Below are 1103070 nucleotides of genomic sequence, written 5' to 3'. Positions count from 1 at the left end.
TTCCTTGCGGATTGTAAAAATAGGGTCGCTCGCGAATGCCCGCCAACTGGAAAGAGATTTAAAAGATTTCAACTGGAAGTAACCGGTAATTAGTAGTCGGATTTTATCGACTGACGTTACGAATTTAATCTGGACCTTCTTACGATTTCCGTCCATTAGCGTCGTCTCTGCCGAAATCGACCCTTTTTGTCCGTGAGCTTCGCATTCGTTTCGACGAAAGGATAGACGTTCTCGTGCGAAGTTCGACGGCGTTGTCTCGAAACATCCAGCTCTTTGCGGTTACGTTTTCGTTCCTTTTTTCGGCTTTTTATTAGTGAGTGATCACCTGCGTCTGTCAGGTGTTTCGGCAAAGAAACGGATACGTCCCTTATTTTCTTCGATGGATCAATAGCTTCTTCGAACCCTTGTATTTCTAGCCGTTTTCAATTCCTAACGTTGCGCTCGGATAATTAATGGAGGGTGGGCTAACACCAAATTTTCTGCCACCGAACGTCGCCATCGCTACTAACTTGTTGCATCATATCCTAACCCAATAGCTTTCTGTAATAACTAGACATCTACGAATATGGTTGAATGATTAGATGCGTGAAAGTTTACAAACGAATTTGATGCATAAATGATGCATAAATAAGTAACGAATGACTGTGAATGAATTTCATGAATGAAACTGCTGAAGAAGGAACCTACGCTTTAATGTTATACGAACGAATCTGAGCACTTTTGTATAAGGTTGCATCTTATTATTTATTTCACTTGTGAAGAATATACATGTATTCATTGACAATGATAAAAATTTTTTAAAGGACGCTGACATAAGTGTATGAAAATTTATGGATATCAGAGTTTAATTCCTGGATCTAGGAATACAGAAATCCAGAGTCGCAGAATACGTGTCCATGTTTCTCCTTTAAAATACAAACTCCCAACGAGCATGTTAGCCAAGATACTGAATATACAATTTCCCTTTTACCAATCTCAATGGAACGTTTCACTCGATATTTTTTAACTTATGCGCATTCGTCATCGATCGCAATCTTCTCGAGTAAATTTCTTGCGGTCGATCGAAAGTTTCGAAACGCGTTCATTTGCAATTGCTTACCCGTTGCATCGCGGTTGCACGGTTTCGAGAAAAGCGAGAACAACACACGCATATTTTGCGAGCAAGATCGCCGTTCATTTATGTATACGGGAATGGGACATTAGCTGGCGGCGCGCAAACGGTAGTGACACCTGAGCAACGGCAATAATCGTATACAAACGGCAGTTCGCTTTATAGTTTGTTGAGTTGTCCGTGGCGCGGCTTTAATGGCGCCCATTATTTTTCTCGTTCATCCATATGCGCATGTTTATTGTGCGGTAAAAAAGATCGAGCGCGTTGCATCTCGAAAGCTCAAGAGCTGCAACTCTGTATCATCGTTCAACGTTGTTCGAATAAATTTTTCTTGGAAATATATCTTATCCTTGGCAATTCACCTTTTGCTCGCGTATTCGCCTCTTTTTTCTTTATCTTCGTATTTATTTTCGCCCGAATTTATTGCAAGTTCGCCGATAATCGTGACGGTAAAAAAAACTGCAGTCGCATAAAATACTTGGCGATAATGATACGTAACGATCGGTTAGAGTTGCCTTGAGTGATAAATAAAAATGACACGGAGTAGCAACGAAATTAAACCTCGAACGACAAAACGGAGGGTGGGAAGATTTTTTACTGGAACAAATAAAAATGGCGCAAGGACGAAAAGAAGTCCGTCATTAAGGAGACGCGGAGGAAGTGGAAACGTTTCATGGCCGCGGTCGTGACAGGGTAGCCGCATAACGAAGGGTTTTAAACACATTGTTAAAACTCTACTTAGTGCAACTTTTATGCATTCAGAGAGGACACGCCCCCGCTTCCTGGTCCAGGTTCCCATTCTACGAGCTCCTCGGAATCGAATTTTCTATGGAGATTGTTCCTCGAGAACACTAAAGAGTTAAGGGCCTCTTAAAATGGCTGTCGTTTGTCCGTAACAGTGGCAGCCACCTATCCTCTCGTTCTTTCGGTCTACGTTGGCATTATTATTATTATTATCGCAAAGACGAGTCTCGTGGCATAAATAAATCGTAAATCAAACCGCGTCATAAACGTCGAAAAGCTTCGAGACAGTTCGGACCGTGCGATCACCGCACAATGGTGGCGCAATTTTGCAATTTGAACGCTTACAACCTTCATCCCCGTCGCAGCCCTCTCTCTTCATCGTCCGCGACGCCCACCGTCTTCCCTCTTCGCGGATGGAACGAGATTTTTTCTTCGTCTCGTCTCGAGATCGCTCGCGAGGAATACGCGATCCATTCGCGGTGTGAAGAATCGATTTCGAGGATTTGGTTCGCGTCCCTTCGCCGCTGCGGTCGAACGACATCGGTTCGAACTCGTTTTCGTCCTTGCGATTCACCGGCTGAATTATTGCTCACCGAGATTTATTCGAATTTTCCTTTGATCAACTTTCGAGATAAATAATTATAAATGTAATCGCGTTGCAGTTCGATACGCAGCGAGTCATTTATCAGACATAATGTCCTTCGATTTTGTTCGATCGTGCCGGAAAGAAACCAGTCATTTCATCGAATCGACAAGATTCTCGTGATACAAGATTAATTCGGAACTTTTACAAACGTGACACGTAAATACGCGTAGCTTCTGTCAAGATTACTGTCCACCTGGTGTGTAGTAATATTAGTATCTATAATGTTAATCGTGAGCGACGCGGAACGGTGTCGTACGCATATCAGAGATGAAGTTGACGTTAATCCGAAGGTATCTCGAACATTCAGTGTTCGGAATCTCTTTGGTGCAACATGTTGTATCACATGTTGCCGACTATGTTGTGTAACTATTTATATTGTATTAATTACGTAGTGTATTTTCATGCTGTTATAATTCGTGTTGCACCACCTATGTTTCATGCATTATAGTTGCTGTATTACACGGTGTACACAAGTATGTTACACAGTGTATTGACGCGTTGTATTATGCATATGTTGTACCATAAGTAGTTACAATATGTTAGAATATTATCTTATGTGACTTATGTATCGTATACGTTATAATATCTAGGGGTTGTACTATCTACGTGGTACTTGCTCCGCGTTGTATCACTTATGCGTATTATGTACGCATATTATAATATTATGTATCTCATGTGACTTATGTATTTTATACGTTATAATATCTAGGGGTTGTACTATCTACGTGGTACTTGCTCCGCGTTGTATCACTTATACGTATTATGTACGCATATTATAATATTATGTATCTCATGTGACTTATGTATCTTATACGTTATAATATCTAGGGGTTGTACTACCTACGTGGTACTTGCTCCGCGTTGTATCACTTATACGTATTATGTACGCATATTATAATATTATGTATCTTATGTGACTTATGTATCTTATACGTTGTAATATCTAGGGGTTGTACTACCTACGTGGTACTTGCTTCGCGTTGTATCACTTATACGTAATATGTACGTATTATATCGCCTACGCGTTGTACCTACGTGTCTACCTACGTATTATATCGTTGCACACGTATTCTATTACCATTATATCAAACATCGCGAAGCCGCGCCTAATTAGACCGCACCGAGCCAATATGATCAATAAAATTGTAATTACATAGAATTAATATCCCATTAACTCGGCAGCATAACAAGTGGAAAGTTTAGGTTGAAAAATGGAACGAAGTTACTCTGGATAACTACAATTATAGTGTGCCGTACCACATACATCCGTTTTCACTGCCGCGTTTAATATGCTAATTGCACGAGCTAGCATGCATTTTCAATCCCGTTTTCGAGCAAGTATCTGTACGCCATAGCGGTTTTCAAATATAAACAGATTTACGAGTTAGGATTAATTAAAATCCTGGGAACGGTTTAGCATTCGCGGCTCATTATAACGGATGATTAACGTTCTTCCGAGTTGTAAATAACGGAAAGTTAGATTCCAGATCGGTTGATTTGCGAGAGCGCGTAACAATTTGTCGGTCAATTACGATTCGTCGGCGAGGAATCGAAGCGAGTTTAGTAGCCGCTGGCGACGCTACTTTTTTACGAAAATTTCCCCAGGCGGTGTTATTAAGGGATAAGCGTTTTCTGAGCGTGGTATCTCCGGCCGGAACTCGGCGAGTGACGCAACACGATAAAGAGGGACTAATTGTAACGACGAGGTCGGGGTTGGGTAGGTGGGTCGGGTGTCCAAGTTTCAAAATAAGAGCAGTTTCGCTCGAGGGTGCAATTAATCACGCCGGAAAGAGAGCTGCCTTCCGGCGTTTTATTAACCAATTACCCGGGACTCGGTGTATTTGATGCTCCGAATAAATAGCGGGCAAACGGCAACCGAGAATTCATTAACGTATCATTGGACCACCGGTGCCAACTCTGATTCTCTGCTTCTCCTTCGCGACAACCGGAAACGGGCAGATGTAGCCGCCAATTTATCGTTTTCGGATAATTCGGCTCTCTTAATTTCTTACATAATACCGAAATATTTATCCGACAAGAAAGAAACTTTGTTAACTCGTTCCTCGAAGGGTAAAGACCACTCAATTTGTGGACACCGTGACTTCGGCAAAATGGAGTAAGGAGGAATGCAGAACGAGTTAAACAATAAAAGTTTTATCGTTCGAGACGTTAAGCTATCCTACAAAACCGATAGCATTCGTAAATACGTTATAGCGACACACCGTCACTAAATATCGACGGACACTAACAACGACATAAACTTCGATGGACTCGAAGCACCTCGTACTTACAACCGTATCGATTCCCTTACCGTGAAGAACGTGAAGTTCTTCGGCATCGTTACACAACCAAGATAAAGACCGTGCAACGATAAGGCGAATAACGACGCTTTGGCGTTCTCTTCTGCGTCCTCCCAGTATCGCGGATATAAAAACGTATTTGACACAAAGGCGAACCGTTTCTTAACGAGTTCGGAAGATTACCGTCGGCCATGCGAGCAGAGTACTCGCGCGACAACAATAAGGACGAAACAAGAAGAGTCGATAGCCAGCGGTGAATGTCGGCCAAAACAAGAACACGATGACGAGGGAACATGTTGTCCGAGTAGAATCGGCAGGGTCGCATAAACGAAATTCCAAAAAGTAGTCCGCTCGAGCATGCTTCCATGCGAGCCAACCGAAAAAAAGTAGGAGAAAGTGGAAGAGAAAACAAGAACAGATTCTGCGACTTCGTTTTTAAAATGCGTGATTTCGTGAGAACAAGGCGCATGGCATTGTGCGGGCAATGGACAGTCGGAAAAGAAAAGAAGACGTCAACGAGAGGATGTAGCGACGGGGATTGTATCCCCATCCGTTATATTGCCACGTGTTGCATTTGAACGTTACGTTCCGGTGCGTTGAAAATTCTACTCGTTGGAATTGACGTGCGCTCAAATTGATGTTCGTTAGAATTTTGGTGCGTCGAAAATTTCATGCGTTGGAATTGACGTGCGTTGAAAATTCCGTGCGTTGGAATTGACGTGCGTTGAAAATTTGGTACGTTGGAATTGACGTGCGTTGAAAATTCCATGCGTTGGAATTGACGTGCGTTGAAAATGCCGTACGTTGGAATTGACGTGCGTTAGAATTCCAGCGCGTTGGAATTGACGTACGTCAGAATCCCAGCGCGTTAGAGTTTCAGTGCGTTAGAATTCCAGCGCGTTGGAGTTTCGGTGCGTTAGAATTCCAGCGCGTTGGAGTTTCGGTGCGTTAGAATTCCAGCGCGTTGGAGTTTCGGTGCATTGAAACTTTGACGCGTGGGAATTGACGTGCGTTAGAATTCCAGCGCGTTGGAATTGACGTGCGTTAGAATCCCAGCGCGTTAGAGTTTCAGTGCGTTAGAATTCCAGCGCGTTGGAGTTTCGGTGCGTTAGAATTCCAGCGCATTGGAGTTTCGGTGCGTTAGAATTCCAGCGCGTTGGAGTTTCGGTGCGTTAGAATTCCAGCGCGTTGGAGTTTCGGTGCGTTGAAACTTGGACGCGTGGGAATTGACGTGCGTTAGAATTTCAGCGCGTTGGAATTGACGTGCGTTAGAATCCCAGCGCGTTAGAGTTTCTTTGCCTTAGAATTCCAGCGCGTTGGAGTTTCGGTGCGTTAGAATTCCAGCGCATTGGTGTTTCGGTGCGTTAGAATTCCAGCGCGTTGGAGTTTCGGTGCGTTGAAACTTGGACGCGTGGGAATTGACGTGCGTTAGAATTTCAGCGCGTTGGAATTGACGTGCGTTAGAATCCCAGCGCGTTAGAGTTTCTTTGCCTTAGAATTCCAGCGCGTTGGAGTTTCGGTGCGTTAGAATTCCAGCGCATTGGTGTTTCGGTGCGTTAGAATTCCAGCGCGTTGGAGTTTCGGTGCGTTAGAATTCCAGCGCGTTGGAGTTTCGGTGCGTTGAAACTTGGACGCGTGGGAATTGACGTGCACTGAAAATTCCATGCGTTGGAATTGACATGCGTTAGAATTCCAGCGCATTGGAATTTCGATGCATCGAAACCTTGGCGCGTTAAAATTGACACGCGTTGAAATTTCGGTGCATTTTAACTTCCTCGCGTTGAAACTTTTATTCGTCGGAGTTGACACGTTGAAATTCTACGAGTTGTAATTCAATACATCGTATCTCGATACACTACACTGTTTTATATTTTTAACTATGGTATCATATTAAAACCTTGTAACCTAGTAGCCAGCTATCGCCACATGATGTCGCGTTTTAGATCGTCACAATATTAGCTAACGTTGTCATTTTATTGAGAAGTGATTTAGCGATGGAAAGGGTTTGAATGAAAAGTTTGGTATTGAAATTGAGTGGAATTGGCGAGTACGTATCGATGCTGATCCCATCCGTGTGCACGGTGTGCGGTTTGGTAACGCGTAGCGTGTGGCGTGCATACCACCGTGGTTGTATGTCTCGTCTGGTCTTGTCTCGCTCCCCCGCGGCTCTCCCTCTCTGTCCATCGTTCGTCGGAGGTACCAAGCGGCGGCACCCTTTGATCTCCCATGGCCACGCCCCCTTTTTTCATTTTTTCACTCCTTAAAAGGCAGATGGACAAAGTGTATTGTAAAGTGGGCAGCGCGCCCAAGAAGACAGTCAGCGAGCAAGAGAGGAACAGATAAAAAGATAGATCTAGGAGAATGGGCGAGAAAGAAAGGTAGGTAGAACGGTTATAAAGGAAGAGAAAGAGAGAGGGTTGCGCTGTAGGTGAGGCTGCCGAGGCTCCGTGTCCAGTTACAATTATTAAGGACTCTCCAGCCTTTTGCTCGTGAGAGAGGAAGACGAAGAAGAGCCACACTGGGAGAAGGAGGCAAGAATCAGGCGAATGCTTCGCTAATTATCCGATCCCCGCGTCTTAGGGTTAATGGGCCGAGAAGGAAGGACGGAGAAAGACCGTACTGACCAACAAAGACCGGCAATATCCAATTGATCATCCGACAAACCTTGCTGATGAACGAGGAACTTCCTATCCCATCTTTGCTGCTCCTCTGTAAAACCTGCTGCTCCGATAGACCGGTGATATTGGACGAACGACTCGCGCGTTAAGTCACCCGGTAATTCTCCGTCATTCTCGTGTTTTATTGCTTCGACAAAGAAGAAGATGTACTCGTCGAACGCGTCCTTCACGTGGGGGGCCCGGATTGTGCGATGGAACGTTGCAATTGGGTCGTTTTGATCCTTTTAATTTCACGTTTAATCGTCTCGTCGTTCGATCCAGGCTGACAGGTTCGGCTAGTTCCCTTCCGGCGTTAATCAGAACTGTACAGCGGATCGATCGTTAATGCCATTACCGCTGCAAGCGAGTCTACCTCGGGGAAATTGGGGGAAATTCCATCGAGATTATGGACATTTGTTACTATTCCACGTTCAAAGAAATTTGAAGATTAAATAACTTAACAACAAAAACCTATGAGTCTATCGTTCTCAGGCAATGACTCGGATCCGATGCACAACACAAAGTATCAAATCGATTAGAAATACTCCGGCGCAGAATAAAAATGAGCGATGGCACAATGTCAGCGTGGAAACGGTTAATAAAAGGGTTAACTCGCGCTTTGTCTCGGACGTGACAGAGATCTTGCGTAGCCCGATACGACTAATCGATTTCACGGTCCGATCGCGCTACTTCGGCTATTCAAATTTTTGGCGAATCACGGTGGTCCCTCTCGCTAATTCTCCGTTTCGTGGCCTACACCGTTACGGTCGTAAACGGTCGTCCCGTAGGTGAGACTCGAGGTGACTGTACCGCCGAACTAATTCTCTTCTTTCTCATCCTTTTTCCCGCTCGTTTCGCCTCGAACGCCTTTTTACGCGTGCGGCTCGAGCCACGCAATTGTTGCTGTCTTTATACCGGTTATTGACGTCCGCTTTCGCGCTGAATTACTCCGCAGCCAAAATGATGTCTTAATTGGAACGCGGGCCAACGAACAAGAGCAAGAAGAACGTTGCAAAAGGGATTCATTTATAAATCTGACAGACGGTAGTCGCTACTCGTTTCTGTGCGAACGCTTCCGACGAAGAATACAGTTTTTTTCTCGTGGTGAATGTACTTCGCGGTGTTTACCGTGTAGAAAGACGAAGTTTTGGCGAAAGAATCAAGGGAGTAAACAGCACGGGAGAACAATCGGACCTGCCACGTTTACGAGCTGTCATAAATTTCGATAGGGACAGAAAGGAACAGAGCGAGAGAATTTGTACATATGTTATTTCATGGAAATACCATGTGGCGAAGTGGTCTACGTGGTGAAGTACATGGTAATGTAACGTGTGGGAGATCCATGTGACAATCGTGTTTTATCACGAGCAGCGATCTAAGACGTCGCAAACAAGTGATAATACAAGGCATGACGATATAACAGTGTGCAGTACATAGAAGTTAAGCTCGTACAAACATCACACATGTGATACGTCAATATCAAGCATAGAAAAACAACATGGTAACAATAATTGATATTCACCAGTGTAACCTAATTTAATACAGTCTCCTAAACCGTGACAACCCCGATGGCCGAAGACAAATGTCAAATTCTCACAGAAATTATTTATCGAATCGTAGCGTTGCACGAATAGGAAACTTTTCGATAAAATGTTCCCCCCCGTAATTAATTTCTTTGCGTCAGAACGATATTAAATTATTGATCATACACGAAATGAAACGTGAAATGCAAATTCGAGGAAAACGAACTTTTCTTGCGAATTCTAGCGTTGCTTATCTACCCGAGGATTAGAACGTAATGAGCCGAGTGATACGATCGAGTGACTCGAAGAGATCTAAGGATATAATTCGAACTCGAAGCGTCTAACGTTTCCGCGTTTTCCTCGATTCCAGTTTAGCTTAACCATTCGAAAGTAATTGTTTTATAATAGTTACGAAAGACGAGGTAGCCGTGTAATGCGCGGTCTTGGATTCGATCTGATAGCTGGTTTATCGTGTAAGTAGTCGCAATATATGATTTCGAGGTCTTTCAGCTCGAGTTCGACCGCTCCGATGCAAAATGATCGTTCATTAAATATTCACTCGCTCGTATCTACAGTTCTTATAATACGCCTCTTGCGACGTTCTCATCGAATGCCGATATCGACCAAATTTAACACGCTTATCGGTTAAAACGACCCAGCCTTACTGAAATTTTCTAATTATTACTTACTCTGAAGTTATTACAAGTTAATTACTTAGTCTGAAGTTAAGTTACATTTTTATTATTTTACTGTTCGTTTGCTATTCTAAGCAGGAGTTCAAGCTTGTCTTTAATTCCAAAATCAGCAGCGATTTGAATTCTAAAATGTGGCAGAAGATTGAAGATTGCATAGTAGACTTTTTTAACTTGATATATAACTAAATTCCACTTAACATTTTATTATTTTACTGTTCGTTTGCTATTCTAAGCAGGAGTTCAAGCTTGTCTTTAATTCCAAAATCAGCAGCGATTTGAATTCTAAAATGAGGCAGAAGATTGAAGATTGCATAGTAGACTTTTTTAACTTGATATATAACTAAATTCCACTTAACATTTTATTATTTTACTGTTCGTTTGCTATTCTAAGCAGGAGTTCAAGCTTGTCTTTAATTCCAAAATCAGCAGCGATTTGAATTTTAAAATGAGGCAGAAGATTGAAGATTGAATAGTAGACTTCAACTTGATGTACAACTAAATTCCACTAAACATTTGATTATTTTACTGTTCCACTATTCCACAAGGAAACGGGACTTCAAGCTTGAAGACCTTAATATCTAAATTTGCAAGATTGCACACGGTAAAAGATTGAGATAGAATAATAGAAATTTAGTCGATCATAATAGTATAAGCGATATCGTTTGATTGCGTAAAAATGAATCTCCCGTTCCGTTGATGGGGATTAAATTGATCGGAATTTTTACGCGGACTCGGAAGATTCCTATTTTACGGACAATCATCGCCACCCGTGCTCGATCGAGCACGTTTTCTTTGTCCCATGAAGGAAGATAATACGAGGCTCGTCATTCAGGCATTCAAGCGGTTACAAGAGTGCATACACGGCACATGGCACACACGGCAGAGGCAATTTTCGGTCCGTACCGAATGCAAATGGAGTGGCGACGAGTTCATTATGAAACAACGTTTATCCCCCGGACACACGGCCTTTTGTATCCTTTCGAGTCCCGTGTGTTTTGTCCAACAGCCAATAACTTCGCTCCAACTTTTCCACGTGTGTAATACCTGCTGACGTAACGCGTCACGAGCATTGCAAATGGACGATCACGAAGAGTGGATCCTCGAAGGCGAACTCGAGCTTGCCCGTCCGCCATCTTACGACCAAGGATGTGGTTATTAAAATTGCAGAGAACCCACCGGACATCCTCGACGTAAACGAGTGCACCAACGAAACAGACAGACGCAGCTCTCGTTGACACAGAAAAATTTGCATACGTGTGCTCGGGCCTTCGCCACGCACACGTAACGTTGTTTCTACGCACTCCATCATTATATTGCCACAAAATGGAGCACGCCACTGTAGACAACATGCCACGGAAGTTGATACAACTATGATTTCATTGCTGGGTTATTCGGGAAAATGGAGGGTCGTGTGAGTCATTGATTTCGGACTTTGGGAACTTGCTTCGGGGTTTGGGAACTTGGGGTTTAGGGGTTTAGGAATTTAGGAACTTCGCAATTTGGGGATTTGGGGACTTGGAGAGTAGAACATTTGAAGATTTGGAGATTACTTGTGGTTTTGAAGATTTCTGGGTTTGCAGCTTTAGGGACTTGAGTATTTGACAATTTGGAGAGCAGGATACTTAGAAATTTGCAAGCTAGGTTGTTTGAAAATTTGGGAATTAGAGAACTTGAAACCTAGTAAATCTAGGAGTGGAAGACCAAAAAACTAGAATATAACCCTTTCTCCCGAACGCCACGTTGGACGACTATACACAAAGAAGCTAACAACCCTTGTTTAATGTCCCCTATGCAAGATGGCCGTCGTCGTAGATGTATCAAATATTCAAGATCGAGCTGTGTCTACCGACTATCTTCTACCGCTCTCCTCCATCGTATTTGAAATAAAATGGCTGTTCCCCCTTTTTATACCAACCGTTCAGACAAGAATATAGATACTGGAAACGGTTAAGCCCGGAAGGATCTGTTACGAAAGCGAAAATTAAACGACATCGGAAATAATAAGCTCGGACGCGGCGGGGGTGCGTCCGCCATTTCGCAACCTAACGCACGGAACTGTTATTTTCTTGGTAATTGGCTTCCGGTTACGCGTCGCGTTCGATTCAACGGTGTTACGTCCAACGGTTCGAACCTTCGTGCAAACAAAAGCTCGAAAAACGTTAATAAACGGGAACCGTTTCAATGGCTACCGTTCGTGAATGTAACAGTGTTGTTCAAACAACCGGTTTGTAAGTGGACCAATTCAATGGAACCTTAAGGTTCCTTCCTTTTTATCGATTTCACTGCCGCGAACAATGTTAACTGTATTATTCAGGGCATCGAATCGACATTGATTCGTCTCTTTGTTTGAAAGCTATTTCCATGTAATCGATCTTCGAGAAATAATTGGCGAGACATAGTAACTTGTTACGGTTAGATGCGTACAATGAAAACGAACATCTGCCTTTTAATAGGTCTAATGACATGTCTATAGAAACACTCGTGTAATCGAAAATACTTTGTGAATACTGTAATAGTTGCAAGTAACTTTTTTACTGTCTAATTTAGGTAAACACTTTTGAGGTTATACCAACTACAGCGTACGATTTTTATTAAATATTCAGATAATTGCACCGAAGTGTTTATTAACTATAAAGAAGTATAATTTTTGTTGTGAAAGTTGAAAACCCTTTCGGGACAAGTAAATGCAATAAATGGCAGGCAAACAGCATAAACGAAGTTTAATTCTCGAGTAATGCTTAATCGATGTTTGAACAGTTCCCCCATTGATTTTATGGAAAATTCTGATAGCGTGCATCGAACAACTCGAAAGTTCCATCCTTCGGGAAGGAACTTTTCAAATTAGCAGACGTATTATCGATCAGCGAGGTTTCCCTCGTGCCGGACATACTGTCGCGCAAACTGAACTCTCGCAATTAAATATGCAGGCAGTTGCAAGACGGCGAACGTTCACGATTGACATTTAAAAGTAGCGTAACAATGTTACCTATGGAAGAATCGTAGAACGTTGCCGATTCACTGCGGTTCCGTGGTGTTTCAAACGAAACGGAGACCATTATTGGCACGGCACTGCGATCATTTTCGATCCACGCCAACCAGAACCCTAATGGCGCTCGGTAAATTTCTTAATTCCACGTCTAGCATTCCGAAAATCACCCTTGACGCATTTTCTCCCATTAACCGCACGATGGAACCCATGGTGGCTAATGTTCTTCAAACACCCAGCGCGATACTTTTGTTCCCATGCGTCTCAATTCGCTGGGAATTTGGGACTCGAGCTTTTGGAAATTTGGGAATTTTAGATTTGGGGATTTGGAGATGGAGGTTTGAGGATTTGAAGGGAGGAGAATTTGGGGATTTGGGGGTTTGGGGGTTTGAAGACTTGTGGACTTGGAAATTTGGAGGTTTCGGGGTTTGGGGATTTAGGGATATGGAGGATTTGAGGAATTCGGGGGATTTGGAGGATTTGGAGGATTTGCAGGATTTGGAGAATTTGGAGGATTTGGAGGATTTGGAATTTGGAGAATGTGGGACTTGAGGGATTCTGAATTTGGGGGATTTGGGACTTGAGGGATTTGGAACTTGAGGAATTTGGAGCTTGAGGGATTTGGTACTTGAGAGATTTGGGATTTCAGGAATTTGGAACTTGAGGGATTTGGGACTTGGTGGATTTGGAATTTGGGGAATTTGGAACTTGAAGGTTTTGGGACTTGAGGGATTTGGTACTTGAGAGATTTGGGACTTCATGAATTTGGAACTTGAGGGATTTGGGACTTGGTGGATTTGGAATTTGGGGAATTTGGAACTTGAAGGTTTTGGGACTTGAGGGATTTGGTACTTGAGAGATTTGGGACTTCATGAATTTGGAACTTGAGGGATTTGGGACTTGGTGGATTTGGAATTTGGGGAATTTGGAACTTGAAGGTTTTGGGACTTGAGGGATTTGGTACTTGAGAGATTTGGGACTTCATGAATTTGGAACTTGAGGGATTTGGGACTTGGTGGATTTGGAATTTGGGGAATTTGGAACTTGAAGGTTTTGGGACTTGAGGGATTTGGTACTTGAGAGATTTGGGACTTCATGAATTTGGAACTTGAGGGATTTGGGACTTGGTGGATTTGGAATTTGGGGAATTTGGAACTTGAAGGTTTTGGGACTTGAGGGATTTGGTACTTGAGAGATTTGGGACTTCATGAATTTGGAACTTGAGGGATTTGGGACTTGGTGGATTTGGAATTTGGGGAATTTGGAACTTGAAGGTTTTGGGACTTGAGGGATTTGGTACTTGAGAGATTTGGGACTTCATGAATTTGGAACTTGAGGGGTTTGGGACTTGGTGGATTTGGAATTTGGGGAATTTGGAACTTGAAGGTTTTGGGACTTGAGGGATTTGGTACTTGAGAGATTTGGGACTTCATGAATTTGGAACTTGAGGGGTTTGGGACTTGGTGGATTTGGAATTTGGGGAATTTGGAACTTGAAGGTTTTGGGACTTGAGGGATTTGGTACTTGAGAGATTTGGGACTTCATGAATTTGGAACTTGAGGGGTTTGGGACTTGGTGGATTTGGAATTTGGGGAATTTGGAACTTGAAGGTTTTGGGACTTGAGGGATTTGGTACTTGAGAGATTTGAGACTTCATGAATTTGGAACTTGACGAATTTGGGACTTGGTGGATTTGGAATTTGTAGATTTTAGAATCTGGGGCTCTAGGGATATGGAGATCTGCGGATTTAAGCATAGGATAATTTGAGGATTTGAAAATTTAGAAATCTAAGAATTTGGTCATTCGGGATTTGAAGACTTGAGGACTTAGAAAGTATGTAGATTTGACTATTAGGGCAAGTGGAAATTCAAGGATTTAAAAATTGAAAGAAATGGTTATTTGAAGACACGAGAATATCGAGGTTTGAGAACTTGATGCTGTGAAAATATGAAGATCTCTTCATCTAGGAATTTGAAGATTTATGTCTATAAGAATTTGATATCAGAAAGTTTAGAAATTTGTATATTTTTAAACTTGGCAATCTGGAACCTTTTAAACATGAATGAGTACTAGGTGTGGGAGTTTGATACGAAAACTCGACCAGTTAAGAGTTCCATATTAATAAATATAGAAAAATGGAATTTGCCATTTGCAACATCATAAAGCCTCGCTCAAACCGCGAACAAGATGTATCCATAAATCACTGCATTTAAACCAGTTCTGTTTCGGATCAATTTCTGGTTCGACCGGTGATAGCGTAATTTACTAGGACGGAATACCAGAAGATCGTGAATATCTCGCGTACGATTTACGATATTTAAGCATACGTGGCATGCGTCAAGTAGAACTACGATCTCGTAACATAATACCGGTACTGTTGTGTACTTTATCGATGACTTCCAGAGCATATTTATGATGATACACCCACGTTACGATGAAATTATGGTTTTCAACCGCGGCACGATTGCATTATAGTAATTCGTAGTTAGCAGGAAATAGGTGCACGTGCATATCGTAGATATCTGTCCTCAACCTATTATTCTTCCTGCTTTCTCTTTCGATATTATCCCGATTTTCAATGCATGCACGCGGTAATCGTACACGAAAACCTGTATTTATTGCATTTAAACGTTCCGAATTCGATACGGCTACCCTTAAACGTTTAATAATATTGTGCTCCATATAAAACTATGGTAGGGTTGCGCTTTCGATTTCAACAGTTTCATGAGAATTTTTTTACCTAAACAGACAGTTCGGTTTCGTGACATGTTTCAGTATAAAGCGCGGAGACCATAAGGGTTGAAACGCAGACGGTTGATTGTCGGAACTTGTCTGCATCGAGAGAATTTGTTTTTGACACGAACTCGCAAGATTACGTTTCTCTTTCGTTTTCACGTTCTTAGACACAATTTAAGAATTTGCGAATTTAAGAAGATATGAAACTCCAAGGTTTCATATAAGCTATAAGGTGATCAGATACATAAAAATGGCGGACCTGTGATTAAACTCAGAGGTCTGTAGTTACAGTAATCTGAAGATAAAGACATCTGAAGAACATAAATATTTCGGAATCCTACAATTCTACTTCCACGATTGATAGATCCATCAGGCAGATTGATTAGCATAGCGGCTGCTAACGGTTGCGCGGCTAATAGAGAAATTTCACGCGAAATCGTTCTGTCTCTGAAACTGCACGCCGCAACAATTATTCCGTGGCACGAAAAGTTTCCAGCAAGTGCGGATAATAACCGACTCTTCGTATTCTGCTGTCTTTCAACCACCCTCCTGTTATTTTACCTGAAACTACTTCTCAAGTTTCAAACAATTTAGCCCTGATGAGACAACAACTCGGAAACTCTTTTCTAGTTTCTAATGACATTTTCTAATCCCGATTGCTCGTGTCCACCTACAAGGAGACTAGAAAACACGGTTGTAATCGACGGCGAGCAACGATTTTTTCCGAGGATTAATTGCCACCGACGCTGCCTTTTCGTCATTAAAATGATATTATAGCTGGAAACGTGGCGAACAATTTACATGCAGGGTGGTGCGGACACCATAATGGAGAAAGAACTGTGGCTACGAGACGTTACGGTATTTCGTTGATTACCTCGAATCGCCTGTGCATCAACGCAATTGCTAGACCGGAGTGCTCGCTCGTTTGATCGTTTTAATTACTATCCAGATTTCGCGTTTCGGAATTGTCATCGCTAGGAAAATATTCGAGTTCCGTTGAATGTCACGTTGTAATTGATGAGCGTACGTGATGTGGACAAAGTTTTAATTTCATATACTTTTCTGAACATGCATATTTCCACATATGTATATTAGTATACATTTACTAACCTAACCTCACCTAACTTAACCATAGACATGTATCAGTATACATGTACTACATTAGTATACATGTAGTAATATATGTATTAGTATACTAACATGTAGTGTACTAATACATGTATCAGTATACATATGTATACTAATGTAGTGTACTAATACATGTATCAGTATACATATGTATACTAATGTAGTGCCTCCATATCAATGCATATGTACTAACCTAACCTAGCCTAACTATATTGATGTATACTACATGTATACTACATCTACTACATTAGTATGCATGTATTAATACATGTATTAGTATATTAACACGTAGTGTACTAATACATGTATCAGTACACATATGTATACTAATGTAGTGCCTCCATATCAATGCATACGTACTAATCTAACCTAACCTAATCATATACATGTATACTACATCTACTACATTAGTATGCATGTACTAATACATGTATTAGTATATTAACATGTAGTGTACTAATACATGTATCAGTACACATATGTATACTAATGTAGTGCCTCCATATCAATGTATACGTACTAACCTAACCTAGCCCAACCATATACATGTATACTACATGTACTACATTAGTATGCATGTACTAATACATGTATTAGTATACTAACATGTAGTGTACTATTACATGTATCGGTATACATATGTATACTAATGTAGTGCCTCCATATCAATGCATATGTACTAACCTAACCTAACCATATACATGTATACTACATCTACTACATTAGTATGTATGTACTAATACATGTATTAGTATACTAACATGTAGTGTACTAATACATGTATCAGTACACATATGTATACTAATGTAGTGCCTCCACATCAATGCATATCCCTCGAGCGCAGTTCACATAAGAAGCGATATAACGCGTGGCGATCTAAAGTTCCTCCTTACGCCAATGGCGTCTGAAAATGATGACGAGCGATTAAGAAAAAAAATCATCACGAACGATCAACTCTGACGAGTGAATTAACTCGATCGAAGGATCACGCTTGTAAGTTTCATGTAATCGTACTATAATTTCCGTTTATCAGGAGCGTGTATCGGGGAAAGCTTGGCTAATTACGCGCTCGTAAATCAGCCGGTTCGCCAACGACCGAGGCGCGAGGTGAAATTAAAAATTATCTACGAATTAATTAGCGTAGCTAGGTTAACGAAGCGTGTCAGAGTTTGTCTATCGGCTCGCGCGCAGCCAGCGTGATAGCTCGACGCCAGGAGATGCGAGATACGCGAGCAGGGAGGTTACTTTCGGAATTCCAGCGTAACGTGAAATTAAGAATTACACAAGCAATTACCTTGCTCGGTTAAAAGCCTAACGCGGTGTATCATCTTCCAATTACACCGCTCGCACGCGGGCCAGCTCCTCTGGTTCTTTTATCGCGATTACCGTTACGGTTTCACGGCGAAATAGCCCGATCGCTGTTACGGTTCGGCGAAATAGCGCGATTACGCCGGCTATCGATTATACGAAGCTCGAGAGCTTCGAAACTTTTGCTCCACGACTTGGAAGGCACTTTCTCGTCCTATCCTTTCTAGTACGCTCGTGGTTACGAGTTCCGAGAACGATCACGAACGGTACAACTCGAGACTATCAAACTGATTCAACATTCGCGAGGCCAGATGTTTTATTCCATTAGTTTGTAAGTTGCTCGAGGGCGATGCAACACCCACGCGCCGACGTGAGCGCTCGATCGATGATAAATCGCTCTGGTCACGAAAACGCGGCTTCTTTTTTCCTTTTGCATCCTTACGCCCCTTTTGCGAGTTTGGAGCCCGATGAATTCTTTATTCTGTGTTCATAGCGTGCCTCGCGATGATTCCGTTATACTCTTTTCCCTCTTTAACCCTTTCACATTTCTCTTGGGTCTTATAAATAATTCAGATAAATTGGTTGAATACATTTTCATTTATTTACTGCTCGCAATAAATGAAACATGTACTTGTCACACCGTTGCGATTGGATTGAGATATTTCTTGATCTATTTTGTAAATTAAAGAGTTGGTAGACATTGATCGCTTTACTTTTCTGATCAAAATTGCAAGTATAAATACAAATTCCGTAACTTGCAGGGGTAGTTACCTAGTTACGCCAATGCCAGTGTCTGTTACGAACTTCCTCGATTGGCACGTTATTCGCCATTTCCTCCGTTCTAACCTTCGCTAAGGATTAGTCCGCTGGGCACGATGCCAAACTGTCAGTTCTTATTCACCAAACCCACGAACTCCCGTGGTTATTCTGACACTCGTTATTAGAATCTTCAGCGTGCACGTCCAATTTCCATTTGACTGTGCACCACGAGATTCACACCGACGAAGAAAAATGGCGATGAAGCGGTTCTTACTCGTCCAGATACTCGAGGACTATCTCGATATTGAGGCGATATTCTCGTCTCCAGGTAGCGTTCAGAACCTCCCTTCGATATTAACCGCAGTTCACTGTTCACTCTCGCTGTTCGGTTGCCATACGACGTCGTAAATTCCTTCTGTATTTCCTGTTGCGGTTACCGCCGCGTTTTCAGCCAGAGCAGTTGCAGTGGAACCAACATGGCGACGTGTGGAGTGATCCGGCTAATCGACCAGACGGCTACGATTTTCAAAATTACCCTTTCAACAGAAGTTGTTGGTAACATCCAGTGAAGCTTCCTTCCTTTTTCTTGCTTCAAGATACACGAACCCTTTCATTCATAACTGCGGGACGTGCACGCTTTCGGTTTTACGTTTGATCATAATCTGATCTTATCTTCGGAGCTAAATATCAGAAGAGGAGATGTACAGAGTATACGGTTTATACATTTTCAGTGGACTTTTGGTAGCTATATTACCATGCGTGGAGTCACCACGCGTCGAATTACCACGCGTCGAATCATCACGCGTTGAATTACCAAGCGTGGGACCACCACGCGTTGAATTAGCACGCGTCGAATTACTACGCACCAAATTACCAAGCGTGAGATTACCACGCGTCGAATTACCAAGCGTGGGACCACCACGCGTCAAATTACCACGCACCGAATTACCAAGCGTGGGATTACCACGCGTCAAATTACCAAGCGTGGGACCACCACGCGTCGAATTACCACGCACCGAATTATCAAGCGTGGGATTACCACGCGTCGAATTACCAAGCGTGGGACCACCACGCGTCAAATTACCACGCGTCGAATTACCAAGCGTGGGACCACCACGCGTCGAATTACCAAGCGTAGGATTACCACGCGTCGAATTACCAAGCGTGGGACCACCACGCGTCAAATTACCACGCACCGAATTATCAAGCGTGGGACCACCACGCGTCAAATTACCACGCACCGAATTACCAAGCGTAGGATTACCACGCGTCGAATTACCAAGCGTGGGACCACCACGCGTCAAATTACCGCGCGTCGAATTACCACGTACCGAATTTCCAAGCGTAGGATTACCACGCGTCGAATTACCAAGCGTGGGACCACCACGCGTCAAATTACCACGCGTCGAATTACCACGCACCGAAGTACCAAGCGTGGGATTACCACGCGTGAAATCACCACGCGTCGAATCACCACGCGTCGAATTACCACGTATCAAATTACAAAGCGTGGGATCACCACGCGTCAAATTACGACGCGTTAGTATTTACTAACGGTGTAAATTCTAAGTTTTCATGACAAGAGTTCTCCAAATTTACATCGGGACAAGCACGTGGCTGGTGACATCTTCATCCCCGAAGCACCTCTGCCTACATTCAGCCCATAATCCCGGGTCCCCAAAAGTCCCGAACACAAAAGGCCAGTCAATTGCGACTCCATTTAAGCTCCATTTAGACCGAATCAGTTTCACTAACCACTTTTGAAGAGGGGAATCGGACAAGAGGTCTCCCTCCGCCCCGGTGTAAACCATTGAAACGACCTACATCGTGGATTTTCGTGAACTCCTTTGTACAACAACTCCGTGACGTTTCATCAATTTTCCGTTCCGGCTCGCGCCTCAAACCGCCCCTTTCCTCTCATTTGACACACCTCGAGGGTCCGTCGTCGCGCGACACGTTTAACTCTCAGACCCATACCGATCTCGTCGAAGCCAACGACATCGTCGAATTCGTCATGCTCGTGAAGCGTGATTCGTCCTCTCGAAACGACTGAATAGTCCTTGATGACTCGATAGGTCGATCGTGGACGGAAGTGCTAGGCGCCCCATATTACCCGGTAACGTTTTGTCCGCTCTTTCAGTTTGGCGAGAGAGGGGACGACGTTTTAATTTGGATTAAAATGACACCTTTCAACGGGCGGATTTAGCAGCGTCAGGGTGGGACAGTGACTCGAGACTTTCCACAACGAAATCGCGAATCACGCTAAGACTTTTTGGATTTTGCAGTAACGAAAGGTCATTAAGCCTGAATAGAGACTTACTGGAGGCAATACCCGTCTGATATGTGGTCATAGGTTTATGTAATAAATTTTCGTAATTTGCCATCTGGAAGCTTGTTTAATTCAATAGGATAAAATTTGAGAATTTGAACATCCGCGTTGCAATTCTGACAAATAGTGGGTTTGCAGAAGAAAATTTTCCTAATGAAAATGACGGTATAAAGTCAGTGGAAGAAGAGAATATTCGTGAAATATATACCGCGGGAAGACTTCCGTAGATCAGCGTCTGTCGGGCGCGCTATGCAGCGCGTTGAAAAGGTATTACACTTTAGTGGTACAGAACTTAAAGTAAGTATATAAAAGCAATTCGTGTGTGGCCCGGAGATGGCCGGTTCTTCACCTCGCGAACGAGAAGTCGGTTCCCTTTGATGTTCTGCCTACCCGCGTCTGGTGGGAGTCGCTTCTCTCCTCGTCTCTTGTCCCCACCCTACGGGACCCTTCGTTGAATCCCTTTACCCGCCACGCTAACCTCTTCGTCCTTCTTCATCTTCCCGGCGTTACGATGCTCGGGCCCTTTTCCTCGGACCCCATACCCCCGTACTTTCTTCATCGACGTTTTTACACCTGGAACTCACGCCTCGCGATGTACTTTATGCTCTGCTACCTGAGATCGCGTCCCGATAACCGAATCCCTCGCTTTTCTTCCTCTTACCCGGCTTATTGGAGCGAGCGGAATCGTATTCGATACGTGGATATCTAGTCGCGCACTACGAGCGTCAACTTAATTAACTGTTATTATCGCACGTCGTTGGATCCTCGTACGAGCGTTCCATTAGTACTTTGACATTTAATAAACGCGCTGCGAGCGTGCGAGAATCGACCAACAAAATAAGCGTTCTAATCGATGCTTTATATTTAGATACCAGCACACGGCAAATCGGCTTTGATTAATGAAACGTTGGAACGGCGAGACGATGTTCGTGCAACCTTCTCTCGTAAGCGATTCTACGATTGATCATCGTTGCACCGAATAAAGGTTTAATTAGTTGAACGAGTCTAATAGTATTGCCAACCGTTGACGCGTGCTATTTCTACTTAGATCGCGTGTTATATTTACACCGTTACCATTTCATATCAAACTATCAAGGTTTGCAAGGACTTGTTAACCAAGGAAATTATGCTCTTCAGCCATGTTCAAATTCTTTTAACAGTAAACTGACATGTAATGTACACTTACTTTGAAGTTAAAAGTGAATTTAAAGAATGAATATACAAACGACGAAACATAAATTAGCACATTTATTCTTTATCCTGATGAAAATCAATGCTGATTTCAAGGAATGTACTTTAACAAAATGTGTATCTTATAATAAGAAACGTGTGAAGCGGTCATTCGACCGGTTTGGTAGTTAAAATTAACGTTGTTCAACATCGTTAATGTTTGCGAGGAAGCATACCATAAATATGTAATGTTAATTTCAAGCAGATCTATATTCCGACGATGCATCAGGATCATTTATATTCCTAAATGTATTCACGGTGATACATTAGCCGTATTAACATGACAAGAGAAGGGGAGGCTTCTACGTTCGTAACGCATCGAAACGGCGATTCGATGAAGCCATCAGGGACGAACAGCCCCGAAGAAGATGCACGCCTATTTCCACGTGGACCTGCCCTAAACTAGATCGACTTCGGAAGAACGGCATCGATGCTCCCCTCTGCCAATTATCGGACTCATTCAACGAGGAGATTTATGTAACTCAGCATGATGGAGTATCTGATTTTCCTGCCGTTCCCCAAAGCGAACAACGCGTCGAATCCCGAAGAATGACTTACAAGCGAGTGCGTGCGTATCGGTCACGCGATTCCGCTCGACAGCTTCATTCGACGATGTCCGAGGGTACAATTGAAAGAGCACGCAAAAAACGAAGGATACAGTTTCTTTTTTCGTCGATGTACCTCCGGACTAATGATAATCATCCTCCTTCGATGGGATTAAAACGTTGACCCCGCGTCGGAATACGAGGAGAGGTTAAAGACGCCCGGGAAACGGTGGTTCTGGCATGCTTTCTAAACGTCGGATGATTCTCGAATAATTTATAATTTAAATGCGACGCCCGCGGTGAAATAATAAAAACCATGGGGAGCCGAAGATAGCTGATTACTTCGCCTGTGCCTCCAAACTCTCACGAACTTCTCGCTGCCGTTCCACCGGTAGCCGCTACAGCAATTTATTAGTATCGATGGGCGTGACTAGCACGAGTTCGCTAGCTGCTACGTTCGCTACTAGCCTTGACTAGTCTCGAGTACATTTCCGTTCCTTTCTTCATTTACCTAGCTCTGTACTTTCTGGATCTTCGCTAATCCTTTGGCAAACTTTGGCCTGTGCTGTTATTTGTCGGAAACATGCGATTCGGGAATTTTTAGACTTAAGTTTAAGATTTGGGAATTTAAAAAAATTGGTGGTGGTGATTCCACGCGTGGTAATTAGACGCGTGGTAATTCGACTCGTCATAATTCGACTCGTGATAATTTGACGCGTGGTGATCCCACGCTTGGTAATTCGATGCGCGGTGATCCCATGCTTAGTGATCCCACGCTTGGTAATTCGACGCGTAGAGATTCAACGCGTGGTAATTCGACGCGTAGTGATCCCACGCGTAGTAATTCGATGCGTAGTAATTCGACGCGTGGTGATCCCACGCTTGGTAATTCGGTGCATGGTAATTCGACGCGTGGTGATCCCACGCGTGGTAATTCAATGCGTGGTAATTCGACGCGTGGTGATCCCACGCTTGGTAATTCAACGCGTGGTGATTCCACGCGTAGTGATCCCACGCTTGGTAATTCGGTGCGTGGTGATTCCACGCGTAGTGATCCCACGCTTGGTAATTCGGTGCGTGGTAATTCAAAGCGTGGTAATTCCACGCGTAGTGATCCCACGCTTGGTAATTCGGTGCGTGGTGATTCGACGCGTGGTAATCCCACGCTTGGTAATTCGGTGCGTGGTAATTCAAAGCGTGGTGATTCCACGCGTGGTAATCCCACGCTTGGTAATTTGGTGCGTAGTAATTCCGCGCGTAGTGATCCCACGCTTGGTAATTCGGTGCGTGGTGATTCGACGCGTGGTAATCCCACGCTTGGTAATTCGGTGCGTGGTAATTCAAAGCGTGGTAATTCCACGCGTAGTGATCCCACGCGTGGTAATTCGACGCGTGGTAATTCGACGCGTGGTGATTCCAAACGTGATAATTCGATGCGTGGTAATTTAACACGTGGAAATTTGACGCGTGATGATTCCACGCGTGGTAATTCGACGTGTGTAATTCGATGCATAGTAATTTTACCTTTCTTTAATGATTTTAATAGTATTGTAGTGACTAGTTACTCTTGACTAATCATACGGCAAGGTGTTAAGAACTTTTAGAACGAGGTATGTTTGGATTTAGACTAACAGTGTACAACGGTTAGAGCCGACTTCGCTGTTTACTGGTAGAAAGGGAATTCGTGTTCTATCGACCGGAAGTGATTCGATATAGCTCGAGAACGTCTGACCCGTAGTGTCTAGGGAGCTGACAAATCGAGCGTCGTCACAGTCACCATGACCCGTGTAAAGATTCTTTTCCTCTATCGATCTGCAGGGTTCTTATCGAGATAGGTCGAACGAAAGTTCATCTTCCTTCGGGGATTCCAGAAAATGCCAATGGACGAAATGTCAATGTTTGGAGAAGAATCGAGGCAATCAACGTTTATTCTTCCATTTCTGTGCGCGGCGATTCGACAGGCACTCGTTTCGCTATTATTAATTTCCACAGCGTTTCCCACGGCTTTGTGGGTCTGGTGGGCGCAACAAATCGCTGCCGGCGCGCGACATGTAAATTCAAAATCAACGATGAACACGGAAACGTACGACTGTCATAGTTTATCCTCTTCCCGTTCGTTGCTCCTGTCTCGTTCTGTCCCGCTCGCTCCTCGACTCTATACAAGTTAGATACGCTTGCCTACTTCGGGCTGTATCTATGGGTGGGCCCACGATGGCGTTTCGACGCCTACAGCCGCGTTCACAAGCAGAGAAAGAGCTCAGGTAGAACGTAGCTCGAGCTCTCCGCAGGCGTTTATTTGCGAGCTTCACTCTGGCTCCGATCGATTCGCGATACTTCGAAACGGTTGAAGCTCTCGTACATGCCTGTTAACTCTTGAGTACAATGTAAGGTTCTTCGGAGTTCAGAGAAATCTGGTCAACCGATGGAGTAATCGCCAACGAGTTATATTTTTCTATAGATCTTCGCTTAAATGTTATGTTCCGAGTCTCGCGTCGAATTGTTGCAAAATACTGTACGGAGGTGAATATCTTGTTACGTGTTCGTTCTATGACAAAAATGGTTATTACGTAATTTGTAGCTGAGGAAATTCTCTAGAAGAAATGTTCTACGATGTTTTTACGAAGGTGCTACTATTTTTGAGATATGTGAATTCGCAAGTGAAGGTTCTTCATTCTGGAGACTGGGGATGGGTAATAGGGGATGACATTTTGCCACCTGCAGAATAAAATTTTTTGCACCTGTGGGTTAATCTGTGGCTGTAGACAAATTGAACTGCATTTTTCACCAGGGTGTGATTGTAGTCGTAGTGCAAGTATTATAGAAAGCAGGGTGGTCAACTTTGGACAACTCTTTCAGTCTCTTAATAGCACTATGGTGATTGAAGAAACTGGCAAAAAGGGTTTACTCTTTGTAATTTTAGGAAAATTCGAGCAACTGGAATGCAAAGCAAACTCTTCTCCTTCCCAGAGAGCTGAATTGAGTTGTCTTACATCGCGAGATCGACTGTGTCAGCAAAATGGCTTCTGGCATTAAAGAAAGAGCGGCTGATTGTATCGACGTCAATCTTCGAACATAATCGTTGAAAAAGTAGAGAAAGCTTTTGATGCATCGCCTTTCGTCTCAATCGTTTAGATCAATTTAATTTCCCCTAGATTATCGAACGTGGAATTTAGAAAACAGAGTTTGTCATCGTTAAGTTTCATCTTTTGATTAATACCTCTACGATAGATGCGTTTTTAATCAATTTTGCTTGGACCCTTTTACGACGAAGTTGAAATAGAAAGGTAGCCTTTATTGTCTCTCGTCCGATTCGCAGTTAAATGGCGGCCATCTTCGTTGCAGCAGGGTCGCGTGCCTAATAAGAGATGCTTCACAGCACCGACACCTTCGCAGGGGTTAACAATGGACGGTCGTTTGTCCGATTGGTCGCGGCTATCGTGCAGCATTGTTCAGTCGTCGAAGGACTTCTGCTCATCCACAGGTATTTACCTCGATCGGCCACAAAAGCGATCTTCCAACAGTTTCGTGGCTTCTTTGTGTCGCTCTTCTTGGTTCCGCTTTTCAAACGAAGTGCTCGAATTCATAGAAATTACCCTGTCGGGCTCCTTGGGATTTTTATTTGATATCGATGCTTTCGGGATGTTAATACAGATGGGAGTGTTTCTGTTAGGGGAGCGTTTTGAACATAAATTAGGGTACTAAGGGTTAGAGAATTTATCTTGCAGAATTTAAGCTTGTTCTTTGGTTGGTCAACATTTTCATCAGCTAAGGGTTTCGAAGCTTCGAGGGTAATTTATAAAGGGTGCTCAGATTTAGGAAAGTCACTTTATTGAATTTAAACTTGTATGTTAGCATTGTAATTCTAATTTTGAAGCGACAACATCGTTTCCCTTGCAACTCGCAAACGGGGCTGTTAAATTTCAGTAAATATCGAATCGGAGTTCGATACGAAAATTACGCACCGACGAAGAATTTCCGTGCACTCTTTCACCCCCGTTGTAGGTTTCCGCGCGACAGATCCATCAGCGGGTTTCCGAGGAAAGCTCGTTAAATCAGAGCGCGGCCACGCGTAATTTCGCCGGAGCCAGAGAAGTCCGTAGCGGAGAAAAATACGCGGAGAGGTGGTGAGATGCCAGGCAGGCTCTCGCAACCCCCCGGGTGGACATAAAAATTTCGGCGAACGTGGTGCAGGACACGAAGAGGGGTGCGAGCTGCCGGGAGATATAAATCGGTCCCGGGGATCAGCTTCGTGGCGCTTTGTGGCTCGTTCGCCAATCAGGTTCGAGCAGAGGCGTGGACTGAACGGAAGCAGCTCGGTGCTGAACGACGCGGTCGAGGGTGGTGGTACCAGGAACAGGCGGAATAACCTTGAAAAGGAAAGAGACGCAGCAACGAACGAGGGCGTGTTGAGGGCTGTACAACGAAGTCGAGTGGGGTTAATTCAACGTTTGGGTTCTGGTAGATCGCGTACGTGCCGCGAGGACGGCGTAGAAGGGGAAAATAGATGGTCTCCCTACCCCTCGAAGAGAACCCAGTCCCTCTACTTGAAGAGAACGAGCGTGTACCGAGCGCACATGCGCCAGCCACGTTAAACTGCTGTCGGAGCGGCTTCGCGTGACTCGTCCTCGGCTCTCGTCAATTATGGCTAAGTACACGTATCGCGTCTAACGTGGAAGGATACAGAACGTGATGGAACAGGTCGATAACGCCGAGAAGACGTCGTATACACATTATTAGCGGGCGTCGTCACGGTACGCACCCGTTTGATGCGTCTTTGATTAAACCTACCTTGGTCCCTGTCGATCAACCGCTGGGAGAACGAGACCCTCTTTACGAGATTGTTTATCTTGGAAAAACAGGAATTTTTATTTCCATGTACGAGCTGCTCTGTGCCCTTTAGTTCGTTAAATCTTAACTAGAGTTTCTTAGATCTTTATGATCACCTTTGAGAAAGTTCAATTTTATGACATAGACTTTTATGTACTGCTTTGTTAAAGATACGAACTTCGAAATTTTTATAGTACTACGAAACTGTAAAGCCTCGCAAAAGTGTTAAAGTCAAAAAATTCCAAAGTACCTTCAGTAAAAATTCTGAAGCCATGTGTCAATGTTTAACAATTTCAAAATATATAAGTCTTGAAGCACGAACAACTTAACGAGCAACATTGGAACAATTCCAACCAGTCTACATTGGCAATAAGTATTCGCAATAATTCTTAGCATAATTGCGACCAGTTAAATGGGTGAGAAAGCATTTAGCAAACTTTGCAACTCATTATAAACATACGTCGTTCTTATCCGCAGACCGTAATTATATATCTGATATCGATTTAAGAAATAAGTTGGTAAGGTCAAAGGTCAAAATCCTAAAAATTAAACTAAAAGTACGGTGCTAAGCAGGTTAGTCATGCTCGATTTTCATTTAATGACTGCGCACCGGAGCACGGGTCTACTAGTTAATGCATTATCGTTATAATTGAGGATTATAGGATCTGGTTCGATATCGTTAGCGTCAAATAGATTAAATAAAACGAAGCACTTAGACCGCGCGATATTCCAAAAAAACGGGGTAATAAAATAGATATACAAAATATTACCGATAATAAAACAGACATAGGAGGAATTGCCATTAAAACAAGATACAGTCGTATAATTTCCGTCGCGATATATCATGGTTGTAAAATCAAAACTCAAAGTGTACGAGTTCTCTAAATTTCTCTAAAACAATTTATTATAATGTCTTTTATTCTGTCGATGTCCAATCGAATGCAATGTAAATTTGTATCGAACAGCTTCGACTAGTAAGACGGTATCGTATTTAGTGAATAACGAAAGTAATGTCGAAATCTCAGAAAGTCGTACAAAGGGTTTGACGTAAGGAGGCAAACGAGCGTGTTCTATCCGTGGGCCGCGAGTTGTTCACCGGTTCGTTATTACGACGAGATGCACGCGGCAATTACCTCTTAAGTATAGGTGTCCATTATATCGGTTGAAAGAGAACCTCGATTTCGATGGAACGACTCGATAAGAATGACGGCGTGGTGGATAGTTATTAGTGCTCGTCACGTCGCTTTATCCGTGGACACGACACTCGGCTAGCCACGGAATCTGTGTGAGCGATACGTAACCGCGCGAACGGAGACGCACGATTCGAAACCCGGCTTTTTCCTTACGGGACGTTTATTACGAGTACACGTAATATGGTTTCGAGCAAATCCAACGGGCAGGTGTAATTTTATCGGTGGTCCCGCCTCGTTTCAAGCACTTAACGACTTATTAAATAGCGCGAGACGTTAATGAGTCTCGGATGCGATTCACCGATTCTGGAAAGCGACCTATCGCGTGCCAGAAGGAATCGAAAGTCGGGTGTGTCGTCCGGTGACATTCAAGCCTCGAATTTATTCGATATTACGCTCGAATCGACCCGCTAACATTCCCACAAATGTCACGAATCCACTTCGCGAAGGTGAGTCGAGGCCCGTGGAAACGCGAGAGAACGTTGCGAAACGCGTCTGACTACTTATTTATTCGTCGACCAACGATTTCAACGCGTTACAGACCCGCGTGTGTTCGACGAATTGCAAGCTAGCGTACCGTTATCGCATAAATAACCTACCATTACCGCTGGGAACTGGCCAAAGCTTCGTCGAACGATGATTCCTTCCGTCGCGAATTATTCAAACAGATGCTCGCCTCTTTATTTCTTCATCCAAATGACACGACCGAGTCGGCCAGAGAAAATTGAACGCCTGGAAACGTGGAAGGAAATCCTGAAAGTTAACAGCGGATTCGAGCGATTTCTCTCGCGCGTGTGGTCCACATTGGCGTAAGGGCTCACCCTCGGGACTCTCTTCTTCCTCACTGAATTAAACCTTTCCATCGAAATGTTACACACGATAATATTACACGGAGAATTATATTTAAAATTGTAGGTATATTTCCAGATGTTCTGCAATTATAGATACTGTTCATATAATGTAACGTTGATTGATTAACCCTCGAGACTCACAGTCACCATTATATTTAATACAATAATTTTAAATAAGCATTTTTAACATGACACGTGTGATGTATAAACACAATGAAGCATAGTGGAAATTATTAGTAAAGAAATAATAACCTTAAGAAAATTTGTTTCAAGAAAACTTTTCAACTAAGTTTTAAAGTTGCTGTTTGTAAACAGTCAAATTAACTTCAAGTGTAAAAGGTTAAATAGTACATTTCACTTTTATAAAATTTTCTGTTCGATCGTATGTCATATTGAACTTTGGGTAAGCAGATGTAGTAAAGCTTCTATGTAAAACCTACAATACAATTTACAGTAGTTCCAGTCCAGTATAACTGATGAATAATTTGATTACGCCAATGCAAAGGTCCATGGGAGCGAAAAGCTCGTAGAAATAAGCGGTAAAAGTGTAAATTTCTGGAAAAAGAATGTTCATTGATGAATAGTTTACCGTATCTTGGCCTCAGAGTGGTTCTAGGCTGCCCCACCATAACGACCCAGTGCACGAGGATCCCCTTCCATCGGCAGGACAATGGGCCCTACCTAAATATCGGGGGATCATGCTAAACGGCGGTAGATCAAAGGAACCGACAGAATCCAGTGGCGAGCTATCATAATAATTAGGCTCGCTCGCGCCTCTTTGTATCGGGATAGAAAAGCCGACGGGAAGGCCGAGAGACGAGAAGAAAAAGGGCCGGACCTGCTCTCCGCTTTGCTTGCCTTCGCTGCTACAACTGTGGACCCATCTCCGTCCTCCTTTCTTCTTCTTCGTTGAAACAAGACAATGCTTTCGAAACATTTCGTTGATTCCTCGTTGTCGCACTTGTTCTAATTTGTGGATAATTTAACAGCAGAGAATAGAAACTTCGAGTTCGTACTAGTTTTATCTGCCTGTTCACTGTGGGATGAAAAATCATGTTCATACTCGTGAAACAGAAAAACGAATGGTAAAAAACTCTGAAGAAGCTTCATGTTTGGTTTCAATGTTTGGAAATAAACCCCAAGGAAATTGCGAGGTTTTGCTACTCGAAGTTTACACTCCGGTAAAAAATCGCCGCAGGTTTATGCTCGATTACGTGGAACAAGGGAATTCAAGCATGAAAGGCGAAAAAAGTTCAAGACAATTCTCCTGCATGTACAATTGTTACACTTGAACCTGTGCTCTAGTATTAGAAGAGTTCTTGGAAGCTTGCGAGCTGAAGAAAGCGTGAATTTCAGGATGTAGTTCGCTCACGACATTCAAGATCTCCACATCGTCCAAAAGGTTATTCATCCCGTTACATATGCGAAATCCTTTCTCTTCTCGTGCGAACTTTAAACCCACGAAGAATGTCAGACAAGAAGCACCATGAAAAATACACCGGAGTTTCTCTATCGGAGTGTGAAGGAACAAGGAGCAAAATTCGCGGTGAGAAGCAGACGCGTAATTTCGAACGATTCCTCGACTGCTAGACGGATATTTTCGTGTCGTATCGAAACGTCGGCTATTCGTCGAGCAGATTGCTACGATTACACGACCGAATCGATTCTCGGCATTGGTCGAGGATAATGGTCTGTATGTAATAGTCACTACCTTTCTAGACTCGTTCCGGACGAGTAATGTTCGGAACGACGTTATCCAGTCCGCCGATTTTTCTTGCGTTGTCCTACACGTCCATCGTTTTCAACGATTCCGGAAACATGTTCGACGCCCGGGTGACTTCCGCTTGTCTTGATCGATCAATCCATGAAACGCGATCGAAGGAACCGCAGAACATAGAGTACGAGATTCGCGAGACTTCCGTCGAGTTTTTCCTTTGATACATCTGGGTACGAACATACCTGCCGGAACATTAAATAAAACATCAAGGAACGATCAACTGTGACCAGTGTTTTACGATGGAAGACGTATAAGTGAAGACCGCAACACGTTACTTCAGGAATCTGTGCTTCGCCACGTGTTAAATCCACACACTAAAGTTTTATAATTGAACTACTGCAGATTGAAATTCTATGTAATAAATTATCACGCGAACTGCTACGTGTCGAATCGTTGCACGTCGAATTTCTACGCATTGAACTATCACGAAGCAAATTACATCGCTCCAAAATTGGCGCTGGACAACCACGCGTGTAAATTCTGTGCGCTTCAAATTATCATGAGTTGAAATTCTACGAGCCCTAACTTACTACGCATCAAAATTCTACGCGCGAAATTATCGCATGTTGAGCTACCATGCATTGAGACACCAGATACCGAAGTATCATGTTTCAAGATTCTACGTTCAGTTACCACGCGTTGAATTATCAGACACCGAAGTATCATGTTTCAAAATTCTACGTTCAATTACTACACGTTGAATTATCAGACACCGAAGTATCATGTTTCAAGATTCTACGTTCAATTACCACGCATCACGAGACACCGAAGTATCATGTTTCAAGATTCTACGCTGAATTACCACGCGTCACTAGACACTGAGCTATCATGTTTCAAGCTTCTACATCGAATTACGCGTCAGACGCTGAACTATCATGCATCAAAATTCTGTGCGTTGAGTTACCACGCTCTGAATTTTTATACGCCAAACTACCACGCGACGGATCACCAAGCGTCAGATTACCAGACGTGCACCTACATATCAGATCTCCAGGCGTTCGATAGTCACGCGTTGTATTACAATGCATTGTACCCATACGTTAGATTACCACGCGTTGTATGTTCCCGTCAACGAATACGATCACACATCGTCTATTAACCACCTTGACAAGACGCGTGTGAACGCGTCCATCCGAAAGAGCAAATCGACGACAGGGGATTGACAATTAAACGCAGCATGGAAGGAGTTCCGAGTGCACCACCCCTTTCCATAATTTTTTCCACTTGCACAGCCCCGCCCAGGGCCATGTCGCGAAACTGGAACTTCCTCGAAATGGTACAATATTCGAGGACACGACTGCAGTCCAGGATGGCCTCATCGAATTCCAGGACTTTAATTTCGCCAGTACCGGCCGATAAGCGTAGCCCTGTTGAAGCGGAACCTAGAAATCGGCAGTCCGGGTGGGATGAAATCACGGTGGGCCTCGTTAGGCGAGCGTTTTCGTCGTGGAGGGTCAATCCCACGTTCGAAGCCGGCTGGACGATGGCCGGGGGAGGGCGACGGCGAGGAAAGGGGCGATGGAAAAGGAGGAAGGACGAAAGGGCCGGGTACGTTGAGGCCGTTCGGAGCAGCGCCACAGGACGTTAAGTACGTCTCGTAAAAATTCCATCGAGCCAGCGTCATTTTGCCGTGTCGTAGGGGCTTGGGTTAAATCTGGCTGGGGGGTTAGGATAGGCAGGTCTAACTCTGAGACCGCCCATGCACGACCCGGTTAAGCTCGTCCCATCGACAGAGGTGGTGCAAAGTCGGAGCAAACGTAGTAGGGGCATTCGAACGATCGTGCTCCCTCCTCCGTGTCGAGGCGGTCGAGAGAGAAGCGCCTGCCCCTGCAGGAACACCGGCCCGGGATCCCCGTCCCCGTCCGTACCATTTCGAGTCACTGGCTTGGACTGGCCTGATAGCGAGTCTCGAAAACCCGTAGCTCGTTTACCATCCACCACGTATTGACGTTTCGTCCGCGAACCGACCACTCGTTTCGTTCGACCATGCTCGCGTCGATCGTAGCCGAAAGCCTGCGACTCTGCGGTGCCCTCGAGTGTTAGTGACGCCAACGTGATCCTCGAGCATCGTTCGCGCGTGTGAATCGGTTTCTGGTGCGGACGAAAACTCGGAGTTCGTTTTCGAGCAACCTTTGGGTTATTCGTTGTTACGGACAGGACACGATGCGGTGATTCGTGAGATCTGTTCTGGACATTTCTGCTCCGTCTTGCAGTCCCTATCTTTCGGGGAGCGGCTCAAGGATGACAGGCACGCAACGGCGGAGGGAACAGTGGGAGTTCTGAGAGCGGTTTCCGTGATGCGAGAGAAACTGGCTGGAACGATGACCACGGGCGACCAGCGGGAAATACCATGACGGTGCATCGTTGAAAGCAAAAACTGCGTGGAAAAGTCGAGCGGCGTGTAGTGTTTGATCGCGCGTGAAATCGAGATGAGTTGGTCGACTCAAAGGGTGCCGGCACCCGTGAGCTGAACCATCGTGACATTTCGGACAAGACTCTTCTGGCGGTTTCGATGACCGCGAAAGGAACGGTGAACGGTGCTATCGCGCGTCCGCGTGCTAAATCAGCGTACAGTGACAAAATTAACTCGCGTTAATCAACGAAACGTCGACGGGTAACTTGTTCCGTAAATGAGTGAAACGTGAGGGTCGAAGGAGCCTATGAACTCAATTCATCAGTTCCGTAACAGTTTGTCGATTCGCTTCGTTGCTTCGGAAGATCGAGGTTGGATCTGAAGATCCCTCTTGCGGAATGTGTACGACGGAAATGACGGAATCGTACACGATGTCACCGTCAACGACGGTGTCTTCCAGCGCCACGACGCCAGGTTGCCTGGGATCGCCTGCTCACCGACGGACACCTTGCAGAGGCTCTCCCGGTCGAGGCGACGCCCAGGACGACGAGGACGAGATCTCCGTCGGTTGTCCGAGTCCTTTGCCCCTCGTGGTCGTCACTCCCAGCGCGGAAGAGGACGAAAGATTGTCTCAATCGAGGGAGGAGTACTCGGACAGACTCAGTCCGCGGAGGAGCTACCCGAGGGACTCGGTGATCGACGACGACGACAGCTACTCCAGAAGCGGCGACTACAGGACGTCGAACGGCAGGAGCGGCGGTGATTCCGTTACCACGTTGAGGGAGGACGAAGACGACGACGAGGAGGATGACGAGGAGCTGAACAGCAGGACCAGCAGTAACGGAGCCTCGGCAGCCGGTGCCACGGACGACTACTTCAAGCCTCTGAAACGTCTGAAGATGGTGCAGATGCAGCACTCGGACGAAGAGGACGACAGGGATCGCGAGAGCAACGAGCGAGGGGTCAAGTCTTTCAGTATTCTGGACATTCTGTCGCACAGACCCAAGGCGAAGATCGTGCGCCCCTGGGACACGGTCGAGTCGAACCTCAATCACCATCATCATCGTCACCATCTTCATCAGCAGCAGCAACAGTCGCATCAGCATCACCACTTGCATCATCATCATCATCACAATCATTCCACCGCGCCCAGGGACCTGTCCTTGATGGGCATGTCCTTGGCGTCCATGTCTGGCTCCATCAGCGAGCCGCCCCTCAGCAGTTCGTCCTCCTCCGGGAGAAGTTCCGTCTCCGATTCCGGAAGTCCGGACCCTCTGGCTCATCACCATCACGGTCTCCACCACGGCATACACCCTGGTCTCCATCACGCGGCGTTGCAGCAGCAACAGCAGCAGCAGCAGCAACAGTTTAAAAGGAAAACCGCGCAGCAGCACAGCTCGCAGAGCGGACACCACGGGAAAAGGACGACGGGTCAGGGAAGTCCCCTGGACGCTTTGTTCCAAATGACCAGCAAAACCTTCGACGCCGGCGAGCACAGTCAAGGTGAGTTCTTTAAATTGTAAGATATCGAGGATAGAATTTTGGGACGAGATTGGGAATTATTATGGAAATGGGGAGGATGTTGGTTATGAAACAATACGTGTTTGTACGCGTGCGGGTTTTACGAAGATTGAACAGGTCTTAATAGAATCGAATGGACGGTTCCTTATTGATGGTAGAACCGCTCTTTTGTACTCCCACCTGAACACCGTCGATGAATGCAGGACTTAATTTTGATCGATGTTCTTTCCACGCGTCGATGGACGAGTGATTCAGATACTTTTTGCCGGTGTGACGTTGTTTCGTTTCATTGTTTCGAATTGAATCTTTCACCTTGGCGATCTTTTATTCGATTTCCTTCTCTGACGTAAGTTGGACGAATTCAAGTTTCAGCGTTATTAAACAGATACAGCACTTTTAGACAGTACAGGAGGTAAAGAATATAGTACTCTTTGGAATAAACGCGAGGAAATTTCTGTTTTTCATATTGCGAAGGTTGTTCAATACCTGTGGTTTATCCGGAAGTCGTTAAAGGACTTCCGGGACCTACTGAAAGCACGCGCCTGTGTGCGTGTCTCGAAATCTTCCATTCTTTGACCATCTGTGACAAATACAGCTTCGGAACCTCTTTAACTCTTTGGCGTAACATTTTCAACCTCAAATGTCATTTTTCACTTATGGTGAATTAAATAACACTTCTTTCCTTCAAAGTACACCGTGAACTTATAACGTCTATGCCCAGAATATTCTGTGGTGGCAGATCAAGATATTTATTGAATGTTTATAAAAGTTCATAAGTTAGAATAATTTTGGTTGAATAAATTCTTGCAACCAGAGGGTTAATATGAATGTCCGAATCCACATCCCAGGTCGATATCATAATTTGCACGTATAATGGGCTTATCACCCTAAAAGTATTGAAGACAGTATTTACCGAACGTAAATATAAATCCATAAGCCACAAGCTAACTTTCGTACCTCTAACGAGTACATCACCCCTACCTGGTTAAACACCCAAATAACGAAATCGACCCGAAAGATTAATGCCTAAATAAACATTTACAGACTTGCCAACAAAGTATTTATCAAGAGTACATAAATTGATATGTCATCGGTAATATTTTTTAAAAAGATGAATTTATCATCCCCCAAAATGAAGTATCCAAATACGGACTAAGCTCTCAATGGTTATCACTCTTCAAACACACGCTATCGAATCTCTGTTGTCGGTAGATAAGCAGAAAAGGGAAAAGGTACTAGAATTGTGAAGCACGTTCCGAACGCTACTTTCCAGAAGCACTCTTCCACGAACTAATATTAGTATAATGGCGGTGTCTGTCGCACCGTAATTGAACGACGATGACAATTTTTCTGGCAGCTCGCAATTTCACTCCACATTCTTCCTCGAGTTCTACGGGTCGTTCCTAGATACGGTATTAATCTCGTAATCGAGATTGCGTGGCCAGGATTGATGGTGCACCGGGGACAAGTGCTCGAGCTTAAGGGAATACGCAAGATTCCGATCGACGATATCGATCCTTGTTTATTCTGTTTCCCGGTCAACGGAAATCAAACGATTCGTCATTCGAGATCGTTAGCCAAGAACCGTGAATCGACGCTTTAACGTCTGTTACGCGTAGCCGATCGATCTACCGATGCTCTACTTTTTCCTTTTGTTTACCACAATTTGCCGCTCGAAACGGTTTATGGACATTTTGCCGTAGATTTTTTCGACTTTCTAGACCTTTTGAGGGTAGCTACTTACTCACTTACTTTGTCTTCAATTGTGTTATCGAAATTATCTTCGGTTGAAGTTCATGACTGATGTTACAGTTTTATTGTGGTGGAATTGGATTGGAGTTTGTAGATGATTTATATTTATTTTGCAAATGGTTGACACTAAAATTACAGCTAGCATTCTGTAAAGTGATGAGGACGTTTAGAAGGTATTCACAGAGAATAGGAATAGATATATCGTCTACTTATAATTTCTATAAAAATATTTCTGTAAATGAAGTTTTGGTTAACACTCTGTACATTCTACAATATTTACACTGATTATTAAGTCTGATTTTTAAGTCCTGTCTAATAATAACAGTTTATCAACCTGTCAGCTAAAAATTAATAAACTTGACACATCAGTCATGTGCACTCCGGAAGATGACATCTGATTAAATTTTATCACAGGATTATTTATCGATATCAACGAGTCTATTTGACTATTACAGGACTCTTCAGAATTTATATACTTAAGGAAAGACTATTTCTAATGATCAAAAATTTGAAAATCGAGGTCCAGAAATTTTTGCAGTAGGATTTGAAGGAAGATTAAAGCGTTACTCTACCAAAAACCATTCGAGTTTACCGAGGTCTGGCCGGTTGTAAAAGCTCTATCCGTAGTTAATTGCCGGTTCCCTCCATTGAACCCCTCCGTAATTATAATTTTACGCGAACGACCGAGGCGCGATAAAAACGAGTTTCAGAAAATTTTCGTGTCCGTCTCGACTCGAAAAAATTGGATTTGCCGATAATATTGAGTAAAATCGACGTGTAAACACGGAGCCCGTATCGGCAATTCCTTTCTGTTTCTTTAATCCAATTACCTGGGCGGTAAAAGACCCGAGAGGGGACCGCAAACACGAGCCCCTTTTTCCGAATCGTAAAACCCAGTTTTCCGTAACAGGGACCCGAACGTTTCTAAAGCGGCAAATCGAATTCGAGATCGTTGACGGGATTAAAATCGCCGAACGAGGGAGAGGCCGCAATGATCATCGTAAAATTAAGGGTTTATGAAAGGAGAATTGCCTATGGAGGGATGTTTTCGAAGGTCCCGAGGGACATCCATCCTCGTGATCGTCCATTGTTTATCACAGGGTTCGGCAAATTGTTTTACAACCCCGCCCGCGTGTTTACACTCGGCCGAGGGAAGGTTTTTTTCTCGGTCGGCCATGTAGACCGCGCAAACAGCCAAGCTGGCATAAATAGCGGATTTCGAGACGCTTCTGAGACGTTATTGCCACCTTTGCGAAGCCGATCCTCTTCGTGCACGTACGGGAAAGACGAAAGTATCCTTGAACGAGACGTCTGAAACGCTCTGAGTCACGACGGTGGCACGATAATAAGAGAAGCAAATCTGCTGACCAGATCAGGTAGCTCGAGGATCAGGATATCGTTCGCGTAAGGACACGCGAGTCGATTTCACGCGGAGTGAAAGCTCTTTCAGCGGAACGATCGACCAAACACCGGACCAACCAGATCGATTCAACATTTCTTTCTTTTGTTTGCGGATTCGTATTTGAAGCGATTCGTCATTGGAACCTTTTCATTAGATCGGAACTTGAAACGTATGAACTTTGGCTAAGATTCACAAGTTGGGAATTTATGAATTTAATTCGAAATTCGGAGGCTTTGAGTATTGGGTACAATCCAGAATTTATTGTACATGGGTGCATCGAATATAGAGTGTCACTTAAAGATACTTCTCACAATCAGGAACTTGAACATCTAGAAAGTTTGATACCGAAATACTGATACGTCTGAACTGCCCCCAAAAATTGAACCAGTATCTAAAATGACATCTCGATAATAACAGAGAACAAGGCCGTAAATTTAGACACTCCTATATCCATCACACATCAAGACGTTTACCATATCGCACTTCCGTTCACTTCCAATTACCTCCTGAACACGAATATAAATAAAAATAAACTGACGATGACTTCTTAAAAAACTCACCCTTCACCAGGGAAAGGACATCACGTTTCTAGAGCAAAAGCACACATTATCTCATAAAAGGTATATGCACGTATCTGCGTGGACGTCTGTGTGTCCCCGTCCTCAGGACCACGTAACTTTAGGCCCTTTTTTTATACACCAGCAATTTCTACACGAGTAATTTATTATGTGCCGCGGCGAGAGCATATGTCTCATTTGCATATAGCGTGATACAGAAAACGCGAACCACTTCTTCCGACGGTGATGGCGACCGCCACGCTGTGGCGACCAATATGCGATTTCGACAATCAGGTGTCCTTCATACTTCTTCTATAGTGTTGCGATTCATTAACGAAACTCGGTCATGATCGGGAAATGGGCCGAGTAATTTGAATATGGCGATGTAATGGTACCACGCTTGGTGGTTCGTTGTGAGGGTTGTACGCGTGGTAATTTGATGCGTGGTGAGGTGACGTGTGCTGATTTGACGTGTGGTAATTCGACGCGTGGTAACTCGACGCGTGGTAATTCGGAGCGTAGCAATTCGACGCGTGGTGATTCCATGCGTGGTAATTCGACGCGTGGTATTTCGACGCGTGGTAATTCGGTGCGTGGTAATTCGACGCGTGGTAATTCCACGCGTGGTGATCTCACGCTTGGTAATTCGACGCGTGGTAATCCCACGCGTGGTGATCTCACGCTTGGTAGTTCGACGCGTGGTAATCCCACGCGTGGTAATCCCACGCGTGGTAATCTCACGCTTGGTAATTCGACACGTGGTAATCCTACGCGTGGTAATCTCACGCTTGGTAATTCGACGCGTGGTAATCTCACGCGTGGTAATCCCACGCGTGGTGATCTCACGCGTGGTAATCCTACGCGTGGTAATCTCACGCTTGGTAATTCGACGCGTGGTAATCCCACGCGTGGTAATTCTACGCATGGGATTTCGACGCGTGGTGACTCGACGCGTAGTGATTCCACGCGTGGTAATTCGACGCATGGTGATTCGACGCATGATAATTCGACGCGTGGTGATCCGACGCGTGGTAATTCGATGCGTGGTGATCCCCTAACGCGTAATAATTTAGCACGTGGTGATCTAACGCGTGGTGATCTACCATGTGATCCACTAACCCTCTAACGCATCTAAGCTACCACGTGGCCATGCATGGAAACAGCAACATATGATATTCGCGTCACAAACAACAAGCAAACTATTCTCCGTGAGGACAAGTACTTATCAATAATGCAAGTATGCGTTGTCGCTTAGATCATTAAGCAAAGAAATGGCAGAAAGAAGTTCGAAAGTAGTAAGAGGTGTCATTACAACGTTTCTAACTTTGTTAAAAAGTAAACATTTATTTCTTGTATGTCTCTCGAATGCATATCGAGGAGAAATTTTACATTTTACCGGCACGTAAGAGCGTGTTTCGAGGTACGGAAGAGTAGAGAAAGGCGAAAGAGCAGAAGGGGAACCGTGCGCCTCGGGCATTATGGCATAAAACCTGGTGCGCCTTCGCTTTACGCAATTTATGATACGTTCTTTAAAAGGGCTAACATTAGGCAAAGAGGCAGCGGCATCGGGGAGCATTATAAAGTTTCGTGATTGGCCGCACGCGTATTGAAAACGGGCTGAAATTAATGAAGTTCGATTAGATCATATGACGTCCTTATACCGCTACTTCGACAAAGGCAAGTACTTGATGAAACTGATATAATTCATATATTCCGTAACTGAAATTGCTACCAATTGTCAAAATTACGTGTGCTCAAAAATTACATCGTCGTTCAATTTTAGGTGTTCTACTGAAAATCAATTTTCCTCAATTTTCGAAACTGAAAACCTTCAATTTTGGACAATATTAAGATTATGGTCATTCAAGTTTTTAATCAAAATTTTAATTTCGTTACTCACATTTATTAATATTAACAGTGGAACGTGTAATTACTTTACATAAAAGACTGCATTGGTTAGATTAAGTCAGTCAAAGGTTAATGAATGGTTTACGATCAGGTTAACAGCTGCAGTCAGACCAATTTTCCATATTCAGATTAATGAAAATTATACAAGCTTCGATGTTGCGATAAAAGTGTATTCGGTGTAAATATCGCGCTAAAAGAAAACAATGATGCATTTTTAATGGAACCCGATTCAGCAGTTCTCACGTACAGCTTCGACCTAACCCCACGGAATTTGATCATCTCCATTATCCGAGCTCGCGAGTCTGCTGGGGGTTAGGTCGGCGAACGTTGTTGGAAAGTTTTTGCCGACGATGGCGGCTCGATTCGTTCTCTTATATCCCCCGTGCCACCCGGAATACGCATAAAATATGTTGTTCACACGACTGATCAGACCTACCGACAGACAGCCTTCCACCTTCTCCGAGCGGACCCCGTTGCGGTCTCGGGACCGGAATTACGAGTGATATCGAATCGAATCGCTCGTAATATTATTCGATACGTGTTCCATTACCGAGCACGGACCTTCGGGATTCAAATTAGATTACCGGTAGGTTAGGTATTTCTGATCATACGCTGTCCTGCTACGTACCTGCACGTCCACAATGCTACTCTTTATTGTGCTCCATTTCATGTTTTACCAATATCGTGTACACTGTATATCATCGGATATTAGTATATAAACATGTACATGTTATCGCGTGTACTTTTTGAATTGTGTTACTATTCATCGAGGTAATTTTTTTAATGGAGGAGTGAAATGTAGTTCTTTTCGAGAAATGAAACTTTCGTGGTAACTCGACGCGTGGTGATCCCACGCTTGGTAATTCAACGCGTGGTAATTCGACGCGTAGTGATCTCATGCTTGGTAATTCGATGCGTGGTAATCCCACGCTTGGTAATTCAACGCGTGGTGATTCGACGCGTGGCGATTCCACACGTGGTGATCCCACGCTTGGAAATTCGGCGCGTGGTGATTCAAAGCGTGGTAATTCGGTGCGTGGTAATTCCACGCGTGGTGATTCCACGCATGGTAATTCGGCGCGTGGTGATTCGACGCGTGGTAATTCGGTGCGTGGTAATTCCACGCGTGGTGATTCCACGCATGGTAATTCGGCGCGTGGTGATTCGACGCGTGGTAATTCGGTGCGTGGTAATTCCACGCGTGGTGATTCCACGCATGGTAATTCGACGCGTTGTAATTCGGTGCGTGGAAATTCGACGCGTGGTAATTCGACGCGTGGTAATCCCACGCGTGGTGATCCCACGCTTGGTAATTCGACGCGTGGCGATTCCACGCGTGGTGATCTCACGCTTGGTAATTCGGCGCGTGGTAATTCGGTGCGTGGTAATTCCACGCGTGGTAATTCGACGCGTGGTGATTCCACGCATGGTAATTCGAAGCGTGGTAATTCCACGCGTGGAAATTCGACGCGTGGTAACTCGACGCGTGGTAATCCCACGCGTGGTGATCCCACGCGTGGTGATCCCACGCTTGGTAATTCGGCGCGTGGTAATTCGGTGCGTGGTAATTCCACGCGTGGTAATTCGACGCGTGGTGATTCCACGCATGGTAATTCGATGCGTGGTAATTCCACGCGTGGAAATTCGACGCGTGGTAATTCGACGCGTGGTAATCCCACGCGTGGTGATCCCACGCGTGGTGATCCCACGCTTGGTAATTCGGCGCGTGGTGATTCGGTGCGTGGTAATTCCACGCGTGGTAATTCGACGCGTGGTGATTCCACGCATGGTAATTCGATGCGTGGTAATTCCACGCGTGGAAATTCGACGCGTGGTAATTCGACGCGTGGTAATCCCACGCGTGGTGATCCCACGCGTGGTGATCCCACGCTTGGTAATTCGGCGCGTGGTGATTCGGTGCGTGGTAATTCCACGCGTGGTAATTCGACGCGTGGTGATTCCACGCATGGTAATTCGACGCGTGATAATTCGGTGCGTGGAAGTTCGACGCGTGGTAATTCGACGCGTGGTAATCCCACGCGTGGTAATCTCACGCTTGGTAATTCGACGCGTGGCAATTCCACGCGTGGTGATCCCACGCTTGGTAATTCGGCGCGTGTGATTCGACGCGTGGTAATTCGGTACGTGGTGATTCGACGCGTGGTAATTCGACGCGTGGTAATTCGATGCGTTGTAATTCGATGCGTGGTGATCCCACGCGTGGTAATTCGATGCATGGTAATTCGATACGTGGTAATTCGAAGCGTGGTGATCCACTAACGTAGTAACTTAGTACGTGCTGATCTAACGCGTGGTAATCCAACGATTACATATAAACTACATAGTAGTTTTACTGTACAACTACAAGCTGTAACAGTGTTTACCTCTTGATCTTCATTAATTTGAATTATACTAAACTAACAAGTATTCAATTTCAAAACAGAATTCTAAATTTGAAAATTCGAAGAAGTCTGAAGGTTTGAGAGAAGAATGAAAGAAACAGAAGGGTCTATCGAAGCCCGTAAGCCCCCCACAACACGGTAGCCTCACGTATCCGCAATTTACTTCTGATTATTATGCTCTCTATACTTACGCGGCATTCTTATCTCCCCTTTCGTTCTTCGTCTTTTCTCCAGTTCGATACGGTGTTCCTCTTCTCTCCAGGTATCTCCGTTCTCCGTTGGCACGAGAATCGAGGCAGGTATCGATTTACCGTGGAAACCGATCGTTAGATTCTTGACGATATGTGCCCTCGTCGCAGATCCGTTCGATTCGCTGCCTCTCGAAGAATCGCCGTTCGTAAAACGATCGTAAAGTATGAACGTCGGAACGAGTTGATTCTTACGATAAATACTGGTTTTCGGTTTCTCTTTGGAAGCAACTTATCCATGTAATTACTTATCAAACCACTGCTGAACGAAACTGATTACCATTCGATACTGACACTGGAGCAGACGTATGAATCACTTTTCGATTAAAGCTAATTACTATAATGCTTCGACGCTATTAATTCGACGAACCGTTGTATCGATCACCTGTTGCTCGCGTGTCGAGAAAATTGTAGGATGCGTAAAGAATATCATTCTCTCATTTTTGTACGGATCCTGAGGCTCTTTGTAATTTCCTTGCTTTTGTGAATTACGGAGGCAATCTTTTTTAGGTTATATTCCGAACTCTCGTATTTTCAAATTTGGCGTCGCAGAAATTTTGAGAGAACTCAAGAATTTAACAATTAAATCGAACATCCAGAAACTGAAAAGGAAAGACACTCCACGCCTTAAAAACGATACAAACTAGTCGCCCTCCGCAATTACTAATAATCGGCGTAAAATCGCCGTCGATTCGGCTGATTTACCTCTCAAACGAGGAATCAGATCTCCGCTTAACCGATTCTTCCTACCGTTCGCGTGTTTTTGTCGCTCCTGTTCGACTGCTTTTGCGTTTTCGTGTTTACCGGAAATTACGTTGGACTTTCATTTTTTCTCCTGCGCATCGCCGAACGAAACCGTAAGTCTTGCTGGCACTCTCGGTACACGCGTAACACCCGTTCAAGTAGCTTTTTATCCGACTACTCTACGACTCGGACTATCTACTCGCAATATCTATGGATCTCGTAAAACGCCATAAAGTTGACCGCACCGTGCATCGTAAACAGCTCTATGGTAATCCTTTTTGCGGGTCCAAGACGAGAGGACAATCGAGCGTAACGACGCCATGGAAGCCGCGTTAAAGACCGTGAACCAAAGCTACGACGTTGTTAGAAATCGATTACAGCATGTAAGAGGTTTGTCAGGGAAAATGTACACGGGTTCAACGAGAATGCTTGTAAAGTCTCGATAGTGTGCATCGCTTTATGAGGAGCAAAAATTGACTTCCTGCTTCGCGAGAGAAGTGTGGATCGTTCAGAAATGTGTGAAGTTTGCGGGAGTGGAGTGGAGTGGGATATTAGGGAGACGGAAATTGAGGGAATTGAGAATTTAGAGAGTTGGGAATTTAGGGAGATGGAAATTAAGGGAATTGGGAATTTAGGGAGTGGGAAATTAGGGAGATGGGAATTGAAGGAATTGGGAAATTAGGGAGATGGGAATTGAGGGAATTCGGAATTTAGGGAGTGGGAAATTAGGGAGATGGGAATTGAAGGAATTGAGAAATTAGAGAGTGGAAAATTAGGGAGATGGGAATTGAAGGAATTGGGAATTTAGAGAGTTGGGAATTGAAGGAATTGGGAATTTAGAGAGTGGAAAATTAGGGAGATGGGAATTGAAGGAATTGGGAATTTAGAGAGTGGGAATTTAGGGAGATGGGAATTGAAGGAATTGGGAATTTAGAGAGTGGAAAATTAGGGAGATAGAAATTGAAGGAATTGAGTATTTAGGGAGTTGGAAATTGTAGCGAGTGTGGAATTTAGGTAGTTTGGGATTTAGGGACTTGGGAATTACAAGGAGGGAGGGATTTAAAGAGTTGGGAATTTAGGTAGTTGGGAATTATGAGGTGAAAGGAATTCAGCCACTTGGAAATTTAGAGAGTTAGGTCTTCAGGTACTTGGATATTATAAGCAGTGAGGAATTTAAAGAGTCGGGACTTACCTAATCGGGAATTTAGAAAGCTGCGATTTTATGTAGTTGGAAATTATAAGAACTGCGGAATTTAGAGAGTAATGAGAAGTTGTCTCCAACTTCACCATTTAAGAACCTACAAACCATCAAACTTAGACCCAAAATTAAAAAATTCCCACATGAAGTCTACCTCAATCCCCATTAACTAGCACAAAGTTTCCTAACGAAGCGCTCGCATATATCAAGTATGTTTGTACTTCCCGGTTGCGTAACCCCAATATTTCACATCGATTAACTAAGTAACCGTTCGGTTATTAATTAGACGTTGATTATCCGTCCGTATTTTTGCCGGTTGCGGTTCGTTTATCGGCACGCTCGCTGTAACGACAAACGGATCAGCTGGTAATTAAGTTGGACACGACAGTCGTTCGTTAACATAGTTGCGCGAGTCCGGTAGCGGTTGAAATTATCACTCATAATAACGAGGTTTTCGCTCTCTGGCGCTCACTATGGAACGAGCAGCGATGAAAATATTTACGCTCGCGTTTGCCACGGACGATTCTATAATTAAGCGTCGCGGTTGTACGCCACGTAATTGAGCGCATTTGTCCGACGTCCCATTAGCGTTTCACCGATACGATTACGCAACGAGATTCGAGAGCGGTCAACGAGCAAGACGAGATCCAGCCACTTCAAATCTGCTTACTATTCTTTTGCTTTCGAACACTCATCGAAAATTAAATCTACTTACTCTCGTTAGCCTTCTTTCCACTTTCATTCCATAGATTATTCTGATATTACTGACTGTCTATATCTATACTGGAATTACATGTGGAGAAACATAATTACAGGAAGGATTATATATGGCAATTAACTTTGTCTGCTCCAGTAAACATATTATTTAAATACAAAATTGCATCCACTTTGAAAACTTATTTACAGTACTAATTTTGTATAATTAAGCACTTAAACGTGGCTTTAGATAAGAAGTACAACTTCATTCTTAATTTTATCAAAAAATCATCTTGCCATTATGTTACAAAATCTTTCATATTGTATTTAATTTGTAACATAATAAACGGTCCAGCAAAATTAACCTGCAACTTTATAAACAGATAGCCAAGAAATAGACAGTAGTCTATTGAAGCTCCAAAAACCAGACTGTTTAACCTTGTTTAGCGACAGTTTCGAGTGAAAACGGAGCTGGTCCTCGAACACGTCTCCTCCCATTGGCCACAGAGGTCACATATTAGTCACGTTAAAGGGCCACTCGAATTTCCGGATCGAGGTTAAAAGGAACGACAGCGAAGAGGATAAGAGAAGATAAAAGAGGGTGGGTTGTACGTTTCGAGTTGTTGTGACAGTTTGCCGAACAAATAAAACACCAGAAGACACCACTCCTCTACAAAGACTCCGGATGCCGGCAGAACTTTTTACTCCGTAAACCAGCCACCCCCGCTGTGTTAAGTGACCATTCGGTTTTCAAACAAGTGTGTGCTGCCTTCTCCAACGACACCCGCCTCTCCTCCTCTACTTGTTCTTGCTTTCTTTAGAAACCGAAATAGGAACCTTGTTACTCGCAATCCTCCTTCACGCCGATTCTCTTGCTTTCCAACAGATTACCACTATTTGCTACTACTCCAGATGTTTGCAGTTAACTTGCTAATGTTGGGCATTTATGGAACTTCGAGTTGCATTTGGAAATTTTTGGAGAGGCGGATTTTGGTGTTTGAAAATTTAAGTACCAAGTGCTTGGTTTCCTGATTGCAGGAATTTCCAACTTGATTATTTTCTAAGCCCCTTTCTAAATTTCTAAATCCTTAAATTCCTAAATTCCCACCTTCCTAAGTTCCCGCCTTTTTAAATTCCACCTCTCTAAATTCCCACCTTCTTAAATTCCAACTCTCTAAATTCCCACTTTCCTAAATTCCACCTCTCTAAATTCCCACCTTCCTAAATTTCCACCTTCTTAAATTCCAACTCTCTAAATTCCCACTTTCCTAAATTCCACCTCTCTAAATTCCCACCTTCCTAATTCCCACCTTCCTAAATTCCCACCTTCTTAAATTCCAACTCTCTAAATTCCCACTTTCCTAAATTCCACCTTTCTAAATTCCCACCTCTCTAAATTCCCACCTTCCTAATTCCCACCTTTCTAAATCCCAACTCTCTAAATTCCCACCTTCCTAATTCCCACCTTCCTAATTCCCACCTTCCTAAATCCCAACTCTCTAAATTCCCACCATCCTAAATACCACCTTCTTAAATCCCCACCTTCCTAGATCCCATCTCCCTAAATTCCCACCTTCCTAAATTCCACCTTCTTAAATCCCCATCTTCCTAAATCCCACCTCTCTAAATTCCCATCTTCCTAAATCCCACCTTCTTTAATTCCCACCTTCCTAGATCCCATCTCCCTAAATTCCCACCTTCCTAAATTCCACCTCTCTAAATTCCCATCTTCCTAAATCCCACCTTCTTTAATTCCCACCTTCCTAGATCCCATCTCCCTAAATTCCCACCTTCCTAAATTCCACCTCTTTAATTCCCACCTTCCTAAATTCCATCTCCCTAAATTCCCCCCTTCCTAAATCCCACCTCTCTAAATTCCCACCTCCCAAAATCACCTCTCCAAATTACAACCCCCCTAAATCCTCAACATCCTCAAACACAAACCATATTTCGGACGATAGTTTGACAATCGAAACCAGTAACATCGAAATAAACGTGGCAAGGAATATAGACATCTTCTCGTCCGCACTGGCGTGCAGTCTAACAAAAGAACACATGTTGCGGAAATCTTCTGGCGACGCGACGTTGAACAGAAGTAAACCCGTGACACCGGAATTGTCAGACACATGGCACGGTTTTCAAGGAATAATGGTAGATTCGATTTATTTCGTGTCTGAGCCCCACATAACCCCCATCGGAAGATGCGCTATTAATGCACGCAAGAAAGACTCGATTGGGCAGAAAATTATGACGCTGCCGAGGTTCGTGCAACATTGTATTACAGGGTAGCAGCCGTACTAGCGAAACGACCGGGTACCAGTTACAATAAAACGTCATGGACGTTCAAATTGGACGTAAAGTGATGTTAATGATATCATTTACCTGGCAAGGGGGTGAAACTTTGTGCGTACTGAAAAGATACAGACGGAAGACTATGAAAAATTAAACGTGTTTTATTGTTGCTGGCGATAGGTAGCGTTTTTTAACCCTCTCGTGCGTGAACCTTTAATTTTGTAGCTGTCACTCAAAAAGTAACGTTCTGCTAGGGTTTCTGCTGTCATTTGAAATATTTAATTTAATACGTTCGTCGACATCCTGAACGAACGTATGTTTCATCCAGACACAAAGTAATGTTCATAATATTATTTATTTTGATCATTCAATTCAGATGATTAATTTGTACGGATCAATTGTTCAATTTGTAAAGATGTCTCCATATGTGACCATATGTGATAATCACGCATGGAAGAATTGAAAGCGAAACATCTATTTGTGGAATATTTATCTAGTAATATCGTTATCTAAGAATCTATGAATATCTTGTAAACAGCAGAGATGCTGATTATCGATACATTATCGATATGTTACGTACTTAATGATGTACTGATAATATCATCATTAACGCAGATAAGAGTCGCGGTAAAATGTTTCATCAATCAGCCGGATTCTAATCTAAGCTGTTTCCAAACAAGCCTCGTTAACTTCAAATGATAAATTGATAGACTTAATGGAATTACGTGTTACACTATTCCCATCATTTTTATTCACTTAGCATCTGACACATGCTACGCTATAAAGATTCCATTGTTTTCAGTAACTCATGTATCGAGTTAATCTCTCATTACACACAATGGCACACCATAATTAAATTAAATGAATCGAAACAAAAACTGCCTATCATATTAATCTCAAATTTTACGACTTAACAAATTTTCAAAGAATTCTTCCATGTAAAATAAATCTCGAACAACGAATTTGTTAATTACTCTGCAAATTTCGTAATCGCGATTCACGCGAGTCTGCTCACGTGCTCTGCTGTTTTCATTGCGTGAGCTCGTAATTAGCTCGCAACAGTCACTGCTAATAAGCTCATTCTTTTCATACTTTACACGATCGTATATGTATCTGATCCCGAAAACCCTATACCCACTGCTCCGCTTACTGGAATAATATTTTTACACTCCACTGCAATTGACCAACGAGTCAGATACTCCAGTAACCAAGAAAATTTTTCAAAGAAGCAAGGAAGCTATAATAATTAAAAAGTTTAGTACAAAAGCTGTAAAGCGAATATTACAAGTAAGTACACGTTCACCAAAAGTACCTAACTTTCAATTTCGTCGACTAAAGCCCTCTCGAGTCCCCATAAAAAACCTCGACCTGGCGATAAATAAAGCCCTGGCAAGTCTTCTCAAGGTTCATGGAAACGAATCTGTTTTCGAATCTAAATAATTGGAGATCGAAAACGAAGGCAACCCCCGACATGATCCGCGTGAAATTTATTTCTATTTGTCGCAGAGGGTCGGGTGATGATTCGGTGTCTCGAAATCCCCGTAGATCGTGGGTGTCGCGAGGGAGCGATTTTCCTCGGCACGCGTCTCGCAGTTTTGCGGCCGGGATCGACCGAGAGGAAACGAGAGGGGTAGACGAATGGGCAGGAGTGATTATTGGACACGGGGATCCACGAGCAAACTGAGACGGATCGATCGCATAAATCTCCCGGCACGCCGCGTAATATAAAGTCGAAGGCCCGGCCGGACGAAGCTCGAACGACTGACATAAATACGACTTAGCGAGTCGCGATCTCCGCCGACTAATTGAGAATTATTCCCCCGCAATAGCGCCGTGCCACCGGCTTCCCGCTAATTTCCTTGAGTTATCGAAGGAAATCCTGTTGGGATTACGTCCTACGGAATTGCTTAAACATAACGCACCATTGCGGAATTAGAAAACTCTTCCGAGCTCTGGAATCTTTACCGATCTCGTGATTATTCTTTATTATTCTTCGGCCTTGATGAAGATGTGATCTTGGAGACACACGTTGCATTTACTAATCGCTCTTCTCAAACCCTACACTTCTTACTTTGGATTAGCTTGCGATTGGTCTACTGAAAATTCTGTTGTTAGGAGACTCGGAATAATTATTGTACTTTGTTGCATAATTTCAAGTTTTAGATTTCATCTCAAATTTTTGGGATGCTATTCTGAATTCCTAGGATCGTTGCTCATTTCTCGAACAGCTGATCGCTGTATGAATTCGGTCGTCAAAGATAAAATTAAATTTCTACGTTTCTAATAGGAGACTCAGAACTGTACTTTGAACTTTGATCGACAATTTCGAATTTTAAATTCCACTTCAAATTTCTGGGATGCTATTTTGAATTCCTAGGATCATTGCTTACTTCTGGAACAGCTGATCGCTCTATGAACTCGGTCGTCAAATATAAAATCAACCTTCTGCGTTTCTAGTAGGAGACTCAGAACTGTACTTGTACTTTGATCGACAATTTCGAATTTTAAATCCCACTTCAAATTTCTGAGATCCTATTTTAAATTTCTAGGATTGTTGCTCATTTCTGGAACAGCTGATCGCTCTATGAACTCAGTCATCAAATATAGAATCAACCTTCTACGTTTCTAGTACGAGACTCAGAACTGTACTTGTACTTTGATCGACAACTTCGAATTTTAAATCCCACTTCGAATTTCTGGGATCCTATTTTGAATTCCCAAGTTAGTCGCTCATTTCTGGAACAGCTGATCGCTCTATGAACTCGGTCATCAAATATAAAATCAACCTTCTACGTTTTTAGTAGGAGACTCAGAACTTTACTTGTACTTCGATCGACAACTTCGAATTTTAAATCCCATTTTCATTTTCCAGGATTCTATTTTGAATTCCTAAGACAGTCCCTCATTTCCCAGACAGCTGATCGCTCTATGAACTCAGTCATCAAATATAAAATCAACCTTCTACGTTTCTAGTAGGAGACTCAGAACTGTACTTGTACTTTGATCGACAATTTCGAATTTGAAATCCCATTTTCATTTTCCAGGATTCTATTTTGAATTCCTAAGACAGTCCCTCATTTCCCAGACAGCTGATCGCTCTATGAACTCAGTCATCAAATATAGAATCAACCTTCTACGTTTCTAGTAGGAGACTCAGAACTGTACTTGTACTTTGATCTACAACTTCGAATCTTAAATCCCATTTCAAATTTCTGGGATCCTATTTTAAATTCCTAAGACAGTCCCTCATTTCCCAAACAGCTGATCGCTCTATGAACTCCGGTGAAACCCAAAATCGAATTTAATACGGTGATCAAGAGCAAACATCCTCGGAAACAAAAGTGTTCGAGAGACACGAGGGCGGTAAGAGACCGGTCAATGGAAGGCTGTAATAGGTTCTACCGGCAGAGGAGGCAACCACCGTTGAAATTGATTTTCGCGTGTCACGTATTTTTCGGCCTCCGCCGAAAATACGGTCTCTCGCGGCAGCATGAGCGGCTCCTTTTTGCCAGGGTTGCTCCCGTCGGCGGGCTAGCTCGTATGCACGAAAAAGCTGAGGGCTGTTGGGAACACACCGCAGAACAGACGGACAGAACGATCAAGGGAAAGGGACAGAGGAGAAAAAAGAAAAGGAAAGTAGACAGACCTGCACGCGGCGAGAATACGAACGAAAAAGAGAGGAACGGGCGAGAGAATGACGTAGAATAGAGCCATAAAGCCTTTTCGGAGGCTCGCGTTAAACCGCCGCGGCCTTTCATTGTTTCGAATTCGAGACTTCCGTTTGGGAACCTTTCTTCGTCCTTACGGTCTTTGTTTGTCGATTTGAATTTCGCGCCAATGGTTGGACATCTGGTTGTTCTATTTGCTTATTTGTCTTTTTGGATTTTATGATTCTTGAGATGGGATGTTATTTAAAAAAAGGGATGTAATCAGCAATCATACAAATTATTATAAATAATGTTAATTGTGTAGATAATTGTTACAAAGATTTAAAGTCTTGTAAATAGTTTGGACGTCTGGGTTTTCTGCAAATTGCTTGGCGTTCACTTATTTGTCTTTTTGGATTCTGCCTAATTCTTCAGTTGGGATGTTATTTAAAAAAAAAGGATGTAATTAGCAATCATATAAATTATTATAAGTAATGTTAATTGTATAGACAAATGTTACAAACATTTAAACGCTTCCTAACAGTCTGGACATGTGGATTTTCTGCAATTTGCTTGGCGTTCACTTATTTGTCTTTTTGGATTCTGCCTGATTCTTGGGTTGGGATGTTATTTAAAAAAAAAGTATATAATCAGCAATCATACAAATTATTATAAGTAATGTTAATTATATAGATAAATGTTACAAAGATTTAAAGCCTTGTAAAAAGTCTGATCATCTTGTTTTTCTACATTTTGGTCGACGTTGAACTTATTCGCCTTCTTCGATGCTTCCCAACTTTTCACAAATCAATAATCAACCAAATTATCACGAGTAGTAATTTTATTTTAACAAGACTAGTACAAACAAGAGACTTGAACACAATAAAAATTGAGCGATCACATTTGAACCCAAAATGGCGACCAAACAAAGCAGTCAGAGAAATTGGTCAAACGAAGGCATGGAAAGCTTTCAGCCTCGATCTATTCTAATGTAATTAGGTCCTGAATGGGTGCTCGATTTTTTCCTGGGCAGTTCTCCACCTTTATCTCTCTTCTCTTTGATTTTTTCGCATGTAAATCGAGCGCGGTGTAAGCTGCTCGCCGGACGTTCGGTGCCTTCCACGAAACTTTACTGCCGTGCTAATTTCTCGCCACGAAGGTGCTAAGTGAAACAAAAGGCACGACGTCCAGGGTCGCTTTGGATCGGCAAAGAAACGCGGTATTTTTTCCTCCCTGTTCCCTATCCACCGGCGTGTATGCAAACGATTTTATCTCGTCCGAGATCGAACGACTTCCTGTTCACCGGTGGCTGTAATCTCGTGTAAATTTCGTTTCGGACGGCTATGAAACGGAAGATCTACGACTCATTAGCGTCTATTGTTGACTCCTCGGTGTCGCGATTTTAACGGTGACTCGTGGAAGAAAATCTTTTTTGAAACTTTTCCATAATGTACGAACCTAGTTCGAGCGTATTAATCGATAAAATTATAAATTATTTCGAATTCATGGAAAGTTCACCTTACCCGAGATTTTGCGGGTATAATTTTTCTATACTTAATTACAAGGAAAGCCTATTTAGATTGCAGATAATTCAGATTGTTAGCGAAACCGTAGGCCACGTTTTCTCCGAACGAATCATTCCGCTGATCGATCGTGATCAACCGGGCTGCAATAATTGCCCCGATTATATTAATTGCTACATGGTCGATTATCGTTAATCAGACGATTCATTATTGTTGAGATCCGTGTTCGAGACGGGCTTTAAAAAGCCACCGGATGGGAAAACTCGTGTAACGTGCCACGGATCTTATAGCCGACCTATACACGCGCGAACCATTCTTTATTCATTTCAGCTACACTTTAACCGACCAGGTCGCTCGATTGCTTGTCCATAAGATGGAAGTACTCAGAGTGGTTAATACAAATGTAATGCTAGAATCGTACGACCACTACGATGGCGGTGTTATAACCATGAGAATAATAGAACTGTCATTTAATAGTTATCTTACCGTGGTTGTTATACCTTCTAAACGTGTGCGATAACGTAACGCGGGTTCGTAAAATCGTGTCGACAACCCTGAACAACACTGTATTATTCTATCAAACATTAAACGGCCGAGAAATCGATGATTTTTTTTAACCCTGTCTCGAATTTATGTTCGCGAGAATATATACTTCTTTTGACTGTCAGTTTCACCTCTATTAGGGAAATCTGGAACTTTTGAAGCCTCGGTAGGCTCTGGGAATGACCTATTTATGCGGAATCTAGGAATAGCTTGAGGAGACCCTAGGGAGAGCCTAATAATAGTTTGGGACTTCTCAAGCTTTTATGGTCTGAAGTCCACTTTCGTATGTTAAGATCGAAGGATATAAAATTTGACACCGCCAAATTAAAAATTCTGTAATCCTAAAGTCATAGTCTGAAGTTCTTAAAATTTCAAAAATCTCAAAGTTCCAAAACTCCGAAGTCCCGAAGGTTCTGGTTCTCAGAAGGCTCAGAAAGCTCTAGAGTACATCGTGATGATTAACTCGTCGATATAAAATAGAAAACGTTGCAAAGGAAACGGAAGTGAATCGATGGGAAATTGATGTGGAAACGGAAGTGAATCGATGTCAAATATCGCGTGGAAGACGCATTACCAGGCTCGGCCACTTGGATCCGTCTTGGACGTGTTAAAAAATTACGCCGAGAGATTTCGCGATTAAAACGCCGCTCCGTTTCACCGTGCAAAACCTACGTGACCAACGGCTCACGGACTGTCTAATTAAAGAATGTGAAACGCCCGACGTTCATGTCTGTGGGACATTAATCTAGAACAAACATGGCCGTTCTCTGTGCTCGGCTATCGAGCAAGGCTATCATGTCTAATGCGCTAATGACTCTAGAATCGATTAGCTCCAACGCTCTTCATTCTCATTGCCATATCGTTGTGTCTCTGAGAACGTTGCTACAAACTCTTTGCCAACCCTTTGTGGAACAGGAAGCGGACAAATGCCAGCGAAAGGTTTCTTAACACCTTCAGACCCGGTTGTGTAATATTACTTCAGAGAGAACGCCATCCAGGTATATTCTTCGAGGCGACGAAAAATTAAGAAGGGGATGTAGAACAGGTCTGGGAACATAAAAATTTTAGGACATATGTATGAACACATGTGTATATGCACATGTATATCATTTGTTATCAGAGATTGGAAAAGGTAGGTGTAGAATCTGATAGGTCTGGGAACATAAAAATTTGAGGACATATGTATGAACACATGTGTATATGCACCTATATATCATTTGTTATCAGAGATTGGAAAAGGTAGGTGTAGAATCTGATAGGTCTGGGAACCTACAAATTTGGGAACACATGTATGAACACATGTATCATATGCACATGTATTTTGTTATCAGAGATTGGAAATGTTGGAGCTAACTCCTTATCGGGTTATGGAAGCTACAGTGACTCTTATAGCTAACTTTTATTGAACTAGGAATACATTGATGCGTTAGCTACTGTGTAGAGCTTCGGGTGTTAAAGGCATAGTTTTAAATTGGAAAGTATAAAAATAAATAAGTAGCGCAGCAACAACTGACAGATACCTCAATAAAATACAGTAGACATTAGACGAAAGGCAACATAATTTTATAATATAAAATATAGCCGCCATTTTGAACGAAGTTAGTGAACATTGCAAAGCAGTTCGGTTCGATGAAACGATATTTAAAAATGAATGATCCCAATTTTGAGAAAATAGAATGCTATCTGAAGAGACTCGAGGTGTTTGAAGCGGTCGAAATTTTTAACGATCGAAACTCGCCGGCAACGAGTTTGCTACGGCGGTGTTATCGATGTTCCGTGTTATCTACGGCGAGGGTGAACGCGACACGAGCGTGGAAAGTAGCAAACAGGTTGCAGGCGGATCGGTGGTTTCGCACGAAAGCCACGGTCGGATTCGCGAGCGAAAACGCCGAGTCACAAAGCAACCCCCGGCGTATATATACGGCGATCTGTATCGCGAGATATTAAAGCCGATCCAACTCGTTAGCGTGGTATAAAAGGGCGGCTAGAAGGATCGAAATTCCTGCGAGGAGAACGGATGCTTTCCGAGGGCAAAATTTCGAGCGCTCGCATTAGAACCGCGGATACTGTTACATGATTGAACCGGAGCAAAGCTTTCCCTCGTAGGAGTTAACGAGTGTTAGCTGTTGCCACATTATAACGAGATATCGAACGAACCGCGCGCGCGGCTATCGCGTTTCACCCTTAAAGAGCGGATATTGCAGGATAATACGGAGGGGGTGGATCCGACGGGGGGGTTAGAAGGTTGCAGAAGACAAGGAAAATGTTGTAGCAACCTTCGACCACCGACACTCGAGCATCGTTCGAGCCAAAGGGAACAACACACGCGATCCTCATTACGCGGATGCCGTGTCGTGATCGTTACACCCCGACAGGATATTATGTTTTCGTATCGGGTAATAGCGACGATAACGCGGTCAAATGGTTACGCGGAGCCGGTTTCACCATTTACTTCCGATACGTCTATCGCGATCCTTTTCTTCTATCTATTTCCAAATTTCTAGATCTCGAAAAGCTTTATCGATCATATCGTGGTCGCGTAACGCGTGATAGGTGACAATAGACCGGGTGAAAATACAACTCGTGCCGATACAATGTTCGATAATACGACGCGTGGTAATACACCATCAGATAATCCAACGCATACGTAACGATCTCGAAATATTGTAAAAGAGTGAAAAATTCCCTCCGATGGAAAAAATTGACGTCCAAAAAAGGAACAGCGAGTTCAACGACGTGGATGCCAATATCGATTCAACAACGGCGACAATGACAATGGCGTTCGCGCGGAAAAAGAACGATCCATCCCCCACTCCGAGGGGGTGAAGATCGGAGGCGTAGCAGCAGAATGAGCATCTCTAGGGGAGGGTGAAGTGTGAATAACGTTGCTGGAGCGCAGTTAGTAACCAACGAAATAGGCATCACCGTGTCCCGACATCGCCACGACCCCGAAAACCCGCGACACGGAGTGGCGTTACGGAACGACGTAGGGGACGCTGACAGCGGAACGGTGGGGGATGCAGGAGGTACGGGGTGGTATATCAGTGTCGTTGCGGGAAATCGGCCGGAAAATGGGAAATCCAGCGACCTGGTGACAAATGGTTGATCAGCAGAAGCTTGGCGTACAGGCGAGTTTGGAGAAGGGGTGCCAGGATCTGGGGTGACATTGTGGCTGTTGAAAGTTCAACCTGCTTCTTACAGTTATTTTAATTATATTCTTCTGGAGCAGGGAAATATTTTAAATATTATATCAAGTTTTAAAACGGCCGACAGTTGTCTCCAATTAAATTATTAATTTGATTTTAATAATAATTATTAAATTATTAATTATTTGTGGATGAATAAAACACCACGTTGCATGTATGGTATTGTGACTGAGAGTACCGTGCTAGTCCTCTTCAAGATGGTTCCTCAATTAAGAGGAAAAAAAGTACCATCTGCTTCAGATTTGGAAATTATAGATACCTTGAACCTTCGCGTTATTGAACGCGTTAAAGGAGTAATAGAGGAAATGAAACCGAGAGAAAGGATGTAAAGGAACGTGCATGATTGTTTGTGTAATTTTTATGACGCCTCATGTGTAAAGAAGCGTACACGTGTTACTCTAAATGAATTCTCTTTTCACTCGGCTTAAAGTGTTAGGATACAATACAACCTTCATTATTGTTGCATGCGTTACAATAGTACCGACCTTGTTCGCGTTTTGCGATCATTTTACGCGATGTATTTATTATAAAAAACTTTTACCGCAAGAACACTTTTGTATTATCATATTAATCGAACTGCGAGCCACGTTTTTCACCGCGGCTTTAAGATTTATAATTTGCACTTGCCTCTTCAATTACCATTTTATAAATCATTAGTCAAAAGATCTGGTCGATAATGGAACGATCAAATATGCACAAACGTCTAGTTCAAGTCGATTTGAAAAGGAAATATTTATTTTGCGCATTCTCTGGCGAACACGCTAAAATATAAGCTCGTTCGAGGAGATAAATTTATTATTGCAGTTAACGTATTTAAAGACGTGGGTATGAACACATTCTTCAAAATTGATTGCTCAGATCGTGTAATTTGAAGAGAGGTTTTTTACGCGGAACGATAATAAGCCTTACCTGATTTAACGATATGAAACTTTGGCAAAATAGCACTTTATCAATTTACGAGTTAAAGTTCATTGAAAATGGTGTATAAACGTTTCATCGATATTTAAAACTGGTCGACGGCACTAACAATGGACTATCCAATTTACAAACTAATAATTCATGCCATATGTATAGCGTTCGAAGTTATGATTAACCTAATACGTATCATAAAAATTTAAACTGTAACTTTGAAGTATACAGACGAGGTTAAAAACTTACTTTTTATAATTGTTGTTTATTATCGAGTGTCGTGGTCATTAGCCCGGTTTTTCTAATTACTTAATCTTTTTAATAGAAAGGAATTGAGTTTAACAAAAGCGAATTGAAGTTAAGGATAATTTTTCTAAATTGTCTCTAAGGTTGTAATGCATTATAGAAGGATATTTTTTGGGAATAAGTTTGAAAAGCATTGGCGATAAACTGACACGAGTCTGGCGACAAAGAGGGGTTGGTCGAATGCCCGAGGAAAATGTATCGACATAGCTGAGATTTTCTTAAGCTAACTCACGGACGGAAGCTCATAAATCGGTCCATTTATTTTACGCGAGCGAGGCCATTGTTGCGTCCCTCGGGAAACCACTTTCCCAAAGCGAAACACCACGACACCGCCACACAAGATGTTCGAAGAAATAAGTTTGCCCTTCTCTCCCGTTCGATAGGTTCGTAGCAGAATGCCGTTGGCCGTTTCCTGTTTTCTCCGACGAACCCTTCGTGAAGGTTGCGATACCGCGCGGCGATAAAACGGGAAATTGCTGAATTCCTGCGGAATAATTAAATGCCGCCCTCGAGCGTTTAAAATGCTTGTTTTTACTATCTCGAATCGCGACGGAAATCCTCTTCTTCTTTTTGGCCCGCGTATTTTCGCCTTTATCGCTTTCCGCGTTTAAAAGTATCGAAAATTCACGCCGCTCTAAGGACGTTAATTACGCAATTTCGGCTAGCAAATCCATTATAGGCAGATCCAGCAAGGCGTGCGATATGCACACATAGTTTTCAGCTGAGAAACAACGCGCCGCGTGGAAGTACGGTAAAACGGAAAATTACTAAATTCCTGCGGGATAATTAAACTTCACCCTTTGCGGCAACCCGCGGGAGCTTATCTCCATCGGTTTACGCGTCAACGTTATGGCGAAGTACGTCGTGAATAATCGCTTTATTCTCTTTCACATCTTTTTTTTACCTTATTTATTTATTACTTGTACATCTAATTTGTCCAAGTTTGTTATTCACACGTATAGTAATTTAAGACTTGCCACAGTATTAAAAATTGCTACTAAATAATACTGAAATAATGATTTAACTAGAATGATTAAATCGGTAATTAAACTCTGGCGTCTAATTACGAAATTACTAACATTAATTTTTACTTAGATTCAATTAAAAGATAAATCTTTTTACGGTACTGAATTAAGAATTAAGTTCTTACAAATTCTAATTACCAGTTAAAGAATTAGTAACTTTCAGTCGCATTCGAATAAAATTTACATTTTCGTTCTCAATTAAAAATGATCAGCTACTGCATATAATTTAATCGTTTAGTGTCATCAATTTTATTTGTACTTTTATTACACTTCAATTTGGAAATTGAGTCCGAATTATTCGTACAGTTGATTCATGCTAAATTAACATATTTCAACTTTCTTCGTCTGTTTCATTATTATACCTGTGTGTCCTGACACATAGCTCCAAATGAGCAATCACAGTGCAAGAGAACGAAAGTTCTAAAACCTCGCAAGTCGAAATTGAACGTCGTTCGATACCTCGATAATCATTAAACGAGATGGTACGCGAAAGCAGAGATTTCGAAAACGCGCATCCCTCAGCGACAACCTGGTCGAACGCGATAAAACGGAAAATTGCTGAATTCTCTGGGAATAATTAAACGGGCCACCCTCGTAGGACACACGGATTCGCACCCTCCACCCTACAGTTCTCCGAATTTACTGCCGCTCTCGTGGATCTTACGGCCGTTGCGAATCGGTTACACCTTTCCGCGCGAAACGATTAACGTCGCACCCCCTGCTGAAACACTGGCAAAGAGGGTTACAGGAGAGTCGGATAAATAGCAGGCCGGGAGGGTGAAAGAGAGGAAGAAAAGGACGGCCAGCCGGGGGTCGAACGGAAAGAGACAATGTAGTGGATAATCGCGCGAAACGATTTGCTCCTTTCACGGCCGATTAAGTCCGCAATCTGTTGACCGAGCGAGAAAACGACTAGGGCGGATAGACGTTGAAATAATACCGCGATATCGGGATTCGTTTCGATGCATTCCCACTATTTGTATCATTGATGTCCTTCATTCGCTAGAATTTCTGCGTCTTGTGTAAATAGTCTCACTTTATTTGTTAATTTTTAACCCTCTGCACTGTTCACTTTCTTTTACCTACCGATAATTTACAAAATAGAAGGGTACTCAAATGTACTGCAACAGAACATGTGACAAACAGTACATATATACACTCAATGTATTTACCTAAATTATTTATAAGAACCAAGAGAAATGTCGAGCCACACTTGATGTAGGAGATAATGTCTATAAGAAAGTATAGAAAGTTTCCGAATGCAAATGTAAAACGCACACATCCACAAAATTAAAAACAAGCGCAATCCCCGACGAGTTAATCAAGGGTATACGAAATTCATTACAGAATTTATGACGTGTAATTATTGAATATAGCTTCCTTTCGAACACGTTCCATAAATCGATCAAAGAAGCCCGGAGAGGCTCGATCGTTAATTCGATCACGTACCGATGACAGATCAGCGATCGCTCGAGCGTGGCGTCGTCGAGCGGCCATTTTTGTACGTCCCGATAAGAAGAAGTGTCCCGAGGATGAACAAGCTTCTGCTTCGAATCACGAGCAGATATTCGTGCGGGCGGTGCGTTTGAGGACTTATCTCGTGTTCTGGTCTACGGCTGTTCGTTCCTCGAACATGGTGCCGTTATCCCGTTCGCCGCGGGCTACCTCCATTCATGCGTCCAATTTAGACGTCAATGATGCAAATAAAACATTAGGGACCTTAATCGATCATCGTGCCGATCCTGAAATATTTTCTCGCGCCGTGTTTCTGCATCAACCTGGGCCTCTTTTTGTCTGCTACCTCGTTTCTTACTACTTTCGCGTACTCGATACCAACTTGATTATTATCAGACATTTTGTACTAGGCGTTATAAAAGATATGAAAGGATCTTGTCTGTTACAGGTACTGCTTATAGATCAGGTTCGAACTTAGTTTCTTACTTATATGGATATTAATATCCTGAAATTGATTCTGAGATGGTTCTCGTTAACTTTCTACTTTAGTGAGCTTCCGTTTGGTTGAAAATTGCGGTTGTTTTAATGTGCAGGTGAAATTTTGTTAAAAGAACAATCTGATATCGGTGAAATAGATCGGGCAATGTTCTGAGATACTCAGGTACTGAGATGCAATCGCGATTATCAGAAAAATGGGGACGTAGAACAGACGCCATCTTGTGGATCGTTACATTTTCTAGATCTAAATATTTAAAAATTATGGACTTCGAGAATTTGCAAATTTGAGAACTGGAACATTAAAATATTAAAATTCAAAATTAAAAAAATAGAGATTTGTACATTTAATTTATAAATTTCGAAAGTACCGTTCGAATATACGCGTCGCGTAAAGCGACTCGTAAGAACGGGGACAAGTACACGAAAAACGGGATGAAACGATGTTGCCATAGTACACGAGCATCATTAGTCGGAGCAGCAATTAGGAATAACTCGGAAAAGCCTTCCGCGGATCGTAATTCACGCGGAGGACAAGAAAATCCTTTATCACCGTGTCGTCGCTGCTCTTCTGGGAGTTGGCTTCGCTCCAACACTGAAGGAGTCATTACCTAATTACCCGTACCGCTTTATGAATACTTATGCGACGTGACTTTATCGCCGTTAGACGATTCCTGGAAACGCGCAAAAAGGGAATAGAAAGAAACGGTACTAGTCGAATAAAAAGGAAACGTTTACTAGTTCATTGTCTACGTGTCAATTTCATTCTTTTCCTTATTTTTTTTTATTTCATGGAAAGTAAAGTGGGAAGTGCATAAATTGCATTCGATGGTAAATCAATTTTGTATGAGGAATATTAATCATACATTTAGATGTTCATTTTTGTCATAGTTTATAGGTATGCTATTCTGTGACAATTGGTAATAATTTATTTTATGTGAAGAATGGTAAAGAAATTATGCAGTTATTTTTAATGATGAGCTTGAATTTCATGTATTAATGACGCCATTTTGTGGTACTTCTCTGTCATCAAAATATGTGACTTTGTAGGCTTCGTAATAGGACATTATTTGTTATAACTCATAATCTAACATTTTGTGTATAGAACATTGTTAATGCACTTATGTAGTCTTTTTTATTAAGCTTCAAACTTTAATTTGATGTATCACACGTGCCATTTTGTAAATCTTTTCTGTCATCAAAATATGTCAGACTTTGTAGGCTTCGTAATAGGACATTATTTGTTATAATTCATAATCTAACATTTTGTATACAGAACATTGTTGATGCACTTACGTAGTCTTTTTTATCAAGCTTCAAACTTTAATTTGATGTATCACACGTGCCATTTTGTGATACTTTTCTGTCATCAAAATATGTCAGACTTTGTAGGCTTCGTAATAGGACATTATTTCTTATAATTCATAATCTAACATTTTGTATACAGAACATTGTTGATGCACTTACGTAGTCTTTTTTATTGAGCTTCAAACTTTAATTCGATGCATCACACGTGCCATTTTGTAAATCTTTTCTGTCATCAAAATATGTCAGACTTTGTAGACTATGTAATTGAGCATTGTTTGTTATAATTGATAATCAGACATTTTGTGTAAAGAACATTGTTAAAACGAGTACGCAGACTTCTTTACAAAGCTTTGACCTTTAAATTGATATACCATAAGTGTTCCATGATACTTTAACGATTACTCGATGCAGAATAAATGTATCTCTAATAAGGTCGTCCAGTAGAAACGAGATGAAAGTGTAGCGATTATCGAATTACTAGCAGTAATCGTAGATTCGGTGATAAATCGCGAGGGTAGCGTTCGTGCAGGCGCATAGATCGCAAGTCGTTTTGCAGCGGCTTCCATCTCCGACAAACGCGTTTCGGCTCGCATTCCACGGAAGCCCGAAGGAATGAAGTTGTTCGCACGAGTATCTCGACACGACGAGAGATTTGTAGGGCGGCGTGGTCCCGGCCGAGAGAGAGAAAATACTTTGGTCTTTACAGAAGCCCAAACGGACGAATAGTCTCGTGAGATGGTCGAAAAAAGAAAAGGAGCGAAACGGCCAATAAAAGTAATTCGAGCGGCGGTAAACGACGTCGAAACCTTTCGACTACATTCCATGTAAATTGGACACGCGCGCCTGCTGCATGACGAGCTAGAACGCGGCTCGCTCTCTCGGAAATAAACACCTGCTAATGTCCATTAGTCAATTCTTCTTGGATACAGATTTGTTCGACACCGCGTGGATGGACACGGTTTAACGACGTGGAAGCAAGTGTATACGCGTCACTCGAACCCGGTGACCAAATCGTTTCGACACACCGATCGAGCCGGACCGTTTTCTTTGATTATTCATCGATCTACCGGTTGCTGCCAGCAAAACGACGGAATTTAATTACCGCCGCTACCGGTGTTCATCGAGACCCGATCACGATTAATACTTTCGAGAACACAACTTCCAATGAGATATCGGCGAGATGGTTAATCATTGTCGGATTAATCCGTTCAGTATCATGCAGCCAAATGAGCGCTTGTCGGACTTGTACCAACTTTTCTTACTCATTTATCTTATGGATATTTTATACTTTGTATGTCATCGTTACAAAATATGTGTATTTATAGAAATATCTTTTTTATATCGAAGCGTATACTTATACATTTTTCAAACCAACATAATTTAATCAAGCACTGAACTTTTTCTTTATATCGCCATTTTTTTCTGAAGAATATTAATGTCTCCAAAGACTTGTCTTCAATCTTCAACTCGGACAAATTTGCAAAACCGTTGAGAATGTGCATAAAATTGTTCGAAGAGAAAAACATGACTTTAATGCAAAGAAAGCGAAGGAACATAATTAAGATAATTATCTTTGGATCGATCAAGATAACGTAGCAGTGCACCGTGTCAAACGTTGCCACCTGTACTTGTAGGTTCCTCGATCGAACTTTATTGCCTTCGGTCGACGCTTTCCCTGACTTTCCACTAGATTGAATCTCATTTCTGTAATCGGATAGACGCTCGAGAAAACACGGACCTGGTGAGAATCATCCGCGACTAATCGTGAGCTGCAGATGTTGCGTGGAAATCGATATGGTGCTCGAACGAGATCGAAAAGCAGGTGTGAGCGATATTTGTATCGAGCGATTATAAGGGAGGGAATATGGGGATAACGGTATTTGGGAATATAGGGATTTGGGGGTTTTGGAATATGGGGAGGTGGTCTGGGAATTTAGGGATTTTTTAAACCTAAATTTTATTCATTTCAAAATTCAGGTTTTCAAATTTTTGTATATTGAGATTTACACGTCCCGATATTTCTATGGTCTGAATTCCTATGTCCCGAATTCCTCACGTCCCGAATTTCTTACGTCCCGAATTCCTCACGTCCCGAATTCCTCACGTCCCGAATTCCATATGTGCTGAAATCTCTACGCCCCGAATTCCACACATCCCGAATTCTCCACGTCCCGAATTCCACACGTCCCGAATTCCACACGTCTCGAATTCTCTACGCCCCGAATTCTCCACGTCCCGAATTCCACATGTCCCGAATTCTCCACGTCCCGAATTCTCTACGCCCCGAATACCACACGTCCCGAATTCTCTACGCCCCGAATTCCACACGTCCCGAATTCCACACGCCCCGAATTCTCTACGCCCCGAATTCCACACGCCCCGAATTCCACACGCCCCGAATTCTGTACGCCCCGAATTCCACACGTCCCGAATTCTCTACGCCCCGAATTCTACGCGTCCCGAATTCTCTACGCCCCGAATTCTCTACATCCCGAATTCCACACGTCCCGAATTCTCTACACCCCGAATTCCACACGTCTCGAATTCTCTACGCCCCGAATTCCACACGCCCCGAATTCTGTACGCCCCGAATTCCACACGTCCCGAATTCTCTACGCCCCGAATTCCACACGTCCCGAATTCTCTACGCCCCGAATTCCACACGTCCCGAACTCTCCACGTCCCGAATTCTCTGCGCCCCGAATTCCACACGTCCCAAAATTTCCACACCCCGAATTCCCTCCGTCCCAAAATTCCCACATCCTCAAATCCCACATATCCGAATGAGGATCTCCGAAGTATCAGACCTCGATCTACCAGGTCAAATAGATTTCCCCAACAAAGTAACCTTTGAATCGATTACTCGAAAGTTTGGTCCGCGACATCCTTCGAACGTAAATGAAGTTACAAAATTATCTTGGTACAGCGTGGCGCGGAATTGATTGATCGAACGATCCCTCCAATTACGTTTAATGGCGATTGGATGTCGGCCGCTGGTTGCAAAACGAGCGAGTCGACGCTACTCGCGAGCGACCTGCACGATTACGCTCGTCCTGAAAGAAGCGGGTAACCGCGTTTCGGCGCAGATTACGTCGGTAAACAGGATAGTTTTTTTTAAACGTCCCTTCCCTAATGTATTCGCTATTATTTTGATGCTTGTTCCGCCGCCTCAGCCGCCAACAAACTCTACAATTACCCGTGATCGTCCTCTGATATCGATCGATCGAGAACGAGCTCAAATTTATAGTTTTCGGAAGAAATTCGAATTTACACGGATCCACGAATCGATCGATCGCGTATCTGTCACCGGGTGGTTCCGAAAGGAAAAATAAACGTTAATTGACTCTAATTTGAACCGATGTAGCATTTTTTTTTACAAGAAAAACTTGATCGCCTCGAAGATACACGATGTAAGTTTCGATCAGTTTATCTCTCGAGACAGGAAGCGGTTGTGGAACGGGTGTATTCGGACAAACGTTTCGAGTCTACCTGTTTGTATTAAGTTGTTACAAATTATGCCATAATTTGATAACAGTAGTGTCGTAAAATTGTAGTGCTTATTGCCGACCGCGAATGTTTATGCAAATACCTGCCTTTATAGAATATTTTCTCTCTTGAGGTGATTTAGAGCATTACCGTAATTTCCACATTTTACATATTTCGCATATTCTGAATAATTTAGTTCGCTCTTTTCTTACCATATAGTTCATTTGTTTTTTTACACGCTACGCATAAATGTCGTAATTATGGCACGTCAATTTGAATTTCAACGTTTATGTATAATGCGTTGTTCAGATACGGCGAAATATTTTATGTTGATTGATTAAATATTACTTTTAAGGGCGATCAAATTCTGTTATATGCTTTCAATTTTAGAATCATGAAAATTTTTACATTGTCATATTTTTATATTAACACATTACTACATTACCATATTTTTATGTTACCACATTTCTACATTACCATAATTTTATATTACCACATTTCTACATTGCCATATTTTTATATTACCACATTTCTACATTACCACATTTCTACATTGCCACATTTCTATATTACCACATTTCTACATTACCATATTTTTATATTACCACATTTCTACATTGCCACATTTCTAGATTACCACATTTCTACATTGCCACATTTCTACATTACCATATTTTTATATTACCACATTTCTACATTACCATATTTTTATATTACCACATTTCTACATTGGCATATTTCTACATTACCACATTTCTACATTGCCACATTTCTATATTACCACATTTCTACATTACCATATTTTTATGTTACCACATTTCTACATTACCATAATTTTATATTACCACATTTCTACATTGCCATATTTTTATATTACCACATTTCTACATTACCACATTTCTACATTGCCACATTTCTATATTACCACATTTCTACATTGCCACATTTCTACATTATCATATTTTTATATTACCACATTTCTACATTACCATATTTTTATATTACCACATTTCTACATTGCCACATTTCTACATTACCATATTTTTATATTGCCACATTTCTACATTGCCACATTTCTACATTACATTTCTACATTACATTTCTACATTACATTTCTACATTACATTTCTACATTACATTTTTCATTACATTTCTAGATTACATTCAGGTTTATCATTAATTTCTACATTTTCAAATAATCATCTTCGAAAGCAATGGAAGCGTTCAATTTTTACCGCACTTCTAATTTGCTAATACCTCTGTACAATTTTTCTAAAAAATTTCAAATAATTTGTTACGACCATAATTGCCGTTTCGCAAACGTAGAAAGGTTCATATCAATAAAGTTGACGGCAAGAAAGACTCGAACGCACAACGATGAGCTTCGTCCTTTATTCCTAGCATTAACTCGAGGACAAGATTGCTCACGCGACTTCATAAATCACGCGTCGCTTTGACGATTTAAAATCGGTTGTCATACGACCGGCGTGTCTTTAATAATTCTTAACGACACCGTGCCCACCACCCACGAAGAATAGCTCGCGCAGCAGATTGATATCCACGATAACGACCACGTAAAGGCGGTACAAATTTCATGAGGCAAGTACTCGCTTAATTGTGAGTCGTAATAACATAGCTGCGCCCGGTGAATAATGACGATCGTAATTCCACTTTTCACTCCGCGTCAAACGATCAAACGACTAATTAGGGTCTGTTTGCTGTAAAAACATAGGATTCTGATGTCGTAAAGGATTACGCCCGTTTGCGGCTTGACAATTCTTCCGTTTTTCACCCTCCGCGATCGAATCAGCGGATAATCGTGTTACGATCGGAATTCTAGAATCTGTTGTTGCAGCTGTCTCTTTCGATAAGGTAAATTCGAATGTGGGCCTTGTGCAATGGACGGTAATTGAAATCATTTTACGGATGTCGTCGATGTTTTTTCGTAATTAAAGATGCCCAGGGTAAATTGCCACGGATTTCAGCTGAAATATTAATCTTGGACGGTTCTTGCGTTGGATTAACGTTGCAGTATAATAAAGTGTTGAAAATTTTCGATACATTTTGTTCGAGAGCATCGAGGAGAATCGCGTGAAAAATACGATTAAGTCGAATTCCTCGGAGCGCTAAAAGGTAGCAACCTTGAAACGTTTCTCTGTGGTTTTTACGGGGTCCGGCGCGAAAAGATGGACGCGCAAGCGTTTTTACAATCCCAATTAATTCGAAGGAAAAAGGGATACGTTCGGCTCGGCACAAAGGAGCAGATGAGCGAATCCACGACAATCGATTCGGACAGGAAATTAAGAAGCTGATCAAAGACCGACTCCTATTGTCTCGTTTTCCTTTCCTTCAACGAAGCGTATCGAACGGTGTATTGGATCTCGTAGAATCGAAGCTACACGCTCGACTCTACACGGTGTCCCTTTTTTCCCCTTATTTTTACACCTTTATCCTCCGACCGTTGTTTTCTTTCTACGGCTCGTCTTTTTTGCCCCCGTCCGCGAGAATGTACCTTCTATCCAGCCGATAGAAATAGAATTGAAAGATAATCGAATCGAGTTTACGAAGTTAAGACTCGAACACCGAAATCGCGAACAAAGGTGTAGTGTCCTCTCGCGAGAGAAAAGAACGAGGAGGAATGACGCGGCGAAATCACGCAACTTTCTCTTCGATAATTAATTGTTCGGTGTGTAACTAATCGCAGGTGTCGTTCCCTCGATCAATCACTCGTTAGATCGGTAATTAACAATAATACCGTCGATTAATCACCGCGGTACTTATCGATAATTTTAGTCGCGAACAATGCCCGAGATAAAAGCACGCGTTATCGACCGCCACGAATTAATTAATTCATTTCAAACTACGCCAATTCTTTTTTCTCCGATAACCACTTTCCTAGACGCAACAACGACGAGATATTAATAGAATCGTTTGTCTATCAGAGCTTTTCTCCGCCATGACAGGAGGCTCCGTTATTAATAAGTCCGCGTCAAACTATCGACTATCGAGTATCGCTGTGTTTATTACCCAGTGAATAATGCCAGGTACTTCTTCGGGACACTTTGATCCTTTCACTGCCACTCCCGGATGCTTTCGCTTCCATTTTGCGCTCCATTTGCATTCGAACGATTGATTCGTAAGAAAATGGAGAAGAAACGATTCGATTTCAAAGCAAAATTTTAACAATATTAACACTTTCACAGCTATAAAAGTTCAAAAGTACTGTCAAACTGTACACAGTAAGTAAACATGATACACAATAGTAAATAGGATTAACAACGTACATAACCTTGTTCAATAAAATGAAATATAAAAAGTTGCAAATGTATGAAGTACTTTAAACAAGAAGCTACAAATGTATAAAGTACTTTAAACAAGAAGTTGCAAATGTATAAACTACTTTAAACAAGAAGTTGCAAATGTATGAAGTACTTTAAATAAGAAATTGCAAATGTATAAAGTACTTTAAACAAGAAGTTGCAAATGTATAAACTACTTTAAACAAGAAGTTGCAAATGTATGAAGTACTTTAAATAAGAAATTGCAAATGTATGAAGTACTTTAAATGAGAAGTTGCAAATGTATAAACTACTTTAAACAAGAAGTTGCAAATGTATGAAGTACTTTAAACAAGAAGTTGCAAATGTATAAACTACTTTAAACAAGAAGTTGCAAATGTATAAACTACTTTAAACAAGAAGTTGCAAATGTATAAACTACTTTAAACAAGAAGTTGCAAATGTATAAACTACTTTAAACAAGAAGTTGCCTATGTATGAAATACTTTAAACAAGAAGTTGCAAATGTATAAACTACTTTAAACAAGAAGTTGCAAATCTATAAACTACTTTAAAAACCACAAAAAAAGTGTCAAACCCACAAAAAGTCCGCACTTCAGACAAAATAAAAATATAAATAATACTTTTTATCCTCGGTTACTCGATATTCCGAAGCGAAATAAAAACGAAGGCAAAGTCTTCCAATTAATATTAAATAACCCGGTGCCTGTAGTTCAGAGGTGAAGTCGAAGCATCGTACGAGCGCAACAAAGTGTTGATTTCATATTAAACGAGCAGTTGGCCATAAACCGATCCCGGTGGCGTCGTTTCGCTTTTTCGTGGTCGCGCGAGCTCCGCGTCGTTTAGCCCGGCCAAAGGGAGGTCACGCGAGTGCAAAAAAGCACGGCTGACAGGCATATAATTAGCATTTATAACGGGTCCACACGACGACGGGGAGCCATTGTCGAGACTCGGTTAATGGAATGACGAATTAAAAGTGCGATCGAACTCGGCAAATTAGCCTCGCGATCGGCGTAATTAACCGGGCCGAGTTTCTCATTCCTCGATCCCTTCCTCTCGTTAACTTCGAAACGTGCATACAGGGTGGGCCACAAAACAGGAGCATTTTAGACAAATTGAAACCGTCATTACATCTTTCACTTTTTTATTAAAAAATCACGAGGTTAATTTCTATTCAACCCCTTGTAATGTCACACTTGTGATGTTATACTACACATGCACACTACATACATGTGATATTATACTACACATGCACACTACATACATGACAACATACATACATGTACAAACCAGACTTGTATCAATATTCAACTCTGCACTTCAATATTCAAGTCTGAATATAAAATATAACATATTGAATATAAAAATTGAATATTTGAACAAATTGAACAGCAATTCCCTGGAACATTCATAACCATACATAATAAAAATGGCGTTTAACAGAGGAAGTATTAAACACAAATATAGTCATTAGTCGCAGTTGTGGTTATGTAAGTAAATGAGCCAGTTACTCCAGGAAACGATGATTCCCGAGTTTTCGGACCAGCGCTGATTTATACGGACGAAAACGTAGTACGTCGAGGGTGTCCTGACGAACCGACCGCGAAGACGCGTTCGTGGAACCGGAGGAATGTAACCCTGACGACAGAAATTGTTTTCCGAGAAGCGTCGTCTTACTGTGTTACTCAATACCTTGGGTAAACTCGAGTCTCCGAATATTGCACCCTGGAGAATAGCGCTGGTTTCCGGGGTCGTCGGGGCTAACTCCTATTATGTGCACATGATTCAAAGTGTTAATGGAGACCCGGAAATCATTTTTGAGCATCTGTTGCAAGATTAGTCTGACACTTCATTTTCATCTACAAGTCCATAATCAACTGAAATTTACCTTTAATTTGACGAGATTGACAGTCTTTAATTTGAGAAGTTTGGCAGTCTTTAATTTGAGAAGCTTGGCAGTCTTCAATTTGAGAAATTCGATTCGCAAAATGAACTCTGATATTTCATTATAAAATCATTCCACAACTTAATCGTGAACAGAGAAGTAAATTATGAAGCGTTAATACGTAACTAGATATCATAAAAGGTTAATTATTTGAAACGATCCCGAGAAACTTATGTACCCTAGTAGAAGATGATATGTAGCCGCTAACAAGAAGATTCCAACGTATGCAGCGCTGTCGCCTTCGCGGATGACGTACGTCCGATAAGCATTAATATTCGTGAAACTCGTTTTTGAATATGTAAAAGATGGCTAAAGGCATAATAATACAGAAGAGATTGACTACCACGTGACTACTCTAGAAACGTTTGGCTGACAGGCAGATTGGAACTCATGCTCGTGCATTGAATCACGGAACAACAAACCGGACGAGAAGAAAAGGGGCTTTCGTACAAGCGACAAAGCTCGTAAAGATCAAGATGTAGATGCGTGGTGAACAATGGTGAAAAACGAGCATGAAGGAACGAAAGCAAACGCGATGGAGGCCGGAGGAGCGTGGCTCGGAAGCCGCAAAGACAGGATGTGGCGTTTACGTTGCTCGCGAAAATGACTACCACCTCGTCTTTTCTTTATTTTTCTCTCGCGTGAGCTTCTCATTTCAGGCATTTGCATATCAAAGACTTGAACGCTTCGTTTATAGCGTTTAGATATAGCATGAGACGTCTAGGGTTTGGAATGGTGAAATTACGGTAAAGGTGAAAGGGTCGGGTGTGTTTGAGAATATGGGGTGAGGAGTTGGAAATTTAGGAATTCGGAAATGGGGTAGGGGAGTTTGTAGAGGTGAGAAGGTAGAAATTTTGGAGGGTGGGTATTTGGGAATATGTGGATTTGGATATGTGAGAATTTGGGAATATGTGGATTTGGACATGTGAGAATTTGGGGATATGTGGATCTGGACGTGTGAGGATTTGGGGATATGTGGAGCTGGATATGTGAGAGTTTGGGGAGATGTGGATTTGGACATGTGAGAGTTTGGGAATATGTGGAGCTGGATATGTGAGAATTTGGGGATATGTGGATTTGGACATGTGAGGATTTGGGGATATGTGGATTTCCATATATGGGAATTTGGGGATATGTGGATTTGGACATGTGAGAGTTTGGGGATATGTGGATTTCCACATATGAGAATTTGGGGATATGTAGATCTGGACATGTGAAAATTGGGGGATATGTGGATTTCCACATATTAGAATTTGGGGATATGTGGATTTGGACATGTGAGAATTTGGGGATATGTGGATTTGGACATGTGAGAGTTTGGGGATATGTGGATTTCCACATATGAGAATTTGGGGATATGTGGATCTGGACATGTGAAAATTGGGGGATATGTGGATTTCCACATATGAGAATTTGGGGATATGTGGATTTGGACATGTGAGAATTTGGGGATATGTGGATTTCCACATATGAGAATTTGGGAATATGTGGATCTGGATATGTGACAATTTGAGCACATGTGGATTCAGAAACTTGAGAATGTACAAATTACAGATTTACGAATATGTGAATTCTGGCTAGACTTCATTTGGGCCTACATAAATTTATTTATAAAAATTTGAAAATCTACTGCTTCGAAAATACAAAAATCCAAAATAGAAATTCCTAGACTTCACCTTCCCAAACTGAGAACTATCAATGCACATGTGAACGTCACACACACATCTCCATACGCTGACTAGCTACCCATGACGCCCTAGTACGAGGCAATAAACCACATGGTAATAGAAATAATTTAACAATATATCCCCTAATCCCATTTTACCTCGAGTCAATATAAACACGTTCAGTACGTTAACGCGTTACCTCCGACGACATAGAGTTCCCTTGGGAATTCAAGCTCGCTCCGGGCTCGTAAAACCGTACACGAAAGGGACACGCACGTTCACACACGGTGGTAGTATGGGGGGAAAAAATGGTTAGTGGCTTCTAATTGCAGAAGTGACGACGCCGTAACTAATGACCGGGAGACGACGTCCTGTCAGTAGCCGCGACGAGACGAGCGTCCCCGTACGAGGTGCGGACGGCCGCGCATTTTAAATACTCCAATGAAACAGTGTATAATAGTCCTCCGAGAGGAAGCCCGTTCCTCCTTTTCTACTTCCTGTGAACAACGATTACACATAACGTTGCATCCCTCCGATTCTTTTTTCCTTCTTTAACCGATTATCGCGACGATTATTCTTGGCATTAAAGGACTTCCGTGGATTAGAAAGTCTTCGAGTAAATTCTTGTTATCTAAACGATTGCTAAACGCCGTTCACCGTAATCGATCCTCGGAGCTGATTTTTACCTGATTATAACGTGCAATTTAGACGATACAGGTTGCTCGTAAACTTCCGAGAAAATTCAATAACCACTCTGTTGCAATTTTACGTTGCTCAAAACTTAGCGCCTTGAAATATATGGTAAACGGTTATGATAGACCTAACACTGTATTTATCTTTCTTGTGCACCGCTGTTAAATCAGAATCGCTTGGGTAAATTTAAGGGAAATGAGAAAATAGGAATTACGGTAAAATTAAAGGTCGGTGATTTTCGGTGTTTCAAGAGATACCGCGGGGGTGGAAAGGGTAAAAGGAATTTCTCTGATAATTACGCTAATCAGCGGCACGTGAATCGAGCGACTGTCTTTCGACGGCCTCAAAGCCGCTAAAAGCGAGTAAAAGGCGACAGCCGCTGGAAATAGAAGCGGCGAGATGGTGGCGCGAGGACGGAGGAAGATAGAAATCTGAGAAAGAAGTCCGTTTTAATAGGATCACCGCGGTCAAACGGCTCTTGAAGAGTCTGTTATTTCAAGAAACGAGAAGACGTCCCCTAACATTCTCACTCACACCGTGTTCGACATGTTCGAAAAACCAACCCTCCTTATGTTTCGATTTGCAGATAATTGCACTCTGCTACAAAGCTCTTCCTGTTAAAAATATAGACTTCAATTAAAAGATGCAGATGTTTTTCAAGACCCTTCCTTGTTTTCAAGATCACCTCACCTAATTCAAATCGTACCAAAATTATTCTTCTATTTGTATCACCGTAAATTTTTGTCCCTAACCAATTAAGTCTTGAAACAACTCCTGTAAGATAAGAATCAGGTGTTGCAAGAGGTACAAAGTTTCCTCGTAATCAATTCCGAATCGATGAAGTCGTCCGACGATATCGATCGGAGGCGACACAGGACAAATGGAGAAAGAACAGACGAAGGGCAAACAGAGAAAGAGAAAGGCGGAGCAGAAAATAAGTATGGCCGCCATTTTGGGTAAGATTTGTCTTCATTAGGACTTCCTGCGGCGCCGTTAACGTCCCACCTGGCGTTACAAGGTGTTGAACCACTCGAAGCAGTGATATTAGCGACTGATGAAACGATATTGCTCCTGATGGGTGGTCCCCTCTTCAACGGAGCCGTTGATGAAGACGCGAACAGTTGGCTCTCCTTCGTCTTCTTCGCCCGGACTTACGACCTAGCTGAACTTATGGCTCATTTGCCCTTGTCCCGACTTCATCCACATGTATACATTTTCCCTGCGCGTGCCTCCACTTACTAACTTTTCCGTCATACCCACTCTTCTGCTGGATATGTGGATATATGTGCTTCCTAATTGTTTTTTCGGGTGGTAACTTCGTCTTAGGGTAATTGGTAACTTTGGTGAGCGTTGGGTGTGAGGTATTGACATGGTTTAGAGAGTGGAGTCATATGTGGAGAGTGCACGAATTAGATCACCTCGCGTGGTACTTCTTCGCGTTGCTTCACTCGTGGTATTTTCAAGCTTGATATTGTCATGCGGTATTACTACACGCGTAGTACTCTCACGCGTCGTATCTCCACGCGTAGTACTCTCACGCGTAGTACTCTCACGCGTCGTAACTCCACGCGTCGTATTTCCACGCGTAGTACTCTCACGCGTAGTACTCTCACGCGTCGTAACTCCACGCGTCGTATTTCCACGCGTAGTACTCTCACGCGTAGTACTCTCACGCGTAGTACTCTCACGCGTCGTAACTCCACGCGTCGTATTTCCACGCGTAGTACTCTCACGCGTCGTATTTCTATGCGTCGTAACTCCACGCGTCGTATCTCCACGCGTAGTATTCTCACGCGTCGTAACTCCACGCGTGGTATCTCCACGCGTAGTACTCTCACGCGTCGTAACTCCACGCGTCGTATTTCCACGCGTAGTACTCTCACGCGTCGTATTTCTATGCGTCGTAACTCCACGCGTCGTATCTCCACGCGTAGTATTCTCACGCGTCGTAACTCCACGCGTGGTATCTCCACGCGTAGTACTCTCACGCGTCGTAACTCCACGCGTCGTATTTCTATGCGTCGTAACTCCACGCGTCGTATTTCTATGCGTCGTAACTCCACGCGTCGTATCTCCACGCGTAGTATTCTCACGCGTCGTAACTCCACGCGTCGTATCTCCACGCGTAGTATTCTCACGCGTCGTAACTCCACGCGTGGTATCTCCACGCGTAGTACTCTCACGCGTCGTAACTCCACGCGTCGTATTTCTATGCGTCGTAACTCCACGCGTCGTATCTCCACGCGTAGTACTCTCACGCGTCGTAACTCCACGCGTCATATCTCCACGCGTAGTACTCTCACACATCGCATCTCCACGCGTAATATCGTCACGCGTCGCACCTCCACGCGTCACATTGCCGCGCTGCATTTCCCGTAGTACTCCTATTCCACCGCGTAAATTCACCCGATAATTCCCCTCCCGTTCCGCCTCACAGAATCAAACAGAATATTACCACGCATTACATGTACTTACGCTAATAACACTCCCTCGATGTACAAAACAATTCTCTCTTTGTACTTCGAAAATCATCAGATACAGCAACGTTTACGCGTCCACAACGAGAATCGAGAATAGAAAACAAACGACCGCACGCACACGCGTGACTCCTGAAAGGCTGGTAGCTGGAACACCATACAAGGGTGAATAATGAATAACAACAGAAACAGAAATCGTCGAGCGGTCGTTGAGCGTTAACGATCCGTCGACGTGGATGGAAAATCATGGTAGGGAAGGTCAGCGGCACGATTGGAAACACTGCTATTCTGACCGGATAATTACGACAACCGGTGTGTTTGCTCGCGTATGTACGTACAAGGGGCTTTACGTAGACGCGATTTCATAGGCCAGCCAGGCCATAGGCAAATCGACGCGGCTACGTCGAGAGCTAGTTATCGATCGTCGGGTATGTCGTGTACGAGCTATGGAAATAAATGGCTGGGTAAAAAATCATGGAAGTCTTCGAGCGAAGATGGTCGGGGACTAAGTTTAAGAACGTTTTCTGGCTTTGGGAGGATCATCCCTTTAGTTACGGATGCGTAGTATTCATCGAAGGGGTTTAAGGGAATTCTCGTCGCTGTTTATAATCGTTACGCGTTAACTACCGCACGGGGTCATCGACGACCGCCTCGAAGGTAATATAATCGAATATTAAACATAATCGTTCCTAAGAGTTTTACGTGAAAGGATGCCGAGCAAAATTGACGTGCTCGAGAATTAAAAGAAAACGAAAGAAGTTAACGTAGTATAAAGGATAGTTTCTAACTCGAAGTATGTTGTTTCCCCGGAATGGAACAATCTCTTCGTTAATTCGACGCGAGGTAGCGATGAATATTGATGAACGGATGTAGGTAAGTTCAGGATCGATAAATTGAACGGAGTCAGCTGGCCACGAACGACCCGTTTGACGTGTCAATTTGCATCAGTACGCAACATTTTTACCTGGAAACTTTTCAATTAACTCGGAGGAAACCGATCCAATCTGGAACGTGACTCGTCATTCGGCAACGAAACGTCTCACCGAGACGGCGTCGTAGTAAAATCGCGCCAGAAAAAAAGAACGTATCGGAGACCGAGAGAAAATCGCATTTATAAAGCGGCGAAAAATCAAACGATAAATCTTTGACGGTGCTACGCTCGACTGTGCCCTTGGGCCTAAACGACTAAATAAGTGTTCCAATTTCAAAATTACCCGCTAAACGATTTGTGGGCCGGCAGAAAATATATCGTTGACATGTGGGCAAAGCCCCTCGGGTTAGCCAAGGGAGGAAGTTCTCGGGAGCTGAGCCGGCAGATGGAAAAAGACGGGAATCACCGACGACAGACGAAGAAACGCCGATAGAACGAGAGAGAGAGCAGAAGGGAAAAAGAGAGAAATGGCGCGCATGGTTGCCGCTGGGAGACAAATGACCGTCGACCGACGGAAGACACTTCCAAATTGCTCCACGGTGTCGCTGTCCCGCCTCTTTTTACGTGTCCCTTCGTATATTCTTCGGGACCGTCCTCGTCACGAGCGAACGACCTATTAGCAAAATATTCCGGGAACCGGCGACGCGTGCCACCATCGAGCTTTTCTAACGAGTATTTTGATACCAACGATGCCTCGGATGTTAGCCCGTCAACGGTCAGCTCTTGTTTGCAGGAAATACTACAGTTTCCTGTCCACCTAATGTACACTTGGATCACTTTCTTTCGAGCAGACATTTCAACATTCTTTCGTTCTTTAAATCTTCCTCGTCATCATTGGACCAATATGCGATTTCGACAATCGGTTCATACTTTTTCTATAGTGTTGCGATTCATTAATGAAATTCGGTCATGATCGGGAAATGTGCGGAGTAATTTGAATATGGCGATATAGGATATCACGCTTTGTGGTTCACTATGGGGGTTCCGTACGTGGAGATCTAACGCGTGGTGATTCGATGCGCGGTAATTCGACGCGTGGTAATTCGATGCATGGTAATTCGACGCGTGGTGATGCAACGCGTGGTGATTCCACGCGTGGTGATCCCACGCTTGGTAATTCGGCGCGTGGTGATTCGGCGCGTGGTGATTCGACGTGTGGTGATTCCACGCGTGGTAATCCCACGCTTGGTAATTCGATGCGTGGTAATTCGGTGCGTGGAAATTCGACGCGTGGTGATTCGACGCGTGGTAATTCGGCGCGTGGAAATTCGACGCTTGGTAATTCGATGCGTGGTAATTCGGTGCGTGGAAATTCGACGCGTGGTGATTCGACGCGTGGTAATTCGACGCGTGGAAATTCAACGCTTGGTAATTCGATGCGTGGTAATTCGACGCTTGGTGATTCCACGCGTGGTGATTCGATGCGTGGTAATTCGGTGCGTGGAAATTCGACGCGTGGTAATTCGATGCGTGGTAATTCGACGCTGGGTGATTCCACGCGTGGTGATTCGGCGCGTGGAAATTCGACGCGTGGTGATTCGACGCGTGGTAATTCGGCGCGTGGAAATTCGACGCTTGGTAATTCGATGCGTGGTAATTCGGTGCGTGGAAATTCGACGCGTGGTGATTCGACGCGTGGTAATTCGGCGCGTGGAAATTCAACGCTTGGTAATTCGATGCGTGGTAATTCGACGCTTGGTGATTCCACGCGTGGTGATTCGATGCGCGGTAATTCGGCGCGTGGAAATTCGACGCGTGGTGATTCGACGCGTGGTAATTCGACGCTTGGTAATTCGATGCGTGGTAATTCGACGCTTGGTGATTCCACGCGTGGTGATTCGGCGCGTGGAAATTCGACGCGTGGTGATTCGATGCGTGGTAATTCGACGCGTGGTGATCCCACGCTTGGTAATTCTATGCGTGGTAATTCGACGCGTGGTGATTCGACGCGTGGTAATTCGACGCTTGATAATTCGATGCGTGGTAATTCGACGCTTGGTGATTCCACGCGTGGTGATTCGGCGCGTGGAAATTCGACGCGTGGTGATTCGATGCGTGGTAATTCGACGTGTGGTGATCCCACGCTTGGTAATTCGATGCGTGGTAATTCGACGCGTGGTGATTCGACGCGTGGTTATCCCACGCTTGGTAATTCGACGCGTAACGAATGTAATATAACATAGTAATCCAAAATATTTATTTAAACTTGCAAATTTATAAATTTCTGCAAATCCTCGAATTCTCAAATCCACAAATTTTCTACTACCTTCTTAACCCAACCTAACCGTTAGGTCCTTAGTGCATACGTTAAAAATGTACGCTCGTATTGCTCATTTTTAAATTAACATCAAACACGCAAAACGCACGTAATCTTTATAGGGTTATATTTAAATTAACGTTGGAATGAAAGCTATCAAACGATAGTAGCTTATGTTAATCAGAGTGAAATTAACCTGAGTTATTTGCAACTTCCGTTTCTTGGCAAGAATCGCGATTGCCACTCAACCCAATATTACATATTTTAATAAATGTATACAATTACACATAGAAACGTACCCCTCTGTGGTTGCGTGCCATCTAATATTCGTTTAATACAGCATCAATGGATACACGTATAAGTCAAATCGTGTATGAATCTTGTAAAGTATATAATGCACAATAATCAGTGATGTTCCATTGCAGTTTCGATGTCAGAAGAAAAGTTAAGAACGTTGGAATGTACTTCCTTGTAGATACGAAAGAATCTGGATATAGAAGTCCTCGAAGTTCCATGTCGAAACCACTTTCGATTACATAGTAATCGAAATACAAATACGAATCCAATATTCTATACAAATCTGGCCAATCTGACAATCAGTTATGCTAGAGTTCATGCTCCTAATGTGGCGAAACTTGGATTTCTTTGACGTCGTCCCCACGTCCTATAGCCTCTGAACGGTCGGCGACAAACGGACTATGACACGGTCGCATATACGCGGACAACCTAATTCGCTGGCAAACTTCCACGATAACGAGCACACTATCATTATCATAGCTACCGTGAAAGTGATTTGATATTCCTTCTGTATAACTTTGCCTCGATACTTTCTAAATTATTAACCCGTTTATTACCAACCTAACGGAAGAGTTCCAAATAAATTATTCCAATTACTGAGTGTTATAATATTTCAACCGTTTCCGCTTCACGTTTACTCTTTCGTGCTTTTCGTTTTCTATTTCCGGAACATCGATTATCGATTAAGCAGAGCTCATAAAACGCACATACAACCACAGGTAGTCTTATCTGCGAAACATTGAATTGATAACGCATGAAACCATTGGATAAATCCGCTAATGGACGATTAAGATACCTTCGAATTTTCCACTTATCACGATACAATGAATTTATGGGAGCATGAAAGTGGTCGGTTCAATCGAGCGGACCGCATTTATTGAATCCCGAGAGTGCTTTCTTTCTTTTCCAACGCGATTCATACCGTTTACCGGCCGGATAATTTTTCGTCTCGCTCTAAAAATCACCGCGATGGACTTTACTGGGACTTTTAGCGAGCGTACTTGTTTACTCGATCATTCCGCATTATACTTTTCTTGCGATCTTTTACCGTTTGCTTTCGAATCATACTTTTCGATTTTTATTAGATTTCAAATTACAAAACTATTACTTTTACAAAATTTTTAATTTCTTGTTATTAAATTTGTAACATTTTTACTGTGTACATTTTTGTACCTTTAAATTCTCAAATTTTTAACTTCCTAATCTTTGAATTAATAAATTCTCAATTCCTTAGGTTTTTGGAATCTTTAATTTCCCAAATGCCTGTTCTTTAATTCTTTAATTTTGCAATCTTTAGGTAAAATAAATCGATAAATTCCCAAATTCTCTAATTCCCAAATCCTAAAATCCTAACTCTCTAAATCGCAACTCTTTAAATCCTCAACTCAGATGAATTCCCGACTCCCTAAATCCCCGATTCTCTATACTACCGATTTCCTAAATCCCAACTCCTTAAATTCCTGAATCGCTGAATTCCCGACTCTCTAAATCCCCAACTCCTCAAATTTGAGCTCTTCAAGTCCCCAACTCCTCAAATCCCCAAATCCTCAAATTCCCAACTCTTCAAATCCCCAACTCCTCAAATCCCCAACTCCTCAAATTCTCAGCTCTTCAAGTCCTCAACTCCTCAAATCCCCAACTCTTCAAATCCCCAAATCCCCAAATCCCCAACTCCTCAAATTCCCATCTCTTCAAATCCCCAAATCCTCAAATCCCCAACTCCTCAAATTCCCATCTCTTCAAATCCCCACCTCCTCAAGTCCCCAATTCCTCAAACCCCAACTCCCTAAATCCCTGTTTCGTTAATTTCCCGACTCCCTAAATCCCCGACTCCCTAAATCCCCGACTCCCTAATCCCCGACTCCTTAAATCCCCGACTCCCTAAATCTCCGACTCCCTAATCCCCGACTCCCTAATCCCCAACTCCCCAAATCCCAACTCCCTAAATCCCTACTTCCTAAGTCCCAATCCCCAAACTTCCAAATCCCTAAACCTACAAAGTCCAAACATCACCCAAAAATTATCTAAAGCCTAAGAATTTACAAAGGGCTGAAAATCCTCCGTCCAATAAAATCTTGTTATGAAACATTATATAATGATCCTCGTATTTCTTCGTTGGCACCTCGTTCCAAGTAATACTCCATAATTTATTCAGTTTAAAAACCGTTTTAGTACGTTACTCGTTAACTCCTCGTTCGGTTGAGAAACACGAAGAAAAAGATGCAACTTTTTTCCCCTAGAAAAACATTGTTACACAGAATTCTCAGGTATAAGCGAGCGTATTAAGAGCACCGTTGATTTTTGCCAGAGCGAGTGACGTAAGAATTATATTCTTTCGAACGCAACGTTCGATCTTGAAGAAAGAAACATGAAAGTGTATTTTACGGTTATCGTTGCGGAGGGACAATTATAATATCATCCATTCCGCGTTTACTTCGCGCTTGCGAAACCCTGACGCCAGCTATGATAAATAAAATGATATTCCCCGATGTAACGCGTGTCATTAGCAGTTTTACGATTTACATTCTTGACAAGCTCGATCAAACAGCTCTTTCTAGGTAATCCATAAAATAATCCAATCAAGAACAGTTATTATTTGCGCGCTGAACTTTAATATTTTCCTTCGATCATTAACTACCGAGTCCATTTTTATCTGGTTTTTTCCCCGCTTCAAGGCTCGTCTTCAGCTTTTCATGGAAGATCCACGATTATCGAGGTTCAGTTTTAAGACAGGCTCGATGAGTCAAGGAATCAGCTTTCTATCGTAGGAAGGCATTGTTGCATCAAGGAGTGTCTATTTAATCGCTATACAAGATTAACGACGCGACAAAGATTTATTAACATCTACACCACAAACCACGCTAAAAGATCTTAAATAGGTTGGACCCAATTTAAATTTACATCTGCAAGCGTTAATCCTCTGACAGCGACGAAAAGTGAAATCGAGAAAAATAAACCCAAGCGTGTAAAAGCGAGAAGAGGATCTTGGCGAAATGTAAAGCACATAATGACAAAGAAAGGTGAGAAAATGTGGAAGAGAGAGAAAGGACAGCCGATGCGGCGAATTCGTGAACATCAAACGCGAATTAAATCTCCGCGGAGAGGCGACCGCAGAAACTAATATCTCGACGAGTTCTCTGCCGCCTCTTTTCTCGACCGCACTTCGCCACCATGTTTCTGGTTCCTCTTTTCGATTGCTGCTAAAACGGCCGAACCATCGTTTCAAATTTAAACCGAATGTTGAGCTACCAGTGTGGATCTAACTGCGATGTGGACACGCGTGGATCTAACTTGGATGCGAACCTGTAGACCTAATCCTATTTTGGCTAATACATATGTGAAGATGTGGATGTTTAGATCTAAAGATCGGATACTTTGAAAGTTTCATTTAATATGAATGAGAACGTAATCGCGCTTAAACCAAACGCGAGCTTTATCAAGTATAGACCTAATTCTCTAGCCTATAAGTAAATTAGACCTGACCGAATTCAGGCTACTTCTAAGTTTAAGCGGCAAACAGTCTAAACTAGCCGTAACTTGATTCGGACCTTTGCAAATTTTATTAAGTTCAAAGCACAGATTTAGAAGCTAATCGAAAATACCTCTGCAAGTTTTATCGAGTATAAGACATAATGTAGCTCATAAGTAAGTTAAACCTGACCTAATTCGAGCTATTTTTGCAAGATAGCACGTAAACTAGACTTTTGACTACTTCTGCAAGTTTCAAGTTATAAATAAGGCCTAATCTAAAGCTAGTTCGGAATCAGCGAACGTTATTGAACTTGAAAATAAACTTAAAATTAAACTTGGCTTACCAGTTTCAGTATTTAATGATTTTGTTCAGAATCCAATTCTGATTGCAACCAATTAATCTTACTTGATATCTCGTTATACGAGAAGAGTAGATCAGGCGTTCGATTAACGAGGTGACGCTGCCAAAATGGTGGCTTCATTACAAGATCAATTATCTCTGTACATCCTCATTGTTTCTTTTAAAGATCTCATCAAACTAGGGATTAGAGGATCCTCCGAACGTCATCTTCGTTCCAAGAACGAGTTCTTGGAATACGGGTATTATCATTATTTTTCATGGCAGAATTCGATTTTTTATGCGGAGGTACACGGTGCACCTCTTCGTTAATTTCTCGCTGCAAAAATGACGCAACTATTCGAAGTTGCAGCGTTACGGCCGGTGATTCAAAGTTGCATCGCGGTCGTGCGTCATTAACTTCAGGATCCTCTTTATTTACAAGCATCTGCGTCGATTCTAACCGCGGATATGTTAAAGCTACGTCATTCGTCCATGGACTCGCTATTAATGAGCTATCAACGTAAATCATACTTTAACGTTAATCCGCGAAGGGCTGGTCCTTTGAAAGGAACGGAACTCTTTTCGGTGACGTATTTTGGTTAAATATGGATATTGGAATTGTTTCAGCATATTTTATCAGAATTAAGATCCTGTATTTTTAAATTCTTGAGTTTGCGAATATCTTAATGTACAATAGCTTGAAGTACAAGATAGCTGGACCAGTAAGTACTGATATAGCTGGACCACTTAAGATCAGATGACTGAAGTCCTAAGTCTTTATTCTAATTCCAAGCCCTAGGTCAAATTCTCATATATTTGTAGAAGTACAAATTATTAAATTAATTAAGGTCTTCAAATCCAGAGATCCTCAAATTACATATTCCAAAGGTTCCAAATTCATAGGTCTCCACATTCTCATATCTTCAAATTTCCAGTACCTCAAATGCTCAAATCCCAAGATATCCAAATATCAGAATCCCCAAATCTCAAGATCTCCAAATCCCACAAACACCAAATTCCACAAACCCCTAATCCGACAAGTCCCAAATCCCACACATCCCAAATCCCACACATCCCAAATCCCACACATCCCAAATTCCACATATCCCAAATCCCACATATCCCAAATTCCACACATCCCAAATCCCACACATCCCAAATTCCACATATCCCAAATTCCACATATTCCAAATCTCACATATCCCAAATCCCACACATCCCAAATCCCACACATCCCAAAATCCCACACATCTCAAATTCCACATATCCCAAATTCCACATATCCCAAATTCCACAAGTCCCAAATTCCACATATTCCAAATCCCACACATCCCAAATCCCATACATCCCAAATTCCACATATCCCAAATCCCACACATCCCAAATCCCACACATCCCAAATCCCACACATTCCAAATCCCACATATCCCAAATTCCACATACTCCAAATCCCACACATCCCAAATCCCACATATCCCAAATTCCACATATCTCAAATCCCACATATCCCAAATCCCACACACCCCAAATCCCACATACCCCAAATCCCACACACCCCAAATCCCTACACCCCCAATCCTCACATCTCAAATTCCCAAATCCTCACCTCCAATCTTCACACCTCCAATTCCCCGTACCCCAAACCCCCAAATTCCAAAATCCCAAAACTCCCATACCTTTAACTCCCCAATCCACTAACATTCTCCAGCAATCACTTCGTTAATTAACCTGTTTCCGGGCACGGCTTAGAAAGGTAATCGAACGTGTCTCGAGACAATCGAGAAAATCGAACGAGGTGCAAGCTTGCGTATAAACATCGACCCTGAGAATTCTTACGAAAGCAGTATTCATCGATAATAAGCAGCAACGATTGATTTGATTGATGGGTGTCGATACCGAGTAGAGGTGAAAGTCGAATTTTCCTATCCATTGAATTTCCTATCGTTTTTTAAACATCGTACTTCCTGTAAATCATCGTGCGTGTTCCGGGTTCCTAAACGAACGCCCGTTCTCCGATCGAATGATATATGAATTCCGATCGGGTTACGTTTCGCGATCCATACAGTGTATCCTTATGATTTATTCGGAGGCCAGTTTGCGAGAAATTAAGTGGATTAGGATTTGCCTCTCTACAGCACTCGATTTCTTCTCTGATTTATCGTCGACGCGCGAACATATTTCACGAAACCGGATAATATACTGGCCAACAATGAATGCGACTACTGCACCAGGTGTCTAGTGAACTTTTCTAGGGAAAAAGTTTACGCTGCGTCAAACTTGTATGTCTACAGGGTTAGAATATTTTTTCTCAAATTTTTAATAGAATTTATACATCCATCGTGTTGGTACTAACTTCCCATACACATCGTATGTATAATTATACAATCATTATTGTATATGGATGGATGTATATATAATTATACAATTATTATACATTGAGGAAGTTACATAATTTGAATTACTAGTAAATGATTGTTTTCTCCCAACATAAAAAAATGAAAAATTCTCCGACCGAGTAGTCGTGTATCTATTACACGTAACATCGACAAGAAACCAAGACAAAAGTTGTTTGAATAAGAAAAAGAAGCGGAGAGCAAACTACAGGCAAAACCTGCTATCTCTATCGAATAAAAATGAATTTCTTGTACAAATTAATGAATCACGCCATTAAACCGGCGAAGAAATAGGATGAATAATTGTGTAGATAAGAGGAAGAAGCGTGGTGTAGACATTGAGCATGTTCGCCGGAAGAATCAGGCGCGTTCAGAAGCGGTCGAAAAAGCGACAGAGGAGGAGGACGAGAAGCAAGGTCAATCGTGGTCCATCCGTGGCGTTAACTTTCAGAGGAGACTGTACTGAGTCGGGTTGCGCAGGTGTGACCGATGGCGGCGCTCTTTGATCCTGCAGGGACTTCTCGGCTACCTTGTCCACGACTCATCGGCCGCCTCTCGTTTTTCCTCACCGTTCGATTATTTCCTAATGGCTGACGTCGTCGCGAAAACGGCCGTCGCTAATTTCAACTGTGGACTATGTTTTCCGGGATGCTCGTTCTGCTCGTTGCGAGATCTAACGCTCGTAAAGATCGTGTCGATGCGATGGTATGTTGCTCGAAACAAGTAGACGATGACCTGTTCAAACGACTTTATCGCTCGACAGTGTACAGCTCTTCTCAAAACCTATTCTCGAACAAAATCTATTCTATGAGTTTCGAAAGGGGTGATGACATAGACGCTTCGCAAATTATCAATTATGACATTTGCGATCACTTGTCAATTTTGCGTTTGAAGTTTGGTGATCGTATTTTGTCAGTAGGACTATTATAAAACAGCTAGTTGTAGCAAATCATGACTGATTTCGAAACGAAGGCAGCCATTTTGTGACATGAAAGTAATAAGCACTTGTCATATCGAATATGTATGACATATAAATTTGAACACGTGCGACAATAAAAGTACAAAAACTTAGAAGAGTTATTTACATAGAAAATTTTGGAGGAGGCTGTACTCGGAATATGATTGCACGAACTACGCGATTCGGATAGTTTCGTTTGATCCGAAAGTTTCAGCATCCGGTGGGCAAGAAATGCCGCTGGAATTCTGTGGACTGAACACCGTGACGAATAGGTAATACGATTTTTATGGAGAGATCCCATACCACGAAAATGCATCTGATTTGTGGCTGGAGGATGAAAAATTCGTTTCTCGTCCATGAGATAAAATTATTTTAAAATCACAACTTTCGTTTAGAAAAAGGAACGTATCTTCGTATGTGGAATTAAGAGGAAAACCAGAGCCTGATTTCTATTTTCTGTGTAAATAATATCCGAGTTATCTAGCCGTCGAGAAATTTATTTTACAGAGTGAATTTTCACGCCTGGTCGGCTTCTATCGTTTTGGTCTCATTAATCATTCATTCGGTGGCACGTAGTTTTTGTTCTGACGGCCACTCCGTCATACGACCATTATCCACACCCGTTACTAAACAACGCTACAAAGTAGAAATCATTATGAACACCTGATTCGATCGGAAACGTGGCCACAAAAAGTCACGTATGACCGGCATAACCACCTTGAACAATGATTCGATTGGTTCTACCTTATTTTCCCATACACGCTTCTGTAATCTTGTTTCTTTTTCATATGGACAGCTAGCATGGGAAATATGAGATACACGACTGTCTCTAGCCGTCAAAATTTTATTTTACTCTTTATGAATAAATGTAGATCGAGGTCTAATCTGATACATTATAGCTTCGATGTAAAACTTTTACATACCATTAGTTTTATTATTTAAGAGGAGATTAGATTACTTATGAAACAAGTTACGCGTAATGGCGATTGTGGCGATATAGCACGTGGTATGTGAGGTGATATAATGTGAGATTGCAATACCGGGCGATAGAACGCGTGAGATTATGTGGTAGAATAATGTGTGATACATATGATGAAATGTAGCGACATTGTATGTAGAGGTATCACATGTGGTAACGTATGTGGGATCTGATGTGGGGTGATGCTCTGCGTGTTAATATCGACATGTAATGATATAACTCATATAATGTTGCAAATACCATATGAATGTACCATAAGAGTCGATAGCACATATGCAAATCTGAGACAAAGCGACCATATGTAGATATACCACATGTAACTGTAGGGATCTAACGCAGTGATGCTCTGATGTTAATATCGACATGTAATGACATAACTCATAGTAATCTAATGTTGCAAATACCATATGAATGTACCATAAGAGTCGATAACACATATGCAAATCTGAGACAAAGCGACCATATGTAGAAATACCACATGTAACTGTAGGGATCTAACGCAGTGGTGCTCTGCATGTTAATATCGACATGTAATGACATAACTCATAGTAATCTAATGTTGCAAATACCATATGAAAATACCATAAGAGTCGATAGCACATATGCAAATCTGAGACAAAGCGACCATATGTAGAAATACCACATGTGTCTGTACCACATGTACCCATCTGATGCATGGTGATATCAAGCAATAATATCAGCAATGTTGCAGTATCTTATCACATGGAAATACCACTTGCTTCTTGCAAACGAAAAAGACTTCTTAACGTACCCCAGCTCCGAAGTAGACATACACATCCCGAATGTGCCGATTTAATCGACTTTTATACGATGTTTTTATCCCAGCATTTCGCGAAGCCACATATATAAAAAACTGCGGTCTGTTAATGTTTAAATCCCACGAGAAACTCCGCGAAACTCACTAAAGACCGTATCCCTAAACGATACCCCGAAACGATGCTAATCTCACGGATCGTAATCTTGATTGCAGAGCAAGCGAACCATCTGAACCTGTTCAACAACCGGCAACAACCGAAGAAGAAGCGCAAGAGCAGAACGGCCTTCACGAATCAGCAGATCTTCGAACTGGAGAAGCGATTCCTATACCAGAAGTACTTGAGTCCAGCGGACAGGGACGAGATCGCTGCTCAACTGGGTTTGAGCAACGCTCAGGTGATCACCTGGTTCCAGAACCGAAGAGCGAAGTTGAAGAGGGACATGGAGGAGTTGAAGAAGGACGTGCAAACGGTTAATCCGTTGCTGGTCGCTCAACACCATAAAACCTTCCTGGAGAACGTACAGGACCTTGGCATCCTCAAGAAGCGACCTCTGCCCAATAGCATGGACGAGAAATCGTAGGGAACTGATTACCTTGAAGGTCATCGTCTGAAAACAGCGTTTGTTCTTTGGAATAAGAGGTTCTTCAAGGGTTAAACGATAGAGGTTGTCGATTGAGGGATTGCGAAATGTTGCGAAGGTGTTCCTGAGTGGATTTTGAGGATTTTGGAGGTTTTGGGTACACTTGTGAGCACATGGATATTGGGGGTACTGTAAAAAATTTAGATCTACAAGCCATGAATTTTCAAACTTCCTTCATTCCAAATTTGTGGATTACTAATTTGTACATTTTGGAATTCCCAAATCACCAAATTCTCAAGCTTCCAAATTCCCAAATATCCAAATTCTTCAATTCCCAAATTCCTAAGTATTTCAATCCCTCAGTTTCCAAATTTCCAAATCCCCAAACTCTCGAATTCCCAAATTTCCAAATCCCCAAACTCTCAAATTCCCAAATTCCCAAATATTTCAATCTCTCAATTTCCAAATTTCCAAATCCCCAAACTCTCGAATTCCCAAATTTCCAAATCCCCAAACTCTCAAATTCCCAAATTCCCAAATATTTCAATCTCTCAATTTCCAAATTTCCAAATCCCCAAACTCTCGAATTCCCAAATCCCCAAATATCCAAACACTTCAATTCCCAAATTCCCAAATATTTCAATCTCTCAATTTCCAAATTTCCAAATCCCCAAACTCTCGAATTCCCAAATCCCCAAATATCCAAACACTTCAATTTCCAAATTTCCAAATATTTCAATCCCTCAGTTCCAAAATTTCCAAATCCCCAAACTCTCAAATTCCCAAATTCCCAAATAACCGATCCCTAAATTTTCAAATTTCTAAATCCCCAAAATCCCCAAATCTCCAGATTTCCCCCAATTTCCAAATCACTGCTCATTACTGTACAGTGTACATCGATATTTCCCTGCGCCAGGGGCTCCAAAGGACAAGAAATCACAGAGTCAATTCTCTTGTCCGTTTACTTTCGCAACCTACTAAAGTTTTCAACCAGGAGCCAGCAGGGAAATATCGAGACCCTACCCTATAAACCAGAATTTTAGATCGACAGCTTTGAAAAATTCTGTTCCGATAAAGGCATAGTACAAAGCGTCTTCTGTCGACCAATTGTCGAGATTTTGCATAGCTCAAGATTTTTAACGATTCTCGTCGAAAAGACGTGCAAAGACTGAGGGTCTGATCGAGAACGAAGAGACGCTGAAGGCGATTTTGTCGAAGGTATTTGTATATTAAAGACTGCCAAATATATTCACAGCTCTCGCAACGGATGGTATTAGGAACTTATCGTTAACCATCGAACGTTTTTCCAACGAGTAGAGTCTGCAGACGTTTAATGAACCGTGTATCATGTGAATGTGAGAGACAAATTACTGTGCGTATCTCGCGAGAAGGCACACGGAGATAGGAGTAAAAGAAACTTGTATGACCTATCAAAAGGGCTAATATGAGACTAAAGAGTCAAATGCGAGTGTCTTTGCTCCCGCGCGCCATCTCGCGAGGCACGTGTTCTGCGTAACCTAAAATTGTAACGGAAATTAAAAATCGTACATGTTTGGATTTTTGGCTACTTTTCGATTCCACTGCGATTGTACGCGGATTGTATCATATTGTATTTATTCGAATGGTGAATGAAGCCAAAAGAGGTCCGGAGAACGCATAGAGGATATATAAGTTATTACGTAAATATTAAACTTTATAAATTATAACGAGAGCCTTGTTATCACGAGAGCTCTCGTACGTGTACATAAGCTGTATATACGTTGTTCATCCCCCTCTAAACTCCCCCCACGATAATATTATGCATTAACGAAATAGAGTCGTCGGACATGATTAGAATAACGAAATCGAAGAGAATTATAAACGATAGATGGGACACTGCAATATACCTGGTCATCAGTTTAATTAGTGAGCTTTATGATCGCGTTAAGATGTAAATCCGTATCGCGTACAGCGCTTAATGGTTTACGAGGTGATAGACGTGAAGCGTGAAAGGAGAGGCAAGAGTGCGTGTGTGAGCGGACATAGTAGAGCGTTGTATAGTGAGTCGAAATAAATGGAGACATTTAAAATATACACCGGAATAATTGCCATCCCTGTTCCCATTCATTTCCGTTAAATCGATTCCGATATCTGTCGTGGAGAATTATTCGGAATTATTCTAAGTAGCTTTTTTTTGTTAGAACTTGGAGCGATATATTCAGATGTGCAGCTACGCGTGACAGTTTAATGTTGCATAGCTCTTGATAATATGACGATTTAATTTTTTGATGTACGCGTGCTGATGTGACGATAGGGAGTGACAGTACGTGTCGCGGTACAACGGGTATCAGTAGCAACGTATCACTTGTAATACATGAAAAGAGGATACGTGGTTGACACATAGAAATAGTAATGCATGGTGATCTAATACGTGGACGTACAACATGTGGCTGTATGACGCGTGGCTATACAACGAATGGCAAGAATGTGTGGCTATACAACGTGTAGCGAGAACGCGTTGCAGTAGTAACACAAGGTAATCCAACGCGTGAGAATACAACACGAGGTAACCCAACGCCAAGGTAATTCAACGCGTGGTAATTCAGTGCGTGGTAATCCCACACGTGGTGATCCAACGCGTGGTCATCCCACGCATGGTAATTCAATGTGTGGTAATCCCACGCGTGGTGATCCAATGCGTGGTAGTCCAACGCGTGGTAATTCAGTGCATGGTAATCCCACGCGTGGTAGTCCAACGCGTGGTAGTCCAACGCGTGGTTATCCCACGCATGGTAATTCAGTGCGTGGTGATTCCACGCGTGGTGATCCAACGCGTGGTAATCCCACGCATGGTAATGCCACGCGTGGTGGTCCAACGCGTGGTTATCCCATGCATGGTAATTCAGTGCGTGGTAATCCCACGCGTGGTAGTCCAACGCGTGGTTATCCCATGCATGGTAATTCAGTGCGTGGTAATCCCACGCGTGGTGATCCAACGCGTGGTAATTCAACGCGTAGTAATCCCACGCGTGGTGATCCAACACGTGGTCATCCCACGCATGGTAATTCAATGTGTGGTAATCCCACGCGTGGTGATCCAATGCGTGGTAGTCCAACGCGTGGTAATTCAGTGCATGGTAATCCCACGCGTGGTAGTCCAACGCGTGGTAGTCCAACGCGTGGTTATCCCACGCATGGTAATTCAGTGCGTGGTGATTCCACGCGTGGTGATCCAACGCGTGGTAATCCCACGCATGGTAATGCCACGCGTGGTGGTCCAACGCGTGGTTATCCCATGCATGGTAATTCAGTGCGTGGTAATCCCACGCGTGGTAGTCCAACGCGTGGTTATCCCATGCATGGTAATTCAGTGCGTGGTAATCCCACGCGTGGTGATCCAACGCGTGGTAATTCAACGCGTAGTAATCCCACGCGTGGTGATCCAACGCGTGGTAGTCCAACGCGTGGTTATCCCACGCATGGTAATTCAGTGCGTAGTAATCCCACGCGTGGTAGTCCAATGCGTGGTAGTCCAACGCGTGGTTATCCCACGCATGGTAATTCAGTGCGTGGTGATCCCACGCGTGGTGATCTAACGCGTGGTAATTCAACGCGTGGTAATCTCACGCATGGTAATCCCACGCGTGGTGATCCAACGCGTGGTGATCCAACGCGTGGTAGTCCAACGCGTGGTAGTCCAACGCGTGGTAGTCCAACGCGTGGTAGTCCAACGCGTGGTTATCCCACGCATGGTAATTCAGTGCGTGGTGATCCCACGCGTGGTGATCTAACGCGTGGTAATTCAACGCGTGGTAATCCCACGCATGATAATCCCACGCATGGTAATCCCACGCGTGGTGTTCCAACGCGTGGTTATCCCACGCATGGTGATTCAGTGCGTAGTAATCCCACGCGTGGTAGTCCAACGCGTGGCAATCCAACACAAGGTAATTCAACACGTGGCAATACAACACAAGGTAACTCAACGCGTGACAGTCCACCACATGGTTAAACAATACTCAGCAATAACAACGCATGTCGACCTCATACGTGGAAGTACAACACACAACTCACGTCAGAATAACAGCACACGCCAAAGTCAACGCATGACCCATTAACTCAACAAACATTCTAAGAAAGTCACCGGTGAAACCTTGAAATATTAATAAATACGTCATTCCCGACTTCCTGTAAATCAATCATCCACAAAGAAAGTATCATATTCGTAGCTTGAAAGTAAAATCCTTGTTTCCAAGGATCTGATGCACCTAGAGAATTATGCATGTAAGAAAAATATTGAAAAAAGTATAAAAAGTTATGTTTGCCATAAAGAGATATTTAAAAGGTAAGTAGAGCGTAGAAATATTGATCGACATACGGAAGATGAAGAGGAAATTATTGTCCAGAAATAGTACTATACACACCTTGTATATAGACCTTTCCCAGAAGCTTTTTGAAGCGGTTCGTAAGGTTTACGCGGAGCTGTAATTTATTAAGATGAAGTTATTTCGCTTTCCATTTGCGGGAAGCCTGGTACTCGTCATAAGTCGACATCAATTCGAGATGCACCTTTCAATACTGTCGGTGTAAGCGAGTGCTCTTTGATGTTCAAAATAGAGACTGACATTCGAAATCTGATTACACGTAAGTGCAACTCTCGAACCAAAGATCGACTTTCTTATGGATCGAAAGTTGAAGCTACATTAACAGGAAAGGAAATGGCAGTAGCTACTTTGTTCGTAATAAGAACGATTAAGTTTTTAACGCTCAGCGTGGGTTTAATGGTATTTGCAGCGCAGTGGTGCGCAACTGCGCACCAGGGCATGGCATGAAGGTGCGAGTAGCGTGCATTTATGGTGCTGATAAACGAAATTTCCACTCTTTCAAATTCCCACTCTTCCAAATTCCCACTCTCCCAAATTTCTACTCTTCCAAATTCCCAATCTTCCAAATACCAAATCTCCCAAATTCCAAATCCCCCAAATTACCACTCTCCCAAATTCCCAATCTCCCAAATTCCCAATCTTCCAAATCCCCACTCTCCCAAATTTCCACTTTTCCAAATTCCCACTCTCCCAAATTCCCAATCTCCCAAATTCCCAATCTCCCAAATTCCAAATCTCCCAAATTCCAAATCCCCCAAATTACCACTCTCCCAAATTCCCAATCTCCCAAATTCCAAATCCCCCAAATTCCCACTCTCCCAAATCCCAAATTCCCAAATTTAGCATCTCTACATCCCAAATACCCAAATCCCCAATTCCCAAATCTATCATCTCAAAACCCCAAATCTTCAAATCCCCAAATCCCAAACCCCTAACTTCTCCCATTCCCAACTTCCCAAACCTCCCTTCCCAAAGCCAAAAAATATAAAACCCTCAAGGACCAATAACCCCCGACTTCTCATACTTTGCATGAGGCACTTGATCTCCCCATTCCCGATCCACGTCATTCGCCGGGGGCTCGCAAATGGAAAAGCTAATCAGACATTGGCAACAGGCCTCTCTCCTTCTACCTGCTTCCTATTTGGCCGAGAGAGATGCACGATCAGATACCTGGGCCCGCGTATTACCGACCTACTTCCTGTTAGCGGAATATCTGATGCTAAACGGAACCATTTTATATCGAGTCTCGTTAATGAGCCCGTCATTAGCCTGTCGTCATTATCTCGATATAAAACACTCGTCGTTACCGCCGTCGTTGATCGATTAATCGAGGCTGAATCTAGGATGTCTATTAGAGGCGTGATTACGCGTCGATGAGCATATACACGTTGATTACACGTTTCACGGTTCGCGTCGTGCGCAACGATGCCCGTTCTTCGAGATGGACTTTCGTTGCGATTACGCGGAAAAGGCAGGAAAAAAGACGAGCTGAAAAGCACAAAGAGGAGAGAAAAAAATAACATCGTAAAGTTTGCGCGGGCAACCGAAACGATGGTAGACTACTTTCTAGCAAGTTTATTCCTTTTAGAGAACGCGAGCGATTTGCATACGGCTTTTTACGGCGTGCTACCGTTTATAAATATTTATTCGACCAACCCTGCGCGAGGTGACGATGGACGCAGCGAGTTAACGACTTTCTCGTTCATTTTAAATCTCTTCCTCCGAAGGTTCGTGGACAGTTTTCGTGACACTGAATTTTATCGTTGCATTTTTCATTCAAGCTTATCCGTATTATGTCGCGCATCAATTCTAACGAATGAAATATTATCAATTCGTACGGTTATCTTGATTTTTAATTGTTAACTTTAAGGAGAAAATGCGAGGAAATTATGTTAGCTGATTTAACTAGGAAAATATTGATGTCCGGCTTAAAAAACTATCAAACCGGTTGTTATAATTCGCTATCGAAGAATTTTAATGCGACGTTATTTCTGTCAAGCTAACCTGTTTTTAATGCGGCAATATTTATACGCTAACGATGGTGTACAAGAACAGAGTCGAACAAGAAAATTATATAGAGTGTTCCGTGTTAATTCTTGTTCAAGATCGTCTTGTTTGAACGTCGAAGCGGTTCGTAGCCATCGCCAGGATCGATGGGTCCATATATGAAGCAGTAAGCAAGGTAGCCCGCACCGCCCTGTAATTCAGTCGCCGCAACATCCAAATAAAGAATTCATAATGGCGATGATGACCACCGCCAATTTTCTCGATATAGCCGATACACCAATAACTCAACCGATATCCGACCGGTACATCAGCGTAATTTCGCTTATTGTCCTCGGAGTCGTGTCCGCGAAACGAGAATGACACCGCGGGAATAAAAGGAACGACTCGGTTGCAGGTTTGTATTATACCGCTAAACTTTTACGTGAAACGGACGCGTTATCGAACCTGCCATCGATAAGAAGACTAAACAGTCGTCCGTGTGTGTAATTAATCGTGTCACGCGACCACCATTTATTTACCATCTTGAAACTGCGGATAATGGCTCGCGTGCGATACCGCAGTACAGTAGACTTTCGATATATTGCCACGGATGGAGCGGTTAACGCGTGAAATTCTTGCAATTAACTCAGTTGATCCAAATATTTCCGTATTGAGACGATTTTTTTGAGGGCGCCACTGGCGGGCTTGGAACCTCGTACAAATATGGCGGTGTAAAACGGGAGATTATCCAACGTTCGGTTACCTAACGTTTCAGGAACGAAACATGAAAATTTGTTAACAAAGAGAGAGTTCGCAAGCTTTTCGAAAGAAGTCCTGTAGGATCAAAGACCCCGGTCTTCTCCGGAAGAGGAGAAGGGATTTCGGGCGCAACGAGCGGCCAACCATCCTGTAGATATCGTATTAACGAGGTTCGTTGATGGGTCCAGCCTAGATTCACGGTGTCTAATTACATTGTGGAGGGAAACTCGTTTCTCGCGTGTTGAGAAGCGTCGAAATTATGGATCTGCTACGGGGCCGGTTGACTGACGGCTGACTAGCTGCGGGTTAAAAGAGTCAACGAGTAAATAAGTCCGAATTACGTGGGCGTATCGATGTCTGGACTTCTGCTAAAAATTCTTCAACGTCCAATAAACATTTCCTACTTTCTTCAATCACACTTCTATCAAATTTTAAGAAGAAAAATTTATTTCAAAATAGAGAACATCGTGAAAATATTAATAGATCTATGGTGAGATAGCATCTCATCTAGAATTGCCTTGTCCAATATATTAAAGGATGTAGCAGATCGAGTAACAGAAGATAGTTCTAATAAGATAGAAAAGTTTTTGCTGGCAGTCACGGAACATGGTTGAATACAATTGAAAGGAACGGAGGAAGAGGATAGTAGAGACTCGATAGGTGGCAGACGTTAGAGGAAAGCTGGTTCGTCGTTGGCGCGAATGGGACAGCTGATGAGCCGGTGTCCCCGAAGGCGATCGGCCGAGACCAATCAGCGTCCGTCCGTCCGTCCGCGCCCTAATGACACCTGCAGGCTAAAAAGCCATGATATTCAACAGTCCAGACGCTAACGAACTCTCGATGCCGTGCGATCCCTTGCACGGAAACTTCTGTACCCCAACTCTTGTGCTATGCAAAGTTAACCCGATTTTCAAGAAATTCTAGAGAAAAGTCTGCTAAAGTCGTGGTTGAGATCGAAGAGGATCTAGGAATAGGCTAATGTTAGAAGTGTAAGAATCTAATCTCAAGGATTTCTGAAGGGAATTCGAAGGATTCTCCAACAAATTGGTCGGACGCAGAATTTCTTGGAGATCCTTGAAGCGCAAACGAGTCCGTGAGGTTGTTCCAAGCGTCTGGAAGGTAGAGATTGGAAGATAATTTGATTATCGACGAGGAGAACGGCGGTGCGCGTTGAACAGGCTAGAAGGGAGAAGAAACAGGTGTGCATTACGCGAGATGGGAGCTGGAACGATAAGGTAGTATAGATTACGGGTCGTTAATAGGTTGAACGGTTTAATCGGTTCACAGACGGGTCACCCGTTTGTCCAAGCAACCGTTCGCGCGATTAATCATCGTTTGACAGTTAAATGAACGGTTCGCGGGAATTAGTTTAGATATTGACTCGCGCCAGGGGACCAATTAGAGGCCGATATGTCTAGCCAGGTAAGCACCGATGTCGAAACACCGGCTATCGCGGTTTGTTTTCTAAGTAACGGGGCCCCGAGCTAGCACGATGGAGTCGACGGCGTGCTGTACCGTGCAATTTTCCACGTGTCATTAATATCTAACCGTAGCCAACGCGCCGGTACCGGCTTGCAAATTAAAGCCGCTCGGACGGCAACGAAGCGGTCTAAACCCGATGTTGTTCTACGATCACTAACTAGATCTGGACATCCAGGGGATCTCGTGCGTATCGCGACGACGTTAAAAATGTCCAACGCTCGAAAATCCAGGAAAATGCATGGTTACGGCATAATAATCGGGAATGAAAATCGGTAGCCTGGGGTAACAAATGAAAACGTAGCGGCGGAACTTTGACGTTGATTATCGGACGTCTGACAGCTGTAAACGTCAAAAACCAGACCCATCGGTCAACCATCTTGATTGCCCGTTCGATCATTCCCGATAACCAGTCTGTCCGTCAGTCTCCTCAATGACCGCTAATTACGACGACATCGGATAAACGGTACCCGACAGAATATGGTCTAATTCAAAGAGCTAGTCCGATTGTCCTGCTCGAGAATGATCCGTTCCAACGCGAATTAACGCCTACTTTCCTACGTTCGTTCGCCTCGCTCGTCTCGAAAGGAAAGACATCAATTCACCGACCGACGAACACGATTCAAGGATCTCCTTGCAACTACGGTGATAGACGAGCTGCTGAACACTTTCACGGTTAAACATTTCGTAGAATCTTCGCAACTTTATTTATGGCTACTTAACATAAATTATTTATACTCGGAAGTTCGAAAACATGAGAATAGCAATAAAGCCGAGTAAAAGGTCCCGTACAAACACGCGTACGAAACAGTGCGTGGCCATCTAATGGACGGTCATAGAACGCGTGACAGTACAGGGCCGTTCATGCGTTAGTTACACGCGTGTACAGAATGATCAGAGATTACTATGACGCCAAGTTGACGGAAAGGAACGGAACGGAACAGAACGGGTACCGGATAGGTTAATGGTAAGGAGTCCCAGGACCAAGGCGGCCAGGGTCTGGCAGCGGCTCGGCTCCTGATTACAGACCTCCAGATCCCTCTACACTCTCGCTCTCACCTCGGTTATTGTACCGAGCGAGGCCGGGACGACGCTATAGATCACCAGTCAGCCAACAGTTTGTCCGATCAGCTTGGCCAGAAGTGTTGCAACTCGTAAGCGTGGAGGTGGTCCCGGGCATTCCAGTTTCCAGAGAAATTTATCGGTGGCGTTTCGCGGCCTCCTAATGCGAGTCCCGAACTCGGCCCGTGCATCCGACTCGGCCTCGTCCGTTTTTGCCAACGACCCGATCGAGGCCAGCGGTGATGGATGGACTTCGAATTCGCCCGGGAACGAGGAAGCGTGTACGAGCCTAACGAAATAAAGATGACTGATAACGAACGTTGAGAAGGCTTCGATCAGAGATTTGTTTTTGACGGCAGACGACTGATTTTAAATATGTTTTAAGCACGATCTAGTTGATTAGATTATGCAGCTCGGCACGCGTACATCGATAGAGGATCGAACGGAGAAGAAAATGTCATAATCTGCGCTAGGTAGAGCTCCTTTCTTCCATCGTTTAAGAGGAGATTTAGGTTCTGGGCTCCGAGCCAGTACTAGGTGCATAGTGTGGCGTGTGTGCGGCGGCGCAGGCAGATTAGAGGCTGCAGGATAATTAAGTAGCGCCTTCGAATAACGCCTAGCCATAGCGCAGAACGATATCCGATATTCGTGCCACGGATTTCCTTCCATCATTTTACCACGATCATTCCCTGAACGTACTATTTCGACGGTTAATTCGATTACACGTTTATCGTTGACCTCAATCCCGTTGGTAGACGAATTCGATCGAGGAAAATCGTCAGAAAAGACTGCGAGCAGGTGAGCGGAGAGCGGAGACAAAAGATGGCACGATCGACTCGCAGAAGATTCCACGGATCCCGGGAACAGCATCACGGCACACGGGGGTTCGGATTATTAGTGAGCGGGTAGTCGTAGAAGGTGTGATTCTGACGTGTCGGACGCCTCTTCACCGCAGGTGAGGGACCACGAGACCGGCAAACGGGTCGGACAAGGACGCCGGTCGTCGGCAGGCGGACAGAGAAGAGGAATAACCGCGGCGAGGAACGAGAAGGAGACGGACGTCGAAATCGTAGCGGTTGGAGCAGACCAACCTGGAACGCGAGCGAAAGAGAGAGGCGAGAGCTGGAGGAAGAGGGTAGAGGAGGATGCACGGGGTGGGAGAAGATCAAACGAGCCGACAAGCCACGGGGTGGTCTCTACCCGCGCTCCTTTGCCGTTCTTCCTTCTCTTCGCCTCTGCCTACCAGCCTCCACCTTTTCCTTCGTCCTTCTTCTCTTCCGTTCCTCGTCAACTCCGTCTCCCTCCGTTCGACCGACGAACTTCTTCTCCGTCTCTCTCCGTAGCCTCTATATTATTCATATTTCCACGCTCATGTTCGCCGACTATGCCCTCTTCGACGCTCGCCGGTGTGTTCCGGCGGAGCAGCGCGTGTAACGTCGGGACATGCAATCTCCGCGAGTTCTCCGACACGCGGCGTACATACATTGTGTCGGGGAAACTCGCACTCCGCCGGTTGCTCAACACCGACATGTCGTTAATATTAATCCTGCAACTCTGCGCTTTTTCGAACTATCCCCTTCCAATATACTTACGGTGCGCACATCTAATTCCCTTTTAAATCCGTTCCCTCTTAAATTCGCTCACGCATTGTTTGCTATAAATTGTTACAAATTTAAGACGTCTCAAAACTACACCAAATAAATGAATCGTTTCTTACTCTAATCGTAAGAGAATCCTGTAAAAGTGAAAGCTGATGGACCAAGTACTGGAAATTTTTCATGCAACATTTTTAATAACTCGTTAATCGGAGAACCTGATTTGGGGTTAAAGAGTCGATCCAATCTTTCCTCTCTCGAAAGGTGGGATGATCCTCGGGTCTGTCAACCGGTCAAGGATAAAATACGTTCGAATTCGACGAAATTTCTCCGGCGTTCCGGTCGGTCGTTCTGGAACGAAGAGCAGGAGAAGGGCTCGCCTGGCGCGATTAGCGTGGATAATGTTGCGGTCTCGCCGTACTTTTCCGATGTCGGTTTGGTCGTCAATGTTTGTATGATAATAGCGAAGGTGTGGAGAAACCAGAAAAGGTGGTTGCGTTGAAATCGAGGAACGAGTACTCGCGAGAGTAGCTTAGAAAGGCGAAGCTTAGGGACGAGCGAGAAAATAAACATCGAGGAAGAAGGATGAAGAAGAAGAAGAAAAGAAAGGGTAAAAGACGAAGAAAGGGAACAGCAAGGGAAGGGAAGGTGGAGCAGAACGACTGAAGAGGAACGAGACGAGGCACGAGATGAAGAAAGAAGGGAAGAAAAGCGGTCCTTTTGATGGAGCCTTTGTCGGGTCTCGCGGCGCTCGGCGATTTGCAACTAAAATCGCCCCGTTCGCTTCGCAATCCTCACCCGTGATTTGCTGCGAATTTATTAATGCGACCAGATCGGATTCGTGTGTCGTCGTAGCGTTTCGTGTTCACCGGTACTTTTCTCGCGTACCAACGTCCTCTTCGATATGCCATTTTTTTCACCCTTTTGTTAGACCTTTCGAAAAGTACTCGTCGCTCCGAGAGATCGGCCCATCTGGTCGTCGAGTCAAATTCCTGCACGATAATCGTTCCCAACGATTCCCCGGAGTGTCATTTGTCGTCGTTAGGCTGTCACGGGACGGCCCGCGACCGGTCAAATAAACGCGGCGTGGCATCGATGGCAAATTACCGCCCTCCTCGCTCGCTATAATCGAGCCGAGACTCGAGGATCGCGTATTTCGTGATCATATGGGTACTTAACCTTCTGTGAATGAGCGGTGAAAAGCATCAGCGTGGCCGATTATCAGTATACGACGATAATCGACAAGGTCAAAGTCACACGAAGAAAAAAAATTAACGCTATTCCCATGACTAAGATTTTTAACATGGCTGCACCTGCTACGAGAGTAACGAAGTATGTTAATTCGAGCATCGTCGTCAACCCCGTGGACAGGGCAGAGTTACGCGTGATTTATCGCCGTGCCCTTCGATGTTCATTACCGAACGTAGTGAACGAAACGAGGGAAAGAGAAGTCGGTTGCAGGAGAAGCTTTCTCGTGGACGCCCCGAAGCAATAATAACGACAGGTACCACTCAGTCGGCCGAAGGGTCCATTCTTGAATCGAAATCCCGTGAAAAGGCCCGACTCGAGCACGGGCTTTTGCGGTAAAAGAACGGACCAGGTGCCGTAAGAAATTAGTAGTGGCAGTGCATGGCCGGACGAGGCCGTCAAGGTACCTAATAACCTCGCGCCGGATGGTATCGACGATGCCGGCCTGTTCTGGACCCCTTGCCACCCTCTTCGACACCCCTCTGTTGCATTACCCTCCGCATCTATAGCTCAATTTGCCGACACCTCGCTAAGTATAGGTTGGGTGGGTGGTCCTTCCTGGGACCACGAGACCCACGAGTGGAAGGTGTGGGCCTGACCCAGGACCATGGACGAAACACAGAGGGTGAGAGGTAGTGAAATCGGGGGAGGAAGAGTTTACATCGTATATCTCGATGAACCATGATACAACGGCCATTCTGAACCATCCGGCTTTGGGTCACCTTCGCTCGCCACCCACAAGCTGCCACGATTTATTTCGTTCGTCGCGATCCCACGCAGCCTTTCGCTTTTTTCGATACCAAGTCTTGAGGGGGTTGAAATTTTCACTCTTCGCTTCGCTTGGGACTTAAGACTCTTAACCCTCATTTCGCTAATTCAATTCAATTTAGCTAGACGCGACTCGATTCAATTTGACACGATGTAATTCGACACAATTGAGTTCAGGCTCTGACGCGATGCAATTGTCGTGATCCAATTTGACTCGATTGCTTCTATTCCGTACATCAAGATTCACGTAGCATTCGCGTGTTGCAACAGTGTATCAATAGTCGGAAGAGTTAATGAACATTGATCGAAACGGATGCCCGTTTTCAGTGGAAATTCGTCCGAGTATTCTGTATCATTTGGCGAGGATGAAATTGAGGTTTGAGCTCTGGTAGTTCATTTTTATTTTCGATTGTATCGCGCGGAACCTTGGGCGCGGTTTGATTGAAGGTTATTTCATAAATTGCAGTATCGTGTGTTGAAAATATGTATACTCGTTATTCGGTTATTCATCGTTATTGCATCAGGCAAATGAAGCTTCCTCTTAAGAAGAAAGACCTTTTGTGAACATGATAACGAGGATACAAAGCTAGGAATTAATCCCTCGCTCGCTTGATACGATAATAAATATTTGCGGTAACAAAAAAGGGAAGCGACTTTGAAATACGAATTTCCTATTCACTTTGACTCGTGCCAAACTCGTGCCGGCTCCCATGAAAGATTCCTTCCACGAACGTATATAACTCAAAATTAGAGCGCGCGTGCCATCAAATGTTTCTACGTTTTGCAAGCTTTTCCAGGACCGGAATCGTAAAACGCTGTCTTTATACACGCGAACTCGGCCGTTTGTTTGTTACTGATCTGCAGCATAGAAACGCGAGCTTTAAGAAACTTCTAAAACTACCTATGTACTTACGTAAAAGCGTGATGTTCGTTTCGTAGAAACGGTAGCACTTACCGGAGGAATTCGCTCGAGAACGAATCACAAAGTTGCATGTCGCGAGCGAATGAATCAGAGAAAGTCTACTTCTGACGCGGGACGGTGCACCCTTCTACGTCTCTGATTTTATTTCCGCTTGCGAATATCGCATAATTAATTCGTGTTTACGGTGCTCTTCGCTGTTTATTAGCCACTGTTATCCTCGACAGATGTACGCTATTGTTCATTGGAAGAAGCATAATAGAAATTATTGCTAAACTGCTTAATTTAATTTTGTAGCAAATTACTTGCATAGAAGAAGAGATTCCCAATCCTAGATATGTGCATTCCTATATTTAAAAATTTCCAAATTCTTTAACACCCAAATTGTTGGGTCCTAACTCTTAAACCTCTAAATTTGAAGATATACCAAGAACTAAACCGGTGAATCCTCCGTCCGCTACGTCGCCATTTTCCCTACGAAAACATAGCGTGTTCGCGAGCGTATCTCGTGACTACTGTGCTTCACAGTGATACGATTTAATTAACAGCGAATCGCACACTAACGATATATGGATAGCAAGCTGGACAATCTTATCTGTAAGTCTATTACACGGTTTAACCGATTGCGAAAAAATGATCGAATCATGGTGATCGATTTGCCTTCCGGTGTTTCCTGGCCGAAGTCAAAGCGGCATGTTATCGGCGCACTCGAGCGGTTAATTAATTGAAATCCATTAATTACCGGAGTTACAGGGCGATTTGAATTTGTAACGCGAAGTAATCTCTTCTTTCGATCGAGACTCGGCTAATCGACTAAGCACAACAACTTTGAAAGATAAGTTGGTAATAAAGAGAATTAATCGACAGTATTTCTTCCATCATTTCTTAATTACTCGATTAAATTAAACTCGTACCAGGTGACCCCGATGACAGCCAACGCGTTAGCTTTAATCCCTCTTTGGCGAAGATCAATCAACATCGAGTAAAAACTGCTCGTAATTCAGCTGATTGGACTCCCTCCGAAATACGAAAACACAATTACATAAAATTAATTGAATTACGCGGCGATGCGAGGCAAAACGCTAATTGGTAGAAATTTCTTCTGCGTATTTCATAACATCGATGGATCTTGTAATTTCACATAAAGTACGGATCACCGAAAGAGTTACGAGCTTCTATACGAGGTGCTTCTGCGCGTCGCGAAATTACCGGGCATCAAACCGGAATACGTAAAAAAATTACAGATCAAAGTCACGAATACTTGACACCGGTCATCACGGCGTTAATTGACCTCGGAGAACAGGTAAAAATATCGTTGTACGTAATTAACTAATAAGGTCGGGTTGTGTGCGAGCGTGAAGGGTCTCGAGTGTCGATAAAACACCCGAAAACAACGTCCGGTTGGGCGAAAAAATCCTACGGGGAACAACAATCCACGGAATCGATTCCGACTTCCATCTGCTTCCGTGCCGGCCTCGAGCGGTCCGCTCGATCGTTAATTAATTTAAGCGCTTAATCCCCTCCCCTTCAGGCCGGTCCGCGGTTCCCTTTTTCCAGCTTTCGTTCCGCGCGGCCACAATCATAATTCTCGGTTTTAATCGATCTATGAGGCGCGGGCGCAATAATATTTTCGGTGCGGTAGAGACCCGGTGCGTGCGGCCCTGTGTGACTCGTGTAATTGGCTCCCAACTGGACTTCAAAGGGTGCCGCTCTCCTTCATCCGCGCCGACAACGGTGCGACGGAGTACGAGCGATCGTGTCGGGTCTGCTCGTTGGGCTGCCGTTGCCGTTCGACGAGGACCAACGCACACGACCCTGAAGAGCCAGACAAGGACGAACTTCCAAGACGAAGAGGACTCTACGTGAAAATTACACGCGCCATGCGCGAGACGCGGGTGCGACGAGGATGAGACGACGACACCATGGTAGGGGCTGAAGTAAATACAGAGGGGGAACCAGTTGATGGTAACACGCATGCGTTTCGATTCGTTGGTCGAACGGAGAGCCAAAGTATGGAAGGAACGTTGGTCGAAGAAGGACGACCCGTGGTTGTCTCGTTGGAGTTCAGAGAAAGATGGCGAGCTGGCTCGCCGAGGTTGGTAAAGGGAGACGGACCGAGGTGAGAGACGAACACGACGGACTAAATCGTTCAGCGATGTTTCGATATTGGGTAGATAGTGTTCGATACGGGAGACCCTTGTCTCGTTTGGTTAATCGTCGGACGTATGCGTGTAAATACACCTGTAACGCGACCACTTTTATGCTCGCCCGCGCCGCTCGCATGTCCTTTCGATTCCACGATATCCTAACGACCGTTCCTCCGAAGATTCTTTATCAGAATCGTTTGCTTTCATATTGTGGTGATTGCACCCGTGTTTGCGTCGTTAGAGGATCGATCAGGCTCAGAACACTGATAGCGAGTTACAATAGTTCCACTTTGAACGAAGAAGATGAACCCAACTCTGAACATCATGTAGATCTAAAGACCTTCAGTTGTCTCAAGAAGATAAACTTGACTCAGTTGGTCTACCAAGAACAAATAGAGCAAAACTAATCCAGAGGGTTAGTTAAGGGTTCCTACGAAACCTGGAATAATTGGTAAAGAAAAAAGAGACCAACAAATCCGGAGTTAATGAAAAATTATGCGTCCATTATTATGTGTGTCGGCTAATCGCATCGAAAAGGGAATTTGTGGTCGTCCCAGCTGAAAAGTGGATGGCTTATTTCGATCCCGTCGCTAGGGTCGAGATCAAGAACAGCGGCAACCTAATCATGGAATATTTCTAAACCCTTAACGAGTTGCTTCGAAATGGTTGCTTAAAATCTTCGAAACAAACGACCCGACAATCTTCGTGCATGTTCTCGTTGTTTCCAAAGAACGAACGATACGAGGTTTGTAAACGCATCAATTCACTGCGACCATATTTAACTTTCTAACGAGCCCACGTTTCGACACCTCCGCGTTACCTCGATCTCACAAAGCGATTCTTCGAATGAATATTTAGGCATCGAATCGATTCTGATTCATAAGTACATATTGTTGTACTTGATCCCGTCCCTATAAAACGCGGCCCTTCTTTGGCAGACGGTAACGAGGGAACCCCCTGGACACTCTGCCGTGAATCCAAGCCCGGTCCAAAGGAGAGCCTAACACCCGAGGACACGGGTCGTTTAGGCGGCTCCTTTCTTCGATCATTAGTCCGGAGCCGCAGTCAGCCAAAAGGGGTCGTAAGTCCGCGACTGGCATCCTCTTTTTCCCCGCTATCGCTGTCTTTATTCGCGTTTCTTCTCCTCACCTTCTCGCCCGACCCTTTTCCGTGTCTACGCTGACCTTTGCCTTCCAAGTTCCTTCGTCTTCCCTAGTTACACGCAACCTCTTCCTTCTTCTTATCTAACGAGATTGACAAATTTTATACCTAGATACAGCTACAATCTAAATGTTTATATTCTTGCAATGATCCTTTGGAAGAACTGGTTCAAAGTTAACCTAACCTAACAATTACCTAGCAATCAGTCCCATATTTAAGACCGAACGTTAAATTACAGTTATTAAGATTTCGTATTGACCAGTTATGGCGGTTTTTTTGTGCACGTGGTTTTAATTGAACTGAGAAGTATTTTGACAGGGCGAAGCCGGTAATCATCGGTGTCGCTTAGAGCGAAGAAGACGTGTCGGGTGACGTTGTCTGTCGGCGTCGATACGCGCCACGGAGCGTCGCAGAATCGCCGTTGAAAAGACCGGTCGGCAACACCCTCGAGAACCCTTTTCTTCGGAAACAACGCCATTTGTATAATCAGCTTCCTTTCGGTAGCTCGGTTAATTATCGTCTATTGACCCGGCCCCTCCACCTCGATACTTTCGTCTGGAACGCTGCTTTGCATGCGTTCACAGCGGTTCTCCCAAATGCGAACAGCAGAATTTTGCTTCATAGAACTGTAGAGATTTTGTAAGATTCTGTATAGAGATTCTGGAGTAGAAGGTTCTATCATACAGAAGGTCTGGTCTTAGCAAATTTTTGGGAGGTCATTTTGCAATGAGGTATTTGTTGTCTTAATTGTATGGATAATGTTGGAGACTCTCAGGGTTACATTTGTCGGGGTGTACAGTTGTATCTGTGCAGTTGGCAACATCAAAGCACTGTCGTTACTCCCCATACGTCCTACGGAAATCGTCGAGACAGGAATTCTGCAAGATGTGCGCGCGAACGCCTCGTTTCTACGAAACGCCACGCTCAGGCGCCATCGTCGCTCGCCAGGTACGAGCAGAATGGCGACATCTCTCAAAAAAATTTCTTCTTAAACGGATAGCAGCCTTTTACACTAGATAATTCTTTCGAGCAACTTCCCCGCCTTTTAAAATAATTTTTTGTTGCTTTCGAAACTTCCTTAGGGTGTTAGGACAAATTGTGATCATGATAAATATATTATCATGATAAATTCGTGTTTAAATTTATGTTAGAATGAATTTGGGAATCTTAATTTATGAAAAGGACTTAATTTATAAAATATAAGAGCTTTGCATTAAACTAGAATCCCCAAGGTACAAGAAATCCAGAAGCAAGTTTCCCCAGAAGACCATATAATATATATCAGTCTCGTTTACCAATCTATCAATCTAAGAAACTGTAAGAAACTGATGCTGTTAATTGTCTGCCATTAAAACTCGACCTGAAAGTCGTTAACGGACTCGTTTTTATAGAAAGAATATTGTCCCTCTATTACCGGTGTTACAGTTCGTGACAGATTGTTGCCGCTCGACCGTCCTCCTTTCGTTCCATTGCGATATTTTGCCGGCTTTTTTCTGGATAAACGTTCGAGGAAGATGGGAATGGAATCTAACGCGAGGAAGGTGGTGGGATAAGTTGGATTATGGAGAAAGACTGGTCTAGGAAGATAAATCAGAGACAGAGGGTTAAAAGGACGAAGCTGGAGACCCGTGCAGCCATGAAGGACGTAACCTTTGATGGAGAGGACGAAGAATCTCTATTAAGCCTTTAAACGCCGTCTGTCTTATGAGCCAGGGACGCACGTTTCTGCATATTTTATGAAATTGAAGGGGTTTATTTGCGGAGGATGTATGTCTCTCGGAATGAACTGTGGAAGGAGTATTAACACGTTGACTGTCGTGTGACGTTACGAATTTAATTTAGTATTGCATAATCGAACCTTTAAATTTTGTTACAAAGCTTTTTAATTCAAGTTTCATATCTTCAATTTCAATTCAATTCATATCTTCAATTTCACATCTTCAGAAAAATCGAAGAAGAAATTAAACGGCAGGATCGTTAGAAGAAACGGAGTTAGATCTTGCGTTTCAATTGCTATTCTTTTTATCTGATGACTCCGGGTTATCGATCTCCAGATTCCCTTTTAACGTTAATTAAAAGAATCTTGGTTTTTATGACAGGTCGAGAAGACCGACAGGAACACCGAACAGGCCATTGTGTTTATCTCCGTTCTGAAAGCTTTTTATTTGATTGCTGCGTCCATCTATAATGCATATCCCTAGACGTGTTCTTACTTTTATTACCGGTCCGCGGCGGCAACCTTTGATTTAATTAGCCCTTGAAGCTGTTACTTTACCGCTTCCAAACGATCAAAAGAACTGTTCCCTGGTTCCAAACTTTTCACTACTTCAAATTTTCCTGAACGGTATTAAATTTAAATCATTAAATCTATATCTTTCATGTGTTTCTCTAAAAGAGTAACGAAAATTTATTATGGATGATACCCTCTCATCGAACAGTCAACATTCTTGAGATCAAAAGCTCGAGATCAGTGGTTGTACCTGAAGATCCATAAACGGGTTCATCCGAACGTAAAGTTCCAACGATATGGGAATACGGTAGCCGTGCACGAAACTTATTAGTAGAACGTGAAATCGTTCTATTGGAAGCTAGAAGCAAATTTATGCATCCGTAAATTTTAAGCCCGTTAGGTGTCTCGTTTGGATAAAAATAATCGAATTTTTCTTTAGGTTGAGATTAGAATTCCACAGAGATAGAGAAAATAATTCGAAAACATTAATTCTTTATTTTTTTATAATTACAGTTATAAAATTATTATTTTAGAATTAGAATTAGTTTAGAAGGAATGAAATGTTTTAGAGTTCCAACCTCCTAAAAATCCGACCTCGCGCTGCATCTCTCGTTACATGACGGCAGCCCATTTCGAAATCCATTTTGCGTAACGATTATTACGAAGTTGTTGTAAATAAATCGCACGCGTACCTCAATTGGTGGTCCAATTTCCGAAGAACGATCGGCTCGGTTTCGGCCGATTCGTTCGAGTGTGTACTCTTCTCGATAAATCGCGATTTCTTGCGCGAGGTAACGCCACATGAAGTTGTAAATCTTATCGAGTTAATTGCATAGCGGTGGCGTGTTCGACCCGCTTTAAAATGCAAATCGATCTTCGCCACGAGCAGCCCGCGAACGATAATAGGTTTCGACGATGAAAATTCAATCGTGTATCCCGGTGACCGCGAAATCGCGAGCATGGAGGTCCTTTCCATCTACCTCGAGGGGCTCGATGTTCCCCCGTTCGTCGATCAAAACCCTCGTCTCGTACCGGATGCCCGATGTTCGAGTTCCTTCGAGAAATCGCTCGATGCTTGCTTTTTTTACACGATCCTCGACTTCTGTTCCAAGGTCAACGCGATTCAATGAAAAAAGGGAAACGAGGAAGAGAAAAAGGGCCGGGATCATGATTAATCAATTAGCGATCTTGGGTCCCTTAAAAATCGACGCTGGCCAGCCTTGAGAACCGACCTGCCAAAGGAACCGCCGATGATGAGGCTGAATTTTGTCAATGAACTTTTTAAATCGTTTTTCCACACGGTTATGCTCGCTTTTCGATCGTTCTTTTTAGAAAATTGAGATACTCCCTGGGGTTACTTCTGACAAGTAACGCCCACTGCTTCGAACTTTCAGATCTAGCAGCAATTTGGAAAATTTCACCGCGTTCTTTAACTCTTGTACTTAACATCAGAAGTAGAATAAAAAATCTGTATTAATTTGTTATCCACCGAACTTTCTCCGCGAAAAAAGGTGGAACAAGTTGTTGTTGTTAACAGAGACATTGTCATCGAAAGTCAGATTCCTCTGAAACGAAGCGAGGAATTAAAATTCCATCTTTTTCTCGAGGCAGCGCAGCATGGTTTTTACGTTCCGTGAACAAAAGGCTGTATCGGTTTCCTGTTTAATTAATCCGACGCTGAAAAACGCGTTTCACGCTCGGAACGCGTTCAGTTTGTATTTCTTTCAATTTCGCGTTGGCGGCCGATTTCTTGTTCCAGTCTGTCCGTATCATTTCGTAAGAGTTCGTGTGGCCAACAGCAACAACATCATCGAACTTCCAGGTGGTCTTCGTCAATTTTCCGTCGCCGTTCATCGCTTCCTGTCCCTTCCGTCTTTCGAATTAGTTCCGATCCCTGTCGTCGCGGTATTCTCGTCCTCGTCGCGCCTCCTCGGACGAACGGAGAGGAGCGAACGATGTCCGCGAAGAAAATCTCAATCATCCGCTGGCCGGTTTCTTTTGTACTTGGCGCCCGCTAAACGCGTCCGCTGATTGGTTGAGGGGCGTTCAAAGAACACCGCCATGACTCGCAAAGCGGCCGTCTTTTGTTTGTGAAACAATGGTGCACGGTGCTCGGGCTCACTTAGCGTGCCAGCTAAATGACAACCTCTTCCGATGCTTAATCTATTAGGAAAATTAGCGGGTTGCACGAGCGCTCCGGACGAAGGTGCGAGCTCCTCGAGCTATCGATGAATCCTCTCGACTTTGTCGGACTCGAGATTTCTAACAGATACCACCGCTTAACGAAACTAATTGCTCGTCGAATTAGCCTTCTTTTTCCTCGGAGATCGCTGTTTTATCGTTATACGAAATTTGGGATATCGTCAATTACTTTTGTTCTGGAGTATCATTACGTCTTTCGATATCTTACAATTTTAAAAGCTACTTTGCTATTTTTTATTACAAAGCATCTTTTTATTCTCCTCTTGAAACTTTGACATCAAATTTAAGGAGAACCAACTTCAGGCTTCTCTGAAATTTTCTGAATGTCCAGAACGAATGATTCTTGTTCATCCTTCATTGATCAGCAAGAGTTCATTACACGTTTTGTATAAGAATTGGTGTCGAAATGCTCGGTAGCAGAAGTAACAAACAAAAGGTAAATAATTGATGATGCAGGGTGAGTCAGGCTTTGGGAAAAAAGTTCTTCCGTGGTGGCCTAATTGCGAGTTGGAGAGATAATTATTCGATTATTCACACTCGGTTGCTCGAAAATAAGAAAGAAAGAAGTCTGTCTATGAAAAAAAGCTCTGGGATTTATGAGCCATTACGATTCGTTCTGGTAGTAGGGGTGAAAGGGTGAAACGGTTATAGGAATCACCTCGTCATCTGTCGAGTAGTACACGAACACGATTTTGCTCTTGGTAACTTCGCTGTGAAGTTCTCTACTTTATCGACGTCCATGGTGATTTAACTGTTTTACCGGTCGGGATATTACAGGAAATTTTTATAGGAATCTACCTTATTCGCAGAAAGTTACAAAGTTTGAAAGTTTTTACTGACAGTAGATATTCTAGAAACCTGTTTCTACATTTTTCTGTTAATAAATCTTCATGTTTGTCAACTTATAAAATTACAAAGTTCCAATTCAATTTTACGAATCGTACATTTATAAATTATGATGGAGAACTGGTATGTTAAGTAAGAAATGAATAAAGTGACTAAAGGATAAGGGATGATAGAGTAGCATATGTTCTAAGCCATGTAAGATAAATATGTCACTCAGTACTGAAGAGATAGTTTATCAATGATCCATTACACCTGTTCAATTTAAAGACTATTAAATACATTCTCATCGAATCATCAAAAAGAAAATAATAGAAAAAAGCAAAAAAATCAGTTTCGGTCCCGAGAGTAAATTAAATCGTTTGTCAACGGTCGGCCCCGTCATCCAATTTGGATTGTCACATCAGCGCAGAGGAGACGGCAAAAACGAGCAGCGAGGTTGTTTTGCTCACGACCAAGACTACTGGATAGCGACTTAGCGGGATCTCTCATAAAATCAAATAATTCCGAGGAAGGAGCGGCTTGAAGGCCCGATATAACCTCAGGCGCACGCAAACGGCAATAAAAGGGCGAGCACGGTGGCTCGTTCAACGACCGTATCGAAAGGAAAACGAAACGTTAACGTAAACTGAAAAACAATCGAGTGAGCGGCGGCTGTCACTCCGACGACGAGGCATCCGCACACCCGAGTCATCTGTTTCCTACGCGGCTATGTCGTTTATTTTTCCAAAATGGCTGCTAAAACACGACCGTCTTACTCGCGAGAGTAATTCGAGACTTATTTATAGGCGGCCACCTATAACCACCCACACCTATTTCACCCGAACGGTTTTTACAAAGTAGCTGTTTGCGATTTGCCACTGCTCTTGCTTTATCTTGAAAACCGTACTCAAGGAAACTTGTGTGTTGGGAGACGCTTATTGGGGTTAGAGGGAAATTTGAGGATTTGGGAACTGGAGGATTTGGGGGTTGGAGGGTTGGAGGATGTGGCGGTGGTGGATTTGGGGATTTGGGATTTGGGAGATTTGGAATTTGGGAGAGTGGGGTTTTGGGAGATTGAGGATTTGGGAGATTGGGAATTTGGGAGAGTGGGAATTTGGGAGATTTGGAATTTGGGAGATTGGGGATTTGGGAGATTGGGGATTTGGGAGATTGGAAATTTGGGAGAGTGGGAATTTGGGAGATTGGGAATTTGGGAGAGTGGGAATTTGAGAGATATGGAATTTGGGAGATTGGGAATTTGGGAGAGTGGGAATTTGCGAGATTGGAAATTTGAGAGATTGGGAATTTGGGAGAGTGGAAATTTGGGAGGGTGGAAATTTGGGAGATTGGGAATTTGAGAGAGTGGAAATTTGGGAAATTGGGGACTTGGGAGATTGGGAATTTGAGAGAGTGGAAATTTGGGAGATTGGGAATTTGAGAGATTGGGAATTTGGGAGAGTGGAAATTTGGGAGATTGGGAATTTGGGAGAGTGGAAATTTGAGAGATTTGGAATTTGGGAGATTGGAAATTTGGGAGAGTGAGAATTTGGAAGATTTGGAATTTGGGAGATTGGGAATTTGGGAGAGTGGGAATTTGAGTGATTTGGAATTTGACAGATTTGGAATTTGACAGATTTGGAATTTGACAGATTGGGAATTTGGAAATTTGAGAATTTGCTAATTTGAGTTCTTGTAAACATAAAAACATAGAATCTTAAAAATTAGAACATTCAGCAACTTCAAAACATAAACCTGCACAAATCCATACATATACAAATTTGTTTATCTAAAAATAAATTCAGTAGCTTCAAAGTGAAAAAATAATCCGCCCTTTCATGACATCCAGAAGACATTTGTCACTTAATTCGGAATTAGAAACGAAGTGGACGCTTTCGAGGATGCTTGTTCCACGTCTCAGCAAAGTCGAGCGAAAGAATTTTCTGAACTCGTAGCCGCGGACCTGCATGAAACGCTGTTGATTGGCCGCTCGTGCGCCAATTTTCCTCGACGTCGCGTCGCCACGAAAAATCGGTAAATTGCTTCTTTGAAATGCCGGAAAAAGCCGGAGGAAATGGTTTCCTTCGGCAACTTCGTTCGTCGACCAAAGTAAGCGTCGTTATTCGATGATCCGTGCGCTCTTTGACCAATTCTCTAACCGCGAATTCGGAGCTCACAAAATATCCTTCGGTCTTGTTAACTGAAATTAATTTCCTTTTCACCAAATTCTCCCTCTTCTTCTTCTTTTATTATCACTTTTCTTAGCAAACTATTTTCTATCATTATATCATTGTGATTAAAATTTGTTTTCTAAACGCGAGTGCTTTTCTTGGTAGCCATAATTATTACTGCTGTTAAGACAAATACTTGATGGAATAAAAATAATAAAAATACTCGATGCAAACATTTTCAACGTCTCAATAAAGTCGTAAAGTCTAACGAGGCTATGTTACCGAAAAAAAATAGTCGTCTCATGTCTCATCGATCGTGTAGAGTCGGTGATTTTTATTCAAGCACCCGTCCTCGAATTGCCGGTTCGAAGTTTGAGATTTTCTGCCGCCACTTTTCGTCTCTCCAGCCTCTCTTCCTTTTTTCTTCTCTCTTACACACCGTCTTGCCGACTGACACGCGTTTCAATCGGGATGGTTGCCAAGGAGACCCAGGAGCCGGAGTGTCACACGGACTATTGAAGAGGTTAAAGGGGACTGCGATTCCTTTTTTGCCCGAAAACGCGATGACAAGCTTCATGATCTTCGAAAACTTCTGTTGTTTCATTTTTCGTTCCATTTTATGAAACGGGAAAAGATTCGCTCGACGGTGAAAAGTATTTCGCAGGGCGTGCACGAGTCGATTATACTTTTAAATTCCCGTTTCCCGGCTATTGTAAGAGGTGGCGTATTCGACGTGCAAAAAAGAGGGGAATTTTTTGTTCCGCCCTGAAATTGTTCGTGCAAAATTGATAATAGCTGCTGCATAGTCTGCTACCCAAATAAATTCTTCTGTCGTTTTTCGCGAAATCCCTTTGTGAAACACCTCAGGTTGTTTGTTCTTTACTCTGATAAAATACTTGAGTTACAGAAATCTAAGGGATAGAAAATGTATTCTTTAATTGATTGATTTTATATGGACCTCCACTGCTATGATCGTTGGCCAATGTTAAGTATTACATTTGATTAAAGTCGAATTGCTAATTAAGCCTTAACGAACCCCCACCCGCTGACAGGATATTTTTAAAACGGTTTACGTCCTTCGGGATTAACTCGGAGAGGCTCGTCTGCTACTTGGTTCGCGGAGCATCGAGTGAAATCGTCGAAACGAGGCCATAGATAAAGTGAGAGAAAAGGGCGAAAGGGGTGAGAGAACAGGGGAGAGGGTTGGACAGACGGAAGACCGTTCAGCGCTATTAACAGCTAATGAAAATTAGCTTTCGTCGGTTGATTGAGCGTCAAATCGTCCCTTTCTTGTTTCGGGAGAGAAGTCAGCCACCGGTGTCGTTAGACAGACATATACTCCTCTCTCGAATCGCAGTGCCCTCCTTGTTTTTTCGCTGATAGGGAATTCCGGGAAGTGTCCCTTTCCCCAAATTCTCCCGGATTTTACCGTGTGCAAATTCGATTTTTAAAGTACACGTTTACTTTGCTGGGTAAGCTTTGCACTCTCTTGAACTGCTAAATTTCTGGATTGTCAGATTGACCGACTTTGCCAAGTTTTCGAACATCTAAACTCTTAAGCCTTATAATTTATTTGCCAGATGCGTCAGTCAAAACTAACTATTCATAGTTATAATATTAAAACGAAGAAAATTAAAATGTTTGGAGCATTTTCTATTCAGCAATCCTTGACTATGCAAATTGTAGTTGGACATAAATTTCAAGTTGAAGAGTATTCAAAATTTTGGACAAGGTTATGTGAGTGTGGCACGAGTGAGACTCGTCAAAGTATGGCAAGGGGTAAAATTTGTTAATTCCTAAATTCCTGACTCCGCAAATTTCTAAATTTCGCACAAACCCCAAATCTCCGCAACCTTACGAAATCGAATCTACAAAGAATCCAACGCGAATAGGTGTTTATTTTTCTTACCGAGAATATTGTGAATTGCTGCGTGTTCGTTCGCATATAACGCGAGTTGATTTCGAGGAAGAACATTGACGTAAAGTGCCCCGCGTCTTTAATCGAAAATTCAACCGAACATTCGGAGTTGGAGTATTCGAACGCGACGATTAACGAGCGTGTTTTCTTTGGAATACGCGTCGCATTCTGCGATCCAAAATGGCGGGAAATAGGTCGCGGATTTGGATCGTCTCGAAGGTTGATCATTCGGCACAATAGGCCGCGTGAATTTCTTAATGGAAACCGCAAGTAATCCAGCTAGTTCGGGAACTAGTAACGACCGTGTGTGTCAGCACAAGGCTTCGTTTAACGCGAGAGCATTATGGCTTTCGAATGTTTAGAACACGATATAAACGTAGCAGTAATGGACTGCAGAAACGACTATAAAATCCATCTTCCGACCGATCTCTGGCTCGTTCCTACGAGTCAACTTTGTCGTTGATGGTCTACCTGCCAACGATTTTAATTACCTTCGAATTCCATCTTTCGTTTGTCCAATTTTTTTTAATGATACACTGACATTAACACTGAAACTACCAAACCAAATGACGGCTCCATATGTTTCTTATTATAAGGTACACATATTGCAAAAATACATTCCTTCAAATCAGCATTGATTTAGATAAAGAATAAATGTGTGCACTAATTCGTTTATCTATTTTTCAACTTCATTTTTAATTTCAAGTTAAGTACATATTATATGCCGGTAGGTTTAGTGTTAACACGAATAGGATTAACAAATTTCATTTATTCTTTGATTTACTTATACGAAATGCAATGTCACTTTTGTCAGATTTGTCCAATTTATGTGTCAACTTTACCTTCAATAAATGTGTGTTTAACATTGAAGCTTACTTTGTAGAACATTTTAGTAAAAAGCTACACTAAATTCAATAAAGATTATTATGTTTAACATTGAAGCTTACCTCGTAGAACATTTTAGCAAAAAGCTACACCAAATTTAATAAAGATTATCATGTTTAACATTGAAGCTTACCTCGTAGAACATTTTAGTAAAAAGCTACGTCAAATTTAATAAAGATTATCATGTTTAACATTGAAGCTTACCTCGTAGAACATTTTAGTAAAAAGCTACGTCAAATTTAATAAATATTATCATGTTTAACATTGAAGCTTACCTCGTAGAACATTTTAGCAAAATGCTACACCAAATTTAATAAAGATTATCATCTGCCTACTCAGTAAACAAGATGCAAGCTCATCTTGTTCCTCATCTTCTTCCTCATCTTCCTACTAAATAAATGTTATCTCGCGATTCAAGTACAACTAATAAAAGAGTATAGTTTTAAATAATAAATGCTCGAGTGCAAGTGGAAGAAAGGAATGGAGCTAAGAAAAGTGTTCCGACGAGGAAGATGACTTTGGACGATTCGGAGGGGTCCGAGCGGCGTGTTCTTTGAACACTCACTCCTTTTTATGCAGATCGAGGCGTAAAGGCCCTTTTGAGGAGGATAATGTAACTCCTTTGTTTATAACAGATGAGTGTCAGATCTAGCCTTTTTTCCTCTGTCCGTCGGTTAAGTCTGCTCGTCTCCGCGTCTGAATAAACATATCTGATGTCTGTCGGGCCCACCCAGATGGAGCTATTAAAACTCTTATGGGAAAGTCAGTTCTATCTGATATTCGCGTTGACTTTTCAATTTAATTAATCAGTTGCACTCCGTAAAATCTTTGTTAGAACCACATCAAATCTGTATTTGTCAGAACAGAGCTGTAACTTATATTTGCAACCTTTTCATCGCTGCAACCTTTTAGATCATAACCTTCCAAACAAACCCCTGACCTTTTATTATCTTCTAGATTTCTGAATCAAAAGAAATTGTCTGTGAGATTAAACGATGTCACATAACTCTCCAAAGAGAAAATATATGACAAAACGAATAAAGTAACTTGGTTAAGTGATTCAGTTGACAAATTCAGTACGAAGATTAGTTGCTCCGTTTATTTTTTATCTCTCAGCATCGAATGGATCTTTATAAGGCAAAAAATGTTGACGTCTCCACGTTGCTCTCAGAAACAAGCATAAAATAACACGCCGTAGCTCGAGAAAAGAGGTATACACTTGTTTGGAAGATGTCTCGGGTCAAGCACGTCAAGTTTTTTACGATCTCCTCCGTGATGCTCGAGCGAGGCCTCTTTAAGGGGGTAAAAACGTACAAACACTCTTGCTTTTTTTCTTTTTTAATGAACCATGTATATTTGCATAAATCTGTATCATCACATAGGTACGCAGAAACAATGGTGTAATTACGCTAAATCGGTATCGGTTTTATTGCACGCGAGCCACCAAAAACGCTGTTGATCGTTTCTTAAACGCTTCTGTTTTATCTCTTAATTGAATTCGTTTCGTTTTATGGACACATTCCAAACCTTTTCAACGAACCGCGCGAATATAGTTCTCTACCGAGATAATTGTACGATGTGCACGGATTTGGTGGAACGTCTTGAGGCCTCAGAATAAATATTCACCGATACCGTTCGACTCGGTTTTATTTTATACAATTATTTACACGCTAATTTACACGATCCTCTTCCTAGACTGCGTATATTTATAAGTAGGTATAACGCATATTAGAATTGTACACTACGAGATTAATTGTGCTCTTTAACCGTTCGCAGTATCGTGATTGGAATAATACATGGAAGTAGAATGTCTCGTGTGTAATTCAGGTTTACAATGCAATGTCTTCGACCCCGTTAAAAATATAATTACAAATCGAATCAATATTTCGAATATTAACTTCCAGTAATGCAACAAACAAGATGGAGCAACGGATGGACTAGTTTTACCGCTACTAACCCTTATGTCAATAAAAGTGTACACCGAACTAAGTACCTTGAAATAAAGGCACATCGAACAATAAAAAATATGTGAAAAGATAAATTTCTAAATACGAAAAGGTTACCCAGTTATTAACACAAGAGTCACGAATTAAATAATCCGCTTTGGAGAACGACAAAATGGTCGGTTTACGTATCCACAATCGATAACTGGATTCGAACGAGCGACCGCGGGTTTCAACATCAACGATTTATTTCTCGTCGTTCATTTTCGCCAACTGACTCGGATCGAGGTCCGGCGTGATCGTGTTTTGTACCTGAATATGAGTAGAGTGAAGGGGCGGGCAGAGCAGGGGATGATAGGGGAGACAGTAGTACGGGAAACCACTGAGCGCTTTGTTCGCGGGATGAATTTGCGGGGCAGACATTTGCCCGGGAAGTTGGCCGGAACCACGAAGTGGCAATCCCCTCAAATGCTCGTCCGGATGCACCAAAACGCGTACAGCCACGCGCCTCGCGTTTCCGGAATTAACTAACGCGCCTAGCTCCTGTTGCTGTCGTCTCTTCGTCTTGTATCTGTAACCAGATCAATTCTTTTTAATTGTGTATATACACATAATTATTAATTAATGCAACTGTAATATGTAACGTGTAATGTATGATGGTATGTATAATATATGACGTACTATGTCTTAAGTGCATCTAATGTGTGACATGCAATGTGTAACATGTAATGTGCAATGTATAATGTAAACTGAACAATGTGCAATGTGTAATGTCCATCATCTAATGCCTAATGTAAAATGTATAATGGTATGTATAATATATGATGTACTATGTCTTAAGTGCATCTAATGTGTGACATGCAATGTGTAACATATAATGTGCAATGTATAATGTAAACTGAACAATGTGCAATGTGTAATGTCCATCATCTAATGTCTAATGTAAAATGTATAATGGTATGTATAATATATGATGTACTATGTCTTAAGTGTATCTAATGTGTGACATGCAATGTGTGACATGTAATGTGCAATGTATAATATAAACTGAACAATGTGCAATGTGCAATGTCTACCATTTAATGTCTAATGTAAAATGTATAAAGTATAGTGTATCATAAATGTATGTAATTATGCATACACCATAAGTGTCCTAACATAACATACGTAACATGTGTGTAATGACACAGGAACAAGAAGAAGAATATAATTGAATCAAACTGGAATCGTACGCAATCATAAATCTCCCCAAACGAGTAATTCTTAAATTACCAAAAATTTCAAATAACAAAAATGCGAAGTAACAAAGAGTCCCGTACCGTCTGTTCTGAAACCAGATTTTGACTTGCGTCTCCGTCAGCTTGAGTCCTCTCGCGAGGTCCGCCCTCTCCGGCCCCGACAGGTATTTCTGTGCAGCGAATCTTCTCTCGAGCTCGTAAACCTGCGCGTGAGAAAAGGCCGCTCTGCTCCGTTTCTTTCTGCTCTGCAGATTTTGTCCATGATTCTGTGCCTCGAACATATCCTCTTCTCCGTCCTCTGCAAAAGAAACGAGACGCTCGGCTCAGATATTCTCGCGCATGACGCACCGCTCGATCTCGTTAAAGGCGGACTTTAAAGAGGAAATCGATTCGAGGTTCAGCAAATTCGAGCGCAAACAAACACGTAGATTGGCAACCGATGATCTACCGCGGACCATAAATCAAACGTTTTCCCGCGCGAGGAGAGGAGGAAGATGGAGTAACCATCCTCGGACAGCCATAGAAGCGGCGAACGAACGATCGGAGAGTTCCGCCCGCTTTTGATGTCTCGTTCAAACATTAACACGTGCACTCGCTACTCCGACATGTTTACGCTGCTGTTCCACGGTAATTCTCCTCTAAGTTTAACCGGTTGCAATCGAGTGCATGCTCGTGTGTGTACCTCCTGAAATTCTCCCCCTCGGTCACTTTGTTTTCCGAGCTTCTGGCATCGAGCGCTTTTAGCTCCAAGCTTTGTTATTAACCAACGATACTTTCCTACTATTTTTTCTTTCTTACGGGTTGTATCAATTTTTGAACGTATTTGTTAAAGTTAGGAAGTTGGGAATTTAGGAATTTGGATATTTTAGAGTTGGGAGCTTGGAAGTTGGAATTTTGGAATTCGGAAATTGGCACATTTCGTATTTTAGAAATTTGGGCACTTAGACATTTGGCAAGTGGGTACTTTGGTAACGTTAGGATTCGGAAATGGGGAAACCTAAAAATTTGGGGTTTAGGGTTTATTCAAAATTTGGAATTTAGGAATTAACTTGAAAATTTGGAGGTCTGGAAATTTAAAGACCTTGCAACTTCGAAGAATTGTAATATTAAATTTTCCTCAAGGTTCTATCCTCCCTAGCTGCAATCCATAAATCAAGCTCCAATCCAAAAATTCCACATAGAAAAACAGTCGAGTCTGACATCATAATTATTTCGTACGTGGTCCAGGTCGTTTTCCCCATCCTGCGTCAATGTTTATCAGCAGTGGCTACCGTTCGGGGGACCCAAAGCATTTAGAGAGATCTATATTTGATCACTTTCGACGTCAACTCGTATGCCATCTCGTCCAGCTAATGCGTCCCTCCTCTGACGCTCGTCAAACATCTCCTACGCGTCCTACATCGAGAGTGTTCGAGAGCAGCAAGTGCCGTTTGCTCTCACTCCGATTACATCGAGATGACCCTTCTTCGTACACCTTCCAAGCATTGCTCTCATCGTTTTCAAATAAATTGATATGGACCTTAAACGCTGGTCAAATGAAACCTTATCCTTTTACGAGGGTCTTCCATCGCCAAGAATGCTGATTATTTTCACGTAATAGGGTCTCTTAGGGTATATGATGAATTACGTGGACTTTCATAATCATTTACATAATACTGATGGTCGTTAATAGTCGCTAATACTGATGGGGAAGACAAAACTACTGAGGTGATAAGTTAAAGTTCTGGTTAGGTGAAAGATGTAAGGGGTTGTTTGTGGTTCTGAGGTTTAGGTTCTTGGTAACAGAGATTAATAGATTAGAGATGATAGGTTGGGAATATTAACCCTTTCGCTATGACAGTGTGGACTTTAGGTTTTGGCTGCATAGGGAAATATAATAGGAGAGGGTTCGCTACAGTGACGTCAATCTTGGACAGTGATAACGCAGATTAGTTTGAGATTTCACTCTTAAACAGGGGTAGTTTACTATAAATATTAATCCTTTCACTACGACGACTGTATTGCGATCACAGTGGTACCGACGGTCAACTAGCAACTTGATACTCTACAATTTCAACTTGCGTTGTACAAATTTTCATCAAAAAACAATATACGCTATATTATTGTCAATGTCTGTACACATTGTGTAGATTGATTTTGGTGCATCGACGATGGCCAACATTAGGGGTGAATCCGTTCAAATTCTGACTTTATCGATTTAATAAGTCAACTCTAATAAAATTAATATGAAGATCACGATCGGAGTTATTAGTCTAATAATTCAATGACGCTATTGAGACTATCAATAGCTAACACGTGTCAACCCTTACGTTTCCTAAAAACTTAATAGCGAAAGAGGTCAGAAGTAAACCCAGTACAAAACTGCTTCGTAGGTCCATTACCGTATTAAGTGATAGCCGTAGCAGGGTAAAAGAGGGATTCGTAATTTGCCGAGTGATTCTTGAATCGGTGCCAGGTCGTGCCTGCTCTTCACCCCCGGCATTTGTCGCGAACTAGTCCCAGGTACGAAGAAATTACTTAATTGCAGGTCCCGCGTTAGCTAACTGTTTCGCGAATCAACAGCGAGCATAATTGGAACCGTGCAAGCCCTTTCGACAAAAGAAAACTGATTTCTTCGGAATCAGTCCCGGTAACCTTGATCTAAATTTGTTTTTGCGGCGATCCAAGACACAGAGCAACAGTGTGGCCAGGGATCGAACAAGTGCAAGAAGCAGAGTGGCGGCCACTTGTGACGTCTGCCTGGTCGAGCACCACTTATGCTACTAAAATTACATTCGATCACGTTATCTGCGCTCGGGTTAACTTAAAAAACCCTTGAAAAGCTCGCCTGTTACAAGGATACCGGGGAGGCCTAAATGATCTCTTAAGCCTTGCATCCTCGTGGCAGACACACGATCACCCAGAAGGGAACGGAGGATGCAACGGGAACTCGACATCTAAGTACATGCTCTCTTAATTCGCTTCTGTTTAGTTATCGACGGATTGGGTCATCGATATGGTTGGATCTCTTACTGGTTTGTTTCATAGTTTCAGACCTAGATCCAATTTTTATCAATGAAAATACCTCGAAGCTGTAGTGGACGAGATGTGCAAGTAGTGGCTTCAATGACGCAGTGGAAACGACCATGCGTAGGAAGACAGTGTAATCGTGATTATGTGAAAGGTGGTTCTATTCTACAATTAAAGCTTTCTATTTTATATTTCACGTGCAAGAAATATTACTTGCGAGATGTATCCAAATTTCAGCAAAGTGTATACGTATACGTATAGGTAATAGGGTAGCAACTGTGCCATATACAGTAGTTAGCAACTCATCAAAAATGTCTCCCACCATATACCAACCCTCCCCATTAAACTTAGTAACCAATTAGTTACATAACAAATTAGTAACCAACCTTCAAAGCTTCTAGTAAAATCCGTACTCACCCAAATATTTATTCTTGCTCATATCCAGCGCCTCGTCCTGCTGCCTCTGCGAGGCCTCCCTCTCCTTGACCGGCTGATAAGTAGCCATGTTCCCCAGACTCTCAAGGTGTTTAAACGTCCCCTGTGACAGGTGTGGAATAGTGCCGAAACTGGTGATGTTTGCGTGAACCAGGTTCCTGGTTAATATATCCAGCTCACGAGCCACGCTGAGATCGGGCGACGACAGCCGCGAAAATCGAGCCATCTGATTGGGGTCCTGGTCCAGTTGACCTTCTTTGTACTCGCCTTCGGAGGAATCATAGTCTCGTTTCTTGGCGAACGACGCTGCGTGTGCTTCTTCCGACTCTGAAGACCGTCGTTCGTGGCTGGGGTAAGAGGTTCTTCTACTGAGGATGTCCGCGATGCTGAAGGGGGTCAGTTGAGAGGGTTTTGGAGAAGTCTCGCTTTTCTCTTCGTCCATGATCTCTGACATATCTTCTTATAATTATACTCTCAATTATACTTTCAGTTATGGTTTGGATAATTTGAAGAATGATCGTCCTTCTTTCTGGAAAGACTAGTTAGCTTCTTTCATTTTTTTAACCGTCATTCTTCACGAAGAGGTAAACTTTCAGGTTGCATCTTTACACTTGTCTCGATCCTCAGAAAATTGTCACGTGCACTTTTCAAGAGGGAAGTCACGGTAATTCCACGTTCGCGAAACGGTAGAAATAATTAATTGTCACTCGCGAGCACTCGAGGCGGACCGCGTGCACCCTTTCGCGGCGAGTGTGCTTCGGTCAAGTGTGCTTGTCGCGCGTGGAGACTTATTTTTCGAATTAGTCTGCGGCCACTTCGCCGTCAGCTTCCTTCTTCCCTTCCCCGCTATCTTCCCCTTCTATGCCAGCCACCCCCACCAGCCAAACATCCCTCCACTCTCTGGTTCTCGTCGATCGCGACTTACGACCATTCCTCTTACTCTTTCTGCTCCTTTTTCGATCTTCAGGACACGGTTTTTCACGCGTCTCTTGGCTGCTCCTTAACCCTCTCCCCCGCCTAACTGGCTGACTTAAATTGATCCTTCGGATGAATGGCTGAACGATGTTTCTCGTGCAATTGGCCTTCGCTGCAAACTGTTTCAATCTCGTTTTACAATTCGCCCACATATTGTTAATTTTCAAGTTGTAAATTTTTGGAATTAAAAAATTAATAGAATTAATGAATTTTACTGGGAGCATTAGTAAATGGAATGTTTAGGCCAATTATGGGGTTGTTACTTTTTATGTACTTCTGGTTAGTCAAACTGGTCTTCAAGGTTATATATGATTCAGTGAAGTTCTTAGATTTAATTTTATTTTATTGTGAGGAGGGTAAAATTGTCACTAACTAAACTAACACGAAATAAGGTGGTATTATCTGCTTGTTTACCTGTATTCGTATTGACGGAGGCCTTACTATGAAGTAACTGTAGCAACAACAATCAGCTTGTTAAATCTTGATACAAATTTTCTAATCGACTTAAGATCTTGTATATGTATCTACATCAAATCTGAACCTCTTAATTTTGAATCAACAGTGTCAAAAGATTTTGAAGATCTTCAACATCTTTCTACAATTACTTTTTCATCATCTTTGTACAATTATCCCTTACACTATCATCCCTTAATAACCCCTTAAGTATCAGATAAACACAATTACTATCTTCCTCAAAAAAACGACAGTAGGATTAACAAATGAAAGTAGTCTTCGTTTTGCAGCCCGTAACTTACCCCTCGCGTTCACCCCTTTCGAGCACCAAATGCGCGACGATTACGCTTCCGTCGTCTCGAGCGGAATACGCTCGGCGGAAATTCGAGTTTCGCGGGTCGGAGCGTAGGTGGAGCTTGACACGAAGTCCAGGTTGGACGCGGGTGCTCTGGCGACGCTTCCGTCACGACGCAAGCCTCGCCCTACAACCAATCCCCGCGACTCTCCGGGTCGTAGCTTTTACCATCGAGCCAATCCACGATTCCTAGAAGCTCTGTCGGCTTCGTGGCGACGAGTCGCGAGACCAGAGTGGGATCCTCCGCTGCTTTTTTCAGGGTAGCGACGTCGAGGGGTGGTAGTCGAAGGGTTGCGAGACTTTCGAAACGAAAGGAGCTCTACTTCCAGAAAGTACCCCTTGCGTGAAACTATTCGGCGAAATTTTGATGATGCTTCAACCATGAAACTGCTACAACTTACAGTCGGAATTTGAATTTGAAATTATTACAAGTTTAATGCTTTCGTGATTCAGCTGGTTACTTGGACGTGTTATCTCGTCGCCTATGTTGAATTAAATGAAATATTTATTGCAAGCGTCATTTCAACATAGGAGATTTATGAACTATTTTCATAATCATATACTTTAAATTGTTCTAATTGAATAATATGATTAAGGAATTTTTTGCAAATTAAGAAGTCTGCATGTCTTTATCACAAGTAGTTTAATTTGCATGCAAGGAAATAGATACATATTTCGAAATTCAATAAATAGTGTAACAAAATGTACATCATAGATGTACATACATTGCTAAACATGTAAGAGTCCTGAAACTTTTCTTTGAACTATTTGCCACTTCTCTGATGATTTGCATCATTCTTCGAAGCAGATGATTTGGATCATCTCACCTAACAAGGATAATTCTATTGTTCAAATTGTATTTAATACCATTTAAGTAACTCGAGGAACCTTTTCATCACGAAGGGCGATAAACGGCGAGGTACCTAGATCTACTTCGAAAAAGTTCCTCGGATGTACGTAGATAGAGAAGCCAGTTCCACGTACTTCGTCTCGTATCGAGTCGAGAGAAGCAACGCGGTGCATATATAGGGTGTGCTTTACATAACAATCGCCGCTAAAGACTTGCAGCATTGTCCGCCACGTGCTGTCAGCCGAGTTCCTATGGCGGTTTAATTAAGTGTGAACCACAGGAGCGTGGATCACGCCTCACTTGATCCGATGATGGCCTCGTACGCGTTCCAGATATCGACGAGGAAATAATTCTACGTTCCTTTCGCGATATTTCTTGCAATTCCGTTTACGACTAGACTGTCATTTTTAGTATATTATATAATTAGAGGGCTGTACACTTTCGTAGATACTTCTTAGGGTTACTCGTGAAAGTATAGAGTATAGTTGCAAAAATTAGGAGAGAACCCTTATTTTGAAGCTCTCGTTTCTGTTTTAAAATGAAACCTCAAATAGAATTAACCCCTTCCCGTGCTTTGACGAGTCTCACTCGTGACGCACTCACAACTCAAATGTGATTAATGTTACTCAAATTTTGAATACTCTTCAACTTGAATTTTAAATCCAACTATAATTTGCGTTGTCAAGGATCCCTGAATATAAAATACTTAGAACATTTTAATTTTCTTTGTTCGTTTTAATGTTATAGTCCTGAATGGTTAGTCTTGGCTGACGCACCTCATAAATAAATGGCACGGCAAGGGGTTAATTGAGTCTTAATTAAGAACGAGACACATTATGTTTCTCTGTACTTTCACCCTGTAAGCTGATCATACAGACATGACATATAATCATACAGACATGGTGTGATTAATATAAATATCTTCAGATATAGCCATACGTGATGAATTTATACTTGTAAAGGATTACCGAAAAAATCATTCAAGAACCAGAATTTGAACCTTAAAAGAGTAGCATTCCTTTTTCAGCTACTCGTCAATTAGCAGGTGGCGAGTAATCGAACCGGAAAAACGAAGTCCATCATTTCCCTATTACTCGAGGGCTATGAGCATAGGGTCAGATAAGGCCAACTCCGTCTTGAAAAGGCGATCTTGAAGACGAAGCTGCGTGATCCAGGTCTTCGACTCTCTTTTTCTCGATTCGATCTAATCAATAATAAATTATAGGGGGATGGCGGTACATCTTCTCCCCTAAAGCTGAGCCCTGACCCTCCCGCTCAATTGGTCGCAATTCTTAAAGACCTTAATTGGCGCGGAAAATTATACCTTATTTCAGTTACCCTCCGAGACCAGTTCTCTACCCCTCTTCGTCCTTGTACTTGCTTCGCGATTCGCTTTTCTTACGAGTTCGATTCCACCACTCGGATATTTCTTTTTTCCACCCCTTGCTACCCTTTCGAGCGATCTAGAGAATACGGGATTGCCGACCACTTTCGACTGACCGGTCGTAACCGCTCTAAAATCGCTCTTTCTTTCGCGCTTTATAAATAGCCGCAGCTGAGATCCGGAAATTTTATGGAACTCTTTCTATCTCGTGCACTCAGCATGGCAGAGTGCATCTTTGAGTATCGAACCAAGCTCTAGAAGATCGATTTGTGGAATTATTTGTTACAACGTATATTCGTTCGTATAAATTAACCCTTTGGGTACATTCGACGAGTGAGACTCGTCATCTCGTCAGAAGCATGCATTACTTTTATATATCAATCCATATAGCCACAAATTAAATCCGTCTCATAAAAATCTTGAAATAATTCGGTACTCAAAGGGTTAAAATGGCAGTGTCTGCGAAGCGAGCAGACTGCGGCACGTAAAATAGAGATGAGACGGATTCCTCGAAGATCGACAGGAAATTTGTGGGCGACGGTAACTGGCGTTTTCGACGACACGTACGAAAGTAACGAACATCGGGGGTCGAAAGAGCCGCGAGCGGTGCGTGTGCTCTATGGGCGGGCATAAGAATATAAAAACAAGAAGACCGGATGACTGCTAACTGTTTGTTAGTCTTGGGTTTTAAAGTCCGCACGTCTGTCAGTTCAGAGATGTAATATTAGTGCTTAGTATACGCTGCCGCCACCGCTCTCGCTCATTTACTTCTTCCTCTCCTTTCATCCTCGCTCCTTTGCGTTTACCTTTGCGTCCTGCCTCCTCTCCTTCGATCTTTTGCTGTTCATTCAATACGCTACAGTTCTGGCTATAAAAACCAAATTGCTTTCGATACTGTTTGGGACTTCCTTTCTTTTTATTAACTTTGATCACTTTAATTTTGGCAACCCTTGAGCTGCTGAATTTGGATTGAGGGAGTTTTATAAATTTTAAATGCAAGAGTTTGATAATGGAGTCGAGGGAAATTGAAACTGGAATTGGAGCACGTTGCTTGTTAGAGTTGATTGCTGCGCGCTGAGATGACAGCAGAAATTTCTGTTCTTTTAATGGTTCCGGTAGTTTGTGGATAGGATGGTTTATTGGAACTATTTTCGGACGTTTATACCTAGATTCTAGCATTAATGAGGATTTCAAAGGCGAATGACAGCTGAGCTATTTTGGATTATGGAAAGTTTACTTTAGTGTCCAATTAACCACTGATTTAAATAGCAGGTAATTTCGAGATAATAATCAAACTGAATTTATATTTAGAAAAATGAGAAATAACTTATTGAGCGTTAATAAAGAGTAGAATATCTTTCTCACTCTGCAACATAGAGTGCAGTAGAATATGAACGATGTAGAGAAAGCTCGAAGCTTTCTTAGTTCCCGACTGTAGGTAAAGTAGATAACCTACTATGTCTTCAACAGATAAAGTAGATTCCTGTGCGAAGTCTCCTACCTTACCGACTGCAGATACGAGAAATACTTAAATTAATTTAAAAAAAAAACTAATAGAAATAGCAACGAAAAGTTTATGAAAATTTAACTATGTCTATGTTGAAAAATTTTGAGATAAAAATTCATGAATCTATAATTCAGAAGCAAAACCTTCGTAACTACAACTAGAACTTCGTGAAGTCACATTTCCGATCATTGACGTCATGCTCTAACTCGGTAGACCGTAATTAATCATTGACACACTTCAATCACAGAGTCAAATCATTAAAATCAATCCTACTCCATAAATTTAATTGCAACATTACATAACGAAGACTATACACTACAAGTTTTTTATTGGACAGTAAAAATTGACTGTGAATAATTTGAAACGCTTGATGAGTATCGTGTAATATAATGCATCGATTCAGTCTGAAAAAGAAGGAGTATGACGGTCACGGTATGATTAATGAGCGCCGGAAGGACAGGATCGTCTCTAAATAAATCCAAACGATCCACGTACAACTTTATGCATATGCACTCGTGTCTCTATTTGCACAGCATCAGCCTTTCCATGATGGTTCCTTTTGCAAGCAAATAAGATCGTGTTTCAGCGTTGAACGTCCGGTGATTGATTATGCGAGTACACGACATCCTAATGGGGCTTTTAGAATTCGGGCCGGACGGACGGGCTGGAAAATTCTGTTTCGTGCATTTAGTTGCATTCCGCAATCTCTAGATTCCTGTATTTCTCAATTCTAATTTTTATATTTTTTATTTGTAGATTGGTAGATTGGTGGATTGATGGATTGATGGATTGGTGGATTGGTGGATTGGTGGATTGGTGGATTGGTGGATTTGTGGATTGGTGGTTTGGTGGATTGGTGGATTGGTGGATTGGTGGATTGGTGGGTTGGTGGATTGATAGATTGGTGGATTGATGGATTGGTGGATTGGTGGATTGGTGGATTGGTGGATTGGTGGATTGGTGGATTGGTGGATTGGTGGATTGGTGGATTGGTGGATTGGTGGATTGGTGGATTGGTGGATTGGTGGATTGGTGGATTGGTGGATTCATGGATTGGTGGATTGGTGGATTGGTGGATTGGTGGATTGGTGGATTGGTGGATTGGTGGATTGGTGGATTGGTGGATTGGTGGATTGGTGGATTGGTGGATTGGTGGATTGGTGGATTGGTGGATTCATGGATTGGTGGATTGGTGGATTGGTGGATTGGTGGATTGGTGGATTGGTGGATTGGTGGATTGGTGGATTGGTGGATTGGTGGATTGGTGGATTGGTGGATTGGTGGATTGGTGGATTGGTGGATTGGTGGATTGGTGGATTCGTGGATTGGTGGATTCATGGATTGGTGGATTCATGGATTGGTGGATTGGTGGATTGGTGGATTGGTGGATTCATAGATTGGTGGATTCATGGATTTGTGGATTCATGGATTGGTGGATTGGTGGATTGGTGGATTGGTGGATTGGTGGATTGGTGGATTGGTGGATTGGTGGATTGGTGGATTGGTGGATTGGTGGATTGGTGGATTGGTGGATTGGTGGATTGGTGGATTGGTGGATTGGTGGATTGGTGGATTCATAGATTGGTGGATTCATGGATTTGTGGATTCATGGATTGGTGGATTGGTGTATTGGTGGATTCATGGATTGATAGATTAGTAGATTGATGGATTGATGGATTGATGGATTGATAAATGGATAGATTGATGGATTGATGGATTGATGGATTGATAGATTGATAGATTGATAGATTGATAGATTGATAGATTGCTGGTTGCTAGATTGCTAGATTGCTAGATTGCTAGATTGCTAGATTCATATGTTGTTAGATTGGTAGATTGGTCGATTGCTAGATTGCTAGATTGATGGATTGCTAGATTGCTAGATTGCTAGGTTGGTAGATTGCTAGATTCGTATATTACTAGATTGCTAGATTACTAGATTCGTATATTGCAAGATTTCTAAATTCCAGATTTCTAGTTCCACAGATTCCTACATTTCTAAATTTCCCTATCAGCAAATTCTCAAAATTTGCAAATCAGTGACCTTGCGGACTCTCCACTATCCACATACCACCTTGCGTTAGATTTCCACGCGTTCTATAAATATTTATTACCCAAACCTCCTCGCCGAAATTGCCGCAGAAATCCGGCGCGAACGACCACAATTAAGCGGTACAATCTTATTCGGGATGATTTACACCAGTCTTAATCAAGCAATTCCCATCAACGATAAATCATTCGTTGGAACATAAATCAAGCGAATCGCGACCGAACGGTCCGAAAAAAGAGCGGACCAATTAACAGCAACATTATCGCGGGGTTGGAAGCTGAAATTAACGCTTAGTTGGAGGTCGTTGTAACTGGTGCCTCGCATCTGGAACTCGTCCAGAGAGTAAAACGGAGCAGACCAGGAGTAACAAGTGCTGGCAGGTGCGTGCAGGTGCACAGAGGCGGTGCAGTTCCCGGTGGAAATGGTGGTCTGCGAGAAGGTGAGAGCGTATGGGAAAGCCACGTGAGCTGCCCGGGGCCCTACCCCGACATATCAGCAGCGACATTTTTATCAGCTTGTTCCCATGGTCCTTTATGGCAGCGGTAGCACCATGAACAACGATTACGCCGACGTTGAATCGTCTATGTGAAGGCACTTGACTGCCAGATGACCCGTCGTGCTCGCGCGATAACCTAAAAGGCACCCATGGCTTCGCTCAAGCTGTCAGAACTCACCTATTTATAAATGCCATTTCGCCATATTTTCGGTTTTATCGAGCTGCGCGGCGAATTTACGCGCCGGAAGGACTGCCCACCAGAGGATATTAACGCGTCGCAATGGAAAATCTCGAAAATTTCAAATGACTCACGGTAACAAAATTCGAAAATGAAGTTCGAAGGAAAATATGTGAAACCGAAGAAAATTAAAGAGTTCTCAAAGCGATCTCCTGATCAGAAAATTTGACAAGATCATTCGTAGGAAAATCAAAGGAGAACACAGTACGATAAATGATAAAAATAATGTACCATAGGTTTAATACTTTATTGTCACATCGTCCATGCCTCGAATGCACATTGGAAAATTACAATGAGATCGCAGTTTCTCGAAAAGAGGTTCACGCTCGAGGGAAACGGAAAAGGACGAAAAAAAGATGGAGCCAGAAACACCAGGTCTGCGGAATACGGAGTAACTGGTGTTTCCGCAAAGGCCACTTGAAGCAATTTCCGTTCGGGCCTCTTGAACAGCGTTACTATTTCGAAGAGGGTAACTTATCTAACTAAAAGAGAGAAGACAAAAAATATATATATAAAACACAGCTGCCTTAACTATCTCGAACTTAAAGCTATCGAATCGCGATGATTAAATGTTACACCCTAAGTGATTAATCTTTGGCTACCTTTTGGTAACGTTTCGCACTTCTTTTCTTTGGGAAACTAGTCACTAAATTTGCAACTAAACTTGTTTAATACGCGCGTGACAATTTACATGTTCATAGAAGTTGTGGATGCAAACTGTCCGTCGAATTGATTTTATAAATACAGCACACTCTCGTTATATTGCCACTGTTACACCGAGACGCTCCTATCAGAATATATTTACTATCCTAAATAGTCACTGCAATATCAAATATCGCCATTATAATATATCGCCGACCATCGATGGCTATTCGAATCGATTTGTATCACAATACAACGAAAGTGTACTGCAAAATATTTGAGTAAAAAATAAAATCAGGCTCCAGCTACAAAAGGCAAGTTCCCACCAGTGGGTACAGTCTTTTCACCACGCGTTCTACCACAGTCGTTGCAAATTCTGGTCCATGGGCACCTGTTCCATGTAATTCACGTACTGCATCTGGTAATTGGGAGGGCCCAGATAATTCGAGAAGCCGTAATCGCTGCTGGAGACGTCCATGATCGGTCTCCCGTCGCTGATCATCGGTTTGGAGTCCGTCGGGATGTTCTTCAGGTCCGGGAATGGCGGCACCTCGCTGCTGCTTTCGTTTACCTTGTACTCCGTCTTGATCTGCCGGTGACAATCGTGAACGCCTGGTCGGGGATCCAAATTGTTTCTATAAGGTTGTATATCGCCGTTCAGGTTCTTTCCGCACATTTCAGAATTGATTTCCGGTTTGAATTCGGAACTGATCGCGTCGTTCGGCGGCCTAAAGTCGGGACTCAGACGAATTTCGCTGATTCTAAAATCCGGTTGCATGGAAACGCTCAAGTCTGGCCTGATGTTGGACCAGTACGGAGGGTTGTAGGACTCCTGCAGGTTTGGCTTTCCGTCTTTGATTAATACTGGCACGTGGATCTTCTTCAGGGACTGGTTCTTCATGTTCTGAGCTTGGAGCTTCTCCGCGTCTTCCAGTCTCGCTCGCTTGTTCTTGTACCGACGATTTTGGAACCAAATCTTCACTTGGGTGCTGGTTAGCTTCAGCGTTTGCGCTAGGAGCTCCCTTTCTGGGGCGCTTAAATATCGCTGTTGCTTGAATCGTTGCTCCAACTCGTACACTTGCGTCTGTAATCAATTTTGAAGCATTCTTAATGATATTGGATAGGTTGATTTAATTTTGTGTTCTTAAACTTGTGTTCGGAAGATGCAAGTAGATTTCTGGACCACTTAAACGCTTTTCAAGATAAAGCAGAAAATGATCTGCGTTCTCGAGATGAACTAGTTTAACAAGTATTAAAAATTGCAAAATTGCAGAGGGTTGTAACTTCATTTACCTGTGAGAACAGCACCCTGGGCTTCCGTTTGGTCCTCTTCCCCGACTGGCTCTTCCTCAACTCCGTTTTGCTCGAAGTGACCACATTACCTGCGAAACAACCCCGCAGAATATTATACTCGTCTATTATCATATATTGTATTCGTCTATTGTCATATATTATATTCGTCTATCTCCTCAAAAGAAAGGAGATATATGAAGTTTCACTTACCGTCCTCCGTAACCGATGACTCCTGATACGGCAGAACAATCTGGCTCTGAACATGACTCAAGTCAGGATAATGAGGGTAAGTCGGCATCGACTGTTCCTTGAACTTCTCCACGTCCCAATTGTTCTCCTGCATGACATTGTATCCGTAATAGTCCTGAGGCACGTGTTGCTGCTGAATCTGGTGCTGGTGATGGGGTAAAGGGTAGCAGTCCATGGCTCCAAGTTGCTGATCCTCGCTGAGAATGTCGCGGACGCTGAAGGGTGTTCCGGAAATCGAGGAAGACAACATTCTAATACATCCTCGAGAATGTTGCACTCTTACCGAAACAATTGTCACAATACACTGTCACTGTCGCACTGACTATATCCCTCAATTCTTAAAGAAACTGTCTAAAATTCTATGGTACCATATAACAAATTTTTCACGCGAAGAAGTCTTGCACATCCAGTGATTAAACTCCTAAGACAGTGATCGAGTTTTACGCGAAAATTTCACTAGGTAATCACGAAGGATCGTAAAAGAAGCACTCGAAGGAGCTGCGTCGTGAAGCGTCCTGTTCGAGGGTTAATCGCACTCGAAACGTCATAAAGGGGGACGTAAACGCGCCGCGAACAGCATGGAGGAACTATAAAATCCAAGTGAGCCCGTTACGAGCCGACGTTGACACACGTTCGTCTCGTTTCACGAATTACCGCGGTTTAAATGTCAAGCGAGATGCAATCTGCCAAGGGATGGTCACGGTTGAACGGTCAGGCCGGAGGACAGACGTATAATGTGACTTGGTCTTCCGAGGGAGTCAAGTGTTGGTCTCGTGGTACACTGGGACACCACCACCAATCATCCGTGTGCACGTGTGTCTGTGTGCGTGTTCGTGGCGGTGTTCCAGAACGGAGATTTTTACCAGCACACCCACGCCACGATCTGCCTGTCAAGCACCACAACCAACAGCTCTACGGGGTGGTCGCACTGACGATTATCTGATCACGCGTTTTAATTTGTTTCGGCAGGTAAGAAACATTTTTAAGATACTTAGATTTCGAGATCTGTAGTGAACTGGGATATTTTTTCGGGGTTATCGATGTAGCTAGTAGTTTTTGGAGTTTAGGGGTGGCTTCGGATTTTTGGTTAATTACTGCCACTTTGGAATGGAATTAGTTTGGTCATTGGGGGTTTGTTTAAATAGATGAGAAATGTTTTTGGAGTTTAGGGGTGGCTCCGGATTTTTGGTTAATTACTACTATTTTGGAATGGAATTAGTTTGGTCATTGGGGATTTGTTTAAACATATGAAAAATGTTTTTGAAATCTTTAAATTTTCTGATGGGGTAAATTACTTGAGGGGCAGATTTTTTGGAGGCTATTGATGAAGAAGCTACTTGGAGTACTTCTTAAAAATGATTTATTCAATTTTCGCTGTCTTCAAGAAGAGTCTATAAACAAATTTGAAGGTGTGAGAAATATTTTCAAAGTGGGTTTAATGTTCCATTATTTTGGAGACTACTTATAGTACATTTTTAAAAAGAAGTAAGGGTAGGTTTATAACTTGATTATATTCGTTCGAATAAAATTTTAATAAATCTGAAATATTCTTTGAGCTGTCCACATTGTTGAATTGCAAATTAGGTAATAAAATAGAGTTACATTAATTAAAATCTTAATTTTTATTTCATTTCAGTGAAAATGCTTTCACTTGAAATTTTGAACTTGAATAATTTTTTCAGCAACAATGAGGGTGCAAATTAATGTAATTCATGAAAATATATTGTCAATTAAAGATTCTTAAATGGTAGCAAACAAATGTTTGGTCCATGAATCATATTTAATTCGAGAAATTGAAAGATCCGACCAACAGGGGATCTGCTTCCAAAAAAATGCGAGCAACCTCGACGATAATAATTATGGTGATCGGAAGTGAGGGGGGACGATTAAGATGGCAAATCTGTTTTTGCCTCGGGACAGCCATAACGTGGTGAGTAACGTTGGGGCGGAGGAGAAGACAGAAGACCCGCCTTTGGCTGAACAACCGAACCAATCCAGTCATACCATGAACGATGCCTCTAAAATCGAGCAGCGATTAAATTCTGGATCATTTAGCTACCCTCGGTTCAATTCAATAAAATTCGATACTTCAACTGACAAATTGTATTCGAATATTTTACGGTGGGTGTTCTCGAAGTGGATGAAGGGGTCTGTCAAGTTTTTGGAAATCGAAACGCGTCAAGGTTGTCAAACGTGTGTTCGGTTTATTGGATCGCATATCGGTTTCAGGGTGGGAACGGGGTTAGAAACGAAAACAAAACAATCCATTTTACTCGTCGAACGGCAGGACGAGATCCTCGTGGCTCTTTCACTCTGCAACATCGATGAGTCGAAAGTAACATACTCCAGACGCGTCTGGGAACCCTCCGACCGTGAAATTTCGAAAGTCTCCCCTTCATTGAGTTTTGCATAATTAAGCGTTCGAAACCGCTTCAAAAATTATTTCTCTATTACCAAAAATTATTTCAAATCCCTCAAGATACTTAATGTTGAAACGACATAGTAATTTTTAAAAAATCTGGTAAACTTATGAAGAGATCCGTTCACAAGGAACGTTCATTAAGGTTCATCGGGATTCGCGACGGAGATTCGCAACGCTTGTCAGCTGACACGCGTGTTTATTATTCCTGTCGTATTCTCATTGAACGTACGCACAATTACGCGCATACACGAGTACACGAGTCGCGTGCGTAAATGCGTGGCCGTGTGGTGCGTGGTAGGCGCCAAGAGATATCGAGGCGCCTTCTTAATTGTGGGAAAGCGGCGCCGGCGTCTGGAGGACCAGCGTCGTGTGAAGGCGCCGCGCTCCAGATCCTTCATTTTTAAACAATTCCTTCGCTTTTCGGCATGCACTTTTTCCGAAACTTCCCTGAAAATTGATCCTTGAGATTCTTCATCCCCTTAGCTGTTAAAATGAAATTTTGTTCTTAAATTTTTAAGGACACGAAAATTAAAGTCGAGGATTAATTTTGAGGATATTCTTTGTCATATACTTTGTCATTTATTTTGTTATATACTTTGTCATATACTTTGTCGTATATTTTGTCATATACTTTGTCATTTATTTTGTCATTTATTTTGTCATTTATTTTGTCATTTATTTTGTCATATATTCTGTCATTTATTTTGTCATTTATTTTGTCATTTATTTTGTCATTTATTTTGTCATTTATTTTGTCATATATTTTGTCGTATACTTTGTCATATACTTTGTCATATACTTTGTCATTTATTTTGTCATTTATTTTGTCATTTATTTTGTCATATACTTTGTCATATACTTTGTCATATATTTTGTCATTTATTTTGTCATTTATTTTGTCATATACTTTGTCATATACTTTGTCATATATTTTGTCATATACTTTGCCATATATTCTGTCATATATTCTGTCACATACTTTGTCACATACTTATATATTTTTACGTCAATGATGATATGGGACCTTATTCTTTTTGTCCACTGTCAACTTCTCAACTCTGAACAGTAAATGGTGCCGCTACTCATGGTGCTGCTAGTATGAATTATATATTTGTCACGCAACACACACATTTACTACATAATACATTCAGCTAATACATTTAATGTACATCACACACTTAACGCAATTCCTAAATTTACAGATAAATAACAAAAAATCTGAACCAAAAGATATATTTTGAACGTTGTACCATTAGATCCTAAAATGGTTCTCACGCTGTAAAAGTATAAAATAGCAAAGGATTCGCTTCCTTCCGCTCGCGACTCGAATCAGCTCGCAGCGAAAGCGTGCAATCGAGCTTAAAGCATGTCTGTGATGCAATGTGGTGTCCAGTTGCAACACGAACGGTCCGTGTTCGCAGTACAAAAGAGCCCTTTGTGCCGTTTACTCGCGTCTAAATAGCCGCTGCATGCGGCCTCCGATTCTCTATCCGTGTTTATAGAAAAAATCCCATGGCGTATCTTCTGGCTGGACTCGTGGGGGGTCAAATGCCGCCCATGATGGGCCACGTTTTCAGGATCTGCTCTTTCTCTACTCAGGAACGTTCCTTCCTGACCGTAGTCGAGACAATGGCAGACGCTTTGACGTTATAGATCCGACCGGAAGTATTGGCGCTAAGAGGTTTGTGCAAATTTTTGTGGAAGGTCGTGTTACACAATTTACTAAACTGTACAGCTTAGTGTTTAGTAAATTGTACAAGCACTGTAACCAAAAATTTACTAACGTTTAATTTACGAATAATTTTAAATTCTTTCAATTTTTGTATCAGGTCAAATTGTTAACTGCATACATGTCTGTATCTGGTATTTATTTTACCATTCGACTATCACATCTCACTGAGACTTCTAAAGTGGGATTAGCAGATTTAATAGCGAATAGATATTATCAGGAAGAGCTTAGAGAAGAAATTAGAAGAAGTAAAGTGGCCGAGGAACAGGCCCAAGTTTCCGACGAATGTAGCGGTGTTTTTGGTTGTAACGTAGAAAATAAAACGAAGGATGCGACCGTCTAGACATCCAGATCCACGCAATTGTCTGGGCCACTCGTGAGAAAAAGACGAAAGTCCCGGCTCTTCAAAGTGCAGAAATCAGCTTTCGAACTGTCGTTTTTCGACACAATGGCTACATGGGTTCCTGTCTCCTCTCTTCGAACATCTTTGGCTCCGTCTCGGTCTGCTTCCTTAATCAGCGAATACAAATTGTAGTCCTCTCTGTAGACTGACTTTATGTCGCTACAAACTTTTCTGTAATTTTAATGAATTTAGATTAGTGATTTTAGGGGTGGGTAATGAAGAAATGAGGATGCGTTGAGGATGTAAAGACACGTAATGGGGGACGCAATAAATAATGTAGGTAATGGTGTAACAAAAATAAAAAATGATCAAATAGGAAGCTGGTGAGTATTATCCATAAGTCTTTCAATGAAGACTTCATAGATGTACTAAGCTAATAAACCAATCAAAGATAGTATGTTTATGATGCCATAGGAAAAATCCGATGTTAATGAAAGCGCCACTTTGTCGACGTTTCCATGAGAAAAAAGATCTGTAATTTTGAAGTGGCCGGAACACGGAGGTCTCGTTAATAAATTTCACGTCGAATGCCGACACGTTCCGAGCGTTTCTTTCTGTGGGAAAAAAAGGAAAGCGTGTCTATGGTGCCACTTGAAGATAACTTTGATCCTTGAATTACCTTACTGGAACTTTGTGTCAACAAACTTTGATTTGACGCTACGATTAACCCTTTTTCATCTTGCAAATGGGTGTGGAGATAAGGGTTTTCATGTAGCAATTAGTTTGTAAATACTACGTGTGATTAAAAAAAAATAAAATGACTTCAAGGGAGATTTTCTAACAAGGGACATTACCCAATCGCCAATCGTCGATTTTGATGCGCTTTGAGTATGATATAGAACGCAAAAAAATATTTGACACGTATTTTTTTTTATCGGCCATCGTTCATGCTGAAGGGGTGAAAATGGCCCCCAAAGTTGGGGTTGCAAAACATATTTTCTCGAATATCTCAGGAACTATTAGGCCTAGACAAAAAATTAAAAGTGCAAATTTTTCTGTTTTAGAAGGCCAATAATATGGCCTAAGTGGATTTTTGAAAAATTTATTTGTTTAAAAAATATGTTAAAAATTAACATTATTTTCCAAATTTTTTAAATAAAACTTTGTACTATTTTGATCAAATTTTACACATGTAAACTATAGGTCAAAAGACAAAATACGGATAAATTGAAATTTTTAATTTCGCTTGTGGAAAAAATATTATTGTCGTTGAAGTTATACGTACATTTTATACCTTCCGTTCGGTGCACAATTGATTTTTATACGTCATATTCTGGAAATTGTATTATATTACATTTTTTACACTAACATATTTAAAAAAAGAATTTGAAGGTCCAAAGGTGCCTGTATAAAAATATGCCGTTTGAGTCAGATATCGCATTTGATCCGCATTATGGGCGCGTACTGGTGGCAGTATTCGACGCACGGAGGATCTTAACGCGTAAATTGTACTTGTGCGAAGTATAATATCTTCATAATGATGTAGAATACGTGCAATTAAAGGAATTACATCTGTTGATCAAGAATTGCTTTATGATTGTAAAATATATATTATTAAGTTGGGTTATTGGTAAAACTTTGAAAATACCACTTTTTTAATAATTTTTTAATTTTTTAAAATTTTTATAAGAAATATCATATCCAAATAAAACTTTGACAGTTTTAAGTATTAAAAAATCGATACTGGATTAATACAACCTTCTGATGTATGTGGTTATAGAACATGGAAAAATTTCGCGCATTAAATATTAAATCTTTTGCCTGCGTTAGATTTACAAATTAACGTACGGGCATGGGACATAATTATCAAAATGTGTCCTTTAATTCATAATCAATTGTCCGCACCTAGGTATAAAAAACTGTTTAAGTACGCATGGTTACAGTATGGTTGCATCAGTAGTAGATTGGAGCATTTTGATAATCCCGTTGACTTTAGTTTCAATCAAATTAAAACTGTCACTTTTACAAAATATACGCTAACAAATACTAATATCCGTTTCGATTTCATAATGCATAACATCATTACATCTTTTACGTTTACTATCGTTTATAATACATTAGAAATTCATTTCAAAATAAAAGACATAATTTTGAAAATTATAAAAAGACTATAATTTCAGTGTTACTATATATCTTACAATCATAAAGCAATTCTTGATCAACAGATGTAATTCCTTTAATTGCACGTATTCTACATCATTATGAAGATATTATACTTCGCACAAGTACAATTTACGCGTTAAGATCCTCCGTGCGTCGAATACTGCCACCAGTACGCGCCCATAATGCGGATCAAATGCGATATCTGACTCAAACGGCATATTTTTATACAGGCACCTTTGGACCTTCAAATTCTTTTTTTAAATATGTTAGTGTAAAAAATGTAATATAATACAATTTCCAGAATATTACGTATAAAAATCAATTGTGCACCGAACGGAAGGTATAAAATGTACGTATAACTTCAACGACAATAATATTTTTTCCACAAGCGAAATTAAAAATTTCAATTTATCCGTATTTTGTCTTTTGACCTATAGTTTACATGTGTAAAATTTGATCAAAATAGTACAAAGTTTTATTTAAAAAATTTGGAAAATAATGTTAATTTTTAACATATTTTTTAAACAAATAAATTTTTCAAAAATCCACTTAGGCCATATTATTGGCCTTCTAAAACAGAAAAATTTGCACTTTTAATTTTTTGTCTAGGCCTAATAGTTCCTGAGATATTCGAGAAAATATGTTTTGCAACCCCAACTTTGGGGGCCATTTTCACCCCTTCAGCATGAACGATGGCCGATAAAAAAAAATACGTGTCAAATATTTTTTTGCGTTCTATATCATACTCAAAGCGCATCAAAATCGACGATTGGCGATTGGGTAATGTCCCTTGTAAGTTTGGAATGCAAGTTCCAAGTTGTTCTCTATGTTACCGATGGGGTAGTGTAGGGTGTGAATAGTTTTGAGGATATAATCATCATTTTTGCATGCATGGAATATATTTAAGGCAGCATAGAATCATTATTAATAAATATATGGCATATTAATCATTAAAATCGATTTTAATGGGGTTTTTCAAAAATTGAACTACTAGCGCCATCTCTCCGGCGAACAGGGTGAACTACACACTTTTGAAACACCACTTTCATTAGTTCCCATCTTCTACCGCTAGATGGCGCCACCCGTATCGTTTCCGGTATATTTCAATGAATATACTTGATTTTATTAGCTTAATTGAATATAATATGACTTGAGTTACATCGGAGACCAATGAATTTCGAATTGGTTCGATTTTATCAAACTTTACCAATTTTTAACCATTCGTAGGTTAACCCTAGTCGCCAGGTCAATGTTATGTGCTGCCATCTAGCGGTAGAAGATGGGAACTAATGAAAGTGGTGTTTCAAAAGTGTGTAGTTCACCCTGTTCGCCGGAGAGATGGCGCTAGTAGTTCAATTTTTGAAAAACCCCATTAAAATCGATTTTAATGATTAATATGACATATATTTATTAAATATTCATTAATAGTGACGTTATACTGTCTGCAGAACGTCAGAAAATTGTGGGTTCAAAACATTTCTCATACTACACCTCTATATCTCGTCGATGATACAGAAAATGATATAATGTCAAAAAATTTATGTCAAGTCCCCAGAAAAAATTCTCAAAATCTTCTCTTGGAAAAAGGAGCTTACTATAAAAATTTGGTCGATATCGTAGCTTAACCCACATTTCTCAAAAGAAGGCAAGTTCCCCAGTTTCTTAGATTACTACTAGATGACCTAAGTGGTACCGTTTCAATGGCGACCATTTCTATAAAATTATGGAAAGTATAATAATAAGTCTTACACAATATTTTTATCGCATTCAATTAATTACTTCGTGATAATAGCTTTTTTCTTAGAACTGTATTATTTTAGTAATTGTGGCACTCTGATTAGACACAAACTTGAAGGAGGGGTGTAATCACACAAGCAGTACATTTATAAAATAGCTGGAAATATTAATTCTATACATGAACAGTATCATTGAAATTTTTAACAGTTTTACCATAAGCCTCCAAGAACTTATGTATCTATTTTTATTGTTTTTATGCGTACATAAAAAAATATCCAAACACAGTAAACATATACATAGAGCTTGATACAACCCTCCAAACTCAAATTATAATAAAGATCTAATAAAAAATGAGTAAAGAAATAATAAAGAAGCAATAAAAAATTCCATAAATTTCAAATAAATCTATCAAGACAAAGACCACCCCCAATCTAATCATCCGACAAAAAAGAAAGGAGCATACATCATAATTTGACCTGGCATCGAAATAAATTCCAGCATCCAAAAAGGGTCGTATTACCTTCACGGTCCAGAAAGGGTGAACCATTAGACCGAATTTCGAATCCACGGTGTCTCATAAATAAGAAGCAGGGTGGGTGCGATCTCGAGAAATTCAATAAGCGTGATTATCGCGAAGAAAAACGGTCGAGTCCGGTGTTTCGGGTCAGAGGAGGGATCGTTAACGGGGAAAACGTTCGCGGCGATATCTCAATCGAGTCCGGTGGTTATCGGACACGTTAATGAATTTCCAGTAGGGTCCACGAATCGATGTATTACGAAATTAGCCGGGACCTTGGCCGGTTCCAGGTCTGGCCGTCCTAGAAAAAGTCGGGCCAACGTTTCGGTGCCTCATAAATCACGAAAAATAAGCTAGGAAAGGGAAGCATGGCCGACAAAAAGTCGGGAAGGTTGTTGCGGAGGAAGATTAACATTCTACGCTGTTCTGTCTTTCTGTCATCAGAAAGAGATTGCGAACACCTTTCTTTCCTTCAATAATTAAGGAACCCGTGCAATTTATGAAGGTGTCGGGTGCAACGGTGATTAACCTTTTGATGATGGCTTCTGAACTATTATAGCATAAAGATGTTCGAGTCTCTCGGTACTGGATATAGGGATTTAACCCTTTGCGCTCGAGAGGCGACTCTCAGTCAGCATTCGATTTAATATATTTTTCAATAAACATTATTTAATTAATTCTATAACAGTGCTCTTGTGATGTACAAACATAGTGAAATAGACAATAGTAATACTCGAAAGAACTCATTTAACATTTCAATTAATATTTTAAAGTTGCTGTTTGTCAACAATAAAATTACCTTCGAGAGCAAAGAGTTAAAGATGGGGTGTGACAATTTGGAAGAGCGGGAATTTGGAAATAAAGGAACTTGGAGGTGCAGCGATTTGGGGGTAGTGAGGGCAGTGTGATCTGGAAATTTAGGAATGGGGATATGGTGGTTGGAGGATATAGAAATTTGAAAATATTGAAATTTGGGGCGTAGGGATTTGGGGATGGAGGGATATAGCAGCGTAGCGATTCGGGGATCTGATGTAGGAGCGTGAAGACCTAGAAATGTAGGAATTTGGGGATATAGAAATTCGGTGCGCAGAGATTTGGGAATAAAGGGATATAGAAGCGTAGGGATTGGGGGACAGAGAGATATAGAGGCGTGGGATTTGAGAATATAGAATTCCAAGGATACAGAGATCCAGTAACATTTGGGGATGTAGCGATCATCGAATATACCTAAAACCATAAAAATCTGAAGATATAGAAATTCCAGAATATAGAGATGCAGTCATATAGAAAGAAGACATAGAAACTCCAAAATACAGAAATGATTTATAGCATCCAAAGATGTACGGATCAGAAGATTTACAGAGTACCAAATCTCTAAAGATCTCAAGACACAGAACCATAAAACTTATCAAACCCATAAACTCTTTAATAACATAACAATATTTAATTTAAAAATTCCTAATCTCACAAAACAGCAACAAAGCTTTAACGAAAGGATGATGAGCCAAATAGCTCAATCAACTCATCACATTTTCGATCGGGGAACGAATTCTCCAAAGGGTTGGCCGATCGACGAATCGTCGAATTCCATGGGCAGAAGACAGGCTCCTCTGTCGGGATCGTCATTATCTTGATATCTCAGCTGGTAGCATCGGCGCTGCTTTTTGTTTTGGACAGCGCGTCGTGTGCACCAGGGGGTAGGCCCAGGGTGGTCCAATTTGTCTGCCGGTTCGATATTGTTACGAGCTCATCTTTAATAATACAGCCACGAAACGCTCATCGTTCCTCGACTTGTTTTTTAGATACCGATTCACTTTGTCGGTGTATAAAAACCTCTTTGGACAAAGATTACGGCGTACAAACTCCGAAGCAGAGGGGAATATTTGAAAAGTCGGTTCGTAAGAGATCGTGATTGGGAAATCGTTGCTTCTCGAATGAAAATCAGATGGCTTATCTGCCGGGCATATCTTGACCCTTTATGGTTCATTGATTCGTTCGGGAACAATATTATTATTTAGTGCAGATAAATCTGTTTAATGGCTCGATTTTTTTTTCGTTCAAGGTCTCAAGAAATTCTGAGGAGAGTATTATGAAATTTCGAAATTCGAAGCACTTCTATAATGTTCTTTATCGATAAAAAAAATGCGAGAAATAGTTGAACGACTGATACGAAACCGAGAGATCAATTTCCGAGCCAATTAACTAATGCTCGTGATCAAACTTACCACCTGCGAAAGTTTTGACGTCAATTACGATCGGATCACGTTCCATCGTGGTTTGATCGATCGATCCAGGTATCTAATTCGATTTTTCTTCGCGGCTCTGTACCGTTTCTTCCAAGTATCGTTTCACGCTAGTGCAAGGAGGAAGTCGATCTATGATTAATCGCCTGAAAGAACTCGTTTCGCTCGCGTTCGTAATCTGGAAACCGATGTTGGTTCTCTCGGTCAAGATTGTTTTTGCCGTTCCCCATGCTCGTCCACGTACTATGTAATTAACGTCTACCCAGGCGTAAGATTTGATTCGCATCATTTCGTGGTTTTCTTGCCGCTCGGTTACAAGCGTTTCCTTCATCCATCGAACCCTCTCTCTCGTCGCTCTCTCTGTCCTTATTAAATAGTTAATCGAGTTTCCGTTTCGTCGGTTCGGCCCGAGACGCGGAATCATAAATCATCAGCTACGAGCCGGAAATAATAAAATTAAGTCTTAATTAGTGCGTGTAGGACGGCATTACGGTGCCGGTAAACGGTCGAGCCTCGGTATTTCCCTGCGTCGGGGGCTAGAAACTAGCGTCGCCGTTATCGATCATCGATACACCAGCGACGTTTTATCGGTACTTAACGACGTCGATAATATCGTTAAGATATCGTTAAAACTAATGAAACCGACCGAGGTAATACTTAATGCGTGATTTTCTCATTTATATCCATTTATTCTTGTGTAAACTCTGAATATTATCTAACCCGAGGATAATTACGAACGACAAAATGAAGGGTTACATTATACGTCGGTATCTTATTCCCCTCGACCACATTATCTGTTAGCGTCCACACTTTTTCCACGTACCGATACTAATTTCCTTTCGCTTTCAATTTCGAGCACGCAATCGTTAGCCGGTTATTTTGTAACATCACGAGACAGAAAGCGAACGGCGCGTAAATATACGACACAATAAATTACAGACCCAATTCCTTTATCTTCGAAACGATTCCAATAACACCAGAAGCAAAATACTGGAATCTTATCCACGGACCGGCAATCGCTCACCCCAATGCTCCCTCGCGCCCGAAGACCGGGTCAAACCGGGGGAGAAAAAAAAGAACCGGAGCGTTCCACGAAAATTAATTTCGGCTCGATTTCCGATAGCTCGCGATCGCGGAGCGAGCGGAATCGTCAAGAAGTCTGGCGAGCCGAGATCTAGCTCGGAGTGGACGAGACGGGGTCAAGCGTCGCGATAAGACGATTCAACGAGCTGCCAACGCGGAGACGATAAGCAATTTGTAACGTTCGGGCCGAAACGGGAAAAAATGAAAAAAGAAAAAGGAAGAGGCTGGAGGGAGCGAGAGAAATCGGTCGGTTAACAACGGACAGATATGGAGCGTCACGGTCCCGTCGGGTCTGGCTCCGTGATGAAACATAAATGTTTTACTCCCGCTTGTGTAATTCATGTCTAAACTATTTAGATAACGCGTTATCGTCTACAAACGAGCCACACAAACTCGTCCTTCGCCACCCGCCCGCCACTTTAACCCCTTTTCTGCCCTCTCTTATCCGCCTTTACGTAATCGCGATCCCTGTACCAAGCTTTCTACACCTCTCGTAAAACGTGTCGATGCTCCTCTCGTTTTTTGCTTCCTCTTGCATGACTCACCCCTTTCGGGGGATGATCGGCAGGAGCATCGTTGATATCGTTAGCCGAAATTAAACTCGCGATCGCTTATCGCCAACTGATCTAAATTGATGCCAGTTAATTCGATACAATTTGATTCGACGTGGCATTCGATCTGATTTAATTACGGGATGAGATTCAAGTTGACATTGTAGCTCCATGGTATTACAATTCGACGCGATTTAACTTCGCGCAATGACTGCAATTTGACGCGACTGCGTTGTGATGTATTTGCAATCTAGCGCGAGTCTCGTCGCGATTCGCCGCGCCTTCGACGCAACTGCGTTTCGAGGCATTTCAATTCGAGGTAATCCAATTTAACGCGATCGTGATTCAACGTAGTTGCAAATCGACGCAGCGATTTAGTTGCATCTCGACGCATCCGCGTTTCGACGCGATTGCAATTTATCGACGTCGACTTAACACGATGCAATTTGATGCGTGATCGACTCAACGCGATTGGACGCGACGCGTTATTAAGTCAACGCGAATCAATTCGACGCGTTATCGATCGGGCGCGATTCGAGGCGATCCGAATCAGCGCGATTTGGCCGAACCCGATTAAATTCGAGTCTGATTAACCGCATAAATCAGACGCTCCGCAAGGTGAAACACCTAGGTATAAAAGAGGAGATGAAGCGCGGAGATATAGCGCATTGAACAAGGTATAAACAAAGCGAGGAAAGAAAGCAGGCTTTACTAATGGCCCGTTCTGGCCGGGTGTGTGTAGCCCGTGGGCCCCAGAACGTGGCGGGACGTGAAAACATCTCCATTCCACGGGTCAGGAGGGCTCCGGCTCGTGGAATTCATAAGAGAATAATGTCGGACCCTTGAAAATTAATTTAATTTGTACTAGAAACCGACGAGGAGAAACAGTCGGGAAACGGGGAGAGGAGAAGGAGAAGACGAGGGGCGAAGGGAAGTAGGTAGAAGGGAGAGAATAGGCCCGCGTTCTTGGCCGAGGGCGCAGGTTAGGCCAGCCGAGGAGGGAGGGGGTAAAATGGACCCCTGCTGGGTAATATATAGCGGGCCAGTTGGTTCGAAAGGCGCTGCTCTGTCTCCGCGGCAGACTCCTTAGCGGGGCACTGAAACTTTACCTCCCATAATTGATACGAATGTCTTTTCAGGCCGCGCTCGAACATCGCACGGCTATTTAGTCGAGCTCCGTTTCGTCGAGTCGGGCCCCGATTCTCTTTCTCCTTCTACTCTCTTTTCCTGTTTCGTACCGACGATCCGCCACGTCAATTATCAACGCGTCTCTGTTCACCGACTCACGCGGCCACTTGACCCCTCGCTCAATTATTGACGCCGTGCCCACCCTTTTGCCGAGACCGTCTATTCTATCTCGGTCCTCAACGCTCTCGGACTTTTCAGACTACGATAATCAACCTCGGACGGCTCTTCAGTTTCACTTTTCTGCGACAGGTATCTTCACGCTGGTTAAGACCGATGATTCTGCAATTAGTGCTGGAAGCAAGGTTTAACTATGACTAAATCCTCCAGTGTGTGACTTCATTTTTAACGTTCGAAATGAAGAGTTCAGTTTACGAGAAGGTAATATACTTTAGATTAACGGTAGGTATTTTCAGATTTATTCAAGATGATGTTATGACTCGTAAAAATTTAGCATATAAGAACGACTGTTTATTAAGTTTCAAAAAGGTGTTATGGATTAGGATTCTGTAATGTCATTTTCATTCGGATAGATCATGTGATCCATCAGTTTATCATCAGATCATCAGATCTATGCATAGTTTAGCCTCTTGCACTATGTTTTATTTGTCAGCTCCATTTCACTTTTCTGCGACAGGTATCTTCACGCTGGTTAAGACCGATAATTCTGCAATTAGTGCTGGAAGCAAGGTTTAACTATGACTAAATCCTTCAGTGTGTGACTTCATTTTTAATGTTCGAAATGAACAGTTCATTTTTAACGCCATATGAGAAGGTAATATATTTTAGATTATCGGTATGTAATCAACTTTCAGATTTATTCAAGATGATGATGTTATGACTCGTAAAAATTTAGCATATAAGAATGACTGTTTATTAAGTTCCAAAAAGATGTTATGGATTAGGATTCTGTAATGTCATCTTAATTCGGATAGATCATGTGATCCATCAGTTTATCATCAGATCATCAGATCCGTCCATAGTTTAGCCTCTTGCACTATGTTTTATTTGTCAGGTACATCAGAACTGACCACAGCTACAGACAGCACATCTGCTTACCGTATCTGGAACAGTTATGAAGCTAGACCAAAGTTGCGTCGAAAGTTTGCCGATAGGCTCGAAAGGGGCGATCGATTCGTGTGCACTCGCAGAAGAATTAATTAGTCGATCTCGCACGCTGGTGGGCCCGAAATCGTCGTTTCCGTACGGTCTCGACCTAACAGCGCCGGTAGAACGAGCCTCGGGTAATTAGTAGGTACCTACCGATCAGCATCTGCAAGGTGAACGAGCATTACCATGCTTAATGAGTGGTGCACGGGCTGCCCGTGAATCTTGTGGCCGGTGTGCGGGTATTTCACCTCGGCCGTGTTTCTATCTCTACTCGATCGGTCTCGAGAAGCGAGGATGCGCTCCGGTCGCGCGAAAATTAGATCCTGTTCACCGCAAAACTCCTTGACACCATTATATCATTTTCTTGTGCGCGATCGACGCCTTTAATTAACCTCGAAATTCTTAATGAATTACTGATCTTTTTATCTTTATGAATCGATTCTCTTGGGAAGTCGTACTATTCAATGTGTATACTGTTCAATATGTATACTAGGGTGTCAATATGTATACTCGAGTGTCACTTCATAATTATTAGAAACATACATCATGTCTGATTCTACCACTTCAAAGAATGCATTGCTATCTCAAAGTTCAGTATAAAATTGAATAAAATCCTCATCGTTAAGACTTCAATTAAGTTTGCTGATCAATTAAAACATTGCTGGAATAACTTTTTGAACATACAGACCCAGGTTTGAGCGTGTATGAAAGCACTCATAAAACATTGTTCAATTTCAAGTTCTGGAACATTTGGACAGGACCAGAGACACCCTCGTCGCTATCAGGTCCTCGATCGTTATCGTTCGAACAGCAGCTTCTTAGAAGAAGCTGCGAAATAAAAGAAGCGGAGGAGGAAGAATAGAGGTGGGAGAGCTGGTGAATCGAGGAGAGGGTAGGCGGCGCGTATAACTACCATCGAAGTCAGAACCCCGGCGAGATTACGATCTAAGTATCCCCAGAAACAAATGCCGAATGCAACTCGCCCATTGCCGGGGCCCTTTGTCGGCTCTGCGAGCGGTGCCCTGTTCCCGGTACCCAACACCTGCACCAGCTCGGGCCCCACGATCTTCGTCGCGAAGCCACGCTCTCGGAAACGGACCGTGTGCGTGGCGTGGCCTGTCATACAGCCTCGTTATTGATTACTCAATACGAGAAAGCGGCGCAAACCGCGATCACCTCTCTTCTACACACCTTTACCATCCTTTTACTTCTTCTCTTTAGCCTCTTCTGTTGCTGTTTCTTCTCGTGTTGGCGAATTACGAGGATATTTGCAACGCGGTTAGGGTGTAAATAATTGTTTGCGAGGGTAGGTGCAAAAATTTATATTGCGAGGTGTGCGAGATTGTTAGGGATGTTACTCGAGGTGGGTAGTTTGGAACACGGGGTGTTTTGAAGGGGTGAGTGAAGGGTGGTGCAAGTGCAAACCATGTTGGAGTTTAGGACAGGTATATTTGCAAGTTTGAGGAACATAGACCTGTTGTAAATTATGTTAGTCTTTGGTATGAACGACTGATTTAAACAGTACCTGTTTTTAGTTTTCCCTCCTGTTGAAAATATATTGCTTACTATGAAGCTTAAAATTTATTGTTTGAATTAATCAATCGCACTTGCATGACTCATGGTATCCTATCAAGACTCATCGTTGAAGAAACAGAGTCTGAATGTTATAGCAAATAGAAAGAATTCCGAAGAAAAATACAGCTCCACATCTCTTTTCATTTCCACCTGTGCACCGAGACACCAAAGACACGTGTGTCGCCAGTAAATCAAATTGGCATCTTCCCGAGATCTCGAGTGGTTCTTTTCACTCCCGAAGTGGCTCTTTTACAGTCGATTAAGGAAATGAAGCGCTCGGTGTTCGAAGAATACAAGCAGGTGACTCGCCCCCGAAAAAGACGCGTCACCGTTGACCTGCTCTTTGTGGCGCACGAGAGCCAGCAGAGACGATTCCATGGGAAACTGTCGAATTTCGAGCGCCTAATGAAATCGTGTCCACGACATTTCTTCGCGTGGGAGCTGATGTTGGAAGCTGGAAAATTTTCCGGACGACCGGTTTCGCGTTCACCAGCTCCTCGGGCAGTCCTAGACCCCAGGTAAGGACGAGGGGTCAGAGCTGGACAATGGTCGGAAGAAAAATCGTTTTTTAACTCGTCTCGTTGGCTCGCATCGCGACGACGTTTATTCCCGACCGGGTAATTTGTATTTTTTGCCTCGCTATGGGGGGTGGGGCGGGAAAACGAAATTTTTTCGGTGTCGTTTGTCATCGTTTAAATAATTCCCTTTGACCGGGACATTTATCTCCGGGACCGTCCAAATATAAATTCTAGTTTGGACTTATTAACCCGAATTTGTCCCGCGAGGACTATTGATGCTGGTAATAGGTACAAGTTAATATAATTTGAACGCTAGGCAACCCTCGGAAAAGCGACAATTATTCGGTTCTTTTGATCTCTATATTTTCCAGAAGAAACAAGTTTATGGCTAGACCCCGGATCCCGTTACGTCAACGTAACCCTTCAGATTTCGTTGGAGAATCTACGATCCAAGAGGCAGTGATGCTTTATGGCACCTTTCAAGTATACGCCTCGAGTCCATTCCTTCAAAAAGATTCATATATATTCTCGCTGTTTCGTGCTCTCCGGATTCGTAATTTAATATCGCGGTCCGGCGCTCGCTAGAAGATCCATTCGCGTGCCATCGGTTCAGACGTTTCCTCGTTTGCATCGATTTCACCGGGTTGGCACACTTCTCTTTACGAGGTTGACCTGTGACCCGCAAGAATTCAGTGTACAGCCTTGTTCCGCGTTATCTGGCTACGCTCGAGAAGGTAGCGGACTTACTGGGAAAGAAATCCTCGATCAAAATCTGATATTCAGGTTGAGGGTCTGAAAGGGTAGTGATCGAGACAATTGATCTTCGTTGGCGTCCCTACAAACTGATCAAACGAGGCAGCGTTGATTGTAATAGATAGGAAATACTCATCGTGATGGACACGAAGCATGATGGAATGAATAAGCGGTTGTTAATGATTTATTACTTGCTACTATGTTGCTCGTACCGTTGAGACATTGATAAGATATAGGTTAGACTAGGTTGATTTATTTGAATCTTCAAGACGGTGATATTGAACTATATAGTGAATATAGTGAACTGGTGGGGTAGGAATAAAGCGACCGGGAGGTAAAATTGAACGTTCTCAGAGGCTGAAAGAATAAGGTTCACGAAGGAAATCCAGCGACCGAAAACAGCGAAACGGCTCGTAGATTCAGCGAGGAAACGTGTCCTTGGCGATGGTAGCGTGGCGCATAAACTCGTGGTTGCTCCGGCGGGACACGGGTGGCTCTCCGGTGGTTGCCCACGTTGCAGCCACGTGAACAAAGGGTGGATACACCTACATACGTTCTCATCACGGATTCGCCGGGACAAAACAAACCCGACACCGCGACGTCCCCCGGTTCGCTGTTCTTCACGACGTTCTGGAGGAAGGCTTCCTTCTCCGCGTCGGAAGACGGCCGAAGAGGGAGACAGTACGAAAGCGGAGGAGGCAAGAAGAGCGTTCGATGAAGAACGGAAGAGAAGGAGGAGCAGTCGACGAAAGGGAACAGGATCGAAAAGAGGGCGAAGGGAGGCGAAGAGAGCCAGGAGCGGTGCTCCACACCGTGGTGTATACCGAACTGAAAGATCTGGTCGTTGAGATAGCGGGGTGATCTGTGAGGCCCGGTGTGTGGTACCCCTTTCGCGAACTGCTGCACGCTTTCGCAAAAGGGGGCTGCGATCGAAAGGGGCCATCGAACGAAGAGGGAGATCGAGAGACACGGTACAACGAGGGAGGAGGTAGCCTTCGAGGAGGAGGTGGAGGCGGAGTGTGTGTTGCAGCTAACGTAGCTCACGGACCCTCCAAGGAGCCTCGGATTGAGACGTTGTGGCCTCTTTGTACCAGCCGTGATGCTTTCGGAGCACCGTATTTACGAGTAACGCCGTGTAACCGTGCGCTTGCCCGTCGACCGCCTTCCCTTCTTTCTTCTCCCTTCCTTCTCTATTCTCCCGCTTCGTTTCGATCTTCGGACGATCCACAACGCGGCGCATTTGAATTCGAAGAAAAAGTACCGTCCACACGACACCGGGGGACCGTAGGTCGTCCCTAGCTGCGAGGGTCCGATGGGGCATCCGAAACTCGCTCGGTTCGATAATAGACCCGTATTGCTATTCCCTATCGCGCCCCGCAGACAGAAATCTGCTTCCAGCATCGCCGCGATTCGGAGAAAAACGAATATTCTGAACAAAGATCTCTTCTACTACGACACGGACTACTGTGAAAATATAAGGTACTGAATATGTAAACTTCAAGTTCTCGATGATAATGAATATCATTCGACCGTAATCATAGACTTTATTAATTAACGAACACGTTTACTACCGGCTCGAAGTATCGTACAGCTTAATGCAGGCTGATCAATTTCAATAAAATAAGGTTCATTACCGACAAGATTTAACTACATCATCGTGCTAGGATTAATAGACGAATTGCACGCGATGTTGAATGTTATCCCAGCAGGTTCTGTGCGCAGTTTAAATACCGTCTTCAAGGTATCCAAAGAGTCATTGTCCGACAAATTTCCTGAAAACAAGAAGGAAGGTTTCCTTAAGAAGAGAACAGCGTTCTCTCTTATCACCGCGGAATCGTTAAGCTACACGTTTAGCGAGATCGCTATCGCGTCGATAAAGATTATACGCTACACATTGGCGATATAGCAGGAGCAGGATTCCAGGTAGAAACTAGTCGATTTACAATCCAATCGGCGTTATTACGAGTAATTGGCCAGATAACTTTTACAGGGGAATCAATCGTTCCCGGTTCGACGATCATTCCGTTCTGATTTTTCAGCGAACGGGTCGAACAGTAAATCCCAGTTAATGGAAAATCGGTCCAATTTCGAGCGAAACAGGTAGACAACCGGTCCGCGTGCGTGTTAGAACGTTGGCGTTGAACGGTAGCCAACACCGGTCAATAATTATTTTATCGTTGCCATTAAAAGCCACGGCAGAAACTGGCTTGGCTCTGGCGAGCCTATAATTACTTCATTTCGAACGATCGTTCGTCCGTTCTGCTGTTTCGACGACTTTGATGGCCAGCCCGTGATGACGATTATTAGCTGTTTAGGGTTGTTGTTTCGAGATACGCGCTGCCAGCCAGCCTCGTTAAATCCCGGGGAAAAAACCTGGTATCTTCCAGCGAGATCGGACGGAAACATCGAGCAGGCAGTAAACACCGTTCGAATAATGTTACGAACACTGCGAAAAATTGATAACGCCGCGTCAGGTATTCTGTACGTACAAAGTGCTTTGATCAATTACGTTAACACTTGCGCATACGGCTCGCCACGAGCAGCTGGAAACAGAATGTGCCACTTGCGTAAGCTGTACACGGACCAAAGAGTCTTGAGTACCGAGTAAACTTTGCTTATCGGCAAGGTCGTTAGTGTGCGCTTATGTAATATCGATATTTCTAGGTAATCAATGCGGCATACGGTTAATTGCAGCTGATTCGAACATTGGCGTAACAAGGATTCTATGTTCTGCTTTACACCGTTCTGATCCACAGTGTGGATTTATCAAATTTTCTTTGAAAGGCTCTCTTATCCTCTCCAAAACCAATCGACGTATCCCTATCGGTTAGGTGGAATCGTCCCCAACGACCCTTAGAGGCACCCTTTTCAGCCCTCGAATCGATCGTGAAAAAACGGTACACTCCATAAGAGGATCTTTCCGAAATAATCCGTCGGTGTAATTAACCTGTCAGAGACATAATCCAACAGTAACCCAGGTGAACGTAACGACGAGGAGGCTCGATCGGCCAATCACGATCGAACAAGCACCAGAAACGTTGTACCAGATCCGCCCAGGATTAATTATTCTTCCTGCGTGAATCCCTTTTTAACGGTGGAGAAGAGATCGACTCAGGGGTGGGCCGAGTAGTGAACGGATCATTCTCCCATCCTCGATATCGCGGCCCGATCGCACGAGCGGTCGCCTTTGACGCGGATGACTGGCTCTAATCCGCTAACTTAGACAAACAAATGACAATGGAGATCGGTTATCTGGAACGGAGGGTCGATGGCGTAGATAGGAGTCGAGGAAAGGACCTAACCCGGGGTCAGAATCATTCTACTGCTCGATAGAAGCTTTGGGACAGGTGGTTCCAACCGATTGATGCCGCGTTTTAATGACTGATGCTACCCGCTAATTGGCAGCAATCCTCTTGGAATTTTTCAAAGGGTATTGTGCGTATTAGGCGGGATTCGCAATCATTTCGTTAGCGGGTAGGCTTTTATGTCTTTCGAAAGTGGCCTTCCATTTGTGGAAGGGTTTTGAACTTACTAATTATCTTTGTTAATAAAGAAACGAAATCCCCAGATCCAATTTAGAACTCTTCTACGTTCCTAATCGTATGTTCAAGCACAATTATTTGCATAGTCGATTCTTTTAATATTGTAGCTGTAATTAATTCTGACTGATAAGGTTTGAAAAATTTAAATCCCATAGGTCAAAGACATCTCTCCAAGCGTTATGTCAAGAGACACTCGACTAGAGCCAGAAGTACAGATGTAAAAATGGTGGAAAAAACGAAAGCGACTGTTCTCGCACGATCAGCTTCATCGACACGCTGCTACAAACGCGAAACATATTACCGGGCGCATCGTGCGCGAAATTAATTCTCATATCGACGGAGCGTGTAGAAAGAAAAAGATGGAGGTAGAGGCGGAGCAGCTGTGTACACCGGTCGATACTGACAAGCGGAACATATTAATTAACCGTTAGATATCGCGGTCTCGGTACGCGGTTGTATCGCGGATCCGACGATTTATTCCGCAGGATCGGGGGCGCATTAAAAAGCGCCGACATAGTCCGGGAAGCGTCGGCGTCAAGCAGCGTTCAGGGCCCTCGTTTCTTCGTCACGATGGAACGACTTACGGTCCTCGCGAGCCACTCTAACCGATCGTACATTTCCTTCGAATTCAAATGCGCCGCGATCTAGTGGCGCGGCCTGCTTCGATCCAGCATGGAACGCGAAGGGGAACACACGGACAAGCAGAGAGAGAGAGCGAGCGTTCGTTTATTCAGCGGCGCTCGTAAATATGGTGCCTCGAAGGCATCATGGCCGATACAACTAACCGGCGATGTCTCAATCTTCAATTTTCCTTCCCGAACCGTCGAGCTAGATCGATAACCACCTTTTGCCACGCTGATGAGCCACGATATCTCAATCATGAACATTTTTTCGACCGTCCGACGTGTAAGGACGCGATTGTCCTTCGGTTTTATCCACGTCGGCCCACGAGAAATGCATCATCTTCAGGATTTCGCTCGTATTCGATTCGTGGATTTGTCAGACCGTTCGATTTCGAATCGAGAAAACGTGGAAGGTGACTATGATCGACGTCCTGTCGATGTCTACGATGAGTTTTACGTCAGCAGTATTAGCCGGAGTCATGGTTTCTCCTTTCGTGACACTTTCAGCTATCCTCGCTCGGTTTAATGCCACGTTCTTGCGTGCCGTTCTAATTTACAACCCACTCGAATGCGCTCACGATGTGTCCCGAAAATAGTCGAAAGCAGAAATGTCGTGGACTAGGAATTTTTACACCGAGAATGACATTTATCGAACATCGCGATTTAGCGTCAGCTATCCCGAGACGAAAAGGGTCGTCGCGTCGTCGAGGACGTCTTCGTCCCTGGCCATAGTCGGGGAATTCGAGGCTGCTACAATAGGGGGCGAGCCGCGGACAGGCTATGGTAATGCAGAATGTCATTTGTTAATTTAAATATCACGATAATTCAGTCTACCTCTCTGTCCGGGCCAGCAGCGTCCTCTTCGTCCTGCTGGTATCCGTGGGTCCAGTCGCTGAGCCTACACCCACTTTCGTCCTCCCTTTTCTTCCTCTTTTCTCGTCTCCGCGCTCCTCTGTCTTTGTCCGACCGCATCTTTACGCTCGTTCCTCGTGTTCTCGCGGAGCCATTCTTCTCCGCTCGTCCGCCTGCTCCTTTTCGTTTCTCCGCGGCCAACTCTTCCCCCGCTTTTATTTCACCGACCTTAGCTGGGTCCCGGCTTTAAAATTTCAAATTAGCTTCAATCGCATCGACTACGTGCCGGCCGTATCGTTTGCGGACAAGCCTCGTCGACGATGCAATTGAGCTTCCGTTCGGCGCACCGGCGCTTCGAGTACCAGCTTCGATAAGGATCATTGGCGTAGCGCTTCGTTTTACCTCGGGAATTCGTTTCTTTCTCCATTAACGTTGCTGCTGAGCTAATCTAATTTTTTTCATAACTATTTTGATGCTTAATCATTTATGTTCTTATCGTGGTAGCCCGATGACATGTTTACTGCTACTATTTCATATGTGGATGATGTATGATGCTCAGAACTACTGCTCACATTACGAGTACTAATAATAATTACTAGCAACTATGGATAATTGGAGGAACATCTCGGACGTAGTACAATCATATTTATTGTACTGCAGCATATAGCTACAACTTAGTTCTCCGCTTACGTCATGTATTTCTGCATTCGTGCATTCGATGAACGGGGATGGAGAGATAAAGAAGAAGCGGCGTAGAATAAAGAGTAGGTACGAATGAGTCGCGACCCGAGAGCTGAACCCATGGCATATAACGAGTGGAGCCGCGAACGAAGAGGAGTGGACCGTTGTCGAAAAAAAAGAGGCCTTAAACGCGAGAGCAAACACAATTAGAGGCAGAGCCGGAAGGGCTGCCTCATCTTCTCCCCTCGCGTTGGCCCGGCGCGAGCGTTTCACGTTTCGTAAACTGAAAGAAGAAGAAGAGGAAGAAGAAGAATAAGCGATACGCGTCGAGGTGCTCGAAGCTGTTCCTCTTTCTCCGAGTGGCAACGGTAGGAAGAGACAAAAGGAGAAGGAGGAGAAGGCGAAGAGGACTCAATTCTGCCCGGTGCGGCCGCTATATAACCGACGAGGAAGGAGACGGTAATAGCCAATCACGCGGCGAACGCAAAAACCTCGACGAGGAGCGTCGTAAAGCTCGCTGATGCTCGATTCGTTTCATCCTCGTTCCACCTGACGATGGCCGACTCGGTGCACGAACAGCGAAGCGTTCGAGAGGGTTGTACGGCGGCGGAAGATGCGTTCTCCCTCCGTTTCTCGTCGCCCACTAGAGATATTAATTAGAATAATTGCCGCTAACAGGCTCGTTAGCGTTGAACTGAGATAGCAAACGAGCGCGCCTCGCACGCGAAAATAAAATGAGACAGCTCCGACGTCGTCCCCGGGCAAAAGGCAGACTGTTCGCGGGATGAAGGAGGAAGAATCTACCGTCTCGCTTCTGCACCGGTTACGGCAGAAGTACCTCAATCAGGCTCCAGCTAAGCCATTTGCATATTTCTTCGGGCTGAATACCGCTCTCCTTACTTCTACGACTAATACTGTATTCGATGGAACACGGACCGATCGATGTTTCCACTGGATTCTAGGAAACGGCGATACACTGCGTGGTTATATAGCGTAATGATGTATTGGCACGTGGTAATTTGACGCGTGAAAAATCGGAATGAAGCAATTCCACGCGTAGTCATTTCATGCGTGGTCTGTCGGCGCGTGGTAGATTGGCATATAGTAATTTGGAACATAGTGATTCGACGCGTGCCAAATCGACGTGTGGCAATCTGGCACGTAACAGTTCCACGCGTGGTAATTTGGCGCGAAGTATTTCGGCGCGTAGCAATTCTTTGCATGGTGATTCAACGCGTAGCACTTCTACGCGTAGCAAGTCTGCGCACAGTAATACCACATGCGACAATTCCATAAGCGGTAAATCGGGACTTAGTAATTCGTAGTCCAGTACTTAATAATTCGAGGGTTAAATCAACACGTAACAAGTCAACGTGATAATTCGCCGCATAACAATTCCATACTGGAATATGCAACGATATGACATGAGACTTAGCAATATACCGAGAGTCCTTGTATTTGCTTGTTGCTAGCTATCAAGAAAATAGCATTTCAATCGGGATAGAGGATTTTTGTAGGGATCGTGAAGAGCTAATAGGGTGTTCCGGTGCACCCTCGCGTCCGCGACAGGGACGTAGCAACGACCTGCGGATCGGTACGCTCGCGGCCGTCTGGTCGGATTTTTTCTGGGATCGAAGGTAGAAGCAGAAAGAGAATCGCTGGTTGGTCAGTCAGCAATTCCGTCTTTATTCCGCGAACGAGACCAGGGCCCTCCTAATCAATTCCAATTAGAGAGCGGAATATTTGCGGGCCAAGCTGAGCGCAGCCCATGGAAGGGACTATTAGCAGTCTCTCTTACTACCGAGAGTCCCGAGCTGACTCTCGTTGGCCGTAAATCAAGCACCGGCCCATACAGAATCCGCTTCACGGACAGACGGAGAGACACGAGATCGTTGGTGTGTTGATCGCGCGTGTGGGTGTACGTATCTACGCGCGTGCACGTGTGTGCGCGTCAGGGATGGAGAGAGGCTGAGGGTCGAAGAAGGAAGAAGAGGGTAGGCAGAAGGGATCGAGCCGGTAGCTCGAGGATCGTTGACTAACGAAGTGAACATAACTCGGCCGATACAACTCAATACGCGATCCACGGTGACAGTCGGTAAAACAGAGTATTTCTAATTGGCTGGACGGGACGCATGCTGATTAGGCTTTTCTTTTACCCTCGTTGTGGGATCCACGGTGCAACGGCGGTGCCCGTGGTGGCCTCGCCAAAGAAACACGCTGATTGGACACGTGGGGCATGCCATCGTTACACGCACCGAGCCTGCTACGGACCGCTTCGCGCTGACCTGGACTGCCTACTCTGTCTCCTTCTCTTTTCCCTTCCTATCGCCGATCACTCGATGTTAATATCGTAATTAGCCGGACTACGCGGCGGTAACGATGGCCGGAAAAGGCTAGTTTCCTTGGGAAACCGTTTCCGCGATTAGTTACTCGCTGATGCTGTGTACACCTGGATAAGCTCTTCTGATCAAATGTTTATCTTACCTAACTGTTGTACACAGTAACGTTTACACTGTTTTGCCTATGTATTGTGTACTCTTTTCAATTTTTAAGAACAGAGAATTTAAGCCCATATCAAGATGAGAACTTAAATCCATATCAAAGTTGTGGAGATTAAGTCTCAATCGAGATTGAAGAATTTTTTGAAGATCTCCAAGTTGTGATATTTGGAGTCTTTATATTTTGATATCCGAAGTCTTTATATTTTGATATCCGAAGTCTTTAAGTCTTCGAACTCCTGAAGGTCTTGCAAGTCCACAAGATCAAGTCTCAAAAATCTGGATAACCTTGTCTTGATAACCTCGAAGAGAACCTTGAAGATCCTATAACTCCTGAATATTTTAAGATCTTGAAAATCTTGAAGTCCCAAGAATCTCGAAGATTCAACAAACCCTGAATATCTGGAGGTGAAGCCTCGCGAACCTTGAAGATTCAACAAATCCTGAATATCTTGAAGTCCAGAAAACATAAAAAGACTTGAATTCCTAAATCCTTGAAAATCGAAATAAGAATTTTCAATCAGAGTGCAAGCTGGACCGGTCCAGAACGGTCGTCGGGTTTGCGCTCTGGTACAATGGTCGTTATTCAAATTCCGGCTGGCCCGTTCGATTTTTATTCGGTCGACTGTGCGGAGTTTACTTCGTGAGAAGGGGTCTCTCCTCGCGACGGTAGATCGTGGATCGAGATTTCGAGAGAATCCGACGACGCGGATCCCACCACGTGGCCGGGAGAGCCTTAGGTCCGCGACGAATTTAAAATTCTAATCTTATGATTTGTGGCGGTCGACCGCCACTTCTGACAGCGACTGTACCAGCTACGACTCTATTAGCCGGACTTTTGCCTAAAGCCGCTCCTTTCGGTTCCTAGCATTTACTTCCCAAAATCAAAAGAACGGGTGGAATACTCACCCGTCGAATTACCACGCGTCGAATACTCACGCACCGAATTACCACGCGTAGAATACTTACGCACTGAATTACTACGCGTTGAATACTCACGCACCGAATTACCACGCGTAGAATACTCACGCACTGAATTACCACGCGTTGAATACTCACGCACCGAATTACCACGCGTCGAATTACCACGGATCGAATTACCCACGCATCGAATTACCATGGATTGAATTACCACGCGTCGAATTACCACGCGTCGAATACTCACGCGTCGAATTACCACGCGTGGAATTCTCACGCATCGAATTACCACACGTCTAATTACCACGCGTCGAACTCTCACGCGTAGAACTATCACGCTTGGAACTCTCACGCGTGGAATACTCACGTACTGAAATGCCACGCGTGGGACTCTCACGCTTGGAACTCTCACGCACCGAAATACCACGCGTGGTACTCTCGCGCTTGGAACTCTACCGCGTGGAATACTCACGCACTGAGATACCACGCGTGGAACTCTCGCGCTTGGAACTCTCACGCGTGGAATACTCACGCACTGAAATACCACGCGTGGAACTCTCGCGCTTGGAACTCTCACGCGTGGAATACTCACGCACTGAAATACCACGCGTGGAACTCTCACGCTTGGAACTCTCACGCACCGAAATACCACGCGTGGTACTCTCACGCTTGGAACTCTCACGCACCGAATTACCACGCGTCGAATACTCACGCACTGAATTACCACGCGTTGAATACTCACGCACCGAATTACCACGCGTAGAATTACTATTCTCCGAATTTGTTAAGATCTCGAATCTAAAGTCTCTCGAAGTCATTTCTGTGGAGTTTGCAAATTCTCAAATGTTAAATTCATGAATTCTTCAACGGATCATTATCAAATTCCCTATTATCAAATTATAGAAGTAGCAAGTTCTCAGATGTTCCAATTTGAAATTCCCCAAGTTGCCAAGTTTCAAAATTTCATGTAGCACTTCAGCGTGGAGGGTCAATTAATAACAGACTCGACCTACCCCGAACAAAAATGCGAACTACGCCAATGTGCATAGCAGCGTTGATCAGGCGTTTCATTTTATTCCATCATCCTCAAGAAGAAAAGAAGGATCAATTAGAACGGTGATCCAGCTCGATCGATGATTAATCAAAGACAATGTCGTCTCTGTTCCCTTTTCGATTGTCAACCCATCCTCGTGATATTTCATTTGGAACAACGAACACTGTATTCAGAGTGGCCAACGCATTGCGTGCAGCCAGCAACTGAAGACGTTCTTGGCCAATTTAAATACATATTGTTAGACCCGGTTTAATTAAGCCTACTTAATTTTCTGTTCCGAAGGGCCCGCGCCAATGCTCCTCGTAATTAGTACGGACGCGCATGCCGACTCTCCCGGCCTCGTCTCGGTTCGCCTTTTGTTTTCTCTCTTATTAGCCGCATTAACCCCACCTGTATCTTCGTGTTCACCGTCGTCTTCTTCTTCTTCGTTCTTTCTCTTCGCCGTATTCGTTGTACGGATCATGAAGACGAGCATCGACTCGTTCTTAACTCTTCTACCCTCGTATACTTATTTTTATCGCGTGTTTTTGCACACCTCCGTTCGGTCAAACTTCGGATATCAAAGAAATCTGTTTAAATGGAGGTGGGGTGAAATTTTTGGGGCTTTCATTGCTTTCGTGCTATGTTAATTTGATACATACGTTGTGCAATGTCATTAGGTACATTTGTTGTAGGTACATAAGTTAGAGATACATTATAGTTATATGATTTGAGGTTAGGGTATCTGAAGTGTTCATTAATGACACAAGTCTACAGCTGTACAAAACAAGTCTACCAAATACCATACATTGTCGTCAACATTTCGTAAAAAATATCGAAGAATTCCGATCCGATTAATATCACTGTCGGACAACGACCTGTTACAATTTACGCCGAGCCGTATTCGTAATCCAACGCGAGAAGAAGAGATCTAGCTTTCAAGTGTCCTTTAAGCGGTCGAGCACGACGTTAAGCGGCGGATACACGCATAAATACTCTTCGTAGCTCGGGAGGAGGTCGTTTTTCAATTTCTCTCGTTCGTTCCGGTTATTGGAAGTGCCGTGTTCGCGAGTCGGCTCGGTACAAAGCGTGAAATCGGCTTACCGTTAAGAGGAATAATTAACGACCGTTCGAGGACCGCCTCGAGTGACACTCCGCGTAGACACGATTCTTGAGTGGAAACGGAAAAACTAGATCGACGATGGAAGTGGTTCCCGGTGACTTTTCCTCGATCGCCGCCGGAAACGCTTCACGCTCTTTGAGGATCCTTAGAAAGATAATCGGTGATGAGTACTTCAGATGAATCTTTGTCTTCCTAAATCGATGACAGAACTTGGTAAGAGTTTGCTCTTAAAATAATAGAACTACTACTTGAAATAGTACAACTACTTAAAATAATAGAACAACGTATCTTTCTAAATTTCCCCAAAGTATCCCCATCGTGCGAAAGGCAAACACAGGATTTTTACGAGCATGAATCGAGGATATAAGAGGACCGGCTGGTAGTATCGAAATCCGACGTTTTAATCGTGTTTACCGGGGCTTTAACTGCGGATTAACTTCTGCAGCCACTTTAGACCCCCGCGGTGGGAAATGCGATTCATGGTGGGCATTCACCCCTCGCTTAGGGGTGAGCATATGCCACGAGACACGAGGATAACGATGCCATAGAAAAACTGCGATACACGTTACCGATGTAACACGACGAACGAGCGGGCGACGAGGCTTTTCGAAGGGGGTGGTTGAAGGGTGAGAGGGAGAAGACCGCACTCCGAAAGGCCACCAATTGACTCCTATTGTTGGACGAACGATAGGCGCGGTATTTTTGGCAGGACCGGCGTTGGGCCAGCTTTTGTTTGCCTCGCGATTTGACAAGCTTGATACGCGTGCGACGACGTTGAAATTTCATCGCGGAATCGGAGGTGTCGACACGATGACTCGAACGCCTCGGGCCATCACTGTGCCCGTTAAAAAGATATATTAAACTCGTCGAATTTATACAAATTTATGTACAAGTTTTGTCTCGATAAAACTTTCACTTGTTTCTGATTTATGCAAATGTTGACTCTGAGCAACTTTTTATTGTTCATCTTTCAGCTACTACTTCTAATACCGTAATCAGTTACTGAAATAATTATATTTTTTTTATTTAATCATCGAATAATATTATTTTTTCGTTGTATGCGAATAATAATGTGACGTATGATCATACGTAGCAATGTATACACGTGATGTTGCAGAAGTTACAATTCTACTGATTGTGAGAATCAAAGTACTTAAAGTACAATCTTCTTTAAAGTAGCTACATAAAGACTTTTGTACAGGAAACGTGTAAGTGCTACTGTGCCGGTCCTTGCAAAGTAGCTAAAATGGACTTGGATCAGATATCTCGGGGTATAGAATTAATTAACGCTTGCGTTATCTTTATTGAAAACTAGTTTGGTATCTCGAATGTATGCGGGTTGAAAAATATGTGTGTACAGAGGTTGATGAGAGATATTCAAAGGAATCCCCTATCGATTAAACACGCCTCATTATCATATAATATCGCCCAATATTGTAGCGCCCCTGTGTCACACTAACGTCCCTTTCAGCGTCCGCAGAAATTAATAATCGGACCGACAGACACGAGATATAGGTGTAGAGTAACGGACACGCATATTACGCGTGTCAGGTTAATACGCGTGCGCCCGTCGCCGATCCACGCCGCTCACACACGCGTCCGTAGCACGCGCAACACACACGGGGTGGCAATAAATTCATGACTTAACCTCCGCCCGTATGCAAATCGAGGAATGTTATTACAGGCCGAGATTACACGCGACGATTTCGTCGTTCGTTGTATACGTTTCCCACCGGCAGCCATGGTAATGGAATAATCGTTCGATCGTTTTTCGAGGGTGACTTCCTGCCACGAGGGGTCGACGGGGCTTATTAAAAAGCCGGCACAGAAATTTCTTCCTTTCGAAAAATCCTATCCCATCATTTACCGCGTCAATAATCGGAGGGTTGCTTTATTAGTTTATTTATCGTTGCCGAGAAGCCGTAGAAGATTTAGCTAGGGTTTTTATTGGCCGAGGGTTAAGCTTCCACGCGAGGCGTACGTGAGACTCGTAAAGATTAGATCCACTGTAATAAGCAAGATGGGAATACTCTTTGAAGGGTTGAAGGATTTAAACTGTTTTTAATGATCTGTGTTGGCATGCACATTAATAAATATTTATTTGTCAATATTTAATTGTCACATGTAAAGTTATGCGTTGAATTACTCGTGGAATTAGTACGAGTTGAAATGGCACTCGTTGTGTTGCTTTGCGTTGAATTGTTACGCGTTGATCAATCACGCACTGATTTACAATGCATCGGACTGCCATCCGCCGAATTACTACGCGCTGAAATTATTACGCCCTGTACCGACGCGTCGAATTACCACGTGTTGACGCTATCATGCGTTGTATCGTTACGTGTCGAATTACCACGCGTTGCATTACCACTCGCTAATCTTTCACGCGTCAAATTACCTCGCGCTGAAAGTAATACGCGCCGAAGTACCATGTATCAAATTACAAGGCGCTGAAACTACTACGCGCTGGAGTATCGCGTATCAAATTACCACGTATCAAATTTCCACGCGTAGAATTACTATTCTCCGAATTATCACGCTATCAAATTACCACGCGTCGAATACTCACGCGTCGAATACTCAGGCACCAAATTACCACGTGGCGAATACTCACGCACTGAAATACCACGCGTGGAACTCTTACGCGCAGAATACTTACGCACTGAAATACCACACGTGGAACTTTCACGCTTGGAACTCTCACGCACCGAAATACCACGCGTGGAACTCTCACGCTTGGAACTCTCACGCATCGAAATACCACGCGTGGAACTCTCACGCTTGGAATTCTCACGCACCGATATACCACGCGTGGAACTCTCACGCTTGGAACTCTCACGCACCGATATACCACGCGTGGAACTTTCACGCTTGGAACTCTCACGCACCGAAATACCACGCGTGGAACTCTCACGCTTGGAATTCTCACGTACCGAAATACCACGCGTGGAACTCTCACGCTTGGAACTCTCACGCACCGAAATACCACGCGTGGAACTCTCACGCTTGGAACTCTCACGCACCGAAATACCACGCGTGGAACTCTCACGCTTGGAACTCTCACGCACCGATATACCACGCGTGGAACTCTCACGCTTGGAAGTCTCACGCACCGAAATACCATGCGTGGAACTCTCACGCTTGGAACTCTCACGCACCGAAATACCACGCGTGGAACTCTCACGCTTGGAACTCTCACGCGTGGAATACTCACGCACCGAAATACCACGCGTGGAATACTCACGTACTGAATTACCATGCGTCGAATACTTACGCACCGAATTACCACACATAGAATTACTATTCTCCGAATTATTACGCGCCGAATCACCTCGCGCTGAAGCAACCATGCGTTGTGTCACTATACTCCGTTATACTACTCATTGAACTACCAAGAGTTCCACTGTCGCATGCCAAGTTATCACGCCCTTCCCACATATACGCGTTGTAACATCATTGAACCATCATACATCAGATCAAAACCAAGATTACGTGCGCACCCAATTGCTCCCCAAATTTGTAAATAATTTCCCTGCGTCCCAAATCTCCCGCAATTATCTTTCTCTCCAGCTCCGTCAATAAATTTCATCTCCCACTGTCCGCAATTTTTGATTTTAATTTGATCCTCTCCTCGTTCAAATTTCGTGGACAATTTTTGCGTCTTGCTTCAGTGTGTTTTGTGGATATTCTGTCTCTGTCCAGCGGGATCGTTCAGCGTGGACTGCTGGACCAGGAGCGTTTTGGACGTTTTGCGCAATTAACCACTCGGCCCGTTTCGTTGGGCAGCACTGAATTCGTGATCTTTAGTGCGCCGGGCATCCGTAAAATTCGCCGAATTTGCATCGGCGCGAGATACGAGATCTTGTCGGCTGGTCTACGCGGCTCCCATTCGTGTCGATAATGGGAGGCGATCGCAGATTACTGGCCCTATTACTTCATTAAGCTCACCAAAGCGTAAATTCTTCGTCACGACCTGAAACGCTAACGAGCTAATGCGCGCTCTTCACTGCGAACACTTCAACCAATTATTTCCACACATATACTTGTCCCTCGCGTCAATTTGACACATTGATGTGGCAAAAAATTATGCTCATTTATATGTACAATGATGTAACTTGGAAAATGAGTGTACAATTTTTAGGAAAATATTTTTTCATGATTTGAAGCACTGTGATAGACAATCACCTACATTTGGTCGTTTTAAAAATTTTTTTTCAGGACCCTGTCAGTAAGGGATACAAAGTAGATCTATTTTTTGTACTAGCATTTAAAGAACTACATTCTGAGTTACGTCTTTGTGACTGTAAAAGAGTGGTATCAATATGTAGACAAGTCAATTTGATCCACAGAGATTTTCATACATTTAATTTATATTCTTGAATTACTTGTGCAGTCACGACCATAATAAATCATCGATGACTTTTCTGTACTTCGACATTAATTCACTAGTTCAAGAAGACGTTTAGCTAAAAAATTCAGAAACGAGAGGAAGTTTCCATCAACTCGAACTTTCATTCCGTCTCGATTTCGCGTGGGTTCGACAAGGAAGAAAGAAGCTTCGAAAGGGTCATCTTTGCGATCTTTTGCATCGATGCATAGGACGCGACGAGAAGGGCGGGGGCAGAAGGAGGAGGACTCGATACGTTACAGAACCTTCCGCATATATCGAAGATCGGGACAAAAGTTAGCCAGGGACGCGGAGAAGACAGGCGGCAACAATGCCAAGGCCCCCCGCGCTTCGGACTCTAATATATTGCCATTGGACGCCGCGAAGCAAAAGTATTGGACCTTGTTAAGCCTACCTGTATAAGGGCCTGTGTTGGGCCATCCCTGCTCATTCTCGTACGCACAGCTCTTTCCCTGACTCGGGGAATTTTAATGCGAAAAATTGGTTCCGCCTGCGCGAAGCGCCCCTTCTTTTTCGTTTCGAAGCAGACAGCATGAATTTTCTGAACCAGAAAGGATGCTTCTAGACTTAAAATCGTTGTCTATGCAGTATTCCGAGAATCATGAATTTTCGATCTTGATTGGACATCTTGATTCCAGAGGTTGAAACGTCCCGTTCAAGGCTTATGGAATATCCTTGGTATAATTGGACTGGCTGTTAATTCTTTTTGTCTTTTGGGTAATTTAACGTAGTTGTCACGAGCTCAATTTTTGGGGATGGAGAAATTTGTTGTGTTATGTTGAACTATGTGTGGAATTTTCATTTGTTGAATGAGTGTAATAATATACGGTGAGTTATTACGCATCGAATTACCAAGGATCGAATTATCACGGGTCGAATTACCACGGATTGAATTACCACGGATCGAATTTCCACGGATCGAATTACCCACGCGTCGAATTACCACGGATTGAATTACCACGCGTCGAATTACCACGCGTCGAATACTCACGCATCGAATTACCACGCGCGGAATTCTCACGCTTCGAATACTCACGCATCGAATTACCACGCGTCAAATTACCACGCGTGGAACTCTCACGCTTGGAATTCTCACGCGTGGAATATCCACGCACCGAAATACCACGCGTGTAACTCTCACGCTTGGAACTCTCACGCACCGAAATACCATGCGTGGTACTCTCACGCTTGGAACTCTCACGCACCGAAATACCACGCGTGGAACTCTCACGCTTGGAACTCTCACGCACCGAAATACCACGCGTGGAACTCTCACGCTTGGAACTCTTACGCGTGGAGTACTCACGCACCGAAATACCACGCGTGGTACTCTCACGCTTGGAACTCTCACGCACCGAAATACCACGCACCGAAATACCACGCGTGGAACTCTCACGCTTGGAATTCTCACGCGTGGAACTCTTACGCTTGGAACTCTCACGCACCGAAATACCACGCGTGGAACTCTCACGCTTGGAACTCTTACGCGTGGAACACTCACGCACTGAAATACCACGCGTGGAACTCTCACGCGTGGAATACTCACGCACCGAAATACCACGCGTGGAACTCTCACGCTTGGAACTCTTATGCGTGGAACACTCACGCACTGAAATACCACGCGTGGAACTCTCACGCGTGGAATACTCACGCACCGAAATACCACGCGTGGAACTCTCACGCTTGGAACTCTTACGCGTGGAACACTCACGCACTGAAATACCACGCGTGGAACTCTCACGCGTGGAATACTCACGCACCGAAATACCACGCGTGGAATACTCACGCACTGAAATTACCACGCGTCGAACTATCCCTTGCTTAATCACCACGCACCCCACCAAACCAAATACCATTCGTCGAATTAACTCTGTTCTAATTGTCCCTCACCATGAAGAGTTTCTCAAAAACCATTGTCCAAACCCACCCTGATCTCATATCCCTCGAAGTAAACATATCATTATTAAATGCGAAAAGAAAGCAAGAAATAAAAAAAGGAGAAGAAGAGGTAAAAAAAGCGACGAGGAATAAGATGGAGCGTAATGAAACTCGCGCGCTGGTCAAAGAAACAGACGGGTCGCGGTAGTGGTATCATTCGTCAAGTCTTAATTTCTCAATGAATCAGGCCCGTCTAATTAAGGAGCTTCGGCCGAGTCGAGCATGGATGGGCATTAGCATCCAGCGGGTCTGTAATTTGTGCCTCTCTTAATTAAATCATCCGTTAGCCAAACGTGGCCCCTCTCTCGGTCCTCGACGCGTTCTTCGTGTCTCTCTTTCGCCGCTCTTTCTTTATTTTTTCGCCATTCTTTTTGCGACTCGGCTCCGCCGTTTTCGGCCCCACCTTTGTTTTTCGCAGTTCCTCTGTGGCTTCTCTCTTCTCCTTTTTCGCGAAACCCTTTTTTTCGGGAGAATGCAAACAAATTTTATGGGCAGCGACGCGAACGCCCAGTACTCTTCGAGGTTTTCTCTTTTTTCAACCCCTCTGTACCCCATGTTTTTTCTTGCCGTGTTCTCTCGACCGACTCGTTCTTTTTCTTTAGCACCAAATTAGTATTTTGTATTGCAAATATTTCGCTCGAGAAATATCTTTTCACGGAGACGGAATCAGCTTGCAAATAACGTCCAGCTGTATTCTTTCGAAGCGCGCGAGGGGTAGGATCGTCCTTTTTTTTGTAATTAGCACGGTTTTCTCGTTGGTCTTTTACTGTTTTAATGAATTGCAGCGGTAGCCGCGTCGGAGCGGTCGGCGCAGAGTGAAAAAGAAGGAAGAAAAATATCGTTAGCGCTTCCCCAGCGATGCTGAAATTGAGTGGTAATTTACGGCGACGCCGTTGTTAATGAAAACGCGGCGAGCGTGATATTACGCGGGCTATTTAAAAATAAATTAATCGAATACATAATTCCGCGTTTATTACAGTCGCCGGTGAAAAAAGAACACATTGCATCAAGATAGCGCGTTGTGTTGTATCACCGGGCCGCCGGCGAATACATCTCCATTTTTACATGCAATTACAGCTCCCGACGAAATTAACGATCGAATCGTTTCTGCGACAATTGCCGCTCGCGATTTTATATCGAGTAATGCTCCTCTCTTATTAAGCATAAAAACGATCATAAAATTGCAACGGTCATAGATTCCATCAAATGTACGGTCAAATATTATATCGTCGGAGTTTTAAATCGTCGACCGAAGCATCGTTATTAAACCGAATCAAAAACCAAATTAAGTGTCCTTCTCGTACATCCATTAAATTGATGGATGCGATAAAACGTATAAGGTAACGTTCAACGCGGATAATTTTACAGTTAAACAGAAAAGAGATTAACGTCTCTAAGGACCAATCAACGTTTAAATAGAGAAAGAAATAAACTACATGACCAGCAAAGTGTTAATGGTTCGAGTGATTATGCAAGCGCTATACGCCAATCAGAGGGTTGAATGTAGCCGTTCAGAGGAGCCCGTGTAACTCGTAGCTCGACAAAGAGAGAAGAGAGAAAGAAAGAGGAGTCACGAGGAGTGGACCGTAGCAGTCACCGGTGGCGAGTGCGTTAATTAGCGGGATGCTCACGCGAGCCGGCAATTAAAACAACATCTTCATTATTAGGTGTATATAGAGAGGACTCGGATGGGCCAGTTCCTCTACACAAGACGACTGCAGTAGCCGGTAACTCTATAAACGGAATAACTCGGTAAACATAGACTGCTACTGGCTCGTTACCGTCGCGTTATCACCGCTTTCAACCTTCACCACTTAACTAGCCTTCAATCTGGCAAGAATTTACTCGCCGTGATAAAGCGTTTCTATTTGCCTGGTCTCATGAACGACAAGTGATCTACAGGATGTCTCAAAGTTGGTATGTTAGATGTCTATGGAGCGTTAAATTGCTACGCGTTATTTACTACCGCTGAATCATCGGACGTGTTGGTATTTATTATAGATTGGGTTATTAAGGGTGTTAATATGTATTCTATTAAGCGGTGGAATGCTACGAATCATCGTACGGCCATTTACCTAGCGTTCAGTTAATCTGTACCTTGAATATTGGCGCAGGGAATCAGGAAGCGTTGTGTCACTGCGCGAAGAATCTCATGCACTGAATGCTATGAATAACGAGTGGAATTACCACGCGGTGAGTACGCGTCGAATTACCATGGGTTGAATTACCACGCGTCGAATTACTACGGATCGAATTACGACGCGTCGAATTATCACGGATCGAATTACCACGCGTCGAATTACTACGGATCGAATTACGACGCGTCGAATTATCACGGATCGAATTACCACGCGTCGAATTACTACGGATCGAATTACCGCGCATCGAATTACCACGCATCGAATTACCACGCGTCGAATTACCACCGATCGAATTACCACGCGTCGAATTACCACGCGTCAAATTCTCACGCGTCGAATACTCACGCACCGATTTACCACGCGTGGTATTCTTACGCGTCGAACTCTCACGCGTCGAATACTCACGCATCGAATTACCACGCGTGGAATACTTACGCGTCGAATTACCACGCGTGGAATTCTTACGCGTCGAATTACCACGCGTGGAATTCTTACGCGTCGAACTCTCACGCGTGGAGTACTCACGCATCGAATTACCACGCGTGGAATTCTTACGCGTCGAACTCTCACGCGTGGAGTACTCATGCGCTGAAACACCACGCGCGGAATTCTTACGCGTCGAATTATCACGCGTGGAATTCTTATGCGTCGAATTACCACGCGTGGAACTCTCACGCGTGGAATACTAACGCACTGAATTACCACGCATGGAATTCTTATGCGTCAAATTACCACGCGTGGAATTCTTACGCGTCGAATTACCACGCGTCGATCTCTCACGCATGGAATACTCACGCGCCGAAACACCACGCGTCGAACTCTCACGCGTGGAATACTCACGCGCCGAAATACCATGTATCGATTTACCACGCGCCGAATCACCACGCATCGAACTCCCATGTGTCGAATTACCAATCATCGAATTACCACGCGCCGAATTGTCGCTCACCGAATCACCACGCGTCAAATTACCAAGTATCGAATTCTTACGCGTCGAATTCTCGCAGACTGAGTTATAACGCGTCAAATCACCACGTTTCGAATTCTCACACCCCGAATTACACGCTGAATTCTCACGCGTCGAATTATCGCGCACCCAATCACATCGCCTTGTATTATTACATTCGGTATCTCGAAGCCTCGCACCGGCAAGCAATATACAGCAATCAAAATGAAGGGTGCTATACTATAAACTAGTGTTAATACATAATAACTGTGTATATCGGCTTCTCTACGGGTACCTATTATGCCGAAGCAGCTGATTTAAAAAGATTGCAACCCAGCTAATATGAGTCGCTTGAAATTCTGTTAATTCCGTGAAAACGGATACGCTTCTTTATCAAGTCGGTGTCATTAGCGAAAAATCGTTGATCTTTCGTTTCTTTATTCAGGCTTGTCGGTGTAATTAACTGATAAAAGGAGCTCAATATTAACGTGTCAGTTCGCCAAGTAATTATTATACGGTATTCAGGTCGGGCGTGTATTAAACTGGACAATTTGCGAGTGGAATCGTTCGATAAAGAGGTTGTACTTTTCGAGTGGCAGCGTTATCGATTCGATTGGTTCGTGTTTTCCGATCGGACCAGATACACTTCAGTGTCCTTCGAGCCGCGAAACACTGAGCCGCGTTCGTATGTATTTATTGAATTCGTCGCGACGCACCTGCCTCGCTTATCTTCCTGCTAAAGTGTTTCTCGTTACCTTGCGAAGCAGACAAACCTGCTTCGTAACGCATCATCGTATCCTCTTTACCGGTGTTGAACTATTCAAGAAATGACACTGGTCGTGCGCCTCTTCGGCTACCGTTCAATCTGTACTGGATGCTTCTCGTACACACGTACAAGCAGCTAGATTTCACGGTTAACGGCAACGATATCGACGCTTTATTTGCACCTGGTACGTGCTGGTTTGATAAACACCGCGGCAAGGTGCGAGTATCTTTATAGGGCCGCGTTTGCGATCAGGACAGGAAATTTGCTTCGTGAAACCCGTTTCAGGAACAGTCCTCGCGCGTATCGGAGTCAGCTTTTAAACCGTCTTTGATGAGCAGCGGACAGAGGATGAAAACATATGGACTCGAGGATTTAGAGTCACGTATTAGATCGTTCGCGTTTCTATTAAAGATAAACGATTCCCGTTTCTGCGAAAGCTTACGATTTGTCAACTTTTACACTCAACGTTATGGGACAATCGGAACTGAAAGCGTTTCAGCAATAACCGCAGGAATGCTTTTACCTGACACTCAGATATCCACGTTTCATAAATTCATTTCCAGCTTCTCAAAACCAGATTCGAATCGAAAAAGTACCTGAAGGCACATCGCCTTAAAATTTCCTAGAAATACGATTACGATCTAGTTCACAATTTGACGTAAGTTCCTCGAAAGGCGCCAGGTAACGGCGTAAACGTCCTTTCCAACCCCTTCGTATTTTATTATTTAATTTCAGCTGGCAACGCGTTATGAGACATGAAAAAAATCTTGGCGATATTGTAGGTGGATTTCCAGGCGAGAGAACACGCCCCCGCCACGTAGCCCCGAGCGAGCCGAGCACGGTGACATTATTATTCGTTATGAACGGGTTTACGAGGCCGCAAATCATAGCCGTGTTCATATTTCGAACGGCAGCACTCCTCGTTATTCAGTTTAATGGCGGCGCTATTTGAATTCCCGATCCTCCCTCCTGCACAACTGCCCCCCCTCGCTTTTCTGCCGCCCCTCGCCCGCGGTTCGCCCCCATTTTCCCGCTCGACCCCTTCTCCACTACACGCTTTACAATGTTACGATAAAGAATGCGAGGCTGCGCAATGCGAACGGTTCTCGATAATTTGCTGAACTTTGCGTGGCTTGGGGCGAAATTTTGGAGGTTTTGTCGATGGGATTGTGATGTGGGTGGGGGGTGGGGTAAGTTTGGGAATGTGGAGACTTGGGAATTTGGGGATTTGGAGAATTGGGAGATTGGGAATTTGAGAGATTGGGAATTTGGGAGAGTGGGAATTTAGGAAATTGGGGATTGGGGAGATTGGGAATTTGAGAGATTGAGAGTTGGACCACACGTCCAGTTACCACGCTTGGAATTACCACGCTACGAATATCTACGCGTGGAACTACCACGCATCGAATTACCACGCTTGGAACTACCACGCATCGAATTACCACGCTTGGAACTACCACGCATCGAATTACCACGGTTGGAACTACCACGAATCGAATTACCACGCGCCGAATTACCACGCTTGAAATTACCACGCTTGGAATTACCACGCTTGGAATTACCACGCTTGGAATTACCACGCTTGGAATTACCACGCTTGGAATTACCACGCTTGGAATTACCACGCTTGGAATTACCACGCTTGGAATTACCACACTTGGAATTACCACGCTTGGAATTACCACGCTTGAAATTACCACGCTTGGAATTACCACGCTTGGAATTACCACGCTTGGAATTACCACGCTTGGAATTACCATGCTTGGAACTACCATGCATTGAATTACCACGCGCCGAATTGTCACGTATCGAATTACCACGCTTGGAATTAACACGCATCGAATACCTACGCGTGGAACTACCACCCATCGAATTACCACGCTTAGAACTATCACGCATCGAATTACTACGCTTGGAACTACCACGCATCGAATTACCACGCGCCGAATCACCTACGTATCGAATTACCACGCGCCGAATTATCACGTATCGAATTACCACGCGTCGAATTATTACATATCGAATTACCACGCACCGAATTACCACACATTGCACTTGGGAGAGTGGGAATTTGGGAAAGTGGAAATTTAGGAGATTAGGAATTTGGGAAAGTGGAGATTTGGAAGAGTGGAAATTTGAAGATTTAAGAATTGAGTACTTGAAAGTTTACAACCACCTTTCCACAAATAAGATAAGCGCTTTCTCAGGACGTTTGCAAATTATATTTATGAATGTGTAAAGATCGAATTACGAAAGTTCTAAGGGTGTAGCGGTTCCTTTGGGAAAGAAGCTGTCCCGGCAAAGGTGCCGACGACGCCTCTTAAGTAGCTTTGCGAGCAGCGTCTTTCAAAAATGTTTGGTCAACGTCATCGGATGTTTCTGCACCTGGAGAAGGGTTGACGCGACGCAGACCACCCTGTCGTCGCCTGTTTCCCCTTGCACTAGAATAGCGACCAGTATATCAGTCTTATTTTCATTTCAAACAAGAGTCTCTGCTTCGTGTTCTTCTGGTTTTAGACTCTGATACACTTTGGGTTTGATATGTTTTCTACTGTAAAAATAGTCACATATCAATCGGTCACATATATTATTTAGAATATTAAGGGCTAATTTTTTAATTTGAATACTGCTTTTGATATTTGAAATTGTCGCCTGTTAGTAGTGTAGGGTGACTGTTCGAATTTAATCAATTTTAATCAGTTTCATATTTAATAAGAGTAAGCTCACTAAGGGTGGCTGGGGCTGACTTATTGTATATTAAAAATTTAAAAAGAACTTAAAACGACAACACAAAGCAAATGCAATAAAATTTATTATAAAATATCTCTACACAATAAATTAGAGAACTGCTCAAACATTTCTGATTAAATATAAAAACAAGTATTTTAAGTAACAATAAATTATTTACAAGTGTTTGAAGCTGAGTTTCCACGACACGAGTAGAAAAGTCTACCAATGATAGTAGAACGATCTTCAATTCTAACCAAACGATTATGATCATCGAATTCGTTCAAAGTCAGATTTTTATCGATCTCCCATTTACGCAGAGCGTTGAAGGCGTTTCGCAGTAAATTGGGAACGCGCGTGTCGAGGCGCGAAAATTAAAGACCATAAATCATACGCTCGTTCCGCGTCGGTGGCCCATGAATATTAATGGAAATCATTGCGCCGTTTACAGGCCTATTAATCCGGGGTTAAAGTATTCCGTCTTCGGTGGTGTTTTATCGGTTGGCCTAGGGTTTGTCCGCCGAGCGTTATTAATCCTATCAATCATGCAGCCTACGGGTTAATTCTCTTTCTCTCCGCCCTTTGACACTTCTTTTCGATGCGGCATTTATATACCGTACACGTCATGGATAAATCGGGAGATCGATCACGGGCCACGATTAGCCATGTTCCTAATACGTGATTAATTCGATGGTCCCACATTTGTACTTGTTTGCAACAATTTTTGTAATCGAATTGCACACTGTGATCAAATACAGTTTATTACAATTTAACACAATTTAATACAATTTAATACAGTTTATATTAAAGACTTATATTAAATTTAAAGTGACCAACCGTATGATCGGTCATTTTAACCGGTAAAGAGGAGTATTGTAGGAAAGCGTTCACATCCCCAATTTCATCGCGAGGGTATAAAACGAGCGGCAGCCCCTTAAAGGACGAATCGGCATCGAAAGTCAAATACGAGCCAGGATTTGAGATCGGGTCCCGCGGGGGTGTCTTTGAAACACAAAAGCCATTGTTTAACGCAACGCTAGCCGTCCAACAACGTATTCCCGGATTTACATGTTGCCCACGCTCGTATTCCCGATATATATACATGCATACGTGAATCGCCAGATAAAATTCAATCGCGAACGGGCGCGGCGAGTCGCCTTCGGGGGATAAAGCTAAAACCAGCTTCCCTGGATCCGGGATGACCATGGTCCAGTCGGTTCCCTCTTCAGCGACGTCCTCGGATCGGAATAGAAGATCCGTTTGCACAGAAATCGCTGAATTACGCTAAATTCTGGCCGGCTAAGTTCGACCGGTCTAGCGGCAGCTTTTCTTACGGAAACACATTAAATGCTCGCAACCGACGCGTCCTTTTTATGCTTATCTCCTAGATTTTCACTGTGGAAGATCGATCACATCCCTCTGCCAAAATATTGCTGGATTTCGTGATCGAGGGGCGTTTTGGGAATTGATTTCATTGGGGAGAATATAAATTGGGGAAAGTTTGAAGGTGCAGTCAAATGACTTATGTAGTGCTTCTTCAAAGATGGACTGAAGAAAGTAATATTCTTCAAAGTAATACTTCAAACTAATTCTTCACAACAATTCTTAAACATAATTCTTTAAAATAATTCTTCAAAATAATATTCCTTAAAATAATTCTTAAAAATAAGTCTTAAAAATAAGTCTTAAAAATAATTCTAAAAAGTAATATTCTTAAAAATAATTCTAAAAAATAATATTCTTAAAAACAATTCTTTAAAATAATATTCTTAAAAATAATTCTAAAAAATAATATTCTTAAAAATAATTCTTCAAAATAATATTCTTAAGAATAATTCTTAAAAATAATTCTAAAAAATAATATTCTTAAAAGCAATTCTTCAAAATAATATTCTTAAAAACAATTCTTCAAAATAATATTCTTAAAAATACTTCTAAAAAATAATATTCTTAAAAACAATTCTTCAAAATAATATTCTTAAAAATAATTCTAAAAAATAATATTCTTAAAAACAATTCTTCAAAATAATATTCTTAAAAATACTTCTAAAAAATAATATTCTTAAAAACAATTCTTCAAAATAATATTCTTAAAAATAATTCTAAAAAATAATATTCTTAAAAATAATTCTTTAAAATAATATTCTTAAGAATAATTCTTAAAAATAATTCTTAAAAGTAATTCTAAAAAATAATATTCTTAAAAATAATTCTTCAAACTAATTCTTCAAACTAATTCTTCAAACTAATTCTTCAAACTAATTCTTCAAACTAATATTCTTATAAAATATGACTAATTACGAAGAGTAGTCGGAAGTTTCGTGACGAGATGTTTTAAAGATCCAATTAAGAAGCAGGAAAGAAGAAGAGCACTCGATAATTGGAAAGCTCATTTTTGAAAATCCGGGAAGCGTTGTTTGAAGTTCGTAAGGCGAGCAAACGCGATTGGGCGAGTACAAACCAATCATTTGGCCGATTGGAGAGAAGCGGAGACCGGAAGCGAAGAGAGATCGGTTCGTCCGACAAAGGGAGTCGGAATAAATGAGCCCGTCGATATAAAAGCGACGACGGTGGAAAGCGGCGTCGAGACGAAGGAATAAATAAGGAAAAAGAGAGAAGAAAGTTAGGTAAGCCGGCGTAGCGGAGGGTGGCGGGAGGTTGCGAGGGCGGCGGATTTGAATATTGATTCGCTTTATTTAAATTCCGCTCGCCCTTATCGCCGGCCAGATATCTCGAGCGCCGGAATTGGACGCGATAACGAAAAACGGAATGGAGAGATCGAGCGAATAGGCTGTGTGGATTGCAGCTGAAAGAGAGAAACGAGGCGAGAAAATGAGAGAGCCGGGAACCGGGTGTCGGCGAACAGAAGAAGAAGAAGAAGAAGGTCGGCTAGGACAGAAGGGAAATGCAACCGGGAGTCGAATGGAATTTATAAAACGATTTTTCTTGCCCGCTTTAAGTGCCGCTTCCGATCGCAGACGCGTTTCACGCCGTTCTTTTCAGCCTCGAAATCGCTGCGGAAATCTGCAACGAAAGAGAGCGGCGCTATTCCACTGGGAGTAAGACGAGAAACGAATTTTAGAATTCCGCGAGAATTCTAGATAGATACCAGAAATTTTCCTCGGGTAAATAGCCGATTTCTTGTTCGTTGTTTCTTAGATGGCCCATTCAAACTTCGATAACAACTTCAAACTATTTATTAGCTTCTTGCATATAGAATGCTCGATTTATCTTCTGAAGTTTTGATATTTAGTGCTGTTACTTTATGTGCAAAGGCTGCTGTAAATCCTAACCCTGCAAAAATAACATCACGTTTTCTATTTATCGTGATACAGTATCTCATTCCTTCATCCATTTCTTAAATTCAGTCATGACTGAATCATAAAATAGTACTCTACCCTTTCACACTTGAGTTGTATAAGAAAATTTAAAGTCTTCAAAATTTAACATAAATAATTCGTAGATTTCAAACTTCAGGTTTAAACGCTTCAGTATCTAAACATAATACTTTCGTCTACATAATATGTACCTATTATTAAATACAATACATAGAACTAGAAGACCAAATGTTTCTGAATTGATGGACCACAGTGGAATTTACATCGAGTTTTCCAGCAATGAAACAGAATTCATCCTCCATATCGGATGTCGATGATCCTGTCACAGTGGCAAAAGACAAATCCAGCATACCGCACCTTCTCCAGTCTAATGCCTAAACACCCTAATAGCTCCGTAAACAATAGGGCTGCTTTGAAGTCGAACGCGATTCCGAATTTTTCGAAAAGATCCGAGCGGAAACGCCGGCACCGAGTTTGACTTGTAAGCGGATAACGTTGAGTCAACGGCTTATTGTTTCAGCGGGGTTTTGGATCTCCAGCCACTTCGAGGGTTATCGATGGGGTTGTGTTTGCCCAGTTGGGCCAATAAGGGCTCCGCTTGGAAAATATGCTCTATTTTCCTGATCGCGGAACTTTCAATGCGAAACGCTCTACTAAACACTCTTCAAATTTGGACAAATGCGGGGTAATGATGATGTGATTATTTTTTGCACTGTTCATGAGAAAATTTTGTGTTAAACATTCTGTCTGTTATTTTATGAAAGCAATATGTGAGATGAGGAATCAGAAGATATAGGAATAAGAGGATAATCTGGACATCAACTACATCTGGATTATACAGATGTGGAGATATTAGTAGACATAGAAAATTGGATATTAACATAGCGATCTGAGAATCTAGGTGTTGAAGTCCTAGGAACATGAAAGTATAAATATCTAGAATTCTACAAGGTATCTTGGAGTCTATGAAACTAAGTACCCAGAGATCTAAGTATATGGGGATCTAGCTGACATACGAATCTGAAACTATAGGTGTCTGGGAACTGTAGGATCTGAAGACCTAAATACAAAATATCTCCTTAACCTATACCCTAACTTAAAATAGAATATAGTGTAAAATCTCGAATGACCCAGTATCCACCGTTCAAGGGTTAAGTCTGTCGTCACGAGTCATTACAAATTAATTTATGACAGCTCCTCGGTGTCTCGGTTGCGCAAGTCTCCTCGTTAATTTGTCATAAACAATGCCGTTCATTGTTCGTGGAAGGAAGCGCGGGGTGCAATTCGCATAAATACGCGACTCGCCGCCGAATGCCCATTGTGCGAAGGTCCTCGACGAACCACGGCATCTAATTGACACGGTTCAACTCGATTATCGGCTGCAGATTGCCACACTCGTCTCGACGTTGCATTCAATTAACTGAAGGAGGTCCACTGTCAACGGTAAAAACCTTCTTCTTTCCGTACGTTTCGAAGCAGCCGTTCAACGAGCAGAGAAAATATTTGGACTCTGCGTTCGAGTACCAAAACGAGTTTAACCCGAACCGTTTTGTTTAACTCTACAATTTGGTTAATTTTCGAAATGCGAAATGGGTGCATGGAAATGTGTTAACGATGGAACTTCTGCAGTGGTAATTATTGCTTTTTTAGGTCGATTGAATCATGCTACAAATTTTGAATTTGCTACAAAATTCAAATCGTGATTTGAATCGGGTGAAAATAAGTGGGCGATAAATCATGACGGATTATTCATTCAGCGTTATGAGAAAGAAAGCAATAGAAAAGCAGGGGTACATCACACGCAATAATATTCTGGGGGTATAAAGGAGCTTATCGTCGCTGGTGTTATTAAGCTTAACTCGCAGTTATATCGTCTTAGTTTCTATTATGCTCTTGAAGCAAGAACTTTCTACCTCTATTGAAATCACAGAGATCACGAACTACGGAACACGGGTGTAAAAATCTCTCCTCATGTACGAGGAAACTTCCATTGAAAAGTTGCCTGATATTTAAAATTTCACGGTTTACATTAAAGCAATCGCTAAAATATTTGGTCGAGAATTGTATTTCATATTCTGTTGGTGTACATAAAAAGTACATACATTTTCTAAATATTTATGTTGCCTACATCATTATATGTACATAGCTACGAAGCTGTGTTAAATGATTTTTGTTGAATAATTAAAGTCCTCGTTATTATCAGAATATAAATGGTGCGAATCGAGTGAGGAAATTCGAGCAGGGTTTAGATGCAATCTCGCGCAAGATCAGTCATCACGAAGAAACAGGAAAGACAGAGACGTCGAATGTCGGAGGAAGAAAGAATCGAATTAGCCGGCGATTCGCGAGCGGTAATACCGAGCGAGGCCGAAGGGTCGCGAAGAAAAAAGAGGAAAAGGGAGTAAAGTGATCCTGGAATGAAATAAAGGCGGTTATCCAGCAGAGTGAAGAGCCGGCCAGAAGCCGTTGGGACAGATAAAAGGACATTTTATCTCGCGGAATAACGGTGAACTCTTCCTCATTTCGTCCCTGTTCGTTCCTCCCTTATTTCTCGCCTCTTACATCCCCTCTATCGTGCCTCTTTACCCCCGTTCTTCACCCTTCGATCGTTCACCCCCTTCATCGTCCGCTTTTCTTTCTTTTTTTTTTATTCAGACCTAACCCAGGCTATCCGCGTCGAATCTTTCAATAAAAAATTTTGTAGCCCCGCAGAGTCAGCGCCATTTTGTGAGTTTAAATGGAAATCCAGAGCGGGAGAGTGGCAGGGAGGCCGGCGAAGCACTCTTAGCATGCAAATTAAAGTGCTGCCATTTGAATGCGAATAAAACGCCCTCGAGAGCGTGCGCCAGCGACCGACAGAGTTTCGTCGGAAAGAGAGAGAAAATTGACGAGAGAGAGAGAGAGATAGATAGATATAAAGAGAGGCCATGTCGGAGAGACAGAAAGAGAAACGAGCTTGACAGATCGCGCGACAGAGGTGCTTACGTGGTCGAGAGGAAATTTCGAAAAGAATCCTTCTTCCACCCTTGGCCTCGGGAGTTACGCCCCTCTGGAAATATGGCGCCTTCGAGACTTCCTGCCTTGCACTCGGCTACTCTTGATTCTACCTCGTTCTACCCAGCCTCTACACACTTTTATCAACGAACCAGCCGGTCGATGCTCGAGAACGCTACGATTCTGTTATCGGGATTTATTGTCTTATTCGATTGCCTCGGTTGTAAATCCTGGAAACCGTGAGGATTAGCGAGAAAGAGGATTTTCTCCCGACTTCTTCCTGTTTTAAACCTTCGACGGCCATAATTATGTATATACAGTCGCACGATTTTCCACTATTGACAGCCTCGATTCCTTATGGTTGCAGGTGGCAGGAAATTGCGAACGCTTATGGCGTCCTCAAATTTTAACATTAATTATTAGGACGAACTGAATCGATTTTGCCGACCAATTTCTTTCTGTAGCTTTCAAGTTTATTGTCTCAAGTTGTACTTTAAAAATATACACAATAAAAAGATTAAAAGGAAGGGGTACCGAAAAGCAATCAAAATTTCTTCGATGATTTCAAAGTTTTTCTATGAAAAATCGAAGGACTTTTTTTAAGAAAGGAACAATTGCCTTTACGCTGGCAAAAAGCGTTAGAAAGTGATGGAAATTATTTTGTTGATTTAAGATGTCTTTAATAAATAAATATTTTTCGCCAGCAAACAAAATTTTGATTACTTTTCAGTACCCCTAATAGATAGGTGATTAGGGTGTACAAACATAGATAGGGTACATAAACGAACATAGTAACTGTACAAAATCAAAATCATATAACAGTACATGTAACGAAAGTATAAAGTCACAGTGTGCAACATAATTTAAAACAAGGGGTGATCGAAAGAGGGTGAAATAAAGCGGCAATCTGAGCCCCCACAAATCAGGGTTATTTTCACGTACGACATCCTTCCCTGAACGTTTCTCCATCTGCCAGTGGGGAACATGAGAACCACTTTTTCTCACTTTGGTTATTACCTGAAGCATCTCTTATAGCGAGGCGACAACCCCCGCCGCAAGACGACAGTTATGAAATTTCTTTAGAATTATTTCGCTCGCCTAATGCCGTCCACGCTGAAAACTTCACTGGAATAAGAAATAATATTTCCTCGGTCCCCCAACCGTTTTCCTCGCAGTTTCCTTTTTTCCGTCGGTGAAAGGGGCTGGTACGACGTGTTCCCCTGGGATTTAATGCGGCTTTATGAAAACCGTCGGCGAGAAGTCTTAATTGCAGCCGGAGAGACCGAAAAATTATGCGTCGTTATAAAAAACTCCGCGTTCACATTTCTGTCTCTTTCCCGAGGAAACTTCATTCTGTTGTTCCACGGATTTACGCCGGGATATTAACGCAACCCTCGAAATTTATTCGTCGGCGATTCTTTCGCTCGGAATTTAACGCCGTTTCCTTTTCTTATCCTTCGCTAGGGTTTTAGATAAAAATTAATGCTCTCAACCGTCTTTCGCACCCGGAAGACACGAGCGGAACCCGGAAAATTTTTCGAGAGCACCTCGTTGAAGTTTCAAATCTACTTACGAGCGTGGAGCAATATTCTCCGAGTACTCCGGCTGCTTTTGATTTATACCTGCACAGGGTTAAATTTATCGTCGACGTAACTCCTATTAAGGACCGTCTTCCCTTCGTGTATCCTGTGGGATCGAGCTACAGTCATGCTGCCCTTCTAACAGATTCTATCTACGCTGGCTATGATCTTGTTTCTGCATCACAGCTAAATCATAGCCTCGAATTGTTGTCGTACCAGGCTATAATTACGGAGAATTGCAAATGAACTGCATCCCAGTTAAATTAAATTATTATTGCTGTTAAATTAAATTGTTATTTTGTGGAATTGCTATTGTGTTACAATCGAACACCCCATAGAATTGTAACTGACTAAAATTGCAGTCACACCGAATCACGCAATCAAATTGAATCGAACGTTTCAATTAATACAGCTATGTCTCCACCCCCAAACGGGGAAATAAATGTAAGCAGCACAACGACGTTCGTCGGTTTTTCGATTCTAGGGGGTGAACGAGTTCAATCCCGAACGATCAAGGTTTTATCGTAGTATCCGTGAGAACTCGAAGGGTTGCGGTGGAGAGGGAGATGAAAAGTACACGAACGGTCGGTGGAGAGGGTGAGAGGGTAGGGTGTCGGTCTCACCCCAAACGATGGATCGTCGAAAGAAGATGTATGAAATTCCGGCGCCTCCCAGTCGGTTTTCTCCACCGTTGGAGTAGAATATATTGGATTCTGGTAGTCAATAGAGGCAGTTAGGGGTGGCAACACATAGCCAGAGGCCGGTGGCGTTTTATCACGCGCCTTGATATACTGGGCGGCCGCTGTTAGAGGGGTTAATCTCTCACGCTCGGTTAGCTCCTATTTCTAACCTACCCTTACCTATTTCGTTCTCTCCCTTCTTCTCCCACCCTTTCTACCCTTGCTCCCCACCTTGCTCTTTCTGCTTCTTAACCTTCGTACACGTTGATAGTGTTAATGTACATGCAGGCCGATTTAATTCTTTTCTGTGCTAGTCAAATATTTTTGTTCAATATGAAATATGTTGTCGCTTGATTTTAAGGTTCGACATAATTTTTATTAGTCTGGCAATTGAACCTGGTCACTTTAGGCGAAGACAAAGTGACTTTACAATTAATGTTCAATATAAAATATGTTGTCGCTTGATTTTAAGGTCTGACATAATTTTTGTTAGTCTGGCAATTGAACCTGGTCACTTTAGGCGAAGACAAAGTGACTTCACAATTAATTTTAGATGTAAAATTGCTAACTGATGCTGTATAGTGTCATAATGAAATCAAAGATATTAACGAATGTTTATTTTCCTTTCAGCAACCACCCCTGGGAGATGTACCAAGAAGCACCAATAATCAGATGTACCAATAATCAGCTTAGTAATTTACGAATGGAAGTGACATCTTCGGTAAGCATCCTGCACACTCGTCTAAAAAATACACTCTACAACAAGGACCACCCTCAAAGAAGGAGCCGAAGAAACGTCCGAGACATGTGACAGGTCGAAGAAGTTGGGGTTAAAGAATATCGATCGAAAGAAGCCGGGTCGAAGGAGATAACAGAAAGTAGTCAGGGTGGCCCAATATGGCTCCAGGTTGGAAGAAGCGGAGGTTCCTGGTGTCCGCGGCACGAAGGGAGCCGGCGAGTTAAGGAGCGTATAAACCGACCATTAGTATCGCTTGGCCACTGTCCATTGTTTCGTTGTTTGCTGAAACAATTGACGGGGTCCAGCCGGTGTTCGGTCGTCTCGTTAGCGCTGCGCTTCCACACAGGACAGCATTGTTCGTCGCTCTCTTCTCGCCGGGCCGGTTAACACCCGCGGAAAAATCCTAACGAGCTCTCTCTTCCTCTTTGCTTCTCCTTGTTTTTCTTTCGACCGTGCATACGCGCTTTGGTAGCCGTTCGCCGCGTTTAACACCTCCGGCCGATTTTCGAGCCTTCCCTTGTTCCCTCTGGCAAAAAGGGAAAATGGACGGTGGACGGGGACGGTAATTGCGGTAATACGCCGTAGAGTTTCTTTCGCTGGATTCCCAGGAGGTTATTTTCGTCTGAGATGATTGGCGTTTTCCCTTGTTGCTATTCGGTGCCTCGCGATTATCGTAATTTCTCTTTCGTTGGATGTTCTGCTGCGGTACGCTGTTGCTGCAAGCTCACTTTGGTAGATATGAGCTCTGCTGAATATTTCACGATTAATTAAAGAGTCGAGGGAATTTTGATTCGGCGCGTGGTAATTCGATACGTAGGTATTCGACGCATAGTAGTTTAGCGCGTGGTAATTCGGTCCATGGGGATTCGATATGTGGTTATTCGGCTCGTGGTAATTCGGCACGTGGTAGCACGACGCGTGGTATCTTGGTGCATAGTAATTTGATACGTGGTGATTCGGCGCGTGGTAATTCTAACGCGTGGTGATTCGACACGAGGTGATTCGACGCGTGATAATTCTAACGCGTGGTGATTCGACGCGTGGTAATTCTAACGCGTGGTGATTCGACGCGTGATAATTCTAACGCGTGGTGATTCGACGCGTGGTGATTCGACGCGTGATAATTCTAACGCGTGGTGATTCGACGCGTGGTAATTCTAACGCGTGGTGATTCGACACGAGGTGATTCGACGCGTGATAATTCTAACGCGTGGTGATTCGACGCGTGGTAATTCTAACGCGTGGTGATTCGACGCGTGGTAATTCTAACGCGTGGTGATTCGACGCGTGATAATTCTAACGCGTGGTGATTCGACGCGTGGTAATTCTAACGCGTGGTGATTCGACACGAGGTGATTCGACGCGTGATAATTCTAACGCGTGGTGATTCGACGCGTGGTGATTCGACGCGTGGTAATTCTAACGCGTGGTGATTCGACGCGTGGTAATTCTAACGCGTGGTGATTCGACGTGTGGTAATTCTAACGCGTAGTGATTCATCTCACGTTACCTTTGTAACGTATCATCTCGAATCATTGTAAAGTCATATCAAGAAATTGCAGTCATAGTAATGTTACGTCATGAAAGTGTAATAAAACTTTGAAGCTCTATTCAACCACCGTGAGAATATTTCTGAGCAAAATTGTTCCAGAAATTAAACCAGAGATGAAGCGTGACGATACTCCTCGAATGTTGGTCGAACGAATAACTACAACGTGTCCATCGAGTCGTGCATTCAGCTTGACCTTTCTTCTTTTTCCCAATTTTTACACCCTCCTACAGACATTTTTTTCTGTTCCAACAATCGTCGCCCCCGGAGTTAATATAGCAACGCGATAGACTTCTCTTCGGTCGTTTTCATTCCACGGAATAAGACGTTACATCCCTTTGGAAGTCAGACTGCGAACGCATTCAGAAATTCGAGCCAGTCGAACTGGGTCGTGGCTTGAAATTCCCTTCAATGGACTCGTTCTGTCTTTCTCTTTTTCACGAGCCTCACAATGCGCGTCGAAACGTACCTTTCTCGCGGGCTTTTCAGGTTAACACGCTTTATTATCGCGGCGACTTTTCACGCCGCATTCAACGACGATGAATCGACCGCGTCGTTTTTTCTCTTCGCGTGGCTGCCACGAATTTGATCCTGTTTTCCAGCGTGTGGATGGTGACATCATAATTTAGTGCGCTAGATTGTACTTCTGAAAGGCAATAAGATTTTAATCGCTCTTCAGGACATAAAGATTCAAGTGCTGATAGAATTTTTTATATTCATTATCTTATTCTTAGAAATTCTATTGGAAAAGTTGTGAAGTTATTCCAATCATCACGCGTGGAATTCTCATGTGTTAAGTACTAACATGTCGAATTATTATGTGCTGAATTACCACGCGGCGAATCATCACGCATTGAATTACCATGCGCTGAATTACCACGCGTCGAATCATCACGCATTGAATTACCATGCGTCGAATTACAACGCGTCGAATTACAACGTGTCGAATTACCACGCGTTGAATTACCACGTGTGGAATATTTACGCGTCGAATACTCATGCACTGAATTACCACGGATCGAATTACCACGGATCGAATTACCCACGCGTCGAATTACCACGGATCGAATTACCACGCGTAGAATTACCACGCGCCAATTTACCACAAGTGGAATACTTACGCGTCGAATACTCATGCACTGAATTACCACGGATCGAATTACCACGGATCGAATTACCCACGCGTCGAATTACCACGGATCGAATTACCCACGCGTCGAATTACCACGGATCGAATTACCACGCGTAGAATTACCACGCGTCGAATTATCACGCGTCGAATACTCACCCATCGAATTCTCACGCGTCGAATACTCACGCATCGAATTACCACGCGTCAAATTACCACGCGTCGAACTCTCACGCATCGAATTACCACGCGTAGAACTCTCACGCGTAGAACTCTCACGCGTGGAATACTCACGCACCGAAATACCACGCGTAGAATACTCACGCACCGAAATACCACGCGTCGAATTACCGCGCGCCGAATCACCACCCATCAAAACACCCATCCATCAATACCAAAAATCCAAAATATCAATACACAAGAAAATTTATCTCAGGTTTTCTCTAACGCTGACCCATAACTGCAACGACGAAAAAAGCGTTTAAATTAAAAATTTGTTAAGAAAGACTCGTAATTACCCAGACTACCGGGCCGGAGGGCGGGTTCACTCGTTTTTCGCCGATAATGTCAACCGACACCGGCTTCCAGCCATTTTCTCCAGCGCACTTTGCCATCCCTTGCCGGAGGTGGTCGAACGCGGTCGGCCGTGTACGCCGTTTATATCTGATTGTCCCTCGGGGGCTGGTGTAATTAAACTCAAACCAAAATTGCCCGTCGTACCAGCGAAAGTACTGTCCTGCTCGTGGCTCGGTTACAAACGAAGCCGGTAATAATGCTTCCGTTCAACCATTACACGGCCTCCTTTGATGACCGAATGAACGTCGTTCGCTTCGAGTTAGCTATGTCAATTTCAGCTTGTCAGTGTGCCGCGAGGTCTGTTCAAATTTATGGCATGGAATTACGCGGACGGGAAATAAGAATAGCGCTTTGAATTCGTTAATTGTGTTATAAAGTTATATTTGTACGGTGTTGAAACACGTCAATTTTCTGTAAACTGATTTTGTACATTTACAAAATTCTCTTTTGATAATTGTCACAGTTCACATGTATGATATGGGGTTAAAGAAAAAGTCATACTTATGTTTCTAATTGTATTACAATTATCATAGGTGCACCTGAAACTCGACATACATCTTATAAATTAAAAATAAAAAGGATCTTTTCGCAGTCAACATAAAACTATGTCAGCAATCGAACAGACTGCTGGAACTTTCTTTCCTAGAAAAATTTTGCCGGTAACAGCAAGGATGCACGGAAAGGCGAAGAAGAAAAGGTAAATTACTGGGGCGATTCCGGGCACGGACAAAACTATCCCGACCTCGCGACGTCCTACAATAATTAACGCCATTATAGCATTTAATTGCCGCGAGTGGCAAGATCACCCCTCGCACACCGCCATCTTGTTTTTCCTTGTCTCCCTCCCTTTCAGCGTGCCGCTGGCCGGAGGGTGGAAGCGCAAAATGGCGGTTAATCCCGTCGGGGGTGGCTATTTAAATTCCGCCTCGCTTCGAGCCTCCTACGACGCCGTTTACGCTTTGGCCGGGATCAAGGAACTCGCGCCGAGTTGTTCTCCTTTGTTTAATCCTTTTTCCGCCGCGTCCTGAAATTCGGCGTAGTTTGCACGAAATCTCGCGCCAGGGATTTCGCGTCCACGTAATTTGTTTAACTTAAACTTTAAACGAACGTTCCGCAAAAACAGAGGCTCGTCGAAACCTACATGTTAAACATATTAATCGTGTAATTACTATTTCAAATAACTAGTTGATAATTTTATTAACATATACATTCAACTATATATTTATGAATCCTCACCTAAGCAGCAGTAAAAACCAGCAATTTCTAAAAGAGCAATACGACACAAGATTTCTTGGGCAAAATAGATCTTGCCATCGCAATCGATTCGAAAGTGCACGCAGGCATAAAGAGTCGATTTTATTGAAATCTTCTGACAAAGTATCACGCGTTCAAGGATGAAAGATCGTGCGGCAGGTTTTCTGGTCCGGCCTTTTCGGTCCCATTCGACACTTTGACCCGCTCCACGAAGAACACGTCGGCTCGCGCGCGTGTACCCGTGCACTGGATACACGTGTGCCCGATGCACACGTTCCTCCGCAATGTACGAGTGAGCTCGTGAGATATTTATGCGTCGCATTGTCTCTCACCGATAAGTTTCGCCGCGGCAGGACGAGGCCTACGAGGACAACTTCATTCGTGCGCTCGCCGGCCCTCGAGTTATGAACCACCGGCTCAGGATCGTATATACCTCTTCTGGGCCGTGGTTCCACCGCTCGAACCACTACATCCGCTTTGCTGCACGAGCGTGCAGCGCTCCGTGAGCACGCGTGTCCGAAGACGCACCACCCGGATCACGAAGAGCATAAACTATAGCTACTTATATTGTGCCTAAACATTTTACTTCGCCGTCGATTTCGTAACGGTTGATACTACGAGGAAAAAAGGAATGGAATTTTTTTACTGAGTCGATAACACCGGGAAAAATAAATGCCGACGAGGGATATATTCGCGAGATCTCTAGAGGGTGTGCTGTCAACAGTCGATATAGTAATTTCATGATAAATAAGAAATAAAATATGGAGAATGAGAGTTCCACAACCAAAGGGTTCTCGTCCCTTGATTCGTTGATCCCTCATGATCAATAACTACTGTCTTTAAAATGTCTATAAAAGTATGTATTCGCATCGACAACATCGACAATCTGCTCTATTTTCACCTCAACCCTCTTTGAACTAAATTAAAAATAAACTCGAAGTAAAGTCAAAGTATACAGACTAGTGAAAAATAGAAGAAAAGAAGAAAATGTGTATGAAAACAGATATAAGTGTAACAGATATAAGTATAACGTCTAAGTTGAATTCGAAATTGAACCACAAGAGCATTCTTTATCTCGGAGCCCAAGATAATGTTCCGCAGCATTTTTTCCGAAGAACACCCCGAAGGGTCCGTAAGGCGAGTCAAACAAAGGAACCGTACATCGTCGGGAGTAATTCCATCGCGCTGACTGCGTCCGCGATCAACGCTATCGCAGCTCGAGTAGAATGAGAATCTGTTTGGCTGGAAGAGATCGATCGTCCCAGGCGTCATTTGTCATCGTATTCCGTCGTATCTGGCTGCGACGAAGAAACAGTCCCGTACAATGAAATAGAGGCGACGGAACGACTTAGGGGGGTGCGCGCACGTGGCCCGATGGCGTTAAAACGATGTATCGGTGGGCGATCTAAAATCATTGGACAATGACGCGCTAACTGGATAACTAGCGGGGCTTCTTATCTCGAGGAACGATAAGCGAGCCACGGAACCCTACCGACCTTCGTCATATTACATTAGCGCCCATAGAATAATGTATCGAGGGGGTGTTACCCCCTGTAAACGGCCCTCTACCCTCGACCGTGCGACTATATTCACATGGTAATGCGAGCAGAGCTGCGATATCTCGCGCGAGACGAGGGAGAGAAGTGTTATTAACAATTTGGGGTATCGGCTACCCCTTCTTCGAGCCTCGTAAACGAATGTCGAGATTCTGTCGACCGATAGCGCAGCTTCTTTCACGCTCGCTCGAAGACTCAGGGTCGTAAATAATTTTCGAATAATTCGGGAAAAACTTGGAGTAATTCGATAACGCTCCAACACATTTAGTGATTAAATACATCTTGTGCTTGTGTTGAGAAAAAATTTGATGACGTAAATCTCGCATTCTTGTCAATAGATAAATTCACACCTCGGTACATTCGTTCATAAGGATTACTTTTCCACGTTCGTTCCTTTCATCGATACAACCAATTGTACAAAGGTGTTTAACAGCCTCTTTGTACTTTCTATTTGGCTTCCTCAAATCGTCTCCTCGATTCTTCGCTTCTTACCGCGAGACCTCTAACAAGCCGCGCTTCCCTCAAAGCTGTGGTCCGTTCTCACAAACGAACGACGGAAACGGGCTGTGAATGAATTGTGCTTACTGTTCTTCCGCAGCGATGCGGCACGGAAACGGTATCGCCTTAGTGGTCGTCGTTAATTCTCACCTTTCGTTAACCGAACACCGGCTTACACCAGATGCAGCGACTCGACTTTTCTGCTCGAACATCGTCGGTAATTGCTGCTGACTGCTCGCTCAGACACTTCGTATTTCCTAATACAACTTTGCTTTAATAATTTCACGATTATGATTTTTAGTAAATTTTAATTTTTCTCGCGAAGCAATATACATTTGTGTTCAAGGAACGGTCAAGGATCAAATTTCTTCTCGGATAGACAGTTTGTACTCGAAATATTTTTCTATCGAGCAAATTCCCCGAACAATGTGATACTATTTTTTAGAAATTGTAATTTTTGTTCTTGTGCCTATTTATGACAGAGTGACGTCCATAGCGCAAATAGCTGAGAGTGATCGAACGATCGAGACTAGATGCTTCGAATCTATGTTTCGCATCGGCTAGAAAGAAGTCCGGGGGTGACAACATAGACTCCATGTTATAGAGAAACAATAATAACCCGTGCTTTACGATACGAGCTTTCGTATCGACCACCTACGGTCAACTACACGAGCTACCACTTTGCGCTCACTTAGGTTGTGCACGAGTAACAATTCAACGAGCGTCCTTCCCTTCGAATAAATCGTGTGAAATTACGGTGTGACGTTACTTCGTGTAAATGGCACGATAGAAAGTACCCACTTTGTGGAATGTTCCATTGACGGATCCATCGAACGATCTCTGCGATCAATCAGCTAGACAATATACGGTAACTCAGCTTACTTATACAGCTTCAATAAGGAATGGCGAGAATTTCTTCTCAAATTAACCGTGCTATTGGGATGCGATCACTGTTATCGAAGCTACCATCAATTAATCTTCTGATTCCTTATGTTGTTCATGTTTATCTTGTTATCATTAAAGCTGCGAAGATATTTTTCCTTTTGCTGAAAATTTATTTACCGAGTTTCAGAAGAAAGCTTCGAATATACACCGTTGTTCGAAAAGATTTTATCAAAAATTTAGGTCAGAAATTTATTTTAAATTATGCCTTAGTTAGTTTAATTCTTCGTGGAATTTGATGAGTCCCCATTTAAAATTTATAAATTGAATATGTTTTAATTCCACCTGATTTACATGCGGTAATTAAATTTTCTACGTTCGGGCTCCTTTTAAGGCAAAAACGATTTTCACGATAGTGGCAGGACGATTAACCCTCAAAGTCGATCGTGCCTCTGTCTCGTTCTCTTCCGCCACGAAATATATTTGTCTTTTATCCATCCAATTAGTAAGTCAACGATATCACGATGACCAACGCGTTTATAACCGGTTTAGGATTAACTAACGTCGACCCGTTCTTTTCTTTTTTCACCTGGTGCGATCCTCTCTCTTCCACCTCCTCTCTCTCGACACACAATTTCCTCCTTTGCTTGTACGTACAACGCTCGCGAGGAATATTAATTAACACGGAGATCGATTCGGATGCCGTGTCGGGGTTAACGTTAATTCAGAGCCCGCGATTCAATCGTTCTTCGCTGATAAATGACTCGCGTTGTTCGCTGCGATACCTCGCGATTTTTACCCTTTCTGCTTCTTTTTGGTTTACGTTTCTTTGGTATCGCTGTACAGTTCAATATACCGTATAATTTTTTAGAAATAAGCTGCTGTTAATTGTGCATACAGAACTTTGAGTGACTTTATTAATAAAATATGTTAACATTTCTTGCATTAATCTTGTTAACATTATTTTGATGTCTGCACATCAAATGCCAGTAAAGACTCGATACGATCATTCACGTATATTTAATTAAACCTCTGATTTTATTTTCAATAACAGTAATTTCCACGTTTCAACCTCGAAACCTTTGATCGCCACGATAATTAAATTCAACGATCACGGTGATTCGTTAGAATCACTTTCTCCGTGGAAAAAGTATTACGGAAATTTGCCTTAATGGTTCTGTCTCTCCACGGTTTCGATCCTCCCCGTTCCGAATGAAATTTGCATCCATTAAGCGTCGATTAAAACGAAGTCGGGCTGGATGCACTGTTGCGAACATTTCGCGAATAAATTTCCCTGCAAATTTCGCCGGGATCCTCCGGAGGCCTCCTTTCGACCGCCCCTCTTTCGCCGAACGAAATAGAAACGCGTTTCCTCGAATAGCGCTTTCGCAATCGTTTACACCGCAATTAACGTAAGCGAATAATTAGCAACGCGGCAAACGAGCTCGAATTGATAGTGCTATCATCGCCTGTCATAATCGGCGTAAAAACAGCGGCGTTACGTAACGAATTAGTATCGAAGAAAGAGTATGTTTTCTTCGTGCCTTTTATCTCTGTCCTCCCTCCGTGGCCGTTTAAAAACTGGCCCGTCCAATCAAAATGCTAATCGGCCTTCGTTGAATCTCTCGATTTTAATTAATAATACGATGATGTAATACGTGCGCGATAATCGTAGAGAAATTACTTTCCGAAGGAGCAATTACAATTGGAGTGTTACGCAATCGCGATATAAAGACCTCAATAAATTAGCGACTTGTTTGTGTCAACAATGAGAAGTTTATTATTGGACGACCGGTTATCGCCTCGTTTTTCCATTTTCCTGCAACTGTGTACGAATTTGTTGCAAATGAGAGATAAGGGGAACCTGATGCTGCGAGTCTCAAACATTCCACTCTTATTATTACTTTTGTTCGACGCGCAAATTTATCGCCAACAATTTTCTCGCGCTAATTACTTGGTAATTGAAACAACACGAGCCTTATTATGTACGTATCGTCGAAAATTCTTCAGCGATGTTTCAGCTGTCGATTACAGCACTTCCCAAATAAAGATTCTGCTATTTAGATGTCTATGATAGCGCGATGTGATGCAATCGTCGCCTCGATGATTTATGTTATCTCGCTTTTATTTTAATTCGTGACTCGAGGTTTCTGAGGTAGCCATCGAAACGGACAGAATGGTCGATTTTAAATTTAAATGATTCCCAGATCGATTGGCCTATCAATTTTTCGAATTAATAGAAATTTTTTCTACTGATTTAACGGACAAGGAAAAAGTTTTATAACGATGTTTACATGTTTCGCAGCTTTTAATTCCTCCAATTAACTAAACAAGTTTCCTTGTGTTCACGGAAAAAGATAAATCACGAACAGAAACGGAGACGTTGATGAGTTCGATGTTCATTGTTTTATTTTTATTATATCATATTCCCCAACAATTTCTTTCGATTAATTAATTTGACATTGGAGGGACAGCTTAAATTAATTTCATATTTAAATATTTAATTTTTGTTTAACCACAGTTCCAAAATGTGGAAGATGATTAAAATAATTGAAGAGATATCCAGGAAGTATCTAGGAAATATTTAAGTCTAATCTAGATATTCTAATCAGTAGAATTCTAAAGGCTTCGCAACATGGTTTCCCTCTCTCCTGGAAATTAAAAGCCAACGTTCCGCAATTTGTGATTACAAAACCAATGGTGTAAAACGAACAGGTCTCAAGTAATTACATAATTATTCGAACGTGTCTTGTTCCAGAAACGTTATCGAGCGACGTGGTCGAACAAATTCCCGGAATCCTGGGTCCATCGTATTACAATAAATTCCACGCGGTGTCGCTTCCGCGCTTATTAAGTCCGTGTAAACCGAGATAAGCTGACCAGTCTGATCTTGACGATTTTCTAACGGAGATCCCGAAGGATAAGCAGAGGCCATTATCCTCCACGAAAAATTAGCGCTGAAACGAACGTGCCTGGAGAATTATTCGACCTAGAACTAACGAACCATTCGTACATCATTCAGTAATCAACGAAGATTGTCTGGAGAAGTTAAGGTGGATCAAGACATTACTTTATACGAAAGATATTCATTTTACAGTGAATAAGTCTAGAATATTTAAATTCTGCAGATAAGATAGAATTGAAGAAATGAATATTTCCTTGAATGTTAAGCTGGATGAGTTTTTAAGGAGATTACGAGGATAATATATTTTATACATAATATATTATACTGGTGGATTATTTGAATATATTTATGTTGCGATATATTGAAGGAGAGCTGAGGCATAAATTGAATCAACCTCATCCACTGACTTACTTTTCGCTGTAGGATAGTGGGATGATGAGTGTAATGATAGAATAAAAGGGTAGTAAAATAGAATAAAAGGGTAGTAGCACAATGACATAATAAAACCGAGTAACAATATGACAAGATGACTCGATATGAATATATTGATCTTTCAAACATAACTTCCAAATTCGGTACCGTATAACCTTCTTACAAGCTTACAATTGCACCTACAACACGGATTTCTCTTTCCACGACCCAGGAGGTGCCACATTGACAGCGAAGCGTACTCCGTCAAATCTGCAGGCTAATTATCGTTAAAATCGTTAACCGGTCACGTAGCCCGAAAGAAGTCAGCAGTTACACCGAGAAAGCAAAAAGGTTTCCGATAAGATAGCAACAATAAGAAATTAGCGAGAGTCCGGTAGCAGAGTAAAGGAGGATAAAGGAGGGGATGGAAGATGCGGACGGGCCACCAGACGAAAAAATTCGGAATATTTATGCTCGGTATTATTAGCGTACGTCGGCGATATCTCGGTGGGCATCGCTAATTAGGCCGCGCGAACGGCGCTCTCGAGCCTTTCGGCAAACAGTGCTGGCTACTGTCTTTAAAGGTTCTCCACGGGTGCAATCAAGATGGTGGCGCCGGCCGCCCGGGGCGGGTCGATTCCGAAACTAATTGCCACGGCTAATTTATTCCCGCGACATGTACGCACAGAGACGCCATTCTCGGCTACCACGTAATCGTCGCGACGTAATCGCGGACAACAGAGTGCCACGGGAAGGTGCCCGAAAGGATGGGGAGTTCGCCCTAAGATTGCCATCGTACCCTCCTGTCTCGGACTCGTGACTCCTCAACTTCCCTGTTCTGCATCCTCGCCAACTGATTTCGGATCCTTTCAGAAACGCCGTATTCTTAGCGTCAGGTGACGGTGAAGTTTTCAACACTTTCGAACTCCTCGGATTTTATTAAGTCTTGAACTCTTTTAAATTTTTGTCTTCACTTCTATAGACTTCAGTCGGTTTAAATAAAGTTTATGTACTGGCGTGTCTATATTTTATGTTGGATATAAATTAATCTAAGCATCTCGCGTAACGAAAATTTGTAATATACGGTTACATTGTAGTAATCGTTGTAGTTAATATATGATACATATGAAATATTTGTACAACACAAGATGTAACTAAGTGACAAGAAAAATGGAAATCGTACACAAGAATCTTTAGTAATTATTTTTACCGAAGAATGCCTATTGTAGTACAGTCAAGAGCAAATTTTCCTTTCAGAGAATATGGTTACCACGCCTTATGGAAATCTGGGGATTCAGCGAAGTGGGAATTCGTGATCTAGACATTTTGGACACGGGAATTTACAAATGTAGATTCACTAACTTACAAATTTGGTACTTGGAAATTTGAGAATTTGCAAAAGAGGCATTTGAGAGATTTGAAAATTTGCAAGTTTGAACTTCTGAAAATTTTGAAATTTCACCAGCTGGGAACTTGAAAACTTACAAATTTAAAAGCTGCAAAATTAGAAAATTTGAGAATTTGAGAACTTCAAATCTTGAGAAGTCACAAAATTAAAAAACTGAAAACTGACTATAAACCGAGAATGAAAAACTCTCGAATGTCAATTTAAAAAAAAAGGTTGTACTGCCGAGTGTACCTTATCAAATCCAAGATTCCCTGGCCGTTTCCAGCTGGCCGTCTCTAGGTTTCCGCTCGATACGCCAGAATTTTAATCGCGTAATTAGTCGCTGGCCACCAGAGCTCGTCCGCTTACCTGTTTCGCTCACTGTTTCATGTAGCGAGATAACATCGATCAGATGATATCGCCTAAGCTACCGGCTCGCTTGTTAGAGGCCCAACTCTGTGCGACCCTTTCGACGCGCATCATTCGTTCACGTTAATGCCGCCATTATCTTTGGCCCGGTGAACGAGAAAAATCGGCCTACACGCTCGATCGATAACGCGGACGAGAATTTTGTACGATTTCCATCGTTACAGGTGCACGAGATACGTTCGACTAATTAGCTATCTCTTTACGACGGTAGTCAGACATTGCCAACCGCTTTGTGATCCTAGCGCGATTGTCACGGTCATTAGTATGATTGATGACGGATTTCGGTCATTTGAACGCTGCGGACTGAATAGCTAGGTGGAGGAAGGTTGATTCATGATCGTCGTTCAGAATTTAGCGAAGACGATAAACATCTCTTTAGATAACGAGTAATTGAATCTTAAAAGTTTATATATGTTTTCACTGATTTTTTTAATTTCATTCCTTTGGAAAATGAATGGGGTGAATTTTCGAATGTTTCAACGAGGGTCAATTAAAATCTTATCTAATTAATTGCTACGTGAACACATTTGCTATACGTTCAAGAAATTCTTTTAAACGAAAATAAAATGAACAGCTTGTGAAAGCAATTCTAACGCGGGACCAGCATCTTTCACCCTAAAATAGCTTCCCTATACGGCACCCTAACTCACCCTTCTCGATGCTAAACTGTCTCTAATCGAACAATTAAATACTTCCGTCGCTTCGTTAAGCTTCACTGGATGCTGAGAGCACTACTCTATACACATTATTCAAAAAGAAGTGTCACAAGTAAATTTCCAATAAATTCGATAAACCGAGTCCTTCCTAGAAAAAATAGCAACGTCTCCTATTTTAAACTCCATCGCTAGAATGGCCGAATCGATACGGCGAATCGTTCGTACAAAGGTCATTACTCGTAGCAGTATTTATTTTCGCGGTAGCAAAAAAAGAAGGTTACCAATCGATAACCGGTAAATGCAAGAAAGCTTTCCGAGAAGGCTGGAAACACCGAAGGATGATTTCGTGAAATATGACTCACGGTCGAAGACGTAAAGGAAGCCCGGCGTGAATTGGTAAGATTGTCGTTGATTAGTAGCCGATGATTGCCGAACTTGTTAGAGGAGGTCGAAGAAAGTCTCTCGGAATTACGTCATCGCTTGTGTTTGCTCGAATAAACCATCCCGTGAATAGGTTTGATTTGCTGACGAATGAAAGAAGAATTGATTGAGCTGCTATTTCCCACAGAGTCTCTTTCAACCGGTACAAATAAAAAATTACTCGTAATCGACTCTCCGCTTATGCTTTTCAACGTCCTAAACGACCCTTTTCCCCGTTGCTTAAGCGATAAATGAAAATCCTGGATGGGTTGTTTATCAAATTCTATAAATATTCGTGTAACTTTTCAGCTTGGTATCGCTGAGCGCGATAAATCGCTCATTACGTTGACATTATGGTGAATTATCACTCGTTAACTCTTCCGACGTATACTTACGTACGATTTATATAGTAACGAGAATTATTAATTGCAATAATTGATTTAACGCGGCGATCGGTAGAAATAAACATGTCGTATTTAAATGATAATTAGTCGGATAGAACACGTTTCGTGTGGGACCTCGTGTGTTAAACGCAAGAACAGTTGTGTCAGACAAACTTTTCAATTAGCAAACGATTGCGTTGTTCATCCACCTGTTTAATGCTAATTAACGTTACGTATGGCCTCAAGATTTTTTCTATGTACCTATGGTAATAAGAAGGTGAACTATGAGGTTACAGGGTCCTAGTCGGTGAAATTCGCAAGATTGGATAGTTAGATAATTGGACAGGTAGACAGATGGTTAAACAATTAGGTAATTACAGTCCCGTAGTTAAATAGTCATGGTTGTATAGTAAGTATAGTCACATAGATAGAATAATTGCCCAGATAGTTCGATAGCTAAATATTATAGTTCCTGCGGACACAACCGAGAAAGATTTCGTGTCCAATAGCAGACAATTTTAGTCCTCCAGCTTTAATCGACTGAATCCACCAGAAAATCAAAACTCGGCGACATCTATACGACGGCCGAAGTTCGTAAATCTTATCTGAGAATGTGCTTCGTTAACGAGGACTCCAACTGGGAATGAACGGTTAGAAACAACAGGTTCGTTGTGCTTCTATACTGTGATTTATTAAATAAACTCTGCTACTCTTCTCGACGGTTTTACATTTATACAAAATTGGAAAAAGGCTCGGCGGTTTCGATCCACCGTCCCCTCGCGTTAATCTACGGACATCGTATTTACAGAATTACCTTCAGCTCGAGAACGACGATATTTACAGACTATGTACAAAGACGGTTCTAAAAGGACTCGTCTAAAATTGGCACAGATACATTCCGGCTTCTCTATGGAAATCCGTTTTATTTTCTCTTGTCCTCAATCGGACGAATTCGCTTCGAGTGTCCATGAAGCTCACGAAAATAAAATTCACGTTGCGATTGTCTGATCCTTTGGTTAGACTTTCCTTTGGTCCAATTCTGGTTGCGATTTTTTATTTCTTTCTGGTCTGTACTTTCATCAAATTTGATATCCAAACACTGCTTCGATCTGGCTACCGCTTCGTGAACGCTCATCCAGAAATAATCTCCGATTTCTCAAAATCTCAGTTCTCTTCAAATCCACATTTCCATCTCTGATTTGCTTCGATCTCCCACAAATTTCACTCCGATCAACTTTCCCATTAATTCTTATTTTTATACTCCACATTTCGAACCTTCGATCATTCGGTGATTCGGGGAATCACATTTGCACGTGAGGAATCGATTTTCCAGTGCAGTAATAATTCCAAAAGGAAATCGTTTGTTCGCTACCGATCTTGGAGGGTCTCCGTGTGTTCCGGTCGCCTTCATTCTCTGGACGGGTGTTGAGAGATCGGGTGATGCGGTGTTAAACCGGGATGAGACAGCATTCCAACGGGATAGAGGCTGGCCGGGGCCAATAGTCCCGGATGAGAACCGTACAGTGCCGTGTGGTGTTGCCTGACCGCCGACATCCTCAATTTCTCGATCTCCGCTTCCTGCATCCGTTTCGCTTTCGCGCGTCGATTTTGAAACCAGATCTTCACCTGCAACAATGAAACACAAATGTTGGATATTTGTTACTCGCTGGTTAACTCGGTGTACCTTGACGGATCGTTCGCTGAGGTTTGCTTGCGGTTTTCGAACGTTCCGCTGATTTTCGAGAAACGACTGCAACTGATCTCGCCACGAGAAACGAGATTATCTGTTTCGTCTCGCTGGTCAAAGTTTCAATAATGCTACAAATCTTTCGAGTGGCAATTTTTTCCTCTACCGCACTTTCCCGCTATTCGAATTAGCTATCTGTATTTTTTATTAAATTCTGCTACTGTCGGAATTCCCTATTCACCACGGTAGCGAATTTTATTGTCGAATAATTCAACGGGAAAATTGTTCGCAGAATTTATTTACACGTTTCGTGTTGCAACATGCCGGGTAAAATGTGTTTTTTAAAATGTTAGAGACTGCAGTACTCGGAACGAGAATTCTTGAGATGTCTACGCGATAGCGATAGATACGAATCTTAACACTGACGGTTGCTATCGTGTTCGTGACTTCGGTACGTGAATTTGCACGTAATTACTTTTTATCCTACTTTTGTTTACTGTATCGTAAGAAATATTCCTCGGAAAATGCTAATTCCGCAATTTACGTGTGATAGAACTTATTTTAGCAACAAATTATGAAATTCAAAATGGAACTCTTCTAAGTTTTACGCTAATTTTCTCCCGTCACGAAACCAATTATTTCATAGATAATAAAAAATTCAACTTCCCGTTCTATTTCGCAAGCTCATCGATTCTTCCAAAAATACAGGCCACTTCTCGTTTGAACGATTCAATAGAACGAATTTGTCAAGAGTCTATAAGTCTTCCGGGGGACAATGAAGGTGTTAAACGAACCTCGCCGACGGACATTCGCAATTCTAGTCGTGTTTTCGTGGACCGAACTCCGAGAGGTAATTGGTCGGTCATCGCGCATTTCGTGCAATTTGTAGCCTATTAATAAAATCGTCGTGTTGTTTGCCAGAGAGTCCGGGAACTACTGCACTCTTGAGCGCGCTAATTACCCCGCATCTGGCAACCTCTGCTCGGCTCTGTTATAGCGAGAGAACCCCTCGACTCATAAACTGGTCGGCGAGAACAAACGCGAAAGAACACTCGATGCTAAATGGTAATTCCAGAGACGAACCAACGCGTGCTAAACGACAGATTGGTCGGAGATTTAATGGAAAGTAAATGATGCTTCCAGAAATTGCGCCGTGATAAACAGGGAGCCTGGAATTCGGGCTCGGCCCGGAATTAACTGTAATTATCCGGAATTTATTATTTAGACTTGTAACCGTGACGATCAAGTTATTTGATTTCGCATGAGAATCTTGTACTGTAAACGTCGAAGTTTCAGGAATTAAAACTGAAGAATTCGAAGCGCGAAGTATGAAGAAAGAATCGTATTATTTTATTGCTACTGCGATTACAGCTCGTTAAATTAGAGGAGTTTTAAAGATCGTTGAGGAAATGAGATTGTAATTTAATTACCTATAAACGAGAATCTTCTAATATCAATTAATAAAAAGGAGATAAAAATTTGACGAACGATACGAAGAATTTCGAACGGTTTCGGAGCATAAAGAAATTTCGATCTTGCTTTATTGTTAGTTACAGTTCGTTAATTTGGGGATAAATTTCACGAAGATGAAAACGAGACTGTTATTTAATCACCTATAAACGAGATTCTTCTAATATCAATTATTGAAAAGGCACAAGAAAGAAGAAATGTAAAATCTGAAACACGGTAATTAGTTCCCAGAAGAAATTTAATTATCTAATTTCATTACAGTTACACTTCATTAACTCCACAGTAATTTACCGATAAATCTATCCTCACAAGAGGATTAACCACGAAAAACATCCGCAAAATGCAAAGGTTCAAAGATTAAATTAACTTTGACAAGAGTATCAAACATATAATTCTTTATATTGCCTCTTTTATTGCCAGTTATAGTTCATTAACTTTTAGGATCTCCAACGATTAAGTTTATTAAACAGTACTCTATAAAAGCAATAAAGAGAAATTTAAAGGTCTAGAATAAAACACTGGTTGATGGGAGTTTAATTATCGAATACCACCCTGGCGAGCTCGTTGGCCTTTAAATCGTAACCCAGTTAATCCAAACGAGCCGCACGGCGTGGAATAGAAACGAGGATAGAGAAAAGGCCATTTTATTACGATGTACTCTCATCTGATTTTTCTTACTCCGAAAGTTCACGATAACGATAAAAATCAATTAACTACTCTAACATTATTTGTAATTGCTTACAGTCTGTCTCGAGGGAAATTATTACCGGTAATAAAATCACTGTTAGATCGTATGCAGTGTACTCTAGGTAGAAGGTTATTTTTTTTTATATAAGGTCTTTCTTGGTAGATGGTTACTTTTTTTGATTTCAAATAAAAATGTTACAGATGTTTGGTATATTGTCAGATAGGTACTCTGAGGAGAGCTACTCTGGGCCTCTTCTTTAAATTCAGCAGAGTCTTTCGAGTCACGTAATTCAAGTCACTTAATTTTAAATTGTAACTCATCAGGTTTATTAAATATGATGTATCAAAAATGAAGGTGAGTTGATATTAAGCAAATTGTCCATATTGGTATTTTATAAAAGAGGTCACTCTGAGGAGAGCTACTCTGGGCCTCTTTTTTAAATTCAGCAGAGTCTTCCACATCAAGTCACTTAATTCTAAATTGTAACTCATCAGGTTTATTAAATAAAATGTACTAAAAATGAAGGTGAGTTGATATTAAGCAAATTGTCCATATTAGTATTTTATAAAAGAGGTTACTCTGAGGAGAGCTACCCTGGGCCTCTTCTGAGTCTCCACATCAAGTCACTTAATTCTAAATTGTAACTCATCAGGTTTATTAAATAAAATGTACTAAAAATGAAGGTAATTTGATATTACGTAAAAAGGTTCATATCGCTATTTTACAAAAGGGGTCTCCTATGAAGACTCGTAACAGAGTATTTCTGTTTCCAAAAACTAAAAATCTAATGCTATAGGTGGTTGAATGAAAGAATTCACCTGAGTTTCGGTGAGATGAAGCGACGAGGAGAATTCCGCCCTCTCAGCGACACTGAGGTATTGCCTTTCGGTGAACTTCTTCTCGAGCGCCAGCAATTGTTGCGTGGTGAAAGGTGTCCTCGGCTTCCGGTTCGGCTTGTGTTTCCTCAGGTTGCACTTGATCTTGGCCGGTTCTCCGTTCTCTGCAACCGAAACAAGGAGCGTGTTCCGCTCGAGGATCATCGTCGTCGCTGCGTCTCGGACCGCGAGACCGTGTTTCGCCGTGGATTAAAGGGAGCGGGCAACGGCGAGCCCTGGCCAACCGCAACGTCCTGTTTTTGCCGATTTGCCAGGACACAGCTCAGGAAAGCGAACGCGACTTTTTTCAACCGGGTCAATTCATGATTTTCCCGTCGGAACGCCGCCGCAAACTGGCCTCATTACCTTTTTGTACGATGACCGCAAGATTCCGGCAGCGAATTGTTCCTCTAACCGCTTGTATTCATTAGCGGCGATATATCGTCCCCGGATAAAGATAATAGTCTCCGTTTACCCGGTGTTCGGGCTGCTCTAGCACCTTTCGATAGAGACTCCATTTTCTGGAGACGTTTTGCCGCGAAAATTTGCTACCGCGTTTCGTTTTTGTCTGCTGTTTTCTTGGAGAACGATTTTGTAGGCAGCCGATTATTGCGTACGATAGTCTTGTACCCTAACTGAAGGATAAATTATACTCTTCGTGGAATATCCTTGAATTTAAACACGGTTGTTGGACGTGGATATCGATGCATTATGAAGAGACAGGAAGACAGCGAGACGAGAATAGATCCTACTCGAAAAAGATTTTCACGATACGTTTACGATATATGTACATATGTAGAGACATATAGTATTAAAACAGAAGTAACCACATTTGGTAATATTTATAAACAAAATAAGCTTCAGAGGTGTGTATACATGTTTGCATGTTCCAATGAAGAGTGAAGCGTTGTCCCGTAAAGCAGAAAGTCCCCGCAAATTGTGGAAGATTATCAAAGGCACCCCGAAGTCTAATTCAATTTCGGAATTAAGTAGCTCGTGTCGTGACTGTTCCAACAAAGCCAAAACAATGAGAAACGTCGGGCAGAGAGAAGGCTAGAGGGGGATTCGTGTCAGAATATATCGGTTATATTCCTCGAGATTTGTCTGGAGACAATTGACAGATTTGTAGAGTCGGAGGTGAACGGCTGCGGAAAGGAGAGATCCGCTCGAGACAAAAGGCCAAGATCGTCGCGTCTGAATTTCAAATTTTGCACGGACTCTCCCGGTCCCATCTCGCATGGAATCGCGTTCTTCCTGCTTCGGGATTCGCGAACAGGGCTTTGGCGACTTCGAGACAACCTCTGTGACGAAGGAGAATCGTCCTTTGTGCGCCCCGTCTCTCTCCGCCTTTCTCTAACAACGACTCTCTAAGGGTCCCAATTAGTCTCGGTATTTCAGCGTCTCTTTCGCCGTTCGTTTCTCCCTGGCAACCACCGAAAAACGTGATTCAATTGATTTTAATCCGGCTACAGATCGAGACTGCACTCGAAATAATTAGCTGATCTCGTGCAGATACCGGGTTCCACGAATTCGTCAATTCTTTTGTTCGGTGTTCACGTTCGTTTCCGAGCAATTTTTGACTTGTATTTTTATGAATGCTAAGTCACAGCCTGCTGAATCTTCAAGCTTCTTGAACCACCACTTTTAAGTCTCTGAATGTACAAATCATATGTGGATGAAAAGTACAAGTGTATGAATCTTCTGTACAAATGTACAGGTCTCACCTAACTAAATCAACTTAACCAAACTTCCAGGGCTCCAATGTGCAAATCATATCTGGATGAAAAGAAGAAATGTACGAATCTTCTGTACAAATGTACAGGTCTCACCTAACTAAATCAACCTAACCAAAGTTCCAAGTCTTCAATGTGCAAATCATATCTGGGTAAAAAGTAAAAATGTACAAATCTTCTGTACAAATGTACAGGTCTCACCTAACTAAATCAACCTAACCAAAGTTCCAAGACTCCAATGTGCAAATCATATCTGGATGAAAAGAAGAAATGTACGAATCTTCTGTACAAATGTACAGGTCTCACCTAACTAAATCAACCTAACCAAAGTTCCAAATCTCTAAATATACAAATCATTTATGGATGAAAAGTACAAATGTACGAATCTTCTGTACAAATGTACAGGTCTCACCTAACTAAATCAACCTAACCAAAGTTCCAAGTCTTCAATGCGCAAATCATATCTGGGTAAAAAGTAAAAATGTACAAATGTACAGGTCTCACCTGACTAAATCAACCTAACCAAAGTTCCAAGTCTCCAATGTGCAAATCATATCTGGGTAAAAAGTTAAAATACACAAATCTTCTGTACAAATGTACAGGTCTCACCTAACTAAATCAACCTAACCAAAGTTCCAAGTCTCCATTGTACAAATCATTTGTGGATAAAAAGTAAAAATGTACAAATCTTCTGTACAAATGTACAGGTCACACCTAACTAAATCAACCTAACCAAAGTTCCAAATCTCCAATGCATAAATCATTTGTGGATAAAAAGTACAAATGTCTGAATCTTCTGTAGAAATGTACAGATCTCACCTAACTAAATCAACCTAACCAAAGATCCGAATCTCCAAACTCTCAGATGGTCAAATCTCCCCATCTCAAATGTCCTCAATTACCAAATTTCTGACCCCATAGTCAGTCTATGTCAGAAAAATAGTGAATATCGGAAGAATAAGCGGGCATAAACGGAATAGAAGCAGGAAGAAAATGGCGTGAAGCATAGAGGATCGTGGATGTTCGTAGAAAAAAGCCCCTCGAATCGATTTTCATGCAAATTAGCGAAATAATTAGCTGATCCCGGTGAGATACGCGAGGCAGAGACGATTGTGCCGAGAAAAAGGCAAGGTGAAATCCCCCGTTTGTCGGATCGGCCTCTCTTTGTCGCGTTGCGTAACGTTTCCATGGGCCACGATCTACGTGCACCTCTTGTTAAAGCCGATCGGATCGATAAACGATCGGCAAACTCGCATGAACTTACTCCGGGAAGGTTTATTAGAAATCGAAATTCCCGGAACGTTACATTACTGCATCGTTATCCGAATTGAACAGCGTTTATCCGTATTATCTAAACGAATTACCCTCGCTGCTCTAATGAAAGGGCAATTAATTTATAAGTGTCGGCATTTGTTAAGTCTAATTTCCTCTTACAACCGATCGTTCCTTGTTTCGAGATAAATTCTTCTGGGAAATCTGTTGCATATGTATAATACGTGTATACCCGACAACAGTTTCATCTTCTGTTCGGTATCTTAACCCCTGTTTTCAACCCCTTCTCGAGAATTATTACGGTGGAGGAGGAAAGTTTGAAGGGTTAGGCAATCTGCGAAAGCACCCCCTATGAGAGGCCATATTTCAAAATTACTGTTTCCCTGCCGAGACTCCAAAACTCCGATTATGGTCGATTGTGCGCCACCCTCAATTGCCGCACAATCGACCAACATCTATAAATTGACAACAGAGTGTCTAAAAACCAATCTTGCTTATCTACTGCTTTGTTATTAATTTGTTTTTCTACCTCTTTTGAAACTATCAATTTTATACTACTCCTGCAACTTTAGAATAAATGTATATAAAAATTTACAGAGAAAATATATATCTTTAGAATAGCTATGCCTTCATTTACATTTAATTTCGTCACTTTCAAAGAAAATAAAAAAGTGATTGAAAGATCACGAATAAATTCTCGACGTACAGATATTGTTCCCACACCTCATTGTTCAGTTTCCCTAAAAATGCGATTGTTCAAATTAACACTATAAAATAACACGAAATAAATTTTCTTTGATTTAAAATAACAGGAAAGAAAAAGTGAGAAACAAGATAATGTTGATTGGAAGACACGTCGAATGGGTTTTCCATTCGTTCGATCCGCAGTTGCAACACCTTTTTGCAATAATCGCCTATTGTCTGGTCGTCCGGATTCCGCTAGCTCAACAAGAACCCTCTGTTCGATTCTTTCAGCCTCCGTGGCGGCGCTCCGACCAAGCGAGAAAACTTTGATTGCCTCTTTAACGAGAGCCCCGCGCAATTATCAAGCCGCGACCTCAATAATTAGTGTTAACGATGATTCAATCGCGACGAGTCATCCGCGTGCCCGACCGTTCCGAGAACTGCATTCCTTTTGCGGTGATTTTAGGTGACTGGGTTTCGTGTCACGATTGAATTGCTAATAATCTAGCTTGCTTCGACGCCGCGTGTCTCAATTTATCAATTAGTACTTCTTTTTTTATCGCCGTCGTTCAATATTTGAGTTATCCTAAACGATATAGTCTCTCTTCGCTTGTTTGATCAGTCACCGGACGTCTTTGTTAGCTACAAAACCAATATCAAACACGAGTTTTAAAATCTTTCGACTGTGTATACACGGTTTGGGAGAGTTGCAAGTTATTTTGAATTGCTAATGGAATATAGTGGTGATGTAACGTGGGAAGTGCAATGCGTGGTAATACAGCGTATAGTAGTTCAACGCAGAGTAATGGAACACGTGGTAATTCGATGCGTGGTACTCCAACGCGTAAGAGTACTATGCGTGATAACTCAATGCGTGGGTATTCAACGCGTAGTGATTCAACGCATGGATGTCCAACGCGTTGTAATCCAATGAGTGGTAGTACTATGCGTGGTAATTCGACGCGTGGTAGTACAACTCGTAGTAGTTCAACGCGTGGTAGTGTAACGCGTAGTAATTCAATACGTGGTAACTCTACGCGTGGTAGTGCAGCGCGTACTAGTTCAATGCGTGGTAGCTCAACGCGTGGTAATTCAGTGCGTGGTAGTGCAGCGCGTAGTAGTCCAATGCGTGGTAACTCAGTGCGTGGTAGTGCAGCGCGTAGTAGTCCAATGCGTGGTAACTCAGTGCGTGGTAACGCAGCGCGTAGTAGTCCAATGCGTGGTAACTCAACGCGTGGTACTTCAGTGCGTGGTAGCGCAGCGCGTAGTAGTCCAATGCGTGGTAATTCAGCGCGTGGTAATGCAGCGCCTACTACTCCAATGCGTGGTACTCCAATGTGTGGAAGTCTAACGCGTGATAACTCTACAAGTGGTAGAACAACGCGTAATTCAGCACGTGGTAATTAAGCGCGTGGAAGCATACCACGTGTGGTACTTCAATGCATACAGTTAATGCAACTGCGGCAATATAACGAGGATCTACTGTACATCAGTTCTAAACATAATACAACTTTCATCGATGTTTCTATAGAAATCTCGAAACATTGGGTGTCTGCAGTACACCTATTAATAGAGTTCCACCACAAGTTCTCGAATCCGTATTCGGCGGAAATACCTAGTTAATCAAAGATGGCCCGGTCGTTAAACGCTTTGGGACAATGCGAAAATAGAGGATAGGATGCGAAACCAGGATCGAGGGACTCGTCAGAAGAGAGTAGACTTCCGTTCAAGCCTACGGACGACTAATTTTATCCGCCAGTAAAGGAACAAACGAGGACGAGAAAAGCTAGAGGAATGTCGAAGCCGTCGGCTCCATTGAACGAACCGAGCTAGCATTTACGATCCGGTCCAGAGATTCTAACCTACCTTGAGCTGCTTAACGAGTTTACGATCGGACCAGTTTCGGACGAACAACGAAAAGAATCCAACGAAGAAGAGCTCGCGTCGATTGGCGGCTGGCCAGGCGGTTCAAAGACGGACCGAACGCGGTTGTCGTCGCCCTAGCAAATGGCAAACGACCCCGACGAACCGAAACGGAAAAAATTAACGGGAACGGATGTTAAAGGCTTGTTCAGACTTATAGACAATTATCTACGGACAATGTCCTAACACTTTGACGGCTACGCGCTTCGTGGAATGCGCGACACCCGCAATCTCACGCGTTCGTTCTTACATTTTTTTAAATTGTCAACACTTTTTGCTATCAGCGTTCAGATAGCAGTTTCAAGTTCTTGCTGAAGAATTCAAGGCGTAACGTTGCTTCATAAATTCGTAACATTGCTCGACAAATAATGTATACGTTAATTACTCATAGTTAAGGAAAGATAAAAGTTCTTAATGCATCAGATAGCCGTCAAAGTGTTAAAATTGCTCTTGTAAGTCCGCCCAGAGATCACGTGGATGATACAATCTTCAAAATAAAAAGAAAGTTACACGTCTTTTCTCTCAGGATAGACCATTTGTTGTCATACAAGAAACAAACATATTTGACGCTCAGGACATCCACGCAACCAGGGTTAAGAGTCCATAAGAGAACCAAGTACTCACCATTTAGGGGTGCATGATGCGAAAAGTGTGACGGGAAGAACGTGGCCGTGGCAGCCGCGGCGGCAGCGGCCGCTGCTGCGGCAGCACCCTGATGACCGCCACCCCAAACCGCGGGATGCAACCCAGCCGGGATGCCGGAGATGCTCCCCAGACTGGAAAACCCTCCGATGTAAGCCGGGGTTGGCCTAACTGGCGTAGGACTGGTGCTCTGATGCTGATGCTGCAGGTCCTCGACGTCTACCAAGCTGTTTTCGTCGTCTTCCTCGATGTCCTCGGTCTCGGAGCACCTGGACCTGGCTTCGTGCGAGCTGCTTCTGGGCGACTGTGGACCAAACTCCGGTTGGCTGACCGTGGAGACCTTGGGCGAGGAGGAGCAAGCCACCGCGTCCGACGTGGATCCCGAATCGGTGGACGTCTGGACCGCGTAATCGATGCTCCTTGCTCGATGACGAGGTGAATCCCTGTCCAACTCCTCCGAGAACCTGCCGGACGTCCTCGCGTCGATCACGCTCCTGGACGCGTCGCAGAACACGTACTGACTCGACCTGTGCTCCTGGATCCCGGGTGACACGGAGAGGTACCTTGTCCTGTAGTCGCTCGGGTACTTCTGCAACGTGGAACTCGGCGCGATCGACAGGTGTTCCTGCCTGACGGGCGAGTAGGCGATGGGTGACGACCTGGGTGACACCGAGGACGTCTCCTGTCTGGAGTCGGACTTCTTGGTGTCGGCCAACAGCGCAGCGACGGAGAAGCTCAATCGATGCACCGGCTTCGACGTCGCCTGGGGTGCCTGCGCCTCGTTGGAACCTGGACTGGTCGATGGAGGCGTCACCGGGGAGGTCATCCTTAGTACTGTCATTCTTAGACCGCGATTGAACACCCTCGATAGACCCTTATACCCTTCACTGTATCACTCTTGTCTCTCAGTCTGTTTGCATCTCGCGGTCCCCAAAAACTGTCTGGATCTTCGCACTGGAAAGGGTCGTAACTCCTTCTGGTGGCCCGGTAGCACTGTGTGGCACCGGTCAGGAAAAAGAACAGATAAACGTCACGAACTGGAAGAAGTCACACCGAAAGTCGCACGAGTTGTCGCGAGTTTGACAGGTGCCGGGATCGACGGATCGATGAATCTCCGGCCAACTGACCTGGACTAGCCTCTACTCGACTCGAGCTCTCCGTGTGGACTGACTTTGACCATCGCCGGCTGCGGCGCTCGGACTTTTTCGTTTTGCGGGTGGAGGCGCCGTAGCTAGTGGGGGCATCGGTGGTGGCGTTGCTTGGAAAGAGACGACGAACGAGCAGAACGTCGCCCGTAGAGGGGACGAAAGTGTGAGAAAGGGGAAATTCAAAAGTGGGCGAGGCCTGCGAAGCGACAGAAGGGGCATGGCTCGATTGGCCCCGCCTCTTTGCTAGGGGTTTCTCTCCGCGGAACCAGCTGAACCCAGGCTGTAGACCCGTCGATTTTTCCTCCAAGGGGATAAGTTTCTCTCTCGCGAACGCTATCCGCTCGTTCCTGAGGGGCATGGATTACCCGTCGCTACACTCTGGTGGGGAGACACAGCCTCTGCGAACCGGGACGAAGAGAGAGGAGAGATTTTATCGCTCGACTCGCCTCTCCACGGAGGAGACGGTAATGAGCGTAATTGACCAATTAGGGCCGGTGATTAAGACCCAAAAAATGCAGGCTCGCTTGGCTTCGATCATCGTCTCGTTATTGATCCAGCCTCCGTGCTTCCTGGACTCGCGAACCTTACATTTCGCGGAACGAGCCTCGTGACTTTCACAATTTCAATTAAAACGACGCGAAACTTCCGGCTATTAATACCTCTAATCGAGTGTATGTTCATTTTTTCCATATGTCTACTAGTAATTAATTTTCCCTGGAAACCTTTTTTGGAAAAACTTTGGTAGGAAGCAATAATGTGAACAGGTAAAAATTAGACACCCTATATATTCCGAAAGGTACTGCTTTATATGTAAATCATATGACAATTCGTCTTTGAATGAATGATAATTCATTTGTTTCTAATGAATGACAATTCACCTTTTCGATGAAGCTCATTATACAGAGTGATTCAAAAGTCATAAATGAAAATGTAACTTCGTTAACAATTATTCAAATTTTTATAATAATGTTTATCGCAAGAAAGAATGATCGTGAAAGGAAGGAGAAAAAGAAGTAGCTCGTGGATTTGGTTGGTTCGCGCAGGCAGGTATATCGATTCGTAGTCGAACAACTCGCCCCTGTCGGGCACGGAAGTTCGACTCTCGGTCGTTCATCCCCCTAAATCGAGCCGTCGAGATTTTCAAGCTACGTCCGTGTGGCGCTCGTTTGTTCCGACGCCGCTGAGATCCCATCGTCGCATCCGTCCGTCATATTTACGGTGGCCCGTTGACGTAGTCCGACGATAAGCAAAAACAAATGCCTGCCGATAGGGGATGCCGATAAGCAGGCCGAATAAAACCTCATAGATGATGCTCTTCCATTTGCGTGGAATTGGCTGCAGCCGTAAATTTCATCGCGCGAACTTCCGCCGTCTACTGCTGCCACTTCATCCGCTTGGCAAGAGGATCGATATCTTTGCTGAAATCGATTCTGTTCGGTTTACATCCGTGTCTTTTGTAATCGCGTTGCTGTTCTGACGAGTTACATGACATCTATGCATTCTTTTTAGGGAGATTCGATGCTTTTTAGGGTTGATGAAGTACTGGTGTTTTAGGTTTTTTGGGTTGAGGGAGGTTGATCTAGTGCTTCCATGCGGCGTATTTCTACGCGCCGTATTTCCACGCATCGTACCTCCACGCGCCGTATTTCCTCGCGTCATACTTCCACGCGCCGTATTTCCACGCACCGTACCTTCACGCGCCGTATTACCACGCATTGTACCTCCACGCGTCATATTTCCACGCGTCGTATTTCCACGCACTGTACCCTCACGCACCGTATCTCCACGCGCCGTATTCCCTCGCATCGTACCTCCACGCGCCATATTTCCACGCGCCGTATTTCCACGCGTCGGATTTCTACGCGCCGTATTTCCACGCATCGTACCTCCACGCACCGTATTTCCACGCGTCATACTTCCACGCGCCATATTTCCATGCGCCGTATTTCCACGCACCGTACCTTCACGCACCGTATCTCCACGCGCCGTATTACCACGCATCGTACCTCCACGCGTCATATTTCCACGCGCCGTATTTCCACGCGTCGGATTTCTACGCGCCGTATTTCCACGCATCGTACCTCCACGCACCGTATTTCCACGCGTCATACTTCCACGCGCCATATTTCCATGCGCCGTATTTCCACGCACCGTACCTTCACGCACCGTATCTTCACGCGCCGTATTACCACGCATCGTACCTCCACGCGTCATATTTCCACGCGTCGTATTTCCACGCACCGTACCCTCACGCACCGTATTCCCACGCGCCGTATTCCCACGCGCCGTATTTCCACGCGTCGTATTTCCACGCACCGTACCCTCACGCACCGTATTCCCACGCGCCGTATTCCCACGCGCCGTATTTCCACGCGTCGTATTTCCAACGCACCGTACCTTCACGCACCGTATCTCCATGCGCCGTATTACCACGCATCGTACCTCCACGCGCCGTATTTCCACGCATCGTATTCCCACGCGTCGTATTTCCACGCGTCATATTTCCACGCGTCGTATTTCCAACGCACCGTACCCTCACGCGCCGTATCTCCATGCGCCGTATTTTCACGCGTCGTATTTCCAACGCACCGTACCCTCACGCGCCGTATCTCCATGCGCCATATTTCCACGCATCACGCTATTATTTCTACCAGTAGTATTTGCAAGCATTCTAACCATTAGGCTTCTGCCCTTATATTCCCGCAAATTATACTTCTACAGTCTGCTACTCCTGCGTACTCCATTATATATTTTAAAACATTACAATAATACTATAAAATTAGTAACTATAAATCCATATAATATAATTGTGTCTTAATTAGCATCGAAAACGCAGAAATTATAGCGCGTTTAATCCAATTATATCGATACACGTCACGAATAGATTATTTTCAACGCGCTTCGATTGGAATCAACTCTGCTGGTGCTTTGATTACATTTTACTCTGACTGCACGTCTATTAGCGGATCGTTTTATTTATACTCGACCGGTTCAATCTGATTCCCCTCGGATTATACATTAATTGGGACGATTGTTGTTACGTTTGGAACAGTAGAATCGTTCTCGTTACACTTGCATTAATCCTAATTATAGTTTATTGCATAGTAAAATTCGACGCGACGAGATATAATTACTGCGATCCCCTATTCTTGTGCTGTTTACTCTCATTCGTAACTGTAATAAACTTGTTTTGAATATTACTTCTTGCAAGATATGGAAATGTGGATCGCAATGGATATATTTGTTCAATCTTCTGAGTTGCACAATATCTTCACATTTTAGTGAACGTGACTCATGACAAAGTATAAAATAAATAATTTATATGCACTTTTCATCACCTCTTTCCCATTGTTCATTTTGCTAACTCAAATTACTTTCGGAGGACATCAAACTATTTATCAGTTGATTAACGAATAACTCAGCAGTGACAATCTCCATAATAATCGGTTCTATTTCACTGAACATCGAAATCTCTAAATCTTTCCCTTCAGATTACAGCGTGGTATCACCGTAGCAGCTCCGTTTGACTCGAATTCGTATCGGGACAACGGATCGCTTGAAAATCGCGCGGAAAAGAATCGCGTCGAATCTTCATTTTCCTGGGGACCCTATATCACTTCTCTCCCGTTCTATTCTACAGATTACCATCGGCAAACATCGTTCCGCGGAATAACGGTCGCCGTTAAAAAATCACTCCTTCATATTTCTCGCAGCGAAGCAAACCTCGGGGATTTTCTCGTCTCCGCGGCAATTAATTGTACCGTTCGGCGCAAGCGGTGACTTGGCTCGATATAAACCCGCGAAAACCTAGTAGCCAGAGAGAGAAGAAAGGTCGATCGAAGCTGTCGATAACGCGACGGAATAAAAGCTCATACGACGTTCTTCCATTTGCGCGCGGAATTGCCTCCAGCGATAAATTTGATCGCTCGAACTTCCATGCGCCGACTCCTCTCCCGTTCCCTTTTGTCGGTGTCGATGTAAACTCCCGGCAATTTATAGCGCTAGAAACTGCAGATTAAAACGGTAATTGTACGTAGTTTCGCGCGGACAGATCGCCCCGTGTATCGTTCCTGCCGGGAAATCGGTTTACGCGCGCGTTATCGCTCCGCGTTATAGCTTATTGAATTCGAGAATGAGTTTTTGCCCAGAGTTCTACTTGACATTATCCTCTCGAATTTCCACGCTACTTCATGTCGAAGCTTTCCTAAGCACACTTGCTGTTCCAGATTAGAACAATTGGATCGATTAATTGATTAATTGAAACAACGAAGAAAACATACACATTTTGCTAATGGAATATAGTGGTGATGTAACGTGGGATAGAAGCATGGAAGTGTAATGCGTGGTAATACAGTGTATAGTAGATCAACGCAGCGTAATGGAACACGTGGTCACTCAATGCGTGAGTATTCAACGCGTAGTAATTCAACGCATGGATGTTCAACGCGTCGTAATCCAGCGAGTGGTAGTACTATGCGTGGTAATTCGACGCGTGGTTGTTCGGAGCGTGGAAGTCCAGCACGTAGTGGTACTACGCCTGGTAATTCGATCCGTAGTAATTCGACGCGTGGTAACTCAACGCGTGGTTGTGCAGCGCGTAGTAGTTCAATGCGTGGTAACTCAACGCGTGGTAATTCAGTGCTTGGTAGTACAGCGCGTAGTAGTTCAATGCGTGGTAACTCAACGCGTGGTAATTCAGTGCGTGGTAGAGCAGCGCGTAGTAGTACAGTGCGTGGTAACTCAACGCGTGGTAATTCAGTGCGTGGTAGTGCAGCGCGAAGTAGTTCAATGCGTAGTAATTCAATGCGTGGTAACTCAACGCGTGGTAGTGCAGCGCGTAGTAATTCAATGCGTAGTAACTCAACGCGTGGTAACTTAACGCGTGGTAGTGCAGCGTGTAGTAATTCAATGCGTGGTAACTCAACGCGTGGTAGTGCAGCGCGTAGTAATTCAATGCGTGGTAACTCAACGCGTGGTAACTCAACGCTTGGTAGTGCAGCGCGTAGTAATTCAATGCGTGGTAACTCAATGCGTGGTAAATTTTAATTTCCTAAATGCTTCAGAAAATAAAATAAATTTTAACGATATCTGAATCTACCAGATAAAAGACAATCGTAGAATTCCGAACGTCGAAAGTCTACCGTTTCATTTTTACCGAAGATAATGCACAAATAGAGCAAGATCGTCGCGGCGATCAATCGCGAGGAAATCAGAAACGCAATAAAGGGGCTCGTAAAGCGATTCAACTTTGCTATCTTTCGTTACCGTAGTCATCAAAATTCACGGACCATTGACTTTGATATTCATTCGACTGATAAACCGTCTATTTGCGTGCGAACGAAGCGATCTCGAGTGTTCTTAATAAACGAAGTACGATCCTTCATCTAAGAATAAGAGGACGCACGTGTTGAATTCCAGCTGTGATTTTCGGGAAATCAGGAAATACTTGCTGGACGTTAAATCATAGAGATTCCGCGAAGATCATAAATAATTTTGAGACGCAGTTGGAAAAGAAAGGACACGATCCTGGTTGACGAGGTTTCTGACTCGACTACAGGAAACGAGTGTTTTCTATTAAAGGTCGCGCAAGATGAACGTTATTAAACACCGGCTTCTCAATAATTAAGGAGAACACGAGGGAGATCGGGATATGGCTGCTAGCGTATAGAGAGGGATGGGCCAATTTGGATGGTTACCAAGGCAAACGATACGTTAAATAGATAGGACGGCTGAGCGGTGGGGAAGCAGACATAATGAGGACCACCCGCTAGCTCTGCAAGACCACTCTGTACACGTACTCGGTGTGTCAACGAGTTTTGCTTGCCATTTCACAGAACTCTACCTTACTTCATCTCTCATCAAGTCTCAAAAATTTTATGCATTCTTAAAAAATGTTATGCATTCTTAACAAATTTTATTCAGTCTCAATAAACATTACATGCTATTCAATCATCCCAATGTGACCACAACGTCAAACATGATTAATGTTTACTAATTATCTATGTCTTCGATTTAGCTCAATGGACATTACAAATGATGTCTTTATAAACATCGTTCAAATTCATATGAATTCACATACTGAGGACACTTGATCAAACATGGTTTAGCAATGAACTTTACATGGTTATCAAGTTTGAATAAATCAATGTATATTCAAAATGAAATATCGTAGAAAATAACCTCTATGATGCACTGAATAGAATATTCATATATAAAGTTGCTGTTTCTTGTACAATTTCATTACTTCTACCATATGATCCTAAGGGATGTACAAAATAAAATGCACTTCATAAATCTTCCAATCACTGTAACAATTTACATGAACCTAACAATCAACACGTTTGAAACAGAGATAGTCAATCATCATCAGACTGCAAACATTATTTATATCAAATTTTTATGCACAAATTAAAACCTGAAAATTTATTCTGTGTACAAAGAATCAAAATATATGAACATACAAAAAGACGTTTATATAGTGATTTATACAAGTTGCTTTATATACTGAATAATACATATAAGCATGTAAATAAATACATTTGAAACAGAAGAAGTTAATCACCACCAGACTGCAAATATTATTTATATCAAATTTTGATGTACACATTAAAACTATAAAATTCATTCTGCATACAAAGAATCAAGATATATGAACGTACAAAGAGGCAGGAATTTTAATGACGAATTTTGAAGAGGTTAAAAAAGTGTCCAGAAGAAGAGGTTAGAGAAGAGTGGCTCAGACGAAGAGATTAAAAAAGTGTGCTCAGAAGAAGAGGTACACCGAGTATGTGTAAATGACAAAGTGGCATGGTGTGGCCGTTAATTATTAGCAGGCCGCTATATTGAGCATGAAAACACTATTTCTTTCGTCCAGGAAAGATTCAAGTCAAATTGGCGTTAAAATTGCAATCATGGTGGTCCGTTTCCAAGTTCCCTTTCTGCTCCTCTCTGGTTCACCCCATCAACTGCTTTTCTCCGTTCCTCGCTTCCTCTCGTTCACGGAATTAGACTGTCTATTCTCAGAGAACTTCCACACGCCGGTCGTATCTAATAGCCGTTTAGAAGGATAATTTCTTCCCGTGAAAAAGGAAGAAAGGCGGCTGAAGCTCTCGTGCTCGCGAAACGCTAGTGATTGATTGCCCCTCGCGAAAATTTGCCCGGGCCGTTTCGAGCGATCCTATTAGCGTGGATCGTTAAGTTTCTCTATTGGCAAATCTTTGTCGATCGAGTATTTTTGAATGGGTGAATTTGACATGATGGATGTGCTAAAAATTGAAGCTCTTCGCAAGAGTGAGGATAAAGAAACAAGTTTACTGCGTAAACTTTTAGAAAGTTCGATCGCATTATGTATGTATCTCTAAAATTTGGTAATGAGGTAAAAGTCGATTTCGAACGTATACACCTGTCATTGTTCCGCGTTGAACACGTATCGAGGCAGTCAATAGCGTAATCACTTGTGTAATCTTATAAATATTCATTACACCGCAAATTATCGTGAAAGGAATAATACAACCGTTTCAGGTGTCTTCCTCGCTCGACACCTTTTCCGATGTCTGCGTTATTTCTCTAAATATTACCTTATCCGAAATAAAATTGATTTCATAATTCCGAAGTTTATTCGAGGTTTGTTGTAGCAGAAAATCTGCGTCTCAACAGTCTACCGAGGAAGGGGTAGAATGGTGGGGAGTTAGACGAGGGGTAGGACGAAAGGCGAACGTACTCGAAAGAGCAGCGACGGAGGGAGAAAATCGATATTTTAATTGGACAAAATAATTGGAACGAGCGAACGAATGGAAGATCGTAATCGCTGGCTTCCCCTTTTGTATTGGCGAACCTGCGCGTTCCAACCACCTCCCCGTTCCTCTCCAACCCCCGTTGATTTTATTCCGGCCTACTGTCCGATCCTCCCCCAAACTGAACCTCCATTCTTTGTTTCTGCGTCACTCACCCTCCCGAATCGCGAGCCATTTAACGTCAATCGTTCGTCGATTAACCCGCCAGTAATTAATAACTCCTCCCTAATTCTTCTATTTTTCAACTTGCATATTATTTGCAGCTTACAATCGAGTTCGACGATTTCACAGTTAATTAAATTTCATTTTCTCCCCGGCAAGCTGCTTTCTACTGGCTGATCCTCCAACGGCTCGGCAATTGTCTTTGTTCGTCGCGGACCATCCACTCGTAGCACGGTCAATTTCAACCCGACTCCACGAAATTAGAATACACCCTGCAGAAAACCACCACCCTTCTCGAAACTTCAAACGAAATCCTCGAATAACTGGCTCGAGACTTTCCAACTATTGATGTCTTCTGATTATAAACTGGACCGTGTTTAAATTGAATGAAATAGGCGGGTGAAATCGTACAATTGGCCGTTTAACGCATAATTGAATTCGCGGAGACAGAATCGTTGAATAGGTGCACCGAATACTTGCCACGTTTAATTATAACTCGATAAATTATCTGGCAGATAATTAACCACTCCCAATTCCATTGTCCATTTTGTTCGGTGCTGATATTGGATCCTTTAGATCATGTTCTAAAAGATTGCATGTATTTTTGAGCTTGTAATTTGTTTGACAAATAGATTGTCTAATTGAAAATAAATACATTGTCGGTTGTCTTGAATTTTACCAGGCAAATGCATACAATGTACATTATGTCTGTAATAAAAGTACGAACCTAACCTAATTGACAACTCGAGAGGTGCCTCTCAGACGCCATTCGACTTAATACAATAATTTGAAATAAGCATTATTTAATGAATTCTATAATAGTGGTGTGATGTACAAACATAGTGAAATAGATAACAGTGGAAATTATTAGTAGAGAAATAATAACCTCAGAAGAACTCATTTAACATTTTAATTAATATTTTAAAGTTGCTGTTTGCAATCTTCGAGTGCAAAGGGTTAATTTTGATCACAAAGTATTAATAAAAGCGACCCTGAAAAGCTGAAAATCCATGGAAAAGCATCGTATTAATCCGCCGACGCAGATGAAACAAAGCGAGCGCATAAAAACTCGAAATTCCTTTCTGGAAGATGTAAGAGGAACGCGAGGAGTCGCGGCCAATTGCATGAGGCGCCCAAATATTTTCGCTCGGATTTCATGCGTGGTGAAATGGAGCGTGGCAGAAAGGAATCGAGTGAGAGGAAGAAAGCAAGAAAAAGGGGGAGGGTCACGGTCGAAGAAAAGGGTCGCACGAGGAGTGTTAGGGCAGTCGACACCTCCACACGTGCTCACCATGCGTGGCTAGTTAGAGAGGCGCCTAACAAGTATATACCACTCGATGTGCTTTTGTGAAACACCGTGTATACTTGTTAGCCATTAAATGGCCCCCGACCCGCCCTCTTTGCAGCCGACAATCTAATAGTCCATTTGTTGCTTCCGTTTCGGAAATCGTCAAACTATTCTTTAATAATTTAACGATCTCCTGAAGATAATTTCACAACGCGTAGACACGTTAAGTAGAGTCTTCTTCGATCATAAGCAGCTAATGTTAACGGCGATAAATCATTCTGCGTGCGAGTGCAGCTGTCGAGAGATCCAAAGGACAAAGTCCTGATCAGAGTTTTCACACGGCTCGAGAGTTTTGGGAAATCATTAATATCGTGGAGAGGGTGCCTCTTTTAAGTAGAACGGTGGGCCGTTAATGGGCAGGCACGGAAGCGTGCGCGGTTCTCCGCGACGCCACTTAACGCTTCCGCTTGGAGAACGTTTTGTTGCCGCTTTTTAACGCGTCCGTCCGTCGAGATTTATCGTGTGTTTAGATCACTCGACGCCTCGCAGGATTAAAGCATTAAATATAACCGTGCCGCACGGCAGAAAATTACACGGGTCTCTTCAACCTCCGTTTCGACGATCAATATTTCAGGATTCTATGCATTAACGGTACTGAAATATTGACGGGAATACGTCCACTATATTAGCCGCGAAATTTAAAAATATTAACACGAGTTGATACTCTGAACGATCTCCAAGGTTGAACCTGAAGGTGCATCAGCCACAAGATGCATCCTGACAAGATATTCAAAAATGTGACTACAGAACGAACAATTTACACTGTAAATTTTACAGCAAAACTGGGAAAGTGTCTCCGAAGCGTCTCTGAATTTCGAAAGTCTCGTACAAGTTCATTAGCAGCGCATTAAATCTTGATAAATCGTTGATTTTCCTGCTAGCCCTAAATCGACGAACGGTAACAAAACGCGGCCGCAAGAAACGCAACTCGTTCTCTGTACGCACGAAATAGCCGGTTTTAATATAGATCATCGAGGCATTCGGATTTCACGGGAAACGAGCGGTGGTAATGAAGTGTTAATTGCGAGGGAAAAGGAAAGCGCCGCAGGGAAACTTCATTCCGGTGATTTAGCGAAACGCGGACCGGTGCTTGTTAGCGTTTCTCGGGGACGCGAATAAAAAGTGGCGAACCCGAGCTAGACCGTGTCGCATTAGTGTTAATTTCCTCGTTATGTCGACCGACTCGAAAGGCCACGCTCGTCTCCGTTCACTGGACTCTTTTTTAACCGACGACCGCTTTATTGGCTCTCCAGAGCATTCTTTTTCATCGCTGCTCCGTTTTGACGCCGGTCACGGACTGCGAGATATTTCTCTACAGAAAGTGCTCTTGCTGCACTTTCTTAACACCTCGTTTCTTCATCGTTGCGTTGCAGTTTATATTTTGTAAACTCACTAGTTATCTTCGCTGTGCAAAATTATTGCTTATATTTTTTATTTAATTTACATTCATGATTGCTAAATGTTGATACTATTATCGTAGAATTTAATCAGTCGTTCAAAGCTTCCTAATTTAATCTCAAATTATAATTATCAACACAATCTCAATTATCAGTGCACTGAAGTTCTCTTAATAATTAAAAGTAGCGTAAGGGGTCGATCATTAAGTGAAGTTCGGTGCAATTTGCGTCACAAAATCCGGACTAAAACCGCGGATTATCGAGCTGGCGAACACTTAAATATTCCCGATCGGATCTTCGTTAAACGGTCACGTTCGCGGGCATTACACGCACCAGGCCGCGCTAATTACGACGCCTCGTGACAGGTGCAATTTGCGAGATGACCGTCGAGACGGTCCATGAAATTCAAGAAACACGAGCGTTCGCAGCTGCGCCAGTTACGCCTCTGTAAGCGTGTTTACGAAAACGCGACGGCTCGTACGTCAGCCTGGTCGTTAGCACCGTATAATTGCCCGCGCTGCGATTAATACGCGCAACGAATCGAACCGCGAGCGGATTTTGCTCGTGCCTAAATCGGCCCCGCTACCTTTGAAGCGTTTCCATGTTTCTTTCTGTATTGCACTCCGCTGGATGTGGAGTAATGATGCTTAAATTTAGATTAACTTTACTTCAACTTCGTTTAACTAGCAACTGAGGATCAGATCGAAGCAGTTCCCTCTTAAAACATGGCTAGTTTTTGTCTGAAATTATCATTTTGTTTAAATTGTATCGTCTTTTGTGGATCATTGTGAACTGCTTAGTTCTGAGTCGTAGGTATAATGTGACAGCTAGTTAGTCTTATCGAAGATTGTTGATAGTAGTAACTTTGGTTGAAGTAGAAATTAAGGTACCTGAAGTGAATTCAAACTGTCGCATCGCTCATCTCAATTGAAGTGTAATGTCTCCTTTGTGGATCATTGAGAACTGATTAGTTCTGAGTCGTAGGTATAATGTGACAGCTAGTTAGTCTTATCGAAGATTGTTGATAGTAGTAACTTTGGTTGAAGTAGAAATTAAGGTACCTGAAGTGAATTCAAACTGTCGCATCGCTCATCTCAATTGAAGTGTAATGTCTCCTTTGTGGATCATTGGGAACTGATTAGTTCTGAGTCTGAGGTATAATGTGACAGTTAGTTAGTCTTATCGAAGATTGTTGATAGTAGTAACTTTGGTTGAAGTAGAAATTAAGGTACCTGAAGTGAATTCAAACTGTCGCTCATCTCAATTGAAGTGTAACGTCTCACAACGAACACCTCTGCACATTTTGGTTGCCAGAAATGACAAAAACTGGACACGAAGAAAAAGCTGGAGAACATGTGCACTTGTGAGGACATCATTTGGACTAATTCATAAATGATACACCATGAAGTATACCGCATCGCAGTCGAGTCAAGAATTCTCCATATTTTTTAGTAACATTTTTATTCGTCATCAACAATAATGAACAAAAAGAATGCACCATTGTGTAGAATTATTTTCTCTACATCTTTTGTTTAAAAATACATACGTCAGAAACAGTCTGAACAAATTAGCTAATTAACCGCGGCCACCTATGTAATGAAGAGCATCGATAAAGTAAACAGAGCTGACTAATTAACTCTGACGTGAGTACTGCTTAACGAATTGTTAATGTTTTCTCGAATAAAGATGTAATCCTTCCTCGTTATGCTCTCGATCGTAAAATTTATGATAGGCACTTGCCCCGACGTTAAATGCGTATACCCGAGGGATTTTTAAAACTAAATTCCGCAGTTATCTGGCTAATTAGCTGTTAATGGGAAAAATGGAGAGAACAGTCGGTTATCGATGCGAGATAACGGGCCGCGAAACTCGTGAAACGACGTCCCCGGTTTTCAAAGCCTATGTTTAGCTCGGACGTTTCGGAGATGAATGGTCGTCGAGCGTCTCTTAGAGCCTCGTTTCGAATCTTTTTCTCCTTGTCCAGCGGGGACACGCGAGCCATTCTACTTTCGTGTACAGCTAAAAAGCAGCGAGACATCCTCGCTAATTAAAGGTGTCAAGCGGTAATCGCCTGGTGTCGTTTTGAAAAATCGACGCGACGCATTATGACGCAAACTCGTTGTTTTGCGCTAATTCCGACACCGAACAGACATCGTCTGCGAACTCGAGTTAGCAGTCACGCAGACGTTTAACGACAGGAAACGTTGCTCCGAGAGGAACACATGTTTCGGGGGTTTCGCGCGTGTTCGTAATCATTAAACTCGCGTTCGACAACTCCCTCGTTATTTCGCTCTTAATTATAGTACCCTCGTCACGACCGTACCTCGGAGACACTTCCTCCACTTTTTAACCGTATTACACAACGTGGCTAAAGTTGCTTAATTGCGACATGTGGTTCAAATTACACTTTGCTTAAAATTATGTAATTCTTTTTCAATTTCAAGTTTCACTTCATTTACTCGAAGTAATTTATAAATTATAACACTGAGCCAAACCTTGCTTCGAAAATTAAATTCTTGAATTGGGGCCCACAGGATAGAGCACTCTAAATTTAAAATATATAGCAGCGCGACCGTAGGAGTTAATTACTCAGCCGAGCAATTAGCATGGCCGAGGGAGATCACCGGTTCGAAACAATCGTAAAGATCATCGAGATTTCTCTGTTCGAGCGTCCATTAGCGGTCGTAAAACAGCGCAGGGACTTTTTATTTGGTCGCGAGCGATTCACGCGCACGCTTTTCCCGAAATAAACGAATCGACGGGAGGTGGCTGGCTGTCACAAATCTCGTCGTCGAAAATATTAAGATTCCAGGCTTACAATGTCGGCTAATGGAAGCCGGGTAACGGTAGCCGAACGAGGGTGAAGCGAGGACGAGGGGCGCGGAGGGGACTCGCGGCGTAAAAAAGGCGGGAGAAGAGGTCTTTTAACAACCAGACTCATTAGGAGCCATGCTGCTCGCTTTTTACACCGAGACATTTGTAAGCAATACAGACTTCAAAAAACAAACTCGGACAACTTTGCTCTCTTTTTCGCCACTTCGTAACACTCACCCTTTTGCGAACGCTTAAGGGTGTCTGCAAGAATTTATGTCGTGAAACCTTTGTTCCGAGGTTTATCGTGCATCAACCCTAGATATACAATATTTTCTCTTTTGTAAATAAGTGAGTAGTATTAATTAGAAAATTTAAAATGTTTATGTTTATCTCTTTATATTATTAATTTTACTTGAGTGTAATGTTCAAGGATTATCCCTTTGCGAACGCTTAAGGGTGTCTGCAAGAATTTATATCGTGAAACCTTTGTTTTGAAGTTTATAGTGCATCAACCCTAGATATACTTTCTCCTTTGTAAATAAGTGTTATTAATTAGAAAATTTGAAATGTTTATGTTTATCTCTTTATATTATTAACTTTACTTGAGTGTAATGTTCAAGGACTATTCCTTTCACTGACCAAGTTACTTGGTTCTCACTGTAAAGCATCAGAAGAAGAAGAAGAAGGAGAAGCATGGTTAGCGTAATAAAGGTGTGATTCATTCGTTCCGTGCCGCTTCGCGATTCCACGCCGATTGTCCGCATATCGTGATATCGACGATTATATCATTATCGCGAGGATTTTATTGAGCGGCCGTCCGCAGACTTATCCCGGTGAAGTTTAACGCCTGTAAAGTCGCCGAGCTTATTACCATAATCGAGATAAACGATAGATAAACTCGTGTCATCGCTATAATTCCTTTTGATAAAACGGCAGATCGCTGGCCTGGCGGCATTTTAATGAATTTTTACGGAAAGATAAATGCGACTGAATTAATAAGGTTATCGCCGTAAACTCCGTAATCACTGTTATAAATTCCATTTTCAACTTCTCCTTCTTAGTCTTCGTTTTACGAGTGAACGAACTCGAGCGTGGCAGCTTCAATCAGGCCCTTTCTTTTTCGACCCGAATACATTTTTAATTAATTACATTTTTGTACTTTTATATTTCTTTGCATCGTACTTTCGTGCGCTGTATTTCCGTGTCGTAATTTCACGCATGGTAATTCTATGCGTTGTATTTCCACGCACCGTAATTCTATGCGATGCAATTCCACAATATTGTATTTCCACGCATCGAATTTCTGTGCGTCGTAATTCCACGCGCTGCAATTCCACAATATTGTACTTCCACGCACCGAACTTCTGCGCGTCGTAATTCCACGCGCTGCAATTCCACAATATTGTATTTCCACGCACTGAACTCCTGCGCGTCGTAATTCCACGCGTTGCATTGCTACGCGTTGTAATTCCACGCGCCGTATCTCTACGCGCTGCAATTTCACGCATCGAACTTCCACGCGTCGTATTACCACGCGCTGTAATTCCACGCGCTGCAATTCCACGCGATTATATTTCCAAGCGCCGAACTTCCACGCGTCGTATTACCACGCGCTGTAATTCCACGCGCTGCAATTCCACGCGATTATATTTCCAAGCGCCGAACTTCCACGCGTCGTATTGCCACACGCTGTAATTCCACGCACCGTATCTCCATGCACCGCACTTCCACTCTCTGTACGTTTCCACACATTGCAATTCTGGACCTTGGACCTCCACAATTACCAACATCTCTCGTCATAATTCCACACATTGTGTTTACAAACATTTGATCACATCTCGATTATTACACATTCTATCTCTTTATATCTCCACGCGTTATATCATTAGGAAACCCAGTTGAATGAACACGTACATAAAAAGAAAAGAGTACGCAAAAATCAACAAGGCCAAGTGGCAGAGAAGAGCTCGTTGCTGGAAACAGGACGCGTTAATGTCGGTTCTATGTTGTAAATGGTTGTTGGGCGCACTTAAACGCCCATTTCCTTCGAAATCCGGCCAAATCGCTTAGGCCGAGCAAAGCGTTCCAATTAAGAGGTATGCGTCTCGCTTCTGGCATCTCGGCAACGAGACGATATATTTTTTTTCCCTCTGTCCCTCTCCTCCCTTTGTCTTTTTCCCGCTCGTGCAACGTCAACCTGACCCAAAGCGCCTCTTCGAAGACTTTGGCGCTGCGAGAGTTAAACAGATGAGAATTTTTCGGTCTATTAGTGGAGCTGCCACCGTTTTGCCCGCGTAAAGAGAATTGATATCTGGTCACGCCGCCTGTACGCTCCTCCTTCTTCCTTTTCTTCCCTCTGCACGACACACGCGTTCCTGTTCTTCGTACTCGTGCTAACCATGCTACTTTTATTTGCGGCCCGTTTGTTCCAACACCTCGCCCTACCCTTTCACCCTGCTCTCCTTTGAACGCCGTTCTAATGCCGAGGGACTGAACGCTGTCTCCCGTGTTTTGGCAAATACCTATTTATTAGAAATTGACTAACTCTCCTATGAACTTTATTCATTCTCAAATTTTTTAAATTGTTGCAATTGCGCATTATGAATTTTTAAACTGTTAAGTGTCGCACTGAACAAATCCTCAAATATACAAATTTGAACACAAACCAAGGTTTCAAGTTACATTATCAAGACGAGTTACATTATCAAGTTACATTACCTACGATTATATTTATCTACAAGATAGTTTAATGTACCATACGTAGGTGTATATTTAATGTACAAAATATGATTGTAGCACTTCGAATCAATCCTTCGTTAGCACGCCAGAAATTAGGTGGAAAGAAAGACGAACGATCGTACACAGGAAAACAGGACCGCGTAACAGCAAACAAGAGGCCGCAGAACAGGCAAGCATACAGAGTGTATCGTGGCTCAATCCAGCAACATGACGTACGGTGGTGGTCCACGGTGGTGGATTCTATTTTCGTTGTCGCGTCTGAAGGGGGACACCGACATGTGCTCGATATTTAGACACCGGCCGTCTTCTCTCGTCTACGGCCTCGGAATACCCTTGTTCCTCGTCCTCTCTCAGCGACAGATACGCTCTTCTTCGCGTCCTCTTCTCTCCGTCTGACCGACCGTTGTTCCGCTTCCTCGTCTTCCTCTTTCCGCGACGCTCCTCCTCCTAACGGGGTATTTAGTTCCACGCCGTTATAAATTACGTATCATTCGCTTTCCAAACTGACATCCTGGCACGCGCTCCCGGAATGCGAATACCGGCCTCCCTCGTTATCCTTTTTCTCCTCCCCAACGTTCTCCTCCCTTGCTCGCTCACTTAACTCCCTGTTGCGTGATTTAAGCCTGAGCTTCCAGTAAAACGCGCCTAACTGGGCTGACTGCCTGTTTAGTTCACTTCTTGCTGCCCGTGCAATTTCGATTAGTTACCGCCCTATGAAGATATCGGTTGTCTATGTTTTTGCTGGACTCTCCGCTCAAATCTTTGCTGAGATCGCTGGTAGAGCTTTGGGGATGTTAATTGCGTTTAATCGAGCTAGGTAATTAATAAAAATAAGTTATGAGCAAGGTGGTATGAACCAAAAGTAGGTCCGCAATTATCCAAAAGCAGGTGCACAATTATCCAAAAGCAGGTCCATTATCCAAAGTACACTCGAGACGATTACAAAGAGCATGCAATAAAAGTGCAGTTCGGTATTTTCCCGAATGGTTGCCGCGTGCAAGCACGTGATTATGCGCGATGAAGAATGGCAAACTTTATCGAGCGTCATCGGAGTGGCAGAAGAAATGTCGTGGACGTCGAGCTCCCTCTTGAACTCCACCTAATTCTAAACACGTGTTCACGCACAGTTTCCAAGAAGTATTCGAGCCAGGTTTACGATCGCCGCGAATCGTCGCCGGAACTGCGCGACGAATCATTTGCGTACGCGTTGCACGTGATCGAACCCGAAACAAAGGGGACCCTCACGACCTTTCGCGTTCTTGGCCCTACGTCTAAAAATAGATGCGAACACCTTGTTCCATTGCATACTCTTTGCGATTGCTGTACATTATATTACACGATAGTACATTTTGGGCGAAACTGAAATTCTGAGATGAGAGATGAGAGGCGAAGCTGAGATGAGAGGTTCATGTGCTGGGGAGTTTATTCGTAATAATGTATTGGTAAGTTGAATATTTAGATCGTTATCTTCCCATTTCTAATCACCGATAAAAACTCCCTTAAAATTTCTCAGGAGAACACGAGCCAATACCAAAACGTCGACAGTTCCTTTTCCCTTCAATTAACTCCAGCAATCTTCCTGCTCTCGTCGCCCAATTTCCTCCGCCGTGCTCCGCCTCCTGTTTCTCTTATTTCATCGCGAGACAGCCAGGCAGAAAAGCGGAAAAGAAAATAAGGGCGAAAGAAAGAGGAGAAGAAGAGAGAGCAAGAAGTCGGGTATCCCCTAATAGATCGGCTGTCTTCTTAATTGACTAGGTGGCTCGTGAACGTCTTGACGGCTCGCGCCTCCCGACACGAAATAAGCGGCTGGATTGACCGTGAATGCTAAACGCGGAATACCGACGTTCGCTCCTCACGAATGATGGAGATTGATCGCAGCAATTATATAATCGACGCCGAGAGCCCATCTCTCGCCGCTCTCAGACGTTATCCGCGATACCTTTGTCCCGAGGATGCCTCACCGATGGACGTTTCCTTCGTACCTGATGATACGGGGATATATCTCCGACCCTTCTCTTTATTTTACTCTTTGATCGACGATATTCTTTCCACTTGGACCTTTCGGATCGATTTGTGTCTTACTTTATCAATTTTCAGACACTTCGGGAACTCTGGCAGCATTTCAGTACGGAAAAGTGACGTACACGGATGAATTACTGTTTTCTAAATTGTAAATATATGTACAGTGCAATACATGGTACGAAAATCATCAACCTCAACCTCAACCTCAACCATCAACCTCAACCTCAACCTCAACAAATTACTTCAAACATTACATCACGTCATGACAAAGATCAATAAAACATCCAATGTTGCTTAACGTATCTTTGTGTCACCTATTCAATGTACCTATTCTTTTACCTTAAATCCGCTGATAAAAGTCTCGATTAAATTCAGCAAACGAAGGAGCACAATAAGCAAACTTTGAAGGTGGCAGAGCAAGGCCGAGTATCACTTGCAGTGCTTTAATGAACCGAGCGTGTGGTCTTTCTTCAGGACCGTGAACGTCCTTGTCTCGAGGAGTATCGGATAGAATGCGGTGTGTCTCGGTGAATGGCGAATTCGCGTCGCCGTAAAGGATCCAGTTGTAAAAGATCCGACGGTGCCATTGTGTCCCCGACCTGGACCATTCGAAGTTGTTTAAATCCTTGTAAAGCTCGAGAGGATGCTAAAGGTATCGGTGGTGGTGTCGTTTTCCGTTCTCGAGTGGCTTCGATTGTCGACCTCTTGAAAAGAGTGAAATTGAGTCCGACAACCCGAACCCGCAGCTCGAGCAGGTGCTCGGAACTTCCTCTCTGGCAACTTTTCTAGGAAGGATCCATAAAATCATGAACCCTGAAACAGATCCAGGACGCATTACTATAATGCACTATCTTCCAAGGTGGTTAGGTAGACTTTTGACGGTTAGGTAGTAGAGTTTGTTAGGTAGTAACACTAGTAGACTTTGATCACTTTGTTTTGAAAAATTTCTGTATTTTTTATATATTGGTAAATGATTGAACTAGAGTAGTTGAACTAGAGAACTATTAAGAAACTAGAGTAATATTAATGTGACGATACTTGATATAACTTGTAAAAATTCTCGTAAAAATAACTTGTAAGAATTTCTCGTAAAAATTCAAGTTGAATTCCATCTAAAATTTATGTTAAGAAAGAGTTCATCTCCGTGAAGGAAGCAAAGGCAATCGATCTCTCTTACAGATCTTTTCTAAATTGTCTCACTATTGAGTGGACCACTCGAGCGGGTATTTTTCGAGTCGATGAATGGCGTTACGGAGGAAAATGTTCTCTGTAAAGGCCTCACGCCCTCGACAATACAGCAATCTCGGCACCGAAGAGAAAGGGAAGAAGTAGAAGAAGAAGAAGAATGGCAGATAAAGGTAAACCCAAAGTCGATTCGTTCTGTGTCCATTGTCGAACCGCTCGAAGGATCAGTTTTTGAGCGAAACGCTAGAAAATGGCCCCCTCTTCTTTTTCGCGGCTTGCCGTGCCTCGCATAATTGCGATTTAAGAGCCCTCGAACAGCTGCGACCATTTTACAATACCGTAGACCACTCGAGACGGACAATCGAACAATTTGGACCCCGCTGTCGCATGCTTTCGGGCAAAAGTCACGCGAGAAATTTCTTCTGGCGATGTGATACACCGGTTCGGGTCAGGTCGTTTCCGGAATTCCTGTCTTCCTTTAACGCGTGTAACTCGGGAGGAGAAGAGAAAGAAATGGGAGAGTTTGGAGATTTGGTGGTTTGGGAGCTGGGAATAGGATTTTGGGATTTGGGGACATTTAGAATTTTGGGACGTTGGGATTTGGGGGTTTGGAGAGTTTGGAGTTGTGGGACTTTGAGAGATGGTACTTTGGGATTCGGAAATTTTAGAAGTTCAAAGATTGGGAGTTTTGGAATTTGAGAGTTTGGTGTTTTGAAGATGTGGGACGTGGGGAAGTTTGGTTACGTTGCTACTTTGGGATCTTGAGAGTTTGGGACGTTGATACTTCCACGCATCGAATTTCCACGCGTGGAATTACCATGCTTCAAATACTCACGCGTCGAATTACCACGCGTGGTACTACCACGCATCGAATTACCACGCGTGGAACTCCAACGCATCGAATTACCACGCGTGGAACCACCACGTATCGAATTACCACGCGTGGAACTCCAACGCATCGAATTACCACGCGTGGAACCACCACGCATTGAATTACCACGCGTGGAACTTCCACGCATCGAATTACCACGCTTAGAACTACCATGCATCGAATTACCATGCGTGGAACTACCACGCATCGAATTACTACGCATGGAACTACCATGCATCGAATTACCGTGCTTGGAACTACCACGCATCGAATTACCACGCGTGGAATTCCAACGCATCGAATTACCACGCGTGGAACCACCACGCATTGAATTACCACGCTTAGAACTACCATGCATCGAATTACCACGCGTGGAAATACCACGCATCGAATTACTACGCATGGAACTACCATGCATCGAATTACCGTGCTTGGAACTACCACGCATCGAATTACCGTGCTTGGAACTACCACGCGTCGAATTACCACGCATTGAATTACCACGTGCCGAATCACCTACGTATCGAATTACCGCGCGTCGAATCACGCACGTATCGAATTACCACGCTTAGAACTACCATGCATCGAATTACCACGCGTGGAACTACTACGCTTGGAACTACCACGCATCGAATTACCACGCATGGAACTAGGATGCATCGAATTACCGTTCTTGGAACTACCACGCATCGAATTACCACGCGTCGAATTAGAAATTTGGAAAAGATCTGAAAGTCTACATCATAACTTTGAACTATTACAGTGCTTTAGAGTTTTAGAACTTTGATTTAGACCAAAAATAATACATCAGAAGCTTGTTTGAAAGTGTGAATATCTCTGGCGTAGTATCTCAGTGAAGACTAAAGCAAACAAACCAAAATTAGAACAAAATTTAATAAATATCATTTGCTAATTTCTGATCCCCTTCTGCACCTCTCGCAAGCATCCTTCCCTATATAATAATAGTCCAGAATCGATGTTCCATCATCCGAAAGTTGTCGAAATGAATCATTTCTCATGCGGCGCGTCAAGAGCCGTCTCGAAGACGTTCGACGTAGAAAGTGTACGATGAACGTTTTAATAAAACAGCTCGCGGCAACGTGGAGACGCTCTTAAATGCCGGTATTCTTCCAGTCGAGGGTCTTCGAAATCAACGCAACGGGTTCCGCTCGTCGTTCGTATTAACGCCGCGTTTGTCAGCTAACGAGCGGTTTGATAGGCCGCGCGCGGAAAGAACATAAAGGATCGAAGCGTCTCGAGGAACATCCTCGAGGAATCCTCGGAATCGTGCGACGCATTAATTTTCCTTCGCCTGACCTCCGCGCTATAAACTAATTTATCCCCAGAAAAATGGGGACTTAACGCGCCGGGGGGAAAAACGAGTTATCCGCTCGTTTCGTTAGGATTTAATAGTTACAAGGCAACGTTTAGGAGAAGTTAAGATACCATTCGGTGCTTCTAATCGTTTTGGATTACCTGCTGTATAACATGTTTTAGGATTCCGATGAATTATGGCCTTTTTAAATTACAAATACGGTAATAACAAACAGCTACAGGTTATTAAATTCTGAGATTTATGGTCCTTTTTGTGGTCGCATAAAACACGCGCTTTATTATCACATAATTTGATAAGCAAAGTGGACAGTTAGGTAACAAAATGACATGATCAGTATCTAATATTTTTGCTGGCACTTAAAAGTGTGTTTTACACGGAGGTTCAAGGTAATATTTTTTTTTTTAGATCTTACAATTAATAATCTTTCTACCTTTACTTCCCCGTCAAGTGGAGGAGCACTCTAAACTTACATTTCTAACACGAAGGAACGTGTTAACGAGCATAATTAACGCGGCAAACAAGAAGGTAAAAAAATGGAATAGAAATGGAAGCCAATATCGCTAGAGGTGTCGGAGTCAAGAATGATATACAGTTCGGTAATGGTGGCGGAGTATCCGACACCTGGTCCCGTGGCCCCCTTTGTGAGAGGTGGCTGAAGAGAGCGAGCCCCACGCCATCAGAGGGACCCCCATAAACTCTGCCGCGCATTCAGCTAAATGGTTCTAAAGTGCTTTGAAAATACGAGGCCCAACAGTCACGAAAAGTGTCCGTGGCGCGAAGGGAGCAGCCCGTTCCATCGCGACATGGGTGGTTTCTCGAGAATAAAAATGCAGATTAGGATTAACAAGCCGGGACGACGATTCCCGGCTTCCGTTGATTTAGTGTCGTATAATTTCGATGGGGGCCGCGTGCTGGCCAAGAAATTTTTCACGCGATCGCCTCCTACAGTTTGTTGGACCACGTTGTTGGGATTACTTGCTTCCGTGTAATTTTCCCTCCTGAAACCTTTATTCCTCTATCGATCGCGAAAAAATTTCAAGAGAAGCTACCGATTCTAAGAAGGGTGCAAATTATAATAAAAAATGTATAACAAGTTAGAAAATTTTTCAAATGGAAAGTATCTGCGAGATAAATAACAGTGTACGACATTAATCGTAGCGTTAGACAAGTCCCGAAAACAACCCTAACCATTACCCCCGACACAAAAAGCGATCAAATAAATATTCCCATTCGTTTCCCCGTTCGTAGGGGACACAAAAGAAGGCCGGGAACGGCGTTCGTGTAAAGTAATCGAGAAACGGTAATTTTAAGTCAGCCACGACCGCAGCCCGATTGTCCGGCGACCATCTTTCAAACTAGAATTCAATTGCGTCACGCCGCGTTATCCTGAGAGAGGTACCAATCAAACGGCTCGAAGAGTTCCCGGTGGTCTTGTGTGTGGCCCGAACGAGAAAATGACTATGCTGGAGAGCAGAGAGAGAGAGAGAAACTGTTTGTACGTTGAGAGACACATTTATGGCCCAATCAACAGTGTATTCAAACATAGTCACACCTTCTTGCAAAGGGACCGTGTACAGCCACGACGAAAAACATCTTGCCTACGTGGCTACCTCTTGAGATTCCTAAATGATTACTCGCTGCATCAATCTCTTAATAATATTACAATTATGCACGATTTTCACCTTTGCCTATGATTTTCTCCTGCGTCAGCGATAACTAATTATTGCTGCCATGTACAAGTAAGGAAAGTCGAAATTTTAGATGTGTTTTGGATTTAGGGATATTAAATTCGAGGATCGCTTGGAATTACCACGCTTGGAACTACCACGCATCGAATTACCACGCGTGGAACTATCACGCATCGAATTACCACGCTTGGAACTACCACGCATCGAATTACCACGCGTGGAACTACCACGCATCGAATTACCACGCTTGGAACTACCACGCATCGAATTACCACGCGTCGAATTACCATGGATCGAATTACCACGCTTGGAACTACCACGCGTGGAACTACCACGCATCGAATTACCACGCGTGGAACTACCACGCATCGAATTACCACGCGTGGAACTACCACGCATCGAATTACCACGCTTGGAACTACCACGCATTGAATTACCACGCGCGAAACTACCACGCATCGAATTACCACGCTTGGAACTACCACGCATCGAATTACCACGCGTCGAATTACCATGGATCGAATTACCACGCTTGGAACTACCACGCGTGGAACTACCACGCATCGAATTACCACGCGTGGAACTACCACGCATCGAATTACCACGCTTGGAACTACCACGCATCGAATTACCACGCGTCGAATTACCATGGATCGAATTACCACGCTTGGAACTACCACGCGTGGAACTACCACGCATCGAATTACCACGCGTGGAGCTACCACGCATCGAATTACCACGCTTGGAACTACCACGCATCGAATTACCACGCTTGGAACTACCACGCATCGAATTACCACGCTTGGAACTACCACGCATCGAATTACCACGCGTGGAACTACCTCGCATCGAATTACCACGCGTCGAATTACCTACGTATCGAATTACTACGCGCCAAATCACCTACGTATCTAATTACCACGCATCGAATCACCTTCGCATCGAGTTTGGTTAAACTAATTGCAGTCGTGCTGCAAATATTATTTTTGTTTCTTGCAGCTGAACTGTTATATGACACTGCTGAGCGTGTTATCCTTAAGGGTTGAGTCTTTGCTGTTTAGAAATTTGGAAGCTTCTAAGTTAGCGTATTTTTATACATAGGAGAGGAAATTCATCAATCTTAAAATTCAGAAATTTTTCCGTCCCTTAATTTCATAAAAATGATAGATATAAGATTCATGAAATTCTTGAAATGCCATCAGTCAGGGTAGAACGTAAATATCTGAAAACGAGTTTCGTAAATCGAGTCTATGGGAAAAAGTGGGAAGCTAGGAATTTTCGAAGGAGTCCCGAAGGATCGATCACCGTAATGCGGCTTTTTCGTGGCAGCTGTACCTGCCTTTGATTCCCGACGATCAATGGAGCGGTGTGAATGCGATACACATTTTTCTACCCACGCACGCGCATCCCTCAAATTTTTCTCCTCCGCATCGACAAAATCACCCTTCCATGCTCCGTTGTGCCCACGGATCACGCGAACGATAATAATTTTCATTGATTGAGTGGTTTATTCGATCCACCCTCTGCAATATTTAACGATCAGATTATCTGACATTCGAGGATACGAATTGTTCTTAATGATGGTATCGGACACGTTTCTTAACAAAAGAATTTACAGCAATTAAAGGTGCTCGTTAGTAAAAGAAAGACAATGACTCGATTCTTCCAACAGCAAACAATTTATCGAACAATTTCACGAACGATCGATATCACAGGTATAAAAGCAAGAAAGTATTCGATAATGGAGCAAGAGAAAAAAGCAATCAACAGGATCGGGCGGTAAGATATTAAATCATCGAACGGGTTCGTGTCGATGAACCTTCGAAATTAATTTCTCTATTGAGCGTGGCCGGCCAACCGGACCGGTCGGTCGTGTATCAAGGTCGCGAGCTCATTAGCCATTGATAGGTGCATTGGTGGGCCAATCAAAGGGCATTCTTCGTGGTCGTTCGTGCTGACGTCAGGCTCGCCAGGAAAATCGAAATCCTTCGGGACGTGTGGCCGTGTCGTGGCGTGAAGCCAGCGTGCGGAGAATGCGCGAGGGACGGAATAACGGGTCGAGGAAGGAGACGAAGAAGAAGCCGGGGGGAGAAAAAAAAGGCGAAGATAAAAGGGGAGAACGAGCGAAGAGGCGGAGGAGGAGAAAGTCGGGGCCCGTTCAGAGACTAGTTAGCACCTTCTCTTAAGTCCGCGCGTTCTCGAATCAAGGCTCGCATTCTGCCTCGGCCGAACCGGCCAGACCGCCACAATGCGGCATTGTACTTAAATCAGATTCAATTTGGGCCCCATTGAAAATTACGCTTAATAAATTATTTGGGCAATTCATAAATCCGACTCGTGCGGTGCTTGACTGCCTCCATTCGCTGCCTCGGAGGCCTCGCTTTCGAAACGGCGCAAAGCTCCTTTCCAAAGAGCCACGGCTAATGGACCTCGGCCACGCCAGGGCCGTATCAATATACACCCTTTCAGTTTCTTATATTTTCAATAATTTTGGACTCTTGGACTCTTGATTTTTGGATTGCACTGCAATTCTTGAGGGACTTTCATTTATAAATAATTATATTTGAAAGGTCTTGTGATACATCTTGAGGAAATTGGAATATATGTCGCTTGTGTGGGCAATAATTTTGAAATCTGTTATGACAGATTTTTAGGCGATTTCATTAGAATAAATTTGAGCAACCTTACCATCGGTAGTTGAAGTTGTGATGTTTGAGTATTCAGACTATCTTCTTCATCTCCATGTAAGTGAGTCACTGCTAAAATCACAGTCACTGTCCAAACAAGAGTCAACATCAAAACGAAAGTCAGTCCAAATGCAACCCGGTTTGAAAATGAAAGTCAGTGTCCAAACGCAACTGTGTATCAAAATGAAAGTCAGTGTCCAAACGCAACCTGGTATCAGAATGAAAGTCACTGTCCAAATAAGAGTCAATATCAGAATACAATTCAGTATCCAAATAAAAGTCAATATCAAAGTAAAACTCAGTGTCCAAGTAAGAGTCAATATGAGAATAAAATTCAGTATCCAAATAAGAGTCAATATTACAATAAAATTCAGTGTCTAAATAAGAATAAATATCAAAATAAAATTTAGTGTCCACTATCGAAATGAAGTATCCCAAGTCAACATCAAGTTAATTAGATTTTTATGAAGTTTCATGAGAGAAATCATAGAAAGTAGAGAAGACGTGAAGAGTATAAAGTTGGAGAGACACGATGGGTTGAATACGGCCCTGAGGACGATTAAGCTCGGCTCGAAGGGCCACCAGGTAAATACGCACGCGCTCTTACATACACGCGGGCCATGATTATCGACCTGCACGTGTACGCCGTTTATACTACAAATTAGTAGGCAGTTATAAATGACACACGGTATCCTTATTATCGTGCTGGCCTTATTACGACCCTCGGCGTCGCTGACGTTTGACCGACTTTGTCTGGCACCAGTCGAAAAATGTGACTTCCCTTCGGAAATGTGAGATGATGCTTATGACACCTTGGAATTTTGGAATTTATATATATACCTTGAGAACTTGGGATCTTGGGGTGTTGATAATTTTGGGACTTTGGGATTTTGGAATTTTGGGATTTTTAGCTTTTGGGAGTTTGAGATCTTAGGAGTTTGGGATCTTGGGAGTTTGGGAACTTGGGAGTTTCGAATTTTTGGAATTTGGGGTCTTAGGAGTTTGGGATCTTGAGAGTTGGGGGTATTGGGAGTTTGGGATCTTAGGAGTTTGGAATCTTGAGAGTTGAAAGTATTGGGAGTTTGGGATCTTAGAAATTTTGAGCTCTTGAGAGTTTGAGATCTTGAGAGTTTGCAGTCTTGAAAGTTTGGAATCTCAGAAATTTTTAGCTCTCGGAAGTTTAAGGTCTTGCAACCTTGAGGATTTTAGGACTTTGGAATCTCGAAACCTTGGAATCCCGATTGGTCCAAGAACTTTGAGACCTCAGACTTTAGACTTCAAAGTCCTCAAACTATATAATTTAAAACCTTTCTAATTCGAAGCAATCATTTTTCCCAAAGACATAAAGAATGTCGCAGAATTTCTTAGAGCAGACAGGTCGTGAAAAATCGCTACGAAATTTACGGTTACCTAGAAGCCACCGGCGAAAAGGAAAGGGGGAGTCCTTTAACAACCCGCAAACAAGGGGCTGACACGTTTAAACAATCGTGGACGAACCGACGAACCTATAATTAGTGTAGGATCCCTTCGGGAATCTTTTTCGGCGGTCGTTTTCTCGGAGGATCCATCGAGCCTGTTTCCGTTCGTTAGATCGTCATCTGCGAGTGTACCGACATGTTCTACGGCTCTCAGAAGTCACCGCGCAAAATTGGCCTAAACCATGAAGGGACACGTTTTGTCTACTATCGATGAACGATTTTCACGGATCCGTATTTCTTGGGACACTTTGTAAGGATCGATGGGACAATGAGCAAATTGCTTTTCGGAAAGTTTCCCTTTTCGGACAAAATACTTACAGGTTCAGTTGAGATTGTACTTGATGTTATACTAATTACGTTAGGTAGGTGATACTTTTAGGAAGTTGTAGCAAATTTCTATTTTCTTCTGATTTTCTACTAATTACATTAGTTGTATGGTACTTTTAGGAAGTTATAATAAATTTTTATTTACTTCGAATTACCACGCTTGGAACTACCACGCATCGAATTACCACGCTTGGAACTACCACGCTTGGAACTACTACGCTTGGAACTACCACGCTTCGAATTACCACGCGTGGAACTATCACGCATCGAATTACCACGCTTGGAACTACCACGCATGGAATTACCACGTGTGGAACTACCACGCATCGAATTACCACGCTTGGAACTACCACGCATGGAATTACCACGTGTGGAACTACCACGCATCGAATTACCACGCGTGGAACTACCTCGCATCGAATTACCACGCGTCGAATTACCTACGTATTGAATTACCACGCGTGGAACTACCACGCATCGAATTACCACGCGTGGAACTACCACGCATCGAATTACCACGCTTGGAACTACCATGCATCGAATTACCACGCGCCGAATCACCTACGTATCGAATTACCACGCGCCGAATTATCACGTATCGAATTACCACGCGTCGAATTACCTACGTATCGAATTACCACGCGTTGAATCACGCACGTATCGAATTACCACGTATCGAATTATCACGCGTCGAATCACCTACGCATCGAATTACCACGTATCGAATTATCACGCGTCGAATTATCAGGTATCGAATTACCACGCATCGAATCACCTTCGTATCGAATTTGGTTAAATTAAATAACTCACCCTTGAAGGCTCAGAAATATAAGTTTGTAATATAATGGCATGGGGCTGAGTGATTATCTGTTAATCGAGTAACCCTTTTTTTTCTGGAGCTTGCGATAATCTGGGCTTCCTTGTTATTCCACGAAAATATCGTCGAAGAGCCGAACAATTTACGAGATATCTCGCGGTTCATGCCAGAAATTTACTTTATCTCGACAAGCTGTTGAAACTGTTCTCTGTGAATTCTAAGAACAGCGATATCGTGTTTACTACATCGCGTTACAATCCGTGCATAATTAGCTCGAATATCGCTCGAATCGTGATGAGACGTTTAATAGAGTCTGTCGGAGAAAACAGAGCGTTACTCTTCGCCCCCTCTATCTATTAGATTATATTCTCAAATTTAGCAATGTGTTACAGCGAGCTCCAAAAATAAAATCCGACATTTTATTAACTCGGCAAATTCCATATTTCTTGTATTAAAAAATGTGCACATGAAATGAGTACAAAAATCATACATAAAAGAGTGATTTTCATATATACATCTTCAAATTTAGCAATGTGTTACGATTTCCAAAAAAAAAGAATCCGCCATTTTGTGCCAATTCGGTAAATTCGGAAAATATAGTATATAGTCGGCCATTTTGTGTCAATACAGTAAATTGCACAACACTTCCATAGAAAAATTGTATAAAGCTACAAAGTAGCAATTTTCAAGTATACAACATTCATGTGAATCATCGATAAAGTTTCGTTAAAGGTCAAGGGGTAGAATTGAAAGCGTCAGACGTAAAAAGTGTGTACCGTAGAAAACGTCACGAGTGCACGCGACTCGCAAAGAAAAATCCTGGCGACTAACACGAAAGCTCCCTTATCCGTCAGCTAAACGATGCTATCGCGATCTGAACTATGCCACGTACAATTAGTTGAAAACAAGATAAGGCGGGAAACGTCTACGAGAACAGACTCTTCGTGAATGCGCTTCGAACGCGTGTGCACCTGCTTCATTCCGTATTCGCTTACATCAAAAATTACGGCTAATAAACTACCTTGCTAATTAAATTACATTAGCGAGTAATTAACGAAATGGACTTTTCTACTTTTATACAGTGTGATTGTGTGCTTAAATTTGCTTTGAAGTTTCAGGAGTTCTTACACGCGAATATGTTCGAAATTTCTCCCGAATTTCTGTGAAATTTAACAAGTGTCCCGAGAGCCTTGCGAGATAAGGTGTGTCGGTGTGCGTACATGTGACTCTCTCCCTCCGTAATTAATTCTCGACTCGTCAACGCCAGCAATTAAAATTATACGTTAATGATTTGCAAAAACTTGTTTTGCTGCGGATGGACAACGGTTCGCCTTATCTCTACGCCTAATTATAGCATCCGACACACGGCTGGAAACAAATGGAGGAAGATGAAAAAGACCCCACTTTTCTTCGTTCTTGTCTTGTTCTTGTTCCGTTTTTCCCCTCGTTCCCTTTCTTCCTTCGAATTCCTTTCTTCTGATCGCTTTTGCCGTATTTGTCGCTCGAGCTTTGTGGGAAAACACGATTTATGTATGTAGCTTGAGGACTTTTAGTGTCTTTTGGGAGTTGGTGGCTTTGGAATTTGGGAGATTGGGAATTGGGAATTTAAGATTACTACTCATTGAGTTACCACGCGTCGAATACCTACTCGTCAAACTACCACGCATCAAATTACTACGCGTGGAACTACCACGCATCGAATTACCACGCATCGAATTACCACGCGTGGAACTACCACGCATCGAATTACCACGCGTGGAACTACCACGCATCGAATTACCACGCTTGGAATTACCACTCATCGAATTACCACGCGTGGAACTACTACGCATCGAATTACCACGCTTGGAATTACCACGCTTCGAATACCTACGCTTGGAACTACCACGCATCGAATACCTACGCGTGGAACTACCACGCATCGAATTACCACGCGTGGAACTACTACGCATCGAATTACCACGCTTGGAATTACCACGCTTTGAATACCTACGCTTGGAACTCCCACGCATCGAATTACCACGCGTGGAACTACCACGCATCCAATTACCACGCTTGGAATTACCACGCTTCGAATACCTACGCTTGGAATTCCCACGCATCGAATTACCACGCGTGGAACTACCACGCATCGAATTACCACGCGCCGAATCACCTACGTATCGAATTACCACGCGCCGAATTATCATGTATCGAATTACCACGCGTCGAATTACTCTTGTTCCCCTCTCCATTCACATTACACTTCTCATTCGCACACGTCCAATTATTCCACTTGATCCGCCACTGCACTGTTTATTTACTTTCATTCATAACATCGCGTGATTGCCTCTTATCGATTGTTTTCTTCTCGGTACGGGTTCGTTTATAAATAACAAGAAAAAAGAAACAAATTTTAAGATAATATTTTTGCGATGATTAATAAAATAAATTGGAAAATTCTCTCCTGGGAAACCGTGTAACACGTTTCCGGGGAAGTCAAGTATCGACTTAACGAGCCCAGTTGTTTTCCGTTTGAGCAGCTGTTAATTGGCAGTGACTAATTACAACGCGTTATCGGGTAATTATCGCTTTGGAACGTTTTTACTGAAGTCTTGCGATGATGTTGCTACAGCCTCCCTTTGTCAGAAATTTTAAGGTGTTATCAAATTTAATATTTGCTGACAATACGCTTTCAAATTGGCATTTAACACTTGAGTTACTATTTTTTTATTTTAATACAGGTTGAAATAAAAATTAATTTTTCACTCTTCAATATTTTGGAAATGTAACTTCGCTCAGTTGAACGTCTTGTATGATTGTTCAAGAGTATTTTTATATTTCCTGTAACGTATATTCAAAAGAAGACACGATTTGGAATATTGACGATATTCAACAGAGAAAGATGAGCAATAAAAGATACTTGGTAACAGTTTCTCGCGATAAGACGAATTACAACAGAGTTCGAAGGCTAGATCATCTTGACGAGTTTCTGACGTGAACTAATTGTTGGTGACGCAAACCGAGCATTAAGAGCGTAACTTTGATGAGGATAGGGCGACCTTAAGCCTCGGTTATTAACCGCTTAGGTCAGATTTTGTTGGACGAATTTAGATCGTTCGTAATATCGTACAATTCTATTTGTCTGTGCACAGTTTTTATCGAGTAGTTGATTAACACCTCGCTCGACATTCGATAATATTATCTCTTTGTAACTAAACAACTAAAAAATAAAATAGAATAATTAGTATATTTTCTAGAAGAAAACAACACTTTGCTTTGCTTATACATTTGGAAGTTTTTACATTTTTATTACATACATTTTATCAGGAGATATCGCTCGCAAAACAAATATTCGAAATTGTTATTAATGTTGAATGTAGTTATCACTATGTAAACACGTAATTAAAACTTATTATTTAACACGTTGACACTGAGGCTGTATTTTTATTTTGGAGAATACCTACTCGTCGAAGTACCACGGGTTGAATTACCACACGTGGAAGTACCACGCTTCCAATACCTATGCGTCGAATTACCACGCGTGGAACCACCACGCATCGAATTATCACGCATGGAACTACCACGCATCGAATTACCACGCTTGGAACTACCACGCTTCGAATTACCACGCGTGGAACTACCACGCATCGAATTACCACGCATCGAATTACCACGCTTGGAACTACTACGCTGCAAATTACCACGCGTGGAACTACCACGCATTGAATTATCACGCGTGGAACTACCACGCATCGAATTACCACGCTTGGAACTACCACGCTTCGAATTACCATGCATGGAATTACCACGCATTGAATTACCACGCTTCGAATTACCACGCATCGAATTACCACGCGTGGAACTACCACGCACCGAATTACTACGCTTGGAACTACCACGCTTCGAATTACCACGCGTGGAACTACCACGCGTCGAATTACCACGCGTGGAACTACCACGCATCGAATTACCACGCGTCGAATTACCTACGTATCGAATTACTACGCGCCGAATCACCTACGTATCGAATTACCACGCGTTGAATCACTTACGTATCGAATTACCGCGCGCCGAATTACCACTCATCAAAGTACCACGCGCCGAATTATCACATATCGAATTACCACGCGTCGCACTACTACGCGCTGAATACCTACGCGTCGTATTACATAACCAAGGCATTAGACAAAGTCATACAGCATTGAACAAGTATTCAAGAATATTCCAAATAACCATCTCACCATATAAATAAGATTCTTAGTAAGATTCCACTGTTTCATACTATATAAAAAAACATGAACAAAATAGTGGCTCTCCGAAATTTCTAGAGTCGCTTATCGAAAATAAAACGCTCGTGTAGCTCGAAATTTCACCGTCTTCGTTTTGGATTTCGATACACTCGTATCGAGCGTAACCGTTTAATTAATAATTAGACGGTCGATTCATAAGTCACGCGACTTTTTCCAGACCGAAAATCGATGTGAATGCCCAGTAGACATTATCACCGGGTGTAATTAACGCGATACAAGCGGTGAAATATACGAGCGCGATATTAAAACTGTAATATCAGTTTGCGTCAACATCGTGAGAAGAAAAGAGAAAGCAATTGGAATATCGTCTCGAACGAGCTCGCATAAATATTTCATAATCTGAGGCTCGTAAAAGCGAACCGAACTTGATCGAATCGAGTCTTGTTCGAGCACAATTCGAATTATTCCGAAGCTCTTATCACGCGATAACCTTTTGTGAACAAGCTTTTAATTAGGTAATAATTTCTTTCAGCTATGAATATCTTCGTTTCTTAATTTCGCTCGATATGTGCTTAGCCAATAAAAATTCAAACACGTGATAATCGATGACTATACAGATCTTCTTTAATGAATAATGATTGCTGTAATTATTTTGAAACTTAATGAAGAGTGAACTGAAATTAAAAATTTATATTGAGGTTCATATAATTCGTTCTAACATGCATCCATTAACATTCGAATATATATTTTTTCTTTTAAAAAGTTCATAGAATATTCTCAAGCATATATGATCAAATATCATCAACTTTATTAACCAGTATTTGAATAAAGTATGTGTACATTTAATTTAAAAAATTCTGTACATACTTAATTTAAGAAAACATCACATATGTTACTAACAGAATGTACCTTTGACCAAAAGTACCCAGCACAAATTTGACCCATCAACGAATATGTTGCATATGTTAAATATGTAGCAACGACAGGAAGCGATATTTCTTTGCGCAAAAGAGCCGTAGGCTAATTAGAAAAGCGGCGCCCCGGATATCGGTGTCGTATTTAGAACAATGACACTGATGACTAATTGCCAGTGTAGTCTCGTATCAAGCTACCGAGCTCCATGCAAATTGGCCTGGATGTCGATAAGGAAAAGAGACCGACTGAAAGAAACGAACGAGGGGGTGCGGCAGGTCAGCTCGAAAAATTTGAGAGGTAAAGGGATGGCTGAAAGACAAAAAGAAATTCGCGCCGGTCGTTCGACTCGAAAACGTGCTCCTGCCACGCCCTGGCGTCGTTTCGACATCCTTTTTACGAAATTCGACCGACGGACCCTGAAATGCATCCCCTGGTCAACCTGGTAATCGAGTTGGCCACCAATTTCGACCTCGTCAGCTGCGCAGATGGAAAATTATGAACATTGGTCTTTGAAGAAATTCATTTCGGTTTACGAATTCGTGGTAGTTATTTAGGTTTCTCGTGAAAACGATCAATTATTCTGTAACTTTGAGATGTGTGAATTGAACTATTTTATTTTTGTAATTATTGCAATTTATTGTAGGTTGAATTTCATAGGGTGGAAATATAAGGGTGAATGTACAAAAAAGAATTGAGGAATATTTGAATTTCAGTTCAGTAGTTCTTTCAATTTGTAAAGGATTATCTAGATAATAGAAAGCAAAGGCTGTCTAACTTCACACTTATCGGAAAAGCTTACCCTCCCCGAAGAGTGAACGAGTACAATCTAAATAGTCCAATTACTCCACTTAGCGGCTCGATTAGATTGGATTCATATGGTCTTGAGTAACATGTAGCACGTATGTATTTATCAGTTCGATTCTTTTATCCTCTCTGGCAATCCGTGAATGCGTTCATTGTATCGACTTTAAAGTGTTGGTAAATAGTGACGATTAGGGTGATATCGTCTGACAGCACGATGCGTGTCGAGCGTCGGTCAAAGTTCGAGACTTTCTTAATTACAGTTGCCTTGATACGGATACAGATTTATTGTACACGTACATGTTTACTCTTCGTATATTCTTCCTCAGAAAAATCCTGTATCAAGAATTGATTCGTGTTCGAGGGAGAGTTAAACACCCCGAGACGACTAATTCCCTGTAAATCGCTTCGGCCGTCCATTTACGGATATTTACAGTCGATATCCGGCTCCTTAATCGACAATCGTCGATTTCGAATCGCAGATGGGAAACTGTCAACGGTCATGCATCCTTAAATCAACGCACAATGCAACGCTACCCTTCCGACTGTTTGCACGAACCGTCCATTGTGAACCGCGATACGCTTGGTCGCCGTTCCGTGAAGCGTTGATTAAAAGTGTAACGTTTAGAAATTACAGGGACCCTCCTCTCCACATGGTCTCGATAATCATCGTTAATTAGATCGAGTGGACAGTGGTGTTGTCATCTTACTGGAATATCGCTTTTTAATTACTGAATGCATTTTAACTAAATAATTGGAACTAATGTAATTAGGAGAGGTTGGATTACCTCGCGCTGCATTACTACGCGTTGGATTACTATTCGTTGAGTTACCACGCGTCGAAGTATCACAGATCGAATTACTGTACATAGAGTTATCATGTGCCGAATAACTACTCGACGAATTACTACGCGTGGAACTACCACGCATCGAATACCTACGCATGGGACTACCACGCATCGAATTACCACGCGTGGGACTACCACGCATCGAATTACCACGCGTGGAATTACTGCGCATCGAATTACCACGCGTGGAACTACCACGCATCGAATTACCACGCATGGAACTATCACGCATCGAATTACCACGCGTGGGACTACCACGCATCGAATTACCACGCGTGGAATTACTGCGCATCGAATTACCACACGTGGAATTACTGCGCATCGAATTACCACGCGTGGAACTACCACGCGTGGGACTACCACGCATCGAATTACCACGCGTGGAATTACTGCGCATCGAATTACCACGCGTGGAATTACTGCGCATCGAATTACCACGCGTGGAACTACCACGCATCGAATTACCATGCGTGGAACTACCACGCTTGAAACTACCACGCATCGAATTGCCACGCGTGGAACTACCACGCATCGAATTACCACGCTTGGAACTATCACGCATCGAATTAGCAAACATCAAATTACCACGCGTCGAATACTCGCGCATCGAATTACCACAGATCGAATTACCACGCAGCAAATCAGCTACGTATCGAATTACTACGCTCCGAATTACCATGTATCGAATTAATATAGAGATTTAGGAATGTAGAACCCTGATATGCAGATGTAGAAATTACAACACGTACAATTACACTAAACACCTTCCTAAAAATATCCAGATCAACAAAGTCATCAAAACATTTCTTCCATTTCTGTTTACCGCTTTAACCAATTCTTCACGCAGCGTTTTCTAATACCAAATCCCGTGACAAGTTTTGACAGGGCGGTCCGGTTCATCTGATCACGGGATTAGGTCAGGCTTGGCAGGTTGCCGAGAGGATTCTTTTCTGTGTTTGGGTTTTTCGAGTCGTTGTCGCTTCGTCGCCTTCCTTTTCCCTTTCTCGCTCGAGTTTCTTCGACTTGTCCTCCTCCTGGGCAGTTTGCAAACTGCAGGTAGAGAGTCGGTACACTTGCGACGACTTAAGTCGCGTGATCGTTGTTTTACACGCGCCCCTCGATGCCCAGCCCCCTTAATCCAATCTACAAAACCCAACGACCGTTACTTTGTTTCGAGATGAACGGTAGGTTCAGATGCAGGGCGGGAAACCGTGACTTTTCTATGAGAGTAACGGTATGGACGATTACGACGTTTTCATGGTTGGATTCCTTCTTTCAGATGATGTCGGTTTTGGGAATTTACGAGTTTTTTCGAAGTCTTTTGTCTATTTAATTACAGGTTTCGTGTCCATTTTTGGAGAAAAAAACATTCTGGAATTCTGGAAGACAGATTCAGAAGTGACTTACTATTCTACACCGTCTATGAAAATGTCATGCAAAGAGAGCTACATTTTTGTTATTTTTGAATACACCGTTCAATGTTTATAAAAATATAGCAAGAATTTCTGGCACGCGTGTACATGTTCTAAAGAACGGGAACCATAAACATTTGACTTAGTAATGTTCAGCAAGAACCGCAATTTCCGGCGCGTTTTTAATCATGATCTACGAGAGAATGTGTCATGACTTATGATCAGAGAACGAGAAAACACCGAATCCAATAAAGCGTTGAAACGCGCTCGCGATTAGAAGTCACGGTCTGGGCGAAGGAGCTTTATAGCGAAGGAAATTGCAGGTTGCCGTATAAATTGCATTTTTATTGTCCCCAGTTGTGGCTGCGATATCCACGGAAACGCACAATGGGCCGTCACCGCGGTTAAATTCACCTCGTTCCTACTTACGATAATTTTATTACACGTTTTCATGCGAACTATCGTGCGGTCGCGCAATTAACCAGTCTCCATGTACGAACTGCGCCGCTATTAATTGCACGATGTAATAGAAAATTATGAGATCAGATATTCCACGATCCATTCGACCAATATATTTCGCTCGCTAAGAATACAACAACAAATAAAGTGTGAACTTGTTGCGAAACTAACAGGACAAGTTAATTAAAAAGAGTAGAGATTTATATAACTGGGATTCATCAGAGAGGAACGAAATTTCCTGACATTTCGGTAATATTTTCGTGGAACAAAACGTGACAGGGGATCAACAGTCAATGACAACCCTCGATGCACGAATGAAGTCGTTCGTAGACCAGCTGTGATTTTGTAACGAGCCTTTGATGGAATAACGCCCTATTCAATTTTCTTGAGTGCTCTTCGCCTATCAATTTTGGCACTTTGCCATAGATGGTTCCATTAGAAGTCAATATTCCAATAAGCACGAATGGAGAGATATACTAACAGCGTGGATAATCGATTCTTCAAACGTGAACCTCAATATTCTTGGTAAAAATGTTGTGCTGTGATAGTTTGATATTAGGGATCATACGGTGCATGATACAGTGCTTGGTAATATTATCGGTGGTAATCCCGCGTATAGTAGTGCAATGTGTAATAATTCGACGCGTGGTAATTCGATACGTAGGAGATTCGACGCGTGGTAATTCGATACGTAGGAGATTCGACGCGTGGTAATTCGATACGTAGGTGATTCGGCGCGTGGTAAGTCGATGCGTGGTAGTTCCAAGCGTGGTAATTCGATTCGTGGTAGTTCCAAGCGTGGTAATTGGATGCGTGGTAGTTCCAAGCGTGGTAAGTCAATGCGTGGTAGTTCCAAACGTGGTAATTCGATGCGTAGTAGTTCCAAACGTGGTAATTCGATGCGTGATAGTTCCAAACGTGGTAATTCGATGCGTGGTAGTTCCAAGCGTGGTAAGTCGATGCGTAGTAGTTCCAAACGTGGTAATTCGATGCGTGGTAGTTCCAAGCGTGGTAAGTCAATGCGTGGTAGTTCCAAGCGTGGTAATTCGATACGTGAGGCGCTTCGGCGCGTGGTAAGTCGATGCGTGGTAGTTCCAAACGTGGTAATTCGATGCGTGGTAAGTCAATGCGTGGTAATTCCAAGCGTGGCAATTCGATGCGTGGTAGTTCCAAGCGTGGTAATTCGATGAGTAGTAATTCCAAGCGTGGTAACTCGATGAGTAGTAATTCCAAGCGTGGTAATTCGATGCGTAGGTACAAAGCCGCTATCACTTAAGTCTCGTGCAGCTATATTAACTAATAAGAGTGAGCATCCACTAATCATCCGATCAGCTTACATCGATTAGGAGCAGTATCGAAAGAAGACGAAGAAGTCTGTTATTACAGCAACTTATCCAGCGTCCATTGAAAGGATGTACGGCGTTTCTGGTGGATTGAAGACGAGAGGGTGGTTGTGTCGAAGGAGGGTTGGGCTGGTTACCACGATACGACGGCGTACAGGGCGCGAGGGGGTTGTTCGTCGCACCTCCCTCGTATCTCTCACGCTTCGCGGGTATTTCTATAGGAGGGAGACGCCCGTCTAATTTCCTGTCCTGAATTTCGAACGAGCGGGAATTTGCACCCTTGAGTTCACATCAACGCGACGATGGAAGAGTGAAGAGGAGAACAGGCTTGTGAACGGTGTCAGGGCAGAGCGCGGGGAGCGGTCGAGGGGAGGAGGGCGAGAGAAAGAACAGCCGAGATAGAGGGGTTGTAAATGGAAGGGGTGGTCGAGCGGCCATGGAAGGAGGGAGAACGCGCAAAATCGCGCGTCGAGTCCTCGTTGCCAGTCGCCATTTTTCGATACCACCCATTTTTCCGGTACGTTCTCTTTTTCGGTCTGCTCTTTCCGTTTCCCTGCTCGCTCACGATTTTTTTTTTACCCCGTGTTTGGAAACGCCAACCCGGTTTTTCAATCCAAACACGGGGCTGCGTTTACGTGCGCATACAGTCGATCGAAAAAGTCGTTAGAGTCGTTGCATTAGGTTCTTTGGAAACCGGTTACCATTTTTGCTGCCATTTACCCTTTCATGACTGACACTACTGACACTGTAACAAGCATTGCAGGTGAACATACTTGATTACATTTTTTAAACATACTGTTTTTACTGTACTATGCACTGTCATGTACTCTTTGATGTAATCGTCATGTATCATACCAGGTATATAAATTCGGTAGAACTTTTCGTAAAACTGACGTATTGAATTCACGTGTCTACAAACTCCGATGTGAACACGATCATCGGATTAATCGAACAATAAATCTCGTCGAAATTTAGTGGTTGTATGGTAAAATAAATTGTGACGGACATTTTTGAGCCGACTGTATGGGACGTCGCGACACGGCCGGTGATCGACTGTCTTTATCGCGTTCGATTTTGATTCACGCGGACAGGGGACGTCGACTGGTTTTATCGAATCCAGAGCCGGCTAAAAGGGACTCGAACGACCCACCTGGATTTGACGTCACGTTATTTATACCTCGAACGCGACAGAAGCGATACACGGACCGAACCGATTAATTTCCTGCAGAACGGCCGGAGAAAAAGAGACAAGAAGAACATCGAAGACGTCGTCGCCGTTCGAACGGATAAAAGAAATTCGTCGTTCGTACGAAACGACCTAAAGCGGCCCAACGGAGTTTAGAAGAGGCGTGGAGAATATCCGGGAAAAAGCTGGCCATTGTGCGAGAAACAGCTCGAGCGTGACGACGCGCGAGAAGCGGACTCCGGACAAAGCCATTATACGCGGGCTCCTATTATGTGATTGTTATGAATTTCCTATTAATAATAAATAAACAAACATAATGGAGGCCGTCGCGGTGCGTTAGCCAGCGGGACGCATCTGGTTTCGTCCGGGGGTTGCTGCATTCTTTGCGACACTCGCTGGAACGCGCGTGTCTCGGAGATACGCTTTTACTCTCGCGCGATTGGCTCGACGCGACTCGCGTCGAATCGTCATTGGCTGAACGCTTGAACAATGACCGGTTACAAATCATCCCCTTTTATACGCTAGACGATCAAGTACGCGTGACGAGTCCCTTATTTCCTTTTTTCTTGCCGAGGGTAAATTCGATTCGCAAGCAGAGAGATCCGGATACCAAGTCGATCGTTTCACGACACGAATGGAGACTTGGCCAGCAAATTGAAATTTATCTTCCCTTTTGAATACTCGTGTTTCTCGTTCGGTGATGAACGTGGCCCGAGATTTAAGGGTGGCTAAATGAAAAATTGGAAAGAGCTAGAAAATCTACTGTGCCTCGCGAGTTTCGTCAATTTGCATGATTGATTTTCATATTATGGGACAAGACATTTCTGAAGAAAGGAAGAAGTTTGAAGACCTGTTTCAACAATTTTTCCGACGAATTCGTTTTGTACGCGACCCCTAATGGTATTTTGAAAACAGGTCAAAGATGTTTGACGATCAAACACCCCGTCGTCTCGAACGTGGCGAGTCGACTCGCGAGCAGATAAGGTGGTACAAACAGAGCCCGTTCGAGGGAACAAATTTCGACCATCGAAGGGATGGAAAAACGTGAGGAGTCGCAAAGTCAAGTTTCCACGAGCAGGTAAAACGACGCTTTTCGAGCCGGGTCACGGTAACCCGTCGTGCATCTCGTCCTAATCCTGTTTGCAGGACTAGGTAACCGTTGCACTGCCTCTGTTTGATTATTTTTGGATTTCCCAAGGTTCCACGAGAGTCCGTGCCGCGTTTTGTTCGCTGTTTCTCGTTGAATAATTCTGTCGTACGCCCACTGCAAATCCTCTTTGCCGTCTCACCCCTTCTAATCCGAAAACATCGAATAATTTTAAACATCGAGTAGTTCGTTACTTGCGAACGAATATTTTTACGAAGTCACAAAAAATATATTTACTTTGATTTTCAGTTCAAAGCTTATCTGTTAGTCGACTACCTTAGACCGATGCTTAATTAGCTGACTACCGATACTTTTATACAAATAAATTATAAAATTTATGCGCTTCACAATTTAGGGATTTAATGATTTACATTACGAACTTTGATGTGTCGTACAAGAATGAACATATGTGGATAGTTCTTGAACATGTTCTATTGTCTTCCCCTATATCGTTTTACCTAGAAAAGTTCAGTATGCCCGTACACGAATTAAGAAACGTCGAAATAGGCGGAGTTGGTCACCTGCGATAAACCACGTTGCTGGGTGCTTATTGCTGGTGCCTGGGTCGACAAAGGCCCAGGTATTTAAGATTCCATTGTACCTTTTAAACGAGCCGCATTATTTCGTTAAACTGTAGGCGTGGTGCGAATTTCGGGCTACGCGGGAACGGCCGGATTAAAGAACCGACGCTGCAGAACTCTCCGTGACCCACGTTTCAGACTGGTACCTCGTGCAAAAATTTGTAATCTCAGTTCTCGTTTCATAACTTCGATTAATTCCCGAATCTCGGTCGCGGGTTGAGAGCCTCACAGGCTGAAAAAAGGCAGAGCCGATTTGAAAACGACTACTTAACTCCCAGGAGCGTCGAAACGAGACGAGCAGAGCAGCTAGGGGAGTCGGTCGAGCGTGAAACGCCAAACTAAACGGCGCTTCGAGGCCCAAATACGAGAGCGGATTCCCTACGCGTCCTTACACGCTCCCCGTGGTGTCTGACGCACACACGCTCGCCTGTTTATTCGTACGGTGTACGTAGGAAAGCGCAAAAAGGGCATAATGGACCCCGTAGCCAGATAGGTGTACATAATGAGGTTAACAGAGGGGTGGAGTAAGGGAGGGTCGAGTAGCGGGGTGGTTGTGTCGCGATACGGCAGAGAGAAAGAGAGAGGAGAGGACGGAGAGATCGTTCCCCCTTCGTCCAGGACGCATCTGCCCCATTATGCTGCCCTGGGGCACTCCCGAGACCATTAATCCTCGCTAAACGACAGCCATTTTGTACCTAAACTGGATTGCCGACTCACTAACTGGTTTTGAGGACGCTTAATAGACTACTCGCCGCTCCTATTATGGCGATCGCGCATCCGCGCTATATTTCGGTGTCGTTTATTCCCCGCTAATGTGCAAACGGCTTTGGAAATCGAACCAGCTCCTCCTTTGGTACATGACTCTGGCGAGAACGACGCGCTTCTAGGTGACTTTTTTAAACTCCTCGTTTTTTTCCAGACAAGGGTTGATCCGCTCGATTTCTGCCGGCTGATGATAATGATGATGATTGGAAGAAACGTTCACTACGTAGGATGTTCTCACAGGATGGATTATTAAACGAGGGGATATACTAGAGCAGGTAATTTGCCTGATAGTTTGCCTGCTATACCATGTTTGCTGGCTTAAGTACTCTATTGACCACTCATTCGCTTGTACTTTAGTATGCTATCAGCTTTGCTTGCTGTATCTGATAGAATTCACCACTTGTTCTGTCGCTTGAAACTCGGCTTTTGTACTCTATTGACCTCTTAGTGAATCGATAATGTACTACGTGCATGCTAAATGAAATTTTCCTTCTCATTTCATTCTACCTGATATACTCTATTGTATATATAATTTGCTTGCAAGATTACAATTTCAATAAGTTAACGATAAATATCAGAAAAAATAAAAATTGTTTAGAATAAAATAAAAGATACGAGTGGATTAGACAAGTATACAAAATTTTCATGTAAACGAATCTTACACCACAAGTAAAAGATTTTAACGAAAAAAAATATTTGAGAATAGTAGGGAGAATGAACAGCAGTGTAAAGGGAGGTTTATAAAGTCTCGCACAGATCGTTCCCCTCAAAGATCCTTCATTTTCGGTGGTTTCTATTCCGGAAAACACGCCATAGGGTTCCTGTCGTACAGTTGTAACAAGATTTTGGTTAATCGGCTTGACTCCGAAGTCTGGGACATGGTAAGTCTGCTCCTCTTCCCTCTTCAGGCTCTCCCTCGGGACCCCGTGGGTTTTAGCTGTCACTCTAGACTATCACCACCAACCTGCCAATCGGATTACTCTAATCCTAAAACGTTGTTTGTCTGGTACATAACATCGCGAAAATTTTGCGAGTCTTTTCATGACGTTTCTAACACTTCTCCAAAAGATATAAACGATCGAGGTTATACTTTACGATATTTGTTCCTCTCGAACCGAACTTCTAACTAATAACGAGTAATCAAATCTTGCAAGATTCGTATCTCGTCACAGCATCGGTTTACAAAAAAAATGAAACTTTAAATCAGAAAACCCATCTTCGCATCGCGTCCGTCATTTCCTGCAGAACCACTTTGAAATCCACAACAAGCCCGGCGGTCTGCCAATCAAAGTTCCAATTTCCATCGATCATTTACCCTTCAATACCCCCGAGCGCAATCCAGAAACACCTCGCGATCGTTTAGCAAACCAGAAATCGCGAAACTCTTTCCGTGGAAAAAAGCTGGTTCAACGGCATACGTCGAGGAAAGCGCGCCGACAGCGTCGTTATCCCGTCACGAGGCTCGCACGGACAAGGAAGGGAAACGTCGGAGCGTCGGTGTGCGCGCACGCACGCACGCACACTCGCGCCGAAAGGCGCAACCACAGACGCAACGGGGATTGCCAATCAATTCGCGCATCGCGCACGGGAATTAGACAATTAGGAGTCGTCACGTTCCCCGAGCAGTTGCCTCATCATCCCGGTCCCCGCGTCGCGTCGTTCCGCTTCAGCCCCTTTCCGACCTGCCCCCACCCAGCGACGCTCGTCGTCGTTTCATCCCCACGTCCGTAGCTTTCAATCGACGAGCGTCCTCGGTCCCGAGGATGGCACCGCCATCTGGCGGACGGCGGACGCGTAAACCCGGGTCGATTTCCCCCGCTGGTCGCGAGCCGAGAAGGTTTCGAAGCGCGTCGAGACGCTTCGATTGGCGGAGCGGAGCGGACGAAACACGCCTACCATCGAGGGGTCCGGGTTAGGTACGTAGTGTGCCTGGAGTGGTTGGCATTGGTCGAGGATAGGACACGGTACCGGTTCCACGGGTTTCGCGGGGGCGGCGCGCACAGGCGGCAAGCACCGCGACGCCGGCCGCCACCGAAGAAGAGAGAGAACGCCTCGGCAGGCCTGTCCGCAGCCGAGCTGGTAATCAGTGTCGTTTCCGCGGCAGCAGTGGCCACCACGCGGCAGATTACGCAGATTACGCCTGCACACCCCCCGCGTACGGTTGTGACGAGCTTGTGACAGTGCGACTACCTGCTTTAGAACCGCTGGAGCATTCCGCTTCCGGTTACTTACGAGGACAGCTCTGGCAGAACCGCCAAGTGGACGAGTGCTTCGATTTTCGAGTGACTAGGACTAGGATCAAACCTCGTTGTCGAAGAAACAGCTCCACTCGATGTGATAATGCCAATTCTAGACTTAGCACCCAGAGTCTACAACGTTCAGACCCGGTCGTTTATGTCCCTTGGTCTTTGCCGAAGAACCTAGTTGACGCTGCAGAGAAACAGGCGTCAGAGATAAACGTGACAGTGTGGATAGTCTTAGACCTAACTCGAGAACTACATTCTGACAAAGTAATCTGTGTACCTTCGTCGAATCTGACCAAAATTGATAGTTCCAAGGACGACTTTGATCTTAGGTTACAGTGTTAATTCCAGACCTAACCCAAAAGCAATCAGATTCCGGTTTGGATTCGATCATTATGCCCTCCATCTCCGCTGAGGAACCCGGTCGACACTGCTAAAGAGTCCGAAGGATGAATTCGACGCGGTGTTAATCAATCTCAATCTTCCACGAACCCCCAAAGGCGACAGAACGCTGCTACTTTGCGCTAACCCGAGAGATTGCAGGGTATTAGAGCAAGATCTCGTCGGTTGATGTTTTTGGTCGTCGAGGGTGAAACAGAAGAAACTCGAACTGTCGCATCAGTGGGTCAAGAGAAACGTGGTCAGCCTAAGTAGTATAATGTTGGACGCCCGGAGGAGTCGGACCGTCATGTTGATCTCGTAAAGAAACTGCTTTGACTTTAATGGGGGGATCCGCTCGTGCCGGCTCGGTCGGTCCGCGGCGACGCGGCGGATTCCAAGAATAACGGGCTTTGGAATCGCTCGGGATGCCAACTCGTGAGAACAATCTGGATGACATCGCTACGAAACTGATCGCGAGCTGATAAAACGACGATCGAAAATTCGCCGTTGCGATGACGGTTCCGTGTTGGCTGTCGCGTTGATGTTTAGCAATTCGCGTCGACGCGAGCCAGCCTGTGGATAAGGGACAGAAATAGAGTAGGATGATCGTATCGTAAATCGTCGGTGGTCCACGGACAGTCGGGAGGATCAAGTTGAGTGCGAAAATACGATGCGGGTCAAGTGATCGTAGGTGACACCCTCGAGATTGGCCGCTTCGAACGGGATAATATCCAACGGGATAGCGCGTAACGTTACACGGTGCCGTAGTTGATCGATCCAGCGAAGGAGAAGCAAAAGAGGAAGAAGAGGAAAAAAGTGGACCGGTATGAGCAACAGCGAGGGCGTGGTGACAGGTCAGGGCACCGGGAGCGATCGTCTATGCGAGGACGTCGACATGGCAACCTCAACGTCGGCGTCGTCGAACCTGAAGCCGCGAAGCGGTAAAATCAGCTTCAGCGTGGACTCCCTGCTGAGCGACATGAAGAAGACCGCCGTTACCGGCGGAGCGTTCGCCAGGCGCGAGAACGACGACCGAACGGAGGCGGAGAAAAACTTGGACATGGAAGCCAGGTATCGCGAGCTGTTGATGGAACAGCAGAGACTACAAAGCAGAGAATTGTTAGCGAGGTTGAGTCCGCATGGTCTGGCGTTCGCCAATCACCATCATCATCATCCTTCGAGTAGACTGGATCAGGATCACCCGTCGGCGGGCCGGCAAGAGATCCTCACCGTGAAGGACTTCTCGAGAACGACCAGCCACGACAAGTCCTCCTCTCCAATTAGGATAGACCAAGAGGTTCAGAAGGATCGAGACGAGCGACGATTGTCCACCGGCTCGCCGGCTAACAGGATCGCCGAATCGATGATCCAGAGGGAACGCGGCCAAGAGGATGACGAGAGGATGGACAGGATCGCTAATCCGCGATCCGTGTCGCCGGTCAGCAGACGAGAGATCATGGACGATAGAAGCGACTCCGAGGCGAACCGTTCTCTGGAGGGCGACAGAGCCGACCATCTGGATCTCGAGGATCAAGAGATCAGAAGCGTGGGCCAGTCGGAGGATCTGAACGTGATGGACTCCGACTGCGAACTAGAGAGAGATCTCGACAATAACCAGGAGAAGGAGGAGAAGTCCAGTCCGGTAGTGCCTCAACCGATTCATCCTGGAGTTCAGAGGCCGTCACAAGGACCGCCTTACCTGACCGGGGCACCTGGTGCACCCGGATGGAATCCCGCGGGATTTCCGCATTCCCTCGCGGGATTCGCGTGGCTACCCCCACCTCCGCACCCCCACAATCCTCATGGACATCTGTACACGCCGCATGGTGGACCTACTAGTCCGAACGGTGAGCTAATTTCCTTCTCGAATTATTTTTAAATATTCTCTATTGTAATCAAGCAATATATTAAATTTACGGCGGCACTTAACACCGTACTCCACCTCCGTTGTTTGCCCTCTCGTTATAAATTCCATGTGTTATATAACGCTGTACTATAAATTCTACGTTGTAGTCTCGTGGTATAACTCCACGTGTTGTATAACTTTAAGTTGTACGCGTGATAAATTCCGCACGTTATGTCATAAAGTTGTGTAGCATTGTTACATCATTACGCACTGTTACTACGCGCTGTTTCACTACGTGTTGTATCGCTACATTATATCTTCACGCGCCGCATTGCTACATGTTATATTACTACGTGTGAACATTAGTACGCGTTGTACCTCCACGCATGGTCTATCCTTGCGTTGTGTCAGTACGGGTTGTATCGCGACGCTCTGCGTATTATCACGCGTTGTATTTCCACGCATGGACTCCCGCGTTGTGTTACGCTTTATGCGACAACGTATCAGTACGTGGTATACTATGGTCCATTCTCGTTGCATCTCCAACCGTTATGTCACCGGTTGTATAACGATTCGACTGGTGAATACGGCAGAACAAATGCAAAAATCTTGCTGCGATCTTTGAAAAGTGGTCCGAGCCGCAAGGTGACCGGAAAGGACTCGAGGAATAGATCGCAGCGTCCTGCACTGATGCAGAAGGACAACCCCACGCAAAATGGGAACCGGTTCGCGTAAAACATTGAGTTTGAAATTCAGCGAGGACCATAGAAAGGAGCATCGATTCGAGAGGTTTCGAGCTGCGGTACGCAAGCGAGCGAGCCATTATTCTTCCGCATCAAAGCCATCGCAACGTTTGCCGGTGGAATATTAGCCGAGCGTTGGGGTACACACTACTTATCAAGCCGATTTACGGGTCGGCGTAACTAACTCGCCTCCGTAAATCGTTATTCTCGTTTCTTTTTCGCCTATCGGCGAGGATTTCAGCCGGTAGCCGGCTTACAATGTTGATGATTAGGAAGGAATATGCCGGGCGTATGGTGCAGCTAGCACGACACTCGGTAGCACGCAGCCCCCATAACGCTCGATATTACTGTCGCCGGTCACGCGAGAAGCCGGTTATTATCGGAATTACGTGCTAAAGCATTTGCCGTGGCCCATTTCGCCTGTGGCCTTCTAATCGAACTACGAGGAACTCGGAAGTTGTTGAGGATGGAAAAGCTTTTGTTCTATTCCAGAACACCTATCGCTTGTCCCCTTACCTTTTGCCAATTTATATTCCCTTCTTCGTGTTTCACGGTTCTACTAATATTTTACACTTTGACACTTCTTTGAAAACGTTGCAGTTCAAGCACAGGTAGAATTAAACAGCAAATCGTACAAAACATGTTGCAAGGATGTTTCTAAATACTGATCTCATTACTGATCTTCATAATGTTTATAAAAGAATTAGGCTCGATAGGTTTTTACCATATGTTGATACACTAAGGACAATAATATATATGATACGTTTTATTAAAAATTATTATGGTGTAACAAATTAACACAATAAATATAATAACAGGTATAATAAGGTTACTATTGAACAATATAAACCTAGTATTGAATAACCTGGATTAACGCGAACAGTCGTGGGTGGTTTGATTAAATTGAAGATTAAACGACAAACGAAATCGTTTCTCTAATTTGAATATAACTTTCGTGGAACAACAATCTAAATCCAGGAAACGGCGATTATATTCAAACGAAGAAAACAGATAGTTTCACTGGGAGCAGATATTTTATGCACAAGCGTATGCTACCCTTCAGGCTTATTTTATTCACGAGATTTCGCGTCGCTTTCTTCGTCTCGTTCCACAAATGTCAGACAAAATATGTAGAACTCACGAAGTCTGCGAATCGGACCAGCCACGAATAAACGAACCGATCAACCTTTCTCGATCGCGGCTCGATGCCGTCTATCTAGGCTATAAGACCGTTAGATCTCACATTTCCTGGCTAAACGGTGATTTTTATCGCTCGTAATAAAATTATCCATCCAATCACGGTGAAAAAGTAGCAGCATCGCCTTTGAAGCGAAACGGTATGAGCCGTAATTGAATCCGAGAAAAACGACTAACGCAACGTCGGATACCACTGAAATTACGTTAATAATTTGAAGCAGCAAATTAGAGAATAATAATGTTCGATATCTGTACTATAAAAACGTGGGCTTACTGAGACACGCATTCTTGGAGTTTTGTACACCTGGGTTCTGGATTGTAGATTTTTCTACCTTTAGGTTTTTAGGTGTCCTGATATAGCCTTAGATCGTTATAGCTGTAGTGCATAGACCCAAACTGATCTTCAGATTTCAACTGTTTAGATTACTAAACAGTTACTGATCTAGTTTAGATTACTAAACTAGATTACGCATCGAATTACCACGCGTGGAACTACCATGCATCGAATTACCACGCTTGGAACTACCACGCATCGAATTACCACGCGTGGAACTACCATGCATCGAATTACCACGCTTGGAACTACCACGCATCGAATTACCACGCGTGGAACTACCATGCATCGAATTACTACGCTTGGAACTACCACGCATCGAATTACCACGCGTGGAACTACCATGCATCGAATTACTACGCTTGGAACTACCACGCATCGAATTACCACGCGTGAAACTACTACGCATCGAATTACCACGCTTGGAACTACCACGCGTGGAATTACCATGCACCGAATTATCACGCATCGAATTACCACGCGTGGAACTACCACGCATCGAATTACCACGCTTGGAACTACCACGCATCGAATTACCACGCGTGGAACTACCACGCATCGAATTACCACGCTTGGAACTACCACGCGTGGAACTACTACGCATCGAATTACCACGCTTGGAACTACCACGCGTGGAATTACCACGCATCGAATTACCACGCGTGGAACTACCACGCGTCGAATACTCACGCGTCGAATTACCATGGATCGAATTATCACGCGTCAAATTACCAAGCGTCGAATTACCACGGGTCAAATCACCTGCGCATCGAATTACCACGCGTCGAATCACCTACGCATCGAATTACCACGCGTCGAATTACCACGCGTCGAATTATCACGCGCCGAATTACCACGTGCCGAATTCTCACGCGTCATATTACCACATTTCGAATTACCACGTGCTATATCATCAGGCATCAAGTTACTATGGATTGAGGAATGATCAGATCGATTAACACGCTTCTTAATAATCAACTACAGAAGCAATAAATTACGTATGCACCTATGTCACATACAATTTTGGATTCCAGTCAAGTCTATCAACGCGATTCTTAATAATCAATTACAGAAGTAATAAATTACATATGCACATATGTCTTTTTTAACTGCAGTCAGAAATGTGACATGCGTGCATACGTAATTCATTGTTTTATGATTACGTCTGTAATTGATTGCTGAAAGCAGTCACGGTAATCGATCTTCGCGTTAATTTCTGCAATTTATAACCGTGCGATGAATGAGTGATTTGCATTTCACTGCGCATTTATACTTTGCTTCAATACTGTAATAAGATAATGATTACTTTAATTAATCTGACTGGTTGCATCAAACTAATCTGATTAATCTATACTGATATCTTTAATTAATCTTTATTCGCAGTACAATGTACAAATTCATAAGCTTTGTAATGTTGCAAAGTAACACCGAACGGGTGTGAAACAAGCAGTTCTAATTATAAAGGGCAAAAAATGTTTCCTTCCGATAATTTCAGTCGTGTACGCGATTAATTAACGTTTAACAACGCGCAAGCTTATTATATTTGCAAAAGAAAGGATTAAATCCTTCTCCGACCGCTTTCCTCGACTGATCAGTAATCGATTACTGACCCGTTATCGCGATGATCGGATGTTATACGGCATCGTTTCGAATTCTCTGAAGCTTGCATAACCTCCGTATGTACCGACGGCCATGTTCATCAAGAAAGCATTCACACCTCAATTACGCGCGAACGAAAGGTGCGAAGAGCGTAGATTCCTCGAAGCAGGAAACCGAGTCGGGCAAAACAGACTTCGCTGGAGGAGGTTCCAGCTCGGGAAGCTGGCGAAATTACGAGCGACGCGTGTAACGAGAAACTCGCGCCGTTTCCAAGAAAGAAATCGCCTTAGACCATTAAAGGCTCGGCGAACAGTCGTGGAAAGAGGACACGAGGCACGGTTGCGAGGAACAGAATCGTTCTGTCGCGTTCGCAACGCGCGACCAACCGATCTATCGAACAGCCAGCTACGAGGAAGAAAGGGTGGACGTTCAGGGAGTCTCTTCATGATAGAGTCATACATAACTCGGACCATCCATAATGCATTCAAGCCGGGGTAAAAACTGCCCTTGTTAGGTACGCCCTGGCACACCCAGCTTCCTGACCAACGTCATCCACTGGCCGTTTTTGCCCGTGATAACGACAACCCGCTGTCCTCCTCTGTCCCGAGCCCGGACTCGCCGTGTTTCGTCTTCTTTTCACGACCGAGCATCCCCCGTCGCCAGTTTTTCGTCCGACGAGCGCGAGACCAATTACCCGCGTCTCTCCGACCAGGGTTGATACTCGTCCGCTTCGAATTTCCTCCTCGTTGATTATCGCAGTCCTTCCCCAAGCACGTTTCTTCGCCGTCTCGTTGGATGTCCACTGATTAGACAGCCTTCCCTTCGAGGTGAACGAGTTTCTTTTTCGATGCTGTTTCCATCGCTCGTGGGTGACTCCGATCGACAACTTCGACTTTCGAGGGTGTCGTTCCACGATCCGTGGAAGCCAGATGCTTCTTCGTCGGTTAGGTTTCCTTTCGTGTACCACTCGTTTTTACTACCGGACACGGTTACAACAGTTTTCTGAGAGAAACGACGAATTAACCGGGAGCTTGACTCGGCACGAGTTTGAGAACCGTATACAGCTATTCGATCTTCCAGTTCCATCCGCGACGCGTTAAGAAGTAGTAAAACATGTGTTTTATGCAAATTTTATTGCCTTTTGTTAACATAAATAATAGCCATATTTAGTATCACGCGCTATAATGGGATTAATTGAAGACTACATACGGGGATGCAGTGATCTGATGACGCAGGAATTCGGGGATGCAGCAATCTGATAATGAGGATGTACATATCTCAAGATCCACGGATCTGATGCAGTAATCGGGTGATGTAGAAATCCGTGAACGTAGACGTTTGGGAATTTGGGAATGTAATCTCAAGATCAGTTTGGGTCTATGCACTACAGATATAACGATCTAAGGCTATAGGAATCTCGAGACACCTAAAAACCTAAAGGTAGAAAAATCTACAATCTAGAACCTAGATGCGTGGTAATTCCAAGCGTGGTAATTCGATGCGTGGTAGTTCTACGCGTGGTAATTCGATGCGTGGTAGTTCCAAACGTGGTAGTTCCAAGCGTGGTAATTCGATGCGTGGTAGTTCCACGCGTGGTAATTCGATGCGTGGTAGTTCCAAGCGTGGTAATTCAATGCATGGTAGTTCTACGCGTGGTAATTCGATGCTTAGGTGATTCGACGCGTGGTAATTCGATACGTGATAAGTCGACGCGTGGTAATTCGACACGTGTGCGATGCGACGCGCGGTAATTCGACACTTGATAACTTGTCGCGTGGATTTTCAACCCGTGGTAATTCAACGCGTCGTAATACAGCGTGCAGTAATTCAAGGCGTGGTAGTTCATGTAGCAATTAAACGCATGATGATTCGACTCTTACTAATTCAACACGTGGTAATTCAGCACTTGCTAATTCCGTACTATAACTCGGCAATTGGTAGTTTAACATGAGTGTTAATATGTCTCGTAACACGCATGATAATTCCACTCCTAGCTATCCAGCATTTTAATATATAATAACCCAATCCGTAACCAAGTGCGTAGTAATTTAACTCACATAACAACAATGTTACACAAAACTTCGAAAGTGCAACTCGAGCAGTTTCACTGCAGTTTCGGTCTCGCAACCGATCAATACTCTGTGGCTAATTAATTTCTGTTAATTACTACGCGCACAGATACGCACGATTATTACTGCGGTTGTCTAAGGAGCATGTTGCATTAGGCATGCGATAGTATTGTTCGAATTGTTTGTCGAATATTCGCCGAGAAATCGCAAACACGTAACTCGTACGAGTCGCGGAAATGCTAGCACGTTAATTAACGCATTAATAATTATCTCCGTGCGAGCGGCGTTCTTGTTAATGCGACGGATAATTAGCGCTAAAAATGAGGGTTGATCGGCGATCGATCGAATCAACGAATAAAAAACATACTTCCGTTTTTGCTACTTGTTAATTCCATTCTAAAGATATTTTGCCTGAGCCGAGTGGAAACCGCGGTTGTTTGTTGGATTTAATGCAACTTTCTAGACGCGAGGATCAAGTACCATAATTGCCAATGCATTTTAAAATGTTTTACGTATTCTGCGAAGATCGGAGATACTAGAAATATTCTTTTTGCGGCAGACGGATATCTCAATAACGATTGTTCGACAACGCGTCAGTCTGAAAGTATAACAATGAACAGTTTCCTTGAAATTCTCCATAAATCGGGAACGATTTCACAGAAAAATCAATTGAACAGGTGTGCGCCATTTATCCTAGCTTCAACGTGTCCAATAATGTTGCTTATCTACAATCAATGTGTCTTGCCTTAACGTATCGAACAAATTAAAAACCGTGCAAATGTATTGAATGTATAATCACCAAATCTTACTATAAATCTCTTACAAGCTTTCGAAATGTGTCTTTAAAAATATTGTCACTTTCCCACAACCCTACCTCACTAATTCTATAACAATTATAACTGAACATCGTTGTAAATGTTCGAATCAAGAGAGTACATAAAGAACTGAATAGGAATAATCCACATAGTCCAATATAGACCATGCGTTGCCCACAATTTCCCATCACGTCAAATTATATTTCACAGCTATTCAGTTTGCCAATATTTGCAGAGCTGCGGAATCGAAAAATCATCCTCTTTCGTTAAACGCGAGCGTGGTCGCGTCATCGAAAAATTAGACGGTGAAAAGCTCATTAGCGCCGCGCGGCACGGTTATCAGAGGAACAGAACGTGGGGAGGGTGTGATACGAGGCTCGTACAGCCGATAGATAATCCGTGCTCCTGTCACTGGGGCGGTGGCTTTCGAAAATTATGAATACGGCCGTCATTTATAACGCTCGAACGCCACCGTCGCGTCGACCAACACGCATTTATCTGGGCCTGGCCTCCGCGTCCAGGAACGAATTAACGACGCCCGTCCCAATGATGTTCCACAAAATATTTCGAACGATTCATCATTCTTCCCGAGCGTAATTACCGTCCACAGGGTGTTTTACGCCAGACCAGTCGAGCTTTTTCCACTGGGGTTGCAAGAAAACCACCCTTAGACGCGTTAATTGCCGTGAAAGTGCCGCCTGTTCATCGATTCCAAAACTTACTGATCTGTCATATGTTCATATCTTGTCATATGATCACATATTTAAAGTTCAACATTTTTTATGATAAATACTAGTCAAGGTACATGGTTATTGGAAAACCACGTAACTATCACGCGCTGTATTACCACGCATCGAATTACCACGTATCAAATTACCACGCGCTGGATTCCTACTCGTTGAGTTATCACGCGTGGAACTACCACGCATCGAATTACCACGCTTGGAATTACCACGCATCGAATTACCACGCGTGGAACTACGACGCATCGAATTACCACGCGTGGAACTACGACGCATCGAATTACCACGCTTGGAACTACCACGCATCGAATTACCACGCGTCGAATACTCACGCGTCGAATTACCTTGGATCGAATTACCACGCTTGGAACTACGACGCATCGAATTACCACGCTTGGAACTACCACGCATCGAATTACCACGCGTCGAATACTCACGCGTCGAATTACCTTGGATCGAATTACCACGCTTGGAACTACGACGCATCGAATACCCACGCGTGGAACTACGACGCATCGAATTACCACGCTTGGAACTACCACGCATCGAATTACCACGCGTCGAATACTCACGCGTCGAATTACCTTGGATCGAATTACCACGCTTGGAACTACGACGCATCGAATACCCACGCGTGGAACTACGACGCATCGAATTACCACGCTTGGAACTACCACGCATCGAATTACCACGCGTCGAATACTCACGCGTCGAATTACCTTGGATCGAATTACCACGCGTGGAACTACGACGCATCGAATTACCACGCTTGGAACTACCACGCATCGAATTACCACGCGTCGAATACTCACGCGTCGAATTACCTTGGATCGAATTACCACGCTTGGAACTACGACGCATCGAATTACCACGCGTGGAACTACCACGCTTGGAACTACCACGCATCGAATTACCACGCGTCGAATACTCACGCGTCGAATTACCACGGATCGAATTACCACGCGTCAAATTACCACTCTCTCTCTCTATCTCGTACTATCTCTCTCTCAAGTTACATATCCCAAATTTTATCGCCAAAACGATGCTCTTACATACGCTTCCCGAACGTAACCCAATGCAAAAAGGTCTACTGCCTCTTACATTTAACCTTTATAACATCCGATGCCCTTGATTCATTCGAAAACAAACGAATACGAAGACAAAAACGTCTTTGTTCGTCGATGGAGTGAACAAGATCGTCCAAGAATCTGTACGAAGCGTAGCGCACAAATGGTATCGATCATAAATCATGCGAACATTTAATTAGCAGAAATTAATTGGCGTTCATAAGAAACATATTGAACCAGGGGCTGGTCATTAGTAAGATACGTAAGTAACTGGCCGCGATACGCGAATTGTCAGCGCGATATCGCGGCGGACAGCGAAAGACGACGAAACCCGTTTTCGTTTCATCAACGACTACTATTTTGCCCGGCAAAGAATTTATTGCCGTCGCTCGTTGGAGCAACTTCATCGCGAATTCATTACGCTTTCCTCCTCCCTCGTCGATACAAATGAATCGCGACAAATCAGTAATTAATAATGAAAATTTTTACGCGACCTCTTCGACACGGGGATTATCGTGGAGAAAGAAACGGGAAAGAATGTTATGGTTCGCGTGCAACGTAACATTTTTCTTGTTTTTCTCTGAGTTTATATGACGTAATCGGTGGACAGCGTACGAGTGGAAATGTTGTAGGGTTCGAAATGTGCGTTAATTATCGCGAGCATTTCGAATTTTATGGCCGTTTGATTTCGCTCGATCTTACATCGGCCACGACTAATTGCTTTCTACTATCGCGGTGCCGATTAACGCAAAAACTCGAACGATTCCAGTCACTTGTCTTATCGTAGCCGCGATTTATTTCGCATCGAGCTTGTATCGCATTTACCAGCGACACTTTTTCTAGCGTTGTTTGTTGGAAACATTTTAAACGAAAACGCGAACGGATAAAGGTGTTATGTATTTTTTGAAAAGTCGAGAAGATCTGGTATCTCTTTCTTTTACAGATAATTGAATTTGCAGAAAGTAACATTTCTGTCTTTAGAAACATTTAATTAAGCTTTCACTTTAAAACCTCTGATATCCCTAACATTTCTGTAACAGCATAGCCTCACGGTTATATAACAGTTATCGCTTAATTGCAGAAGTAAAATGCATATCAGAATTCCAGTAGCAAATCGTTCAATCCACCTTTACCATCTCTCATGTACGCAACATCTAATCTAAAGTCAAATTTAAATTAAGTACATCATCCAAACGATAACGCTAAGTGATGCCAAAATGCGAATCTTCGAAGCTGCCATGTTTGAACCCCGTAACATCCAGGTGTCGCGGACCACTTATCTGTCCCGCAACATTATCAATGCGAAACAATGTCGAGGGATAACCGGAAACGAAAGAGGGCAGCATTTCCGGCACGGAAGTTCGAAAGAGGTATCGAGAAACGCAGGTGCTTTGTCCACGCGCTCGTTCCGACGCGGAAAGTCACGGCGCAAGATATATTTCCTCGGGGATTCTAGCGAGCGTTTAATTAGCAGAAATTAATTAGCCTCCGAGAGGAACATATTGATCGGTTATGTGAGCGGACTAGCCAACTAGCCGCTGAATACCAGCGAAACCGGGAACGGCCAAGCAGAATGGAAGACGTAATACCGATGTCGCGACAGAGAGATCCGTTCTCGACAATGCCGCCAGGCTGTTCCCTTTTTTGTCGCTGGTCGATCGTTAATTAGCGCGCGGAATTCACCGTTGCCCTGCGGTTGCCCTGAAATCGTCATCCTTTCGAATTGTGTCCCCGGCTCGAATGCTCCTTTTTTGCCCTCGGCCTAACCGAATTCGATGGTAATATCTTCTTACATTCACCACTCGACCATTACCGATCATTAACCGATCCCTTTCTTTAATTTGTTATCGTTCCTCACGCTGAAATATGTGCAATGTACGTTGCAATGTTTGCATTGCACCTTATATCGTCACAGGTTCTACGTTGTTTTATGGATTTGAGGCTCGTTGAAATACCATATGTTGCACGAACACGTTGGAGTACACGGTGGATTACTGTGAGTTGGACTACCAAGCGTTGGACTACCACGCGTTGAACTACCACGCGTTGGAATATAACACGTTGGAATACCACGCGTAGGACTACCACGCGTTGGAATACCACGCGTTGAAGTACCATGCGTTGGACTACCACGCGTTGGAATACCACGCGTTGAACTACCACGCGTTGGAATATCACGCGTTGGAATACCACGTGTAGGACTACCACGCGTTGGAATACCACGCGTTGAACTACCATGCGTTGGACTACCACGCGTTGGAATACCACGCGTTGAACTACCACGCGTTGAAGTACCATGCGTTGGACTACCACGCGGTGGAATACCACGCGTTGAACTACCACGCGCTGGAATATCACGCGTTGGAATACCACGCGTAGGACTACCACGCGCTGGACTACCACGCGTTGGAATACCACGCTAGGACTACCACGCGTTGGAATACCACGCGTAGGACTACCACGCGTTGGAATACCACGCATTGAACTACCACGCGTTGGACTACCACGCGTTGGAATACCACGCGTTGAACTACCACGCGCTGGACTACCACGCGTTGGAATACCACGCGTTAAACTACCACGCGTTGGAATACCACGCGTTGGAATACCACGCGTTGGACCACCACGCATTGAACTACCATGCGTTGGATTACCACGAATTGTATTACCACGCGTTGGACTACCATGCGTTGAATTACTACGCGTTGAACTAGTACGGATTCTACTACCACGCGTTGAACTACCGCGCACTGGACTACCACGGGTCACACCACCACGCATTCTATTACCACGCGTTGGACTACCACAGGTTGCACCATCAAGTGCAACATTACCACATCTCCCATACTATGCATTAGACTGCTTTGCGTTGAATTACCAATGGTCTGACCAATCTAACTATCAATCTGAATATATAATTGTGAATTAAAAAAGAAGTACTAGTTCTTAAGTAAATCATGAATATCAGAAGCTCGCCATATGAACTTCTCGAACAAGTTTATTATCGCCCGCGTAACAAATCGACTTCTTGTTCACGCAACATGTATTGTTTTCGACATATACGACTGTTGACCGGGGATCAAATCGTAAAAATTAATTGGCGAACCCGTTAATGTGGGCATACGGACCGATAACTCGGACGACACGCATTTCCACAAAAACCTCATCAACGATCTGGCCGTAACGATTCCGACGATCCTTAATCTTCTTCCCTTCGCTTAAAATTAAGAACAGGCCGGCGCAAAATCGAGCGGCGCGTACGTATGTATTTTATTGCGGGTTCGGTGTCGTGAAACGGTCGAAGCGTATTCTCGAAGGAAGAAATTTCACCGTCGCGGCGCGGCGGAGAGGAAACCGTACGAGTCAATCATCGAACACGAGGATAATTATCGTCGTGGAATGAAACGATCTCGTAACAGGGGACAATTTATTTTTTACGATTCAATTTCACCGCTCGTTTCAGCTCGATCAGAGTGGCGGTTGCCGCGCGTCGCCGTTTACCCGGCACCGCTTCTGCAAATCGAGGGATTAAGGACGAATGGCCGACGCTGATTGCGGAGAAACGCGTGTGCGAGCACGCACGATCGACCGCCGGGTAATTTATGTAGACCCGAGCGGCGGCGAGCGTGATCGTTAACGCGAAATGAGGCTGAATTTTCGCGCGGGAATCGTCCTGTCTTTTTCCATTCCATCCATTGCGGTTTCTTATCGTCTATGAAACTCTCTCGCGTCGAGAAATAAATTAATTGGATGCTCGTATCGATGCTCGAGCTAACCCTTATGGTTTATCATTTCTTGCTAGTCATGACTTCTTCGTCGCTTCTTTAATATTATGTGGTGAAAATTATACGTAGTATTACAGTTAAGGACTTTAAGCAAACGAATTGAATAAATTAAGTCTTTCTGGTCATCATGGTTTATGGAGAAAGTTTAGAATTGTCACACGTGCCGAATTACCACGCGTTGGACTACCACGCGTAGAACTACCACGCATCAAATTACCTCGCTTGGTACTACCACGCATTGAATTATCACGCGTGGAATTACCACGCATCGATTTACCACGCGTGGAACTACCACGCATCGAATTACCACGCGTGGAACTACCACGCATCGAATTACCACGCGTGGAACTACCACGCATCGAATTACCACGCGTGGAATTACCACGCATCGAATTACCACGCGTGGAACTACCACGCATCGAATTTCCAACACGTGGAACTACCACGCATCGAATTACCATGCGTGGAACTACCACGCATCGAAATACCACGCGTGGAACTACCACGCATCGAATTACCACGCGTGGAACTACCACGCATCGAATTACCACGCATCGAATTACCACGCGTGGAACTACCACGCGTGGAACTACCACGCATCCAATTACCACGCGTGGAACTACCACGCGTGGAACTACCACGCATCGAATTACCACGCGTGGAATTACCACGCATCGAATTACCACGCGTGGAATTACCACGCATCGAATTACCACGCGTGGAACTACCACGCATCGAATTTCCAACACGTGGAACTACCACGCGTCCAATTATCACGCGTGGAACTACCACGAATCGAATTACCACGCGTGGAACTACCACGCATCGAATTATCACGCGTGGAATTACCACGCATCGAATTATCACGCGTAGAACCTCCACGCACCGAATTACTACGCGCCGAATACCTGCGTGTCAAATTACCACGCATCGAACTACCACGCTCCGAATGACTTGTATTAGCACCGTTGTATCGCCACGCATGTATTCGGTATTGTAAGGCATAGAATTGCGTCGCATTGTATCGCAGCTACTAAGCGCTATAGCCAGGCGTGAAATTGGTAGGAAATGAAATTTAGCGTAGAATGAAATCCATCTCTTATATTTGAAAATTGGAAGGATTAAAGGGACGTTTTCTGGCCGATGCCATCGACCGAGCATTAATTAACGTTATCATCGGTTCGCGTACAGTTATTATGCAACGCGTGCACAGAAATAACGAGCCGATAATTTTGCACCGTTCGAACAAATCTGTGTAAACATGATTAATATTACGAAGCCTGCAATGACATCGGGTTATTCGGAGAACGTTCGTCGGCGATAAACCTTAAACGATATTGATGCCATTTTAATTTCCATGCTCCCACCACCGACTCGTATAATATTTTCGTTAATTGAAATTCAGCTCGAAAGGCGTTCAAGAGCAAAGGACGCAGCCCTTCGCGTTAATTATACATTATTACACGTACATACGTATGCATGCAGGTTAAATAAACGAGCCCAATAAACATCTGTAAATATCTTAATCGAGACCGGGCGTGACACCAAAACGAAAGAAGAAAAAGAAAATTCGAATAATTGGAAGTTCTTCCCGATATCTTGGTTTCTGTGCAGCTGCAACGACATTGAACGATTTATCAAGCCCGATAGTTGGCCAATAATTATGCGAGCTATCGCGCTGCGAGAAAACACTCTTCGACTGGTCGATATCTTAATTCACCTTCGCAATGTAACCGGTCGCGTTAATTATTCCGCTCGTACATCGTTTAATCGTGTAACGCGTCGACTTTTCGGGGCTACTGTTAATTCATTTTCCCGTCTCGAGCCTGCTCGGTCACTTACAATCTCCCTATGAAACTAACAGCGAAACATTCTACTTTCGACTACCTTACTCCGGTGACCCCATAATTATTCAAGATTTGTTCAATCTTAGGATTCCATGCGTTATGTTAGTGTACTACCATGGGTGGCTCTGTTATAATTAACGTTACTATGCATTGAACTATTGTGCGATGAACTGTTGTACGCTGAAGTGATATGTGTAGAAGTATTGCGTGTTGAAGGGATATTTATGTAGTAGTCGGTGATCGAATTATGTCATATCGAATTACCACGCGTCGAACGCCTACGTATCAAATTACTACGCGTTGAATTACCACGCATCGAATTACAACGCATCGAATACCTACATATCGAATTACCACGCGTCGAGCACCTACGTATCAAATTACCACGCGTCGAATTACCACGCGTCGAATTACCACGAGTCGAACTACCACGCGTGGAATACCTATGTATCGAATTACCACGCGTCGAACTACCACGCGTGGAATACCTATGTATCGAATTACCACGCGTCGAATTACCACGCGTGGGATTCTTACGCGTCGAACTACCACGCGTGGAATACCTATGTATCGAATTACCACGCGTCGAACTACCACGCGTGGAATACCTATGTATCGAATTACCACGCGTCGAATTACCACGCGTGGGATTCTTACGCGTCGAATTACCACGCGTGGAATACCTATGTATCGAACTACCACGCGTCGAATTACCACGCGTCGAACTACCACGCGTGGAATACCTATGTATCGAATTACCACGCGTCGAATTACTACGCGTCGAATTATCACGCGTTGAACTACCACGCGTGGAATATCTATGTATCGAACTACCACGCGTCAAATTACCACGCGTCGAATTATCACGCGTCGAACTACCACGCGTGGAATTATCACGCGTCGAACTACCATGCGTGGAATACCTATGTATCGAATTACCACGCGTCGAATTACCACGCGCTGGATTACCACGTATCGAATTACCACGCGTCGAATACTCACGCACGGAGTCACCACGCCCCGAATACCTTACGCGTTGAATTACCACGCATCAAACTACCACGCGTTGAACATCTACCGAATTACCATCCATCCATAATGCAACCAACACAAAGTTATGACACGCCGTAAAAAGAAGTTCCTTGTAAAAGCCCCATGAATATTATGGGACTCGAAGATTCCCTCGAAATGCTTCTAATTCATTACACCCCTCTTCGAGAACCAGTCCCAATCGTGTTTTGCCACTGATCGACAGTTTTTCGGATTGATTTCAGGCGACTTGAGGCTGCCGGGTCCAGGTCCCGGGCCAGTCAGGTGCACCCTGAGGAAGCACAAGCCAAATCGTAAACCGAGGACACCGTTCACCACGCAACAGCTGCTCTCGTTGGAGAAAAAGTTTCGCGAAAAGCAGTACCTAACGATCGCCGAACGAGCAGAATTCTCGTCGTCCCTTCACCTCACGGAAACGCAGGTGAGAGAGACTCGTCGGTGGTAGCCATTAACCTCCGTGCAACCGACGATTAACCATTAGAGTACCATCTTGTACGCTGTTTGCCTTCGCGAACGCGTACACGGTGTCTTCTCTCTGGGAATAACGTCTTTGAGATCGTTCCATGCGGAATACACATAGGTCAGGGTAATTAGAAGAGCGTTTATATGTAGGACTTAATTATTCGCAATTTCTTCGTGGAGATAGACAAGTTGCATTAATTGAAGGGTATCGAATTTTTGTGGGGGGAAGTTGGAGGTCAATTATCGTGAGATGGGTTACACTGTATCTGTACTGTAGTTTGCTGTAATTTTACTGTAATTTTAAGTCTGGTGCTTCGTAGCGGTTTCTTGCTTTGACAGTCGGTGCGAAAGTTTTAATTACAGTTTTTACAAGTATAATATATTTTAATTTACTTTGTAATCTGCAACGTGTAATTTTTAATCTATAATTAAGTCCACACTGTTTCATCTTTATTATTAATTTTAAAATCGTAGTCTTCAAGTTACTGATTTTAGTACACCGTTAATGTTTCTCATAATGAAAAGATCGTGTCTAGGAAAAGGTTAAAAACCAACTGCAAAATATATCGTTCGCCTTGAACCGCTGATCGATTATCGCTGAAATAGAGACGTAAACCCCTAAGAATGTTTCGACTGGTATAATTGAGTCAGAGGAAAACAAGGCACACAGGGGTACATATGATTAATGGTAAATTTCTAATTCAATTATCCAAGTTATTTCTTTCCATCGATACGGCTCGCTTTTCTTTCTTTCGTGTTTCGTAACAGTGCACCGTAGTACGATCAAAACGAGCAAATTCTTTGGTCTGGCATCGGGTACATCACGTTCAGCCGGGTAATTACACACCCTTGTACGGAGCGGATAGCAATTAACATGATTGACGTTAATTAAATTGAACGTAATGAAACGATATTATAGTTAATTTTTGTATCAGCCGAAATGATCAAAGACTCGTTGCGGCGTGTGTTCCGCGGTTCAAAATGGCACCGGGTAACGATCGAGCTAAGAATTGTTTGCGCGCAACGCGACACGCGTCGTCATTTCTGACACCGTAACAAATGGTTATATATGAATTCGAGTGATGCTTTTCGTGAAATTCGTGCTACCTTAATGACTCCATTGAGAGCCGCGCGAGGCGAATCGTGTGTATTCCAAAGAAATACGAAGCACGAAAGAATAAACTTACCTGATATTATCGTCTTGATTTATGTCGATATTTTTATCCGCGGGGAAAAATAAATTAAATTAAACTTGCACGCTTTCGAAATTTTTATGAATGCATCCTATCTTGATACGCAGATAATCTTTGATTTTTTAATGAAAACATATGTTCTTTTAACGAATGGAGACCAAGTTTTATGGCACCGTTTGCACTAAGCGTTTATTTGCACCCATTTGTATAAACCTTGTGCAAAGGTTCCCATCACGGGGACTTCAAGAAAAATACGATCGTTCTTCTAAACCTTTTGCTATAAGTTAAACATTATTTTGCTATCGATATTTATAACAGAATCGAAGTTCGTCGAATTCTTGGGGGCATTAATTCGAAAGGCTGTCTCGTGACACGTGTAGCGGACAAAAAGACAATCGCGACGAAACCTATTATCGTGCAGTTAGCGTGTTCAAATACACTTTGCGCATACATTAGAACGCATCGGGACGAAATGAAGCTTCGTCGTATTCATTTGCTTAGATAAGCTACGATCGTCCCCGCAAATCTCCTCGCCTCCTGTCCTCTTCGTCCTTCCGAAACAGAACTGGATCGCCACCCTGCGCTGCTCTCACCTCTCATTATTCACTCGCGACGAAGAGGTATGTTCGCGATTTCGGTTGCGATATTCACGCCGTTAGAATGCTATAGTGTCGTTCCTGGAAATAATTTCGAGCCGTGACTGATCCTTCGATTTCTCCTTACCGAGTTCCGATTTCGGGAAAATTTCTGTAGTCTAAAGTTCTGAATTCTACAATTCGAAAATTCTGAACATTCTCTAAAATTCCTGCTTCAAGATCTAAAATTCTAACCTACCAAAACTTCGAAGTCCCCAAAAGGACAAGTTCTGAACATCTAAAAATTCTAAAACATGAAAGTTGCAAAATCTAAAAATTCCAATAAAAGTCCAAAAACTGAAAGTACGAAAAAATAGAAAGCGAAGTAAAAGCATTGAATCACCGAGATCCAGGAAATGAATTCTGCACTAATTAGAAGCGGAGCGTAAAGGTACTAATTGCGTTGATATTAATTCCATAAATATAGTTCACGACTCATTAATCTCGTTCGAGTAAATTAATCATAGAATCGCGGATTCAAGGGAATTTAATCGTTCGAGTAAAGGAGAAACCGGCTGGAGAAACGTTGGAACAAAAAAGGGAAACAAAGTCTTTACTATTCGTATCTGTGGAAAATTGCGCGCAAACGTCGGAACGCGTTAGCGTAGGACCGTGAAAAACAGGAAGTCGTGAAGAAAGAAGAACTCGGCAAGAATATTGCTGTGTGTCTTTTCTATCCAGAGAACCAGCAACGATTTGATTGCACATTGTCACGCGACGCGAGATTTCTACTTTCTAAGTGCTACGACGAGTATCCTCCAGGCCTGTTACCTACGGCACCGACATTGTGTCTGATTTATTAAACAGTTACCCGATCCGTATCGTTTTTTAACATCTGCATTTTTATTTACCCCCTCGGTCGTTCAACATTTTGCCCATTTTAGCGATCAGATTACGGCTCCTTGAACTCGTTACGCGTGCTCCGGGGTGCTTAATGCTAATTCGAAGGGAATCAGCCAGCCAACGAGCATTATGCACGATAAAAATAATGGTAACGAGAATAATAACCACGATAATGATAACATTGTCGTCGTTACATGCGTACCTTTCTCTCGATATTAACGTTCGAATTATCTGCTAACTCGCGTGCATGATGTCTTTGTAATATGTTAATGTCGCAAGCTTGTCTCTTAAACTTTTCATTTTATGGGCATTTCGATATCTCGTTTAAAAATTTTAATTGCCAGGGCCATCGTTAACCACTTAATTAAAACCATCATCTGCAACATTATGTACAACTATTATGGGAGCTGTTTACCCAAAATATCAAAATTATTGCATCTAAATCTCTCATGAAGTTAATACAAGAAACCATTTTTTCTCAAATTCCCACTCTCCCAAATTCCCACTCTCTCAAATTCCCAATCTCCCCAGTTCCAAAACTCTCAAGTTCCCAAGCTCCCAAATTCCAGAACTCTCAAATTTCCAATCTCTCAAATTTTCCAATCTCCCAAATTCCCACTCTCCCAAATTCCCACTCTCTCAAATTCCCAATCTCCCAAGTTCCAAAACTCTCAAGTTCCCAAGCTCCCAAATTCCAGAACTCTCAAATTTCCAATCTCTCAAATTTTTCAATCTTCCAAATTCCCAATCTCCCAAGTTCCCACTCTCCCAAATTCCCACTCTCTCAAATTCCCAATCTCCCCAGTTCCAAAACTCTCAAGTTCCCAAGCTCCCAAATTCCAGAACTCTCAAATTTCCAATCTCTCAAATTCCCAATCTCCCAAGTTCCCACTCTCCCAAATTCCCACTCTCTCAAATTCCCAATCTCTCAAGTTCCAAAACTCTCAAGTTCCCAAGCTCCCAAATTCCAGAACTCTCAAATTTCCAATCTCTCAAATTTTCCAATCTCCCAAATTCCCACTCCCTCTAATTTCCACTCTCCCAAGTGCCCACTCTCTCAAATTCCCAATCAAGTTAATCCAAGAAACCATTCTTTAGAATAAATTTTTTTCAGAGTATCAATTCCTTTACTTCAATCTCAAAAACACTCCATATATGTTCAAAAATAATTACGAGTCTCAGGATCGCGTGTAACAAAGTTGCAAATAGGCAGCCATTAAATGTCTACCTAATTAGCAACATAGTCTAACACGAATATGCCAATTAGTATCCGATTCGTTAACGTAAAATTTTCTACCGAATGATTCCAACTGGCTACTGATTTGCTAGATGTAATTTTAGTCGCATCTGTGCAAATACAATTAGCGAGACGAATTCGACATATTTTTCTAGGTACTACACATCGAACGCATTCCTGTCGCCACGCTCGATCGTTGCTTTCACCAATTTCAGCCGGCTAATTACGCGCTAAATAGCCGTTCATGCAACATCGCGCGTGTATTTTCTAGCCGTTCGCCAATTCTGGTCCCTTGTTACCGCTTACGTACACCCACTTGATCGATAGCGTAATTATTTAATTACGACCGTATCGGAGCTCCTTGTCAGTTGACTGCTTTTGCACTTTACGAGTAGCCTCTTTGCGTAAGGGACTCAAATTTGACTAGGAGCAAATTTTGAGAATGAACAAAATTTTAGAAACTGGAGTGACTTTGGGTCACTCTGAAAGTTTTGATAATTGTAAAGTGTTGTTACATTTGGTTGGTTACTTTGGACAATTGTAGAAATTGCAATGGAGAAATTATTTTAACACTAAATGCACCAAAACCAATTTTAACACTGAATCTACCAAAACCAATATAAACACTGAATCTACCAAAACCAATTTTAACACTAAGTCTACCACAACCAATTTTAACACTAAATCCATCAAAACCAATTTTAACACTAAATCTACCAAAACCAATTTTAACACTGAATCTACCAAAACCAATTTTAACGCTAAATCTACCAAAACCAATTTTAACACTAAATCCACCAAAACCAATTTAAACACTAAATCCACCAAAACCAATTTTAACACTGAATCTACCAAAACCAATTTAAACACTAAATCCACCAAAACCAATTTTAACACTGAATCTACCAAAACCAATTTAAACACTAAATCTACCAAAACCAATTTTAACACTAAATCTACCAAAACCAATTTTAACACTAAAGCTACCAAAACCAATTTAAACACTAAATCTACCAAAACCAATTTAAACACTAAATCTGCCAAAATCAATTTTAACAATAAATCATCAAATGACCGTTCAAGTTTCATCGCCACAAGTCTCATATTATAAGGTGCACATTTTATTAAACTACATTCATTGAAATCAACATTGATTTTCATCAAGATAAAGAATAAACGTGTGTACTAATCCATGTTTGATCGTTTGTTTATTTATTTTTTAACTTCATATTTAATTTCAAGTTAAGTACACATTACAGACAGGTTTAGTTAAACGTCAAACTTGTAAGAACATAGGTTAGCTCTCAAATGGCGGATGAGACAAGTTCAATTGTACCTGAGTACCTGGTTTGTAGCTTCTAAAGTCTGTTCATGTATAAAGCTAAGGTTTAATGTATAATGATAAGGTTTGAAGAGCAACCTAATTTTAACGAGAGCCAGAAGTATTAGAGGGTTAGCAGTAAAGGCAGAGGAACTGCATAGGCAATTTTCCGATGTTGCAGGTGAAAATCTGGTTCCAGAACAGGCGGGCGAAGGCGAAGCGTCTGCAGGAGGCCGAAATCGAGAAGCTGAGGTTGTCAGCGAGGCCGTTGTTGCACCCGAGTTTCGGTTCTGGGTTGATGTTCTCCGGAGTGGGGCCTCCAGGAACACCAGGAGTGCCTCCCTTCATCGCGGCGGCCATGGCTAGGCACACCCATGTCGCGGCCGCGGCAGCCATGTTCATGGGGCCCCCTGGACACCGGCCTTAATAAGGCAGACTCGAGGCTCGCGAGCCGAAGTCGCTCGTATCCTGGCGAGTCCGCTCGAACCGTAACGCGTCGCGAGTCCGTCTCGAAGAGGATTTCTCGAAAACCATGGAAGTCTGCGGGAATACCGTTTGTGAAGCACGCTGTAGAGAAAGTCGAATTTATTGGGCAGATGAAAACGATTCCTAGAAACGCTGGAGCCAATTACCACCGTATTTATTGGAAGTCCAAAGAATTCGTCAGCTGATCGAATCACGGACATCACCGCTGGAATTCCGTGGAGGTCAGAAATTCCGTCGAGTCTCCAAAATTGAATCTCGATGAAAATCGAGTCGATATTATCGCGGTTATATGGCGTGGATTTTATGGAAAGACGCAGCTGTTACCTCGCGAAAGGATGAATTGACGATGACTTTTATTGGTCACCCGAATCAAGTGCGTTTTGAACGGTCGGCGAAATTCGGATATAAAGGTTCCAAAGGGTTGGATCACCTTAGTGATTTAAAAATGTATATTTCTCAAACCTCTAAGTGATAAAAATACCTCTTCGATCTTCAAAAATACCTTCGACAGGCATAGTATAAACATTTTTCTAAACGAGTGATCAGAATCATGGTTAGGTGATCTAACCCCTTAAACGTAGGAGCATCAATGGCAGATTCGTGTCTTTATTTTTCTACGTTCAAAGTTGGAACTCTGATTGTGATTAAGTATCGAGTTTAATCCTTGTGATAATAACCGTGTATTCGCGCATTGAACTCGAGGAATGTTTCTCATTCTTTCGACTTGCACAAACGATTTTCAAGTATCGAATCGTGGACATCCATTACCAGAAGGGTTAAACGAGATGCGTACCATAGCGAGTGACAGCATTTAGGAGGCATTTCATGGCGTTGATCTCACGGGAAACTGATGTACATATTGTAAATAGTCTTACCGTAAGTGTACGTATGTATATACGCGTGTACAGGACGTTCGATTACACTCGTAATAAGAAAGGGGTTGTCGAAATTTTTGAACGATAGATTGACTAGATTCGAAAGAAACATAGCGATTCTTCTAGGAGACAGACACCTGCTTCCAAATTGTGCGTTGATCGAATTGTGTACATGTTTTAATTTACGATTAACAAAAATTCAAGCGCTTTTAATTTTGTCCAGCGCGTAATATTTAAAAAATTTGAGAGATCTACAAGGAAGGTGTTTAAAAAAATATTACAATACTGCAAGAATCCTTGAGTTTCTATTTTGAAATAAAAATTGAGAAATGAAAAGAGAAATTTCCCTTCAACTCTGATCGATTGAATTCATCAAATTCAAAATTCGTACGATTAGAAGCAGATTCCTAGAAAGCGACAAAAGAAGGAAGAGTACTAGATGGTTTCATTTTAAAGATAGGCGAACGATACGAGACTGAAAGAGTATGTACATACGTGCGCGTGTCTAAAGCTCGAGAAAAAGAAGTGTAAATTCTGTAGTTAAGCGTACGAAGATCAATCGAGATGCAAAGATCACCCGCACGTGGTGTCTCGGTTGTACCTAAGCGCCCTGTATAAATGTAACATGATAATTTATCCATGGAAGTATACCATAGCGAAAATAAAAGCGATTTCAGTATTTAAACTTGGAAATCAGTACCTATGATCCTACTTCACTTTCGAGAGCCACGAAGAGGTAAGTTGATGATAATTTGTAGTTTTTTACTGTCAAGTTTTGAGCTGGATATTTTCAAGTAAGGGATGGGCAAAGTCGTAAATTATCAATTTTTATAATTTTCAAACTCTCAAGTTTTCAAAGTCTTAAGTTTCCAAAGTCTCAAGTTTCCAAAGTCTCAGGTTTCCAAAGTCTCAGGTTTCCAAAGTCTCAAGTTTCCAAAGTCTCAAGTTTCCAAAGTATCAAGTTTCCAAAGTATCAAGTTTCCAAAGTATCAAGTTTCCAAAGTATCAAGTTTCCAAAGTCTCAAGTTTCCAAAGTCTCAAGTTTCCAAACTCTCAAATTCCCAAACTCTCTAGTTCCAAAACTCTCAAGTTCCCAAGCTCCCAAATTTCCAATCTTTCAAATTTTCCAATCTCCCAAATGCCCACTCTCTCTAATTTCCACTCTCCCAAATTCCCAATCTCCCAAGTTCCCAATCTCCCAAGTTCCCAATCTCCCAAGCTCCCAATCTCCCAAGTTCCCAATCTCCCAAATTTCCACTCTCCCAAAATCCCAATCTCCCAAATTTCCACTCTCTCAAATTCCCAATCTCCCAAGTTCCAAAATTCTCAAGTTCCCAAGCTCCCAAATTTCCAATCTCTCAAATTTTCCAATCTCCCAAATTTCCAATCTCCCAAATTTCCACTCTCCCAAGTTCCCAATCTCCCAAGTTCCCACTCTCCCAAGCTCCCAATCTCCCAAGTTCCCACTCCCCCAAGTTCCCAATCTCCCAAGCTCCCAATCTCCCAAGTTCCCAATCTCCCAAATTTCCAATCTCCCAAATTCCCAATCTCCCAAGCTCCCAATCTCCCAAGCTCCCATCTCCCAAATTCCCACTCTCCCAAATCCCCACTCTCCCAAATTCCCAATCTCCCAAATTCCCACTCTCCCTCTCTCCCAAACCCCCAACTCCAAATTTCGAATACTCAAATTAAAATTGCGACCCTCAAGATCAATCTCACAAAATGAAAGAGCTGTATTCACCACAAGTTCAACAACCCCGTCGCATAATCGTTCGAAAGAAGCATTATACCCGAAGGAAGTCGAAAGAAGAATAAAAAAAGAATTTCATTCGCCGGCAACAAAATGTATCGCAAAGTCATCGATGTGGTGAGTGGCGGGCTCGTACTATGGCAAGTAGTCGAAGCAAATATATAGGGCGGCAGAAAGTGTCCGGCAGATAATTAGAAATATGTTAATCCAGCGTAGCCGCTAATTGGTTTTTGACTAAATTTTTAATTAAGTCTTAAGTCCGGGCGGCGCGCTGATTTATCGAACCGACCCGCTGGCTAATTATAAAATATACGTACGGGCTCCACGCAGACGAACGCAACCGTGTAGATACGAGAACCTCGGGACTGTATACGCACCTGTCCTGAATAATCTGTCCATGAGCGTCGAGATTGCTTCTTCTGGATCGGAATCATGATTCACTTGTTTACTTTATCCTTAATTAGTGATGTAGGGTTACTGTCACTTAATTGCTCCGCTTTTTTCGGATTATTTGCATTATAAAATTACTTGGACACGGTGGTTTCGTTTTGTGGGATTTTGCATGCAGTACTGGGAAAAGTAATTCCGAGGCAGTAAGACTCTAGATTCTCAATTTTTTATTGGAGGTAATTTTGCAAATTTCAAGTTTTATAATATACTTGGTTGTACTGTTCAAAGTAGCGTAATTCAAAAATTTCGAAATTTTGAAATATTGAAGACTCTCAAGCCCCAAGTTTCAAAATTTCTCACTAAATCCACAAATTCCAACGTTCCAAAATTCCACTCTCCCAAATACCCAAAATTAAAAATTCCAAACTTCTCAAATCCAGAAATTACAAAATTCCTAACTAAATCCATAAGTGTTAAAAATCCCAAAATCTCAATTACTCCACAAGTTCTTCCCTCTGAGTACTCATTCCCACCCAAAAGTAACCACTGCAACATAAACCGGCTCTCCCAAAATGAAATTGTGAAATTATTGTAACACATGTAACACAGTGTAAAAGAGGCTACGAATGTTCGTACCAAAAACGAGGCGTTAATTGGTAATTTGTTAGTGGATTTAACATGATTTTGGTAGCGCAGTAACAGCAGGTGGCAGTTCGACGCCAATGTGTGGATTCACGTATGCTCACGAATCCACCTTCCCTATCAGCAAGAACAGGGTAGCCAGAAAAGGCACCTTCTTGGGCTAAAACGAGAAGGCCAGGGGGATCCGTTCCACTGGCACGTCCGATCAAAGAACTTTGCCGCCTTCTTTGAATCCTTCGGCCGCTCGTAACTGTCGTCCCTTCGGTCGAGACCAGTAGCCTAATTGTTCGTACCGGTGCCGTTGATATATACTGGTTATTAGAACGGGGCAAACATCGCCGGAAGTTGTCGCCGGTTTACGACCGGGTCAAGAAACCTTTGCTCTCTTTGCTAGCTATTTTTTATGATAACACGACCCTATAGACATCATTCGTCTTCTACGTTTATTTCATTTATGTACTTTGTGGGAGATTAATTTTAGAGATATTAATTGTGCTACTGTACTTGGTAGTTCGATGATAGTCTTTATTCGAGTTACTTGATTCGTAACCTAAGTACTTGACACTTAGTGTTATTATATGTAACCTGAATCTATCTTTGTGGCTATTAATTCTACTAATGTTACTCAGTTCAAACATTACTCGCCTCCTACAAGTTCGATGATAATGTTTACTTTATTCGAGTTACTTGATTCCTAGTCCATACACTTAGTGCTAGTATATGTAACTTGAATCTATCTTTGTAGCTATTAATGTTACTAATGTGACTCAATTCAAACGTTACAAGTGTTGCATCTAACATTGTTCTTACTCTGAACTTGAGATATCAGTCGTGAGTACTATTAATTGTATGAAAGAAATGTAAAAGAAAGTCGCCATTAACGCCTCGTTCGGAAAAATTCTTTAACCAGGAAGTGGCATTAGAGTGACGTATCATCCTTAGCGTTAACGAGGATCATTAAATCGTGACGAATAAAAGGACGTACAGAATGAGTGAAAAGACGAACGTTACCAAACGAAGCGTTAGTCAGTAGCGTGACTGGAGGGCACAAAGTACGATCGAAGTCGATGGCTGGCCCGGTGAATCAACTTTCCCCTCTTTATACGGAACTCCATCTTGGCCGGAGATCACCTACGTGAGCATTCAGGGAAATATATAAAGAAAACACAGAGGAGAAAGGAAGAGAGCGAGAAAGAAGAGTGGAAGAGTAGCAGAGTAAACGCGCAAAGAGACCCTTTAGAGCGACGATTTACCGTTAAAGGGTTTACAAACAGGCGCCAGGTATTTGCTACCTCCGCAGATCGGAAGCTCTCTCGTCTCTCTTTCTCTCCTACCGTCTCTCTTCCCGTCGCCGTTTCTCCGGATCCCTCTTAGAGAGAGGACTCTTACACTCGCTCAGTCGGCGCTCCCATATAGATGAAATTTATGTACGAGGCCGACCGATCCTACGCATGCGGCCACATTGAGCGCTGACAATTAATTAAAGAATAATTTCTTGTCTTCGCGATACCCGGAGGAGCGTCGCCAGTTGGCGGCCAATTATGCCTCCGGACGAGAACGGAATACCAAGCAGGCCTGTCCACGACATCTCGAGCCCCTTCGATGTCTGCTTCGTGCTACTACTCTTCACTCGTCTCTTCTCTCTAACCGTCTTCTTTCTCGCCGACTATGCCTTGGCCCGTTTACACCAACGACCATTTTCTATGGAATCCTACAGTTTCGTGTTTTACGTTTCCTTAGCATCGAACACTTTCGCTCCTGACAATTCGATTATCTCCTTGTATTGATAACATTTTTGCTTTGATCTTTCGGACTTTGTCGATTCACAATACGGTGATAAAGGAACGTGTCGTGTAACAGTAGCATAGAAAGCGTGGTACAGTAAATATTCTATTGTAGTATGGCGATAGTATGATACTTGGTAGAGTCACGCGTAATATGAAGGCGCGATAATATGGCGCGTGACGATACGGAACGTGATAGTACAGAGCGTGCTGGTATAACATGTGGTACTACGACGCGTGGAAGTATAACGTAGCATCATGCGTGATATTACATTCGATACTGTAAGTAGTAGTACAGCGTGAACAGATAATATTGCTTTATGCAATAGCACAAACATATACAACGCATGATCTAGAACTTAATATAACACATGGTAATACAGAGCGGTACTACACCATAACACTACATAACAACGTGTGATGTACCACGCAGTACTGCAATAATTTCTTAGAATAGGATTCCGTTTCATCAGCGCTAAAATCTAGAACCGAGATGAAACGAGAGCCGGCGCATTGAATCTGCTCGATAAACATAAAATATGTGAAAGAAGGAGGTAGCACTTTGTAGAAGAAACGATCGGTTTCCACTTGGAACGCTATTGATCCACGTTTCATCCCAATTACCAAGAACTTAAACGGGAGGTTTCATTTCCTTTAACGACAATCGGTATCGAGCGAGAACGATCAAGCGGTAGCCGATCGGAAATAACAAGCGTGTAATCAGACGATCGTATCCGTTGGTCGATTTCCACCAAGCTCATCGTGGCCGGTCCCGAAAAGGTTTCGGCGACCGAATCGAGCCTGTGTGTGCTTACCGATGGGACCGGAAGGCCGTGGAGAAGGGGAAAAAAATTCACGGTTAACGCGTGCATCGAAAGCAGGCCTCCCCTCATTCAGTTTATCCAAATTAATTGGTCGTAAATTAAGCGGGCCCGGTCTGACGAGACCCGAAGCCAGACGGAGAGGGACGAGAACGGGAGTAGAACCTTTCTCGTGGCACGAAGAGTGGGTTCTCCTTAAGAGAAACGGAAAAGAAACGATAGTGGTCGTGGCTTGTCCGACGAAGAGGTTCGAGGAGAAAGGATACCACGAAGAGGACGTGGATAGAACGAGGAGGACCGAGAAAGAGGGAGTTACCTGAGCACGAGGGGAAAAAGAGAATTAAAAAGGCAATGCTAGTCGGGGGACAGTAGCGCATCGACACGCCATTATGTGGCGGCTGGGACTAATTTATACAAGAGAAAGACGAGGATGCCGCGGAAAGTCAATCGTGCCAGTGGCCAACCAGGAGGAAAAAGGACGGTTAGGTGGCACTGAAAGGATAGAGAAGGCCTGACCAGATCGCGGGCATTACTTAAAAGAGGGTTCCTAATTGGGAGCCAGCCACTGTTTCGACGGGTGTACCGATGCTCGGATTCGTGTCCTCCAGAAAGGGAATTAAGGAGGAAGAAAAAGGGACCATGGCTGATTCGGGGAAGGAAAGCTTCCTCCGTGTCAATTATTCAACCGATACTCTCGTCCAAATAATTTGCAACCGAATGTGTATCTTCTTCGGATCATCCTCCTCCTCCTAACGATCCCAATAATTAGAAATTACATAAAAATTATAAAATATTGATATTACTATGCAACCTCTCTAGAGATCCAAAGTTGTAAAAAGATACGATTTTTTGTTGTAATTATATTTTACTCGTGGCAAATGTGCAGCTATCTCGTAAATAGATCCCAAAATCCGACTTAACCTATCGCGTCACTTATTGTCGGGTTTAATTATTTTCCATCGGAATGAAGTTCCCGATCCAAAAACAGTCATCACTGACGGAAAGAATGTTCACACACTCGTCGAAGTCGTTACTCGCGACTTACCCTGATTTAGTTCCCTATTGCACGGATCCAATTTCGAAAAGATTCTCAAGCTGTTAGGCCGCGATATTTTCTGAAGAAGGCATTGCGGCATCTTTATCGGGCGTGCATCTTTCGAGGATCGAATAGCGATCGAGAGGGTCGTGTTGTTTCCCGAGCGTAGAGAGCCACGATAGCTGTGGCTCGTACGCGCGTTGACTACGAGACGAAGGAAGTAGAAGAAGAAGAAGAGGACGAGGGAGAGAAAAAATAGAGGGAAGAAAAGTCGAAGATATCGATCGTCCGGGAACGATCGGTCGTGTCAAGTTCGGCTTTCGATGGAAACGCGCGCAAGTAAAGTAATCGTTTCTCCCGAAGCTTACACGCGTTTCCCATAAATCGAGCGCATCGGTAGGCAGGTACGCGGATCATGTGCCGTTGCCGGTAATTGCCGGCAAGATGAATCGAGACGAAATCCCGTTTCCGACTTCGTAGGAAATTTACGAAGCCGACCGACCAGAGGCTGGCTTCGTTCGTGGAGCGTTTACGGCGAGAAAGTTCCACGCAAGAAAGTCGCGCGGCCGATGCAAACGCCGACGACCACCGCTTCAAAAACCCTCGCACGGATACGTGCTCCCTAATTAGGTACGACCCGATGGCTGTTCTTACACGCACGAAAACGATAGAACCAGATCGGAGAAGACTGGTCGTCCGACTGCATCAGAATCCTCGCTAATTCCTCCTATGCACTACCTTACCGCTAAATAGTCTATCAAGCCTTCTCTTAACCGCTGCTTCTTTCTTGCGAAATTCTTTGAAAATATTCACTTTACCTTCTACAGAAATAATTACGATAATTTTTCTATTTCCCTCGGTACAGAATTAATAACAACTGAAGGAAATCATTTTTCGATTCTCTGAAAACATTCTTGATATAAACCCATATACTGTACCAATAGGTATAAAATCTTGATATTAAGAATATAAAAAATATCTGCAAGGTTTGAAGAAACTCTCTGAAAACATTCTTGATATGAACCCACATACTGCACCAATACAAATAGGCATAACATCTTGGTATCAGAATTATAAAAAATATCTGCAAGGTTTGGAGAAACTCTCTGAAAACATTCTTGATATGAACCCACATACTGTACCAATACAAATAGGCATAAAATCTTGGTATCAGTATTATAAAAAATATCTGCAAGGTTTAGAGAAACTCTCTGAAAACATTCTTGATATGAACCCACATACTGCACCAATACAAATAGGCATAAAATCTTGGTATCAGAATTATAAAAAATATCTGTAAGGTTTGGACCTTTCTTCCGATAAAATTGCACGTCGACTGTTCCAGCATTGATTCGTTGAAAAAGTAAGTGGCCGATGGAATTTGAGGAATTTGTCTGAAATTTCTCCATCTGCCAGTAGCGTGTCTGTGAATTCCTCACGAGGGATCCAGGCAAATGGCGTTCGGTAATAAAAAGTTTTATTACCGGTAGAGGAGGGGATCGCGTTAAGATTGAAGATGTTCCACGAACTTAGTGGCCGGGCAAATTTATTCATGGCGGTATAGCCCCGATGTCGAACGTTTAATACACCCGGGCATAAAATTAAAAATTATCTCCGCATAATGCAATTGGGGCTTACCCTCGTTCGCTAAACGACAACTTTCCAACTACTCATAAAACGGTCCCCTTTTAAAAATAAAAGAGAAACACTGATAAATTTCGGATCATCGTACTTCGGTTTCTACGGGATAAAAAAATGGGAATAAATTTCGGTGTCGTCGTTCGACTGACAATTTGTCACGATTCCGATTATCTTCCGCTCGTTCGTGTTTGTCCAGCTGAGAATCTGCCGCTTAATGAATCCGCCTATCGCGATAATTACCATAAAATTCCAATTTCTTCCTCGCAGGAAAGAAACCGATGTCCATCGCTTTTGTTACTTCCACCATTATCGAATCGTAAAATGCTTGATCTCCTCAATTAAATAAAAAATTGTTTTCTGGAAACGGCAGATACTGGAAGTCACTTTAGACAGGACATAAAGACTCGCTAAAAGATTATAATTTTTACCAGTGTTCTGATCGTTGACGACCCTCGTCAAGGCTTATAATTTAATACTTCATCTGTCTAACATATATTAAGCGTTCATTAAAAGGTTCATTATTACGACATTATGTCGGGAAGTTGAGTAATTTATTTGGCTTTCAAATATTTTCGTGTACGTTTCGATACACAATATCGTAACTCGGAAAACTGCATCGAGTGTCATAACGTGTCACGTTTCGGGTTGCAACATCAGGGTAGTATTAATTGTTGGATACATGAAGGAAGAAATGGATCATAGAGATTCCGCCAGGTGAACGGCAATAATTTGTCAGATAGTTTGAGTTGATCGGCATTCAATTATTGTCACCGAAGTGGTCGCTGGAGGGCTTCGAGGCCGGACATTCGCTCTTTTTGCTCCGTCGACGTGGCTCTTGCGCTTAAGACGATTGTCGCACGGAATGCTAGTTTAAATAGGTGTTTCTCCGCGAACTACTCCCGGCATTCGAGAGGCAATTAGCCGGCCGAGACCCCGTGCACCGTAACACAAATTGAACCGGTGTTAAGCTTCCCAGCCCTATGACTTCCTCTGCTGGGATGCGTCGAGTACCGGTAAAAAGGAGTAGCTGTTGCTACCTGCGAAGCACTGCTTCGAAACGTGTTTGAAATTGAATCGTTCCATTACTCGGAACGGCAAGATTTTCAAGTACAACGGACTTCCTTCGAGGGCGTGCAAGGCGAATGTTAAACGTCGAGGGAACGTATCGTTGAATCAACACTTGTCAACTGTGCTTCAGAGGATGTTTGAAGTTGGGATTTTACTATCGAGTTGCTTCTTCAACCGCGAGTGCCTCGCAAGCTGTTGCAATGTAGGAATTTTACTAGCGAACAGTTTCTTGCCTTTTAAATTCCGAGACCGAAGATATATGTACTTTGAGAAGTACGAGGACTGTCTCGCAGAAGTATTTGAACGAGTTGCATGTTCTGCCGCGCGGTACCTCGTCGCAACATCGAACTATTGCAATCCTGATCAACTCGAATCTCCGACGTAACGAGAGTCTATCGACGGGAATAATTTACGGTTCAGGAATTAAAAATGAAATCGTTCTGCTTTCAACAGTGCTTTATCGGTAATGAAAAATTTCGTGGAAACAGGGTTCGTAAGACGCGACAAAATTCCCATCGCGTTGGAATTCCTTCTAACGAGAAGCGGATCGACGAAGAATTCGAGCGACGCGGAGGAGATACAGGCCGATCGTACGTTTTAAGTCTCGTCCGGCGAACGCGACCAGTTTTCTAAATTAGAACATAATGCGCTTCCTCGCGTTATGAATCCTCGCGAGAAAAAGGATCGATCGGACGTTATGAAATTGTATTAATTGACGAGACCCGCAAGTATTTCTTAATCGCCGCGACCGACCAGATTCCACGGATGGCGGACATTTTTCGGATACGACACCACGGAAACGAGTATGTTAATGCATCGAGTCTCTCTTGTAATTCTCCGTTAAATTAACCAGCTCGTTATATAATTGCTACATTATTTTATCGACGGGAATTAAATTTGAATGTTCTGGTATGCCGAGATTTATTGAACGATTTAGCGAAATTGCATTTCTCCGAAGTTACATTTTTTTTCGAGGAAATGTAAAGAATTTTAAGCGCTTAATTTAAGTGTTATATATATTTGTGATGCGTGTACGTAGCTAGGAATTTTATCGAATGCACGCAAAATTTTGTTCTTGTGATATAACCGAGAGATGTAATCGTAATCAAGGTGTTGATTCATTTTGACTTCAACTGTAATTTTACTCGAATTTTTAGTATGTCTCAATTAGGAATTCCAATCATAATTTGCAGAATCAAGGATTGCAATACAAGTCTTCAACTTTCAACTCTGATTATTTCTGACAAATCGTAAGGGATTAAAAGTGATATCGCAATGAAAAAATATCACAAAGCAGTGACAAAAGACTCCACAATAGGATAAAATCAGGGGGAAAGGAAAACTTCCCGGAATTCGACGACCTCGTTAACTGTTAGATCGAATCAGAATCAGCGGCGAAAAAAATGTTAAGCACGCGGTGGTAGCTACGAATTAACGGATCGAATAACGCACGTGTTTCCACTATGGACGGAGAAAAGTGTCGTGATTAAAATGCTTGCATCGAGGGGGCCCAATAAAGTGTCGTACACCGACAAAATAACGACGTGCATCTTTATGACACCAGCTCGTACATATATTTCCGTGGCAAGCGTAAGAATCATCCATCAAATTTTCTTCGGGATTAAAAATTTGGGCTTAACGAGTGGTGATTGCGTGGAGTACTGAAGGTGGGGGAATTAAGGTAGGTAAAAATTTAGGTAATTTTGACGAGTAGGTGGAGTTATGTAAATATGTAGGTGACATATGTAAGGATTGAGGCATGTGGAATATGTGGAAGACGTATTTTGTTCCGAATTACCAATCTTCAAAATTCTCAATCTCTCAAATACCACTCCCTCAAATTTTCACTCTCTCAAATTTCCACTCACTCAAATTTCCACTCTTCCAAATTACCACTCTCTCAAATTCCCACCCCCTCAAATTTCCACTCTTCCAAATTACCACTCTCTCAAATTTCCACTCTCTCAAATTCCCACCCCCTCAAATTTCCACTCCCTCAAATTTCCACTCTTCCAAATTACCACTCTCTCAAATTCCCACCCCCTCAAATTTCCACTCTCCCAAATTACCACTCTCTCAAATTTCCACCCCCTCAAATTTCCACTCCCTCAAATTTCCACTCTCTCAAATTTCCACTCCCTCAAATTTCCACTCTTCCAAATTACCACTCTCTCAAATTTCCACTCTCTCAAATTCCCACCCCCTCAAATTTCCACTCTCCCAAATTACCACTTTCTCAAATTCCCACTCTCTCAAATTTCCACTCCCTCAAATTTCCACTCTCTCAAATTTCCACTCTCTCAAATTTCCACTCCCTCAAATTTCCACTCTTCCAAATTACCACTCTCTCAAATTTCCACTCCCTCAAATTTCCACTCTCCCAAATTTCCACTCCCTCAAATTCCCACTCCCTCAAATTACCACTCTCTCAAATTTCTACTCCCTCAATTTTCCACTCTCCCAAATTCCAAATCTCCACATTTCCTAACTCCCCAATTCTCCAAGACGTATCTGTATGTATAGAGCATATGTCGAAGACGTATCTGTACGTATAGAGCATCTAGCAATCTGTCGAAGACGTATCTGTATGTACAGAGTATATAGAAATAAGTCGAAGAAAGGTAGAAAAAAATGTAAGATAGAAAGAAGTTTGTTCGGAGGGCAAAATGTTATCAAGATGCCGTTCGAATTCGATATTTCGGAAACATTCGGTGGGCCGATCACGTTCGCGGTGCAAGGGTACGGGCGGACAAAAACGACGCCAGAATCCTGGGGCAATTAGTCGATATTTTAATGCGCAAAAAGCCGGGGGCTCGTTAGATCCTCGCTGAGAAGGACCAGGCATCCCGCCACTTGCCAAAGGGCCATTGATAAAAACGGACTCGGTTACTCGACCGGTGCGGCACCTTGTTAGCGCAAGGATTCTCGGGTTGACAGCTCGAAGCAAAAATAACACGGACATTCACCCGATTCCGCTGCGGACAAACCGCTCGGTGAATCGAAACGGATTCATCGAAACACGGCCGAATCTTTCGACCGGTATCGCTTCTGACTTTCGTTCGTATTTTTCCTCCTTCCTATACTCTTTTTCTACCTTTCCGTCTCTTCCAGCTCCGTCTTTCCGTTAATTTGTTCGACACACCGTCCCGTAAATCTTCGTTCCCTAACCAGCCGTTAACTCGCTGTGTAACCGTTTAGCGTTACACTCGATCTCTCCAATTTATTTGGCTGTTTATGACCCGCCTATGAATATTCAGGAGCGGCACTCGTAGACGAACCTTTCCCAATTTTTACGGCCACTAAATACTGTTTTGTGTAAATTGAATCAGCGCCCGGGCGTAATTTGATCGTATCGCGGGATTTCGAGAGAGAAAATAATGAGGAATGGGTAGGTGCTTTTTGGAGGGAAATTCGGTAAGGAGGCATTATGGCGTACTGTCAAATCGTAGGTTATCGGGTTCTCAAGTTTCAAATACTGGAGTTCTCATATTTGGTAAAATTTGATATCTTTCGAATTCCTAAGTTGCTAAATTTACACTCTTCCGAATTTCCACTACCTCAAATTTCCACTCTCTCAAATTCCCACTCTTCCAAATTTCCACTCTCTCAAATTTCTACTCGCTCAAATTCCCACTCTTCCAAATTTCTACTCGCTCAAATTCCCACTCTTCCAAATTTCCACTCGCCCAAATTCCCACTCTTCCAAATTTCCACTACCTCAAATTCCCACTCGCTCAAATTCCCACTCTCCCAAATTTCCACTCCCTCAAATTTCCACTCTTCCAAATTTCCACTCTCTCAAATTCCCACTCTCTCAAATTTCCACTCTTCCAAATTTCCACTCTCTCAAATTTCTACTCGCTCAAATTCCCACTCTTCCAAATTTCCACTCTCTCAAATTCCCACTCGCTCAAATTCCCACTCTTCCAAATTTCCACTCTCTCAAATTTCTACTCGCTCAAATTCCCACTCTTCCAAATTTCTACTCGCTCAAATTCCCACTCTTCCAAATTTCCACTCGCTCAAATTCCCACTCTTCCAAATTTCCACTACCTCAAATTCCCACTCGCTCAAATTCCCACTCTCCCAAATTTCCACTCCCTCAAATTTCCACTCTTCCAAATTTCCACTCTCTCAAATTCCCACTCTCTCAAATTTCCACTCTTCCAAATTTCCACTCTCTCAAATTTCTACTCGCTCAAATTCCCACTCTTCCAAATTTCCACTCTCTCAAATTCCCACTCGCTCAAATTCCCACTCTTCCAAATTTCCACTCTCTCAAATTTCCACTCGCTCAAATTCCCACTCTCCCAAGTTCCCAATCTCTCGAATTCCCAATCTCCCAAGTTTCCAATCTCCCAAATTCCCAATCTCCCAAATTCCCAATTTCCCAAATTTCCAATCTCCCAAGTCCCCAATCTCCCAAGTTCCCACTCCCTCAAATTTCCACTCTCCCAAATTCCCAATCTCCCAAGTTCCCACTCTCCCAAGTTCCCACTCTCCCAAATTCCCACCCTCCAACTCTCCAAACTCCTACTCTCCCAAATCCTCAAATATCCAAACCCCCAAAACCCCCAATCTCCAATTTTCCAAATACCCCAAAATCTTCCCAAACTTCCACCTTCCAGATTTCCTAATTTTGTCACCGAAAATAGTGATTCTAAATGTTTCCGTAATTGTACCATCTCGATGGTCATCACACGACTTTTAACCTCCTTCAGACACAATAACGCGTTATTAAACAAGAGGAACGTTAACCTGGTTCCTGTGCAACGAGGAACATTTGTATACAAAATGCACAGGAGCTCCACGTTCAAGCGTAATCGCGCCATAACTGTTTTAACGATATTAAACGTACTTTATCTACTTTATGCCGCATTAACCCCGAGAGTGTTCTCAATTCAGCTAGTTTTTGAAGGTCTTGTTATTCTGCAGTTTATAAAACGTTGCTGGATATCTTGCTAGATCTTCGTTTCGACTATTCAACGAACGTGTCTCTTCTTTTATTTTCATAATTTTCCCTTCGTAAAATCATGGGTCGTTAACAACGTCGTTGGGAAAGTGAATGTAGCTCATTGGCGTAAGATTCAGAATGCACCTGGACTTAGATTTTAATTTTTGTAGTTTATAAGCTTTAGTTCTCAATTTTCCAAAATTCCAAATTTCCAGATTTCCACTTTCTCAAATTTTGACTCTTCCAAATTTCCACTCTCCCAAGTTTCCACTCTCCCAAGTTTCCATTCTCCCAAATTTCCACTCTCTCAAATTTCCACTCTTCCAAATTCCCAATCTCCCAAATTCCCATTTTCTCAAATTCTCACTCTCCCAAATATCCACTCTCTCAAATTTCCAATCTCTCAAATTCCCAATCTCCCAAATTTCCACTCTTCCAAATTCCCACTCCCCCAAATTTCCAATCTCCCGAATTTCCACTCTCCCAAATTCCCAATCTCCCAAATTTCCAATCTCCCAAAAATCCCACTCTCCCAAATTCCCACTCTCCCAAATTCCCACTCTCCCAAATCCCCACTCTCCTAAACCCCCAACCTCCAAACTCCCACCCTCCCAAACCCCCAACTTCCAAAATCCCCATTTACCCTGCCTGAAAGCAGCAGCTACGCCATTGGCGTAATCAGCCGCGGTATTTTGCATATTTCAGAAGTAGCAGTTATTTAGCGGCGTTGCGAATTAGGTGTAATGCGTGATAGAAGCGTGACTGGTCATTAAGCCAAGGGGTTAATTTCGCGTTACAGGCAACACAGTCTATCGGCGTGAATCGAGTTGTAGATGGTGAATTACACAGGTTCGTTGGCTGCCAATTAGATATGCGAGCTATCGTTACCGCGCCGATTAATTGCACGTACACTTTTGCACACGCTGGAGAAACGTCGCGAGTTAAGTCGCGTAGATAACCACCTCGAACTGCGGGGTTATCTTTGCGTTCGATAATCTGCTAATTCTCTGGGATCAATTTGACGTTTACGATATTTAAAAAACTACGATCGTCGTTAATAATCTGATTTTATTTCGAATCCTACACTCTCAACGCCAATGATCTCAATGCCGTTCACATATTATCATAAAATAACACTTATATCAATAGAAATAGTGAAGCTTTATGCAAATTATCGTATTAACATTTCCTTCATATTTCCAATAGTAGACTGATCAACTAATTATCTCAAACGATGATCAATTCTAAAACACACATATGTGATGTCTGACCAGGCTTTATCAGTGTCATCAAATTATACTAGTACATCTACTTCCAGTTCAAAGTTCGATGAGAATAGCCGCATGAACTGCTTTATTCAATGCCCTTAATAAAAAACAACCGAATTATAATTACAAAAGACACTGTCGAAGCACATAAAATTTCATACAATTCAATGACACTAAAATAGCAATAATTTAAGGCTAGGTTTGAAGAACCTTCCTGCACAGTTTCGTCGATAAGTACAAAATGAGCAAAACTATTACACATAAACCTTAAACGGTTTTAACGTAACCTTTGCACTTACACCGTGACCATGTCCTAGAAGCTAAGCTACCAGCTACCCAATCCCGATCCAATTTGATGCACAGTAGCCTCGAGAGATACTGGCGGCCCAAGGGCCACGGGGGTAAATGGTAAATAACTGAGCCGTCCGGCGGGAAGAGAGCCTAATTAAACGATGTACAATTTATAACACCAGCCAGAGGGTCTAATGGCTCGCGTTCCTGGAAAGCCACTGGCTCGAACGTAGGACCACACCTAGCCGGTCCTCCGGCACCCGGAGATTGTCATCGCGTCTACCGGAACGACCCCGCCGATGCTGTCGTTGTCCTTGTTGTCGCCATAATGCATCAACACGCACGCATTCGACTTCTTCGTCAATATTTAGAATGTGGATATCGGGACTTTGTCGAGATTTGGAGATGTGGAGATTTGGATTTGGAGATGTGGATGTGGAGATTTGGATTTGGAGATGTGGATGTGGAGATTTGGATTTGGAGATGTGGATGTGGAGATTTGGAGATGTGGAGATTTGGGTTTGGAGATTTGGATTTGGAGATGTGGATGTGGAGATTTGGAGATGTGGAGATTTGGGTTTGGAGATTTGGATTTGGAGATGTGGGTGTGGAGATTTGGATTTGGAGATGTGGATGTGGAGATTTGGATTTGGAGATGTGGAAGTTTGCAAGATAGAAATATAGGAATGTGGAGTTCTATGATGACTTTCTAGTTCTATGAGAAGTTCTATAGGTTCTAAAATAGGGAGCTAGGGATCTGGGTGTCCAAGAATCTGAGGATCTAGGTATCTGCAGATGTAGCTGTCTACGGATCTAAGTATCTATCTTGGTATCCACACATCCAGATGTCCACAAGTCCACATATTTATTGATCTAGATATCCGGAGATTTAGGTATCCACCGATCCAGATATCTAGCTCTGTAGAATTCTAGGGATGTAGAGACCTAGGAGTCCTATTTAAACATCTAGAAATGTAGAAATCCTCATATATCTCAGATCTACAGATTTATCCATATGGATCTAGATACCCAGAGACCTATTAATACTTCCACTCTAAAATTCTATACATCCAAAGTTGAATGACCTTACCAAAGAATTGAAATATAAATAATCCTTCTGTTCCTAGTTATCCGAGCGCATTCCATAGACGCAACCAACACACTAGCCATCAGAGATAGAGACTTCCGTCGACATTACATTTCGAAATATAATGATTGGCCGCTAATTTTGCACTATCTAGAAACGTGCACGGATGTTCCGCGAGGAGGCTTAATGATCCCGAAGACCGGAATTTCAGCCGAACGCCGAGATTGCCGCGAAAATGAAGAAGTCCACCATCCGAAGACGACTCTGTTGGCCGACTGACAAAAATTCCAGGCTTATCTGCATCGATGAGATCGAAATTAGTAGCTGGCGATCGGACGCTGGTTTCTCGGAGCCGCACCGAAGATGGACTAAATAAAAACTCGAAATTATGCTCGCAATTAGAAGGGGATACCTCTGAAGGAGAGAGAGTGGTTCAACGGCGGACGATAAAATAATCAAATTTAATACGTTCATTTTATTTTTTGTCAGTCGGATCGTTTAAATTACAGCTGGTTAGATCCGCTTCGATTCGGTTGACAAAGCGAATCGTTTTACGGAGAGAATACAAATTTCGAAGATATCAATTAGCTACTTCACCGATACCGAATGTCCCTTCGGTTTACGGAACCTTGATGAGGAAGGGTTAACGATCGTGCCATTTCACTGTCCACTTTTACTCGTTAAATTCTTCCATCTACGTTAACTTTTCGTAATGACATTCTGCATTTCTTATTAACTCAGAAATGAGGTTCGAGATAAAGTTCAGGGTCAAGGGACTTATGTCAAGTCAACTCTGAATGTCAACATTTCATTTCATATATTTTTAAGGTTAGCAGAAAGACAAATAAATTAAATTCTCAAGTAATTAGACTTTCAAACTAACCCTAACCTAACCTAACCTCTGTCGAGATAATTTAGACATTCTTAAAATGTCTTCTTATAAATAATTTTCTTTCCAACAAATTTTTTTAACATCAAAACTATCAAACCAGTCAAATGACCGCTCCACAAGTTTCTTATTATGAAATACACATTTTGTTAGAATTTCTTGAAATCCTCATTGATTTTCATCAAGGTAAATCATAAATGTGTGTACTAATTTATGTTTCCTTTGTTTATTTATTTTTGAACTACACATTTTGTTAGAATATCTTGAAATCAGAATTGATTTTCATCAAGATAAATCATAAATGTGTGTACTAATTTATGTTTCCTTTGTTTATTTATTTTTGAACCACACATTTGTTAGAATACATATCTTGAAATCCTCATTGATTTCATCAAGATAAATCATAAATGTGTGTACTAATTTATGTTTCCTTTGTTTATTTATTTTTGAACCACACATTTGTTAGAATACATATCTTGAAATCCTCATTGATTTTCATCAAGATAAATCATAAATGTGTGTGCTAATTTATGTTTCCTTTGTTTACTTATTTTTGAACCACACATTTGTTAGAATATTTTGAAATCAGAATTGATTTTCATCAAGACAAATCATAAATGTGTGTACTAATTTATGTTTCCTTTATTTATTAATTTTTTAACTTTATTTTTAATTTCAAATTAAATACACATATGCCAGTAGGTTCAGTGTTAAATCTCTAAGTTTTTGTACTTAAAAATTGTCTTATCTTCAATCTCAATTAAAGCCCGAATTCCCAAATGAATTTAAAGGTTCACCCTCGAAAAATCAAAGATTCCCTGCGGAGTGATGTGTTGGCAGCCAGCGTACATTACACTCCTAATTAGTATTTTCCGCATTTGGAGCGTGCATTAAACGTTAAGTATGATTGCACGTTATAAGACAAGGTGGTTTAATAACTTCATAGAGCCCGGTCGTTTTTAATGCGAGGCAATATGAAACGAGAATGGAGTCCACCAATTACCGGCATTGGAATGGCTACACGATCGGATTCGGGGCAGAAAATTAAGGACTCTCGAGGTCCGTGTTAGCGCCGGCTCTCTCGGATCGCAGTGGCAAAAATTCCGGTCTTATCTCGAGCGATGAAGTCGAAATTAGTAGCCGGCTACCGTACACGGTCCCTCGGTAGCGAGTCGATGCTGGTGAAAATCGGTGATGATATCGTGCATCGGTGGTGGTGACATCAGGAAAGGGACGCCTGTGTCGGTGAATATAACGCGAGCCGAGGATGCGTCGCGTCGATGAACGTGACAATATTAATAGCCGGTATACCAATAGCGACCGTGCTGTTCGTGGTTACTTCAATGGCGAAGTTCCGGTAATACCGATCGTTCCGACCAAGAAGAAGACCGAATGAATTGCCGTTTTAAAACTTCCCGATAACGCGTTCACGCGAAGTTGCACCATCGCCGATTGGAATCCTGAAGTTCTGTTATTATTACGTATCGACAGCCTGTAAATGGTCGATTTCGAAACGGGAACACGAGATGCCTTGTTACATTCTGTGTTAACGATTTTCAATTGAAACGAGTCCGACGTGTTTTCTTCAAATAAAATTATTATGAAACGCCATTTATTACGTATCAATTCGAAGCTTAATGTCGCAGGAAAACGATCGTATAAACGTTTAAGTAATAGCGCCCGTATAATGCGCCTGGTAAAGTTGTCAATGATTTACGCCGATTTTCAAACTAGTAATATCTGACACATCGATCGCATAAAATTACCCTGAAATACTGCTCGTTGTCCACTTCGTTTCTAAGCAAACTGCTCGTACGAAATAACATTTTGTACATAAATGCCTCTCAATTACTATCTTAAGACACAAAATTCCTAACGCGAGGGGTATAAAATCCGATATTTAATGACAGAAGTGCAGCAAACGGTGCATCAATCAATCTGAATCAACTGCAATAATTTCAAAACACACGACCAAACAGCTTGTTAAACCTTTCACCTACATTATTTCGTCGCGGTGTCGAAAATTTCGCCCGAAATGGCACGCGGATCCGATTGATAGCTCTCGAAACGAGAAGACAATGAAGCAACAACAACGGACCGCATTGTTAATAGCATGGTAATAACAGTTACAAGGGAACGTCAGTGGCGAACGGTGATCAGCCACGGCAGTGGTTGTAATCCCGGTGGTAATGGCGCTGGCGAACCCACACAAATTTACCCCCTACGATGTAACAGCGACGAGCGCGAGAGTGGAGGAGCGCAACCGTGGACATCCGTAAGTGTTGGATTCTCGGCCGTTGTTAAGTAAATTGGGTCCCAACCGGTTTCTTATTTCGTGGCCACTGTCTTACTCTCCGAGCTCGTACGCCCAACGCTCGCCAGCAAGAACCTCTCCGCCCGAACGCTTCCCTTCTTCGTCCGCTGGTTCCGTAGACACTCAGGGCCGTACCATACTCATCGTTCGATCCTTTACACACCTTCGTTCTTTCATATTTTTTATTATCTGCGTGAGTGAAATTTATGTGGAGGAAGGGGTGATTTATGGAATTTTCCCTTCTCCAATTTTTGTATTTTGTAATTATCGGGTCCCTGCATTCTAAAGTTCTCAAGCTTCTAAATCTCCAACTCTCTGAATTCCAAAATTTTCAGACGAACCCCGTCCCTACCTTCCCAAATCCTTAATTTCCAAAATTCGAAGATCATGCCAGTCCTGCGACTCCTCGATCTTACCGATCCTTGAATATCTCTCTAGGAGCAAGAACCGTAAGAAGAAAGTTTCATAGAGTAATTAAAAGACGAGTTTAATTCCTATTTGGAAAGGAAGGAGGGCAACGAAAAACGGAAAGTTGGAGTTAACAACGAGCACTCTCGTCGGGTATCCTTTTGTCGGAGCATCTTCCAGGAGCCCATCTTCCCCCTTTTTGGCCTGTCCCGACGAAGCTTTATTCTCCCTTTCCCGACCAGAGGCTGGTCGATTCTCAGCCACGAGGACCACCCCTTGGTAAAACGTTGCTCTCGCGGTTCGGGACGAGGGGGTGAGAGGAGAGGTAGCAGCGTATCCGCGGGTCGCCGGTATAAATCCTTATAAATTGACAAAAAAGCAGGGATATCAGTTGGCGAGATCTCGTGGTAACCCACTCGAGGGGCTCTCCCTTTAGTTCCCTCATGCTAAAACAAAAGGCGACCCACCTCCTCGTGGCACATACTTCTGGACACACGCACGTACATGCGATACATCTACACGTGGCCACGACACGCCGTGTCCCCGATACACGTGTGCACGCGTTCGTTTTCGAAGCGAGTGCACGATCGTTCGAACAAAAGTTTTCGGCACGCTCGAACGTTCGGAACGCACGATATTTCCAATTGTTTCTTAATTTTCGGACCGAGGAACGACGATTTATAGAAATCGTGATTTCGACGCCGGACGCATTCCGATCTCCCTGGACGACCGCCGGACAAATTGAGAAGTGGAAACCATCTTCTTTTGCTGCATGCCAATTCAGTTCCGCCGACTCTACTACCCAATATAAATTACTAAATGTAGATTGTATTACATATTGATGTAGCATTGCTTATGAGACCTTAAATATTTATGTAATTATCTAAATTCGCAAAATACATGTAATCTCTGAATCCATATTTATTCTGCAGACCTCGATCATAACTACATAAACACCCCTTTATGATTTTAACACTACATTTCTTTTTCATATCCCTAAAATACAGCATTCCGTATCCCTAAAATTCGATTAAGTACCCTACAATCATTTATAACTTATGGTCCTCCGAGTTGGATCAGAAAATTTTATCGCTCGAGAAACCACTTGCACAGGTTTCTTACACGTACGATGTTTTTGCCCCGGCTTCATCCCCCTAACTCGACCGGTATCCCATCATTAACATGACACGCATTCAACCTCCATAATGGGATTATTCCCGGACAGGTTAACGAGCCTCGAACAATTAACGAGTTTTCGCGCTAGCTTCTAAGAAAATGGCAAACGACCGGTGGTTCGTACATGGTCACGTTGTGGCTCGCATTTGACTTTGCACGGTGAAAGGTTCGCATTATTAAGTAAGATATCAGCGATTCTCGGATACGCGGTTAACTTGTGGGAATATTATGATCGATATGCTTCCGGGGAACGGAGATTCCATGGGATTATATGTATACCGCTGCTCGATGTTTCCATTTCGCGGACCGTTTCGCGCAGTTCCTCGAACGGGAACAAGCGAAGGAAACGCTTCTTCGAGTTTATGCGGTGGACTTATATGTACATCCAGATCTCTTGTTCTCTTCAAACAGAGTGTGAACTTATTCAAACTTTAACCGTTCTTGTAACTTTATTTGCTAGTTCACCCTCCATTTTCGACCCTTTCGCCGTTTATAATTATATTCAAGATTGATCAAGATTGATCAATTTACATATTGACACGAGTGGTTCGCAGTGTAACTTCTGACAGAACTGGTTCTCAACCCTTGAGCTACAACCCTCTTACATCAAGAGTAATTTTACCCTCAAGGCTGTATCGGTATTAAATTATTGTAACACGTAAAATGCTGTTCGTAAATCCCGATAAACAGTTCCTATTAAAATATGTCCCAAAACGTGGAGCCAAATTCCCAACGCTATTATCTGAAGCAAGTCGTAGGTGGTTAAATAACGGTTATTGTGCGGGCGGTGCACGGAGCGTGACGTAGAGGTTCGCGAAACGAGTGGACCGGGATCTAGGGGTGGGAGGTTGACAATTAAGCAATTATCTTCGTCGGTGTCTTCCTCCTCGGGCCATTTCTCTCGGGCCGTTCCCTCGGTCGTCGTCGCAACGGACAAGGACGACGCGACAAGAGGGAAAGTGTCGGACGACGAGCGGTCCAGAAAGACGCGAGCTCGAGGTGCAAAAGGGTAAAAACGAGCGAACGAGAATCGCGCGAGAGAAACGAAGAGGGAGGCGAAAGAAGGCAGAGGGAGGGACCGTATCTTAATGATATTGTAGCCGGCGTGCACACGCGCAGGCTTCCTCTAATTGCGCCACCGAAGCGGCCATGTTACCTAGGGGGTGCAACGAAGAGGGAAGATCCTTCGTCAGGACCACGTTCTACCCGTGTGTACACACACACGCACGCGTACACCGCGACGTGCACACGCGTCCGACAGAGACGGACGGTGCTCGCTGAAGCGGGACAGGGTCGAACAGAGGGTGTCCGATAAACGAGGACGAGAATAAGGGGAGGAAGAAAGAGAAAGGAGAAGACAGAGGTAAATAGAAGATGTTCTGGCGAGAAGAAAGACGACTTCGGGTGGAAAAGGGGCGAGAAAGAAAGAGAAACGAGCTGGTTGGAGCGAAACGAACGAACGGAGAGACAGAGAGGGAGAAGGAGGGGAAGGTGCGAGCAGGAAAGAGAAAGGAAGGGGTGGGAGAGCAGAGGCGAAGGAGAGGGGATCTTGGAGGTAAAAAGCTGGAAATGCAGCATGGCGGTTGGGAATCGGTAGCAATTATTACGAAACGACGCCGGTTGAATGCGAATACCTCGCAACAGGGAGAAAAAGAGACAGAGAAGGGAGAATTTCGGACCGACTCGATGTGGGTGGCGAAACGATGCGATAACCGCGTGGAAGAATCGATTGCACCTCGTTGCCTTCTAATTGTCTTCATGGATGATCCTGCCGGTCCACTCGTTTCGTTTCAAAATATCAAATCTTCCCTTCTGAATCTTACATCTTCTGTCATTTAAAATTCGTTACAATGTTACATCACAAGTACGTCTTTTTCGTAAACCGCACATACATTACTTACATGCCTACGCTTTTGTTCAAAGCGTGTGAACGAATTTTTGAGGTAATCCATTTAGTTCGAGACGTATTTCAAGTTTCCCTAATCGTTACGGATGCCTTGTCAGAGTATATCCGACGATATAACGATGACTCGTGTCAGTACGGCACTACGATGGGGTGCCATTTTACAGACAGCCTTTTCATCGAACAAATGTAGCCTTTCGAAATAAGAGAGCAACTTAATCTCACATTAGCCCAGACCGTATCTCACGTTTAAGGCGAGCGCACAAACGTGACTGCACTTCTGACATTTCGAATATCGTTGCATTTAACCGACACGTATCCCGCTACAAATACCCGTGCCTCAAACTTATCTGCCGCATGCCTATCTAGTTGTGATTGCCAGGCTGCCCTGAGCCAAGGAACAATGCAAAATAATGAGAATCCATTACACATACCCCGCGTGACAAAAAGCTCGGGGAAATATCAATAACTCGACCCAAGCCATTAATGTAAATTGTGAAAAATAAAATCTGAAAGATACGGCGAATTTATGGAGAGACACGTCGATCTGTGCAGTGTCACGTTTTTCTTAAGAAAATCATAGACAGTTATTTTCAAATGCTCCATAAAATAAAATACACTTTACAATTAAGAAAAGAGGTACAAATTTATCATGTGACTAATTAGAAAAATTAGGAAAAAAATTCTTTTGTCCAAGTATTGCGTTAAAGTCGAACAAAACCAACCGCCATCTTTTCAGCTTTCAGCGGTGCTAGGTAGTGTAAAGAAAATTTGAAGGAAAAATTAGAGGAGCCAACGCGTAAACGGCGCCATACTGTTGGCAGTTATCGCAATTGCCCGAGTGCTTATCGTGACGTTATAACTGTGGAAGCTCCTCTCCATTTGAACTTCGTTGCCTACGACCTGGCCGAGTTTGCAACGGGGACGTGCTAAGATAACAGGGATTGTTTAGACACGCTGTTACTTTGGGAACACTTGCACATTGCCGGTTAATTGTGCCGTCGAGAATAGTAAGTTCGTCTTCGGCCGGAAACACGGATAGATATGACGCCAGGAATGTTATATAATTGTACGAGGCGACGATGCGCAAATCGACGCGATTGTCGGACAAATTAGAACCTAATGGAGAAACATCCACCATTCTTATTTCGAAGCTACGAGACAAAGATTGTTTCTTTTTGCCACGATTCGCGCCGCGAAATGACTCGACTGCCGAAGAATACAGCAATGCGCGAAGTGAACCGTGACAAAAACACGTATCGCGAGCCGAGATTGCAATAGAAAGTGGAATAGCACGCGCCATGAGCATCGCAAGACCGAGCTGGTGGGGTGGTCGAGCTTTCAGGGGATGCGAGTTAAAATGGGAGGGTTGTTCGGGCAAGCAACCACTTTGGCGCACGCGTAACCGCTGCCAGTCAATATTAACCGACGAGTCAGCCCCGAGGCTTTGGTGTCACTGACGTAAAAACCAGCCGCGTCGAATCAGACCTTTCATCCTAACAATGAACCCCCTGAAACGCTATTAACCGTGCATATCAATCTAACGTATACCCTGCATCCCTAATCGTGTTCGCAATTATTCGACTTGACACAAAGATATATTTCATCGAGCATAGGTTAACAACACCAAAGATCTCAACCGTCAAGAGGATGCACCTCTAAAATAAAATCATAAAATACATAAAGTCTACATCCCACTTTGGTATACTTGCAAATTTTATCGCCAACGTTTCAAAGTTTATAGACACGTTATTTTATAAGGGTTGAGATTTCTTTAGCATCTTCCCAAAGAAGAAACGTTTGCAGGATCGAACCGTTTGCAAATGAGGGGTGAGAAAGGGTGTTGCGCGCGCGATGTCGCAAATAATTGGTCAATAATACCCTGACGGCTGGCGAAAAGCAGGCTGCTCGGAGGACGAAACGTCGTCGGGGCGTTATCGTGCACAGTGTAGCCGTGTTCAACGAATACCAGCCCCGTTCCTCTGGCCGGGCCCCCACCCGGAGGCAGCGCTGACAACTTCTCATTGTCCGGGATTCAGCTTGACGTCGCGGGGACGTGCTCATTGTTAATTAAACTACGCGTCGCCGCGCCATTGCCGCAGAACTCCGTGTTACTCCGATAACTGCGCGGTCTCTGCTCGCCCGCCCGCGTATCGAGCCGCCCGCCCGCGTTTTCTCCTCGCACCGCGACACGTTTCATCCGCGGCTGTCGCTAATAACGTGCCGCTTTAATTACCACAACGAATTAACGCTCTCGATCCTACTTGCCCGACGTTCCTCTTATTCCTCTTCAAGCTTAAGGGTTCAAGGGGTAAAAACTGGTCTAGACGAACGCTTATCTTACCATGGCAGGATTAAATCTTAGATGAGATGACGGTCGACTGCGTTAAATTTTCGACGGAAGGGTTGATGGAAGCTGATGTAGGGTTGATGCTTTAAGTCCAGATTACAATGGGGTAGTAATTGAGTTTTGTTAAGGTTTGATATCTCCAAACAGCCCTGTAACATTTTTTTCTACTGAAAAACAAGTACGAGGATAAAGAAGATCGTAAAACCTATTTTGAAGTTCAATACCGTAGAGTCTGTAAGCTGGAAAGTCCTTGTAGCGCGTAATACAAGATTGCATATTACGCCGCAAGATCACGATGGTCGTCCTAATTCTCTCACGATCGAGCGTCTCGATGCTCCTTAAGCGGCCCATAAAACGCAGGAAATTACCGGGTAGGAACGTCGTGACGTTCTTCCCGATACGGACCTTATCGTAACTAAACGCCATCGCTTCGAGCTGGCTGGATTCCTGAAAGTTACGGAGTAACCGGAGGGTTGAGGCTCGGGGGTGAAAGACGCCAGATAGAGGGTAGTTTCTTCGGTCCTTTCAACGAACCATCTCACGTGCAACGATTCCCTATTGTGTGTCACGGGTAAGGCGGCTTTTTCACGCTTCGGAATCGTTGGTCTCCTAATTTCGGAGTCAGACGATGGAAGGGAATATCACGGTGTGAAGTGTATATAAAAGGGGCGACATAAACTCGGCCGCTGAAAGATTTCGTTTTCCACACGAGAAACGTTTCTTTTCTATTCTATCACGTCAGCTTTCTGAGCTCCTCCGTGGGACACTGGTTAACGATCAAAATTTTATGATCGCTTTTAACCTGTTAGCTATCACGGTTCCCGTTTCTTGCTGGCGAGTATACTCGTCTAGCTGGTTGAATCGACTGTTCTGTACGGAGAAGTGAATTTTATTGAATGAAAATAATGAGTTCTAAAATGATTTTTAATTTCGAAGAGTCTTTATGAATGATCTGGAGTGAAGATCTGGAGAACAAGAAAATCGAGACACTACTCGTACAACTTTCTTTGAAACTGAATATTTGTCAACAATTCTTGCTCAAAATTTATCATCACAATTTTCGTAGCAGACTTTTCCAAAGTAATATTAATTATCTTACAATCATTCTACATTAACTAAACCGATTAGAATGTATTTACGTGACTTGAATACTTAAGGGAGGTACACAAAGATTCCATTTTATGGAAAATTGCAAGACAAGTCTTGTTTTAGAAGGAACAGTATAAAGACCGCCGTAGGTGGTCGTAACAGAAGATAATTAACGATATCGCCGCGAATGTGAAAAGCCATAACTGGATATAAAAATGTTGATCGATGCATGGTTCGCAGAAGCGGGAGAGCGATGGAACGTTCGAAGAATCCGGATCCTGGACGTTCGTGCAAATTAGCAGCGGCCGGTGACAGTATCCATGATCACCGTGACACCAAGTAACCACCGCTCGTCGTTCCCCATACATTCCTATCTGCGATCCTTCTGGCTGTCCGTGACAGCCGCAGGATGGCTGTCGTTGCGATCAGCGGAGGAGCGAGAAGTCGAAGAGAGTCGTAGGATCTTGGGGAGGCCTTTAGAACGAGAGGTCGCTAGTTCGTAGTCGTGCACGTTTTGCTCTTCTTCTCGCCCCGTGTCTTTTGTCTCCTTTCTTCGGACAACGCGGTTGTGCTCGTATTCTCGTCTCGTTCCACCGCGTCTCGTCCCTCTCGCTCGAAACCATCGTCCTTTCCGTTTCTCCTTCTCTTTCCTTTCGACCGCGTCTGCGGACGATAGTCGAGCACAGGCAGTAGAGTCAGCTACGAGCTCTCCGGAGTGCCGACAATACCCAGGAAATTACATAACTGTTGGAAATATCAACCAATACCAGTGCTCCCCGGCATAGCCGCGAGCCGGCGACGGCGGCGTCGGTGGTGTCGGTGGCAACCCCTCCGTGCCATTATTATAACTGGGTAGGTGGCGTATTATACGCGGCCGTCGGGGGAACTCAGGCGGGCGAACGAGATAGCACCGTGCCTGGAGAATGAAACGAGAAATTGAGTTGTGCTGGAAACGGGGAAAGGGGATGCCACTAACACCACGGTACACGGGGGCGGCGGAGACGAACCGCGGCGCGATGGACGCGAACTACCGCGAGTCAACGAACAAATTTTTACGCTTGCTTCCCTGAATTCTACAAATTTCTTTTTTCTAGGACCGATAGATTAAGTACATTAACCTTCGGTGACAGGGGCAACTTGACTTTAATTTTACATCCTCCACATTTTCATTTAGTAGTCCTAAACTATTTTTGACGACACAAGAAAATTCTTTGTTGAAACATCTTTCTGTAAGTTCCTGCTATTTAGAATGTAAGACAATTATGATATTTGAAGGTGTGTATGTTGTAATGCAAGTTTTTCGTAGAAACATGGCCACCTCGAGCCCATCGCTATTCAAGGAACGATAGTGTTCCAGTTGCACGTATACCGGTGGCAGCACGTCGACTGCCGAGTAATTCGCAAAAATTAATTACTAACTTGTTCCACGGCGAGAAAGGATCTCCCGTACCGACTGTAAACCGGAGACAAAGGAAAAAGGAGCTGCTTCAGGAATCGGTGCACAATAGAACGAGAATAGCCGTTCCTCGAGAAAACGACTGCACAATCGTGCATTTCGTCTGTTATCGATTTTCCGCTCGACTCTTCAAAGCCTCGATCAATTGTTCCTCAAATTTAACTCAACAACCACATTTACAATTCTTTTCATACATTTTTCTCTACCTTCTTTATAACTATCACAGATGACAGATAATTAAAAATCTTGCTCGTATTCATTTCGTAAGTTACAATTAGCCCAATGCTTGAGGATTAAAAAGCCACTCAAGAACCAGCAGATAGAACAGATACTGTATGCATAACGATAACAGCAAACCCCAGGACATTTCAATTCGTAAATACAAAGGGGTCCATAAAAACCGCTCTCCGATATAAATAAGCATTTAATGTTGCGCGTTCCTAAATTGAATCTCGGCCACCCAACGATCTGTGGACAAGATCCTCAGGGGTGAAATCTCCGGGAAACTATTGTCCACTCCCCGACGTTCGTACGAGCCGTACACGGGTGAACGAATGGCGACAAATCTTTCGCGTCGCTTAATGCACCCCATAAAAGCTGGCATTACATACGAAAAGTCAAGCGCCGCGACGATGGACCCCATACGTTCACTGTTTGCCTATTATGTATGGTTTACCGTGGTTTAACCAGGGGAAATCTGGTAGCACGAGAGGGTCCGATGGAGGGAGTGAACCCCGAGAGACTTATGACTGTGATTAAGTGTGATGTATCGAGAAATGGATATCAAAAGTCAGGGGTGAAATTCGCCCTTCGCGATTCCTTTCGGAAAAAGAAATCTCACGGCGAAGCTGGTGTTCAGAATTGATAGTAATGCAAGTACATCGTGTTGGAAATGTCTGTACAAGAAGTCTGTACTTTATTAAATGTAAACGAATTACAAATTTCGTAATTGGCAAACAGTAATTTGCAGTAATTACGGTAACCACTTATCCAATCGTTTAAACGAGAATAGGTTTTTTCTAGTAGGCTCATTTACACTATCGTCTAAAGTAGACTTTATTAACGCGCGCAAAAAGCACATACGTCAAGGAACGTGACATTTAAACGCGCAACAGTTAATGAGGAATATTCCCGGCAAGACGGAAATGAGCTAGGAACGTACGTATCTGTTTCACTGCAACTACATTATGCCTGCGTTTATTCATTAGAGAACAATCGAACGATCCGCGACATGGAGCATTGTAAAAAGTACAATGCAAACAGGGAAATTCAGCCGGTGATATTCAATTATCCTGATTCAAAAGCATGTTGGTTGTCGCCTTTCTGCGTTCTGGTAAAATGCCACCTGACATTCTCCTTCGAAACTTTACGCATTTGTACAAATATCGATACAAGCGTGACGATTACCATTGTTAATGCAACGAATCTGTAGTAAAGCGAATCGATCTTGTTACTAAAACTTTCTTTAAATATTTTGCAACACTCGCATTTGTAGGTCAAGTTCTCTATCTAAAATTCCCACGGTATGAACCGTAACCTCAGCTAATTGAATAGAAAAGAATGACCCGATATCGAACCATAAATTATAAAACAAAACGAACTAGTTCGATCAAGTTCGGTTCCCAGCAATTTCAAAGTCGAAGAAGAGTTGACCCCCTATTTTCGTCCGGCGCACGTTACAGCAATACGAATTGCATTAGCATCGTTGAATGGCCATTAATTCCGAGCGCATAAGATATTTTTCACGGCGACGTTAATGAGGTCACTTATCGGTGCCGTATAGCGTTACCGATGCGAACCGTTTGCCAGTACATGCTCAATTTCCCGCAAACAAGTCGAATACGACGACACGATAACAATGGTAGCTCTGTTTCGAATGTAAATCCGGTATCGAGGAAAAGAACGACGAACTCCGGCATTTTCCATTTACCGTGAATACGTTCTAACGAGTCGGGAACAAAATAATCGTGCGAATATCGATTCGGAATCCTTTAATACCGTCGACAAAAGCGAGCCGAAAGATTTATCGGAAATTCGACGTTCGAGCGCGGAATATCGTTCGAAAGGCGCACGAATTAAGTTTCCTTCCAACTCACGGCCGAACATACGAGGCGTAATGCTTCCGGCGATTGTCGAACGATTATCGAGTCGATTAGAATCGCGGTATAATCAAAATAATTGGAATACAATTACTTAAATGCGGACCATGGGTCAATGCTTCGTGGCAGCCGGGGCAGGCATTGACATTCATGCGTCAAATGTATCGCACCACCGATCGGAAGGACACGATGCGCTTTCTATCGTATCCAAAATAGAAATGCAATCAGTATTTAAATAGCTAACACTTGTATTCCATTCTAATTATCAGTATGTATCATTCGCGAACTTTTATTCGAGATAATTTGGGGAGCATGCAAGAGGACAATGATCTTGAAATACAGTGTCAATCAGTTTGAACTTCTTTTGCATACAAGGTGCCTCCAAATCATTTTCATTGTTATGAACATTGTACAAGGTTCTATCTTTTAATTTTTTCAACCACATCTATTGGGAAAATAATTGAGATGTTCATCAAGAATGAGACACCAACATCCCCTTTTCTCAGCAACTTCCTAAAAAAAATTATAATTATATCTATTACCCTACGGTCTCGTCCTTAACACTGTCCTCAACATGCATTCCTAATCATCCCTCAGAAAGGGCCATTCCAAATCGAATTTGCCGTGTGTTGTATCGACAGTGGTCACACGATCGCGCGGCAAGATGGACGAGCAGTTCCTCCCTTCATCCCCTGAATAAAAGGAAGGAGGAGAGCGGACAACAGTAGCGGAAGAAGAGAGGAACAGAAAGAATGGTCGAGGGATAGATATCGGTGGCGGAGTTCGCTTGAAACGAGAGCTGCCAACGAGTTGGAACACGAGCCAGGTGCAAAGTGACTCCTGGTAGAGTTCCCTGAAGACAGAGCAAGAGACTTATCCGTGGAGGCTGAAGAAGGAAAGGGAGAACGATGGACAGAGTGGTCGTATGTCGGGCAGAAGTTTCTCGGAACACAATCGCATATAATACATATGCAATAGTCCCGGTGGAGTCCGCTGCCAGTCGGCCGAGTCCCGAACGAGGAGAGTCCAGAACGGACACCGAAGGTGGACATCGGATCGTGCAACATGGCCGCCGAGTCGCGGCGAGCCACGCTCGATAATTGAAGGGCTGCCCACCGAATCCCTTCCTCCTTATTCACCCGTACTCCTTCTCTTTTTGCCCCGGAGCTAACCTGATCGCTGCTCGTAGAATTATGAGTCCTTCGGATAATGTCGCTTGTTATTACGCTCCCTATCGACGTTTCCTAATCTACGGCGAGCTGGACCACCTTCTCGACACGGAGGCTAATTAAGATCGCTCGCTCCGGCACGATGGTCTTCTAATTGAACCTCGCGATCCCAACGCTCGGACCTTGACTCTTCCTTTTAACCCCTGCGTCATTCCTTGCCAAATAAAACAATGTTGCTTTTCAACCACTGCGTGTACTTCTCAAAAGTGATCTTGATAAATTTCAAACAAGCACGGTTCCAAAAATAATCGCTTAACAAACAACGCTTAGTCACCGATCGAATCCCGATAATGATTCCGATTTTCTCGCGCACGCGGCCTGCCAAGAGAACGACGGGGGACGTCGGGACGCCCAGTTATCTCCCAACTTATCGCCAGATACAATAATGGCCCGGGAAAATGTCCCCGGCACGCAATAATGGCCTGTTAAAAGAGCCACTCTTTCTCTCTCCTGCCACGTGTGCACCTTTCCATTCCCTCCTCTTCTTTTCTTTTGCTCCTTCTTGACATCCCCTACAACGTCGTAAGCAGTGGCGTAGCTCGATGATCGCCCCGGAAATTTGTGATAGCTTGATGTTCGATTAATAGCGTTCGTTGAAGGGCGAAAAAGAATATTACGTTCTCGCCGAAGATGCACGGTAGATAATTATTTAATTAAACGCGGAACGATTTATCACGGACAAACGCACTGTACATATCTCTGTTATATCTCGTTAACATCTCGTTAAACTCTGATCGAGTTGATTTCAAGGGAAAAATTGATTAAATGTATAAACTTGCAAATGTGGAAATTTTTAAATTTGAAAAAATAATAGGTATTTGAGAATTCTACGCCGCTGCAGATATTATACGCGCGCGATTGTAAGCGCACAAAGCTGTCCAAAACGCAGTTACAAGCGCGAGCGAGAGCAGACGAGTAGGGTGAAGGACTGCATCCTGTTCGGGGGTTGATTCGTATTACTCGTGTTTGCCGAAGGGATTTTCGGGGTTTCGGTGCAAGGGAGAAAAATAATTAAAAGCGTTTATCTTGCGTAATCCTGGGCACGAGCGGCTGATGGAAGCCACGAGGGAGGATGGGCTCCACGCACCTGCACTTTCTCCGCTAAATATGATGGATCGTCGGGAAATATTGCCTTATGCAGCCACCGAAAAATCACTTTTATCGCGTTTCTTACGGTTTCTCGAAAAGTACCTTTGAGATACGTGTCTTGATATTAAAAAATTATTTTGAGAACCTGACATCATTGCAATGATTTTGTTTTACCACGCATTTATGTTAGTTAACAGTGTGTTTCTTTCGGAAATGCAAGAACGATTAAACGTCACTTTGGATGACGTCCCTCGGGGACATTCGCGCCGAAAAAAGAAGGAAAGAACGAAAATATATTCGAATCAGACTGGAAGCAGCGGCCATGTCGATATCCGCTCGCCTCGGCGACGGAATAAGCGAAAAGCGTTTTACAGAGACAGAACTCGAGGGGATGGCCTCGCCGAGATTTCGCTCGAAAATAGCACAATAGCTCATCTCCCGGCGTTGATACGGAGCCCTCCTATGGTACTCTGACTTATCGAGTGAGGCATATTTAATTTCCGTTCAACGCTGCCGCACCCCCGCACCCCTTCGCCCCTCCGACACACGCGTGCATCCGCAGCACTTATTCGCCGGCTCACCTACACCGTCACCCTTTGCACGCCCATTCACACCTACCTACACCCTCCCCTTTGCCTCTCCGGAGCGCCTACTACCTTATCTACCCTTTTCCAATAAGGCTTCCTACTGTGGAATTACCCCTTTGCCAGACGACACAATGTTCGCTTTCTGAGCCACATTACGACCCCGTGTCTTTTCCTTTCGGTCAACTTTAACGTTTCTCCCCGATACTTGTTTCCTTATTCGATACTGCTCTCTTTTATCTCTTGCCCTCGTTTTGGCGCTCGAGCCATTGTATGGGCGAGGTCACGTGTTGTATGATCACGCGTTAAGATCACCATGTGATAGGTTGTTAGGATCATCACGTTAGTCAGCGCACGTTAAAATTGCAACGTTAGATCTCCTCGTGATAGAACTGTCATTAGATGACCGCGAGTTGAAATCACGATACATCATATTACCAAAAGTTAGAATTAGTGCCCTATTACCTCGAATTAGAGTCGTATCGTCACGTATTATATTGCTATCGAAACGAATGGTAATGCGAAAAAGGAACGAGTCGTCCTCGCAAATCGAACAAATAAATTGACGTCCCGAAGAAATAAAGCAAATAGGAAAATTTGTATGAAAGTATAAGGTGAATCTTCCTTATCTATTGCGAACAGTAACGAAAGTGGTCAGGATGAAAAATCAGCTCGGTCGAAGAAAACACCTGAGCTTTGGTTTCGTGGTATCGGGTTCGAGCCGCACAAAGGGAAAAGTCATAAGTCAGAGAAGACGGCAGACGGTTTCTCGTGTCATTTGTCATCGGTCCAACGCTCAATTGTTCGCCAGTCTTGGCCGCCATCTTGCCAGGCCACCCTCCCGATACCTAATAGACCACCCTAAGCATTCAGCGAACTCGGTGATAAATCGTGAAATAATCTCGTTCGGGTCGTATTATGTCGGATTTAGAAACGGCCGAAAGAGCCCGGCTTCAGTTCACTGGCCCGTGAGGCTGTTTCATTTTTCGCCTCAACTTTTCAACCGGGAACCGCCTTCCGCTCGATCGAGAGCCTGTCACGGGTTCAATTCTAATGATGACTTTATGGCCGCCATCTTTCGATGTGTCGCTAATATTGTGGGGTAAGGGAAGGTTGGGTAGGTTTGGATAGGTTGTTATGTTGCTACACGTTAGATTACTACGCGTTGGATTACTAAGGGTTAAATTACTACACGTTAGATTACTACGCGTTGGATTACTAAGGGTTAAATTACTACGCGTTGGATTACTACGCGTTGGAGTACCACGCGTTGAACTACCACGCGTTGGACTATCACGCGTTGGATTACCACGCGTTGGAGTACCACGCGTTGGACTACCACGCGTTGGACTACCACGCGTAGAACTACCACGCGTTGGAATACCACGCGTCGGACTACCACGCGTTGGAATACCACGCGTCGGACTACCACGCGTTGGAATACCACGCGTCGGACTACCACGCGTAGAACTACCACGCGTTGGAGACTACCACGCGTTGGAGTACCACGCGTTGGACTACCACGCGTTGCACTACCACGCGTTGAACTACCACGCATTATACTACCATGCGTAGGACTACCACGCGTTGGATTACCACGCGTTGGAGTACCACGCGTTGGAGTACCACGCGTAGAACTACCACGCGTTGGAATACCACGCGTTGGAGTACCACGCGTTGGACTACCACGCGTTGCACTACCACGCGTTGAACTACCACGCATTATACTACCATGCGTAGGACTACCACGCGTTGGATTACCACGCGTTGGATTACCACGCGTTGGAGTACCACGCGTTGGAGTACCACGCGTTGGACCACCACGCGTTGAATTACCACGCGTTGGACTACCACGCGTAGAACTACCACGCGTTGAACTACCATGCATTGGACTACCACGCGTTGGAATACCACGCGTTGGACTACCACGCGTTGGAGTACCACGCGTAGGACTACCACGCGTTGCACTACCACGCATTAGAGCACCACGCGTTGGACCACCACGCGTAGAACTACCACGCGTAGAACTACCACGCGTTGCACTACCACGCGTTGGAGTACCACGCGTTGGACCACCACGCGTTAGACTACCATGCGTTGGACCACCACGCGTTGAACCACCACGCGTAGAACTACTCTGCATTAGTTTCCTACATCTTGCGTTACTACGCACTGAATTACAACCCGCTGCATGACTACACGTTACATTTCTACGCGTCAGATTACTACACGTTCCATTGCCGCGCGCTGTACATCCACGCATCATATTACAAAGTATCAAATTTCTACATAAATATGCTTCTACTCAATTGTACTATTACACGTTGCACCGCTATATGACCATGAGTTGTACAATCGACTTGCGTACAAATAAGCTGTACGAAGGAACAATTTTTCAAAGTCTGAAATTGTTTTCTCCACACAAATAATCGTCAATATTGCTGTTTATATTCCCAAGAGACCGCATTTGACAAAATCATCCTGCGTAAGCGTTCATTCAAGCCTGTATACTCATCCTCAGAATTACGTTTCCTTGCAAATCCACTTTGCACGGTTTTTTGTGCAGCGGCGAAGAAGCTTGACAAGAAAGGAAAGAAAGAGTTACAGAACATTCGGTAGCGATGACATGCGTTTGTCCCGTCTCCTTTGAACGATGAGTTCATTAATGGGAGCCGCAAGAATGGACGGCTCGACAACTTCCCTAGGTTGAATGCGTCCAGTTTCTTTTGAACGGACGGTGATTTTGGAAAATCGTTTCAGGATGAAGATGTTCGACCGTGCGGGGCTTTGTCGACGATTTTACGGGGCGAATTCATTCACGGGAGTTATTCGATGTGAATGGTGCACTCTAGTCACGGTTATGATCTCGAGAGGATCGATTCTGTGGCTCGAGTGGACGTTTGTGTTCGAAAGTGTCCCGGTGCACAAACGATTCGCCGCGTGATGCCGATACATTTATGGCAATCGTTATTGAGAGGAGAAAATGAAGTGCCACGCCATAAAGCTATACTCCATTATTCGAAATTGTGTCAACGAATTAACAAAGACATGATGCATCGTGTTGATCTTGAGTTGGGAGACAGAATCAACCCCCATGTTTGACGACTTATATGATCAATACAAATCTTTTTATATATATATATAAATTATTAGGATACATATACTGATTATACTGGATTATTTATAACACTCGTGTATTAAAAAAGCTTGAGAGAATTTTGTAAATTGGAGTCTGCATAAAAAATGAAAATTTTAGATGTCACATAAGGAGGGTTAATCGTTAAGGATGTTGCAGTCGAATTTTTAAGACATCTATTTTTTTTATTATAAGATCTGTTGTGATATAAGAATTGTCCTTGTCTAGTTTTACGATATGATTGTTTCAAGTGTCTCTAGATTCGTTTGGTGGTAAACAAAATAAAGAAGAGAAAAAATATGAGTAACAGTTACGGGTAACGGCCTCGTAAAAAGGTCTTTGCAGTATCGTAACTTTCGAATCGCGTAGTTCGTGCGACCGAGTCGTAAAAAGCCTATTATCTAAGGGCTCGCGGCGTTGTAGCGAGTTTGACGATAAATCCGATATAATTATTTCGCTCGCAACGTGGCTTTTACCGTCCGGTTAAATTAACTTCTCTCCTCGTTCTGTTGTTTCCTGCGAAATAAAACGATTCTCTGAACGACTCGCCTTGTTTCCTCATTAATAATCAAGGTTGCACAATCGTTGAATCGAAAAAAAATGGACAGAAATGCATTTTCGTGTGCTTTTGGTAGGTGAGGAGATCAAATTTCTTATATTCTGAATTCTACGCGTCCCGAATTCCACACGCCCCGAATTGCACTCGTCCCGAATTCCACACGTCCTGAATTCTCTACGCCCTGAATTCCACACGCCCCGAATTCCACTCGTCCCGAATTCCACGCGCCCCAAATTCTCTACGCCCCGAATTCCACGCGCCCCGAATTCCACTCGTCCCGAATTCCACGCGCCCCGAATTCTCTACGCCCCGAATTCCACGCGCCCCGAATTCTCTACGCCCCGAATTCCACGCGCCCCGAATTCTCTACGCCCCGAATTCCACGCGCCCCGAATTCTCTACGCCCCGAATTCCACGCGCCCCGAATTCCACTCGTCCCGAATTCCACGCGCCCCGAATTCCACGCGCCCCGAATTCCACTCGTCCCGAATTCCACTCGTCCCGAATTCCACACGTCCCGATTTCCACACGTCCCAAATTCTCTACGCCCCGAATTCCACTCGTCCCGAATTCCACACATCCCGAATTCTCTACGCTCTGAATTCCACACGCCCCGAATTCCACTCGTCCCGAATTCCACGCGCCCCGAATTCTCTACGCCCCGAATTCCACGCGCCCTGAATTCCACTCGTCCCGAATTCTCTACGCCCCGAATTCCATTCGTCCCGAATTCTCTACGCCCCGAATTCCTCACATTTCAAATTTCTCACGTCCCCAACTTCTCCTCGCCCTAAAATTCCCAAGCTTGCACCTCTCAAACACCCCAATCTCTCCAACCCCCCAAACTAAAAACTACAAAAGGAAAGTTCACATTCCAACATAATTTTACATCGTCATACAACAATAACGTAAAATATTCACAAATTTCGACGGCAACGGATAAAACAATCGACACAAATATGGTATATAGTTATACACGAATCCGAAGAAACGTGTTTAGTTCAAATTCAGGGTCTAATGATTACCAAGCACTTCCGTCGATGAATATTTATCAAATTTATCGAACGTTGTCTCGACACGGACCGAAACAACGCGCCGTTCTTTCTTCAGCTCGTATATATCGGTCATGCATATGCATCGCACCGGATTGATTTAGAAAACAATATCTACGTTATTTGTCCCTTTACGTAGAATGGATGCGCGTCCGACGGGGTTCACAGTTTAATAAGTTTCATCGTGTTGAATTCGATTTCCATCGGTTGAACCGTGGAATTAAAATTGGTAATTTCCATTGTTCCGTTGGTTACATCTCGCTTCTACCTTTTTTCGGACCCTCTTCCTCTTTTTCTCGGCGACGTCCCGTTTAAAATTATGAAATTAAAATAGCTAACGATGTGCCGAGTAATAAATGATTTTTTTAATGGAAGAGGACGAAATGTGGAGGGAGTTAATTGCTAAAGTAATTCATAATAAATGGATAGAGTTGAAGAGTAGTAAACGAAGTACAAAAATGAATTGGTGTGCGGGTGCAGGAAATTCCTCTTTGAAGAGCTCGGTTGACAATTTCAGTTTACGTAACGCGACAAACGATCGAGAAGCATTGATCGAAGAGGCATGAATAATCCAACGAATCTTTATTTTACGACGACGAGGTAACACGATCGCGAGTTTCCTTTTCACCCGGCAACGTATGAAAATGCAAATGGTGAGAAATGAAAGGAAGAAAACGACGAACCTTGGCCTCCTGCATATCGCGACGTTATTATGCCCGATCTCGCGGCGGTTCCGTTATATTGTGAAAATGAAAAATGCGAGGAACGATCGTCGGTATTACGCGGAATATATTCGTCAGCGTGGAGGGGCAATTACGTCGAATGAACTCGCGAGCGCGGATGATCTCGCGGAATCTTAGAACCCTATCCGATCTCTGACGACGGTATATCATCGCGAACGCGCCCGCCGTATCGCGGAACGTCTTGTATATCCCTGTTTATGTACGAAAACCGCTTTAAGCGGCTCGTGAATCAACCGGCGCGAAAATACGAGTAGCCATCTCGAAAACGAGCTTCCCTCGCAGCCTCTTAATGCGATATTGTGTTAACTCGCGGCCCGATAAATTGAGTCGTTTATCCTCCTTCTTTGCGTAATTTTCATCCCGCGAATGACACTCTTTATTTGGCAGTTTTACGTTCCTTTATAGCTGCGGCTTCACCACATTTTATGAACGACTGTAAACTCTACGTTCGAGGAAACGTACTAACGCATTCAAATTAATTCTTGGTATAGAGAATTTACTCGTAAATTATTTTTACATAAAGATTCGTCGTATGGTACACCCACAGGTTCACATATGAATGCAAACATATATGTATGTTTATTGCTTTATGTATAGGTTCTTTGGATATCATTTATTTCAAACTTCATTTATAATGTTAAATTTTAATTTCGTGAATTGGTTCAAGGGTGTAGATTTAACTGTTTAGATGATTGAGGATATTGTATCAGTTGGTCTGTCTGTTTATGAAAGCAATTCAGATGAAACACCCTGTATGAAGAATGAGATCGGATGAACAAGATGGCGCGCTCAGACATTGTAGCAGTTAGTCTGTCTGTTTATGAAAGCAATATAGATGAAACATCCTATACGAGGAACGAAATCAGACGAACAAGATGGCGTGTTCAGATATATTGTAGCAGTTAGTTTGTCTGTTTATGAAAGCAATTCAGATGAAACACCCTGTATGAAGAATGAGATCGGATGAACAAGATGGCGCGTTCAGACATTGTAGCAGTTAGTCTGTCTGTTTATGAAAGCAATATAAATGAAACATCCTATACGAGGAACGAAATCGGACGAACAAGATGACGTGTTCAGATATATTGTAGCAGTTGGTCCATCAGTTTATGAAAGCAATTTAAATGAAACACCCTGTATGAAGAACACACTCAAACGAACAAGATGGCGTGTTCAGACATTGTAGCAGTTAGTCTGTCTGTTTATGAAAGCAATATAAATGAAACATCCTATACGAGGAACGAAATCGGACGAACAAGATGGCGTGTTCAGATATATTGTAGCAGTTGGTCCATCAGTTTATGAAAGCAATTTAAACGAAACACCCTGTATGAAGAACAAACTCAAACGAACAAGATGGCGTGTTCATACATTGTAGCAGTTCGTCTGCCTATTTATGAAAGCAATTTAGATGAAACACCCTGTACGAGGGACGAAATCAATCGAACAAGATGGCGTGTTCTGATATTGTAGCTGTTGGTCCGTCAATTTAGATGAACCACCCTGTAAGTACAAAATCAGACGAACAAGATGGCGCGTCAGATGTCTCAACTTAAACATCCACAATCTAATTTCTTCTCAAACTTAAAGATTACCGAATTACTGAAATGCTTGGAGACTCGTTAAAAGTCTTCCAATTAGATGCTATCGACCCTAATACCCCTCGATAATTATTTCCCATCGAATTCCAGTGTTGCATCACGCGACTGGAGGAACGCGGATAAAAGCATTGAAAATGCCATAATCTAATTTCTACGTAAATTACCAGGGTATTAACGAATTGCTGAAACGTTTCCACAAACGAACACGACTCGAGCTTGCCGCTCGAATCGATCTAGTAACCCTCGGATGAAATTCCAATGTTAAGCAATAATATCACGCGACTCGAACAAGTTAGGCAAATGATCATGCCGAGCTCGTTAACCCTCGTGTCGTTAACCAGAAACGATTTCTTTCCGCGAATTCTCGCGTGTACGCGATCCGCGACGCGATGACACGCGCGTTAGCTAATGCCCGCAACACGACACTGGTTCTTTCGCGTGTTCGTGATTTCCATTCTCTGTTTCGTGTCCCCGTAACGGGTTGCCCCGGTCAGAGCTTGTTCTACGGTGAACGTGATGACTCGCCTTTGCCACCATTAGATCTGCCGACTCGAATTTCACTTGCACCGCTCTGAAACAACTGCCTTGTACCGTTGCACCGATTCTGAACACTTTCTGCTCTTCGGCGAAAAACGTCTACGTGCTTTTTCTCAGCTTTTGGACACTGGCAAATTTTTTTAATGAGACACTCTTCGGTTATATTACAACTCACCCTCTCGGAGTTAGGTTATCATGTGGTCTGCCATTTTTAAAAATAATATCAATTTTCTATTAACCTCTCTTTTGACGAGTCTCACTCGTGACGCACTTATTGATAGAATGTGACAACCTTACTCGAATTTTAAATACTCTTCAACTCGAAACTAGTCCTCAACTAGTTTAGGTCCAACTATGAGTTGCATTATCAAAGATCCCTCTATATAAAATACTCGGAACATTATAATTTTCTTTGCCCGTTTTAATGTTATAGTCCCGAATATTTAGTCTTGACTGACACATCTAATAAATGACACAAAAAGAAGTGAAGAATGAAAACTCTCTTGAAGCCACACTTTTCAATCAATACAAACGTGGTTCACAGGAATAATCTTCAAACCTTCAGTCTTTGATTAAATTAATTTTTTTAATGTTTCAATTTCTTCATTACAGAACAGCCAAACAAAGGAAGAGAAGATGAATCGATAAGTTAATATTATTTGTAAGTTATCGAGGTATATCAGGTTCCACTCACAGGAGAATATTGGAAGCTCGTGGCCGCGGATAAGCGCGGTAAGAGGTTTACGATTTTACTTTATTGCCTGGACGATGCATTGTCAAAATGTGTTATGACCACCGCGGTTGTATAGAGCGCGGTTTAATATCCTGTCTGCATTTAATCGCGTCGGTATTAGGAGTACGGCTACGGGTGGTCTCCCATTAACTGTCCGCCACACCGAAACGGCTTTACTTTACCTACCTCGAATATATCCGACCTGTATTTACGTTATTAGTTCACCGTAACATCGTCAAGATTTTTCCGGCCCGCGAAATTGCCGATTAACGCGTCGAAACTCTGAGCCATGGCCCAACGAAATTAAGGGAAACAATAAACCCTGGCAATCTCGTTCATCAAACCCTGATCCTCCTTCCTTGCTTTCAATTTCAATCACTTTTTCTTAAGGAATTATTTCTGACACGTGGCTCGTGATTTGATCAGTTAGAAATTTTGAAATTTGGGGATGTAGAAAGATTTGAGAACTTTTAATTTTGAAGATTTGAAAATTTAACGATGTGGTAATTAATTTGGAAGCTGAAGAATGTCAAATATTGAGGACATAACAGATAGGGGAAGTCAGAATTTTCAAAATTTGCAAACCTTGTCTTCGATAACAAAAATAGTAAATTAATTTCAATAACAGAAGTCGAACTTTCGAAAAATTTTGAAGTAGAGAATTAAGAAGTATAAGAACCCTCCAGCGTGGTATCTTATCGCGTGCACTAAAGCTCGAGTTTAAAAAGCAAAATGCAAATGACGCGTGAAAGCAGATAATTCCTAATTGCTACAAATTCCAGCAAGTTGGAACAATCGTTCCGAGAAGCATCTGGTCGAATTACTCGAAGAAATCCGTGGTTTCGATCGTTTGTTCGTCCAGCGATAGGTGCTCGGACACCTTTCGAGCGACAGAATCGCGAGTGCCATCCCGTCAGAGAGATAGGACGCGGTGTATTCGCGCGGAGTGCAGGATCGACGCGGCAAAACGCCTTTTAATCTTGTTTCTTCGAGCGTCAGGCATTTTTCTGAGAAGACACGAGGAGGGCAGCCGTCTATTTTCGCCCTCGGAGACGAGGATGCTAAACGTTAAACGGTGACAAACGCCACCGAGGAAGATAGGCTCGCGCGACGCAACGGATGCTTGTACCATTAACCGCAGACCACGGATTGGGATAGATCCGAGGACTAATGGAGTCGTTCGACTGTAAGCGGCTCGGCAGAAACAGGAAAAAAAACATGGAAAAAGAGAGGGAAAGAGATTTCGTATCTCTTGTCAAACAAATATCGTTCCCACGCGACCCAAGCTGCAACATCTGTTTTCCTATAGAAAGCTTCGCGGTTACCATTCTCGTTAACTAGAAAGTGAAACGATTTTGGTAACGCTCTTTTTACGCTTAATTGCGTGTAACTTTCATTGCACGATTAATTAAAATACTCTTACCTTTTTGTACTACGGATCTGATCTCGTGAGAACTTTTGCTCAAACTCTTGGCACTTACATTAATTTAAAGCTTGTACTTTGGTGGAAGTAACTGTATAAACGTTTTATTATGTTAAATATCCCCAGATGGTACTTATAGTACAGGAATATAAAGTTTCAATAGCAATGAGAATGTCTGTATGAACTCTTCAAGCTCCTAATACAAAATGGCTGTTTTATCAGCTAACACAAATGTATCATAAAATGGCTTCTGCTACATGAATTTAAAATCTGAAGTTTAATGATAATTACTACTATTTGCATTTCTGATGTAAGTATAATATAAAATAGCTGATTATCAAGACAGCCATTTTGTGGTAACACAAAAGTATCACAAAATGGCTTCTGCTACATGAATTTAAAGTTTGAAGCTTAACGATAATTACTACTATTTGCATTTCTAATATAAATATAACACAAAATGGCTGATTATCAAGACAGCCATTTTGTGCTAACACAAAATCATCATAAAATGGCTTCTACTACATGAATTTAAAGTTTGAAGTTTAACGATAATTACTACTATTTGCATTTCTAATATAAGTATAACACAAAATGGCAGATTATCAAAGCAGCCATTTTGTGCTAACACAAAATCATCATAAAATGGCTTCTACTACATGAATTTAAAGTTCGAAGTTTAACGATAATTACTACTATTTGTATTTTTGATGTAAGTATAATATAAAATGGCTGATTATCAAAACACCCATTTTGTGCTAACACAAAATCATCACAAAATGGCTTCTCCTACATGAATTTAAAGTTTGAAGCTTAACGATAATTACTACTATTTGCATTTCTAATATAAATACAATACAAAATGGCAGATTATCAAAGCAGTCATTTTGTGCTAACACAAAATCATCACAAAATGGCTTCTACTACATGAATTTAAAGTTCGAAGTTTAACGATAATTACTACATTTGCATTTCTAATGTAAGGTGTTCAAGGTGAAGGTATTTTTATAGGGACATAAAAGTGATTTGATTTGAAAGGGTCTGATAGTTACGGCACTGGCGGTTCCCTTTCCCTTGCTACTATATTCTATCTCTGTTTAGTTGGCGACGTTTTAACCCATGTGCCGGTCTTTGCCGGGATATCATCTGGAAGGTGAGACGCAGCAGAGAAGCGCACCCGGTACGGTGGACTAATTGGCCGATAAATCAACCTCCGGCTTACCTTCTCTCCACCGTGGCTTCGCTGGACCTTTTAGACTCATAGGTGGACTTTCCGGACGTAAGGTACACACACGCGCCTTCAGTCTAATTTTGAACGACGGCTCGTACCTCGGATAAATTCACGATACGTCTCCTGCAACCCTTTCTTTCGTTACCCCTTTATTTATTTATGACGCGTGTCGCGTTACGGTCAATCAACACCTTCGTACCACCAGCCATAAAATTTTCAGATTAAAACGACGGAGGATTTAATTACTGAAATATGAAATCAACGTACTTGCTACAACTTCGTATTTATTAACTTGGAATTAGATCTTGCCACAACCTGTTTTATCGTTCTCTTATTTCGCTCGAGTGACTTGTAATTATAAATGAAATTATAGGACTTAAAGGACTAATTTAAATTTTGCACAAAGTAGAGATAGTTTATATAAATAAAGTATACTTTATCCGCGTCATTTTTAAAATATAAATATAAATTAGTTTAAACGGTTCATTTATATTTTCGTCCGGAACGAGCAACAGAAAGATTTTAGCCCGTAATCGCGTGTTCTCGTTAACTGTTAATTACCTTTTCCGCTGATTACACATTCAAATTGACGAGGTTTAATTAAAAGCATCGATTAAACGTTCTCCGTGGCACGAAATCGGTCCGTATACTCTTCAACTTTATCCCCGAACGTCGTTTCTCATGATTTCGAGCAAAAGCTACGCATACGTTCACGCATTTAATGCACCAATCAAGTCCCGGACAGAACGACGCGAGAACGCCGTCCAAACGAGCACGACGAAGATATTTTATCAGCGAGGATCGAGATCATCGCCGATAACCGACAGCCGACGCGATAAATTCTCCTACGTGACCGTCTCTCTACCTATTCGCGTTTTCGTGAAAATTCTACGTTTTCTGTCCCCATCCTATTTGTATCGACATAAATTTACCACTGTTTCAAATTTCGAGTATGATATTCCACACACTAGTTCCACGCAACAAGAAAGTCTATAATCAACTTTGTGAACTTAATCAACGTCGTCCGTAATGAATGAAATTCAGAAAATTACGAGCTCAAATTCTCACAGCTATGTTACAGGCGCTGCGCAGACATACGATCGGATACTGACGCTAATTATGATTTAGCGATGTGCAGGTACGACTTAATTTTACATTATTATCTTTCAAAATTAGCTTATGCTACTTCGTTAGATACTGCAACTTTGTAAGCAACATCACACACATTTTTTTTCGATATTATCAAATTTAAACCTACCGACGTGTGTGTACTTAATTTGAGATGAAAAATAAATAATCAAATGACAAGACATAAATTAGTACACACATTAATTCTTTGTCTTGATGAAGATTAATGTACATATTAAAAAAATCAATTCAACAAATTGTGTCTCAATTATCTTTCAAAATTAGCTTATGCTACTTCATTAGATACTGCAACTTCGTAAGCAACATCACACACATTTTTTTTCGATATTATCAAATTTAAACCTACCGTATGTGTACTTAATTTGAGATGAAAAATAAATAATCAAATGACAAGACATAAATTAGTATACACATTAATTCTTTGTCTTGTAAAAGATTAATGTAGATATTAGAAAAATCAGTTCAACAAATTGTGTCGTTTATAATAAGAATCTTGTAGAACAGTTATTTGGTTTGGTAGTTTTAGTGTTAAGGAGCTGGGCGATCAAAATTACCACAAACTTCGAAGTGAGCATCAGTCATTTAAAAATTTGATTATCGTTGAAAGATGATTGAGCGGAGACAGAAGCGTTCGTGTCGAAAGAGGTTAATAATCCTGGGCGACCACCGGCATCCCCGAAGAGAAGATTATCGCATCGAGACGATCGGTGTTCGATGCTCCCGTAATTTGTGTTTTCGTTATTGCGTCCGATTCCTGTTGGCCGCAGGCACGGGAGAACAACGACGGTATCTGGTGTCGCGGGAGCAGCCGAGAATGCGAGAAACCTCCACCGCGTGTGTGGAACAGGTTCTTCGTTTTCCGGGGGCAGATCGGTGTTCGCTTGTTACCGCGAACAGAAGGACGAAGACGGCGAAACGAAGACGGAGGTACGCCGTGTGTGAGCACACCGCACCGCACCACCACGTACGCGCACTAATCGCATCGAGCGAACTTGTTGGAATTAATTGGTCCGGCCAATTAACGCTCACGGCCTGAAACGCGTCGAGGGCAATGAAGGCGCACGATTGGCCTCGTCCCCGCCACCCTTCGACGCTCGATATCCTTCGCGGCGACCGAGCTTCCTGCGAAACCCCTAATTAATTTCGGACCCTGTTCCCAGAAAATTCGACACTCCGCCACAGAAATCTTGTTGATCGATGTAAATCTTATTGATTAAATTAACTCCTTTTGCTTATCGTCGACATCGTTGGGGGTTGCTTCAGCATTTGTCTTGGGCTGATGGGAAGGTCTCGGACATTCAAGGAGTTGTTTGTGTATTATTTTGTATATCGCAAATTTGAACTTCAAAATAGGGAAGGCTTGAACAGAGTACGAAAATGTTATACATTGAGCTAGTGATTTACATCAAGTTCAGTAGTTAACCCCTTGCACTATGACTTATTTGTCAGGTCAGTCAGAAATGCCCAATTAAACTGTAATATTAAAATAGACAAAAAAATTGAAATGGTATTTCAATATGTTATTATTCAATTGACTATGTAAATTATAATTGAACTCCAAATTGAAGTGTATTAAAAATTTGAGTAAAATTGATCACGACCGAGGTACGAGTGCATCAGACTCGTCAAAATAGTGCAAGATTAAGTCCACTTGATCAGCATCAAATATCTGACCCTACCAAATAAATCGGTAGACAACAGCAAAGTACCAAAGTATCCCAAGTCTCGTCAATCTAGAGTCTCCTTTATACAGACACGTAATGAATGTTTTGGACAGTGGATGATATCGGAGTTGTTGAAATAGAGACAGGCTAACATAACTAGAGATATAACGAATTCAGAAGCGTAGAGGCGTCTCGGCGAGCAAGTAGCATTAGCGAGGTGCATCCGTTATCGGCGATCGGCCGGCGTGGAACAGGGTGAAACCGGTATAAATATGCCGTCAAAGGACAAGTAAGATGACAGCTGCTGTACATATGTGATATATCATCGCTAACAAGCGGACAACGCGCGACTACGGCCCGGTTATGCCGTCCATTGTCGAAGATTACATCGTTATTTCATTGTTTTACCGGCCGATTCAAATTCGCTTTTTGCTGGCTCGTGCAGCGTACATGAATCAATATGTTCCGTAATAATCGAGTTATCGCGGGACGTAACGTTAGAGGAGCATCGTTTTCCTTTTACTTTCGATTGAAACTTAAATTTTACTAGGTACTTTTGGTGCTTTAGAGTCTTCTTCATCTGATAATTATAAACGCCGTGAGGCAATGTAAGAGAAACAAGTTGAGCACGAAGAGAATTAGTCAAGGTTCTTGCAAAAGTCAGCAACGTGTTCTTAGAGTAGATCTGCCAATTATCTGAGCCGTGTTTCTAGGTATATTTCACACTGTGCATGATATCCAATGATCGATAAGCGACACGCGCATTAATGTTCGCAATCAGGATGGGAACAGGATCGGGATCCGTAATCAGGATCGGCTGTTACGTTCTCGGAGGCCATTACTCAAAGATTCGACACGCCGGGAAAATACGCGTCACATGACGATTAAACGCGCGTTATACTAAGCTCAATTTCTCGTTAACCTGTCGCTCGAGGTTACACACCTTGAAATAAAATCTGCTCCACACCTATGCGTATTAAATCCAAGTAAATCGAATAGGATTACCGGCACTTTTCCTCATTTCGAGTCGAGAATCGAATCGATTATTCGATCTAATTTATCGCGTTACGTTATCGCTGTATCTCTTCGTCAATTTAAACCGGAAATCGTAAGGTGTTCGAGATGAATTCCGGCTCCGAAAAGAATACGACCGTAAGTTAGTACGCATTTTCGCACTTTCGGTAATATCGGTAACAACTGGTTACAGATACGGGCTAATTAAGCAAAAAGCGAGGAATTCTTATAGGTCTTGCGACGGGTGCGCGGAACACACGATAAAAAGAGGAGGTCTAAACAAATTAAAAGGGAGAAAGAAAAGAGAAGGAAGAACTGTTACGGTAGTGTCGGGTTTTCGATCGAACGCGATCCCCATGGAAAAACACGAAGCGAGAAGAAGAAATGGCGGATCCGTTTAACAAGGTGCTTCGCCTACCGGATAATACATAAGGGGTATTAAGGCCGCTACTCAATTGGGTATGAGCTCACCGAGAGGTGGACGTCTCAATTTTCTTCGCGACTTAATGACCGATCGTTAAAACCCGGCTTCGCCTGAAACCGGCTCCACGCCGCACGAGAACGACCAAGAGGAAACGAGACGAGGATACTCGGATCCTCTGCGGAGCCTTCTACCCACACCCTCGCGCAACGTGCTCTCGGCGTTCTAACGTAATCACGGCCTTTCTGTCGTAATGACGTTTATAAGTATTAAGACCCTATTCGTCCTCGCGACTTCGTAGATCACCATCAATACCCTAAACTACCCCTTTTTTCAACAATTCTCGTATCCATATAAATTGACAACAATTCGGGATTATATCAGTTCGAACCATTTCAACCCTTACCACCGGTAGTGCCAGGAGATGGACGCTGTTCCTAGACCTACACTTCATATTTCGTTAAAAAATAATTAACCACCCTCACGCGTTGCTGCGGGAACGACTGTCGATGCTAAATATCTGATAATGCATGACACCAGTAGTAAAAGAATGAAGACAACAAAGATAATTCAACGAGTGATCACACAATGATAGTAAAAGGCATGGTATTTAAAATAACATCAACTCAGAGCCCACAAACGTTAGGCTACTACTTGCCATCATAAATTATTTAAATCTCAGGTGGCGCTGCATATATGCATTTTACGATTATGACCATCGATCCGAATATCATAACGTTATGAAGTTATGTGATTGCTAATTTTACGATTATTGCCATCGGTTATCGTCGCCCATACTGAATAATCAATTGCAAATAATTTGTGGTAAGTATACACGTTTCGATTCCGCGTTGATTGAATTTGAATAACGTTCGATTTACGCTCGTTCGCGCAGGTAATGACATATCATTACTTTAAAAATGTACGATGAAAGTTCTTGAACATGATTTTAAGACACTTAATTCCCTTTATTAATTCTCGAGATGACTTCCATGATTTCATATTGGCTCTGCCATTCTTGTGTCGTTCCCTATAGTGTGCGAACTGTTCTGTAGACATAATCTACATTTTTGGACCCACAAAATGTATTATAAGCAGTATAAAATTAATAGTAACAAATTTATAATAAATATGTAGCATATTAATCGATAAAATTAATAATAATTGAGTTTTTATAAAAATTGAACAAGTAGCGCCATCTCTCCGGCGAACGGGGTGAACTACACACTTTTAAAACAGCGCTTTAATTAGTTCCGATGTTCTACCGCTAGATGGCAGTACAAGACAGAAACCCTTTAACAAAAAAAACGCATGCTTACAAAATTTGGTTAAAATCACAACAGACGGTAAATCAAAGTATGATTAAACAATATTATTTGCAAGTGCTTGTTGCACTTATTTAAATACGATTTATATTTCATACCAAATGCGCCCGCTATTGGAACATCTCGTAACTTTACTTTACTTTAAGCTACAGTCGATACATTACACTATGCGTTTCTACGATCGATACATATGATATTTAATAAAATAAGGCATATAAAAAGGATCATAACATTTACATTTATACAGAGATAGTTCGGATCTTCGTCCTACTATGTATTCGTGCAGGCGTCCCGAAAGTCTGAATCCGTTTGAGCAATCGTAGAGGCACTTGGTTGGACTTCCGTCCGTAAGATTTCCGGTGCGCTGTGTGCTCGTTCTGTTTGAGATTTCCACGTTTCCTCGGTTCGAATTTCTTGCACACCCACGTATTTTCTTAGAGCGTTTGATCGAATTTTTGATAGTAATTTCCCGTCCCCCGAATAATCGACGGAACTTTGATTCGAGAACTTGGCGAACAGTGTTTTCTCGGACTCGTTTTCGCACGATCTATGAGGAAATAAACCTAATCAATCGTTTAAATGGGATATCAAAGAACTTGAACAATTTGCGAAAGTCAAACGAATGTATTACTTTCTTGAAATACACAGAAAACGATTTTAAAAAATTTCATAAAAACAGAAATGATCTTCTTACTGAATCGGCGGCCACTTCACAGATTCCTTGCTACATTTTTTCGTACTTTGCGAAGCCAATTTAGTAATGATTTTTGCGTCAACGTTTATCAACTTCGGTTTTTGCGCGTAGCTTTTTAGTTTTTCTATGTTCAGAGTTAATTGCTGTATCTGTACCTTGAGTACTGCGTTCTCGTGAACCAACCGAGCGTTTCTTTGTACCACCTAGAGGTACGCAGAACAAATAATTACTTTTTCAACCGACAGATGTTGCATCTTCCTGTTCATAAATAAAACAATTTGCAATATTCACGAAGATTCACCTGTAAAAATTTTGCTTTGTTCAAAGGCAGAGGTTCCTGAAATTTCTCTGACACGATAATATTGAGCTCTCCTCTAGCCTCGTCGAGCTTTTCCATCATGTCTGCCATCACTTGCAAGTGCTCGTTCAACAACTGATCAAATTTCTGCCTCAAAGAATCTTTGGCGTATTTCATACGCAAAAACTTTATACATAAATTATAAGTTGTTTCAGTCTTCTCGTTCAATTCTTCTCTGAGCGACTTGTTCTCCTCTTCCAAAGAATCCCGCGCATCCTCCAGTTCTTGTCGCTGCTGTTGCAGTTTCGAATTACCAGACACGCATCGAGTTTTCTGCCGTTGCATTTCACTGTTGAAGTAATCCTTTTCCCTTTGATAGAAGAACTTTTCATCGTCCAACTGCTCTGAAATTAATTCGATACATTTAAGGATTGCAATAAGGTTAAAAGGGGTATTCGAAAGCCTTACGTTTGATGTTCCTCACGCATCTTTGTTGTTTCTTCAATTCTGCGGTCAACCGTTCGTTGCTTCGTTGAACGTTCTGTAGTTGCATGTCTTTTATTTGTATAGTGTTTTCTAGAGATACAACCGCTTCTTTCAGATCCGACACCTTTTAATTACACATCGATTTTTCTGTTAGTCAATTAATATGTGTGTGAGGTCATAGACATTCGTACCTGTTGACGCAAGTTCACCAGTTCCTCGTTTGCTATCTGACATTGTGCATTCGTACAGAAAACCGTCGCATCCGTATTCTTATTCAAGCTATTTCTTGAATTAATATTCTGCATATCATAATAGCGAATATTACGTTCTAGCGACGAGCGGTCAAAGTTTCCTGACCTTAAATCACATCCCAACAAAATGTTTTACGCTGTTAACTTCGATAATGATCGCACCTACCTTAATACGCGAGCAACGATATTTAAATAATTTATAAATTTTTGTTCAGGTATCATCCACACAGTGGTGATCATCGAATCATGGTCTTTTCCTTTTATTACTTCACCGAGTATTGTACGAACGAACAATTTCTTTCGATCATATAATGATCAAAAATCATTTTCATCAAATTATTAACCATGTTTATATTATATTGACAATTGACTAACGTTTGAATACATAGAACTGTCTAACCTACAATTATGTGACAGCAACCGGAAACTTGGAAGGGTTTTGAATAAAAATTACATCACACGATACTGATTAAAAGTTGTGAAATTTTTTATTGTATCGTATATGTACAAAATAGGTGTACAGACTACTTATCAATCGCTTGGGCGCGTTTTGTACACGCTTTGTATATGCATTGATCGCATATAACACTGATGTAAGAGCATCACATTGTGTAGTACACCTGTAACCCCCTCTTCCTATTATCTTTCATCAAATGGAATGAATGTCGTGATGACGCTTAAATGTTTCTTTTAATTCTGATCTCATTATCTTTTTTTCCTCTTTACAATCATTAATAACATTCTAGTAATAAGGGTTTCTTGTGACTATTACCCCTTTTCCCCATCTTGTACACACGAAAATAATAAATTACACTGGAACGTTATCTTTGCATCTTGTTTAAACAGCGTAGTAATTCGTTTTTTCTGAATCGCGTTTACATGACTACGTTAGAATAGTGTAGCTTCAATTCACTGGAAGTGTCGATGTGTGAACACGGCATCGGAGAAGACAAAAAAGGAAATGATACAAATACACCTCACTGTAGGTTCGTCCGTGCTTTCCACTTATTTTATTAACAACAACTGGGCCAAATGTTTATTTTTCACTTTCACACGCAGAAACCGTATATCTTGCATTGCCACGCAGATCCCTTGCTAATTTTGATCACATTCGTTTTTCTTCGTAATTCCGTTGCAATGAGATAAAACAAGTTACCATGTGCGTTCAGCTCTCAGAAGAATGCCCTTTGAACTTTCAGCTTTATAAAATTTTGTCAAAAAAATAATTTTTAATTCGCGTTCTTTAATACTCCGCAAAATTTGTCTAATACGATTATAGGGGTCATTCTTCTAAGGCATTTCGAGGGATCTTCAGAGAGAAAATTCTCGTATTTCTTCTATATTAAACCTTACATTACTCGATTAAAATTGTATGTGGACCAATAAAACGTGCCATTATTCATTTTAAACTATGTAATGTTACACGCCGTGTTATCTCATTGGTCCAGTTGTGTCGTAGAAACGTGGAAGGCAACGCTTGTCGTCTGATAATCTGGTGAAACGATACTAGATTCGCACAAATGCGGATGATAATGATGGACTTACGCTTATTAGCCTAACTTAAAAGTTTGTTGTATTTCCATTAGCATTAAGGCTCATGCTTATTTTTTCTTGTTCTTATTAGCTTGATTTTTGTATTTGGCTGCAGTTGTTAATTTGGCGTTCTTCTTCTTGGGTTCATCTTCATCATCTTCCTCGTCTTCTGGCTCCTAACATATTGAAATAAGAAAGAGAATGTAACTCTGTAGATACTTTGACAAGATTTTTAATAGAGAAACAAATAACAAAAGATTGTATCACTGACATTTCAATGTTTCCTTTCCCTACAACATTAAAATTACGATTCAAAAATAAAAATGGAAAAAGAGGAAACATGATGAGTAAAGAATAAAAGCAATTGTTTCGAAATGGGATGATTTATTATGTAGAAAATAAAGAAAATAGACACATGGAATGAAAACACAAACGCAGGAAGTTACATCCACGACTTTCATTTATTCTTAAAACAATCTTCAGAGCCCTCCCGCCCCCCGCGAATCTTAATACTTAAAAAATGTGACTTTAAAATATGCTTGGTAAAACTCGTTTTTGGAGGATGATCGAATAGCAGCATTTTAATATTAGGATTCTATTTGTCTACAGCTTCATCCATCCTGGCACGCTTGGTGCCATTTTTTTTACCCTCTGCAGAATGCTTTCGTTTCTTTTGTGGTGCCTGAAATTCGTATTTCTAATATATAGAATATGAAATACTAACACTTCAGTTAATATACATAATAAAAGTATACTGAGAACTGTTAATGTCAAACATTTTTTGTATATACACGTTCCAAAATCATTTTGCCGAAAATATTCTGCATTTCTTTTATGTGAAGACTTAGGTGAATTTCATACTTCCTCTTTTTAAAATGTCAGTCAGAAATACAATCTTTTTTGCCATCATAAACTTCTGCATAACTTTTAATATGTACATGTATATCAATCATATCTGAATGATTATTGGAGGATTTATATGTACCTTATCATCATCGTCATCATCGATGTTCTCTTCTTCCATTTCATCATCCATATCATCAAATTCTTCCATGTGTGTACCTAAAAAATGAAATTAATAGGAAATCGTTTATTTTTCACTCAAATATTTTTTGTAACTTTTCTATGAAATAATGAAATGTCTTTGAACACATTCATATTAAGATACAGATCTCTTCTCTTTGAAGAAAATTAAAGTACTGGGCTCTTATTTGTTTGCGCATATAACTCAAAATTTTAAACTTTACCACATGTTTTAAAAGGCGTCCCGTTACAATTATCGCCCTTCTATATGTACCTTTTACGTAAGCACAGTAAAATACTCCAAATTCTATTACGTTAATATGCTAATGTTTACTACAAAAATTTATGTTCAATGCCCATAAATAATAAAAAATTAAAAATATGCACAACTATGATAAATTAATATCAATAGATGGTAGAAATTCTTACCAAGAAGGTTATGCCCTATTATGTGTACAGGACCACTGCCTTTAACCAAAGTAAATGTGACGGGAGGGTCAGGAAAACTAAGATCCAGAATAATCTGTGCTGTTTTTCCCATCTCCAATAGAGCAATTGGTATTTTAATGGGCCCTATCAATCCCCTAGCTTCTACCTGCAGCACATTGAGCTCTCCAGGTTTAGCTTCAGGACCTAAAAGTGCCTACGAAAAATTAACAAAACCAATTCAAAATTAAGCTTCGTTTGAAACACACATTCTAGATTATCCAAAAATAACAGTATGAAAAAAAACTAAATTCCTCAAACATATATAAAAAAACGATTGAAAATAAGATTTAAAATACACACTATGTGATAAATGTCTTATTATTCATGATGAAGTAATAGATTCGCATTTATTTGTAAACATTTTAACATTTTGCTCCATTCCTAATTAATATGTACAGACTCAGTGTGCTCAAGAACCAGTACCAAACATTCTCAGCGTTTAATTTCTCGAAAATTCGAAAACTAAAAGAAGATAACCTAATTTACGAGGACAAAGAATACAGGCTATGGTAAAGTCCAATATGTTAGTTTGGTATCAGGGTTAAAAATTCGCGCGCAAACGTAATGAGACGTGATGAAAGCGCTCGAAAAATCGGGATTACCAGTGACGCCAAATATCGGTCATATATTCTTACACGGTTAATAGAACAACGAACAAAGAGCCGCTATGATTCGTAAAAGCTCAAGAACATTAGAGTCAAATAAATCCAGCTTATATACATCGTTATATCAGAGAGAAAAACTGTTGCCAATGAGATCGCGCGTCAACGAAAATCCGCCACTTGTAACGGAAAACAATGGAAATACAGCAGAATGTTCGTGGCATGCTAAAAAGCAATATAACACGAAAGTTACTCCTAAACATTATCTCATCAATAATTCGCACATACCATTTTTATGATAAGCTTCTGATCGGCACCGAAATGTTGGTTCGTGCCGTCTGCATCGTCGTTCTTGTGCTCTGGATCCCATACCTCGCTAGAATTGGCTCCTTCGAGAGTGATTCCTGGACACACAAATCACAAGAGTACGCACATGGAATAGCGTGAACGCTTGCCGTTATATTATAGATAGATAAAAAACGTAAGTTCGTAGCTCCTCAGGGACAATGGGGGCTCGTCACAATGGCCGAAAGCCAGCCGGCGTCTCGACCATAATACCGCTCGCGTCCAATGGCCACTGACGGCGAAAGTAACGGCGTGTGTCGTAAAATAAAGAAGCCACAATGTTCACGGTAACACGGCCGCTGATATTTACCGTAAAGATACTCTTCTGCCATGATGATCGACTTGATATTAAGGGATTCTCGTTAGTGGATGTATAGAAGAAGTCCGTTGGAGTGTGCGTGCCGAATGAGAATGGAGAAGCTAAAGACGCCGCGCGCACAACGGTCACTGCGCGAAGAACAGTGGTCGCACGTGCTAGACGAACGCGTAGCAAATGAGTTTCGCGTACTCAGCCTTGCGCGCCTAGAATACGTTCTCTTCTTTGATTGGTTAGCTACCGTATGCAACGTTGCCGTTCGATGTCTCGAAACATCACTGAAGTCTTTACGAAGGGTGTTATTTAGCCCCCTATATTAGGTTAATTACGAAAGAAATGAATAAAAATGAAAAGAAATCCCTTTAATTCGAAAGACTTTAGAATTTCCATAAGATAATAAATTAAAAAATTATTGAATACGATCGAAGATTAGCGCCGAGACGAATTTAGACACGAACCCTGTACATTGGTTACTCATCATTGTAAATATTTGACAAAAATGTAAATGATTTTACCAATAATAAGTCATTGAAAAGCTAATATTAATACTACGATACTCAAAAAACAAAATAGCACTGTTTTAAAATATTAGTTCTTAAAGTTGTGCAACTATACTTTGCAAATGAATGAAAACATGAAATAGTATTGATATAAATTTCAAAAGTATAAGTCTTGTTTTATATTACATAAAGCGATGGTTAATAATCATATAGTAATGAGTAATATTACAAACTGAATGAAAAGTTTGGCAACGATGCGCTGAACGACTATTGGTCTGCGTAAGCGTTGACGGTAAAAACATGAAACTAGCACCGCTACATTGACTGTATAAATATCGGACGCAACACGCAAATAATACTTAAATTGAAGAAATTTCCAATGAAAGAGTTATATAAAAAAATCACAGAAATATTTTAATACAGTCGACAAAAATTTCTTAAATAATTGTAAACGATTTTACAAAAATCATCAGCGTATCTTGAGAAAAGTTGTAGCCCTTGGTCGACAGGAACTCGACAGAATGCAACCCGATACAATTATTCTAACTTGTTTACTTTTGTTACCGGTAATATCCGGTAACACGGAAAAAAATAAAACAACATTTGTACCAACCCGAGAATGGCAAACGGTAAAAAAAGGTAAGTAAATATTTATTCAATTTTCTACGAACAAATGCTTGGGACTACTTTTTTACGCAACTGATTGTTCTGCTCCTAAGACCACGTCAGTCAAATCTGACATCGTAGTTTTCTCGAGAACAAATTATTATATTTCGTGTCACTGTTTAAATACGACATTGCCGATTCTGTAAAAAATTACCCTTCAAATTTTTTATTTATGTTATTTTGAAATATATCAAATATATTAGAATATGACATAGTATGAATTATATACAACAGTAACGTACGCCGAAATGTATTTAAAGGTGCTAACGAAAAAGTTTAATAACATTGATTTTATAATTTGTTCATTCGTAAGAAAAATGTAATTTATGCTTTTGTTGCATCAGCAGTATTTAATGAATGTTTTATTAGGTACACTTTTACCTGAGGGGCTACATGTGAGACACAATTTTCAAACTGGAGTAACGGAAGCTAAATTAATGGATAGCGAAGAGGTAGAAGAAAAACATTCTACTGAAAATTCAAATGACTTACAATCAAATTCTTTGACACTACATCCTGAGAAAGCAGTTTTTGAAGATAAAGATTCTCCTGTAACTACGGAAAAACCCGACTTGTTTGAACATCCAATAAAGGAATTAAAGGCTAGATTAAAGAAGATTAAGCAAGATAGTGCAGAGAACATACCAGAGTTAAATGTAATTATTTTTACTCTTGTGGTATAGATATAGTGTAAGAGTAAATTTTCTATTTAAATTGTGTTTTCAGGATGAACATGCTCAACAAATAAAGCAGAAGTTTCGTGACTATGAAACATTAAAGAAAGAGCTTAAAGCACTCGAAATAAACATTACAACTGACTCAGAGTTGTTAAGTAATTATTTTCAGAAGTTTCAAACCCATAAAAATGCAATTGCTATGGGAACTATATCACTAATAGAAGTTGAAGAAGTTTTAGATATTTTGCATAATTTAGAATATTTACTTCATCATATTGATAATGCCAAAACATTTACAGATATGGAAGGGTAGGTATGAAAATTATAGATTTGGAATGATGTTACAAAAATTTACATAATTCATGTTTCAATTTCAGCATGACTAAAATTGTATCTCCATGCCTTAATGGAACAAATAATGAAATAAAAGCTGAAGCTTTAAGGCTCCTTGGTGCAGCAGTTCAGTCTAATCCTCAAGTACAATTAAAAGCATTGGAAAATGATCTTGTTCAAAAGATTTTATATATATTATCTACAAATACTAAACTAGAAGTGAAGTCAAGGTGTCTCTTTGCATTGAGTGCCTTAATAAGACAATTTCCGGCAGCTCAGAAAGTTTGGATTGATCATGGAGGAGTAGAAATATTTGGAAAGATTTTAGTTGATGATCAGTTGCAAGTGCAAATAAAAGTTATGAAGCTGATCAATGACTTAATTATTGAGAGACAAAATATAGAAGAAATTACTGATGCTAAACAGAGGCAAATGAGAGAAACAGCATATGCAGCTGCAGATATAGAAAAGAAAGTATTAATATATGAGTACTGTAAACATTTGAGTAATCTGATGGTGAAGAGTGTTAAGGAAGAGGTTAGCGATGAATTAATAAACGATGAATTTCTCGAGATCATCTCCGAAAGTATGACTACTATTACTCCAATTTGTATAAACCAGTTCAGAGAAACAAAAGATGAATTATTACCCGCCGTAAAGCGTTTATCGAACTCTTATCAAATTTTAAATGTACTGGTTGAAAAACTTCAAACAGTCGAAAACAATCGTGACGAATTATAAGTAGTTAACATAAAGTATGAGTGACTGAATGTTCGTGAAAGAGCTCTGGAATTTTAATTTATTTTACAAAGTCATAATCGTATAAAATATATCGCGTAATGAAACTCCTCTAGGCATAGATACTTTGAATATCGCTTGTTGATATTGCACAAAGACTGTGGGTAGATATATACATAAGCGGTAACGAGTGTGTTGCCAATTTTAATAAATTAATATACAGTGTATTATACAACGAGTGTGAGTGCGTGTAAATTAAACGAAAAAATATTATGTACTCTCTGTATATATGTATAGTATATAAGGTGCTTGAGTTACCTGTTCAGTAAAGGTAAAGAACTGTTATGTTTCTTATGTTCTAAGAAGATTGTTTAATAAATTATTTTGTACTATTCTCATCTGTGTTGGTTTTTTTAAAACGGGAAATAATACCAAGATAACAGAACCTGTTTTATAGAATAACATACTTTATTTACAAATTATAATGATTATATATGAACAATCTGTTTAGTCATAGTTTATAGAAAATATACTTGCCAAATTGCTGATTTAACCAGCTTCATAAGTATAGAACCTTTATTTACACATGCTCGAAGAGAATACCTCATGCGTCAAGTGTTTTGTTGGTGAAAGAATACCTTGTTTTCTTTAAGTACAAGGATTACATTGGTTTTTGTGCGATTCATTAAATACGCACCTTTGAATAATACATGAGACTATGGAGAACAAATGGATCTCCTTTAGGTCAATGACTCGCTTAATCCGTAATCTTGCAACTTTTCTAAAATACTTAATTTTACACGACTTTTCAGATTTTATTAAATATAATATCTATATCTACATACCAATTTTACAGACTTTACATGACATTTTACTGGATTATTTTTTTCGCGATCTGACATATAAATTTTGTATGTTTACCTGTAATCATTTTTTTCTTTAACTTCCACGATAAAATAGTAAATTCGATTCATTATTTACAAGACTGTGTAGGAACTTAAAATATACATCTGTCGTTTCGGAGTACGCGTGTCGGCTAAACTGACATCTTGTGTGTAATTTACAAAATCTTTCTTCTTTTTCAGACACTGAGTAAGGAAGCATAAACATTATATACAACATGATTCGATTCATAACGCGAGAGTCATATGTTGATACTAGATTCACACATGGAACTTCTGCATAACAAAGTTAAAGAGTGTTGATATCTCAGAAACGGAATCGTTTCTTTACATATTTTCGATAGTTTATAGAGGAACATATGTATATTCATGTATAAACTATGCAATTGTTTATAACAATATCAATATCTCAAGTATAAATTCGTAATACCAAAGTGCCAATAACATGATTCCTAGTAAACAATCGGAAAATATAAAAATAATTTGTATACATACTTCTTTTTATTCTTTCACTTCTGCTCTCAAAAAAACAAAAGCAACGTATTATAAAAAGAGGTCGATCATTAAAAAGGTACCTGCGCTCGCGTACAACGTAAACTTCCTTTAGCCGATTTGAAAAAGAAAGAAAATACTATATTCGCGCAGCGTTCGAAATCATAGTTCCTCGTTCTCACCGTCTCACGACGTACATTCACCTTCATTGAGCAACAAGTATTACACGGTACAACTCTTCTTCTTTTATGGCAAACTCGAATTAGTGTCTTGGCACGTACCGACATTCTAACCTTAAAAAAATCTATGCTCGGTACGTGCCACCATTGGTTCGACCAAAACAAGCTACTCCTAGTCACAAAGGAGCGTCAAAAGTGCCATCACGAGGATACCGGACAATAACGCGGCTAACTGCTTCAAAGATTCCTTTGGACAAGGTTCCTTAAGCAATTCAGGCAAGATGGTTACCAGTCCAATATGCAAAAAGCCACCCGATGTGAAAGGCAATATCCAACTTGTTTTTGCACCTGGAAAGCAATGTCTTCGTTAAATACTGATACCCATTTAATATAATTTGATAAATTTATAATTATACCTACCCACTTCACCGCCAGAAAAACATACTGCAGTCATGGCGCCAAAAATGCCACCGGTAGCAGTGAGAAGCTGCGCCCGCGCAGCATCCCATCTGTTGAATCCACTGCGTAGCAGAATAGCGAAGTCACCAACTTCATGAGGTATCTCGTGTATGAGAATAGCAAAAGTAGTAAGAACTCCCAAACGGAAGGAAACCAGGAAAGAACCACCCACGGCCAAGCCATGAGTGAAGTTGTCTATGATATTGGCTACTAGATTAAGGTAACCGGTTATGTGTTTAGGTTTGTCTGTCGCAGCTTTTATGTCCGTAGGCACGTTACTCTTGGACGACTTGATCGAAAAGCCGTTGCTTTTCGCCAATTTCTTCAAGCAATCTTTTGCGTCGCTTAACAACAAACCTTCCAAAGTATTTGAGAACTCGGTGCACATTAGTTCTGGCTTGATACCGTTGGTAACAAAGCCGTTCTTGTGAGTATCTTTGTAACCATTCGACAGGTGAGAGTAGCCGTTCTTCTTCTCCAAAAACGGCTGCAACTGTAAAGAAAATAGGCATAAATTTTTTGTTGAACTTACTGAGTGTTGTCATATCTTTTAAAATCTAAATGTTACCTCATTCATAGCCTTTGTGAAATCAGTCTTTGTGTTAGAGAAACCATTTTTCGGATTCCCTCCTATTAACGTGATACAATTGTTGTTCTCCATTTCCTTCTCGTCTTCGATGCTGGTCTCTTCGTGTACTTCAGTCCCCTTCGCAGACGCATCTTCGGGCTCTTCTTCCACCTCGAAGCCAAACAGCTTTTCCGCTATGACGAATACTAGGAAGCCAGTAAGTACCCACATGCCACAAGTCATCGACGGATGTCCATTTTCGGTTACTGAAACGTTAAACAATTTCTAATTATTACTCATGTTAGCGTCTTCTGCAAGAGAAATTTTTAAGCGTATCACACGATTGAACCAGATAACTCGAAAACCGAATGCGAACTAGAAGAATCGAGCCGATTTAATTTAAGAGAGGATAACTGGCAATTGAAATCCGCAACTGAGGCACAATGGAGTTTCAGAGCGTCGCTTGAACCGTTCATAAAGAGCTCGATGATGGCTGAAGATCGCTTGGAGTCTAGCATGCAAGATACTACTATTTCATATTGTATGAATTAATTTAAATATGAAAAATAAAATCTTCCAAAACTATACTGAATACGTATTTTTTTTTAGTAGATATGATTGCATCGATTTCTTAATATTTTAAGTTGATAAAGAGGAACTTTCCGGGTTGCATCGTTCAAGGCTTCATTAACCCTGTGACACTCTTGCCGCTTCTTCGAGTCACATATTTACGTTTCATTGTTATGTAATTTGTTATGACAATTACGCAGTGTTTCTTAATAATTAGTTCGAGATTGAACCAATTATTCTCTATAGGCTAAACGATTCTTGAAACTTCTAGTTTTATGAACAGCAATTTAATATAAACGAGAGATTTCTAAATTTTATAGTTTGAAAATTTGTACAAGTCCATTTTTGTCTATCACTGCGTTAAAAGGCTATTCATCGAGCTGCCTTATGCCACTGGAATAAGTAATAACTTATTTACGAAGCTTCAAGCTATCGATTTGCGATTATTATCTACAAGGTCCCACAGCGAAAGGGTAACTCGCAGTCAAGAACATCAGTAACCATCCTTGAAAATTTCGCTGAAAACAAAGGACTACCAGAATTTTCTTCAGAGCTCATTGGTAATTATTTATTATCAAACGTGACTCACGGTTCACACTGAATCACAAAACGGCTCTGTTGCCACTTCGTGTTAACGGTATTGCAAGCAAGGGCGAACCACTAGTTGCTAATACCTTCTATCTCCATTTCCTCCGATTAAACGCGTTTCCTTCTGGCGAATCGCGAGAGGCATCCGATCCTCCACTATTTTCGTACCTTTATTCATTGAACTGTTCTCCCATGCTTCCGGTAGAAGGTGGAGGAAAACGTCGCCCAAAAGACCACCGACTGCGAAGCTCAGTAATACTTTCAGCGTGCCAGCGCTTGCTGCAACAGAGAAATACAATGAAGTTAGATTCAGGATTAACAGTACATCGCGTTGCTCGAGGATTTAAAATTCGGTCGTTAACCTTTTACATTGGCGAAGCAAAGAGACTGCTTGGGTTATTGCGGCAACTCGAATGATGACTGAAAGACGACAATTACTGTTTTATCAACAGACATCTTTCTTCTTTATATTCTAAATGCTTACAACTATTGTCTATGAGCACTTTGTTACACAGCTCCGTGTTTAACATCGTTATTTTACATTTACTTTGTTCGTTTTTTATTGTTCCACGATGGCGACATCCGGTTGATGTTTCATATTATGCGCGGCAGCATTAGGACGAAAACATTTTTCCTGCTGTACGCACTATACCCGGAAAATTGCTCCATCATGAAATTTTTGCAATCAATGACTCTATTTGTTCCAATTTTCCTGCATCGCGTGTGCGACGTAATTTGCTTTTCTTATGACTCGTTCACATTCTATCACTTAAAACGAAGTATACGGTCAAGATTTATGTCGACTGAATAAAAGATTTCCTTATGGAACTGTAAAGGTCTGCGGGAGATTGCAATTATTTTTCGCGAAAGGTCATCGCATCGAGAAAATTCTAGAGTTTATTGAACCGCCTCGAATAGACATTTATCTTTATAGAATTAACGGCGGTCGTAATTGTGTCCGATTATTGCCATCGTACGAGTAAATTAGCCGGGAATATGTACGACTATCTTTCTGAAACTCTCTACACTTCGCAGCTAAAAGTTCTCACTTTCATTTCGGGCGGACTTTAACGACTGCTCCAAAGAATTTTTCGATGCACAAGCGGCCATAAATTGTTCATTAAGAATGCATTCAACGTTCTTAATACTTCATTTAATAATCTACTCCACAAAAAGTGGATCAAGGTCTCCCGTCTCGGCGCATCAGAATGAACACGCATTTTTCCCTTCCAACTTTCATCTTACAAGTTTTACGAAATAATCCGGAATTTTCTGAATGTACTCGAAATCGAGATTCAACTAATCGCGAAAAATACCCGACTCTACATACAGATAGTACATTCGACGTAATCAACAACAATCTGCTAATACAATAATCTCCGTAATTGGCGGCTGGTTGCTATCCGAGAAAGATATCATCTAATCGTACGAAACGATAGGGAGAATGGCTTTCGATTATTTTCTTTTCAAGTACATCGAGAATTAGACCGCTTTATTTCTTTATTCCATTTGATCCCTTTATTGTCACATTTGATGCTCCAAATCATTGAACTGCAATGACCGCGTGGACAATTACCGATATCTATTTTAAAGTCAATAAAGAGTCATACGTTGCGAGCACCGATAACGAAATGTGATTGATTTAACATGGATGACCAATGTCATTAGAGCGACCATTCTAGGGTAAAGTGGCGTAGGTGTTCGATTGAAATACGACTGAAATATAGGATAGAAGTATCGAGTTGACTGGGTCGCGATTTAATATGATCACCTTCTACCCGAAGAAGTGTCGAAATCAATCGTCAGTGAAATTGTTGGCGCCAGGCAATTTCGCTTAGAAATTTATCGACAATTCGCAGGAGAACCGAATTATCGGCCACGTTGATATTTCTTATCGTATGTACAATTCCGTATTATTTTGGCTTTCTTTTAGTTTGGGGGAATTGTAGCGTATGTTGAAGTACATGACGCACATGGTGCGTCTTCATTTAAATAGTACATGACGCACCTGGTGCGTCTTCACTGAAATAGTACAGGACGCACCCGGTGCGTCTTCATTAAAATAGTACATGACACACATGGTGCGTCTTCATTGAAAAAGAACGTGACACACCTGGTGCGTCTTCATTGAAATAGTACAAGACACACCCGGTGCGTCTTCATTAAAATAGTACATGACACACCTGGTGCGTCTTCATTGAAAAAGTACATGACACACCCGGTGCGTTTTCATTGAAATAGTACAAGACACACCCGGTGCGTCTTCATTAAAATAGTACATGACGCACCTGCTGCGTCTTCATTGAAATAGTGCAGGACGAACCTGATGCGTCTTCATTAAAATAGTACATGACACACCTGGTGCGTCTTCATTGAAATAGTACAGGACGCACCCGGTGCGTCTTCATTAAAATAGTATATGTCACACCTGGTGCGTCTTCATTGAAAAAGAACGCGACACACCCGGTGCGTCTTCATTGAAATAGTACAGTACGCACCCGGTGCGTCTTCATATAAAAAGACACAAGACTCCACATGTCAGCAATAAATCGATCAAGAGATAACCATCCAAAGATCACCATAAACAATAATATTAAACATTAGATTTTTGTAACTATAGTTCACGTATAAACATACTGTTTGATAATATAGAATCAAGTCGTGTTTTCCCCTCACGGAATCGCGAACCTTGCACCGACCTCGTGATCAACACGACAGATCAATAAATCTTGCATTGGTCTCGATGCTTTCAACACGAGGCAATGTTTATACATTGCACACGACCCACAATTACTACAATATATAAAACATGTCAATCCTTTCTTAAAATAATACGAAAAAGTTGGGTGAACGGGTATTTACGATTGAAACGTAAAAGAGTTGTGACATCGCGTTTCCGTGTACAACAGCGACACAATAAGTCATTAGGAACAAAAGTGACGATGACACATTAGCGATAAACTGGATGCAACGGAAAAACCATTTCTCTGTTTCATTTACACCCACAACTGATTAAACGAACCGTATCGAATTACGAGCGTTTTTGCCACGCAACTTGATGGCATTTTTCATTATTCAACTGTAATTAAGTACTTGATTTTCCTTTTTAATGATGCAACTTTGATGGCTCTTGAGTATTTGATTATGAAACTCTTCATGAATATTTCTGCATATCTTCAGATCTCTATAGTTTCCCTAGGTTTTTGTACCCGTTTTTGTACTACAAGTTCAGAATGGACCAGTGCAATTTTTGTGGAGGTCAGTTACTAAATTGTGAAACGTCCTGTACATAAAATATTGTCACCAAAAAAACTTATAGAGATAAATGTCTGTACAAAACTGTCTGCAGAAAAGATTATAGAAATATTGTCTATATTTCTATGAATGAATTTCGTTGAATCACCAAATTTGAAACAACGTGTATGCAAAACAGATTCATGAACAGTTCAAACGAGGAAATGCTTGCAAAACAAGTACACGAAGGAAACGAGCGTGACCACCGATAAATCTGTGTTATCTTCAATGATGAGTTCCCGAATTGCAGCGCGCGTTGATAAGTCGCAGGATAATTAGAAGCAAGCGTCATTGAATTTACGTTCCTATGGCGCCTTGTTTTCTAGCGAATAGCGAGTCTCGGATGCAATTCTTAGAATCGTTTGCGGATCGAATTTAAACATTTTTCATGACGAAACAGCGTAACATTATTGCACTCTGCATTCTCTTTGTTATTAAACGTGTTTGCTACTACGCTGCACGCGTATTATCATAATTAATCCTTTTGCAAATATTTTCTTGCTGTTCTTTAAAAATAATACAAAACAGAGGCTGGTACAGAAGTGCTATTATCGCGCGGCTTCAATGCAAACGAGATAAATTTGCATCGCTGATAATTTGTTTGAATCCTAGATTTATCTGGCCTCGTTGATTATACATATATTTTTAGCATCGAGTTAATTAAAACGATGATCAAGTTATTTCATTAAGTGTTCGGCGATTAGACAAGAATTTAATTCAAAATTTTTTATTTTTTTAAAGCTGAAAACAATCCGAAATAAAGTTGAAATTTTTCTTTGATTCAGTACTCGAAATACTTGAGATAATGATGAGATTGCAGAAGCATTGCTTAAGCAACAATTTTAGGAGAAATGTACAAAACAGAACGACAAAATGGCTACAAAATTATCGATTTGGCAACATCGATCAACATTATCAACATCGATCATTCTGATATCATTGTTTCGTTTATTTTCCATTGCTGCTTATCGAAAATTTATTGCCAAACTGTTCAGACTGTTGATTATTTAGAAAAAATGCACAATGTGATGAAATTACAAATACGATCATGGACAGTGTGACTCAACTAATAAATCAAGTTTTTCGTAATAGTTTTTGAAATTTGCAAAAGAATTTAATTACTCCGTAATGCTTCGTTATAACTCGAATTCCTATAGCATTATCGTGTTCTCTGTTTCACGCAGCTGATCACAGTTCAGCTTCCGAGAGGCTCGAATGGAGAATGCATCGAAACGAGTGTCGTGGGTAGCAGAACGAGACAAGCTTGATAATAGACTCTAGAACAGTCGGTGTCTCTGAGAGAGAGAAACGCCATTTGATGCGCCATCCGTTACGCCATTTCCAGATTCGTCCTGAATCGATGTAACTTAATCCATTTTTACGTAAAATTAAAGTATAAAAGACCGTGGAGGCGTAACGATTGCACTTTGTTCAAACACCTGATGCCCCAGATTCAATCAGGAAATGCCACATCCCCAATTTCGAATGCTACATCTCGAATTTCTCTGAACATCGAGTGTTTCAGCTGAGATACATAAATAGACGTGATGCAAATCAGTTTTCAAATATAGAAGCTTGAGAATTAAAATTTTCCATGCATTCATTTTTGCAATTTTCCACTTTCCTAATTTATAAACCAATTTATTACCAAGTTTTTAAATTTTTCCAATATTACTGTAATTCAAGTCGCATAGAAAGTACAATCTAATCGAAAATCATCTTACGTTGCATCACCGATTTATGCTTTCGCAATTTAAATGGGATACTTTGCTTAATCCTGCACCACGATACGAGCATCGAAACAGCAACCAACGAACACCATCACGAAGAAGGTCGATGACCAAACACGGTGCTGCAGCTGTCGAAGAACGAACAGAGAAACGATTCACGTGTTTCAATAAAGAGAAAAACCAGAGAGAGAGGCATATAGGTCTCATTTGACTTGCAAACGAGGGAAACAATTAATAGCGTGGGGTAAAAATAATCTGTCACGATACGGGCAACGATTTAATCCTTTCGCTGTCCTCGACGTATATATACGACGGTGGAAACAGACTGCCAACTACCGATACGCGGCTTATCAATTTAAACGCTGAGTTAGTATTTGGTTGGAACTCGATTCTTTTTAATTGTCATATCTCTGAAATCGTAAATCAAGTCTTGTCACCGGTAGCCATCAATTATTTTAATGTCGATGATTATGTTAAAATAATTTCAATATCGACTTCATATGACCACTGATTCTTTTCCAGTTATATAAATTTTAAATTGTTCTATTTTTTTTGTACAAATAAACGTATCACGCAAAATGTCCCGTGAAATGTTAAACTGCGTTTGTTTAAACGTCCTCGACCTTATCGATCCTTTGAAGAAAATTCTAGAAGAATTTCCGTCGATACTGCAACGTGACGCACGTTTAACGGAACCACGAAAGCGAAAACTGTCCGAACGTTTTCGACAAAAAGGTGGAGGCAAGGAACCGTATCGATTTATTTCACAAGTTCCCCCCTGCATCTCCAGATGCGATCGAAGGATTCAACAAAAGCCAGGTGTAGATAATGCACCTTTATCCTCCGAGATTTCGACCACCCTTAGGGGTGCTATTTCTACCGTGCTTCGGTCGAAACTTCGGTAAAAACTTTCGAAAGTTAATGCGACACGGGTTCCAATAACCACACGTAATTTTTGCGCCAACAGGAAACGCATTTGAATGAAAAGAATGAACGAAAGTATTTACGACTGAAATAACTCGTTACACAGGTTTTATGAACCACGTAACAAAGAAAACAGTTACGTAGGCAAATTACTTCATCGAGCGAAGAAATAAATTTTCTGTATGAAATATTTTACGATACTCCTTTATTAGAACGCTGGTGTAATTTTTCTTTTGCGTCGATTTCTAGCTTCACTATTATATTTTATGCTAAGTAGCTTTTGAATATTTTGGAGTATGCGTATTTTTGAAAGCTGAGAGTTTAAGAGTTTGATTCGAGAATTTGGAGGGGAGTCCCTAGTTACGCCAATGCAGAACAGTTACAATTATGACCGAGTGCATCTCGTTGCAAGGCGCCCTTGAATTCACGCGTTAGTTAAAAACGATGTTACGTACATTCTGTCCTCCCACGTACGAATTGGAAATTTCATTCGTATTCTCCATTGTGTCCAACAAGTTCCACGACCTTCGAGTTTCCCTGTGGCATACTATACACGTGGACATCGCGCGTGGAGTCAAACGTTCACACCTTCGGAAAACGCAATACAAAAAATGTGTAATTTACATGAGAATACACCTGATTCTAGTACAATTCAAGACCAATTTCTCCAAACGAAGGAGAACATTCGATGAGACAAATTGGGCCAAAATGAGGATCAGAATTTCTCGTTCGTGATCAGAGTACATAAAAAATAGCTGTTCCTTTCTTCTAGAAGTTTCAGTACATTGACGTTACACGCTTAGGAACTAGTTGCACGACCTTGCAATCACGTTGACGTGGAACAATGTGTCACGAATTAACGCGAATCACGAATTCTAACACGATTCGCGCAGTGGATCTTGTAGTTTTGGTCGTGTTCAAGACATTCGTGTCGAATGCAATCAACAATGAGAGAAAAATAGCATTGCTGTTAATTATATTCGAAATGAATGCATCACCTTTGCTCGTTAGACAGCTGATCGCATAATCTATCGACACAATCAATTGACACTATGCAAAACCAATTAAAATTGTGACTGTCTCGAATATTTACAATATCGGATGCTAACTTTTGAAAATGGTTGACCAGAAAACTATACACGAACGATAACTAATGTGACGACCAGAGAGAATATTTGTACATGCATACATCGGAGCAAACTATCTTAAAACCTAACTCGAAAGTTAATCGAACCTTAGTTTCCAAAACCTGACGACTTCTGATCAATTTGTGACAAATATTAAAAAATATGCATAGTAGTTTTGCCAAGAAATTAATTTTCCAGGACCTTTTACGTTTCAGTCTTTTCTTCGCATATGCAATAAACATCGTCGTAAATATTCTGGCTCGATTCGAAATGTTTCCCGCTAAGAGACAAGATTACACTTCGGGAGAAGACGCTGGCACGACGCATCACGATGAACAATGTGCGCAGCAGAATTGGTCCCATATGGGCCAAACGCGTTTCTTTTAAAGCGCCGGTGGATCCTACCTGACGTAACAACGTGCCATTATTTTTATCTCGTTCACGGTACCGCGTATAATTTCGCGTGCACGAAATCGCGAAACCATCAAGAAGAATGAGCAAGTGAACCGCAACACTGGCCAACGCAACGACGTTCATTTCTAAAAATGGACAGTTTAACCCATTTATGGAACGCTGTTGCGTTAACGCAATATTTCATATGCAATGTTTTCTCGCTACATTTATAACAATAAATTAACTGCAGATTCTCAAATTCACAATTTGTCTCCCAAATTTTTGCATTTCTAACCCAACTTGCAGATTCAAAAATAAGTAAAAACTTATCATCTAAAAATCAGTGAATAGTGAGACCCTACGTCGCCATTTTCCTTAGGGAATTCTACCATGCAGTGTAACACTGAACAAGCAATAAGAACCCGGTGGGTCCAGGATGGTTTAATTTTGATTCGCAAACGCTGTTTCTTGTTACAATTTTAAACGAGGTTACCGTGAACGTACGTAGCGACAAAAAGTCACATGCAATAACTGAAACACTTTTTTGTCCCTTTACCGAATAACTGGTTCGACGTAATGAAATCACGAGCGGATATGATAACATCTAGTAATAAAATTTCCACGAGCGACGAAAATAATTTGCTGGCAATTAAATTCGCATTAATAACTGTTATTTTTACTGAAATTTTACAGTGATAAAATATTTGATCTCTATTGTAAAAGGTTCGCTACGCTAGTGCGAGTTTATTAAGTCGTTTAATAATTAATTGGTTCCAGCTGAATAAATAACAGTGTAAAAAGACTAACTCCAATCGAAAATCAATACGAAGTAAATCTGTAACGTTATATAATCTCCATGGAAATGTAAACATTGTTCAGAAATATTGATCCGCATTAATTCGGTATTAAAGTAAACTCTTAAGTTATTTGAGGAATAAAAGAACAGAACTATGAATACTTCTATTGGAGCAATTAAAATGCACCGGTTTCTTTGAAATTTTATCGAACATAGTTATTCCACATCGAGTTTTTTGCGACAAAGGTTAACGCAGAACTTTAATCTACGAGATATAAAATTCAACGAGGAAAATCGTGAATAATTTTTGCAATCGCCGCATTATTTGAAAGAATTATCAATGTTAATTACTTTCTTGGAAACTAAGAATACGAAGCGTCGATAATCCATGACCTCAGTCTCGGAAATCATAGCGAACCCCTTCGTGCAAATATTTACGTCGCATTTCGGTGAAACTTTTGCGTAGAATCCGCAAGTCAACTACATCGATTTTAACGATAACGCTAAATTTGAAAACGCCTTTGCACGGAACAGTAGCTGCGCAAGATAAGCATCGTCTGATAAACGTATAAATTGCATGGTATTAATTAAATCAATACAGAAATTAATTCAATGAAGTGTCCCGGTAAACGAAGAAATCGGGACTCAGATAATTGTAGTCGAAAACGATTTACTATTGGTACAAGTGATCATCGACTGTTATCGTGTACTTATCGTCAAGGAAACACGGTTTTACAAGACAACTATTAGTGTTCAGACTGACTGACATAATTTTGTACAGTACGTATAGAAAATTAATTTTATTTTTATCTTTCGATCGTGTCAAAGGATAGAAACAAAATTTCATCAAACGTTATCTACGTTCCGTACAAACAAATTGAAAAGGTGTATTGATTAATGGTTGGTTAAGTAACCGATCGGACGGAACAAACTAAAATTAGTACGAGATTAGATTACCGGATACTGTTCAAAATCCCGGAGAAAATGGCGATATAGTAGGAGGTCTATCCTATAGTTTCACTATATAACGCATAGAGATATTGCAAAACGGTAATATAATATGTGGCAACACAAAGCACGGCCATGTTATGCTAGCGATGTATCGTGTACTAGTATGTACTTCGCATGATGATATAAAGCTTGATTTAGACTTCTCTTGATTAAAAGACAAGGTAGAGAGAGGTCCGCCATTTTCCTTTGTCTTGCAGAATTCTTGCGCATAAAGAATACGAACATATAATCCGCATAGCAGGAAGTCCTTTCCTTACGTTTCTCCTTCGCTAAAACATCCTAATTCGCACGTGGCCACACAGGTCACCAGTACTAACCTATAGTGGGTTACATATTTCCCGCGTGCGCCTTAAAATGTATACATAACCTCCCTCTGAAAATCTTCGAGTTTCTTCGCAGTAGACATACACATGTACGGTACAGACTCACGCTAACGAAAAGATGACAACAACAATGACACAATGATGAAGATTTCAAATGCTGATTTAAAGAAAAAGCATTACCTCCTGTTTTTAAATTGGCGCCTTCCTCGATATTGGGGATGACCAGCAGAGGGAAGATGCCAGTTAATCCGATCATAGTACTACCGATCAAAGAAAACAGCCACGGAGTTTGTTCAAGATATTGTATCGTGGTTTCCCATGGTGTCCACATGTCCTCCGTGATCATTTCATATAGAAATTCGAAGGAGTCGGTACAATTCTGTTGAGTGCACATGTTTGCCGCCATGTTTGTGCGTTGCTTATCGAACACTTTCGCTTGTCAAAAATTAAGCGCTTCGGTCCTTTTCCCGATAATCTTCTCAAAGTATATTGGTGCTCTTTACGAGATTGGTACGGATGCAATGACCGTACAGTCACTATTAGTCCCTATTATATTTAGTCACAGTTTGTTTATCTTAAGACAACCCCTCGTTGGTATCGGAACTCCGAAGGTACAATTGTATCTTAATCCTGGTTAGTAATACAGAAATGGCACTTACGCAGGTCAAACTTTTCAGAGATAATGATCTCGTTTATCACGAGAAAAATACTGATACTAAGAATGAGCGTTTGGGAAATCGTCGAGACGACAAACCGAGCGCCCGACTAACCTACACTGAGGATTGAGTACGGACGCTACAAATCAGACGGTCGCCGCCTCTACCGTTGTCGGTTTCGTCGATCAAATCAAGCCTTTTGTTATTTCATACCGTGGCAATGCAAGATACAAGAATGCCAAGATCAGATCATTGACAATAAACGTGCTAAAATAATTGTAACGGCACGAGATCAAATCTAATTGTGTTTCAATCGTTTTTCCGTCTTTTATACTGTTACTGTTGTGATTTTTTACCGTTAAACTTCTGCTGGTCATTCGACGCGATAGTATCTCATACCATCGAGATAAGAACACAATTGTCAGTGACGTTCGTTCCTCGAATCATCAGCCGGTTTTTTCCTTCGTATCGTTGATTATTAACGAATTTGTACACTTTTTTCGTGAATATATTGCGGTCACTTTTACCCGCCACAAATGATAAACACGATTGCACAACGACACAGAACGTACTTCAAGTCGTTCCGGATCTCCTCGGTTTGCGTTCTTCGTCTATTCTTGGTTATGTACGTTTTGGATTCGACGTGTTTTCGTGCGAACAAGTGTAGAGTACACTGATCAACGATCAGAGACGCGTTGCGTTTACTTTCTTGAATGTTTCGCTTGACTTTTTGGTTAAGAAACAGCATGCAATCTCACACGATCAGCACATCGACGCAACGGTTAATGCGCGTTACTACCATGGCGATCCCTTTTTATAGCTACCGAAGCGCTCCGTCAGGTTGCTGCACATGTAAGTGAAAAGTGGAATTGTGGATGACAGGGAAAAATACAGACCGAATGATAAAAGCGGGAGAAAACAGAGAACGAATCAAAAATAATTTTCATACAAGAATCAATTGCTTTCGAGTATCAGATAAGAATAGAGATATTAGAAGCGAACAAAGAAGTTATAAATAGAAAGAAATTTCAACTTCGATTCAATTGTTACCGAGCGCTGAAATCGATAGAGGCGCTACTGTGCTTTTTTGCAAGCTTTTTATTTATTCTCTACCTTTGTAAGTAGATTTTGTAAGTAAAAATTATTTGAATGTTAATGAATATATTTTTTTCGATGAAGTTAAATTTTAATTTTGTACATAATAAATTTCAACGATATGCGATTCATTTGCAGCGAGATTTAGCATTTTTATCGCGACACTTCTGTGTATTATCTGTTAATATATCTTGTTGGCAAAGATAAAAAAATATTACCGACCATTGTGAAGGGATTGAAAATTATAAAGATAATTGTGTGATGCAAGTCTATTCAGAGTGAAATGAACTGTATTCTTTGAAGAGGCTTCTCTATTGGACCAAGATACTGAAGATACGAATTCTTTTAATTATTTTTCTTACAACTAACAATCATCACTAAGTGATATAGTGTACAATTTACAACTAACTAATTTGCGAAGAAATTACTCAGAACTATAGATAAAAATGAAGTTAATACGCTGAAAATATTGTGCGATATTTATATGTTTATTAATTTTGTCGACGCAAGTTTAAAAACTGGATCATTGGCGCCACCTAATGGGAAGCGACAAACTGATAAAAAATTCTATTTTTTTTTAAACGGTGGGATTATTTGAGTGAAAATAAAATTGTAGAATCTGAGCAGCACTCAAAATTACCTTGTTTTTTTTAAAAAAAAAAGGTAATTTTTCTTTCATTAATTTTGGCGCTTGCTACTAGATGGCGACAGTGGTGCTACGTCTAAAACGCGGGCTGATATAAAATTAATAAGTACACACAAAATAGTTTGTGCAATATTTTTAGCCTTATCAGTTACTATGTGACAGATTGATGCTGATACCTTGGCACAAGTGCAACATAAATAATTAAGAATCTTTTATAGACATTTAATATACTAAGTATTTATTATAAGAAACATATCTTATTTTTTGCAATGAGATACTTGGAAATAAATAAATTAAATAACTGAATCATTACCCCCCAGTTTGATAACTTAACTGATACCGTGTACCACCAAGAAATTAACTTATAATTACTACTCGAATTTTGATAAGATTATCAGTGAGCTTGAAGAATTTCTTCCCAGACTACGAAAAAATGTAACAAGTCATAAACAAACCGTATATAGTAAATTTACATCGTACATGATCCTGTACGTCTTCGTCGTTCGCACCTGTATTATCTGCGGCCTTAATTAATCAAATTGCTAATGGCGCCGAGCCAAATGGTACCTATTTGGCCTGCAATCAAAAGGATATTCTACAACTGTCACGCTTACTTGGCGTTTATCATCTCCGGAAAGTTTATTGTCAAAGATGAATAGAAAGTAAAAATTGCTCAAAACCTTTGATGTTCAAATTTTATTTGTTCAAATCGCATTTCACATTCTATTGTAAAGCATTACATTGGTTTACCATGTGTTATATTGTCGTGCGTTAGGTTACTGCGTGTTGTATCGCCACGCGTTATAATTCCACGCATTACATTGCCGTGTGTTATATTACCGTGCATTAGATTACCATATGTTGTATCGCCACGCGTTATAATTCCACGCGTTACATTGCCGTGTGTTATATTACCGTGCATTAAATTACCACGTGTTGTATCGCCACGCGTTATAATTCCACGCATTGGTTCCAAATGTATTATATTGCCGTGCATTACATTGCCACGTGTCCTATCGCCACGCGTTATAATTCCACTCATTAGAACGAAACGTATTAGATCACCACGCGATAAATTCTTGTACGATCTCGAATTATAATTCCACGTGTATCGACGCGTGCTATAATGTCACCGTTGTATTTATAAAATGAGCTATTAACACATTTGACCATTTGATTTGCACAATAAAAAATGAATAATTTTCAAACTGTAATCAGCACCTGAAAATAAGGGGAAAGAATGAACACCAAAATAAGTAACGATGGCCTCCAAAGCGTTAATCAAAGTATAAAGACAGTGTCAGCAATTAGAAACGCGATCGAACGCATTTTTTCTTATTAAATTTTCGAAAAGTCCCGCAATACGTGACGGCTCTCTGTTGGCTGTGCATCCTTGCGTAGCAGAGCACTCCAGCGATTCTATTTTAAGGAACGACAGAAAGTTAAGATTATTTTAGTTACATTTTTCACCTCCGACCCAGAACGTAAGGTGCTAAGCACAAGAACATCACGATGGTCGAGTAGGTTCATTTTTTCACGAACATCCACGGTTGCATACGTTCCAAATTGAACAAAAAATTCATTTCAAGAAAGCATTTGATCTTAAAAAGGATTTGAATCAATTACGTAACATTGAAACGTCGATTCAATTTTTCTAAACGTTTACAAGTAACTTTTTGTACCACAAAAAATTTCAAGTTTCCACTAAAAAAAAAATGAAGAACCTATGCAATCCTAGTTTTCGTGTGGTGCCTTTTTACCTGGTATAAAAAATGAATCATCGTGTGAAATCTCTTCGTGCAGTTTGCATAGCTGACTAAAATATCAATATCGTGAGAGTGTGTCTAATAACATTTTGGTTAAACAAATCGTGAACGTCCGAGTGTTGAAACTTGCAAAAATAAAGGATACGTATGTCGATGATGCTCCATGTTTAATTCACTGATGTTTAACTCCGTTCTCGATCGACGATTTTATCTTCATCATGGACTTGCGAAGAATGTCCAATTGGAACGTCCTGAGCGTGGAAGCGGCTCTTCAGCAACTCAACAATTTTGACGATGATAATACGGAGATCATAAGACGTCCAAACACGGTAAAACATCGAGTCGGTTATTAATATTAATTTTTCCCCTGATGTTTGCCTCGAAAATTAAGTTTATTTATTGTCGATAGGCCTTAGAATTATTTTCTCGTCGCTAGGAACCAATAATGGGGTCTTACCTATTCTTGTCTCGTCTGCTTGCCTGACTGACTGCTTGTTTTTATTTATAACTAATTAAGCTAGACGCCGTTCGAAGTGTATCCAAGTATGGACCAGTCAATCGGCAGCCTTCTAACAAATTGGTTTACAGTTTGATCAGCTTCGTTTGTGAAATGATTTTCATGGGGGTTTGATTCTTCGACTGAATCTTCCTGGATTAATAAGTTTGAAACTGAAAGTTCGATGATGAGTACGTGGCATCAGTTGAACGTTGAACACGCGACCAGTGCTATATCTAGGGAGGATCTAGGTGCTAATATTTATCGGAAAAAGATTGTGTCCAAAGCGGTAATTATTTAATTAAAATAAAACATCAAGATTAAACTGCATGTTCTTCTAGTTTGTGGTACTTTAATCTTTTTGCTGTAAGTATCACTGTTTGCTAAAATAAATGAGAAAGGGCAATTTGCGTACTTTAAGATAATATACCAAGATAGACAACGATGGATCTATTTATCCAAAATTTTAATTAAAATTGTAGAACGAATTTTGGAAAGTTGTCAATAAAAAAAAGAACCGATATTTATCGAGTTTTAATCGATTTACGATTATTGCACAACAGATTCACGAAAACCTTCAATCACGTCAATCGAGTGTAATCACATTTCCAGTATTGCTGCAATTGTTGCAAAATTTCGACTGGAAATTTGTAGGAATTATGTAAATGATGTTATCGATTTACGTGACGTATTTGTTATTGAAACACTCGTGATCTCTTTTTGCGATAAGATCCTGAAAACGGTATGTGGTTAATTGTTTATGTGATTAGATGTTACACATCTTGCTGTGTGATTCAGCCACTCGATATTATCTCCGATTGTACCGAAAAAAAAGTTGCTCTTATTGAAAAAACAGGATTGTTGTAGTACATGTATTTTCATGTAAGTTCCACGTGCATGAGTGTATCTTGTCGACGGTCTCGTGTCGGATAAGTTCCAAGTCTTAAATCAAGCCCAACATTTTGGCAAATTTTTAGAAACCGCGGTTCCCTGAGAATTTGACAAACCTCTCTGATTAATACTTCGTACTTCCAAAAGCGATGTTAAAATTACGCCTCTCATTCATTCAAACATTTACCACATTATTATTCACTAATTTACATTTTAAATACTTCCATAATTAAATGTTTTACAAATCGATTAAAGTGATATTAGCGACATTAACATCTCGTTAAATTATACTTTCTGAACGACATATTACTTTCCGCTAATTTACATGTTAATTTTATGAATTTATTTGCAATTTTAAACGTTTCATGAAGTTATGTATCTCATTTCGTATTACTCTTCACGAGTGAACATTTTAAAAGTTTTAATCTCAGAACCAACCGAATGAAACAAAATGGTTATTGAAAAAATGAATTGAACGCAAACAATGGCAGTCGAAGTGTTTTATAAACCCGGATTTGACGTTTCACGGGGAAAACACAAGGAAATGCACCTTGGCTGCGGGTGACGAGTTTAAAATTAAAGTGCAGACGGGTCTTCCAAGTCTTATATTTAGGACGACGCGCATGCGTGATCCGATTAGAAATCCCGTGAAGACTTAGAATTTCTGGTTTCTCAAATTCCGACGTTCGACGCGATTTTCGCGAACTACACTCGCAAGTTGCAATTATTTTATTCGTTAACCCTTTCTCGTGCAAATTTACCCGCGTCGCGTTGGATTGAAAATTTCGTAGACCGTGGTACCGTGGACCTTCCTCGATCGGACAATCGAACGATCGAAACGCGATTAGTGGCTTCTGTAAAAAATTATTAGTGCAGATTTTGAGAAAATAGCAAGATGGATCTCGGAGGTGTCGATGTCTGGGGTCAGATTGCCGTGGAAACGTCTCAGATGTTCGTTTCTGAAGGCGGTGTCGTTAAAAGTCGTTTTGCGGGGACAGTAAGTGTATATGGACTTTTAGAGAGAACGAGTTTGCGTCTCAGTGATTGAAGGGCTGTGCTATCCCTAGACAGAAATCTTAATTATTTCGAGGATGGAAGTGGCCTAAATTCCCGATTCACAAATTTTGAGTCTCGGAGAGCTGATATTCTCGAATTTCCAAATCTTGAAACTTAATTTGTAAAGCTCCAATTCCTCAAATTCCTGAATTCTCAAGTTCCCAATGGCTAATGACCACAGTAGTCGACGCCCACAACAGTAATCAATCAATCAGTCAAGTTCCCAATTCCTCAAATTCCTAAATTCTCAAGTTCCCAATTCCTCAAATTCCTAAATTCTCAAGTTCCTAATTCCTCAAATTCCCAAACTCTCAAGTTTCCAATTCCTCAAATCCCCAAACTCTCAAGTTTCCAATTTCTCAAATCCCCAAACTCTCAAGTTTCCAATTCCTGAAGTCCCCAAACTCACAAGTTCCTAATTCCTCAAGTCCCCAAACTCTCAAGTTCCCAATTCCTGAAATTCCCAAACTCTCAAGTTCCCAATTTCTCAAATCCCCAAACTCTCAAGTTTCCAATTCCTCAAATCCCCAAACTCTCAAGTTTCCAATTCCTGAAGTCCCCAAACTCACAAGTTCCTAATTCCTCAAGTCCCCAAACTCTCAAGTTCCCAATTTCTCAAATCCCCAAACTCTCAAGTTCCCAATTCCTGAAATTCCCAAACTCTCAAGTTCCTAATTTCTCAAATCCCCAAACTCTCAAGTTTCCAATTCCTCAAATCCCCAAACTCTCAAGTTCCCAATCCCTCAAATCCCCAAATTCTCAAGTTCCCAATCCCTCAAATCCCCAAATTCTCAAGTTCCCAATTCCTCAAATCCCCAAACTCTCAACTTCCTAATTCCTCAAATCCCCAAACTCTCAAGTTCCCAATTCCTGAAATTCCCAAATTCTCAAGTTCCCAATCCCTCAAATCCCCAAACTCTCAAGTTCCCAATTCCTCAAATCCCCAAATTCTCAAGTTCCCAATTCCTCAAATCCCCAAATTCCCAAATTTCCAACCCCAAATATTTGTAACCGAAAACCCAGTTACGTCAATAGCCTAACTCTCCTCTTTGCTCTTCCAGACGATAGAAAAATTGCCAGATAAGGTGCTTCTGAACGTCTTCAGCTACCTGTCCCATCGCGAGATATGCAGGGTGGCACGTGTGTGCAAAAGGTGGCGTCAAATCGCCTACGACACCCGTTTATGGAAACACGTATCCCTACGACCAGAAATCAGTGGACTGCACGTGAATTCCCTAGACAACCTACTGCACTTGATCAGGTAGAGAAAAAGAATGTTGGCAGGCAATTCTTGTTACCGAAATATGTCGAAACGTCTCACTTGCCAAGAACAACGAACAAAAAATCAGGGAATTAATTTGTTGTACACTAGCACACGTTTCGGAGCGTCGTTGAGGTACATCGAACTACCCATTGAGTTGATTACTCATACGGTGCTGCACGAGTTGGCGAACAAGTGTCCAAACCTGACCCACATGCTCCTCGACTTCTCCACCGCGATGCAGCTGCACGATTTCTCGGAAATGCAGGCGTTTCCTACTAAACTCAAGTACATGTGTATCTGCCTGTCGGAGGTGATCTTCATGGAGGGCTTCATGAGAAAGATTTATAACTTCATTAATGGTTTGGAGATTCTTCATTTGATAGGTTCGTATTTAATTCTTAAAATATCCTTCTAAGTTCTCTTAACACTTTGCCTGTTGAAAATGTATGAACTTTTTGAGAACCACCTGTGTAATATCGGACGAAAAGTACCTGCGTGAACTAACACTTCAAGTAGATGAGTTAACAGATCAAGCAATAAAATGTAAATAATTGCAGGAACATACGAGAAGGTAGAAGAAGAGGAAGAAGAAATCTACGAAGTGATAAACGTGCACAAACTAAAGTCAGCGACCCCAAATTTAAGGGTGATCAACTTATACGGTATCAACTTCGTGGACGACTCGCATATCGACGCGTTCTCCTCGAATTGCATCCAGCTGGAGTGTCTGGCCGTGAACTTCTGTGCCAAAGTCACTGGTTCGACGATGAAGACCCTGTTCCAGAGAAGCAGACGATTAAAGTGTCTACTGATGCAAGGAACAAGTACCTATCGTTACACATAATTGTCTCTCTATTATTTGAATCCATGAAAAATATTCTGAACGTGTTGCAGATCTTCAAAGCGACTACGTGATGCAGGTAGAATGGGAGAAGTCGAATATCCAGGAATTGGACGTCACTGCCACGGATTTATCCACGGACTGCCTGATCGATATGCTGACCAGAATTCCAGGTCTTCGTTTCCTGAGCGCAGGCCAGTTGAACGGCTTCAATGACAGCGTGCTGAAAGCCTGGGCTGAACTTGGCAATCCGCGGAACCTGATTGCCTTGGACTTGGACAGTTCCGACAATCTGACTGACGATGCCCTACATAAATTTTTGTCCAGATACGGTCATCAACTGTGGGGACTAGCTTTGTCCGGCATGCCTCACATCACCGATCAGTTATGGCAGAGCGTCTTGCCGATATTAACTAACGCCAAGTAAGATATATTTCAAGATGCACCAAGATGTTGCTGTGAAATGTTCCTTAAAAAATTACTTGGAAAGGCGACTCTTGGTGGTACATTATGTAGAACAGTGATGTAGCTGCTATAATTTAATTGTCATAAAACCTAAGATTTAGGTTTGTAGAACCATAAACCATCACTGTTCTAGCAAGTATAAACAATGAATTAAAATTAAAAAGTTTATGCACTTTAGAATTCTCGTAATGGGAACACAAGAGAGATTGGGAGTAAATATCCACGTGGATCAATTGATGGACGGAATAGCGAATAACTGTCCAAACTTAGAACGTTTGGAGTTACGTTGGGACCCAGAGAACTTGAGGTTCTCCGACAAGAGTCAAAAAGCGATAGACATTCTTCGCGTCAAGTGTATCAAATTACGCTGTCTAAGTTTGAGGTAAGTTCGTAATAAAAAGCATTAGCAGGAACATTGCGTGTGATTATGAAATTTTGTTACAGTGATGGAAGATATTATGAAATAGTTAAAGCGAATTTCGAGCGTGCCGACAGACTGACGGTCGTTCGAACGACGACATGCTGCCGCGTGTCGAATTACTACCTCTTAGCCAATTACAAGGATCTAATTTTTAATTAATATTATTTATAATTACATTTATACGCGGGAGGGATTTATGCGTAAGTTTTGTTCCATAGGATCGACGAGTCACCGTGGCGATCGATGATACCAAACAGGTAAGAGAAGTTATAGAATAAATTTAATTGAAGAGCATTGTTTAATAATTAATCTGTGTTGCAGACGATGGATCACAGTTGCTATTGACCAAACAGGGAATCGACTCAATTATTTATTCCACATATTATTATAAGAAAAAACGCGCAAAATGTCAGATACATATTTTTTTACGATACGTTCGATCATGTACATAGACCAGTTTGCAAACTGTAACAATTTATTAAATCTCGAATGTTCACTCGACAAATAACAATCTTGACATTTTTACGAAATCTGAGATTTGTCATTGAAACCTTAATTAAGGACGAGTTAATTCATCATAATAGTGAAATGTATTTCTTGGTTAATCGTGTCATTACCTTTCTGTATTCGGAACACGCGAAGGAAACGCTGTCGTGAAATCGTTTTTCAGGCGCAATATCGACAAGGTAGCGGCACGCACAATGGCGTTCGTAGTTTTATCGATTATTCGCTAATTTATTCATGCAGCCGACGACGACGACGTCGCACTGGCCACAGCTGGTGGTCGGTCGATTCGCTCGATTTCATTCTCTCCACATGCCAGACCCTTCGTTTATGTTGTATTATAGTCGACGGACAACCGCCGTCACCGTCACGACTTTTCGCATGATTTCCCGTAACTTTTGTATCTTGTACCTTCTATCTCCCGTACCGATCTTCCTCGATGTCCGAAGCCGAAGAGGAACTGATCGCCAAGAAACTGAAGATCGTTCTCGTCGGTGATTCCGGAAGCGGAAAAGTGAGTGACGTGACCTGGATGGTGAACCAAAAAGTTTCATATTTAGACTCCTGTATAATACATAAAAGTCCATCATTTGCAAGGTTCAGTGTTTAATCGCGTCTTTTATTTTCTTCATTTTTTCTAAAGATATTGATTTGTACATTTAAAATGTCCAAGTCTATCGATTCATTTTTCTCACAGTGGAGAGTGTCAAAAACACGGTATTACCAAATAGTTCATTAGCTTCCTTTAAAGATAATGACTACCTACGAGTTTACGTCGCTGAAGAACTCACAGTGTACTTAGTTTTACTTCAAATTACACATTCGTGACTCGAGTCGATTTACAGCTATAGTTCTTCAAAAGTTTTATGCTCTGTAATTAAAAAAACAACAGGTTGAGCAAATTGGGATTGCACTAATAATTAGCGAACACGCGCGAGATTCGATCCGTCTTCGGATTAATTAACCTATTAATTGGAGAGGAGGTACAGTAGTCTCTCGTGATGTTGCCACGAATGAAGATATAGGGCTGAGCTATTCTTGAATAAATAAATGTTGCATGTTGCTAGAACAAATGTTGTTGGATATATAATTTTTTATATTTTATATTCTTTTATATTTTTTATAATCTTTATATTTGACGTGAGTCTTCATATCCTACGAAGGTGACAATATAACGAAAGTCTACTGTAATATCTACCATACTAAGTAGGCGATTCTAGATAGAACTGAAGTTCAAGAACCCCTGTTTAGACGAGCATCGCTCAGAAGTTTTGCAACAACGAGTTCACCAGACAGTACACGCCAACGTCTGGAATCGACTTCTTCCTGAAGAACATCAGTATCGGTTACTATAAGAATGTAAATCTACATTTGTGGGACGTGGGCGGTCTCGCTCTTCATGGGAACATGCTGGACAAGTACTTTTTCGGAGCTCACGTAAGAACATACTCTTCAACAACTCTAATAAACAACACGAATGATTATCACAAAGATTCTTTCTAGATCATACTCCTAGTCTACGACGTCACGAACAGTTTCAGCTTCGAAGTTCTAGAAGAATGGATAAGCAAAATCAGGAAGCTGAGCAGCGATTACGAGGAAGCTCCTCTGATGGCTGTGGTTGGAAATAAATGTGACGTCGAGCATCAAAGATCGGTGAAAAAGGATCGAACGCACAAATTCGCGGCGGAAAATGGATTCCCGTCTCACGATGTGTCCGCGAGGACTGGCGAGGCTGTACGTATTCTTAGGATCGTCGTAGCAAAAGGATCAAACTCGTTATTTTTATAAATCGCTTTAATTGCAGGTATCTTTGTGCATAGTGACTTTAGCAGCGCAGATATTGGGCGTTCGCTTAACGAAAACGGATCAGGAGTATCACAAACCAATAATCATAGCGGAGATAGGTGACACGGTTGACATGAGCACGGTTCACAAAGTTGTCAAGAGAATTCCCGTGAAAAAACATCAGATACCTTTTTACCCTCATTTACCTGGTTCGAAGTCGGCAGTGTGTGCATTGCAATGAATATCACCGAGTTCTAAACTTTTAATGAAGAGCCTACGTTGCACCCTAAAGTGTTTGAGAAAATATTTTTCATACAATTGTAAGAGAATGAGTAGAAAATACGAAGTGATATTATTGCATACTTTCGATTTATTTTTGTACGCAGTACACCCTGTATAACATTGAGGGGCCAATGATAAACTGTGTCTTCGCAGAGAGATTTAAAAAGAAATTTATTTGTCGATAGAATCTAATCGAGCGTGATTGTGTTAATATGGGTCGATGTATCAATGTTAAAAATACTTTTACAATAATAGATATTATACATTCAGTAATTTACATACATTGTAGATTGAGTACATGCCAAGAACTCGGTATTAGAGGCTTGAAATTCGTATAAGTGCTCGCAAAACGATTATCTGTATAGAAATCACAAGCTGAACCGAACGTTTGGTTCTCAATTAAACATAAAATTAAGTAGACTATAACAATAAACATATTTTTACTCGCATTCTGAGTACGACAGAATAAAATTAATTGTGTCACTGGTTTCGTTAAATCTAATTAATGGCACTATTCGTGCAATCGATACACATAAACATAAATATATGTATAAAACAAAACGCAATTTAACTAGAGAACATTTCGTGTAACAGGTATAAAACAGGTAAGATCGCAATGTGTGCGCATTATTGGAACAATCAGCTTCGAATAAAAGACGATGTGGAAGCCTTCGGAGAGGGTAAAAATTGTTAATAAATTAGCGAATAAGTTAGTCGAATACTTTTAACAATGAATTATGAAAACGAGCATTCATAAAAACAGAGTATACGTTTCAAGACGACGTTACGATTTATCGATTAGCACTTCATTCTCTTGGATTACTTATTTCCCACATATTTGTATGTACAAGCTCGGAGTTGAAATTCATTCTTCAGAAATGCTAATTGAAAACTGCAGTTTCAAGTGCACGAATTATTGAAGACTTTCATGTACGTTAAACGATTTGAGTCTTATCGTTGAATACAGTGAATCAGACTACACTCAGATGCAAAGTAAGTTTCCTTTGGATAAAGGCTAGAGAAGAGCCTCCCATCACTTGCCTATAATTTTGAGTGATTAAATGTTTAAAAATTTGAAAACTTTCGAATTTCAAAAACCAAGTGATGGGGTCTCTTTGCCATTTATCCTGGAGAAGCCTACCGTGCTTATACGTGTACGTTTGCGGACGGTGCAGTCGACAGAATTTGAACACCCGTTTGAATCGAGATAGAGAGGTGCAAAAATTACAGTTTTGCTAGATTTTATACAACATCGATCACTCATCGATTACTCGCCTTTTTAAGAAACAAGAAATCTAAATATTTCAATTAATACGTTACTTTTTTACCCTAATATGGTCTTCAGTCTCTCATTATGTTGTATGGAAGCTATCAATTATTAACTTAAATGTTCACTTTACTATAAGTCCGATTTTGTTAGTGGTCTTCTTGGCCACACGTTCTTTTCTAGAATTTTCTCTTTAGCTTCCCATAATTGTATAAATTTCTCGTTCATTGGAGTAATGTATGTGTCTACCCATTCTTGTACCGTGTAATTGTCATATATTTCTTCCAACGCTGTCCGCATTTCTTTCTCGATATACATTATCTCCATTTTGTGTCTGTCCAGATCGACAACTGCGCGCTTTACGTGACTAGGACTTGAGAAAGAATACTTCAAATTATATGGTTTCAACCATCCCCTGAAGGTATTGTCCTGTTCCATTTTATTAACTTCTTGTGTCAAAGCGTAAAGACGTAAAATGGCGGCGTAAATTGATATACCATTGTAACTGCATTTGGTCCAACCATACTGTGGTTCTGGAATACTCAATGAAATCATGCCTTCGCATTGCAGTGCTTGTAATACGGCAGTAGGCACCTCTACTGGAAATCCGCTTAAATCTGGAGCTTGAAGAATAGCTAAATTTACAGCGAGAGAAGGTAGAGCAGAAGGTAAGAGTTCGCAGAGTACACTGAAATGATCGTATCTTTGCCAGCCAGTTAGAATAACACCTTTGAATGTAATTTGAGTAGAGTATCTATTAATAATTTCCAACCAACGTTGATGATTTTCCATGTGGTATGCAATATCCGTATAATATCTGTCCGGTGCTGTGGCACCTTTGAAAGCTGTAGCAACCCAAATATCTTTCCAAACTGATGCATAGCTTTCCCATAACTGATCTGTTAAGGATGTTCCAGGATCAGTAGTGTATTTCCAAACAACTGGTTCCACCATTAAATGCAAGCCTCTGTCTATAATTTCTTGAGGTGAAATTTCTCTGAATTCATCATCCCACATGAGAATGCTCAGTTCAGGATATTTGTCTTTGATGTATCTTACTACTTTTGAAACATGATCCAAGAATAATTGTTTTTTGCCCCATTTCCTTTTGACCATTATATCTAAGCACCTAGAACATTCTCCTATGTGGTATACCTCATCAGCTCCTATATGTAAGTGCTTAATATCAGGATGAGCAGCCACTACTTGATCTATCATTTCATAAAGTAATGGTAAAGTCTTGTTATAAGTAGGACATACAGCTTGCGGATATTGTGGCACCTCTCTATAATCTTTATACTTCTCTAACTTAAGGACAAATTCCATATGACCAAAGGTTTGAATCAGCGGTATAACAATGAGCTTGTGTTCCCTGGCTATCTCTTGAATATTTGTGATGTCTCTTTTAGTATAACAATTACCTGCACTGATATCTTGTATCCTACCATCAAAAGGAAACATGTCCTCGTATTCTATAAGTATACCTGTGGCACCTAATCTTTTGAGCAACCTAAACAGATACTTATAATAACTTATTTTGGGAGGGGCACCCTTTAGGTCTAAATGTACAATTTTGTGTCCTTTGAACAATGGTACATTTTGTGTATCGGATCTACCATAATTGAAGTCACTGAACAATTGTCCACCGCCGTTTCTTAATTTTCCCATTATGTGCGCCTCTATGCGTTGTTTTCTGGCAATACTGCGAGGATTTTCTGTAAGATCACTCAATGGGTAAACTTCTTCAATCTTCAATCGTGGATTTAATTTATTGGATGTAATGTCCTCGACCTCGTTACTCAGAATGTGATAAATCACAATCAACAGAGTGAAACTGATCATTATGATGACCATTAAAGAGGCTCTGCCTCTCAAACGTGTCATGATTGTCAGTCCAGCAGAACATCAAGATCGACTCGATTTTTTATTGCTTTTATTTAATCGATGTTGATATGTACTAATTAACACTGTTTGATAGTTCTTATTACTGAATGTTACGTTGGCAAAAGCACCGTACTAATTCAAAATTCAAAATTTCTGTGAAATGTACAGCCTTATTATTAGAATATAATTCAAGATCTTTTAAATAATTACTTTTTTAATAGAAATGAGCTTTTCTCTTATCACAGATTTAATGACAGAAATAGCAGACCGTTGTTGCTGCTATATATAGTTACAAACGCTATCGAGAAGCAGGCTAGGCAACCATAAAAATAACCTATATTTCCGACACAAATTTTTATGATATTTGCGTTTTATGCTAATTACATTATTTTTAAATACAAGTTGTTATTGCGGAAAGATCTATTTAAAGCAAAGTACATTGTACATCGTTGAATTCATTAGCATAACTATGACAAAAACATTCCCTATACTTTATATTGCGCGAAGTATAATAATTATTTATACCCGCTTAGACTTTATGAACATATATTACTGATGAACTAACAATTTCTCAAATTAGGTAATGAAAAGTCGACGTTCAATATCACAAAGATTATATAGATATAGTTAACCAAATACTAATTAATAATTCGTATTTTGTACCGCATATTTCGTGCGAAAAAGACATAACGAAAACAGGGTTGCCAAAGTTAGGCGCATGACCTATAAATAACGGCGCGTCATTCCGCATCAAATTTGCAAGAACAAATTGCATTTGAGATACAGCAAGAACAAGATAATTCTATGATAATTTTAAATTACAATTCGTTCTCGTTACAGGCCAGATACACATACATCTTTATTTCCTTTCCTCGTTCAATTCCTTAGGACAATTTAACGCTAGAACAAAGAGTCCCATGCGCTCACCAATTTACGGATGAAATACGCGTTGATTAGGCGCATAAAGTGCAAAACAAAGGGACAGTATGCAATACTAGGAACGAAAATAGAGTTCTCGTATGCGTAACGAGAAAAGAATCGAAGACGAGCGAAACCGGAGAGGCTCGGAGCTCGTGTAATCGAATCCTCGACGGCGAAATCTTAAATCCTTAAGTCCTTTATCTTGTTTCCAGTTTCCGCGAACTCTCCGGCCACCCGTTACATACTTAATGAACGTGACTAACGCCCGTTTAGTTATGACGAGGGTAGGGGAATAATTCTGCACAATAAAGCTGTTTAATGATGCCATTCTGTATGAGGTTCCATGCTTTGATACATGCGTTTACCGAAAGAATTGCAACAAACTCTATTAAAAAAAAAAAAATAAAAAACTGGGAAAACTTAACAGTAATTAATTCGTACACTAAGATTATCAATTATCGATGTACTGTAATATTTTAATAGACCAGTTAAATATTTGTCCCGTGAGAAAATATTGTTTGAAGAGAAAGTTGTATTTCAAATTGCATCGTTCTCTGCGCAGTAGATCTTTATTGCTGCGCAATTGCTGATCAATAACCGTGCTCGAAGCGATGGAAAGCTACGCCGAGACTAATCTCTAACATTATAGGTACGAATAGAAAACGATGCAACTCGTGTTTCGATGAAACAATTCGATTGAAAGTTTCGCGATAAGGATTCTTCGAAACGAGGAAAGTCGCTTATTCGACTTATTATTGTGACTTTAGCAGAAAAGGAGAGGAAGTTACAAAGAATCGGTGTAAGTTCGAACCGCAAAGGCGTCAACGTGCTTTTGTAGCGACCGAATCGAGACAAAGAGTGGCTTGGATGATTATTCAGAAATCATGACTCAAGTCCACGCATGCAGACGCTGTATCTATGTTTGCGCAGCTTTTTTCGCGAATTCTTGCATATGCAGCTGTTAGATGGAAAAAAACAGTTGTATCGAGAAGGTCGTTGTGCCTTATCAACCTACCTGATAGTCGCGGAGTATCAATTTTTAATTACCAGCCAATTAAGCGGAAACTGGAGACGCGAGGGAAAAAACCTATCTGGTCTGGATAGGTGTCTCCCTTGTTATTAAAACTGGATTCTTTGTTACTCGAACGCGATAATTAACAGGCGAATGTCGCATCGATGAAATTTTCCCCAAAAAATATTAAGAGGTATGTCACACCTTTTTGGTGCGAAATTTCATCCCACAAATGTTTGGCTAAGTTTGCTTCGATAAAAATTTGCTAATGTGCCGTGTTTTTCGACGAAATAAAAAATCTGTTATTTGTCGCGGTATGCACAAAATACACATCTCGTGTTTGTCAACGTTGATAACGAACGAGAGACAGCGAATGTTATTTGAGGATCGTTTCGCTTCGATATTAGGCAATATTACGTGTCGGAGCAACCGTGTACCCTTATTGCACACATACTTTCAAGGTAGCGTTGAATAATGCTAAATTATTCATTATTCGAAGTCGGATACAGAACCTTGATATTCGCCAGTTCTGAGGGCGGGAAATTATGAAGGGTCAATGTCACTGAGTCCAAATGAGTAACCGGGAATTTATTTAATAAGTATCTATTGTGAGAGAGATAAATATAAAATCGAAACGAATAATAGTCGAGCGAGTAAGGAAGAGAAATTGAATGCTGAATAACAAATAAAATTCTATTCGAATATCCCAACACTGCCCGAAGGAAAATTCTCGGTTGAGCATATGCATGCTTTCGTTATACGTTCTCAAGGGTCTTTCACGGCTGATAGATCCATTGATAGCGCGTTATTAAAGCGAACTACTCGATGCAGTGCACAAGAAACGGTCAATTACACGAGAAAACGTTTCCAGAGTTGTTTCTGCGATACAAATGGTGACTCGAAGAACAGCTGCTATCGAGGCGATACAAAATTACTTACGTTATTGGTGCTTCAAATTTCTTTCGAAAAGAATTCCGCAAAGACATTCTGTTTTCAGAACCTCTCACAACTGTTCGGACTAAGTCGGTACAAAGGTCGTTAATTTATTAGTAACAATTACGAAAGATAGGTTTCTATTCAGATTGCAACTGCATTTCTTTCGAAACCCAAAGTTCGCGAAATTGGCCGTAAACAAAAGAAAAAGACTGGCGCGATTTTTTCCTTTTCGCTGACAATGAAGAAACCTTGCGGCCACGAGCGCACACATCGATGGCTTTCATTAAAGGAAGGGCACGCACTTCTCCTCTAACTCTTTCGAGTCGTCGTCGTCTGGAACCTCCTGAGATAACGTGACATTACGGTCAGCAGTGCGAGCAGTATGCGCGCGAACGTCGGAGAACGCGCACCTTCTTTCCTCTTTTCCGTCGCTCTTTGTTCCCGTTCATCGAAAATCGACGTATTTACTTGCTTCCACTCTAGTTAATAGCTTGTGAAAATGCAGTGACGTGACTGATCTTGTGACATTTAATTTAATCTTTATTGGTGTCAACTTTAACTCAGAACTGTAAGTTGTAGTTCTTTCCATTCGCTCTTCTTGATCATGGTGAAGTTTTAAAATTGTGGTGATATTACGAGATCGTAAGTCTGACGATTTTTATTCATCTTTTATTACTCATCGAAAGGTGCACCGAAGATCGTTGCAGGATCCGCTCACCTGCAGTGACCTGAAGTTCACCTGAAGTTTTATTGCAGTGGCTCATGAAAGCATTCGAGCGTATACAATTAACAGGCAGGTTAAACTGGTTGAAGTTTTTGAAGTTATGACCGCTGACTTGCTCGAGTGTAAATTTTATGTGGCATTAAAAGAGAGTTAAATTTTTAGGAGTTATAAATCGAAAAATGTAAAGTAAATTTAAAGTGTAATCACTTCATTTATATAAGATCAGAAGTATGAAATAAAATGTCCACTATTCTTAGCAAATTTCATTCACTAAACAAAGTATACATTTGGCAGACATGCTTCAACTGGCTTAAAGTATTTCAACGCATGTGAACACATTTACTTATTAAATTAGTATGCGCATACACTGACTGCTTAATTAGGCACAGTGACTATGTACATTTACTGTAACATATGTACAAACTGTTTCAGGAGAGAACGAACAACTTGTTCTGCATATTTAAAAGGTCATTCTGAATCGAAATGATTACTTGCATCTTACAGTCAAATATTACAATTCAATGTTTAACCTGTATGCTTAAAACCTTGCGTTCGGATATTTTTATAATTTACTGTAAAGGTATTTTGATTTTATTGAGAAGTAGTTTGAATGACAGTAATTTTCTGCACTAAATGGTATTCTTTCGTCGTGAACTGATTCACGTAACAGTGGGCGCTTTTCTCGAGGAAAAAGAATGCGGGAAGTTAAACGAGCGTGTGCTCGATACGGGAACGGTCCGTTTGACAGCGTTCAACATCCAGAAGTGGGAAACAGGAAAAGTGAAAGGATTTCATAGACTTCCCGTAGAGGCAATCCAGCACGTGGTGCTGCCTTTCATACGCGCTGGCATAAAATTCACTATTTTCTTGACCGACTTTAATCTAGCCGAAAGTAAACTGCTTTTTAAGTCGACTTCATTATACAGTTCACGAGTAAACGTTCCGATTCCGATAAAACATCTACGACTGGAAAACGCTGAGGGTGTTTTCACCCTCTCGGAGGAGTGTTCTCCTTACGAGTTGCGGATGTAATAAGAATGAAGACACGGAAAAGTGTCTTACCTCGTTGACCAGTCGAACAACGTAAATGGTGAAACGATACAAACAAGGTGATCGATTGAATCGCAAGCGGAAAAGTGCAACGATCTACGTGATCGTCGACCTGCCTGAGGCTATCATGACACGGCACGTTCGAAATAATCATTTCGCTCTTCCTGAAGAGAATACATCCGTTCAGGTTCACGCTGAGCGTGAATTAAAAATAGTTCAAGATTCTTCGAATTTTTAATCATTCTCGCGCGAGAGAAATTCTGGGGTATTGGTTAGATAAGACGTGGTCGGAAAGAAGCACTTTCTGGGAGATTACGTGTAATCGGAACATGAGTCATCGGAGGGGAAATAATATTCAGAAGCTTTTTATTTCATCTATTGATTCTGACACATAGATTAAGTAAGAGGCACAGGAAGTTCTCGAGTACCCATAGGCAGGTGTCATAGAGATTACAAACAATGTACTGCAAGATAAACATGTTATATCACTATGCGCTGCACTAATTGCTGCAACGAAACTTTTATATAGGTACAGATAAGTGTATCAGGACTTTTTAACTCCTTGAGTTTGTTGCAATTACCAAATTTTTAAATTCGAATCAAAGTTATCAAGAATCCACAAAGTATTTTCGGTAAATTGCTCCGAGAGATAAAATAGCGAGTAAACATCAAAGTAAACTTGAAAGAATTCTACCTAACGGCAATAACAATTTGAAGCAAAGTTAAATTGCGAGTCAAGATCAATAGTCGAGATAACTTATCATCGTCGGCTTCCGTGGTAGACGAACGAATGGCTGGATTTCTAGGTCCCGATGTACGTGGTCGTTAACCTGGCTATTATCCAAAACACTTATACCGTGAAAGTGTACGAAACTGTCAGACTTTTGACGGAATGACGTCTTCCGTTAACGATCATCCTAGAAAATTACTGACGCACGCATTCCAGCGAATTAACTGACTCCGAAATGTTTGAGGGAGGTCTCTAACTCCCACGAAGTCCAACACGTGTCTCTCATTCTGTCGCCGACACGTTTTTCCACGTTGCACGTGACTCCTAGACAATGTAAACAGAATAATATTCCCTAGAAATCCGTCGGTACAGCGAAGATGATCTGCAGACGTTTAATGATAGAGAACAATTGAAGAATGACGCAAGAGGCGCGGCAGCAATATTTAAAATTCGAGGAGTGGCTGCAACACGATAAATGTCCGGCGGGAGTTGACATTCGTGTCGTGTTTCGATTAACATCGATCGATGCTATAACACCGGCTTCGGACCTCGAATCGGTGATAGGACCTCGATTATCTCGACTCATTAGTTGGAAAATGACCTAGCTGATCGCATGATTCACCGCGTGACTATGCTTCGAACCATAATTTATTCTATCCTTTCTGAAAGGATGAATCGTGTTGTGTATTCCTTAACCTCTCGATGACGAACACTGGGTTTTTCGATACGATAAGAGATGAGAGATAGAGGGATTAGGAGATTTACAGATATACGGATTTACGGACTTAGGAAGTTAGGAGTATAGAAGCATGATACTGGAATTCTCATTATGTCGAAAGAATTCTCGAAGCACGCCTCTGCAATAACCGGTAACTTAATTCAATACTTGACACGTGTTTATCATTTCCCGGTAAGTTCACGTGGTTCAAAAAACACCTTATCTAAAATGCCGAGTAGTTTGCGATTCGTGGAGTCGAGATTAGTCACGAATACGTTTTGACAGTGTGGCTATTTCTAACGTGCCGTGGCTGCAGGGGGTGCGACCAATATGCTTATTTTTAGGAAACACCGATGTTATTAAACCCTCTGCCGTTCGCACTTCGATAGAAGCATTCTCGTTTGTACAGCGTTTGTTTTCGATTAAGGATCAAATTTTGTTCGCAGAGCCGAGATGAATAAAACGGAGCTGAACATAGTGCTGAGCACAGAACCAGCAAAGACATCCTCGAGCGTAATTCACTCGCACATTCCAGTACCGAGGATCACGAACGCGATTAAAGCACAAGAAAGATGTCCTCCGCCCCGGCGAGGATCGTTCGAAAAGCTGTCCAGAGGAGTATCCGTGGCAGCTCAAAGGGCATCGTTCGAGAAACTGGACGCTTCCGTTCAATTACGATCGAGGAACAATAATTTGTCGAGTTCGAGCATCGAGATGCGAAACTCGGCGGAGAAGCTCGCCTCCTCGACGATCAACTGCAAGACGAACAACGAGCCGATCTCTATCGCGAAATTAAACAGGAGCAACAGCCTCGAGAGCAAATGGAAGAGCAAATACGAGGAGTCTGAGAAGAGGAGGAAATTATTGCTACAGAAGAGCGAGGCTGGTAATTAATAATTAGTAATATGTTTAATAGCTTAATGAACGTTTGTATGGGGTCCGTCTAAAGTTGTAAGGAACTTTATTATGATTCCATTAGTCATCGTTAATGAAGTGACGAAACGCGGTTTCTTCCTTCTATCGGGCTTGCCAGCGTTTAATTTGATTAAACAGCTGTGGAACTTCGTAAATGTGGAACGTCTATGATCATTCCTTTACATATTTTTCGAAATAGAACGTTCATCTTTTTTATTTCTACGTAAATTCTTCAAGTTGCACAAAATTTTTTTCGTATATTCTTTGAAGAATTTATTAAAGTTTAAAAACTTCATAACTTCAAAGTCTGAAAGTTAGAAGTAAAACACTTACGTAAAGGATACACAGCGAAAGGGAAGTGTCTGATGCGTGATTGTAGTTCACGGTCAATCATCTGTAATGCAGCTTAACCATTATTCGGTTGTGATTCACTGCTGCATGCAAAACGAATTCTGTGACGTTTTCTTAGTCATCGATGGTACGCGATAAAATTATGAATTGGTCGGAATAAAATATCTCCGGTGTTACGTCTACGCTCATGATTCTCAAATAAATAGAAAAATATTTGCAGCGAACAAAGAACATGCAGATTTGGAGAAGAAATATCAGCAGTTGCAGAAACAAAATAGCACGCTGCAGTCGCAAATTCAAGATAAAGAACAAAAATTGCAAAAATTGCGAACAGGTAAATATAATCGATAGTTTGATTGAGTGCGCATCTATAAAAAAATGTTACTTTCAGTTTCTGAAGCGGTGTGCAAAGAATACGAGCAATTAAAGCATCAGTACGATGTGGAGACAGGTGCGATGCACAAAGCTATGCAGCAAGCATCTCAGGTAAACTTGAAGCAATTTTATTTATTTCTTCTTGATTCTATGTGAGATTGTGTTTAGTGGTACAGACAAAACCGTGAACTGAAGAGACGATCCCAGATCATAACGCAAAAGTTTCTGCAAGTCAATCCAGAGGGATCTGTGGACATCGAGTTATCTGATGAAGTTGATTCGAATTTCGAAGATCTTGATCAGCTGAGAGAAACCGTGAGAGGTAAACGAAATATCGTAGATCGTTAAGCTTCCGTTGTTACAGAATCTAATTAGAAGAATAACTTTCAGAATTGAGCAAAGAGATAGCGAGGCTTCAGACTGAGTTGCATTCCGCTCGCCTTCAAGAATTCGAAGCGCAGGAACAGGTGACGCATTTAACGACGCAGTTGGAGGAAGAAAGGACTCTCAGGCAAAAATGTAATTAAGAAGCTGGTAAACTCGTGAATACTCACTGACTAAGTATGTATTTGACGCAGGTGAAGAAAAGGTGAACGAAATGAAGGTGCACAAAGAAAACATGGAAAGAGTGACCAAAATGGTGGCTGAAGAGGTGCAAGCGTTGAAGGCTCAATGCGATCGCGAAAGGGAAAATGCGAAAATTATGAAAATAGAAGCGGAAAGGGTAAGATTATTGATGCAGTTATATAGCTCAGCTTGTCATAATAACTGTCAATTTAAACAGGTGCAAAAAGAAAGAAACGTGCTGGCTCATCAAAGCGCTCTTCTAATGGCGGAAGTAGGCGACGACCCCAACGGAAGACTGCTAACTGTGTTACAAGAGGTGGAATCTTTGAAGAGATTATTAGAAGAAGAACAACAGAACCACAATTCGCATATACAAATGCTGGAAGAGAAGTTAGAAGAGAAAGAATCTAACGTAGAGTTCGAAATAGTTGAAGAGAAGTTGAAGTTAGCTGAATCGGAGCTGGAAGTTGCAAATCAGAGGGCAGAAAGAGCAGAGCAGTTGGTGGAAAGTTTGGAAGGTCTGGTTCGAAGTTTGAAAGAGAAAATCAGTGAACTGGAGGAGAAGCTTTCCAGGCCACCGCCACCTCCTCTGCCGCCTCCACCACCGCCACCGATGTTTAATAACAATGGTCAATCGTCTATTAAATTGCTGACGAGGGAAAAAATGAATTCGGAACGCAACGCCGTGACCGACATGGAGTGCATGCTTGGTATCACAAAGAAAACGCCGACAGTTGCGCAACAACCTGGTAATTGAATTTTATATTGCATAAGTTAACGTGTATCAATCTTTCGTACTTAACTGTATCTTTTGTAATTTTGTAGCTATCGATGATATCATTAATCAGATAAAAGGAGGACGGTTCACTCTAAAACAGACGGATGTAAGTACTTTGAGATATTGGAACCGAGATCCATTTGTTAGTAATTATTTTGTGAGGTCACACTTTGGGAATCTTCTTGGAAATTTCAAAGTAAAATGATTCATTGCAGAAACAAAGGGAAGAGGAAAGGAAAAGGCGACAGGAAGCGGAAAGCGCACCACCGGCTGTATCGGAAATGTTAAATATTTTGGGCACGATGAGAAGGAGAGCCAAACCAGTAAAGCAATCTTTAAAATCAACAGACCCACCGACATAAAAATAGACTGTTGCTTAGCAAGGTGCAGAAGAATTTCCGGATGTCTCGTGAAATTTTGAGACAATTTGCGATGATATTATTTATTTAGTTGATAATTTTTTTTACTATTAAATATATAAGACATGTAGATTTATACGATGAAGTTGCAATATATTTGTGTAATGTGCAGGACGTACTTTTCGTATGTACAGCAGATAAATAAAAAGACGGTTAAAGGGGAAGTGATAGGAGACAGATTCACAGTAAGCATTATGAAAAGGTGTATTATAAAAAGCTGATTACATGTACTGTAAAATACAGTTTATCGTACAAAAAGATGATCAAAGAAGTTTATCTTTGAAAAGCGTTGTATCTTCCTTTTATACATCAAAAGGAAGGACCTCTTAGGAATATGAGATGAATTAATGTTAGTCCTTTAGATTGATTAAGAAATTTGGTTTTTTATTTTGTTGATAATTACTTCTAGTTTGTTAGCGTCAAACAAAAGCACTCTCCTATAAGGCGTCATCTCATCGTCCCCTTCGCTCCAGGTTCCGGACAAACCGCTGCCCGAATCCTTTTCTACCGAAAATTCGAAACTGACCGTTGCTTCTTCGGCAAAAATTTCTTCCTCCGGATTACTCCATATAATGATAGGCTCCTCTACGTTATTCTTTTTCTTACTTTTCATTTTCTTTTGTAACTTTTTGTCCTGTGTTTTATACAGTTTGCAGATTAATATGTAATAAGAGAAATTGAAAGGCATTTTCCTGCCATTTGCTCGTTTTATTTCTGAAACTAAGTTTTCTAGGAGGGGCACAGAAATTTGAGCTGGAATGTTGACGAATCTTTCATTAATCAATAAGCCTAATGCTTCAGAGTCATTCTCAAGAACATGTTTTATCATAGTGTTCACTGCATCTGTTGCATGTTCATTGGCCATTTGTCTTAATAAGTCTCTCAGCTGTTGTATACAAGGATAATTCTGAAAGTAAAATTATTACTTAGTTATTTTGTTAATGTTAACTGAATGATACCTGGGATGTTTACTTACTTGTCCAGTAGATAAATTTATTACTGTGGTAATACCAAATACATCATTGACATCACTCTCTTCATCATCTGAAATTTCTAAATCTTCTGACTGCTTCACAACTGAGCCCACATAATTTTGTGATATAATTAGATCTGTAAGACCACCTAAGTCAATATGAGCTTTCAAGAAGAGCTGCTGCAGAAGTGTCTTGATGCCATGATAGTCTGGATCCAATGGATTTCTTCCTTCAAAATCTACTTGTATTTCCATTCCCTAATAAAAAATACTATTTTAACTACATTAACACATCATAATAACACATGAAATACTTTATGGATTTACTTAACTTAATTATGGAACACAATTAACATAAATCATTTAACACTTGCTTCACTAGAGTTGCATGAAATTTGTTAATATTCATGACTCCAATTTCCACAAAAAAAAAGAAATACATATTGAACAATCTACGTAGTATAATTATCACATTGATCATGACAATTGTAGTAATTTTATAGACTGTCTTTTATTGTTACTATTTATAAGAAAAGTAATGATCATAAATGACAGATGAAAACAAAATTAAATCAACGACCGCATGGTTAAAAGTGAGGTTAGACCAATGAACTACAATGTATATTGATGACATTTGGTGCAATCTTCTCACCTGCTCTTCTGGCATATCTTGCTCATTATCCTCGCTGTTCGATGAGCTCTGCTCATCATCATCGCTACTTCTGCTTTCGATATTTCGCTGAACATCACGTTTCTTTACCGGGGCAGCCATTGTCACAAGTTGACGGCTCGACTGGTTTCTAACCACGTGACATATTGCGACGATTCTTGAAACTATTGAAAATAACAAATGAGTAATCGATAATCTTATCTGACTACATCCTTGACTTTTTCAATGTCGAATTGACTACGAATATTTTACTGTAATTTCTAAATATCGTTCTACAACATCTAAGTAATATATTTGTCAATGACTTTCGTGTTCGATTAGGCAGTGTAAAAGTTTATAAAAATACTGCAAGTAATGTCATTGAATCTATGTCTTTGTTTAAAAGTAGCCTATGTTACAACAGAACTTGCATATCAAGAAATGTGCTGTTTAACTGAAATATTTGCCACTAGATGGCAGAACATGTCCGATTTCATCGCGCAACGGGTTGAGCAATCAGATACGGCTCATTAAACGCATAAATGGTTCAGTGTTCACTACGGTGTTAATCTATTCAAGTTTTTCAACAAGGTGGGACAGTTTCGAGATAACAAGATGATAAGTGAACTTGATAACAGTTCTTGCCCATAACCAAGGAATCTCGTTAAGCTCTAAATAACGATATAGAACCGTATTTCCCGGATGGATCCAAAGGTAGAAATTTCGTATTAACCGCTAGAGATACGAAGTCACCATTCGTCACGCGCGCAGAGCATGCCGCGCAAGCGGGTTCGTTTTTTAAAATAAAAACTGTACGCAAGATTTATTTCTTATCAAATTCAATTACTTATAATATGGAGGAAGTTTAAAGGGATTTAATGGATGAATTAAGAGGTGTTTTATATTTTTTTAGTGCAGTGCGATATCGTGGAGGAAGAATTTGTATTTTGAATGCAGGACCGTGTGCAACGAGGCGGAAGTGGTCCGTTGTCGGCACTGCAACGCCAAAATTCGATTAAAGTTCTCGCGCATGGTCCGAAGGAAATCCTGTTTTCTCAAATTTCCCGGAGTCTGTCAGGTGGCACCACGGCGTTCACCGGTCCGGGGTACATCGCATCGTACAATACGAGAGCAGTGCGATCGCTTTTCTAGGTTATAAAATACACGGCAACCCGTTACGTATCCCTCGAGTAGAGAGTCAGATATTCGCCACGAAAAAAAGAGACAACGGTGGCCCCTTTTGTCGTGCACCCCCGTGAGAATTTCGTGAGTGCTTTGAGCTGTGGCGGGCGGTGAGATGGCTGTCTCTCTTTCTCTTCTTCTACGCCTAACTCTTTCTATATATCTCTATCTCTCTTTCTTTCTCTTTTTATCTGGTGTTTTTCTAGATGTTCCGCTGAATAGATGTTCTCGAATACCGTAAACCATGCGATACGAGTACACAACGCGTGTATGTATATATATATATCGATGTACACAATGGTCTGATGCGTCGAGGATCAGCTCGATTGTCAGCTATGCAACCGGAAGTAAATAATTTAAACGAAATTCACGCAGTACACGACGTATCGGATTCCCGCGAAATTAATACGTACGTTTCTCTTAGAGACCTTCAGCTTTTTGTGATTGGCTCGTTATTGCCAAGTTAATTATAATAACCAGTGTTACTCGTTAATCCACACTGGTTTTTGCGACAAGAACATATTCCACCCCTAAGTTTTATTTATCAAATACAATAATCAGACTTTTACAGTATCTTTTATGTCCTGGAAGTAATGTATGTTTTAATTAATCCTCTTACGATTACGCTGATCACCGAAATCGGTGATTAACGATGGAATCGAAGCAATTTGCAACACGACTCTACCCTGTCGAATTTCGTTGAAATTATTACGCGAAATAGAACCGTCTATCGGTCCTGTATATACGTGTACATTACTGCAATGTTTTTCATTTTTTGGCTGTTCGGTGTTCTTTTTTTTAACGCTGTTCCATAGCATAGCTGTCTCACCTGCCTTGATCTGTACTCCTTTGCGTAACACTTTTGTTCTCTGCATCCCCCATCGAGAAGTTTCTTCCCTGAAACGACACATTGTTCCACAAACAAAATTGCTGGGTTGTTTCTTTGGTTCTCGTTAACGTTGTCGAAGTCTTACAGTCGAAGAAGAAGCAATAGAAAGTGAACTGTTCCACGACGTGATGTCGGCGCAAGAGCTTCCTGAATGGAAGTGATCGAACGCAATTGCCGATTAATTGCGCCGTTCCTCTCCTCTTCTCTAATTCGATAGCCTACTACCGATAACACGTGAACCATCGAGGATCGTTTGATACGCGGCGCGAACATACGATCACGATTAACGGTAGACACCAAAGACGATAACATCATTACGGATGCTTGGCTCCGTTTTCTTCCATTAATTTAATCTCTCTGACGTCCTTTACTCGTTAGCGTAAATTTTAAGGGTTTTCAGCTCTTATATATTTTCAAAATTAATAAGATTAAATAACAGTCGCAGTAGATATAATTAAGGGATGCAATCGAAAGTTTTGTGAAGATGGAAAATTTTTATAACAGTAAGAGTTAATCGTTTATTGATTTTTCTGCGATTTCGAGTGTGCTGCCATACCATTGTGCTATTTGACGTGAAAATCTGTTCCAATTCTTTCGTGCATGTAGGGTCGATGCAAGGAAAGAAAAATGTTAACAGATTGATTGCTCTTGGATTATGACTTTCAAGCTTCCTCATTCACAAATTCTCAACTTTGCAATTCTCCGACTTCTCAAATTACTGTCACTACCTATAGGTTCGAATCTCTATTATGTTCAACCTCTATATCCCCAAATGGTAGTCCCAAATCCATATATCACCAAATCCCTACATCCCTAAAACAACCCCACATTATAACTTCAATTCTCTACAGTCCCAAATTCTTGTATTTGTAAATCCCTCCACATCCCCAACTCCCTGTATTTCCAAATTTGTATATCCCTATATCTCTATATCCCCTAAACGTTTATCTCGGAAAATCCCATGTCCTCAAATGACTTCACCGAATGTAGAATGCAGTAAACAGAGTTGCGGTTCGAAGAGAAGGCGGTCTCTTTTTTTCGTGCAGGGTGGGAATTACAGGGCGAAACGAATGAAATTAAGCCATATGGTTATATCGCAGGGGTGTGCTCGACTCGATGCGCGGCGCAACTGGTTGATTTATCGGTGCTTTCGCGTCGCGAAAACTAGCAAGAAGACCGAATTGGATTACGCTGCGTGCACAAATTGCTTTATTCAAATGCAATTTAAGGGTTGCGCGTCTTTCGTTGACTGCGAAAGGAGAGTTTAAACAGGCCATTGTGTTCGACGACGTTCGTCACGTATACACTGTTCTAATTTATCGATTTCCTGTTTTATTTATGTATTCGCAATTTCGATCGAACGCGCACGTTGTTTCGAATCAATTTTATGTAACACGAATTTCTGGGAAATCGAAGGGGTGGTTAATCGACTTCCGTCGACCGTCTTTAAGACGTTCAGGCTTGACCTTTAGAGTAACGTAGGTGGATGTTGAAATTATCTCGCTACTTCATATTTTCTTTCACTGAAGTACGTTCGAGATTTATTATATGGTCAATATACCTCTATTTGATATTGCGCGGGTGGATCTTTATCAAACGTTTTCACCAGTTAAAACAGATCGTTCATTAAATACATTTATTCAATGCTCCGAGTTCCATTAACTTTCTAGCAAATCACTTCGCCCCCTGTGCGAGAACAGTTGCTTTTACATCTGACCCTTCCGACTTTCTTAAGGCTATATTTAAACCGCGATTTATTCAAACGACCATGCTGTGCCGAAACGTGATTCCATGCTTTTCTAACTGACCTTCAATAATCCTAAACTGTTTAGGCAACTCGGGAAATGGACAAGGGTCGGTTCAAGCCCTTAGTAACCCCAGGTTCCCTTAGTGAAAGGTTCGATGATCAACTATTACGAAAAAAGTTAAGGTGTTCTAAATTTTTAAATTTCCAAATCATCAAGTTTCCAAAAACCACCTGACACTGTTTAGAGTGTCCACACTTTATAAAAAATTCTGGTTACTTCATCGCACATAGAATGTCTGAGCTCCCTGCTATAAGGTAGAATTGAATTTTGTGAGATAAAGTTTGTATCGGATCGTGAAGGTTAATTTATATTCAAGAAGGAAGAGTCTTTACGTAAATTTTCACTAAATTTCACTTTTGGTAAGTCTTAGTTGGTCGAAGACCGATATTGTTCGCCATCGTTTTGTATCACCGTGGAAACTTCAGCCATTTCCCGCGTCACAAATCATTTCAGTTGCGACGCGATTTAATGGAAACAGCAGCAGCCGTTAAAGTGTCGCGAAAGCTATCGTTGGTGAACTCTCAGTTGCAGATAAAGAGGTGTATATAATGTGAAAATAACCACCCCTAGATGCATTTCGATCGGGACCACTTTTTCAATCGTACCCATTACAGGACAAATAAAGTACGAGGATAAAATACACTGGATGCCTAATTATTCGTCGTCAAACATACGAGGTCATAAACGCTGTATAATCAGATCGTTGCTCGGGGCTCTCCCTTCTCTACTGGGGAGCGATATGAAATTGGTCATTGTAGAGACACCTTTTGGGGTGTCGTTCACCCCATCGTGTACTCTATTACGCGCATTAGACTCGAGGTTCGTTGGAAGCCTTTTCGAAAGACTAAAATGAAAGAAACTCGGGAGTTAGCGATTCACGGTAACAAATTTAAAGAGAATCTCTAAAGAGTTTATATCTTGCGAATTCAAAGGGAAAGGATTCGGTAATTGTAAAAGATTCGGTAGCGTAAAATAGGGGTCATTGGCGTCTAATACCAATTTCGAATTTTAGAACGTTTAATTTGAAATTTGCAAATTAGCCATACCTGTAATGAAAGTCTCAGTGTTATAGGAAATGCAAACAGTGAAGCCGTTAATTATTTCCGAGCCAGAGGTTAATTCGCAACACTCGATTCGCCTATTTAATGCAAGCATGCAGTTCGAAGGGGTCGTAACTGGTCGCCTAGTTACATAAGTAGGTGCAAGGCAGAAGGTTGGAGACTGGAGGCGAGATCGTAGGTTTATTGATTCGGTTTTCTCTCGCGGTAGAGTTTTTTCCCCTCTCCCACCCCCTAGATCCACCCAGTCCTTATCCGACCCGTTGCTTTCTGTTGCACTCCCACCCCGAGCATCACGACGTTGGAAGTAGGACGCAACCTTCAGGGGCTCTTTCCTTCCCCGTACGACCCTGGCTGACCCAAAACGCTATCAAATTAGTTCCTGTATACCGCCAATGCTCCTGCTACACTCTTTCAACATCCAATCGTCAAGAATACCCCTGTCGCGGGAATTACTCTAACGATCTTCGATGGAGTATCGACTTTTTTCAACCGCGTTTACTTTCTCGACCTTCAAACATCATTGCAGGATTGTCAAAGTTGCGTCTGTAAGTTATGTACAACTAGATGTTGTTACTTTAAAATTTTACTTTCATTTTTTATACGAGGGACGTTGTAATAAGTACATAAAAATAGAAATGATAAATATTAGTCACGTGACATGACATTTAAGGGTTAACACTTCGAGTTGAGTATACAGTAATATGTATATTTGGAGATTTTGTTAGTAAGAAGTTTGTGCTGTTGTAGGAGATTTTACAGCTGGTGGAATGTTTATTTGCACAATAAGTCTAAGTAGAGCGGCAACTTTAATAAACGATCAGGGATATTTTTATCGTTCGACGATATTCACATAGGAAATTTAATAGCCCTATTATATCCGACGATACAATGGCATTATACAGCCTTCCTCTCGCATAACAATCCAACGTTATAAGGAAGATTTCTCTTTCGGAACATTGGCGTAATACGACGCCTTACTTCCCATTCACCGTGCAGCCTATTCTGTCTTGCGAGCGAGTTATTAGACTCGCTCGTCCCATTTCGCGAACAGTTTGATTAACGATTTTCCTCACAGTCCTAATAACCGCAGCAACGATCCTCTGGAACACGATCGTCGTTATTTTCCACCGTAAATATCACAGGCGAACGCTATCCAATGCCAGCCGGAAATACATTCGAAACGTTCCATGGTGTTTACGCTTCTTACTTGCACTCGTGGTAACGCTTGGTGAATAACGATGCGCTAAGTCGACTTAAATTCTCATTCGAATGGGAACAGGAACACGATACAACCGGAAACGACGTTTACGTAGGATCAAAAAAAGGAACAACGGACTCGAAAGGGATAATAAAGTTCCCGCCAACTTCGTGGGGCGCTCCGGTAACATAATATTACCAATCCTGCCCTGGAAGCTTTAGAAACCAGATAAAGAACAGAATTAATACTTTGTTCCATATATTCTGTATACCGGGTGTTACGCTGCATTTACTTACTTTGCAAAAACTGGCGGTTTGCAGATTTCGAATTTGCAGTTTTGGGATTTGGAAATTTTAGGTTTGGAGTTTGAGAATTTGGAGATTAGGGATTTGGGAGTCTCCGGTTTGGAATTTGAGAATTCGGGGATTTGAGGTTTGGGGTCTTGGAAATAGGGAACTTAGAGATTTGTGGAGTGAGGAATTTAGGGGTTTAGGAATTTGATAGTTTAGAAATTTGGCTTAGGAATTTCATGGTTTCGGAATTTAAGGGCTTAGGAATTTGGGGGTTTAGGAATTTGGGGATTTAGGAATTTGGTGGTTTAGGAATTTCATAGTTTCGGAATTTAAGGGTTTAGGAATTTGGGGGTTTAGGAATTTGGAGGCTTAGGAATTTGGAGGCTTAGGAATTTCATGGTTTCGGAATTTGGGGGTTTAGGAATTTGGGGTTTTGGGAACTTGGTAGTTTAGGAATTTAAGGACTTAGGAATTTGGGGGTTTAGGAATCTGATACTTCAGAAATTTGGGGGTTTAGGAACTCCATAGTTATGAATTTAAGGGTTTAGGAATTTGGGGGTTTAGGAATCTGATACTTTAGAAATTTGGAGGCTTAGGAATTTCATGGTTTCGGAATTTAAGGGTTTAGGAATTTAGGGACTTAGGAATTTGAGGATTTAGGAATTTGGGGTTTTGGGAACTTGATAGTTTATGAATTTAAGCACTTAGGAATTTGGGGGTTTAGGAATTTGATACTTTAGAAATTTGGGGGTTTAGATACTTGATAGTTTAGGAATTTAAGAGCTTAGGAATTTGAGGGTTTAGGAATTTGATACTTTATAAATTTGATATTTCAGAATTAACACTAGAACTACCAACCAGTCAAAATAGCTGGTTTCAGATTTCTCATTTTATATAACAAAATTTTATTGTCATAATTTTATGGAAATGTCTGTCCTATTTTATTGAGATAAAAACTAGTTCTATAAGTTACTTGATGCTTTAGTATTTATTCATTTCCCTTTTCATTCTTCGATAAACGTGCATTTTATGTCGGTAGTTCTAGTGTTAAAGGAAACGGGTGGTAATGAAACAAGTCACGATACAACTCGATATCGCAACGCATATTAATACAATATTAAAGAAGTAAAATTAGCTCCCCGCGAAGATGCAATTCCGCTTGATTTTCCAGCGGGACTATCTTAATACTCGAGCAGACAGACACCCTGGCAATTGTTACTCCTCTTTGTTTCCTCGAGACATTGTTCTCTCATTACGACAGGATGTCACGAGGTTTCGATTTCCGCGGTACATTTAAATCCTTCTCGTTCGATAGTTTGTTGGCTTTGGCTGTCGCCTGCGGCTCGAGTAATTACCAACCGGTGCTTCTCCAATTATTTTCTAACGGGAAGATAAATTCAAGATGATTAATTGCTCGTTAAATAATCAACATCGCGAAATTAATATTTCTCGGTCCAACGGCGTTCTGCTTATCGGCTATAAATTTTCAAACCTTGGATCTACGATTCATTAAATTTATTATTGTTCCATTGAACGATCTGATGAACTTGAAAAACTGTCTGGACACTTTAATGGTGAGAAAAATGCGCTCGTAATGGCCGAGAGAATTGAAAAGGGAACGGAGTACAAGGCCGGGGTACAATGCTGTCTGCCTTGAATTTTGATTGGAACGTCCATTGTCTTCCACCTCTTAATTATCTTTTTAATGCTGGTCCTTGCCTCTTCCATTCGTACATGCTTGTCTCGTATGCTTCGATCTTCGTGTATGTAGATTTTTTTACTAGTCGTTCGCAATTAACGCTTGAATACCGTGGGAGCCTCTGGCGAACCGCAAATTGAATTTGAAAATTAAAGAAAATTCCTTTTGGTATTAATATTATAATTAACGGTTAAATATTTTTATATATCTCGATGATAATACGTTAAAGTAATAAAATTATAAGAGATACAAGGGGTTGGATTAAAGATTGTTAACCACCAGGAAATAACATTGATAGGGGGTTCATCTTCTGTTTTCGCTGAAACGAAATTAATATTTGGTTAGTTTCATCGTCTACAGTCTGTTACACAAATACAGTGGTCACGTGCCGAGCACGGAACTTCAAACGATCGCATACGAAGGGAAGATATTAAACTTCGAACGTAATACTAGTTCGATATTTGAGAGCATGTAACCCATGGGAACTTTGGTAAAGAATGCAAGAATTGCGACTCGTGTCTTTATCATTTTTCGAGGAACATGAATAATTCAACGCCAGCTATATTTAACGCTTCGTTGCATCGTGTTACAAATATGCTACAACATATATGTATCTATGCATATACAAGTTATTCGAGTCCCGTATTAAAATTATTTTAAAATTCCCAATAATATTGGAATAAATTTTATTCCATTGAATATACGCTTCAAAGACTATCAGTTTTAGCTAGTTATTTTTGATACTTTCAATGACAGTGAAAATAATTTCAGTTTTAATCGCCTTGTGTAATCGTAGGAACAAAGGGTTCAAATTGTGCGAATAATTTCATTTCGATACATTACGATATTATTTTAAATTTATCTTTCTACCATCCGATACTCCAGTGATATCAATATTCGTCGACACAACAGATCCATCGAAACGGCCCTCGATTAATACAATTTCGACAATTCACCCCTGTTTCGAACGCCATAGGCGTCTGCTAACAAAGCGCTGAAACAAAACACCTAACTTGCGTAAAAGGCCATATTTTCGAATCGTGAGTAGTTCGGAAATCGCGGCAGAGCTCGAAACGGAGTTGAAGAACGCGCGAAAAACGACCGACTGCCAGGCAGAAGTAAATAAGACAAAGGATTCGAAAAAAGGGACGGCAGTGTGTGTGTGGAGACGACGGTAGATAGCTTTTCAAGGAAGAAACGTGCGCGCGGGAAACGCGGGAGCTCGTGTGCCGGCTCGTGTGGACAAAAGCGTGCTTCGAGCTTTTTTTTAATTGTGTCCCTCCTACACCTGCTCCACGTCCCTGCTTCATTCATCCCCACTGACAACACCTTCCACGTGGCCCCATTATTTTGCTCGTCCTTCCTGAATCGGCTCCGTTTTATCGGGCTATCGCTCGACTTACCCCAAGGATGACGATGGTGGATCGCTCGTGAAAACTCAACGATTTCTTCGAATCGGAGAAGGAGGGTGAATACTGACGCGTGAATACGCGAGATAACATTTTATTTTACTATTTATGTAACCGATACAGTTGCTTTTCATTCCTCTTATTTTCTTATCTCGAACTAGAGTCTAATCTGTCACTACTTTTGAGTGACGCTATTTTGCCTAAATTGCCGCGTTTGATTTATTAATAGTATACAAGTTACATGAATAAATTCTACGTCAACGAATTTTCAATGAATCTTCAAAATCGAGTGTCTCTGGAGAAACTTGTGAAATGTTCAAGACAAAAAAGTTGAAAAAGTTTAACCCCTTGCACTATGACTTATTTGTCAGGTGCTAAAATAGACAAAAAAATTGAAATGTTATTTCAATATGTTATTATTCAGTTGTTGACTATGCAAATTATAATTGGACTTGAACTCCAAATTGAAGCGTATCAAAAATTTGAGTAAAATTGATCACGGCTGAGGTACGAGGACGTCACGAGTTAGACTCATCAAAATAATACAAGAGGTTAATACGTTATAAATTCCAAAAGAAATATTCCACAATACTGTATACGTTGATTACAGTTAAAAGAGGAAAATAGTCGTGCAGGGAATTACCGAGCGAGCATACTACGCGGGTTCGAAATTAATTTTCGCAGGAAACAAATGTAACAAATTTACACTACGCCCACCTTTCCGTGTAAAATAACCGGTTTCCACGAGTACTATACATCCCTTATATTCCCGTTTCGTTGGCTCGCTGTCCGATTCGTTGCTGCGACAGCTTTCAAAGCTCTTCCCCTTTCTCCGTGCCTCTTTTCCGAGGAACCACCTACGCGAATTCGTACTTTCACAGAGACAGACCTCGGAGTCCCGAGTTTCGTGAAGCTTCACGCAGCGAGACGTCCTTTTTCGGCTTTTGTACTTCGGCCACTTGAATCCAACGTGCACCAAAGGGATGGCTACCAAATACCCCATACGGTGCTTTAGGATCCGCTATCAAGTATTTCGGTTTCAAGAGAACCAAGTTCAGATTATGAAGCAACTTTTTGTCGACCTGGCTTCAAGAGTTACAACCGTGCTAATGAAACGGATAGTATATATGCACGATGTGAATAGCGTAGAACCTAGATTACATAGGAGTGTACCCTATCTACCACTTCGATCGAACTGCAAATAACTACAGTTGATTCTACTATGATAGATACTGGCAAAACACCATTTGGGAACCCTTAACACAGGAGTGGTAATCGGGTCTAGTAAGATAAATATGGTACTATAATTTCATAGCTAATTCAGATTGTATGAGGTTGAGGAAGGGATTTTATCATGCGTGGAATTATAACACGTGGCGAATCGACTCACGGAGCTATAACATTTGGTAATTGTAACGTGCAGTTATGCCGCGTGACTATACGAGGCGGGGAATTACAGCACGTGCAATTGCACCACGTGGAGTTACGACGAGTACAACTATGGCGCGTAGAATTACAACGCGTGGAAATATGGCGCGTAGAATTACAATGCGTGGAATTACAGCACATGGAATTGCAACGCGTGGAGTTACGACGCGTACAACTATGGCGCGTAGAATTACAACGCGTGGAATTATGGCGCATAGAATTACAACGCGTGGAAATATGGCGCGCAGAATTACAACGCGTGGAAATATGGCGCGTAGAATTACAACGCGTGGAAATATGGCGCGTAGAATTACAACGCGTAGAATTACAACGCGTAGAATTACAGCACATGGAATTGCAACGCGTGGAGTTACGACGCGTACAACTATGGCGCGTAGAATTACAACGCGTGGAAATATGGCGCGTAGAATTACAATGCGTGGAATTACAGCACATGGAATTGCAACGCGTGGAGTTACGACGCGTACAACTATGCCGCGTAGAATTACAACGCGTGGAATTATGGCGCAAAGAATTACAACGCGTGGAAATATGGCGCGTAGAATTACAACGCGTGGAAATATGGCGCGTAGAATTACAACGCGTGGAATTACAGCACATGGAATTGCAACGCGTGGAGTTACGACGCGTACGACTATGGCGCGTAGAATTACAACGCGTGGAATTATGGCGCATAGAATTACAACGCGTGGAAATATAGCGCGTAGAATTATAACACATGGAATTCCATCACGTGAAATTGCAACGCGTGGAGTTACGACGCGCAACGATCCAACGAGTAAAATTTACACTGACAATACTACACATGGAATTACTCCACCGACACCACGCATGGAATTACAACGAGTGACAATAGCCAGTGTGACGATACAAAGCATTGTTCCCTATTCCCCATTCCGCTCAAAACAGCACAAATTCCTGCACGACTCGATGAAACAACGAGTTCCACAACTTCAGCAATCGGTTATTCAAAGTTTCTGAAATTCGTTTTCACCGGAAGGAAATCGCATCATCATCTCCTATCGGTAAGGGAAAAACAAAGTGTAAGTGTATCTCTTCATCGAACTCGCAATTTCTTTGTCTACGGTAAGGAAGCTCATTCGTGCGACAGAATAAAAGACGAGGCTGAATTTCAAATGAGTCGTTCCTGAGGCGCGAGTCTTCTCAAGGATACGCGTGTGTTCGATGTGCAAAGGAACCCGAGCGAAACCTCGAGTTTCGATAGAACGTTTCGCTGGTTAAAACAAACACAGTCGAACCCCTTGCAGGTATTTATCTTACGCAACAGATTGTCAGTGAATAGTGTTTGCGTTAGAGCGATGCTAGATGAACGAAATAAGCTGCCTTGGATTATAAATTATTTCCGTTCCTTCGGTTATGATTAATGAAGTTTATTAAAAGTATGATTCCAAGCGTTAAAACATACAGCGGTATATCTTCTTACTTCTATCCGATACCTATTGCAGAAATAAACAGGCGCGTTAATGTTGCAAAAAGAAGGCGCTTGTGAAAACTCTGATGAAGAAATCGTACGTTCTACCTTCGATTCACTTTCCCGTAAAGAATCTTCTACTTCTATCTATCGAAACACCCCACACTCCGGCGCAGCAAGAACTTCATTTCTCATTGAAATACCGTCCATATTTCCACCTTGCCAATGCGTTTTATACTCATAGCTGACTAAGATTTACAATTCAACCGTTCTCGGTCCCGCTAAGAAGCGAATCACGCGGCACACTTTCTGTGCCTCGAATTGGAAATAATGCGAAAAATGAAATCTTTCCTACCTCCGGCGCACCCTTCGTTTTATAGTCAATTTTAACATTCCTGTCGCTGACAAATTTCTTCCCTTCCTATGGATCACAAACGTGATATCTACCGACGTATTTCCTTTCAAAATCAAGTGCTCTCTGAGATCCCGTTATTTATATCGAATCAAATCGACCGCTTTACTTCGTGTTAAGATTCCTCAAACCACAAAATTGAACTTTTAGGTGAAAAAATTTGGTGTATTGGAAAAATGTACAAGTAAACTTAAACTAGGGTTGTAAATGTAACGAACGGAGACTTCCAAAAGTTCAGTTTATTCCACGTTCCCAAATGAAATTAAAAGCGATCGATTTCACTGTCAATCAATCTCGACCCACTCGTATTTGACGGCTGCCATGAAAATACGCATCGACGAGTCCTTCTAGGAATTCTGTTACGCGTTTATTATCCGCTGTTCAACTATGAATATATACGTAATTTAATTAAATTAATTCTGTCTGATCGAAGACAGACACATTGTGATGAATTCTATCGGACCTGTCAATGCGTCGTCATTTTCTGAAGTGATCACTCGCTGCGCTGTTTAGATATTTTATTATTATTCCTTCGTTATGTAAAATTACGTTATATACTGATTTTGCAACGTAATCTGCAGCAATAGGTAATTTTTATTGAAGCCTTTTTTATTTAGAAATTTTCATTCTTTCTGGGCCTTCTTCATTGTATTCAAACAGTTCCGTGGATTTCAATTTGAAAATGTAAGATGTTCTTCAAGGGTAGCAGCTTACAATTGTTCATGTATTTACTACTGTTCTCATGTAATAGCTTTTTTTGGAAATAATATAAGGCCCAAAGAGTTTTTCTGGACCACTTTAAGCCAACATTATACCCATCCGTTTGTCTCGTGTTCGTCTGTTATTACACCCCTCGTTCATCCCCTAGAATCCTCAAAGCTACCCTGAAAGTTTTACTCCTCCGTTGGACCAATTGAAATTATCATTTCGTACTTTTTTGCTTCGCTCCTTTGTCGTTATTTTTGTTCTCTCTGCGCCCCTCGGTCTCGCCTCTTCAACCCCCGTGCGTTTAGCAGCCTCGCAAACCGACACGGTCGGGGAAACAGATAAAGCCGTTGAGCTGATTTCGAATTCTTTGCCGCGACAACGAAATCGTATTACATTCATTAAAGGCTACGGAGCCTGGCTAAGGATACAAAACACGAGGAGGGTGCTCGGAAGAAACGTATCGAGGGACGAGGAGAAACGAACGATCCGGCCAGAAGAGGAACGGAACCTTCTAACCGCGATCCCGTTGCAAGAAGACACGAACTGCAGTTGCAGCTGCACCCTTTCCCCTTTTGCCTGACCTCCCTTTCTGGCCGAGTCTTCGATGCGCTTGCGATCCATCCCCCTTGGGCCAAATTTCGTCTCTGCGACTACTTAGCGATGGCTAAGAACCAGTTATCTCCCTCGAATCTTGCCAATCGACGTATTTGATACGTGCCCTTTGCGAGCTCGTGTAGGTTGCTGGATCCTGTAGGTGTAGCACGTGGGAAGGGTTCTTCGTCCGTTAAATCGTACACTTACTGAACTTTAACCTATTCGGGACAGTGTGGGCGGCAAATATTCGATACTTTGTGACGTATACAGGAAGACACGTTTCAGGGGTGCTCGGATTCGTGTGGGACGGGATTTGTAATCAATGTGGGACGCGAAATTCAACAACTTTCGCAAAGTCACTGCCTACGTTCCACGGAGAATTGTTTAATTATCCGGCAGAAAATGAGGAAATTAAAATGTCATTCATATACCCGTCAGGGCTTCGTTTTTGATGGTATTCATTTTTCATAAAGAGATTTTTTAGGTGCAAGCAGTACGATGTTAAATAATTTCGGAGCTTTGTAGAAGCTTCAAAATTGAATAGACCCAAGTTTGAAAGTTCTCAAGTTCCGTGTAAAAATCCTAAAGTCCGAGCGTCCCAAAATTGCAAGGATCAGATTCCGCAACTCGCGAGAACGTGGTAGCGAAGCGGAGTATAAAAAGAAAACATCGTCGATAACAATCGTGAGTTAGCAAGGTATCGATAAGTCGACGCGAGGGTATTGGTCCCATCGCTAGCGGTGTTAGGCTAGAGCTGTTCAGGTATCCCGACGGTGGGGGTTGAGATTGGGCGCAGAACCGGCGTCGGTAATGGTGACTACGTTGGGTGGTAGATTCCACGGGGTTAGCACGGTCCTGGAGAGAGGGGTAGTAGTAGTAGCAACGAGGTGGAGAGGCAGGAGGTGGAGGGTTGTACGGCGCGGGGGTGCACCGCAAGCTCGAAAGTTGGGAAAAAGCCAAGGAAGGGGTTGTGCTTCGAACGGAGACCTCGACGAGGGCGCAAGCTCGAGGTCGTCCCTGTATCCTCCCACTCTGTTACGCGATAGGTGGAGCTTCCCTGGCCGCCAATACATGTCCCGGTCCCGTGTACGCTACGTGCGTAAACCCAGTCAGTCCTTCCACGTCCGAAAACGAAAACGCGCGCTCTACGCACCCGGTGCGAGCGAGCTTAGCGCGGGCTCTCCCTGCTCTCTTTGCCGCGCTGCGCTGCGCCCAGCGTAGCTGAACAGGTTAGCCATCTCGCGCGCGATCTACTTGTGCCGACATTCATTCATCGGCTAATTGCTACTTTTCTTCCGAACGTACTACGTCGCCATCGTTGTTTGGTCGTGGGGACACGTTAGTGAAGTTCCTAGGAAATTGGTCGTGATCGGTTGATTAACCTTGAAGTGGTCGCGCGGTTCACCGTGCTCGAAAATTACACTCTTTCTTCTGTAGCAAATCGTTTGCATCAAATTTGGTATTCAACGCGTCTAATTCTTTTTTAAGCTGGATGGCACTCGTCACCCACGCGACCGCTCTTGCATTTGTAGACGCAGTCTCTTGTACACTTGAAATTTGATGACACGTTATTCTTTTTCATAACACTTTTAGAAACTGTCAGGGAATATTAGTAAAATTACTTTTCTAGCTGTAGTAGTTTGCTGGTTCTGTTAGACTTTCTTCTACAATTTTCACGAATAGCGTTCCGGGGAATTAGTGAAGTTGCTTCGGAGATAGCAGTAATGGTTTGATAAACTGGTACCGAGAACCTGTCCTCGGTGACATGGTTTTGTAAAGCGTGCCTTTCTCCAGGAATTTTCACAAACAGTTCCATATTAGTGATCTAATCTATCTTCTTTTGGTGCCACATTAATACATCATGTCTTCCTCGTGGAACTTTGGAATGCTGTCCAGGGGCCCCAGTAAAGTTTTTGCTGAGTTATCTCTCGGTCGGAATTTGTAGATTCAGAGGACGTCAATGAAGTTGTTGAAGTAGGACGTGATAGTTCTATAAACTCGCATCTGGAATGTGTCTTCGGTGACACGTTTGATAGGTTACCATCTTTCTCCTAAAATTTGCTCCAATGTTCTCGACTATCTGTTCGGGGAACAGTGATGTTATTCTGAAGGTGGTCATGATAGTTCAATAAGTTGGTACATGAACTCTCAGTGACACGTTGCTCTATTTCATCTTCTCTGAATTCAGAGAATGTTATCAATTGAAGGAACGTCGAAGTTATTTTGAAATTCGTGATGACACGTTGCGATTCGCAGATTTAGACTGGCACGAGTTTTGTATGTCACAAGGTGCATCGATTGCTGCGCTAGCTCACTGTATTTTGGTGCACATTCTAAAAGATGGTCTACTTTTGATACCGACATGAGAACATCTTTAATTTATTCCTGAAGAATTAGACATGGTTGGATAATGCGGCAGGAAGTTTAAGTGTAACTGGACACAAAAATGGTTCTGTTCAGTGTGGTTTCATAAAGTATCTAATTTCTAAATCGAAAATTGAAGTGAACAAAGGAATAAGCAAGGAAAGTGTAAGAAAAATACCGGAAATGATATTCAGTTCAGTGATTTAAGTATCTGAAATGCTCGAAACACGGATTTGTGAATTTCATATAAATTGGTGAATCGTGGCAGAAATAACAAGTACGTTAAATCTCAGTTGATGAAACCGATCATTGTGCACCGATTGAAATCGTTCTTCCGATCGACTTGGAAACGCCATTCGATTTTTGTGTGTTCTCAAGCGATAGAAAGAGATTACCGCAACGATAGCTTTCGACAGAAAACACGGCACGATGTACATCGACGAGAATCAGTGTCGGCGAAAAATAATACCGTGGTGAAAGCGTGGCAAATGTAGAATAATAAATAGCCGTGCGATTTCTAATTTAATATACAACAAAGAATCATCGCACTTTCGAACCGTCTGGGAAAGAAATTGTCCCAATAATTATACGCGCTAAAATTGCATTGTTAGCGGCGCTCGAAGATGGCGCGTTTGACCTAGCACGATCCATTTCTACTTTCCATCGACTCGTGTTGCGCAAAGGGATGCAATTATCGAAAATGTACCTCGTACTGATGCAACTAAACATTGCATGATTCTTGCACGAGCTGCATTCCGATAGACTTGCCTGCTTCCTGTCCAAACCTAACCACTTTTCTCTGAATCTCTACAAGCAATTAAAGATGCAACGTGTGAATAAACTCTGGACACACCGATGGCATTCTAATTGTTCTTCCTGTCTCTAATATGTCGAAAGCTTAGGAAAAGTGAAACTGTGTTCTTTGCCTCAATCATGATTTCCGAAACTGACTCAATTATTGCTTCGTTCCAGATTAGGTTTCCCAAACTTTTATACTTTTAAATCTACATTTGGGAATGTCTATTCTAGGCTATGTAGTTCATACCTTTTTGGTTAAATTATATGTGAATTATTGATCACTTCGCTATCATTTATTGTTCCTATACTTCATACCTAAAATAAACTCTCCATAAATCAGTCGTCACTTTTTGTGAAATGTAAATTTACCGAACAAACTTGCCTCAAAGTTTCAGACGTTTAATTTTCTGACGAGGGTTTGTTTTTTAGCGCCATTCTTTTAGGGAAAAGTTGTAGCTCATCGATAGAAGGGACGAGCGTATTTCGTGAGTTGTCGAGGCCATGTACACGGCAATATTTTCAAAGCCGCGAGGCTGTAGGGAAAGGTGTGCCACACAACCAATGGCAAATTTCTGTTCAGTCGACGTTGTCTCGGTCAATAGTCAACACGCTCCTCTCGTCTCTCATTCAGTTTTCCACACAGTTTCTTTTCGCAGCTCGATCGAAAGTGTTAACTCAATTCGCAGCGGTTAGTCTCTTCTAAACATTCATTCTATCTGGTGTTTCCTTGTTCGAACATTGATATCTTTCTCTTCAAAAATTTTTGCAATCGATGTGCTGTTCAACAAAATTTAAACAATTTTGTACATGTTTTGATATCAACGTTTGAATCAAATTTCTTGCCCGTATTTTACGTAGAAGGTTTGACCAGTTATTTTAACCTCTTAGTATTCTACGTAGATTTTTCTGCATAGTGGATTTGCTGTTGGTATTCTGTAAAGAGGATAAGAAGAATTTGTTGGATTCTACGGTTTGGTTGAATTGTATTCTTTATGTCAACTTGTGAAAGCTGTTTGTTAATATTATATTCAAATTTACAAAACATTTTCGAAATTTATAAAATTGTTCAAATATAAAAAACGATCGTACTTTTCTTTTCAGTATCAACGTTCAAACGAAGTTAACAATTGTTTTATATTTGAAGAATTACAGTTTCAAAATTAAATTTTGCAATGAAATTATAGGAAATACTTTCAACAGCGTCTGACAAAACATTCGAAAGACTCCATTATTCAAATTCTCCGACAAAAACCACCTCGAACAGCAGAAAATCAAATAAAACTGAAGCAGTTAATGGAAAATCACCGAATCCTTTTGTTTCGAGCACGGTGTCGTTTCAGGGACCTCGGGCGAAACGTTTTCAAGGATACTCGACCGTTCTAAAAAAACCAAAAGATTTTTCTGACCGTGACAGCTCGAAGCACGAGAGGGAAAAAAAAGAGAGCAGGCGAAACAACGAGAAAACAGTCGCGGGATCGTCGAGGTTTCACGGTGTTCCTTTCGAATTCCAGATCAAACGTAAGTGCGCGCGTGTGGTTCGTGTGTGTATACATACATGTGCCATCCTCTGCGTCGACGTTGAACGGAGGAGAAGAGGACTCGGGCCAACAGAAGCCGGAACCGAAAAATGGATGCGACGCCACTGCGACTCATTTCCGTACTGCTTTTGTTCGCCTACACCACGTCACACTTCAGTAAGTCATTTTGCTTAATAAAACTACCCTGCTTCTGGATGCTTTCATTGTACGAAATTACTCGTTTTGCTGGACGGGCCTCGTGCTCCGAAACACATTTGTCTTATCTGACGTAACGCTGAATCATAAGTACTTTATTTTATTCGGATTTTTAGGTGTAGCTTAGGACTCGATTAGTTTAAATTCAGTGTGTAACAATTTATTTTAGATCGCTACAATTTTAGATTTTTATACTTTGAAATTACACCCTTAGCTTATAAGATTTGTTCTACGTTTGTATTTCTACGTCAGGAGATCCCTACATCTTCACAATTCTTTAGATTTTATACATTTCTGCGTGTTCATATATCAGTGCTCTGTTGTTAAAATTCCGTTTACCTACACCCCGATTTTCCTACGTCCCGATATCTCTACGTGTCGGTATTCATACGTTCGAATACCTCCACGTCTCGATATCTCTATGACACAATATCTCTACGTTCTGAGATCACAGGCGCCGATATTCCTACGTCTCGAGATTTCTACATCCCGATATTTCCACGTTCTGAGATCTCTCCGTCTCGAAATCCCTACGTTCCTATATCTCCGCGTTCTCGATATCCCTACGTCCCGATATCTCCACGTTCTCTATATCCCTACGATCCCATATTTCCACGTTCTCGATACCCCTACGTCCCGATATCTCCACGTTCTCTATATCCCTACGATCCCATATTTCCACGTTCTCGATACCCCTACGTCCCGATATCTCCACGTTCTCGATATCCCTACGTCCCGATATCTCCACGTTCTCGATACCCCTATGTCCCGATATCTCCACGTTCTCGATATCCCTACGCCCCGATATCTCCACGTCCTGAGATCTCTCCGTCTCGAAATCCCTACGTCCCCATATCTCCACGCTCTCAATATCCCTACGTCCCCATATCTCCACGCTCTCGATATCCCTACGTCCCCATATCTCCACGTTCTCTATATCCCTACGTCCCCATATCTCCACGCTCTCAATATCCCTACGTCCCCATATCTCCACGTTCTCGATATTCCTACGTCCCCTGATCTCCACGTTCTCAATACCTCTACGTCCCGATATCTCCACGTTCTCTATATCCCTACGTCCCGATATCTCTACGTTCCGAGACCCCTACGTCTAGAGACCTCTAAATCCCAAAATCTCCACGTCTCAAGATCCCTACGTCACAACATTTCTACGTCCCGATATCTCTAACACGCAATATCGTCCCCACATAATTCCCTGTCCCAACATTCCGACATCCCTACATCCCTACCTTTTCCACAAGTACGCTCACCTCACATAAACTATTTAAACTAGTAGTTACAACACTGTATTTCACGTTTCTCTCGCCCCACGAGAAAGTATGTCGATCGAGGTAACGCGTGTCCATATTCAGACGATATGCGATACGAATCACTGAGCATTACACTGTTGCGGTTCGATAGCCGTCGTTAAAAAACATACTTGCCGGTCTAAGTATACACGTGACGAAGATCCATAGGATCAACGACATCATACCGGTAATTCTCCGATTTAAAAGGAACTGTCGTTAATTGCCGGAAATAATGCGCACGTATCGTCGGCGACGGTTATGGTAATATGAAAACTTTGAGCGATTTAGACGGTAAATTGCTAAGGGAAATGAGGACGTGGTTGGTCGGACCGGGCGAGCAGTGGAAAGACGGCAGCAAATGCGTCGCCGTAATTGCATAATGGCCCTGGTGTGTTCCCGTCGAGATACGAAGCCCTGGCCTGGTTTTTACTTGAGGACTTTCACTCCGCATCACTGGACTTCTCTCTTTCTCTTTCACGCAACGTTTCTCTATTCGTCCGTCCCGTTCTACCGATCTCACCTCTCCGCCATCGCTTCTGTTTCTGTTTCTCTCTTCCTTATTTTATTCCGCGCTTCCTTTGTTATTCCGTTTTTGTCTCTGTATTTTTCTTCTCTTTTTTTGTTTTTGTCCCTTCCGCCAGTCTGCCTGGGTCGTTTAGCTCCGCCAGGCTATTATTTTTATCTTCGACTCCAAAGAGACCAACGGAGTCTCGCGATTTTCGACGCGGCCGAAAGTAGATCCACCCTGTGGATAGACTGTCTTTGTCGAGTCGCGTGCTTTTCACCGCGCAAAATCGATATAGTTCTCCATTGATGATCCTAGTGGAGTTAATTAGACTTCTGCTGAATAGTTTCTGCTTCCTTTCGTGTGCATAGTACGCGGAAATCGATATAGGGTAACTGTAGCAGTGGTTGACAGAGCCGGTAACATTTTTACTTACACCAAAAAAAAACAAATAAATAAACAGTATTCACAGACTTTGCATCTCATACATGTCTCACAGCAATTGTTTCATAAAGCACAGTGTTCGTTTTGCAGATCAAATTTAAAAAGGGAAGAGAGTTTCATAGGAATTACTGGTGCGTTCAGATTAAATCGCTGATACGGTTCGACTGCAAACCTCGAGGTACGTTTCTGAACAGTGATTTAGGGGTTGGACACCCGGTACGAGGAACCGACGGGGCTGTAACTCGGTATTAGTCGGTTTCAAGTACGGAATATTGTTTCTAGAGATCCAGCCGCTCAAATTGCTAGCATTTAGCAGCTTATCTGGATTATCGTTTCCCCCATGCGCAGCCTCGGGGAGAGAACGTTCCCGTGGGGTAAAAACTCGGGGCGGACGACTCGCGCTTTTCGAAATTCACCGGGTTTTCTATGGAGCGATTCTCCTTTTTCCTGCGTCGAGAATGGGATTAAACGGTGCAACGGATTAGAGGCGTTTTTCTTTCCATTATCGTATGGCTACTATGAAGGAATCGTCTCGACAGAGGGAAACGCGTTAATGAATTCAGACTTTATGCTGACGGAAATCGTTTGTACCGTACAACTGTACGGGGTGTCGTAAATGGGTCACTGTAGTTCTGAAACAATGGCACTCGAGAAAAGTACAATTATGGGGAAATTATGGAACGATTAATCGAAGATGCTTCAAAGATTTCAAAAGCATTTCTTAACTTATTTATTATAAGTTTTTAATGTAAGTTTCAGACGTTTTTCTACAAGTTCAAAGACGGAATATTTTATACAAAAATTAAAATTATGTCAGAAATTGTTTTCTTAACATCGTCTCACGTAAAATGTTCCGAAGAATCATTTTTAACGAAACTACACATTGTAACAATTTTGTATAACTTCCATAAAAATTCTCTTCTCCGAACAAAAATATATTTTGTTCTTATATTTGTCTTCGGTTCATTTCACAATTTTCCTTCAACAGCGTCGCAATTGTTCTCAAGAAATTCAACATACTTTTGCCAGGCATTCAAGAAACCGTAATCGTGCATAAAAATAAAATCCTCCTCCGACGACCATTAGACGGTATAGCTTCGGAAGTTGCGTTAAACGTGTCCTAAAATTTTTCGATTGGATTGTTAATTGATTGCGACGTTTGCCTTGGTTTCTACATCTACGAGTACACGCGGATGAACGTTTAACGTTTGACCTACTTTTGAAATAATTTGAAAGGCTCTGGAGCGTGTTCCAGGGTCAAACGTATGCCCTCGACAAAATTCTACCTTGGAATTAGAACCGATCGGAAATTATTTACAAATAACTCTACTTCAATCTTACAGATGCGAATTGTAGAAATAGTACGTGAAGATACATGTACGTGAATTGTATTTTATATTTGCACATGTGTGTGTCTCTACACGTGTGTGAATTTTATAGATGCACACGTGTGAGTCGTATAGGTACATATGTGTGAGTCGTACAGATACACATGTGTGAGTCAGATACACATGTTAGTCGTACAGATACACATGTGTGAGTCAGGTACACATGTGAGTCGTAAAGATACACATGTGTGAGTCAGATACACATGTGAGTCGTAAAGATACACATGTGCAGTCGTATAGATACACATGTGTGAGTCAGGTACACATGTGAGTCGTAAAGATACACACGTGTGAGTCGTATAGGTACATATGTGTGAGTCGTATAGGTACACATGTGTGAGTCGTAAAGATACACATGTGTGAGTCAGATACACATGTGAGTCGTAAAGATACACATGTGCAGTCGTATAGATACACATGTGTGAGTCAGATACACATGTGAGTCGTAAAGATACACATGTGCAGTCGTGCAGATACACATGTGTGAGTCAGATACACATGTGAGTCGTAAAGATACACGTGTGCAATCGTGCAGATACACATGTGTGAGTCAGATACACATGTGAGTCGTGCAGATACATAGAACGTGAAGTAGATACACGTACGCGAGGTCAACACATTTCTAGTTGCGTTATTTGTTCAAGAACACTCAGCACACCTATCTCTCGCACACATAGAAAAAAAAAACATGCTAAACTTCCGGGACACCTTGTACACTGGTATATGCGGAGATAGGAGAGGAAAAAAGAGAATGGACGTGCACATGTAGCTTCCAATAAAGCCTCGCTCGAGTGCTCGATCGGCACTCGACGAATCTCGAATCGGACAATACCCTCATGGCACGTCCATCTGAAATAACCCATAAGGTCTCTCGCTGTACTACGCACATGGTATCGGTTCTCTCTTAAATGTATTAATCTGCCGTTCAAAGTACATCCGTCAACTTAATTTCAAGCACTTAAATTAACTGTTCTGAAAAATATGAGTGGAAAAATATTTCTGAACGATAGAAGTTTGTAGGGATTAGCAATATACAAGCAGCGAAGTTTTCTATCTTTTTTTGCAGGGATTACTTCCGGGTCAGTAATCTTACCTCGATCAATCCATAAGCTTACAGATTATCACTTGTGATGCGTGGATTACACGCACCACTTTTCTCACTCGCGGTCTTCCTCTTCGCTAAACGAAACGAGTTATAATACTTTTATCGAACATAATATTTTTATATATTCGAGCAATAAAACGAGGCCACACGTCCAGAAATTATTGACGTTCGTAAAATGTTTCCATCTAAAAAGATTCTCGATCGGGAATCGGAGAAGCGGAAATCTCGAATCAGAGAGCACGCGTTGGTACGCGTACGTGATCCCGATGTCACGACTCGACCGTTCGCGTTGCAGAAGTAATCGAGCAATTTTTTTCCTTCTCTTTTCTTTTTTTTTTATCTTGCTTTCCCTTGGGATTACTTCCGGTTCAACGAGTCCCGCTCAGTCGGGTTCAATCTCCGTACTCTGTGTCAGATTACAGAGTACTCGCCGTAGTAACATCTATAGTAACACGTGTGTAGTATGTAAACTCGTGGTGTACGCGTGCGCGTCCACCAGGACCAGGGCACCCATATGCATGGCACCCAACTGCATACACCGATTGAAAAATACCTGCGTCCGTGTGAGCGTTCGATGCACATCAGGGACGCATCTTCCTTTCTTTCGATGCAGTTATCGTGCGCGGATACTTTCAATTCGATCGATTGTTTCAAATCATTCGTTAAGCCGGAAATTTATTACGGTACTGGCTGATCGAACCACTGATTAATGATTCGGTGGTTAACTGATACAGAACACATTAATATTTCATGTAAGTGATTATACAAATTACAGAACATCTATCTCAAATTTTTTTTTGTACCTATTTTATAAAGTTATAAATGATCCAGCATTACAAACACGTTTGCTGCATATGAAGCCTCATATTCTTTCTGTAACATCACTTCAGATAATAAAAATAAAAACGTCCCAAGAATCGAAACATCTAAGTAGAAGATGACATAGAAAATGAACTATTTTTTGCTTATAAGGTAATACGATTTAGTACTAAAATTTCGACTAAAAATTCGAAGACCGAGCATCAGGAGAGTGAACTTTGGAGCTTTGTGTACGGGGCTTAAGTAGCCCCTACCGGGGTGTTTGCAGGGGTGGGGGCGTCGTTACGCCGCTCAGACAACGGCGCCCCTCCAGGAGGACGCCAGTAGTAGAGGGGCGTCGTTTCCAAGGGGTTGATGCGTACCAAAGAGCGCCCCACCATTCGGCTTCGCTGTGGAAGTGGAATAGGTCAGCCGGACGTTCTGAATCAACCTCGTAGTTACGATTATTCCTATACATTTTGAAACTTTCGATTCTTCTGTATACTTTTGTACAAGGACTATTTCTTCGCCCGAACTTCGTGGAATGCTTAATACGGAAAGTTACTTTTCTTCTTCGTCCATAATGATGCATTCATTCATACGATCGATTGTATTAAATCTGCAACTTCAGTGTATGGTATTTCGAACGGGTTAAATCGATTGCATAATAGATTATCTTTTTTGAATCCGTTGCAACTTGTATTTTTCTATGGATGCTCACGTTATGGGAAACTAACGATTTTCACTGAGCTGAAATTTTCTTGTAATTGAAATTCGTGTTTTACAAAATTGCAATGAATAGAATCGCGCGAAATACTTCTTTCCTTGCGATGTAGAGCAATTATGCATTCTTCTGGCAATCAGCACACCTTGACACGAATGAATACTTGCATTCTACGGTCTTGGAATTCAAAGTCTTTTGTCCATGATCCAAATTGCAACTCATTACCAATTAATCTATTTCTGTCTATGTCCAGTATCTATATCCGTAAATCCAGATCCTTGAATCTCTATTCCGAAATAAAGTTATGGCTATATTTGATTGAAAATATAAAGTATACTTCGTTTCGTTCGATCCTGTACGATTTCATGAAATTTCAAGAAAAAAGGTAGGAAGAGAAGCTGCAATTCTGTCTGGTCTTTCATCGAAGCGACCGATATCAGTGGATGGTCGTAGAAATTGGAATCGATCACCGATAACAAGAACGACCGACGCGAGTACCGAAAGATACGGATAATATAGCACAAAGGTACAGGTACGAGCCCGGTGCGATCATAGATTTCTACAGGCAATACCGTTCCATTAGTTAAATTGTTTCCCTGATACGTCCGCGCTCTTTGACTCCGGCTTTTATTTCACTTTGCTACAAGATAGGCACAGCTACGATGCAATTCCAGATTATCCTCTACTCGAACGAGTCGATAAGAAAATGGCATGAAAGAAGAAAGGGATCCCCGTAGGGAGACGGGTGATCATTTGATTGCGGATAGATTAAGATACAGCCAGAGGGGGTCTCACAATACAAACTGTACGTTTTGTATCAGATACCGATTAATACTAATGCGAAGAATTCAACCTTTTTATTCGAAAAAATAAATTATCTTCCTCTTTCTGAACGATCACTTTATCGTGTCACTAATATATTTTTAACATCTCCTATATTCAGAACTTAAATTGCAACAAGTAAACTTCAAGAATACGTATGTAGAATTGAAGTATACGGTTCTGCAATTTTCTAATTGCAACTTAGCAACATTTCATGGCGGCCACAGGTGGACTGTTAATTGATAACAGATCCAGGGTATCGAGAAGACCTTTTAGCCAAGTCCCAAATTGGCCGTGTACATTTAGTAACACCAAACCACGGTCTTCAGGGGTGGTCGTCGACTACTCCTCGCCTCAAACCACCATATACGCTCCGCTGGGAGTCACACATCTGGCGAACAAGCAACAAGTACACGCATTAAATGTACACCGGTTACCGACTCCAATTACTCCAAGTACCCTGTCACCACGTGCACATGCGATCCTCTATCTTCGATTGCACAGTTGCCTTTGATTACAACTTCAATTTTCATCGAGACTGCGACATTCACTATATTAATAAAGAATTCTTCTGATCTCATTCTTCATTTTTCACTCGTATTTTTATAGAATCATTGGGGTGAGTGGATATACATTCAATTTGTTGCTTTGGGGTTTAGATTTATCTGTAGTTGCAACATCAGTGAAAGAGGCAGAAATGTAAAGATGTAGGGTTGTAGGAATTTAGGAATCTAGAGATCTAAGGATTTAGGGGTGAATCTAAGAGTCTAGGGATTCATCTCCAATTTCCTAAAATTGGAGACATACAAATCCCAAATTCCTAGCCCAGTTAACAATTAAATCCAAGTATGTCAGAGCATCGTAAGGGGTAGATCGAGATAACCGAAATTGGCAGCTAAATATTCCGATATCGACGGAACACAATGATCACCGTATCCGAAAGGGGGAGATATTACAGTGTCTCTGGTTGATGTTTGAGTTCCACTGCGATATGAATGTCTCCCTATGGGGGTGTCGTCGCATATCGATTGGAATGAGGTGCTAGCTCCGCGTGCATGTATGCATCCACCTACATGAGTGTGCATACGCGTCCCGTTCGAAACGGTCCTATGTCGTGAATTTCGTGGGAACTATAGCTCCGAAACGGAGGGAGTCGACCATGAATCGTATTCTGGCCGATGACACGGTCACCATCGCTTCTCTGGACGATAATGGTGTCGACCGGGAACGTTTGTCACGTGTTCGCATTAGGGCGCGTCATGCGTATTAAACACGCACGGCAAAAGCCACCAAGTCTGATGCTTAACGTCGGCATCAATTAAAGTTCAATTCGACTCATCTTTCGATCATCTGAACATCGTTCGTTTTAATCTGACTGCAACGTAATTATTAAGCTACACGTATTACAAGATTATGATTCGAGTATTGGGATTCTTATGTATTAATTTTTTGAGATTTTTGCTAAGTAGTCCGAGGGTAAATAGACTGGTTATCGGATTACCTGTCCACCCTTCCACGCATCCCCTAAGCTGACGGGGTCATTTAAGAGATCTTGATACCATCAGAAAGATAATGCTCCCTTCAAAGTCGTTATTACCCTAAGCCGACTTTTAATGAGCAGCTTCCTGATCAAAGATAGTGCTCCGTTGATGGTCTGCTTGAATAATCGTAACCAACTTTGATCTATTATAAAAATCGAAGTGCAAAAACGAGTTGTGTTCGTCTGATTACTCGATACACAAGAAACGTGAAAAGGTAGAAACAGAAAGCTCGACAAAATAAATTGGAAGGCAAGAAAACGTTCTATTTACAAAGGTTCCTTAAGCCACGCTTTTATTTCGTACACCGGTTGTCGTGTTTGTCGAGCTCCTTGAGCCTCGGAGACCGTCCTACCAGCACGAGTTCCATTTCCCTGGAATCCCGTTTCTCCGTCGACGTCTTTTCAGTCAAAAAGTTAACCGTCCCGGAAGGTGTCGCGATGTTTCTGTCACTCAATCGACGCGATTCGACCGCTTGATATCGAGAAGCGTAGAAGTGCCTCGGGTCTGAAGCACGGCAAGCTCGTGAGTACTTTGGCAAGCAATGAGCAGTGAACGCTCAGCGATTAATGGCGAGCGATGAAACTATAGGGCGGTTTAGTTGATAAGGATTTTTAGCGGAAAGAATTTATTATTTAAAGCTTCGATTCTTCAAATTTACTATTTCAATATTTATAGATTCACAAATGCTCAGATACCCGCATCGTCAAATCCTAACTTCATAGATGATCAGCTGTTTAATGTTTCATATTATCTGCAAATTTTTAAACCTTAAATTCCAACATTTAAAAACCTTCATAGCTGAAGTATCTTCCGGATCACTTGCACATCGATATCGAGTCTGTAGAGGAAAATTGGATTTGTTGAAAATATTTATCGAATCCGGTTGTTTACGAATGGTAGTGGTTTTACACTCGTGACAAACAAGGTGAGAAACACGGTGTGTTTTCAGACCGCGGACCGAGTCGTACAGTCAGTTCGATATTGCCAGGGGGTGGAGGGTGGTTTGCGAGGAGGGGGTGGTCTTAATGCATTTGTCGAGGTAGCTATGGTACGCATCACCAGGCACCCTTTCTGCAAGCTCAGCATGCTCTCTCCCTTCGTTCCCTTTCTCCTAGGCCCTTTCTTCATCTCGCTCGTTCCTCTTCTCTTTTTGTCTTCCCTCTCCTGTATTTTCCTATCCGCTTCTTTCTCTCTCCGTCGCCTCTCCTTTCAATCGATGGCGAGATCTCTCTCGCCGCTCCTTTCTTCCCTTTTTTATCTCGCCTCTCTGTTCGATTCATCTAACCCTTTCATTGTTCCCTTTCTCACCGTCTCCGTTTTGTGTTTATATTTTCACCGAGTTCGTATCTTTCTCTACGATCTCATTTCACCTTTCTCTCAGTCAATCTCACGTTTTTTGCCGCGTTCTAGGTTTTCTTGGACCGTCTTCATTCACCTGTTCTATCTTCTCGCTCGTTTCTCTGTCTCGTACGGGTCCCCTCTCCCGGGAATATAATGGCTCTAAAACGAAGCCGACCGACCCCCTTGGCTTTAATCTCTTAACGGGCAAACGACGAAAAAAAATATCATTCGTATTCTTCTTAGAAGACGGACAAAGCGACTGTCTGGCCCGATCAATTAAGAGATTGCCTTGTCTACGACAATTACACGGATTAACCGATACGCATCGGATTAGGGTGTGCACCCCTATTTCATCGGTTTACGAAAACTCTACCAAAACTTTCGCAATAAATTTCTTTACTAGCGGAGAGTCCACAAGGAATACCAACTTGCAATGTGTCAACGAAGTCAAGTATGTCAAGAGGTTATGTCTACATCGAAAGCTTGTCGGCTTCGGTTGTAACGTGTGAAACGGTCTTCGCAAAGAGACAAATGCAGTTTTCTTCAATGGCTAATTTTGTATCTGGAGTCTTTATATTAATATTATATACGGAATTGTGTATTAGGTAATTTTTGAGAATGATTTTATTTGTGTCTGCGAACGTTTGGAGGCGATTCAGATTAAATAATCCGAGATAATCGAATATTCCGCAAGATCGGACATCAGAGTTCGTCTGGAAGCTTCGTTCTCTGGTATCGTTACTTTCAAATTCTCGGTAGTGTCGCGAGCAACGCTCTGTCGGTCGGGAGCACTTAGAAAATCGATAAGCCCTGGCTCACTTGATCCGCCGTTGGCTGCTGCCAGGCCATATCTTGATTAAAATCAGTGCCGCCCCGGCACTCTCCTTTCTTCACCCTTCCCGGCAAGATTCACCCTCTCTCCTCCGTTCGCGATGAATCCGGTTAGTCTCGTTAACGTCTTAAGTCACCGGTTCCTCTCCAACTACCTTCTCGAACCTTCTCCTCTTCCTCTTCCTCGCCACTTTCTCCTCTCGAGGACAATGGAACGTCGAGCTGCCTCGAAAACTTACACCGCCACTTCCACACTCTAACGCGTGTCCAATAAAGTCCTTCCGATGCATTGATTTGCCGGGATCGGGACACTTTGACCCTTAATCTGTGAACTTAGATCATGGTTAAGTCAGATCAGATACACCTTTCAAAATTAACCCCTTGCCTTACAATTTATTTGCCAAATGCGTCAGTCAAAACTTCATAGTTATAATATTAAAATAAACAAAGAAAATTAAAATGTTTGGAGCACTTTCTAATCAGCGATCCTTGACCATACAAATTGTAGTTGGACCTAAATTTCAAGTTGAAGAGTATTCACAATTTTGGAGAAGGTTATGTCACATTTGAGTTGTGAGTGTGTCACGTGTGATACTCGTCAAAGTATGGCAAGGGGTTAACGAAAATACCAAAGGTTAATTGAAGATTAATTTATTTCTGTCGATCAGAATTTAATTTTTAAACATGGAACATTGAACTCGACGTGCTTCAACCTCTGAAAAACAGGGTAGTTGAGTCAGGCAAATAATTCAGATCGCAAAGTTTCTGCAGATTGAAATTAGAGAATACTTGTCTTATATTATGACTGAAGAAATGAAGGAATGAACTGAATTTTTCAAAGTACAGAGACAGTTCTCACGTTGTATGAGAATGATTTCTTCTGGAGTCCTTTAGTTTCCAATTCGAGCCTTTGTGCATTCTTTTCGAACGAAATGCATATTAAGGATGCAGTTTCATAAAGTTCTTGTGATATTGCATTATGTGCGTAACAAAACTGTTGCGTTATGAGAAAGCGCCCGTATCTGAGTTCACTGACATCCAGCTTGTTCTACACTTTTAGAGTCCATGCTTTGGAAAGATGTTAATCGCGAACAGATCAATAGCAAACTTCTGTGAAGTTTAAAAAGAAATATTCAGTATATAAAATTTGAATATTAACGAATGAAAGAGATCGACTTTCCTAATCAAAGTTTCCAAAGATCGGAAAGTTGTATCCGTTCCTTTTCGCGATCTCACGGTGTCTCGTTTCGTATATTGCCGAACGAAACCGGCAGGAAAGTGAAAGTGCAAGTAGATCTGGTCGAAACGGCTGGTTGGTTCGCACGTAAAATCGGATCTTATTCATTTTTTCGTGGTCTGATTATTCGTGGTTATTTCCATGGGTTAAATCGGTCCCACGAAGGTGCGAGTTACAAAATCACCGAGAAAGTTACAGTTCAATTATCGAATGCTTTTTTCCCTGGGAACATCGCGTGTCTGACTAAGCATGGCTGTATCTACTGCAACGATCTCCGTCTTAACGCGATTCGCGTCAAAAACGTTAAACCATGCGTTAATTGAATGTTTAAGTCAGAATCGATTGTGACATAACGACTTGCGTAATACGCATCAGACGGAACTAACTGTTTACGCGTAACCTTAATAAATCGCAGAAATCATTGTGTTCGAGAGGTCGACTCAAACACTGGAAATTTTCGTCGTAATTTCTGAACCTTGAATACAATGATGCACCTTACGTATCCGGTTTCCACGGTAAAAACGAAGGGGAATCCGTTTACGGCTTTTTCTATTGTTCGAATAATTGCCAGGGAACACGAGACAGATCGATTTTACAACGCAACAAAGAGGCATTCCATGCTAATTAATACTCCAATTACCTCGCGGCTCTTGCGACGTAAGATACATATTGTGTACCGTATAATATACTCGTGAAATCGATTTACGGTCGATACTGTGGGAAGATTCAATGCTCTCGATCAATGTCGAGAAACGTTATTTCCGTTAGAAGTCAAACGAAGAATGCGTGCCGCAGAACGGCTTCTTAGCGAAGTAACAAGAGAATTTCTTAAGACTTTTCTCGTTAAATGTCTGCCCGGAGGCACGTAAACGAGAGCGAAGCCATAAAAACCGTCCGGTTCTTGCCGCGACGCGAAAAAACGTTTGCTGCTAATTAATTCGTTGGAAGTTCGGACGTAAAAGGGAGGCTAATACGACGCTCGAACGTCTAACAATCTCGATTGTATCGATGAAATATACTTGTGAGGAAAAAATTCGTAGGTTTACTCGGTCTCTTATATTACCACGCGTTGTATCACCACGTGTTTTGCACGGTGAAGCGCAACGCGCTGCATCGAGTTACTAGCACGTTGAATTACCATGGATTGAATTACGCATTGCACTACCATGTGTTCCGTTGCCATGTGTGGAGATATGACATGTGGAATTATCATGCGTGGAATTATAACGCATTGAATTACCAATGCATTGCATTATCATGCATCGAATTACCATTCGTTGAATTTCCATAGATTGAATTACCAGGGATTGAGCTATCATGTGTTGCATTGCCATGTATGGAGTTATGACACATGGAATTATCATGCGTGGAATTATAACGCATTGAATTACCAATGAATTGCATTATTATGCATCGAATTACCACTCGTTGAATTACTATGAATTGAATTATCAGGCATTGAACTACCATGTGTTACATTACCATGTGTGGAATTATCACACGTGAAATCACCATGCGTGGATTTATCACGCATTGAGTTATAACGCAACGAATTTACAATGCATTGAATTACCACTCGTTGAATTTCCACGGATTGAAGTACCATGCATTGAACTACCACGCGTTGCATTGCCATGTGTGGAATTATCATGCGTGGAATTATCACGCGTTGAATTACCAATGCGTGGAATTAACACGTACTGAATTACCAATGCACTGCATTACCATGCATCGAATTACCACTCGTTGAATTTCCACAGATTGAAGTACCATGCATTGAACTACCATGCGTTGCATTGCCATGTGTGGGATTATCACGCGTTGAATTACCAATGCGTGGAATTAACACGCACTGAATTACCAATGCACTGCATTACCATGCATCGAATTACCACTCGTTGAATTTCCACGGATTGAAGTACCATGCATTGAACTACCATGCGTTGCATTGCCATGTGTGGAATTATCACGCGTGGAATTATCATGCGTGAAATTATCACGCGTTGAATTACCAATGCATGGAATTAACACGCACTGAATTACCAATGCACCGCATTACCATGCATCGAATTACAACTCGTTGAATTTCCACGGATTGAAGTACCACGCATTGAACTACCATGCGTTGCATTGCCATGTGTGGAATTATCACGCATGGAATTATTATGCGTGGAATTATCACGCGTTGAATTACCAATGCATGGAATTAACACGCACTGAATGCACTGCATTAACATGCATCGAATTTCCACAGATTGAATTACCACGCATTGCATTGTCACATGTGTGGAATTATCACACATTGAATATCCACGCATTGAACTACCACGCACAGTATTTTCTATATGCTATTCTATATTTCCAAATTATCATATCTCAACATTTCCAACCTTTCAAGTTTCAACCCCCTAAAACTCCAAAATTGAAAGTTTCCATTTTACTTCCAAATTCCACCCCGCGACACCCTGTTGCACCCCTCAAGATATTAAAAGTTACGTAACGAGTGTACGGTAACATGTATGTGTTTATTCTAATTATATAATACTACATAATATAATGCGACAATGAATTATATGCTCGAAGGCAGTTTATCAATAACGCATGATGGCGAAATATGTGACGCGATTTTCGCGAACATTGACGCGAAATGAAAATACAATTTAATCGAGTCAGTGCTTCGTTATGTAACAGGATTGCCATACGTATCATTGTGTTAGTTGACGTTCAATATTTAATTCATCGAAACGTTCATCTCGGATATTAGAAATTGTATTAATATTGGATTATCGGCGATGAACACGTGCGGAAGATTCGAGCTTAATGATAACAAAACGATGCCTTTGACGCTGTACGATTTGCTATTAGCCGCGGAACAGATCCGACGCGATATAATACAAGGTTTTTACGTTCGAACTCGGTTATTTAAAATCTGTAGAATTATTTATTACTTTTTGATGGGAATACGCACGCGACTCATCCGGTCGGCAGAAAATACAGCCTACGCGTTTCGTGTACGCTCGTGTCCCAAATCCAAAATTCCGATCGAACCATTAAGCCGATTGCCACGAGATTCGAAGGGACGTGCATTCGCGCACAGAATAAGAAGATTTGCAGAGTATCGGTTTTTCGTCCAAAAAAAACATCGACGGTCAAAACTCTTGTAGAACCGTAAAATTGCCCCGGTAAAGTTTAAGATCCTTTGTACGCGAAAACCTTCGATATAAAACAATTTTCATACTAACTCTTCATTTTTCATAAGTCCTAATCGAAAGCCGAGTTATAACTTAGTTACACGATTAGTTAAAACTGCATTAATACCCGAAACTCAGTTTCAAACTATTTAACAATTTCGCATACCATATTACACTTTTGTGTAACGAAGTACACCCGTTTTTAATATACAACTTTCGAAATAGTTTCATATAACATTTCTCCATATGTGGATTACACATGTGTAGTCAATGTTAGCCCAGAAATAAACGCGTCAAGATTAAGAATGTCGTCCTCGTTCAGCCAATCTCGCAGCAAAGTTCGTTTGCAATTCGATGGAACGAACGCAATTCTTTAATTTCCTCGTCGGTGCGTGGGCCAAAATAACGAGTGAGTTTTTCACGAGGCATCCTCATTAAACGAGCACGCCGCGGGCGACGGATCGAGGATCCGTTGAATCCGATCGAAAGAGCAAAGACCATCGGCGCCAGAAGGTAACGAACCCTGACGTTTTCGAGCCCCTGGACGCGATTGTGTACTCGGAGCGCATGCAATATGCTTTGTGCCAGCGTTGCCCGGGGCTAAGGTATTCCCTGCAGCGATCGCCCCGCGCGGCTAAGACCGAGCCAAGGGACTATTCGAAGGACCTTGTGCACCATTCGGAGACTCATCGGCGAGAGGATAGACAGATATAGCGAGAGGGTAGGTCCGAGCAAAGGGAAGAAGCGCGACCGACCGATACGACGTGTTTACTCTGCTCAAATGTTGACCGAACTCCCTTCACCACTCTGGGATCATATCCTGCGCTTTCAGACCAACCTCTCAGGATATACGGACCTAGACGACCCTCTAAGATACCCCTCCATAGTCGATACACTCCTGTTAGATTCTACGGAATATTGAAAAGAATTTACAGAACTTTTCATTCTGCTTTTACCTCTGGTTTTTCGATTTTTATGTATACATTGGGGGCTGTTTAATTTCCGACTTACCTGTTAAGATTGTTAACTGTTAAAAATTATGGTGGTTGTGTAGAAAGTCTCATCGATTTTAGTACGTTGACTACCGCAGGATAGTTTGTGATCAGACTATAATAAAGATTATTAAAAAGTGTACTTTCATCCTGCAATCCACCCTTGTCTTCACGTGAAGATACCTTGAAAGTTCCTTTCATCTTTAACGTGAAATATGTTATCAAGAATATTTCGAGTCTTGTTGAGTCAGGATTATGACTTCTTGTACATACAATTGTTATGTTATGTATACAATTGTTATGAAGCATATTTTCTTTCATATTATCCACCGACACAATACAATTAAATGATCAAAATTGTCCGACAAGGCCTCGATAAAATTTGAAAGTATAATTATAACAGTGGATCCGGAAACTTTGGAAACCCGTACTTGGTATCGCGAGAGGTTGATTAAGGTCCGTTCCCAATTAATTTCCATTGAAACGTTCGACTTGGTTCTACGATTTTTGCTGTGCGCGAAACATCGGGATAATTAACACGTCGTTGGTGTTCGACCAAAACGTAGACTCGAGGCTTTTAGTCTACCCTCGTTCCCCATTCACCCCGTTCGGTCGGTGGTTGTATTGGTGAACGACGAGGTTCCGGCAGCCGTTCTTCTCCGACCATCCTTGTCGACGTTGTAGTCGACGTTACACCCCCTCGCTATATAGCAGGATATTACGGTGATGCGACAATGAACGCAGTGATCGCTATCTGGTCGGTATTGGGGATGTCACCCCAGTCTACGTGGTCGCAGTGCGTACGAAATCGGGGAATAGTAGAAACGAGAGAGAGGGAGCGAAATAGGAAGAATTTCTAGGGGAAAAGGAGGGTTGCGAAGAGATTCGTGATAGGGGGAAAGAGATATCTAGTAAACACGCTCTACGCGCGTCAAAGTGAGGAGGAACATTGTACATTCCCTTCCATAAGTCATGGGACACCTCAAACAACGTACTAAATATAATAACGTAATATACTAAAATGTATATTGTATATCGTATAAATATATAAAATGTGTATGTATAAATATAAACGTCTTAAAAACTAGTAATAAAATGCAGAGGCAAATGTAATACATATTCATCTGATTGAAGTAACTGTAATCCATAAAATTCAGTAAATTGTCACGATAGCCTACGTTGGTTACGAAAATAAAATGTATGTACAAATGATACAGATTTATGTACATAAAGATTTAAATGCTTCGTTTAAAGGAATTACGAGAGTAGTCCATGAACGCGATGATGTAAATGCGAAGTTAAAACTGGTAGATGTTTTATGACTTATGGACGGGAGTGTATGTAGGTGCGTGCCTAAGCGGCAAGCACCTAAACTACCCCCGACTGGTGCTTAAACTGCCTCCCCTTTTATTATGGGCCGCGACGGTTATTGGATTGTACCGTGCTATTTGTTGGCTGCCAGACTAATGGATCCATAATCACCGGGACAAATTAACGCAATGCGACGAGACCGAAGGGGTGCTACTTTAAACACGACGCTTCTTCACGCTCGACGACGCGAGCGTTCTCCTTGGTTTAACTCTTACACCATGCAACGCTTGCATAAAATACAGTCTTTTAGCACAGTTTTTATCTCGCTTTCATTGTCTCTGGTAAATTAATTTTAAGTGTAATTTTATGCAAGATTCTAAGAGTCTGATTTTTACAATTCGTAATGGTCAATTGATCTTCACGTTAAATAAATGAAATGAAATTCATGCAAATCGCGGCACAACCGAACAGGCTGGCAGGGCTTTTGTATCGGGGCGACGATGCGTCCAACCTATATCACGAGGGTGAAACCGTACTTCCCCTTTGCAGCCACGGGCTTAGTGAATGAAACTTCGAACCAAGTCCCAACCACCATCGCGTCTTTTCGTGGTCTCGTTCGTTTAGGGTCGAATTCGCGTGCATCGTTGCATTGAAATTTCATCGTCGATCTACTCTTGCCGATGCCGTAAAATAAGACCGTAAACGTCGCTTACATAATTGAGGTGTTAACTCTATGCACGTATGAATTAATATAAAATTTTATCTGTTCACAGATCATGCAAAAAACGGACCCAATTACTACGGCACGCCAATTGGCACGTTTAAAGTGTACGGTCACGGGATTAAGGGCGACGTGTACCTCGTGGACAGCTCGCAAATTTTTATAAAGGACTTCTGCTACGATGGAACTGGACCGGACGCGTACTTCTGGGTTGGAAACACCGCTGCACCCAGTCCGCAGGGTTACATCGTGCCGTATCCAGAAGTGGATGAGAACATGTAAGACACAAATCTATGAAGCATGACAAATATAAGCGAGAAAAAAGAGACGTACCAAGGGACGAAATGGAACTCAAAGAGTTTGTTGTGCACGACAGAGTAGTGGGAGGGTGAGACAAGGGGGATGAAACAGAACGCTAGACGAACGACTCGCGGGGTGCAGTTAATAAAACGGGAATTATACGACGATCTCGTTCGAATTTCATCCACGCAAGCACTTTATTACGTTTCGGATCGTTGTATGTTCCTGTCGATGTTGTCAATGTGTACGGATTTGAATGTTCAGGTTTTTATCATTTTGTAGGATATGAATTTTAATAAGCAACACTATTTCTTGCGAAACAAACCAAGCTCAGTAATTAGCAAGCAATGCATGTCATCTCTGTTTTCTCTTCTGTACAGCGATCCACCTGTGCTGAAATCGTACAACTATACGGACATACTTCTGAAGCTACCTGACGGGAAGCAGATACGGGACATCAAATGGCTGAGTGTTTGGTGCCGTCGATTTACCGTGAGTGAACTCAAACACATCTGAGCGTTCCTTTCTTCCCGTATTTACCTGCGAATGTTTGCAACATCGGCGAGTAACAACGTACGTGCCTCTGAAACGGGGGAAAAATCAGAGGCAGATCTTAAAGGAGGAAAAAAATAAAATGTCTCTCGATTTCCTCTTTCTCCGTACAAATAGTCTTGTCTCGTCGGATCCGATAATAAAACGACGATCCTCTGTAATCTCGCGCACGGTATTTCCGATAGATTTGTACGATACAACGGTCGAGACGGAGAGAACGTGGCGCATCCCTGTAACACCCGCGCAACCCCATATAACGCGGTCGTGACGTTTTATTCGAAACCCCAGCGATGCACGGAGAATGGAGATAACTTGATTTTTGAGGAGAAGTCTATGGGCTACCCTATCGGACGTGCATTCGTGGTCAATGGCGCGTGTGAGATGGATACGGAAGCGGAGACTAGGGTGTGCACGGGTTTGCCCCGACACAAGTACGCTTCGTTCTTGGGTTCCGACGTTTCTCTTTGCTCCCTCTTCCGACTTAGATTTTTTCCACCCGGTTTGCGATCACCGAGTTAACGCCTAATGCATTAAACGCTGCCGTTTGGGGACGATTTGCTCTCTCATTTTTATCTGCTCTGGATCTTCGGTTACGTCGTTTCTTCGAGGACTCTTACACGTACGTAATCTTACTCACCCCTGAATAAATGTAGGTTATTTAGAATTGATAGTAATGATTAAACAAGTGAGACTGATTTAAGACATCAGTTGTTCTTGATCCACAAATACTCTTACACGTACGTGATCTTAAAAAAGCCACCCCTGTATAATTGTAGGTTATTTAGAATTGATAGTAATGATTAAACAGGTGAGACTGCTTTAAGACATCAGTTGTTCTTGATCCACAAATAGTATATATTTTATAACAATTATAAAAAAAACTTAACAAGATTTAATGACATAAAAATGCTGTCAAATAATGTTCATGACATGCCACTTTAAAGTATGAAGTCCAACAAAAATGACTACTAAAATTCTTTACATTCAGCTTCATATCATTTGCTAAAACAAAAGCATGGCAGAGTGGCACTTATCAAAAGAAAGTTTAAAGTTTGAAGTTCAACAAAAATGACTGCTAAAATTCTTTATATTCAGCTTCATATAATTTGCTAAAATAAAAGCATGACAGGGTAGCTCTTATAAAAAAAAAGTTTAAAGTTTGAAGTTCAACAAAAATGACTGCTAAAATTCTTTATATTCAGCTTCATATAATTTGCTAAAACAAAAGCATGGCAGAGTGGCACTTATCAAAAGAAAGTTTAAAGTATGAAGTTCAACAAAAATGACTACTAAAATTCTTTACATTCAGCTTCATATAATTTGCTAAAATAAAAGCATGACAGGGTAGCACTTATCAAAAGAAAGTTTAAAGTTTGAAGTTCAACAGAAATGACTACTAAAATTCTTTACATTCAGCTTCATATAATTTGCTAAAATAAAAGCATGGCAGGGTAGCACTTATCAAAGGAAGTTTAAAGTATGAAGTTCAACAAAAATGACTACTAAAATTCTTTACATTCAGCTTCATATAATTTGCTAAAATAAAAGCATGACAGGGTAGCTCTTATAAAAAAAAAGTTTAAAGTTTGAAGTTCAACAAAAATGACTGCTAAAATTCTTTATATTCAGCTTCATATAATTTGCTAAAATAAAAGCATGACAGGGTAGCTCTTATAAAAATTTAAAGTTTGACAAATGAGTAAATAAAATGAAAATAAAATATATTATGAGACACCTCGTATACTTTTACGCTTCTAGAGCTTAATAAATCTGGCCATGCCTTTTCAGGATCCACCCTAGCACGCCCACTCGCTTACCCACAAAATCCAGCCGTCCGGTCGGTGGCACAAAAGTCAGTATCGCTTGCTTGGAAATTTGAGGGAGGGAAGGGAAAAGGTTTGAAACGAGCATATCGACGGTAGAGAGCGGAGCTTTTGCTCTTATATTAGAAGGGCTTTAATATCGAAGTCTGAGGGGTGCTCTCATACCGTGACAACCCTCCATCAGACACGCTCTGTCACCGCAAAACGCGTTGTCCGCCGCCTATGCCACGTTCTACAGGGTGTCCCGTTACGATATGTCCCGGTAAAGTGATCGCCCGTGCTTTCCTATAAATCCCACCCCCTGTCCTTCTCTTTTCTGTTGAGTGCGCCGATCGAGAACGTGAGTGGAAGCCAGGAGACTTCGAATAGGGGAAAACGTGGGATCACGATGAATCGTACGATCGCGATTTCACGATAGGAATATAAAAAGGACTCTTGTAACGTTTCGAGAAATACTACCCTACGAAAGATTAAAGCGTTTCGCTTGAAAGGTGTACCTCGCCTTCGCTGCAATGATTAATCGCGGAGAGAACGTTCTGATCGCTTTCATGTTGAAAAATGTCGGCTATATTTAAAATTCTGGAACGTATGGGTGTCATATAAAATGCTCGACAGCTTTCAAAATTACTATTTCACGTTCGATAAAATTTTAGGGATACACGAGTGACGGTTCGTTAAAATTTTATTTCTGAATGTTTGGACTTGTAAATTTTATGCTTCTCGATACCTCTGATGTCTGAAGATCCATAGATTCGTAGATTTCTAGATCCCTAGATCACAGGATTTCTATATCTTCAAATCTTTAGGTGTCGAGATCTCAAAATCCTTATCACTTCCTTAGCATTCTTATATTTCAAAATATCTATGTCCCGCTTATTGACAGAGATTTTTATATCCCCGAGATCCTGACGTTCCGAAATCTTTATATCTAGAAGTCCTACGTCTCCAGCATCCCTAGATCCCTATACCCATAAACTAGATGCGAGTAAAAAGTCTCAGCGACTTTCGAATCCTCTTTCATCTGTTCTCGATTTACAGGAGATTCGAAACGAGTGAAGTGTACCGAGCGAAGGGGGTTGTCTGATACACACAAGGGTAGTAGGTTTTGCTTGGGTATCTGATAGACAGGAGCTGTCTGTCAGTCAGCACACCCTCGTCGAAGGATGTATTGTCGGAATAAGCCTTCTTCTTGTTCCGTTTTCCTTTTTTCCCTTCTCCTCTGTCCTCGCACCCTCTCGATACACCACCGTCGCGGGGCTGGTTTCCTTTCAGAAGGAACAGAGATATCCTTGGTCGATATCAAACCGCCAACTCAATGGACCACTGATTCAGATAGGATTTAGTAATTTTTTTTCTTCTTCTACCAGCATCCCCTCGCCGACCAACGTCCAAAACGGTCTCGCCACTTTTGCACGCGATTGGAGAGGGGAAGCCGAACGGGATCTCTTATCCACGGGGCTTCCTCGGGGAATCCAAAACGTTAAAGCCGTTGATCGGTCTTTCATCTCGTTTCGCCCCCTTTTTTTCTCTGGATCTGTTGCCCATCGATATCGTGTCCACTGCTGACCCTTGGGATGCCCTGTTTGACCACTGTCGGCAATGCTGGATGAAGGGAGATCGATGACTGGCGGGTGGTTTCTGGATTTCTTCTGGTTATGCTAAAATTTAGTTGTGTATATGATCATTGGTCATGCGTTAAGTCACTGTTGGTTACGTGATTAAATTTACACGGGTGGAATTTCTAGACGTTGGATTTCTATGCATTATATCATAATGCGCCGAATTGTTACGGATTAAAATACTACGCGTTGTATCACCACGTGCTGAATTGCAACGCACCGAATTGTTATGTGACGAAATATCAGGTGTTATATCATCACGCACCGAATTGCAACGTGCTGAATCGTAACGTATCGAATTGCTACGTGTTATATCCCCACGCACCGAAATTGCAACGCGCCGAATTCCAACGCACCGAATTGCTACGCGCTGAAACACCACGTGTTATATCACCACGCACCGAAATTGCAACGCGTCGAATTATAACGCATCGAATTGCTACGCGCTGAAACACCACGTGTTATATCACCACGCACCGAAATTGCAACGCGTCAAATAGTAACGCACCGAATTGCTACGCGTTGTATCCTCACGCACCGAAATTGCAACGCGTCGAATTGTAACGCACCGAATTGCTACGCGTTGTATCCTCACGCACCGAAATTGCAACGCGTCGAATTATAACGCATCGAATTGCTACGCGCTGGAACACCACGTGTTATATCACCACGCACTGAAATTGCAACGCGTCGAATTGTAACGCGTCGAATTGCTACGCGTTGTATCCTCACGCACCGAAATTGCAACGCGCCGAATAGTAACGCACCGAATTGCTACGCGTTGTATCCTCACGCACTGAAATTGCAACGCGTCGAATTATAACGCATCGAATTGCTACGCGCTGGAACCCCACGTGTTATATCACCACGCATCGAATTGTAACGCACCGAAATACCACGCGTTATATCACCATGCTCCGAATTGCTACGCGTTATATCTCCACGCACCGAAATTGCAACGCGCCGAAACACCACGCGTTATATCACCACGCGCCAAATCGTACCGCGCCGATATACCACGTTACATTAAAATCAGAAACATTACCCATCGCAATATATCACCGAATCCAATAATTACCAGTATCACAGTCGACGTGAATTTGCAACCTTCGTGTCGGGCAAATACTGGCGCCACTAATACGTTCCACTGTCTGACCAGTGCACGACACACTCTACTGCAACATGTATACAAAAAATAACCTAATGGAAATGATGAAGAGCGAATGGAGTTTTATCCCTTAATCTCTTACGTATTCGTGTCACATAAATTTAATCTTGGTTCCCATTTTTATAGCGTGCAGTCGAGGTAAATGTTTGCGTAAGTGAAATATTATCGAATCACACATCTGTTAGTATGACACGCATTCTTTGTCCTGAATCATCGAAATCTTGTAAAAAAATAAACAGCGGTGATAAATAAGAAAATTGGAATGTATCTGATGTTGAGAAGTTGCTGAGTCGTTTCTTGATCGATTTTCTGATTCGATCGGCACAAACTCGAATGGGATTTAAATTCTATCGGGAAAAGGGTATCGTTCCGACCACCGGTTTTCGGTGATGCTTGTGTTTTAACCGGAAGAAGCGAAGGGTCGGTCCCGTGGGCGTGTCACGGCATTTGCATCTGAATTCTCCTTCTCTTTCCACGAACACTGGAGTTAATTAAACGCCTCATAGTTTTCGGGGTGGGATGACGAAGTACGACTGCTTGTGGCACCAAGTGGACGATCCTAGCCCGCGACGAGCGTCAATTAATAACCGTTTCAAACGGATTCCAAACGTCGAGCACCGTTTTTATGATAGGATTCTTAACGAGATCTCTCTGTTTATCGTCGCCTATTATCAACGCTCGAACACCGTTGTAGCGTTTCATTCATATCGATAAAGATTTATAAATACTTCACTCAAAAGTTACAATAACAAGATAACAAGATTCTTTTCGTAAATAAAAATTACGCATTCCCAAAATGAAAATAACGATGTTAAAAATATCGAAACGCGAAAAAAGCGTCGCGTTCGTTGAAAAAATATTGTGTCGCAGATTAGGCGCGTTTTGGAGATGGAAAAATGGGAGAAAATACAGCGTTGCGAAAACAGAAGCTCTCGTATAAATCGTTTGCATTGACAGTATTTATTCTGCTGGAACGGTAAATGTTTTCCAGTCACGTTGAAGGACTTCTCGGAAAACATTCCATGGCATTCCCTCTTTCCAGTCGGCCGACGCTAATCGCCGATCGAAAATCGGTAATACCGTCTCTAAATATCTTACAGATCACACGATCGTTCTACACAAAGCAAGGTGTATAAAATATAAACATTATTTTAAGCAATCAAAATATTTTCGCGAGCTTTCATAAATTCGGACATGCATCCTCTTCAACGATCGGTGAAACATAGCGTTATTTTAACAACAACGTAACCGGAATTATTTTACGAAAAGTCTGCAATTATACAAGCTGCGAGACTTCTATAGAAACGATTAAATCTGCTATGCCAACGTGTTAACGATCTGTTACCACAGTGACAATCAACGTTAATCCATCATGAAAGAAAGAGGAAGTAGAGCTCCAAAATGGCGTTGCACGGAAACATGAGGGACTATAGTATTTTTGTCTGCAGGTGGACAAATGTTATTTTACAAAAGTAGCAACAAAGTCGTTATAAATTGAGAATTGGATCGGGCCCATCACTAGTCCTGGGTAAGATTGTTGCGCATGGGCAGAGAGCAGCTCACCGGGTCGATGTTGGCCGGGGCTGGCTGACTGGCTGCCGGCTGCTACCCGAGGATGCTCTCCCCTTTCTCTTCGCCTCTATTTTCCCACCCTCTGTCCTCCCTCCAACCCCTCATTTCCACCCTTACTCTCTAACCTTTCTCTGTCTCGGTTTCTCTTCCTCTTTTCCTCCAAAATTCTTCTCGAGCCTTCCTTGTCGCCTCCATTCTCGCGCTCGCTTCCGCTTCCTCCTTTTGTACCGTTGGATCCACTGTCTACCCTCCCTCTACCTTTTCGGAAAAATTATTTAACTTCGTCGCCGTTTCTTCGTTTTCTTTCTTCTGCGACTCTTTCACTTTCATCTTGTTATGGCTCTTTTCGGAATTTGTTCACCTTTTGTGTTTTATTCGTTTTTGACATCGTCGAAAAGTAGTTTCCTTTTCTTCTGTTAATCGTTATCTTTGCCGCGCGACGCCTTTCGAGTTCGTCGCTTTAAAGGGCCGCCATTTTGAGGAGCCATCGCGTTCCGACCTCCGTGACCTGGCACTGGCTTAAGAAAGCGCAAAGATCCGATGAAAGCACTCGATAGTTTCGTTTGTCGGTTTAAACGTCGCACTTTATACCTTGCGAGATTAATAATATTGATATTGCTCGGTTCAAGCTTTTTCTTCGGGTTTTCAATTATGCTTGATGCACTGTACCGTTCACTGACAAACCCCACGGTGCTAAACTTATTATAGGTACGATCGTTTCATCGACTTAAATTTTTCGTTTACAAAATTAATTTAATATTTTCTTCGATCCTTTGTTACAACTACTTCAGTACGTATTTGCAACATGTATGTACTTATAATATTCTACAGTTCGAGGTAGTACTGTTGACTTCTTTTTTACTCATTCAATTACATTAGATTCGTAGCATAAATCCTCACAATCAGTAACATTCACCGAAGTTCATTGATAGCTGGCACAGAGAAAGCTTGATAACAATAAATTATGTAATAAAATGTTCTTTGATATTGTTTGAATTCCACCTAGTAATCTCATAACGCGAACGATGAAGGGTGGTAGTGTGTACCGTAACAGGACGCCATTTTGAAGCCACCCCAAAGCTTCGCACACACTTCAAAGCACCCACAGTGGTGCATCAGGTGCACGAAGCTGCAGTCACGCATATAGGGCGATACAGTGCCGTTGGAATCTCGCCAAAATTGTATAAAATTACCTCCCACCTTGACCAAAAAAAAAAAGAAAGAAAAAATCGACGCTCCATCGAGATTTTAACGCATCGAAAAACGCGAAAATCCAGTTATCCTCGTGTTTTTCCTTCCTTCGTCGAGTGGAACGTTATTAACGAGCGGCATGCGCTATCGCGCGTTCGAAGCAACAAAAACCAGCAAAGTGCAAAATTAACACCTGTATCTTTCTTTTTTTCACTGAATCTAAGTAACCTTACTGAAGAGGGGTAGTCTGTGGAGGACTAATTTTAGTAATTAACAAATATGACATTTTATTAACCCAGTGTGGACGTTTATGAACGTAATGAACTACTATATGTAGGTACATTAAGGGAATATGCGTAGAAGTACCTTGGAAAGCGCAGACAGAAAATGTCCATTGAACCTCTTGCGCCATATAATGTAATTTTCAATAAAATGGTCTCGTACTTTTGGCTAACGGTGTATATATGAACAGTAGCTGCGTAGCCAGCATTCGGATATACACATAAGTGGTCGAGTACACACGAGTAGACGTGGAAATGAAATACCGGGCAAAGTGGTTGGCCGACGATGGAGTAGAAAGAGTAAAACGCCGGTACCAGAAGTTAGAGGGGGGTAAAATGAGTGGAACGAAGTTAGCATCTCGCGTCTGACCACCAACGTGCTTCAACAAAAGTTATCATTTTTCATTCCGTTGTTCCCATTCTCTTCCTGTCTCGCGTAGTCTTCGCCCTTGTCTTTTATGTCCAAATTCCTCTGCATCTGCTACAAATTTTTACCTGTAGCACCCTAATTTGAAAACCTCAGAGGTTGAAGAATATTTTATAAGCGGGGTATATTTTTAACTGCAAATAGCTGAGAATAATGGAGAACAAATGGGTGAGGAATACAAGTATGAAATAGCGGACAGTGTGAAGTATGAGGTTTAATAAAATTAATTTTACCAATATTTCTGCTGCAAAATGTTTTTCATTGGACGAGGTCAACGCTTTAATACAACAATACAAAATACTTGCACATTATCCTTCTCCAGATTTTCTCTATTCCGACGCCTCGTACCCTTTGCTACAATTTTCTTTCCCTTGTAACTCATCCGCACCTCTTTAACCCCTCTCCTGGGTCTCCCTTGTCTGTCTCGATTCTTCGTTCTCTTTCTCTCGTTTCTCCGCAACCGCGTTTTCCTTCTTCTTCACCACCCCTGGGTTCTCCTTTCTCGCGGTTCCTCTATCCGTCTCTTTCGCACGGTTCTCTGTCCATTCGCTTCTCTTTCGCACCCTCTGTCATCCGCTACCCCTCTATATATCTTTCTCGCTCTCGACACGCCGATTGGACGCGAGAGCTTGCGAAAGTTCCAGGTATCCCGGAGGACCGCCCACCGGTCCTCCTGTAGCCGGGAAAGTTTCGTCATTCCATGCAGGACAGGGTGGGAATCTGCTGCTGATGTTGCTCCACCGGCGACGTTGTATACCTTGCCAATTGTCCGGTCCTATTCTCAAGTCGCGATGCACGATACTAACCTTCGGTAGGTTAATTAAATGCCGAAGGATTTTGTCGATGTTCGATCAATGCAATCGTTGCATCTCTATTACTGATTAATGCCACTGCCCTGGTCAAAGGTTACACTTAATCTGACAAATACTGTGCATCCGTTCACATGCGCGTTGATTGAAACTGCTTTAACGTCGCAGACGTACTGATGTAATTACGCATTCGAAGCATCATTTCTGAGATTAATTCCATTAGCCTTTGATTGCCGAAAGTTCCCTTGTTTCGGTGTGTGAAAGAATTCACTTCGCGTAGAATAGCTTTGTATTGTTTGTAGATGAAATTATTTAACATCGAAGTATCGTCCTAAATCTCCACATTTTTAAAGACACGAGTTTTTCAAATTCCTAAACTGAACGGCTCTACCAGGGGATATTTGTTAACAAATAAACGGTATGAATTCGCGAGGGGTCAGAAAACTGTTGAGCCAGAAATAAGTTGGAAGTGACGCGAGAAATCCGTGTAATTAGACTTCCGGAACGTATTTAACGGGAGCTTATCCCGGCTAGTATAAAGTTTCGGTTAAAAAAGGAAAAAAAGTTCCATTAAATCCGCCGTCTAAGATATAGAGGTATTACGAAGAGGGTGACTGGTTTAATTTATCACCTACTTAAAGTCCAACCAGTGCTCCCGATGGAAGCGACTCTTTTCAGCTCGGGTTTCAAGGTTCCTGCAGTCAATTGCCTCAAACTTCAGACTGGAAACTTTATGAGGGATTCGTAAAAAAAATCCGATACATCGTGACCTTGTTAAAATATTATGACGGTGTATCCTTCGATTCGGAGACTCCTCGGTCGCTTTAGCCGTAAAACATTTTGTTTCGCCCAACGAGCGAAAGATAAAATCACTTCGCGAACAAGCGAGTCCTCAAAAATTTCAGAACAGAGTCATGTAAATTTAAACAAAGTCGCAGTCGTGTATAAAAAATAAAATATTCAAGATATGCAATTTTAAAACTGGACGTGGAAAGAAATATCGATTAGGGCGTTTAAAAACTCGTGTAACCAGAAACAGTCTGTATATCTGTCGATTATTTTCATCCCCTAGCGATCATCCCTAACGATTGTTCTATTCGTATGCATTGGTAGAAAGAGAGGAGAAGGATCGCTATCGAGCAAACCCCAGACAGGTCATAGCTGTATATTATTTTAACACCTTATCAGCCCCGTATCATCCCCAGTCAGCCGTTCCCCTTCTGGTCACCCCCTCTTGTCGCGGGGCGCACGTTCTTACGGAAATTGAGACATCCAGCCTCGTTAGGCTCGATAGCAACGCCCCTTATTCGGCGAGACCCAACGCACATTGTGCTGCACTTTATTGCTCCTGGATCATGCTATATTTCCCCGTAGCCATCGTTCAGTGTCCTCTCATAACGGACGATTGATTCGATAACGCTCGGTACCATTTGCAGTGATTTAGTAGCCGAAAAACATCTGACATTTTTTATTTTTTTAAAGCTTAATTAATTTTCAGAAAGGCAAAGATACAGAAAACTTGTGGAGCTAATTAGAAAATGTTGAAAGTATGATTTTTTGCATTCAGAGAACTTAAGGTTAACTACCACAGTGGTCTTTAGGAAAAATATTGTTGCAAAAGAATAGGTACTTTTCTTCTAGCTATCAGAACGTTGTTAGATTTCTACGTGCCTGATCGCGTAGTCGCTCCCTTTCTCTGCAATTGTTTCTTGATGCTATCTCTGACTCTCCAGTTTATTAGGGGGATTTATTTGATTGAATATCGACTGCTCGAGCACCCGCCTGCGCTATAACGAGTATATCAGCATCGGCCGTATCGCGACCGTCCACGGGGACCAGCCAACCCTGTGAATTGTGTCCAGAGGGTGCCTGGATGAATCGTAATCCAGATCAATGTAACGAAGCCTCGTTTACGCTTTTTCCCTAAATAATTTCGAAAAAAATAACCGATAGATCTCCCGGGTCTATTGTTTTCAATTCTTTCTTCCTTTCAAACTTTTCCCTTTCAGGGTAAAAGATTTACTCCTGAAAATGAACTTGAAAACTTCTGTTTGCATGTTAATTTTCCGAGAATATTTTTGCGTGAAAAGTTGCAAATCGGAAATCGTGTAAAAAGCGTATCGTGCCACGTGTACCATAGAGGTTCACGCACAAGTGGTTGTGTGTCGCATACACAGACTTACGGATGGCATAATAGAACCCGATCCGAATCTAAATCCGGGCTTACGAGATAAACAGTCTATTAGGGGCTGCAGCAACCCCCGTCGAAACTGGGACTATAACGATCAGATCAAAGGTATCGAATTGACGAGGAACCCTCGCGACTATCCCGGTTTATAAACTACCGCTGGTGTCTTACTATCTAAATGGTAACTAAATTGTATCATTCACCAGTTCCCCCCTTAAACTCTACATAACCTTAAGTCCAAAATCTGAAGCTGCTGCTGCAATCTTGTACATTTTTAAATTTACAAATTTAGCAAGGTGAGAACCTCAGGATATTTGAATATAATGATAAGGAATCAAGCATCGATTAATACGATGGCTTCGAAATTCAGCGAGGAAATTGTGGGGTAAACTCTCGAGTCGCGTACTTGCACGAGGACCAATTTTGAGTAGATCGTGCCCACTCAAAACACCATTAAGCTCGAGTCCTAGTTCATTGGTATCCAACATCTCCGTTCTATCCGCCCATCCTTCTCGCTCTTTCTCTGTATACGTGTGCACACAACCGCTCGCCGAGGGTGGATATGATTGACGAGCCCTTAAACGAAATGGGATTAATGCGTGTGCAAATTTCGAAACCCCCGAGGGAAACGTCGACTCGGTTCGCCGATAATCATTATTATTAACGATGGAATTAGTACCCGACGAAGTGCCGACTTCTCAAAGGGACTACTTTTCTTCTTAATGTCCTTCAAATTAAACAAGCTTCCAGGACTGAACTGCTAAGAAATTTAATACACCTTACTGCAATATACTTATACGAATTCTTACGTAGAACTTTTTGGCGCCAAACATGTAGATGTTGATCTGTCCAGAAGGTCAGCGACGTATTGTCTTTCTCGATCGAATGACTCAGTCTAACCATGCCTCCATTTTTGGTAATTAAATTTCGTATAATTAGAGAACCGAGCAAGTAAAATTAGCTCGGTGCAAATAAGACTGTAGAGTAAATTATACTTTTACTATCCTTTGAAGTATCACTGGGTTCCCTTGACTTCCTTCCCGGCAACTCGGAAAGTTGCCTTTCAGTCGCACCGTTTAAAAATAAAGGTCAGCATTAATTTGCCGGTTGAATGGTTGAAAGGAGTGTACATCGGTGCAAGATTAATTTCTAGAAGCAACGCGGCGACCGCCTCGGTCCCCCTTTGAAAGGTACCGGTTCAGTTAATGAAGAAGTTTTCTTGGCTACCGAGCTCGGAGGAAAATTATTAATCGATCTTCCTTTTCGAGTTAAAGTTTCGTTTCGAATGCTCGCCTCTTTATTCACGCGACATTTGGACCCGTATTAAAATCTCAAAAATTGCAAAATCGAATCTTGAAACATTCGTGAACTTTCGAGAAAAATAAGGTATTTAACCCTTAAATGCGTATAGTTGTATAAATGCAACATACCAGTTTTAATCTTATAAATTAAATGTAGGAAACCTGCAATGAGTAGTGTTGCAGATATGCCACGTACCAATCAAATACACAATAGCGTCGTCTGTTCGTTTTAATTTGAATCAACCGCTTTCAAGGTATTTTGTTAGTTGATAACTTTTGGTAAAATTGGAAAATCATGCATTTAAGGGTTAAACTTGTTGAATTTCTTGCACGAATTCCAGCTTCAAAGTAGTTCTTAATATTTTGAACGAAGTTCGAAATTTTTCTCCAGTGCATGGAAGCGCAGTGGCAATAAACGATAGAAGTTGAAAAGTTTCTCTTGGTGAAAATTTCGTGGCCGAGTTAACGTCACGTTTCCAGGCCAGAGGCCGCCAGAAAGGGAAAAGCAAATAGGTAATTTAACGAATTGAACGACCCTGATATGGAAACTCATATCGCCAGTTCAAGGTATCGCGCGTATCGATTCCTTTGTAGACAGAAGTCTGGGTCCCGGTTCCGAAGAACATCTCGAAACGGCGGAATCAGGCCACGTATACAGTAGCCTTGAGCGGAATATCGAAGACGTCGAAGATATTCACCGACTTTTCAATCTTCGACTCTTGGCACACTTTTCGAAAGTCGATAAAAAAATGAGGAAGAAGGAGACAATAGAAAAATATGACGCGATAGAATCGGTTAATCGTTGAACCAACCGCGCGAACACGTATCTGCGGAGCTTTAATCCCATCAGAATTAATCGAAGAAAAATTTATCTTAACGCCAGCAATTGGGTTTAAGAAAGTACACGCAGCTAAGTAGTGGGGATTGGAAGGAAACAAATTGGAAATAAAAGAAGGAAAAGGAAAGTGTATAAAATTGTATCGTATGCGAAATAGATTTGTACGGGGTTACGGAATGAGTTGAGAAATCGTCGCGAGCGTTGAATTTTCTCCCATAAAACGCTCCCTCGAGGGTAAAGGGAGTAGATCACCCTGTATACGATGGAATCCGTTTCTCGGATTTTACGAGGTCCCGTTTCGGATCCTTCTTTTTTTTACTTTCATCGTTTTCCATCCCCCTCTCTCTTTTACTCCCTTCTCAGAGGTTTGACGGAATTTAGAATATAAACGACCCAACCCCTATCGGTACGTCAGCTTCAACGGGGGGAGCAAGGAATGATAGATCGACTTTTTTGACTTCGAGGGTGTAAATATGCGGTCCCTGAAAGACAGGTTGATGAGACGATTCCTGTACGAGGTCGAAAACCACTCTCCTCTCTTAACTTCTCTAGAAAAGAGAGATCGAACCTTCGTCAAAATTTATTTGTAATTTTCTTCTTTTCAAACACTCGGAATATTTTATAATACTCGCGTATTTAATTTGTTTCATTTCTGATCATTGTCGTTCTCAAAATTTCAAGTGTGTCTAATTTGTCGCAGGTCAACTTTGCCGACGTGTACATCAAGCCGGATCTCGCGGTGCCCAAGACAAAAGTGTTGCCGGAATTTTCGAGGTTGGCTCACGGCCTTCGAAGCGAGAACATCACCATCCTAGATAGCAAAACTTTCTACATCCCTAATTTGCATTACGACGGTGCTGGTCCAGACGCTTACTTCTGGGTAGGAAACGGCACAGAACCCAACACGTTCGGCATCAAGGTGCCCAACGAGAGGAAAAGGTGCTGTGTCGCCAATAATCCACACGAATTATCCTCAAAACTGATCAAACCCAAAGAATGAATTTTTACTTTGCTTAATAATTTATTTTGTCAACAGTTTGGCTCCGTTGAAAGGGTACCAAGGAGAGGACATCGAAATTGTTTTACCCGGAAACTTGACCGTGTACGACATCGACTGGTTAGCCGTATGGTGCGTGCAGTACAAGCACAATTTTGGACATGTCCTCATTCCAAAGGACATCTACGTCCCGCCAGCCCTTGGACAAACTAAAATCACGGTAACTAAACTGATCGTTAATTCGCGTTAATATTTCATGAAGGAACGCTATAATTAATGAAACTTGATCCCGTATGCAATAGCCATCTTGGTGGTACGATCCTGTAAGTAACAGAAGCATCTGCAAAAATAAGATAACGGTTCATTCGCTAATTCTCGATGTGACAGTTCGAAGACGTTTCGTTGTAAAGAAACAAATGTTTTTGCAGACGAGCAGTACTCCAGAACCGTCCCTGTCCAACTGCAAAGAGATGTTGGACGGTCGAGTTCAGGTGCAATGGGAAATGATAGGGGACGACATCCAGATAAAAGTGTCAGGACGCATCAGAGAGGATCAGTATGTCGCCTTCGGTTTGTCGGGTCACGATGGAAAGGCTCAAATGATCGGTGGCGATGTGGTCGTCGTTGCTTACAACAACAGAACTGGGGAATTCATCGCGGAGGACTATTACATATCAGAATATGCGCAGTGCGATGGCAGGAAAGGTGTGTGTCCGGACGAGAGGGTTGGAGGGAAGAACGATGCCGCTCTTGTGCATGGAGAACGGAAAAACGGCGTGACTACAGGTAGACATTTGCGGGATTATTAAAAATGACATAGTGGATTAGAAAGAGCAGGTTTAACAGATGAGACATTCTTTTATTTGGATGCTTATCTTATAGATATTAAATGCACTGATACATGATATAACAAAATTTGTGTGTTCCAGTGACGTACATGAGACCAATGAGAACGAACGAGCCCGTGAAGGACAGGATGATACCGTACACGGAAACCAGCGTAATCGCGGCAATAGGTCCTCTGAATGTTAGAGGAGAAGCTAATGCTCACGAGAGCTTCGACAAGACGACCGAGGACATTCGTATTGATTTTACGTCGAGAAACGTCCACGAGTGTACAAATTCCCTCGACAACCTTCCGGATAAGTCTGAAGTCAAACCCTGGCCACAGATAGTAATTACCAATGAGACTACGTTCAGCGCGAGGATCGGACCGGCTGCTGGCAGAAGAGGATACTCGAGCATCACAGGTACTTACCCTAAGCTTGCGAGGATTAAGAACCTTGTATTCAGAAATAGTACTTCATACATCTACTTTTTCCGAGTCTGCAAAGGTCATCAGAATTCATGATACGTTAAAACACAGGGCAACCTAGCTGGGGCATTGCGTGGTACATCAATGACATGCTGATCCCAGAAATCACTGTGGAGAGAGGACAAACCTACACGTTCATAGTGGAGGGTGGAAATGATCCTGAAATTCCAGCTAGGTGATTGAAAATTTCATGGCTACCTTTATTCTTTGTAAAATTTATTGTAATGATTGAACGTGGTTTCGATCAAAGAGTACAAGTATTTATTTGATGCAGGTACCATCCGTTCTATATCACCGACAGCCCAGTAGGTGGATTCGGCCAAAAGACTGAGGAAGAGCAAAAAGAACAGAAAGTATTCGCCGGAGTGAAATACGACGCCGATGGACGCCCTTATCCAACCGCGGCTGGTCGTTACTGCGAATGGGTTCACAAGACAGTGGATATGAGTGCGGACATGAAAACCTTTGAGAATTTCTTCGAAACCCTTAGACTGCAATGTGACGAAGGTAAACCGGCCAAACTCAATTGGACCGTGACGGAAGACACCCCAGATTTGGTATATTACCAGGTAGGTTAAACTGATTTATTAGTTAATAAGTTTTAGCCTACAATAAAGTTCCGAATCTTAATTGCAAGTCTCCGAATTGGAAATCTCTGATCCAAATAATGACACCGAATAATAAAATGGTTCCTCTGCTAAGATGGCGAATCCTAACCGAAATGTCACGAAACGATAAAGTTAATCGTGGTAATTTTCAGTGTTACCAGCACAATCACTTGGGCTGGAAGATACACGTTATCAGCAACGCACACGTAACCGTGCCATTGATATCGATGGTTCTAACGACGCTCTTTGTCGGTATCTTAAACTTCATAAGATGAATGCGTTAATCTTTAATCGCAAACTACGCGGGACAGAAGACTACAGGAAAAGAGAAAACACGAGGAGAAAGAAACTACATAGGAAAATAACGACGGTGATAAAAAAAAAGAAGAAAATAAAACAAAAGGCGATTGTTTAAAATCGGCTGAACACGATACAAGGTTGTAAGAAAGTACTTAGCTCGTAAGGTTTAATTGTAACGTAAAAAGATTAGCAAAATATTTTTAAGATCTATCAGATTCAATATTTCATATTATACGATATATATGTATATGTATATTTATACATATACACACACACGTATATATATATATACATTATAAATATATATATACATGAATACACACATATTAACACGGCACACGAGGAGTACGAGATTCGAGGTGATTTTTAAACTGTTTAAGAATTTAAGAAACTACGTACTTTAGGGAAAGGAGAGGGAAATAATTCTCTGACAATAATAATAAATCGAGACGTGGTGGAGTAAACGTGGAAATTTCTGACAATAATGAAGACAAAAATAAAAAGAAACGAATGTCGTTCATGCGGGAGGATTTGCTGATTGTTAGAGCTGATTCGAAAGAGTGTTGCGTTGATGAATGACGAAGCGAAAGAACGAGAAGAGAGAAAGAGAGAGAGAGAACGAGAGAGAGCGTATCCGTGGTACATGTACAATGTAAATTTTGCACAAAGCTATATAGTTGAATATACGATGTAACTTTAAAAATCGAGTAGCACGTAAGGTATTACATTTATAAATGCTGTCGACTTGACAATAATACGTAGGTTAGCGAACGATGAAGGAATCGCTGAAGAAAAAAATAATTGAGAAACCAGAATTATGTACAAGGTAAACGTCAGACATATATAATTATGTAATTTAAAGGAGATACAAGTTACAAACTATCCCCTATATACGTGTAACAATGCTATAATATGTACATACTATAGAGTGGACCTTCCTAAGAAAACGGAATGAAAGTATAAAATGTGCCTTGGGTACAGATAATGAACTTCTTTAATTACACGAATTAGGAACCACTCGGACAGGAGATACCCTGCGGTACTTAGGAACTGGTTTCTTGCTCGTACGTCGCTAAATTTCGCTTCATGGAAAATTGCAGGGTCGAGAAATTAATTGCATTCGCGAATCACGTTCTTCTAAGTTTTCCAACTTCGCGAGTAATTAATATTGATTTCCAAAGTGTCTCTCAATGCAACTGATCTATCGACTCTGCCGGAATGAATCCTGCATCCAAAATCAAAAATAAAGGACGTACGCAAGGAACGAAAGAGAGTCAACAACCAAGAAATCAGAGAAATACATAATCATTCTAGAAACGTAGGCGTGAAAGTAGCGGAATCTCTTTCTCTCGATACAAATTCGATGCTCTCCACAGTGTCCAGATTCTAAGTAACGGAGTGTCCTCAAAATTGCCAGCTGCGAAACATTCTTTACAATTCCAATTACTTATCACACGAAGACCAGTCTGTATTTAAACTACATACGCAAACATACCTAACATAAACATGTATACATATATATATAAACGCATATAATTAAAACGCGCATAAAGTATATGCATACGTATAAATGAAGTTCGAGGATTTACGTCGTTTAGCTGTCAGCGTTGCACAGTGATTATTCGACGTTTGTTATCGGAGTAATCACTAGATAAGCAATCGAAGTAATTGCGTTTATTTTTTGTTTAATTCATTCGCGATGACAAACGACGAATGTCATCGAATGTCGCTGCTTTAGCTTTCACGTGAAATGCATCAAACATGTTAACCCTTAAATGGCTGGAACGCCATTAAAAATTTTCATATTTATTTTTTTAAAATTACTTTCAATTTATTATTTATTGAGTCATATTAAATTGTCGGTCTGACGACAGTGTTCTGTCTAAAATTTGTTTAGTACAAAATTAAAAAGTTCTGCGAGAAATAAGAATGATTGCCAGCCGTTTGGGGGTTGAAGCACAAGTGCGAACTTAATTAAACGACAATAAGAAGTCTGGATCCCAAGTTTTCCGGCAACACTCTGAACGATGATCCTCAGAAAAAGGATTCTTACACGACTTTCTTCGCTTGCAGTTGTATCGTCCTCGCCATTTCCGTTCCCCTTTTGTTGTCCTGTTTCCTAAGCGAGTCCTTCGAGCGAGCAACGCGGATTCTAGTACGTAAGCGGACGTAAAACATCCGTTTCTGTGAACGACAATAATAAAAATACGGACTTGCCGGATCGGAAGTTAAGCGGGCTGCTTCGTGAACTCGATGAAACGCAAATTTTCACGCGGGTCGAAGTCCCGCTTCGAACTTAAGACAATATCCAGTCGATCGTCTTGCTCGCCAAAGTCACTCGGACAATAAATAATGATAATAAAAAGATCCTATATTTTGTCTGGGGAGAACGTATCTATGGATACGATCGCTCCCGATTTTTATGAAATTCGGACAATAATTGTGCTTAGAGTTTCTGAAGTACAAAACACCGATGATCGACTACTGATGATCGTATAGGTCAGACAATAATAACGAAAGCTCTGTCGCGGGACAACAATCTTCGATGTAGGGAAATTAACTTAACGAATACGGTGGCGATTGGATGGTGGTCGCAAGTTTGGTACAGGGTCTAATACAGGTTTGAAGAAATTTTGAAAGACCTAAAATCTTAGACTCGCTGTTCCAAAATTTCAAGATTCCAAGAAATTCTATAAACTAAAATAACTAAGATGATAATATAAAAATTTGCGACCATTAACCAAGTATCACTGTATCTGTACGGATCAATTATTCGAAGTGTAAGATGTACAAAGTTGAATAAGGACAGCGTACATCGCGCTGAACCGTTGTTAACTATAACGATTGTACAGAACGAACGAAAGTCTTAGATAGCGATGTAAAATCTGAACTTTCTCCTCTCCTTTTTCTCTTCAGTATAATCTACTATATACGTGTACATTTTCTACGTACCAGTTTCTATCTTCTCTAATTCTGTCTCTCGTTTAACCTTATTAGGACATTAGTGATAAGCTGTTTCGTATGTTCGCGGAGCAGCCCCCCGTCAATATCCCACAAGTTGTTAGCGATTAAGAAGCGAATACTAGCTTAGAAGCTAAGAGAACACTTTCTTTTGTTCGTTGTATCGACGTGTAATTTAAAGGAGAAGAGAAGAATGCGAATGGTTAAGATCGATCGTCGATCGAGACGCGTGTGTCGAATGCGAAACGTGATTTTCCGAATCGTTAGCGATATTCAAGTCGTTTTGTGTCTCTCTTGTAGTTAAGATTCAAGATAGCCTTTTCACTCGTGTCACTTTTCTTCCGACCACCGCGACGGTCTCGTGGAAGTCGACGAACTCGAGGATCTTAACACTTTGATCGTATGTTTCATAAAATTTATTTCCACCTAAGAGGCAGACCTGTTACTTGATAGAAATTTAAACATCTGTTCTTGAATGTTATCTGATTACCATTCCTTAGAGAAGCCAACTTTCCTAATTTTAAATTCTCCAATAAATGGAACAGAGTCAAAGTGTTAAGAGAAGAAAACCCAATCCGATAGAATAAGATTCTATCTTGTTATCGTTGAATTCGGTCCAGCTGTCTAAAAGTCTCTCCTTGTATAGCGTCGGTAGACGAATTTTATCATTCTTCTCTCCTCTTCCTTTCGCGAGGTCACATATCCAAACGTATCCCGTGTAACATAAGGTTTCTATTTCGTTTTCAAACAGCGGACTCGTTAAATTTAAATGTAAATCTATTAGGTAGAAAGTTGGGCGTCCTCGAGATCGGCGCCCGTGCGTCCGATTTATCCCAAACCGAGGAGTATTTCAGAAAGTCGATTAAGAAAGTATCAAAATGAAAGTGAAGAGATGTGTGCGGTGATCAACTTAGAGATAAGCGAAGAACAACATTCGAAATAGCGATTTTAATGGTGTCGATTAAACCAAACGGATGTATAACACACTGTCAATATGTATGTAACCGAGAAGGTTGTCCTCTTGTTTCGATTATCGTAGAGGAAGGCTTTTTAACTGGATATCTTTTTCAATCTTATCCTCGTGGTAGAATATATTTTCACACAGTTTAAGAACAGGACGTAGAATGCCGGAGAACGGTTAATCGGTGCTTTCGTCAGCTCTTTGCACTCTTCGAGCACGCTGGTTTTCTTGTATGTTGTTCGAATAATACGTAAGTGGCGAGTGATAATTCACGATTGCGATATGGAGAACGTACAAAAAATATAGAGTCGTGTAACTGGTGGTACAAACCTGATATTAAGATATTTTCTTTGTGGCATATCGTGTTATTTAACAAAATCCTAGTTACATCGATATTTGAAAAATATCTAAAACAATTTTTCAATATTTTCATTTAAAAATCAATCACGTTTTGTATCACCGTTTAAACGACTCTCGATACATATATACATATTATATATAAATATACATATATGACAAGAATTGATTCGTTACGATAGACCGTCCTGAGTTGTGTTTAAAAATTTTCAAAGATATATATTTTTGAACGACGAGTATCGTTGAACGAATGTTACAATATTTTATCGTCAAAGACGGAGGTCTTGATTGTTCTTGAATGGTGTCTCAAGAATTCGAATTCGATTGAAAGTAATAGAATAGCTCAATAAGTGAACGTTGAAAGAGTGCAAAGAGTTGAAAGAGATGGAGTCCCACGAAGAATCATTTCCAACTATCCGTAGATAAATCGTTCTCGAACATGCTGACACGAAATCCATTTAGCGATTAGTACGTCCCGTAGAGAGATAAACTTAGTTCGTGAATTAACGAAGAAACGAAAACAAAAAGATAAAAAAAAAAGGGAAGAAACAAGATGAAATTTATCGACTACTTTATCCGTACGGAAGAAGGGAGGAACAGTTGAATCGAAAGGTTTTGGCGAACTTATCAAGCTCTCGCGTTAAAATGAAACAGCAAAACATAAAACGAATAAAAAAAATAATGATGTAACGTAGCATTATCGAGAATGGTAAACAATTGTCAACCGTTTTTTTCAACGTTTTACGTGTTAGACTATATAGATTAATCAACAAGGTAACTCTATTAATCGTGTACTCGTATTACTGTAAAGTCGATTCCGATTCTCAGAAATTCCTCGTGTTTTTTACGAGACACGTGCGAACACACGTTTTTTCAAAAAGAAAAGGACATATCAACCTCTTGATGATTTGATCGTTTTTCCTGATCGATGAAATTTACATACGTAGAACACCATGAATTAACGCGTTGAGTGCCGCGATGCTTTCAATTAACAAACTCTCTTTTTTAATCTCATGGCAGCCATAGTTTAATTTTTCAGTCTTCGAAATCTCAGAATTTCTTTCGTGCATTATAAAATTATTTTTTTATATAAACGCGGCATTCAACATGTTAACGATTAAGCAAGCATCTCTAATTGTTAAATGTTAAATTAAACGTTCATTCTACTTGTTGAAAATACTCGCACGTGTCTGAAATCTATCATCGTGAATGCAGACAAGAAAAAGAGTCGCTTGTACAGAGCGTAAGTCTACTAACTGCATACAAAGATGTATACGAGTTTAAATTTCGATGTCAGGTACAGTACAGTGCGTTTTGAGTCGTGTATGTGTATGGTGTTGCACTGTGTCACTCTTTCTTTTCCTCTTATCTTTTCTTTCTGTATTTGAGGCACCGCCATGGCAGTCAACGCGAAATGCGTTCAAGAAACTTGTTTCACGAAGCTACAAACTACGGTTTGCATATGTTATCGTTAGGCAAACTCGGTTTAAACAGAACAATTTATAATAACTTATGTTCTACATCTGGTGCTACAATAATCTCCTACATTTTGAAAAATTTCTTTAGAGCTTAAGTATCTTTTCGACAATATTTTAATAACTTTTTACTCAGCATTAGTGTTGTGGAGGAATATTTGGAATTAAATCTGTTAACTTCAATTTGACATTTTCAATTATTAACGCAATCTTCGTGGTACTTGGAACCTTCTTTCCTTCAACTTCGAATTATTTAATTAAATTCAATTCGTAGCGCTGATCAATGCGATAATTAAAGGTGTAACTTCACGAAACAAGTTCGATGTTCAAGCTTGTTGGGGCTCTTTTAAGCTTTATTTAAACGTGGAATCAATTTTAAATAACTGTCCATGTAATTAAGATTCGTGTCCTTTTAATTGCAATTTAATTAAAAGTCCTAAAACTTAGAAGAAAGAAAACAAAGATACGTACATATTTTCGTGATATACTGGGTGTTTAAAAAATGTACATCAGCTAATTCCTGACGAAAGAAAAGGACCTGTACGATTTTTCAATTTGAAGTTTCATTTGCAAAATATAAACGATCAAAGAACTGGGTGTACAACTTCCGGCATGTCGTGTTTAAACCTTGTATTCACACAAAATACATATAAATACCCGAACGCACACATAGTAAGCACTGTCGACGTTAAAAAATTATTTGCGATAAAAGAAGGGTTAAAAAGAGCACCCCGGAAGTCAGACACTTTTGAATTATTTGTTTTAAACTGCAAAGTGGTAAAGAACTCGATTCCTTTTTCTATGGAAAATTAAGTTTTCACAATGTACATTTTTTCAGACCGCCTCATATATTTCGCTTTTGATTTCCTCACGAATAAGCGATTAAAACGTATAAACGTTCAAAAACATTTCCATAAATTGTTCATTTTTCTTAATATATATATAGTCTATCCCATGGTATACACAGTAGCGAAAGGTTTATCGTTTTTTTATTTCTTTGTTGATAGCGTTAATCTGTCTTGCGAAGAAAAGAGGAAAACGGAAAGCATATATATATAATATAATATATACACGCATTATCAAAACACAAAGAGAAGAAGAACGCTATTCGCGTATTCCGACTGAATAAAGCTCGAAAGCCACAGTACGAAATATAATACTATAATGAGAGAGAAAAGAAAATATAAAAAGACTGCTCTCGCCGGCAAAAGCATCATTGTCCAATGGAAATAGATTTAGAAACACCAAACATGCACTACGCGTCGCGAAACATTTTGGTTTCTTTTATTTTTTTATTTCTTTCTTTAGTTCGTTCGATGCGTACATTTTTCTTTCCAATGAAATACGAGTAAGGAATTTTGTACGTATTTCTCCATTGTATGCAGATCCACGTCCGACGGTTACGAACGAAGCGAGAGATTAGAGGTGGCTAAACTATATCGTGGAATTACGATGATTATTATTTCAATGAAAAATATCTCAGGATATTGTACTCCCTCATTGTCCCTGAGTTTCTCCGCAACGTTTCACGCGTTAAATCTACAGCTTTGACAGCGCTACATTTATTAACGATTGGGTAAAAGGAGCATCTAAGTAACCATGAGGTATATAATATATTATGATTATGAATTATTGAACATTGTATCAAATTTTATATTCACTTCTTGTGGTTGACAATAAACTGGTTTTATAAAAAACAACGGAGGCTTTTTGTACAAATTTCTTCGGTATTCGACTTTCGAATAATAAATCGCGTTATGTATGTTACAGGATGCCTTATGTATTTTCAATTATTGTCTAATTTTTTAATGGAATTCATTTTGGATAACCCCAAGGATCTTTCTTTTGATCCATCAAAACTAAAGATGATTCACAAATCTTTTTGAACACTTCTCGCAGTCTTCCCTTTTTAAATACCTGAAATCAATTAAATCAATAAGCGTTTGATCATAATTGTCGTTATAGGATCAACGAAAATATAATTACTTTATAAAGTTGATACTGTTCAGAGGCAAGAATATCTGCTAACTGAATGCATCCTGCATGCTCATTCATTTCGGACATTACAGAATGCAAAAGGAGCGTAATTTTTGGGATACAAAGTTCCCGCAACTTCTCCATTTGTTTCTCCCGCGATATTTCTTCGGGCGTACACAATTCATCATCGTCATTGATTGCATCGACCAGCCAACCACCATCCGGAAATAGTAACACGTTATATAACAATTGTTTAACCGCCTATAAAAGAGATATCTTTTAAAATTACCACGCACTAAACTTTACATCAAAGAAATATTGTACAAACCTTTGTGTGATGTTGCATCGTAGATTTCCATCTCTCCATTTCCGCATTATATTGTGCTAACTTATGTTCGTGTGCAACCTTTTCAGTGAACGTGGCATATGGTGGTAATTCTTCTAGGGGAGTAGGTTTGCCACGATGATAATGAGAAAACCATTCAGCAAAACCTTCTTGGGCATCGAGATATATTTTATAACATAGATATTCTCGAATTGACGAGGCCGCCCTTTTTGACAGATTATCCGTCATCGTAAGATTTGTTAACGTGGCTTCCATTGTTGGGTATTCGGCCACAATTGACTCGATGGTATCCGCTGGAATCTAGACAATTAAAAAACAAATAACAATTCCTTATCATATATGGATCACATTAGTCACGCAATTGTATACCTTATTAAATGCTTTCCGTGCAGCATCGGTTCTTTCATTTTTCAAGAAATATCTTATGAGAGCATTGGTTTGCCACAGTGCTTCTTCCCGCTGACTTCGATAAAATATCAGCCAATCTAACGCGTTAATCTTTTCAATATCTGCATCCGTTATGGCACCTTTTAAATCTGAGGTATCGATATCTATATTTTTCGAACGTATAGTTTCTACCACTAATTTCGTGATTGCTTCCACGTTCAAATTAGCATCTTCTGCCGCGGTCAAGCACTTTTTTCGTTGCTCGTAGTCTTTCACGTTCTCCAAGTAACGTGCATAATTCGTTATCTGAGATTCCTGCGGCAACATGGCTGTGTAAAAAGCGATCAGAATCGGGTCGTCCATTTCAATTAAAACCTGAACATACGCCGACAAAACTTTGTCTCCAATTTTATCGTTCGTGCTTTTACCAATTTGCCGGAGAAAGAATACCAAATGAGCTAAGAATCTCAAAAAGTGAGGATCGCAATTCTCCGCGTCTATCATGCGTTCTATCTCCTCCATCAATTGCGGTAGTTGATCCAATATTAAATATTTCTGAATGAGATGATCAGGCTTGTTCGACTGTTCTTGAATGTTTGAATTTTTTGACGCATGTAACTCTTTAAACACATCTTCCAAATACATTTCGTTTTTCCAATATTCCTCGGGCATGTCCGTGAAGCTTTTCGCTACTAAATCTCTCACCTCTCTTTCCACCTTGATATCTAACAATGTTTTCATGTAAGCCCATAACGCATCTTGCCACGAAGATGCAATTTGTAGTAGTTGTTGAACATTTCCACAAAGACTGGCGTAAATTGAGCGATAAAATTGACCTGAACATCGTAAAAGAAATTATTAAGAGAAACTATTTTAATTATATATACATTTCAGTTATTTACATAAACAATAAAAACCCATTACCTACGCGTTTGTCTTGAGATAATTCCCATGCACACAGTTTCCAAAGACTTCTATTAGGATTTCCTTCAATAGGTAATTTGGTATCAGATAACGGATTTTGATAATTAGGATCATGATGAGGTATCCATCCTAACAAACAAGCAGCCCTCCAAATTTGTCCAGAGTGTTCTGCTAATGCTTGTGCCTTTTGAAGACGACCGCAACGTACCTAGGAAATTAAATACACATATTTTACACTTCAGTTTTTGCTACAAAAGTTTCTCCGGTAAAAAAATGTATACCTCTATAAACATTCTTTTCTCAAGTCTTGCATCATCTTCTCTATCCAGATCATCTATGGGTTTACCTTCTCTTATGGGAGCATCTGGATCAAGGGATGTAATCAGTGGCCTAGATGAACGTAATAGAATCTGATCTTTGTCTTTGTACAAAAGCAATTGTCGTACTGTATTTTCCCATGCCAAAGTTTTATCTGTAAACTGCTCTGTAGATGGATGCTTATCTGCTTCATCTAACGCGTTCTTCTCTAACCAGTCAATTATTAATTGATACTCTCTAATGTAACTTTCAGTCTTAAATAAGTTTTCTATTACAACTTTTTCAGATATGTAAACATTATTTTCTTGTGTTTCATCTTCCATAGCAGTAGTATAATTCATGCTACCTATTCGATTTTGATATAAACAATAAATAAGTCTCCATGTATTTCTTTCATTTTCTAAAGAAATCTCTTCTTTTGATACTTTGCTAGTCTCCACTTTTGATTGCATACCTATAATAAGAATTTGAAATTGGTATAAAAAGTACTAGTAATATATAAAATTATTGCATATGTAGTAATTTTGATACCTCTCATTATATCTAAGGTATCTGAGCAATTTTGTATGAAATCTGCCACTGTATCAAAAATTTGTGTCTCTGAAAAGTTCATTTGTATACTATGCAAGAAATCATAATATAATTTAGACATGATTTCTCGCCATGGTTCCACTGTTTTTAAAATTATGCCTGTTGCACTACTGTCTTCCATCATCTCCCTCAACGTGAGTTTACTTCTTTCTGATGTGTTCATTATATTTCGAATTTCGTGAGGAGCAAACGTTACTGAATTATCAACATCCATGAGATCATGAATCTTCATTAGTCTTGAATTAGGATATGATTTAGCTAACATTCTGGCACTGTCATTCAGCTGATGGACATCATCCAATTCTTTTTGCAAGTTATTGGTATTTTGTAACGATATTCTTTTAGGAGTTGTACTTTTTCCAGTTAACCTTAAAAATGACTTATGTTGCGGAGTTTCTTGCTTAAACATTTCAAGAGATCGGTCTAAAGTTTCTGAGGTATCATTTAGCGTATCCATTTTTATGTTATGAATGAAAACTGTAATATTTTAATGAAAACACTTATTTTGTTTAAAAAACGAGTATTTACAAACGCACAGTGCTTGACACTCATGCCGTCATGCCGGTTTTCGAATTTTACAGTAAGCACCAACAGAACAGTACAGAATTTTTCTATACGCTATGGAATCCCTAACATGATCACATAAAATTCATCATCAAATCAAAAAATAAACATTAGTACAGAATATTGGTTAATAAAAATACATGTATAATCATAACGATTGAAATTTGTATCGAAGAAACAAAAAAATCCAAAGTACTTTATAAAATGTAACCAACAATGATCATCCTTATATCGTAGCCTTCGAAAAGTATTCTTTTTTATTATATCTATGCTACGTAAACCTTTATTTCGCTACAATAAAAGTTTCAAATACAGTTTTCATCATCTTTTATTTAATTAATGTTATTGATATATATATCGATCAGTTAAAACTGTGTCCAGAGCACCCCTGAGCATTACTTCGGATCGCTCTCGTTATAAGCTGGTCTAGTTGCGAATACGAAGAAATGGCGACTCGTCTGCTTAAAGTTAGTTCCGCATTGCGGACTTATTCTAATAAAACCAGTCTTGTAAAGGTAATGAAACAGAAATTTTATATTTTATATGTTATTGTCAAAACAGATAAAAGCTATTTCTTAATTTTATGAACAAATCAAGATGATTTTATCGGGACCAAAAAATTCATCTTCTCCTTACGTAATACGATTAAATTGTTTAAAACTTTGTAAAAAGAAAATAATAATGATGGACTATTAGTAATCTACAATAAATAGAGTTCAATAAATTAAATTATGTAATGTGTATTGAAATATTTGTGTCAGGTTGGCATAACCTTAATATGTAGAAATGTTTGTGAAGTACTAATGTTACTAGTAAATTTAAAGGTTTGACAGGTAGAATATCCTTTACTTTATATCACGTTTGACAAATATTTTATTAGGTACAGAAACAATGGCGATCTACAGCAACATCCTTGAAGGAGACACTCATCAATCAACCACCCACCAGAGTTACAACTCTGGATTGCGGTATGAAAGTTGCCAGCGAAGATAGTGGAGCTCCAACAGCTACTGTTGGATTATGGATTGATTCTGGCAGTCGGTTTGAAACAGACGAGAATAATGGAGTTGCCCATTTCATGGAACATATGGCTTTCAAAGTAATTAATAACCTTAACAAATTTACATTTGATTAACATATACAAAGTTCTATTTAAAAAGTAAAATTATTGCTAGGGAACTACAAAGCGGTCACAAACTGACCTAGAATTAGAAATTGAAAATATGGGAGCTCATTTGAATGCTTACACAAGCAGAGAACAGACAGTATTTTATGCCAAATGTTTGACAGAAGATGTTCCAAAAGCTGTTGAAATTTTAAGTGACATCATTCAAAATTCCAAACTTGGTGATAGTGAAATTGAAAGAGAACGTGGTGTCATCTTAAGAGAAATGCAAGAGGTTGAAACAAATTTGCAAGAAGTTGTTTTTGATCATTTACATGCTAGTGCATATCAAGGCACACCTTTAGGGAGAACGATTCTTGGACCAACTAAAAATATTAAAAGCATCACGCGAAATGATCTTCTTAACTATGTTAAGACACACTATGGTCCACCTAGGTATGCAATTACTACTTGCAGTGTTCTACAAACTGTTTTATTTGTACTTATGCATTTAAAAGTTGAATTCTTTAGATTTGTTCTAGCTGGTGCAGGTGGTGTAAATCATAGTACTTTAGTAGATTTGGCTCAAAAACATTTTGGTCAAATGAAAGGACCTATGTATGATGAAATTCCACTTCCATTAGTACCATGTCGTTACACAGGCTCTGAAATAAGAGTTCGTGATGATAATATTCCTCTTGCACATGTTGCCATTGCTGTTGAAGGTGCTGGTTGGGCTGATGCCGATAACATTCCCCTTATGGTTGCAAATACTATTATGGGAGCATGGGATCGCAGCCAAGGAGGTGGTGCAAATAATGCAAGCTATCTAGCTCAAGCTTCAGAAGCTGGTTTATGCCACAGTTTCCAAAGTTTTAATACTTGCTACAAGGTATATATTATTTTATAGATGTATTTTATCCAAAACATCATAATCATTTTTTCTATGTAGGACACTGGTCTTTGGGGTATTTACTTTGTCTGTGATCCTTTAACGATAGACGATTTTGTATATAATATACAATGCGAATGGATGAAATTATGTGTATCAGTAACAGAGAAAGAAGTAGAACGCGCAAAAAATACCCTCAAAACGAATATGTTACTACAATTGGATGGAACTACTGCGATCTGTGAAGATATTGGCCGACAGATACTTTGTTACAATCGACGTATACCGCTTCATGAACTGGAGGCTAGGATAGATGTAAGTAATTTTCAAAAATGAAATGTCAAATTTATAAAATATACTTAACGCGTAAATAAAATTCTTTACAGAGCATTACTGCTTCAAATATTCACGATGTTGGCATGAAATATATTTACGATAGATGTCCAGTTGTTGCAGCAGTTGGTCCAGTTGAAAATCTACCAGACTATAACGTAATTCGTTCCGGCATGTACAGATTACGACTATAAATACATTTCTTAAGGTGAAGTTAGAGTGAGTCGCCAGCAGCATTATTCCTAGTAAATAATTTGGATTAAAATAAGACTACAGAAAGCTCGCACTACTCGTAAATGTTTATCGTAGTTAAAATTATTATCCACATATATTAAAGCCATAGTATCTAAAACAAATTTTTGTGCATTTTTTAATAATATTTTGTAGTCTCATCTTAATCTTAATCAATGGATAATTCATGATCATGTATCTGGCTTCAGTAAAACAATAAATTTAATTTAAAAAAATTTATTCTTTGGCTTATAATTATATCACGAAATTAAATTTATTTAAGAAATAGAACAATTTAAACTAATGTCTGTGATAATCACTTACTTTAAATTATTTATTTAGTTATAAATTATAATCTTCTATAACGGGTTTATTATTTCGGAAATTTGTACTATTAGAATAGTGGTGTGCTATTTGTATCGTTGTTGCAGTGTCATTAAATTTCATACAAATTTTGTTTAATTTTTAATACAACTTACAAGAACAGTACATAAGCATTTGAATGGTAAAAAATGATTTATACAATTATGTATGTCTATGAAATGATTCCATAAATAATGTCTAAATTTTTAAAGATAGTTAATATACAATATTAAATTTAACTATTAATACGTAATTTTAAATAAGAATAATTTCAACATATCTACATATAAAAACGTAATTATTGGTTGGTTTTGACTATACATCCACAAAAATGTGGATACTATAAAAGATGTACAATATTTAAAAAACCTTAATACATTAATACTCAAATTTGGTGTTTGATGTGCATAAAAATAAATGCACAATTTATTTCCCGTATAATACGATTAACTAGAAAGAGATATACTTACATTAATAACTTATCCCCAAATGGGAAAATTACTCTTACAGTTAGTACAATAATGGAAAGACAGAAGCACTATATGTAATGAAGTTTTCAATGCAACTGATACTCAATTTTTAAATATTAATGGAAATAATAATAGTTTATAGCATCCTAGTAACAAACAATTTTTCAATATTTTTCCATAATGTAATAAAAAAATGTATATCTTGTGTTCTGTACTTACATTAAAAAAGATTTGCTTTTTCTAATTTGGACTTCATAGTTATGCATTTAACAAGTTTTTCCACTATCTAGCATTGTTTGATGGTGCTGTGGTTTGTGTTGGTGATGCAGTGTCCTTACAAACCTTAGCAGTCATTTCAGCCAATGGTTCTAATTCTTTTGTATTTACTAATTCAAATTCTGTTACAAAATAGTAAAAGTGTTTGTAGCATGTATTTACATGTGCTTCCTAAAAGATAAAAATATTTCTAATTATGATACAAAAGAAGTCAGATATTATTTTATCAAATACAAATATAAAACTTACTGCTCCTATTGCAACAATACGATCAAAATGATGTATATAAACATGGACAAATACTCTAAACAACCGTGTTAAAATTTTTCTACACAGTGGTATAAATGTTTTCGGAAATGGTACATCTATAATAAAATTTCAAAATGAATGATTTATTAAATACACTACTATGCAGGTTCTCATAATTACATACCTGTTGAGACAGGAAATATAGTTTCATTATTAATTTGTGCTTCGATCCAATCCATAAGAAGACTAACATACTGTGGTGCTGGTAATGCAGTAGGTTTTTTATATTTTTCACCATCTGCCCACAAATATTCAAATCGTGCTCCACCACTCATAGTGGGACAAGATGCAGAATCACAATATTCAGAAACAGTACCATATATCAGATTTATTCTATTAAAAAAATCTACAACTGGAATTATATTAAATATACATAAAACAATTACATTTCTTAGATAAATTTTGTTAAAACATAAGATGCAAATTATTAACAGAAATTTTAAGTACCATGCACAGCAATCCAATCATTCAGGTCTTCCCCAGGAGGTAATTTTACAACAGATCTTAAATTAATTCCAGAATTTAATGAAGCCTGTGCTTGTTTATGTAAAGAATATCGTAATGTCCCATGAGCAAATCTCTTTTTTGGTCTGAATGTCTGTAATAGGAAGAGACATTAAAGCAATGTGAGGTATAGTTTTACATCATTGCTTTATAAAACGAATATATAATTTAAGATAGATGAAGAATTTCGAAAATCACATGAAGCATGTTGTATTTAATGTTAAAATTAGTAAATAATGTTTCATATGAGGTTAGATGTTTTATTATAGTACAAACGAATTTAATAGGAATAAAACATAATATTTACCTTCCCTTTTTGAAAAAACTCCATGAAACCACTTAGTGCGGTCATTCTGAATAAGATAATACGAAATACCTACTTATTACACGAATGCCGACAGTGTAAAGTTACTCGACACTGTTATATCCTTACATGTGCTATGGATTAAAATTCTATACGTATAGTTTTCACCATGATATAGCGAGGTCATAAATTGAATCTTTATTTAGTAAAATTGAAACTTTCAGAGCTACGTGCTGCGTTTTGTCCTAGGGTTTCATTTCAATACGTTGTAAGTGCACATTGGCCCTCTACGAAATTTTTTGTTACATGGCGATTTTTATCTTTTCTAAACCAGAGATGGAGAAATATAGTACGCGTGATATCCAAATTAATAATAATTTGTGACTTTAAAAAATTAGCTACCCATACGTACTTACTAATGAATGCACGCCATTGAGGACGCATTCACGTCACTACTTCCGAACTCGGATTCGTGTTTTGACTTCAAAAAAAGTTTTACGATCACACTGTACCATGGTAAAGACCACTATTATTATTTTAAAATTAATAAATCTTTTTATCCATTTATTATTAATCAGCCATAATTAACTACTAGAATTGAAAATCCGGATCTAAATATACTTAAAAAATTGATGAAACTAAATGCAAAATCGAAATTAAAATAAAAATATATTAAAAATTCATATAAATACTTTTAATAGAAATAATTGTACATTTAAATTAGAAGAAAATGTTCTTAACTTTTATACAGTCATTTTATTACATAAATAGCAGTTTGATGCACAAAAGTAAAAATTTAATTGTTACCCTGGGCATCATTAACATTCGTGTTTTTTCTTCTAAAATAATATATTAATCATATTGTAATTTTGTGCAATGTTTTTACACTACTAAAAACAGGTATTCCGATTAATCTTGTTTAATCGGTATTTTAACAATGCTATCAATAATTGAATTTTCGCATTACAAACTTATTACAAATAAATATAATGTGTTATTTACTTTCAGCCGTAATAAACGTCCAATGGATATTACGTTTTTTTTATGTGACGTGTTTATCGCTAAAGTTTTTCATACTTTGTTACATAATAGCATTTTTATGTAATCAATACATGTAATAGTTAACCCCATGTTTATGTAGTTTAATAATAATAAAATTACTTTATTTATAAATATACATTCTTTTTTTCAATCTCAATCATAGAAGTACATATTTAATATTATAACGCAAAATAAGGGTGATCAATAATTTGTACATTAGAATTCTGTAATAGCAATGAATACTCAGACAGATGGAATGATTCCTTAAGGTATTATAATATTTTTGGAATTCAGTTTTATTGAAATATAAAGCGAATATTCTTATGACCTTTAGCTGTTAATCATAATAGTATTGTCACGTATAATTTAAAAAAGAAGGAAAACATTTTCTATATTAATTAGAAATTTACATGAAAAATGTCGTCTTTTTGTGGCCAGCACAATTGCAATTAATGATCCAAAGAATACATATATTGATGCCATTAAATGCATCACAGTCTTTAACATTCAGGATCTGCTTTAATTATAGAGGCAAACATGAATGATTTGTTTTCGCTTTCAACCAAATATTATAAATAGTAAAACTCATGTATATAACAGCAATTAAAAAATGCCTTAATACATACCTGACATCATTGCAATTGTTTTGTTCCGTAAATATTACATTTACTATACAACTTCATTCATAAAATAAAGATATACAATGTCATAGGTTAGAGGTAGAAACATAATGTGGAGATAAAAGTGCAATATCTCTTCAAACGAATACCCAACGAAAACATTGTATTAATAATGTACATACATTGTGCGGTGATCACAGCTGTTTAGAGCCTTCCGCTTTTTTTGCCGGTGGCGGTACTCCAGGAGCTATAGGAGGATTTCTAACTGAGTCAGAACTGGGATTACTTTTAAGAACTGCGGCTGCCTTTTCCTTTTCTGATTCGGACGAGCGCACGGCAAAACCTTTATTAGCATCTGGAACATCTTCGTTTAATTCCTCTTTACCAAAACCTTTTTCAGTTGTTACAGGTGTAGCAGGAACCGGAGTTTTAGGCGCAACATATTTTGTTGCAGTACACGATCCATCTTTAAGTTGTTCACTTGTTTCCTTTTGCAAGTTTTTCTGTATTTGTTCGTCTGTTTCCAAAATTTCTTCTTTATCGATTAATTCAAGTAATTCGTCTACTTGCTTTTTACTTAACTTAATATCTTCTTTTCCGATTAGTTCTAGTACCTACAGCATTAACGTAAAATTATGGTACATTTTATTTACCTTTCTATTTATTAAATAATATTACCTTAAGGACGTCTTCGATTTTGATAGCTCCATCTCTATCGTCATCGATCTTTGATAAAATTTCAGTTATGCGTTGCAATCGATGTTCATCAGGTACATTCTGCATTTTTTTAATAGCTGTAATTAATTCGTCTATTTTAACTAATTCTTCCATAGTTTTTGCACCTGTGCCTTCTTCTACATCGATCTTTTCTTTCTTTTCGGACTGTTTGATTTGTTTCTTTGATTCAAGTCCTGTTAGAACTTCGTCCATTTTATGAATCATCTTATTCACTTGTTTGAATAATCGTATAGCACCCTTTGATACTTTAATACTTTCTATGTCCTTTTGACCTTTGGCAGCAGCTTTAATTTCGTAGAACTCTTTGAGATCTTCTTGATAATCAGCCATTTCTTCTTTCAGTTCCTTTAATTCTTCTTTTTCTACTGACATCTTTTTATCCTTGATAAAATCAGATACAAAATTTACCTTCAAAATAAACAAACGACTACTAATCTAATTTTATGTTAAAATAGTATTTTTACAAACCTCTCCAAGAGAATCTAAAGCTCTTTCTAATACTTTTACATCCGTATTCGTAATTTCATCGGTTTTCTGTTCATGAACAACATGTTGAGGTTCCTTCTCTTGCCGCTCCTCTTCAATTTTACGTTCTTCCATTTTGATAATTTCAATGTTAGTTTTGTGATCCATTGTGCCCTCTTTTTCTCCTATTGCACACTGAGTGCGTGCCACGACCGTGTCAGGAAGGGCCGATATGGTAGCCTTCAATTTGTCTGACATTGGTATCGTTTCTGGCACCATCAACGCTCGAGAAAGAAGTAACAACGATGGTGGAACTTTTTTGTTTAAACTTAAGTCTAACCATTGAGATAATTGTTCTTTTAATTTACTGTCCGGTAGACCATACGCTCGCATTCCACGCGCTCTACATGCCTGTTGCAGCTCACTTCTAGTAAGACTATCTATACCTTCTTTCTCAATTAACTATAAATATACATAGAAATTATGTTATTATATAATTATTTAACATCATCTCCTAATAATTTCATTATATGCATAAAAAGAAAGTTACTTTGTCGTCCGCTGTAAGACTCCTTAGCCGCATTCTAAGTAAAAATCTCAAAAAATTCGTCGTTCCAAGCGTTTGTACATCTAATACCCTACATAATGCAACTAATTGTGGTCGAGTGAGAGAGTCTAAAGTAATTTCATCTTCAAAAAGTTTACTAAATTGCATAATTTCTTCGTTACTGGCTACAGTACCAGAAGTACGAACTTTATAAAAGAATTCTGCAAATTCTTTAGCTCTTTTTGATTTATAGTCAGATGATTGTACAGCCATATCATCCAATGTTTTTTGCAGAAATTTTGCCATTTCAATTTTAATCTGAAATACAAATTTTGAATGTAATATCTTTCAGCTTTGGTATATTAATAATAAAGAAGAAAGATGAATTTATACTTTTAATGCCTGTTTCAATTTAGCTTCCTTTTCTGTTGCTGTTTGGAAGGTAGATGGCATCATTCCAGGGAAGAATTTAATGGCGAATGGAAGTAAGAATTCCATGAAGGGTACAATAATAAAAACTGAGAATGGAATAAGTCTGAACACATCTCCTGTTGTTTTTATGAGCTAGAATTAAAAAAATTGTTGAAAATCTTAAGTTAATCACAATTATAAAATAATATAGTTTCATTATAACTCACAAGTCTATGTTCCCTTCTACTAAGTTCATTACCCTTCAAAATTCTCCAAAGTAGTTTTGATGATATTTTCATATCAAGTCCCAACAATCGAAATCCATGATAATAATGTAAAATTTCACCTTTTACTTTTTGCCACACTGTAGACTTTTCTACTACTGCCTTTGGAGCAGCTTTAACGACAGATTCTTCTGACTTTGCTTTAATCTCTTTTTGTTCTTTGATATTTTTTATTGTTTCCTCAACCTTAGAAGATGACTCTTGACCTTTCCATGTTGGTGTTACATAAAATGTACGGAGTTGTACATACGGCAAATTGTTGTTATAATTATTATAATTTTCCACTAATGCTGAATGCATTAACACTCTACTATTTCTTGGATCTCTTTTACCCATATAAATAAGTGCCAAACTACCATTTACTTGATTGGCATTATACCATAATTTGAAACAGCAATATTCTATAAAAAATATATAATGTATCATTTTCAATAATTATACGACAAAGTACTGTTATTACTTAAAGCATTATAAGTAACAGTTACAGTCATACCATAATGAAATAATTAATAATATAATGGGACACGTATTATAATCATAAATTACAACATAACCTACTGCTAAAAATATTTATATAAATTGCAAAATGAAAACAAAAATAATACTGCAAAGTAACAAATTTATGTTAATTTATCATAGATATTAATAGACCTATCTACCAATTTACTGGTTATATAAATATAATCTGTACAATATGTATAATCGGTGCGCCGGAAAAAATTAGCTCATGATTCTGATTAAATTCATTGAATAAAATTAATTGTACGTACGGCGTATCGCTGATCTGTGACCAGACACCATTGCTTTCGTATGAATTAACGAATTCATCTTATGTTAAAATATTGTTTTCGTAGTTTTCGTACTTTCTTAAACTCGTATATCTCTGCAATGTGAGAAATTACCATACCATTATACATTTTCTAACTTGAACATAGCGATGAGAGATCAAAGATCAGATGGTTGTTAAAGCGGTACCCACGTTATTAATGTTAATTAACATTTACTTGTATGTATTTAATTTCGCAGGTATACGTTTCAAAATATATTTACGATCAAATATACACTACAATTTTATTAGAAAACCAATTTTCGTTTATTTAGTATACGTTGACTTTTATTAAAGAACATGCAGGCAGTGTTCTCATTGCAATTCGCGATATAGAAACATGTTAACATTATATTTGCGCCGCAGTTTATAATAAATTATTTAACAGTTGTGTTATATTTTCATAACTATATGATATACTATCTGTAAAAGAGAAGTTTCTTTGTAATTGTTCCAATTAATTTTAACTGCGTTAGGCTTAATTTATTTAGTCATGAAAATAAAACTCTTCATTTGAAGAGTTGAAGAACGCAAAGATAGCTAGAGATTCATTCTTGAACACACTGAAAATCTTGTGCAAGAACTGACCGAATGCCAGCATTAGGGTGGGGGATGTGCACTGAAGCTTTTAGTAGCCGCCATGTTTTTCTCTGAGTGGGGTGTGTAGAAGAGGCCGGGGTGAAAATCATCTCTCGAGGCATGCAGGTACGTCAAAAGTTTGAACATTTTCGTTGATCATGATCAAAGTGACCACCATGCTTAATATAAGTTGACAGTACGTCACGTACGAAGACAGGTTTGTTTTCGTTTCGTAACGTCATATAGTTGTCCGTTTTTCAACGAGAGAACTATGAGTCAGGCGAAACGCATAGCGCAATCGACAAGGTTATTCGCATTGCCCGACCAATGTCTTTGCCAACAATTCGTACAGACAGCTGTGCTGCAGCGTTATTCGTTCGAATTTGCAGTTTGTTTTTGTGCACCAGTTCGAGAGACATCTATCAAGTGGACGAGGCTGGTTGATAATGCGTCCAAAACCCGAAAATTCATATTTCATTACTTGTTCACTTCTTCGTACCGCGTAATCTTGTGATAAGCATTTTTTGACAGCGTCGATAACGGTGTTGATTGGTTCCAATTGATCTTGTGGCTTGTTTTTATTTGCAAAACGTACGATTGGTAACCCGTCCTCTAGCCACGACGTGGAACATGTATTTTGGATCCACGGTTCGTGCAACGTGACTTAATAGCCTCTAACACGAATATACGTATCTAACTACGTCTTATGTTTCTAATTGCATTTTGCGCAAAAATCATTGCGAGTGTTTGAAACTTGTATACGCGCGGAAGAAACAAAACATTCAAAAACGTAGATCACAGAATGTTTAGCACGTTTTGCGTTCGAATAAAGCAAATAAAATTTCATACGAACTTGCATTATTTTCTTTTGTCTGAAAAGTAAACACACCACTTTCACTTAGATTTAAGAAGTCGGATTTTTAAAACGTTTTAGCACGATCATGATATTCTATATTATGCCACATTTATTAAATAGGAAATAAAGTTTTTGATACAGTTTATTATTTTATTTAGAACTGAGATACATCACCAGTTTGATTTCTAAATATTGTGTTAAAATATTTATAATTAATGTGTCTTTATCTTCTTTATAATATGATATCATTTTTGTGGAAAAAATAAGCGGACTAATTCAAGTTGATCATGAAAAGAGTACTACATATTGGCCTAATTCAATAAATATTTTTTTTGCATGGTTTCCATTTAATGGATTAAGGTATTAATATATCGATACTAATTGTTATTTGAAAGCAGATCATACGAAATTAGGTTTTTTTATAACCAGTATGAAATGTTATAACTATTGTATTAATTAAAACGTGTTTAATACATTTAAGTTGTAACACCCTTAACATATAATGTAAAATTCATTTCATTATACCTTTAAATATATAAATAAATAAAAATAATAAATGAAAAAATTTGTACGAATTTATTTATTTCTATAAGATATGTTTTCACATCTACGATGTTTATAAGAATAATTTGGAAATCATAAAATTTCAGTGTCAAAATGGGAAGGAGACTATATTTGTTATCCTTCACTAAGACCTGCCAGCCTCATTTCCACAAGATATCCACCACCTGTGCACAAGAACTAAATAATTTTTAATCAACGTAACTGAAATCACAAGAAGTCACTGTCACTGATTGTGGGCAACGAAACTAAAAGTGAGAAATTACAAGTAACAAAGACAAAGAAAAAACACTTATCGAACTAGTAAATGTCGAGGTGGTGGATTCAGTAAAATTGAAACATTAAAGGACAATAATATAATACCGTAACTCTATTGTAAATAGGTAATTTGATTTATCATTCGCTTTTTCATCAAACACTGTTTCAATAAAATTTGTGCGAAGGGTTTTAATTTGTTTATTTTTCAAGGAGAGAAGATGATCACCCTGGAGGTAGTGGAATCTGTGAAAGTTCCTGGGTCTAGGAGGAACTTAATTAAAAAGAAATGAGGAATCCGGCGTTGCACCTGGTCGGGATAGCGACGTCCCCTGGAGGAGGCGAAGTGTTTGGTACAAGGGCCGAGGAGGAGTTGCGTCAGTGGCTAGAGACGCGCTTGGACGCATTGGGAATTGACCCCGTTGCGTACTCGCGATTTGTACTTAGCCTACTACGCCGCCCCGACTCGGCCCTAAGCCCTCCAGAAGAAGCAATAGGTACAGGTAGAAACGGAGGACGTCGAATACGGGCCCGACCTAAAGCAAAGCTGCCAACGCAAGGAGACAGAGAACAAAGGCGTGCTGTTGTGCAATGTCTGACAAGTGCTGCTGATAATGTAAGTGATATTAATAGTCACGATTCTAGCTATATAGCACTATATATTTATATAAAATGTTAATAATGTATATCATATTTTGTCATGTTTAGAAATGTGGGGTGGAAACGCTGGTCGATGAATTGTGCATGAAACTACGAGATTTGGAAGGAGGTGGTTCAGATGAAACGAAAGAAGAATCGAAGAATACAGATGACGAAAATAAAGCCAATTTAGAATCGCTTACACCTCGTGACAGAGCTCTCAGATACTACGCCGCATTTCCTGCTCTACAACCCGCAACCCTTAAGAAGTTTCCCCAGAGAAAGGATAGAAGCTGTGGAAATAATAATAACAACAACAACAACAACAATAACATCAATAATAATAACAACAAACTCAACGGGGTCAACTACAATAATAATAAAAATAACAATAAATCTCGCAATAAGAAAACTAAAATGTCTATTGTAAGTATTAGATAGAATGGGTTTATGAATTACTTATATATTATAAGCGTGATCTTTCATGATTTGTTCTGCTTTGCAGACTATTGACTCACGAAGATCAGAAGATAAAGGGAACTTTGGGTTTGCTAAGTCGATGGAACGCGAACGGGAAAAAGAGCGGGAATTAGAATTGGATAAACTAAGATTGGCACAATTGCAAGCGAAGTTTGATGAGAGCTTAGAAGCACTTTGGGATTCAGGACCAGGCAATGCACAGGACACGGCTTCTATTTGGGCAGCACCTACTCTTTCTATTCCTTCAGGACCCCTTTGGCCGACAGACACTACCGAGACAATCTTTACTTTATCCACCTCAGACAATGGTTATGCTTCTGACACTCCGTACCAGGAATCTATTGTTGACGACTCACCGCTCATTCCATGGGATATTGATTTAATCAGCATTGAAGATTATGCGGATGAATGTAGTAACAAAAATAAATCAGGTCAGTAGTTCGATCACGTATGTGTCTTATGATCATCATGATATAGTAATGTTGACTTAAGTATACTAACGGATAGGAGATTATTCTAACATGTAAGTAAAATAACCGCATGTTAAGTTAGATGTAAAATACTGCTACATCTGTGTCGTGTCTAACTTTTATTCTCATTTCTGTTTCGCGTACGTATGAAAAATTGATCGCATTAACTTTTAAATATACTATTTCAGAAAGCAATGTTAACTGGTCTGACTCAGCTATGGATGGATCATGGTGTTGGAAAGGGCTTGGCAGTAATTTAGCTGCCTTGGGCCACAGTCCTCAGACAGGTAGCTGCTTCTTTCCAGTAGCACCACGTAAGACTCCCATTGGAACACGCAAAGAATCTCGTTCAAACCTGAAGGTAAACAGCCTTCCAGAACCGGACGAGGATTTGCTTACTTCCGCTCGCACACACTTTCGTCCAATAAAGGATGACGGACAGTGGGCCGATGGGACTACGTTTCCTGTGAACAATACTTTAGAGCGGGTCGCATATCGCAGATCTGAGTCAGGAAACTTGTTATATCTTCCTGGTGGAGAAAGTCCTTATATGGAGTATCGAGAGAATGACTCGCCGCTTCCTCCAGTATCTTCGAATTTAACGTTGAAATTCAGGGTGCGTCAATGTGACAAGTGCGTTCAAACCGAGCCCATTCGATCTCCGGTCAAACGCAGAATTCTCTCCGAACAGGATCATATTCATTATACTCCAGTCGGAGTGGAAGATACTGTTATTCGCGAAGAGGAAAAAATCGAGAAAGATTGCTATACATTGGGTCAACTGGGCTGGGTACGATCTAATGTACCTCTGCACAATGATAGGAAAAGGTAATAAAATGTCTCTAAAAGAATCCATACCACGTGTCGATGGCTTTGTTTTTTTTTTTGCTTTGTACACGTTCTGCGTTCTTTTCTTTGGCCATGTAAGAATAAATTCCTGCTGTGTTTTATTTACTATTCTAATGCACGGTGAATTAGAGGTGTACAGCATTCGAAATTACGGACTCGGGTTTGGAAGAATTCGGTCAGGATCGGCCGGGAGCTCGAAAGTATTTATCTACGAATGCTTCAGACCTTGCGATTTATGGGTATCTGTTATTCAATATTTTTAAATTTCCAAATTTTTATGTTAATAAGTTTTTTGGAGTCTGAGTGTTCGCGGATAGAAAAGTGCGTTTCGGGTGTCTTCCCGATTTAACCTGAACTTTTCCGAACTTGACTCGACGCTGGGATACCCGCCACATTTGACTATCCTCGCACCCGTAATGGTGAACCTTAAATTGCGTTTGAACGTAAAAACCTTTCTGATATGTTCAGAGGTACGAATGTGTAGCTAGACCAAAGATCATATTGGCTAAATAAAATCTAAACGAAAATTTATGTTACTCGTTAAATCATACAAGGAACATTTCCTTTTTTTTCTGTTATGTTTGTGATTCTGTAATCCAAAATCGATGATTATGTATACGCGTCTATATACACACCTATGTATACACATTATATATACATACACCTAATCGTGTTATGTAATACGCTACGAAATTAAAGTATATCTTGAAAACTAGTAATACAGCGAATATATATATGTCTTAAAAAGATTCGTTACGATATGATCATTTATTTGATCGGTTTCTGACACTTAGCATAGAACTATATGTGGTCTATGTACTTAGTTGCATCTTTCGCAGTTGTACGAAAAATGTTATATATTTAATGTATTTTGTTTCGATAGAAGGCACAGTAGCAGCTTCGGATGCCAGCCTCTGACGACTTTGCGTCCGTTGACCTTATGAACTGGATAAAATACGAGCTGCTAAAATACTATATGACTGGAGAGTTTAAGGTTTAGCTATACTTTTTTTTCCAAGACGAAGACGCAAACCGTTAAAGAAAAGGTATGACAGGGGGGCCTCTTGGCATGTGGAATTTGTTATGCATGTATCCAAGATGGTGCCGTTATATATACACATATAAAAAGAAAAAAAAATAAATGAAAAATATAAGTATCCCCCGTTGTCGCCGAGTGAAGAGTGGAAAAAAAACACAACGGTCAGAAAGCGAGCGAACCGAGATGAAAGGAATATTAAACGTTCATTTAGATAATTATTATTAACCCTTTGACAAATAAAAGAAAAAAAGAAACGGAGCAAACTAGAGGAAAAAATGTATGTTACGCAGCGTTTGATGAAAGCGAGAGAGGGAGAGAAAGAGAGAGAGAGAGAGAGAGCGAACGCGAGAGAGAGTGAGAAAGAAAAAAAATATTGAAAACGTAGTCCATGAGATTTCGTTTGTAGCTTGTTGATAATTTTATGTAAACTTTTTCGAAGAGAAAGAAACGAAAAAAAATTAGTGCGCTGATTTTTTTTTAGAAAATGTAGCGAGCAGGTTTCTTTTTTTTTGTTTCTTATCCGATGTGCAGGCGTTCCATTGTGTGTGTTTGCAAATGGATGCATCGCAGAACAAGAAAGAAAGAAAGAAAAAAAGGAAATAAATGTAACCAAGAAAATGCCAAAAAAAGAAAAAATGATACTGAACAAATTGGGAGAGTCAAATTCGAGGACGGAGTACTTATAAGTATAAATAAAAAAGGAGAGAAAAGGAAAAAAAAAGATAAAAAGTGCCGCACGACATTAAACCAAGAACCATCAAAGTACTATTCTATTCTCTTGTTGTTTTTTTTTTCGTAATTATTAATGAATTATCTTAATTATTACCCCTCTAACTATAATTTAACTCCTTAGAAGATTAATATCCCTTTGTCCCTATCCATCTTCCGCCGAATCCCATGTTTTAAAGGAATCCAGAGTATCCAATGCTTTTCCTGTACTCCCTAAAAGGAAATATTGGATCGACGAAAAAGATCGTACTGAAGAAAATGAAAAGGAACGCGTAACTCGAAGAAGAAGAAGATTAAGAAGAAAAAAAAGAAATGTATGCATACGTCCGATAAAAAGTACGCGAGAGGAACGTTATTAGGAAAATGAATGCCTTTTAAACGAAAGAGAGCGGATATAAACGCGATAAGAAAAAGAAAAAGTGTTAATGTTAACACAAACGGTCGTTTATGGTGTTGTACATGAAATGTAACGCGAAGAGAAAAGTGAAACTAAAGAAAATGAAAAAGAAATCTAAACACATATTCTCTGCGCGAAATAATGTACGCAAAGGGAGTAACCAAATAAAGGCATTGCAAACGCTGATGAAGGTGCATATCATTTACAATTCCAGGTCAGTCATATCCTCCTCTTTTTTTAATAAATTTTTCATCTTCAAAAAAACTGACCCTTTCCCTTCTATTTTTTTCTTTAATTGAACTCTAAAGAGTAACATACTGACTCAACCAGGAATAAAAGATATTCTTGAAAAACGCGTGTATTTTCTTCTCTTTTTTTACAAGAAATAACTTCAAAATCTCGATCTGATATTTGTACCTTGTAAACCATGAGTGGGAGCTGGCTGTAAATTGAATCTGAGCGGTTTTATTTTCGGTAGATTACCTTTGACTGGGCTGTTCCGATTGATCTTCGTGATATTCGTACGATGTCGATAATACCAGTACTCGAAGGCCAAAGTTAGACAAGCGAAAATAATACCGAGGAATATCACTACGAATACACCGCCTATGTTGTGAATACTTATACCGTCGCTTTGACTGTTCTCCGCGTCGCAGTTCTTTCTATCAGGATTCTTTTTCCACCATTTGTCCTTCAACTTCTCCAATTTTCGTTGGTTCAGTAGTATCAGAATTCTGTGTCGGAAGAGAGAGGATATTTATCGATGAATTGTTATGGATTATTTGTTGCATGCTACTTTGAATTCTATAAGACTTGTTGCAAACGTACGCGTTGTTAAATTGATCCTTCAGAGGCGATCCCTGTTGAACCGCTATCGCGTAAGGCTTTCTGGAGAAATCTTCTCCCACTTGAACCAGATCACAATTTGTCATGGTAAGATACTTGATGGTGGCAGAATCTTCGATATAGGCGAATTCGTTGTTCGAATCGAGGCGTCGAACTCGTCGCAAAGCTTCCTCCGTATTCGCTGGAAAACCTGCTTCTTCCATTGCTTGCAGCATTTTCGTGTATTTGTCGCTAACAGGATAATCCCATACTGCTAAGTTGGCTCTTTCTGTGTCCGATAAACTATCGTTAAGACTCATCTCCTTCCAAATGCTAAAATACACGTAAAATCTCTTCAAATCTATAATTTTTGTATTACACAAAAAGCAACATAAACTTTAGAACTTTGCAGTGTAATTAAACGTGTCTCCCTCATTAGTAAATTTGTCCAAAAATAATTTGAATGTAAATCAAAAAATTGTTTCAACGAAGAATACTCACTCGTAGAATCTCCATTCGATGGCAGCCATCCTTTTGAAATAAATGTAAGCCGGTGAGTCGATTACCGGGGCATATTGAATTTTATACTGTTTGCTGAGATCCTCCAAAGTCTCGATCGGTATCTCCAATCTGGATACGGTCAGAAACGCGGCTAGATTAGCCGTGTACGAGGCGATGATGATGAACCCGAACAGCCACCAGGTGGCAGCGACTAACCGTCCAGAGAGGTTCTTCGGGGCTTCGCCGCCACCCTGCGGTGTCAAAGAAGTCATACAAAACCAGAAACACTCTCTTAAATTGAACTCTCTCTTCTCGTCATCGTTCTTATACTTTTCCCTGTTATTTTGATAGCTGTACGGTGACCAGCGATCGAAGATCCACAAAAGGAAGCTGGTGAAAATGTAGGCCGCCAGTATGCAGAACCAAACTTCGTTCTCCAACACGGTCAAGAATTTGAATAACGAGGTGTCGGTCTTAGTTTTCAGCATCATAATGGACAGGCCCACCAGATCGTAATAAGGCACCGTGAAATCCACCACCACTTCCCTTTCCGCGGTCACCCAAAGTGAACCGAGAGCGATGTCAGCTCGTTTCTCGATCAATTCCTTTATCATTCCGTTCCAGCTGCCGTTCTGGTTCAGATTGCCGTATAGTTTGTCCTCGGTCTCGCGTATCTCGTATTGGAAGCCCACCGTGTCCTTGATTTCGTTCAACAGGTCGATGCAGAAACCGTAGTACTCGTTCTTTTCTTCGTTGTACATCACGAACGGGGGATGAAGCACGGTGACTACCCTGTAGCTCTTCACTGCTGTGGTATTCATCACGTCACTGTTCGTTATCTTCGAAGAAGAACATTTGGTTAATTGTTTAAATAATATAGGAGGATATTCTTTATTCAAAATTGTCACAACTTTACATCACTGAAAAAAATAATGAAGTAACTTTTCGCTGATAACGTATCGTGCTATGATCAAACTACTGGGCCAGTTTGAAAATTTGTACAATGATCGGTTAAAAATTCGAGCGAAACATGCAGCAGGATATCCACTATGTGAAACTAGGAGCTCAGGAGTACAATTACGTAGTCGTTAAGTCGCTTTTTTTGTATATACTGCACGGGCAAATAGAGTTGCATGTGTTATCTTCATCAGTGCTCCTTGTCATCAGCGATAAGTGTAAATAAATGTAGCGACCGCGTGTCAAGGGTATAACTATCGTGATGGCTAGCTTGACCAAGGGTCAAGACTAAGAAATTACGTTTCCTTTGAATTTTTCTAAGCGAAACTTTCCTCGGCTCTCATTGTTCGTTGCTCGATCGAAGAACAGGACGTAACGAAACGATGCGATGCTTTCATCAAAGACAGATTTTAAATGAAGTATTCATTTTCATTCCATTGTACCGATTCATTCTGCACGGTGTTATCTTCCAACCATGACATTCGATTATCGAATAGCCTCATCCTCGCGTGACTCAAAACTACCATTTTTTCGCTGATCAATATTAGGCCGACCTAATTTCGTTTAATAATGTCACGTGCACGACACCATCCATTTACTCTGTTGATTTTGCACGTTATAAATTTTAAACGTGCTCTTTCGGAAATTAAATGAATTTTATATGCCAACGCGCGTCGATCGTTCTAAAGTACGTGCTTTCACCGATCTATCAAAGATTCATACACGATCTAAAACATTCTGTACATTCATATCGGTACTTACTTTTTTGCAACTAGAAATCTTATGAAGTTTCTTTGTTAAATTCTAAAAGGTTCGTACATTCGTTTTATCACGATCAAGAAGGAAAATTAGTAGAACAAAAATTGACCACTAACTTCGTCTTTAACTATGGAGTGACAGATAGATAAATGTGAAAGGATCGAGAACGATAACTTAAACCGAAACTTGCCTCTAAAGGTGAATCGATGCTAGCGTTCCAAGATCCGCTATCAACCGTGCTGAAAATAACATCTTGCTCGATGTTCACCAGGTGGATGGACATCTCGAAGCTTGCCTGATGCTCGCCGTTCTTTGTTCCCCATCTAATTCCGGCATAAGTTGGCGTCATGTTCCCGTAAGCGGCTTTCAACTTGCCAAAGAAGTCCAACTTCCTCACCGGTGTGTTCGTGTTATTGTATCCGTCGCACGTGATTTGTTTCGGCTTCAGTGGCCATTCGCCGTTGTCCAAGGCCGATTTCATCGCTTCGACGGCCAACTGAAGGAGATCATAGTAGAAAGCGGAAGAGATAATCGGTTTTGGCAAGACGGTCTCCACCGCAGGCTTCTTCAGCTCGAACTTAGGCTTCATGAAGAGGACCGTCACGTTCACGCATTCGCATGTCGGCCAGATGTCAATTTCCGGAGTCAGCAAGAACCAACCGTACTTTCTTCCGGTAAAGCTTAAGGACTCCGCAGCTTCCAGAGCTATGTTGATAGTGTTCTCGTCCCCGAGAACGAAATAATTCACGATATCAAGATCCCTCAAACGAGGTAGTTGCCTCTTCATCTTTGTCACCTGCTGAGAAGCCTCGCTCATGACGTGTCTGGTAGGCACGTTCAGCAGCAGACTCTTGTATTTGTGATCCATGATGAAATTGTGATCGTACAGAATCGCCGCGTTCGAGATGTTCAATTGGATAGCCAATCGTCTGACCGCTTCGGGTAACAAATCCAGCGGAGGCATCACCTGGACCAGGTACCCTTGTTGATCGGTGTTCAAATTCCGCCAATAAAGAAGATCTCCTTTTTGACCGTATTGCGCGGACAACGTCGGGATTCCTAGGGCAGCAGTGAACGAGTTCGTTATCTTGGCACCTAGACCAGCTGTCGTGGTGTCCACTACCAAATCTGGCACTTTCGTCCCTCCTTTTTCGACCGCGGCGTCCCATAAGTTACAGATGCGGTCCAGGGTGACGTTGATGTCTGTTCCATTCAGTTGTACGACCCACACTTTTCCTAGGTAGTCAGGATGCTTCTCTCTAATCGCCTTCATGGCGGCTGTCAGGCTGGCGTTGGCCACTTTGTTAGATTCGTCGTTGATGATGACTGGGGGAATATGGCGAAGTTAAAGATTAGGTCTCGTTTGAGTTTGTGACATGAAGAATTATAGGAAGGATTTAATCATAAGAATAAATGCGTTACACACGAAAGTCGTGGGAGTATAAAGACAGTTCTTGACACTTCGCACAGGATTTTCACAGAGTCATGTAATTATCTACTTACAAAGATTAACCGGTCTGGTTTTCGAGGATTCTCTCCCATCATTTTCTTGCCCATGGACCAACAATTCTCCTTCCAAACCAAGGAACACAGCAACGACGAAGTATCCAAGTTTCATTTTGAACTTATGAAGAGTTTCCTTGCTTCAATTTATATGAAGTTGCAACGATGTTTCTTCGAAGCGATTCTCCTTGTTTCACTAATTTTATAGCATTACGTAAGTAGTCTGTCTGTTTCGATTCGTGGGTATATCGCTTCGAGTCCGGTGATATCGCGTGAGGAAATCGGTCGAACAACTGAAGGGTGGTCTCGAAACCCAGACCCAAGTTGGCTCACTCTTTCTCCCTCGGTACTATTTGTGTTTGTCCATTGGTTACCGCGGGGATGACCTAATCAATTTCCCGTATCAACGTCCCTTCTGTCTTCTTCCATTTTCGTTTTTTCAATTTTTCGGTCGACAAAATTCTGAGTCGCCATTGACCTTACGTGCCGCGAGGAAAGGAAAGCAATGGGTGAGCACGATGCGAGGACCGCGACACTTTGCGATGAATTTGCATGTGGCTGGCTCGCGTGTCCTGTTATTTAGTAATCGACTAGTCGATCGCTGCTTTTTTTCCCTCGTCACGTATCAGCCGAAAGTTTCCAACGGGATATCGATATCTTCGTGACTAGACATCGTAAACGTTCGCATCGTGTTTCTCACCCTTCGATTGTTTCTTCCCGAAATTGTTTTAGGGTTTCGCGGTCGGATGTACTCGAGATTGTAATTTCTGATGGGAAGCACCTGAAAATTGAATTTATAGCCGCTGTAACTCATGAAAGTAGCTTCCTTCTGAGGGATAGCACTTGAAAATTTAATTTATAGGCGTTGTAAGTTATGAAGGTAACTTCTGCCGTAACTATGTTTGAATTAGAGCTGGAAGATTAATTTTAAGAGGATGGCGTTCTTTTTATTACCAACTCCGAACAGTAAATTGTTATTACCAAATAAGGTTAGCGCAAATTAGCTAATTGCTGTAAAGATCGAAGAGAAGTTTTATTATTCACGGTATAATTCTCGAAAGAAAGATAAAAGAAAATTAATGGAATTATACATAAATTACGAGCGAATAATTTTTGTTAAAATAACAGTGATGCAACTGATTAGCTAACGGTTAAACATATCGAAAGATAATCTCGGTATTTATAGTACGTCCCCAGAAAGTAGGTTACGAAAATGTCAAGGAAAAATAAAAGCATTTTTCTCTGTGTGTCTTTTCTTTCTCACGTTTCTACGACTCGCGACTTAAGGGCTCGAAACGATTTGCTTTCGCGAAGCAGGAAACGTGAATTCGTAAACGATAAAAAAATGCAAATGTACATCGGCAAAACGAAGAAGTTGATTACTTCCCCAGTGTTCCTTTGAGTTAAACATTTCATTAATTCCCGTATTTCGAATCGAGTTCGTAGCGTTCTTACAAAGAGGGCATACCTTTTTTCGCCGTCCGCCTTAGTTGATCGCAATCCCAGCAATATTAGAAGCAGAGTATTAAAGCAGCAAGCAATATGCCGACGAGGATCGGTAGAGATGTAACTGCCAAATTGTCGAGGCCGAACCTAGCGTTAAAGTCTTTGTCGGGCGAACAATTCACTTCTCAAAGGATTTTCATTCCACCATTTCTTCCCTCAGAACGTTTAATCTCTCTTTCAATTGCTAGACGCGTAATCCTTTCATTAACCATTAATTGCTAGACGTAATTTACTTTGTTACACCGTGCAAGAATATTGCACTATAAATATTTCCTTTTAATTGCCTGGAAGTTCGCTTCTCTAAACGGCAGTCGTCGATCAAATTGGTGGATGTCTTAAAATACCCAGAATATCTGTGCGATTAAACTGATGTATCGATGAATTGATTTCTCCTAAAAGTTCAACTTCCAAATGATAGACCTTGCAGAAGCAGGTTTCGCGATAATGATGCTGAAGAGAGAAAGGAGCCGTTTCCGTTCTTCAGGTCCCTAATGATCTTTAAGATCGATGTCTGGATTGGTTTCGCGTTCGTTTTCCTCTTAACAATATTTCTATTATATATTCTCGAGAGGTACTCGCCCTTTAGCTACCGGAACAATCGGGCAAAGTATCGAGACGGGGCAAGCGATCGATTCTACTCTCCGAAGAAGTGCTTCTGGTTCACGTCGATCATCTCTCGAAGAAAACATCTCAAAAATCAGGCAACCACTGACTCGATTACTGTCATCGTTAAAAATATTTTTTTGAAACGTTGGAACAAAAAATGCTTCGCATGGTACAAATAATTGTTAAGTACTTTAGACACAAAAATTAGACAAGGCTAATTATAAAAAGAAGTAGTAGGTTTAATAACGTGATAGTAAATTGCAAAGTTCATAAGTTTGTACAGGGAATAGAAAATTATTTGAGAAAAGAAAATATACCGATGCCAAGAGAAACTATAATCAGAAGTCAGGAGGAAAATGCTAGTTACACGGCAGAGCAGAGAAATAATTAACCCCTTCAATGAGGAAGTGTCGCGACGGAAGTCGAGCACAGTTTCGTGATCTCGACGGAGATTCGAATTGTAACATCCAATTTACAAAGCACACAGTAGTATTTACGATACGAGCGTAAACGACAAAGTCCCGGGAACCGGCTTTGGGTTTCCGTTTCCTTGCTAACTGGCAAACTTCTCTCTGCTGCTCGGACGTCTTTGAACGTCAAATCCTGCAGTTAAGGGGCGTTGTTAATCTTCCCAACTACAGCTGGTGTTATATGTAACTCCGATCTCAATCACTAACAACGAGCAGTGCCATAAATTTCGCGGCTAAACTCTGCGTCACCGTTTTTGGTAATTAAACTGACGTAAAAGCCTGCTACGGGAATAGACTTGTCCTAGAAACCCTGATTTTCGGCTCTAAAGCCTGCTTCGCTTCTCAAATTATTTTTCTCTAATAGAGGTTTTATATTCGTGGCGATAAATCAAGATTACGATCTGTTAGTTTATAGACTTCTAGGAATTAAAAATGCTTGGCGATATATTGTGTGGCGATACAATGCATTGCAATTCAACGCAACCGTAATTCAATACGCCGTAATTAAACGCGTCGTAATTGAATTCGTGGTAACACAACGCGCGGCCATACAACGTACCGTAATTCAACGCGTGGCAATACAACGCGTAACTCAACCCGTGGCAATACCACACGTGCACACGTCACTTCAAATATTAATAATTTAACACTAATAATCGCGAGGTAGAACTTTAAAGAAACTCTTCACTTGTAAGTTTATGTAGCGTGACATCTTTTTGCGAGAAGCGTTCCAAGGAATTGAAGAAAATTTACTTCCACGTATATATTTTAACGAACCCTTCAGGAATGGAATGATCAAGGATCGTAAATAACGAAGGGTGCAAGGTTCGAGTTAACACGCTACACGAATTACGAACCTCGTCCACCCTTTGACCCGAGTAATATTTATAGAACGATCGGTTATTAATTCTTCGGTAACCTTTTAACAGGTCCGATATCGGAATCGCAAATTTATTGCCGGCGCGCTGCAACAAAAGCCAACCAGACCAATTCAGTTTTAGCGAAGAATTAACGCTGATAAATGAGAACGGTAAAAAATTTTCAACGTTGCCGTGAAATATAACAGTTTATATCCGATTATTAAAAACTTGCTCAAAAATATTTATTCTCTTACACTACTAAATCTGTTACCTAGCATGTTTGCGACGTATGCATTCAATATAAATTTATTATCTCGTTTTGCGATGCGGTTTCCTATGCATTTTGACACGTGTATAGAATTGATTATGCTGTTGTACAAATTTAATAGAAGCTTTAAATAATTAAATTCAATGAATTTATTGTGGCGTGCGTACAAATTATTGCTAGCTGCCTATCCACGGAATAATTGCTCATCACGACATGTTAATGGGGAGTGTAATTGTCCTTGTACGATGCTGTCGATGGTAGCGAATATTGTAACAGATCGGTGTTAAGATCGATGTGGCAGATAAATGTAGATCTATCTTCCTTTACACGCGTCAACAGGCTAAATAGTGTCAAAACTCGTTTATCTCGTTGGCAACAGCTTGATAGACGAGGTAATTGTAATGGCGGGTGGTCGGGATTAGGTGTTTTAGGGTGGCTCACCCTCCTTGCACCCTCCGCGCCGTATGACCTGGTAATCGATATTATTTCTACGAATTTAACGTAATCATATCTGTAGAAAAACTGGTATATTGACCTTGACTTTTAATTTTATGCACTGTTTTTATTTCTTTTATTAATTAAATTTTGTAAGGTCTCAGATCTTTACTTCCTGGATTTGCTATATTTTTAAAAACAAAAAAAATTTTAAGCAGAAGGTAAAAGACTGTGAGTACACTTTATCTGCGAGTTTAGATTCTATTATGCATAGGCTGTGATATATCCCTTCTTATACGTTGCCCGTAATGCGATATATACGAGGTAGTATTTTATACGTTCAATAAAAATTCTAGCACGGTGGCAAGGTTTAAAATTGGCCATTTTTTGCCATTGTCCTTTATCGCTGGCTGTGCCGCGATTAGACTCACCTCGGATTCGTGGTTGCTTTTTTATCGCAATATCGATGTGTTTGCATGCTGGCGGAGGGTAATAACCAGAGAAACTATCTCGGCCCTCGAAAATTGGATTGTGAATTCTATCGCGGTAAAGGAGGAACAATAGAGGCATAAAAAAGAGCTGTTCACGTTTTACCGGGGCGCAAACTTTAATTGCCTACGAATCAGTGAATTTTAATCGAATGAACGAAAAACCGATCGTTTAATAAATAGATAGCGAAAGTTGAACGCCGATGTTCGTATCTCTTTCGGTTATATTAAAAGCAAGGCAATTTAGATTTACGAAGATTCGTTTGGTGGAATTCTGTAATGAACGAAACAAAATTAAAGCGCACCCGAAACTATGTATGAGACATTCCCTGGGAGCGTATGTAGTACACGTGTCTGTGAATTCGACCATTTGCTCTAGGAACACTTTACATTAACGTGTCTAATTCCAAACGTGTAGATCCCGCTCCAAATGAATCTCTGACGAGTTATTACAGATGGAAGAGCTTCAACGAACCTCTCGAAAGGATAAATTGAACGCATTCATTTTGAATCCCGCACGCTTTTGAATCATCCCTACCGGAACGTGATTACATTAGATTGTTTCATACCAAATGGCCGATTTCGAAATGTATGGGAACTCTGACGAGATTTTGTCATCATTCTGATACATCATTCTGGAGCTACATTAAATACGAACGACCACATTTACGATTTAAGATACGATAACTGCGAATCGGTCACTTGGTAATCCAATAATTAATTAAATCCATCAAAAACTTGATCCCGTTTCCAGACAATGCATATCCGAAGTTCGATCCTTTGTTCGAAACTCAGGCCGTATCCAGCGAATCTAATTTCTGAGCGGCAAGAGCGGAGTCGCAAATTTTGAGGACTCTCGTCTCGAAACAAGCTTCGTCGGCGGGAAACTTTCGATGACTCGAGGAAGTCGTTCAAATAGGTCGTGACTGTAAATCTTGGAAGAGGACTGATCCCGGTGTTCGTTTATGTTTTTTATACGGTTGCCGCAGGGATGGCACAGTCAAAGCTTACACGTTGCTTTTTTTTTATCCCTCTCGTACTCCCTCGCTTTTCATCCGCCTCTTTCTTTTCCGTGTTTCGTTCTCGCTCGCTCGTTTTTCTTTTTTTTACACAAAGTATTTCTTTCTCAACAATGCCAAGCACTATATTTAGGCGCTGTATTGTAAATCACCAGCGAGCTTTTTCCACGTATTCGCACGCAAATTGGGGCACCTTGACATGCACATACATAGATACGTTTGTTGCTTTCCCCGCCCGTTCGATTTTCCCTACGTACGATTGTCTTCGTGGCTGCGCGTCTATTCGGGACTCTGTCGGACAAGAGACACCACCGTCACGGGCGAAAATGGAACCCTCGACGGAGCATCGGTCCGTCGCGTTTCCCTCTGTTGAATGGATCTTAATTGCCAAACGACATTATTCCACGCCCAAACAGAAATAGAGACGGAGACGATGAGATAGTCTCTCTCGCGGTAACGAGAACTAATAATAATTAGGAGCCCATGCGTTGCACCAGATTTTCGTGTTTGAACGCGTATTATGCTCTCGTGGTACCTTCGTGCAATTACGACATGTCAGTTTGCTAATTAAATTTAATCACCACTCACATGTTCATTACAACTAGATAAATAATCATTTTTAATTCAACTTTTACTATGACAATCTTCGTTACATATTTTTTGAAGTAATTTAATAAGGTGCCTGAGGAGTTACGTTTGTTCATTATAACTAGATAAATAATGATTTTTAATTCAACTTTTACCACGATGATTTTCGTTACATATTTTTTGAAGTAATTTAATAAGGTGTCTGAGGAGTTACGTTTGACAAAAAATTTAATTTGTGCCAAGCAATGGTCCTCATTCTAAACAGAGTAATGAAAATATATTTGTTTATATTGCACATTTTTTAATGCGCTTACTTGCACAAAAATGGAGGTATTTTATTAGGGCGATGCATTTTTAATTTTCAAATACCAGAACGATATAAAACAATTCACATTGCCATTCCGGAGTGTCGTTCTGGCAATTACAATAGCTGTTTAACCAAAGGTTTGCGGCATTGTATTTTGCAGCCCATTATTTGGCCGAAACGTGAACCGTAAAATTTCTGCCTACTTTTTTTGTGAAAGATTGAAATGAAAATCATACGTATCGCGTCCACCAGGGTAGAAATTAATGTACCACCCAGTATCATTGTCATTCGGTTGATATCGTAAATGACGTATCTCCTATATTCCCGATAAACAATTTCCCACGTTTAACATTTTCAACGCGTGTCATCTGTCAATGTTCTATCGGCGAAACTACCTTGTTTTCGCGCGAATATAATATTCCGATTGACGCCACTTCAAAGCTATTCCGCTCTAATTGAAATCGTCAAATTAATTGGAACACCTTTACCAACTAATGTCATTTTCGAACGATTGAACTTCTTATTTGTTCGTCTTATTTAGCTAATAGACTTGTCGGTAGATTCTGTAAATAAAGATATGGGTAGTTAAAAAATTGTACAAAGACAGGGTTAAATGATGAGACCTCCGTCCGCCATTTTGTACATAGATGGAACAACACATCGCATAACAGAGTGGCAAACTTATTCACAGAGCGCAGAATGCGTGTAAATAGAATTACCGTGATTCAATAACCGCAATAAATTTAACAGCAAAGTTTTGCATCTCGTTATTAATAATGACTTTGAATGATAGATGGTTAATGTTTCATAACCGCATCAGAATATCCTACTAATTGATATCACTAATTTATGTAAATAATGCAGAATCGATTAATTTACATACCATGCTTGAAAATGCAGAATAGTTTATGAGAACGATTATTACATTATATTCTACGTCTTTAATTTTCTTGGTATCTTCAAATTATGAAAATTTACTTGTACTTTATGCGCTTTAAATTTGCTAATGAGATTAGTTTTCGTTGTCAGTATACTAATTACTACAGAGGCACCACACCTACGGTAATATGAATCGTCAACTTTTAAAGATATTAAAAATGTTCTAATCTGGTAATTGAAAATATTAGGTGAGTTCGTTCGACACGCTCTGAGGTAATTACAGAAAATTTTTGGAGTTTAAGACGGGGAGGAATATATTCAATTGAACGCTAAGAAAATTTTCTCCCCGAAAGTTGCATCCCACGATGTGTTCCCTTATCGAGTTGATTTGTGCAAATTACATAATTCTCGCGGAAACTATGCCAGGGTGGAATCTGATATCGAGGAATATCAAAGCACGAGCGTGGCATGCTTATTCTCAGTAACAATTATGGAAATAAAGACTATCATTATCTTCAATTTGGTTGTGAACGTTCGCGTTTACGTTCCTTTATCGTGAATGCTGTTATCGGGGAGCGGCTGGATATGCAGTTCGGATTTCCCGACGAAATTGAATATATTTTTTCAACCTATCGTTCTTTTTACACCTTCGTTCGCCTGGCAATGAATGGATTAAAAGTGATTGATCGTCACCGAGCGCCCTTTGAGCTCTTATCAATTTTACAAATAAAGTTAATATTCTGCAAATGTGATATAACAGAAATACAAAAACAATATTTGTATTTATCATCCGTAGGAATAAATCTTTCTTCGAAAATTACTTGTTTGTACAAGTTGATGATTAGTATAATTCGGTAAGGCTTGCTCTCATGCTCTAACGAGTGTTATCAACCTCAATCGAAATTTATCGGTAATTACAGAGGCGTTAAATTATCAGAATAAAACCGTGATAATTACGGGATTAGAAAGAATCAGGCCGTTATCGAATTCAAACGATACAATCTGCGATAGAAGCGAGCGTGTACGTGCATCGAAGAATTTAATAAACCGGTATCGCTTGCCAATCAATTCCTACAGGTTTAACGCCACGGTCTCTAGTGACCATGCCATGTTCAGATAAACAACCATTTATCGCCGCTTTCGTGTTGTAATTTACCATAGTATCAGTAATTTATTGTTTCGTCGCAGCGGTCGTCACCCTCAATCCTGTTTCGTGATAGCCGCATCCCCCTATGCTGCAAGGGTTGTTCCTACTTTTTTTTTAATTATCATTTATGTTTATATGCTTTGTACATACTGATGCATAAATAAATAAACTTATGCAATTGTTTTTAACTTGTGTCAATCATTTTATGCAACTGCAGGTGCATCCCTCTGAAATCCTCAAGTACTTCATATTATATTTATGCAATTGTTATTTTCTTTCAATTATGTTTATATATTTTGTACCAATACAATAACAAATAAATTGTTTCAATTGTTTAATTTATGCAATTGTTTTTAACTTGTGTCAATCATTTTATACAACTACAGGTGCATCCCTCTGAGGTCCTCAAGCACTTCATATTATATTTATGTAATTGTTATTTTCTTTCAATTATGTTGATATATTTTGTACGTACCAATACAATAACAAATAAATTGTTTCAATTGTTTAATTTATGCAATTGTTTTTAATCTGTGTCAATCATTTTATGCAACTGCAGGTGCATCCCTCTGAGGTCCTCAAGCACTTCATATTATATTTATGTACTTGTCATTTTCTTTCAATTATGTTCATATATTTTGTACGTACCGATATAATAACAAATAAATTGTTTCAATTGTTTAATTTATGCAATTGTTTTTAATCTGTGTCAATCATTTTATGCAACTGCAGGTGCATCCCTCTAGGGTCCTCAAGTACTTCATATTATATTTATGTACTTGCCATTTTCTTTCAATTATGTTTATATATTTTGTACCAATACAATAACAAATAAATTGTTTCAATTGTTTAATTTATGCAATTGTTTTTAACTTGTGTCAATCATTTTATATAACTGCAGGTGCATCCCTCTGAGGTCCTCAAGTAGTTCATATTATATTTATGTACTTGTCATTTTCTTTCAATTATGTTTATATATTTTATACCAATACAATAACAAATAAATTTTATGCAACACTCTCTATTTATATATTCTATTTAATCCCTCACAATAAATAAATAATATTCAGAGTAAGCCATTATTAAATCGAGTACTCACCATCGGTGACCCAACTGTCGATGGATATTCGAATCGATGAGACCGAAAAACAAAACGAGAACGAAATAAAAAAGGGATGTATTTTCAATGGGCATTAAACCGTTGGACGCGGGTGGTCAAAAGAACGAAAATGAAAGAGCAGCCACGTAGCTATCTAGATCTCGGTGGAAAGTTTCATTACGGGAACTGCAACGCGAGAAAGCGGGAACAGAAAAGTGCGCGTTCGTTCTCTTATCGCGATTTGCACGTTCGTTCGGTTGGCTGTGCTTGCGTGAATCTCGAGAACCGATGCCTAATGGCCGTATTAATGATTCCAGATCCACGGACAATTACGCCGACGGTGCACGTGATTTCCCCATCATTTATGCATGCATTCGAACCGCACAGTTCATCCGCTTTCCAAAATTTATATACACTCGGGTGCAATGTTACCTTCCTGCTAAGAATAAACGTGCGAAGATACGAATCTTTTAATTCGATACGAAGGATCCTCTCAAAAATTAATTATGAACTTATAAAAAAATCGTCCTTAAGAAAACATTGACGAAAGAGCACGAGATTAAAACGATCGCAAAAAAGTGTCGGAGATGGGATTGCAGAATTCATCAGTGACTATTTTCCGAAAAAAGAATCTGTGAAAGTAGCAGCATCGCGATGCATAAAACATTAATCAAAAACATTAGTGGACAGTCCGTTCCTGTGGATTTTATAACTTACCCCGATAACGAAGTTCCTCGGAGGGCACTCATGTATTTTTCATTGAATTTGTCCCGTCCATCTCTATGCATATTTCGTTTTCATTCCCTCGCGTGTTTTTCTTCTTTTTGTCAATGTCACATTTCGCGCGTGTACACGCTGCCGGTGTGTAAAAATAAAGCGATTGCGGGGAAGAAAGGGGGATAGATTCCACGGTTTTAAACGAGAAAATTGTGCCGAAAGTGAAGCAGAGAAAAATAAACAGTCGAGAAACAACTCGCCTTCGTTCAGACTTATTTGAACGTTACAAATATTTTCATTCGCGATAAAAGTTTTCCAGTTTCGCCGGAGATACTCGTCCATTTCTTTTTGTTTAAGCAAAATTTAATTTCTTCGAATAGCGCCGTTCTTGAATCGATAAAAACGATTCGTTGCAAGCTCGATTGTTAAGGGGGAGGAAAGGTGACTCAGGAATTTGCTTGTGCCTGTAATGCTTGGCCAGTTTAAAGAAGCTTAGTCAGCTTAAATCTACAAATTAACTGCTTCAGAATAAAGAACGGTTCTCTTGTTCTGCCAGCGTAAATCTACCTCTTTTTGCACGCCGTATCACCTTTGCAAATCTTACGTCGGGTCACTGACCGTATTTATGAATTTCATTTCACCGAACAATTAAAAAATTAAAAACGAAACAAAAGACCTGTGTACTCGAGGAAAATTCGCAGGTGTAGACTGAAAGACGATTGTTCAACTAATTGAGAGGTTGTTTTTGCGCGTTTTTTAGGTGCCTCTCTTTATGCGATAAAAGTCTCATTTTTATACCGAGAGGATTTAAAAGAAAAGCTGCTTTAAGTATCAAGTTATTGTGCATTAAACCTCTCAATGTATCAAGTTTCGTATTATTTCATGACAACAAATGTAAAATAATATTTTATTTGCAGGTTGAGGTTTTGTAAGAGATAATTTTAATATGAAAAGACTGACCAATTAATTTATAAGCTGTGGTTATAGTACTGGCTAACAAACAATATTAGCAGGTTACATTCGTGGAAGTGGCAGCCATTTTGTGTTACGAATATCGACAGGTCGATTATGTAGCCTTTTTCAATGAACTTAAATCTTTAAATTAATGTACAATTAATTATTTGAAATTGTGTCACTGTTTTAAAATAGAACGATAGTAAAATCATTTACTTGATAGTTTATCAAGATTCGTATTATTTCGTGACAACAAATGTAAAATAATAATGGCACATTTATTTGCAGCTTGAGGTTTTGTAAAGATAATTTTAATACGAGAAGACTGATCAATTAATTTATAAGCTGTGGTTATGAATTTGCTAATAAATAATATTAGCAGGTTACATTCGTGGAAGTAGCAGCCATTTTGTGTTACGAATATCGACAGGTCAATTACGTAGCCTTTTTCAATGAAAATCTTTAAATTAATGTACAATTAATTATTTGAAATCGTGTCAGACTGTTTTAAAATATAACGATAATAAAATCATTTCCTTGATAGTTATGCAGTACCATAAATAACGAGACTGTTATAAAGTTTCCACAATTAAATTTATATACGAGTAACTTTCGCGTAACAAAATTATGCTAGACTCTCTGGTTTTTAAAATCTTGAAAAATCCATCTAGTATGCAACAACGTGACATTTGAACCGGGGTTTCTTTTAAGCATTCTCAGCACAAAAATCGGACTTTTTACCGTGCAGAGAGGTGAGCCGAAAAAGGCGAAAAAAATCCACTACTCAATTACTCGAACAATCGTCGAGTTTCATTCTACGCGAGCGAACTTTTCCTGGGGTTCATAAGGCTCGAAGTAACACGAGTGCCACGAGTTTCACGCGCGGGAACACTTCGTCTCCTTTTTACTTCCGTTTCAAAGGACAAATTCCGCCACGAATCATTGTAAAGCGCGAGAGAAAGCCTTGCAATTCCGATGGACGATTTGTTCGCACGACGATTCAGTGTGTCGCGTGCGAAATCGTGGCTGGAGAGCTCGTGGCTCGAATAAAATTGCGGTAAAGTGCTGGCTGCCGCTGTTAAATCTTTTCACCGGGGGATTAGACACGTGAACCAGGCTTCTGGACATATCGATCATCCTCGTCGACGAACGCGCGAAACGTGAACCTTCGTCACCCGCAAACAGGACCGACGCGTGTTCTCTCGAATATGTGGAGAATTCCGTACGTGGCATTTTGCTGTGTATGCAATTTCGAAGGCATTTTCATCGTTCATTTGCTCCAAGACATTTTATAAAAATTGTCAACTCGTCGAACACATTTTCGAATTCCTACGAAATTTTCCCGAAATCCTCGAATCTCGAAATTCTGAAGTTTCTCGATGAATATTGCGGAATGTTTGCTGCAGCTCTGCTCGCAACTCGCCTGAAAGGATCATTCGGGCCGTAACGAAACGGGATTACTCGAATCGGTTTATTATTTATGGTCACGCGCGAATGCGCGTTGTTGTTTCACAACGTCATAGATCGAGGTCCGTTGTGCATTTCGCAATTACTGGTTGCGCGAATATTTGGAAACTGGCACGAGTGCATCGACGTTAACGCAAGCGGTCGAAAAATAAATCGTTTCGTTGATGTAAAATGTAATTTCGCGTGTTCTACACGGAAATAATGGGACCGGGTACAAAAATCCTGCTTTACGCAGGCTTTAAAACGTGCAAAAGCTGAAAATTTCTGCGGACATGCATTTTTTACGCGAATTTTTCCAGGAAGTCTGCCCAATTGTGTTTATACAGGATGTTATTCGATTGAACGATCAAATTGTGTCAGTTCTGTAAATAAAAACGTTATTCGTCGACCAACAGCGCTAACAGACTCCACGATTCATTAATTAATTAAAATCACGCAGATCTTGTATTTCGCGATGCATTACGAATGATTAAAACCGTTCATACAATGAATTAATTCACGCAAACATTGTACTTTTCAGAGAATTACGGAAAGTTTTTAGCAGGGTATGCGTCGCGTTTATTCTGTTATTTATTAGAGTAGAAATTCGCGGAGTGCTTAATTCGATTTTTCAACGGTGTCAGAGTTGCATCGTGACGTTTTGAATTGCAAAAACTTTTTTAAAACCTTTCTTCGTATCGCGTTTCTTATTCCCCTTTTTTACGAATCCGACACAATTTGTTAGTTTCGTTTGGAAACATCTTATATACACACGTGTGCTCGGGAAAATGGTCGGGGGATGCTTTCAGGAGATTAATCACATCCGAAAAGGGTTTCCACATTTTACTGGTACATATGTAAGTGTGTGTGTGTTCATGTGTATGTATATATATATATTCTTTTTCATTTCTTCTTCACATTTCACTTAAGATAGACGCACGAAATTTCACATAGAGCTTCTTTCGATTTATCCTTTTCGATAACGATATATTACATTAGTCTCGGTCTATGGACGAATGAAACCTTTGGACAAATTATTTTATTAATCGCACGTCGCTGGGGTGAAGTTTAAAAACAACAACAAATATTATTATCAATAATGGTCCACGTGAAAATTTCATGAGCTTGGTTCTTTAAAATGACGTTACAAAACGACGTAATAAAAATATCTAGAATACATAAATATTTAACCCCTTATTTTCCCCACACGTGTCAAGAAATATGGATGCGGGGAAGGTTCAATACTATCATAATCATACATAATGCAGCGTTTCTATCACAAAAGAACGGCGTGAAAAATGGGAGAAAGAAAGGTGTAAATTGACTCCATCAATTTATTACGTAACCTTGAGGTGACAGGGATGCATACAGGGTTAAAGATCGTCGCGGTGCTTTCCTTAGCCGGGTAAGACGATTCACGCGAATAAATAAGACAGCTTTATTATCCCAGTGGAACGTAGCCGGTGGCTTAATCGAGTCGGTCGTTTATCGTCGAACAAAAGCGTGGAAGAAAGGAGGATTAAATTTCGACTTAACCCCCGATAAGAGAGCGAGAACGCGTTTCACGCGTTTGTTCGTGGCCGGTGATCTTCGCGAGCGTTAGTCTCGTAGAAATTGAACGAGAACCGGCGCGGTGGACCCGGGCTAATCCACGTGAAACGGGAAATGCAAAATATGGAAATCAGAGACGCGCAGACTTTCGGTCTGAAAATAATTAAAACGATTCTCCGCGGATGATGGTTTACGCTGGCGAAAAGCTGGTCGCTTTCGGTCGAAAAGCAACGAATGAATTCCACGTGGATATGCAAATTTTACATCATTCTCTGCTTTTCAATTCCGACGAATGCGAGATTGAAAAAAAAGTGTCGAACATTTGGAAAATTGCGACGAACCAGCGAAATTTCGTGCGTCTTATCGATATACGCTTCTTGTTTACAATATCTCGTTTGCGAAGGATAAGGACAATCGTTTCGATAGATTTATGTTTCGTAGCATTCACACGATACTCCACACGCTTTTACTCGATACACGTACACGAACGGCTTTTGTTTTTTTTTCTTCTTTGTTCATTGATTTATTTTAATATTTACACATTCAAGCGGCAGGCTCACATGAACGCTCGATGGTCCACGCTTTCTAGAATTTCAATCGGACCATTTTCCTCTCTCCTCTGCTTTACATTGTTTTTGTTTAACTTCGCCAACGATTCCTTTTTCAATTAATGTAAATTTCTGCTGTACTATACTGTCCTCCGAAGGTTCAACCATTTGCCTCTACTTTATAATCTATGTCAAATGTCCAACATCGTAATCTTTTCTCTCACAAAATATTTTAACAGCTCTTTTTGTACCGATACTCCTGATGGATACTGAAGTTTAGCGCATATCCATATACAAATTCAAAAAGAATATAAAGAATCTCATCCCGAAATATTATTCAAAAGAGTTAAAAAGGACAGTATAGCGAACGCATTAACAAAAATTTATTTTCGACGTGTTCTCGCATAAATTTAATTAACAGGAACATTTTTCCTGTAATTTAAGGTACGCATTTCTCGCGCGTTGTCCGATGTAATACCGTCACGTTAATATACGGTCTAATGAAATATTTCCCAAGAATTTTCAGACAACTTTACGAGACAGAAATGTTCGATTGGCGTCTAATACTGCGTGCACGATACACGGATGTGCACCAGAAATATTTCTGTCGCCATGGAAGTCGCGTACAAATTAAAAGATAGATCTGTCAAATTAAATCGAGCACGAAGTCGAAAAATTTCGACCAGCGCGACACCGGTTTTGATCTAATAAATTCAGCGGAGAGGGGAAGTCCGTGCGCGATCTAGGTCATGGGATTCGAGCTCTCCTGTATTGCTATACTTGTAAATCACAACCAATGGAGTATTAGTTTAATAACTAGATGTGTATATATATATAATATATTTGTATGTATATGTTATACGTATCTAGCGTAGTGTTTCTCTCGATCGGGCGACCAGGCCCAATTTACAGAATAATTTCATATACACAAGGTGTCTCAAAAATAGATCTTCGCTAAGATAAATCCAAAATTCCTTTACCATTTTCAGACTCTGCGTTCGAGATACACTGCGTTTGAGATACAAGTATCTTGGAAGTTCAAGTCTCGCGTGCATGTCAGAGCCACGAGTAAAATAGCAAGGAACTTTTTAAATTCCTTTAGCCTGGTATGATATTTCTGATTATTCTTTTTGAGACAGCCTGTATAATCGTCGTAACGTTTCGTGGATCGAGTTGCAGTTGGAAGGAAATTAAAAATTGATCGATACTGCGAAGTAGACAATAAAGACAAACGAATGTCTAAACAATGATATTTCATAGGCAAATTGCTTTATTTGGAGCAATGACTTCTGTCGATTAACTTAGAATATGAAAGTCTCCCAATTCGACAACTTTAATAATTCATATTAAAATGTAACAGTCATCCTCTATAAAAATAGGGGAAAATGTCGATGAACCGCCTTTAAACTCTTAATTATTAAGATCATCACCCTGAGTATCATTGTGAAGATATTAATCGGCGGTCCTTTACAAGAAATAAAGAAAAGAGAGTACCGCGTTTCGATCCTCGAAACTTGTCTTGAAAAATGAATCAGCGGGATGTACAAGTAAATGTTTAATGTAATATATAACGTAGTACAATATTATAACTACGCTGTGCCGAGATTCCCATCCAAAACTCTCCAAGAACACTTTGCATACGACGTTCAAGCTCGACCTGGACGTTTTCCGAAACGAAGGGAAAATATTCTGGCGGAGGTGTGCATCGTGTAAATCGCAGAAAGTAATTAGAACGTACAAACGGTCGCGTTAAAGCGTTAGGGGACGGTCTCGCATTCTAATGGCCGGCAAAATATACGGTTCGAATTAGCCGAAATGTAAAGTCGTTCTTGTTCTGGTCGTTTCGTGGTCAGAAACTGTCTCACGAAACTGTTGGAAAATCAAACGATAAAAGAAGTGGAACGAAGTCGGACCGTTTGAAATTCTATCTGACGCTGCTATTTGCAATTACCTAATGGGTAATTTGGATACTTGTACGGTAAGAACTAGTAAAGTGGTTATCGATTGTAGAAGAATAATCTTTAAAGATTGAACTCCTGAAATTTTTTTATGGAAAAGCTTTCACATCGTTTCGGTTATAAATTGTCATGAAACTGTGCACGTGATCGATAGTGTGAATAATAGTGCACAGTATGATTACTTCCATTAAAAATAATCTGTTGATAAATTCGATAGGAGCCGTTCGTTAGCCGTTTGATTTCCATCGAGCAAGTAGTACAAGTCAGACATTAGTCAGACCTGCCACGAGCAGAGACAACGTAAGCTTACAGGCCATTGTAAGCTGTCAAGACAACTGGCAACGGAGGAAAAGAAACGATTTCCGGAAAGCATCCTTTAAAAAACTTTCTAATTGCTTTGCAACACGTAACTGTTTTCAGGAAACCATCGGTTGAAAAGTTTTTTCTCAGAAAAACTGAAGCACGATGAATGTAAAAGAACCTGCAATTTTATTACGATAATGGAAATAAAATTGGCAACTGTCAAAACCAGAATCGAGACCAGAACTAATACAAAGCTAACCAAAATTACCCCGAAGTTGCGGAAATTTCGGTGCAAACCGACGGAGGCAAGGACTTGCATATATATCGGAGTTGATAACCGAACCGACGAGACCCAAACCTAATCCAGACCAAAATCTAACCCAAATCTAACCAGAACTAATTCAAGATTAACCCAAACTTGCAGATATTTCGATACGATACCCAAAGCTGACAAGACAGGATACTTGTGTACGTCTCAAGAATGCGCTGACTCTGAATTCAATCAAAGTTTTAATCAAGTAGATAATTAGCACGCAATGCCTCGGGAAGCTGCTAATTGCCGAAACTAGGATGCACTCTAATTACTTTTCACGCTTGTACGAGCATTTTCGAATCAATCGACCACCGATCTTATTCGAAACTTTCTTCGGAAATTTATTTCCAACCTCCGTTTTGCCACGTTTCTATTGTTCCTCTCCTACGGGGAATAAAAAACTAAAATCAATCGGCGAACGTTTTACAAAAGTTTCGAATACCTCGATGCGGGCATCGCGCGTTGATTGCGAGTCTTTTTAAAAGCATAGGGGTACACGTATGATTGAAATTTCATATCGTTAAAAGAAACATGAAATTAAAATCATCGATAACGGGATGATTTTATGTAACTCAAACGCGAGCTCATTTGCCGACGAGTATCGTACAGTCGCTTTGAAGTATCTCAAAGCGAAAAAAAACGAGGAACACTTTAATCATTAGTTGCTTAGGACGATCTGACTGAATCTCCGATCCAAAACTTTGTAATAAGCGTTTCATTCGAACTTTCGTTTGCGTATCGCTGCTTTTACGAGCATTTAAGAAGAATGTAAAGTTCAGCCTCAATTTCAGTCGAGTACTTCGTTAAATTCACTGTCGTCTTAACTCTTTACAACCCAATCTTTTCCGCGAGAAAAAGAGAAATGGGACATGAAGCTCGAGTGGCAATTTGTAACTTTCCGAGTAAAGATCGCTGGACCATACAACGCGTGGGACATACGTGACCTAACGACTGACTTACGAACGATACTACGTATAAGCTGCTTTTCTCCATAAGATAAATGAAAATTTAAATTTACACGCGACTAGCCTTGCAGGGAATTAACACGATTGTAAAGAGGTAAAAAATGGTTGCAGACGGAAGATAAATTTTTCTTCGAAAGATAATGAAACGGCAAGAACCTTGGCGAACGTAAAATCAAGGATAAAAAAGGAGAATTTCAACGAAATTTCAGCGAAGAAACGTTGAGAAAGTCGAGGTCGGCTTTAACGTCCAGTTAAAACTATTCAAGCGTCGCGTTTAATTCCCAGTTGGATAGGAAACCCGCTGTCGCGAGTTGGACAGTGCCACGAATAAAGTAATGTTTCATTTGTCTATCCTAATAATTAAAAATCTTGTGTTGTCCGTAGCACGGCTACGAACGTGTTTCACAACCTTATCACAACCTTATTATAGAGTGCCCTGGTGACGAGGTCTCGATATCGGCTCCTCGCGTTAACATCTATCCGCTTTTATCCTCGATTTTTTTGTCTCTTCTTTTTGTTTATTATCCCCGTTCTTTTTTTTCATTCGATTTTGGCGTGGCACTCGAGGGGACGGCAAACGCGTCACCTATTCCCTCGTTAATCGGTAACGACTCGTTTAATTTTCACAAGCTCGCGCTTCAATCGTCCATCGATAGGAATATAAAACCGACGATACGCGATTGTTTTCGATATCCTGTCCCCGGTATCGATTCGACGTCGCCGCGTCTCGTTATTCGCCGGCGACTGATTAAAATCTGTTCGCGATTATTCCTCGGGTGAGCTTCTTTCGTTGAGCATTGAAGCGCGAATCTTATTCTTCTTTTTTTTTTTAATTCTTCCAGTAGAATGGGTCCATTCGTGTCGGTATAACTGCGTGTCGAAACGAACACTGGAGGCGACTTAAAACGTAATTTTATACAGAGACACGCAGGCGGTCGCATGTCGAGGATCGTTCTCCTGTTCCGTGTGTGTGTAACTGTGTGTGGTTCTGTGTATGTCTCGTCTAGACGTCCTCGTCAACGACGCTCTTCTCTCGGTGCTGTCTCTTTTAACGTTTTCGATTGTTATTTAAATATTCACAACCATAATGCTTGCGATTGATAACGAACGGGGCAGGTTACGTCTACCGCACATTTAAGGATACGCCTCTGGCTCGTTATCGTTGCTAGGACGAAACTAAGAAAACAAATTGCTCCTAGAAAAATGAACGTTCTCTCGAGGAATCGTTGAACTCGATGGAAAATTAAGAGACAACGAGGCTGCTCTCGTTACCATCGATTTAAAGGATCCATTAGGTAACAAGGTCCTAATTGTGCGAATGGAAGAATTGGATTCAAGGTATTTCTCTTCTGCCGGATTTTCTTCGTATTTCTCGTTATGTCGTCGATTGATGAATTAACGAAGTCGACGAAATTACTAGTGCGCCGATCGGAGCTTATCATTTTTGGTTATCGAAACAGAGTTTATTTCGTTCGGAGCATCACGGCTTTAAACCGTTCAAACGGAGAAATTGAATATTTCTGTATCGCTACACGTGTCTCCATCGTATCGAGCGATGGATTATCGAAATTATTAGACAGAATCGTTGAAACGGTTATAATTCAGTCATCGATTCAAATATTCGGTTGCCCTAATTATGGGGTATATCGTTTTCAATCTGCGAGTAGCAGAATGTGATAGTACTTCATCGGTGTACGTTGTCCCAATTATTATACCGCCGCGTAATAAATTAAGCGAAATTATATGTATAAAATTGGCGAAACGCTCCGACATCGATTTTCAAAGTGGAAGCGAGATTGATCCCATTATAGGGACTATCATTCTCAATTATACTCTGTAAATGGAGCGATCGAATATTTCCATCGTGTGCACAAAATTTCGTTATGAATTAATAAATTAGTAAAATCATTACACGCGTATGGTAGTTCAAGGACGATTCTGAAAAAGAATCTTACAATCTCTTCATTGTGCGCATCTTGGTCTCGATCGTTACAATTAAGCGATTAGTAGAATTATTGCTGATTAGTTAACGGGCGTGGATTGTTGAAAGAAGAAACCTTGACTCGACTAATCAAGGTACCTGATTTCCGATTGGTTGTGACCATGAAATGAAGGCATTTAACTGGCACTCTGGCCAGAAGTCTCTTTGAAGGAAGGAAGGTTGAACATCAAGGAAATGGTCGACTTCAAACAAAACGTTCTTTCACGAACGCTACTCGAGAGAACGATCATTGGCTATCGAGAAGGAGGGTAACCGTTCTCTATTGTTCCACGAGAAAATCCCTGCTCGTTTCCCGTCATTAAGAGACCAGAAAACGTCTTCCATCCACCTATGTCACGGTCTTAAATAGCTGCGATACAAGTACGGGTGCGCATACCATCTAAAGGATACGGTAATCTATCTTCTAAAACGTCTTAACAGGAGTCTTGGTCGATTTTCGTAGAAAATTCCTATCCGTAAACGCGTGAATTGCTCTGCTTTCATTTCAATTGGCGGCCAGAAGAATCGTGTTGCCCTTTCGATCGATCGTTCCAATCGCGTTGATCCATTTTTTCCCCATGAATTATCCGTGCCCTTTCTATTCCTTGCGAACCGGAAACCGATCCACCGTGCTCGCGAGTTTCCGGTTCGCGACGATATAATGGGGAGGGAAAAAACCTGGAACGAGGAAACTCGAAAGTATTTCCACCGATCAAATATCATCGAGGTGATATTTGAATTCTCTTTCCGACGCGAGAACACTATTTTCACGAACGTTCTTTGGAAAATGGAACGATCGACTCGATGCCAAACCCTGAACAACTTTTCCAATATGGTATGTACACCACCCGACAAAAGTATGGGACTTCTTCTCCCTATCCATCAATCTCCAATTATCCAATCTACAAATTTTCATTTTTATACTTTCCAACTAATCTTTTAATTCTCAAACTTTCAAATTTTACCCGCGACTCATATTAAACTTTAACCATCGCATATTAAAGTCTCATATCAATTTAACCATCTGTACAACCGTTTATAAATTTAACATTATCGTACCTTTATGCACTTTAACATTGCGCAAATTTTTCTTTTCAAAGCACGAATTGTATAATTTGTAAAATAAATTGTGAAAGAAGATCGCATACTTTTAATTGGAGCTATATATCCGCTCTAGCCCACGGCATCGAGGATCGTTTCTCGTTACATCATTACGTACGAATTCTAGAGAGAACCAACTTAAGGGTACGTTTTTATGTGACGGTATATCGCGACTCTTAATACCATGACACTAAACGTTACAGCCTCTATCATCGTGAAAACTAGAAGCATTGTCATGACGTCGAGTCACGACTTTAATCCCACGGCATCGTAATCTTACGTTTTACTGTCATGAACCTTAGTCATCATAAAACTAGAAATCGCATTGTAATGGCACATGATTTCGTGTCACGACACTAATCTCGTGAAATCGGACTCTGCGACGTTCGCTTTACTGCCTCGAGCACCGTTAAACAAAATTTGCACTTTCTACAGAAACTACGGATGAGACGATTTTTCCTTAACGACGTTTTCTGACACGTTGACAGACTACACACTGCTAGTATCACTAATAAATGAGCTGATCAATGTTTATTACAGTAAAATACCGAATGAATCATGCATTTATTCCATAGTTTCTTAGCATCGTTAATCGTTTGCTCGGTTAAACGTTGAAAATACTTGTATTTGACTTCTAATTCAAATTTATAAAATGTCTACGTTATGTGTTCTTACTTCGAGGACGCTTTAAAATGGTTAAACCATCGAAGAGTGTCGAAAATCATAGGATTTGGCGTCACAGGAAAACGTACCCCACAGGTAGTTGGTAATCGCAGTTGAAAAGAAAGGTACACGCGTGTTCTCGTGACCAGGAAACCGAGAAGACGGGGGAACGATCTGAGCGGCGACAATCTAACCTGGTGACTTCGTTTCCTTTTTCAAGATCCCTTATCCGCGTCCTTGTTTCCTTCGCTAACCCAGGCCACGATTAATGGGGCAACTTTAAACGGAACGACCTTCGCCGTTGTACACGAGCCGTGCGAGAACTCTAGCGCGAAATTAGACTATCGTGTTCACCGTGTTTCACAGCACTTAATCTCTAACCACGATTCCGAACTCGTAGTCCAGCTTCGTTTTCGTTATCCTCAAAAGGTACAACGGGATTTATCCCGTCGTTCGAAACTACACGCACGATACACGTACGCACACACACACACATGCACACACTTCATGCACACTTTCGGTCGATCATTCCCACGTCGATATATTTACAGAATTCTCGAACGAGCGTATGGACACTCGTGGCGAAGCTCGTTCAATCAAAAGTCCCAGTAATTTCTCTCGGTTCGAATCGAAGATCCCGAGGCGCGACTCGTCCGCGATCTTTACAGCCTCCGTCGTTTTCCTCGAGCAATTCCAATCGAGTTCGAAGCTGACTCGTCGGTCCACAGCGCCCGGTTTTGGCGAATGAAACGGAAACGAAACGAGGAGCAGCGTTTCCCACGAATTCGGAAGAGAATCAGCCGATCAGCTTGTTCATCTTCAACGGATACGCAGCAACCTCCTGAAAGCCCTCCTGTAGTCGAGATTGAAGATCGTGTAGATGAGCGGGTTCAAGGCGCTGTTCACGTAGCCGAGCCACGTGATGAAGTAGACCACGCGGTCCGAGGGGCAACAGGCTGGACAAAATGGCACGATCACGTACATGAGGAAGAACGGTAGCCAACAGACGACGAACACGCCCATGATCACACCGAGTGTCCTCGCGGCGCGTCTCTCTTTCGACAAAGAGATCCTCTGGCGTTCCTCGATGAACTGGTAGACGGTGGTGGTCGTCACCGCGGTTCCTCGTCCGCTCGCGGCTCGTCTCGAGGACGTGGTCACGGTTGCACCACCACCTATCGTCACCTCTGTCGGCTCGTCGTCGATCAACGAGGGTTTCGCGTGCGATCGTGGCGTCGATCGTTCGTTATGATTCGTCTCTGAACTGACGGACTCTTCGGCGTCGTCCACCTCCCGATGTCTGGTGGACTGAACCGCGTTCAGTCTGCTCTGTCTGGCTCGCTCGCGGAGTCTTCTTCTGGTCGCCAGGAAGATCTCGAGGTACACCAGGCTCATCAACAGCAACGGTATGAAGAACGAGCCTAGCGACGAGTATATAACGTAGCCCTGTCTTCTGGTCAGTTGGCAGGGTGTTCCCGGTTCGAGTTCCTCCGGCCAATCGTTCCAACCGGCCAACGGTGGCGAGCTGATCGCTCCGGACAGTATCCACACGCCCGCTATCGTCGCTAGAACCCTCTTCAGGGTGCGCTTCTGGGCGTAATTGATCGGATCCGTGATCGCCCAGTAACGATCCAACGCGATCGCGCAGAGATTCAAGATGCTCGCCGTGCAACAGAGCACGTCGCAGGTCAACCACAGCTTGCACAGGTGTATGCCGAAGATCCATTTGCCCAGAAGGAGGTACGCCACGTTGAACGGCATCACCAAAATGGCCACCGCCAGATCAGCCACCGCCAAAGACACGATAAAGAAGTTCTGCACGATTCGCAGCGGTCTGTAAGTGAACACGCTGAGGATCACCAACGCGTTACCCAATACCGTGGCCAGAACAAGGAAACCGAGTGTCAGAGAAGCTGCTGCGGCTTCCCAAACTGGCAAGTTTGAACCTGTTTCCTCCTCCGGTGGACCACAGCCTGTTACCTCGTAGTCTTCGGTCATGGTGCCGCCTGACTCACCGCTCGAATTCATGTTGTCGAGGCTGCACCCTGGAACAATAGCAGCTCGTTAATCCTGAATCAATGTGATTAACCGAAGGCGAATCAATCTCGCGTATGCTCGTGTGCGACCTAAGTTTCCCTCGACTAAGGGAAACCGTCAAAGGACGAGCGTTCTTGTTCGTCTTTGCCTTTATGTCCAAAGACGAGAGGATTTACGATAAGTTCTTCCTAGGTTCTCCCAAAATTCGAAGTAAATACTGGGCGGTTCTACTCTCATTCAACTTTGGCTTCCCTGAGTTTAGCAAGGGTTTGTAAAGTAAATAAAGCCTAGGGGTTATGCCGGAGTCTGGAATTTCTTTATAACTTGCCTTCTCTTTTGCAACGAACAAGTTCATAATTGGTAGTTTTACGTATTACTTGGAAAAATTGAGGAATACTATTCTGTCGAATTTATTGGAGATAAAAATGGAAGATCGAGAAGCAGCGAGTCGAAAAATCGTTTGAAAACGTTTGATTCGAGAAGTTACGCGGAGAATAGAGTAATGGGAGAGAGTCAGCAACTAGTTTAAGTACCACGTAAATCCCAGCAGCATGTTTTGTTTTCAGCGAGTCCCTCTTCATCCTCATTCACTTGCTTCATCCCTCCCGGAGCGATGCAGGATTTTACACGCGATAGGTCAAAGCGATTTGACGCGGGACGAAGATAATCCTTGATCAACGATATCAGCACGCCGCTGATATCCCGTGTAAGCCTCTAACTCGTCCGATATCCTAGTTAATTTTCTGTTATCCTCCTGCGTAACGTTCGTATGATTCTTTCTGGCTTCAGAGAAGCTTTCCATTTAACTCGACGCGATGTTGCCTCAGCTTTGCGAGCGTTTCACGTCGATCAAAACACAGATCCAACAAGATGCGCGACCATCAAAGTCAGAGCCGTCAGAGTTTATAGCGCTCGGGGCAGAAATTGATAATATTTTTGACGTTATTGGACGTTGTTATAAAAATCCTCGACAGGCAATATACAGGATAGTTCGTTTGAAGCGAACTGCGCGATTATCTCCTATTCGGTATCGGAAAAACACTGTCGATATTTCCCTCGAAAGAGACATAGACTCGAGTGTTGCTTTACCTTTTTCTGTTTTAATTAGAGCTTTAAATTCTTAGACATTTCGAGACTAACATTTATTTCATAAAGGCCATAATCAACTTTAGCAACGAAAGGATTATAGAAGACAAACGTTCGTTAATGGTAGGAATAATCCTCGCCGAAGAAGCGATTAACTCGGAAAACCAAACAGCGAGACCGCAAAATAATGCAAACAAGAGTAGAAGGGGACGGTTCAACCGTAACGTATTCTCCCGTGGAATTGTTCTCCGGAGACACGGAGTCGGAATAATCAGCTTTAAAAAGCACAGAAGATTCCAAATAGTACGGTACGATGTTTAAGAGAGGAGGGATTAAATAGTTGTCAAGCTTGTTTCAACGCGTGGCCATTTTCTGTTGCTTGGCCGAGCTGATTGCGCGCTGACCGTGAACGTTGTAACATGCTTTGCAGAAAATTTGCAGCCACCGTATCGAGTCGCTTTTCTGTTTATAGAACGGAAATTTCCTGGCGATTCGACGGGGCCAAACTATTTCCACGCCTTTAGCTTAGTATGCAATCTCTGCCCGCGCGATATTTGACCACGGGTCATTAGAAATTTAAATAACAGCGTCGGAACGGAAGGAATTTTTGAATAAAACGCTCCGGTTCTTACAGCTGATTCGACTTACGCGGGAAATAAAAGAAAGTCAACGGAATTTCTCGAGTGAATAATGCGACGCGGTACACTTTGCGGTTCTTGCGAGTCGAAAACGGCTTTCGTGTTGTAAGCAATCTTGCTTGCGTATGGGAACATAATTCTTTGGAAAAGCTGCTGAATGATGTTAAAATCTTCGTTTCTTTTATTCCGCGGGTGATTTCCGTACCGCCAGCGATCTTGCAGTTCCATGGGAAACTCTTGAATAATGTTAATGTCTTCAGTGCTTGCGGATTTTTATTCGATATTGTTCCTTTAAAATGATTTATGTTCCGCTCTGTTTTGCAGAGTCGATGAAAACAACCATCGAGTGTCTATCAAATAACTTTTAAAGACTTACAAGTCTACAATATTTTAAATCATCAAATTTAAATCACCAAATTGTTACGTGTCGATTTTGTAACAAGACAGATGATCTAATAACGTTAAAATTAATTTAGATCGAGTACCCAAAAAGAAATCAAATCCCCGTGCATTGGAAATCGCGATTTGTTTCGTAATACGGTTAGATTTTTATTAATAATGATCTAAACGAGAACATGGAGATACGGTCCGCCACTTATTCCAACGAGTAGAATTCGTACCGACATTAAGATCGAGGATACGATATTACGGAAAACGTTAATGGGTTCCGCGGCGTGTTACATTCCGATCGATATTTTAAGCGGCCAGATATGCGCTAGAGATTCATTTCGTACCATCTTTCCTCGTTCAGATATACTTACCAACCGTAACGAATCAAAAATATATACATATAGATGGACCGCATACGTTTACGCGTACTTATCAACTTATCGGACTTATTTATCTCGCGATACCAATATACGATATCTGAAATTTTACCCAATAATGTGTTGAATAAATTGCGTGGTTGGTTATGTAACCCGTTTATGGGCCGTGTTTGTCAAGTTGAGAACGAAAGTTCACTCGATTATTGACCACTTAAAAATTTAGTCAATCGATAAATAGTGGAAAATGTATGGTGCGGCGTTTTATTGACATACGAGAATTACTAGAAGTTGAGGTACCACGTGTTGGATTGCTATATGTTGGAGTATCAAGAGTCGAACTATCACGTATGGGATCTCTATGTGTTGGATTTCCACGCGTGGGATCTCTATGTGTTGGATTACCACGCGTGGGATCTCTACATGTTGGATTACCACGCATGGGATCTCTACACATACGATTACCACGCGTGGGATCTGTACATGTTGGATTACCACGCGTGGGATCTCTACATGATGGATTACCACGCGTGGGATCTCTACATGTTGGATTACCACGCGTGGGATCTCTACACATACGATTACCACGCGTGGGATCTCTACACGTACGATTACCACGCGTAGAATCACCACGCGTTGAATTACCATGCGTTGAATTACCACGCGTTGGATTACCACGCGTTGGATTACCACGCGTAGAATCACCACGCGTTGAATTACCACGCGTAAAATTACCACGCGTAGGATCACCACGCGTAGGATCACCACGTGTGGAATCACCACGCGTAGAATCACCACGCGTTGAATTACCACGCGTAGAATTACCACGCGTAGAATTACTAAGCGTAGGATCACCACGCGTGGAATCACCACGCGTAGAATCACCACGCGTTAAATTACCACGCGTGGAATCACCACGCGTGGAAACACCACGCATGGAATCACCACGCGTGGAATCACCACGCGTAGAATCACCACGCGTAGAATCACCACGCGTGGAATCACCACGCGTAGAATCACCACGCGTAGAATCACCACGCGTTGAATCACCACGTGTAGAATCACCACGTGTAGAATCACCATGCGTAAAATCACCACGCGTTGGATTTCCACGCGTTAGACTACCACGTGCTGGATTTCTACGCGTTAGATTACCGCGCGTTGAATTACCTCACGCTAGATTATTACGCGTTAGATTACAACACGCTGGATTTCCACGCGCTAAATCCCCACATGTTGAATCTCCACGTGTGCCAACACGACGCAGTATATCTTCGCATTGCAATACCATGCACTGAATCACCACGCGAACTTGCGTTACCTTACACCTAAAATATACTGTGATTTCTTCCTCCCAAAAACATAACATCACGCGTTAGTTACACGGTTGGCAAGTATTCGTCCTCTTTAAAAAAACACGGGAGAAACAGTTATTCCGTCGGTATTTTCCGATAGGAAAGCACAGAGTATTCGAAGAAAGGGGACGCGAGTCGAGCATCGTTCGAATGGAAGTGTGAAGTAGCACGGATAAAGAAATTCGTTTCTCTCCGTTCTTTCAGCAGTATCCGTTGGAATCCGAACGGATAACACAAAACGGATAGAACGAAAAACGTCGTTCTTGTTTCCCGGAATCAATGATCCGGGAAAAAAAGCGACGCTTCGCAGACGGGACGTACACAGCATTCGAATTCAACGAGCTCTTTATCCCAAAATCGTTTGCTTCTCGAGTACGAGACGAACGGCAAAGGATGGGTGAATACGGCGCCATTATCGAGGCGAATTCGTGCTCGAACGCTAAAGTACAAGTTTGCGTTTGAGAATCCACGAACCATGGCACACCATTAGTGAACTTCTCCCTTTCCGATTCGTCCGGAAATGTCAATCGATTCAAGACGCTCGATTGACCTTTCACTTTTCCGATCGCTGTACTCAAAGATTTCCATATTTCGATTCGTCGATCATACGTTACAGAAATGGTGGAAAAATACAGCATGATCCATGGATCTTTTACAAATCTTCACTCACTGATTCTACAGAATATTTTATGCTAAAATCTGTAAGGTTGCATGGTGAAAATAATGAACAATTTGCGACGAATTTTTAGTTCGAAAGAGATACTCTGTACAAGCGTTGATTCATGGTTTGCTACAACGAAGAATCAATCTGTACGAAAAGTATCGATGAAGTGTTTATACAGTCATTTTTCTCAAACTTCAAACTTTAAATTGATATATCACAAGTGCAGTGTCCGAACACTTTTATGTCATGAATCTCTCTCAGATTTTATGCGTTTCAAAACAGGTTATTTGTTATATTTGGTAATCGGTCATTCTGCGTGAAAGATATCGATGAACTGTGCAGCCATTTTCTCCGAACCTTGAGCTCTGAATCCATATATTACACATGTCATTTGGAAATATTTTTCTGTCCGACTTTACACGTTTCAAAACAGATTTGTTACATTCGGTAATCGGTCATTTTGTGAAAGACGAAGCGACTGTACAGCCATTTTTTTTAACCTTAAGCGTCATTTGCAAATACTTTTATGTCATAAAAGTCTTTCTATCTTCATCGATACAAAGTAGAGTATAACCATGTAATACTGATATGTAAAATTGTAGAAGCTATTCTGACGAGAAGTGGCGAACAAAGGTATCGAAATTGCGCCCTTGTAACAGAATTTTCTATCGTTAACGCTTTGAAACTATCTCCCGAACCCATTCGCGTTGGTTCCTCGTAGAAAAAGCTGGCCAACTCTACGGTGGCGTTTTTTCCGAGCAAGAAATGAACTTCGTAGAAGTCCAAATGCCGTGCAAACAAGACGGCTCGCCGTTTCGTTGTCCTCGTAATTTTTAATACCTTCCGCCGCCACTTCTGTCCTAGCCTCGTTTTTCGACGAGGAAGATCGATTTTGCCGGAGACTGCCTCACCTCTCGTCGAAAGACGGGAGTCGACTCTGTCGAGTCGATTCGACGAATCGCTTTCGTCGCAGGAGCTTGGACTCCTGCCTAATGGGATTGATTTAATTAAATTTTTCACAAATCGATCCGATTAATTTCTAGAATCCATTTTTCTTTTCGACGGACTCCAATTTATTTGGAATTTAAAGCTGGTAATCGGTGTTGTCCGATGTCGTAGAACACGGTTTTATTCTGCGACTCCGAACTCGCACAATGGACTATGTTAAGTGCATTAACGGGATGGAGGAAGTAATTAAGCCTTTGGCCACGGTTGAACTACGTGGATAGCTACACCTTTGTATACTAATAACTTTAATTAGCCTATATAGCGGTTGTTGCAATTGCAGCTTATACATTTGACGCTATCGGTGTGCTTAGGGAAGCGTAGAACTGGAGAAATTAGGAGTTTACGGAACGTAAGGGAAATCTAGGGAGATAAGGAGAACATAGAGATAGTGTAAGAGGGGATCATTATTTTTCCCAAATCCTCTAATTCTCAAATTATCAGTTCCCAAATTCCCTCTCGTCGCATCCCTAAATTTCAACCTCCCCAAATTCCGAAACCTGATAACGTTTCGCCATTACAAGGGAAAATCGTGAAAGGGTCCTGTGATAAGGAAGATAAGGTTAAAAGTGTTATTTGAGGTACCCGAGTGGCGCCAGTGATTAGACCGTGGATAAAGAGCAAACAATTGTTCGAAGTATAAAAGAAGACAGAAGAGATACACAAAAGGGGGAAAATAGAGAACTAAACGGGGAAATAAAAGGAGGAGTGAAAGAAGGGCAAAATAGAGCGGAGATGCACGTAGAAGCCGGAACGTGAAAGAATTCGGAGCAAAAAGGATTGAGCGAGAAGATCGGTGGGACACTGTTACTCGTACCGAATACTAAGCATCCGTGGCGCGGGTAACAATTCCTTGGCAATAAATCGCGCGGAAACTCGTAGTTCCGTGAAAAACCAACGATCCACCGAGAATGCAACCTTTATCCACATACACTTTACACGCGTAACAATTTATTCGCGATGTTGGTATCGCGCGCGAGACCATAGATTGCCAAGAGTTATCGGAAAATGCAACGGTTACCGGAAACGCGCACGGACGTACGCGCACACGGCAAAATTGGCGAGCGTGTAACAATTCGTAAGTGATAAATCGTACTTAGCCAAGAGTTCTACCGTAACACGCTCGTTATCTAAGCACGCACGATCACGGACCGCTAACACCAGCCGAGTGTTTGAACCGAGAATCAGTTTCCTAGACTAATCGTATTTCATTCTGGTAACAAAGTTTCAACGACTAGTTTCATTATGACCCGTTTGCTCTGGTAATACGGCGAGTCTAACGTTAGAGTCCATATAAGGCGCATTCTGAGTCGCTGGTTCATTTGCAATTAACAATACGACTATCTCTGAGATATGTACTTAACTTCGTAGATTATCGGGATAATACTTGTCTTTTCAATTCTACGTTCCGACGACTTCGTATCCTAGATAAGTCCTCTGGCTCAATGTTCAGCAATATCCCCCACAAAACCTCTTCTGAAGATCTAACCACGAGTCACGATGATATATTGAGATAAGACCTTTCGTATATCACTGGTATTTCCTGTACTACTAGACTTGACGACCCTTATACAACCCTTGTATCTGACTATACCTAAACCTTCTTAGATCACGGTCTTCTTTTAGTACAACACGGCTCTCTAATGCCACACAAATGCATCCTAGATTATGGCCACTCAGGTTACCAGTCTCATAGTGCTATCCAGTAACGCCATATTCTAAATCCAACCCTTTCATGGGTTTGCTCCTTACGTTACTGGTCTATTCAATTTTACTCGTCTTACACTTTAACGACAGCGATATGCACAACCCTCCGGATCCGCTTCCTATCTTGCCAGTCCCACGAGTCAACCACATCCCTTCTTCTAGATGTACTTAACAAACTTCTTATTCTATCAGTTCAAACATTTAATACCGCGTCTTAGTTGGACGCAGAAATACTCTAAATTTAACAACTCCTTCAAAAGTACTTTTAAAACATCTTACAGTTCTTTGCATTAAATACTGATATCCTAAAGAATAGGATATCTATTCTTTATCAGCTGGCGATGATTCTAATTAACTGACTAATACGGTTCGAGAACGATTACCGTTGCATTCGTGTTCGTTGTCTAATCTACCCGATATCGCGATTTCGGATCTGCTCTCCTAATTCAGCTTCCCCTGCATTTCCGGGGCAAACAGGTCCGGGGTGACGTTACACAACGAAGCAACGCGGTGAATATCGACAGCAAGGGACGTATCAACAATTTAAATCGAGTTACGATGACGATGGTCGACCGCCTAGCCAGCGATGCTGCCGGCGAAGCAAATTCATTATCTCCGGTGGATGGTGTTCCAGCAGGGTGGAAGGGGAGGGCGGAAAGCGGTCTTGCGAAGCAGCCTTTAAACAGGAAATTGGATTTCTCGTCGCGGCGATTGGAAATGCAAAGAAACGTCTAATAAGCGGCCGGGAATTAAGCTCCGGGAATTAAGAGAAAATTTACTAAGCTTTGACTTGGTGGCGATTGAAATTTACTGCCTCGATATACCGCTACAATTTTCGTTCCATTGATTTTCGTATATCCGCTCGTTCGGAATCTGCTTTCAACGATAAATGAAGTTTGCAATTACATTCTGCTCGTCAAACTTCATCGAGACTATCAATTTATCGGTACATTTCTTTTTATATGCTTGGGACGTTTTGAAAATTTACGGCGAAATAAGGGGGTCATAGAGTAAAAGCTTTGTAGGTTCTTTGTAGATCGTTCCTTTGGTTTTAGACGACAGATTCTAGGTTTCTTCTTAGGGTTTCTTAAGCCTTTTCTAGGTTTCCCTCTCTAAATATTAAGCTAGTCTCTTCAGACCCTGATATTTTCCTAAGTCCTAAGATCCTTATATAAATGAACTCTTCCGAGCTTCCTAAGTCATTCGAGATCAAATTGCGCTAAAATAAAAATATGTTATTAACGAAACAAGTTATGCTTCATTTTCACAGGAACATTTTATAGGAAGCCAGAAAATCGAATGGCTTTAGAGGCAAATATTAAAAAGGGCTCAAACGATCGCATACGTTTACGCTGTTTTATTAAAATCAATGTCGTCCTTTCAGCCGCCTGCTCCCCACAATCTCCAACTAACCGAGTAAATCTACGTTAATTACAACGTAAATATTAGACCGCACGTTACTCGAAAATGTGGGACGTAATTTTTGCTACGAATTAAAAGAACTTATGAAGTACAGAGGCGAGTATTACGCGCGCGATGGGGTTATGTTCGCAGCTCCATACATAATCATTTGCCTAGAGAAATTATTACCTTTTATGGCGTTAATAACGTTAAATTATTTAGAAGCGCGAAAACATTCGCTGAAGCTATAATGGGAAGTACTCTCCCTGTTTCGCTTTTCACGAGACTTTACCGCCTCGTTTTCTCCTCTCTTTCTCGTCAAAGACGAACAAAGTCTCGAGCGCATTTTCGTAAGGTACTTGTTCCTTTCCTCCATTACAGGAAATAGTTTAAGTTCTTCGAGAACGGATGGGACAGGCACTCGTAGCTTTTAATAATTTCCTTTTTGCCACCGACAGCTGAAAAGGTTAGCGATAGAAATTCTTCGGTTAATTTTTTTCACCGATACCGACGACGAAAACTGACTTAACGAGGATCAGTAACCGATATTCTATAATAAGGGAACTGTAAATTGGTTGATCCATTGTTAGCTCCGATGAAGTACCAGCCATTTTAAGAATATCGATGAAGCGCTTACGTAGCCATTTTTAAAGAACTTTAAGTTAATTGATATTCCGTAAGTACCGTATTATACCTTTTTGGGATAAAATTCTGTATTTCCAAATTATTTATAAACTATGGCAATTAAATTGTGTCAAGCATTATATGGAAAAATAAGAAGAAGAGGTTAGGTTCTTATAAGTAGAGCTTTCGATAATCGAGTCACGTTAAAGGCAATGTGGTTCACAGTTGTCACGAACGACAATGTTTAAACATTGTTCAGTCAACGTGTGCATGTTTGTTCCACGTGTGGCTTCGAATTAAAGGACGCTTGCATGCTCCGTGCGCGTTACTTGTTTACCAATTGAGTAAATGGGATCCCGAATATGGTAATTGAAGCGTTAATAGATATCTGATTATCAAACATGATACCGTTGCAAACTTTCCATGCGTATGATTGCGTTTAATTCACGATTCCCTGCTAATAAAGCCGGCTATCTCTGTTTGAAGTTGTTTAATGCGAATCACCTCGATCCACTTCAAATATTGCTTCAGATATCGCTCAATGATAATCATAAGGTTCATTAACGTTCGAAGGAAAATTAAGTCCCTTTCTTCCAATTACTTGGCTTAGCCATTGTTTACCCAAATCGATACTTTCTTATTTTGGCACGACACAACGCGTTTCGAGTGATGAATGCCAAGCCGAATTTTCCAACATTCGGAACTCCGGCACAATGAGAAACCTTGACAGATTCTATCGTTATATGTTTGTCTAACCCCGTGCAGGATTAAGTTGTAAAACAATTGTCTGTGACTCTCGCGAAGGGGAATTTAACACTAGATTTACGGAATCCGTCAAAATGACGGATAATAGGTCTATTTTAATTGACAGAATTTGTTAAGAAATTTTTTAAAAATGTCAACTTTCAGCAAATGAATCAATGTTTTGTACAGTTCACATATCATCTACAATTTATTTATTTTTCTACTTTAGGTAAATTTAAATAAAAGTGACTATCAAACGTCCGTAAATCTAGTGTTGAGCAGAGTTTGATCATTATCCTTTGCAAATATCCAAGTTACCAAATTTCTGTTTCCTAAATTTATTTTCTAAAATTCTTCCTTACAATAAAAAATTCTGAAATCCCCGGATTTAAGTTCCTCAGTTCACAAATAAGTGAACCCCTAGATTCTTAAATTTGCAAGTTCGGAACTTTGCGAATCACCGAACTTCCAAAATCTGGAATGGCTGTTGTACCCGTAACCACGCGCGCCGGTAACTTTTTGGTCGATCTAACATCTTGGCAACTCGAAGAAATTTCCGGTGCTCCAGTTCCATTGGTGGCGATATAGCGAGCGCCATTACGGATAAGGATACGGGGTAAAAGAGAAAACAAGGGAATCGTCGGGAAGTTTTAGTTGTCAAAGATCTCGTTTTAATGCGAGGTTAATTGCGCTTTCCGGCGTGTCGTTCGCCAGAGGTCTCGAGGATGCGTAAGACGTCGGGCCGGAAACGGTGCACAGTATTGAAATTGCATTGCGCCAGGACTCGGTATTAATCCCGTGGGAATCCGTGAATTTCGAGCCGGGGGGAAAGCAATTATATTCGCGTGGCAGTTAACGCGAAAGGGGACGGGGATATTAAGAGATGAAAAGTTCGCCGCAACTCGTGGTGGACGTGAAAGAGGAAAATTCTCGGCGGTGGAGGTTGATCGAGATTGATCGGGGGGAGCCTTTGAAAGACGGAAGCTACTTCGGTCGAGTACGTTTCTCGTTCTCGTCTGTTACCTTTAGAATACGTCCTTCTTAATATTCAGAAGTCGACGTTGCGAAAATGAGTTTCGATCGAAGAATTTCACGGTTAAAACTCGAAGACGAGCCCTCGACATCTGCTCGACGCGTGAAAAGAATAACGATACCCTGTCTATTCCGCGGTTTCAAATTTCCTCGATGGCCCTTTTTCCTCGAAGAAGCCTGTTTTAATCCGGTGAAATCCGTGTTCAATCCCCTTTCGAGCACCGTGAACGTTTTCACGAAGATCGAAGTATTCGACGAGTGCAGAGAAGCACTTTTTTCAATTCTGAGTTTTGATTTCCGGTTGAAAAAGGGTCATCGAACAGCATTGCTGCACCTCTGCTTTTAATCACGGATGATCCGCCGTATAATTTCGAAGCCTCGTCGATCGCATTTAATTTATTACTCGTTCGTGGAGTTATATTTCAAAGCTACATTTTCTAAATATCTCTATAGCAACTTCTTCAGAAACTGATGGGCATCGTCGCCGCATACGATCAGCTGGTGTATTAAGCGCCTGTATTTGTCAAAAGTGTTTAACAATAAAAGCCTGCAATCGGAGCGGCGTCGAAAAATAAATGAAATTTTCGATGCTCCCCAGCCGAGAAACGATCGCTCACGGCGAAGTTTTCCTAGCAGACAGGATTCCCTTTTCACGGTGTAGAACGAAGAATGGCGTAATTGGTCGGAAACTTGACGCGTATCTGACGTTTCTGTTCAAGCTGGCTTCTTTCACCCTCGCCCTCCTACCCTAACCCCCTTCGTTACTTTATTCCCGCGGGTTGTCTGGTCCTTGAATCGTGCCGCGTTCGTGCAAAACGTTTCAGACACCGACGTTTCCTCTTCCGTTGTTCTCTTTCCGTTGACTCTCATTAATTAACATTCTGCCCCTGTCGCGAACGTCGAACGAAAAATCTTGACGAGTTACGGCGAAATTTCAGAAATAGAACCAACGTTCGCGAATCTTTCTTTCCTCCTTTTTTTCCTTTTTCCTGCCTGTTCCCTTCCTGTCGTTCGATCGCGGAAAACGAGGACTTTTAAACGGAACTCCGAATCCCTGCTTTAAATGCCACGCTTGTTTTCGCGCATGCTACCTTCTGGAACATGCAAACAGCTCTTGCAACCATTTTCGTCGCTACGCTTTCTGTGATTTACCTCTGACGATATTTACGGTGTAATGGATCTTCGCATATTTTCAAACGAATATTTCTTGGATTCAAAGTAATATCTGATTTATATCAAGAATATGTTTAACTGAAAATATAGAAGTCTTGAAGAGTACCTAATGTCAGGTTGAACAATTTGTAAATCCCCATGGTAAACAGAATATCACTCAAGAAAGACAGACATAAGTTAAACAGGTCGGAATGGCCTCGCATTATCGCTCGTTAAATTATCACGCGTTGCCACCCGTTAAAATACCACGCATTGTATCGATCTTCGTTAGATCGCCCACACGTTACATTCCTCGCTATTACTAGAAATGATGGACTCGATTCGAAGTTTAATGCACTGATCGTATACCGTTCAAAGGTATTAAATAATCGAGTTACGTGAAATTAGTACCGAGATTCATTATCTCTTCCATCCATAACAAAAATAGGCTAAAATTTTGCCTTTCATCGAGAACTGTATCGAATTGTTTGGATAGCATCAATCTGTGTCAGTATCGGTCTAATCATTAACCAATACCAACATGCACCACGAATTTACCTTTGCATCCATAGGCTATTGGCATCTATGGGCGTTCGCGATATTCACTCGGTGTTGTATGTAGACACCGGATGTTTATGCATTTATGATATATCGAAGTCTGTAAAGTAAACATAAATCATGTAATCTGTGAGATACGAGGTCTATAGATTACATGATTCATATGTGCTTTACGGGCTTTCATATATCAGAAACGCATAAACCTCGGCTGTCTAGTTACACGTGCCCTTAGGCGCGCGCGTAATTTCGCTAATCACGTCGTTTGAAAATTCCCGACAAGCGAGGTTTTCGAGAAGTAAAATTTTAAAGCCACGTTTCGCGGTTATAGAAATACGCAAATTCGTACAGGTGAATAGTTCTATCCGTTGAAGGTGAGATCGAAACCCTTGCGAGGATCTTCCAACGATTCCCAAAGGATCAACGCGAAGAAACGAAGGAAATCCGACCAGGCCAATTCAAGCAGTTCGTTCTCCTTGCAAATTCGAGCCACGAAAATGGGATCCTCTATCTTCCCTCTCCTATTTTCGACCAAAGAGAATTGCAACAATCGGCCGCGCAGAGAGAACCGTGGATAAAAATTAAGGGCAATTTATCCGGGATTTTTACACGGTTCTGCTAAATTGACCCGTGTGTGAAACGCATAAATAATGGACACGTGCAAATGCAGAGAGAGAGGCGCGACAGAGAGAGGGGAACCGTTGCCGAGTAAATTCGTTGTCCGTGATTCATGACGGTTAGAGATCATGATCAGAGATAATCGCAAACACACTGGAAAATAGCGTTGCTCTAACACGGAATAGAGGATTAACGAAACACGCCAAATACAATTTCACCGTGTTCTTGAACGATTTATTGTCGGTCTAACTAGTCGTTCATACATATTGTACACGATTAGGTTAGGTTCATGTTCGGCGGGTTAAATATCGCTAAACGATGCAAACAATGGTGTACATGTTGCTGAGCCACAAGAATCGGTTCGAAAAAAGAGTTAGCCAATCAACATATTCGAAAATCCACGATCCAAGTATAACGTGGTACTATCTAAGCAAGAAGAGCGTCCATTTTCGTTGTTGGATCGAGTTGCAATGCAGATGTTTCGTCATCGCCACTCCAATTAACTTCCTGTACTATTGGCTAACAGTTGTACCCGCTAAAAAATACACCGCAATAGAAATATCCGATATGCAATCGAGTTACAAATTTATACATCCGTAACAAAACGTGATCATGCCTCTAACGGTAAAAAAAATATCCCGAAAAAGTGAGGAACGCGAAAACACGAGTTAAAATCGTTCACCGACTGGCTTTTCGCGGATGCATGAATTTATGATATCGTTGAAAAAATAAAAAGCGAAACGTTTACCATCCGGTGACTGTATTTAAACAATTGTTAAAGCAAATGAAACCGTTACCCGTTCACGCGACGGAAATGAAATTCGCTCAAGGGCACTTTACGCTCGTGGTTCGCAACTATTTACGAATTACGCGCAAACCAATGCCAATTAAACATTGCGGCGGGCAACGCGTTGCTCGAGTTGATTTATCGTCCCGGAACACGTTATGAATCAATCACAACGTTTGCAGGATCGGTTCGAAGCCTGCATCCTACGAATCGGTTTCCCCTAACAAGTTGCACCGCGGTAACGTGCTTGAATCACGAACTCCGCCATCGTGGCAAGGGCTTCGCAACGACCCTTACACACACGCGTGCATTTACGATTGACCGAATAAAACCAGACCCTCGTGCCCGGGGAAACTGCGCTGGCTTTCCAGAAAAATTTTATTCGGTTCCAGCGTCTCCCATTTTTGCATCGGTATTAAAGCGACACAGAACATTCCTAATATTTCCTCTTAAAATCGTCGATAAATTCTTCCTACGAGCTTTACAACTCCAAACGTCTGCGCCGTTTATGGAATGCAATCCTGTTTTTACTCGCGAGAAATTTTGTATTCTGTAACTGGTCGTGGGTTATAAAAAAATGGCATAAAACCCTCGAGATGTAGGACAGTGTGTGGCCGAGAAAATAGGATCTTCGGTATTTATGCGCTCGGAATTAAAGGATAAAATCCAGGACGATAGATACGTAAGCAGCCACTGTGCCGCGAAGTTTCGCCGAGGCTGGCATGCAAAATTTGTTAAGAGTACGATAAATCACGCAACTCGGGAACTTTTCGCCGGACATTATAAACCCTGCCAAGACAGCCATAATTTTCCGAGATACGAATGCCCGATCGTCCAGCGCGAATCTGTGCTATTCCGCGAAAAATCTGCTTCTCCATTTTCTGCACGCGTTTTTCCTGGCTCGTCGCCGGCGTGCACCCGCGATGTTGCATCGATTCAGCGAGAGAAGCCGAGCAATAGATTCCCGTCGGTTTTTCAGCGGAAAGAGGAGCGAGATGATAAACGACCAGGCAAGAGGACAAAGTGACGACATCGGGATTCAGGACAGATTGGAGGCAGGGAAAAATAGCGGGAAAGGTAACGAAATTTTTCAAGAGTCCGGAACCGAGAGAAACGATGGACTCGGTGGTTAGGTTAATTGTCGTCGGGTCATCTGTGACCGACACCGCAAATTTTACGCGTTCCACGATCGACGATAAATGTATTGCGCTCTTAAAAATACCTACCGAATCGTAATTTCAATTCTGCTCAATTTAATGACAAACTTGCCGAGAAATTTACCTTCGAATTAATTCTTAATTTAAGCAATCTCCAGTTAAGTCGTATTCCGTTGTTAACACAAGAATACTTGCGAGGTGCTTGATTTAAGATTCCTCGTTTCATTCGCGAACGTTGCAATTAATCAACAATGTTGCCGCGAAAACTCAAGATTTGCAAGCGTAGTAATCGTGGCAGTAGAACCTTGTACTTTCTGATCTAATCGTTGTCTAATTATCCAAAAAATTGAATCGAATCGTACTTTCTTTGTTCTTTCATTACTCGGGCAAATTAAGTTTATAACCACCGTTAGCGCAATACCGGTCGGTGTATTAAAGTAATCAATGAGTAAATGAATTTTCAGCCACAGGAGAGATTAATATTTTTTCCAAGAGCAACGTTATGATTCCTTAAGGAGGCCAGAAATAGCGTAATTAGCTCTTAATGCGGGTTTTATTGTCGGAAAGGAACCGGGATACGAAAAGTTTGAAGAAGTCCTTGAAAATTTCTGGCCCTCGCGATGGAAGTTTTGCGCGACCCTCGAGATGGCGGCGCGAGAGAGGGGATCACGTTCAAAAGTGCATGAATGCAGAAACATACTTGCTCGTGTCACGCCATGCTATGCCATATCACGCCAAGCCACGTGAAATGGAATGCATTGATTATGCAGACTTATCTCACGCTTCGCGAAGCTTTGTTAGAACTACATTCTGCAACATTGTGCGAATTTGCCAAGTTCACGCGTCAGATCACACGAGGGTCACCCATGATCGATGTTTTATCAAGCAGTTCACGAAGAAAACTGAGGCTATAATTATCTATGATATAATGTTAATGCGAAGTATGAAAAATAGCGGATTCGTGCTATGGAGCCATATATGAGTGCGTGAACTTATCAACCAAGGACCAACCACGTTAGGGCGGAACGAAATATAGGCGCACTTTTTATTATTTATGCTTTCTAATTATAGACAGAAGTTAAATCGATCAGATTCTCAAATTTGCAAATCTTCGAATACTTTCAATTCTTTCCTGAACTCCTAAATGTGGAGACTACATATTTTCACACGTATAATTTTCTATATTCCCAAATTCCCTAATCCGCCAGTTCTATCCCAGGTTTCCAAATTCGCAAACTTTCAAATTGCAAATTCTCAACAGGGATGAGATCTCTTACATCGCCGATATCCCTGGAGAATGCTACCCACGCTCATCAGTGTATTTGCGATCTAAACCGATGTGTAACGAGCCGTAAGATCGCGTCACTAATGTCGTAAAAATTGACCGAGACCACTCAACAGAATGTCGGCTAGCGTTTACATGATCTATCGCAGCTGTTTGCACGCTCATGTGAAAAACCGTGCTCAGCTCGGTCGGTTTGCTAATTATCGCGTAATCTCATCCAAGGGGGTGCTCGCGTGTGAACGTGGCTTAATGAGTCTCCAAGGAAGCCAGAAAAGAATCAAGGACGATAGTTTCGATCTTATCGACGTTTTTCTGTTCGCGGTTGCGAAAACTGTCTGTTCGGTAATTTTCTTTCCGCGTCTTTTTATCGGAATTTATACGGTCACTTCTTCTAGCGTTTCGATTCGAGAAAGAAGACATTGTGGCGAATCGATAAGTGGTCGGAGAAAGCCAACAAATAGCGTCGAGGAGGAGAATTTTGTATTACCGCGATTCGATTGCGACTTCATCGAGCAAGAAGTTCGAGCTTTCACGAGATACTGACTCGAGACTCGTACCCATTTATTCTTAAGGAAAACTTTTCGCAAATCTCTCGAGAGAATCGTGGCCAAAAGACTCGCTTGCTTTCTCCTGATCTTTTCCTACGCGGCGGTCGTACTAAATTTCCTTATCGGAAATGTACAGGTAGTTCCGAACAACTTTACAAATTACCACTTTACCTTCTGACGATCGGCGATTGGATTATACCGCGCCCTCTCGAGTATCGATTAACCAACTTTTTCGGCCACGTGCAATCGATTCTACCCTGCTAACTCTTATCTTTTCAAAGGATATTTAATTCATTCAACTAAATAAACTTTACTTAAATTTTCTTCTCATTCGATCAAAGGATTTCGTACATGAAATCACGCTTTAACTGCAGAGGACGAGCATGCATTTTGGTTAAATCGAGTTGCAAACATTTTACCAACTTGTCTAAAACAGATCGCGTATTTATATTCTGTAAGCATATTCTTCTTGTGCCGTCGGCTCATTTGAAAATCCTAATTACAGTCGCGTCTGCGGAAGAATAGCAGTCAAAAACGGGATGAGCATATAAAATTTATCGCAAGGATAAATATTCGTTTCCAAGAGAGTCACGATTTGCTTGTTCGAAAACAAAAGCAATGAAAAGAGCCGTGGAAGACAGGTACGTGTTTGTTCGCCGGTCAGGAGCGCACGTTTTATGAATTTTTCTGTGGAACGACTTTTATGAAACATTCACGTTCGAAGGATGCGCGGCGAATATTACCGTAATCTTTTCTTTCTGTTCCTTCACTTTTTCGTTGTGCTCCTTGTCGAGAGCGGCGAGTCCCGGGGACTCCTTTTGAAACCGAGCGAAGACGGAGAAGTCAGCGTTACACACGTATTATTCTTCGCATTATCCTGGTCGTAAAAACACTTTCTGAAGGTGCACGCGAATTGTGTTTCCCGACGACAACGAAATGTCGCCCGTTACCCGCGGAAGCGACAATTTTTTACGACACGTCGAGGAAAAGTAGCTCGGAGGCGTGCGTGCATTTTTGAGGGAAACGTGGCTAACCGCGATCGCGAGCTGGTTACAGAGCTGCATTTACGATGAGAAAGCACTTTGATAAAACACCGTTTCCACGGTAAACTGTTACTTTGTCTTTTTTATTCGATAAATTAAGGTTGCTTGCTTTTATTCGCTGCTCAGTTTTTTGTTGCAGGGAAAAAGAATAAAACTCGGCTTGATAAAATTTGCTGAACGGACGAGTGAAAAATGGCCGGGGAATACCAGGCGTCTCGCAATATGTAATATGAACGAGAAAGTTATGTCTGAGGGAATACGTTGAAAATATGGAATATAATGCATCCTTATTGGCACATTATTATACCCTGGCAGAGCGTGGCGGAAAATGTCATGTTTAGTCGATGTCTTTTACTCGTAATCGCTATTAGACGCTGTACTCGCACGAACTCAAGATTTCTATCGTAAATGGGACGATAGATGAAAGCGTGTTAACCCTTTGTCTTGTAATATCGTGTCACGTGGTTTACCCTACACTTCAGGTGCTGCAAACCTAATTTGCACTTTCGAATTTTAACCCTTATACATTTGTTTAATATTAGAGCCTACTGTAAAGAAATACTTTAATGCAAAAATTATGTTTCATTTATTTTAATCAGTAACGAGTTTCCAATTGCTAGTATTACTAGCGCGTTTCAGCCCTAAGTCCCGTGCGTCGCCGGATGAATCCTTGTAGGGAAGCATGATGGGAGAAGAAAGTTGATGGATTGCTATATGACGAGCGAATTCCCTAGCGAATCCTGGCAGCGAGCGTGTTAAAGTAATATTTTAAGTGCCAGGAAGGATACTGACTAATAATAGATTATAGCAATATCAGTATCCGTCATAAAAAGAGAATATCAAATTTCTGATCGTGTACAGGGAGATAGAATACACGAAGACTGTTTTATAAAAATTTCACTGTCTGCAGTTATGTTCGTATATTACCAATTATTAAGTAAAGATATCTGCGATAAATGAATTTCATCGACTTTGTTAATTATAATACCATTAGTATGTGTAATTACTCTACATCTTCAGTAAGACCATTGAAATATTCAGTCAGAACCAATACATTATCGGCACCAATAATCTCGATAATAACACAGTGATTTCATTTTACACATTCGGCTTCTCTTTGTGTACACACTGTTATAACAAATATTTGAATTGAATTAAATATGACCTACTTGCTACTGTTTCAAAAGAAAATTCATTTAATTTGAAAATCTCGTCCAGAGATTGATTTTAACTTAAATTGTTCATTGATATAGCGTAACTTAATTGAAGTTAATTACGCGAAATGGTTCCGGATAATAAATGTAATTAGAATAAACAGTTTGAATGAACAGCGCTGACCTACTATTAAATCATAATATATCAGCAAGCTCGCTTTCGTGTTCAAATATTTTTGTTAGAACTTTTTAATAAAGAGTTTCCGCGCCTACGCCTATATAACATCTTTTCCTTATTTCCACTCGTCGAATGTAAAGACAAACTTTGATCATTTAACTTCGAAACATTCTGTATTGTTAGCTACGTATTTACAAAAGGTTTTTCACATATTCTCCTTTCGGTTCTGCATGCATTCCGCATCTTGGCATAATATCATTACAAACTTTGCATGCGCGTTTCCTTTTGCTAACAATAATCCGACGTTATTAAACACATTATCATTTTTCATCGCAAAATAAAAAAAGCCCCATTTATTAACATAAAACTAATAGAACCACCCGCTCGGTGTAAAACAAATTATTTTTAAACACCGTGGAAAGTTACACGTGACCTAGAAAGAATTTTCATCGCGCCCTCGTTAAAGTATATTTTTAATTCTATTTGAGTATATTTAAAAAGTACTGCTTTATCCTAACCATTGTTTTAACATTCACGTCCTTAAAATGGCCCACTTACGAGATAACGTGAACACCAAAGAATTAACCTCGTTTAACTCATCCGACTGAATATAACAGTGTCCACTGCAAAATACTCGGTGCGAACAAAAAAATCCATCTAGAACGAAGCTTTGTAAATTACAACACGCTGTCTTATGAAACGCTTCCAGGGGGTGTATTTTTCTTCGCATCGTTTTCACCATGGGGAATTTTTGCCTCGGGGAAGAAACCGAGATAAAAATAAGGGTCTAAGACTCGTATATAAGGGATGATACTATGAGACGAGTCAATTTCCCCTTAATCTATAATTTTTTAACATTCATTAAGGATATGGGTGTGTTGTAATTTAAATTAAATTCAATCGTGGTGAAAGTAGGAGGCAGATTTGTCTCGAAAGTCACGTGTGTTGCTGCCACGCATGTGTAATCTCTAAACGATAGATTACCACGCGTAGTAATTTGACCCACAGTAAGTTGCACGTAATCTCCAGGCATAGTAATCTGCACGTTTTAATCACCACGCATAATCGCTAGACGATAGATTAGTACGTGTAATAATTTCCACGAGTAGTAATCACCACGCATAATAATCGCCACACGATAGATTACTACGTGCAATAATTTCCACGAGTAGTAATCACCGCGCGTTATCTCGCGACGTGCGGTATTTCACGTGATATCCATGCATTAAAGAACATTTTGGCAGCAAGCAATAAGAGGGCGAATACAGTCGATTTTATGAAAAAATAATACTTCTTAAAGGAACTGCGGGAAGAGAAAATGACGAAGGAAGTTTCGCCCAAAGGGGTGGAGCTCCTTCGATCCTAAATACATATTTTCTTTAAAAATTCAATTTATCCCGCCTTAGAAAGGAATATTAAATCGGATAAGGGAGACTCCGGGGGAAAATGAAAAGTCGACGAATCAAAAGTGAAAGTACGTATCGGGGCGAGAATTAGAATGCAAGCCGGGACAAAAATGGGACAAGGCTTTAGGGCGCGGGTCGGGTATGTCCTCCACAGACATGTATATAGGATATAGAAAGACCGCGAGACTTTCTCGCCCTCTCGAACAGACAAAGGCATTGAAAAAGAGATAGAAGGAGAGGAGAGGAAAGGTAAATGCATTGACTCGCTGATGGTTTCCTTATTGCTTTTAGCGCGGGAGCTTGCTGCGAAAGACCATAAAGATCGAAACGATCCTTCGCGGTGTGAATAGGAAGAAATTATCTTGTAACGTTTCCATCAAATCATATCGGGACTATTTGCAGCTTTTTTTATTATCCTGCGGGAGCGTAAAGTTTAGGATATTACATTTTCATCGAATCGCGAAATTACGATTCTTCACAGTACGAATATTTTATTTTTAGGTTAGGTCGTTTCGTATCGAAAGACCGGCTTTGAAACGTAGGAAGTATGACACAGTTTCGAGACATAAAAGAATTATGAACTGTTAACGTAGTAATTTAGAGGTGCAAATTAAAATGCATAAGAAAATTCTTTCGACAATGATTTTATTATAAAATGGCCAGTGACAAAGCCTATAAAATGGCCGATTTCAAAGCCTAGTGTATCATGATTTTATGAGCATAATAGCATTCCAAACTGTCAGTTATGATATATGGAAATTTAATGAGTGACAACATAAATCATCGACATTTTAACAATGACCAATTTCGAAAGATACGAAGTTAATTTCGTGACATAAAAGCATTCCTAAATAACATTTACCGTATATTCATATGAAAACTTACTGAAAAATGTTTTCAGTACAAAATGGAACAAAATGTCAACCATCCTCCATTAACGAATTTCAATCGCTTCCAAAACTAATTGTGGACTTTACGAAATATTTGAAAATTAATGATCTTAAGAGAAAAATTTGCAAATTTGCCCGTTCACTCGATTTCAGAATTTCGTAACTCAGCCTGTAAGCTCCGGTTACTCAGCTCCTGACCCGAATTCCCTATTCTCAGGACTAATTCGTACGGTTCCCATTAGTCACGGTCGTGGCAAACCATTTTGCAAATCGCCATTGTTTCCACTGTCGTTCCTGACGTTTATTACTCGAGAATGGTCCCCTCCGAACTCGTATCGAAGTTTACAAGCGTTTTACGGACGGAGATCTTTATGGTGGACAATCGACGATGCCATTGAAAAGGATCGATAACCATAAGTCGACGATCGACCCGTTAATAAAGTAACGCTAAACGTCGCTTCCAGCCAGGGAACAGCAAGCGTTCGGCCAGAGTTTGGGTTCGTCTTTGTCGTCGAGGCAATCGATAGAGCTTAATTGACTCGAACATGAGAGAGAGAATTCGTACGTTCGACGTTACATCGACTTCATTGCCGATTGAACCAGGTCACGGTTTCGGTGGTAACCGAAATTTTCGAGCTCCGACCGAGGAACGTTAACAGAGAAACTCGATCCAACTGTTCTAATCTCGACTCGACGCTTTTGTGCAAAAATCAAACGATAAAAAAGATACTTTCGCGAACTACTTCAAAAATCTCAGCAGCCACGATTTTTATCAGTTTGCAAACATTCTTTGATTTACTGTTTCGATCTGCGCATCTTTTCTTAAATACGTACATTAGAGCACCATGTACTAAATCACCGCGTATTAAATAATTAAATAAGCAAGTGTTAGACAGCCACGTGCGTTAGAGCACCACACATTGTATCTATAAATTGCAGTCCTAACCAAACGTAATTTTCACGCGCTAGAGACAAACTCCACACTGAAAGAATAATAATACGGTTCCTAGACCAGAGTATTGTTTAAAAGAAAAACAGCTCGTTATCGAACGAGTATGCTTAAAAGCTCTGAGTACCGTTAAAAATTGCGCAACAACGGAAGCGTGATAAACGAGAGAAACAGAGAGGTAATAGAAGAAAAGTGTTACGCAAAGCAGAGATAGACAATTGGCTGCACAATGGGCCGGATAAAGGGGTTACCGTGACAAGTGTTCCGCGATTTAAATCATCGAATATGCAGCGCTCCATTATACACGCTCAAAGTGACGAATTAAACCTCCAATTACGGCATCGATTAATGACCGCCGCTGTGGTTCGAACAACAAGGAAATTTTTCAAACTGGACGGCACATAGCAAATGATTCTTTCTCTGGAAAAACGTAACCAGTTATCCCTCTGGAACGAATCGAGATAATTCCTGACAATTAATCGTTCCGTTTACAACAACAACAACGGCGAAAAACTTTGAAGGAGAAAATTAAACAGGGAACGAATTGGGTTGCCTTTTGTATTACCGATGCATTCATTCTTTGTCCCAGAATGAAAAGTATTTGAAAAAGTATCGTAGCGTGAGGCGAACAATGCGGCCTAAGTATCTTGAATATTTTAATCGAATCCAGTGATTCGTTCGGTAATTCGTTTACAATCAGACGATGAAACTTCGCGATATCAAAGTTTCAACGTTACTTTTAATCCAATTTAATTGTATAGAGAAAAGTTCGTTCTTTTCCTCGGTAAAACACGAACACACAATTCGAACGTTTACCACGAAGCAAGTTCTCGAAAGAAAAAGTTGCCGAACAGTTACGGAGATGTTCGTAATGTTTTCCGCGGTCACGAGATAACAGGGCCGCTAATAAATTATGCAATCATTCGCGCCATTATTCGCAGCGAGAATAGGACATTACGCCATATTTCCCGCTCGTGGAAGCTGCTTCGAAGACAAGTACATCGAGGATATCGCGAAGCTGTCCGAACAACGCGGAATTTGAAATCGAACCAGTAATTCAACGCGCTGTATTTTCTCCGCTTCCACATTTTATTCGAGGAATCAAAATTAATAAACGTCCCCGTTAAGTTCATCCCGTTTACTCTTCCCTGGGCAAAAATCGAACGCGAAACAATGTTATCGAGGATAATACTCACAGTCAATCCAACGTCACACCCCCAATAGTTGTCCAGTCTTCCTCTATTCGAGCCTCGACCGTCGAGTGTCCGCCGCTCGTCACATTTTTGGTCGTCTGTTTCCGGTAATCGGGCCTTCGATCAATTCCAGTCAATTTCCAGGGCTGGTCGGCCCAGTAGAGATCATCAATTCTTATCGAGGATTATACCACCTGCAAAAGAGGCGTCAACGTCAGAAACTTTTTACCCGACTGGACGGATTTGTCGAGATTAAGCTTTTTTTCGTGCTTTTGTGCAGCTCGAATTTTAATGCTTGTCAAGGTAAATGATAAAGTAGTTGTTGCATATCAACTACTGAGCATGTCACAACGTTGGAACAGCTGAGTTTGAAATATAGTTCGACGTGATTTCGTGGCATAAAAGCGTCGTTTAGTCGAGATAGAAATTTTCTGGCCTCTTTCACGATCATAAAGAATACGACACGTTTAGGTAACGACTTCCAACTTGGAGTTATAAATTGAGGAGGAAGTTTGCCTGGCACGTAATGGGCGAATTAGTATACACGCGATATAAGCAACAATTAGAGACGCTCCTCGAGACGCGTATGGAGGAGATCCAGACGAGCGAACTTATTACCCGATCTAATATTTCCCTTGGAAATAGCAGCTCGCGCTTATAATCGTCATCGCGCGTTCGTCGAGTTCCTTCGCCTACGAAAAGTCGTTTCCAGCCTGTTAATCCGCCTGTTATCGAGGGATTGTCGCAGAAAGCGGCTCGAGCAGGTCCCATTCAATGCAAGAAGGCAAACGGTTAACGTTTCGTCGCGCGAAATCTCTCGCGACGAATACGAGAGAGTTTAAATGTATATCGTGGAAGGGTCTATAAGGGTGACATCGTTTCGCGTAATAGCTTTATCATGTCGCTGCCAGCGTTCCTCCTGCAGTCTGGCATTCTGGCGCCAATGAAAACGTTACATTTACTGCCGTGAATGTTAATCCAACGAAGGGACCATCTCTCCAGAGAGCGAGGCTAGCAAGTTAAATTAATTGAAAGTTTTTTTTAACCCTGGTTTACGTTGCTCGATTTCCAGAGCATCGATCGATACAATACTCGAATCGCTCCCGTGGCGAACTTCGAATCCGCCGACCCCAACTGCATACGGAAACGGGATCAAGTTCAATATGTGTTCAGAAATTCTAACCGATGTCAGAATAGAACTTTTGTGGAACTTCGCTGCTGCTCGTATTTGCCTCTGAAAACAACGGAGAAATCTAGAGGGAACCTAAGGTGAACCTAAACTGACTCGTGCTTCTCCCGATATTTCTAACAATCTCCTCGAACTCATCTCCTCCGGATTCAAATATTTCTGCAGCCTTTATTTTCGCGTTTGAAAATGTCCAGTCAGGTTCGAAACGAGTTCCACTCGAATCCCGTCAGTGCATCGCAGGCTGTATACTACATCTTGTTTTGTTGCCAACATAGCGGATGTCAAAGAGAATTTTGAAATAAGAAGAACGCCTTTCCATCGTCGCTGCCGTGATGCATTTCCCAGCAAAACGACGCTCGCCGGTGGCTCGCAAAGGGGATTTGAAAACCTCGTGGATGCTTTTGATCTGTCGTGTCCAAGGTACGTCCAGCCTCGGACTAGTTTCTTGCGGGAAAATTGTGCGAGACGTTTTCTGGGCCGGTTTAACGAGCCGCGAGGAAAAATATTCCTCTCGATGGAGAGATTGGAAATGAAGGAAACACGCTTCGATTTCAGGATGGCTGCCCTCGAAAGGGACCTTAACGAGGAAAGATTTCATAAGATCAAGGAAGAATTGAAACGAAGGATTTCGTTCGATGACGCGTAAGAGAAATTCGCTGGTTTATCGAGCGTGAAGAGGAGTACGCTGTTCGTTAAGATCTGTTAAATGGTCGAGAAACGTGTTATCGGTGGAACGCATGAAGTTGAAAGGAAATGTTAAAAGATTATCACGTTGGAACGTATGGTTCGCGATAAGTTTAGCTTCCACAGATTTACTCGATTGCCTTCGATTTATTTACGTGCCGGCTTCTTTCGATAACCGAGCTGACTTTTATATTTTACCTTTCTATTAAATATTGCAATTTGTTAATTAAGTTATCGTCTTCTGCATGGACGATAATGACTCGAAATACGTCGTTTAAAAAATACCAACACGTTCGATACGGTTAATAACTTCGTACAGGAAGGACGATCGGAGATTTCATTTACGTCCAGCCTTTTGTCGTTGAAAATCGCGTTAACGAGCGAGCACAGGATGTTTCCAGAGTGTAACCGAAATATACAATATCACGGTAATTTATGTGTCGCCGTTAGAGTATCAATTTTCCGACTGTAAATAAGGGACACGTTCGTTTTATAATTTCCGCATTAATAATGGGATATGTAAATCGAATATGCTAACCTCGTTACGAGTTACGTTATTGCCGTACTGATATCGTTCGTTCAGCACGCATGACCCGTTAATTAACAGCACTGCCTTTGAATAATTCCCACAAGCTAATAAATGAAAAATATCGCTACACGTGTCTTTACATGGAATTTCGCGTAATCGTATGGGGAAAGCATCACGACGATTTCCTTGCAAACATCGACTCGACGATCCGTGTTCACAGGACATTTTACGAGGATTCGATCACATGTTCTGTTTCTGTTGACACGGGTTAGATCGTAAACATCGATTGTTTCGAACCCTTTCCACGTAATCGAAGTATCGACCACAAGGCTGCGCCCTTAAAAACAGATGTGATCAAATATCAAAGCGGAGAAGCGCTAAACTCTGGGATCAGTAAAGGAAACTAGGTTAATCCTTAAAAAAGCTTAACAAAAGCGTAAACAAAAGTTCTCGTTACCCCGCTACACCTGTACTTTCCACAGTGTTCTTATTTCTCCATACAAAGCTGCGTAGCAAGACAAAAATACGCGTCAACGTCTGATAGAGACGATCACATAAGTCCAGGGAGTATTTGGAATTTTATTGGAATATAAACTGGTGCCCTAAGGTGACGAGTAAATAAGGAGGATTAGAGTATACCGTTAAAGCTAAGCCACCTATTTCTGAAGCACCCCATACAAGCGAAAAAGATTTCCAACCCTAGGCAGAAGTGTTGAAACGTAAAGTCTCGAAAGACGAGGGAGCTGTGCTTTCACGCAAAAGCACGCCGTCGTTATTTCTCTGTTCACGGCAAGTTAGGTACGCTATTGGAAGAAAGGCTAAGTGGTTGCGTTTAGTCATACGTGAAACCGGTGCCTTTAAAATCGTCAAACGGATTCCGCTAGTCGAAGTCGACTCAGTTGAATCGAATATTCTCGCACAGGCGCGAATATTGCGTTTGTTCGTCTCTAAAAGGATTCTACTTATAAAAAGACTGGAAAAAGACCGGCTAATATCGCGAATGAAATACTTTCAGACCATTCTGAGCCCGATATTTTTATCCAAAGCGATGTAGGTTAGGTTCGAAACTCAGGAAATCTGACTTTTATGTCGCGGAATTGTGTCAGACTCATCGTAGAGCAGAACGTTTCGAACGCTATACATTTTACGGAATCAAATTGAAGAGTTTCGCTGGACGAAGCTCTCGCAGTATCGGCCAGATTTATGAGCTCTGTCGGGGCGGCATAGCGAAAGAGTGAAAACCATAAACGCGACGGACGGTGATTTATCCCGATCAATCAACGTTGCTAATCCCGGAGTCGTTTCAATTATTTTTCAATTCGTATTATTGATCCGTCGACGCGTTTAGACCGGTCTCCATATTGAATCATGGTATTACGTAACACGGTATTTATCGCGCGAGCGTATTTAACTGCGACTAAGATCGAAATTACTTCTTATTTCGATTAAACTTGCTTGGTCGACAGCTGACTAACCAATTCGAGTGGTAACCGTTTGCTAACAACGGTCCAACTGATTACTCGATCAATTCTGTCTGCTAACCGGATTTCGATTGCTAACCGTACTCCAATTCCGACGCTGGCGACCCAAAACTTTACTAACTCGACTCAACATTTCACCTTTTTACATATTTAAATTTGACAAATTGAAATTTTCTGAATTACTAAATTTCGAAATGTGGTCTGCACGGAATGGGAAACCTTCAAAAGCTTATTCCAGATTTTCGTTTAAAAAAGACTCCACGTAAGTTCAAAAATCCAAGTATTTCCAGAAATTTTCTCCGCAAGGAATGTTCACAGCAATGCTCTCGCGTAAACTCGGCAAATAACAGCGTGGTCCTTTCAAACAATTAGCGTCACGGTTTCGCTAACGTCACCTGCACAACGGTAACAACGCAATCGTCTCTCTACTTTCATCCTGTCAGTGTTAAAAGCACCAGCTTCCAGGTTACACCCGCTGAAACTTTAACCGGAGGAAGGGAAATTACAAACAATAGAGTCGATAAATTTCCACAGTAACCCTGCTCCTGCCTCTTATTTACGTTCGCACGCTGCGAGATCAGGATCCAGAAGCCAATAAACCTGATATACAAGAGACTCAGCAATTTTCGCCATTTCTGACCAGTCAGTGTAATAACTCTACGTTCTCACCCTCAAGTACTGCGGGAAGTTCCCGCCCTCTTGAAATGGACGTCTTACTGGGTCGAATGTTACGATTTCAAAATTTCATAGTGTTGAAATTTTTAAGAGTGGGATACTCTGACTGTTGAATCTCTAAGCCCTCAAATTTTGAAATTTAGATTCCTACATCCCTCAATAAAAAATTTCCCAATATCCAAAGAGTGAAAAGTTACTCGATCATACGTGGTAGGTCGCTGACATTGTCAACCAGCGTATCCACAAAAATTCGCTCAAAGCAGAAATCGTGAACTCGTCATCTTTCGCGATTCTCGGCAGCGTTACAGAAAAGAGGAGGAACGGAGTCTAGGAAACACGATAGAGGAAGGCTAGGAGGATGCATTTAAGCCGCACGACACAGGTCGCCGATGTTGCTTGGCAAACTTCCACCGGAAAATGAAATTCTCGGCTGCGGAGTTCGTCGATATCGAACGAACAGTTCTCTAATGGAAAGAGACGAAAACGAACAGTAAACTCTTTCTCGCTTTCCAATGTTCCCGTGACCATGTTCTTTGCTCTACGACGATAAAAAATGTTTATCCGCTTAAGCGCATCCTGACGCTTCGACGTCGATGTTGATCACGGATCTGCATGATGTTTGCATAGATTTCTTGGCTATAGAGAAGACAGCTTATCTATCGTTTTCGTAACTTTCAAACAGGTTGAATGAAATTATCATATCGCAGCGATTAATCCTAGCACGCTGGATACAGAGTCATTTTAAAATAGTTATGGAAATGCATTGTGCAAAACGCGGAAGATTTATTCATAACAGCTCGAGCGAGAAGTGAAACTGTTTTCGGTACCAAATGTAGCTGAATATATAATACAATTAGGTCATTGTATATCAAATGAGGAACTCAAAAGTCTAGCTCGATTTCATAACAGAAAAGTATTGCGGTATCGCACCTATACATCAACCTGAAGTATAACAGTGGCTATAATTAATACTCGTGACAGCAAATGATTGATTTCGGCCTCGAATGAATTGAATTTTAAATATTTACAAAAATCCGTCAATTCGATTTTTTCACTGTCGAAAAATCGTTTCGAAAAGAAGAATACGATCGAGCGGTATAAAACGGATGACCCGCAAAATCTCCAATTACGTAATGCGCAGCAAAACATATAGAGCGAGCATAAATGAAAATACGACAAACGTGAAAAAACGTCGGAACAGAGGAGAGTCGCTCAAAATAAGACCGGCGTAACGGGGCAGGGTGAACATCGCATTTATTATTTAAACCGTAAAACGGGCGGACGTAGAAACGGTGCAGGTAATACGTCCATTTACGATTCCCCAAGATACGACTTCTCTTCTTTTTCCCACTCCTTTTCTTCGGCGAAGTAAAAGCCCGGAGTCACCGCACCGTCGTAGAAGGCTCGCGTGAAAGAAAAGCTCGTCGAGGGACGAGAACGAAACTTCTTCCAACCACTGGTGAAATTCAATGGTTGGATTTTGTTAAAGGAGCTGCCGTGCACGTAGAAGACCAGCCAACTTGCTCGTGTATCGGAGAACCTATCTGGTAAGCGTACGATTTTGCGCGGGAAACAGAGGCTTGCAGGTTTTTCTCCCATAAATATGCTGAAGGGTATCATAGAATCGGTTGCTTCATCGCGTTACGCAGACTTTCAATATCGATTTTTTTCGTCAGAGGGATTGAACGTAAAGAAGGGACTTTAAAGCAAATTATTCTGTTATTGTCGGATTAACACGGATGTTTGAATTGCTCCGTAGAAATTACAGCGCGTGACGTTATAGTTGCGGAGCACACTCCGGCAAGTAGTATAACGCGTTATTGGTCAGACATCGTCTTTTCACGTCAAGCGCAAGCTCTCGATCAATGACGCAACGCGTGAATGAGTACACGTGCACACGTCCAGATGATTCAGACGTCTTCGAAACACGATTTTCTGTTTGAGATTGCTAGCATGATTTCCAGCGGTGTACAATAAGTTTATTTGCTTAAGCTCCATTTATTCGAATGAAATTTTACTAAATGCCTCACAGTGGAACTTCCTGGAAGAAACCGTAGAACGAAGTAGTGAAATTTCATTCTCGAATCCACTTAACTGAACGTGATCTTCTATTATTCGAAGAAGAAATTTGCTGGAAAAGGAAATCGGTAAGCTTCTATTATTCGAACCGTCCCCAGTCATCCGAAGCGACTTGTCTCCCCTTATGTTCAAACAAATGGAGACCTATTGTATTTAGAATTTTCTTTCCCTCTTCGCTGCTTCGTTGGAATAGACACAATTTATATTTGAAGAGAAAATCTTCTTTGTTTTACATATCGAAGGGAAGGAGGTTGCGCGACCTTTTATTATTAATTAGATACAATCACCGTGGCAGCCAATTTACTGCTGCACTGAAATTGTTAATCGATAGTCTCCCATTTGTTTGCAAGAATTGTGTCAACGTACAATAAGCCCAGAATCCCTCGCTCACGCGATGTGAACAATTCCATTTATACAAAATTACAAAGCAATATCAAACCAATTGGGGATCGAGAAGATTGTCGAGCGTCAACAATGCAAAACCATATAAATTGCGTGCCGTTAAAAAAACGCGATCTGCCAGCGATTCAACCGCGTTAAGAATGCAGTTTAATCGAATAACGCAATCTGTGTGCATCATTAACGCGATCTACGCGTCGGTTACGCACCCTGAGGAACGCGCTAATTACGCAACTTAGCGCGTTAATAACGCAATCTACGCGTATTATTAACGCGATTTGCGCGTATCAGTTGCGCAATAGAAGCAACGTTAATCACGCTAGTTACTGTGATTAATGATGGCATACGCGTTAACAATGGTGATCTACCTACGTCAATAACACAATTTACGCGCGTTAATAGCACAATCTACCAACCTTGACAACGCAATTCACGTTGGTTGATGGGATATTTATAATAAAACAAGCGCGTGGGTCGTGTGGTGTCCTCGAATTACTAGATGCCTGTCTCTACGTTCATAAATCTCTAGATCTCTACATTCCTTTTCATCCTAAATCTCTTACCAGATTCCAGACTTCAAAATTGCTGTGAGCCACTAATAGCAATAGAATAAAATTTGAGGAACTATCAAAAATTTCATAGAAACTGAAGATGTTAGGTGAAGGAAGATAGATTAAATAATAATATAGTAATTAAAGTACCGATGTAGCAGGAAGATTGAGACATAATAATACGAGACGGATGTTTGTAGAGGAAAATAGTAGCGCATCGCCTATGGCAAAATAATCTTTTCGGGGTTAAATTCAGCCGCTGTTTGCCATTCGTGCGACGTCCGTGAAGCGCGCAATCACCTCCCTCGTGGTTCGAGTCGCAACTCTCGTGGGGCTCGTTTCTCAAGCATATTTGCTCGCAAATGTACACATACGTACATATGTACACACACAGAGATTGGATATCGAAGGATACCAATACACTTTACCGGAATTCCACGGTCGAAATCCAGAAACAGACGCCGCGTATATCTTCAAATACTTTCATTGAAAAATATCGCCGGAAACGTATGCAGTTTACTTATTTCGTTTACGGAATACAGAATGTTTCTCCTAACCGAATTTCTTGACAAATCCTGGTTTTATCTTGCTTTAAACCAGAACAGATTTATTTATGTAAATTATTCATGGAACTTATTCTGTGGTATTTCTGCGTTAAATCGTAATTCGAAAGTTCTGTAACTCTTGTACATAGAAAAATTGCTTGAGATAATATTCATAAAAAATCTGCATAAGTATAGAAAATGGACAGATAAAACGTAATCGATGGGATGCAAAATAAAAGAACGTGTCTCATGGAAATAAGCCACTTAATAGCGAATAACCTTCCCTCTTCCAGGCCTTCTAATTTCCTATTTTCCCAAGAGCGTCATAAATGCCGTTTCGTAACAGCTAACGAAATAATGATGCTTCTTTGTGAGCCACCGTGAAGCTTGTACCGTCCGTTTATTTCATGAATATAAACTACCCAGAAGATATATTTATATAGTAAAATGAGGGAATACGTTATGGGGGTGTGGGGAGTAACGGTGGATTATCCAGGAATACATGCACCAAGGGGCCGAGTATTTTGATACCGAGACACCGAGAATTTATACAAACCGGTAATGTGGGAGCCGCGAAACGCTCGTTTCTGGATTCTTTTATGGCCGACGCCGACGAAGAAATACGACGAGCGCCAGGTAACCGTCTGTTTTCTTTAGATGCATGCTCGATCGGACGAAAAATTGCGCTGGTAAACTGAAAAATTGTATCGACAGGTGGCGGGCATATTCTCGCGAGCTGCGGAAGAAACGAAATGGAAAAATATCTGCCGGGGAAGTCAACGACGATCCTTTCTACTCTCTCGATAGACTGTTTGTCTATTTTACTCGCGCTGATGGATCGTGAATGGTAAATGTGATTTCTGTGATTTTTTAAAAGTGGAGGGATATTTTTTCTTCGTTATTTGTGGTTTCAGTTTCCTTCTGTTTGTGCAACGCGAATGCTAACTACAAGAGCTAGCGATACCTCGTTACTGTTTGCCATCTGACAAATCCCACCGCTATAATCTTCGCCACGGCTGACATTGACGATCCATTATTACTTGCGTCTGACAAATCCCTGTCGCTATGCTGTGACTACTTAATGTCCGATACGCGTCTTGTTAACCTGTAATTAGCCAATTGCCAATTAATTGGAGACACATTCCTAATCGCTTAATGGCACACTGCTTTTGTTACTTCAGCTACAGGAGTGAACAAGTGTTACATCAAATTCCTCATGCGTTGAATCCGATACACGTAATAATTTTCATCGTCATAGCGCAATAGTTCAAAAACACGATATCCAATGAAAGCAAAGAAGGCAAACACAGATCGTTTACGCAGCGATATTGCCATTGGAATGTTCGTGATGCGCGTATTATCGGTCGCTACTTATCACTGCCATTGACACGAAGCAATCTGATAATGGAACCAGATGAAACCAGCGCACGAGCGTCCTGAAAAGTCTTCCTCCGCAATACTGGAATGATCGCCGCTCGGCAATTTACGCGTTTCACCGACCCTTTCTTCGCCGAAATAAACAAGCCCCGACCACCAAACGAACGATCGAAGTAGCTGATGAATGCGAACGATCAATCTGACTGGCATAGGAAAAAATTGTCGTGTCTACGATAGCCGGTAATTCGACGATTTGTCTTCCGAGTAGCCGAAGAAAGAACGCTACAGGAAAGCTCGTGTTCTGGAAGATGAATTAGGGGAAGGGGACCAATCGAGTTAACTAAATTTTTTTTACGCTCCAACAGCTAATTCCCTCGTATTACCTTTCAATCCATCCGTCGACCGAATCGAACGTTTAATCTTGTTCACGGTGTATACAGCGAATTTAGCGGATTTACGGAGCTGATGTTTTTCGCGTTTCGGGTAAAAGTTTCAGCATGAAAAAGCGAAAAAGAAGACGGTCGGTTCATAACTTTCAGAAATTAACTCTGATCAGAAATGCTAACAATATTCGGAACTTTGCCCGTCTCGTATTATTTTCACATAAGATACAAATGCTGGATGAAAAGTTTGTAAATCTATGTGTAACTTTTTCAGCACGATTCTAAAATACGTTACACTAACATCGGTTGCAACTATCAGTTGTTCGATTGAAAAATACATTTGCGCCCGTGAACGAGTTCGACGTAAATCGGATCTACGTACACTCTCTAAAAGCGGGCTACAGAGGGGCTCGTCAAGTCGACGTATACTTTCTATTATGAAATTACTGTGCCGTTCGATCCTCGCGATCGGTTTACCCTTACCTACCGCAACTCAAACAATAATCTCGTTACCGGAGAATTCTAGCGGTTGAAGAAAAGCATGTGCAAATTACATGAAACGAGAGGCGAGATAATCGCGAACTTGAAGAGTGATTCAATTTGAAGATTAACGAAATAAAAGTTTCTTCTGATATAAAAACAGATCTATGATTACAAGATCCATTAATACCATAAAAGACGGTACGATCAAAGTGTTAATAATATTAGCAGCCGTCAAAGTCATTCAGACTCTTAAGGTTCGAATGACTGCAGCTTTTAAAGATGTTCGAGCGAACACGACTCATCTTGGTAATTACAATTTCGCTAATGACCTCCTTCCTTTTAACGCGTCTCATCGGTTACAGGTTGTTTATCAGCGGATCTTTTCCGATCCGTTGGCAAAGGCTACAAACAAAGCAGTTCATATTTTCCTTTCGCAAAGAAACGGCTAAGCTTATCTCGAGCTATTGTTGGTGACTTTAAAAAGGATGCGATGCCGTTTCGAGCACCAGCGAGACGGTTACTAATTCAACGAGCAACGAAAGTTAAGCGAACGCCTTTGAAACGACGCCTGGACCCGATCGTAGAGGCGGCCATTTCGAAAAACGAGAACAATCGGCGAAATGGCTGGAGATTCTCGCATCGATACAGCCCATGCAGTTACACGGCGTTTCAGCTTTATCGCTTTTATGGAGAGCCTGAAACCGGCCAGATACAACGTCGCTCCAACCTCTTTCCCTTTACTTTTATAGTCACCGGCATAGAGCCCGCCTCTTTCTATTCTATTCTTTATGCACCGACGATATATCCATAAAGGGAGCCACAAGTTCGATGAATGAATGTATTAGGTTTTTGCATATCAAATGCTCGATTTCGAATCACGGAATATCTGATGCGATCATGCGAACGTAACGCGAAGTAGCACATAAGGCACATGAATTTGAAATTGAACGTCTTAAGAAAATGTCTACATTAATTTTGCATTGGAGTTCCTGACAATGGCTGTCAATTACAGCAATTCCAATGTTCTCTTACAACGTCTCTAAATTTATTTTTCGCGATGTTCCAAAGCCGCCAATTTCCAAGTGTACAACGTTGTTACAACACTTCCAGATTGAGCGTTACAAAATTACGGGAGAAATATTCTTCGAGCCCCGGGTCGAATCGCGGCCCAAAGCTATGTTGAATATTACCTCATTCGCGGAAGAATGCCAAGAACGAAAGGAACATTTTCCGCGATATAATTGAAGGTCTTCTCGAACGCGGAGGTAAGGGTCTAGAGGATCAAGCTCCGCGCGATTGTGCCTCTAAGAAAGAGTAACTTGCTTTGAAGGACAAACGTTATTACGCAAACACGATTTAATCCCGCAAAGGGACCGGGGCAACGTTCTACTCGAATTTAACGATGAAAATTCGACCGACGAAAGAGGGAAAAAAGCAGCGGACGCAAAAGCCACGCGGCGGCAGGTTTGAAAATTTACGTTTAAGCGACGCCTACTCGACGGAACTCAACGTTTATCACCGTTTTACCGAGACGAGCGGAATAATTAATTTCCGTGCCATTAATTTCACAAAGTATCCTTGTAATCTCACGCGCACGCGAGCTATTTCGTATTCCATAATTCTCTAGCGGAAAGTATTTCATAATGGCCGCGACGCGTAAATGCGCCGCGAAAATCAGCTCTGGCGGTTGCCGAAAAAAGAGACGAGGAAACAGAGTCTACCGTTTGGAGCGAAGATCGAAACGCAAGACGCGCGACCGAGCCGAGGTAAGAGGCTTACCGGATGCTCCGACAAAACAGAGAGGAAATAGAAATCGGCTGTCAAACGCGAATCTATTCTTTTCGCGGATCGCATTCAACGACGGTATCGAGGCCACGAAAACTGAGCCGATACTTCATTGCCCAGACTTCGTCAAGTTCGCCCGAAGAAAACTACGCTGCAAATGGCGAAGACCAGTTCTAAATCCTTTCAGAGATACGATGCTGTTACAATAGACTGTTATTGAGATATTTTCACTCTCTCTTGGAATTAATTTGGTAGAAGTTGTTCCTCAATTGTGTAGATCAGTTTGATGGAAATTCAATGTATAGGGATTGAACGCGGAGTGATGAGAGACAATCCTTGGCGATTGAATGCGTGGTCATCCGATGTGGTGATTCTACGCATAGTATCTAACGCGTGGAGATTTAATGCGTGGTAATTCTACACATAGGAATTTAACGCATGGTGATTCAGTGCTTGTTGCAGATACAACGCGTGGTGATTCAGCACGTAGGAATTTAGCGCGTAGGAACTCAGCGTGATAACTCAACACATAAAAATTAAACGCGTAGTAGTTGAACGAGTGCGAACTCAACGCACAGGAGTTCAACGCGTAGAAATTCAGCGCACAGAAATTTAATGCACAATAATTAAAGGTGCAATAAATCAACGCGTAGGAATTCAACGCCCAGTAATTAAACGCGTAGAGATAGAAACACGTGGGAATAGAAACGTGGTGATTTAACGCGTAGGAATTCAGCACGTAGGAATTTAACGCGTAGGAACTCAGCACGTAGGAATTTAACGCGTAGGAACTCAGCGCACAGAAATTCAATGCACAATAATTGAAGGTGCAATAAATCAACGCGTAGGAATTGAACGCCCAATAATTAAACGCGTAGAGATAGAAACACGTGGGAATAGAAACGTGGTGATTTAACGCGTAGGAATTCAGCACGTAGGAACTTAGCGCGTAGGAACTCAGCGTAATAACTCGCCACATAAAAATTAAACGCGTAATAGTTGAACGAGTGCGAACTCAACACACAGGAATTCAACGCATATAAATTCAGCGCACAGAAATTCAGTGCACAATAATTGAAGTTACAATAAATCAACGTGTAGGAATTGAACGCCCAGTAATTAAACGCGTAGAGATAGAAACACGTGGGAATAGAAACGTGGCAATACAACGTGTTGGAACGCTTAAACAGAATACCCAATTGAGCAACGAGCATCTACCTATGAAAATGGAGTCTTCGAGTGATGGACGCTTGTTTCGACACAGCCTAATTACATAAAGGCCTTTGGTCATCATCATCGAAAGGCAGAAGGGCCTGAACACGAACATCTCCAGGCTCAAGTTCAAAGTGCCGGTACACAAACAAGCGGTGGTCGGAAGGGTGAGCGAGGTTTAACTTTGACCCGCCAGGTGTAAGGAAAGGGGATGCGAACGAAACGGTTCGCTGAATGTATTTCGAAAATAAGAGCATGAACGATTGAAATCCTTCGTGACGTCGAAGCTTGGCCGAATTTTAAAGTCCGGGTGAGCAAGCCGCTTCTTTCGTTCGGGGATAAGGCCGGATTTAGACGCGACAGGATACCAGCACGCGTTATTTAAATTGCATGTGCACGATTCGTGTTTGAAACCGGCACACTTTCCGGTTTAAGCGATGCAAACTGTTGTCGCGTGAATTTTTGAACGGTTTAAGAAAAATTTGATTATTTCGTAACTTCGAAAAATAAATGTATGCGATGTTACCAAAAGAATTTTAGAACAAAAGGAATACGTGTTCCTTTTGTCATTTGAAATTTGCTTTAAGGTAGTCAAAATATTAAACGGAACTTTCAGTTCTTTTGTGACTCCTGTTTCTTTCGTGCTAACAAACTACGTGTAATTCAATTTCAATTACATTTGTTCATTTCAACTTTGAACGTGTACCAGAATGCTTTGTGTACAGATATTCAGTGTACCATGTAATTTCTGTTATCGTGTTCCTGCATACATATGACCCTTGAAAGCTTTTCAAATCAAAACCGTACTGTACAAAATGTTACCTTTATTATTTACGTACAAGTGTACGAAACTATTAAGATACCTTTATCGAAATGCTAATTGCGTAATGATAATTTATTTGTCATCGTTCATTCATTTTTTATGATCCATTTTGAATTTAAAATCAGGTATACATTCAACGACGGCCGCCCTGGTGTTAAATTAATTACACTGCGAGGCAAATCGGCACGCAAATGTTCGTGACATTTATTAACGAACTTCCGATTCAATTATCATACACAATTCCGAGTTTTATACGAGTGCAGTCGAGCTAAACACGATATAACTCAGCAAAATTAAGCACAGTTTCGAACGACGAGGACATGATCAAAATAAACAAACGGAAATTACAAGATTATTAACCCTTCGTAGAAAATCTGGGTCGTTCCAGCCAGCGAAATTCGACTTCCTCGGTTTTTATTGATACAAAGTTTTTAACAAACGAACGATCGTATAATGTGGCATAAACTTCGATAAGTAGCTATCCCAGAATTTCTCCACATCGTTTTAAAGCCTACGGTAGTAAAAACTGCTGGGACATAAACGACCCACTTTGGCTTATGGCCAATCACGAATTTTATGTGCTTTTTTATGCTGCTGAGAGAATTATGCCTAAGAGTTGCGAGATTACATGCGTTGCATCGACGCGCAGTGTGAGATCGCGCGTTACCTTGCCACGTATTACTATGCCTAAAATTACTGTGCATTATAATGTCATATATGAAGTATTCCTACTACTAGTGCCTATTATTACGACGCATATAGCACTGCTATGAATTACATTATATTATTGCCGTACTACGTTATATTATCATATGTAGAAATTTTCACATGTCCTAAGGATTAGAACCTGCCACGTAGAACTTATCACGTGTGTCTCCGCTTATAAATTCATAACCAGTAAGAGCCACGAGTAGAATTTGTTACATGCGCAATTCTTCACGCATAGAATTCGTCATATGTAGAATTCATCGCGTACAGAACCCGACACAGTGCCACGCATTTTATGGTCACGTATTCGCTACGCGTTAGATCACCGCGAGTAAAATTCATCCGGAATTAAATCGCGTGCTCTATAGCCACATAGATTGCATGAATATATTAAACGATCTCAAATTCGTGTTGATTTATAATACTGATTGACATATACAGAAAATTGTTCTGCACATCGATCAGTGAATTTTGCGAGCGAAGTCTCGAGAGAAAATGAAGCGGGCCGATCCGTCGGATGCAGTCTCCTGTTTGGCATGAACTCGTTCACTTCGGAACTAATGAATGAAATTGACGTAGTCTCGCAAACGAAGCGACGAGCCGCAAAGTTAAACTGCGAGGACACGTTCGCATCGTCGGGCACGTGTGTGCTGATCGGATTAAAGCGTCGAGTTATTATCGCGAAGGTTCGGTATTTAAGTTAACGGAGTTCGAATATCGACGAATACCTCGACACCGTAAGAATCGCGATTTGACTATTAACCCCGTCACGCTGCGTTCCCCGCGAATAATTCGCCCTATCCGCTCCGGCCGGGGATAAAGTTTCGAGGGCAAGTTAATGTTTCCTTAACATACGTAAAGTAAACTACTCCGTCTGCCAGCAGATAAGTGTCCCGAAGCGTTTCACCGACTCCCAGATGAACTTTTCTTTACTACGATACTTCGCTAAGCTGTTGCCGAGCTTAGACATCTTTGTCGGAGTTAAATAGACTCACTCCATTAATCGTCGACACGTGTTCTCATAAACTTCCACGAGCAAATCATGGACTCATTACGAAGGATGTGTAGAAAATTCCTGTACAAATGGAACCTGGAGCTTCCGCGGAAACTATTAAGTCACCTGAGTTTCTTGCGTTCGTGACGAAACTTATTCATTTAAAACGTGTACCAACTAGGAGATTGAACGTGGATTTTAAATCGAGTACGTGACTTCGTACATTGTTTCGTCAAAGAATATTCGCATACTCTGCTTTGTATCTTCATCTTGTCATTTCAAAGGACCTTCATCATTGATGAGCGATCATGTGGTCATTAAGTAAAATCTAGTATTATTGAACAAGTTTTTATGGAAATAGTCTCGTTATAGATCCAACGATAAATCTACAACACAGTGTTTAACTTACGACCTCGTTATAGCTGTAATTATATCGACATAAACCCACGATAAAATTAGAAAATTCAAAGTTAAAGACTTCCTGCACTCGCGAAACAATTTGATTCCTTCTGCATCTTTGGACGAAATATAGCGGGCCATAGATAATCAATCCCTGTATTCTCTTCCATTATCTCGCATCCGCCGTTAAAGTATACTTTGAACGTATTTGGGGAGGGATTGAATATCTCGATACAGATTGAATATCGAGATTCATTTCCGACCGATTAAGCACTTACGGAAATGGAACGCGATTTGATATTCGCCCCCGGCTCTCCTAGAAAGTTAAATTCCCGATTAAGAACGATTTTCGCGTCGATAACGAGATCATCGTTGTGGCGAGCGTGACATTTTCTCCCCCACCTTTCGAGATAATGGTAAATCGAGCGTGTCCGCAACATTTTCGGCTCGCTGTGCTTCCTGTCGACTCCATTGATTTTTCGCGAGCCCCTTTTCCCCAACCCGGGATATTTATGCGGTTAATTTTTCCTCCTATTATCGTCGACGTTGAGTAAATAGCACGCGATTTTCCCCGTACGAGAAACAAAACGGGACGAGGCAATCGAGAACGTAGCGAAAAATTACACGTTTCAACGTTAACGAAAGACAAATGCCTAGAAAACGATATTCTGCTTTTCAGCCTATACCTTGCGCGGTTTTTGGATATATTTCTTTCGAACAACTAAGTATTTTTCACCATTAACTTGTACTTTAGCTGTGATCGATTTTAATTTGGCGTTCAAACTCAATTATTTGCATAGGCAACGATTGATATCAAATTAACAGGGGGTTAAGTCGTTGGAAACTCGAAAATTCAGGGACTGCGACATCCGATAAATTAGGAAACTGAATGCCTTGAAATCTATAAATTTGAAATTTTTTCATCCGCTCAAACCAGAGAACTCGAAGCATATTTCAGCTACATAAAGGATGCCAACATCCCCTGTGCCGGTTGTCAGATTGTATTGAAATCGAAGCATTCACGATACGCGTAACGCGTTTTCTATTTTATCACCGATTTCACGGGGAATTCATAGAACGGTTCGACGATTTTTCCCGTGGAAAATGTCTTCGAGCGTCGCGCGATTTTAAATATCCGGAAAGTTGGAGAGCCTTGCGTGATGGCAAAGAGAACCGAGATCCGAAAGATGCTATCACCCGTGACACAAGAAAGGATATAATACATCATATCCCTTGCGATACAACGTTGAAGAAATGTAGATCTCGCGAAATTAATCGCAAAAATTATTCATGGAAGTATCACACGATTCTTGAGTACCGGATAAAATTAGAAACTCCATTAATAATTTTGCTATCATGATTACATGGGTTTTAAAATTTTCATCCGACATTTGATCATTGTATGACATTTATCCTCGAGTGTCATTCATCTTCGTCTCGACCACTTTCTTTTATTAGTACTTCTTTCTGTCAGATCCCTCTAATTTGATGTGTCATAGTCTAATGGCTCAACTCGGCTAATATCAACGCTACTTTTCTCCTCGCTCACTTGGAAACTAATTTTTATTTTTCCTTTGCCGTGTCGTAGTCATCATATGATTAACGATCGATGTTTTCTCCCACTATAATCTTCAAAGTTGAGCTTGGTGTACATCGATAGAGCAAATGTTGAGTATCATCTGGTGCCCGAAGAGACCGCGACACGAGGGACTCTCGACTCTGTGATTTATGACTCTCAATTTTTGTTGAATCTAACCAGCAACTCAATTCAGTGCAATTCCATTCAGTGGTTATTTGACAAATAGGCGTGCCACTAATTGAAGAGCGAAGTTCATGATGCGGTGATAGAAAGTAACGTGTTGATCAGATACACTTTTACACCCAATAAAATATATTAATATATAAATTACTGGATTATTAAAGAGAAGATTGAAAGTTAACCTATGATCAACCATATCATTCAATACACTATCTGTACGTTTTCGAATATAGAGCAAATACAATAAAGTCGTTGAAAGGCACAAAGTGAGAATGGGTAGAGACCGAACGAACCTCTATACTCCACACTATCTGTACCCAGATAAAATTTGTTCTTTATACAGATTAGTGAATCGTACTATGAACGACGATAACTGTAGATCGTCCGTTCGGTTCTGAAAATTGGAAAAGGTCGACAAAATTTCATTATACTCCTTGCGAAAGAACGCTCGTGGACATCGTGTCTAGCAATTTTGAAAAACGTGTTATCAGCAGATGAACACGTGCTACGGAGTTTGCATAAGTTTACACTCGCTTTGTTCGCTGATAAAAGGAGTTCCATGAAAATTTGAACTGCAGCTTGAAAAGAAACAATGTCACTTGACACCGGCTTGATGCTGCAAACGAATCAGTTAACAGCCATTGTTCCGAGTCCTTTCTTCCCTTTTCTTAAGTAAATCTTATTTTAGAATCGTTAAGTAATTATTATCGTCGTTCAATATTATTAAGATATTTTTATCCGAACTTGTTTCGATTATAAAAAACCGTCTTTTCAGGCTTGATTGACAATTTCTTCTTCGCGTCTTGCACTCCAATTAATCATCCCACGTACGTTACGGCCGATTGAAAGTCCAAAGTTGCAAGAATCATCGTCGTAAAGTGAGTCGAGAAATCTGGCAGGGTTTTTAACGTCGCGTTCACGATCGAAAGAAGGGAAAGAAAAATAGAACGAAGGGAGGGAAAATATCATGCAGCCACTTTTAATCAAGCATCGAGAAGGTAGCAATTTAGCGACGCCAAGTTACATTTCGTTCCGCAAAAAAATTAACTCGCCGTTATCGTGCAAGTGAAACAGACTTTTAATCTGGAAACTTGCACCCTTACGAGGCACGTGAAAAATTCGCCGACTTTACATTTATTTTTCACAAGAAAAGAAAAAAAGGAGGAGAAAGCAGGAGAAAAAGACGAGCAAAAGACGAGCGAGCCAGACGCCTCGAGCGTTTACAGAGAAGATGAATTTAAGCTGGTCCACGAGGGTTAAATCGTCGCGTGAAAAGATTTAATTCTCCGTCTTGTTTCCGAGAATTTCTTAAGAAGCGTGTCTTCTGTTTTCTTTATTAAATTACGTAGGCATCAATGCGGAAAATATTTCGAAAGATTTTTAGGTATTTTATCAAAGTTTGGATCTTTGAAGATATATTTTTATAAAAATTGTACATAAATAATCTTAACGTTGTAATTGCACGTATTTCACTTTTAGCTTGTTCAACAGTGAGGATCATAGAGTGTGGTGTGAACGCACTATTACGCCTGTAATTGGCTGCCATTAGGTGAAATTTATGCGAACCGCTTGTTGAGTTAGGTGGAAGGTTACGTCGACCGACATTTGCATATCCGACACCACCGACCAATCGAAAAGAAATACAGTTAACGTCGGTCAAAGATGAAACAGGAACGGAATCTGACTATTAAACGCCTCGAATAGTGTTATCGGAAATTCTCTTCTTCTAAATAGAAACACTCATATCGACAAGCTTGAAAGTGCAAATACCTCTTTTCATTCATAATCGAGCGAAATGTCATGCGCCCAATTTGTCCTTTTCTTGTATTCAGACTTCGATCGAGTAATTGAACTTCCTTTATTGTCTTTGACATTTCTCGTAGTACAATTAACAATAAGACAAGGGTTTGAAGGGAAAAATTATTTAACTACAGCTTTATAATTTCCTCGAATTTCAGGATTTATAGAGTTTCAATGCAGCTTAAAATTTTCTACCTCGGTTCAAATATTGAAATGCATAATGAATACTCGAATATGGATATTCTATGATACCGGTTTCGATTATTACCTCTTTTTTACTCGAATATAACAATAATATGATTTCGCGAACAGTTCATGCGAAAGGAAATTAATCGCTTCTCTTGTTATCAAATAAAGGATTCAGAAAATCTACGGAAAGAGGATGAAACAGATGGGGCGGAAAGGATGAACGAATACATTACGTTTCATTCTTGAGCAAATATTTACGTTGGAGTTACATCAATTGTCTCTTTCCTACCGGGCGCATAACGAAAGGAAAATATTAATTCCAGATTCATTTTGTTTCGTTCGCAATTCGAATAATACGCAAGTATCTGTTTTGCACTATTCACGCTGTCTGAATGAAAATCAATGGAACGGAAGTGGTCGCGCTCGAGATACAGTCGACGATCTACTAGCAGCCGATGAGACACTCGAGTTACCACTTACCTTATTAAAGCTATTTTAATTGATGCAAAACACGACACTATTTACGTCCTTATTTCTCGGCAAGTTTAACAGAGCGCTGCTCGTTACGTAAATAAGGGCGAATGTCTAACAAATACTCGCGACTCTGCCGCGCTTTATGAAAGCTACATCGTGTTAATTAATAAAAAATATATATATATAAAAGCTTGTCTTTTCACGATTAAAGCCCTGTCAAATATTAGACAACATCTCTGCTAGGAATTTTGCAATTTTTTATGTGTTTATTCAGCGGAGGTCGTCTTTAGAAACGAATTGTACTTAATTGCATCAAAAGTTTTTGTAAAATGGTACTGAAATAGCAACCGTAAGAAAGTATTTATCTGAAACAAATAACGAGTACAATAGCTTCCAACTTTTTCCCTTCCTTATATTCAGTCAAACAGAAATAGCTCCTTATATTCGATGTCGTTACTGTGATCCCCCTAACTATAAAAATAGTAATAAATCCATATCCTACGGTTTCCTTCGTCTCTGATTTACCCTGCAAGGTTTGATAAGGGTGTGTCATACATTCTAGCTCTGAAATTGGTACCGTATTAAAACAAATCTCGATCCTGACACCGGCGTGTCTCGATGATCCGCGAATAATGGAAATGAAGATGAGAATTCAAGACGAATTACCAGTCTATCGATCAAAACGCAACCGGATTTCATCTCCGCAGAACTAGCACAGAGACGCTGTGGAGCATCGTGGCGATTTTAAAGAATCGCCTGCCGAGCGATATTTACGCGTCTCCGGTGGCTGCTCTTACACGATCGGTTATTTATAAAGCCATTCACGATAATCAATAACCTATGCCGCTCCCCCTGTACGGCGAAAATTCACCAACACTTCGAACACTTGCAAAACCTTCTGTCTTTCTCTGTGGCTCTGTGGAACGGTACGGAGGGGATGTGAATATTTATCGAGGCCTGACACCGGAGATACCGGATTGGAGAACACGATATAAAACGAACAAATTTACGAAAATCTTCCAGCCTGAGCCGTGTTAAGTCCTGTTCTCCGGTTTAATCGCTGCTAACTGGAGGAGGGATGTTTATCGAATATCAACCCTCTAAGTAAACCTCCCAAGATCGAGCGTTTAAGATCCAAGATGACATGCTGATTACGAAAAACCCGAGAAATTTAGGAAATAATAACGCCTCGAAACGGGTAAGATTAACCCTTATCTTTGGTAAAAATTGTAAGGGATGAAAAACGGACGGGAGGCAGGTGAAATACGGATTCAGACTAGCGGAGTTGTGTAAGCGCAAAATCTCGTTTTACTACTGGCAGGGGAGCATATTTATTGAATACCAACCCCAAAGGTATACAGATTGAAGGAGGGTTTACGGAGAATGTACAAAATTTAAAAAATATTAGCATTTTGAGCTGCTAAGGGTAAAATCTCTCGCTGTGGAAAAAATTCGAGCGAACGAGAAAAAGACGGGAAGCAAACTGAAAGCCCCTTTCAAAAACCGTACCGAATTGTGTACATCTGTATTATACAACAAAATTAAAATTCTTTCGGTTTAAATTTAACATTAAATTCGATGACGAGAAAATTATTTCTCGATAAGAAAAAGATCATCGATAGGCAGAAACTTTTGCAGTAACGATGAACAATCAGCGATATTTGCTCGACGAAACAATGAAAATACGCGTTGAGCTTATCCTGATCGAAACGACGACGATAAAAGGCGGGGCTCTTGTAATACCATCGAGTACAGTAGTTCTTTCGTTGATATCGCGGCCTTTCTTTCTGTCGGGGATCGTAAAATTTCGAGTGGGACGCGCAAATGGAGAGAAAGTTTCGTATCGGCTGAAAACTACCCTCTTCCTTAACGAAACGACGACGACGTCACCACCGCGTTCGACTGAACTTTGTTTCGTCGTAATGCAAGCTGACCGGCCAACCGAAAAGTCCTCTCCTCTCTTTCTGTACCATTAATCCGCTCGCACGACATAAAGGCCGTGCACGAGTGACGTGCAAGAATAGCTACAGGAATCCTCCTAACGAGACAAGACGGGACCAGCATTATTTCCTGTCAGTGAAAAATATTCCCAAGCCCGTAACAATGAAATATCTATTCTGTGTTGCTGCCGCGTGATACACTCGCTGCTCTCGTACCATCTCGCGTGTATCATCGCTAAACCGTAACGAAGCGAAAAAAGGGACACGGTAAGATCTTACCCTCTTCATTTTTCTTTCTTGTCCGATGCGTTTTATTTCTTTCCTTTCCCCTTTTTTTAACGCTTACCTACATCTTTTCTCGCCCAGTCGAGCTGAAATTGAAATTAAAATCTGTGTACGCTATAAAAGCGAAACATATGTTATATCCAAACGTATGTTCCTAAATTCGGTAACCCATTCCTGAATCTCTATTCCCTATACTAGGTCTACGTATGGACCTCTATTCCCCAAATCCCTGTAGCCGGCAATTTCACTCATAAGTTTCTATACTCCTAGATCCCTACGCTCTGATGTCTCTATATCTGTAGGGAAACAGGTTTAATTGCGATGGAAGATTGCAAATATACATGGCGTTATCTTAAACGAATAGTTGTACGGGAATGTAATCGACGCCCTCAACAGAGAAGTTTAAGCAGTTCGCAACGCAGCGCGGTTTCGATTGATTGAAACGTTCGTCGAAACGTCCGGTCGAACTCCAGTTAACGTAGTTAACTGCACTACGGTTTAAGTTGCCCCTGTTTCTCGGGCCAATCGAAGAAAACCGATACTCTTAACTTGATCGACCAAATACTTCAACTTTTTGAACAGTTCTATTCCCCTTCGTTTTCTATTAATTTAACTTTTTCGCTGAATCAACATCGTCGAGCGTAAAAAGACCACCTTAAATGCAAATAGAACGTGTTCTCCGTGAAACCCGAGTTCAGATGTTTTGATAAAATACAGGATTCAAAAATCGATCGAACAATTAAAGTACTTCGAGTTTATATTTTTCATTTGTACATTTATCTCTTTTACAGTTAAATGACAGACAAACTTTGTCGATAACAGGACGACGATAATACTAATTGTACTATGAATAGTTATAAAAGCATGATACCGAGTCTATCGTGTAATCTATATCAGTATTAATAGTAACATGATTTTATCATGCTGCCTTGAACTAATTGTAGTTTTAAGCTAATTGTTCTCTGTTTACGTCTGTCGTAAAAATTTACGATGTCAAATGATGGCGGCTATAAAAGTTAATTTTACGTGAAAATAATTGATTTGAATTTGAAGCGAGACTGATTAAACGCCTTTTGTTTCTCTCTGTTATTATTGCAAGCACCTGAAATCTTTGACTTGTTAATGATTACTACTGTTACTACTACCATTACTACTACCGTACAATATTTTCATGAATGCATTGTTCGGCGTGCGAACCGTTCATCAGCAGACGCCTTCATTGGCGTTCGGACGCCTCCGTCACGAGCATCCTTTGTTCGAAATTCCACATTTTGTTAACTGGACGCCAGTTCCAACTTCTCCACTATTCAGACACGCTCATTGTCAGTTTGTAAAATTATTCCGGTAGTGTTAATAAAGCCAAGCGAAATCGTAATGAATGGAATCATTTCTGCGACCGCGTGGTGCAATGCAAACCCTTAGGACATTAGTGGGAGGTCGGAGAAATAAAACCCGTAGCAATTTTATGCAGTTTCCATTGTTATTACTATCAGTATACGGTACTAGAAATACACTGTAAAATTATTCTCCTGTTCCTCCCACTCGTCCTCCAGCATCCAAAATTTTTCCAAAACAAATATTATCTAATATTTATTTTGAAGCTGCTCTGTATGTTGTTCTTAATCCAATCCGTGTTTGGATAAAGTAAAATCCCAAAATCTCTGACACTAAACGTTAGAAATCCTCTTCCTCTTCATCGCACTGTTTCAACTCGTTGGTAAATTAGTAGCGGATCTCGCCGCTAATTAACGCGGTACCTCTCTAAATGTGGTCCTGGTCACACGCTAAACATTGAAGAGAAGAAAACGTTTAAACGAGAAAGAGATCGGTCCCCGCTGGCAAGGAAACGAGGTAAACCGTCTGGCGCACAAGCAGCACCTTTATCAAAAGCATCCCCCTTCTGAATTCGTTGGAAATCTGCCATACAATCCTTTCGCGCTTCTTTGATCTTCGACACAGAGCGGGCTTACACACAGAACGGTTTTAATCGTTTCACGCGTACTCCCGGAACGTACACAAAACACCGCTAACGAGGCGAGGGTAAGCAGAGAGACCGCAAACTGCCCAAGGACCGACTTCGTACCCTCCAACGAAAAGTATCTCGCCCTTCTTACCCTCCCCAGTGACATCGTGAAAGCCCTCCAGAGACAAATAACGCTTTACAGCTAGTGCAGCGTAGCTTGCGTAAATCGCGATATCCATCTCGATCCTCTTCGAGAGCATTAAGAAATCACGATCCTCGTTTTCCTGTTCGCGTTCTCGAAACGGTTGATTGGAACGCGATCGAGACGCGATCGTCGGGAAAGGAGACGCGACTATAAAAGGAGCTTCGGTTCTCTCGCGAATAAAAAATCGAGGACATCGACTGAAGACTCATCTGGCTGGCTGTGATAATAATTTCCTCCCGCGAACTTCCCCCCGTGTTCCTTCTCCTTCTTTTTTTATAATCAATCGATAACTGGTCGATGATTACGCGTAAACCCGTGCGATGATTTTCACAGGGGAGCGCAGAGCAATAAAACGAATTCGATGTGAATTTTGGTAACTAAAGATCACGATACCGACTAACGGATATCGACGGAACTTAACATTCTCCCTCGCGTGCGTGCCGAAACCACTAAACCGCACACAAGGATCATAACAGAGAATGCAACGAGAGAGCAAACGGATCAAAGCAAATTTGTCGCACTCGTGACCACGATGATCGAGCGTGTTGCTGCTCCGTTAGAAGCGCACGAGACCGCACAAGATCGCGAACGAACGAACGACTGACGGTTCTCCACGAGAAACAGATTCATCTCGATCTATGATCCGACGAGGGCGACGAGTCACGTTTCCGTCGAAACACGAAATGCACGCCAAAGATCGTACCGTGCAGAACCGATCGGACGTAGGGACGAAGAATATGAAGCGATCGCTCGGGGATGATAATGATGATTCTCGCGTACCTGAGATCGGTTGATCGGTGGTGCAGGGCGCGGCGGCATGGTCCCGTCGCAACACAGCGCCGTTCGACGAGCACTGAGCAGCTATTCTGCGCCAACGGGGTTGCGTCGACGTCGAAAAGACGTGAACGGTCGCCTCTCGCCCCTCTGTCGGCTCTCCTCCCACCACGTATACTACCGACGCCACTCTTCAGGGTACTCTCACACGTATCAACCCCCCTGCTCGTCCTTCTTGCTCGCACCGGACTGCATCCACTCGTACTCTTTCCTGCTTCCTCTCGTTGTCTCCGGCGCTGGTTACGTCCTCGAGGCTGCCACCACCGTGGCACATGCGCGGATTCCCCTGTCCGACAAAACGTACAGCTGCCAGAATTGGGAAAAACGAGCCAAGGGAAAAAGAAGAGGCCACGGGGGGAACGACAGAGAGAGATCTGGAGGGCGGTGTTTTCTGAAAAACCTGTCTTCTCTCTTTCTCCCGTCTCCGATACTTTCTTCGATGTTCCTTCTTACTCTTCTCACCCTTCCGTGCTCCTTCTTCGCTATCCTCCTTTCGTCTGCTCGTTCGGTTTGGACCTATTCTTCGAACAGCGCTCCTTCTTCTTCGACTGTCGTATTACCGATTCGACCCCTCCGCCTCTTCGCTATTCGTTCTATTTTCTTCCATCCTGGTTTAAGGTTTTCTTACCGATCTTTTTCTTCTGTCCATTACGTTTTTCCTATCACGCCCTTCGCCCCTTGATCTTTGCTACCCCCTTTCGTCTATCCGTTCGATTTGCACCTATCCATTCTATTTTACCCCTTCTCCATTCATCCATTACGTTTTTCATCTTCTTTCAACCCTTTGCGTTCTGTCCTTACCCCCGTTCCACTTATCCACTCAATTTGCTTACGTCTACCTTTCCGATTTTCTTCTTAACACTCGCCACTCTTTCTCTATCTCCCTTCGTTACATTTTTCCTCTGCCTTATGCTTTTTGCTTACTCCCCTCGTTCCATCTATTCTTTCCCTTCCGTCGTTTCCATCTTTTCGACTATCTTTTTCCCGCGCACGGTTCATTGTTCCTTTCGAGGTTGTACGGCCCGTCTCAACCCCGAAGTTCCCAGAATACACCTTTTTGTCCATTCGTGTCACGCGACGTCGAAGTACATCTCTAAAACGCGTGGTTAAACCTCCGGTCCCTTCGAGTTTAATTCAATGAATCTTGTGTTTGCTCGCGCTTCTGACTCCGGCAGGGATTTCCGGAGGCTTTTGTTGCTTAACGGGGGGGTCGTGGACCAGAGTACGCGACGATTCGCTGCAGTTTTATCGCTTCTGTTTTCCCGCTTTTTTACTCCACGTTCTTTCTTTTCTTCGCCGTACCCCGCTTCACCCTCGCTCCGTGCTCCCGCTCTGACCTAATGGTTGCACGCGCACATTCTTCGTTATGAAACGTAACTTTTAATGTGGCTTTTCTGGTACACTCAGAAATCCTAAATAGCCGGTCATTTTTTTTCTTAGCAACGATCGCGTTTAGAAGAGCTTTTCATTCGCAGAAGAATGTTTCGCATTCCACTTGCGTCGGTGGAACAACCGAACCGATACGACTGCGAAAAACTGCGAGAGAAAAATGTCGGGAAATGTTCTTACGTTAATCGTTACCTTTATCGCCGATGAAACGATAAAAGTCGATAAAACCAGGCAAATGCGAAATCGTTTCGCGCGGAAGCAAAAAGTATCGCCGTTCTATTGCAACCCATATACACCAGCGGGTTACGGGAACCCGAACCGCCATTTTGAACAGCCATATTTCTGATTCGACAACTACGACGATCAGCGATGGGATCAAACGTTTCGCAAGTACCTTCGAATGTGCATCAAACGCTCTTTAATTCTTTGAAATGATCGAGCCATCGCGCGTAGGTTTACCGTGGATTATAACCCATGGAGCGTTGTAAAAAAGGATGTCCCTCGGGTATGGCAACAAATAGCCAATTCGCTCTTTCAACTTCACCATTTCCCCGTAGGGAGATCCCACTACTCGCGTGTGGAATAACCAAAACAAATATCAGATCGCTACACGACAAATTGCCAATCTCGAAACATGGAAATCCTTTGATTTTTTAGCACACGTCGGACTTGATCCCATCGCTAGCGACAATCGTGCTTCCGTGACGGTAGAACGCACAATTTTCTTATACCGCAAGTCCATCGTTTATAATCCTGGGATCATTGTTCTCGTCACGACCCCCGGTTCAAGAAACGGTTCTCTCAATGATAAATATTACATTGTGTCGCGGTGGTTGCGCGAATTAAAGGCAAGACCGGGCCAGCGATGAAAAGGAGAAAAGGAAATGCAGAAAATAGAGGATGAAAAGGTTTTACTTCGGGAGCACTGGAAAGTGTGCTTTCTACCTTCATAATCACTCGACGTGCTCTTTGTATTCGAGAATTTCGCCTAAACAGACCAGTGATCTCTTCTTAGCCAGAGTAGCAAAACAATGCGATCGAGATAGGATTTAACCGTCGTGCTCAACGTTTCCCACCCCTTCCCGTCTATTCTTTTCCCTTTCTTCTTTCGCCGGAGATTCGATGGGTTCGCGTGAACTTTTACCTTCCGCCCGAAAACGGCCGAGATCCGATAGTATCGCGAGCCACGTTACCTATCAACGCCAACATTTCCTTAATTTTAAGTGAATTCACTGGCAAGGCTGACGTTATAACGAGCGGCCCTGCTAACTTTAAATAGCTTTCGAAACTTTTCGCCTCTCCAGGAGGGATTGCTCTGTTTTTTGTACGGAGAACAAAAGGATCCCGTGGCGTGCACCTTTACTGGCCAGTCAGTTGACTAGCTTTTTCATTGTTTCGACCGTTTCAACGTTGCTAATCGAATGCAACGCGGTCAATACAATACTTCCAAATACAGTAGACTTTAGTTATATTACCACTGTCGGCAATGTACGGCCCAATAGCTATTGTAGGCTGCGATATAATAGGTTTGTTCAAAAGCTTTTTCCTTTTACATCGTAACGCTCTCCGTGAATCACCGTGCGCGACAATCATTGAGCGTATGATGTTCCATTGCGTAGCGAGCCAAGGTATAGTGATCGAACTCATAGTTGTGCAGTGCATAGTGACCCAGCGCGTATTAACACATCGCGTGACAATGTGACAAGCCCTTTCTCCGCGTTCTCCATTAATGGAAGTCCATCGCTAATATCCATAAAAACCCATATAAATGGAAATATAACTCTGACAGTATATTCGAATCGATTGCATCTTTTCTATCCCACAAATCAGCGTAAAACCACGGTTAATCGGTGAACACCGTTAATTATTTTTATCGGCAATTACGGCCGCTAGTTACGTGAACCAGGACTCGTTAACGATCTACTATTTACCGATATATCTCACTCTTTTTTAACGAGTATCCCATATCCGGGGTGTCTCGTATTTTCGAGCACCGAACATCCGAATACCCGAAGAAGATTTATGCTCGTGCACCTTTCGTTACAATTTTGATCTATGGACATTATTTGGAAGATTTACAACTACGATTTTAATTGAAATTTTCGCGCGGTCCTCGAAGTGTCCCGAACTCGTCGATCGACTAATTAAATTCATTTTTCGCCAGTCGTTTGCAGGCGAGCGAGCAAAATGCAAATAAATCTGCGGACATTCTCGCGTGAAATGCGCACGCAATCAATCGAGTCAAATCGTTGTCCACAATGACGAATAAGTAGTTCGCTAGGAACAATGGATCTGACAGTATGGATGACAAACAGCGCGTGTATCGCTGCTACGAATCGAGCGATATTGCGCGTTGACATGATTTACAGCAATTGCTGATTCTTACGGACTGCGCTGGAACCGGGTTCACCGAAGAGGAGCATCCTTCCGGTAAACGCAGGTTGTAACATCCGGTATAAAGATTAAAGCGAGCACAGAGGAATGCGAGCTCATCGATTATTAATCCTCCGGAAGTACTTGCAGAGTTTCACTCATCGCTCGAACTTGTGTTTTATCGTCTTTAAATTAGATAAACTCTTGAGATCCGTAGGAAGATCGGAATGAAAGGAATATTTCATTTGTTCACTATTTCAAAAGTTCTCCGATACTTAACGAACCTTACTGCTGCATTTACTACGGCACGTTAAAATTGCAATTAATTAAGGGTGCGAGTGGTTGATTAATATTGATGGTATTTCAAATTTTCTGGCTATTTTTCTTCCGTAATTATTGGATCGGATTAAAATGCTGATGTCAGTCACCGCCTGACGTTTATGACAATCAACACGTCCAACGATTTCAACGGATTTAACCTCGTTATCTTTATTTAATATTTTGAGCCTCGTACGTTTCACCAGTGGATATTTTGATACCGTGCGCTTCTAGATTTTATTCCCGTATGTCACCACTGGAACGGATTTATATGCACAAAGTCATGCGTCAACTATTACTGTGGTATCGTGCACAAATAATAGCTTAAAAATGGTGTATCTATTGATACGCAGTAGCTGCAGATAAATTTCGCGTCTTCTTCGCGAAAGGTGCAGTTTAACCGCGTCGATAAATTGATAAAAGAGATGTATTCCGTGGCAGCTCACTGTCAGAGCCTTGTCTCCCCTTGCTTTTTCTCCGGTTCTTCACTTCATTGCCATTAACGATCTTTCAACATCACGTTCTTCGGAAAAAGATACCGCGCTTCGTCCACGAACGTGCAACGATATACCATCGTGTCTCCGACAGAAAACTTATTTTCTGCTTTCTGCGAAGATGTCGATAAACCATTTTTTCGTTTCTTGTCACGGTAATGATTTATAGCCGAACCGTAAGTATCTTTCGGTATCAAAGCATTTCTCTTGTTAGATAAGTTACCATCGAATTAGTGTTGGGTTAGATTTGAGGTAAATTTTGATAACATCCAATCGGACTATCAATCCAATGTCACCAGAGAACTTTCGACCAAATCTGCAAATGAAACGTTGTCCCAAAATATGTTTAATACCATGTCCAGTCGAATATTACATTTTCTTATTAATGAAGTATATTAAATTTTGTTCGAGATGTTGAAAAACGAATACGCTCGGAAGATAATTACGTGGATAAATTAAATGGGACACCTTACATAGGGCGTAAGCCGGTGCTGGCTTCTACTTCATTCAACGTTGTCGTAGGGATCACGTTGGATTACGAACAGCTAGAAATTCACCTAGTACGATTGCCTTCCGGCTAACGTGTTCCTGCTGTTTACGCGAATTTTAATTGCGCCCTGGACTCGCAACCCGAACACACACAGCATCGCGTAAACAACGACAGACTATTTCATATTTTCCGACACGTATCCTTCGTGACTCGCATTTTCAATATGGCTCTCATAATTTCAACGCTCAATGTTACTCTCTTTCTTCGTCTAAACGCGACACTTTGCCATTTTGTTATTCTAAGAGAATACTCGATGGAGCTTTTGTTTGATTAAAAACGAACTTCATGGACGTAAAATATTTGAAAATTCTTAAACGTTGAAGATTCTTAACCGTAGACTGATTACCAGCCATACTTTAGCACCTACGGTGTTGCATGGAACATATCAATACTTTTCTCTGCCTTATTTTCACTGAAACGAGCAATAATATTTTTGTGGAGGCAACAGACTAGTGCGATAAACGATAGGGACTTATTTGTCCTAAACATTTTTAACGACGTTCGCGAACTTGATCAATATTACCGAACAAATATGAATCAATAGTAAAATTAGACGTCTGTCGTCGAAATATCATTATTAGACCTTTTATCTGGAGTGAATCAGAGCCCACGATTCAATAATAGTATCAGCGAACCATACCAAACATGAGCGACTGAAAAAAAGACAGAGAAAAGCTACCGCAACGAACGTGTTAATCCAACAAAAGTGCGTTATCCGCCTAGAGAATCTATAATTCTCTAGTAAACACGATTCTCCGACGCTCTCTAGCGAGCGTGATTCCCTAGTAAACAACGTTGCAAACAGACGATTTACAAAAGCCAGAAAAACAAACACCAAGACCCTGCAACAGCTTCCTCGTTTGCACAAAACGTGTGCTCGACGACTGTGTGTTAGAACCGATCGTACACACAAGATCTATCTCACGTACACCAAGAAACATCGATGAAAAGAATGACTCAAGACGCAAGAAGAGAGATAGCCGGACAGTCTGTTTGCTCGATTTTGCCTGGGTCAAAGTTCGCTGACTTTCGTATAGTTGCACCCATTGGCGTAACTAGATAAGAACCAGTATAGACCTAACCCCTCCCCAAAATATTGTCCACGTAGCGTGAAGGACGTAGGATAAAAGATGCACGGAATATTCGGTGCGAAAAATTCTGGAATTTTTTCAAGTTAACTCCGAAACTTCACAAGTTTCCATGTCCCATTCCCAACTTTCCAAATTTTCAAGTTCCCAAATCCTGACCCTCGAGATAACTAAATTTTCATGTTTCTAAATGGTCAAATTTCAAAACTCCAACGTTGATACACCCTTAAATCTACGTATCCCCAAAATACCTGAATACGCAAGCTTGGAAGCTCTACATTTTTAAACGACGAAAAAGGTATCGGGTGTAACGGGGAGCGACAAGATCCACCCTAGAGGAAAAGCCCCAGTTACGCCAATGAGTGCGCCATGAATTTCTTTGCACAAAGGACGCACAAAGGCGGACTTTGCGTGGCCTTGGATATCTCTCGTCACCGGGGATACGGAGGATTTTTCGAATCGTCATCGCTAAGGTCGGTCATCGCTTGTAAACGTCAAGACGTCGCTCCCGGAGAAGAATCTTCTCCCACCGAGTGGGGCCACACGTTACATTTATTCAAGGATAGACTTCTAATCTTTTGCTCGCGATAACGAGCTTTTCTGCCGCGATTTCGTCGAGCAGCGAGTAGCAGTGTGTCGTTGACCATCGTGGCGACCGCTCCACCTCGATATCGGTGGTGCACGCACAATCTTCTGTCCTTTCCTCGACTTCCGTCTTCTTCCTCTTCTTATCCTCGTACGCTTCATCCTGATCCTCCTCGCTCCGAACTCGTCCGCGGAGAAAATTCGCTCCCGTTCATCAGACTTTCCTCCTAAGAACCTAACCCACCGATGATCGTCTCGCGCACGTTTGATCAGAGAAGATCGTAATTGTGTTGATAGTCCGGTGAGATCGTGAACGAAAAAGAGAAAGTTCAAAGGTGCAACCATGTACGCGAAGCTATTACTATTGAGGTCCGCCAAGGTTGGATGTTTTCCAAGAAGATTGGCTTCGTCCACCTCTAGGCTGAGGATTCCCGAGCAAGCAGTACGTGCAACTTTTCTTCTTATTTCTCACCTTTTGCCCGACGAATTTCAACACAGGATCGTTCGATCCGACGAACACGATGATTGGACGTTCTGCAGTCTCGATTCGATTTTCAACGCGTGCCCGATCATCGGTTACGTTTTTAATCGAGCCGCTCGAGGATCGCTCTGTCTCGCTGGATGGTGAAATTAATCGACCTAGCAAACTTACGCGCGCTTGGGTTATCATTAACGTCAGAACTACGTCAAACTTGTCAAACTGATGGGTCTTGAGTTTCTTGTTTCAAGTTGCGAAATTTATTAACAATCGTCGCGGTTCGGTACTATTTATTTGCGATGCACTAATGCCTACAAATCGTTTCAAGTTTTGTGTCGAATGAAGAGTCACCAATGAAGATCCTCTCAGTAATTTTTGCTCAAGTTAGGCAGTTAACCGATCGTTAAAGCATTGTAGTTTTTGTCGAGATGTATTTTAATTGCTGACGTACTCAGGTGAAACCTATAGTATAACATTGCTGGCTTCTCTTGAACTCACATTCTGGAAAGTTATGTCAAACTTTGTAAGATGATGTTCAAAATAATACCATGACTTTAGTACATCTTTATTATAAAGATGTGCCGCTTGTTTTCCCAAGAGTCAAAAATTTTGTCCAAGACCTTCGCCTTTGATCTTACCAAGTACATGCGTGATCTTACGAAGAACATGCGTGATAAATTGACCATGCACTTCAAACTAAAATTCGATTAAAATTGTTACTCGGATTTTCAAAACACGAAATTTGTAGCTAACTCATTAGCTGTACTCTCGAAGGAAATAATATTACTGTAAATCGTACAAGTGGTTCGCCTCTCGAATTCCAGTACAATGTTATAAATGAATCGAATAATTCCACGATGAAAATTTGCGTTACGTTCCGTTATCGCGAACAACGATCCACATCATAATTAAATAATCTCCCTGTCGAAAATTGTTTATACGCAAATTGAACGGGGCAGATAAACAACACGAATAGACGTTGCATAATAACGTGTACCGCTCGATAAGTTTCCAGTAAACATTAACGAACGAGTAAAACGCGTTTTCGAATGCACAACGGATGATTCGATTTTAAAGATCGCTGGTTTAATTGGCTGTGCCGCAATAAAATGTAACGCGACGTTATCGCGAATACATAATACAAACTGGTATCACTGTGCACACACGTGCCCGCGATATAATTGAAATTATAAATATTATTTTCGTGCATCCTGTTCTTCCGCAATTACATCCAGATGAATTTTCCCGGGGCGATCGTGGAATATTTTCTTGTTTTTAACGCGATTAATGTATCGGAAGGCTACAAAGTGATTGATTACACAACTCGATTCATATATCGGAATTCTTATTTACTTGTAACACTTTTTAATAGAATTTTATACTCTGCAATTATGAACTTTGGGTTTGGAAACATTTTGTTTTTATGTATATATCCACTATGGTGGGTGAAACTTTTAATGTTGTCCATATAAAACTATTCATTTTAAATTGAGGCTACACCGAATTATTACTTATATTTTATATATAATATTATTACACCGAATTATAATGTTGTTCATATAAAACTATTCATTTTAAATTGAGGTTACACCGAATTATTACTTATATTTTATCTCGTGGAGTTCTTGTTTGTTTTGAATTGAATACCTGTCCAAAGTTGAAAGGAAACTACCGTTCTATTTGTCCTTTTCTTGTTCGTGTACGATAAGAATCGTGTTTTATCAATCGTCACTGAATTACGATCTACTTGCCTGCTACGATAAGCGGGAGTAACGGGAAATCATCATCGATTATTCGCGGGTAAAGCATATGAATACCTTTTTTGCAATTCGAGTGCCATCAACCCGCGAGCTTCTTCCATGCCAGATGAGAATCAATACATCAATCCGTGAAAATCAACAGGTCGAAGCGTATAATTATTCGAAATCCGTATTTACTGGATGATAAATAACACTCGAAGAAAAAATATTCGATCGCATTCGTTAAAACTTTGTTTGCTTTAACAAGTATTACCTGTTGTTCAACAACCGATTCCCCGATGCTCACAGAAATAATTCTACTCGACCCGCTATCGTCGCAGTGTTTTCCGTTTGGCGTTAGAATTAGAAATTGATACCGTTCGGAATAAACTGCGTCTTGGGAAGCTAGATAAGAGACATCACATCGATATGATTTATAACGCACAATCGGTAATCTTTCGGTTACGAAACTTGTGGAATCTGCGTCGAAGCGAATCCGAAATCGAGCGTGTCCCATGGGGGGAAAAAGATGCACTGTCTTAGAAAAATCCGTGTAACCTCGCGAGGCTCGTCGAGACGATAACGCGTTTCAATTGGAAATCGAAAACTCTCGATACTCGGGAAATCAACGACGAGTTATGAAACGAGGAAAATTGCTGCCGGACGAATTGTTTTGATTTTGTATGAATATTCAACGCGATTCGGTCAACGGAGATTAATGGGGAGGGTGTTGAGCCGGCAACTACATTAAATATCTGACCACGGTCTTCTTTATCGCGTTTTCTGATTTCTTTGAAAATTTCTACGTGCGCGCGATAGTATTTCGAGTGGCAATCGAACTAACGTCGACCCTCGGGAATTTTTCGTTCCGAAGTGAAGTATTTTGCAGAAAGCAGATAACGTTCGTAGCTTGAACGATCGCAGATATAGATACGTAGATCGCGAAAGATGGATGCTGAGCCATTTAACACCTGGGCTTATATCTGTCTTAGAGGTGGAACTATCACGCTCGAATGACATGTAATCGTTCGTTGTTCGATTACTTGTACGATAGTGTAAATAATTCGATTGTCGGCCATAGTGTAGTAAAATTGTAGTAGCCAATAAGGTAGGAATTTGACCCAGTAAGATTTAATATTCGCGAAATATTGGAGCAGACTTTTAGACCTGATTACGTCGGAAATAAATGAACACTCGATCGATGTACTTTGACTAGGATAAAATATAAATTAATTCACTTGGATGTACGAATATTCGAAGAGGTACCGTAAGAAAAATTATAGAAATTGTTGAAGGTTTTTCATTTGCAAATGGAAACGTCCTCGCTTTAGATTCTAATGAATCTCTCCGATTACTAGCCAGTCCTACCGCACAGTTTTTGAGAAACAGAAAGGTCACTAAAATATTACACGAACAAAATAATATTAAACATTACAGAATGCATGCAGGTTACTTTTTACCCGTAAACAAAACGCTATTGTACGCACAGTTAAAAGCTGTATCGTGTTAAAATTCAAAGTACGTTTATGCGAATCAATATTTTATGTACAAACATACAAATGTGCAATTTCGCTTGGTGCAGAGAACACAGTTTTACTTTTTGCATAAATTTTACAAATAAATTTGCGCACTTCAGTTTCATAATTGGGTCAAAATGATGCTGCGAGAGTTAACTCGGACGACGAAACGTTGAGCTAGGGATAATTTCGAGTTAACTTCACACTTTCCTTCAAATTGTACACAATTCTTTTAAATATGAAAAATTCGAGTGCTTGATTTAATCGTGAATTGTGACCGATCCAGCTGCATCGAGGGTTAATATTTCGTGCTCATCACTTTCCAATGTCGAAATTTTGGACCATTCCTTTAAATATTACTTTTCCAATAATTTGACGTGTCCAGTTTTAATTAAGACGCCATTGCACGCGTTTCGTAGATTGACCCAATTTCGAGGGTTGATACAAAAATAGAATAAAATGCTATTACTTCTTTTTGTTTTCCAAATGTTATTTTGCCGATATAATAAAATTAGATGGTAGCTTTAAACACCGTTGCACGTAATGTCACGATTAATTCAGAGTAGAGTTAATTAATTAATATCTTTTCAGGGTAATAGACCGGACTTACGTAGAGATATGCAATCGCCAGAAGGACCGCAAAAACCCACGATGTTCAGCGAACGCAGCCAGCTGACTTACACGCGTCGTTTGGTGGTGAAATTGGGCAGCGCTGTTATCACGAGGGAGGACGAGCACGGACTGGCGCTGGGACGCTTAGCGTCTATAGTGGAACAGGTAGCCGAGTGCCAAAACGGAGGTCGTGAATGTATTATGGTAACTAGCGGAGCAGTTGCATTCGGTAAACAGAAGCTCGCTCAGGAACTGTTGATGTCCTTATCGATGAGAGAAACGCTCAGTCCCGGTGGCCACATGAGAAAACGCTCAGGTATGATCATAAATGCGTCTCGATATCTCAAATGATACCTTTAAAATTAATTACAACTTACATATTAAAATCGAAGGAGACGACTGTTCTTTATCGGTGGACACATTTAAAATGCTGCGAAGGATAAAACAATCTAGTTCGTTTAAATAAAGCAAGAAGTGTCGATATTTTTTTGATCTATCTGATATCTCCCATACAAGACACATACAGTATGACATTGACTTCATTACACGTATAGATTATACAGAACGCATATGGTGCGTCATCGGTCTCGAATACTCAGAGTTATTGCTCAACTTAATTACTAAATTTTAAATTATCCGAAAATGCAGTTAAGTCATGTTCTAAAACATACTGCTCCAAATGAGTACGTCTCATCAACTTTTAATTAGATGCATAACTTTCAGCGCTCGTAAAGATAATATCGCGAAGTGTACAAACATGCAGCTTTAATGACTGCCTTCGTCAAAGGCTAAACCCTTGGTTTTACGATAGTATACGGAACGAAAGATCCCAGTTTCCTGTGTCGATGCTTGCTTAATAATAACGTAACAGGGGAAAGAGGTGAAATCTTGAGGTATAACTCTTCGATTGGTTGAATCGCGTAAATTACGATGACCTTTGAAATCGGTAATACCACTGTACGAAACCGAGAAACTTTACACACGATTCGCATTACAATAGCGTATGAGATATATCTCGTTCGTAGAGAATCTCTCTTATTTCGCGAGAATGCAACGCTATGACTCGAATATCCGGCAGTAATTCGAGGCTGGAGCCCATCGTTTCAGCACGAACTTCATTTTCGGAATATTATCATCTAACTGCAAATTGGAGTACGCGATATCCGTGTGCTTGTATCTTTCTCGTTTCGTCGACGAGCATCGTGGACGGTGGACTCAGTCGAATTCGCGTGCCAATCGATATTCTTTTTATTTACCCCGATTCATTGCGCTCCATTAATTAATCATAATTATACTTAGAACGAGTTAAGTCGAAAAAATAACGCGTTTTAATTATTCGTAACGCGGGTTAATTAAGCGGATAATCAACGATGAGTTAACTGGACATGTTTCTCTGGATAATAGTGCATTTACTACAAAGTCATTGTCGTTAAGTGTGCATACTTTTCAAAGATTACGGACAGGATAAACTTAATTACTTAGGGGTTGATTCGTTTCTGATTAAAAGTACAGCAGAAACTTTCATCAAAAAGTTATCCGATTAGTTAACAAGAAAATTTATAAATCTCGTTCCAACACAATCGCGGAATATCTCCAAAACCCGCCACTTAATCCGTAAGAAATTACATCACGAACTGTGTGAAACGTGAGCAAGAAAAATTTGAGATGTACTTACGGCGTACTACATGGTTATTTTACAAAGGATTCCATGACCCAAGACGCGGTAAATAAATTACGTTTCACGGGAGCAATCTTATTCGTACTTGGAGAACGAATAACCCCTTTGCTACGTGCGGTAGTAAAACCATTCTGGACACTGTTTGCTTGTACCGACGTGTTGACGACCACAATAAAAACGAGTACTGTTTATTCTTAACGCGATACACGTAGATTACCTCAAATATTAGCTTGCGGAGTTTAAATAGCAAGCACGTGTTTGATCACCGCGCTGCTTTGCTCGTTCAATATTTCAATTTAATAGATCATTTTACGAAATTAAATTTGGAAAATCGATAACCAGCGACCCTTATGGCAGCGAACGCGTTCACTGGAAAGCTGTTGCTTTTTTCCGCGGATTCACGTCGCGCCTGTACAAAAAAGATCGATACGTATGGTCGTAAATTTCAAAGCGGGCTACATTCGCTTAGAAACGCTCGAACGTTTCAGCTGAAACGCGTTGGAACATCCCCGAGGTACTTCCGGATGTCCAGGAACTCCTCGCAAACTTGACAATGTCCAGCTTTCCCATGTAGGTTAAACTAACAACTGCCGAGCCACCCAATTCTTTTACCGGCAATTCCTTCGAGATTCTATTTGCCCGGGAAAACAGTCGTGGTAATTTTCCTTTCGGGAGGCAAGAATCGAACACGATAGACTGAAATTGTTGAGAAAATAGTGCAGCCTTGCTTCTTATTGCTCCCAAGGAAACGTTTGTGCAAACAACAGAACAGTCGTCGGCTTCCTACGCTCCTCTAACGCGAAAGTGCGAAACCAAACCGTGGTGTTCACGATCGTCTGTTTATAAGTTCGCAAAAAATTTCAGACGCCGAGACAGTAAAAATTACGGAAGGTCTAAAAAGTTAACATCGCTTCGCATATCACGACTTTATTACTTTGCAAAACTTCTTGCGAGAGAAAATTTTAAAATATCCTTCAAAGAGCGTACCGCGATTCTTAAATAAGTCGCAAATTCCTATAAAAATGGAAAAGAGGAGAATGTAAAAATCTGAGATTTTATTTTTACCTCCGAAAGCGACACGAACATCTCGGATGGTCCGATATTTCCGTAAAGTTGTACCGCTCAGACAGATTCACGAAGCAGCGCAAATAAACGACACGATAGTTTTGATCTCGTTTTCGCGTAGGTACTCCTCTGGAACCCAGAGCGGCAGCAGCAGTGGGTCAATCGGGTTTGATGTCGCTATACGACGCCATGTTTGCCCAGTACGGTGTAAAGTTGGCCCAAGTGTTGGTCACCAAACCCGATTTCTATAACGAGGAAACTAGGATGAATCTCTTCAGCACCTTGAGCGAATTGCTCAGCTTAAATATCGTGCCCATAATCAATACGAATGACGCCGTGTCGCCTCCACCGCAAGCGGACGAAGAGGTAGCCGGAGGCGGCGGAAGAAGAGGCATCTCCATAAAAGACAACGATTCGTTGGCGGCCATGTTGGCCGCAGAAATTGAAGCGGACCTTTTAATCCTGATGAGCGACGTCGACGGGATTTACAACCAACCACCGTGGCAGGACGGTGCCAAGATGTTGCACACCTTCAGCTCTGACCTCAGGGACACCATCAAATTCGGACAAAAATCGAAGGTTGGCACGGGTGGTATGGACGCTAAGGTCAATGCCGCGTTATGGGCTCTCGATCGTGGGGTCTCTGTTGTAATTTGCAACGGCACTCAGGAGAAAGCCATCAAGAACATTTTGTCTGGAAGGAAGATCGGCACGTTCTTCACGCAGACATCGGAATCGACCACGCCTGTGGAAGTCGTCGCTGAAAACGGTAACTTTTTCTTTTATCAATATACGTTAAATCTTCGAACGCCCAGATTCCTATATCTCCGGTTATCCATTTGGTAGTTTTATCGGGTAAAAATGTTTCCGTAAGGACACTCGAGAGATCGGCTAGTATTTCTTTGCAACACAAATTATTGGAGAAAGATTATCACGTTGGGCGCGACAGTTTTTTCGTGGAGGGATCGGTCACCTCGCGTCATTTTGTTCTACCGACCATAGCAATATGGGTCATCGATTATCGAAGGTAGAAACGAAACAGCTTACGGTCGGTGTATCGTGGCCGTTGTACCATTATCTGCGACACGTACTCTGCTCTCCTAAGATACAGAGCGAAAAAAGTGGCGTCGTATCATCCGCGAGTATATTTAATTCAAACAAGTTGGCTAGCGATCCCATTGAAAAAGTTAAGCGAGAAGAAAAGTAGTTAAATATTCCGAACCAGAGAGCTTCTCGCCAGACAATTTTTATCGGCGTTGGATTCTATTAAAACTTATTCAATATTTCCTTCGGCTCCATTCAATGAAATAGCTGGAGAGAAAAATTTTTACAAATTACGAAACAGTCCTTCAACTATCTCTCCCTTGATTTAATTGAAAACGATTAATAAACATCAGCATTATACGAGGAGGGTAAGTTTGGGAGACGAGGCTCACCTCGGTCCCTAGCTATTTACATCGGTATCAACAAGTCGCGGTAACCGATCGTTTTCAGCTCGAGTGGGCAGTAGAACTCTTCAGGCTCTCCAACCGGAAGAACGCGCGAAGTGCATTAACGTGTTGGCCGATCTCCTGGAGACCCGTCAAAAGGAGATCTTGCAGGAGAACGCAAAGGACCTCGATGCCGCGGAAAAAACAGGTCTGGCGAAAGCACTTTTGTCTCGTCTTTCTTTGACTCCCGCGAAGCTGAAGTCTTTGAGCGCCGGCTTACGGCAGATTGCCAACGATTCTCTGACGATCGTGGGTCGCGTGCTCCGGAGGACGCAGCTGGCAGAAGGTCTGGAACTGAGACAAATTACCGTGCCCATCGGCGTACTGCTGGTGATTTTCGAATCGAGACCCGACAGTCTACCACAGGTTGCCGCGTTGGCAATGTCCAGCGCGAACGGTCTTCTTCTGAAAGGTGGCAAAGAAGCTGCCAATAGCAATCGGTACTTGATGGAACTGGTCAAAGAGGCGTTGAGCAGTGTCGGTGCCTCTAACGCGATATCTCTAATCTCGACGAGGGAGGACGTCGGTGACCTGTTGTCGATGGGAAAGCATATAGACCTTGTTATTCCTCGGGGTAGCTCGGACCTCGTTCGAACCATTCAAGAACAGTCAAAACACATCCCGGTACTCGGACACGCCGAAGGAATTTGTCACGTGTTCGTGGACAAAGACGCGGACCTGTCCAAAGCCTTGAAAATAGTAAGGGATTCGAAATGCGATTACCCTGCCGCTTGCAACGCTATGGAGACTCTTCTTATTCATGAGAGCCACATGAAAGGGAGCTTCTTCTCGGATGTCTGCAACATGCTGCAAAAGGAAGGAGTAAGTAGCGTGATCGACACTTTATGCGATATCTATACCCGCAACCTAGACTTCCTTCGGATACGAATTACCGTGAAAGAACCTCTCGCTTGTTCTCGATTTCAAGTTTCCAAATTTATAAATTTCGAAAAGCAGGGAAAACGCAAAGTCCTATCTTTGTATATTTTTTTATAAAACGAAATAACGCTTTGTAGTGTCGAATCTTCGGTTAATATTTCAGGTAAAAGTACATTCTGGACCAAAACTGAGAGAGTTGTTAACGTTCGGACCACCGGCCGCGAAAAGCATGAAGGTAGAATACGGAGCACTCGAATGTGCCATCGAGGTCGTGTCGGATCTCGACGATGCGATAAATCATATTCACAAATACGGTAGCGGACACACAGATGTTATTGTTACCGAGAATAGTCAAAGAGCTACCCATTTCCAGAGGGAGGTTGACAGTGCATGCGTGTTCCATAATGCTAGTACACGATTCTCTGACGGATACAGATTCGGTCTTGGCGCAGAGGTGAGTTATTTAAACTCCAGCGGAGTTGAATACTAAATCCACCAGTAACCGCGAACACTCAATTGTCTTTCTTATCGTAGTGCATTTGTTAACTTGATGCTATTGGACAACCACAATTATTGTATTTTTCACAAACTTATATTCTTTAAAAAGGTCGGTATTTCAACGGCGAGGATCCATGCGCGTGGCCCAGTAGGAGTAGACGGTCTGTTGACCACAAAATGGGTGTTGCAAGGCGATGGTCACGCGGCCGCTGATTTCTCAGAGGGTGGCGATAGAGTTTGGCTGCATCAACCCTTACCGTTGAACGAATCGGCATGAATCGATGTTACGAAGGCGGGCAATCTTAAAGATACCGAAAACTCCGCCACAACACGAAAGGTTTTACACAGAGAGGAGCCATCAGAGAGGAATCACGTTGCTCTTCCGGATTCGTTAAAAAAACGCTCGACATCACGACGAGCGTGCACATTATTCCTTTCCATACAATCGCTCGTCGCTAAAATCTTGAAAATCATAAAAAATCGTACAAAATAGAGACGTACGGTCTCGCGTGAAAATATGTCTTTCGTAAAATCCCTCCTATCCGATAACAGATTATTATTAAACGTCAGCGTTAATGGTATTTGTAAATCGGATTAATTGCAACGAAGCTCGTTGGAAGCTCTTTATTCGACAATTGTAATTAACTTTGTTACATAAATACCTAATTCCTTGTAGAATAAGTATTATTCGTAAGAATTACTCGTGATTAAAACGGAATTCATTCACTTTCGAAACCCTTTAACGGACCAAAGAAATATTCCAATATTGGAACAGATGAAAATAGTGTAATTAAATAACCGTGCAATATATTATCGATCAATTTATACTTAAAAAATTTGTACTTAGAATTTTATTACCCTTCCTGAAATCAAAAAAGAAACAGATGAAATGTCAGAATGTTAATATAAATTTTGAAAATTTATCACGATAGCTCGACCTCCTGGGTCCCGTGCTGTCTTCGTGCTTCTTTATATTTGATATGCAAATGACATTAGTGACCCCACGTGCAAATTCATATTATCTTTGATTACATGTGTCTTGAAATAGGATCGTGTTTTTTCTGTTGTGAGTGTATATCATTTACGTCAGAAAGAAAGCGGAAAATTTGAATTTACCAGGCAAGTAATGGAGCAATGAAGATAATTACCAGAGAAGAGTTAGCAGTAAGCTATTTATGTCATTGACGTTTCAGCGTCTATTAGTAGTACGATATCTTCATGCTTTGACTTTGTTAACATTTCCTATCTATTTATCAATTTTTAAACTCGATATTACCGTGTACAACTCAGTTTATTCGAATTTCAAATTGTAAATACGGAAATGTACCATTACTTCGCGATAAATATTGTTTACACTTTTTCAGAGCGAATAATTGATAATAAAAAAATACTAAAAAATCACCATAATCAACATGAATCACTTTCGAGACATAGGTTTTCATATCTGGCAACTAAAACATCAATTAGAAAATTATGATTCTTGTATTCCATTGATAGAACCTGAAGAGATAAAAATGTACGTAAGATACGATCAATAACAACTATTGTTGAAATGAATTTCTTTTTGTGACTTGACATAATGATCACGATTATTACACATTAAAGTCCCAGTGATACGTACGATTATTTATAATTATAATTATCAAATGTGACGTAAAACTGCAGCCAGATAGCAAAGCTGTAAGTGTAAAGTCCAGCTCCACTAAATGACCGAATAACCCAACCAACACAGTTTCCGTGAATTGTGCTATCGAGAAGCTTACAAATCTCGGTCAACGATATCAGGGCCGAACATTTCTTATCAGGACCAATGGAATGTTTCAATTTTTATGCAGGTTATCATATAATGCTTTGTACACCTTTCAGCAGTCAAAATAACTGTTACTAAAACATACAAAGAATAGACGATAAAGAATAAATGTTTATTGTTTCTTCTATTTTACAAAGGTGAACTTTTTCCGCGTGTACAGCATCAGAAATAGAATTGTCAAACAGATTTCTGTAAAGATATCTCACTTCGATTACACTTTCTTTTTATAGAAGTCTTTTTATGCATTTTCCGGCGCCCATAACTTAAATGTTCTATCGTACGAGGTAGTCCCGATAAATCTGTGATCGGGTGAAATATCAACAGACATCACTTTACCGTCATGGCCAGGCAAAGTCTTCAGAGGTTGCCAGGTCTTATTCGACCATATCTTGGCAGTGTTGTCGTACGACGCTGTGACCAAATATTGTCCTTCTATCCTCTGATATTTCACGTCCGATAATAAATTCGTATGCGCGGGTATCGTGTACACGCAAGATCTCTTTCGTAAATCCCATATTTTACAAGTGTTATCTTCGCTTGCAGTCGCTATGTGAAACCCATTAGGAGAGAAATCGATACCAAAAATAGACTTTAAATGACCCTCCATAAACATAATGCATCTTCCAGTTCGAAGATCCCACACTCTACCGAAAGAATCGTGTCCACCGGTAGCGCTTACGCTACCGTCACACTGAAAACTATAAATATGCGTTAATTTAAGAAGTTTACTTTATTTCGAGAACGTAATATTCAGTGATGTACCTACCTGATACAATGCACAGCCCTAGCATGGCCCTCTTGGTGCAAAACTTCTGCCTGCTGCTCCAAATCCCAAAGCCTCCAAGAAGCATCGTAACAGCATGTTCCAAGAAATCTACCAGATGGATGGAATGCTAATCTAGATACTCTGTGTGGTTCATGACCTTCGACTTCGGCTAAAGGCTCTTCACCTGATCCACCACTCCATAATTTTACCGAACCTGTACATATAGATAAATGTATTATTTTGATATTATTGAAATCTTCTGGTATAATATAAAGAAACTGTCCATGTACCGTCAGAAGCACAGGATGCCAATACACAAGTCTGTCCTGCTTTATCCCCTACCACCTCTTCAGTAATAGTAGCTTTTGGATGAAAAACAATGCAGCCAACATTACAAGTATGACCTTTAAGTGTTCTTAACAGAGTACAGTCAGGTACAGACCATAATTTGCATAAGCCAGACCAAGAAGCTGTTGCCAGCATTTTAGAATTTGGACTAAATTGACAGAACGAAATTGGCCTGGTATCACCAATCTGAGAACAGTAAATTGTGAGGGCTTGTAATTTCTTCAGAAGCTCTTGACGACGTGCTGTACGAGTAGCTGTTGGTAATTCCAAATCTTGTCTTGCTTTATCCAATCTAGCTTTTGCTCTAGGTAATGAATATGCTGAAAAGTGAATTAATTAAAAATTTAATACAGGAATTATTAATAAAATATAAAAGTTAAAAATAAATGTGTTTCACACTTACCAGCAATCCATGAACGAGCTATTTGAAGAGATTCTGGGCCCTCATGATACCATGTTGTTTCGGTATCTCGTTCAGTTGCATGCAAAGGTTTTTCATCTTCTTCGTGCTTTTTCTTAATCGCATCTTCACCTAAGTTAGCCAGTAACTCTCTTAATCTTGTTCTTCTGTCAGCAGGTCCCTCTCCAAACAAGCAGATAGGTTCACCCAACTGTCTTAAATTCTTTTTCACTTCAGAATCATCTGTAGAAACATTAATTTGACGTGCTTTCTTTTTACGTTCAAACTCTTCCAACAACGCTTGTCTATTTTTAGACATTTCATCTTCAAGTTCCATATATTCATTAGATATATGTATATTTGCCAAAGTAATGGTAGCATTGATGCTGTCTCCCAAATTTGTAGAATCTTTCTCTTCTTCTGACGATTCTGCTGCTGCCGCCAATCTTGCGCGTTCTGCTTCTTCGAGTGATCCATAATGAACAGTTTTCTGCTTTTTTACATAAACCAAATCCTCGTCATCTGACATTGTGAAGAATTATTTATAATAAAATAAACGGAAAATAAAACTATATAATTCGTTTAGTATATGAACAGTAAGGTTAGAAACGTGATCTTAACCTATAAAAGAGGAGAAATTATCTACAGTTATTACTTTACGCACAGACTATTTATGAGATGCGTACAAAATAATATACGAAACAAAATTTAGTTATTTTTACAAAATATTTAGTTAGTGTCATTCATAAAAACATTTCACATTATAAACAAACATTTTCAATAACCAACTGTCAAGCGTTAGACGCTTCCTCCGACTAGAACACCAATGATGGAGGATAATCGATAATAGTACTATCGATTTAAATCGACTTTTATCGAAATTTTAATTTGTAATTGAAACATTTTATACAAATAAGCAGAATGATTATGAATATAATTTAATAGCGTTAGCATAAATGGATTATTTAAATAATTTATTTATACTCTTGTCCTATTTTTAATGAAGCTTCTATATTTTGACTATAGGCGATACTGAATATAGAGTGTCTTCGGAATCATAAGCTTTGGAATAGATTCTACATAGTAAGAACTATGAAAATTTGATTGGTTAGAAATATTAATAGAGGATACATACTATAGTTCCTTAAATTTTAAAGCGGATTATATTTCTTAAAACATGATTTGTATTTGTGCGAATTATGTCTACTTTTCAAAAATAAAATATTAAATGCGTTACAGTCCTTTACAAGCATTAAGAGTTGACAAATTAACATTTTCGAAACTAGACTTTAACGTAAATGTTTTGAAAGCTCTACTATATGGGATATCGAAGTGAAAAAGGGTACACCATGTTTAATTCAAAAGTATTAGTTACATTTTTCAAATCCTAGGTAAAAAAATAAAATGAGGTTATTTTTTGCGCAACAGTTTATGAAATAAATTGTGGATTGGAAATTTAGTTCTTTTTTATGTTAGAAGTTGAAAACCAAAATGTTTTTCGTATTGAGAAAATTGTTGGCCCTAAAAAGGGCCGATCGTAAGAACACCGTCTACTTGGAGCTGGTGTATTTGGTAACAGCTTTAGTGCCTTCAGACACAGCGTGTTTCGCCAATTCTCCAGGCAACAGAAGTCTCACAGCAGTCTGGATCTCCCGGGATGTAATGGTCGATCTCTTGTTGTAATGTGCCAAACGTGAAGCTTCAGCAGCAATACGCTCAAAAACATCATTTACAAAACTGTTCATGATGCTCATGGCTTTGCTGGAGATTCCGGTGTCAGGATGGACTTGCTTCAGCACTTTGTAGATGTAGATGGCATAGCTTTCCTTCCTCCTCCTCTTCTTCTTCTTATCGGTCTTGCTGATATTCTTCTGGGCTTTGCCAGCTTTCTTCACAGCTTTTCCACTTGCTTTGGGCGGCATGATGAAATTGTATCGCTTGGATAGAACACTGCTACTACGATCAGGTCGATGGTTGCAGAGTGAATGTGAGCTGACGGTCTGCAGCCCCTCCTTATATAATGGCCGGCGGTAGCTAGCAGCGCACCAATCAGGAGCGACCTCATGGTTTGACCATATGCCGGCATTCTCACCATAGTGGAGTTGCATTCAACGATCATACCAGCTTCAAGAATCAAATGTTCAACAATACATGGACGCATATATTTATGATGCGGTAGTGAAAATAGAAGATACTTTTGCAAATACAGTTCACACGTTGTTACATATCATATTTTTAATAAATAATTAAAGTACTGCTACAGTGAATCATACAAAATTGTTTGCGTACGTTAAATACTAATGAAATGATTGAAAAACGTGTATAATGATGTATTCTTCAAATAATAAACTCATTGTTAATAGATATTTAGTGTCCATTTATTTACTTAAAACTTATATTCGTATATCTATATTTTTGGAACTCTCCTGTGTTTTCGTACAGTAGTTTCAATTTGTACTCTATTCAGTTCTACCTCCCAGTATTTTGTGTCGCTAACCTAGCAATTGTAAATACGTATGCACATTAAAAATAATTGTGAATTATTTAATTAGCATTCATAGTAGTTTTTTTATAGCATACGAACGGAAAATATGACGTTTAAGTCAGGAGATATTTTTTATAAACCTTCTTTGGTAAATGCATTGCAGACTACGAAGTTCTGAGAAAAGATGCGCCATTTTAGTTACGGGCCTCGAACACAAGACGCAAATGAAATTTGTTTCCCAGGCATAGATTTTGCAAGGCACATTATTGTTCATTACGTTGTCCTATTGTTAACTTCTTACAAATATAATTTTTCTCTTAGAATATATTTTGAACGTTTAAAAGATATTTGAAAATAAGGAAATATGTTGTTGACGTATGAACGGTACGAACCCGTTATCAAATCAGTATTCTATGCGTGCCTTCTATTCACCTACTACTATTTTCTCTAAAAATCTTCGAAACTACATTTCTTTAAAGCTCATCTAAAAATAGCGCTAATATTTTCGAAACTATTCGTGATATGCATTCGGACGGAGTGTATAAACAAGTTTTCCCGCTGACAGTTCGAACCTAACCTTAAATTGAAAGCTTGCTTCAGTGAATCGTTTCAAATCTTCTAAGAGGTTAAAATTCATTACATATATGAGGAAGAGGAATGTAGGAACATAACAGGATAATTTTATATTTATTTCATTAGTTCATCAATATGCGTATATCCGATGATGTACCTAAAACTATTTCTGTGGTTTCATATATTTGAAAACAAACCATAATGGTTGCATGGTATATACGCATATAATATTTCAGTAGGAGTAATGCTGTAATTTATTAAAAGAATTGTTCTAAGTGTAGAACGAAAGTAGTTCCTCGTATTAAATATTTGATGGTCCTGAAAAGGACCGTTTTTTATGAAGATCAAATGCCATCATTGGGAAAGGGAATTATTTTTTGGCTGATTTAGCCGCAGCCTTCTTGGGTTTGGGAATTCTGGTTTTCGCAGCAGGAGCTTTCGTGGTCTTCTTAGACTTGGACACAGTCTTAACGTCAGCCTTAGATTTTGCAGCAGTGGTTTTTGCTGCAGCTTTCTTGACTGGTGCTGCCTTCTTTTCTGCAACAGCTTTCTTAGGTGAAGCTGCCACCTTCTTGCTTACAGTTTTCTTGGCCACGGTCTTCTTCTCGACCGAAGGCACATTCTGCGATTCAAGTTTCTTCAACGATCGCAACCCCTTCTTCAATTTCGATCTGTCAGTTCTTCCCATAGAAAGTTTGAAAGAACCGGATGCCCCTTTACCCTTAGTCTGGACTACAGCTCCAGATGTCACGGCGGATTTCAAGTATCGTTTAATGAACGGAGCAAATTTCTCTCCGTCCACCTCGTACGTCGTAGTGATGTACTTCTTGATAGCTTGCACGGATGATCCTTTACGATCTTTCAGCTCTCTAATAGCGGCATGGACCATCTCGGAAGTTGGCGGATGCGTCGCTTTCGTATGTTGCGATTTTGCCTTAGCTTTACCTGCCTTTTTCGCTGGCACGGTTAGGTTTTCAGCGGTTTCAATCGCAGCAGTGCTAGAATTAGCCTTGCTCTCCATGTTTCCTCGTTTACGGTTGATTATGGTGTAAAACTCACAAAAACCAAGTTCCGAACCAACTCAATGAACAACGATAAGCTTATGGAAATTTTCTACTAAGAAGACCGACGCGGTATACCGCGGTCTTACGTTCTAAGCGCGGACCACGGAGAGAGACCTACCTGATATGTCGGACGCCACGATTCTATGACACTGAAGAAGTGGTAAATAAACCTTAACATTCGAGCTTTGTTTTTTAGCTTTGAATGAATGTTCGCAGGTGAATGGCACGTGAAAATGTAGCTGCGTGTTTGTAGTTTTTATCACGTACTTCATATTGGACAACTCCCTCTCGTAAACAGAAATATACAGCCGAACAGCGAACCTCATATTTTCGACGCAGCGGTGTGTCATGTACAAAAAGTTAAAAATCCGAACATTTACTGAAAAATTTACATAGTACTCGTATAGAAAATTGTTCAGGAAGACTTGCTGCATATTTACGTTACATTGTTTGTACTGTAATAGCAACGAACACGGAAAAAACACGATAAACATTTCACCGCGTTGCGATACTCGATATAAACCATGGATATTCTTTATCCTCAGATTGAAATCCACTGTCATTAGTATGAATAACATTCACTTTATATATTTGAAATCGTTTTTCTTAACTAATCTGTCTAATTTTAATACTTTGAATCGCCTATTTTTAACTTTCAATCGTATTAACTACTCTTACATTCTTACATCTAAATGACAGTAGTGTGTATATGTTAGACCTTGTCTAAAGTAATTTGTTCTTTAAATTGACAAATGTAAACGATTTAATATTTTCACTTGGGTAGGATGAACGTAGTAAAATTTAATAGAATAAAATTTTGAATAAGGATTCAATTTGTAATTTATGAATGCTCAAGACCTATATATTTTTAGGAAAACTGGTTATTTAAGGATGAACAAATTTATGGCTTTTAACACTTTGCAAAAACCGTATATATGTGCTTTCATGAATGAAATGTATATTTTTTGTTTTATTAAATTAATAGAATGCATGTTACTTGGTATGAGGTGCATAGCAACAACATAATTGACTAAATATGAAGTGATGTATTAACATCTCTCCGTGAAAAGGTAAGAATAAATTGTAAAAATATAGCATCGAAATATTTATGGATTTTTCTTGAAGCGTGATGTGGTCGAAGGGTTAAAGATTGAATACAACAAAGATTTTTTGAATAATATATTACACGTTATTGGAAGATCAAGTTATTCTGACCGAAACAATACAAATTTTAGAATAAGACATAGACTCAATAGAATAATTTTGGTGCGAGGAACGTAAAATAAAATGGCGTAACTAGAATTTTTGTCTAGGGTGAACCAAGATCTTCGGTTTTAATATGTAGCACCAACCAGACACGAGTAAGCTACTGTTGCAAGTTTTAAAAAATTTAGAAATGTACAGCTTTGAAAATTGTTAAATTTCTGATACGAGATGTGCAAAATATTGTGCATTTTACGTATGTACATCTCTTATGCTACGCAGGGAGGGGCAATAGCTGCAATAAGGGAGAGAACAGACTCGGCTTGGTTTCTACGTAGACACTCCAATGGTCAAATATCTATTGTTAAAAACATAGACTTGATACACTCTGATTCTGGGGTTTGTAGAATAGAAAGTTCTCTACCAAAACAGAAAGTTGAATCATAAATCACGGAACACATCGATTTGTCCGCCTTAATGTTAAAATTTTGTTCTTTATATATAAAAAATATTGCATGTTTGAAAGGTCGATAAAAATTTAACAGAACAATTTCTCAATTTGAGCATTATAGTAGAGTCGCTATATGTATAATAATTGTGCAAAATCTGAATTATTATATTCTAAAGAGATTGTATACAGCGGACCTTTCTTCTCAGTATCGCAAATTTATAAAGAAAGGGAGTGTTTAATAATAATAGAACATTTAAAAATTACGGTAACCTAAAAAATCATCTAACTTAAATTTATTTTTTTAGTGGCATACTTTTTTTAATGCATTGTTTAATCATTCCTCCTGTGAACTCAAACTTAAGTATGTCGCTAAAGGACAGTTGCTCCATCTACGTAACATGTAATCAATGGCGTTGCAGTGTCTCTACTAGTGATTTCAAAACCATTGTTAATAACAAATTTTATATCATTTCCATCGACATTTTTTGTTACAGATTTTTTCGCACAAATAAAATTCTTATGATGTAAAATCACATTGTAATTTTAATCAATTTCATGTCAAGATAAGATCAATATTACTTTCATTATATATTTATTTTTATTAAAAAAGGAATAAATATTTGAAAGTGGATTTCCATGTTTGTTGGCTGAATAAACAGGAATGCTATTGCATAAAACATTTGTTAGATATGAATTTAGGTTAGAACAATAACGTTAGATATTAGGTTATATCGCTTGTAACAAATGTAGTGCTTTTTTCATGATAACGAATACTGAAATTCTTAACTTATAGTGTACTCCTTTGTACTATAAGATAAGATGAACACAATGTTATAAATTAAAAGAGAGAAACATCATTGATCGCTCCATTGGATGTTACATGGTGCGTACTGCGCAAGTCAAACAGCAACCGCGGAAAATTAATAAAACTTCAGATTTGAACCTCTTACACACATTTAATTGAGAAAAAAATTCTTTTGAATTCTTGTAAACAAAAACGAGACTGCAATTTCCTATCAAATTTTAAAAAAAATTGCAAATTTACAACTCTGTCAGAAGACTAACTGTATTTCCGAGAAAACTAGAAATGATCTTAACTGTTTTCAATAGTCCTGTCAATTATAAAATTTACGTTCATGCTTGATCAAATTTTCTACTGCACTTTATGTAATGAACTTGTAACAAAATGTGGCTGACAGATAAAATTGTGAAATGAATTTAGCATACGACTGAATACCATACAGTTACAGTTAACTATTATAATTACAAAATTACATAAGGACGTGTAAAACAACTTTTCTTATTATATAATATGGTGGAAAGGAAAATAGGTGAAATGTTAAAACCAGGCTGTTTCTACGTATTAGAAATTTGTTGGCCCTGAAAAGGGCCGATTAAAAAACGCTGCAGCGTTTACTTCGAACTGGTGTACTTGGTGACAGCTTTGGTGCCTTCAGATACAGCGTGCTTGGCTAATTCACCAGGCAACAGCAGTCTGACGGCAGTTTGGATCTCCCGGGATGTAATGGTCGATCTCTTGTTGTAATGTGCCAAGCGTGAAGCTTCAGCAGCAATGCGCTCAAAGACATCATTTACAAAACTGTTCATGATGCTCATGGCTTTGCTGGAGATTCCAGTGTCAGGATGGACTTGCTTCAACACCTTGTAGATGTAGATTGCATAGCTTTCCTTCCTCCTCCTCTTCTTCTTCTTATCAGTCTTGCTGATATTCTTCTGGGCTTTGCCAGCTTTCTTCACAGCTTTTCCACTTGCTTTAGGCGGCATCTTTGAAATGCTTACGTAGACTTGAAATACACTGTACTGGAGTGAGAATTCAAGACTGAATGTCTGACCGGAGTGGAGGCGCCGTATATATATCGTAACGGTCTAGCGGCGGCGCACCAATCGCGCGCCAGCTGCACTCTGATTGGTCGGCGCAAGCTGCAGCGGTCGGCATATAAGCTAAGCCTCGAGACCCCAAAGGCACTTCACTTTGGAATCGCTTCAGATTCGCATCGATCGTCGCTTTCAAAGATCTTCATTAAAATAAAGAATTATGTCTGGACGCGGTAAAGGTGGTAAGGCTAAGGGAAAGGCGAAGTCTCGTTCTAACCGAGCTGGACTTCAATTCCCCGTTGGTCGTATCCATCGTCTTCTTCGGAAGGGAAATTACGCCGAACGCGTTGGTGCAGGAGCACCAGTATATTTGGCTGCTGTTATGGAATACCTAGCCGCTGAAGTTCTCGAGTTGGCTGGTAATGCAGCTCGTGACAACAAGAAGACCAGAATCATTCCTCGTCATCTTCAACTCGCCATCCGTAATGACGAAGAGTTGAATAAACTGCTTTCTGGTGTTACCATTGCCCAGGGTGGAGTACTGCCGAATATTCAGGCCGTTCTCTTGCCCAAGAAGACAGACAAGAAGACATAACTACATAAACATTCATCAATACAAATGGCCCTTTTCAGGGCCACAAAATATTTTAAAACGAATGGAATATCTAGTTGTTCAATGCAACTTCAAATTGGGTGTTCAGGATGGGAGGCTTTAGCATTTAGAATGTTTGAAAATTTTTAACTTCAACATATTAGGAAATAATGCATTAATATTTTATCAATTTTGTTGCAAATTTTGTAGAACTTACAATAGTACTACTTGTGATTCTTAATTAACGTCATTAGAAATATTCATATATGAATATTACTTGAACTCATGGATAAAAGATGCACGATTTAATATGAATGTAGTTCATGGATAGATATTACTTGCATAAATTTTTATACTTCCGTTTAGCATCAAATATGTTAACAATTTGATAGTGGCAATATTTTATAACGTTTTTACCTAAACTTATAACTGTACATCCCATTTCAATCAACAACAAACTGTAAAAAAGGTGAAACTTTTAATGGAATATTGAAGTTCTTGGTACCTGAAATCATGATTTATTAATTTCTCGCAACTGCATTATATTTTGTGCAAGAGTTAAAGCGTAATAGAAAATAGATAGATTTTCACGGACATAAATAATAAAATATGAAAATGACTAGAGTAGCTGGACATTCAGGGGACGTACAATCAAATATGCTGCATTCATGAGGCCCGCACATTCCCGAACACCTGGCCCATATGGTTCGTGCAGATGTTCTTTTCACTATGGGAAAAAAACCCCACACGACGCCGAATAAAACGGAATGTACGATTTTCATTGAACGTTTAATCTAGATATTTTTATCAATGTTACATGCTAAGCGTACTGTAACACTTCTGCAATTTTTCTCATATGAAATATATTGGTGTTTTTAAAGTAGCCACAAAAATTTAATGATTCTACACCTATAAGTTAATTTTAAGTTAAGGTTTACGCAGTTAACGGAAGAGAAGTTGTATCTAGACTACGTAACTAATTAAAAGAGAACAGTTCCGGCAATCCATGCTCTTTTTACTTGTACTAGTAACTTGCTAGAATATTTTAAATGCATCCTAGATAGAAAAAAACTAGCATCATGTTGTCCTAGAAGCATTATAATTTCTGTAAAGACTGTAGTAAGTATACTGTAAAAAGTTAGCATAAAAGGGAGGTGATGTCATAGTTGAAAACTTGAGAACCTTCATTAGAAATTAATTTTGGCCCTGAAAAGGGCCGATTTGTACATGTAGAAAAGCTGTTTAAGCTCGTTCTCCACGAATACGACGAGCCAATTGGATGTCCTTAGGCATGATGGTTACACGCTTAGCGTGAATTGCGCACAAGTTGGTGTCTTCGAAAAGTCCGACAAGGTAAGCTTCGCTAGCTTCTTGCAAAGCCATTACAGCAGAGCTTTGGAAGCGAAGATCGGTCTTGAAGTCTTGAGCGATTTCACGAACCAGACGTTGGAACGGCAATTTACGGATCAGAAGTTCCGTGCTCTTCTGATATCTACGGATTTCACGAAGAGCAACAGTTCCTGGCCTGTAACGATGAGGTTTCTTAACTCCTCCGGTTGCAGGCGCACTTTTACGAGCTGCCTTAGTAGCCAGTTGTTTTCGTGGAGCTTTTCCACCGGTAGATTTGCGAGCAGTTTGCTTAGTACGAGCCATTGCTGACAAGTATGAATGCGAAAGGAACTCTCACAAAGTAACGATCAGTCTGAGAACAGGATGAAAAATGCGCTTCAAGAAGGTTGATCCCCTCTTTTTATAGCATGCGGTCTGCGCAGCACTCATCCGATTGGCTAGCGGCGTGGCAGTGGGGGAAGTGCAGCGGGCATGGTATATAAGAGGCCCGCTGACCTGCTTGCATCACAATTTCAAACGTCTGTTCGTTGTGTTCTGATCGTTTGTGAGAAAAATACAATATGACTGGTCGCGGTAAGGGAGGAAAAGGATTGGGAAAGGGAGGAGCTAAGCGTCACAGGAAGGTACTTCGTGATAACATCCAAGGTATCACGAAACCCGCTATCCGTCGTCTGGCTCGTCGTGGTGGAGTCAAGCGAATTTCTGGCTTGATCTACGAAGAAACGCGAGGTGTCTTGAAAGTATTCTTGGAAAACGTTATCCGAGATGCTGTGACTTACACCGAGCACGCTAAAAGGAAGACGGTTACGGCCATGGATGTCGTCTACGCTCTGAAACGCCAAGGCAGAACTCTCTACGGTTTCGGCGGTTAAGAAGCCCATCACTACGCAATTCAACAAAAACGGCCCTTTTCAGGGCCACCAAATTTTTTCCACGAATGAACACTCAGTCAATTTCTCAAGTTTTCTATTCTAAATATTTTTTTCAGATTTGCATATCTTGTAATATCCTTATCTTGTGACTAATATAAAAAAGTTAGCTTTGCGATAATAAAAGTACGATATCGGAAATGTTATAGTTGATAACATGTCAGGATAGTTCCATGTTTTTAATCACATTGATGTATGTGGCTATGCATTATTTTTCGAATTCAGATTGCGAGTTTACATACAATGAAAATACGAATAACCAGCTATAGTTTGTATTAAAATCTTTTAATAAATTAAAATTATTTCTTTTAATATATCGTATGTAATGTTATTGGAATAACGTTTAGAAGTATATTATTGCTGGCAGACTGCTTTAGCCAACACAAAGCTTAACAACGGCTGGACAGGATGTTGCGTATATGTTCGGAATTTTTCTTAGACAAAGGTAAACGGTTCTGCTGCTACGAACAAAGGGACAGCCTTCGGTCGTTCGGGGAACTCATCCTAACTTCACTCGCATAGCGGCTGCGCAACATTCGTTCTAGAAATTCTGTCGAACCCTCTTTTCTGAATCTGTTTAGCCAATCAATATCTAACATCCTTTCGTTTGAACAACTTGAATTACTATACGCAATTTACGAAATATTTAATTCTTTTTGCATCTGTCATGGAAAGGAATTTTTTTTAAGATGATTGCATACTTATACACGTCTAGTATTTTTTTAAATTCAATAATAAATGAGTGCATCTGCGTAATTCCTCGGTTTAAGACGCAAAATATAGCTGTATAAAACAATAAAGTCATTTCTTAACCTAACTTTTAACAGGTCGTTCCTGAAGAAATTGTACTATCTTTTACACTGATCTTGTAACTGTCCGAAATAAAAACAATGTTTGAAGTAAAAAGATGATCGTGTTATTTACGTCTATGTCGGTTTTTATAAACGTATTTGTAAACAGTAGAGCGTAGGAACTTGATTATAGTACGAAAAGAAACTGAGTGATGTTCGGAACTCAACAGAGCGTATAGTAAGTTTTCCTCTTTGCTGATGGGTTTCCCTTTTATGCATTCTACCAGAATATACCGGTTCTTGGTGGGAACGTTTGCGTTCTGGTCTTTTTATATCTAAAAGTACAGATTTCTTTCGCTCCAATCTTATCAATTTCTAAGCTAGTATGAATCAGAAAATGATTCATACTCAATTAGAAAATGATTTGAAATTTTATATTTAACGATGACTATATATGCTTTGTAAAAAAGGAAATAAAGTGCATGTAAAAATGTAAGAACGATCATTCAGGAGATTTTTGTGTAACTAAAGAGGATAACCCTTTTTATGCTACTTTCTTTTTGTATCGATACTTTCTACAAGACGTTCGACTCAACTCTTGAATGCATTATATACTATGTCTCAAAATTCTTAAATATACTGCATGTGTTTTCTCATATTGGAAAGGAAAGGTTTAGTGGTCTAATGGCAAAGCGATCAAAGACAGTTCTTCGTTTGAAAATTTTGGGCCCTGAAAAGGGCCGATATGAGTAGAAGGCGGACCTTCTAATTTAAGCTCTTTCTCCACGAATACGACGGGCAAGTTGAATGTCCTTTGGCATGATAGTGACACGCTTGGCGTGGATGGCGCACAAGTTGGTGTCCTCAAAAAGTCCAACGAGGTAAGCTTCGCTAGCTTCCTGCAATGCCATAACAGCAGAGCTTTGGAAGCGAAGATCGGTCTTGAAGTCTTGAGCGATTTCACGAACCAGACGTTGGAAAGGCAATTTACGGATCAGCAGTTCCGTACTCTTCTGGTATCTTCGAATTTCTCTGAGGGCCACAGTTCCAGGCCTGTAGCGATGAGGCTTCTTAACTCCTCCGGTTGCTGGTGCACTTTTACGTGCAGCCTTGGTTGCCAGCTGTTTTCGTGGAGCTTTTCCACCAGTGGATTTGCGAGCGGTTTGCTTGGTGCGAGCCATTTTCTGACAAGAGGTGAATGCTTCGTTGTAACTCCGAAACAAATGTGATGCAACTGCGGTTGTGGCTCTCAATATATGCTTGCGTCGGGCATTCTCTCTGCGCTCTGATTGGTCGGATGCGCGCGGTGGGGGAAACCGGAGCGGCGCTCGCTGATTGGCTGACGCTTCCGCCGCGGCGCCATAGAGGGGAGCCGATAGCCAGGGTTGCTATATAATAGTACGACTTTGGTAGCAAATCACATTTTTCTGTTGATCTTACAGAACAACGTTTATTAATCAAAATGAGCGGTCGAGGAAAGGGAGGAAAAGGTTTGGGAAAAGGAGGCGCAAAGCGTCATAGGAAGGTACTTCGTGATAACATCCAAGGTATCACGAAACCTGCCATTCGTCGTCTTGCACGACGTGGCGGTGTCAAACGTATTTCAGGTTTGATTTACGAAGAGACACGTGGCGTTCTCAAAGTTTTCCTTGAGAATGTTATTCGTGACGCTGTCACCTATACTGAGCATGCGAAAAGAAAGACCGTTACGGCTATGGATGTCGTCTATGCCTTGAAACGGCAAGGTAGAACCCTGTACGGTTTTGGTGGTTAAGCTATCAACACCTACAATTCAACGGCCCTTTTCAGGGCCACCAAAAAATTCAAACAAGGAACTCATCGTTTTCAACTTGCTTATTTTCTCCTTCCTTCATATTCATAGTCATAATATTTATAAAATCAAATTTTGTTAAAATATATTTTTTATAAATTTATATTTTCAACCCTCATTATTAATAAACAATTAACTAGTTAGAGTAATTGCCTATGAAAAAATAAATAGAATGTTAGAAAATAACAAATTACATATAACTGCATATTTTTCGAAAATTTTTTTGTTATGCACTTCAATGGTGTTAATTTTCACGAGATGACTGACCTGGTAGAAGTAGAATAACTATTTTTAGTTCTATCTATAGTACTAGCAAGTTTTACTTTACACACATGCACATAAGTTGCATTAAAAACATCAGCGCATGTGAGAATAAGAAAATTGTCACTTTTAAGGTTAGAAAACGTCGATGCATTGTTGGCTATTCAGAAATCTATAGCGAAGTTATTTTTGGGACGAGAATATGAATATAACTATTTTAAGATGAAAATAAATAAAATTTAACAAAAACTTTGTCATATTTGTTATACAACAAATACTCTGTGTTTTTATTCACAAATGATTGTGATGTACCCAAGTGTTTTACCATACCTCCTAAATCCTAACCAATAAACTTTTATTCAAGCTTAACTAAGATCTTTGTTATGATGCATTACGTATGCAATAATTTATTTTATAGTTTATTTATAGTTAGATCAATTTTTATGCAAATATATATATTTATACAGTATTTCTTTTTTTATGCCACCTAACAATATCACTTCATTCCGTGTATTCTCTTTTTGCCTGTTTTTACATTTTACATTACTATTTTTTATAACCAACACATAATATCAGTATACTACTTTGCATATTTTAATATACTACAAATGTACCAGCATCTGTAATCCTACTTGTTATTATTCGGCTGCAATACGATTACAAATATCTACATCAGACGAAACAATATTATCAATCATCAATAATACTCTATAGTCTCGACATCTATTCTAAACCATTGATTTTTATTTTTTGCTACAGACAACTAGTTCATCACATATTTTGTTTTCCATTTTCATTTATTTCAATAATTAATTTTATAGAATTTGTTTTAGTCCATTTTTGTTACACGGTCCAATTTTTGAGGAACGTGAATACTGCTACAGTACGTTCAAAATATAGAACTAATATTATATCATAAGGTTAAATACTATGCTTTTATTAATAAGTAGGCTTCTTAAAAGGTCTGATGGTTAAGCGATATAAAATTTATATTAAAATATTTACAATAGTGTACAAACACATTTATGAAAGCGAAGTATCACTTTATAACACCAAAGGACGGTTCCTAAGAAATTTCCAGCTAAAATGTACAATATTTTAAATTCCCGCGCGAAAAACCATTAAATAAATTAATTTTTATATTCTCGTTTAAGTTTTTGTTCGTGATTGAATATTATTAATCAAATTAATCATATTATACAAACGAGTATCATGTCAACCATTTGCGTCGTGTCTTCATGATGATTGTATTTCTCTCCGTGTAAAACTCTTGGAATTTATGATAATATCGAAGCTCCATTGACCACTGACGTATATACACACGTAGTTCTAATATTAGGACATCTATTTTAACAAGTAAAACCGTTTTGAATTAAATATTCTCTTATTTTTTCCTTAATTTTCAATATTAGTCTACTCCTAAATAAGAACAACCGTGGGATTGTGTCAGTTCGAACGATTATAATGACTGAAAAACTGGGTAAAAGTGGCATTAAGTGGTACCGTTATAAACTACTGACAATAATTGAAAATTTTCATGCATAATATGTGCCTCAAATCGTGCAAATAATCGCGTAAATCGCAAAGATTTCCATGCGAGTCTCGGATTCTCGGCAACGTGGTATTGGAAACATAGGAGAGGTCTCTCTCCAAGGTCCGCGCTTTTCCTACTTAATAAAGCGCATTCGGTCCGCAGAGCATAAAAATCTGCCGTATTCTACTGCACATTTTGTACACAATGGAGGATAAAAACGTTTCTGGAGGTACCGCGACGGTGGAAAATGCGGCGACAAATTCGTCGCCCGCAAAAAAGTCTGCGAAATCAAAGGCAAAGGCTCAACGTTCGAAGGCGTCCCATCCACCGACATCGGAGATGGTGAATGCCGCCATCAAAGAGTTGAAAGATCGTAAAGGGTCGTCACTTCAAGCCATCAAGAAGTACATAGCATCTACGTATAAGGTCGATGGCGAAAAATTGGCGCCATTTATCAAGAGGTACTTGAAAACCGCCGTGACTTCTGGTGCTGTAGTGCAAACCAAGGGAAAGGGCGCCTCTGGCTCCTTCAAACTCTCCACGTCTTCGAAGGGCTCGGAATCCCCTAGGAAGGTAAAACGTGCCGTGAAGAAGACTGAATCTGCCGCAGCTGAAAAGAAGCCTGCGGAGAAGAAACCAGCGAGTCCGAAGAAACCGGCCGCTGCAAAGAAAGCTGCTGCCGTTAAGAAACCAGCCGCTGCTGCTAAGAAACCTTCTTCCCCGAAGAAGGTTAAAACTGCTGCTGCCAAAAAGGCGGCAGAGTCTCCGAAACCGAAGGCAGCTCAACCCAAGAATCTGTCGAAAACAAAGAAAGCCACAAAAGCTCCAGCAGCGAAGACGAGAACGCCAAAACCAAAAACAGCAAAATCGCCAAAAGTTGCACGAGCAGCGGCGAAAAAGTAAATTCAATGATGAAAACATACCAAATGGCCCTTATCAGGGCCACAAAATACTTTTTTACAAGGAAACGATCTCAATTTTGCACTTAACAAAAATTTTATACCCTCAATCCTATCAATCCAAATACTTCAAATTTTTTAATAAAATTTAGTACATAATTTTACAAAATATAAAGTATCGAACATAGTAATAGTACTACTACTCTAACAACTTGCATTTGTCGTTAGTCATTTGATCACCATTTTCTAGTATGTTCGATCTTCATGTCAGGAAAGTTCTAGTAATTTTCACGTAGTAAACATTCGAGTAATTGTGTTACTGAAAATCTTGTGCTCTTACATTCGGTATTATGGAAATTGATGTTTCATTTACTAGCAAAACTGTAAGGTAGGTCGTTCAACGCAAAATATTTGTTTCTACGCAGTGTTTTTGAAACATGCGTAGGCTCAAGGATACATTCCTCATGAATCACTTGATACAACGTTATCAATGATATAGCCATTAAGGTACGAACGAAAAAATACCAATGAATCGAGGATTTGTCTGTTAATAGCAAATATCAATTTGATTATTGGAAGCTTACATTTGTTTTTTTATAGAGTCTACTAGCTCGGATTTTTCAATAGCCAAGTATGTATCCACAAGAATTATTATCCCGTATGTAATTCAACGCGTTGCCAGGTCTAATGAAAAATGCAAAAATGTTCAGCAGTGGTCAGGGATGCATTTAACAAATAATTTATTGCTGTCAGGGTGTTATATTAAATTTATATTTACATGATAAGTAACTCTTCTTACCTTCGTTCTTTTATCAATTTATTTCAAAGACTTTTTAGCTAAATTCCAACAACAGTGAATAATAATTTACATTTATTTGCATTTAAATGTGGTTATAGGCATATGTTTTTCTCAAAAGATTGTATAGAAGCATAATATTGATACGCAATACTTCCTCGAATGTTCCATAACCTCAATTGCTAGCAATTGTTGAATCTTAATGCAACTACAGTACAAACTTAGGAAATAAAATAACATGAAAAATATTTTTACTTTTCTTGTGACTAGGTTTGCATTTATTTATTCTTACTATATTATACTGATGTACTCATAACTGTAAGTAAGACAGTTGTACATGTTTAGGAAGGTACATAATCATTTATATGAACAATTTTATTTAGTACTCAAGTTGGAAATTGATAGAGGAAAGTAAGTTTTAGTTTTGAACAAGAGGAAATTTCTAGGAAATATTTTTGGACCAGTGAATTTAGGTGGCCAATAAAACAAAATTGTTAGTAGACGGAATATATATTATTGCATTCTTCGAAACTGGCTTCGAACAGTACTACAGTTATGTATGTGGTATTTTAAATATTATATGTTCAGTCTACTAATAAATTTAGAATCTTGATTTTTCTATAAAATAGGAAAACAACTTTGGAAACTCGAATACAGAAAGTGCAGTAGAAATGCAAGAAGGCGTCAGCTCCGCCTGTCGTCGTTTACACTGTACTATAAATTCAAACTTTGGGTATAGAGACTCGTCTAAAGAACTCTAATTCGATGGATAATAGATAATTCTTAAAAAATCCGCTAGAGAAATGAAATTTACTAAAGTATGTGCAACGAATAAAATTAATAATATGAATATCAGAAAAGATTAAGATAAAATATCCGGACAATCAATAAAGGAAAGTGAAGACGATTTAACCTCATTCACAGTCGACATAACCTCTAATTTTAACTTCACTAACTATTATAATACTGATTGGTAAGTGTATATATTTGTTTAACAGTTACTATAACATAAGAAATATATTAAATTTTCTTTCTTTCTGTTTCAGAAATTGTGGAGCATCTGTAATGCTGAGTGATGTGCTAGTATTTTCATCTAGCTTATATAAATGTTACTTTGCTTTTTAAATTGTTCTAACAGAGAACAATTTTGCTGTTGAATGTTAATAGCGTGTTAGTGCAATTCTTGCTAACCTGTGGCACAATATCTTCTTTCTTTTCTATCTACAATTTTGTAGCATACCGATGTATAGGTTCACTTTGTCGCAGTTTCTTAGCGCAGTCTCCGTACTTGATAATAAGATCTGTACATCAATTGTCATGTAAAATTTAATGTTGTATGGTAGATTTGATAGACATATCTATATTTCATGCAATTTTTCTAGACTACATAGTCCAGAAAATGTGTTACTTTACGCAATATTGTAGTTTCTCTTATCACAGGTCTTGAGAGTCTACTTTCTTATTGCAATTTGTGCTGTTCCAAGTCTGATACCTGGTCTTAAAGTTAGATGGTGTTAAGTTAGTTAAACTTATATTAATTTGACTTCCAGGGAGAGAGAAAATAATGTTCTAATTAGTTCTGAGTTTGTTTTTTAATATGTACGAGAATTTGTGGTTTTTGAGATCAGGAATTATGTTTAAGCAGGATTGATTCATGAACGGCTATTCTACCCGCATGTACATCTTGTCATTTGTCAATTTTGATCATGTAATTTCTAATCTTTGTGATATCTGTGGAGTTAAGAGATCAGGCTGTGTTAGTAATAGCGTGCTCTATACAGGGCACCGAGCGAGTAGCGGCAACGCACCAATCAGGGAGTGGGAATTCCAACTCGCAACCTGATTGGTGGAGCGCGCGCCATATCCGATGTGTATAAAAGCGATGCACCGGCTGACCAAAGCATCATTTCTCGCCTAGAGTAGGTAGAGAGTTCATCGCAGTTTCGTTTTATACAAACTCTAAGCAAAGATGTCTGGCCGTGGAAAGGGAGGAAAAATAAAGGGGAAGGCAAAGTCCCGCTCAAACCGAGCAGGCTTACAATTCCCTGTTGGTCGTATTCATAGACTGCTCCGCAAAGGTAACTACGCAGAACGAGTTGGTGCTGGAGCACCCGTTTATTTAGCGGCAGTTATGGAATATTTGGCTGCTGAAGTATTGGAGTTGGCTGGTAATGCAGCTCGGGATAATAAGAAGACCAGAATCATTCCACGACACTTGCAACTTGCAATCAGGAATGACGAAGAGCTGAATAAGCTTTTGTCCGGAGTTACCATCGCTCAAGGCGGTGTTCTGCCAAATATTCAAGCAGTTCTGCTGCCTAAGAAGACCGACAAGAAGGCATAATTCATTCGATGCATTCGTTACTCAACGGCCCTTTTTAGGGCCACCAAACTTTTTAAACGAAGCATAGTCTCGAACAACAAAATTTAACATCTCATCGAATTTTTGTTAAATATTTTTCAAATTAATTTCGATCATAGGATGTTTTAGTTTCTTGTCCTCCACTTTTTTTTATTTTCTGTACTTCAGTTTATTTATAAATCAGAATTACATAACTTTGTACAGCAAATGTGTTCATAAAATGTCCTGCACGTATAGTTACAGAGCACGTAAGATTCACTTTAAATAATTTTTTTCATTGGTTATTTTTTTCTATCAATATCATACTAATTGTCTTGTTGTTCGAATCGGAGGCGAACAACTGCTGTCACGAAGGCAGGTTCTTAAACAGACTTACAACGTAAGTAACTTAAACAGTATTGTTCATTGTAAACAATGAATGCATCCATCTTGTGCAGTATAGCAGCATATGATAAGGTATCTATTGACCATATGCCGATACAAAAGAGTTAGCTCAAACGGTAAACTCTGCAGCGGAACAAAATTTCATTCTTCAGCAATGGCGCTGGCGGAACGAGTACTAAAAATTATCGTAGTTCAGAGATTGCTTTGTTTAAGAGCACTGAACTCCTTTTGTTAGGTGAGTCGTAAACTTGTTTATTTACCAGTATCATACATAGAAAGATCTACTTTTTAGTCTTACTTTGTTACTTGCAATTCAATACTTTAAGTTTAAACAAATTTTAAAGTCACTTTGGTCTGCGATTTTAATCTTTAATTATTTATGATTACCTCGATGGTACAATATCGAGTCTCTTTTTGAATAAATAAGTAAACGAAGTGATTTCAGTGTCCTGCAAATACTGCAAACTGAAAAACTGATATGATCGTTTGATGTCTATAGAAGACTGAAGAGTACGCGAAATCTACGAAGCCAGAAAGGACGAGGTCAAATCTGGAACTCGTCAATGACACCGATGACCACGCATAAACCAACCAGGTGTGGATGGTCGGACGTCGATGTGCTGGGGGACCGTGAGCATCCGCTGTCGGCGAAGCGTTACCAGGTGACTCAACCGTTGTAACTCGGTTTCATAGCGCCGAAAGAAAGGGAAAGTACCCGGGACATCGAAGCATGGAGCCCGCCATGCTCTCAGTCCGCAGAAAGCGATTGAACGCACGCGAGAAGAAGCGATCCTCGGCGCCTATCTGTCTCGCAGTCGCGAAAATCGCGCTCGAAATTCGTCGCATTTCGAGCGACCAGGCTAGCCAATATCACAGCCGGTAAATCTTTGTGTGCCAAAGGGAGATCGGAGTGTGACTTGGAAATTGCCTTTGTCCGGAGACGTCTTTCCCCAACGGGCCGTATCGATTAAAGGTAAGAGATCTATTTTTGCCGATATTCCAATTAATTCCTAAGAACACTGCGTATTTGGTTTCTTGGCGATCGAAAGTTCTTTGTGGAGTACATACTCTGTGGTGTATTGTTTGGTAGTCAATTAGTTTGTTAATGAAATGAATTGTAAGGGGTTCAAATTGTTTGTTCGAGAACGCTTTATGAAGGGAATTAAGTTTCTCAGCGACGTTCTTCAAGTTGCCCGCGTTTGAACGCTCGTGACCCCACGGATTTTTTACGGAGCAAGGACGTACGGTATCGGAGAAGGGATCGAAAATCTAGCAGTCCTTCACCAGTCGTATCCATTCTTTTTCTTTGACCTAGAAACACGTGGTCCGAATTGATAATCGCATTTTTTGTTCTTATCAATTACGATGCACGGTGCAGTATCGCTTCGTATCGAGATTAAACTTTCAATTTTTTAGATTCGTATTTTGCTCGAAGGGCTCGTTACACTTCTATTCGTCACTGTTCTAACGTAGCATCCAACAGAGTAAAAAATAAAAATGTCGATTTTGGTCCCGCAGACCGTGGGAACGGCCGTGCATCAAAATCATTTCGGCACGTTCCTTAGACAAACATAACGATTCACACTAAAGAAATCCATAAAAATTTGTGTAAATTTTCGATCATCGGACAAATCACGAGAGATATCGTAACATTAATCGCTATTGCGTGGACCCCAGACCTTGAACGCTTTGGCGGCCTTCGATCGTTTTGGTCGAAACCTTTTGACGCGTCCACCATTCTCTACACCAGTAAACTCGGCGAAATACTTACGCAAATGTCCGTGCGGGACCATAAAGAGCAGCCGCTGTTTACTCTTTCGAAAACGGGAATAAGAATCCTTGAAGTCTGCGGATCATAGGGCACTGTTTCATTAATGGTACGCTACGCCATAGAACGTAGCTCACGTCGAATAATAGTATTATGCGAGCATTATGCAATCGTGGAAATTTCACTTTCCACGGTACGATCGTAGCTGATGTGAGCGCGCTCGCGCGACGAACGACCGTGTCAGTATAGTATGCCTACTTACAAATGTGCACAGCATGCACGCTTCACCTCTAGATATCGTAGCCGATTTTTACTGAATAATGCGTCCGTCGTTCTTATACTTTCGTTACCTGTCTCTTTTCGATACTTTTTCCTTTTTTCGCGCGGCACCGGTAGCTTGCCTAACCGGTCGCTCTGTCACAAGAACGCACGTAGCCGTACAAGGACGAACCAATCGAACGTGCTTTTAGGGGAACGAAGGATTCCTTTGCTCGAGTTTCGATAATACTTATTAACCGATATACGTTACTAAAATTATTTGATGTTCGGACATAGAATCTTGGAAGATGTCACTAGGTTACCGCGTTATGATCGTTGCCATGTGACACGTTCGAACCACCATTTCCCCCAAGAATTTCCTCCGTCAAAATAACAAGTTTCTACGCAGCGATTAATTTAAAATAACGCGGAACTAAGAATTCGCCTAAGCCGAGAAATCGATGTGTTAACCCGATTGAAGGAACGCGAAACGAAGTGCATGGTTAAGTACGTATTATGCTTTCGAGGTGTTGAAACAAGATCGCGATTTCCTACCGCAATGTGTTAAGTAAGTTTGGCCACCGTTCTGTTAAAATATCCTAGATGAAGAAAGCTTCTACTGTACATGTAGCCAACATGTTAACGTCGCGAATGAAATTCGTGGCAGAGAGCACAATGCTCGATTGCACAATTATTACAAACAAACCGGTGGCACGATTGCGCAACGGTCAGTAAGTAGCTCATGTATCGTATTACTCCATTTCTCCGTGACGAGCTAGAAAACCGTGGTTCCTCGCGGAAAATGAGCTCGATTTGTCCGCGTACCGATCCGCCGCGGTTTGCTGCGCAATCTAGCGATCATTATTCCGTATATTGTACGGAAGACTGGCTCACCTTTCCCGCTATACTCGTCGTCGTGATGCAACGAACAAGCGTATCCTTGAAAGAGACGTTGCTTAGCTCCGAAGGAAAATTAGAATGTTGTCATCATTCGTAGACAGGATTTTAATTTAGGGTGGAACAAGTTGTCTAGTTTTTAGAGGTATTTTATACCGTTTTTATGGTACACAGGTGTCTCTGCCACTTATTTAGAATACGATGTAGATACAACAGAAACAGTAAAGAATAATTTATCAATTCCGTAGTTCATAAATTCTTTTTCTTTGCAGGAAAACTCGCTTAATCTTTGATGGATCATGATCTCGAACACGGATCATCTTCGTAAGATCGAGCTGTTTCAACGAGTCACGAGTTCATCGAGGTTCCTGCATGCCTGATTTCTTCGGCCAGCGGAATTCGCGATGTTGGATCCAATCGCGGGAATATCGTCGGTATGGTGGTTGGTGATGTACGCCAATATTTTGCTGCTGCTGTCTCCTCTGGTGCTGCTTTTCATCGTGTTTCTACCGAATTTCCCGATACTGCTGCTCAGAAGGATGTGTTACATTCCCATCGAGTCCATATGACGATCTCTAGCATCGATATTCTGTTAACGATTAGGACAGTTTTTCGTAGAAATTATTGTAAAGAGAATTATCGAAGTTTTTCGGTCTAAGGATAATATTGTTATTCGAATAATAGCGATGGGAGAAAGGATCTTGAAAGCCTTCGATAATTCTATAACGGTACGGCGACAATATTTTACTTCTATGTAAATTGCTTGGGTAATGGAAATTTTCATGCTATATTGTGCGATTCTAAGCCGCTGTACCGTTACGGACGATTATAAAGGCTTTTAACGTTCGTGCAGAAAGGGTAACTGGACAATGGCAGCGATTTGAATGGTCAGACACAGTAAATTGTCCGAATATACCTGGCGTTTATGCCGCGTGCGAGTTCAAGGTGTAATCAAAATCGTATTAAATCAATTTCGATGTAGAATAATCTTACCGAACATACGATCCATTTGAACTAACTGTATAGTTACCATGACACATTTAGTCATATAAGTTTTAAAAGATATACGTAGTCTGTTTTCTTTTCCTTCTATCATTTAGATTTATTTCATAGAGTCTTGCATAAAAACGCTCGCTGTCAGACGTTTACGCCAACGTCAAGTATTTAATTTGGCAGAACAGATTTTATCGAAGCCAAACGTAGCTTGCGTAAATTTCAAATTTCTATTCACACGTAACCTACCTGTACAAATTGCACGAGCATGTAAACTAGAGAACGGTGTTTCGCAAAACGCGAGTTACACTCGTTTACCGTACGGACAGCTCGAAAATTTTGTGACAGATCTGCGAATTTTCGAGGTTCCTATTGCGTCAGATTTATATATTCTTCATGATCGTTCGGGTCGTGTGCACAGCGAGTTAGAATACATTTTTTATCAAGTGCGAAGAGACATATTTAAATTTTAAAGTTTGGAGACATAAAATAATTTCACGTTTGAAATATAGGTACTTAGAAAAAAAAGAATTTGGAAATTCTACGCACAACAAAATTTACGTGTGAGCTACTCCAGATTTTAATAGCTTCGAAAGAGACGGCCGTCATTCACCGCCCATTTTTTATCTTGGACACTTATTATGTAAACGAGTGTACGTCATTGCACGTTCACCATTGATCTTGCCAATCACCAGTTTTTCTGGGTCTCGTAATACGTTAAAGAGTTACGTACCTACTTTTTAACCGCGATAAATAGTACCTGCTATAAGTCTAGTGACGAGACCATTGACAAGACTAGGTGAATGACGTTTATGTTATTTCGCCATGCGTTTTCGTGACACGAGTATTTTCGCCCGATCATATTATTATATTTAATAACAACATGAAAATGTCGAGGTTGTCTTTTTTATAACGAGAAATGTTAAATACAGATGCAATTTATGGCCCGTAACTCGGTAAAATGTTTTCAAGTGTTCCAGTTGAAGAAAAATATTCCTGTGTTTTAGTATTTGCTCGACCTTAATTAACTGACCTGGGTGCAGTCTCTTTATTATTGTTTTATATTTCCTCTTCTTTACTGCTCATAGAAATTGCTATAATCGCGACGGTCGACCAATAGGTACCGCTAGAGGCATTTACCTTCATAAACTTATTAGATTCAGTAAAATTTAAGTGCGGCATTACAGCTTACAAATTGAGGATATAAACTGTATATTACTGGTTATCCAATGGCAGCGAAGCGACTCGAATTACTAATTTATTTTTAATACTTCTCATACTATCCTACGAATGTGCTTTCAAAAGGGTTAAGTACCTAAATAATACATTAGATTCGTTAGAAATAAAATAAGATAAGATTTCAGATCGTGGCAATTAAAGTTAAACCGCAGATTATAGGTGGTGCTCTTCTTGTTTGGCTTATCAGTCGAGCAGAGTGCATCGTGATCCTGTGCACGGTAAATGCATGTCCTTCTGCAGTTCACCAGGTGATATAGGCGGGCCCGCAGTTAAACATTACAGTAAGATCGGAGAGTACTTTCGCCAAGTAGCGTTCGTAGTGGGGGAGTTGAGACTTGAACCCTGGGACCTCATGGGCCATATATACTACGCTTCCATGCAGCTCTCCTGCTACTTGGTGTCAGCATCTCGACGATCCTTGCCGTTGTATGGGAAAGATACATCGAGAGGAGGACTGATCAAGTAAAAGGTAAGCGCCGTTGATCGAACTCGCTAACGATCCTACATAACATATCTTCACCGATTAACCTTTTCTACCCTAATCTGTTTATTACAGTTATTTTCAAGCAGACAAATAAAAAGATGGCACATCCGTATTAATATTGGCAGAAGGATTCAATCTTTTGGCTAGTGCGAATTTAGACTCTTATTCGTTTTATAAATTTTGGACCAGCGATTTCCAAACTTTTAAGGGTCCATACCGGTTTATTATTTAATAGTTTTGGGGGTTATTACAGTTATTCTAATAACGAGAGAAGGGTTCATTGCACTTGTTGACGCATAGCAGAAATGTCGTTTGATAAATGTTATCGCAGCGAGAGAAATTGAAAGAATCACGTCTGTATGTAAACGGAATGAATCACTACGGAGAGATGCGATCGCGCAGCTTTCTGATCGTGAGTCAATGCTCCGGGTATTTCCTTTCTAAATAACCATTGGATAACAATAACTTCTACGCGTCTATTTAAAAAATTCTGTAACGTTTATCTGAATTAGTCGAATTTATCTTTAAAAAGCATCGCTTAGGCGGTTCAAGTTCACGCGCCAAAAGAATTTCACCTAGGCGCGACAATTCAATCTTGCACGTACACACCTACGAAGAAAACCGAGGAAATATTCCGTGCACGCGTATCTAAGCTCTTTTGTATGCGCTCCTATCGCGTACACGCGATATCCTTTTATCCACGAGTGGCAGTCACCTTTCCAGAAATAATGTTACCTACCTGGTTGACACGTGTCGCGAGCATGCTCCTGTGCTTCCCATAAATTCATTGTCCTCGTTGTAAACTTATCAACAAATCAACTTACTAATCTTCAACGATCCAAATTCCTAAATTGTCGAATTTGCAAAGAAACTCCTAAATGAAAGTTGAGCGAACAAGAATAACGAAGTTTCACGAATTAGAATTTAAAGTTAGAACTCCGTGACGAGTGCAGGAAGAGATTGATAGCTATGCCCGGTTACAATACGACGTTGCTACATTGCATTGTCATTGCATCAATGTGTGCTCATGCATGCGTGGTTGTTCTAGATTTATCGTTGCTATACTTAGACAAAGGACTATGAACTATATAATTCCGTCGGCAACCCGACATTTTACGTGACTCCATGTATCCGCCTCAACCATGTTGCCATAATCCTACGCTCTGAAAAATTTGCGCTCTTACAGCGTCATTAGCTGCCTAGCTGTATTTATCCTTTTCAGATGTTGTTCATTACGTTCACGCTGATCGCCGTGGCAGCAGGAGACCCAGGGTTACTGAGGGTCCCCAAGGTGTACAACGCGGTTATTACCAGCAACCAGAACCTGTCTCCGTCAAGGGCATTTCCGGTGATACAGCCGATAATTCATCGAACAGCGGTCGGTTACGTGCCACCGTACTATTACACGCAAGTGTCGCCCCAATTCGCTGGACCAGACGTGGTACACCTCTCTCAGAGTGCCCTGAAGCCGAATAACGAAGGTGACGCTCGAGCGGAATCGTCAGCAGCTATAGAATCATCGAAAGCAGCGGGCACGAAAGTAGAACCGACCGATGAACGTGCAGAGGAGAACAAAGGCGGAACTAGAGCCGGTTCCAAGAATAAGAAGGAGGAAGAACCCCTCAGTTTTTATCCCAACTATCAGTCGTTGTATTACGACCCCTACTTTTACACGTACAACGGTTTCAACCCTCATCTCGTTCCGGGATCCTACTACGTGGACTATCAACCTTTTGGCACCGTGCAACCGATTCCCGCGTCTACGCCCAAGAATGGCCTCTCCCAACATTTGCTTCCCGGTTACCACGAGGAGAAGAAACCCGTGACAAAGGAGCAGAAGGAGAAAATACCAGATGTGCCGCCACCACCCCTTCCGACAGCTGTGCCCAAAAGTTCTTGAGACGGAACCCCGGATGGTTTCTGAGTCCTTCTTCGTTCAGACTGACTTTACGTGGACTTAGTGCGCTTCTGCTGTTACGAACTTCGTCGAAATATAGCGTGGTCATAAATCTACTCGATCGGTATCAAGGATAACCGAGTGGTTTTGGAATCGGGAATTCAAAGATTTCGGAATTGGAGAATCTGAAAATTTCAAAATTTAGTTTACGATTACGCTATATCTCTACAAGAAGCATGCGAGTTTGGTAATGTAACTTTAAGTGACTGTAAAATGAAACTATCACTTCGATGTATGTAAAAGTTGTGTATTTCAGTACGCGTGTTCATACATGATCTCGTTCTTACGATCGTACTCGTTCTTTGCTATTAATTCACTTCTTCGCAAACGTCTTCTTTTTTAGTCGTAGCCCACACTTTGGTAATGTACCACAGTTCATCGTTATGAAAGCCTTTCATTGAGACCTTCACTGTGTCGGGTTCGTCATTTTCGTTTTTAGCAACGTCTAACAGCATGTTGCCTTTGGTAATGTTCATCGGTATCGCTCTGACACAAGTGATGCAAAATGGTCCGCTGAACGAGGCTGTCAAATTCGCCACGGTGGATACCGCATCGTGTACGGTCAATTTCAGATTGTGTTTGTACACCAATCTTCCCGTGCAGTTACCCCATTTTAAAGTGCCGATCACGTTGTCGTCCTAAAAACATTTATGATTATTTAATACATCGATTGTAATTCCTTTTTTACTCGTTATTTATGAATAATAAATTTCATTCGTTAGATTCTGAACACGATAAACCTATCTGCGGATTTATCACCTTCCTATATTCCTAATATCAATCCATATTATAAACTTAAATAGATATTACAAATTTATTTTTGTTCTATAATAGGGAGATGTGATTCATTGATGTGATTATGTAATCTAGTGCGTGGTGAACATAATGTTTGGTAATCTAACGCGAGACCATGAAATACATGACAACCTAACATCTAACACTACAATATAACATTTGTTTTACTCACTCCTTCCTCGTCATTATTATCAGAAATATTATTAGTGTCCTCATCACTAAGAAATTCGGTTGTATTTTCGATAGGTTGAACTTCCATTAGAAAGTTATTACGATCGATTTTTGTTGTAGCTTCCGTAAATGATTCTGTAGTCGTCGTGACAGAAGAAGATGTACCGAGGTCACTATCAGTAACGAGATCATTAACACTGTTCGTTTCGTCAGTTTTTGCTTCGACTTGGCTCGTCGAAGACACGTTATTCGTATCGGTCTTCGTCTCCAAACTGCGTGTAAGGATGTATTTAGGAATGGAGGACAATTTTTTAGCATGTTTCTCCTCTATCTCCTTCTGTCGAGCATAAAATCTCTCCATGACAGCTTTTCTCAGAGCGTAATAATCTGTTTTGTTATCCAGCTGATATCTCGTCTTTACATGCCTCTTCAATCTGTTTGCACTTTTTCGATTATTGTGATAATTCGCTTGTCGCTTGTCGATTTTCCTCGTCGTTTGTTCATCCAAGTATTTCCCATAGTCTTTGTTCTTCCATTTCTTCAAATCATTTTCGGTCTGGGCTAACTTCAGCTTCGCGTAGCTTTTCTTTGCATTTTTCACCTCGTCCAATTCCGCTGCGTCTCTTTTAAATCTACCTCCATCGTCTTCCTTTCCTTCGTTCGCTTTGAAAATCCTCTCACCTTGGAGATCTTCGGATAAACTTTGCTCACTGACAGGTGCGCGAACTTTGTGCTTTATCTTCTTCCCTTTGACATCGGACAATGTCAGTACGTTGTGCTCGCGTTCGTTGACACTCAAGGGATTCCGTGCGAACGTTTCCGATATCACGAGAAGCACCAATGTCGGAAGAACGACGAGCCATAGATTTCTCATAATCATGGTCCCGTTCGAATGCTTCGAGTACTAACGAGGTAAATGAACGACTCGGAAGGCGTCGGTAGCATCTTTAACCACGGCTTATCTTCGGTTTCTGGGGTGAGGGACCTGATTGTTGTTCATGTACGGACCGATTGTTCTTATTTTGAGATAGCTAATTATAGCCAACTATAAAATTGACCGATTCTCGACGAATCTTTTGCCGCGACACATAGAAGCGAATGTTCGTTGATTCACAAAAATGGAACTCTTTAGATAATATCATGGAGTAAATTTTTGGATACAATGTTAATAAGAGTTCATATCATAAAAGTTGGCAAACAAGGCACGTGTTCGATTATATTTTTATTAAAAATTTTTCTTTCAATGTCCTCTGCATGAGCGAAGAATGGTAATCGTAATAGGGAAGGGTATAAATGCTTTATTGGATTAAAATCGATTCGAAGCACGAATTATATCGAATCTACGGTGATGCTGTCGTCTTCGTCTTTATTTTCCATAGGTTTATTTGTTTCTGTCTCCGGTTCAACTTTCGTATCCAACTTCTCGATGCCATCTTCGTTTCCGTCCGCTGGTTTCGTGGTGGTCGTTGATGGTGCAGTTGGTTTAGGCTGGAGTCCTGGTTGACCAGGCTTCAAAACAGGATATACCTACGAGAAAGCCAATTATTTGAACACGATTTTTATGCGAAGTCCCACAAACATAATATAATGACCCGTCTATGTTTCATGGATTACGTGAACAATAAAATAGCAGGCATTCCTACCGGATTTAATGGAAATCGGAGGTCGTATACCGGGGTCCCATAATAAAAATTATAGGCAGGTATGTGAGGAACCGATGGCTTTCCATTTGCGAGGACGGCTGCAGGAATCGTGTTTACATCTGTGCGTACCTATCGCAGGAAACGTGAATGAACGATAAAAGAAAATTGCTTAAAAAAATCCTGAAGTGTTTACGATGCATTACATTGTAAACGTAGTACGGGGAGTAGGTGTCCTGGTACTGGAGGAGCTGCGGCTGCACGCTTATGGCTTGCGAAGGATAATTGCTCACGTACAGGTTTGGCCAGATCGGTTTCGACTCTATCGATACGACCAGGATCACAGCGATGGCAAGAATAGCGTGAACCTTCGAACAAATTGTTAGTCAATACATAAAAAAGAGTCGAATTTATGGGCGGGGGAAACCTGTTACTCTCACTATGATAAGCTAAATTTAAACAAGAGGAAAACCACACATAATAACAACTACGAAATGCTTTTCAGAAATAGTCGCGAATGATATCGAATATTTGATCGTTTCTTACAAATAATTAAAGTATAACTTTTGAAGAAGAACAATTAAATATTTGTGTTTGATATCTAGAACGTGATATATGTGACATAATTGTCTGAACTAGAGTGAAGATCACGAGTAGCCGATAAAGAAGTTGATAACAAATTAAACATAGCAATGACAAATTGTTGCAACAATCAATCAACAAAAAATGATGTTCTTACAGAAATCCTTATGTTATTTTGTCCTGGAGCCATAAAAAAACTGAAGGATTCTAAATGCATATACGTATATTTAAATAAAAAGCTGTTGCCACCGACGAAAGAGAACGGAATGACGGATATACTATGGGGCAAGATAAAAACGTTTCAATTTATGTGACACGAGAAACAATGCGGTAGTCCGCCTCAAAGATTGATCGTTCTCTGCGTCGAATAAAGAAACAGCGCGAGTGACTCGGACTCTTTTGATAATACGAGCTTTGGCTCGATGCGCAGTTACCGTGTTTCGCATATCAATGATCTCGATTCGCGATCAACGCGGAAACAGATTTGGTCGACAGATATAACGGTTGTTCTTGTTTCCAGAATTATTTGTACCAACAAGCAGAACAATTTCGCGGAACCATTAACATTTTCCCAATGCTCTTCACATTTTTCGCACGTACAGAAACGCGGACCAATTGGAATATCACTTTGCAGAATGCAGAGTATTCGAGACGAGTATTATTGTAAAATAGAGAAATATTTAGTACGCGTAGAACTCACCTGCATGGTGTGAACACAGCTTCGCGATAGGCTCAGAAACTATCTGTACTAACCTGAATTTCAGCCCTACCCGCGATTTATATATTCTTCGCGGAGAGCAAACCCCCACCCTGCCGAATATCATCCGTGATTGTTTCTTTTTTTCTTTTGCTCCTACGCTTTGCTCTTCCGTCGTCTCCTCTCGATCCTCCGCCACGTCGAACGGGATACCTGCTCGTGATTCTTTTTTTCGACGATGTAAGTGCTGTACAATAATCTAACTCTAGTCCGTTGTATTTTCGATTAACCCTTCGATGGACCAATGTTAGAGCTGCGGGGTTCGAAAGTTTTGTAATTTGTAGAGCTCGAAAATTCTGAGAAAATTATGGGGCACATTTTTTTCGAAATAAGTAGAAAGCGAGTCATTGAAGTACTGATATGAATTATAGTATTTGAGTTAGTAAAGCATCTTAAAAATATCAATAAGATGATATAAAATATTTTTATTACGACGAAGAGAATGACTAAGACCGAGTGCTGGAAAGACAAATACGTGAACCGGTTAACATTGGTAAATTGTGGTTTAGAATATGAATGAAGGGTGTGGTCTGGCACCTAACACCCAAATTTACATTGCTAATGTGCTCCGGTTAGTATACCTGTCATCGTTCCGATCTTTCGAATTTGATCGACGAGGAATTTATTCTCCAATCGTTGGAGTCTAGTGAAAGCCATTATATTTTCTTTAGTTGAAACTACAGAACATCCTGTTAGCAAAAAAAATGAATTCTAACTGTTTAACCCTTTCATGTACGCTCAATTAAAAATAAAACAGCAACAAGACGACTAACATGTAAACTTGACGGTGGGCGTACATTTCCGTCTTTTGCAACCGGAGGATTAAAGCGAGTCTACGAAAAAGGTCACACAGGTGTCATATAGAGAGAGAGGAAATCGAGATTGACTTCAAGGAGTCGGTGCCAAAAATTTTGACATTTGTGGAAAAGTTTGCAGGTAACCTAATTTCACGATCTTGAACGACAAATTTTTTGTGCGTAACAAAATCGTGGAGTTGAGGACACGATCGCTCGATCATGGCCGTCTCGCGAATTTCGTGGGACTGACAATGAGAAGTTCAATTCCGATGTGACATGGCCCTTGAACCATGCTGTTCAAGGTTGACTAGCCAAGGAAAATGCGAAAGACAAGCACCGACGATGAGACCAGAAGATGCGACACGACGCGTTGACAATCAAGGGAAGAGGAGCGACGCGAGTAGATGTCAACCTGACAGTTCGAGGTACGTACTAACCTCTAAATAGATTAAATTAGATAATGTGACCATTTCTAAACCCGAGAACGAAATATAGTCTGACGTTTGGTAAAATGTTTTTTTGAGGAGCGACTGAACTATACAGTAGACTCTCGTTATATTGTCGCCGTTGTCGATTCAATAAGTTTTCCTTCGTACAGATTTGTGTGTACATCGTACTATGCGAAGAGTATAATGTAGAGAACTCAGACGGAGCTTTCTCTACGTTAGTTTTAAGAATTTTACAGCACTTGTGGTGATGTAACTAGAATCAGCTATATTTGAGGTACATATAGTGTTTCGTAGATGAAAGGTGATGCTACGTAACAGAAGTCCTATCAGCCGAGTCAAAGGGTTAACAGAACGATGTGTAACGTGTTAACAATTTATGATTCGTAGTAGCATCTATTCGTCCGGTGCAATTTGTTGAAAGGATAAAGACATTCAACTTTGTACTAAATTTCCTATCAACGAAACGAAGCGGAGACAATTGAACTCGTACAAAAGACCCGCGCGATATAACGGCTGTGGACCAGTTTGAACGAGAGCGCCGTTTCGAGAATCGATAGGGCGAAGCTCGTGAGGCGTCGACTGTACTCGTGAAAGTTCGCACGGCTACTAATCAATCCGCGGGAGCTTTCGTGTTTATCAACAAGTGCCGCATACGCTTCCGTGACAGCACTCGCTTATTCGCAAGCTGCCGCGTTCACTGTAGAGATCCGTGACACCCATCGTCGCCTACGGTGTTCGACGTCCCCGAGGACGAGGTTAAGACCCCCGAGGACATCCTCGCGTCGTCGCTAACCCTCTCGCGACAGTGCGTGTACTTTCTGTGGTCAACGAAGGTTATCTCTGCCGGTATTTCCATCTTTCCTCAATTTTTCTCTCTCTCGCCTTTCTTCGCGAATTCATCGAAAAGCTCTCTATTAATAACCTCTCTATTAATAACGGTGTCGTTGCACGTTCGTGTTTTCCTCTTGGTCATCGTTGTTTTCGCTAGGATTCTCACGCTCGAGGGCGAGCAGGGTCATTCAGCCCGCGATTCTTGTGCACCCTCGTTGCACGAATCATCGTGAAGGACACTCCAGCGGAGATCTTATAATAGGGGTGACTGAAAGTTGGGGAAGGTTCGGGTTTCCTTTGTTCTGTGCTCCTCGCTCGGTCTCGTGAATTTCTTGGCCAAACAGACGCGACAAAAGAAGATTATAAGCGAAGCAATTACTTCTCTTTTATCTCCGCGGACTTTATTCCGAGACACACGTTTTCTTATAGGTTATGAAGCGTTACAAATATAAATATTTAAATCGAACTTCAAAACTTTTCTATTTTCAGAGGTGGTAGCGAATGTTTCGGTCTCGATTGTGAAGCAATTCGAAGCTTGGTAACTTGTAAGACGAATTACCGGTTGGACTTTGATTCTACACTTTCAGTCACTTTTCTGCGAAAGTTTGGAAAGGTAGCTCGATTTCGACAATTCGCGAATCTATTTAAGGATCTCTGAAGTGCTCGTTGCAACTCGGATACATATAGTCGACGATCGTGTTTGGAAATCACCGTGTGTCATTCTTATTTGCACCGTGAATATTCCGATCGCCGAGATACGTGTTCACCTGTTCCTTCATAACTTAAAGTCATACGTTCCACCAAAAATTAATGCGCTTTTACCAAGGTGGCATATTTTCCAACCTTTTGGCAAGCTGATTTCGTTTCCATCACCTTCCATCGCGTCAAACAATAGTCCATTTCGAAACAGTTCCCATCCAAAATGATTTACAACGCGTTCGTTAAAAACCTGCTCTCGAATGTTTTCAATTTACGCAATATTTTAGGAGAAATTTTTATTCCAAAATTCGATGAGGTTACGATGCGAGGATGAAAGTGAAGTGTTAGTTTCACGTGACTCGTAGTGACGGTGTGGAAATTGACTCCAAGCGTCGTTTTTACGAGTGCCTGGAACAATTATCTGTTGCGACCATGACTCTGTCGAAACACGAGGAATTTATAAGGTGGTGGTTCACCCGTTCGTCCGGTTTAACAACCCCTGGATGGGACATTGACGCAACTAGGTAGGGACCACCTTGTTCAATGCTTAAATTTTCACATTTTTAAATCTGGAAGTCTCTAAATTTCCAAATTCATAAATTAGAAAATTCTCAAACCCCATGTTGTCGAATCTCGAAATTTTCAAGAGTCAGCTGATCGCGCCAGGAGCGGAGCGTTGACGGTAGCAGTAAGGCCAAAGCCACTCCAGAAAAATCCTAGTTACGTCAATAGGATGAAAGGGTGTAAACAAGGGGGGTTGCAATAGAAAATATGAGAAAAGGGGCGCGGTTTTCGGAAAGCGGCCGTCACTATAAATAGAGGCGCCTCGTGCGTGCGTGCTATGCTTTTAAACATAGTTTTGGCAGCGCGAAACGTCAAACCGCCTCGGAGTGGCAAAGCGCGTGGATCGTTCCGCGAATTTCACAAAAGACATTGACCGAAATCCTTGTATTTCGGCTTCGAGATTGGAGACGATCGTGAAATGTGACATCGGCGAACGGTATTCGGTGCACGAGAAAAGGTTCGAGTGCAAGAAGGTCGACGAGGTAATAATCGATACGTTATCGAGAGTCGTGTGTTCGTTGCTGGAAATTTGGTGAACGCTTTTCCGCGAGAAGAGGCGAAGAGGAGTCGGCGAACGACGGGGGAGAATGAAAAGTGCATCGGAGAAACTCGACAAGGAGAACCAGCGGCCGATGGAGACGAGCCACGAGGCCGACGAAAACGCTCAAGATGCCCAGGACGAAGAGTAAAAATTTCAACACTAACAAAAACACCCGTCTCCGCGTTTCGTGCGTGTGCTCGTCGCACTTTGTCAGGTTTCCGGTCCCGTTCTGAACGCACATCTCGAGCCGTCTCGACGTTGCACGCTTCCTTCGCTCGCGCACGCTGTCATTCGATCGGACGATCACCTTTCGTAGCGTTTCAATTTTCTCTCGAAGTCTCTTGAAAAACTTGCGGTAACGTCGAACGAAGGATCGAGGCGTTTTCGCGGAGCGACGCTTAAGCATTTCGATGAAAGACAGAAGTAGTCGTCGTGTTTGGCTGGACGGATAATTGCAAAATTTGTATTGGCACCGTCGGATACCGGTCTGGCCAAGTGAATCGTTGTGTTGTTCAGAATGTTCGGCTAAATTGCAGACTACATTATTTACGAGCAGTAAATCTCCGCCGATATAATGTGGTTCTCGAACGTGGACATTAGTTTGAAAAATGCAGGCGATTGACTTTAGGTATATCAATCGGTAATGCAGTAATGTTGACGAAATTAAATTTTTGACACTTTCGGTCATATGAAATGCCTTCAAACACAATTGGGTCCCAAGGTGCTAAAATTGCACACGAGGCTCAGTTTTGCATTGATCGAAATATTTGAAAGTCTACACCCGATAAGGTTAAAGGTCTCGATCAAGTACCAAATGTTCTTAATCGATCGAGTAAAGTACGGTCTGATGTTCTGGAGCAAGCTGACGGGGTCAGATATTTGTATTTCATACACCTTTTGACAAATATCTGCATGTCATATGGTACGATGTTCTTGCCAAGAAAAGGTCATACTGATCTGCATGCATACCTAACGGTATCTCCTTGACATCCATAAAGTGTCTTGTACAGCTGGTTTGATAAACTAAATTCCTAATTCATTATCAACAGTGAATTACTTATTGGTATACCTAATATCTTCGATGTTAGTGTCGAATGTTCGAATAGTCCAAAAATATAGCAATCGTTTCCCATCGACTGTTGCACCTGCATTTTTGTTGCAGCTTCAGACATTGTCGCTTAGAATCCTCCATAGTTTTCATGACATCTTTATCCAACCTGGAATGACACATCTCTTCTTTGAGAATGAAAAACAATTCGTTCGGTTATTGTCCCTAGAGAAGGGTCAGAAGGATAAAGATGCCATAAAATCGGGGAAAAGTAATTGGCCGCTGTTGTTTATTAATTCGCAATAATGAAAGTGTTCCAGCGGTTGGCTATGTTTTACAACCATTCATGCGGTTTATTTCCGAACACTGCTTGCTGTTCGAGCGCGTTAATTAACCTTGAACGGGACGCGAAACGCTTTCCAACATTCGATCTTCATTTCTGCGACATTGGCTAAGTCGGTTGATCGTGAAAGGAGATTAATGCGCATTATGTACGAATTTGGCCCATCGCCAATGGATAGCCGATTAATACCGCGAACGACACGACGCATACAGTTTACACGTGTTTTCTTTCTAAACGGAGAATCGTGATTTCTTTATCGCAGATAGACCAAGGACTAGTATAGACGACGAGAGTAGGACTAGCGGCTGCGCTCCTTTGGTTAAGTACACGACAATGAATATTTTTTTTCATTTGAGTATTTGTGTGACTCGAAACGTGACAGACCCACACAGATTTTTCCTCCCCATTTTTACGAATTACACGCGGAAGACCGATTTGATCGATGAATATCGCGTGAATTTTTGGTAGTTCAATTTGCATTGTTTTGCTTGCTGTGCGATGCCAATTTTGCACAAATAGTATTTGGTGTAAATCATTGCATGCTCATTAGTGTGCCCGGTGTTCGATTTGCAATCGATTAACTGGTAATTAAGCTTTCATTGTTGCTTTCTGCGATTCAGCGTGATGTCACCCAGCAACAGAAACGCGGACGAGGCTATAAACGATGCACTGTTGGAGAAGCTTAGGAGTTGCGCCGCAAAACCGCTGGAGAACGGAGATACCTTCAGAAATGTTGTAGCTAAGATCCAAGCGCGAGTTACATCCACAGGTAACTATATTTACCCCTGACACGTGTTTCACATATGCAATACAGGATTTCCATAAGTACGCCATTAAATTATCAAAGGGAATCTCCGAAGTTAAAATCTTGTAAATGATAAATTTTCTTACGGAATGGAACGATTGTATTTTTAGGTAGAACACGAAAACGAATACTTCGGTAGGGAACTAGGTCCTCCATTCATTCATTCTTCTTTTTGGAAGCACGAGCAAACGTTTAGCACGAGTCTCGAATGCGGCAGCAAAGTTTTAAACGAGTTGAAACAGATTGGACACTTTAAGACGGGCTCGTGCCGTTAAATTGCTATTTTTACCGCGAACGTTGGCTTCTATTTCATCGGTCTAATCACCAGAAACTTGCACAATTTATTATTACTGCCGCCATAACTCGGTGTTTGCACGCTGCAGCCCTTTACGCGAGATCAACGCTCGGCATTTTTCTCTCCTTTGCGTTGCGACGAAAACTAATTGCCATGGACAGAGAAACGTCAAACTTTCGTGTCGAAAAAATGAACTGGTCGCGTGAACCTTCATCGCAAACCCGTGAACGTAGATCGCTTTCGAACATCTTTGCTTCTTTACTCAGGATGATCATCTGAAAACGTTGACTTCATTAAAATACGTTTCAAACAAAACCTGAACAAGGGAGACATCTTGAGACTAAAAATTTTTCTTAGGTAGCTTTAAGATCTTGAAGACATGTCCAGACAGAAGTAACCATCGCGAGTCTGTCGAAATAAACTAAGTTTCGCTTGAAACATTTTTCGCTAAAGTCAACAGATAACGTGTTATTTCAGCCGGTCATTTACAACGCTTCACGCTGTTTAACTAACTATGAAAAAAGTCAAGGAAACTAAAAGGGCGAAAAATGATGTATAGCAACGAAAGAAGATATTTGCCAGATGCACGCACGGATAAATCGCGTTTAATCGCGGCTCAGCATGCCACGAAATTATCTCCGCTGGATAATCAAAGTTGCATTTCATTAGCGTACGAATTTAGACCGTACTCTGTTTATTTCGATACAAGTGTCAGTCACGCGCGAGAAGAAAATCGCGCGTTTCGTTGGTCAGGATCGGCGAACAGGTGTTTTAGCAACGGGGACGTCACTTGTTATTTTCGAAAAGCCGGCTATCCCGTTCGTTCGATTACATAAGGACTTTCGGGAACGCTGATAGATCGTTTGGACAGGGTCCAAAGGCAGAACAATACAGTGTCGGATGGTCCCGAAGTGAATTGCGGTCGTGCCAATTTGATAAGGGCTTCCTGTCTCGTCGGTCGATATTTCTGCAAGCTCGAAAGCTCGTCGCGGATGCAGTGTCATCGCACTGACTCATCGTTTCTGGTGTAACGAGCCTGTCGCGAGCGCGAAAAAAGCTCCAATAAACTTCTGCTCCATCAGCTTGTAATTTCTTCACGCGTTAGGTGAACATCGAAGTTCGATATCTGCTTTTGTTTCCAACTCTCTTTGTATCTTTCACTTTCATGCTTGCCCTTTTCTTAGCTTGTCCATCGAGTGCCAAGACATTCGACTTCTCACATATTGACGAGAGTCCACAGAAGTAAAACAACATACGCATGGTGGTGCGAGGATACCCCTGCCACGAATGAGTTAATCTCTAAAATAAAATTTATCTTTCGTCCGGACTAGAATCCAAATTGTACATGATCTGGGGCAGTGACGGACAAAGTGCAGTGACGAAGATTTCAAGTTCTGGAAATAAATCAAATTTGTAAATTACATTTCGTTTTATGTCTTGCTCTAAATTATCCTTACCTAGTTTCTGACCTATATAGAGTTTCATGAATGGAGTGCAAGTAATATTTGTAGGCTAGACGCGTCTCACGGTTTAGACCATCACCGATTTAGAGCAGGGCTCTGTGACATGACAGGATTAATGTCCCTCGAGCGATTCAATGACAGAGAAAAATGCTCACCGTGCAAACAATCGTTCACAGAGACGGACAGTAGCATTTCCAGACTAGGCACTCGGTGTGAATTATCAATGTCCAGTTTTTTGTACTCGGTGTTCATGGCATTGGAACCGATTGGCCTTGTGTCAAGTCTGAAATGGGAGCCCCACGTTTTGCCAATGCAGAGTATGCCTATCGTATGGAAGACACTGTTTCTCGCACCTGTTTCCTCGATTATTTATTATAGCATATACGTAGAACGTTTGGCAGTGGAAAACCGTGTTTGTCCCCAGAAGATTTACATCCTACTTTCTTGTCTCTATAATGAGATGCGTTATACGGGTTTTAAGCGAGTAGCGATCGATCAAAGATTTGTTCTTGTATTCATAAAATGAAGTGTTTCTCTCTCGGTGAAAAAATTGCGTATACCTCGAGTAATATTTGCATTTACAAGAGCGGGTATTTTTCAGATCGACGCGTACGTGAGCGCACGCTGGAGAAATTATGGCGCAAGAATTCCGGAATCATGGAAATATTCATTGCGACGCTGGAGGTGGGTATCTCTTAATTACATCGCTATAATTCATGTAGTACACTCGTGAGCAACGTAAGCCTTCTTTAGTTCAAAATAAGTTTATGAGCATACCGCTATTCGCTGTCGGTCTTTGAAGATTTTTAACTTCATTAAAAGAAGTCTACATTGCACTAGAAGGTGCAAGCGTTTTGTCACTTTCTTGATTACTTTATCATAGCCGTCCACTTTGTTTAACGACCGTGTCGTGTCTCGTTCGTGATTTTCGTGAGAGTCGCGGTTTTTCGAGACCTGGCGATTAATCGACGCTCCGTGAATCCAATTAAGCATGTGAATAACCGTGTCACGATAAACATTGTGCACGAAATGGCGTGGTTAGGTCGCATCCCATTGTCCGTCCTGTCGACGAAGCTTCCTGCAGCATGCAAAACTGGAAACCCGTTCGTTCCATTTTCTGATAAGCGTTGCACGCACGCTTCGTATAATTATCCTGGTGACCTTTCGACAGAAGTCGTTGCATTTAGTACAGGATGGAACCAATTGCGTGTACCATCTTACACAAAAGAATACTTCATCTCGTGAAACGTGTTTGTTTCAGAATTGCAAGGATCACGTGATAAACTGCAGTATCGCCAGCATAATACACGAGTGTGTTTCACCTCGAGTCCCCAAGGGGAAGTCCAAAGGAATGAAGAACAAAAGTGTCACAAGTAATAGCAATTTCTAGCTTTCGACAAGTTAGTGTCCCTTTGTCTCGACGAAACTTGATCGCGTGTTTCGAGGAGGATCAATCCTAGTTGACGAACAAATTTGCGGTTAATCGAATCGTTAATCGACTGTCTCTTACAGAAACCAGTAGCCGAATGGCAGTAATGCAGCTGATCAATTTAGGAATCACGCAAGTCCTGGTTAAGCTTCTGATTAACCTGCTGCACACGGACAGCGTGTCGAGCGAGGTCCTCACGCAGGAGGTGCTTTGGATTTTGGGCCAGGTACGACATCATTGTTTCCCTAATACCCTTCGAGATCGTTCAATCCCTATTTCAAACGCAAGGTTTCGTCAACGAAAATTCCAGGTGGCACCGAGGGACCAGAAGTTCGTGGCCAAGATGAAACTGCTTAGCACCGTTAAAGTGTTCCACATGCTTCTCAAGCTACATTACAACAACAGTAAGACTCTATTGCCTCTGCTGTTGATCATCAAATGCCTTGCCAGAAACAGTGAGTAAACTTATTCGGTATCTTCCGATGTTCTACGTTTCCTGTCAACTGCGTTTCTGTGCTTAGCATACTCTCTTCAAATATTGGTCAAGGACGGAATCGCCAATACTCTGGAGAAGACGTTCGTCTGCATCGGTTACATGCCGCATCTGAAACTGAGGATATTGATGGAGTGCTTCAAATATTTTACGACGAGTAGTACGTAGATTATTTATAATTCATTGCAGTTTAGTATAGTGGTCTAATTATGTTTTCGCAGGATTATTCTGTACGAAGTTCGTAAAGTTGGGTCTGGTGTACCTATTGATGAGAATCTTCGACAGATGGGAACGATTCGAAGGACCGATAAAGTTGAAGATCTTAAATTATACTCTCATTACGTTGCAGCACCTGAGTGTCACGAGTAAGTTTATCGATGACCTTCATTGTTCGTTCCTGCAAAGAAGAGAAGGACATTAAATATGTATAGCTATCATCCTCGTTCGCTGTATAAATTTTCTTACCATACCGTTTATTTTTTTGGCATAAACGTTTCGCATGTAAATTCGCGTTTCCGCTGGCCGTTGGATGGAGTCATTACGATCGTGTTTTTGCCCGTTTCAGAAGCTGGCAGGAAGGCAATCAAGGCGAACAATGGACTGCATCTATTGTACCGGTTCTGCAGCAACTGTCCGGAGGATAAAGCGTACGATTGTCTCCTGTCACGCGTATGCGGGGTTATCAATCAATGTCTAGAGAAGAAGGAGTTGCCGGTACCCGAAATGTCTCCAGCAAGGTGAACGATACTTTCAAGGTTGATCCAGATCAATCGCTCGAATTGGTTCTAGGAACCGTTTATCTTCCATCTGGGTTAACGGTTCATCCACTTAAGAGATATCCAATTGAAAAAAATATGATCAAAGAATTGTTTCAAACACTTATCAGTGATATATTTTTTAATATTCATTTCGGAGAAAAATCCTAATTACGTGCAATGATTTAATGTGGGTTTCATTTATGTTTTTCTGTAGATTCGTACTACCAGAAGCGAACGTTAGGCCAAACAGCGCCGAGAGCGGCAGCGACGTCGATAGTCAGGTGCGTATTTTTGTCGTACGGAATGATGTAATGGGTGAAACGTAACTCTTCGAAGCGTTACACGGTCATGAAACACGGTATAATTGCATCGATGAGAACTTCTTTGGATCACCTGTGTATCGTTGATCAGAATAACGTTTTATTTAGGGGAACAGCGTGGCCTCTCTAGGCAGGTTATACAGTGATCTTGATTCTGGAGACGATGAAGAAAGTCAGAACTCGAGAACAGACGAGAAGACTATCCATTCGGCGGACGAAGTGGACGAGAGTAAATTCTTCGCTGGTGTCTTCACTTCTCAGAGAACCGAAGAGGACCTGACCGAGTCGGTTGATTTTTCAGTAATTAACGATACGTTAATTTCATCGATTAAATCTATGTCTCATTTGCTAGGTACAACACATTCTTCAAGGAACTGAGCAACTTGAAGAGTCAAGTAACTTTTCAAAAGCCTGCGATAGAACTGATTGACTCATCCGTGGAGAATAAGTCGGATGTTAACTCGAAAACTTTTACGAAGAACTCGGTGAAAGAGGATGCGAACAAGGATCAAACGGAGAATGGAAGCAACCCGATTAAAATTTTCGGCGACATATTACCGACTTTTACGAATCAGCAAGCTTATTGCATAGTGGCGAGCAGAGTGAAGAGCGTGATCGGTTTCGTGAAGGTAGCTTATCCGGACCTGGTTGGCGGCAACGGTCTAGGAAAGGACGAACCTCTGAACAACAAAGACCGAAAGGTCTGTCGTTCGAAGCTTCTGACGTGCGTGGAACGCGGTCTTCACGGTGGTACCTTGGTCGAAGAAGTGGTGTACGATCTCGACGCGGTAGCATCCGTTGACGAACAACCTTCCAGTGACAAACATTTGTGTAACTGGGACGAGAGCAGAATAGGAAAACGTTGTACAGAGACGAATCAGCTGCAGTTCGAGTCAAGATTCGAAAGCGGGAACTTGAGGAAAGCTATTCAGGTACAAATTCCATGAATATATCCTTCGAACGAAAAGTATGCTTCTGACAAACCTCTGTTTCGCGGCAAATCTGCATCATTTCTTTCCAATTCGCTTCCTTGCAGATAGGCCTGAGAGAGTACAATCTGATCCTCACACCGGACGTGAACAGCGGCTCGAGGCACCAATGGTTCTACTTCGAGGTGTCCAACATGGAGGCGAACGTGCCTTACACGTTCAACATCATCAACTGCGAGAAGGCGAATTCGCAGTTCAATTTCGGCATGAAACCGATTCTTTTCAGCGTCACCGAAGCACATTTGGGTAGACCAGGTTGGGTGAGAGCCGGAACAGAAATCTGTTACTATCGAAACTGTTATCAACGACCAGCCAAGGGGAAGAATTATCTCACTACTTCGTTTACGGTCACCTTTCCTCACGCTTATGACGTCTGTTACCTGGCCTATCATTTCCCGTACACGTATAGCCAGTTGATGACTGATATCTGGAAGTGGACCAAGAGAGTTCCTGCGAACACTTACTTCCGAGCGGAAACACTCTGCAATACTCTGAACGCCAACGAAAATCCTCTGCTGACTATCACGAGTTTGGATTCTAAGAGCAACCCCATAGAGGTGAGTCTAACGATTAATATCTTCAGATTTAATACTGTTCGATATTCAGGATGGCTATGCATTTCATATCACATAAGTTTGAATGCTTCATACATGGATTTGCAATAGTTCTGACAAGAAATATACACATCCTCAGGTCTCAAACAGTGTTAAAAATGAGATAGTTCGAAGGAAGGTCTACTTCTGACGCGAATGCAGTGCGACAGTTGTTTTATCGTTTTTTCAGAATCGTAAAGTGATATTCTTGACGTCGAGAGTTCATCCGGGTGAAAGCAACGCCTCTTGGGTGATGCATGGTACCTTAGAGGCGCTGTTAGATAACAGCGCTTATGCGACAAGTTTGCGAGACGATTACGTGTTCAAAATTGTACCGATGCTGAACATCGAAGGCGTGGTGAACGGCTGGTAAGTGATTCCAATTATCTTGAAACAGGCCTTATCCGCTAGCTACGCGTTTGTAGGATGATGTAAAGTGACTTTGCTGACGTTACAATGTATTTCGTACCTTTATTAATATTCAATTACACAAGTTGCACATTCGCGCCGTGTTTACGCAATAATATTCAAGTTCCATGTGTCAATGACTTATCGTAGCATTAGAAGAATCGTATTTTTCGCGGCGTGCGCCGATTATCATACGTCTGGATGACGGAAACGTTGCGATTAACGCTGCTTCTTCGAGTAACGTTCATCCTTCGAGACCCAGATTCTCCAATTTTGCGGTAAACGTTAACATTAGCCCGATCAAGAATGTTCAACATTTTGAGTGCCATGGATCAGTTAGCGACTTATTAATTTTCACATGGATCTGTCAGCTACTTTAGCCGGAAAGATTCGATCAATTCTATCCAAATAATACATTAGAAAATGTAAGTGAAAGGATTTTGTACGAACTTAGCATGGCACTCGACGCGTCTTCAACGTTCGAATGAAAAGCAAAAGAGAAGGGGGGCCAAATCGATCGATTGCGAAACGTTTCATCTTGCAGACGTACGGGTAATATTACCTAAGATGATTACATCGATATGCATGAAGATTTGTGGCGCTGGCAGACTACCAACTCCCCACACCGAACATCGTTCTCGGTTAGCTTTATCAGCGATAACGCTTCCTACCGTAATGCCTGAGATCCCACGAATTCTCGCGTTCGCGTTGCTATCTACCCAGCTACGACGTGCTTGGACGTCTCCGTTAAACGCGACCAAAGAACAGAAGAATTAGCGACGCAGATGCAACGTGTCTGCCAGCGTCACAGAATGGACGATCAAGAAACGAGTCGAATGAATGAGTGCAAATACCCTTGTTGGAACGACGTCGCTCGTCGTCAGGAATCAGCGACAGAAGGAGATGCGTTGATTTCAGTTTACGTTTCGAGTTAGTTTCTTTGAGCAAACAGTTCCAGCTTAGTCTAGTGATCGAGCGAAATCGTTATAGAAAGCGAATCTTCGACAAAGAAGGTTCTCTCCTTCCGTCGCGCGAGAACGATGAAGAACGATCCGAGTATCTGCGTTGCTTGAAATCAGAACGGACGAATGAGAGATGACGACACTCGCGTGTCCGATAATTATCCACGATATACACATGTGAACGTACATTAATACATCTAGTTCCTCGAGAATCTTCCATGCTTCACTTATCAACGAATAATAACGCGGGACGATAGCCTAATGAGTAAAGCGTTTACTTGGACGGAGGATCTAATACTTTGCCGTTGGTGCGCACTTTAATGTTGTACCTGTAGGCCGGTTCCGCCTCTGGCAGGATCGTGCTGCTGTCGTCGTCCTGATCCTTCATCATCGACGATTCAGCCGCCTCCGGTTGGTCGTTCGCGTAATAATCTTGAACGCTGTCGTACGGACCGACCGTGTGAGCGTCTTCCAGCCCGTTGTTGGGTGACTCCGTTTCAGCCTGTGCCTCCAGGTAGTCCGGTGACTCTCGATGCTCGACCTTCATGTCGGTGGACGAGCGCAGAGACGAACGATGAACTTCTCGCGTCTGCAGACCCTCGAACACGTTGTCCTTTCTGGCCTGAGGGCCAGGACTGTCCGTGAACAGGCTGGCGATGTCCGGGAGATGATCTGGCCTGGCGTTGTCCAATTCGGCGTTGGTCGGTTGCTCGTGATCTTCCTCGGTGGCGACCGGCGAAGACGTGGACGGTTGTTGCTGCTTGTCAGACGCGGGAACGGCCGTGGTGATCAGCCTGCTGACGACCGGGTCTTCAGGTAATTTTTCGTCGACGGAACTCTCCTCTTCCGGTGTTGCCTTTTCGTCGTTGCTACCGCTCTCGATGTCCTGGTTCTCGTCGTTCCTGTTGCTGTCGCTTTCCTCGTGGTCTTCGACCTGGTCGTCGCTGGCTGGCGCCGAGGTGGTTGTTATGTAGGGTCTGCGATTTCTGCAAATTCGTCACGACGTTCACAGGCGAGTGCCATTGCCCCGTTTGAAGGCAACGCGATAACGTTTCCTTGGGTTTATACGCTCGTGCACTTTCCGCGTACTTGTATATTTAAGTGCATATATTTGTTCTTAAGAACAAGTATATGATAGCTATTATCGTTTACCTCTGGTTCTGAAAGAATCTAGGAGTTAGTCTAGTTCAATTGCACCAGTATTCAAGTACGAGCGTGTAAACCCAGTTTTGCAGAGAGTTTGTTAAAGAGTGTGCATAAAAATAAAGTGAGTAATCGTGTTCATAGTGTAATATTAGCAAAGTTAATTGGTTGTTAGAAGCATCATATGTAGGGAAAAAGTCTGGAAGCACTACTAGGTTGATAGTCATTAGTCGCTACTCGTTCAGTAGTGTCCACACTTTTTCACACTTGCGTGTAGTGTGCGTGTACGTGTGTCTGATGACGTTTGCGAGAAGCGAGAGAATGCGTTATTAATTAAAAAAAAAGCTGCTATTTTATCTTCGCGATATTAATACCGCCGATGATAAGCGATTACGTTTGAACGTCACCAAGAGTTGTACAGTTTCCCAAGTACCATTACATTTTATTTTCTTATTCAGACTATATTATTCAATGAAGCGTTATCGGTTGTTCCATTAAGTCGCATAACTGCACGGAGAAAAAAATGTCCGCACGATAGGTCCGTTAAATCCGGACTGGTCGGTTCGTTAGATCACCGATCTAATTACCTAACGCGAAATCGTTAACCGCAATTAACGTGGCCGTATCGGAACGTCAGGATGCTCGCCGCGTTCATTTGCATATACGAAGAGGCGAGTATCGGGAAAGGGATCCAGTCTATTAAAAGCGCGGTCGCTGTAAATAGCCACAGGATCTCCGTGGGTCGGCGACGTCCTTTTCGCGCGAGTATCTTTATCTACCGCTTCTATTTTTTTGTCCGTGCGACATCGAGATTCACCTTGGAACACGTTGGACTCTTCTGATAGCCTATCTCACTGTGTCTATCTCTCTTTCTCTCGGCGGTTTCGTGTATTTTTGTGACAAGTATTATCTCACCTCTTACCCCTGAGTCGCAGAGACTGGAATGCTGCCGTAGTTGTAGTAGTAGCATCTTGTTTGCTCGCAGATGAAGTCCTTAACCAGGGTGCAGTCCTGAGCCTCCCAGGCTAACGTGGGCGCAACCATCGCGACGCATCCGTCCGCGCTGCCGCTGTCGCCACTGAAACGGACAAGTTCCGGATTAGAATTTAAATCACTCTCGGTATAGTTTATCGATTCGATGCACGCGTTTCCGGGTTAAGACGCGGTCTACGGAAGGGACACGATAATTGTCGTTCGTGACGATCAATCGATCGTCATGCTATTGTCTTCTCGGTCAAGATAGCGTGATTCGTGTGTCGACTTCTTTCGAGGGACACTTGTTTCTGTTTTCGTAGGAGCATTGACCTCTCACCAGTGTGCGATAGGAAGAAAGGGTCCCGACGATTTATGAGGCGAGATATTTCGGGACCATGGAACACGATAAGTTTTTATAACTAAGCTTCGTTTATTTCCAGAAGTTTAGGAAATGCAAAGAAAAATAATGCACTTGAACTTGTAGCAATCGAAGAGCAAACTTGGAACGAATTTCGAAGAAGCTTGGGTTTGTTCGATGTGGGATGGTAGGAAAATAGTCGGAAGCGGGGCGGTTATCGGTTTGATCTTACCTTTCACGCGCTACTCGTTGAGGTTCAGTACCAGGTGGAACGTCAGCGGGTCTGTTGCCAGGTCGCCTCAACATGTAGTCGAAGGTGGCATTGAACGGCAGACCCGTACTCATCCACAGGAACATGTCCGTGCCCAATTTGTTGCCCGATGTCCAAAAGTCGTACTTCACGTAGCCGGCGTTTTTCAAATACTGCGTCATCGTGTCAGCCTTTTCCTTTGTCTCGAACGAGGCCAGTTGAAGACCCAGAGAGCGACAGTATTGGTAGGCCAAAAAATAGTTCAGTTCTGGACTGTACGGGTTCATCCGGGACACGAAGTACTGTACCCCGTCCAGTTGAATCGTTGTGATCCGTTGAGCTGCGAATTAATTTTCATTATTCGACGCGTTACCGAATCCTTGCCTGACCACGGGCTACGTTCCATCCTGATCGCGTAATAAAAATACAAAATTTCAACTCGAAGCGTAATAACGGGATCTTTCGAACAGGTTCAGAGTTGAAGTATTTGTAAAACCTGTTCATTTCCTTTTGTAAATTAAACCGTGAATGAGAATGCAGTTCGTCTGAAATGCCGGGGGAGCCAGACGACTTCGACAAAAGCCAGCTGATGAATAAAAAAGGAAATTCCTTTCTTGACGACGTATTATCTCATCGAGGCACGTCTCTGCTATTGACTTCCGACCAGACCACAAATGGCAGCCCCCAGACGCGGTAAAAATCATCCTGTGAATTCTAATCTATTCAATGTCCCATTTTAGCATCGTTCACGAGAACCGTTACGTCTGGGAGCAACTGTGAATATTTGAACTCGTTAATTAACAGATGCAACTCATCGAACTATATTCGTTCCGATATTCCCTTTTCGTTTACATTCAATTTCACGAAGATCTCTCGACTTAATTATTACCGATACTGTACTCGGTCGAGTTTCACGGTATTTCTCCTCCATTCTTGTTAATTAGGTCTCGCGTTGAGCGCGATAAAAAATAGTGTCGCTTATAAAGTTACACTCGACGACCAATTCTGTTTAGTTTAGTTCAACACCGCTGCCTGAATCATTCTCTAACGCGATTTTAATTTACCTCTCGATGTGTACACTTCACCGACGCCATTCGTTTTAGTCAACTTTACAGCGGCTCTGCGCTTTGCGAGAAGTGCCGTGTGTTCGCACGACACACCGCACGAGTTCATTCAACTTCTACGGCTATTTGGTTAACTGTAGTTATGAATTATGACCCGCTTAGGCCCCCGAACTGCTTCCACGCGACGAATTCTTCTATTAACTTTGGACCTTGAAATTTCGTCCAGATATTATTTAGCTGGCTACTTGAAAGTAACCTTGGTTTATCGGACAGACTAATTGAGCAGTGCTAAAAATTGACAGAAAATATAGACGACTTCGAACGAGAAGTTAAAAGAAGCATCGTGGCGTGAAAAAATGAACGCCTTGAGGCGTTGAAAGAGAAACATGCAAGGAACTGATAGGGCGCATTTAAAGTAAAAACGTTCTGGATCGCGAAGCAAGCGGCGCAGGTGGTGGTAAACGACCCGAAGGCCTTGAGACGTCTGCCGCCACTGTTCTCTCGAAAGAAGACGCATGCTAGACGCTTCGAGTGGCAAATTTCGTTTACGAATTTCACCGCTGGTGTCGTAATTAATCCTCGTGTGAACAACCGAGTACCAATATTCAAGACCATTTCTATAAATTTTTAAAAGACACGTTATTTTCACAACAAACATGGAAGCTAGTACAAAAAGGTTGACGCAATGATCTATGAAAGTAGGAACTGAAAATTTCCTACGAATGCACGATTGTTAATACGATAAGAAAGAACGATGGCTGTACGCTCGTAGCGTAAATAATGAATAGCGAAGGAACGACCAAGAAAGACGAGCGATCTTGAAGCGGCATGCGAAATTAACGCGTTTCCTTTTCACTCTTTGAATGCACCGGACGTCGAAGTCGGTGTTCAGGAACAAAGAACAAACTCGAAGACAGAACGTAAATACGTTCTTCAGCGCAGAAGTATTCCACGAGGTTGATCAAGGAAGAGGTCCTCGAATCAAGAACGATTGGCACGATTCCAAAGACGCGAATTACAAATTGTGCGCGCATTACCAGAATTCCAATTGTATCCGAGTATCTGAATAGATTTTAAGACGGAAGCTTGTTCGAAAAGCCTTCGAGCACACAAACGCAATTCAGTTATCGCGAAAAGAGAAAATACTAACCTGAAGCGAAAGCGACGACGAGCATCAGCAGCATAGCGATCTTCATGATGGCTGGGTGTAGGTGGATTAATCGGCGTGGCGTGGATTAATCGATCAAGCAGTCGTTTCCGTTTCCGACTCTCGGAATACACCGGATGTTAGTGTTAGGGTCGCGTTCTCGGACTGGCCTCGCGCTACGCTGTGGGCCCCCTTAAGAGTCTTCTGCCCGGATCCCAGAGGAGGGGGTCGTTGAAGATGATTCACTGGCTAACCTAGAGCAGGACGAGCGGAGCTCGCTAAGGGACGAGCGTGCACGAGCGGGACAGCGCGAGAGAGCGCGTCGTCCATCGGGGGAGAGATACGTTCCGATCCGAAATGTAATCGACTTGGCCGTGCAAAAAACTTGCAAGGTGACAAGGTCGCAAAAAAGGTACCACAATAGACGTCGTCTTCACCATCGCCGGAGGGTTACAGAGGATGATGCGGTGCGTTCGTTGAACCTCGAACTTTAGGCTCGTTCGAATTTTGCTCTCGGAGAAGAACTTTTCAGACATGGAAAAGCGTTGCGCGTTCATTCGACCGGACAGCCTGACAGATTCATGGCTGACTTTGCGAATCGGACGACAAAGAGTAGAAAAAGATTTATCGTCGGAAGATTCGTATCGAGTGTATAGAAGATTTATCGGATAACGTCATCCGCTATTAATTAGCCTTCGGTCACTCGTAAATTATGATTTTTAAAATGGTTCTCGATCGCACTTTAGATGGTAACACTTTTTTCCTCCACTTTGAAACCGATCGATCCACTGATAAAATTCGCAACATCCGCGAGTAAATTTCAGGTGATTTTACACCGTCAGAAACCGGAAATCTTATCACTGAATGTGGTCGTTCGACGGAGCACTCTAGGAGACGACTCGCCATCGTTGTCCGAACGATCAAATGTACGCGTACTAAAATAGTTGTCGAACAGGTGTTTTAAATTGACGACGGCGATGCCGGCCTATGATTTCGAAAGTATCGTACTTCTTACTTAGAGATTTTTAAGATGACGGCTCATTGAACGAGCCTCGTACGTACGTATTTTATAATACGAACGGACGAGCAGACCGGTAACGATTTTTGCTCGATAACTCGGTTGGAACGAGATTGAAATTCAATGGCGTGTTACGGTTCGCGTTCTGTTGGTCACGGATCGAGAAGATGAGCTCGACGATCCTCGCGGCGTGATGGAACGAAGAACGAGAGGCACGAAGCGGTCTATCAGGCGAGCAGCACTCGCGAGATCGTTTGTCGCTGAACTCGGCTCTCGGATCTATTTGGAGTGGCGGTGCTACGCTATTAATAAACGTTCCTACCATCGTTTAGTTTGTTTTACGTTGTTCGAACGTTGCGAGCGGATGGAATTTTGCTTTGGCGTCTCTTCACGGTCTTCAACGTCCTCAATGGAATCGTATCGACGGCAAGGCGGCAAAAAGACACCGACCTCAAGGTAGACTTGATTTCTGAGCGTGCCTGGGAACGAGCCACAACATACCATCCCTCAAAATCTCTGCTATCGATCGATTAAACGATGTTCGACCGACCACCGCTTAAACGACGTTATCTACGTTCTACCTGTCATCGGTCGGTGGTTAAGTGTGCGGTTTACAACCTCGTCAAAATCAATTTCAAATGTATCCTTATCGATATACGGTGTGGTCGAGAGAGATAACTCGAGTGTAGACGACATCGATAAAAGGGATACTACAGACATTATTGATCGTTAGAGTGAACCATGTTCGCCAAGGTTCGTATATGGACACAACAAAATCTCCGGAGCTTTCTAGTCTATAAGAACTTTAATTCGAGTCTATCACGAATAGAATCTTTTGGAACCGATAAAGTGATAGAACGATTTGGTCGAAAGAGCCGATGATAAACTCTCGGCGACCGTCACCGTGACTCCCGATGCCAATTACTCGAAGCTTGGCGCACGGTTGCAGTCGACCAGGATATTACGAGGATCATACGAGCGTTCGATATACTGTAAGGCGGTCGAAGTGACGCTGGATTCTCCATGAAAGTCGCGTACACTCGTGCAGGAGGTATGAACCGGTTCCCTTGTTAAGCCTTTGGCGCCGTCTATTCTTATTCCTCGCTCTTTCCGTGCTTAGTTTTTTCTTCGCCGGCATTGAACGACCCTCGCCATTAAGGGTATAGGTATCTTCGGCGTCTCAGCAACGAGTAATCGCTTTGGAATCATTTAAATACATCCAGATAAACTTTTACTCCGTCCAGAACGAGCAACTATGATGAGATTTCGCGTCCGCGCTTCGATCCTAATTATTTCGAGCTGCTTACTCGCTATCGAACTACCATTATGCTTTTAACGAGCATCTTCTTGATCGGTGTTCGCATGATAGAAGAGATTATTTCCCTTCGGAAATGTACTCGAACGTGCGTTTTTTTTTAATAACGATCACAGGTCTTAGTGATTCATGCAAACTTGGAATTTTCGAGTTTTTAAAAAATTTTCTTTGCACGACAAAGTAGCTTAGCTACGTGGTACGATTACTTGGCAACATTTTAGCCGAAGATCCACACGCGGGACCTGGAGCGTCCGAGAACGCAAAAAGTTTCGTGTCTCAAGGTAGTCTTCATTTCTGGCCGCGTGTTTTCGTTCAAAGGGATCACCTGCTTCTGGAATACGTCTAACGACCGTCCTGACTCGCTCTCGGTTACTTCGGTTACGATGTGCAAAGTGTAACCGGTAACCGGTCCCGGACAACCGTGTACCCCACAAAGCGGAGCTTCTTTTTCTTCGTCGTCTTCCACCTCTTCTTTGTTCGCGTCCCGCCACCGATCGATTCGGTATCTTGTAACGTATGCTGGATCAATGATCATACGCGTGTTATTTCTGTTACGCGGTGTGCGACCGGTCCAACAAAAAGGAGCTCGCGTGACATTCGAGACCCACCGCGAGTCTTGTCCCTGTACGTTTCTTGGTCGCCACGAAAACACGCCGATTTCGATTCTTAAGCGTCAATTTCCTCGTGCATCCCTATGCTATATCGATTCAGGGCTACCTTATTAAGGGGAGGCCGGCATGGGCGTGAGTTTGAATCGTAAATAGAAATGAATAATTGCTCGCGACAGCGGACAGTCGCAGGGATTGCAGGTAATTATGCAAAAGAGGGTCCACCTTTCAGCGACCTTGACATACCTTGTATGCGTCGATGCCCTGGGTAATTTTATGTACACATATGGCAGCCCTCTGGCTTCAGCTTTAATTATCGTGTACCTTGTCTGAATGTTTTTTACAACCCTCAGAACTATAATACCGTCGAGAATGATTTATATAATGTAATATAATTATTAGTTCTTTTATGACAGATTGGCACCATCGAATAGCATAGTGGAATGTAGTATATTCTTGTTACATTACAAGGTGGATCTCCTTGTGGAAGGAGATATAGAAGTGGAAGATCCTTAAATTTGGCAATGAATTGCGTTAGTCGATAAGTTTCTTGATATTGCAGCGATTGGTAAATCTATGCCTGGTAAATCAGTGGCATATATAATGCATGACGATCAAACGCATGGCCATGTGGTCATCTCCGTCGCAAATCTTTACGATGACCAAGTTCCCCCGCGTTGTAAGTATATAGAATCTCCCATGGAAGCTTCGTTTGCACCGTAACCTCGCATGGGGGCATCGAATTTACTGCAACGACGTGGTTCGTTAACAAACAAGCTTTACCTATCTGTTTGGTAAAGCAAAAAGAGGAGGATCTATGGTCGGACTTGGTCGAATCTAGTATGTTGGAGCATTGGCTCGTTGCGTGGGTCACGTTTTGCTGGTAACGTTGGCGCAGGTCAGTTTAGCAGGTCGGATTCTCAACGACGCATTCCCATGAGAATGCAGTTGGAGTGCACTTAGGTCCGGCAATGCCTACGGGGGCCTCTGTTCGTGGCCATATATCGGCGGGTGAAGCGAAAGCAGAAGCTTGATCCTGGATAAACAAGCGATCCTCCACCACCTCTTCTTCTTCTGCTTCTTCTTCGTCTTCTTCTTCTTCTATCCTCGCGTCCTCGTTCTCCCTTCGTCTTGGCGCTTCTCGCACGAACGAGACGCTAGAAACAACTTCTCACAACCCAGTCGAGGGACTTGGTCCTTTTTTCTGAAAACAAAAGCAAAGGAGCCTCGAGCTACACAGGCAACTCTGGTTGCTGAACGAAGAAGAAGAAGAAGAACAGGAGGATGAGACAGAGGAGGAGGAAGATAAAAAGGAGGTGCTGGTGGAGGAGATGAAGCAAGAGAGGAGAGGATGCTACAGGGGGATTCTCGAGGTCTATTTCAGGCCCTGCCAGCAATCGCTATGTAAGGCCCCTGTTCCTTCCATCTTTCTCGCCGCTCCTCGAAGAAGAGCCTCCTCTTCTTCTTCCCACGTTCTCGTCCTCCTTCTATCTCGGATGTTCTTTCTCGTTCGTCCGTCGGTTCGTACGTTCGTACCACGGGTATGGAACGGACTCGGTTTTAACCCGCGAATAGCCTCGACGTTCGAGACGATCGGAGGAGCCATACTGGCCCTGAAGGCTTCGGCGGCGTCGACTCTGTGCCATTCTGATACTTCTAGGACAGTGATCCTCATCGTCCTGTCTTTCTTTTCGATATTTATCGGCGTGTTCGCTCGTAGCTGTCGTCTTCTTGGATATCCTCTTTCTCTCTATCGACAGCACGAAGTCCTAGGCGTCCTTTTGCGAGATACGACAACGATTTACGGACATCAGGCTACTCGGACAGGGAATATGATACGTTGATTATTTACAGGATGTCCAGGATTTTGTTCGTTTCCTAGAGAGTCCAATTAAACGCGCGCAGAAGTGGTTGGACGACTTCGTAGTACTAAAGGGTCGAACGACCTTGCACACTTCTCTTCTGATTCATTCTTCGGGGTTATAATTCAGTTAGCGTATGGTCGCTTCACTGTCTATGGAGAATTTTGTAAAAACAGGGACTCTCATGTTTCCTATCCTTCTCGCTGGTGGGCCAGCAAATGATTAGCTTAAGATCTTCTGTACACTTTTGAACGCTTTGGTACTCTCTGCACGTACAATGTCTTCCTGACTCGTTTTAGGCATGGCGTTATTCGCATGGAATTTTGTTGGTTTTTCAGTTAAATGTTTGACGCTGGCTGATAAGGCTCGACACTTTCATATTTTGATGTCATTCGAAAGCTGTTATAGTCGGAAAGTATACAAGTGATACAGCACATTCCTCATAAATTGCACATACATTATTTGAATGATGGTTGCGTTATTTTCGTTCGGATATACGCGAAACGTCGTAAATACATTCTTGTTCGGAGAGGTTTTCAATTGCGTTGTTATCGAAGCAATTCTCTTTTGAGAAAGAAGGATCGTCTGTTCTCGAAAGCGGAGTTAACGAAAGTCGAGAGCTTCGAGCCAGACTTAAAATTAAAAAATGAAAGCCAGATGCGATCAAAGTGTTAGTGAATTTTCCAGTCGTATAGAAAATAGAAGATGGCGAAAGTAGTTACGCGTTCATCGAGTTTGACGAGTATCAGGAAAAAGGGAACCAGGGTCTGTTATCGGGAATATCTTGGCTCATCGATTACATGCCCACGCCTTGTTATGTATACCCTGGCTGGCGTACACATATTTAGACGGCGATGTTCCTCGGAGACTTAATGCGATTATACGGTCCCGCGTTACACTGTAAGAAAAGAGGAGAGCCATCACGGGAGACACGTAATCCCGGCGCATTCTCTAAATCATGCCCGCGTCGGAACTCATTGCGCATCCTGCGCAACCTTTCTACCTTCTCCGTCTATGTCCCGCGTTCCTCCGATGAAACGAGGCTTGCACCGATCGCCGCCAGAATGCAGAAATGGATGATAATAATAGCCGTGTGGCCGTGTACGATCATTAAATGCACCTCGTGCTGCCCACCGTTTTACTTGGGCCCCTGGTTCTTGCCGCTGTTACGTGCCCCGGCCTCCACGGTGTGACCTAGAACCTGAAACCGTGAACCTCTCCGCTTCTGCTTGCGGTTACTCGCTCTCGAAACGAGGCTTGGCCATCGTTTTAACGTAATCGAGCTAACCCGCTGCGTTTGGCTAGATTTACGGTTAAAATCGACGAGGATCCTGTTCGTTCTTTTGCTATTCGGGATGCGATTATATCTCCGTATCCGTTTTCGATCAATTAAACGTCGTTAAGATTTATAAGCACATCGCGGCTTCACGACAGAGGCGTGTACGCCTAATTTTACATTCCTTCGTGATTACGAGGAATTCATTTATATTCCTGGAGTATGATCGAGTGATCCACGTTATCGGCAGTGGGGAATGTCTAGAGGCGTCGAATATCCGACAGATGATTACATATTTGAACGTGGACGAACTCGTCAATGGAGGAACCGTTTTTTATTTCTTTGGTCAAATAATTTTTTGCGGTCCATTAAGTTCGTTTAGATTCGAGGATATTGACTCGGTCGTTTCAATATACTCGGTTTAATAGAATTTTTAAATATCGAAGGTGGCATATATTGAACATGCCTGCACGCAACGCGAAAATTCATGAATAGTTCATATGCTGTTCGGTTAGTCGTTTGTACGAATCGAACGACGAGGTCAAGCAGCCCCAGCAGGCTCTATGTATTGGAAGCTATTAATTTCGCCCGTATCATTGTTAGAAGGAGGCCGTCAAAGGCCGGCTTCATTAGGAGCCTTTTTCATCCTATTTCGAGGCCGAATTCCCCCGTTGCTCCGGTGTGTTAGATAGTTTCTCGGTACTACGCGGATTTACCTAGAAGGATTCCACGGTTCACGATCCGGACGGGTCTCTAAATTAAATCTCGTTTCGGATAGGCGCGAAATCTATTCGCAGCTCGTACAGGGACATTCGTTTCAGCAACAAAATCGCGAAATTAAATCTCGGAATTTATTGGACCGGTTCCACGAGCATGGCCAATGAATATTTCGCGCGGGTTCGATGAAAAACATTCTATCGGGCTGTTACGGAGTCTTGTAAATTCGTTCTAGGCGAAGGGACGTCTTTCCGGCTGGCGTAAAATCGTTTTTTGTTCTTTCATGGACGAGCTAGCAGTCCAGGCATTAGTAATTTCCTGGTTTGCTCGTCCTTGATGTCGAACAGTTCGAACTAACAACTACCGTTAATAATTCTCTCTGTTTTCTTTCGCTGTATCCATCTCGTTCTTTTTAACGCCTCGATAGTCAACCGAAGAGATTAATTACGTTCTCCTTAATCGAAAAACGTGTGCAATTATCTTTTTTGCTACGGAACACTATACACGAGATAATTTTTAGTGATATGGGGAATACGAGGTGCAGGAATACTGACATGTATTGATACAGGAATATAGAAATATAAGGGTTGTAGAAAATCAAGGAGTTTGGAGATATGGAGATTAGGAGATCCACAAGGATTTAAATATAGATAAAGGGATGTAGAGACATAAATGTCTCTACAAGGGGATTCGAAAATCTACAGCCGTACATAAAATACAGACTCTGTTTAATACCTAGGACATAAACGACAGGCGTAGATATAGATTAATGATAATACGCGTTTGATCTGTTGAAGCACATTTCCAAGCTCGTGTACAGGCTGTCCGTAACGAAAGGGTTAAAGTAACATAAAATTGAAGGCATTCGTCTGCTTTACCGTCGACTTTTTTCTTTACCTTTCGTTAATCCATCGTGTCAGCTGTTTCTATTTCTGTCAGCCGACGGGGTTCCGCGAAACGCGAATTTTACGAGGTCCGTGAACGGCGTTCATTGCGGGACGAATCGCATTATAGTAAAAACGTTGACGGGCATTCCTCGTTGGTCGAGGAAGGGGACCGCGTAAGGGCTGCTTTTGCCGGTGCCTCAGTTTCGAAGAAACGATCGGTCAGGGTGCAGAAGAAGCGGCAACGAATGAATTAGCTCTCCCCGTTCGGCCGCGATCGTGCAAAGGAGCAAGGAAAAAAAGAACGAACGAAAGGAAGAAAAAGAGCGGGAAGAAAAGAAAAGGGGACTCGGGGGAGAGGCCTTGGTTTCGCGAAGGAATGCAAATCGGGGACCGGTCACGAGTATTCTAATGCGCTCGGTGTTAACCCTTCGCCGGCCCAGCATCCTGAAAGCAACGTCAACCGTGTTCGGGCCCTTCGGATATATCGTATCGGTTGACGCTATAAAGATACTCGAACGCTCCTGTTGCCGTGTTCCTGTTTCGTTCTCCAGCGACGTATGGAGCAGCCTCTTTAAAGCGGCTCACGATACGAGCGCGAGGACATTCGAGATAAGCGGACCGGGAGCTGCGAGAAGGTGCACCGGGGTAATTTGCACGTTTTAAAGACGATATATCGCGACAAATTTAACGCTCGTTCCGCGGATTCCCGTGTTAACTGTGCACCGCTTCGTGTTCCACGGAAATTCTCCACTAATTCTCGTAAGCTACGCGCGAATTCCTCCGAGGAAAATTCTTGAGACGTTCGTTAAAAAACCTACGTGTTTTTTCTCCGAATAACCTGCTACTTTCCACGGCGCTAAAAATTGATCACGATTTAGTTCGATCGTTCGAAGATAAATTATCTAGATTTTCAACAGTTATGATATTAAAAGTGCAGAATGGCAGGAAACTCCATTAAAGAATAAAGTATAAAATCGGCGTGTTTCGATTATTAAAGCGAGGGATATTATATACGTTTGACGGTGGAAAAATGATATGGAAGAGGTTATCTACGTGTAATTTCATTTCGTATTATATCGCAATGAAACCGAGTTACGATCGTGTTCGAACGCGCAGGAAATAGATTTCTTACTAGGAGCCGGGAGACAAGCAGAAGAAGCAGGGGAAAAAGGAGTTCACGGAGCGGTTACACGATCGAACCCCGGGATAACCTCGAAGAAAATGCCCGCGAGGCGAGAAGAGATGAAACAAAGATAGAGGACTCGGTTGGTAGTAAAGTTCACGGAAGAAACGCGTGATACGTGGAAGACGAGCACGAAGAAACGAGCGTGTTCCCAAGGTGCCCAAGGATTTTCGCTTTACGATTGCAACAACGATTCGCCAATTTTTCTTCCTCGTCTTGTTTCGTCCTGGTTGTTTGCTCGTTCTTCGAAGTGTCGTGACTTTTGCCCGTGTTTCCTCGCGAACTACGTAATTCAGCCTCGAACGGGAACCACAAGGAGCTTGGAATAGCTGCTCGATAAATTGCTGAAAAATTATGCGTAACGGGTTCGAACCAGCCTTCTCGTACGTTTACATATCATCCGCGCTCGAGAGTCTACTTTGGCGCGTCGTTAATGTGCTTAATGCGCAAATAATGATGACGTCAAATTGTAAAGCCTTAAATTTACAGTGACTTTAAGTGGACGAGCGTAGAAAGCATTAAGGTCCAAGGATTACTTCCGAGTACAAATAAGGACACAGAGAGGCGGCCATTTGCAGGTTTTGGAGAACGTAGGGAAAAGTTAGAGGAATCAAGAAATCTAGATTCGGGGAATATCCAGATGTTGGAAGGCTCGTAATAACTGCAGCATTTCTTCTCCTTTTGCGGAAGGATAATGGAGAGTGAAACGAAAGAGAACGCGTACAACCACTTTCGACGTAATCCGTGAACGCAAACTGCATTCTGTTGTATCGGCGATGCGGTTCGGTAGCTTTTGTTCGGAAAGAAACGCAACGAGGATGAAAATGACAGCGAGGGGACCGAAGCGATCGCGGTTTCGAACGTAATTTACGATCGATGCTGTTATGACGATAAATCGCGCGCGAATCGACGCTCGTTAATCGTAATCCAACGAGCGTCCAAGTAATTCACCGGATTTTTTTCCTTCGGCGATCCAGCGGCACGACGCGAGGCGGTACCTTTGAAAATCTCACGGAGCAAGTCCGAGACGAGCAGTCGGTTAAGGGTAATTTGTACAGGATCTCTGAAGAGGTGAGAGAAGTTTGCGGTCAAGGCTCCTCGGTTCGAGTCATTGACATCGCCTCGCTAGCACGAACAGACTGATGCTGCCCATTACATCGGCTGGCTAATAAAACAGCAAAGAACTTCGTTGTACAATTGCTTCATTGTCGTTCGCTCGTTCCTCGCGTCTTCGTTTTATAGTCGAATAAAATCTACGCTCCCGACTCGATTAATTCGCCTCGCGGCTTTATTATGTGCGAAACAGAAATATATCCTTTTCCAATTCTGACCAATTGCACGCGGCGTTAAACTGTTATTTATTCGCGATAATAAAACAACGTTTTTATAAAGGGATTGATACGTAGCATTTTCATTCGTTATTAAGAAATCTCGACTGGTTTTCATTACGCTCGAAATACGAGCTATGTATATGCATCGCTGCATTAACATCCACCGACAATAAGGATACAAAGCTTTTTTCGAACGCGGATTAGAGATCCAGCCGTGATTTCCGGCTTAATCTTTTTACTGGCTGTTAAGAACTGATGACTGACATTAGGATTTATTTTAATGGTGCATTTGCTCGATTCTAATTTAAGCTAAGGTCAATGATGGACGTTTCTCGAGGAAAAAGTTTCATGAGAGTAGTATAAAATTGATGAAATAAACGCTCCTCTGTGAAAAGGTTAAATGGTTTATCCCCAACAAAGAAACATCCTTATGATCTTCCGCGTTGTCGAACAAGGAATCCTCTTTCCGTTTCAGCTTTTTCAATGGTCATTAAGGAAACCTGTACATCTTACTTTTCAACATACAGACATAGCTAACGGTATCACTGTTTCGAAGAGCGTTAGAGTTCTTCCTCTAATGGTCGTCGCTCTTAATGAAAGGGCACGCAAAACGCGGGTCATGTTGGCTCGACCGGTGATTTCATTTTAATACGCGGCCGAGGGCAATAGTTCTGTCGAAAGTTTTTATCTAGATTGTCCCCTCTTTCTGTTTCTCGCCGGACGAAATCTATTATCTCCGATGACTGTTGTTTCTCGACGATTTTTACGAATATCCGACACGCCGGTGAACGTCCGCAGACACGAGGGAACATTTCTTCGCGTACATCATCCTCAGGTGCATCGTCACCGACCGGCCATTATTCTTATTATTCCTCGCCATTTGTGCCGACGCAAGATATCGATCGCTACGTTGCTATCTTGGATGCGTCACGTGCCTCTGTTCTACCTTAAAGACCGGAAGCGATTACGAGGCGTCAAATTGCTAATGTTTGTATTACGTGAACAACGCAACGTCTCGATCGGGACGACGATCGACGATTCCTGTCCGGGAATACGCGTGTACCGATTCTTAATCCCGAGACGAGCGACTTTTCGTTTCCGTGATAGTCGTTTCGTCATTATTTTTGTCTTCCTTCCTCCGTAACGATGTAGAAGGTAGTTCGTTCAACTCGTGCAATCGAAACGGAATTAATTAATTATTCTGCAGGCATATCGTTGCATATCGAACAGGTGATTTACTACGAAACTCGATAAGATTTTATGACACATAGCTTAATCTACTTGTGTACTGTCAGTTTCAAGTTCATGATTATCGTTAATCTCGAGTGCAGGTAGAATGTTTTTTTTTAATAAATAGCCTCAACGTATTTAAAGAGTAGACTTGTGTGCTTTAGTAGGACATATTGTACAGAGCTATACTTTGTACCACCCAAAAATTATACAATCTTCTTCTAATATTCTGCGATATAAGATTGTAATGTTCACGTAATAATCGAAGAGACGTTTCAGACAAAATCGATAGATGTATTTAGTATTCTAAGTACGGTACATCGTACACATCTTAAAACAATGTCAAGACGATAGGTCTCGAAACGATGCATCGTTGTTGTCTCGGGTATTGTCAGGGGTCCACGGTGCCCCACCATTAGCTATGCACGACGCGGAGGCGTCACTTCCTCCGGATCGACTTCCGGCCGCCGGAAACGTCCTTCTAACCGCGACTGAATCCTTAAATGAAAACCATCTCCGACAAGGCCCTTTTCCTTTTCCTTCTCGGTGCAAGCAGCACTTCAACGTGCAGCATCGACTCGCAAACTGACAGGAAATTCTAACAACGCGTTTCTTGGAACTTTGTTTCGCGCCATTGATATTCTAACCCGATGATGAGCAGACCATGTGCCCGCCGAACATGTGGAAACAGGTGTGCACAGGTGCTAGACGTAGATGACTTCGAATTTTAGAACTTGGAAACTAGGGAGCTTAATAACTTGTCAATTTGAGAATTTACAAGTGTGAAAAATTTCGAAATTGAGAAGTACCCGTCAGTGTCGATTGCATACCGCAATATATCAATTTGAAAATTCGAGTTAAAGAAGCCATTTTTGTCTGATTATAGCAATCGATACGGATTGACGAACGAGGATCTGAACAGACGTTGGAGCAACCCGAACCGGACTCTCCATCCGGTGATCTACCACACGAAGGGCCTGATGGAGTACTGCACGAGGGTGTTGCAAAGACCTCCCCATGTTTTCGTCGACTATCACGGCCATTCACGGAGGAAGAACGTGTTTCTGTTCGGTTGCTCAAGGTCGGGTTCTTGGAGCGCAGCGGACAGGGCGAAACCGGACCAGCCGGTGCAGTATTTGGTAAGGGACGAAAAAGGAACGAACAGGGTGAAAGAGATATTATTTTTAGACCCGACATGTTACATCTGATGGCCACCAGTGCATTGCCTACGAACGGTAATCTAACGCGATCTCTCGAACCCAATTTACGAGCGAACGGAACACGCATTCGCGCGAACTTGTTCGTGCAGATAATTTACGGGGAACAGGATTGAACATCGATCCGGTGCTCCAATTTTAGATCCTTTTAACTCGAACGTACACTTCAAAACGAAGCTATTTGTCTTCGGTCTGTGCAAAATCGATTTTGATTCATCGCTGATTACGAAACGCTTGAAATTGTGCTGGTTTCTTCGAAGGATCGTTAATTAACTCTTAAACGAATATCAGAATGACGCAGTTTGCTGAACAATTCGCTTTTATTCTCGCATGGTAGATTACTACGCGTCGTATCGCCATACGTCGGAAAAGGTTATGCAACCAGAGGACAATTTATCCTCTCTACGCCGAATGTTTGCAATCGTACAATGGCTAAGGACCCCGAAGGTTTTACGGACCCTATGCTATATCCGTGTTTCAGATGTTGCCGCACCTGATGCAAAGAGTATCTCCAGCATTCGCGTTGCCACTGTGCTCGTTCAAGGTCGAGAGGAACAAGGAATCCACCGCGAGGGTAGCTATATGGAGGCAGCTAGGTGTTTGCAGGTGCTTTGATCTTGCTCGCTGCGCAACATCGACTCGGCTTTATACTGACTCTATTTCTTTCGCTTTGAACAGAAGCTACACGATGGAGAGCAGCTTCTGCGGATGCGATCAGGGCGCCTTGGCGGGTCTGCACTTGGACACGAAACACTTGAAGGCGATCGGTGAAGATTTCTGTCAGGCTTTGTCGATGATGAAAGACACTGGCATAGACTGGGATATCGACAAGTACGTTCACGAGCGGTACGATTTACTTCTATGGTTATATCTGCTATGACAGAATTCACATTTAGGTATTTCGTACCATTGCTACTTTTTTTTAGATAATTTTATGCCTGCTAATATTTCAGGACTCTTGTCGATGCTGTCAGAAAATATTGAGATTCAAATGTAATATGTTATATGTACATTATATGTAACATACTGTAATATGTTATATGTAACATACAATGTACATTATATGTAATATATTATATGTAATTTTGAGGTTTTTAAAAGAATTGAAAGTCAGAAAATCATATCGTAGATATAGTGCTCAGGATGTCATTTTTAAGGGACGAGTGGTATTTTGATCATCGTGCATCTTCTGAATGTAGGTCGTTGGTGGAGGTCTGTTGTCCGCAAAAGTGCGTTTTACAGAATCCCAAAAGGAATCCACGGTGTATTCAAGACAGAGCAGCGATATACCATATCGCTGCTCTTCCTTAGCAACTATAGAAATTGAAGGCAAGATTTATCGGTCTTGTGTGTGCACATTCGATTACGCTTCTTCAAATTCTTTGCTTAACTGGAAAGTCTATACTAACTAAATAATAGATCGCTAGCGAAACGTTGTGCGAGAGTTTCTTAAATGTTAATCATATTTTTCACTAACAATTTTATTGTGAAGGACGTGTGTCTCACTGAACAATGGACGTGTATTTGGCTTTTTAATTTATACTAAAATTTACAGCATCGCCGTTAAAATACGTTTATAATTACGTTGCATAAATACCTTCCTCTAACAATTTTATTGTAAAGGACGTGTGTCTCACTGAACAATGGACATGGCTTTTTTAATGTATATTAAATCGAAAATTTACAGCATCGCCTTTAAAATACGTTTATAGTTACGTTGCATAAATTTTATACTCGTGTGAAAGAGTGCGATATCGATGATGATCGATTTCTGTAACGTGAATCGATTTTTTATAGGATTCCAATGGGAGATGGCATTCCCGAGGAATCAGGGTGCATGGAGGGCGATATTTCGTCCAGCTGCGAATCCGACGAGTCCGATTTCGAAACTTAGGCCCGTGACGAAGCATCAGAGACGACGGATATCGACGATGATCTTCATTTTTTCTGGGCCCCCGTTGCGCTTCCTTGTCGTACGTCGAAGAGGCTGTGCCGGTTTTGGTTATCGAATAAAAATGAAAAGAGACCACAATCGAACATTCTGCACACTTTGAAGAACTTTTATTTCAAACTCGTAACAAATGTCAAGCTAATTCTACGGAGAATCCTACCTAGAACCGAAGCGCCGTTTTGTATACAACTTCGAAAAACGTACGCGTCGTCTGTCTTTTATAAATCGAAATTTCCATTGAATTTGAGCATCACGGACGAGCACGAGAGATCGTTAACGTACGAAGGTGGATATTCCCTGTTACCGGAATTTGAGAACTTCGTTCAGCAACGAGTCAGAAAATTCGCAAATTATCCAAGAAATCAGAAGGCAGGAAGATGATCGCTATTTTTGTTGGAGAAACGCAAACTAATCAATCTGACATTTTCGGTTGTTACATTGTCTGGAAAGTCAGTTTTCTTGTTCGTTAAATTTCGCTTACTTTGCGTATACTTTACCAAATGTGATTACAAAAAATAAAGTCTACCGATACACACAAACCAATGTTACCCATTTTTGAATTTCTCGTATTCTTAAAATTTTAGTCGGCTAAAAGCAAGGGTCTAGCTAATCGTTTTACATTCTTAACAGGTAAAAATATTACTACCAAGTCTTCGTATTAAAAAATTAATTTTTTTTATCGTGGCGATCAACGTTAACCCCTTGCCACTTTGACGACTCTGACACACTTGTACTTCGACTGTGATCAATTTTACTCGAATTCTGAGTACGTTTCAATTTGGAAGTCCAATTATTTGCATAGTTAACGATTGATACCAAATAAAACATAGGGCAAGGTGTTAACGATATATTCCAATATTTGATAGAACTGTTAGATCGCTATAGTTTCGCACGAAGTATGGCAAATTCGGGTCGCTGTCGCGTTGCTCATTTTTAATGTAAGCTACAAGCGTTACAGATAATCGGTGCTTATCAGATAAGTATAACAATAAGTCTCATTGGCAGGGAAACTCTTAAATAAGGGTTATGCAAGAGAGCTGATCAAGGCAGGTACGTACAGAGAATTAAAATTGAAAAAGAAACAAGAAATTAGGTGAGAAGTTCTCAAAGACTTGAGAAGCGTGACTATTGCCAAACATACTAAATCAAGCATCCTGATGTGTAATACTATGTCAGTAATTTTCTGATTTTGTGCGACTTAAGAAACCGTAAACAATATTTCGTAAAACATCCTTAAGTTGATAGAATTAAACGCATTCGCTTAAAGTATAGAACATGTTTTTAAAATCGGGTAAGAAACACCGTTCGCTCGGGAACTTTGCTCCTGTTTTGCAGCTTCTGTTACGCGAAGGCAGTCGAATTTCATTAATCGATCCTACTAATTATGAATACCATAAAAGTGGTCTGATTGAACATTTTAAAATACAATACTAATACTGTACGGTGTATCTACTGGTACGGATTTCGAACATCGAGGTGACACTGAAATCCTTAAAACGACACGAAAAAGGCAAGAAAACTTTGGTCATAGATCAATACGCGTTAGAACGTTGACTGTCACCGGGTCATTGATGACCGAAGCTTGAATTAACGCGTTCATCTCGTTCAATTGAAAACATGTGTCTACGTTTAAAACTTTCTTCAATTTCTGTTTTGTTAAAGTGGCACTGGTTGGTGGTGACTTCCACGGTCTTCATAATTGAACGTAACAAAAGTTTAAAACGGAGATGGCAGCCAACGTTAATAATTCGGATCGTGTCTTGCTAGACATGAGCGTTTTTACTGTATGGCAATCAACGTGTGTGAATAAAAGAAGACACAGTCGCAATTAATAAGTTAAGAATTACTCTTTAATGTGAAACGTACATCAATAGATGGTAGGTAACATAGCCTTAAACAGACTACAAATCGTCGATCAGAAATTCGATAAAAATTGTGCCCTGTACAACATTAATTGACCCGAAACGAGAATATGAATTATTCGCCTGTATCTTCCTAACGTCTAGCAGCGATCGTCAAACCATTCCCGCGTAAGTAATCGATTAGAAGCAAAAAAAGAACGTTTGCAATCATACAGCGAAGCGAAGGATCCTCGTTAGCTCGTGGTTACAGTACGTCGAAGAATTAATCGGAGTTTCAAAGCAAAAATTATCGCGATACAGTGTGTAGCTCCCGTTAACAAACTCTGCAAAGTTTTTCAACGAAATTTCTTCAATCTTATTGTCTGTCTGGCGTTTCGTAATGCGTACGCAATTTTTAATACTAGCTACCCATATGGGAAAAAGTTTCATTCTTTTCTATTGGCCTACATAGTTTACCTAAAGTTGACCTTACATAGCCAAAATTTTCTTTATGGATTATTCAGAGATTCCTAAAATTGTTCCGATCGTGCGTGCACTTTGCGAAAAATGGTCACATAGAGATACGTTTCGAATTTTTGAATCGATACTTTGATACGAGCCAATTACAATTTTGAACGGAGAATCTCCTCCGTTTTGAAGATACCGAATGAGTTTAATTTGATAAATGCACGCGCGGTCACAACTACGAAAAGAAAATTAAGATACAACGATGGATAGGAGAACTGGCTGCCGCCGTTAGCAACGAACGATTAACAAAATTCGATTAGTAAAGAATCGTAAACGTTAGTTAAAAATAAAGTCTAAGAACAAATACTATATTCGTGCGACCAGTGTACCCTACGAAGCAGCGTCATATAACTTTCTATAAAAAATTCATCGTCCTCTAGGCACGTATAGGCAAGAATTCTATTTATTACATAGGAATACGTATGAGGTAAATCTATCGTTGAAAGTCAAAAGTCTCGAATCGATGCAAAACAACATGCAGCTGTAAAGTTACGCGATCGATCGGACAGCGAACGACGGCAGACAAGATTCTATTCGAAACGGCGAAATCTAAACGATACACGACCTAATCGTCCTCCTATCCCTAAGCTACACGATTAGAGTACAGATTATGAAGCTGCAGTTGATTAAAACACGGTGTATGTATGCGTGTATATGTGATCGATGAGGAGGTTCCGCGGCGAAGGGTGTTTTACTGGTTCATACTCTTCGCGTAGATCTTGAATTGCTCGTAGGTGATCCAGAGAACGATGTTCCAGGACACCAGCCGAGTGAAACTGGGCACGAAGCCTTTGTAAAAGGCGGACGGTCCTTCCTCCTTCATCATACGAACAGCGCATTCCTTCACGCCTTTGTATTCGCCAGGGGCGCTGTTCATGTAACGAGTCTTCACCACGTCCACAGGACTGGCTGCCAGGGTGGTGCACAGACCTGCTGCCACGGCGGCCGACAAGTGGCAAGGAATACCGTCCCTGAGGTAGCCGGACTCCAGAATGAAGTCCTTGATGATGTCGTAGCAGACGATCTCTGCCACGTTCACTATGGCGTTCCTCGAGATGTTAGGAATGGTTCCTGTGCACAAACACCCTCTAATGAATTTCGAATTTCATATTTTCGTATTCACGAGTTCCGTATACTGGATTAGTAGATACTCGAATATCTCTGATAATTGCTATTTCAATTTGTGATACCTTCTGTGATTGGGACCTCTAGACCTAACAGTAACAGGAGATATAGAACTAGTGGCAAGTATAGTTCAGAGGATTATGTTACAAAATGTGTACCTTTCCAAAGGCCTCGGGTCCCTTCTTGTGCAGCGATATTTTTGTACGCCTGCAAGGTCGAGCTGTATCTCACCGATGATCGTCCAATGCTACCAGCCTGTAGACGAACCTTGACGACATCGGTCGGTTGAGCAAAGAGCACCGCCAGGGCTCCCGTTGTGATTCCAGCGGCAATTCGTACGGAGATATTCTTCGATCCGCTCCTGTTATTACCTGCTAATGCAAAAATTAACGATAAGCACGTTGACGTTAAAGTATATCGGTTTTGTTTTTGGTTCTTATCCGAAACACGACTGTTTTGTCTTTGAACAAATTGAATGTAGGATGCAGGATGGGGCAGATTTATCACGTTTATTAGCTCACTGATTATCTCTTGATTACAATCAATTTTCTTTCTAAAGATAACTCTAAAGTTTCGAAGGTTTTGTTCAACGAGTATTACGACATTCGAGAGTACAATTGGAGTACGCGACTGGTTATCAAGATAATCGAGACGCGTACCCGAGATCAATCGAGTGTAGTGAAACGATTGAATATTATTGTTCGATTCGTGGAGCTTCGAGTCGCGAAACACGAATTAAACTTATTAAATTGATCGCGGGTACTTGTACGTCGTCGACGAGTACCATCAATGCAAGTATACGAAACGGGAAAGCAATCTTGAGAAGTTTAGTTACAATTGTGTAAATCAGTTGCGAAAGGAAACGTTTGTAACATGCGACATTGAAGATCAAAGACGAAAGTCGAAATCCGCGGTACGATCGTTTAAACAGATTTGCAGTTACGCGAGTATCATAACGATCGTTATTATTAGTAATTAATTCGTTTAATATCCGCGTAATATTCGAATAAATAATTCTTGATTCGATAACAGAAAGGAGTAGTCACGATTACACGAAGAAGACTAAAACTGACATGCTCGTTAATTGACTCGTTTATGAACACGAGATAAAGTTGCTACCTTTGCCCGATACTTTTGAACGACCAAAAAAAAAAGGAAAAAATAAACAAAAACGAATAGAAGGAAAGATACACCGTTCATTAAGGTTGAGATTATAAATCATGATTTTCAAGACTACGTAATTAACGACGAGATACAAAGTTACAGCAATTTATCGGGAATGATCCAATTAGCAAGGAGGAGGCACGTCGTGATCTTAATTCTTCTTTTTTCTTCTCTATCACTTCCTTTCGACAGACTATCGCAGCCGTGGAAACGACGATGATCAACCAAACGCGACGTTAATATCGACCAATTGAAAAAAAAAAAAAATAAAATAAAATAAAAAAGTAAAGGAAACATCGCAGACGTCGAATTCCGGATCGCGCGAAGACAGCTCGACAGGATATCTTGCCGGAGCTTCCATTTGCTTTATTTGTTGCTGATAAAAAGCACGCGGCAGCCGATGGTCGTCGACGATAATCGACCGACCAGCCGTTACTTACGCGTGTGTTTCTTTCTGATTCGTGGTAACACAGATCGAGATGGACGCGTGCGAGATGGTCGCACGAGCGCGTGTCGATCTACCCGGGTTATCGTATATCGCAAAGGATTACGTAATCAAAAGTTAGGAGTTTGTTGGATGTACCGTCGATGATTCCAGCGTAGCGTGACTTCACCCCGTCGTAGAGGCCCAACCGTATGCTGGCGAAACACATCTGTCTCTGGAGTCCCGCGGACAGACCTCCGTACAGGCTCCTGTAACCACCCTCGCTCAAGCTCACCGCCCTCACAATTTACCCTCAAACGCAACCCAGGGTAATATTTTTTTTTTCTTTTAATTTAACTTTCTTTCGAACATTTTTTATATCTCTCTCTCTTTTTCTCTTTCTCTCTTTTTTAATTTGCTCCCCTTCGTTTAAATTGACTTTACGTGCTCAAAAGCTATTATTCGTTTGGCTCTCTCTCATTCTTCCACTCTCTCCTTTTCTCTTTCTCTCTACCATTTTTCCTCCGGGCAACCCTTGCGTGAACAACCCTCGTGAAAATATAGCAGCATGCTTTTTAGTTTAATTCTAATTTAACGATCTTACGTGTTATGCTTTTATTCGGTACTTGGTTGTCCACGCATGGGTCGAGGAAGACAAGGTTCTATTGTCTCACAAGACATTTAACTCTCCGGAAGGATTTCTGCAAAAATTATGACATGAATTTTGACTCCGAGTACTTTAATCGAAGGGTTAAAAGTCTAAGAGATCGGAGACACGAAGGGAAGCCGAAACGTTGGAGGTGCACGAGAGAAAAGAGAACGGCTCGAGAGCGAAATTAAAACTATAAAGACCGGGAGAGAGCTTGTGCCGAGAGAGCTGGACACGGTTATGATATAACGTATTCGCGGTGGAAATGCGAACCAAAATGGCACCGCGTTGTTAAGAATCGTTAAAGGAAAGATCGTAGCTAAGTAAAAGGCAAAATAAACGGAAGCAGAGAAATAAGAACAGAATTGGAAAGAAAACTTTTGCGCAATTAAGAAGATTTCAGTGTCGCGAGGTGCTTTCCCTTCCATTGAGTTTTAGTCGAAGGTTGTTTAAAGAGCCAAGATATTTAATTGCAAGTGCCAAATTGCATTCTCGAAATTGTCTCAATTTAGATAGCTTTCAAAATTACAGTTATCTCTTTAATTACATACTCGTTTCAAGAATACGATCACGCGTGTATAGTTTTTTAATTTAACAATGATCACTCTAAGAAATATTATATTTTCACCAGATAAGCGTGTATTATCTCTTTATCAAAGCGAATGAGGAAAGCACCTCGCGAGTTCGAGAGAGAACACAAATAATAGAGAAGGGAGTGCTATAGACGCGTTCGTCTATCGATCAAGTGGTTATTAAGCAGACAACAGTAATTGTCCACGTGCATGCTGGTTGCGTAATTGGCCGTAAATTTAATGAACAGTCGATAGCACTCGGCGCGAAGATTCAACTGAAGCTGTATAAGAAAGAAAATTAAAATAGGTAATCCAATTAGCATCGGAGTAATGGTAATCAAAATAAAACGACAGTGCGTCAGCGGTTCATCAAACTTGTATATCGCGATTATTTCGATCTCTGTCCGTCTCTGTCGATACGATCATTAATTGTTTTTACATGAAACTTAAAAGCTTTACTTATCACGACATGTACACTGAGGATTACCGTAGGCTATTTTTTAACAAGTATATAGAGGTTCTATCACTGGCTGACTCTCAGTTGATTTAGAAATGTACAAACTTTTTAGCAAGAGGCCCACGATGTACCCGAGTGTACAATAAATTAAATAACGACGCGTTTAAGCGTGGTTAGATCACGACAGCGACGGAAACATCGATCGGCCCAGTAGCTAGCAAACAATGGAATTGGAAGAGCAATCGAATCACGAGGCACGGAACTGGAGAAACGTACCGAGTCACGGAATACCAAGAGAAGCTACTTCGGAGTGAATTGAACAACCCTACGATCAGCCAGTACGGAATTTAAAATTGAACCATCGAACGGGCGCGAAAGATTGCCCGGTTGATTCGAATCGCAAGGATCGTACACGCGTACGATACCGCGTATTTACAATCGTATCGCATATAGCTGTTGCTTTACCTACCCCTTGGTTCGTCTTAAGTTAAGGATAGGATCATGAATAACGTACCTTGCTCCTTCGAGTCTGATGATGTTCCCTACTGTCCTCCATAATCCTGGCTGGCTGTTTCGGACCGCTAACATGGAGCCGTCCGTTGCCGCCAACAGAAGTGGACGACTTTCTCCAGCAATCTAAAAATCGCGTACAATATTTTAGTCCTCTGAACGATAAAAAGGTTGCTTCGGAATACTTTCGAAGTAGTCCGCGGCTCAACGACTGCCTATCTGCAATGATAAAACTGTTCAATGCTGCAAACATTGAATCTCGTAACTTAAACGCTAATTACGAAAGGACAAGGTAACGATCGCGACTATTTACCTGCATTCTGACTTTGGCGGTGTCCAGCGGGAACGTCGCTAGATCAGCGATGCAGGCTGCTGTGCCTGCAGTGAGGAACTTCATCCACAAAGGGAAATCGTCCGACGCTTGTTGCTTCACTGTACTCATTTTCGTATCTTTTTCTCTCGGTATCTCTGCTTTATCCAGTGTAGTAGCGTTTCTTTTTGCTATCACCGGTACGTGCGTCTAGGTGGTGCTGTGCGTCGGATGTTATGGGGTAGTGGGTATAGTGCAATCTTTTCGAGCTCCTTTTAAATCCCCGCGTGACTGTTCGATCCTTCGAGCTTGCTCGGCTTATCTGAGCGAGATCCTTTGTTAGAAAAGCGATATGTACACTATATACAGAGTCCTACCAGAGGACAGGAACCTTTAAATGATCATTTAGTAGACGGCTGGTTTAGAGGTAGAGCTTATTAGGTTCCCTGAAGTGATCAGGATACGCATGCAGTCCCCTTGACCGCGAACACTCGTGTTTGATGTCTTGATTGTGAAGTACTTTATACATACTATTCTTCTGTAACAGAAAAAACAACGATCCTTGTAACGTCGCGAACTTGTTCGAATATTAATCGCGATGAATAGTGACAAAGTTCAATGACCGATCGACAAGTTTCGAGTACTGTTACCAGACACACCGTTTTACACTCTAATATGTGGCCGTCTACTGCGCACAACGCGAAATATTAAAAAGTAACTATATCCGTCTAGTTCCAAGAAAGGAGGTACATAAACACAGGTACTTAATCGTCTCGTGATACGAACACGAAGGTTATCGCGAAACACGACGCTGTCGCGCCTGTTTCTCCTCCACCGGTGTTAAATTGTTTTAGTTGGAAATGCTGTTATCGCGACACGTGCGTCATAATCGGCTAGTACGACTCGTTAATTCATTCCCACGCTCGATTTTTATGTAACAGCTAAGAACTGACTCTGCCACGCCGACACACCGCTTACACTGATAGCGTTTTTGCACTGCGAACGCGGGGGCAGCCGAACTTAGATTCGATGAAATAGAATGGAAATAGAACGCGCAGAAAAGTATTGGAGGACAGCCAGTTCGACGAACGTCAGCCCATTAATCTAATCTCATTTTTTGTCTTCATGAATATGTAATAAAGCGTTAAAGAATATTTCTCGCGTGAACGGTAGTAAAGTTCAAGGATTGCCAGCAAGGTGACTGACTCGTCTCGCAGAAGTTCCGAAATAAATTTCTGTATTACCCCCGAAAAAAATACCTCCAGACACACGTGTTACTGTTTTTATCGCTATTTTTCCTCGTGGGCGAAAAAGTTGATTTTATATGATCCGCTCGCAATGTCGAAGCGGTTTATATATATAGCGAGTTATTGCGGCCGTGAGGCTATTTTCGTTAAAAGTTGTTGCAGGTAGGCTTCGAAGCCAGACTAGAAAGATGCTTTGGTTCTTTCGTTTTTCGCCGGTGGCGCAAAGAAACCACGCGGTCTGGTTTCGCGGGCTTCAGCGAAAAAAAATACCGTACATCGGCAGACTAGGACAAAGTCCAACGCGATTTTATACGGAGTTCCGCTTGCTTTTTGATTATTCCTTACGAAACGAGTTTCGATTTCACATCGGGTTCAAAAGTGGGGGGACACGATTTCTTAAATAACGTTTTACCTTATAATACTAGAAACTAAATAACAAAATGAGTAAAAGGGTGAAGAACTTTGTGACAAACTTTTATATTTATATAGGAATATCTTACAAAATTCTGTAACTTAAAATAAAAAGAAGCGATAGTCTAGCGGGGCTGTGACAGTGTATGTTGAGAACCACTTGTAACCTTCGGAACTGATTTCCATGAAAAAAATTCGATTGTATCCACACTCCCGTGGGGGAATTCGCCATTAGGAATGCGTGGCGGTTACATAGAAAGACCATGGAACCTGCTTGCGAATAATTCGATCGATCGCAAGGTTCAGCCATGCGCCTGCATCCTTCGTTGCACCCATCGCTATTATTTATAAAGTGTATCTTATTTTAAACCGCAAGCCATATACACGTAAGAACGTGATTAAAAATAAAGGCAAAAGTTATATTTAACTTATTTGCTAATTAATCATTAAACAAAGCGTTAATTACGAAAATATCTCCTTTGTTTTTATATCGCTTGCGAAAGAATTGTCAGGTGTGGAAAATGTAAATAAAGTAAATGGTTGAATGTAGAATATCATTTGGAACGATCTCATTGAACCTTGAACAGACAATCCTGCAATATTCTTGCGCAGGATGCAGGATGAAAAGGTGCGGGTATATCGATTATCCTCGACACGAACAAATCGTGGACACAGGACGCAGTCGCTGTGCTGTTCAAATGTTTTCAAATGTTCGAGCAATCGATGAAAAAAAACATTTTCATCGTGTTCGAGTTCAACGATCCGTTATTATTCAAATTACTTCATAAAATGGACCCTATTGAATATAAAATAAAAAATTTATAAAGTCCACAGCTAGTTGTCAACAACACATTTTGTGCCAATCATTGCAGAATGAAAGTGTTAATCGTCAACGTTTATTTTCTTTTCTTATAGTCAACTGTCACTGTGAAAATGGTCGCGTGTAGTCAGGAACATTTCAAATGCGATCCTTCGATTTAATTATTGTTAGTTCGTGTAGTCAGTATGACACGAATGGCAATTACTCTCAGCTGACTTTGTTATTATTATGATAAATTCTTGATACTTTGTACCGATGATCCCTACGACAGGTAATGCGTCAGATCGATGAACATTTGTTATAACAATTCCGCGAATTTGCCGTAGCTTATCGTACGGAGTTTGATAAATCGATATATCCGACTTTGACTATTCGCGCATATGCATTGCAGCGACAGACTGCAGGAATCGGACATGTTGAAATTTATATTTATACGATTCTTTTAAACGATAAACGATGCGCTATAGGTAAACATAAACGAAGCCTTTATTCTTTGCTCGGCTATTGCATTATAGAAGCGGCGTTCGATGACTGCAACCGCAGTTTGCACAATTCGCTTAGGGAAAGTAAGCACCTTTAATGGTCGCGCGTCAAAGAATGCAGCCATTGATTTCTTGTCTAGTTGCCATGAAGCATTAAAAAATGACGAAAGGTGACATAGGGGCGTCGATACTTTCGGGTCCGTTGACAGCAGCGACTCGAATATTAAAATGTGACTATAAATGTCTATAATGAAACAGAAATTTTTATACAACCGAGGACATTGAAAACAAAGGAAGAGTAAGAATCGAACACTTTCGGCAAGTTATGAGTGAAAGTTTGATGCAAAAAATGTGATAAAAAGAAAAAACGATAGGTAATGGATTATTGATAATGTTAAGATGGTAGGAGATATGTTTGTATTAAGAAAAGCTGATTTTAAGTTAAATGTAACGTACTTACCAAGTGTACAGTGAGTGGATAACAACACAACTGGAACAGGTTACCGTGAAAGCACCGTTTATACCGGCTCGCCAGCCAATGGCAGACGTCCACAGTTGAATTCTGCCTATCAGCTGCCGTCTGTGACGTCAGTTTTGACCAAAGAAAGCTCAGCTTGCGAGCTGATCGATAACTTCCAGGAACGTGGTGGTATAATGCCCCTTCGACTGCAGACGTATGCGTGCATACACTTGCATCTGTATGGACATGCATTTGCAAGGGGCAGGCGCATAGCTGTCTACCTTTGCCAGCGAAGGGTTACATATAGCGAAATACAGCGATGAACCATAGGAAATTGCCATAGCTCATCGTGGAAATTTATTTTGCCGCATATACTGCGACTTTTTACACCCACGGATGCACGATACAGTATTCTTTGGCGAATAACGGACTGGAAATGTACGAGTCAGTTCGAAAGGAACGCATTCGAGTTTGATTGATACACTGATGGATATTTGCTAAGAAATTTCCTTGCCGCACGAGTTATCCAGACATATTTTGACAGGAACCGTATATACTTATTTACATATCGTTTTGTCAGATGGAATTTAGATTTAGTATTTGTTTAAATTACAAGGGAGATAGCGATCAAGGCCTTTGGCTTTTGCAAGACACTTCACAAATGTTTCGAGAGGCTGCGCCTATCTTATCGTTGTAACAACTATGATATAATGATTTCATTAATCGTGTTCACGCGTGTCTTTAGTGAAATCGATGTTATCCTTTATTGTTAAATTGGTTAGGAAATACCCGATACGTGGTACGAGCGTTTGGCAAAATATTTTAGATTGACTCATCGAGAGTATAAAGAAATATGTGGTTAATGATAATGTATGATTGATAATGAACAGATGTAGACATAAAAAAATTGGCAAAAATAATTCTGGCCCATGGGGGGATCGAACCCGCGACCTTCGCGTTATTAGCACGACGCTCTAACCAACTGAGCTAATGGGCCATCTGAACGACCGTTCGTTTATTCTCACCTTTCAATTATCATTCACACTGTTATCAATATTTCTTAATATTATACATTTAAGCTGTCGTTCAAAGGTCTTTTCAATAAAACATTTCCGAATACTTTATTCCAAACTTTAAACGCTAATAAATATAAATGTAATTTTCATTTATAAATACTTTTTATTGATGATCGCATAGTAAATTGCTCGATCTATCTGCATGTCATTGCATTGAAAACAATTGATCAATAGCGCTTTATTTGAGACGAAAACAAATTAGCTGATCATCTGCGGTTTGGACTTTGCGTACAAAGAGTCAAATGGAGTTAATGTTGCAGTCTGTGTCGATAGACAAGTTATCAAGGACAACATGTTATACGAATAGCAAATAAGAGAATTACTCTGTCCTAGTTTTTGTTCAGCATACGGTAATCATTATTATGCAGAAATATAAGTTCTTAAATAAATGATTTTCTTTTTAATTTAAAAACTTTTTTCGAGGTGCATTTATAATATAGGAAATATTTTACGAATTTAATTTAGCTTGATAATCGCTTAAACCGCTTACATTACTCAGGTGATAACACTTTGTAGATATTATTTATATTTTTTAATTTTATCGAGGAAACTTTGGAATACTGTCATGTCATCGAGCAAATTTTACGAATAAGCTCTTTTTGCAAAAGTAGATATCTGTGAGAATGGATTTGAACAGAAAAAAAATTCTTATGTCACTCCCTATATCATCGACGAGATACGGTATACTGTGTGAACTGTTTTCAACACATAATCCGCATTTCTGGACCCATGGAATATATTTTAAACAGTATAAAATCAGTAATAATTAATGAATAATATGTATATGTAGCATATTAATCAATAAAATCAGTATTAATTAAATTAAAAAAAAAATTGAACTAGTGGCGCCATCTCTCCTGCAAACAGGGTGAACTACACACTTTTTGAACAGCACTTTAATTAGTTCCTATTTTTACCGCTAGACGGCGCTACGTATGCGTCCTCTAGCGGTAGAAAATAGGAACTAATGAAGCTCCTGTTTCAAAAGTGTGTAGTTCACCCCGTTCGCCGGAGAGATGGCGCCACAAGTTCCGTTTTTATAAAAATTTAATTAATATTGATTTTATTGATTAAAACGCTATAGTACCGATTATGATATTTGTTAAATAAATAAGCACTGAATTATTGACACAACATGACACAGATAGAACAAAATTTTATGAAGCTGCGTTATAAAAAAATGTTATAATAAGGAACTCGTTTGACTCACTACGTCAAAACCGCCACTTTTCACATAGTCTTTACTTGCCACGGCACGGCTCATTACTCCCGCAACTTTTTCTATTTTTACATTGAAAGTACGGTGCTTCGTGTTATTAAATATACAGATTCGAAAGATTAGTGATCGATTTTGTGCATGGACGTGAAATTGTTGTCGCGAGTAGCTTCTACATAATAATATCAGTGTTTGTTTGTTGCATCACTTGACAAACTCGTGCGTCACTTTTCGCGCTCAAATTATACCGTACTCCGTGTCATTATATTTCGTTAAATTAAACACAGGTTTATTTGGAACTTGGCTGTATTTGATTGTTCGTATTTTGTTTATAATCGAAGAGGAATACGAAGAATTTCTTCAGATCTGCATCTTCCCAAATTATTTTTATACAGAACGTTGTCAGCCATCGCAAATCGGTGAGTACATTTTAACTTGAAATATTTGGGACAATTTTGTAAATGTTCAAGTAGTTTATTTAATCATACATAGTGGACTTTAATACATGCAATAACTTTATCGTATAACCTAAAAAGTACTTCCGCTGTTTCAAATAAAAGTTCTACAGATTTGAATCATTTGACAATGATTATAAACTTTGTTATGTCGATATTGCAGTCGATGTACAGCTTACCATATGTCGATAATTAGGTATCCATACTTATCGATCAACGATGTAGTCCGAAAATTGAATCTTACCTTCCGTAGATACTAATTAATTAACTAAACATACATAAAATTTTAAAAACAAAAAATGTTCAAATTTGCATAAGGTACTTTATTCCATTAATTTTCCATCGATGTTACAATTTTAAAGAAAATTTAATCGCATAAAAATACTCGGTATGAAACGATCAATTTTGGAAATTAATCAAAAATAACTATTCAGCTTTCTCTCTGCCGAGGAATGCAACTTGAGCTTGTCTATAAATGGCTGAAACATATTTCGGTATATTTTTTAAGTTATTAAGCACTAAATAGACACAGCATGATAACATAATTAATGGCGATACGAGGACTACAAACGTCCCGTAATAATCGATCAACGAAATATCGTGACCGTGATAACGCAGATGTTTCCACTTTGAAAATTTAATCACGTGTTCAACGTTCCAAACGGCACGATTCATAGGTTTCACCATTTCATCTTTTATTATTTCCGACATGATCTTGATGTTGTTATAATACCTGCAAGTTGAAAGAGAACATTTTAGCGCGAGTCGTTAGTAAGCAAAAGTTCGAACAAGTCTTACTTTGCCGTGCACTAAATACCGCTATTTTTACTGCGACAATCAACTCGATAATAAAAACTCTGCCGATATTCGAAGAACCATCGAAAGAACGAGTTCGCAAAAGTTTCAGGCCGATTTACTCACGTTTTATTTTCAATAATGTCGGTGAGTGTACGAACGATGGATTCTTTGGTGATGGTATCGATGTCCAATGTAAGTCCGATACCAGCGTCGAGGATTTTACGCGCGTTGAAAAGTTGATCCCCGAAAAAGGGAATGGCGACTACCGGCACAGAGTAGTGCACTGCCTCTTGCAAAGACTGCAATCCACCCTGCATCACGTAGGCCATCACTTTCGGATGTGCTGCATATAAAAGCGATGTTAGTACCCTGGATCGAGATAAAGTAAAGCAAGCCCCTGTTATGGATCAGCTTATGGATTTTTTGTGTTACAACCTGCCTTCAAAATCTGAACAAGAGAATGGCGGAACTGCTGGTACTCGGACAGGGGTTTCTAATTATTCTCTCGTTCGTTAAAAGGGGTTCATTATCGTTAGCGTCGAATGAACGCTGTCAACGATCGCGAGGGTGTTTCGCCGAAAACCGAGGGTTGAATTCCGTAAAATTACGTAAATCGTAACAGGCGATTGAATCGAAATTCTCATTATTTGTATCACGCCCTCCAGTTACATTCTCCATTTCCACCTTTAATACGTTCTCCTCGGACGAATGAATAGCCTGTCTGTCCGTCAGTGTGTAGGGAAGTTTGCGCGCTGACTTGTTTGTCAGAATTTCCCCGGAGAATTTCACCGCATTGTTATCTTTTTGTGTTGCCATGAATCGTTTGGATGAACGCGTTTTCTAGAATGATCCCAGGATATCCAGCGTTTTTCCGCGATCAAACTTCCCACCTTTGAAAAAACACACCGGCGGTCGTAACGAGGAATCGTTTTATAAAGAAAAATATTGAGATCTTCCGTTTGCCGACCCACTGCTCCGACCATTAAGTTATTCAGAACTTTTCCACTTTAAACTTCTTAACATTTTCATTGCTTATTAGCTCTTATAAGCGGCCAAGAAATTTTCTTATCGCGTATTATAAGCGAATTAATTAATTTTGGTAATCATAATCTAAGCAGAGCTTTCCAGTTTTTCGCTCGACTTTTTCTTTTGTTACAATTCGAGTTCTGCCTCACCGGCTAAAGGGTTATAAGTTATTCAGACCGTTTTATCCTAAATCCTAAGTGGAAAACGAATCGCGGATTTGTACTTTACTGTTTAACCATCTTTTTTCCTAGAGCAGATTAAACCGACGGTGTCAAGAAAGGAGTTATCTGATTATTAATTTACGATCTTAAAAGACGTCTGAATTTTAATAGCGAACTATATATAATTTACCATGGTAAGCTTCCGTAATGGAGCTTAAATTTTGTAAATCCAAATTACTATTTCGCTTCGTTTCTGGAATGACAGACAAAAATTCAATTTCAAACTCGAAAATTATTTAAAATCTCTTCTCATTGCTCGCTGCGTTTGTCGTGTAAAAAAATTCAGATACTTCCGAGTTTGATTTATCGTAGAATGCTTTAATTACGTTTCGCGCTTTCCATCGTTTCAATCGATTCTCCGTTCCGAAATTTTCGAGTGTATCCAAAGCACGCTTAAGCATGCAACCGTGATTATGCTCCACGTGCTCGGCGAACGATCGTTTAAAAACGAGCGTGGACGAGGTCGTTACAGAGCATTTCGCGGACGGAGAAAATGAAGGTCCCTTGTAAATGAAAGGACCAGGCAAAGTCGACGACAACTTCGTTAAGTATCCGTGCATCCTCGAGTTCTCGTTGAATCCTGTTTAACGAACAGACCAGACTGTCGCGTCCTCTTCGCGACAAGTTTTCGCGAGTTCTGTATGTAAATCAAACAGAAACGCGATAATTAACGAACAGACACATATTTATGAGAACGGCGACGATTATGTAAGAAGAAATAATAAAAAGAACGGGAGAAAAATGAAACGATTGTTCGTTGGAACCATTTCGTCGGCTTTTATCTGCAGCTCCGAGCGATCAAAGAGTGGCATTGTCCGAAAATGTCCGATTTATGGAAAAGTATGATGTCAGGCAAAATTTCAGGCTTATTTGAAATTTATATCGTTCTTATCTGACGGGAAGCCTCGAGTGTACGTTTCAACAATGGATCAAGTGATCTGAGACTTGTGATCAACGGTGTAATTCTGCAGCCGCGTTCGCGTGACCGTTTCCTATCCGCCATGTTAACGGGCTCGAGGCATTCCTATTCGGATAATGATTCCGGTAGGTGGACGTTGTTCAGAAGCTGAAGCATAAAATGAATATCCCGAAGCGGCCAATCCGACGTTCAAAGGAATCGCAAGAGACAGGACGGAGACAGAGGAGGATCTGGAGGGGTTATCCTTACCGAGAACCGCTTGCTGGGGCACCCATTTCACAAATTTGATGTTGCCTGGATGAATGGCCACGTCTCCGGCGTGTTTCCATAGAACTCTTTGCTTGAGCGAGCCAAGCGCGTTGTACAATGCAGTCAAAGGACCGGCGGGCAACTGATGAGTTTGCAGATTCGAGCCTAGAGAGAAATAAATCGCTCCGTGTACCGCGTTGTCCAGGAATTCTTGAATATCCTGCGAGGAAAGGTTAAACTATGTAATGGATCTTGCTAATTATCGTCCGCGTTTCGTTTGTTCGTACCGCGGAATATAGTCTTATCGCGCAAATATACTCGTAATTATTAGTTGGCTTTAGAACGCGTACAACCCTTTCTATTCGCGTCGTTTTTCTCTTCTCGCAATATCGAATGCAGAGGGTGAAACAATGTCCTCCCACGCAGTCCGTATTTGCAGTATCCATTATTCGCAAAGGTCACGTCGGTACGCGCGTCTCACGTGGAGTACGGAGGGTGTATTGTTGTATTAATTACAGCGGGTCGTGCAACTCGTTGTTTGATTGGAATTTTCACGCGCCCGGATGACGATCACGTTTTGCGCCTCAACGTTTCTCGTTAATTAATTCCACGTGACACGATTGTCCGCCCCGAGGGAATAACATCTTACTGCGTCAGAAAAAATGAGTTAACCTCTTCGAGGATATTTATAGAAGCGTAAGAAGTAACATGAGTGGACTTTATAATCATTTATGTCATTGCCACAAATTTGAAACGAGTAAAATGATCATCCTTGAAGAGGTTAATTTCTATGGGGTTCGTGAATAGAACGAAAGGGTGGTTCAGGAAAACGGAAAGAATCGGTGACGAGAAAGGTAACCGGGATCTTGGATTTCTTCGGAGCCGGAAAACGAGTTTCGACGGTAGAAGTACTCTGGAAAAATATTTTTGCTGGGGTGGGGGATAAAAGGTAGAACGAGCGGCGGTAAATAGCAATGGCCTTTCCTTTACTTTCGTGTCGCAATGCCGGGCCGTAGGTAAACTTTTCCCCTTGTACCCTTTGTTACCTGCGAGGTTACTACGTATTTTCCCCCGGAGAAATCATTTCCTCCGGCCACCGTGTACCGGTTTTACCCCTTGCTAGGTTAAAACTATGCGAAATAACGCGGCGACCTCCGTCAGGAATAGTAATCGTAATTTTTAAGCGAATTTACTTTCGTTCGAGACGCCGCGTCGTTCGACGGTCGATACGAATCAGTACGAAGCGTCGGGTAGAACCGCGGGTTATTTCGAACCCGCGATCGAGTTCGCCCGTTCTATCTCTGAAAATTACGAACGTTCGACGCGGAACACGTAGAACGAGACGAGTTTACCGGGCTGCGGTAAAATTCAGCAATTTCAGCGCGTTAATGGCAAAGTTTAGCAGTCCGAATTGCTACCTTGGGCAACGATTCGCTTTTCTCCGTGATCTGGAGGCTGTGAACCTCGATCACATTTGGCAGTAGCGGTTTCGGATACCCGAATACGTGATTGTTTCCCAATATCACCAGGCTGAAGTTCCTGTCGATGTCCTCGATCGAGACATTGGCCTTCCACTTGTTAACGATCTTCTGAGCGTCAGGTAAATGCCAGTACTTGTAGTATATTCTCGTCCACGTCGTATACAAAATGTTCCAGACACGTTCGTTAAGAGACATTTTGTTCGTGAAAGGGTAAGCCATGTCAGGGTTCAGCATCGGGTCGTCTGGATTTCCTACCAGTCAAAACAATTTAGGCGAATTAGCGTGCATCGATAACATGCATCATTAAAAGGGAAAATGTCCCATCGTGTCCGACGATTAGATTTTCTTTCAAGCTTAGAGGCGAAGTTGTTCCTCGGTACTAGGGTAACTAGCGACTATCGCAAAGAGTCAGCGCGTGCTTCTTTCTACTTGCCTAACAATTTAAGTCAATTTGGCGTTCGAGTAAAGCGCCATTGTTTTCTCGGAAGAAAAGATGTCGTGAAAAGCGCACGATCGAAGTTTAAATTAGTTGCTAGCACGGCAGTTCTTACTCGTTTATAGTTTTGTCGACGGCTTCTTTTTCGATTCAGGAGCTTACCGACGGAGTCCATAACGTAGGGCAGATTGCCGACGCTCAAAAATCCGATCAGAACCGGCGAATTATAATGCTTCACCAGGCCGTAATAACACTGGTACCATAATTGCTCGATAATCACGGCGTCGAAGGTCTTGTTGCTCCTGCAAAAAGAATACCGTGCCACGATCCAGATTAGTTTCGCAGATGAAGCTGTAACTCGATGGAATGACTGTAATTTCTTAGTCGGTGCGTCGTTTTCTTTTGTTCGCGACGACGAGAGGCAAGCAAACGCGACGATGTCGGCAATTTCTTTTCAACTCCCGACTGAAAATTGCGCTAGCGTACTTTTCCACGACCATTATAGCTCGAACGAGCTTACGAAATGAACTTTTCTTTCTTTCGTCCGTTGTTTCACGGTAGCGCGCGTTCATAAACAAAATGAATATTTCGTATTACGAAATTAGATCGGCGATGGGTGCGCTGAACAGTTGCTTCTCGCATAACTCGTTTGCCTCACGCATATTCTTCTGCAGCAGGGTGAACGCTCCCATATGCCTGCAAACGATCGATACTTTTAATTTCCTTCTCGCAAAAAGGAAATTATACACAATTATATTGTCAGCGAAGTAAACACTAGGTAACTGTCTACAGCTTTCATTCTCGATTTCCATAACTTACATATATTAAGGTCATTATTCCAAGCTACGTATACTGTAATGCACTCATACTACATTTCAATGCACATGTACCATAAACAAGATACCTATATCACCTATCTGGATTCTTAACTGAACCGAGTGCTTAACTAAGCTGATTTAATTGAGCTCGTCAATAAGGTTTGCTATGGAAATTGATAATAAAAACTACCTTCTATAAGCTAAATCGAAACACGCACCTCAAGCCTGTACAGTCTTTTTTCTGATAAGTGAACGACAAATCGACGTCCTCGTAGTTTTTCATCGGCTTCTGAAAATGAATTCCGTCTGACTAAAATTTTCAACATCTTTCGTCGCATTCTCTCGTAGCAGTCTGATTGCCGTGTTTGCTCGCGATTTACACGTGCAACCGAATTCTTGATTTTCCCCGCGGAAGAAAAATATGGCGAGCATCGGGTCACGAGCGGGCCGCGTTTAATAAAAAGAAACGTTAGTAAGGAGTAAATTGACGCCGAACGAAGTTTGCGTAACTTTCGACCGGAGTTTAGAGGGAGGATAACTTGGAGAGGGAGACGAAATGGATCAGGAAAAAAGAGGGAAAAGAAAGTGTAAGTAGAAAGAGAGGTGAAAATGAACTGCGAGCATAGAACGCGGGAACAAGGTGCGAGAACATGGCGGAACAGAGTCAAACACCTATCTGAAATATCTCTCGAACTTTTCTTTACGGTTCATGGTGTTATTGAATTATTAAAGCGCCGTTTTTAACCTTGTTAGAGGCGGTTCCGCCACTGGCACGCGATTTTCGTCAACTTTCGCAACATTGACAAATGATGGAACTTTTAATGCAATTGTATAGCGTCGAAATTATGATACTTCTGAACTTCACGCGTAAGATGGTTCAGCTCGGATCAAGTACCGCTATCCAAAATGTACGAAGATGTCAAAGTTTCGAAGTTAGAAATTTGGAAATTAGGAAATTTGAAACACAGAACTCAGATTCATGAATTTTTTAATTCGGAAATTTTTAACGAGTAATTTAACGAGTGGTAGCTGAACGCGTGATAATCCTTAAGCTGACTCGGTGTTAATCCAGCTTGTACAAATCCAACACGTGGTAATACGAGTCAGACTAATCTGGTGTAAAAATTGAAGAAAGAAAAGTATAATAAACCCACTTGCCTTTAAAGGAATAGTCGATACGACGGTAACCTTGTGTCCACGAGTCGCCAAAGCTTTCATCAAAGCTTGAAACGGTTGCTGGTGACTGTAACTGGCGCTAGGGCAAATTCCGAGAATGTTGAATCCAACGGTGGTTGAGAATTGACGAAGTAGTAAAAGCAGCAGCGGCAGAAACGACGTCAGGACTTGCATATTGCCGCGAAAGCACCGTATCTCGGAGTAAGACGAACACACGGTGGCACGAGAAATGGCGTTTCAATTTTTTAAAGGAGAATCGAGGTTGCCGGTGTTACGGCCTTTTGTAAGAATTTCGAAGTGGATCACCGGCAAGAACGAGACCGAGAGCAAGAACGATCCGCGTGAAAAATTCACAGCATGTTTCACGATCAGTTTGCTTCGGACCGCGATAAATAAGTGAGCCGCTCGTACATCGGTCGCGTATTTCTCGCGCCGTTCCGGCCAACAAATAATGCAAAGCCTCGTCCGACCAGCGACAGATATTTTTATACATCTTGCGAAACATAAAGGCTTCATTCAGGAGTCGAGAAGAATCTCGTCCAGTCTATTTCCTTATCACCTTAACGCGAGAATAAATGTTACGATCTTTGCCGTCAAAGATCGTTTATACGCCACGTTTCCTAGAAATGTAAATTAATCAATTTTTAAACGCGTATTCGAGCTGCCCTTTTTACCTTCGAATACAAAAACACTAGTGTTGAAATATATTTGTTTGCCATTCACTGTTTGGTAAATTATAAGCAATTTCAGATCTAGGACACCAACTGTGACCTTTCACTGTTTCGGACAGTAATCGTTAATATCGTATTGTAGAATATTAGTAGTGCAGACTTGTTTTAGGGAGTCATAGAAAGTTTCTTATAGGGCCATTTCGTTAAAAGCCTACAAGAGCTTATCGTAGCTAGAAATATACATATTTATATAAACGTAGACATTCTTTCCCTTCGTTGCTTAAACGCAAATGGCTGCTGCCTATACGTTTAAATTACGTGTCGGTCGACAGAGCAATGATAAGAAAAAAATAAGGCAGAGAGGGAAAAGCGTCGCGTCGGCCGAAGACGAATCACCGAGTGTCGCGCCATTAGCTTCGATGTACGCTTCTGCCAGAGCGTCAAGAGGAGAATGGCTCGGCTCGGTTCAGCGTACGGAATGATGCGGTCGCTGGGACCGAAGAAAAATCGGTTCGCCGTTTCTAAAGAAAAGTTTCAGTCGAGAAAAATGTCATCCGTTCCCGTGAAACTATGTCACTTTTTCTCGCTCGCTGATTTCCACCCCCCTTTTTACAACTATATCGCGAACGTAATGACTGATGTTCAGTTTTCGCCTAATGACACGTGAACCACGTAGCAATGCATAACCGTATGCGCTGTTTCGAAACAAATCCCCGCGTTTAAGTTCCGAAGTCATTTTAATACCACTTTACCGATTCGGCAAGGGCAAACGACTGTATTCCATAACGTTTACAGATTTGATAAGGCAATATAAATGTAATTCAGAGACTTATAATCCGAAGAAGGGTTAAGACTGAATTGCCCGGAGGACGTAACGAACCGTACTCGACCATAACAATGGACGAAAAGAGCTGCTACCGCAGTTTCGGAGCGGTTTACGTAATACACGTTGAAGAGGGATGCTGTTAACGTATCGCGTATCAGACATTATATCGATAACTAAGTGCGGTAGAGAATCGTGCTGTCAAAAGTGTCTCGCAACAAGCCGTACAAAGGAAACCGTTTGTTCGATGTAATTGCTAATTAAAAAACTAACGAGATCGCGTGATTGCGGCCGGCGGAGATAAACGTTTCGGGCGGAAACAAAAGATTTTCACACGGCCGACGTAAGTACGGCTTTAAACGAGCCGCATTACTTAGCAGCCGTAATAATACCGAGATACGAGAAGTGGCTCGTTAATTCAAGATATTGTGCGAGTCGTTGCACTCTAAAGGTACATCGTTTGCGGCCTCCGGAAAAAAGCCGTGAAAACTTGCCCTTTTAATCTGACTACCTTTCACCTTTATGGCCCTAGCGAAATAAATAATCGCTTACATCTTTAACCGGGTGTTTCCATTTCGAGCAGCCGATCTTGCCCGATTTTTAACATAAAATGTTAGGTTCTCGCGGAGCGGAGATTACGAAACTTTGTAGGTTAGGTATGCCTGTTTGAATACGGTATAATTTATATACGATTATAATCGTTTAGATCACTGTATGTTTTTCACGCTATATCGCTTCCAGCGACTACCACGTTTCTAAAAGGTACGAGAAATAATATTCATTCCATCCGTTGCGAATCGTTTCCAGATTTCCCTGAAAATCTTTCGCGAAAATGTTGGATAGACGAAAGTCGGACGTTTCCAGAGACGTAATAAGCCACGTTACGACTTTAAAGAGCTCTTCTCGACACCGATGGAAGGGGGTTGGTTGGGTGGAAAATTCGAATCGCATGTCAGAATCAGATGCGTCTGATAAGGGTTGAAAGTAGTTGCCGTCGGTTAGCTGGAGAGGGGAGTAGATGGAAGATCGTCTCGAAACTCGACAAACAAGTCAGAAACGAGAAGCAGGTCGACAACCGACAGTGGGACAGAGTTTAATAAAGAGTAGGTTGGTTGGCGAAGGCGCGAAACATTTTTCCAATCGGGTTTCAATTTTTTTCCCCTTCTTTCGCGATCAAGAGAACAGAATATTTTCCGCGCGACATCGTGAACGCTCGAAACGATTTGTTTTTCCGAGAAGGTCGGATAGAGGCACGCGATGCGGTATCAAAGTGCGTTGCACGACCTCTCGATATTATCGACAGTGCTGATATTAATTTATCCGGCGGCGGTGGAACGATAAATGACAGCGCGACAGAGAGGAAATCCTCTCGCTGGACACGAGCGATCGATCAGGCTGGAACACTCGGAATATCTGTCATCCGTAGTTTAAATTACTCCGTGAATAATCCAACGGGTATCCCGGTGTGGAATACGAGAGGCGGGTCAGAGAAAGGGGCTTAGAGGGTAGTGTCGCGGGTGGAAACGCGATGGAACCGAGGGCAAGATATCTCGTGTGCCCAGGGCCGGTTTAAGATCGTCACAGGGCCCTCATCTCGTTCGCTACACCTTTATATCTCGTGTATATTTCGCTTAAAACATATGACCGTGAAATAAAATCTTATTTTTCGCAACGGGATTCGTGAAACTTAAATTTTTCAATTTCAAGAGATTAGGACTTTTGCGTTTTGGAATATCGACGGTTTGAAATTTTCGAAACTGAAGAATACAGGAGCATTTTACTTTGAGAACGTTTGAAATTTAGGTCTGTGAAACTTGAAACTCCGGAGAATATAGTGCACGTTAAATCCTACAATAGAAAGTTTCTGCGGTAGCCGGTTCCCTTGATGCCCTAAGCACATGCTTATTTCGCTTAATGGTTAATCCAGCCCTGCGTGTGTCAACCCCTTCCCTTGTCAAGCCACAACACGAGCCACGGTTTAATACAATGCCGTCGAGAATGCTGGTAAGAGAGAAATAGAGGCTTAACGCGGGAAAAGAGAACCGCGGAAGGGTAGAGGGCTTTCGGGAGGAAGAGAGAAAGTTTAGCCCGACAGCAAAATGCTGCGCGTGTCACTAAGTAAGCGTCTAGATTTGCTCGTCCTTCTCTAGCTTCTAGAAAAGCCAGTAGACTGGCAGAGGATGTGTCAACTTCAGCTGTGTACGTTTTGCGAGATCCCTCGTCTCTTTTCCTTCCGTTTCGTGTTCTCAGCCTTCCGTTCTCTCTCTTTCTCCTCTCTCCACAGAGGTGTCCACAGCGTCTTTGTCTCTTGTACTCACTTTCCTCTGTACGATTGTGCGCCACTCACTTGCGGCTCTTTGGTTGTAATCCTCTCTTTGCTTCGCGTATCTCTCTTTCGAGTCTCCGCCTGTCTTTGTCCCTTCCAGACAACTTGGCCCAGTGGGGGCCCAACGGTTTTTGCGAGGGCTCTCGTGCAACCGAAATTTAGGATATCCGCGGTTGACTTCGCGAACCGCAATGATCCTCGAAGAAACGGTGCCGCAACGTTGCTTGTCAGAAATTTCGCTAGACCGTTCTTGCCTCGTTGTGCTACTTGTTACTCCTCTAAGCCGATCGCGAGAGATTAACGTCGCCGCTGTACATTACCGAGCTGAGTAGGCTTCTCTAGGGAAAATGGTGTTTCAGGAATTTCAGATATTCAAACGCTCGCAAATTTAATAACGGAGATGTGGTCTGTAGGATATTTAATTGCAAGCGATACTTAGTCACATGGAGGCGAAGACCTAAGGAGAACCTTAGGACTCCTACACTCACGAGGAGCTTAGTCTCGAAGGGACTGAAGATTCGATTGTTACGTTCGAAGGCAGTACAAGATCGACTGTTAGCGACACGGTTCGGTAACTGTTAAAATCGTTAGTAAATTTCGGTTGTAACGGAAGCATAGTTCGAGTTGCGGTTGGAGGATCAGAGCGAGGACTTTGACGCCGTCTAGGGTCTCATCGATACGCGTCCATTAACTTCAGGAGGGTCTCGTCGAGCCGTGTAAACCGTCGTTTCGCTCATTAGCAAGCGTGTTCGGTGGCGCGAATCATTCCATTCAAGCTGACACAGAGTTACAAGCTTGTAGGTATACGCGCGCGATCCTTGAGCCGGCATTAGTTGTCGCGTCTACCTATGCAACAGGAATTTAAGTACCGTGATTAGAGTTCCCATGGGTCAAACAACACGAGGCGTCCGTGACGCGCAATTATATGTCCGCGTAATACCTATATGTACATATATGGCCAAGTACGTATTTCCCACGCGTATGCTTTCTTTACGAACTGCTAGATGAGTTTACGGGGCGGCTAATGAAATTATTTCTGGTCACCGAGCGGCGTAATCGTGTCAGGAGAACTTTCCACGTTTCTGTGCCGCGACAAGGGCCATCCGGCTTGGAACGTTTTCGCATGGCTCTTTGCGCTTCTCCCGACCTACCGAAAGATAAATATTTGCGAGCCCTCCATTACGCTTTATGGAATATTTCGTCTCTTTTTGCTCCTTTTATTTCTCCTCCTTTCCTTCGTCCTTCCTTCTTTCCCCTTTTTTCTCGCTTGGCCGCCGTACGAGCCGTATAATCATCGCAATTTGCTCGGGCGCTTGGCAAATTTTGCCAGGCCCATTGCTAGGAAGCCACCCGTCCGTATTCGCGCTCTTCCGTTTCTTCTTCCTTCTTCTTTTTTCCCTTTCAACGTTTCCTCTTCGCTCGTTTCTTCCCCCTACTGTATTTATTTTCGCCGGATTCGAGCATTCTTCGGTCGCGAGATTTTCTTCGGCCATGTACGATTCCTGCGACGTTAATTCCTCGACTTTTCGACGTACCGAGATTTAAGTAGGTTCCCGAGAGACGCGGCCGGGTCCACGGGAACGCGAAAACTTTCGGTAGCTTTCGCGTTTTATCGAATCGTCGGTGTCGCATGCACGCCAACTTAGTTATCCTTCGCTTCTCTCCCTCTTTCAAAAAAGGGAATCCGATCTCGTTCGTTTAAACCGGCTACTTTAACGTCGACCTTTGCTCGTGTGCGTGCGCCTCTAATCGGAAAACGAGACAAATCTCAAAGGGACGAGCCCTCGGGCACGCTCGTGGAAAGTGCAACCGGAACTTTCCGTGCAGCCTCCAACTTCCATCCAAGTAACGTACCGTGCACGTTTGATCCATTTACAGAATGAGCTTTTTTCGCGTAGGTAAAAATAAGGGATCGATCGAACACGCGGACCATCTCCTCACTCGTTCTTTCTAGCTGGCCGTAGATTCGACCTCGGCCAATGTGCTCCGAACGATTTCCACGTCACGAGAATAAAAGACTGTTCGAGCAAACGATAACTGCCAAGGAGAAGCAACTGCACTGTGTAATTCAAGGTGCGCCCTCCTCGGGATCAGCCAGGTCGTTATTGTCATCGTTGCGACTTACTTCAACGTTATTATTCTTCGGCGACGATCGAACGCGGTGGGAACTATCGAGTAGGAACAATATTATTCTCTTCCGCCCGCTCTTTCTTCCCTCTTATTATCGGAAGATTAACGAATCCATTATCATTATGATCGGTGGCGATTTATACCTTTGTTTACTCGGGCAGAAAACGACACGCGATTCGAAACATTCGAAGACTATTACGTTAAAGATAAATTTTGGTTACATCCGTAGAATATAATAGCGATCGCGTTAACAATTAATAGAGTATCAAAGCCGAGAAATACAATGGCATCATAGTGGATAGGGCTATTTGAATACGCGCTAAGGATTCAGCTAGTTACTCCAGAAATGGAACTCAGGCTTGTCGATAAGAGGCACGGATCGAAGGCGTTGCTTTCGCAACTGAGAGCGCAGTTCAGATTATCGTGTCGTACAGTTACAGCATTACAGATATAACGAAGTTACGCTGTGTGTAACTCCTCGAAAACGCAGCGATCCAATCGATCCATTCTCTGTACAAATTACGTTCGATCCACGAAACTTCCCTTTTCTCCTCGAGAACTTTGATTGGTTTAGTAAATGTAAGGCAACGAGATTGACGTTAGCAGATCCGAGAAACGTTCGCGGAGATACAGAGGAGTAAAAGATTTCTTTGCTTTGGTAGCTGGCTTCGGCGTTAGCATAATTAAAAAGTCGGTTTAATCGGGTTGCTGTCGTTCTCGCAGTCCATTAACGCGGAAATAAGCGTCAGAAATGCGATTCGTGTTGCTGGTAGGCGACGGGTCGAAGGAGAAGGTTCGTGGCATCGGATCGATCAATTAATTTCGCTGGAGGATCTCGCCGGTACACGCATCCGTCTACTCTTGCCTCGTTATACGCGAAATATCCCGCAAGACATATTACTCCCTTTTTTAATCTTTCTCTATGCTCGATGCGTGCTGCTCTTTATCGTGGCGTATCTCTTCGGCTGCAACGTATTGTGCTTCGCATTACAATATTGCGAATACTGCCGGTGCAACCGAGAGAAAAGAGAGGCACCCGGAAAGCCTGGAGAAAAGGGAACGGTGGAATATAGAAAAAAAGGAGAACCAGAAGAAAGAAGGGCAAAACGAAAGAAGGGAAAAGGAAAGAAAGGCAGAACTACCGACACCGATACGGGCGCAGAAAAGAAAGAGAGAGAAACGAGCGACAAACAGAACGAACACGTAGTACCCAGGGAGCGTGTAGGAATGTTGAGTAATGAAACGGTCAGAGACAGAGGTTCTCTAATCCCGGTGGATATAAGATGAAATCGTTCGGGGAGAGGATAACGACTGGTAAACCGATGAAACCAAAGAAAATCCGCGATCGTTACGTCGCCGGGAGCATCGGCATCGTTTTTAGATTAGCTTCGATTACACGTCCGAGATACTTCTTCGTCACGCGAGATACGGGAAGAGCTTCGAACGCCTGGACGCGATTTACCAAATCTCGATAAGAAATTCGTTGAATCGTTTTAGGGTCTTTCGTAGGGGCATTCCCGCCTTCACCCTGACGTAGATGAGATTTTTAACCTCCTCGGACATATTGCATATTTATCATTCTTAGACAGCATTCTCGATGCATATCTCGAAAGACAAATCGAATTGTGTTTTAGTAGTAGGGCTACTAAACAAGCTTTTTTCCTCACGAATTTATATCAAGATGTTGCCCTCTCCAAGTTTCAAGCTTTACACGGATTTGTACGACAGGGGGAAAGAACGTCGTTCGCGAGCAGGGCTTTCCTTACTTTTTTCACTTAATAATCGAAGATGAACGCGAGCGGTGTAACAGGCTTGAAAATCGAGCCGTAAAATTATAGGGAACGAAGGGAATCGCCGATAAGAAGCAATCTGTAGGCTCGCGAGGGGCGGGAAAATTTTGCGACGCGATCGTTGAATCAACTTAATTAAACTCCTTAATCCATTTCTATAACGTCTTAATTCCGTTTCTCAACGAAACTCCCCGGAGTTGTGCGGGGGAGGGGGCGAGAAGTTTCAGACGTATTCGCGTGTCAGTTTCCGCATTAGAATCCAGCGGCGCTGAGGATCGCGGAGAGCATTCGCTCGGAAAATGAAATACGGTTTTACGCGCGAAAACTCGATTACGTCGCGATCGATCTTAGAATTACCGCTAACGTTTAAAACGCTGTGCGTACCAATGCACCGAGGACCAAAAAGTGTCAGAAAGCGAGATTTCTGAAGTTTGAAATCCGCACATTCTGAAACTCGAAGCGAGTTCTGTCACGTTTTATCTGTGCACACACCGTGCCCACCGTTGCCCGTGATTTCATTAGCGAACGTTTGAGCTACCGTTGCTGTTGTAACGAAGTAAAACGTATTTTATTTAACGGGTATTTTCGTCCTATTGAATATGAAACATTTTTCATGTTACACGATCGCGAAAGCGTTGCCTTTTCAATATGCATACACGCGTAATGTGTTTCGTCGCGTTTGGATTACATTATTTAAACGGAACGATCCCGGTTATTGAATTTTTTCTTTAATGCACCGGAACCAAGAGCGATCGTTCATTTTTATCGGGGTCGCTTGAAAATACGATCATGCGCGGAAGCATTACGCGAAATGACGCGACAATTCGTTAACGCGCGGCTCTCACGGGACGGTTTAGGTAATGTATATTGCATAACTTCCACCGGCGTGACTGTGCATTCTGTGTCCCACCCACGTTTAATTCTCTCGTTCCTTCTTTGTCTCCTCGTCTGCCTCTCTCTCTGTCGTTACTCTTTGCTAAATACCGACCGTTGCGATTCGATGTACTAAAAGTTAAATAACGCAAGACGGTAAACCATCGCTTGTTAACCTTAATTAACGAACGAATGATTGAATTCGCAAATCGGACACGGTTCACTCGTGAACACCGACCTCCATGGACCCGCCTCGTGATCGTAAAAATATCTATTCGACTAAGTCAATTAAATTCACCCTCAACTATTTATGCGATGGAATTTCCCCCTTTGTAAATAACGCCGCTACCGTACTGAAACGCACCCAGCGCTAACATTTATTATTCCATTTATTGTAATGATTTAGCTGCATCCCGTCCACATTAATATGATTGAAAGTCCAGTGTTTACAGGGCGGGAGATTATGGTTGAATTGACTGCACGTTCATGCAGTCAATTCAGGTTAATGATTTCACTGTAACACCGCGCCGTGGACTCATCGTTCGCACGCGTCGCATAACGCCGACCAATTTTCGACGGTAATATCTGGTCGGATTCGAATTTGCATATTTCCACACTTTTAACTCGCGAACGTTGAGAAAAAACCGTTTATAATCGAGCGACAGCCGAACAATTGCTTTTGTCACCTTCATAAAACTTTGTTTCGTTTTAAATTATACGATTATCGCGTCAAAAAGGACGAACATTTTCTCGCCTGATGAAAATGACCGCATCTTCTTTCAGCGTTGCAACGCGTGTACAGGTATTTTACATCTCGGTGTACAAAAATATGACAGAGAAGGCAGCATTGGCGTAGCATCCCGAGAAACGCGGTTCTCGATGTCGAAATAAACTCTCCGCTATCTTTCGTTGTCCAAATTTTCTCCTAAATTATCGTCAGACGGCATCGATCGTTTACGGTCAACTTTTAACGAGTTTCGCGATCTACAAATCAAGCGAGTGACCGGTAAAGCTACCGAGGTCGTAGAAAGCGTCGATAAACGTTCATAACATTATTGAAGCCGTACTGCGTGCGATTCTGTTCGGCGTGCGGCCCATAAATCGCGTACGCGAGCTCTCGTATCGATCGATATCGCGGAAACTCGCCGGTTGGTACGGTTTCGCGAATTTGTTTGGGGCACGAATGATTATGAACGCGGGGATCGAAAGATAATTTTAGGTCTAACAGACTGGACTTTTTCGTCATTTTATTCGGGAATGCTCCATTTATCGAGGCACGAGCTTCTAGTATCGAAATAAGTTTGCGTTGCATTCGCGTGACGACGATTATTGAATTTCACGTCGACGAAAAACCGACGTTGCGTGACGCGGAACTGTCGGTATCCTAATATTTTCACGTGGTCATGGACTGGCACGAAGAGCTCTCGTAATTTTTTGCCTTTTCCCTACGCCATTGTCGCTCAGCGGACAAAGGTACATGGACTGCATCAAATGTATGAGCAAGATCGTCGTGAAAGAAACATTTCACGCTGATTACACTCTGTCTACGAGCACGCTGCACTGTACGTCTGCCCTTCTGATCCACGACGAGTTGCTCTTTAGGAATATTAATCCGAGAGTCGTCTTCCGTTGAACCTTGTAATTGATACCGCTGCCGAAACGACGCGATAGTGGTATCATTTTAATCATTGAAAATTAAACACCTTTCTACGCGCGTATTGTTCACACTTACGTGCAGCGTGCACTCCCTGTGGGTAGGAAGTACAATTTCTCATCATTTGCTTCCAGAGGTAGACAAGATTATCCAAGATTTCAATTTTTTAGTCTTGGAATGCATAGATTTTTTTGCCTCTACATTTTTCTGGAACTGGTTTTTTTAAATCTACACTCCTGTACTTGTAGGTCTTCTTTAAGTCTAGGTTTCTCAAACCGAAAGCAAATGGTGAAAGGTTTTTCCTTCTACCCTTCGTCTTAGGAAGCCTACGTAGGTAACTACTGAGCGAACACGACAGTAGTTGACAAGTGAATACGTTGAGTAACGAGTGGGGACACACATACTGGCAATTACTTGGAGAAATGCAGGCGCGGTATGATCGATGAGAACTCGAGAGCCGTGGACGTTGATGTAGTCAAGAATGATTTCTTACCCCATCGATGTATCTACTAAGAACGTTCATCGTTTCTCGGAGAATTACAAGCAACATCAAATAAGCCAAACATAGTCAACTATTTTTAGCATGCGTTACTCGTAAATTCGAACACTCCAGTATATTCAAACAGTGAACCGGAATAAATATTCCTGTCTTCGCTTTTTCAAGGTGAAAAGACGTTGATACGGCTCTAATTTCCTTGACAAACGTTGGTTACCATGCACGAATTTCAGCCTGTTATCACTCGAGCTCCACGTTCCGTATCGGTTGCCTACGTAAGCGACGTTTGTCCTTGAACCCGTGGAAGTCAATTAATCGTCGGTGAACACGCGAAGCAAGGTTGTTCGTGGGACGGCAAAGGTGACGCAACGATTCCAGCCACGAATTCGAACGGTTCGAAAAGAGTAGGGTGCCCTCAGGCAGGACACGAACCTGCTCCAAGATATTGGTAGCCTGGTGTGGCTAGACTTTCTGCGGTGCAGGGCATTCGAAGTCAAAGGCAATTGCTTGTTTATAGGCACTATCCAATCTACATCGACGGAAAGAGGTGGGGTAGAACGGGTTGCAGGGCGAAGGTAAAGCGAACGAGGGGCGGTGTATAGCTCGCTACAGGTGCTTGAACAAACAAGATGTAAATTCGCTGTGCCATGGACCACGGAGGAAGCAAGTAATTAGATGCGTTGTTGCGGGGTCCACCTTTGAACTCCTGCACGGTATTAAGGGCACTGTTGCCCCTTCTACCCGCGTTTCCGCCCTCGTCGTTCCCCTCTTTGGCCGATTGTGTTCCCTTCGCTCAAACGGTGGCGCAACACACGCACCAAACGATCCTGCCTTTATATGGAACAGGTTCGAGGTTACGTTTCCACGGTCGCTCACGTCCACGTGCTCGATCGTGCGACAAGAAACACCGTAAGGATACACAAATCTCCGCCCCATATGCCTCGTATCCTTGTACACTGGTAACGAAGGTACGAACACTTTTACTCTAAACTTACACGGTTCAGAACATTTGAACTCTGTAAATTAATTATTAATTCAAGCATGTTTGCTTTCTCTCAAAACACTTCTGCTTCTTCCGTTTTCTCCCTAACCATCATTCTCTTTGCGGTTCAATTTTCCATGCTTGCCTTGAAACTCCATCGAACGTAAATAATGAATTGAAATAATTCGGAACGAACAAGACGTCTCACGATTTAGTTCGAATTTGAATGAACACACCTTTATCGTGTCGACGAGCTTCTCGCCGAAGAGCCGTCGAAGCAACGGTTGAAGGATATTTTTTGGCCGAGGTTACTTAGGATCGAAGACACGACGGAAGGTGACGGAAGTCGTGCTAACAAAAGGATTCCGTTAGTTCAACAAGACCGCCGTACTAACTCCTGTCGCGTTTTACTTTCCACCCAAGCGTAAAATCTTTCCTTGACTCCTTATCGGTTGAGCCGTCTGGAAGAAGAAAAAAGCAACGAGTAGGTGGAAGGGTTTGTAAACTCGTCGGAGTAGCAGCAAAGTCCCTGAGGTAGCCTCCACTTTCAGTATTTACTAGATTCGAGGAAAAAGCAACGATGCTGTGGAAGATCGTGGCCGTTCCTTTAGAAGGCGGTCTTCCTTCACCCGCACCTCTATATTTTCCTCTGCCCTCCGCCGTGGTCCAACCGGTGGGCCAACTCGGCAATTCGAGCCCTGTCTGTGTGCCTGAATTAAATACCCCGTGAGGGACATATGTTTACCGGCCTTCTTCTCCTCGCGCCGGTTACTTCAACATCGCCTCTGTTCAAGGCTAAAAGATCTTTGCGATTTTATCTTTCTACGTAGCCGCTACTTTACAGTTAACATTTGGACAATTGTAAATTTTCGTAAATTCGTTAAACCGTCCACGAGAACGGCCAAAAGCTTTGTTTTTAACGGTTTAAAAAATGTCTTTAACCCCTTGCAGTATTTTGACGAGCCAGACTCGTGACGCACTCACGGTTCAAATACGACAAATCTTGCTTGAATATTTAATATATTTCAATTTGAAGTTCAAGTCCAATTATAATTTGTATAATCAAAGACCGTTGAATATAAAATCGTCACAAAATTTTGACTTTTTTAAACGATTTTAATACCATTGCAGTTAATAATTACTTCTGACTGACGCACCTGACAAACTAATCATACGGCAAGGGGTTAAAATAAAAATTATTTAATCGTAATTATCGTTAGGTCAATAAATGTGGAGTTAAAAGTTTTCGTCTCGGATTGTAGTTGTAGTTATTGTGCGAGAAGACTCGGAACGAATGTTTGGGAGTTTAACGAGCATAAAACGGACGGAATCGCTGAAAGATTCAGTGTCAGTCGAAGGAAGCTGTCGCAGTCGAGATGAACCTCATCCCGAAAAGCAGCGACGTCGAAGTTCGAGTGTCGAAACAACTTAACATCTAACCGTTAGAAAGTTCGGGAACCACGTGTATGCATTTTAATAGATGCAACGCGAAACTTGCGATCATTTCTCGAGGAACTTTGCAAAACCGTGTACGCTCGAAGCGTATAACCGTGGAGCGAATTTTGCTCGTCGACATGATCCGCGGCAATGCCCTCTAATAGGAACGGCCAATAACAGGTTGCATGTTAACGATGCTGGGAGCAACGTTCGTTAATTATTTACAAGTTTATCGATGCATCGAGTGCAGCGTAGCGTAAAGTAAAATTGACGCGAGCCACGGTTTTAAAATTGGCAAGTATGGCCGGTCACGGGGGCCAATTTCTTCGTTCCGCGACGATGACCCGCAGATACGCGCCGGTCTGCGCGTTGAATAAACAGAATAATTGAATTCGCCGTGACAGGCATCGCTTCGTTCCTGCTAGAAGTTTTATATCACCCGCGATGACATTTCACTCGGAAACCTTTTAACGGTCTCTAACGAAGAGAATCCATTTACTTATCTTTCAGCGCGAATGGTAAAAAGAGGCCGATAAATGATAGCGCCGTTTTATCGTCGACTAAGGATATCGCTTTGGCTAGATTCGAGAATTCGTTTCAACCGTTGACGATAGTAAAATTAAATAATCGAGAAACTTTTATAAACGAATCTCTGCAAACTTTTTTGCAATATACTTATCTGCGAATCATTACCGAAATATAGTAATAAACAGAAAGTTAATTCCGATTGCAAGGAACAGATACTGAAGAGTCTCGCAGGAGGAAAAATCGCTGATGCGTGCAGGTTGTGACGTATAGCTGAGACAGTCCTCAAAACTAAAAAGGTCGCGGTGGTTGCTGACGGTGTTGTAAGTAACAGATAGGTCCTGGGTAATTGCTTCACTTAACGAGAAACACGTTCGACCCTTGCGTTCCCTCTAACGGAATCCAATATTAACCGTCGTGCTGTTTGATATAGTTCGGAAATATAGACCGTGTTGCGTGCATTTTGTAAGCCCTTTCCTCGTGCTCGTTTGTCCTAAAACGCGTGGATGTTCGAGGACCTTCGTTACGACACGAACTTTGGGCTCCTCGTTACGAATCTCGCAATAGGTACATCATTTTTCTCTCAACTTTCTTCCGACTTTAATTACGTGGAAAGGTGACATTCGTGCAATTAAGTCGCAATCAAGCAAATGGTCATGTAATTCCTGGCGACGCGTAGAGGCGTAACCGCAATCCTTCGCGTGATAATTTGATGCGTGGTTCAACTCGTGGTTGTTTGACGTGCGGTGATTCAGCGTGTAACAGTTTGACGCTGTAATGCAACGCGTGATAGTTGCTACGTGTAGTCGCTGTAGCATGTGTTTATTGCAACCTTTGATGCGTCGCACCAAAGCGACGGTGAATGCAGCATCGCGTATGAACGGTCAAGCGAAAACTTTGAATCTCATTTCCCTATATTATCCGTAAACGACTGCTTGATATATTGTGCTGGCGCGATCGTCGAATCTTGAGATATCAGTCTCGTAAATTAGAAACGGCTCCTCACAGTCGTTCCTTTTAAATCCAAGATGAATCGCACCGTTGCATCGCCGTTTAACGTATCCGAGGCACGGCGCAATTACGAAATTACGGTATTCGAATAATTTATAGAGATAGTTTTGCGATACTCGCCCTTCTTCCTGTTGGATGAAGCGGATGAAGCGTGTACCGTCTCGAAGAAGCAGCAGGAAACGGGGAGAGAGATACTCGTTTAAAATTGAAGCCACTTTTAACGCGGAACGTTTCTTTTCCTTTCTCGTTACTCAACCGATGGTACACGTTGATCGTAGTTTTTCTTTTGTGAAGGTACAATAATCGGGCAGCACTTGACGAGGTGATATAAAAATAATGGGTTAAGTAGAGAAAGCTACGTATAATGGAACGCTTGACATTCTTTTGTCTCACGGGGACGACCTATCTTCTTAGATCATATCGGCTAATTACCTGGAAGCGTAATTATTGACCAGCTCGGAGACGGGTCGGGCCGTCTATTCGACGGCTAGAAAACGGTCGAAAGTTTCTACACCTTTGTCTCTCGGAGGGGTGGCAAGGTTGCGAAATAACTTGGCGCTATTTTTCGTCCGATAACAGACGCTCGAGCACTCGTTTAAGGGTAACATTACGCTCGCGCAAAGCTCATCGGTATTAAATAAACGATACTCGCTGTACGCATAGAAAACGTCTTCAAATTTTTCTTATTCGAGATTCACAATATTCTTATATTCCGGTACGAGAGGAGTCAAATATTTTCCTATATTTAACGAAGCAATAACATCTAAATCGTGAGGAAAATTGATTCGGTGACGAGCAATGTCGTCTAGATGAAGTAGTTGATTTATAAAAGGATCTTGGTGAACCGAATGAAAATAAAAGGCAGGATTGAAATCGCGAAAGCCCGACCACGTTCCGTTATAACGCATTCGTATAATGAAAAGCTATAGACGAAGAAACTTGAAATGGCCTTTGTACTTTTTGCCCTCCTAATGAAAATTCATTCTGCTCGTCGTGGATCTCGCGACGGTGAATGTAGGTAGCGTTGGGTGTTGGCAGGAAAAGAGTAACGACCGATAATGAGCGATTCTCGGCCATTGGAAGCGTTAAATTGATTTAAATCGCGGGAACACCGTGCGGTTCGAAAGACAGAGAGCGGGATTTCAAATTGCCGGCTTGTGCCGATGGAAAAACGCTAAAGCGTGAATCGTAGGTATTTGTAATCCCATCGAGGCTCGCCTGAAATTCTTCTTCGATTATCGCGAGCGTTTACCATCCCTTATATTAATCGAAAGAACGAATTATTACACGCGGAAACCCATGTATCGATTTACGCGCTCATTAAATTGAACCAGACTCGCGTAATTTCCTGTCTATCCACATTTCATATTAGAAGATGCGCATCGAGAACAGACCGGGAGAATTTCCTCGAAGGCATTTATGCCGGGAGCTGTGCGCTTTGAGGGTTCCAGACCTAATAATCGACCGTTATGTACCCCACAGTTATTCCGTGTTTCCTTTGAATTCCAATCTACCGATTTACGTCTTTCGATTACATTCTTTTCGCTCACATTCGACATTGGATACGTCTGCGTAGTTAAAACGGAAATGACACTTCAACTTTAAAGTCTGCTAATTACCTTCCGACATGATTGACTATATCGATGTTCCGATAGCTCAGATCATTATCGAGTGTATCATAATTTAATTGCAATTCAATTTGCGAAAGCTCTTTGTTACGCTCGATATTAGACTCCTTGTCGGATTCCATATTCTCCAGATTGAAATCGAAATCTTGCTCGCGTGTTGGTGCACGAATACTAAGAGCTCGATATTGAGAGGTGCTCTGACAGACACGTACGACGGGACCGCTTTTCTGTCTCTCGGCGTGTCGCGTGCTTACGCACAGCAGCAAGGATTACGTGTCACAAATTGGTATTACTCGGTGCTAGAATAGACACAAAGACAGGTGTGCACGCGGCATTTCCACAGAAGCGTTCCGTAGTGCTTCCAGCATACCTGATGCGATTGCGCCCGGTAAGGTTCGAACGGTCGGGCGGTCCTGTGACAAGCAATTTGCTTTGTAAGGAAATAATTACGAGCGGTTACGGCCTGGATGCACGGTGTGGCGGAGTTGTTAGTTCCAACTTTAGATTTTACTACTTACCAACAGGCCCGCAGAGCTGCGGTTTTCGATGATTTCAAGTTCGATCGCGAACATTCCGTTCGGAAAAGATTCGTGGAACGAAGTTTTCACCCTGGGACAATCACCTCCCATTACAAGCTTTTTAATTCTTTTAGAATTGCAAAATATCTAATATCTAAATAGTCAAATTTGTAAATGATCAAATACCTAAGTCGAATTTGATTCATAATAAATTCAGAACTTTATGAGGCCACATTCCGCGTTATTAAAGTAATAGATCAAACACCTTAATGAAAAGTTGTAAGATTGATTTGATAATTTATTCAGGTTCCATGCTGAATCAATCATCTTAAAGATTTTTATCCAAGCCGGCGCATTATACAGGATGAATAGATAATGTTACTTTAAGCGGTTGCAACGTCCGTTAAAAGAACGTTAAATACATTTTCGCGCTCGGCCGAAGCAACTCGTCTTCCAATTAAACTTCGGAATTTCCTTCAACTTCTTCGCGCAACTTTTCTCGCCTCGATGCCTCTTTGTAAACGGCATTGCTTCTATAAACTTTAACCCTGGAAATTTTTGTATTTTGCTGCGTATGCGAGGATCTGAAACGATGAAGGCCATAGATCGAACAGTTTAACCGAATATTCCGAAGAAATGCACGATGACCGAAAGTTTCTCGAGACTTTGAAAATCGCGAAGAGAATTCAAAGAAGAGCTCGTTCCGCGAAAGAGAACGTTATTATCCGAGCAACGTACAAAAGGATACATTTTCGTGTTTATACACGGTTGAATAACCTGTTAGACGAGTTACGTTGAAGATCTCGACCAACAGAATTTTCCGCCACGAATTAAATGCGGCTCCCGAAACAGGCTGTGTAGAAGCAACACGGATTCCCTTTTCTGGAGTGAACTTACGGGTACAACGAGCGGAGGATCCCCGGTAAACAAACCGTCATCGCCGAAGAGCTTCATGGTGGAAGTTAGAACCTCCCGCGAATACGTCCGCGAGCAAAAGGTGAAATTTTTAAAGCCGACAAAAAGCATCGATCACTAACAGCTCGTGAAAATCCCCGCGTCGCGAGCACCGGCGACGAGCAATCCGTTCAAAATAAACAAAGAGATTCTACCCTCGCGGAACAATATTTTTTCCTATCGTTATCGTTGCATCCGGCTCTCTACCTTGTACGTTCGATTGATTCGTCGATTGGGGAATAAATTGAAATACTTTGCGTTGATTGTCGGATAGTGGGTATTCTTTTGTCCAATTATTCGAATAAGAGACGTATCGTACCAAATTTCCAAGGTCCCAAATTTCCAAGGTCTCGAATTTCCAAGGGCCCAAATTCCTATATCCACAATTTCCAACGTCCCGAATTACTACACTCCCAAATTTCCAAGGTCCCAAATTCCCAAATCCCCAAATTTCTAAGCTCTCAAATTTCCAAGGTCCCGAATTTCCAAGGGCCCAAATTTCCAAGGTCTCGAATTTCCAAAGTTCCAAATTTCCAAGGTCCCAAATTTCCAAAGTCCCAAATTTCCAAGGTCCCAAATTCCCAAATCCTCAAATTTCTAAGCTCCCAAATTTCCAAGGTCCCGAATTTTCAAGGGCCCAAATTTCCAAGGTCTCGAATTTCCAAAGTCCCAAATTTCCAAGGTCCCAAATTTCCAAAGTCCCAAATTTCCAAGGTCCCAAATTCCCAAATCCTCAAATTTCTAAGCTTCCAAATTTCCAAGGTCCCGAATTTTCAAGGGCCCAAATTTCCAAGGTCTTGGATTTCCAAGATCCCAAATTTCCAAAGTCCCAAATTTCCAAGGTCCCAAATTCCCAAATCCCCAAATTTCCAAGGTCCCAAATTCCCAAATCCCCAAATTTCTAAGCTCCCAAATTTCCAAGGTCTCGAATTTCCAAGGGCCCAAATTTCCAAGGTTCCAAATTCCCATATCCCGAATTTTCAACGTCTCGAATTACTACACCCCCAAATTTCCAAGGTCCCAAATTTCCAAATCCCCAAATGTCAGGTAGTTACACGTGTTGCATTGCTACGCGGTAAATCGCATTGCCGTACACTGAATCGCTATATCTTCACTACCCATGGAGTTATGTCAAATTTCCTACGCATTAATTGCCACGTGTTAGATTTGCTACGCATTAGGCTCACCACGCATCGCTAACGCGTATTTAATCACTATTGTAAGTATCGAATCATCGCGTGCTAAATTCGCTGAATCACCACATGTCATATCACCGCAATGACCACCCAAAAGTATCTGAATTCTAATTCCAATTTCCAATTGCTTACGAAATAGAAACCGATACGCGAACGTTTCCGCATTAGTTCTAATGTTGCGTAGGGTTTAAGGAGCAAAGGGCGATATTTACCGCCCTATAGAATAATTTGACCGGATTATCGTGTGCAGCAGCGACGCAGTTTGCATCGGATTCTCGTTTATTCGAGCCCAGGTTGGCTTAGGTGAGTCGTGTTTATCGCGAAATATACGTGTCCAAGGGACGCCTTGGAATTTCGTTGTTCGCGAAGGACTGCTGGCGAAGCTTTTCCTCCAGGATCAAGGAATTTCTCTCGAGCTGGTTGCGCTCGATTGACGCGAAGCGTGATCACCTATGCGGGAACACAAACCAGCTGACCGTGTGCCCGACATTGTTACGATACCGTCACCCACACCTTACGCTTCCAAATATTGTACTTTCGTGAAGGGGTTGCATCATTGAATCTCATAGTAGTCACTGGCAAAACGTTCTCCGTCACCCAACGATTCTTTATTGTTGATAATATCGATTTTTCCTCAAACAAATGTCACGTGAAAACTGCGGTCGGTTATAAAATACGGTAGACAATATCAGCGAACCTTCTTTGTTCAACGATAGTTTGTTTAAAATAAATGAAAATAAAGCCTTCAGACTAGGTGTAATTCTTAGGGAGCCTATTTTTTACAAGGATTATCTGTCAGAGTTCTTGAAGCTATCATAATATAGCTTCAAGCCGAAGTTCGGCAAAGTTTCAGTATCGTTTCCGCGGAAGAATAGCTATCGAATCGCGAAAAGATTTACTCGCGAAAGATTGACACGCAGTTAGCAGCCGTGCGTAAAATCGACGACCTCCGAAAATTCTGGAGTAGCGCAAGGTATAAAAAAAGGAAGATTTTCGAAGGAGGCAGGTATGAAACAACCCCTACTGCCGGAATCGCGGGGTATTGCGCTCGCGCAAGGCCGGCGCGCGTGTCCGTGTTCGTCGTGTAGTATATACGAGGCGGGTAGAGCAGTAGCACCGGCACCACCATCAGCACCAGCCAGCATTCAGCAGCAGCAGTAGCCTCGCCGTGGCTAAAGGGGCTTCGGGATGACGTACCACGAGCTAGTCGTCCGCGGCGTGTCGTCGTGTTAACCGTCGTCTCGACGAGCTGTTACGACGGTGCAGGTGCTTCGAGTTGTTCGTCGAATCGCAGGAGTTTCGACGTTACCTCTTCGATCGAGTTTCCGCTCGTTCGTAGTTCGCGGTCCGACGGGGGAGCTGCGATCCGCGCGTAACCAGATACCCGCCACGCAAACCTGGATCATCGTGGACCTTTCGAGTCGGTGCGCGATTCGATCCTGGACTTATTCGCGATCATCCGGCGGCCTGTTCGTTCGCGCGCGTTTCGGTGTTCCGAAGGACATTCGAAAAGATTTCTCGCTCGTCGGTCGATGACTCTGTGATCGAGTTGTGTTGGAAGGTTATTAGAAATCGCTCGACATCGACGAGATCTAGCTTCAGAGAGTAAAATACTTTATTCCCTGACGTTGAAGCGAGTCATCGGCTTGCCAAGGGTGAGAGCGAACGTGCCGAAGAGGCGTTCTTGTAATTGGAACGGGACGGTGTAGACGATCAACCGGGAACGAGCGTGTAAACTATCGTTTCGTCGGAGAAATTCCTCGATAACGTCTTCCGTGATTCGCGCAGATTTCGAATTATTTTTGGACGTTTCGCGGGGAGGAAGAATCGGTATTCGGGAGAATAGATTCGAGGGAAAGTAGTCTCGGTTGTTCTCGCGGGCGGATTTATACGAAATCCGTTGGTCCGTAAATCGCTCTCGAGATTTATGACGATCATCAACGATCGTTTGCCCAGCGACCGGTCGTAACGGAACTATAAAATTTCCGGATCGATCGTGTACCGGCGATCGGAGGATTCGGTCGTTCGTCGAATGATCGCGCTGTTCGTACATACGGTGTTGCGTGTGCGGCACGCATGATTTTACCGATAAATAACCCGGGCTACATTTATCGAAGTCCGTTGCACGCGGTTTACGCTGATCACTCGTTGTGCCGCAGCACCGTTATCGTTATCGATTAATCAACCATAGCCACCCGACGAAATCGACGCTCGAAAGGCACACACCGGTAACATTATTAATTAAAAACAGTACGGCGTGCAACAATTTTTCACGCGTCGTTCGTGGATCGTGTACGGGCACGCGGAGGGGAACAGCGGTGGAAGCGTAGAGTACCCGACGTTCCTGATCGATTTCGTCCCCGAAAAGTACACAACGTTCGTGAAAAGGTTTCGATTCGAACCGACTCGGAATAACAAGGATCGGAGTATATACTTTGGCGAGCTCGGTGCAACGAGATCTCGTAGTTCCGCGGAGAACCCCGAGGAGATCAAATCCGTGCTAAACGTTAATTCGGAAATAACTCGGGTATCGGTCGATCGTTTGGTGGCGCGTGATCCGCAGTGAATTATATTCGGCCGTTTTAGACGAGCAAAACGGGCAGCAGTGCAGTGAGATAAATGTTTCATAGACGGTATACGTGGTACAGCTAATATCTGAACCCTTATCGAAGACTTACCGTGGAATCAAAGGTGCCTCGAGGATCCTCGACGATATGTCCCCGGAAATCCACGGACTCCCGTGAAAAAGTACGTATTATCTTCTTTTTCGTAGCTACACCCGCGCGAGGGGGTTAACGTATCGAGGATTTCGAGCTTTGTCGCGAACAGAGAGTTATGGACGATTTGTAGCTACGCTTTTTTTAGCGGACTTATTACACGGCTTTCTTGATAAGCACTATAAATCAACATTTCCAATTGGAACGGTATTACACCCGGCCGACCGGCTTTAAACTTACCCCTTGATTTATGAAAGTCGCTTCATGCACGTCGCTGTGTGTTATTTTTAACGCATCGAGTGCCACCGTCGTCACGGATTTCGTTTAATCGAGTAATTACGAGACAAGGAACGAGGGATCGTAGATTACACCGAATATTTCGGTAATAACGAGAAGCAGTAAATTGAATAGATTAAAAGATCGGATAGCCGTGTCATTAATAATTCTCGTTAAAGTGTGTCGCAGTATACACTGACCGTTTTCACTGTGGCAGTTAACGTGTTTCGGGGAAACACTAGATTTTATAGATACGTTACATCGAAGTAGTAAAATATAACATTAACTTGCATCTCACGCGATCGGATTGAAAAATTGAAAGCTAGCATGCTCAAATATGGCGCGCCGATCTTTTTCAATTATCGATCTAATCTAATTTTTCGAGAGAACCATTTTCGTGATAGAATTAGGTACTCGAGCTGCTGTGTTAAACATTTTTATTCGATGTTTCACCATACATCGACTCGTGCCACTGCGACAAAGGAGCGATTAAGCATTCGGAGGATCCAAAGATCCTTGATTCTTCCTTTTAAACGGACATTTAATGGATCCGTGGGGTTAGTCCATGTTTCGTTGCATTCCAAACTCTCACTCTCTCTGTACTCAGCCCTGTTCCCACCCCTTCTCAGCTCTGAGTGTTCTCTTTGAGTCCGTTCGACGCCAAACATCAGCAACTCTTCTCGCTACACCTCACTCACCCCCTAACCATCCGGCTTTCTCTCTCTCGTTTTCTCTTTCTCTCTCATTCGATGACTTCAAACGGTTTCTCGAGTGTGCTCGAGCCGAAGTGCTCTTACAGTTACAAAGATATACGTTGCCGATCGGAAAAGCGTGTAGCCGCGCGGTATTCCCCTCGTTCTCTGCGACAGTATGCAAGCCGAACGGTTTAAAGAACGCTCGAGCTTGCCGATGCACATTTTTCCGTTACAAAGAATGATTATGTCCCAGGGGGGAAATACCCTCGTGTCGTGAATGAGATAGCGACGCTGTGCAATCATCGGGAAACGTTTGACGCCCAGGACGAGGACCAAAGGAATTTCTGAACATTTGTGCGAACGAAGGGTGAAGAAAGTGGTTCGATAGGTGTGCGCATACCATAGAAGCTCACGATCTTTGTGTCGATTAAAAAATTTCCGATTTTCCTTGAAAGAAAGCTGCAGTAAACTACGCGTGGGTCGTAATGCAAAATTTCTATAATCTCGGAGATATTTGGGGGGAACTTGGAGGGTGATTTAGACCGGTTAAATGATTTCTAATTTAATTGCGGTAAAAGAGTAGATCGAGTAACAATAACCGTGGCCCTGGGGTACGAAGAAACTTACCTTGGTACCGGGGAAAAATAATTTACCAGCGTCTTTTCTTCGATTTGCCCCATCAGACTGTTCAAGAATACGGAAAGCTGCGGGTAAGCACAACTTTCCTCGTTAAGAGACGTTGATCTGAATAAGCCCATTCTTCGGTTGCTCGCCGAATTCCAAAGAAACGTCCGCGAAAGAGTCTCGTCTGCGCCGTCGTCCTTTTTCATCCCCTTGCTTTTCTTATCTCTTCCCTCTTTCTTTTCTATCTTCTTTACGACGTGGTTTTGTTGCTTCCGCAGTGTCGGTAGTTAAGAACTTTTAATATTAGGTAAATAAACGACTCCTCGATTGTCTTGGTTGCCATCGAAGCCGACAGCGGATCAGCCATTCATCGTTCTTTAACCCTTCCCGATCTACTCGTCAAAATATTTCTGCCTTTCGGTTCGCCGATAAGCTCGTGTGCTATATTCTTGAATTCGAGAAGCCGTAGAAAATTACGAAAACAATATTCGTATATCGATTATGGAACTATTCGGTGTTCCATTTTTGTTTAAATAGTTACCGAGTTTCTTAAAGGAACTTCCAGACGAATAGTTTCTCGACTAGACATCCACTGCTTTCTCGCTTGCAACGTTTTGCATTGAAATCTCCCGGAACGAAAGGATTAACTATTCTATGTAGAACAACTGTGGACAGTTGCCGTACTATACAAACGATGACACTTTCTGTATTACATCTGCGATTTCCCATATGAGATTTTTTATTTTCAAAAACGGAGGCAGTCGAATTTTTAATGAAGTGCTCGTAGCAAGTTCTATAACTAAAGCGTGTTGCAAGGCGCATTATAAGAACATAAAATGTACAAATTATTGAGCCAAGGAATACTTTAAAAATAAGAAAATCGGTTTATCGTAAAGCTTGAAAAGAAACTATCACGAGCCTTCATTTTTTCTGTCACGTTTCGCAGTAAATTTGCGGGGAAAAAGGGAACTTGCTACCGCGAGTCTTAGGTAGAACGTCGAGCGAGAACAAGGGTCTAATGGCAATTTTATTTTTATGGAATGCAGGCCAGGATGTGGCGCACGCAAGTGAAACAGCACATTAGCAGGTACAGAGTACAGGGTGCGATGGTCTGTATTTCCGAGCGTGTATACGTGGCAGAATCGCGTGTCGGCAATTATCCAAGACACAAAACGATACCGTGAACGCACGCCACGTCGCTTTTCGAGCTGCTCGCTTCCGGAATGTAATTACGAGCGTTTTGTCGCAATCGCTTCTCCGTGTTTGCTTCGCGATTTGTCGCCCGAGTTTTGCCGCAAGTCCGTGGCTCGCTTCAACGGGACAAACGCAACTATCGAGAATGAATTATTTCTGCGTTGCTCGTGGCAACAAATTTATAATCTCATCAACGGATTCGTCTGCCTCGTTTTAACAGCAGTTCGAATTTTCCTTCTCGAATCGTTTCGCTGCATTAGGTACCATCCGATAACCGATTTTTTAATATAGCCACATCGATCTGACATTAAAAAGTTTTACAGAAACGACTGCGCAAATGTTTCATCAATATTTTTCATGCAAAGCTGGTTCTTTGTCGAAGTGGACAATGGAGCAACAAAGTTGTAGTGGCATTGTCCATTAGCGAAATTTCGACTATCCATTGTTTGTACCATAAAATTAATTCAAATGAAATATCCATATACGAGAGAAGTATGAACTACCCCTCGTGTGTGCATTTTTGTTACGCACGTATTTGTCGTGAACGAAAATTTTTCACTTTCTACCGGGAACATTAACGAAACGTTTGAACAATTATTTTTGTCAAATGAATTTTACTCAAAAATTTACAATGTTTTTCCTTGTGAATTGTATACAGCGTTCCAGATTTAGAATCTGCAAGGTGGATATAAAAACAGGCGATGGTGGTAGAGAATATCGACTATTCCGAACGATCTCGTTAAGAGAGCTTTTCATGCGAATTAACGAGACACACACCGAACGCGAAAACCGTCGCAGCACGAATTCCACCCCCGGATTTATGCCTAGGGTTTCGAGCAATCGCTGACCGACGTTCAAAAGAAAAAGCATACTTTCCTCGCGTTTGGCACTTTCAATCGACTCGATAGCGCCCTTTGCTCTCTGCTCCTTGCTCGAACGAATAGCAGGGGTACGAAAGGGTAGAGTCAGAATCACGGGCCGTGTCATCTTGCCTGACCCAAATAGGAAAATTGCTGGACAGAGTTCACCGACGAAATGTCAAACGATTCGAATAATCGCCGTTTCTCTTTACACCTTGCCTCGGTTCTTTTGTCCTTTGTTCCTAAACGCGTTAAAAAAGAATACCATCGATCGAACGGTGATTTCGTCACCAAAGAAATCGACGATTCGATCAAACCACGAAAAATCCTCGTGATTGTTTCAGCGAATATTGCGTCGTGAAAAATATATTTTTCGAGGTAGGCTTTCTAAAAAAAGGATTCTAGTTTCGCTTTGTAAATCAAACGATTTTTAATCGCTTCGTCGCTTGATTCGTTTATTCCGATAAAAATCACCGATTCCGTAGAAAAACGACTGATAAGCGAAATTTTATGGCCCGATATCGGCTTATAACAACGGATCGTCTCGGAGTTTCTCTGTCGACGATGTTTTGCGCTACGCAGTCGGTGGTGAAACGTTGCCGATAAAAAATAGACGAGAAGAATAAAGAGATCAGAACTCGCCAAGACTTTTCGTTTACGCGTACGTGATTTCCGGCGTACGATCGCAATTGCGGGAATATTTTACACGAATCTTATAGCAGTTCTCGTTACCCGCGCCTCGTTTCGAAATCGAACGTGACCTGTTAGGAACAAAGTCGTTGCAAAAAATTGCTGTAAGAATTAATTAATTTCACCGTTACGTTGCACTTTATAATCGAGCGCTAAATCGTTACTTTGCATTTTCCCGGCAAACGTATCTCATTAGTTTCTTTTCTTTATTCAATTATGACCTACTGTAATCTCGCGCTTGCTCTCTATCTCATGATTGAACGCGTAGGAAGTTACGAGTGTTTCTCTATCTTTGGAAAACGCGTAGGACGAGAGAAAGAGAGGGAGAGGTTGTTCAACAAATCACGTTGCTCTTTCCGTTGTTCGACTTGGTGCGCGCGAGAGAGCACGCGGAAGCAATCCCTTTAAATGCAAGCATCGTGTAAAAATAAAAAGTAGCGGCGTCGCGAACAGACTAGACTACGGATTCGTCACGGCCGCGCAGATTAAACAATTATTTTCGACGACGCTTTTCCGCGCGGAGTTATTTCGTTGTTTCGCGTACGGGCGTGAAAAACAAAGCGTCCGAGAGGAATGGTTTACGACTTGCCGTGGAACGGAGCGGCAAATTTGGGGACGTTAATGTCCGTCTGTCGGTCCGGTTGGCTGGTCGCACGAGACGAGCGCCGGAAACGGAAACGCGGATCGAGAAAGAGACGGAGGGCGGCCGGCTGGAGTTGCGACGACCGATTTCCGGGATTTGCCTGACGTTTAATGAACGCTGGCAGACGTTTTGATTTACAGGACAGTTTGATTTCCGAGCGGGGCACAATAACCGCCAATTTGTAAATCGGCTCGTAAATCTGGATGGGCAGCTACGGCACGGGCAACCCGCCGAGGCCGACGCGAGTCGACGCATCGACGCTCGTTGCCGACGTTCGTTGCTAACGGCCATTTGTCCGAAATTGGATTAAACAATCGGCGCCGTTAACGGCCACCGCGTTTCGCGTATTACCGGTAAACAGACTCGTAAAAACGATATAATAATCGTTAGCCCCTGTACAAGTGTCGCGACAATTTTCCGATTACCATCCGATGCGTCCATGTGTTTTCCTCCGAGAGCCTCCGTTTACCGCTCCTATGAATATTCACAATATTTATACGACCGGTAACTATTCCCGATTTTCGACCGAACCACCGTTCCGCGTCGCAAAAATAACCGGGAACGATGAAAATCCTCCAAAGTTATCGCGGATGGCAGAATTCCCATGTACCATCTCTTTCGAATCGCATATCGTAAAATTCTCTACTATCGCAGAAAAATATTCTCTTGTAAACGGCTGACAATTTTATTAGCGTGACGAAAGTCAATTAATTCCTCGTTCGTAACATATCTTACATCGCATAAATATATTTAATCCTGACTACTGTAATGGCTCCATGACGCGGAAACGGTATACTGCAGTTAGGTAACTAAAAGTTAAAAAATCGAGGATGATTTCAACCGAAACATCGATGTTAACATCGTCGGCTTATCAAACGGCTCTCCGCATCGCTTGCTCGCCAACAGACGCTTCAAATCCGCATCTAGTTCTATTATTACACGTCACTCCGTTCGCCGTGCGTTTTTCGAAATATACGAGACACGATGAATCGATAGAAAAGGCGAGATCGCGGGCTAACACGAAGCTTGTTTAAACTTGTTGCCTGAAGCAGGAAAGTTTGCGAGCGTTTATTAGTTGGCAATCCGTGACGAGATAGGGTAATGGATAATACCGATGGCCATGTGTAACTTCTCGTTGTACACTTGCTAACCCGTCACGGTTGCTGGAAAGGAGTTTACGACGAAAAAAAAAATGAAAAAGAAGAAAAAAAAGAGCGCAGGCAACGATAGCGTCAGTGAACGGGCGTCGTGTCGTTAACCGAGTTTACTAATTATGGGTCGAGCACGATAACTGGAGTTACCCTGGTAATTTCAACGCCGTGGATGTGTAAAAGCGTGATGTAATAACAAGAGCCGCTTTACCGAAGTGGCCGTGTGATATTACTCTAAAAATCTCCGTTAATTAACTCGTAAAACTTGTAATAACGCAATGAATCAAGTAGCGCGGCTACCACTTCGCGTTCGAGCAGTTTACTTTGGCAATCGACAAAAAAAAACTCATCGTGACAATGTTACCCGGGGAAACGTGAAATTTTTATATCAACTTTAATCTGCACGATCGGACGAAACTTTTGTTCAGATTAAACGACGAATCGTGTTTGCCTGTAACTTTGCGCGTTGGAGACATCATAGTTCGCGTTATACTTGCGGGACAAGTGAATTGTGAATTGTATTCGGCTTCTGTAGCGAACACGGTAAACTTCTGTAGGGAAAATGGCGGAGGGAAGAAAGGAAGTTATAACAGTTGCTGTAATATTTGAAAGTTACCACGCATTATGACTAGTTTGTACGAGACCTCTTTCCCTTAAATAGCTATACAGGGTGTTAACGAGAAAGCAAGGGGTGAATCTTACGAAAAAAGGTAGAATGAAATTTTTGTAGTGGCGCAAAAGTGCAACGTTATTAGCGAGATTGCTTTCCGGAGATCATTAACTCGTATATTTTTAAGATCTCTCTCGAGCTCGATTAATAATCACCTGAGCGAATCGCAAGAATTTTAAACGTTTGTTTCTTTTTCCTTATTTATTTAGCTTACACGTACTAGGAGAAATCGCGTATAATAAGTAATTAGCGAAATACGCGAGACCTCGGAGAGAACGATAAAATAAATTCAGCCGACGTTCCCGTTACTTTAATCATTAGCTCGAAATATCGGCCTCTCGGGTCAGCGAGAGCGGTTCGCATCAGCGCAACTTGTGCTTCGCGTCAACTAAAAAAAAAGAGAAAAGAACTGTTCCACGAAAATTTAATTTAGGAACTCGTTCGTATTATATTTTTGTTAATTAGTCGAATTTAAATTTCAATTTGTTTGTAGATTAGCCATTTGCTGCACCGACGCGCCTTGTTTCCCGCGCGTTCAAGTTCGTTCTCCTAGCACCGAAATAAAACGATAGAAACGTTTGACGCGAGATCAATTTTAAAAACGCGTCCCTTTGTTTCCGACGATTTTTTTCGAAAACTTGCAACGGCGCTCTCTGTTCAAATAATAATTTACTCCGTGACTCGCTTGGTGAAAATTTGAATTAATTAATAAGATTTCTCGATTCGGATAGTAAAATCCTTTAGACTCGTTTTCAAAGACTCTCCGTTGACGCCCTCGAACTTATCGACCATTCGTTGCTCTCTGCAAATGCTCACTACCGGAGAACCTATATTTTCATTCGCCCCATTCATCGACATAACTCAAAGGTTGATTTCTATGGACGACACCATAGGTATTCATCCGACGCAGGAGACTACCGTCTATATCTTTTCGAGAGGTTGTACATATATTACAGCCCAATAAACCTGATTAACACATTGGGTGTTCGTTAATTATAGCATTCCCCTATTACACTGACTTAGCCGTGCGTTAATGATTTCACGGTCTTGTGGACTTCCGACGTATCGCGTCAATACGCATTCGAATCCTAGACCAGAGTAGGATGCCATATTTACATATTCCTGTCACGTTCACCCGATATCGCGGCCTTAATGACAGACTTGGCTTATTTATTAATTGCCAGCAATCCTTTTCAAGCTGGCTTATCGATCAACCCTCGCAGCTTTGTTCACGTGTTTCCTACAACCCCTTAACGTGCTTTACTATTTCGTACGACAAAACACGAGGGCAAACAACAGCTTATTATCCCATGATTTATTACGGTTGTTAACTCTTTTTTCCTGTCGCAGATAAGCTTCGAGATACAACGCCTGGAACGGTAACAAAATGGCGGACAATCACAGAAGAAGACGTTATCTGACTATCAGTATACTTCACATCATCACCATCATGTGCCAAGGTAAGTTATTTTTCATCTTCCACGAATCATTAACGACTGACGCTGTAGACACGTTTGTCTGATTATATTCCATTGTTAATCGAGAATTATAGTTCGTTTGTAATTCGATCGTAATTATAGAATTATTGCTCGATTTAAACGAGCTATGATCAAAGATTCATTGGCGATGTAAATTACTGTAAGGTTAACGCTTATCCATTTTGTCGACGATCTGTAGGTAAGATGATATCGCGTAATTGAAATAGAAATGTTCTAATATTCAAATTAAGATTATTCGGATATTGGAAGGTTTGCCAGTAAAATTAATAATAAATCGATAGACCTGCCAATCACCCAGGAATTTGATTTCCTGTGTTTCTATTTTCACCAGTTCTAGGTAACATTAAATACATGAAATATTAATATTTCAATTTCTGATTTACAATAATTCAGTCTCCAATTATCCGATTAAACCAATAAAACGTGTAAACTAATTTTTGCTTCTATACTTAAATCTTGGTTAGAATTCAAGAAAGAAGCGGGATTGCGAACTGCTTCGTAATTCGGAATTCTTGAACGTTCGCATTTCGAGCATTTACACGAAAGAAAAGTATTTCGCGTAATACGTGTTAGATCTACGGCGACGAACTCTAATGGAATTCACGTAATTACGAGGGAAACGTAGCAACTACGAACGGCTGGATAAATAATTACTAACGTGGGAAAATAATGGTGGTTTATATCAAGTAAATTAGCGTTATATTTCGATTAGATTCGCGACGCAAACTTGCCTGGTATTCGGTCACCGAAGTTGAGCGAAACGCGCCAACTATTTGTACGGATGCCTTGCAAAGGCGGCAGAAATTTTCGAACTCTTCAGATTTCTCGTCGAAGCATCGAAAGAACGTCTATTAGTTTTATTGCATTCTTCAGGAAGATTTAAGATAACTACCAGGAATTAAAAGACTGTATTCTTTACAAAAAATGATTTTTATTAATTTTTATTCGTTCGCGCGTCATTCGATAATAATATGATAAGATCGATAGCTTTGACGTGCATTTCTAAGCCGCTAAGAGGCAGCACTTATTGTATCGCGTTACTCGGATTATAAAATTATGGCAAACTATCAAGAACGACACGATACGTTCGAGTAACGATCGTAGTTTCGAGAGCATACATTTTTGGTTCTTAAGCGTAATTCTGGCGCAAGTGCAACATTATTATCTATCATGCCAGCAGACATTCACGTTCCGTACTAATTGCTTGCACGCAGTCCTCGTGTTTCCCTCTTCAAACACCAATAATTTTCCCACTCCTATCTACTACACCTCGCAAGAACAAATTCATCTTATCGTTCTCTTCGGTTCAACCATTCAGTTGCTCGTTAAATTGTAAAGTAGCTTAAATGCCTGCTGAAAAACGGGCCCTTTATTGCATTTCGCTGCTGGCTTGAAATTTCATCGATGCTTCTTCAGGTTGTGCGTTAATAACGTATGAATAAATTGATTAGAAGATACACGAGCTCCAGAGTACTTTTCCATTATCCCAACTGTAATATATGGCTTATGAAACCAGTTCACTAGGTCTGAGAGAGCGAACTTTTTGGGATAACTAATATTTATGGTACACGTATTAGTACAGAAAATTCGAAATTTCATAATGCAGCGCGTAATTCGAAATATTGTAGTGCAGTAGTGGTGGTTTGAAGCGTGATAGTTCAACGTGTGGTGAGCCGGTGCGTGGGAGTTTAACGCGTGATAGCTCGGTGCGTAATAATTCGACGCGTGGAAATTCGACGCGTGGTAACTCGGCGCGTGGTAATTCTAATGCGTGGTAATTCCACGCGTGGTAATTATAATGGGTGGTAGTCCCACGCGTTGTAATTCTACGCTTAGTAATTCCACGCGTGGTAATTCTAATGCGTGGTAATTCCACGCGTGGTAATACCACGCGTAGTAATTCTAATGAGTGGTAGTTCCACGCGTGGAAATTCTACGCGTGGTAATTCCACGCGTGATAATTCTACGCTTAGTAATTCCACGCGTGGTAATTCTAATGCGTGGTAATTCCACGCGTAGTAATTCCAATGAGTGGTAGTTCCACGCGTGGTAAATCTACGCGTGGTAATTCCACGCGTGGTAATTCCACGCGTAGTAATTCCAATGAGTGGTAGTTCCACGCGTGGTAAATCTACGCGTGGTAATTCCACGCGTGGTAATTTCACGCGTGGTAATTCTAATGCGTGGTAGTTCCACGCGTGGTAATTCTACGCGTGGTAATTCCACGCGTGGTAATTCTAATGCGTAGTAATTCCACGCGTGGAAATTCTAATGCGTGGTAACTCCACGCGTAGTAATTCTCATGAGTGGTAGTTCCACGCGTGGTAATTCCAATGAGTGGTAGTCCCACGCGTCGTAATTCTACGCTTGGTAATTCCACGCGCGGCAATTCCAATGCGTGGTAATTCTAATGAGTGGTAGTCCCACGCGTGATAATTCGACGCGTGATAAGTCGATGAATTGTAGTACGAGTGATGGTTTATCGCGTGATAGTTCGGTGCGTGGTTGTTTAACTCCTGATAGCTCGACTCGTAGTAATTCTTCATGCGATCATTTGACGCGTAGTGAATTCTTGCTTGATGATTCGTAGTAATTCGACTCGTTTAGCGCGCAGTAACACAAACGTAGAGGCACAGCGCGGTTCGACACGTATAGCGATACGATATGTAATAGTCGCACGCATGGTAATTTAACTCCTTGCCCTACAATAACATGTCACGCTTGTGACGCACGCCACACTTGAAATGTCATAAATCATACTCGTATTTTCACTGCAATTGAATTTTGGGTTCAATTAAAATTATAATCTGTATAATGTATGAAATGTGTTTAACATTTTCTGTAGCTGCCTTAACGTTACAGCGATAATTATCCAGCTCTTAATGAATTAAAAAATAACAGATTAACGCAAAGCGTGAAACAAAAAAATATTTCAATAGGGATTGCAAGATTTAAGATGAAATTTTAGGGTCGAATAAAAGCTGCAGAGAGCAACTCTTGCAAGTATCTTGAATGAAAAAGTGAGGACCATCAGTAAACGCTGATAAAACACATTGTGAGTCGGTGGTGGTGGTGTTAATCAATTTTCCATTCAACGTGCAATATCTTGCCGTGATATCGGGCCAGGTTGGTTCAATGGGTAAAAGCCGATGCAGGAAGTCTTAAGATCACGGAGACGGCAAACCAAGCGATGGGTTTCGTAATTATCGCTAAATAAGAAGGTAGCCCGGTCTCTCTCGCTCTTGCGTCTCTGAACAAGATATATTAGAGGGGATCGAGGTAAATTCTGAAGTGCTTTAGTGGCCGTTTCCCAAGTTTTAAACGATTTGACGCAGCAGTAGCCACCTTGCAACGGTCGCCTTAACGAACACGCGACTATCTTAACCCTTTCATTGCTAACGATGGCTATCGCTGCTCTAGAAATTTCCTTTGAAGTGTATCCGGGGTGTATGCGATGTTTTATCGATATTCACGCTCCGATCTGTCGCTTTATAAGCCGACTACTCGAACGCTTCGAGCGTCAAATTATCCAAATATTTTCTATTGAAATTTTTTTAACGAACGCGCCGCTGTTTGAGCATTTGTTATATCGTTGTTAGGCGTCGCGAGTGCGTCAGAGATTTACTTCTGGTTTCAATTTCTACGCGGTTTCAGTCGATTCGCGTGTCCTCTGTTTACTCTCCTCTTCCAAAACCGTATATTTTCACGTCGAATTTTTCCTGCTCGCGTACTGAAATTTTATCGGAAAATTTCATTCAATACCGTTCACTTTAGTTTACGCAGATATTTGTAATTTTTGCGCAGCCGGACCTTGCTGCAACGGCAAACAGAGAAAGGAGCGGAAAATATTATTTTCCGATAAAAACCGGCTCTCGTCTACGAACAATTTATACCGGTTTGTTCTAAACAACATGGAAAACATTCGAAGCTTCGCAGATGTTCGGTCCGCAATGATTCACGGTTGCGTTTTCATTGTTTTCGCGTATTACAATCAAAACAGTAATCTGACGAGATCAATTTATCGCCGATAAGAAAGAGGAATCGAGTCGCGTTACAGGGTTCGTTTCAAATTAAAACTCCGTCGAACATTTTTCCATCCTTGTCCGTCTTAATTTGCGTTTCGAACGATCGCTCGAAAGGAAAGCTTCGATCCGGGCCGTTATTCTATCAACCGGTTCGTTAAAATGCACCTTGACGTTCCTCCATCGTAAATGCTACCTCCTCCCTTATCCGAAAGTCTTCCATTGGTCTGATGAAAGAAAATTACTGCGGCGTTGTAACGATTTGATCAGGGATCATTAGGTTTCTACCCAACCAGTCTTCCACGTTGCTTTGAACTGTCTCGAAGAACGCGACGACAAATGCCCCGTAGCATTGTTCCGTGTCACGCGAAAATGAAGAAAACGAGATGTCAAAACCGAGGACATCGCAGTTTCTTCGAATGAAATTTCCGTGCTATTTCTCTTACCAAAAATTAGACACAGCTTCCGTTATTCGTCGTAAAGCGAGTTACGGAGCTAGCACGCGTTGTAATTTCGTGCCGCTTTGAGGCACTAATTTAAATACATATTAATATAACGCGTATGCAAGATCCGTCGACGAGTCAGGGACACAGGACCATGTCGACGCCAACAGGAGCTCAAGACTTTACGTGTCAGCCAATAAACACAGCCTCCTATGCATACGAACGAAGTCACGCGAGTGGATCCTCTTTGGCCCTGTCGTCTGAACCCTTTCCGTTTATATTGGCAACGATTGTACTCTTAGTTCTTTTTAATCGTATACTCGTTAAGGGGGGATCCTGCTTTAGGAGCTCTGAAAAGAGCGTTTTTTAGGGAATTTTTTTAGGACAGAAAAAAGAAGGTGACCCTAGTGAACTTTTTAGATTATTTTACTACATGTTTGAACAAGAAAAAAACAATTTTTGTACAGAAAGATATTCAAACGCAGCCGATTTTTGTGCACATCTGTGTAACGCCTTTCAATCGGCGGGAAAGATGCAGTTCGTAATTTTCGTCTGAAATTAAAAAGAGAATTCTAATTTTCATAGTCTTTTCTTCTGTTTGAACTAAAAAAATTCACGAAAAATATTTTTAAACAACTTTTTTAGCAAGTTGAAACAATTTCAAAAAAAGGAAAATTTTCTTCAAACCTGAGAAAATTTTACAATTTCACAATTCTTTTGGTTTTTCTCAGTTCAAATAGAAGGAAAGGCTATGAAAATTAAAATTCTCTTTGGTTTTTTAATTTCAGACGAAAATTAATTTAATTTTCCCCCCTTAATCGAATGTCGTACAGTTTCCCGAAACGTTTGTCGGTTCGTTTCGTCTTGTAGAAGAATATTTCGCGTACACGAGAGAAGTTATTCGGTCGGGCAATTGAGATAGAAAATCTCGGTTCATATAAACAGGAAACGGGATACAAGACCACAGAGTGCTCGCACCGTTCGCCAACGGCAGCGAATGTGGCAGAATAAAGCATTCCTGATTTCGTGGATACACGCTGTTTGCCTTTCCAATACGCGCCTCATATCGGCTCACCTGTGAAACGCCGTAGAACGGAATCACGGACTTCCTCTTTCGATCGTACGGTCTCAATGGATTCGCTATCTTTTGTAGCTCTTTCGAATCACCAGACATCGATGCCTATCGTATCAACGTGTTCGTACACGCGCCGAATCTGTTCTACTTTGCTTAACATCGAGAAATTGTCGATAACGCGCGGGAAACGAGTTTTGTTCATCCATACCCGGTATCCTATTTTTACTTGTCGAGATCCGCGGATACGGCAGTTTATTACCTAGTGTTTCGAAAATATACGATTTTCAATTTATCGCCGAAACACTCCGTTTTTCCGTCTGTCGCGAATCGACGGCGTATACGATATCTCTTAACTGGCTTCTTTGCTTCGTTCGTTTAAAGAACCTTTTCATGGAAAACAAGATTTTCTTCTGCAATTTGTACCTTCTCAGAATGTTTTCTTTCCTCCACGGAGCCTGGAAGTTTACGGAACACAGTGTATTTTACGAAGCTCAGAATGAGCAATCTTCGTCCCCTGGATTACTTTCTCGCAGGAAGAAGGTCGATTACAGGGAGGGGGATGTTTGCGACACGAGCCATCTATTACCCTTGTATATCGCTGAATCGTACAGGTTCCACGCGTATCCCTCGATCCCGCTAAATATCCCTTGCATCGTTTGCGAACGCGATAAAAGAGGAGAGAACGAAATTCCATATAGTAACCGGAATAGGAGCGAGCCTACGTCTTTTCTTTTCCGCGTCGTTCCAGCGAATGGAAAAACTTCTGGTATTCCTCTGGTCGGCAGCGAGATCGTAGATTTCTGATGTAGCCTTTGTGCGAAGGAACGAGAAATGGCTGGGAGAAAAGGTGGAAAACGCGGGGATCCTTTGGAAAAAGTACCTTTACCTGGCGGCTGTTCCATCGACTCGGTCGTCGCGTTAAAAACTTTCTTTTCTCGTCCGCGTGCCCGTGTTTTTTTCCCAGGACCGTTCGTCGCGTAAATGCAAAAACATATTTAAGATGTTATCTCGCCTGGAGCTCGACCGCATTCAAAACTTAAGACATTAAATGTACATTAGTAGCGTTACGCCATCGCACCCGCCACTTAACCGTCGGCTCTAACCCACACGCGCGCGTACGTCCTTTTATAACCGACCGAGTTGCTCCATCCTCTCGTGTCCCTTCTGGCTACGCTTCCCTCTAATAATGGAAAAGTTTCCGGCCGCGAAGTGCCGCTCAAAGGGTCAAAACTGCCACGAACGTGTCCTTGAATCTCGAAACACCCGAGATTGCTTTGATTCGAGTACACGTAGCTAGCGGGATTTCTCCATTTTTCTTGGGGTCGAATTTATAGCTCGGAGTTTATCACGCACCAGCTATTCCGTAACCATCGGTCCATTCGGATCCATTTTCTACCCGCGATACCTTTATGCACGAATAAAGAGTATGCGCGTTTAATACCCCGCTCGCGTACATTATTATATCGTGTATTGGAATTTGTAAGATCGCTGATACGTTCTCGTTCGTGCCTTATCGTGGTCGGCGGTTGCAGCTACGAATAGGAGAAACTCGAACGCAAATAGGAAAATGTTGTCCTCGTTCGAGCGCAAAGTAGTCCGCGAAAGTTTGCGAACGTATATAAAAGCGAGGTGGTACGATCTACGGGGCTGTTTTTACGCTATCACCACCGTTTCAATACACTCGGGCACGGGTTCGATAGACTCGCAACTCGGTACGCGCATTATGCGCGCAGAAAGTGCGGTCCAACGATGCGGAAAATATAAAGTGATTCCTAGCGAGAGTTTGACGGCGGCATAAACGAGAGAAAAAAAGTCGCTTTCAAAAGCATGAACGGGGAATGAATGCCATCGAGCGTCGAGCATACTCGAGCGAAAAAAGCCATTCGTTCGAATGGCCGTTTTATGTGTCCATTTATTTATGCCTCGGCGCACGATCGCGTTTTTGATTTACACCGTGCTAATATAACAACGGGTACACGGGTCTCCTCGTTTCGGCCGATTTTTATTCGCCGCGCAACGATAATTTAATTAATGATACGAGGGTTCCCCGAACATATCGAAAACGCGGAATTTCGATGAACCGTTGCACGGAATCCTTGATGATCCGATCGGTACGATACGCGATTGATACGTCTCCCGCGTTACACTGGCAAGTATTCAGCGCGGTCTTCCGTGGCATCGGTGCACGAACGAAACCGTACAAAAGACCAAAGCAGACTCGACAGTGGATAGCGTTTGAAAGAAACATCCGACCAACAGAACTTTCTTTTATATGGAACACGTGCAGCGATCGTTTTTTCCACGATTCTACATCGTCGCGTTAACGAGCGTGAGTCTTTTTAGAGCCGCGAATCGGCAAACCGCGAACCATGCTTTGTGCAAACACGAGAGAAATTTACCCTGTCGCATAGCGTTTTTTCTATAACTCGATACCGTGGAATCTCCACAAAAATTAGGCAGCGTATCGAATAAAATCTTTTGCTGCACGTTTGACGAGAGAAAACTACGACTTCGGAGCGAGAATGCACTCGTTTCATTAACAAAACGACAATTTACATTCCCTCGTGTCGGATTATCATTATTGTTATCATTTGTTTGTTCGTCGAAAGCCTTTGAAACGCGACGTTGTTACAAGTACGTTTATGGCGTATCGAAGTGTACACGGTTAATCGTATAATTCATAGACTACCGATCTCGAAACCTGAACCAAAGTTTCGCCTACGAACGGAGCAAATCAGTCTCGCATGTCGATAATTAGGAGTATACGCGAACGTCGGATTGGCGATGTCTAAACCTAAAATTACGTTTACGGGTGAAAAAATTCAAGCTTTCGCGTCGATAATTAACGCGAGAAACGAGTATATAGGAAACGTTTGATAAGCGATGAAAATTATTTAAACGCTCTTCACAAAAGCGTAAGAGCCATTTCCCGCACGAAACAGAGCATATAATAGATTCGTTTGCATGTCACGCCGCAGTTTCTATCCACTTATATCCCGGGTCTTGATAGCCTTCGTTCAGTCGTCGACTTCCCGAGCGAGCGAAACCACAAAGATCTTTGGCCAGAGCGGAGGACCGAGCGGACAAAATAATTTCCTTTCTCCGGTGAAATTAATCTATGTTACTCTGTAAAGTCGATTCTTCTCGGGAAGAGGTAGTTGAGCGAAACCGATGGAACTGGGTTAAAAGCATTAGCCGACGACTATGAGATCAAAATACGTTCAACGATTTACTAGAAGTCGTCGACGTAATTGCCTTATCGCCTCAGAATTCGTTCTTTGAACGTAACCATTCCGTTTTATCTTCTTAGCCCGAACGATCGATCGGATCGCGTTGTTGTAAGTGTCGCAATTTAGCGAGAGCCAGCCGGTGTTATCGTTCGGTTGCTGGTAGTTACAGGTGCGCGTTGATACACCTGGGAAATGTGATCCTCGTCAGCCACGCGAGACCCAGGCCGAGCAAACACCGTAATATGGCTGCTTGTTCGAGTCGTAAATGGATATCGAGGTGTCGAGTGTGCCGAGCCGAGTCGCACCGCAACGCGCCGACGAGAATTCCGCTCGAACGTCACCGGCTAGAAATCTTACGAGCCACTTATATCCTTTCTTTCGCGATAAAACGAACATCTTTCTCGGTTTTAGTACTCGATGCCGCGAAAACGAATGAAATTTCGAACGGTATTCTACTCGTCGACCTTTCCACCTCGTTGTTTACCTCGAAAGGAAGGAAAACGTTCTCGCGAGGTTGTTTCGCGTGCAGACAACTTTGGGGCTCGTTGAAATATATTTTTACGCGGCAGGATGCCGGTGATAGTATATATGGAATCACATATGTGGCTAGACATGCATACTTCATGAAATAGTAACTTCTCGACGGCATTCGGGACGCGTGTACTCCGGCAGCCAGGCTACGCCTTTTGCAAACTCGATTCGATGAGAACGACGCTGGTTTCTCGTAGCCCGTTTAATGGCATTTCCATGCTCCTCCTCCGCCTGGCAAAAGAGAAATATTAAATTTCAGCCGGAGAATTCGCGTATCCGTGGCGAGGTATTCTTAGAGCCACCGAGGACGACGGATGCTCGGATGGCCCAGTTTTAAAAGACCGATGGAACCGGCGATGTCGATCCTGCCCTTTAACTCCGCCAAGGACCTCTATCTCTCGGATCGCTTGCTCTCGCGAATTTCGTAACATCGATACTTTATGGACGCATTTAGCGGGGAAACGTTGCATCGATCGTTTAACAGGATCGCCCAAAGGGTTCGTCCAACTTTCCAGACGTTTCGTATTTTTGTCAAATCGAACTCTCTAAATAGATTCGTCCGTGACTCGAACGCTCAGCGAGCGAGTGACGAACGAACGCGATAAAAATTTAAATAATACCCCGCGGGCGGACATTCATCGTCGCTATCGCTAGTGCAAATACGTTCGTGGAACTCGGAGACGTGGCTCCTGGTTGAACATTAAGCGACCGAACGGGGGCGGTAAAAATTACTGTCGTATTCCAGCGGTATCGTTCGTTATATTACCACCACGCACCTATGCCTTCGCGTGTACGCGTGTATGAAACGGGGCTTGGTTACGTGTCGATTTACTTACGTGGACGTGTCAATGTTTGTTGCTGCGACGATGAGTAATCAAGTCGTTAAAGTTTCTCTATTTATAATTCGCAATAACTAGTTTGCGACGAGGGAAATTATTACAAATTACTGGAGAAATTAACCGGTGGGAGGGTGCGTGATTAGGGGGACATTTACTGTTCGCGTTAATTCGCGTAGAGACCTACTTTCGAGGTCTGGATTTTTTTAACCGTGAGACTCTTGGTAGTTGGACACCTCGTGGTAATTTTTAAACCACGGGTTCTTATTGGATCGGATTCAAGTAATTACATCCGAGTCTCGATCGCTAAAATTGCCATATTTCAAGAAAATCGCAAACAGAAAGAATGAAATCGCTCGGAAGATGACCCTCCCAGTATGATCGCGACCATAAAAGGTTGGCGCATCGGCGCTAAGATAAAAATTTTACAGATCTCATAGAGGCGGAGAGCGTTTCTCGGTGCGAACGGAAGCGCCGACTATTAAGCAGCAGTCAAGGAGCATCGGAAGCTGTAAAATCGTGTAACAAGGAGCGATAACGGCGCGAAACGAGCGAGTTTACGATTGGCCGCTTCGAAGTCGCGGCAGAGATCTCCGTTGTTCGAGGCTCGTTCTCGAACGAAGCGAGCAGAATTCAACGGTGCAAAAAATGGCCACGGCAGATGTATCAGGAAGAAGATGAATGACTGTACGAGGCGGGTGTTGCATCGTTCGTTGCGACTCGTAACGCCAACGGACGTTTTTACAGCGCCACCCCCTCCCTTTAGCTCGCTCGAAAACAGGGGTTGCGGACTACATAACTGCAGCTGTCGCCTTGCTCGAAATATCGTAGTCAAATATTGCTCGATATATTTAAAAAAAATATGTACCGTTGCAATAGAGAGGATACGCTCTTAGGATCGAGCCGAATAGGGGTGATCGATCGATATTGCAGTCGCTAACGAATGGCGTTTTCAATTAACGAGAAGAAAAGCGGGAGCTATTGATAATTTTAAACGTTAACCGTTAAATAACGGATGTCAAGACCATTGAAATGCTTCGTTGCGAAATAGATGCAAAAATACTTCGACTAAAGTCGGATACGTGAATATTTAACGAAATATTGTTGCGTATTGGAAAAAGAGTATTTAAAGGAACAGTTTAGCACTGGACTGTCTAAATTTCATAATTTAAAGTGCTCAAAATAGAAAGCGAAACTTCGATTTCCTTTAGCTCTGCTGCGTTTTAAAATATCTCCGTGGAAGATTCGGAGAAATATCGTACGTTACGCGACACTTTGAACCGGTCAGGAATCGATATTAGATCCCGAGAAGTCTTTCCTTCGAATCCTTCGATCGAGTGGTGAATCGGTAGTACACTTATCGTCGATTGCGGGCGCTCGAAATGACGAGAAGATCCTGCAGGAAGCGTCCTAATGCGGGCACTCTAATTTCGTCCTTTCAACTGGCGCGGTCTCAAGGTTGAAATGCAATATCGTCGTGGCGGGTCGCGAACTCGAAGTATGCCTGACATTTCCAAACTATTTCTAGGACGGATTTCTTCCTCTTTACCGACGGTCTGGCTCGAAAATCAGACTCGAATTCCGTTCCAGCCGCTAACGATCAAACGATCGTTTGCGCCCCTCAATTAATGCTTTACGCGTTCGATTTACCCTCCAACTCCGAAATTACGCGATAATTGATCCGTCCGAAGCTGATACGCTGCAAGCTTCCGGCTTCCTGTTTCGAACGCTCCGTGCCTTCTTCGGGTCCGCGCAACTTTTAAAAATAAAGGAACATCGATGGTTTTCGTGTAATCGCGAAGAGCGTTGGAGAAACGAGCATAGCCGCCCAATTAGTCCACGTCTATACGCTTGTACAGACTGTTTCCGCGAGTGAAAAGGGCCGAGGGTATTCAAAGATTCCCGTGAATCTCGTGAAAAGAGGTAGCAAGATAGCATTATTCGTTCCAACGGTTCGTCGACCTACCCCGAGGTTGGTCGTCATTTTGAAATGATAAATTACGGCCATATAATGGGAAAAGGTCGGCCAGGGAAAGTGCAGAAACAGAAGGGGGACCGTTACATCGAAAATCTGGGTCAAGAGCCGCCTTTTCGGTTGTACCGGTTGAGCAGAAACAAAATGTTTAATTGCGGCGTCCTTTCTACACCATTTTCTCTCTCGACGATCATCCACCGCCGCCTCCTTGTCGCGTTGAATCGTTGTTCGCGATAGGCTCTCGCCGTTTGACGGCGGAGGCCAGGAAACGTTTGTATCCGAAGCTCGGAAAAGCATCGCGGATTGTCGTAATTATTTCGTGGAAATTAGTGCCGCAACTACGCTTTTCCAGCTGTTTCGCGCCAGGACCAAATAACTTTTGCTCGTCAAATTTTCAGTAACAACTTTTCCGTGCCGATTAAGTGGAACGGCCGACCGGAAGCTTGCCTCTCGAGTGCCCTTCGACCGACCGCGCGGCGAAGAAGAGGAACGAAACTGTTGTCCGCGCCAGGATAATGATAATTCGCGAAAATAAAAGGGTGGAGGAACGATACACGCGAATCGGACTTTGGAGATACGCCGCATTGCGGTGATCCAGTTTAGGGGTGAATTTTAATTGAAGCTACGTTACCTTTAATGCCGGCTGTAATGCATAATTTATGACGAGCGTACTCTGTGCCCGACTCTATAGATTTTTACGTTTCAAACCGCTTGAACTCTTTTAACCTGTCGCTTTTACGGACCTGTTTGGAAGGAGAACCTAACAATTTCCTTCGCTTGATCGATACATCGTAGTTGTCTCCGACGGAAATTTCAGTAATAAATATTTAACAAACGTTGCATACCGAATTTCACGAGAAGACGTTCAAATACTACGTACGATAGCCAACCGGATCAAATTCGAGAAACAAGCGACCACCATAGCGGCTTCGGTAATTACTTGAACCTACTCCCACTCAAAATTTCTCCGTAATTCATTATAATTAAAACTTCCGCGCTCGTTCGCAACGCGTTTCATTATAACCCGCAATTTTGCGAAAACCGTACACGACTAAATGCACGGTATTGTAAAGAACGATCTTGTACACGTATTACGTATACGGGTTAGCGATAAAAAATCGACCGCATTAACGCGTTCGCTGTCGATTACGGCACCTCGTTTCGTTGAAATCGCACAGGTAGTTCTCCGAAGCACGCGCGCTGCATTCGATGACACGGTTATTAAAAATGAAACTCGAACAAGCCGCGTTATCCGGTTTGTGCGTTTCAATGACGCTATTATCGCGCAAAATCCATTGAAACTGCGTATCATGAAACGCGGTACAGTCCCGCTATATGACCCCTTTTAGAGACTCGTACGCGTTACTCTGTTAAGAGTCACGTATCACGAGTCACCACGCGTAGAAATTTCTTTATGCTGCTTGAAGAATTAAGACACGTTAGCACGCATCGCTTTACCATGCATCGAGCTATCACGAAAATGTCGTGCATTGTACTTCGTGCGTAGCCACGGGTTGCATTACCCGTAACGGTAATTTTGTACGTTCATTTTGTGCCGTCCGCTCGTACAAGGTTGCTGCACGATAAAGCTGTCGGAGCTTCGGCAGAGTGGCACTTTCAGAAAAAGGGACGAAGGGTGTGAGGTCACTTGCCCCACGAGCGTCTCTACCATCCGATAACACGCCGGGATGGATTGGTTTTTTGCTCCTGGAGCAATTCTATCCTGGCTATTATCTACCCTCCTTCGTTCTTCGCTTCGCTTTCACCCTCTCCGCTCGTGCGTCTCTCTTTCAGCTACCATATTTCCGGGCGGATCGGTTCGTGCAAAAACTATAATTGTATAAAGGATGTCCCACGCTGGCTCGCTGTTCTTCGCGTGCCACGTGGACCGAAGCCAAGAAGCCCAATTTCCATATATTTCTTCATTGATTCCCTTATAGAATCTGGCTAGTCGCGTGGACGATATTCGGGGATTTAGTTCGCGAAGAGCAGCGTCGGCCGAAGTAACGCCGTTTAGACTCGTTCGCGAGGAAATCTCCTTTGGGCGATTTCCGGAGTTTTGATCAATTGCTATTGGTTTTTGATGGCACCGAATCTCGACTCGACGTACCGTCGGAACCGGGATAACGGTGGTGATTTGTTCCCTTCGCTTCTTGCGATCTCAGCTACGAATCTTTCGATATCCTGATTTTTCTGGACAACTTTTCGACTCGACTCCTCTCTCGTTTATTATGTTTTTTACGAAGAACGCTCGCGAAACGATGACGGTACTCTAGTCTAGTACAATATGCTTCCACGCAATTTCATCAATCAAATTTTGTGCAACATAGGTACAAATATTCTTTTATCGGCGCAGACCGTCGATCAGACGGATCAGGGGGATTAAAGTGCACTGATCAGAAGCAAGCTATTCCTCGATTCCCGTATTCGGACGTATCGTACTTTTGTGACGAAAAGTATCAAGGCTAATTGGCGAGCGGGATACGCAGGAGGCAACTTCTCGGAAACGATTAATGCAAAGCAGCTCATGGCGTCAGTTAGTATAACGGTAAAGGTGCATCGTATCGCGACGTAGGGTCGGCTAAGCCGGCTTAACGTCGAACGTCGACGACACCGTCGCTTCGCCGTTGGTTCTCTGGTCGTATTTGCAATTTGTAAGCCGTAACGACAACCTTTGTACTCGATAATGTCGTGTATGATTTTTTTCGACCACCGGATACACCGGAGAGCTTTGAACGGACTTTCGGTGCGGTAACGATTGTTCGTAGTATCGAGTACCGAACGAGCAAAGGCCAGAAAAAGGTAGAACGGGTGGAAGCAGAAAATGAAAACGGGGATTAAATTTATAGGAGAAAATGGCGTTACTTTTTCTGCTTTGTTTATAAAACGAGATTACTTGTATCCTTTCCGGACCACGAGCGACGGAATTACGGGCCGATAAGCCTCGGTTTCGCGTGTTTGCTCACCTGTTGACTTTCCTTGTTCATCCGCCTTTGGTTCATTAAAAGCTGACGGAAAACGAGGATCGATCCCCGTGTTCGCGGTGCAGGCGAACTCGAGCCAGAGGGTAAATCGTGATCACGGAGGGAGCAGCTGCGTTGCGAAAAATTGGCGACTTTAATAAAATGTTGGAGCAACGTAACGAACGAGTGGAAACAGATGACTTTCGCATGACAGTTATTGGGCAGCCTGGACGAGGGAGAGAGCGGGTTTAATAATGCGGCACAATCAATCTTGCTACTAAGTGCGTCATACGAAGAAAGATTCTCTTTTACGGAAACAAATAACGTAGCTGTACGTGTTTGCCTGCGAAACAAGCTTCAACTACGCAGCGGGGAAACTTTTTCAAAATATTCCGCTCGTCGTGCGGATTTTAAATTAAAATCTTTCGCGAGCAGCGCGTTTGTCTTCGAGAGAAAGGAACGGAACGAGAGGGAAAAATGCGGGAAGTGCGCCCCTGTTACCGCTGCAAGTCGAATAACCACCGAAACTTTTCGTCGGTTCTCGTAATTAGCGGAACAAGTCGCCTACCTTAATTACCTAATAACAACTGCGGACTCAAACTTGACGCGGGAGCACTCAATTATTATTTCTGGAGAAACGCGTGCCTGCATTTTCCAGCCAGCCCTCCACTTTACGGACTTTTTTACGAAATGCAAGGGCGCTGAATAACGCGCTCGCTGTATGATAGAATTACGCGTTAAATCGCTACGCGTCGAATTACCACGCACTATATTTCCACGCGTAGTTTTATCTATTACGCTTCGAATAATCACGCTCCAAATCACCACGCTTCGTTCCATATTCTCATGTTTCGAATTACCGCACGCGGATTTTTCACGCGTTAAATACCTACGTATCGAGTTTCCGCGCACCGTATTTTCACGCTCCGAAGTACCACGCGTCGTACTATTACGCGTCGAATTACCACGCACCATATTTCCACGCGTAGTTTTATCTATTACGCTTCGAATTACCACGCGCGGATTTTCCACGCGTCAAACACCCACGTGTCGAGTTTCCACGCACCGTATTTTCACGCTCCGGAGTACCACGCGTCGTACTATTACGCGTCGAATTACCACGCACCATATTTCCACGCGTAGTATTATCTATTACGCTTCGAATTACCACGCGCGGATTTTTCACGCGTCAAATACCTACGTGTCGAGTTTCCACGCACCGTATTTTCACGCTCCGAACTATCACGCGTCGTACTATTACGCGTTGAATTACCACGCACCATATTTCCACGCGTAGTTTTATCTATTACGTTTCGAATTACCACGCGCGGATATTTCACGCGTCAAATACCTACGTGTCGAGTTTCCACGCACCGTATTTTCACGCTCCGAAGTACCACGCGTCGTACTATTACGCGTTGAATTACCACGCACCATATTTCCACGCGTAGTATTATCTATTACGCTTCGAATTACCACGCGCGGATTTTCCATGCGTCAAACACCCTCGTGTCGAGTTTCCACGCATCGTATTTTCACGCTCCGGAGTACCACGCGTCGTACTATTACGCGTCGAATTACCACGCACCATATTTCCACGCGTAGTATTATCTATTACGCTTCGAATTACCACGCGCGGATTTTCCACGCGTCAAACACCCACGTGTCGAGTTCCCACGCACCGTATTTTCACGCTCCGAAGTACCACGCGTATTATTACGCATCGAATTAGCGCGCCATATTTCCGCTCTTCGCGGCACTACGGCACCGAATTGCCACTCGTCACATTTTCGTCGTACTTTAAATACAGCACGAAATAAGGTTCATCAAACTACGAATTATTAAGTTTCATTACATCTAAAGCGCGGGCCTCTAGTAACCTCGCAGTGAACTCGTTAACGCTTCCATTGAAAGCATCCGCAGCCCACCGAATTCTTGAAAAGCGTCGAGCACGTCTGCGTAAAAAAGGAGAAACGAAAAAAGACTCGTAGCTCGTTGCAAAGTTCTCGTTGTTAATTTGAATAACACTGCAACAAATACTAATTTCAGCGTGCTCTGTTTGCGTCAGCCTCTGCGAGGAAGCTGCAAGGGCGAAAGAGGGCGAGGGGGGAGAAGAGGAACGTCTTAGATTAATCTAGGAGTATGCATGTACCGGTGTTGGTGCTGCTTCCGGGCTAAAGTTTTCCTCTCGAAGCACGGCAAACCGGGTAACTCCTGTGACTAGAAGGGAAGAGAGAAGATACTTGTTCGATACTCGTATAAGTATAGTCGAGGTAGACCGACTAAATGAATATAAATGACGTTCTCGCCCGAGCCGGTGACCAGGACGAACGTGTACCGAGGATTTTCCTCGTCCGTCCGGACACACTTCCATCCCTATGAAGTCCTCGCATCACTTAGCGACAGGATAATGCATGTACACGGACGAGCTTCAATGCAAACGACCCGTCGTGACCAACGGAATGACTAAGCAACCACGTAATCTCATCGAGTCGGCGTTTCTTCTCGACTCCGAAACAGATCGATTTACTTTTATTCGCGAACGTACATTTTTCTCTCGCGTCCTCTCTGTTATAATTTACCTGGATCATCCTAAATTCACCATCGCTGGAATTACGTTTGCCAAGTCGTTTCGGGAGATTATAGCGTCACGTAACAGTGGGATGCATATTAATTAATTTCATTGTACTAAGTTGTATGCGTAATTCATCATGGGATTTCTATTGTCCTGGCGGCCTCTCAAATAAGTCGACGAGTTGCCTCTCCTGTGGGGATGAAAATTGTTCCAGGCTCGAAACTACGTGCTCGCTGTGTATTTCCCGGTTTCTCAAATTTTCGAATTCCTAAATTTTCAATGTTCCGGTTAACACTTTTTCGAACGTGCTTCGATCCGCTCCGCGCTACTTTGTCGATTGATCCATAAACGTTTGGACTTTGCCGATTCACCGAACAAAGTTAACAACTTTTTCGTACCGCTGCACATGAATTTTAACGCTCGTTGTTTCCCTTCCTCCGCCGTTTCGAAGCGAAATTAAAGCGCGATTCCTGACGGGTTACCGTCGGAAAAGCCATGGAAACATTGATCAATTTAAACGTTGTACGCGAACAATAGCGAACAGAGGGGTAGGTTCAAAAGTGGTTCAAGAGCAGGAGGGTCGTCGTTGGAAATAAATTTAACGAGGTTTACGTTAGGGTGAGGATTTTTTTCTGTTTGTTTAGGGTGCTGGTCGATTCGAGCCGGATCCGTTCATACGAACATATATTTTCAAATTATCGACAGCCGGCCACGCGACAAATTGTGCTCGAGCACCCTGCTGTCGATCGCCGACAAGTTTAATAGGTTGTGAAATCATTGTGAAAAATAGTACCCATTCTCGTGGGGTCAAGCGAGTCGAGATTCGTTCTGTAGGATATACAATTGCGATTCTATGTAGAGTTCTCTATTAAAATCTATCCCTCCGCTGCGAATTTTCCGAACGGCGATAACAGTGATATACCGTAAAAGGAAATAATACAATATTTTTGTATTCGATTATCGTCGGTTATTCGAGCTAATCGGAGATTGAAAAATGTGACAATTTTGGGATTCGACAACTGGGATATTTGGAAAACGTACACGGTACTTTGGTACGTACACTACCGTCCATAAGTATCTGGACACCAGCGAAATATGCATTCGCGTTGCATGAAAGTTATTCAAGTATCTGCAACAGTAACTAAAATCTACGAAGGTCAGAACACTGGAACGTTTTTCGATTGATAATTCTCGTTTGGTACTCATATCTCGATGGAAAAGAAGCTACAGACGAACTAAACCGAAACTGTCGAGTGCGTAGCGTTACCTCCATTCTTATCTTCATTGAGGGAACCTAAACATCTACCAACAGCTTACAAACACTTGAAACATATCGAAGAACCCTCTGAATACGTTCTGCACGATAGAAGTGAAACACAGTAGAAATTAAAATTTTTTTTCAGAATCGAAAGCGTTTAGATTCACAAATTTGGACTCTGTACTTCTGGACATGAATTTTACTTTCACACTTTCGTTGTATAATTTGTACTTAAAAATTAATTCTATTACGTTATGACACCTCAAAGAAGATAATAATAATTATTACAAATGATATGATAACCCTGAATACCTTTCGTACAAAGTTCAACTGTGTTTTATGTAACGAAACCAAGTGTCCGGATACTTATGGACGGTATGTACTGTATCGAAACGATTAGGAATTACAAATAGCGCGAATTTCATTGACCGTTGGAATCGAAGCGATAATAGAGGAGGGTGAACACACCGAGCGGATCGTGTTTCGTAAAATACACAGATCCGAGGACTTACTCGTCTTTAGCGAGAAACTGGAATCGCGCGAGACCCCTGGCACGTTCTATGATTATACGATGAATAGGTGGAACAGCAGCGTAGCACTCGTGTCAATAGAGATCGTCTGGCGAAGTTGGAAGATGGAAATCGAAAGACAAGCAAAGGCCGGCTTTGTAGCTACCGACTAATTCAGTGGAAAGCCGTTGGAGCAACATTTAGATACTCGCGATCGTTCATCACCGGGATCGTTATTCTTTCCTTTCTTCGCTCATAACACGTTGTAGAATATTTCGAGCATGTTTCATTCGTATCACGCTCTGCGTAGTCCGGTGTTTCGCCGTTTTCGTCGGATATATATTGTTTCGATGCGAAACATCCATGAAAATTGCAAACTTTCCTCCATTAGCCATTATCCTTCTGGCTCGAACCACCCCTTATTTTACAATGCTAATACGGAGGAAAATTAAGGGTGATTTAGCAAACTTCTGCAACGAAATTAAGCAGTCGGTAAACGGTTCGTTTTATTACTTCTTTTTTCTTTTGTCCATCTACCAACTTTTTCCTTCCTGGTCACAGAGTTCTACCGGAACACCGTCTTCTTTGACAGACGCCGTTAACGGCGAAAAAGAGGAAATCCGTAAAGACTCGGTGACGTTCTCGATACGCTGAATTAACGAAGCGGATCGTATCGGGAAGGCGTTAAAAAGTTCATCCGTTGTAACTCGCGGACTGGGAGCCCGCCGATCTAACGATAACGATCGAGATTCCACGATCGTATATACGACGACGGAATATCCGACGGGATTTCGGTAGGAATTAAAAAGGGCGCGGTTATAAGCTGCTCGGAAGCCGCGCTCGACCGAAATCCAATGGCATCTCCGTTGAATGTAACAGATTCTAATGGTTATTCTCATGGTTACTGTCGGTCCACGAAAAAACGAAGAGTCCAGAAAATCAGAACGAGCTACCTCGTCTCTAATTGCTACGAAATATCTAGCTCGTTAGGGATATTGTGCCGATGCTACGCTCTTTGCCTTTTTCTTCCTTCATCTTGGAATTAACGACGGCCGTTTAATAAATACTCGCGTTATCGTGCTCGGATGCTGCGCTCCACGATTAAGGCGATTGAATACTGATATCATAATTAACGATTAGTATAATCCTCGAATAACTGTATTCACGTTTTAGAAAATTTACTTATACGCGTTGAATAGCAGGTGTTAAATTATCGTATCACACGGTGGATTGCTACTGTGTTGAATTATCTGCCGTATCACCACGCGACGTATCGCTAAGCGTTCAATTATCACGCACCATATCGCTACGTGTTGAATTCCCATTCGTCGAGTTATTACGTGCTTAAGTACGGACTGTATCATCACGTTTTCGACTTCCACGCGTCGAATTACCACGCGTTGGATTTCTACGCGCAGAATTACCACGCGTTGGATTTCTACGCGCAGAATTACCACGCGTTGGATTTCTACGCGCAGAATTACCACGCGTTGGATTTCTACGCGCAGAATTACCACGCGTCGAATTACCACGTGTCGAATTACCACGCATCGAATTACCACGCGTCGAATTATCACGCGTCGAATTACCACGCGTCGAATTACCACGCGTCGAATTACCACGCGTCGAACTACCATGCGTCGAATTACCACGCGTCGAACTACCACGCGTCGAATTACCACGCGTCGAATTACCACGCGTCGAATTACCACGCGTTGAACTACCACGCGTCGAATTACCACGCGTCGAATTACCACGCGGGCGAATTACTACGCGTCGAATTACCACGCGTCGAACTACCACGCGTCGGATGACCACGCGTCGAACTACCACGCGTCGAATTACCACGCGTCGAACTACCACGCGTCGAATTGCCACGCGTCGAATTACCACGCGTCGAATTACCACGCGTCGAACTACCACGCGTCGAACTACCACGCGTCGAATTACCACGCGTCGAACTACCACGCGTCGAATTACCACGCGTCGAATTACCATGCGTCGAACTACCACGCGTCGAACTACCACGCGTCGAACTACCACGCATCGAATTACCACGCGTCGAACTACCATGCGTCGAATTACCACGCGTCGAATTATCACGCGTCGAATTACCACGCGTCGAATTACCACGCGTCGAACTACCACGCGTCGAACTACCACGCGTCGAATTACCACGCCTTGAATTTCTACGCGCAGAATTACCAAGCCGTATCACCACGCGATGGATTACCACTGCTTTGAATTATTATCTTCCGCGTAACCACGCGTTGTGTCACTACGTCTTCAATTCCCATTCGTCGAGTTATTACGTGCCGAAGTACGCAGCGTGTCACCACGCGTCGAATTACCACGCATTATATTTCTACGCTCTGAATTAACAAGCGCCATGTCACCACGTGCCGAATCCGCAACATATTACCCCTCGTCACGCCCCCGTTTCACCCGCTAAGAACGGTGATTCCCCTAGGGAAACGTGAACGAATAATTAACGAACAATTTCCACTTGATAAGCTCGCACGGTATTAACAATGGTAATACCTCGAAAATTGAGATCTTTACGGAAAAATATATGTCGCGTTAGAGAAAGAGTCCTAAACAACGTCTTCTTTACAAGTTACCGTTCTTCGCTGGCGCGGAAGATAGCCGCTTCTTTAATTCGCTTAGCAGTCATTACCGGTAAAAGAAGGCTCGTCCAGGCTGGAGAAACTTTTCCATTTCATTACTTCGTCCTCTTTCTTTCTTTCTCGTTTCGGTAAGGTCGCCGGTCTCTTCTTGGCCCTCTTTCTTGTTACCATCAACTTTATTACTTTGTCCCCTTTTCGGTGTTACTGCCCGCACGACCGAAGCCTGTACAAGTCACTGGACTCGGAAGTACCACCCTTTAACTTTCGGTTTAAATCTTTTTCTTAACGAAACTTGGCCAGCCGGACCCTGGATGTTTCTCAACGTTTATGTACGTAGATTACGGAGGCTCGCTGTGAAATTCGCCGAATGAGTTTACTCGCTACACTATAAACTTCGTTCCTTGATCTTTAATTAGCGACGGTGGATTAAAAACATACGAGTGATTTCTTTTTACGCGGTCTACTTTGATCTCGTTCTGTAATATTAAACCGACAACCAACGGTATTTGCGTAAAAAGCGTTCAGCTGGAACCGATGAAAAAAATTGATATTTTTTACCTTTCTGGTTTCGTTTTCCAATTTTTCAATCCGGACTCGTAAAGCTTTTTTACTATACACGTTTTATTTTCTAAATATCTGTTACTTCTGTTGAATGATCTTTGATACAAAGGATAAACCCGGGAAATCTGTTTAAATAACTTATAGCGGTACACCAGCGAGAACACCGAACGCGAAGAAAGCGCAGGAAGACACAATTTCCAGTTACGTGGAATTAAAGATTTAAGTTACGAGACTCAAAGGTCACGTGTGTGCGTGGGCTTGTATATGTGCCGGTGCACAAATGACTCCGACTATAAAATATTCAAAGCCTAGCGCGATAATGGTAGTGCGTCCAAGCATATTAAACATTCAGTCACGTAACCGGTCCACCGTCAGGGCCGTGCGAGCCAAGAGCACGCGGTAATTCAACTCTCGAAGCAAAGTTCCACGAGATACATGTCGCGGTATAAACTTCGCGAAATTACACTGTATCAAACTTCGCTATACATATTTATTATTTCAGCTGCGAGCACTCGTTCTTGCCGTGCACGAAGGAACCACCGCTTTGTTCCTTCTCGCGTTTCGTTCAAGTCCTGGGCGGCAAACTTCCTGCAGAATTTTCTTCCGGCTTTCTTCGCGTCGTCACAATTTCAAGAGCAACGTCCTTTGCGCGTTACATTTCGCAAATTTCATTTAACGCGACCGAAGTAAAGTGGGAGCATTACGAGTGTCGCTAAAATTGCAATTACTATTTGTCGTCTACGGTAAAACGTGCACAAAGATGACCATAAATTTCTAAGGTAAACGTTTAAAAGCGAACGAAGGAACTTTGTGACAGCGCAATTGTATTAAGTGAAAACGTAATCAAACCTAGTCGGGTAATCTTCCGAGTTTACTTTGCCAAAAGCAAAAAGCTACGCGAAAAAAGATTGCATTCTACATTTTGGAATTACATTTGCATAATGGACCGCGCTTTTTCCGGTCTCACCGCGATTTCTGATACACTCCGGTGTTACGCTACTTAACCGACTGTCTGTCTGACCATACGCGAACCTGTTCTACTAACAGTGTAATATTCAACGGTGTTTCACCCTGTTAGTTCTAATCAAATACGACCTTACTCTACTCGAGCTGTCTGTAGCAGCAAAATCCACCTACGAAATGAACCAGCAATTCGTGTTACGTTTCGGTGTGACGACGAATAAGACAGGATTTGAGTTTCATTTCGGCAAAGATAAATCCAGTTACTCCCATCGTGCAATTTCGTTGCTCGTGCATAAGCTACGAGAGTTTTAGTAGGTCCAGTCAGGAAAGGGATTAACCCTTAAACAACAGTGGATGGGTCAGTTGCGATCCGTTTACACGAGATATGTACAATGCTGCACCGACTAAAATTTCCAAATTTTGAAAGTTCAAATGTTGCAATTATTACCGTATTTTTTTCTAGCGTATCTTTTCGTGTTGTCTCGAAAGTTGACGAAGAAAGAAGCAATAGGAAGCTAAAATTGTAAGAGGATCAATAAGGGAGGTAGAATCAAAGTTGGCAAAATCGATTGTCCCGAGTAGCCGTCGCACGGACGGAAGCATGTTCGGATGGAGGATAAATGAATCTCATTTGGCCGATGCGTTACCGGTAGACGCCCGGAGGGCGATAACTCCTCGGAGCAACGAATTTGACGAACTTGCTGTATTCGATTAGCACGCGCGCCGCTCGTCGTGTAACTTGCAAGGTATTCAAGCTGCTCGACAAGTGGAAAGTTGTACGACCTCCATTTAACGCATTACGTGGTTATGCTCGAGCTGCAAGCTTCGAAGTGTTCAAGGTCTGTGGCGTGTCTCGTATTTCACAGGGAAGTTTCCAGAGTACGACACTTCAGCTATAATTTCTCGAGGAAAAAAATATTTCCCATTGTTCACTTTCGAAAATATTCCGATCGTAATTACTGCGAATAATCGCAAGTACAATTTCGAAACTCGCAGAATCATCCATATGAATTTCATCTATCATGTGCCTTCTGTTTGATTGAAAATTTTTTCGAATTTAATTGAAACGAAAAGCTTGCGGCCCAAGCTCAAACATCCATGGAATCGGTTAAATTTACCCGGGTTTTTGTGTAAACGTACTCCGTCTCGAAAATAATGGAATTTAAATTGGATCCAAGCGATACAGATTAAATTTAACGAACGACCGGATTCGTCCGCGTCTTACACTGTTCGCGTCCTCCACGTATATACTAAAGTAAATCTATTCGATTGTACAAACTGTGTCCTATCCGCGACCCGGATGGCTGGAATCTCATTTCGCGTTGAATCTGTACGCCCTGTAACTAAAGTGGAATCCGGACGTGCTATTATCCTCTATCTCGTATCGTGAGCACGGACAGTTAATCGTTAGCAGCTTGTAGCGAGGTGTTGTCTGACAGCGCAGCCTCTTTGCTTCTCGTTGCTTGTTCCTCTCCTTGTCGTTCATGCATCCTCGGCTACCTCCAACACACCGATTTCCCAGTTTCCTTCTTGATTAGCTTTTCCACTCAACGGCCCATGTATTTGTGGCAGCTTACGTTAAACAATCGACGCATTACATTCCGATCAATCATCCTCTTTACTATCGCGGATTATAAAATGTATTCGTGTACACTGTTTGGTTTTTTATTCTCCCAACGTCAAACCCCAAAGTCCGTAGGCGCGTTGACCGATACAGTGTGTACCGAACGAAACGACTTTTATTTCGGATTATAACGATGGCTAAACGAGTCGAACACCGACACGACCGCGGCGAGCAATCGGCCGGAAATCAAAAACCTATTTGAAGTATCGCGAATGCGGCTCGTTTTTGTTCGTTGGTCTGTTACCGTCTGTTACGAGCTGCGTCCGAATGGCGATCCGCTTGTATCGCGCTAAATGCAACGTACAAGAGTCGTATTTGTTGCAAATTGATCGAATCCGATTGTAAAAGTCGACACAATGATCCGCGTGAAGTGGGTTTTACATTTTGTTTCGAGTAATTGGGCATCGCGTTGAATCCCCCCATGTAATAAATACCTCGGCAACGTTCAAAGAGATTTTTCCCTGTAACTTTTTCCATCCAGTTGATTCTAGGATTAGAGCGCAAAATAAATTCCCCGAACAACATCGAATGCGTCGACTCTCGAATCGTATAAGTTGTTTTTAGATAATTTTTACGAAATGTTTGATATTCTATTTTTAGGCAGCTTCGTGTAAGCCGAAGATGTCGCTCTTTTCTGAGAAACGCGGAAAGCATTGCCAAGTCTCGAGCTAACGTGTTAATTTAATAAGCTAATTTGGCGCCTGGCCAACGTCCCGAGGTTTCTGGTTTCTGTCCAGGCCAAATTGTACGCTTCCACGGCATCGAATAATTAATTAATTATCGGATCTTCTCCGACTCGTAGCAAGCACTGGTATCACGCTAACGATCCAAGCATTCGTGGTCTTAAACGGTAAATCGAATTACTTCTTGCTTTTCTTTCAAACGATCCGCTTGTTCCGTTTCGATTCGGGAAACAATCGCGTTGATTCGCAGGCAAGCAAAACACCCTGCGCGAGACTATTATTTATTAATCTTTCCTGCGATTTCGCACGTCTTTTACATTCTTGAAACTTTCTGAATCCTTCCCGGCGGAGTCGTAGCGCCGGAAAACTTTTACAATCGGTAATACATGTACAGCGGTAATACAATTGTCTTGCTCTTTTACTCGAAACAACTGCCATATCATAAAACACGAAGGAGCGATGAAAATGATTAAAAGTTAGTTACCGGTGGGAAGGGTGTATAAATTCGGGTGACGTCACGATTGATAAATCGCTGTGGCACGATAACCGGCGTTGGTTGTACGTAAACTTTGCAAACGTTATTAGACGAATGTTTTCCCAGGAAAATCCATTGTCATACATCACGTCCAGTGGGTCCCTTCATCACGGTCCTCTACCCAATCCAGGACGTGATTCGCAAGGATAGGGACGGTTCGAGGAGGGTGGACGAGAGGAAGGATTCGTTAAACTCGCCAACGGGTAATAAGTTTCGTCGAATCGACCATCCGTTGTAAACATGGCCGGATAACGGTACACTGTAGATTTTACACCCTTTCGGGGCAGACGTGGATCGTTGCGGGACACCGCCGCTTAATTACTATGCTACGCGTAATGGACGGACATTTGCCTATACGAGTTACTTTGCTGCGCGATAACGGTCATTACTGTAAATTGCGGGCTTAATAGTTTTAAAATATCCAGCCGCGCAGCCGGGCATCGGTCACGGCCAGATGTGACGAGAATATGATTCGCTGAGTTGACCTCGCTGCTGACACCGGTCACCAACGGAAACGTATTTAAATGCGGGAATTTCGTACACTGGACAGCTACATCGGCCGTTAATAACGCGGGAGGAACGATAAACGAAACGTGTCGAATTCTAACTCCGCGTTCTATACACGACACGCAAACTTTCTCGGCTAACTGATCTTTGAGACTATCACGGTTTCGAGTAATTTGCGAGCACCCGGATAAATCGATGCTTGATATGCTTAACTTTACCGTAAACGTAAACTAGTTACGATGCTGCTCGTATCGGGTATCAAAATATCCCGAGTTCGTTATTCAGCTTTATTAATGAATCAGGAGCCACATTATCCTTCTTAAATTACTCTACTACTTAGAAATTTCTTCGGTAAATCAAACTTTAATGGAATAGTTAATGACTATAAAATATTTGCTCGAGTACAGTTAAAGACGTAGTCCGATAATTTCTTAATACCACGAATGGAAGATATTCCCAAGCGGAATATTATTTAAACCGTGTCGTTTTATTTTTAATTGTTCGGTTAAATAGAGAATTCGGTTAAGAAGTTGGAAGTAGATTGTAGGGCAAGTCGGATAACGCGGAGGAGTAAATGAAAAGAAATCGGTGACGGATGGTGCGTGAGCTCCAATCCGAATTGCCGCGTGGTAGCGTACGCAAATCGACGATAAATCTGTTCCGTCTGAGCGTTGATAGCATTCGAAATGAACGCCATAAATTCATTAAGCAGCCGTATCTGATATGGAGAGATGATCTGAGAGAGAGTACAAACCAACGGAAGGAGAACCTGCGACGAACAGTTAGTCGGCCGATGTAGTTTCCTGATTGAATCGGCCCGAATTCGACTAGCAGCTTATAAACACTAATGACTTAGCCACGATCAAACCGATTGGTATCTCGCGCGAAATTAACCTTCGAACACACCAGTTTTCGAGCGACGATAAAATATTTCGATATTGCCAATTGATAACGTATCTAGATGAAATCATAGGCAAATAACTTTAAAAACCTGCCTCTATTTTTATTGAAAAAAACTGGTTCGTTTCTAAATGACTGCAACACGTGTACAGGGAATGAGAATAAACCGCAAACCCAACTATAAAACCGAACTAACCGTTATTTTTGCGTGAAACCAATTTGCACTCGGGAAATTTACACCTGGACTAAATGATTAACGATATTTGATTTATATCGTTGACTGCGCTTTTCCTCCGTGTTCTCTCGATTTAGATAGCGTTTCCAATAAGTCGCGAAGAAAGAGACGTCATCTCGAAAGAAGATTTCCGTAAAATTATCTTTCGAGCGAATCGGTTAGAATGCAACAGTTTAATGTTCCCTAAGGAAAAAATTGCGTTCGTTTCGATATTCTCCGGCTTTTTAAATCGTTTCCATTCGATGCACCTCGTACTCTCGCGTATCATGAGCTTTTATACACGAAAACGAAAAATAAGGAACAAAACACGGGGACGATATCGACATTGATGTTATACCTATACGCGCTATTTTCAGCGTCCTCGATATCCCACGGGAAACGATGCGAAAACAGCTTCAGACTGCATGTTCCACGGGTAGCTGGTTACCGTGGCTCGTCCTATCTACCTTTCATTTTATTCCTAACAATGGCATCTGCGGGGAAAATCATAAATTTCACGTATCAAGAAATGTGTCGACAAGTGTACGCTTTCGGAGACAACCGCGCGACAAAAGAGGACGAATCAAGTTCCAGGGAAACGAATGATTTATTCCCGAACTCACCGAACGATTTCGATAAATATTGCTTCGATGCGAAAATATATTGTCCTTCGTTTTATATCCGCAATTCGGTGATATTCCGCGTTTTTTATGGCTCGTATCATTCGGCGTTATTCACGCGTTCAAAAACCAGCTGTAGGATTATTATCCGTCGGATCGCCACGCGTGGATTCGCCACGAATTCGACTACCGACATTAGAACCACGTATAGAATTACCAATCGTTGGATCGCCACACGTTGGCTCTGCAAGCATCGAACGACCACACGCGGAATCGGCAGACATAGAATCACCACGTGTGGGATCGCCACGAGTAGAACTACCACGCGTGGGATCACGGATTAGATGCCACAGCAAATTCTAAAGGTTCGTTACCCGATTTAGCAATAATAATAATCCTAAAATTCGTGGGATTAGAGTAACCGATAGTATTGGAACGGCAAGTAGAGACACAGAACGCGATTGAACGGTCGATCGAGTCCACAGTGTCGAATTCGCGTCGATCGGACGAACCCACGTTCGCCATTAAATAAACCGAACAATTTATCGGCGACTTTCGCGAGTCCCCCGTCCCCCATCGATCTTGCGTTTCACCAGTGTCAAGGTAAACCACGCTTTCGCGTTGTTACGCTCTGATAACACTAATCTGTAGTTACTGGCCGGTCGATATACCTCGTGCAGCACCCTTTGGCCCCTGTGCGGTGTACGTGTGTGCCTCGCGCGTGTGCGTGCGTTCGGTTCGAGGTGTATAGGTATGGGCAGCAACATTATCGGTAAATCCGTGACAGAGTTGCGCAGTGGCGGTTCGATAGGGTCGGGGGAAAACAAGTGGAGAGCACACGGGATCGGTGGGGACACGGGGACGAGAATTGACCACCGTTCTAACTGCTACAAAATAGGCGTGTGGTCGCGTTTGAAATCCGGATACGGCTATTCTGCTTTCGAGTTTAATGCTGGTCATCCCCGCTCGATTCGCTCCCGAGCGCGATCCCTGCTCGATATTAATTTACGACCAGCGAATCGATACAATTTTCCGGATTTCTTCTTTACGATTTTTACCGGAAATTTGTCCGTTTTTATCGGTCGCTGTCCCTCCGCTAGAGCTGCAACATCGATTACGCTGCATCTCGACCGTTTATTCGTTCCCCGAAACAAACTAACGGATTTAAGTCGTAGCCGAGGAAACGGCATCTCGATCCTGGTAAGTTATATTCTACTGCTGGAATTCGCGCGGTAAACAGCCAGTGAGCGTTTTCGAGACGCGAGAAGAATTTATGTCCTCGGGCTCAGAGGGATGGCGCGTGCCGTCTACCATCTTCTACACCGTGTAAGTAAATTTCTGCGAGTTTCTCGCAATGAAATGACGTTTAGAGTACTCTCGACACGTAGCAATGGTCCAAAAAGTTTCGACGTATTCTTCTATAATGTCGTCACATTTCCAAAGACTTATCCTGTTTAATTTTAAATTTGCAATATCGTTTCTTCACGTTTTGGAAGCGTTGCCATTTCCGTTCCGTTATCGGTAACGAACAAACACCCTACGAAACCTTTGAATCTCGTAACGCATAAAATTCCGGCATCGAACGGGTCGACGAAAAAGGGACCGGTTAAAAGAAACGTGGAAAGGGCAGCGAGACAATGAACTCGTGAAACCCTTCTGGAACGAAGTCACGAGCAGATCGGGCTCGTTTCAGCGAGTCTGACATGTCCCCGTCATAAATCTGCGGTACTCAGTAGCTCGGCTGTTCCGGAGGTGGAAGGAGGGGGGCGGTGGTGTGCAAGTTTATAACGTGACGGAGACCGAGGGAGTAGGCAGACACAGAGACTGCTAGGGAACGTACGAACCAAGAGAAACAGAACGGCTTGGAACAGAGGGTAGATGGAGGGAGGAGGACAGAGAGGACGAGAGGAGAATAGGAGGAGAGAGTGCGCGGGTAGCACAAAAGTTATTAAATTTGATTAGACTCCGCCGCATAGCTGTGCAGGAACGAGGGTAGGCTAGGTAGCGAGAGTATAGGGAGCGGAATGGGGCTGCGAAAAGGAGGGGGTAGATTTCACCTGGGGTTGGTGGTCGTCGCGGCCGAGACACGAAGGTATGAGTTTCGAACTGGTATGGGTGCCTCGGGTATCTACGGCTTATGACGCCTCCCTCTTTCTCTCTCACCTTCGGACTCGAATTCTCTCGGTCCACCTCGAATTTCTCGCCGCCCTGCCTTTTCCCGTTGCTTTCACCGGACCTATATCGTATTAAATATAATTGTTAAAGTTCTTCCGCGTCTGGGGATTACGACAGTTCGCTCGATTTACGTTACCGTCGAGAAAGCTTCGTTCCTCTCGTTAATGATCGCGTGTTCGTCCGTTGCTCTTTGCGGACCCAACAGACGACCGTAATATCGTCTATTGTATGACCACGCGTTACATAGCCATGCATTATGCCACTACGCGTTAAATAACTATACGCCATAACACCACGCGTTAAATAGCTATTCGCTACGAACCCTATTTACCACGCGCTGCACTACCACGCAATATTCTCCACGCGCCGATACTGATCATAGCTGACAACGGCTAGCAAGAATAGACGTTATTAGAGAGGTCCGGATCGACAAGGATAGACGGGTAGGAAGAAATAAATCCGAAAGCGCGCGACAAATATTTAAAAGCGTAGGATACGTTTATTCGGTGATATCCGGACGGAAATGCTTTTATTTGAAGAGGGGCATGATCAACGTTCTCGGGGCGAGAAGAGACAAACACGCGAGAACAATCTGCGAAAGTTTCTCGATCATCGACCGGGCCACGAGGGAGCTGTTCGACTGCGATTTACGACAGGAAAGAGAGAGATAAAGGAAGTTGGAAGAGGACAGTTGGAAAAAAAGAAGAAAGAGTTCGATCGATCGCCTCCTTTGTCGACAATCGTACCGTGACTGAACGACAGGTACTGGAATAATCCGTACTAAAATCCTTGGAGACTGTACTGCGACAGACGGTCCTATTGAATCGAACGTCACATAACGTCGATTTTTCTGCCTGCTCGTTCGCTTCCCTTTGTATCGTATCGCTTTTTACGTACTGCGTTCAGCTTCAATTAATGATCCAGTTCTTTTCTTCCGTGTAACGTCGATGCTCACGGATATTACGTTTAACCACCTTTCTATGTATTGCTCGTCTTACCACCATCATCCATTTTCATACAGCAAACATACCATTCTGCCTGATAAATTTCAAGAAATACGCGATTCCAAGGTATTGCGTTCCTTTTTAATTAATGATACGGGTTTCTTCTTTTGAGCAACGATGCGCCCAGATATTTAATACAATTGTTACCGCGGTTATCTACACAAATTTTATTTAACGAATCGATCAAAAGCAAACGGTAGTAAAATAAGATACTAAAAAGTTAACCCTCCCCATTTTTAATAATCCACGTTACTTCCCGTTGTGTCTGATTCTACAAAAAAAACTGTCTCTACAAATTCACGACAAATGCGCGGATCATCTTTGTTTTACGCTCATAACCGTTTTCACGGAGGAAAAAATGCGAGTGTTATAAATTGAAAAAATCGCGCAATTCGAAAGGATTCCATGAATCGCATAATCCGACATCTATCCAGGCAGTATTTATCGGGTGTTTGTTACCAAGCCGTGAGAGGTATCGGACCGAATACGGGAATATCGGCTCCATGAAATTCACTGCGGCTCCCGTAGCGAGCGTCTTGCATAATCCAACGATTTGCACCGTCGTTTGTGCCCTCGGGCATCGAGCTAGGGAAGCCTTGCTTCGATCCTCTGGCGTTGCTCGTTGAAAGGGATTTCGGTCCAGGCACGAAAACACGAGCGTGTCTTAGCGTGACCGCGCGCGAAGCGTCGCGCGAGCAGCGACGCTTGACGCTAAGCCGGCACAGGAGAATGGCTCTACGCGGGATCAGACAGTGGTGCAGCCTATATGTAGGTCAGCCTTGACTGCGACACTACGTGCTCCGTAAACCGAGCCAGACCAAGTGTCGCCTTTTTTCCCTCCTCGACGCCCACTTCCCTCCGCATTATCTTCTCCCTTCAAATTTCTTAAATACCGATTCGATCGCTGTTGTCGTTTCTTTTATTCGGGTGCGTTTCGAACTTCGGATTCGTTCCTTACAGAGTTTCTACTTCTCGGTTCGCGTTCTCAACTTTTTTCATTTCCAATTTCTTCCTTTTCCTATTTTGCGTAGAACTCGTTTTTCATATTTTTGTTTCTTAGTATTGCATGCATTTTTTATTTCCGGATTCTTATGCATAAAATTTACTTGCTGTCTTCGTTGTACCAAGTATTACGTTTATTATGAAAATGTCTGTACAAGGTGTACTGTTCGACATCCCTGCTGTTATGTTTGTCACAGAACATATGTTATTTAGATGTCATAATAAATAACAAATAAATAACATGTCATTATTTATTCAATTATAAATGTCCACGTGAAATGCTTGAAACTATAGGTACGAGATAAGGAGTATAAAAAGTGGTGTTCTCCTTAGTAAAATCTTCAACATCTTCGGCAGAAGAGTTAAACGCCTTAAAAAGTAAGACTTACAGAAATCTGTTGCGTCGAGGATCGTTCAATTAGTTGAGCGAACGAGAAATAAAGCTCAGGAGGAATTGATTTATCGGGGAAGTGTGTTCGGGTATACTGTACCTTTGTCGTCGCGCAAAATTGGCCCAGCGGCCGCGTCCGCACCGCAGAATGCGCATTTAATGACGTTATCAAAGGCATGCTAGCCGCGATCGTACAGCTATTTCGGTAAATTATGTCGCGCTGCGTACTGTTGCGGGGGGTTAGCTTCGGGAATCCCTCAGAATACCAATAGCCACGGGTCTAATTACGACGGTACACTTAACAGTGACCAATATTGCTATTAAGCTACGTATCCGTCAAATGCGAAATAAACAGTTATGATACAAGGTAACTTCTCGTTCTTCCTGTCCTCCCTGTTTGCGATAACGCTTTGTCTCGCTTCTCAACGTGCTTATACATAATTATTAGATTGCAGGAATTTATGTAACTAATTACTTTTCCTTCTTACGTTGCTCGTTTTACTCCCTGTGTTTTACAGATTTTACGAATCCGCGTTATATCGATTTCTCACATGTAGTACAGGGTTTGCGTGCATTTTCTAAAGTTTTATGTGCCATAAATGCATAAATATGCGCAGTATAATCGCTAATACAGTTCCAGCACCATGACACGCTCTTTTATAACATTAACTTATGTACAAAGTACCACCTACTAGCGTAGAAAGATTAAACTCGTGTAACAACGATCTTTCAACAGTAAAATGTCGACAGTCATTTCATGGCTATATCAGCAATTATCTTCCGGTTCTTATGTTAAGGTCGAAATTGATAAATCATTACTCGATTGCTCGGCTGTCCGGAACAAACGATATTTTGGAATCGTCCAGATGCAATTAGCGGGTGCCAATATCGCTGTCAATCGGTTTTCTCTGACCCGTGGTCTAACCAAATTTCCTTGGTTTCAATTAGGAGAATTATCGAGACTGTCGAATAATGATAGCCGGTGGTTGAGCCATTCCAATATACGGAACGGTCTGTCAAATAGCCGTGAAGCGGAAGGGAATTTCGAGAATGCCTGATCCGACCCCGTCGAAATCCACGTGGCGCGCGATGTCTGATAGAAAATTTCTGCTTCCTTCGTTCCTGTGATCTGTGGCCGAGGATATCGAGAACCGTGCGGCTCCCACGCTAAATACCGTCACGCGAATTCGCGGAATGTCAAATTTTTTTTGGTTACGTGCCCCGAATTGTACCGAGATTGCCCGCTTCGGAGTTTTACCGTCACGCCGATAGACTCGCGTATCGATTTCGAATGGCATTCAAAACGAGCCACTAACCAGTCGCAAGAAATTGTTTTCAAGACCGTACGAAAGCTTTCTGGGTCTATTTTTATTTCCTACTAGTCGCGATTCGTTACGATTCGACATAGGTCGATAGAATGTTTGCGATTCGATTCAAGTCGCATTCCGATGCACTTGAATTCCAAACGTTGCAATTTGTCGTGCCGTAATTCAATTCGTTGCAATTCGCAGAGTTGTATTTCGATGCATCGCAATTCGACCTGTTGCATTTCGACGGCTTGCAATTCGGCAAGTTGCATCTCAATGCGTTGCAATCCGTCGCGGTTCAATTCAACTCGGTATTAATTGGAGTTGCGATTCATCGCGCTCGAACGTAAAAAACGAAAACGATACGCAGCGTTCTGTACGTAAAAACAATGCGTCCCTTTTCTCTAAAATGGCAGAATAACCGGTTGAAAATTGCAACGACGGGTCTAAAAACATCCATTTCGTCGCTGTTGGCCGAAATCTGCCGGGAACTGCATCAAGTGCACAACAATGACCACGCTTGTCCCTCACACGCTCGCAGCATAAACAAAATTACGGGCGAAGCGACGAAACGGTGGCAATAAACGGTTGACCGCTAGTGGGAAGCTTCAGTGACGCGAGTAAATAGAAACGCGGTCGCTTTGTCGGCGTTTCATGAAGCCAGCGACGTCGTGGAATCCAATACGTTCCCAAGACTTTTCGTATCGCGAGCGAATCGTCGGTGGTTGATCCAGAAACTCGTAGCAAAATTATGTACGGTTTTCGACGAGCTGAAACTTTCGAGGCGAACGTCTGGCAACTCGATTCCTCTCTTGGAAACGTTAAAACCTTTGTCACGGACTCTGACCGAGATTCGTTTGTGTCCCGGCGTATCGTGGACGTTTAATTAAAACTCGCGTAATAAGCATGTCGCGGCGGTATTCGAAATCGAAAGGGGACGGAGGTATTCGCGGAGACAGATTAAGTAAGCAAACGGGAACAGCGCGGTTTCGGGGATAACGTCCGATGATAAACGAGATGGCGGTTCGCTTCGGATCAACTCGCTTCTACGCTAAGTTAGAACCTGACGTAACAATTCCGAGAGGTAATTAAACGAGCGGAGAACGATGTCAGGGAACCGTAAGTAATCGTCCGTTTTGACGGTATTTGTACTTTTGCCACAGCTTGATTCGTATTTCTGTCCGACGAGCTGGTTAACGTGCATCGAATACACGGAGTTCCGTAGCCAGGTACACGCGAAACTCGAGGTATAAAGGACACCGTCTTAACCCAAAAGCTATGGCGGTAGCGGCTCTTCTAGTTGCAGTGGGTTTCGCTTCGTTAAGACCGTGCCACAAACTTGCCAGAGTGTTCTCAGTGTCCACAAGTCGCCGATCACACGCCTGCTGGGAGCTCGTAAGAGCGTAACCTCGGAATTCCCGAGGAGACACTGCGGATAACTGCGGTAGTTGCGGCAGACGCAACCTCGTTTTAATTCTACGTAACACGGCAACGCAGTCCTCTTCAACGGACTTCTTACCTTAACGGTTTCTACCTTTAATTAAACAAATTTACCTTACGGTTAGATAACTCACGCGCGGACTCGCAAGGATTATCGAACCGTAATACAGTTCCGTGTCGTCTTGACCCAGTATCGTGTGTCTTCGAATACTTTTCTCTCTACGGTGAGATTCGGGAATATATAGATAAATAGATAAAAGGTTTCGATTTTTGTTCGACGGGCGAGAAACCGGAAAGCGGCTTGTCTTGTTTTCATCTGATCGCCTCTCGCCGGTTTCTCTTTCTCACAGGATTATTTTGGTCCAAGCCTTTTTGCCGCTATCACCCTCCGTTTGTTTCCTTTTCCTTTTGCCCGAAGCCGGCATGACAAGAAGTCGACGGCGAAGCTTACCGTCATTTTCTTTCGTCTTTCTTTGCTTCTTTGTATACGGAGTAAATACTGCTCGTTAGAGTGGAACAATACTGTTCTACGATTGTACGTTACAATATATTTTACGAAATTAGTTCGCTTCCTTTTGTGAAGCATAAAAAACGCTTTGTAATCGTTATGTCAACGTCGAGCAAGGTATTTATCCCGCAAAAGAGAGTTTGATTTTGTTAACTCGAGAACTCTTATTTGTTCCTCGTCTTACGATGTTTATTCGTAAAGTATCTCTAAATGGAATGTTGTTTCTCCGCTGTAAATATACGCGCAAACCGCTGTGCTGTTTGCTCTTTATATTAAATAACGTGTTACAAAGATGCCTTAACGTAAAAGAGTCGCCTTCTCTTTTTACACATTTACAGCGGACTTCCTTTGTACAAATAAAATTGTCTGTCCGTAACATCCTTATTAAAACACACCGACTTTGTTAGGAAATTTTAATTCCGATAAAAATTACCGATCACGACGCTTGAATTTAAAATCCTTTTATTCGTAAGAAAGATTTCGCATAACTCGATCCTTCTTATAAGCATAAAGCGCGTTCGCGAAAACAGGCGTCTTGTTTCATCGCTTTAATCCCGTTCGTTTTCCTGTTTCCCGTTCGTCCTGTTTCTAAGTGTCGTTTTCGATTTTCCTTTACCTCGATTATCCTCGGTCGCTTTCCCGCTCGTCCCTTCGCCTCGTACCTCCGCGCTTTGTACTCCGCTAAGCACTCTTCAGTGGAAAGAAGAACGGTATACACGGGACAGTCGGTTCCCTTAAGGCGGGGCCCACAATGAACGCCTTCACCTTGGTAAACGTTTACGCTCGTTGTTCGCGCAGAGAAATCATCTTCTCCTTTCCATTTGACTCGGCCGAATAAAAGAAGAAACGAGAACCTCAAAGATGTCTCTTCTCCTGGCCGTTTCTTTTTCGCCGCCCGCCCTTCCTTTTTGTTCTTGGACGATACGGAAGGTAATGCTTCCTCTATCGTATTTTTCTCTCTATAAAATAAAACCAGAAACTCGGTGAAAATATCGTGGCGTACCTAGCTTTGTCTCTTTCACCATCGAGCAGACAAATCTTCCACGTTTCACCCTTTCCTTCCCGACCCTCTTCCTTCTTTCCGCTCTTTCTTATCCTCCTTTAGTACCCGCGCTTTTGCTTTTCCACGCTTTCCACGGCATTTCCTAGGCACTTTCTTTTCCAGCAGCTTCTTATCTCCGTCCTTTTCACTCCCGTGCCATCTTCTTCTCCTTTTTCCTCTTCTTCTTTTCTTGTTTCTTTCGACGCCGCTATCTCTGTCGATGGCTCCACTCCCGGGTATAATGTCCCTTTTCGTCGCAATCTGCTCGCCACTTTTCAATGGAGGACAGCGGAACGGGCAGCTGCTTCCAACCGGGAGGGATGAATCTGGTAAACGTTACGATTGCTAGTTGCATTAAGGAATCGTCACTTTTCGTGTCGATGCCGGCTATTTTCATCGAATTGCCGTTACCTCCGACGGAGAAATCGTTAAAGGCTACTCCTCTCTCTTTTCATTTCGTTTTCGTCCCATGTCCTACCACGGGATTCGTTCCGATCAGCTTTTTATCGTTTCTCCGATTTTCCGGGAGCAATGACCACCACTTCTGCCAATGGTTATAGCCTCTCTTCATTCTTTCGACAATTTTATCAATTTTGTTGCGCGATATTCCGCCGTGCTTTTAATCCTCCGACAAGTTTTCTTTTCAGTTCCATCGTAACGTGTTCCTTCAAATGTGGGACGATTTATCGATGCCGATATCGATAACATTCGGATATTGTTTCTTTCGTAGATACCAAGTTTAAATATTCGTCCACCGTCATCTTTCCGCGGAAACGAAAATTGTATTTCGATTATCTAGCACAGGAACGCACCGAGTTTTCGTTTTCCCGTGGTCCATTAAAGGATACAAATATTTTATAAACAAACGAGGCTTCTCTGACTTCCGCGTAGCGGAAGACCCCCGTTTCGTACAATATGTTCTCGCGAAATTAAGTAGAGGCGCTCCCATGGAATGGCCACCCATAACGTCTCGTTTCCCTCAACGCGGGAAAATTGTAGCTCCTTTGTCACAATTTTGGTAATCCTGTCCTAACGAATTGCGTCGTCGCGAAAGAAACACGTTTTTCCTCTTCCATTCGAAACGTTCTCTCCCTCGATGTTACACTCATCTTCCCGGAAATAAATATCGACTGTCCAGAAATTACTTTCGCGAAGCACCGTGAATTCGCACAATTTTATTTTCAGGTTAATTCAACAGTGCGTTAATTAATACGTAACACGCTTTCCAGAGATTTAGAACGTACATCGACGTTCGAAAGGATCGAGTTGATAACGCAAACGATTCGTGTCGTTGTCGGAAATGGTTAGATTTCAATAAATATTACATCCGAACGAATAATATAAATCGGTCTTGATTCGAAGCTGCATTTTCATCGGAAACTCCGAGCAGACTCTGTCGGAGGCACGACAGGAAATCCTTTCGATTTACCAAATTCGTTGCATCTGTCATCCCATTTTTCGAGACGCACCGTGTCCTGTCTTATCCCAGAGCGGTAGCACAAGGGAGCGAACACGGTTCTGAAAGATACATACGTCTATTGCTGCGTACGTGCAGGTAGATAACGGCTGTGCTAGCAAACATATATTCCGCAATCTCTGCGGGCAGCGGTTAGCAGGAACGTATAGGCGGCGTTGTTTTCTAGTAGCTCTCAGACAACACGAGCAAGAGGCCTTTTGCTCTTGCCACCGCGCTCTCTCGCTCTCTCCGTTGCCCCCCCGAGAAACAATATAATGTGATTTAGTAGACCATTACTGCCACTGTACTTTCCGAGTAGCGGCGCCTAGGTGCGGTGCACCAACCTTCCATAGACATACCGACCTCGCCATAGTCACGTATAACCGACTGTTCTCTATCTCATCTGCTCCTTTTGCCCTCCTCTCTTATCTCTCGCCTTCTCCGACACCCTCACCGACTGTCCTAATATCGCTTTGATGCACAGGATCACGCGGAAAAAGAATGCGATCTCACGTATCGGATAATTCCTATCGACAAGATTTCATCGAGATCTCGAAATAGAGTTAATGCATACGGAACAAAGCAGGATAAAATACATTATAGAATTTTTTTCGCTAGAGAAATCGTGGAAGAAGCCTAGAAACTCGGACGTACGTCGAGTAAAAGCCTCGAGCCTTAGAGGTAGTTCGCATAGGTAGAGCAGTTAGGTTTAGCAGGAAACACGCTAGCAAGCGTAAACGCAAGGGGTAGCTAGAGTACTAAAGCGAGTACGTAGTTGGAGCCCGGATTTCACGGTAGAACAGTAATTTTACCACACACCTTCTCTCACCGGTCCGTACATTCGGCTGCAGGGTAGCAGCCATCGCTTGCCGTCGCTCTTGGGAAACTCTAGGAAGATCCTAGGAATCATAGATTCTAACTTATTGTAACTACACCTCCTTTATCTGAGAGATACGTGATTTGAACGTGATTCACTCGAGCGCTCTACTTTTCGAATCCTCGAAGGTCGTCGCGTTACCGTCGCACCACCCTGTATCATTTCGCTAGTTTTGCTGGAGTATCAACATTTATCCGACTTATCCGGGAATCAATTAGCAACACGATTGATTCGCGAAACTATTCGCTGAAGTTTGTAACGCGTCCGTTGGGATAGGATATGTGTGTCTTCAAATTAGGAAATTTACATTCATTCTTCCTTTGATGCTCGAAATTGCAACACGGAAATTCGCTTCAACGCGATTCTGTGTTCTTACGTTCGCGGATACTGGACCGTCTATACACGTTGCTTAACTTTATTAGTCAGTTTCCCCCGTTTTCCAGGCTGCTTCATTAGTTCCCTTCGTTACATAGTTCACGAACCTATCTCTCGTTTCCTCCACAGGGTATTTCCGAAATAATGATACTCTATATTGCGACTGACCGCAGTTGCATGCGCAAGATGGGGCGGTAAAATGGGGGATGAATATACATAGTTATATTATGATGGCTTCGCTATCTTATCGCGTAACGGTGCTTAGAAATCTTGAATAAAAGTTCCGACCGCATGAAATACTATCACGAGCTTTTCATACCGAGTCCACTCGCCTTTGGTTTATTGTTAGCGTAACACGATCTTGGAATAAGGAAAAGCGAATACCGTGTTTGTAATCGTTTAGTGGAATTTTATCGAGTCGCGGAAAAGGACATCGCGAGATAATTCGATAGATTCAGAAATAACTCGAAACCATCGGTTTCGGTCAATCTTTAGACCGGTAGCTAGCCACGTTAACGAACGATTCTAAATTTTCCGTTCGAATGTCGCTCACTGTTTCGAAATTACGTTAGCCAGTTTGGTTAAAATCGAAACCATGCACCGTCCATTTCGTGTACGGTGAACGAGAGAGAGATCACCTATAACGCGTTCAGAAAGCTCTCACCCGATGCAAATTAATCCGATTGCTTCGGTTATTTTTATTAATTAATCCACAGGATGGAAAGTAAATTCCATCTCGTTTCCAACTTGATTCAATATTTAAGTTTAATCATACTGTCGCCGCTTTCGAACCGAGCAATAATTCCGAGAACGATAGGAGCACGAGGTCCGTGGTCTCGTTCGATCGTTTGTAGAACACGATGAGTTTTATTCTATCGCGATTCGCTTTTCGTTCTGTGGACTTTGTGCTTGATCGAAGGAATTTATTCGAAGCGAACCGGCGAAAAAATAGCCGGCTTTCACGACGTATCGGAACTTATGAAATTATTCTGCCACGTTCACGGAAACGCCGCTGAATTGATCAACCCTTCGACACTTGAACGGTGCGCTATTGTGACCCGTCGTCGATTTATCTCTGACACGATTGGCTTATCCTTTCGACATTCGTTTCGAGTTAGGTCCAATAAATTTCTACGTTTCTTTTGCACCGCTGTATCTGGTATATTCGAACGTAAAATAGAACGAACCAACGAATAGAAAATCTGCGTTAAAAATCTTTCTCTTTACCAAAGTCTCGTTTATCGTTTTCGGAACAATTGTCTCGAAAATATATAAGCACACTCCTCTCGGCGGTCCTTCTTTCCTCGGTAGTTTTAGAATTTCCTCGCATCCGCGTAATTTACGTTCTTGTAAGTACACGACACACTCTCGCGAGAACAATATGCGCTTAAATAACCGGGTACAAGTGCAACAACAAGGGGTTGGAAATAAATAAGCCTGCGGTATAGCATCCTCGAAAATAAAGTTCAAGGTTGTTCCACGACGACGTCGGAAATATCTCCAGGGCATAGTAATACGTTTTCCGCGGTTCTTTTGCGAAAAGGCACGCGCTAGTCCGGCAACCTTCTTTTCTACGTTATTCGTCCGCTCTCGCGGGAGCCGCAATTCAGGCTGGTCGAGGCTGAAGTAGCGGTTTTCCCCGGTAGAAATTGCCGTCAGGAGTGTACGTACATTCGTATCGGGGCGTCGACACCTGGCCACGACGAGGAAGAAAGGTCGCACACAGAAAAAAATAGGAGGAACGGAAAAAGGACGGCCGGTCTGGATGGATTCGACCCTATATCTCGTGGCTGTTTTGCATATCCCAAGCGATAGGACCGCTAAATCCGCGGAACGAATCGATCTTTCGTTCTTCCTTTTTCCCCCAACGCTTCACCTCGTGGGAAATCGCGACGAATCGCTCGATACGAACGCTCGATCGGCTGGTCGAGTGGTTCTCCATAAAGCGCTTTATTGGAGTTTATGCTTCTCGTTCGCGGTCTACCCGAATTCCGCTCTTTTTTTCTCTTTCCTTAAATTTTTACGCCAAACTTGATTGTTTGCCGCGACAACAATTCTCCACGTTTGCTCGTTTCGAGATTTCTTCGTTATCGCTCTCACGATTATGCTTTCTGACACAAGTCGATACAATATCGTGCTGTTATTTCTTGCACTCCTTAATTTCTTATACCTAGCCATTTCTTAATTTACGAAATAGGTCAAGAAAGGAGTTCTCTATAAAAGTCACACTCGAAATAGAAATGCAAAGGGCTGTATTAAGAATATTAAAAGAGTCGTTATTCTTGTGACACTGCACGTTACTTTCGTGTCATCGAATCAACTTGTTCCAAGGCAGCTTGTTTGCTTTTTACGCGATACAATTTTTATTCCTCTTTAACGAGCGCCATGGTGGTTCCATTTTTTCCACTATGGCCGAAGCTGCCACTGCGTAAACCGGGTTACGCGTTCGCCCCCTATTCGCATCTCGTATAAACTCTTTTTACCAGGCCATTCTGAACCGTGGTGTTACACGCGAACCAATCGAAACAGGGAGAGAAGAGATAGAGAGCAATTTTCGCCGTACGATTTCACGAAGGTATCGGTCAGTCGATCAAGATCACGATCGCGGTTGAAATTGCGGGAAAATGATGCTAGCCGTGAATCGACGCGTCGAATTGCATTACTTTTGTTCGTTCCACGTTTTACGATACAGTTTTCGCAAAATGCTTTCGAATCGCGCAAGAAGTGGCCTCTCGAGAATGTAGCATTGTAACACGATGCAGATATGTATACCAAAACGAACACGAGACGGCTACGAATTATAATTCAATTATTTGTTGATTATTTTATGACCCGGTTTCGAGCGTGGTGATCAAGCAGTTGAATATGCATGAAATGTGCGAGAAATATATGCAGGGGATAATTTGTACAGTTTAATAAAGAATGTTAATATTTTCATCAAAATATTTGTTAGCAAAAATTGCGAATATCAGAAAATAATTGTAGGTTTTCCCGAAAGGTCGAGAGGGCGAGAAAAATGGAGATTCGTATTTTTACACCCCGTCTCGCAACGTCGTTCGTATCTGAGGGGAGACGCTTTCACGTCCGGGTCAGTAATCGCCGCGAAGACAAATAATCGTCCGAGTCGGGGATCGGATCGATCGAATACACAGCTAATCCCCGGTTTCCCAAGCTGGATGTGTTGCCTTTTAACGGCACTTTCGTGAGTCGACTTTGACCACAGTCAGGGAAGCATCGATAAAGTCAAAGGAGAATTTATCGTCGTTCTCGCGGTTGCAGCTCTAATCTCGCTCCCTAATCTCGCCGGAAGGGTCGGGGGGTCAGGAAGCGAGGCCACGGCGCTGCGAATCCAGCGACCCAAAAGGGGGATATATCCGCGTCGAGGCTAAGAATTCGTCTTTCGAATTTATCGCGCGTTGATTTAATTAAATCCGCCGGTGTCGGCGCGGCGCTCCCGCGTTCCTTTTTCTTAATTAACTGCCACGACCACGCTGAAATTGGGGAGAGGAACTGGGCGACGATAGCGCCGTTTCGACGATCGGTCTCGGTTCCATCGCGACGTCGCGGCGAATCGGTAGACGCGCGTTTCGTCAGAAGGCACGGGCGGTGCGAGAACGCGTCTGTGTTCGAAGCACGTGACAGTAAATTCCCCGTAATAATAACGGCACCGACACGACTGCCATTCCGAGCAGTTCTCCTCGCCGCGGATGTAATTATGAGCACGTCTCCGCGGTTATCGCCGAACGATGTCCCGACGCGTGACAGCCTCAAAGAGCACAGTCTGACGCGTGACGTTCTTGATGGCGTAATAATTGAATTTAAAGCGCGTCTCGCGTGGAATTCCGGAAGCGGACGTGGTTTGTTGCTTTACGGGAATCGAGGCCTCCACCCTGCTACGGTATCCTTTCGATCCTTACAAATTGTGCGCTGCTGGTTTCAAACTTTCTTGTAACTCGCAATTAGTCGATTTCAATTTTAAATTGTCAGCAGCGATCGACGCTTTTCTTTTCTGCTTCGTTAATGATTTACGCGAATCGAGATTGTGGCGTCGATCGCCTTGTTCGGTCGAATGAATCTTCAATGCGGCTAAATTAATAGGTAATGAAATCTCGAATGCATTTGAATATATAACATTTGCGCCATAAAATTTTACCACCTTTTACCGTAAAAGGATTAAACCGTCTGACCTATAGCTAGCTCGTCAGTTGACCCAGAATGCCTGATGCGTGTTGAGAGAGGGAGAAAGGGAGATTCTGTCCTGACGCAGCTCTTTGGGGTAGTTAAATTTGTAATTTAAATCAATGTTAATCCCAAAACCACGACGCGACACGCCAAATTCAGGATTCATGGCTGGCTCTCGTCGAAAAGGCGATTATCAGCCCAGATCGTGGAAAGTAATCTCGAGCAATTTTTCCGGCTGAAGTTGAACGACAATCATCTTTCATTCTTAGACTATCAGACGGTCTCCCGCTCTTTATACTTGCTTCTCCAAAGTCCAAATTTTAATTTCAATTCCGATGAAGATGATAGAACACATTTCCGTACCTCCCTTTTCACGTGCGCTAGAGTAAAAAAGTAATTTGCAGTAATTTTTGATAAACTTCGGTAAAAATAAGCTGAAACAAAGTTCGGGGCGGAAGGGTCTTTCGCCGAAGGAAAAAGTTAACGTCGGAGTCCGGCGTTGGTTTAATTCTACGTACATTAAGCCAGAGGCAATAACATTTTTATCTACCGTCGGACGTTCCCTAACGAATCTTCTTTATCCGCGACATTTAGCGTTTACAGTAGGTCGCGTACGGTTACTGTATATACAGGACGGTACGTGTAACGACGCGAGCTGCTCGCACGTGTTACCTCCTCGTTAGGGAACGAACGCCGTGCCGTTTTACGCGAGATTTACGATAGCTCGTGGCACGCATGACTTAAGCCTCGTCGCGCGTACGAAATCGATGCACGTGCTCCACGTACCCTTATCGACGGGAAATAGGGTATTCCGACCGCCTACGGCTGAAATGTTGCCCCAATATAAAGATACACCATCGAATATTTACTTTACGTCGCTTATCGTACCTGTACACGGCCAAGTAAATTTTTTGGCACGCCCGTGAACCGCTTAACCGGGCCAAAATTATCACGCCGATAAATAACGTCGTCAATTTCTCAAACCGTCCCGTGCAATCGTTGCGACGTGGATTTAATTCGCCATTTAAATCTCAACGTTTAATCCGCTTCGTTCTGAACTGCCCGTCACGCGGATAACCGTCGGCGAATCTTATTGTCAGATATCGAGATGACAATTACGACGGTACAGAGTCAATTATATAATATTTTTCGTTACTTTAATATAGATTGAAATGTTGTTCAAGAATTACGATGGGTGAACGCGACAGTTACGATTGGTATCTATCGATTAATGCAAAGTAACGGATGAAAATAACAAATGTTCTGTCTGGAAATTTTTCTGCTCCTTTTTCCTCATTCTTTACAGTCAGCAAAAGTAAAAAATTATGTCGCTACAGCAATTCGTCGAAGACACTGATGCATACAAATTTTGTTTTTTACAAACCTGTTCGATAATAGTAATTATAGTAGCAGATTGAAACGTTCCTCGAGCTAGCATCGAAAGTGTTGAAATATTCAATAGCGTTGGTTTTAGTCGCGAATACATACAGCCGTTTGACTTAATCATCGACACGTTTCTGTGTATAATTACGCGAATCGTGTGTCAATTCCCGCAGGAGCGATTTCTGTGTGTTCTGAGGTATATTCAGGTGCGCGTATAGAATACACGTGTACACGTCATTATGCAAGTATACAGGCGTACGTCAACCGACAGACCACGATCAAGCTTTCTCCGGTGCGCTCGTCGTTATACCAATACGCTGGAAAACGTTGCTCGCCTATTCCCCCTCGGGGAACGCGTAAATTCTAAATAGTGAATCGTCGCTATTTCAAATTATAACCTCCTCTCTGACGTTCGTTCTTGACCCTTTAATAACCGAGAATCGACCGCGCGTTACTACACCGTTACACGTTAGTTCACCGCATTACATCGCTACGCATTGTTTTCCTTCACGCTCTGTATAAATTATTTTCTATAAAAGAAACCCTTCCGATATTCTTCGCCATCCTGCTACGCGAATAGGACAGAGACCTCGATAAAAAGAATCGCGATAGCAAGGATAACGGCAAGCTGACGATGAATAAAGGGACCTGTTACGAACCCTGCTCGCTATTTTTCTCCGGTATCTGTAATAAAAGTTACGAGCAGGATGCTCGAGTGGAAAAGTGTACGGTAGAAAAATCGGAGGTTTAAACGATACTTTTAACGCGAGGTTTCGCATAATTATCGATCGCGGTTCGAAAAAGAAGAAACGATCTCGCTGTAAGCATCGATTCGCTAAACCGCGTTTGCCCGATTACCGCTTACTCGAGCAACTATCCGGAAACTCCGGGTGCCGTTGACATTGGCGGTTCGAAACTCTCCTAAACCTAGCCACAAAGTAATCACGCTGCACCGATTTCATCTGGGAAAAGAAGAAGCGTCGACATTCAACTTTCCAGTCACGCGAACAGAGATTACGACTGTACGGAAATACAGCGGTTGCTCGATAATCCGTCGTCTTCGCGGCTGTGGAGATAAGTTTCTCGAAGAAACGCGAAATTATCGAGCAGCCACCGTGGTTTCCGATTCGAGAGACGCGACGTTGGTTAGAAAAATCTTGCTCCATTTTTCGAGGCGAAGGATAACGGAATAAATTGCCGGGTCAGTTTGCAGAACGTCTCGATCGAAATGTAACCCCGTGAATAGATAACGGCCGACGAAGGGGATAAAAAACAGCCGGAGGGTGGATGGAGAGGAAGCCGGGAGCCAGAAGAAGAGGAAGAGGAAGATCGGATAGCGAAGCGTATAGAAAAGTTAGTGGAACCTCGATGGCCACCTTTACCCCTTCGTCCAGCTTCTCTCTCGGTCGTTTCTGGAAAGCCGGTCCACTTGGAATCGTTAGCGCGTCTCTGATAGCGTAGAAAGAATAAAAGTTGCCTGAAAGTCGAGTCGACGAGGGAAACCGGGCTTCTTCGCGAGTGGCTGCAGGGTCGAGGGTGTATTTTTTACACCGCTATCTAACGTACCCGCGGTCTGTTTGCACTGGGGATGCTGAGTTCTTCCGAGCGTCTGGGCAAACCTCGTGAATGGCTGGAAAAACCCCGGAAGAACAACCACCAACCAGTGATTAAGTTACCACTAGCGCGAGAACCTGTTAAATGTGGTTAGATATGGTATCAGAACTGTTCTTGCCTCGCCCTTAACTTCTCCTGTAACTATCTGAGAATACCAGCACCGCCGATACCGTAATTCTACTCTACTTTTTCGTAATCGTGAATTAATGCAATTTTCTATCCTCTCGGAAAGACTAGAGGACGGAGTTAACCGTGCTTTAACGAGGCTGTAAATTTTATCGCCGCTTCCACCGTTTATTTAATATTTCGCCTGCTAACTGGTCGGCTTTATTATTTGTCGGAGACAGCCAATAACAGAACTGAAGAATTATTTAGATCGTTATCATCGATCGCCGGAATATACTTGCGATTCCATTTTAATTCTAATCTTAAAAATTTTACGACGTTTGGGGAACTGAGAGATCGGTGATCAGTTGCGAGGATAATAATAACGAGAGCTGACAATGTCTAAAAATAAATTCTGGATTTCGTATAGGAGAAAGAGGAAACGCGTGTGTAAGGGTAATAACGCGAAATCGAATTATAGGATAGGGACCTCCAGATCCAATAATAAGAGGAATCGTAGGTGTAACGGTATCAGCGAATTGGCTGCGACTATGTGAAAATTCGATTTCCGATACCGATAGTTTTCCTATTTTTTACGAGTTCACCGCGTGAGTTGTTAATTTTGAATTTACGTACAGAGTTTTATTAAACTCTGAAGTTAAATTATTCACGCGGTAATGTTCGCGAGCAAAGTTCGAAGTCAGTTTACAGAATTGGAAGTAACGAAGTCATATCCCAGTGCGAAGTTAGATTTCGAGTATCGTTACTTCGGTAGAACCAAAGTACGTACAGTTGAAAGCGAGATTATTCTACGGTTACGTCGTGTCCTAGATTCTCGATCAGTTTCCTGTACATAATAAATCGTGGACTAACGGTGTCGCGAATCCCTCGCTAAAAATGGGATCGATGGACGTAATTTCACGTTCGCACGCAACGAATTCTGACGCGGCTCTATAAACGATCGGGAGGGGTGGTGCGTCGCTTCCGGTCAACGGAGCGGATCTCTTGTACGAGCTGTGTGTTCGGGGCATGTTCCATTCGCGACAGAACATTCATTTCCCATGTGAACCATGGCTCACCTGCCGCATTCCGTGTCTCTCTGTGTTTGACCCGCAGCGAAATGTAGGTGTCCTTTTCAGCTGTGTACGTACGCGGCCACGTACGTGTGACGATCTCACCCTCTGCCACCACCACCGTTCTCTTCCCACCCCCGAGGTCTCGCAGCGGCGCACGATAAATCATAACTCGGTCGCATTTTCTTTTTAAACCGGCCGAAAACAGCCTCCCCGGAGCAGAAGGTTCTTTCTGAAGCGACCCCACTGTGACAAAGAGGATCATATTTTCACGCCGGGAAAAGGAGTACAAAATCATCCGGTGGCTGCTTTACATAGTCGGCGAGTCAATGAATTCATAATTAAAGTGGCGAACGAGCCTCTTCGTAGATTTATAATCTCGAGAGTGTACCTGTCACCCCTCATAAATTGCTGTTTAAACTTTCACCCTCCATGCTTTCGTCGAATGCGTACGTTTCAAAGCCCCGAATGGAACAGTGATCTATGGTAAAAGCGTTTGCAAAAATATTTTCACGCTGCGATATTTATTGTACATAAATAAAAGTTCAAGTTATCTTGCGCCTAAAGCCCCTAACGCAGGGAAATATCGGTCGATCTAAAAGCAGTCGGATACGTTTCCGTAATTCCTCTAATTGACTCGTTCTAGGAACAGCCCTATATCGGCCACGTCGAGATGAAATCTAGCGAGTATTTCACGATCGCGTCGTAAATCACGCTAGTCGAGCGTTCGATAAAGACGAAAGAACGTTTCTCGGGAGCGTTCAACGGGAAGAGGAGATTTTTCCGGCAAAACAGACGCGAAAGCATCACCTGAGCCAGCGTTTCGCAGTTTATCACGCGAAGCTTGGACGTGCTTGGACGTTCCCTTCGCCGACAAAATATAATAATATAAATCGTTTAGGAACGTCGGTCGGATAATAGAGAATTCCACGCCACGCGTTAAACGTCGTCGATCCGACGCTCGTCGGATTACTTTCTTAGGTTGGTTAGGAAGGGACCGAAGGAAGGAAGGAACGGCTGACGGGATCGAGGATCCGTGCACGTGCACCGCAAACGTAATGGCGTTGTGTGTATAATGGTTATTTATGTTGCCGCGGAATGCGACGGATATCGAGCTCGCTGTGTCTGCCCCGAAGAGAACGGAACGTTCTGACGTATCGATTTGCCTTTTTCGCTAGAAGTATTGCAGCAAATAGCAAGATTTATCGTTGACGTATTTATAAGGCCGCTATCGCGCGAAAGTCGCTGCGAGCGAAATGCAGTCTTTTCTGTTTTATGTCGCTTACATGCATTGACACCTTCGAAATAAGTACGCTCCGAGATGTTGATTAAACTTTTATACGATCGAAGAAGAAATATTTTCATGACGTGAAGACTTGGAAGTTTAACTTTTTTTTGATCAACGTTTATCGATAATACCGAATTGTTGACAAAGTATGTAAATCGTCCGCGGTTTTCGTGAGACAGAGTCGATATTTCAGTTGGACAAAAATTGTCGTCGTTTTCGCGAGGATGTACAGCCGTCTACGAACGTAACGGTTTCGAAATTGCCGAAAGAAGACACGACCATTACTAAAATGCTAATTTCGAACATTTCGTCGCGAAGCACCTTTCAAGAACGGAAGAACGACTTCCACGCGTAGAGGGAATATCTTGGCTTATCCAACAGCCTCAAACTTTCATCCCAGTTTTGTGGAGTGTGTCGTTACAAGGGTGTCCGTAACGCTTGATAACCGGCTGGAATTTTTAGCCATTTCGATCGTTACGGACGAACGCGCCCGTACACCAGCCTCGTTCCGCTTTCTTTCTTCCTCTGCGGTTTCCTGACGATCCGTTTTTCTTTCCAGGAGAGTTTGAAAAAGAGAATCACGTCGGATCTGACGTCGATGCGCCGCAATGGTAACCGTTCGATACTCGTTTCTGTCGGTGCAATTCAAAGGATGCGTACGAACGTGTATCAACCGTATACGACAATACGAGAGGGAGAAAGCATTTTAATTAAAAGGAGACCGGTGAAAAAAAAGTTACAAACGTTTTATGTCGCGTGTAGAGATACGCGAGTTTCCTCGATCGTGGTAAATATTAATGACGGAACTGGTGTTTGATGTTCCTGGAAATTATTCGATTTTTAAAACGATCAAAGCGGTGACACGTGATCGAAGAAATCTTTTGCAAAAGCGAAAGTTGCATTTGGAGCGCAACGATCGAAGTGTCCTCGTTTCTCGTAGATAGTCAAGTTCCAGTTAGTCATGTCGAACAGGTTGGTAATCATTAGGATGTTATTCGAGTGTTACGTAAAAGCCCTTTTATTCGTTTTGAAAATTTACTTCCAACGTTAAAGGATAGCTGCAAATCACATTGGCACGCTAATAATAAGGACGCATCCGTCTTATCCCCGTTGCAATTAAAATAATACGGTCAAAGACAATAATCTCCGAGGAAATGCATTTATTAGATCTCGAGTATCTTTCGCACGAAAATTTACTCGTCGTACCATTAGCAGCGCGCAGTTCGTCGATGCTCCGGCTTCCAGACTAATTAAAACGGTAATTAAATCAGGACACACTTTACGGTTCTCGAATGACGCCAAGTGGAAAAAGTATGAGAGCGCTTGTCGGGAGTGCGACGTTTTCGCGCTATTAAAATCCAAACGATGACGTGGGCGGTTAATTTCTTGGAGTTTCGCTCGGTGTGGCTGCTCGATTCCCCGCTAACGCGCTCGAAACTTTCCTATTCCCTTTTTGAACCGTGTCATCAAAGCGCCCGGCCTCCCTCTCTGTCCGTTGATTACAGAGATCTGAGTTTAAATTGATCCCAATGTTTGCGTTCGCTACTACGCGAAACAGCTCTGCGGACTTCCTCTTTGTACATCGAACAGCCGAGAAATGGTGCCACGCGAACGCAGCGTTGATCGTTCGGTGCGAAAACTAAACTTCGCCGTTTATACGTAACCGATCGAACCTAGTCGTTCCCAGTCATTTTTGAAACTTTTGCCCTTCTTGTTTCGTGAAACTTACCAAGTACTATCGAGTTTATTCCACTTTAGTCACCTATTCTCCTTTCGGCGACTATTCTCTCGAACGATGGCCAGATCAAGAGCTTACGAATTTAGAAATTTAGAATGGCGCATAGCATAACTTTCTATTCGATCGAGAATCCTAAGAGAACGAGGTCCAGAATCAAACTCGCGGTATAAATCAGACTGGGAGGAGAATTCCATGCGTATACTCGATGCGCTTTTCTCCGACTCGATAATACAGAGCAACGATACGAGGTGATAAAAGTCAGCGTGATACGTTACGAGGAAAGCAGGGGAAGAGGTCTCGAGGATGGTAGAAAAAGAATGGGGAAAACGCTCGCTCCAGGATTGCCTTTCCTATGCATAGCATTTTAAAGTAAGTTCTTAATGCCATAAGAAGCGGCACGTAGCTAACAGGTGTTACGTTTTCTTTCGCTGCGCGACGAACTTTGATACTTAGCGTGGAAATTTATCGAACGATCGCTACCGTGAAAATAATTCATGCTGCGCCGCCAAAAAGTGCTACCCTCACCTACGTTTTCGCAACGGACCCTCCAGCTACCTCTGGACGCTCGTATATCTTCGGAAACCGCGAACTATCTGCGACTAAAGCGACTCGGTTCTCAGCCACTTTATATTCACCTTGGTATCGCGATAGTCCTTGTATCCGGCCACCGAGACGTACCTGGAAACTTCCACGGCATCGTCCAGGTCGACGTATCGTGATTTAAACAGTGAATATTGAGGGCAATTTTATCCGAAAAGGATAAGCTGTCTTTTATATGAACGGATCTTTCTGTCGGTGAGACCTTTGATCCTGTATTTTATGATATTCTATGTATCTCCGCGAATATTTGCTCTTTGACATATAAATTAGATATAGATTGTAGGGGGAGAATTTATTGCCGTCCTGTTTTGAAAGAAAACGAAAGAGAATAAAGGTGAGTAAAGGGAAAAGCTGAGGAGTAACATACCGAAAGCCACAAAATTCTCGTTCGGGCAATATTCTTGCTATCTCGCGAAAGAAAGAAAATGGGTGTCTTGGTAGAAGGGGGAACAGGATACCTTTTCGCGATTGTTTTCCCCGATGTTAATCGAGCAAAATCAGATGTCTTCTCGGAGCGTTCTCCTCCTCCGTCGTCTGAGAGCGTAATTCGTTGTTGGCGGAAGATGCGGTCCGTAAATGCGCAATCATGTATCCCGGCGTTGCTATAATTAACGAAACTATGCAGACCGAAATGATAGGTATTTAGAGCGTAAAATAGGGAACTCGTAGCAACGGGTTTCGCGAGGGCTGTAACAACATCTCTTCGTAGCAGCTGGCGGCGCACGACTGCGAAAGTGTTTGAACGTGTCTGCTTAAGCCACGAGATTCAGCAGGGCCGTTGCTGAAACCGGTGAATCGCGCAATTAATCTTCGATTCAGAAGCCTGCCTGTCGACCACTTCGCCAATCTCGGCTTCTATTCGAGCATTCGAGGGTGTAAAACGATGGATAAAACGATGACCAGTGCAAAATCTGGATGTCGGCCGCACCGCTGCCACGTTCATCGGCACTGACTGAACGTTTCCGTCTTCCCCCTTCTCTCTGTCCGTTGTTCTTTCGTTCCGTGGCTTCTTTCATCTGGCGACAGAACCGAAACTACCGTCGCCTCGATTGTTCGTTAATTCTCTGTCGAACGGTTTGTCAGCTGTTTGTCTTTCAACGTCTGGAGAGAATGGCTTATGCTTTAATTCGAAAGAAAACGTACGAAAACGAACGCTGTCCCGTCGTTTATCTCTTCTGTCCTTTCCAGCAAAATAAGCACAGTTTTTCGGCTTTTCCAATTTGTCTTTGGCTATCCGCGGCCTCTAGGACAGCTGAAACGCGAATTGAAAACGTTCCGTCGGTTGACACGAAATGACCCGGGAAATTCGTCACGTTCCCAACGGCAGACTGTTTCCCGTGCCATTTCTTCGTTGCACCTGCGTGCAGACGGTTCGAAACTGCAGCCGTGCTCTGGCTTCCTGCAGTCTCGTCACGAAGTGACGTTCATTTGCATGTGGAAGTAGGCACGGGTTTACTTATGCTGGCTCGTTCCATCGGTTTTAATTAGGCGCAGACTTTGATTTCGTTTCAATCCCTCTGTTTGGTCGTTACGTTTTCGTTTCACCTCGTGACGTTGAATAGGTCTGCACAACTTGCTGCCTCTCAAACAATTATTTCATCGTCACGATTTCGTTTCGAGGCACGTACCATAAATTTACCTGTTTAAATTACCTCCAAAATATTAACATTCGCAGGAACGTACAAGGAGCAGTAACGTTTCACGGCTATGTATATTAATGTTTCATTTATTACTGCATATTCAAATTGAATTATTACGGAAAGAATGAAATCGACAAACGAATTCGTATCAATCGTATTTGGGTAATATTTAAAAGCACAGAATGTAGGTTATTCATAACGAAGAGGTTCAAGTGTCAAACATCTACGTGTCTAGACCAAATACATATTCCACGCAATTAGCAGAGTCACATTTCAGTCAAGAAGGAAAATAGTTTGGTCGCACGAATAATTAAGAAGGTATATATCGGTAGTATGACCCGCGTTGACCTACCAATACCAATTCGGGATACGGTATCCCACGAAGCTTTACAAGCAAACCGATTCGATTAGCAAAAGTTAGGGCGACGGATACCGCGTAAGCAACTGGTCGCGCATTCTATAGTTAACCGTGCCGATTGCACCAGATTTCGCGTTGTTTGCGTTGCGTCTAACTTTCTGCTCGGAGCAAGCGCAATCTAAACTTCCCGCAGGATGTGTATCATAAAATTGCTCATACGATCCGCCGTAAAGCAGAACGCAAACGAGTGCGCGGTTTTCGCGACAGCGTCTTCCACTACGCCCCGATTTTCTCGTATCCGGCCAGTTTATAAGCGTGCCGCTGCTCTCGATGCCGCATAAAGTCAACTTATCGCTTCGTTTCTTTCTGCCATTTTATTTCTTTCGTTCCCAACTGGAAATTCAATATAACTCTTTGACTGCCGCGTTAAACTTGTTCGTAGCATTATCAGATTGTAAATTCTATCAGCTACGGGATCGAATCGCGTGCCTCTCGAATGTCGTCACGCGTTGTATTACAACGTAGTCCGCCACACTAATTGCGACGCGTAACAGCATGGTTTTTCATCACGAGTTTTAACATCGCATTCATTAAAAAATTGCCTGTTTTCTGAAAAATACAGGCTCCCATTTTGCTGACATAGAGCTGATCTTACCGTCTGTTTGGCCTCCCACAAAAAGAAAGGGTCTTTCTTGTTCTTCGAGCCTCGAAGAATTATCCGTAGCACGTATTTTCGGAGGAATTGGTGGTCGAAGCAGACCGTGGCTGTGCAACGCTGTCGTTATTACCAGCTAGCACGATACGTGAAACCGTAAGAGGAGAGGAGACGTGGCGGAACAGCAGGAATTCCCGGCATGGCCGGAGAAAAGAACAGCGAAGAAAAGAGGGATACAGTGCGGTCGATAAAACGCAAACAGAAACGACAGAGGGACAGTGCATAATGTAAATGAAACCACCTCGATGGAAGCGGCAGCTGAATATTTTCCATCCCCATCGTGGAATACAGATATTCAAGAGGCATCCACGCTCTGCACCCTATCTAGCCCTCCCCCTCTTTACTTGGACGGGGGATGGCTCTCCTTATAAAACCGAACTTCGACAGTTCCGCTCTTCTCCGGCGTTCTCCCTTTTCCCGCTTGCAGACTTCGGGAAAGTGGTACGTGGGCGAAATTTCAACGTGACGAGCATACAGTGTCCTCGGCTATTCCCCGCCGAACGTCTTGCTACCTCATCTTTCCGGAATTCCGACACCCCTGTTCACCAGCCTCTGGCTGCCTGCTTGGCTGCTGCGCCAGACGAACATGGTCGCCCTGGAAGAACGCGAATATTCGCGAAATATCTTCGACGACGTATCGATTAAAATCTGCGCTTAGCGGTTTCTTCGAGGAGCGACGAAAAAGAATTGCTCGTTCGAACGAAGTCTCTCTATGGATTTTTATCAGACCGAAACCCAAATTTTCGCGTTCGGAAATTTGGATATTCGAGAATTAAAAAATTTGCATTTTCGGCCATTCGGAAACGTGGAAATCGAGGTAAATATCGGATTTCTGTTAAATTACCGGGATAAAACGGCCCTTTATTTGTAAAATCGGTGCTGTTTTCCCGACAATCATTCGGCAAGATCAGCAATCTTCTCTAATTGCTGGCACAAAAGGTGAACAAAAACATTCGTCGAATGAATATTGGAATGACGAGAAGTTTGCTCGTCCGCCAATCATTCGGCCGATTCCATTATGCAGGGGATTAGCATTATTCGGCCGATACCGCGAATAGTCGAAAATTTCGCGTTGAAAGGTAACGGCACGGTCGGTTTATCCGGGAAATACGCGTCCGTCGACCACGTAATTCGTTCGTTTGACGCGTGCTGTCACGCGATCCGTTTCGAGCCGACCGCACATGCGTGCGTTTCGTCCGGTAAACCCTACGTTACAGAAATATTATTTACCATTTTAATGATAGCTCCCTTTGAAGCGATAAAACGCATCGCCATTCACGCGATTTTTTCGTGCGTGTTGCATTTTAATCACCGAAACGCATTGCCGAAAATACGAAGCAGAAGAGATCGCTGAAATACACATCCCGACGCTCTCTATTCACCGCATTGGCGAATGTGGCTTTTAATTTAATGCCGCTTTCGTGTCTGCTCTTTCGCTCTTTTCCTTTTCACGAAAAACGTGCTATTAGACATTTGTTCCTTGGAATATTGGACTGTTGCGTGTTCAGTGGTCAATTTCCAAATACAGAGTCTAAGGAAAAGCTGGCGATATCGCTGATGACGCGTTAGATCGAAGCTTGGGCTTCGACAAAAATAACTGCGTAAATATTTCATGGATGTTCTTAATACGAATTGGGTCACTCTCGACTAGAAAAGATAGGAAATCTACCAATTACTTACAGTCGAATGTAGTCGAACTTTGACTGACGCGATTAATCAACTACCTTAAAAATACTTGGATAATCTCGAATTCATCGATCGCTCATTTCTTTCACGATAACCTTGTTTCAAGAGTTTTGCTACGAATATCGAGTCAAAAGTTTCGAGTGTTATTCAATTTATGAGTTCTCTATGATCCTAGTCTTCAATCGGTAAATCATTTTCACGGAACGTTTTCTTTTCTCGAGGAAAATCGAACTGACAGATTGGCCCAATTCCGATCGCGTCACAAATGGATTTTCTGAGCGACAATTTTGGCCAACTCTTTTCTTCGCGAACTCTGCGATGAATCATAGAACTTTCTGCCTACTCGATAAACGTCTCAATAACCAACTCTGTTATACAGACCATGTGTATACGCGCTTTTCTCAAGAATTTTAACTTATTTAACATTATCGATGCGATGACGTTTCTCTTGGAAAAAGTGGAAAGTTCAACGAATAGGATGCAAAGCGCTGCTTCGGGGACCAGTCGATATCGTTGGAGTTTTCGAAAGGGATCGTGGCGAAAGCCAAGCATTGTATCCAATTCCTAGGAATCAGATTGAAGCAGGAACTCTCGGGTGACCCGAGAATTTAACCTCGACCAGCTACCTGGAAGGTGAGACTGCAAAGACGATAGTCGCTTCGTTCGTGAATTATTCGTTCCTTCGACTTTCGTTTTTCTCCTTATCTTCGCTCCTGTTCGTTCGATGTTCCTTCCAACCTTCTTGTTCGATCATCTTTCTGCGACGTCGTTTCGAAGGAAGACCGGTTATGGCCAAGGATTTTAGGACTCATATTGGAGATCAGTTGCCCGTGTCTTCTTCGTTTCTCCATTTAGGATGAACGAGGAAGAGGCTGAAAGTTTACGGTTTCAAGCTGCTTTGCTGGCAACACCTTGCACGCTGTTGCAGCTGATTTAGTATCAGTGGAGTGACGGCTCTAAGATCGCGGGACAAAGAGTTAAACGGCATAGTATTTTCGACATCGGGAATTTAAAGGTATCTTTTTCGAAACATGTCCCATCGCTGCAGGATAAATTTAATATCGAAACAGAATCTGAGCGAGAGAGAACAAAAAAACGGGAAGCTGTAAGGTTTCGTTGTGCCACATGTGTTGATATTAACCAACGGAAAGTTATCGAGAAAGGTCTGGCAGGAAACGGCCAGAAGAGACGAACGAACCAAACATAGTGCGAAAGCGTACGAGAGCAGAAAATAATAAAAACGTCTCTCTTCTGGCTGATTTTTATTTTCATAAAAATAGCGACGTATCGCGAAAGAAATACCAGCGTTGCGTTCGCCGTGCGTTGTCTCTGGTTATTAGCCGGGCACGTAACGTAGAAAGCCCGTATGAATAATAAGTCGAATTACTCGGAAAGCGGAGGTACAAATTCCGCAGAGGATCTCTTTGGAGAACGTCGAGTAACCAGTGACACATACGTAAGCCAACGAACGCTACGCAGGTCCGCTGCTGCCTGCTATACACCCTCCAGATAGTATTAAAGTAGCCGAGCCATTGAAAGTTTAACGTGCCGTAAGCACGTGAACTTCTATGTAGCTGTATCGAGCGTATTCAGCTTTTTCTCCTCGTCCGGGCCAAGATTGTACGAGAGATATGTACGGTACGGGGTGGCAATAAATAAGCAACCGCGGCCACAACGGCGATACGTGATACACACCCTTCGTTCCACCGTGGAATCTCGTATCCTTTGCGTCTGAACTCCGACCATCGAGACACGTATCCGATGCTTCGTCAAAATTTCCTTCTCTTTTTTAACTACCTTCTGTAACAGTAAAATTATCTATTCAAATTCATATAAATTTCAAGTTCCAACAGCTCGATGTCTCTTCAAGACCATAATTAAGTTCCTGTTTGTGAGAAATCTCTAAAAGTTCCACGACATTTTTCTAAATTTCCACGTGGTAGTATTGTTCATATTTACCTAGCTCGGTCTGTGAGACGGCTGGCACTTTTCATTACAGTTGGCAATACGCGCAGCGCATTAGTCGGTTTTACGTTCATACATTTCGTAGCCGGGTTATTTCAGGTTTTAGTGCGCGGTTGTGGTCTCGGCCACGATGAAAATCGTAATTGGCATAGTTATTTTTCTGCGGCTTAGTTTTTCGCTCGAACCCTTGTTCCACGAGGAGCTTTCTCGCTCTCCTCGCCGCCCGTGCCGAGAAATCGGCGTCTCTATCTTGGTGGCGATACCAATTAATCGTCCGTCGATGCGACGCTTAATCATCGCGACGCCCCGATACAACGATACTTCGCGCGGCTGTCGTCGACGACCAAGATCTTCTCGATACGTGTCGTTGACGAAGCTCGACGAAGCTCCCTTAGGCTCGATCCAGCTAGCCGGCTCGTTATCGACGACCTGTAATTTCGATTTTCTTTAGAAACTCGATACACTCGAGCAGCCGTCGCTCCCGATGGAGTTGTACAAGACCGAAAGACCAGACGACGAGGAAACTTGGCAAGAAGAAGAGACAGCTGATCGTAGGTGGATAAGAGTTTACGTGGAAACTTTCTAACGATACTTTTACATTATCGTTGCCTCTTACCTCCGTACACGAGAGGACGTGTCTTTTCAGAATCGTTAACGAAGACATACAACGCTAACACCGCTATCGATAGGTTCCTTGGATCGGGTTGCAAATTATTTGCGAACTACCTGTCGAGAAAACAACGTCTAAGGGATGTTGGGAGAAATTCGGTGGAAGTTTCGGTCGATAAAAGTCTATTAGACCGTCGCTCTTTTCGAATTAACCCCAATTTGACCAATTGATCGCGTCGAATTGTCGGAATGGTTCTCTCGTAAATATTTCGACGGAATTGATTTGTCGAAAGGTAAAAAGCACCGTTGAAAAATGAGAGCCTCCAGTGTTATATATGTAACGACTGCATACGCGTATATCCGATTCGACGATCCTCCAAAGTCGAGAATTCTCTGTTTCCCTGTGGAAATACGAACCACGAACTTCCATTACGAAATCGTTTGTTTTCTCTATGACCAAGGGAGAGAAGGGGTTAACGATACAGTAGGCCGCGTGTACGCGTTCGCCGTGAATCGAATGTAAACCGTTCTTATGCATATATGCCGTTCTCTTTCGCTTCATAATCCCACCAGATTTAATTTACTACCACCAGTACGACGTATACTCGTCGACGGACGGCTCGCCGTTTCGTCGTGGTCGTGTTACGCGGGAGCTCGAAAAATGTTTCGCTTAAAGCGGTCACCGGTGAAAGTAAACCAAACCGACAATTTCGCGAGATTGTTTGACAGTTTATTTAGAGACGAGTCGAATTAAATCGAATGGTACGCTCGTTCCGATCTTGTTGCCGTTAATTGAGCCGCGATTGATCACGATTTAATGACACCGATCGAAAGGGATAGTGGATATTAACCGTTTCACGATTGAAATGAGATTGCGATTCGCATTCGACCTATTCGGTACGTCACGCGCGGAATAATATAAAAATTTAATTAATCGAAAGAAACGTAGGGTTCAAATACGAGCAGTTTATCGACTGGAAGTCTATTAAGGTTGATTGCCATCGTTGATATTAAAAATTTCATTTTAAGATACGAACTCCCTGTCGATTATTGTATGGCTACGCGTTATTAAGAGTTTACATTAATATTGGACTGTATTTCAACGTATATTTGTATCGCCTTTACGTGAATCTTGACGCACGCCAGTGAGGTTTTCTCCCGCGAGCGGCTCTCGTTATATTCAGGGGGTAGTTTACACCGAGGAACTCAGCGCGTTAAGTAAACGCAGGTTCCGCTTTAGGCTACTTTTCGATAGCTCGAAAAGGACACGGTATCGATTCGGTCTCGCCGAGAGTCTGACTCTGACATCCTATTTCACTGCGTGACGCGACTGCCTGCTTCCTTGGCTGCCTACTGGCTCGTCCCTATTCCTTTTGACAGACAGTTCAATGCTATAAAGGTATTCGATGAAAGGGACGCGTTCTACGAGGAGTCCCTTAAACGTACATCTCCTCTGGCGTCGGGTCGTTATCGAAGGGCCGAAGGAAGATGTCGTCGATTCAAGGTCGATGGAAAAGGAGAAAGAGGAACCCTCGGTGACGTAGCTTAAATTCCAATAATGCGAGATATGAGTAACGGCGAACGCCGTTACACTCGAGGGGTCTGCGATATGAGACCACGTCCTTTTTCACCGATCACCCACACACGGGGACATCCACCGAACGTACACGCACCTACGATCCTTCCTCTGCTCATTCTCCTGGCTCCCCAGGCGCTTTGGGCTAAGGATATAGGATCCTGGAAATCGAAAAGATAAAGTTACGTCAGCGTTTTTCGAATATTCTTCTTCTAAAGGCTTCACCGGATCTTGCGGAGCTTTAGCCCCGCTCGAAATAAATTCTTGCGGTCCTTTGCTCTTCGATTCTTCGATACCGGACGAAACTTGGATAAATACGAAAGCTATTCTTACGATTTTGATCCAACGGCCATTACTCCAAGAACGATGACGCTCGATTCGAATCAATGATATCTGCTGCGAAACGACGATCTTCATTTTTTCCTACGATACGCTCGTGTAAGCAGCGCCAGAAAGAAGTATCAAAAGCGATTCGAACTCTTAACGACAGCATTTCGAATTCGTTTTGCAAAGTCGTGCCGCAGTAAAAACGTAAAAACGATCTTCTCTTCCTCGTCGAAATTTATGGATCCCGTAAAACGCGTTGTTCTCGTTTCTCTTTTCTAAAGCGGCGAAATTACGCGCTAACACGGGGCTTGTTTACCTTTTTCTCTTCCCCCCGGTACACCGATGTTTTTAGTTTCCTTCTTGCCCAGACATTACGTGGCCATTCTCCCCGCGGACGTTCCATATTTTCCTTCCTCCATTACGCGTGTTTCTCTCCGGTCGGCGGAAGTGCACTCAAAAAATGCCGACCGCCTGTTTTCCTCCTTCTCGTCGCATCGCGTACAAACGCTCGTAATGGTGACTGGAGCACGTCATCGTCGCTGACTGTCGTTTAAACGTCGCCGAGAGACACGGACGCCGATGGAAAAACGAGAAACGCGGGAACGGACGGAAGTCGAGGAACGGCCATCGAGAGGAGACTATAATACGGTTCGCGAACGGAATCCGACGCGGGTCTCGTTTTATCGGCGTTTCGTGGCTGGCGGTGACACGCAAACGCGAATCAGTTTACGAGCAGTTATCGTTTGCCCGGAGGTCGCGACGCGAGCCAACCGTGTGTAACGATACACCGCGGTGTAATGTTGTCGCGACGATGAAACCGTGGCAAAAGTGGATTCGCGATTTAATGAAGCGCCCCTCGTAATGGGGGATGACTGGGTCGATAATAATGCTTCGCTTTGCCGGTCGACGACAAAAGTTTCTGCTGAATAAGATACCGTTACCTCGTAAACGATAGCAGGTGAAAATGTCGGGTACAGTTAATCGTTCGGAAAATTGGTGTTTTAAGAGATCGTAAAACTGTTATCGATCGATCAGTCGATAAGTACAGTTTTAATTACTCGTTGCTGGAGGTGTTCGAGAGGAAAACAATTCTGATAACGGAACATCCCGACCCGTTTCGATCGCGATGACTATCTCCGCGTAATTTTCGCGACCGAATAGAAACTCGTACGTTTAAATTAACTCGTCCTGGAAAGTATTCGCGGTGAAAAAAATTGCATCACCGTGTAATAAAATGATCGTCGGTGAAACCCGAATCCGAACGCGCTGATCCCTGCGCGCAGCGGGGATTACCGGCCTGAAATGTTCGCTGACCATCAGGTTTCCGTGGTAATTCAACTTTCGGTGAAAAATAGACTTAGACGAAAGGGAGCCGCGCGAGTTCATTGTTCGCGAGAGAAAAGCCGGCGGGCAGGATCGTAATTCCGGCAGAAACTCGTCGGATCGCGACGCGATCATCGAGTGGCTATTTTGCGACCGCGAGGGACCCGCTGGTCGCCGTGTAAACAAACGGAACCGCGGTCCCGAATTAATTGAAACTTCGTCGAGTGCTGGTGGCGGCTGGTATCGTCCCCGAATTCCATCGTGTCTCTGGCAAGGTACCTGCACAAACACGCACGCGTGTTCCGCATGTTCGGCCGTTCGATGGATAGCAGCAAAGTATCTCGGTCGGAGGACGGACGAGCCCATAAATTCACCGTCGTATCGGGCCGTAAATTGAAAATGCAGGGCCAACGTCGAGGATGCTGTTCCGCGTTCAAGGATGCACTTCTCCGGCTGCTAACGCAGACACGCTCGTGTAAAAATCTCCTTCTCTTGGCAGGAAAACGCTTCCTGCTTTCCTATACGCCAGTATCGACGTCGTTTCTTCGCCGTAACGTCGAGTCTACGATCTGCGGAGAAAATTCCTACTTCGCAGCTCGTTTCACGCTTTGTTGTGGCGGCACAACAAGTGGCGAGCATTCGGTCCAAACGCTACGTTTCCGGTCGAGTTGGATCCCCGTCTCGAACGGCCAAGAGAATGCATTTACCTCGAGAAGACAGCTGCTACTCGGTCTAGCTACATGCCTTGAATTGATAATGGTATTGTGATGCCTCGAGAAGTATCTTTTGTGGCTCCGTACAAGGGAATTCATCGGATCAAAACAGTGACAACTTGCTTTCTTTCGCTCCAAGCAACTCGATCTGAACCGGCCAACCGATCGATAGGATGCAGATTGGGGCGGACAGCGTGAAACTGCTTGATACGGTAAGCGAAGTATTACACACTCTCTCGGTACAAAGTTTAAGCGATAACTATGCGACGTAATTGATAATCGAAGGTATATCGGTTGTTGTCAGATATCAACCTTAAAACTTTTTAGATAGAAAATTTATCGAATGTTCGTGCACCATGTGCGTAGTACTATAAATTCGGACAAAATGCGAGTGCAGAGGGTCAATATCGATTTTCAATCTTTTAAAATTTATCTTCGAATTGAAGGTCTTCGAAAGTATCCTAAACAACGTACGATTACGAAGAATAACAGCCCGATCGTGTAGAAGAACGCGGAACAAACGAGTGGAAAGCTTTCTTAGGAAAGTAGCAGGGTACACGTACATCGCCGCTAGCCGCTCAGAATTCTTACCCTTTCTCGTTCCAAGTTTCCTCGTAACTTCCATAACGCCGCGTCAACTCGCTGCGACTCGTATTTAAAGTTCCCGGCAGAAAGTTGCCGGAAACTATGTCGATCTCTGGGATCCGAGGTCGCACCGAAAAATCGAGGGAATTTTTATTGACTCGATCAATCGAATTCTTCGTGTCCCTCGCGAAATTCTTCTCGTCGATATTCAGATATCGGCTACGCGACGGTTTTTCGCGATCATCGGTGTCCTCGGAACTTCTTTCCGCCATCTCTATTCGGTCGACAAACTCGAAACGCATCGTATAGATCGAATGGCGTCTGATCGTTCGTAAAACGATGCAATTACACGGGGAAGTCTGCGCGAACGCGTTCTCGAGACGGTGGGAGTCTTTTTACAAAATTAAAAGCTGAGAGACGATAACGGAATGAAACCTGATTCTACGCGTTCCGAGTAGAAGGAAAGGAGGACGACGTATTTTGTTCCGATTTACCGCAGTCGGAAAGGATTTGACTTTCGACTGAAAGAGAGAGAGACGGTACGCGCGAACTTGTGTCTTTACACGTCGGGGGATTCTTAAAATTTTTAATGCACATCACTTCGAAACGTTTCAATTATTTCAAAAATGTGATCATCAGAAAATATTCCGCGTTCGAATGAACTTAGAAACAGTTTCAACGGGAGTTAACGGAGGAGTTTCAAACGTTAAATGTCCTAAAAAATGTAAACGATTGAAATGTTAAAACGGACGAATGTACGAGTAAAAATTTGTTCGGGAAACTCGAGTCCCGTTTAAATTCGCAGAACGCCGGCACAATTATTTTCGCAGTAAAACACATGTCTGACAGGAGGCGTACGAGATGGTTCGCGAGCAAAATCAGTGAAATATCGCGGCCCACCGCTAACTGTCTGACAGTCTAGTTTATAAGCAGACCATAAAATCAGAAACGAAGGTATTCCAACCGGCAGATACAGTACATTGCGGATGGTTGGTTATTTTCGCGAGAGAGAATCCCTTCGTGCAACGCGTTCCGCATTCTCTTTATGCGACACCGACCTATCTACGTATGTAGCTGCGCGTGTAAATAGCTAGGTCACATATATTTCCATTCATAACTGCGTTAGGACATTTATAATTCACGTCGAATGTACGCGGAATCGAGATTTTCCTGCAATGAACGGAGAACCGGGAAATTTCGAAGGATTATCGGTGGAACGTGTGGGAGCCAGTGGCACAGTTCGAGGAATCGGATCGAGTCTCGACGGAACTCCATATCATCACGGATGCTTATCTATACGGTATTTTAACCGAGTAACCCTAATTAGCTCGCGCTGAATTTAATCGTGTACGCTCGAATCGCGCCGAATTGCCGCGTATCTAATTGCGATACGTCGAATCGAAACGCATCGCGTCGAATTAGATCGAACAGCGACAGTGGAGTTAACTTTAAAATTGGGCAAAAATAAGGCACGATCGATGTGGACGAGAATGGACGAGAACATTAACGTTACAATCGACGTATACGTCATTGACCTAATTCCGAAGCGAGTTAGAGGGAGAGATAAGAAACAACAAAGACAAGTAAAAGAGCCAAGCATTTAGCCGTGCAAACACGTGACGAGTAGGGGAAAAACGACAACAAAGAACCGACACGATACACGCTGCTAAAGTCCAATTGTTACTACAAGAACGGATCTGCAACAATCCCCGGGTAAAAAGAAAGGGAAGAATGAAAGATATATAAGGGAGAAGAAAAAAGGTAAAAAGGTACGAATAAGGGGTAAAAATCAGGTCTAAAAAGAGACAGCCAGGGGGAGCGCGAGGAGGCAAGGAAGGTATTGAGGTTTAAAAAAGCAAAAGACAGAGAGACACGGTAGAACTTCGTGACGACGTCGATCGACGAAAAAAGGGGAAAAAAATAAAAGGGTGACATCGTTGCGGGGGTGGGTGAAAGGGTGAAGAGGAGGTCGGCGAATCGGAGGACCGTAAAACGCGGCACGCAAAGCGACTGGTATAAAACGCGAATGTTTCGGAACGTAAAGCACGCGGAACGACGCCGAAATCGGCGCTCACGCGATGACGTGCGTATGCCGAATCACGAATTGCAAATGAGCAGGCATCATGGCAGCTGCACGGTCACGTTGGCTCCGGACGGCTGATTTTTATTGTCTCCCACGGCGGGTGCATTTTAATTTTTCAGCAGCTGGATTTATTCGAGCGCGGTTTAAATTGCTAGGGACAGCACGCGACGATGTTTCGCTGATTTATCGCGAATCGATCCGCGTTCCCATACACTCGTTCGATATGAACGTCGCGTTGAATTTTGTTGCATTAACATGATTCTGTTTTGTCGCCGGATTCGATCATTTTAACCGATGGATATGGAAAACAATCGGTGTTTAACAATTTGCGGATAGTTTTTCGAAACTGTGTACAAAAGCGCGATTAGCATACAAATGTTTATCTACAATGTTTTATAACGAGAAAATATTTTTTTTGCGATGGGTATTGCACTATTCGGGCGACTCTCTATTCAGGTGCATCCTCTGATAGTTCAACAAAAGCACAAAAAATGAAAATAATGTAAAATGGAAATTTAGAGTTGTCATATGCAGGATTCCCAACAAAATGTGTGGACATTTTCAACGTTAATTTCTAGCTTACTAGTAATATTCCGATTAATTCGACGATCGGTTAGCCGAGTTTTTCTCGGTTAACGAATCAATCGATCCGTTCCGTAGCCTGTAGTAAAAAGGACGGATCGACGATACTCTCTCGGTCGAGAATCATGGAAACTGTCGTCCGTTCTGGCGACAAACGATTCCGCTTTGAAGAGGGAAATACCGCGCGTCAAAGGCTGACTCTATCGCGCACTTTCTTGCTGTGCTCGGGATAAATAAAAGGGGAGCGCAATTTCGCGATTCTCGTCATCTCCGCTAACCGATACGCATTATGTACACGAGCTTACGCACTCGTCCGCTTTATAGAGGGATTCAAAACGATTCGTTGCGACCGCGTTCAAAAGGCTCCTTTTGTCTCCACCTGTACGAGCCTAGCCGAGCTACCACGGCTCGAATTTCTCTCTCCCTCTGTACACAAGCAACGAGTAGCCGTACAGTGTCCACCTTCCTTCCTTTCATCCCCTTTCTGACTTCGCCCCTCTTTCTCTTTCCCCTCTCTTCTCTTCTCGGCTGCACGCGGCCCGGAAGACGCGGCTGCATGCAGCGATATTACTGCAGATTAATCACATCCGCATTGTTCACTCCCCTTTTGTCGTCCGGGGTGACAGTCCACCACGATGTAACCACGATTAGTGGCCCGGCCTTGCTGACTGCCTCGCAAACTTACCGACAGCTTCAATTGTCCAACCGAGCGAATTACTTATCGAAACGCCATATCGATCCGCCTTCGTTTCGCTAATATTCTATTCCTTTAACATACATTGCTCTTAAGAATTAGTGCTCTATAATGTAAAAGAAAGGTGTCACGAAACACAGTTTCATCCGAAAAGGTAGAGAGACGTCTGAAGTCCACGCATGGACGTAGGACGAGGCATTAACCGCAGCAAAATCGTAAAGAAGCATTGTTTTTACGGGAAACAGCGCTGATCCCTAAAACGACGCACTCACGCTCGTTTCGTTCATAAACCAAGCCTGTTACTGCGAATCGTGACGCGATAAAGCAAAAGCGTGAACCAGCAATCGTAAAAAGTCTCTCTTCTGCGTGCGTGATGCTTGGAATCCAAAAAACTCTATGTTAGACTTCTGACAGTAAGTAGAATTCTTATACTAGACCAATTTCATATAATTCTTCGAGTATCGAAAGAGCAATTGAATTCAGTAATCGAATCGTCCCGTAAATAATACTAAAACGTTGCAGCGAAACGTATAACAGTTCTTAAAAGGAGCAAATGAAACTTGTCCATTATAAGTAACTAAGTTCGGTCAATCAAACAACAGCTACAGGAAAGAAAGTGCACTCGTCTTTTTTCGACGTTTCCCGACCAGTTTCTTCCATCGTTCTCGGTTCTGGTGTTCCCTCCGTAGTTCTTTGTCTTCATCAACAGTCCAACGTCAAATTAGTGCCGTTTGCAGTGCGCTCGAGTCGAGTATCTTTGTCGCGAGAAGGTAACTTGATTAAAAGTTTAAGACGAAAACCGAGTAAGAGGAGAAGAAAGAACAGCCGCGAAGATGGAAGAGAAAGAGTACGAGGATCGTGATGGAGAACGGAGAAAGGGTGAAAGGGACCGGTTTAAATGGTATTCGGTGTTTTCCAAGGAAATTGATGCCGGAAGACGAAGAATGAGAAGCCGGGGAACGTCGGTGCATAGTTTGAACGCGAAACAAGGAAATTAGTAAAATAGGACGTCCATTAAGTTCCAACTAATTGCGAGATGATCGGATATAAACTTTCGTCCGTCTTCGAATAAGAATCAAGATGGTTCGGAAGTAGTATGGGTTGCGTGGCCATTCGAGATGTTCTTAGAGACATAGTGTAAGTAGAATTCGGTGCCTCGAGAGAGCTTAGATGGATAACGTAATAGATGGATCCTCGAAGATCATTTTTAACTTATAATCGAGATCGTACTCGATTATATTAACGACGAGTGAAGCTTTGCTCTTCGCCCAGTCTCTCGCAGCCAGTTCGCAATCGAACAAGGCAAGGTTAATTGTGCATCCACTCGCGGCACAGACGAGAGAGAGCTTATGGGCTTCAGAATTTATACGCACTCATTTACGCCGATTGATCATACGCTTCGCCGAGCGAAAATACGTCGTGCCAAAGTACCGCTAAATTACTCAAGTGTTCGCGAGTGTGCAGCGGAGGAATTGCAAGATGCAGAGGTTCGTGCCTCCCTACTCGCGGTTGGATGAAAACCGGCGATGCACAATCCCTACAAGTTCAATTAGCCCGTACGACGGTTTCTTACTTGTTCCTGATAATAATTTAATGATGCATCTCGTAACTCGATGTTCCTATCTTCGAATCGCGAAATCCCGTTCGACGTTTTCGGACTCCTTCCGCGCTACTTTTGCCCGCACAGCGAGGAAACTTCAACCTCCTAACGCGATCCACTTACGTGACTCAGCCTGTATAATAAAAGTTCTCTTGATAGAGCACAAATGGTATCGTCGATCGTTTAACGAGTATCCAACTAACTTTCAAAAGTGCTCTTCGAAAGAACAAGAAAATAAACTTGCAGAAGTTTTTTCATCCATTTCGGCGAGAGCATCGGTACTTTACAAACTTTTTCTTTCGATAAATACATCCGGGAGAAGAAAATTTCTCGATTAACGTATCGTCGTTTAACGCGAGAAATTCCTGACACTTGGAACGAGCGCGGACGAGCCGACAACTTTTGTTTGCCTTTCCTTCTTCCTTCTTTCGCAAGTACCCGCGATTGCGGTAGTAACTTCCGGCGAAGTGCAGGCCGAGTACGAGTCGAAACATTCCGGCGAGTAGCGATTCAAAGGATCTTTTAGCCGTCCTTTCGCTTTCCGTTTCTCGTCTTCCCGATCGATTTTTCCTTTTGTCGAACAGTCAGTCAACAAAAACAAGTTGAAACGCGAGAGCAAGCGATCGCGTTTAATTGAAAGGCGCTACCTTATCTTCGACGAAGGAATTTCGTTCGAGGAGTTTTAACGATCGGCCCTTCTACCGATCCTCCTCGAGCTGTGCACGCCGTGAAAAATTGCACGGCTAATCGAGTTACGCAACTTTTAATTCCATCACTTAGCGTTCCATCGCGAAACGAGGATCATTACGACGAACTTTCTTTCGTTATTGTTTCTGTTAGAGGTAGCCTGAGCTTTTATTTTATTTCTGATACTACTCGTTATTTTTCATTCAATTTCAGACGCGGAACAAGATTACGCGATTGACGCTTTTGCCGTAAATTGTAATAATCGACGCGGCAATATAGGCACGCAGGGATTTGCGTGAAAGTTCGAAATGTGGCAATGCGACGTTTAATGATTCAACGCGTTTCAATGTCTGGTGATCGAACACTTAGTGATTCAATATCTAGTAATACAACATTCTAGCGATCTACCCTTGACACTATATCTCCATTACCCTTGTAATTAGCTTCTTACCGAATTACCTCAAAATTCCGAACGTAACCGTCAGTCGATCGAAAACGGAAACGATACAGGTAGGCAAGCAGTCGCGTCGAGAGCAGTTATGAAGCGAAGCAGAAGGAAGAGCAAGCAGATTGTGCTCATAAGTTGTCGTCTAGCCGGCAATAAACCGGAAGAAAATGGTCGAACGAGAGGAACGACGCTGTCGTGCCAAACCCAACTGTTTTCCTTTCGAAGTGGTTTTGTGCCAGCCAGAGCGTCGTGTCGCCACCCTCTTGTGTTGCAATAAACTGGATGAACGGTCAAAGGTTCTCAACTTTTCATTTCGGTACCGGTAATAGAGTCCCTCCAGTCTATGGCCAGGAGAGCCAACAAACCGAGGGTAAAGTAGGATGGGGAAAAATGTGAGCAAACAAAGGTCAAGTGAAACTGGGGGGTGGGAAAATATGGATATCGGTTTTCCATGAACCGGCTGCTTAGCGGGTTCGTCCCTTTCTATTTAGCGTTATGTGAACCGGCTTAATCTTCGTTCTTCCCTAGAGCTTGCGAACTTCAGATTCTCTGGAGATTACGTTGCGCTACATTTATGATGTAAATGTTTGAACACGATATTTTACGAAAAAAGTCTCGGATGTTTCGTTTTCTTTCATATTACCGTCGATCGATGGGTGTGTAGAGAATTCGGGTTTACGCAACATAGTCAAGGATAAGTTAGCGTAGATACGTGAGGAATTGTCATAGGCAAAGTTAGCGATAGGGTAGTGAAAATTGGTACACGAAAAGTTGGTAAAACGGTATCGTCGAACACGTGAACAATTTCTGAAAGGAAAGTTAGCAGTGTAGAATATGTGAAGTTAGTAATACAACAACGTCGAATACGTGAAAAGTTGCTACGAGGAAAGTTATAGATTCGTGTTGGAAAATTGCTGCAATACTGCAGCGTAAAAAAATGAGAGAGATTGAACAGAGAATTATGATTTGTCATTCGCTAGATTACTGTCTTCTTAAGGCGAGGCTAACAAGGAGACTTAGCGGAAGTTTTCGGATTTAACGAACCCGCTGCATAATATAAATCGATAACCAGCGATATTGTTGGCCAAATTAGTGGAGGGAAGAGATTATCAAAACGAAACGTTTCGACCTTACGTTACACGGAACGGATAGTAGTCCTTCGTAGCAGAAATTCGTCGTCTTTTCTCCGCCTTAACGACACCATTAGTAGGGAAACGAGCAGACACACGAACGAAGCAAGATATAGGCAAGGTTTAATGCTTAACGACGCGATCTCGTTGCGAAAGACAACGAAGGAGGTCTGAAAAGCGTCGTGCCAGTCGAGAAATGGCACGAATCGTCGTACCCGGTGATTGGTCCTGCACGAAAACGTTTCGTTACTTCGTGCCATTGTCGAGCTCTCTTCTTATTTCGTTCTCCTAATTTCGATGCTGATTTAGGAGACCAGAGTAACATTCGCAAAGTAAATTAGTATGCACTTATCAAAAAAATCCCTCTGATCTTTCCAGTTCGCGTACTGAGGCTTCAGTTTGAGTATCATTTTATCACATTTTATTAAACTTTCATAAAATGATACCTAAACCGTAGGAAATAACCATTTCATGAAATTGGTAGCAAACTCTCTTCTGTTTCGTATTTGGAAAGAGACTTACGGGCGAACCACGAGCACGATTTCTTTTTCATTTCCATTTCAAAGGAAGCTTGATTGCGAGAAATTGTCGCGGATAGAGTAGGCGAGCCAGTGTTAGTCACTGCGTTCCACTAACATATTTATTCGAAGTTTAAAAAGTCATCCTGACGAGTACTCGGGGACCAGGTAGATTGTAGACGTTCTCGGACGCGTCCACATCCATTAGGAATTCTAAGTTCATCGCCCGGTAAACCGCAAAGTGGGAAGTTTCGCGTCCGTTGGAATCAACAGACCGTTAACGACCCCTTCTACGTTCGCTCCGTTCTTCTGTTTCGCACGACCGGTTCGTTTCCTTATTTCCCGATGCTGCTTTTTTTCAGGGATCGTAGAGTATCGTTTCGGTGAAAACGATGGACTTCGTTAAAAAAATCGAAAACAACGTAATAATTATTCGAAAAATTTGTTATTCGGGCAAAGTTGATTATCATTTAAATGGAAATAAAGTTGCGTTCGATGATTTTAATAACAATAATTTGCTGCGCTCGCTCGCTAGCCATTACGTGAGATTCAAATTATGAAATAAACCGTGTTTGGTTTTTACTCGCGCCAAATAATTCAGAGCAGATGCTAAAATTTGCAGGTAAAATAATAATAAGTTTTAATATCGCTTGGTGAACAATTCGTTGTTTACCGTATTCATTCAACCAACAATACATAAATAATCGAATAAACCGTATTCGTTTTTATCGGCACTGGATAATGCGACGCAGATGTTGAAAATAACATTAAGGAACTGTATTTAAAATAATAGCAATGAATTTTAACATTGTGCAGCGAATAATTGTCATTTATTATTCGTTATATTCGCCATCTATAACTTGCATGCAACATAAATTATTGAATAAACGGAATTGTGTTTTTACTCCGGGTAGTTGAGTGCAGATGCCAGAAGCAATTACCGAGCTGCATTCAAAATAACAACGGATTGTGACTTTGCGTTGCAGATAACTTGTTATTCAGCTATTCATCATGAACACCCTCTTCTTCAGTCACAGACCATGAAACACGCGATCCGCTTCACTTTACTTTCGCTCCGCGAAAATTAAATTTAGAGATTTCAATTTTCCAGAATTGTACAATTTTGCTTTTAGCCAAAGGAGATTCGCAGCGTCAATTCTTGACGGTTCGAGAAATTTGGATCTCGCATAGAAAAATTAGCGAAGATTAAATTTAGAGATTTCAATTTTCCAGAATTGTACAATTTTGCTCTTAGCCAAAGGAGATTCGCAGCGTCAATTCTTGACGGTTCGAGATCTCGCATAGAAAAATTAGCGAAGACGATATAAATTCGTTAAATAAAAGGTATAGAGCGGTGACCGTAATGCATGCGATTTGCCATTCGCGATGCGATGCCCTTGTATCCCGATGCGGATCGTGAATTCTGAATGACGCGCGAAACGAGCAACCAGAGATTGCAATTTGCGACACGGTCCACTGAAATTTCTGCAAATGCGCGTCATTTGAAATAATCTCGTGGCTACGCGATACGCGAAAATGACTCCATTTTTTGTCGGACGATTAACGCGTCCTTCCACGGATCTAACCTGGAATAACTTTCTGTGCGATCACGCATTTCCACACGAATAAATTCCAGTATACTTTTAGAACATCAAACAAAAATTTCTACGCTTAATAACCTTGTAATTTTAAAGGGAGAGTATCGCGTAACAGGGTTGCAAAATTGATGTTGATTTACAGGATACCTGTAATGGGACACAATTGATAGGTTAACGAAGAATGTTTAAGAGATTCGCAACCACGCAATTTCTTGCTGGCGCAATGAGTCGTGAAACTTCGTTTACGGAGCAACGTCGAACACCGTCTTGCCCTGGTGTATTAATTATTTGCGAAATTGCATGCTCGCGAAACTTTTCAGACCAGCGAATGATCCGGTGCTCTCTGAAATCGAAATTACCTCTTGCTAAGAAACGAAGCTAATTTGCCCGGTAATTGGAAAGGTTGATCTACGATTCATGCGACAGTTATTTCTGTAGCTTCACAGGTAGCGACGGCTTAATAATTGCGTCTAATGTTATTCAAAATCAAAAATTCGACTAACTTTCGGAACTTTTGAAACTCTCGAGAAGTTTCGCGAGACACTGATTACAATATACTATCTCTGCGAGAATATGCTATTAACACCTTTCACCGTTAACTTTTGCCATACCTTACTTCCATCGAGTGCAATCGTTATGAAGGTTGTAATTTGTGTCCGTCGTCTTTAAAACTGCGAAAGATAAAACAAAGTTGTACGAATAAAAGTAGGATTATAATTATTTATAAATTCATGTAACGTTTAAACTGAAAAGTTGGATTTCCAAACGTGCCAATAAGAACGAATTACGAGCAGAAGTTGAATAGAACTCGGCGAATAACAATCGTAAAATGAACATAGCACGACAGCTGGTCGCGAAAGAAAAAAGAGAAATTATTCGGCAAAAGTTTTCATAAATTCATAAAGTGGCCCTCAAGGTAGACAGCCGTAAGGGCGGTGCACGGACTGTTTCGTAGAATTTGCGAGCAAGTTCTTATTTATGTCGGCTGAATGAACATTACTTACCGCGAACGGGCTCGAGAAGTTTCATAGAACTTTTTAGAGTACGTAATGGCGCGTAGAAGGACACCGGGCTTTTCCTCGTCAAATATTTACCCGTAAAGCTCATGGCATCTTGTTTGAGCAGCGTGGATTATATATATTTCTCTTCGTTCCGTTACGCGGTAGCTTGCTTTCCGTTAACGAGTTCGAAACAACGTCCTCGCGATTATTCTTCGTGTAAACTCGCGAGCTGACAACGGATAATATCGTCGCGAAACACCGGGGAAAAAGGAAATTTCATCCGCTTCATTAATATTTTTCCCGCGATGCTTCCACCTTTATCCGCTCGTTCGACTCTGACAGTATTTCGATACATTCCGAGCGGTTCTGTCGTCTCTAATCCATCAATCACGCTCGATTTTATTCCTGCCGCTTTTTTTATCCTCCCGGATGAAACATCCGTCGAACACGTGTACTTTCGCGAATGCATTTTAAGTAGCGGCACGAACAAGATTCTTAAATTCCGAATCGTCGTACGAAAATCTTGTTAGACGAGTCGTTGACTCGAACGAGCGGTCACAATTGCATTCCTTTTCGAAGATTAAGGTGTTTCGCGATAACAACGAAATTCGAGAGCACGCGCTTGGGAAAGCTATCGTGGACAAAGATGAGAAGAAACTGGGTCAACGAACCATCTAAGCAACGGAACTTTTCCAGCCGATCTCTTCGCGCTCTCGCGATTCTCCTGGCTGTCCTCTTTCTTCGCGTTTCAGGCCATGGATGTCCTTGCGTTCTCGCGAGCCCGCTTCGGGCTAGATTCATTTCGTATTTATTAAATTTCATAAAGCATCCCGGCAGACAACGGGCGTATTTTCCATTTTCTCGTTCGCCAGCGTGCCGTGGGAAATGGAGAACGCTGCAGGATGAACGCGAACGAACGTTCAGTTCTACCCCTTTCGCCTGTTTATCTTTCTCTTCTCTCTCTTTCTCCCTTTGCCTCCCTGCTGCCCCTACTATTTTACCCTCCAACCTTTGCACGTTATATTTCCTGTCTCTCCGCTTCTCTTCCGAGCCGTTCTCGTGTGTCGCTGTTCGCACGTGGTGCGCTTTGCTTCTTGGATTACGTGTCAGAGTTTCAGCCGGTCTGTTTTACATTTAAAAGCTCTCGTGGCGGCGTTATCTCCACGAGAAATGGGACCTACGTGTACCGGCAGATACCATATCGAAACTGGTCAACAGTGAATTTGCAACGGGAGCGTCTGGATCGCTTTGCTTTGCAAGAAACACGGCTCGATTGAAAAATTCCGGCTTGATTGAAACCGAGATACACTTTGCTGGCCAACAGCCTTCCTGACGGATAGTTCTTTCCCCATAGAGATTTTTCATTTTCGAGGGCCGAACGATTGCATCTCGTGGATCGACGTTGAACGCGAAATCTTCTAAAAGGAGGTTTTATATTCTGCCAAGGAATTCTTCATATTTCGAAGCTTAGCTTTTAAACTAACATGGGGCGTTATGCAAATGAACGATTTTCGTACCCTTTTATGACGCGCAAGTTCCGAACAATATCGATTTTATATTTCATGTATTTCGTTCGCAATTACCAGAAAATCTAATTATATAAAATATCTTCACACGACCGTATCTTCACGAAGAATATGTTCGTTAAACATGAAAATGCATATCGTTTGAAAACTTTGACCCGCAGCCGTACATGCATGCATATTTTCCTCGGAAACCAAATCGATAGCGCGAGTCAGATTTCCCACAGAAAATTATCAAAATAATATTCAAGCCGTGATTTAACGCGCGCCGGAACGCGACTACTTTTCAAATTATAATTAATATCCGTTGTTGGAAAGGAAAAATGATTGAGAGACACTAAACAGTTACAAAGCGCAATAACGTTTGTTCAGATAACCGAGTAAATTTGACGAAATTACCGTGTTAATTGTTTCGCTTTTACATCTTCCCTTTCTCATTAATTGTCGCCCGCACGAATCGTCACCATTTTCAAAGGCATTCCATTAAAAAGGGGAAAATGTTTTACGGTTTTTTCAAAGGTAGACGAAAAGGAGCAAGGAAAAGAGAACGATCGCTCATTAGACGCGTCAACGTTAATTTCTCGAACGTATCGAGAATAGAAAGGTGGTGCTAATTAGGAGAAATCGCTACACACCCCTCGGCCCTTCCGAGAGCAGCCACTATTGGCCGCGTGTGTACGCGACTTGGTTTCGCGCGAAACACGGCTAAAACGTGCGACGAGAAGAATCGCTGCCACGATAACGATGTTGCATCGTTTCCGACGAGAACGAAGCTTTGTTCGGCAGGCCGGAAGCGGATACCGCTCATCAAGGACCATCGGCCCAACCTCCCCAGCAACGCGCGTTTTTCGCTTCCATCGTGAACACGAAAAAGGGCTAAGCGCGATGGTCGTGATGGAACGAGAGAAAGAGCACGAACCGAAAGAGGGAGAGAGCGAAAGAGTCTGTTCAACAACGGTAGGCATCGACGACGATTCCGGGTTCAGCAAGACGATTAATGTCGGCAAGATCATTTGCCAACCCCTTTTCCGTGTGGCACTCCCTTTTACAGATGTCTGCGAAAAAAAAGTCACGAATGCTGTAATGACTTCGACACCGAGGACGATGGTTACGTTAATGGTTTCCAAATAAATGCCCGCAGTCTCGGCCTCGTTCTTCACCCTCCAGCTACGCTCCGTTGAATTTATAGATTTTATAGATCGCAGCCTTCTATCTTAAACGTTTCGCGAGTTTCAGGGGTTACTAAGGTTAATACGGAACCGTAACTTTTCGCGCAACTTTCTAGCGTAGTATTTAATTCTCGAATCCGAACAATGCTTCGATTCGAATTAGGTACTCGAGTTCGCGGGCGAAGGAATTTAATGCGTTGCAAAGTAGCATGTAAAGGGGCGGTCTAAATTTTGGGAAATAAATACGAAATGAAATTAAAATTGTCGCTGTTCCAGCTGCGCACCGTCCGATGGTTAAATTACAACGATGCAAAGGAGCGTCAAAAGGATTCGTGCTGTTGGTGAAACAATAACTGCTCTGCCCGAAATTTTGTCAGCTTTGTAGTTGTTAATACGCATGGTATATTCATTCCTATGCATTTAATTCGCGTGGAACCGTACGGTCCGAGAGTACAGAAAATTTCTGGTTAAATTACGCAAACGTTAAGATCTATAGCGACTTAAAACGATCGTAGCTAAGCCAAGGGTGAAGCGGGGTAGCGAGTGTCGAACGGCTAGATTTAATTAAAATTTAATTCGGGGGTTTTACTAATCCGCAAGTTTCACCGGTGGCAAGCCGTGCATGTGTCCGCAACCGGGAACCCGCCAACATCCGGTGTTCGGCATCGCTGGTCCCGCCAGCAAACTGAGGTCGCGAAAGGCTCGAACGGCGTTGATTCGGGGTCGTTGGAGGGTTGCTGCAATACTGGATGGAAAGATCTGGCGAGGAGAAAGACGAGGGGCCGAGGGATTACCGCTAAAAGCGTACAAATCCTTGCCGGAGCGAGACTGCGCTCTTGGCCGACCAGAAGGACCACCGACCGAACGGTTGCGGGGTTGAAAAGGGGATGAAAGAGAGTTGCTAGTTTAGGCCGTCGTCGCAAGCCGCGAAAACTTTGCGATGCTCCGCGGGAGACTAAACTCCTGCGGGCTTCTCTGCCGTCTAGACTCTGCCTCGTTTCCGCCGGATCTCTCTCCGTTATTCAACTATTTGTAAATAATTTACATCTCTGGAACCGCGCGGCGGAATATCGGAGCGGCGCTCATTTTTAGAAACCGACCGGAACGAGCTCGGAGCTTGGCGGTTTATTGAACAATATACGACAATTTTGATTTAATTAATTTTCAGATATGTGATATAAAGTTGGACAGTCACTATGATATCATATGAAAGACTTCGTATCTTCGTGTCTTTGCTGGAAGGAAAGAAAATAGAATAAAAAAGAGGAAGAGTAAAGTTATAGAATTTATCCTTAAAAGAATCTGAAAGAGATCCTAAAAGATTGTGCCTTAAACTAGAATATTCCCTTAAGGATATCGTTCGAAGGTAATACAATTTCCAACGATATCATAAATCCGGCAAAAATTCCAGCTAAACAATCGATGTTTCGGTCCTATCGAAAAGAAATTTAGAAACAATGCTCAAGAATAGCCTGTCCTTCGAAGCGATCTGTTCCAACAACAATCACTATAAACGTCTCTATGTATCAGGACTCGAATGGAGTCCCTTGTGGCACGAAACTCGGAAAAGTAGCGAGATAATCTGCAATGAAACCGCTTCGTGGAGGAAGGAGAAAAAAAAGTTGGCGATACATAAGCTATTTTTCCACGGTGAACGTAATAACGATAAACGAAGTTAGCCGAAGAGAGAACGAGCCGAAGCACGGTTCCTCCGGACCTCTCTCCTATACTCCTATATTGGAAGTGTTCAATATGGAACTGCAAAACGCCGATACATTACGGTGGCACGTGTACGAGATATTGACCAATGACGTTCCGCTACTGCTATTATTGGCTGAGATCTTATTGGAGTAGCCTGCAATCGCTTCTGGGTCAGTTCTGCGCTCAGACGTCCCTATATATCCGAGGCGCCCGATATTGAAATTGGAAAAGATTCACGAGCCTTTTAATGTAGCCCTTATCGCGACTCGATCGTTTGCTGATACTTTAACCTCTAATTCCACAACTGTTTCCCATTAAACCCGAACATAATCGCGTGCAATCGGCGCTGTTTTATTGTCTAATTAAGTCCCGCGATAATTCGAATTTCAGGTAATATAGCATGTAGGAAGAAAGGCACTCGTCGATCGATTTAGCCACGCTGTGACCGGAGTCATCGGCGGCCATTTTGTGATCGAATCTATATTATAAACATGCAACTTGCGTAAATACGCGTTCATGGAGCTCAAGTTCTTTTAACTCTGTAGACTTCTATTATTCGTACATCTCTAGATTCTGGATCTTCGTATTCCTAGATATCTAAAGCGTAATAATCCATGTGTGGCGACGTACGGAACGCGTGATGACCCAATGCATAATAATTGGAGTGAGAGATGATTCAACACGGATCGCAGTGGTGATCCAATGCGTACATTAAGATACCTTGTACAACTAGTCCATTAAACTCATAAATCAGAAATAGTCCATGCTAAAAAATAATTTTTCATTCGATTTATAATTTGAAAAGTCCCACGCGAGAGAGGTAGAACATCTTGTAGGTAGATGCGAGTGGATAAATCCGTGTCTCCCAAGAGATGGAATAGTGTTTCGACGCGACGAGAAGGGAATTTCGCTTGTTCGTTATGTAGGAAGAAAGTATGCCAGGACGATGCGAGATTGACTTCGCGGGAACTTCTTATCATTCGCCGCGCAAACTCGCGGACCGCCTTTTTTCCCTTCCATTTCGGCGGGAATTACTTTTGTTGGATGGCTGTCTGCGACGTCTATTTGCCGAGCGAAGGGAACGGTTTCGGAAACTGAGTTCGACCGGCGACAAAGTCTGAAAGAGAATCAACTTCCTCTGGGCGTAATTGCTTTTTCGTTCTTGCCTTTTTGATCTGTTCTTCCTCTCGCCTCCTTTGTTATTTGATAACATGTTCCGACACGAACACTTTTGCACTCGCTTTAGAAAAATCTTTCGTAATTCGATTTGTATAATTGGACTAAAATTACCTATTTCCGAATTAATTGGCCGCCTATCGATTTCGCTTTAAGCAGCTTAAATTCTTGGATATTTATAGGAAGTTGTTACGCCGCAAAGTAGAATATAGTTTGAAATTTAAACACCGTAGATTAACGGGATACTTTTCTTTGTCCTACGCCATAGTTATTCCCTGAAGTGATGCCTGAACTTCCTCATAATAAGTAGCTTTTCTTATCATTGGCTGTAAATAATGTATTACAACTTCCTCTTCCCGCAGGATCCCTAATACACGAACCAACGATAGCATGCAACGTGCCCAGAGAAGCTTAACAGACGATTCCCGTGATAAGGCACGACTAAGTGATCTGCGTTCGCGAGTAAGCTCTCTGCCCTGCTGAAGTATCACGTGGAAATACGTTTTATAGACCCCTGCATTTTAGTGAAATTCCCAAAATCAGAAACTAACTTTGATTTTAATCTGCTTTAATATTAACTCTAAAACACGTAGAAACGTAGGATGCATATATTTTCGGAGAGAAGAGCTACAAAAAAATACTTTACTCGTTGCAATTAATCGAGATAATGGTTAACAAAATTTCAACGTAGTTTCGTGGAAAGTTGTCGATATAAAGGAAACGCGTTTTCAAGTAACTGGTTGCGGTGTAATAAATATTCGATCCGTTCAGCATTTAAATAACTCCTGTTCGTAAATCCCCAATCAATCCGAACATTTTCAACGACAATTACACCAATCCTATCTTCTCGAGACAACCTCATCCGTTACACACAGAAATTCATCTGTTCGTTATCCGTGCCTCCATTGTTTCGAGGATCGTCGATGTTCCGCGCGGCGCATAAATCTCTCGCGTACACCAGGAGGAACAACTGAACGCATCAGCCACATATCGTCCACGATATCGACGTTTCCTTCCCTTTCAGCCCTCGCTTTCACCTTTCTCCTGCTCTCTCTCCCGCTTCTCTTCTATTCTGACACTATCTCAACGCATCGCCGATTAAAATCTCATCTCCTTTCGCCGCTTCATACGTGGACGCCGTTAATATCGATGGGATGCCGCATCGACGTAGTTTGCGAGGTCAGCTACTTCGCAAGATAAATCATCGGCACAGCCCTTATCAATTGCGAACGTTATTGTTCTCGAATACAGAATCTAATGGCACTGTAACAACGTAGATAACCAAATTTGGTATATCGGTACGCGATAATTGGTTTAGCGGTGTGTGCACAAGCTTTTTAGTCGATCTAAGATCACTCGCTGTTCAAATATTTGTTGCACCGCTATCGGGAGATTAATAATGCCCGAGGTTACTTGAATTTTACTCCAAGGATAATCAAAAGAGAGGTAAAAGCAAAGTTCCGATATTAAAGAGAACCAACACGAAAAAGGCGGCGAAGATTTCATTCTCTCGTGTCATTTGTCTCCACCGACAAGCCGATGCTTTGTTTCGTTACTTATTCGTTTATTTCGTCGGTTTTCTGCCGGTTTCGTGGCGATCATTAGTCAACGCGACGAATCGCGTTTCGTAACGAATCCGACGGCGTTTATTTTTCTCTGTCTCTCCTTGCCCCTTTCGTTTTTTAATTGCATCGACGAGGCAGCTTTCTCTTTTGCGATGCAAATGCAGTCTCCGGTAGCGTCCGGCGAGGGACCGTGCTCGCATTAGCCGGCTAAAGTTTCATCGCGACGAAGAATTGCATTAACACGGCAATAAAAGTTCTAACGACGCACTTCCGTTACGCTGTCGAGCTTCCAGCGAAATGCACCAACCTCTGCAATATCATTTTCTCAATACGGTTAATTAATTGCTCGCTGGAACGGCTACTAAACTACACGGTTACTAAATTGCCTTCCACCCCGCCCTCCGGAAGATCAAACGAGCGACTGTACGCCGAGCAGATCAATTTCGAGTCGCGATTTCGAGCGCACGGTCTTCGAGCGAGAACCACACGGAATAAAGGGGTTGTTCGTCGCGTTTTAATGGGTAAAGCTTCGGAAAAAGGAAGAAACCAGGCCGTTTCCTAGGAGTGTTTGCCGGAACACCCATTTTCGCGATCACCCTACCGTTTCGATTCCCTTTGCCAGACCGGTTAAGGGGAACAACGGTTCTACCCGTTCTCATTGTTCCTCTTCTCGATCGCTTTTCCGCTTCTTCTCTTTTGTTTCCCTCCAATCTGACTGACAACTAGCTCTATGGTCCGAGAAAGGCCCCTCTCGTTTCTATCGTTTACGAGCGTTCGACATCTTTGACACTGTGAGACGAGTTCAAACTTTCTTCCTTGATATAGGTTACTCTTATATCTGACTCGTGACGCATTCACAACTCAAATACGATAAACCTTACTCAAATTTTGAATACTCTTCAACTTGAAGTATAGATGCAATTATAATTTGCGTTGTCAAGGATACCTGAATATAAAATACTTAGAACATTTTAATTTTCTTTGTTCGTTTTAATGTTATAGTCCTGAATGGTTAGTCTTGGCTGACGCACCTCATAAATAAATGGCACGGCAAGGGGTTAAAGGCGAGAATATCGTGTTACATCTGTAGCGACTGGCTTCGTGATTTTTGAGACGATCATTGTAAACAACCAACTCCTAAACATTGATTAAAAATTCAAGATTCGAGGAAAATAATTGGTTTCCGGTTAGATTCGTTAATGAACGGATTTTCAGCTCGGTGCTATTTAACAAATACCTACTACACGTGTCATAGTCGACGAAACAATGTTCAGAGGTGGTACGCTCCACCATTTTTATGTGGCACAATGAATCTCTCGTAGAGAGAAGCCGAGTTATTTTTAACAGCGAAATGTTTCCGTTTCGAATAATCATCCAATCAAACCGAATAAACCGTGCCTTTTGTTCGAAAAGCGCGACCGCATATTCACCGGCGCTGCCTAACAATCTGACCTAGAATTTCACCCCCCGTTCGAAACTACGGGCTGCATATATCGCGTCGAGAAAGGAAAGAACACAGTGTCGAAGGGGTTCGTTCGGAGAAGCGATAGCAGAGGATGAAGAAAGGGGTTGTTTCCGGGTTATCGTGGATCACGAGTTGCCGCTAACGAGATGCGCCGTTTGGCCAGCGCGCCGTAACAATTACTCGAACTACGACAGTCAGGAAAAGGGTTGGAAAAACAGAGTTCGAGAAAGGTGGAACGAAGAGAACCGGATGGAAATCCGAGTAGAACCGTTACGGGAACGATGAGGACAATAAGAGCAGCCCTTTCTCGTAGCGTTTCACGGTACCCGGTGAAAAGGGGCAAAATGGTACGGAAATCGAAAAGCTGCTCCTGCTCTTTTTGACGCTTTAGACGAGCTGGCGCGGCCGTCGCCGAGTGAATGCTTTTCTCAAGGAATTTTCGGAGGTGTGAAAGTTCCACGAACGACGGTAATGATTCTTCGAATAGTTCCTCCTTTCGCGAGTTCTTTCGACCCGTCGCGGAGTGTTTCAGCCGTAACGATAACTTGATTCTTCCGGTTCCCGTACACCCACGAATTTTCAACGAATCGATAACGACCGAATTTTATCCGCCCCCGAACTACCCTTTATTGTCAGCTTTCCGAATTGCAAACATTTTGATATTTCATATCATCCGCGTTCCAAACATGAAACTGTTATAAGGCGATATTAATTTATTTATGTCGCTCTTTATAATCGTTTAGGTTTTTGCACTCATCGTTCGCTATTCAACACCCCACTCGTTTTGTAACGAAATTAATGCGTAATCAGAAGTTTCGGAATAACGTACGCGGCTGAAATATTCGAGATTTTATACGAAGCTTGTTGTATTCCGGTATGTATAAAATTCAGGTTTTGTTAAATCGTTCAGTGGCAAAGTGTTCCTCGTTAAATCTGTATCCCGAGAGGACGAAGAATACGCGGATGGTGAAGCACCCTTAACCCGAGAACGTTTAATTCGAAAACGAATGATAATTATCTAGCACGCGATTCCGGCCCGTCGTTTGCGATGTTTAATTGTCTTGTCCGCTGTATCGCGTTATGGCCCGTAAACGGCGCATGATACACGCGTTACAAATTAATGCGGCCGCGTTTTAATCCGCGTTCCGCATGCATTATTCTGTCCCTTCCTGCTTTTTGTTTTGCTCCCTTTTTCGTTCCTTTTTTTTATTATGTAAAACGCCAACGACCTCCATAAATTTCAGCAACTCCAACAGCGAGAAACGAGTCGAAGCGAACGTTTCGACGAGCCTCTCCATATTCTACGCATGAACTTCGATGATTTATCGGGTTAGCTATCGTGGCTATCGTTACGATTTTCAAACTTTTCAATAATAACGCGAAATTGAATGGGATCGGGATTGGGCGTCAATTTTGATCGGGGATTACTCGTGGCGATACGAGTTTTCCTGCTTTCGATCCTCTCTCTCACTGTGATGATACTCAAAATACGATATTAAAATAAATTATCGATTCATCGAAGGAATTCTCTGAATTTTCCAACACCGCCGATTATAATTGATACTCGATCGAGTGCGGGAAACGCGAAATAAACGTTTTCGCGAGAAACACGGTTACAGCCCGAAATTTTCAAAGTACTTTGAACAGCACTTCAAACCGAATAACTCGACTGCTATTGCTGACAGCAAATTTTTTCCTATTACCAATAGCCAAGTTATTATAATTTCAATATGATATTGTAGAATAATATCTAATAATTAAATATAATGCATGAAATTTATTAACAAAATATTACTGGGTATAATTAATGAATTGCAACACAAAGATGAAACTTCTCAAATTACAAAATTCTCACGTCTTTTCCTCTCAGCTTCTTCTCAAAACATTCAATCGCACCAAAAAGACAAACCTCTAGCAACCTTCATTACATGCAAACTTCAATCATACCATACGCAAACTTCATTCATATTATGCACCCATGTCAAACACACACATACCATACAATTACAAAGTACACACACACACACATACCACACACCAGAATATAAATATTATATTTTCAACAAATATCGAGAACTGCTAAGTAGAAATGTCAAGGTTAGCTTCGAAGGTCACCGCAGTAAATTTAAACGCCGGTCCAGCGTGTTATATCGCCGTAGAGTCGTAGCTTCATACATCGCATCTGGTCCGTCGTTACGCAAATAGATGGGTAGGTGAAGCCAGTGAATATGCGCGAGATGAAACCGAGGGTACCTAAATCTGTCACGTTCGACCGATAGATCCGGATGAAATCGAATCAGCGATAAATTTATTATACGCGATGACCGTACGAAAGTGGATCGTTTCTCTGAACGTAGTTCGAGCAGAGAGATTCCGAAACGAGGCAATCGAGTCCGGGAGATCTTCGATCTTCCTTACGAAGGGGAGGGTTGAATGCTCGCAGACGACGCGTCCAACGAGGAACGAGGATCCGAAAATTCTCGCTACGTGACTGTCTTCCAGATCCGAGCCGTCGAAAAATTTCCGAGCTTCGGCATAAACCGACGGAGGATCCCGAACTTCCCCGTCGGACATTTCTTTCGAACGGCGGGCACACCTCGGCCAACCTTCGTCCGACCGGAACTCTGTGTACGTGTAAAACCTTGACGGAATTTGCTATTCACCGAGCACCGGTTACTCGCGAGCTACAGAGGAAAGCTTTTCAACCTATGAACCAGTTATACCGTTGTCTACTATTTACTTGCCGAGTTTCTCCAGCGAGACTCGCCGTTCTTAAATTATGAATGGACCGGCTTGTTTCGCGTTTTCCTTTCGCTACAATTTTGATAATGGAGCTTCCAGTATGCGAATCAAAGCAACCCGAGTATTTTACTTTTGCCGCACTGTTTATACGATGCTTGCTTCTAACGATATACAATCGCGAGGGTGGTGATTTTTTTAGCAAAGGCACGCTTATTGAATATTATAAAGCAATCTCGAGCTTCCCGGTTACAATAAAGGGAAGGTCGCGTAAAAAGGAAACGAGGCAAACAGCGGATTGGAGAAGAGAACGTTCGCCGGCTTCGAATTTGTTGAAATTTTACTGCGTTCTTTGATCCGCTCGAATGCACGCGCGCGTACGTCTCTGTTTCTCCAGTGAATTTTCCGGGATCTGCGCGACGCCGGAGTGGGAAATTCTCAAGTGCAAAGTCAAAGTTCGTCGATTCACTTATCCAGGTTGGCTGGCAGGTAAGCAGGCAAGCAGTTAGAACGGTAATCGACGGTAGGTAGTAAATGAAATTTCAACTTTAATAGCCCTCGAAACTTGTTTGATTCATTTATGCCTCGCGGATAGACCGCGTGTCGCGGATAATTCCTTCTCCCTTGCTTCGCGACCTTCTTAAGAGAATCCCTTACGGCCTTTCGAATCGTCCTTTGACAATTTAATAGTCCCTATGCGCTTTCTATTACGCTAATTTACCTCGGTCCCTCATATTTTCAAAACGATGGTTATATCATTTTTAGCAAGTTTCCCTTTTGACAAATTTCGCTTATGTCGCGATGAAACGCGCGGCGATATAATAACGTTAGGAGTTATAACTCATGGAAACATAGTACGCAGAAATGTAACGCGTACGATCCATTGAAACCACAACACGTGGAATCTACTAAGAAAATACCGCGTGTGGAAATACAAAATCCAGTGCGTGCAGATACAGCGAGTAGAAATACAACACGAAGAAATACAGCGCGCGAGAGTAATGCATTGAATTATGTCGCGTGGAAATACAGCGCGCGGAATTACAAGGCGTGAGAATGTAACGTGTGAAAATATAAGGAGGCAAGTGGCGATATAAGGAGAATCTGCTACGTTCCCAAAATTCACGAGGCATATTTTCGCGATTCGCGCGTAATTTATGACGTTGTCGCTTCGAGTTTCGCCCCCCTTCCTTTCGGGTGGTCCCAGGATCTTGAACCGAGGCGACTGTATTCGTCTAATAAACATTATGGAAAGCGCTCGAGATGATACACGGCCGCAGTTAAATTACTTTAATCCGTTTTAACAGCGAAACGCGATGGGACGAGCGACGCACTAAAGCAAAAACGATGTTGCGCTCCGGCGAGAAGATAAAGGGCTATTACCGAGATGAAACATTTTTTTCTCCTTCTTTGTTCTTTTTTTGGGACACCAACCGTTCTTACTGATTACGGCTATTTGATTAATCTGCCGCTATATTCTCGCTTGAAGCTTTAATTTCGCGAATCACGCCGCGATATCGCTGAACGTTGCTGCGAAGCTTTTTATCCGGACACCGGCTAAGATGAATACTTTCGCAGATAAGGCGAGGAGGAGAAAGAAGAGAAGAAAAAGTGGCGATAGTAAAATTGTAACTGTGATAGCGGAGCTTAATGAAGGGGTTACAATGAGCGCGAACAAGCTGAGCAGCTGGCTTCCATTTGTCTAACCTCAAAACTGGTTCTTTATGTCAGCGCGGATTCTCTTTCACGATGTACAGGCTTTAATTTACGAAATCGCATAAAATTGCTCGCTTTAGAACTTTTCAATTCTGTTCAAATCTCCTCTAAATTCTACGTTCGGGACAGAACTTTGTAAGGTTGTTGACTGAGAACTAATTAATGCACCCATGGGTTACTAATTAATTTGTAATTCAATCGAAGGATTACAATCATATCAGAAGCTAAAGAACTGTATCCAAGTAGCTTAGAATCGTCATTAAAATTCTAATTGACAAATCTCAGAGAACTTATGATATTAGAATCACAGATTCTTCCGTCTATTCAACCGTGACGAAGGTTTATGCTAAGTTTATCGCAACAGCTTCGATGGTTCCCAAGCATTTCCGTGTTAATTTAACCCATTTTGGTTCTCGTTAGTCTCCCATCTCCGCGCCGCTCACATTATTCCGAATGCAAATTTAATAGCTACAATAAATTAAAAAATTACCGACAATGATTCTCCATCTCGATAGGAAAGTTTGGTCGTTCGTTATCGTTCCTGAAGCAGATTATTTAGCAACGCTTTCGGGGTTAAGCGACGAAAAGGCGTGGGAAAGGAAAGTGCGCGGCGCAACCTGCAATTTTGTCTATTTCATGGAAGATAGTAATTTCATGAAGGAGAACGTTACCTCGTTGGCCAAACTTATCGCGTTTATTTATCGCGGTTGCTCGTTTAACCGACATTTAATTAGACCGGAAAACACATCACTTTCGTTCGCGGTAACAACAACTTCGCATGAACATGTTCCCGAAACAAGGAAACAAACTTTTGCTTGTTCATCGATTTACGCGTAAAGCTTCACCGGAGCTAAGTCGCGATAATTCAAATTGTTTACGGACGATACGATTCGAAAGTAGCCGCATAAATCTGGATTAAACACGACTTTAATTAAACTTACTTTCTTGAAAGAGGAAAATAAAAATTTTGCCTAATGCTTCTATCCGCTTAATCCTCCAAATTACTCCCGTTGCTAACAATAGAATGAAGTCGATTAGGCGAAATGGTCTAACTGCCATTACACTGATTGCCAAATTATATATATTACCACTCGTGCTACATAAATACGTTTCACAGGAGTACCTACAGTTCCATTTATATTACTATTCTTACCTTGCACTTTGTAATTTAATTAAATCGATCTCGAGCAATTTGCAAATTCACTCGACAGCGCTTTAAATCAATTTTTCACCTCTGGAATTAAAATAGAGTAGACTTTTTTTAGATTGCCACTAAATGTCGAAATGATCTGTAACGCGAAATCCGTTTAGAGCAGTCGTTGCGTATAAAAGAAACGCGAAAGCGGAGGAGCGAGTGATCCGACAAAGGACAGAGTAGTTCAATTAAGTATTCGTTGCGTCACCGCGTACTTTGTGCCGATGCGATCGATTAGACGGCTCTCGAGGGACTTCATTTTCGGTCCCAATTAATTGGACACGGGTCTATCGAGGTATAATAACGCAGTCCGGAAACTCTTTGAGCTCTCGCGTTGCTTCGAAATCTTTCCCCCCTGCGAAACCAGAGGAGACAAAGCAAATTTCAACCTGCAAATTTACACGTTTTGACATATCCCGGACGATAATCGTTACAAAATTACTAGATTCTTTTTGCCGATAAACCTGTTTACTTATGGACGTACATCACCGCGACCTCGTATATTTTCTCCACTTTTCATGATTTCTGGTCTGCCTCTATAAATTCATGCGTGTTACGGCACATCGTAAAGTACAAGCTATTTCTCATTTTTTCTCGAGATTTCTCGATTCCCGGGAGTATAAAAGTTGTCAAAAACGATAGATTCGAGTTCCCGTAAAGAAATGCTAAAAAGAAGTATATCGTCCGATACGACTCTCCTTTACGATTCTCGAAATAATAAAATCAGAAGCGCAGGAACGAAAGGGACTTTGACGAAAATGTTTATGCATAACGCGTCCATTTTCTCGGGGAAAATTGATTCTGGTGACAGGAACGACAGGCGACGGGAATTCCAATGGCGTGGCTGGAAATCTTGAAAATATAAACGCCTTCATCTGGTCTTATACGAGTCTCATTCTCGGATTACTTTACCCTCACGACGGTAATAGTAATGGAGGTTTTCCAACTCCGGACGAATCTAATTTTCCAGGCCGGGGCTGATGGCGCGCTCTGAATATTTTATCAGGCGCGGAACTTCTTTTCCCGTCGCCGATTCCGATCGAGCTGATCAGATATCGGCACAATACCCGTAGCGCCTCGAGATTTCCTTGTGCCGAGATGATGGAGCTTAAATTGATACTCCATTGGTATCGTTCTATCGAGTACAACCAAACGAATGAAATTTGCGTCTCCATTGTAAGCAAATCGTTACAACAGCTTTCTATCAAATTAACGCGTTCGTTACCGCACGATAGTTATCATTAAAAATACCGATATTTAAAGTTTCGACGTTTGTACAGATATTTTCGTGTCCAAATTACATTATTGACAAGAAAGATTTGGAAATGTTTGATTGGCAGGTGTAGATGAAGATTGACGGTTCAATGAAGCAAACAAGGTTACATGAAGATAACGTTTACTTTGATGTTTCATATTTTACCAAAGTGCTCGATTCGCTTCATACAGAATTTCGCTTCTAAACTTTGTCCAATACTTCATTTTCCGATGAACCGAAATCAATTTGCAGCAACATCAAACATTGCTATTACTGTTTCCAAGAACCAGCTAAATTTGGTACCGAAACGTTGAACATTCAAAGCTTCCATCGATTTACCGCAGAATGTGTCATGAAGTCACAATGGGTAATTCGAGTCCGTCGAAATTGTATGCAAATCGCCCTCTCTAAGATCTAACAGGCTAACTTTGACTTTTCTCCCGACAAAATTAGAGCGCTCTAAAAATATATCTCTGACAGGTAGATTAAAAACTGCTTAGGTGAGCAGAATTTTCAAACCCTCCTAAAGCTTCAAACTGACCAGACGAATTAACTTCTCCCCGGTTGCTCGAAAATAACGCGTCCCGGGTCTGAAATATTTCCACTTACGTCGAAAGCATCGTGCTTGGCATTCCGGGGTTGCCTTCGTACGGCCGGCAGCAGCCAACAGATAGGCGTAACGCGTCCAGAAAACGCCGGTTCCACGGGGATATCTGGATGTACGAGCTGGATGGCCTGGAAGGCAAGTCGAAGCATCGCGATTGGTACGTGTATCACGCTCGAAGCATAACTGACTGACTTCTCGAACGGCGACCGTTCCGAGACCGACATCATCCACCACCCTCCTTCGACCATCCCTTATCTGTAATTTATACTTTCAATTTACTCCGACCAGAAGATTCTGGCCCGTTCGATCGCTCGACACGTGGCAAAAGGGTCTCGTGTGGCTCGAGGATTTAATGGCCTTCCTTTCAACTTTTTTTAAACGCTTCTTTGGTACGAAATTTTCGGCTTTTATTCGAAGAAATTACTGACTATTGTAGAATAATATTTAATAATTAGAAAGATCGATGAAATTTATTAACAGAGTATGACTGGTTATAATTAATTAACACAAATGGAACTTCACGAATTAACTTTCTCACGTCTCTATCTCACAATCTCTCACGAAGCAATGCGCTCTTTTCTTTGCTCCAAAACATTCGATCACACCAGAAAGACAGTCTTCTAGCAATCTTCATTACGTGCAAACTTCAATCATACCATACGCAAGCTTCATTCATATTATGCACCCATGTCGATCATACAATTACATACACACACGCATACCATACAATTACATAGTACATACGCACACACATAGCACACTATTGTAACTGCGAGAGTAATAAAAAAAAGGTAAGAAAGTTTGAGTTACAAAATGTCCGATAAGGACGTGACGGTTCTTCTTCCATTTCGCGAAATCAACAGTAGAGATACTTGGTAGGAAGAAATTTAGAGTGGCAAAACGATAAGAAAAATTCAGTTAACTGAAATTCGCTGTCGGTCGTCGCGAGAAGAGGGGGCGGGTGTGTGTGCTCGAAGCAGGCGATGGCGAGGGCACTTTAGCGAGAGATAATTGCTCCGTCGACTAGAACAACCTTGTAACTGACGTGGTGGTGAAAAGTGAGGAAGCCGCACGAGCACCCAGCGATTATTCTATCTCCTTTTCCAGTTCCGCCCGTTCCTCCACTCTTCGATGGAACCTCATTTCCCTCTTCATAAAGGACGTCCACCTTAATGAGCACAGCGCGCCGAGCTGTTTGCTTTACCTCTTTCGGGAATAATTTCACTGGTAGCTCGTAGCCTCTTGACGTTTGCTCGCTCGTGACGATCGTGAGCCTTAATGCAAAAATAATAATTAGGTTATTATTACCCGCGGACTTGCCCCGATCAGAACCGAGGAAATTGCATTTCCTCGCCGTTCTCCGCCGAGCGAACCCGATCGATCGCGGTGTGTACGATTACAATTTCACCTGTTACGGTCAAAAATCTTACGCTATTCGAACGCTTACATTTTTAAATTTGTCGATACAATGCGTAAGGTTAGTTCAACGTAACCCACTGGAGCTACAACTCGCAGTATTCTAACACATGGAGAGCGTAATGATTCAACGTGTAATAATACAATATGTAACCTAGCGCGTAATTATCTAACGTGCACTGATTCAATAAGCAGTGATCACATAATATTCTAACACATAGTAACCTAATGAGTGGTGATTTAACGCAGAGATATCCAGCGCGATTCAACTCGTGGTAATTCAACGTGTAACATTGTAACGTGTAATAATCCAGGGCATACTAATCTAACGCGTTATCACTGTTTTCATAATTAAATTTAAAAGAATGGTCGACGGTAAATAATTACTACACCATTGGTAGAATACGTAGCTCGGCCAGAATGGTTTAACAGCGAGACAGTGGGAAAAATATCTGTATGGACCGAGCGTAACGTGTACACGCAATGGCTAATTAGGAATATTGCTATCTTGCTAGCGCAGCTGAGCGCGTTGTTTCGCGGCGTGGAATCAAATAAGCGCTCGGATTACGCTGGATTATATTCGTACATCTGTAACGGGGCTAATAATTCGCTGGAAATTATAGGACACGTCGCGAACAACATTATCCGCGCGCAGAATAAAACGCGGCGTGCGATTTCGTGCGAGAAATTTTGTATTAAACGCATCGCGATTATACGTTGGACACGTGGTTACCGATGACTGGCTGCACGAATTTTTCGGAAAATAGAGGATGAAAGACGAATTCGAAACAGATCGCCTCGCTTTTAACGAGAAGTGTCAAATTATAAAATTAAACGATTCTTATCAAACTCCATGGTCGATTTCGCTTCCATAATTTTTTCAAAAATATCGCTCAAAAAAATTTTTCACAAAAATACCAACTAAATCTTCACCAGCGAACGAGTTTCGCTAATTTCACTCGCTATCGGTGCGATCAAAGGAACGTCCAGAATCAAAGTGTCAAATTAATAAATATCGAAGTGGCATCGCGTTCCTTTCTCTCGCGGAGATGCAGCCCGTTCGCGAATTAATTGTCGCGAATTTATCAGTCGCGCTTTTGAGGAGCACGAAACCGTGGCGGCATCCCTTTGAGATCTTATCCAATCCGTGACTCGGAACGTCGTTTTGGAGCGTATAATTGGCAGCAGGAGTCGAACAGAAAATTCCGCGACTCGTCGGACAAAGCCGCGTCGAACGGTCGATCGCCGATTCAAACTCGCCTCGTTGAACGCAATTTCGCGTCGACGAAACGCGACGAACCGCTTGGCTGAAGCGTAAGCAAACCTCCGGCTAAGCGGCGTTTATTAGAAAAGACATCTTTCGAATTATACTCGCATTTATTAGTTTCAAACGATTCGTTCGTTACGGAAGGATTAAAAGTTCTCGAAAAAGAGAAAGGCGAATTTCCAAGGAGGAAAAGACTGGATGTCGAGCGCAGCCAAGGTAATTTCGAAGTTTCCATACGATCGCTGTATATGTATGATAATTACTTGCAATTCGAGGGATCCTCCAGCGAAGGATCTTTACGACGTAACTTTCTTTCCCGTGGCTCTTTATGGGCCAACTTTCAACCCTCGAAGACAAAGCACGATGTCTACCGCGGCCAACCTCCGGGCGCAATCTAATTATTATTTTTGCATTAACGAGGATCTTGCCGATGTAATGACTTCCAACGTAGCGTTACATCAGCGGAATGATATTAAACGAAGAATTACGCTCTTCGGTCAAACATAATTATCACGATATTCGTTGTCTGCCTGCTATACGATTCTTCGCTTTATTTTTAAATTAAAATTTCCGAGTAATATATAATTCAAGAGTATTCGTGTTCTCTGTACTTTAAAATAAGCTCGAATGTAAACCCGCGTAATATTTCCTAACAAAGGAAGTGGGTTGGATTTTTAATTACAATCACATTCGAATTACACGATATAAAGTAATTCGATTAAACACGCTCAGTAGCTCGAATCAAACGACCTGGAACTTTCAAGTTTTTAATGGATCAGATCAAGAACTGATGGTCCTCTAAAATAGCCTTTGATGCCGGATTCAATGAACAGACAGCTCCTGTTAAATGTACAGTGCGCAATTACAGCAAACGCAACGTTGTACGGGGTAGTTAGAGCGAATGTCAACATGGCTTTGTTAAATAAGTTGCTTAATCTACGGATCGACTTGCCCGCAATTGATACAAGTTGAGCCAACTTCTGGGAATGGAACCGGGCGTTTGTGGGTGTATCGCTTATTTTGACCGCTTTGAACATCATCGTCCTTTGCATCGACATCTGTTTGCCCCTCTCACAGAGAACTGGAAACTGATACAAGACGATAAAACTATTCGAGAAGGATTATTCAGCGTTCCTAATTCGTAGGTAGGAGTTTAAGTTGGTTTTTGCGATGCAAAGGTTGGGCCCAGCGAAACAGGACTCTCGAGACCGGTACCCTTTCAACTCGAACCCCTTATTTCACGGCAACAGTTCTTCTTCTTCTCGTTCTTCCACTTTTTATACTCGTCGCTTCGTTCTTTGACTCTCATTCGACCCGGAGAAAAGGCTCTCGGTGGCGGCACGCGTCCCAGACGCTCGGAGAATATTAAATTCCCAGGGCGGCGCATAAATTAAAAGATAGCGGTTTTCTACTCGAGCTGCGTATAAATTTCGTGGGAAGCAACGAACGGAAACGAGACGACCGGGCTTCTTACCAACCTTCGCTCCTCTTATTCGGCTGCACAACCTTTTCGTATTCCGACCCCGTTCGATTCCGTATCTGCGAATCCTACTTGCTCTTTATCGACGAAGCTTTCGGTAAATTGTTGCGTCTCGCGAAATCCGCGCAATTTCGTTCCAGCGACAGTTCGAGTTTGATCAAACTCTTACATTTCTCATTGCGAGAGAGATGTTTGCTCATCAATTTCCAACTACGTTTCCCTCGAATAATGGAACTGTTACGAAAGCTACATTACTTTTGACTTATCGACGCACTCTGTATAACGGAATCATGTAATGCTTGTATCTTCAGAGAATCACAATCTTGCGCGCTTCCTGAAGGATATAAACACCGAAATATTTGTAGGAACCGCAAAAATAAAGCTGTGGATCTGGAAAAAAGAAGCGATCGATTCATCGTGGAAAACAAGCAAGACCAGAATGTTTTGCATGAGATCAAACGGTTTCTATTAGTCGGTTTCGAGAGTCATCGAGATGAAAACGACGGCGGGTTGACCAGAGACAGAGCGCGAAGCGTCGATTTATATCGAGGGGTTGGAAAAATCACGCGGTTCGACGCCGCGGATGATCGGCACGCAAAAATCATGCTCTCGGCTGATGGACGGACAGATGAAAAAAGGCGAGCAAGAAAAGACAAAACGATATCACAGCAAAACGAGAGGGCGCGGCGAAGAGGGATGGCGAATGAACAAGCCTGGGGAAAATGTTTGACGAACGTCGACGAGGGTTGCATAGCCGAATTATGCTGCCGACTGAATTTTTCTCACGTATGCGGGCAGTCTCCATTTTTTCGAAGATTTATAAGCGAAGAGGAACTCCCGATTTTTCACGCTCTTCCATTTCGCTAATATTCTCTCCGGCTCGTTTGACCGTAGTCTGTCGTCGACAGCGATTGAAAAAAAGCGGGGCGCGCTAATTTGACACGGCCGGGCTAAGTGAAAATAAAGACAGTCGCCAAGTGGATAATATCTGCATGTAAAAGGAATGGAGGAACAACAAGAAAGTAGTGAAACGTGTTTTACGACCGGTGAGGAGTATATTTGAATTATGCGATTTAAACGTGCCGCGGACGTGGTTAGAATCAAGCTATTCCTTCGCGTATACCTGTGGACGCGTGTTTGCGAACGTGCTCGTTGTAACTTTGAATTTCGTAATTATTTTCTGGACCGACGCACTAAACACGGGTGAAAAGCGACGAAAACGATGAATAAACGCGAGCAATTAATGCTCAGATTTGTTCTCTACTGACTCGTAAAGGAAATTCCTTTTCTTTCGCAAAAATATTTAAATAACTTTAGTCTATACCCGAAATATTTCATCTTGGAAATATTTCATATTTGCTCGCGCGTAGTATTGTCGACGTAGCTGAACGACGTTCAAATTTTTCCAGGCACTAACACAAATTGCACCTCGTAAAAGAGCGTAAAAACGTAACAGGAAGATAGTGAAGCAGAGATAGACACGCGCGTACGCGGTGGTGAATAGTCGAAATTTCAATATCTTGTACGATTTTTCCCACGAATTTTTCCAGCGAAGCCGATGGAACGATTTTCCGGGACTCGTATTTCGGGCTGATGAGAAGAACCCGTGCAACCGCTACAAACCGCAAAGGCTACGCGGGAAAAAAGGTAGATAGCGCTCTCTGGTCGGCGTTGATCTTTGTAAAAATTATACCGCTAGGGGAGAAAAAAGTGTCTCGTATTTCTGGCCTCCGGTTGAGCTGGTCGCGAAACGGCGAGATGTAATTCTCGGATATAACGCCGGCCATTCTAGTTTACTCCGTTAATGAAGGAGAATTATGGCACGCCCAAAGACGCTAATTAAGCTAATTAATTTTATCCTTACCCGATAACTTTGGCCGCTTTATAACGAAGGCTTAGAAACGAACGCGAACGCACCGGTCGTTGCGCAATTTGCTCGCGAGAAATTTTCCTCCACGATGAATGTATTTATTACATCAACCTCCTTTCACCCTGTTATTCTTTCAACGCGGCTAATCGGGTTATACAAATTTCTATTCAGTTTTCTTGCTCTCCGAATACTCCTCTTTCTGCTGCACGTAAGTACCTTTGAATGGTGCCACAGCGATCAAATTGTTCCTTGTTGTTTCGAGCGAATTCGAAGAGTTGAATATAGTTTTTCAATTTAATTCTCTGTAGGCAAACTGGGTCGAGTCTGTATGTTTTGACCGTTTCGAAAAGTTCGATAAAATTCTCGAATATTTATGAAAGTCTATAATGATTTCCCGCGATCGATATTTAGTCGAAGTAACGTTATCCAAATTCACGCCGGTTTGCTAAAACAACGGTTCCCCAGGGCTGTCGATTAATTTAGCGCTTTATCGACTTTTAGCGAAATCGATAAGTGCGAGCCTCGGTGGAATTCGGTAAAACGGTACTTAAAGGAAATAATAGCCCCCGGAAAGCATCTATCTGAAAAAGGGTTAAACATGTTATGGAATAGTTTGTACACGCGCGAGAGTGTTCTCACTTCTCGCGAGATTCACCGATTTATCATCCACCCCAAAATTATTTCTCGGCTCTCGACGAGCCTCCGGCACGGTCCGTCCTCTTTCACCCTCTGCTCTTTTCGCCAGCGCTCTCCATTCTTACACTTTTCTCCCCGAATAGAAGTCTCTTCCTTGCTCGCCCGTCCGTCGTTCGACTTCTCTGTCTCACCGTTTTCGAGCACCACTCGAAACCCTCTGACGCTTCAGCCTGCACTTTCCGCCGGCCCTATTATTTTCATCGCTAACAGACTCATCCACCCTCTCCATTTCGCGTTATCTCGTTCGCGAGGAAGCTTTCTCGAGGCACGACGAGACGTCGCAGCTTCGGCGCGCTCTGTTCGCTCTCGCTTTGCCACCAAAACTAATCTCGAAATGCGCTTTTCGAGTTCGTTATCGTTCACGAGAACGTTTCGTTAGCCTGCCGCCTAATCTTGCCGCGTTCCGTTGTTTCTTTCCTCGATTATGGCGCGAACCGGCATCGTCAGGAAATTGTCATTCGAGCTGCATTCCTTCCGTTTCATAAATTTTCACCAATTCTCTCCGGTCTGCTGCTCCATCGCAACAGAAAATAACGGACGAAACGAAAATAAGCGTGGCTGTTCTTTGCCAATTTATTTAAGCGAACAACGTTGTCGCTTTCATTGTCGACTACAAATTCTTGAAAAAATTTGCTACTCGTGTAGCGGATTCAGCTACTTTTTAGAAAACTTACAAGTAGAATTCGTATGTTTATAAATAAAAAACCGTGGTCGATGATGATTGCAGGAAAAATGAATCCTGTCGAAATTTGGATGCAAAACGGCAGTGCCAAAGTTATGACAATTTATGCATCGTAAAATTCGTGCGGGTGGACGGTAAGTAGCGGGTCAGAGAGGTTAAAAAAGGTTGTTCGGGTTAGGTAAGCCTTATTGCTGGATCCAGCAAGCGGTCTCCGGACGAAACACGCAATTTCCTCGGTGGCTTTTCCCTTCTCCGCTCTTTACAAGTTTAAAGTTGCCCGGGCAAGGTTCGTTTATTACGAGCACTCTAATTAAACCGTATATAGTGACCATGTTCACGAGCAAGAGTTTCTTGTACGCTACATCCAGATTTACCGGTGAATCCTCGTCGCGGAAAGAAACTAAACGCAATGTCCGTGCCTTGCCCGGCGAGATCGGTGAGTCGGAAAAGAGTTAACGATCGAGAGAAACGGCGAGCAACTTGGCTAGAAATATTCCCGACGCTCGTTATTTCCTGCGACGACGCACTAATTAATTATTCGAGTCTCGTGCCAGGTTCGCTCGTATTATCTCGGTTGGAAACAATTACTTTAATGCTTTAATACTTCGAAGATGTAGTTTGTCCGGCGTTATGAATTTGGTCTAACGCTACGGCAAACGTTACGCGGCAATTTGCGTAAAAGCGTGTGCGATTTGGAATGTACCTAAATTACGAAGTGCTGATTTCCTCGGCAAATGTTTATCGAAAGCGTACAGAAATTCCGTGGTTTCATTTCTTGGAGAAGGAAACACACACGAATCAAGTGGTACGAAGTATTTATATTATTACGAACCGGTTAACGTTTGATGCGGTATTAAGGCTAAAATAGATGAAAAGAGAATTAACATTAATAACGGTATTAATAATAATAATATGATCGGTGTTGATAGCAACGCAAATCCACGTTACGTGCTCTCGTCAGAATCACAGCCAATACGGATTTGTGCCTAAAAATGTTAATAATATTAATTATGACACGGTGGTTGTAATTTTGCCAATATGGATACGTTACCGGTCTATGTCATACGCACCGACAACATCAATAATAATACTAATATAAATGATATTAATTGCGACACGAATTGGCGGTACGCGCCATTTCCAAAAGCAACAGTCGAATCCGTTCCGAGCACGGTGCGATCGAGCTCTTATTTTCATCGATTACCGCTTTTAACGCCGTTTAATTGCAAGATACCGTGGGTTAGGCTTTAAACTAGACAGGAACACGCAGGGGAGTCACAAGTAGCGACACGTCGAGATTAATGGTCACTTTGAAACTACAACGCTCCCCAGTTTTGTTGCTTCTGACACGGGTACAGCGTGAAAACGGCCATTTAACGTTTCGCTGCTTGTAGGCAATTTGCTAAGGTCCGAAACCTTACTAACGAGTCCACTAGCAACGCGATCGCTCGTCTCGTTTCTTCTCCGCTTTTTCACTCGATCGTTAAAAATTCAGGGAGCTTCGACGTTTACGGTGCAGAATTTTTCTAGGACAGCCTGTACAAGATGGCGTAGGTGTTTTCTGGGAGCCTTTTATTATGTTGGAGCTCGGTGTTTCCAGGGGGCGAATAGCTGGCGTTACCATTGTACGTCCACGTAGAGCGCGCGCGTATTCAGGGATTATTAATTACATCTTGCGAGGAAAAACTTTGGTCCCGCTTAGCTAGCGCTAGGCTGATCCACACCGCGCGACCTTCTTCCCGTGAAATATGACGGCGACGAGCTAAATTTTCCACGGGGGAGGAAACAGCCAGGCATCTTGAGTACCAAAAGAATGAATGATGTCGTTCTAAGTGACGCCAGTTTGTCTAATAAATTTCCCCGCGGCGTGAGTAATGAAACACGAGCCGCTAACAAGCGTAACACCGAACGCGAGCTATCTTTCGCGGCGAAGAACGTTTCGAGAAGTTGGAATTTATCGAGTGTCGCTGTTCAAATTTACTTTGTAAACTTGCTCATTTGTTATCCCGCAACCTCGTGCCACGACGTTCTACTCTATCGTTCTTTTTTCGCTGGAAGATTAGCAATTAGCTTGTTGCGTCTTATTCGATCGTCTCAAAATTACGTAAGCGTTTGAAGTTCAAGAAAAGTATGAGATATAAAAAGTATCTTTCGATAAGTTTAGATCTTTATTTGTCGTTTCTGCACCTTATCGCTAATTGCATTACGGAAAATGGTAGAATTCTTTTCGATCGACAAAAAGCAGCCACTTTTGTGGAAGAGCATTATCGAGTTGCTCCGTCTACCGAATGTCGAGTATTCGACAAAATTTCTCGAAAGGAGGAAATTCTACCTCAGGACTCGGAATTTTCTCCTTTTTCCGTGGAATACGGCAGCCACGAAACTCGCACCAGGATCGAGGGGAATCACCGTTCGTATCCCGGTCCAACGAAATCCGTGGGAAACCTTCGAAACGGGTTAATAAGGTCAAGCTAAAATATCCGAGTTTCGCCGTGCTGTTTCCCGGCTCACCTGTCTTTATCTTCCGCTTTTTCGTGCACGATCTCGTGGCCATAGTTGGCTTTTTTCATCAACGCCCGACGAGGCCTTCGAGAACGGCGTTTGTATGAAAAGCAGACGGTAACGCGATGCACCGGTCGAATAAACTTCAATCACCGCGAATATTGAATGAAATTTTTATTTTTTTTGACCGAGTGCTTGCTCGCTATGCTTACGCGGTTTTTTCGTTCGACCGCGTCTGTATAGAAATGGTCGGTCGCCGTAAAACTTTTGCTCTTCGATTTCATGTCGAGAAAATTGCTCGATGGAATGTGACAGCCGTTAGCTTGTCTTTTCGACAGAATCAAAATTTCATAAAGACCGAACAGAAAAACTGACAATTTAGAAAATTAAGTATTCGCTTCAGCTTTTAATCGCGCGCTGATTTTTCAAAGTAACGAATTTATGTCAATCGTTTTTCCATTGACTCGAACGACGAAATTCGACTAAAATTCTAAAAAACTCGAATTTTTACCAGAGGAGTTTACCATCACTCGATTATTCACGTGCACGGAGCACAAATTTTATCCGCTGACACATTTGCAGGAAAAATTGATCACATATATACTTATAAATTCATATACATATACATATACATATACATTTAAAAAACGAATCGAATGGAGATACAAGCTTTAACCCAGATATCCCAGAATTTAAATCTTTTTCCATGTAATATTACTTCTACACTTGGAGTCTAAATCGAACGTATTAATTCAATTTACCTGACGCTTAAAAGTCCAGGAATATGAAAGACGTATCTGGGTTACAGAGTTACAAGCAATATCTAAGATGTATTCTGAACAAGAATAAACTTATTAATAAAAGTGATCGAATTTTCACGAGAGCAGTTACTTGTAGCATCAACTTCAGAAATAGAAGAAATTTTTGGTCAATTTAACTCACGACTTAAATTATCGAGTATTTCCTTAGGTAATGTAATTTTAAGCTACTTATATTTTTATTGTATCGCTCCACAGTCTGTTAATTTAAATGCTTGACAATTTTTAACGCGCGCAGACCCTTCGTTCTGGGCCTTATTTGTTCGCGAGTGAATTTCGAGGTTCCTTCTGTCGGAAGACACGCGAAAGACGAACAATAAACCGCGGCGTAAGCTTTCCTCCGACGCTTTGATCCTTCAATTTGTCGTCGTCCGTCTCATCCAATATTCAATGCTCTCCCTCCACCGTCCACGAAAAGTGTAGCCGAGGATATCGCGCCCTCTCTTGTTTGTTCCTGGTAGATCCTAGAGTTTCTTTCGTTTCTCCCTTGGCCTCGTGTACGACCAACCGGAAACAGAAACTCTTCGTTGTGTTCTCCGGAGTCATTTCTAATTCACGTGCTCCTTCGTCGTTTCTATTTTTCGTCTCCTTTCCTCCAAATATTTCATTTTTCTTTTTCTCGTGTTTCGCGGAGGGGAAAGCTGGTTAGCGAAGGAAGAGGATGTTGTAGAAGCGAGCATATTGAACAACTTGCACGCGTTGGTATAGACTCGTTTCTCTGGAACGTCGTGAAATATAGGGACGGAGGGAAAAGTATGCGAAAAGTTGGTTGCAGGAACGCTCGCGAAAAACGCGGCGGAGAACTGGCACGGAAGAAGGATGACGAGCTCACGCGTTCGAAAGTCTTCCATATTGATTTCGCTTCGGAATTGTCGCAGGTGCCAAGAGGTCCTTTTGATTACGGGATTGCGCCAATCGATCTCCTACAACGAAAGATAACTACGGCCACGAATTTAATTTATTCGAATAATCGAAAAGGAAGATTTTCAGACCTGCGATTTTCGAATTTTCCGATAAAATTTTACTACGGATAATTCTTAAACCTCGTTACGATCCCCATAACCATAATCGTTGGTTGAGCTTCGTATCCTTTCCGCGTAACAATGGAAGCTCTTCGCAGAAGAAATTCTTTCGAAATTTTCTCCGGCAAAATCATCGAATTCGCTTCTCTCTCTCGTGCCTGAACATCATTTCCCGATATCTGGCTTTAATATTCAGCCTCGTAGCGTTCTTTTGAAGCCGGTGGCGACTATCGCAGGCCCAATGCAATTCCACGGGTGCGAGACGAAAAAAAGAGCTACTGCGACTCTGTTATAACAGCCGACCGTTCAAAAAAAAAAAGGAGGAGAAAAAGAGAGGCAGAGTAAAAGAGAAGAAGAGAACGAACGTCTCCCTTACGATTTCATAACCGTTGCTCTCACAACGGCGATTTGCATTTTCCAACGCGAGCACCGGCACTGGGAACACGCTCGACGTAGCCAAGCGAGAAAGGGCGAGGGAAAGAGAGAGAGAGGAAGGGAGAGCGTAGGATGCAACGAGGAGTGCATCGAGGGTTGCAGAGGGTTGAAGCGGCTTATCCGCGCGGAAACCGCGGCGTAGCGCCTCCACAGGGCACACGATGGCCGGGTATGATGTTTGAGCGCATTTGAATATCAGGAAATGAAGCCTCTTGTCCCAGGGGCGTCTCAGCTGCGTGGAACCACTGGCGAGAAAGAGAACTTAGCCGGGAAAAGATATCGAATTGGATAGCTGCAGAGGGAAAGAGCTAACGGAGTAACGGAGACGAGAGACAATAAGAGAGCGGGGAACAAGAAAGAGCAATAAGGGACAGGACGAGGGTGCAGCCAGAGACAGTTCGGAAGGAGTGGCAGACTAGCATTTGAATAATACTTTGCATTTAAATGCGAACACCGATAAAAGAAACGCTCCCGACACTCTCGAAATATCTTATTACGAGCTATCATCTTTCGATTGACCGTCATCGTTGCTCGTTTGTTCCTTCCCATCGCTCCCACCGTTTTGACCATTTGAAACTTGACACCAAATTTCATTATCTCTTACCTTATCACTCCGGACTCTGCATTAGAAATCTAGAGATTCAGAGATACACGGGTACATATTGGAACGCGGAGATCCAGGGATCTAAGTATCCAAATAGAAGTTCGGACTCGAGATGAAATCTAGTTTGTAGAAGAAAGTGGAATTCAAATTTTGACCGAGGAATTGTTGGGGGAACGTTCTCGTTTCGATGATATTCCAGCGATTCTTGATTTTCGACCAGCAGCTTCTACTTCTTCGGGGTAAACGTTGTTACGATACTCGTCTCGTCTGCTGCGAGAGAATTTATGAGATGACGAGGAGAGCAGTTGCATTTTTTAGAATTCTCACTATGCGAGAATACATTCGGAACGGCATTAAAATGTAAATGCAGACGGAACATCTCCATATTCTTCGAGAATCTCTCTCTCTCCCACGTTGGATCTCTACGTTCTCGTGATAAATGTGGAACAGGTGATCGTCGTAGAGAAACTCTTCAAGATTTTAATGTGGCTAGATGAAAGTACTGCTACAGGTTATGGAGAACGAGTTTAATAACGTTCTCTCGGCAACTTCAGCAAACCATCTCGACTAGATTCAATCTTCCAAAATGATACTTTCAATTTTTATTAGCCAGCATTTTCCGCCAGTTTTCGTCATTTTCCCAGATTTTTCCCGTTTCTATTTAAAAGAATCGCTTATAACGTCGACTATCCGCAGCGGTACGACACGATTTAAAGCATCGATTATTAACTTTATTGTTCCAATGGATTTCCCGTTAAATATTTCGGTTAATTCGCCAAGTTCGAAACGTGATAGCGGGAAAAGAATTTGAAAAATCTGTGCCGCATTTATTGGAAGATCGAGTGCGATACTTTGGTTAATCGTTTTAAGCGTACTTCGTATTCCTACAAATCGAAAGGGGAAAGCTTTCAGCGGGCAAAGAATTGCTCCTACTTTTCTCCAGCTTTTACTCCATTCGCCTCGATGCTAACTCGATTTCCCACCGAATCGTCTACGGCGTCGAATCACGCGCGCAACTAATAGTTATTTCACCAGAAAGTTCCGCAAAAGTACGTGGCTGCGAATTTGATAATTGTACGAGCGTGGTACCATCTTGATTTTATGGAGATGCACTTTACGTTCGATTAGCGCAAGATTATTTTTACATTCCACGCCAAATCGATCACTTTTGGAAGTCATCTCCGATTTTGCTGTAATCGAAATATGTTGTAGTCCATGTGAAATAAGAGGGGGTTTAAGTCATCATTTTCCCGGTTTCGAAATGTTTAAGGAATGGCAAGCATTCAAAATTTGCAATTTTTCCCCATTTTGGCTAAAATAGGAATTTTTTTCTCAGAAACTACTCAACCGATTTAGCTAAATTTTTTTTTGTTTTATTCACGAAGGATTGGGCTATTTTAAAATATTTTTCTTAACTTCGTCAATTTGTCATCAAATGTCGAAAAATTTAAACAAATTCTTTTTTTACGTTTTTCTCAATGAGGAGCGTAAAGGGTTCAAACATGTGGTCATACTCTTTGAAGCTTCCCCTTTAATTTCCGTCCATTTTGGTCCCAAAATTCCGATTGCAAATTACTGATTAAAACTTCAGGGACTTCGGTGTAATTTAAAGTTTCTTTGGATCTGAAATTGATCCACCGTGGTAAATGAGCCGAATGCATTTTCGATACAGCTAATAAGCGGATTGACGTTAACAGTCGGTAAAATACGCGTACGGTTCTTGCTCGATTCGCTTCAACCACAAAGCGGTAATTGCTTATCGCAATGGGCCAAATCGAGGTTCGCTAAGTTTCGCGAAAGTCGTCAATCACAGCGACGAGAATGCCACGAATTTAATGCATTTCGGAGCAAGATGGATGCAGTGATTATGCACGCATCGTACGTCCCCGCAGTTCGTTTGCGCCAATCACGCATACTTTCCTACCGTATGAAAGTACTTGATCGTTTCGCAAAATTTTGAGATTGGAAATATTGAACTGGTCAAAAGGTTCTCCCAACATATGGAGATACACCTGTCGATATGACGCTTACTCGTTACAGCGATATCAGACGCGAAGAACCAATTTGTCAAAATAATCCACGGTACACGAAATTACAACAGGGTGATTCTCATGGACCGGGGTTCCGTCGGTAAAAACGATAAAACTAAAAAAAACATTGAAACGCCACGTTTCACCCATTGATTTACGAGAGAAATTCATTTTCGAAACTAGAACGTATGAATGCTAACCATGTCCGCGTTAGAAAGTAAAAAAAATAGAAAAACTAGTAGTCACGTTTGCTTTGCACGACGCGTCGCGTCGTCGAACTGAAAGTTCGAGAAATGGAAATGTTCGGTCTCAGAGGCGAGCTTTAACGCGGACTACTTTCGTTCCCGTTCTGAATCGGCTTGCAACTTTTAATGAAATATCTGCGGAGCGTGGCAGGCGTCGGTACGTTAAGTGCTTGACCCCTAGAAAATCGGGGAACGAGCCTCGGTGATCCTTCTCGATTCTGTTGGTACGCGTGGCTGGAATTTATGTCCACGCGTGCAAGCGACCAGATAAAACTGTTATTGCGCCGTGTGCACGCTTCTGTTCGTTCCGAATCGATTGAACACCGCTTTAATTTCACCCTCCGAATTTTCGATTCCGCGGAATCGATGCCGAAAAAGAGCAAGCGACGCGGGAACTTTGATATTCAAATCACTGGCCTCGTCAGAAAGGAATATGCAATTGCATGGAATTTCATGAGTACCAGCCTCGTTCGCGCGAGCCTGCCCTTTTCTCAAACCCTTTGGTGCATTCCTCTTTAACTCTTTCCGACAGCAAGTTGAATCGGCAAAAAAGGACTTAACGAGTCGTCCTTTCCGTTCTTCTTTACCTTTGATTATCGAAAGCTTTAATTTTAAACACGCGACGTGCCATGAAATTTTTGATTTCGTTAAAAATTTCCGCGAACTCGATCGATAGGAAATTAGACTCGTTTCAAAGGAGCAGAATTAAACTGCTGAGGATCGATCATCAAACCCACTTGGATGGAAAATTTTCAACGCTACACAATATATCCAAAGCTCGATTCGAGTCCACAAAACGAGTCCTACAGAACGATCTCGTGGCTACGAGAAAATGCACACGATTACGTCCCGTTCCCGTGAATACACGTAATAACCGTGCTGCCGCGTTTTAGCAATCCCATCGATCCGAGCCTGCCATTTTTCAGCGGGATTATCGGAGACCGTTGTACTCGGATCCTAATTCGTGTTTCAAGACGAACACAATGCTGCTACGAAGCCCAACGAAAATAGACAGGAAGAGGATCGAGAGATTCCTGGAGATCGTGTTCCTCGTTTCGAAAGGAAACCGATGCACGAGATGCAGCCATGGCCGGATTGTCGTTCGCCGAATTTCCTATGGCGAATCGCATGGCCGATAAATCGATACGGGTTATTCGAATACGAGAAATCCACGACGGGATAACACGGAGCCTACGAATTGATAATCCGCAACCAACGGTGAATCGCTGACGATTCAGTTCGATTAATTGAGCTACTCTCCAGTCTTTGCGCTCGGAAGACAACTACCGACATTTGCTTTAATACTCGAAACAAATCAATTCCGTTTAAACGAAACTATGTATGCTGCTCACGGACTACAACGTTGTAAACTAATAGTTGATAGATTAACACATCGATTAAGAGACTCGATGCTTTATATAAAAGTTGTGATTTCGAGGTCGACAATGAATCGAGGATTAATGGGAAGCTAACAATCGCTTCGACGAAAACACTTTTCCCAAAAGCAATTCAGTATTTCCCCTAACCGTGCGAATAACTTTATCAATAGGAGAGCTAACATCTTCCGTCTACAAACATCAGCGTCGTATTTGCTGTGGATGTCCGAACCGTATCTAATCTCGAATGGGCAGCTTGAGATTCACAATGCTTCATCCACTGCATTGTACGTGATTTTTGATCAAAGTGTCAAAGGATTGAATCATTTGTTTTCTCACCTGTGTAAACTTTATCATATACAAAATCTGTAGAAAGTCTGCTATAAAGATGCGACAGCAGCTGTCTGAAGCCCTGATTGCCATTAAAACCAATTATTGCTCTTTCCAATTTGAAAGTGCATTAAGAGACTTCGGTTGTAAAGCCACTCACGGAACAACACAGCCGTCAGTTGACATTAAATCCAATTAATACGCGGATCGTTTTCATTACGATTCCATCGAGTCGTTTGATAGGATCCACCGATACCGAGGCGCAGTTATCTCGAAATCGACCGATCTACCTTCCTTCTCGTACGTCCTCTCCGGCTCTTCTTGCGCGCGGACCACTTACGAGAATATTGCGGCGAGATCTAGAGCACAAATGAAATGGCTTTCGAAATCGCCTTAAGAAATACACATGCACGCGTGTATCGCTAGTGTACGTGAGGCTTGTTCCAATTCCTGCTAGCTCTTTGCTTCGAACTCCACTGAATTTCGGCATTCACGAATAGAATAAGTGAAAAGTGTCGTTACAAATTGAAAAATTAATTGCGTCGTCTGTACCGCAAGAGACGCGTAGATTTTGTAAAAAATCCCTTCGCAACGTATTATTTGACTTTTCTTATGGAATTAAAAAATTCGTGAACATAGCGGTTTGAAATTTCCATGTATTATACGGAACGGGAATATACACGAACGTACACGCGTACGGATTTTCACGAATACTTTGAATATTTGTGAAAGCTGATTCTGAACCAGGTATGATTTCATTTTCTTTCAATTATTTTTCAGACTGTTTGACGATTCGTACGGGAAAAGTAAAAAAGTAATTTCGGGTGCAACGAAACGGATGAACCTTTACGCGAGCAAGGATTACCGTTTCCGTGGCAAAATTTAATTTCGCGGCAGCCACATCAACGGAAATAACAATATGAGCAGCGCGATACGCGGGCGTATAATTCACGGATTTGCATTCGTATGGCGCAATTAATTATTACCGACGATCGTTTGTCGAAATGCTTGGCAAATATTGACGTTATGGTCAAGTGGAATTAGATTCGTTTCTGTGTTGACTCGCGTTATTCGCTAACTTTTCAAATCGAGACGGCACGCATTTGGTAATCGCGATTTAACGATATAACTTGGGAAAAATTTCTGCGACAGATATTTGAACGGGGACGAAGTTTTCATGGAAGACAAGCAATTAATCATCCACTCCATTCACGGTTTTATAAGTCAGCCTCGAGTGTTCGATGAAAGCTTTAAACTCGTTCTTATCGCTAAGTATATAGACTTCTTTCGCGATAAATTTTAACATAAATCTCGTTAATTAAATGTTCACGGGGTTCGACAAATTTGCTCTTAAAACTCCGCAACATCCTTTTAAATCAACCCTTCGTTATTCTTCCGGTTTTATCTCAAATTGAAGCTACACATCCGTTCCTGCAATTCTCAAACACTCGATCCTTTCAGCCACTCTTCGTTCGCGCCGAAAACTCTCAAACTCTCCCGCAAACGTTCACTTCTGTCTATTCCCAGTCTTTGGATTACTCTCTAAAACCACACGTTCCCATAGTACACCCTTCGAGCCGGTATTCTCCAGCTAACCGTAAGGAAAAAACGAAGGAAAATGTCGTTTCGTACAACGAATTTTCATCCAGAGAGCATGCTCGCTCACGCGGCGCATTTTCACCTCGCCGTTCAATTTTCCTGGAATTACTTTAGCACATTCAACGACCGCGTAGTTAGATGGCCTGCGTATTTTTAAATAAAGTCTCGCAATAAAAGCAGCGACACAACGAGAAGAGACAACGACGAAAATGAAGGCAACGAGCGATCCTGCAGACAGGCGGACGTCAATGGCAGAACCATCTGCTTCCCATGGTTGCCGCTTGTCTTCTTCGCAGGATATTCTCTAACGTGTGTTCTATCTGTGCGCGCGAGTGTGCGTGTACACGTACATCGTTACCCTGTCAGTCGTACTTCTTCCCAAGGAGCATGTAACAGCTGCGTTGAATGGAGAGCCGTCTCGATAGGCTCGACGACGTTATCGCGACGGAAACGGAGAACGAGAATCCTTTTCCAACGGAGAAGGATTCATTGGAATTACGGCAAGAATGGAACTGCGCGAGTGGAAAGATTCGATCCTGAAATGACGGGGACTTTTGCGAATTATGGGCCTGCGGAGCGCTTTACGCGTTAAATGTCGCGATGAAAACGCGTGCGTGGTAGAGTAATACTCGTAGTTCATATTGATCCAATTATTAACACTCGCTTTTTCCTCTTATTAACACTAAACCTACCGGCATATAATGTGTACTTAACTTGATATTAAACAATTAATAAACAAACGACAAAACATAAATTAGTACATACATTTATTCTTTATCTTGATGAAAATGCTGATTTAAAAGAATGTACTTTAACAAGATGTGTATCTTATAATAAGAAACTTGTGGAGCGGTCATTTGAGCGACTTGGTAGTTTTAGTGTTAAGGGGGCGTCATTCTCATTTTTTCCGCGTCTCCATTGAAGTAAATGGGAAAAAGATGGTCTCACGTAAGGTACCTTTTCTGGAGAACCAGAGCACCTACATGTACGCCCGAGGTACCAAATTAAAGCTACGGAGATGGCCGACAATCTGAGCGAAGTGGATTTTTTTTGTAGGCCTTCAATTTTTTTAAAACCATAAGTGTGGTCGTTGAGGTAAGTTGTCAGACTTGAAGTGTTTATAAAAAAAATGAAGGCCTACAAAAAAAATCCACGTCGCTCAGATTGTCGGCTATTTCCTTAGCTTTAATTTGGTACCTTGGGCGTACATGTAGGTGCTCTGGTTCTCCAGAAAAGGTACCTTATGTGAGACCATCTTTTTACTATTTACTTCAATGGAGAAGCAGAAAAAATGAGAATGACGGCCCCCTTAATAGAAATACCGTCAAACCTTTTACAAAGGAATTAGTACCAATTTATCCTACAAACAGTGAAACTTTAATCGTTCGGAATTAGCAATATAGAGGACTAGAAATGTAGAGCAACGGTATGGAACATGGAACACGTGTTAGACATAGAATGCGTAGAACAATGCGGCAGCACTGAATTCGTGCAAACAGCGCGTGCAACTACATCGTGTAAAAATTCAACGCATGGAAATACAACACGCGAAAATTCAACGCGTAGAAGTGTAACGCGTAGAAAACACAATGCGTCAAAGTTCAACGCGTGGAAATCGAAATATGTAAAAATCCAGCGCGTAGAAATCCAACGCGACGAAATTTAATGCCTGGAATTCCACCGTAGGAAAATCATCCTGCGGAAATACGATGCGCGGAAACCACAACGCGTCAAAATGCAACGTGTGGTAATTACGATGTGTGGAAAAGCAACGCGTAAAAATTACGATGCGTGGAAAACCAACGCGTGAAATTCAAAAGCGTAGCGATATAATGCATGTCGGTAATTATCTACCACCGGAAATGTTCGCTTTCCGTGTCAACGTAAAATCAAAAGATCCGAGGGAAAGACATCGTCTTTCCTGCAGAACCGTCTGGAATACCAAAAATAGAAGACGGGAAGGTGGTCGAGGAAAATAGGACGATCCCGTATATTCCCAGAGCGAGAGACGCGAGCGAAGTAGCCGAGGATAGTCGGAGGAAGAAGGCAAACCGATGGGTACGAACATTTGTCCGAAATATGAGGGGGTGTGCACAGGGACCAACTGGTATTCCCACTCTAATTCAAGTAATGGAGTCTGAAACACGTACACAAGGTTGGTCCGCCCGTACTCGCATTCCTGTGCCCTCTTCATCTTGGAACGGGCGTTTACCTCGTTCCACCGGTTCGCTACCGGACGTCTTGTTTCTAGGAATCTTCGCGCGAGCTTAGCCGCTCGCCTCCTAGCTTGTCCTAGCAGGAAGTACAACGTCATGAGCTTCAATTTCTCACCGGATGTTTGCTCCTCCAACACCGGTTATAGCAGTGTACGCGAAGTACACTGCAGCCTCGGTATGATGAAAGCTGACAGAAACTTTGGAGATAAAAAGGTTGAACTTTGCTAAACTGAATATTAAAATATTAGTAACAATTAGAAACAGATTTGAAGAGTTCAAGAAAAATAAATTATCTACCAAATAATTTGTTGCGCAAAGCATATCTTTAACAAAGTAATTTATGTGTAATTTACTCGAAGCTGATAAAAATGCTGCTACTCCCTCAGCCGCTTCCTCGATTAGCGTTTACTCCGCGTTTTGGAAATGGAGTTCCGCAAAAGCGCGCGGAAACTGTGGTTCGCAGAGTGAACAAAACGGCTCGGTACGAAAGTGGAACATTGTAAATCCGATTTTCGGCGGAAAGTGGGTAGCGGTAGTGCTCCTTTAGAAGTCGACGAACCGTGGCTCAGGCGAAAACAACGTAACAGAGCGAGGAGGCGATCGAGTGAATAGTTCGGACGCGATTCATCATCGAGTAGCGACCAATAGTCTCGATTCTCGTTACTTGCGTCACGTAGAAACACAATCCTCTCGGTTCCCTTCGTCTGACCGGACGTACTCGACTACGTGTTCCCTAGTAAAGCACATTCGAGGCGAGAATAAGCGAACGCATTCACCCTACATCGAGTTCTTTGTGCACTACTCGAAATTATGTTGGATCTTGTACTTCCGCGCCTCTTTTCAACCTGCTGCAGAGTTCTCTGCAACTTGAAAACCGGTAAATGGCTTTCCCGAAAGAATGCAGCCAGAGTCGAGCACTTAATGTACTTACAGTGGTTTATTCATAAAGGACACTGCACAATCGACGTATCGATTTTGCTACAATTTCAATACGGTCTGTGTTGAATTTAACACGACCTGTGAACATCGAAATTGTGTTTAAATTATTCTTGAACGGTAGTTTATCTGCTTGCTTCAAAACATGTACCGAGAAAGTGTAAATAGAACTTGCAAATCCACGTAGTAATTAAGTTAATCAAATTTGACTAATGAAGTCAAACAAAATTTAATGAAAATCAACCACGACAAACAAATAAACAGACGAATCATCCGCAATTTGCACCAATTACTTCCAAATTCATTACCGTAATTATTGATATGCCTCGAATCAGCCATGCGTCGATACTACATCAAATATGTAACTGGCAAAAAAAACAAAACATTTAATTAATCGCTATCAGGTAAGGAGTTGCTTCCTCCGATCGGATTAAAATCGAGATTTGATTAAACGTCTCATAAATCGTAATCGACGGACGGTTATTCTCGTGAAGGTCGATCCGGCGGAAAATTCTGTTTCCAGAGCCGCATGAAACTTCCATCGATGCAATTCAGCCGACGGGATCTCGGAAGTTTCAGCGATTACATCCCAGATTGAAATTCTATTTGGGAAACCGGTGTACGACCGGTTGCAGTGCAAACACAGAAGGAGAGCCCGGGACTCGGTCGTCGCCCGCGTCTCCTCCTACACAAGCGTTGTCCTCTCTTGTCCGCTCAAATACGCCCGCTTTCTGCCGAAAATAAAACTTCGTCCAAGAGTTTTATCGCGTGTTTACCTGATCGTAATTGCTATATCAACCGGGGACCAACGAAAAAACGTGGCACGGTCGTTCGCGCGGTAACGAGTTTACCTGGAGGCTGCGCAAGAATAACACACGGTTTTCCGCGTTTTTCTTTTTTCCAACTCTGTCGAAACATTTTTTCCGCGGCTGGACCGTTCGTTGTTTTCCTTTAGAAATAGACAAACAACGCTCGCCGGAACAACGCGATTCGAAAGATTAAATTTTTAACCTTCTTTTTTCCACGCGAATTTTGTGCGTGCGAGTCAGCTTTCCTGATAAAGACGCGTCGCTTCAAAATCAATGCACAAACTTTCCGGCGCGAAAAACGGAAGCGATTCTCGGTTAACGAACGTTTACTCGATTAGAAAATTTAACAACCGAGAGGAAATGCTTTTCTGCAAATAACGCAGATACAGTGTCTATCGCTGCCATCATTTTACGTTCAAGAGGTTCGAGAGTGGAACATTCATCATTCGGTGTATGAAAATTTGAATGTGACGTGAAGGATGAATTAAACGAAAGATTTGACAGGCAATTTATTTTTAAGAAGGACCAATTAATTCGAGAGTATTGAAATAATAAGGTATCTAGGGTAGAAGAATATTTCTACGGAGAAAGGCAGCCCATATTTATACGTGTCCTGGAAGAGTTTGCGAGCAACGGTTTCCTAGTCCCGTATTGGTTTAATGTTCCATAAATCGTGGTCTAAAGTGTCGGTCTAGCACACATATACGCAGACAAGATGTTCCGTATTCCAGGAACGTTTCACCTCGGGGAAACGCGTATACAGCATACCACGAGGCAGGCGAACCACAACACGGTCGCCTGTGCGCAAAAAGTAACTCGATTTTGCGCTCGAACGTGCACCTGTGATAGTGGTCTAGGTGGAAACAGCTGCATTTACGTATTTGAAAAGATGTCCAAGTTAGCGTATTACGCGTCTCGCGTCGTTTCTCGCTTGATAACGTTAAATGATCCATCTTGTATGTACTCGCACACGGCTGAGCAAAGTTTGGTTAGTCACGTAGCGATACACACGGCTAGAAATTGACGTATTCCCGTGTCTATAACTAGATGGATGGCCATACAGAGCTGGCGGTGCGCGCGCGCGTGTCACCAGCTACGTGCACGTGCTACGCGTAATATTTATGTGTTCAGGTGTGTATGTGGTTACGCGCGTACATCGCAGCCCACGTAATTAATCCTGCGTGAGACTATTCGGATCGGCCGTACTAATTATCCACTTCTCGCGCGACCACATCGTTCGTGCATGCGTCACGATATGTGGGCCAACGACGATGATACAGTAGACTTTTGTTATATGAGATTGCGGAACAAGAAAAGTAGCCTAACGCTTAACGATACGATCCCATACTAATCCTTATCTCTCGCGGTTTCTATTCTATTCCTCCAACCATTCTCTTTCGGCTTAATTATCAAACGAAGTTACTAGATTAGATTTCTAGGCGTTCGGATAAGGGACGTACTTCGAAGTTAACCGACGATAGAGACATTTTGCTCAAAATGACGGCCCCCTTATCTCCATTCGATGTCGCCGCGACAAGAACCGACTCGTTTTTCTCCCGTTTTCGACCTGTTCGTCAATCGCTTATTACGAGAATAACGTCGTCGCTTCTCGTAAAACGTGATCCGGTTAATTTCCCTGGAATACCTTTTTTCTTTATCAACGAAGAGGTTCGATCGGTCGTAACTGTCTCGACTATGTCTCCGGGGCATCCAGCGGAGGAAAGGAATGGATTCTCGGTTAAATCGTCCGATTCAGACTTTATAGGTGGTCTTAAAGCTGCCCCGCGAGCAGAATTGATGGCACGACGAGACTGATTCAAGGCTTGTCAGAACAAAGACCACGTGTTCGTAGTCTGTTAGAAGCGTTACCGAGCGCGTTTAACCGTGGAATCAGTATACTCACCGCGACTAACCATTTAGTCACTCCTCTTTATTAGCTTTCGGCTAGGTAGCACGTTCCACTGAATTATTTTTCTTTGTTTCGTTCGCAATCAATGCATCCTAGTTCTTACTATTCGCCTCCGTCAATTTTATTCGTGATAAGATTAAATAAACACAAAGTCTGTTTATCATAAACTCGAGATCCGTGGTTCGTTTTTCTTTACAACGATAGAATTGCTTGGCCAGCTCGGCTATAGAAGGAGTTAACCCGTTACCATTGAACTGGCACGTTTCTTCTTCGATTCGTCGAGGTTGGAACAGCGTCCAAGAGCAAACGTTCGAATCAAACAAATTCCTCTAGCGACATCGATACCACGACACTCCTGATCCTCTGCAAATAGAAACAACGACGGGACCAAGTCGGTCCAGATGCGAAAGCCCGGCTCACCCTCGATCATACCCGAACACAAACGTCTTGGAAGTAACGGTTCGCCCTTTAACCAGGGGAGGATAAACGGTTCTAGTAGAAAGAGCCACGGGTATAAAGGTGCGTATTTATCGGCATACATTTCCCGAAATATTTACGAACGCTCGTGAAAAATTTTAAAATATTTCCTAACACTACGTAACGTCGCAACGAGGGTTGCTAAGTATATCAGAACCTTACGCGTCACCTGTAGATCCATGAGTAAAAGAAATCTGTCCAAATTGACAGTGTATACAAGTAGTTATAAAGAATTTATTTGCAAGCACCAGTGTAGACGCACCTTAACGCGATGCCGCATATGGGGCGTGTCTTATGGGGATGCAGTTTGAAGAGGCAGTTCTCTAGAAAGAGAAGAGGCCAGAGACTCGACTTTGAGCTTCACTGACCCGTATAACGTCCGGACAGCCTCCTCTATCTGTACTTTACAATCGAGGGTTTTATTGAAATCTCGCTGGTTCCCTATATAAACTCTAACAGACATTTTTATCCGCCGGATAAATTTCCCCGGCTCTTTGGGTCGTCGTTGCCTCACGACCTGACCGAAAGAAGCCGCCCCTTCTCTTTTTTGGCCACCCTCTTCCGTACGGTGGTTAGAGACTCGAGCATCGACGACGAATTATTGGCAAGATATGAAAGGAACCAAGTTATTGCCGATAGCGAGAGAGCATACGTTTAAAAGTTGCATCGTGGAGGCGGTTTTCTGCGGGCAATTTATGCGGATGCCTGCACCGCCGTCATGGAATTATTAGTTTCAATTTTACGTTTATATCGACTCTTTTGATCCGACGTTGGAAACTTTGGTTTATGGGGGTGGTCCGTGACTTACGAGAGCTCATGACCAACTTTGGGAAAAATAACGAGAAACGGGTACGATTCGATAGCAACGCGTTTCTGTTTTACCGGGTGCATTGCTAAGGGTGCACGTTCGATGCCTGGAGCTTATTAATAGCGACGCGGCTCGTTGCACTTTCAAGAGTCCATACATCTTGGGATACGTGTTGGATAGATGGATGGATGAATGGACAGACAGGTTACAAAGATCGAATCACGTATTCGACAGGCTACAGCTATCACGTTCCTCCGAATGATATACCGATCGCTTCGATTTCTATTTCGTTCGATAGGAATATATGAAAAGACTTTGAATTCGATATTGATCCACATTATCGCGCATCGATTATTATCACTGCGTCAAACAGACCTTCTCAGACGTATTACGGTCGATTTCGTCGCAAACCCACAGTAACATCAGCTCATCTCGCGTTATTACCGTCGAATCATCCTATCCTTGTCAAGAAAGGAATCCATATCGGGGTTAAAAGTAAATAATGCCGTCAGACGTCGTCTTGGTCGACGTGTCGATACGTCTAGAAGAATTATCGTCGACCTGGATCGATCCGAGGAATGTCAACGACTTTGGGCCAACGTATCGGCTAAAGTGTCTTCTATCTGTTGCAACTGGCGCGATCCGTTGTCTCGTCTCGATGCAGACGCGTCGTCACCTCGAGAGCTTTCGCTACTGGCAATTTCGAGAGTGCGAGACTTTCCGCGAACAGCTTACTGTCACTCTTTCTTTCCCTCTCCTTGCTTTCCATCTACCTCCTTGTATCAGGACGATCCCTTTCAGTCCATTATTCGACTTACTTTCCCTTCGAACGACACGAGTCGCTGGAACCATGCCTGATCGCATTCGTCGTCGAAGTCGCCTGAAATCTCCAGGCACCCACGGAGACGCGTGTGCAGCATTATAAATATCAATTCCCCTAGGGGATGCTCGACACTAGGCGCGTTCATGAAATTTCAAGTGCGTGCCGTCTCGATATCTCAGCCGGGGTTTACGTATGGGCTTTCGGTCGATAACCGAAATTGAAATAATGAAGGGTCTGCGGAATTTGCTTCCGAATTTCGTGATTAAAATAGGGAACGATGTATTGTATTTACTATTGTACCTACGCGCAGCGATCCGACGCGTGATTTATAGCATTCTTATGTCTTTATACCCATAGTACGATTGGTATTGTAGCTTCGAGTGCAACCTTCCCTTATTCGGTGCGAGAACAATGTCAGATCTTCATCGCACTAATAGGAAGTAATCGAAACAAGGCTGCATCGTTTCGAGTACATAGCTCTGTAATAACGATGACTCATCAACGCCTCACGGTAAAGGGACTCGGAACCGTACAAAGGGAGAGTTGCAACACGCCCGAAGGCTCGTTCTCGTAAAGCACAACAAATGTCTTTGGATTCCTCCCGGTCTTTGTCGCGGACTTTCATCCAGAAGGTTAAGGTCATAAGCGATAAATACAGGGGGTGAGGGACGGGTAAAAATGGGTGGAGGCTGTGAAAGCAACGGCTCGAATCGTGCCGGATGGATATAAAAAGAAATTACTGGCCTCTCAGACGCACTTGGACCCACCCGATGCTTTTCTTTCCTCCCCCCGATTTCTCTCTCTCAACCCTCGTCCCATTATATCCGCACTCTCTGCTCTCTTTTATCTTTTTTTTCCTTCCTCTTCCCTGTGCTGCCGTTTCACGAGCTCGTTCCACCGATTCCCCGGCTCCAAGCCCGTAACCTGATTTACAGATGTCCCTTGCAGGTACCTCCGCCCCTGGACTTCTTTGCAGAAAAGGGAAGTTCACGAAACAGTTTGCCAAAGGATTCTCCGGCACACGGGGAATAATAATTATCCACGGTTCGTGGGCGGGATTCTTGGATAGTCTGAGGTTACGATCGACGATGATTCTCGAGCGTCAGAACGTTGAACGCGGTAATACCATTAACCCCCTTACGCCACCGAGGATGGCTAAACGATCGTTAGATACTATGGCCAACTATAGATTACATTTTAGGGTGGCAAGAATTAAAATAATACCGTAAACCTTCCGACTATAAGTTTTACAGCCTTCCTCGAATAGTCGCGGTTGCTGCGCGCTGTAAATTTTCCCGCGACACGACAACCTTCGAGGATAAGTACATCAATAAGGTGTTTCAACTCGCTGAAACAACCGGCTATACCGTTCCGGCTCGCCCCGGTATTAAGACATCGTTATCGCCACGAGCGAGTCACGACTACCCCTAGATTCATCATTCTTCGGCTATATCGTGCAAAGCGGTAGTAAAGCTACCGTTTCGCTAGCGGCTTCATTTTGTAAGATCTTTCAACACCCCTCGCGTTACATTATCCCGGCAGAGGATACCTGTAAAATCAATTATCGGCGTTAATTAGCGAAATAAAGTGACCAAAGCTCGCAGCGTTAATCAGCTCGATGATGCTAGCGAGCGAGAAATAAGAGCGAACAACCGAAACGATACGATATCTCGATGGGCGGATCGATGGGAATCCAAGCAGCGATACGCTGCTGCCCCTTTTCTATCGACGCGTGCAACAGCCAGTTAATAGAATTGATTGGAGCCGCGCGAGAGGATATCTCTGGCAATTAATCAAATTATTAAGCCGTGCACGCGGTGCGTCGAACACGATGTGTTGTTCCACAAATATCGCCACGAGACTCGACGAGCAGGGCGTAAACGGTTGATAAAGGGGAATAGACTGTACCCGGCTTGAAAACTCTATTGCGACCGGATAACGAGCACCGATCGACACCTGCATGTCTTCTTTATACGTTTTATCGATCGACTGCATGTAGCCCTGCCCGGTGACGAATGCAAACGATATTACGCACGATCGTTAGTGCGTCGTTAAAAGTCGAAGATTAACATTTTTATAGCCCATCTTTCCAATTTTACTTTTTTATAACGAGCCTACCTTGGAAGGGTTGTAAAATGTTTCTTTCATACAAGATTAGTCACACTGCAATCGATAACTGTACAGAAAACTATGTACAACGGCTGTCAAAGTATTAATTATACGTTCATAGTAGATTGATAGATGGTGTTAAACTTTTTCCGAATGATAGATGCAATTGTACATCCGCTTGTTACCATTGCAATAGCTGTCAACGGATTAACGCGCTGCAACTTTGTGCGTTGCATCTCCACGCGCTGCATCTCCATGCGTTGCATTCTCGCGCGTTGCATCTTCACGCGATGCGTCTCCATGTGTTGCATTCTCACGCGTTGCATCTCCATGTGTTGCATTCTCACGCGTTGCATCTCCAAGCGCTGCATTTTCACGCGTTGCATCTCCACGCGCTGCAACTCCATGCGTTGCATCTCCACGCGCTGCATCTCCATGCGTTGCATTCTCACGTGTTGCATCTCCACGCGCTGCAACTCCACGCGCTGCATCTCCATGCGTTGCATTCTCACGTGTTGCATCTCCACGCGCTGCAACTCCACGCGCTGCAACTCCATGCGTTGCATCTCCACGCGCTGCAACTCCATGCGTTGCATTTCCACGCGCTGCATCTCCATGCGTTGCATTCTCACGCGTTGCATCTCCACGCGATGCATCTCCATGTGTTGCATTCTCACGCGTTGCATCTCCAAGCGCTGCATTCTCACGCGTTGCATCTCCAAGCGCTGCATTCTCACGCGTTGCATCTCCACGCGCTGCATCTCCACGCGCTGCAACTCCACGCGCTGCAACTCCATGCGTTGCATCTCCACGCGCTGCAACTCCATGCGTTGCATCTCCACGCGCTGCATCTCCATGCGTTGCATTCTCACGCGTTGCATCCCCACTCATGAAAAGTAAACGCCAGAGATGAAATTGCAGGCATTAATCCAGCACGAGTTAAATACTTCACGATGCATCTTGAAAAGGATTTATGGGTAACCTGGAACTTTTCAAAGATTTCTCCGCATGGAAGTTAGAGACTTAGCACTATTACTGACTATGATCGTCCAAATCGATGAAGTAGGGATTTAACTCGTAAATGCAATATTATCTCCCCAACCTCGTCATGATCTTTTGTCTTCAATTGCATTACAGTAATTTAAAGGTACATTAAAGAAGTAGCGATAATAACGGAATGCATGGAAGCTTTGAAGGTTGCGAAAGCAACAATAGCCTCTTTGAACAAAAAGAAACGCGAATCAGGCGGAGAAGCTTCGTTTCAAGCGATCCCGCTCGTTAATTGAAAACTCGTACAATACTCCGGAAAACTTGAAGTCGTCGCTCGTAACGGTGCCTCATATTTCTTCGGCTGGTAAACAACATCTGCGTGGAAATAGATTTTCGCCACAACGAACAATTCCTTCGATGATCAGTCGCTGGCTCGAAAAGGCTCATTTTGCAATCGCGTTTCAGTTGCTTAACAGGGAACTTGTCGTTGCAGTTGCATAACGCTTCGACAAGTCCATTTGCAGATTGTATGTGAATCGTTCGAGCAACACTTCCACGAGTTTCGCATAATCCGCTCCATTTATGGCATCCTTCGTAAACAACCCCGCTTATGTCGACCAATTAGAGAACAGTTCTAAAATAGTACTAAAAGAACTTCATTCTGCTGGTCGAATTACACTCAATGGTGTGTGGAAGCTAATTGATTTTTCGCGTGATTTAATAGGTCCGCTTTACAAGGCTTTGGACATGGAACTAGGCATTTAATTAGCGGGATTGTTATTAATGTTACTCTTATATTTTGATCTTTTCTGATTGATGGTTGGTCACGTTATGTAGCACGCGTTGCATTGCGTGTTCAATGCTGCTTCGTTTACACGCATCGAGTAGCCACGTGTTGCATGTCAGCACGTTACACGCGTTGCAGATCTACACGATGCACTTTCACGCGTTGCATTTCCATGCAATGCACTTTTACGCGTTGCATCTCCACGCGCTGCAACTCCATGCGTTGCATAGTCACGCGTTGCATCTCCACGCGCTGCAACTCCATGCATTGCATTCTCACGCGTTGCATCTCCACGCACTGCATCTCCACGCGCTACATCCCCATGCGTTGCATTCTCACGCGTTGCATCTCCACGCGCTGCAACTCCATGCGTTGCATTCTCACGCGTTGCATCTCCACGCACTGCATCTCCACGCGCTACATCCCCATGCGTTGCATTCTCACGCGTTGCATCTCCACGCGCTGCATCTCCATGTGTTGCATTCTTACGCGTTGCATCTCCACGCGCTGCATCTCCACGCGCTGCAACTCCATGCATTGCATTCTCACGCGTTGCATCTCCACGCGCTGCAACTCCATGCGTTGCATCTCCAACCGCGGCATCTCCATGCGTTGCATTCTCACGCCTTGCATCTCCACGCGCTGCATCTCCATGTGTTGCATTCTCACGCGTTGCATCTCCAAGCGCTGCATTTCCACGCGTTGCATTCTCACGCGTTGCAATACTAGCGTTGCAGTACCACGCCTTCTACTTCTACGCAAAGTATTTCTACCCGTTGCATTTTCACGCGTTGCATTCCTGCGTGATACATCTCCATTCGTTGCATCCTCGCGCTGCACTTTTCCGCTGCACTTCCACTCGCTGCATTCCCATGCAATGCACTTTTACGCGTCGCATCTCCTCGCGCTGCATTCTCACCCGTTGCAATACCACGCGTTCTACTTCCACGCAAAGTATTTCTACGCATTGCACTTTCACGCGTTGCATTTGTACGCATAACACCTCCACGCATTGTCTCATCAAGCGTATCGCCATATAATGCATTTTTAAACATAGTCACGTGTAATGAAATTACGCTATGTACCATTACACGTTACATGTCATCTGCATACTAAAATGGTACCGCTAATAGAAATCTGTAGTAGAAATTCCTGTACACCCAGTTTACCAGGAAAACAAGGTAAAATAAAAACTGATAAAGTTGTGTACAAAAATCGTTATTACTTTGCGTAATCTATTTTTCCATTTAGCTACACAATGGCTTTGTTTTCGATTACGTTCAAGCGCTCCTCTTTCGAAGTAACGTGGCATGGATAAGTACTTGGATACTGTTAACTAGACAAAATTGTACGAGATAACGGAGGCCGACAGTTTTATTACCGTTGAAAAACATGAAGAGCGCTAACAATACGTTTTCGAAATGTTTAAAATAGAGGAGGAACGTGAGTATTGTGTTCAGAAATATCACTTGACACGCGCGTCCGATCCGTAACGCAGCAACTATTGAAAAATAATAATTGAAAAATTGTGATTCGTACCGGTCGTGCTATTCATACGCTCAGGCCAGAAAAACAAAGTATTGTTGTTTGCGAACAATTCTATTGATTAACGATCGTTATCGTTGAACGATCGGACCGAAAGAAATAATATTATGACATCCACTTTTTAGTCGGCCATCTCTAAATGGCAAAACATAGTTTTATCTCGTTTTTTACTACTAAAACTCTGTTTTAATCAATGTTGTGCTCTTGGAATTTTGTCCAATTTTACTGTCAAGTTTTTGAAACATTTTTAGGAATGCAAATATTTTTATTCGTTTCCTCGTTCTATTTCAACAGTACAATCTGCAATTTTGATGAACGAAAATTTGATGAAAGAAAAATGTTCTCATACTGGTTTCTTTAAGATGCAAGGATAAGTTCTTAAATAATTTCCAGTGTATTTTAAGATCGTAGATAAACAGAGCAAAAGTACGTGCTTAAAAGAGATATGATCAGAGGAGTATAAATGACATTAATAGCTTGTTCGTTTCATGTCGACACCGATTAAACATTTGTTCAGAAAAAGATATCGTTAAGAACGATCGAATAAGTAATCGCGAAAGCATCGGACCGTGCAAATTGCAGTCAACCACCGTGTTTGTTCATTATAAAGTAACTGGATATCGGTGTTTCTCGGTGACGGATCTTCCGTAACCCCGCTCATTACTTCGCGTAACTCGAAACTGCACTTTACGAACATACCCGTGCAACATGTAACACGGCTCGTCTCCACATATTTAAATCGGAAATTAGCAAACGCGACATTAATTATTACCATGTGAAAACGGCCACGGACGTCGATGGTGTGTCGGAAACACAACACGTGTTATCGACACCCGGCTGTGATTGCAAACGTTTATTACCAGAAGCGTGCGGAAAAATGCAGAGGAGTGTGCGAAAGTGGACATCACGCGTTGCACGCGAAACTCTTATGGGCAGAAATTGTTTGGAAATTTGGAACTTTGGGAATTTAAAGGTTTGCGAAAAGAGAATTTGGAAATTGGAGGCACGACTGGAAATTCGAGAATTGACTTACATTTTCCATAACGCTTCCGTCATTTTCTCGCTCCAAAAAGGGAAAATACGGCGAGTTTTTGTATCGTTTCGAATTTCAATGTACGTGTCTATTTTTCACAGACTGTCAAAAAATATTGGAACAAAAAATGGAAAGAATGTGTATCGAGTGATTTCGGTTGATGGAAAATAAAAACTGATACTGTACTCGCATTTTATTTTGTTACGCCGATTCATCGACGGATAAACAAATTTTTCCGTCTGATTGCTTGACGTGTTGGAAACGGATCAATAATTCGGGCCGAACTTTGTCAAATTATTCGATACGTCAATTACCGAGAAACGATGGACACCCGGGAAAAATGAACTTGTTTGCGAGCAAAATATCAATTAGAAACATTTTTATTCGAGTGTCCAAGTCGTGGAAATGGACGAGCCCGGTAATTAGTGAAAAATTCAGAATCGCGATCCATTGGGTTCGTTTAACGTCGACGCCATTCGAGAAATGGCCACGACAGTTTCCTGGCGCTCCTTGCTCGTTACAGTGCCACGGTTCCTACGCTTATTTCTATTTAAAAGCCGTTTCACGGCAGTTCCGGTGTGCAGCGTTCAAGATTACGAGCTGCAGAAGGAATCGCTAAGTCCGTTAGGCAATAACAACGAAAAACGAGCTAAAATAGATACACTACCGTCCATAAGTATCCGGACACTTGGTTTCGTTACATAAAACATAGTTGAACTTTGTACGAAAGGTATTTAGGGTTATCATATCATTTGTAATAATTATTATTATCTTCTTTGAGGTGTCATAACGTAATAGAATTAATTTTTAAGTACAAATCATACAATGAAAGTGTGAAAGTAAAATTCATGTCCAGAATTTTGTAGCTATAAATCACCTGTATTCAAGTGAATCATTCATTACAGATCATAGTCGAGAATCATCTGAACCGCTGATTTCATTAAGAATGTTTTGAATGTCTCGACTCGTGTTCCCCATACGTGGATGAACCACCAATCAGAAACGAATATCTTATTTCTGTATCATTCGATTGGAACGCATTTAGTTGATCATGGAAGATCAAGTAAATCGTTAGTCAAAGTTTTATTTTACGTTCAAAAACTGAACTGCTTTCGTTCCTATTTTCGTATCGCTATCGTCGCGATAAGACTGGCGATACATAAATTTTATGTATCGGCTTTAGTGACGCATAAAGTTCTTTCCATCATTTCACCTATATTCTTTTACATACAATATTTTAGACTTTGGACTATACATCACAGTACTAAACATACTTAAACGGATTAACACATTGATTTTTTTCTTTCAAAGATAACAAATTCCTTGTTTATTTTAAAACGAAAATAAATCACAGTAATGCAAATGTTATACAAATGGGGGAATTTTTTATTTGTGTGGATGGAGTATCAAAAAGGCAATTTGTATAGAAATAACTTTATTTAAAAACTGAAAAGGTTTGGTCGATATGTACATTTTTAACAAGTAACATCGTGCTGTCGGAAGTTAAACGTTTCAATAATTTATTCGAGACCTACTCTATTTTTAAAGTAGCGACTAGTGCGCTTATAGAACAAAGTAATGAGATTCGTATCCGGTTTGTCGTTCGAAACCTCGTTTCAGTTCATCGGCAATTCCATTTTTAATGGACTGTTTTTTAACGAAAACATTCGTTATCGGAATCGTTGAAAAATAAGCACTCTTCGAGTCCAAATTAATTTTACCCTCAATTTTGTTTATCGTAAAAATAATTTATCTTAGAGATATGTCTTCGATTGTCGTTGAAAGCCAAGCACAGCATATCACCCGCAATTTTTGTTACACGATATTGTGAAAAAATATATGAAAAGATCATCGCGATTCATGAAATCAAATATAAAAATATATTTCTACTCTTATCGTGCAGTTTGGAACATTCGACGTTTGCCTAAAAAGTTCTACAAGCTACGCAACACGTAACATTTTGCGAACTACGTGCTATATCAGTCTTGATGTTTCAACGTGTTACCCGACACGTAATTCTGGGAACGTAGGAAATTTTGCAACGGACATTTTGACTTGCTGTACCAATCGGACAACGGGTTGTACATCCGTGGTTCCTGTTTCTCGTGCAGAAATTTGCACAAATTGCACTTTGCCTCGTGAACGCCTCCCTCGATCACGTAATATTTCTTCCATTCGAAGTACCTACCGTATTCGAAGGGATTCCTCATTAACTTCTTTAAATATTCAGCTAGATCCTTTGGCGTATCAAAGTCGAACACGTTTATGTAAGACCGAGGAGGTGCGAACTGGCTGTAGTTGGCACCTCCGTATACAATTGGCACCACGTTGTACCTGCGAACGAAAGAGAAGACCATTTTTAAGTACGACTGCTGGAACTGAGAACCTTCGATGCTTGATCTGTTATATCGCAATCTTTACTGTAAAGTTCGACTTTCATAGCGAGAAATCTTACAGTTTTATTATTACATGTTGTGCCTGATCGATTAGCACACGTTACATATCTTTCGAAAACGTGAGTAAAGTATCACGTGTTCGAAATAATACGTACTGAAAATATCTGGCGTTCAAGGTATTACGCATGCCACGTGTTCGAAATACCACGTATTCAGTTACCCTTTCATGGGTTACCTTGCATTTCAACTACCACAGGACCTAATTATTATAAATCCCAACTAATGCGGTTTAACTATCACGCATCCGAACTGTCACACACCCCAATCACAGCGCGTTCCAACTATCACAGCTCAATTAGCCACGCGTAGCAAATCTCACGCATACCAAACACCACACGTCTAAAATATCACGCGTCCCATGTATCAAGAGATCCAAACACCACCTGTCCTAACCATCACACGCTCCACGTGCGTTCGGAATACTAGTCCTTAATTGCCAACAAAATCGCAAAACGTTGTACGAAGTTGATCGCAAGAATCTAAGAGATGTACCAAGTTAAATTTTTAAAGCAACTCGTTAAATTTTTAACCGCTCGTTTAGACATATTACTTTTGCAACGTACGAAGATGAAGAGTTAATTAAAGATCGTACATCCTTCTGTTATTAAAATTTCAAGCAATCGATTGCATAAAAAATTAAAATGACGACCGCAACTTTCCGAGTGGCAGAGTATCGTTACGCCATGTCAAAGCTCTGGTGTGCTTTTGATACATAACCAAAGTCATTTAAAACGCGCGTGTGCCTGTCGTTTCTAGTTAAAGGGTTAATAATCGCGGTAAGCTACCCCCGAACGAGCCAAACGCTTAAAATACAACGGAATGAAAAAAAACGCGAACAAAGCGAACGGAGGGAGGGGAAGAGTTGTCAGAGGGAATCGTTCGCAACACGAGCACGTGTCGGAACAATTCCAGAGGGTCGGCGTACGCGTTCAGGCCTCGTTTTCAATTCACGAAATGAGTCCGCCAGTCGGTTGTCATTCGAAATCGGTCTGGAAATTGTGCGCTGCGACTGACAATTTTATCGTTGAAATCGTACCCAACCTGGTCATTGTTTTTACCTGAGGGCATTGAACAGCTTCTCGGTTACGTAATCCTCGCAGAGAGAGTTCTCTAAAGACAGGTAGAAAAAGTAACCGGGTTCCGCGATCTCCGCGAAACAATCCGTGCTACGGGGACAATACATGTTGCCGCAATTCCCATAAACGTCCACGGGTATGTGTCTGGATAGCTCTCGCACGTACTCCTGCCGGCCACTCTTCGCCTCGCAGTTGCTCACGAACCACACTATCGGTCTTCTTTTCCCTCGAATCGAGTCTGACGACCACTTCTTCCAATCGGTTTCCTCTGTTTAGGAATCAAAACAATCAGGAATGTATATGCTGGGCCTAGATTCCTCTAACGTGTTCTTTGAATAAGTTGACGAGTTTTTAACGACCGGTTCGTGGAACTCATTTTTATAACTCATAATAGGGAAATATACAGGGTGCTCGAAAAAGAAAATTTTGTCATAGACTCTTTGAATATTCTCGGGCTAATGACCACAGTAGTCGATGCCCGCAACAAGAATCAATCAATCAATCAATTTTTGAATATTCACCATAGTCTGCGGTTTGAAATTGTTAACCATTTGCACTCGAAAGTAATTTGACTGTTTGCAAACAGCATCTTTAAAACTTAGTTAAAAAGTTAAATGAATTTTTTTTGAGGTTATTATTTCTCTACTAATAATTTCCAGTATTATTTGTTTCACTATGTTTCTGCATCACACGTGTCATATTATAGAATCAGTTAAAAAATGCTTATTACAAATTATTGTATTCAATAAAATGGTGACTGAGTCACCTCTCGAGCTCAAAGGATTAAATTTATTTCAAATAGCAGTAGTAATTCTTTCTGTAAAGAAGTCTGAGTGTATAAATAAGTTAAGGGATTTAAATGTGAAACTATGTCAAAAAACATTTGACACTTATCTAATTATTAATGAACTAGACCATGTATTATAAGTTTGCATATTTAACGATTTCACTCTGTGACAAATCCAAAGAAACGGCTAGAGGTTTCAATTAAACTAAAATCTAGATTTCGAGTAATAAATCCGAAGCGATCGAAGCGTTCCGACGACAGGAGGACGTAACAGTCGTTGGAACAGATGGACGTGAAAATAGGTCGTTTGCAGAGACAGTTAATGAAGTTAATAAATTCATCAGCAGAGCTTTAATTACCGCATTTACATGAACGTTTCGCGCGTCGCTTGCGTAACCCGATTACGCAAAAAGACACCTTACCATCCTACGCGATATTTATTTTCTAGCATTCTCATTTTTTGGAAGAGGAAAAAACCGATAAAAAATTCCTACAGAAAAGTTTCGATGCGATGGCAATTTGCGAAATCAATGCGAACGTTTTTGCCTCGAGCTCGATAATTCCGTAGTAAATGCGATTAGTTAATGACTCCGATTGCACTCGTCGAAACATTCGGTATCCAATACCAATTACATATTTCTGTGATACAAATCGGATTACTCGAATCTCGAATTCTCCGATCCCGCAATACGATGTTTTGTCGCGTGCATTACCATCGTAAACGATTACAGGTGCATTGTATATTGGAAACGAATAGCTGCTGAAAAATTCATTCTGTCAAATTTTTAAATGACAGGTCAACGTTGTTAGCCGTAAAAGACATTCTAATTATGTCGATAGTTACGAGTGATAAATGGCCACGTATTATCGAAGCAACGTGTGGGCCATGTGACTATTGACCCGATAACTCGATGATTAAGCAAATAAGAAAGTTATTCGAATGACGAACTCCTAAAAACATGTCGACCCAATCTTCCCAATCAACGCAAGATCGAGATGGAATGAATAAAAGAACAAGTTCAAGGACCGGTAGAGTTGTAAAATTGTCGAATAGTAGCGAATCACCGAGTCTCGACAAATCTAAGAATGAGGAGAAGAACGTAAGAATTAAAGATTAATGAAATAGATAAATCGATGGATCCGAAGGATATGGAATCGTAAAATCGAGGAATTGCTGAATAGGGGAATAAAAAGATCAAAGTTGAAAGAATCGAAGAATTATGTACTCGGTTGGCTTAAAGATCTCTCATCTTCTAAAGAATTACGTTCTCTTTCTGCGGAGTAAGAACCGCTTACGAAACGTGTTCGGCGTACCGTTCAATATCCCAAAGATCTTGTACAACTTGTTAAATCGTGATTACGGTGAAATCATATCCCATTCAGAAACGAATTTTTATCATTTTTCCTTCTCTCGTCTTTCGACACCGTGGTTATAAAACCAATTCTTCTTTTATAAAATATTGAAAACAGAACGTAATCGATTATAATTATAGCCCTATTGTTGCTCATAACATTGCAATAAAATCTTAACAATGAATAAATCTTTACATAAGCGGTAGCTTACCTGACCGATTGTAAAACGCTTTCCAGCTAACGTCTCGACTAGGAGCAACAAATTGTTTAGTGTTCAAATCCCTGACGATCCCGTAGTACCACGCGACATCACTGTCCAACCTGTACGTCATCGTGAGATTAAAGAAATCCTCTAAAAAATTGCTAACCAGTGGCCTGTTGGTCGGGCTCTCCAAATTCACGAAAACGTAATACTGCTTCGAGCTTCTCTTCGCCGGCAGATCGGCTAGATCAAAGTCATTGTTATGAAATAAAACGGCGTCGAAGTCTGTCAGATTCGCGTAACTCCTGTCGTAAGTAGCGTAACAATCGTTCACCGGACAATCGCGAAAAATATCGTCTTCACCCGTGTAGAACATTTTCTTTCCGAACATCGTGTTCCAAAATAAAATCTTCTTGGTGGTGTTGACGACGCGCGAGTCGTCCGCCATTATCCTTCGAAGACGCAGGATGTCGTAGATCCGACAATTGAAGTAGAAGGACAGGAAGTACAGGGAGAAGATGAAAGTCAAGAGAACGATCAGACTGGATTTGCCGAGGATCCATGATTTCATGTCGATCCTCTTTGACCTTTCGCGATCCCCCGTTGAGATTTTACTCCGACCCGCTGTAACCAATATGGATTTCCTTGAGAAGACGGTGAAATTTAGTCAAACTCTTAATATTTCAATTGTCTTTATACGATTTTCATGCATATTAGCGTGTCATTGTAAGACAACTCCATTCACCGCAATATCAACGTGGAAAACTTTTTGATCAACTTGAAACGCGTTGCCACGTGCTGTACGACCACACGCGGTATATGGCGACGCGTTATGTCACGTGTTTATGGCAACCTGCTAAAAGATTAGTTTCCAAATTCTTGCATACTCAATTAGGTCTCGGGATTTCGATATCTTTGAACCGTTCAATTTCAGAATTCCTCGAATCGTTATTCACCTTCGTGAAAATTGAACGCACTTTTTAGCAGTCACGACGGAAGTGACCTTCGTTTTCGAACGTTCGTCGGCAACTGCCGGATAGCGAATGTATCCCCTCGTGAAACCCCTCGTTGACTCACTGTTTAACCCTATGAAGGGTGTGACCCAAGTTTTATGCGCAGGCACGCTGCGACATTCCATAAATAACATAACGATAAGTAAATAATAGTACATGCATTATAACCGTAATGAAACATGATCGATAACATTGCCAGAAGCAATAAAGATATTAAATCATTAAACACACGTAATTATTTGAATCCCACAGAATTTTAATAAAAAATTGCAGATGCAATTCTACCGCGTAATGACATATTTTACAAAATTACAACACAATATTTGTATAGCGATACAACCGGTGGCGACACAAAACTTGGTCAAACAACGCGTAGCGACAGATTCACCGGAGAATTCCGATTGCTCTCGTCGATCAAATATGAACAGCTTTCACCTTTGATATTGCGGCTATCTTCATGGATCCACGTGTCCTGCTTGAAAATACCTTTTAATACAAAACCTGGATAACAGTTGACGAATTTACAAAGCCACGTAACAAATACTCTTTTGATGGATATATTTCTGAGAAACATTTTATATTCAGAAAATGATATCGCCTAGCAACGTTAAAAATATGAGTCAACGATATAACGAACTGAATTTGACTGTAGTCATAAAACTGTCTACAAAACAATGGAGCACACAACAATTGATTCGTATCAAATGGATACGTTTATAGACGATCAATATTTGATTTCACTAAATTATTTAATGCTCCATATATACGAGTTCTATATGAGTTTTCTAGGAACAGACGTTTCTAGAAAATCCGACCGAAAGGTTTGTCGAAATGTTTTTCGAAAGGTTTTTCTCTTATTCATTCAATTACAAAATTAATATATGAAGTTTTAAATGGTACACAAATAAACACCACGAATAAAAAATTTGAATATGCAGTGATTCACCTTGATTACGTCACGCGTAAGATCCAAATGTGCGACACAGGTATTCGATGCAAGAGTTAGTCGAGACCCAATCGCGGATAACTTTCAGAGAAGTCGTCTCGTAAATTTTTGTATCCATGCTCGCCGTCCTTGGTTTCGCGCGCGTTTCCTTTTGTTCTTCCACAATATTCTCGTTTTTCGTGTGTGCACGACTCTTCGTCGTGAGTTCCAGCCGATGCAACAAGGACAGATTAGTGAAATAAAAACCGAAATTAGTCACCGATATACGTCACAAAACTAGGGAGTCGCGTGCCGCTATGACCGTCAGACACAACAGTTACAACTCGACTGAACGAACGCAACCTGTACACGCCATTATCTCTACTAGGACGGAAGATGCAATATCTGGTAGGGGGAATTTCTTTCAATCGCTCATTCGATACTTTGAATAATTTTTTTTATGTTAATTAACACGTTTGTCTGTAATTTTAATCGGTGACTGACACTCTATGTGCGCTAGGATGTGTAGACATTTGTTACGCTCCTGTATAAATCCTTATACCAGGGGGGCCAACCTGCGGCTCTTCGAAGGATTATTTGTGGCGCTCGATAAATGTACCCAAGTTCCCTTTTCATTTCTGTGCTATTATATTTTAAAAAATTATTATCGTTCCGTATGTGTTTCAAAATGTCTTTGAAATTACTGACGACAAATATGAAAGACTAAGTGCAACGTTGCAACAAATTTCATTTCCGTCCAAGTTAAGAATGATATGACTCATCGAAAACTGCTCGCGAAACATTTCAAATTTTGAAAAATGGCTTGGACTATCAAGAAGCTTGGCCACCCTTGCCTTATACCTTTATATGTCTATTATAGCCCTACAGCCTTGAAGTCATATACTGTTAGATTTCTACATAGCTCAATTTGCACATTCTCGGATGTCCATGTTCCTATATTTCATTCTTACATCTCCGTTTGGTAATCAGGACAACAGCGAAATAGTCTCATGGTCATTTAATTTTATTCTACCACTCCCTAGTAGCTGGAAAAGAAAATGCGCACAACAGAGTCACGGTATGGTAGAGTTGAAACGCTTGGCAGATCGCGGAGGTCACTGCGAAATATATCTCGTCCTATTCACGCACCTGCTCGCACGCCATTTCTCTCGTATCGCGTAAAAACCGGCCATCTGATTCCTTGTTAGTTTGTAACTTCGAAAGAACGATCTTAACTACCGTGCGAAAGGAAATAATATACCCGCGTGAAGTAAAAAAAGCTGTCGCTCCAATTTGACTGTACCGAAAATAAAAATAATGGGAGGATCACGAGGCGCGATGAAAAGGAAGATCGATAGGAGGAACGGAGACGTACAGATTTTATCGACAGATCGTCGACGAAATTGAAACTCATAGAGGGCGAGAAAGCACGATTAAGTGGTATTCGTCGAGGAAATGGAACGACTTAGCGGGCGTATAACTTCGCTCCTTATATCACTCAATCGTAAAAGTTGGCTCTTTATAATCGCGGTCGAAAGAGCCGGATGTTCCTATTGCGGTCGACGAACAGAGAAAGAGAATTACGTGCGCTCGATGTCGTGATTTACGAAAGGAACTTCTGCCGGCTAGACGCGGCCAAGCGAATCGACTTACCGTTTTAATGGCCGTCTGCTCGAGATTTGCTTCGATCAATCAAACGCGGCCATGTAAAACTGACAATCTTTCCGGTCGCGAGTCCGGAAGGAAAGATACTGTAAATAGCTTTATCAAAGATTCGACGAGAGTTCACACAGTTGTACACAGACTGGGACATTAATACGATAAACATTCGTTCTTTAGCGACAACAATTTCGAAACGAAGACTTTCAACTTCTGTTTCGATAGATAAGCGTCTTTTCTTGTTAGTCGTTCGAGCGATATCTCGAAGCGCGAATTATAGAATCCCAGAATTGGTCCATGTAACTTCTCTGCCGGCGTTCCTCCTCTTTCTGCGTACACTTCCGGCGAATGCGGTGTTGAAATGGAATCGAGGACTTCCCTATTCCACTCGAACGATCAACCAACTGCCCTCTCGCTTCACCCTTGACCAATCCTGAAACTTTCCCAAAGGACTTCTTGACTGGTGTGACTCGCGGTCACCCTCTTCCTTTTCCTCTTCCTCTTCCTCTTCCTTTTCCTCTTCTTTGGAAAATTCTTCTCAGTCCCGCTCCTGTGACCTATCTATTTGAAATTTCCACGTCAGATACATCGTTTGATCTCGTACTGATCTTGTACCTGCATTAATTTTGCAATATAGCGCTCTCGTTTACTATTTTAACCCTTCGAGGCAATTTTTGCAACGTGATAAACTTGAATGTTTTTAAATTTGAAACATTACAAGGTGCATAGGGCTTGAGATGTGTTTATCACTGCTAAGATTTGAGAGGAACATTAATACAGATTAGATTAATTTCTTTGCGCAGCCCTCTCCGACCAGCCAATGTTTGCCGAGCCAATACCAAATGTCACGGTGCCACTGGGGAGAGACGTCAACCTACCCTGCGTCGTGGAGAACCTCGGTAATTACAAGGTAATTAAATCACCACGTATCTATCCGTATGCATCGCGCCTCTTACGAAACCTCTGAAAAACCAAGAGAGAATTCGTAACAATATTAACGAACCTACTAAAAACAGCGAATGTAGGTCTGCTCCTGAAAAATTAATATTCAAAATATTCGCGACTGACCCACATCGCGAGCATGCAACATCATCGCGTATCGATTTCCTTCGCGGAACAGGTATCGCGTTTTAATCATTCGTTACGATTTGCAAGTACCTGTAAAACCACTTTATCATTTATCCTGGCGAACGCAAAAAACGCGTAAAACGAAACGCGTGTTCGACATTACTTTACCATTTGTGTGTCGCGAGCGTGCGTAGATGGCGGAAGGAAAGAGAGCGAAGAACGAAACAGGAAGCAGGAAACCGTGCGTTCCTCTCGTTCCTCGATCTTCCTTCAATTACCTTGGTCGCATCAAACGGTTGTTATTAGCATCGCAATTCCGACGAATACTTCCTAGCTGGCGTGCCGGTAATTTCCGTCCGTTCTTTTTCAACGTGGTCCGCAATCTGCGCGGCCCGCCAGAAGAAAAAAGAGACGAAGGAGAATCTTGGACGTTATCTCGGTCCGACCCCTTGCCTAGTCTTTCTCTACCGGTGTATCGTGAACCACTGTTATGCAACCGCTATTGGAAACGCATCAGTTGTCCCGTGAACAAGCTGGGATGCTACGCTCGGGGCTGCGACCTACCGGCAGATCGACGTTACACGCGAGCAAACGTATCGAAACGAACGACGAGGTACTTGAAGCGAAACGAGTACACGAAGATGAAAAACCGAGGGGCTTGGGGGTGTATCGCGTTTCAAGATCCTTGCTGAAAATTATGGATCGTTATTGCCGGTGTACTTGTTCGCTAATATTCGCATTTGGCTCGAAGTTTGACACGGCGTTCGAGATTTTTATGCCTCCATCGCGTTAATATGTTTTATAACCAGAGGGAAATGTGTTGCCTCATAAATACGAGCGGGATATCGATCCCGGCGGCGATAAAAAATCATATAACGATTTTATCTGCCTTCGTTAAATTATTTGACAAAATTAATTTTTATATCGTTGATTTAAACGCGTGTTGAAGTTTCACCTGTATCTTCATAGATGCAAATGAAACGCGGTGGTGCGACAATGAAACGTGAGGAAGGTTGGTAAATATTTGCAGGGCGAGGCAGGTATAAAGGGATTCGCGGAATTTTTATTTGCATTTAATTAAATTGGACAACGTACGGTGTTCATCACGACCTGCACTAGATTAACGTTTCACTGCGTTTCGGATAAATCAAAGGCTGACTGATCGTAAATCAATCGCAGCTAATTTACTATTATTATCTTGCAGCTATAATAAATTTCAGCCGTCGAGCTGTTTTTTCTATCGATCCACTTCTCCGTCTTCTCATTTATATTCAATCGATGGTTAATAATTTGTTTATTCCAAACTTAGATACTTCACATCTCAATAAAAGATCTTCGAACTGTCACACAAAATACTGTTTATTCTTGGATTAACATTAAATTATTATCCATCACTTTCTATTAAAACTCTTCCCCGTTAATTCTTGTCATTTTGACACTCGATCGGAATCCTTTCATTTCTTATTTGTCAATCACGTTAAATTTAGGATCCTCGTCGCAATTTCTATGACAGTATAATTCTTGTAAAAGCACGACTTCATGAATTTTTTAAATTAGCGTCGTTTCATTGGCAATGGCGCGTCGTAAAGAGTACGTTGCACATCCCGAGATAAGAAATTCCAAAGTAAAGCCACGTTGTGTAACACGCTCGTAACCGATGGTAGCCCGATAAAAAGGGAGAATCGCAAGAAAATCGCTTAGTAGGCTGCGTCCAGCTAGAAGCCGTGGTTACGGGGGTCCCGTTATCGCGAAGAATTTCGCGCAATTACGTGGCTAACCGTGTGATCGAGCTGTGTGCAAGGTAAATGGAAACGGCACGTGTTCCAGACTGGTTCAAACTTCCGCCGCGTTTACCTCTGCATGTCCTCCACGCACGTGCACGTGACTGCACGCGGGACCAGAAGACGCTCCAGCACGCTCGAAGGCGCTTATTAGTCGGAGCCAATTACTCCGAGAACACCGCGAGTTCCTGGACGACAACGTGAACCCGGAAACTTCCCTCTTCCTCTGTCCCATCTCGCGTGAATTTCACAGAGATTAGAAACCTTTGACGCGAGCCGAGGATGCTCCCGAAGGAAACGAATTTCATTTTCGAATGATTCACGATCGACGATAATGGATTCTTGATAAGAGGTTACAGAACTTTTCTGGCTCCTTATGAAAGCAGCAATTATTTCACTGTAATAGTAAACTTATTAAGTTCACGAGTTCCAAACCCAGAAATCTCTAAAAATTCTCAATGTTCTAAAACTACCAGAGTTCATAAATTTTAATATTTTCAAGTTGTAAAAATTGCAAGATCTAAATGTCAAAATCCAGAAATAGCAAAGTCCCAAAGTTCGATAATTCTGAAGGAGCACCATACTGAACCGAGTCACAAGATATCGCAGTCTAGGGACCGTGGGAATACGGGGGAAAAATTGTTGATGGTCAAATTAAGTTTGACGCCCCATGGTAATCACGGTAACGTTAAAATTCATTACAACGCGGAACGAATTCAGCGGAAAGTCGGGAGAGGTTGGTGTTGCGAGGTCGCAGAAGAATTTTAATAATTCGGTTGATCCAGTTTCATGGAAGACGAGGTAAGCATTACAATGCCGCGACAATAAACTGTAAACCCGTCCACGTTTACAACTTCGTCCATTATTCCAGGGAATCATAAAGATGTTTGTGCGCGGCTACGCCGTGGGAATAAAACTCGGGGCTTTTCTTTATCGAACACGATACACTCGGGGCGTATTGGTTGGGCTTTCTCTAAGAAACCGATATGCCGCGAAAGTTTGTGTACCAGATGTTTTAATAAATCGCTACGATTTCGTTTTAACGACTCCAGATGTCATAACACTGAAATTTTTCGTGGAAACAAAAGGTTTTAGTAAAAGTTTGAACAAAGATAAAAAGGTGTCAGCAATTTGAATCGTCTCGTAGAGCAATTGCTTAAAATATAAAAGGTAATCTTAAAGGCTTCATGGGACCGGAGATTTCGCTCTCTGTTTTGCTGATCGAGCATTGATCAGATTTCATACGTAAATTCTCACTAATCATCGATACGTTGCTGTTACATCGCATCCCTTTAATCTCCTCGACTAAATATCAGTGGAGAAAATCGCATTAAATCACGATTTTACCTCGTTCGAAGTACCGCGAGCAACGTATTTAACGACCATCGAGCCGTCCATCTGCGTTCACTTCAAACTCCCATTACTCTCATTTCATCGATACTCCCCGATCAAAGGTAAAAAGAAAACTTATTTCCCCATGGTTTCATCAAATTTTTTACTCGTGTCGCCCGACATGGAACGATGCTAACATGTTCACAAAACACTACTGGAACATCGTTTTCGAACATGTTCCCATCCAAACACTCCATGTTTTCCCCGAATCAAACTCGTAACAATATTATTAACCCTTTGCGCTCCAGAGGAGACTCTCAGTCACCATTTTATTTAATACAATAATTTGAAGTGAGCATTTTTTAACTGATTCTATAATATGACACGTGTGATATATTAGGGGTACCGGAAAGTAATCAAAATTTCTTCGATGACTTCAAAGTTTTTCAATGAAAAATTGAAGGACTTTTTTAAAAAGGGAATCGAACAATTGCCTTTACGCTAACAAAAAGCGTTAGAAAATAATGGAAATTATTTTGTTGATTGGAATTTGAGATTTCTTTAATAAATAAATGTTTTTCGAAAGCAAACGAAATTTTGATTACTTTCCGGTACCCCTAATACAAACATAGTGAAACAAACAACAGTGGAAATTATTAGTAGAGAAATAATAAAACCTCGAAAGAATTCATTCAACTTTTTAACTAAGTTTTAAAGTCGTTGTTTGTAGACAAATTACCTTCGAGTGCAACACTTTAATGTTACACGACTGTTTCAAATTTCTGCTTTTAATTATTCTTCGTGTATAGAATACGTTTTGAATCAATATGCGTATCGGTTTGCTACGCGTTGCATTCACCACGCGTTAAATCGCCACGAGTTGTATTCACCGCGCGTTAGATCGCCGCAGCATTCCCCACACGCTGCATTCGCTACGCGTTGCACTCACACGTCATATTCACCGCAAGTTACATTCATCGCGCGTTAACGAATCACCATGCCGCGCATCGCTGTTATTTTATCACGCGTTGCATCGCCAATAGCAACAATTTTTCACTTGAGCGTAAAACTCTAGTTCTGGTTGAATTTCTGTGCTGGAATTGGCCCTCGATCAAAGCCATTGTTTAGGATACAAAGGATCTTATCTGCTTACGAAGCGAAAGAATCCGTAGATGTGTAGCAATTTTCCAGGATTTAATTATACCGGGAAGCCGGAAAAGTCACTCGATGAAACTCTTTCGGTTGACCAAGTTGAATGAGTTCTGACGGTTCGTTTGTAAAATAGGGGTTGGCGCCCGAGGGAGGTTGGGTTGTACGGTAGTTTGGTAAATTGGAAAAATTACGCACGATATGTATGGATTCGGAGGTCAGATTGCGAGGAGAACCATGGAAACGGCAATCTCGTTGGGCTGGACGGTCTGAAATTACAACGTCCTGCAACCGGAATACGATGCGGAGAACGATATCCCGTTTGCGATTCTGCATTAACCACTGATCTCTCTGCTTCAAAACAATAATTCGTTCTTCTAAATTGCAACCACATCTGCATATTCTATCTCCCACACGATAACGTTAATACGGAAGCTAGTTTTAAACGACCGCTTGTCAAAATATCGAGATTATCAAGGCAGGACTTTCAAACACTAACTCAGTGTTAACCTTGCTATGATTTATTTGTAGGAAGAGAACTAATCACAGCCGCGAGGTTAAAACAAAGAAATTGTTGTGTCAATTTGAGATTGATTAACTATGCAAATAATTGAACTTGAACTCTAAACGAAGTCGACACGTTTTCCACCTTGGAGACAAAACGGCAAAATATATGAGCAGGAAATGACTTTAAGCGTTCATCATTGGCGTGGTGACGCGCGACGTAAAAGCGGCTCTGGCATCAGGCAGCCACTTCCGGGAGCAAAAGTTGTGGAGGCACGCTCGAGTGCTCTCGGTAATTAGCTAATTAGGAAACGAATTTAATAATTAATTTGCTAACCTGATTACACGGAGTGCGTCAAGCGTTGGCGCCAGCTCCGCTACGGACGCTGTGCGAAAGCCTGGAATTATTTTTAATTACCGCGCCGATAAATCGTCGAGTTAGTCCGTGCTCGAGATCCGCTTGATTGCGGCCCATTTTTATTCGGAATTTATTCTTACCGTTAAAAAATATTAAATAAAAGTCCGCGCGATAATGTCGCTTGATTAATATGAAACTTCACAATTGTTGACGTACCACTGTATTTTTAACCCATCAACGACAAATGTTCCGTTAATGCATTTCGTTTCGAATTCTTTATAATCGAGTCATAACGTTAACGAGGTTATTTTTTAACAACGCGGTTATAAATCGGATTCATAACCATTTTTTGAAGAGCTATTATACGAAAATCAAATTATTACAACGCACAGTTTTCATAGAAGTTTTGAACGTTCGCAGCGACGAGAAGGGCAAAAGAATAATTTCGTTTCGCGAAGGGGAAAGTCCGTTTGCAAAATGAACCAGCTGTCAGCGGTCGTTTCGGTCATAAAAATGGCGCCGCCGTATAAGCTAAACACCGTGGAGAAATATAAAACCGACCTTGTGGGAAATCAAGCTCAGCCTAATGACTGCTACAGCAAACGTCGGAGATATTTTTGCAAAGTTGATTAAAACTGGTAGCCCTCTCGCTCGACTCTAAATGCCGTGGCGTCATTTCAATTGCGCGAGTCCAACGTTTTTACCATCGCCCCTCTCCGTATTTTCTCTTATTACGGCTATCAGTTATTCCGTTACACGTTATGTCATCTTGTAACATCGCTCAGTGTATAGAGAAAGAATTATATAGTACGTGTGTCCGCGTGCAAGAGAAAAAACAAACTCGAACCGGACGCAATTAAAACGGGGCAAGTGTTCTTAAAATTAAACACACCGCACTCTTTGCCAGTCTAATTGCGTTAATTGCGTTCAGACTGGAAAAGTCGAAACGCGGACGAAGACAACTTTCGAGCTGGCACGGTGGTTAAGTAGCGAGAAAGTAGATGAAGATCAGTGAACAACACTCGACTCGATTTCGAAAGCGTTCCACCGAATACACGAAATTACTTCGTGTTTCGTTTTACCCTCGTTTTCACTTTACGCTTTGTTTGCTTCTTTTTTTTAACCCTTTAAGCCTGCCGCATTTCAACCGGGGATCGTCCGCGAAGGATTTAGCTCGATGTTCCAAATTAACTTCTCGAGAGTTCGTTTAATCTTTTAACATATTTAAAACCGTGTTTGTGTCGCGTTTAACGAGGATCATGAATCGTACGCGTTTTGTTATTCGTTTCCCGGGCGAAAAATTAACAATTTATCTATCGCTCGCGCGAAATTAATTAACGGTGACTAAAAATTGATAGGGTATTTCACGCTTTATTATATGGAGCGAATTTCGAATAAATGTTTAACGACCGAAGGTTTATTAATTGGTTATCATAATCGGTGGTATCAAATGTTCATTAAGGTTATTAATAACAAAATTATCGCGGATCAAGTTCATTTGCGCACGCTGTTCTTTCTCGCGGAACCTATTTCGGAACACCCTTTGTACATAGATGTACATCGTTTGCAACGAATGGTTAATCTCGTCTCCGCTTATCAGTTTCGTACGCGTCATTTGAAAATAACAAAAAAAGGACTCGATTCAGTTGACAGTCCCTGACACGCGCGCACATGAGATTTCAGAAAAACATAGAGGCGTTAGAACCCTGTGATAACGTGTCGATCTAGATTACGCTGTACCATGACTGTCGATAGATAGTAACGCGTGATTTCTATTAAAGAAGAAAGCTTTTAACGACGAAATACATCTACACAAAATAATTCACGGATGCATTAAGCGGCAATTTTAAAAACCTGCGCGATCGCAACAATCCCGAACATTAAAACGCTTAAAGTTACAAAGCACCGTCCGATTAAAAATTTGTTTAAACCGAAGTTACAGCGTCGAAAATATCACCGTCGATCGCGACGAAAAGCTCGCCATTAAAATTACGCTTTTTCCCCTGGTAGCACGAAAATACGTTAAGGCCGCTAAGGCTGACTTTGAACCAGTGCCAGGGATTTCAATCGAGGCAGTAAACGGCACAAGCTTTTCCTCGAGACCGTTTAGAGGCCAATATAGCCACTGTAGCTCAATCTTTTTTTTCCCCTGATCGAACAGGATTTACTTTTTACGATCAATCGCGTACACAGTGGTCCAAGTTGATGCAAAGCCAACATTGACGATTATACTCTTTTTTACTGGAACCAGTGTTTACTGGAACAAGGTTAATGCGAGGAACGGTGGAAATTTCAGCTGGAAGTTTCGCAAGGACACACAGGAGGATGCTACATCCAAAATCAAGGATTAACCGAGTTCAAGTACCCTTTAATCTGCCTTGCTTCCTCCGAGACTGCCAGCCAACTGCTTCGTCCTCGCTCCTTTGATCCTTCGCACAAATTCAATCAACTTCTTGGTTCAATGTTCCCGTAACAATCCATGATCCGCAACAATTTCTGCGAGTTAACATGTTCGTTAGCAATCTTTAGTCCACTGCATATTCAACGTCCACCGAAAACACCCTCTCTCTGTAAACAAGCGTTCGAACCGGTTGATATTCTCAAATTGCATTCGAACGATTAAATAGGACTTAACGAGCGAATAGCTTCCGATAATTTGTCTGTTGATGGATGCAGCGACGCTGTTGCTTAATTTGCTCGGCACAGGAGACGATTGTGACCGTGCTTTTTGCCCACCGCTGTTACGTAATTATGCGAGCAAGCGTTCTCCAGGCTAAATAAAAGAGAGTCGACGAGTGGACCGGCGTGTAATCCAAGCAACTTGGCCAATGTCTTCCGAGCCGTTTCCGCAGGGCTGCGAAGAGAGAGAAGAAGAACAGTTACGGTCCCGGTGTTTGAGTATTCAGACACTAGCTAGCGACGATAACGAGCTGAAAAGAAAGCGGAAAGGAAAACAAACTGGGGTAACTGGCTGCTTAAAATGTAGAAATAAAATTGGAACGTCTCGTAATCCGAGGGACTAATTGGCTCGAAACGTATATAAATTGCAGAACAGTTTGTAAACTTTCCCCCTTTTAATTCGGTATGTTCCTATACACCGACTAAGTCTCGTCTGTTAAATCAGCGACAGTTAACGGAATCTTCCTATAGAAGATAATGTTACTCGTTGTCCAACCGTAACGGTGTTAGGATAGGTTAAAGTTCTTGAAATCTACGCGTTCTTTAAGCAACCCCTGTGTAACGAGACAAATGCTATTCCGTGCAAATAGACCGAGAGCTCGTAAAGCGGTCGTGGCAAGTTCCAAACAGAGTGGGCACAAATAAAACAGCTCGTGGAGCTCGATGAACTCGGGAGAAGGATCGGTCAAACGTCTGAAGAAGAGGCTGAGGGGTCGGTCGAGCATAATTCACGGCCGACAAGCAGACGAAGAGTTGTTACTGCGTTACTGTTCCGCGAGATACACCGAGAGGATAGAAGGGAACGGATGGAAGGTAAAAATGAGGAAAAGTGGCGCTTTCGGGCAACCGAGCGTTTCTCGAGCGTTGCCAAGGAAATGAAAAAGAAGAAGTGCCTAACTGGAGGAGCAGAAGGGTGAGCGTTGCGGGTGAAAGGCGGGTGCCAGCCAGTTTAACCCAGAAATTCTCGAAAGTGCATAAGCTTTGTCGTGGAATGAGCTTAGTTAGGGGGACGTTAGACCAGCAGAGCGTAAAATACGCTCGTAATAATGTTTGTTCATAGCATTTCTGATGCAGCACCGTTGCGCCGCGTAGCCCCTTCAGCGCCGTGTTCTTTCTCCCCTTCAGGAATGCGTTTCTCGTTTTCGCCTATTGTGCTCCGCCACTTGTGGAGCCTCCGATGGTTCGTAGTCCATCGATCAGAAGAGTAATTCGAAGATTCTCGTTTTATCGTACGGTTCATCGTCGATCAACAAATTCTTGTAGACGTAACAAACTATCGCGGAAATAATACACAGTTGCGTTGAACAGAAAGACGAAAATGACTGCTCGAATTAAAAACGTGACGATTTACAGGTGGCGTGGATCCACGTGGGTCGTCAGATGATACTCACCGTTCACAGGCACGTGGTAGTAAAGATACCAAGGTTTTCCGTGTCCCACGACAATCAGAAAACCTGGTTGCTTCACATAAACAACGTGCAACAAGACGACCGGGGTTACTACATGTGCCAAGTGAACACGGTCCCCATGATGAGCCAAGTCGGCTTTCTTCAAGTAGTCGGTAAGCATATTTAATCTGCTTTCAACGGCTTACGTCCAACCGTTATTAAATTTTACACGTTGCAATCGCGTAAGCACCTTAACGAAAATCCATCGTGAACCGATCAATCATTATTGAGTCTAGTTTTTTTTCCGCGCTCTATGTAACGCGAAAATGTACTTAAAGACGCGGAGTACGTTTGATGAATGATACGAGGCTGAAGAAACTGAAAATAATTGCGCTCCGGGAGAAAGAAGGTATAATAGCCGAGAAAGCGATAATGAAATCTGTATTGTACTGTAATAAATGACTTTTGATTGCTCCAGTGACAATTCCGCGATTACGTTCGCTCGCAAGTTTCTAGAATTTTAATCAATGTATTTAATCAACTTCGTACTTTCTATGTCTAGTGCCGCCGAACATATTGGACTCGCTGTCTACGGAGAGCACGGTGGCTGTTCGAGAGAATCAGAACATCACGTTGACGTGCAAAGCGAACGGATATCCGACGCCGAAATTAATGTGGAAGAGAGAAGACGGGGAGATCATAACCATCAACCGGCATTTCAAAAGTAAGTGTTATATCAAAAATAACGCGAATTGTTTTCGTTTAAAAAATCTTTCCCAAAGTCGTAAATTTGAAGTTGTAAGAAATCGCCATTCAGATTTTTCATGATTTCAAAGTTAGTCATCGCTCTGGACAGAAATATGCCAACGAGTAACAATGAACGTACGAGTTCCCGATTACGTGTCCCGCATAAACGAAGAACAACATTTCTGACGTTCGTATTAATCGGAAAGTCCGAAACGAACGAATTGGTTCTGCTAATAAACGTTAAAATACGATTTCCGGTGATTAAACCTCATGGGGAAAATGTCGACGGTTCAGGTTAAAATAACAACAAACAGTTGGTTGTTTTCTACACACACACATATTCAAGTACGTGGGTGTATAGTTCCGTAATCAATTCGAACGAAAGAGAAATCGCGCGAAGAGAAAATAACGCAAGCGGACAGAACGTCGGAACGAGCGTTCCGTTAGCTTTTGTTTTCTGCGTTCGTCATCGATTTTATGCGTCAAACAATAAAGCTCACGGCTGCGTTTCCGGTAATTTCCCTAATGCAATGGGACACGTAAATCCATTCTCGTCACCGTATTATTAGTAATGCAGTAATTACTCGTTTGCATGGCCGCCACTCCCGAACGTTTACGTGACTATCGAATAAAACAAAGGTTTCCACGGATGTTTCTGTCGCGAAACTTCACCATTGTTTAGCGAAAGAACGTTCCGGGATGTCATGCTCGCAACCTCGACTCGACACCATCAGAGAGGGAACTGCAGTTCGACGTTTGTGCGCAGATACAAAATTCGCCTTACAGAAACTTTTGGATACCATTAAAATTACACCGTGTTACGTTTTTACCGCGTCGTTCGACAACGACATTTTAAGATTCACTTTATTCCTCATTTTGCTCAGATAGACGCATCGTGTACAAACGATACGGAGAATCCGATGAATATCAAACAGGTAATCCTGTTACCTGGAAAAGGCGTTTAACAACGGACGTTTCATAGATGGACGCGCGATACGTAACACTGTATGAAAAATCGGCGCCGGGAAAGAAACAAAGAAGGGAAATGTTCTGAGAACGATGTCGAGTAACTGCAAATTAATTCGCCGATCTGTTTTCGCGATACAGGACAACATAATTCCTGATATATCTGTCGTTAGCGGTCGAGCAACGTTCTCGCGATCTCGCATGCCGAGTGTTCATTTTTAAAAAGTAGCATGCACACGGTACACCAGATTCGAACGTCATTCGCGTACACTTTTTTTTTATCTGGATTTTATTATTCGGTCGAAACTTTGTTCGTTTTATTTGCGTTTACTTCGTTCCAATATTGTACGCTCGTCGTTTGCACGAAGATCATTTGACGCGAGTAGAACAAAAAAAAGGGACAACAAAGAGATAGAAATCGAAATATAAAGTTAATAAAATATTAGTAATAAACTACGAGTAATATTTTTTCGTGCTGGATGCAGTCGTGTGTTAACCGAGCAAATAAAGGACCGCGCTCGCGATTTTCAATATCTGGTTATCGTTTAGTCACGAGGAAACAGGTAACGGATATTATAACTGCATATTTACTCTTACATTTTTAAACCCGGTCCTTTTAAAATATGAAAACTTTCCCGGAGTGTAATTCTTCGATTAAATAATAGATGGACACCGTTGATAGGATTAAAAGGGAATAAAGCTTGATAACAGGAGAATTTTCCGGATGAAAAACAATGCACCGCTCGGAACTTTCAACGAATTTTTTAACCTCCTCGGATATATTTATACATACGCAAACATTTCGTTCGTTTTTAAATTCATCGACCAAAGACAACATGTGCGCATATTATAAATTCTTTTGGGATTTATTTATATTAAAATAAACATTACAGATTTTAAACGAGAAAAATATGAAATGCTAACCTTAAAAAATTTGTTAAAAATTATTCCTCGAAAATTTCTCTAAACTACAAACAATACATTTATCTTAACTTAGCCTCCAATAACGAAATTTTTCATATGTTTACTTAACACAAACTGCGATATATCGCGCGTGTCTCTCCTCTCTCTCGTAGTAATATTATTAATAATGCAGTTGCGTGTTTGGATGTCGCAGGCGTGCGCAGCATTTTCTCGGATATGTTCGTGCAAATAACGAACAAATGAGGGGCGTGTTGAGAAATTTTTATAACCGCCGTTCACCCTTTTGTACTTGATAACGGATCTCAGAAATCTGAATTATAGCCACCTGCACACGGATTGTCATCGTTCGTTAAATAAAAATTGCTGCGACTATCTTTCGCGCCAGCTAATGCGTCCGCACGATATTCGTTACTATAACCATTAGGTTGTATTAACCTAAAGTTTGCGATGAAAATTTGAGGCAACCGCAACGCGTTGAAAAGGAAAAAGATATTCCAGCGCAAACAAGGAATAAGCCGGAGGACCAACGGGAGAAGGAAACAATAGAAGTAACGTCCCAGCGGTGGAGTTTTTGCTTCAGTTGGATACTTCTTAAATATTGCAGAGATTAATCAACTCGCGACCGTCCGCGGGCGTAATGCTACGCCACTTTTGCAACGTGGCCGTCTGTCAGTGGTGAGAGGAGGCACGGTGGGGGTAATAAAGGGGCGGGACGAGACAGACAGACAGTGGTGGCGGCGTGAAAATTATGCGCACACATTTATAAAACATTCACAACTCGCTAAAGATGAGGGACAGTCGCTTCAGTCTGGATATTTTAGGATCAAATTAAACGAAACCCTTTAGCTACGGTTCGCGTAAAAAATACACCGAGTCCACTTTTACCGATTTTGTATTATCTCGATTGATTTGGAGTAGTAAAAACTTTTGAATTATTAATCTTTCTCTAATGGAATCTATTTTGAACAAGCTTTCGAGAAACGATCGCTCGTGGAAGGAAATTGTTATTTTTGGAAAACGAGAACGGTGTTAGACCTCGGTCAAGAATAATAATCAAGAAGACGTGTACGACTCTGCAACTTCGGTCCAAAATTTCGACTGCATGATAGTCTTTATAAATAGTTATTCGCGAAGAACGATCGATTTTACAGCATCTTCTCAGTTACACCACGAACGGACTTCCTTGTTGTACATTTACAAGTTGCTCCAAGTGTGTAACACTATCCACCTAAAACTTTAACCTGACTCGCCCCAGTTTCTCTAGGATAATTTCACGACCAGGTTGGCCGACTTCCGAAAGTCCTGGAGGACCATGTGTCATCATAAAACTAGATGGATTAAAACCAGTCAGTGCTGTAGGAGCCTCCTGGTCCTACGGGAAGAACCCTGTGCGTCCTGCTGCCTGGACGTCGGAGTATCCGAGTGTCAGGATGTCCCAGGTGGCACAGACATTAGCTCACGAACCAACCACCGTGTTAGACTGACGGAGATGCTGTGGTTTGGCTCTTCCGTTTCAACGAAACCTGCACATTTCTAAAAGCCTGATGACATTTTACGTGCCAAGCTGTCTTCGTCACGTGCTTCCTACTGGACTAGGCAAAATCCATAATCGTTACTTAGGGTCCCTTCTGCGAGAATTGCTAGGTCATTCAGTTTTGGAAATTGTTTCGGGTTTCTGAAGGTTGAGCTGTTGGTGTAGTGAAGAATGTTTTAACTTTGGGTATTTGATATTATACTTAGTAATTATGGGTCTTTAGAATTTTAAGAGACTGTGGAATTCCAGAGTCGCGAGAGTGAAAGATACAGTGGAGTTTAAGACAGAAATTCTGTATATGAATTTTTTCCTCTTCGAAGACGATATTTCGAAAGAGCTTCCCGTTGAAAAGATCCGTGAATGCTTATTTAAATACCGCGATTCAGTGCGGAGTCGTGATATATCCAGGAGTAAAAGAGCATTTTGGAACCGGTACGGTATAATTGGGCTCCTCCGAATTGTATTAATCTCATCGCGGTAAAAAGTAGAGAGTTCGCGAAGCGAATATGTTTCGTGGCCGTGGTTTTTCGCTTTGAGGTTCGTTCCAAGTGAATTCGTTGTCAGAGACGGGCCAAGTTTCGCTCGGCAAGGATTCCTTTTTAACGAAGCAAAATTAGAAAAGGGTTGCTCCTTTAACGGATAGGACAATTTGACGTAGAAGAGAAACGTCACTCGACTGTGTCTCAATTCGTCGTTTCGACTCGACGAGCTCTCGGAGGCTCGAAACTGAAAAAGCAGCCGGCAGAACGCGGCAGACGATTTTAAATTTCTTGCTTCGGCTTCTCTGGCTCCTCTTTTTTTCCCTCCCTCTTCTCTTTCACGTATTTATGAGTTTTCTCGGCGTAGCGCGGCTGTGTACCCTTTCGAAAGCGGACCGCTTTAATTAGCAGAAATTAGAGCGGCGGTGGAGAAGAATCCGCGAAAGAAGATGAAGAAGAGAGAAACGCTTTTCTTATTCTGCTCCCGAAGCTTCGCTCGAGCGGTTCATCCTAGCGAGAAGGATGAACTTTTGTGCCGCTTTCCGCTCGGCGAGTGGTGTTAATCACTAACTACAAAAACGTTGACACGGCGCTGCAAAACGCGTTGTTGATTTTGACGGCGGAGAAAATTGAGAATCCTGTAGCAAAGAGCTTGCTACTGCAGTTTTGACAGCTTCTTAATTACGTTGCGTGATACGTGTAAACGGATTCGATATCGTTCGGTGCATAATTGACGAGCAGTTTCATAAGTGTTTAAACGGAACAACACTTTTCTAGACATTCTTTCTAATTTATGCAGAGTCGGTAAAAACGAAGCTGCGGCTCTTCGACTGCAGGGCACTCGACCGAAACTTTGTTTCACTGGGAAAATTCCTGAAAAGCTCTCGACTATTAACAAAATCGAATTCGCTGAAAGTTCGAAGATAGTTTCCATTATTTTTTAGTTGCTTTCCATAACGAGCGTTCGACTCGTCCGAGATTTCCTGCAGCTGCGGCTAATGTAACACTCGAATCAGCGATTTGGTTGTTCGAAATTTAATATCGTGGCTGACACCGTTTCCTGTCGCCCGTTCCCGCTTTACGTAACTTCCACTTCCGTTGAGAAAATCGAATAAACCCCGGGCAACATCGTCCGTTACCGCCGGTTGATAAAATTCTGGCCCCGCTTCCTGTTTATGGGCTGCTCGAAAATCCAGAGGAAAGGCGGTTTCCCAACCGATGTAATTTAGTTAATTCCACGAAATAGCGGTTAGGTCGCTAGTCTGAGTTTCCTTCTCCACGGAAATACTGTTTCCTGTGTTATCCAGAAAGTCCTGAACGTTCTGGAGAACGGATCGGGACGTGGAATCGGAGATCCGAGCGAGTCTCGAATTCCAGCTACGACCGGATCCGATGCTGCTGCCAATCTTACGGATGAACAATTCGGTTCAACGCTGTTTGCTTGCGCGAAACAGAATGATATCGAGTTTTCGATAATCTGTTTAGATTACCGATCGCCCGTTCTCAATCAACTTCCCAACTTTTACCCTGTGTTCTATTTGGTATATATTCACCGGTGAACGTCGACATTCTCCAATTTCGCTCTTTCACGGTAACATCTATTCTCTTTAAAACGCAGACTTTCGATACACGCTCATACAATATTAATTATTCTGTACTTAATGACTGCGAGAATACGATTCCACTGATGTGAAGGGTTATTCGGTTGACAGGGTTAGAACTAAAATCGTGTACGAGATCGTTTCTAAAAAGCACGGTAAAAGGTTTCGAGCAGGATCGAAATTCAGCGTTGATCAACACCACCCTCCACCCTGGATCTGTACGGTTAACGATCCATTTCAAAAATGAAGAGTTACAGCGGTACTGGCTCTCGTGCAAATACACGCGTGTTTTATCGCGCGACTCGCGATGCGAGGCGACGCCGGGATTAAGCGCCACTCGCACAATATTTATACGTCATTCTATTTATTGGGTTTCACGTGTATTTACACATAAATACCGATGTTTCGGTGTATGGAAATCGTGTCAATATTGTATCGATAGCGCGGCCAGGTCGCGCAATATCGCAGGACCGGTATCTATCCGACGTAATTAAATGTCGCGTAATGATTGACGAACCACCGTGTCAGGGACAGTTCGATCTCTCTTTTTGCAACGATGGCTAAATTTTGCCACGTGAAAAAGTCCTACGATGGAAGAAAAAAGAAAACGTAATGGATCGCCGTCTTTCAACGTCCGATCGGATGACGCTGCGCGATTAAAAACCAAATTAGTTTGTTTATGGCTGTCGCGGGATCCACGTCCAATTACCTGACTGACTGCTTACGTTGCGCTGTCATTCCGAATGAAGCTTGATTTGTCTTCTCGACTGTGGTTTGTGAGCTGCGCTTTGCATCGAGTTCATATGTATATTTATATGCATACGAGTATATTTCTCATTTCCATATGAGATTTGGAAATTTTGGAATTTCACAATTGTAGAATCTAGATACCTGTAAATTAAAAAATTTTCTAATTTAAAAATTTGAAAATGTAAGGATTAGGAAACGCATGGTATGTAGACAGCGTGAATATCAACGCGCAGTGATAGAATAAAAAGAAGTATGTCACATGGAAATACAACGCGCAAGACTACAGTGGTGGACAACGCAAAAGTACAGCGCTGATCGGCACAGCGATGTCAGTGCGAAATGAACAAAAATTTGTTTGAAAATATGGCAGGAATTTTCCGCCGCGATCGAACCGATTTTGCCTGTAATGTTTTATCGTATTTTCACGGAACTCTTCGATGCACTTTTTGCCGAATAAAATGGAATAAATATAGCTGGCCTATTTTCGAACGTTAGTTAATATTATACCTTGATCGTTTATTCAATCCGTACAGAGAAATCCGAATTGTTATCATTTGGCAAAACGTTAACAGACAGAATAATCAATATTTGACGATACGACCAAAATTCACCGCTCTCTGTGTACGCTTATGAAGTTGATTTAGTGTATACGATATTGCCAAGCAAATAGGCCACCTCGTAGATATTCGATTGCTCTTTCGCCCGTTGTTTATTTAATCGTCGACAGCCTATAAATTTGCGGTCCCACCACTTTATTTGACCCTTTGTTGTTTGACGCGTAAACGCAACGCGATTAAATGTAACTCGCACACGCTGAGGTTACAGGTAATACACCACGAATAAACTGAACGGAGGAACAGATGTTGCGAATTTTCTTGCGAATTTCATTTTTGAGTCACGTTTTTCGATCAAACAAATATCGCGACCGAATCGCAATATTGTCGTAGCAAGCTTCATGGCGTACATTCTTTTCTTACGCACGCCATTTATACACGCGAAAGTTCTGTCGAAGTACAGTGATTCTGTACATATTGAGGGCTTAGAATTCTCTAAGTTGCCCCTTCAAGTTATAATTCAATCTACCATACTTGAGATTTCACAAAATTTTCTGTATTTTTCTTACACTAGGCTACCCACCGTCTCCAATTTCGTTCATTCAGAGCGTCGCAATCGAATGAACCGCGTTAATTCGACGCAAACCGCTCTTCGAGCTGTGGAACGTATCATTTATCCCACTCGAGCACAAATAGCCATTAAATCGGATCCATTCGCGCGACTGGCAAGCGGCTATACAATTCCCCCGTCTATTTCGTGGCGGACAAATTCATCGTCGCCCTCGAGCTCACCTTTTCGAGCGTCTACTTCGCCCGCAGCCACCGTCCTCCCTCTTTTTTTCGCGTCATCTCGACCGAATGCGCTCTTGCCGCGACGTAAAAGGCCGGGATTTCTGTTCAAACATTCGCCAAGTCTCGCTTCAAGCCTCTCTGAAGCTTCATGGAAATTCATGACCCGCCTGACCGTTTCGTGGCGGGCAGCTTCCCCAAGTTTTCGGACTGTATTTGAGCCTGTACTCTGCAATGGACATTAACGCGTTAAATGTCACAGTGAAAACGGACACGTGTGGTAAGACGCATTAAAGTACTTAATTATTAAACTTGGCTATCTTTCACGGTTAAGCTAACAATTTGTAGCGCAACGTGAACACGTGCTGATATAACGCGTGGTCATATGGTTCGCAGCGATCCAACGTTTGATCTATTGTACACAGCGCTTGTAACGCTTCGTCATGCTACGAATGACGATATAAAGCGTCACGATATACCGAGTGATTATTCGACGTTGATACAACACGAAATTATTCGATGCATGCCGATGTTATGCTCCGTGACGTAATACCTGCTAAAACGCGTGCCAATAATTCGGCACATAACATATTACGATATTACACATTGCTATATAACGCGAGGAAATCCGACGTATTTAAAAGTGAAAGAGACACGATTTGCATCGTCGATATTTTAATGGTAACATAAAGTGATTCTACGTGTCAAATACATCGTACAATTTTTTAATCGTAACATTTAATGGCTTAATTAAAATAAAATGATATTTCGAAGCAAAGTGGAAAAACATCGACTATGGTCAGACAGAAAAGCAAATTCGTTGAACGCGTATCGCAAAGGACACACATCGAACGGGAGTAATTCTATAAAAACTGTCTGGCCAAAAAAAAGAGGGAGAGAAAAAATGAAAGGGTGAAATTAGTCTTTATCACGAATTTTCGTTCGGCCGTTCGTGGACGGTATTGCATTCCATGTGGGAGAAATTGCATTACTTTGGAAAAACGACGTTAAAACGAGCCCTGAAACATGTGCCGACGATATTTCTTTCGCGTGACATACCAGCTAGTCCGATAATGAAGTTTCTGCCTGTCGTCGGTCGTTATACAGCGTAAAAATGTCCAATGAAACTCTTCTTTCGAAATGGCTATTAGCTACGAACTGGCTCGATGCATCGATTTGCATCCGTCCGCTTTGAACCGGCCGAGCCGCTCCCTAAACACTCTTGCTACTGGGACGACGAATACATTAATAGAGGATGAAGCGATCGCAAAATGAACTTGTATCGGTAGTCGATATCGTACTGATAAAAAAAACCCGCTCTACTGAAACATCTGGTAAAGAAAAGATTTTCGTGCGCTTCAAGGTATTCGTCGGATAATCGCCACTTTCGTGTTTCTCTTCACAGTTTCTTTCTGGTTCTACCAGATACCGTAGTAATACATAGATAGAAGAGTAATTGAATGCACAGCGACGCAACGATTATAACAACGCGCGACGATACAAGAGACGGTGACACAACGCATAACGGTCCACAAGTAATAAAAGAAAGAGAGTTTGCACGAGCAACACCTACCTAAATGAACAATAACCAATTCAATCCCTGTTTCGTTAACTCGTCGAGCTGTCATCCACGATACACGCGTTTCGATCGGTTCCGAAGCTTCCCTCGATTGTCCGACGCTTTTATTGTCAGCAGACACTTTTTCGAAATGCAAAAACGAAAAGAGCGGGCTGGCAACGAGCATTGGCGAACTCGAACAGGAACAGACGGAGGGAGAGAGCAGTTGGTCGCATCCAGAAACGGAAAATTCAGGCGGTCCCTCAATTATTCGTGGACATCGATCAGTTGCCTTGGCGGACGGCGACGTTTCAGACAAGCGTCGACGGCGCGACACGGAGCGGAGCGGAGTGGAGCGGTGTCGTGCACGTGGAAAGGCAGTTTGGCAGGGCATGTGTCTCGTGAAAGAAACATCGTCGCCCCGACCGTCTGCGCGTTCTAATGGCTGCGGGGTTAATCGCCACTAGGAGGCGAGCAAAAGCCGGAATAAACCCGCGTAAAGATTTATGAACGCCCTGTGAAAAGAGGAGATTGCCGATTCGACGACGCGATTTCATCTGTCCGCGAGGGATTTTCGTCTGGCTCGTGATTGTTTTCCGAAGAGGCCGAACGATTGGATACGGAGAACTCGAGCGTGTGGAACGAACAAACTGTTCGCTGAAAAAAGCAAACACACGATTATTCGGGAACTGTGGAAAAACTGCAGCGATGCAACTTGAACAACGACGATTATTTACGGCTACGAAACGGGGACTTAAACATCGTTTAAACGGCGGAAGTCGCTGAGCCGATCGATAAATGAGCATCGCGTAATTAACGTCTCAAACGAATAATATTGAACGTACATGAAAATGGAGCTGGATAAAAATATTCAATTTGTTAATACATCGACTCGAGGGTTTGAAAGGAGAATCTGCCGGCTTAATTTTTTTTGGACGCTACTCTAATTATGAATCGAATTTGTATTAAAGTTTGAAACGAGTTGAATGAAGATTTATGATAGCCAACAGGCTACGCTGAAAAAGCAGGATCCAATATTGTCGATCCATCGTAGAAAGGAGCCCTTCTCTTTCTTAATTTATCGACTTTCATCGGTTCTCTCATTAATTATTTTCACGGATAAATGTCGCGAGTAACCAAAGTCATCCATCCCTCGGTAATCCCCTGTGGAAATATTTTTTCAACCGGTTTCTTTAACGGGAATTCCGGTGGGAAAACAAGAAAATCTATTTTAATAATATTTGATGTTTGAACGCGGAGTACAACTCGCTTTGCTGAATCGAATGAGGTAAATTTCAAGACGGAAGCGAAGAAACAACGTTTGCGGATAGAGGTACCGTGGCCAAAGCGGCAGAAAATTACCTATTGCAACCCTTTCCCTTTAAAACGAAGGAAATTAAACGGTCGTGCACGTGCAGGATGTTACTGAAATGTCGTCGAGCTTCGCGGGGTGTTCCGTTAATTGTTTTACGTTTCCTTGCGGATCAAAAGGAGAAATTGCCATTCTCGTTGAACAAACGTTTTAACTAATTTACATGGCATTTGGCCGCGTTGAGGCTGTGTCAAGCAACGCGTGGCGATATACTTGCTCGTATAACGCGTGGAGATACAACGCGTGGTAATTTCACGCTTGGTGACTTAATACGTAGGCGATACAATGCGCAAGAACGTGTTGTTTAACTTTTGATCATTTAATACGTGGCAAATAAGGGATACATGTACGAGCACAATGTGGTAATACACGCGTTCGAATTCCCAAGAGAATGCTAGTAAACATTTCAAACTACAGTAACTTAAATAACCTGCATAGAAACTGCATATAAATGTAAATTAATCTAGATGAAAATCAATTAATCTTACAGAGTAAGATACAAATAAATCGACCTGATATTTTTTTAAAGAAATCGTCAGAAAAATTTGAAAAAAGAAAGATGCAACGTTATTGTACCGTAAAACAATTTTTGCCGCCTTTGAACACGTTTCCTCCCAGACAAAGAGCTGTTTAATTAGAACTCGTTTTCCGTGCGAATACATGTTTATAAAACGCGGCTAATTTCCGTCTTTCGAAGGCAATTAAATTCGCAGTCGATATCGCAAATTTTACGCGAAACGGCAAAGATGGCGAACGGTATTACAGATACGTCGGTATTCGAGCTAATGAACGAGGCGAAATAACAAAACGAGATCTCGTTTTGTTCTTGGCCTAGGTGTACAAGAAAAAAAGAGCAACTTCCATTTTCTCTCAGCTACTACGATAATGATAATAATAATAATAATAATTACGAGCCCTTTGGCCATTTCAGCCTCTCGTGACTCCTTGTCATTTCTTTCCTCTTTGTTTTTTCCGCTTTTGTTTCTCGTTCCTTTTTTCCTACAGTCCGTTGGCTACTTTTATTTCCCCGGATCGTAAGAGTGTATCGGAAACGCGGTCGTAAATCGTCGATGAACCGAGCCAACAAGCCGATTTATTCGATTTATTCGACGTTAATGCCCGCGAAATCGAAATCCCGCCGACCACGTGTACAAATTTGTTACGCGAGATCGGCACGCGTCGATTTAGTCGACGATTTACAGCCTGAAAAAAATGGCCAACTTTTGTTTTTATCATCTTTCATCGAATTACTTGTTTTATTTTTTCTTCCCGGGTTTCTTGCTACTACCGACCTTTCCCACTTCTAATTCCATCAGAAGTTTCACGGAACGGCAACTTTTTTTCACGCAACGCCGCGGGAACATTTTGCCGTTTACTTAAAAATTGTTGCCAGAGCGAAAGGTTGTTGTATCGAGACTTTGTTCTCTCCGTCAACTTTTGAAGGATCGTTTGGAAGTTTAACGTTCACTGCCCTCCAACTTTTCAAGATTCTTAATTTCAATATCTTCAACAATAACCGAGTCAAGAAAAGGATAATAGTTTTTTTTCACGGAGGATGTTCCATTAAAATATCCGAAGTACGGATGCTCCCTATAAATCCACAGATACAAATATACAATGTACTTAACGATACAAATATATTCGTGTTAATGATAATAGAGAGGACGCGAAAACTCGTATCGTAAATTGAGGCACGTTTCAGCGTTCGCTGTAAACTGTTTGAAATCTCTCTCCTTTTTCCCTCTCCGCGCGTGATGTTTTTTTTAGAAGTACCTCGTCGAAAAAGAGGGTTTCGTTTAAGCGAGAAACTTGCATCCTGGATAAAACGGGATCCTCTGCGTAGGATTCTGTTTATACGTTTATGTCGAACCCGACTGTTTGTTCCGACGCAACTATATTTGCACGCTCGACCAGGCTGAATCAATTTCTGCTTTTGGTTTCAGTGGCCCTGTACGAGGGTGAGCAATTAAACCTGACGAGGATCACGCGCAATGAAATGGGCGCGTATCTGTGCATCGCGACCAATGGCGTGCCGCCAACGGTCAGCAAGAGGATCACCGTGGACGTCGAATGTGAGTAACAATCAAATCATTTCGACATATTCCACAAATTTCAATATAATTCTGACACAACTTTCATTTTACTAACTTTGCCACGATCAAACTATTTACGAGTAAAGTACTTTTCATCGAGAAAATTAATTATGCAGTGGCAAATATCTATGTTACCGTGAAAGACCGAAATCTGGAGAATGTCGGTGAACATTCACCGGTGAACGTCGACATTCTCCAATTTCGGTTTTTCACGGTAACATCTATACTAATAAAAGAGCTGATCCAATTGCATTACTTTTCGAAAAGACAACTATCACAGAAGACTAAGAATCGATAATCACGTTTTGCTAGCCAAGAGAAAGCCAATGATCCAGTAAAAGTATCTCGGACTTTTCGAATCGTTTACTCTGTCACTTTAACCTGTCCATGGCTGGTTAGAATTTGTATAATGCCACCCTGGAGACTTCGGGGAGCATTAAGCGAGACGATCGCGGGTCCTTCCGTAATCCTGCAAGGACACCCCGAATCCGCGCGTTGATCGAATATCTTTTGCCACGCGTTCCCTCCCCGGTAAGCCCAGATAACCGTTTCACCCCTCATTTTTCACTTGCCACAAAAAGTCCATCCACCGCGAGACCCTTTATCGGTTCTATGGTGATCGCGTCGATGTACGAAACGGGGAGTAATTTTCAACACCCCCGTAATTTAAGATAAGGAGTTTCGTATAAGAGGATAGCATAATCTGAAGGGCGCGAGTGAAAGAACGTGATACTTTTATTTAGGGTCGGGAATATTGAAGAGTATAGGGTCTAGAGGCCTAAGATTTAACTGCACTACATGGTATTTAATCTAAACTTTGAGATTTAGGGAGATAAAGTCACAGGATTGATTTCTTCGTTTAGAAGTTTTTTCGAAGACAATGTAGAGTTTTTAAATAAAACGAAGTTCGTAATTAGGCCCTAAGTACAATACCCAGTACAAGAGGCAACTGTCTACAACAAGCTGGTTAGAGCAACTAACATCTAGTCAAGCCGAGAAGTTCATTGGAATTTCTTTAAAAATTGAACATTCAAAGATACTGCAAATACGACGCGTGAAATCTTGTTCGGAAGGCATCGCGAATACAGTAATACATGATGGTTATCAAGAGACGTCTACAGAAAAAGATAAAAATTATTCAAAGAGCCGAAACAGGGGTCAGGCAGGTAACAAAAGGTTGCGGAGGTGGGGTTGAACGCGAGAGACACGAAAGACAGTGTTTTCTCACGGCAGTAAATAAAATATGTCCGCGCCCTTCTAAATATTCAAAGGACAGAGTCGACCTGTCCCATGGCATCTCGCTTTCCTCTTGCGTGTACACAGCATCGCGCCAACCTGACACGAACGAATGGAACGCATAAAAGGGAAAAATGACCATGAGCGACGGGACGCGAGCTTGGCTGCTATTTCCCTTGGGTTTTCTCTAACGGCACATCTGCCCGCCACCCATTCCTTCCTTCCTTCCTTCCTTCCTTCCTTTCTTCCTTCCTTCCTTCTCGGAGATTCGTACACGGACTCGCGAACCGACCTTGCAATTCGTGAAATGAAATTTAAACAATACACGCCCCGGGAAAACGGCCGGTTCATTTCGAAACTTTTCTCGTCGGACTTTTGTGGCCTGAAACTTGAACCCCGAGTATCGGCTTTCACGTATCATTGGGCCGCCAGATGATTTTCTGCGATTTGGGAACGGAGATACGAAGCACGGTATTTTCTTCTCTTGTTTGCTTTCGAGCTTACGCTTTGATCGATGGAAATTGAGTTTTGACCGAGCAACGTTTTGTGTTTCTTTCCGCTGTTTTCGGTGGCCAGCTTTTGACGCGGCGGCCGCCACTTACTTATATCACTAAAGCAAAACATGCGTGTTTCCATTTTAACGAATTATCAAAGCATACCGCGGCACAACAAAAAGCAGAATAGAATCCATCGAGTTTGGTAATATCAATACGCAATTCTGTAATCGAGTGTTTCTTTAATCAAACGCACAGAAACGTTTAATCAATTCTCCATTAACTCAACGACAGAATTTACATGTCGCGATCGATCAATCTTGAATCGCATCAATATTTAAACGACGTGTCGTATGTGCATTTAAAGTTCGCGTCGTCATCATTTTATCGAACATGTATATCCATAACGTCGAAAAGGTTAAATTGTTATTGATACAGGAAATTCTGGAAGTATAAAAGCTCGCTTCGTACAAAATATATGCGAGCTATGCATTTTTCAATCTCATTTGCATTACCTTCTATAAAAGGGTATCGTTCGCATATATTTTATATTAATAATATTCGAGACGTTGACACAGTATCGCACTGTCGGACCCTTTGTTGCCAACAACGTATCAACGCGAACAAATATATTATCGATAAAGTGTTCATAAATTGTTTGGAGTCACAAATGACAACGTTCGAAATAACGAGTTGTTGATGAAAGTTTGAATTGATAGTTGTATAGGGATTGTAAGAAAAAAGGTGTTTAAGAACCGGGGGGTTGAAGGATGGTGGACGGATGGGGAACGTAGATGGAGTCGATGGTGGGAAATCGAGAGAAGTATGCGTTAATTAGGGTCAGCGCTGGCAATTTGTGGATTTGTGGCAAGCCTGGTGCATACCGCCGATGGCTGGCCTCGAGAGATAGTTGCAGCCCCGCGTGCTCGACGTTATTCGTCTACGGTTAACCTCGTTCGTTTGCTGCCAGTTTTGTTCTCGCCTACCCGTAGGCCTACCTTTTCCAGCCATTAATTGCTGCAACCTGCGAGTGCTCGTTAAACACGATCCGTTGTTCGATCATTCGAGTCTCGAAAATCTCTGTTTTAATTCCCGTTAAGTTCGTTGAATCTAAGCGAATACGTGCACTTTGCGATTGGAATTGCAATTGCAGTATAATTCTCTATTTCGTATAAGATCAAATTTCGTGCAAACGTGAAGTGAAGATATCTATTTCAACCTTTTTCACTTTGAACTCTGAATGATCGTATTATCTCGAATCAATACATTTTCTATGGAGGGTCACAGGTAACCCCGTATAAACAGATATCGCTGTATTGTCTTGAGCTGTGGTCCTACCAAATAAAAGGGATTGAAGAGCGTCCCTTAGCAGTCCCTATTTTCCATAGATTTTCGAAACACGTTCCATGATATAGTTTCGGTATAGTTTCTCGCAAGTGTGGCGTCTTGTACAGTAACCGTAGTCACGTTTAGAAATTGGATCGACGACAAAAGTTGGTCAAAATTACCCAACTCACCCCGAAATTAATTTGTAAACTAGTTTCGTAACGATTCTAATCAAGCCGAACGAAACTGCATCGAACAACTCGCGAGTTCGCGTTCGATTAAACAGAATTTCGAGGAAAAAATGGGGATCCAGTAGCAGCGATTCCGGAGATCATCCAATCCGACTTTGACTCCACGATTTCCTTCCTAATCCGCGCTTCGAGTGACCCTAACGAAGTTTGCCGAAGTTTCCATGTTTATTCCGGTCGAGTTAAGCGACGAACGTCGTGCCATCATTTTCCGAGAAGATGTACTTACATTTGATCAATTCCGGAAAAACGGGAACCCGGACAAGGAAGCTCCGGTGTCCTTTCAATGCTCGAACAGAAACTTGGAGGTGGAAACTTTTTCACCTGAAACCTTGTTTCGTAGTCGAGGAGGGGTCGAGCTACGAAGCTGGTGCACGGCTCACGAGTCGGAAAATTGTACCGAAGCAACTCTATTTGCTCTTGGGAAACAGGATGGAAACGAAAAGATGGCGCGATTATGTTAAACGATGCCACGTTATTGTAGTTGGCGAAACTTCTCATTTCATTCCAGCGCTGGAAGTTCCTTGCCCTTCTTGTCGTATTAGTTTCTAGTCCGTTGATGGAGCTTTAAATCCACTTTTCAGGTTAATGGATTTCAATTGTTTACGTCTGCTGTTATTATTCTCACATAACATTGATAACAGAATATTTAGAAATATTATATACGTGAAATTAAAAATATTACATATTTTATTTTGCATAAATTCTTGTACCGATAGATCACCTAGGTTTAAATGACTACAGTTCGAATGTAACAAGTGTGGCGGTTATTCTACGGTCATTTGATGTATCTTGTAAGTGATAATCGGGTTCTATTAATGTTACAGTCTCGCCATTGATCTTCGTACCGAATCAGCTAGTCGGTGCGCCAGCCGGCACCAACGTAACGATCGACTGTCATACGGAGGCTTATCCTCGAGCGATGAGCTACTGGTTCCTCGATGACGTTATGATACTGTCGAACGAGAAGTACACGACGGAGATCACGGAGAACAGCTACAGATCGTACATGAAGCTCACCATAAGAAATATACAGAAAGAGGACTTTGGCAATTATCGTTGTATCAGCAAGAACTCGCTGGGCGAGACGGAAGGCTCCATTAGGGTGTATGGTAATATTCAAAACGATTCGAAGCAACTATTTTATCTGTAAACCTAACTCAAGTTCTTGAGACTAATAGCTGAATTTGATGCTTGTGCAAAAATTATTTGGGCAAACAATAGAATACTTTCGTAATCATCGCTTTTCAAAGCTGGAGCTTCTCACAGAAGTCTTAAAGTATCCCATTTATGAAGTTCCCTCGTCTCCCAGCGTGTAATTCGTTCCCCATAGGATGATTCGAGTTAAAATTCATCCCCGCGCCTGAAGAATCGGCTCAAAGGGAATCGACTCTTAAAGTTGAATAATTTTTATTTCAGAAATTCCAAAGCCGTCCGCGGCGCCGAAGGCCACGGAGATCAAGAGCAGCGCCAACAAAGAAGGTGAGAGCCTCATTGAATATATTGCACTTGGAGCTCCTGGAATCGATATCACGTAGGTCCTCTCCGACGCTTCCCTCTTCGTCAGACTCATTATCCGCATTTTATTTTCGAACCGTGATCGGACTACTAAAGTTGCCCTATTCGCGAGGAAACGTTACAATTATAACACTTCGTCTACTATTTCTTCTACAAAATTTCTCTATAGTAGTTCAGCAAATTAAACGTTTCAAATACTGTGTCTCGAGAACCTTTAAATTTGATATAATCGAACAATTAACGAAATGAAACCTTTGAACATTTGCAATAACGCAATTTGACGAAATGTTATCGAATTAGACCCTCGTACTCCTTGCGAGCGATTTCAAAGGAAAGTTTCGCGATGGCACTCGATAAATCACGATGAATGAATTCCGCGTGGAATCAGGAGCACGCTTTAGTAGTCCAAACAATTTAGACTCTCGTTTCGCGTTCGTATCGATTGCTTCACGCTTGGTCGGAACACGGTAAGAAGCGTTGTATCGCTGCATCGAAAAGGCACGTTTTACCCCCCTCTCGTACGAGTATCTTCGCCCGCTAACGACATCCGTTTTGCGTAAATCTCTATTCGATTCGCGAGCTCGATCTTTCCGGGACTCTTTTCGCGCACAATGGAGAACCTTAACTCTCACGGAGAATGATACTTGTTACGTAACCGAGAAGATGGGATCTCCAGTTTGATCCCCTATGGATACAATATGGGTACACATCTGACTCGAAAATAAGCTTTCAATTAATACTTCACCCATTTCGAACACCTCTTGTTATAAAACGATGTACAAAACTGGTAGCGATATTTTTAGAATGGGATTTTATTTTTATATAGAACCGCATTGTCGATCCTGACCTGTTTTCTCTACAAATTAGATAGCTTCACATAATCTCATTGCTACTTAATCATTTAAATAGTCCCTTGAAGTAAACTGTAAACATATGAAATACCATTGGATTGAGTGAGGGAAATAACGCACATGTGATGATTGAAGCATACGAAAGAAACTTCATCACGAAAGGTGGCTGTCCCTGAACGAGTCATTACGCGATGTTTCGCTGGTGTGCAGAGCAGTTTCAAGCCCTCGGACGTAATCTTTGCATTAGGTGGGCCAGTGGTGTGTGCACACCGTCGGGTGTATTATTAAAGCGAATAACTTGGGCGGATGCCTAGGTCAGGTCCCTGTGGTACTGGCCCGGCCGTTCTCGCAGCGAAACCAATCTCAATACACTGCATTATTAACGCCGTACAAGGCACGGCTACGACTGTATTACCACCATTAAGCTTGGCAATTTTACTTCGCAACCTTAACCCAGCCACGGGAAACCGGATGATTGTTAACGTCCCGACGGTTGCCGTAGGCGTACCTGGATTTTCACTTGGGACGCGTTCGTTGCCTCGATCACTTTTTACAGAATACGCTGGAATTCTTGAACGTTCAGGGATTCGATTGTTCGGCGGGATGCAATTTTAAATCGAGATTAATTGATTCGAGGTTCGATCGAAGGTTCCCTGTGTTCCCGATTATGCGACGATGTTGCGGGAAAAGTTATTTAGATCCTAGGGGTTGATTTTCGGAAAGGTCCTGCATAAAGTTTTCATCTACTGTTGATACAAAATGGCTGGTCTCGAAATTCGATCAGTTTGCGGTCTTCCAAAGCACGTTTTAAAAAATAAATTATTGTTGGCACGAGTGGAAAAATCCATTGACAGTAAAAATGGGATTTCGTTAGTGGACAATATCAAGCTGTAAATTGATCGAGCTATTGTTTGTTGAAAAGAGTCGGTTATTTTGTTTTGGGAACATTGATGAAACGTATAGTCGTTTTCGTCGAACTTTAAACTTCAAATTGATGCATCGAGGCTTTATGTCGCTTTTATATCATCAGATTGTGTCGGATTCTCGAATCGATCATTGTTGGTTGTAACGTCATAACTGATCATTTTATAATAAAAACGTGGAATTAACTTCCGATAAACGAAGCAGACTAATACGCAGTCGGGTAATGGTCCTCTTTCGCGTTCATCAAAGCGTTGAAACCGAAACGTAACTGTAGAATTTCTGAAGTTGAAGTTTCCAGCGTGTTTCGAATTAGCCGATTTTATCCTAATATACGGCGCAAATGATTGACTGCGCAGTACGTGAGAAACTTTCGCGAAATCAGGCCGGTGGCTCATGTTCGTCGCCTTGGCGGCTCGAAAATCAATCTTAATATTAGCGAATTATTAATGACCCGACCGTGGCGTGCAATAACTCACGAACAGGACGTTAAGCGGCACCGAACAGTTTCCAATGGGACCTGCTTCCGTCTTATCTGGATAGATAAGATTCAAACTGAAGCCTCCGAGTTTGATACATCGATCGATTAACTCGTGACACAAGCACTTCTCGCGATACACCTTTTCTCTTACGTAATACATGCACAATACGTTCAAATTTCTTTATCTGATCTCTATACGCCTCTCTATTTTAATCGCGAAGACCTTGACTCACAGGGAACATTTTAACCTTATCAGAACATCGACTGCTCAACCGGTGACCCAACTAAACGCATTTAAAATTCAATTAACGCCTCGTGAGCAGAAGCGAGAATTCACAAGCTAGCATTGTTGTCGGATATCTAACGAAACCGCGGTGTTGACTCAAAGGAATCGCGAATTCGTTTGTTAGAGAATCTTTGGAACGCTTTCAACGAATCCCCACTATATGTGTAGAGTTGTAATATATAATTGTTAGCTTGACGTTTGAGTTAAATGTTAACACCTTATCGATTAAGTTTCCTTCAAGAATATCAACAGTCAAAATTATAATTGGTAATAATTGTTTTGCACTTGATGTTTCGTGTCACGAATCGATAAGGTGTTCAGTATTTCCTGTGTCTAGTTTAGAGTGTATTTAGTATAGACTTTTCAGTAGCTGAACACACTGACATCCACGAAATTCCTTAGTAAATTCAAAAGGTGTGTAATAAGGATAAAATTTTCGTTTAACAGAACTTTAGAATAGCGTATTCGTAGATTTCATTAGCCTGCTAATGTGTGTGCTCGTGGGATTGAAGGGTATGAAAGGAAAAATTGCAATAACATTTTTTCAACCATGAATACGAATCCATAGAAAGGAAAAAAATTTTCAATTTAATTATTTCATTCTATTGTATAATACTTTCCTGTCTCCATACTCGATTATAATATATTTTATTTCGATTTAATTGTTCGCGTATATTCACTAATGAAACGTTATTAATTCCTTTTCATAAAAAAATTTTTACCAGATTAATTTTGATGAAATTAATCAAGAAAATCCTATTTTGTTAGAACGATTTCTAAAACCGATAATTACACCTTTTGTACGCTTCAATGGCTAATGCTCTCCGATTATACATACAACTAACGATCCCGTCGGATTATAACTTGATCGGAGTTCGAAATTAAACAGCGTTTATATTACAAAGCGCAAAATGGCGGAAGGTAAATCCAGGTTCAATGGTGTAAACTGATAAATTCTTATTACAAATTTCCCTCTTCCCATAAAGTCGAACCGGCACGGAAATCGCCAACTCGCTAACCCCATTATTTATACCAGCTTATAACTCGTTAAACACCTCTGTAAATCTTCCTTTCAAAAAGCGAACTTTACGATCGCTTGAAATTCTCTCGTTCCATGGTGTTCGAGCATCTTTCTCTCTCCGACGCGTGGCTCGTTCTCTCGACGAACGGTCGGGATTAGCCCCACGAGAATATACGATATTTAATAATGCCTCGACACACTAGTTGCCTCTCGGGACACCCATCGATCCTAGGCGGCCGTAATTAATTATCGCCGAGCAAGGAGTCTGGAATTATTTCTGGCATTAGCCCCCAGGCTACGACGTATCCTTCTATCCTACGACCATTGCCCTTCCCCGTTTTAGAAACATCGCTTATGGAACTATCGATTTTACTCGCTGTTCAACCGATCGATCTCTTGCACTGGGAGGCAAAATATTACCTAACATATTTTATAGAGGAATTATACTGTGCGAATCTTCGGAATATCTCTTGACATTCGTTAATCCTGGCACTCCCCTTTTTACCTATCTCTAATTTACAAAATAGACGGAGTATGAAACTTTTTATTTATTATAAATATTCCACCAATCTATTTCTCTGAATTATTCGTAAGATCAAAAAAATATATCGAGCCAGTCTATCAGAAAATGTTTGTTTAAATGAAAGGTATCGGGATCGTTCGCGGTAACTAATTCAATATTGCAAATGGCGCTTCCTGACATCGTCCTTTTTTGCGAGAATCTCTCCGCAGACAGGTTTCAAGTCAATTGAGCATCATCGAACGAACAGACGGAAATAACTTTCGACATTAACCACCGGGACAGGTCTCAATTGATACGATAAAGCCAGCACGCGCATAGAATCTCCAACTCTTCGAATTACCTTTCACTTCGAACGCTTCGAATTAAATTACTTTCGAAGGATATCTGGCCGTTTGCGACTTCGCTCACGGCCCTGGGTCCCGCAAGATTTCAACGTAATCTTTCGACCCACGAAACGAAATTAATTTCGCGGTTCAACCGACGATGTCTTAATTCAGCCGCGAGACCGTTTAATAAGTACACAAACGGTATAAAAGGTTCCTGCCCGCTGTTCGCAAGAATAGAAACGTTGGCCCATCTGTTTCCCATTTAACTCGAGCTTTGCCGTTTAAACATCCCTGTAAAAGGTCAGAGGTGGATATAAGAGAATGTACAATCGGATGACCGATAAAATACGGCGATTCCAATATTTTAAAAGACTCTTCGAGCGTTTACGGCAGGGGGTAGTTTTATGCTTTTACGAAGACATTTATGTATAGTTATAATTTTTAGACGCTTTATTCGTGCTCCAATTTTCAGGGAAGTCACACATTTTACAGAATGGCACACTACTTTTTCCTGTAAATCGAAAATGTTTTCTCTTAATTTAATCAATCACGTTACAACAACATTCGAACCGTCAGTTAATGGATTAATATATCAATCACTGTACCTATTTATGTCACTGAAATGTAACGTTGAAATCCGACATAATATTCAAATATCAGCTAACGTTATCGTTTCATTTTCTCGAAAATTACATTTCCGATAAAAACCTTTCGTTCTACGATCTGAATTTATTTTGAATAAGAAATCGTCCCTTTCTTCGCTGCATAACCCAGAAGATACGAGGGCGCATAATTAAATTTGTAGAAAATAAGGTGAAAGTTTTAAAAAATTTATGTAAAAGTGTTGATTACGCTGCGATTTAATTTAGCGAAAGTAATGAAAGATTTGCATTAAATGTAAGAAAGCATTAAGGATGCATAGCGCTCCTTTAGAAAATAGATTGCTCTTTTCGCGGTAGAAACGTTCATAAGAAAGCAGCTTTAAATTTTCAAGAGAATAGTCGAAAAGTTCACGAGGACGAAACAAGCGGGTCACAAAAGTGGCGGCGTTGGAACCGGATGAAATACGAGGTTGTTCGCGATTGCTCGACTCCCGTGAAAAGGAAACACCCCATACAGATGGGGAAGAGGGGGAGGCTTTTGTACACAAGCGCGTGGATATGGTTCGTGTTCTTAGCCCGGCGAAGATGGTTGCTCAGTGCCAGCCATATTGTTACGAGTAGAAAAGGCTGATAGAGGGCTGGTGCAAACGCCGCGAAAGAAACTTTTGCCTGGGCGTATTTAAACTTTTATTCGAAAACTTTTTAGCACCCCCGCTGCTGTCATTGTCCCCGTAGTTCGCTACGCTGTTTAAATGGTCGCTTGTTTACTAGGCAGAAATGAAAGAAAGAGAAAGAAGTTCCGGTGGGGAACGAGCTTCCAGGGACATCGTACGAGGAAAATAGAATATCATACAGCATGGGAACGAAGGGAATCGAATTTCCAATTTTCATTCACAAGTTTCTTAAACCGATTAGCTCAACAGATTATCTTCTATAAATATTTAAGACCGAATATTTTAAGATTCTCTTCGTTCTTAGCGTGATCGATAAATGAATTAAATATGTAACATCTTCAAGAAGACGAAGGTACCTTGTGTGTCGCGATAACGTTATACGCAGAATTTGAAACATCGTTCTCGAGTTTCGAACGATTAAAGATTAGATTCTTGGTTACAAGGGGATGCTTGACAAGTTCATGCAATTATACAGCACACGCGGGACAAGCTCGAATATTCTACGCGATTATGGGGGTAGAAATAAGTGGTGAACCGTCTTGCCAAGGCGGGACTGTGTATAAAGCGTAACGATACATATAATGGTATACGGGTCCCGTGTCGAACATGAATTCGAATTGCACCCACGGTTGATGCTCGAAAATTACCATTCTAAGCAAAGTTTCAATCTGCCTCTGTGCTAAGACCGCCTCGGGTTAAGCTGCTGATAATAACTATTATAGACGTTCGACCGAAGTCTGAGAACTGTGATCTTTTCCAAATTCTGGTAACAGATTTTCTATCTGAAACGATGTCAATGAAAATTTTTCTTAACCCTTAAATGCAAGATTTTCTAATTTTACCAAAAGTTATCAACTAACAAAATACCTTGAAAGCGGTTGATTCAAATTAAAACGAACAGATGACGCTATTGTGTATTTGATTGGTACGTGGCATATCTGCAACACTACTCATTGCAGGGTTCCTACATTTTGTATATAATTTATAAGATTAAAACTGGTATGTTGCATTTATACAACTATATGCATTTAAGGGTTAAATTAACGTCCAGTCTTGAATAAACAGGAATTCTTAAGATCGCGTTACCCTTGAAATCAACGCTATTCAGAATTACATTTCCTCGATAGTCAGGCAGCCCATTAAAGAAATGATTTTACCGTCGAGTATAATAGCACATCGAAAATTCGATAGATAAAAGCTAAATGGAGTAACAGACCTGTAATGTTCTGGAATGGAGAGGGAACGGTTTTCCGGGGTGGTTAGCGAAGTTGAAGGAACTCCGGGACGAGTTCGTCGGAATTAAGTGGACCTCGATTCGTCCGGATAAAAAAGAGCCGTGGAGTATCGAAACGGCTGAATTCCGGACGAAGTTCGAGGCCCGCGGTGTGCTCTAGCGTCCTTAAAGAAATTCAAGTTTTCAAGCGCTCCTCGAGGGGCGTATTTCGCGTGGTCGAACTTCAAATCCTCGATTCGAGGATCCCTGGCCCACGTTCAACTCGTGGAACTTCACATTCATTCGCAACCCGACCACTGACATAATAATACTTTCGATCCCGTGGTCCATTTATTCGCGTTTGGCCGATATTTTTCCACCTTTCTGTTCCACCACTCGAAACGAGCGGCCACGGTACCCTGGAAAGCACTCCACGGAAACGGTACTTCTGGAATCTCCAAAGTATTTACCTTGCTCTCTACAAATCTATGGAAACGATGAGCGTATGTTAATAGAGTGTTTGACTTTTATTCCTTGCAAATATCGCTGGTATTAAGAAACTAGTTAACTCGTTTTTCAACAAAGTTCTAACTTTCAACAGAGACTGCTCGGTGATTCTGCGAGTCCTTGCAGTTATAAAGAATAAGAAAGTGAGAGAACGTTCCACGAAGCGTGAAACGGTTTCGAGATCGGTGGTCTCTTACAAATCGGAACGATCGAAACGGTTCTTTACATTCAACAACCTTGTTTTTCTCGTCGATGCTCTTTGTGCTACTCTTTCGTTCCTTCTCTTCCTGTTTTTCTCTGTCGTTTGCGAAGCCACGGTTCAATGGAACGTCCGCCAGCATTCAACGCAACAAGTTGAACTTGGCTGCTTTTCAAAGAAACTGCCGGAATTCATCAAACCGCTAGCGTGGCCGAGCGTGGCTGTTTTCAATGCGTCCACAGTTCGAAACAGTTCTGTCTGAACGCGTTATACGCGACAAAACGATCGCGGGTGCTTGACCACCGTTTCCTTTCGCGAATCATCGCGCCTCTCTCGATGGTCCACCGCTGGATATTTCTCGTTTAATACATTCGCGCCGATCATATTTCACGCGCAACGTTTCGCGGTAATAAATGACGCGGTCGAGCTTCCTTCACGATTTCATGACCTTTTGCTTATATTTCGCGTGTCATAAAATTCCGCTGTTACCATAGTCTCGGGGACGAACGTTTAATTAAAATAATAGGTACAACCGTTTCGGGACATTAGTACACCAGACGAACGTGCTTACTCTTCTAAACGGATAGAAACTCGAACGCTTCCTTAGTTTACTGCAGCATCGAATTAAGCTTCCATGGTTACGTAACGAGCGCGCAGCTGCGCGAAATTCAATTAAGAAACAGAGAAATCGCGGCATTCTGGCAACAGCGATAGCCACGGAATTCAAACGGAAGTGTCATACGAGGCCCGGTATGGTGCGGAATAGTGCACGAGGGCCAGCCATCGACCAGTGGACTTAAAACGAAAGTCACGAGTGTGCACATAAAATCAGTCGTGGACACGGTATACGCGTTTCAAAAATGTTTACTCGATACAACACAAAAGCGGATTACAGAAACAATATCGGATAGGGTAAATTATTTACGTGTACCGAATCCACCGCTGAAATTACGTGGCCATGTTAGGGCACAGCCTGTGTACGATATAAACGAAAACGCAATGTTTCTAAAGAGGAAAAGAATGAGAAGAAGAAGAGGGAAACGGAGAGAGAGTGCCTGGGGTTAGATGAGAACGGTCCTAATCTATTTTCAGGACGACCGAGCACGCCGTCACCAGCAAAAAGGCCGACCACCGTGTGGCCCTCGTCGTACAACCCGTACTATGCGAAAAGGACAGAGAGGCCACCTCCCCCGAGCGAGGAGAGGGTCGAGAGGCCAGAACAGAAGCTACGTGGTGGCCAGAGCACAGGTGAGGCTTGCATATCTCATCTGGCCCTCCCTCTCCCGCTCTTTCTTTCGTTGATCGTGTCTCTGTGTTTTTCACTGTGATTTTGTTCGATACAGGACCGCTCCCGATGACCGTCCGACTTTTGCACGTTGATAGATCGTTTCTCACCCGGATCTACGCAATTTATGCTAAGGAGTTAGGTAGTCAAGTCTTTGAACGATAGGCTTTCATGGGAAATCTAAAATTCAATTCAAGTATATTCGAGGTACATCCCTCGAAGGTCCCTCTCTTCTGTTCCCTCGAAGAAAGCAGTGTGATTAGCAAATCTCACGTAACCGAATTGAAAATGTATCTGAGCAGAAGGAATTAAGAAAATATATGAGGTACAAGAAGGCTGATTCAAATCACAGGACTCGTTAAGAAAATTATAAAGTTTCTACACGATACGTTTCCTAGACTTCCAAGTTTTCTATACTTCTATCATTAATGCACCTTGCACCATCAGCTTGTCTATCTAATCACTAAATCTAATCTAATCACTCAATCGCAACGATCGTAATCTATCAACGTGCAAAAGCTCACGGAAATGTGAAAGTGTCAGTAAGCACAACCCTGTTTTTCCTTAAAAAACCACCGCTGTTATCATGCACTATTCTGCACCATGCACTGCGCTCGCACCACTCGGTAAAGCGTTGTAAATTCGCTATAAAACAGATTGGGGAATGATAGGTAACCTAGAAACTAACTAGGAAGGGTGAGTCACACGAAACGTCCCTGAAGCGTTCCATGCTGGTTTCGTCGAGCTTCTGAGCGTTCCTAAAGTTGAAACACGCGTGTTTTTTTTGTTATCTCATTTTACCTGTTCACGATCGAGTTTAAGGAAGGAAAGTTTTCAGCACAGTTACGAGCGATGAGCTCGACTCTGGCCAGGTAAAAGAGAATACGTATCTCGTAACTTTATCCGCTGTAGAAAAGCTCGAACTTTCCTTGAAATCGTTATTGGACGCTTCACGAGGGCGTGAATAATGTTTATCGTTCGACGGCTTGAATATTCTCGATAAACGAGGATACTAACGAGATTTTCGTAGCATTTGTCAGGGAATTATGCTTCGTACGTTTTTGGCTTATTAGATTTTTGTTGCTCACTTGTAAGGCTTCGATCAGTAGATTTAGTACATAGAATTTTTTCTTTCAGCACGTGTAGATTGTTTCAGAAATGTAAAGGTGCACATCGGAATTTATGTAAATGCACTCTTTTTTCAAACGTGCTGTATTTACGTCATGGATACGTTTTTGTAAATATAAATTCCAACGGTATAAGAAATTTACTAATTTTTAAGACAATGTACAGATTTATCCTTTCACTGCATGATTTTTTATACAACCGAAAGCGGTACCATTTACGAGAAGAATACAAATTCGTAGCATTATTACAATCCTAAATAACTGAAACATTTAATGTACATCGTAGCAAGAAATAAATGAAACTTCAGTTGTGACACATATAACACGTTACGCGGTAAGGGGTTAAGTGTTCGTTCTCCCCGTTTAAATAAAACAATTGTTCACTTTCATACGTTGGTACTCGCGAAAAAATTGAAAAACAAACCGTGAAATGTCAAATTTCACGGTCAACGCATAAAACCTCGACGTTTAAACTTCTCATAATCTCCTCTCTTCCGTTTCACGGCATTTCTAATTGTCCCAAGGTCCTTTCTTTCGCGCGAAAGGAACAGTCTCGTTGCAAAATGCCTCGACACAAATTCATCGTCGAGTCTGAAATTTAAAAGAATCCCCCCTTTTCTTGCGGTTTCCAGCCGTGCATAATGCGCCGCGTGTTTACAGAAACGCTTGCGTAGAGAAGAATTTAGGTACGGAAAAGGGAAGAGAAAAGAGAGCCGCAAGCTATGCGAAATCCACGGTGTTACACTTCTCCTTCGCCTCTTTTCTCATTTACGCAAACAAGATCTCACCTCGGCTTCTTTATGACCCTGAAAATGGTAGCGAGTGTAATTGCGCGAGCGCGCGCTAATTCGGAACCAGCGGCTCAAGATTTTCCCCTCGTTTTTTGCCGCTGACAAAACGAGACAGAAACGACATTGTAAATACACATGCAGAATGTTGAACATCGCGATATAATTTCCACCGCTATTTCCTTACATTTCCTCGTGATTGCGAACAAATATTTATCTCGTTATTAGACGCACAAAAGTGTGACAATTTAAATCAATTTTCAAGCGCAAAGATATTTACAAACGTTTATTAATGAAAATTACATTTGATCCCCGCGTTGCTCGATTCGGAGTGTTTGATCACCAATCGTTTGTAACGCGCGGTTCAAAAGGTGTAATAACCAGACAATTTACTTTATAGCGACCGGCAGTAGCGTGCGATCTGGTCATTTTGATGAAGCGCGGAATAGATGAATGGCTATTCGGATCGTTAACGAGATAACGAGCTTTACTGAAACGATCCGTGAAGCTATTTCGTGAAGGTGCCATTAAATTCGAACCGGAACCGTGGACCGATCGAATAAAACCCTTAATAAGACGTTCGGACGTTAATGAGCAGTGTAGGGCACCGTATTTATCTTGATGCTCGTAACGAGCTGATACGTTCGATTCACGACGATTTAATTGAAAGTTTGTCGAAGTATCGATGAACCAGAAATCGGATTACGACGGGTCGTTAAGTGAAATTTATTAATTCTACGAACAGCATTCCAAAGTCTATTCGCGGGTAAAGAATCTTACTCGAAAAGCATAATTTCGAGTTCGACATATTGGAAAAGGATCGACGTATTTGCCGTTTCGTTGTCACGTTACAAATGGACTGATGCTAGCAGCATCATCCATAAAGTATTCTCGAGGGTGTTATCACGCGGCGATCCGTGTCACCGGTGAAACATCGTACCGGTTGTTTCCCATTCATTTTCATTCATTAAACGCCGTTAGCAGCTTGATATTTCGCCGTTGCTTCGGCAAAGAATCAACGAACCTGTCGGAAATCTGTCAATTAACCAACTTTTCAGCGCCGCCATTTCATCTTGGCGACGCCATCGACCGCGAACATGGCTGAATAGAAGATGTTCCGTCTAGATCGATAAACTGTCGCTCACTGCGACAGAAATTATCTAAAAAATAACTCCAGTGACATTACGATAATTTGCAATTAACTTTATGAACAGCTGTGACGTAGAATTGGTTAGATCCATGTAACAAGAAACGAGAACGTACGGGGATTCGATTAAACGGTTGTCTGACCTCAAAATTCCCATTCTACTGCAAGTTAGAAAACTGTTTGCAAGGTGCTATCGAACGTGACCAATTGTTCCAAGTTTAGACTACGTAGTTCGTGAAAAAGTATCGGGAAAATTTTACTTCGGGTTCGTGGCATCGGTGCACGAGGAATCGATGGCATTTGCGAAAGCTTGGTTGAAAGTCAGTAAGCACGTACTTTGGCTGCTGCGAGCGAAACTGTCGCGAGTAACAGGACGTGCAAAGTCCTCTTTGGAAAGGAAATGTTCCTAAAAGCGGTGATATAAATTCGACATCCATCTTTGAAGGAACCGACGAGGTGATCAAAAGATGATTAAACGTCGCTGTGAAAACTGACGTTTACGGTCAGACGGACTCAAAATACAGATTATTAAAGTTGTTTAATCTTTCAGTTATCATCGTCTCGACATTAAGAGTCCTCTTTTCTGATAAATAAAAATTGAATTTGCCGGGTCCTCGCTTTTTAAATAATCGCGGAATTTAGGAATAATTGATATTGTGCCTTCTTGATTCTTCTACGTATCTGCAGAGAAGATACGTTCCCATGAAACATGCAGACTAGTACGCCAGCAGAGATCGTTCGATTCGTCGATGCAATGGAACGCATTAAAGGTGCATCGATGCCCTTTGCCCTCGTGCATGCTCCTCTATCCCCCAACGTCCTGGCTCATCTCGCTTTAATGCGTTTCCCTCGGTCGACAGTTGTTACCTAGCCGTCGAGGACCATCTAATCTAAATAAAATAGTAAAATAAGTCCTAGCAAGTACGCTGTTCCTGGGTAATTCCGTTGTCTTCTTTATGGCTGACAGCGGTCACAAATATTGAAGTTTGCAAACATTAAACTTGAATATGTTTGAAGAAATTTGTATATTTTTATACCTCTCGGAATACCGAGCGTTCTACGGGAAACTTCTGCCTCCTGTTTATGGCATACACTTGCACGCGGAATGAGTACTTTTGCGCTTTTTGGTACAATGTAAATCTTGAAGTTCGACGTTGATATTCGAGAGTTACGCTATGACTACTTTGTGCAGGGCTAATATTTAATTTCGCGTTCATTTCAAAGGGAGGTGATTCGGGCAGAATTTAATAATTACAAAAATGGAGCATCGCGGTAAATATAGCAGAAATATTTATCGACAAAAATTTCATGGGAATAAATTACCGGATACGATAACGATTAATTGAGTTCACCGAGCGCTTATTACACCACGGTTTATCTCGGCTTCATCTCGCCAGCACCGCAACTTCCTTCATCTTTGTCATAATAAAGGAGAGCAATAACCGACCGCTTCGTGGTATCTGTTTTTAAGCAACACCGTGTCTTTAAACTATCGTAGCGTCAGAGACACTGTCACACGGATAGACAGACACATAGAGGAGCATCGTAGCTACCGTTTTGAAATATGCATGGGCATCCCTTAGTACGTTTAGTAGGAAATTACGTAGGAACAACACGCGCCGTCTCTATAGCGTGCCGTTAATATTAACTACACCCCTCTCGAGCATTATCCCAAGGGTAGTGGAAACGAGCCATAGCCATCTGATGGTGGGTTGCGCTTTTAGGGTGTTACTGGGTGATCGCTTGACAAAAGATGTGCCGAGGGTAGTTTGGTAATTTGCTGGAATCTAACTGCCTTCCCTACTTCATTTTTAGAAAACGGATATTACAGGATAAGATAACGTGTGGTATCGTCACGCGCCCTATTTCCATGCGTTGTACTGTCACGTATAGTATCGTCACGCGCTCTATTTCCACGCGTTGTTATGTCACGCGTGGTATCGCCACGCGTCCTACTTCCATGTGTTGTACTGTCACGCGTGGTATCGCCACGCGCTCTATTTCCACGCGTTGTTATGTCACGCGTGGTATCGCCACGCGCTCTATTTCCACGCGTTGTTATATCACGCGTGGTATCGCCACGCGTCCTACTTCCACGCGTTGTACTGTCACGCGTGGTATCGCCACGCGCTCTATTTCCACGCGTTGTACTGTCACGCGTGGTATCGCTACGCGCTCTATTTCCACGCGTTGTACTGTCATGCGTGGTATCGCCACGCGTTGTACTGTCACGCGTGGTATCGCCACGCGCTCTATTTCCACGCGTTGTACTGTCACGCGTGGTATCGCCACGCGCTCTATTTCCACGCGTTGTACTGTCATGCGTGGTATCGCCACGCGCTCTATTTCCACGCGTTGTTATGTCACGCGTGGTATCGCCATGCGTCCTACTTCCACGCGTTGTACTGTCACGTATGGTATCCCAACGCGGGTTATTTCCACGCGTTGTACTGTCACGCGTGGTATCGCCACGTGTCCTACTTCCATGCGTTGTACTGTCACGTATGATATCCCAACGCGGGTTATTTCCACGCGTTGTACTGTCACATGTGGTATCGCCACGCGCTCTATTTCCACGCGTTGTTATGTCACGCGTGGTATCGCCATGCGTCCTACTTCCACGCGTTGTACTGTCACGTATGGTATCCCAACGCGGGTTATTTCCACGCGTTGTACTGTCACGCGTGGTATCGCCACGTGTCCTACTTCCATGCGTTGTACTGTCACGTATGATATCCCAACGCGGGTTATTTCCACGCGTTGTACTGTCACATGTGGTATCGCCACGCACCCTATTTCCACGCATTGTTTTGTCACGTATAGTATCGCCACGCGTTCTATTTCCATGCGTTGTAACTCCCGTTTTAATCGGTTGTTTTATTTTAAATTCAATTTTCTTTTCCGATATAATTGTGGCGGTTTCACTCCCACGCTCATCGCCACTAGACGGCGCATAGGATCGAGACCTAAACTTTCTTGCTAGTACTCAAAGCGCCTTCCTATTCATATATGTAGTTCCTGTCCATTCTTATCTGAGATTTCTTGCACATCTTAAAAATATCCCAACATTCGAAAACTACTACACAAAAGTTTCGTGTAGCAGAAAATATCTAAAACAGCTGCAATTACGAAACGCCTCGTTAGACTTACGGCTCTCGAATTTCTTCCGAACGATTCAAGAAGCAACGATCGCGTTACAAGGCTGAAAATTCCAGACACGTTACGAATACCAGAAAATGCGGCAGACACGAGGATCGCGTTATTTGGCAGTTGTTCGACGTTATCAGGAACGACAGGAATCGAAAAGAAATCGCCAGCATGTGCATAGTTGGTCGTATGTTTGCTCGCAGGATATCGCGAAGAGAAGAGTTCCAGGTATCCAGGATATTCGCATGAAAATCGAGGCAAACACGTGGCTACGGTGTTTGTCGGAGGCATTATCCGGTTATCGAGCTAGCTGCGAGAACGTTCTGGAGAAACGACGTGGCTCGAGTAGTAGGTACAACGTGGAGAAGCTCGCGAGATGTTCTTTAAAGGCGGCAACGATGTCTGGCGCAGATAGGCGAACGGTCCTAGCTAGCTGGGGAAATGCAATCACGAGGAAAACTACGAACAAAACGAGACTTACGCGTTACGAAGCTCACGGAACGCTTCAGACCGCGTACAACCACCCTCGTACGAGCTGCTGGAGATTCGTTTATTCTTTGTTGAGGGCAGTTTGCAAGTTGCGATCATTCGTGTAACCATGTTTCTCGTACGGGTTGTATTTTGAAGAGTTTGAATTTGGAGATTTAGAGATTCAAGATTTGGGACTTCAGAGTGGAGAGATTTATAAATGGATGGTACTCGCAAATTTCAGCACTCGAAAGTTTGAAGTCCAAAAAATATGTAAATTAAGGGAATCTACTAATTCGAAGTTTTAGAAATCCTGTTAAAATCTGCCAGCAAGAAATAAGTTTCCAGAGCCAAATGTTTGCCGTCTCTCAGGAATTTCCTTACGCTGCGAAGCAAGAAGATCGAGCAGAAGTTTGTCGAGGGTCAACCGATGTTAATGATAAGAGCGCGAGGAAAATTGAGATTAGACTACATTTCCGTGTCGGCGGACACGTACACGCGATGAAACGCTTCTTGTTAGAAGCTTCATACTACTAAGTGTCCACGAAATTTCAAGGAATCGAGGATGCCCGGTGTGGCGGGCATTAGCAGCATCAACCGCTCGTGTGATTACACTGCGTTCATGGATTAGATGCGCCAGTATGCAGAACCGCTAATGCTTTTTGTCGACGGCACCGATACGAACCTGGAAATGGGAATTTTCGAGATGCTGATGAAAATTTCCGCGAATTGCTCTCTCACCTTTCTAAAAGGTTCATTTCCAAAGCTGAGATACTTTCAGCTCTCGGGGCTGCAATAACGGTTTCAGCGAGCGTCTTTAATCCCTTCGCGGATTATCGATAGCGAACAACGCAAGTGGAAAACCACAGAGCCATTATTGCGAGCATTAAAAATATTCAGTTTCTCGCGTATAAATCGCGTACAGCGAGATCGGCTCTTTCACGTTCACCGAACAAACAGTGGCATTTCTGTGGCGTAGAAACGAAAAAAAAATCGTGATCGTTGATGCGGTTCTCTTTGTTCGCAAACAGATTTCGCGGACCCGTGGCTCCATTCAGGTTGTAGCGGTTTTTATTTGAGAATTTCGCAAATGGTCGTATGTCACTGAGCAAATACTCGCCATGAACGTCACGGCTATAATTGTTACCGAGATCCCGTCGACCGGAGTGGAAATTTTGCGGCTTCTATTCGCGTGAAAATCGAAAACCCTTGAAAACGTTGAAACATGTAAGTGGTGGAACCCAACAATGACGAAACAAATGCATTTATCGCGCGAACGTCCACATGAATTATTTAACTGAACGCAACAAATCGCACACATTTATCACCTTCCTTATAAAATAATAAATGGCACGAAAGTTTCGTCCGTGATCCTTTTGTGAAATTCTAGGCTCTTAAATATTAAGATTTTACTGGGCACTCTAGCTTCTTAGGTCCAAGTTTCAAATTTCAGGTTCTAAACGCGTTTTACGTCCTAAATTATAAATTCCTAAGTTCTAGACTCCTAAGTCCTAGATCGCTCTTGGATACTGTACGTCCCAAGTAAAAATAAAATGATCAGAAGCATTAAATCCACAGCGGATAAAAACTGTAAGCCGAAGGATTAAATTACAGCAATCCTAGCCACAAAATTTAGGTGAAATTTCCAGGGATCGAGTAGATAGCAAATTTAACAAGAAGCACAGCGTGGCCACTCTGTCTGTGTGCATTCCCGAGCAGAGCAGGAGTTTAATCTCAATTTCCAGGGCCTCGGTGTTCCGAGACTGACGAGCAGTAAATAGGTAGCTCGCCGACGATGCAGGCAGATGCATCCTCGTTACCAGTCTGTTTCCCTGGATCCTCTGTTTTCCGGCTTGGCTTCTCCTCTTTCTTTCGCGCAATCGTCTTTCGAGGATAAGGCCAGAGTTAAGCTCGATAAAGGCCACAGGTGAGACGAGCGAAGCGCGTTACTTAAGCGGGCCACGTTTCAGCTGTATCTTCTTGCCAGCACCTCCGACCGGACGACCTTTTCCCGGCTCCCTGAATCTTCTTCCAACGGGATATTCACGCTTCTAAACTGCTGCTAGCTCTTCGTATTTTCTTATTAATCTAGTAGACGGTTGCGCATTCCGCTTACTTCTTCTTCTTCTTCGTGGTTCTACCCCAGAGAGGATTTCGAAACTAAACCGAAGTTGTTATTCTTCATAACGTTGCCTCGCCCGGTTAATCAACGCGGAACTCGTGGTACAAGTTTGCTATTGATATCGCAACGTGCGTATTGTGACTCTTTTCACATTGTACGAAAGTAATTCTTTGTTCACGATGAATGAGTTTGGTGGTGTGGTAATATTTGACGAATGGAAAGAGTAGAAATGGTCGTCACGAGAATTTTACGCGTTTTCTAAACGCGAATTTGTAAAAGACGGTCTGTTTTTCGACAACGAAACGCAAAAATAGTATCGCCCTTTCTAAAATTGAGAGTGTTACCACTTTTTTAAAAGTAAATCGATTTCGATGAATTTAGCGCCGCCGAGGAAGTCCCCCAGAATCGATCCGCATCGATACCTGGCAAAATGAAAAAATAGATGCGAGAATTTTTTCGCGCTCACAATACGCGCACATCGATTTGGAGCGGTTTGTCGAGCAAACACGCGTTATAACAGGTGAACCTTTGCCACGGTACACACGCTCATAAATACATTCGCGTATTTTCCTATCGAATCTGGATGAAAATGATCCGTGATCGGCGAACTTCAATACGTTTGCCAGATTAAATCGTTCAACGGCGTTTTCCGGACGCGTTCAATTGAAATATCTCCCTGTTTGTGTGTTTTCCATCAAACAATCCAACATTTTTTCCTCTTTCGTATCTCGACAACCGGTAAAGTTCTATGACCACGTGTTCTATCACCATTACTCGCTGCAACGCGTCGAAACTAATACATATTGATTTGACACTGTTTGTGTTCGATATTGATTCGAATATATCCCCCATCAATGCCCTGCTTTCGCCCGCATAAATGTTAATACTAAGTTTCCATCTCGGTATCGATCATTAATCATCCTCGCCTCGGAAATCGAGAAAAAATTGTACCTGTTAAATTACTTAGGGCTATGCGAATCAAACAATTGTCCGATTGCAAAATGATGGAAGAATTAAAGTATCGCAACCGAAAGTTTCGCTAATATGATATAAGTAAATATGCAGTATGATTTATAATGTCGAAGAAACGTAAAATTGTTAAGAGCGCGATATACCGGTAGATTAATTTAAACGATTACTTTAATTGCGGCTATTAGCCGCGCTTTTAATTCAGCTTGCAGCGGGGCGTTTTACGAGGCTTCCCTAAAATTGATTAAGCCAATTGCCGGCGATTATCAGAAATATTTTTTTACCGCTGCCTGTCACGCTATGACGCACAAGAAGCAGAGAATACACCTGTTGCACGCGCGGCCATCGATAGACCTATCGAGCAGCTTTTTAAAAAAGCGACCACTCTTTCGACGAGTCGAGAACAATCCATAACGATCGAGATTCATCCGCTACCCACGGAAACGTTTCCGAACGAGTCACAAAGAATTAAGTGGAACAGATCGATGCTGTCGGATTCGATCAATTTCGCCTTTCTCTTCCGAAAATTTCGTTCCTCGAGTCGTTCGAATCAATTAACCGAGCAACGAAATTTAAACGATTAGTTTCGCTCGAAACCGATATTGCCCTTTCCGTTTCTTGCATCCACAAACGGAGCATGGACTAACACCTGCTAACTTTCCCCGTTTTTATTTGGCCTGCGGTTTCCTCGTAACACAAACGTTTCCTCTTGTTTCTGCGGCGTTTCGCGTTGCAACCTCGTTCTTTCTCTCTCTGCAATTATGCTTAACGAAGAGAAAAAACTTCTTCTTCTTCTTCATTTTTCGCGCGAGGGAAATTCGTTTCGCAAACAACGCGCATGAAAACAGGTGTCGTATCGTAGATGGGCTCTGGCGCAACAATTATACTTGAAACGAGTTCGTTTTTACCCGAGAGAAACCCAATAACGCTAAGCAGCGACAAATCTTATTTTCTGCTCCGTGATACGTTTACTTCCACTGAATTTTTCATTCTTCTACAAAAACTAATTTGTCTCGATTCAATTTTCTCGCTCTTAAATAATTTCGCGAAGATCGAACGGAAATAGCGCGATTAATCTTTACACATCTAGAAACAAAGACAGAATTCGCTTACATAATATATACAACTGTTTAATACGTTGACACAGTGGGGTTGAAAATTTAATTAGCTACTTTTATCTTTAGCAAGGTTCATCAAATATGTTCACAATATTATATTTATTATTCATAGTTCAATACGAATATTTCCAATTAGGTAAATGCACAAATGAATAATACAGGAGATCCGTATGGAAATTCAAGCGTCATGACGTGGCAGTCAAAGTGCTAATAAAGTGAAATAGTCGACACAAAAGTATTTCAACCCCTAACAAAGCCGTACCAAGAGCTTCATACTTTTACACGACATCGAGAATTTAATAATCGTTAATAAAAGAAGCTTGCTAAGCAAAGAAAACCGTTCTCGATTTATAATCAAAAACATGGCATTGTTGATTAACGAGAGAAGGGATTTCGAAACGGAAGCCGGGTTGAAAAGTGAAGCAAAATCAGAGAGTTGAAGAGGAAGGAAGGAAGGATTCTCGATGGTCTCATTTCTGGCGGCAGCATATAAACAGCCATAATGCGCGTGCATATTTGCGCAGCGTGTGCAACGTATAACGCAACGGAGCGATATTAAGCGGCTCTCCCCGTTGAAGGCCCCTCTTTCCGCATCAAACGGGAATTATGTTACAGCAATGAGGGCGTAACGACGAGCAAACGAGGCTGTTTGCGGAGGTACGAGGCGGGCAAAATCGTCAAACGTTTCGCCGAAAAATCGAGGATACAGGCAGCCGTCGACAGAAGCTTCCACCGCGAACGCTTCCATCGCCTCGTTCCTGAAACGGCTCCGCTCTGAACAACCGCATGCAAACTAATCCTCCTGAAATCTTGCGACGAGGATGCTTCGCGAAACAATGAACCCTGTGTCGACCTAGAAATCGAGCTACCTTCAATTCGGCAATATTCTTGCCCCGGAATTTGGACAGTTTTCAATTTTTTCTCTTTCCAAGTCTGCTTTCGGCTATTTGCATTTTCAAATTCGGAAGTATGGAGATTTCACGTGGAAATTGTGAAAACCTAAAAATTTGCAAATCTGTCATTTCAGAGATTTGGGAAATTAGGAGTTTGAGTTGGGAATTTGGAAACGTGTACTTTATAGATCAAGTAGAACGATCTGCGTGCAATTACAAAGCGTATGAAATTAGAAGGTCGCTGAAGTGCACCGTGGCGCGTTTACGGTAAATTGGAACGTTAATATTTCATGAAGACTGGGCGTGACCCCGCGTAAATTCCCCATAATTCAGAATCGAGCGTTGTAGCGTAGCGTTGTAGGTCGACGAACAGAAGCTGATCACCGGTTACCGATAATCGATCCGCGAAATATTGAAATTCCGATTGCGTGGCGATCAGCGAAGTTTGTTAGCGTTATCTCGCTTTCCTTTTTGCCGTTTGCTAATAGGATTCCGTGTAATAACTCGTGGCCCATCCATTACCGGCAAAATACATCGAAATACCAATTAATTCCTGCATTCTCAACGATCTTTCTGCTTTAAGAAAATAGATTTTCCCCAAGTGCAGGATTCGCTGCTCGCAGAATTGATTGTTTGCAAATTCATGAACACTCTCTTCCTCGCAAGTTGAAACGCAACTTCCTCGCAGATTACCTTCTTAAATATGCTATTGGCAAGATTGCGAGCAATCCTTGTTGCTCTTGCCGTAAATAATCAGTTATCGTTAAAAGTAGACTCTTAACCTTTTCACGTTACCTATTAAATATTTACATTTATTTTATCGTCGTATACACTACCGTCCATAAGTGTACATTATATCACCATACATAATATCTGCATATGTTGTACTTCCTCTATACTGCCACTCATTCTATTTATATCCTCTGCATCTTCATAAGTCCATATCCAAAATCATTCGAATACACCCGAAAAAATTTCTGAATTTCTCCGGAAGTCCAACATCCACGTAATATTTGTAGGTTGTCGAGAGAAACACTCCGAACTCCGTATCGAGCTGGAAACACGAACGGCGTCCACTTCAAAGCAAGTTCGATTCGAAAACAAGACGAACGAAACGTGCTCGAACGCATGGAATCGAAACGTTTTCTGTAAACGTTCAATTTCTCCTGTCGGGCACCGATGTTTCCTTCTAACGTAACCCTCTCAAAGCAGAAACTTTTCCGAAACCCCGTTTCTTTTGCTGCCGCAATTGCAGCGAAACAAACAAAAGAATTGAAGCCTCGAGACACGATTTTCACGAGGCACAGAGAAATCAAGCTGCCAATATTCGCGCGGATATTCCATTGACGAGACTGTCGGTCGATCAGTTTGCCGTGAAACAGGAAAATAACTCGCGTTTGGTCAGACGTTGCCTCGCGGAATCACTTTCGTTTCGTTTCCATTCTTTTTTCAAAACTTGCTTTATTCTTTCGATGGACTTTTTGTTACTTATTAACACTAAACCGGTCAAATGACCGCTCCACAAGTTTCTTATTATAAGGTACACATTTTGTTAAAATACGTTTCTTGAAATCAGAATTGATTTTCATCAAGATGCAAAATAAATGTGTGTACTAATTTATGTTTCATCGTTTGTTTGTTTATTTTTAAACTTCATTTTTAATTTCAAATTAAATACACATTATATGCCTGTAGGTTTACTGTTAAAACGTTCAGAGATCTTTATGTCATCTAACCAATATGTAAACTATAAAATATATAAAACGTTCAACTCCACAAACTGATATTCTCATTGACATTTACTCTATATGTATATCGTCACAGCCATAGTTACAAATATTCGGTGAAGTTCGAACAAAGAATTCGATATTAAAATAGTTGCGCTTGCTCCGAATAACAAGCGTCGACAGTTATACGATACCCAGTAGACAGTAACAAATCATAGAGCTCGAGTCTCAAGACGATTGAAAAATCATAAATCGTGAGCGATAGAAACATCGTCGAAGCGGGAACGAAGAAAAGCGTGGGAGAGCAGACGAAGAGGGGTAACGCGACGCGGATGATGAAGTCGTTTATACTTTATATCGTATGCATGAAAATTTCGGATCTCGGGAGTCACCGTTATTGCGCCACAGGACTGGATACCCGTCCTCGCGAGTTCCTCGCGGAGGAAGCTTACATTCTTTATGGATACGGATAGCGACGGGCCGCAGAAACCGCGATATATCTATGGTGGCGCGGCTTACACCGTGTTAAGCTCGCGCCAAGGGGAAAAAGCTTCGGGGAAAACACGTTTCACCGACGAATTTCCCGCGACAAAACGAATCGAGCAAGAAAGCAAGACGCATGTACGACTTGTGTACCCTTCTTGACGCGAGGTGACTCTGTTTGTTGCGAATACATCTCCTCGGGTTATTTTCGAAACATTACTCCCAGAAATATGTTTGGATTTTACCGACGCAAGGATAAAACGACGCGTTTGATATTTGTTATTTATCAAGGAACGGCTTGTTAAAGCACCTAAGCCAGACTGAACGATGAATTAGTCAGGCTCGCGACGAAAATCCGCTCGGGTGAATTCGCAGCGAGAAACGCCGAAAAAACGACGGAATCAGAGAGAAGACACCGAGTGTTCTTCGAACGTGAAACGAGGCGGTTTAACTTCCGACAGGGCTGAAAGAGCGAAAGGCTCGAGTGGCTCCGTGTCCGTTCGTCGCACCAGGAGAGCACTTCGCAAACAGCCACGGCGTGAAACGAGCGTCGAAACACGAGCATCGCTATTTTCACGACCGGGGGATCCACCGGTTCATCCCTCGCAGACTAGGAAATCGTTCTTACGCTTCGAAATCCCTTTCGTCTGTTCCGAGTCGCGATCATCACCGGCATCGAATGAAGAACGCTTCTGGACAATTTTACGGCTTCCGCTTTCTCGATACGCGTCGCGTACTTACGCCAGAGGGTTACAGCGCGGCAAATTTAAACTTTCAACTTTCCCATAAACTTCATCACGCTAGGAATCTTCATGGAGATAAATTTCGGTGAAGACTAAGAAGTCTTCAGGAACGGACTAGTTCTTAGAGAGACCTTAGAGAAAGCATGGGGAGAGCCTGGTAAGAAAAAAGGTATCAAAGAGAACTTAAAACTTAGAGAAAATCTGAAAAGAATATAGGAAGCGCTTCAACCCTAGAGGGAATTCGAATACTTTCTTGTATTTGTGTAGGTATTTAACATACTGAATGTGTAGAGTAAGCCCTATACAAATAACCATGTTTAACCTCCGACGTATATACACTAAGGAATGAAAACGGGGAAAGGATAGGGGTGACAAATGAATGTGTGGGTGATACAAGAGAAAGGACTTGGGCGTCGGTGTGGTTCTTTTTCGAGGGAAAAACTAAAGACACCTTAGGGGATGCCGAACGGGGGAGGTCGAGGAAAGGAGCTCCATGAAACGGTCCTGGACCAAATGTATATCTTGGAACCTAAGTGCACCGCTGGAAATAAACTTGAATTACGGATACCAGAGTAATGCTGGAAATTTAAGTAGTTAATGTATATAGATTTTTGAGTTGCAAGAACTATTGTCAAAAATAACCTAGTGACATTGTATTATGGATTAATCTGACGCTTCAAATTGGAGACATGCCACGTTATCGTTTTAAAAGCACTTTTTTACCATTTCGAATAAAAAAGTAATTCCCAACCGTGACACGAATATGTCACGATTAAATCATTAACGTTGATTTATCATGTACAAGCAAGTGTCTCGCATTCTTCTCGTTAGAAACGAATTCCCTTGCATCGCAAGGAAAATTGTGCTGACTCGGTCGTTGCCGATAGCGGCTGCGGCCATTAAAACAACGGCACGCTGCAAGTAACTTTAGACGTCGCAAATTGCACGTGCCACAAGTGTTGGAGCACTTTAGAGAGATCCACCTCGACTCGCCCTGTTTCTCGTTCTCATCCCTCTACTATCCTGTCTATCTATCTGGCGCCGATATATAACCGATAACTTGATAACCTTCTTATTCCCTTCGACCTCCTTCCACCAACCTCATCGACTTTTAACGTTATAACTAGCCTGCTCTTGTCTTTTAAAGCTGACGCTTCGTACAAAAAAATATCGCCCTGATGCAATTGCATTCTTGTCCATTCTGCAATCTGCTGCTTCATTCCGATTAAAAGTTAAGTCTTACTCTGATTCGATTATCTAATTCGGGTCTAACCCATTCCTCGCTGCCAGAGCTAAGGAATTTTTCATGTCCCTATTAGAGACTTTAATTTCTTTCTTAATGCCTAAAGTCTATACTCTTTTCAGCAGGAAATTTAATACTTCGGTATTCTTGTTATGAAACATTCATCATCATAAAGCCGTAGATGTTTACACGTTCACCGGAATTTCTTCCGTACACAATTCAAGTAATAAATGTGAGAACGCTCACGTTCTTGCATGTAAGTTACACCTACCGCGATCTTCGGACCTTCAATAAATATAAATTACAAGCGGATAGCATGGGACGTAAATTTAGTGGCTCATAAATCAGGTCGGCTTATGTCTCGATACGATCAACGGTGCAAGCTCGACGTGCGATCTCTTCCTTTAGAAGAATCACCTTGTACCTGATTTTTATGTTCACGATAACCGATTCACTCGCTTCGTTATAAAACGATAAGCTTCTTGACTTTGCAATTTTTTTAAACTCGAGTTAAACACTGACGATTCCTGGTTATTGTTCCTTAAATCCGTGATGCAAAAATCGGTAATTCGAAGAAACGGAGGTGGGAAAAAGCGAACCAGATAAAAATGTTTGCCAACGACGTGACGGTGGCTAGTCAAAGTTATCGCTGATTAAATTAACGATAAGGAAGCTCGGGGTTTTAATGGCTCGTTAAAGGAAATCGTGAGATGGGAACGGACATAACAGGGAATCGATGACTTCGACTAATCCACTTTTTCTTCGTCTCAGAATCTCGAAATCGATCGAAACGAGCGTCGCAGAAATCGGATCTCTAAATCAGCCACAATTAATGTTTAACGCGATCGGTAGGATGGTCGCACCGATGGAGCAACGTCTTGAAAAAGACTTGAAACGTGTCGACAACCTGTCGATATCGAGACGTTACATTAAAATTCACCGGCATGCATCCGGATTAGCCGAGAGAATCTTGATGGTATAACTTGCAGCGGCTTTCAGAACCGCCATGAAATCACGTCACCAACGCGCAACCAATTTTTGCCGCTTTCCATGAATAATTCTTGCATGAATCTTTCGATCGTTGCTCCGAAACTGGATGAAAGTTAACGTGTCTCGAATCGAAAGTCTTTTGCACCCTGTCGAAGGGAATATTCAGATTTCTGGAATTTCCACCGAGATGTTCGAAGGCGATACGTGTTGCCTACTCGATCATCGCGCTGTTATTTTATGTACGAAAGGTTGTAATATTTCGCTCAGACTTTTTCACAAATTTTGTATGAAGGATTATGGTATTTCTGTGAAAATATTTTAGGTGACATGCTCTGATCCATCTTCGGATCGTTGTATTATCAGGTTCCTATCTTTCTGTTAGTAATACAAAAAGGAAAGATGTTTTTATCGATAATCAAAAAGAAGGGTAAAACGTGAAAAGCACTCGCGAAGAAACAGACAAACAGAATAAAAAGAGAGGAACGTTCGATCGGTTCTTATCAGGGACAGAAAGCGAAGTAACGGATTACTCGTTATCGTGACCAATATGTCAGAGACTCGGGCACGGATCGAGAGTTATATCGCGAAATAAAATGGCCCGTGGCGCGTGTCCATGGTCGAACGACTCTGCTTTGAAATATCGCGGCCGATCGAGAATGGACGCCGTATGTGCAGCCATTATTGGCACTTTCCTTCCAGCTGAATTATGTATTTTTCATACCGCATGTCCGGCAGACTCGGTCGCGAATGTCGAGTAACAAGCTTGCCTCGACAACGACGATGACGACGTAAACTCGATGCTCGTCCTGGAGGATAGAGAGGCGACATCGGCCGCATGATTCTCGCTAAATCGGAAAACGCCACGGTGAATTTTAATGCCGAAACGGGATATCGACATGCGTCGATACGTGCCGAGATCCGAAACGTTTATCGCCGCGATTATTATGGCTCTTCGCCTCTCGAAAAATTGTAATAACCTCTCGGTGTGCTTGATTCGGTTTCGTAATTAATTTCTCCTGTTACGTTCGCTTTCAAATTAAGTTAAAAGATGTTTCGTTTAAACACGAACGCTTATATTTACTTTGAAAGTAAAGAGAAATGTTGCTTGTTTGAATCAAAGGGTCAAAGAGAAAGGCGACCTCTTCAGGCAAATGAATGAAGGTTCAAAATAAAAACTTCGGTACTTTCAACGCAGTGTTTTGACTTCTCTTCAAGATGTTTTCAAGCGTTACTACTTTTTCTGTTTATTCATAAACAACCAATTGTACGGAAATATAAAAAGTAATTAAGCGAAGCTATTCCCAGCATAGAACTCGTAGTCTCAAACTTTCGACCGAGAGCGTATTTTCAGACACGAAGCTTACAGCAAAAAGTTTGCACGAAGAAAAATACAGCGTGGCGGGAGCAACGTGACGCAGATCGGCGATAAATCAGTCCAGATGGGAGGATGTGAATAAAAATCTTACGAAGAGGGAGGGTCTCTGTTTGCCGTGCCGCGTCGTTTCGACTGGCGTCCAATTTGAAATTTTTCATCGGCCGATAACCGATACGCGAACGGATCTGTAATTTCGTCCGCGGACCAAGAAGCTGAACGCCGCTCGGATGAATATAACGATTCGACGTTATTTACTCGATATATCCTCTCGGTGCATCCTCCACCCGATCTCCAGAGTTCTTGGATTATTTATAACTCCATTTGCCCCGTTCTGCCGAGATAAATAGTGGCGACTGTAATAAATTACCCTCGCAACATTTCAAAATTGCTGACACTTCATTCTCAACGGGAGATTTTCAAAGGGGACGCTCGTTCGTGATTTCAACGACTGTCCGGTCGTTTCTTTCAGAAACTCCACAAATTTATTAACCCTTTCACGGCCATTGGACTCTAAGAACTCGCTCTGTACTACACAAGATGCATTCACACTTTCAACTTTACCGTCAAGGGAAAGATACTGGTAGATAAAGGTGTCGTGTAACATTTTCAGAACGAGACAGACTTTAAACTCGTGCAAATATCAATGTCGATTGTTCATCGTTCTTTGTTGTATTTGATCAAACCCGACTCTTTGACGATTGAATTCAGATGACAGCAACGAGCAGCCACAATTCTATGAATCCAGAAATGACACCACTTTAAAAATCAAAATATCAATGTGGATTGTTCATCATTCTTTGTTGTATTTGATAAAACCCGACTCTTTGACGATTGAATTCAGACGACAGCAACGAGCAGCCACAATTCTATGAATTCAGAAATGACACCACTTTGAAAATCAGAATATCAATGTGGATTGTTCATCATTCTTTGTTGTATTTGATCAAACCCGACTCTTTGACGATTGAATTCAGACGACAGCAACGAGCAGCCATAATTCTATGAATTCAGAAATGCATGACACTTTGACATCAAAATATCAATGTGGATTGTTCATCATTCTTTGCTGTATTTGATCAAACCCGACTTTTTGACGATTGAATTCAGACGACAGCAACGAGCAGCCATAATTCTATGAATTCAGAAATGACACCACTTTGAAAATCAATATGGCCTTCGTATTTTGATCTCTGACTCGAAGTAACAAAAAAGTGATACTTTTAGTTAGTACATTCCGAACGGTATAAAATAGTTTCGAAACATTTTTCGCGGAAGAATTTCTGGTCGATAGATCGAGCAACATTTACTGAAAAACCAATGAGACTCCGGTAGCTTCGTCGAGCTTAGATCAGAGATAACGCGAAAGCAACACCCCTTGGGACCGTAGACGAAAAACTTCCGCTCGAAACTCTCTCGCTTGCATGAGTTTTCCGAGGCAACTTTCAGCCGGAACGTTTCTCGTAAGTCTGCGTGTATGTGTACTTTGTCGGTGCGCCAAGTATTTCGAAAATGTGCTCCCTTAAATGTTAATCTAAATTCTAAGCGCGACGAGACTTACCTGTTGTGCGAAAACTACGGGAAAAGTATTCGCGCGAAAAAAAAATTGTTAACGAATTTTTACCGAGCCGCGAATGAAATTACGTGCTTTTCCTAGGGGGAAAACGAACGATTCCAACGACCGGAAACGAAATTTTGTAGCGAGCGTGCAAACGTGCGAAATTTCAAACGACCATCGTTGCAACGAGATCCCATTTTGACGCTTAATTACCGCGACAATAAGCTTTGGAAATTATTAGGGGCACGACGCGTGATTAACGCAAGCAGATTCACGCGTAAGCGGATGACGAACTGTGATCTACAAAACCGTTATTCGTCGCATTTGAAATTCATCATTTCACGGTTTTCACTCGTTTTAAATAATTCTCTTAAATAAAACGATAGAAATAACTTCACCTTTCACAATTATTTTTAACCGAAACACGCTCAAATTCATTCAATCATAAGTCTAGACATCTAATTGTGTCTTCGATGTTATAATTTTGAGACTGTAACAGGAACCACGTGTATCTATTATTTCTCGATTAATTAGATAGCGTTATCGAAATTCAATCTTGAGTATTCGATTACACTGAAACTTCAAGATCAACCATTAGGACTATTTGCGAAAATGGTTGTATGTCCCCAGAAATTCCTCTGTATCCCATATATCAGAAGATATCGAAATGCGAGGGGATTTTACCGGTTGGAACCGGAAGTCTTTTCAGGCATCTATGCTTTACATATAACCGCAGCGAGACACGAGTAGACGCTTGGTATCTTTTTATCCTCGAATAGCGGGGCACTCAACAGGGTAAGTGCATAGAAGGCAAGCCGAAGTAACGAGGAAAATGCATTTCTGTTTCAGGGAGCGCGTACATCATAAGATGGAGTGCACCGCAGCTGATGGTGGTGGCGGTGCAGTATATCCTCACGGGGCCCTACATGCCCCCGTACATGCCCCAAACGGCGAATTAGGAAACGGGGCCAGGAAAACGTAGGCCATGTTCGTCCAGGACCTTCTGTTCTCTGGTACCTTTGTATTTCGATCGCTGTGGAGCCGCATTTTGAAAGTACGATGCACTATTGGTGCATTTGAACGTGATATTTTAATGACACGGGGAGTTTTGTTTGTTCGGGCTGTTGTATGGAAAGCTTATTAACGTTTTGACTGTCGGAGATCAATTCGTGAACGGTTCTGTTTTCTTTCTAAATAAATTGAATTTGTTATTTTTTGAAAACTGGGCGTTCATCACTTTCGTAATCCTGTATCGAATCGTGTAAGTTTGCAAGATTAAATTCCATGGAAATCTTATGGGACTTTCTTGGTAATCGACGAGATTTTGTCAGGTTTATTTTTCAATAATTTTGTGCAGTAGGTGATCTTGTAAAATGAGTAACGAGAAGAACAGACAGTTAAAGTGTTAATAACATCATTAATCCTGAAAGGAATTTCAACGAGCAATTTTCTGTGATACGCAGACAATTTCGAAAGCTCGCTAATTGGCTGTCGAAGAATTAAAGCCCGTGTACCTCGGCTCGATATTCGCGCAAAGCTTACGTCGACGGTCCACGGGACGCATTAGTGGAAACGGACGAAATTATTTGTCAGCCGGACGTGTACCTTTAATTGGATTGTTAATCGTAATCGAACATTAATTAGGGTAATTGAATTTACGTATCGGACGCCACTGGATTACGGGCTTAATTAGCATCAGATATTTATTCTGAGGCGAATTATCTTGGTGAATTATTTGTGGGAAGTAATGATGTATGTCCCCGGAGCAATATTACTCTATGTCGATGCATCGCAAATGCGTGGATAATCGACATGATTAATAACAACCATTGAAATCTTTCGTTCAAAACAAATCTACGTTTTGATACACGGTTAACAATGTTGGCGTGCAGTCCACAATTTACTGCTCAAAATTCTACGCGGTAGAATACTTGACATTTAATTTTATTGGCGAACTATAATTTATGTGTTAGCAAATGGCGCGCAAATTTAGGTCAAACGTGTCAGAATTTTTATTGTAATTTGTCCTCGCTGCAGAAAGCAATTTGACTCCAACTGATTCCAAACTTTTTTATTCGAGAAATGTCATAAAAAAAATGTCATGATATTTCAGAATGTCCATTAAAATTTTATTTAGAAACCAAGCGATTTTCTGTGACGCTAGAAAATTATCAGAATTTTAATTACAATAGACGAAATATCTTCGCGATCGAGATCAGACTGTTTCAACAAGGTGAGACAAGTCACGATATCGACCTTTGCAAAAACGTTCCTTGGTAAAAAGAGATACCCTGGTCAACACGTAGCGCGATAAATTCTGGAAACAATCAAACTAGCCAGGGAGCCCGTTGCCTTTTCTCCCGAGAGTCGCACATGATAAATCTGCCCGGAGAGAGTGCATGCTCGCAGCGAACAAAACGCGTTACACGATTCTTCTCGACGCGTTAACATCTTTATCTCGAGGCTCGCAGATATAGTGTTTCGCTTTACATCGATTACACTTCGTTTCGAAAGCGACGATAAATCTCGAGGATCTAGGAAACGAATCCGAGGAGAAACAACGGGAAGAAAAGGAGATCGAAAAAATAAGCCGAGACAGAAGGGTTGTAAGGGAGAATAAAAAGGATCGAGCAGCTTGCATAGATTCGTTTGAATGGAATCTGGAGGCAGCGACTTTTCAAGCGCAACCAGGAAGTGGCATTCAAGTAGACAACCCTCCAGGAAGAGAAGGGATTTGATTAATGCTTCGGCACGTGAAAAATGGCACGAGCACGCTCTCGCAAAATCACGAGGGTGTAGGGTGTCCCTGTTATTTTATAAACGAATAAGTAAATTCGTTCAATTTGTTATGGAACCTTTCGTTTTAATCGATGGACCATATATCGAGAGGAAAATTTTGTCTAACAGGGTAGAAAAGGCAGCGATCGTAGAATAACAGTAGCTGAGGGGATGAAAAATGAGAGAGAAAAAGCAACAAAGCGAACGAATTCGTCGAAATTCAAATCATTCGAGCGGAGAGATCGTTATTCCTTTTCCCCGATAAAATTGTTGTAATTTTAATCACCGAGTAACGTTTAATCATCGAGCTGGTTGAAATTAAATTACAGTTAAAACACGGCCGGTTATTAATATTTGCGTCTCGTTCCTCTCGGATTATGGAAACGTTAATTCAAATTTTCATTTGACACCGTTCCTCGACAGCTACGAATCGATGCTTTTCGATTAACGCACGACCATCATCCCCCGGTTTTTCACCAGGCCTGGAATTGGATTCTCCGTGTCGTTTGATGTCTTTGTGTGTCTTCTTCCCGGTAATTAGTTTGACCAACGCGACGAAAGGGTATTTTAATTTAGCATGAACGCAGCGTCGATGCCGCCTCTTTTGTTCGACGCGACATCATCGCCTACGCCCTACGCGATATCTCGTGGAACATGGTTACACGTCACCCGGCGATTACACGATCGGTAATGGAAAGTTTCGTAATTACAGGGAGGCCGATGATTAATACGTTCACGCTGGAAATCATAGTAATTTCGGTCTTTTGAACGCTGCTGTTGTCCGGTTTCATGGAATTTTCGGTTTATCCAACCTGCCCGCACGACCGTGTCTTTTATCGCGCTCGAATTAGGAACAGGCCGTTTCGTTTTAATTTCACGTATCGTGCCATGAATGTTCAACCGTATTTTAATAAATCGCTCACGCGAAATCGAACGGCCGACTTTCCCGTAGAACGCGACCGGAAATGTCCGCTATCTACACTCGGCCGAACGCGGAAAAAATGAATTCCAATCGATGTTTCGTGTTATTAATATCGACGTTGACCGAAATAACGAATTGGAGCAGGAAACGAGGAAGATGCCTCGGATTATTTCGGTAAACGACCGTGACTTCTCGACGCTCCGTAAATAGATTAAAAATCCGCAACAAACGCGTTATTGATTCGAGGGTGGAATTAGTGCGGTCGACGCATAATTCAGGCGAACGAGTCGGTAGAAACCATTTGTGTGTCTGGTCTGGATAACGTCCGTAGGTTGGTCACGCAAGCGGCTCAGGGAAGCCAGTATGAAAAGTTTCGATCGCTCGAAAAGGGCTTCGATAAAGTATCATTCGGTCGGAAAGTCTTGCAGCTGGAAAGTTGCAGGCTCGCTTCGAGATTGAAAAGTTCCCTTTTTATCAGCGAAACCGGCTACGCTGCTATCTTCACGGAATACCGGATCCTCGAATAAAGATACTTCGAAAACATCGATGTACCAGGAGAAAGAGGGAAGAATGGAAACGCGGAAGATGAGCATAAAATAAATTAAAATTCGACGAATTCGAGGGTGCCGTGAATTAAAAAGCGCGTTCTTAATTAAAACAGCCTGTCCTGGAAACTGGCATCTTGTAAATTTAGAATAATCTCATCTATAATTTCTTTGATTAAAATTTCCGTGTTCCATACGCTTATACGGATGTCTTAAATTATAAATGGCCCAAGTATCGTTGGAGCTAGATAAAAATACAATGAAACGATATGAATCTTGTCGTAACGTTTCGTTTTATAAATATTACAGTTTTAAAAGTTATCTATTTAAATGATACAGCATAAAGATTATTCTAAATAAATATAAAAACGAAGGATGGAATTAAATGTAAAAGCGGTCGAGATATTATCGATATAGCCATCGTTCTTCCCGTCTGAAGTCAGAATTTCTTTATAGATTTTTAAAGAGGCAAAAAACGTAATTTATCGTTGAACGTTGAAAGCAAGGAAGATGAATAGAGAGTAAGATATAGTACACGGCCATTGAGAAGATCACTGATAAAGCTGCGACTGTCCGAGCAATCGAATAACAAGATTTCTATTTTAAAATTAGCATTTAAATGAAGCCCCGTGAAATTAGAGAGTCCGTTTTAGATTTATCTTTCGTGGACGAGCATCGTCTACGAGGCGCCACGCGGAATTTCCGCTTTAACGCAGCCGAATGATAAACTCATTCGAATTCGACCCACGAAACAGAAGATACGGCTACATTATAATTCGCCACGCAAACCGACCAACATAATTGCCCTAACTTTCCACGATTTAATCCAGAAACGTTCTCTATTTACATGCTTATTGAACCAATCTGTTTCGCGGACGCTGACGTGTCTTTCAATATCTCGATCGTTCGTCTCGAATCTTATTTAAACTCTGATTAAAACGTATTTGCATCATTGTGATAATACTAGCTTCATTCCAGGGCAGCCTGTTCGGCTCTTTTCTTTTGTGGACACACCAATATTTACACGATACGTAATTAATTTTATGCAACAGGTGGGAAGTACATAAAATTTAGTATGCGATTCGATGACAAATATTCCTCGATTGTTCTCTCTTCCATTCGTACATTCATCTCAATAATTAAGTAAATAAAAGTAGCAGCTTCGAGGATATTAGACAACGAGTCAGAAAAAATATATTAACGTTTAAGGAGATTACAGTTTTCTTCAGCTAATATCTTCTCTTCGGCCAACGCGAATCGCTTTTAAGTCCCGTAAAATTACGGTGACCGTCCCGTTTCAGACCTCCTTTCTGTTCGCCTCTGCACCGGAAGCAGTGTGGACCTAACGCGCGTACAGAGCGAAATATCTCGCGCCAATATAATTGTACGCGTTTCAGAGGTATCATTCCGTAATCTATGTAGTCCTGCTCGGATGGTGGATTATGTTAAGCGATGCGTGAGCGGCCACAGTCCACGGCAAGCCAGGCGTAACAGAGATACTGCTGGGTGACGTCGTTACACGCCGCAGCCGTATTCCTGCGTCCGCGGCCCTACACGAGACCCTCGATAGAATACATGTTTCCTATTTAGATGAACGCGTCCGCGTATGAGCGTGTATCGCCCGCCGGCTTATACCGTTCTGTCCTTTTATTCTGTTTTGCTTGGGCCGAAATTGCTGCCTCGCTATTAATGTCGGGCTTATGCTTCTGCATCACTCTTCTTGCGATAATTTCACTCGTGTTGCTTGTGAGTTTGGGGAGTTTAGTTTGGATGAAGTGTGATAGAGCTGACGAAGGTCTGACCTGAACTACTGAAGACTACTTTTAGTACTGCAGTAGTGTGAGATATGTTACTTGCACGGTGGTCTGATTTATGCTTGACCTTAACTACTGAATCAGTCTGATATGTTTAACCCCTTTCCGTACTTTGACGAGTCTGACTCGTGACGCACTTACAGCTCAAATGTGACAAACCTTACTCAAATTCAACTTGAAATTTAGGTCCAGCTATAAGTTACATTATCAAGGATCCCTGAATATAAAATAGTTACATTTTAATTTTCTTTGTTCGTTTTAATGTTATAGCCCTGAATAGTTAGTCCTGACTGACGCATCTGTTAAATAAATGGCACGGGAAGGGGTTAATACACCGTGACGCGTGCAAATTTTAGAAACTGTCATTCGATTACGAGTGCATTCTGGCAATTTTGCCTGAGAACATTGCGTGTTATCATGGTAAATAAGTCGAAGTAAAAATATTTGTAACTCGATTGAAATGAACTACGGTATAAAATGAAAAGAAGTTTGTTCTCTGGTTAATTAGATTAAAAGGAAATAACAACATCCTGAAGGAAGTTGTGTACAAAATTTCATGTTCCCGTGGATCTTTGATTTCGCTCGAGGCTAGAGATTCTTCAGAGTTACCGAGCTGTAAATTATATAGACCGAGGTTCTCGACGCGCCAAAGAATCGAGGTTATGTAAATTGCCCCTTAAGTAGATAATATTGAGTCCCCGTGGCTGTTATAGATAACCCAAACTTAACCCAGATCTAACGTAGACCTAGCCCACTCTGTCCTCGCGTCATATCTTATCCTTCCCAGCCGTATCGTACGCTATCAATTCCCCAGACCCGCTATTAATTTTCAATTACCCCCACGGCGTTCATTCAATTTCGTATTATTTATCCACGACACGGAAAGACGCTCGCCAAATTAGCTTTCGTTCGCTGTTGATTTAATGTTATAATGATCGCGTGAAATCGTTCGGACACGCGCTTCCAACGCGATAATCATACGCACGCGATCGCGAGCAACGGTATAACCTTGATGTACGTGTGTCCAGGAGCAGACATCACCGTGACACGCGTTGCGATTAATAAGCAGAAAATTGCGACGGTGGAAACAACAACGGGACCGAGACTAATGGTGGTTGCTCCTGCTTCATGCTACGTTGTACCATATAGGGAGAAAAAAGAGTAAACTTATTCGTTTAATTTTCTTCTCTTTGTCATAGTTGGAGAAAAATTGTTCGAGGGTAATTAGCGAATTTGGGAGGGGTTCAGAAATTTGGAAAAAATTACAAAATGAACAATGCGCTATTTGATTTTGCAGAGGTAATGTTTAATATTTAATATCGAATACTTTTATCGCGGAAGTCGGGGGCGACTAACAGATTTATTCGCCAGTTCGATCGTATGTGTTTAAACGCGTCGAGTAGTATAGGTCGGGTATGGTCAGGCATAAATCACGACATATTCGCTGGCCGAAATTTATCAGAGCGGCTTCAGCTTGCAATTATATTTCATTTTATAGATTTGCACAGATGCGTTACGGCGTGCGTATTTCACTGTGTAAATATCGAAACAAATATTGATCACAATCTTTTTATCTCGATATTTTCATCAAAGGTAAGTGTCATCGACATCGAACTCGTCACGAATTTTTCTCTTTGCCTCATATTATTATTTTATTTGTATGAAATTGCGACGATTAACGCTGTTTTCAAATGTCAAAAGAACAGAGATGACATAAAAGCAAGAAATTGTAAAAGGATCGACAGAAGAGACAACAATGAACGTTGTAAAGGGAACAAAAAACCATCTCGTTGGACAATCATTTAAAGTTTTCATTCGCTCGAAATTTGTTTCCTTCTCCGACATCGAAAAGGCAAAAGTTTTTAGCTCTCCAGTATTTACTATTACTGTCGAGATTTTGCGAAGGTATTTCAAAGGATCGAGGAAAGTTTTACAGAAAGACTGACAAAAATAACCGTCTGCGAGTAAAAACGTCGCTCAAAGATAACTTTCCGAAACGGGAATGTATTCAGCGTGTTTTTTATTAACGTTAAAAATTTGTTCGACCGGTGAGAAAAATAAATTCAACGTCCTCAGCTGTCCAGAGGAAGAGGGAACAAAGGAGTCGATTTAAATTACCCGGTCAGCGTAAACGCATTCGCATGATAGCGATTTTCGTGCTGTGTACGAATCAGCATAATAATGCTTCTGAGAAATGTAGCAGACCAGAATCGGACAGGCGAGATATACAGGGTGACCCAAATAAACTCTAATTTTAACAAAATACCTTCCTGGTATCGAAGTATATGAAAGTTTAAAATAATTTCAGCTGGCAAACGTAACCATGGAAATACTTAACTAAAAGAGGAGAACGGTGGAAAAAGTTACGTCAGTGACTGCGAGTTGGTTAATTAGTGTAATGAAAAAACTAAGTCTGTATTTCCAAAAGTAAACAAGCATAAATATTAGCTTGCCCTTAATGAAAGAGCTGAAGTAGCTATGTACTCGATAAAATACCAAAGCTTTGTTTCAAAGTAATTTCAACGAACTTTTGCCGTCATATTCCCATTCAATTTGGTACAATAATTGAAACTCGATAACTCTGAAAGTTTCGAACGCGGATTCGATGGAAGTTAGAATTAGTAAGCAACAGGATGACGAAGGCGTTAACATTTAAAGTGGTTATTATAAATTTGAACGAAACACGGTGTATATGAAATCAGAGATTAGAGGCGGAAGGATGGGACGGGGGTGGGAATCAGATCCTGTTATACATAATCTGTGTTACGGTCCGCGAGCTTTTCTCGTCCGGTTTAACACGTCCCGTTCGCGGCTGAATTCATCGCCGTGGAAGTATTGTCCGCGAAACGCGTCCAATCTGTTGCTTCTTCCTTTGATTTCTTCCATCGTGCTAGTTCAAATTGGGTTCCCACGATTTTTTCACCCCTCCCGAGCCCTGCTGTATCTTCCGGTTTCGCGCGGAAACTCCATCGCAATTTACACGCTGTTATAAATCAATTTGCTCGCAGGATGACGAACACGTCGGTCTATATTGCTCGATACAAAAGAATAGATCAAATAAAAAGTTTGATATTCATCATGGTTTAGGCAGGATTTATTGTTTGCATTGTACGATATTTATTTTTTAATGGGAGCGATGAAGGCTACGTGAGATGAAAAAAATTCTATCGGGTAACAATATCTTTGAAATCCATCCAGGGCTTTAATCACCAGTCGGAACCAATAAAACTAACTTGATATATGTATATTGGAATAAAACGAGTTCGCTGTTCATATTTCGTTATTTCATATTTGTCAGGAAAGCAGAGCACCGGGAATTAAAGCGGAACGCGAAACAGAAATGTCTTCGTGTCTCATTCATGGATACGAGATTACTGTTCGCTTAATTAAATACAGATCCGTCAACAATTTTCAATTACCGGTATGAAACGATTCTTAATAAACGCTGAAGGTAATAAACCTAATCTTAATTTAACGTCATATTCGATTAGACAAAATAACCTCGGGTGAAAGAACGTTAAATCCTGCTTAGGCGAAGGGCAGTACTCCGTAAGAATAGAGGAAAAATATCGAGAAGAATATTCCGCGCAAACTGTGCGGTTCCCGGGGGTAAACGGATATTTAAATCAGAATCACGCCTCGAAACTCATCCCAGCCGATTGTTATCGGGTCTGGTGGCAGGGGTGCAACGGTATCGGGCGTCATAAAAGTGTACTCGTTGCCCCGTTAGAACGCGAGCAGGGAGGAAGATGAAGAGAGAGGGCAACACGATACGCGTAGGAAAGCGAGAGGAAGAGAAAGGAGAGTGGGTGGAGAGAGGCTGTTATACACAGTCTGTATCATCACTTTGCGATGTACTTGCGAGCTTTTCCCGCCTCGTTTAACACGGCCCATTCATAATAGGATGACGGCCGTAAAAGTATTGCCGGTTATCGCGGCTAGCGCACCACATAGCTGGCCAAACATTGTCCAACCTCCGATTTACCACCTATGCCACCACGGAAGGACATCTATTGTCCTGAGTTACGATGCACCGGTCTCGGATGGCCCATGGGCTCAGACTTTTACCACGGACCCACCTCATAATTGCCAGATTGCCACGACAGAACTACCTACCTCGTACAACTATCGGGAAATAACGCGATAAATCTTGATACTCGACCGCTCGGCACGGACCAGTCTCTCTCTCTCCTTGATATTAAATATCGAACGGCTAAGAATTACGCTTCCCTTCGTCCTGGATAACCATCGATTATCCACCCTCGATAATGATTTCTTAACAACTCCGATCGTGACGCGGTCTATCGGTTTTACATGCGTTACACCGTAAAAAAGAATTACTCATCGTTTCTGATAAAACTTTAATGAAACCGCCACGAAACTAAATGAATTCATTTAAATTAATTACCGCCGGTGCCATAAATTTCGCCGATGCATAATTACCCCGGGGGTTGTATTTCATTCAGACTTGCAAAATTTTGCAAGAAATTATGTAAATAATAACTTTTGCTGTGCTTTCAAAATTTTTACGTTCGGATGAATAAACTTTCCAAAATAATAGATCCTGTGAAACTTCTCTCGCAAATTATCTCTTTAAAAATAGCGTCAAAGGAAATGGCTGAAAATTCGGTAGATAAAATCTCCGCAGGGAAACTGTATCCGTTTAATTGCGCTCTCGATCGGAGAACACCGGTGGAACGACTCTGTTTACGGCGAAAATTCAGCCAATAAATCGAAGGTTTGTCTCTGTATCGCGGAATAGAAATTCTGGTAGATCTACGGCGACGGTTGAAGTTGGACGGTTGGCCCGATAGAACGTAATCGGAAAGTTTGATTTAAACGCGAAAGATCGCCGCTGTTCATCTTTCTGTCGATTTAAAGGGCACGTAGACTCGCGGAAGAGCGGAACTTACGAGTGGAACTTCATCGACACGGGGCCAAGTTTCCCTCGAACTTGGCGAATTTATTTCACGGCCGTATCAGCCGACGCTGATCCCAACGAGCTTTTGCAGATTCCCGACTTCGCCGGAATGTTTCGAGTTCCCGGCTGCTCTCTAGGCCGCGGCGAACTTCCCGTTCGACGAATCGGGCGAAACACGAAGAAATCTTTCGGGTCGTTAAGGCGTCGAAATCCCTTAACGTCGTTCGCGTTTAACCTAAAAGAATTCTGTGGATACGCGTTCTAAATCGATTCTTGCCAGCGCGACAAATATTCCGCCGTTCGAAATTGTCTAGATATTCGTAGCTGTCTCTTTTCGCCGCTCTTTCGGTATTTCGCTCGTCGACGAATCGTTGAAAACTACTTTCAAAGACCGAAAGGAAGTTCTTTTGTTGAACTTCTGTGCGACGCTGAAAATAGACTGTCTGTTGCTGCATGTCGATCACGATTATTTCTTAAAATGCCTGCAAGATTTTCCTTTTCAGTCGATAAATCGATCCGATTAAATTGTAGTGAGTGAAATTGCACGCCAACATGAAAGAGCAATCAGCTTAAAATTATGTGTTCAGCCAGTTTTTCTGGACACAATGCGGCTTCTCAAAGGTACCAACAACGAACCAATCGCAAACGCAGCACCGGTCCACCGATAAGCGAATCGTGACAACAAGTTGAAAGTATTATTGCTTATACTTTAATGTATCATTATATTATATCGAATGTTTTACGTATGGTTCCGTGACTCGAGGTGAGCAACACTTTCGCTCGCGCTTAACACCGTTGCACTTCGCATCGTTCTACTTAATACCTATTAATTGGAAATCGTATCTGCTAGGAAAATATGAAACGTTAAAACACCATTGAAAGTTTTCGAAACTTTGAAAATTTCTACATTGTAAAATTGGAGATTCTGAAACAATGGTGTGATAGATTAAACAGACCTTACTAAAATGTAATTCGATATCAATTTGAAGCCAGTTAAGGGTATATTTACTCTGACGGTAATATAACCCGAGAGTCTGAAACGGTATTAAACGCAACAGTATTAAGTATAAGAGTGCAAAGTGTAAGAGCATTAAGCGTGACGATTAAAGCCACAAAGGCCTCAGAACGTTTTCGGTGCTCAAAGGGAGGTGAACGAAGATTTATAAAGTTATAGCGTTAATTAATCGGGAGTTTAATGCCCTAGATAATTGCACCTCGAGGGAACAAAACGAACGAAGCATGCAAATCGATCGAAAGCAGGGAATTATTCTGCCACGAAAGATTCTCGTTTTGCTCCTCCGCGACGGAGAAACGAGAAACAAACTACGAGGGAATTGTAAATAGCTCAGTGTATAAACTTCAGTTCCAGATTCATTGTATAAACATTATAAATACACGAGAGAGCGTGAATCCGCGTGGATTTGTCCGCATCGTAGCGTCGCGACGAACGACGTCGACCCGCACGGGTTCTTTGCTTCATTCGAAACGTTTCGATACGATATCGACGCGGATTTCTGTAAATAATCGATCGCATAAGAAGTGCCAAATACGTGACTCATACGAACAAACATACACACATATACGTACGTACATATTATACATACCCATACAGGTAAACACATGTGCAAGTTCGTTGCATGTACGAACCGAGAATCGAGCTCGTTTTCTGCGATAACAAAGTCAAACGAAGAGAATCCCTCGTTCCATGCTGGAAATTCGGGATCGGAGGGATGAACGTGATAAAATAGTGAATTATCTCGGTGTTAAACGAGTGTTTGAATAATAAACGAAGTGCTAGCGATCGCCACTAGCCAGTAGTCGAATATAGAAAAATTTAACGAGCGAGTTATATCTTTTCGGAAAGTGTTCCTTTCGTTCGATCGCACATTTCGGTACAGCGTAGGCTTCCTTCGACCAAGGACAGGTATAAGAATACGTAAACTCGAAATTTTCAAACTTCCCAATTTGCAGGTTCCAAATCTTCAAAGGCTCAACTTTTCAGATTTCTAAATTCTCAAATTTTTATACCTCGAATTTGGAAGTTTGAAAATTCGCTAAACGACAACCTATCACTAGGTCTTCTCCCCTACTTGGTCTTCCCTGGAAGCCTACGGTGTATTGTTTGTAAACTATACGTAAACTAATTTGAATCTAGAAACCTTGTAAAATAAGGGAAAAATTAATTTGATTTAGAAGAGTCGGGGGTTCTTTAATTTCCCTGTGCGAATTTTGCGTTGACCCCCGAATCTCCTCGAATCCGACGAAACGACAAAGAACAGAAACGAAAGACATCTCTAGCGTTAAGAAGGATTAACAATAATTAATTATGTCATCGTAAGCCTCGTATCTCATAGACAGTCCCATCAGCCGTTCACCACAAACTCGATCCTCTCGCAAGAATACAATTATTGTTACTGTTACTGTTGAAGCGAAAAAAAAACGCGAAAAAGAGACTAGTAGAAGGATACGCGAGGGTTGATTTTATGGCCAACGCTGTTCACTGTGTTCCTGTAAATAAATATACATAAACGAAGGTGTAACCTGCATAGATTAACAAATGGCAGAGATACGAAAGATCGATAAGCAGCTTGTTCCCCTTTCTTCTCCGCTTCCTTCATCTTCCTCCTCTTCGTGCGAAACAGATAATATTCCGGTGATTGTTTTCGACGATTTTTTGCGTACTTCTTTTATACGGGACACACGGGTGTCCGGAGTGAGAAAGTATTTTATTAACGTCGATTTATCGGTACGAAAAATATTTAACACTTTCGTACGAAGCGAAATCATCGAGTTTCTGCACTTTAACCGAGTGCTCGAAAGTGTTAAAGGCGTTCTTTTTTTTACACTTTATACAAGAATTTCGACGAGTTGAAATCCATCTGCGCCGATTAAGGAATTTAACACGTTGATTGCCACTTTAATTAACCATATCGAGTCTGACACGTGATCGTATACTTTATTTAAGGTACTATGGAATTTTTTTATAATGCATGTCAAGGTACTTCAAGTTTTAAGAAATTTGCACCCCCAGCTTTAGCGGCAATATGAGAAGAGTCCACTGCCCCGCGCAGTGATCACTAGTCAGACAGTATCCACAATATTTTGAACCCTCCTCGCAATTATCGAGATGTCAATTGATTAAATTCGACGAGTGGCAGTCAACGTGATAAAAAAAGTATCGAGAAGCGAAAAACGAATCCGCCAGCCATTTATCGATGGAGAAAGAAGAATTCCCGTACAGAAAATACATACTGCCATAACAGAGAGAATGAGAGAGAGAGAAAGAAAAAGAAAAACCGAAAATCGCTTTTAATGTGCATCATTAACTCGCTGCGTAGTGTTACTCTAAATGTTGCTAACATTTAATATGTAAGTATAGATTGTGTTTTAACGTGTAAAGAAAAGGAAATCGGCGATTCGTTCATTTCGTCACACCTGGGGTGAAGGGTTATGGGTTAAGGGTGGGGTTGGATGGACAATTGTGTCAATTAAAAAAAAACAGTCAAGTCCTTTCCTTCGGTTTCCATGGGAATGTGTTTTTTGTCCGCGTTATTGTACATTTTTCATAATTCCCTTATTGTGATAAATTATCTAGGTCTGTACGAATAAAGTCAGAAACCAAACCGTCGTGTTTTCATTAACCCCTCATTCATTTTTAGCGCTCGCAAGGTAAGTGAAATTTATAGCGTTAACAAATATTTTTAACAAGTTCCAATTCTTGTAACTCGGAAAAATGACAGCAAGATCGAATAAATAAGCACGAATTCAAATTGGTAACAAATCAGACTATCTGTTCCGAAAGTGCAGTATGTACTCGTTTAATTCGTAATGTAGCACGGTATTACGCTTCGTGTATAAATTTGACGGAGGAATCGACCCAGTATGTTTAAAAGCTACGGGAAGTTATTGGCCACGCGTGCATTATGATAGATATACACATACCTGGAATAGCTACAAACCGAATCTCATTGAATTCTAGAAATTTACGTCGCACGATTTTCATGCGATTACTGCTCGATACGTTCGATGCAAATTCAGTGCCAATTTAATGGTCGGCTAAAAATATAAAATATTAAACGCCCGTTACTTACTACAGAAAATAGCGGTTTGCAAACAGAATTTCGCCGCGAAACTCAAACTATTCAATAGTTAGAAATTAAACAGACATATATTATAAATATACCTACTCTCCTTAAAAATCCTAAATTAAATCTAAGATTACCATTTTGCGTCTGCAATAATATCTCGAGTATTTTTCCGCTTTATAACAGTGTCCATAAAATAAACGCAGTCTCCTCCGCGAGTCGCATTCTCCGGATAAAGTGGCCATTAAACACGCTGGGACTTCCATCTCCCCGTTCGAAATTGCAACTCGAACGCGGCAGATAATTTCGAGGCAAGTCAGATTCGCGAACGAACCTAGACAGGATCCGTCTTGATCAATGAACTCGTCGCGAGTAAAAGAGCGAGCTTTTAGCGCAGATACCGGTGACTTCTTTTGAGGATATCTACGAAATCCGCGAGGACAGAGCTGGAAGAGACGGGAGTCGCGATGTTTTACATCAACCAGACCCGGGACGACTTGATATGCTTACTCACGCGAAAGGAGCTTAAGGATAAAGTCGATAATACTTTTGGAAAGGACGATGCATCCCGGCTGCTGTCACAAACACTTTGCATCCCCCGAGGATATTTCATATCCACTTTTCTCGCGTCCCTCGTTGACCCGTTTGTGGTTTTTCTGCGGATTTATAATCGAGTTTGCGAATCCCCGTTTTAAGTTTTTCGGGTTTACGATGCATGAAATAGGATTGGATTAACCGACCGTTAACGTATTGTAAACGGTGCTAAATTAACAGTGTTTCCTCTGCTCCTCTTCGTTTCAAATGTTACATATCACTGCGTAATCGCTTTCCCAAATTTTTAAATTACGGGATTTCAAGTTTATGGAGCTACGGAATAATTAAACGAGACTAACACAAAGTTAACGATTTAAGAAGATTCTATATTCGTAGCATCAGTTACGAATAACTTACAGAGCTAAATAGTTTATTAAAAATAAGCTCACCTGACCTCCGAACATATTTATTTAGTATCAACCTGAACTTGTCTAAAAGAGAAGATTAATTTTAAACCACTTATATATTCGGATTAAACTCGATTCCTTTCCAGAATAAACTCGCTCCACTTTACAAATAAACAGCTCATATTTGCCTGAATACATCGATATCGGCCGCAAGGATGTCGACCACGTCGTTCTTTTCGTCAACCCGATACCGGCTCTCTATTTTCTTCGTTCCTTTATTTTCGATCTCCTTTGACTCGCAAAGAATTCTGAGTAAGACAAGAGCCTTAAAGGAACCGTCGCGTCTCAAAGTGGCACGCGGTATCCCCGAAGGACCCTTCTATCGAGGATTTTAATAATTCTCTTATTCCCTCTTTGTCTCTTCCTTTGCGTCTTATTCCTTCTCATACTTCGGTTTCCCCCTCAAAGATTTTCCCTCTACCAGACTGCCAATTGATTTTACTCCGGCTCGATTACACCTCGTACGCATCGAACAAATCAAGAAAGGAGCACCAACAAATTTGAACTCGAGTCGAACAATTCGAAACGAACTTGCAATTAGCTAGTTACATTAGATATTACAAATTTTGCGATATTAAATTAATATTTTTAGGTACGTATCGATTTTTGGTAGAATATATTTTCCAGGAAAGAGAAGGGACGCGGTAAAAGGGAGCCCAGTGTTTGCCTACGATATCGCACATATCGGACCGTAGGGTTTATATTTTTAAATGTATTTTTCATGCGACCAATTTTGACCCCTCTTGCCACGAAGTCGAAATTTGTAATTCCTTTGAGGGTATACTACACTAGCAACTGGAGACGGAAGGAGCTACCAGGAACATTATCATTTATATGAAATCCTTTGCGCGTCCTTATGCATAGTCATTATTCAGTCGCTTTTTCCTGGCAGCCAGAGAAGGTAACAAGGCCAGTTCAATACAAGCTTCTGTGTGGGCGAAGGTGACAATCTTAATTAAGGTGATCTCTCTTTCTCTAACGTTTCTTCCTGCCTTCTCTCCTGCCATGCCCTCTTTTGAACTTCATTCGGCTACGACTCTGCTGGATTTCATTTACGTTCCACTTCACGAAGTAGTCGCTCAAGTATGGCTGTTACGGGGCGCAAGAATTTAATGAAAACTCTGGCGCAATCGAGGAAAATCGTGTCGATCGACGAGCTCCAAGTATGTAGATCAATTCCGTGCGAACGACGCGTACGTCCCCGAAAATCTATCGTAAGAGATGCGTCCAGGGTCAGGAATGTCGAAAATTTTCGAGATAAAGCAAATCTCGATATTTCGGTATCAAAAATGCAATTTGCGAAAATTCGAAGTCAAAGGTTTACGGATTGGAATCTCGAAAATTTCAAACATTTGTTCGATCCTCCGTGAAAGATGTCGCATCAGATACGGATGACCTCTTTGCGAGCGTACGCTTCTAGCTATGTTGATTTATCGTATCCGTCGAGCTCATCTATTCGCACAAAGGTCGTTACGCGAACGATATCGAGGGTTGATCGTTTTCCGTATAACTTTGTTAGCCGGTCAAACGAAATAAATTTCAACCATTAAATGCCACTTCGATTTTATCGAACACCCGCTTCTCGTCGAATACCACCCTGATTGCACCGCGAATAATCAAACCGCTAAGAACACCGTTTCTTAAAACCGTTCTTTAATTTCGATCCTTTCAGCCGCGAAAATCTGCGGTTGCCTTTAAATACCTCGCAAAATCGTTAACGAAAAATCGATAGAGAGCCAGGCAGTCGATTAAATTTGCAAAACGCATTCTCATAGGGGGGAATCCATTTTCACGAGACGGGGATCGATCGTAGCGGTGAAACTGAAAGATTAATCTTTCGTAAATTGACGAAATTACTTTTTCAAGCGCATACCTGTCGATGATACACATTTGCCGGCGGTATTTCCCTTTTCGTTTTTCCATTGCTAATCTTTAAACCGAACGTGTATCAAAGGATACCGATGAATTTTCACGATGATTGATCAACGTTATAAATAAACTGACTCTCACAGATTATTGATAAGGACGGGCCAGAATTGTCTCGTTCAAATTATAATATGAATCACGGCACGAAGATAGAAGTCGAGTTTAAATACGAAAGTACGCGAGCACATGATTAATTTCCAGAATTAGGTTGAACGTTCCAGAAACTACCATTATAATTTACCCGCTTAAATTATTATCTTCCTCCGAAAATTATTTTCAGAATTTTACATTTAAGCAAAAACTCAGAAATTTGATTACCCGCAAAATTATTATCGTTGTCAAAATATTTCTATTCTCCGATAGAGCAGAAAAGTCGATTGCAGCGTCTGGAGTCGCGGGTATAATGGCGTTAAGTTCCCCATTATCCCCGTCACTTGCCTCGTTATTCCCGTAAAGTATGTAAATACACGCAACAGAGTGAAAGCGTGCACTCAAGTTGTCACGGGCTCGATTTAGCCGAGCGTCATAGATCCTGACAGTGTGGGTATGGCTCGCTTCTTGAAAGCCTCTTCGAATACGACTGTTATCGACAGACCGTACGGGAAGAAAAAATATTTCCTCGGTTTCACGTGGTGTTCGCGAGTCAGCCCCTTCACGAATCTCCTCGAGATTCGTTTCTCCGCGTCCCGGAAACGTATACGTACATAGTATATACACATCAAACGCAGACCCACCGCCTAGTCCCCTGGACGAGTGTACTTCTGAATGTGATTTGTTGCGTTTCCCGGAGCGACCGAAGGAAACCGACGGTCGTTAAAGTCGAGTGTATCGTTCCGCGACGAAAAAGCCCTGCCCGTTAATGCGTAATTTATGTGGATTCTTTTACGTCCGCGATTCGCTAGAGAATGCGAAAATGGTGAAGAGACATTTCACACGAAAACGATTGGGAGCTATGTTCTTGAAATTGAATGGCGCAGGCAAGGGAAGTAGAAAGATCCTTGAAAATATAGAGGTGGCGCGACATACTCCGAAGGTGTTCGAATGAAAAGAGTTATCGGTTCTTTAAGACACGCTAAAGTTAGTCGAAACGTAAGAGCATCGTTAGAAAGGTTCCGGTGTATCGCGTGGAAAGTCTCGTGAACCAGGAAAAATATTGTTCGTTTCAATTACAAGGAAACAACGTAATTGTTTCGTGCCACGAATCCGATGCTGTACACGAACAACGTATGGCCTACATTTTGAATCATTACGGTTCTCATAGTCGAAGAGAAACCTCGAGGAAAGTACTATTCGTTTCCATTAAATCTGCAGCAAGTATGATCGTCCCGCGAGGATCGTCCGTCCTGTTTCCTCTGGATACGTAGCGAATTAAGTTCGTTACGTTGCCAAGTGGCTGAGGCAGCCACTGTCGTTGTACAGTTACCACGTCTGCCAAAATTTAGGTAAATTACGAACTTTGGTTACACACACGCGCGAAACTGGTGAGAAACGGTCATAGAAACGGAGAAGAGAGTATATAGGAAAGAGGAGACAACATCGGGTCCTCGGGAAACCCTCTGCATATTCAGAGCTTAATCGAGTTTAATTTCGACGTTCTTCGACGAATACTTTCGCGATGTTTCTTTTTATTAAGGAATCCTTGAATTATTATTTAAATTCGTCCAAAGATTTCTGAAATTAATTCACGATGTATGGAAAGCAGAATCTGGTCGACTTTAAAGAGTTAAATATTCTCTTCTTCGATTGATATTAATTAATAACGCTTTCAATTACCGATATGTAAAAGATAGATTCGTCGATTAATTTATTAGCAAAATTAATATTGGAAACGGCGATTGATTGAAAAATAACAGGTTGAAAGGCTCCGAAATAATATTACAATTTAACGAACAGATTAATTAAATTCCGTTATACGAGATAAGCTGGTGTAAATCGAGTTGAACGCGATTCGAGGGATCGACTATTCGGATAATACGGGATTTACCAGTTTGTTAGTTGAATTTACCGTCATGTTATTAGTTTAATTCGCGTCGCATCTACGCGACGAGGCTGAAGTTAAATCGAAAGGAACTCCATAAAATATCCGGACGATATTAGCCAAGAAAGCGAAGCTTTCGATGCTCTGCAAGGAAAGTAGCAGTGTACGTGACCTACGAGAAAGTAGAACTTGTCCTTACAAGAGAACAGTAGAAAGTTTTGCAAGTTGAAGTACTCGCGTGGAAAAATTCACGAGTAGGAAAATATTGCATCAACCGAGAAAGTTTTCCGTGTCTTTGCGTGTTCCGTTTGTACCGCAAGGAAAAGGTGTATCGTTGCGATGTAACGGAACGACAAGAAATACTTCTGTTTTGCCCTCCGGAGGCAAATAATTTGAAGAATTATTCCGGATGCAACTTTGCCGCAACTTAAATTAGTTGGTAAAATACACGGTCCAATTAACGCATTCGCAGCTGCCACGTTTTTCACTTTTCTGTACTGCAAGGCTCTATGATTAAAACACAAAACGAAAGTTATAAAAGCCGCTTTAAAATTTCATGTACCTGGTTGCTTGTTACAAACGGAACGAAATATCAAACAGAGGTATTGTCGAATTCGTAAACGCGGAGAATATTAAATTTTAAAAACACGCCAGATTCGTAATACATATTTCCGAATAAACGCGAACTTTCATATGCACTTTTTTGTATATTGGCATTTTCGACGAAGTATAACACATGATCCTTCTACAAAATATTACATGTCAACATTGAAATCAATTGTACGTGAAAATTGTATAAAAAGATGGAATACAGAAATTTATTAATCATTTGACCTCCACTTTGGTGTCCTAATATCGATAATTGCGAGAATGTTAATTAACTTCGTATAACGTGAAATCCTGTCGTTATAATTACGGTACGATATCGATCGTATCGCGAGGTCTATCAATTACTCCCCGATCGAAAAAACTGGCAGGACACGCGATTTGAAAAAATCCACAAATGAAACACAGAAGGATAATCTTTTGTCGATTCGCGTGACATTGAGTCGTTGTCGAGCGTCAGTTTCGTAAAAAAGGCTATTATTTTCTCGGTATTTCCGTCATCGTACATTCGATGCATCGACAAGGGATACGTAGCCACGGGGATGAGTCCGTGAGCAGGAAGTTCCATTTTTGTTTCGCCGAGATCGACACATCGACCGCCTTCCAGCAACGAACAATGTCGATAGCAGAGTTTCCATAGCCGGAATTATTTCCGGTTAATATTCAACCGGGGCGGGCAGCAGCTAGATATAATTAAAAACCCCGCCAACCTGCGGGGAGCTCCTTCCACCGCGAAATTGCATGTAAAATTGGGCCGAACCCGCACAAGCCCGTTCGCGACTTGTGTCCGCGCGCGTATCGCCATACCGCAAAACCTCAGCGCTAGCTGGTCGTAGGTAATTTTCCACGGGGAGGTCACTACCTTTCTCTCTTACCCTTCCCTCGTCGTATCCCGTCTCTGTCCGTCGCGAAATCAAAGCTTGTAAAAGAAAATCACGAAATGCGTGTCAACTGCACGGTCCTAGTTTTACCGCCTGCTAAACACATATCGCCCGAACCACATTTCGTCCGCGTCCCAGACCGTGTGTGCACGTTTCACCCGCGGCCCTGACTAGTTCTGTAACGCGACGCTATTTTCTAGCTGACGCGTCGAAACCGGACGAATTTCTATCGATCCATTTCACTCGGGTTTTATGCGATCCTCCATCATGGACCATGTTCGCCGGGAAAATTACGGTTAGGGGACACTGGCCCCACGACGTGCAGGAAGAGGGACTTTGGGGTATTGCGGCAAGCGACGGAATTCTTGGTACTTCGCGATGATGACGTCCATAACCTTCCCTTAGGGCTGGAGCGATCAAATTTTCGAATGACCGAATTTATACGTTAGCAAGTTCTCCGATTCCCAAATTTGCAGATTTACAAATCCCTAAATTTCCGGAGTGCCAAGTTGATATTGTACATGTCCTTTCACGTAGCGCATGTAAAGGTAACCTTGTGTGACGATATTCGGAGAAAAAAGCATCGGTGCATTATTGGAGACGCAACAAACAACGAGACGAAACATCGTAGAAGAGGCTGTAGCAGGTAAGAAGGAAAGTCGGCCATTCTAGGCAGCTATGTACGTCACGTCTGGCTTCTGGATTACATTTATATCCCATGCCGGCTATAGAGGGTGAGCCCAGGGGGCCGATGCGCCAATACGTGCCTATAATCTTCTATCCTGTCCTCTTTCCTTCGCTCGACTTTTTGCTCGTGCTCTTCGTCGATCGTGGTCTCCTCTTTCATGGACTACCGGTATCTTTGCACGCTTTGCCATCATCTTCGAGCGTGCGTCTACGCGCGTCTGCGCGTTCGCGTCTCCCTCTTATCACCCTCCGTTATTTTTTGCCGCCTTATAGCCCGCGTTTTTGTTCACTGTTCCTCTTATCGTCCTTGCTTTCGTTTTTTGCGCGTTGCGTTTAGTTCCTTCTTTATTCCAGGCTCGAATCTCCTCGTTATGTCCCAAGAGTTTTTTCAACTTCGTCGTGTCTTGTTTCCCTTCCGGTTTTCACCGTACCCTCGTTTTTTAATTTCGCCGGGGTCACACGCTGTTCTCTCCCCGTCCCGTGCTCAGTTTCCCGACTTTCCACGAGTTTAACGCGTGCACTCGCGATCGTTGAGTAACTCTCGGCGACGATCACACCGTGCACCCTCGTACATCTTCCACCTCGCTATTACTCCTGCGGGAGATTTTATTTCTGAACGATGTCCCGGTCATGACTTGAAAGTCTTTATCGGACGATTCCTCGCCACACAACTGCCGCTGCATGTTACAACGTTTGCCAAAAAATTCCTGGAATGTACACTGTTTAAGATATCGAAGGAATTTTTACAACTCCATGACAAATATGTTTTATGTAACCCCTTTTGATCGTCCACGTGGTTAAAACAAAATGTGTACTCCTTTTAAACAACAAATGGAGCAATCGATTCGCACAAAAGACAGATGAAAGCTGTCGAAAACTTCTGAAGAAGAAGTTTTCTGAATAGGAAGGATATCGAGACAGGATAATAATATTGTTGTCAAACGGTGGTCTCCTGGCGAACAATAAAACAAGAAGAAAAATGGAGCCTCAATTTCGAGCGTCATCGCCTTGCCCGAAAAAAAGAAACTTGAGCTGTAAATTTTCGAGCGACCACTCCCCCATGCGCCCTCGTAAGGGTTCTGATTTACGAGGAAGGCTTAAACGCGGACCCTCTGGTTTGTTTTTATCAATAGTTAATTCGCAATTTACATCCGTTTAAATATTCATACAGGCGTTGCCATCGCAGCCGCGGAAACCCCGGGGCTTTCGGTCGTTCGCATACTTATCCTGGACTCTATCCGTCTCTTTCGGCTTTTCCCGTTCTCTTTCGCGCGCTCTCTTGCACCCCAGCGTTTCCCCGTTTGTCGAGAACACTGCGAGAGCAACGACAAAACCCGGTGAGATACGTTCGAATGCCTTTGCACCCGAAACCTCTCACGCATTAAATTCTAAAGCCGCTTTCTAGTTTCGGGGTGCACCGTGCTCCCTCCTGGCTTTCCCTCGCTGCTTCATCCTTCGATAGTTGAACACGCCGTGCAGGAAGGAGACAGAGAAAGAGAGCTTGTACCTCGAAAACTTTGTCCTGGAGACGGTTGTTGGTTACGGGAGTGTAACGCGCACCTTGCTCCTGTTTATGGTCGGATAGCTGTGCAGTAAGTATCATGGATTTTGCTGCGTCGCGCACTTGATTAATTAACGATTAATTAACTGGAGAGAGGCTATGATTCCTTGTCAAGATACTTGTACCTGTGACGCTATTCATAATCTTCCGCGTAATTGGAAATTAATAATTATATCCCAATGGGAAAGTTATAATAAATAATCCTACAGATAAGAACTCGACTCAGCAATGAGAAGTTATTTGTCAAGTGATCTGACAAATAATGCTAGAGAGACAGTAAATCAGACTAGTAGACATTTCGGCATCGGTGTGGGATCAGTACATAACCAGATGAACACAATATGACAGTAAATGGTAAGACGAATAGTGCCCGTTTGCGGCTGGTAAAACAGAATGGTAAATGATCCAGCATTAGTGCAGGCCCTGTACGTAGTCAGACAAGTAGAATATGACAGTAAGTGGCTGTCGCTAGTTTGTAACGAGTAGATTAAGAGAGTACATGAACAGGAATTAATATAGAACAGCGGCAGTATGCTAGTAAATAGAGTAGTAAAGTCACTTCGTAAGACAGTAGCATGAGCACAGAATGCAATCAGACAAAGTGACAGTAAATGGTCAGCCACGTTGTGACAGCATGCATCAAAACACAATTGCTGCGATAGATGATCAGGCGTTTGTACGGGAGAACGCAATCAGACAAGTAGAAACAGCAAATGGTCGAACAGGTAGTGGCGAACGTCACAGCAGTAGAATTGCGATGGTAGATACTCAGACATCGATGCAAAGCAAGTAGAATACATCGATAGATGGTCGGACAGTACTAGTTTGTAGTCAGGCAGTAATTTGCGATGGCGGATGATCAGACATACACTGCCGCGTGCAAGACAAGTAGAATACAGCAGCGAATGATCAGACGAGTGTGGCATAACCGTGAATGATTAGACACGGGGTTGGGGTCTATGAATGGTCAGACTGTGATCGAACAATAGTGTAGAGCCCGTATACAGTAGATTAGGGTTCGTAGGGGATCAGATAGTAAGGTCGATCGATAATTAACGTGACACGATGAGATACGTGTATCGATAATTTAGTTTTTTTACATGGGTACATACGTAAAATTAAAAATCCGTAATTATGCAAGATTTTTATTCGCTTTGGACGATTTCCTATCGTCCCGTTTTGATTATCGGAACGTGATTTGACGAGCAACGAACAGCAATATCAACATAACCGATCAATCCGATTAAATCGTACATGATTCGATTAAAATCGGGAATAGCGAAAAGGGAAATCGCGCGTAACGATGTGGGACGAGCGGTATAAAACGAGCATTTTAAACGTATCAACCAGCCTGGGACATAAATTAATTAATTAAAAGCCATCGCACGACGTTACCTTGGCAGAAGAGTGCGTTTATCAAACAATTTTCAGTTTGCCCCGCTGCCAACCTGCACAACACGACCTAACCACAATTAATTAAATTTAATGACCGAGTGACAATGGCTTTATTAATTAGTAAAATTAACCGCGTAACGCATCGATAGTCGTGCGGGGAAACGTTCGACCTGCGAATCCTGATTCGTTCGACTTTATTGATACAGTTTCTGGTTTATTACGATTTTCCTCGTTTAGTATGATTAATTATCCAACAGCCCCTGTATTTACGACACGAGTTCCAATGCTTCTCTCGTCCGAAATGACGGTGGGTCAGTTTTAAGGAAGGGTTAAAATCTGACGACTTTCGCAAAAGGGAACGATTTGTACAAAAATAGTAGCAGAAAGAATTTGCAGAAAATCTCAGACGGTGTCAAAAATTTTTGTCCTATTTCGCGCACGTATTCTCGGTTTGCATCTACCGCGACGTTCAACTCAGGCTGCCGCGGCTTGTCAGCTCGTACGTGTAGTTGCGTGTTTTATTCATGAAATACGAAACTGTCTATCGTATCCGGCAGATAAGATTCCGAAAGTGTAGACTCGGTATATCGCACGGTGAACCTGTCGTTTCGCAATTGAGAACCGTCGAAACAAAAATAACGGATCGCTAGCACAATCCCGCCATCGATACCCTTTTACGTCCCCTTTTGGATTATTTCTACACCGTCTCATGATTTATCTACGTACCCGTCACCAACTGGAACAAACATCGACGCTCATGGTACTATATTTAAAGCTGTAAAACCATGATTTTGTCATCTCCGTGCCGAGCTCTTTGTTATTAACTTTTCGAAGAAATAATACAAAAGAGTGAAAAGCACGAATATCATTAGTTTAAATTTGATCAAATTTCGCGTTGCATTACACAACATCCCTACAATCGAATAACGCGACCAATTCCCGTTTGATGGTGCGAACCGCGAAACCATCGTGACATGCGCGATATTCGTAATAATCGAAGCGCTCGCAATTCACCGAGTGATCCGACGAAACCACCCCACGTTCTAATGTTACAATTTTATAGACCGCTCCATGATTTTTTTCTGACATTTTTCTTCTTTCTACCTCGAATTCTGGCAGATCGGTTAAAGTGAATAAAAGTGGACAAAGCGTGTATCAATAAATCGAGTCTGCAATTTGCAAATTCGGCTCCGTTCGCTACATATCGATGGTGATGACAGATTAGCCAAATCCACGAGTATAACGGTTATGATACGGCGTAATTTGGTCGCTGGTTTTATGATACCGGGTTAATGACCATGGATTTATGATACATTAACTGGCGGTCTATCGAACGAGTTTATTAAACACGAAAAATGTAGTAGGGAAAAATAAATCGAGTAGATATAACGCAGTTTTAATCGCTACAGTGAAATAGAGTGCACGATTAAAATCTGTGCGGTTCGTAATCGTTCCGACAGCGTACGAACGTGTTGGACCTACGTTTTATAATCGTATTGTTCATTAACCGGCTTGTATACAGAAACGACCGAGCGTCTGAAACGTTATTATTGGCGAAATCGCTGGAATCTGACTGTAATCAAGCATTTATTGCTCCTTGGTCTCAGCAAGTTTAGTGGTTAAGCGTCATTATTGCGTCTCCGGTCTGACCGTAAACTGACTTTTACTACTTCCTCTCTCGCATTCGCGGCCCCGTTTCGCGGATCTGTCGCGAACCCGAGAATCTTATTAAAAACACGCCACTTACGTTTACTATAGCGATCGTTAAAACTTTTCGGCCCGACACAATTTATATTTAATGAAATTCGTATTGTCATTCATAATAACAAAACGCGTAGAAAACGTGGCAATTATAACCCGCGAATTAACAATGCGTAAAAGTAACAACGCGTGAAAATTCTACAAAAAAATGAAACCGTGTCGAAATACGTAGAAATTACATCTCGTAAAAATGACAGCGGGTAGAATTTCCAACGCGCCGTCATAAAACGTATAGCGGCTAAAATTTAGTGTTTTATATGAAAGGAATAAAAAATTCCATCCTGCTAAAAATAACAAGACCGTGTTATCGTGGAAAAATTTCGCACGGTAACGCATCTGTAAACGGGTGTTGTGTAAAAACAAAAGCGTTAGGTATCTTTGAAAGACGATTCCGTGTCTTGACCCGTGGCTCGGAAAAACGTTTGGCGAAACTAAGGCCGCTCCAGCTGAAGCGGATTAAAGCGAAGCATTCGGTAAAGCAGAGTCCTGTAAAGCGTATCCCCAGTTGCTGATATATCTCCAGTTTGTAGTTCGGCTACTAAAAATCCTTTATTTCTAGCCAGCTAACGATGGGATGGCGAAAGGTGGGGTAAGAGAGGGTGGTTGCGCACCATCTGCTACCTTCTCACGCTTTTAGCCAGTAGTGCCAGCTAGACCGACAATAAGCTGATAATTGAGCTTTTGAATAATTCCAGCTATTTAATCCTGGTTTAATAAAGCTTCCCGTTTCAAAACGCTCTTGAATTTCATTAGAGGGACTCTTGACTGGAGAATCGCGGGGGCGACATTAATGCGCGCAATTTAGTCTTTCTTTCTTTCGTCCTTTCCTTTTTTCCCTCTGCCCTTTTTTCTTCTCTCGCTCTCTGTCTCCTCCAGACCTTTTTTCCTCTTCACGTGTGTGCGTGTTTTTTCCCTGGTAATCGTAGCAGAGAGGACGCATAATTTAACGAAGGGAAGAAGAATTTAACGAAGAAGGGATTGCCGGTAACCTCGCTTTTACTATCCTTCAAACGTTACCGGTTTAGCGAAATCGTAAACCGAACAATCCTCTTCGCAACTTTTCGAAAATTGTCAGACTTGAAAGGAATATCATTTTTTAATCTGGAAAGGTTCTCCAAAAAGAAACGTCAAGTCAACCACGCTGTGCAACTAAAATATTGTAAAATGTGGAACGCTATAAACTTGTAAATTTTCCGTTCGCAACAATCTTTATGTTCCGGAGTATCCGAAAGATTCCTCTGCGGCTAAAGCGATAGAGTATACAAGCGTTTAATATTTGACAAGGAAATAATTTCGATTCCGTCCAGGCCGAGATAAATCAGAAGAAATTCGATTTTGCAAGAGAAGATCGTAATTCTTCGGTGTGTTCAATCTTCGATCAGACGATACGTCACACCCGACCACCACCCTCCCGGGCATCAATTATTTGTAACGGAACACGCGATTACGGGATACGTGAGTTTGAAAGAGAGAATGTCAGTATAAATGCAATGACCCGGGCCCCAGTCTTGCCTCCCATAAAAGTTGCATTCCCGAGCGGAACCCCTCATGAATGTTCCATTCGAACAAGATGCCGCCCGTCGAAATCCACCAAAGTAGCACACTCAAGCTGGAAATTCTTTTCTCCATCGACCAGAAAAAACTTCGATACACTGGAGTTTCAAGGGATAAAAAGGAACAACCGCTGTGGATGACCACCCGAGAGGACACTTTTTCAAACAAGTTCATGTAATATCAATGTCATCAAGGTTTACTTCAAGAGTATCGGATGCGTGTAATAGAATTAATTAGCTTATTAAGATTTCGCAAAAAAAACTATTCATATGAACGCACACTATAGTAACAATTGTAGTAACAAGAGTGAAGACATGGACGACAGAAAAATTGGAAAGGCTGAATCTTCCCTTAAGAGACATCAAAAGCTTCGGACGTACAAGAGGACGATCGAACGCAATGACATTTTAACTATGCCAACAGTCGAGTAGTCTGTGGCCACCATCAAATATGTTCCAGGCTTGGAATTCTCTTTGATGGCCCGTATATACGTATTAGGCACCATCCTGTTAACCGATTGCGTTACCCGATACACCAGGACCCGGGACTAAATTGTCGTGTGCGTCGCTTCTACACGTGTACACGTCTGTATGTGTTGAATACACGCGTGCACGTCCTAACGTTCCTCCAGGAGCTCATGAACTCCCCATAAACTGACCGCTAACTACTACGCGAGTAGTTTGAATTGCTCCGGCACAATGCTTACCGGTGTCCACTTAAGTAATGCTCAACCATGAAGTAACGTCGCGGAAACTGATACAGGCGTATACTAACTGCTGCTAATTGGAGGGAACGAGTTTAACGGAATGAAACAGAAGTTTCGAGGCGAAAGGGATGTCACGTTGAATGATCGTCTTTGAATGGACCCTTTCATCACGCTCACGATGTTTCTTGAAACTGTACAACCATTAGAGTACACAAAAATTAACGAACTTTGGACAGAGTTCTTTTTTATCATTCTGCACGAACTATTGCACAGTTGAATTCATTCTAAGACAGAGGAAGTGTTAGTATAATTTATAGTTAATTTTCACGCGTCGTAATTCTCGCGTGCTGCAATTTGCACGCGTTGTAATTCTCATGCGCTGTACTTTCCAGCGTAACTCTCACGCGTCACAATTTCCACGCATCGTAATTCTCGTGTGCTGCTATTTGCACGCGTTGTAATTCTCACGCGTCACAATTTCCACGCATCGTAATTCTCGTGTGCTGCAATTTCCACGCATCGTAATTCTCGTGTGTTGTAATTTGCACGCGTTGTAATTCTCACGCGTCACAATTTCCACGCATCGTAATTCTCGTGTGCTGCAATTTCCACGCGTTGTAATTCTCACGCGCTGTACTTTCCAGCGTAACTCTCACGCGTCACAATTTCCACGCATCGTAATTCTCGTGTGCTGCAATTTGCACGCGTTGTAATTCTCACGCGTCACAATTTCCACGCATCGTAATTCTCGTGTGCTGCAATTTCCACGCATCGTAATTCTCGTGTGTTGTAATTTGCACGCGTTGTAATTCTCACGCGTCACAATTTCCACGCATCGTAATTCTCGTGTGCTGCAATTTCCACGCGTTGTAATTCTCACGCGCTGTACTTTCCAGCGTAACTCTCACGCGTCACAATTTCCACGCATCGTAATTCTCGTGTGCTGCAATTTGCACGCGTTGTAATTCTCACGCGTCACAATTTCCACGCATCGTAATTCTCGTGTGCTGCAATTTCCACGCATCGTAATTCTCGTGTGTTGTAATTTGCACGCGTTGTAATTCTCACGCGTCACAATTTCCACGCATCGTAATTCTCGTGTGCTGCAATTTCCACGCGTTGTAATTCTCACGCGCTGTACTTTCCAGCGTAACTCTCACGCGTCACAATTTCCACGCATCGTAATTCTCGTGTGCTGCAATTTGCACGCGTTGTAATTCTCACGCGTCACAATTCCCACGCATCGTAATTCTCGTGTGCTGCAATTTCCACGCATCGTAATTCTCGTGTGTTGTAATTTGCACGCGTTGTAATTCTCACGCGTCACAATTTCCACGCATCGTAATTCTCGTGTGCTGCAATTTGCACGCGTTGTAATTCTCACGCGTCACAATTTCCACGCATCGTAATTCTCGCGTGCTGCAATTTGCACGCGTTGTAATTCTGACGCGTCACAATTTCCACGCATCGTAATTCTCGTGTGCTGCAATTTGCACGCGTTGTAATTCTCACGCGCTGTACTTTCCAGCGTAATTCTCACGCGTCACAATTTCCACGCGATGTACGCACCGTGGTTCTCACGTACCGTAATTGCGAACACAGTAAGTAGCGAACACACTAAGTACACACCATGATTGCAATCGTTTTAATCGCAACGCATTATAATTTTCATGCGCTGTAATATCGCGGTACAAGTTGTATGTAATTCCCCTCGTTACATTTCCCGTACGATGTAATTCGAAAACGTTGTATCGCCAGGCGTTGTACCGTTCGATACTTCCCATTGGGTAACGAATCGATGATTCTTGTTAAAGTAAGCGGAATCGAAGAGAATGCGAGGCCCGCAGACGCGCAACGCGGATAACCGTGAACCAGTCGATTAATTAGTATCGTATCGCAACGCGAGTGGCACGCTTAATTTCGTGCGCAGCATCGTCTACGTATTGGTGAGAATCGCGCGAGCTTCACGTGAATCAATTAGCGATTATCTGTTCAACGGGCCGCGATAAACTCGAATAGGCTTTCAAGGAACAGGAAACGTTCCTGATAGACGGCTTTCAATGCGCTGAAACTTTTCTAGGGATCAGTGATTCCCTACGCTTTACGGATTAAATCTACGATCGTTCCGTATTATACCCGGACAATTTCAATTTCAATTTGTCTTAAACGATCTTCGACAATTAGAAACTTCTACGAGGATGTTAAAAATTAACGCGATGAAAAACCAAAGGCAATTGATCGAAGTTTGCCGGCGATTTGTTGACGATAAAACGAGCCCGATAAGAGATCGAAGAAGAATCGCTTTTATTATTTAGAATCTCGAGAGTAAAGCGGTGGACGTATGAAATACAGGTGTAATAATTGTCTGTTGGCGGAGATTGGTTCAGACGTTACATCGGCCATGCGATAGGGAGCCAGCTGTTTCCTATTGTGCAGCTAATTACATCGGGGATCCAGGGACTGGGTATACCTGCGCCGAAATTAACTAATCTACCGATGAAAGAACCCACGGCACTAAACGCTCTACTGCATAAACTCGTATCGTTGTAGGAAGTCAGCCTTTTGATATCGCATATCCCCGCGTGTACCCACGGAGAATCGTATCGATGGAAATTTAATTGCGACATGCTCGAATTCCTGCTACCGATGCAACGCGAAATAATATCTATGTCGATTCTTATTAAACAACCCTCTGATCGATTCTATGACAACACAGCTTACAACGAAATCGAATGAAATTGATAGCGCGGAGGAAATTATAACTCATCTCGCGTGCAATTATGTTTTTCCGTAGTCGATGCATGAAACAGCAAGTTCTTGTTCCATAATCCTCGGGTAGTCTCTCGCGTAGCAGCCTCGGTTGTTGGCGATGTTAGATCCCGAGGGTTTGCAGAATGCGAATAACTTAACCGCGTGAAACTTCGCGACAACCGCGAAGCATTAAGCCCGGTTTATATTACGGTTGCATTGTATCGGTGTGTATTACTTAGTTAGCATAGGGAAACGGATGTGCCGGTAAGCACACGTGTCACGTAGCTACCGGTAAAGTCACGCGTTCCGCTATCAGAACCGGAATTTCAATGCTTCTATCCGATTAATGTGAAACCCGTCCTTTTCCGCCCGTTGTACCCGGCGTTCAGGAGCCTAGTACCGGGTCGTGATAATCGACGCTAGCATTATAGACGGATGATTATCAATTTTGTGAAATATTCACTGTGCGGATTGTCGTAAAGCTAGACGCGACTGTGGCTAGAGTTCGAGCCGATTATCCTCGAATTCGAATCGATAATGCCCGATAATTGACGATAAAACGCACGCTTGGTTGTTAATTTTGGCTCGTTCGGGAAGCGAATTAATTCTCGACCCTGTGACTCTCAAACAGACAGCTATCTCTCTCCCGTCTCTTTTTTTATGTCTACGGATAACCAAAGCGTTTTCAGATCCCTTTACATTTGATGGAACGAATTTCTTTTCAATAAAGCGATTCCACGGAAAAGAAAATGCGTTTGGACGCGCGCCAACGGAAACGAATAAGCTTTTTCTCTTCGAACACATCGTGCAACGATCTCTTTTTATAATTGCTTCCTGTGTGCGCGGGTAATTGAATTGAATTTAATCGCGAACGTATTCGAAAGAGCATGAAATTACAAGTATATTGAAATAGAAAGATAAAATGCGGAACGGTTTATTGAAATCAGCGGGAGAAGGGTTGCGTACGTACAGTTTGCTCGTGTTTCCCTCGACCGTGCGTTCGCGTTCTATTTACGTTTTATAATGCAAATAAATTAAAAATTCCTACGGTTCTGCCCATACGAGTTGATGATGCAACGTGAACAGCTGGATCGGCTAAGTCTTTATTCGTAATTTTATACCGCTACAAACACGGTCTAGTTCTGAAGCGATCATTTATATCGCTTGATTTCGCGCAACTGAAAATATAACGATATACTAGTTATCATATGGTTTTTCATCTCCCATTTCAATTTTCCCTTTTTGTCATTTTCATTTACGATCGTAAAACGAATGTAATATTCCGCATGGAAAAAAATCGAGAGAAACGTGAAACTCGAACGTGTATACTAAAATTTACAATTGCATCCGTGGTAAGCTTCATTGAAATTAAAATTTGCTCGCGAATCGTGACGTGTATTAACCAGTTCATCGTCCAAAAATAAAATTTCCGCAAATTTTCAGTAAACGAATGCTAATAGATGCTTTGTAACCGAGTATGGAAATGTAATTGGCGACCACGTTTGCGATGATAAGACGATGAAAAAACAAAGCATCCATGGAATTAACATAGTTCGCTTCTATGCTCTTTACAAATACAAACATTTTACGGAACAAACCGACCGCAACTCAGACACGTATACATATTAGTTGTAGGAAAGTAGCGCGAGTTGCGGTTGTAGCAACGTGTTTAGCGGTAGGAAATTCAAACCATTGCATTTGACACTCTCGTTCCAAAATCGAGATTTTCATGCCCCGCGGCGAGGCACTTGGTCGTTACTTCTTCTACCCTGAACCATTGTTCCGTTCTGCGGGATACCATCGCGTGGTTTCGACTTACATTGAATTACCATACAGTTGATTAAATTTTCGAGCCACACAAATAATCATCCGTGGCGATCGCTGCAAATGCAGTTGTTATTTACCTTATCTTTCTAACCTCTAGATTCTACACTCTTTAGGGTCCTAGACTTCTGTAGGTTTTATGCTTCCCTAGGTACGAAGCAACTCCTAGATGCTGAACAACCCCCGAGGTTCTACTACCTCTAAGTCCTAAACTTCCCTTAGTTCCTAAACTCCCACATTCTGTATACCGTATACTTCCTAAGTATCACCTCTGTTTTCTTTCTCCTAGCTTACTTCCAATTTCTGTTTCGATCCGGAACAAATGTTCGGATAAACGGCAGCCGTTAATTCCGGTATCGTGTATCAAAGAAATTAAAAGCACTGACCGAAAATAGATCGGAGCAGAGATAGTCGATCAGAAGTATGCCAGAATCGATTGAGGATCGCGAACACGTAGACGCTTAACGAGGGTGCTCGTGCGGAGAGAGCGAAAGGAGCAACCGAAATATACGCCGAAGATATTTCGATTCGTGAACGAACATCATCGCCGCCACCCTTTTTTATTGTGTCGCTTATATACGACCCGCTTCTCGGCTCCGAGACTCATCGAAAAACCAGGCACGCTAGAACAAAAGCAGCCTGATATTATGTACGGGAAACGTACGAACGATCCTTCGGAGAATATCCGTTTGTTTTGTCAGAAATACAATTTTTGAACATGGATGGATGCGATGCTTCAGTGAAAACTAGATTCGCGTTACTCTCTCTTGGTGCTGTGTCGTTGGCAACGTAATCTGGAAGGACTTTCCCCGAATCTATATCTGAAAATTTGCCAAGAAGTTTCCTATTTATCTAACAGCTGTAACTGTGCCTTCACCAAAAGCACCTGCAAAATTAATTCGTCGAATATCGCAAAGTCCAATGGTAGCCACGCAGATATTTTTCCGCGGTTCCTCGACGATGTTTTTCGGAGGACAGTTCAGAAACTTGTGGATAGGAAAAGTTTCCAGCGATATCGGTTGAAATGCGGACACGTTTAAAATTCAAATTTCCGTCGTATCGCGTACGATCATTATCAAAGCTCTCGGATGCACCGTATATCTGGATTGACATATTTTCTCGCAACGGCAGTAGATACCGAGTTACTTGGAACGCGATATTGGACGTTCCTCCGTTTCAACGATCGAAAGGTAGAGAGAGACGGGGAGGAGGGACTCGTATTTGGCAAGATCTTACGGTTCCCTTTTGCGGATATGACGTAAGTCCATGCTTCCTGCAACCATCTGCGTATCGCGCATCCCATCGAGGAATATTCAAAATACGAGTTGCCATTCGACGTGAAAGATCTTCTTTTATCTGATTTGTTTTATCGTGCGCTAAATTTAGAAAAAAAGTGTTATGCTAAACAAAACTTATCTCCCTTATTTTGCTGTAGGAAATTGCTGAATATTTCTGAGATCGTTATGCAGAAGTTAACCTATATTTTTTGTTGTTGAAAGTACAGGTTTGATAGCAGTTTCCAATTATACAGTTCAATGCAACGATCGGTATTCCAGGATCGTGTATGTGTTGTCATTTATATATTGCGTATCGGTTAACTCGAGGGGTCTGTAAAAGCAACGGGTTACGGAGTAATAACTCGACGTTGTGTGTCGTGTCACGACACCAGGCCAAGGCAAACACGCGGTTCACGGTTTGCCTGCACTTCCATAAACTACGAACCATCCTTCTTCTCGCTCTGTCTTTATCTTCGTCCAAATTGTGTCTGTAACGTTTAATACCCGACGATGGATATACATATTTGGGAACGTGTTTGCTGGACTTCTAAGGATTGTTTGTTACCTGCGAAATAATGTTCGGAGTAATTTCTGAGTTGGAGCTCGATAGATACAGGTCGGTGTACGAGGAAGGGTCAAAAGGTTAAATCGATAGCGATTAAATACAAATAATGCAAAAGCATTAATAAAAACGACGTAGCCGCAGATTGTTCAACCAGATGCATGAGGACATTGATGTTCAATTTAAAAGGGAATTAAATGTGCGTACGCATTATCGATTTGACGATATATTAAGATAACGTTTCGAAAAACGTGGCAGAACAGACAAGACGTGGAATTGCAACGAACGAAAATCGCTGAATCGCGAAGAAATTCGGTTACCGATAATCGAAGGGCGTCTCACGCGACCAGATATTGCACGCTGGACGATATTTTATCGATAGCTCCGTTGTGCACGTAGCAATATTGTGTACGGTGAACGTTTAGCCCGCGATATAGCACGAGTAGTCGTCCGTAATCATTTTTATCCGAGCAAATACTAACGGGCCGAACACAGAAGCTGTCCGTTTCCGCAGCTTTCGAGCGATCGATGAAAGTCTCCGGAGGATTTAGTCGTTACTCTTGACGAAGGCCATAGCCAGAAAATGGAGTAGCCTAATCGGAGCCACTTTCACGTGGAATTTCCTCGCTGGAAAAGGGCGAAAGGGAGCCGGGATATTGGATTCGAACCGTTCCTTATTTTCGGAGCTTCGATCTCGCAACGTTCCATGCAAAATATTAAAAGAAATAATGAAAACGTCGAGGCACTTTCTTGAAATTTTCTTCGTCGATTCTAAAGTTTGAGTCGGGAGAGAAGGTTCGCGGGATGTTTTCAAGGTAGCCGATACTCGATTCTAAATAAGTTAGATCGAAGTGCACCTATTATACAGAATAAACGACTACAAAGGGTTAAAGTTACGTGCATCTGTATTTTCGTTATCTCATCGAACCTCCTAAACTGAAGCACGTATCGAACCGCACGCTCCTTTTTCCCGTACGCCGTAGAAAGTTAATCTACTGCACGATCGACTCCATTTCTCTCGAAGATGTCTATTATTTTTCCTGCTTTTTCTATTTTCTCTTTCCGATGGAGAAGACGCGCACACGAAACCTCTAAATTTAACACCTCTTATCACGATGTCCTTTAATCAGCTCTGTTCTCATCGTTTCCACGCGTCGGCGTCGCGGATTAACATCGAAAACACGATACCCGGTGTACGATTTCAGCCGGTGCGACGAGTAATACACTGCAATATTAAGTAAAGTTTCCCTCGGTATCCCGGTCGGAAAAGGGACTCGGAAAACGAGGGGGAAAGGAACGATGGAAGAGGGGAGCCAGACCGTACAGAGGCTACGTGTATGCCAGACATGTGCGACCCGCACGACTTATATCTGTTACGGACGAGAGTATCTGCCAGCGTGGATCGCAGACGTAACACTTTTGAAGAACGTAAAGTTATAAATTTATAACTGACAATGCATTTTTTCGAATCGCGCTATCGAAATCGTTGATATACAACCCTATCACTCTATAGTCTTTGCATCGTTCGGAAATTACGATATAAAGAGATAACGCTTGATAGGAGACATGGAAATTTGGAGATGCAGGTATCTGGAAAAATAAGGAGGTATTAGAATCGGCCTAGGTATCTGGAGACGTAGGGATCCGAGGTCGAAGGGATCTAGGGATGTAAGAATCCGAGATACCAAGGCTCGTAGAAACCTAGAGGGAGATATCTAGGAGTCTAAGGAGTTAGGAGGATAGAGATCTAGGGGTGTAGGAATTTATATGTATAAGAATTTAGGAGTACAAGGATTTAGAAACCTAGGAATTTAGAAATCCTCTGAATATACCGCACTCGCTTGTTCTTACATATAAAATAAGTGCGTCGATACACAAAAATGCATAAAAATATTTCGATGCATTTTGAAAATATCAATTGCGCGTCACTCCGTATTTTGACGACGTAAACAGGGTAAGTTAGTATATCTATAGTCTATCTGCAGCATACAGGTGTTGTGATTAGGAGTCAGTCATTTCGTTGGTGTGTATATAGGCGAACACAAAGATACTGCCAGAAGCAGAGAGAGGGTGAGAAACGTAGTAGGGTGCGATATGTATTCCAGACATGTGCGACCCGCACGACTTATATCCGTTATACGTGCACATACCGTCTACGGTGTAGATTCTACACAGAGGCTGCTGTTCATCTGGTTATATTCGATTGTACGGCGAACGCAGCACGTAACAAATACGAGTTTATCTCGTATTTGGTAAGTTTCAATGAATTTTCCTTCGCGAAAGAGGACGATCCAATATTTGTTCAAAGCATCTTCGATACTGTCGTAATAACGAGACTGTAAGTTGTAATGCAATTGTACCGTCTCCCGTTTATACACGAGAAATTGTGGTAAATCGGATTTTTGAAAAATCCGTATCCTTATCGGAATAAGATAATCCTCGTGGAAAATCCGGGGAATCTTTTTGGGAAACCTTCACGTGTGTTCGATCCACAGAATGCTTCTTCCGGTGCATTTAAAATATTCTCCAGAGAAACAGAATTATTCCGAGCGTTTTGGTAAGAGCTCCGGTCGCAAAACAACGCGTGGCAATGAAATTCGAAAAATTCCAAAATGCTGCCGGAGAAATAACGGAACTCGGCAGCAGTTAATAGCCGGAGTTAGCGTTCGATTCGCTGCGTTCCAATGCAGTTAAAGTGAATTCAATCTGTCAGCAGCAGACAAATTAGCAGATCATCGTATTACGCGCGTGTGCGTGCGTACGTGTTTATATCTCAAACGCGAGGAGAGGGTATGAAATTGCAACGTTATCGTTCGTTACGTTGCACGATGCACTTATCAATGCGACTGGGTAATAGGTACAAGTAGAGTCGGAGTTGCTTCACGATCAAGGCGATTAAAATTAGCGTGGAGCATTACAAAGTCCATTGAGGAAGGCATAACGGAGGTTCAAGTATCATAGAACAAATTCTAGAATCGATGAAATACGAGGAATTACGAGGAACAGAAACATCTGACAACCGTGCATCGATCGTTAGAATTTACGTGCATTATGGTCGTTTCTCTTTTCCGATACTGGTTCCGGTGTTATAAACTTGTCTTGTAAAAAAGGCTAGGAGATACGTAGTTACTTTACAGAGATATGTACGATCTCTGTTAAATCTCTAGGTCCCTATTCAAAAACCTACACATTTCCACATTTACAGACTCGTTCAACATAAATGGAAAAAGGGAAAAACCTTTGTTGCAGTAAATATATGATAATCCCTCTGGTCACTATTTCAATACGAGTGCCCCGATCCAATTAACGTTGCCACAATTTAAATTCAGCTGGAAATCAAGGTTAAGTCGTACGGTGGTCGAACTAGTAGAGAACAGAGATTCAGTGACGGTACGAAACATTAGCGAGGGCAGTTAGCGTAGTCTAATTAACGCGGCTAATTATGTGCCAGCAACGTAAGATGGCCGTGTATTCGAAACCGCGAACGAAGGGAGCCGCAATGGCTGCGAGTCTCAATTAACATAAGCGGCGTTGGAACACGATTATTAAAAGTTCGTTCAACATTGTAACGCGCGATAACTGAATAATTTGTATCCTCTCTGAATTCGAGAGCAATTGTAAGATAAAACATCGAAAGGGATTTCGTTATAAATTTATCTTCAATTTCCCCGTTCAAGTAATTGATCATTTCAAAGCGTTTAATCTGATTACCTATTGTTCTCAACTTCGTTCTTCCGTATCGTAAATTATTGAAAACCGAAAGAAAAGACTATTTTAGTTTTATGACTCCTCCATAGTTAATCAACATAATTGATTAGCAGTGGTATTCTGCTACGAAGATCCTTGCATCAACATCGAAGGAGCGAGTCTTTGCATAGCCTAATTAACACCTACCGTGTACGACACTCCGTCTAATCTGACTGCAGTGTACGTTAAGGCGCTTGTTTTCGTCGAAAAGCATAATGCATACGTATTGATGCTGGATATAGAAGCGACGCGAATTTCCGAAAGTCATGAAACGAAACGAAGGAAACAGGAAGGGGATAATATTGAGAGAGGACTACGCGCGGAGAACGTTTCCGTTCTAATTTCAGACTTTTAATGCAAGTATAACCGCGAAACTTGTTCGAATGCTTAATATATTATCTCTGAAACCTGCTGTTATGATTATTATTATGAACTCTGTCTAACGTTGATTAATTAACGTCGTATGCATCGCTGTTATCCAGCGTTAAAATAAAACTTCTATAGCATTGATAAATTCAAGAAAAATGTGCAATTCAGCTGTGTTCTACAACAGCTCAGATATTTCGTGAAAATTTTACACCCTTGACCTCAAGGATTATTTTCACCCTCTTAATACGATGCTTGACCCACAAACAACGTATGTGAGGAATATTTTTCTCCAGTACTGCGTCATATCGAAGTTTCATCAAAGGCCTCTTGATTTATATTCCGTGTTAAAATTTGTTTAAAATTAACATTACATTTACATTATAATATAAAGAGCCCTACAACAAATATTTTTAGTTCGGTATAAAAAAAAAGTTACATTATGAAATATTTGAAAATCGTTTTAAAACCACCATAACTCACTGTCAGAGGCGAATCACCCACGAGGGGATAAACCAAAGAGATATCACCGCGATTCCTTCTGGGAAGGGTCGATCGTCAATAATCGAGTTAATTATCACGGATAGAGAGATCGTAGGGTCGTCAGATCGGGGGAAGATTTCGATTATCCGGCGCGAAATAACGAAAACGCTTTTCGAACTCGTCGCGCGTGTTGAACGTCACGTAGGGGTTCCATTGATCCCATATAATTTCCTAATAATCCCCTCGTGTACATTTCAAGCCGGTGGCGAGGAAACCCTATGGAAATCACGTATCCACTGATCCCTGGCTAAGTTTATCTTAAATGAGTCCAACGGATAGTTACTATCTATAGCAAATGGAACACTCGTCGTCAAAAACGAGATACACTCGCACGTTTGTTTACCTAAGGTTCACGTTTATTTGTATAGAGTAATTGGGTTTTATTGGTGTTTAACACCCTTCGAACGAGATTTCAAATCCTGCGTCGACAGGAATTTTGTAGGGGACAGGGTTTCTCAAACTTCTGCGGACGGAAACACACTCTGGAAATGTTCACTTTTTTACCATTTTTCAAAATTCCAAAACTGCGAAGGTTAATTGTTCCAAATTCCCAAACTCCAATCCCTGAATTCGCAAATCCTCAACATTTCAAAGTCCCAAAATTCCAAACCCAACCCTGCTAAAATTAAGCTCGTAATAGCCACACTGTGAGAGTCATTGGAGCAAAGCATCAGCGCTAACAAGCGTGTACAATGGTTCATTCCGTTCATTAACTCATTAACACACGCTTCACTTTCACTGTCCCTAATTCCGGAATCAATGTGATGTGTCAACGTCCTGAAACGGCAATTTTTCGACGAAATTGTCCATCGAATACTTTTCCCAACCAGATACGTTCCTTCAAATGATTGAAATATGAAATATTTGGCAGCATTTCATGGCAAGGATCGCCACAAAATAATACTTACGTTACATCGAATTAAAGTTAAAAGCTGGACGAAAATGACGGCATAAGCGGATCATCATTAATTCTATTGCAAAATGGCAGGTTCGTTGTTAAAGGGAACAATGAATCAACCAATTTACAGCTTCCTGTTATTCATTAGCAAGTATCTAATTTTCAATCGATACAGCATATACAGTATTATTACTTCATTTAGTAGGAACATAATATGTTATTGTTCGATTTCCAAGAATGATGTTATTCTATAAATATGCTCAAATATTATGTTACAGTTTCAGCTAATTAATTTTGTAGAATATTAACATGATCTCGCATTTAAAATATCAGAAAAGTAATTATCAGACTTCATTATCAGAACAAAATTAAGATATCATATAACACGTGGCAATTTATCGTTTGCTAAATTAATCCACATCAGCCAATAAATCTGCGATCGAGCAATTTCGAGCGTCATCAAAGAAAGAAAATTGTTCGCCGCAAGATATTGCGGTCGTCGTGACGACAGGAAATAATTCGTAGCTTGTTAAAACGAAGAGATAATTACGTTTCTCCTCCGTGGCTCCCCTTGTTAAACTTCCAGTCTATTGAAAATTTCGCATTCAACGGGGAAAGCTTTAATCTTTAGCCTGCAGCTTTCGCGACGATATCGCGTTACCACGTGTCTGTACGCGCGCAGCGTTATATCGCTTTGTACCTGAAAATTTCTGAAATTTTGTTACGCTCTTGCGATCCCGCGCTTCGATAAAACTTCGACCATTAGTTCTCGTTAGGGACGGTAGCGTTTGTCAGCGATACCGATAAACGGCGCACGATGAGAAAGGTAACGATTATAACGTCGATAATATGGCGTCAAATTTATGCAGTAAACTTTGGAAAGAAGTTAAAAATTACATACTTTCTTTGCACATATTATTTTCATTATTCGTCCGTATGGCAATGTAACAAGATGCTATCGTAACTTGAGGACTATTTACGAAACATCGTTTCCTAAGTTTTTTTTAAATGTAAAACAACATGTATCATGGATCCGGCAAATTGTCCGTCTGAATGAAACGTTAATTCTGATTTTATAGGAGGACGTAATTGGATATCGTTGGGTCAAAATCTCGTTACCCTTCCTCTCGGTTCCCCGCCGTCGAGGACGATCTTAAAAAGGGTCTTGTAACAAGGTTTTTTCACGGGGAAGCAGTTGTTCTATCGGCGGCAGTATCGTTGCCGTTCTATTATGGAATTAACAACGTGAATGGTCGGCCGGCCCTTTCGGTCAGCTGTGTAATAAATGTTCGCCGTTACAACGATAACGGGTCGAATGAATGCAACGGATACCGGTATTTATGCGATCCAGATATCAGTGGAACAATAACGACCGCCACGGTATCGTACGCAAACGCGTGCGCGTAATTATTTTGGAATTAATGGGGATGCGCGGTCGTTGTTGAAATACCGTTACCGAAATCGACGAAAGGAAAAAAAAGAAATCGCGGTACAAGCACCGGGATCTTTTTTTTTTGTTCGTTTTTCAATCGGTGACGCTGTTAATTGTCGCGCGAATTAAAAGAGACAAAAAGCATTGCATCGATGGAAACGATACGTTCTTCCCTCTATTTTCTTCGTTAATTATCGAACTACGATCGCAACTGTTATTACAAATTGTTTTTTCTGACAAATTGCAGTCACGGACAGAGGTTTCTTCGTTAGTATCCGATAATGCTGGATAATTACAAGCTGATAAAGAACGTATTAGACGATGGTAGCTCGAAGATGCCTCTCGTTACTTTATTCCATCTTAATTTAGCATTTTTTTATTATTTCCCTTAAATAAGGCTGTTCGAAACTATTAATTCTGGCTATTTTTGCAAAATAGAGCCCGTTACAAATGCTCTGCCAAATGGGGGCGATAAATAAAATTTATCTTGAGCAGGTGCCGGCCGAAAAAGGGAGAAAAATGAAGCGAAACGTCTCGAAAGCGGATTTTAAAGCTATACCGAAGTTCTTCCCTTTATCCCGGTAATGAGCGTTTGTTTTCTCTTTTCTTTTTCCTTTCTGTCGCGTATATCATACGAGTAATACACACAACGGGTACGGCGAAAAAAAGGAGAAGACGGAGAAACGTCTTAGGCAGAATATTTGTGTGAGAACGAAGGGATGGTTTGGCTTAAGAAACGTCTACCCTGGCCGGCAACAAGGGTCGAAGGTCTCGACAAATATCATAAAATGTAAATGTTGCGGATACGGGTAGATCCCGGGGAGAACTTCTCAATTTACCAATATGGCGAAGCCCTTTTATCCAGCTTACACACGTTCACGGACCGATTAATTCCACGCTCGTTCGATCTCTCCACCTTTCCTGACCCCTTCTCCTCAGATTAAAATTTCTGATCTCGATGCTCGTACATTTTCATGGAATCCCGAATACGGAATACGTTTAACTCGCGCCACCTCGTTCCCCTTTGGCAAACAAACTTCTTCTATCGCGATCGAACCGGTCCACGAACCTCGTCAAAACTATCCCGAAAAGGTCGTCTAACCGACAAACGAATGCATTCCAATTCACTATTCACCCTCTGTTCTGTTTTCGCTAAATATTAGGTTGCTGTATAAAATCTGCCTGTTAATTTCTAATTCTTAAACGAGGACTCCATCTTCTCCGAGAAACAATCTTGTATCTCAGAAATGTTCAGAAGTAAATTTTATATGGAGTTTCGTATTAATTACAGTACAATTATATAGAATTTGTTTAAAGAGGTAAACTTCTTGTACACGATGCAAACCAAAAGTTGAACACAATGTCGTTAACATGCTGTCTCAGCACAGTGGTCGCGAAACACGGGAAAAAGTCACGACGTGAAAATTAACTCGAATCGTTTCATGCTTACCTCGACCGTCGCACTTAATGCGCGGTCTTAACCACGAACTGAAAAATAACCACCTAGAAACTGAGTGAACGGACACCTCGGTCCTCCTTCCGGTCAATTCACACCCTCTGTATTTGGCTTTCAACTTAAAGCCGGACTACTCCGCAAGGATCACACGAGACAAATGAAGTCCCGATGAAGTCTTCTATCTCCTCCTTAACAAACGTTGAAACAGAAGAATCGTTTCCCATTCGACCAACGACGACCGACTCGATAATAGTCCTCGTTCCTCTTCTGAGCTCCTTCGAACGATTCATTAACGTAATTAATCCCGCGCGTCCGACGATCGATTCAGCCGCAAAACCTACTCGAAGATCCTCGAAAATCGCACGAAAGGAAAACATTCTGGCAACCATCTCGTTGACAGGTAGTTATGCGAAAGGCGAGGAGATATAAAAAGCTGGAAGAAATCGTATTTTTCCTTTTCACGGGCATGCAACGTAGACCCCGTAAGGCATCCTCCAACGGAAGAGACACTGAAAATGGAGTTTTCGCTTAAATTAACTCTCCTCAAAGGCTAAAATCTACTCGCAACTGCACGAGAACTATATCCCTCGTGTACGCTGCAACATGAACCTGCAACAGACGTGATGTTCGAATTAAAGAGGGAGAAAAAAAATAGAAAATAAGGATGATAGCGGGTTTCATTACGACTTAAACGGACCCATGATTTCTCGTTAATCCAAAGAGGTACACCGAGACGTCTAACAACCCTTGGAAATTTCCCGACGTTGTATCCTAATTTAGAAGAAGCGAAAACGTTGCAAAATAAAAGTTCGACGGTAGGAAACTTGAAAACTTATTAATTGCGCGACGTGTCCAGCGTTCCGAGAAACATACTATCTCATCATTTATCCTATCAGGAAGATTTTTCCTGCTCAGTCTGCGTCGGAAGATAAACGAAAGACAAGATAGCGGCGTTAGATCAACGTGCTAGGAACTTGTCCCGCGAGTAATTTTTTCCAATGGCGCCCCCAAGAAACAAACCACGGCAAAGAACGATCGCGAACGACAATTCGCATGGGACCATATATCATAGGGACAAGGAATACAGCCATGTTTTTCAGCTAGGCGTCACGATGCTACGCGTCGGCCGAGCGTATAATCTCTCAAGTATTGTTCGCGCCTCGCGTCGATTTATCCGGTTGTGCTAAGGGTGGCCCACCAGCTAGTAGACGATCCTCGTAACTCAGAATGGAAAGAGACGAGAAACGGGGAAACACATCTGCCAGTTTTTAGCGGGCTCGCCATATATCATAAGTGCGAGTGAAATGCTCGGGGTGAGAGAGGACCACCGGTTGGACCATCTATCTTGTACAACTTAACTCGCTTTGTATCCGCTGTGCGGACATGTTGCTCGCTCGTGGACACTTCTGTTGTTTTTAAGTATTTAAACTTACCTAATAAGTTTGGCGATATTAAAAAATATGAATTTATTTTGATCTGTGTATGATAAGTTAGAATTCTAACGTATGTAGTAGTAAGATTAATGAACTGCAAAGTTTATCTTTGACAACTATCGTAATGCAATAGCCAAGGGTGTCTCGGGGACAGTTTTTCCCGGTTTCGACGACAAAGTCGTTTTCTAAGAAACGCGCAACTTTTGCTGGCTGGCTTTCAGGCAACACCGGCCAGAATTGGACAAGACGAATTGGAAAATTGAATTGATCACTTGGAAAACTTTTCTCGGGAGATCAAGTCAACTGTGGATAGTCCTTTTAAAGGACAGTTTCCGGAGGTCTCTTACCTAGAGTAAAAGCTGAAGAAGACTAAATCTAATATGTTTAATTAAAATTAGACATACAAATTTTTAAGCAAACTTTATTCATTAGTTACGATGAAGTTTTCGAGTGATAATGCTTGACGAAACGAATGATGCAAGATACATAGTGGTCAATTCCAATCCACCGTACGAGTTCGCAGCTCCTATCTGTTCGTGCGAGGAGAAATTTCGAGGAAAATTTCATTTCAAAGTCTGCAGAGGAGCTGCGTGAATACCGGCGGGTATTTCGAGCTCTGCTTTGATTGCAAGTGCCAATTAACGTTGGGGTTGCACCGTCGTCATAGTCGTTATCGTCGACGTCGTTTCACGCGTGTACTCGCGTGCCCGCTAATCACGCCGACTGCAGCTGAAACCACGACTCGTGGAACCTTAATGCCAAAATACACAGAAACCTAGGATAGAGTACTTCTATCAACGATTTCTCGACTTCGAACTGACAATATCCAACAATCTGATAAACCTTCGTATTAAAATTTTCCTCGGTTGCATAGCGTCGTTATATTTCAACGTGTTGTACAGTTTCGTTGCACAGCCTCGCGTTACATCGCGTGATAAAGGATTACATAAATTTTTGGATAATTGTACCAACGCACATTAAAGATGTAATTTCGTCGGAGTGCAGCGACCCTCATAATCCGAGGAAGGGTTAAATCAAAAACAGAAAACAGGGACTTATCGGATTTACCGGTGATTTTACTTGGGAAATTGATTTTCTAGCAAAGCGAGTTTCCGTAGCTTTGCAAGCTGCCACCTTAAACGTGGCGAGGATGAGGATGAACATGTTCGAGAACGAGAGGATTATACTATCCCGTAACGGGGAGGATGTAGGACGAGCCTAGGGACCCTGCCGCCCATCCTGCCTGGGGTTAACCAACATTTACATAGGCGCGAACGTAGACTGAATAACAATGCTTGAAACGGAGCTAAAACCAGCCGTGCCGTTCCACTGAGACGGCACGTTCCGTCATCCTTCTGTTGAAGCACATCCTTCAGTAGGGTGTTCAATTGCTCTATGTATCGAACTTGCATGGAAATTAGGGAAGATGAATAGAACTTCGTTAATTAGACGTAACGAAGTTTAACGTTCCAAGAATTGATCGACACCTTTCACTAATATAATTGTCGATTGTTCGATTAGGCAAATGACATTTAACGATCAATTGTATTTAGAGTTACTACGGTCATACGCGTCGTTGTAAAATGAAAGTTAACTTGACAAAGTGGAATGAAAAGGTGTAGTAAACGTATCGTATTAAAATTCTAACTTTATTATTATATCACAACAGATTTTATTTCTCAGATAGTAGAAGACAGGCATTTATGATATACTATACAATATGTTTAGAAATCGTTTTTATTTTGCATCACGCACACCATACTCCTTACGACATTTTATTTACTATGGCTAAATGCAAAGAATGCAACTGACTCGTCCACTTATCGAGAGCATAGTAACGCGCTGCGCATACTGACTTTTTATCCAATTCTAGAACTTGGTTCACCTGGTAATAATATAGAGTCGTGTACAAGAATACGAAAACGTAATGTCTTTAGATATTGATACGCAATTTGTTGTATTACCTGATCGATACGACCTCGAATAGTATTATCCAAAATGCAAGACACTAACAGGCTTTCAACCTCCGACACGTCGATATTTAATTCTTTGCTTATGAACGGAATATAAATTCTAGTGTATGGTTTTATTAGTTTAATCAACACCTAAAATTATACGAACGTTATGCTGGTTGTTTAGAAAAATTAGAATGCACTGTATATGTACTGATCATACCTGAGTACGTATGTTCCGTAGCAAATCTTCAATGTGCTCTCTTATAAAAGGATCATCCATTATATTATTCCTATTTTGTTTTAAAATTAGTTCAAATTGATTAATATCATTATTTTGATAACTGACCACTAGATTTGTCATAGCTAAAATCTCTGGATCATTTTTATATGGTTTTGCTTCTTGGGAATCAAATGGATTTATACCAGATTTCATTAGCCTATTATTTTTAATTATAAAATGTTTTATATTGTCATTGCAGCTCGTGTTACTTTACTTATCTAGTTTCTACTTACATATTTGCTAGAACTAAATATTTCAAACATGTAGTTCGCCTTGGTGATCCAGACTCATCATAATTTTTAAAAGCTTCAAAGAAATCAGTGTGCGCTTTTTCAAATTCCCCCTCTCTCAAGTGCATTTTGCCTCCACACTCTTTTACACATAGACAATACTATTTTACTTTAAGATATTAAGATACCTTCATGTAATTTCTAATTCTACTAACTTAACCTATGCTACTGTACCTCTAATCACTCCCATTATTAATGGATGTGGTATAGCACTTTTAATGTGTAAGCTTTGTTCGTATAAAGTTTTTAATTTCTTATTGTTCTTTTGTGCAGTGTACATTTGTATCTCTAATGCATAAATTTCTAAGAGTTGTGTTCCTTTTTTCAAATCATCCTCTCCATCATCGGTCTAATTAAATATTATGTTATATATTTAGAATAATTAATGTTGATATTGTACTAAATAAATAGTAAACACAATGTACCTGGCAACTTTGATGAAGTTGTTTCAATATTTTGGCTAATTTATTAAAGTCTGATCGATCAAAGTACAACTTCCCCAATTTTGTATTAGTTTTAAACCATAACCTATCATTTTTAGCATCTTTTAATGCATCTAATGTAGTTTCATAAAAATCTTGTAACAATTCCATCTGTAAAAATATTGAATTAATAAAGAGCTCATATAGTTTTCATTTTAAATTAATCTAAAATCAGTTACTACTCACATTCTTTGATGTACTAATGTAATCTAATATGGAATTTATAGACTTTTCTGAATGGTTTCTGGTAACTGCGCTTTTGATATAAGTTAATAATTGTTTGTACCTGACCATCATTTCCTTATAATTAGCCTACAAAGATATGATTATGTAAGTATATAAAACCTACAGAATAATAACTTACAAACATACCAATTTAAAATTAATTTTTATCATTTGCTTCAAAGCTTTGAAGCCCCATTCTCCCTTCTCGCCTCCTTCTAAGTCCAAAACTTTTTGAAAACTTTGTAGAGCTGCCTTTGGATCATCTTCCTTTAACGCTTTGCTATTATAATATTGATTTTCTAAGTCAACATCAGGCTCAGAATTTGAATCTTCCGAGTATTCCTAAAATTGTTGTTAAAATAACATCACTCCAACATTGCATCTAGTACAAGATAATTGATTATAATGCAAAGGCAATGGAAAACTGAAAATTTTAAGTACATCAATATAACCTAAATATGATTAAGATACTCCACAACCTCAACTGCCTTTCCAACATTACAGGAAATCTCAACCACGTCATATTTTAATAGTTAAATGTTTTAAAATATGTAACAAATTATTTTTAGATATCATACATGTCAAAATGAGAATTCTAACCTATTCCTTAAGTGGACAACTTCCTAAAGCAGCAATAACTCTGTCGCGAAAAGACAAATACTTACGAGACCATAATCTTCTTCTTCCTCGCACATAAAATCATCTTCACCATCTGACATTTTGAAAATACTCAAAGGTGGTGAATGTTAAAAATAAAAATTTCACACTATCCTGTTGACAATCACAGGCAAAAACGTTTGTATTTTGAAATTCACATGTATGCATGAGGTTATACATGTGCTCCTATGCAACGCGCATCATTGCAGGTTTACCATGCCAATATGGTTCTGTCATTTTTACTTATTTTCAGTAAAGTACATGTACAATTTATTTAATAACTACTCAGATTTATGTGACTGAGATAGTTACATAAATTTTGCTTGAATTAACGTATATATATTTTTTACATAAGGTAAAAAAGTATTCGTGACGTTATACTAGCGACATGTCAAATTCTGACTGATAGCACTTTTTGGTCTGTTTGAATCGTCTTAGGTTATGTTTCTGGATACAAAATGGTTCATTCAAACGAAGCATCAAATAAACCAATACTTTATGAATTGTTAGAATATTTTGTTCGGAAACAAGAACCAGAACTAATAGTAAGTTTGAGACCATGAAAGAATTGGGATATGATTTGTATCTGACAATTCTCTAGCATATGTGTAACATTATCTTCCTTTTAGAAATGTAAAAATGACACTGTAATATTACCAACAACTGGCACAATAAAAAATGCTCTGAGATATTTAAACAACAGATACTCTTTGCCAGAAAGCATATCTCAACAGATCAGTCTTACGTTGCCATGGAAGTTTGCAATTAGTGACAGTGGACGATTACTTGCAGTCTTGCAAGAGACTGTAATAGAAATACGGAAAGCAAAAGATGAGTACTCGTCAATTGTTGGGAAAGCTTCTGGTAAATTATAAATACTTTCTTAAACCTAAAAATCAAATACATAAACTAATGTTCTTCATAAAATCTTTTATTATTTTAGTACCAAAAGATGCTTTTCCTCAATGGCGAAAAGTTTCATGGAGTCCAGATGGAACACTTTTAGCACTGGCATCTAGCAATGGTCATACTTCCTTTTACAATGCTCTGGGAAACAATGTTTTTAATATTAATCCAAAAGCTATTTCTCAGAATCCTCATATCTTAGAAGCTGGCGATGCAATAGTTTCTATGATATTTCTGAAACCAAGAACAAAATCAGACAAATGGTCTTATGAATTTATGTTAATCACATACAGTGGCTTACTCAGATCGTACCATATTTCGCCAACCAATGGGTTTGAAGCCAATTATGAATTCTCTTTTGGTAATTTTTATAAAAACGGAATAAATGCTGTTACTTATGATGAAAAACATCACTTATTTTATGTTGCTGGAAATACAATCACTCAAAGATTAATGGTAATTAATTTTGAAATACATATAAACTAAAAACATATAACACCATTAATAATATAATATTTTAGTCAACAGCTTCAGAAAGTGGTTTAACATCATGGCGTCCTTTAAATGACTATCCATATTGCAAATTGTCTTTTGGCTTTGAAGATGAATCAAAAATAAAGTCTAAATTTTCTATATGGAATATTATTCCAACATTGAATTTACAACCAGAATCAATCATATTTAAAATAAAAATCTCTCCAAATAGCAAATTTTTGACATGTTTACACACTGATGGGTCAATATCATTGTGGAGTTTACCTAATTTATTGATACAAAAAAAATGGAAGTTGTCAGAGCAACCAGATTTTAATATACCTAATCCATTAGGGCCTGCAAAATCAAAAAAATTTCCACCAAATGTAACTGAATTTCATCCATTAGATATTGGCTGGTGGTCTGAGGAGGTAATATAATTTTTCTGGAAGTAATATATATGCTTAAAAATAGAATTTTTTATATACTAATTTATTTATATCCCCAAAGGCAATTATAATTGCAAGATATTCTGGATCAACTTCTGTTTGCTGTACACAAAACCTAAAAAATCTATTAGGAACAAGTCCCGAATTTTTAGCAGGGCAACCACAAATATGTGAACTTGGTCCAGAACGAGGATTTTTGTGTCTGGATTGTGAAACATTTATAACAAGTAAAAAAAGGACTAGAGAGTCTAATGCAGAGGGTCAAATATCAGGTTTGAAATATATCACTTATTTTATCAATAGCTTATATTTTCAGTACATCAAATAAATAATTTAAATGATGTGGATTATTTAATTTCTAAGAAGTCTCGTCAGAAAGTGAAGAAGAAGATGACGATGAATTAGAACCAGTTAGCATATTAAATTATACTACAAATTTAATGCAAAGTACCTTATACTCTATAACCGACATTGAAAGGTTTCAACCTAAAAGAAAAAAGTCAAGGGTGTTGTTCAGAACATATAGAATTCTTGGCCTTAAAAGTACAACACCTGAAGAACTGTATTCACGAAAAATTGATATAGAGGTATGAAGAATTATAAGGCCCACGTGAATATACATTAAATTAAATTACAAATTGTATTGTAGGAATATGAAGAAGCATTGGTATTAGCAAATATGTATAATTTAGATACAGATTTGGTGTATCAGACACGATGGCGAAAATCTGAATTATCCTTGAATGCTATTCATGAACATTTGAGTAAAGTATCAAAAAGATCTTGGGTTCTACACGAATGTATTACGCGGGTACCAGATACCATTGAAGCAGCAAGGGAATTATTAAATTTTGGACTAAAAGGTGCTAATTTAGAAACATTAGTAGCAATCGGAACTTACGACGATGGAAAATTTATGGTGATGGACGATATAGATGAAGATTGGAATGATATGGATGAAGCTGCCATAAGTTTAAGACAAGTAAATTATATTATCTGATTTGTATAAAAACGTTTCAAGTAAATATCAAAGAATAAAATCATTAATACTAAATAAAAACAGGTACAAAAAGTAAATCAGCTACTCGAAAAAGTTGATATAAAAAATTTATCAGAAGCTCAAAAGGACTTAATTAAATATAGAAGAAAACTTCTAGATCATTTGGATAAACTACTTACATATGAAATCATTCTGGGATCTTCATTAAAATATGATAAAACATTTTACGAAGAATTTCGACAACTTTCAACAATTGAAAATGCAGTTAGGTATAACAGAATAATAAAGATTACTTCTAACATAAAGTGATTTATACTTCTATACTAGTATTATTATTTCATTAAGAGCAGATTTGCAAAAAATGGTGACTGGCAAGGGGTTGAAATTATGTTTACATATCATGGTGAGAATTTGCTATCTCATTGGCTAGCAATTATTAGTTTTTTCCCAGAAACATTAAATCCGTTGAAGTATAAAAAGCTTTTACCAGAATGTGATACCGACGGTCAATTGTTTTTATTTGATCAACGAGAATTGCGACAGAAAGACTGGTCTGAAAAAACTGAATTCCATGAAGTAATTAATTTAGAAAATGATGATACATCAAAAGTACTTTATGAAGACGATCCATCACTATCTGTATACAGGTAAATTTATATCTTTCTCGTTCTTTTAACGCTGTAAGCTATGCATGCTTCATCTTTTAATGTTTCTGAATTTCCAGAGATACATTGCTGACACCAGAATTATTGCGACAATGGTACGAATCGCGAGCTTATGAAATTGAAAGACATAGTTGCATAGTTGATAATGCTTTGCAACTAATAAAAATTGCTAAATCACATAACATTCCTGGTCTAGAAAATCTTCTGCTAGATTTAGAAACTTTAGATGATCTCATTTATAAAGTTTACCTAGAAGATTTATCTCTAGATCAATTGCAAAAATTGTCCAATTTAGAAAAGATCAAGTTACTAATGAGCAAAACTACTGAAAGAAGTTTCGTCGATGATATCAACAATTTTTTACTGCCGTTTATAAAAAGAAGACATCAATATCTGGTAAGCGTACAAATTTTGCAAAACATTTACTATAAGTACTAGAATTAATAATTTATCCAATTTTATAGGGTGGAGAATTACAAAGACATCTGTTCAGCGACTACTTAATATGTATTAGTAAAGATGACCTGAAACTACCGGTCAAACTTTTTGAGTATTTGAAGTTAACTCGTGATGATGAAATTCTTCAAATGATAGAAGACCTTGTCACTCTAGCATTGGACTGTATATACGCTTGCAATGATTCTAATATGTACGAAAAAGCAACATATATTGTAGATTCTATTGCTAAAGACCGTGAAGGGAAAAGAAACAGTGCGATATATACACTACTCGAAGAACTTGATAGAGAACTTGTATGTACAAAAATCTTAAATCAATATGGAGTTAAAACCACCCTAAGTACATTACGTAAAAACAAAAGCAATCCTGAAGCTGCTAAAGAATTATTAGTTGAAATGGCAAGAAGTTTGAACAAATTGTAAGTAAATAGGGCATTTTAAAACATTAAGTTTAAACTAGTTTGACGTTTAATCTTTTTATATTTATTTTAAGAACTCCACCTCCAGACGAGAAACAATGGGCTCATTTATTAAATGGAATGCTTGAAATTCATGGTTTGATTTTCTCATGCGTTGATATAGAAGCATGTTTTGAAATCTGCGTATCCGCACGTTTAGTATCGGGAGTTAAATCGAACATTCAAAATTGTGGTGTTTTGATTGAAACTAAGAAAAGTGTACAATCTTTGGTGAGGGTATCTTATGAAAGAGCAGTAAATTTAATTTTAGATGCCAGCAAAGAATATTTTAATAGCTCAAAATCTCTTACTGATGTAAATATGGAACTAGCTAGGTGAGAGATTATATTCTTTATCTTTCCTCATTATTTTTTTATATTCATTGTCACAAATAATGTCATTTCAGAACGTGTCTTCATTTGATCGCAGACGATAATCCCAAAATTAAAGAAGAATACGACCTTATTAATTCGCTTCAAATTTTAAATGAATTCAACATTGATATTCTACCACTTCAAGTCCGGTTAATGCAAGACAGATTAAAATTAATAGAGGACTGTTTAAATAGTCGAGAGGATGCTCACAAAAGTCGTCAAAGGTTATTGACTTTAGCAAGTTACCTACGAATCGAGAAAAACAACAGTAGATCACGAGAAGGAAAAGTTCTGGAATTAATAGCAAAGAAAGCACTTCAGGTAAAACTTTGTTTTAATGTTATTTTGAAGTAAATAACAAACATTACAAATTGTCTGTGGTATAATCTTTCAGCTTAAGGATTTTTCTGTTTGTGCTGCTACTTGTCAGCAATTAATGCAGAACAATTACATTCCTGCTTGGACAGTTGCTTTAGATTTAGGATTTTGTGAAGATTATGAAGACTTAAAAACTAGACAAAAATGTCTGTGGTTTGCAATAAACAACGGACCTAGTGAAATGTTGAGTAAAGCATTAGATCAAATACATTTAATAGAAATACAAATGCTGCATAAAAATTTGGAATTGTGGATACCCCCTGATGAATCTGATGATTATAATGATGCTGATAGCGAAGATGAATTTATAGATGCATTAACAACTGTAAGTAACATATAAATATATGCATTAACAAAATAAACAATAGAAATATTTAAATCACTTGTCATTTACAGCCACAGGTAGAAACAAAAGAATTCGTTCCAAAAGTATTAGAAGCTTCTACTGAAATAGTAAAAACTTCTGCAAATATTATGAAAGATTCAACGTTCGGATTAATTAAGAATATAAGTGATACAAATTTTTGGAAATCTAGATTAAAAATTAACTTCACAAATAATTCAGGCAATAATATAGAATATGATAACACAGCACACCATGAAAATGATGACAATGTGCAAAGTTTTCCATGTTTTTATGAACGTTTACATGAAAAATGTAAAGTTGGTGATCTTGAAAGTAAATATACAAGTTATTCAATGCCAGATATACAAAACACTAGACTAAAATGCTGCCGTGCTTTTTTGAGAGTAGCTATGTTAAGCGAGTCATCTTGTTATGGATTGGAATCGAGTGATATTAATCATTGTAAGTGTTTAATGAAAAGTTAAATACGAATACTAGTGAAATAATAATTATTCTTATATTTCAGTGTTTCTAGAATGTGCGAAATATACTATGCAAGAGGATTGGTTGTTAGGTATATGTTATTTATTTAGTGTACAAAAAGATTATGTAAAAGAGGTGCAAAATGTTTTAATGGAATTACCTCAAACGGAATTATACACTCAGACTGCAATATATTATTACTGTTTGGAGTTGCATAAAAGTTTATATAAAGATTTTAAAAATCTATATTTATTTAGTCCATTAAGTTTAATATGGAAAGTGATAAACGTAACACATAAGTGTAAAGAGTCTGAGATTTATGAATGTTTTAAATACTGGCAAACACGTTTATTTAAAAATCATGGAATAGAAGATATTCAGTTGTCAGAATCACATCAAATAATTGAAGATTACAACAAAGTGGAAGATTATCCAAATAAAGGAGAATCTGATAATGAATTTATTCAGAATACAAATTCGATTATAACGGAATCAAACAATCAAGAAATATCAATTCAAAATTCAGATTCAAAACAAGAAGATTTATCTGAGTCCAGTGTTAACCATGATGTAGAATGGACAGACGACTGGGGCAATTTTTCTGACGAAGAAATAGTCGAAAACATTGAGGACAAAACACATATTCTTCAACCAGAATTAAATACAGATAATAGTATTTCACTGTTCAAGGATATTGGTAAATGCCCAACAGAGGAAGATCGCTTTGAAGCTTTTGAAAAGGTATTCAATAAAATACGAAATTCTAATCATTTTTACGAAGTAAAAAGAATATTATTACAATGGCCAAGCTTTGAAAATTCGGAATATACACAAATTGACAAACATCCGATCTTACGAATGATGAAAATACTTAATGTATACATAAAGGAAGAAGGTAAAGGCAAGGATAAACAAGTTTTTCAAGAATATAAGGAATTAATAGAAAAATTATGTTCAGCACATGTACGTATTAAAACATAGGTAACCATATTAGGACAATAATTCAGTTTATTCCATAGTACTAATTGTTTTAATTTATATGTTACAGGTGCTTAAAGAATTTCTACATAAGAACGATCTTCCTCTTGAACACGCAATTCATATCAGGTTAGATACAAACGATCCAGAATTACATGAGGAAGCAGTAACAATTCTTAAAGAAAAATATAAAGTACATTTTTTTTAAATAATCAAATATTTCTTTATTCCTCAATTCATTTTATATTATTTTTATTATTGTATGTTGCAGGAATTGACGTTATCACCATCAATATTAGAAATGCTATTTTTAAAAAATTTGACGGCGTCTTTCGATCCAAATCATGAAGTTTTCGGTCGAATCATTGAGCATGTACTTGTGAATCGATCTCTGAAGAACGTAAAAGAAAACACAGATATTCTGATACAAGAATTGAAAAAGAATCGACACATAGCTCACGCTTTATGCATAATTAGATTAGTGCAGGATATACCGCCATCTTTATGCACATTTGATACTTGTTATCAATGTTTAACAAAGAAATAATTCCTCATTCCTCCTCTTATTATTTTTTTATAAAAACTGTGATGCGTGTTGAATAATTTATGAAAGGAAATAGTTAACTTCCGCTCGCGTGTAATTAATAAACAATAGGGATGTGCCGGGACCCGAATTCTGAGTCGAGTTTGGAAAAATTCAAACGGAATTGGGCAGAAATCCCAAATTTCTTTACACAAATGAATATTTGAAAATCTGAAATTTTCACGTTCTTATGTAGAAAGATATTTCGAGTATTGGATAACATCTGACTTTTTCCGATATGTTATTCCGAATTGAATTCCTGGTGCTCGCCCACACCCGACTAAAGCTTTTAATTCGAATATATATCAAATACTTTAAAATTAAGATGTATATATTATGAATATTTGTTATAATATGTTATTTGTAAATATAAATGTGATATATATTAAAATATATTATTAGCCAAAAACAAAAATTTATACTTTTTTATTATCCGTCATCTTTTTCAATCTCCTGACTTCGAAGATTCAAAGTTTGAATAAATTTTATTGATATCAATAATCCAACTCAATTTATCCAATTTATATTATTATTTATTTTTGTATACTCACTGAATAACAGGTTTATTGACGTTTTCTTTCATTTTTGTTCTAATCGAGTAAGCTTCGTTTAAACTTTACAGAACAATGCTCAGAATAAATTTTTGAACCCGAAACATGGCGCATTGGGTAGATCATTGCTGATTGGTAGAAAAAATCGTAAGACTGACAACTCAAATTAAGTTATATAAATTGGATGATTTTTCAGTAATGAGAATATATATTCACATTTATAGATATATAACAATAAAATAATTAACCGATATTTTATATATTTTCATGGCAACCTTTTCAGTAAATTGATAAGTATATGTTACATAAACTTTTCAGAATTTTCAAAATACTTTGTAAAGTAATATATTACATGGTATTGCATAATTAACCTCTTAGGCCCGATGCGCCACTATAGTGGCTTTCGCAGATGTTATCTCTCTGTACAACGGGCCACTATAGTGGCTTTTGCAAATGTCATATTACAACGCGACACTATCGGGGCTTACTCGCTGACTCACTCGTTCACTGTTTGAATTGAATGATTATTTTAAAAAATTTGTAAAAAATTCGATAATATGAGCAGTAACGTTAGTTGTAGTAAATCTATCGTTGATCACTTCTTCAGACTATCTGGAAGACATTTTCCATCTCACTGTAAGTGCGAAAAACCTAAAAAGGCGTTACGAAATTGTATTGTATGTGCAAAGAACAATGTAAGAAGAAGATCACGCTATGAGTGTGAAGAGTGTGACGTGGGCCTATGTGTTGTACCCTGTTTTAAAATATATCATACTCAATTGTATTATTAATTATCAAAGTAAATTATCAAAGCTAAGGTATATGTATCATATCTTTAGAAAGAATGACAATTTAATACTCAAAAACTTCATTCCAATGTAATCGAGTAGAGAACAGTATTGTCTATTATAAAATAATAGTGCTGTATCGGTTGCGCGCAATTCGCGTCGAACTCTGACGAACAGAGAAACAACCCCGCGTAAAGTCGTTCCTAAGAGGTTAACGATATACAGGAAATGTCTACTGCAATGGAAATGCTTGATTCTTGTGAAAACAATGATTTGGTAGATAGTAGTCAACATTTTAAAGAACGTGCAGAACGAAATCGTCAAAAAGCATTGCTTTTAAAGAAATCTAAAGTTCTGACTCATCCTTATGCAACAAGGTATATTACTGTAAGCTTTTTTTTTACTGTTATAGTAGATTAAAAGATACACAGAAGTCAATTTCTTTTAACATTTTACAGTGAAAATGGAGAATCAATAAAAGGTAGATCATTAAAAGTGCAAGGACAACGTGTTATAGATAGTGGTGGTGGCTTTCTCATAGAAGAAAATGATGATCTAGAAGAACAATTGGTTCGTTTTAAAGAATGTTTTAATTTACAATTTGCTAATCTTCAAACTAACATCCCATTCTGTTATAGTTAAAAATAACAACTGATCCTGCTCCTATCATTGTTGATTCACCTCATTGTGATGAATGTCAAGAGGAATTTAAAGATTCTTATCTTTTGAAAACGTTTGATCTTCCAGTATGTGATAAGTGCAGGTACAATTGTTACTTTAAAGTAGTTATTTGAAAATAATGTGATTATTATCAACTATATTACTTCAGAGATTCAAGTGGGAAACATTCTTTAATTACAAAAACAGAAGCAAAACAAGAGTATTTATTAAAAGACTGTGATCTTGATAAAAGAGAACCTCCATTGAAATGCATCACTAGAAAAAATCCTCATAATTCAAATTGGGGTGAAATGAAATTGTATTTACACCTCCAAATAGAACAAAGAGCTCTGGAGGTATGGGGATCTGAAGAAAATTTATTGAAAGAAAAAGAATCACGTGATATTAAAAGAGAAGGAACTAAAATTAAGAAATTTAATAAAAAGGTAACAACTATATATAAATCTTAATTTCCTGTTCATATTGAAATATAAATATTGTCCATAAAATCTTATCAATTTTATACTATTTAGATTAAACAGTTACGAATGCAAGTGAGAAGTTCACTGTATGATAAAACAACAAAAGCATCCCATACACACAATTTTGGGGAAGATACCTATAATGAAGATGATGATACATATACACACACTTGCATTTCTTGTGGTTATGAAGAAACGTATGAAAAAATGTAATAAGCTTAATTTAGATATTTATTAGACTGTGTTTTACCATTGTATGTCTTTCCTGGTGTATTCGAATTTTTCCACCATTTGCCAAATGTATACAAAAAGTACAAGAATCTGGGAAACTTTTAGTTTTCGTATTAATTTATTTTTATATATTTTTTGTTACTGAAATGTTTTCAATTAAAATTCGATTTGTATTAATAAAATTTTACATATAATGCATTTAATTTTTAATAATTTTACCTAAATTTTTTCTTATTACTTAAACGTACATAAACAGAAAATATAATTTACAAGCTTTATATTATTTTAGTACTTTAATATATACACATATATGAATAAATATACATTGCTCTGAGAAGATTCAGCATCTTCTGAATCCCTCATGATTATCCCAATCCGCGGATAAAATTTATTGGTAATATTCCTATACATACATATTATTAATATTTTACAAACGTATTATTAATATGTATATATACATATATATGTTATTAATATATGTGTATATATATACTTTATTTAATTTGAAAAAGCATTCATGAATTTGATTGTATTATACTTTGTATATTACATAATGTACAGTCTTTGAATACATTAATTTTGTACTGCTACATTATGAGAACTTGACTGACTAAATTGTTATAACTAAAAATTAATATTGCACTATCTAAAATTATGACTGTGTATGCAAAAAAAACTTTTGCATCATATTAATTCTATACAACCAACAGCAACTGTATAATTCTTTGTAAATTAAGTATACACATTTCGTTGCATGTTAAATACAATACTTTAAACATAATATAAATCGTAAACGTGTCAAAGCTGATTTGAAATTGTCATTTTTTTTCACTGAAATTATTAAAACCGTTTCATTATTTTTACTTCTATTTTTGTTTGGATTTATAGTTCATACTCTCCTATGTCCATATAAAAAAAAAATGGTCTTTGGAACATTGTGATTAAGCAGTTGTATAATAGCATGTACATGGAATTCTATTAAAAGATTAAGAAGACATGGCTCAAGCTATTTATACATGATTCATGCTAAGATTTCTCTACAAACTCTTTACAAACATTTTTTGCATGTTGCAAAACATTTGGCACAGTCAATTTATCCCCCATATTACTTGCAGAAACAGTCATTGCATTTGTCACTGTGGTAGATGATCTAAAAGGAAATTACGTGTAACTTTTTTGTGTTATATTATTAAACAATTATTTTTGATCAACATACCTGTTATGCCTAAGGTGACTTTTGACCAAATGACCAGCTGTAAGGGCTGCCATTAATGAAAGTTCACCAGCAAGCACCGTAGCACATACTATTCTAGCTAACCTGCTTGCATTTTCACCAGGTTGGTTAGCATGTGGACCTTTAACACCCAACATAGCTAAACATGTGCCTTGAGCAGGAAGACCAGTTCCACCTCCAATCGTGCCTATTTCTATACTGGGCATTGTGCAAGATACATACAAATCTGAGCCATCTGTTCCCCATGGTTCCATCAAAGTCATACAATTACTGCTACCAACATTCTGTGCAGGGTCCTGACCAGTAGCTATAAATATTGCCGTAACAATATTAGCCGCATGAGCGTTAAAACCACCTACACTACCAGCCACAGCAGAACCTATCATATTTTTGCTTATGTTCACATCGACTAAAGCATGAACCGATGTTTTTAGCACATTGGTAACAACATCTGCAGGTACTATGGCTTCACAAACCACACTTTTACCTCTACCCTGAATCCAATTTACTGCTGCTGGTTTTTTATCGGCGCAAAAGTTGCCGCTCAGTGATAATATTTCCATATCAGGGAAGTGTTCCTTCACCAAATTCAACGATTTCTCTGTACCTTTAGAGAGCATGTTCATTCCCATTGCATCACCGGTTGTTGCCACAAAACGAATGAACAGATGTCTACCAGCGATGCGCACATGAATCTTAATCAATCTCGCAAATCGACTAGTTAAATCAAAACTGTTCTTCATTTCTTCAAAATTTTCTGCATCTTGCATCCATACCATAGCTTCGCTAGCTCTAACAATATTCGGAAATCTTACAACTGGTCCTCTGGTCATTCCATCAGCTACTACACGACTTGTCACGCCACATTTTAACAATGCTCTACTACCACGATTTGTCGATGCTACCAAACATCCTTCGGTTGTCGCCATCGGTACATGATACAGTTCACCATCCACCAACAACGGGCCAGCAATTCCAAGAGGTACTGGTACATATCCTATAACGTTTTCACAACACGATCCTAGTACTTTACTATAATCGTAATCCTTATACGGTAATTCCGTCAAACTCTCAGTGAACTTTCCAGCTTCTCCAATTAAAAGACGTCTGATTCTAACACCTCTTTCCATGTCACCAACTGCTTTTTCCAATTGATAAGTAGCTATGTGCTTGTTTTTCACTAATTGTATGACTTCATCGTCTGTTAATGCACTTGCTCCAAGCTGTAAATATCAGGCATGTTAACAAAATATTATGAGTTTTTCATAAAATGTTAGTAATAAATTTATTTACTTCAGACTTATATATTTCGAGACATTCTTCTAGCGATCTAGGAACTTTTGACTGTAATGGTAGGCTTTCGTTGCTCAATGAATCTGCACTGAACTGTTTTCCGTCAGTTTGCACTTCCTTGTCGATGAACTCCATTTGAGATTCATTTTCAACTTCAACCCAACCACCACCTACGCCTGACAAGGGAAAAATGGCTGAACGCATTGGGGTTAATGATTCTCCAAATCGTTGACGTAATGACATATTCATAGCAGCTGTATTCATATTTTCACTAATAGCATCACTTTCAACTTTATCCTCCGTATCGTCTTCTTCCTTGAATCGCAATTGCTTAACGATATCTCCTTTATCCTCGAAGAAAATAAATTTGACCGCAAGCGCAAGGAGAAGGATCAGTATTACAATATTATCTGCGCTAACTGACAGCCAATTCATCAAGTACTCCTTCACTTCTGAAGAGCTTTCTGTCTTGTTGTATGAATTCGCAAGAATGTGCGAATTTGTCGGCGACACCTTGCCTTCTACCGTATGTTCGCTTTCGTCAGTTTTAAATGGCCAACGACTGAAGCAAACAAATAATTTTATATCAATTAATGCTTTGAACTTCCTCTACTTCCATTTTGACGGATCTCGAACTCAGCAATAAAGAAATGAATAATTACTGTCATTCTTAGCTCGACACAAGAGCGTACATCGTACTGTTTCCTAACATAGTATACTAAAGGTTAAAGGAACCCAAACCTCTGTCTCGATACTATCTCCTTTTTGTGAAATTCATTGAATATGAATTAAATGTACACTTATATTACTGTGTAATAAGTTGAACCTGACCCGTAGAAGTTAAGAATAAGAAAACTGCCAAACAAGAAGTACACTCGAGTAAAAAAAGAAATCTACACACTGGTGTGGGGCAGATTCGTGATAACTTTCTGTTAGTATATCTTCGTATTGTTACGCGTTATCTGATGTATAATATATAAAGTTCGTTTCAATTGAAAAAAACGTTGCTCGCATACATTATGAAAAGCAGGAAATACTACGAAAATATAATACCTGTTAGCATGTACCACAAATAGGCCGGCCATCATGATTAATTTAACGCGTTCTACTACTGGATTTGGCTTTTGATCCTCTTCGTTCAATGGATGCATCATGAATATCTTATCTGCACTTAATGGTTTTATGGTGTTACTGCCACGAGACAACTAGAAAAACATTGTTAATGTAATACTTATGATACACAGACTCATGCATATATATATATATATATATATATATATATATATATATATATATATATATATATATAAATTAGTAATTACAATTCTGTTTACGATTAATCGAAACGGACATAAAAAATTACCTCAAGGATGAGCGATAAACAAGCAGGATAAAATGTCATGAAAACGACATAGTTAACAACGACCCCAAGACAAGCAAAACTGCACAGTATCTCTAATCTCCTGACCCCTGATAGAGATCCTATGCTAATAAGTAGAGTTGCTACTAAAGTATCTAATGTAATAGTTGGTCCTAATAACGACATTCCACGAGCAATATTTGCTCTCACTTCCTCTTGGTTTCTTGAGCTTAACGCCAATTGCGCTAATATGGCGGCCTTCGAGAGGTCAATGATTAGCAGGAAGAAGAACAACGCATCCCTGTAATATAATCACTTTTATGCATATTTACAACTTTTACGTGTATACATAACTTATTAGCTCAATGAAAACTTACTTCAAATCGGAGATATCACTACGACCAAAATTCACTACGCTGGACGTGAACACAACGCTGGAAAATACTGTAAATAGGCCTGCAATACCTGATAAAACATTACGATAAAATATTATTGCTATTCTGATATACGTATTATACAATGTTACTTGTTACAAGTTATCAGATAATCATTAGCCAAGAAAGATCATCGGACGATAAATGTATCATATTTCAGATAAAATAAACATGATGTTACGAACGTCTAGTTCGACATAGACATTCTAACAGAAATTTATGTAAATACAGTAATTAAGTGTCGATTGCGTATCATGAGAATAAAACGTTATCGCTTTCTATGAAACTTTCACTGACACTGAAAGCTTTCACGCGTACCATCGGAAGATCCGGCTATATGAATAATCGACCAATACATAATCGTTGTGCACTTCAAGCTTGCATTTCCGATATCTGATTTTTCAAGGTTCTTGTACAACAATTATCATGTAATTTCTAAACATCCCCGATTCAAACTAAACAAGCTCGCTTACCTAATATATATTTGGAACCCAATTTTTGTAAATTACGAAACTGGTGGTACGTAAATAGTATTGCTAGACATCGTATTATAGTCATCACTATAATATCCGCCGCATTTAGGTCCTAAGAAAGAATCAATTGTATAATAACAACATTAACAAGTGATCAGCAGCGAGTAACGAAGACTGATACATTTGTTACAAACTCGCTGCTAATCAGTACCAATCATTAATCTAAATAAGATGAAATTTCTTGAAATCTTCTTACGTCCGAATTACATCGACCAGGTCGACAATGCGAGGACACAGGAAGTGCTCTATCCCGCGACTGCACGCTTCCGGTCTCCATGTTCAGGATGCATGCTGTAAGCGTGAAGGTCGTCACGATCACTTCGAGAGGATGGCCAGCACAGAACCGGCCGTGGATCTCGAACAAGCGCGTCAGCATGTTTCTCGTCTTTTTATAATACCTATTTACAACCTGCAACACAGTCATCAAACACCATAGTAGAGTCGATAATTCAACACCAATATCAATATCAGTATCAAATTCCAATGGAGGACTCTCGTTGTATTGGCATAAACTGTAGGTGCGGAATGTTCTCTTGGAATTTGTGGTATATTGGGATGGACAACGAGCTTTCTTCTTTGACATTGCGGAAGTATCGGTGGATTTCCGTACGTGATATAACGCGTAATAACTCTGCGCGCAACGATAACAATGCGTGGATATTACAATGCAACTAACAACGTAAACTTAACATTTCTCCAAATTTCATTGAAATAAGAATTACACGCAAGGATTTAGTAGAAAAGTGTTGAGAGAGCTTGGTGGCTCTTACACTTCAAAGAAAAGAGGACGCTGATCAAACATGATGAGGAATAGGTTTTGGGGAAAGCGAACGGAGGACCAGTTATTGCGGCACTACATTCCACCTATGTGTTAATAATCACGTTCCACATAGTCATAATACTTTCAATTATGCAATACGGACACGTTCATAATGAGATTCGATCTTTTTCAACGAAATCGAAATACTATTTTCTGCCGGTTAACTGGTGGAGCTGAAAGAGACTTAGGTAATGCGAGGCAAAGGTGAAGGTAACGAAATCACCGATGGGCAATATATCTTAAACATTCTAAAAATAGATTGTGCTCTTTGGTGTTACACCATGAGCTTCGACCGACATCAAGCATTTAAAACTGACAGAAACGCACTCAAGTTCCAAGGATAAGGGCGTACCTAGATAGCAAGAAATTAATGTTCTAAGTGTCTCTCGATTTACGTGAATGTATATAATTATGTGTATGATTTCATGTACAAAAAAAAAGTAGTTCATCGAGAGGCATAAGATGGAAGAATGAAATGTCTGTCAAGGTCGGTAACTTTCCAAGAGCGTATGAGAACACTTCTATACTCGACTGACCACTGACCTCTTCTTACTTTCAATGAAAATACCGTTGAAAGCGGTTACTCCATTATTTTGACGGAGTATTGTCATTCAAATAAAGCTGCGTCAAACGTTTCAGGAAATGCTATGAAGTCTCACAATTTCCTGTACGTGATAAATATCGAGACACGGCGAGAAGAAATATTTTACAGAAATGAAATTGACCAACGAGTAAATCGGTTAACCCCTTACCGTACCACACATTCGTCAGGTGCAACAGTCAGAACTACTCACAGCTACGATGGCAAAACGAATGAGAGAAGAGTCAAGTCATTTTTATATTCAGTAATTATGCAAATTATAATTTAATTTACAATTTAAACTGTAATACACTTAAAATTTGAGTGAGATTCAAAATTTAAGATTTATCACATCTGAACTGTGAGTGTATCGAGAGTCAAGCTCCTAGAAACAAGGCAAAGAGGTTGCAAAACGAATCTTGCATCTCATCATGGCCTTATTTTACGATCGTTTTCAAGCATAAATTAGTATATTCTAATTAGATCCAATTAGAAATTTGCATCGATATATTGAATATTAGTGTAAATGTAGTCAGCAGCGCATTACAATTCTAGAAACAAAAAAGTTAAACTGTGAAATTTTAACACGTGATTCAAATTGTGCATCAAAGATTTTGAATTCATCGAACGACAATTATACATTCCTATATTTGATAAATAATCCCACGAACTGGTCACGATCAAAAATAAAGTATCGACTCTTTGTATGTTTCTTTTCGGTTTCCTCGGATCGCGGTGCACTAAGAATAGCCGACTTACAAGATCTTGAACATAAAATAATGAAAACTTCAGTTTCACGACTATAATTTTTGTTTATCTGTAATCGTCTGCTCTTTCTGTGGTGTTCTGTATAAAGGAGTGAAAATAAGAAAGAGCGTGAAAGCCATGGAGAGCATTATTCTTTCATGAAATAAGTAGAAAGTATGGCCAAGAAACTATGCGGCGAAAATAAGGATACATTATCGTTCTTCCATAGGACCTCCTAATTAAACACAAATTTCAAGTTGTTCTTCCCGCTATCTTTTTCATCGTGTTTGTGGATCTAGATATTAAATTAGCAAGTACAGTGTGTGTTAATGAAATGCGTGGCAATATAATGAGTAGTATCACGCTCGGCGATAGAACGCGTATAAATAACAATGGGTAGCAATGCAATACATGACAGTTACAATCAATGGCGGTACAACGCATGGTAATAATAATGAGTGACAATACATGGTAGTACTTTGCGTGGCAATATATCACGTGGCAATGTAACATGTAACAATATAATACGGAGCATTCTAACTGCTGAAGACGGAGCAAGTGGCTCATACGCTCGGTGCTAATGGCGGCACTGCATCACGTAAACACTTTGAAAGTAAATACTTAAGTTAATTGTAATTCGTATTCGGTGTAAATAACTTTTTTGTCGCGACGAGCATATCTTCGTCCGCGTCATACACTGCATTTCTAACAAAATATACGAATTTTTTAACTTAAACGTATATGTATAAGTATATTTACAAAATTTATATTGCAAAATAGTCTCTGGTCACTTTTTTCTTGTGTGATATTTGCATAATTATCATTTTTATTATATATGTTAATTATTCCTAGAAATGTGTACATTTTTTATTTAACATGAACATTTCCGTATCGGCTCATTTTTATCTCACAACAAATTATCACATATATTTATGAGTTATTGTAAAATCCTCTGTTATCAATTCCGCGATTTTAAAGATTACAAATGTATTAATGATGTAACTTCAAAAGAAATTGAACTTTCTTTAGTTAGGCCATGAACTGACATTAATTCAATTATTAATGACTTACATCTAATGATAATAAATGCAGTCGGGCATACCTCGTTAAGGTGTACGGAGCAATTCGATGGACCTCTTGACGTATTGCACACGTGGTAACGTATCGCATATATATCACGTGATCGCTATTCCCCGTTGTCTTTTGAACATTCGACAAATGATGTACAGAAAATGGTATGATAAGAATAATATGACTTTCTATTTACATGACTGTGTCAAACTGATACACCTTTAAAATGTAACCAATGTATCAGATAATACTTGTCAATCAATGTACTCAATAACTTGCGTTCCAAATCTTTCTTTCTGAATAGAAATAAATTTTTGACTTAGCTGCCACGATTCAAAATCACAGAAAGAAATAGAAATTGGTACCTCAAATTTAAAAAGGAAAGAACTAAACAGAAACGATACTGACAGCACGGCGCTTGCCGACCAACAACTGCGCTCACGCTCCAGCAGTCCGATCGACCCTTCAGAAAATGATCGTCTTGTTTCGACTAGATTCGGCTGTTTTCGTCCCTCTTTTTCCCTCCACACACGTGTACCTGTTTATCTCTGGTATTAGTATCACTCGAAACTGTGAAGTTTAATAACAATAAAAAAAGAAAATCTTTTTTATAATGAACAGATGAATCAAATATTTAGATCTTAATCTAAATAAAACATTTCAATTTCGAATTTACGTCATTTAAATGACGTGCATTACTACCCTCTCTATCTTCTTCCTGTTCGTGGAAGACAAGATGCGCGCAAACCACGCATTTCCAAATTACTGTTAAAACAATGTCGATGAAATTTATTTAGAACAGTGTCATGCACTGAATAACAATAATACATTTTATAGATAACATTTTTCTAAGCTTAATTACATATTTATTGATGACTGAAAAATACTTAAAATCATTTATATAAATGATCTTAATGTTTTACAAAAGTTCATTAAGCATCGACCGTATTATTCTGACCCGATAGAGAAACGGTAAAATGTAATACATACGACTCGCAAGTAGCACAACGGTGAACCGTTATAGTTGTTGATAACAATGCAGTTTTCACAATTTGTACAAGCATTAACAAAACGAATGATATTTTTTAATCATTTAAATTGTTGTGAGAAAAAATATACAACGATCCCAAAAAAATATACAATACTAAATTAAGAACGACGAAAACGCCATCGTTCCTCGAAGAGATACATATGCGTTGCCTTTAGATGAAAGTACACTTATATCTCAAGTGATTTTCATCGTTCACGTATACATGCGATTACCAAATGGGTGCCATGCGTGTGCATGAACAACAAATATTTAGATGGAAATTTTTTACAGACAGCTTCGAACGCGGTTCACCATTCCCGGAACTATTTTAAATACAAGAGAAGAGGAACTCTGATTCGGGGAAGTCGTTGTCCTTGCCACGATATAATAACATATCTCGTACAAATTTTGACTCTATTACGTGATCACAGTTGTGAAATGTATTTTTTTAATTGCTTTGTTTCATTTTGCTAATCATATTGTATTTTCCATATTTTTGAAAGATTTTACTAATCCTCGGACGATCGACTGCATCAATGTAAATTTGATATTATATTGAATATTATTCTAATCTTCCATTACCGAATTTATGTTAAACCCTTTTATTTAAAAATTGGTATATTTAACTATAATCGAAATATCATGAAATAATTTTGTAGGTGCGAGTGATAATTGATCCGATGTCGATCGTCTGAGGAATAAAGGATTTCAATGAAATCTGAAAGGCAAATAACATAATATAAAAGCACTAAATAGATTTAATAAAAATAAAAGTATAGAAAATAATTGTAGATTTTTACCTATTATTATATTTATAAATAGTTGAAATGTTTGTTTATCATCAACTAGGGAAATTGTCTTTTTAGTAATAGTAATTTGAAGTCCATACGAGACACGACATCCATGACTTTATAATCGCAAAGTATTTGCGTGGTTTCTCTTGAGAAACGCGTGTAGCATATTCATTTGTTTCGTCTGTAGAATCTGCTTGGAAATTCCGTATTAGCGAACGAAAATATCTATAATCACGTATAGCACGATAATTAAAAACGATGTTAAATTTATGGCATCATGTTAAACATTTTTTAACGGCAATTTGCAAAATTCGAGCGATCGGATATTTAAATAAAATTATGGACAATTTTAATCTTTCTGCTTAGAAAAACAATTGTTCATTGATAATAATATTTTTTATTCAGATAATGCTGAATTTTCGACCTGTAAACTGTTAATAAACGTATAAAAATGTGTTATATATTATAATACATACGAAAATCGTATTTGTCAAATAATTACATAAGAATATTTTATTTTCTCATTGACATCTGTTGTTCATTATTGCAATTTTATGCTATTGTTACAATCAACTTAAAATAATAGGGAATTTTCTAAATAATTCGATTATATGTGGACAACACATAAAACGTCCATGCGAGATTAGTAAAATATTCGAATTTATATAAATTATATTAATTAATTACTATTTTACACAATTTTCGATAATGTCATAATCCGAAAATGAATTTATTAAGAACAATTACGATTACATAATAAAGTGATCGATCAAACATAAAATGAGTTAAAATTTCGACAGCATTATGCAAATACCAAACAGGAATAACCTATAACTAACAAGAGTATCCAATGATCAACATACCGTAGAACTTCTCTAACAATAAAACAAGTTTGAAGCGAACATTATTGTGTCAATATCGGCATATTCTCAATTCATATTTTGTCTCTTTTATAACAATTTCATATATTAACCAACATTCTGCACATCAATTCTTGCGACAATACACAGCACTCACTTATACGAATACAGCGACATCTATGTAATTTAACTCTATTGTATATACACACAGCACTTTTTGAACTGTAGCGTTATTTCAATTTTTTTTTAAATAATAATTATCTTTCAAGTGTAATACGACATACCTGAAATATATAGAAAGTTTTCAATATTTTACAATATCAGAAACACCTCAACAATTCTAATTAACACTTCATATTACATACTTCTTTATACTATTACATATTGCAATTATTTACAGTTTGATACTTTTTACAATGATCATTGTACCTTTAGGATACAAAATCAAGTTTTTAACATAAATGATACAGTATGGTTACTAAAGTTTTTTAGTACAAATATATAAAAGCAACTTTTAATGCATATTATCTGGTATTATAATTCTTTGATTGGCATGTCATTAATATTAAGATGACATACAAATTTACACTTGAGCTAGTCACCCATTTTATGAGAATCTTTTAATTAACATTTATATCTACCAAGACAATAAAAGACCAAAATTTTGAGTAATCTTCATATTTAGTACATAAATTCAAAATATTAAAAATTATAAAAAAGGCATTCAATTTGTTTTCTGTATCTCAGTAGAATGTCTAGCATGATTCATCATAGACTCTACTCTATTAGCAGTTTCTCTCACGACATCAGATATTTCATCTGGTAAATGATCTAAGGTGGGAATATGGGCAGATAGCCTCTTATATACAGAATCTCTGTTGCTGTCCTTTTTGTGTCTACGTTGCTCTTCGTATTTTAATTGTTGCTTAAAGAATATTGCATTTTTTATAAATTCTAATGTGTTCTCAAAACTTTTTCCAGCACCATGCATTGTTTTAATAGCGCTTACAGCATATTCTACATCGTAACATCTGCCTAACAATTGCTGTTGAAGAGCAAGTACTTCAACACGTTTTTCCACCATAGGAGGCAATGCTTTTCTTACATGTTCCTGTAGCCTATAAAAGGCAAGGGATGGTTCATTTGCAACTATGTGCATATTTTCAGATATGCGTTCAGTTGCTACAACGATAGAAAATAATATGTCAATAATTATAGAAATATGCTCATTTATAAGATACACCTAATTTTTCACCTTTCTTAACCTTCGTTTCCAGTTCTTGATCTGATTGATACACTTTTGCAGCCATTGTTCAAAATATGTTAAATCTCAAGATACATAAATTCAACATTTAATATAACCTTTAGCCTTTAATAATCTTTAACCTGTAACCTTTAATATTACACTCAATGTATTTAACATGGTGCTTTTAATCTAAAAAATCATTACAACAATGTACTGTGAAAGAATATCAATGAGTTAATTATTTAATTATTCAAATGCAACAATAATATTTGACTTCACACACAAATGTTGACATTTATAGCGTAATCTATTGTTAGGAATTGGAAGTACTGACTGTCAATTGTTTGCGCTGCATAACGGTAAGATATGGAACTAAAACTGCCACAGTGATATTTAATAATGTGATATTTTAATTACGTTGTGTAAAAATTAATTACAATTAATTCCGAACAAATTTCGAAATTTTTTAATTTCTAAAAGCCCAAATTTCTAAAAACTCGGATTCTTAAATTTTCAAAACCCCAACATCTCTTACTTCCATATTTCAGTATTATCGATATAATTGATGTTAATAGGTAACATAATAAGTTAATTGAGTGGCCCTTCACCCTATGTTATTATATTTATTACCTTGTATTAATTATAAGAACAATTTGGTTTTACCGCCGTTTTATTAAACAGCCGCTACCGGAAGTTAATAGCGTGTACGAATATATTTTCCTTCAACGAAACGTGGCATCAAAGTATGTGTTGTTGGCACTTCTCTCAAATGTATCCTCCAGTTCATGCGGTAGTGATTGTTTCGTTTTCGTAAGTGACACAAGTCCTGTCGCATAAAAAGGTAAATTCAATGTAAAAGTAACTAAAATATATATAATCATAATTATAAATATAATTGTAAAATTTTTTTAAATATAATATAAGATATTTGTAAAGAAATCTATAGCTTTTATTTAAAATATCTTTGAATGAATGAAAGATAATATTTCATTTTTTTTATATTATTGACTAAAAGGTTTTTATGAATAAAATGTGTATTATTTATAAAATTTTCTAAATTATGTTATATTTGTATATAAATCAATAAACTTCATAATGCATTTAAGCAATAATAATCACTATAAGTAGTGTTAATAATTATATTCTTGTAACATAAGTTACAAGTGTAATCGTTTTTCTCATAAATTATATAATATTTATGAACAATAGTATTTTTAATAATAAATGCTGTTATGTTTCAGCATGAAGTGGTACCTAATATTTGCAGCATTTGCTGCTTTATTGTTCACCACATATGCAGAAGAAGAAGAAGAGGCTGCAAGATTATTAATATCTAAACAACTTCTTAACAAATATCTTGTAGAAAATATGGACATTGTAATCAAGGTAATTACCTAACTGTATTATGTATGATTTTAATTTATATTTAATATTTTCATAACAAAATATCTATTTTTCACAGTATACAGTTTATAACGTTGGCAATGCAGCTGCATTGGAAGTTGAAATCACAGATAATTCGTTCCATCCTGATCACTTCACTCATGTGAGTGGAGAGATAAATGCAAGGATAGATCGTGTTCCACCTTACACAAATGTTAGTCACACAGTTGTTGTGAGGCCACGCAAATTTGGTTATTTCAATTTCACATCTGCAGAAGTTTTATATAGACGTAAGGAAGATGCCCCTAGATTACAATTTGCAGCAAGTAGTGAACCTGGTGAAGCAATTATTGTATCATTTAGAGATTATGATAAGCAATTTTCTTCACATGTAGTAAGTAATTATAAAATATGCAATTATGAATATCATTACAAATGTAGTAAATTGTTAATTGTTTTTATTCCAGGTTGATTGGGCAGCATTTGCTGTGATGACATTACCTTCATTAGCTATTCCGTTTGCATTATGGTATTCTAGTAAAAGTAAATATGAAAAGTTACTTAAAACTACAAAGAAACATTAATTGTGTACATTCACTCTAAGTCACGTGAAAGAATTTTTCTGCTCATAATTATAAGATACTTGACTGTTCCATTCTTGTATACATCTAATTTTATAATAAACGTTATTTATAAATAACTTATACTTGCTGTTTCACATAGTTACCATTTAATTACTTAAGGCACAGTCACATAAATTACAAACAAATATTAAAAATGTGTTTATTTTTCGTAATATATGATACATGTTTATTTAATATTATACTTGATACTTCTTATATTTATGTGAAATTAATATCTGTAGAAAAAAATAAAAAATTGTTCGATTATTAAGCAAAAGAAAGAACTATATTTAAATAACTTTGGAGTTATAAAATGATATAATATACATGAATAGCACATAAATTGTATAATGAAATTGCAAAACATTTTACCAGACAAGTGACAGAAATGAATAAAAAATGTAATTAAATTATTGCTAATTACGTTTGCATTGTCACTCGAGATCATACATATCAAATAACTAAATGTCACTCTTGTATATCAGTTACATGACTAGGAACCATATACCTCAAACGTGCAAAGTAAATGTGGCCAATGTGTACTTGAAATATACTTGCATCAAATTACTATGTTTTTCTACCAATATATAAAATTATATAACTTAAATTTTATATTACAAAATGTACAATATCTTATGTATCTATTAAGTAATATTAATATAATGATATTATCGCTACAAAAAAATCATAAAAATCCTATTTCACACAAAATAATTAATTCCCTAATAAACATGAGTTTATGGCAATAAGGCACCAATTTCTGATAATCGAATATTTGTTCACAAACGAGTCTAGTTAATACGTTATAGTTTCACTATAAATACGATGTATCTTTACAATGAAGTCATTACTATGTCACTACATTAATATTAGGTATTCATTGATCGGTTTCGTTTACTTGTTGAGTAAAGACCCCGAGGATCGCCATAAACAGGCTCGAATGCAGAAAATGGTCTTATTGGCGTAATTGGAGTTCGTGGAGCAGACACATTTGTACTATTAAATGTTGTCGAACATGGCGTACTAGTCTTTTTCAATTGTGGTGGACATTTATCAACTATAAAAAGAATACAACATTAAATGCTTAAATAGTCAATTCACGAGAATAAAAGTAGATGAACATATATATTTGTGTATTATACGTACGTACCGAACACTGATCTATTTTTTATATTCAAGTCAATATTTGCCATCTTATTTTTCCATACTGTAATAAAATATAAAGTATAAGAAATGACTGAAGAAACGTTCGCATAGAAACATATTGAGTTACTTAGTACAATAGAAAACTTACTATAGAAACAAGTAATCACAATTACAGCAAGTGTTCCAAACGTATAACGATGGAAATACATGTAATCTACCCAATGAATTCCAGATAACGGTATGAAATTTTCATATTTCGTTACACGTACAAAGAGCTGAAGAAGACAAGTAAATTTCATGATTATATATTAAAAATTTGAGGATATATTTTTTGTTTACTCACAGATATATTTTGTTTCGTAATATCATTTATAATGATAACTTTTTGGCCTTGAATTTCATCCTGATTGTGCATTAATCGTAACTTATATTGCATTGTAGATTTTGAAATGTATTGTCGCGCGCTTATAGCTATTCCATCTGGAACATCGATCTGAAGAAAAGATTACTATGACAAATCATATTTATAAATTCACTGAACTTCGGAAAGAAATTGAACTCACGGTAAGATGGTCTAATACAGATTGTAAGCCATATATCTCGAGCGTTGCTGTTGGTATAGTTTGAGTATGAGTGTTAATAAATACAATTTCTTTAGCTTCAACGTAAACAGGTGGAAGATAAGTGACTTCTAAAGGTATAGCTTCAATATCTCTACTTTGAGCATTTATTTGAACGCGGCTCTCTACCGTACTGGAAATTATATTTGGAGAATCCATCGGTATTACATCACAATAATAGAAACCTGTAATAAATAATCAAGATCGAGTACATGATATTAAACCTTTTTGAAAGTTTGAAGTAGTACTAACCAGTTGTAATATCAAACCGTGGTTTAACCAAAAATAAATCTTTCACTCCAATGGATGAAGTAGATGAAACAAATTGTACATTACATGTATATGGAAATGAATTTAAAGCGAATGAAGTGAATGTTCTACAACCACCTAATCCTCTGGATAATATGTTATTTTCTTTAACTTGTTCATCTTTACTTTTAAGTACTAGAGGAACGCTGAATGTTTCAGTTCCGGTAATATTTCTACCTCTTAATGGAACAATTGATATCTATAAATCACATGTAAATTTAAAATTTGCAAATATGAATATTTACAAATTCAGTGAACATGTAATACCTTTGCAATGGGTTGAATATTAACTTCAATTTCACCTTGCATATGAGTCGCAAGACTATGTTTTACTACCGCATAGCCTACATTTTTTGCTCTCCCTATTCCTGTAATAGGATCCACAGTTAATATTTCAGGAGCCGAAGACTGCCAGTAACCGGGATCACCATCAGGAGATAGAAGTGGCATCGAAAAACATACTACATCGCCCACGGTTAGTGTTGTCTATAATATATAACAGAATAGTACTGTTTGTGACAAATAAAATATTCTATAATTACGTGTATAAAATACCTTTGTTGGGAAAACTATATCACCAATCATCATATGTACGTAATCAAACATTGCATTGGGATACCTTTCATTGTATGCTTTTACAACTAGATCCCCATTTTCGATAAATTTTGCAGTAACTATATTTTTAGAACTTGTTATAAAAGATGCAAGATCAGCACGATTCAATATAGTTTTTGCATCAACTTCAGCTGCATGAAACTTGTTCCCAACATTATCGTAATATTCAAGAATATAATCTAATTCCATGCCCTTGGGTAGCATGTTCAATTCTTCTCCATTTCGAATTCGTAAAGCTGACTTTAAAGACAGCATCATGTAGTGAATCGGTTTAACCTACGAACAAAATAATTGAAATAAATATGCTTCTTCAAGGACCTCAAATAAATTTATACCTTCAAATATTTAGGAACCTTACTTCAACAATAACAGTTATTGATTGCTTTAAATTATATGCTTCCGTGTTCGTGATAGAAATGACTATTTTTCCAAGATTCTCACCAGCTTTTATAATGCCATTTTTATCAATACTAACAGTTTTAGATGCTGGAGTTAAAGCATATAAATCCTCTGATTCATTTCCATGAGTAGTAGACAATACTTTGTATGTAGTTGAACCATGTTTGTCGCGATTCGTTTGTAATTTCAAAAAGGAATTTGGAGACATTAGTATCATTGGTGTATTAAAGGGTAAGCCAAGATGTGTTAAACGCAACTCTTCAAAAATTTCAACCTTCACAAATGTACTGTATGTTACATCATTTTTGAAACCAGTTAACATATTACATGGCATTGTAACGTTTAAGTAAATGGTTGCTAATCCAGCACCAACAGCTTTGGCTCTTAAAGACACTTCATTTTGATATCTTATATTGATACCGGTACCTTCATACATATTATGCAAAGTTATTAAATTAGAATCACTGGATGACCACATAAATATCAAGGGTAAGTGCATAGATCCTATGACGAGTGGTGTCAAATGTTCTGGTATACCAAATGCCCAAAGTGGAAATGTTGCACCAACTTTTACTCTGCTTGTTGGAACAGCAATTTTAACTCCTTCAAGATAGAGTACATGTATATCTGCATAGTCCTCGGAATAAATGACTTTGTTTCCTCTGGCATTAAGGCCAATAGCTCTAACAATTACTTTCGTCTGTCCAACTGACTTTCCTTCAAATATACCATTATAGTCAACGTCCAAAACATCGGTGTCTTTGGTAGAGAATTCAATTTCTGCATTCGACGGACCACCTGTCGTTTGTACTTGATAAACGGTTCCTACTAATATAGTTAAGTTCTTTGGGAAAACTCTTAATGGAAGGAAGACTTGAATGGTCACTGATTCACTTTGTATTTCTTGCTCGCCTCCTTTGTTAACGAAAGTTAACTGAGACTCTCCTTCTCCTATTCCATGGATCATGTACAATAATTGACCATAAGGAGGATTACCATGTTCGTTAGCAGGCAATTGTTTAACTTCTATACATTCATTGTCGATTTCTGCTTTAAATTCTAACGCATTCAAGGATGGTAATTTTATAATATGCCCATTTGTATCATAAAGTTTTAATGCAGCTACTATACATTTTCCCTTCTCAATCTTGTTGACCGTTTCAATTTCAATAACAGCAAGTTGTTGTACTTCAATCACAGCTTCAGCTGGTTTTGAAGGTAAGCAAAGATCAACTAAAGCTAAATTTAGTATTCCAGATTTTTTTGGAATAAGGCTAATTGCTTTTGTTGACTCTATATATCGGACATCTGCAATATCATCAGCATTTAGTACAAATTCGTAATAGCCAGAACCTTGACTCACTTGCAAATAATATTTTACAGTAGGATCGTTTAATATCATTAATTTGTTAGGATGAATACTCGTATCATTGACTAAAACTATTTCTATGAAAGTTTCAATAAGTGGAGTTTCATAGATTCTTCTTTCACTTTCGATTGCGAAGGGTGGCCATTCAGGTATTATCTTCAATTTACTCAGTATATATTTCTGATAACCTGTAACTGTGGCTGTTAAACTGAGAGTACCAAAATGTTTCTTGAAAATGATATTTTGATAATAATACTTTGGTAAAACTACGTTCATATCTATAAATGTTTCTTCTATAGAACCAGAAGGCATTTCTATGAAGCCTACAGTCGACGGCTTTAAATCCCATTCTATGTGTAAACTTGTAATGTTATCAAAAATTCTACCCTTTTCATCTTTTATTATAGCGATAAGTTTTAAGTGTTTATCGCTGTGTGCCATTACCCTTTCTGTATTAAAGCTAATAGGGCAGTTTTTGCTATCTTCAAATTCGGGTTGTAAGAAAATATGTCTGGGTTTACCACAAATAATTCGCACTGTTTCAGTTGCATGTGTACTTTTACAATTTGGCAACAAAGGAATATTCGAAATTGTGTATCTTAAAGTTACTTCGCCGAGTGCTTTACACATTACTTCAAAAACAGATAAATCATACAATGCTGTTGGTGAATTTTCATGTTCTATCACTTCGGCAATTTTTTTTTCAGATACTTCAATACTTCGTGAATAACTGTGAGGTTTGCTATTTCGTGGAGGAGGTCCACCTTTAAACACTATTCTTCTCGAAGATCCAACTGCCAATAAACTTTCCTTACTACTGGGGTGTACTGCTATTAATGGTTCATAGGCGGATACAGTGACGTTATCAGTTAAATAGTGACCATTAGCGTTATAGACTACAGTTACTTCAGATGTTCCAACATCTATACTAGAAACTGCTACAACAGCACATGCAATTCCAACAGGTTCTATAATCATACTATCGTTCTGTTTAAAATTACCATCTGGAATGTACGTTTCAAAACTAGTATCTCTACAATCGTTAAAAGGAATTTCTTTAGAATCGGTTTCGTTAACTAATTTCCCATATAATGCAATGTGGAGATAAATTGGCTCTCCTACAGCTGCTTCCATACTATATTCTATGACTTTTAACTTCGAAGGTGGTAACACATATACCCTTGTAGTATCCTTATTATACTGATTTCTCGTCATTGCAACGCTTATTTCTGTTGTACCTGCTGCCAAAATTCGTACTCCTCCATTTTGGGAAACTGTTGCTATGGACGGATGTCTGCTTGACCACACATATGATCCATCTCCTCCACTTGCTTTCAACACTATATCATACCTTTCATAACAATATTGCACTGTTATAATTATTACATTAATAAAATAAACTCTAATTTATCAGAAGCAATAACTTACCGTGATTTAGATTTAAAATCCCATGGAACAGCTAATACTTTAGGTTGAATTGTAACTGGAGTATGAATCAAAAGTTCAGTCCTTGTAGTAGGGTGTGATTCAAAAGAAATCTTTTTACCATTTTTATCAATTATACCCTGAAGAGTGGCCTCAACAGTCATTGTCCCACATGCAATGGGCACACCAGCGATGTAAGTACCATTTTGTGTTATTAATTTTGGTTCAAAATAATTTTCGTCTAATTTTACTATTACTTCAACACCTTCACCAATGTAAAATTTATGATCTTTACTATCATATAATTCAACTATAATTTCATGGGTATGACCAAGTATCAAACCCCAATTTCTATTAGGCAAAACGGCAAGATTTATGTGAGATACATCATTCACGTTAACCGAAGCAGACGGTAAAATAACAGGATATTCATCGCGAACATTTTTATCATGCAAAAATACTTTAGTACGACCGAAAGATATAGCATATGCGCAATCATGATCGTTATCAATTTCTAAAATGTTTGGATTTTCTGCTTCTAAATAGTATTGGCTAGATGGTAAACTTATTTCTTCTAAACGACCTTGACGAGCCTGTAAATATATTAATAAATTATTCAATTGGTATATTAATAAAATAGTTACTGTTAACATTTAAGATATATAGTGTGCATATACAATACTAATACACTCACTTGCATTATTTTATATTTAAAACTATCATGTAACATTATTGTTATGTCTGATGGAATGATAATTAAGTTAGCTATTACAATTAATTCAACTTCTATTGGTGGTACATGTTTGTATTCTGGATAAGGTAATTTTACAGAAACCTACAATGAAATAAAACATTTTACTTTTTATAAAATAACTTATACTCAAAAAATATATTACTTGCATCTCATGTATTAATACCTTTGCTGTACCAGTTTTTCTTCCTTCTAATAACACGATATGTCCTTTTTTGCCAAGTGCATCTAAAGCAGCAATTGTTTGTGGAGTTTCATATTGTGACTCTTCGTAAGTTATAAATCTTAAAACATCGTTTGGTATTTTAGTATCTGTTCTGTGCTTGTCAGCAATTTCTATGTTCCAGAGAAATTCTACTCCAGCAAGAGTTGTGAATTCGTTTCCTTTCAAAATATATTATAATAAGAATTTACTAATAATTAACGTGTGTGTATAAATAAACTATGTATGTACATAGTCTGTACCTTGTTCATCATATGCTCGTACTTCAAATGCTTCTGGTGCTTCTTCTATGTATAACTCCCTCGTAGTTGTAACAAGATTTAATGAAAATATTGCATCAACGATAACATCGCACCGTAAAAATTGTCCAGTATTAACATCTTCTGCTAACACTATTGCTGTATTTCTAGTAGATTCCCTGGTTATTGTTTGAATCAAAATAGCAGAAGAACAAGTTCTTTCAACATTTTCATTTATAGGAATTAATTGAATAATATCTAAACGTGACGTTGACCTATTATTAAATAAATGTGCACTGTATATTCACATCATTATAGCTCAAACATATAATAAATAAACAGTATAAATAAATCTTAACGAAATTATACTATAAAAAATGATATTGAATTTGAAATACTATGTATATAAATAGTAAAATAAATTTCTAACGTTATAAAGAAATAATAATTACCATTGATAACAAGCACCATCAGTAACTTCTAATGTAAAATTTACTGCAAAATCATTGAATACAGGTAATAAAACTCTGGGAACGTTTAACCTGTGAACTGAGGCATTTGCTGCCACGTAAAATAGAATAAAAAATACCGCAAATATCATTATTTTTACGGATACTGTAGATCCAACCATGTCTTCTTCACGTGTATTCTCAACAATTTGCTGAACTTGGCGGTCTCTAAATACGTTTCAAACCACAATGCACTTTTCGATACAATTATCGATATTTTCACTCGATACTCGATTTATTTCCGCTCAATTTCATCACAGGAAAAAGAAACAAAATTGCATCGTAATTGCATTATTATCGGTTTTATCATTGTTCGTATGTGCAAAATATTGAAATGTTTAATATAAGTAAAAATTATTAACATGTATAAAAAGTTTTGAAGGCTTAATATAGAAGAATAACCAATCAACAATGGTGATGAAATACAAATCCATTCATAGAAATACTGCCTAAGTGAACTGTTGATTTTCTATTTGCCAGTGTTAGTCTTGTTATTTGGCAAAAAGACGAGTTGTTGATATCTGATTTATTTAATAAGACGTTTTGCATAAGGTTATGTATGATAATTAACGGTTAACATGTTCTGATACATATTCCATAAATAATCATTGTCCGATTACTTCGCAATCTTTAGTCTGCTAACAGATTAACATTAGTTATCGATACATAATCCCGCGTCAGGATAAGTTTAAAAATATTCTAACGAGTATGTTTTTATCTTAAGAGTAATTAACTCTGAAAGCAAAATTTACACGTAAGAATGGCCGATGAAATTGAAACTATTCGTCTTGTCAACGAGGATATCGAGTGTATGGAAGCAGAAATAGATGCTGATGATGTAGATGAAGAAGGTTCCGATGGAGTTATAGTTCCAGAACTTCAGGGTACACTATCCAAATGGACAAATTATATACATGGCTGGCAAACTAGATTTATTGTTCTCAAAGATGGTACTTTATCTTATTACAAATCCGAACAGGACAGTGGATTTGGATGTCGAGGCTCTATAAGTTTGTATAAAGCTAATATTAAGGTATGAATTAATGCAAAGTAGTTGGTTTTATGTATGCTTATTCCTTTACTAAAATTAGTGAGAATTCATGATGTTGCTTTTCATTCTTTATTTTATTAGGCACATGAATTTGATGAATGTAGATTCGATGTGTCTGTAAATGACTGTTTAGTATGGTACTTGAGAGCAAACAGCCCAGAAGAAAAACAACGTTGGGTCGATGTGTTAAAATCCTATAAGGTATTATAACAGCATTATTGTAAAAGTATCAAGCATTATTTTAGTTTTATTAACTTACATGTGTTTGTTCTGTATAGTCTGAATCTGGTTATGGAAGTGAAAACAGTTTAAAACGACATGGTAGTGCCATTTCACTCGTGTCAAATACACAATCTATCACAAGCGCCGGAAGTTTTACAAAACGTGGAATCAGAGGATTGAAAGAGAAATTAGCAGAGCTTGAAACTTTTAGAGATATCTTGATCAAACAAATTGATACTCTGCAAAAGTATTTTGATAATTGTGCAGAAAATGCTAAAAATATTTCCATGAAAGGTATATAAAATAACAGCTTTTGTCTATGTATGTTCATTTGTCTTGTATTCACTTGTTTTATGTTATAAATTAATTATCATTTCAGAGAATAAGGTTGAGACAATGTTTAATCCAGCTGTACAGTCAGTGGATTTTAAAGGTGAAGCAATAACATTTAAAGCAACGAGTGAAGGTGTATTAACAACATTACAACACTGTGTTGAGCTGATGGTTCAACGGGAAGATGCATGGCGTCGTAGATGGGAAAAAGAAGTTGAAAAGAAGCGAAAAGTACAAGAACTTAATAAAGCTTTAAAAGATCAACTAGCAATGCAACAAAGTGATTCTCCAAGACCTCGAGTTCTTATTCATGGAGGTCCAGATTACGAGGTTTGATTTTGTAAATTATTATTATATCATAATTTAAAATTAATTCAGAAGGATATTTAAACGAAAATCTTAATATTTAAGGAAGGTCCACATAGTGCTCTATGTGATGAAGAATTTTATGATGCTGTAGAAACTGGTTTAGATAAAATTGACGAAGAAAATCAATTGAGAGATCGTTTAAAACAAAAATCAGTTTCAATTTTAACTACACCTACTATGCCAGCAGCTAAGCACAGACTTTGGCCAGAAGTAATTAGTTTACTGTGTAAAATGAGTTGAATTTTTAAATTTTAACAATTTAACGCTTATTAACTATTGCACTTCTTCTTAGATCGAGAAAATAACAATGCAGCAGTTACATTATGCACGACTTGGAGTAGGAGCAGGTGGATGGCAATTATTTGCGGAAGATGGTGATATGCGAATGTATAGACGTGAAGAAGAAGCAGATGGTTTAGTAGTAGATCCATTAAAAGCTTGTCACGTTGTAAAGGGGGTTACTGGTCACGAGGTTTGCGAAATATTCTTTAGTCCAGAATATCGTACAGGGTGGGAAGCCACACTTGAAGATATGACGGTCGTTGAGAACATTTCAAAGGATACTTTAATATTTTTACAAACGCATAAACGAATTTGGCCAGCAAATCAAAGAGATGCATTATTTTGGTCACATATGCGTCGAGTTTCTGATGATCAAGATCCTGATGCGCATGATTTGTGGATAGTTTGTAATCACAGTACAGAACATCCCGATTCTCCGGTTAGTTTGATATATATCTATGAATCTTCTATTTTACTAAAAACTCATACATTTTAATGCATTCACAGCCAAACACAGGAAAATGTGTAAGGGTGTATCTGACTGTCTGTCTCGTATGCCAAACCTTTATTGATCCTCCAAAAGATGGTGATGAAATAAAAAGAGAAAATGTCACGTGCAAAATAACATATTGTTCTGTTGGTTAGTATTTTATTCTATATTATAATTTATCCTTTCTTTTTCTTGTATTTTTAACATTTTGTTAATCATAGTAAATCCTGGTGGATGGGCTCCAGCATCCGTCTTACGCGCTGTTTATAAAAGGGAGTATCCAAAGTTCCTTAAGCGGTTTACTAGTTTTTGTATCGATCAATGTAAGGACAAACCAATCTTGTTCTAAAGGTAAATAATAGAACTTCCATATTTTCCATCCAATTCCTCATTTATTACGTCAAATCAACTTCGTGCGTTTGATGTATCAATATATCAAACAAAAAATTGGATGCAAAAATTTTTTTGGTATAAATGAAAGTGTTTTATATACTATTTTTTTTATTTGTTTAATACGAGAGGAAGAGAGTGAGAGGGAGAGAGAGGGAGAGAGAGTGAGAGAGGGAGGGGGAGAGAAAGAGAAAACTTAATAAGAAAAATACAAAGTGTTATATTGAAAGTGATTTATTAAAGTGTATAAAAGTACTATTGTATACACTTCCAAAAAAAACTTTATAATATGGAACCACACGCGCTAAAGCACTGTTTGTAAATTGTATTTACTTCTTTGAATAACAGCTTGTTACTTTATTGTTATACAGAATGCTGTCATAAGTCACTTGTACAGATCTTAACAAATTGAATACATACACATTTATCTATTGTTACATTATATATTCAATTAAACATGAAACTGTATAATACAAATTATATTGTTATTTTTATTTATATATAAAGTGTGTACATGATACACGATATGAAGGTCGAATCAAGAAACATAATAAAGACTGTTGTAGATTTGCTGTAATACATAGTATTTATTACTGAAAACAAATTTCCTTTCCTTTATTATACTATAACAACTATATTCTTTAGTGCAATTATTTATAATAGTATTATAAACCTTCAATTAAAGGATTTCGACTTCATTGGTGTAACTAAAAAATACTTATTTTTCTGTACAATTGTTAAATATGTACAAGGTTTTAAAATTAGTGGAAAAGTTTTCATAGGAAATAACTTTATTTCTACAAATCACTTAAGTAAAATTAAAAAATTTCTTATATTTTATATGTACATCATATGTAATGTTACCTCATACCCTCTATTTTTATTTAGTTACATCAATCGTTGACCTTTCAATATAATATATAATTCCCTATACATATCTTAAAATATGTCGAAAATGTTAACATTCAAATAGTAATCCAGATATTTTTATTCATTTGAAACCTAAAAGAGGATATAGAGGTATATAAATGCTTTTCTGCTTTCTTACAAACTAGTTGTTACAAATTATAGTAATGGCCAAAATTGCAAGTATTCTCCAAGAATTATTGGAGTTACTAATTTGACTGAAAAACGATATAATACTTAAAAATTTTATAACTATAATTGCAGTTAATACTTCAAATAATTCTACATATGTTTTCAAGGATAAAATATTTGTTCATAGAAGATTAAAATTTAATGTAATTATGATATTTACAAATTTAACTATTTAATTTTAGCCATTATATTAACAAACTTCTGTTTTACGATTGTACGCACAACACATAAATTGAAATATTATTGTAAGCTGGAAAAAGTGAACATACAATTATTCGTAATTCGTAATGTATGTTTGTTAAGTTTTAATTTCATAAAAAAGAAGCATTTGTAACAAATGTATTTACAACGTGTATAGTCTAAGAGTGTATTATGTGTATCAGAATAACTATACCAATATGAAGTACGTAATATTTCCGGAAATAGTTACAAATTTAAATCAATGCATATTAATCAAATTTAATAGTATTATGAGTCCGGTACCGTTCGATGTTATTATACTTTAATAGAATGAATTTTGATAAAAAAATTTTAATATTTTTTAAATTTTAGGATACTACATTACATACTTTCTAATTATATTTGCTGCTTGTGTTTTCTTGAAATAATTTAATATAAATTATTTGTAGAAACTACAAATAATTATATTATTTATAGAAACCACAAATATAAACACTGCACCTAACTTTCAAATAATTTTAAATATAAAAAAATGCGAATTTCTTTTCTATCATTCAATGACTCTTTCCTTATGATTCATAAGAACCTAATTTTTTTAATACACTAAGACCCTTTTCCTCATATTCTTCTCTTGTTATCCATACAGAATCCCGATCTTTTGTTATTTCTGCTAACACAGCACCACCCATGAAAACCATATCTTTACGTCTGGGAGAATCTTCAATTTTTATCTTAAATTTCTGGAAAGATATTAAACAGTAAATAGCAGTAGTCTAAACTTATATAAAAATTGTAAAGTTCTATTAAAGTTTATATCTAAACAATTACATTTAATTTTGAGGTATCATTCTTTAATACTCTCTGCAAATAGAGTTGTTTAATTTCTCTTTCAAGCCTAGATGGAAGTCCTGGATACATTGTACTACCACCACTTAAAACAATGTGTTTATATAATTCACTTCTTATATCAATATCAGCTGCTTGAATAGTACTAAATACTAATTCAGCAATTCCTTGAGCTTCAACATTGATTAAATGGGGCTGAAATAAAGCCTCTGGTGCTGCAAATCTTTCACCACCTACTTTTATTACTCTTCCATCAGGAAGCTAAAATGATTTGAAGATTACTTTCTAGAAATTTAATTAAGCCATACATTATCCAACTTTATATCATATATTAATCATATACTTACTGTATACGATTCTACTAAAACTGTTGTTTCAAGAGCTAATTTTTCTTCAGTTTCAATATTATATCCAATATAACATAATTTTTCTTTTAACATTCTAACTGTTTCAAAATCAGCAGAATGGTTAAACGCATAACCGCGTAGCAATAAAAGTTTTATTAAATACATTGTAATATCTCGACCAGCTATATCTAGCCGTCGCGTAAGATGAGGTAAAGCATATTCTTCGAATACAGGACAAATATGAGTGACACCATCACCAGAATCTACCACAACACCGCTAATCAACCCTTGAGCATATAGTGTAAGTACTGCCTGAATTGCAATATATGTTCCAGCAAAACCATATTTTTCAAACATTACCTAAAATTATTTCACATGATTTAAAGTCACAAATAGGAAAATTTCCTATGTGAAAAATTTCGGTTTACGATGGCAAGTTACCTCGATCATTTTTTCTCGGTTCGTGATAGGATTCATTGGTGGTTCTGTTAACAAAATTTTACACTCTCTAGGATTAATATTCATCTTTTCCTTCCCAAATGTATAATCCCATACATGACACATGTCTTCCCAGTTTCTATGAAGTATTTATAATAATTTAATATATCAAAATGCATAAAAATTTTACATTCACATACACACCTAACAATTCCATTTTGCATTGGATAACTAATCTCCAACATAGAACGAAGTTTACTTGCTTCATCTCCAACCATTAAATCCTGTGGTAACAAAATATGATAAATTAAATGTAACTAAATATTTTACTATAGTATGAAGTACATGTACGTTAATATAAATTGTTAGTATTTCAATGACAACACACTCTATGTTTTTTAATATAACAACTCACATAGTTGTGACTAAATACATATATTTTTCAAAGTATACTATTTAAATTGAAGTTTTCACAATTTTAGTTATTAGCAAATACATTACCTTTCTTTAGTTCTAATTGTATAATTATTATAATTGTATGTTTATCAACCAATTAAACTCTTGCAACATTCACAAAAATGAAAAAAGCACAGTAATAAGAGAGATCCTATTTATTTACATATAAATATTGTATAAATTTATATTGAATATGGACTCTATTGTTCTATGAATATTTGTTTTTTGAAGCATTGATATAATATTAATAAATAAACATATTAGCATCAAAAAATGCAATAAACTTACAGGCATATTTAGCACATCCTATGAGAGCAAGAGTAAGGACATAAATGCATTAGACAGTTACCAAAAATATTATGTAAATATGAACCCATAAATGTAAATTTCAACTATCAACATTTTCAAATATTTTATATCTTAATCTTATTGGAAAATAATGGACAGAATGATGATTTATAATGTAATGGATCAGTTTATCATGAACAATTCAAATAAAATGAATTATAAATAATTTTCCAGATTATATTATTCATTAATTAAAATTGCCTAGATCTTACATCTTTAGCTCTAGTAATCTTAAAAATAATTTGCTCCTTACTTTTAACATATGTAATCCATTCTGATATTTGTTAGTAAAAAGGGTTAACAAATGACAAATGCATTTTCAATCAAATTTAAACATTGGGACACACATGGTAATATTATGAAGTGACTTACACGAATACAATATTCTTGCTGAAAATTAAGTAAATTTATTAATAAACGTTTTTAAATTACTAGCTATAAATATTTACATACGATTAAAATAGGAAAACATCTTTAATTTCAAAATGTATTCAAAAATTTTAATTTACAGAATATGAAAGATTAAATCTTGTATACGAGACAATATAATTTATCCACAAATTATATTAATAATTATTCTTTTGAAAATGAATGAACATGATGATGCATATTTTAATTCAAGTACAAAGATTAAGAGAAGTACCTTTACATCGATGTCGCCTATTTTATTAACAGCTCTAATAATAGGACGTCCAACTATAGATGGAAATATATGTGCTGGAAAATTTGCTCCTGCGTATCCACATTTCACAAACTAAAAACAAAATAATGGCATGGTATAACAAGCAGAGTTTATATAAAATATATTTTCCATTAATTGTGTCAAAAATATCATCTATAGTGATATTAATAGAAAAATTAAGAAGTACATAAAAAATTAAAAAATAGAAATAAATTCATAACCTTACCCCTGTTCCATTATCACAAACAATGATTTTTCTGCCTTTACTATCCATTTTTGTAAGATGTTACTATTTGAACCAATTCTTTATTTTCTTTACTAAACTGTGTTACACATTACACATTCCGCACAATGACTAATTGTTACGAGTTCCAGGGCGTTACCGGCATGACATTTTTAGAAGTAAAAGTAGTAACGTAGAAATAAATTCGTGTTCTCATTAAAACAATGAATGATCAATTTTATTTTAAAAAGAATTAAAGTTTACAAATTATATTAGTCCTTTTTTAACATAGGTTCACTTATGCCACCCACCGAGCGCATCGACAGCACAACCTTAACACCATAAGGTCCTGTCACAGAAAGATTCTTTAAGTCTGATATTCAATTGCTGAAATTTCATTGGTTCTACGATATCTCTACCTAATCATATTTGTTATCTGCTTTTGTCTCGTATGCACTTTATACATTCTTTTATTCAAATTTCGATTACCTACGTGTAAAGTAAATGAATAAATAAATTTAAAATTTTTTAGAAATATTGATTGAATAATTAGACTTTTTATAAAAAGTGCTATGCAATTAAAAAGTTTCCATGATTATCAGTATCCTTGAGCAGTCTTTAGCTTATTTGTAATCGTATATCTTATTGCAATCTCATATTTTCAATCAGTAAACTATGGCCCGCCCGATTGCTTATTTAACGAGGAAAGAAGTAATATCTAGCTGTCATCGGTTGCACAAGTATTGTAAATCCGTATATATAAATTGTATGACTCGTATAATTTATTTGAAATCCTTTTGTTGAATAAATAATTTTTATTTTTAGTAATAATCTAAGTGATGAAGAAAATAAAAACACATATGGAAAATGTAACAATTATTGGGGACATGGTCACAATTACACAGGTAATTATAGTTATTTTGTAAAAATGAAGAAATTCTCATTGCATATTTTTTATTTCAGTTGAAGTTACAGTATGTGGACCTGTAGATCCTGTAACAGGTATGGTGATGAACTTGTCACATTTAAAATTATATATGAAGAAAGTGTTAATGGATCAATTGGATCATAAGAACTTAGATAAAGATGTACCTTATTTTAAAAATGTTGTTTCAACAACTGAAAATGTAGCTATATATATTTATAATGAATTGAAAAAAGTTATGCCATGTCCAGAGCTTTTATATGAAGTAAAAATTTATGAAACTGACAAGAATATTGTTGTTTACAAAGGAGAAAAAGAAAGTTAATATGTAGAATCTCAGTGTAAAATAACAGATGATATTACTTTATTCTTAAAAATGTTATGTATTTCAAATTTTTATTATTTACATTATGTCTATAATTATTGTAAATAAAATATTGATTTTTTTATTTAAATATACATAGATACAAAGCATATATATAAAATACTAAATTTATTGGAATCTGTTGTATAAACTTTAGAAAAAGCGTAATAAAAATGTTCTTTGAAATAAAAGGATTTATCAGTTTAACATATAATAACATATAGTAACATATAATAACTAGTTTTACAAAGTTAAGTTTGTTACTTTGGATGACATAAGATTACAATCACAATATTTCCAATTAACATTGTATTCAATTTTTGTTTTCAGTACACAAATACATTATAACATTAATTCATATTTATTAAGAGAATAAATGTTCATATACTTATATTGATATTACATTTATAAGGTATTATTTTAATGCATCCATCACATCTACTTATAAAAAAGTAATATAACTAGAATATTATCACAAATTTAAAAAGTCGAGACTATCTTTTAAGTAGAGATTGTAAAGTATGTTTCTTTTTATAAAAACACTTATACAAAGTTAATCTGTAAGTCAGCAAAGTAAATAATGTACTTCATTACTTACTACAATTTAAGTAAGTATTTAAAATCATTAATCAATATTTAGTCAATTTAAAGCAGTCTTTATAATATTCAAGTTGTTATTTATATATTTGTATTTACATCAAGCTTAATGTAACTTTTAATGGTTACATATGGTATACCAAGTTCAAAATCATCCTTTGGCCAATATTTTAGTACAGGTGATTGTTGTGGTTTTTCTTCTTTTACAGAAAAATATGCAAAAAGTACAGTTGCTGTGTAACTTGCAATGAAAATAAATAAATGCCAAAGTGCATGTAAATAAGGGAAGTTCAAATTTAACCAAGTATCACAAAATAAACGATCATTTAGCCAGCAAACAACTGCTAGTAACCATACAGCACCACATCGTAAACCAAGTCTATACACTCTCATTGATTTTGTCCTTAAGAAAAAACATGCATAATAGCAAAATTAGATGCTGAAATATGCAGCATTATAAAGATAGTAGGAATTTTACCTTTTTAATTCAATGACCATAAATCCAAATGCAGGAATACCAAGAGTCATTAATGCAAATGCATTTATTGCAGGGTGTATAAGTGATAAACCAGTTGCAATTAAAGTTGGTAAAGTTGCACATATAGCAAACAGTTTCCTGTCATTGTGTAAAATATTTGGGAAATACCTTCTTGGAAAGAACATGCAAAAGCCAGCCATGTATACCCATAAAATTGCTAATTCATCTAACAATTGTCCTGTCATAAGACAATAAATAATATTGATGTTTACTTATAAATTATGAATATATAATCTTTTAACTACTTACCAATAAGAGATAAGGTAGCGTGAAAATATGCACTGCTAAGACCTACTATCATCAGTAAAAACCAAATTATATGAATTCCAGGGTTTACAAATCTTGCATAATCTCTGAAGAGATGCATAAGAACAGGAGGAAGTAATAAAAATACCACGTTACTTAGCTACAAATAAAATAACAAATTTAATTATTGCATTAACGTTAAAGACAATTAGTATTTTACTGCTGCAAAATACAAACCGTATTCATAAATTCTGCAATACTAGAAGAAATACTATAATTTCGTTCACACCAGTCAACTGGTGAACTACCAGCTTCAAATGGTTTCCACATATTGAAGATGTATAATTTTACTTAGTTTTTATAAATATAAAAATTTCTAAGTATACTCCCACGTACTATTTGAAATTGGTGACATATGTAACAAAGGAAACGTTTATAATGTCTTTGATCAACGTTATATATTTTCAGATAAAATCAGTTTTACAGATAAACATTAATAACTTCTTATGTATGCACAGAATATGACACATATTTATTATGCTCTATACAAATGATGTTTCACAAATACGTGATCTACGTGATAAACAATCATCTTGCTTACATTGTTATCAAAAATCGAAAACAAGGTTATACGTATAACAATGCATGATGTAAATTCAAGTGCAAATCTAGTTTCCCTAGGGAAAATGGTTTCTAAAGTGGCTAAACAAGTTCGTTTAGGACTCAAACTTCTAAATTTCTTAAGTTGGTAGTGCTTATGTATAAGACAAAGTTCATGCATGTGGTGAGTTGATCACGTTTTTATCCATTGACAGAATAACACATGCAATAGGAAGTTCAAAAACTTTTAACTTCCTAATTTTCTAATAACACATGATTGGAGTAATTGTATGATTTAGGAAAAAGTACAGTCACTGTTATTATAAATATATTTTGTTCTAAAATAATTACTTTAGTTATGAGTTTTTGTATATACGATTCAGATGTTATTTTGTGTAACAATGAGGAAATCATTGTATATAATATTGAAAACAATGCAGAAACTGTAATTCATTTACCTGAACTGCAAGCTGATAAAAAAGTGGATGTACATAACAATGTAAATATCGAAACCTTTCACACAATCACAAATGTTATGTTTTCAAATGATGGAAACCTTTTTTTTGTATGTACAAATCGTAAGCAACTCTGTGTATATGAGAGAAAAAGCCAAAAACTCGTGTTAAATAAAATACTTCCTAGAGCAGCTAGTAAAGTACAGTTTACTCCTTCTAATGATATAATAGTTGCTGATAAAGCAGGAGACGTTTATTTATTTTCTAATAAGGAGTTTGCCAATGGAATATTACTTCTAGGACATTTATCAATGTTGCTTGACGTATTAATCACAGAAGATGAAAGATATATTATTACAACTGATAGAGATGAAAAGATTAGAGTGTCAATGTTTCCAAATTCATACAACATTGTATCTTATTGCTTAGGACACAGAAAGTTTGTAACAAATATTGCGGAATTACCTCATGACAAAAGTGTTTTGGTATCTTGTGGAGGTGATGGTAAACTTATTCTATGGAATTATAAAATTGGAAAAGAATTATTATTGATTGATTTTTCTGATAAAATATCTAAAAGGGATATTGAAGAATTTAATCAACAATTTCAAGGCTGTCACTTGGAAGAAGTTATTGAAACTTTACCTGTTAAACATTTGAGACTTTCATTGATAAGTACAACCTCATCTTTAGCATTATTAAGTTTTTATAATAATCCATTATTATTGGTCTTCATTATCAATGGCACCATGATGTCAAATTTTGAAGTAAATTATCTACAGTCTATAGTTACAGACAATGAACCTCTAGAATGTTATATTTCTAAACAAAACTTATGGTTATTAAATGACTCTGGATTTAAGATATATGAATTTAAAGACAATACTTTTGTACTTAATAATGAAATCAATTATAAGATGAATCAGTTAAATAACTTTTGGAAAATGTTAAAAAAAGATACTATTCAACAAAATTTATTCTCGATTTTATATAAAAGGAAATATGACAATGTTCAAGAGTACTTGCAAAGAAAAAAAACACGACTTGGAAGTATTTCTGAGTAACATGTAATATCAGGTGAATTATTAATTGTTTTTATATTAATACCATATAAATATAAAATAAAATTAAATCTGATTTAATATAAATTTTATGTATTATCAACACATTTTTAAAGCATTTTGATATATGTTTTCATTATAAAATACAATTAGTGTTACAATAAAGTAAATTCGTTTTATTGACCCATATATTGATTATAGTGAATTAAATGAGTTTTAACGTTATTATAATTCTCCATATTAAACTGGTTTATAATCTAATTTCGATTCAAGTTTCTTATTATCTGAAACTTTTCTTACAGCTTTCATAAAATCTTCTTGTATTACATATTCTCTTTCTAATCTTATTGCAAATAATCCTGCTTCAGTACAAACGTTTCTCAAATCAGCACCATTAAACCCATCCGAAAGTTTGACTACTGCTTCATAATCTAAATAAAATAAAAAATCAATACATTACTATATGAAATATACAAAAAAATGATAAAGGAACATACCGATTTCTCCGTGCTTAGATATAGGCGCAGCATGAATTTTTAAAATTTCTAGACGCGCTTGCTCATTAGGTAAAGGAATCTCAATTTTTCTGTCTAATCTACCCGGTCGCAATAAAGCAGGATCTAATGTATCTGGCCTATTTGTAGCCATTATCATTTTAACTTGACCCAATGAATCAAAACCATCCATCTGATTCAACAATTCCATTAATGTTCTTTGAATTTCTCGATCGGCACTCGTACCCTCAGAAAATCGGCGCCCACCTACATAAAAATAAGGAATAAAGTACGAGAAAAATGTTATACTTTTTTTCATTAGTAATAATATCCATACCAATTGCATCAATCTCATCCATAAATATAATGCAAGGTTGATGATCTCGTGCATAATTAAACATTTCTCTGATTAATCTTGCTGATTCACCAATATATTTGTCAACAATTGCACTTGATACAACTTTCAAAAAGTTTGCATCTAACTGGCTAGCAACTGCCCTAGCTAGTAACGTTTTTCCAGTTCCTGGAGGACCATATAAAAGACATCCTTTTGGAGGAGTTATACCTACTCTTTGAAATAGTTCAGGGTTCAATAATGGTAATTCTATAACTTCCCTTAGTTCACGTATTTGTTCACTTAAACCACCAATTTCTCTGTATGTAACAACACCAGGATCTTCATGAGACATATTATAAACCAATGGATCAACCTAAATGATACAATACACACAATACATACAGTCACAACTGAATTTATGTACTAATAAAATAAATTCTACCTCACGAGGTAAATAACGCATTATAGTAAGAGTAGTCATGTCAAGAGCTACTCTTGTTCCAGACTTAAGTTTATTTTTATCAAGCTGTCTTCTGCAACCAACAACATAACGTGGGCCATTTGTTGCTTTTACTATAACTACAAATATAATATTTTATAAATATAAATATGTATTTTAATTCACATATATAAATATATATGTATTGTATTAAATGATAAACTTACACTTCTCTTCTGTAAGTTGTTTTAATACCTCTCCAACAATCTAATGAATAAATATTATACATTTGTAATTAATAAGTTTTATATTAAAGTATTAGAAATAGAATTTATGTTACCTGTCCAACGCTTTGTAAAGCTTTCAAGTCATTCTCTGATTTGTCGTATTGTTTTGTTAAATCTTTGAGATGTTCTCTCACTAGAAAAGTATAGCAATTAATAAGTTTGCTATTATTTATTATATCATTTATAGTAATAGTTATTGAGGACAACAATTTGATGTGCAAAACTGAGGTTAAGTGTTTCACATGATTCATTAAAAGTTATTAAGCGAAATGAATATTAACAATAAATGTTACTTACTTTCCTTTAAGCGTGATTCTACTTCTTTATGCTCCAAGAGCTTTTTTCTGTAATCTTGGAGAGCCTTTTCTCTTACCGAATCCACGGTAGTCGCCATTTTTACTTATTTTGCTGTCTAACTGTCTTCAACAATATTTTTGTAGACACCAGTATATACTAAACAACATAGATGAGAAGAGTGAAGCCAACATGAAAGGCGAATCCTAATGTTTATTGCCTAAATTTGAATAGTTACTGCTTTTGCGCATGATTTGTGCCGCAAATTATGAAAAATTAAAATTAAAAAAATGTTTAAATTCATAATCTTGAAGATTATAAGTTCTTCAAAAAGCAATTTTCAATTTGGAGATGTAACAAATACAACCAATCAAAATTAAACATTGATTCATTTTGTCGTTTCATCAATACTTACCACTATACTTAACATATATATTTATTTATTACTATATATTCTATCCAGCAGTTACCATGGAGACTGTTTACCTTATACCAAAACAATTTGAATGACATTGGTTATTAGTAGCAATGTTTACATTTTCAGTTATGCAATGAATGCATTCAAAAGAATTTAAAAATAATTAGATATCTGATCTATATTGTTTAAAAGGTATTTGTGCAATGAAATGCATGAATTAAGCAATTATATATACATAGAAATTACTATATACCTGTCTAAGATAATTATTTATTTAATTTTTGTCAATTTTACTTAGATGGTTGATCTTACTGGAACCTCAAGTACAAATTTAAAAATAATTGAAAAAACGTTAGAAGATATGGATAGTTTAGATATGGAATTATTTAACGAATCGTTTAAGAAATCAAAATCTGCTACAAGTATTGTTAAAGGTTCTCAAGTACAGATAGATGGGGAAATGAAAAAAAAAGTCATATTTAAAGGTGTTTATGTAGTTAAAATAAGAATAAAGTAAAAGTGAATTAGTAATGAGTATCATTACTAATGTAAATTTGAAAATCAATATTTTATTTGCAAAAAATATTAAATTGTTAATAAGATTTTTACTTATTAAAATAATTTTTAATATTATCTTTGTTATTATGTAAAAAACTTTTAAGTATTGTAGAAAATCTAAGCAGCTATATTTTATGTTTGCAATTTATGCATATGTAAATAAGTGTTAAAAGCTTGTTTCATATCATTATTCACAGATTATAATTTTATTTACATGCAGATTCTAATGAAGATAATTTGTTAAATGATCTACTATCTGATGAAGAAACTTCTATAAAAGAGAAGAAATCATTTTCATCCGATACCAAAAATAATTTGATAGAAGATTTATTTAAAATCAAAACACCAGTTCCATCTACAACAAGTACTAAATTAAGCAGTGAATTAGAATCAAAATATAATTTTAGCCAAGAAGATAATCAGTTATTTTCGCAGAAACAAAACAGTAAAACTGTTTCAAAGGGTATTTTTAATACATTGAAAAATGGATCAACTAAAGAGGAGAAGGTTGTACAGTTAACCAACACAGCTAAAAGCAAAGACGATATTTTAGCGAATTTAATTGATAAGTCAGATGGGATAGACAATAAATCAAGAAGGCCATCATTAAAAGAAACTTTATTTGAAAAAAAACCTTATTCATCTATCAGTACAGATTCTAGCATTCATAAGCAGACTAGGAAAGTGGAACCAGACACTATGGTACAATTTGTAAATTCTTTAAAACAACCAAAATCTCAAACTACTGGTCAAACAACTAAAACTTCTACACGAGAATCTAGAAGTGGCAGAAGGAATATAGAACTTGTAAATGATCCTCTTGGCTTATTATCAACTAGTTTACTACCAGAACAAAATCCTCAAATGGTAATTATATTTTATTATTCATGATATAAAAGAAACATGTATATACTAACTCTTTTGATCATTAATTCATACCTGCAGTATGTAAGTTTAAACTTTAAATGATAGTATTAATTACTTTGTGTTATAATATAAATGATATTTGCAATTTTTTAATTTTTTTTTTAAGACAATGAATGAAAATGTACCGACTAAAGATTTAGATATACAAAATACTAAAATAGAAGAAAATTTGCCAGAATGGTTAGGTGGTTCAACAAAATTGGAAGATAAAAAATTAGAAAAAAAGAAAGAAGAAACTGAAGAAATATCCACATTTAAGCAAAATACTGAAACTTCAGTAAATGATGGTACAGATTTAAAGATATCTGATCCAAGTAATGCAAAAGGGGTATCTGTTCATCCAAATTACCTTTCAATGTTATTTGATGCACAATTTAGTCAACAAACTGCACTTATCAATATGCAGCAGCAAGAACATGAACTGAAAACAGCAACAGTGCTTTCACAGCAAAATGAACAATTAACTAAGGTATCAAATGCTCAGTATACTACACTTCGTAATCAAGAAGAACAGTTTAATACTTTATTAAAATTACAAGTTGAAAGACAAGCTCTATTAGAAAAACAAATAAAAATGCAGCAAGAACGTATTGATCAATATATTCAAGTAAGGCTTATTGAATAAAATATGTTAAATTATTATAAAATAAGAAAAAGCATAAAAAGAAAATTCAAAAACTTTTATTTTTTGTCTCTTCAAGGCATTGATGGCACAGCCTATTTCTGTACCAAGCAATACATCAATTTATGGAAGTTGTGTGTCAGAAACAATTTGTAAAGATAAAGAATTTACAAACGAAAAAAAAGAAATGGAAGATATTATTACAAAATTACAAATGGAAAAATCAAAATTAGAAGCTTCACTATCCACTATAAATGAAAAGCATAATGATGAAATAACATTTCAAGCAGAGTTCTATCAGTATATATAATATAATTTTTTAGCCGTATTTATGTCATAGGTATAAGGTGAAGTAAAAAAATATCATTTTCAGGAGACAAATTGCATTTGTAAGAGAAGCATTGATGAAATCAGAAGAACAGACTAGGCAAGAAATAGAATGCTTGGAAGCAGATTACATGGCAAAATTAGAAAAAATAAAAGATGAAAAGCAGCAAGTAGAAAATCAATACAAAGAAGAAATTCATAATTTAAAGGTTACAGTGTTTGTATTTTACATAAATAGCACAGTATATGCATGTATATTAAAAATCATTGCAATTATAAATAACACATGTCAACTCTATTGTAATTATTATAATCATTTCTGTAATAATAGTTTGTTTCTTTTTACTGCTATATAAAATTATTTGCATAACTTCATTTACTCTATAAAAAAATGTATTTTTAAACTAAATATTTTAATAGAATGAACATGCTCAACATATAAAAGAATTATGCAATTTACATAATGAAAATATAAAGCTTCTACAAACGGAATATTCCAATATAATAGAAAGCATATCTAGAGCTAAAGAAATGGAAGATCGGGTGACAGAAACTATGACGAATCGAAAAAGTGATATAGAAGATATGTTGCAAAAGGCTAATTCTATTATTGAAACTATATTAGAAAACAAAGAAAAATTACAAATGAAAGACAATGAAATAATCGAATTTCGAGAACATACTTTAAAAATTCTTGAAGATAATATAAAAGGTATGCTGCACAAGTAACAAATAATATATTTTTGAAACATATAATCTAATCATAAATGAATACAATAAAATATACTATAATAAGTTCAGTTTTTAATTTAATTTTTGTAACTCTTACAGCTCAAAAGTTGGAGTTAAAAAATCAAAATAATATTTTGGAAGAGCATTATAATAAATTTGTTGAAACAACAGAGAAATGCAACTCGCGCCTTGTACAACTTATAACCGAGCTTCAAAAACAAAATGTACTAAGCAACCAATTACAAGAAATGCTCGTAAAAAAATCAGCTGATTTTTTACATGAACAAGAATTATTTGAAGAAAAAGTAAAGTGGGAAAAAAATTATTTACAGGTATATTAAAGTTATTAGTACTTCATACTTAATTTGTTAATTGTTTCCATGAGAGTTTATTCTCATTATCTCTAAAATCTTATATATCATATATTCCAGAATTACCTTCCCTTCATTTTAGTACATATGTACATACATATATAATGATTGCAGACATTGAAAGACTCTTGGAAGAAGGAACAAGAGAAACAACTGAAATTACTTGTAGAAGAGAAAGAACTAGTTGCAACAGAAAAAGCACAATTAGAAGTTTTAAGGAAACTCAAAAGTAACAATGATGAAGTTGACAATATAGAGGTATATAAATTATATAACATTATACAAATACAAAATAACAAAGTAATAAAAATGCATTAATATTTATTTAACAAAAAAAGTGATTTATATTATGATTGTTACAGTTGAAAGCTGCTATTAAAACTGCACAAGAAGCAACTGTTTGTGCTAACAGGGAAAAATTAAAATGGCAAGAAAAAATCAATGAACTCAATGTTCAGAAACAAGCTTTACAAGATAAAGAAAATCAGCTTATTTTACGCGCGAAAGAGCTTGAAAACTTTACTCAGGTAATTCTTATTATAATGATATCTATCACAATCTTATCACTGAATCATTAGTGTTTTAAAGAATTATTATTTGGAAATTTTATAGTTAGTTTTAATAAAAAAAGATGAAGGAATAAAAGCTTTGAAAGATGCAAAACATTTAGAAAATCAAAATAAGGAGAAGTTTAATCAATTACAAATGCAATTTAATGCATTAATAGAAAGGGAGAGAAAAACTGCCAGTGAAAAATATAATATTGCAAGGTATGTATTAATACATATTTGAATTTGTATATTAAGAAAATTCTGTTTGTAAAGGAAAATATTTAAAAATGAAACATAACTGTTTATTCAACAGAGATAGACTAGTGTCATTACCCTATGAACATGAAAAACCAGAAAGATGTAAAGATGCTTTATACTATTTTCAAAACGAAATATTATCTTTTTCTGATGTCCAGTCACAATCCCAAATTACTTCGGAATTAATGGTAAAAAAATTGTTTTGATTTCTTAAAAAATTTATTTATAAAAGTCCTATTGATTTAACACATTTTTTTACAGAATATAGATCCAAATTTAACTATGCTAACATTAGATATTAATGATGAAATCGACTCTATTAACAAATACACGCAAATATTTGACAGTTAATAGTTTTCTGTGTTAATACTGTACCAATAAAAATAAAAAAATGTAATTACAAAATATTATTTTTTTAATGCTATAATAACAAAATGTAATTCTCTTATTTAAAGTATACTTAGCACTCTTTAGATGTCCATATCCTCATCTATAAAAAAAAAATATGTTATTCACAAGTAATATTATAGAAAACTAAAAATTTTCAGAAATATACATTGATTTACTTATAACTTTACCATAAGTTAAATGTCCCTATAAGACAAGAAGACATATTTTAATAAAAACCAGTGGGTTTAAAATTTTATAATAATTAATATTAATCTTAACCATTTAATATATTTATATTTATTCATTTTAAAAAGTAGGAATATATTTTACTATTAAATTAAACTTACCACTAGCATTTAAGTAATATTCTTGCTTTAACTTATTCAATAAATCCACATTATTCTGTAATATTTGTATTTCCGCAATTAATGATTTTATTTTATGAAGTTCACTTCCTACAGAATTTGTACAAGATGTCTAAAAAGAAATATGCAAAACGTTGAACCTTTCAAAAATATTGCGATATAATACAATTAACAGAAAATAAACTTACAATATTATGAATAAGATTTACAGAATTCACATTATTTTCTTTGTTTTCATTATCAAAATTTTTATAAACATTTTGCAATTTATTTATGAAATCAATTCCTTCAGATAAAAGCATTATTGTTTGTCTATGAAAAAAAAAAATATTAAAAGTATTTTTCACCATTAAAGAATATTTTTATAAATTTATTATACCGATGATGATCATGAGAAACTGGCAATCCTGGAGTATTTTCTGAATTATGAATAAGTTTATATATTGAGTGCTTGTGTGCTGTCAAACGTTGAAGATTCTTATTAATATCTTCTTTACACTCATTCCTATCATCTATAATATATTTTATTAATAAATATATATTTTAAACTCATGTGACAGAAAGTTACTACATGTAAAGTTGCAAACCTTTCAGAGTCTGTAATGTTTCCATCAAATTATTATATTCTTCAACTTGACTATTTTCTACATTTGCAAAATGTTTTTCACGGACAGCTCTTCTTCTTTGTAGAAGCTCAATAACTTTTCCAACATTTTCCATTCTATAAAATTTTATAATTTATATTTATTGGGTAAATAAAAAGATAATAATACGTATCTAATAAGCATGAATTTCTTACTTTGAAAAATATATCGACTGTTAATCACAATAATTATTATTATACAAGATAATATTCAACAGGACACTTTTTTCAAACTTCAATTATCATAATAATATCACATAAACGCAGTAAACTGATATATCTATACAGCAGAGTATACAAATATTGAAAGTATAGATGTTGGAGCTAAATTCACACAGCATATACAACTAAGTTCACGCGACAGCAAACCATACTGATGCAGCGTCATTGCATATGTATTGTTGTTTAATTGTTCAATCGTTGTTCAAATTGTATATATGTGTCATATTGTACATGCATGCTCATTGATATCATAAATATACCTGCGTTAAAATGGCAGAAATATCATTTTCTAGTCGTGCATATTGCAAGATTATTTTGCATACAGCTAAATATCCTCATTGTGCAGTAAATGGATTATTGTTAGGCAAACAAATTAACAAAAGTGATGGCAAATCTGTTGAACTACGAATTGAAGATGCAATTCCGCTTTTTCATATTTGTCTTCATGTTTCACCCATGGCGGAAATCGCTTTAACTATGGTAAATATTTAAATACTTCAATGCAATAAAATCTTAAATAATAGAACAATGTAAATAGAATTTTTATATTATTAACAAATTTTGACAATTCCAAGTATGTAATGTAACTTATAAATTTAAGGCATGGAGATAGAAACATTGTGTAACACTTATATATTTTTCATTTGTTTTAAATTAATATTTAATCTATATTAATTTATAATAAAGGTCAATCATGAAGTTAATAATGTATAATTTTACTATATGATTTAAAAACAAAAATACTTTCAGATTGATCAGTATGCTATTACCAAAGGTTTAATAATTGCAGGATATTATTTTGCAAATGAAAATATATATGATATAAGGTAATTTAATATTTGTCCTCATGAAATATTTTAAGTATTATTTAATTTCATTAATTTCTTAATCAATTTTTTATCAATTTAGTGTAGATAAACCTGCTCATAGAATAGCAGACAAAATAGCAGAAAACACTGGCAATACTTTACTTGTTGCAGTAAGTGACACTTTGAAACTAAGAATATTTATGCATTTATGGTATATAGAAGTCTAATATTCATAGTAGTGTATGTTACTCTTATGTAGTTAATATGCAAATGAATATTAATATGCAAAAATAACAAAAATTATTAACTCAAATCAATAAATTTTAACTTACACTACTATGATTCTTAACTTGTATTATAAATTCACAGTATAGTTATTGTATTAAGTAAATTGTTTTAAACATCTCTATCATTATTTCTTTTTTTTATCAGGTAGAAAACAAAGAAATAACACTTAGTATGAATTCAAATCCTTTGAGAGTATTACAGTACATAGATGGCAAATGGAAACTTAAAGATATAACAGAGTAATTTATTTAAATCTTTTTTAAAAATATTAAAATTTTTAATGTCTTCACTGCTTTCATTAACCACAATACTTTTTTTATTTTTATAGTATATCTTATGACAAGGGAGTGATGCATACAGATGCATTATATTCTTTATTGAAAGCAGAACATTATAAAAATCTTATAGATTTTGATAATCATCTTGATGATATTTCTCTTAATTGGCAAAATCCCAAAATTGATAAGATTATAGATGAAACCATGGAAAAATACAAATAAGGATAATTAATTAAAACAGTTTTCTGTGAAATTATATCAAATCTTTTCAAGTGCATTTAGAAATGTTTAATGTAAATAAATTTATAAATAAAAATAGACTGTTAAAATCATTGTTTAAAAATCGTCATTTATTGCATTATATTACCATTGATGTGAATGTTGAATTTATTTAAGAAAAAGATAAGATTAATAGGATAAATATTAGTAGAAATATAAATTACGTTTTTTAAAAACTTACTACAAATAATATCACTATTTCAATTAAAATACATAAATTCACATCGACTCGACCGATCTGCAATGTATTAAATATTTCGATGAACGGCAACTATACCATACTAGTACAACTTATATAATATTATTAATATAATTAGAATACACTCAAAGGCAGCATATTCAACAATATACATATAGTATTAATTTTCAAAATCGTAATTTAATGTAAGTGCAATTGTTCTATTATACTATATCCAATTTTATAGTCGTAATCATTGGAATACTAAAATTTGGATAATATTTCTACAGAATGTGTTTATGTAATAAAGAAAAACTTCAAGAGGACCAGAACATATCGTGGAAACATAATATAGATATACTATGTACAAAAAACAAATATAGTGATATCTTACTACACATGTATATGGTCCTAAACAGTGCTGTAGTCAGTGATGTAAATAATTTATATAAAAGTAAGTTGCTGCCTGTAATCTGTTTTTTCACCTTGTTGCCAATTTTGATCATAAACACAGAAATGCAGATGGTAAACACCACTCAACTTTAACCCAGTGATGGTTAAATAAAGTATCTGCTGAAGACATTATACTAAGCAACATGTTCAGTGTTAAATCTGTACTGTCAATATTTTGATAAGCAGTGTATACATTTTATCATAATACTATTAAATATGCAGAAATGTACTGAAAAATATGCTGCATTCATAACTGTATAAAAAAGGTGAAATATATGATCAGTTAAAAAGGTTGAAAGAAAGCTATATAAGAAAAATAAATAGTTTTATTAATTAGTTAAAATCTTTGTAATGAATATTTAAAAAGTTAATATTATGTACAATAATAAATTAATTATTATATTTAAGGATTATTTTGAATTAGCTATTTCAACAGCTAATTGTTTAGCTTTCCTTATCCCAGCTAAATCTGATGCAGATAACAAATCACTTCTTTCATAAAATGACAGTAATGTATTGGCTGCAGAAATTATATCAGTTGGTTCAATGTTTTCTGGTGGAATGTTACTGTTCTCAATATTTTCTAAAACAAAAGGAAAAAACGTATAATTAATAGGTAAGTGAATATAAATTTGATCGTAAATTGTAAATATCATATTTCATTTAATGTTATTAAATATACATACTTTCTGCATTATCTTGAGCTACCATTGCGATCAACTCAGAATTTCTCGGTATATTTGATCTGCCGTTCATGTCTTCGCCTTTTGGGCCGATCCAAGATTGCACTGAATCCTCCTCAGCGTCTCGGTATTCGTCAACGTCACATGAATTGTTTAAAAGTTCCTCCTCGGTAGTACTTTCATCTAAATTTGTATTGATGTTCTCATAGTAGTGACTGGGTAATAATTTTTTCTAGCAATAAAAAATAATTTTATCAATTATGCAGGACCGCATTTATACTTTTGGAAGCTTTAGGCGCAATATCATAATGAAACTTCAAAAGAAAAAGGAACGTTTTACGATGTGATTTCGTAAAGAGTGGGGCTATAACTTACGCCTAATGCGCCTAATGATAAATGCGGCCTTGCACAGGTACAGTATTCCGAGAATCACTCACCCTTTACGAAACTTTCGAACTCTTCTTTAAAAAACTTAGTTTCTGGAGGATCTGTTGAACGTTTTTCGTCACATGCGGCGTACTGACGTATACTATATTTATTTTTCCAACGTGATAACCATCCTGTACTAGCGACGAATTTTGTTTCTATTCCCATATCTTTGTGCAGTTCCAATGCTTTTGCTAAAATGTAATCCTATTACTTTATACTTTGTTCAAATATATTTTGTACTTATTAATTATTTGCTAATCATTGCAAATAAAAAATGTAAGCATTACATTTTTCTTATTTTATGCTGAAGAAAATAGTCATGTTATAATATTGTTGAAATTAAAATAATGAATAATAACTTAAAAATAAATTATTTATTTAAATAAATTATTACGATAAGTTGTTAGTGACGACAATTAAACTGCTCTATAAATACTAGAAAGGGATTGTTTCAAATAAAATTGATAAATATAGTAGGCTTTCGTTATGTTGCCGTTTCCGTACGGACAACTGTACCCGTGAGGATACCGCGTACTGGATGTATAGATTATCGATGATGGATACTCGCAAGCATTGATGAATAGTCGATTTATCAATTTGAAAATTTTTGTATCTAGTTCTATATTTCTAAACTTTCAAATTGTCAAATTACTAAATTTTTAAATCCAATTGATTCCGACACCTTATCATAGCCCGTTGCGTGTACATCAGTGCCCGCGAGCTGTCCAATGGGCACTTGATCTGTCCATCATTATTGCAGTTTATGAGGATCCATAGAGACTGTCGCAATATTAAAGGAGAAAGCTTTTTGCCTAATTCAATATATTGCCAATTCCAAAAGTTTTCCGCTTCTATATCGTCATTCGTGACAATATAACAAGAGTCTATTGTACACATAAATGTCTTTTTACGTCTGCACAATCTGGTCCCGTAAATAGTTATGTCGGCCCTGACAGAAATAATATGTTTAATATAATTTTCATTTTACAAAACAATTTTTATACATATGCATAATAAAAGAAAAACTATAATTTTTAAGTCATACATTCACCGCTTAAAATTGAATTTGTGTTAAAAAATTTAGATAATATAGATTTATCAAACTTTATTTTTAAAAAGATAAAAAAATATAAAGTTTTAAGGATTATTTAACTTAACGATAAATTTAAATATATTTACCCATCACCAATGGTCCTGTCAAAGTGATTCCACTCTTTATCGTTCTGTCAAACCAAATAAACAATGCTTCGTCGAGTTGATCCAATGATGATACTCTTATCCGCTTCACACTATTAGTTAGTACATATGTATTTTCCATTTCCTCCAACTTAGATTCATTTTTTTTCCAGTTTCTCACTGTTCTAATAGGAATGCCATATTTCTCCGCGACCGCACGCACCGACCTTACAGTATTCAGTTCTTTTAAAATTTTTAATTTTTCTAAAATACTAACATTTTTTCTTTTTTTATTTGAAGGTTTACAGATACTGCTTTCCATGACTGTTTCCGTCGCTTTTAACTCGCTGTATTACTAGCAGTGCGGCTCGTGAATTTTTCGACGCTCCAACGTCGAAACATGATCTCCATGCGTTATAATGGTGGGAGAGTGACATTAGTGTGCGTGTAAATCCGTGTGAAGGGGAACTCGCTTAACGGGCCATATAAATGGAAGCCATACAGCGAGACTGCACTGTATTGAATTTTTTATTTGTATTCACGAGTTCAATATTAGGGTGCGTCTCCACTGAGCCGAACGTGAGCGAACGAGAGCGAAGGAACACGAACGAAACATATATGGCCGGACAAACGTATGTAGACAAATGATTTTTTTAATACGCTTAAATAATTCAGTGGATTAACATTGAATTAATTATATCAGGAAGATAAAAATGATAAATAGATTATGTTGACTAATTTAAGAACTAAATTCTAAATTTTTAAGTGATAAAATTTTCAAATTTTCGAGTTTCTTAATTTCAAATTCGTCATACTTCTACATTGAAAGAAATTTATAGTGGGGAAGCACATGTGACGTGAATCCTCTTGAATTGAGTCAAACTTAGTCACATTACGCCAAATGATCCTATTCTCTCGTGAAGGAAACAATATAACCAATATAAATTTAAGGTTAAAGTATATACATGCAAATTGTCAAATTATTTCTAGTTTATTATGACTTGCTTATTAACACAACATAAATTTGAATGCCGGTAAGCTATTGAAATTCAACTATACATTTTAAGTAATGAAATATGTAACAGTATATAAATTTCAATTTTATAGTAAAGATTTAATTATATCATTAACAAGAATGTATTACACAAGAAACATTATAAAAAATTTTGTTTAATAGCAAAGTAAAATTGTTTATGTAGCGTCAGTTCAGTTTTGAATAAAAATAATCGATCATATGGGAAAAATTATATGTTTGACAATTCTCCTGACACATGTTGGAACTCTGATGCGGTAAGGAAATGTATTTTCAACATTTTAGATCAATAAAGCAATAATGTTGTTCATTTTTTTGTACATCAGCATCTGTATAGTTTAAAAATATATTTCAGGGAACACCACAATGGATAATTATTAACTTTGAACAAGAATGTGAAGTAAATTCCTTTGAAATTGAATTTCAAGGAGGATTTGCTGGCAAAAATTGTCATCTAGAGATTGGTGATAAGGATACTGAGGTTTTTGAATTATTTTATCCTGAAGACACAAATACATTACAAAAATTTTATTTAAAGACACCTGCAAAAGCAAAATTGTTTAAATTTGTATTTAATGAAAGTACAGACTTCTTTGGTAGAATAATCATATATAAATTAGCTTTGTATTCATAACATAAATTTAACATACTTTTTAAATGAAATAAATAAAACTAAATACTACAAGTTTTATTTTTTATATTTGCAACAAATCAGATTAATATTATTAAAAATTATTGTACATTTTATTTCATAACTTATAAATAATTTCATCACTTATAACTGTTTTTAGAACAGATTGATATTTATGTAGTTTATATTACATATATATAATACATATAATGAAAATATATATATATATCTTACATTACAAAGCGCCTACATAAAAAATAATAAATAGTAAATTACAAAAATAGCTTAATGGAAGTGAATTCTGCATTGAAATTTATATACAATGATTTCATGAAGTATGTAATATCAAATGAATGATGCATTTTTATTCAATGCATCAGTTAGCAGAAATAGCAGGACCTAATTGTCGCATTAATTTATAACATTCTTGAAGCCTTTTTCTGTCACCAACTCTTTCAAGAGTTTTAGCAGCTTCTGCGAGCATACCGGCACGTTCGCCAGGAGAAGCCAATAATAAAGCAGGCAAATGTCGGCATGCTAAACATAAAGCTACTGCGTGTTCTCTTTCTCCGCTATATTGATCCTGAGAACGATCTTTTCCACAGATAATCGAGGAACGTGAATTTCGGTGATGTAAACTGCGATCTAATAAGACTTGAGTTTTTACTGGCGTTGCTCCTGCCATTATACGTGCGGTAGCTTCATAAAGAAATACTCGTGCCAATGTAGACTAAGAAAAGCATTACAATTAATAAATATTAATATGAAGAATAACCAAATACCGTAAACATTTACACTTACTGGAATATGTTGACACAACTGTCTCAAACAAGCTAAATCGCGTTGAAAACCGCCAAGTGATATATTTATATTGGATCTTTCTAAATCACCATCTAATTCTTGCCAAAATGTAGTTCGCATCTCAAGTAACCAATCACAAATCCACAATTGTGTAAGCTAGAAAGAATATAACGGTATATACATTATAAAGCTTTATAACATTTAGAATGTAAATATGTATACATGTGTATATATGGACACATTATATATATAAATATATATTATTCTATGGCGCTGACACCTGCCACAGGAGTTGCACTGTAGAAGTATTGCATAGTTATATTTCATGCAATGCAACTACAATGCACACTTGTAACAGGTAAGCAACTGCATAAATACATATTGAAACTATTATTACGTAGTTTCAACTTCATATTAATTACGTATAATTAATATGGACCATATATACAATTTATTATTTTACGCGCGTAAAACATTTTGCCTAACCCAATTACCGAATATTTATTTCAATTTTTAAAATTATAAAAGTAAAGAAAAATGTCAACTTTAAAATTTCAATAACTTATAAATCTTACCAAAACATTTTGCAATGATTGTTGCTTGCAATGATAATAAACTAGGCTTTGCTCTAGTAGTATTCCTGCTTGATCAATAAAACGCATTGAAACTGTTTTAGTAGTTGCTTTTGCTGCTTGCAAAGCATTTAAAACAATATATGGTAGTGGACTAATGTTACTATTATTATTACAAAGCTGATAATTTTTTTCATAAGGAAATTTGCTTTCAACTATATTCCATGCTTGGGAATCATCTTCCCTTAATCTCCAACATGCTGCTACATACATTACTGCTCCCCACCATAATCCAATTTCATCTTCACAGTCTGAAACATTAGATAAAATTATGACTTCTCTGAAAAGGATAAAATTTTGATAATAAATTCATTTTTGTGTACTTACGGGTAGCTGTAACTTTATTGGCACATACGAAACCAGTATCTACTCCAGCAGAAGACATAATAATTTGACCATATTCCAAGATTGATGATAAATGAGTGTCTCCTGCAGTACCAGTTAAAATACGTAAACAATGTCCAATTAAGTAATCTCTGTATGCACGTGATGCATATGACAGAGGATCAGCTTTACTACTCTGAGATGTAAATTCATTATCTGATTGTTCTCCATATTGCCATTTCTGAAATGCTAAAAATTTAGCACCTTCGTCGCTCATAATCCACTTGAACTTCGGTGGCACTGCGCATGATGAAAGTAGTGTTCGCGCTTTACCCAAATAATATTTATGAATAAATGGTAAAAGCGACTGTTTAAAACATAACGCAACATTGATATATATTTCTGCCAATAATGATTTTGGTATAGTTTCACCGGCGGCTTCAGCATAATTTACTGCAGAAAAGGCAAGATATAATGTTCCATTTTTTGAACCTTCCGATAAGCGTAAACAAAGCATATGTTGATAAATAGTGGCTATTTCCATAGCCGATATTTCTGCTTGTTGTCGTGTTGTTTTTTCAGAAAACCATTTATGAGTGTATAAAATCCATTTCCCAATCCATAACTTATGAAGAAGTTGCCTTATAATCTGCCACATAGTTGCAAGCCAAATTTCTGTACGTGACGATGGATATGGTCGACCTAAGAATTGCAAGCATTGATGCAAATCGCGACATGCTTGACTATACTCATTTTTTGATATATTAAATTCTGCTTGACGCCGCCATCGATGAAGTTCGAGGAATAATTTACTATCGGAAGTTAATATTGGATCGCCGTAAAGCAGTAATCTGCAAAGCCCACTGATCAGAAGTATAGCATTTGTTAACCACAAAAGTACATTACTCCAAATTGGATTCTCAGAATCTGATTGATCTAAAATGAAATTAATAATGTATAATATTATTTATTACGATTAATTTACACATATATCGCAATATTATACCTTGATAATTTAGAATTGTCCGACCGTCCAATTTCGTATTTGCATAATCAGAATTGAATCTTCCAACATTATTTATAAGAAGACCCAAGGGATTAAAAGCTAACAAAAGAAACATAAATCCACAAAGTGTAAGTCTGGTGTGGTCTCTCATGCCTTGGTTTGTAAGAACGGATGTAGAATGAATATTTTGTAGTATATCTGGATCATCTTTGATCGATGACGGAGATGGCGGAGATAACGGTGCTGGTGCTGGAGACAAAGATGATTCACTTGAATCTGATCTTGGTGGTGTAAGTTCACCACATACTAATAAATCGCGCAAATTTTGTCGTTGTGCCATTTTTAATGACATGTTTTCTGCTTTTAACTTTGCATTGGAATTCTGTAAAAATCTGCAATTTTCAAAATTAATTAATATTTTTATTATTTTATGATATATATGAAATGAAATTAATTAAAACTTCAAAATAATATACCTAATATAATCAATAGTCTTCCTTAAAATTGCTGATTTATTTAATTTAGCATCCACTCCAACAATAATATTTTTCAATTCAATAATTTTATCATTTATTGATGTTCTATAACGTCGTTCTATAGCATTATGGGCATTGCGTTTTACTTCTTTTACTTTTGGTACACCTACATGAGTATTTGTACTCAATCGATTGATCTGCACTTTGTCAGTATCTAATACAACAGGAATACCTAAGCAGAAATTGAAACATAATATATTTGACATACAATAATTCAAATAACTAAATTCTTACCAGTAGTTAAAACTGTTCCATTAGCAGTATTCACTAAGGTATGTATTTGATGTGGTACAGAAGCTGAAGTAACAGCTTGTGATCCTCTAGAATAAACAACTGATTCTGACTTAATAAGTTTAGCTGGCAAAAGTAACTGTCTTTGTTGGGTTACTGGTGCTATTGTTACTACTGGTGATGATTGAACATTGAAGTTTACATTCTGTGGAATAGCATATTGTGAACTAAATACTGTAGGTGTTGATGTAACAGATATTCTTTGTGTTCTATTTTTCATAGATGCTATGTCTTGGAGTGGAGGTTGCTGTTGTTGTTTTTGTTGTTGTGATGACACACAAGGAATTTGTTGTGTATTTTCTGGTATTGTTGAAGTTACTAATACATTTCCATTTGGTACAGATTTAATAATATTTGGATCTTTGAAATCTTGGAATTCTTTAAAATCTTTTAACTCTTCGCTACTGTTAAAGTTTAAAAAATCTAAACCTTCTGCATCCATAGCTAAAGGATCTTCCAATTGTGAGAGCAATGCATCATCGCTGAATAAGTTTTCATTTTGCAGCAATTCACTTTCGCAATTTGTAAGAAGATCTGAAAGTAAAATAGCAGAATGTAAATAATTATTTAAAATATGAATTACTATTATTATATCATTTGAAAGGTATTACTATTATTTTTTATGTTTTTATTTAAATATGATTTCAAAATACATAAACATAAATAATAAATATAATCATATTATTATTTATTAAAGAAATTTCTTAATTGTATATATTATTGAAATTGAAGAAACATATACTATAAATAATACTAAGTGTATTTGAAGGATATACAAAATTTAATGCAGGAGTGCAATGCGATTAAAATATGACAATACAATTTAATTTGATAAATATTATATGTAACATACCATCAATACCAGTTACTTCATTTAAATTGAAGCTATCATTTGACTGAAAGCTTGAAAAGTCAGTATCCTGTGTTGAAGACCATCTTCCAGGATCTGTCATTGTGACCTATTGTATACTAAATATTTATTTTCATTAAATAAATATAAAAGTTAAAACAAAATAACACGCTGATATGTCAAACGTAATAACTCACAAATTACGAACAATCACCCGACCTTTACAGCATCCAATCACAGAACTTCTGAAGATCGGATGATATTACGTCAGTGCGTGTTGCTAAACTAACAAAATTTAGTACACAATATGGGCAAAGAGGACATGTTTGAGGTGGACATGTTCTTATAAAGAAATAATATTATGAAATATCTTTTGTAAATTATTTCCTTGAGCTATTTATCTTATTCTTGAGTTTTGAAATTCTGTACTTAAAAAGAAATGGACTTAATAAATCTCTAATATTGTTCATTATATAATTGCATATAGTAACTTGTTTCTCTCCTACATAAATTGCGATAGTCTATGGTTACATATGACATAAAAAAGTTTTTCCTTTTTATCAAATTTTTATGTTACTTGAATGTTGATCTCCATGCAAATCATGTTTCAAGTTTTTTCTAAGTCAAGTCCATCAAAACTATTAGCTGTTTGCAATTTTCACTCAACGGTAAGTCATACTCAATGCGAACCTAAGCATCTTTTATACATTATTTTAATCATGCATAAAAAATATATGTTTGCTTATTTGTTATCAAAGCACTTACCATGTGTTCAAGAAAAAACATTTTCTCAAAAATTAAGGGATGGACCTGATTTCAAAGATTTTGTCGCTGGAGATTTCAAAGAATATGATGGAAAATTGAAATTAGAAAAAGGAGATAAATCTCGGTTAAGGTTACCACCATGGCTTAAAACTCAGATACCTGTGGGTAAAAATTATAGTAAATTAAAATCGCAACTAAGACAATTACGATTAAGTACTGTATGTGAAGAAGCACGTTGCCCCAATATTGGGGAATGCTGGGGAGGCGATACACATGGGACAGCAACTGCCACTATTATGGTTTGTACTGTTGTAGCAATACACTTTATTATTTTATATTTTAGTACTTTGAGATCAAGGATTATACACATATCTTTTATGCAACTTACAGTCCTTGTAGACACTCAGGATAGGTTACCAAAAATCACTCAGATCTCAAACTGCTAAATGTTGTATAGAAATGTGAAATTATTGTCATTTAGAACTGTAACACTTGCATGATCATTGATAGATCTTTTTATATCCAAGAATTAACTTTCAATGTATCAATTTTTAAGCAATTGAATAGTTGTAATGGCCATGCAAATGTCAAAACCTTTATTTATATGCAGTTATAACAAATATTTTGTCATGTACTCCTTCTGAATAACACTTCGATTTTATTTAAAAAGGTTAATTAATAGTATTATGAAAACGTAATAGTGGAAAAAAATTTAATATAGTTAATGGGAGACACATGTACCCGTGGTTGTCGTTTCTGTTCTGTAAAGACATCACGTACACCATTACCACTAGATCCAGAAGAACCAGTAAATACAGCAACAGCAATAACAGATTGGGGCTTGGATTATGTTGTACTTACATCTGTAGACAGAGATGGTTAGTAAATACTTTCACAATTTGTTATATAGAAAATTATGAATTTAGTATGATGTATTTTAACAGATCTAAGTGATGGTGGAGCTAATCATATTGCAGAAACAGTGAAAGAAATTAAAAAGAAGTACGTAAATTATTTGAATTTTTTACTGTTTGATTATAGTACTGAATACCTTTTGTAAATTGATATTAAACAAATTTGATATATATTTTTATAGGAGCAATATTTTAGTTGAATGTTTGATACCAGATTTTAGAGGAAATGAAGATTGTGTTGCAGTAATTGTTAATTCAAAGCTTGATGTGTTAGCCCATAATATTGAAACTGTTGAACGTTTAACTCCATTTGTTAGAGATAGACGAGCTCAATATAGGTAAGTTTGAGTGTTTACTTAATTCTTTATAATTGGTTTAATAAGCAAAAAAAACTTACACATTCGTATATTATTTAGACAGTCATTGAATGTCTTAAAAACAGCTAAAACATTAAATCCAGATTTAATTACAAAATCATCAATAATGTTGGGATTAGGAGAGACAGATGAAGAAGTTGAACAAACCATGAAAGATCTAAGAGATGTAGGTGTAGGTGCTTTAACACTTGGACAATACATGCAACCTACAAAAAGACATTTAAAAGTTATTGAATATGTTACACCTGAAAAATTTAAGAAATGGGAACAAGTAGGAAACGAACTAGGATTTTTATACACTGCTAGTGGTCCTTTAGTGCGTTCTTCATATAAAGCTGGAGAATTTTTCTTAACAAACATACTAAAAAAGCGTAAAAGTAACGAGACCGAGAAATAGTAAATATATTTATGAAAAATTGTTATGCAACGATTATCATGAAAGTGATTGTTCATGTATAATTTAGTATAAATTATTGTAAATCTGTGCATAAAAGGATATTTATGTGTTCATTGCTATGATTCAATTGAAAAATTATCCCCGTGTAAAACTGAAGTGTATTGTTGTTACATATGTATATATTATACACATGACATGTAAATAAACGTAAATATATTTAGATTATTAAACCAATTTTCATGACTCACTTTTCAATTAATAATATTTAAGCTTTAAGTTGAATGTGATAATTATAGTACAAATACAAATTTTAAGCACAAAATGCACATTCATTTTGTATGTACACATACAACACGGTATAAAATATATTACATTAATTTTAATCTGTTTCCATTGCAACCGCAGCTTGAGGATCTTGTGGACCTTCATCAGAAGGTGGAGGTTGTGGGGGTTTAGAATCTTGTTCAACATCTGGTTCAGTAGGTTTTCCACGTTTATCATCTTCAATTTGAGATAAATAAGTGGCTATTGCTTCTTCACCAAATATTGTAAAATCTGTGCCTTTTCCAACTATTGCAATAGAGACATTCTGCAATAAATATGTTAATACATTATTTCATTATAATACATATACAGTAACTAATAAATTTTCAAGAATAGTTTTACCTTAACAGATAAATCAACTTCATTAGGCAAAGTATCTCTTAATGCACGAAGACCATGTTTTATAAGTTCATCAAGATCACATGAAAGAAGTTCATTCAAATGTTTGTCCAAATATGTTCTAGCACTTTGAGAACGTGAACCTATAGCCATTGCTTTGCAATCAAAATAGTTTGATGAAGGACATGTTTGATATATATGTGGTCCTTGATCCTTTGAAAAAAGAATGGATGACACATTAAAAATAATTTCATTCTAGATAATTAACAATTGTCCATTTTATTATAACTTACATCATATCCAGCAATAAGTAAACCCACACCATATGGCCTTTTATCATATCTTTGAGTAGAAGTCTGCAGTTTATTTCCCAATGATGCAAGTAAACGACTCACAGGTAATACATCATCATGGGAATATTTATAGTTTAAACATTCAGTTCGCATATATCGACTATAATTAAATTAATAAAGAATTAAATAATTTTATTGTCATAAATAACAATGAAGATTCATATATGATTCTAAGGATATATAAGTAAGGAATGCATTGACCTGAACATAAGTTAAAACTGCAAATATGTTAAACTTTTTATAATGTACCTTAGCATTCTAGCATCAGCAGTTAAACCAGAAATAGAAATTCCCATATGTTTATCTATAGGAAACATTTTTTTCTGATGCGCTGAAAGTTCAGATGAAGCTCTTTTGAGTGCAATAAGAACAGCATGAGTTTTATTTTTAAGTCCAACTGTAGCTGATCCTAATTTTACAGCTTCCATCGCATATTCTACTTGATGTAAACGTCCTTGTGGACTCCAAACTGTAACATCACTATCATACTGGTTTCGAAACTGAAAATTTGATAAAATTTATTTTTCATTATATCTGAATATATTATTAATAAATTTAACAATTGAATTAGAAGATGGAGTATCAAGATGTAGTAATACAAAAAGTGCACGTTCAACTTCATACAAAAATTAAATGAAACAATCTTAATCAGAAGACTAGAAGTTTGAAGACATATAACCCTTCTTTAACAATGAATCAGTAATTTAATGCAAATTTTGTGATCATAATTGGAAATAACTAATACTATTTATACTTGTTTAAAAAGCATGTAAAATAAATACCATTGTCTAATATTGGATTGGTAAATAATGTAGACCTGCAAAATTATAATTTTCAAACACGAACTTTCAGAAAACAACTGTCATGCAGCGCAACAAGCGATTAAACAAACTATAGAAAGGAAACATTATAATCGACAAAAGCGCAATCTATTGGTGAACAAAATTTTAAATTTTAGTCTACAACTGATATGTTCATAACATTGAGCATATATACCCAGTGATTTTTTATTTTGTATAATTCTTGTATCATCAGTTATTCTACCTATTTACATATTTTTGTTCACCATATACATGACTGACCAAAAGCAAAAACTTTCGGTGAAAGTGACTCTACTGAAATTAGCCATGATATAAGATCTTTTATTGAATAAATTATAATTTCTGTTTAAATTATATTGAATTTATTTTTATCCATACACATCATTTTTTAACAAAACTAGTTTAAATTTAATGAGATTAATTGATTAAGTTATAAAAAAGAATAAATAAAATTTAATATCGAATAAGTTACATATCGATTATAATCGAATTTTGAGCCATAGTAGTTGAGTTGCTGATCTTGGTTTTTCTTTTTCGAGGACGCGAGCAATCGTGATTGATTTTTGTACGTATATTAATAGAGATTTTATTAAATATCCGTATAATTTTAACTTAATACTTTGTTGTGTATCTTCAAAATTTATGTAATTTATATAAGCAATATACGATTTATATTTATTAATAAAAAAAACAAACTTTTACTTAAATTTATTGTCATAACCTAATGCACGTGTTCATAACTGCATATGTTAAATACATAACATTTAAATTACAGTCAGAATAAAATAACAATTTTTTTATTTTTTGCATTTATTCAAATTTAATATTAATAGTTGCATTATAACATTTTATTGTGCAAATTTTAATATAATAAACATTTTTAATATTGATTAATATTAATATCGTTAATGTATTCTAAAAATTATATTGTAAGTAATTAAGTATTAATTAATTACATATTTTACAGGTTAAGCTGTCAAAATGACGAATTCAAAAGGGTACCGTAGAGGAACAAGAGATTTGTTTTCTCGAAAGTTTCGCAAACATGGAACAATTCCACTGTCCACGTACATGAAAGTATACAAAGTTGGTGATATTGTTGATATTAAAGGTAATGGAGCTGTGCAGAAAGGAATGCCTTACAAAGTTTATCATGGGAAAACTGGACGGGTATTTAATGTAACCCCACATGCTCTTGGAGTCATCGTTAATAAGAGAGTTCGTGGACGAATTATTGCCAAGAGGATCAATGTTCGCATTGAACATCTGACTCATTCTAAATGCAGAGAAGATTTCTTAAAGAGAGTAAAGGAAAATGAAAGACTTAGGAAGGAAGCTAAGGAAAAGAAAGTCAGAGTCCAACTGAAAAGACAGCCTGCTGAACCCAGAGGTGCACACATTGTATCAGGACGTGAAAAACCAGTTTCACTTGCACCTATTCCTTATGAATTCATTGCTTAAATTTCAATAAAAACGTCTTTAAAAACAATAATGTTATTTTTATATACTCTACACACTTGAAGTAATAAGGAAAAAATGACTTACTACTTGTAATAATAAATAATAACTAATAACAATGATTTATTTTCAGTAGTAATTCTTTACATACATATAGAATTTGTTAGTCTTTCCAACACTTCTAAGATATTAGACAGGTTTGTCTAAAGTTAAAATAAAAGATTTTTTAGACTAGCTTTACATTAAAGGTAATATAAATAATTCATATGCTATAACAATAAAATAGCTTTTCTAGTAAAAGATAATTTCCACGAAGGCATTATATTAATGAATAATTCATAAACCTAATGACTATTCTTATATTTTACAGACAAAATATAATTGAATCTATACATACTTTATAAATAATATAATATATAACATTTCTAATCTTATACACTATATTTCGATCAAATATGAAATTACTATATAGAATTTATTTAATTATCATATAATTATATTTAATTCTAACTACAGTCTATTGATTGGTAGAACAAAATGTAACCAGTTTCGGAACTTTTCTGAATATCTGAAGTAAGTCCATAAAAATCTTCTATTGTAGATGCATCAATTTTCTGTAAAGAAGATTAAATGCATATAAATATTTATATAATAACAAGGACTTCTGATAATGTAAAATGCAAATCTTACATCAACCATATCATCATCAAAGAGTAACCAAAATCCGTGACTTTTCACTATAGAAATGTAATGTCCTCGATTAGGCCCACTTCCACAATGTATCACAACTGCTACCAAATCATATAATCGATCTGGATTTACCGCATCGTCACTCTATAAATTACAAGAGATATTTTTATATAATTCATATATCTAAAAGTTATAATGATGAGCAATGTATAATAAATAACTCCAAATTACATACAGTATTAAAGAGACGAAGTTCCAATGGAAAAACTACCCTGTGAGAAACTTTAATGTGACGATTATACTGTTCTACATATTTGAATCTTTTCAAATGTAATGCTAATATCATCGGCAATTTTTTAACTCTCATTCGTTTCTACAACAAAGATCATATTAATAAATAATATAGATGCATGGATGAATGATTTTAAAATTATATGATGTTATAAAGGATTTATAATGCTTAAATTTTCTTAATCAATACCTGAGCTTCTTGATAACTGCTACAATGATCACATTTGAATTTGTTGTCACTACAAAGAGTCTCAGTATTTGAGAAACATCTGAGGCAGTGTGTAATAGAAGTATTTTGATCTACGTCGACTTGTAAATCAAAGAAATCCTCATCTTTGCTAGACACAGTCTCACAGTTAAGGCAGCGCGTTTCCGATGTCAAAATTCCTTGAAATATTTCATGAACCCACGTAGGTTCAGGTGGTGAACCAGCATCACCTGCACCACATTTTCCACCAGCTGGTTTACTTTGATTTCTCTCTGCTAAAATGTAGAATACAAAAATTATTTTTAATGAGATATATTATATTAATTTATATAAGCAGATATGTCTATAAAGATTTGCATACCTAGGATGATCTCATTTATATGATTTATTAAGAAATTCAGAAATTCATGTGCATCTTGTTGCATATAATTATCAAATTCCTCTGTAATAAATTTAATAGATATGATTACATTAAACATAAATATAACATTAAGAATTAATAACAAATTAGATTTTTAATTACAATTATGAAAAATTATATAATTGTAAAATAAGTACATATTAATCACCTTTTTCTTTTCTTAACCTGGCAATAAATTTTTTTGGAGCTATAGACCCAACTTTCTTCTTCTGAGTTGCAATACTGTAAAATAAGTCTGCTAAGCATGTTAATAATGTTTCCTTAGTTCGTTTATTCCTAGCTTTATACTCTAAAACTTTTTCTCTAAATGGTCGGCAGAAGTACAAAGCTTGTAACACAGAATTACTATAACAAGTATTTCCAAACTGTAATAATATGTAAAGATTAATGTTAGTTTTGTTAATATTATTAATGAAAACTTGTTATATGCACATATATATGTATAATTAATATTATGCTTTATTTTCATTACACATTTTACATCTGATACTTACATTAACTAATCCGAAATAATGTTCATTAGGAGGAAATTGATCAGAACCAATATCTCTTTCTAGTTGTGATATATTTGCACCCTAAAATAATATCTAAATTATTATGCAATATAATAACTAATAACTATTAAGTTATGTAATAACAATAATTATTAAATAATCTTCTGTACATAAGAACTGAACTAAAAACTTAAGTAAATTTATATATAAATATAAACTAATTAATGATACAGGTAACACAAAATAAACACTGACAACATTTTTTACATATATCATTCAACTTGAAAAATATATTTCAATCATTACCATTATATTTTTATAACTATATATTATTTTTTATCATGATACATTATTTTTGAATAGACATAGTAACTAAATTAAAAAAAATACAATCAAAAAGTATCATAACATTTATGTTGATACCAAAGAAAAACAGAACGTATATACATTTCTATTGATTATCAAATTTAGTTAGTCTCTTACCATTTTATGATTTAATAATTATTACTGACCACTGACAAACATACAGCATGGATTTTGATAACAATAAAACTTCCATGGTATCCTAACTTACAAATTTATTGGTTAAACTGTTACAAACGCATAGTTGTTTACAATTTTAGTTACGAAAAAGTAAAGAACTATTTTATAAGAATAATCCATATAATCTTCACCAAATATTCACTTGTGTTATGTATTTATTAACATTTACTTTAAAAGATATCGGAGTATTATATAGCTTAGTTTTCGCGAAATAACTAGAAACAATTTTGTGTCCTGAAAAGCATAAGAAAGGTGCATTGATATCGATTCCTAAAGCAGATTCACAATGAAAGATGCCTATTACATGAAAACGCATCCAGCAATCTATGTTGATGCTAGCTGTAATATTTTGTTATTCGTAATATCACGATCGTGTTATTTGTCATCGGTATTTCGGACATATTCTACTGTGCAAATAAAATAAAAAAGTATTTGCATACTTTGTTCTACGAGAGAAAGAACTAAATAAACGCCAAGTTCTTTTTGAATTCTCATGAAAACGCATGTGCGTATCCATAGATTATAGAGTTTATAGAATAGAACAGATATGCACAGAAAAAGCGGAAACTGCTCATCTAGTAGTGCAATCGATGCAATTTCTCGTGAAGCTGTGTATGTATGCAAACTTCTTACAGTTTGAACATGGTTCGTTTCTGTAAAGAATTGTTTCGCGCCATTTGAATTATATTAACTGTTGTTATTGAAATATAAACATTTCATTTGTATGTTCATATTAGATATTGATAATTTTATGTGTATACTGTACTTGATGAATGATTTATACAGAAATGTTTATAATTTTTCAAATTTGTTATGAAGTTTTACGATAGTGTCAAATCAAATCGATCTATTTCTCGGAAGTAAACAATATTTTATTTAAAATTTATCCAAGTAAGAAAGAATTGAATATTTAATCATCATTGACTTAAATTGTGTAGTTATTAATTTTTACAGTAATCTCTAAAACTACTCAACCCACAATTCATATAGTATAAGTTTATTTAAGCATATTTAAATTTCGTTCCTTACTTACAGGTAATATTAAAAGAAAGGAATATATTAATAGATGTAAAATATAAAGATATGTCTTTTTTAATTACATATATATTCAAAAAAATATTGTAATCTGTTTTAGGACTGTACATAAGAATACATAAAAATTTGGAGTGAAAAAATGGCAGTTCATAAGGGTGTACTAAATACATTAAATACTGCAACAGATCCACCATTTTCTTCATCACCATTACGAAGAAAATCTACTTTCCCACGAAAATCAGTTTGCGATCCTACTTTATTAGAAAATGATGATGAAGCAGAACGTTTAGCTCATCGTAGACGACTTAGTGACGCTTCTTCAATAAGTACTTCAAACCACAATGACAAAAGACGTTCTTCAGGATTTGGTTTTATAGTACATATGCCAGCTGATCAGATGGCAGAACGTATATCTCAATGCATAAAACTTGGTGCAGAGAATAAAATTAATCCAAAGAATGCATTCAGCTTAGAGATGATTGATTTCATGACATACATGATCAAGAAACAAGATGCCAACATGTCGAATTTACAAGTAGCTAGTACATCTTTAGATGTAAGTGCTAAAATTTATGGATTTCGTGTTGATGGTGTTCATATGGATATACTTAAAATGATGGGTGGATTAGGACAACAAGAAAAGGATAATAATAGTCAGGATAATGCATTAAATGATTCTCAAGAGGCATCCACAAATAATCAAACAGAAAACTTGGAAAAAAGAATAAAGAAAAAAAAGAAACAGCAGATATTTGGTACTGCAGAAGCTTTAAAGACCAGCATTGAAACAGAAAAACCTTCTTTAATATCTATGGAAGCAGATTTACAAACGACAGATATGTTATATCAAGTAATGTTACCAAACCATGCAACTTCCCAATTTTATCCACATCCATATAATGATATTTTGGTAGACAAAGTAGACTCTAAAGATGTACAAAATAAGGATTCAGTATGCAATATTCCAAAAGTAACAGACTTTTCGAACATGGAGATTTGTCCTCCTTTATGTTACTTTAATTTTCAAAGTTGGAATGCAGATGATGAAGAACTAGATGAAGTTCAATCAGAAAAAGATAATGAAGGTAGATTTCAGTTTGATTTAGATGCTTCTATACCATCCGACAACGAAAACGATCCTCACAATACAAGTTGTTTTCATACTGATGAGTATATAGAAGAAAATGTAGACAGATGTGTTGCAGTATCTAAACCAGTAACAAAAATTGTAGATTTTTATCAGGTTTTATCCAAACAAACAAAATCGTCAGAAACATCTGAATATTCATATATTCAACAAAATTTAAATATACATTGGGCAGGCCCATCTCACTGGAAATTTACGAACTTCAGAAAATTAACATCTAATAGTAATGTAATTGAAACATGCCGTCAAGCACCAGTGAAGAAAAGAAAGGAAATAGAATTAAATTACGATAATCAAACTATTGAAGCGCTAAAGAATAAATATATTTTAACTGATGTAGGCAAAATTATTAGTAAAGCTATTAGAACAGAGTGGAATGAAGAAGTATTAACATTACCTCTAGATCAACATTATGATATCACAAAAGTTAATAAATTATATCTTCATCCTCTAATATTCAAAGAACCAGAAAATAAAAAACAAACAAATACTGGTTCCTTGACTGATAATGTACATAGTTATGATGATAACAATGACATGTTCCATTCCAATATGAATAATGATGACTTTCACGAAAATGAAAACTTCACAGCTGAAGACGAGGGAGTGTTTGAAACACAAGTGCCTTTTACTGGAGAAAATCTAGTTGCTGCACCAAAATTAACAAATAAGTTATCTATTGCATATTGTGTGCGGGCAAAGAAGGTTGATATGAAACAATTAAAAAAATCTATTTGGACATGTTTAATCAATAACAGACATGACAGTACAAAAGAAACAGAAAAAAGAGAATCAATTAATAAAATGAATGAAAAAAAATGCTTCAGTCAGATATATAAAACTTTACCGAATTTGTTAACAAAAACTAATAATGAGTCATTGAGTTTTCCAATTTCTTTTGTATCTTTATTACATCTGGCAAATGAAAAGGTATTAAAAATAACTTCGTCTTCTGACTTAGCAGACCTTATTGTAGAGCAGGACTAGGTATATTTATAAAAGTACAAAGTTCTTGTACATGAAAATATTTTGTTACTAATGTATAATTGTAAAAAACGAATATATTTTACTTCTAATAAATAGATATATATTAAGAATATTATATTATTTTATATTCTTGTAATATTATTGTAATGCACAATAAATTAAGTAAATTTTCTAATGACTACTATTTCATAACTTGTGTAAATTTTTTATCAAAGTAATAAGTCAGCAATGTTTCAGTATTTGCACTAAAACATTGATAATATGCATTGATTGTCTGATATTTCCATAATAATAAGATAAATAATATCGTTGGTAAAGATATTATTGTTGATCCGGAAAATGTTACGTGTATACAATATGTATACCTTTTCGTGGCATATTGATCGGAAATCTGTTTATACTTGTGTTCTCTAAAGAAGGTGTTTTACAGTTTAGTAATGTCCTTCTACGTAGCAGAACAAATATTTATTTTAACAAGTAATTGTAAATTTGTAAATGTTACTAAATTCTTTTGTTCGTTGCTTCGGTTCAAATTTTATATTTGATGCGTTTGAAGTTCTCGAATTTTACACTACGGCGAGCCACAGTAACCATATAACACTATTTTCGATTCTGCAATCTAGACATATTCATGGATTGCAATGTTGGCGAACTTGAAATCGCATTGAATTACATTGAATGAAAAATTGATGAGCTGTGAGCATCTGCAGTGCGCGTCGTGTGTTATGTTGTGACTGGTGTTATTACAAATAACTTTCAAGAAAAAGTTTGTTGTTTGGCCTATAATTTAGGGCCGTGAAAATGTTTATGTGCGACAATTGAAATCAATGTATAAACGTTATTTCGTGTTAAATATAAATGAAAAACAACCCTATTTTCTAGTAGAATAGACGTCGTTCTTTTACGACGATATAATTGTGTGCTCGTAGAGCGGGAATCGTTGAATATTTCACAATGGCAGATTTTGATGCAATTTACGAAGATGAAGAAAATGAACAAAACTTGGAAGAACACTACGTAACAATGGTACCAGATCCTATAGTTATTCGCGGAGCTGGTAACATGACAGTGTACGTAATATTCTGTTATTTTTCCTACTTTTTGCATACATTAATTTCAGTACAAGGATAAACTTGAATCTAATTTTAATATTTCAAATGTCAGTACTTCATTTTTAATGATTCATTGGATAAATCACTAACATATATTTTATGAAGACATGATACTTCACAAAGGGAATTAATAACAAATGTAATGTTTTGTGCAGTATAAAAGATATTCTTGCATAATTTTATATATTATTGTTTATAATTATTTGTTTTAGATTTGGGCTTAGCAATCGCTTTGAATCAGAATTCCCAAATGGCCTGGTGTCACGCGTTGCTCCAGAAGAATTTAAAGCAACTGTTATGAGAATAAACAGTGTTCTGAAAAAAACATTACCAGTTAACGTTAAATGGTTATTTTGTGGTTGTGTTTGCTGCTGTTGTACATTAGGATGTTCTTTGTGGCCTGTTATTTGTTTGAGTAAAAGGGTAAATTTGTCTTTGTAAACAGATTTATTAATTTTTTTATTTGAATATTCATGTTTATTTAATGCTAAATTATAAGCCACATGGCACAGTTCATATATTGTAATAATATATATTCTACTAAGTACATACTGATAATAAATTTTGACATTATTTAATAGACACAACATTCATTAAACAAGTTATTAGAATGGGAGAACAGTAGGCTATATCATAAACTTGGATTACATTGGAGATTAGCGAAACAAAGATGTGATACTTCATCCATGATGGAATATGTAAGTAAATATGAGTGCATCAAATTTCTATATTCACTTATATATAAGTTGAGTTTTATATATAAGTTTAATAAAATTGAAACACTTTTCTTTGTACATTAAGTATTCCTTTAGAAAGAAAGGTTGATGTAAATACTTGAAACCTTACTTAAACTTAAGCTTCTAGATCTTTAGTTACATCATTTTCTAAGCTGGTGTCATGTATTTAGCCTTTTTATATATAAGCAAATACTTATTTTCATCTTTTGTATTACAGGTTCTTTTAATTGAATTTATTCCAAAAATACCTATATACAAACCTGACTAAAGAAAAGAACTGGACTCCTGTAACTCAAGTATGTAACAAATTATTGTAAAGTTTAAAATGTGAAAAGCCGAATGCTTCTGGCTTAATTTTACAATAAAAATAGTGTGGAGCATTACTAGAAGAGGCACTTATGGGATGCTTATTTTTGTAAATATTATATGTAGGATTGCATTGTATAATAATGAAATATGAATCTGAAATAACTATGACAAATTAGTTTCATCTCTTAAAATCTATTTGATCAGATATAGAAATACGAACAATTTATGTATTTATTTTTTATTAAAAGAATTGTACTTTTTTTAAATTTATCATTCAATTGAAAATAGAAAAACATCAACAAATATTTATTATTGTATGTATAAGAAGCCGCAAAAAATTAATATCTAATTTACTAGTCATTAAAAGAATTATTTTAAATAACTTGTTTGTCCTGTTACAATTTTCAAAACCGACATTTTGATTAGATATTAGATTTTCGGGTAAGAAATTAATCTGACACAGTACAACGAACGCATTTGAGTATTTGTGACACAAAGGCAAAAAATAATTATTGTCAAGTCCTTATATATAATTATAATGTAAAATCTACAGATACCCATTTGTACATACTTATGTATACAATATAGAAACTTATTTTATCTAGAGGTTGATTTCTTACCAAGGTGATACTAGAAAATATGACATATACATGTATGATATTTTACTTTCTGACATAAATTTTATATAATTTAGGACAATTAGATGTATAGACAAATGATCTAAATTAAAATAAAAATGGTTTTAAACAATGTTTAACGCATAATAAGGGATAAAGTAATTTTTTATTATTGATAGTAATTTCTAGCGTGACAATTTTTTAAAAATAGAAAAAAAAATGTTAACATTCAATACTTATATATATTGTAAAATATCATTCTCAATAAGTTAATTGTCATACTATTTACTTAAAAGTTAGCAAAATTTGTTTTTCTTTAATGACCTATATTGTATGGTTCTGCACAGGTACTTCTCTGTAAAAAATTGTTAAAATGTACAATTTAGGTTGATAGAAATTGGGATAAAATTCATTGAACTTAATTATGATAACAAAATTTGTTGGAAAATTATAAAATACTTATTAATTTGAAGAATATAAATATTGTTTTTGCTATTTCGTGGCTGTGACTGAGAATATAAGACTAGTTTTCAATTTAAGTATGCATGTTATACATGTTTTAAGATCGTATACGTTCGAGTTTTTACAAATAATTTTAATGATTATATTTCTATTTTTGTAAGACATGTACTTAATTTGGAAAGTTATTCAGTAATACTAGTACATATTTTTTTACAATAGCTATGACTTCATACATACGTATATAATGATTCAGATAAATACCATTATAAGAAATATTATTTTTGATGTGCCAAGTAAATGTTTAAATTAGTTAATGATAAAATCGAATGGCAAAGTAAAATTGTTAAATATTACAAAATACTATATTCTATGTGGACACCTTATTTGAGATGTACTGTGCAGTGAAACCATAATTAAAAATGATTTGATTTTTTGTGTATTAAAAAATATAACTAAAGCAAAATTATACAAAATTGATAAAGGTCAACTTGCTTGTGTGCTACATCTTAATATTAATGACATATCTTTGTAATAATCAATATTTACTCCTTTTTCTTCAGTATAATGGGTCTTTTAACCCTGCTGTTTTCCTTGAAACATGTTACATTAACATGTTATATTTTTTTAAATTCAGAAATAATTTATTCTTTAATAATATAATATACTACAAAAACTAAACACAAAATTGAAGTACATTGATGTTAAAAAGAAATATTTAAAAGTACAGTATTTATGGAAATATAATATTCATTTTAGACCACGTAGACACAAGAAGAGGCAGCAGGGTTAAATTTGTTAATTTAGAGAATACAAGTACTTTCTAATATTTGTAAATGTTTAAATGTAACTATTTTGAAAGTAGTATTTTAATGAACAAGAAGTAAAGATAGAGTTTATTGTTTATTAACCGAATGATATGGAGATTTGTTTCATCATTAATTGTAACTGTATTTAGTATGTTGATAGAAATTAAAAATTAAGCATTTTTGTTTTATTCAAATATATTAGAATCACATATAGTTAATTTCATAACGAAATTGTATTGCACATTTTCATGAGTGCAATTGTAAATATATTTAAAAATATAGTGTATCTAAAACGAAAAACACCATGTTTGTATAAATAAATAAGAATTGTAACAAACCTAAAATTTTTGAAATTAGAGAATTATAAAATTATTTCAAAGAGTACATTGAATCTAACGAATTTACTAGTATTTTGATAAATAAACATTATTATTAGAAAATAAATTATTTCTTTAAAAATAAACAGATCTATTATTATATTGAAATTATAACATAGAATTGATGTGAAAGAAAAGGATGTGACATAATTAAGTTAACTACAGAAAAGTTATGAAACAAGGGGGATATATTTTTGATAGGCAGAACAAATAATAAAAAATGATATCCCTAAAAATTTATAATGATATATTGATTATGTTTTGTCAAAATGAGATGAAAAATGTTATATACAATTGTTTCAAAAGTGTTAATATTTTATGTAATTATTCTGATAAAGTAAATTGTAAAAGAGGGTGAAGTGTGTAAAAGAATTGGTTTATTATTAATACAAAATCGAGAAGTTAATATGTTTAACATAATACAAAAAAAGAAACAATTTCAATAATTTTATGAACAAAAATAGAAACCAGGCTATCATGTTTTCAATGTGTGCCTTTCACTCGTGGATTTGTGTGAATTGTATATGTATATATCATATGTTGAAAATATATTGTAAACTATATTTCTATGACACGATAATAATTCCTATCCAATCTGATTAATTATACTTATGTTGATTAATTACAATTATAGCTGGAATACTGAATGGTATCATACAAATAATATCTGTCTTTTAGATGTATTTAAGTAAAGAATTTTTATATTAATTTTATGTTTATGTGTCAGTTTATAATTGCATGCTAAATATTTTCACAATATTTATAAATATTATATAAAAAAAATTAGATTTATAGTTATGAATAAGTTTAAACTTTTTAAACATAGTTGATCTTTCCCAGTAAGGAAATTAATGATAGCTGTATTCTTTCAGTATAATTAAATAAAATATGGAGAATACTATAATTTCTTTAAAACTGTAACTATAAATTACTCATTTAAGTTGACATAAATTAAAAAAAATAAACATATTAAAGGAACTTTCACTAAGGTTCATGCAAATTTCTACTTAAGTGTACACAGAATGCAGGTCTGCTTCTAATCATATACAAGCCTTATAAGCTGTTATCTGCATTAAGATGATATTTGCTGAGAATAATTCTATGTTATGATAATTGACAACAGGTGCTTTAGCTGTACTTAATGAGAAGACATTGTTATTAGTCACTGTAGTGAAAAGGTGTTTGACAGAGAAAGAGTTATTAAATTCAAACAAAATATATTTTTTATGATATATTTGTTTGCAACATATATTATTTTATAAATTTTTTAAATACAGCTATATTATGTGCATAAAAATAATTTTATTAAATTATGTGAACATACAATTACTTATATTGATCTTAAGTGTTCTGTTACAAACAATTGAATCTACTCAAATTTCATTAGAAGATGAATTCAGGTGAGAACAAAATTTTAAATAATTCATATCCACTCTAAGTAAACAACATAATACTAATTTCATAAACAAGTATGTTTTGTTGTCTCTAAACCATTTTACGTTTTAATATAATTTTAGTTCCTATATAGAAAAAAATTTAACATGTCCATTGTCAGTAAAAACTTTGGATTTTATATACAATTTTACTCAACCAGATTTAGAAATTATATGGCCTTGTGAAATTCGTTTTCACTGGTTGACATTACAGCCATTTGTTAAATTCGTACGTTTTTTGCTTGGCTACATAACACCTTTTATTATAATTCTTGGTAAGGAAGTAAAAAAAAAACTTTTAATAGTTTAATACTGTATTTTATTTAATATGTTTACATAATTAATTACAATAAATTAATACTGTTTATATAGGTGTATTATTAAATACAGTTTCTTTTGTAATGCTAAGTACTCCTATATTGTGCGAATCAAATTTATCTCTTTATTTAAAAGCACTTGCATTGTCTGATAATGGAGCATTAGTTTTTAATTATGCTGTAGGTATTGCAAAGTCAGACTTTACATTTGTCAATAATCTTTTCATGGTAAGTTATCAATTAAACAATTTAAACTTATGTATAAAAATAATTGAGATTTATTATTTTCTTAGAATAGTAGGTTTCTGTGTAGTTTAAATTCTGTTACCATGGAGTTTTTTCAATTCACATCTACATGGTTAGTTGTGGCCCTTACTTGGAGACGAGTCCTTGCTGTTATGTTTCCTTTTGGAATACATAGTTGTTGTACTAATTGTTCTGAAATAGTAACTATTACAATTCTAGTATGTGTCAGTTTTATAATATCATTAACAAAGTTATATTCAGGAGGTAAATATTTACATTTTTCAATATTACTATGTTAATTAATAATTTTAATTATTAAAATAAATTACTTTTTAGGATATGAAACAGATAGTGTCTTTGAATTTATTCCATGTCAAAAAAAAATAAAACCATGGGGTAGTGCAATGTATTTCTATATTGCTTTATCAACATGGTTGCCATTACTTTTTATATTTATTGGAAATGTTTTACTCATCTTACATATGAAAAAATCTGAGAAAATTCATTGTCAGTTAACTCGTAAGTAAATTGTTTAACCAGAATCTAGTTATCAAGGAAATTCAAATAAACTAACTGATATTATTTATTAGAAAATTTCAGCCATAAAACAAATAGAACGCATCATACTTCCAGAACGCTATTTGTTGTGTCAACTGTTTATTTAGTTTTACTGTTACCTCTTGGCATAGTTGAAACATTAGAACTTTATTGGGACATCATCTTAATTAAATCTCCTGCTACCGAAACAAAAGCAAAAGCAGAATATATACATTGGTATGATTAAAAGAATTTTTAAATCAATATACATGTATTTATGCATTTACTTATTTATTTTTAATATTCAATTCTTTCAGGCTAAAGGAGAAAATGTTCTTAAAGTGGTGTCGTGGCTTATGTTTTCATATATATCACTGGAATTTTGCCCTTAATTTCTTTTTATATTACTTGACAGGAGAAAAATTTAGAAAAGTCGTGATACAAACATTAGGTCGATACAAAGACATAATATTTTCAGTATGTACTAAACACATTAACAGATGCATACTTTGCCCCAAATATTCTACACATTTAAAATCAGTACAATCATCAAATGTATTATTAATAAGAACTATTACTCTTAGTGATCAATCAATTTCAGGTAGTATTTCTGCACAAAATAATATGATTACAAATATTTAATTTAGATCTTTTTTTTTAAACTATTAGCATTAAAGATAACAAAATATTTTTGTTTATGTATACACGTTTTTATTCTATACAATATTATTGGTATTAGTTTGTCTTCATAATGTGAAGAAAAATACGAAATTTGTTATACAATTATGACATTTTTAATGTTATTGATGTTGCATATTATATTAAATAATTAATTTAACGTATATTACAAAATTGACTATTAGCATGGATATGGTATCTTAATCCGACAGTGCACTTCCATAAGACATTCTGGAAACACAGATACATTAATTAAAAGAGCATTATAAGCTTGAAGCATTCCAAAGTATTTTGAGTTCCAAGCATTTCAAAATTGAAGTTCTTCAAGTTTAAAAGATTTTAAATTTGAAACATACATAAATATCTATATTTAAATATGAAGTATACATAAATGAATTTCTTTTGTACACTGCCGTATTAAAAGATACAGCAATATCTTGAAAGTTTACAATGATTTTGTCTGTATTTGTAAGTTGAACTTCATCATCCAAACCATATCTTAAAAATCACTTCATGAAATGAGCCTCAGTATTATTTACCTAAAATTAACTAACATTTGATTATTCTATTTTTCACGAGCACGTAACAAAGAAGAAACGTACATTCGGAATTTTCTGGAACGACTATCTGCCTCAAAAGATATGAATTTTGAACAATAATCAACTCTCAAGGCACTGCTGATCATTTTATTTATTTATAAATCAAGTATCTAATTCCAATACAAACTGTGGAATTAATGAACTGATCTTTATTAATACTGCAATTTAAATTTTTTCACATTTTCACTAATTTTATAATAATTTAGTACATAGTGCGCAACTGAAGATCACTTATTTATATACACGCATACATACAATTTTATAAATACACATCTTTAAGATACATTTTCGGTAATTCACAAGATATGCGAAAATTAAATTTGTAAACATGTAATTAAGTATTTACATTAAAATACATGAAAATTTAAATATCAAGAATATTTAAATTATATATTTCCAAAAATGCATATCCATGTACCACATACTAGTTATACTATTGTTTTTCTATTGGTAACTTGATTAGGATAGATTTTAGATGTAAGAAACATAAATTTATTATGTTTAATATATGAATAATAACCATAAATGACATTAAACATGAAATATACAAATTTGTTAGTTATGGTATTCTTGCAATTCCCAAGTAGTTCTGATCATTCAATAATTTCTGCTTATTATTATACATTTAAAATTATAATATTAGAATGCACTTAAACAACTGAATCATTACATATTTAACTGTAATTTTATATTAATTGTTATAAGTATGAAACGTTTTATATACACGTGAAAAAATATTGCTAGTTTCATATGTTACTTATATATAGCAAAGTACAAAATGTATTGATTGTTTATTAAACAAATATATCAATTCATTATGTTTTTAAATAGTTCTAGCAGAACTATTGTTAGAAGAATGTTCTAAAAGAACATTGTTTTTAAACTTAATAATGAACTACATAGAAAAATACTTTTTTGCAATGTAAAAGACAAATAGTATTATCTAAACATCACAAATGTAAATATTATTTATAAAACAGTTAATTATCAAGTTCTTGTAAATATTTTAAATATTATGCAGTATATTGAACACTGTATATGTATAGTTACTTATGCATTTTGCAATCAAGTGCATTTTAATATATGAAAATATACATGCATGATTTGATATTTATATTTGTAATAGTAAAAAATACTTCATATATTTCCTCGATTGAAAAATTACTTTCTTCTTTCAATATAGAGTACAAATTTTTAATTTTCGATTCAATATTGATAAAAGTAGCATTTCATAAAAATTTGCAAATCAATGGGCCCTTGTGTACAATTCAGTCTTTTACTTTCAGCCATTAAGTATGACTCAGATATGATTTTCCTTGTAAGTATAATTCTGATGCAAAACTATATTTATTGAATATAAAGAATAAAAATTATACTCGTAACATAGAAACTATTGACATTTTATGATTTATAAAATAAACATGCAAATCAATATAATTGAGGAATATTACATGGGATTCTATTCACGTAATTTGCTGGAAATTGTCCTTTCCGACCTTTACATTCACCATACAACCAATCTTGTGATATCCTTGACAAAACTGTGATTTTTTCTCCTTCCTGCATACAAAAATTCATAACCATAAAAGAACAGATGATCTACTGTTTCTATGTTGTATATCTTAAGCAGAACCATTTTGACCCATATTTATTTACATTATTTATTTGCAAAGTACTTATGATACAAATAAGAAACTTACACTAAAAGTTAAATCTTCTATGGTCTCTCCTTGAAAAGGATAAACAGCAATAACTACATTGTCTGGAACACCAGGTAATGGTACTTTTATATCAATGAAATTAATAGGAAATATTCCTTGCCGATTTCCTGTTCTACCTTCCATCCAATCATCATTAACTTTCCTGATCAAATATATTATATCACCTTCTTTGAAAGGTAAATCATCTGCATGTGTTACAGGAAAGTCATAAAGGGCAACACCATAAGGTTCTTCACTAGTGGTCTAAAAATATAAAATGAAAAAATAACAATTATTTATACAACATTAAATGTTATAGATTGAATTATAGGTACTTACTGAGTGATCATTGTTTATCTCTGTTAAATACTCTGGTGGTGGTGCAGGTGGTGGTATTGTAGGCATTGGTGGAGAAGGGCTATCTTTTGTGTCATTTGACCAAGAATTTGTTAAATCTAATGTTATTGGTTTTGTAAACGGAATTACTGTTTTATTAAAACAATTTGTCCCTGTTTCAGTGTCACAATTTATTTTCTTTTCCATTTTTTTCTGTATAGTTTTTGGTGCTGGTGGTTTAGATAACTTTGCACGTATAATAGTTGGTAATTGAGTTGTTTTTGAACATGTTTGAGTGAAAGACATTTGATTATTGACATGGTTATTTGTATTAAAAGCAAAAAATTGTGCATCTCCTATGGATTTTACAGGCTCAAATGAATTATGATTAGATACTTCTATTGGTCCAAATGGATCTGATATTGAATTAATTTGCCAAGGATCATTTTTTGGCGTTTTCTTGGTAGATAGTCCAAACACATCAAAATCATCTTCAAAGGCACTTTCTGTTTGAGATGTATTTCCACTGCTTGTGAATACAGAGGGATTTGAATTACCATCACTGCCAAAACTATCAATACTAACACCATCACTACTTGATCGAGTTGTAAATGTTGGAGAACCAGGTGGACTAAAATCTATTAGACAAACTGATCCATTTGTATGTTCTGATTGTGATATTGCATTCTGTACTTGACTATTCAATTGTATTGTATTTATATGTTCATTTCTTTTTCTTCCAAAAAGATTACTCAAAAGTTCTGTTGGTCTTGCCTATATAAATGCCATGTGAACTCAGTCAAACAACATTTATAAATTTAAAAAATTTAATTACATTTCTACGTACTGGTTTCTTTGATTTATCCTTTTGTACTTGTGAATAATTTTGATTGAACTTTGGTGGTGGTGGCCGAGGAGGTGGCTTTTTCTTTTGAATAGACTGTTGTGTTAATGTAGAACCATAAACATTGTTTCTATGAATATTAAAAGTGAATATTAAACATGAATTTGATACAAGTAACATATTAACATATTTAAATACAGAAATGTGTAAAATAAGAAAACAAAGGAATAATTTTTAGTACTGTTTATTTACAAATATGCAGATTACATTTTGTGGTAATAGAAGTATTAACCCCTTGCTGTATTTCATAAGATACATCAGTTAGAACTATTAAGTGCTACAATATTAAGACAAATAAAAAAAATTGAAATGTTTAGGCTTGTTAAAGTACAACAAGGGGTTGAAGAAAACAATAGAAATACATAAAATCAAAAATGAATGAAATATGATGAAAATAAGTGATTAATATACACAAGTAAAGCAAAATTTATTTAGTATTTATGTCTGTAGTAACAAAAATTACTCTTGCATCAATTTAATATTTTATACATTTCTGTGTTTTCATCTGTGCCAATAATGGTATGATTAATTGTGAAGTATTAGGATAGATTATATCTACAATGAGTGTTACTTAACATATTTTTAGCTATAAAATATTGTAAATACATATATAACAAAAAAATGATAGTACTAAATACTGTAATGTATTCTTCATTCATGTGTATTATCAATAAAATAATAATTTAAGTTAAAATTGATCATATTTCTTTATTAACATTACAAAATTATGCAATTTATTTTTTATAAATAATATTGTAACTTTATTAATAATATATAATATTAATGTAGTACACATTACAGTAACTTTATTTTACCTTATACCCTTTATGGACAAAAATATTTCTTGCATTGTACTGTATGACTTTAAATGACGTTTACTATACGCAGACAAATGTTTGGTATAAAAATAATCAAATGAGAAATTGCGTATATGCAAATATAACATTAACTTACGTGCTATTCCAAATAACATTTCTTTGTGCCGTTGAATTGACAGGTGGACGAGGAGCAGAACGTGTAGGAATTCGCATTTCTGCAAATAAATATGGAATGAAACGATACTCGGAAATGCAATTTCATTAAGATACACTATCACGACGGGCATTGAATAGATACTTGTCGCACAAATATTTCCTACACATTCATATGTACTAAAGCAGATGCGTATAGTGTTAATGCAAAAAAGAATCTGGAAACAATACCGGTATTCACAGGAAAATTCTGCGTAACTATTATACGCCCACTATCAAATGTCGGACACTTTTAAATGTGATATAGATTTACACAGTGGGCAGGGATAACCATTACGAATTTAACGAATTGCAATATTCTTGGATTTGACGTATGAGTCAAAAATATGACGTAGTAATTAAATTTAATTGCAATTTTAAACACATTGACAATCAATTACAATATTTAAATGTATTTTATATATAATTTTCTGAATTGAATTGATGATTGATTAATAAATTCCTTTAAATGACAATTACGAGTTCTGACAGGTTTGCACGTACTACTCACCTGTTCTTACGTTTGCGGCCATTTTTCATTCGACACGATTGTAACTATTACATCCTATAGCGGGATAATATACTATAAAATAAACTAATTAAACATTGATTAATTGATGCAATTTACTTAATGAACATTTATCACGTTAGACAAATTTCATGCGTAGATGAAGAACGTTGACGAAACAAAAAATTGTGTGTTACTAAAAATTTGATTACGTTATCGGGTGATTTCATTTATCAAGGAAAGTTCTTGAATCAATAATGTTTAATTTGCACAATTGCAAAGAACAGGTTTTTACGAGCACGCGATCGTTGGTTAGAATGTTTATCGATTGTTTTCTTTCAGGTGTAAACGTACAGATAACAATTATAAAAATTTTGCAAAATTGTTTTATTGTAATGTATTTATATTGATTTGAAATTTGTAAAATTGCATAAAACATTATTACAAATTCTCTAGATCTTTAAAGGATCTAGGTACATTAATTTCGTCATGGTGGTTAATGTAACATAATCTGAGATTCCTAACCTATACACAAAAGTTTACATATAAATTTCTTTATTTCAGGAGTAGCTTTATAGCGTGCTATAAAGTATGTTTATGTACTTGTGTAAGTAAATTTTATTTACATTATTATTTAAATACGATATGTATGTATAAATAAATACACATATATAAAAATACGCAATATACAAAACAATTTTTGTCTGCAATTCAATCAATAATTATAAATTAATTTGTAAATTTCAAATTTTGTAAAATTATTAAATAATTTAATATTTAATATAGTCAATATTTCTTTGGAACTCTTCAGAATTTGTTTTAGATATGTGACTTCTTTTGTTATATAATCAGACTTCTTTGCAATACTGTGTATCATTTCATCATTTTTCCTAGTCATCAAGACAAATAACTTTTAGTATATATTACTTTAGTGTATTTTAAATAAAGAATAAACAATTCAGGATTAATTTATCATAAACGCCACTTTATTTGCCTATGTACAGAACTTTTTATTAATACTCCTAATTAATGTTTATTAGGATTTAGTAGAATTTAGTTAACTGTCTTTATATACATTTTAGCAACAATGAAACATTGTCACTATTGTACCCTGACTCAAACGATAAGAGGAATTGTGCACCGAGCTAAACACATTTATGCACAGAAAATTACATTAAAAAATATAAAGGAAAAGAGTCTCTTGCACACGCATTCAACACACACATTCTGTAATTTTGCATTTAATTTTATTTTCGCAGAAATAAAAAACAATTTGTATTGATAACAAATACAACGCTTGAATACACCAAGCAAATCAGCGAAGACTAAGGGTTTAATCGTTAATTATGTTTTGTTGATATTGACTTTCAATAGTTCGATTTTTTGTAAAAGAAAATTATACAAAAATAATCCTTGATAGGAAACTAATATTAAATATGAGATACTTGCTTATTCATAAAATGCTCATAGGTTTGTTTCATGTTTATGAATATAATTTTTATATTCTAAATTAAATAAATAGCATTCTGACGCATTTCAATATTTCAATATATACATATATGTATATTTTTGATTCCAAGGCAAACATGTATTTCTTCAATTTAGAAAATAAACCTTCAAACTGTTTACAATTTAAGTGGCTCATACACTATGTTTAAGGCTGGGGCCCATACAAGCATTTAACCAAATTATTACCATTTCCAATATTTTCAATTGTAACACAAAATATTTTTTTCTTTTATAGCTATGTATAATTTGCTAAATTCAAATTTATAGAACAGACATTTAGTAATCAATGAGCTAAAATGATGTTGTAACAGATGTTTTAAACAGTTGTCTGACCCCAGTCTAAAAGCAAAGACATATAAGTACAACACATTAGAGTAAATATACTTTGCTAACAAAATATGAAGAATTTCTGTAAATTCTCACTGTACTACGCCTGGGTCTATATGGTCCCAGATACAAAAGATCAGTGGTCTTTGATACAGATTTATATTTCTTGACAATATGTAGTGTATCTTTGGAAAGAGAAGAAAAAGGTACTTGATTCACTCAAAAATATCTGTATTTTTAATTTTTTCTCATTTATTTATATATATTTTTTCTAATAATATTTGAGTGAAAAGAACAAATTATAAATGCAACAGAAGCTATGGGCCAAAAAATAAAGAAATATCAGCAATACAGAGTTTTTGATAGAAGTAAGAAAAAATACAACAATAAAAGTTCAATTCGAAATGCTAATACCAATGGACTATACGGGGCCCGAGTGGACCCAGGCGTCTACCGCAAAGATTAAATAAATTTTCTTTTCATAACACATGTTTTTCGAAACAAATAACCCGTAGGTCTTTACCAACAAAATATTCAAATAACGATCATACCATTAGACCTTCCCTAACATACTTCAACGAAAAAGCAAACACAACGATTTCTTATATCCTAAGCCATTTTCCTTTCGTTGTGTCGATGAAACGAAAGAAAAGAAAGATACGGAATCATAGGTGATCCCTTGATGCAGCAGTTAATATTTAATCCTTTATTTGGTGTTCCTTCATTAGGTAAAATGGCTTTTATGCACAGCCTGCATACAGAAGTATATACAATAGTTAACAAAAATTTCTGTAGCCCAATCAGTTATGAAATATGTAGTATAATCTGCATCCTATGACACAGATTGTCAATGACAACAAATTTTTAAGTATGCTTGATTACAGACACTTTTACAATGAAAAGTATGCTTCTGATAAATATTATTAGCCCATGTTATAGGTTCCATAACCTATAAGACATTATGAACATGATATAAATTGCAAATTCTCCATTGTGAAATAAGTTGGAAATAACATTTCATTATTTATATTAATGAACAAAAAGATAGATGTGTTACAGTGAAAGCTCACACCATATTAGGCCTTTGTGGGATTTGATAAATTTTGTAGTCTGAAAATCTGGAAATTCATAATTTTTCTGACGCAGGGAAATATTGAGAGTCTAAGAATCCAGACTTAACTATTAATACATAAAAGTGAGAAAGAATCTTTCAACTTATTTCACTCTGACATTTCGCACATTATGACGTATATTTTTCTAAAGACTCTTGCTGTGCACCACAATGCAAAATAGAGAAAAACCATATTAAATCCCGGGCAAAAAGTGTCCCCCTGTCCAAATAGAGGATTAACATGTGAAACTGGGCTCATCGCGCGCGGAATATATCTTCTCCTGGAAAAGTCAGTCTTGAGGATTGTTAGGTAGCTCTGGTACAATTTGATCCTGACAAGAGGATCTGCTGCTGCTGGATACTGTGCACACCCGCAGTGGTTTCGAGAGCCACGGGTGTCTTGGCACGTCCTCGGCATACGGTCTTTCGGACGGTTCCTTTCTCAGCAATGAACGTATCAGACATCTTGCGCGTGGGCTAAGACCCTCTGGGACCGCGAAGTGACCACGTGAGATCTTGGCAAACAGCGACGCGTGCTCGGCGTCGTTGAATGGATAACGACCGACCAGCATAGTGTAGAGAAGAACGCCTAAAGACCAGATATCGGCTGCTTTGCCGGAATAGGCTCTTCCCGAACGCAGAACTTCTGGCGCCACGTACGCTGGACAACCTCTTCGATCGGTTAACTTGTCGTCATCCCCTTCTACTATTACGGCGTCTTCCAGACTCTCCAGACGTAGCCGTGTCCTAGAAAACAGAAAAATCCACACATTAAAATATAATCGACTTGGAAAGCATAGTAAAGTTTTTTAAAAGTTAAGAATTTAAGAATTTATTAAAGTTATTTCGATATTTAGCAAGAGGACATCGTGGCGATGCAACAATCCGCGTGTCATCGTGAAACGAGGTACAACGAAAGAACTGGCGAAAGAGAGTGTCGGCAGTTGATCAACCTGCAAAATGCGGAAGTCGCAGAACGAGTGTACGTAATATCCCTGCGGCTCTTGGGCAACTTCAAGCTTTCCACGATGTTTCTTCTTTTCACGTTGGTTACGATATTCGATCGATACGTAATCAGGAAGAATATCATGTAATAAGTATCATGAAGCTTTCTTTCCTTCTGCATGGGGTTGCAGTAATTGAGAAGCGTGTGAAAAGAACTATGAATTTCATTCGGATTTCCAGTTATGAAAATCGTTGCACTATTATTTTACTATTTCACTGTGCCAGCATATTGTTACTTTAATATTTCGTCATTTGACTACTATTTTATTTTTGTCATTTGAGTATTTTCTTTACTGTACTACTAATCTTTTGTTTTACTAATTCACTACAATTCTATTATTTATTATACTATGCTACTATTTCACAGCTCTACTATGTTACTATTTTAAAAGACAAAGAATTATTTTGTTTATAATTCTATCGTGGTTACCATAATATATGCTACAGAATTAACATCATACTAACTAGTTCTTATAAGTAGTGACTATTTAATAATACAGAACAAATATTTATAACTGTCGCAACTGTTATTAGCACATATCGGTACAATGTGCGCAGTACGACGCACGCATGCGCAAGTCGCTGCGCGTCTACTCGGTAAAATGTTTTACATAAAACTTCCGAAAAGTGCGCGCAAACCTTTCATAACCTCTTTAGAATTTTTGTTATGCGCAATCGATTAAAATGGTGAAACTATTTCGAAGAGTATTCTCATAGTAGAACTGGAAAGTAAAGCGCAGGAAGAAGAAAGCCCTGGCACGATCTTGAAAATCCGAGCGAGTGTCAATGGCCGCGAGTTTCCTAGGAGGAACCCGGTTTCGACGGCACGTTCTCCATTTGGACGCACGAGACACGTCGAGAGGATAGTCAGCCTCGCAGGCAGGTACAGCTTTCTTCGCAAACTTTCACTCGTAAGCGAACGACTCCTACACGACACACCGGTGTCTGGGTTCAAGAACCCTGTCCCGCGGACAGTGAATACTAGCACAGTGATTTCTTCCAGAGAAGGCTCGTGTATTTCAGAGCCCTGGTTGAGAAACAAGTGTATCGTTAATAGCGACCACGTTTTTGCTTTCGCCTTTCTTTTTTCAAACTGATTTTCTTACGAAAGTTTCTCAGAGATACTTCGTGATTCTTTTTGATTTCTTACGAAAATGTGTTAGGCAAGTTTTAGAGCAGGATCAGATTGAATGTAATGATACACTGGTAGTGAGATGGAACGCATTTTGCGCATGCGCGACGAATATCAATGACATCAATAAATATAATCGATATAATCAATAAATGTAATTAATTAATATATCAATAAATATGAAGATAAGAGGCTGTACCTTGATCACTCATTTTATACGATTTTAATTAAATCACACAAATTTTTGCAAAGTTGGTGATCAATGTATTTTTTTCATTCATGTATTTACGTTTGTCGTGCATGCGCGGGAAAGTGTATCCCATTTTGCAACGCTGTAGCAAACAGGACCTATTTACAGCATAGAGAAAGCTTATTTAAAATAAATTTTATGTTAGAATTTGAATAATTAGAATTTCTCGTTTCTGCGTTTACCATTTTTTCTAGGACCACCTGCTGCGGAAGCATACTCATAGATATAAGATTTCAAAGGAAATTATTCTTTCTCCCGCGAACTATCTCCATCTCACGTGTATCATCAGATAGAGACACTTGAACTCCACAAAAAGGCACATCCGGGAAACCGCTGATTCGATCAATCGATCGGGTTCATTGGTCACAAGACCGGAGCAAGGAACGACAAAACTGTCAAGGACCCCGATGGAAATGAGTTCTGGCCCGGTATTATCGCACGATCGTTTAGTCCAACCTCAATGCGAACTCGAATGTCAAGAACCTTGACGCCAATGAATTTCAAAACGTTGTACAGCAAAATTAGACGCGTGAGAGAGCTCATTGTCGCTAGACAAAGATCTTCGTTTATGACTTATAAGGACACTGACCACGTATCTCTTCGCGTCATCTCTAGAGTGCGTCATTCGTGAACGGCAATAGCCGTGAAACGCGACCGAAATAAAGAGCGAACAAAAAAAGGAAGGATGTATCCGACATACCACTTCAATTAAATAAAAAAAAAAGTTACTTTGTATAAGTTTGAAGTTATGTGGACAGTACTTAACTTTTTAAAATAGCTGAAAATTTTCTGAATGTAGCACAGTAGTATAGATACTATTAATGATACTGTTAAAATTAATAAGTGATCGAACACATCACTTGGATACACAAAATCACTGAGGATATATAAGATCATGAAATCATATTTCTTGGAGAGCGAAATCAATTCTACACTTCCGTCTGATCTCATACGGATTATGACGGCATCGTGGGCCAAATGGAACAAGGAAAATACAGCCTTCATGTTATTAAACAAATTCGTTGAAATAGAATACTGAAATATTATAGAATGTTACGGACCACATTTTGCTAATCAATAAGACATAGTGCAAACTGCAACTGATGTGAGGCCAGAGGAAACAAAGCTATTTGCATAAGCGCGATTGCCGTAATGTACAAGGATAGTTACGTATCAGTATTGCGCATTGCATCGTAATTACATCTATAACAAAACGACCGACACGAAATCGATGCATATCGATCAGAAATGCATTTTTAATGACACACTATCGAGATCCATTTCTCTAGCGCAAGCGTTTACCTCGAGGAACCAGTTAGATTACACGCGGTAACAAGCTCTACCTTCGAGCGTATTATCAACATCGTATTATTGTACAATTTACTATTTCTAGGTTCGAAGGACGCGGACACGTCTTTCTCGCGATTTGCCAATAAAACGTCTTCGGCGTGATACAGGTTGCTTCATCATCACTCAGCTTAACAATGGTTTCAACATTGGATTTTGCTTGACCTTGTTTCTCAGTTACAGCTTTTCTGTGGTTTGATGGCGAAGAATCGACTGATGTGTGCAGCGGAGAGTGTGATGGGCTCCTGGCAAAAATGGCGACACGGAAGGATTCATTTGCTGATTTTTAATTACTTTCAAATTTAGGAAAAATTGCAATTTTGGGGATTTGAAAATTGAAGATTTCAGACTTAGGAAAACAAAGATTTTTGGAGTGCAGAAAGTTAACAATGATGTGAGAATTCCGAAATTTGGGAAATCTGAAAATTTGTGAATTTAGATATCTGGATTTGTGGATGTGGGATTTGAAAATTTGGTAAGCTGAGAATTTAAAAATTTGAAACCTGTTGCCTCACAATATAGCAACCCCCAATATAACTACTACAATATCGAGGTAAATAAAGTTTAAATACCAAGATCATTGCTTTTAGCACATTAATTTGCAACTACAGAATTAGCTCATCGTTTCAAATAATAAAAAACTTTACTTAATTCCACAGAGCGAATTAGTACACGGTCGAAGAAGATCAAGTTCTTCAACACGATGGCGCTGTGTTAACGATCTCGTGGACTAAAAATCCAGCCGTACAAATATGACTCACATTTGCTACATTTATAAATGTTGCACAAGGAGTGTGACCCGATATTATGCAGCAAGAAGTTAAACAAGTAACATACACATAGTATTATCAACTGTAAGAGGTCATTCACTCTTATGGGGCATTTATATCGAGAGAGCGAATGTCCGTTCTCCCTACTCTTTCAGCAAAATTCAAGTGTAAACGAACATTCTTTCACTGCATTGGAAGGCAGCGTGTCCGAATGTTCTAAAAATACTCGCTTGTAATATCACCGTTAGCGCCGGGCAAATGGAACACTTGTCTCGGGTCATTAGCTGGGTTACGTACTTATAAAAGAAATTAATTTCTGTCATTGCTGTTACGACGTTGAAATTTGGATACTGACTAGAAATAATGGGTTGTATTAACTCTTCCTATTTGGTTCAAATTTGCGTTTGCATAAAATCATTTAAAGCAACTGTTCTTTATGAAAATGTAATATCTTAAATTTTTAACCACCAAAATTATTAATATAAAACTTGATGCTGTCTCATTATCCCAAAAAGTAAACTTGTATTCACTTTCAGGTTATGTATTCATTTGTCAGAGAAAAAGGTGTTGACACATAAATTGAATAAATGTCAGCTACTGACAAAGGCGACATAACTTTTTGGCCAAGGCAATATATCTTTTCTGACACAATCTGCAGACGCCGGCGCATACCTTAATCATTAAGAGCGTAATGCAATCACAGAGACGTCTGGACTCGGCTTCTAGGGAGGTGGAACGAACCACGCATTTCCTAATTATACCAGCATTTCAAAATCTCCCCAGCCGATGAACCAATATGCTTTTCTGACTTGCAACATTCCCCCCGCGTGTCTCTTGCCCCACTCTTCCATATATCTCGCTGATCTTTCTTTCTCGCTTCTCCTTATTCCACGCGCGGGAGCAGTTCGTCAAGAGGCAGGAATGCGAGCGCAACGCGCGATTAGCCAACTCTGAACCGACACACAACGGGGCACACGAAACGGTCTCTCGTGTGCTTTTATCATATGTAAGTACACACCACGCCCACTTCTGTGTGTTTCGTTCAAAAGCGGTTCTCAATCTTAAATGTGCTTTTCCAGAGTTAAGAGATCTTAGGAGCGGAAAGGAGTAATTTTCAAGTTTACACCTGTGAACCTGACCTAGTGTATTAACTCTACATCAATATATTTTCCTGTATTTTTATGACCTCTTATAGAACGTGTTTTGGGGAAGGTTGTATAGTGGCAGTTAAAAATTTGTACAGGGTGTCTCATAATTAGTATAAGTCCCTGAAAGCTGTATAGTAACCTTGCTTTGCATACTCAGTAACATAGTAACTTAGTATACTTATCTAACAGTACAATCCAACAGTACAATTCTTAATAGCGCATAACGTTTTTTTTTTATTAAAAAATTTGTTATCGAAAATTCTGAATGAAATTATATTGTACCGCAGATCGAGAACCGTTGCAGAGTATTGATAGCTTAATTGTGTGCGATATGTGTGTACGTCTCACGTGTGGGTGCCTATTGCTCGCGCGAACAGTCACGTTCAATCGCGAGAACACACCTTGCGAATAGCTCGATGTGGCGTGGCACTCGAGTGGTGTGGTGTGGTGTGGCGCGATCCGCTCGTTCCTTGAATTCATTTCGATTGCGTTCTATCCGGTCAAGAGGAACCCTTTCCGGAAGATGACGATACCGGGAATGGAATTCTAACCGAGGCTTTTGATAAGCAATTGTCACATGACTGCTATCGGAGTAACTAGAATTTCTGCCTGCCACAGGTTCCTTGTATTTGTTAATCTCTTTGACGAGTCTGACGCACTCGCAGTTCAAACGTGATAAATCTTACTCGTATTTTTTGTACGCTGTTTGAAGTTAAAGTCCTATTATGAGGAAATTATCTTTTTTTATTTTAATATTGTAACAGTGAATACTTTGTTCTGACGCATCTGTATGGCAAAGAGTTAATAGTGTTTTATAGACGTGAACAAGTTTTTGGAGATTTGAAAATTGAGAAAATTCAAATGAAAGAACCTGAATTTGTGTAAGCGATAAATGGTTGAAATTTTATGTAGAAACGTTTGGATGTCACGCCAAAACTTCAGATAAAAAACGAGAGTGCAGAAAAATGAATCGCATAAATTATCTGTAGGAAAGGATGGATCTGACGAAACGTGTTCAGTTTCTAACGCAAGATACGAGACACGATTGGAATTCGATATTGCCACAGACTGTTGATTACAAATTGAAACATTTCAATTTTTACAGAAATTATGTATTACCTAAGACGTACAATTATGCGGCCGAGACAGAATCAAGTCTGCTTGAAATGTAACGGTGACAACAACTTGTCGAATTCGTAATTGGCAGTAAATAATCGAGTGTCTGGATAAGAACAGAAAATAGAACGGAATTCATTAAACATGGAAGGGTTGCATTATGTCGTGGTGCGCAGTTCGATCCGGTGAAGGGGAAGTTAATTTATGTAGGCGTGGAAGTACTTCTTTTTCCAAGATACCTCCCATACACTCGATGGTGTGAAGGAATTATAGGCGAATATGGAAATGAAACGAATACGAACTGGTTTTCCATGGCTCTTTCAGACGGTGTCCTCTCACTCGCTCGAGGAATGCTACGAACGTAGGCGTATCGCATCATTAGCTCGTGTCAAATTAGTAACTACTTTGTCACCCTAATGCACACCGCTTTTGGCGTACAAGACATTCAATCAATATCTATGACTTTCTGTCAACTAATTATATCATTTCTATAATAGTTCATTGTCTTTACGATTTCGTATTAATTAGCTTCTTCGTTTACTCGTACTTGAATATTTAACTCGTAATTACACATTAAATTATGAACTTTGTATGAAGGATTTTCTGACTGAAAGTCACAGTTCTATTTTCAATTAGAACTTGCAGATTGAAGATGAAAAATATTCAAGAGATCTGTTCAATTATGATTAAGTCTAAGTGTCCTCTAAGATTATTCTAACTGAAGAAGTCTAGTTTTAAGTTGAGTATAAATTTTTGGATGAGAATTTGACCAGTGTGTTTTCACTTGCAGATTGAAGATGAAAAATATTCAAGAGATCTGTTCAATTATGATTAAGTCTAAGTGTTCTCTAAGATTATTCTAACTGAAGAAGTCTAGTTTTAAGTTGAGTATAAATTTTTGGATGAGAATTTGACCAGTGTGTTTTCACTTGCAGATTGAAGATGAAAAATATTCAAGAGATCTGTTCAATTATGATTAAGTCTAAGTGTTCTCTAAGATTATTCTAACTGAAGAAGTCTAGTTTTAAGTTGAGTATAAATTTTTGGATGAGAATTTGACCAGTGTGTTTTCACTTGCAGATTGAAGATGAAAAATATTCAAGAGTTTAATTATGATTAAGTCTAAGTGTCCTCTAAGATTATTCTATCTGAAGAAGTTTAGTTTTAAGTTCAGTATGGATGAGAATTTGACCACAGTATGAAAGGGTAAAGTGGCATTTCTCTTACCTTGCTTCGTCAGCGAAAACGAACTTCCTGAGTTTCAGATCTCTTAGCACAACCCCGTACTCGTGACACGTAGCCACGGCCCTGGCCGCTTGCCGGAAAAGCCGCCTCGCCTCCGGTTCCCGCAGCCTCCTGCGTGCCCTAACATAGGCGTGCAGATCACCGTGGTGACCCTCCAGTAACAGATAGCGTCGACCTCCAGGTGCTTCCACCACGCCCGCGACACCGCTTGCTGCCCCGGTACCTTCTAATCGAAGGTGAGCCTGTAGTAGTGCCTCGCAACCTTTGTCGCCCACGGTCAACGCCTGAAATCCACGAATATCGTTGCGTCACTGGCTCGTTCGTCTATGTATATGCTACATACGAATCGAGGAGGATTAGGAAACGGCTTCGCTCATGACAACCTATGATCGGCAGCTTTTTAAATGTAAAGTAGGTAGACTTTATTCGTTTAGTACTTGCACGGGTTTCGGAACCCATCTTTCTTTATAATTTGGAACGTTGTTAACATTTCGCTTCTCGTTGTTAAGATTCTATTCTATTACAGAATTTTGTTAGTAGTTTAAGAATTCTATATTACTAGTTTATTGTTTATTTATTTTTATAGTTGGAGCTTAAGCGGTGGTCAGAAGTGGAGGTTTTGGCGATATCAATGTGGAGGTAGAAATTTGAATGGGTTTTTGATATTTTCTTGACTGTAATGAGATCAATTTGAGTTATAGTTAATGGTCTGACGATAATTTTGAAGGCTTGAGAAATTCATTTTTAGCATAAGTTGCAAAATAGATGTATATAGTATATAGGGAGTGTGTGTAGCCAAGTTAACATATGAACTCTGGTGATTATGGAATGTAGGGTTGTAGGGATGTTATGTGTACTACATTAAAAATTTTCAAATTTCCAACCTTCTCAAGTTCCAAATTCCCAAATTCAGTAATATGAATATAAAAATTCTGTGTACACAAGTTTACAAAACTGTATTAAAACCCTGATATATTCAGAAGTATATAAAATCCACAAATGGGTCATAATCCTTAAAAGGTCAAATCTCTCAAGATTTTCAACGTATCTCCTTGTGTCTGACTCTCCAAACTTCATTTCGAATTGGACTTGCTCCATCAATTTCACGAGCGGATACATTTCGTTATTTTACCATTAAAAGACTTGTCACTTAACGAAGCATTCTTTAAGGAACGGTTTATGCGGACGCCGCGTAACGTACTCAATAACGTGCATAATATCTGCCATTGTACTAGATAATTGTACGTTAGCATTGACCGGTTAATACGGATATCCGCAGCAGACAATACGAATACGTATACACTCGTATTGCTCGAAACGACATTTTAAAAGTACAGCTCACACGTGTTTCCTCATATTTAAACATTTTTTACTACCTTGATCCATCGTTCAAGATAACCAACTGAAGAAATATTGATCCCGAGTATCGCAGATTGAATGCTTTCTGATATTTTAATCCAGTTGTGATGAATTTAGCGTGACAAAGTTTTATTGTTTACGTATTTTGATAAGCGGGATTAATGGGTTATTGTTGAATTAATCTGCGACTGTTCATTATGTGACTGTAAGTTTGTTAAATGAAATCGATTCAAAACCGCTTTGGATACATATACAAAAAAAATTGAATGGCTTATATCAAATTATATTTTTAGAATTGTACCTTATTACAAAAATTAAAAGATGTGTTTTTAAAAATCGCTATCATTCAATCAAGTTCATGTTCAAGGCTCTCCACGTTATTTACAAATTACATGTGAACTAATCAACGGCTAGTGTCTCTCTAAAGTCGCGTGTAATTAGATTAATTACACTTGTAATTGAAGTGTCAATAAACCGAAATAGACATGACTAAGCGTTTATCTTCGTCCATGTTAATCGATCTCCCAAAGATGGAAGATTCTATCTTCAGAAATATTGTGAAACAAACGTGAACGTTACAAATTTTACTTGATTGATGTTGATCAAATTTCTCGACATTTTAATCTAAATTTAAAGTAAAAGTATTAAAATTTTTCACTGCCATATGAGCTACGCATGAATTTTTACAAGGATCATCATACTTTACTGATCCTTTAAAGGAAATGGACTTAAACTTAATAACATTTGTTAATGAAAATCACCCAATTCTTGATTCGCTTCATCTAATATTATGGTACGAAACATTCCAAGTGCTAGGTCATACAACACCAAAAGGTGTTCTCAAGTTCTAAGGGTCCTACCCTCGATAGTTCAATATGGCGGTATCACACTTTATTGTTGGTCATGTTGCTTAAACATTTTGAGTGTAACGATCGATCGGCACCGGGTGATTTCGTAAAGAACGCAGTGTGTGCCCTTATTAAACTAATGGGACTCGAGTTTCGAAACTGTGTCAGGTTTCGACACCACGAGATGAACGGCCGGATGTACAAAGTTTCAAAAGTAGCCAAGATTTCGTGTGTCTGCTTCCTTATCGATCTGTTTTGTGAAGACACGTTGTGTGCTATTACCATTTTGTTCTTTCACAGACTGTTAGCTACAGAAGCACGTGCTTAGGGCATCTTGAGAAAAGGATGCCACAGAAATTTTTCATTCACGAGTTTAACATGACCTTATTTTCCAATGTCTTTAATTTTAAGATTTTTAAATTTCTAAGTTTCAAAGCTTTAAAATTGTTAAACCCAAAATTTCAATATTTAGAAGATTCTAATTCATTTTAAAAGTAACCAATACTGCAGTTCAGTGATGAGCACTTAGATACAACATACATATGCTACATATATAAACAATTAAAATACAACAAAAATTTTACAGAAAGCATTCAAAATTATTAGTCAAGAAGTTTATACTTATTTGAATATTATGGAAGAGTAATTAAGTACAATTATATAGTTATTACGACTGTTATGTCATTTGTTCAAAACATTAAGTTGAAATTCATGTACCCAAAGTTAAATGTTAAGCACTTTTGAATAAAGTGTATATATGCATATTAGTCTCAAGACTTCATTGGCAAACGTGAGCTTGTGTGTCTAAAGCAAGCTTGTCCTTACATTGTGTGTGTTATTTATGAGTTTGTTTATTTAATACGTTCATTGCCACCAGAAGTGTTGTCACCAACAGAACTGTATTATAAAGTACGAATAAGTGTCGATAATTGACTACTTGCTGCACTTCGTGTTTGAGAATATGCAGAAAAGTATCCGGAACAGGTCTTTGAAAACATTTTGAAAGTCGGCGGACCAACTCGTCAGAAGCTGGACGCAATTGCGAAAGCATGTCACGCAAGCCCCGTGCTCGATGTAATCGTCAATTAAATTAAACGGCCCTGGCTTTAGAAGCGATTATGAATAACGGGCAGCGCCGATACGACGAAGTAACGGCGAGGTGAGGCAAGGTGCAGCCTTGTGTTTGTTGGCTGCTCGATGATGTAAGCGGCGTATTGTATAACGCGACGATTGTAAAATGTTAATGGAAACGCAGCAGCAGCAGCTGTCGTGGCAAGAAACGCGTGGCACACACATCTTTCTGTGTTCCTGAGAGGCATATGCAGTTTCGTATGGTTTATGTCGTACCAGAGATTAATATTAAGACGTTTACAAAACTTAACGAATATTGGACTGCAATGTTTGATATTTATCTTATGTTTAACACAAAGTTTTATTGGGATAGGTTAGTTTGATAGATACATCTTTGTTACTCCTTCTATTATAAATTGCTACATCAAAGAAATAGTAATGGATGTGTTTTATTAGCTACACTCGCCTGTGCAACTCATACTGTTAGAATTTAATTTTCAAGAATAACATTTTCTTTTCACGTTAAAATTACAGTATTTCTGAAAATAAAGATTGTGAGATGTATTTCAAGGCGTTACAAATTGTTTGAAGTCCAGTTTTATGCTTCAAACAGTGCTGAAGTATTTGGTGAAGAAGTAACAAGCTTTCTTGAATAGATACTTAATGCGCATGCGCGATCTATGTATCACGCGCATGCGCATTACATATCTACTCATTCAAGAAAACATACTTCGATTAAAATTTATTTCGCGAAATAAATGACAAAAGTTATCGTTTTGTCTGTGAAAAATGATGCTCAACAACCTAATAAGTTTATATATGTACGATTTTTATTGTTAATACTGCATTCGTTACAGGAAAGATAACGTTATCGGCGATGGTAGCAGGAAACGCAATAGCGCCAGTGGCTGTACGTTCATGAATTATTTGCTGATTTTGTCATGAGAAAGGAAATTCTGATAACGTTAATTTTGAATGTGCTTTCATTCATTTGTACAGTATCTACTCACGGATGTTGTTTATCAAAATGCAAACTAAAAATATCCTGGAATTTAACAGGAAAGTGATAAGACAAAGTCAATCATTATCTGATTCAAAAGGAAGACAATTGCACTAATAAAAGTAATTAGAATTTGCAGTTCTTGCTAAATTTATCCACAACTATTTTTTATAGAAACGATATTAAAAATTTTCTGTTATAAATTGTTTAATTTAAAAATGTCTAAATATCTAATATTTCAAATAGAATTTTCAATTCTCAAACTTACAAACATCCAATATTAACACTTATCAGTAAAACTGGGGAACTTAGATAAAAAGTCCTAATTAATTAGCTGATTGACTACCTAATTATAACAATTAACGAGTAAATTATAATAACTAAAATAATATAACAAGGTAAGCGCAATTATCGCTTATTAATTCGGAATAAGCTAATTATAATTAGGTTCTTTATTGCCATTCATCGTGAAGGATGAAATATTTAAAACGCACTTAATTAATTTCTTTCAGGAAATATTCAAAGATAAATCCAATTAGTTTCATTAGTCACCGCATAAGCTCCTGGCGGAAGCTTCGATCGACTCCAATATTAGCAAAACCGTTACGTATCCACATTTTTGTTGTATAATAACTGGTGTTCTGTGGAAAATAGCAGTCGCGCTGCGCAACGTATGCACCGTTCCGGTGTAGCTGTTATTACAGTACAAGTAAGGAAATTTTTAATTTACACCATTTACGCGTATTAATTATTTAACAGCTGCGATACCTTCTTATCTAATCCTTCAACGATCGTCGCCGTTATTATGAGTTATAGTGGTTATGAACCTTATCTTACTATTTAAATTAATTTATTCTCCTTACTTCATTTTCTGATACAGTAATTACTAACATTTACTATGTCGTTAAGTTATAATGGACTGATAGCAATATTGAATTATATATCATCGTTTTACTTGAAGCTAAGTCAACGTCAATATATACAAAGATATAATTATTCATACTTTTTAGAAATATATTTAATTTCTTAAAGGCACATCGTTTTTATAAAAAGTACCGGAAGATTGTTTGTGCAGTATGGAATGTACGAAAACTTGGAGTAAATTACTTCAAATTATAGCAAAGTTACGTCAACAACTTCAAAGATTTTAAATGGCGGAAGCAATGACCGCACCATTCAGTTACAATGCAAGATGTATTAAGTGGTTCTCAACAGAAACTGTATCAATTAAATTCTCAAGACAAATAACACTAAACTTTATGTACATAATGCGAGACAAATCCTCAAATGTTGAAATTTTTACATTACAAAAATGTCTAAATTTCTTAATCTCATGCTAATGTAATATTTAATCTATTTAGATTTCGAAGTATATTGCAACATTAAAAGTTAGCATTCTTAAAACAGCAGTTTATTAGACATGTAACAACTGCAGGATTTAATTGCGAGAAATGCGGTGAAGGTTGACGCAACAACATTCTGTAGAACTTTTCTCATAGAATGACACGGCACGCACGTTCCTACCAATGAATCCTACGATTGCGATGACAATGGAAATAACGGTTGCTGGTCACGCCAGAAGAAACACCGGATACCAAGAAGATCTACTTTTTGTTCTAAGATTCTAACCTAAACCCTGTGCAGACATGCTCTGAAAAGTGTAACTTCCGGATATCAGTAAAAGCATAATCCTTTAAGTAATTTGAAATTATTGTTTCGTGAATAGAGACACTTAATGCGCATGCGTCGTGTATCGCATTATTGCGCATGCGCGTTACATATCGCGACTCATTCAACATACTTCGATTAATATTTGTTTCTCGAAATAAATAACAAAAGTTTTATTTGCGAAGTCATGTCATTATTTTACGATTAATTTGTAATCATAACTTGTCATTTTGTTAATTAAATATCAAGGTATAGGTAATATGTCCATAATATATGATATATTCTTAGAAAATGCTATTAAGACATATTCAAAGAAAAAGTTTGGTTCAAATTCTTTACAAAGATATACAAATACACCCTTCACAGTTATTCCAGTAATATTAATCTATATTAAATTAATAATCTTTATCACTTGAAACTCTATACTGCATATAATCTGACCTGTATCATTTTATCAGACCATATCACCTTTACGATGATGCTATATTTCCGGTGCTAAAAGAGGAATGACGCAGAATAAAGTAATTGAATTAGACGCGTCGCGGAGAATCGATTTCTCTTCAATTTCAATAAGGAAGAAGCTGATATCGGTTGAGCAGAAAGAATGACTTCCGATTTCAAACGGTTAAGCAATCGTCCGACAAAACGTCAGCAAGAAATGTTTACGCGTTGTGATTAACACGGATGTAGCGTGTATTATTATCGTAAACAAGAAACAAATGACAAGAGTCACGCGTTCGGGTTAAACGAAGGAGGATTTTTCGTCCATCCGGGTTACGTCGGTGGCGTCGACCGATAACGCGAACCCGTTCGCTTCGACCCGAATACGAACGAAAAAGCCTTAAGGCGACAGTTTAGAAAGGTGATTTCCATCAATACACCATGTAACTTTTATTGGACGTGGTTCTGCTCGTTGTTGCACACCTGCCTCGAGACTTACGCGACACATATCCTGGAGGCAGGATGCGTTTGCTCTATCAAGGATAAAGACGAAACATTTCGTAATTGCTGGCTACAATTCTTTTTCTTTTGTATCTTTGTTGACTAACAAAGTTAAAGGTTATTCTAAATTATATTTCATTCAATGAAATTTGACGAAAAAAATTATTTTATACGAATTATGTGAAATTATAGAACAGGATGTTGTAACGAGAAGAATCTTATGATATTTTAAATTAAAAATGCAAGACATTTATGCAGACTAAATATTTTCAACTAAAATTGTTTCTTTGTATGTATTAGATGGTAATAAAAATACAGATATAAAAGTAATGTAACATTTATTTAAAAGTATATACATTTATCTTTTTCAAGTTGTTAAAAAAATAGCATTTAAGCCCTTCAGAATGCGAGGCGTGTAGAGTATGCACAGCAACTCAAAAGGAGATTTTTGTCGTGTACAGCAGATTTACATGTAGTTGCTATAAATTCAACAAAAAATCTCTGATGAAACAGAATTTATATTATAAAATTTCACTAGCACATATATTTTACTAAATTTTAATGTTCATTTCTTCAAATAAAATAAATTACATATTTATACTGTTATAAATAATACCTTTAATTACCTACGTTACTATAAAAAGGTTAAAAAACGAATTATAAATAAATTTTAAATCGTGCGGAAGGTGCAGAAATATGTATTTCTTTCTCCCCAAACAAAGCGTTTCCGCCACTGCTTAATTCACCCGCGAAATTTGAAACACAATTAACGCACACGATTACCTATCGTATTCTACACCCCACTCATACCGATACAAAACGCAAATCGGTTTACCCCACTAAACCGATGCAAAATACGATGGTTCGAAAAGAAAAAGCTCAGACTCACCTTTGCGACGATTTGTTTGCCGGTGTGAACGTCAACACACCGGTATAAAGCGCTCCCCTCGGCCGGACCAAGAAGCAGATACCGATCGCCAAGTATGGTGGGTCCATGATGATCGGTGGGCAACGGTTCATAACTAGGGAAGACAACTGCCGGCACCGAGTTCGTTTCGTCGCTCGTCGGTTGTTGACTAATATCCTGACTACTGTTCGGACTGACCAAAAACTTTCCATTGTTGGTACGAGTCACTTGCAGATGAAGAGGATGCTGCCTAACGGCGGCTGTCACTCTCATATTGTGATGCTTTCACACACGCACCGTTTACCGCACTCGCGACACTACTGCCTCCTTGTACTTCTTCAATAAAGTTATGTTTTAATTGTGTAATACAACACGTGTCCTCACTTTCGAGTTTGAAAACAGTTTTGTAATCCTTATTATTGTCGGTGGATCGTTAAAGGAGAAAAATCTTTGAACACACTTCACGTCACAAGATTACCACACGGCAGCTGCGACAGTTATCGATCTTTAACGGATTTCTTGATGCTTATAAGCTCTACCGGTATAAATTCGTGTATAGTTGATAATTAATCATAGGTAAGAATATCACTTGTGCGAGGGCCCACGCAGTGTTGCTTGATGCTACCGCTGGGTCCTTGGACGGAGATCTTTGTAGGTGACAAGTCGGTCACTTTTATGTATAAGTTCTGTAACAGATAAAAATAAAATAAATTAATTAAATGATACATATATAGGAATCATATAAAACATTAAAATGCATCTTAAGATGTTTTTTTATAGAGTCGCTAATAACCTATCATTTATGTTACAAAAATAGTCTCTATAATTTAAAGGTTAAGTCTGTAATTTTTAAACTACATAATTGTATAAATATAAAGTTTGAAAGAATATTATATGAGTCGAGGCCACAGCAGAATAGTGTCATGTAATTTTAAGTCAATTATACGTATTCGTAATAGGATTCGAATGACGAGAGTTCCGTTCATTAACTCTATGTGATTCACGGACAATTTCAAAAGACGGTGTTTCGACACTCGTCCTGCCTTGTGCGCAATTTCCATAGAGAAGGGGACACCGTAAGGTCAGGGATATCGTTGTAAGGCGGTCGTTGCGCCGACCGCTCTACCCAGTCAAAGAGGCTGAGGAAGTCGCAGAAAAATTGTAAAACGTGATGCAAGAAAATCGTGAGACCATTATTAATGCAACTAATTGCACAAGAAATTTTCCTGTATATTTACACCTTGTCGCGTGCAACCTACAACTTCGCATTCCGCTTATGAATGTTTCAAGTATATATTTATACTATTTGCTTCTGAGGATACCATAATATTTTATGAAAAATTAAGTATTTTTATCTTATAAAAATTTGTTGTATGTAAGGTGTATTTAACATCGGTTTATTAGCTAATTGTTCTCATATCAGTCTTTTGCTTCACCTGGAAAATACACTTCTTTTAATTGCGTCACTTTGGAAATATACATGTATGTGCATATATGCGCGATATGTAAATTCAACGTCCTTGGTGGTATGCAATCTGACTGTGAGATTTGCCGCATGTAAATTACGAGTATGAAATTAAGAAAAAAGTTACATGTTACCAATCATGTTTATCGCCCATGTCACAAAGTATTTCATTACGTTATCAAATAATATGGCAAGGTTAACTTTCAAGAGAGAATGATTCAAAGCTCGAAGAAATTTAAATTTCAAAGCCGACTCGATCGCTCGATTTTATCGTTAGCGCAAATCCCGGCTATCAATATTCGCGAAATCGCGCCATTACGATATCTACGCACTTGCGCAAAACTCTTGTCGTTCCAAAGATCAGGGACGTATAAAAGCGAGTACGGAAGACTTTCCTGGGAAGAATGACGTTGAACGGGAAAAAGACCCAATAATTTGTTAAGTACTGGTTAATAAATTTTGGAATAACTTTGGAGTTTAAAAATATAGGAATATCAAACTGATTTGTAAATTATGAAACTTGAATTGAAAATTTAAGAATTTAAAAGTATAGTAATTTCTAAATTCCGACATTCAAAATAAAGAAATTTTTGAATTTAAAAATTAGAAATGTTTGGATTTGAATATTTGAAATTATGAAAATATTCGAATTTAAAAATTAAAAAATTTAAGAACCTCTCCAAAATTGAATGAACCTTAATGGTGTCGGTAAACCAGTCCTTATGCAAAGAAAGCCTACATTACACCCAAGCATACGTGACAGTACTCACTCGCCCCCTAGTTGGTTCCTCAAAAGATAGTCCAGCTAAGAGCGCGATTCTAACTTATCATTTCAACTGGAAGATCTACAGCAATCCACTACTTATTTTCGATCACTCAAATTGTTTAAATATCAAGTAAACATCGTAGCGGCAGGTGCGGAGTCCTGTAACTGGTACTAGTGAGTGTTCTCTATCCACATTTATTGAATGAACGAGAATCTGACGAAATAGCTAGCTTGGAATTGGTGAAGGATTGCGTCCACACGGTAGCGCGTGTTGAAACGCGTGTGCACGCACACAACCAAGCAGATAGCAGATATCCTTCGGTAAGGTCAAAATGGCGGAGTTCCACAGTTGTCACGGCGATATTGCGGGCACCGGTTGCATTAATAGCGCGCAAACATGACGCAATACAGCGAAATAAATTGCCTAATACATTTGTTCACGTAGCCCCTTTACAACCACGGATCTAACCGGCCTTTTAAGTAACTTCCGGTAAACGAAGAATAAATTACCAACGATGACAACAACATACTCTTTCGACCGTTAGTCGGCGATTCAAAATGATTCGAATCTTACAAAATTTTAAATTATAAAAAGAAATGCCTGAAAGGGGTGCATCTATGTCAGGGCAAGCGCACCAAACAAAATAAACGAAGAGCTTGACATCGATCTGGTACGTGTCAGTAATAATCACTGCACTTTGCACTGTACTCGTAGCGAGGCTGATACGCAAAATACGCATACGCGCACTCACTCCAAACACGTTTGTGTTTTCAAAGTACAATTCGGTAGAACGTACACCAGGATGAACAATGATTACCTTTACAATGTTCTTGCTGCCGTACGTTCCTGAACGGGAGGCTGGGATGGAGCCAGACGTAACCGAGTTTCCCCCAAATACGTTGTTGATAAACCGCCGTCTGCTCGAAAAGCGAACCTCTGGTGTGCTGCTTTTTCGAATAGCGCGCGCGTCGGATAAAACCTGGTCTTCTTTCCGTTGGATCTACCAGGATGGATGTTGGTAGTGTTCTCGCGATTCGTGTTCCGACCAGTCGTCGCGTTGTTTCCCTTTCGTTGTGCGGCCCGGAGGACAGAACAACTTCGGAGAAACAGCGAAACGTAAAAAGCTGAGCGGTTGCGAACGAGGGAGAGACTGTGCGGAGCGATTTGTATCCCGCGCAACGGACGGTCCAACGTTTTGGGCCGGCCCTCCGCTCAGAAACGACGGCGGCAACAGAACAAGCAAGCACAGACCGATCGCGCCATTGTGCAGCAAACGACTGAGGCTACGGTCGCCGCCTCGGATTAATCCGACAGAATCGGTAAGTGCGCCGCGGGGTGGGGAGAACGTACGCGCATGCGCAGTTCGAGATCTCCAGTGTCGGCCTAAGGGTATCGCATGAATGGGTGCTTCGTGTTCGTGAAAACGCGATTGAAATTTTAGAAGAATTCCTGCGGTGAGTTATTTCTTTTCTACATTTTTTTATAATGTCTGAAACGTTACGTTTCGTGCGTGACGAAAGAAATTATATTTTTTCTCGCATACCTAAATCAAGTTAACACTCGTACCGCGCGTCAAAATTATACTGTAACATTCGTAGTGCGAACATTTTTTTCTGTTCATATCGGTCACGTTCCTGATTCAGCACTTTTGCACCTAGCTTCTACGTGTTTAGTAATACGCTTTTCATTTATATTTAATCTACACCGATGATACAACACGATACAAAATTGCTGTATAACGGTAGAATGCAATATAAGGAGTGTTGCCTTTTCGGAGCACAAAATGGGGTCTTATAATTTAGAGATGCGTTACTGGCCACATCAGTGCGTACGTGGGCATCCTAAACCGCGACACGCGGTCGTGCATGTAAATATTTTATACATTCACAACGGACTGTTCGTAACATTAATTATTTCTGCATCATCCAATGTTATTAGCTCGTAATATGAATTGAAAATCCGTAGTAAAATGATCTGCTTATAAACGAGCTACGTTTCGTAATGGAAACAACATGGTGTCTATACACTGTACATGAACATAACCAAATATGGTCGCTGTATAAAAGTTCTTTAGATTAATCATCGTATGCAGTTAGTTGAGCATTTTTCAAGTTTGAAGGCTGATGAGTAAATGTTCGCGTAGAATTTGAAATTCGTACATACGTATTCTTTTCTCATAAATGCTGCGCCCTTGACCTACCTTAACGTTCCTTAGTAACCGCGGGAGACACGTTTTAAACAATTGGTGGTAACGAAGGGCACGTAACCTCACCCACGTACTCTGCTATGACCGTGAGAAACGTCTTATCGTCTTATGTACTCCCACTCTTCAATTTCGAACGATATTTGAATTTTAAAACTTCTCAAAGTTTATTTTCACATTTTTAAAGTTTGCAAACTTTTAGGTTTAAATTCTACAAATTTTTAAACGTTCAGATTTCCAAAGTCTGCAATTCCAAAATTCCTAAATATCTCACAGAATTAATATTTAAATAAAAAGCGTGATATTATTTGCTCATAAGTGCGAATTTGTGTTGAAAAAATGGAAAAATATGTTTGATCAAATATCACCCTAGCGTATGTATATGTTCTGAAGATATATGGTTGATTGCGTGGCGTTTGGATCCGAAGTCAGAGTAAGGCCTTCAAATTTCCAAACGAGCTCGCCCGCCGACCGGATATTGGCCAACTTGGTGGTTTTTTTTCAACGCACTCGTTTCTGCCACTTACGTGGGTGTTACTCAATTTATTTTTCTGGATGATGATTTAAGAGAAGAATTTCGACGCAAATAACCGTCTAACGATTCGTCAACTGCTTCCTAATTTTTGTTACATTTCAACAAACTCTGAAGACATTTTAAACAAAAGAATAAAAATTTTGATAGACCGGAAGGCAGACATCAATTTTTTCTTTCGAAATACAATCGTATATTACATATCTCTAATTCATCGATTTCGATAAAAATATTGTAAAAGATCGATAATCGACGTTTCACGTCATTCGATGGATCACGTAAATTTTCCTATGTCCAATTCCACGTGCATTTTAAGCAAACAATGAATCGATACAATGACTAATTATATCGATAATTAACGCTATTTATTTCTGATCACTGAGTGTTGTTTAAATTTAAAAAATAAGTTTAAATGCAAAAATTTGCAATAAAAATTTACGAAAATTTTTTATTACAGATATAAGAAATTTATGTTATAAAAATATTTTTACTTAAGATGACTAATTTTTTCGACAACATCCCGTGATCACAAATTTTGTTTACAGTCACGTTTTAGTTGCTTATTGTTGTAGAAGCTTAATTATACGACGTGGAATGGCTTCAAGGTCGAATAATATCACCAATGAAATTCTGATAACAAAAGTTCGAGTTATTCCATTTTTGAGAGATCGAGTCTTTGTTTCCACATTTCGCTGTCAAAAAATTCATCATGATCAAGATCACGTCATCCTCGATAATTATTGACAATACACGTTTTTGTTTTTTTCTGTCCACGTTTATCACGAGCTCTCTTATCTTCGCCATTTAAAAAAATGATACGTTAGATGAAGATCGTTTTATTGCACGATAAAGCTGTTTTCATTGTTCCGTGAAAGTCAACCCTACGTTAATTTCCATGCTTGTTACACTTTGGATAACTTAACGGTAGCACTGATAACGGTGATATTTTATTTTAATCCGTATCTACCGTGCGATGGATCTGCAAATAAATGATATTGACGGATTTGGGAAGTTATCGAACGTGATCGAAGGCTATCTTTGATTCGAGATCTTCCGATGGACAAATTTTAGATCCTCGCCCTTTTTTTATTTTTTTATTCCGTGAGAAATGCATGGGTGTCGTGCAAGTTTGAGTAGGAAAGTCATTGGTCGATGAAGACTGCGTTGGCTAAAGGAGTACTTGACCCAGAAACTCACATTTTCGACTTCTTGAAGTGAAATATTCTCAATCTTAAATTTGTACATCTTCAAACTCGGCGATTTCGAAAACTTGGCAGAAGTATTTGAAAACTTAGAAGTTTGCAAATGTGGGAATTTGAAAACTTAGAAGATTGCAAATGTGGGAATTTGAAAAGTTAGAAGTTTGCAAATGTGGGAATTTGAAAACTTAGAAGTTTGCAAATGTGGGAATTTGAAAACTTAGAAGTTTGCAAATGTGGGAATTTGAAAACTTAGAAGTTTGCAAATGTGGGAATTTGAAGACTTACAAGTTTGCAAATGTGGAAATTTGAAAACTTCAAATAAATTTGAAAAAAGTTTATAAATTTATAGAGTTTGAAAATTCACAGAAAATTGAAACTTCACATTTGGAGTGGCAAAATTTGTGAATTTCTCAAGACGAGAAAATTAGAAACTCGTGAAGCCTCTCGAGACTTCAAATTTTGATAAATTGCAAAATTTAGAAATCGGTTGCCACATACTTGTTATCACAGTAATCCATATCTTAACGATACCATCAAACGAAAATACCCATTCTATCGTCAGTTATCGATAACTTTATCGATAGTCTCGACTTCATCCGGGAGTTGAATCTTGACTCCTGCATCCGACAGAACATCTCGAAGAAGCCGATCGAACGTTTCGAGGTCGTCTGATAATTCCATCATGGATTGATACGGCAGAAAAACAGTGGACGAAAATACGTGACGCTCGTCATGCTGTCACGAATTTTACGCGTTTACCTGCGTCCAACCGGGGGACAAGCGTGAACAAGATTCGACTCGCGTTGTCGTGATTATTCCTGCAATTACTCATCGAAAGGTATGCATCGGTGACTGGAACACAATGGAATACGGTGATGGGAGTATCCGGTTGTATCTGTGTTTCGTGATACCAACTAAAATTTCGATGAACTTGCGCAAGCAACATTCCGTTTCCGGAAAAATGTCTAATCGCAGTTTTGCTCGGCTTAGGTTTTACGAGGTAATTTCAGATAAACGAAAGAATGGGCTGATTCAATGCTTCTTTATATTTGCGTCTTCGCTGGTGATATTCGACGGTATTGATAAAATTTATCTCAATCCGATGTAATAGTTGACTGACATTACGTCTTATGCTGCAATTCCGATAATAAGGTGTTGAAGGACGACATTATGTTTTTGTTACGGTTGCTCTTGGGAATTGTTCAAATAATAAAAATTGACTTCTTTTTTATTATCGAAGAGTTTTTGATATATAGAATATAAAAATGCAAGTTTTGATGATGGGAGTACTACAGTTAAAGCATTGTTTGTATGTAAAGAACATTTTTAGTTTATTTAACATGTGTGTGACGCCATATTGAATTCTATCTTTTAATTATGAGTTTATGAGCGTTAAAGTGAGCGTTTATTTAAAAAACTGGCATCTGTTTACAATTAGTGATTAGAAGAACATGTTTCAACATTTTTATTCTTCACCCAATTGACGACGCATGCGCAAAAACCAATATGGCGTCGCCAAATACGCCAAAAGAGCCCAAGTTGAAATTTACATAACTTTTTAACCACTGCATTCTTAAAAACTAGACAACAAAAAACCGTATACTCCGAACTAAAGTTTAGTCAAAATAATACTATTAATTTACAATAAAAAATAATAACACACTGTAATTGAAAGCGTGACGGAAAATCCCAATCAAATCGAACTTGTTACACATTGTTTAAGAAATCTTATCAACGTTGTGAAACTTATTTGAAGCACGATATCAAAGTTCAGAAAAACCCAACTCTATTTGAGGCTCGATCAAGAAAATATCGACAAGTAAAAGCGAATCGTCTTATGTAGAAAATTCTATTAACTTTGTTAGCAGTCGCTGTATCCGTTTCGCGTGCAACAAAAATACGAGTCCTTTCTCCATCGGACCAAGTATCAAATGAGAAACGTTTTCGCAACGAATTCTTGTGAACTCCGCAAATAAATTTACAAATGATTTCGCATATTTTGATGAAACTGCGTTCGTAAGACGTGACATTACAAATTTTCATGATAACGAGATGTCGACAGAAAAGAAGTCTTGTAATTAGCAAAACAAATAGGCAACAGGTGTTTGCTTTGATTTCTACATTGAGTACTACGTTTTTTTTCAGACGGGATGGCAAAATAGCAGTTACTTTTCAATTGTTGCACGTTTTCCAGCCTTGAAGGAATACGTCGCAGAAGTAAGACAAAGGTAAAATTTCGCTTTGTTTACAGATGTTACATATTTATCCTCAAAATTGCTACTTTAAGTGGTTGTCAAAGAAATATTGTTTACATATCTTAAGTCAGGGAATAAATTATTGAGTCGCATAATTAAAAAATGGTAAGCCAAATATTAAACCCATTTGCAAATGTAATGGTTGTCTTTGGAGTTAAATCATTTGCAGCAAGAATACAAAATTCCAGTAAAGAAATTTTAATAATAATTCTCAGAGAAGTAAAATTACTTGCAATGAAAGTTTATAGACACCCAGTATATAATGTACATGCACACTTCGAATGTATGGTAAAAATTTTGAGTCACTTTAAACATACGTGACGAAAATTTCTATTCTGTATATTTACAGTGACTCAGGTATCCTCACATATTCTTAAAATTCGAGAAAGATAGTGATATCACTTTTATTGTCGAATTTCAAATATAAATGTTTGAGATGTTTTAATTCTTTATGAACGCTTCATTGCTCGACGATTTTTTATGAGTCATTCCGTTCCATTTTGATCTTCAGATTCGAGTGCAGAGGATTTTCGAGATTATTTGAATGCGAGAACAATGCAATTTATGCGCAAAGGCGAGTGATAAATACTAAAATCTGTAATCAACTATTAATTAAAACAGTAAGAGAATGTTTATCACAATTTATTTATAAATATTTACAAATAGTGACATATTTGCAAATATTTGTGAGATTCTCTGAGTACAATAAGTCATCATTATTTTCAAAATGCAAACATTAATCTTATGTAAAACAAACCAGTGTCATACCTATATGACAGGGATCTCAAATCACTTTGAATATCTACATATTTGTATAATGAAAATCTCGACTCGCGTTAACTACAATTCAAAATGAAAAAACTTCGCAGGTTTCGAAATCTTGAAAACCTTGATCTTTCACGAGACACTGATTATATCATGCTTGTTTGAATAAAAGAGAACTAATGTATGCTAATGTTATGAGCAATAGAAAAATTAGCAATCGCAAACTCGTAATCATTAATTTCAAATGAAATTAATCAATGAGCATTTATGTGAGAGTACATCCTTGATTAATTTTTCTTTCACAAGACTATGTCTGATAATTCTGATGCGCAATGGAATCGAACATATTTGAGAAATTATTTAGTTACAATATTAATTTGGAAATTTGGGAACTTGGGGATTTGGGGATTTGGGAATTTGGGAATTTGGGGATTTGGGAATTTGGGAATTTGGGAATTTGGGAATTTGGGGGGTTGGGAATTTGGGGGTTTTGGAATTTGGGGGGTTGGGAATTGGGGGATTTTAGAATTTGGAAGTTTTGGAATTTGGGGGTTTTGGAATTTGGGAGTTTTGGAATTTGGGGAGTTTGGAATTGGGAGGTTTTGGAATTTGGGGGTTTTGGAATTTGGGGGTTTTGGAATTTGGGGGCTTGGGAATTGGGGGGTTTTGGAATTTGGGTGTTTTAGAATTTGGGGGTTTTGGAATTTGGGGAGTTTGGAATTGGGGGGTTTTGGAATTTGGGGGCTTGGGAATTGGGGGGTTTTGGAATTTGGAAGTTTTGGAATTTGGGGGTTTTGGAATTTGGGAGTTTTGGAATTTGGGGAGTTTGGAATTGGGGGGTTTTGGAATTGGGGGGTGGTGGAATTTGGGAAATTGGGAATTTGGGAATTTGGGAATTTGAGAATTTGGGAAATTTGGGAAATTTGGAATTTGGGAATTTGGGAAATTGCTAATTTGGGAATTTGGAAATTTGAGAATTTGTAAAGTTGTGAATTTAGAAATTTGCAAATCCGTCTATTTCCAATATCTACCGAAGTCGTCGTTTATACCCAACACCATTTAGTCAAAAAATACTGTTTTCAAATTACTATATTAAATCAAATGAGTCACCCTTTGGGTGCAACGAGTGAATTCAAAGTAAACGTGCATTATACGTCGGTAGGTTAGTGGTGGAATGACTCGAAGCGATTACTAACCCATCGCTACCTGTAGGTTGTATGACACAGGCACACGAGCATTCTCACGGTAAACGAACCGGATGTACGATTACGCTCACGGCCGAAACTATTTTTGCGGATGCTTCGCGAGGAAAAAGTAATGACGTAGGCGACCGTTGTCAAAAATTATTTCTTCCGGTCATTTGGATCTTTCGAGCTTTTGTAGTCGAGTGAGGAATTTATGCATTAAATTACACTCTTCTTGTTTAATATTATTTGTAGCATTCACAATTCGATTAATTCATAAAAGAAACAGATAGTATTTGGAATTATAAGTACTCTTATATTAAGTAAACAGACCACTGGAAAAAGAAAATTAGAAATTAAAAGCTTAATTTGTTTTTCAAGAGAATATTCTTTAAAAACAGTCGATAAATTTTATCAACGGTAATTAAAATTTATCAAATTTTTTTCAATCTTTACTGATTATATTTAGTTTATTCACTTAATCGTGTTTCGTTTATTAACGTTTGGTTTACTATTATTATTCTTGAAGTTTTAATCAAACACCCTCACTGTTTATACTTGTCATGAAGATGAAAATTTATATTTATAATTTTTTTATGGAAATTTTGATCAGTACATAATTTTACAAGAATCACATATTTATTATTGTAAAATAAAATATGTAGATGAAGTGTGTTATTTAATTAGGTACATTAAATTACTTTTGTATATGAAATATTAAATATTGTACATTAAATCATTAAATCATTCAATGTTGTACATAAAATTATTTAATTATTGAATTAAATATTCCATTGATATTTGTATCAGACAACATATCAAACCAAATTGAAAATAATAACACTACATTTATTATAATTAACAAATTGCAACTGAAATCGTCACATTCTTCGAATACCAAAAAGACTAAAAATTCCTGTAAACCAAACCTATTCGATTTCAAATCACGTACCTTCTCAAATTTCATAAAAAATGCGCATTTCCCTTCGCGCAGCTAAATCGCGACCGCGGCTATAAATTATGTTATCGCGAACAAAATAACACCTTGCGATGTGTGCGAAATTGTGTGATGCAACGAGCAATAAGAAAGTGCAAAACGATATAATCAAAGAGTAAAACGTTTCTGGTGCTTACGTGCGGTGCGACATGTTCCTTTGAATCCGTTCTTTTATCTTGCATGAAATTGGTTCACAACTGATGTAACATCGATGTAATTAAAGTTATAAACACGGATGATATTTTGTAACTGTTGTCTTCGAAAAATGGTGCACGGTATATATGCACTAACACGTGGACGTTGCGTGTGAGAATATTCACTTGTCATTCGTATTTCACATGAGTGTTCACAGTGTGAAGTATACATGTATGTGCACACTTATATGAAAGATTAGAGTACAAAGTCTAGCGTCACTTTCCTCGAATGCAACCCTTACGTATTTTTGCACAATGTTGAGGATTTGGTTTACTCTTTGTGTATCACTGATATCTTGCATAATATTTATTTTGATATTCACTTGTTATTCGTATTTCGCATGAGTGTCCACCGTATGAGGTATATGTATACTATAGTATGTGAACAGGTGTGTGTATGATTAGAGCATAAAGTCTAGCGTCACTTTCCTTGAATGCAACCCTTACGTATTTTTGCACAATGTTGAGGATTTGGTTTACTCTTTGTGTATCACTGATATCTTGCATAATATTTGTTATTTTAATATTCACTCGTCATTCGTATTTCGCATGAGTGTCCACCGTATGAGGTATATGTATACTATAGTATGTGAACAGGTGTATATATGATTAGAGTATAAAGTCTAGCGTCACTTTTCCTTGAATGCAACCCTTACGTATTTTTGCACAATGTTGAGGATTTGGTTTACTCTTTGTGTACCACTGATATCTTACATAATATTTGTTACTCTGCATAAATTGACAGTAAACGCATAAGTGTATATACTTAATTTGAAATTAATAATAAAATTGAAAAATAAAGAGAGGGCAAAGCATTAATTCTTTCTTTGATGAAAAGCAAAGATTTCAAGAAAATCACTGTCTTGTTACACTACTTTATGATACATGTAAACATACTTTGTTAGATTTAGTAATTTCGTTTATTATGGCATTATTTATTTCATTTATTATGACATTATTTATTTCGTTTATTATGACATTATTTACTTCGTTTATTATCACATTACTTATTTCATTTATTATCACATTACTTTCATTTATTTTACTTTAAGACTGCATTGCTGTCTTAACTTAACATTTGAAGTGATTTTGTTTATTGTTTTAAGTTCACATGAAATTTACAATCACTACTCATTCTTGATTGAATCTCATTTTTATGCCATGATTGAAGATATTTTCTAAGAAATACTAGATGTAGCAACTATGTGACAAATCATGAATAAATCTATTTGTTACATACTCATTGCCCATTGCTCATTACTCATTATACATTACGTATTTTACATAATACAATGCACAATACACTTACACCATAAACAATATACAATACACTTTACATCAGACACAATAACAATACCCATTACATACTACACATTGCTTATTACTCACTGCTCGTTACTCACTGCTCATTACTCACCATCCATTACTCACTATTCTTCATTGCTGTAACCACTCTTAATATACAACATGCAACTTTGAAAATTTGTCAAAACCCAAAATAATTTTTCAAACAGATTCAATGTTCAATTGTTCACACGATTGTCTTTTTATAACCAAGATTATGCTACTTATTTATTAACGCATTGCAATATCCCTTATTATTGTCACATTAGATGCAATCCTCACATATTTATCTCCACATTTGAAGGTCACGTAGTTCCATAAAAATACGAAAAGCACGATTAATCATTTTTGTTTGCACTTCTAAAAAATGTACAGATACATGGAATTCATGTACTGATATATTTCGAAATCAGATTAAAATTAAGCTCCATATTAAACCTCAAACAGCAGTACTTCACCTGATATCTTATACTATAAGGCTTATAGCATCGTACACTTGCTGCCTCAATATCGCAATAATTTTGAATAGGTTAAACAGGTGTAACAAAACTCTATGTAATCGCACTTAATAACTGACAATTCATTCCATTGTCTCATTGACAACTGATCTCGATAGACTTTTTCGTCTATCGATTCGCAGCAGTTGCATCACAATGACATCGCATTTCTCCCACACCGTTGCGGGTTGCAGCTTTTCGTAAGAGAACTACCATCGTGGTGCAACGTCTCGTTTAATCAATTCGGATTGCACCCGATTACAAAAACTGGCTTTTAGATATCCAATTCTACTGAATGGTATCGTTCTCCTTTTTCGCAATGCGAAATGGGAATTACGAGCACAACATTCCCCGTATAAATGGGCATCGAGCGAACGTACAAAATGGCTACGCTTTTTTCCATTTTCTTTCACATATATCAAATGAAGGTTCCCTGATGTTGACAAAATTCTTGCGACGGATTTGGCAATAATCGATATCGTGTACTGATTGATTAGGCTTTAAGGTTAGTCAGTTCTTAATTATTTATGATAGCTATTTTTTAGAAAACAAATTTTTTTGTTAGAAAGTAAAGATTTTTTTACTGATGTGTTACTCTATCTGTAAGGGGATATTCTTTCAAATGTTAATAATACTTAATATTTTTTGTATAATGTTCAATATTAAATTTTTAACATTTCTTGTCAGTGTTCTGCAAGAGTCAGTGTTCTTTCAAATAGAAGAGTTTTTAGTTCTTGAAAATTTTTCTACAAAAAATGTAATGTGTTCAAAAATGAAATTTGTTAAAGAATTTAACAATTGAAGCAATTAGCAATTTCAATGATTTAATAACTAAGTTATTATTAATAACTACATCATTCTAACTACATTAATAAAATTAATATTTATACCGAATTTTATAAAAATTAAATGCATAATTTCATTATAAATTTCTATTTTAAACTCCATCTACAAAATCCTTAAATTATATTTTTCTATGGACATCATTTTAAAAAACAAAGTATGTCATTACGTATTTTTGCACAAAGAGAACCAGCATTTTGCGACTCCACAAAAAAAGGAAGTTTAAAATAGACTTTTCAACGTCTCTTACGAAAAAGGTTAAAGACGTTATAACTATTAGAACTCGTCGTATACCGTTTACATTACAACATAACGGTTTATGAAACACGCTCTTACCTTTTGAACACGTATTATTCCACAAGAAAAGGCCTCCACGTGTCGATTTGAATATTGCTTTTCTACCTACAGGGCCGTCATTGCATCACATTGTATAATGTGTTTGTGTAACTTGGAACACATTTCGTTCCGCGATGGCTGCTGTACGTCAGAATATAAATTGAGATTATGATTGGGAAACGATAATCGTCGAATCGGGTTTATCGGGGATCATTAGCTGGAGAAAATGGACCGATCATCAGGAAGCCGTGACATTAGTCCCATTGATGTCTATATTTTCAGACCTCCTAACTATCAGACCGACATTTTCTTTCTTTCTTTGTAATTTATGAAGGCATTCGGGTTTGTCTGACGATTATGTGCTTTGGTTTTTTAAATTGACTTAGTTTTAGGCGATTCTATAGACGATTTAGTTAATTAGGACAGCTGTTTCGTTCCACATTTTGGAACCTGTTATTAAGAGTACATTAATCTTTTCGGAGATTGTAACTGCTTAGAAGGAAAATGTTTGACAAAATGGAGTATAATTCATTCGTATAGAAAATGTATGTAAAGAAATTTAATATACATTGTCAAATAAGACTGTATGAGTACATTTTAAAAAAGAGAACAAAATTAGTCGTCACTAAAATTGTATAATAAATATAGATTCATAGTTTTGTATCTTTGCAGTTGTACAATTTTGTACCTTTGCAAACTTCTAGATTTGTCAATTTTTAAATTCCTAATAATATAAAATCCGAAGCTTGAGAAAATTCCAAAACCTGCAGCAGAAACTTTGTTTTGCAAGAATCTTATTTTAAGAACTGATGTCACCGAAATTCAAGCTCCCAATGGAGCCCATCCCTAGAAAAAATGCCACCACCTTCAGCAAAAAGCCATCGACCTCCATCTTGCAATTTTAAAAACATGCACGACCTCTACTTTTTAATATCCCCGGCCTCGAGTTTGCGAGAACGAGTTCGAGGCACCGAAATGGTCACGTTCCTTCGATTAAGCCGTGTAAAGGATGACGTAGTCGACCGTCGAGCAAGGCTCGAGGATACCGTCTTCCGGTGCAGGTTTGTCTTCCTTCAAAGGGATTATAATGGGTACTAAAGGCTAATGTCGAAGCTACTTAAGGCCCCACCACGTAGCGAACGAATACAGGACTGTTATCTGCCCTCGATAGAGCTCCCCTTGTGTCCCAGGAACAGGAACGTAAAAGCGGAAGTTCCTAGTCGGGCTACGGGGCCGTTTCCGATGATACGACCACCTTATCGGTCGTTCCGGAAGTCGATTATGAATGTTTTTCTTTGGGGGACTTGTTTATTTTGCGTTTAGGAACCTACGCTTTATTTTTACTATTTTGGAACTTCTGAATTAGTCATTTTTGTCTGAACGTGAAGACTTGAAAGATGGTTCTTTGGAAGGGTATTTGTTTAAAGATATTTCTTTGCAAAGATATTTATTTAAAAATATTTCTTTGCAAGAACATTTATTTAAAAATATTTCTTAGACAGGACATTTCTATAAATTTATTTTTTTAACACGAAGAACATTTATTTTAAATAAGGGACAAATTCTTTAATGATCAAAACAAGCAGGTTTTTATGAAGCTAAAAATAGCTGAAGAATTTAAGTATGTACACGAATTAACTTAAGTATTAGTTTAATTCTGAGTATTACAATGTTAGCAATCATATTATTATCTAAAAATAATGTACAATGGTTATATATGCATATAGAGACATTCTGATTATAATTAAAATTATCAGAAAGTAGGAAATAACTAATCAAAAATAAAACCGTATGTGTATTACGTTTATCGACAATTTCTCTCACAACTCGAGAATATTTATAATTATCAAGTACATTGATACGGATGATTCAATAAAATAGATCAAATAAAGCATGAGAAATATCGACAGCGTATTGCAAAACAATTTCTTATCGGTTAATAGTAAGAACACAGTTGATTTAACACAATAAAAGAAAAAATAGTCACTTAATCTTACATTGACATTACATTAATAAGGTACGTAGAAACTTCGGAAAAAAAACGTCATCGATAAGACGATAAGTTTATTTCTGCAAGGGACAGATACAAGCCAAAGTAAATGATAATTTTTTATTCCTTATCTTTTTTATCCTTCAAAAGTTTATTTCAAACGACGTAACGAAACAGATGTAGATGTTGCAATGTTGTCACTGACGTTGTGTGCACGTGATATATGATGTGCGATTAGTGAGTTATTACATTTTTGATGGTTCGGTTTTTTAGTGGTTGTGGATTTGAATGTTTTTGTATTTTGGAATTTATATGTAGTAAGTATGTAATTTGTATGTAGTGAGATAGCTGAGAATTTCTTAATCGTTGATTATGGCTGAGTTACATCAGAACGAACTTTATTTTTTCCTTTGGTAAATATTGTTTTTAGTTCTCTTGTTCTTGGAAATGAAATATGTAATCGTCGTTGATTAAAAAAATCGGTGTTGTTACAAATAGATCAATTACCTTAGAATACTCGATTATAGAATTTTCAATAGAATGTACAAATTTTGTGGCTCCATTTTTTACGTCGAAACTATGTTAATTTTTTAATTTTTATATTTTTATTTGTTGGCAAATTTTTATGCTTATATTTGAAAATTTATGAAGTTGCTTATTTATGCGTTTGTCAATTTTTATCTTTGTACGTTTATGTAGTTGTATAATTATAAGTTTGTATATTTGCTCGTTTTGTAGATTTGTTTTTTTTTCCTATTTTACGTTTTTGCATTTTTACATTCTTACATTTTTACATTTTTACATTTTTACATTTTTACATTTTTACATTTTTACATTTTTACACTTTTACATTTTTACATTTTCTTATTTTCTTATTTTTACATATTTATATTTGTGCATTTATAAATTTGTAAATTGGTACCCTTGTGAACTTATTGTTTATGAATTAGCAAATTTATTTCACGAATTTCCACGTTCATAATTTCCCAGTTTTCCAACTTTGAAAATTCGTGAATCCAAATATTTGTGCATAAATAAATCCAAAAAGCAAGCCAGTCCCAACAGTTCTAAACCTCCCTTGAGTGACACTCCATGTCTCTTAATCCCCAAAGTTCTCGAGGATGCACGTGAGAATAGAAAAGAACATTTCGTTCAGGAGATTTTGGAAATCCGATCAAAGAGAAGCATGTGATACGATTATATCTGCGGAATAGCCAGCTGCATCTTTGTCCGAGAATCAAAGGAAGGTCGAACCTCGAAACCTCGAAGATGGCCTCGCTCGAGGAAGATTGCGACATTCGACAATGACGAAGAGCAGAGCCGACAGGTAGACCTCCATTCACCATAATATCCATGGTTTTTCTTAAACGACCGCACTCGATTACAGAGTAGCCCCGCTGACATTCGTTTCGGATTTTACACTCTGAAACGTATCACGATTGCGGAACATCCTATTCTGTCTAAATACTAAGTCCCTGTGTTTCCGGGTTAACCGTGATTAGGTGTATCCTTAAGTTAGGTTAGGATATGGTGAAGAATAGGATTATCTTAGGGTCGGAAACAAGTGGATTTGGTTCTTTGCGAGATTTAGCTCCGATGGGAACTTTTGAAGATGTTTGGGTTTGGACGTTTCACTTTTGGATATTTCAGCGTTGCGTATTTATCAAATTTCTAAATTCTCAAACTACTAAAGCTTTACAACTTTTTCTAGTCCTGAAATATTTGCATTTCTCATCACAGTTTCAAACACAGTTAATTTTGCAAGTTTTAAAATTTTCACCTATTCTTATCCCTGGTTTCAAAATTTCTAAAATCTCTATTTTCCCAAATTTCTCAAATTTCAAACCAAATACTCAGATTTTACAAATGGCAGTTTATAATGTACTTCACAACAAAACATCCACAATGTCCTCCAAAATATAAGGTAAAAGTACGAAGTTTATGTTTTGTCTCGACAGAAATACCGGATTTGGAATAACAGCATATTTATTTAGCAAATTTTTCCTCCTTAATTATCTTTTGATTTATTGATGTCATGACTATTCACGAATTTTTTCCTCAAGAGATACACTATAAACTAAGCGAAATTATTGTTTGAACGTAGTGATTAATAATAATTATAATCGAGGGGTGATGCGAGAAAGTATGGTGCAATAAGAAATGAATAATACTACCACTTACTATGTGTTTATTTATCAATGATTATTCAATGAATATTGTTAGTATTAAAAATATTGTAACAGAATTACTATACTTTTTAAAACCTTGAAGAACGGAATAGCAAGTATTCAGATTTCGCGCCGTTATTCAAAATGGCGCTCATTGGTGTCCTCAAAATGGCGTCATATTGGCGAACCCAAAATGGCGCACTAGACAACTCAGTTTTGTTCTAATAGCAACATTGTGATTAATTAAGCTAATTCAACAATAATTCATAAATATTAATACACTTATCTTACATAATAATACTCATTATAATTTGACAAAAATATTTCCTTGAATATACCACTAATATTCTTTATAATTTAAATATTCTTCAAGTGGTACAATTTCAGCAATTTTCTTATAATATCTAAATATTGTAAAATTAATAAATAAACTTACATGAGTGAATCTTTCCTAAGTCGCCATTTTCTCCACAGAAACCATATTCTATATTATGAACCGTATTCTACAATGATTTTCACGTTAAATATTTCGATGTATTTCACCAAAATTATCTAAAAGTTCAACTACTTATAAATTCTAAATGTTACACAAATCACACCAACATAGTTAACGAAGCACTAAATTAAATTTAAAGGGAATATTTGAAAGATCAAAACGACCACATGTGCACTTCACTGACCCTTTCTCTATAATCAAAACCGACTGATAAGTTAATAGCAACGCTATCTACCAATTCAAGTATAATTAGAGTATTTTAACTCTGACCGTTAAACAGCGGTGATAAATTATTAGTAATGGTGGTTATCGACCCTGGTAAAATTAGAGTCGTGTATTATATCACGATTATGTCATTTCAGGTCATGGTTTGAAAAAAAAGGTTTTCTCTGATATCCTATCATTTTTAATAGATAATTTAATTACGCGTTTATACCGTCATTGAAAAGCGGAATTTTATCAAAAATTTGCTGTAAAAGTCGCGTTAAAAATGAAGAATATTACAAACAGTAGTAAATTGTGACAAATAAAATGTGTTACAATTTTTTTTAATATAATGTTTTTAATTAGTAGACGATACATATGTTATCGTTACATAACTGTCATAATATTAAATAAAAACAAATTAGTAAGTTGAAAGGTACGAATTCATGTGTTTTTTAATCAGCCCCAGATTATTCAATTATTGAATTAATTCAACTCTTCAATTATTTTAGTTTCTCTTTTTATTTCTGTAACATTCGTAACATTTCTTATATAACTTAGATTTCAGATACTTAGATAAAAGTTAGATAATTTAGATCGAATAGATAAAGAGTGATAGTGGAAGAATGTCGCTAATATAAGATATTTATATTTTTAGTCTAAATGATAAATATTACTATAAAATAAGCATTGTGTATAAATCATTTCTTAAGTAAATACAAGCAGAATATTAATACGAAGATATATCTGGATATTTTTTATTTCGTCCCACAGAGTATTTGTTAAAATATTGTAATCCAATAATACATTCATCCAACAGCGTTTGTTAAAATCTGGAACAGCCTGTATATAACTTGTGCTAATTATACAAGTTCAGTCATTTAGGACAGTTCCAGTCTATTGATTTGTATTTTGTGCCGAATGCGATATCGAGAGGTATGTCGGACATTGATACGCGCGCGCACATCGACACACTGACACACATTGGTTCCTGTGGGATCGATGGAAAAGCATCTCCTACAGTCTGCATTGCGCAAAATGCATCTATGTTTAAGGGTTCTTCGAAAAACTAGGAGAGCATCTATTTAAATTCGATATCGAATACAGTAGGGTCTTCATTATTCTAATCAACGTGTTCTCTGCTAACCTTGCATACATAACGTATGATATGCTAATTTTGAGAGTACAGGAGTTACAGTGACATGTACTTATAATGATAGTATACTGTTATATTAAATTACAGTAAATTAGCAAATTAGCAAATTACCAGATTGTCAAATTATTATGTTATCAAATTAGCAAATTAGCAAATTAGCAAATTATCAAAGTAGTAAAGTAGCAAATTCTCAAATTCTCAAATTCTCAAATTCTCAAATTCCCAAATTCTCAAATTCCCAAATTCCCAAATTCCTAAATTTCCAAATTCTCAAATTCCCAAATTCCCAAATTCCCAAATTCCCAAATTCCCAAATTCCCAAATTCCCAAATTCCCAAATCCCCAAATTCCCAAGTTCCCAAATTCCCAAATTCCCAAATTCCCAAATCCCCAAATCCCCAAATTCCCAAATTCCCAAATCCCCAAATTCCCAAATTCCCAAATTCCCAAATCCCTAAATTCCCAAATTCCCAAATCCCCAAGTTCCCAAATTCCCAAATTCCCAAATCTCCAAATTCCTAAATTCCCAAATCCCCAATTTCCCAAATCCCCAAATCCCCAAATTCCCAAGTCCCCAAATCCCCAAATTCCCAAGTCCCCAAATTCCCAAATTCCCAAATTCCCAAATTCCCAAATCCCCAATTTCCCAAATTCCCAATTTCCCAAATCCCCAATTTCCCAAATCCCCAAATCCCCAAATTCCCAAATTCCCAAATCCCCAATTTCCCAAATTCCCAATTTCCCAAATCCCCAATTTCCCAAATCCCCAAATCCCCAAATTCCCAAATTCCCAAATCCCCAATTTCCCAAATCCCCAAATTCCCAAATTCCAAAATTCCCAAATTCCCAAATTCCCAAATTCCCAAATTCCCAAATTCCCAAATTCCCAATTTCCCAAATCCCCAAATTCCCAAATTTTCAATTTTTTATGATGTCATGACCATTTTCTTAGATACAGTATTAGTTTGCGTTTTACTCGAGCGTCAAGTTAACTCATCTCCAGAGTTAACAAGGTTAATACTTTCACAATCGATAGATTTATCGCGATTGCAAATTTAAAGGTCACAGGGATTTGTAATCCAGTGGAAAGCACATTATTGCTTGAAATTACAATAATGATAAAAGAAATATAAGCTTTTATTAAATCTGTATATAAATTTTACACAAGTATCTACTGTAGATGGTTTTACGTCTTCTAGTAATTAAAATGAAAGTACTATAAAAAAACCTTAACCACAGTTTCACGTTTTGGCGGCAAAAAATGACGCCATCGTATTATGTCACTGTGACATACGTGTTGCACATTCGTTGCGACAAACGCACAAAGAATATAGTTTAACAAATACCTAGTTACAAGTTATTCAACGAAACCGACTTTAGGAATTAATTGAAATTTTCATTAATTGAAATTTCTATTACTATAAACAGTAAATTTGATTATTTCTTCTTCAAAAAAACACGTCAGTTTCACTGTTATTAAATCCTGCAACCCTTATTTTTAACTTTGCGAAGGGATGTTAATAAATTAATTTCTCAAGTTCAAGTTTGACTAATAAATTAATACTTATTTTTATGATACATTCATATACATATTTTTCTTCTTCCAAATAAATAAAGCATGGAATATAATTAAATATAAAATCGATAGAGTGACACACTGATGAACAAATATCTTTCATTTTCATTACTAAATGTTGTCACTGCAAGTTCTATATAACAATATAAAACGCAATTGATAAGGGTTGCAGGTTCTCAGAACCATTATTGTTCCACCGTTACTTCATCCGTAGATAAGCGTCACAACGCATGCGACTTATGGAAGATTTCGATCGGTAATTTTGTTGCGAAATGACTTCATACAACGCAAAGCTAAATCAGGAAATGAGTTTTAGGAACCGAGTTACTCTGAATACGATTATATAAACGGAACATGTGTAGAAAATATGCTGAAAAAGTTATAATATTGGTGCAATGTGAGCATGCAATCTTTGAATAAGATTATATAACCAAACTTTCTTCACATAAATTGTCTAATAATATAGGGGTGTGTATCAAAGTTTCGTATAATAGATTCACTTAAGAATAAATTTTTGCTAGCAGAAAGTACAGTAGGTTTTATTCATCATTTTCGCATACATCATTCAAGAGGTTACCTAATGATTAGCAAGGTCGCCATTGGGTAGCTTAAATGCTAAATATCCTCAGAAACTCGTTGACATAGTTTTTTTCTACGAACCTTCGATTGCGTTTCTTTTTATCTCACTGCTAATTTTATTATTTTTTAACACCTCATTATGAAGTTGTTTTTAGAGAATTAACGGAGATCATCTAAAATTCGATCAAGGTTATTTTCTCAATTGAACACAAGCTTTCAAAAATTATAAAATGATGCTTTTCTTTCTCTAGGATCTAAGATCGTACAGTTTCCTATAATGAAATTTTCGAGCTTCTTAAATTTTCAAACTTCTTTAAATTCTTAAAAACCCCTTTCTATGTTATTGAAATTTGTGTAAGTCCTTAAATCCCTAAATTTTAGATCTGTAAATGATGGATTTTTCAATGTATTTTATGAAATACTGAAACCTTCAAGTTCCTAAATTTCTGGATGCCCAAATTTCTAAATTTCTAAATTTCTAAATTTCTAAATTTCTAAATTTCTAAATTTCTAAATTTCTAAATTTCCAAATTCCCAAATCCTCAATTTCCCAAATTCCCAAGTTCCCAAATTCCCAAATTCCCCAATTCCCAAATTTCCGAATTCCCAAATTCTCAATTTCCCAACTTCCCAAATTCCCAAATTCCCAAATTCCCAATTTCCCAAATTTCCAAATTTCCGAATTCCCAAATTCCCAAATTCCCAAATTCCCAAATTCCCAAATTCCCAAATTCCCAAATTCCCAAATTCCCAACTTCCCAAATTCCCAAATCTCCAATTTCCCAAATTCCCGAATCCCCAAATTCCTAAATTCCCAAATTCCCAAATCCCCAATTTCCCAACTTCCCAAATTCCCAAATTCCCAATTTCCCAAATTTCCAAATTTCCGAATTCCCAAATTCCTAAATTCCCAAATCCCCAAATTCCCAATTTCCCAAATCCCCAAATCCCCAAATTCCCAAATCCCCAATTTCCCAAATTCCCAAATCCCCAAATTCCCAATTTCCTAAATCCCCAAATCCCCAAATTAACAAATTTCCAAATTTCCATAAATCCAAAATTAAATTGAGTCCATATTTTCCTCAGGCAAGTCAGATTCGTTCGTACACCATAAAGCTATATCTTCAATTTAACGTCCCCTTTCCTTTTACCCATCCCTTAAGATCCTTAGGTACGAAATTCGCCAGGTAAGGTATAATAAACCATTGCCGGAAGTCGGCCGTAAAACGATCCGCCAGCATCCGGTGTATTCAAACGTAGCTGCTTTTCCTCTAGGAGTAATCCGCTTTTTCCGGATTTCCCTTTCGGACAAAGCGAATCGGCACGTCGCGCGATCGCGGACAATCGATGGGACAGAGGAGGCGACATTTTCGAGTCGACCGAAATTGCCCGCTGAAAGGAGGAAACGGATGAAATGGGCGTTATGATTGTTACCCTGAATGGAAAATCGTTGCTTATCTTGTATCCGACACGCGCGTGTTCGGATACAATATTCCGGGATTCCGCAAACACGACTTCATTCGATCCCTTCTAATATCGGTTTCGGTGGTCGATCCTTCACGAATTTCCTGTCGGCTTAGCTTGGGACCTCCTAGCTGCCTGCGGGATAATTACTATTAATTCTTTGAATGTTTATCAGAGCGTTAGATCATTTGTGACTGTCAATGTATATTTAGATAGTTTATATTTATATAGAAGATAGTTTACATTTTTATGAAATAAATATATTTTATGAAGTTACAATTAAACATTGATGAGTTGAAGTACTAAGTTGTATGCATGTGATGAATTTATTTACATGTATGGAGACAATGCAAGGTTTTAGAAAATAAATAAATAAATGAAATTTACAATGTTACAATTAAACATTGGTGAGTTGAAGTACTAAGTTGTATGCATGTGATGAATTTATTTACATGTATGAAGACAATGCAAGGTTTTAGTAAATAAATAAACAAATAAATTTTACAATGTTATAATTAAACATTGATGAGTTGAAGTACTAAGTTGTATGCATGTGATAAATTTATTTACATGTATGGAGACAATGCAAGGTTTTAGAAAATAAATAAATAAATGAAATTTACAATGTTACATTTAAACATTGATGAGTTGAAGTACTAAGTTGTATGCATGTAATGAATTTTATTTACACATATGGAGACAATGCATTTATTTAGAAAATAAATAAATAAATGAAATTTACAATGTTACAATTAAACATTGGTGAGTTGAAGTACTAAGTTGTATGCATGTAATGAATTTTATTTACTTTATTCATAGAGACAATTCACATTTTTACAAAAGACAAAAAATAAATTTTACAATATTACAGTTAAACATTGATGAGTTGAAGAAGTGCCAACTATATAAATTTTCGAGTGAAATTAATGTAAAAGTAGTTTCAGTAATTGAACGCCATTCTATCATTAACTTAGTGAATCGTGTAACGCAGTAACAAAAGGTTCATCAGTAGCATTGGGACTTGAGATGGAAGTGTACCGATTGAAATGTAAGGCTGTCAACAATTTCAATAGAAAGGAAGCGTTATTCAAGAGAAATGTCGTACGATGAGTCGTGTGATTGCGACGGAAGCTCATCTTGTAAGCGATGTCGTCATATCCGGAATAAGAGCCAAAGAATTCTAATTCATCCGAGCCTCGTGTTTCGCTGGAAATCTGTTTGCTCAGACATTTCTACGATCCTTATATTATATATATAGCATTAACCTATCATTTTGTGCGTCAGAGATTTAATTACTGTTGCAAGGTTGAGACAAAGTCAACTATTAGGATATTTAGGATATTTTAGATAATCATTGATGAATGTATTGGAATTTAAATTCAACTTGAAATTCAATTACAATGAAAATATGAACCTTGTAGCGACAGTTATGTGAGCCACGTGTGATACTGTAAGCCTCACAGTGTAAGGGGTTGATAAGCAACATTGAAGTTGATAACACTATCAACAAAAGTGAATGTTAATAATTTAGAAATCTGATAAAGCACCAACTCAAAAATACAAGAATATAAACATTTAAAATTGAAAACCATGCAAACATCAAATTCTTCAAGTGTAAATATTTTCTTCAAGTTTAAAGACCCTCCAAAAATAAATATATGTATTCTACAAAGTCCTTTCTCCAACGCTAATTCATATCCATTATTAATTTAAAATATCTGCTGCACCTAATACCTTTGTTCCGAATGATCATGTAGAAACGGTTATCGAAAACGTGGGAACCAACTCGCACGATTATGAACACGTTGCTTATCATTTCCGTGAGCAGCTCCGTAATCTGACGCAATTTCCCGCGAAATCGATAACGCTGGCATTTTCGAGTTTATTGTTCTCTACACGAACACGGAACTGTGATATTCTGTGAATGAAAGCAGATATGAAAATATTTGATTTACGTTGGTTATGGTACATCGGCTGACACGTGTATTTACACCAACCATTTCATACAATGCTTATTCGATTTAATACTAGCAAATAAATAAATATAATAAACAATTATGAGTATAGAGTGTAATAGCGTGGAAACACGGCGCGTGGAAGTATGGCGCGTGGAAATACAGCGCGTGGAATTATGGCGCGTGCAAATTTCTGTGTGCGGTATTATGGCGCGTGGAATTATGGCGCATAGAAATTTCGACGCGTAGAAATACAACGCGTGGAAATACAGCGCGTGGAAATTGCAGAGCTTGGAATTATGGCGCGTGGGAATTACGCCGCGTGGAAATTACGGAGCGTGGAATTATGGCGCGTAGAAATTTCGACGCGTAGAAATACAACGCGTGGAAATACGGCGCGTGGAAATTGCAGAGCTTGGAATTATGGCGCGTGGGAATTACGCCGCGTGGAAATTACGGAGCGTGGAATTATGGCGCGTGAAAATTACGGTGTGCGGTATTATGACGCGTGGAATTATGGCGCGTAGAAATTTCGACGCGTAGAAATACAACGCGTGGAAATACGGCGCGTGGAAATTGCGGAGCTTGGAATTATGGCGCGTAGAAATTTCTACGCATAGAAATACAACGCGTGGAAATACGGCGCGTGGAAATTACGGAGCGTGGAATTGTGGCGCGTGAAAATTACTGTGTGTGGAATTATGGCGCGTAGAAATTTCTACGAGTAGAAATACAACGCGTAGAAATACAACACGTGACAATTACGGAATTGCCATTTAAGTTTCTGCACCGCCATTTTATAACCGTCTTCACATGTCGAAATACTGAATCACAGAAAAAATCCACTTAACAAACTAATAATAATCTTTCATATCTTTCACAAAACAGCTATTAAAGTTACCTATTACTTTGTAGCCTACTAGCATAATAAAACTTTAATATTTAACTGCAAACAGGTTTACTAATAAAAAGTTATTAACTCGTATTCTGAATTTTGGCCCACTCCATAGTGCACGGTTTCGTAACCCAGACGCGAATGTGAGCAAAGTCACGTATCTAGTTTGATAAAGCATAAATTATATCTCTTCCGAAATTAATCTGATTCGAAAGTTACAGAATAAACATTGCACTTTGAACAAGAAATTCAATTCGTGTTATTAACCTTGATTCTATTAATACTGTCCGTAATAACCATTTTTTAATAACGATTTCACTCTTATTTCTTTGCAATATTGTTGAATATTATTTTCAACGTAAATCGAAGGAAAATTAAATATTGTTTATAATATATTTTAATGCTTCTCGTGACAGTTTACGTACTCAGGCGTTTCTAATCTACACGTCCTTGTTTTGAAAGATTTATTATCCGTTTTATGTGTACACGATACGAATTGCGGTAATGAGGATGCACTTTAGTGTCGCGGTTTCTAGAACATTTCCGTTTCCGTGTCAGCGATTCCAGGAAAATCTGAGAGAATGTCTATCGTTTGTTGCATTCGAAGTTGCAAACGTGCAAGATTGTGTTTTCCATACTGATAATTTATCGTGTTGATGTTTTATGTAGGAGATAATGAACGGTACCATGGAACTATCGTTCAATAACAAAAAGAAATTAAAATAAATATTACAAAATATTGCAGTCTTTTGACGAGACTGTAGGAGTGTAAAGTTCAAAGATTTTAGCTTTGAAAATTTTTACTTTTGTAATTTAGCAAATTTTTCAATTTTCAATCTCATAATAAAAATTCACAAATTAACAATATTTACATATTTGCATACTGTTGTACTTACAGTAGAAATTCCTATATTCACAAATATAACAAATTACAAATATAGAAGTTTCCATATATGAAATTTAAAGTCAAAGTTATATCAAGTAACAAATATTGAAATGCAGTTCTACTCTCGTTCTTCCAATTCCCCAAAAGAAGTTCATATCGCACCAGTGTTTAGTACATGGAATATAAAAGATGATGTCAGAAACAGGACTTTCCACAATCGCGATTTCCGCGGACGCGCTAGTGAAATACGTTGCATCCGGTTCGTCTCTAATTTGCCGTTAAAAGTCCCACGGTCCACAGGAAGAACGAGTAAAACTGGATCGCGGACGAAGACACATTAAGTTCTTCACGAGGGGAAAGAATACTTACATGTTCGTGGCGGTTGTTTCTCAGGAAAAAGACACGGATGTGTTAGACGAACAATTCACTTATTCGCTATATACTTTTTTACTGCTTTATTATTTAATTGGCAAGTTCGTAGAACCCCGTTCTTGAGAAATATTAACACGTATACTATCCTTGTATCTGTTAACGGTTAAAACGCTGCTGTTTTATTATTTTAAAATTGATTCTGCGAACGCAATTTTATTGTATAGGGTGTCAGGTTTGAATTTGAGGATTTGGGAGATTTGGGATTTGGGAGATTTGGGATTTGGGAGATTTGGGATTTGGGAGATTTGGGATTTGGGAGATTTGGGATTTGGGAGATTTGGGATTTAGAGTGAGTGGAATTTGGGGTGAGTGGAATTTGGGCAGATTTGGGATTTGGGGAATTTGGGATTTTGGGGTGAGTGGAATTTGGGGTGGGTGGAATTTGGGGTGGGTGGAATTTGGGGAGATTTGGGATTTGGGGAATTTGGAATTTGGGGTGAGTGGAATTTGGGGTGGGTGGAATTTGAGGAGATTTGGGATTTAGGAGATTTGGGATTTGCAGAATTTGGGATTTAGAGTGAGTGGAATTGGGGGAATTTGGGATTTGGAGAATTTGGGATTTAGAGTGAGTGGAATTGGGGGAATTTGGGATTTGGAGAATTTGGGATTTAGAGTGAGTGGAATTGGGGGAATTTGGGATTTGGAGAATTTGGGATTTAGAGTGAGTGGAATTTGGGGTGGGTGGAATTTAGGGAATTTGGGATTTGGGGTGAGTGAAATTTGGGTGATTTTGGATTTGGGGTGAGTGGAATTTGGAGAATTTGGGATTTGGGGTGAGTGGAATTTGGAATGAGTGGAATTTGGAGAATATGGGATTTGGAGAATTTGAAATCTGTAAAATTTGTAATTTGGAATCTGCAAAATTTGGAATATGGAGAATCAGTGACCTGAAGCATATTCTATCGAACATATTCTTTCGCTCCATTTCGTCTAACATCCTCAGAAGATTATTCTCTGCAAGACACCTTATGTATCGACTACTGTCTACTTACCGAGAGAAAAGATTCTCTCGTCGACCTTCAACCGCACTCGATAAATTCTCATACATGTAATTTCAAGAGGTTCAAGCGTGTATCTGGGTCATTTCAGCAAGGATACATTGCGAGTGCAATTTATCGAGTGCTTTGAAGCCACGAGGAAAACCTCGGACGATGTCAAGTTCGACTACCAATCGTTCAGAATATTTTATGTAGTTTTATCGAGACACTTTCCCTGTCTTTTTCTATGTACATCTTTAATGATCTATTAAAACAATACAATTATTATTATGTACAATTATTTATGTATTATTATTATGTATTATTTATATGTATATACATGTATTATCAATATAATATTGTTTGACTTATAACAATTGTTACAAAGCTCCATCATCATAATCACAAAACACCTCATCTACATTATCATAATGTATTATCTGACTTATAACAATTATTACATTACTTGGTTCATAAGGTTCTACCTTCTATAATCACATGTCACCTACGTTATCAAAATTTGATACTATTCAATTTGCAATAACTTTTAATACAAAATGCTAAGAGACCTGCTAAGAGACCTAGTAAACGCACAATTAGTGTCCAATTAACAAACTATTGTTAACCATTGGCTATCGTTAACGATTAACGATGTAGACAAAACGAGAAGCATGTGGCGGCGCGTGAAGTCAATTCGCTCGAATTAGAAAAGTAAGATTCGACCTCGAAATCGATATTGCAAAGTGCTCGGGTGACGCGGTCCTGGCTGACCGAATCTGACGTGTCTAAGGACTCGAGACGAAGGTCGGTGACAAGGAAAAAAAGGTGGGATAATGCTTTATCGTACGGAATGGAGTGTCGATCCTTGGCTGTTCGCTTGCGAAACAACATTGCTTCGTTCACGAGAGGGATTGGCTCGATTTGCTCACGTGCCATCGCGACGACCGATTGAGAAACGTCCATGATAACGAGATCCATCGTTTCTCTTCTCTTCGAGAGATTCTTCTTTGTTCTTCAAATTTCACTCCTACATGACCACACATAATTCTTCATTTTTTATTCAATAGTTATTTGTTATGATTCATATATTTAATATGCAACTATGGATATATTTTTAATATACTGGTTTTGTGCTATGAGATCAATTTCAGATGTTTGAATCTTCACTCTGAAAAATTTTCAACTTCTTTACACAAACTTCATCTTCTTCAACATTTTTCAATCTGAAAAATTTCCAAATTAATTGATAAACTCTTTTAGCCGCAGTGTGAACATTTTTTATTTTGAATTAGTGTGAACATTTTTTATCTTGAATTAGTGTGAACATTTTTTTATCTTAAATTAGTGTGAACATTTTTTATCTTGAATTAGTGTGAACATTTTTTATCTTGAATTAGTGTGAACCTATTTTATCTTGAATTAGTGTGAACCTTTTTTATCTTGAATTAGTGTGAACATTTATTATCTTGAATTAGTGTGAACATTTTTTATCTTGAATTAGTGTGAACCTTTCTTATCTTAAATTAGTGTGAACATTTTTTATTTTACATTAGTGTGAACATTTTTTATCTTAAATTAGTGTGAACCTATTTTATCTTGAATTAGTGTGAACACTTTTTATCTTGAATTAGTGTGGACATTTTTTATCTTCAATTAGTGTGAACATTTTTTATCTTGAATTAGTGTGAACATTTTTAATCTTAAATTAGTGTGAACATTTTTTATCTTGAATATTAGTTTCAACTTAAATTCTGTTATCGTTCCATTTCATTTTAGACTTGAAAGGAACCGTGTTATTTCTGAAACGATACACGTTCAAATTAAGACCGTAGTGTCTCATATTTCTATACCCATGTTCACGCCTCCTTTACATCCTTTAAAACCGATACGTTTCTTGAACGTCCATCGGCACTCCGTCACAGAGTGAAAATAAGAAACAGGATTCGAGATAACGTTAGATAATCCGCGTTATTGCGAATGCACTGTTCGTCACTGTACATTTCGTAATGCTCAATAAAACACACTGGTGATAACGGTTATTTCTTATTTTTTTCTTCCACTTGTGTCGTTGCATCAGCGTGTTGCAAAAGTGTTTCTTTGCTCAATGAACATACGGCTATTTTTTGGTCTCGTGAAATTAATAATGTTCAAGGCGAGCTCGAGGTAAAAACCGAGCGAAATAAATGTGGATAAGTTGCATGCTGTTTGAATGCGACGAAAGTTGTCCAAAGCGACGACATTTATGAGGACGATGTTTTATGGGGGATAGTTAATAGCTGTGGTGTTATGAGAATTTGGGAATTTGGGAATTTGGGGAATTTGGGAATTTGGGAATTTGGGAAATTGGGGATTTGGGAAATTGGGGATTTGGGAAATTGGGAAATTGGGGATTTGGGGATTTGGGAATTTGGGGATTTGGGAAATTGGGGATTTGGGAAATTGGGAAATTGGGGATTTGGGGATTTGGGAATTTGGGGATTTGGGGATTTGGGAAATTGGGAAATTGGGGATTTGGGAAATTGGGAAATTGGGAAATTGGGAAATTGGAGATTTGGGAAATTGGGAATTTGAGAATTTGGGAATTTGGGAATTTGGGAATTTGCGAATTTGGGGATTTGGGGTTTGGGAAATTGGGAAATTGGAGATTTGGGAAATTGGGAATTTGGGAATTTGGGAATTTGCGAATTTGGGGATTTGGGAAATTGGGGATTTGGGAATTTGAGAATTTGGTAATTTGGTAATTTGAAAATTTGGGAAATTTGGAATTTGGGAAATTTGGAATTTGGGAAATTTGGAATTTGAGAAATTTGGAATTTGGGAAATTTGGAATTTGGGAAATTTGGACTTTGGGAATTTGGGAATTTAAGAATTTGGGAAATTTGAGGATTTACAAATGAACTAATTTACTAATACAAAATATTTTCGCCCTCGAAAATCTCAGTATCCAAAACTCAAACTATCAAACACCTACAAATACAAAAATCAACCTACCCCAATAAGATCTTGCTCCCCCTTCCTTTTATTATTCATCCCCCGACCAGGCAAAGATTCCCCGAGTTCGAATGAATGAACGTACTATACTAGTTGATTTCAGCTCGTGAACAGCATGTCAAGAATAGTAAAAATAGTAAAATAGCGCCGTACTAGAATAGTACAGTATAAATAAATAAAATAGAAGAATGGTAGACTGATATGTAGAATAACAGGTGAAACTTATGAGCCGTTCTAATTTCTTGGCCAAGTGCCACAGATATGTATAGGAAAATATTATCATTTCGATTGACGAGGTTGTTTAGTACACTGTAGATTGCAAGACGGGCCAAATATATGTCGTATTTATGTGCTGACTCGTAATTGGCGCCAAAGAGGTTGACGCTTTTCCGCACACGTGCGCGCTTGTTAAAAGGTGTCAGCCCATACATACAGTGGCGTGAAAGTTTTTCAAAAGCATTTCCTCTTTCATTATAAATAACATTTAACGATGGTAAAATTTTCAGGTGAGTTTATTTATAAATAATGAATTATGAAGTACTAGATTTTCTTACCAAAATCATTGCTGAATATACATTGCTGTATAAAGAAAAGCTGCTTCTTTGGAATAAGTGAAAATTGTATTATTCGTCATCACTTTATTATTACTACAAAGTGAACAATCTTTCACACCAGTGTACAGATGCAATCTCTAGTTTGCGCGCGTATGATTGCGTTAGAAGCTCTCGTTACGTTGTTACATCTACGCAGGAAGGTGACGCAAAATCGAGCGTGAACCAGAGGAGGAGAAGGAGGGTTGGCACTATAATAGACATTTCGGGAGCTCAACATTTTATCGGTCTTTCGAGACGGTTATTTTCGGCCCGACGATTCTTTCCACGGTCGTGTAATAATCGTTGAGTGCGATTCGACTTGCAAGCTTCCAATGGAATTATTCATACGCTGAATAGACCACTAAATATGCCCTCAAAATCTCAATATTTCTAATTTTAGTCTTCTATTTTTGGGAAGGAAAATAATTTTACAATGCACAGACGCGAGAAAGACAGCTTCGAGCCTAAAAAAAATTTATATTCCTTAATATAAATTACTTGGAAATTACGGAGTGTGCAGTTATGGCGCGTGAAAATTACGGCGCGTGGAAATTACGGAGCGTGGAATTACGGTGCGTGGTATTATGGCGCGTGGAATTATGGCGCGTAGAAATTTTGACGCGTAAAAATGCAACGCGTGGAAATACGGCGCGTGGAAATTACGGGGCGTGGAACTATGGCGCGTAGAAATTTTCAGCGCATAGAAATACAGCGTGTGGAATTATGGCGCGAAGAAATTTCAACGCATGGAAATACGACGCATGGAAGTTACGGAGTGTGGAATTATGGCGCATAGAAATTTCGACGCTTGGAAATACAACGCGTGGAAATACGACGCATAGAAATTACGGAGCTTGGAATTATGGCGCGTGGAAGTTACGCCGCGTGGAAATACAGCGCGTAGAAATTACGGAGCGTGGAATTATGGCGCGTAGAAATTTCGGCGCATAGAAATTACGGAGCGTGGAATTATGGCGCAAACAAATTTCGACGCGTGGAAATACGACGCATGGAAATTACGGAGCGTGGAAATACAGCGCGTGGAATTATGGCGCGTAGAAATTTCGACGCTTGGAAATACGACGCATAGAAATTACGGAGCGTGGAATTATGGCGCGTGGAAATTACGCCGCGTGGAAATACAGCGCGTGGAATTATGACACGTGGGAATACAGCGCGTGAAAATTACGGAGCGTGGAAATACAGCGCGTGGAAATTACGGAGCGTGGAATTATGACGCGTCAAAATTACAGTGTATGGTATTATGACGCGTGGAATTATGGCGCGTAGAAATTTCGACGCGTGGAATTATGGCGCGTGGAAATTACGGAGCGAAAAATTATGGTCTCTAATAATTCAAAAACGAAACTTCAAACCCCACTTTTGCAAAGGGAAATGTTATTCAGAATCACCTCACCTTTATTAAGATAATTATTTGTATACCCAAAATGTACCAGAACACCTTGATAAATCAGATCCGTTCTAAATAATCAATACCTATATCAATTTTGATCAGCGCAATGATCAGATTTTGCAGCTAGGTTGCATCTGTTGCACAACAAGTACGTAGGTGTGAAAAGTGTTGCTTATTTGATGTATGTATACGTAAAGGTTGCATCGACTAGTATTCCTGAAGCGAGAGCAGACACGGTTTGGTGGGGACGGTACTGCGAAATACGGCAATGCGAACCTCGTGCCGAGGTCGGCATTCTCTCATGACTGTCGTTTCGTTCGTTTCACGAGAAGTGGCCTCGAAAATCAACGAATCGAGCATTCATTGTCAGTACTAGCAGCCAGACTACCGGCAATATCGACGGGTTGACTTTGAAATAATCGTGTCATTGCTCGGTTCTGTTTTGTAGACCTGTGATGGACATGTGGAGTGCCCGATAGAGAGTTCATGGGCATCGAGGGGCACGCGTGTAGCGGTGGATCTCATCATTTCATTTTATACTTGCACGTTTAGGAGTCGGATATTTAGTGAGGTGCTCTTGGAATTTAGATGTGTGAGATTTTGAGGGATAGTCAATTATTTAGAATGTTTAATTAGAAACGTTAAGGTTACAATTTTTAAAAATTTATGGATATTCAATTTTATAAGTCTTTGAATTGTAAATTTATGAATTTGGAGATCTTTTTAATTTTTTAGGTTTCTACATTTTTATATTTTTATATTTTTACATTTTTGCATTTCTACATTTTTATATTTTTGCATTTCTACATTTTTATATTTTTGCATTTCTACATTTTTATATTTTTGCACGTTTGCATTTTTACATATTTACATTTTTATATTTTTGCATCTTTGCATCTTTGCATTTTTGCATTTTTACATTTTTACATTGTCCAACTTCATCAATTCGAAAAATGAATATAAATAATGAGAAGTTATTACATTTACCATTTTCTGTTCCACAAAGTTATTTTTTTCAATACTTCAAAATCGTTCAAACTTAGTTTATTTATATAAATTCACTCACCTCAAAAAATTTTATATCTTTTCATATAAATTCACTCATTAGAAAAAATCTTATACTTTTTCATGTAAATTCACTCATTTGTATTAGCATTTAAAAAACCTAATACGTTCCCATGTATTTAACAAAATATTCCTCATTGATCATCATTTCTCGTCCACCAGGAGAAACATGGAATCATTAACGATTACTCGTGAAGTGACGTCCAGTTGGCTGGTATTCACCGTACGTATCCGGACACGTAATCGATATACCTATCAGTGATTAACGATCAATCGGAGTCATTCCTCCTCAGGCGACCACGTGATCGATATCAATCGTTGTTTTCTTCTTTCGCTATTTTTCTCTTTTTTTCAAAAACCTGGCGCAACCGTGATGGTCATTATCGATATAACCGTAGGCGTGTACGCTCGCATGCACGATGAAATGGTGTTTATTGTTTCTTATGAATCAGTTGGTTGCATACCGGTGCAACATTTACAGGTGTGCTCGGTGCAACGCTCCGTGTTTGCGAGAGTACCTCATAGTGATTGCGTGCCGATCATTACGGTGTCACTGAAACAATCGGAATTTACGTAAGAACGTTTCAGCATGAGGTCATATAATTCCCCGTTACGATGGAAAGTTTATGCGAAAATTACGGATTCCCAGTGAATTGCATTCGGCTTTGTCTTTGTTAGGAGGGATGAAATTTATTTTATGCTATATTGTTTATTAACTTATCACAACGTGTATCTACTTCTTACTAAATCATCGTGCTTAATAATTATATTTCTTGCTTAATAATTGCTTTGGTACAATATAGTACCAAATATACAGCGCGTGCAATTAGGGCGCGTAGAAATTTCGACGCTTGGAAATACGACGCATGAAATTACGGAGCGTGGAATTATGGCGCGTGGAAATACGACGCATGGAAATACAGCGTGTGGAAGTTACGCCGCGTGGAAATACAGCGCGTGTAAGTTACACCGCGTGGAAATATAACGCGTGGAATTATGACACGTGGAAATACAACGCGTGAAAATTACGGAGCGTGGAAATACAGCGCGTGGAAATTGCGGAGCGTGGAATTATGACGCGTCAAGATTACAGTGCGTGGTATTATGACGCGTGGAATTATGGCGCGTAGAAATTTTGACGCGTGGGAATACGACGCGTGGAAATACAGCGCGTGGAATTACGGCGCGTAGAAATTTCGACGCTTGGAAATACAACGCGTGGAAATACGACGCGTGGAAACTGCGGAGCTTGGAATTACAGCGCGTGGAAATTACTGAGCGTGGAATTATGACGCGTCAAAATTACAATGTGTGGTATTATGACGCGTGGAATTATGGCGCGTAGAAATCTCCACGCGTGGAAATACGACGCGTGGGTTAATGATCCTAACTCGATCTTAAATTGTTATAACCAACTACTTTCTTTTTATACTTGAAGATCTTTTTCGGAACTTAAAGAAATTTCAGAAATTCGCAGCACCAAAAATTTTATAATTAAAAAGAGTTGTAGATAAAGAAATTGTCAAGTTGATACTTGAACATGTGTTCGTATTGGAAGTCTCCGTTGCACCCAGGTGCAATGTATTCATTATGTATTTTCCATAACATATCCGAGCAGATGTCCCGAGTAAACCGGACGAGGAAGAGGCTGCTGAGAAATGGGAATGGTGGACAGGGTATTCGACTCGTTTCGCTTTAATTTAACCGCAACTCTATAGAAACGTGTGCCATCTTTCCTCGTGGTACCATGAGGAAAGATGTATAGCCGCACGTGGCACATTATTTTCAAGTTCGAAAGAAATCCCGGGAATCCATCTGTTCGGAAATGTGTAAAGCGTAAGAGTACCCATTAAAACTATTTGTGTACAAGGTATATCTTCCGATGGCGTCAAATAAGCCGGTAGATAAATTTATTTTTAAATATGACGCACTAAATAATTTATTCAATATTATTCATATCATACACTAAATGTTATTTAAGTTATTTTTAAATTAGATTCAAAATAAAAATCCTTGTATGACTCGTGGTGCATGTATGTGGTACATTGGAGGAGAAATATATTTTTCGATAAAATTGATTTGATTGATTACATATACACATTTACAATATAAAGTCACATAAAATACATACATCTACTACATCTAAACAAATGTATATATCATATTTAGGCTGTCATTGATTATTAATAAAAAAGTTGTTAACATTGTTAAAGAAATTTTGAATCTGAAAGGATTAACATCTCCAGTCTATACATATGTATAGAGTCGACATTTGTGTCTAGAGCAGATGTTACTCCATTCAAACGTACCTTGTTGAGACTCGTATAGTAACGTCCAGGAGTTTCCGGTCTGAACGTGTTAAAACAAGAATTGACAAATCTACCTTCGACAGATCCATGACACTTTTAATATTGGGTTTAAGCAATTTGAGGATTTAGGGATTTGACAATTATTCAATTTGGAGATTTGATGATCTAGCAATTTTCTACCTTGTCCTCAAGAATTTTACTTTGGTAATTTTTCAATGTAACAAATTAGAGATTTGAGTATTTACAAATTTGAAGATATGAAAATTAGATGATGTAGGTATACGAAAATTTGAAAAAATTAAACAAGCAGACTGTTCCAGATGGTCAAGTAAAGCGAATACAGGGTAACTCACAATGTGGGTCTCCTAAAATGTGCAGTAGCTGACATGATTCTAAATACCCCCTATTTCAAAGACCTACACTAATTATAAGACACCTTGTACACTTGTCCAAATTGCAAAGTCACCAAATTTCACTTTACCTATACCTGCTCCGTTCTCAATTTGTTCCCTGAAAATATCAGCAGATCGGTTGCCAAATATCGAAAAACATCTCGTTGAAGTTTACCAAGGTTCATCAGAGGCGAGCACGTGAAAGGTCATAGATCTCAACTGGTAGACAAGCAACAGCTTTTCCCGAAAGTCCAACGGAGAAAGCGAGATCGCAGATACGCGTGCGAGTATTTACGGTTCCGGGATCGATAATGGAAGCCACGGGGCGCATCTATTGCGAGAGACGACGACTCGATATCTCATCGTCTTATCTCGATACCGCCTTTCCGTCGTTTGTGAACGTTGCTTACGTTGCGTGGGAGGATCCGTGTATCCTTTAGGAAGTTCGTGCCTATCCTTTCTCTGTTCGGGTCTTTGCTCGAGGTTATCGGGGGACCGCCGATGACCATTCGATAAGCATCGTGATTCGCGAGTGCTTCGATTACTCTCTCGGGGGAATTCGGTGGAAGGTCAAAAGAGTCTTTTTCTTGCTCGGGGTTCTTCATTTTCTATGCTGATGCTTTGAAAGAAGATTCTGATGAAAATTGAAAGAAGTATCTTTTGTATACTTTTTCATTTGTGGACACAGATATGTTAATCCTTAACTGAGTCTTCATATGACCAAACCCTCATGTTCCTCAAATTTTTAATCTCTTCTCAAGAAAAGTTTCTTGAGAGAAACTTCTCAAAATCCTAACTTTTGATATTGCTAAATCAGATCACTAAATGTCTGTATTCTAGAATCTCCAAAATCCACATCCTCAAATCCTTGAACCCCTAAATTATTAAACCTGAAAATCTCAATGCTGAATCAATCCTTCAATTCTTGTATCAAATCCCAAAATGTCCAAACACCTAAATACCTAAATACCTTTCAAGCCTCCAAATCCCTTCATCCTTAACACTGTTTCTACCATAACTTCACGTACACCTATTTCAACCAAAAAGTGTCTTTGCCACATGTCACCATAAGTTAATTCAAAGTGAGACCCATAATCTATAGACCCAGTTAATGTACATAGAAAACGGAAACGTGACTGCAGAAACGTGCTACAAATTCGCGTATATCCGGGATGTATGGTGCCTGAAATGCACCTCGAAAGCTGCCTACGCATCCTGCAACGTGGAGGAATACCGGTCTCTAAAGTCCGGGACGAGAAGTTGACGAAAAATTCTGGAACCGGTTCGCCGGTATTTTCGCTGTTGCCCAGGACCCGAGAAACGATAAATAGTCGAGGGGAGAAGCCAGCAGGAAAAGGAAGAGGACATTAGGAACTGGTGTCCATTGCTATTACCTCGGGAACGAGGCGCTTCGGAGTCCTTTGATTTTTAGCACTGAAACTCGTCAAAATGGCGGATCTTGTTGGAGGATGAAGTGCACTTAATTTTCTTTATCTAATTTACAAGATGAGGAATTTTCAACGAAGTACCACTTTTCTAAAAATTCAAGATTCTTAAATTCCTACGTTTGTAAATTTGTAAATGTTCGAATTTGTAGATCTTTACTAAATGTACATATTTCTAAATTTGTCCATATTCGCTAACTTTAAACAATTCTTAATGTAATTAAAAATGAATTATACAAATGACTAAATTTGTTATTTCTGTAATTTTCAATACACTGCCCTTAAAACCGAATATCAAATTTCATACTGCAGTAATTTTTATAAAAATTAAAAAATGAAATAAAAAATAATAGAAGCATTTCTAAACAAAGAAAATTTTCCAAGAATTCTTTCTCATTATTTTTGTATTATGATTACCGTGTTCTCTATACATCATCGTAACAGAAGATAAATGTTCATATAATTTCGTCAATTTTTCGTAATTGTAGATCGAGGCCGAAATTAATTCGTTTATATTGCTGATTCAATTTGAAAAGGATTAACTGTCTGAAAATTATAGCAAAACAATGATTGCGTGGTTTCAAAAGGTACAGAGAGAGTACTAACAATAAGGTGAGAGCGCTTTTACTCTTCCGGATCGAGATCTTTATCACGAAATTGTTTGAATTGCGTGTGCATCGCCGTATTTGCAGGTAGCTCATTATGTGGCATCATCTCATACAATGGAACGATTTATTGCAGTGGAACAAAGATTTTGAAATTTCGCATGTACAAAGTGCACGCGAAATTTGTACTCGTTACTGAAACTGCACGAAATAACCACCATGTCAAATAAATTTAATTGTTTTATTACATGCGAAGAAAAACATGTTACAATTATATTTGATTATAGATTTCACTTTCAAGTTGTAAAGTTGTAAGGTTGTAAGCTTGTAAAATTGTAGAGCTGCAAGGTTGTAAAGCTGCAAGTCTGCGAAGCTCTTGAGTTGTAAAGCTGTGTGGTTGTAAGGCTGTAAAGTTTAAATTTGTAAATATTTAATATATTTACAACAGTAGAAGTGTACATAAATCACTGAAATTAATTTAAAAGAAAACAAGTCTTGCAAAAAAATTGTACTCCATATTAAACGTGGAGTTATCACACTTTCACCTGTACCACCAGTTACATGACACTCGGCATAAATTATTTTCGATCGCACAGTTTCATGCACCACTTATCACGTGACAGTAATCTTTTATTGCTAAATTGAAAAAATTCATTCTTCCTATTCTATTGTTTACTCAGAAACAATATACCATTGTTCAGGTACCGAAAGTGATGCTTGAAAATTATTTTTGACAATAAGAATTTAATAATTGGGCTACTGTTAATAGCTAGAGAATCATTCGCTTACTCAATTTTCTCAAATTCTCAAATTTCTCAATTTTGTTAATTTCCTTAATTTTCTCAAGTTTCCCAATTGTCAGAATTTTCTTAATTTTCGCAAGTTTCCCAATTTTCAGAATTTTCCTAATTTTCTCAATTTTTTCAAGTGTCCCAATTTTCAGAATTTTCACAATTTTCTCAAGTTTTCCAAGTTTCAGAATTTTCTCAATTTTCTCAAGTTTCCCAATTGTCAGAACTTTCCCAGTTTTCTCAAGTTTCCTAATTTTCAGAATTTTCTTAATTTTCTCAATTTTCTCAAGTTTCCCAAGTTTCAGAATTTTCTCAATTTTCTCAAGTTTCTCAATTGTCAGAATTTTCTCAAGTTTTTCAATTTTCAGAATTTTCTCAAGTTTCCCAATTTTCCGATTTTTCTCCAATCCCAGATTCCCATATCGAAATCCTCGTCGATTTTCATCGAAATAAAGAATTAATCTGTCTATAAATTAATGTTTCGTTCTTACTCTTCAATTTCCTAATTAATTTCAAATAAAGCTCAAATTGCAACTTAATATTAACCGGTTAAAATGGATTCTATCAATCGCAGTGAACACTCAAGTTTAATTAAACGAATCGAAAATTTCATCGAAACAAATTCTGTCGTAATTCCGTCAAGATGCCGCATCTGTACATTTCGAGCAAATAGTAATCACCAGGAATCGTGGAACAACAAGGTATTAGCAAATATTGAAATTGGTATGCCACAAGACGGCGTTTGACTTCTGTTTCTGTTTGTATTGCCAAACCGTTTCGAGGTAGGTATATATTGCCAAATCCCTTGAAATCGTGTGTTACACACTCGCAGAACAGAGTGCGGCTATTTTTATGTGGAACCTGGTTCAAGTAATTTACCATCGTAAGTCACTTTGCAACTTTTCAATCGTTACGCAAAACCATTACGACTATTCTCGTAATTCAGAACTTAATTAATCGGTGTTAGGATCCAGTGTATTAAAGGTTCCAGCTCTTAAAGTTCAATTCGCGTGTTCGGAATTATTCTTCGACTGAATAATTTTATAGTTTTACGGTTCGACGTGATCGTCAATTAACCAACGGTTCAGGAAAGAATATTTTAATAAGAGAAAGTCGCGACATATGGATACGGTTCACTGTAACGTGCATCTATTATAAATGACGTCAAAACTTGTGAAAAAATGTTCACATTGATGTGCATTTTCTTTAGTTTCTTCAAATTGAATATGAATAAAAAATATATTAAATTCGCTGTTGTCAAAGTTTACAAAAATAATTATTTTGGTCAACAAACCAACAAATGTAATAAAATTAATTATGTTAATTAATCTTCCGCACGAAATCTTCCTCAAAGTTGGCACTTTTCTTACGACCTTGGTTGTCGAATTTCTTTAAAACAAAGTTCGCTAAGATGTTTTTCAAATTTTCATTTTTATCATCATCGCGTATTGATTTTGTCTATCTGCTTGCATACGCAAATGCACCTGAAAAAACAAGGAATTTCGAAACGAGAAGAAAAGAAGATCGAGCTATCTAATCGTCGGAATGTTGCAAGTCGTTTGCACAATCTGTCTGCATCTTTTGACGGAAGCTCGCCAAAATTTATTAACTGTGTCCTTGTAAATAAAAAAAATGATAAACGTAACTTTTCCTCAACTTCACAATCACCGATTAAAAAGTTTGAAATGAAGACAAAAATGTTATTTATATTGATTCACCCAGTCATCGTTTCGAAAACAGCCTGTATGCCAGTTGATCCACCAGTAAAATTTTTAATTTGACAAGCAAGTTCCAACAAAAATTCCGAAGAAGAATTTTTCGATTGCCGGCGCTAATGCAGCGCTGGCAAAAACGAGAAAAGGTGCAGCCTGTGGCACACGAGACTCGATATACCCTTGCAGCTTGCCAGCTCTAAGGTATCCTTCGTAATCCTGGTTATCTCGTGCTGCGTGCCTTTGCAGGGGCCTGCGGACACATCTGCCGTTGCCGAAGAAAGAGGAAATCGCCGTGAGGAGACCCGTGGAGAATGGACGTTGTGTTCTCTTGGATCGGTGCTCGTATATACACCTAACACCTGCCTCTGTAAGCTATTCCATTTCTGCCTCCTTTTTGTTCCTTGATTACCTTATGGCTTCGAGAGGAACAGAAACGAAAGAAACAGAGGAGGAGCAAACAAGGCTCGTGCTACTCGTTCAGCCGATCTACAGGTTACCTGATCTCTGTGGGTTTTATGGTCAGCCTTGGATCATCCTAAATTTCCGGAAACTGGCCTGGCTGCTTGGACATTCCAGTCATGGAATTTCTAGTTTAAATAAACCTTTAGTTTGGGTGGCTTATGTTTAGATAAAGGGATTTCTAATTACAGATATTAGTTTGGTAGTGAACAATTGACACTAACTAGGTTGAGTAGTCACACAAAAGTAATATTTCATAGTAATTGCTGTTGGGGCTTTTCACAATTGCTGTTGGGCAATTTTACAGTGATTTGTGATGTGCATTTTTCACATCTTAGTGTTTTAATTTCTTTGAAGAGGACACAATGCAAGCCTTACATATTTATCCAGATTTGAACCTTCCTAACTGTGAAAAAGGTAAAACCTAAGTGTTTATGACAGTCACAGTCAGATGTGGTCAGTAATTAACCTAAGAAGGTTCGTAAGCAGTGGATTAAACCTTGACATATTTGCATTTTGGAGAATGTACAGCGTTCACAGTAACTGATTCAGTGCAGAACAAATTCAGTTGGATCAAGGAAAATTGAAACCTGCGATTGATTTGTAAAACTTGAAAACACATTACAAGTTAGTTTGTTCTCGGTGATCAATACACGATATCGATCAAAGTTAATAAAATAATATTGCTGTTACATTGTGATTGCTTTTGTGTGTAGAGCTGCGAGTGATTCATCGTATGTAAAAGAATAAACATTGAACAGTATCTGACGTACACTGTTTCAGACCTAGCTTACACTTAATTACAACCTTGTCTGAATCTGACACAATCTGAAGAATTCAGGAAAAATTAAACATTAAGAGTTTGTTTCTTTGTTGCATCGAACACATATGTATATCTAAAAATACTTCAGAAAGTAGAGCAAACTACACAATAATTGGCACCTTCAGCTAAAACTCTGCTTCAGAGTGATATTTTATATTAAAACAGAATAACAATTTATGTTTAACAGTATATTGCAAACATAGTTTACAGTGCATATAGTTTTGAAAGAAAAAATGTTATTCTTATATGAATATTTTTTTATTTCGACAAAATAACGAAAGCAGTTATCAAAATCGTAAGGAACGCATAACTTCGTCAAATCGAAATATTGAATATGTACATACATGTACATGTATATAATTAGATAAATGAAAAAAGTAATACGAGTTAAAATATATGGAAAGTGAGTTTCTCTGCGAGTAATAAGACAATACATCATCGATTTCTCAGACCTTCCTCGTGCCCAAGCGCGAACGTCGATCGAAGGCTGCATTTATTTGGGTCGTGTACAGTCAACAGCAAATCTGACTTCCTTAGGGGAAAAATAGCGAACAAGGGGATGAGACTTTCAACTCGTTGATTTTTAAGGATTATTGGTAATTCAAAAATCTTGGGATCAATTTGGGGCATTGGAATTTGGAAAATTTGGAAGTTGGGAAGGTTTGAAGTTTGGGGAAATTGAGATTTTGGGATTTTGGAATTGGGAAATTTTGGAATTTGGGGATTTAGAAGGTGGAGAGCTTGGAATTTGGGGATTTTGGAATTGGGAGATTTTGGAATTGGGAGATTTTGGGATTTGGGGATTTTGGAATTTGGGGAAATTGGAATTGGGAGATTTTGGGATTTGGGGATTTTGGAATTTGGGGAAATTGGAATTGGGAGATTTTGGAATTTGGAAATTTTGGAATTTGGGGAAATTGGAATTGGGAGATTTTGGGATTTGGAAATTTTGGAATTTGGGGAAATTGGAATTGGGAGATTTTGGGATTTGGAAATTTTGGAATTTGGGGAAATTGGAATTTGGGGAAATTGGAATTTGGGGAAATTGGAATTGGGAGATTTTGGGATTTGGAAATTTTGGAATTTGGGGAAATTGGAATTTGGGAATTTTGGAATTTGGGGAAATTGGAATTGGGAGATTTTGGGATTTGGAAATTTTGGAATTTGGGGAAATTGGAATTGGGAGATTTTGGGATTTGGAAATTTTGGAATTTGGGGAAATTGGAATTTGGGGAAATTGGAATTTGGGGAAATTGGAATTGGGAGATTTTGGGATTTGGAAATTTTGGAATTTGGGGAAATTGGAATTTGGGAATTTTGGAATTTGGGGAAATTGGAATTGGGAGATTTTGGGATTTGGAAATTTTGGAATTTGGGGAAATTGGAATTGGGAGATTTTGGGATTTGGAAATTTTGGAATTTGGGGAAATTGGAATTTGGGGAAATTGGAATTTGGGGAAATTGGAATTGGGAGATTTTGGGATTTGGAAATTTTGGAATTTGGGGAAATTGGAATTTGGGAATTTTGGAATTTGGGGAAATTGGAATTGGGAGATTTTGGGATTTGGAAATTTTGGAATTTGGGGAAATTGGAATTGGGAGATTTTGGGATTTGGAAATTTTGGAATTTGGGGAAATTGGAATTGGGAGATTTTGGGATTTGGAAATTTTGGAATTTGGGGAAATTGGAATTTGGGGAAATTGGAATTTGGGGAAATTGGAATTGGGAGATTTTGGGATTTGGAAATTTTGGAATTTGGGGAAATTGGAATTTGGGAATTTTGGAATTTGGGGAAATTGGAATTGGGAGATTTTGGGATTTGGAAATTTTGGAATTTGGGGAAATTGGAATTGGGAGATTTTGGGATTTGGAAATTTTGGAATTTGGGGAAATTGGAATTGGGAGATTTTGAAATTTGGAAGTTTTGCAACATAGAAACCTTCGAATTTGATAATCTTCGAATTTGGATATTTTAGAAACTTGAAACATTAAAATCTAAAGCGCCCCAAAAAGAAACAAAGCCTTGATAATTCATTAAATTTTCAAGTTTACATATTCTCATTGAAAGGAAGCCTACGTTGCACTCGAGTGTACGCCAGTAAATTATCTCCTCGATCCTTCCGCTCTTACAACGTCTCTGACCCCCATTCTTTGCTATCAGTCTTTATCATGTATTTATAGTAGTCTCGCAGTTGCTTGTGTATTGTTTTTACCGATGATCGTCGGATTTTACGAAATTGTCTGGTGAGCAATGCTCCACGCTGAAATCTGAACTAAATATTCTTCGTTACTCCATTACTGAAGAATTTATCTGTGCAAAAAAGATGATATAGTGCTCAACAGAAAATCATGATCTTATTGTTACACAATGTATTGCGGTGGAATCGATTGTCTGATGCTTTAATGAGTATCTGTTTCTTATTGTATTGTTAACTAATATTGGACTCCGCCTCATTTTTGAGTAACTCGTGATTTAAACAATCCTTTTCATCTTGATAAAAATATTTGAAAAAAAATTCTATTAACATTTGATAAATTATGTACCAGCTTAAATGATTAAAGGATGAAGCTCATTTTTCTTTTAATTTAAATTCTGAATCCTTGTGATGAGAACAAAAAATATTGCCATTTATAAGCATGAAAGATTTGAAGGCCATATTTAAATGATAGAATTAATTTGATAGGCTATAGAAATTTTCTTTAATTTATTTTTCTCATTTCATTTAAAATAGCTACTCATACCAAACTGATTTTAATTCCATGTGGGCCAATGATCATAGTAGGCCCATATCAATCAATCAATTCCATGTGAAAATAAAATTTGTTCAAACTTTGAGAAGATATTTCTTCGCCATAAATTTTTAGAGAATAAAAAATATAAATTTTGTTGTTGCAGCACTCATAGACAGTTACGTTGAACCCCTACTCATAATATTTCAGCTTTTCCAAAATGTCAGAAGTCACGTCGCAGTCGCCATCTAAGGAAAGACAGGAAGATAAGACGGATCCGGGCGCTAGTAGACACGGGAACTTCATGAATTATTACCAATTCCATCCTGCGGAAGAGCGCGTGCGACAACTTCCGTGTGGCGTGTGGCTGTCGGCCCATCCGGACCGGAAATACGTAGGCCTAGACGTCGGCTGTAACGCCGGGGTAAGACTGAAACAGCTGTCAGACAAAATAGCATGACTCGACCGTGATCCGAAATTACAAACGACGTGCGTCTAAATTTAGCATGTGCAGCCTTTTTTCTTCTCTTAAGAATTACTCGAATCCTGGCTGCTTCCGGACATTCTTCCGCTTTTCCTAAAAATAACCTGTTTATTTATAAGGTGATATTGCGAGTTATATTCTTTGGGCGCAATAAAAAAAATTAAAACAGAAAAACAAATATTACATTGAAAATTTTTAAATACAAAAAATTAGAAGAATATAGAATTTCAAAATTCAGAGAAAATTAGAAAATGTAGAAATTTGTTGGTAAAAAAGTATATGTACCTGAGTCTGAATTTGGAAAATTCAAAAACTGTCCATTTGTATATATGTACATCCTTCCAATGAGCTTCTTAAAAAAACATAAAATGAATACTAAATTGCTGCAAGATCCGTCGTGTACGCAGAGAAGTTAAACGCTCCGCTCGAAAATAAATCGTAAAGAATTAATGTTTTCAGGATTTAACGTTCGTGTTGCACGACTTCCTCGAGAACGCTTTATCGTCCGATCGACCAGAGATCTCTCTGCTCGGCGTGGATCTCGATCCGATCTTAATCGAGCGAGCACGGGAACGCAACCCACGACCGGATCGCATTATTTTCGAGTGCCTGGATTTTCTGGACGAGGATCGGACACTGCACGAATACCTCCGACGTTTCGAGAAGTCACGCTTCGACGTTGTGTTCTGCTTCTCCGTTACGATGTGGATTCACCTGAATCACGGTGACGAAGGGCTGATCAATTTCCTGCGAAAAGCGTGTTCGATCGCTGAAATGATAGTGATAGAGCCTCAGTTATGGAAGTGTTACAGAAACGCGGCGAGAAGACTGAGACGATCGAAAGCGGAAGATTTTCCTTTACTGAAAACGCTGAAACTTACCGGTGATCCTGCGGCGCACATCGAAAATATTTTGTCAGAGTTCTGCAATTTTCGTAGAGTCACGGTTACAACTGACAACGAGTGGAAACGGAGGCTATTAATTTATGCGAGGACGTGAACAACGATCGATGAGTTTCCTCGTGTTAATCGACGTCAAATGAATAAACGAGAGACGACTTTTTATGCGACTGCTGCTACTGAGAATGCTAATGGGAAGTGTTCGATTGGGCTGACAGACATCGATACAGGATACATGTAGCTTTCCTGTTAAAGGATATTTTTGCAATACACTACATGAACAGCTTTTTCTACTTGTTAAAATAAATCGTCAATGAATATTATGTAAATGTATTTACTTACCATCACAAGCTAAAGGACTTTAAAATAATTTAACCTGTATATAATAAGCATACTTTGTAATGCAACGTGATTTGTAAAAAATAAATATTTATACAGAAAACATTCCTTACAAAATGAATTTGAATTAATTTCATTAATTTTACAAATTATATTTCTTACTTTTAGTATCACTGCAAATCCAAATATATTTATTCCACTCATGCATAGTTCGAGATAATAAGAGTCTCTGATTAAATTCGTCAGTATTTTCGTAAACATGCAAATTAAAAATAAGTTCCGTTTACGCACGAATCATTTGGAAATAATTTGAATATCCATACATGTTTCAGTGCTATACACGTGGCTCAAATCTAATATAAAATTAAGTAACCCCGCCACGAAGTGGTGTAATAATGAGAAATAGAGGGGGAAGAAAAAAATGACCGCAAGAAAGATACAGGTTATATGTAATTGTTTAAAGGATAGGATTCTGTGAACGACGCGAGATGGCAATACCGTACGAACGATTGTTGGCCTGATGGCGAAGTACGGATACAACAGAAACTGACATGAACTCTGCGAGCAAGGTAAGTGAAAAGGCAGCTGTTGTCGCCGATTTTAGGGAGTTTCCCGCCATAATAACACTTAACGGTCATTCTCCCCCACCGCTCGTCTTTCTTTTTCTACGTGAGTCACGTGCTTTTACCCTGTACTACTCTAGCAATGGAGTCTATAAGCGGGCACAAGGTTAGGTTATGATCGCATCTAACAGAACTTTTTTTTATTCTTTTTCTTCCTGACAATGAGGTGCACTATATTAATACGTAGTGTTCGTTTAAATATTTAACGAGAGTCCATAGGAGAAGAAGAAAATTAGTGTTAATTATATTTATATGTACATATATATTTGACAGTCGATAAGTATTTCACAACTGTTTTAGGTTGGTGAGATTTTCACTGCAGCCGGAGCAGCGTTTAACAAGCTCGGAGAGTTGACTATGCAATTACATCCAACGACGGACTCACCGGCAGGGTAATTGAACAATAAACACATGTGCATTGCTTTCATTAAAAACATAACGATGCGTTTAATGCTTTCGCTTAAATTCACGCGACCAATATGTGCGTTAGAGAAACGCGGGAGAGGTCACGTGGTACTGCTGATTAACCAATGACGAAGTTAACGCTACTTCTGTCCTTTTCAAGCATCCGACATAAACAAATATTTTATTTTTTTTATCCTTTTTGTGATTAAAACCTACTAAAACTGTGATAGTTATCATTTCGAAAAGTATGTAAAGTAAGAATGAGATAAATATTGTTTATGCTTACAGTAGGTTCAAACTCGATGTAATTAATGCATGTAGATTACGCAGTATTGTATAAGATTTCATTTACATTTTTAATATATTATTTACATTTAAAGGGTTACAACAAATTTTGAAAAGATCGTACGATTTTTACTGAAGATTTGTAATTTAGTAAATTTCTAAACATTAAAATCTTCATTGCAGTAAATTTTCTTTAAAAATTAGGCCAGAAAGATAACCCTTTAAAAGAGAATTAATCATGACTTGTGTAAATTGCTTTACCGCAAAATAACAGCTGGCTGTATTTTTACAAAACTTCCTGTGTCGCTTAATCTGTAGTAAATGGACTGACGAGGAAATTGAGATGCTCCGTCACTCGGTAAAGACCTTCAGCGAAGACTTGAACAAAATAAGTGAACACATCAAGGGACGAACGGTGTAAGTTGACAAAGGCTGCATCGAGCCCACGGTTGTTCCTCAATTTCTCTGCGTCAGTCTCGACCCACCATTAACGGGTCAATTTGACCTTCCAGCTCTCAAATTCGGACAACGTTAAAGAAGAAAGCGTTCGAAGAAGCGGGAATGCCGATCAGACAACAAATGCTGTCCCAGCAATCAACGCAACAATCGACGGTTGTCCAGCAACAACAAGTATCCAAACAACAGGCAGCGAACCAAGGATTAATGGGAAAATCGGCGGAAGTAACGTTGAATATGTTGAATGCGCCTGAATCGGAAGTGGACGTTGAAGGATTACCGGAAGAGTGTCAAGTGAAGCTCGAGTTTGAGGGCGCGACGGAAGAAGTAGCTTCTTAAGGGTTGTAACCTGGCGAATACATCTTTCATATATCGATCTCTAAATTTAAGATAATATTCATAAAAAGTACGCTTAGATTTAAGTGATAATTATGTACATTCGCTGATAAGTTATGTTTCTCAATAAATTTATAAAAATTAACAGATAGAGACACTTTGATGGTGTCCCTTTTACCGACCAACCTTCCAGTATTTTCAATGAGGGCGCCACGAAGCGGAAAATCAAACAAAGAATGTAAACGTTGGCAGCATTTCCATCACGTTAGAGATTTTTACGTTGACCTTTTGGTATTCTGTATTTTCGCGACTAACGTTAGATCATTCACATGACGCGTTTGATTGACAGATTAGCGATGACACGACTGGCCGCGAACCTAACTTCTTCAAGTAGTTAATCGTCAGCGTTCATGAACTGATCTCTAATGTAATCCGTTGTTTTTTTTGTTCGAGGTACAGCTGTCTCTTTTCAGCAACAACTTTGCTGGTGTGTGTTCGATCAACGTGTAATGATCTGTACGGTGAATTTAAGTGAACGTATGCAATTTGAGGCACCTGTAGCTGTGCCTGTTCGTTGTAAACATTAAAGTACCAGGAATACACGACGTAACATGGAAGGAGGCATACTAGAAAGTCCAGATAGAACTCTGGACAGATCTGACGATGAAATCGCCTTACGAGGATTTTGCAGCCCTAAAAAACTGCCATTTAGATTTCTTGGACTGGCAATGATGTGCCTGACAGGTTTCGGTACGACCAAAGCAATGTTATCGAAGTTCAACCGAGTAGCCATTGTTTATATCTAATCGCTTTTGTTTCCGTACATTCTGACCTCATTACAGGCGCGTTATCATCGAATTATTAAGTTTTTAATCATTTTTTTCAAATACACTAATTTGTATTTTGAGCATTATATGTTTAACATATATTCTATTCTACTCGTAACTACTAATGTAATTTCATAACTGTTATGAAAATATTTTTCTTTGTATGGTAATTAATGAATCATCGAACAATAGAATGTCGAAGTGCAGACTGACAAAAAGTGGAATTTGGAACCTTAGTTTCGTTCCCAAGTTTGGTTCAAATAGTATTCAGTAGATTAATAATTAAAGTTAGCCAATCGGAAGACGCGTGGTTGTAGTACAGGGGCGAATTATACTATGGAGCCCCCCTTGCTTACCACATATTTTATGTGTGTAATTAATTTTCCAATTTGTAAAATTTTTAATTCGAAAATTTGAAATATATTTATAAATTATAAGTTTCAAACTTTTTAATGTAGGAATATAGAAAATTTGTCTGTATTAGAAAGCTTTCAAGTTACGAAATTGATTATCGATTTTATATCGATTTGAGTGAAAATTGGAAAAGAAACTTTTAGTTTCAAATTTACAATGAATAATCATGGAACACACTATATGTTACTTTCATATCAACATTAAATTCTTATTTATATTTTTTACATTTTTATTTGTTTACGAGATTCGTATTATCATCCAAATATTTTGTTCATTTGAAACAAAGGAAATGTTTTCCAAGAAATATTGAATAATCACATTTGGCCCGCATATTTCTGATAAACATTTTATTTTACTTGACTTAGCGCATCAAGAAATAAAAGCTTATCCCGAGAATATTTTACACGACCGCCGTATCGCTGTTCTAATCGGCATTTACTTTTCCTCCTGTTATGAATGTGCATTCATGCGATAAAGTCGCGAGTATCAGCGAGTCAACTCCCTTTGCCTGCAAAGTTTTATCTTATCATTAATTCCCTATTCACATTATGATACTAACATTAAATTTCATGTTAAAAATTAATAAATAATTTGTTCGATTGACGGAAATTATATATCATACTTTTGAGCAATTTTTTTTAGGCATTATTCAATGATTAGGTCATTGACCCTCCTAAGATGATTCGCTTATCTCGTGACTAGAGATTCGTTCCATACTCTAATCAAATGTTTTTCTCTTTTTAAGGTTCATACTTTTGTTATGACAACCCTGGAGCTTTGCAGGATAATTTTAAAAATGACCTAAGGATGTCAACTAGTAGATTTGTTCTACTTTATTCCATTTATTCATGGCCAAACGTAGTACTTTGTTTTATTGGTGGATTCTTGTTGGATAGTGTTTTTGGTATACGCTTAGGAACAGTTATATACATGGGACTCACTTTAATTGGACAAATAATATTTGCAATGGGAGCTATGGTTAATGAGTTTTGGGTTATGATGCTTGGACGTTTTATTTTTGGGTATGTATCCTATCATAAGCTATTTGCAATTAGAGGACTTGGTGGAAAAAGGATGCATGCCACAATATTACAAATTAACTATTATTTTATAGTATTGGAGCAGAATCACTGGCTGTTGCACAGAATAGTTATGCAGTTTTATGGTTCAAAGGAAAGGAACTGAACATGGTATTTGGATTACAGTTGAGTTTTGCACGAGTTGGATCCACTGTAAACTTTCTGGTAATGGAACCAATCTACAATTATGTGGCTCAGTATTATAAAGGACCAGAGTGTATTGGCATAGTTCTCTTTCTTGCTACTCTCACTTGCGTGGGTTCTATGATCTGTACATGCATATTGGGTTTTATGGATAAACGCGCCGAGAGATTATTGAGAAGAGGGGAAGGACAAGAAACTGAAGCTGTTAGTTTAACAGATGTTAAAGATTTTAAGCTAATATTTTGGTTAGTCGCTTTCATTTGCATTGCTTATTATGTCGCAATATTCCCGTTCATCGCCTTAGGAAAGTAAGTATGAATAATAAGGAAGATTCATTATCATATTTTGATTGGCAACAAATATTATATAATTCTTTTCCTTAGAGTATTTTTTGAACGGAAATACGCATTCGAACCATCAAATGCAAACATAGTTAATTCTCTCGTATACTCTATATCAGCCATTGCATCTCCCATTTTGGGATATGTTGTTGATAGAACTGGAAAGAACGTGTCATGGGTATTTATTAGTATTCTAGCAACTATAGTAGCTCACGGACTACTAGCATTCACGTATGTGGATCCTTATATATGCATGATTATAATGGGATTATCATACTCTATGCTTGCCAGTAGTTTATGGCCATTGATCGCTCTTGTTACTCCAGAATATCAGCTTGGTACTGCTTATGGAATGTAAGTAAGGCTTACTGTACTGTTTATGATAGAAAACAAATTCGTGACTTGACAAAATCTCTTCTTTGCAGCGCGCAAGCTGTACAAAACTTAGGTTTAGCAGTAGTTTCCATTTTAGCTGGTATGATTGTTGACCATGGTGGTTACTTCATGCTTGAGATGTTCTTCTTAGGCTGGTTATGGAGTATGTTTCTTATTTTTTCTACATTTTAATTTACAACCAACAATCATATTGATATTTTTATAAAAATTTTTAACCACCATTTTTTTTTTAACAGTTTCATTAATAACTACTGTTGCAATCTGGCTTTTGGATGCAGCAACGGGTGATAGTTATTTGAATATGACACCAAATCAGAGAGAAAAATATGACGCAATTCGGCGTTCACCTGAAAGCCTCGAGAGAGAGAAATTATTATCTCCAGAATCTACTTCAGATTTATCAACTGATGATCTTTTACAGCCTCAGTCTGATATTAGTATAAGAAATCGTTATCTTGCGCGTATTGGTGGAATGGTAATTATACATAAATATTTTCTAATGCTTCAGGTTATTTATATTTAGGTATAATGTATTAAATATTTCTTTTACGCTTTTAGATACCGCCTCATCTCAAAGCGCCAGTTCATCGACCATTACGATGATGCATTTTCTAGAATCAAATTTGAAATATAAATAACTGTGCTCGTGTAAAATCTTGTTAAGAAGATTTGCTCACTGTGTCTTCCTCTCACACAGCATTAATCTGTGATAATTTCTTAATTGATATGTTCAAAGCCAATCATCATTTCTGACAAGTCGATAAATCGATTTTTAATTGATAGTTAATAAATGTCAGTGGTTGATAAATGACAGATCTGTATCATTTGTTTTAGCATTAACAAATTTTAATAATACAACTTATTAAGTCCAATGAGGTAGCATGTTTGTAATGCAAGTAAATCAAGAATAATTTTTTATCTCTTGTTTTAACAAGAAATATACATATATATATATGTACAGGTTTTTAATTGCTAATTTTTTAACAATGTAAGAAGTTGTAATATGTAAGTATAGGTTATTGTTAGTGTAAATGATGTATGTTTGAACAAAAAGAAAAATAATGTGATTGACTTTATATGGCTTTCTTTTACAGCTGCTAATATTAATCCAATATATAATTACATAATTTCTTTTATATTAAATCTTAGTGACTGTAAAATAAGAAAGAAATTCGTGGAGTGTTTTTTACACTGTACGATATATGCTAGTAATTATGAAAGTAATCTAAGTCATAATTTTAAAAAAACTTATATCATTTCTAATTTAGTTTACAAATGTTTTTAAAAAGTCTTTCCACAATATAGTAAAATTAATCAATATAGTACAAATAAGTGGAAAGCTGACTCCTGGAATTTGACTTAGACCATTTTCATAATCACCTGCAACTAACAAAAGATGTATTTTATGCATGTAAAATATTTGATTATGTTTAAGAAATATACCTGTATTTTACATACAACACTGAATAGGAAATTTACTTACCTTAACATATAACTTTGCCTTTTATTTATTCATTTAATTAATTTCGATAAATTTTTAAATTCCATTGTACTAATTAAAAATGTTATTTCTAAAAGTGAACAATCTTTTCATAAAATAAAACTTGTGATATATGATATGATGACGCCATTGGCTATAGTTCTGTCAAGACGCTTATTTACACACAGCTGTAGTGTGCAACACGTGCGTGCTCGTGGATAGTTATTAGTGATAAGTTCGTTGATTTTCTTCGCATTTTAAACAAAATGGGGGTCCACGACAATGCAGATTCGAAGTACAGTGTAATGGGCACTTCCAGTTTTTCAAAATTAGCACCGAAACGTCCTAATACCGTTGTGTTTAATGATAGTCCTACTAAAATTCAAAAGTACGACGACACACCACAAACTGTTCAGTCAGAAACTCTAGATAAAGGAATTAGCTTACAACAACAAAGGAAATCTTTACCAGTGTACAGGCTGCGGAAGCGGTAAGAATTATCTCATTTATGTTTTTTGGATATAACCTTCATTGCTGTCTGCCCTACCTTTAAATAATATTCTTTACTCGTACATGTGGAGCATCGTGAGACAAAATGGTGAAGCATCGACTCTGTACATGTAACTCACTAAATTGATGTGTAGATGACACCACTATGCAGAATAACGCGTTCCGAAAACAATAATTTTTTAATGTAAAATATAAACTCATTTGCTCTGAGGATAAACTGTGTATAAAATATAATAATTCGGAAATGTAATTTGTATATTTGATTTTTTGGAACGATGCAAATTTCATGTTTGAAAATTTGAAAATTTAAGCACGGGGGCACTTGGAGATTTGGTTTTTAGAAATTTATAATAAGTAATTCAACCCATCTTACAATGCATTATTTACATGGTTCGATCAGAAAAGTTCATAAATAATGTTCGAGTAATGAGTAATTAATTATTTTGTGTCAGCACTGCGATACGTACATGAGCCGCTTATGTCAATTATACTGCGCATGCAAAGTGCAATATTTCGGCACTTTGACGACGTAGTATGGTTCCTGAGGCATTTAGAAACAAATTTCTATTAGGGTTCGATGCGTTTTGATGCCTAATAAAGCCAGAAAATCAATTTTTGTCGAATTCGGTTCAAAACGGTACAGGTGGCGCCATCTAGCGGCGAGCGGCGGAACTACGAAAAACTAAAATTTCGATTTTCTCGAAAACTAGGGACTTTTCCGAAATTCTGAGATATACAAATTCTTCCTTATCGCCTAAGGAATCGAACGAATCTAATTATAGCCTGCTAGGACCATTATTAAAGAAAATAGAAAAATAGCCCATTTCATGGACTAAAAAATTGCCGTCCATCTAGCGGCGAAAGTTGGAACTACGAAAAACTAAAATTTCGATTTTCTCGAAAACTAGGGACTTTTCCAAAATTCTGAGATATACAAATTCTTCCTTGTCGCCTACGGAATCGAACGAATCTAATTATAGCTGGCTAGGACCATTATTAAAGAAAATAGAAAAATAGCCCATTTCATGGACTAAAAAATTGGCGTCCATCTAGCGGTGAAAGTTAGAACTACAAAAAACTAAAATTTCGATTTTCTCGAAAACTAGCGAATTTTAAGTACTTCTGAGACTCAGAAAGTGTTATGTGATCGCATTGGAAGCAAAATAATGCAATAAAAGCTTTCTAAAGGCTTTAATAAAGAAAATGAAAAAAATGCCATTTTATGGAGAAAATTTGTGGCGCCATCTAGCGGCGGAACTACGAACTAAACTGAAAAAACGTATGTCCGTACACGCGTTAAGGGGTCAAATAAAAATTGATTTTCTGGGCTTAATAGGCAAAAAAATGAATAACTTATTAAACAAAAATTGCTTTAAAATGTTTGAAGAAGCATACTGCGTCGTTAAAGTTGCGAAATATTATCTTTTATATTTTTCCTTAACGCGTGTACGGACATACGTTTTTCCAGTTTAGTTCGCAGTTTCGCCGCTAGATGGCGCCACAAATTTTCTCCATAAAATGACATTTTTTTCATTTTCTTTATTAAAGCCTTTAGGAAGCTTTTATTGCATTATTTTGCTTCTACTGCGATCACATAACACTTTCTGAGCCTCAGAAGTACTCAAAGTTCGCTAATTTTCGAGAAAATCGCATTTTTATATTTTTGTAGTTCCAACTTTCACCGCTAGATGGACGGCAATTTTTTAGTCCATGAAATGGGCTATTTTTCTATTTTCTTTAATAATGGTCCTAGCCAGCTATAATTAGATTCGTTCGATTCCGTAGGCGACAAGGAACAATTTGTATATCTCGGAATTTTGTAAAAATCCCTAGGTTTCGAGAAAATCGGGATTTTCTATTTTTGTAGTTCCAACTTTCACCGCTAGATGGACGACAATTTTTTAGTCCATGAAATGGGCTATTTTTCTATTTTCTTTAATAATGGTCCTAGCCAGCTATAATTAGATTCGTTCGATTCCCTAGGCGACAAGGAAGAATTTGTATATCTCAGAATTTCGGAAAAGTCCCTAGTTTTCGAGAAAATCGAAATTTTAGTTTTTTGACAAAAATTGATTTTCTGGCTTTATTAGGCATCAAAACGCATCAAACCCTAATAGAAATTTGTTTCTAAATGCCTCAGAAACCATACTACGTCGTCAGAGTGCCGAAATATTCATTTTTTTATTTTTCTTATATGCGTGTTCGGACCCTCACTTTTTAGGTTTAGTTCACCCGTTTCGTCGCTAGATGGACGCCAATTTTTTAGTCCACAACCTGCACTATTTGTAACGTTTTGCTACTGTGCATGGGGTCAAAGTTCAAAATTGACCGTTAATTTCCAGAACTTATAAGTCAAGTATAATTATTGATCTCGCTCAATAATTATAATCACATTAGAAATTTCAAAATTCCGTACTTTACACAAACTTGACACCGACACTGTTCCCTACTTGCCTCCACAATGAACTAACCGCTTGTCAATCCAATTTTCTTTACAGACTTCTCGAAGAGATCCGTAAGAACAGCACCCTGATCATAATCGGTGAAACGGGCAGTGGAAAGACGACTCAGATTCCTCAGCTGCTTCTCACTACCGGAATAGCCGGCTCTTCCGGTTGCATCGGTATCACTCAGCCCCGACGTGTGGCCGCCGTGAGCGTAGCGCGCAGAGTGGCTCAAGAGCAGGGCGTCGAAACGGGCAAATTAGTCGGCTATTGCGTTCGTTTCGAGGACGTCACATCCGCTCAAACTCGAATCAAATATTTGACGGACGGAATGATGGTCCGCGAGGCGATGACCGACGAAATTCTGTCGGATTATTCGGTGGTGATCTTGGACGAAGCTCACGAACGGTCGGTGCAGACCGACGTGCTGTTAGGTGTGGCTCGACGGGCGCAGAACCTGCGGAAGCTTAAGAACCTACCACCGCTGAAGCTGCTAGTCATGTCAGCGACGATGGACGTCGATAAGTTTGCCAAGTATTTTCAAGCACCGGCCGTATACTTGGAGGGCCGTCAGCATCCGGTGAAGATTTATCATGCCGTCAAGTCGCAGGAAGATTATGCGTTCTCCGCGCTTGTTACCGCCTTTCAGATCCATCGCGACAATCCCGCCAAGTAAGCGGCCGCCATCTTGTTTCTCTGCTTCTGGTATCGGTTTAAGCGAAGACGATCTACGCGTTCTTATTTAAGAACAGTTTTAAATGGAATTTAAACATTCGAAATTAATTTTTGTCTAGTTAAGTAACGATAAATACGAAACTTGACCATGTAGGATTTTTCACTGAAGGAGTTATTTAACACTAAACCTACCGACATATAATGTACACTTACTTTGAAATTAAAAATGAAGTTAAAGAATAAATATACAAGTGAGGAAACATAAATTAGCACACATATTTATTCTTTATCTTGATGGAAATCAATGCTGATTTCAAGGAATGTACTTTAACAAAATGTGCACCTTATAGTAAGAAATTTGTGGAGCGGTCATTTGACCGGTTTGGTAGTTTTAGTGTTAAAAAAAAGGTCAAATGGTCAGACTTGTTCTGACTCTGATAAATTATTACAAGTAACTGTGTACGGGAAAACATACTTTTTTGTTCCGGTATTAATTCTTTTGATATTATAGATTGTCTCTAACGAGCGTCACATAATTTTTAGTAAAATGTTAAATATTTAACAATTGCTGAAAAGCAAGGTATTGTTGCTATAAAACATATTCATGACTCTATAACGTTAAAAATTACCACTCGATCATTCATAAATTACAAGCAATCTTTAAAGTAAAAACAATTCCTGCAAATAATTATCATTCGCTAAATTTTAATTTCGTATCACGATTAAAACGTCTGCAACATGTCTTCACAGTTCCAGCAGCAAGGTAAAACAAGAAAAAATTGTCGGTCTAATTTTCAACTTGACAAGTCAATTAAAAGACGTCGGTGTTTACGTACCGTTACTTTTATTAAATTAGAGAAGAGCTATTCGAAAAGAAAGTAGGTCAAAAGGAAACAAACAATATCCCGCATTTTTCTGTCTTCTCTTCAGCGAGGACATTCTGGTCTTTTTAACTGGACAGGAAGAAATAGAAGCTGCAGTCGCGAGCGCAAGGCAAGTAGCTAAACAATTGGACGGACAGGGATATTGTCCTTTAAAGGTCTTTCCATTGTATTCTGCTTTGCCTACTCACCAACAATTAGAAGCCTTTAAACCATCCCCTCCTGGAATGCGGAAACTCGTTCTGGCTACCAACGTGGCTGAAACCTCTGTAACCATTGGTGGTACGTATAAATTGGTACAGCGAAGTTAGCTGATCGTTAAAATCCGTCGGTAAATGAACCCCGGACTACACCGGTGAAATTGGTTTCGAAAACGAGCTGTCGTGTTGCGATCTCCATTGATATGGTTTGAAAGCTTTGGAGATTTTGGGAGATCGAGAGTCGCTGGACATTTTTGGAAAATAATTATTATGTTGTCTGAGATTTCTAGGGCTTGTTTATGAAGATTAGATGAAGGTCTGATAGAGAAGGACTGGGCATACTGGTCATTTTTTATCAGAACTAGATCATTGAAAATGTAAGGGTATGTGTATGTAACGCACATTAGTATATTTATGTAACTCTATACACAACATAACAATGTATCGATACACACGTATACTTATAACGGGAACACAACATAGTCCTAAACTGCTATCAATCATAATCGCAGCACGATGTTCCCTTTGTCGACGAGTAACCACGACTCTCGCCGTAACTGATCGCGTTCAGTTGACGCGAGCCTATTACCAAACCGGCGCGCTTCGAACTTAAAACGCCTAGCGAGTAAACAAGCAATAAAACATGACACGAAGGAATGTTAAGACGCTAAATATTCGAAAAGTTTTCCTTAAAGTAGAATACTTCCGAAAAATATTCCGACTTACGCAACAGGTTAATTCGGCAAATTGTTCATCAGAGAAAGCAATCTCATTTTCCGCGAGCGTGGCAATCTGCTAATATCACGAGCCGAAAGCTCGGTACTCGTTCGTGACAGACTTGATTACTTGCCGCGCTTTCGTGATTACATCCGCGAGAGGATTCTGACGTCCTGCTGCACAGTGATTCCCGATGAAATTACACAGGAATTCGACACGTGATCGACACCGGCGTGGTCAAAGCGAGAACTCATCATCCAACGACAGGATTGGATGTATTGAGGGTGGAGAAAGTCTCAAAGGCACAAGCTTGGCAGAGGACGGGCAGGGCGGGCCGAGAAACGGCCGGCAAATGTTACAGAACTTACACCAAAGAAGAATTCGAGAGAATGAAGGAGATGCCCGTGCCCGAGATACAGAGATGCTCTCTCGCGGGAGTTGCCCTGCAACTGCTAGCCATCGGGGTTGATATCACCACCTTTGATTTTATGGACAAACCACCGAAAGAGGCTGTCGACGTCGCGGTGACCTGTTTGGAGAAACTTGGCGCTGTTAAGGGTTAGTGTAATTATTTGCAGATGTAGAGATTTGTCATAGTGTAGTTCATAGTTTTTATCACGTAGTTTACAGAAGGACAAGTTTTTATTTAGACAAATTTTATAATATTTACTGAAGTATTTACTAAAGTTGCTGTATCTTACAGGGACTGCTAGGAATATTGGGCTGTGTATGTTGTATCCCAAGTAACTTTCAATTTCTACATTTTGTAATTCAGTTTTATATTTAAGAATGTACTAACCATCCACTTTTTGAATTTTTAAGCTTACGAATTTAAATTTGTTAATGTGTGAATATGTGAATTTACAAATTTACCAATTCTATATTTCCAAATTTATGAATTACATTTACGTCTACATGTCGACATCGACTTTATTTTCCAAACAGTATGTTTCAATTTGTACATTTCAATTTTTCAAAGTGTTTTCTATACTTATACCCAGGCATTTTCAATTCGATTGGCATCTTACGACAGCGATGACCAATCCACGATATTAAACGCCATTTTCATTTTTCCACGATTTCGATATTGTCGTTTTATAAAATCCAATATTCCTTTGGTCCAAGCTTGAATCGGAATTCTCTCATAAATTTTAACAAGTTTTTCAATATTTACAAGAAAAATGGTTTCTACATGTAAACATCCTTTCTAGGAGAATAGCTTGAAACGTTCGCTATAAATGTTCAGCGTATTTTGAACATTTCTTCCGAGGAATTTTTAAATGAAAATAAATTTGATCTTCAAAAATTATTTAATATGCACTTGCAGTCAAGATAGAAAATTATTTAATATTTGCTTACATAAATCTTGTACGTGATTTTCTTTTGGATATTTCAAGGTTCTACACGAATATACAAAATTTTTTATTAAAATTACGATATCATGTTACAATATAAGAAAAATGACAATTGCAATATTATTTTTTCAAATTTTATTTATTAAAGCAAGAGAAGTATAATTGTATAGTAAGTAGAAAAGGAACCGAATTTTTGTCTGAAACCATTGAGAACATTCGGCCGTTATTTTCCTGCCAGTTTCTGTTCTATCGGTATTACCATGTCAGATCAAAGTTTCTCATTTGATTTTCACGCGAATAGGTTCTCCGCCGCAGCTGACTACGCTCGGCAGGACAATGTCTTTATTCCCATTGGATCCACGGTTCACCAAGGTGATTCTGGCTTCCGTCGAATATCAGTGCCTCGAAGAAGCTCTCACAGTCGTTTCGTTATTATCAGGAGAGTCTGTTTTCACCGATCCACCTGCCAAAAGACAGCAAGCTTACGTCGCCAGATCGAGGTATCGATTTTATTCACTTCCTTTCAAAATTCTTAGTTTCACTACTTCCTTGAGTCTACCGCTATACTTCCTCAACTTCTTAATCTCCTTTTATAGTCTATAGTACTCAATTTTTAACAAAGTTTGTTTTTAATTCGCCAAACGATTTTTGAAGAAACGATTTCGACACGAATGAAGATTAGCTGTGGAATCATTTTTTAAACGATTATATTGGTGAACCTTTGAAGCAGTTTTACAGAGTCCAAACAAAATTCGTAGGGTAAGAAGCTTAATAACACAGATAGTTGCAAATGCGAACAGAGGTAAAATTTAAAAGACAGGATAAAAACCTTGCAAGATCAAAATGTTGAGTTATGAAGATAATAGTAGCACAGTTTAAAAAATTCCTGAATATAGAAGAGTAAACGAAATAAATGTGTGGAAGCAGTTTTACAGAATCCAAATAAAATTCGTAGGGTAAGAAGCTTAATAACACAGACAGTTGCAAATGCGAACAGAAGTAAAATTTAAAAGACAGGACAAAAACCTTGCAAGACCAAAATGTTGAGTTATGAAGATAATAGTAGCACAGTTTAAAAGATTCCTCCTAAACGAAATAAAGGTTTATGAAAATGTTAAGAGAGAAAGTTTGTATGGCGAGGAATAGTTTAAAAAATTCACGAATGTAGAGCAGGCTGTATTCTTTTAAACGTCAAACAGTCTCGAAGGGTGATCGATACTTGCACTTTGTTACGTGCAACGTCGCCAGTCTGTTTCGTTCGTTCCAGATTCGCTTCACCCGAGGGAGATCACGTCACGTTGCTGAACGTTTTCCGTGCATACATGAACACGAAGCAGAAGAAGGTCTGGTGTCACGAGAACTTTCTGCATCATAGAAATCTGGAGTATGCCGTGGAGGTGCGACAGCAACTCGCCGCATTGGCGGAACGCGCGAATTTGGAGAAGGCGAGTTGCGCTGCGAATACGGAGCAATTGAGGAAAGCGCTTCTCGAGGGTCTCTACGACAATCTGGCGGAATTGCAGAGGGATCACAATTATGTTACAGTCAGTGTTCACCCTTTTGTAATTGTTACAACCATCTTCAATCTCGAAGTCCTTGAACTATTCCACTCACGAAGTCTGTTGTTAAAATTCCAACTTCGCCATCTGCGATTTTGCTCCAATCGTAATATGTTGTAGTCCACGCGAAATTAGGGGGGGTTTAAGTCATCATTTTGCCGGTTTCGAATTTGTTAAAAAATAACAAGCTTTCAAAGTTTGCAATTTTTGTCAAAAAGTAGACTTCACTTACGAATTTTTTTCTCAGAAACTACTCAACCAATTTAGCTACATTCTTTTTTGTTTTATTCACGAAGGATTGGGTTGGTATAAGATATTTTTTGTGGATTGGTCTATTTGTTTTATAATAACGAAAAATTTTAAGGAAAACCAGTCAGAAGAACACTAGTTGTGACACACCCTGTATTAATTTATAAACAGGCTTCACTTACGAATTTTTTTCTCAGAAACTACTCAACCAATTTAGCTACATTCTTTTTTGTTTTATTCACGAAGGATTGGGCTATTATAAAATATTTTTTTTAATTCCATCAATTTGTTACGAAATGTCGAAAAATTTAGTCAAATTCTTTTTTTGCATTTTCTCATTGAGGGCCGTCAAGGGTTTAAATTAAAAAAAAATATGGTCATATTCTTATAGAATATTATTTGCTTCAAGTAATTTTATCAAAAATGTTGAAATTTTAATATTAATTTGCTTCACTTAGTTGTTGAATTATAAAAAATTATTCACTCAATATTTATAATTAATTCTTAAACTAAAAAATGTCTACTGAATTATACAGAACAACTGTTTTACTCAATTCAAATAACGAAGATGCAAACAACGTGAAAAAACGAAGTTAATCGCATTCGCACGAGCGAAGTTCATGACGAGTATCTAATTCGCCAAAGAAAAACAAGAAGTCAGATTAAAAACTTTACACAATTAGGGGTAACTTTTTTCACCGGTTTAGTTAGTATTATTTGTCCGTCCTGCCAGGAATTTGAAGCTTAAACAAGTTCCCCGAGTATAGGGCGCAGTTTAAGTAAGTTTTCAGCCGTTGACTGTGTAACGAGAATTTTGGAGTAATTGAATTGTGTGTCTGTGTAGGTGAGCTCGAAGCAGCCCGTAGCAATACATCCTTCGTCGACGTTACATGGTACGAAGCCACCGTTGGTATTGTTCACGGAGGTCGTAGCCACTGGAAGATGTTATCTTCGTGGTTTGTCTGTCATTGAGCCCTCCTGGTTGAATGAAAAAGGACTCAATATCGGAAAACACGACTAAGGACGGATGTGTGGTGCTCGAATTTTATGGTGAAAAAGAGGAACCACACTCGGAAGGCTACCTTTTGTCAGATGGTTTTAATCCTTACGAATCGTTTTTATATTGTACACAGAATTTTAATAAATTGTATCCTCGTTGACGATAACTTGTATGTTTTGTTATTCATATTTTATGTGAAGCTTTTGTTTGGTTCTGATTTTCTAGAGTGGCGACATCTGTGATGGAAGTATAGGACAGATTGGTTAAAGTTAAAACTGTGCTTTATTTGTTGAGTACTGTTACTTTGTAATATAATGAAATTACTTTCTAATGTAGAGAAATAATGCGATAGTGCATTTCATAAAATAAAAGAGTAATGGACAAAAGTAGGAGAAATTCAACTATAAGAGAGAAACTGGAGGAAATAGATAAGCCGAAGGAAAAAAAAAGGAAATAGCATGACAGGGTTAGAAAAGAATACTACAGGAAGAAGTAGCAAATGCTGAAAAAAGAAAAGAAATAAAGAAGAGCAGGTATAAGCGTATCTCTGTAAGAAGAGCTAAAGATAGAGGAAGAAATAAAAGCACTTAAAATGTTAAAAAGAAAGAAGAACCTGTACTACAAGAAAGTGAATTTTCTAAAGCTAAGAGAGTGGAAAATAAATAAAATAAGAATAGTGAGGTAAAGCAATTTACAAAATTATCAAAAACTAACAGAATACAGTTGAAGAGATATATAAAGTAAATTAACAGTAAGAGTAATAGCAAAAAATAGGAGGAAAATGAAAATAGAGTATATGTACAAATATAATAAATGAGAATGTGTAGATACAAAAGGAATAAAAATGACTATGTAGTTATTTCAAAGAGAAGTAAAATAGAAATGTTAATAAAGAAAGACCAAGAAAACAAATAGTGAGGGCGTGAAGAACAAAAGCAAAGTGTAAATCAAGTCACAAAGAACTAAGAAATAAGAATACAAGGGAAGAACAAATGGCAGAAATTGAGGCAGTAGGAGAATGAAACAAAAGCAAGCTGTAAGGAACAATGAAGAGAAAGAATAAACTAGTACAAACATGAAAGTAGTAAATCAGAAGTATAATAAAACTTTACTGATTTTATATTTGGAAAATATTACATTGGTTCAAGAGCGTTCCATGAAATAAGTTAATTATTTATTTCACAAATTTTCATATTTTTATGGTTGGCTTTTTGAGATTCCAAATGTTTTCATTTTCAAATTCTGAAAGTTTTTAATTCTCAAATTTTTGGATTGCTAATCCCAATTAGCAGTAAATTCCAAGATCCTAAGATTGTAAAATCTTAAGATTCCTAAATTCCAAACTTTTCACATCTCAAAGCCTGTAAATTCTAAAATGTCTATCTTGCCAAATTTCCTTGGAAATTTGAGATCTTAAGATTCCCATATTCTGAAATTATCAAATCCCCAAAAATCCCTAAAACTGCAAGAATGTTAGCTATTATCAGCAAACGGTATTAGGACCAATCTTATACCAGCAACATTTAAACCCCTCCAACTTGAATATTCGGTAACGCTTTAAAATCATTAGTACAAAGCCAAGTTAATTAACCTTTCATCGCATTGCGCAGATCGTGGAATGAAACAGAGTCGGAACAAAGGATTCAGCTATCTAGGAAATACATAAATTGCTTTACTTGCCAGCTTCCTAACTCCGTCAATTATGAAGACAAATAATTCGGCGGAGAGGCACGGAGTTTTTCAAGGGTAATTGTATTTCCATTGCGAACGGTTCAAATGATTGTGAGGGTAGTGGCGAGCGGTGAAATGGTTAATTAACACTGTGCAAACGGTTTGTTTGACGAGAACGAACAGGTAGAGCATAGTCCTGAAGCTCAATTCGGCGCATGTCACCACAACAGGTGGCTACCTCGATGCCATAACGATTTCATGTAAATAGTACTGTTATACTCTTTATTATATTAACTCGTTATTTTTTTGCAATGAAGTTTTGTTGTATTTTAGGGACACACGTTATGGATTTAATGGAAACTTTATTATATTAGTTTTTGTGTTAATTGTTAAATGTATGTTGAAGGTTAGATTAGGTCAGGTAAGGTAAGGTAAGGTAAGGTTAGGGAGAATTTTTAGGTTAATCATTATTGATCATCTGTAGACTATCATGTACTATTAAATTGTAATAGTTTGCTTTTCATAAAATAATTAGAAGTTTTTGTTCCAATTATAATACTAAAATTCATAACACTAATTTTAATACTAAAATTTACATAAAAGTAAAATTTGTTTGAGCACAATTTTATTCAGTTTTTGAATAACTAGTAAGATCCAGCATGGACGTCAGTTCTGATATTTTCGAACCGATTCATCTAAGATGTCCAATCAATTTTCATAGCAAAAACTTCGCAAAATTTATTCAATTTGAACGAATTCCTGCGCTTGACTAAAAGATAACGAGGTTGGCCATGTAATTGAGAAAGTTTTAAACTGCCCTTCGTAGTTGCTGGACTTAAATTCAATGGGGCATTTATGGAATGAGCTGGAACTTTAAGCTTGCAAACATAAACGTACAAATAATTAGAAATTGTTTAATATCGGATGAAATTTCTGAAAATATTAATTTATGCAATTGATGTAAACGTAGTGTTAAAATTATGCATTCCTTGATTCTGAAAATCCGAATCTAAAGGAAATACAAGTCTAGTTGTAGCGTGATCCTTGTAATTTTATTGGAAAGGGCGCGATTGTCGAACGCATCGCGGCAGAAATCCATTAGACACATCGGCGAATGGAAACAATAGATAGCGCAGTAATTATGCAAATGAAATCGTAATCTAATTAGTTACACGGGGCACGTCACTCACTTGTACGCGCTCATTCTATCGAGTTATCATTCGTCTTCACCTCTTACGGCCTCGTCATCTTCGAGATAGCTGTTTCCCAGGCTTCTCGTCTCGAGGAAAATCGCATTCCTCTGTGTCGCATGGTATTAACCGTATCAGCAAGCTCCATCGTGTAAGGTTCTCTCTCGATTTTGCCCGGCGTATTACGCTTTGTCGTCTACTCGTCACCCCATTTGCCGAGAAACACCCCCTTTGTTCTCAGACACGTTCCTCGTAGCGAGGCCCTCCACCTTTCAACGAGAAGAGCCTTAACGCTCGTGTCGTGCTCATGGGTTGTTCCAGATCTATGGAATTCTCGATAACCATATTATTTTCCGCCATTCTTCATCGAGAGATTCTCATATCCGTTGCTCCAGCTTTTGATCTTTTTCTTTCGCGGCACCGTCACGCTAGCTGCCGCTATTAAATTCCGGAGCTCATCGAGCAGTTAATCGAGATACGTTCAATCGATTGACTTCTTCCTCTCTTTTTTCGTTTAGGACGAGCTACGTTGTGGATGGATTTCATTAGAATGCAGAAATTTATTTCACGGGAGTCGTGATTTCTTTTTACGCTGAGATTGTTATTGATTTTTTGGATTTAATTTGCGAGGGACACGTTTTAGCGATAAATTATTAGTTCGAATAATAGGAATTAGAGTTTAGGTGGATTTAAAGAAGGATTACAGTGGGTTGTAGTTGTTTTGCTTGCTAATAGGGATTTGGCGAAATTCGATCTCTTTTAGCTACTTTAATTATATGGTCGAACTAGTTTACGTTCATGTTAAATACCGTAAATTGAAAGGATCGAGTAATGTAAAATTTTGTGAGAAAGTAATTTTGAAACGTGGGAATGTTAATTAAGTATTTGGGTTTGTTTAGGGAGATGGGAGTTTAGGAAGGTGGGAATTTAGGAAGGTGGGGATTTAGGAAGGTGGGGATTTAGGAAGGTGGGAATTTAGGAAGATGGGAGTTTAGGAATTTGGGAATTTAGGAAGGTGGGAATTTAGGAATTTTGGAATTTAGGAAGATGGGAATTTAGGAAGATGGGAATTTAGGAAGATGGGAATTTAGGAAGGTGGGAATTTAGGAAGATGGGAAATTAGGAAGTTGGGGATTTAGGTATTTGGGAATTTAGGAAGTGGGAATTTAGGAAGGTGGGAATTTAGGAATTTTGGAATTTAGGAAGATGGGAATTTAGGAAGATGGGAATTTAGGAAGATGGGAATTTAGGTAGATGGGAATTTAGGAATTTGGGAATTTAGGAAGATGGGAATTTAGGAAGATGGGAGTTTAGGAATTTGGGAATTTAGGAAGGTGGGAATTTAGGAATTTGGGAATTTAGGAAGATGGGAAATTAGGAAGTTGGGGTTTTAGGGATTTGGGAATTTAGGAAGTGGGAATTTAGGGATCGGGGAATTTAGGAAGATGGGAAATTAGGAAGTTGGGAATTTAGAATTATGGGACTTCAGAAATTTGAGAATTTAAGAATTTGGGAATTTAGGAACCCAGGAATTTAGAAAGTCTGGAATTCTCAAAACTGAAAATTTAAGAATCCATAAGTCTAATGTTTTATAAATCTCTTAATACATTTTGAGAATCCAATACCGTGAAAAATAGAAAATTTTACAATTTACAAATTCATAAATTTTGCAATTAACAAATCTAAAAATTTTCAACTTTCAACTTTCAAAATTTCCATAAAAGTTCCATAATTGATGAATCATTCATGACGGAAAATAAATAAAATTGCAAACAAAAATATATATAAAAATACACAATTAATATCGTCCACGTTTTAATTATCGATGTATTCACAGGGATATTTGTAAGCAATATAAATCAATAATAAATGGCGAAGGTATTTTTTTGTTCAGAATTCATTCTGCAGTACGAAAACAATGCAAATCATTTCCATATACTCGTGTTCGCAAAAGGCATGCTTTGACAGTCAATTTTTTATTTTCTGGATATGAATAAAAATAGACCGTAGCAGGAACCATGTGAGCATGAATTATGAGAACCTTTTTGTGTTTAGGTACGAGGAAATTTTTTATTCGGAACATGTGTAAATCAAGCTTCTATTTTGTTATTAAAAATAACGTGCATTCTTGCGAGGATATTAAAAGGTATAACCTTGAAGAAGCTCCTACTTAAGTCTCTAAAATAAAATTAAAAGAAACAAGATTTTGTTAAAAACAGTTCAAAAATGAAATTTAAATAAACAGCTAGTAAATATAAATAAAACATACATACACAGTAATAATTATTATAAATATGTTATCAACTTGAATACAACTCGAAGCTTAATACAACCCTTTTTTTATACAAACAAGGTAAGTCATGTAAAAGAGGTCACCTAATTATCTTTTCTGTGGTCGTACGAGGAAAGTTCCGTAATTTAAATGATTTCAAAGGAAGTCAGATTTTCTTGTAAATGACATTTTCCTGATTTTCCCTGCTTTAAGGTCACTCATGTTGTTTCATATGAATGTACATATGCTTTCTACTGCGTATGTAGTTGACACGAGTGCGCATTGAAATACGAGTCATGACTTCAGAGACCAAAGTATATTTAAGGTCATGTTATGATGCGTACCTAAATGCACATCTCTTTTCCAATTAAAATAAAAATTTATTCAAGGAAAGAACTTATTTGAAGGAAAATTATGTTTGAGAGAAATTTGTTTTTCTGATTCGAAATATTTTAAAAAATACAAGCTAATGTTTAGTTTCATATGTTTTATCGTAAGAAGTAAAAGGAACAAGTAGTACAGGAACATAAAATGGCGGACGGAACTGTTCATCCACTAAGAATGTGAAAATAAAAATAACTGCATCTTTCGTACAATTAATACGTACTGTTCAATCACATATTAAAGTTCAAAATTATTACTAAAGATGAAGAAAGAAACTTTGTAATTTATAACAATTAGAAATTTTTAAAATGATTTCATTGAAATTTGCGTAACAGAACATCGACAGAAGTAGGAAATACAAAATAATATCTGCAAAGCTTCAAAATATTTTAATATAATAAGGAATATATATAAGAACCTTGTCCGTTTACATTATAAGATGGATATTTTCAGAATATACGTTATTACAATCTAATATCTCGAAAAGTTCCCGGGAACGTAAAATACTGCAAGCATAGCATTCAAAGCACACAGGATCATGAATGGCAGCCAACATCTTCGAAATGGCGCGGTGTGGCCCACTTTTTTCTGAGAAATGCGTACGTCACCACTGGCAATAGTAGAAAGATGCTGCCTTAGCATTTGCTACTGACCAACCCATATGTAATACTTTTAAGTCGTTCTTTCTAAAGGAGACATTTCACAAGCATATAAATATATTTAATTTCATTTGTTGTATAATATTTGTCTGATTATTATTTGTAACTTTAATTGTACAGGGTAGTTGTTTATAACTGTGATTTTTTTTATTGCATGTGGATTTGTTGTAGTATTAATTGTATAGTTATGACATTTATCGTGCAATTTATCATCGTATTTCCCATCTTCCTAAATTACCAAATTCCTAAATTTGGTAGATTTGGTAGATTAAGCATTGTTTCAAACATTTTTTGCTAGCTCGTATAAAAGGGTTGATTCTTTAAAACCAAGTACAAATAACAATTATAAGATACATACTACCCCGTCATAGTGCCACAATCGTCCAGAACTTCATTAAAATAAATCACACATTAGTAAAATCATTTCCAATCGTAAACATTGCGGACCAATCTCCCACGTCCTACTTACTTGCCGTTCCTTTGAACACAGGACTAATTATTCGGATCCCCGAAAGAATCCACAATCTCTCGTGAAGACTCATTCGTCCGACAAGAGTTAGGTACACAATACATGAAAGGACGAGATGGAAGGTTGACACAAGTTTGTAAAAAGGGACGAGGTTATTTTTCTTCATTCGACGTTGTATGCCAGCCGCGTGATTAAGAATTGCATATTTAAAAGGACGGTCTTGGTGAAATTTCAGCCGCGATAGTGTCGCTCATCGTGAATAGAACACGTGAAACAGGCTTGAAAGAGGACCGGAAATAAGTGTGGTTCCTTCAGAAGACACCAAAGCGTTTCTGTTTCTATGGCGAAACTTGACGAGGATGGGGTGCACTGAACCGTTCTAAGACGCTCTTTAAGAGCTTCTTAATAATGAATCGCACCCTGTATGCAAGTTCATGAACGACCCTTACGTGTTCACGCTGTACATATTTACTCTGTATGTATTCTTTTTCTGTCCGGAGGATTGAATGTACCGAATGCGAGTGTGGATGAGCAGAAATGATGATGGACCTCTGAGACCACTTTAGGTCTCTGATTTTCTGTTTTATACATTGAAATTATTCAGAATATTAGGGATTGGGAATTTAGGAAGTGGGAATTTAGGGATTGGGGAATTTAGGAATTTGGGATTTTAGAAAGATGGGAAATTAGAAAGTTGGGAATTTAGGAAGGTGGGAATTTAGGAAGGTGGGAATTTAGGAAGATGGGAAATTAGGAAGTTGGGGATTTAGGAATTTGGGAATTTAGGAAATGGGAATTTAGGAATTTGGGAATTTAGGAAGATGGGAAATTAGGAATTTGGGATTTTAGAAAGTTGGGGATTTAGGGATTTGGGAATTTGGGAAGTGGGAATTTAGGGATCGGGGAATTTAGGAATTTGGGAATTTAGGGATTTGGGAGTTTAGGAAGTTGGGAATTTAGGAATTTGAGAATTTAGGAATTTGGGAATTTAGGAAGATGGGAATTTAGGAATTTGGGAATTTAGGAATTTGGGAATTTAGGAATTTGGGAATTTAGGAATTTGGGAACTTAGGAAGATGGGAAATTAGGAAGTTGGGGATTTAGGAATTTGGGAATTTAGGAAGTGGGAATTTAGAGATCGGGGAATTTAGGAAGATGGGAAATTAGGAAGTTGGGGATTTAGGGATTTGGGAATTTAGGAATCGGGGAATTTAGGAATTTAGGTATTTAGGAAGATGGGAGTTTAGGAAGTTGGGAGATTGATAAAAATGACTAGTTCCTTATTTTAAATTATCAAAGTTTGTTATTCTTGAAATCTGCAGACAAATTAATGTTGATATATTGTACTGTTTCTGTATCTTTTCTTTTTATTTGTAATTTTAAGTGAAATATTACTGTAATCTTAAGTGAAGAACCATACTAAAATTCTTAACATCAAAATTCTGATTCTGAACATCAATTTTCTTCCATTTTTCGAAACCGACTAACTCTTCTTGCTTAACCAAAAAAGATTGCTTATTAATTTCCCATTAGAGTTGCTACCAATCATCCTCACAGTCCTCGACCCTCAAATTAATGAGCGTCAACCATCAGAAAAGCTCCCGATACAGGAGGACCATTTGCCTGTGAAGATTAATAGCTAGTCCAGTACCAGAAGTGTCGTAAAGGTGTCGTAAAATCGAGCAGTAATCGTTAACCCTTCCATTCGTTAACCCTAACTAAGCATTTCGATCGTTCGATCAGTTAATATCAAACGTTCTCGAAGAAGAATCGCCGGACAGTTTGCCACGACAGGCTTCGGTAAATGAGTCTGCGATAACGCGGGATGCCATGGACGGTTTGAGGTTAGAATTAAGAGGGGCAATCGATTCCCTAGAAACAGGTGTCTGTTGTAGTCGATAGTGAGCATCGCGAATGAATTTTTGATGCCACCTGTTGCCGCAGCCATCTTTATCTTTCCTTCCTTGCTCTCTGTTGCCCTTTCGAGTAGCGATGCTTTTCGAGTCCCTAGCGAGGAATTTCAACGATTGGCGCGAAACATCGGAAATGGAATTCTTGGGGGGAGACAAAGAAACTTCTGTGTCGCGGTTGGAACCTGGCGTTGAACTGGGAAATTTTCAGATTCGTAAAATTGCGGATGTAGGAAGAGATAGGTTATGACTAAATCGTAGAGATCGGTATATAAGAAATGTTCGTGAACCTAGTGTTAAATAAATTAGTGTTAAATAAACCTAGTGTTAAATACATTGGAAATAAACAGACAGAAAGCGTATTACAAGTAAACATACACAGTAGTAGCATTTACCCCTACTCTAATACTAAAAACAATTTTACCCTAATTGCTCAAATAGCCCCAAGTTACACAACCTATCCGAAATAAATACAATAGGAACTTATTTTAATAAAGTAATATTCCAAGCTTGAAATCGAGACTCCAGAGTGCACCAAGTACCTTTCGTATAACAAGAAGTCCTTGAGGAATCGTCGTCCACGAATAATTATCTCAAGGCAGGTTCTCCATTTCCATTAAACTAAAAAGAGCAGCCAGGAAGCTTGTTCTTTCACAATTATCGAAGATGTAAATAAATACTCAATATCGAGAGTCGAACATTTCGTTGACTTCGAGGACCTCATAAGGAACTCTGAATTAGTTCTTGTTAGTCTTGTATTGCTGCAGATATTTATCAAAAATATGTAAAGAATAAAATTTTGTTAACAACGTCACATGACAGCTGCTCCTGCAACACAGAATGAAAAAGGCCCTTTCCTGGCACGAGGGCCCGAGTTAGTATACTTGACCTTTAACCGTGTTCGTTAAATGTATCGACGAGCCGTTTCATCAACGGTTGAATAGCGAAGAGGTTGTACGGCTGAAAGGATTGAAAATCCTGAATGGTCTCGAGGAAGATCAAACACAGAGGGTCGAGGCATCAAAGCGACAAGAAGATGGTTGAAAGGCGGAATGATAAGGGCAAGGAAATAGGAACGATCATTTATGTAGACCTCGCGTGAAACAAGTACGGCACCCTTTGCTTTTTTACTCTCGAAAGACTTGTTGACATTGTCTCGTACATAGAAGGAGACGAAACGACACGTTGATTAAACGCAGCGTAAGCTTTATATGAACGAGCTGCACGAGGAACGCGTTTATTTCGACGGTAGCCCTCCTCGTTTGTCCTCGTATTCAGCCTTGATCTTACAGAGATTTTCGTTTACACGACCGCGTTTATATAGAACGTCGGTACACGACGGGCTGATGAATTTCCGGAATCTTAGAGAGCTTCTTTTTGCGAGGTCGCGTGCGATCGCCGGCAATTAGTCGATGTTGGAGAATTCACGGAGTTAATTGAGCTTTGGATACACTTTCTGAAGCGATCGTTCGGTTGCAGATGTTCATGGTCCATTAGAGCACTATAAATTTTAAGCATTTTTCATGTTTTTAAAATTAGGAGGTCTGTACTAATGATTAGCTACTGACATGATACGTCACACATAGCATTATTAACATATGTTAATATTCTTCTCGAAAGGAATGAAATGTAATTGAAAGAAAATATTAACGTAACACCTTGCAAATTTAGGAAGGTATTTGAGAATTTTCGTCTTATTGTAGAATGATTGTTAGGCAACGAGAACCATTTCGGAGGATAGATCACTGTGACTGACAATGACTGGTACTATTCTGTCTACTGGATGGATAACGCATGAACACATCGACTGTCATGGAGATTAACAGATGGGCTCAACTGGTATAGAGATAGAGGTTAGGGTGAATCTCAAAATATAGTTACTTCTCTCATGCATAAATTACGACAATGTTACTTTAATGTTATTTATCATCCTATTTTAATATTTAACAAGTTTGGTAATATATTTGCAATCTTAACTCTTGACTTTTCTTGACTCTTAAATTTCATTCTGTAACACTAGGTTTATATGTCAAAATAACATGCGTCATCTAAATTTTATAAATTTTCTTAATTGTATTAACATTTGATAAACCAAGTAAAAGTAAGGTAAAGAAAATTAATATTAAAGTTTGTTGAACTTCAATATTAAAAACCTTAAATAAAATTAACTAAAACATTAAAAATATTAAGTAAGCAATAAAAGTGTTAAACTATTACTACAGTATTTATATTCATAAACGTTTATCAAAATGTTAACAAAAATAAATAAACATGTTCCTCATCTGCAATATATAATACAACCAAATATAAAATACCCACTAATGTCTTTTTTGCATGAAAATAGGAGTAGTAAAAACTATGTTAGGAGATACTTGACACTTTTAGTTAAGACGTGATCAGACTAGGCAAGTCGCCAGACATGTAGCCAGACAAGTAGCTAGCTCCGCCCAGGTCAGTAGCTGGAGTGAGAAGATAGTCTGCCAGGTTCCTTCAAAAAGGACTAAAAAATGCTGTTCTTCGGTAGATTCCATTCGAAGCTGGTGCAAAATTATTCGGAGCAGTTGTTTCCTTTAAAGGCTATAATACCTACTGGAATATAGCCTAATTTCTGTAGTGCTATAGAAACATGTGTGTTCGTATTTTGGTGTGTTTTTGAAAATTTCAAGTTCTATATTTTCAGATCTATATGTATATTATCTATATTATCAAAATTATCTACTGTATACCTATGTTGAATATCATCTTAATTTTAGGTTATTAAAATACATCGTACATTAAACAAGTACACAACATAACTTTATTAAATATCAGTAATAAATAATGTAACAAATAGATTTAAAGTTAGTTCTGTCTGAAAAGACAGAAATTACTGACCACATTGAAGGACGAAAAATATAATATTTTCATCAGATAAATATATAAATAAATAATAACAATATGTCAATTGTAATGTACTTACAAAAATAGAAAATATTAATGTAATGCCAAACTTAATACACGCAGTAACAAAATATAAATATAATTTAATACTATCAATTCAAATACTAAGATATTCATTTGCAGTACCATCAAAAAATAATACTTAAATGTAATACTATACAAAATATAATTAGAACAAATTTTTGCTAATCGTTATCGGTAATCAAAATAAAATTTTAATAATCAATTATGGGTATCAGTACGGTTATCAATAATAATTGTTACTGATCGTTATCAATAATAAAAATAAAATTTTAATAATCAATAATGGTTATTTGTAACTAAAAATAATTTTTAATTTATAACAGTCATTCATGAAGTCCTAATTTTATAATAACATATTTTTATAATTAAAAATTAATATTTGAAGACTTCCTCTTTAACTTGAAATTCAATAACAATTCACTTTCATCCACAAAAAAAATGTTTCACTAACTAAATAATTTGAATAAAACTGACTAAAGTGATTAAATTGAAAAGTAGCTATCCTAGCTGTTCCAACATTACCTCCTTCACTGAACAAATTTGAAATCAAACTTCTAATCACACCTAATCTCAAGCACTTAATTCAAGAATCCGAACAGTCCTCGAAGCAGTCCTCGTTACAGTCTAGCGCCAGATTTCGGACTGCACCTAAACTGTCTTACCTGGACAAAGAACTTAATCTGAACACGCACTCGACTCTCAAACGATTTAACTTGCCCGAAACTTCAGTTTGACTAATCTTACCTAATCTCCGATTCAAGAATCAATCCACTGAACAGCCTTGTTCCACAAGTAGTCCTTGGTGCAGGCTAGCGCGGAGTTGGACTCCACGTAATCTATCAGTTCCCTGCCCACTTGTACGAAGAATCCCAAGGTTCTAAGAAACCCCATGAAGGTTTCACGGACTTGGAAGAACGTCAGGAAAATATTCGCGACTCCACGCGGCTGAAGGTTCCAAGCTCCTTCCTTCCAGGACGATTGACCCCACGTGCAGCTGTCGTACTTCAGAAATTCTGGATAATTGATATAAGGATCGTTTCCTCTTATTTCTGACTTCTGGAAATCGTTTCTTCGATACCGATTATCGCTCGTGCCTGGCAATTGTTTCTCTTCGCTTCGTTTCTTTTTCTTCGGTGATGGATCCTTCGCACGACGGATAGTGATAAATTGCCCCGCATTAACTATTTCTCCAGGAATTACGGACAATGCTCCTATATTTCGAGCGTTCACATTTGTGTACCCCGAACGAATACCGTCGTTCCATAATCGATTTTTCCCCAGTACGTTCCTCGATGAACGTGATTCAGTTTTCCAAACGCCGTACATCGAAGGAGATTGCTGCCTGATCCTCGCGGGCCAAACGAAGCCTATCTGATCATTTACGTCACGTTTGCCACGTAGATTCTCGGAGCTACTCGATCGTTCTACTCTTCGGGATTTAAGATTCGAGTTCCTCACAGAATCGTTTTCATCTTTGTTATCTTCCGCGATCCTTTCGATAGCGAGCGAACTGGCGAATGATTTCCGCTGCGGTCGGAAAAATTTGAATAAAAATGATTCCGGAGAACCTTGACCTTTCGAAGATAATTTAGGAGGATTTTTTTTAAATCCGTTCCTCGGAAGAAATAAAGAGTTCGCTTTGGAAGACCGACTATTGTTTATCGATCCCCAATCACGCACCCGAATTGTATCCAGTTTCTTGACCACACTCGAGGTCCTCAAAGCCACTTCTTCCTTGGAGTATATTCCATAAGAACGTTCGTCGCGGACGTGTTCTTTACTGTCTAGCGTAGACCTACCATTCCTGAAAAACGTGTATTTCTTTTCGCCAAGATTGCCGCTGTTTGTGACCTCTGAACCGCGTTCCAGGAAACGTGACATCGACACATTCTGCATGCTCTCGAGCCGCAGAAAGTATTCGGCCCAGCAGTAACCGAGAGCTACCTCTTCGTGGTATATCTTGTAGATCTTGAACCAATATTTGAGCGTCTGTCGTATCAGAGCAAAGGGATCCATCATTTCCTCGGCTTCCGATAGCGACAGCATCATGAGCGACAGAAGCAAAACGGGAATCGTCGACATTGATCCTCATGTAAATTCACGGCCGACTGAAGTAAACGGTCAAGGTTCCTTTTTTCGTCAGGTCACTCTCTTCCGCGTTCCCTGCCTGATATCTCTACCGAACGTTTGATGAATCATGGCTATTCGCTTTTTCAGGAAAACATACAAGTCGTGAGATGACAATTCTCAAGGCGTAATCGAGTAAAGGTCCAAGGTTTAGCGCACATGACGAATCGTTTTGTTCTTAAAGTGCGGAAACTTGAGTATCTTTTTTGAGTTAAGCGAAATGGCGTTTTAAGGCGGGACAAAAAGGATACTAATGCTGATGACAGTTTGTGAACTCCAAGTAAATTTCCGGTTGAATACTTTTAACTGGACATTTTATATGTTTCACCGATAAAATATCGATCACACCGTTACATCGGAGTCTCTTGATTAATTAAGCTTCCGGTAAATGCCACTACTGGTGGCTCACACGTTAAACAAAAACAGTTTCAATATCAACCCCTATTGCTCGACACTGTCCCTCGTCACGCTATCGATCCAGTAAATCTCGCAGAGAAAAAATCACTTATTCTTTTAACGTTAATCACAGTTAATTTACACAGTTTTGGGGTGAACTATTAAATTGTTATTGTGTTCTTACATCACTTATCATATTAGCACATCGCTTATATTATTATACTATCATCTTATGCCACACATCACCGCAATTGTTAAGTTAATCATTCCTCAAAACTGAATCACTCATAAGGAGCACTCTTCCAATGAATGTCATCACGAATACTTCAGTGTACATACAAACCATGTCTAAACCAAATTCCTAGTTCAAGAATCACGCAGAGTATGAAAAATAATATTTCGTAAAATTACAGTCCGTTGGAGCGCAGAACGGGCACTTCACCATGAAACTCTCGAAACAGTCTTCGGTGAACCGTTGCACAGAGGGTGGCGTATTTCGAGCGTATTTTACTCTCGCAAGGCCGAGCGATCAACTGGCCAGCTTTTATGAGACTGTCCGTATAGCAGGGACGGCAATTAATGTCGGCGCCAAAAGTACAGAAGCTGGATTTCTTACGCGGCTTTCCTACCGTTTCGTGTCGTGCCGGTGAATACGTGCGTGGATCTGACAAACCTGAAGGCAATGGTATATATAACGGGACACCATCGGCAGAAACGAGGATGAGACGTGGCTGCATTCCTCTCGAAAATTGTAGGATTGCGGACAACGACGGGCTTCGATTTCGGGATCAGTCGAACGAAACCTGTTTCGGGGACCGATCCTCTTTGGAAATCCGTTTATTTCTTCGTTTTACGGCCACGGAGAGAGACGCTCCGGAGTATGTTCTTATCACGGTTAAGCTACTTTCGAGCTGATTTAATGGTATAACGCTGAGAGTGTTTAAATGTAATGGTTGGAAGATTGGATTGCTGCAAATGGGTTTACGGGCTTCTCGAATGTGGAATTTTTGGTGATACGCGTTCGGGACACCGGTGTGGGATTCTTGATGATAAGTAGACATATGTTTTGACGGGTTTTTAATTTTCATACTTATGACGTACTTCAAGTTTTCTGACTTTAGATACTTTTTAAAGTATACTTGTGTTTACGTAGATCTAGTTTGCAGACTGAAGATATTTTTTAAAAATGTACTTATCAAGTTTTCAGACCGATGATGTTTTTTAAAAATATACTTGTGTTTATGTACTTCAAGTTTTCAGACTTGAAAATCATGCTATAATGACAATTCTACAATAATAACAATTCTACTAAACAATAATAACTTTCATCATCGTTACAGACTTATAATTTTTTCCTAAAATTACTCTAAGAAACGATAGTATCACAATATCATCAATCTTTCATAAATTTTTTCCCCAGATCAACATTCTGCATGTGAAAGTTTGTGGAACAGGGTGGCATCTTCTCGACGAAGTTTACCAAACTTCAGCTGGAAAAATCCACAGGGGAATTTTTTCTCTTCCGTCTTTCCTGAAAGCAAACCAAACGGGGAAGTAAAATTTAACAGCGTTCGCTCAATTTCGAATTCTTTTAAAGGGATTTGGATACAGAAAACTCTTGAAGATTGTTCTTTGAGAGTACTGTTTGGGAAAATGGAATTTAAGTGGATCTTTAGGGAAATTTCAAGGGGATATTTTACTGTCAATATTTTTTAATGTTAAAATTGTACAAAGTGGTCAAATGACAGTTCTGCATATTTTTATTAACTATATTATACTTATAATTATATTATCATATATAATAAATAAGCATATTATATTTATAATTACCATATATAATAAATAACTAAATTATGGTATAATTTATTAACACGAACTTTGTTAAAATAGCAGAAGAAGAAATTATTAAAAGTCCTCGTATAAAGTTATCCAAAAATTTATTTACGAACGTCGCAAAAGTCACCCTTTCTCTCAAGCTACATTTTTAAAACCCTTCTCCATTAATAACGTATTAGGTTAGAAAGCGTATTCGTGTAACATCTACATAATTATTTGATAAAATTCTGCAAGAGTAGAGTAATTTTTAAGTACGCTAATTTAAGAGGTGGTACATTTAGTTAATAATTTAATAGTAATAAAATATTTGTTTCGCTCGTTTCGAAAAATTGAAAAAAGTGCAATTTGAAGGAAAATATAACTGCACATAAATAAATGTGTGCACATAATGTAACCTACAATGTAACGTAAATGTAATGCAACAAATTCTTATAGAATAATCGATATTACTTTAATATTCAGAAAGCAGAAATTTTTCTCTGACCCTCCTTTATCACTTTAAGGTCGCATGATAAATTTCTATTTCAAATTTATAGCCTTCTTTCTTCCACATTTAACCATTCGTTACTGTGACTGGCATGTACCGAAACGGGTTACGTTTTTGTGGTAATGGAGCAATAATTGTATCTAGTGACTTTGGAGCTATATATATTATTTATAATAAAAGTCTCTTGAATATATATTTCTACTATAAAATTCACTATAAGAACTCACTTAAAATTTACTGTAAGAATAGCATAAATAAAATTATGGCAAAGCATAGTAAGGTGTGTTTCCTTGTAAGAAACAGTGATATTAAGGCAAGAAAATTAAGTGATGCAGCATTATTTATGGAGCTACAAAGAAACTATACAAGCAGTCGACTTCATTTGCTTTTTATTGTTCATTGCAGAGCAGTTTGCAGAAATATTTTATAGTTATTTCGTGTTTAGCATGATCAAATGGGTACTGAGAGAAAAACTTGTGTATAATTATTGATATGGCATTATTGGTGTCATAACTTATTACTACTTAACTTTACTAATACATATTCGTTTAAATTGAAAAAAGAATGTTATTAAGGGAATTAAGTATCATTTAAAAATTTCTAGGTATTTTTTTATAAAATTGTAATGCTTTAACGTTGCGAACTTGTTAATTTGACAATTTGTGTATTTGATAAATGAAGAATGTATTTGTAAATTTTACAATTTGTATGCTCTAGGAGTTGGGAATTAGAATATTTGAGTATCTAAAAATTCGAGTGGAAAATTGGGAAATTTGGAAATTTGGAAACATGGAAAATGGGAAAATGGGGAATTGGAAAATTGGGAAATTGGGAGAATGGGAAATTGAGAGAATGGGACATTGGGTGAATGGGAAATTGGAAGAATGGGATATTGGGAGAATGGGAAAGTGAGAGAATGGGAAATTGGGAGAATGGGAAATTGGGAGAATGGGAAATCGGGAGAATGGGAAATTGGAAAATTGGAAATCTGTGAAATTGGGAAATTGGCAGAATGGGAAATTTGGAAATTTGGAAAATGGGGAATTGGAAAATTTGGGAAATTGGAAACTTGGGAAATTGGGAGAATGGGACATTAGGTGAATGGGAAATTGGAAGAATGGGATATTGGGAGAATGGGAAATTGGAAAATTGGAAATCTGCGAAAGTGGGAAATTGGCAGAATGGGAAATTGGAAAATTGGAAATCCGCGAAATTGGGAAATTGGAAAATTACCAGAATGGGAAATTTGGAAATTGGAAAATTGGAAATCTGGGAAATTAGAAAATTAGAATCCCAAACCACAAAAAAAGCTAAAAAATTCAAATACTAAAAAATTTGTAACCTACAGCACTAAATTAAATA

General features: G+C 40.3%; 73 protein-coding genes, 3 long non-coding RNA genes and 1 other non-coding gene across 162 annotated transcripts; 35 read left to right on the top strand and 42 right to left on the bottom strand.

Annotated features, from left to right (window-relative positions):
• The first annotated feature begins 29918 nt into the window (after positions 1–29918).
• Positions 29919–91458, top strand: LOC100883473 (uncharacterized). The gene is made up of 2 exons (XM_076535630.1): positions 29919–35199; positions 89018–91458. The coding sequence occupies exons 1-2, from the start codon at positions 34095–34097 to the stop codon at positions 89383–89385; spliced, it is 1473 nt and encodes a 490-aa protein (XP_076391745.1). The 5' UTR covers positions 29919–34094; the 3' UTR covers positions 89386–91458.
• A 26970-nt stretch (positions 91459–118428) lies between these two features.
• On the bottom strand, positions 118429–124815 carry LOC100881428 (uncharacterized). The gene is made up of 3 exons (XM_003703827.3): positions 123709–124815; positions 120364–120580; positions 118429–119615 (listed from the first exon to the last, which is right to left on the bottom strand). The coding sequence occupies exons 1-3, from the start codon at positions 124178–124180 to the stop codon at positions 119291–119293; spliced, it is 1014 nt and encodes a 337-aa protein (XP_003703875.1). The 5' UTR covers positions 124181–124815; the 3' UTR covers positions 118429–119290.
• Positions 124816–132262: 7447 nt separating this feature from the next.
• On the bottom strand, positions 132263–135396 carry LOC100881540 (homeobox protein Nkx-2.5). The gene is made up of 3 exons (XM_003703828.3): positions 134180–135396; positions 133970–134058; positions 132263–133760 (listed from the first exon to the last, which is right to left on the bottom strand). Exons 1-3 carry the CDS (start codon positions 134466–134468, stop codon positions 133032–133034), a joined length of 1107 nt encoding a protein of 368 aa, XP_003703876.1. The 5' UTR covers positions 134469–135396; the 3' UTR covers positions 132263–133031.
• A 64982-nt stretch (positions 135397–200378) lies between these two features.
• On the bottom strand, positions 200379–211946 carry LOC100881645 (uncharacterized). 2 transcript variants are annotated; one of them, XM_076535631.1, is made up of 4 exons: positions 211811–211946; positions 210666–211676; positions 204373–204554; positions 200379–201335 (listed from the first exon to the last, which is right to left on the bottom strand). In XM_076535631.1, exons 2-4 carry the CDS (start codon positions 211522–211524, stop codon positions 201117–201119), a joined length of 1260 nt encoding a protein of 419 aa, XP_076391746.1. In that variant the 5' UTR covers positions 211525–211676; positions 211811–211946; the 3' UTR covers positions 200379–201116. The 2 variants fall into 2 exon arrangements, with proteins under 2 accessions (XP_076391746.1, XP_012141690.1); XM_012286300.2 differs by having other exon boundaries at positions 210666–211920.
• A 43847-nt stretch (positions 211947–255793) lies between these two features.
• Msx (homeobox protein Msx) lies at positions 255794–330839 on the top strand. Of its 4 annotated transcripts, XR_001096107.2 has the most exons (5): positions 255794–258655; positions 274128–274324; positions 325159–325341; positions 326359–326426; positions 326958–330839. XR_001096107.2 is itself a non-coding variant. In XM_012286305.2 (3 exons), the coding sequence occupies exons 1-3, from the start codon at positions 257635–257637 to the stop codon at positions 325171–325173; spliced, it is 1233 nt and encodes a 410-aa protein (XP_012141695.1). In that variant the 5' UTR covers positions 255794–257634; the 3' UTR covers positions 325174–326603. The 4 variants fall into 4 exon arrangements, 3 of the variants coding, with proteins under 3 accessions (XP_012141695.1, XP_012141694.1, XP_076391461.1); XM_012286305.2 differs by lacking the exon at positions 326958–330839 and having other exon boundaries at positions 325159–326603; XM_012286304.2 differs by lacking the exons at positions 325159–325341; positions 326359–326426; positions 326958–330839 and adding an exon at positions 297728–298751.
• Positions 330840–330887: 48 nt separating this feature from the next.
• LOC100881970 (uncharacterized) lies at positions 330888–332940 on the bottom strand. Its single transcript, XM_076535348.1, is given in 6 exon segments — positions 330888–331408; positions 331556–331758; positions 331857–332315; positions 332317–332463; positions 332531–332696; positions 332757–332940. Coding segments are annotated over 6 exon segments (1326 nt in total). The 5' UTR covers positions 332831–332940; the 3' UTR covers positions 330888–331131.
• A 119-nt stretch (positions 332941–333059) lies between these two features.
• Positions 333060–337092, bottom strand: LOC105662592 (nucleoplasmin-like protein). 2 transcript variants are annotated; one of them, XM_012286307.2, is made up of 5 exons: positions 336893–337091; positions 336526–336641; positions 335576–335789; positions 335109–335185; positions 333060–334299 (listed from the first exon to the last, which is right to left on the bottom strand). In XM_012286307.2, the coding sequence occupies exons 1-5, from the start codon at positions 336912–336914 to the stop codon at positions 334192–334194; spliced, it is 537 nt and encodes a 178-aa protein (XP_012141697.1). In that variant the 5' UTR covers positions 336915–337091; the 3' UTR covers positions 333060–334191. The 2 variants fall into 2 exon arrangements, with proteins under 2 accessions (XP_012141697.1, XP_012141698.1); XM_012286308.2 differs by lacking the exon at positions 333060–334299 and adding an exon at positions 334488–334805 and having other exon boundaries at positions 336893–337092.
• A 554-nt stretch (positions 337093–337646) lies between these two features.
• Positions 337647–340206, top strand: Sil1 (Sil1 nucleotide exchange factor). 3 transcript variants are annotated; one of them, XM_012286312.2, is made up of 4 exons: positions 337647–338037; positions 338434–338720; positions 338791–339050; positions 339119–340206. In XM_012286312.2, the coding sequence occupies exons 1-4, from the start codon at positions 337920–337922 to the stop codon at positions 339813–339815; spliced, it is 1362 nt and encodes a 453-aa protein (XP_012141702.1). In that variant the 5' UTR covers positions 337647–337919; the 3' UTR covers positions 339816–340206. The 3 variants fall into 3 exon arrangements, with proteins under 3 accessions (XP_012141702.1, XP_012141703.1, XP_076391462.1); XM_012286313.2 differs by lacking the exon at positions 337647–338037 and adding an exon at positions 338099–338324; XM_076535347.1 differs by lacking the exon at positions 337647–338037 and adding an exon at positions 338352–338372.
• Positions 340207–340261: 55 nt separating this feature from the next.
• Zip99C (Zinc transporter Zip99C) lies at positions 340262–354638 on the bottom strand. Of its 2 annotated transcripts, XM_012286314.2 has the most exons (5): positions 353349–354636; positions 343739–343849; positions 342413–342678; positions 341806–342337; positions 340262–341733 (listed from the first exon to the last, which is right to left on the bottom strand). In XM_012286314.2, the coding sequence occupies exons 1-5, from the start codon at positions 353572–353574 to the stop codon at positions 341558–341560; spliced, it is 1311 nt and encodes a 436-aa protein (XP_012141704.2). In that variant the 5' UTR covers positions 353575–354636; the 3' UTR covers positions 340262–341557. The 2 variants fall into 2 exon arrangements, with proteins under 2 accessions (XP_012141704.2, XP_012141705.2); XM_012286315.2 differs by lacking the exon at positions 343739–343849 and having other exon boundaries at positions 353349–354638.
• Positions 352014–363295, top strand: FipoQ (F-box/LRR-repeat protein FipoQ). Of its 6 annotated transcripts, none has more exons than XM_076535345.1 (9): positions 352014–352614; positions 357564–357660; positions 360836–361035; positions 361147–361421; positions 361596–361862; positions 361933–362302; positions 362523–362726; positions 362789–363022; positions 363087–363295. In XM_076535345.1, exons 2-8 carry the CDS (start codon positions 357565–357567, stop codon positions 362922–362924), a joined length of 1548 nt encoding a protein of 515 aa, XP_076391460.1. In that variant the 5' UTR covers positions 352014–352614; position 357564; the 3' UTR covers positions 362925–363022; positions 363087–363295. The 6 variants fall into 6 exon arrangements, with proteins under 6 accessions (XP_076391460.1, XP_012141707.1, XP_076391457.1 ...); XM_076535342.1 differs by lacking the exon at positions 352014–352614 and adding an exon at positions 357052–357085 and having other exon boundaries at positions 357369–357660; XM_076535343.1 differs by lacking the exon at positions 352014–352614 and adding an exon at positions 357063–357085.
• Positions 363123–371550, bottom strand: LOC143265132 (uncharacterized). The gene is made up of 2 exons (XR_013039299.1): positions 371363–371550; positions 363123–363797 (listed from the first exon to the last, which is right to left on the bottom strand). It is a non-coding gene; the product is annotated as an uncharacterized LOC143265132 (long non-coding RNA).
• On the top strand, positions 363642–365419 carry LOC100882184 (ras-related protein Rab-28). The gene is made up of 4 exons (XM_012286316.2): positions 363642–363783; positions 364521–364706; positions 364773–365006; positions 365077–365419. The coding sequence occupies exons 1-4, from the start codon at positions 363709–363711 to the stop codon at positions 365296–365298; spliced, it is 717 nt and encodes a 238-aa protein (XP_012141706.2). The 5' UTR covers positions 363642–363708; the 3' UTR covers positions 365299–365419.
• LOC100882587 (hexosaminidase D) lies at positions 365410–368490 on the bottom strand. Its single transcript, XM_003703671.3, has one exon. The coding sequence runs from the start codon at positions 368488–368490 to the stop codon at positions 366739–366741; it is 1752 nt and encodes a 583-aa protein (XP_003703719.2). The 3' UTR covers positions 365410–366738.
• Positions 371551–371738: 188 nt separating the features above from the next.
• Positions 371739–378246, top strand: LOC100883587 (uncharacterized). Its single transcript, XM_012286331.2, has 10 exons — positions 371739–372001; positions 375028–375467; positions 376068–376181; positions 376239–376333; positions 376391–376544; positions 376613–376741; positions 376801–376946; positions 377007–377538; positions 377615–377673; positions 377783–378246. Exons 2-10 carry the CDS (start codon positions 375035–375037, stop codon positions 377927–377929), a joined length of 1809 nt encoding a protein of 602 aa, XP_012141721.1. The 5' UTR covers positions 371739–372001; positions 375028–375034; the 3' UTR covers positions 377930–378246.
• Positions 378166–379885, bottom strand: LOC100882699 (protein BCCIP homolog). Of its 2 annotated transcripts, none has more exons than XM_003703672.3 (3): positions 379612–379885; positions 378963–379217; positions 378166–378893 (listed from the first exon to the last, which is right to left on the bottom strand). In XM_003703672.3, exons 1-3 carry the CDS (start codon positions 379729–379731, stop codon positions 378354–378356), a joined length of 915 nt encoding a protein of 304 aa, XP_003703720.3. In that variant the 5' UTR covers positions 379732–379885; the 3' UTR covers positions 378166–378353. The 2 variants fall into 2 exon arrangements, with proteins under 2 accessions (XP_003703720.3, XP_076391466.1); XM_076535351.1 differs by having other exon boundaries at positions 378963–379230; positions 379612–379748.
• Positions 379886–380112: 227 nt separating this feature from the next.
• LOC100883697 (protein Skeletor, isoforms B/C) lies at positions 380113–441641 on the top strand. 8 transcript variants are annotated; one of them, XM_012286320.2, is made up of 13 exons: positions 380113–380322; positions 380522–380760; positions 398416–398598; positions 416951–417176; positions 417579–417690; positions 431668–431906; positions 432004–432184; positions 432267–432287; positions 432393–432750; positions 432894–433214; positions 433331–433454; positions 433554–433848; positions 434040–441641. In XM_012286320.2, exons 3-13 carry the CDS (start codon positions 398532–398534, stop codon positions 434160–434162), a joined length of 2067 nt encoding a protein of 688 aa, XP_012141710.1. In that variant the 5' UTR covers positions 380113–380322; positions 380522–380760; positions 398416–398531; the 3' UTR covers positions 434163–441641. The 8 variants fall into 8 exon arrangements, with proteins under 8 accessions (XP_012141710.1, XP_012141709.1, XP_012141715.1 ...); XM_012286319.2 differs by having other exon boundaries at positions 380113–380420; XM_012286325.2 differs by lacking the exon at positions 380522–380760.
• Positions 441571–445190, bottom strand: Nup107 (nuclear pore complex protein Nup107). Its single transcript, XM_003703673.3, has 7 exons — positions 444425–445190; positions 443857–444347; positions 443576–443783; positions 442634–443487; positions 442247–442564; positions 441928–442179; positions 441571–441858 (listed from the first exon to the last, which is right to left on the bottom strand). The coding sequence occupies exons 1-7, from the start codon at positions 444939–444941 to the stop codon at positions 441757–441759; spliced, it is 2742 nt and encodes a 913-aa protein (XP_003703721.1). The 5' UTR covers positions 444942–445190; the 3' UTR covers positions 441571–441756.
• Positions 445191–445360: 170 nt separating this feature from the next.
• On the top strand, positions 445361–447849 carry UQCR-C1 (Ubiquinol-cytochrome c reductase core protein 1). Its single transcript, XM_003703674.3, has 6 exons — positions 445361–445563; positions 445929–446147; positions 446224–446609; positions 446685–447045; positions 447106–447360; positions 447432–447849. Exons 1-6 carry the CDS (start codon positions 445495–445497, stop codon positions 447570–447572), a joined length of 1431 nt encoding a protein of 476 aa, XP_003703722.1. The 5' UTR covers positions 445361–445494; the 3' UTR covers positions 447573–447849.
• An 80-nt stretch (positions 447850–447929) lies between these two features.
• On the bottom strand, positions 447930–450351 carry Mob3 (MOB kinase activator 3). 3 transcript variants are annotated; one of them, XM_076535354.1, is made up of 6 exons: positions 449839–450351; positions 449475–449625; positions 449152–449373; positions 448968–449083; positions 448662–448889; positions 447930–448588 (listed from the first exon to the last, which is right to left on the bottom strand). In XM_076535354.1, exons 1-5 carry the CDS (start codon positions 449881–449883, stop codon positions 448725–448727), a joined length of 699 nt encoding a protein of 232 aa, XP_076391469.1. In that variant the 5' UTR covers positions 449884–450351; the 3' UTR covers positions 447930–448588; positions 448662–448724. The 3 variants fall into 3 exon arrangements, with proteins under 3 accessions (XP_076391469.1, XP_076391467.1, XP_076391468.1); XM_076535352.1 differs by having other exon boundaries at positions 449152–449379; positions 449839–450348; XM_076535353.1 differs by having other exon boundaries at positions 447930–448422; positions 449152–449379; positions 449839–450348.
• Positions 450352–450507: 156 nt separating this feature from the next.
• Letm1 (Leucine zipper and EF-hand containing transmembrane protein 1) lies at positions 450508–455065 on the bottom strand. The gene is made up of 7 exons (XM_003703676.3): positions 454712–455065; positions 453885–454342; positions 453640–453810; positions 453250–453564; positions 452703–453161; positions 452175–452615; positions 450508–452110 (listed from the first exon to the last, which is right to left on the bottom strand). Exons 1-7 carry the CDS (start codon positions 454767–454769, stop codon positions 451691–451693), a joined length of 2322 nt encoding a protein of 773 aa, XP_003703724.1. The 5' UTR covers positions 454770–455065; the 3' UTR covers positions 450508–451690.
• A 248-nt stretch (positions 455066–455313) lies between these two features.
• LOC100883328 (uncharacterized) lies at positions 455314–461807 on the top strand. Of its 3 annotated transcripts, none has more exons than XM_012286335.2 (7): positions 455314–455472; positions 456853–457146; positions 457232–457634; positions 457727–458083; positions 458163–458568; positions 458796–459435; positions 460340–461807. In XM_012286335.2, exons 3-7 carry the CDS (start codon positions 457308–457310, stop codon positions 460398–460400), a joined length of 1791 nt encoding a protein of 596 aa, XP_012141725.1. In that variant the 5' UTR covers positions 455314–455472; positions 456853–457146; positions 457232–457307; the 3' UTR covers positions 460401–461807. The 3 variants fall into 3 exon arrangements, with proteins under 3 accessions (XP_012141725.1, XP_012141726.1, XP_076391456.1); XM_076535341.1 differs by lacking the exon at positions 455314–455472 and adding an exon at positions 455815–455994; XM_012286336.2 differs by lacking the exon at positions 456853–457146 and having other exon boundaries at positions 455328–455472.
• On the bottom strand, positions 461274–468218 carry Ir25a (ionotropic receptor 25a). The gene is made up of 6 exons (XM_076535336.1): positions 467635–468218; positions 466167–466947; positions 464854–465989; positions 462948–463786; positions 462450–462779; positions 461274–462355 (listed from the first exon to the last, which is right to left on the bottom strand). The coding sequence occupies exons 2-6, from the start codon at positions 466279–466281 to the stop codon at positions 462013–462015; spliced, it is 2763 nt and encodes a 920-aa protein (XP_076391451.1). The 5' UTR covers positions 466282–466947; positions 467635–468218; the 3' UTR covers positions 461274–462012.
• An 11565-nt stretch (positions 468219–479783) lies between these two features.
• Positions 479784–546716, bottom strand: Oct-TyrR (Octopamine-Tyramine receptor). Its single transcript, XM_076535350.1, has 3 exons — positions 540002–546716; positions 514314–514504; positions 479784–490383 (listed from the first exon to the last, which is right to left on the bottom strand). Exon 3 carries the CDS (start codon positions 490364–490366, stop codon positions 489158–489160), a length of 1209 nt encoding a protein of 402 aa, XP_076391465.1. The 5' UTR covers positions 490367–490383; positions 514314–514504; positions 540002–546716; the 3' UTR covers positions 479784–489157.
• Positions 546717–546897: 181 nt separating this feature from the next.
• On the top strand, positions 546898–558365 carry P5CS (Delta[1]-pyrroline-5-carboxylate synthase). Its single transcript, XM_012286342.2, has 6 exons — positions 546898–547294; positions 551178–551514; positions 554063–554710; positions 555436–556253; positions 556474–556764; positions 556918–558365. Exons 1-6 carry the CDS (start codon positions 547196–547198, stop codon positions 557083–557085), a joined length of 2361 nt encoding a protein of 786 aa, XP_012141732.1. The 5' UTR covers positions 546898–547195; the 3' UTR covers positions 557086–558365.
• Positions 558366–558711: 346 nt separating this feature from the next.
• Positions 558712–561034, bottom strand: U4-U6-60K (U4-U6 small nuclear riboprotein factor 60K). The gene is made up of 4 exons (XM_003703768.3): positions 560136–561034; positions 559675–560052; positions 559385–559598; positions 558712–559316 (listed from the first exon to the last, which is right to left on the bottom strand). The coding sequence occupies exons 1-4, from the start codon at positions 560659–560661 to the stop codon at positions 558857–558859; spliced, it is 1578 nt and encodes a 525-aa protein (XP_003703816.2). The 5' UTR covers positions 560662–561034; the 3' UTR covers positions 558712–558856.
• A 610-nt stretch (positions 561035–561644) lies between these two features.
• LOC143263898 (histone H2B-like) lies at positions 561645–563350 on the bottom strand. Its single transcript, XM_003703680.3, has one exon. The coding sequence runs from the start codon at positions 562238–562240 to the stop codon at positions 561683–561685; it is 558 nt and encodes a 185-aa protein (XP_003703728.2). The 5' UTR covers positions 562241–563350; the 3' UTR covers positions 561645–561682.
• A 148-nt stretch (positions 563351–563498) lies between these two features.
• Positions 563499–564323, bottom strand: LOC100874736 (histone H1). The gene has a single exon (XM_012286340.2). The coding sequence runs from the start codon at positions 564209–564211 to the stop codon at positions 563561–563563; it is 651 nt and encodes a 216-aa protein (XP_012141730.1). The 5' UTR covers positions 564212–564323; the 3' UTR covers positions 563499–563560.
• A 2725-nt stretch (positions 564324–567048) lies between these two features.
• LOC100883665 (histone H2B) lies at positions 567049–567767 on the bottom strand. The gene has a single exon (XM_012286341.2). It carries the CDS (start codon positions 567691–567693, stop codon positions 567322–567324), a length of 372 nt encoding a protein of 123 aa, XP_012141731.1. The 5' UTR covers positions 567694–567767; the 3' UTR covers positions 567049–567321.
• A 119-nt stretch (positions 567768–567886) lies between these two features.
• On the top strand, positions 567887–568387 carry LOC100874847 (histone H2A). The gene has a single exon (XM_012286347.2). It carries the CDS (start codon positions 567965–567967, stop codon positions 568337–568339), a length of 375 nt encoding a protein of 124 aa, XP_012141737.1. The 5' UTR covers positions 567887–567964; the 3' UTR covers positions 568340–568387.
• A 1142-nt stretch (positions 568388–569529) lies between these two features.
• On the bottom strand, positions 569530–570079 carry LOC100883999 (histone H3). Its single transcript, XM_003703683.3, has one exon. It carries the CDS (start codon positions 569987–569989, stop codon positions 569579–569581), a length of 411 nt encoding a protein of 136 aa, XP_003703731.3. The 5' UTR covers positions 569990–570079; the 3' UTR covers positions 569530–569578.
• A 105-nt stretch (positions 570080–570184) lies between these two features.
• LOC100883892 (histone H4) lies at positions 570185–570929 on the top strand. The gene has a single exon (XM_003703682.3). The coding sequence runs from the start codon at positions 570247–570249 to the stop codon at positions 570556–570558; it is 312 nt and encodes a 103-aa protein (XP_003703730.1). The 5' UTR covers positions 570185–570246; the 3' UTR covers positions 570559–570929.
• A 1198-nt stretch (positions 570930–572127) lies between these two features.
• Positions 572128–572649, bottom strand: LOC143265131 (histone H3). Its single transcript, XM_076535356.1, has one exon. It carries the CDS (start codon positions 572585–572587, stop codon positions 572177–572179), a length of 411 nt encoding a protein of 136 aa, XP_076391471.1. The 5' UTR covers positions 572588–572649; the 3' UTR covers positions 572128–572176.
• Positions 572650–572743: 94 nt separating this feature from the next.
• LOC100884113 (histone H4) lies at positions 572744–573558 on the top strand. The gene has a single exon (XM_003703684.3). The coding sequence runs from the start codon at positions 572869–572871 to the stop codon at positions 573178–573180; it is 312 nt and encodes a 103-aa protein (XP_003703732.1). The 5' UTR covers positions 572744–572868; the 3' UTR covers positions 573181–573558.
• A 1632-nt stretch (positions 573559–575190) lies between these two features.
• On the top strand, positions 575191–575982 carry LOC100874707 (histone H1-like). The gene has a single exon (XM_003703685.3). It carries the CDS (start codon positions 575237–575239, stop codon positions 575933–575935), a length of 699 nt encoding a protein of 232 aa, XP_003703733.1. The 5' UTR covers positions 575191–575236; the 3' UTR covers positions 575936–575982.
• Positions 575983–577431: 1449 nt separating this feature from the next.
• Positions 577432–587808, top strand: LOC100874960 (uncharacterized). 3 transcript variants are annotated; one of them, XM_076535355.1, is made up of 5 exons: positions 579074–579545; positions 579626–579708; positions 579973–580446; positions 582669–585097; positions 586335–587808. In XM_076535355.1, exon 5 carries the CDS (start codon positions 586335–586337, stop codon positions 587010–587012), a length of 678 nt encoding a protein of 225 aa, XP_076391470.1. In that variant the 5' UTR covers positions 579074–579545; positions 579626–579708; positions 579973–580446; positions 582669–585097; the 3' UTR covers positions 587013–587808. The 3 variants fall into 3 exon arrangements, 2 of the variants coding, with proteins under 2 accessions (XP_076391470.1, XP_003703819.2); XR_013039298.1 differs by lacking the exon at positions 586335–587808 and adding an exon at positions 577432–577700 and having other exon boundaries at positions 577774–579708; positions 582669–583461; XM_003703771.3 differs by lacking the exons at positions 579074–579545; positions 579626–579708; positions 579973–580446 and adding an exon at positions 581642–582006.
• LOC105662596 (uncharacterized) lies at positions 587296–588915 on the bottom strand. Its single transcript, XM_012286348.2, has 2 exons — positions 588037–588915; positions 587296–587707 (listed from the first exon to the last, which is right to left on the bottom strand). The coding sequence occupies exons 1-2, from the start codon at positions 588913–588915 to the stop codon at positions 587378–587380; spliced, it is 1209 nt and encodes a 402-aa protein (XP_012141738.2). The 3' UTR covers positions 587296–587377.
• Positions 588916–589242: 327 nt separating this feature from the next.
• On the bottom strand, positions 589243–591104 carry LOC105662597 (uncharacterized). The gene is made up of 4 exons (XM_012286373.2): positions 590958–591104; positions 589882–590043; positions 589679–589807; positions 589243–589562 (listed from the first exon to the last, which is right to left on the bottom strand). Exons 1-4 carry the CDS (start codon positions 590961–590963, stop codon positions 589365–589367), a joined length of 495 nt encoding a protein of 164 aa, XP_012141763.1. The 5' UTR covers positions 590964–591104; the 3' UTR covers positions 589243–589364.
• Positions 591105–591711: 607 nt separating this feature from the next.
• LOC100874933 (cytosolic carboxypeptidase 1) lies at positions 591712–626734 on the top strand. 13 transcript variants are annotated; one of them, XM_076535333.1, is made up of 22 exons: positions 592897–593106; positions 594078–594314; positions 594438–595039; positions 596549–596609; positions 596907–597055; positions 599451–599533; positions 600111–600222; positions 600362–600504; positions 600589–600733; positions 600800–600931; positions 600993–601136; positions 601337–601508; positions 601744–601810; positions 601958–602133; positions 602202–602781; positions 602886–603395; positions 603622–603800; positions 622052–622304; positions 622864–622988; positions 623061–623228; positions 623582–623711; positions 624180–626734. In XM_076535333.1, exons 3-21 carry the CDS (start codon positions 595024–595026, stop codon positions 623691–623693), a joined length of 3327 nt encoding a protein of 1108 aa, XP_076391448.1. In that variant the 5' UTR covers positions 592897–593106; positions 594078–594314; positions 594438–595023; the 3' UTR covers positions 623694–623711; positions 624180–626734. The 13 variants fall into 13 exon arrangements, with proteins under 13 accessions (XP_012141753.1, XP_012141750.1, XP_012141751.1 ...); XM_076535332.1 differs by lacking the exon at positions 596549–596609 and having other exon boundaries at positions 594438–595109; XM_012286366.2 differs by lacking the exon at positions 596549–596609 and having other exon boundaries at positions 592898–593106; positions 623061–623213.
• nw (narrow) lies at positions 603883–609928 on the bottom strand. 2 transcript variants are annotated; one of them, XM_003703688.3, is made up of 4 exons: positions 609742–609928; positions 607510–607867; positions 606867–607022; positions 603883–605787 (listed from the first exon to the last, which is right to left on the bottom strand). In XM_003703688.3, exons 1-4 carry the CDS (start codon positions 609785–609787, stop codon positions 605076–605078), a joined length of 1272 nt encoding a protein of 423 aa, XP_003703736.1. In that variant the 5' UTR covers positions 609788–609928; the 3' UTR covers positions 603883–605075. The 2 variants fall into 2 exon arrangements, with proteins under 2 accessions (XP_003703736.1, XP_076391464.1); XM_076535349.1 differs by having other exon boundaries at positions 605647–605787; positions 606860–607022; positions 609742–609927.
• On the bottom strand, positions 626162–635489 carry LOC100875158 (dicarboxylate carrier UCP2). Of its 5 annotated transcripts, none has more exons than XM_012286356.2 (7): positions 635334–635489; positions 632291–632451; positions 631917–632235; positions 631608–631729; positions 629575–629684; positions 627986–628201; positions 626162–627773 (listed from the first exon to the last, which is right to left on the bottom strand). In XM_012286356.2, the coding sequence occupies exons 3-7, from the start codon at positions 632043–632045 to the stop codon at positions 627394–627396; spliced, it is 957 nt and encodes a 318-aa protein (XP_012141746.1). In that variant the 5' UTR covers positions 632046–632235; positions 632291–632451; positions 635334–635489; the 3' UTR covers positions 626162–627393. The 5 variants fall into 5 exon arrangements, with proteins under 5 accessions (XP_012141746.1, XP_012141745.1, XP_012141743.1 ...); XM_012286355.2 differs by having other exon boundaries at positions 632305–632451; XM_012286353.2 differs by having other exon boundaries at positions 631917–632451.
• Positions 635490–636256: 767 nt separating this feature from the next.
• On the bottom strand, positions 636257–636330 carry TRNAI-AAU (transfer RNA isoleucine (anticodon AAU)). Its single transcript has one exon. It is a non-coding gene; the product is annotated as a tRNA-Ile (tRNA).
• A 1308-nt stretch (positions 636331–637638) lies between these two features.
• LOC100875297 (Dpr-interacting protein delta) lies at positions 637639–866136 on the top strand. 7 transcript variants are annotated; one of them, XM_076535191.1, is made up of 11 exons: positions 665327–665642; positions 666805–666966; positions 675089–675198; positions 808486–808592; positions 817907–818114; positions 818504–818665; positions 831159–831287; positions 835440–835724; positions 836032–836094; positions 844827–844982; positions 865764–866136. In XM_076535191.1, exons 3-11 carry the CDS (start codon positions 675126–675128, stop codon positions 865871–865873), a joined length of 1293 nt encoding a protein of 430 aa, XP_076391306.1. In that variant the 5' UTR covers positions 665327–665642; positions 666805–666966; positions 675089–675125; the 3' UTR covers positions 865874–866136. The 7 variants fall into 7 exon arrangements, with proteins under 7 accessions (XP_012141765.2, XP_076391306.1, XP_076391305.1 ...); XM_076535190.1 differs by having other exon boundaries at positions 665327–665873; XM_076535192.1 differs by having other exon boundaries at positions 665328–665484.
• LOC100875072 (UDP-glucosyltransferase 2) lies at positions 638383–645673 on the bottom strand. The gene is made up of 8 exons (XM_003703772.3): positions 645187–645673; positions 644247–644317; positions 643808–643906; positions 643373–643512; positions 642712–643025; positions 641294–641513; positions 639002–639221; positions 638383–638813 (listed from the first exon to the last, which is right to left on the bottom strand). Exons 1-8 carry the CDS (start codon positions 645376–645378, stop codon positions 638507–638509), a joined length of 1563 nt encoding a protein of 520 aa, XP_003703820.2. The 5' UTR covers positions 645379–645673; the 3' UTR covers positions 638383–638506.
• On the bottom strand, positions 729274–737069 carry LOC143265146 (uncharacterized). Its single transcript, XR_013039333.1, has 3 exons — positions 736331–737069; positions 733807–736158; positions 729274–733647 (listed from the first exon to the last, which is right to left on the bottom strand). It is a non-coding gene; the product is annotated as an uncharacterized LOC143265146 (long non-coding RNA).
• On the bottom strand, positions 799630–806186 carry FucTC (alpha-(1,3)-fucosyltransferase C). Its single transcript, XM_003703773.3, has 4 exons — positions 806045–806186; positions 804095–804709; positions 801726–802011; positions 799630–800545 (listed from the first exon to the last, which is right to left on the bottom strand). The coding sequence occupies exons 2-4, from the start codon at positions 804654–804656 to the stop codon at positions 800191–800193; spliced, it is 1203 nt and encodes a 400-aa protein (XP_003703821.2). The 5' UTR covers positions 804657–804709; positions 806045–806186; the 3' UTR covers positions 799630–800190.
• Positions 866137–911954: 45818 nt separating the features above from the next.
• Positions 911955–914416, bottom strand: alien (COP9 signalosome complex subunit 2 alien). Its single transcript, XM_003703691.3, has 9 exons — positions 914222–914416; positions 913704–913898; positions 913518–913643; positions 913275–913442; positions 913024–913198; positions 912793–912931; positions 912500–912716; positions 912289–912429; positions 911955–912209 (listed from the first exon to the last, which is right to left on the bottom strand). Exons 1-9 carry the CDS (start codon positions 914273–914275, stop codon positions 912090–912092), a joined length of 1335 nt encoding a protein of 444 aa, XP_003703739.1. The 5' UTR covers positions 914276–914416; the 3' UTR covers positions 911955–912089.
• A 9-nt stretch (positions 914417–914425) lies between these two features.
• LOC100875633 (NBAS subunit of NRZ tethering complex) lies at positions 914426–922180 on the top strand. Of its 3 annotated transcripts, XM_012286382.2 has the most exons (19): positions 914426–914568; positions 914652–914758; positions 914843–915077; positions 915157–915575; positions 915641–916024; positions 916104–916314; positions 916406–916629; positions 916692–917024; positions 917106–917311; positions 917393–917689; positions 917767–918103; positions 918172–918584; positions 918659–918958; positions 919030–919318; positions 919392–919700; positions 919772–920183; positions 920248–921167; positions 921253–921375; positions 921454–922180. In XM_012286382.2, the coding sequence occupies exons 2-19, from the start codon at positions 914672–914674 to the stop codon at positions 921727–921729; spliced, it is 5775 nt and encodes a 1924-aa protein (XP_012141772.2). In that variant the 5' UTR covers positions 914426–914568; positions 914652–914671; the 3' UTR covers positions 921730–922180. The 3 variants fall into 3 exon arrangements, with proteins under 3 accessions (XP_012141772.2, XP_012141773.2, XP_012141771.2); XM_012286383.2 differs by having other exon boundaries at positions 914429–914758; positions 916409–916629; XM_012286381.2 differs by having other exon boundaries at positions 914429–914758.
• A 1152-nt stretch (positions 922181–923332) lies between these two features.
• Positions 923333–924672, top strand: Xpac (DNA repair protein complementing XP-A cells homolog Xpac). Of its 2 annotated transcripts, none has more exons than XM_003703694.3 (5): positions 923333–923481; positions 923563–923674; positions 923743–923867; positions 923934–924210; positions 924298–924672. In XM_003703694.3, the coding sequence occupies exons 1-5, from the start codon at positions 923333–923335 to the stop codon at positions 924457–924459; spliced, it is 825 nt and encodes a 274-aa protein (XP_003703742.2). In that variant the 3' UTR covers positions 924460–924672. The 2 variants fall into 2 exon arrangements, with proteins under 2 accessions (XP_003703742.2, XP_012141769.1); XM_012286379.2 differs by having other exon boundaries at positions 923350–923491.
• On the bottom strand, positions 924460–935377 carry Hmgcr (HMG coenzyme A reductase). 10 transcript variants are annotated; one of them, XM_012286387.2, is made up of 12 exons: positions 935237–935377; positions 934380–934598; positions 932915–933119; positions 932581–932845; positions 929528–929740; positions 929272–929383; positions 928742–928829; positions 928368–928665; positions 928058–928209; positions 927005–927566; positions 925694–926934; positions 924460–925627 (listed from the first exon to the last, which is right to left on the bottom strand). In XM_012286387.2, the coding sequence occupies exons 5-12, from the start codon at positions 929705–929707 to the stop codon at positions 925504–925506; spliced, it is 2757 nt and encodes a 918-aa protein (XP_012141777.1). In that variant the 5' UTR covers positions 929708–929740; positions 932581–932845; positions 932915–933119; positions 934380–934598; positions 935237–935377; the 3' UTR covers positions 924460–925503. The 10 variants fall into 10 exon arrangements, with proteins under 10 accessions (XP_012141777.1, XP_012141779.1, XP_012141774.1 ...); XM_012286389.2 differs by having other exon boundaries at positions 932958–933119; XM_012286384.2 differs by having other exon boundaries at positions 932581–933119.
• On the bottom strand, positions 935085–936803 carry LOC100875971 (BLOC-1-related complex subunit 8 homolog). The gene is made up of 2 exons (XM_003703696.3): positions 936489–936803; positions 935085–936415 (listed from the first exon to the last, which is right to left on the bottom strand). Exons 1-2 carry the CDS (start codon positions 936541–936543, stop codon positions 935958–935960), a joined length of 513 nt encoding a protein of 170 aa, XP_003703744.1. The 5' UTR covers positions 936544–936803; the 3' UTR covers positions 935085–935957.
• Positions 936804–937085: 282 nt separating this feature from the next.
• On the top strand, positions 937086–938566 carry SsRbeta (signal sequence receptor beta). Its single transcript, XM_003703697.3, has 4 exons — positions 937086–937320; positions 937721–937865; positions 937942–938256; positions 938330–938566. Exons 2-4 carry the CDS (start codon positions 937722–937724, stop codon positions 938444–938446), a joined length of 576 nt encoding a protein of 191 aa, XP_003703745.1. The 5' UTR covers positions 937086–937320; position 937721; the 3' UTR covers positions 938447–938566.
• A 183-nt stretch (positions 938567–938749) lies between these two features.
• On the bottom strand, positions 938750–946351 carry Gp210 (nucleoporin 210). Its single transcript, XM_003703698.3, has 14 exons — positions 946034–946351; positions 945585–945856; positions 945286–945503; positions 945063–945203; positions 944372–944961; positions 941534–944294; positions 941116–941451; positions 940828–941046; positions 940504–940759; positions 940195–940436; positions 939975–940124; positions 939780–939906; positions 939636–939692; positions 938750–939542 (listed from the first exon to the last, which is right to left on the bottom strand). The coding sequence occupies exons 1-14, from the start codon at positions 946210–946212 to the stop codon at positions 939355–939357; spliced, it is 5736 nt and encodes a 1911-aa protein (XP_003703746.1). The 5' UTR covers positions 946213–946351; the 3' UTR covers positions 938750–939354.
• A 25-nt stretch (positions 946352–946376) lies between these two features.
• cert (ceramide transfer protein) lies at positions 946377–949804 on the top strand. Of its 3 annotated transcripts, none has more exons than XM_012286395.2 (9): positions 946377–946504; positions 946815–947123; positions 947223–947342; positions 947420–947657; positions 947743–948026; positions 948108–948275; positions 948358–948786; positions 948855–948987; positions 949059–949804. In XM_012286395.2, exons 2-9 carry the CDS (start codon positions 946851–946853, stop codon positions 949184–949186), a joined length of 1773 nt encoding a protein of 590 aa, XP_012141785.1. In that variant the 5' UTR covers positions 946377–946504; positions 946815–946850; the 3' UTR covers positions 949187–949804. The 3 variants fall into 3 exon arrangements, with proteins under 3 accessions (XP_012141785.1, XP_003703747.1, XP_012141786.1); XM_003703699.3 differs by lacking the exon at positions 946377–946504 and adding an exon at positions 946515–946642; XM_012286396.2 differs by lacking the exon at positions 946377–946504 and having other exon boundaries at positions 946578–947123; positions 949059–949188; positions 949599–949804.
• Positions 949446–954186, bottom strand: Arp2 (Actin-related protein 2). Of its 3 annotated transcripts, none has more exons than XM_076535242.1 (8): positions 953849–954186; positions 953584–953694; positions 953313–953330; positions 952341–952420; positions 952140–952275; positions 951699–952058; positions 951334–951612; positions 949446–951245 (listed from the first exon to the last, which is right to left on the bottom strand). In XM_076535242.1, the coding sequence occupies exons 1-8, from the start codon at positions 953894–953896 to the stop codon at positions 951075–951077; spliced, it is 1203 nt and encodes a 400-aa protein (XP_076391357.1). In that variant the 5' UTR covers positions 953897–954186; the 3' UTR covers positions 949446–951074. The 3 variants fall into 3 exon arrangements, with proteins under 3 accessions (XP_076391357.1, XP_076391358.1, XP_003703748.1); XM_076535243.1 differs by lacking the exon at positions 953313–953330 and adding an exon at positions 952881–952898; XM_003703700.3 differs by lacking the exon at positions 953313–953330 and having other exon boundaries at positions 953849–954184.
• A 164-nt stretch (positions 954187–954350) lies between these two features.
• Positions 954351–956050, top strand: purple (6-pyruvoyl tetrahydrobiopterin synthase purple). Its single transcript, XM_003703775.3, has 3 exons — positions 954351–954585; positions 954671–954750; positions 954809–956050. Exons 1-3 carry the CDS (start codon positions 954521–954523, stop codon positions 955093–955095), a joined length of 432 nt encoding a protein of 143 aa, XP_003703823.1. The 5' UTR covers positions 954351–954520; the 3' UTR covers positions 955096–956050.
• On the bottom strand, positions 955427–956894 carry bwa (alkaline ceramidase). The gene is made up of 4 exons (XM_003703705.3): positions 956753–956894; positions 956519–956675; positions 956210–956447; positions 955427–956134 (listed from the first exon to the last, which is right to left on the bottom strand). Exons 1-4 carry the CDS (start codon positions 956843–956845, stop codon positions 955813–955815), a joined length of 810 nt encoding a protein of 269 aa, XP_003703753.1. The 5' UTR covers positions 956846–956894; the 3' UTR covers positions 955427–955812.
• A 579-nt stretch (positions 956895–957473) lies between these two features.
• On the top strand, positions 957474–958634 carry wuho (tRNA (guanine-N(7)-)-methyltransferase non-catalytic subunit wuho). Its single transcript, XM_076535682.1, has 3 exons — positions 957474–957614; positions 957717–958074; positions 958183–958634. Exons 1-3 carry the CDS (start codon positions 957474–957476, stop codon positions 958632–958634), a joined length of 951 nt encoding a protein of 316 aa, XP_076391797.1.
• Positions 958635–958707: 73 nt separating this feature from the next.
• Positions 958708–960673, bottom strand: Rpt4 (Regulatory particle triple-A ATPase 4). Its single transcript, XM_003703707.3, has 7 exons — positions 960486–960673; positions 960242–960321; positions 960129–960168; positions 959905–960041; positions 959463–959835; positions 959129–959392; positions 958708–959062 (listed from the first exon to the last, which is right to left on the bottom strand). Exons 1-7 carry the CDS (start codon positions 960580–960582, stop codon positions 958872–958874), a joined length of 1182 nt encoding a protein of 393 aa, XP_003703755.1. The 5' UTR covers positions 960583–960673; the 3' UTR covers positions 958708–958871.
• Positions 960674–960891: 218 nt separating this feature from the next.
• On the top strand, positions 960892–965651 carry twy (fas-binding factor 1 twitchy). Its single transcript, XM_012286399.2, has 13 exons — positions 960892–961092; positions 961199–961385; positions 961679–962325; positions 962492–962992; positions 963087–963307; positions 963381–963543; positions 963755–964046; positions 964166–964398; positions 964552–964695; positions 964800–964964; positions 965050–965207; positions 965302–965434; positions 965508–965651. Exons 2-13 carry the CDS (start codon positions 961199–961201, stop codon positions 965595–965597), a joined length of 2934 nt encoding a protein of 977 aa, XP_012141789.2. The 5' UTR covers positions 960892–961092; the 3' UTR covers positions 965598–965651.
• On the bottom strand, positions 965444–966952 carry LOC100877169 (uncharacterized). 2 transcript variants are annotated; one of them, XM_076535247.1, is made up of 7 exons: positions 966801–966952; positions 966589–966722; positions 966381–966513; positions 966190–966313; positions 965984–966113; positions 965825–965840; positions 965444–965736 (listed from the first exon to the last, which is right to left on the bottom strand). In XM_076535247.1, coding segments are annotated over exons 2-7 (537 nt in total). In that variant the 5' UTR covers position 966722; positions 966801–966952; the 3' UTR covers positions 965444–965735. The 2 variants fall into 2 exon arrangements, with proteins under 2 accessions (XP_076391362.1, XP_012141788.1); XM_012286398.2 differs by lacking the exon at positions 965825–965840 and having other exon boundaries at positions 966801–966950.
• A 43-nt stretch (positions 966953–966995) lies between these two features.
• EMC8-9 (ER membrane protein complex subunit 8/9) lies at positions 966996–968463 on the top strand. The gene is made up of 6 exons (XM_076535681.1): positions 966996–967346; positions 967617–967693; positions 967776–967886; positions 968045–968054; positions 968108–968202; positions 968292–968463. Exons 1-6 carry the CDS (start codon positions 967137–967139, stop codon positions 968461–968463), a joined length of 675 nt encoding a protein of 224 aa, XP_076391796.1. The 5' UTR covers positions 966996–967136.
• Positions 968464–971928: 3465 nt separating this feature from the next.
• Las (lipoyl synthase, mitochondrial) lies at positions 971929–980230 on the top strand. Of its 2 annotated transcripts, none has more exons than XM_076535244.1 (6): positions 971929–972071; positions 978346–978607; positions 979030–979186; positions 979253–979310; positions 979405–979560; positions 979639–980230. In XM_076535244.1, exons 1-6 carry the CDS (start codon positions 971929–971931, stop codon positions 979994–979996), a joined length of 1134 nt encoding a protein of 377 aa, XP_076391359.1. In that variant the 3' UTR covers positions 979997–980230. The 2 variants fall into 2 exon arrangements, with proteins under 2 accessions (XP_076391359.1, XP_003703828.3); XM_003703780.3 differs by lacking the exon at positions 971929–972071 and adding an exon at positions 978131–978211 and having other exon boundaries at positions 978302–978607.
• LOC100877398 (nuclear receptor 2C2-associated protein) lies at positions 972109–974061 on the top strand. 2 transcript variants are annotated; one of them, XM_076535249.1, is made up of 3 exons: positions 972109–972473; positions 972639–972729; positions 972810–974061. In XM_076535249.1, the coding sequence occupies exons 1-3, from the start codon at positions 972436–972438 to the stop codon at positions 973104–973106; spliced, it is 426 nt and encodes a 141-aa protein (XP_076391364.1). In that variant the 5' UTR covers positions 972109–972435; the 3' UTR covers positions 973107–974061. The 2 variants fall into 2 exon arrangements, with proteins under 2 accessions (XP_076391364.1, XP_003703758.1); XM_003703710.3 differs by having other exon boundaries at positions 972333–972473; positions 972828–974061.
• On the bottom strand, positions 973153–977729 carry LOC100875972 (Sterol regulatory element binding protein). The gene is made up of 8 exons (XM_003703779.3): positions 977547–977729; positions 976637–977227; positions 976343–976574; positions 975867–976258; positions 974864–975796; positions 974480–974787; positions 973905–974060; positions 973153–973833 (listed from the first exon to the last, which is right to left on the bottom strand). The coding sequence occupies exons 1-8, from the start codon at positions 977644–977646 to the stop codon at positions 973480–973482; spliced, it is 3066 nt and encodes a 1021-aa protein (XP_003703827.1). The 5' UTR covers positions 977647–977729; the 3' UTR covers positions 973153–973479.
• A 74-nt stretch (positions 980231–980304) lies between the features above and the next one.
• On the bottom strand, positions 980305–981944 carry Prosalpha6 (Proteasome alpha6 subunit). Its single transcript, XM_012286404.2, has 5 exons — positions 981795–981944; positions 981262–981512; positions 980953–981112; positions 980663–980872; positions 980305–980585 (listed from the first exon to the last, which is right to left on the bottom strand). Exons 1-5 carry the CDS (start codon positions 981795–981797, stop codon positions 980376–980378), a joined length of 834 nt encoding a protein of 277 aa, XP_012141794.1. The 5' UTR covers positions 981798–981944; the 3' UTR covers positions 980305–980375.
• An 856-nt stretch (positions 981945–982800) lies between these two features.
• On the bottom strand, positions 982801–986173 carry Usp12-46 (Ubiquitin-specific protease 12/46). Of its 2 annotated transcripts, XM_003703713.3 has the most exons (8): positions 985879–986169; positions 985396–985476; positions 985050–985266; positions 984842–984922; positions 984463–984755; positions 984217–984354; positions 983982–984125; positions 982801–983905 (listed from the first exon to the last, which is right to left on the bottom strand). In XM_003703713.3, the coding sequence occupies exons 1-8, from the start codon at positions 985879–985881 to the stop codon at positions 983798–983800; spliced, it is 1065 nt and encodes a 354-aa protein (XP_003703761.1). In that variant the 5' UTR covers positions 985882–986169; the 3' UTR covers positions 982801–983797. The 2 variants fall into 2 exon arrangements, with proteins under 2 accessions (XP_003703761.1, XP_012141795.1); XM_012286405.2 differs by lacking the exon at positions 984217–984354 and having other exon boundaries at positions 985879–986173.
• Positions 982815–983325, top strand: RpL21 (ribosomal protein L21). Its single transcript, XM_003703711.3, has one exon. The coding sequence runs from the start codon at positions 982815–982817 to the stop codon at positions 983292–983294; it is 480 nt and encodes a 159-aa protein (XP_003703759.1). The 3' UTR covers positions 983295–983325.
• Positions 986174–986414: 241 nt separating the features above from the next.
• On the top strand, positions 986415–989291 carry LOC100876313 (condensin complex subunit 2). Of its 5 annotated transcripts, XM_076535237.1 has the most exons (3): positions 986677–986829; positions 986893–986973; positions 987074–989291. In XM_076535237.1, exon 3 carries the CDS (start codon positions 987113–987115, stop codon positions 989105–989107), a length of 1995 nt encoding a protein of 664 aa, XP_076391352.1. In that variant the 5' UTR covers positions 986677–986829; positions 986893–986973; positions 987074–987112; the 3' UTR covers positions 989108–989291. The 5 variants fall into 5 exon arrangements, with proteins under 5 accessions (XP_012141800.1, XP_012141799.1, XP_076391353.1 ...); XM_012286410.2 differs by lacking the exons at positions 986677–986829; positions 986893–986973 and adding an exon at positions 986415–986550; XM_012286409.2 differs by lacking the exons at positions 986677–986829; positions 986893–986973 and adding an exon at positions 986560–986583.
• Positions 989292–989428: 137 nt separating this feature from the next.
• LOC100877847 (cysteine-rich hydrophobic domain-containing protein 2) lies at positions 989429–994090 on the top strand. The gene is made up of 4 exons (XM_003703714.3): positions 989429–990177; positions 990432–990642; positions 990801–990917; positions 991174–994090. Exons 1-4 carry the CDS (start codon positions 990062–990064, stop codon positions 991222–991224), a joined length of 495 nt encoding a protein of 164 aa, XP_003703762.1. The 5' UTR covers positions 989429–990061; the 3' UTR covers positions 991225–994090.
• A 130-nt stretch (positions 994091–994220) lies between these two features.
• On the top strand, positions 994221–997706 carry LOC105662602 (uncharacterized). Its single transcript, XM_012286421.2, has 7 exons — positions 994221–994927; positions 995045–995235; positions 995333–995505; positions 995571–995787; positions 995860–996042; positions 996114–996297; positions 996378–997706. Exons 1-7 carry the CDS (start codon positions 994812–994814, stop codon positions 996700–996702), a joined length of 1389 nt encoding a protein of 462 aa, XP_012141811.1. The 5' UTR covers positions 994221–994811; the 3' UTR covers positions 996703–997706.
• Positions 995533–1002506, bottom strand: l(3)05822 (SH3 domain-containing lethal (3) 05822). Of its 4 annotated transcripts, none has more exons than XM_012286419.2 (7): positions 1001799–1002506; positions 1001232–1001310; positions 1000221–1000347; positions 999377–1000147; positions 999038–999301; positions 998789–998897; positions 997469–998678 (listed from the first exon to the last, which is right to left on the bottom strand). In XM_012286419.2, the coding sequence occupies exons 1-7, from the start codon at positions 1001818–1001820 to the stop codon at positions 998638–998640; spliced, it is 1413 nt and encodes a 470-aa protein (XP_012141809.2). In that variant the 5' UTR covers positions 1001821–1002506; the 3' UTR covers positions 997469–998637. The 4 variants fall into 4 exon arrangements, with proteins under 4 accessions (XP_076391355.1, XP_012141809.2, XP_012141810.2 ...); XM_012286420.2 differs by lacking the exon at positions 1001799–1002506 and adding an exon at positions 1001480–1001744; XM_076535240.1 differs by lacking the exons at positions 997469–998678; positions 1001232–1001310; positions 1001799–1002506 and adding exons at positions 995533–995715; positions 1001093–1001225.
• A 253-nt stretch (positions 1002507–1002759) lies between these two features.
• Positions 1002760–1020823, bottom strand: trbl (tribbles pseudokinase 2). The gene is made up of 3 exons (XM_003703716.3): positions 1020533–1020823; positions 1012738–1013039; positions 1002760–1005489 (listed from the first exon to the last, which is right to left on the bottom strand). The coding sequence occupies exons 1-3, from the start codon at positions 1020821–1020823 to the stop codon at positions 1005033–1005035; spliced, it is 1050 nt and encodes a 349-aa protein (XP_003703764.1). The 3' UTR covers positions 1002760–1005032.
• Positions 1005489–1069070, top strand: LOC105662601 (putative RNA methyltransferase CG11342). Of its 5 annotated transcripts, XR_013039281.1 has the most exons (6): positions 1005489–1009029; positions 1009136–1013166; positions 1013342–1017155; positions 1017280–1024236; positions 1028865–1028947; positions 1059798–1060298. XR_013039281.1 is itself a non-coding variant. In XM_076535245.1 (5 exons), the coding sequence occupies exons 1-5, from the start codon at positions 1027582–1027584 to the stop codon at positions 1068726–1068728; spliced, it is 1038 nt and encodes a 345-aa protein (XP_076391360.1). In that variant the 5' UTR covers positions 1027106–1027581; the 3' UTR covers positions 1068729–1069070. The 5 variants fall into 5 exon arrangements, 2 of the variants coding, with proteins under 2 accessions (XP_076391360.1, XP_012141805.2); XR_013039283.1 differs by lacking the exon at positions 1028865–1028947 and having other exon boundaries at positions 1017280–1024101; XR_013039282.1 differs by lacking the exon at positions 1028865–1028947.
• A 310-nt stretch (positions 1069071–1069380) lies between these two features.
• Positions 1069381–1071217, top strand: LOC100878188 (BPTF-associated chromatin complex component 1). Of its 4 annotated transcripts, none has more exons than XM_012286413.2 (4): positions 1069381–1069536; positions 1069891–1069982; positions 1070599–1070697; positions 1070793–1071217. In XM_012286413.2, exons 1-4 carry the CDS (start codon positions 1069519–1069521, stop codon positions 1071073–1071075), a joined length of 492 nt encoding a protein of 163 aa, XP_012141803.1. In that variant the 5' UTR covers positions 1069381–1069518; the 3' UTR covers positions 1071076–1071217. The 4 variants fall into 4 exon arrangements, with proteins under 4 accessions (XP_012141803.1, XP_012141802.1, XP_012141804.1 ...); XM_012286412.2 differs by lacking the exon at positions 1069381–1069536 and adding an exon at positions 1069543–1069696; XM_076535248.1 differs by lacking the exon at positions 1069381–1069536 and adding an exon at positions 1069736–1069756.
• Positions 1071218–1071325: 108 nt separating this feature from the next.
• LOC100878301 (lysosomal dipeptide transporter MFSD1) lies at positions 1071326–1075733 on the top strand. The gene is made up of 7 exons (XM_003703718.3): positions 1071326–1071822; positions 1073059–1073335; positions 1073428–1073844; positions 1073920–1074231; positions 1074303–1074415; positions 1074510–1074748; positions 1074832–1075733. Exons 1-7 carry the CDS (start codon positions 1071684–1071686, stop codon positions 1074874–1074876), a joined length of 1542 nt encoding a protein of 513 aa, XP_003703766.1. The 5' UTR covers positions 1071326–1071683; the 3' UTR covers positions 1074877–1075733.
• On the bottom strand, positions 1072646–1076380 carry LOC143265122 (uncharacterized). The gene is made up of 3 exons (XR_013039284.1): positions 1076222–1076380; positions 1072936–1076128; positions 1072646–1072821 (listed from the first exon to the last, which is right to left on the bottom strand). It is a non-coding gene; the product is annotated as an uncharacterized LOC143265122 (long non-coding RNA).
• Positions 1076020–1085509, top strand: ath (ATP-dependent RNA helicase DHX33). Of its 2 annotated transcripts, XM_003703719.3 has the most exons (7): positions 1076020–1076243; positions 1078762–1079379; positions 1080313–1080545; positions 1081388–1081738; positions 1082837–1083035; positions 1083803–1084079; positions 1085188–1085509. In XM_003703719.3, exons 1-7 carry the CDS (start codon positions 1076020–1076022, stop codon positions 1085362–1085364), a joined length of 2079 nt encoding a protein of 692 aa, XP_003703767.1. In that variant the 3' UTR covers positions 1085365–1085509. The 2 variants fall into 2 exon arrangements, with proteins under 2 accessions (XP_003703767.1, XP_012141814.1); XM_012286424.2 differs by lacking the exon at positions 1085188–1085509 and having other exon boundaries at positions 1083784–1084054.
• The last annotated feature ends 17561 nt before the right edge of the window (positions 1085510–1103070 follow it).

Source organism: Megachile rotundata, chromosome 9, assembly GCF_050947335.1.
Source record: "Megachile rotundata isolate GNS110a chromosome 9, iyMegRotu1, whole genome shotgun sequence".
NCBI classification, from domain to species: domain Eukaryota; kingdom Metazoa; phylum Arthropoda; class Insecta; order Hymenoptera; family Megachilidae; genus Megachile; species Megachile rotundata.
This window is presented reverse-complemented; position numbering and strand designations above follow the sequence as displayed.

Bases quoted from the DNA above. Each gene is read 5' to 3' on its own strand.
- LOC100883473 (XM_076535630.1), top strand. From the start codon at position 34,095: ATGTGTACGACGGAAATGACGGAATCGTACACGATGTCACCGTCAACG. The intron at 35,200-89,017 runs GTGAGTTCTTTA...TCTTGATTGCAG, and splicing joins CGCCGGCGAGCACAGTCAAG to AGCAAGCGAACCATCTGAAC.
- LOC100881428 (XM_003703827.3), bottom strand. From the start codon at position 124,180: ATGTCAGAGATCATGGACGAAGAGAAAAGCGAGACTTCTCCAAAACCC. The intron at 120,581-123,708 runs GTGAGTACGGAT...TTTCTTTTGCAG, and splicing joins GAGCAAGAATAAATATTTGG to AGGACGGAGAAGAGGATATG. The intron at 119,616-120,363 runs GTACGGGACTCT...ATCTGGTTACAG, and splicing joins ATCTGGTTTCAGAACAGACG to ATACAAGACGAAGAGACGAC.
- LOC100881540 (XM_003703828.3), bottom strand. From the start codon at position 134,468: ATGTTGTCTTCCTCGATTTCCGGAACACCCTTCAGCGTCCGCGACATT. The intron at 134,059-134,179 runs GTAAGTGAAACT...GTTGTTTCGCAG, and splicing joins GTCATCGGTTACGGAGGACG to GTAATGTGGTCACTTCGAGC. The intron at 133,761-133,969 runs GTAAATGAAGTT...AATTGATTACAG, and splicing joins CCAGGGTGCTGTTCTCACAG to ACGCAAGTGTACGAGTTGGA.
- LOC100881645 (XM_076535631.1), bottom strand. From the start codon at position 211,524: ATGACAGTACTAAGGATGACCTCCCCGGTGACGCCTCCATCGACCAGT. The intron at 204,555-210,665 runs GTGAGTACTTGG...TTTCGGTTGCAG, and splicing joins GCATCATGCACCCCTAAATG to AGAACGGAGAACCGGCCAAG. The intron at 201,336-204,372 runs GTGAATTCTTTC...TCATTGTTGCAG, and splicing joins TTCATCTCACCGAAACTCAG to GTGAAGATCTGGTTTCAAAA.
- Msx (XM_076535346.1), top strand. From the start codon at position 257,635: ATGAGCAACAGCGAGGGCGTGGTGACAGGTCAGGGCACCGGGAGCGAT. The intron at 258,656-274,127 runs GTGAGCTAATTT...GATTGATTTCAG, and splicing joins TGGACCTACTAGTCCGAACG to GCGACTTGAGGCTGCCGGGT. The intron at 274,325-279,775 runs GTGAGAGAGACT...CCGATGTTGCAG, and splicing joins TTCACCTCACGGAAACGCAG to GTGAAAATCTGGTTCCAGAA.
- LOC105662592 (XM_012286307.2), bottom strand. From the start codon at position 336,914: ATGGCAGAAGAGTATCTTTACG. The intron at 335,186-335,575 runs GTAAGAATTTCT...TTCATTTTTTAG, and splicing joins AATAGGGCATAACCTTCTTG to GTACACACATGGAAGAATTT. The intron at 334,300-335,108 runs GTACATATAAAT...TCAATATGTTAG, and splicing joins ATGATGACGATGATGATAAG to GAGCCAGAAGACGAGGAAGA.
- Sil1 (XM_012286312.2), top strand. From the start codon at position 337,920: ATGCAACCCGATACAATTATTCTAACTTGTTTACTTTTGTTACCGGTA. The intron at 338,721-338,790 runs GTAATTATTTTT...TTGTGTTTTCAG, and splicing joins AGAACATACCAGAGTTAAAT to GATGAACATGCTCAACAAAT. The intron at 339,051-339,118 runs GTAGGTATGAAA...TTTCAATTTCAG, and splicing joins ACATTTACAGATATGGAAGG to CATGACTAAAATTGTATCTC.
- Zip99C (XM_012286314.2), bottom strand. From the start codon at position 353,574: ATGGCGGCAAACATGTGCACTCAACAGAATTGTACCGACTCCTTCGAA. The intron at 343,850-353,348 runs GTAATGCTTTTT...TCTCTGTTGCAG, and splicing joins CGCCAATTTAAAAACAGGAG to CAAGCGCTGGCACGCTGAAA. The intron at 341,734-341,805 runs GTAGGTATAATT...ATTGCTTTCCAG, and splicing joins TTTTTCTGGCGGTGAAGTGG to GTGCAAAAACAAGTTGGATA.
- FipoQ (XM_012286317.2), top strand. From the start codon at position 357,550: ATGGACTTGCGAAGAATGTCCAATTGGAACGTCCTGAGCGTGGAAGCG. The intron at 361,036-361,146 runs GTAGAGAAAAAG...GTTGTACACTAG, and splicing joins AACCTACTGCACTTGATCAG to CACACGTTTCGGAGCGTCGT. The intron at 361,863-361,932 runs GTACCTATCGTT...AACGTGTTGCAG, and splicing joins TCTACTGATGCAAGGAACAA to ATCTTCAAAGCGACTACGTG.
- LOC100882184 (XM_012286316.2), top strand. From the start codon at position 363,709: ATGTCCGAAGCCGAAGAGGAACTGATCGCCAAGAAACTGAAGATCGTT. The intron at 363,784-364,520 runs GTGAGTGACGTG...ACCCCTGTTTAG, and splicing joins GTGATTCCGGAAGCGGAAAA to ACGAGCATCGCTCAGAAGTT. The intron at 364,707-364,772 runs GTAAGAACATAC...GATTCTTTCTAG, and splicing joins AGTACTTTTTCGGAGCTCAC to ATCATACTCCTAGTCTACGA.
- LOC100882587 (XM_003703671.3), bottom strand. From the start codon at position 368,490: ATGACACGTTTGAGAGGCAGAGCCTCTTTAATGGTCATCATAATGATC.
- LOC100883587 (XM_012286331.2), top strand. From the start codon at position 375,035: ATGAATAAAACGGAGCTGAACATAGTGCTGAGCACAGAACCAGCAAAG. The intron at 376,182-376,238 runs GTAAATATAATC...TGTTACTTTCAG, and splicing joins ATTGCAAAAATTGCGAACAG to TTTCTGAAGCGGTGTGCAAA. The intron at 376,334-376,390 runs GTAAACTTGAAG...GATTGTGTTTAG, and splicing joins CTATGCAGCAAGCATCTCAG to TGGTACAGACAAAACCGTGA.
- LOC100882699 (XM_003703672.3), bottom strand. From the start codon at position 379,731: ATGGCTGCCCCGGTAAAGAAACGTGATGTTCAGCGAAATATCGAAAGC. The intron at 379,218-379,611 runs GTGAGAAGATTG...ATTTTTTATTAG, and splicing joins AAGATATGCCAGAAGAGCAG to GGAATGGAAATACAAGTAGA. The intron at 378,894-378,962 runs GTAAGTAAACAT...TTTTACTTTCAG, and splicing joins TAAATTTATCTACTGGACAA to AATTATCCTTGTATACAACA.
- LOC100883697 (XM_012286325.2), top strand. From the start codon at position 398,532: ATGGATGCGACGCCACTGCGACTCATTTCCGTACTGCTTTTGTTCGCC. The intron at 417,177-417,578 runs GTAAGACACAAA...TCTTCTGTACAG, and splicing joins CCAGAAGTGGATGAGAACAT to CGATCCACCTGTGCTGAAAT. The intron at 433,849-434,039 runs GTAGGTTAAACT...GGTAATTTTCAG, and splicing joins CAGATTTGGTATATTACCAG to TGTTACCAGCACAATCACTT.
- Nup107 (XM_003703673.3), bottom strand. From the start codon at position 444,941: ATGGATACGCTAAATGATACCTCAGAAACTTTAGACCGATCTCTTGAA. The intron at 444,348-444,424 runs GTATCAAAATTA...TTCTTATTATAG, and splicing joins TACCTTAGATATAATGAGAG to GTATGCAATCAAAAGTGGAG. The intron at 443,488-443,575 runs GTAATGGGTTTT...TACGATGTTCAG, and splicing joins ATCTCAAGACAAACGCGTAG to GTCAATTTTATCGCTCAATT.
- UQCR-C1 (XM_003703674.3), top strand. From the start codon at position 445,495: ATGGCGACTCGTCTGCTTAAAGTTAGTTCCGCATTGCGGACTTATTCT. The intron at 446,148-446,223 runs GTAATTAATAAC...AATTATTGCTAG, and splicing joins TGGAACATATGGCTTTCAAA to GGAACTACAAAGCGGTCACA. The intron at 447,361-447,431 runs GTAAGTAATTTT...AATTCTTTACAG, and splicing joins AACTGGAGGCTAGGATAGAT to AGCATTACTGCTTCAAATAT.
- Mob3 (XM_076535352.1), bottom strand. From the start codon at position 449,883: ATGACCGCACTAAGTGGTTTCATGGAGTTTTTTCAAAAAGGGAAG. The intron at 449,084-449,151 runs GTATGTAATTAT...ATTTTATTATAG, and splicing joins TATATTTCCTGTCTCAACAG to ATGTACCATTTCCGAAAACA. The intron at 448,890-448,967 runs GTAAGTTTTATA...TTTATCTTTTAG, and splicing joins GTATTGTTGCAATAGGAGCA to GAAGCACATGTAAATACATG.
- Letm1 (XM_003703676.3), bottom strand. From the start codon at position 454,769: ATGAATTCGTTAATTCATACGAAAGCAATGGTGTCTGGTCACAGATCA. The intron at 453,162-453,249 runs GTAACTTTCTTT...GTATATTTATAG, and splicing joins GTCTTACAGCGGACGACAAA to TTAATTGAGAAAGAAGGTAT. The intron at 452,111-452,174 runs GTAATATTATTT...TTAATGCTGTAG, and splicing joins AAATCGAAGACGTCCTTAAG to GTACTAGAACTAATCGGAAA.
- LOC100883328 (XM_012286335.2), top strand. From the start codon at position 457,308: ATGAGGAATCCGGCGTTGCACCTGGTCGGGATAGCGACGTCCCCTGGA. The intron at 457,635-457,726 runs GTAAGTGATATT...TGTCATGTTTAG, and splicing joins TGACAAGTGCTGCTGATAAT to AAATGTGGGGTGGAAACGCT. The intron at 459,436-460,339 runs GTAATAAAATGT...TTGTTTCGATAG, and splicing joins CTGCACAATGATAGGAAAAG to AAGGCACAGTAGCAGCTTCG.
- Ir25a (XM_076535336.1), bottom strand. From the start codon at position 466,281: ATGAAACTTGGATACTTCGTCGTTGCTGTGTTCCTTGGTTTGGAAGGA. The intron at 463,787-464,853 runs GCAAGTTTCGGT...TCTTCTTCGAAG, and splicing joins GCATCGATTCACCTTTAGAG to ATAACGAACAGTGACGTGAT. The intron at 462,780-462,947 runs GTGAGTATTCTT...CGTGTATTTTAG, and splicing joins ATCGAATGGAGATTCTACGA to CATTTGGAAGGAGATGAGTC.
- Oct-TyrR (XM_076535350.1), bottom strand. From the start codon at position 490,366: ATGAATTCGAGCGGTGAGTCAGGCGGCACCATGACCGAAGACTACGAG.
- P5CS (XM_012286342.2), top strand. From the start codon at position 547,196: ATGTACGCGAAGCTATTACTATTGAGGTCCGCCAAGGTTGGATGTTTT. The intron at 547,295-551,177 runs GTACGTGCAACT...ATATCTTTTCAG, and splicing joins TGAGGATTCCCGAGCAAGCA to GGTAATAGACCGGACTTACG. The intron at 556,254-556,473 runs GTAAGTAGCGTG...TTAATATTTCAG, and splicing joins ACATGCTGCAAAAGGAAGGA to GTAAAAGTACATTCTGGACC.
- U4-U6-60K (XM_003703768.3), bottom strand. From the start codon at position 560,661: ATGTCAGATGACGAGGATTTGGTTTATGTAAAAAAGCAGAAAACTGTT. The intron at 560,053-560,135 runs GTAAGTGTGAAA...TTCACTTTTCAG, and splicing joins AGCTCGTTCATGGATTGCTG to CATATTCATTACCTAGAGCA. The intron at 559,317-559,384 runs GTAGGTACATCA...GCATATTTATAG, and splicing joins AGGGCTGTGCATTGTATCAG to TTTTCAGTGTGACGGTAGCG.
- LOC143263898 (XM_003703680.3), bottom strand. From the start codon at position 562,240: ATGCAACTCCACTATGGTGAGAATGCCGGCATATGGTCAAACCATGAG.
- LOC100874736 (XM_012286340.2), bottom strand. From the start codon at position 564,211: ATGGAGAGCAAGGCTAATTCTAGCACTGCTGCGATTGAAACCGCTGAA.
- LOC100883665 (XM_012286341.2), bottom strand. From the start codon at position 567,693: ATGCCGCCTAAAGCAAGTGGAAAAGCTGTGAAGAAAGCTGGCAAAGCC.
- LOC100874847 (XM_012286347.2), top strand. From the start codon at position 567,965: ATGTCTGGACGCGGTAAAGGTGGTAAGGCTAAGGGAAAGGCGAAGTCT.
- LOC100883999 (XM_003703683.3), bottom strand. From the start codon at position 569,989: ATGGCTCGTACTAAGCAAACTGCTCGCAAATCTACCGGTGGAAAAGCT.
- LOC100883892 (XM_003703682.3), top strand. From the start codon at position 570,247: ATGACTGGTCGCGGTAAGGGAGGAAAAGGATTGGGAAAGGGAGGAGCT.
- LOC143265131 (XM_076535356.1), bottom strand. From the start codon at position 572,587: ATGGCTCGCACCAAGCAAACCGCTCGCAAATCCACTGGTGGAAAAGCT.
- LOC100884113 (XM_003703684.3), top strand. From the start codon at position 572,869: ATGAGCGGTCGAGGAAAGGGAGGAAAAGGTTTGGGAAAAGGAGGCGCA.
- LOC100874707 (XM_003703685.3), top strand. From the start codon at position 575,237: ATGGAGGATAAAAACGTTTCTGGAGGTACCGCGACGGTGGAAAATGCG.
- LOC100874960 (XM_076535355.1), top strand. From the start codon at position 586,335: ATGTTGTTCATTACGTTCACGCTGATCGCCGTGGCAGCAGGAGACCCA.
- LOC105662596 (XM_012286348.2), bottom strand. From the start codon at position 588,915: ATGATTATGAGAAATCTATGGCTCGTCGTTCTTCCGACATTGGTGCTT. The intron at 587,708-588,036 runs GTGAGTAAAACA...AAATGTTTTTAG, and splicing joins ATAATAATGACGAGGAAGGA to GACGACAACGTGATCGGCAC.
- LOC105662597 (XM_012286373.2), bottom strand. The intron at 589,808-589,881 runs GTAATGCATCGT...TTCCTGCGATAG, and splicing joins CCCCGTACTACGTTTACAAT to GTACGCACAGATGTAAACAC. The intron at 589,563-589,678 runs GTAGGAATGCCT...GCTTTCTCGTAG, and splicing joins TCCGATTTCCATTAAATCCG to GTATATCCTGTTTTGAAGCC.
- LOC100874933 (XM_012286357.2), top strand. From the start codon at position 592,088: ATGGCCCTTGAACCATGCTGTTCAAGGTTGACTAGCCAAGGAAAATGC. The intron at 602,134-602,201 runs GTCGGTTGATTT...CTCATTTGCTAG, and splicing joins ACCGAAGAGGACCTGACCGA to GTACAACACATTCTTCAAGG. The intron at 622,305-622,863 runs GTAAGGGACGAA...TCCGTGTTTCAG, and splicing joins ACCAGCCGGTGCAGTATTTG to ATGTTGCCGCACCTGATGCA.
- nw (XM_003703688.3), bottom strand. From the start codon at position 609,787: ATGAAGATCGCTATGCTGCTGATGCTCGTCGTCGCTTTCGCTTCAG. The intron at 607,023-607,509 runs GTAAGATCAAAC...TGTCCGTTTCAG, and splicing joins CAACGAGTAGCGCGTGAAAG to TGGCGACAGCGGCAGCGCGG. The intron at 605,788-606,866 runs GTAAGAGGTGAG...ACGAATTTGCAG, and splicing joins CCAGTCTCTGCGACTCAGGG to AAATCGCAGACCCTACATAA.
- LOC100875158 (XM_012286353.2), bottom strand. From the start codon at position 632,045: ATGAGTACAGTGAAGCAACAAGCGTCGGACGATTTCCCTTTGTGGATG. The intron at 631,730-631,916 runs GTAAATAGTCGC...CGCGATTTTTAG, and splicing joins CCGCCAAAGTCAGAATGCAG to ATTGCTGGAGAAAGTCGTCC. The intron at 629,685-631,607 runs GTACGTTATTCA...GGGTGGTTACAG, and splicing joins ATCAGACTCGAAGGAGCAAG to GAGCCTGTACGGAGGTCTGT.
- LOC100875072 (XM_003703772.3), bottom strand. From the start codon at position 645,378: ATGCAAGTCCTGACGTCGTTTCTGCCGCTGCTGCTTTTACTACTTCGT. The intron at 643,907-644,246 runs GTGCGTGTTTCG...GATCGTTTGCAG, and splicing joins AAAGACTGTACAGGCTTGAG to GCATATGGGAGCGTTCACCC. The intron at 639,222-641,293 runs GTAAGGATAACC...TTTTATATGCAG, and splicing joins GCCCCAGCAAGCGGTTCTCG to CACATCCGAAAGTGATGGCC.
- FucTC (XM_003703773.3), bottom strand. From the start codon at position 804,656: ATGAAATCATGGATCCTCGGCAAATCCAGTCTGATCGTTCTCTTGACT. The intron at 802,012-804,094 runs GTAAGCTACCGC...ATTCCTAAACAG, and splicing joins AGCGTTTTACAATCGGTCAG to AGGAAACCGATTGGAAGAAG. The intron at 800,546-801,725 runs GTAAAAACAATG...TTTCGTTCGCAG, and splicing joins AAGCTGTTCAATGCCCTCAG to GTACAACGTGGTGCCAATTG.
- LOC100875297 (XM_012286374.2), top strand. From the start codon at position 806,341: ATGACCGTCAGACACAACAGTTACAACTCGACTGAACGAACGCAACCT. The intron at 818,666-831,158 runs GTAAGTGTTATA...TTTTGGTTTCAG, and splicing joins CATCAACCGGCATTTCAAAA to TGGCCCTGTACGAGGGTGAG. The intron at 836,095-844,826 runs GTGAGAGCCTCA...ATCTATTTTCAG, and splicing joins GAGCAGCGCCAACAAAGAAG to GACGACCGAGCACGCCGTCA.
- alien (XM_003703691.3), bottom strand. From the start codon at position 914,275: ATGTCAGATGGTGAAGATGATTTTATGTGCGAGGAAGAAGAAGATTAT. The intron at 913,899-914,221 runs GTAAGTATTTGT...CAACAATTTTAG, and splicing joins AAGAAGAAGATTATGGTCTC to GAATACTCGGAAGATTCAAA. The intron at 912,430-912,499 runs GTATGATCAGTA...GTATAATTTTAG, and splicing joins TACGGAACATACGTACTCAG to GTGTTGATTAAACTAATAAA.
- LOC100875633 (XM_012286382.2), top strand. From the start codon at position 914,672: ATGGTTCATTCAAACGAAGCATCAAATAAACCAATACTTTATGAATTG. The intron at 915,078-915,156 runs GTAAATTATAAA...TTATTATTTTAG, and splicing joins AATTGTTGGGAAAGCTTCTG to TACCAAAAGATGCTTTTCCT. The intron at 919,319-919,391 runs GTAAAACTTTGT...ATAATCTTTCAG, and splicing joins TAGCAAAGAAAGCACTTCAG to CTTAAGGATTTTTCTGTTTG.
- Xpac (XM_003703694.3), top strand. From the start codon at position 923,333: ATGTCTACTGCAATGGAAATGCTTGATTCTTGTGAAAACAATGATTTG. The intron at 923,482-923,562 runs GTATATTACTGT...AACATTTTACAG, and splicing joins ACTCATCCTTATGCAACAAG to TGAAAATGGAGAATCAATAA. The intron at 923,675-923,742 runs GTTCGTTTTAAA...ATTCTGTTATAG, and splicing joins ATGATCTAGAAGAACAATTG to TTAAAAATAACAACTGATCC.
- Hmgcr (XM_076535235.1), bottom strand. The intron at 927,567-928,057 runs GTATTATATTTT...TGTTTGCTTCAG, and splicing joins TTTGTGGTACATGCTAACAG to TCGTTGGCCATTTAAAACTG. The intron at 926,935-927,004 runs GTAAATAAATTT...TGATATTTACAG, and splicing joins TCGAAATATATAAGTCTGAA to CTTGGAGCAAGTGCATTAAC.
- LOC100875971 (XM_003703696.3), bottom strand. From the start codon at position 936,543: ATGGCTGCAAAAGTGTATCAATCAGATCAAGAACTGGAAACGAAGGTT. The intron at 936,416-936,488 runs GTGAAAAATTAG...CTATCGTTGTAG, and splicing joins GGAAACGAAGGTTAAGAAAG to CAACTGAACGCATATCTGAA.
- SsRbeta (XM_003703697.3), top strand. From the start codon at position 937,722: ATGAAGTGGTACCTAATATTTGCAGCATTTGCTGCTTTATTGTTCACC. The intron at 937,866-937,941 runs GTAATTACCTAA...TATTTTTCACAG, and splicing joins ATATGGACATTGTAATCAAG to TATACAGTTTATAACGTTGG. The intron at 938,257-938,329 runs GTAAGTAATTAT...TTTTTATTCCAG, and splicing joins AGCAATTTTCTTCACATGTA to GTTGATTGGGCAGCATTTGC.
- Gp210 (XM_003703698.3), bottom strand. From the start codon at position 946,212: ATGGTTGGATCTACAGTATCCGTAAAAATAATGATATTTGCGGTATTT. The intron at 940,125-940,194 runs GTGAGTTCAATT...TCTTTTCTTCAG, and splicing joins CTGTATTAGACCATCTTACC to ATCGATGTTCCAGATGGAAT. The intron at 939,693-939,779 runs GTAAGTTTTCTA...ATTTTATTACAG, and splicing joins TGTGATTACTTGTTTCTATA to TATGGAAAAATAAGATGGCA.
- cert (XM_012286395.2), top strand. From the start codon at position 946,851: ATGGCCGATGAAATTGAAACTATTCGTCTTGTCAACGAGGATATCGAG. The intron at 948,787-948,854 runs GTTAGTTTGATA...ATGCATTCACAG, and splicing joins CAGAACATCCCGATTCTCCG to CCAAACACAGGAAAATGTGT. The intron at 948,988-949,058 runs GTTAGTATTTTA...TGTTAATCATAG, and splicing joins AATAACATATTGTTCTGTTG to TAAATCCTGGTGGATGGGCT.
- Arp2 (XM_076535242.1), bottom strand. From the start codon at position 953,896: ATGGATAGTAAAGGCAGAAAAATCATTGTTTGTGATAATGGAACAGGG. The intron at 953,695-953,848 runs GTAAGGTTATGA...TTTTGTTTTTAG, and splicing joins TTTGTGATAATGGAACAGGG to TTTGTGAAATGTGGATACGC. The intron at 952,276-952,340 runs GTGTGTATGTGA...AATACTTCATAG, and splicing joins ATGCAAAATGGAATTGTTAG to AAACTGGGAAGACATGTGTC.
- purple (XM_003703775.3), top strand. From the start codon at position 954,521: ATGGCCCGCCCGATTGCTTATTTAACGAGGAAAGAAGTAATATCTAGC. The intron at 954,586-954,670 runs GTATTGTAAATC...TTTTATTTTTAG, and splicing joins AGCTGTCATCGGTTGCACAA to TAATAATCTAAGTGATGAAG. The intron at 954,751-954,808 runs GTAATTATAGTT...TTTTTATTTCAG, and splicing joins ACATGGTCACAATTACACAG to TTGAAGTTACAGTATGTGGA.
- bwa (XM_003703705.3), bottom strand. From the start codon at position 956,845: ATGTGGAAACCATTTGAAGCTGGTAGTTCACCAGTTGACTGGTGTGAA. The intron at 956,448-956,518 runs GTAAGTAGTTAA...GTCTTATGACAG, and splicing joins CGCTACCTTATCTCTTATTG to GACAATTGTTAGATGAATTA. The intron at 956,135-956,209 runs GTAAAATTCCTA...TTTTTTCTTAAG, and splicing joins ATGGTCATTGAATTAAAAAG to GACAAAATCAATGAGAGTGT.
- wuho (XM_076535682.1), top strand. From the start codon at position 957,474: ATGAGTTTTTGTATATACGATTCAGATGTTATTTTGTGTAACAATGAG. The intron at 957,615-957,716 runs GTAAATATCGAA...TGTGTATATGAG, and splicing joins AAGTGGATGTACATAACAAT to AGAAAAAGCCAAAAACTCGT. The intron at 958,075-958,182 runs GTAAACTTATTC...AACAATTTCAAG, and splicing joins GGTATCTTGTGGAGGTGATG to GCTGTCACTTGGAAGAAGTT.
- Rpt4 (XM_003703707.3), bottom strand. From the start codon at position 960,582: ATGGCGACTACCGTGGATTCGGTAAGAGAAAAGGCTCTCCAAGATTAC. The intron at 960,322-960,485 runs GTAAGTAACATT...ATACTTTTCTAG, and splicing joins AGAATCACGCTTAAAGGAAA to TGAGAGAACATCTCAAAGAT. The intron at 959,393-959,462 runs GTATGGATATTA...ATTTTTATGTAG, and splicing joins GGATGAGATTGATGCAATTG to GTGGGCGCCGATTTTCTGAG.
- twy (XM_012286399.2), top strand. From the start codon at position 961,199: ATGGTTGATCTTACTGGAACCTCAAGTACAAATTTAAAAATAATTGAA. The intron at 963,544-963,754 runs GTTACAGTGTTT...ATATTTTAATAG, and splicing joins AAGAAATTCATAATTTAAAG to AATGAACATGCTCAACATAT. The intron at 965,208-965,301 runs GTATGTATTAAT...TTTATTCAACAG, and splicing joins GAAAAATATAATATTGCAAG to AGATAGACTAGTGTCATTAC.
- LOC100877169 (XM_012286398.2), bottom strand. From the start codon at position 966,721: ATGGAAAATGTTGGAAAAGTTATTGAGCTTCTACAAAGAAGAAGAGCT. The intron at 966,514-966,588 runs GTTTGCAACTTT...AATATATTATAG, and splicing joins AACATTACAGACTCTGAAAG to ATGATAGGAATGAGTGTAAA. The intron at 965,737-965,983 runs GTAAGTTTAATT...TTTTTTTTATAG, and splicing joins ATATTACTTAAATGCTAGTG to ATGAGGATATGGACATCTAA.
- EMC8-9 (XM_076535681.1), top strand. From the start codon at position 967,137: ATGGCAGAAATATCATTTTCTAGTCGTGCATATTGCAAGATTATTTTG. The intron at 967,347-967,616 runs GTAAATATTTAA...AAATACTTTCAG, and splicing joins CGGAAATCGCTTTAACTATG to ATTGATCAGTATGCTATTAC. The intron at 967,694-967,775 runs GTAATTTAATAT...TTATCAATTTAG, and splicing joins GAAAATATATATGATATAAG to TGTAGATAAACCTGCTCATA.
- Las (XM_076535244.1), top strand. From the start codon at position 971,929: ATGGAAGCCATACAGCGAGACTGCACTGTATTGAATTTTTTATTTGTA. The intron at 972,072-978,345 runs GTATGTAGACAA...TCAAAAATTAAG, and splicing joins ACATATATGGCCGGACAAAC to GGATGGACCTGATTTCAAAG. The intron at 979,311-979,404 runs GTACGTAAATTA...ATATTTTTATAG, and splicing joins GTGAAAGAAATTAAAAAGAA to GAGCAATATTTTAGTTGAAT.
- LOC100877398 (XM_076535249.1), top strand. From the start codon at position 972,436: ATGACTTGCTTATTAACACAACATAAATTTGAATGCCG. The intron at 972,474-972,638 runs GTAAGCTATTGA...TTGTTTATGTAG, and splicing joins CAACATAAATTTGAATGCCG to CGTCAGTTCAGTTTTGAATA. The intron at 972,730-972,809 runs GTAAGGAAATGT...GCATCTGTATAG, and splicing joins CATGTTGGAACTCTGATGCG to TTTAAAAATATATTTCAGGG.
- LOC100875972 (XM_003703779.3), bottom strand. From the start codon at position 977,646: ATGACAGATCCTGGAAGATGGTCTTCAACACAGGATACTGACTTTTCA. The intron at 977,228-977,546 runs GTATGTTACATA...TTTTACTTTCAG, and splicing joins TGAAGTAACTGGTATTGATG to ATCTTCTTACAAATTGCGAA. The intron at 974,788-974,863 runs GTAAGTACACAA...CTAATGTTTCAG, and splicing joins CAATAAAGTTACAGCTACCC to ACTGTGAAGATGAAATTGGA.
- Prosalpha6 (XM_012286404.2), bottom strand. The intron at 981,113-981,261 runs GTACATTATAAA...ATTTAATTATAG, and splicing joins GCTGATGCTAGAATGCTAAG to TCGATATATGCGAACTGAAT. The intron at 980,873-980,952 runs GTAAGTTATAAT...CTTTTTTCAAAG, and splicing joins TACTTATTGCTGGATATGAT to GATCAAGGACCACATATATA.
- RpL21 (XM_003703711.3), top strand. From the start codon at position 982,815: ATGACGAATTCAAAAGGGTACCGTAGAGGAACAAGAGATTTGTTTTCT.
- Usp12-46 (XM_003703713.3), bottom strand. The intron at 985,267-985,395 runs GTAAGTATCAGA...ATATTATTACAG, and splicing joins ATTATTTCGGATTAGTTAAT to TTTGGAAATACTTGTTATAG. The intron at 984,756-984,841 runs GTATGCAAATCT...TCTACATTTTAG, and splicing joins TATAAATGAGATCATCCTAG to CAGAGAGAAATCAAAGTAAA.
- LOC100876313 (XM_012286410.2), top strand. From the start codon at position 987,113: ATGGCAGTTCATAAGGGTGTACTAAATACATTAAATACTGCAACAGAT.
- LOC100877847 (XM_003703714.3), top strand. From the start codon at position 990,062: ATGGCAGATTTTGATGCAATTTACGAAGATGAAGAAAATGAACAAAAC. The intron at 990,178-990,431 runs GTACGTAATATT...TATTTGTTTTAG, and splicing joins GGAGCTGGTAACATGACAGT to ATTTGGGCTTAGCAATCGCT. The intron at 990,918-991,173 runs GTAAGTAAATAT...TTTGTATTACAG, and splicing joins CTTCATCCATGATGGAATAT to GTTCTTTTAATTGAATTTAT.
- LOC105662602 (XM_012286421.2), top strand. From the start codon at position 994,812: ATGTGCATAAAAATAATTTTATTAAATTATGTGAACATACAATTACTT. The intron at 995,788-995,859 runs GTAAATATTTAC...ATTACTTTTTAG, and splicing joins AACAAAGTTATATTCAGGAG to GATATGAAACAGATAGTGTC. The intron at 996,043-996,113 runs GTAAGTAAATTG...ATTATTTATTAG, and splicing joins AATTCATTGTCAGTTAACTC to AAAATTTCAGCCATAAAACA.
- trbl (XM_003703716.3), bottom strand. From the start codon at position 1,020,823: ATGAGAGTGACAGCCGCCGTTAGGCAGCATCCTCTTCATCTGCAAGTG. The intron at 1,013,040-1,020,532 runs GTGAGTCTGAGC...CGTGGATTTCAG, and splicing joins GCAAACAAATCGTCGCAAAG to GCGTTGACCGTGGGCGACAA. The intron at 1,005,490-1,012,737 runs GTAAGAGAAATG...TCTGTTTTCTAG, and splicing joins GTTTTCGCTGACGAAGCAAG to GACACGGCTACGTCTGGAGA.
- LOC105662601 (XM_076535245.1), top strand. From the start codon at position 1,027,582: ATGGAATACGGTGATGGGAGTATCCGGTTGTATCTGTGTTTCGTGATA. The intron at 1,028,948-1,029,485 runs GTAAAATTTCGC...TTTGATCTTCAG, and splicing joins GTCGCAGAAGTAAGACAAAG to ATTCGAGTGCAGAGGATTTT. The intron at 1,067,670-1,068,188 runs GTAAGACTGAAA...TAATGTTTTCAG, and splicing joins ACGTCGGCTGTAACGCCGGG to GATTTAACGTTCGTGTTGCA.
- LOC100878188 (XM_012286412.2), top strand. From the start codon at position 1,069,673: ATGGAGTCTATAAGCGGGCACAAG. The intron at 1,069,983-1,070,598 runs GTAATTGAACAA...CTTAATCTGTAG, and splicing joins ACGACGGACTCACCGGCAGG to TAAATGGACTGACGAGGAAA. The intron at 1,070,698-1,070,792 runs GTAAGTTGACAA...TTGACCTTCCAG, and splicing joins CACATCAAGGGACGAACGGT to CTCTCAAATTCGGACAACGT.
- LOC100878301 (XM_003703718.3), top strand. From the start codon at position 1,071,684: ATGGAAGGAGGCATACTAGAAAGTCCAGATAGAACTCTGGACAGATCT. The intron at 1,074,416-1,074,509 runs GTATGTTTCTTA...TTTTTTTAACAG, and splicing joins CTTCTTAGGCTGGTTATGGA to TTTCATTAATAACTACTGTT. The intron at 1,074,749-1,074,831 runs GTAATTATACAT...TTACGCTTTTAG, and splicing joins TTGCGCGTATTGGTGGAATG to ATACCGCCTCATCTCAAAGC.
- ath (XM_003703719.3), top strand. From the start codon at position 1,076,020: ATGGGGGTCCACGACAATGCAGATTCGAAGTACAGTGTAATGGGCACT. The intron at 1,079,380-1,080,312 runs GTAAGCGGCCGC...TCTTCTCTTCAG, and splicing joins CATCGCGACAATCCCGCCAA to CGAGGACATTCTGGTCTTTT. The intron at 1,081,739-1,082,836 runs GTTAGTGTAATT...TCACGCGAATAG, and splicing joins GAAACTTGGCGCTGTTAAGG to GTTCTCCGCCGCAGCTGACT.